Source organism: Hesperophylax consimilis, chromosome 27, assembly GCF_061612785.1.
Source record: "Hesperophylax consimilis isolate HC1 chromosome 27, BYU_Hcon_1.0, whole genome shotgun sequence".
Lineage (NCBI taxonomy): Eukaryota > Metazoa > Arthropoda > Insecta > Trichoptera > Limnephilidae > Hesperophylax > Hesperophylax consimilis.
Genome location: NC_142862.1, coordinates 8,717,727 through 9,871,159, shown reverse-complemented (window position 1 = coordinate 9,871,159; position 1,153,433 = coordinate 8,717,727). Strand labels below are relative to the sequence as shown.

Genomic DNA, 1,153,433 nt, shown 5'->3' with positions numbered 1-1,153,433 from the left:
TTATATAATAGATTTTGTCTGATTGGTAGGGTATCTTATATGATATTTTTTGTCTGATTGGCAGGGCATGTTAAATTATATTTTTTGACTGATTGGTAGAGCATCTTATATTATATTTTTTGTCTGATTGGTAGGGCATCTTGTTTAATTTTTTTTCTGATTGGTAGGGGATCTCATATAATTATTTTTGTCTTATAAGTACGGCATTTTATATTATATTTTTGACTTATTGGAAGGGCATCTTAAATTATATTTTTTGACTGATTGGAAGGGAATCTTCAATTATACTTTTTGACCGATTGGAAGGGCATCTTACATAATATTTTTTGACTGATTGGTAGGGCAACTAATGTAGTATTTTTTGTCGGATTGGTTAGGCAACTTATATAATATTTTGTGACTCATTGGTAGGGCATCTTATATAATGTGTTTGAACTAATTGGTAGGGCATTATATTAAAAAAAATTGACTGATTGAAAGGCATCTTTTATAATATTTTTTGTCTGATTGGAAGGGCATCTTGTCAAATATTTTTTTTCTGATTGGAAGGGCATCTTATATTATATTTTTTGACTGTTTGGTAGGGCATCTTATGTTATATTTTTTTCTGATTGGTAGGGCATCTTTTATTTTATTTTTTATCTGATTGGTAGGACATCTTTTATAATATTTTTGTCTGATTGGTAGGGCATCTTGTATAATAGTTTTTGTCTGATTGGTAGGGCTTCTTATGTTTTATTTTTTGACTGATTGTTAAGGCATTTTTTATAACATTTTGTGACTGATTGGTAGGGCGTCTTATATTTTATTTTTTTAATTGATTGGTAGGGCATCTTGTGTAATATTTCTTCTCTGATCTGTAGGGCATCTGATATTATATTTTTTGACTGAATTGTATTGCATCTTATGTTAAATTTTTTGTCTGATTGGTAGGGCATCTTATATATCATATTTTGTGACTGATTGGTAGAGCATCTTATATAATATATTTTTTGTCGGATTGGTAGGTTTTCTTATATGATATTTCGTGACTGATTGGTAGGGCATTTTATATAATGTTTTCTGTCTGATTGTTAGGGCATTTTATTTTTAAAAAATTGCCTGATTGGAAGGGCATCTTATATAATATTTTTTGTCTGATTGGTAGGGTATCTTGTCAAATATTTTTTCTGTTTGGAAGGGCATCTTATACGATATTTTTTATCAGATCTGTAAGGCATGTTATATAATATTTTAGACTTATTGGAAGGGCATCTTACATTATATTTTTTGTCTGATTGGTAGCGCATATTTTATAATATTTTATGTCAGATTGGTAGGGCATCTTGTAAAATAGCTATTTTTCTGATTGGTAGGGCATCTGATATAATATTTTTTGATTGATTGGTAGGGCATCTTATATAATATTTTTGTCGGATTGGTAGGGCAACTTATATAATATTTTGTGACTCATTGGTAGGGCATCTTATATAATGTATTTGATCTGATTGGTAGGGCATCTTATATTATATTTTTTGACTGATTGGTAGGGCATCTTATATTATATTTTTTGTCTGATTGGTAGGGCATTTTATATTTAATTTTTTGACCGATTGGGAGGGCATCTTATGTTATATGTTTTGTCTGATTGGTAGGGCATCTTGAAATATATTTTTTTTTGACTGGTCGGGAATCTAATATAATATTTTTTGACTGATTTGTAGGGCATCTTATATAATATTTTTTTGTCTGATTGGTAGGGCATCTTATACAATATTTTTGTCTGATTGGTAGTGCATCTTGTATATTTATTTTTGTCTGATTGGTAGGGCATCTTGTAAAATAGCTATTTTTCTGATTGGTAGGGCATCTGATATAATATTTTTTGATTGATTGGTAGGGCATCTTATATAATATTTTGTTACTCATTGGTAGGGCATCTTATATAATGTATTTGATCTGATTGGTAGGGCATCTTATATTATATTTTTTTGACTGATTGGTAGGGCATCTTATATTATATTTTTTGTCTGATTGGTAGGGCATTTTATATTTAATTTTTTGACTGATTGGAAGGGCATCTTATATAATTTTTTTTGACTGAATCGTAGGGCATCTTATAAAATATTTTTTTCTGATTGGAAGGGCATCTTATATTATATTTTATGTCAGATCTGTAAGGCATGTGATATAATATTTTTTGTCTGATTGGTAGGGCATCTCGTAAAAAAGTTTTTTTTTCTTATTGGTAGGGCATCTTAGATAATATTTTGGGTCTGATTTGTAAGGCATTCAATATATTATTTTTGTCTGATTGGTAGGGCATTTTATATTTTATTCTTTGACTGATTGGAAAGGCATCTTATGTTATATGTTTTGTCTGATTGGTAGGGCACCTTGAAATATATTTTTTTTGACTGGAAGGGCATCTTATATAATATTTTTTGTCTGATTGGTAGGGCATCTAATATAATATGTTTTGTCAGATTTGTAGGACATCTTGAAATATATTTATTTTGACTGGAAGGGCATCTTATATAATAGTTTTTGACAGATTGGTAGGGCATCTTATGTAATATTTTATGTCTGATTAAGACGGAATTATATATAATATTTTTTGAGTTATTTGAAGGGCATCTTGTATTAAAAGAATTGTCTGATTGGTAGGGCATCTTTGAAATAATTTTTTTTTTATTTGTATGGCATCTTATTTAATTTTTTTTTGTCTGATTGGTAGGGCATCTTATATCATATTTTTTGTCTGATTGCTAGGGCATTTTATATAATATTTTCGACTTATTGGAAGGGCATTTTACATTTTATTTTTTGTCTGATTGGTAGGGCATATTTTATTATATTTTATGTCTTATTGGTAGGGCATCTTGTAAAATAGTTATTTTTCAGATTGGTAGGGCATCTGATATAATATTTTTTGACTGATTGGTAGGGCATCTTCTATAATATTTTTGTCGGATTGGTAGGGCAACTTATATAATATTTTGTGATAGGGCATCTTATATAATGTGTTTGATCTGATTGGAAGGGCATTTTATTAAAAAAAATTGACTGATTGGAAGGGCATCTTTTATTATATTTTTTGTCTGATTGGAAGGGCATCTTGTAAAATATTTTTTTTTGTTTGGAAGGGCATGTAATATTATATTTTTGTCCGATCTGTAGGACATGTTATATTATATTTTTTGTCTTCTTGGTAGGGCATTTTATTTTAATTTTTTTGACTGAGTGGAAGGGCATCTTATATTATATTTTTTGTCTGATTCGTAGGGCATGTTATCCTATTTTTTTGTCTGATTGGTAGGGCATCTTGTATAATAGTTTTTTTCTGATTGGTAGGGCATCTTATATAATATTTTTTTACTGTTTGGTAGGGCATCTTATGTTATATTATTTTCTGATTGGTAGGGCATCTTATATTATATTTTTTATCTGATTGGTAGGGCATCTTATATAATATTTTTGTCTGATTGGTAAGGCATCTTGAATAATAGTTTTTGTCTGATTGGTAGGGCTTCTTATGTTTTATTTTTTGACTGATTGGTAAGGCATTTTTTATAATATTTTGTGACTGATTGGTAGGGCATCTTATATTTTATTTTTTTATTTGATTGGTAGGGCATCTTGTATTTTATTTTTTTCTAATTTGTAGGGTTTCTTATATAATATTTTGATGATTGGAAGGGCATCTTTTTTTATATTTTTTGTCTGATTGGTAGGGCCTCTCATGTTAAATTTTTTGACAGATTGGTAGGGCATCTTATATTATATTCTTTGTCTGATTGGTAGGGCATCTTATATTATATTTTTGTCTGATTGGTAGGGCATTTTATATTTAATTTTTTGACTGATTGGAAGGGCATCTTATGTTATATGTTTTGTCTGATTGGTAGGGCATCTTGAAATATTTTTTTTTAATGGTAGGGCATCTTATATAATATTTTTTGACTGATTGGTAAGGCATCTTTTACTATATTTTTTGACTGATTGGTAGGGCATCTTATAATATATTTTTTGACTGATTGGTAGAGCATCTTATATAATATTTTTTGTCTGATTGGTAGGGCATCTTATATTTTATTTTTTGTCTTATTGGTACGGCATTTTATATTTAATTTTTTGACTGATTGGAAGGGCATCTTATGTTATATGTTTTGTCTGATTGGTAGGGCATCTTGAAATATATTTCTTTTGACTGGTAGGGCATGTTATATAATATTTTTTGACTGATTCGTAGGGCATCTTATAATATATTTTTTGTCGGATTGGTAGGTTATCTTATTTGATATTTTGTGACTGATTGGAAGGGCATCTTATATAATGTGTTTTGTCTGTTTGATAGGGCAATTTATTTTTAAAAATTTGACTGATTGGAAGGGCATCTTATACAATATTTTTTGTCTGATTGGTAGGGCATTTTGTAAAATATTTTTTTCTGATTGGAAGGGCATCTCATATTATATTTTTCGTCAGATCTGAAAGGCATGTTATTTTATATTTTTTTTCTGATTGGTAGGGCATCTTGTAAAAAAGTGTTTTTTTCTGATTGGTAGGGCATCTTATTGAATATATTTTGTCGGATTGGTAGGGCATCTTACATTATATTTTTTGTCTCATTGGTAGGGCATCTTTTATAAAAGTTTTTGTCTTATTGGTTAGGCATCTTATATAATATTTTAAGACTGATTGGTAGGGCATCTAATATTATTTTTTTTCTGATTGGTAGGGCATCTTATATAATATTTTTTCTCTGATCTGTAGGGCATCTGATATAATATTTTCTGACTGATTTGTAATGCATCTTATGTTAAATTTTTTGTCTGATTGGTAGGGCATCTTATATTATATTTTGTGACTGATTGGTAGAGCATCTTATATTATAATTTTTCTCGGATTGGTAGGTTATCTTATATGATATTACGTGACTGATTGGTATGGCATTTTGTATAATGTTTTCTGTCTGATTGATAGGGCATTTTATTTCAAAAAATTTGCCTGATTGGAAGGGCATCTTATATAATATTTTTTGTCTGATTGGTAGGGTGTCTTGTAAAATATTTTTTTCTGTTTGGAAGGGCATCTTATATTATATTTTTTGTCAGATCTGTAAGGCATGTTATATTATATTATTTGTCTGATTGGTAGGGCATCTTGTAAAAAAGTTTTTTTTTCTGATTGTCAGGGGATCTTAGATAATATTTTTTGACTGATTGGTAGGGCATCTTATTTAATATATTTTGTCGGATTGTCAGGGCATCTTATACAATGTGTTGTGTCTGATTGGTACGGCATTTTATTTTAAAAAATTTGACTGATTGGAAGGACATCTTATATAATAGATTTTGTCTGATTGGTAGGGTATCTTATATGATATTTTTTGTCTGATTGGCAGGGCATGTTAAATTATATTTTTTGACTGATTGGTAGAGCATCTTATATTATATTTTTTGTCTGATTGGTAGGGCATCTTGTTTAATTTTTTTTCTGATTGGTAGGGGATCTCATATAATTATTTTTGTCTTATAAGTACGGCATTTTATATTATATTTTTGACTTATTGGTAGGGCATCTTAAATTATATTTTTTGACTGATTGGAAGGGAATCTTCAATTATACTTTTTGACCGATTGGAAGGGCATCTTACATAATATTTTTTGACTGATTGGTAGGGCATCTTATGTAGTATTTTTTGTCGGATTGGTTAGGCAACTTATATAATATTTTGTGACTCATTGGTAGGGCATCTTATATAATGTGTTTGAACTAATTGGTAGGGCATTATATTAAAAAAAATTGACTGATTGAAAGGCATCTTTTATAATATTTTTTGTCTGATTGGAAGGGCATCTTGTCAAATATTTTTTTTCTGATTGGAAGGGCATCTTATATTATATTTTTTGACTGTTTGGTAGGGCATCTTATGTTATATTTTTTTCTGATTGGTAGGGCATCTTTTATTTTATTTTTTATCTGATTGGTAGGACATCTTTTATAATATTTTTGTCTGATTGGTAGGGCATCTTGTATAATAGTTTTTGTCTGATTGGTAGGGCTTCTTATGTTTTATTTTTTGACTGATTGTTAAGGCATTTTTTATAACATTTTGTGACTGATTGGTAGGGCGTCTTATATTTTATTTTTTTAATTGATTGGTAGGGCATCTTGTGTAATATTTCTTCTCTGATCTGTAGGGCATCTGATATTATATTTTTTGACTGAATTGTATTGCATCTTATGTTAAATTTTTTGTCTGATTGGTAGGGCATCTTATATATCATATTTTGTGACTGATTGGTAGAGCATCTTATATAATATATTTTTTGTCGGATTGGTAGGTTTTCTTATATGATATTTCGTGACTGATTGGTAGGGCATTTTATATAATGTTTTCTGTCTGATTGTTAGGGCATTTTATTTTAAAAAAATTGCCTGATTGGAAGGGCATCTTATATAATATTTTTTGTCTGATTGGTAGGGTATCTTGTCAAATATTTTTTCTGTTTGGAAGGGCATCTTATACGATATTTTTTATCAGATCTGTAAGGCATGTTATATAATATTTTAGACTTATTGGAAGGGCATCTTACATTATATTTTTTGTCTGATTGGTAGCGCATATTTTATAATATTTTATGTCAGATTGGTAGGGCATCTTGTAAAATAGCTATTTTTCTGATTGGTAGGGCATCTGATATAATATTTTTTGATTGATTGGTAGGGCATCTTATATAATATTTTTGTCGGATTGGTAGGGCAACTTATATAATATTTTGTGACTCATTGGTAGGGCATCTTATATAATGTATTTGATCTGATTGGTAGGGCATCTTATATTATATTTTTTGACTGATTGGTAGGGCATCTTATATTATATTTTTTGTCTGATTGGTAGGGCATTTTATATTTAATTTTTTGACCGATTGGGAGGGCATCTTATGTTATATGTTTTGTCTGATTGGTAGGGCATCTTGAAATATATTTTTTTTTGACTGGTCGGGAATCTAATATAATATTTTTTGACTGATTTGTAGGGCATCTTATATAATATTTTTTTGTCTGATTGGTAGGGCATCTTATACAATATTTTTGTCTGATTGGTAGTGCATCTTGTATATTTATTTTTGTCTGATTGGTAGGGCATCTTGTAAAATAGCTATTTTTCTGATTGGTAGGGCATCTGATATAATATTTTTTGATTGATTGGTAGGGCATCTTATATAATATTTTGTTACTCATTGGTAGGGCATCTTATATAATGTATTTGATCTGATTGGTAGGGCATCTTATATTATATTTTTTGACTGATTGGTAGGGCATCTTATATTATATTTTTTGTCTGATTGGTAGGGCATTTTATATTTAATTTTTTGACTGATTGGAAGGGCATCTTATATAATTTTTTTTGACTGATTCGTAGGGCATCTTATAATATATTTTTTGTCGGATTGGTAGGTTATCTTATTTGATATTTTGTGACTGATTGGTAGGGCATCTTATATAATGTGTTTTGTCTGTTTGATAGGGCAATTTATTTTTAAAAATTTGACTGATTGGAAGGGCATCTAATACAATATTTTTTGTCTGATTGGTAGGGCATCTTGTAAAATATTTTTTTCTGATTGGAAGGGCATCTTATATTATATTTTATGTCAGATCTGTAAGGCATGTGATATAATATTTTTTGTCTGATTGGTAGGGCATCTCGTAAAAAAGTTTTTTTTTCTTATTGGTAGGGCATCTTAGATAATATTTTGGGTCTGATTTGTAAGGCATTCAATATATTATTTTTGTCTGATTGGTAGGGCATTTTATATTTTATTCTTTGACTGATTGGAAAGGCATCTTATGTTATATGTTTTGTCTGATTGGTAGGGCACCTTGAAATATATTTTTTTTGACTGGAAGGGCATATTATATAATATTTTTTGTCTGATTGGTAGGGCATTCAATATAATATGTTTTGTCAGATTTGTAGGACATCTTGAAATATATTTATTTTGACTGGAAGGGCATCTTATATAATAGTTTTTGACAGATTGGTAGGGCATCTTATGTAATATTTTATGTCTGATTAAGAAGGAATTATATATAATATTTTTTGAGTTATTTGAAGGGCATCTTGTATTAAAAGAATTGTCTGATTGGTAGGGCATCTTTGAAATAATTTTTTTTTTATTTGTATGGCATCTTATTTAATTTTTTTTTGTCTGATTGGTAGGGCATCTTATATCATATTTTTTGTCTGATTGCTAGGGCATTTTATATAATATTTTCGACTTATTGGAAGGGCATTTTACATTTTATTTTTTGTCTGATTGGTAGGGCATATTTTATTATATTTTATGTCTTATTGGTAGGGCATCTTGTAAAATAGTTATTTTTCAGATTGGTAGGGCATCTGATATAATATTTTTTGACTGATTGGTAGGGTATATCTTCTATAATATTTTTGTCGGATTGGTAGGGCAACTTATATAATATTTTGTGATAGGGCATCTTATATAATGTGTTTGATCTGATTGGAAGGGCATTTTATTAAAAAAAATTGACTGATTGGAAGGGCATCTTTTATTATATTTTTTGTCTGATTGGAAGGGCATCTTGTAAAATATTTTTTTTTGTTTGGAAGGGCATGTAATATTATATTTTTGTCCGATCTGTAGGACATGTTATATTATATTTTTTGTCTTCTTGGTAGGGCATTTTATTTTAATTTTTTTGACTGAGTGGAAGGGCATCTTATATTATATTTTTTGTCTGATTCGTAGGACATGTTATCCTATTTTTTTGTCTGATTGGTAGGGCATCTTGTATAATAGTTTTTTTCTGATTGGTAGGGCATCTTATATAATATTTTTTTACTGTTTGGTAGGGCATCTTATGTTATATTATTTTCTGATTGGTAGGGCATCTTATATTATATTTTTTATCTGATTGGTAGGGCATCTTATATAATATTTTTGTCTGATTGGTAAGGCATCTTGAATAATAGTTTTTGTCTGATTGTTGGGCTTCTTATGTTTTATTTTTTGACTGATTGGTAAGGCATTTTTTATAATATTTTGTGACTGATTGGTAGGGCATCTTATATTTTATTTTTTTATTTGATTGGTAGGGCATCTTGTATTTTATTTTTTTCTAATTTGTAGGGTTTCTTATATAATATTTTGATGATTGGAAGGGCATCTTTTTTTATATTTTTTGTCTGATTGGTAGGGCCTCTCATGTTAAATTTTTTGACAGATTGGTAGGGCATCTTATATTATATTCTTTGTCTGATTGGTAGGGCATCTTATATTATATTTTTGTCTGATTGGTAGGGCATTTTATATTTAATTTTTTGACTGATTGGAAGGGCATCTTATGTTATATGTTTTGTCTGATTGGTAGGGCATCTTGAAATATTTTTTTTTAATGGTAGGGCATCTTATATAATATTTTTTGACTGATTGGTAAGGCATCTTTTACTATATTTTTTGACTGATTGGTAGGGCATCTTATAATATATTTTTTGACTGATTGGTAGAGCATCTTATATAATATTTTTTGTCTGATTGGTAGGGCATCTTATATTTTATTTTTTGTCTTATTGGTACGGCATTTTATATTTAATTTTTTGACTGATTGGAAGGGCATCTTATGTAATATGTTTTGTCTGATTGGTAGGGCATCTTGAAATATATTTCTTTTGACTGGTAGGGCATGTTATATAATATTTTTTGACTGATTTGTAGGGCATCTTATATATTATTTTTTTGTCTGATTGGTAGGGCATTTTATACAATATTTTTGTCTGATTGGTAGTGCATCTTGTATATTTGTTTTTGTCTGATTGGTAGGGCATCTTATATGATATTTTTTGATAGATTGGTAGGGCATCTTATATTATATTTTTTGTGGGATTGGTAGGGCATTTTATATAATATTCATACAATACTCATACAATATTCTTTGTCTGATTGGTAGGGCATCTTGTATTTTTTTTTTCTGATTGGCAGGGCATCTCATATAATTATTTTTGTCTAATTGGTACGGCATTTTATATAATATTTTTGACTTTTTTGTAGGGCATCTAATATTTTATTTTCTGTCTGATTGGTAGGGCATCTTACATAATATTTTTTGTCTCATTGGTAGGGCATCTTTTATTCAAGTTTTTGTCTTATTGGTTAGGCATCTTATATAATATTTTTAGACTGATTGGTAGGGCATCTAATTTTTTTTTTCTGATTGGTAGGGCATCTTGTATAATATTTTTTCTCTGATCTGTAGGGCATCTGATATAATATTTTTTGACTGATTTGTATTGCATCTTATGTTAAATTTTTTGTCTGATTGGTAGGGCATCTTATATAATATTTTGTGACTGATTGGTAGAGCATTTTATATAATATTTTTTGTCGGATTGGTAGGTTATCTTATAATATATTTCGTGACTGATTGGTAGGGCATTTTATATAATGTTTTCTGTCTGATTGATAGGGCATTTTATTTTAAAAAAATTTCCCGATTGGAAGGGCATCTTATATAATATTTTTTGTCTGATTGGTAGGGTATCTTGTAAAAATATTTTTTTCTGATTGGAAGGGCATCTTATATTATATTTTTCGTCAGATCTGAAAGGCATGTTATATAATATTTTTTGTCTGATTGGTAGGGCATCTGATATTATATTTTCTGACTGATTTGTATTGCATCTTATGTTAAATTTTTTGTCTGATTGGTAGGGCATCTTATATTATATTTTGTGACTGATTGGTAGAGCATCTTATATTATAATTTTTCTCGGATTGGTAGGTTATCTTATATGATATTTCGTGACTGATTGGTATGGCATTTTATATAATGTTTTCTGTCTGATTGATAGGGCATTTTATTTAAAAAAATTTGCCTGATTGGAAGGGCATCTTATATAATAGTTTTTGTCTGATTGGTAGGGTGTCTTTTAAAATATTTTTTTCTGTTTGGAAGGGCATCTTATATTATATTTTTTGTCAGATCTGTAAGGCATGTTATATTATATTATTTGTCTGATTGGTAGGGCATCTTGTAAAAAAGTTTTTTTTTCTGATTGTCAGGGGATCTTAGATAATATTTTTTGACTGATTGGTAGGGCATCTTATTTAATATATTTTGTCGGATTGTCAGGGCATCTTATACAATGTGTTGTGTCTGATTGGTACGGCATTTTATTTTAAAAAATTTGACTGATTGGAAGGACATCTTATATAATAGATTTTGTCTGATTGGTAGGGCATCTTATATGATATTTTTTGTCTGATTGGCAGGGCATGTTAAATTATATTTTTTGACTGATTGGTAGAGCATCTTATATTATATTTTTTGTCTGATTGGAAGGGCATCTTGTTTAATTTTTTTTCTGATTGGTAGGGGATCTCATATAATTATTTTTGTCTGATAAGTACGGCATTTTATATTATATTTTTGACTTATTGGAAGGGCATCTTAAATTATATTTTTTGACTGATTGGAAGAGAATCTTCAATTATACTTTTTGACCGATTGGAAGGGCATCTTACATAATATTTTTTGACTGATTGGTAGGGCATCTTATGTAGTATTTTTTGTCGGATTGGTTAGGCAACTTATATAATATTTTGTGACTCATTGGTAGGGCATCTCATATAATGTGTTTGAACTAATTGGTAGGGCATTATATTAAAAAAAAAATGACTGATTGAAAGGCATCTTTTATAATATTTTTTGTCTGATTGGAAGGGCATCTTGTCAAATATTTTTTTTCTGATTGGAAGGGCATCTTATATTATATTTTTTGACTGTTTGGTAGGGCATCTTATGTTATATTTTTTTCTGATTGGTAGGGCATCTTTTATTTTATTTTTTATCTGATTGGTAGGACATCTTTTATAATATTTTTGTCTGATTGGTAGGGCATCTTGTATAATAGTTTTTGTCTGATTGGTAGGGCTTCTTATGTTTTATTTTTTGACTGATTGTTAAGGCATTTTTTATAACATTTTGAGACTGATTGGTAGGGCGTCTTATATTTTATTTTTTTAATTGATTGGTAGGGCATCTTGTGTAATATTTCTTCTCTGATCTGTAGGGCATCTGATATTATATTTTTTGACTGAATTGTATTGCATCTTATGTTAAATTTTTTGTCTGATTGGTAGGGCATCTTATATATCATATTTTGTGACTGATTGGTAGAGCATCTTATATTATATTTTTTGTCGGATTGGTAGGTTTTCTTATATGATATTTCGTGACTGATATGTAGGGCATTTTATATAATGTTTTCTGTCTGATTGTTAGGGCATTTTATTTTTAAAAAATTGCCTGATTGGAAGGGCATCTTATATAATATTTTTTGTCTGATTGGTAGGGTATCTTGTCAAATATTTTTTCTGTTTGGAAGGGCATCTTATACGATATTTTTTATCAGATCTGTAAGGCATGTTATATAATATTTTAGACTTATTGGAAGGTCATCTTACATTATATTTTTTGTCTGATTGGTAGCGCATATTTTATAATATTTTATGTCAGATTGGTAGGGCATCTTGTAAAATAGCTATTTTTCTGATTGGTAGGGCATCTGATATAATATTTTTTGATTGATTGGTAGGGCATCTTATATAATATTTTTGTCGGATTGGTAGGGCAACTTATATAATATTTTGTGACTCATTGGTAGGGCATCTTATATAATGTATTTGATCTGATTGGTAGGGCATCTTATATTATATTTTTTGACTGATTGGTAGGGCATCTTATATTATATTTTTTGTCTGATTGGTAGGGCATTTTATATTTAATTTTTTGACCGATTGGGAGGGCATCTTATGTTATATGTTTTGTCTGATTGGTAGGGCATCTTGAAATATATTTTTTTTTGACTGGTCGGGAATCTAATATAATATTTTTTGACTGATTTGTAGGGCATCTTATATAATATTTTTTTGTCTGATTGATAGGGCATCTTATACAATATTTTTGTCTGATTGGTAGTGCATCTTGTATATTTATTTTTGTCTGATTGGTAGGGCATCTTGTAAAATAGCTATTTTTCTGATTGGTAGGGCATCTGATATAATATTTTTTGATTGATTGGTAGGGCATCTTATATAATATTTTGTGACTCATTGGTAGGGCATCTTATATAATGTATTTGATCTGATTGGTAGGGCATCTTATATTATATTTTTTGACTGATTGGTAGGGCATCTTAAATTATATTTTTTGTCTGATTGGTAGGGCATTTTATATTTAATTTTTTGACTGATTGGAAGGGCATCTTATATAATTTTTTTTGACTGATTCGTAGGGCATCTTATAATATATTTTTTGTCGGATTGGTAGGTTATCTTATTTGATATTTTGTGACTGATTGGTAGGGCATCTTATATAATGTGTTTTGTCTGTTTGATAGGGCAATTTATTTTTAAAAATTTGACTGATTGGAAGGGCATCTAATACAATATTTTTTGTCTGATTGGTAGGGCATCTTGTAAAATATTTTTTTCTGATTGGAAGGGCATCTTATATTATATTTTATGTCAGATCTGTAAGGCATGTGATATAATATTTTTTGTCTGATTGGTAGGGCATCTCGTAAAAAAGTTTTTTTTTCTTATTGGTAGGGCATCTTAGATAATATTTTGGGTCTGATTTGTAAGGCATTCAATATATTATTTTTGTCTGATTGGTAGGGCATTTTATATTTTATTCTTTGACTGATTGGAAAGGCATCTTATGTTATATGTTTTGTCTGATTGGTAGGGCACCTTGAAATATATTTTTTTTGACTGGAAGGGCATCTTATATAATATTTTTTTACTGTTTGGTAAGGCATCTTATGTTATATTATTTTCTGATTGGTAGGGCATCTTATATTATATTTTTTATCTGATTGGTAGGGCATCTTATATAATATTTTTGTCTGATTGGTAAGGCATCTTGAATAATAGTTTTTGTCTGATTGGTAGGGCTTCTTATGTTTTATTTTTTGACTGATTGGTAAGGCATTTTTTATAATATTTTGTGACTGATTGGTAGGGCATCTTATATTTTATTTTTTTATTTGATTGGTAGGGCATCTTGTATTTTATTTTTTTCTAATTGGTAGGGTTTCTTATATAATATTTTGATGATTGGAAGGGCATCTTTTTTTATATTTTTTGTCTGATTGGTAGGGCCTCTCATGTTAAATTTTTTGACTGATTGGTAGGGCATCTTATATTATATTTTTTGTCTGATTGGTAGGGCATCTTATATTATATTTTTGTTTGATTGGTAGGGCATTTTATATTTAATGTTTTGACTGATTGGAAGGGCATCTAATGTTATATGTTTTGTCTGATTGGTAGGGCATCTTGAAATATTTTTTTTTTGACTGGTAGGGCATCTTATATAATATTTTTTGACTGATTGGTAAGGCATCTTTTACTATATTTTTTGTCTGATTGGTAGGGCATCTTATATTATATTTTTTGACTGATTGGTAGAGCATCTTATATAATATTTTTTGTCTGATTGGTAGGGCATCTTATATTTTATTTTTTGTCTGATTGGTACGGCATTTTATATTTAATTTTTTGACTGATTGGAAGGGCATCTTATGTAATATGTTTTGTCTGATTGGTAGGGCATCTTGAAATATATTTCTTTTGACTGGTAGGGCATGTTATATAATATTTTCTGACTGATTTGTCATTTGGCATCTTATGTTAAATTTGTTGTCTGATTGGTAGGGCATCTTATATTATATTTTGTGACTGATTGGTAGAGCATCTTATATTATATTTTTTTCTCGGATTGGTAGGTTATCTTATATGATATTTCGTGACTGATTGGTATGGCATTTTATGTAATGTTTTCTGTCTGATTGATAGGGCATTTTATTTCAAAAATTTTGCCTGATTGGAAGGGCATCTTATATAATATTTTTTGTCTGATTGGTAGGGTGTCTTGTAAAATATTTTTTTCTGTTTGGAAGGGCATCTTATATTATATTTTTTGTCAGATCTGTAAGGCATGTTATATTATATTTTTTGTCTGATTGGTAGGGCATCTTGTAAAAAAGTTTTTTTTTCTGATTTTCAGGGGATCTTAGATAATATTTTTTGACTGATTGGTAGGGCATCTTATTTAATATATTTTGTCGGATTGGTAGGGCATCTTATACAATGTGTTGTGTATGATTGGTACGGCATTTTATTTTTAAAAATTTGACTGATTGGAAGGACATCTTATATAATAGATTTTGTCTGATTGGTAGGGTATCTTATATGATTTTTTTTGTCTGATTGGCAGGGCATGTTAAATTATATTTTTTGACTGATTGGTAGAGCATCTTATATTATATTTTTTGTCTGATTGGTAGGGCATCTTGTATAATTTTTTTTCTGATTGGTAGGGGATCTCATATAATTATTTTTGTCTGATAAGTACGGCATTTTATATAATATTTTTGACTTATTGGAAGGGCATCTTAAATTTTTTTTTTTGACTGATTGGAAGGGAATCTTCAATTATACTTTTTGACCGATTGGAAGGGCATCTTACATAATATTTTTTGACTGATTGGTAGGGCATCTTATGTAGTATTTTTTGTCGGATTGGTTAGGCAACTTATATAATATTTTGTGACTCATTGGTAGGGCATCTTATATAATGTGTTTGACTTATTGGTAGGGCATTATATTAAAAAAAAAATGACTGATTGAAAGGCATCTTTTATAATATTTTTGTCTGATTGGTAGGGCATCTTGTATAATAGTTTTTGTCTGATTGGTAGGGCTTCTTATGTTTTATTTTTTGACTGATTGTTAAGGCATTTTTTATAACATTTTGTGACTGATTGGTAGGGCGTCTTATATTTTATTTTTTTAATTGATTGGTAGGGCATCTTGTGTAATATTTCTTCTTTGATCTGTAGGGCATCTGATATTATATTTTTTGACTGATTTGTATTGCATCTTATGTTAAATTTTTTGTCTGATATGTAGGGCATCTTATATATCATATTTTGTGACTGATTGGTAGGGCATCTTATATAATATTTTTTGTCTGATTGGTAGGGCATCTTGTATTATAGTTTTTGTCTGATTGGTAGGGAATCTTATGTTTTAATTTTTGACTGATTGGTAAGGCATTTTATATTATATTTTGTGACTGATTGGTAGGGCATCTTATATTTTATTTTTTCATTTGATTGGTAGGGCATCTTGTATTATATTTTTTTCTAATTGGAAGGGTATCTTATATTATATTTTTTGACTGATTGGTAGGGCATCTTTTATTATATTTTTTTGTCTGATTGGTAGGGCATCTTGTATATTATTTTTTTCTCATTGGTATATTATCTTATATATTATACTTTTTGACTGTTTGGTAAGGCATCTTATATACTTTTTTTGTCTTATTGGTAGGGCGTCTTATAATATATTTTTTGACTGATTGGTAGGGCATCTCTTATTTTTTTTTGTCTGATTGGTTGGGCATCTTGTAAAATATATATTTTTCTGATTGTTAGGGTATTTTATATAATATTTTTTGACTGATCGGTAGGGCATCTTATCTCAAATTTTTTGTCTGATTGGCAGGGCATTAAACTACATTTTTTGACTGATTGGTAGGGCATCTTTTATTATATTTTTTGTCCGATTGGTAGGGCATCTTAAATAATATTTTTTTACTGATTGGTGGGGCATCTTACATTATATATTTTTTTCTGATTGGTAGGGCATCTTATGTTATATTTTTTTTCTGATTGGTAGGGCATTTTATATTATATTTTTTGACTGATTGGTAGGGCATCTTATTTTATATTTTTTGTTTGATTGGTAGGGCATCTTGTATAAAAAAAAATTCTGATTAGTAGGGCATCTTATATCATATTTTTGTCTTATTTGTAAGTCATCTTATATAATTTTTTTAGTTGTATATCAGTTGTGCAAAATTTTTAGCATGTTTAAGGCCCTTAATAATTAGACGTACGAATAAGCATGTTTTTTTTATTATTTTTAGTATTGTTTTTGAAACTAAGTGATTCTCAGGATATCTTCAACTGATCAACTGAAGTTATAACTTATTGCAATCATTTAAATCAAACAATAAATACAGTTACAACATTCATAAACATCACATTTAATTAAGGCTGCTAATAATTCCATCGTAAACCTTCGTTAAAGTGATTTTTTTTAATTTTAATTAATGAACTTAATTCCATCAGCTGGGAGCAAGCATATCGATGGTATCACCTTCCTATCGAGAAAGGCTGGAGGTCTATTGAAAGTCGAGAATATAATCAGTATTCAGATCAATTCACTTAAAATAGCTACTGCCATTCAAAGCAGCTTTTCTATTCTGTATTGTGGTCTATCGGCAGGGATATGCAGAGTGATAGATACTTTCGGTATGGCCCTGGTAAAAGATCTCCACACAGAATCGAAACGTTACTCAAAATGTCTTCGACTGTGTTTGGTGATCAAACCTGAATGACCGTCTACTTCCCCACCTTTCTCTTTCTCATTTCATTTCCCTCCCTACTCCTTTCAACTTCAGAACACAGTTAGGACTCTTATGCGGTAAGTACTTAAATATAATGTTTGAAAAGGGCATGAAAGTTACTGTATCGTACATAAACAATTATTTTATTGCATTTAATTTTAATTGCGGCTAAAGTTGAACACCTGCAAGTTTGATGACCCCTTTTTCCAAATCATAATATTTATCACTTAAAAAATATATCAATCTGTTACCAAGCGGAAAAAATATGATGGTTTAGATAGAACACCTCACGGTGTTTTACTTAAATCATTACCCAGGTTGAGGACTGATGTGTGCCGATGCTTATTATTTACAGTATTTTCGTGTGCAGGTAAACACGTCCCGTACAGTTACAAATATTGTGAATAGAGCATAAGAATCCTAACTCTTTAAAGCCAGTGGATCGATTTTTTTTTGTTAATGCGAACACCGCACAACAGTCTCAATTACTCCCAACTGCCTAGAGCCACTGAGACTATGGCATCCTTAATTGGGGTATGTTATGAGGATGAAAGAGTGGTGAGGGGAAAGAGGTGGGGAAGAGGACTACGGGAAAGTACCTGTCTTTTCAGATCTGGACACAAAACACGGCTAAAACCATTTCAAGCAACGTTTCAATTCTTAATAACACCAGAGCGATAATAATAAAAATAGTAACATGGCATTTATGTCGCGCAGTTTATTGTCATTTCACTTCAAGTGCGCTTAACTATAACAAACGTACAGTGTGCCTTATCCAATACAGATCTAATATTATAACACTTAATAAATTGTTTATACAAAGTGATGGCAAAACTTAGAATAACAATAATAGCAGGACAAGACAAAATAAGAATACTAAAACTAAAGACATAATATAAAAAAAGGAGGTAGTTTGTGCTCAGAAATGAGAATCTTTTGAGCAGACATTTTAAAAGGTACAAGGAGGCAACCGAAACCAAACAATTCCCGATAAGTTTTAGAATATGGTTGTTTTAAAATATCGGAAAGAAGTTAAGATTTATGAATGATACGATTTTTTAACCAATTTTGTTTTTAAAGCCCCTTTAAATTCAGCCAAATTCTGGAGATTAATACGAGCTGAGAGAAGTCTATTCCAGATGAGCGAGCCTGTTACACGAAAAGAGAGATCATAGTATACGGCTCGATTTGACCTAAAAAGTTCGATTAGACGATTATTTTTAATTAAGATTAAGTTAGGGATTTGAATTCACGACCTTCAGATTGCTAGTCGAGAGCCTTGTTAATCTTCCGTGTTTATTTGTCCAAACCGGAATTAGAAAACGCGTCCAAAACGCGTATTGGTCTAAAGCTCAAAGAGCTTACTACTTAGATATGATTTGAGATTTTCACGGCCAAAAGTATTATGGTGATTTATTTTTGGGGTATTATGCCGTGTTGCGTAACCTCCTTATTTAACCAACATTTCGGACAGCAATACAGTGTAGTATAGTTTTTATATCTGTCTTACTTTGCAGATTTAAGGGTTGGGAACTCTTTGTTAAAAAGTAAAAGGTTCTCCTTATAATTGCGTTTATTTAGGTTACAAATAATAGGTCTGGATTTAGCTACACTGTTCATTACTGGAGGGTTGGTAATTCTCTGGTTCGAGAAACTTGTTTCCTGTCACTATAACCTCACAAGTATTCGTTACACTCTAGCGACATCTGACGGACTCTGGAGTAAGCTTTATGACTAGCGCCATCTATCGCTTAAATACTCAAATTATTACCATTTATCACAATAGTTTTGGACACTGTAATGCTATTCGATGCGCGATGGCTTAAGGTTAAACGCAACGCTCGTTGTATTCTACGTGTTCACAGATGGCGTTAATTAATTAATTTTGTTTAAATACGCTTTTGCAAGGTATTGCTTTACAGTATTAAGACAAATTATTTGTTTGCGCCCTCGTATACGCAATATGAATATGAATAAATAGTTTTGTCCATATAAAAAATTAATTCTATCGAGAAAGGCATACAAATACAATATTGGATTGAATCATCGGTAAAATATTGTATTTGTGTGCCTTTCTCGAAAGAATTAAGCCTTTAAACGAACAAAACTATTGATTCATATTCATATTGCGTATATACGGGCGCAAACAAATGATTTGTCTTAATATTGTAAAGCAATACCTTGCAAAAGCGTATTTAAACAAAATTAATTAATTAACGCCATCTGTGAAAACGTAGAATACAACGAGCGTTGCGTTTAACCTTAAGAAGGAGGTAGCGCAACACGGCATAATACCCCAAAAAAAAATCACTTTAAGGTTACTACTCTACCAAGTTTCTAAACCCAAAATCAACATTACAACATCATAAATCACCGCCTTTAATATAATTTATTTTGTTGTATTTCGAAAATAAAAGAAGTTTATACCAAAAAACATGCTTACAAGAAATTTATCTTAAAATAAATAATCTGTTTGGAAACATTGCACTTTAGTTTAACATTTATCATCGACTTTTCTCCTTTCAACTTTCATTCGGTATAATATCATTTCGTTAAATAATTTAATCAATTAGTAAAAATGGTGCTATATTACCATACTTAATCGTAATAGCCAGTTTCTTTACTAAAGTTTACAGATAAAAGGTGCCTACGCTTCTTTTTATGAGAGTATCAACTAAATTATTTAATAGTTTTGTAATATTTAATTGGTCAGTGGATCAAATGTAACAATTTCTAATACAAATATATGGATTCCACATTTTTTTCTATTTTTCATAATCCATTCCGTTGTTTCACAGTCAATGGTCAAATTTATGTAATGTTTTTTTTTTAATATTTTGAAATTTGTTAAGAAATAAGTCCCAAGTTTTCCACTTTACATATTCAACGCTGTACGGTAAAGTGTATAATGGGGTCTTGCACAGTGAAATCGATAACTTTATTGTATCGGATCGATTGGAGTAACTACCGACGATTTTATACCGATTTATCGAACACTGTTGCACTATTGATATCCAGACCGATGTTGATAACGTAGATAAATCAGAATTCGATATACATTGGCAACACTGACGCATCTCACGAATTAACATTCATAAACGTCAGTCTGAAACATAAATGTTAAAAATATTAATAAATTGGTAATGTCGAATTGAAATATAATATTTAAATATAAAATAACTTTAATACTTTTTTAAACTAAAAACGGAGTTAATTAGTTTATGAGGTCATTAGTCATAACTAACAATTTTTGATTATTATTATTTTTTTATTTTTTTTTTATTACTTTGGCATTCACTATGTAACAATTTCTAGACATTTTTTTCATTTCCAAAGAATCAAACCAAATAAAACCCCATATTTCTGCACTTGAAAAATTAGTTTTAAAATAGCCAGTTAATGACACGAACGTGTCGAAACCGGTCGCTAATTAATAAAATTTATAAGTTACAAATGTACATTGTGAATAATAAAACTCATTAAAAAAACAAAAACAAAAAAGATTATCCTAGTTAGAACGTGTGATTTGATCGCGTCATAGATGAATTAATTAAGTCTATGGATCGTGTATACGATTTATTTCAGTTCTAGGAGCTTAGTTAGTTCACCCCCGTTGATTAACAAGCTAGTGATTTTGCATAGCGAACGACATTATTCAAAAAGTTGAGCATATTGACAGTTTATCCGTCTCCTTGGGGGTCGTGCCAAAAGTAGCAACTTTTATCTACTTTCTGTCGGAATCATATTCTGACCGTGCTTGTAAATATTGCTATCTGACCATAGTTGACAGATTTATAATATTGACACAGGGATTTGTCGATAGTCCGTGCTATACCTCCAGGACACATTCATATTTGTGTCAATGGAGTATTTTCACTGTTTTTATTTTTATTCTCGAATAAATTAAGAAAGAAAATACGATAGTAACGGTATTTTTATGTTATTAAGTTGGAAAATATATTTTCTATAGCGATTTAAAATGTGCGATTTTTGATTTGCCGCCAAAACGAAATATGTATTCGTTTTTATTTCGTGAATTCGAGGGCGTCGACCTCACGCCGAGCGACGTAGGTGTAATTGACAATTGATATTAAAATGACATTAGTGTTTTCTGTCATAATGATGTTGTGGTCAGTTGGAACCGTTTCCAAATTTTTCAGTTTTGATCGTTTAGAAAATCAATAATTTTTAATGAAAATATTAAATTGACATATTTTTTGTGCGACAAAAATAGAAAAATTAATTTTTAACCTTTAACACTTTTTTAACGGGATTCATAGTTTGTAAAAATACCCCATTCACTCGGCTAGATTTGTTCGAAAAGATAAAACTTTTTTGTAATTAAATAGCCTTGAACTATTCGTGTTTTTTATCTATAAAAATATGAATTTTACATTAGATAATCATAAAAAAATAATTGTAATTGATTTCAAAACTTAGTAAGGGTTTTAAATTCACTGGGATACCCACATGGTCACAAGATAATAATATTTACGATAAGCTAGTGGTATTCTGAAGAGTAATATAAAAATATTACGAGCTTTAGAAACATAAAATCACATATTCTTCTGGTATAACTCATCACCTCCACTAATCAAAGGTTCCGCACACACGACGCCCGCACAACGCCGTAAGATGCTCCCAACTAGCAAGCAAGCTAATAAACACATGAACATTGATGGAAACTAACTAACCATCACGCCGTTTCCCCGCAGGGGTAGGCAGATAGGACGGACCGCCAAACAACTCGATCTTTGCACACACTTCTTGCCTCATTCACATTCATACATCGAATGAGAATACATACTCTTCTATTATTCTGACTCTTGACATGGCCTGACTCGAGAATCTGATTCACTTTATCGTGCCATGTCTTCCTCGGGCTTCCCCGACTTCTGCTACCATTGATGGGATTACATTGCTAACATTGATGGGATTGTATTATTTTACCCTTTAGCTAGGGAGCGGCTCAGTGCGTTGAGCGGGCATCGTATAAACGGATCCAAAGATAAACTAAAGGAGAATTATTGTCAGAAAGTAGTGGAGATAATATTTGAGGAATTTTTAATTAACTTTTAAATAAAAAATATAATCTTAACGGTGTTAGGAAGAAAACATACCACTCTTTATAACAAGCAGTTAACCACAAAATAATTAAAAAGTACACTGGTGTTTGAAATCAAAGGGTCCGACCACGATTTGAAAAAAAATGAAACTTTGTAACTTTTTTATTAATTATTTATTTATTTATTTATTTATTTAGACGCCGTAAAAGGCTTTTACAATATACATGATTTATGTTTACAGTAGTTCACAGGAGCGAAACAGTATTATGTTTAACAGAATAATTACTGAGAAATTATGTTGAAAATTAAACAAGAATAACATCTGGTATACATAGGTACAATAACATTTTTATTTTCAATCCGTACAGTAGTTTAGTATTGAGGTTATTGTTACCTTCAATATTGAATTTGGTTGAATTTGCTGAGAACTAAGAGTTAGCTCTATTGAATCAGGGCTGTCAGTAAGACATCTCATAACAATTTTGGGAAAAATTATAGTTTTGATTAAGTATATAAAATTATTAGATAACACTCATCTGTCTGATATCTGATGTAAGTGCATAGTTTAGGTTCTGTGATAACTTATGAATAGAATGGTATTATGCCTAATAACATTGATAATTACGACAGAGGTATGTTATTATAGCCTTCTTATAACTATATTCCGTGCAGCTGAACACATCTACTACTTCTGAGAAAGCATTGCCAACTGCATGCAATCTAGGTATAAGCGAGTTTCTAAATGACTCAGTCCTGATATTGTTATTGAAATTAAAAAGAATTTTGGATCGAGTGGTTCTAGTGGGTATATGGAAGGTAATTAGGCTTAATATATCAGGGCTGTCTATAATACCATTGACAATTTTAAAAATAAAAGTCAAATCGGAAATAAGTCTTCTATCTGAGAGTTTAAGTAAGTTTAATTCTTTCATCAAGTGATTGTAATTTATTGATTCTATAGGTAGACCGAGTTTATAGTTAATGTATCTTAGGAATTTATGCTGAATTTTTTCAATAGAGTCGGAGTGGATTTTAAAGTAAGGACACCAAATAGGAGAATTATATTCGATTTGACTTCGAACAAGTGAGGAATATAAGATTTTTAGTGTTGAAATATTTTTAAAGTCTCTGCCATTTCGGAGAATGAAGCCGAGCATTTTTAATCCTTTGTTGGTGATTGTTTCTACATGTGAAAGAAAGTTAAATTTTGAATCGAAAATAATGCCGAGATCGTTAATTTCACTTACAGAGGCGAGAGAAACATTATTAATTTTGTATTGATAGTTAAGGGGTTGTGTTGTTCTGAAAAATCTTATAATGTGGCATTTACTAATATTGAGATAAAGTTTGTTAGTTTTGCACCAATCTTGAAGTTTATTTAAATTTAATTGAATTTGAATACAGTCATTTATTGTTTTTATAATTTTAAATAGATTAAGGTCATCGGCAAAAAGTAGCACTTCAACATTTTTATCAAATACAGTAACAATATCGTTTATGAAAAGGAGAAACAGTATTGGGCCTAAATGTGACCCTTGGGGTACACCGCTAGTAGATATGAATTTGTGTGAAAGGTTAGAGTTATTTTTTACTTGTAGATTTCTATTTGTTAAGTAGCTTTTTATCCATTCCAATAATTTACCCTCAATTCCGATTTGACTAAGTTTATTGAGAAGAATTTTATGGTTAACTTTGTCAAACGCTTTTACAAAGTCTGTATATATTGAGTCGACTTGGGTTTTGTTTTCGAGTGAACATGCTATAAAATTTTCATATAAGGAGAGATTTGTTAGTGTGGATCTGCCTGGCATAAATCCATGTTGATTAGTTACAATGATGTTGTTAATATGTATGGAGATTTTATCGAGGATAAATTTGGAACAGTTTGGGGATAGTTGAGAGCATGCAGATGGGTCGGTAATTAGTGACATCATGAATATCGCCTTTTTTAAATACAGGTGTTAGATAGCAATTTTTTCATAGGTCGGGGAAGCAGCCAGAATTTAATGATTGGTTAAATATATGACATAGTGGATTGGCTATTATTGATGCACAGTTAATTAGAAAGGCAGGACTAATTTTGTCAGGACCCGCTTTTTTCGTCGAGTGTTTTTATTTTGCGTATAACATCAGGAACATTTATATGTAAAGCGGGAATGTGGACCGATTCCTTTGGATGAAAGGGTGGAAGTTGAACATTTGGGATATCATTATCGTAAACATTTTTGAAGAAGTCGGCAAACAAATTAACGATGTCATTAGTATCACTACTACTTTTCCCTTCGAAATACATGTATGTTGGTAGGCTAGGTTTGTTTTTTCTTAGTGAGTTTACATGTGTAAAAAAGTTTTTGGTATTTGAAGGAATAGACTTTTCTGTGTTGAGTATGTATGTTTGATATAATTTTTTGGAGAGCTTTTTACAGTCAGTTCTATATTTATGAAATATTTTGTAGTCTTAGATAGAGTTGCTCTCTTTGAAATTTTTGTGCCAGATTTTTTTGTTAATTATTAAGTGTTTTAAGTCATTATTAAACCATTTGGGGAACTTTGATGGTTTGAATTGAATTAAGGGAACATATTTTTCAATAGCCGTGTTGATGATGGAGTAAAAAGATTCAAGATTTTGGTTAACATTTGTGTTTTTGTCTAAAAAGAACCAGTCTGTACTTACTAAGTATTTTGTTATCAGTGGATAATCTGCCCTTGCAAAATTGTATAAATATTTAGGAACACTATTAGAGTAAATGTTTAGGAAGTTGTTAGTAATGGTGATGTTTAAGGGAGGATGGTGGGAATCTTCGGGAAGAAGGGGGTCTATGGATTTACATAATTTTACTGAAGGATCGCTACTAAATGCAAGATCTAGTAAGTGGTGATTAGAGTTGTATACGTTATTAATTTGTTTAAGACCTAGGAAATTTGACATATTTATAATTTCACGAGCATTAGCAGATGTATTAAAATGAGTTGTTGAGTTATCGCTATGGGTAATCCAGTCTATATTGGGAGTATTGTAGTCGCCGATTAGCAGCATTCTAGCTTCCGGATATTTGAGCTTGAGGGCCTCTACATCTTCAATGTGGTTTACGTAAATTTGTGTAATTGATCCGGGAGGAATATAAACACATCCAAGAATGATTTTTCCTAGGTTCGTCTTGAGTAGTAGGAAAATTTGTTCTATATTTTTGTGTTTGCATTTTAGCCTGGATGAAGTTATAGATTTGGTGACTGATATTAATACACCTCCTCCTCTTGATTTGGTGCTGGTGGCGGTACTTCTTTTTTTTTTTTTTTTTACAGTATTACCGCACAAGAGTCCCAACTGCTCCCGTCTGGAGCCAGTGAGACTATGGCATCCCCAATTGGGGTATGTTGTGAGGCTGAGGGTATTGGGGAGGGGAGGGAGATGGGGAAGAGGAAGGTGGGGAAGTACCTGGCTATTCAGATCTGGTCACCAAACACGGCTAAAGCCATTTCAAGCAACGTTTCAATTATGAATGGTGGTCTTACACCAGGGCGATACTGAGAGTATCTTCCACTCTGGAACGTGCCGCAAATATACTATATATTATTTTAAATTAATTAATTGTGAAATAACACAAATTAATCAAATAAAATTTATTTGCGCACGCCGGGTTCGAACCCGCGACCTTCGGATCTGTAGTCAAAAGCGTATACCACTAGACCACGCCGGCCGTCTAACTTCTATCTAAGCGGTAGGTGTTGTGTGAAGTGAAGCCTAGTTCTTCTGTGTTAAAGGACGGATCCAACCAAGTTTCAGTCAGGAAATATATATGAAAGGGATGGATTGGAATCGATGATCTTAGCTCATTAAGTTTTGTGCGGCAGCCTCTGATATTCTGATAGTAAGCCATGATAGGTTTTAGTTTTTTGGGTTACTAGTTACAATAACAGGTTTATTATTTTTATATTTTATTGTGAGTCCAATCTCACCATCTTTGGTTCTTTGTTCTAGTGTTAAACGTAGCTTGGTGAGATAGTTTATTTGAGCTGGGGGTTGGTCTGAATAAATTTTAATACCGGGGTATTCGGTTATGTTGTTCTTTTTCTTCAGTATGTCTATGGCTTGGATGGAACTGTCAAGGATGACTTTAAGAGGTCGAGGTTTGTCAGGTTTTGTGATTCCCTTTAAATGAAACGATAAAAAAGTAATGTAATAATTTTTAAATTGTATAATAAGATTGTGTTATTTATGCGTTATCAATGATTTTAGTTCAGTATCTAGACGAGAAATGGTAAAGTGAGCCATTTTTAAAACTTTTTTACATTTGCATTCAAAGTTTTTTTTAATTTAAAAAACTTGTTTATTTCTAATAATAAAATTTTAAAGCGTATTTATCACCTTTAACACCTTTATCACACAGTGATTAATTTTTGGATAAAATCAGAAATATTTCATTTTTGGATCAAATCAGTAATATTTCATTTTTGGACCCGTTCAGAATTTTTTTTATTTTGGGATCCATTCAGTAATCTTTCATTTTTGGATCCATTGAGTAATATTTCATTTTGGATCCATTCAGAAATATTTCATTTTGATCCATTCAGAAATATTTCATTTTTGGAACCATTCAGAAATATTTTTTTTATGGCTCCATTCAGAAATATTTTATTTTTGGATCCATTCGGTAATATTTCATTTTTGGATCCATTCAGAAATATTTCATTTATATGTTTTTTTTGCAAAGCTGAAATACACACAAATTCTTTGACCTTCTGTCAGGGTCTTTAAGAAATAAAACGGCCTAAGGGATAAAAGTAAATCAATAACAACAAATATAAACCAAAGGGCAAAGTAAAAATCCAACACATATAGCAAAATGCATTAATTTATTTAAGTTGTTAACCCATTTTTTAAAGGTTAATTATTTGAGAGGTTAAACTGGAGAAAACTGAGTTAAACTGTTAAACTCCATACAAAATATCATTAAAATGTGCAACATAAAAACATTTATATCCTTTTGATTACAAGATTTCATCAGTCTTCAAATTTGCTGATTCTTGTTCTGCTAAGGGGAACGGCTTCAAGACCTTTGCATACAAAAGTAAATTTTTAATTTAAAGCCAAAATATCTAACCAAGCTGATGTACCTAAATATCCATGATCACATTTTTTCGGTTGACATATTAATGTTTTCAGTAATTGGTCTTTTTTCATAAATGAAACAATGTAACTTTGTTTGAACCACTATAAATTTTTTTTTTTTTTGTTATTTGTTTTTGGGGTATTATGCCGTGTTGCGCTAACTCCTTCTTTAGCCAACGTTTCGGACAGCATTGCAGTGTCCATCATCAGGGCAGATGTCTTATTTGAGGTTGTGTTAAAATGTGAGCTTAAGTATGAGGTTGTGATACCGTGTTGCCAGCTCCAACCCTCTGAGCTAACATTAACGTATCATTTTTTTATATTTAAAGTGGTTTTCTTCGTTTAGCTCTGGTGTATCCGTCAATTACCGGATACCAAGAACTATTAAGCTTAGCTCCATCGTCTCTATTAATGTTTACGGGATTTTTATGAATTTCAATGGCCTCCGTAATCAGCCGTGCTCTATAAGTTTTCGGTCTCCCCAGGATTTCAGGAACAAATCCAAAGTAATGCCCGGTGTCAATCAAATGCTCGGCAATTGCCGATTTGTCAGGGTGGCCGAGTTTACAAGCTCTGAAGTGTTCCGAAATTCTTTTGGAGATAGTCCGCTCTGTCTGGCCTACATAGACCTTGTCACATCCGGAACAGCTGAGTTTATACACTCCATCTGTTTCCAGAGGAAACTTAGTCTTTGCAGACCTCAGTAAGTCCTGTATCTTTGTTGTTGTTCCGAAGACAGTCTTGATATTTTCCTTTCTCAAAAGCTTGGCAATTTTGTCTGTCACATTGTGCACATAAGGCAGGAAGGCACAGCCTTTCGACTCTTGTTCAACTCTGTCTTCGTTTGGTGCAGATTTGGCTCTTATGATTTGCCTTGTCTGACTTGCTGGGTAGCCGTTACGCTCCAGTGCATCGGTCAGCTTCGTAAGTTCCGCTCCGATTTTATGTTCTTCGCATATTCTGGTCGCTCGGGTCACCAATGTATGGATAAGTCCTCTCTTCTGCGCTGGGTGGTGGTGCGAATCAGCGTGTAAGTACCGATTCGTATGGGTTGGTTTCCTATATACAGTATGCCCTAGGCTACCATCGTGTTTCCGCATCACCTCCACATCTAGAAAGGGCAGGATTTTATCTTCGTTTTCCAGTTCCATTGTGAATTTAATTTTGCTGTGGAGAGAATTAAGATGGTCCAGGAATTCGTTTAGTTTCTCCGTTCCATGAGGCCAAATGGCGAAGACATCGTCGACGTAGCGCCACCATACTTTAGGGACAGCCGAAGCTGTGTCGAGTGCCACTTCTTCAAACTTCTCCATAAAAAAGTTGGCTAGTACTGGCGATAACGGACTGCCCATAGCAACTCCCTCCAATTGCTCAAATAGTTCACCCTGAAATGCAAAGTGAATCGGTACTTACACGCTGATTCGCACCACCACCCAGCGCAGAAGAGAGGACTTATCCATACATTGGTGACCCGAGCGACCAGAATATGCGAAGAACATAAAATCGGAGCGGAACTTACGAAGCTGACCGATGCACTGGAGCGTAACGGCTACCCAGCAAGTCAGACAAGGCAAATCATAAGAGCCAAATCTGCACCAAACGAAGACAGAGTTGAACAAGAGTCGAAAGGCTGTGCCTTCCTGCCTTATGTGCACAATGTGACAGACAAAATTGCCAAGCTTTTGAGAAAGGAAAATATCAAGACTGTCTTCGGAACAACAACAAAGATACAGGACTTACTGAGGTCTGCAAAGACTAAGTTTCCTCTGGAAACAGATGGAGTGTATAAACTCAGCTGTTCCGGATGTGACAAGGTCTATGTAGGCCAGACAGAGCGGACTATCTCCAAAAGAATTTCGGAACACTTCAGAGCTTGTAAACTCGGCCACCCTGACAAATCGGCAATTGCCGAGCATTTGATTGACACCGGGCATTACTTTGGATTTGTTCCTGAAATCCTGGGGAGACCGAAAACTTATAGAGCACGGCTGATTACGGAGGCCATTGAAATTCATAAAAATCCCGTAAACATTAATAGAGACGATGGAGCTAAGCTTAATAGTTCTTGGTATCCGGTAATTGACGGATACACCAGAGCTAAACGAAGAAAACCACTTTAAATATAAAAAAATGATACGTTAATGTTAGCTCAGAGGGTTGGAGCTGGCAACACGGTATCACAACCTCATACTTAAGCTCACATTTTAACACAACCTCAAATAAGACATCTGCCCTGATGATGGACACTGCAATGCTGTCCGAAACGTTGGCTAAAGAAGGAGTTAGCGCAACACGGCATAATACCCCAAAAACAAATAACAAAAATACTTTTGGCCGTGAAAATCTTAAATCATATTTGACGAACCTCTATGGGGAGGAAGTTCACACACTGGTACGACGATTGGAGAATCTGAGAAAGAAAAGAAACCATTTTTTGGGCAGCCTTGCTTTTCTCAAGAGGTGTAAAGAAGAATCGATTGTACCAGTACACATCCAAATAAAAAGACACATCACATCCCGGAAAGCAGATAGAGTATTCCAAAGAGCGGAGGCTGCATTATTAAGGGAGAGGATCCACAATGTGCGAGGCGAGCTGGATGGAGTATCTCGGGACCTTTTCGCTCTACATCTGCACCTAAGTGCAACCCTTACCGAAGAAGACTGGAGAAAAGTTGACAACATGACTTACCAACAAGCAGTAAGATCTAAGCAGTCAACAGATGCGAGACAGAAACAAAAGTTTGAAAGGCTCAACCGAGACAAAAAAGATGATCGAAAACAACTCGATCAAAATAAAGTTGTCATCAACATTTCGACCCTTGCGTTGAGCCCAGACGCAACTTCTGTACTGGCAAAGGGGATGAATTTTGCAGTGGCCCCCAAAAAGATACCTGTGGAATCCATCGTATGTGGTGTAGAGACTGCACTACATACAATGATGAAAGTACACAAAATGTCAGAGGTGCAAGCAGAGGACATCCGGCAAGAGACTTGCCATATTTTGAAAAGGGCTGAAATACCCCGCCCCAATATCACGAAAGGAGAGTTTATGGCCCTAAAAGAATTACGCGCCAATGAGGAAATCTTGGTTCTGCCAGCCGATAAAGGAAATGCCACTGTCGTGATTAATACGGCAGACTACACAAAGAAGATGGAAGACCTCTTGTGCGATTCAGGCACCTATAAGAAGATTAAAAACAACCCCACCAACAAGATTGACATAAAGACAAGGGAACTAGTGAAAGCTTCTAGCATCAGGAAAGAGGATTGGTCTAAGCTTTTTGTAAAAGCCTCTAGAACTCCTGCCCTGTATGGTCTCCCAAAAATACATAAAAAGGAAACCCCAATGAGACCGATTGTCAGCGCTATTGGCGCTCCTACATACAAACTTTCCCAATACCTCTCAAGATTACTGCAGATGCAAACTGGTAAAACTGAATCGTGGATTAAGGATTCAACAGATCTGATAAGTAAGCTCAAGAAAGTTAAGACTGAGGAAGGAGATATTCTGGTCAGCTTTGACGTCGTGTCACTTTTCACAAATGTGCCTCTAGAAGACTCCATGACAATGCTCAGGGAGATATATGAGGAAGACATTTGCAAACTTTTTGAACACTGCCTCAAAACGGGATACTTTGCATTTCAGGGTGAACTATTTGAGCAATTGGAGGGAGTTGCTATGGGCAGTCCGTTATCGCCAGTACTAGCCAACTTTTTTATGGAGAAGTTTGAAGAAGTGGCACTCGACACAGCTTCGGCTGTCCCTAAAGTATGGTGGCGCTACGTCGACGATGTCTTCGCCATTTGGCCTCATGGAACGGAGAAACTAAACGAATTCCTGGACCATCTTAATTCTCTCCACAGCAAAATTAAATTCACAATGGAACTGGAAAACGAAGATAAAATCCTGCCCTTTCTAGATGTGGAGGTGATGCGGAAACACGATGGTAGCCTAGGGCATACTGTATATAGGAAACCAACCCATACGAATCGGTACTTACACGCTGATTCGCACCACCACCCAGCGCAGAAGAGAGGACTTATCCATACATTGGTGACCCGAGCGACCAGAATATGCGAAGAACATAAAATCGGAGCGGAACTTACGAAGCTGACCGATGCACTGGAGCGTAACGGCTACCCAGCAAGTCAGACAAGGCAAATCATAAGAGCCAAATCTGCACCAAACGAAGACAGAGTTGAACAAGAGTCGAAAGGCTGTGCCTTCCTGCCTTATGTGCACAATGTGACAGACAAAATTGCCAAGCTTTTGAGAAAGGAAAATATCAAGACTGTCTTCGGAACAACAACAAAGATACAGGACTTACTGAGGTCTGCAAAGACTAAGTTTCCTCTGGAAACAGATGGAGTGTATAAACTCAGCTGTTCCGGATGTGACAAGGTCTATGTAGGCCAGACAGAGCGGACTATCTCCAAAAGAATTTCGGAACACTTCAGAGCTTGTAAACTCGGCCACCCTGACAAATCGGCAATTGCCGAGCATTTGATTGACACCGGGCATTACTTTGGATTTGTTCCTGAAATCCTGGGGAGACCGAAAACTTATAGAGCACGGCTGATTACGGAGGCCATTGAAATTCATAAAAATCCCGTAAACATTAATAGAGACGATGGAGCTAAGCTTAATAGTTCTTGGTATCCGGTAATTGACGGATACACCAGAGCTAAACGAAGAAAACCACTTTAAATATAAAAAAATGATACGTTAATGTTAGCTCAGAGGGTTGGAGCTGGCAACACGGTATCACAACCTCATACTTAAGCTCACATTTTAACACAACCTCAAATAAGACATCTGCCCTGATGATGGACACTGCAATGCTGTCCGAAACGTTGGCTAAAGAAGGAGTTAGCGCAACACGGCATAATACCCCAAAAACAAATAACAAAAATACTTTTGGCCGTGAAAATCTTAAATCATATTTCACTATAAATTTATTTATTTTTTTAATAAACTCCAATATTTAATAAGGGCAAAATATATACTAACTTAAACATTACGAGATAATAGGTGAACATGATATATAACTTCAAGTGGAGTTGAAGGCGTGACTAGGGATTAGTGAAGAGTGGGGGGAGGGGAGGTGATGAAAAATACGAACTACCAACTACCACTTAAGGCGATGCCATACGTAGTAATGCAAAATCATGTGTTTTTGGTTTGAAAATTTGGTCGCCTAGGAATGTTTCAGATGCTTTAATTAAATACTGCAAGTAGTATACATTTTGGCCTTTGAAATAATAGAGTATTTTTTAGATGAGTCTTTTTATAAGCCCAGAATAAAATAATGTATAAAGCAGTTTTCATAAAACTGCTTTAAAGTTCAAAATACTTACGAACCCATTTTCGGTTATGATTTTATTGTATAATGTGGCAAATTAAGTTATTTATGAAATGATCGGAAAAAAAATAAATATTTATGCCTGAACATCCACAAAATAAAATAAAAGGCACTTTTTGGCCATGTTGTTTTCTTGCATAAATCAAAACAGGCGGATGGTGTTAAGCGGGAATTTAAACCTTATCGCCATCTACGTAACGGCTGTTATTGACAGCGGCTCCATTTAAAATATTACACGACGTAGTGCATCGCCTTAATATTAGTCAAGTAATTTATTATGTTCACACATTGTTTTAAAATGTTAAGTATATATTTTGCCGTGAGGAAGGAACGGTTGTTCTGAAACCGGTCGGCGTTTATTAAATACATATTTATTTATAGTGGTTCAAACAAAGTTACATTGTTTTATTGATTAAAAAATGTTTTGTTTGTTAGAAAAATAATAAATAATGGTTCAATCAAAGTTATTACCTTTTATTAAATTCATTTATGTATTAACATTTGTTATTTCGGCTACTGGCATTATACCTACAGCTCTCTCATTCAAAATTTAGGCGTATTAGATCTATCAAAGAATTTATACATAAAAATTCAAAAATCAGTCATTTTAAATACATGTAAGATTACGAAAGATTTTTGAAATCTTTATATTGAGGGATTAGTAGGATTTATAGGTCCAATTAGAAGTTCTACCGAGCTGAACCCTCTGATATGAAAATATCTGGAGTCGGTGAATTATTTTCCCATTTGATCTCTGGTGATTTGACGTGTTGTTTTTGTATTTATTATGCTTTTATAATGTAATTTAATTACTTGCATAATGTGGATTGACTAGATGATCATTTGCGGAAAAGTGTGTGGAAGGGTTTAGTTTTTCCTGTGGGGAAGATTTAACCCGGACATTAATCCGAAAAAATTAATGGAAAACCAAAAAGTTATTGCTACTATCAAAAGTATGGTCTTTTTAAAATTTAAGCCCACCGTAATTTGTTAATAAACATATTCTTTTATTTCATCATGTTTATTTAGTGGATGGGAGAGAAATATTATTTTAAATAGTTACCATTAATTCACAAATATTTTCCAAAATTGCCTGAAAAAAAAAATTTTTTTTTTTTTTGCGTTTTTTTTATAATTTAAAACAAGAGTATACATTCTGAGTGGTACTAAATGATATTTGCAACACACTTTTTGAATTAAAAAAAAAATCATTTTTGTTGGGTTTTTTGCCTAAAATAAAAATGTTTAGTTTTGTATGCAAAATACGTTGATTGTACCTAATATTATATATTGATTGTACCTAATATTTTAAAATAACTTGCGTGGCAACTTTTCCTTATCCCTCTATTCTCCTTTCCCGTTCCAACCCAAGTCTATTTAAGTATAGTTATAATCACATTTATTTTATTGCTGTTTATTGTAGGCATATGATAGGTTTATCGTTTGTTGAATTTACATTCGTATTATTATTTTTATTATTTGCTGCTTTATTCTGTTTTTTTTTCTATTTTTATTAAATATTCTAGTTTACAGGTTAGTTTTATGTTTCTGAATATCTATCTATGAACATTAATAATTGGTCTGTTTTTTTGTTATCCTCTTATGCATATTGTATTACTAAGACTGTTTATGTTCCTCAAATAAATAAATAAATACGTGCAGCCGTTCCTCTTAAGATGTTGTTCAAAGATCTTAAAGACATTAAAAAGATATCCTGGGCCTTGGAGAGATCCATATTACAGAACGAAGAAAAGGAAATAAGCAGATCATTGCAAATCCAACCTGCATAAAACTGGTAGTTTTTACGACTGTTTCTCAAGATGCTCATTTCATATATGGTTGCAGAGCACTCGTTCGCTTCGTATCTTGATTAAAGATCCCCAGGACCGGTCCTGAGCGAAACGGCGACTGGCGCTAGTAAAAAACCTCAAGGTGTTAGGTGTTCGGTTATCATCGGCAGCTTGGCCCTTTGGCTCCTTGGCGCCTCGGTAAGTTGGCCCCCGGAGCGGAATGCTCCAACTGTACCTACACAGGAGCGGCCCTGAAGATCTCAGTGATATAATGTAGTTTGTCTAGTAGTACGGTCAATTACAAACAAATATTTTTCTTAAAAAGCAAGCAATATTTTTATCAAAGATTGTTATTAATGAGATAACCTCTTTAGTTAACAGTAGAATAAATTACGCAAAATCTTCGACAACATTTAAAATGCATTGATAATTCCATTAAATTTTCAAACAATCATATGGGACAATATAATAGGACTATGGTAAAAGTAAGTCGTATGGGACAATATAATGTCACTACGGTAAAAGTAAATTTTGAACAATCACATGGGACAATATAATGTCACTACCGTAAAAGTAAATTTAGATATAATCATATGGGACAATATGTCACTATTGTAAAAGTAAATTTGAAATAATCACATGGGACAATATAATTTCACTACGGTAAGAGTAAATTTTGAAACAATCACAAGGGACAATAAATGTCACTTCGTTTTAAAAATCACACGGGAAAATATAATGTCACTACACACTACTACTACAATCATATGGGACAATATGTCACTATTGTAAAAGTAAATTTTGAAACAATCATATGTGACAATTTAATATCACTACAGTAATAGTAAATTTTGAAACAATGATATGGGACAATATAATATCACTACGGTAAAAGTAAATTAATCACAAAACATTAACGGATTAAGTCCTTTTCCTTTTGAAGCTTTTCGTGTTTTTTGTTTCTTCTATTATGCAGATTCAACATGAGTGTGCTTAATTAATTTTACCGAACTAAGTAACCATCACGCTATTTACCCGCAGGTTTAGGCAGAGAGGATGAGACATCAACTAACTAAAGATACAAACTCCTTGCTTCAATCACATACATTTTTGAATGCGAACACCGCATGTGAATACTGATCCCAACCGTCTGGAGCCATTGATAGTATGGCATCCAAATAAGGTTATGTTGTGAGGCTGAAGGTTGTGGGGGTGGAAAAGGAGATGGGGAAGAGGTACGTGGTGAAGTACCTGGCTGTACGGGTAAAGTCAATTCAAGCATCGTTTCAATTCTTAATGTTGGGCTATGAATATCTTCAATTCTGAAACCATTCCCAAATAAACATATTGTACAGTATTCTCTTTTATTATTCTTTTCACTTGACCCAACTCAATTTACTCCCCTTAAACTCAACACGTCTTCCTCAGGCGTACAGACTTTTCAAGAATATTTTTCTCTAAGAAATAGTAGAATCCTGAAAGATAAAAACTTTAATTGTAATTGGGTGAAAACCATTCAAGTAATGTATTCCCTAAAAATAAACAGTAAATTAATCTAATCGAGGAAATTATGTCTGCTAACCAAATAAATGGAAATTCAGCTGCGAAACACCACATACCAGCGAAAGTGGGTAATTGTAATAAAACTTTTATTTTTCGGAATAATTCGGAATATTGAGTAAAACCTCAAATTGTAATATTTAATTATTGAAGACAATATTAGCGATTTCTAAACGAAAATCTGAAACAGAAAAGGATACGGTCACATCTAGGACTCGAACCCAGGTCCTGGGGTTCCTCTTTGAACTCCCACCTCTTCCCCTAAATATTATGTATTTAAACCACAGTTAAAGGAATAATTAAAGCACTCTGAAGACGACTATAATAAGCTGAAACCAGAAACGGTCAAATAATAAAATAAGTGGAAAAAAGTTTAAAATTGTTTCTATGTATCATTATAATAAAATTCCATCACGAATTGTCAGAATCAAAATAAATATATGAAAAAATACGCATGATTTTATTCTCGAATCGAATATGGAATTATACGTTGGGGATCTGGTACATCGTAGTAAATAAATAACCAGAAAAAGTATTAAAAAGTAATTATAAATACCATACTAAAGTACCAATAAGAATGCTTTAGATTGAAAAATGCCAAAAATATACCATTGAAACTATTCATCAAACTAACTAAGCATCATGCTGTTACCCGCAGGGGTTGGCAGAGAGTATTCGGTCTTGGCACACACTCCTTGCCTCATTCACATTCATACATACTGTTATATTATTCTGACTCTTGACACGGCCCGATTCGAGTATCTGATTCACTTGATCGTGCCAAATAACTTCCCCGACTTCTGCTACCATTCACTATGCATTCCATCACACTTGATCAAAACAAAATGTCATAAAAAAATTCAAAATTATATAACCACATTCGGACAAAGAAACTACATTTATTTTGCAACAATAATCCAAAACATCCTTCCCCAGAAATAAAACGAAAAGAAAAGTTTAATGATTACTAATCGAGAATGAAAATCTGGCTAAAAGGGGTCAACGAAAAAACTTTTAAAAAAACTACGTTGAAGACTATTTAAATAGAATTGAATAACTTTACTTTGACACCCTACTGACGAGGACAAAGAAATACCATTACTTTACTTAAACTCAAATTACTACACTTGAACTCGCCATGTCTTCCACAGGCGTCTACGTACTTTCCTGTAAGAAATAGTATAATCCTGTAAGCTAAGAACTACTACAGAGAATTCATTTTTATGTGCGATCAAGAAAATTAGAATTATCATCTTTTGAATATGGAGTTCCATCTCTCTCGCTACCTGCATAATAAAATGTAATACTATCCGATATGTACATTAATAAATAACACCATTATAAGGCATGTTACGTGAAATGAACAATTTGATCTCAAGTCCTCTCCTTTTTGCAACATTCAAGAGGCGAGTGGGTGGTGTTTTAATATTAATTTTCTCCACTTTCATAACGGATTACTTCATAATATTGTAATAACCGAGTCATCGCTGATCGCCACAGCCGCCTCATATCCTGCTGGCCAAGTAACCAACTGTTGAGAAACAAAACATTAAGGTAACCAATACACTAATAAACTAATCGATAATAATGTGAAACTTCTAAAAATATCCTTACGTATTGATTGTGTGAAGATATAAATATTTAGCCACACGTATTATACTCAATGTCACGTACCGACGAAAAACACATGACAAAATAATGTGAAAATTTTCTGCAATACGTACACATTCAACTATCAGACACACTCGCTAACCAATAGGATACACGATATATAGTAAACTGTATTCACCAGCCTCTCAACACAATGAACAGTTGAGACTTGCATTAAAAATTGTACCGTTCAATGGAGCGACTTTGCCTATCGCGTATATCAGCATAAAGTATATCATTTTATTTTTAAATATGTAAGTGGTATTATAAACAGCCCTGATTTACTAAACCTAAAAATAATTAATAATTTTAAAATAGCCCTAATTTACTAAGCCTTGTCTTCCATATAACAACTATAAATACTCGATCAAAAATTATTTTTATTTGCAACAACAATATCGGGATTGAGTCATTTAGATACTCACTTGCACCTAGTTGGCAATACTTTCTCATAAATAGGAAATGTGTTCAACTGCATGGAATTTAGTTAGAAGAAGGCTGTAATAACCTACCTCATAAATAAATATTTATGTTAGCTTTTATTGTTCTTTTGCATGTGTTCTATTTTAAAAAAAAATCTTTAAAAATTTTAAAAAATTCCACAAAATTTTTCTGTATCTCAAATTTTTGTAAAAGTCCGTATGTGCGTGTAATATAAATAAATTCAATAATTCTCGCTAACTACCACTCAGAAACTACTCACTTCTTTATAATATTTTTTTCGGGCAACGTTTCTTCGAGAATAAATGTCAAATTAATTGGTTTCTTAATAAATTATTCTCATTGACAGGAAAATGTAAGTTCGTTTTGTAAATTCCACAATATTTATAATAGTTTCGCTTCATGTATTTTGTATGGTAAATATATCAATGTCCATCTATATAAATAACTACTTGAATATTCAAACTGGCATTAAAAAAAAGGGATGACGTATCATTATAATGAGCTTATAAAATCACAGTGAGTATTTCAACATCGCCCCACTCTGAAATGTGACTTTGATTACCATTTTTTTGACTCCCCAAACAGTAAACATTTTTTTAATTGTGATAGTTTGTGCAACGTGCATAACATTTTTCTAGCAAAAATGTTTTTTATACAAAAACCTATTTTGTTAAAAGGTTGAAAATTGGTTAAAGTCACCCCATTTTACATGCACGTAAAACTTGCAATTATTTGAATTTCGATTGTGTAAAAATACCAAACCTCTGATAATTCGAGCTACGTAGCATAGATGGTTCTAGAGCTACCTAGTAGCTCACAGAGACCATAGAGTTCTACAGGTGATCTGGTGATGTCTCTAATTTTTTTTTTTTTTTTTTTTTTTTTTTTTTTTTTTTTTTTTTTTTTTTTTTAAGACATACACAGTACAATAAGATACGGTTAGATAAATTTAGTTATTACATAGTTGTAGTACCTATTACGTATGTCCATAAAATATCATTACGTAATTTCGCCTGAGATTGTTATAAAAGGAAGGAAGTGTGTGGATAATAATAAAAATGATAAATAATAATAGTAATAAATGAATTGAAAACAAGAATTATAATAAGCTCACGAATTGTAATTGACTGTTAATATGTACATAGGAGTTTTGAAAAATGATGTGAAAATATTTTTGAAATATGTCATGCCAAGAAATTTAATAATTATAATAAGCTCACGAATTGTAATTGACTGTTAATATGTACATAGGAGTTTTGAAAAATGATGTGAAAATATTTTTGAAATATGTCATGCTAAGAAATTTAATAAGTTAGTTTTGTATGTTAGAAAGGAATCATGAAAGATGTCTAAATGTAGTAATTTTTCGTAATGGGTGTATGTTGTGATTGCGCGAGTAATTACTGAGTTGTTTGCTGCATTGGTATTGTTGGCTTCAATATGAAAAAGTGTAGTGTGCCTGGTACGCCTTGTTGGAACATTTAAACCAATGACGGATAGCAATTCGGGACTATCTATTTTATTATTTAGCAGATTATGTAGAAACAACAGGTCTGACAATGTGCGTCTTTTTTGTAAAGTTAACATATTATTTGTAGTTTTGTTGTATTTCTTGAGCAAATGTTTCGAAAATTTATTCTGTATACTTTCTACTAAATCTATGTATACCTTATATTGAGGATTCCATATTGTGGAAGCATACTCCAGTGGACTTCTGACCAATGAACAAAACAAAATTTTCAGAGTCTTAGCACTTTTGAAAACTTTGCATATTCGTAATAAGAAACCTAGCATTCTGTAGGATTTTGAAATAATGTGTTCAATGTGCTTGTCAAAAATTAATTTGCTATCTAAGTAAACACCTAGATCTTTACACGTAGACATAGGTTGTAAAGGTTTGTTATTCAAGTTGTATGGATATATGATTTTGTTTTTATTTCTAGTAAATGTAATCGAGTGACACTTAGATATGTTTAAGGACAATAAATTTGATTCACAATATACGCACAAATTATCAAGATCGCTTTGCAATTCCATACAATCGGGTAAACTCTGTATAGCTTTATAAATTTTCATGTCATCCGCGTATAAAACAAAGTAACTATTTTTAAAGCATACGTAAATGTCATTTATATAAATATTAAATAAGAGTGGTCCAAGATGCGATCCCTGGGGCACACCTGAGACGATTTCCGTTAAGCAAGATGCAAAACCATTGACAACCGTGATTTGATGCCGATTATTGACGTATGATGCGATCCATCTATAGAGGTCACCGTGAATTCCTAGACCTAATAACTTTTGTAAAAGAATATAATGATTAACGCGGTCAAATGCTTTAGAATAATCCGTATAAATGGCATCTACCTGGCATCGCATATCCATTTGAGCATGAAGAAAATTTGTAAAAAATGCAAGATTTGAAGTTGTGGAGCGATTTTTCATAAAGCCGTGTTGATTATTTAAGAGTGAGGGTGAGATAGTAGAATATAATTGATCGTAAACAATTTTTTCCAATACTTTACTTAGTATCGGTAATTTGGATATAGGTCGATAGTTCGAGACATCATTTTTACTGCCATTTTTATATATTGGGGTAATCAAGGCTGTTTTCCACTTGTCGGGAAATGTTCCTTCAGATAGCGATAGTTTGAAAATAACAGAAATGGGGGGTGTCAATTGTTTACTACAATAATTTATGAAGATCCCTGGAAGTTGATCATCCCCTGGCCCCTTTTTGATATCAATGGACTTAAGGTATTTGAATGTGATGTCTTCATTGATCTCGATTGAGTTGATTATGCTATTTGAATTAGAGCAAAGGCTGGCATTGCTTGTATGTGCAGGTTGAGCATTCGAAAATACAGATCCAAAATACTCAGAAAATAAGTTGGCTACTCCTCTACTGTCATTAGCAGTTTTTTCACCGTAAATCATATGATCAGGGATGGCAGGAGATTTTCTTTGAGAATTGACGTAGGACCATATTTTTTTAACATTATGCTGTATACCGGATTCTATTGTAGAAATGTAGGTTTTGTAAGCTGCTGAAGCGACTGTTTTTTGCCTTTTGCGAAGCAATGAAAATAAGAGATAATCAAGGGGGTTCCGATAACGCTTCCATTTTCTAAAGAATTTTAATTTTTCGTTTGTTATTTTTATTAAGGCTGCCGTGTACCATAGTGGGTATTTTCCAGATTTCACAACTTTCTTAGGAATAAACGCTTCGATAATCTGTTCAATTATAACATAAAACGAATTTAACGCTGTATTTACATCCGGTGCATTTATAACGGTTGACCAGTCGGTTTCTTTCAGTCTCTCATTGATCTCTGCATAATCTGCTTTATGGAATAATTTTATTGTTCGAGGAATTGAGAGGGTTGCAATAGTGGATGGAAATTCTAGTTCTACAATCAATGATTTATGATGAGCATCTTCTTTAACTAATGGGTGGTCGGCAAGCGACACATTAACTGAAGTGTTACAAAAGACGAGGTCCAAAATTCGACCGTATTTGTTAGGTAAATGGTTAAATTGGGTTAAATTTGCAAAAGATAAGCAGTTAAGTAACGCGAGTGCGCATTGATCTCTATTACTTGGCATTTGTTGATTATTCCATTCGATATTGGGCATGTTATAGTCGCCAATGATTAAAAACTTGTCATTGGGAAAACGGATTGTTAAGTCAGAAATAGTATTGGTATGACTGGTAAATAATGCTAATCTTTCTGATGATGTTAATTTTGGACCGACGCTAGGTAAATACACGCAGCACATATGAATATTATAACAATGACGATTCGATTTTGATGTATTGACAGTTATCCAGATATCCTCAGCGTCTGATTTCCAAGAGCGAGGGGTAACAAAAAATTCTTTTTTAATTCCTATGAGTACGCCTCCGCCAGTTGATTTACTAGTTCGGTGTATATCCCTATCATTTCTGTAAACAGAATAGCGATTATCAAATAATTCCTCATCTCGGATACTATCAATTAACCAACTTTCGGTAATGAAGATCAAATCATAATTATTGAGCAGTATATTTTGATGAAATTCCTGTGTTTTCGAGCGCAAACCTCTTGAATTTTGATAAAAAATTATTAATGAATCATACATTGAGAATTTTCGGTAATTACATTATTATGTTCGGTTTCTGTAGAATATATTTGAAGAATATTATATTCTAGAGTTATGTTATTAGTCATGAGTCCACTGGGCTTAGCAAAGCACAACATACTATTAATATCAATTAAAGTGAGTGAGTATATTATAGAATGTAGTAGTGAGCAGTTAGTGTAATTATTAGCATGTGGGGTTAATGTAAAAAGTTAATGTATAGGTTTGTCCCTCTGTGTTCAGAACTGAGGAAGGCTAGCAATTATGTTCTAGCAACAGACAGATTTTGAAGGCCTCCAGGTTGTTCTACACCCTCGTTCCCGATTATAAGAGCTTCTAGTCTAAATAAAGACATAGTGTGAAGTTGTGAACGTTATTATTTTACAAGAAACCTTTAACAGCAGACCTTTTATATGAATTGACTTGATTCCTTGTTGGGAAAATAATATTTAAAATAGCCGTCACGGGACGCCTAGAAGATGTGAAACATCAAAACTGGTTTTAATTGAAGGAAGTGAAAATGAAAATAAACAAGTCTTTATATTTTTGATAATAAAACAACAATCTAATTATTATTAAAATAAACACAAATAAATATATTACAAATTAAAAATTGATCATCATTTAGAATATATCCATTGCTAATTTTAGTGAGAATAGAAGCAAATATAACGCACAGAGTTTTGGCGGCCGGGTGAAAAGAGTCATGAGCATCTTGCCAAGCTTGCTACGCAAGAGTCGGTTTCCCCCCTCCCCCCCTAGGAGCGCCAAAAGATGTTTCACATCAAAAATCTAAATATAAAACCCAGTGCACCCAGTATCCAACACCTTCGCGTATCCGCCCTATGCAAAACCCAATGCAACCAGCATCCAACACCTTCGCGTATCCGCTGTATGTAAAATTCAGTGCAAACAGCATCCAACACCTTCGGGTATCCACCCTATGCAAAACCCAGTGCAACCAGCATCCAACACCTTCGCATATCCGCTCTATGTAAAATCCAGTGCAAACAGCATCCAACACCTTCGGGTATCCACCCTATGCAAAACCCAGTGCAACCAGCATCCAACACCTTCGCATATCCGCTCTATGTAAAATCCAGTGCAAACAGCATCCAACACCTTCGGGTATCCACCCTATGCAAAACCCAGTGCAACCAGCATCCAACACCTTCGCATATCCGCTCTATGTAAAATCCAGTGCAAACAGCATCCAACACCTTCGGGTATCCACCCTATGCAAAACCCAGTGCAACCAGCATCCAACACCTTCGCTTATCCGCCTTATGCAAAACCCAGTACACCCAGCATCCAACACCTTTGCGTAGCACCCATCAATAAGGTAGTCGCGTGCCGTAACACCTCTTGCATTTCTCTCTGGCATCTCTCGTTTCTCACAATATGTACTATGTACTTACTCTGTTCTCTGCGTCTTGCATCGCGAGGCGATCATTATTTGTTGGGTGTCATGTTCGAATTACCGGCCCGTGTAATTTGCCACAATAACACTCTGGGAACAGAGTTACGTTCTACATAATATTTAAATTTACTTTCCTTTACTTTTACGGCACAATAAACATGTTAACATATAAGATTCTCAGAAAATAATGCAACGAAATGCACAAACTCGTTTCATTCTGATTATATTAGAATAAGTTACCACTAACAGCACGAACTAAAAGTATATCGTGTAAATATGTTTGTGCATAGTTGTAAGTAAGTCTCTAATTTTAAGCCACAGTTGTAAGTCACATAGCAGTATTGTTTATTAAGACCCACTTCGTCATAAATATTCTGTCATTAGTTTAAAGTCTCTAGTTGTCATAAGTTTTAGTTGCAGCCATAGTTGTAAGTCACATAGCAGTATTGTTTATTAAAACCCACTTCGTCATAAATATTCTGTCATTAGTTTTAAGTCACTAGTTGTCATAAGTTTTAGTTGCAAGTCACAAGCTATATATAAGTCATCCATGTAAGTCACTAGTTATAAGTCTAAGTAGTTAGTTGCTAGCTATAATTCTTAGTTGTCAGTCACTGGTTACGAGTTATAAATCTTAGTTATTCGCAATTACTAACAAATATTAACCTTAAGTTATTAGGTTTTATATGACACGATAGGTTAGATTACTTTGTCAGGCGTTCGTGATTTTGGACTATTTTAATATCAGCAATAATTCCTCGCTTCGACTTTAATTACTGGCTTCACATATGATGCAGTTGAAAATAGAAGTCATGGCTTCGTGTTTGCTACACTATTGCCACGAAATGTTTTGGTAAAATCTGTTGTTGCGCGTACCTACCGATTCTACAGATTGATTCTATACATGCACATAAACTGCATTCACAAACACAAATTAAACTTAGAGTCATGGAGAATCAAATGGAAAGCCATAGACCATATTAGTATTAACCTTTAAAAAATTAACATCGTCAAATATCTCAGTATACAAAATTACATTACGTACTTACGAATAATTAGACATTGGCCATAGCATTTCAACACTACCTATTCTTACGATAACTAAGATATTTTCAGGTCCATCTTGCACTGGAAACTCTTCAACTGGGTAAGTATCTCTTTGACAACTTCCACTCGTACCCATACTTCTACATCAGATTTTTCAGTTAAACAACAATCAAAGTACTCGAATAAAATGAATTATCCGCTCAATGGATTCCATGAACATTTAAACATTGGTTATGGCAGTATCATTTTTCTTACTGATGACCATGAACTTTGTTTCACTTTGTTATTTTAAGTCAAATAGCCTGTACTTGAGTACTCTTACTTCACAATACTAAAGAATAAATAATTTATATAATTGGTAATTTTTAAGCCCGTTCTGAAAGGGTCAAGTGCACGCAGTTAATGTTTTCGACAAGTTATGTAACTTGTGAGAGAATTATTTTTATGGTTTTAAATCCTTAAGCATTCCTTTTTTACTACACGGTGGGTAAAAAATTTGTTGATGAAATTATGGCAACACATATTTTGTTTCAAAACATAAATAATTTAATAAATTACAGAACATGGTGATATAATTAACGTTACGTGTTAATTTTTTGATACAACATTTTTTATAATTGATGTGTTGAATGACCACGGATAATGAAAAACAACAGAGATGGGCCGTAAACCTTTAGTAGCCATATATAATAAATCAACGCATACCCGTGGAATATAGTGCCATATTACAGGTTATTTTTATCTATTTATTTTGTATAATATTCATTACATTATATGCAAGGAAGTTTTTGACTGTCCAACTAGGAAAGTTTCCCGTTTTAGGACAGTCAAATTTTAAACAGGTTGCAAATTATCCTAGAGGAATACAGGATTTAAGAACAGAGAAAATAAGTATTTAAAAGCAAAGATACAACTAGGTGTTCGTGATAAATAATTATCAGATTACATTTTTAGTAATATTTCGGAATCAGTCCTGCCTAGATCTAATAACCATTTTATTATTTTTGGAACGAAGAATGACAATTCACACAGTTTCAGCTGTGAGGGGATTTTGTTATTGTTATATCTCTGCTTTACTATGCAGATTTAGTGTTGGGAACTCTTCTGATAAAGTAAAAGGTTCTTTACTATAATTGCGTTTATTTACGTTACAATAAACGAGTCTGGATTTAGCTACACTGTTCATTACCCGAGGGTTGGTAATTCTCTGTTTCTAGAAGCTTGTTGTCTGGCAATAATATCCCACAGGCAATTGCTACACTCTAGCGACATCTGTCGGACTCTGCAGTAAGCTTTATGACTGGTGCTATCTATTGCTTGAAAACCCAACTTATTACCAGACATCATAGTTATATATATATATATTATAGGACCGAGATATGAGAATAGTTTTTGATAAGCCGCTCTGCTGCTTGTTGGAACGGAAAGGTCATTTCTTCCCTTACTTCTGGTTTGATGTTTGTGTTCGGCTGTTTTCATTTTGTTTTTATTTTTATGAACATGAATGTCTAGTACATATATGAAAGGTTTCTTCATAATAATACGTAACATAGATTTCTGTGCCTTCAATAACGGGTTTAATGTTGTTATTCCTGTACCTCCCCACCCAATGCAACCGTATTATTTCTTTACTATTTCTAAATTTACACCGTTTGAATTAAAAGGAAACCATATTGCTGTGGTATTAGTTTATCCAGGAAAATTGCCAACCTGGCTGGTGCCAAATAGGTTGTCACGTGGTTTGCCTCCAGGCCGTCAAAATGTTACACAAGTTTGGCTTTAGGCAGGTCTTTTTATTCTGAGGTCAGTGAATTATTTTAATGCTCCTACATAAAACGGTATGATCCTCGTTTCTGCAGCATCTGAGGTAATGTTATCTTTATTCCTGCCATTCGACACTCGAGAATCTAAATTCGTTCTTATGAGTGTAGCTTCCTTTAACAAAATCAGAGTCTTTGAGAGCGCCCTGAAGAAGTAATTCCTGTAACGTGGAAGAGAGAGACTTGTAGAGAGAGACCTGTAACTGAGAACGTGGCGGGTAAGCGGAGGGTCAACATGACTGAGATCAATGGTACAAAGAACCATGTGTTAATTTAAAGGTTTTCTTATTTGGACAGCAAAAAAGTATTTTTTTTTTAAATCATTTTAGAAACAATGTATATCTATATGGGACGTGTGGGATTGTACTAACCTCCCCACATTCTGGAATAAAATTATTATTATTATTATTACTAAACAGGTCTTAAACCTACTAACAGGGTTAGAAATGTTACCGCTTTGCCACGGAGACGTCATCATCACATTAAAAAAAAACAATAATTACAAAATAATAACAAAATAACAAACTTTGTAGTAACGCTGTACGTCCACATTACGTACAAGTAGTCGATAGTAAAGGTATGTCTGCATATAATTAATGGCACGAGACACAGTTGTTGTTAAGTTACCTCATTACAAAAAATTAACCAATGTACAAACAATGCTGACCTGTACCTACCAACTCTCATTTCCGTGGTCATCCACTGGTCACGTGATAACGATGGCCTGCGAGGCTTAGTTGTACTGGATTTGACTTTGGACCCAAAGATTGCGGGTTCGGAACTATGGCTGGGACAAACAAAAATGTATTTATGAAATAAAACCAGAATTTCATTAAATCACTAATTTTACAGTAGTATTTGTATCCAACCGGTTTCACATTATTCTTAATATGGTTGTACTTACCGATATAAATATTGCTAATTTATTAAAAATATCTTCAAATTATTCGTATTCCTGTTAAAATCGGGACTGCAGGCCTTCAACGAATAACTTGATAGATTTCCTAACAAACTATCAGTAAAACACGAATGTGTTGTGGCGCTGTCGTAATAATAATAATGATAATAATTGGATGACTTGTATAGCGCCGTTTTTGTGCAAAATCACCTCAAGAAAGTCGTAACACGTGTTCATAAAAAATCTAATATTTTCGTATTAAGACATTATAAATATAATAACAGGATAAACGCAGTGTTCCGATGTATTACGAAAGTACTAATAGTTTCTTAGGAAATGACCTGCTGTTACCTTAAGAGGATTTTAATAAATCACCAATACTAATTTTTCTCTATGTGGGGATAGTTTTTGGAGGACAAAGTGGAATGCTGAGAATCTTCATCCAGTCGAGGGTATCGTCACTTGGTTTAGCACAGATTATTACTGAAAATATGTTTAATTATGTTTATTAATTACTTAAAATCAGAAAACAAACCGAATATAACATTTACTAATTAATCTACAAAATCCAAAATGGATTTATACACACGAACACATCGTTTAAAAAAGCAACCTAAGTACATGAACATTACATAAAACAACATAATTAACTACATATACACACATTTAGCAAAGACTGAAAGTGGTAAAAGAAACATAGGTCACGAGGGTGTACAAATATACAATCTCCTTCCCAATAGCCTAGCATCAGTAAATAGAATGAATATATTTAAGAAAAAACTGTATTCTCTTGATCAGCGTGCAAAATTAAAATGTACGTATTTATGTTAAGTAGTAAACAATTATATTTACATTTTCATTTTTAGTTTGTAATTTTAAGTTAAGAAAGTGAAATGTGTAGGTATATTTCTTTTAACTTAAAATTTAAAAAAATGTACAGTTGTACCGTAGGGGAACTGATGAAGAGGACATTCTTCTACGGTGTATTTTGTTGTTTGAATACTCGTATGTCCACATTAAAAAGTTCAGAATCTTTTAGGACCCATTTTGCATCTTAAATATATGCACAACGGCTGCGACTGTAACGGATGCTGTTTTTTGGGGTCCACATCTTCAGAAGGAGAGAGAACCCTGGCAGTTTAATAGTCGGATCTAAAACAAGGTGCTTCTTTTTCATGTCTGAAGTCTGTCACTCATTTCGTCAGGACTCTTGAGTCTAGTGTCTTGATAGAAGCAGATTTTCGCCGTCAGTGCAGAGGGGTCGCGAGGAGTGAAAGTACAGGCCGGGAGGTTTACAAGGTCATCTTGAAGTGAAATGTTGCTATTCAAGGCCTTTTTATAATAAACTATTATAAATGGTTTTCTAATAAGAGGTGTTATTTTGAATAGCCCGCTATTTCGGTAGATGTTACTTTTGAAGCTGTCTTTTTTTGACATTTGACAAGTAGAAACTACGTCATTAATAAAATGGAACAATACACGCTTCAACAAAGCATTGAAATTATTAAAATTCACTTGAGTGAATCAAATGCAAATCATCTTGAGTGATGACGCCCATTTCCACCTCGGTGGCTTCGTCAACAAGCAAAATTGTCGCATCTGGGGCTCGGAAAACTCAAGAGTTATTGTTGAAAAGCCTCTTTATCCTCAACGTGTGACTGTTTGGTGCGTTTTATGGTCCGGCGGAGTCATTGAACCTTACTTTTTAGAAAATGAGGCTGGAGCAACAGTTACGGTGAATGGATTGCGCTATCGAGAGATGATTAATGATTTTTTATGGCCGGAATTCGATGGTATTGACCTGGACAACGATTGCTTAAAAACAAGACGGCGCTACGTGCCACACAAGCAACGAAACCATTAATCTTTCACGATTAAATATCAAAATAACACCTCTTATTGGAAAACCTGTACAAATTACGATTAAAACGTCCTTGCATTTATTTTGAATAGACCCACGTTGTTTTATAATAAAAACGTCAGAGGCATCTCGATTATAATACAGTGAATTTGTGCATTTCAGACTGATATATCCGTACCCTAAAAAGAAGATGTATTATCTATTCATTATATCAATTTACCTTTTCACACAATATCCTACAAAGATAGGGTTGCCGAAATTTGGATTGAATTGTAACCTATTGAAATTGCCGTTTTTACGTTATGAAATGTGTGCCGTGTGGTGGTTTTTTAAAAATATTGGATACGTACATCGGAACACAATTTTTATTTTCCTTAGATAGTTAAAAACTAAAAAGCTTACATAGTACATTACTGATAATCAAAGTTCATCTCCAAGAGACACAACATGCCATTTAGTATTGTTCGCTATTAACATTAAATGAATTACACCTACCTACAACCACACAACATACCCCAAAGTTACGGCACATTGCTCTGTAAGTACTTGCATAGCACCTACTTAAAGTACTTATTTTGTACTCTTGTTATTATATACATTTTTTTATTCTTTTCTACAACAGAACTTTGAGGACTTGTATTGTATTGCACCTGCTTATATTGTTCATACTCACTTTATTGTGTTATGAACTGTACACTTATTATTGTACGAATTCCTGAACGACTTACCTATGAGACTGTACACGTAAAAGCCTTCAAGCCAAAAGCGTAAATAAATAAATAATTGTGGATGCTATAGTCTATTAGGACTCTTTTGCAAATTCATGCAAGAAAGGGCTTTTCGTTTACGGGTGACATTTGGATTCTCTCTCTTGAGATTACTTGTTTGTAATCTATTGAAATGAAGAGCGTGCAGGTAGATTTTTATAGGTATTTATTCGGGAACAGACACATGACCAGAGAGGACGAGACATGCATTCATACCTGTACCGGACAGCAGGCGGATGGACATAATCATTAAAATAATTAAGGAAATGAATATTTACTGTTATCACGCATCTAACGACGCCGAATCCCTTTTTGAAGCTTATCACCGGACACGTATCATGTGTCAAATGGGATTTAACCGTAGTAATTAAAATTTGGTTATTTTTCTTGGTTCCTTAATGCTCTCATGCATCCTGTTTAGAGATAAGAATATTTGATGTACATTAACACGTGTTCAATTCGAACTCAATAAATATGCAAACAACTGCCACAATCAGTCAGTTGTCCGACGACATTCGCAAGTTGTGTTTCTTTGAAAATCCTTACATAAGGTACCCCCGAGAGGAAACCGGCATTTACAGTCGATGTCACTGGCGTAGGTGTCCAGTACATTTATGGTCCTTCGAGCCGGATTTTCCTCAGAAAATCAAGAAACATGACACCGTCACTGCGCTCCTGGAAAGGCGCAGAAGCACCTGCTTCCAGGAGAGGATTAGTGCCGGCATCCGAAGACAGCGGCAACTCACGCTCTTCTTGGGAAACAGTTAGAGTACTACAGGAGGAGAATTGGCGCTTACGACGCCAAATAGAAGAGGATTGGCGCTTACAACGTCAACTAGAAGCAGATGGGCGCCCACAGCGTCTACAAGAAGAGGAGACTGCACGGTATTTGGATGCACTGTTTGCAGATTTTCAGGGTGGCTGGAAGTCCATCCTCACAATATTGGCTGAGGATAACCTGCAGACTTCGTTCTCACCTCAGCAGATTACGCCAGATGGATCCACGGCTGTGATGGACATTCCACAGTTACCGTCATCTTCTGAGCAGATGCTTCATAAAAATGAAGAAAATGAAAATGCACACGGTGCAACTCGTCAGGGTGGCTGGAAGTCCACCCTCACACTACTGCCTGAGGATATACCGGAGACACCGTTCTCGCCTCAGGATCCGCCAGAAGATTCCACGGCTGTGATAGAAAGGCCACAGCTACCGTTAATCCCTGTGCGGCATCTTCATAAAAATGAAGAAAATGAAAATGCACACGGTGCAACTCGTCAGGGTGGCTGGAAGTCCACCCTCGCACTACTGCCTGAGGAACCGGAGACACCGTTCCCGCCTCAGGGTCTGCCAGAGGATTCCACGGCTGTGATAGAAAAGCCACAGCTACCGTTAACCCCTGTGCGGCTGCTTCATAAAAATGAAGAAAATGAAAATGCACACGGTGCAACTCGTCAGGGTGGCTGGAAGTCCACCCTCACACTACTACCTGAGGATATACCGGAGACACCGTTCTCGCCTCAGGATCCGCCAGAGGATTCCACGGCTGTGATAGAAAGGCCACAGCTACCGTTAACCCCTGCGCGGCAGCTTCATAAAAATGAAGAATATTATGAAACATTGTCGCTAAATAATGTTAGCGAAAAGAAACGACTCGCAAGGAAAGGGGTCGATAACCTGGCACATAATATGGCGCTGATGGAAAGTAAAATTGATTATGCTGCACTATCATCTGGAGGCGTATGGTGCCCCGGAAACACCATTTACGAGGACGATTCAAGATTTGTAAAAATAGTGAAATCTGTGAAAATTGTGACATCTTTGAAAATTGTGAAATTTATAAATCTGCCGACTGATACTTATCAGCAAATTAATCCATGTGAAATCGGAACACTAGCGGCACAAGAAGTGTATCCACTAAAAATATTAATCGAACGAGATAATGGTGACAGCTTTGTTACACGAGAAAACAATGAAGATAATGTTTATGTTGCGCCCATCACGGCGCTCCAATGGAGAGAATCAACTCGGTTCCTAGATACGGGACAAAGAATTGCCGTTGCTGCAAACATGAAAGAAATATTTCTCCAGGTGGAAATGAAAACAGAATACCAGAAAAGGTTATTTCTGCCGGGGGAGAATCACCTGGAAGAACCGTGCACATATAATATGACTAAATCAAAGTTCATTGGCACGCCAGATGGAAAAAGTGAATTTTACGACGCTACTGCAAATACTTGTAGTACTTGTGTTTTCCTGTACTTCCACTCCAAATCTACCGCTGAAGTAATCCAAATGGCACGAGAGTGGAAATCGTTTAAGAAAAAGGCTGTTGCTGTACAAGCTGCTAACTTTATCCTCGGAGCCGAGGAATAAAACTACACAAGGCGTAATTGAAATAAAGATTGGAATAAATAATAAAGAACCGGATAAGGAATCAGATAAACTGAATTAAAGAAGAGTCACATGAGAGACAGTAATAACAATAACACTGATTCATGAACTTGAACTACAAACGAAAGATTTGTTTATTATAAACAAATAGCTCACATGTAAACACTTGACATGTGGGTCATATAACTCTTTAATGCGTTAGAGGGCCTGAAGGCCGCCCGTTACATTCGTTCATTCATTTTTCTGAAACATGAAAGCTGATTACTTTAACGATCGCCTTATGCTTTGAAAAGATATGGATTTTTAATTGACATTGAAGACAACATAGCAGTACCTCTCAACGACAGAAACTTCAACGAATATCTACACTTGGAAGATACCAACACACCTTCTGTGAAAACCTTAGTTCTTCAACCCCTTAAGAAGATACCTTGCTGTCCGAGAAGACTATTTGGTGAAAAATACTTTTTCACGTTGGGGGTGTACCGGACAGCAGGCGGATGGACATAATCATTAAAATAATTAAGGAAATGAATATTTACTGTTATCACGCATCTAACGACGCCGAATCCCTTTTTGAAGCTTATCACCGGACACGTATCATGTGTCAAATGGGATTTAACCGTAGTAATTAAAATTTGGTTATTTTTCTTGGTTCCTTAATGCTCTCATGCATCCTGTTTAGAGATAAGAATATTTGATGTACATTAACACGTGTTCAATTCGAACTCAATAAATATGCAAACAACTGCCACAATCAGTCAGTTGTCCGACGACTTTCGCAAGTGGTGTTTCTTTTGAAAATCCTTACCTAAGGTACCCCCGAGAGGAAACCGGCATTTACAGTCGATGTCACTGGCGTAGATGTCCAGTACAATACCTTTATATATCATCTGTAAGCATTCTCGCTCGCTTGCACTCATCCCCTTTCATGCACATATTACAGTAATGCATAAAACTGTTTTCCATTAGTTATGTCCCAAGTTAAGTACGAAAATGAGCAATTTCATTATTGTTATCTCTTAATTCTCTCATTTTTATTTGATTTTTTCTTTGTTTTCTTCTCCTGGCAACCCTAGATTACGGAGTACATGTTTACGTGCAAACTTGCGTCAGACGAGATGGCATCCTTGGTTTATGAATGGGCGTGAGTAATCCATAATATCATCATTCCCGATTCATGCAATTTTTCAACAACAAAATAAATAAATTTCATTACAAAAAACGAATAATTCTTCAATTCAGTCTTATAAATGTTCCAATAAAACCGATAACGGTCAGATTTACCTCTAAAAAGCTTAGTTTATTGGACCAGGATAATAATACAAATTATAATTATGCTAATTTAATATATGCACGGTAATCGAATTTTCTATGCAGCCGGTGACATTTTGTATAGGAATGTGAAACTGTTGAGCCGGATCAGTTTATCTCGGAGTATTAAACACGTATTTTTGTTCGGATGTGATAATAACATACTGGTATTGTAATGTTGGACGATTACGTCACAGCCGCCAATGAAGAATCAACGAAAATGGCTGACCGTTCCAAACGCCTTTTTGGATATCTGCCGCCTGGTTTACGAGACCGGTGCTGCCACGGGTTAAAAATATATGTAGCGGGGAGGGGAAGGAGATGGGAAAGAAGCTGGAGAAGTACTTAGTTCATCAGATCTGGTCATTTAACAGGCTAAAACAATTTCAAGCAGTCATTTCTGAATGGTGGTCTTACACCAGGGTGATACTGGGAGTATCTTTCACTCGTGAAATATTAAATATAAATTTAACCACGTAAAATTTAGTTGCGCCGGTATTTAAACCCGCGACCTACGGATTGCTAGTTGAGAGCTGAATCCCTCGACCAGGAGTCCTTTTCTTCTTATTTTCTTTATTATTTTTAATTTTTAAACCAATAAATAAATAAATATAGGTTGTCTGGTGTAGAAGTCCATCATAGATCGGTTAAATATTGTGATATTGGAGAAGGTTTTAAATCAAGGCACCTAGGATTGAAAATGTACTAAACTCTTGTACAAAAAATAAAAAAATTGTACAAAAAATAAAAAAAAATAACATTATGTACAAAAATAAAATTTTGTACAAAAAATAAAATTTAAAAAAAAAAAAAATTTTGTGCAAAAAATAAAATTATGTGAAAAAAAAATAAAATTTTGTACGAAAATAAAATTTTGTACAAAAAATAAAATTTTGTACAAAAATAAAATTTTGTACAAAAAATAAAATTTTGTTCAAAAAATAAAATTTTGTACAAAAAATAAAATGTTGTGCAAAAAATAATATATCTTTAATAAAGAAGAAAAGGGTGTAAGGAGAATGTAGGACATGGAAGTGAATGGTAGAAGAAATCAGGAACCGAGGAAGACACGGCACGAAGTGAAGCAAATACTTATTACAATACAATAATATTATTTCCATCTTAAAAATGCATTCAGATGTTCAGGTTACTTAAAATTCACAACCTCAAAACTTTAATCCAAACCATTTCTTCTCCAAGTCCCCGAACAACGCCGGGTACACATCAGCTCGTTATTAAAAAAACTAAAAGATAATAATAACATAATACGTTTATAATCCGCTTTTCTGCAAGTATTAAACTGAGATTCACCGTGGCAGGAATGTCGCAATGTAAGTAAAAACCTTCAAAGTTATCGAAAAAAACAAATAAAACTTGGAAATTCAATTTGTAATCGCGATCCAAAGGTGTTAAAATAATGCAAAATGACCATTGCATTACCAAACCGAATCATCGGCGGAAGATACGGGATTATTATACGAGCCAATAAATAAATTAATGCCATAGAGGATGTGTTCAAAGGCAAATAAACCATTTGTAGCGAGTATCTACTGAAATAAATATCTCATTACCTAGCTATTTATTCTTTCAACGCTGGCAACATTGACAACGGTGACAGCTCATTGTGCTTGAAACCAAATATTTTATTTCTCCATCGACCAGGCTCCGTTTACACGGCGTTCTTTCATTCTTCAAATACCATGTTTCCGTAATTCTCTAAGGCGTGGGTACTTCATCAAAGCAAGAGTTAAGTTATCCTCTCAGAATCTGAGTATCAGAGTAAAACTGATAATCCTCTACTCTCATTGTTGAGTTTGAGAGTCACCTTTGGTCTCATAATTATGTGGAAACGAATTCTTGACAATGCGGGAAGGTGCAAGCCGTTTGACAGATTACCTTGCATTAACGGACGGGTGGAAGAATTTAAAATAATATTTTATGTAGAAATGCCATGCTTATTCTGTCGTTATGTTAATGGAAGATGCTCCGAAGAACTAGTTTCATTGATCATACCTCGACGGCCTCCGTGGTCGAGTGGTAAAGCTCTTGAAGGTCGCGGGTTCAAATCCCGGCTTGCGAAAGTAAATTTTATTGGATTAATTGATGTTATTTCACAATTTATTAATTAAAAATAATATATAGCATAGTAATTGTGTATTATAGTCTAAGTATCGGATCAGAATTGAAATTTTCCTTGAAAAAACTTTAGCCATGTTTGGTGACCAGATCTAAATAACCCGATATTCCCCCACCTTCCTCTACCCCATTTCCTTCCCTTCTCCACTACCGTCAGCCTCATAACACACCCCAATTGGGATGCCATAGTCTCACTGGCTCCAGACGGTTGGAAGCAGTTGTGACTCTTGTGCGCTTTTCACATTAAAAAAACCTAGATATATGATTGATATTAATTTATCACATGAGAACTGGTTGTTTTAACCACTCGTTCTACTACAAGAACTCCGCTGTGAATGATTTACCGGCTTTCGTATTTCCTATCTGCTCTTCAAGATTACACGGAGAAAAAAAAGTATTGGGAACCTTTTCCATTTATTGGTAATCCTGTTGAAACCTGGATCGCTGGCCGTTTCCTGATAAACTTTTAGTATTTTCCTAATATATCGGAACACGTGTACATTGATAATACAGGGTTTTCCAATAAGATGTGTTATTTTTATATTAAATCGTAAAAGATCAATGGTTTCGTTGCTTGTGTGGCACGTAGCGCCGTCTTGTTGAAATCAAACGTTGTCCAGATCAATACCATCTAATTCCGGCCATAAAAAATCATTAATCATCTCTCGATAGCGCAATCCATTCACCGTAACTGTTGTTCAGCCTCATTTTCGAAAAAGTAAGGTCCAATGACTCCGCTGGACCATAAACCGCAGCAAACAGTCACACGTTGAGGATAAAGAGGCTTTTCAACAATAACTCTTGTGTTTTCCGAGCTCCAGATGCGACAATTTTGCTTGTAGACGAAGCCACCGAGGTGGAAATGGGCCTCATCACTCGAGATGATTTGCATTTGATTCACTCAAGTGAATTTTAATAATTTCAATGCGTCGTTGAAGCGTGTATCGTCCCATTTTTATTAATAACGTAGTTTTCAATTGTCAAATGTCAAAAAATGACAGCTTCAAAAGTAACATTTACCGAAATAGCGGGCTTTTCAAAATAACACCTCTTATTAGAAAACCCTATTTATAATGACGAAATGCGAAAGTATTATGATTTTCATTAACACGTGTTCCGACATCATGACAATAATATATTCATTATTTACTAAAAGTTTATCAGGAAAACCATTAATTCATTCGTTAAGTTTAATTGATTGTTAATCAATTCTTAATAAATAAGCAATACTCATTTTTCTCCGTGTAGGTTCACACCATCCTATCCTTAAAAGGGTCATCTACACAGCATCCTAAACATTGACACATGATGAGATATAACATTAATTTATATTATTATTTTTTCTTTGTTTTCTTCATACTTCTGCATCCACATAGTTACTGTTTTATAATCAATTATATAAAGATATTCAAATGAAAACATTCTTAATACAATTGATTATTTTAGTTGACTGGTTTTCGGGCTTTTGGGGGTCTGCGTAGGCGGCGAGTCGACAGAGGAGTAGAGACTAGGGACCCGGACAGAAACGGCGAATTCGCGAAAAAAAAACATACCAAACCAATCTATTTATATGCACACATTATCATGCAAGTGTAATTGACAAAAACATCATTTTTCAAAAACAAATACCTCACTAAAGGCCGCACAGCTAACTGAACGGAAAGTAGGTACAAGAAGGCTATACTATCATATCTTTTAAATCAGTATAGATTTAACATTAGACTACATAAACTTGTATATTATTTTTTTATGTACATGTATCTCCTCCTTTTATGTTCTTCCAGAGCTTGTATTAATTTTATACTTTCTGTTTTTATTTAATGTTAAAATGCCACAGTTAATTGTTTTTCAAAAATTAATAAATTTGAAAAATTTGATTATTCACTTGAGCGATTTTCGACATATAATGTCGAGTTCGCAAAACGTCTTAAGTGATCACACGCCATAATATGCAATTTTTCACATTTTTGTCAGAATTCGTGCATTTACGATTTTTTAATATTTTTTTAATGAATCCTAAAAATATAGTACAGACAATAAAATAAAGGTCATTTTATTGGCTATATATCACTATCATCAGTTTATATGTCTCCGTATTAAAATTAGGAGGTATGCTTTTATTTAAATGAGGGCGAGAAATTTCCAACTTGAACGCCAATCACTCAACGCATACTCCAGTTATTGACGCGAAAAATCTCTCGACACCTGAGGTTAGTTGCATTTGTAGATGCACTGTAATTTTTTTCAAACTGTGATTTTTATAATTTTCATGTGTATTTAATTATATTGGGGGAATTTAAAATAATTACTTTTTTCTAACTCTAACTCTGCATCTGTATAGAGATTATCATAAAAAAACATGTATTTTTTAAGAGCTTAAAGCTTGAAGTGTTCAAGGGAAATATGATATGTTGGTAGAAATGCGGGGTTTAACATTTTTAAAACGAGCTGCATAGGCTAAAACTTGTGATATTTTCTCCTCCCATATTTAATTCAGCTAAAAAATACTGAATAGTTTCCACTATCTAACAAAATACCTTTAAAAAATTGAACTACAAAAATAATTAAATGCTACAAAAAGCACAAAAGAAAATCAATGACAACAAAAACATTTAATTTTTAACAATTTCCTAATTATAATAACACACTTATTTTTGAAAACCACGAGTTTTAAATAATTTATTTACCGACTAGTTCCGCTTTGCTCAAGCATCATCAGGGTACAAATTAATAATGATGGTAAAATTAAATTCATCAGTATTAGTTTGTACCATGATGTCTGCTCCTGCATAGCTGAACGAAACCGGTCGGTAAATAATTTTTTTTAAATTTTAGTTTTACACAAAATAAGTGTTCAATTTTTGTTCAATATGACAAACCACAAAGTGATTGCTTTCCACAATAATTTCATTTACCTTCTACATTTTTTCACCATTGTTAAATTCAATCATTGACCATTGATGAAATCAATTAATTTATGGATAGATCGTACACAAAAAAAATTGAACTTGTCTACATTGTTTTCTTATTCTTATTATGTACCCACTTTGTTCCAAGCCCACGTTCATAAAACCATTAAATATTTTAATACAAAATCAAATATTTTTTGGTTGTCCCTCTCTAAACAAATATCCTCTCTTCTATCAAGCCTTATCTAAAATTGCCTCCCCTCCATTCAACATCTCATCTCTTCTAAGTCTGAACTCGACTCCAATTTTCATTATAATTTTGAAATTTGCCTATTTAAATAAAATTAATATTTAAATTCACCTTTCATTTCTCAATAATTTTAAATGATGGCCAAGAACACCCTTGAAGGGTGAAAGCCAGAAATAATATTTTAAAAAAAATACGACATAATATGTTAACACTTAATGTGAAGTATTACCACATTTTTTCTCAAAGTGTATTTTAGTTAAATCTCCCTTTTTTATCCTGCCTCTTCCAAGAACTTTCGTGAGGAGATTTATAATCGAAAAAAACTTACCACGACCTCTAGAAACACAATCAAATTCCTCCGTGAGTCATGCTTTTCCCGAAACACTTAAAAATACGTTAAGCAACCAATAAAATGATAGGTAAATATTGAATTGAACAATTCACGACACCTCTAGTCTCGGATTTACCGAAATACCATTGTTAATCATATGAGTACAGCCGGCTGCTTTATTTGCCAAACATCGATTCAAATAAGTTAGAGCGTTGAAAAAAAATGTATTTATTATTTAGTCGTCGCTCTTAAGATGTTAATCTTGTGAATATTATTATTATTAGTCTATAAACGACAGCTTTTATCGTGAAAAGTAAATTAATTAAAGGAATTCAGAGCATAGTTAGCTTTATGTTGTATTTCCGATTCCTGGTAGGTTAAAATATGAGTCAAAGGGTCAGATTGTTCAATCCTTTTACTGTCTAATCTCTCACGAAGCCGAGAAGTAATGAATTGTCTGGACTGATCTATAAAGTTGAAATACTGTTTGGCAGTCTCTGAACAGCAGACATAAAAACGGTGATTTCTGACATAGTAAAATATGCTACCTTTTCTGCCTGCCATTCTTAAGTCTACCAAAGTATTTTATTAATTTCAATTAAAATGGTGCCACAAAATAAGTTTGCTGTGTTAGAAGAACTACCAAAGTATGTTTAACAATTTCCATCATGCACAATAAAGCTTTGATATATCAATACTTCAAACACTACGAAATAGTGTGCAATATAGTTGTAAATGAGGAATACTTGGAGCAGGTTGGAACTTGGTGAGTTTGTGTATTTAGATATTTAAAGAAGGGTAAATGTAAGTAACTCCATTAAAAAAAATTTCAAAGAAGCGAAGCTTGCAGTCCACAATGGAGTACTGGTACCTACTCTCATGTATGGAAGTGAGGCATGGAACTGGCAGAGGAAGGATGAAAGTATACTGAATGCTGTAGAAATGAGATCCCTGAGGCGTATGTGTTGTAAAAACATGTACGATCGTGTAAGAAATGTGGAGATCCGCAAATAATGCAAGGCTGATGTAAGCGTAATGAGTAAGATTATGAAAGTGACGCTTAGATGGTTTAGGCATGTACAACAAATAAGCGAAGAAAGAAGTGAAAGGAGAATGACGCAAATGTGAATGGTAGCAGAAGTCGGGGATGTCGGCGTCAGTGTTGGGCCATCTCAAGAGTCAGAATAATAGAAGGCTATGTATGAGACGTTGTATGACTGTAAATGAGGCAAGGAGTGTGTGTGTTAAGACCGAGTTGTTTGGCGGTCCGTCCTCTCTGCCTACCCCTGCGGGGAAACGGCGAAATGGTTACTTAGTTAGTTAGTTAGTAAAAGCTACTTAAAAAATGCTGCTTGTCCCCTTTTGCTTTGTCTTGAACAAATATGTGGTGCAACAGTTGAAAACGTTAATTTTTCAGACATGTATTTTTTCATTCATTACCGTAAAATCCACCTTGTAAATAGCCTCCAGTCACTAAACTTGTTATATCCTGCTGTGATTCTTCAATGAAAGTGATTTAAAATCACTTAAAACATTTTCGATAAGTACCCATATACTCAATGAATCTTAAAGCCACAGTAAAGTAGGTATAAAGTAAGTAGGAAATGGTAATTTTTGCAAAAATTAGAGATTTTTGCTTTTTACAATCAAATATAACATAATTAATTGATAAAATAATATGATTTAATATATATTTTTTAAATTACGTAAAACAACAGTTCTTCTGTCTTTAATGTGAGCTACCTCTGAGGAACTAAATCACAACCCGATCGAGCACTGTTATGATAAAATTAAGGAAGGGACTAAATTAAAAAGGTATTTTTTTTAAATTGCATTTTGAAGATAGCGAGATTAAATGAGAGGTGAAATTAACGGTAGATTGTTTCAGATGCGTCGAATTTCATTTTCAGGCATTCTCGCTGGTCCGTCGATACAGAGGGTGTTGAAGCTGCTAGCTGCTTCCACCACTGTACAGTAAGTCCCTAGACGAATGTATACAGATAAATATTATACACAGATAAGACAGTGAAGAAAGATTTTCGATATTTGAACTTGTTTTATTAATTTCACTTTTAGCACACAGACACGCCCACGACGTACTTTTATCGATTCGTCTTCTCAGTGTCTCCGACCAATTTCCATTGAAATATCTGTAAAACAGACTCAGAATATTTACGTTCCATCTGTGCCGAATCGCCCTGCACTGAGAAAATTGAGTATTACTGATATATTAAAAATCTCTTCAAATTATTCGTAATTTAGTTAAAAACGGGTTGCAAGTCGTTTTATGTTAAGCTTTTAGTACATTCATAATATATCGGAACACGTGTTCCTGCACTACACAATGTCTTGATAATGTATAATGATAAAATGAGAAAACATGATTTTTATGAGCACGTGTTCTGACATCGCGATAATACATTACTCTTTTACTAACATTTTAACAGGAAACCTATCAATTCATTTTTTAAAAGCCTGCAGACCCGTGTTTTACTTTGAAAAGATTCCAATATTTTATATCAGTATTCTCCGTGTGATGAACACAAGGTATGAATCGTACCTTTACAAGAAATTATGGATCAAAACCACTACTCTATGGTGATCAAGTTAGTTATGAAGCCAATTGTAGGTATGAAGTAACATCCTGGAACTAATAAGGATAAAGTAGCTTTTCAGTAAGGCGCCAAGAACGCTCTTTTTTATTTAAATTTATTGGGGATCCAATTACTGTAGATATTACAATAATCGCTTAACGCTGAAAAAGGAAAAATTATTGCGGATTTAAATTCCCAATTTTCTCACGATATTCGGGTTATTACTTAAAAATATTAATTAACAAAAAGCCATTTGTTTTATGCGGCTTCCAAATAGAGAATGAAGAAGAATATTATAATTAGGAATCATTATTTTATTTTACTCATATATTTTTATGTGAATACAAGAGTCACTTCTGCTCTCAACTAACCTAAGCCAGTTGTGAGACCAGAGGGAGTGAGGAAGGGAAGGAGATGGGGAAGAGGAAAGTGGGGACTCCATGAGAGAATTTGTGGTGCTATTTAGATCTGATCGCCAAACATGCCAGAAGTCATTTCAAGCAACTTTTCGATTCTGATTTGTGGTCTTTGACAAGGGGAATATTGAGAGCATCTATTAATCAGATTTGTGAGTTAATGTTAATACCCCTTTTTGGGTAGAATTATGAGGTTAAAGGAAATTGTGAAATAGAAGATTAGAATATGAAGGTTTTTACCTAGCTATTAAGATGTCCTAACCAAACACAAGTTTCAATGCAACGGTGATAACATCGCATTCTATAGGGTGAAAAGCTGTGCCTACGCTAAGAAAAACTAACCATTTGAAGAAAGGTATTTTTCTTTCTGAATTTAGTAAGATGCTTGTATGCTAATTTTCAGTTGACCACAACAATCAGTGAAGATGATAGCAAAATGGGCAATTTCAAATATTCAATGCATAATAATTAAGAATTCATACTTGAACACAAAAAATTACACACAGCCTAGCTTTAGTCATCTGGTCACTGAATAATAATACCAACGATAATTATAATAATATATTCAAAATATTTGGTATTTATACCACCTTATTATATATGAAAAACAAAATAAAATACATAAATATTGAATAAATTCTTTGTCCGGGCAGTCATTTCTTTAATCCAAAGCCAAAGATCTTTCCGCTCAGCCAAGTGAGTCTTGAAAATATTATTAGATACGTTGATGATATTCTGCTCTATAGATCAATTTCCTTCGTTCCTTTTATTATTTTTTGTCATCAAAGACTTTATGAGTAAATTTTTTGTCCACGTGATAATAATTGGTTACTAGCAGTTAAAAACCCGCTCCGCGGGTTTTTTTCTGCTAGGCCCTGCGGGCGGCTCTTGCTTGGGCTTCGCCCATTTTAAGTGATATTAACAACAGTTACATTTAATAGATAGATATAAGAACATTCACAGAGAGAGGGTGAGTATATATATTGTTAAAACACGGAACAGGAAGGAGTTAATTAATAATAACATTCTAAATTTACGCATAATAAGAATGACAATTGTTTGAATAAATGAAATTTTACGTATTTGTGATGGATTATTTCAAATGAAACACTATTATTGACTACATGTCTACAACTGAAATTAACTGTTATCGTACCTAATATAATTAGCTCATAGGAGACTTGCAGTGCTTAAATATGTGTTACAACCGTCAATGTCTATAAGTTGAATCAATATCGTTTAGTTTGTCACAATTAAAGATAGTTTTAACAAAGTTGACTTAAATAATAGATTATTACATATTGATTAATTGTACCCGTGTTTATGAATAAAAGGAGGGTAATTGTGCGATGACATTAGCAGTCGGTTTAATTAAAAGGTGCTAATTTTACTCCAACTGGTGGTAATTCTTTACCTACAACTGTTACTGTATCTAATAAAGTTTAATGCTAGATTATATATACACCTTCATCAGGAGAGTAAAAATCTATATATAAAGGTAGATTATTACAATATAGCGCCCCTGAGGTGATATCTCACAAAAGCGGCGCTATGCAAATTGTCCAATAAATAAATAAATATAATGTTTACATTTTATTGTGTATACACCGAAGTCAAAAATTAAATATAGATTGCAATTGGGAAAGAAGAAGTGGAAGGAGGGGGGAGGAGTAAGAGTAGGCTGGGTTTATAATAATTAGGAATTACAATATCGTTAGACGGGAAAGACCAGTTGAGTGGGAAAATATTTAAAAGAGAGTTTATAAAAAAATTCTTGTTAATTATATCTGCTTTTATATTAATATGTTTCCTCATTTCTAAAATTTCAAAATTATTTATAGTGAAGTATTTTAAGACCTGAAAAAAACAAATAGCATATAACCATAAAACAATATATTCATAAGACAAATAGCATTTAATAACGGTTATTCTAATAAATTGATAGTTGAAATACTAAATAAAAAAATTAAACACATTCTCTTCAAACGGTCTTTCTAAAGATAGAAATAAACAATGGCGTAGAATTCTGTTTGTGGATAACGATACTTCTAAAATTATATATATATAAACAATCCTGGTACCATTCAACTGGCGTTTTACACTAATAACAATGAAGAAATATATTCTTAATAATAATGATTCAAAATTCAAACAAAAAAAACAGGAGTTTAAAAACTCAATTGAGATGATTGTAATATCTTTTACAAAGGTAGAACCAATAGAAACTTTGAAGTCAGAACTAAAGAATATCGCAGGGCTATAAATGGAAATAGTGAATCTGAGTTTGCAAATAATCTTTTAAATAATGATCACACTTTCGATAAAAATTCAGGTCTTAAAATACTTCACTCAGGATATAAAGCATCGCAAATAAATAATTTTGCAATTTTAGAAATTAGAAAACATGCCAATATAAAATCAGATATAATTAATAAGAAAAAAAAATATAAAAAATAATGATAAATGCCATTACAAAGTGATAAGCTTCCAGAAGAAATCTTCTTATAAAACGCTTGTTAATGGTAAGTAGTCAAGTATTGTTAGCTGCATATTTAAATATTCGCGCCAGGCATTTGGTTCGTTTTTAAACCGCCAGAGGTGCGCTCTGTCGGCCATCTTGAAGAAACGCGTGAATTTTTATAAACGTCAAACATAATCACGTAACTGTGGAGAATTTTCATTGTAATGTAATTAATCCAATGGATTATGAACTTTCTAAAACATATTTTCTTCGATATTATCCAAAAATTATATGAGCAGAAACGATGCTTATGAAGAAATCTCGTATTATTATGAGGCGATCCTAATTTAGTATGGAATTGTGTCTTAATATTCAAGTTACCCGAAACAGACAATTTAAATTTGACCAATCAGAGGGCCTACACCGTCCAGACGCTGGGACAATAATACTATCAGATTTGATGGCCAAACGGATAAATGAAAATAATTCACTGTAAAGGAGTAAAATGGTAAATTTTGTTTGAAATATAAATCTTTTGTACTAACTAGTAGTTAATACCCGGTTTAACCAAAGTCTTTACATTATTTTTGGTTTAGTTTTTGCAAATGGATTTTTTTATTTTGATAAAATTTTGAATTCCGTCTCGCGCTTCAACACGCAAAATATATAAATCTCGTAGCACTTGGTTTCAACTAAATTACTACAAGAAACAACTATTTATGTCGAAGAAGCTGGTAAAAGATGTGCTAAAATTCCATTTAAAGTTAAGTATGAAAATTAGGAAACAATCACATTTTATTAAAATAACGAAAAACTAACAACGTGAAAACCTATTTTGTGCATGTTTACTTAAACCCTCTACTGAAATAGTTGTTTCCATTAGTGACAAAGTTTTTTTTTATGTTAACCCCATACAGGAGGGCCTGAGGAAAATAATTCATCTTTGAATATGCTGTGTGGATGGTATTTTGAAGGAAAGAAAGTAGAGGGAGTTCTGGAAAGGTTAAAGGCATGAGGGGTGGGTAGGAATCTAGCGATCAGTGTCTAGGAGTGACGGACGAATGCATATATCCCTTCCACTGCGGCGCAAGGCGATGGGTTTAGAGACCCGTTGGAAAATGTCAAAGGATCACTCCAAAGCAGCCTCTCCCGATCTGGCACACCACGCAGCTGGCGGGCAGGCGCATCCTGAACACACCTCAACCGATGAACCCGGGCACCCTTGCTACATCACCAAACGTAGCGAACCAATTGTTGTAACCTATGACACCGGTTTTGGTTATCCAATAAATGATGAAGGAGGAATTCAACAACTTTACCCAATATTTTTAGGGAATTTCATCTTTTGTCATGACATTTAAATTGATTTTCAGAACTCCAATTCTCATAATGAAAAGTGCTTTTAAACTAAAAATGCAATAAAGGTGCAACGATCACAGAATTCCACGCAGAAAAAGCTGTACAAATCTATTGGTAGATCTCTCCGTTCTGGAGTTTGTATTGCTTCATACAATCAAGATAATCGTAGGTAGGTTTACTATTTTGTTTAATTTATATTCTATCCAAGAAAACCTGGCTTTGTCTTGCTGTAAAGTTCAAATGAAACCGTAAATACGAGTTTGTCATCAAATCCTTATAAGCATTTAGCATATTTATAAATATAAAATGTTTTATTATGTGTGAATCTCGGAGCAGCTCATAATAGAATCTCCGATTAAAATCGGTGTTGAAACCTTATCGCGTTTCCATCATAACCTCATCGTATTGTCACCACCTCTAATCATGATATCATACAACTGTTTGGAACACAGCGGGCAGATGAAAACTTATTTTGCTACACCAAACAACTGGTTAGAACTAAGCCTTTATTTCATAATTTATGTTTGCAATTTTCCATTAATCAGAGTATATACCAAGATATTCTTAGTGAGACATGGTCATTGGTCACGAGTCTCCAAGAGTTCTAGCGCCAGTGATGTATGGAACGTATATTAGACATTTTCTCTACGTTAACTCCACTTAGGAGGACCTGAAGAAAATAAATTTCCTCGGGGCCTATGTCATATTTAGGGATGCTGGGTGGAGGGTATTTGTGAAGAGGAGAAGGAGCAAACATGTTGTAGGATGGCGGAAAAACGAAGGCTGGAAAATTTTTCCACAGCCGAGTGAACTTAAGAACGAATCGTACAAACGATCCGTTCTCATGTGGAAAAGTCAAGGATTTTATTCGAGTACCTTGGGGCTCCAGACCAGAGGTGGCTGCCAAATTCAACAGTAGACCTGTGTATGTACGAAGCCAAGCAATTTTATTGCAAGCCTATTGGCAAACCAATACCATTGTGGACAACTTATTAGTCGACCTGGCTAGGCTTGGAGAGTTGCTGGGAGCCAAAACGATAGATCATGAAGTCGAATTGCAATCATACAGGGGACATTGACATACCTTTTGACAATGAAAACACCGGAAATTATTGACTGAGCGTAGCAAAGACTTATTTTAACTCGACCATTCGACATTTCATATGTAAATGTCTGTAAATTTATTTGTTAAGTACCGGTTCCGGTTCAAGATGCAGTAGTGAAGATATTACCATTTTATCCCGCCAGAGTTCGCATGACCGTGGTTCCTACTACAAATACTGTAAATATCAGAATAATTTATATTATGGTAGGTACCTAAGGACCGAATGAAGTTTGAAAAAATACTTGATAGAGATGGTGACATTTCTTTGGACAAATTATATAATTCCTTATTTGAAATTTATTAAATTATGGTTATTAATTAAGTGGGTAGGTATTTAAGTACCTACTTACAAAACTTATATCAGAGGAAATTTTCGTTTTGATTTGTTAAAAATCATACTTTTTGGAAGTAAGGTCTATTGTTCACAGAACTACTTCATAATGATAATAATATTTGGATGATTTGTATAACACCGTTTTTGTGCAAAATCACCTCAAGGGCGCTGTGCAAATAAATAATACATTTCTACAATGATCTATGTTATTACTAACTATATACTAGTCAAACTATTATCAATTTATGTCTCACAGATTGCATCCACCGGTTCGTCGATCACTAATAAAAAGCTATATGTACAATGCATTTGATCGATGCACGTGATCCTAGAATGTTCATATGTTTTTATTATCATTAATTTGTATTTTTCACAGGAAAATAATACACAATACCATGCTTACCTGGTAGGTGTGGTATTCAATAACAAAGATTTTTTCTCTGTTATTATAATATTTTGAATTTAATTATTTTTTGGTTTCACGTCACTTTCAAAATAAGAGCGAAATCAGTCAAAAAGGCGAAACAAAGTTTATTAAATCATTTTTGACTAAAATAGTGTATTCGGGCCTTCCTATCAATGTTCAATTATTGATTACCTTACTTAGTAGTTGGGAGTGGCTCAGTGGGTTGTGCTGGCATCGTGTCGATGAAACCTTTCACATTCATGTAAATTCTTCTTACACTTTTGTCTGCCTTTATTTCTACGTGTTAAACCATTGAATCTATTAAACGCAGTAATTTCCAACCAAATTAAAGAAATACGAGGGAGTGTCCGTGTGCCAGAATATGCTCAGTTTTCTTACTTCTTTGCGAAATTAATCAAACATTTTCAAATATCGAAATTCTTTCTCGGACAGATACCTACTCAATGTAATTGGCCTGTAGAGGACTTAGAAATCGAAATATCACACGTCTAGAGATATTATGTTCAGTGCCTACGACAAGCTAAGAGAACAAAAAAAAAAAACGAAAAAATTTTATAATTTTTTTTTCTCTCGTATTGTTTTTTGATCATCAATTTTCGTCACATCCAAAATCATTGTCACCAGTGATTTCACTGATAAATTGTGATAAATTTATTATTCTTCTTTTTTATTGACCTGATCAAAATCCGTGTCATGGCCGACGGTAGGTAGGAGGTTGGAGAGTGTTAATTAATTAGTAATCACAAAAGTGTGACTAATAATCAATGCATAATGTGAAATGCAGATGATTCTCTTACTAATAATGGGTGCACCTTTAGCGATTTCGATAAAAAATGTGAATAATTTGGGGTGTACCCAAAATTCGTATTTATTTTTCATAAAACTCCTTTATTTTTATGTGGATTATTTTTTTCGTAACGACACGATTCCTGTACAAAAATATTATGCAAAGGTATTGTTATATCTCTCATACAAAACACAAACTCTCTCATTAAACAAAACTCCGACTTTAACAAAACATTTGGTCTTTTAATGTGATAGATTGACAAAGTAAAGAGCTCTGACATCGTAATTAGCAGGGGGTTGATATAGTATGGAACCCGACTTTGAGGTTCCTACTTTATTTATCAAATACTCGGTCTCTACAATACTCGACAGCTAAACGCCATCTACGGGTAACCTAATAGACGAACGTCATCTATATGTGAGCACATACACTAATATAAATGATTTAACACGTACTTTGTCATTTAACTAGATACCCACCAACGGGCATAATAACGAATTTGAAGAAATATCTTTATAATTTGCATTAGTGACATACTACGACTGGAAAAAGATAAATAGCTTTTGATTCAGTTACCAGTTCTGAAAAGCCAGAAATCCAACCTTCCTCTTCCCCTTCTCCTTCTTTTTCCCCATTTTTTCGACCTCACAACTTAATAAATTTATTTTCCTAATCTACCAAATTTAGTATATAAGTACATATGGTTATAAAATATATTTATATTCGAAATATCACCAAAGAAGAAACTGGTTCTTGTGTTTTGTGAGCTTAGTTACACTAATTATAAGGAAAATAGAATAACATTATGCAATAGGTAAGTATATATAATAAATATGTAATAGGAACAATTGAAACTTCTGGATTAGTTTAGTGTAGTTGTACATATATAGGATTATGTTACATACTATTTATTGAGCAATTAAGACAGTAATTAGGAACATCTAAATACAGTAGAGATTAATATAGATTGATAGTAAACATAAATAAAGGGAAAAACAAGCAATTATTTAGTTAATTATTTCTGAAAGTATAACTTCAGTTTTAGTTTAAGTTTGTTAATATCCTTTAATTTGAAAGTTTGTTGAAATACTTTATTCCTAAGTAAGTATAGTTATTTTGCATTTGTTTGGTATTACGTTTTGGTATTTTGATATTGTATTAAAATCTTCTTGATAGGTAGGTTTCAAATTTTTTTATGATATTATCGTTATTTAGCTACATTGGTCCTGAGCCAAGAAGAATACGCTCTGACATTTTTGAGTACTTGCTTAATTGTTTATTTCAATAAAAATATCGCAAATTACTTAAAAACACAACATAAAAACAAAATTTATAATCCTTCTTTATTCGATTGGTCAACAGTCAACACGTAGACGTAATGCCATGGCATTATCATATATGTATATTACGTGTGTATGTATGTGGGTAGGTACTAGTTTTTGCTACTTACAGGAATCTAACATTAGACGCCGGTAAATGCGATGTCATCTGTGCGTTAAATGTCGAATTGCCATTCTGTCAAAGGTTTCTTGCGCAATAGCGTGGCCCTTAGAGCCGACGAAGTAAAAATAATATGTCCATCTTATGGAAAGACTTTGTAAAATGGAAAAGGGCTGTGCAATAAGAAAATAATTGTAAAGTAACCATTTTTAAACATCAATCGGTATACAAATTGGTGGCATTCGTATTGTGGATGTTTGAAATTTGGATCAAAGAAATGTGGAGCTTTAAAATGTTGGCTTTCAGAACATAAGCCTATGAATTTGGGTTCTAATATATTGTTTTTAGGTTGAACTAATGTGACCCAACTAACTAACCATCCATAATGTTATTATTATGACTCTTGACATGGACCGACTCAAGTATCTGATTCACTTGATCATGTCTTCCTCGGGCGTCTCTGACATCTGTTACCATTTGCATTCGCGTCATATATTCTCTTTACGCTCTTTTCTTCATTCGCTATACATGCCCAAACCATCTAAGTGACCCCTTCTTAATCTGACTCATTACGCTTACATCAGCCTTGGACTTTTTGAGGATTTTCACATTTCTCACACGATCATACATGGTCTAATGTGACCCTTTTGTATTATTTGAACCTTTGAGATAATGATGATGATGTGTTGTTTTTTAAATCTTAACAGTGATGAACTTGTGGACGTTTGATATGTGTATTTTTATACGTGGACCTTTAAAATGTGGCTCAAACATCTGACTTCTTCTCCTGTACTATGTATTTTGGACCTTTAAAATGTGATTCTGTGAAACACAGACCTTCAATATGAGAAGTAAAGAAATGGGAAAGAAACGAGGAAATTAAGATTAATGTATGAAAAAAAAATACAGTGTGTGGCAAGCCTACGCACGACGGAAGTGAAACTTTTAGTATTCTTCTCTCTCTCTCTTTTCGTTTCATATTATTATTATTCAGAATGCTGTACATTATAGTTTTAAAAAGCATAAATTTATTTATAGGCGTGTTGTTAACAAATGAACGTTTAACTAGATTCCTAATATTGACATATTTATAAGTAGCATGTGATAAAAAAAAATTAAAAGTTATAAAAATATGGGATTCGAACCCGGGTCCTGCATAACGAGTGTCGAACGCTCTGCCTCTAGACCACGAGGAAAAGTATCTCGCGCGACGAGAACCGCGTATAACGTGTACTCCTCAATTGACTTTTAACGTGTAAATTTTCGTTTTCAAACACGGCAAATGAATAATATCACATAACGTCTCGTTAACTCTTTATATAGGGTCGAATAGAAGATATATCGGCAGTGTGAAGTCATATCTGTCGTTTTTAAAAATATTTCCGTATATTAATTAATAATGGGTGTGTTTTTTACTAAAAAAAACTTGTCACGCACTTCTGCGAGAATAATTAGTCGCGTTATCGGCCTTGATTAGTAATTTTAATGATTCAAAATAAAAATAATTAATCAAAATACCGAGCGACTCTACCGGCTCGATTTGTAAGCTATATTTCGACAAAAATATCATATAGGTACCGACCGTTAATTCTAACCAATTACTCGAGTAAAAACCTGCCGGTCTAGAGTCTCACTAAATGGATTTAGACATTTCGGGAGACTATCGGTTAAAATTAACAAATTTATGTCATTTATTAAAAAATTATTTAAAAAAATGTAGATATTTTCTTATATGTATGCCTGACAAAGTCGCAGCACGAGAGCATTTTATCACTTTTCCTCGTATTAAAAAAATCACAAAAAGAAAAAAAAAATAGTTAAAGCGGGGATCGAACCTCGGTTCTTCACGACGACAATCGGGCGCTCTGCCTCTAGACCGCGAAGCTGAGTTTGGAGAGTGACCTAAACTAGGTATATAATATTAGCTAGGCTCCTATAGCGAAATGATCACGGTTTTTCGTGGCGCTCATGAGTCGGTTTTACTCCGGTCCTCGAAAATGCATAACGCGCGTAAAGAATTTTCACTCAAAACAGGAGAGGGAATGTGGAGGGTGGTTTTAAAATAACGGATGATTAAACTTATATCATTTCGTTATTTTGAAATATTTTTTATCACATAAAGAACATTTAAAAAAAAACTTGAATACCCATCTTTAGCAGCGAATCATTAATCAAATTTCTTTAAACCAAATAACCATTATTTTCTAAAATCTAAATCATTTGATTAACAAACATCCCGGAACCTTCAATATAACCCGGAACAAAGAGGATGGTATTGTCTAAAACCGGGTAAAACTCAGTAGGGGGCCACTAGTACCAGCATGATACATAGACAGATTACTCCCAAAATGTCAAAACCTTACAAAACCACTCAAGGACATGTTAAACGATTTCTTTCCAAACCTATTATCATAAAAACCCATTAATTTAAACGTCATTTTGACCTCCGAATTACACTTTCAACTTCATGACATTAAAATTGATTTATAGATCATTTAAAATCATTTTAGAGTGCTTCCTTTCCCTTTTTGCACATCTATTTTATTTTTTTAAATCTAGGACATTCAATGACGACGTTAGATATATTCGTAGAAAACAAAAGTTTCAAAACTAAGATATTCAATTTCGGAGAAAAGCAATCAACAAATCTGAAAGAGTCGTGTGGGATGATTGGGAAAAAAATTGATAATGCCAGAAGTAAATTTTGACATTTAATACAAATTATTATCTCCTTAATTGGTTGTTGAACACATAAATAATAAGACTTGACCTAATTGCATTTGTTTTGGTAACATTGTTCTAATGAAAGCCTTTTTTGTTACGTTAAGCCAACAAAAGATATAATAACATGCAGATAAATTGAGGATTTTAGTAGCACGTATTGTTTTTTAACATTTGCAGAGTATTTTATTAGGATTACATTTACAAAAATGGCACTGGGTAGTGTGGTGGTCGTAACTCCACCAACTTAAGGTGGTCTGGTTCCTCTTGTAATACTTTAGTGGGTTACTTATGGTAGAGATTTAGTAAGATCTCTAGTATCATAATGATGGGTTGACTCAGAATAATACAGAGTGTAGGTACACTAATTACAATTTATTGTCGCACTACTGGTACAAGTTAACTGAAGGAGGCTTGCTGTTAAAAAGACATGAAACAAAAGCAGACATACCCATTTATACGAGTCGGAATAATTATGCAATCTCTTTCATAGACGAATATCTCTTTCATAAGTTTAGACATACGGTAATTATATGAAGTGCGTAAGTTTTAACAATGCAGTTAAAAATGTTCACAGGATGCATCGTGTAAGATTTCTGTTACTATATAAAAATGCTCAACAACACTATAAAGATACAATATAGAAAAATAAGAAAAATAATATAAATTGTTGTAGCGCCCTTCGTGGCAGCCGGACGCGTTCTCGCGTCCTCCAACCGCTTTGTGTTTTTTTTTGTATTTTCAAGGGAAACGAGGCAACATCATTTTGAAATTATTTTTAAAATCAGTCAATCAACAATTTAAATTCACTTAATAATTACTAATCCGAACTTTATAGTAATGTGATTAGAGTGCAGTTTGTTAAAAATGAATATTCGAAAATTCTGCTAAAAAACATTCGAAATCGATGACGAACGTCGTGCTGGCACTGTTGATGGACACGGTGGACTCTCTCGCTTCAGCAGCTGGTCCAGTTTCTTCACCACCTAGGATTCTTGCTGCAGAGTCTCCACCATCTCCATCTTCTATCTTCGTGTCACCTGTAACTGTACTTCATCACCTGTTCATGTACTTCATTTAATTCAACTTAATTTCATTTATTTTTGTAATATTTATATTTTTGTAATACCTGTATCAACTGTAAAGCGCCCCTGAGGTGATATCTCACAAAAGTGACGCTTTACAAATTGTCCAATAAATATATACATAAAATAAAGCATAATATGAGATACATATAGCGAAGAAAAGATGATTAATATTTCTAATAATATTATTATTCTCCAAGGCTGGTCAGAAGATAGTTTTTTTTTTTTCAAAATACTATGCGATACTGTTTTAATAGTTGTCTATAAATTAACAGTCGCGTTCAATAGCATTATAAAAACGACACATTAGAGACAGTGGCTTAAAGTAGGCAATATTGTGTGTGTTTTTTTTTTAAAATGCATGATTGAATGTATTATGACTCCTTAAATTACCCCCCTCTTTGCCCCTCCCACGACCTCGCACCATGCACCGCGTCCCAAGAGCCGCAGGTACATACGAGTGTACCTGGTGTCTCTCGCGCGGTTTGAGCCCACCACTCGCATCTGCCAACCAGGTCCGCGGTACCTTCGGCTTTTTTATTCACACCAGAGTACCACTGAAGACCCATGGTCTTCACAAGTGCTGAACATCTCCTGCAAGTCCGGTCTCCGCCTGCAAAGACCTAGAGCCACCGACTTCATCGCCACGAACACTTCATCTGGAATTGACCATCTACCTGGAGGATTCGCCGTCAACTATATCCACCGATGCGGTGTCGATCTTCGGCCTGGGAATTCGCCACCGATCGGTTCCGAGTCTTCACTACGACCTCACAGACTTCAACAAACGCTGTGATTACTTCAATATCTTTCATTCGTCTCACCTTACCGTCCCAAAATCCCAAAGTCCTATTAAGAACTTTTTGTGAGTGGTTTCAAGCTCGTCATGAATAATTTTTCGTAAACATTAAGTAAAAAAATTGACTTATTTTTTCCAAAGTAATAAAAAAAGAAGTATTCAATTCCTCATAATATCAAATTAAGGCATTTGGTTCAAATTGGAATGATAATAGATGGTCAATTTCATTAGTTAATTATTGTTATTTTTACTATAAGTCACTACGGAGTTATAAAGATAAGATAGATACCTATAAATATGTACGTAAAAGCCCAATGTGCTGTCTTAATAAATAAATATACGGGAAAGGTATTAAATTAATTGTTTTAAGAGATGTCAAAGGGAAGATGTTGATTCTGGGCCGTTTTCATTTCGTAAAATGCAAACTGCAATGTTTCTTACCATACTAATTGATCTATACGTCAACAAAAATGACCTTAAAGGTTAAATGAGATATAAAAATATTCAGTAAGAATATTAGTCAGTAATTACCTGATCAATTAGTTTATGTATCTACTCCATCAAAATAAAAATCAACATTGTCCCTCTATAACGACGGTAGTAAAAAAAAATTAAAAATTGTTAGCTTATTTGTAACCTGGGAAAGTTTGTCTTTCTATTCAAGACAAAGTCGAGGACACAGATGAAAAGTAGTAAGTGAAAATTTGCTGGAGGTCAAACTGGACGCCAGAAAGCACATGAAGCAGAAGAAAAAAGCTACATATAGAACAAAACACAGTTTTTGTTGTGTGAGTCAACTTTAATTGCGCGACCTACAACAGAGTTTTACAAAAACCCGAATACAGAAATAACACAACAAAACCATTACTACCATTTAAATGCAGAGCGTAACAATAAGGTCCAATTTTTAAAAATTCAAAGTAAATAGTATTTTGCCAACCCTGTAAATTACAACCAGTATCGAAAAGCCATCAATACCCGTCAAATATCGTCTGTCAGAACAGTCCCTATGCAATGATGCATGGTGGCTACATACAGGCTATTGAGGGATCCATGGGGCCGATTGCACCATATCAAGTACCTACAGTTTATCTAACCTTAGCCGTAGCTGTTAGGCATACCTGTGCCCTGTTTTTGTACCTGACAAGACGATTATGATAAAGTGTTGTATTTATATAAGGCAGCGATTTAGAAAAGATTAGATGTGCCCTTTGGTAGGTTATAATTTGGGTTATTTCTTCTTTTCTGCCTGGTGTTCTCTCTTGTTCGAGATTTGCAATCATATTTAAGTTTTAAAATGGTCCGAAGATGATCAATGTTAATTATCAGTGAATTTATGTCAAAATTACCATACTAATTCAACTTCCTTTTCAATGTGCATGTCAAAGGAACTTCAATTGACCCGTCGATATTTTCTCCCAGCTGCTTTGTTGACGTCTGCGGAATTAGCACTAAAAGTTTGCAAATACAACGGTTTTTTTTTTAAATTTACTTCTCATAATTCTGGACAATCACAATATAGTGTAGTTATAAGTTTAAAACATCTCGTTCCGCGATGGAATTGAATTCCAAAGGCTCGATAGATGGAGCATCTGAAAGAACGATTGTCAATCACACAGCGAAAAAATCATTCCACTGCATCATTCACGATTGTCTGTGGCCTCTATGCGCTCAAATAATATATACATCACTCCCCCCATCAATCGTAAGTCTCAATTATCAATCACTTCAATTGTCTCATTAACCGATCAATTATCAATTGTCAATCGCATCTAATACCTGAATTGACCCCACCATTAAAAATAATATGATATTTATTACCTCCTGGGCGCTTCGGTCAACTTTGTATTCCTCTTCCTCGTCTCTTTCCTTCCCTACTCCCTTCAGCCTCGCAATATATCCTATTAGGGGATGTCACACGGTAAAAAAATGGAATTATAATTTATTAAGAATCTCTTAATTATTAATTATTGGTAATCCCGTTAAAAACGGGATTGCAGGCCTTTAACGAAAGCATTAACAGGTTTCTTGATACTATATTATCATGATGTCGGAACACGTATTCATGATAATATATTCGTCAACATTCCCGTTTTTAACTGGATTACTAACAATTAGAATTTCATAATAAATTAGCAGTACTCACTTTTCTCTTGACAGGTAGCAGGTGAAACTCTTCTGTGGTATAGGACTTTAAAAATAAGTGAACCTATCTTATTTTATATCAATGACCAGTCGACGCCAGATACTATGTGACACGTGATACCAGATTACGTTTATTCCGGTCTATGTAAGATAAACAGTATTTTAAAAAAATATTACAATAATCATAATGTAATAATTCTATGAAACATCTTTTGCGAAATTTGATTTGCAGTTTCTTATTCTACTGTCACTTTAATCTTGTCTTTATCAGAGAAGGCTTTAGTTAATAAATAACCTGCTTACCTCAATATATCATATCGTTAGGTGTTTCCCATTATTTACCATTTTCGCAAGTTGAGAATGTGACAGATGACTTTGTTTTGACAGTAAGTATTATTTAAATAGTGTCGCAAGGATGCAAAAGGTCGAACAAGAAATGAATTAATCATTTTTATAGCAGGAACCACAAGTCATAAAGAATCCTGCTTCGAAGCAGAATTGTAAATTGTTCTCACTAACGTCTAAATCCTGTTGGTTAATCTGCTAAGGAATTTTACTTAGCATGTTTGATAATACAATGTTTGATATTTGAATATTTGACCTTAGAATGTATGATAATACAATGTTTGATATTTGAATATTTAACCTTAGAATGTTTGATAATACAATGTTTAATATTTGAATATTTGACCTTAGAATGTTTGATCTTAGAATATTTGACCTTAAAATATATGATAATACAATATTTTTCCTTAAAAAGTTTGATTTTAGAATATTTGACCTTAGAATGTTTGATAATACAATATTTGTCTTTAGAATGTTTGATCTTAGAATATTTTACCTCAGAATGTTTGATAATAAAAATAATTAGATAATTTGAATTGCACAATTTTTGTGAAAAATCACATCAAGGACACATATTATCAAATTGATCTTACACCTTACAAGTTGTAATCTTATCGAATTCATGGTGGAAATTTTATATCAGTACTTATATTAGGCCTAAAAATTCGATATTTCCTTGGGGTTTATTTTTAATTATTTCTGATGAACGTATTACTAAAATATATAAAATCTCAAATGTTTCTAGAGGGATCGTTTCGTTTGAATAGAATTAAAATAACATTTTAAATTACTTTGTAACAAAATACAAACGTGAATTACTTTTTTTGTTTGCACTTAAATTGACCATTTGTAGAGTTTGTTTGCCAAGCGATTTTTATGATTAATATATTCGTGGTGATATACACGGAGAAAACTTACGGTCATAAAATATTGCTAATTTATTAAGAATATCTTCTAATTATTCGTAATCCGGATAAAAATGGGACTGCAGGCCTTTAACCCATGAATTGATAAGTTTCCCAATAAACTTTCAATAAAACACAAATGTGTTATTGCGATGTCAGAGCACGTGTTAATAAAAAAATAGAATATTTTAACCGATAAATTTATCAAACAGTGTACCGCTAGTTATCTGATAGTAGTATATTATCATAACAAACGCAGGTGCATGAAAAAGTGTTCCGATATATTATGAATTTACTAAAAATTTATTAGGAAACGGCCTGCAATACCGTTTTTAACAGGATTTTAAATAAATCAGCAATACTCATTTTTCTCCGTGTAAGACACACTGAGACATACATTTTTGGGTTGTGTATTTGATCAGAACTGAATAGTCAGGTACTTCCCCTGTCGGACATAAATTGATAACCCTTCAGGTGATTTTGCACAAAAACGGCGCTATACAAATCATCCAAATATTATTATTTATTCCCCGCCTTCTTCCTCCCTTCCTGAATACCTACTTACTGGTTGTGACGCTGAAAGTATTCCACTTCACAACATACTTAATTTTTTTTTTTTTTTATTAACAAAATTTTTGATACATAATATGCAATTCAGGTACATACATAGTAATGTAGAATGAAAGTGCAACAAAAACATTCCACAAAGGCGAAGCCTGAGCGTGGGTATTATAGTGTAAGGATAAAACAGTGGTGTTTAAAATACATTTTTTTTAAACATGTAAAAAGTAAAAGAAGTTTCTTTTTTTTTTAAATTTGATGATACCATAGACCCACTGGCTCCAGACGTTTGGGCGCAGTCGGGACTTTGGTACTTTATTCACATTAAACAAAAATAGAATAAAATCAGAAAATGATTCTGACATTTAGTTATTATTAACTGACATCTGGTAGTTCTAAAAATAGAATTCATCATTATCAATGACTAAAAAAAATAGATCATTCTAAACTTTAATAAATTATCATTCTTCTTTTAAAGGTAAACGATAATAGCTAATAAATAATATCTTTTTTGTTTTTAAATTTCCCAGGAATCGAACCAGTGACCTCCGGTCCTCCACCGCCCCTTTACCGCTGCGCCCCGGAGGCTTCACCTTAACCGACTTAGGCCAACACAATAACAAAAACAACAAACACAGCTGATTTTGTAAAATGATCAGTGGCGTAGCAAAAAGACAGAGCCGTTGATCTGATGTTAACTGTTGATCTACTCGATGATGGATATTGCTTGGCTGTTCCCAAGGTTGGTTTAAAAGGAAGGAAGCGTATCACGGTAAAGTACCCCAACAGTCATCCAACGATGTACAACTATTTAGCTTTCCACCTTTATTTAAACCTAAACTTTACTCACTTATTCATTTTAAGCACGTAAATTTCAATTGATAATCTAAATTATAACTGTTTAATGCAATTACTTAAATTACCGGAATTGTTACAGCAAGGAAAGCCTTCCGATTTTTTATTATTATTTAAAATGATTAACGGACATTTAATAATGATGTAACTCAAACCTAAATAATAAAACCTATATCGTCTTTCTCATAATAGATAATACGGCAGAATAAGAACGGGTTAGTAGTAAACGTTATTCATAATCACGTGCACGCGTACTGAATATGCCGGCAGTAATACGGCAGTATTTGTGGCTGACAGGTTTTTAAACCGCCTTACTCCAAGGTTTAGGGACGTATTACGATCGTATTAAGACTTTGTTGACAATCTGGTTGATTTGACAAATATCGGTCATGCAATGAATTGTAAAAATGCGGTAATACCCAAGAGCTGCACTATCAGGGGAATATTTCCAATCGAAATATCGATTTACCAAAACAAATACGGAACGCATAATCGAACTGACCAAATTTCGAAGCAATTCAAAACAGACCGGGCCAACTAAATCGCAAATGTTATCTGAAGAAACGTGAAGTTAGCAACTGAACGCGAAATGCGAAAATAACCATGTTTTTGAGGATTAGAGTAAAGTGTTGCCAGTCTAAAAAAATCTTGCATGAATATTATTTTAACCCAAGCAGTATACGTCACTCTTCGCCTTGTAGCTATACCAACGCTACAGCGGCGTATTATGGAATCTTTATAAGTAAGAATGATACAGTTCATGCATATCCCACGAGAAGCTGCAACGATTTTAGGCTTCTTAAGACAAATATATCGGAAAAACAAAACAATATTTATTATAATGTTTTAAAATGGTCAATAAACTCTCTTTATATATTAAGGAAGCTTGTAGATTTTCGTGGGTTATGTCCCAATGTTGTGAAGTCCAAATTTTATTACTTAGGTAATAGAATATTATTGTAGTAGTTTCAGAATACATTAACACTAGTTATAAAAAGTAAAAATTTTGTAGCTAAATAAAGTATTTATTTATTAACGCCCTGTTGGGCGTTTACTAAACGACTATAAATTAAATTGAAAACAACAATTTTACATAAATAAAAAAGTTTAAAAAAATAAAAAGATTTGAAAAAAAAAAATATATATGTAAATTACAATATAGGCACTTGTTAAATTATTATAACAATTACTTAGAATTACTAGAACCAAAGAACAATATACGAGTAATAAAAATAAAAAAAGAATAATTTGGATACATAAGCACATACATAAATTATGAAAAAATGCAGATCTGATTTGACTTTGTTTTCAAAATGTAAATCTAACATATCATTGACATCTATTATTAGTTAATTTCCCAGTCTACGTATTATCTCCATGACATTAATTTGTTATTTCATAACAAGTTGTAACTTATAATAAACTTTAAAAAAGAAAACAAATAATATTTAATAATTTTAAATAAAAATAATTACTTCTACAGGCTCCTTCGAGACCCGGGTTATGGGCTATCTTTACGCCACTGCTACGTGTTACAAATTCCAATAAATAATATCTAAACACTATGCAAATTATTGCCATCAATTTCAGAAGATTATTCACAGCCTCTTAAAAGCAAAAGGCTGCCATAAATACAACTGAGATAGCAGACATTCAGATAATCTCACTTTATAAATTATGTGTCATTATTCAAAGTTATGCACCATTAGCGCTTGCAGTGCGGTGTTACTGCAACTAGAGGTTGGCCAGACGTAATCGGGTGCGTAGGCGTTAGTTCCTCTGGAAAGAAGCTCCCTACGTCATTTGCATTGAAGTGAATAGTTAGAACTATGTGTTTACTTGTGTAAGTGCTGTCCTTACAAATTAATGTTGCATAAATTGTATTGATCTTTACAACATTCACTTGTAATGACAGCACGTACATTACAAGTGAATGTTGCAAAGATTGTACTGATCTTTACAACATTCACTTATAATGACAGCACGCACACAAGTAAACACACAGTTCAATGTTTGCTTGTGTACGTGCTGCCATTACAAGTGAATATTGTAAAGATCAATACAATCTTTGCAACATTCACTTGTGTACGTGCTGCCATTACAAGTGAATATTGTAAAGATCAATACAATCTTGCAACATTCACTTGTAATGACAGCACGTACATTACAAGTGAATGTTACAAATATTGTACTGATCTTTGCTTGCATGAAACAATCTATTTATTAAATATAAGATAAATGTCGGGATCGGGAGAGGCTGGCTTAGGGAGACCCTTTGACCTCTCCAACTGGTCTCTCGACCCATCGCCTTGCGCCGCAGTAGGAGGGACATAAAGACGCGAAGCTAGCAGTCCATAATGGAATGCTGGTACCCACCCTGATGTATGGCAGTGTAGCATAGAACTGACAGAGAAAGGATTAAAGTAGACTGAATGCTGTAGAAATGAGATACCTGTTGCGTATGTGACTGAAACCATGTATGAACGTGTGAGAAATGTGGAGATTCGCAAAGAATGCAAGGCTGATGGAAATGTAATGAAAATAATATCAGATGAAGAAAAGGTCGCTTAGATTTTTTTGACATGCAGAGCGAATCAAGTGAACCAAATACTTGAGTCAAGCTATGTCAAGAGTCAGAACAACAGAAGAGTATGTACGAGACAACGTATGAATGAGAATAAAGCAAGGAGTTCCCAGACCTAGTTGTTTTGCTGTCCGTCCTCTCTTTCTATCCCTACGGGGAAACGGCGTGATCGTTATTTAGTTAATCAATTAATTAAATACATTATCTTCCGTGTTAGAAATATCATTGAATAGCACCATTCATCTGGTAATGCTGTGCTGTTCTAGAATAAGAATTTAGATAGATATTTAGTAAGTTTGGCGTGCTGAAAAGGTTGCCATTCCAAAGCTACGTATAAACAGGTAAAATGTTTCAATTTGCTGTTAATAATTTTATGAACAGCCAAAAATGAGAAAATTGTTGTTCGATCTTTGATTTTTGTGAATCGTAATCCTGATCCTGATCCTTTTCGTAAATCCTTATAAACATAATATTTGAAATATATAACCGGCCAATATCGCTTGACATAATATATTACCTATATAATTTTACGTGATATGGGGGGTACCTTTTGCATTAACTAAAATTAATTACTGCCTGCGAGTTCTTTGGGTTAAATACCTGCGCATAAATTAAACAACGAGACATCTGGACCTGAGTTCTTCCTCGTAATTAAATGTTTACTCATTTGCAACATATTTAGCGTAAATCATGCATTCAGTTCACTCGTTATTTTAGTAAATACGTGGATAGGTATATAACAAAATAAGGTAGAATCTCCACTGAATACATAAAACGAAGTGTGTTGTGGGCTTGTTCTATGTGCCTAAAGTAAGCCCAATATTATCTCACTTCGGATGAAATTAATTATACAATTTTTACAACCAACATTATTTTGTTTACAGGTGAATAAAATATAATAAGCAGAAATTGTTGATGGAAGTACGAGTACATATTGAATTATTTGGCGGGTTGGAAATAAGCCGACGTGGCTGATTGGTAAAGAGCGTCTGACCGGACATTAGAAGGCGCGGGTTCAATTCCCGTCAGCGGCATTTATTTTTACTCGGGAGATATTTTCAATTTGTATTGATGTTACAAACGACTAATTATTGCTTATAATAATTTATTAATTAACAATAATATAACAAATTTATTGTAAAAATTAGCAACTATAACTAAAAATACATGCTTTATATTTATTTGTGGCATTTTAAACATTTACATAGTTTTACATGTTCTAATACAATCCTTACAAACGTGTATTATGTATCCTTTTAATTTTAATTTTTAAATATCTTCATTGCTCTGTACATAAACAATTTTTGTCTTTTTGTTTTTATTCTGAAGGGAAGACTTATTTCGTGTGTTTTTCTCGTTACAAGTGCATACACACTTACACAGTGCTGCACGTTTTCAATTTTTCTTGGAAATTCAATTGATGTGTGGCCATTAATTATTTGGAAGAATGTTCAAAATTCTTATTGCAAAGTAGGTAAGTAAAGTTACATTAGCAAAAGCTTACAGGAATTTGGAGTAAATATTTGTTCGTAGAAGCGGTAGTTTTCGAGTGGAAATAAATGATGTAAAGTTTAACGATGACAATTTTTTACAGGGTTTTCCAATAAGAGGTGTTATTTTGAATAGCCCGCTATTTCGGTAGATGTTACTTTTGAAGCTGTCATTTTTGACATTTGACAATTAGAAACTACGCCATTAATAAAAATGGAACGATACACGCTTCAAGAACGCATTGAAATTTAAAAAAAAATGCAAATCATCTTGAGTGATTTCTACATAATCATAATCAGTGAACTATAGAGTTTTCCAATAAGAGGTGTTATTTTGAATAGCCCGCTATTTCGGTAGATGTTACTTTTGAAGCTGTTTTGTTGCTGTTTGACATTTGGTAAGTAGAAACTACGCCATTAATAAAAATGAAACGATACACGCTTCAATAACGCATTGAAATTATTAAAATTTACTTGAGTAAATCAAATGCAAATCATCTTGAGTGATGAGGCCCATTTCCACCTCGGTGGCTTCGTCAACAAGCAAAATTGTCGCATCTGGGGCTCGGAAAACCCAAGAGTTATTGTTGAAAAGCCTTTCTATCCTCAACGTGTGACAGTTTGGAGCGGTTTATGGTCCGGCGGAGTCATTGGACCTTACTTTTTCGAAAATGAGGCTGGAGCAACAGTTACGGTGAATGGATTGCGCTATCGAGAGATTATTAATGATTTTTATGGCCGGAATTGGATGGTATTGATCTGGACAACGTTTACTTTCAACAAGACGGCGCTAAGTGCCACACAAGCAACGAAACCATTGATCTTTTACCATTGAATATCAAAATAACACCTCTTATTGGAAAACCTTGTATTACCTACATTTCTTAATAAAAATATAATAAATCACGTTTGACGCACAACATTAATGCTTATTTCCGCGTGGTAGCGTGTGTATTTTGCCACAGAGGAAATGTTTTCGAGAAAAGTGGTTTTGTCAAAATTAATTTTGAAATTTGACGCATTCTCATCTGATGCATGTTCGCCAGGAAACAATCGGTTCCAATCAGACCAGAGGACTAACTCGCTCGTGATTACTTCGGCGTAAAATGAAAACAATTATGATGTGAGTAACATGTTTGTTGGTTGGCGTCACGTGGTCTGTGATCTGTTGCGCAACTCCTACCGCGCAGGTCAGGTCATCTCCAATAGGAATCTCACTTTGCCACTTTCCTCGACACACCTATTACATAGCGCACAGTACCGACTACCTTCTAATGGAGGATGCAGTAAATATATGAAAAAATTAAATTTATTGAAATTTATTGTTCTTTTTACTTTAAAAAATGTTTTCGGACTGCAAAATGGCATCTACATTTTTATCTTCAAAACACTGGAATCGATGATCAAAATTTTACCGGTAAACTTAAATTAATTTAGTTTTATATTAAAATCAGTGAAATAATACAAAGATGCCCTACAGAAACATGCAATGTTATCCTTATTATAATCAGATCACCATATCACAGTTCTTTGTTCTAGAGTTTTTGTAACTTTAGAATAAAGAAAGAAATACAGGGTTTTCCAATAAGAGGAGTTATTTTGATATTCAATCGTAAAAGATTAATGGTTTCGTTGCTTGTGTGTCACGTAGCGCCGTCTTGTTGAAAGTAACGTTGTATAGATTAATACCATTCAATTCCGGCCATGAAAAATCATTAATCATCTCTCAATAGCGCAATCCATTCATCGTAACTGTTGCTACAGCCTAATTTTCAAAAAAGTAAGGTCCAATGACTCCGCCGGACCATAAACCGCAACAAACAGTCACACGCTGAGGATAGAGAGGCTTTTTAATAATAATTCTTGGGTTTTTCGAGCCCTAGATGCGACAATTTTGCTTGTTGACGAAGCTACCAAGGTGGAAATGGGCCTCATCACTCAAGATGATTTGCATTTGATTTACTCAAGTAAATTTTAATAATTTCAATGCGTTATTGAAGCGTGTATCGTTTCATTTTTATTAATGGCGTAGTGTCTACTTACCAAATGTCAAACAGCAACAAAACAGCTTCAAAAGTAACATCTACCGAAATAGCGGGCTATTCAAAATAACACCTCTTATTGGAAAACTCTATAGTTCACTGATTATGTAGCAAAGATTGTTTATTTATTATTTATTAGGAATATTAATATATTTAATTAGTCATATTATACATTTTAATTAGCCAAGTAAATTAACCCCAATTAAAAGCAGTGGAAGTAACGCCTGGAATGGGTCTGCTTCCTCAGAATTAAATTAATTTAATATAAATAATTAATTGTTCACGTAACACGTTCAACCGCGATCTAAAGGAGAACTAATAAAAACTAACTTAACTCTTGAATTGGAAAGTTTTAAATTTTTATTCGAAAAAATATCGGTTGTTTTAGGTTTTCTACATTTGCCATTTTATATGAAATTTATTTGAGAAAATATCATTGTCAGTAGGTTTTCTAGGTTGTATCGTTTTTCTTTACATTGCCAAAAATTCGACAGCCATATGTTTTTCAAATGTATTATATATTATTTATTATTTAAGTTACTAAATTGCAATCAATATTGGCGGTGTATCTTTTTAGATGCGCCATGTCTAAAACAGAATGCTAGGGAGTTTTTCCAGTGCATTTTTTTATACACATCACATTAAAAATCTACTGTAAGCGGTTAATATTGTTTCCCGATAAATAATTTCGCGAGAGAATAGTAATTTGATCTACGTTTAATGTATGCTATATGTCAGAAACTGGAAAAAAATCCAATTTGTGAACTTATAGCGATTTTGAAAAAGGCCTCTGCAACAAAGTTCTAGAAATTAAAAGTGTCAAGTTTCACATCAGTTAAAGCCGAATGTAACTATCCAATATTTGGCAATCAGTAGACGATTTTTTTAATAAAAGAGACAGTAGTCCAACACCACAGTAAAAAATCTGATGGACTTTGTTAATGAGCAATTTTGGCTGGTGTTATCTTTATCTTAAAATGTACAAAATCGATTTAAGGGTTTTTTTTATTTATTTATCGTTCTTTTTAAAATACCAGCGATTTTTTTTTTAAATCAACCAATTATCAATATAACATATCATCCTTAAGCTTTTCATCATTGGAAACAACCAAAAACAAGCCATCCTCAATATTGCATGCTTACTTATTATTGCTGGTTCTTGCCTTAATTACGTATTATTGTACCATCATTCAGTGTGCCAATAAAAAGCTTCGTTTGGTCGTTTGCCACCAAAAAACCATGCCGAACTCGGGGTACATACTTAAAAATTCACTAATAACTAATTAATGATCACAGGGCTTTGAGTCGATATTCAATGAAGGAATAGCTTATTGCTGTAATCAAGTTGCCAAATGAGATTTAAATATGTTTAACGTTTGGTTGTGGTACCAAATAAGGTGATGTCCTAAAACCTAGACGGTACTTTGGTAATTGTTTTGATTGTGAAAAAGCAAAGAACCTATCCATGGTGCCTGGAAACTAGCGATATAAGCGGGAAACTGGTGAATCTGGACAACATTTGGATTCGATTTTGGAGTTTAATTTTTTTATTTGAGCTTTCGTTTTCGAGTAAATCGAGTGCGAAGATGGAATTTTTTGTGTCAAAAATACAGTCGGTACTGAAATATTGTCTTTTAAAATGTGTCGCAATGTAGACCACACTCCATTTTCTAAACGCAAGAAAAAAGATTTTTATAAATCCAAATTTTCGGGTCGAAGTTTTCCTCTCGTACCGCTAGTTTCCGGAAACTCTGTATATCAAACAAACTCACGAACGGTAAGATTTTTAGTTGTGATATTTGCACAGCTGACCGGAAAATTCAAGAGATCAATACAGAACTTGATGCGATGAGTAACGAAAAAGTATTTATTTACAGGAATATTTTGAGAAGGTAATCCTATCCTAACCTTTCGAAAAAAATCAGTCTAACAGATAAGGTACAACCACAAAAATGTGCATTAGTATCATTGTACTTCTCTAATCGCAAGTAAAAAATTTTATAAAAGTTCTAATTCTGTTGATTTTTTCTGGATTCCCACAAGGTTCTCCCTTGAGTCCGCTTCTGTTACAAGGATGTTAATATTTGAGAGCAAGTTTTATAAAACTAAGGCGGTTCTACTGGACAGAACATATAGCGAAGACGGAAGTGTGCTATTCTGTATCCTGCAGGACGAAGAAATGTTGGGAGCAGTAAAAACCGCATCCTTAGGCACAAGGATCTGAGAGAGAGTCAACAAAAGACCGACAGGAGTGGAATCTTTAACTTTTCTAGGGGTAGTCAGGACTTTTCAAAGGTTGTAGATTCCTCAACACTGAATAAATAAATTACAGTTACTGTACAAGTTATTGTAGTTAGTGTATGTGTGTCAGAAGTAATATTTATAGTAAGTTACAAATGTATCAAATCATGGGTATCAAGTCACGGGTCTAGGAGTCAGAAGGTCGTTTATATGTTAGTGACATTCAAGTCGGTATTTATCAAACTTCTATTTATTTTATATTGTCTTCTGTAACGAATAAATTGTTAAATCAATGAACGTGAAAGGATAAGAAATTTAAAAGTTTGAGAAACACTTTATTTTGTTTATAACGATGTGTCTATTTTTTTTAGCAACTACTACCGTATTAGGTTGTGTTAAATCGAACAGATGTAATAAATTTTTATTGTTTTTCATTAGTGAAACAAACGAGCTGTAATGATGAATAAGTATTATAATAATAAAAAAAAACAATGAAATTACGAAAGTTTATCGGGAAAGAATTGACGTTATAATTTATACTGCCGAAGATGTGTGTCAGTGTTATTTCTGACCAAAACATATTCCATCATAATAGCAAGCCGATGGAATGCTGTTGGAATATACCAGTGGCGTGCAATAAAGCTTTATCCAAAGACATATTTTTTCTTTCAAACTTTCTCGCAGGCTACTCGCTAGTCTTTGTCCTTGTTGGATTGGAAAGTTTTTTTTTTGTGTGTTGAAGAGTTCCAACTGTTTGGAGAAAGTGTTAAGGCATACCCAATTTGGGTATATTTTGAGACCGAAGTAGTAGATGGGGTAGAGGAGAGTGAGGAAATACCTGGATATTCAGATCTGGTCACCAAAATAGGCTTAAGTCATGTCAAGCAACGCCAACGATTCGATTCCGAATGATGATCTTACATCAGAGCTATGCTGAGAGAATCTACCACTATAGAACGATTTAATTTTACTTCAGTCAATTCATTTGTAAAGTAACCCAAAAGTAACTATTATTTCTTGGATATATCTTCCTTTAGGAAGATCTATGATATAACTGTATACCTTATACTTCAAAAATATATTTTATAAATTTATTTTATTTATATATACAACATATTATGGGAATACTCTCACGGAGGAAAGATTATTCTCTCCATGGGTGTACCTGTGTCGAGACAACACACGAAGACGTATGTTTTGATGGTTTCATATAATGAGTAGGTACAATTAAACTATTTTAAAATTTAATTCCCCTTGTTTCTTTATCAGAATTGACCACTTTTAAACAATCGCTTTCGTCAAAGAAGAAGAAAGGGTCGAATAGCGCATTGTGTATAGACATTGTCGTAAAAATAAATTTAACAGAATTTACTACAAAACTAACATCTTTCACATTTATTAAATTAGGAAAACAGTTGTAGAACCTACAGACAAGACGAAAAATAATAAAGTAAATTAAATCATCAATTATCTTCGAGCTGGTCTGTCCAATCTGAAGATTATTCTTATCAGAAAAAATACGATAGGCAATTTGAAAATTTCGCACACCAATGCTATTTATACAAGAGGAGATTCTAACATTCGAATGTGGCTGAATTTGGATAAGCAAATAAAATGAATTTAGTAGGAATGATACCACATCAAAAATACGAACGGTGATGTAAGACTGATGAGGAATTAAGAGATCGGGAAGAACATAAAGTGGAAGACATATTTCCGAGAAATAAAGGTATTCGTTGTTACGTATTACATACACGACTGTCGTATTGGAAATAATAATTTGACCTTTTTTCATCCTTTATGCTTATTATCCTCATAACCTAAAATTACACACATGTATTAAATAATTTCCAATAAATATTACTGAAATCTTATAGATACCTTTCTTACTTCATGAATTCCTTTCTGATTTTCCCTACGATCGATACTGATTAAAATTCTTTACCATTCAGGTCTCTGGCATATTCTGTCAAAAAGTAAGGTATTTTCGCTTTGCAATAAAATTCAAATAAATTGAATAAATAATAATAATTCAGAAATCTGAACGTATCCGAAAACGAAAAACATTTCAAAAGTAAAATTTTATTATTGCAAAAAATCATATATTTTTTTAAATGCTGAAATTTTGAATCCAAACATATTTTTTTTTACAAATGGCTGACCATATAATTTTTCTAATTAATATTCAGATAACAAGAAAAAAAACACACACACCTATTTTTTACTATACAAGTGTATTATAAACGTAACTGTCACCTAATTTTTTGTCGTATCATATAAATGATTTTCTTTTAAATTCACGAAGGTACATATTTTTTTCTCAAATTGCAGTCGAAAATTTCTGTTTCATAAAAGTGAACATTCTAATTCTTTCATGGCTTATTTCTAGGTTTGTATATAAAGCGTGGTATTTACTCTTTTAAACACCATCTACATAATTTTCTCACCATGACAGTAAGGGAGACAATGATATCTATGAGACCTATATGAGCTGTTCCCAGAAGCGAAAAAATTAGCCTGAGAGGTTAAATAATCCATTTCTCGAAGTAAGTGCCAGTATACTTTGTTTAATTCACTATAAAAGTGAACGTTTTAAAGTATGAAGGGAGATCTCATAAAAAACAACACAAAATAAATTTTGTTACCATACGGTAACAGATTTGATTTGTACATATGTGGAACAAATTAAAGAAAGAATAGCAAAATTAGATCGTTAAAGAAGGTGAAGTAATGTCATGGCATTGGTGGCATCAAAGGGATCGGGAAAATTTATAAGTGTTTAATATTTACTACAGGACGTAAATAAAGTTACTTACTTGATTTTATGTTTTTTTTATGTCAACTCTACAACTTGTGAATTTAAGATTGTCGCATATTATATTGACTTTCGAAGAAAATAAAATTACATTTATCTGAACGAACGGATGACATTAGAATCTCATTGACAACAATAGGCAACATATTGGTGCTTAATATATTTGATCTATTCTTGTAATACCACTAAATTTTTTTAACTATATCGGTTTTTTGGATCAACTCAGGGCGTCGATTCTCAACGAAGTCATTCTCGTGTGGAATGATATTTGACGTTTGGCGCACGTAAGTGTGATTCTTCGAAGAGACTTGACCAATGTATGTACTTTCGACGGCGATTGCAAGTGGCCTGGATTGGAGAATCGATGCCCTTGTTCATATAATGCAACTGTTCTATTCTTACGAAGTTTTGTATTGGAAATTTAAGCCTCGATTAGGCTAATATTTGGATCACAAAACTCGCCCAGAAGGCACTTATTGTGTTATTATATATTATTATTGTGTTATTATATATTATTATGTGGCTTCAAGAGTATTTTTATGCAAAAACGGTCAAAAATGAAATATTTTTAAAATGTACCTTCCTCTCCAGGAAATGTCTCTTAACTGCTGAAAACTTTTTAGTATTTTAAAATACATATTTTGGTTTGTTTGAGGACTGAACCTTCCTCCCCAGGAACTGTAGTCAACAACTGTAACACCTTAGCCAAATTCTAATTTGATTTACCGACGTTTATTTTGTATATTAACTACTGTATTTTTCTATTAAATAGAATGTCATTCGATTTCCGAACAACGCATGTGTATGCGCATTGTCATCGATGACAGGTCTATCTTCTGAGTTTCAGCTCGATCGGATGTCCTGAAGTGGCTTAATTTCCACTTCCAAAATTCCACTTCCAACTCCACTTCATTTATTCATTCAAACAAGAAAACATAAATAATTATAAGAAATATCAATACAAATTGAAAATATCTCCCGAGTAAAAATAAATGCCGCCAACGGGAATTGAACCCGTGCTTCTGATGTCCGGTCAGGTGCTCTGAAACCACTGAGCTATGTTGGCTTATTTCCAACCCGCCAAATGATTCAATATGTACTATTACCTCAATCAACAATTACCGCTTATTATATTTTTTCCACCTGTAAACAACTAACTTTATTTGTGTAGGAAATGCTTTGTTAGGGCTAAATTTCTCACTAGATGACGTCGAGACATATTATATCTTCATTTATTAGTGAAATATTTTTGACTTGTCAAATATTATTATTTTTTAATGATAAAGTAATGTTTATAAGACAAGGTTTTATGTACAGCATAAAGGATTATCCTTAAATATAAACATTAGTTTATATAAAGTTAATATTAAAAAATGATGTATCTAAAAGCAGCACTTTTTGAACACCTTGTATAATAGGATTGAGTAATTATGATCAAATATGTAGATACGAGTCTCAACAAAACACGATGTTTGAAAAGTCATTTGGTATTTGTTATAATTTATTAATGGTGAGCTTAATATACAACACAATATCATACAAAATTAACGTACATCATTGTTATATAACAGTGTTATTAATTATGTTACATTCTCATACAAAAATTGTTTGTAATACTCGAATATACTGTCCATACGCGATCAATCACATTATTCTGTAAGACTGTTTTTTCATCATTAGGAAGAATCAAATCTTCGTAATTCATTTTACATAACTTCTTAATCAAAAATACGGTTTTCGGTTGTATGTTTGTCATGTGTAACTCTGGTTCAGTGAACTCACATTCGCAAAGTGTCATTGGAACTGATTGTGTAAAAATAATAATAATAAATGTGGAAATTTTTTTCATCAATTCCAATATAAAAAATTTAAGTTAATACATATGTATAAATTTATTAGTTTGGGTGGTTTACAAAGCGATCGTATAAACACACTTTTATAATTATTATTTCTTCCCACTGTTCTATTTAAGATTTGAAATGTGAGAGTTACCATTTTGTTTTCAAACAAGTGAAACTTCTTTTGAACATAATATTACAATTCAGGTTTTACTTAGCTTCTGTTTTCTATTTATACTACTCTTCCATTGAAAGCATTTGCTTGTGGATGGAAGAGGAGTGTACATTTGCGAAAACAATAATGGTATAGTAATATACCTATTGCATTATTTGGTGAAATAATTAAATAAAAGATTTAAGTTACATTAAGGTTATGGTTACAAGGTAAAAAAATTAGATTATTGTAGGATAATTTGTGAGATTTTCAAGTGAAACTAGGGGTAGCAGTTTTTTTGTTATTGATTTCCCTAAAATATTTTTTTATAGAATTCAATATATGTTTTTTATCATTAATTCTCCTGATTTCTTCTGGTAATTTATTAAAGAAATGTTTTCATTTGTGGGTATAATGGTGCTGGCAAAAGAAGTACGTAGTTTAGGACATGCAAATATATATTTAATTCTGGTTCGATTTTCAGTTATGAATGAGTATTTATCTTTTTCTTTTATAATTTGAATAATTGAATTTTTCGTAAATAAGTTTATAAATGTAGGAACTTTGAATTCTTCGAATACGCGTTCAGTGGGGGGAATTCATTATTTTTCTTTTTTGATCCATTATTAGAATTACATTGTTTAAAAAACAGTATTACCATGCTAAAACGGCGGGAAACGGCGTATACGGTTGCCTGGTTCCTTTCGCGTAATTCGCGGCTGGGCTCGAGGAAATTTTGTCCTGTTTTTTTTGGACTTTTATGGTACGTATACATTTATGAACAGTAACGTGAGCCGATCCACGAATTACGGGAAAGGAACCGGCAAGGAAGCGGCGTTTCGCGCCATTTGCGGTTGATTCGTTCATTTCCCATAAGTTGAGGTTCATCTCGCAGTTCGTCTCGAAAACAAAACCTAATCCGTTTTACCCTATAATAAGAGCATTGTAGCGAAGAATTACTTTATTAATTTTGAAAACGGTCTCAACTGTCTAGAGCCAGTGGGACTATGACTTCCCCAATTGGGGGTAAGTTGTGAGAGTGAAAGGAGGAGGAGGGAAGTAAATTAGGATAAGGAAGAGGTAAACATCATTCACAAGAAAGATACTGAGAGTATTTACTGTAAATCCAATCGGAAATATTTAAGCGCCATAAGTTCAAATAGTTATAACGTCCATAATTAAGTAGTTAACTTCATACCACAGCAACAAATTTACAATCTCATACGTAACGCCATAATGGTGATTTTGCCATCAATTTTTCGAAAATTCTTTTCATGTTTGATCGAAAATGTTGACCCTTTGAACTTTAAGAGCGGATAGCAATCATCCAATCTTAATAAAGCAATTCAACCTTCTTTATTTTCCTCTCCCATCTCTTGAACTCTTGACCAATCCGAGAAGCTTAAAAACGCAATAATGTTCTTTCATCACAATACTATTGGAGCGGATTCAATAATGACGATAATGAAAGGTTACTTACTACGAACGTGTAATTGAGCTACTTCAGATTGAGAGAAGGCTTATGAAATAATACTGGACAGTTAAAATGTGATTTTGAGGTAATTTATTATTTAATTATCTAGGACCTAGATGTGACTGTATCCTTTTCTCATTTTTCTGTTTCAGATTTTCGTTTAGGAATCGCAAGTATTGTCTTCAATAATTTAATATTACAATTTGAGGTTTTACTCACGAAGGTACTCTAAAAAAATAAATATTCATCCTAGACTTGCAGAAAAGTCAATAGATATCGCACATTCAAATAAGATAAAAGATGAATCTTGAGATCTTACATAAAAATAGTTTCCAATAAAAATGTGCGGTGAGAAAAATGAAGACAATGTTGGTAGTTCTTATTCTTAGTATGATATAGTTAAATATGACCGAAGTTGATAAGGTACCATTCGCTCAGTTGGTAGGGCGGTGCCCCGGCAAGGCAAGGGTCCTCGGTTTGTGTCCTAGATGTGACCGTATCCTTTTCTGATTTTTCTGTTTCAGATTTTCGTTTAGGAATCGCTAATATTGTCTTCAATGATTAAATATTACAATTTGAGGTTTTACTCACTAAGTTATTCCAAAACAAAAAAATATTATTATTTATCTTTTATAAAACATACTTATTTCTGTTGTCGGTGCGTCAATATATTGATGATACAATGGATTAGACTTCTCATACTTAATTCAATCTGAAAATAACACTGTCAAAGAGAAATTTCATAATTTTTTTTTTTTAATTCCTCAAAGTTGAAATTTTTTTTTTTTATGTTTATGATTCATTTTAATGCTTAAATGCTTTACATATGAGTATGCTTTGTCTAGTTTACAATATTTTATTTACACTGCAAGCCTAAAAGCATTTAAGCCTTAAAATGAATCATCAACATTAAAAAGTGTTTTTTTTCAACTTTGAGGATTTTTTTTTAAAAAAGTAGCGCCACAATGCGAAGTATGTCAAAAAAATACAAATAAATAGTAGTATATCTGTGTGTAAGGATAGAATGGCCAACCTTATGATTCCAGGGATAGCCTCATTTTTAATGTCAGCGCCATACAAATTTTTCTTTAAAAAATGATAACTCCTTCATTTGTACACGCAATTATAGCACAGTAATGATCAGCAGAATCCATTTCTAGCCAAAAAAAATACTAAGTCTCTATGTCTATGAAAGGCGATTTTCAGCCCACTGTGCGCCGCCTCGTAGCTATTTCTAAGATACATTTTTTTAATATTTTCATGTAGTTTTAGAAGCTGCAATATTTGAACTCATACAAATATAGGCTATCTTTGGTAAATTTCAGTACTTAACTCATTTCGACCAAAATTGTAGATAAAATATTTTAACTCTAAGCCATTGCATGTTAGCTTGCAAAATATCGAAAATTCTTTATCGATTATTAAGTATCATCAAAACTGATCCGTATCAGCTGCCTTACGTAGTAAAACTATTTAACCATTGAGCAAGAGATAAAGTCATAAAAACCAAAAGATAAATCGGAATTGACTAGAAATGGTATTTCTGAGTCCGGTGACAAAAAGATTAAGCATTTTAATTGTTCAATCGCCAATTTACATAATCGTGTGGCGGGTATTCCCAGAACTATCTGAAATCGTGCATCGTGTGAAATACGTGACACAATGATATAGCGATAGAAATTGCTTTAAAATGTTATTTCAATAATGCATTCATTACTCTACAACGGAAGCTTTCATTGGAGAACAGATACGGATAAATGAAAGCCCACGCATTCATTCCCATTTCTACCGATTTATAAGTAAGCTAAGAAAATTATTTAAAACACGTTTCGTTCTTTGCAGTGTATCTGTAAATGCAACCAAATCATTTGTCGGGAGATTTTTGCTCTATTTAAAACGAGTCGTGTTTTTTATTAAATACAACACCAACCCTTTCACACCCGCATTATTGTTTCCACATATATAAAATATGTAATGCTTGATAATACCTCAGAAAATTATTTGAAAATTTTTGGCATTTAATTTTTTTTTTTTTTTTTTAGAAATTATTCTATGTTAATTTGGACATTGGACGTCAGAGGGTATTTTTTAAATAGTAAGGTAAAATAAACATAACACAAAATTTATGCAAATAACTGTTTCATGTCAAAAATAGACATTTACAATGTAGTGATAATCTCTAAGTACACATAACATAACATTTTAACTAAAATTCATTCAGGAATAAATAAACAATTTAATATCATAAATCTTAAAAAATTCGCCATACTAGTCGAAAACATGTCCGTCACTACCAGTGTTTATTTGAATGAACATTGAAATTCATTTACAATATTCTGGCAAATGAATGTGAACAGTGAATTGAACTGATGTTATTATTATAGAACACATCTTAATGCCTTAAAATATTCGTAATTCAAGTAGAAAATATTGATATCTCACCTTAAATTAAGTAATCAATGACGGCAGAAATTCGATGAAACCACAGACATAGGAATTAATAGACGAGAAGATAATGGCGAGGGGAAAAATCAACTGTTGAAGAACGAAGGGGGTAAGGCTGACTGTGATTCGTCAATAAATCAATCTGACAGTAAATAGGCATCTCGCATTATAATATCACCATTTACTTCTTAAAAGTAAAATCTGCTTTTGAATGAATAGACATTTTTACATGGGAGCGCAAATTACTCGCCACGTTATGAACTAATTTGCGAAGTCCAAATTCGGCAAAGTAAGGCAGCTTCTATTTTCAGAGTCGTAGTTAGTTTCAGAGTATTTAGTTAAGACACTTTTACAAATGTTTCATAATTTACTTACCCCAGTAAACAACGATGAGCACACTTGAGAATCGCTACATTGTGATGTGATAGTATATGTTTCTAAAACTGATCCATATAATACGGTGTGAATAAGCTTAAAATAAAGTAAAATAATGCTTACTTATGGAATGTAATACGACAATTGGGTTTATTCTCTTTTTCACATCTATTTTTACAAGTTTTCATAGTACAAGTCAACATTTTGCCGTGTTATTTCGTAAAATGAACCGATGATGCCTCGACCATAGTTCGCACAAGAATGATGACGTCACGTTTTCAAATTTCACTTCAGGCCATACGCGAGCACAGCCGGCTCCAATGGAACCGGTATGGGGAGTGGGGATAATACGCTTTTAATCACTTAGGGCAGGTCTACTAATATTCATATGTCTATGGATGAAACTCACAATCTGCAGATCTCAAAATATTTATCGTTGTTGTGGCGGGAATAAGGATTTCAACCTAGCGGAAAAAATAAACGCCCTAGAAAAGATTACAAGCTATAAGAAAACAAAAACATGGCTTTTCTAAATCGCTACCGTTACGGTAAAAAAAAATCACAAAGCTCATGTTACTTTGAAATACTACTGGGGATGAAAGAGTTAATTGTTATCGTTTTTTAATACAGCGCGCTCCCTCTGACATTCGTATTTACATATCTCCCTTTGAAACCATCTTTGAACGCTTACTACGAGGCATTATCTTAACCCCTTAGGCATATTATGTCTAAACACTGAACTAAAATTACTGATAACGAAAAAAAACACATTTTTTATCAGACAAATGTGTAAAAATTATTGCCACCTAATTTTTATGCCGTATCTATATTTATATCTTTATATTTATAATATTATTATTTCATATGTTTTTTTTTTAATTGTGTTCGGAACATTGAGGAAAGAAGAGAGAGGAGATGGCACTAGGGCAACCGGGCACAACACGTCATTTAAACTCAACCGTGCTCAAATGGGCCTGACTTACTAGGCCAGTATGATTTCATCGCCCGGCGGGAGCAGACTGTATAAAAAGTGCGTTTGCTACGTGGAAACTATGAAATGAAAAAAGTGGGTGTGTCAAGCCTACGCAAGACAGAAGTGAAACTTCTAGTTTCAGCTGATGCTTGGCGTGGCGCAGTTCGCTGGTGTCTGAGAGAGAGGAAAGAAGAGAAGAGAGAGAACGTTCGTGAGCGGCTCCCCCACCTCAACAAGGTTTCACTTCAAAAATGCCACAGCCGAGAATCGAACCTCGCTTAACTGATTGAAAGCCAACCACGCTGAGCACCAACTGTAAGCAAAGCCGCATAAATTGATTATATTATGTAGGTTCTGAAAATATGAGAGCTTGTTATGTTTTATAATGTTACCTACATCACACCCAAAATATAATATATTTTTAAAAATAATGTACAATGTACAGAAATAGAATCCCACACAAGATCGCGTAGTGCGCTCTAGCGAACGGATATTTTATCAGAGGGAGATAGTTTTAATTTTTTTTTCTGTAAATTATTACATATTATCAAAATAAATAAATTAATTAAATAAATGTAATACAATTATCATAATATACGGATTAGATAATAATTTTAATCCAACACAATAACGCAAAGCGCGCTCTAGCGGAGTAATGTTTTATCACAGTGAGATAAGTGTTTTTATTATTTTGCAATATTATTTTCTTTTAAAAAATGTTCTGACCTACTAAAAAATAAGATATTGAATGAAAAAGGCGTTAAAAACAAAAAAATAATGTGCGATGGCCGAGAATCGAACTCGGATCAACTGCTTGGAAGGCAACTATGCTGACCATTACACCACCAACGCCAGTTGTCGGGATGAGCTAAGAAGCATTTATATGTTACTTCAAAACTTTGACTAGATCAAATGAACTTTAATCGGTGGTGGGGGTACCCGCATTTTCGTTTCGGTCATGAGTCGGTTTTACTCCGGTCCTCGAAATTGCATGACGCGCGTAAAGAAGTTTCACTTCAAAAGTAAATTTTGTAAAAACCACACAGGAAGAAAGTTAAAGACTAGAGAAAGCATAACTCTTCACGTGAAAGTATTTGTACTGTTGATTTTTGTAGTAAATCGCTCGTTTCCGCTACTACAGGGTTTTCCAATAAGCGGTGTTATTTTGATATTCAATCGTAAAAGATCAAAGGTTTCGTTGCTTGTGTGGCACGTAGCGCCATTTTGTTAAAATCACCTTGTCCAGATTAATACCATCCAATTCCGGCCATAAAAAATCATTAATCATCTCTCGATAGCGCAATCCATTCACCATAACTGTTGCTCCAGCCTCATTTTCGAAAAAAGTAAGGTTCAATGACTCCGCCGGACCATACACCGCACCAAACAGTCACACGTTGAGAATAGAAAGGCTTTTTAACAACAACTCTTGGGTTTTCCGAGCCCCAGATGCGACAATTTAGCTTGTTGACGAAGCCACCGAGGTGAAAATGGGCCTCATCACTCAAGATGATTTGCATTTGATTCACTCAAGTGAATTTTAATAATTGCAATGCGTTGTTGAAGCGTGTATAGATCCATTTTATTGATGGCGTAGTTTCTACTTGTCAAATGTCAAAAAATGACAGCTTCAAAAGTAACATCTACCGAAATAGCGGGTTATTCAAAATAACACCTCTTATTGGAAAACCCTGTAGTTTCTTTTACACGTTTAGTGGTAGCCGACTCCTTCAGAGTAGATTTTACAGGAATGTGATGCGATATTGAGCATTGAAGACAGTTACCTTAGAGCTCTCAATCGCGTAGCATTAGTTTGTCAGATGGGACATTGTTATTCCAAATGGTCGACATACCGAGTTTATATCAATATTTCTTTTTATCGCTAGATGTCACTTATAATTACATAAATTAAATAAGAGAAACATTAAAACACATTTTGACTATCTGATGTATGTCGCATGGCTTGAAAATTATTATTATTTAAATGAAATTTTGTTAATTTCTCTAGTTACATGTCACAATTAGGCTTATTCAAAAGTTGAGTTTTTTATTTTATTTGGTAAAATATTTTTTACATTTTAAGTTTTCCAGTAATGTAGGCCTCACTGGGTGGCTTGCCCGTGCTGAGGCCTTCATTTTATATGATTTGATTTAACTTTTAATTTTAATAAGGAAATAGAAGTAGTACGGCGCGTTCTACTTCTATTTCCAGTAAGGAGACCCCAGCGGCCAGCACCACTAAAGTAGGTGAAACACAGCTCGACCTAATTACACATGAATTACGTCAAATCAAGACTGAGCTACAGGGATTCAAGAATGTCCAGACGAAATTATACGAAATGTTCGATGAATTCAAGGACTTCAAGGCCTCGCTAACATTCTTTAATAGCAAAATGGAGGGATTTGAAGAAGACTTTAAAAAATCTCTGATAAAACTACAAAGCATAGACTCCGTTCAAAAAAAAAACACAGAACTCGAGGCAAAACTAACTATGCTCGAATTAAAGATCGACGATCAAGATCGGCAACAAAAAAATTTTGCCGCCGAAATAAGAGGTATACCGGAGGTTGAAGGTGAGAATTTGGCAAATATTTTATTTAACATAAATCAAGAAATAAAAACAAACACTACGAAAAATGACATTGAGACCAGCTATAGGTCTCCGGGTAAGACAATCCCCCAAAAAACCAGACCTATAATTGTGCGGTTTAAGCACGTTCACGTAAGAGATGTCTTTTTAAAGGATGTAAAAAGGTACAATATGAATGCTGTGACTAAGGAAGACAAACTCAACACGACCTCAATAGGACTCTCCGGACCGCGCACGCCGGTATATATATCGGAACACCTGACTTCAACAAATAAACGCCTACTTTACCTAGCGAAGAAGACGGCTATTGATAAAAAATTTGCATTCGTATGGGTAAAAGCGGGACGAGTATATATACGCCAAACCACGGAATCGAGAGCTATACATATCACCTCTGAGAATATCTTACTTGCACTATGACTCACAAATGCAATCATACCCATACTACCTGTATCCCTTTTCAAAATGTTAATCAGAGTGTTCCTATATTTCATGATATTTCTATTCCTTTCAAAAAAATACTACAATATTGCATTGTTCAATCCCCAAATAAGCACGATGTCAGACATTTCAATTAATAATTTAATTATTAACATCGTGGTGCATTTATATTACCCACACATTATCAGGAAATTCTTATATGACAAATTTACAACTATATCATTGTGTCTCTCTGACCCCGCTACTTTACTTCCTTATTATAAGAAATTACTAGCTAACCCTCAATTCACCACTAATACCAATTGCAATTTTTATGTGTACCATTCGAAGAACATGAAATGGCTAATGTTTCCTCACAATTTATGTATTACAATAATTTATGTATATTATTTTATGTCAATAACTGAGCAACCAAACTTATGTACTCTTTGTTCACACATCAAAAACATAAATTTACCATCCCAAATTAATATTACCGTGTGGGTTTACTTACAGATAACTTACTCTAAAAATGATCCAACATTCTTTTGAAATTCCCGATGAATCTATGCTCACATGCAACAATTATGTAGTTGATAATCCTAAAGACATAAATAAATACTGTTGGGAATCGTACAGTCTAAAAATTGTACACCAGAATATACGAAGTATTACCAATATTGATGATCTCGATTTATTATATTGCTGTTGTTATGCGCGTAATGCGACATTATGGTAACCATATTATATTATTAATTTTACCGGACGGGCAGTGGTATTGAGTTCCAACTTTATTTTTTCTGTTCTATTCTTATGTCTCTTTATCTTACAATTCCTACACGTTCATTACATTAACTTCTCATGCGCTAAAAACCTTATGTTTTATTTATTACCTCCAGATTATTTAAATCTTGTGCTGTGTTTGCTTAAATTATCCATGTTGTTATTTCATTCAACTTCTCTATGTTCAAATACTGTATATTACAATATCTTGTCTTTACCATTCAAGATGATTGCATATTACATAAATGGCTCCAAATAATAATAAAAAACGTAGACTGACTATTGGTTTTCTAAATGCACAATCGCTTGGTACAGGCTTTGATGATCTATGTATCTATATTAGAGAACACGAAATCGATGCATTAGCCTTGAACGAAACTTGGATTGATGCAAGCAGAGGTACAACTGATAGAGCAATTCCGGGTTATAACTTATATCTTTCCCCTCGTCCTAAACGTGGGGGAGGTGTTGGTTTCTATGTACGTCGTGAATTATCAAGCGTTATACTACCACACGAAAACAAGTACTTGGAACAAATGTGGCTTAAAATTAAGGCTCCGAATATCGATATATGTTTAGGCACAGCATACAGAACTAGTAAAAACCTCGTCAATGACGCAATCGATTGTATCAGTGATAACTTATCTGACCACATGTTTCAGTGTGAAACACTTTTTTTACTTGGCGATTTAAATATAAACTTATTAAACAAACAGGAACCGGATGCAAAAAAGTTAATAGATGCATTGCAAGCATTTAATATGTCGCCAACTGTAAACGAACCAACAAGAGTAACAGGTACTTCCTCGACACTTATAGATGTGGTATTCACTAATAAACCTGAAATAGTTACACGTACACAAATTTACCATTATAAAACTATAAGCGACCATGGTTTAGTTATATGCGACTTAAAATTTTCAAAACCAAAATATATACCAAAAACAATAACTTACAGAAACACTAAAGACATAGACATGAATAGGCTAAATGCCGATTTGGCTAACGGGCCATGGCAACACATAAGCGCTTTGAATGATGTTGACAGTATGGTCACACACTTCAATGCGTACGTATTGAATATCTACGATACGCATGCACCAAAACAGACAATAACCATTAAAGACAAACACAAACCTTGGATAACAGATGTCATTAAATATATGATGAAAATTCGAGATCGCGCGTATATCAGGTATCTAAAATCAAAATTAGACTCACACTACACTTATTATAAACAATTACGAAATCTAGTAACCTCTTCCATGAAAAGAGAAAAAAAGCATTTTTTGAATATAACATCAATAATAATGTACATGACTCAAAAAAACTCTGGAAATCTTTAGAAAATTGCCTTCATGTTAAAGACAAAGTCGGAGATATACCAACACATTTAAATGACCCAGAAGCCATAAATAATCATTTTATTAATCACAGTCAAAATCTAGAACATAGTCCAATTTTAGTCAACCATTATAATACACAAAATCACTCTATAGCAAAATCATTTTCACTTCAAATAGTTGATGAAACTACAATATCAAAACACATTCATACTATCAAATCAAACGCTATCGGTTGCGATAAAATAAGTATCTCAATGATTAAACTCATACTTCCGTATGCACTCAGCACTATAACAACCATTATTAACCAATCATTACGGACAGGTATAGTTCCAGCACTGTGGAAAAATGGTTTAGTCACACCAATTCCGAAAAAGAAACCAATTTCAAGTATTAGTGATCTCAGACCGATTAGCATATTACCAGCATTATCCAAGGTACTCGAAAAAGTTGTGTTTGAGCAAACAGTAGTCTACGCTGAAACATGCGGGATTATACCTCGTCATCAATCGGGGTTTCGTAAAGGCCACAGCACTACAACAGCTCTGCAATGTATTACAGATGATATTCTTGCCTCCACTGATGCAGGCAAAGCCTCGATACTAGTTCTGCTGGACTTCTCTAAGGCATTTGACTTACTGAGCATTCCATTACTTATTGCAAAGTTGCGTTACTTTGGTTTTGACGATGAAGCAATAAAATGGTTTCAAAATTACTTCAAAGATAGAACTCAGCGCACAGTTTGCAAGGATAGTAATGGGACTCTAAAATATTCATCTGACATTATAATAACAAGAGGGGTACCCCAGGGATCGATACTAGGGCCATTGCTTTTTGCTATATATACCGCTGACATGATGCAATCTATTGAACACTGTGGTTCGCACATGTATGCTGATGACACACAACTATATTTATCGTTTGACGTAAGTAAAACTCATGTGGCAGTGGATATGGTAAATGGTGACCTACGTAGAGTTTGCAGTTGGGCAAAGGAGCACGCGTTACTTCTCAATCCTCAAAAAACTGTTGCTTTATTAATGGGAACTAAGCAAAAAATATCATGCGTAAAAAATGGAGGACATGTTGTAAAAATACATGAAACCACCGTTCCCTTTGTTGATGCTGCGCGCAACCTTGGAATAATGGTGGACGGTAGATTGAGGTATGATGAACATGTTAAAAACAGGTCACAGTGGTGCTACTCGAGGCTTCGTCTATTGTACAATATAAGAGATAACATATCAGTGAAACTACGCAAGATTATTACTGATAGTCTTGTTCTCTCAATATTGGACTATGGAGACTCAGTTTACGGTCCATCTTTATTGAAAAAAACCCAAAAACAAGTACAACGAGTCCAAAATGCATGTGTCCGATATTGCTATAATGTCCCGAGACGCGAGCATATCTCGCCTTACCTCTATCGGCATCGAATACTGAATATGTCGAACAGAAGGAAGTTACATCAAATGTGTCAACTGTTCAACTTGATGAATTCAAAGGTTCCTTCCTATCTGTTTGACAGACTGCAGTGGTCCCGTGACTCACATGCACATAGTACACGCCAAAGAGACCATTTACTTGTTCTCCCCAAACATAAAACTGCTGTTTTTGAGGGTAGTTTTAGCTACTCATCGTCAAAACTTTGGAATAAAATACCACTGCCTATTCGAACAACAACATCGTTGCAGTGCTTTAAAAAGCTCTGCAGCGAATGGTTGCTGACAGCACAGTCAACCGCACAACATCATAATTGATCGAATTTAAAATGAAAGGGACACCTACTTGTGATTATTATTTTTTTTTATTTTATCTATGTATTTTATGTAAATTTAATCCTGAATTTATATTTTATTTTATTTTAAAGAAATTTGTATTTATCGATTTATAACACATTATATTAAAGGCACTGCTGAAAACCAGCTACATTCCCGGAGAAATCCGGAATGTACAGCTGAGCAGTTGCCCTTTTGGCAATATAATCATCTAAATGTATGTGTACAAACTATATGCAAACATGTAAAAAATTATTGTCAAATAAACGTTTTTATTATTATTATTATTATATGTCTATATTAATGTTTCGCCGGTGTGCCGCCAGATAAATGGGCATGTCAATTTTAAATCCGCACCAAAGGTCCGCGCATTTCATACTTCGTCACCGCAAGCTGGCGACGAACGTCTAATAGGAAATGCTCATACGACCACCCTCTCCCTTCTTTCCACCATGGGTCAGAACCATTGATGTAGTATCGGAACCTTTGGTTTCACAAAAGTGTAATTTTAATTCTTCTGTGGTTAACTTCTACATTTGAATATAAAGCGTGGTGCTTTTCCTTTCTAACACCGTTTAGATCATATTTCTAACCATGACAGAAAGAGACACACAACGATTTCAACGAGACCATCCAAAAAAGAACAAATTAGTCAGAGCGGTTAAGATGAACAGTTTTTTCTATTTGTTTACTTTCTTTTCTGCTTTCAGGCTATCGTGAAGGAGATTATATATATGTACAATTGTTCTACATTAGGTTTACGTCAATATATGTTAGTTACACGATACGTCTTCATTTGGTTTATGGTAGGTAGGTTAAGATTTACTAGTCTAGCGTTTGTAAGTTCTATATATACTTACTTACCATGGAGGAAGCACATTCTTAATAAAGAAATATATGTAAAAATGGATAAAATGAACAACAATAAAAATCATTTCTAATGATTAACTAATGTTTATAAGACAAGGTTTTATGCATAGCATAAAGGATAACAAATAATTAAAAGCAATAATTAGTCGCCTGAAATATCAATACAAATTGAAAATATCTCCCGAGTAAAAATAAATGCCGCCAACGGGAATTGATACCGTGCCTTCTGATGTCCGGTCAGGTGCTCTGAAACCACTGAGCTATGTCGGCTTATTTCCAACCCGCCAAATGATTCAATATGTACTAATACCTCATTCAACAATTACTGCTTATTATCTTTTTCCACCTGCAAACAACCAACTTTATTCTTGTAGGAAAGGCTTTGTTAGTGCTAAATTTCTCACTAGATGGCGTCGAGACATATAATATCTTCATTTATTGGTGAAATATTTTTGACTTGTCAAATATTATTATTTTTTAATGATACACTCATTTTTATAAGACAAGGTTTTATGCATAGCATAAAAATAACAAGTAATTATAAGCAATAGTTTGTTAATGGGAGATATTTTCAATTTGTATTGATATTTCAGGCGACTAATTATTGCTTATAATTATTTAACAACAAAAATGACGAGCCGTTAAGCACACCAGTCACACTATTATGGATCGCGAAAGATCACAATATTATAAAGCTGAAATTAGCCAAAAATCGCCGGTTAACAAGGACCGTTAAATTGTTCAAATTAAAAATGACGATTTGATCGACACATCAAATTTGATGGGGATTCAAACAACCCGACTTAAGTGTTTTTATGTTGATTGTTTAGTTCTACTATTCTTACAATTCTTGTTTTATAGTTATCGTAATGACATAATTATAAATCAATAAACATCGTTATTGATAAACGTTTACTAATAATTGGCGTGGAAAAATAAGATTTTACTCACGTAACAATGTTAGGCAACCTCAAAGAATTAGTGTTATTTTGAAATTTTAATAAAGGTTTTTTAAATAATTGGTCTTCCGAAATTCCTTCATTATATCCGTAACCTTCAATATTCTCTGTTTCGCTGAAGTATTTCGTCATAAAATTCAACAATTTGTTATGTCTTTCAACAAAAATAGCTTTCACCGATTCGGGGTTTCCAGCAAGTCTTCCAATATATATAAATATGTTAATTTTCTTGTCAAGTCAAGGGTCAATCTATACTTTTTGCTAAGCGATTAATTTTATAGTTTAAAGAAACTTTAAGGCAGGAAGTGTTACAGTATCAGTAACATGACACGCCACACAAGTATCACACACACGACTATTCAAGCATCTTGGCAACTGCGGCAACACATAATATGCGCGGAGGTTCATACACAGGTTGTCGTCGTTTTGTAAGGTCGTCGGTAATGCCAATCTCCGCAACAAGCAGTTCGAAGTCAAATAATTCATAAATATGATAGTCTTGCAAAAATGATAGTCTTATCTTCTAACTTGTATCAGACATTTTGTAACAATTTTCTTTTTTTTAATTTTTTTTTTTTTTTTTTATTATTATTTTTTTTATTTAACTTTTTTTTTTTATATAAGATAATGTGTCCTTACTGGGGTACCCCGTTCTAAGGTCACATTGTATGTAGGTCACAGCCGTTAAGACTTCCTTCCTAGAATGTTCCTTCCTTCCTAGACTGTTTAATTCCTAGAATTCCTAGAATTAAACAGTCTTAACCCCCTTCCGTGGTCAAGGGGGGGGTAATGCTCTCTACTAGCAAGCCGGAGAACGCGGGTTCAAAGCCCGGTGTGCGCAAATAATTTTTATTTGATTAACTTGAGTTATTTTACAAATTACTCATTCAAAACAATATATTTGCTACACCTTCCAGAGTGGAAGATGCTCTCAGTATCGCCCTGGTGTAAAACCACCGTTTAGAGTTGAAACGTTGCTTGAAATGGCTTTGGCCGTGTTTAGTGACCAGATTTGAATAGCTAGGTATTTCATAACCTTCATCTTCCCCATCCCCATCTCCTTCCCCTCCCCACTACCATCAGCCTCACAACATACCCCAATTAGGGATGCCACTGGCTCCAGTTGGGAGCAGTTAGGACTATTGTGCAGTTTCACATAAAAAAATAAAACAAGAGTCGCAACTGCACAGAACCGTCTGGAGCCAGTGAGATTATGGCATCCCCAATTGGGGTACGCTGTGTATGTATGTTTGTTATTTTTTTTATTTATTTTTTTTATATATGTATGTATATATATAAATTATAAACAATACAAAACAAAATGAATCTCTGTCTATCCAACTGGGAAGGATTCCCGTTTCAGGACCTCCAAATTGTATATTTAGTACATAATATTCTTACAATGGAATGGCGATGCTGTCAAAACGAATTTTGAGAACATTGTTGATTGCATTCGAAGTGACAGGATGTTTTCTTTATCTTTGAAAGAATCGCAAAGATGTAATTTATTACTAGGGTCAATTGGGATAACATTAGTAATTGCATTCAGAACAGATGAATGGTTTCTTTCGGGACATCACAAGTCTGAGATTCTTTCCAGGGCAGTTTGGAGAACATTTACAATTGTATAGATGTATGAAGATAGTGGGGAATTGGAAGAGGAGAAGAGAAAGTGGAAGATGTGGATATTGAAGGAAGACATAAATAAATTTATTGATGAAATTGTGAGATTTCTGTACTATTTTATCAATCTTTATTGTAACTTAAATATCCGAGGATGAATAATTAAGTTTCTTACATATTACGAGTTTTTAGTGTCTTATCAAGTTTAATAGCTAAACAGATCTCTGGTTCCGATTAGTAAGCCTCCTGTGTGGCATTACACATTTTCGTATTATTATTACGACCATTTTAAATTCAAGCACACATAAAATACCAATAAAAATACTTTCTTGTGTTTAGCAAAGTGAGGAATTCGTTGCTTCATTAGTTCTTCGTACTGGAAACAATTTACAACAAATCGGTGTCCAATTAGTTAACATCTCAAAAATTTTCTTTACAGTTACCAAATTAGGTAGACTCCGTCACACTAGACTGGCCTAAATGACAATAGCTAAAGGTTAAATGGTTGATGCCTATATTTATCCAAAACTGACATTTCTTATTCCAAATATGAATTGAATACGCAACTACTGCAACAAAACTAATTTGTAAAACAAAGTTGAGAAAACATCCCTCATTAGAATATTTATAGGTACTACTCTGTTTCGCACGAGTTTTATCAGTATTTTTCGAAACCTTCTGTCTAAGGAGCAAACAATATCCTTTAGTTGTGAAATTGATATTGCACTATCAAAAAAATTTTAATTCCAAATGGGAGTTTAAAATCGGTACATTATAATCTAGGTTTTCAGAAAAAAGAATTGCAAATAAAATCACTGCAGAGCTGAATTTCCAAGATTTATTGGTTCCTCGTCTATTTTGGACATAATTTTTTTTTTTTAATTTACATATACACAATCCAAACGACAAAAAAATTACACAATATTTATTATAGTATATTTTTATAAGGTTGATGAACAATCGTGTATGTGAAAACCTTACTAATAGACTTACCTTACTTTCTCTCCCTAAACACGAGTTATTCCCAATTAGGGAGGTATTTGTTAACAAGACGGAATATGTAGTTTATACTTATCCTTATGCAGACCATTTGTTCACACATACTGTTGTACACCGTCATTAGACGGTTGGTATACATACTTTGTTATTACTTTGCAATTTTCTTAATATTAACCCACTGATGTTCTTACCTACTTCTATCTATATGTATTATTTGTTATCTTCTGTTAATAATAAAAAATAAACTGACAAATAACGGCCATAAAACAGTTCTTGGAATTATATACACGTTGTTTGTACAGCCAAATAGGGATGTTTATCTGTTGCATAAACTTTCAAATTCTCATCATATTTCTAAATATTTCCAAGGTATTTTAATATATTTCTTCTCTTTGAAGATGTCGTAAACCAAATACCATTTTTAAAACTGATTCATTTACTAATATGATTTAAGATTTTCACGGCCAAAAGTATTTTTGTTATTTGTTTTTGGGGTGTTATGCCGTGTTGCGCTAACTATTTAAATAACACATCTGCCCTGATGATGGACACTGCAATGCTGTCCGAAACGTTGGCTAAAGAAGGAGTTAGCGCAACACGTCATAACACCCCAAAAACAAATAACAAAAATGCTTCATTTAGTTTTTAGTATTTCGTATTTGAAATATACTAAAATATTTATAAATTTGAATATTTTAACTTTGAAACATGAATAAAATTTTTAAAAAAATACCACAAATTACTAAAATAGTCGAAAAATTCTAGAAAATACGAAATGTCAAATGCACATTTTATTTATTTAAGAAATCTGCAAGAACTCACTCACTTTTCACAAAAAGTCAAAATAAAAAATATAAACAATCATTATAATAATTCCCAGAGATTAACCAAAAAAATTATATTTGGTTGATTTCACTGTTTGTTTCATTGTTTTCTAGGATTTATATTTACCTACACAATCATAAGGCATTTATGTTATTAAAAACATAACTTTCATGGAATTCTTGTTAACAGTCAATTAAGAAATAAAATGTCAGAAATAACCTGACTTTATCAAGACGGGAACCTCAATCGTCTATCTGTAAAAGTGCGACGTTGCCAGCTCTTACGCAGCCAGTTAGATATTTCTATTAGTTATAATTCGAAACCGAGCTTGTACAGTCTAATTCAACATGTAACTAAAACGCCGTTTAACGGTTGGGAAAGTGTTTTTTTATTATTATTATTAGTAAGGCTGTTGTTTAATTAGGGTCTTAAGAGACCCAGCTTGTAACAAAAAGGAATGAAAAAACACAAAAGTTAGCTAAACATTCCACAGCCGAGCTGTTGAGCATAAAAATGCCCCGGCGTCAGAAAATGTGTTGAAAAAGCCGAAAAATGCACCTGTGCAGGAGATATTAATAACGCTAGTTCTTCGAAGCAACTTATATTTAAATATCGATAAATAAACGCACCATTTCTACTTAAAGATTATTTGCTATAACATTAGCAGAGTCAAATAAAGTCCATAAAATAATATATTTTAATAGAGTTTCTTGTTTCTTGGTGCAAACTTTATTAGTTTATTTAGTTAACCTTTGACTCGTTAAGTGTTTGAATTTAATTCGAAAGTGACAAATGAACACCGGGTTTCGTCACGTGAATTATTGAATGGTTTAACATTGTTATTGCAGTCTGCATCGACAATGTGTCGTTATTGCTTTTATAGGCACAAATATAATAGCGGAGTCAATGGCGATTGGGCAAATGGTAAATAGTCACATAAATTCTAAATAATATGCGGTCTTCTGGTCTTGTTTCGAAATAGATGAGAAATAGAGGAAAGCTGAGGAAAATGGACAATGACGAACGGTCGACAGATATGTGGTCCTCGTACGCAGCGCGCAACGAATCGCGTGGCACTACAGCTCTTCATTCATTCGCATAAACATCCAACGTACGTGATCAACGTACGCAATTATTTAATGTGTGAATTTTAAAACCATTTAATCTAAACGATTAAATTTGTCAACAACAACAAAAATGTACTTATAATTAATTATCTTTAACGAGAAAAGCAGTCCACAGTGGAGTACTTTTACCAATCCTGATGTATAACAGTGACGCCTATAACTTAAAAGGGGAAGATAAAAATACACTGTATGCTGTTAAACTGAGATTCCTGAGGTGTGTGTGTGGGGTAAAACTTGTATGACCGTGTTATAAATGAGAAAATCTAGAAATAATGTAAGCGTAATTAATAAGATTGAGAAAGAGAAAAAATCTTAGATTCTTTTAAACGTACAGCAGATGGATGCAGAGAGATGTGTAAGGATAATAAACGACATGAAAGTAAATGATAGAAGACGTCGTGGACGCCCAGGGAAGACATGGCACTATCGAGTGAACCAAACGTTTAACTGAGGCGGGTCATATCAAAAGAAAAAATAATGGAAGAATATTTGGATGAAGCAAGAAGTATATGCCAAGACAGTGTTGTGTTGCGGTCCATTCTCTCTTCCCAACCTATTGGCTGGGTCGATGGCAAGTTATTGAAGTATTTTTTTTCGAATATTTGATTAAGTTTTACTTTTGTCTTAGTTCAGTAATAAGAGTACAACAAGCCACTAAAGCCACTAAATAGTTAAAAAATAAAGAATTATTTTTTAAAGTAGTAATTATTATAGAGTAAAGCGTTTTATTTCATTACTCAAATTGTAATCTTTTTTCATTGAAGATAATAACAACAACTGTCAAATTAAATTTATGACACCGTCATCACCACATCAGAATAAGATTCGGTAGCATCTAGGAATTGAACCCTTGTAAACCTCAGCTTTGCCGGGGCTAAGAGCAAAGCCCCGGCAAGGCGGTCCTGGGTTCAATTCCTATCTTTCCGATTTTTCTGTTTAATTTTCTGATTTTTCTGTTTATTTTCCTTTGAGAGTTGTTAATAATATATTCAATAATTAAGTAATGATTTTAATTTATTTAATTGAAAACAATCTATGTATCCTCATTAACCGCTCTTCCTCTTTAAACAATCTTGAATTTCATGTGTGGCCGATGGACCATTAAGGCAGTCAGGTCCGGCCAATATCGCATTATAATAATTTATAATATACACATATTATTGTAGACTAGTTGACAGCGAACAGGCGCAGTTTGGCAATAGGCGACCAGCGCCAGGCGTCCTGGGCGCTGGCACTGTGACATTCCAATCTAAAGACCTGTGACACTCTGACAAGACCGGTGACACAAGACCCACATAATTACATAAATTTAACAAGACTTGTTGAATTCTAAATTCGAATAACTGATATAAAAAGTGATCTTCTGATCAATATTTGAACATATTACGTCAATTTTACAACACTTGTTGAATTCTAAATTTAAACTTTTAACACGGAAAATAATTTGCCTGTTTCGTGTTCCAAAGTAATTATTTATTACATGTAGTTAAAAAAACAGTTTAAATTCTTAATTTGAATAATATATCTCTAAATATAATTTGTTCTAAAATCAGGCCAAAAGAGCTGACCAATATTTGAACATACAATTACGTAGCTACATTTAACAAGCCTTGTTGAATTCTAAATTTAAACATCATTATTTGTCTGATATCAAACATATTAAGGCGATGCACTACGTCGTATAATATTTTAAATTGAGCCGCTATCAATAACAACCCTTACGTAGATGGCGATAAGGTTTAAATTCCCGCTTAACACAATCCGCCTGTTTTGATTTATGCAAGAAAAAAACAGGGCCAAAAAGTGCCTTTTATTTTATTTTGTGGATGTTCAGGCATAAATATTTAAATGTTTTCCGATCATTTTATAAATAACTTTATTTGCCACATTATACAATAAAACCATATCTGAAAATGGGTTTGTAAGTAGGAAATTTTGAACTTTAAAGCAGTTTTCATAAGCCTTATAAATTATTTTTTTCTGGGCTTATAACAAGACTTATCTAAAAAATGTTCGATTATTTTAAAGGCCAAAATGAATTCTACTTGTAGTATTTAATTAAAGCATCTGAAACATTTCTAGGCGACCAAATTTTCAAACCAAAAACACATGATTTTGCATTACTACGTATGGCATCGCCTTAATTTCAATTGTCCGTAGTATGCGTAAAATCTGATTCAGTGAATTTACTTTGAGTTTAAGTGTCTATAAAAATTGGAACTTATTTTGTGAATGTGAAGAATTCAGAAAAGCGATAAAGTACCTACCTATAATTTAATATTATTTTAACAAAAAATTATTTTAATTAGGTGCCATATTCAAAAATGAAACTGTTTGGCCAAGAATTTAAACTAACCCGTGATTTTTCACGGGTTGTCCTAGTAATATACACAAACAAATACAAATAGTGTGATTGTTTTGTGTTCTAACGTCAACACCTAAAGAGGATCAACATTTTGCCATGTCATAGTTATTGTGTTACATATATTTCTTTGTAGAATAGCCTCAATTTCCAGGAGGTAAGAATCCATCACCTATCTTTCTTATTTGGATTTTCTATGTCCGAATTTGGACATAGGATTTTCCAAGTGAGTGGTAGACATTCTCAAGATCGCTCTGGTGAAAGACTACCATTCAGAAACGAAACGTTGCTTTAAATAGCTTTGGTTATGTTTGGTAAACAGATCTGAATAGATAGTTACTTCCATTATCCGTGTTAAATCTATGTTTAAGAAAACCATTGAAAGAATAAGCCAAATAATACAACTACGTAATATAGATTGCATTCGCGCATGTTTTCTTCTATGTTGAGTAACCATGAGTCGTCCATGAACGAGTCGCACAATTGAGCTAGATGAGCCGTATGTAAACCGTACCACAGCTCAATGGAACAGTTACTCTTTTTATTAGGAGAGTTAATTATCCAATTATCAATTGTTATTGCATACTCAGAGACGTGAACGGCGTCTGAAAGTACGACATCTCCTCTTAAACATATGTACATACACTTACTACCTACCTTATGTCTTATATTAACTCTATTAGCATCTCATACGCTTACTCTGGAAGCTGCGAGCTGGTAGCCGTACCGGGGGTGCTGTAGCGGGGGAGCCGTAACGGGGAGCCGTATCGGGCGAATAGTACCGGGCGAGCAAATTATTCTCAATGTTCATATGCTCAGTTCACGGTTCCCATTCAATTGAGCAATCGTTCAATTAAATCGTCGTTCAATTGGATTGTGGTTCAATTGGATCGTCGTTCAATTGGATCGTTGTTCAATTGTATCGTCGTTCAATTGGATCATCGTTAATTGGATCGTCGTTCAATTGGATCGTCGTTCAATTGGATCGTCGTTGAATTGGATCGTCGTTCCATTGGATCGTTGTTTAATTGGATCGTCGTTCAATTGGATCGTCATTCAATTTTGTCTACTCTTTGAGCCACGCGAAAATATTGAGCTGGTACCATGGCTCCTACTCTATAAAATGAATCATGTCTTATCGCTAGTATGGAGTTCCGGCCAGCTTTAGAGTTTTGGCTGATCAAGTTCATCATTAAACCAAACTCTATACTATCTTTTGATTATTGATCTATTAATTCTTTCGATATTTAATTTGGTGTTGCACCTGCAACTACAGTGGGTAGTTGCCACACCAAAAAATATATAAATCATCCAAACAAACTACCACACTTCGTAAATTAATATCACTATTGGCATATTGGCAACACTTTAAAATACATTTATTTATAGGAGAAAACATCCACGCTAGCAGTTAACTTTAATATTCGCCAATAAAATAGCTGTCCACAACAAAAAACACATAAAAATTCTGCACATATTTTATGTTTTAACATCATTGTTATTATTTATGATTGTTGTAATAGTTAAATGGATACCTACCTTCACATGGTATTTGGTATTTAACGAGGAAAATAAACAATTTGATTTATGGGACATGAGTTTTGGAAAACATGTGGTATTCGGAAGTAAAAATCGATTAAAAAAGATGTAATCTTTTGTGGACGTCCCACGGTTTTTCACGAAGAGGAGGAATATATATTTGATTAACGGGCGACATTTAGAAGAGCAGTTTGTCATTCCAAATGGCAGATTTCAGCGTTTATGAAGTATGGTTAGAGGAAGAATGGTAGTGCCAATTCACGACGCTTTTCAAAAGAAAACGTATTCATTTAATATACCAATATTCTTGTCTTTTGATACTAGATATATTAGAACTAATTTTCAAATATAATGAATTTTATACAAATAAATGTGTGAAAAATGTAAGCAATTAAGAATTTGTCTTTTTAATGTCATTTCATAAAAAAATCTCCAGTCCTAAAGAATCCTACATTCTTCAGTTTTAAAAATAAACATCAATTACAGGGTTTTCCAATAAGAGGTGTTATTTTGAATAGCCCGCTATTTCGGTGGATGTTACTTTTGAAGCTGTCATTTTTTTACATTTGACAAGTAGAAACTACGCCATTTATAAAAATGGAACGATAAACGCTTCAATAACGCATTGAAATTATTAAAATTCACTTCAGTGAATCAAATGCAAATCATCTTGAGTGATGAGGCCCATTTCCACTTCGGTGACTTCGTCAACAAGCAAAATTGTCACATCTGGGGCTCGGAAAACCCAAGAGTTATTGTTGAAAAGCCTCTCTATCCTCAACGTGTGACTGTTTGGTGCGGTTTATGGTCTGGTGGAGTCATTGGACCTTACTTTTTCGAAAATGAGGCTGGAGCAACAGTTACGGGAATGGATTGCGCTATCGAGAGATGATTAATGATTTTTCATGGCCGAAATTGGATGATATTGATCTGGACAACGTTTACTTTAAACAAGACGGCGCTACGTGCCACACAAACAACAAAGCCATTGATCTTTTACAGTTGATTATCAAAATAATACTTCTTATTGTAAAACCCTGTACTTGCCACTAATCTTCTAATAAATGTAATATCAATAGTAATGTAAGGTAAGATAGCATATGTTAAATCAATTTTCATTGTTTTGTAGTGTCCAAAGTCTGTTTATTAACATTTTATTAAGAGTGTATTTATCTGAAGTGACCTGCCAGGAAAGTATATTTTTAGGTATTTGTTTGTAAATAATAAAATTAGATAGAGCCCAGGAATGTGTAATGAATTAAACAGCGCCGCTGAGATGAGTTTTCAAAAACACGACGCTAAATAAGTTCCGTTGTAAATTTTGTTCTGTTATATGCGAATGAGCTATCAGCGGTATGAATTAAAGCTTTAAAAAAAACATTTATTTGAATATCACTTTTGTTTTCGGGGATAAATTAAACTCTTAGAAGCGGAAATTAACTCAATTCCCGATATCCGATCAAGCTGAAATTCGGCACATAGATTCATTGTTGTTGACAATGCATTCTATCAAATTTTAATGGCAATCACGTACACACACGCAAGCATACATGTATTTATATGGTTACCCCGGGAACGCTCTATTGGAAAACCAACACCTCTGCCATAGATCACCCCAAGTGGTTTGCTACATTTGGAGGCTTAACAGGGGTGCCTGGATTCATAGGGTGAGATTTGTCCGGGTCTTGGCGGTGAATGCGTCTACACACCAACTGGGTGGCGTGCCAGATCGGAAGAGACTGGTTGAGGGAGATCTTTTCCTCCAATAGGTCTTTCTCCGAACATCACCTTGCACCGCAGTGGTAGAGATGAATTCATACTCTTCATACTCTTCTCTACTCGTCACTTAGTTAATCTCACAAATATCCTTAGTTTTCCATAACTTTCTTTCTTTTTTTAAATTTATTATATTAATATATTATCCTTCACTACTATAAAAAAAATACTACAGCAAACATACATTTATGTACAATGAATTATTTAAGTACTAACTAACAACAACATTTATGTACACTCCCCTTCCATACACAAGCAAATGCTTTCAATGGAAGAGTAGTAAAAAGACCCAAGATGTAAAATGAATTATGTACCATGTAAACATATTATTAAAAATAAAAAATAATTACAAAAAAAAAAAAAAAAAAAAATACGTCTGTCACTGCTGGACACACTGACCAACAGAATCCTACCTTCCACTTATACCCTTTTCCTTCCCAAAACTTATTCTCCTTCCTTCCCTAAAAAAGACCCACCACGCACCATCAGCAAAAATGACATGCCCTGAGGAAAATTATTTTCCTCAGGTCCTCCTGAGTGGAGCTTATGTAAAAAAAATTATCTGAAGTCGGATGACAATAATGCTGTAATATACGAAATAAATATCAGAACTACCCGATCGGCATTTGGCGAGATTGGTAGAGTTGTCGAATCCTGTTTCTGGGTAGAAAGGTTCAGTCCTCGGTCAAACCATTTTTTTAAAGTTTTATATGTTATAGTAAAAAAACTTTGTTTTTGATGAGAGTACCGCGTAAGAGTCCAAACTGCTCCCAACTTCCTAGCATCTGTCAGCCTGTAGCGTCCCCAATTGAGGTATGTTGTGAGGCTGAAGCTAGTAAGGGAGGGAAGAACATGGGAAAGAGTAAGGTGGGGAAGTACCTTGCCATTAAGATCTGAATAAAGCCATTTCAAGCTACGTTTCGATTCTGAATGGTTATCTTTCACCAGGGCGATCAGTATCTGTCACATTATATGTATTATCTTAAATTAATAAATTGTAAAATAACACAAATTAATCAATTCAAATATTTAAAAAATAATAATAATATCGCAATACTTCTAAGGTATCGGAAATATAACTACTTAATATAGTTTTATCTGTATTAAAATTTTATAAATATATGTACGAGGGGGGTCTGAAAAGTTTCCGACCTCAACGCAAAGATGGCGGTACTCGTCAATAAAAGCTAGTGAATGTAGTTGAGCATCTTTTGACAGTTACTCACCAAAATTTCGGCCATTTTATGTTAAACACAGCCTTGAAACCTTTATAGCTGGACTACTACGCAAACCATCCCTCTACCAATAAACATTGAGTTACAGGATGAGAAATAAGTCTTCAGAAGATTTATTTATGAATCCACTTCTAATATAATTTGTACACGATTACGAATATGAAAAAGATAAGAAGCAGAGACAGATGAGAATCGTGACGAGAAATTTAAAAGGCTAATAAGAATGATTATAGAAAACAATGTACATATAACAAATAGCCGCAGAAACATTCATTACAAAGCGTGTTACGGACGACGTGATGGAGAAAATGTTATATTTAAAAGACACCTCATAAAAAGATGAAAAGGATGACATCAGAATGTTATAGAAGAAGAGATCAAAAAAATTTTATACGATCCTACAGATCTGTTATTATTCATCAACCCGACATGCATTCATTTTATGGAAAGTGGAATCAATTGACATTTTACAACTTTCCATAAAAAGTAAAATGATAAAATACTGCACAGCTTTATTACGCAATATTGGTATAATTAAGAAGAATTCTGAGAGTGTGAGCCAACATGCTCGCCAGGAGATTCAATAGGACAGTCCCTTGTTGAAGAAGCAACTATTCAAGATATACTGCATGAGCTTTGACATTAGCGAACACTGGCGACTATGGACAAGGTACACACAAAGCATCATGAATACACTCCGAGTACAGTACAACCACGCAAACAGGGAGTTGTTCGGCCTCCCTTGGCGATGCAGCGCCTCGCAGATGTTCGCAGAGGGAAGGGTGCATGGGTTCGCTGCTTTACTGCGAAACAGAGTAGCCGGAACGAGTCAACACTCTCGTCCAGTTCTTCGCCCAGGGCGTTCTCCTACACCACACATGGAAAATTTCCTTCAATCCACCGTAGTACAAGTGATAAATATGTAACTCTTTTTATTAGTTTATCCTGATTTTATATGGCAACCGGAGTATTGCACTCACCGCTCTGTTCAGCCGAATTAAACCAAATATATTATTTTTATTTATAATTAATTTATAATACACATATAATTTGCGAAGCGTTCCATAAAATACTACTCGGACGGGTTGTTTCACAGAATTTGAACAATTCATGAAAATTCAAAGTTGATTTTTAAGTTCTACGAAGGTTATAGTCAAGTTCTGTTATTATTTCAGTTTTGTGAAATAACTGGCCAATAATGATGTAATAACAGAACTCGAATGGATCCTTCACAGAGCTTGAAAATTAACTTTAAAACTTTATGAATTGTTCAAATTGTGTGATTGTTGTTTCAGAGAATTTGAACAATTCTTCAAATTTGAATTCTTCAAGTTCTGTGAACGAATTTTCAAGTTCTGTTATTATTTCAGTTCTGCAAAGCAACTAGCCTATAATGATATAATAATAGAACTTGAATAGAACTTTCACAGAACCCGAAAATAAACTTTTTAATTTGATGAATTTTTCAAATTCTGTGAAACAACCCACCCTTAGTAACGTCCCGGGGAGGGATCAATTTTCAAATACAACGGGTCTCCAAACGATTAAACCGAATATTTCAACTGCAAATCGCGTAAAATGATAATGCCACTCTGGTACCCAAAAATAAATACATTTTCCTATCGATTACTAAATTAATATTCCCTAAAATAACTTTTAATATTGTGAATACTTTTCTTTTTCATTATTAGATAAATATTATTAATTTAGAGATAAAAAATAGAAACTAAAACATGAAAATCTTCTATCTAAAAGGCATCTCTATATACAGTTGTTTTTTTTATTTACAGCTTCAATCTTTGATCTTCAATAAATTATAGATTTATGCACAATTTATTGTGAATTTTGTCAATGTGGTGTTGATTTAAATGGCTCTCGCTGTGTAGGATACTTTAGCTCGATAAACAAGAGAGAGATTCCATAATTCTATTGGCTACGGTCTTATGTTTTCTCGTGTAAACCTTGTGATGTCTCACAAACATAAATAAAAACGAGGTAGGCATTCTTCGTAAAAAAAAATTGTTTTCGTATTTAAAAAGGAGTCAAAATGTTGCTCCTGGCCCCATTTACCCCAATATTGATCATGCTTTAATAGGTTGTTAACCCCTTAAGCCTCAGAAGGACATTACTAGCCACAAAAAAAACGTAATATTCTAATAGAGCCTCTAAAAGGCAGATCTGACCATACATTTAAAACAAAAAAAAAGAAATATGTAACACATTTAAAATACCTCGGAAGCATTCTGAAATTTCATGACCTTTCACCGTATCGTTGGGACTATGTAAAAATATTTGAAAGCCTGAAGGGTAACATAAACATTACTTATATGAATTAGTCAATGATTATAATAACATTAACTCCAACGCGTGCCCGACTCCCCGAGCCACTGCTGAGTTCATCCTGTAATTATTGGCTTTATCATAAAACAAAATCTGACATCTCTGCTAGTTTAATGAAAGCAATTAATTATAAATACAAATACATTACTCGATGATTTGGTAAGAAAATGATACATGATAAAGATTTAGTAAAAATATTACATCACCCACATGAATGAGATTTGTTTATTTTTCTACCGTTTCCTGGTGTAATTTATGGGTGAACGTTAAATGGTAGTGTTCATTTAAAATATTGTAATTTATGACCATTAAGGATTACGGATCTTTGCTGTATCTGATAATTGCGATTTATTCAACTCAATAAAGAGTTTTCATTTTAATTGGACTTTAAACTGTGCTTTAGAGATACTTCAATTTACAGATAGTAATCATATTTAAATCCGTAACGTGCGTCATTTTGTGCAAAAACTGAATGAATTTCGTAAAAAAATATGTTTAAAAATGTTAGCGACCAACTTTACTATGGCTAGACCGCAAGCAAAAGAAGGTGCGCAGACGAATGTCTCTTGTCATCCGCAGAAATGGCAGGATTTATTAGTAGTTCGCGACCGCTCTTGTTGGCTTGTCACGAATCAGTGGCCTACCGCACTGCAATTTATTTCGGAAGACACACGACGCTAGGGAAAGGTTTTTTGATCGAACTAAAGTGACAAATCTTATCAGCTTGCAAGAGCAATATATATTGAGTGGCAAACTTAGATGGCCTAAGGTATTTTAAAAATATATTACACAAACCCCGATCTCAGGACTCGTAATAATTGCAACTAGCAGTTAAAAACCCGCTTCGCGGGTTTTTTGCTGCTAGGCCCTGCGGGTGGCACTTCGTTGGGCTCCGCTCAGTTTAAGTGATACTAACAACAGTTACATTTAATAGGTACATATTAGGTCATTCACAGAAAGAGGGTGAGTATATATTGTAAATAGATTATTACAATATAGCGCCCCTGAGGTGATATCTCACAAAAGCGGCGCCAATGAACTTCGTTCATGTAACATGTAGAGGTTGTATGTAATTAAGTGATGTTAACAAACTTATTAATGTTTTAATAAAATAAATAATGCCATCATAAAGTGATAAGCTTCCAGAAGAAATCTTCTTATTAAACGCTTGTTAATGGTCAAGTAATTTTGCGTATTGTTAGATGCATATTTAAATATTCGCGCCAGTCATTTGGTTCGTTCTTATACCGCCAGAGGGGCAGAGTGGTCGAATTTAGCATGCAGACCCCGTATTCGAGATTTACCCGAAACATACGATTTGAATGCGACCAATTAGAGGGCCTAGATCGTCCAGACGCTAGCGTAATAATATTATCAGATGAGTTCTCAAAGCCAGTGGAACTATAGCACCCAGAAGTATTGGGGTATTTTGTGATCATTTTGATGGTGAAGGGAGTGGGGAGGGGCAGAATATGCAGTTTATGAATTTTGGTAAGTACCTAACTGTAGTGCTAGACCATTTCATTATTAAGCACAGCCTAAGTTATTTCAAGTATTGTTTTGATTCTGATTAGTGGTCTCTCATTAGGGCAAAAATGGGGAAATATCAGGAGACCTGTATATCATGTATGCGTGATATATTCAACATCGTGAATGCTGTTTAAAGGGTATTTTATTAAAAAGAAATAAATGATTCTGAGCCTTTCCAGTGAGAGAAATCCATGTTGCATAAGTTGAAATGACCCGATCACTTTTGGTAAATGTTAACAAACTTATTCTAAAGGACTGAAAGGAGACAGAAGGACACTCGCAGGATGATGTCCCTGTCCTGACATTCTTCCTCGAATAGTGGAGGAGCGTTCATAGTGAAGATCATAATGATATGCTGGAGTTAGCCAGTCGTCGGCATCGGAAGTCGCTTGGTTCAGCACAGATGTGTTCTTTTAATATCTTTGGATGTGCCATAGGGAAACTGATGAAGGGAACATTTCTACACATAGAGGTATTATGTTGTTTGAATTTTTCCAAAATTTATCAGAATCTTTTAGGCGGCATACACGCACAAAGGCTGTGACTATCGTGGATGCGGTTTAGTTTCCCGCTAGGCTTACTAGGACGATTTTAAAGTCATCTTAAAGCTATGTGTCAATCGTGCGTTATAATGTTAAAATGATGTTAAAATACAGACCATCATATTTGGTCATGGGAATTTCATGTAATATGTGAAACAAATAGATTAAGCCTTATGGCTATGTTAGTCTGTCAATAATATTATTTCAATATTTGAGAAGGTCAAGGCTGACTCAATCCCTTTTCGGAAAATTAACAACAAATGGCACTTTACTGTGAACAAAAACGCCTACATTTGAAATCTTCATAAAAAGATTCGGCTCATGGCTAGATACATGGCACGATTTTCTTCTTAGCTGTTTTTTTTCTATAATGTCCTATGTCAAAAATGATTAAAGTCTTTTATTGCTCTTTTGTTTATTTTTTTTTTTAATATGGGAAGATGCATTTCTTCAAACTTATTCTGGTATTAGAACTATTACTTCTCTGAACAATAAACTAAGGAGTGTGTTTCAAATTTTCTTTTATTCAATAAATCAAAACTAAAATTAGGTCTGAAATCATGGGATTCATAAGTAAATACTTAAATACCCACTTACTTAATTATAAACCATATATTTATGTGAGTTTTTTTATTTAAAATAATTAATTTTACAAGTTTTCCTAAAAACGTCACTATCTCAATGAAATTTTTTTTTTCAGGCAGGTAGGTACAGTAATGTGAATAAATCTAAATAAACACAACGATTTCACATTTGAAAAAAGAATCTTTAATGAACTTATTTACTTATTAAAACGGCCACCATCTTGAAACGTATAAATAAATTTACAGACAGGTGAAATGCAAAACGGTCGAGTTAAAACAGGGTACAAAAATTATTTATTTACAACAAAATACATAATATATATATATATACAATTTTTTTTTTTTATATAAGCCTAGTTACTAGATTAGCCTTTTCTGGGATGGTAGAAATTTAACCGAATTTTAATAATATCCTAAAACTTATACATATACATTTTTTCCTATAGGTTGGTACCTATACATTTTTTCTCAAAAACACTTTTTATTCACAAAGTACCCTGTTGCTTTTGGTACCTTATTGCCTATATGCCATTAAAGCCTTCAATAATTATTACTCTCTCTTTCAAAACGCATGTAATTAACACATATTTCTCAATGTCTTATTTTAGAGTGTACGGTGTGATAGGCGAATCCACGACCAATAAAAAAGTGCCAAGTGCCCTACCTTTGAGACCTTTTAGCCCCCAGGGCCGAAGAAAAAACACTAACAACTTTATACTATTTTAAACGGACATAACAAAGTAATGACTGCTGATGACATCATTGATATAGATTATACTAAAGAGGTACTTCTCTAAAGTACAGTGTCTTGAAATTAGGCTCACTGGCTTATTTGATAACGAGATAACGAATGGTATTCTTAAAAGTTTGGACAAATGGACAGATAAACGAAAGCATGAGTGCCAGGGGAATATTCAAGAAAGGTTCAAAAAATTTAAAAAAAGATACATTTGATCAAATGTAGTTAATATTGTTTTCACTGTATACCCAACACAATATTGAATAACTAGCGACTTAGACAATACGGAATTTGCCGAAATTTTCGTAAAATAACCAAGGAATATAGCGTCTTATTTTAAAAAAATGTTGAATTTTATATACGAAAAAAAAATTTATATAAGTAAAAATACGTAAAAGCAAACGGTTGGAGAAATGCAGGAAAAAAAATTAAAATGGGGAAAATTACTACTATATAAAGTTAAATATCAAAATTTAATTTAAATAACAAAATGAAGAATAACATTTTTAAATTATCGAAGGAAGCAAACACTTTGTGGCTTGACATTATTACACAGTACGCCGCGAACCTTCGTGGGGAGCAGACGACGGTCCGAGCCGCGCTCGAATTTCCGTATTTTGACGTAATCAGAAATTACTACCAGTGGACGCGCATTGGTGACAATAAATCTACAAAACGTTGTTTTCGAAAAACTACTCGTGCTTGAAATATAAATAAAGGGGAGACCAGGGCCAGAAGGCTCTGGATCCATCCAGTAATATGGTGTACCCACTATCGCCTAAAATAGTGATTAATGATGTAATGGAAACATCAAATAATAAAAGTGATGAGATTTCTGGAGAGTGGCAAACCGTGACACGGTCCGGTAAAAGGTCAAGGCTGAACTCCGAAACTAGTGAAACAGGGAAAAAAGAATTGAATGAGAAGAAAGGAATCATTGTGGTACAAGGAGAAAACCTACCTGGAAAATTAGGAATGGCGAAACTACTTTTTAAGGCTGGAATGAAAATGGAGAAAATGAAAATAATTTCCGGAACAAAAATGGAAATTACGTTCCCAAACGATCTTGAAGCCGAAAAATCCATCAAGAATTCAATTTTCAATTTTAAGAAATGGGAAGTGACAAAAAAAAATAATAATGAATTTTCTTTCGGTGTAATACGAAGGGTAGACCTTGATGTGACAGACGAGGAAATCATGGAAGTCGTCAAATCTGATAAAAGTGTGGTTAGCATAAAGCGTTTCTCTAAAAAGGGGAAAGAGGGTCAACTGACGACAACTGTGAGCCTGAAATTCGTGGGGAAAGAGATCCCATCACACGTCTTTATGTACGGGGTCAAATTCGGAGTAGAACCTTATGTGTTCAGGGTAATGCAATGCTATTGTTGTTGGAGGTATGGACATATTGCAAATAACTGTAGCAAGAAAGATATTAAGCTGTGCCCGAAATGTAATGAAGAGCACGAGACCTGTGACCAGGTAGCCAAATGTGTTAACTGCGGAGGAGACCATCCGGCAAATGACATTAACTGTCCAAAGTGGAAGAACGAGAAAGAGATTACACAAAAAATGGCAAAAAAAAATGTTACACATAAACAGGCGAAAAAACTCATAGAAAAGAAGATATCTAACTCAAAAGAAAAAGTAAATATTCCAAATAACATGTTTAATAAAGAAAATGTGTACAAATCAAGCGGAAAAACTACTTATGCTGAGAAACTTAAACGAAATAAGACAAACACAGCTGAAATGCATATAAATTCCAAAAACAACAGTAATGTCAACATTGCTCGTGAAATATTGACAGCAATAATAAATGGGGAAAACTGGGAAAATCTCGTAAAAATAGCAATTAATAGATTCATAGACACCATAATGGGTATGATTAAGGATGGAGGCTTAAATGATATATTGAAATCACTTGTCACGGCGAATAATGGATAAGAATAACCTTAACATATTACAATGGAATGCTCGAAGCTTACATTTTAAGAAACCTGATTTAGAAATATATTTACAGAGGCAACACATTAAAATTGCCCTTATATCAGAAACTTGGCTACAATTTCCTTACATTTTGACATTTAAAGACTATACAATATATAGACGAGACAGAGCCGATGGCTATGGAGGAGTTGCAATCTTAATCCATAAAAGTTTACAGTCAATTGAAAGAACCCTAGATATCATCGGATCCTGTGAATTAGAATTATGTAGTGTTAACTTACTCAATGCTGGAAATCTGAAATCCGTCAACGTGATATATTGTCCTAGTAATATAAATGTTACAATTCAAACATGGAGAAAAGTTTTTGATCAGATGGGATCAGGTGCCCTAGTATGCGGTGATTTCAATGCCCACAATCCACTATGGGATAGAGCTATACGAGATACGAGGGGAGATCTCATTGCAGAAGCCTGCCAAGATTCAAACCTAATTATTATCAATAACGGAGATATAACAAGATTAGGACATCCCGGACAAAGGAGTTCGAGCCCGGATATTACCCTGGTATCTTCAGAGCTTGTACTGACTTGTAACTGGAGGGTAGATTCAGATACGATGGGTAGTGATCATTTACCAATTATTATCACTTTAGAAGAAAATTGTTGTAACTATGAACCAATTTTGAAAAGAAATTTCGAAAAAGCAGATTGGAACAAATATAAATCCACGGTGGAAAAATTAATACAAAACCTTCCAGAACAATCATTGTCAATCCAAGAGTACTATGACAAATTAGAAGAAGTTCTGAACAAAGGTGCAGATGAAAGTATTCCATTCTTTAAGAAGTCTAAAAATAAAGAATTCAAACCGAAGTCATGGCGGAATCAAGAAGTCTCGAAAGCTATAGCTGAAAGAAGATTAGCTCTGACTCGTTTACGGAAAAATGTTAATATTGACAATTACATAGAATTAAAGCGCAAGGAGGCGAGTACTAGGCGGATAGTAAGAAAAGCAAAAAGGGATGGATGGAGAAAGTTCTGTGATTCTGTTGACGCTAATACAACCTATTCTGATATGTGGAAGAAAATGAAATGGTATAAGGGAATAGGAACCTCCCGTCCAAATATCTTTGAGAATAGCGAATCAGCGTTGGAGTATCTAAAATATCTGGCCCCAAACGAAGATCTAATTGAACATGTGTGGACAGAAGAAGAAACCTCGGATACTTCTGGCATTCACAAACCGATAACAGCTTCTGAACTACAATCAGTATTAAAAATGAAAGATACATCCCCAGGAATAGATATGATATCTTATTCTATGATAACTAATTTACCTACTTCTTGTCATTTGCTTATCATCGATTTATTCAATTCAATTTTACGAACTTCTATATTACCTATGCAATGGAAACAGGTAAAAATTGTGCCTATAATTAAACCCGGAAGAGATCCGAAACTTATGGCCTCTATAAGGCCAATTTCATTAATTTCATGTCTTTGTAAAACTTTCAACACTATAATTACAAGACGATTAGAGTGGTATTTAGAAAATAATTTCTTATTCGATAAGTCTACAATAGGATCTAGAAGAAAACTATCAACCATGGATAATCTGGGAAGAATGGTTACAGAAATACAAGTTGCCCAAACAACCAATGCCGTTACAATTGCTGCTTTTGTAGACATTAAAGATGCATACAATAATATAAAGATCGAAGAGGTCATTAAGGTTCTCATCTCTAAAGGTATAAAAGGAAAAGTTATAAAGTATATCTGGGAATATTTTAAACAAAGATTAATCATTATTAAAGAATCTAACATATTTGCTACACAAATGTGCTCGAGAGGACTACCGCAAGGAGATCCCATGTCTGCCCTCCTATTCAATATTGGGACTTCTGGTATAGGAAACCATCCCCAAGTGAAACGCGTACAGTACATTGATGATTTTGGTATTTATTATTCAAGTAAGAAAGTAAAAACATGTGAAGACATTATTCAACAAGCTCTGTTAGAACTACAGAATGCTCTTCAAATAAAAGGTCTTGAAATATCGGAACATAAAACGAAAATATGTCTATTTGCAAGGGGAAAGAGACGAAACATCCTGAATATTAAAATAAATGATATACTTATAGAAAGAGTGGATGAACATAAGTTCCTTGGGGTGTGGTTGGATTACAGACTCGCTTGGAATAAACATATAAATAATACCTGTCTAAAATTGAACCAGCCGATGAATATTTTGAAAGTGTTGTCAGGCAAAAGCTGGGGAATTCATCCACTTCATATGAGACGATTGTACACGTCCCTTATAAGAAGTCGATTAGATTATGGTAGTATACTCTTTCATAATTCTGCCAAAAGCAATATTGAAAAATTAGAGAGAATACAATCACGAGCCTTAAGAATATGTGGAGGCTTCCTGATCTCAACTCCGGTGCATGTCTTACAAAGTGAAATGTGTGCCCCTCCTTTGCATATAAGAACTTGGAAACTAGCTGCAAGATTTTGGCTAAGAGCTGTATCAATTGAAAATAATCCACTTGTTTTAGAAATTTTCAAACTAAAATCCTTGATACAAAACAGATTCTGGAATAATAAAAAATTACCTATGTTGATAAAAATTTGTACAGAAACCATTGATTGGAAAACAAATAGAAACAAATGTCTCGATATGTACTCCTTCGAAACCTGGGTTGGAGCAATTAATTTAGAATGTATTGCAGTTGATATTGATGATTTCAATAACCCCAAAAGACATTTTTCATTGAGAGAAATTAGTAATGTCGTAAGCGATATGCTAATTAAGAAATATTCAGGATTCTACCAGATCTACACCGACGGATCGAAAAAACCGGATCAAGTTGGAGCTGCCTTCTTTTCAATACAAAACAATTTTACACATAAAATAAAACTGAATAAAAATTGCACTATTATGAATGCAGAATTGATAGCAATCAAAGAAGCTGTGGAGTATTCAATTAAAAAAAAACTGGAATCAAATTGTAATATTAAGCGATGCTAAAAGCGCGCTTCAACATATCAAAAGTGTTTCAAAAGGAATTGCCTGCAGAAAGATAGCCTACAATATTGCAGATCAAATAATGCGGCTACAGCAGAAAGGTATGCAAATATGCTTGCAATGGATTCCATCTCACGTAGGAATACATGGGAATGAAGAAGCGGATTTGTTAGCAAACGAAGCATGTGTGAATGGACACATGTATGACTGGAAACCGGATGCCGAAGATTACTGCCAAAAAATTAATTTAACATGTAATATGATGTGGAATCAACATTTTGAGACTTTATCTACCAATAAGGGTATATGGTATAGAAAACTCCAAAAGGAACCGTTTAAAGAACCCTGGTTCACTGAGGTTAATCTGAAAAGATCAGAAATGAGAATAATTTTTAGATTAAGATCCGGACATGCACTAATGGGAAGAGTATTGTGTTTGATGGGCCTCTCTGATTCTCCAATGTGCTCAATATGTGAAGAAATTGAAGATGTCCAACATACATTAACAAAGTGCATTAAGTATGAACAACAGAGAGTGACAATATTGATGACCTCGGACCCATCGGAAATTCAGAATTTAATAGCCTCAACAGAGTTCTATGCCATATCAAGAATCATGAAATTTATTCGATCATGTAAATTGGAAAATATTTGAAAGTGTAATCTTGGACAAAAGGCACCTTTTAAAGAACTTATAAATTATAATTAAAATATTTTAATATTGTAATTTTAAAAACAGATGAGGCAAAAAATGACAGCATTATGTGAGTCAGAAGCCTCGTTAATAAATTAAAAAAAAAAAAAAAAAAAAAAAAAAAAGACATTATTACACAAATGAAAGAATATTTTTGTTTTAAACCACTTTATTACATTCTTTATTAATGTAATAAAGTGGTTTAAAACAAAGATATTCTTTCATTTGTGTAATAACATTTTTCTTGCATCCTTATTGTGAGCAAAATCCCGCCGACCTCGCCATCCGTCAATCTCTGGAGGTCACGTGGTATCAAACATTATGCTTCGCAGCGTACAAGGATAGTCTTAATTTGGCACACCTTCAGGGTTGTGTTGATTTGATTTTGTATGAAACATTTTATGCTGATTCTATAACGCACAAAATGGGAATATCGGGTTGCTCTATGACCAGATTTTTCGGTCGCGTGGATTTTAAAAGCGGAATTTGATAATGATAATGATGATAATGAGCTGATATTATTATAACTCAAGTTCATATTAAATAAATAAATTGTATTTTCTTTTTAATGGGGGTCAGAAAAGATCGATCTAGATTTGTTTAACGTCTCTCAAACTTTATAAAACAACTAATGTATATAAATCAAAAATTAACCTAATATATTTAACTATTAACAGCATTATGAAGTATTTTTAATTGCCGCATATTAAAAGCATAAAAATATTAGAACAAAGTTTTTTTATTAAATGTATAATATCACAACACGAAATGTTAGCTTTCCATGAAAAAAATATCAGATTATGAATGTCATCTTTTGATTTCTGTATCGACGGCTGGTAGTTGTAGTTGGCATTGACTATCCTCTTTAACAAGGTCACCAGAAGTGGGTTTAATGACTGAACCATTAAATATTTAGCGTTGTTACATGATAATTATTTTTGGCACTGAGGTGTCAAGATTATTCTCAACCGGCAGTGACAGCATCAAATGAATAATGAATAAATTACCAACAGTCAATTTCTGAGGCGTGAAATTATACGGTGTAATGATGCTCTTTCATGCAGTGGTTGGAATGAAAGGACGTAGAAAGGAGTAGAAGTTGTGGGAAATTGTGATAACATGTCTTTACTAACGAGACAAAAAAAATGAATTAGATATGTATTTGCGATAAAATGTTTAGGGGTCAAATGTAAAAGTTCATTCTCCTTGTGCCCTCTCTTGTTGGAGGTCGGGTATCTTCAGGGCAATCTTCACCGTACCAGAGTACAGTCTGGAAATTTTTAGCTTATCTGAGTAAAAATTTGCTCGATATTAACTGTCAAATGTCATTGGCGGTCTGCGGTTGCGCTGAAAAGTTCTACTAATTACCGATATTGTCGGCAAGTGATCTATATTGTGACAAGTTACCGATATTGTCAACAATTTTTTTTATTTTTTTTAAAATAGATATATGTGGGTACAGTGGTGTTATATAAATTAAATTTGGGTACAAAATATATTTATATTCGCAAACTCACCAAAGAAGAAACTGGTTCTTGTGCTTGGTGAGCAAGATACACTAATTATACCTAAAGAAAATATAATACCATTATGCAATAGGTACATAATAGGAACAATTGAAACTTCTGAATAATCTTTATCTATTGGATCTGTTACTAAGTAACTTATGTCTTCGATAAGTAACTTCGACTAATTAGATTTATTCATCCATTTTTTTTTGTGAATACCGAACAAGAGTAATAAGCACTGTCTGGAACCAGTAAAACTATTGCATCCCAACTATTGATTGAGGAATTTTGCGAGGTTGATGATAGCGGGGAGGGGAAGGAGAATAGGAAAAGGGAGGTGGGGAAGTACCTGGCTATTCAGATCTGGTCACCAAGCACAGCTAAAGCCAGTCCAAGCAACTTTTCACTTCTGATTGGTGATCTTACGCAAGGGCAATACTGAGAACACAAATATACTATGTATCATTTTAACATTAGTTAATGGTGAAATAACACAAATTATTCAAATAAAAAAATTATTTGCTCCCGCCGGGATTTGAAACCTGAGACCTTCGGATTGCAAGCTCCATCGACCACGAATGCATTTTAGTTGTTTTTTACATTAGTTCCACACGTCAAAATAATTTCCCACAGGGCTAATGTCATCTTCGGGGATACTGTGTAGACAAAACTCACCCCAAGAACCCGGGCATCACTGCTTAGTCACCAACCGCCTGGGGTGACAGATATTGTCTGCTAATTACTAACAATTCGACTAATTACCGATATTGTTGTTAAAAACCTTTTTCAATGTTGATAGCATAAGGCGGCGTGCGCGTTTAATCAATTTTGGACCCAAAAATAGTTTTTGATTAGAATGTCAATTTGGAGGAGAATATTATATAAAATCTTAAACCATTTATATAAATGCCTAAATTATACCAAAAGTGTATCCGCTTCCATAATTATAATTACGTAGGTACCCAACCGCGATCTTAATATAGCATATAAAATCGATAAAATCCTGTTTTTATTATAATTGAATAACCTGGCAAGGTTGTCCGCCATACAGACAGATGTAACAAGAGACAGTGGACGAGTTTTTGCTGGTACGAGGCCGATCCCTGTCTTTCAGAGACCTAGATCAAGTCATAACAGTTTTAATGGTACTAAGAATATGCATTGATCTTATATTAACTAACTAACTAACATTAGTCAGAGAGTACGGACCGTCAAACAACTCGGTCTGTTATTCGATCTTATATTCTAGCTAATATTATCTACCGGATTTAGCACCAAGCGCCACTCCTGAGTGAGCGCTGGGCCCAAGCGCACTCAAGACCACACCCTCCATAGTTGTCCTTATTTATTAATTTATTATATCTATTATACAAAAAAAATGTATATTTATATGGGACGTGTGGGATTGCACTAACCTCACCACATTCTGGAATAAAATATTATTATTATTATTAAATCAATCGGATTTTGAGGACTTACACTGCCATTCTTACAAAATATATTTTCCCCATTGATATACGTAGGTATATTCTATAAAAAACTTCACTATTCATCATTGAAGAAGAAGATAGTAATGATAAATCTTAAAGAAACATGAAACAGAACAAGACAGAGAAAAATAATTATACAAGGGTCTGAACTGGGACTCGAACCCAGGATCTTTGTCTTCCAGAGAAAACGTATTTAACCTCTACCTAATTATTATATGTCAATTTTGTCGATCTCATATTTCAAATTAAGAATTAACAATCTTTTTACAACTTTTCACAAGTTTTCCCATATTTTTGGCAGCTATCTTTTTGAAGGATTACAAATTTCTAAAAAAATTATTTCCAACTTAGATAGTGTCTCGGATAAAAATATTCGATTTTTATTTATATGGGATACCTATTGACTTCTAATTCTAAATGAATATTAAAAATTTTATTGGAAAAACTTTTCTTTTATAATAAATTTTGGAGGTTATATATATATCAAAATATAATATATATATATTACATCGATGGTATAACCTTCAAAATTTATTATATATATATATATATAGATATAGATATATATGTCGTTAAGAAAAAGATAATACTGATAAATCTAGACTAAATATGAAACAAAACAAGACACAGAAAAATAAAATTATAAAGGTCTCAACTGGGAATCGAACCCAGGAGCTTTGTCTTACCGGGACAATACATTGAGGCCTTAGACACATTACGCTATATGGTATATGCGTATTATATGTTGGGGTGACACACTACGCTATAATCTTCCTCAAAATCAATTGGGGGACTGCCGCGGAATATCATTTCTTTGTCTGAGAGCTGTCACTTTGGCAGATGACAGCCGCGTAATTACGGCGCTCCGTAAATTGTTCTGACTCCTTCTGCCGTAGGTAGGAAAGGTGGTCGCATCATTTTCAATTATAGCCTGGCTAGCAGACCACAGCGCAAATCGTCGCCACGCCAACATTAAGCAAATCATATTTTTAGGTGTGACAGGTCTGTATGGGATTGTATGGCGAGTAATATGGAGTTATATAAAACAATTTGAACTTGTAGCGTAATTTGTCACCCCCTTAATGATATAACCTTCAAAAGTTGTTGGAGTAAAAAACTCAATCATTTACTTGTTAACGTAATAACTTACTTGTTTTTTAATGAATTTGATTTTTGCAATTTTACCGTCTTGTCAGATGTTTACATATTTATTCAAATTGTATATATCTATCCAGTTTGGTTTCCTCAGGATAGCTACTTATATTTAGATTTTTTTTTCAATCAAGACAAGAAAATATTATTGAGTTTTATTATATATTCTAGCTAAATAATCGTTCTTCACAACAAAAATAAGTTATATGAAGGTTTCCTATAAAAAAAACTGTAATTTGACTTTTTAAATCGAAAGTATGACATTTGACTACGAATTTTGTTCTTTTTCACAGATAAAATAAACATATTTGCAAGTGACGAAACAACAAGCTAGAATGATATTAAGATACATTATTTCATAGCCAAGCGAATAAAGTATATTTCACTATGCCAGAAGCATGTTTGAAGATTCAAAATATCATAAAATTGAGGCAAGTGCTGTGAGCTACTATCAAATCTACGATGGATTTCTTGGCTTTCTATTATAGGTTATTGTCCGAATACTCTAGACCTTTTGCGTCAGGTATCGCGTACCTAACAAATTTATATTGCATTTAAACACATACAGCAGAGAGAAATCCTATCAAGAAACGGAGAAAGTGATCTAGTACACGGGTTCCCAAACTTATTTATGTCACACCTTCATTGCAACAAAAAAATCTCTGCGTCCCCCTACGCAAATCATTTTAGGTTGAGATCAAGTTAGAAAAAAAAATCTGTGCATAACTTTTGCTATCCTTCTGGTCCAATAACTATCTCAGTTGCTTTCAATATACACGGTTTGACGAGTGTTTCTCCAATAATATGACTTTTTTCTTTTGCGATTAACTTCACAGGTGGCCATCGCTCCCGCTTTGAAAAACCCTGATCTAGTACGTAAAAAACATCAATTTAAATAAGACTTGAGGAAGTTAAATTCATTTAAGCACATATCTGAGAAAAAGGAGAAAACATACATCGTGATCAGAATACATAGCCTAAATTATCCCAATGAGTAATCAATACCTACTTTCATACACTGTTACTCGGCACCTAATTAAATTATATAATGGCTTTAATACTTTCATTACTTTTGTGGTGGGAATTATACACGACAGTCCCAACTGCCCAGAGCCAGTGGGACGATGGCATCCCGATTGGGGATGTGAGGTTGAAGGGAGTCGGGAGGAGTAGGACACGAGGAAGAGGAAGATTAACAGGAAGTACCTGCCTATTCAGATCTGATCACTTAACACAGCTAAAGCAATTTCATTCAACGTATGAAAAGTTATATCTTACGTTTAAAAACTTGTCGCCACCTGAAAATAGTTACGAGGTTTTGAAGCTTTTTTAAGACATAAGAGATACATTTCCGTAGTATATTATTTTGATTTATTTAGCAATGTAATAGCCCGAAAATATTTCTTTAGGACTTAATTACAAAACATCGTTTTTTCTCTACTTTTTATAAATATAAAATGCGTGTATTATATATATAATCTTTGCGGAAGAAATTATCTAAATGATAATGAAAACCCTATCGAAATCCTTAGAAGAACTAAGCGCACAGACAGACGCGGATAGCGACTTTGTTTTATACTATTTAATAAGAGATATTGCTGATTAAAGTATCTACGCAAATTTCATGACGCCAGAAATGACTGAAATAATTGATAAAAGATTGTAATTCCAAACGAATTTCAACAATAAATTGTCGGCTTCATGAAAATGGGTATTTTTCCTCTTTCATAGTATATAGACAGCCCCTTCCTCAACTCGCCTTACAACAGTTACCCTGTTTTTACACTGTTCAGAAAGGGCGCTCTTTTGAGGTGTAAAATTAAAGTTAAAATAAATTTTGAATTATTTTTATTTTTATTTGGTTAAATAATATATTCAAAGCTCCTAAATAAATATGTTAAAAAATTATATTATTTTTATTGCATATATTTTTAACATTTCCGACACATTATTATAAAGCACATCGGCCGATTAACCACTGATGATATTAACCAATAAAAATGTATAGTGGGCGTGTCCTTGTGACCGAAAAGCCTCAATTTTTCCAGACGTAAATTTTCAAATACGTAAAATTCAATCCTATTAGCCTGTCTGGGACCTAGGAGCCAATTCAATATTTTGTAACAATCCGTGTCCGAGCGCTTAAGGCAAGGGGGTTTGCTCAACGCTCACATTTTAATTATTTCTGATGAACGTATTACTAAAATCTCAAATGTTTCTAGAGAGATCCCTACAGATATAAGTTATTTATATTTGAAATTAATAAAAAGTTGACAAAAAAAAATTTATAAAACGTTTCGCATCAATAAAATTAGCTGTAAGCAACAGATTTTATTTTTCTATATAATAAATTTGTAACTTCCTTACGTATCCCTCCAGAAACTTTTCAGAATTTAGTAATACGTTCATCAGAAATAATTAAAATGAACCCCACGGAAAATTGTTTTCCCAGGCCTGATAGGGCAAAGTCAACCATAGGTCCGGCCATTACTCCTGGCCGCGCCGAATATTGTTTTTACACGACTTCATCACTTATGTGGTTAACCGTTTCAGCCCCAGTGTTAATTGAAATTAACACGAACTTTGTGATTTTTATTACCGTAACGGTATTGTAATGTTTTTAACCGTCTACCCTACCTTCTTAACGAATTAATATTTTGTTACGTTTGATTTGCAACTTCTCGCGGTTTATCAACCCTTCAATCTTGTTTATTGTTTATTGTTGTTGTTATACGCCCATAGGGGCTTTTACATAGATTATAAATAAGTTTTACATAAGTTATCGAGTTAGAATTTATACTAAGAGTTATAAAAGTGAAGAATTTTAAAAAAATATACAAGTAGTTTTTGAAGAATATGGCGTAAAGAAACATTTTAAACAACATAATATTTAACAATAACAAAGAACAAAATATAATATAAAACATTACAATAACATATCTAATCGTTAAATCTATTACAATAATTTGTATGATTCCACAAAGTGTTGGTTTAATTTGAATTTAAGATTATAAAGGGAATCATGGAATATATCTATAATACCACCAAACTTGTTGCCCAAATCATGCATCCTATTGGTAAGTGAGTTTGACTGATAGTTGGTTTTATATGTGTCGCAAAAGAATGTTGTATTTTGTCTAGTATTTCTTGTCGGTACATAGAGTTTAATAGCAGCAACGATGGCAGGGCTGTCAATAAGGTTGTTCATGACTCTGTATAATAAAATTAGGTCTGAAATGGTTCTTCTGTCAGACAGCGTAATTAAATTAAGTCCATTCATCAAATTTACATAATTAATGTTTTCTATTGGAATTTTAAGCTTGAAATTTAAGTACCTAAGAAATTTGTGTTGAACCCGTTCTAATTTGTTAGAGTGTACTTTATAGAAAGGAGACCAAATAGGTGAAAATATATTCCACTTGGCTTCTAACTAGTGAAATGTAGAGTGTTTTCATGCAATCCAATGACTTAAAATCAGTTAGGGTTCTACAAAGGAAGCCAAGAATCTTTAAAGCCTTATTAGTTATATCATCTATATGCGCTGTGAATGTTAAGTTTGATTCGAATATAACTCCCAAGTCACGAATTTGTGATACTGGTGTTAATTTAACATTATTTAAATTATATTCATGTAAGATATGAGAATGAGTTCTGGAAAATCGTATTACTTGACATTTCTCAATGTTCAAAAATAACATATTTTGTTCGCACCATTTAAAAAATTTATCTAAATTAGCTTGTAAAATTAGGCAATCATATATATTTCGTATTCTTTTAAACAATTTTAGATCATCTGCAAAAAGTAGGACTTGTACATCTTTAAATATGTTTACAATGTCATTAATGAATATTAAGAATAATATTGGGCCAAGGTGGGACCCTTGCGGGACACCACTTGTGGCCTCGAATACATAGGATTCTATAAAATTAATCCTGACACAAAGAACTCTATTACTGAGGTAACTAATAATCCATGTCAATAAACTACCTTTGATGCCTAACAGTCGGAGTTTGGATATAAGAATATGATGTCGAACCTTATCAAATGCTTTACTGAAATCGGTGTATATAGAATCCACTTGTTGTTTCAGACTGAGCGATTCAGATATGTAATTATTGTAGATAGTTAAATTACTTAAGGTAGATCGACCTCTGATAAAGCCATGTTGGTTAGGAACAATAATATTGTTGATAGGTTTTACAATGGTATCTAATACTAATGACTCGAAAAGTTTGGGTAAAGCAGACATAATACAAATAGGTCTGTAGTTAGATATATCGCTTTTGTCGCCTTTTTTATGAATGGGCGTTAAATAACTCTTTTTCCACAGAGCCGGAAAACAGCCAGACGCTAAGGATTTGTTAAAAAGTTTATGTAAGGGATATATCAAACTATCAATGCAAGTTATTAAAAATATGGGAGGAATACCATCCGGTCCAGCAGATTTATTACTATCTAGTGCTTTTATGCTTCTTTCTATGGAATCTAATTTTATGAAACATTGACTTAGGTTTAATGACTCTTCCACTGACGTACTGGAGACTGCTTTGATGGGAATATCTTTGTCGTAGACACTTTTAAATGAGTCAGCAAAAAGATTAACTATACCTTCAATACTGTCGGCACATTTTTCTTTAAAGAACATGCTATTAGGATATCCACAGTTGTCTTTTCGTTGAGATTTAGTAAAATTCCAGAATTTTTTCACATTGTGATGATGTACCTCATTTTCAATTACGTTAACATAGTCACTATAGCACTTTATTGATAATTCTTTACATTGTTTTCGTAGTTTAGTAAATGCTATATAATCGTTAGAATTTCTGGTATGTTTATATTTTCTGTGGATACATTTTTTTTTATTAATTAAATTAGTTAGTTCCCTTGTAAACCATTTCGGATAATTAGATGATGTAAAGCTAACCTTGGGAACAAATTGTTCTATAGAGGTATTTAAAATCGAGTAAAAGTATTCTAATTGATCATTTATATTATTTTCCTCATCTAAAAAGGACCAATCTGTTTGGGCAAGGTACTCCGTAATATGATGGTATTCAGCTTTGGAAAAGTTATACGATGGGACACTTGTTTTTTTTGAAGATGTTAAAGGCCTATTTGTTATGATAATGTCCAACGGTGGGTGGTGTTGATCTAATGGTAATAATAATTCGTCGGATAGCTCAACCACTATTTTCGAATCACTTGAAAACACTAAATCCAACATTCGATTGTTAAAGTTGAAAATCTTGTTTGATTGAGTTAGTCCCAAAAATAAAGACATATCACGAATTTCACTACATTTAGCACACTGTAAATCGGCTTGGTTTGTAGCAGGTCCGTTGTCATCTTGGCTGGTCCAGTTAGGAAGGTTATAATCACCAGCAATAATGAATTTTGCTTTAGGATATTTGAATTTGAGTACTTCTATGTCCTCATTGTGATTTTTATACGTTTGCAAATCCGATGCAGGTGGGATATAGACACAGCCAATAATAATTTTTCCATTAGGTATATTGAGCAATACAAAAATTTGTTCAACACTTTTGTGTTTTACCGGTAATTTAGTAGATGATATATTCTTGGATACGCACAGCATCACACCTCCTCCGTTAGACTTTTTGCTCGTAATAGAATTTCGATCAGAACGATATGTGGTATATTGATGTAGGCCTAATTCTGACGAGCTGATATCAGCATTTAACCATGTTTCAGTTAAAAACAGAATATCGTGTGAGAAGATTGGGGAGTTAGTTTTAAGTTGGTGCAATTTTGTACGCATTCCCCGTACATTTTGATAATATCCTGTAAGTCTAGAAAATCTGTTCTGTTTGTTTTTTAGTTTTTTGCTTGGGTTTTGATGATTTTGGGAATTCCGTTGAAATGTTTGATTCGTAAATCGACTTCGCCCTTTTCTTTCCTCTCTTCTAATTCCTTCCAGAGGTCAGTTAAGTGATTTCTTTGTTGTAGTGTCCTGTCAGGTTTGATTATAATTCCATTGGACAGAGTAGTTTTGTTAAAGAGTATTAGTTTCGCCTGTTTGACTTCATCAAATTCTAATTTAATTGGCCTGGTTTTGTTTGGAATTTTACTTCCGAGCCTGTAAATTTTCACATCTTCTAGATTGAACTCGCTATTAATTTCACTAATAGCTGCTAATACCTTTTTTCCATCCTCCAAGACGCTCACTGTAGTTGAGTTCGAATTACACTCGGGGACGTTGAGTAAAATTATGTTCTTCGAGCGGGTCTTGCGTTCCTCTATCTCAGCGAGCACCTCACAAATTGGCGTTGTTTCCTGTGGTAATACTTTCTTTTCAATGATTTTTTCGAATGTCATAACTTTTCCTTCAAGAACTCCAACAGTTACTCCTAGGTCTTGCATAGTTCCAGATAGATTAGAAAGTTTACTGAGTATTTTTGCCATTTGGTCTTTTGTTATTTTTAAGACAGGATCGGTAATGGCATTGTGGATGCTATTAATCTCCTCCTTAGCTTTGTTTAGGAAAGCAATTGCTTCATTATTATTCATTTCGAAAGTTAAATTTAAATTTTTTTTTTTATAAGAAAATAATATGAGTGACAACCCTGCTCGCAATGTACAGGTAATTAACTCAAGTAGGTAGCGGGAGCGTCCACAAGTGTTATCCAGTAAGTGCGAGGGAGAGAATACCTTATCCTGTTACTTGTTAGAGCGAGACGTAGGGAACACTGTGCACAATTGATTATTAAACAAATTGATTTATAAATTTTATAATAATGGTGAATATTTACGATGATTTCGAAATGATTATTAATAAATAAACGTAGTGCACTAAATTATGTTGCAGTATACTGAAACTTGTTTAAAAACACTGTTTTTTTTTGTTCTATTTATAAGTTTCTAGTAAGACACAGAAAAAACTCGACAGCTGTCAGTGATATTTATTGTTGTATAACGAATTAATATGTCACGTTGTGTAATTTTTTGTTTCGACAGTGATTAATTCATTGAAGGATCCTTTTAATTGTTTGTGGTAACTTTGGTTCTTTTTAGATGAGGCGTGTTACATTCTGTATGGTTTGAAAATAAGACAATGACCGACTACCCTGATTTTAACTACCTTTTCCTACCTTGTTTGCTCGCCCAAACGTTTCCGGTTGCTGCAGTCGATAATGTGCTAATATAATGAGACAATTAATTACAAGTACATGAAATTCGCTATAGACAATTCAATTCAAGATGCACAAGATTCTAGGTTAGTGATTTGACTATGGATTGTTAGTTTTGTGAGTTATTTCTATGGGTAGGTATTTTTGGGAATAGCTAGAGACAAAACATGTGTTGCTTTCGATTGGTCTCCGTCCAAATCCCATCCATCAACGTGACCAGCCCGAGAGCAGCCAAGTTGATGGTCCAATCCCAACACCTCATTAATTGAATATCGCTCTGCGACAGATGAAATAATGACATGTTTTGCCTCCTGCCGGAGGGTGATGAAGGTGGGATGTGGGTCCTTGTTGGTAAATGATGATGTTGATGATGATGATGATTGAAGAAGATTCATCTTATACCGTTAGGTATAAGGAGCTGCTCCGGTCCGGTGGCATGATAGCCTGGTGTCAGGAACCATTTGGGTCACGTGGGTAGCGCGAGGTTTAGGTCGCGTCAACCTCCCCCAAATCGATGATGAGTTAAGCTTCGCCAGTATGCCGAAAGTTAGGAGTCCACTCTACTAACCTCAAACATAAACATATAGTGAAGTGGTTTGCATCAGCAACGTCAGGAGTTCGGGAGTCCCGTGAACACCCCTCTGGTTTACGCTCGTAAGAATAATGATGAATTCAGCTTCAGTTTGTTCGTCTTCGCCTCTGCAGTCACGCTACTCCAAATAGCTCCTGGCTCCAGTCCATACAGCTTCTCGTTCCAGTAGAGGTAATGACATATATTTATCATATGTACAATAAGGAACATACTTCAAGCCTTTCGTCCACACTCAAAATAGTCATTTCAATATTTAATTTGAATGAGGGCGTCCATCCGACATAACGAATGTTTCCGAGACGGGAGATTTTACCCCACTTCAAAGTCATGGTCATTCGCTCTATCGTTTGTTACCCTCCGTTCGCTTCAAATATCAAAGAATGGTAGAAAATGATATCCTCGACTTCCGGCGCTAAGGATCAGGGATACTGGAATCATTAGGTCGTGAATCTGAAATCATCCGGTCTCCGTCAGCTCAAACGGTTTCAGTCAGAGTCAATTTCCAACCTAATTCTGGATGACTTCTCCTCCTATAGTGGGGTAAGTACTTATTGAATTTGACAGGAAGGACGTCAGAAATCGCCGAAACAACTTCATATTCGTCACGATCCCTTCGTTCTGTCAGCGAGAAAATCCTCCTCATACGCCAGACAAGAATAGCATAGCCCTTATCCGCTTTGTTCCTTCGTCCACCAAGCCAACTCAAGTAGGAAAGCCCATTAGCAATCTTCGTTCCCTTCGATTTGAACTCAGTGAAAGCGTCCTCTCACCAGCTGAAAATACTCGAAACAGGGGTCTATTCAGGGTGACTATCTAAGGCTGGTCCGCCAACACCTTCGACAGAAACCGATGCTTTTACGGGAATAACTCAACCACACCTGAGCAGGGGAAAAGCCGGCGCTGCTCTACTGAAATAGACTTTATCTCGGTATCCAGTTATCGACTTTGCTAACACAAAAGTCCCTATTAGGCAAGCCAATCACAAATTTCGTTCCCTTCGCCTTTGTCTCTTTGATAAGATAGGACAGCCTACGGAAAATTCGTACACTTCGTCCCCGCCAAACTTATATAAAATGAAAATCTCACTTGACAGAATAGGAATGCCAGACAGATGCATTCTCTCGGCGGCTAGCTTCAATCCGCTGCGTTATCCAGATTCAAAGATGAATGAAAATTATATGCTAACAGAGAAACCCCTGTAATAACTACAATAGACCGTAGCCTTCACAAAGTTCGTAAAACGGACTTGGAAGTAGGTATTAGTGGTACTTAGGTATACGCACGTGGCTCTAATAGTTGAAATAATGGTGCGCTCGCGGCACACGGGTAAGTGAGAGTGATGTTTGAATAAGTTATATTTAATTAAATATATTCTATGAATTCCGTGAAGAATAAGTTGAATTCCCAAGGAGGATACGATAACTCATTGTCAAATAACAGGCATTGAAGCATATAATTAACCGTTCCATTCGTTACCACTCCGCCTATAGGTATCTGATTGTTTCGACTAATAACCGTTCGTCGAATTATAAAAACATCGCATAATTACAATGGTTTATATTTTATAAATTTTGACGCTAAATATAACTTCTGGAGAATTATTAAATCATTTTTAATTGCGAAAAATAGTCTAACTCATAAATAATGTCTATTGTTGAATGATCTAAAGCTAAACTAACTAAGTCCCAGGCGGCCTTAACACAATAGGTGATTTATGGCCCCTCTTGCTAACAGGGTCCGACCTCAATTCTTCTGCTGAAGAATTTTAACATAATTACCTATAGAATTCAGGTTAAATACTCTTACTTCAAAATACAATTAAATTATTTGGTTAACATAAAGGAAAATAAGGGTTAGTAATTAGATTATAATAGACTTACCGATACATCTTAGTGTCAACAATCCAAATAATTATAATAAACAACCACACACACATGCAGTAAAATACTCATGCTGTTAGAAAAATCACTCCTTCTACACTAAATGACTTTAGCCGTGTTCGCGTCCCGACGATTAATTCTTGTTGACGCGCTTCCTAGTTTTTACTGACTCGACTATCTTAAAACGCTGACCGATCCTGATTATTCCCGACCGTCTCCCAGACCTTGAAACTCTGACCCCCTTGACTCTATTTGATCGTCTCCCAACGTTTTCAAAAACCTGACTATCTTGAACCGCTTTTTCACTCTCGACCGTCTCTTAGCTCTCAACAATCTAGACTATCAAAACTGACTATCCGCCCGCGCTCCTTAACCACGACTATCGACTTCCTTCTCCCGTTCTTTGACGCTAACTGTCTCGACCGTCTCCCCGCGCTTTCAAATCCAGACCCCCTTCCCAAACCAACCCCGCCTTTCGCCATATGCGATTTCTAATTTATGTCTCCTGAATTCTCGAAATTTCGTGTATCCAAGGACAGAAACGCACTAAAAGACCCCATCAATTATGAGCTCTAGAACCCGTCACATTAATTTAAATCGTTTCAAAACCAATAAATTGTTACTTCTCAAGTAAACTGTCCAATTCTTTGTTCAAAGGATGAAACTTGACCCTTCCAGTCCAGTGGCGTGTTGACCTACCAGCATTTTAGCCTCTTTTCAAATTACCAACCTAATTCTAGGATGTAGTAAATAATTATGATGTAATAGTTTTATTTTTAAATCTTCTTGCGAGATTTTAATTTAATTAGGCAAATTCCAAACTCGTCCTGTTAAAATGTTATTTACCTCGCTATTCATAATTATAATTCGTCTAAATCCTTAGAAAATTACGTAACTATATTTAACGGCGTATTTCATACTTAGAAAGTCACTTAGTAGCATTGCTCAACCTAGTTGAATTGTTTCTTATTGATCTTGTTAGGTTTTTTTTCTATCCGCCCCAAACTAAATTCGTCGCTACTCCACTGAATAAAATCTAAGAATTCAAACCACCCCGGAGGTCTCTGACGATACAGTGCATGTTCCAAGTTTTTTTTCCCCACCATAATAAATCTAAGCACTTGTTTTAAAATCAGTTGTCCAACATCTGGTAATTCCCTATGTCGTGAGACCAACTGAAAATTTCTTTCCCACCATAATAAATCAACAATAAAAAAAATTTATCCCAGGGCGAGTCCATCACAGTATCGATTTAGAAAAGCCATGTTTTTGTTTTCTTATAGCTCATAATCTTTTCTGTGGCGTATTTTTATCCACTCGGTTGAAATCGTTATTCCCGCCACAAAAACGATAAATATTTTGACATCTGATTCTGTTGATTGTGAGTTTCATCGAATTTCTGCCGTCATTGATTACTTCATTTAAGGTGAGATATCAATATTTTCTACTCAAATTACAAATATTTTAACGTACAAAAATGTGTTATATAATAATAACATCAGTTCAATTCACTGTTAACAGAATATTGTAAATGAATTTCAATGATCATTCAAATTAACACTGGTAGTGACGGACATATTTTGGTCTAGTATGACGAATTTTTAAAGCTTTATTATCCTAGATTATTTCTTTATTTCTGAATGAATTTTAGTAAATTTGTTTCAAACCTTAACTCAGATTATCACTACATTGTAAATGTGCATTTTTGACATAAAACAGAATTTTTTATTACTTTTGTGTTATTTTTATTTAACCTTAATATTCAAAAAATACCCTCTGACGTCCAATGTTAAGCCAAATTAACATAGAATATTTTCTAATATTAAAAATAAATACTACAATTTTTTCAAATAATTTTATGGTAATTTTATGGTATTTTCAAGCATTTACAGATTTGATGGAGCAAGTTCAACCGCAGGTCTGTCCAATATAACAGGGTCGCGCGTCGCATATTTTTGTGCACGGCTGCTTCACTTACGCCGTTAAGATTCTGGTTTATTTTAGGGTAATGTCTCATCTTTAAATCCTTGGTTACAAATCCGTTTCAAATATCACGGGTTCGAATCCAGTTTAGTTCTATTCCGTGTTTCTATATAGTGTTAAATTTGGGCGGTCCAAGGAACCATTTATTGGATAACCAACACCCAAAGTGGTTTGCTACGTTTGGTGACTTAGCAGGGACGCATTCAGCCGGTCTATCTCGACCCGTTTCCTTGAACGCAGTGGGAGGGATGGATTCATACTTACGTCACTTCTAGACGCATTGACCTCCAGATTCCTACCCACATCTCATACTTTTTTCCAGAACTTCCTCTTCTTCATTTCGCTAAAAAGACTCTTCACACAGCATCCCTAAAGATGACGATATATGCCCGGATTGAATTTTTTCCATTGGGGGATGAGGGATCATTTCAAAATATTATTATATTTATTTAAATTGGCGACATCGATTTCCTTTCAAATTGATCACACTTCTTGAGGTTTACCATTCAGTGTGCGTAGCCAGCAACTAAAAATATAAAATTCAGCTATTTTAATGAGATGGAGATTCAAAAGTTGCACTAAGAACTTGTATTTCCTTGAACAAAATTAAATTAGACGATATAGTATTATTTATTTAGCTTTTTTCTGAATGGAGCGATCCGCGAACTGTCTTATATTATTTACTTGCGAACAAATGTCAAGGTGGCTTAATTAAACCCAAGGATGGACGTTGTGATAGGTACATTTTATTAAATACAAGTTTAAAATAAATAATTGTTTCACTTTGAGACTGCGTTGGGGCTGAGTGTTGCACTCGACTCGTGTTCGGTGAACAGGGCCGCATTTAGAATCAATCATTTTCCTTCTTAACCTTTCCTTATCTGTGGTGTGTATTTACTACACATTGCTTCTAATAACTTTAGTATCTCTATAAATATCACAAATTCTGGGTTCAGATTTAAGGTATTCCTACGTTATACATTTATGCACTGAATTAAAAACTATAAGTAAATACTGTTGTCAAATTCAATTAAAAATCAGCGATTTTTGTTAAAAATCGGAAACCAATTCACCAAAACAATCAACGATTGATGTCCCGCTTTAGTTCGCTATGCGGGAACATGAAAAATCCACACGTCCGCAGTTGTATTTTGATTTAAACCATCGATTCCTACGACCGCATAGCTGTGTGTGTGCTAGCCGCCAGCCAGTCGGTCGCGGACCATTGCGATCCCTCGCATTTTTTTTAGCATCTGCCGATGGTTTTTACATGTTTTCAGCAATTTAATTAATATTATTATCATTTTTGATATAAAATATAATAAACATAAGCGATTAGCTATGAATATTCATATTTTTCCGATATTAAATCGTTTATTTTAATATGAGTATTAACTACACAGCACCGGAACGCGTGGATTTTTTTAGCACAGTAAGGGACAGGTTAAATTAATCCGATCATTTGTTTTTCAAATTTACTGAAATACTTTTATTTTTTTAATTAAATTTGTATTTTATTGGGATTACGCCCAGTCCGGCTTTTACATGGATTTTTAGAACATAATATACATACCTAGTGAGCGATTGAATTATTATACACAAAGTTTTTATAGCATGAAAAAACGTTAAACTGATAAACTGAATATGAAACAATATTACTTAAAATATAACAGTAAAAATAAAAACTAGAACAATACTAAATTTAAGACAAATCACTAAAACTACCAACGCTACTATAATTTTTAGGATTCGATAAAGTACAAATATAGATTACACTTAATTCTATAAATGGAGTCAGTAAATATGTCAATGGTACTCCCAAACTTGTTGCCCAGATCATGCATCCTATTGGTTAGTGAGTGTGTCTGATAGTCGGTTGTGTATGTATTGCAGAAGAATGTTACATTTCTAGTCGGTACGTGGAATTTGGTAAATGTAATAGTGGCAACGATGGTAGGGCCATGTAATATATTATCATTGAAGAAGGAGATAATATAAAAAAATCTAAGCTAATCATGAAACAGAATAAGATACAGAAAAATAAAAAAGATAACCTTCTTCAATGTTCACCTTTTCAAGTTATAAAATGAAAAGATATAGGTACTGATAAAATTCAATAACTATGTTTATCCGAGACACTATCTAGGTTATAAATAAATTTTTTAGAATTTTGTAATTGTTCAAAAAGATTGCGGCCAAAAATACGATAAAAAATATTTAAATATAATATTATTCATTCTGAATTAAAAGTTAAATTATTAAGTCCCAATGGCTGAGTAGTCAGAGGCGTTGTCCGGTGTGATTCCCAGTTGATATCGATCTCTTTTTATTTTTCTGTGTCTTGTTCTGTTTCATTTTCCGTTTAGATTTATTAGTATCTCTAATCTCCCCATATCCAAATTTTATCATGTACGACTGTGATTCTACACGAAGTAAATGAGTATTGCTAATTTATTAAGAATATCTTAAAATCTTTGATAATTCGGTTAAAAACGGGATTGCAGGCCATTTCCTGATAAACTTTAAGTAAATTGGTAATAATATCGGAATACGTGTTCATGCACCTGCGTCTGTCTTGATAATTTTTATGAACACGTGTTCCAACATCGTGACAAAAACTAAAAGTTCATCAAGAAAAAATTTATCAATCCATTCGAGATTTTTAATAAATTAGCATTATTTTTCCGCGAAGAAATATTTTAATCATCAGCCCTATAAATGGTGACATTACATATTATTTGACAATTTTTTAAGGTATGGTTAATTTTATAATTTAGGTCGACAACAGAAAAACGAAACCATGTAACGTAGAACAATAGTTACTTATAGATTTATCTAATTATCAAGATAATATTATTTTATTAGAAACCATACAACAGAAGAAATATTGTGGTGACCCTGTCAATAATCTTCTCCTCAGAATTTGTATAACAGGAAGAGATCGTGTAATGTACCGTGTCACCTTGATTATTATAATTATATATCGCCACATCGTCGTCTAATACCATATTATATTGGCATGTGTTCCAAACAAAACAGGGACGGACTTCCATTTAAATTTAGTATTTTTTTGAGTTAAAAAATGAGGTTTTTCGCCAGAACAGACATGATAATTTACCTACATAATTTTTACCGTCCCAACAAACTTAGTAGAAAATATTTTGGAGATATATCTAAAAAATGATGACTAACGCCGTTACGACAGTGAGTGTATATTTATTATACATGAAAAATCACGGGATATTTTGATTCAAATTTAAAAAAAAAATTAAAATTGTTTTCTGTTAAAATATCATTTTCATTAAAATATCATCATACAATCAGTTCCGACTATAAAAATGACACTTTAATTCAAAACAAATTCAATTTCTAACGTTCGTTAAACCGAGTTACAGACAGACACACAACCGAAATCGGTATTTTTGATTAGCAACTGACTTCACCTACCTATCAGTGCTATCTCTGCCATGCAAATACAGAATTTAATTTTTCGGTAATTTATTTTGTAGGCTTAGAAAATGTGCACATGTATTAAGGCCCATTGGATACATAATATATAACAGTTCTGGCTGACCGGTCATGGGCCCAATGGGAACTTTAGGGCCAAAGTGCCAAATTCCAAGTCCGCCCCTTTCTTAAAAAAGCAAACATGACAAAAAAGAGATTTCCCGCCACAATACATAACCGAGTGCAGATTCGATTCGGCCAGTTTATGATGCCGTGTCATTGGGAGGGTATTTGTATAATATCTAAAACACGATAGCTGCTCGAAAGGTTAGAATGTCTAAAATAAATATGTATTTTTAAATTGACAGAATGGAGGGTGCGACTTATTTTTATACTTGTGTCCATTATTCATTAGTCACTTCCTCGAATGTCAACAGGAACAAATATTTCAGCGATTAAAATAAAATATATGTAGATACATATTACACACTGAAATAAATCAATTTTTTTTAATGGATTGTGTTTTAATTATTTCTAAATTTTTTTCGATGGTGTAGTTCCATCAAATGGAATGGCCATATACGATATCAAACAGTCTAAGAGAGACAGAGTACGCAATGTTGATTAGCTGTCGCGATCTAAGGATCTGGGTTCAAGTCCAAGTCGATACCTTTAACAAGTCTTTTAAAAGTGAAATTTTGTTCTCGTGAAAGAATGAATTCTAATCTTGGAAGTGGAAATTAACACACTTCCCTACTTTAGATCGAGCTGAAACTCGACAAATAGACTCTTTGTCGATGACAACGTATTCTATCAAATTTTGGCGGCAATCACGCACACAGTCATGGACATACTCGTATACGCATTTCTCTGAAATTGGATGACATTAGGGAAGATTACATACAAAATCAATATCGGTCCCACCCAATCTGGATTTGGCGCAGTTGGTTGATCAGACCTTGGGAATAAGGTTCAATCCTCAGACAAAATAAAATGTTTTTTTTTAAGTTTTAAAAGTTTACAGCAGTTTACGGGTTGTTTTTTTTCCATTTCATTTTTAATTCAGAGTTGTTAATTTTATCTTCTTCGTTGATTAAATTTTACGACCTTTCTTGGGCACAATCCTAAGTAATGAGGAACGAACCTACGAAGAAGTGTAATTTTACGACCTTTCTTGGGCACAATCCTAAGTAATGAGGAACGAACCTACGAAGAAGTGTAATTTTACGACCTTTCTTGGGCACAATCCTAATTAATGAGGAACGAACCTACGAAGAAGTGTAATTTTACGACCTTTCTTGGGCACAATCCTAAGTAATGAGGAACGAACCTACGAAGAAGTGTAATTTTACGACCTTTCTTGGGCACAATCCTAAGTAATGAGGAACGAACCTACGAAGAAGTGTAATTTTACGACCTTTCTTGGGCACAATCCTAAGTAATGAGGAATGGACTAACGAAGAAGTGTAATAAATCTAAAATGTTAGCTTTTTTGGGAAAAAATATCCCTTCTCTTTAAAACGAGTTTTTTGTAAAATCAAGAAACTGGCGTTGTCCATAAACAAAGAAGACAAAAAATAACCACGGATATAATAACTTTTCTGCACAGTCGGGGACATCGCTACTGTTGATATTATGGATACAAAAAATGAAAATGTTTTATAAAATCATTCCTTTTTTCGTTGGTTCCCCTTTTTGGCCGCCGGCGTACTGCATAAGTTAGTTTGTAGATCGGTACCTACTTTCAAAACCCATATTAGATCCCACATCGAATAACGTTAATAGAATATTTCGTAATATAAAACGTAACCTTTTTTGAAAAAAATTTGAGGTATTTTTTTATAATACCGCATAAGAGCCTCAACTACCCTATGGTATTTTAATAATTGATTTTTTTTTAGAATAATGACAGTATTCAGAGAAAGGATATGGGAAAGAGGTAGGTTGGAAAGTTCATAGCTATTCAGATCTGGTCACCAAACACGGCTAAAGCCATTTCAAGTAATATTTTCATGCCGAATGGTAGTAGAAGTCGGGGACGCCCGAGGAGTACATGATACGATCAAGTGAATCCAATACTTGAGCCGGGCCATGTCAAGAGTCAGAATAATCGAAGAGTATGAATGAGACAATGTATGCATGTGAATGAGGCAAGAAGTGTGTGCTAAGACCGAGTTGTTTGGCGATTTGTCCTCTCTGCCTACCCCTGCGGAAAACGGCGTGATGGTTATTTAGTTATGTAATTATGGTAGTTTTTCGCCAGGGTGATACTGAGAATAACGACTATGCTAGAATAAAGTGCAAATATGGGCACTACTTTCATACTAAGCTTGCGATTCTCTTATAAGTACCTACATTTAAGATAATATAACGTTTTTGAACAATTAGAAAAAAATGGGAAAAACATTGTGGCGTCTTTAATTGTCTTTGATAATGAAGGAGAAATCTCCGTATCTCATGATAGAAAAGATATCACCTGCTGAAAATAAATCTAATTCCTGGCAGAAAAAAACTTGCACAACTTTATGACATCAGAGCAGAAATTTTCTACTGATGGTTTAAATTGTAATTCGAAAACACAGGAATTTAAAACACACTTCATCGCCGCTGTTAATATTATATATTTTTAACTTAAATTGACTTCACAAAGTTTATGGACTCATATTAAAATTATGCTAATGATTCTTGTTTAATTGCCAGTTTTTATTGTTTAATAGGATACGTTAAAATACCAATTCATTTCCATGTTAGCTAATTATCGCAGATTAAAGTGATATATAATGTAAGAAATAAGATAAATCCTACCGTCAGATAAACCTAATCAAATTTCAGATCGTGAATTATGAAAGGTCGTATACAAGTACCAACAAATGAACAAAATAAGTAATTGATAGTGCGGTCATCTCTATAAAGAGTTATTATTACGTTAAATTGTTAAATTATAACGTAATTTTGTAATTTATTTTAATAATATACCGACTGACATTTCCAATAATGATAGAAAAATACAATTCCAAACAAAAAGACGCATTTGTTCAGGAAATGTTCAAATATTATTGATAGATGGGTAATGGTCGTTATGGATCGTAACTTAAACGAAACAGGTTTTTTTTATCTGAATACAGCACGAGAGTCCCAACGAGACCATTGCATCCTTAATACGTTAGGAGGCTGAAGGGAAAGAGAAAGGGATGAAGAAGAAGAAGGTTGGGAATTACCTTGCTATACATGTCTGGTCAATTGCGGCTAATGCCATTTCAAGCAACGTTTGAATCATAGACATTCAAATTGATGGACTTGCCCTAACATGAAATCTGGGTATCATTTCGACGAGCTGGAGATAAACCACTTGATCATACCTTTGGCACCATTGACCGCCAAAGAGAGCACATTGAAGTAACCACACCGTGCACGGAAAAGTAACGAGAGACAAAGATTTGCAACGCCGTACATTGTGGGACTTTTACGCAGGATCTGAATGTTTGTTTTTAAACGAACCGCCTGGCATAACAACGCTTAAAATGACTGAGGTTGGTAAACTATAACACATTTGTAAAAGTGTCTAAGCAAATATTTTAACAAAATATTCAGTTTTGGAAACCCGGACTTTTGTTAACCCGATTTTAGATTTGTAGTTGAGACGAGACAAAACCCTAAAATCAAGCCAGAATCTACGCAGCCAGCAAATTGTACGCCATCTTGAAAAGGACTAGTATTTCGTAAGAATTTTACTATCATGGGATGAATAGCGATATTACAATATGAGTTGCTTGTATACTGTCAGATTCATTTATTGACAAACCATACAAAAGGAGAAGGTCACGCTGCCTGCCGCGTTTCGCACAATTCGTTTGGTTCCTATTTCTCTGATTGACTGGTCTATCAATTTAAATGTCTATGGTTTTTATATTATACGTTGTTCAAGTTTTAATTATCGAAAAGTTTTACAGTTAATTTTGTTGTATAGCGCCGTTTTCATGAATAATTACCTCAAGTTACGTGTACAAATTTAATATTACTTGCTAGGCTTTATCTTATTATGTACAAACAGATACAGAAGCAGAAATTATCAATAATTATTTACAATTTCGTATTTAGTTATTACAATGTAGGACTGTAAAAAGTTTCAGTCTATTGGGACATCGACGCATTTGAAGAACTGGTGCATTAAATAATTATTTTATTTTGTAAATGTTAGCTTAGCTGTGTAAATTAGGTTTGAGAGAAAAAGAGACAAGACAAAATACAACACGACAAGAATTACTTATTTTCGTTTTTAAATGTTTAAAAAAAATATTATTTTAAAGCATTACCTACTTTGAATTTTTCGTACATGCTGGCTATTTTTATACTTATATTATCTGGAAGAGAGTTATTGAGTGTGTACTGTGTAGGCAATATAGTTAAGACATTTTATCCCATATTTTCTAGTGTGTGATAGAGGAATGCGGATTTTATTGTTACTAATATTGTGGTTGTGGATGTCTTGATTGTAAAGTAGCTTGATGTTAGTTTGGGTTGATTGTTGGGTAATCTTAACTCAATGCGTACGCGACGCGACGCGGCTCGAAAATATCAAATGGTCACTGAAACTTGGAACTGTTCTACGTGACAAATAACACGTGATAAGCGATGCGATGCGGTGCGGGACTTCAGCGACGCGATCAGTTCGCTTAATATTTTTTGAGCGAAGTGGACGCGGCGGCCAGATAACAACTATTGTCTATTTAATATATATTGTTTTTAATGTTTAAATACTTTTTGATTAGTATTTTATTTAAATTTCAATCAATCAATCTTTCTTCAACATAAAATTGCGTAGCGGAACTTCCCACATCGCTTCAAAGTCGCGGTCGCATCGACTTTGCCTACGTATCGACTTTGCCTAAGACGCAGTATAATATAGGTTTGAAACTGGTTTAAGGTTATGATAATGTGTTGTGGAAATGACGTAATTAGTGTAATTGAAGATAACGCAGATAATATAATAAAACAATACTTTTGAACTTGGAATTATTATTTTTTTATCTAATAACCATGAAGGATACTTCCAGCACGCAACATTTTTTAATTGGTTTTCATATAATGCAACGGTGGGTTGTTCCTAATTCAAAGTGACTACAACTGACAATCTAGGAAGCATAGTCAGTCATTGATTTATTATTATAAAACGATAGACAATTGCTTGCCATACAACTATGGCAGACTTCCTACTACGAGATAGCTACCTCAAATCGTTTGTAAGCTAATCGCTCAAGTGCATATTAAAATGTTGAAAAAAATATATATATAAATATATATATTTATATATATTTGCGCACGTTTCAGAGTGGAAACCCTTACACCACGTTCACACTGAGCGATTTTAGTTGATCAAGTCGGAGTTGAATGACACTTGAAAGCTAATCGAAAGCTAAGTGTGAACAGCCTTTCAACAGAGTTGATGAACTTTTTAGTCAAAGACGAAAGTTGAAAGCCCGTCTACTTTTGTTCGAGTCATCGTTCGATTTTCCCGCCGAATCGAAACGTATGTATTGTTTCATAGTGCTTTCACACAAACGAAGTATTGAATTCCGTAAGTCTAAACTTAAACTTTAACTTGAACATATGTTTCAAGTCGCTTGCGATTTTTAATTCACTGCGGTCGAAAGTAGACGTTAGACGTACCTACTGAATGATTTATTTTTGCGTACCTAGTTCCTACCATCATTCCTAGTTCCTACCATCATTCCTAGTTCCTACCATCATTCCTAGTTCCTACCATCATTCCTAGTTCCTACCATCATTCCTAGTTCCTAACATCATTCCTAGTTCCTACCATCATTCCTAGTTCCTACCATCATTCCTAGTTCCTACCATCATTCCTAGTTCCTACCATCATTCCTAGTTCCTACCATCTACTTCAATGAAAAAATGTATTAAGTGGTCGGATGATGTGAGGTTTAGATTTATGGATCTATACCAAAGCCATCCTTATCTTTGAGATCAGAAGCAAGAAGTTTTCAAATATAAGAATGCCCGTGACACTGCAATTAAAAATATTATTTTTGAAATGTTACTGTAACTTTATAGTTATTATTATTAAATAACACGTCTCTGAATGTTTAAAAAAATAATTGTTTTTTTATCTTCATAACAAATTTTAGGGCATCTGTGCATATAAGCCAGACTTGAAAAATGCCCCGTTGCCAGGTATCTTAGCGTAATATGTAATTTAGTTTTTGGATATTCGCGCGCATAACTGTGTCCTGTTTTTGGATTATTTCTTGAATCTTAGACAACAGTACATCAAATTGTTCTTCCTAAATTCGCAAATGATTGCGATTGCCTTCGGTATCTTCTAACGCCTTATAATAATATTCTTAAATCCATTTTTTAGCCCACATACGAACTTTTTGCGCTTTTTCATTTTCTAAACTTCGCTCCGTAAGAGGTCCGAAATCACAGGGACGCACGCAGCGATAACTTCACTTGACGCCATCTTGATTAACAAAATCGGTTCGAGTTAAATTGAAACGTCTGATTTGTCGGTCAACTAAAATCGCTCTGTGTGAACGGGGCCGTACCCAATATATACCGAGGGCTTCCACCTTAATTTATATAAATCGGATCCATGATAACTCAACACAGTTACTATTCAACACACTTTTAAAAAGTGATATAAAGTCATTAAAATCGATGATTTTTTTTATCCTAACCTAACCTACTTAACCCAGTTAACAAAGTTTTTGTTTCATCACTTTCCATGACTTTATATAACTTTTTGAAGATGTGATGAATTATCATTTTGATGATTTATCCGGTCATCATATAAATCAAATGGCTGTACATCAATAAAATAAAATATAATAAAGCGGTAAAAATAAAATAATAAGTACCTACATAATAAAAAATTAGGCGATATGTGTGTAATTTTTGGTACGGTTGTGTATTATGTATTTTTTTTTATAATTTCACCTTTTTGTTTTTTTTGTTGTTTTTTTGGTTTTTTTAGTTTTTTTTTAATAATAATTAATAATAATAATAATTACACAGCAGAACTTGTTTAAAAATAAACTGTTTTTATAAACCCAATAACATTATTATTGAATATATAAAAAATTAAAATGGAGTTCTACAAATTAAACTTAATAACAATAAATAAAATTCACCTTTTGGTTCATATCTACTGAGAGAGAACGATGGTCTATCAATAACGAGGCAACAGATTCAGCCACTAACCCATTATCATATTATTATAGTTTATTGGATGGTGGATACAAAATTCAGCATCTTCTGTAATAACATCACTTAATCGTGAGTTCCTTGGTAATTGAATTACAGGTTACGTTGTTTTTGACAAAGACCTTTGTTATCAAAACGTTCGCTCAGAAACATTTTACAATTTGCAGTAATAATTATAATTAAAGTATGTAATAATACCAATATTTTATAATACACGAATTATGACGCCAAAATGCTTTTATTCGTATCCTAGATTATACAACTGTTCGGATGGCAAATTACGATGAAAATAAATCAATAAAATCCACAAAATCCCTCTAAATGGGAATGTATTGATAAGATGACAATGAAGCTTCTGGTATTAGACAGCTATACAACAAAACTAAACGACGAAAACCACACTGAGAAGTTTAACACGGTTTCTCTTATATGTACATAAACACACACCGCTCAAGAGTCCTAACTGCCGGAACCGATGAGACTGGCATCCCCAATCGGGATACATATGTTGTGAGGCTGAAGGTTAGGGGAGGTGAAGCAGATGAGGAAGAGGATGGTGGGGAAGTACCTGGCTATTCAGGTCTAGTCATAAAATACACGTAAAGCCATTTCAAGCGACGTTTCAATTCTGAATGGTGGTTTTACACCGAAGCGATACTGAGAGTATCTTCCACAAATATACTATACATTATTTTAAATGAATACATTGTGAGATCTGCCCTGATAGCCAACATGGTAACTTTGTCCGAAACGTTGGCCTAAAGGCGCATAATGCCCCCAAAACAATATCATAAATATTTTTATAGTTTACATTCACCCAAGTCATTTCATTAGTCGGTCTGTGGGAACATTCATAGTAACCGGTTGATTGATTAGTTGCAGGAGTCGCAATTTTAATTCTCTGCTTGTTGAGCCGCCCATCATTGCACAAGCAACTTTTCAGATTCTAATGGTGGGAGTAGGAGAATTTCAAAAACGTATTATTAATAATTTATTTCAGAGGGTATGTAGGTGTAGTGTAATGCTATACAATACATAATTCAGAGTAATATATATACAAATAAATAAAAAAAAGTTGTCAAAAAATATTGATTAGAAATTAGGCAATGGTCATTTATGGAAGATATTTGACCGTCTCTTATCTCCAGGGGGCATAATGACAGGTTATTCGTAACTCGTAACCAGGGAATGTTTTTTTAAATCAGCTCTGGACATGGGTCTTGAAGAAACCCATGTTTTAGGATTAAGGCAGGCAAATCATTACACAGCCGAGCTTTTTGTTACTCACGAACAACTTGTAGTAACGCCCGTTCTCATGTGACAAATTATGTCAACCTTGCACAAATGTAGGACGCGTTTGGCGTGTTTCCCTGTTTATGCACCGTTGCCGAAAGAATCAATTACGTCAATTGCTTTGAAATACCGATTGAACGAGGACAGCATTCCTATCTGACGTCTGTGCTCTAAAGATTGTAATCCGTTTTTTAAGATGGGGGAATCAGGAATATCTAAGGGCTTCAGACCAGAGATGGTCGCCAAACTCAATAGTGGGACGCACTTGCGATTTGTGCTAGGTCAGCAGTTGTGTACTATTAAATTATCTGCGGGCCCTGAGAGGCTAACTTGACTCTAGCTTCGATGTAGCTCCGTGCCTGAGCTGATCACTTCAATGGAAGGCACGCCAAGCACATCAATGGGAGGCATGTTGTGAAGATTACTTCCAATGAAGGAGACTACAGATATAAACAGACATAAAACATTAAACTACTTCGACTAGTTTTTCTCTTGTTCAAAAATAAGTTTAGTGAAATCACACATCTTCAGTATTTAATACAGCAACACTTTAGCATATTCTGACGAAGCCTAGCCTGGTTTACATCCGTGAGAAGACATTTACCCAAACAATGGATGAGTGCGTAGCTCACTGCTCTACCATCTGCCAAGAGTCCAGTTCAAGGTCTGCATATTATATTATATTACAGCAGGTAATTGCATACTTAATGGTAGGTAACAACCAACAATGGAGAGGATTGTACACGAGTCCTGACACCCGTGAGAAAGTATATTATAGTTGGCGTATTGAGAATTATTACGTTTATGGTCGAAATGTTGGGTGAAATGCTTACCAGAAACAAGGAACAAATTGTGTTGACGTGGGAAAATATTCAATGATTTCTGAAGTAACGAAACCCATTTGCGAGCATACAAAGATATTATAGGTTATTGAAGATTCCCTCGCAATCTTTTTTTTACATTAACCCCACATAGGAGACCCTGAGGAAAATAATTGCCCTCAGGGCCCTTGTAATCTTTTGCGATACTGTGTTGAGTAATTTTTTTATTAAAAAAAGAAAGGAGAGGATGTTCTAAGAAGGTAAGGGGTATGAGGGTTGAGTAGGAATCTAGGGATCAGTATGTCCAATAGTAACGGACATAAGAATATATCCCTCCCACTGCGACGCAGGGCGATGGGTCGAGAGACCGGTTGGAGAGGTCAAAGGGTCTTCCCTAACCAGCCTCTCCAGATCTGGCAGGCGTATCCTGAACACGCCGGCACCCCTGCTAAATCACCAAATTTAGTGAACCACTTGGGGTGACGTATGACATAGGTGTTAGTTATCCAATAAATGGTAGCCGGGGCGGCTGTACCCAAACCCGAGTGGAGTGTTTATCAAATTTACCACCAATCCTTGAAATGCAATCCACCCTCCCGCGACCTTGTACTCAGTGTGCCAGGGGCAAAATTCCGATTGCTCCAAGTACGCCGACTGTCACTATTTTCGTAATAACTTATAATTTCGTATGGCCGGCATAGTCCAGTGGTAACGCATTGGACTGCCATTCCGAAGGTCGCGGGTTCGAACCCGGCGTGCGCAAATAAATTGTATTTGATTAATTTGTGTTATTTCACAATTAATTAATTAAAATAATATATAGTATATATACGATATATACCAGTATCGCCCTGGTGTAAGACCACCATTCAGAATTGAAACGTTGCTCCAAATGGCTTTAGCCGTGTTTAGTGACTAGATCTGAATAGCCAGGTACTTCCCCACCTTCCTCTTTCCCTTCCCCACTTACCTTCAGCCTCACAACATCCCCCAATTGGGGATGCCATAGTCTCACTGGCTCCATACGGGAGCAGTTGGGACTCTTGTGAGGTATTCACTATAAAAAAAAATAAAAAAATTAAAAATTGTTTTTTTTTTCAAATGATGTTTTTTTAAATTGTATCATCTTACCAGGTAATGTGTTTACATATTTATAAAAAATGTATACATCTACCCTACGTACTAGACAGTATAGCTACTTATATCTAGAGAAATGTTTTTTTCCTCTCTAACGTTGTAACCATAATATAATATATATATATATATATATATATATATAAGACAAACTAAAATATTCTTGAGGTTAGTTATATTTAAATAAGCATTCTTTATAATAAAAATAAGTAAAAATATTTAAATAAATACAGGACTTTTAAAAATCGTAATTATGACATTTGACATGAATTTTGCGACGCGCTTTTTCACAGAAAAATTAAACATATTTGTAAGTGACGAAACGACAAGTTAGACTATATCCTTTTGTACCATAGCAACATTTTTAAGGTTCAAAATACCATAAAATAGAGTTTGGTGCGGTAAGCTTCCAACAAATCAATGGTGGATTCGCCGGCACACGACGCGACAGGTCAAATCGTCACAAATCCACATGATTCATAGTGTATAGAAATGGATTGGGTATAGCCAAAGTTAATTCTGGGACAATAAATTAACATGTTAATGAAAGGTCCTCGAAAACGCTTTCATTATATATTTTTCTAGTATATTCCACTAGCAATAACACAAAAATAAATTTTATTTCTGAGTAACTCACGGAATTTTCTAAAAAAAGCTTTATGTTCATGAATTTATAATTATGTGTTTGTGGTGTAAAGTTTTAAGTATAGGTTAATTGAATTGTTATCATAAATATGCATCAGTTTGACAGATATAGGTGGAAACCTGAAAATTGTAGGAAATTAGGGCCGGGAGAGTATGAAAATGGTGAATTCTCACAATATACGAGTATATTCCTTTCTGTCTCTATGGCTTTGATATATTTATGACTTTTGTGTGCATTCCCAAATTGCAGTCTGGATTATAAATGTAATAATAAATTATTCACCATTTTCGTGGTTGCTACGTGCTTCCTTTTCAAAATTAGGGACTTGAAGATTGTGAAGAGATGTTGCATCACATAAAACTTAAAATCTGGTTTCCGTAACAGACTTCAGGCCACATTTTTGGGAATGTTCATTTTACTTTCGGTGGTTAGAATGCAGTTAAGTTGTATCTTAAACGAATATTTTTTTAACAAAGAAAATACCATAAAATACTCAAAAAATATTGAAGACTTTAGTGTAAATATTGTTATTGACAAAAGCCTTACTGCACAACAACAAACTTTACTTTGGAATGAAGAAAAATATTTGAGATTAGCTCCAGGACAACTAAACATCCCATAAAGTGCACACTTCGTTGAGCTTTCTCGCACAGAGTTTTGGCAGCCGGGCGGAAAGACCTGACAAGTCACAAGACTAGAAAATAAATAGAGAATTTTTCAATTGCTTTTTGCATGAATTTTGTAACATCTGAATATTAACTATCAATCTAATTTTCGTCTTTGTGTACCTGAGACGTTCAGCATCCATACAATAGTATTTAATGTGAGTAATGGGTTAAATCAGTAGCAGTTTTCAGAGGGTTAGAAGGATCTCTACTTTCGTATGGCTATTGTATTCAAATTAACATTTTTTCTCCACAAACCTTCATTGTCTCAAGGTATTACAAATCACTCAGCGACAACTTACGTCTATGGGCCACTTCGGGCAGGTTGTTCACTGAAAAGATAATCCAGCAGAAGGATGCTGTGGGCGCGTCCGTGTGCACAAAGTGAGTACAATTTTTCCTTACTCCTCGTGAAATCGATCAATATAATCATTTTTATCAGCCTATCTGCGGCCTATGAATTAAACTATATAAACTCCCAACATCAACTGAAGAGACAAGCTGAGAAAATAGTGGTTTTGGCGTGTCCGTGTGCCAGAAATAAACTCAATTCTTCCTTACTTCCGTACTGGACGGGAGTCCGCACAAGACTGTAGATTTGGGCGCCGGTTCCAAACGGTGTCTTCAACCGATGAAAATGCTCCTTTACGGCCGATGATGATGATAGTGGTACAAATTTATGAACAATCTGCCTCCCGCACCCGGTGCTTGGTGAATGTTGGGCACTGGGTGTGCTGTTGTCTCTGCTCGCTTCTGGCGTTGGCGGTTTTCCTGAGCAGGGCCGGCTGGTCTTGATGAGGTAACACCAGAAGGTTTGGAGCAGAAGACTTGGCGAGGTGAGGCAGTTGGTGGGCAGGAGTCACTTTTTGATAATAAAACGCTTGTTTTGGTGGTGAAGTTGGTGTGAAATTATTGAACAAACTTTTTCAAACACCGAGATTCTTTCTTAAACAGATAATCAACTTCATTGGCCTATACGGGACCAAGAATTCTAAAAGGGTTTACGTAAATTAGGTATGGATCATGCCAGATATTAAATACTATCAGCATCGTTTTGATGAAATTAAAAAATTGAAGAGCTGCTTGAAATGGCTTTAGCCGTGTTAAGTAACCAGATCTGACAAGCTTCTGATAAACTTCCTCTTCCTCTTATTATTTCCATCACGACACCAACATACACGAAATGAAGATGCAATTGTCGCACTGGCTACAGACAATTGGGACTATTCATTGTGTAGTAGGTATTCATTTTATAATTTTAAAATCACACTTCTAGAAAATTTCTGTTCAGTGGTGTTTGCATTATTATTTGTATGCAGTTGGCGTAATGAAGGAGCCACCGCAAAGTTAAGTACTGGCATGTTTAAAGTTTTCAGAGGCTGGGGGCGATACATGCCATTATTACGGGCGGAAATCGTGAGACTCGCAGAATAATGGCACGAATTACCCAAGTGTCTTTCACTCAGTTACTCAGAGCGTCATTGGTAAAGTTTTAATGTGTTTGCATTGGATGGACTGAGTTGGTGACGCATGGGCAGGGCCGGCTCTGAACTAAGTGACGCCTGGTAAGAAACATTTGGGCACCCATGTCAAAACCAGTAGACGCCCAGGTAGATGATCATTGTAATCAATAATATTGGGATGATTAGCGAAGTTAGGAGTCCAAAATGGTGTGCTGGTACCTACCATGATGTTTGGAAATGAGGCATGGAACTGGCAAAGAAAGGCTGAAAGTAGATTGAATGCTGTTGAAATGAGATGCCTGAGACGTATGTGTGGTAAAACCATGTTTGATCGTGTGAGGAATGTGGAGATCCGCAAAGAGTGCAAGGCTGATGTAAGCGTAACGAGTAAGATTAAGAAAGGGACGCTTAGATGGTTTCGGCATGTAGAGCGAATGAGCGAAGATAGGAGTGTAAGGAGAATATACGATGCAAATGTGAATGGTAGCAGAAGTCGGGGACGCCCCAGGAAGACATGGCACGATCAAGAGAATCAGATACTCGAGTCCGGCCATGTCAAGAGTCAGAATAATAGAAGGGTATGTATGCGACGATGTATGAATGTGAATGAGGCAAGAAATGTGTGCCAAGACCGAGTTGTTTGGCGGTCCGTCCTCTCTGCCTATCCCTTCTGGGAAACGGCGTTAGTTAGTTTGTATTTTTATGAAGCTCCATTTTTACGAAAAATAATCTCAAGGACAATTTGTTGGGTTAGGAATTATCAGTACTTTGACGCCTTGGAAATGTGGCGCGCGGAGCGGACTGCTCCAATTGCGCCCGCATAGAGCTGGCCATGCACATTGGGCCTGTTTTTCAGTAACCTTACTTGCCAGAGTTTCTACCAGGAAGCAACTTGACGAACGTAAATTTATATAAAGCGAACTTAAAAGCACATGAAATTCCAGAACGTAGAATCCATGGGTCTAGAATTTCGTTGGACTGTTGGTTAATCACATACTTTTAAGTTTGTTTCTCACACACAAATTCTGTATGCAAGCAATTTATCAGGCTGAATGTAGTGGGGAGGGCAAGGAGATGAGGAAAAGGGGGGTGGGTAAGTACTTGGCTTTTTAGAACTGGTCACTAAATACGCCTAAAGCCGTTTCAATTCTGAATTATGGTATTTTACAGGGCGTTCCTGAGAGTATCTTCCCCCTTGAAACGTGCCGCCAGTATACTGTATATTAGTTTGAATTAATATATTGTGAAACAAAACAAATGAATTAAATAAAATCCAATAGATTTGAAACCGTTTTCGTAGTCGAGAGCCTTACCCCTGGACCACGGAGATCGTCATATACAAGTGGCAAGCTTAACAATTGCTTTGATCTATAAATTACGAATAGAAATCTGTGCAAATATCATTAAAGCTCACCGTTCGAGAGCTTCTGCTGCTTCAAATGATCAAATTTTTGCTTTAGAGTTATCTACCTATCATTACTATAATATTTATAGCAAGCCACACATAAACCTTTTTCAGACTTATCTACAATTGTATCCATTGTTTTTAAATCCAAGTATGCTTTGAGAAAATTATTTATGAATATAATATACAAGGTTTTCCAATAAGAGGTGTTATTTTGAATAGCCCGCTATTTCGGTAGATGTTACTTTTGAAGCTGTCATTTTTTGACATTTGACAAGTAGAAACAACGCCATTAATAAAAATGGAACGATACACGCTTCAACAACGTATTTAAATTATTAAAATTCACTTGAGTGAATCAAATGCAAATCATTTTGAGTGATCAGGCCTATTTCCACCTCGGTGGCTTCGTCAACAAGCAAAATTGTCGCATCTGGGGCTCGGAAAACCCAAGAGTTATTGTTGAAAAGCCTCTCTATCCTCAACGTGTGACTGTTTGGTGCGGTTTATGGTCCGGCGGAGTCATTAGACCTTACTTTTTCGAAAATGAGGCTGGAGTAACAGTTACGGTGAATGGCTTGCGCTATCGAGAGATGATTAATGATTTTTTATGGCCGGAATTGGATGTTATTGATCTGGACAACGCTTACTTTTAACAAGACGGCGCTACGTGCGACACGAGCAACGAAACTATTGATCTTTTACTATTGAATATCAAAATAACATCTCTTATTGAAAAACCCTGAACTTACGCCTTGTTAAAACCAACAATTTGAATACAACAGCCATCAAAATCCCTTCAACCAACAAAAAATAACTTTATTCGAATTACAACACAGCTGACGAACTCAAAACAATATCAGTTAGTGGCCGAGTGAGTAAAAGTAACCGGTACCCATCCAGGAATAGTGCATTCAATTATCTGCGAGCTAATTCCTCTGTTGTGGGAAAACAATTATAAATAGTGTTTTAACATCGGTCTTCAGCTTGGCGCCTCAATTTAGAAATACCGCAACATGCATGGCAATTATGATGTGTATATTTGCCCGTAGAAGAATCAAGAAGTAGTACAGAAAAATCTAAATAAAAAGATTTGACTGCGGTCGGGTATTCCAAACTAATTCGAACCAGTTTGACGCGTACTCGCTAAACTATCTAATAGTGTACAGAAATACTCAAATAGATTGGAATCAGTAGTGGTTCATAAGGAGTTTAATTATTACATTCACATTAGGAGTTTAATCGGAGATTAAAAAAGGGAGAAAAAAATTGCTCAGGTAAATGAAAAATCGTATGGTAGGCTTTACCATATTATATGTTTTGTGGGTATTGCTCCACTGTCGATGCTGCTGGAGTGAAGGTATCCTGTGGTGGTAGAGATAAATAACCGTTATTAATGAAATCGAGAATTTACATTGTTATTTTTTTATTGACTTGTGAATGAAAGCTTCTATTAGAGACAACAGATGTCACTGCTCGTCACTCTTTGCCGCCGCTGGTAGCTGTTTCGCGGTACATTTCAAATAAATTAAGAATAAGACCAGTTATTTTGATGCACATAATTTATTATTATTGTTGTCTTATAATTTTGGGGGATCAAACACCAATTGACCTAAGGGAAGAACCGAACTCTACCTACCTATTAGTTAGAGGAGTCAAATATTTTGAGATAAAATCTGAATTTGAAATCGATATTTTTCAATTTCGCAAAAGAAAAAAAGGAGTATTGGGTCGAGCAGCAGGTTCCATCGAAAAAACATCCATCGTCAAAAAAACAAGAACTCTTTTTAATCACTCGAGCAATGGGATATTTTCAAAATAAGTGCCTTGAGTGATTACCGAAATTCGTTTTTTTGATTCGGCCGCACTCATTAAAAAAATACATTGCTAAATATTAAATGTGGAAACATATAAAATACTAACTGTGGCCTGAAGTCAACGAATCCACCTATATTTCAACATTTATCCCATATTTGTAGGTTTCGAAATAAATTCGATAAATTGTTTTCCTAAATTTATGCAGCCTTCGCTCAGGGCCTAGAGATCTGGATATGGGTAGCCTTCATAGACAACTAATAGGTGAGCCCACAGACATAGGAATTAATAGACGAGAAGATAAAGGCGAGGGGTAAAATCAACTGTTGAAGAACGAAGGGAGTGAAGATGACTGTGATTCGTCAATAAATCAATCTGACAGTAAATAGGCATCTCGCATTATAATATCACCATTTACTTCTTAAAAGTAAAATCTGCTTTGAATGAATAGACATTTTTACATGGGAGCGCAAATTACTCGCCACGTTATGAACAAATTTGCGAAGTCCAAATTCGGCAAAGTAAGGCAGCTTCTATATTCAGAATCGTAGTTAGTTTCAGAGTATTTAGTTAAGACACTTTTATAAATGTTCATAATTTACTTCCCAGCAACCAACCAGCTTTGTGTTTCGCGTCCAGACGTTTCTCGATGTGATAGTAACAACTGATTCATATTATACGATGTGAATATGCTTAAAATAAAATAAAATAATGCTTATATATGGAATGTAATACGACAATTGGGTTTATTCTCTTTTTTCGCATCAATTTTTACCAGTTTTCATAGTACAAGTAAACATTTTGCCGTGTTATTTCGTAAAATGAACCGATGATGCCTTGACCATAGTTCGCACAAGAATGATGACGTCACGTTTTCAAATATCACTTGAGGCCGTACGCGAGCCCAGCCGGCTCAATGGAACCGGTATGGGGAGTGGGGATAATACGCTTTTAATCACTTAGGGCAGGTCTACTAATATTCATATGTCTATGGGTGAGCCAATCGGGGAAAGGTGAACAAACCAACTTCCGCAGAGTGCAGGAGGCCGCGTGACCGTCCTGCTTTTGGCGATTTGTCAATAAATTAATCTGACAGTATACAAGCAACTCGCATTGTAATATCACGATACGGTCCTCAAAAATACAATCTGCTTAAGAATTACTTGTCCTTTTTACAATGGCGCAAAATTGCATGATGTGTAAAAAACTTATCCCAAATCAGTTAAAAACAAATTTTACATTTTTTTACACGGACACTTTTACAAATGTATTATAATTTAGCCACCTAACTCAATTTTAGCGTGGCTACGCCAGGCGATTCGTAAGATCCTGCGCAGAAAAGACCCACAATGGACAGCGCCGTGAACCTTTGCTTTACTTTTTGTGCATGGTCTAGTTATCTTCATGTGCGCTCTTCGGTGGTCAATGTATGACTGACGTCATAGTTTATTTAAAGCATACTCGAACCCTCCTGGTGCCAAAAATATGGTCACGTGATTTGTCTCCAGTTCACCGAAATGATACGAAGATTTCATGTTAGGGCAAGTCTATTAATTTGAATGTCTAGAGCAGGGGTTCCTAATCTTTTTGTACTATAGAGCACATTCTAAAATATCGGTAGGGTGGCGGGCACCACCTATTTTTAATCGACAAACTCGGGGCAGCAATCAAAATGACAACAACGCGGTTCCAGGCGGGGAATGCTATTTTCACATCACTCCTTGTACACGCCGAAAACCCGAAATGAGCCTATAATCGCCAAACCGAGCGGCACGGTACGAGCACGTGACTGCTGTCAGTTTGGTTGTCGGGGCCATGCTTATTGCTTTCACTGACAGACAGAGCTGGCAGTCATGTTCCATGTGTTTTGGCGCCTTCGGCGTTCATCGGCTCAGTTCGTGGCTTTCGTTCACTTCGGGTTTTCTGCGTGTACAAGGAGTGATGTGCAAATAGAACTATCCGTTCCAGGCTAGAGTGAAGAGTGCAGTCTGGCTCGGCGCTAGGCAGGTTGCTACAAGTACTGTCAGCAAAGGAACCACTCATACATACAATATCGCAAACATACGATTGTATTTAACCTTTCCGGGAGTAAGTTACGTAATTCTGGCTGTGCTCTGGGGAGTGAGTTTTTTTTACACAAATAAAGATATTTATTTTTTGATTAAATTTTATGATAGTATGCAAAATAAATAACAGCCGATATCTCTGTCGATAATGATGTAAAATGTTTAAAATTGGTGTAAAGTCACAGGAATATGCCCATAGATGGCAATACAATGCATATTTACAGAATATGCATCGAATATGAATATGCGACCTCTGTCGTCCATAGCCGTCCATACTCCTTTGGCGAAAGTGTGTACCGTCGTTCATTCGCGTCCATACTCCCGGAAAGGTTAATAAACCTAGGCACTCAAAAAAAATAAAACTCTAATAAATCGGCCATTTGGGACTTAGTGGAGGTGTCAAAAAATTATTTCACTGTCGAATAGTGGCGGGCACATACGAATCGTTCACGGGGCACGGGGTTGGGAACCCCTGGGCTAGAGTATTGCATTTTAAGCTTAAAAATAAAAAACAAATAAATCTTACTCATTATTATTTATAATTTGATATTTTATTTATTCCCATAATATTATTTACATTACAAAATTCCTAATAAAGGCCATTTTAAAGACACTTACAGTTACAATAAGTATTATAAAATATTCAGTTAAAATAACTAAATGCAAGTAGGAAATTTATCAAAATAAGACATCACTATTAGTAACATTTTCAATATAAAGTTACTACTAGTGATGTCTTATTTTAAATTTATTAACATAAGACATCACTAGCAGTAACATTTTCAATATAAAGCCAAATTTATTATATTTTAATATAAATAATTATATTTTAATATAAATAATTATATTTTCAACAACTTTGTACATCTTTATTTCAATGGCAGAATTTAAAAATAAGATTGTAATTTTTTTGATGCATATTATTGAAAAACTATATTTTTTTATAATTTTTATGATACATTTGTTGCACTGAAGAGATAAACCGATAGAAGTGTGGTAGACATGTCTTTGTTAGCTCAATTATATCTTACTTCGGTTGAAATTGATCAAATAATGAAATTCTTACTTGAACAGATAATCCATTTAATTGTCAAAACCGAAATGTTTTTCCTAAATTGGCAAAATCAGTTTTCTATCAAATCTGTATAATATACACTTCTAGGGATTTTGTGTTCAGTGACTTATTGTCTTAATTAAAGCAATATTATATTATCTCACTAATATGAAGGTATTTGAATTTGGTATGACGCTGTATTCACTAAGGATAAAAAACACCAAAGAGTTTTTTTCTAGTAACAGTAGTCTGGCGTGTTGAAATTTGCAGTTTTCTATGTTGAATTTCTAGGTCAATGAAACTCTTTTCAGCTCACTGCGTCATTTCCATGATGAGCCATGGAACTTTGAAATAGTCATTTAAAAGCCAGAAAGTTATACAAGATGCTGTATTATTTCTTACAATATATTGATCAACTTTTTAATAAGAAAAATATTGTTAATATCTCAGGAAAAATAAATTGTTGGACAGTTAAAATATTTGTTTTAGATATTTATATGAAAAATATACACATGTAAATAATCTGTTTTGAGATTCATTAGAGTAATTCTGGTTATTTACAGATCTAGTCATTATAATTTCACTCTACTGATAAGAACAATGTTTTATTTAGACTTTTTAAAGCTATGTTAAAGGCCAATGTTAGCGTAGTGTATAAGAGCAAGATATGGACACTTAGGATGGTTCAGGCGCAGAGGACGGATGAAAAAAAAAGACATGGCATGATCAAGCGAATTAAATCAATAAAAAATTGAATTTAATGTTGAATCCTAAACAACAATTCCAACTGCTCAGAACCAGTGAGACTATGGCAATTCAAATATTGGGAAAAGAAATCTGAGGAGGGAAAAGGATAGATGGAGGAAACTCTGGCTATTCATATCTGATCTCTAAACATGATTAAAGTCGCTAGTAAAAACCTCAAGGGCACTCTATTAGGCATTAGGTATTATCAGGCCTTGGCCCTTGGTGCCTTGGCAAGTCGGCGCCAGGAGCGGACTGCTCCAATTGCGCCTGCACAGTGCCGGCTCTGCATGATGTAAGCAAAAGAATCTGCCCCAGGACAGACACGCATGGAGTTCCATCATCTCTGCCTACCCTTGCAAAAATGGTTTTATGTTTTGGTAATTTAAAAATGCTTTTTGATGATTGAGAATACATATATGTTGTTTTTTATTTTATCAACTTCTAAAAATTGAGTGAGACATTTTTGAGTATTATGAGTATTAAAATAAACTAACTATTTATTTTACTTGTATCCTACATTTAAAAGGTGAGAGGCATAATTTCAGAAAAACCATTAGTTCACTTCTATCCTCTATAACGTACTTCTAAATTCTACCGAGATGTAATGGTGCGTAATAATATTACATGGCAATATTTCAAGCAAGACTGCAATGTATAGCGCTCGCTTACCTCTGCTTCTCCTACGGGAACCTTTAAATAGGGTTTTACACAAACCAATTTCATACCAAAAAAATAAATAAAATTGTTGTATTCTTTAAATATTTTTTTATAAAAATTATTGTTCAATCTACCTTATTATCAGTCATTATAATATTATTGTAACAATGTAACAAAGTATAGAATAAATATTTATAATATAATATCATAGCTTCATACATGCGAACCTAGTTTAACCCTTCAAACAATGTGATAAGTTTAATACACCTTATTCAAAAAGACAGAAATTTGTAATACATAATAAAATATAAAACAAATAGACAAGTAGAAGTAGCATTTAGGGGAAGAGAACAACCTGTAAGAAGGAAGAAGGGACAACGCTCACTTTAACACATTGTTAAATTTATCTATGACAAAGAGCACAAAAAGAAATGAGCCAAAAATTCCATTATGTTCATATATCAGATTAAATTCGCCTTCATTAAAAATCAGAAAAAAGCACAAAATATGAAACAGTTATAAGCTGTTTTCGAGGTGTAGTTTAAAGTGTGATAAAAGAAGTTAATTTGGATAGCCCTTGGAAAATAAATATTATATTGTATGTATTGTCTATAATTATTCCTTTACTGAAAGGTATATGAAAACAAGTCAGTCGTTTAAAGCAGTGGTCCCCAACACCCGGTCCGCGTCCGTAGAGCAAATGGTACCGGGCTGCGAAAAAAAACTTATTCTGTTGAAAACATCTTTACGCTAAGTAACCGCCGACACAATACCGTTGAAGTAAAAAAAACCACGCACAACCCGTGATGACACATGACGTTTTAGAATGTTAACATTTAATCACCCTCAGCGGGCAGCGGTAAAATTTTCAGGTGTTGACCGGTCCGCGGTGATAAAAAAGTTGGAGACCACTGGTTTTTAAAGTAGCTGTCAAAAACATTGAAATTTTTCATCTCCAATTTCGTAAATGTGATTTTATTCCCTGTAAATAAATATCCAACAGATTTAGATAAGTAGTGTAATCAATTAAGAGATGGTTGATACCTGAAATGCGTCGACACTGCAGTTCCAGTAACTGGTTCTTTATCCCTTACTTTTGGAACTGTTTCTTCAAATAGAAAAAAATAAAGTCATGGGGGGGGGTGAATAGTTAGAATTTCTGAGAAAGGGGAAATTTTCAAGATTTTTTGATAATTAATCCAAATGAACTAGTTCCAAAAATATTCAGTTCCTCAGAGAAATATTATACACGGTGTCCGGAAACTCGTAGTACAAGCGGGAAACTGGAGAATCTACACCACATGGGGAACCCAAAAAAACATAAAGTTTTTTGATATGAGCATTTTCACAAAAAAAAAAAAAACCAAAAAAAAATATTTTTCGGCTATTTTAGGGTTAAAGTTTTTTCTGGTGTTTAGGGTTGAACAACAGATGTTTTAACCCTGCAGAGCAGAAATATTTTATGATTACACCGGGTTAAATGAAGGGTGATTTCCAAAATAATGCTTCGAATCCGAGTTTCTTCTTTTGTTTTACTTTCAAATAGTTTTAATTAGTTGGGTACTTTGATCTTCAGTAATAATTTATAAGAATTTGATTAAAAAAAAAAAAAAAAAAAATCAACTTCAAACTCGATTTACTCGATAACGAAAGCTCAAATCAAAAAAAAATATACTACAAAATCGACTTCAAATGTGATGTAGATTCACCAGTTTCCCGCTTGTACTACGAGTTTCCGGACACCCTGTATATAGTACAACGAAGGAACCGGTTCCAAGTAACTGAGACAGGAATGAATATCGACCATCTCTATAATCTATATTTACTTGAATGCCTTAACACGTTCCCGGACGAGCATGCTATAGCATTCGCATTGGATAGTTTAATTATGTCGCGGATGCTATAGCATCCGAAGTTTATTGAGTTTTTTTGTCAGATATGCTTGAGCAGTTGCTTTATCCTTATAAAATATAGGTAGTCTATTTCTTACTGTCACTGCTGACACAACCACAGATCGCTTACTGTCACATGAGACCTTTTCTGCACACAAAGATAAAACAGTGTTTATCCCTTCCCCTACAGCTCGCCCGGCGTACCCCGCGTGGTCGCGTATGCTATAGCATGCGTCAAATGTATTGAGATACGTCTGCTAGAGCATTCGCGTCGCTCTTGATGGTGTTGGATGGTACGTATCATGACGGAAATGCTAGAGCAATCGCAAAAATCTAATACAAAAAAATAGTGCCAAAGTAGGGTGCAAAAATAGTGCCAAAATAGTGCCAGACTCACTGCCCGTGAACGTGTTAAATGAGTTTCTTGTGGAAATGAGTGATTATTGTGTTAATAACTAACCACGTAACAGACAATAAGTAGCGCAGATCCGTGACATTTAAATTCCAAGCAGATCAAAGTACAACAGTTCATTGAACCAGAGTTACAGACACAACAGATATTTGTATTTTTAATAAAGTATTTCAACAATTTTATTGTTACACAGTATGCAAGCGTCTATCCATCTAATGTAATTTCTTTGTCTGATAACAAAGCTTCCTGTAACAAAATGTTTAGCAGAACTTCGCTTAACGAGGTACTAATTTAGTATTTAACTTTCCACATGATTTTGAAGGATTAAATATAATTTTTTAAAACATACCTACCTAAAAAATAACTATGTTAAAATATTACAATTAGTAAATATAGTTTTAAAGGCATTCAACTTATCACAACTTTCAACGGGAATATTTCCTATTTGTACAAAGATATACTATACAGATCTGAAAGAATAGATTTTCATATGCATTAAAAAGTACCTATTATAAATGAAAAATGGCAGAACTATTTTGAACATATTATTTATAAACCAAAATAATAACTATGCAGTTTATATCTCAGACGAAGACACAGCTGTGCTGAAACCAGTTCACATATTGTTGCAAAAAAAACGATTTATACAAACATAGTGTTATTTCAGGTAATAACTATTCAACACTTACTTGTGTACTTAGGGGGTATTTCACTATCTCTGATTATGTTCTGACTAAGCACTAATCCGCGGATTAGTCATTTTTTCGTTTTCACTATATCTGAATAACGCTAACGCTCGGGTTAAAGTTCGATTTGACTAATCAGTGCTCGAACCTCACGTTAGGCGTTATTCCTCGAATCAAAGATGGCGTCAAAACATTCCGAGTTTGACAGCGGAGAAGTGAGTCGAATTTTGTAGAATGAATTTGAATGCTTGTATGATCCATCCTGAATTATTTGATTGTGTTCAAAATAAGAAACAATGTATTAATTCGACACGAATCTATCTAAAATGACCTGATAATCAACATAACATAACCAAAAAAATGCACACTTTGCGGTGTACGGACTGTGACGCATGACAGCCGTGGCAGTAGATGGAGTAACTGCAAACATTTTGCGATGTTGCCAGACTATTTCGAGTGTTATCTATCCGGAAGCTCGGGAACAATGGTGAAACGGTCGCCGTTGAATAACGAAGTTATTCTGATCTTTAAAGCCAGCCAACGGATAGCTAGTCAGATATTTAGCCCGACATAGTGAAATACCCCCTTAGGGTAGTTGACAAATGCATGATAGTCGAAGAATAATGAAGTGATGTATGGTACTAAGTTTTCTCTGCCTATTATTGGTGAAAAGATAACTTCACGATATAGTGAAACACTTTAAAAAGGTTTTCAAGGAACCAAACAAACAAAACTGAAAACCTTTCCAAAACTTGGCATTGTTTCAGTATTCAAGAGACCGAAAAAAAACAAACTTCTTAAGAGTGAAAACTTTTTTACATTGGAACCTTATACAAAGGTTTTACTGTAGAATATAAGTAGTAACATAAAAAAACTCGTTTTTAGATAAATAATACAATAATAAAATTGTATCACAGAAGTGAAAAATGAACTGTATGTACAAATGGAACAACACATTAAAAAATATCTGGCAAAATTATATTTATATATTGAATTTATTACCATTTTAAAGCTTGAAAACTATTTATCATCGATAACATATTGTAACCTATTGTATTATTTACATCTCTAAACATTCCTTAAACAACAAACTCAAATGCAATAGTTGTAGATTTATTATTGTAAGAATAAAGGCCGTTTGAACCAAAGTAGCTCTCTACAAATCTCAAATATAGGCCTTTTCTTAAGTGTATTTAAATTAATTCATTATATTTCACTTTCTTTCTAATATTTACACACTTTGTTCATCACCTTATTAAGATACGATTCTAAGGTCGGTGGCAGACTGCAAACCGCAGCGGCAGACTGCAGACTTAATACAAGACATTATAATTATTATTATTTATATAACATTTAGTATCAAGTCCGCGGTCTGCCGCAGCTGTTTGCAGTCTGCCGCTGACCTCAGAATATTACCTTCAGTCTCAAATTCACAGGACGAATTGTATGCACTGTTAATGCATACGCACTGGACCATTGACACAGATCACATTAGATAGGCCTGAAGCAGTGTAGTAAGTATAAAACCATGGATAATAGAAACAACACGCCTGGCGCAGACTGCCCCTGATTACAGGAGAAAACTATACTCCTCCAGCTATCGAGAGATTGACTGTGACAAAATCAGGAACTAAAATTAATTTGGTATAAAAAATATTGAAACATGTGTCAGTAACTACTAATCTGTAGTTACTGATTCCACTGCGGAAAATTCGGTGGTACTGCAATTATAACAATATTTGTTTTAGGTTTATCAAAAATGATTGTGATGTAAGTTTAGAATATCAATTTACTGAGATAATTTATGTCACTTTAAAGAAAAAAGTTGCAGAGTACTTCATATGAAAATCAAGTAAGGAAACGGAGGCTTAAAATCATAGAGGTCTATCATACATAGCCACGAGTATGTCCCTGTGATTCTAAAACCCAGTGACGGTTCATGACTTTTGAGCATGTTACGTACGTAAGAGGTCTTGCGCAGTGTCCACGCTACTGTGCTGCTTGTGCGTAACATGGTGTTTTAAATTATAAACATGGTTCCAAAGACAAAAAAAAAATTATTGATTTTGTTGTAACTGAGCACAATTTTTGGTTTGTAGCTACAAAATTATGAATAATTTTGTATTTATCAAACTTAGCAATCCAGGACACTAATAAGTCACGAGCTGCCAATTCTAAACCCAATACTTATCACTTGTAAGTGTTTTGAAGTAGCCAACGGTCCCATCTTTTGTATTCCATGTCAAAGTTCTGGACGCAATAAAACTAATAACTAATTGACCAGATCTCTCAATTTATCTCTCCACACTTTCACCTTCTTATTCACAATCATTTTATAGTTTCCCTTGGTGACTCCGTCCTTCCCGTTTCCCGAGGATTTAGTGGTGGCGCTGGCTCTCCTCGAAACTCGTTCATCAAACAGTTCATAGAAATCTGGATACGGGAGGTCTATGATGGGACTGGCCGCTTCCGACTCGAAGCTCGACGATTTGGACTTGGGCGGAGCGGGCGATGCGAGCAATGTTCGCTGATGGATGAAGTTACTGAACATTGCGGTCTCCGTGAACCATTCGAGAAAGTATTGCACGTGTTTTGATTTGACGCTCTTTATGAATTGCTCCTTCTGTTAATGAAAATAAATACAAATACAAATAAATATTTTTTATGGTGGAATAACTTGTAAAACCTCAGATTGTAATTGTAACGACTCTCAAATAAAAGATGTGAAACGGAGAAGACAGAAAAGATTCAGTTACATCTAAGAATTGAACCCAGGACCTCTTCCTTGCCGGTGAAGTGCTCTGACCACTGAGCTAATTCGACCATATAAACGTAAGTCATTTTTAACAGTTAAAACAAGAAATTTGTGCAATGATGAAGGAGACTTAGCTCGGAGAGGAATTGAACCAATGAAACCCGGGTGGGAACCAGATGCATTTGTCAAATGAGCTACAAACCGGTCACTTATTACTATGCTTGTATTTAGATTTGAAACTAAACATAGCTGCAGCCATTTCAAGCAACAATTCAATACAGAATGGTGGTCTCTCACCAGGACTATACTAAAAGTGAGAATTCTTCTTGAGGTGGTCGACAAGCAAGTGTGTAGAGCACTTGACTAGCAGTCAGATGGGCTAAATTCGACACTCACAGCAGCGGATAGCCGACTTACTTTGATTTGAACACGTTTGAATTGTAACTCTGTCCTCCACTATAATTAATAAACCACTAGAAAAAAACCTACACAGTTACACAGTGAAACTCTCTTATAATGTTTTCCAAGGGACCGGAAAAACTTCTTATGTGGGAAAATATGAGATGAATTGTGCCATTTATAAGTTTCGTAAAAATGAAAACTTCTTATGTGGGAATGTTATAAGAGGGTTTCACTGCATATGAAAATGAGATGAAAAATATTTCATGTGGTATCTTACATCAAATTCCACTTCCTCCGTCCCCTCCTTGAAGAAGCTCCTGTAGTCTCCTAGCAGTTCCACAAAGAATCGCAGGAAAGCCTCGGCCACCAGGACGTTTCTGGTCTTCCGCGCGTGTTCGTCTGATGCAGCATTGGAGGTTATGGGAGGCCCTGGAATAAAGTACAGTAATACACATAACTTATGCACAAAATTATGTTTTATCTGAATCAGCAAACGGTGAAAGGATTCACGACAATTTGCACAGCTTTTCAGTCTGGAATTTCTAGGTCAATGCAACTACCCGTTATGACTTACGGCACTTTCAAATATCCATTTAGATTTTAGATGTTACAAAATAATACGCCGTGTTGTGCATTTGTTTACGTATTGTAACTCGGGCAAAAAAAAAAAAAAAACAATCTAAACAGAATGTTTTTGGTTGCAAAATGAGAAGGATAAAACCAGACAATACAAAATCTATATGTAAATAAAAATAAAAGTTCTTCACCGATTGGTTTTAAATTTTGACACAATGTTGCATTCGAATACGCGTCTGTTTTTATATTTATATAGATGTCACCTGTGACAGGTAAAAACATGTTTTTTTTTTAACAGCGCCATCTGTTGGACATGCTTTTTTTTTTTAAATCTGTCGGACGTAAAAGCAACACGAGCTATTGTTTATCTATCTGCACAAATAGACTGAGCCACAGCAACGCGTGGCAGGGTACAGCTAGTATAGAATAAGATGCGAGAATTTCTTTGACACATTATTTTATTTTTTAGCTAACTTTTCTCGATTATTGGTTTGATCCATATTATCATATTTTTATTGCATCCATGCATATTTATATTAAAATTACCGATAACATTTCAAAACAAACTACTACATAGATATAATATTCTTGGAGCCTCACCAAGGTTGAGTGAAGCCTTGAGAGTCTTTGCAAGCAGTGGTGGAAGCAAGGAAGCCTCATCTCCCTGCATCTTGATGACTCGTTCACAGGGAGTGCCCTTACACGAACGGGAGATATCCACCACCATGCCCTGCAAATAGTAAAATATTAATTCCTCTTCCTATGATGCCCTCTCCCATCGGAGATTAGCTGGCATTGGGGCAATCTTCACTCTCCAGCTTCAACCATCAGGTGTTAATGCTGTGTTTTTTGTTGGTATATTAATGAAAGATGATCTGCAGACGATGATTAATTTCAGAGTTGTTCATTAAAAGCCAGGAGATAATATGTATTAACAGACCGATTACGATCACTGTGTATTTTACAAGTATATCAATGGAAGGTACTATATACATATATATAAATACAGGGTTTTCCAATAAGAGGTGTTATTTTGAATAGCCCGCTATTTCGGTAGATGTTACTTTTGACCCTGTCATTTTTTGACATTTGACAGGTAGAAACTACGTCATTAATAAAAATGGAACGATAAACGCTTCAACAACGCATTGAAATTATTAAAATTCACTCGACTGAATCAAAAACAAATCATCTTGAGTGATGAGGCCCATTTCAACAAAATTTCAGCAAAATTGTCGCATCTGGGGCTCGGAAAACCCAAGAGTTTTTTTTTTTTTTTTTTTTTTTTTTATATTTACTCCACACAGGAGGCCCTGAAGAAAATAATTTCCCTCGGGGCCTATGTCATCTTTGGGGATGCTGTGTGGAGGGTCTTTTTTTGGAGAGGAAGGAGTGAACATGGGTCTTGAAGAGTCCCATGTTGTAGGAGGGAGGAAACACAGAGGCCGGCAGTTCGTTCCACAGCCGAGCTGTTGAACTCAAGAACGAATCGTAGAAGCGACCCGTTCTTATGTGACAAGTGTCAACTGTGTACAAATGTTGGGCGCGCGTTTGGCGTGTATCCCGACTACGCACCGGTGCCGAAGGGATCAATGACGCTAGTTCCTCAGAGCATCTTCCATTGTAATACCGATAGAACAAGGACAGCATACCTACCTGACGCCTGTGCTCTAAAGATTGCAGTCCGTTTGTTAAGATTGGGGAATCTATCAAACGGACCGCCCGTTTCTGCACAGAGTCAAGGGTTTTTTTCAGGTATTTTGGGGCTCCAGACCAGAGATGGCTGCCAAATTCGACAGTAGGGCGCACTTGCGATTTGTACAGGGTGAGCAGTTGTGTACTATTAAAGTATCTGCGGGCCCTGTACAGTACGCCCAGCTTCTGAGAGGCCAACTTTACTCCGGCTTCGATGGAGCCCCCGTACCTGAGCTGGTCACTTATAGTTACACCAAGCATATCAATGGAAGGCCTGTTCGGAAGATTGCTTCCGTTGAAGGAGACTAGATTATCATTTGGATCCCTTTTAGACGTAATCAGACAGGATTGGGTCTTTGAAACATTAAATTCGACGAGATTATTTTTACCCCAGGAGGAAATACTCTCGAGATAACCGTCCATTCTCTGCTTCAAAGCCCTCCGAGCCGTTGGAGTTTGTGTGCCCTTTGGGGGCTTGTCAAACAAAAAGCTATCATGAACTGTACTGTCATCCGCGTAGCAATGAATCGGTGCACATGTCAAAAGGTCATTGATGTGCAACAAAAACAAAGTCGGAGACAGAACCGATCCCTGTGGAAGAGTGTGAAAGAGTTATTGTTGAAAAGCCTCTCTATCCTCAACATGTGACTGTTTGGTGCGGTTTATGGTCCGGCGGAGTCATTGGACCTTACTTTTTGGAAAATGAGGCTGGAGCAACAGTTACGGTGAATGGATTGCGCTATCGTGAGATGATTAATGATTTTTTATGGCCGGAATTGGATGGTATTGATCTGGACAACGTTAACGTGCCACACAAGCAACGAAACCATTGATCTTTTACGATTGAATATCAAAATAACACCTCTTATTGGAAAACCCTGTATATATTTTCTTTATTCAGTGACATGGTTATGTATTACAATTATTAGGTATGTTTAGACCACCAAGCTAGACACATGACCGTGCTTTGTAATAATTGATCCCTTTAGGGCAGGATCACAACAGGAGATATGACAATCGACAGTTACATTGTTCCTATGTCTCGTTTTTATGATGGGTTTGTGTTTCCTACTACAACATGATTCTCTTTAGTTCAATTAAAATAAAATTATTTTAAAAACATTAAAAAATGTCAAATTACTTAACCACTCAGAACATTAGAACGTCAAAAGACGTAAATATGATAATAGCGGTCAAGACATTAGAACGTCTTTTCACGTAAATGCGAGAGATTTTACAAAAATCGATTTATTTCCATCACTAGTATACGGATTGCCATGATTTAAAAAACAGAGTATCGATAATGAATAACGCTACGCGTCCGTATTCAAGAATATCTATGGAACGTAGAGGTGCATTATCTAAGCCGATTGGATCTGTCATCTTGTTCGTTCATAATTTATTGCGTTTCTAAATAATTTATTAAAAATATTTTAGTTTGGACGGTTAATATTTTGAGGTGACTAATAGTTTTTAATTATTTCTTCAATATATAAAGTGTTATTTCTTTATGATACTCAGAAAAAAGTACATTTTTCACGGCTTTGAAATAATGGTAAGCGATTTTTACATATTTTTGACGTTTTCATAAAATGTATATTTAGAAACGCAAATATTTACGTATAACAACACAATGCGATAGTGGATTTGATAATCTTTCCAAAACATTTTTTAGAATCAGGCTACGTTTCCCAAAACGTGAGTTATGAAGCTTTTAGCAAAACTCGTAAATAACACAAAAATTATCACGCTTTGACAGTTCGCAAAGGAACACATAGTAAATAAAAGTCTTTGTCTGAGAGGTTAAAGTGTGAGTATAAAATAAACTTTAAAAGCTTCTAAAGGTACTATACTGGCAGCAACAAGGCTTGCCGTTTAAAATCAGCCTCACTGATGCTAAATATGTCCATATCCGAATTGATTCTGTTTAACAGCAATATTGCTCTCCCTACCGGCACTACCATTGGTAAGTTAGTCCTGCAGGTTGGGAGATAAAATGGACAATGCTGTTGGTGAAGGAGGTGGTAGCTGATATTTCAAACCATCCACGAATCAGTCTGAAGAAATGTGTAGCAATGCGCACATCCCTGCTGACCCGTAGATGGTTCATCCCGAGCATACCCTAAAGAAAGTCAGTAGGATAGTACCACAGGTAGTAGCTATACTCCCTCATGTAAAGAAAACTCAACATGAGTTTGTTTACAACATCTTCTCATTAAAAAGACCCTCCGCACAGCATTGTGCAGAGTTTTTTATAAGCAGAAGATTATTAGAGAGTTATCTCTTCCACGCCTGCTCATGATTCAGATCATAAAAGTGTGTTAATTATATAATTGGGTAATCACATGCAGGTCTCACAACAATTAAAAAAAAAGAACTCCACAAACTAAGGAACAATAGTTTTATACAGTAGAACCCCGTTAATTCGAACCCCGATAATTCGAAAAAACGCGTAATTCGAAATTTTCGCAAAAAAAATTTACGCTGAAAAATTTTTTCATACAAATTTTTTTTTAATTCGAAATTCGTTAATTCGTTATTCGAAATTTATTTTTGTCCGCGCACGAAAATTTGTTCGTGTAATTCGAAAAAATTTGATTTTTGCGAAAATAAATCATAATATTTCGTAAATCTGAATCTAAAAGTCAGCCGTGGCGGTAAAACGCCGAAAAATGTATTTTTACGTGGTTATACATCGTCCTAATTAGTATTATTATTTTGTAAATCTGAATCGATTTACACTGGAATGTCGTATTTTTTCAAATTTATTTCGAATATCCGAGTTTAAAGGGCCGAGAAAATACATTTTACGCGGATATATGTCGTAGTTTTACGAGTTTACGCCAAATATCTGCATTTAAAGGGTCGGCCGCGACGAAACTCGGCCGCGTAATTTCGATTTACGCGTAAATATATCGTATTTTGACTAACTTTACTTCGAATATCCGCGTTGAAAAAATACGGCGCGACGGAAATCGGCCGAAAAATTTCGATCCATGCCGAAATATAACATATTTTTACGAATTTACTTCAAATATCTGAACTTAAAAGGCCGCCCGCGACGAAAAACTGCCGACAAAATTCGATTTACGCGGAAATATATCATATTTTTACGAATTTATTTCGAATATCTGAATTTGAAGAGCCGGCCGCGACGGAATACGGCCGCGAATTCTCGTTTTACGCGGAAATATATCGTATTTTTACGAATTCAAATTCAGATATTTGAAATAAAGGGCCGGCCGCGACGGAAAATTACCGCGAAATCTCGATTTACGCGGAAATATATCGTATTTTTACGAATATCTCAATTTAAAGGGTAGGCCGCGACCAAAATCGGCAGCAAAATCTCGATTTACGCGTAAATATATACCATTTTTACGAATTTATTGCGAATATCTGAATTTACAGGGCCGGCCGCTACGGTAATCGACCGCGAAAATAAAGAAATAATTGGTATTAATACGAATTTACAACTAAAATACCACCCGGATTTGAAGAGGCGGCCGAGAAAATCGATTTTCGGCGTATTTTTTTTTTTTTTTTTTCATAAAATTTCGAATTACGTGGGAATTCGTTAATTCGAAATTTGATTTTTGATGTCCGCTGGATTTCGAATTAACGAGGTTCTACTGTAGTAGAAATATGCAGGGCATCTGGCACTACGTACAGATAACCGTCACAATCGCAACAGCGTCAAATGGGGCGTTCTTTGTTGGGAAAGAGAAACAAAGGTCGCCTACAGATGAGACATGAACGATTTGAAGAGTTCTGCAAGTTTCGTATGGGTGAGAGCCGCCACGAATCAAAAATCTGGCAAAAATTAGACACCAGACTATTAATGAAGAAGCTTTTGATGTGAACACGGCACAAGAGTCCCAACTTCTCCCTACTAACCGGAGCCTGCAAGTGCGGTGTGTTGTGTGGTTGAAGGGAGTGGGGATGGGAAATAGATGGGAAGAGGGGGGTGGGATAGTACCTGGCTATTCAGATATGATTATCAAACACTGCTAAAGCCATTTCAAGCAAGTTTTCGATTGTGAATTGTGGTATTTCACCAGGGTGATATTGAGGGCAAAGAAGAGATAGAATCTCACCTCCTGGAAGTTGAGGCTGTCCATGTCCTGGTCCTGTTGAGACAGGCCGCACAGTATGGGGATGGGTGCCTCCATCATGTCCCTGCGGATCTCAGCGGGGATGCTGGCTATGAGGACATGTTGCCAGGTGAAGGGGTACAAGATGGACTGCAGACCCTCCATGCACGCTGACAACTTGCTGGAAACATAAAACAAACAAATTATGTGGTACTTGGCTTCTAATAAGCTGAGTTCTCTGTATCAGGCTAATAGATTCTTAAATTGTGTGCACCTACGTTTGTTTGCTTGTAAGTTTGAATTACGCAGAGTGATTTACGCAGTGATAAAAGAAAATGCGCTGGCCTGGAATTTGACTTGCAGTCCCAGATATAGCATGCATGCTGTTGTGCGGATAAAGTCAACCGGCGCTCAGAGGTCTATACCTGAAACTATTGACTTATAGAACTTAAACTTATTGGACATTAATGTAAGTTATGACCAATGAAAAGAGTTCTTTGTGAATTATTTTCATTATATATAGATGAAGATTTACAGCTATTTAAAATACAAAAATTAACATTAATTTTTAAAATCAAATTCAAATACATATATATATACTTTTATATATTTTTTTAACCAAGTAATTGAGATCAAAAACCATGAGATTGTGAATATTATAAAAAAATTAAGTTTTTTTTTCTCTATAAGGTGGTTTTATTTAACTATAGAAGATAGGCAAGTTGTTGTTTTTTTTATTATGAAAAAATCAAATAAAACCCAAGATATAATTGCATAGCAATTATTAAAATATAATGCAGTACCCAATTCCAAGCGCTTGCAACATTGTTCCAAACAGGGATATGTGTGATAGAAGGTTAACCTCTTCACCGCTTTCCTTATTTAAACAGGATAACGGGTGTGCATAAATGAAAAAAGTTTGTCTAATTAGGTCCTGAGGGTTTCTCTCTGGGCCCCCTGTGTGAAGTTAATGTTAAAAAAATAAAAATTACAATCGAAACAGTATCGTTAACAGACAAAACGCAGGTAGGAGGTAATTTTGCACAAAAACGGCGCTATACAAATCATTCAAATATTATTATTTATTATATATTATTATAGTGAGTCTGTTTAGACATTTCATTGGGGCAGATTTAGAAAAATTAGAAGTACAACAACAGAACTCCCGTTCACAGTTGATATCGACTGCTTGAGAATTAGAAACAAGTTACTGGCATCTTTTTCCTTAATTTAAACCAGACCTCTTCAAGACCTTAATTAACAAAAATCCCTTTCTACAGATACTTCCTTGAGCTTCCTCACAATATGACCCAACCAGGTGGCGATTTAACTCCCTTTGTTTTGATGTATACAGTAAAACAAGGGGGTTTCCAGTGGAACCAAAAAAATTTACAAATTTAAAAAACAATTACTCCAAAAGAAAATTCTTTTCCCCTGAAGCTGAGAAATTGTCGGACTACTTTCAAAGGAATAAGGTGAAACGTGGGAGTGCTTACAGGACCTATGCAAATCGTCTCCATATTGCATCAGATTAATTCAAAGGGAAAAAAATACACAATTTGGAATAATATTATGCAGACAAAAAAAAATAAAATACACCAACTAACCTTAATTTATCACAGACAATAACCACTTTCCTCTCGATGAGCAGAGTGCCGAATATCTTCACCAACACACTGACGCTAATACTGTCAAAAAGCACTGACAAATTATCCTCGTCCAACCTCGGCTCAAGCTGCCTCTTGATATTCACAAACTCCAAACAATTCTTAGCACTATAGTTCCTATACTTCTGTTCCTTATCAATACGCTCCTCGGTCAAATTCATCACTTTAGTCTTCTCAAACTTGACTTCTTCATACAAATTATTGCCGGCTGATTTTAAATCGGTATTACTGCCAAACTCGCGTTCAAACGGATTGATAACTGGCAATTTATTTCCGTCACTTATCACGCTTTGAAATTCTTTAAGTCCAGTCCCGTAGATTCTTTCCAACGATTTCATGATGCTGTTATCTTTGGCGTAGAGTTCGGGAAACTTTGCCGAAACGTCTGTACTCTTTCTCCGGAACTTATCACAATCTTTAGGGAACGGTTGCAGAGCTTCCGAACTGTTAGAATTGGCTATTTTATTTATGTTTTGCTCGTTGATATCTTCCATCGATTTGAGAACCTCTCCGAGATTGACCGAGTTTCGGAAGGTGGAGTTTTTCTGGAAGCTGTGATCGCTGACCACGATCCTCTTTGGACTCTTGAGCTGCTTGAGGGTGATGTAGGTTCCAGGCCGAGGAAACTCCGAGTTGTACAGTTGGGTGAGTATTGAGTTAAGTATGAAATCCGAAGAGCCGTGACGAGACTCGATTTCTTCGAGAACCTGAAAATTAACATGAGACAATTTAGAAAAAGGAAGACACATTCGAAAAACAATGAAATGTATTGAAAATATTAGTGTTTTCAATCATTGTTTCTAAAAGCATGACACTGATTATTTATAAACACATCATAAAATGTTCATGGTTATATGACTCAATAGAAAGTAACTGACGGCTAGGGGACAGATTAAAATGCATTAAAAAGATGAGAAATTATGACAAATCGATGAAATAAGCATGCAAAACAAGTATTTAGTTGCAAAAAACCAATCCATTACAACCAATGTGATTGGACAGTATTCTGACATGGGCACATGTCCCAGTAAACATACAATAAATAGCCCCGTGATAATTTACTGCTTGATTCGTTTAGGTATATGGCGATTTTTCTAAAGCATCGTTTCTCACGTTTTTTATTGTTGCGACCCTCTTAAAACCCCAAAGTAAAAACCTCAAGACTTGACTACATATTTTTATGTTTTTCAAAGTTTTACATTACTAACGTGAAAAGAATGTAAAAGACTCACAACCCCAACTAATTGAAATATCGGCTGACAAAACTCTACAACCTGAATTTTTATCTAAAGATTTAGATAAGTTTTGGATTGCGACAATGTGAATACAGATGCCTGATCGCGACCGCTCTCGAAGACGCGACCCCCAGATTGACAAACGATTCTATAAAGTATTTGATACTCGGTGCATGATGCAATAACTTTGTTCCAGCTTTCTGAAACACTTGAAATATGCAATAAAAGAAAATCAGAAAGAAATGAATGCACCCGCATTTCGTTGATAAAAAGATACAGTTTGATGACTTTCTGTTAGTTACGGGTAAAAATATTTTCCGTAATTAAAATGGTATCACTATAGAAAGTGTCAAAATAATTAAAACCACCAATAGTAACTTAGATTTGAGCGTGACAAGACAGTAATTTCCGTAAACTCACAGTTGACGAAATAGATTTTTAGTGAAAGCAGAAGGTTTTTTTTTTTCAATTGCGTAACAAGCAAAATTATATCGGTGTTTTTGCACAATTCTGGAGAGAGCATTCATAATAAATTGCAATTAAACTGTTTAACGAATTTATCATTGTTAAAATTAACAAATTTTTGCAGCAATATTTCTGGATCAATGGTTACTCAACACATCTTTAAAAAATGAGATATAAAGTCAATAAAAGGGCTGTAAAAAACGTAACCTATTTAAACTAGTTTTGTGATCACTTTTCATGACTTATTTATCATCACTTTTTAAAGGTGTTATTATGAAGGTGTTATTTTTAGGATGTAATTCTCATTTTGATGCGTTATCCGGTCACCAATATTTCTATACACCTTTTAGTAAAATATTGGTACTATGTATCCACTGACTATACTAAATAAAGTTCAACTAACAATGTCTAACCAAACCCGTTCAAATGTCAAAAGCTCAAAATCGCGCCGATCATTGATTTGAAGGTATTCAAATGTGACGGGAAAAACAACCCAAGTCCAATGAATTATTGGGGTTAAAATTAGCTTTTACAACGCTGGCCTTTTCAATGCTATTTAATCCATCACGTGTCACATTTTGACACCATGTTTGTGTTTCAGTGAAACTTCATAGATCACATATGTGATATCCAAGTACGGGGATAGCCGCCGATGGATCACATATGCGACAGTCGCATGGATAAGGTTAACTAAATTTGCTGGAATGAATGGAACCAGATGGTCTGGAACCCACATTAGAATATTTGTATAAAGCTATTGAAAGAATGCAAAATAAAATCTAATGCTTTCCGAGTTTTAAATATGGGTATCCAGCAATTTTGTTGAACTACACAACTCTTGACATGATTATGCTTAAATTGTCAGACAGAAGATTTATCACTGACTTTGTATTTCTATATAAAATTCTAAATGATGCATTTGCTAGTCCAGAATCTCTTGCATTGATAAGCTTTCAGATTCATAATGAGGCAGTCTATGTATGTATAATACTATATAAGTCCTCACAAGAGTCCCAACTGCTCCCGTCTGGAGCCAGTGAGACTATGGCATCCCCAATTGGGGGATGTTGTGAGGCTGAAGGTAAGTGGGGAAGGGAAAGAGGAAGGTGGGGAAGTACCTGGCTATTCAGATCTAGTCACTAAACACGGCTAAAGCCATTTGGAGCAACGTTTCAATTCTGAATGGTGGTCTTGCACCAGGGCGATACTGGTAGTATCTTCCACTCTGGAACGTGCCGCAAATATACTATATATTATTTTAATTAATTAATTGTGAAATAACACAAATTAATCAAATAAAATTTATTTGCGCACGCCGGGTTCGAACCCGCAACCTTCGGAATGGCAGTCCAATGCGTTACCACTGGACTATGCCGGCCGTCAATCAATAATCAAGTAATATCCACCTTGTAGTAAAAAGACGGTGCCCTGTACCTACTGACAATACAGTAGGCCAGTGGAAGGCAGTGTGAAGCCCCCTCAGGAAGCACCCTTCGGCAGTATCCATAGCTGCGGGCGCCACGCTCATTGGTCAGCACGAGGGCATAGTCCTGCAGATCCGTAGCCGGCACGGGGGCCCGGCACTTGGGGTCCAGGTCCGAGGAGCACTCAGGGAAGACGAGGGACTCCATGCGTGGGGGGAGGGCGGTCTGGAAGCAAAATTAGTTGATGTAGATATCTGTTTATACCAAAAACAAAAAAAGAATACAGCGAAACTCTCTTATAAGGTTTTCTAAGGGACTGAAAATACAAAACTTCTTAATCATGAAATTGGTATGTGGAAACATCTTAAGAGGGTTTCACTGTTTGAACACAGATTAAAGAGGAAGATATTAATCTTAAATCTTTATCTTCAGATTGGTCTGAAGAGACCAGAGCAGTCTGAAGATAAAGTAGTTAGAGGTTAGAGGCATTGTCTCGGTAAGATAGAGTTCCTGGGTTCAATTCCCAGTTGAGATTGTTATGTTTTTATTTTTCGGTGTCTTGTTCTGTTTTATGTTTCTTTTAGATTTTCTAGTATTTTCTTTTTCTTCATTTATATTTTATATTGATGGGTATAATAACCTTCGAAACTTATTAAAAGAAAAGTTATTCCAATAAAAAATTAAATCACTTTTTCACTTATTATTGTTGCTAGTGTAATTTACTAAATCGGTGCATGGGATTAATATGTCAGAAAAAAGAGATAGTGTTAGGACTTCCTGTCTAGTCGAAATGTGTAAAAACAGATAAAGAATTCCTGAATATTGCACTGCATACCGCAAGTAATATTTAATTCATTTTCTTTTAATACAAATTCCAAATGACTGTGACGGTGTGTTTTTTGCAGATCTGTACAATACAAAATAATACAAACGTTCAGTGTGTTGCTGTAAACAATTCAAGCTTTATTGCACAATTTATAACTCTGTGATTTCCTACTAATCTACATTTACAATTACTACAACTAATCTAATGGGACAGAAGTATTGAGTAAGTGTGTTTGTAAAAATGATTATGATTTTAGTTAATTCTACGTTCTCAAGGACAAAATGATATGTAGTGACGGCAGAAACTTTTAGGTACCAAAGATAATAATCCGAGGCATTTTCTGTTACCAATCATGTGAAGAATCAGTAAAAAGTCAGTAAATAAGTGTAAAAAATCTAGTAAATCACAAGTAAATATTATCCAGATAAGAAATTGTCCATGACCAATTTTAAATTGTGAATTTTGACAAATTTATTTATTTATTTATTTATTTGTTTGTTACAAAAATATTACAGCATAGATTTTGACTGTCCAACTAGGAAGGTCTCCCGTTCTAGGACAGTCAATTGACAAATCAGATTGTACATACTAATTTTTGGTTCCATGATATCTCATCAAAACGAGAATTCAACACACCTTTAAAACGTGCAATAAAGTTATGAAAATTGATGAAACAAAAACTAGGTTAAATAGTTACATATATAACATAATTTTTGTTTCGTCACTTTTCATAACTCTATGGCACTTTTGATAGGCGTGTTGATTTATCATTTTGATAAGTTATCCGGTCACCGTAATTTTTAAAAGCAACAGGTTTTGGATGATACAAATGAGGCCGTGCTGCAGTGGTTAGCAAATCAGGCAGCATACGTCTATGACGATGGATACAGAAGCCGGTCGTACAATACGACAAGTGCCCTAATATAAGTATGTTGAAAAGTAGATTAAGCCGTAAGCTTTTATGTAAAATAAAATATTTAGAAAAATTGCATCATGCTTTCTAAATATCAAAACAGTACTTGAAAAACACCCCTCGTATGTCATATACACTGTGTTCGGAAACTCGTAGTCAAAGTACAAGTCAAATTTGGAATCGATTTTGTGGTACAAGTTATTTCGTTTTCGAGTAAATTGGCTCCGAAGATTTTTTAGGTCAAAATTGAAAATAATCGGTCGTTCCAAAAGTTTTTTTTAACCCATATGTTGCCATAAAGGTTTTTGAATTCTCCATGTGATGTAGATTCATCAGTTTACCACTGGTAATATGAGTTCCCGAACAAAGAATATACTCTCTAAAAATTGCTTTTCTATCCATTCACTCTATACAATATGTAAAAAAAAATTATAATGTAAAAATATCATAACCCTGTGTCTGTTGGGATTTGGCTTTCCTCGCATACATTTCTAAATAGGACGTATGAGTGATATCTAACTGGCTTATTTGTACTTCATTACCTATAGGTAATATGATAAAATAATTATCCTTCCGTCATGGTCATTTATCAGTATTCAAGGCCCTAATTTCACTACATAGTAACTATGGGTATACACTAAAATCAAACTGTTTTTAAATTCATACAATATTACGGCAGATCTACTTGATTCTTCACCGAACCGAAACAATTTCTTTTATATAAATACTGCTAAAATAATAAACAATTTACAACGATTACGTAATTAATAAATCTACAAACCTTTTCCGGAAAGACATTTTTAATGTACGCCTCTCCCGTGGAAAAATTCATGCCGACGAGAATGCACGAATCAAAGAGACCGCCTTTGTTAATCTGCGGCTGAGCAATGTCCTCGTAATCACAACACGACACTGGCGATACCGCCTCATCGGCCGTATCTTCCCCAACTCTTGTCGCTTGACGCAGCGGAAATGATGAATAGGCGGCCATGTAATTGTTGGGATTAGTCTCGGCATCTGCGGGATTTGGCGTCTTGAGGGTTTGCTTTCGTCTCATCGGGAAAGTAGAGTAATCTTTATAATCCGCTTTTGTTTCAGTGTTGCTGATGTCTTCGGAGGAGGAGTTTGATATGCTGGTGGCGTTTTCTGCATCAATGTTGGAAGCGTTGGTGCAGCTTGATGGGCGGTTGCGGTGAATGCTTCCGGGAGAGATGAGGCCAGCGCGCGATGAGACGCTCCGCACGTAACGCTTGCGCTTCTCGGTGAGGCTGCGGGTCAGCTTGATAGATACTGCAAAATAAATAACAACTTATGCTAGAAACGACACTAATTCAGAATTTTATATGTTGTGCACTAAGGTATACATACATTTTGGGCAGAGGAACTATGTCCCCAAGCTACCCACGTCACTGGATTTTTTTCTTGTTACAGCCTATACTATCTGGAAATTGGCTATCATCAGGGCATTCTTCACCCTGCACACTGCAACCCGTAACCAAGGTATCACTGGATCAATGATACTAATTCTAACTAAACGTCCCAGCAATCAAAGAATCTTCTATACAGGCATCAATACTAAGGAAGACACATAAATTGGTAAACGGATAAAACAGATTGATGATAAAAGAAGAAGGTTACTTTACATTTATTTGTTCTATTTCTCCAATTTTCCATTTTGTCATGGAACCATATAAATTAATCCTTGAATATGACAATGCATACCTTCGTCACCCGTGTCATGATCGGTCTCCCCAGAGGTGTTTCCGTCAAGGATGCAAGCCTCGGCCACCGTGTCATATATCTCCGCCATCAGACGGTTCAACTGCAACAATAAAAATACAATATCAGTATGTTGTGGATTAATTAATGTGAAGGAGGTACACATTATAAATACAAGTGCTTATGATTTCAATTTTATCAAAACAAACACTGATCAAAGTGTCATCAATACTATAATAAAAATATAGCGAAAATATTTTATGTTGTTTTTCTTGACAACTACTCTTTATTGAAGTGTCACAGATAAGGTGGCTTGGACATTGGAAAAGCGATTTCCACACAGAATACTGGGGCGGCAATTCCAGAGTAGGGCTCAATCTCCGGGATCCCGGGAATCCCAGACTTTTCTAGGCACAGTAATCCCAGTGCAGAGCTTGTTTAAATTTCGAGATTCCTTCGCTGGAATATTTTTTTAAAGTGTTATGTTTCACAAATCAAGAACAGCTAACGATTTATCAAACATTATTAAAAAGTAGCTTACTAATTTCAAATTCGAAACACAGTGGAATAAATTTAGAAAAAAGTGATACAAGGTTTTAAAATCAAAACCCTTTGCCAACGTGGAATCTGAACGGGTTTTTATGGGATATGGGAAAATGGCGACTAAAATAAGATAATCACTAAAGAATGAAACCTTAAGACACTTTGATCTTATTGATATCGCATTTTAAATCTCAAAATATTAATTGAATTCTTTCAAATGTTTTATGCATTTTTTAAACTGTTTTATATATTAGAATTCTATTAATACTGTATAAATTTATGTATAACGACTGAAAAATAAAACATCTGATCCAACTCTTATTTTTTTTTTTTTTTTTTTTTTTTTTTTTTTTTTTTTTTTTTTTTTTTTCACTTGTAGCAAACACTTTGTGGGTAAACATAATTATAATAATTAAAATAAAATAACTTTGTTTAAATACCACTTTATTGATACTTTACACTTTATTTATTTATTTACACTTTATTTACCACTCAATAAAGTGGTATTTAAACAAAGTTATTTTATTTTAATTCTTATTTTTTTCTAAAAATTTAAACATTTAAATTCTCGGGGCCCTGGGAATGAAAATTGTCAGCACCGTAACCCCAATTCTTCAAAAAATCTCTGGGATTGAAAGCACTACTCCAGAAGGAAGATGTCTAGTTGGCCGTTTCAAGGTTAAGGAAAGCAACACCAGGGGCTAAGCAGCGTGCGAGGAGAGGCTGAGCCCACAATGGACAGACTCCGCTGACGTAGCCAAGGATATGGATGGCTGCCTAGAAGCGACTTGTCGAATGGATGGGTCCCAGACACAAACAAAGTATTTCATATAGCGATATTAAATAAATAAATACATCTTGGTAGGTATGAATAATAGCGAAAGATTTCCAAAGCGCATTTACAGATTAGGTAACTTTATCAAGGCGGTGTGAAAGTGTCATAAAAAGCTAAACAATCATTACATTCTTTAACTCACATTCCAACACCAAAAAATGCATGCCTATTTTAATAGATTCTACCATCATACTGTGTTGCCTATTAATTTGTTTTAATGTGAATACTACATAGTTCCCGCATCCCCTAGATGGGAAGGAGATGGGAAAGCGGTTTGAAGGTTTGGAAGTATTCCTGGCTATTCATAGTTGGTCATCAAACACAACTAAAGCCATTTCAAGCAACATTTCGATTCTGAACAGTTCTCTTTCATCAGGGAATACTGAGAGTATTACCACCTGTTACTTGATTACTTGAGTCACCAAACACGGCTAAAGCCATTTCAAGCAACGCTTCTATTCTGAACAGTTCTCTTTCATCAGGGAATACTGAGAGTATTACTACCTGTTACTTGATTAAATTAATCCAATTCGTACAATTCGAATTAAATCATACACCCCTTTCGCAAATGGCGATAAGGTTGAAATTCCCACATAATTTGGGTGCCTGTTTTGATTTACACAAAAAAGCATCGCCAAAATACATTTTTTATTTTATTTTGTGTTCAGACACAAATATTAAAATAGTTCTGATCATACTATAAAGAACATAATTTGCCACTTTATACAATAAAACCCACATCCGAAAAGGGGGTTCGTAAGTAGGATATTTTACACTTAATGGTTCTGAAATTATTTTTAATGGGTTATTTTTCTAGGCTTATAAAAATGCTCAATTATAGCAAAGGCCAAAATGTTTTCTACTTGCAGTAGTTAATTATTTCATTTGCGATCAAATTATTTTCAAATTAAAAACATTATTTTGCATAATATTGCATTACTTCAGCATTGCATTGCCTAGAATCAGTGGCGGCTTGTACTCACAAAAATGGGTGGCGTGCTAAAAATATTGTCAAACTATCCCCTATGCCAGGTAAATAATTCTAGCTATGTTGAAGCTTTATACCAACCTGCCGGAATTATCGGTATGCGAATTGTGAACTACAGTGGTGCCATCTTGGCGAGACAAATAAATGTATTGTATCTATGGGTATTTTCGCCTCGCCGAAGAGTTTAGTGGCAATGGTGAGCGCCATTCATGTTTCGGAGAAATTTCAATACTGCGTCAGCATTGGTGACATTTCTTCAAGATTGATGTGGAATTCGGTGGCACCATGTACTTATGACATGTTTTGCTATGCAAAGAACGAAAATTCGAGCCGGTTGAATTTAACTTAATACTCTTATAGTATTATATTTATTACTGTTATTTGTTTTGATTTTTGGTGGTATTTCGCCACTGGATAGAATGCTACTTTTTTGTGATGGGACAGCGTTGGTGGGCCTAAACAATATACACAGGAGGCCCCAAAGGGAAAATTTCACACTAGGATGTTGCAACCAGTGAACAAGTAGAGATAAGTACTTGAGCAAGTAAACAATGGTTCATACACATCCGATTGTGACTGCCACTGAAAAGACAAAACCGATAGAAGCATGCCGTGGGCGTGTCCTTGTGTCCGAAGCAAGTTCAATTCGGCCTTACTTCTAGTAAAATCATGAAACTAAACGAACCTGGCCAGAGCTATTCGAGAAAATTTGAAGTGGGGGGGAAAGTGTATGAAAAATGCATTTACCTACTTAAATTTTGTAATGACATGTCCCATCCTGTGGTTCATCAAATACCCAAAAACATGACAAGCCGTAATAATTACAATAACAATAAAAAAATAAAATCAAAATATTTAATTTTATACCACTTGACATGTAAATCATTTCAAAAGTTTGTCATACAAGATGGCTGCAAGGCCATTGTCTGTGTCCTAGGAGTTGAAAAGTCTTTCAATGTTGGCGACATCAGTTTTCTATTCCATATTTTCAGATTGTTTTTTTTTCAAGCAAATACTGCAGAGTTCCAACTGTTCCCAACTGTTTAAAGCTAGTGGAACTATGGCATCCCCAATTGAGTTATGCTGTGAAGGTGGGACTTGTGGGGAGGGGAAGGAGATGGGAAAGAGGAAGGTTATAAATTATCTGGTTATTCAGATCTAGTCACCAAGCATGGCCGTTTCAAACAACAACATTTCGATTCTTAAATTTTGGTCTTTCACTAGGACGATACTGAGAAGTACCTACCACTCTTACAGATGACGCTTCTAGGTATTATCTATTCAGTGGTGGTGGTGGCTGCCTACTTTCCATTCCACTGGCCACATTCATGACTAACCCAGCGCTTTAAACACACAATAATGATTGCAGTCGAATTATCACAATTACAGGAGCATGCGTGGGAAGTAAATCTGTGATCTATGTATACATTTTTCATACAATGTAGAGGAATTAGAGGAAAGATATGATATATGATTGATGATGAATAATTTCACATTCACGAAGGTCAGCTTCTGATGTAGCAAGTGACGAAGATGCAAGGGTGTGGAAGAATTTAATAGTGATTTGTGACGTCATATCATATCTGCGTACCTCTGCAAGACACGGTTAGAATGAATAACGCAAAAGGCTGACAGGTGTCAAAAATTATGATTATTTTTTTTGGTTCTACGTCAAATTTTCACTATTTGTAACTAGATATCACATTTTGTAATGCCGGAAGCGAAATTTCACCAATCAGAAACATTCTTGAAATGGCTTTAGCTATGTTTAGGCACAAATTTTAATAGCCAGATCGTCTTCCTCAACCTTCCATTTACCGTCTTATATTCCTCATCTCGTAATATTTTTCTGTTCGTTGAAGTTTAGGTACAAAACATTACACTATGTCGTATTTACACAGCGATATTGAGCCAAGGGCATGTTTCAGTTGTACACATAAGGCGTTATATCCTGTGTACTCTACAAGGTTATTTTTTAATTAAAAAATTTTGAACAATGTTCGTTAATACAAAAAAACAATATTTAGCGTCTTAAAATCTGCCTGTACCTTCATTAAACGTCATGATATTATGATCATACTGTTAAAATAACAAGTAATAACCTACATTTGCCACCCCATACCTTTCCCTTTTCACAAATCGAAAGGTTGGGGTCAGTCAGACAGACAGCAAAAATAATCAATAAAGTCACGAAAGCTGAAAACTGCGCTAGATTTTGACGTAACACGAAAACAGCCATTCCGCAATGTTACTTTGCTGTCGAACAAACATCGAAAAAAAATCTTGAACACATTAGTGAAACACTTCACAAAGCTAAAAATAAACATTGGCAGAGGTTTGTAAAAAGACTTGACTACATTACGAGTTAATTAGACTGTTCCCACAGTATCACACGGCACACACCGTTATCAGAACATGACTCAGAAGTTAAATAAAGAAAAACAAACATAAAAAATGTTACACAAACTCACTTGATATCAGTAATAAAGCGACAGAAACTAACGCACCGCATTGTTAAAACACCAAACTGATCAAAATCAATATAAATTCACAGAAATTAATACTTAAAATCAACTAAAAACGTGTTTATGATACAAAAACAATTCATATTGTCACAATATTATTTGTGTGAATTCTGTATGTAAAATCGTGCAATTTCCGCTTGAAACCGCAGTGCTTTTCGTATGTAAACATTTAAAATTAAAATACAGACTACAGAAGAGCTCTGTTCGTGTTAAAAATATAATTTAATTCATGTACATACAGTGACAATTAAATTATAAACCGACGAGCACAACCACGCCGATTAAAAATACGAGGAAAACTAAATTCAGCTTCAATAGTCACCAGTTTGCCAGTGAGTGATTGCGAAATTACCTGAAATGAGTTTAAGGAAAAATAAATGCTCCCACCGTTTTTTACATCCGTTTTCTTTGTGCTTTGTTATTTTGAATTTGAAAAATATAAATTTCGAAGTCTTTTCTTCTTCTTTACTACGAGTGAAATGCTGTGTGGAGGAGGCACTGGATGGCATACTTTTTTATGGGTTTTGATTATTATTACGTAGCTGACGTGTACCTGGCGTTGCTGTGGGTTATCCTTAGGAGATAGACATATACCATGGCGGGCTTTTCTGTAGGCCTTTCCAAGATATACAATTCCATAGAACATTATTTTGATGTATCTCATAAGGTTTAGCTAGCGTTAGCAATATACGCACCCGAAAATATTTTTTTACGACTTAATTACAAAACATCGACTTTTCTCTACTTTCTATAAGTAAAATATGCATGTATTATATGTGTAAACATTCGGAAAGAAATTCTCTAAATGATAGTGAAAACCCTATCAAAATCCGTAGCGTACTTTAGAAGAACTAAGCGCACAAACAGAAAAACTCGGATAGCGACTTTATTTTATTCTATTTAGAGATTCGCTGTTCAATAAAGTAAAACTATTTTTTTTTAAAATCTAGCTTTAAAGTACCCACCGCCCTTTCTTCCGTTTCTGAATTTGTAGCCACTATCAAACACGGTAGAGAAGAATAAGGATAAGAATAAAGGGAAGAACTACCAAACCTTCAAATTCAGTTCAAATAATAGCAATCGTTTCCTGGCGAAACAAAACGCTATTATAATAAATATATATTTTTTAAATCTATGCTGATTACCAATAAACTGCAATATAAAAAAAAAATAACTAAGGTTTTTTTAAGCGAAATATGTTGCTAGTGTAGATAGAGGAATTGAAGCCATGAAGCTTGGGTGGAAACCCCACGCATTTCTCAAATCAGCCACTGACCGGTTTTTTTATATTTTGAATCCGAAATATGGTCAACAATTGGTCATCAAAATCCGTTTTGCTACAATAGGATATAGCCGATGTCAAAATACATTTATATATTAATCATCATCCGTATGTGTAATAAGACCCATAATACTTTATTACGTAACATGTACGATTATTACATTTTTTTAGGGAACCAATATTCCTCACTTTCTCTCTTTGGCAGAAAATTTTCCCCACTTGCTGGGAAAATCCCACGCGGTTGACATCACCGGGAATGAATTATATCGCGCTTCTTACTAATGGCAATGAATTTAATCACACGATTATGTAACTTCAGAGGAGCTTCATTTTGTAGCAAGACAGTCAAAAAATTGTACAACTAAATTAAAACGTTAATCTTTGCAATATTTACATGATTGTCGACGTGGCGACAAAATCATTTCCTATTTACATACGAGTAACGGAACGTTAAAAACTCATACTCACAATAATTATATCATATTTCATTATTTTTTAGCGACATCAGTCGTACACTGACCACCGAAGAGCGCACATTGAAATAATCAGACCGTATGTAGAAAAGTAAAGTTCGCTAAACTAAGCCAAAGATTTGCAGCGCTGTCCATTGCGGGACTTTTCTACGCAGGGTCTGAATGTACGTTTTTAAACGAATCGCCTAGGGTGGCGCGACTTTAAAAGTGAGTGAGGTGGGTAAATTTTAACACATCTGTAAAAGTGTCTAACTAAGTAGTTTAACAAAATATTCAATTTTGGAAACAAGCCCGAGCTTTTGTTTAGCCGATTTGGGATATGTAGTTTAGTTTTTTTACGCAGCCGGCAATTTGCGCGCCATTGTAAAAATGATTAGTAATTTGTAAGCAGATTTTATTTTCGAGGACCGAATGGTGATATTACATTGCGAGTTGCCTGCATACTGTCAGATTCATTTGTTGACAAATCACCGAAGTGGGACGGTCACGCCACCTCCCTCGCAACTTGTTTTCTTCCCCTTTGTCGATAAATTTTATAAAATTAAGTACGTAAAAACAACACCACACATTTTTGTCGGTTTTTTACTTCAGTGGAAAACACACTATTGTAGTAGTTCTTTCATCATTTGTGCATAGTGAATGAGAAATAACATAATAACGTGCCCATTAGAAAACGCAACACGACGCGCTTGGAATGTTATTAACCCTTCCAATGCCACTGGTGCCAAAAGAGGGCCACTTTATTTTATTGTGCACTTGGCCGTTTTTGGCTCATTGTTAAAACCGTGCGAAGACTGTTAAATTTAATTTAAATACCAAGGTGTGGAGTTATTTTATCACGCATATTATTTGTAGGAAAAAATATGAATAGTTTAGTAACGCATGCGCTATACACGGTGTCCAGAATCTCGTGGTACAAGCAGGCAGCTTTGTGGTATAACTGTTTTGATTTTAGTTTTTGTTTTCGAGTAAATAGAGTCCAAAGTTTGCAATTTTTTGGTCGGTAGTGGGGTTAATATCAGCTGTTTTGTGTCTTTTAAAATGTGTCGAATCGTAGACCCCTTAGTTGCCTAAAATAAATTAAAATGCTCAGATCGAAAAAAAACAGTTTTTTGGGTTTTCTGTGTGATGTAGATTAACCATTTTCCCGTTTGCGCTACGAGTTTTTAGACACCGTGTACATAGGTATTTTAACGCAATAGTCCTTCGAAGGAATAATAATTGATATCACGCAAAAGTCTCTGTGGTTAGGGAATAAGTTCTATGACCCTTTCATTCTTCAGTAGAGAGATAATAAACATGTATTATAGAAGTGTACCGTGGACGAGTCTGTCTGCCCGAAGTAAACTCTAATTTCCCATAACCTGTAGAGAAATCGATCAAATATCGAAGTTTATTCTGAAGATAATTAATTTGATTGAGTCTGTCTGGGGCCTAGAATCGAAAGGTCTTATGTTAACTAGCCACATCAGTTTTCATTCAAATCCGTACAGATCACACGCATCTATTGTTTTTTTTAACTACGAAGTAATGCAAAATCATGTGTTTTTGGTTTGAAAATTTGGTCGCCTAGAAATGTTTCAGATGCTTTAATTAAATAATGCGAGTAGAATACATCTTGGCCTTTGAAATAATCGAGTATTTTTTAGATAAGTCTTTTTATAAGCACAGAAAAAATAATATAAAGGCCTATGAAAACTGCTTTAAAGTTAAAAATCTTCTACTTACGAACCCATTTTCGGTTATGATTTTATTTTTATAATGTGGCAAATTAAGTTATTTATGAAACGATCGAAAAAAATTAAATATTTATGCCTGAACATCCACAAAATAAAATAAAAGGCACTTTTTGGCCATGTTTTTTTCTTGCATAAATCAAAACAGGCGGATGGTGTTAAGCGGGAATTTAAACCTTATCGCCATCTACGCAAGGGTTGTTATTGATAGCGTCTCAATTTAAAATATTACACGACGTAGTAATAAAAAATATTAAATATTATTTCTTAATAGCTATGAGGTATCCCGTCCTAAATACCGTCAGAAACAAAGGTACAACATACAAATTAAATTAACATTTATAGAAAATCTATAGGAATATTTATAAAAATTTTAAAAAACAAAAATATTTTTTTTTTTTAAATCCCTTATAGGTATTTCTTTCTTTCCAGTTCCGCTCAGCTGTAACTCTTAAACGGGCTTCCTGATTAATTATAAGAATGGCAAATTTAAAACAATAAATTACTTATCGCAATTGAATGAATTTCGTAACATCCACTAGGCAAGTTATAAAATTAATAAACTAGGGTTTTCCAAGTGGATTTTACCCGTAAAAACCTATTGGGTTTTTAGGGTCGTGGAAAATTCTGCCAGCCCTGCTTGCTAGATAACTTTACAATATAATTAAATCTGTATTTCACAATCTTAAACAATAATTTTACATCATCATCCATCTATTGTCAGGTCAAGGAAAACGCATTGTATAAATTGATACAATGCAAAGATATTTTTTTTATTGAATGCCTTAAATGACGTATAAAAATATATTATGCATTAAAACAAGTTATTTGCCTTACTCTGCGGAACACGGAGTAATTCTTAAGGCAGTTATAGACGACTGGTTTGCCCAGTAGTTTATATACGCAATTATTCGACGCGGTGGCTTCAGTTAGTTCCTGGGCCGGCCAGTCTGTAGACATCTTTATTAGTCAGATATCCTCTTATATGTTAGACCTTGGCTTGACCTAATTCAGCATATCGCTCCCATACACTGAGGTAGGTGACACATTACACTATACGCATCACGGATTAGCCTATTTCAACATATCGCTCGCCATACACTACCAGTTGGAATGTATGGCGAGCGATGTGCTGAAATAGGCCAAGTCACGAAAATATAGTGTGGTCTGTCACGGGCTTAAATGTTGTTGCATACATATCACCTCGGCACGACATCAGCATCGCCGCAGCTCGAGCCGTTCAGAATTCTTCGTATGAAACTCCACACAAATTGTATTTGTTTGGAGTTCGTATGATACTCAAATTGTAATGGTATTAGTAAAACATAAGCTGCTCATTAAAATCATGATGTTCTGGAAAGTATTACGCTTTATTTCCACGATAACTTCACCAGAGCTAGGCAGCACAGGCGTTATTTTTCCAAGAAGCAGGACCAATCCACTAATGATCATGTCTTTTGGGAGAATGACCACTACATTCTTAAACCACCTTTCTTCTGAGAAGAAAAATGCTCCAGTGCCAATATCACTCCTATGGGCGGGCATGTAATTTTAATGGTAACAAAAGCTCCTGGCAGCAAATGTGTTAAAACTTCAGTGATATCAAGATTGCAATAAATATTTTTTGACACAAGGCTGCGTCTCAACAGATGTAATTAATTAATAAATGTATGTAATTAATTGTAAATTTTGTAAAATAAATTGGATTCGCCGTTTTTCACAATCAATCAATATATATTATAAAAGAAAGTGTACAATGTGCGTGCCGCTAAAATTCAGAAACATGTCCCGCTACGATCAAGGGAGTTATATGGTGTGGTAGCCCTCTATCCCCCATCCGTGAAGAAGGTTCCCGTTTTTACCTGAAGGGCGTGCTTTTGAAGATATAAAGGCTGGAAGTTTCGCCCACAAGAAATTTCTAGAACAGTCCAGAACATTCGAGAGCATTCCAGAACATTGTGGATTGTTGTGGAATGTTCGGGAAAAGTCTGGAATGTTAGGGAACATCCCAGATCATAATGAACTAAAAACGGAATTACAGGTCGTTTCCTGATGAACTTTTAGTAAATTCGTAATTGTGACAATACATTGATATCTGTAAATAGTATAAAACAAAGTCACTCTCCGCGTCTGTCCGTTTGTGCGCTTAGGTATTCTTAACTATGCAACAGAGTTTAATAGAGATATCATTATCATTTAGAGAATTATATAATGCATGGATATTATATGCATTGAAGGTAGAGAAAAGTCGACTAACGCCGGGTACACGTCAGCTATTAAATAAAAAATACAAATACTGCAAAGCAACCAATCAGCATCGTAACGGCATCGCCTCTCCTCGGGATAAGCTATTGAAATGAGTCGAGACGGAATCGATTCGATGCAGAGCCGAAAAGTGTGCGATAACCTTTAGAAAAAATTAATAATAAAAATAAGCAATTCTTACCTCTTTTTGCTCGTGTGGTTCCATTTTCAAAAATAATAATGTCTTTTCAAATTAAATTGCACAAACTTTCAAAGAATGGGTATCACTAGTCACTAGCCTACACAAAATAACTTATTAATTCTACGAAATAAATAATTCATATTTGATTAATTGATAAGGGGCGAGTTTGATAAAAAATGGTTTATTTTTATAGTTGTCCATTGGCTTATCGATCGAATTTCCGGAAATTCGTAGGCAACGATCAAGTTCGTTTATAACGAAAACGACGGTGATCGAAAAAATTAGGTCTTTGTTAATTATTTCATATGTATTGTGTATGCACGTCCAATGGGCAGTTAAATTTATCCAAGAAAAGGCCGTGTTCATGACATATTTAGCCCCAGTTGTTTGAACTTCCGTCTCATTTGATCGACGATTAGCGCCATTTTGAATATTTCACATTTGAACGGTCCTCGTTAACGGTCGTTTCTGGGCCTGTTTCGGCGTTTGATCAAATTTGATTTGCTGTCAAGCACGGCGGTCAGCTGTTATTATGATTCAGAAAATCTAAAAATTATTTTTATTTTATTCGCGATATATATATATATTTTTTTTATGAAATTAGCAAATTAATTTTACTAATTACCAAAGTACCTACCTACCTATAGCATAAATATTAATAAAATACAAAATTATAAATAAAATTACCCCGATAAAACCTTTCAAATCTTTACCCCATAACGTAACAGAAATAAACTTCTTTTTTGTAGTGATTTTTTTGGTATTATGCCGTATTGCGCTACCTCCATCTTCAGTCAACGTTTCGGACAGCATTACAATATTCATCATCAGGGCAGGTGGACACATAATACTTTAATACTTTTGGCCGTGAAAATCTCAAATCATAAAAAACTTATTTGTCTTCAAGAACAAAAGAAGTTTTAAATTTGTGACGAAAGAACTTATCATAGCAATAAAAAGTATTAAATGCATTAACATCTTATATTAATATTTTCAATGAAATTTTGAAAGGATTAAGACACAAAATTACACAATAAAAAATTAAAACTACCCTCAAATAAAATAAAAATTATTAATTTTTTCAAATATTAATTCAGAAATTCTCAAGTTAATAATTTGATCCGATAAGCATAGTTTTATCTTTTGATGAAAAAAATATATTTGTAATCTAGATTTTAAAACACGTGGGCAGCCGATACAATTATACTGGTCTTGACGTTTGCAGGTGTGTTGGGTTAGGTTAGGTTAGTGGCCACCAAAGCACTCTACTACAAGTGCCGTCCAATCGTGCAATTTATGTCCCCACCTATTGGGATTGAGCGCATGCGGTGGTGAGGGTCCGCCCCCAAGAGCCATACATAACATAATATAATTCTATCATGCTAAGCAGAGTACAAATCAAAAACAAAAACTTTTCAGGAGAGCTATTTCAACTTTATAAACTGTGAGTACTTTTGTGAATTTTTATACTGTGAAGATATTGTCCCAAAGATTTAAAACATGAATATTTTTTTTTACTTATACTCGTTATATCTAGCATGATAGATATACAGGGTGTCCGGAAACTCGTAGTACAAGCGGGAAACTGGTGAATCTACATCACATTTGGAGTCGATTTTGTAGTATATTTTTTTTTTATTTGAGCTTTCGTTATCGAGTAAATCGAGTTTGAAGTTGATTTTTTTTTTTTTTTTTTTAATCAAATTCTTATTAATTATTACTGAAGATCAAAGTACCCTACTAATTAAAACTATTTGAAAGTAAAACAAATGAAGAAACTCGGATTTGAAGCATTATTTTGAAATCACCCTTCATTTAACCCGGTGTAATCATAAAATATTTCTGCTCTGCAGGGTTAAAACATCTGTTATTCAACCCTAAACACCAGAAAAAACTTTAACCCTAAAATAGCCGAAAAATATTTTTTTTTGGTTTTTTTTTTTTTTTTGAAAATGCTCAAATCAAAAAACTTTGTTTTTTTGGGTTCCCCATGTGATGTAGATTCTCCAGTTTCCCGCTTGTACTACGAGTTTCCGGACACCGTGTATAAGCTGGACCATCACGACAGAGCCAATGACCCAAATTACCCCGCGCCGAGCCAAAACTCATCGTATGTTGGAAAACTCAGATGGCTCGGCAACCTTCGCTCGGCTTGATTTTCGACGTGTTCAAAATACAACACGCCGAGCCACGTGCCAAGTCGTGGCTCGGCTCGGTCGTATCAAATTCGTGGCAAATCACCTAGCTGATAATACAACTTGACGAAAACAGCTTTGTTGTTCAACTATTTTTATCATGTTGATTTAGCAACCCATTCTATCAAATCTCAGAGTGAAAAAACGTAACATTGACCTTCTGTTCGAAGGTTAAATAAATGAAGATTTTTATTTTTATTTTTAGGTTATAACTAAAATTAAAATGAATCGTGATTACGAAAAACATTTAACAAGGATGTTTAAATAATTAAATTAATTTGTAATTATAAATCTTAATCTCGATTAGTTGCATCCCGGATCTTAATAGATTTTTTCTTTCTAACGAAGAAATTGTGAAACAGCTTGACACAGTTATCTAAGCAGACGGTGTGACGAATCAAATTTCGTCACAAATAAATTTGAACGTTAAACTAAGTATGTCCCGCAGTGTGCGCCCAAAGACAAAGAAAGTGTTGACAGACGGGGGTTGTAAAGAAAGAAGTGAGAAGTGCGGGGTAGGGCGACAGGTCCTACGAGCTCAAGAAAGAAAGACATTCAAGATCGAGGCGGGAGAGAGAGGAGATCGAGACAGGAGTGGTGGTGAAGTACGCGCTCCCCGCCCAGCGGTGTGATGCTGGGCGGCGGATGAAGAAGTTACAGTCGAGTTAGAGAAAGTGATTTTCAAGTGTTATCCTCCGCCCGGCGACGTAATGTTGGGCGGGAGGCGAAGAAAGTGCGGTGATCAGACGCGGCCGGGAGGGCCTAAGTTGCAGAACTGCAGAAGCTGCCATCTAGGACTTCGGCCTTACTAAGGCCATCGAACAAAATCAGCTCAGTGACAACAGTGTAGCTACAGTGAACAATGACAATGCGAATAGTGAAGAAGTAATCCGAACCATATGACAACTAGTTAAGTTATAGATGTAAGTAGATCTAAGTATAATTTAAATTTAGTATTAACCCTTGAAAAACCCTATTAAAATCAAGACTTATAATTATTAGATGTTCTTAATTAAATTCACCTCCCTAGTCCCCGCCCAAGCGACACGAATTGGTGAGAAGGCAGAACATACGAATTGGTAAGTATAAGAACAGCAATATATTTAAGTATGATTCTGAGCTAGATGCCGGAGGAGACGATAACGTGATATATTGTCACAATGGCGCCCAATGTGAAGCGGTTTTAGATATTTTACTATATCTATCACTAATGTTATTGACATTCTTAAAACCCATCCCTGAACAAAGGTAAATATTTGCATGTTCTAATTTATATTGAATTTTGTATTATTTTTCTCGCTCTTGTCATGTTGTGTCTCGAGTTACCGTTGCTTGGGTGTTTCGTTTTTTTGTATAGTGTAAACAAATGTACTGTGACGAAGTCAGATGCGTAATATGCGTCTCATGTCAAGTGCTATTTTTGTCGGAGGGCAGTTAAATCATTTTAAAATTCGGCGTTTTGACACATTTGGGACTGTGTTAAAATTAACCATTTATCGGAGTAATATTTTCAACACAAGTAAGGCGGGTGATGTCAAGTGGCTATTTTTTATTTGTTAAAATGTATTAAGGATAGTAATTTTAAGGTACCCATTGGAGTTTATTTTTTGTTGCGTTTTAGGCAGGGGTGTTTGACCCCGAGTAAGGATCATATATTATTTGTCCCGTTGACAAAGGTCATCAAATTAAAGATTGTGGTGAGCTGAGTCAGCAAATATAGAATTGCTGTGTATGAACGGCATAAGAATAACAATGTATTTTCTATATGTCATTCGGAGAAATTCATTTTCATACCACAATTTCGATCAATTTTATGTGTTCGGTAAAAATCCGATAGTTAAAAATTGATGGCAGAAGGCGACCGATAGAGAGGGGAGAGAAAGGGTTAGGCGCATTCACTTAACGCGATTTGAGAAAAACAAATATCTTCGTTCGGCGAAACCGTACATTATCTTGTATCTAAAGTCTCGCAATGTTTCGGATAGTAGTCTGCGCAGATGAGAAAATAAAAGGGCGCGTGCGAATGTGATGACGAACTGCGTTAGTTACGAATTGGAGCACTTACCACCGACACGATTTGTGAGGTACAAATACTTACGTTTGATGAACTTAGTATGGCTGCCTTTACACTTGGAAGTTTTTTCCTGTAAGTTGCTCACGTAAGCGACTTACGACAAATTTACCAATGTAAACGACACCATAAGTCGCTTACCGTAATTTTTACCAAGTTACAGAAGTTTATCTTACGTAAATTTTTGACAGATCTAATCGCTCACGCGGGAATTTACGACTCTCTCACAGCTTATCAAAACAGATTGATAAGTTGAGTCGCTTACCGTAAGTTTTGACGTCACTGTCGGGATGGTAAAACAGAAATCTGCAACACTGACAGGTCTTTCTGCCGTTGCTCCTCGGGACTAATGTTTATGTTTATTTGTCGCCATGAACAGCTTTATGAAATAATACACTGCAATAATCTATGGAGACTAACATAACATTATTTATCATTAACACAATGTCCTGTTTAAAAAATGCCCGTGTAAATGTGTGATAATGATTCTAGTATTCGACTTCGTGAACTGATGGATCAGCAAGGGATCAGCTATCAAACTTCACAACAAATTAATATCTCCAATGAATGCATACAAAAATGCAATACAGGAATACATAGAAAACATTACCTGACGACAAAAATCGAAGAGTCACCATTATTTTTCTAACTAACTAACTAACCATCACGCCGTTTCCCCGCAGGGGTAGGCTGAGAGGACGGACCGCCAAACAACTCGGTCTTGGCACACGCTTCTTGCCTCATTCACACATCGTCTAATACATACTCTTCTATTATTCTGACTCTTGACATGGCCCGACTCAAGAATATGATTCACTTGGTCGTGCCATGTCTTCCTCGGGCGTCCCCAACTTCTGCTACCATTCACATTTGCATCGTATATTCTCCTTACACTCCTTTCTTTGCTCATTCGCTCTACATGCCCAAACCATCTAAGCGTCCCTTTCTTCATCTTACTCATTACGCTTACATCAGCCTTGTACTCTTTGCGGATCTCCGCATTTCTCACACGATCGTACATGGTGTTCACACATACGCCTCAGGAATCTAATTAATTTTTCAGTTGGTGAAATAGCATTCCGAAAACGAGTATCATTCTTTTTAATTAGCGGTCCAACCATTTCCAATATGTATTAGAAGTCAGTTGCTCTAATTTGGATAAAATTAAAGAATTTTCGTTCATCCTCAATTCTTAATTCTGCCGTTAAACGAACGAAAGCCCCATCAGTACTTTTTCTTTGAAGCCAACTCCTAATCCAACACACTCTGCGGGCCCTTACGTTTTTGTTTGACAAAATTGTGCATATTATCGCAGCGGCAATCCGTTGTGTGCGGAAATGGGTACTATATGGGGATCCATGATCTAACCGTAAATAAACAAATCCCTTATCAAATATTACTAACTGACAGCGCGTTGTTGTCAGGAAGCCATATTACCAAAAATAGAATTATTGGTGTAGCGGTCTCTGTGAGAAGTTCGTAAGTTAAACTTCCAAACAACTTCCGTGAGCATTATTTACGATAAGTTGGATGCATATGTAATCGCTCCTGTGAGTAACTTATCAAAAATTTACGAAAGTCGTAAATTTTACTTACAAGTGTAAACCTAGCCTATGAGAGTACCTAAATGTCTCCATATCTAAAAAGTAATCTGCGTGCGTGATAAAAGACCGGTGTTGGTAGAGGTGCGTCCACAAGTTAAAAAATGTGAAATGCGAACGGAAACGTAAAGGAGCACTGAACGTTCCACGATTTGAGTGGTACAAATATGCATGTTTGACGAAATTATTATGAGAGTACCTAAATGTCTCCATATCTGAATAGTCTGCATGCGTGATAAAATACCGATATTGGTAGAAGTGCGTCCACAAGCGAAAATGCGAAAACAAAAGCGAGCACTGAACGTTCCATGATTTGAGTGGAACAAATACGCGCGTTCGTTGAAATTAGTATGTGTGTACCTAAACGTCTCCATATCTGAAAAGAATTCTGCGCGCGTGATAAAATACCGTAAAATATGTAAAAGTGCGAAAAATTTAAATAAAATGGGATGATGCATTGAAGCATTGGCCAGCAGGGATGATAAAATGTGACATGTTGAGGTTGCATCTTAAAAGCGGTTGAATGAGAGACAGAGTATCCGGTTTTGGTGGTTTCTCCGCGTAATAGAAACTACCTGGCGCTCAATTTCCATTGTGTATCACGTCGGGAGATACACTACAACTCTGTTACCATATATTGTTTAGTTTTTTATCATTCATTTCATTTCAGATGTACTATGTATGTACACCAGATTTCTTGTTTTTGTTATCGAAGATGTAGGCGTTAATAATAGATTAAGGTAAATGAGGAGTGAATAAAGATTAGTAACGGCCTCTTTTGCAAAGTACAACTAAGGTTTAGGTTTAAGTGATCAACGTGTATTGATAAGGAGTTATGCGTATGTAAGTATGGAATTCTATTATACTTCAGACATGCCAGCAGAACTGAGGGGAGATGAAACTGAAGTGGTAGGTATGAATTCCCAACTCCTTCCCTATCCTGATTCTTTGAAAAATTTATGTTGTCATTAATAATATTGTCATTAATAATGTTGTCATTTCATGTTGTCATTTAAAATCTTGTCATTAGTTTTTGGTCACATGCTTGGGAAGAAATTTGTAAACAAAAATTGAAAGGTTTATATCCTCAAGTGTCTGGAGAGGATTAGATCGCTTGGTTAAAATAAAAAGTGTTTATGTTAGTCGAGGTGTTAGTATTCATCGTTGATTTTAATGTGTTTTATTGTCACTTTTATTGTTTTCATGTTATTTTATATTGATAGGCTAAATGTTTGGACTTGAGTTTTGTTGTGGGTTTGAAAGAGCGTGTAGCGAAAAGGATTGTCGTTGAAAATGAGATATGATGAAAAAGAGAAAAAAATGATGAGGATAAGTAATGATAAGAAATGTTAAATTTAGAATATTGAATTGTTTATAATTTAAGATTTACCATGTTTAGAGTTAAGAAGGTTGTCATATGGGAAAAGGGAAATAGAAAATTATGTTTGTAGGAAACCATAATTTTCTTTTGTAACGAAGGGGGTGTTGTGACGAATCAAATTTCGTCACAAATAAATTTGAACGTTAAACTAAGTATGTCCCGCAGTGTGCGCCCAAAGACAAAGAAAGTGTTGACAGACGGGGGTTGTAAAGAAAGAAGTGAGAAGTGCGGGGTAGGGCGACAGGTCCTACGAGCTCAAGAAAGAAAGACATTCAAGATCGAGGCGGGAGAGAGAGGAGATCGAGACAGGAGTGGTGGTGAAGTACGCGCTCCCCGCCCAGCGGTGTGATGCTGGGCGGCGGATGAAGAAGTTACAGTCGAGTTAGAGAAAGTGATTTTCAAGTGTTATCCTCCGCCCGGCGACGTAATGTTGGGCGGGAGGCGAAGAAAGTGCGGTGATCAGACGCGGCCGGGAGGGCCTAAGTTGCAGAACTGCAGAAGCTGCCATCTAGGACTTCGGCCTTACTAAGGCCATCGAACAAAATCAGCTCAGTGACAACAGTGTAGCTACAGTGAACAATGACAATGCGAATAGTGAAGAAGTAATCCGAACCATATGACAACTAGTTAAGTTATAGATGTAAGTAGATCTAAGTATAATTTAAATTTAGTATTAACCCTTGAAAAACCCTATTAAAATCAAGACTTATAATTATTAGATGTTCTTAATTAAATTCACCTCCCTAGTCCCCGCCCAAGCGACACGAATTGGTGAGAAGGCAGAACATACGAATTGGTAAGTATAAGAACAGCAATATATTTAAGTATGATTCTGAGCTAGATGCCGGAGGAGACGATAACGTGATATATTGTCACAACGGCCACAGGAGGAACCAACTATATTTATATTCACAAAATGTGACCCACCGACTGTCAAGTTAAGTGTGTCAAACTGAAGGTACTTTCTTGGGAAAATTCTCTATTCATCATTTCATATTTGTTGTGTTCCATTTTTAAAGTTTACTAAAAGATAAATAGAAGAAGTGTGAATCGATTTGAAAGAAAACTAATGTCGCCTAATTCATAAGACCTATCTAATCATAGGCCCCAGAAAGATCAGATGAAATTGATTATCTGTTCATGATAAAATTTGGATGGTTGAAAATGTTTGCACAATTTCGTCAGAAGCAAGGATATTTTTTCTTACTTAGGGTTCACTTACAATGGTTTAGACAGATTCAACTATATTGGCGATTAAGTACAGCTAACAAAGGGAAAGCAAGATTAGACCATAGGAATTAATAAGTACAGTTTAGACCCGAGTAAATAATTTGAAAGTGTAGGTAGATACTAAAAACAATGACAAGTACCGTAAAATGGGATGACTTTGATCAATTTTCAACCAAGAAACTAATTAACTTTTTACAAAATCATTTGTGTGGGAAATTTTTATGTCATTTTTTATTGCACATGAAAACAATCGAAATATATTTAAAAAGATGCAGGTATATAGGCATTTTCGCCAAAGTTTGAATATTGTTTTTATGACATGACCAACGAAATTGAATGAATTTTTCATAGTATTGTCTAATAGAGTATTGGAACTTTATATATTTATTCAGTCACTTAAATACATATAACTGTCGAACATGTATATATTTTTAATTAATTATTTAGAACAAAATGTACCTAGTTTGTTTTTACCATGTCCCGTTTCTACATTGAATGAAACAAAGTATGTATTCGAAATTATTTTTAGGTGCATAAATTTAATTTTGTAAAATAAATAGCTTATATCATAATATACTTTTTGAAAATATACAGTTTTTACGTGAATTTGGAAAAACATTGAAAAAAATTACGTTTAACATTTCTGGTATGGAATTCGTTAGTTTCATTCCGTGACCACGTATATATTTTTAACGACGTTTTTAGATGCTTTTACTTAGGAATAAAATCGTAAACAATTATATTAATTTGCATGAACTACCCCAGCAAAATATTCAAATAAATAGAATAAAGCATTTATCGATAGACAATGATATATACGTTACAACATCAAATGACGCGAAACTATAATTGTTGTGAAATATATATAAAATATGTGTTACATTTTTATCTGCCCGAAAATATCTTAAAAAAAACAGCTTCACAATTAAAATCAATATGTTTAAATATATAACTAGAATCCAACTAATTTGACATTTATTTTCGTTTAACTAACAAAAAAAAAACATAAAGAAGCGAGTATTTTTGAGTGGTAGCGAGAATTATCAAGGTCACCCCCGATTTTAAAAGTTACCCCATATTACAGTACATACTATTACATGTACGCTAGTAACATCTTAAAACAAAGATGGATGTGGATAACCAGAAATTCAACAAAAACTTTCTCAAATGAAAACAAAAACTAGATACCTACGCAAATTCTTAGTGTGGGTATAGTGTTGAGCATAATCGGTACTTTCGAAAATTGAATGATGCTTCAAAATAAACGTATTTAATTAACAAAATACAAGAGAATACGCCACAATTCATTGTTAAAATCATTCTCATTCATTTAAGAAAAAAAAATAATAATCTTGGGCGTAATCTAGAAAAAACTAGAAAATCAAAATTGTTTATCAAAATCGTGTGACATGTTAATGTTAAATTCATTTCGTAAACAAACTTCGCAGTATCTACCCAGCTTTCGCCGTACATCTTCTCCATTTTTCATAAATCTCAAAACAACTGAAAGGGTTTTAAGCTATGTAATAGGTTTTTATAACTAAATTTAAATGGCATCTAAACTGGATCTAAACTTGGTCTAAACTGCACAAGTTAGACGGCTACCTCATGGGCCGGTAAGGAATCAACATAAACCGAGTGCAGTAAGTGTGATACGAAAGTGCTCGGTTCCATTTCTATTGGCGCCCGTACACGGATCGGGAGCGGTGTTGCATACTTCAATTGCCCGCATTCTTACTGCACCGGGTGTGTCGATTCCTTATCGACCAGTGTGGTAAATTAATTTTTAAATTAGAGTGGCAAAGATTGCTATATTCCTACCCTCTGAGAGATCCATCGAAACCTCTATTTCTGTTATAATATGCGTCGTTAACGAGAACAAAGAACAGATTGCAAGTGAGCTCTCAGCGGGAAAGCTTTCGAATAAAAAATCACTCATTTGCAGTAGAAAACAAGAAAATAAGCCTAAATTTAATAACCGAACCTCAAATCAAAACATTGAGGTATTTATTTGAAAAATTACGACGTAAGTATCAGCGGTCTACATTATTCAAAGATTTCGAACAAAACATCACTTATTCGCAGTAGAAAACATTAAAATAAACCAATATTTATCACTCCGAACCTCTTAAAAAAACACTTAAAAAATTAAAACACTTTGTACGGTGAAATTAGATGAAATCAAATGCTCGAACGTTAAACAGACGTGTGTCTACAAAATGGGGACAAAAATACTGAAGATGGAGCCCGGTTTGGACTTCGTCGGATGAGTAGTCAATTACTAACAGGATTTACAATGATGTGAAATGTTGCGACATATTATTTGTCTGCGGTAGACGAACGTGTTCGCGAACAAATTAGCGTTTGATATAATTTGAGATTTTCACGGTGAAAAGTATTATAGTGGAGTATCAGGGCAGATGTGTCTTTTTCGTGCTGTACATCTGCCCTGGTGATGGTCACTGTAATGCTGACTGAAACGTTGGCTAAATAAGGAGGTAGCGCAGCAAAGCGTAATACCCCTAAAATAAATCACTATAAAATTATTGTTCGCTTAGTGTGGTTGTTTTACGACGTAAATTTGTTAGAGTAGGGAAAAAAAACATGTATTGATACCCTAACTCTGATGATGATGATGGATTCATTATAAGTTTCGATCATTTGCTAAAGCTAAGCTAAATTCGTTTCTAACGCACAACTTCGGTGACAAAAACAATTAGCAAATATCATAATACTTGTATCGAACGCATTACGCAATGCTACCCAAAGGCCGCAAAGCAGCTTTCTGACCATGGGAGGATAAGAAAGCTAGTATTTACCCGGCCGGCGAGTACTGAGGACAACGCGCGCCCGGACACAGTATTTACGTGGTATACCTTCTCCTTTGCCCAGGCGAAGACAGGCCAAACACTGAACAGCGATGGTCAGCCAATCAGCGCAAAGCCACGATAAAGCTAGAAATATTTCTCTTTTCATATATAATTGCGCAAATTAATGTTAGATTTGTGTGAGTATCGCCGCAATAATGCAAAATAAAAATATACAGGTTGAAAGGCTGGACTCGCGTCTATGTTGTAAAGTAATATTGAAATATGTAAACATTAATATTAAGTAGTTATAAGGATTTCCTCACACCAATGTCGGTCTGAGGACCCACTGGTTCATATTGTACAATTTATTATAAAAACATTAAAAATGATAGGGAAAAACAGTTTTCATGAGATGAAGCGGCGTAAAAAGTACTATTGAATAAATAATTTTAATATTGACTATTAAAGTCATATGAAAACACACGAAGCTGCACAAAAATGAACCTCGTTTACGCGGGGCGGTTCAGACGCGCGCACACCGATGTGTGCACGCCCCCGCTAGTCCTATATATACCGCGCGTAAAGCGATCTCAAGTCTCTCTCTTCCGACATCTACTCTGACCGCTTCACTCTGGACTGCTTCTCCCGCTGGAACCACTACAACCGCCTTTGACTTCTGACCTCTCGCTTCCTTGGACTACATACTACTCTCTCCTTGGATACACGACATCACAGCAACCGGAAAAGGCCCTGAACATAAAGCAGCTCACCGACTAGAAGATTCAGCACCCCTTATTTACAGTCAATGTAAACGACTTGCGTCTGATACAATACTATAGGCGACTATGTCAGATTCCTAGAGATTTCAGTCCACACAAACATACTCTCAGTATCGCCCTGCTGAAAGCCAACCATTTAGAATCGAAATATTGCTTGATACTGCTTTAGTCGTGTTTGGTGACCAGATTTGAATATCCAGGTACTTTCCAACCGCGCTCTCATCCATCTCCTTCCCTTCCCCACACTCCCTTCAGCCTGACATCATTCCCCAATTGGGAATGCCATAATCCCACCGGCTCCGGACAGTTAGGAATATTGTGCGGTATAAAAAATATATTAAAAAATGTTACTGCTTTCACAAAACGTATCAAATATCAATAATTAATGTCTCCGAACAAAGTTCTAAAACATTGGACCCCTTACCAATAAACGTGTTTTAAGTTTTATTCAACGGATTTACCTACATTTTTTGTTGTTTTTTTGATCGCAGAGGGCCTGGTAGGAGACAAATGTATTGGCTGCGAAATATACGAGAGTGGACCGGCATTAGAAGTGTGGAGGAGCTATTCCGGGCAGCGCAAGACAAAGAGACATTTTCTAGAGTGATCGCCAATGTCGAGGGACCTGATACGGCACATAAAGAAGAAGAAGAATGGTTGTTTATCAGCAGTAAAATTAAAAACACGTTTATTAGTTTTTTTATGTGAATACCCGCACAAGACCAGTGAGACTAAGTCATCCCCAATCGGAGTATTTTTTAGTGAGGGGGAGGAGACAGGGAAGAGGAAGTGAGACAATGCCATCCCCAATTGGGGTATGTTGTGAGGCTGAAGGTGGTAGGAGGGGAAGGAGATTGAGAAAAGGAAGTTGGGGGAGTACCTGGCTATTCAGATCTGGTCACCAAACACGACTACAGCAATTTCAAGCAACGTTTAAATTCTGAATGGTGGTCATATACCAGGGCGATACTGAGAGTATCTTCCAATTTGGAACGTGCCGCAAATATACTATTTATTAATTTAAATGAGTAAATTGTGTAGTAACACAAATTAATCAAATGAAATTTGCTTGCGCTCGCCGGGATTCGAACCCGCGATCTCCAGCTTGCGTTTGTTAGTAGGGCCTTGTATGTTTAGCGTGGACACAACTTCTGCGTAGACAGCATTACGCTCGGGGCACGTTGGGAAAACCTGTTCCAATAGTCCTAGAGAGAGGTTGCGTGTACGTCATCGACGATCGGCCTCTTCCTTCTCACACGTCTTGTATGAAAAAGAAAAAGACAGAAGACAGTAGAACAATGAGGTTGTGTACGACCTCTCTCGAGTACTAGTACTACCATAATCATGTTATTAAACAATAATTATTATAACCTGAGAATGGTACCTGTAAATTACCCATGTAAAAAAGACAAGTAAATTCTATTTCTCTTTAAAGGTACCTACGAATAACTTGGGTGGAGGTATAATTTTACAATTATTATTAATTTATTAACGCTCTTTTGAGAGGCTTTTTACCTATTCAATAGCGCGTGTTGCTTTTACCGTCCAACAGATGGCGCTGTTTTTTGTTTTTTAAGCATGTTTATCCAACGAATTATGCTGTTTTAAAAAAAAATCAAGTGTTTACCTGTCAGACGAATAGGTAAATAAAAACACACGTCAAAATTTCAAAGCAATCGGTAAAGAACTTTGAGATTTTGAAAAAAACGAACATTTACATTTATATAGATAGATAGATAACTAAATTGTCTCAGTAACAATCTTTTATATTTGTCAATTGATAAATTAAAGATGTCCACTGACTCTGTATAATTATTTCCCTACAAAAGTATTCTGGGAAATGAAGAATACATATGGAGTTAGTACCAGAATTTCTGCACTGAAATAAATTCCGACTTCTAGTATCACATAGTGGAATCCGAAAGCTCATGAATGCAAGTTATTCTAGAATATCAAATGCATCATTTAGAATTTTATATAGAAATACTAAGGACGGGTTGTTTCGGAGAACTTGAACAATTGTTCAAATTTCAAAGTTAATTTTCAAGTTCTGTGAAAGATATTTTTAAGTTCTGTTTTTATTTCAGTTCTGTCAAGCAACTAGCCTATAATGATATAATGACAGAATTTGAATAGGACTTTCACAGAACCAGTAAATGAACGTTGAAATTTGATGAATTGTTCAAATTCTCCGAAACAACCTGTCCTAAGTCTGTGAAAATCTTTCTGTCAGACAATTTAAGCATATTCATTTGATTTAAAAGACTGTTGTATTTCAACAAAATTGCTGGAGTACCCATTTTAAAACATACAAAACGTAAGAATTTATTTTGTATTCTTTCAATAGCTTATGCACGAATATTGTAATGTGGGTTCCAGACGGATAATGTAATGTATAATTTTAGAAATAATAAATGTAGGTACGTTTGAATACATGGAATATTGCGTGCAATGGATACAATGGTATACGCCCCAACTCCAAGGTGATTTGAACATAAATAAATCAAATTGTATTTTTTTACGTTATTATAATGCTTGTATCCTTAGTTCATTATAAAACCAGCGCAGACCCGTGAGAGATCACGGGATACTTTGAATTCTTAACAAATCTGTTTTATTTATGAATATTACAATTAATATAATTTTCTGTTAAAAAAATCTATAGGTAGTAACTTGCATGAATACCTGGGAAGACACAGTGTGGAACCAGAAGACATCGCCACATATCCAATGACAGCCCTGGTGAACTTCATAAAAGGGACCGGGTTACTGGCAAGGGAATGAGGTAAAATGGGAGATAGTACAATGGGCCTATGGCCTAAGTGCTCGCGGGGAACGTAAGTAAACCGCCTCCGACTTTAAAAAAAAAAAAAAAAAAAAAACTTTCATGAATTCTTCACACAACAAGTTAAATTTTTTAGAAAGACACTTAAATTCAGAGAAAATCAAGTTCATTGAACCAGAGTTACGCAGGATGCACAGACAACCCAAATCAGTTTTTTTTTTGGTTCACATAAACAGGGAAAACGTTATCTCGAAGCTCAATTTAATCTCACTACAAAACTGAATTACTTTCTTCTTAATTTCATTGGCCAGTCTGAGAACTAGTGAGACTATGGGCTGAAGGTGGTGGGAGGGGAAGGAGATTGAGAAGAGGAAGGTGGGAACCCGGCTATTCAGGTCTGGTCACCAAACATGGCCAAAGCCATTTCAAGCAACGTTTCAGATCTGAATGGTGGTCTCACACCAGGGCCTCAATGAGAGTATCCTGCACTCTGGAACGTGCCTCAAGTATACTATGTATTATTTTTAATGAGTAAATTGTGAAATAACACAAATTAATCAAATAAAATTTACTTCAGCACGCCGGGATTTGAATTTGGAAGGTGAAAGTGTGTTGAAATGTCATTGTGCTGAGTTGCCCGGTTACCAGTGTTGTGATATGAGCACCAACCCCTGGCACGAACAAGCAGGCAATACATAGCTCGCGTGTTGATGCGATTGCAGTTCACCAGGCGCTTAGCATAAAAATAGTTTATAAATTCAAAAAATTGACTAATCTTATCTCTAATTATATATTATAATCTTCACTTAAACGGATATTTTTTATTGAACAAAATATATATGATATTTACGCAATTAAATAGTTATTAAGATAATTGGTATAAAGACCACTGAAATTACTACCCGGTTTCGACCGATTTTCGGCGCTCTTTTTTCAACATTTCAACAACATTGGAGGAATGGAAAAAACATTATAACGTTTATTTTTGACGTTTTGTTAGATGGATATTTCAAAGCTCATGGTGGAAATGACGTTTCAAGCTGAAAGAGTTGCCTTGACAAAAAAATATCAGACAGAAAAAAAATATAAACAAATTTCATGACGCCGGCTCATTTCATACAAAGCTACCGTTCCAGAGTTTATAATGGGATACAGACAGATATGTGTAACACTATAGGGTTTATAAGTGAGGAGTCGATAGGTTTTTCCTCTTAGGCTACTAAAAATGCTAAAATCCGTATTTAATAATTTTTCTACCACTCCAGTGTTAGTTTGCACGAGTATCATGAACACATGGGAAATATCCATCAATCTTATAAAGAAACATGTCTAATTTTACCGTATTAATAGTCGATAAGTTCTAAATGCGTTGTTCATTCTAACTTAATTGCAGAGATAATTAAATACTGACACGATCACGTTTCCATAATGCCTTACATTCATGTTTAATTCTGTCGTCCAACAAGTTTGACAAGTCGGTTGACGAGATTCATCAACAACAAGCTAACTGTTTAAAAGAGTTAGTAATAAAAATGGTTGTATATACCAAAATTAGGTGTACAGAACGACAATTAAGTCGTATAAATACCATTCTACTTGTATGTCGAACTTGATTAGATTTGAAGATTCAATCAATACGATAGTTTTTGGAAGACAAAGAAGCTTCATTTTGTCGTCAAATAAAATTTGGAATCCACTTCTGAACTACACCAAGAAACTACTAACCTGTTTATAACTGTGCAGAGGAGAAAAATTCGTCTGATTTGCAGATCGATTGATATGTATGCACAGATGAAACATAGGTATGCCGCGTGATTGAATTCACTTCTATAGAGACTGCTCGGAATAATTAAAATCGTTGATCTGCGCACACTCATCAGTCAAGGGCGGAACAGCCATTCGCAGTAGATGTCGGCAGCATGAGAATGTGCCGTTTCCCTTACTCATTCTTAAGTATCTCTATTCTCATATCTCCTCAAGAACAGCATTAACAAATTCCTCCCTCAAATCCCTCTCGTAATGTCATCCAACAGGGTGACGATATAGTTCCATAGTCAGAGATGTTGTAAATGGCTACGTACATATAAACAAAAAAACATGTTTGAAAAAACTCACATTTTCTCTGTCCATCTCAGTAGGCGATCTTCTTTTCCTCACTTCGTGGATATTTCTTCTATTCGGCGTTTCCGTCAGCCTATACAGAGCGCTTGACTGTCCCTCGAAATAAACGCCCTTTTTCTCGTACATCGGCGGCCGCTTGAACGCGCCGTTGGACGACAGATCGTTGGATGACGTTTCATCGACGAGGCCGTTTTGCGTGAACGGCGAACACGGCCGGTTGATGGTCTCGTTGATGGCTTGGTTGATGGTTCGATCAATGGTGGGCAGGCCGTACAGGAATGAAGTTTTGGACGACGGGACGTCTGTAGGCGGTTTCGGAAGAGTTCGTTGGGGAAACGGCGGCTCGGCGTACGGGGTGTCGTAGATTTTGGAGGCCTGAGAAAGCAAATAAATCAATTATTTTTAAGCTTAATAAACCCTGTCAGCCCTGCATCACTTTATTTATATCAATAGATTTTTTTCTAGTTTACTTTTTATTATTTTTAGGGATCAACGGATTATTTTTAAATATTAAGGAAAAAGAATAACATGCAAAGAAATGTAGTTTTATTAATCATTTACAAAAAATTACCAAAAATAAAATAACGTATCCATAAAAATAAAAAAAGGCCGCCGAAAGGGAGGCTGTCAATGTATTTGCGGTATTTGTCTATTGAACGACAGATTATTTACATCCAGTATCCAGTTACACTACAAGATTTCTTATTTTGACAACCTAAAAAAAAGATCCACCTATGAAAATGTTAACGTAAGAGTTAACGGAAAAAAATCGCAAAGTTCGTGTCAATTTGAATTAACGCATGGGGGTCGAAGGTTTAACTTGACTAGAAGCATGCTTTCGTTAGTTATTGCAAATTTAAAATTGGAAAATCTCCATCAGAAGTCGTTTCTCTAAATATTGAAGCAGAATCGTCTGGTCCAGTTTTTTGCACGTGTTCAACACAACTCGATTATTTGTAATAAAGTCATCAGCACCAAATTTACAATCAATTTTTATGTATTTTTTATGTTCCGTTTTCGCGAACACGTGCGATGGCAATTTTATCTATCGATTATCTATTATCTTTCGTTAATTGAAAAAATTAGTTAATTCCATTATCCTTTGTAGTCTTTCATATCGGTCACATTCTTTGCATTGCTGAATCAGGTAACCAGAATCCATCAACTAATTACATTGATAACAACATACGTATATAATAAACAATCTTAATATTCAAGGTGTGCGTAGGTAAAGTGCGCTAACTTCGGGGTCGATTCTACATGATAGTACAAGTAAAAAAGATGAATGACTTTTTTCGAAAATATAATGTTTTAATGTAGTTTTTAGGTAAAAAAAGTTTAATTATTTGTATGGGCAAATAAATATTTTACGGAAAAATATTTTTGTAAATTTTTTTTTTCTACCATTATGTAGAATCACCTCACGAAGTTAGCGCACTTTACCCCGGTACACCATGTATAAAAATTCGGCCCGTTTGTAAATTCATGTCTGTGCTCGCTAAACTCGAAAAGTATTCGACCGATATTACTGAAAATGAATATAAAAACTAACTAATAAGTACAAACTACTAATAGTAGTTTATACTTATTAGTGCCAGGAGTGTTTAGAGAGTGGTTTGAGTGATAGAATAAATCGGGGACGCTAGAGAAAGACGATACCAATAGCGAAGCATTGCAGGGTCTAGAATGTTATGATTAATCGGTCTATCCGTCCAACACAATGATTCGATAAGTATACAAAGTTAATTATGAATTAAACACCAAGGGCCTTACTAGAAACGCGTTTTCAATGTTACACAACCGATAAATAACCATTAATGTATGGTACATGCTTGTTTATCAGTTGTCTAAAATTTGAAACACGTTTATTTGTAGACATAAATGTCTACCCTGACGCAGGCACGATTGTGGAGATACCGGTAGGTGTATTTAAGTAAATTAAGGTTATCAAAGCAGTCTTGATTATGTAATAATATTCCATCACTAAGTTTATGTATAGATTTATTTGCATGACTTCAACAAATTTGAAGATCTGTCAGACAAGGATGTTGGACGACAGATCGGTTGGTGTATGTGCGGCATTACAAGATCAAATAATAACATTAATATAAACACGATTGTCTATAACAATAAATGTAGGTACACCACGATTAACTCTTTATGTATTGTTCTAAATAAGTTTTATTACGTATATACTATTGGTTGTGAACCAAATTATAATTGATATAGCTAATGTGGAATAAATAAATAAAATTGCTGAAGCAAAAACATTTCCGTATCCACACACTGTCTTTTTATTACCTATTCATAACAAAATACAGCTGCGGAAATTGCCATGTTTTTGTTTGATTCCGTAGTTAGATTAAAAACGTGATTCATAGCCGGTATAATGAATAATAACTACAGGTACACAACATTACCTCCAAATTAATAATGGCAATAAGTGAAGAACCTAACTTTACACAGGTATAACTGGTTGTACTCTAAAAATCAAATATAAAACTCCTTACTTGTAAACGCGGTGTAAATGATGGCGTTTGTTTGGTAAAAACTGTCTGAAGCCAGGCTTAAGGCCGGCTTTACCACACCACACCGAATTACATCTGCCCAGTGCTCGGCCGAGTCACTCGCTTTGTTACTCCGTCGAGCAACTTATTGGAGAGTAGAGTCACATGTATAAGAGACAGTGGGCGAGTCAGTTCGTTGAAAGTGCTGTTGTCATGGTTTCGCCAAGTATGAAAAATGAGTTTTAGAACAAAAGTCGAAAACTCTGGTAAATTTTTTATTTTTTTTCTTTGACTGACTGACTCGGCTAAGCACTCAGTAGGTGTTTTCCTTTAAAGTGAAATTACCGTTCACAGGTGACATCTATACATATTATGAGATTGAGGTTAGTGGGGAGGTAACAATTTTGGGAAGAACAAGGTGTGGAAGTACCAGGCTGTTCAGATTTGGTCAGCAAACACGACTAAAACCATTTCAAGCAACTGTTCGATTCTGAATGATTGTCTTTCACTAGGGCCGTACTGATAGTATCTTCCATTATATAATTATCATTAGAAAACTGTCTAGTTATCCAATGCACTTATTCCTTGATTTCATCGTGGAAGTATTTTTTATGTAATATTATGTTAATATTTTAACAATGCGTGGTAGTATTTCAAATTTCAAACAAGTTAATAATTTAACAGAATTCGAAAACCAGTTAAAAAAACAGGTTCCAAAACCAGAACATATACAATAAAAAGGGAGAAGTTCGTGTTAAAACCCACTGTAAATCTCTTATGTAAACGTATAAATTCTGGTTATGTCGAATATAGAAACTTGAAATTAAAACAACATCATCCGGTTGCCAAGATTAGCGATACGATTCGGAGAAAAAAATCTCAAGCGAAAGTGATTCAAGTAGTATGCTAAATTTCGAATCGGAATTTCATGTCATGAAACAGGCCTAAAAAATATTATTATTATTTATACAATGAAACCCACTATGCGTGTTTTGTAACTATTATTTTATGCAAATACCGTATAATAATTCCAACTGCTCGCAACTGTCTGGAGCAAGCGTGAGAATGACATCAGCGATTGGGGTTGTTGTGATGCTAAAGGGAGTGATGAAGGGAAGGTTGGGAAGTACCCGGCTCTTGAAATCTGGCCACTAAACAAGGTTAAACTCTTACCCAGTATCAAACAAATTAAGTCCATCGTCTTACAAAGAAATTATCGAAAAAAGAAATTACTAGATTTTAAAAACATCGTTATAGAAGTTACTAAAAAAAACCCTGCCCAAGCCATGAAATGGAACCACAGAAGTAGTTGAAAACCCTCTATCCAAATCCTACTTCCCCTCAGAAAGGCCTCCATAGTCGAGGGGTAAAGCTCTCAACTGGCAAAACGGAGGTCAGACCACCATTCAGAAATGATACATTGCTTGAAATGGCTTTGGCCGTGTTCGGTGACCAGATCTAAATAGCCAGATACTTCCACACCTTTCTCTTTCTCATCTCATTCCTCTCCACACTACCTGCAGCCTCACAACACACCCCAATTAGAGATGGCATAGTCTCACTGGCTCCAGACTGTTTGGAACAGCTTTTTATTAGTCCTCCGCACAGGATCTCCTAGTGCGGAGGACTAATAAAATATTTTACACCTCTTTTGTATTTTACTAGCTGATGTGTACCCGGCGTTGGTGGGTATTATCCTTAAGAAATAGACATATACCATTGGACACTTTTTTGTAGGCCTTTTTAGAATATACAATTCCTTAGTACATAATTTTAATGTATCTCATGAGGTTTAGCCAGCGTTAGCAATCGATGTATTGCCCGAAAATATATATTTTACGACTTGATTATAAAACATTGTATTTTCTCTACTTTCTATAATACAATATGCATGAATCATATTTATGAACCTTCCGGAAGAAATTCTCTAAATGATAGTGAAAACCCTATAACTATCTTTACTTTAGAAGAACTAAGCGCACAAACATACTATATGTTATTTTATACTATTTAGAGATAATTCATAAATATATCTTCTTAAAATATCAAAATTATAATACAGTAATTAAATAAACAAACAAAATCTATTTCAAGCAACGTCTCAATTCGGTTTGCCGGTATTTCAACAAAGAGTAGGTATCTATAACTAACCTAGCCTTGTATACTGATTTTTCAGTGTGTTTTCACTCCAGTAATACACACGTCAAAACCAACTAATGGAATCAATAATAATTTAATGTCACTGGTCAGTTTAATTTAATGGATCATTTCTAAAAGTTCAAACAGATCCACGCTAGGTATAAAGGCAAATTAATGGATTAGGAGCAAGTCAAAGGTAGACGACATTACCGTCACAATTTCCACAGCCATGTGGCACTATGCTGAGCACGTATCGCGACTAACAGCAGATGACCGTTGGAATTCTAATGACATCGGACGGTGTCTTTGGTCGGGTGAGAGAAACAGAGGAAGTTCGCAGATGACGATCTGAAGATAACTGTTGGCTTTGGATGGGTGAAAGTCTCCAAGAGTCGGTTGAACTGGACGAAATTGAAAGAAACCAATGTATATGTTTGTAAATTTAAAAAAAAAGAAGATAAAATAAAAACTTCTCTAAAAAAAAAAAACAATCACATTGATCTCTATAGATACATTTAACAAGTTTTAAAAAATATATATTTTAAACACCACTGTTTTATCCTTACACTATAATACCTACGCTCAGGCTTCGCCTTTGTGGGATTTTTTTGTTACTCTTTCATTCTATATTACTATGTATGTACCTGAATTGTATATGTATCAAAAATTTTGTTAATAAAAAAAAAAAAATAAAAAAAATGTCCAGAGCTCTACGCCAGAAGGCTCACGAAAAAAAACGTATATATATTTATTGATTTTTCACACAATTTAAAGCGAAATGGCGAACATATTATCGATTATACAAGACAGACAACGTGGTTAGTGTATGGTTATCAGATTTGAATAGCATTGGTTCTCTCAATCCATCCTCTCCATAATGCATTTTTTTATACTAGCTGTACCCTGCCATACGTTGCTGTGGCTCTATCTGTCTGTGCAGATAGATAAACAATAGCTCGTGTTGCTTTTGCGTCCAACAGATGGCTCTGTTTAGAAAAAAAAACAAGTTTTTACCTGTCACAGGTGACATACCTATATATAATGTAGGTATATAAAAAACACACGCGTATTCGAATGCAACTTGTGTCAAAATCAAGAACTTTCGGACATTTCAAATTTTGATTAACCCAGCATTTACATTTTTATTATATAGATAGAATATAGAATATTAGCTCCACACAACAGGCCCTGACGAAAATATTTTCTCTCGGGATATCTGGATCTATGGATCTTTGGGGATGCTGTGTGGAGGGACTTTTTAAATAAAAGAAGGAAAACAATATGGGGGTGGGTAGGAATCTGGGGATCAGTATACCCAGGAGTGACGTATTAATTCATCTGCGGTGCAAGGTTTTGAGTCGTGATAGTTCGGCTGGATAGGATAAAGGGTCTCCCTCGATCGGCCTCTCCAGATCAAACCTCAAGCCATGAACCTGGGCACCCCTGCTAAATCAATAAACGAAGCGATCCACTTTGGGTCACTCACGACAGAGGTGTTAGTTATACTCTCCATCAGGTTAGTTATACTCTCCATCTCCATTTGTTATACTCTCCATATCAGGAGTGCAATATTCCAACTGTCTTCAGGCAATTCCGAATTACACAATTTGAAAAAAACCTAATTATTTTTGGTTCATTTAATGTTCATAAATTATAATAGTACTCCATTAAGGTTTCCCCAAGGATCTACGTCAGATTTGGGGAGTCTTCAGGAAGGAAGGTGTGGGCCTTGAACTTCTGAAAACAGAAAGTCGACAGTATACAAATTTAAATGTCGAGCACGCGTTTGGCTTGTCCCCCAGCTATGTGTGCACCTTTGTCGAATGGATCAAATAATATGTTAGTTTATCGGAACAAAATCTATTGAAATTACATATGTGTAAACATATAAAAACATGAAACAACAGCAATCAATGTTCTGATTCATTTACGACATTGATTTGAATTGCGAATTCTCAAAACATTACACACAATAAATGTGAAACATTAAGAGTAAACGGAACATACGTTATAATTAGAGACACCCATTCATAGCTTTAATTTTCAAGAAATATAGCATTAATTATATTGAAAAAATAGCTTTAATTCTGCATTTTCATATCGTTTATAGCTAAATAGGATAACGTCAAGGAATGGGAGTCGGCAATAGCGGAAAAACAATTAAATTGGCAAAATCACTTGAAACATGTTTATTGTATTATTGATTGAAACTCAACATGGCACATATTTCTACAGTAGAGTTTGTCATGTTCGTTCTACGATCTGTCAATACAAGATTATAGTGACTAAAAAATCTTTTTTATGATCACTAAAAACACCATTTATCGTTTTTATTCGCGAAAATATCGTTAATGCTATGAATGAATGTCTCTAGTTATAACCTATGCGTTCTTATATGGCGCTAATTTAATTATTTTACGAAAAACACTTTTTGCAAGTATCCTATTCATAGAAAAGATAGATAGATCAAGACGAAACGATCGAGTGTAGACTAAGATGTAAGACCTTGAAAGCTGCGCAAGTGTACAAGCTGTCCCACGCTCTCCGGCGCGGCCGGACAGGGCCCAATGCTCCCGCGGTCATGCTCCAACAGTCGGCATTATTGCCAGGGCGATACTGACACTGATACACTTGGGAAAAACCCAATATACACACCGCCGATATCTAGATGAAGGAGGTAGAAAAAATCGGTAGGATTTTGATTTAATATCGTTGTTTTATGGTCGGAATTTTAGAGTACTAATGCAAAGGATCCATAACAAGTCCAACAGAATTCAGGTCTAAACTAAAAACTTACCTTTTAAGCTGTCACACCATTAAATTAAATATACCATTCCTGAGAGAAAGTCAAATTATATCCAATTATGTCTTAAATCCTGTCTCTATATTTCGCTAATAAACAATTAGTTAATGTTAATTAAGTGTTAATCTTAAGTGACCTACCAGGTAAGTAAGGAACTGTATATTATCTCCATATAGAGTTAGTAATAACATAGATCATTGTAGAAATGTATTATATATTTGTACAGCGCCCTTGAAGTGATTTGCACAAAAACGGCGCTATACAAATCATCCAATTGTTATTATACTTAAAGTAGTAAGTTTTCTATAGATCATTGACCAACTAACTAACACAAGAGGACAGACTGCCAAACTCAGTCTTGGCACGCTCCTTGCCTCATTCACATTCATACATACTAGTCTGTTATTCTAATTCTTTACATGGCCCCACTCAAGTATTTGGCTCACTTGATCGAATCATATTTTCCTTACATTCCTTTCTTCGTTCATTCGCTCTACATGCCCAAATCAGCTAAGCGTCCCTTTCTTAATCTTACTCATTACGCTTACATTAGCCTTGCATTCATTGCGAATATTCGCATTGATCATACATGGTTTTATCATTCATACACATAAGGGGTCTCATTTCCATAGCAGTCAGACCGGGAAAAAACAAATAAACACTAATTTCTGAAGTTTAATTAGCTGATGAGGGGTAAAGTTAATATGAGGGTACGTATACATTTGCGAACCGTACCACGAATTACGGGAAAGGAACGAATCAATTGCAAGCGGCGTTCCGCGCCATTTCCGGTTGCTTCGTTTCTTTCCCATAAGTTGAGGTTCAGTTCAGTAGTTCGGCTCGAGGATGTATACATAGCATGAGACCAAGTTGGTAGGTTTATTGTGGTTTTGAACTAAAGGTGTGGTATCTATGGTCTGAATATTAGAGGAATTTTTCATTAGGTAAAGTAGTTTATTGTTATTTGATACGCTTGGAAAAACGCCATAGAAATTTCATTTAAGAATCTTTTTTTTTTTTTTTTTTTTTATTTACTCCACACAGGAGGCCCTGAAGAAAATAATTTCCCTCGGGGCCTATGTCATCTTTGGGGATGCTGTGTGGAGGGTCTTTTTTTGGAGAGGAAGGAGTGAACATGGGTCTTGAAGAGTCCCATGTTGTAGGAGGGAGGAAACACAGAGGCCGGCAGTTCGTTCCACAGCCGAGCTGTTGAACTTAAGAACGAATCGTAGAAGCGACCCGTTCTCATGTGACAAGTGTCAACTGTGTACAAATGTTGGGCGCGCGTTTGGCGTGTATCCCGACTACGCACCGGTGCCGAAGGGATCAATGACGCTAGTTCCTCAGAGCATCTTCCATTGTAATACCGATAGAACAAGGACAGCATACCTACCTGACGCCTGTGCTCTAAAGATTGCAGTCCGTTTGTTAAGATTGGGGAATCTATCAAACGGACCGCCCGTTTCTGCACAGAGTCAAGGGTTTTTTTCAGGTATTTTGGGGCTCCAGACCAGAGATGGCTGCCAAATTCGACAGTAGGGCGCACTTGCGATTAGTACAGGGTGAGCAGTTGTGTACTATTAAAGTATCTGCGGGCCCTGTACAGTACGCCCAGCTTCTGAGAGGCCAACTTTACTCTGGCTTCGATGGAGCCCCCGTACCTGAGCTGGTCACTTATAGTTACACCAAGCATATCAATGGAAGGCCTGTTCGGAAGATTGCTTCCGTTGAAGGAGACTAGATTATCATTTGGATCCCTTTTAGACGTAATCAGACAGGATTGGGTCTTTGAAACATTAAATTCGACGAGATTATTTTTACCCCAGGAGGAAATACTCTCGAGATAACCGTCCATTCTCTGCTTCAAAGCCCTCCGAGCCGTTGGAGTTTGTGTGCCCTTTGGGGGCTTGTCAAACAAAAAGCTATCATGAACTGTACTGTCATCCGCGTAACAATGAATCGGTGCACATGTCAAAAGGTCATTGATGTGCAACAAAAACAAAGTCGGAGACAGAACCGATCCCTGTGGGACGCCAGCATTTATGGAGTGCGAGGAAGAGGTGAAACCGTCAGCAACCGCCTGAATCGACCTATCCCTTAAAAAGTCAGCAATCCACGTACACAGGGATGCGGGAAGTCCGTAAGAATGCAATTTGTTGACAAGTCCTCGGTGCCAGACCCGGTCAAAGGCCTTGGATATGTCTAGTGCGACCGTTTGGGTCTCACCGTGACGTTCCAGGCACCGCCCCCAAACATGCGTCACATACGCGAGAAGATCACCGCACGAGCGGTTCCGCCGGAATCCGTATTGACGGTCGTTGATAATTTTGTTCTTCTCGAGGTATGTGAGCAGTTTGTCGTTTATCACACGTTCCATCACTTTGGACAGAACTGATGTGATCGCTATGGGGCGGTAGTTGGCCGGGTTGGAGCGGTCACCTTTATTTTATTTTATTTTTTTATTTTATTTTATTTGGAAAACCAACAGTTATAATAATTACAAAGTATGGTGTATTAAGTGTTAATTATTTAACCAATAATAGGTTTTCACTTAAGTATTTTAATTATTTAGTGAATATATAATATTTATGTAATAAAAAAAGTTACATTAGCCTATAGGGATGGGATGGGGAAGGGAGGGGTATGGGATGGATCTAGTCTGTGTAATGTGTAGCATGTACGTAATAAAAAATAAAAATGATCATATAATTATTTATTGATTTTAGGTTTGAAATTGTGGGGTGCTGAGTTAAATAAGTCTAATTCACTGTATGAAGTATTAAAATTGTATGAAGCACGGTGAATAAAAGCATTTTGTTTTGAGTTCGTGTTACATTGAGGGATGTTTAATGTGTGATTTTGTCTGGTTTGTCTGATGGGTACTCTTAATTGAATTCTTTCAAGTAATTCCGGGCAATCTATCACAGAGGTGGCAATTTTTTGTAAAAATAGTACGTCTGCGGAGTTTCTACGACTTTCCAGTGACGAAATCCTGAAAAACGCTGCTGACTCCTCGTGACTCAGATGAGGACGATAGGCCCGAAAATCAAGGTATCGTAGAAAACGATATTGCACTTTCTCAATCCTTTCTATGTGTGACTTATACATGGGATTCCATACTTGAGAGGCGTACTCCAGAGAACTGCGTACATAAGCAAAGTACAGCATTTTCATGGTATTTACTTTTTTAAAATTTTTGCAGGTTCTGAGTACAAAGCCAAGTACCTTGGAAGCTTTTGCAACCATGGATTCGATATGGCGCTCAAAAAGTAATTTCGGATCTAACACTACTCCCAGATCTTTAGCCTCTGTCATTTTGCTCAGTATTGTGCCGTTAAGGGAGTAGTTAAAAGAAATGGGATTTTTATTTCGGGTGAAGCTGATGGTGCCACATTTTTTTACATTTATTTGCAGGTTGTGTTCTGCACAATAAATATTAAGGCGATTTAGATCTTCTTGCACGCGGGTACACTCATTGATACACGTGACAGGGGAGAATATTTTCATGTCATCTGCGTATAATAAAGTTCTGGAGTGGTGAAAACATTTCCCAATGTCATTAATATATATATTAAAGAGTAATGGTGCCAATAATGACCCCTCGGGTACTCCCGACGGCACGGTTTCCCAGTTCGATTTATAGCCACCGACGACTACTGCTTGGCTACGGTTTGCAATATAGGACGAGAGCCATCTGAGGAGGTCTCCGTGTACACCGATTTGTAAAAGTTTTCTCAGCAAGATATCATGAATAACTAAATCAAAAGCTTTACTATAATCTGTATATATTGCATCTACCTGTATACGCTGATCCATATTATCTTCTAAGAATTCGGTGAATGCCGTTAAGTTAGTGGTTGTAGATTTCCCCCTCATAAATCCATGTTGGTTATTATTGAGTGACGATCTCAAGGCCGAAAACATCTGGTCATACACAATTTTTTCGAAAACCTTACTAAAGATGCAGAGCTTTGAAATTGGCCTATAATTTTCGACGTTAGATTTTTGGCCATTTTTGAAGATGGGAGTTACAAATGCCGTTTTCCAGGTGTTTGGGACTATTCCCTCTTTAAGGGAGCGACTAAAAATTATGGATAGCGGTTTAGATAGGCTGCGGGCACATTTGTTTATGAAGAAAGGGGGAATTTTATCTGGGCCTGCGCCTTTTTTGAGATCTAAATCTTCAAGGTGTTTCTGTATATGATGCTGGTCGACTTCAATATTATTAATGCTAGCAACACAGAGCTCTTTGGGGTTGTCCGGTAGGATCTGGAAGTTTCGAGCATTATTGTTGTAGACAGACATGAAATATTTAGAGAACAAGTTACAGATGGCAGACCCATTTTCAGCTTTTTCGTCTTTAAATGTCATAGTGTTCGGAACACTGTGGGATTTGGAGTTGGATTTTATGTAATTCCAAACTTTTTTTGGGTCGGAGGATATATCATGTTCGATTTTTAATAAGTAAATATTGTGGCATTCCCAATTAAGTTTTTTGTGGCGTGATCTTAGTAAAGAGAAAGTGGCGTAGTCAGATGGGTTTTTGTATATCTTAAACTTTTTAAAGTATTTGTATTTTTCTGATGTCAATTTAATGAGGGCCGAATTATACCATGGCGGGTATTTAGAATTCCTACATAGTTTTTTGGGAATGTAGGCGTCTATAAGATTATTTAATTGTGAATAGAATTTTTCTAATGCCGTGTTTACATCACCAATCGAAAGGAGCTCATGCCAGTTTACCTGGTCGAGACATGTATTAATTTGTTCGTAATCACCGCGCCTAAAGACGTAACCGCTTCTTAGTTCCTCAACTAGTGGATCGGGTTCCGAAAATGAAACTTCTATGATTAGTGAGGTGTGATGAGGGTCTTCTGAAATTAATGGTTCATCACATGCAGAGACCGTGACGAAGTCATTACAAAGGACGAGATCAAGAAAGTGACCGTTGGTATTTGGAATTCCATTATATTGGTGCAATCCAGAAAAATGCATGCAGTCTATAAATGATGTGCTAACAGGCGATAAGCGATCACTGGGTATAAGGGACGTGTTATTGAGAGACTTATTCCATGAAATGTCAGAGAGGTTGAAGTCACCTAGGATAATGAATTTGTCTGAGGGAAATTGCAACGTAAGTGCTGAAATTTGAGTGAGGAAGCTTTCCATATTTTCACGATATGTTGGTCCTTTAGGGAGGTAAGCACAGCATATGTGAAGATTTGTGTGTTTGGATCCCTTAGATTCTAATGATATCCAGATGTCCTCAGCTCGCGAATGCCACCCTGGGCGCTCGTGAGCTACCAGTTCACGACGAACAGCGACTAAGATACCCCCGCCCAAGCGCTGCCCTGTGCAAGCGTAGTCTCGATCTCGGCGGTGTACATCGTAGCGATCATCAAATAACTCTTCATTACGGATGCCATCAACAAGCCACGATTCGGTCAGAGCGATAACGTCATACTCGTTGGATCGAACTGCCATCAGCAATATGTCAGTCTTAGTGCGTAGCCCTCTTACGTTTTGGTGATATATATTTAATTTATTTAGAGACATTGGACGGAGAAAAATCGATAATTAAGTTTGTGTTTATTTTTATATAATTCCCAAATATTTTTGCAAAATGTTTAAAGAACGAAAAGTGTGTTAGTGTGAATAGATCCTTAGGGTAGGTGATGGGGATGAGGGAGGGAAGGGTACATTTAAAGTAATATAAATCATTAAGAATAGTTAAAATGAAGTTAGTATGAAATACGATCAATTTAAATGGTCTTATCTTGAGGCTTGGCTCGGCTGAGGGCCTTCTGCATCTCCTCGGTTGGGTCCTGTGGCTGGAGGCTCGCGGTCCATCTTCTTCAGGTCTGCCTCCTTTGAGATTATGATGGGCGCTGATGACGTATTTCGTCGAGCGTGAATTATGCAGTTTTTTGTCCATACAAACTGAAAACCCTTTTGTTTCGCGAGAAGCCTTGCGCGCTGTTAAAATAGCTGTTTGTTTATGCTAGTGAGATGGTCACCCACATAGACATTTTGCGGTAATCCCGTAAATCCCAAGTCCGTCGAGGAGATCCCTTTGCGGTCTTTTACCGCCTGCAGAAGCTGGTTTTTTAAGTTTCGGCTGGTAAATTTCACAACTATTGATTTAGTTTTTATCTTCCCAGTCTCGCGGCCTCTGGGAGCAACACGTGTTACGAACTCCATGTCCCTTTCGCCGATATCCACGTTGCTCAGACTAGCGATTTTTGAAATAATGGTTACTAAGTTTTCACCCTTCTTATCCGGGATACCCCTTATTTCTAGGTTTTGCAGTCTTGCCCATTGGTCCTTTCTGTTCGATTCCTCGATCATGTTACGTACTTCTGTTCTCAGGTGGGAGACTTCTGCCTCCAGATGTTCGACTTTTTGAAGTCGATTTTCCATATCGGCAATCTTGTTTCCGAATGTTGCTACATCATGGTGACAGCTCTCAACCGACTTTTGTACGCCTTGTACTTCTTCACGGAGGATTTTAATATCGTCGTGCAGTGCCTTGAATGATGACAAGTCCATCTGGATCCTTTTGATATCTTCCATAATGGTGGTCAGATCGTGGACGCCGACGGCAATATTTGAAGATTTGCACCTGCTGCATCGCCAAGTACTTCTCAGGTCCAGTTTCAGCTTTTTATAATTTTCCTCTGATGTACCTCCACACTTGTAGTGCAGATTTTCCTTACAGGACGAGCATTGCACGCCTTGAGTTATAGAGGATTTGCACACGCCACAGTTCATTTTAAAAAATGATGTATTTATTTATTATTATATTAAGTATTTATTTATTTCAATATTATTTCAAAATGCGACCTCTATGTGGTGAATTCACTAACAGATCTGCAGTATTTTGTTTTGGTAATAATGTTATTTGCATGCAGACAGAGATGGCGTTAAATAATCGTAAAAAATAAATTAATTAATAATGTAGTGCTTTTATTTATTTAACAGATTTGGTTTAAGCACTAGACGTGAGTATTTATTTTATCAATATTTATTTATAATTTCACTGTATTTTTAAATGTCTTTAGAAAAATATTATTTACGTGGGTAGAATAACAAAAAATATTGATACGCTTTGTTGTAACTGTTTTTGTTTAATATTCACTATGAACGACAGAATTCACTTGTGCAACGTCACTAAAAACAACAAGTTTCTACTGCTTAATATTAAATATCACTAATTTATGATTAATGTTGATGTTTTAGGCAGTTTGGTTATTTTTTACGGGAGCGAAGTAAAGACGTGACCGTTGTCGTAGATATCGATTGACATATTTTGTATCGATTGACATATATCGATTGACATATTTTGTACATACTTTCTTGGGAATAGGGTGAATGACCGCTTTTTTCCAACCAGAGGGCACAGTGCCACACTTCAGGGACATTTTGAAGAGCTTTGAGCTAATGTGTATAATAGAATGTTATAAAAGCAGTATATTTATTCGCGGGTTTAGGATCACAGGGGCCTATCTAAAAAAACATAGTTTTGAGATAAACGCAAATAAAGATTGTAATGCTTATATGCCAAACTGTATTTCTTAAACGAGAGCTTCGTGTCACTATTAATATTTATTTATTTCTATTCGTTTTTATATACCGTTTACAAAACTTTTGTTAACACCTCACTAGGAGAACCTGTGCTGAGGTGTTCGCATGATATGGGTTTAGTGTTTTGATGCCGTCATAAGTAAAAACACATCAACGTCCTTGAGGTGCTTAAGGAGGATACCGTGGTTTCATCCATGGAGGCAGTAATGTATACATAATGGGTTAATAGTTATAACATTATTTATCAACATATATAACATTAATGCAATACATTTCAGTTAAAGCTGCTGCCACACGCAAAGCTCACATCAAAAGTTAATGTACAGCGCATCATCTTTTCTACCGACACACGACGCTATCAAATATTTCTTCCTATGGTAGGAGAGGGGGTCAGTTGAATTCGAGAGCGGCCGAGGAACATAATTTCATCTGTCAAAGTGACAACTTTACTTACTGACAGCTTGAGCACGTTTTCGAAATGGATGATACTTGTCGCCTATTGCTGGATCTGTTGGACAGCTCATCCTCAGATGATGATGCCGCCAACTATATAATTATAAATGCTATTTATAAACTTTTTAGATTTTAAACAATCTGCGCATAAATAGCGCATTTTCACATAACCTGACATAACCTCTCCGTCGAATCAGGAAATTCGCAGTTCGCACGCCGCTCGACGAAAGCGACATATAATAAATTATTGTAAAATAAACTTTCGTCCAAGCCGTCCAACTTTTATCAAAAAACCGAATGATATTACCATATAAACATACTGAGATTAAAAATATGATTAACTTTGAAAGGGCGAAAATTTGTTTACTTCAAATTCAAATATTGATTATATTTATATTTTAAATATATGTTAAGTATGTTTGCCAAATAAAGTTTTTTTTTATGTTTCTAAATGTACTAGCACACATGAGACGATATGAGCTAACATAATAAATAAGAAATGCATTATTAGGCTGCTTATGTCATGGCTGTCAAAGGGAACACGGAACTTAGTTGGTAGCTCCGTATATAAAATGACCCCCTCTCCTTTTTACGGCGGAGAGGGGGACGCATAACTATTCAAATATCGCGTCGGGAGCGGTTGCGTAAAATAAATTCGGTTAGCGAAGTTCAGAACCACACTTATAGCGCGTTATCTTTTTACGTGTGTCGGGTCTGTATGGGATTGTATGGCGAGCGCTATTGCGCTTTATATTATCTGTTGATGTGAGCTTTGCGTGTGGCAGCACCATCAAACACCCATACATTCTACACTTTAACCCCCTCTAATCTCCCTCAACACATCTCTCACATTCCTCAATTGACTTAATTCGTATAAAATATAATACTTATAAATGTTTAATTAATTATTAATTTATTATTTGTAACATCAAAAAATAACTAAATCGGAATTATTATTATTAATAAAAAGATATATAAATATGAAAATCTTCAATCTGTTAATTTCACACGCCATAACACAGGGGCATCCCTAGCATGGCGGTGGAAATAACATTCAGAATGTATCATCCAATGTAAATTTTCTTAATTAACATTATAAATATATTTAACAATATAACACACTATAGCCTATATAACATTATACATCATCAATATGAATAAGGCATTACCGAAACCGAGTGTAACTCAAAAAAACAGTTTTTGTAGTTATGCCCCTGTGGCCCTAAGCCCCCGTATTGTGGTTTTCTGTTGATATGCGGTTTTATGGTTTGAATTTTAGAGGAGTTTCGAAAATTAGTGAGTTTTCTATATACATATCAATAACCAGATTGCCTGCTTGTATTCTCTTCTGCTATTTTATTTCCTTTGTATTATCCATCTATTATGATATATTTTCTTTGTATTATTTAGTAGCGTAAGGCCAGCGCCACACTTGACGGAAATTCCGTCGCGTAACTTCCGCGACGGAACGCCAATACATATAATTGCATATAAATTACAAATAGCGGGCACACTACGCGGAAGATCGGTCGTTCCGTCGCGGACGATCGGTCGCTCCGTGGCGGACCGCCGACACTCGCGTCTGTTCCGTCCTCTGCGCACCGATCTTCCGTCGGCGGAAGATCGGCAAAGTCGCATTCCAAGTATTTGTATGCATCGCGCCACATTCGGCGGATAACACGCGGCGGCGACGAACGCACAGGATGTTCGACACTGAAAGATTTATTATCGAAGTGCAAAATAGAGTTTGCCTTTGGGAGAGATATAGCCGTTCTAAGTTTTGTATTTTGCTTGGTAATATAGTCCTTCGTTAAATTCAGCAATACATCAAATGATTGTATGGACATTCGAATACTTTATCTGGATAATTTCTTAGTTGCATATACAAGGTATGAAATTGCCCAATTTCTAGTCGAAGAGTATTTATGGGATGAACCCAATATTTACGCTTTCTTTTTCTTTCTTCTTCTAATGCCTCATAAATAGCTATCACTTCTATCGGATCCATTACGACCACGCTGTATAAGCGTTGGCAGTCGACTGATAATCCGCCACTGAATATTCAGTGTGGCTGCAACGTAACCAACGGATTGACTCCAGCGGAATTTCCGCGACGGAACGCCAATACATGTAATTACATACAAATTACAAATAGCGGGCACACTACGCGGAAGATCGGTCGTTCCGTCGCGGACGATCGGTCGCTCCGTGGCGGGCCGCCGACTCTCGGATTGACTCCCGCGGAAGTTACGCGACGGAATTTCCGTCAAGTGTGGCGCTAGCCTTAGGCTAGCGCCACACTTGACGGAAATTCCGTCGCGGAAATTCCGCTGGAGTCAATCCGTTGGTTACGTTGCAGCCACACTGAATATTCAGTGGCGGATTATCAGTCGACTGCCAACGCTTATACAGCGGGTCGTAATGGATCCGATAGAAGTGATAGCTATTTATGAGGCATTAGAAGAAGAAAGAAAAAGAAAGCGTAAATATTGGGTTCATCCCATAAATACTCTTCGAATAGAAATTGGGCAATTTCATACCTTGTATATGCAACTAAGAAATTATCCAGATAAAGTATTCGAATATTATCGAATGTCCATACAATCATTTGATGTATTGCTGAATTTAACCAAGGACTATATTACGAAGCAAAATACAAAACTTAGAACGGCTATATCTCTCCCAAAGGCAAACTCTATTTTGCACTTCGATAATAAATCTTTCAGTGTCGAACATCCTGTGCGTTCGTCGTCGCCGCGTGTTATCCGCCGAATGTGGCGCGATGCATACAAATACTTGGAATGCGACTTTGCCGATCTTCCGCCGACGGAAGATCGGTGCGCGGAGGACGGAACAGACGCGAGTGTCGGCGGTCCGCTACGGAGCGACCGATCGTCCGCGACGGAACGACCGATCTTCCGCGTAGTGTGCCCGCTATTTGTAATTCATATGCAATTACATGTATTGGCGTTCCGTCGCGGAAATTCCGCTGGAGTCAATCCGTTACCATACGTTGCAGCCACACTGAATATTCAGTGGCGGATTATCAGTCGACTGCCAACGCTTATACAGCGTGGTCGTAATGGATCCGATAGAAGTGATAGCTATTTATGAGGCATTAGAAGAAGAAAGAAAAAGAAAGCGTAAATATTGGGTTCATCCCATAAATACTCTTCGACTAGAAATTGGGCAATTTCATACCTTGTATATGCAACTAAGAAATTATCCAGATAAAGTATTCGAATATTATCGAATGTCCATACAATCATTTGATGTATTGCTGAATTTAACCAAGGACTATATTACCAAGCGAAATACAAAACTTAGAACGGCTATATCTCTCCCAAAGGCAAACTCTATTTTGCACTTCGATAATAAATCTTTCAGTGTCGAACATCCTGTGCGTTCGTCGTCGCCGCGTGTTATCCGCCGAATGTGGCGCGATGCATACAACTACTTGGAATGTGACTTTGCCGATCTTCCGCCGACGGAAGATCGGTGCGCGGAGGACGGAACAGACGCGAGTGTCGGCGGTCCGCCACGGAGCGACCGATCGTCCGCGACGGAACGACCGATTTTCCGCGTAGTGTGCCCGCTATTTGTAATTTATATGCAATTACATGTATTGGCGTTCCGTCGCGGAAGTTACGCGACGGAATTTCCGTCAAGTGTGGCGCTAGCCTAAGTGTTTATAATTGTAGTGATCTCACTTACGTGTGAACAATCTGTAAAACCCAGTATAATGAATTAATAGAACATTTACAATACACTTAATTCTTGAAGCTAGCCGACGGAAATATCGAAATCTGGCTAATAGAATATGACAAGAGTAGTTTTATTGCGGTTATGAACTAATTTCGTGGTTTTACGGTTTGGATTTTGACGGATTGCAAACACTTAAGGCGATGCACTACGTCGTGTAATATTTTAAATCGAGCCGCTATCAATAACAGCCCTTATTTGATGGCGATAAGGTTTAAATTCCCGCTTAACACCATCCGCTTATTTTGATTTATGCAAGAAAAAAACATGGCCAAAAAGTGCCTTTTATTTTATTTTGTGGATGTTCAGGCATAAATATTTAATTTTTTCCGATCATTTTATAAATAACTTAATTTGCCAAATTATACAATAAAATCATAACCGAAAATGTGTTCGCAAGTAGGAGATTTTGATCTTTAAAGCAGTTTTCATAGGCCTATACATTATTTTTTTCTAGGCTTATAAAGAGACATATAAAAAATACTCGATTATTTCAAAGGACAAAATGTATTCTACTCGCAGTATTTAATTAAAGCATCTGAAACATTTCTAGGCGACCAAATTTTCAAACCAAAAACACATTATTTTGCATTACTACGTATGGCATCGCCTTAAGAGATAAACCGATAGTATTGTGTGTTGTGGGCGTGTCTGTGTTGTCGAAGCAAGGTCAACTTCATCTTACTTCGGGAAAAATCGATAAAACATCGAAACAATTTCTTGAACAGATAATAAGTTCCATAGACCTCTTTGGAGCCGGTTTGGATCGGTGTAGATTTTAACGGTTCCATGATAACTCAACACAGTGACAATTCAACACACGTTTAAAAAATTATACACAATTTAACAAACGTTTAAAAATAATATAAAGTCATAAGCGATGGAAAAAAAACTGCCATACAAACCTAACCTATTTATCCTAGTTTTTGTTTCAATACTTTTCATGACTTTACATCAATTTTTAAAGGCGCATTAAATTGTCATTCTGATGAGTTATCCGATTATAACACTGGATTTTCTATGATTTCTATCATAAAAAATCGTAAAAATGTACCATATACACTTACAATTTATAAATCTAGCAGTAAATACGGAAAATCGAATAATTACTTAATCGAACATAATAGTACTTACATAGTTAGTTGTGGTTTTGTGGAAACCAACGTGAAAAATTAATGGATATTATAATAAAATATAGTTATTAATTACCTCAATCCCATTAAAAAAACAACTTTGTATTGTCAATTTTCTCTATAATATAATATCAATAGAAACGGAGGATAGACGAGTAACTGAACATCATGCAACATGCATTGTTTTAAATATAGTGTACTCTGCGTGCAAAAGTCGTGGCTTAAAAATTCTAATAAAAGTGTGTTTATCTGCCAAAAATTTAAACAAAATAAATACACATACCAAATATAGCATTAACAACACGCCTCACAGACAACCGAAATTGTAAGTTTTATGTTTATGTTTTAAAAAGTTACGAGATTTCCACCATCTGCTTATGTACTCTTCTGCTGCAATTTAAACTTTGATTTTTCCTCTCTTTAGTCTATTCATAAAATATGTACTCGTATATATTGTGTACTTATTTCTTTAATGAAACATCATTATAAACTTACGTGGCTTCGGTTAGAACTTTGTTTAGTTCAGCGTGGTTCTTTTTTCCTTGCAGGAAAAAATTCAATAAAATCTATTTAATTCCTTTGAGATACACGTAAATATTATGCAAAAGGTATTCGGTAGAATACCTAATTTATGAATTTGAAAAATTTTGTGTGGAAAAGATTATCTCCTCATTTATGCACCTCTACCAACAACTGACATAGGAAAAGGGGAGGAAATGATCCCTGAATAAAAATGAAAATTAAATTACAATACTATATACAGAAATATAGTAAGAATAGTCAACTACAGTGGGGTGTTAATACATCAATAATTGAATTGAAATACACAATGCGGGCCTCAAATATGGGGCCTTGGTTTAAATTGAGACAACATTAGAATTATATTGTCTGTTTTTCGATGTAATGTATTCCGAGGAACGGGAACTAGCAACATTGATCCCTTTAGGACCGGTGACCAGATAGGATATATTATTACAGCCGCAAGAAAGCGTGTTTTTAAGTTTTTACGACTCGCAATGTCTAGTACCTGTCAGTGCCAACTACCAATTCTTCCTGCACGATGACGACTTGGGTACCCTCAACGGATTCACTACATCATTCTCCCTTAAAAGTACAGTATCCTTGAATATTTATACAAAGATGAGTGTCTGTAGCGGGCGGACGGGAGGCCGAGTGGCCGACGCACAGTGGGCTGAAAATCGCCTTTCATAGACATAGAGACTTGAATTTTCAAGGGTATTTTTTTTGGCTAGAAATGGATTCTGCTGATCATTACTATGCTATAAAATGTCGTACGAAGCAATTGCGTGTACAAATGAAGGAGTTATAATTTTTTTAAGAAAAAATTGTATGGCGCTGACATTAAAAATGAGGCTATCTCTGGAATCATAAGGTTGGCCGTTCTATCTTTACACACAGATAATACTACTATTTATGTGTATTTTTTTGACATACTTCATATTGTGGCGCAAGGTGCGATTTATTTTTTAAAAATCCTAAAGTTGAAAAAAAATCTTTTTTTTGTTAATGAATCATTTTAATGCTTAAATGCTTTACATATGAGTATGCTTTGTCTAGTTTACAATATTTTATTTACACTGCAAGCCAAAACACTGTGCACAGTGGGCTGAAAATCGCCTTTCATAGACATAGAGACTTGTATTTTCAAGTGTATTTTTTTTGGCTAGAAATGGATTCTGCTGATCATTAATATGCTATAAAATTTTGTATGAAGGAATTGCGTGTACAAATGAAGGTGTCATCATTTTTTTAAGAAAAATTTGTATGGAGCTGACATTAAAAATGAGGCTATCTCTGGAATCATAAGGTTGACCATTATATCCTTACACACAAATATACTACTATTTATTTCTATTTTTTTGACATACTTTGTATTGTGGCGAAACTTGTGATTTTTTTTTTAAAACCCTCAAAGTTGAAAAAAAAACTTTTTTATGTTGAAGATTCATTTTAATGCTTAAATGCTTTACATATGAGTATGCTTTGTCTAGTTTACAATATTTTATTTACACTGCAAGCCTAAAAGCATTTAAGCATTAAAATGAATCATCAACAATAAAAAGGGTTTTTTTCAACTTTAGGATTTTTAAAAAATAAATCGCACCTTGCGCCACAATATGAAGTATGTCAAAAAGATACAAATAAATAGTAGTATTATCTGTGTGTAAAGATAGAACGGCCAACCTTATGATTCCAGAGAAAGTCTCATTTTTAATGTCAGCGCCATACAAATTTTTCTTAAAAAAATTATAACTCCTTCATTTGTTCACGCAATTTCTTCGTACGACATTTTATAGCATAGTAACTCCTTCATTTGTTCACGCAATTTCTTCGTACGACATTTTATAGCATAGTAATGATCAGCAGAATCCATTTCTAGCAACAAAAAAAATACCCTTGAAAATTCAAGTCTCTATGTCTATGAAAGCCGATTTTCAGCCCACTGTGCGACGCCGGGCGTGGATTTGATTTGTATGCAATTCTACACTTTTATTCATAGATACTGATGCAATGTTTACTTTCAAGACAAGAGGAGAGTGATTGTCTACATTAGATTTCGAAAGAAACGTCGGAGACTTCAGCTAGTTACGAAATAAAAATCCAATCCTTATCCCCTGTACAACGTTAAATATTTTATCAGAAAATAAATAGTAAGATACTAGATTATGTACTCGGCATCGCTCGAGTTATCAACATAAATTTTTAACTCTTTCAACAATTAAAAAAAAATAACAATAAAATACTTAAGGCGATGCACTACGTCGTGTAATATTTTAAATCGAGCCGCTATCAATAACACCCCTTACGTAGATGGCGATAAGGTTTAAATTCCCGCTTAACACCATCCGCCTGTTTTGATTTATGCAAGAAAAAAATATGGGCAAGAAGTGCCTTTTATTTTATTTTGTGGATGTTCAGGCATAAATATTTAATTTTTTTCCGATTATTTTATAAATAACTTAATTTGCCTCATTATACAATAAAATCATAACCGAAAATGGGTTCGTAAGTAGGAGATTTTGAACTTTAAAGCAGTTTTCATAGGCCTTATATATTATTTTTTTCTGGGCTTATAAAGACTTATCTAAAAAATACTCGATTATTTCAAAGGCCAAGATGTATTCTACTCAATTAAGTATTTAATTAATGCATCTGAAACATTTCTAGGCGACCAAATTTTCAAACCAAAAACACATGATTTTGCATTACTACGTAGTGCATCGCCTTAACACGATAAATTAAAAGCTTAATAGCTCATGATATAGCGAGCAGAGAATAGTTGCGTTGACTTAGAAAAAGTGAGTATCAAAATCTCTGCATATTTCATGATGTCAGTTGGAGAGTTTTTGTTTCAGCACAGAAACTCTTAACAAATTATAGCTTTTGAAGAGGTTTGAAAGTAAATGACGATAACTTGTTAAAATAACGATAGTGGAAAGGCGTGCGTGTAGGTGGAGTTGTCTGGAAAGTTTGTTGGCACGTCTCAGAGACGCCAGCCAAACAAGGATGGTCGTAAATCTGAACATATTATTAAGCTGAAACACAGAAAATACATCAATGTGCAGAAACACATATAAATCTTTATCCCATACATGTCTCAGTTCAAAACTGCAACTAATCTAAATAAGAGTTCTAAAGGCGGGTCTCCTGCGCTAAATGTTTTTTTTTCTGCGTGGCTACAATGTTTTTTTTTTCGTAGCCGATGGAAAACAAAAAACATAATAGCCACGCCAAAAGGGATTTAAAAACATTTGGGCGCAGGAGACCCACCTTAAGACAATTTAGGTTTGAAGAGGAAAATTAACTTGTTTTGCAATAATGCCACGAAATTCCAGGGAGTGATTTTCAAGATACCTATCTGATCTAAGAAAAAGCTCCTTATAACATTTTCGAACAAAAAATTAATTTTCTTCAAAGATTTTTTTTTAAGTAGGCGATTTAATTCGCAAAAGTCATTCCACTCCTTACGCCGCGCCGGTAAGGTTGAAATTGCCAGCCGTCTGTTTCGATTTATGTATAAAAGAATCATTGCTAAAAAGCATTTTCATTTTTATTTGTGAAGTTCCGGCATAATTGATAAAATATTTCCGGTAAGAGTTAAAAAAAAAATATCGCACTATATAATAAGAGCCAATACAAAAATAGGTACTTAAGTAGAAGATTTTACGCCTCAAAGCATTTTTACAGGGATGAAACAATTTGTTTTCTAGGCTTACAAAAAAACTCCCAGGTTTTGATTTTTTTTTAACTCCACACAGGAGGCCCTGAGAAAATTAATTTCCTTCGGGGCTTATGTCATCTTGAGGATGCTGTGTATGAGGTCTTTTTAAATAAAGAAAGATCATAATGTTCTCAGAAGAATAAAGGTATAAGGGATGGGTATGAATGAAGGCGTTGGGTGAAAAGTCCAGCTGGAGAGGTCAAAGGGTCTCCCTCAACTGGTCTCTTCCAATCCGGCCCGCCACGCAGCTGGTGGGCAGAAGCATCCTCCACCAAGACCTAGAAAAACCTTACCCCAAGAACTCAGGCACCCTTGCTCGGTCACAAAACGTAGCAAACTACTTGGGGTGACCTATGGCAGAGGTGCTGGTTATCCAATTAATGGTTCCCGGGGCATCGGTACCCATACCCACCTTCCAGATTACAGCAAAACTACAAAAAATCAAAGCTTTTACTATTCTTTTCTGATTTTTATTTCGTAATCCACTTAGGATTGGTTGTTTCACAGAATTTGAACAATTCATAAAATTTCAACGTTTATTTTCGGGTTCTGTGAAAGTCCTATTTAAGTTCTGTTATTATATCATTATAGGCTAGTTGCTTGACAGAACTGAAATAATAACAGAACTTGAAAATCTTTCACAGAACTCTGAAACAACCCATCCTTAATAAATTCAATGTCATTTTAATATACATATAGTTACAACTTGTGAAATTACATTTTGGAATTAATAAAAATGCTAAGTTAAAAATTATAATATGAATTACTCCGAACGTATTGATAAGCAGAATGAATTGAATAATGTGCATTCTAGCCATCTGGATTTTGAAAGAAGTGAATTACAGTTCGGTTATATTATAGTTTTGGACTATGCCATCGACTATTACGACAATAAGGAAGTTGAGTCCATTTTTTTTATTTATTTTTATCAATGTTCGCATTCAAACTTAAATACTGGTATTTTTTTTTTTTTTTAAAGTTTGTTTTCATAGTTAAATTAATTCTCAAAGTTTAAATTTTATTAAGCCCGCCAAAACGAGCGGAATCCGAGCGGTAACAGGCGGGGTGTAGTGTGACGTCATTAGAACTGTGAAAACCACGTCGCTTAAGCATTATGTATGGAAAAAAATTTAATTCTTCAACAAGGAATTCCAGTAATTTTTTTACCAATGTTAACCGTCTATTATAATTGATGTTATTAAAAAAAAAAGAAAATTGATTAAGATTCCATAGTTAAATTAATATTTTAAGTTAGAATATTTGCTTTTCACGCCCGGTACGGTATTGCCGTCGCTACTTGTTGACGTTCCCCGCGCGAATTCAGGACCACCGCGCAGAAAAGTAGAGACCAAAAGTAAAATAACGGTTTACAGACCAGTTCACTGTGAGACTTTTCTGAGCGGCCGGCGGCCTGAAGTGTATCACATGCTATGTGACATGTATAATAATAAAAACATCTAAGTTATGCAATAAACAACATATTATTATAAAGCACTATACGAATATGTATCTTTAGAAATCCATTTCATATAATAATAATAACAAATACGTACATATATTTGACAAACCCAAATAAACCTTTGGCCTATACACCTCTCTCATCTAAACCGACCATCTCTCATGTAATAGAAAGAGATGCACCATAGGTGTTCCGTTGTACGTACTAGTCACGACACATGTGACGTCAGAATTCTTTCGACCAATCGTGGAGCGTCTACAGTCTATTGCTATTGAATGCTTTTTCAAGAACGTTTAACTAATTCTAAGAATAATAATATAGAAATATATTTATATATTTAGAATCGATATTTTTTGATCTACATGAACATATTTTTTATAAGTCAAAATATTTTTCACTCAACTTCCTTATTGAGGTGATCTTTCACAAAAACGGCGCTATACAAATCATAAAAATATTATATCGGCTAACATAACGTAATATGTGAAATGCATGAAAATGAAAATTTTAAAATATAAGACAAATTTATCTGACCCCGATGACTAACGAAATATTTGAAAAGTATAATAATTTTTAATCCTATTTAAAATTATAAACACCGTTTTTACAGTAAAAAAATAAGATTAAGACCTTATTATACAAATCTAACCAATCAAAAGACAGTTGTGAGCGTGTCCGTGCGCCCGAATTAAACTCTTTTTTTTTGTTGTTGTGAAAGTGATTAAAAAGTTTCATACATTAAAATTCTTTCTTGAACAGATCATCAATTTCATTTGCCTGTTTGGGGATAAGAGTCGAAAGGTCCTGTGTGAATTGGCGAAAATAGTTCTCTTTTCAAATCGGTATTGATAGATCGCACTTCTAGATATTATCTGTTCAGTACCTAATAGAAGATAGGTAGGTACTAGTGAAGCAAAATTGCTGAGTTATTGATTATTTATTAAATTAATGATGATTGGTAAATTCAAATAAAAATCTATTAGCCATGCGTAGCATTGTTTAAAATTGAATAAATTGATGTATCTTTGCGGTTCGAAGAAATTATACCTAGATAAAATTAATAGTCATCAAAAATAATTTGGCACTTCCACGCCAATAATTGGTGGAAATTTATTTAATTAAAATCAATTACGGGCAACGTTTTGGTTGTCACGGGACGCTATACCCTCAGGGCATGGCTTATACAGATTATGTTGTGGTGTCATATTGAAGCTATAATCTTTCTTTCCCCCCCTCCCCCCTCCCACCTAACATGTGCTAGGGGGAGATTGGGAGAGGAATACAAATTATTTTTACGGGATCTGTCACTTTGACAGCTGACAGCCACGTGACCACGGCAGCTCCCAAATACATACCGTAAGAGGCAGGAGGGGGTAGCATCAATGTCAAATACGATTCGACTAGCAGATCACGGCACATCATCTAAGCTACGCCCACACGTATAATATATTTTCTGTCTCGTATGGGAGTGTATGGCGAGCGATATAAGCCAAAAAACGCTTTGAGAGTATAACGTCGTGTGACACAACCGTTATGCGTCAGATATTTGTATTTCTACTTATTTCCCCTTCGCTAGTATTGATCTTTCACAACAACCATATCGAAATGCCTTTACCTAATGCCAAGGGAAAAAAATAAAAAATTGATTCTTATTAGCTATACGTATACCACGTGGTAATTATGCGAAATTTAAACTGTTTATAATATACATGATACGTAATTAAAGATAAGTGGTTAACATGGCACGACTGCATTCAATATTACGCTGTTTTGTAAATATAACTGTTTATTTTTTCTAGTGCCCTGTAGGTACTATCGGAGGTTGGCTAACATCGGGGCAACTTAACCAGGCACACCGCAGCCCGGAACAATGCGGAATTAGATTTCGAAGCCACGAAGTCCGGTGTCTATGACTAGCAAATGTGGTTTTTACATGACTGAATAATACAGCGCAGATTGTTTTCAGTGACGTGGCGGTAGACAGTGGTACCAAAAACGACTCGTGTGACTAAGGCATCCCCAATTGGAGTCTGTTGTGAGGCTGTAGAGATTGGGGAAGGGAAGGAGACGCGAAGAGGAATGTTAGAAAAAACCAGGCTGTTCAGATCTGGTCATCAAAGTCATTGGCTTAAGTCATTTCAAGCACCTTATCGAATTTGAATGGTGGTTTTCTACCAGGGCGACACTGAGTGTATTTACGACGCAACATGGGTAAAATTGTTAAATCGATACGTTGGCTTACTGAAAATAGAAATACCGATAACATTTCGCACACCGTTGCAATGCAGCATGCACACATGCACAAATGGTATCAACCCGCAAAATCAACAGTGGTACCTACATACTCTCAGTATCGCCCTGGTGAAAGACCACCAATCAGAATCGTGACGTTGCTTGAAATGGCTTTAACCGTGTTTGGTGACCAGATCTGAATATCCAGTTTATTCCCAAAGTTCTTATTTCCCATGTTTTCGTTGGGAATGCAATAGATCCACTGGCTTCGGGTAGTGGGGACTCATGGGGTCAAATGATTTTAAAAGAAAAAATGCGGAAATAGTCAAGAATTTACGTAATTGAGGCCAATTTTAGTACGCACTTTCACATTCAGAATTGATCCATTTCGTAACATCTCTAAAAAACAATAATTGTTAATAACAATTGATACAGAATTCAATGACAGACGAATGGAATTTCGTAAAAACGACGTGGAATACAATTATTTTCTACGTTATTTTAGACAATAGAGGATGACTACATAACGGAAGTCTGCTCGGGTCAGTCCAATTGTATTGTTTTATAATTATGGCATTTTTTTGTTTGTTTTTCTTATGAAAAGTAATATCTATGGTGAAAGTATCTAATTAATTAAAAGGCTAACATTTTAATTCATTCCGACGAATTCCTAACGACGATATACATTTTTTTAGACCGATCCCTACGGATGTCTATTTCATTTATATATGTCTACGATTTATATTTAAAATTAATAAAAACAGTACCTTACGAATTAAATATTTTATGTAGGTAAATCGGTTCGAAAATTTTATAAAACGTTTTTCAAAACAGAAATAATCAAAATAAACCCAACGGAAAGATCGAATGCTAAGATTTATTTACTAACATTACTTTAGAGATTTGCTGAGGCAGATTCAACCGTAGGTCTGTCCAATACACAAGGGCCGCACGTCGCATATTTTTGTGCACGGCTTGACTTACTTGACGGCTTGTGCTTCACTTACGTCGTTAAGATTTCGACTTTTTTTAGGGTATTTTCCCGAAGAAGAAGTAGTGCAAAGAATAGCGTTGAGTGGCCCGTTCCTAGCCCTGCGAGGAAACGGTGTGACGGATAGGCCTAAAGTAGTGGGTAGAGAAATTGTGTGATAAAACAAAGATTTCAACACTACCATTTTACGTGAATGAGTTCTGTCTGAATATCTGAAAAAATAAAAGCTGTATTGGCAACACTGATGCTAGATAATTTCGAGTCAAAATTCCTTCGGCGGCTTCAGAAGAAACATATCCATGAAATACCTATATTCAAAAAAAAACATAGGTAAATTTAGAAACTAACCAATCAACTATTTATGATTAATTATTCGCCATTTTGAAAGAACACGGCCTTCGTATTGTTTGTTATCTTATCTTATCTATATTTTTTATACAGAATCAAAAAAATATTCCATATTTAAAATCTATATAAATAAAAGGCATTGTTCGTATGTTTGTGCCCTATAGACTAAAAAACATTATCTCTGAACTGAAATAAAATACGGGGTTAAATTAAAGTCGATAACATGGTGATATACAGCAGTGAAAGAAGTCCGAGAAGCCAGAGGAAGATATTCGCAATAGCGAAGCATTGCCGGGTCCACCAATATACATTAAAAAATCATATTTTTAAATATGTCGTACGTATGTGTTGATACATTATCGCTTGTCTAGATTTTAAAATACTATTTTTTTCAATTTGATTCAAATTGTCAAAATGTCACACAAATGTCGTACGAACGAGGAAATTACATTGTTAAATATTTTTAAAAAATACCTGCATTATTGGATGGTAATCAAAGGTAACTTCTGAGCACAAATGAAACAATTAATGATCACTGGAGTTCTTGATGTACTAAAACATATTTGATACCAGAACACGACAATCAGCATTAAATTAATAGGTGAGATAAGATTAATGTTCCTTGTTGCAATTTAAGTTGCAACCAAATTAACAGAATTTCAAAATTATCTGTTCACTTCAATTTTACTGTTAAAATATGTTTCTGAAAAGAATTCTCATATCTTAATAATGTAAAACAAGATAACCAAAATCTGGGAATCGATTGATCTGTTATGATAATATTACGGCTTACAGTTTAAATTTCATGACTACAGAATGGCAATTGTTGGAATATTACTAAAAACCATGTTATTTTGCATTCAATGCTAACTAACAGTATTAACGTTATTGATGGCACCGGTGCATATTCGAAAAACACGCCAAACTTGCGCCCAACATTTGTATATGGTTCGCAAGGGTCAAAAAGGGGAAACGGATCGTTTCCACGACTTCAACAGCTCGACTGTGGAACGATTTGCTGACCACTGTGTTTCCTCTCTCTTACGACATGGGTCTCTTCAAGACCTCAAAAATACCCCCAAAAGATTACAAAAACTTACTCACTCTCGTCAAAAAAAAACCCTCCGTGCAGCACCTCCAAAGATGGCAGGCCCTGGGAGAAATTATTTTCCTCGGGGTCTCCTATATGTAGGAGTTATGTAAAAAAAATGAAAAGGTTAAGAGAGTTTTCTCGATATTTAAGGCACATTTTTTACTAAATAAATGGATAACTTGTATTCCCGTGAATTACATTAAGGCTTCCGTAGTAAGCGTTCAAAGGTGGTTTGAACGCTTTTGAGGGAGATATTATGTAAATACGAATGTTAGAGGGAGCGCGCTAATATTAAAAACGATAATAATTAAGCGAAAATTGTGAATATTTAATAAAACACGACTCGTTTGAAATAGAGCAACAATCTCTCGACAAATGCTTTAGTTGCATTTAAAGATACACTGTGAATTTTTCATGCCTATAACATATAAAATGACAGAAAAAACGTGGTTTAGATAATTTTTTTACGTTTCGGCATGACAAATTTTATGCATACATTTGTTAGGCCGAAACGTTAATTATATTAAATTCCCACAATAGAAAAAAAAATCGCAAAGTAAGCTCCGAAAATTATTTAAAACACGTTTTTTTCTGTATTATCTTCAAAAATAACTTTTTTTGGAACTTAAAAATTTTACGAGATAACGAGAAAATTGTTATAAATCGGTAGAAATTGGGTATGCGGGGGTTTAGAGGCTCTGTGCAATATTATATAGTTGTTATCGATATTATGAGGCGATTGTTGATAATATTATCATGAAATTGAACAAATGATTTCTGTCAGTCTTTACGCAAATTAATGAAGCAATTTTAGGTAGGCGACACAAGCTATACGCATCATCACTTGGCCTATTTCTGCGTATCGCTCCCTAAACACTACGACCGATATGCTGAAATAGGCCAAGCCACGCAAATATAACGCGCCTATAGCGTGGTCTGTCATAGCCTTTATTTATAGTCATATTTTTGATCACTCGGACTTCACGAACGTAATCAAAACCTAGTTCATGTTTGACCTGACATAATCATCGTGATGTATAATTTTCTCAGTGCTTATTCATGTACGTTATTTTATCTATATGCTTTAAATTGTTGCTATTTTCGTGTTAGTATGTCCAATCAAGAGGACACCATTAGCTACAAAAAAGTGCAGATACTGGACAGCAGCAAAAAAACTCTGGCTTCATAATATACCAAATTATGAATGCGGCTTCACATAACAAAAGGCATCAAACACGTCCAAGAATAAAATTATTAAACACATCTGAATGAATCACTACGTCCTTAAATGTATTAAATATAATTTTACGAAAGCGGTGTGAAGGTCACACGAGAAATTAACATCTTTTTGCTTTGTATATCAGCCCAGATAAAGACCTGAATATTTCCCACAATTAGTAAGTACACGAGGCGGAGATTTTCTTCGTACGGCCACTAATTAGAATTGTTACAATGTGGGTACACTTAACACTGCATACCCAGGGACTAACTGTACCCGATGTTCTCTTCATACAAAGACCGGGTGAGTAATGATGAACGGAAATACGTATTTAAGAACAGGTTGTTGATCTGTTTGAAGTTATCGTTTCCTGTCCAGTAATTCAAAAGATGAATATTTTTTGTGATAAATTAATTTTACGGTCACTCAGGAAAAAACTACTTCGCCAAACATTGATGCCTTCGGGGCTGTCGCGGTTCCTTGATAAAATGAATCAATTAAATCACCAATTAGCAAACTCCAGAAGCAAACTTCAGATTATCATATGAAAAAAAAACATTGGGGCAATCATAGACTATATTGCATCAATGGGGGCAATAATTGAAAGCGTCAAATCTCCCTTATACAGTGTGTTAAGGGACGTTCTAGACTTCCCAGTGATTCCCGACATTATTTAGAATTAAAAACTGTAAATTAAATATCGGTCTCTGGCGACATTATTTGTGTTTTATTATTCAACAAAATAAGAACTAAGAATTGGACAGCTAGGGTGGATACAAGGGGCTGGGCGGTTACTCGGCTAAGTGACCAGTGATGACATCTAGAAGATTTTTTTATTAAATAACATCAAAAAGTCACCAAAGACCAAAATTTCAATAAAAAATTCTACTCCATATAATTTCAAGAATCACTGGTTAAGTAAGTCAAGTACGTCCCTTAACACCTTTATATGGCTTTATGACGTCATTTTTAGTTGCCTTTTCCTATTTCGACTGGTCATCCGAATTTTTTGAAATACGTGGTGATTCACATGAGGTTATAAAACACACAGAAATCCGTGTAAAACATAGAATTATAATAATTTATAACATAATTCAAATCAATAGACTGCATTCAATAGTAAACAAAATTCTGCTTCTGAATTCTAATTAATAACTTATTTGCTATGGATAATAAGTTATCAATTAGAAACGTATAATATTCAACAGAATAGATCAAGTTTAAAAAAAAACTAACTAACTAACCATCACGCCGTTTCCCCGCAGGGGTAGGCAGAGAGGACGGACCGCCAAACAACTCGGTCTTGGCACACACTTCTTGCCTCATTCACATTCATACATCGTCTCATACATACTCTTCTATTATTCTGACTCTTGACATGGCCCGACTGGAGTATCTGATTCACTTGATCGTGCCATGTCTTCAACAAATTGATTCAATCTAATTAAGATCACAACATCCATAATGACCATAATCCATCATCATTGTACGTCAGCAGGCTTTAGTTTCCAATACAAAACTTGGGATTTACAAAATTTGGGTAAGAACTGAAGAGTTGGCGTAATCAGTCTCGAAGTTCGGAGACAGAGCTTACTATACTTCCACAGTATATAGTCGTTTACAAACGCTAGTTTTTAGATCTATAGATTTGTATGTATCGAAAAGAATCTTCACTAGCGACACCACGCCAAGCTTTACTGTTGTTTTTTTTTCACTATAAACTTCTAAAATACTGGCGCAGCTATTATTTTGACTGGAGATTCCATCAACATCACCACTAAAAATCTCAAATGCGGTTCTTTCCCAAACAAAGAGCATGCAATTATTGTCCAAATGTAATCTTATAATGACCAGGCAAACCGCACAGAATCCCGGCACATCTGTCACGCGAGAAATTGGATTTTTAATACCCGTTTCCCTTCTCCCCCTCCCTTACCCACATGTTATACCTGCCACTGTTCTGACTTATATCTCTTATGCTATGTATACACTTGCGAGCCAAACCAAACGAATCATGGGAAAGGAACGAACCAACCGCAAACGGCGCGGTCTCGCAAGTATATATACGAGGGTGGTCTGAAAAGTTTCCGACCTCAACGCAAAGATGGCGGTACTCGTCAATAAAAGCTAGTGAATGTAGTTGTGCATCTTTTGAAAGCTACTCACCAAAGTTTCGGCCATTATGGACGCGCAGTTTGAGTCGATGTGTGTGTTTTTGTGAAAATGGAAAAAAATTGAGTATCGACCTGTTATTATTTTTTTTGTTTTTGAAAGGCAATACGCCTACGCAAATCAAAGATGAGTTGGACTCTATGTATGGGGACTCTGCACCATCATTTACCACAATGAAATTTTGGGCAGCTGAATTTAAACGTGGCCATAAGAGCTTGGGAGACGATGAACGTTCGGGACGTCCAAAAACTGCAACTACTGACGATAACATTGCTAAACTTCACCAAATAGTGTTAGACGACCGCCGAATTAAAGTGAGAGAGATAGCAGAGGTTATGAAAATGTCAAAAGAACGTGTCTGTCACATATTAAATCAAGATTTAGAAATGAGAAAGCTGTCCACGCGTTGGGTGCCGCGTTTGGTCACGTTAGACCAAAAACGTGTTCGAATGAACATTTCCAGCGCTCTGTTGGCGCAGTTTAGGCGAAATAAATCCGATTTTTGGGGGCAATTTATTACTGTAGATGAAACTTGGATACACCATTATACGCCCGAAACAAAAATACAGTCAAAACAGTGGACTGCAAAGGGGGAACCGGCTCAAAAAAAGCAAAAACTTTTTTTTCGGTTGGGAAAGTGATGGCGACTGTTTTTTGGTATAGTCATGGAGTTATCTTAATTGATTATCTTCAAAAAGGAAAAACTATAACAGGAGCATACTACGCATCATTACTTTGACAAGCTGAAGTCAGAAATTGCGGAAAAACGGCCACATTTGCAGAGAAGGAAAATCCTATTTCACCAAGACAACGCGCCGTCTCACACCTCAGCGGTTGCCATGGCAAAAATCCACGAATTACGGTTTGAACTGCTTGACCATCCGCCTTACTCACCAGATCTAGCCCCAAGCGACTTATTTTTGTTCCCTAATCTAAAAACTGCGCTCGGAGGACAGAGATTTTCGTCAAATGAGGAGGCAATCACCAATTTTCAGAGAAAAACGTCGAGTACTATTTGGATGGGTCAGAGAGATGGGAGCACCGCGGGGAGAAGTGTGTAGAGTTACAAGAAGACTATGTAGAAAAAGAAATAAACTTAAGAAAAAACTCTTGTTTAATTGTTACGTCGGAAACTTTTCAGACCACCCTCGTATACATTGTGTTTACATTTTTATAGGGTAAATGGTTGTTTATTAGTTGTGTCAAATAGAAAACATGTTTATTAGGAAGAAGAATAACTTTAGATAATTAAATTAATAATAGCTATCAAAATAGCAATGTTTCTGCGAACTTACAGGAATATCATAGTATTTGATATATAAATATTTATTTCATCATGCGTCATCACTGGATTTTCCTTACAGGAGTTGGTGTGCTAGTATTCCTTACTGTTGTAATTATGTTTGTATTCCAATTCTATGATTCACCGATGAATTTAATATGTCTGGGGAATTACTTTCCAACTGTGTAAAGACCCTGGAATTTAATAAGATGGTACACCTACTAACTAAATAAACTACTTAAATAAATTGTCTCAAAAGTACGGTAGTAATAGATCTCCATTGCTAAAATTAATGTTTTTTTTTTTTAATTTAAAGTAGTATGTAATTCGTCATCATTTTTAAAACATGTTAGTAGCCGAGTTGACGAGTGAAACGGGTTCCCCCACCTAGGCGTCGCGTCGGGTTCAATTCCTCCGCTAGATAAGTCCTCCATTATTGCTCGAGCAATATTTTCCGCTTACAGTGATGGTAGTAGAAATTTTTCAAATATTGCTAAGTTATTCCTAAACCGCAAGTACTAACTGCCCGGATTCACCAGAGATTCGACACCCTCTTTCTTATCGAAAAATATGGAGAAAAAACAATGTTCGGTCTTGTCTTTATAGCTAATATTGGTAATGAATCGTAATGACATGACGCTGCGAGTCAAAACTAGTGGCGCTGATCTATAAATTCCAGACAGTAAAAGCTGTGTATATATCGTATCGTCAGAGTTCACCATTTCGCCACTAAAAAGCCCTGTTCAGAGCAATTCGAGAACAATATGAAGCCGCGGGGTGAGGGGGAATATGTATGAAAAATGGCAAAAACTATTGAAATTTTTTAATCACATTTCACATTGCTTGTCTCTTCAAATACCACAAAAAATCACAAGCCTATAACTGCATTAACAAAAATAAAATAATATTAGTTCATTACGCACCACTTTGCATACACATCAGTTCAAAAGTTAGTCATACAAGATGGCTGCCAATACACTACAATTTCCCTTCACCCTAGATTTTGTCCAGCGTTTTACGGTCATATATGACCTGGCGTCCATATTTTATAAAAGTATTTTTATCTTTTTTTCTAAGAAATTAATTAGAGAGAGAAATAATAATTCTTTCCAGTTGCCTCAAATATTTTTACTGTATGTCATTAATAAAATCCTAAAAATAGCCAAAATGAATAATTCATAATTAGCGTCGCTGTCGTAACAGTCGGTTTAACTTTAAAAATTATTTCTTATTTTTTATAATATGAACGAGATAAAAGTGAAGGTACAATTTTCTTACAAATTCCCCAAACAAAACGAATGTGTTTTCGCAATACGAGTTCTCACAATTTTTCTACGATTGAAGTGAAAAATTAAGTAAAAATGTGGTTAGCGTGTTTGACAACATTTTTCACGTTTGATGTTAAAATTTTATTATTTAGAAATAGTAACGTTTATTTTAAATGAATACACCCGAAAGATAATTTTAGGTATCTAATTTCTAAAACATTGTTGTTTTTACGGAAAAATAAGACGTATATTGCGCAATTGAAATACACAGAAAATATTGCAAACTGAAGAAAAGAAGTACTGTAATAACGATTCATACAAAATCGCACTTAAGCTCTGTCCAGGGCTTTTTATCTTTCTACTTTATAGTTTGATGAAATAAATATATGCGATATTTGTTGTTCTATATTTTTGATAAAGTTCTCGTTCTCCACGTTTGATAAAGATATATTGAAAAATACTGTTAAACGTAAAAATCGAGTTCGACGAACCTTGCATGTTTAATACCGTTGATTTTGACATTTGTGCTGAAAAGAGATACAGAATATATTATTGGCAACTAAATTGTTAAATTAAATGAAACTCTATCGCACAAGACCAACGATTCAAATGAAATTATCATTTTCAATTGGCCAATACGATGAATAATTATAAATTAGCGATAATATTGTAAAATGCAAGCAAACTGTCAATAAATCATTCAAGATAATGGTACAATACTGTATTTATTCTTATGTTTGTGAGATAAAGTTGTTAATATTAGCAATGAATTGGAAAACAGAACATTAGCTTGTGCTATAGAGAATACGACGCCAAACCTTTAAAAATACAAAAAAATATTTTTTCAAGAAAATAATATTTTTCAAAAAAACTAATATTTTTCAAAAAACAAATATTTTTCAAAAAACTAATATTAAAAAAAATATATATTTTTTAATGTAGAGTGGTTAGATTTTTTTTTAAATGGGTCATAACTATTTTATTTCTGTGTGAATGCAATACGTAAGTAAAAAAAAAAACAACAAAAAGAGGTACACCGCAGTTGTGAGCGTTTCCGCAAAAAAACTCATAACAACAATATAAAAACTCATAACATAATAAAAACACAAATGGCTCATAACTATTTTATTTCTGTGTGAATGCAATACGTAAGTCAAAAACAACAACAAAAAGAGGTACACAGCAGTTGTGAGCGTTTCCGCAAAAAAACTCATAACAACAATATAAAAACTCATAACATAATAAAAACACAAATGGCTCATAACTATTTTATTTCTGTGTGAATGCAATACGTAAGTCAAAAACAACAACAAAAAGTGGTACACAGCAGTTGTGAGCGTTTCCGCAAAAAAACTCATAACAACAATATAAAAACTCATAACATAATAAAAACACAAATGGCTCATAACTATTTTATTTCTGTGTGAATGCAATACGTAAGTCAAAAACAACAACAAAAAGAGGTACACACCAGTTGTGAGCGTTTCTGCAAAAAACTCAGTGGTTAGGACAGTCTAAATATCAGTATAGCGGAAAGAACTCAAATTCCGATATAACAACATTTTTATTTGTGTGTTTTTGTAGTGCACTAGCTTGCTATGATGATTATTAAGCGGGTTGCAGACCAAGAGCTAAGCTAAGTTAGTTTAGCTTAGCTCGCGTAGCTGAGGTGATTCTCCATACTTGTGTGCAGACCGCAAACTATGTAAGCTAAGCTATGTGAACTACCCGAAATATGCGAAGCTAAGTTAGTTGTGTATGCCGGCCGATGCTAACTGAGCTAAGCTGGCTCGCCCGCCTCACCCCTCGCGCTCCCTTTTGGCTCCTTTCGTTAGTGTTGTCCAGTGTTGTCGAGTCTTTCGCTTAGTTGTTGATGTGCACGCGAACAAATTTCTAGTTTAGCTATAGCTGGCTTAGCTTAGCTGACTTAGTTTAGCTCCACCATAGCTTAGCTTTTGGTCTGCAACCGGCTTTAACCCGGCATCCGTAACGCGAAAAAACCGAAGTCATTGGTGAGGTGGGGTTTAAAAAAACTCCATCACTTATTTCTACATACGAAATTTAATTAACTTTTTCAAAATATTATCAAGACTTTTTGATCCTTAATCAATATTTTTTTTAATTATTTAAATTTATTACTGGTAGAAAATTTTACATAAAACGGATACTTAAAAATGTTCACAACAATGCATGAACAATGATAAACATGCTTTTTTGTAACATTGTTCAATATTCGAACGATATTCAATTACCAAATTATCATATAATGTATCATTTACGTATTTTTTGTCAAATATAAAGAGTAAAACCGTAATATCTAAAATCTGTCTACACGGAGAAAACTTACTGATATGAAATATTGTTAATTTGTTGAAAAATCTGGTCAAATTATTCGTTTTCCTGTTAAAAACGGGACTGGAGGCCTATAACAAATGAATTGAAAAATAAAATATGTTATGAGGAAGTCAGAACACGTGTTCTTAAAAATAATAATATTTTCGCATCTCGTCCATTATATTTATTCGGACAGGGCCACCTGCCTGAACAAGTATTCAGATATATTCTGAATGACTAATATTTTGTTAGTAAATGGTCAGGCAGTCACATTTTTAACAGTATTTTGATTTTAAAAAAGCCACACTCATTTTTCTCCACTTCACACCCTACATCCCTAAAGCCTGGTTAATTTTATGGTTCCAACATTATTATTTTATAAAACGTCTTTCACATCACTGAACTCTAACCCACCGAAGTAATAAACCGATAGAAGTGATTTGTGGGCGTGTCTGTGAACCTGAAATAAGTTTTTCCTTACTCTTTCTGCTGAAATGAATCAAATACATAAAATCTTTGCTATATTTTATATCGGTGTTGAAGTGACGTTGAAAAAACTTGAATTATACGATCCAACGAGCGACAAATTAGGCACATGCCCGTATTATATTATGATGGTTGTATTACCATTGTATAGTATTGTACGCAAACTGAAAGCATTAATGGCGTCCCGTTAGTCAATTCGACAATAAAAAATACGGTACCCAAGAGTACAACTCGAAGATGACCATATTTGTTACCTATCATAGACATATGAATATTACCTATGTCTGTGTTACCTATCAAACAAAATACCAACCTCATGATAAAGAATTACATTTGAATAGAACTGAAGCCAGTTGGCGTGGCTGTCTGAACGAACCAAAGCGTAATGGAATGATTATTGGATACTCTCAGCATCGCTCTGGTGAACGACCACTATTCAGAACCAAAAATGCTTGAAATGGCTTTAGCCGTGTTTAGTGACCGGATCGAAATAGCTAATTACTTCCACACCATCTTCTTCCCTTCAGTTTTACAACTTACTCCAATTGAGGAAGTCCATATTTAAAATCAAAACGTCGAAAACTGCACCGACCTAAAATATTGAGGATAAATACCTAGATCTGTGAAAACCAAATAATATCAAAAAACAAATAATATTGTAAAAAATACCTAGAACTGTTAACCATTGTTAAAAATAAAACAATTACTATCGTACATTATGATCATAAACATTATAATAATTAGTAAGTATTTTTATATTAGATATATACTATTAAGTAAATATTATGTATTATCCACCAAGATATCTAGTTGAGATTAAATATATTATTATAAGCTAATAAATAGGAAAAGTGAGAAATTTCTTACAATTAAACTGATTGATCAGTTTTGTAGGATTTAAGTAAGATAAAATATTGTACAAATAAAAAAAAACTGAATAAACACATTAAAAAAAAAACTACACTATTTTGAGGGCTTACCTAGCGAATTTCTCGTCAATGAAACATATCGGTTATTGGCACATAATTAATAGATATCATACCAGATAAATAAATCAAATCTTTCCTCTTGAGATAATCGTGCAAAATTAATTAAGTTGATAAAAAAATTTACGAATTGCTAATAATCATTAGGTGCCGTGGGGATCATTTTTTTCTACAGCATTCAGTCTAATATCATCCTTACTCTGCCAGTGTAATTAGGCACTGCTATAAATCAGGGTAAATGCAATAGACAAATGTAAACATACGGAAATATGGCATGGAAGCGTGCCGGCTGTCGCAGACCTATGTTCAAACTGCAAGCAAAGGCTATGCAATCAAAGTTATGCATTTAGTGCGTAGGTAAAGACAAAGTTGGGACGCCGCTCTGTGTAGAAATATAGCAGCAGTAGTATGGGTGAACGATGTTGGCGACAAGCGTAGTGCGCGCGGTTTCATACTAATAATGGTTCATACCAATGACGGTTGCCCATCTCCCTTGTTTTATCTATTATCTATGATCACAGTCGTAAAACAGGGAATCAGTGATGTTTTCCTTATCGCCTACGTTCGTTATTTAAAGTGATCGACAACTTTAATAAAATTGTGAAAGCAAAAATAATAAATTAGCGTACTTTACGTAAGGACTTTTTTTTGAATTTCAATGTCATAAAAAAATATTACCGAACACAAATTCATGTATTTTGAACTAGCTGTGTTAACCCCGACACGCGTTGCTGTGACTCAGTCTGTCTGTGCAGATAGAGAAACAATAGCGTGTGTTGATTTTACGATCATGAAAGAACGTCCATATGATGGCGCTGTTTTAAAAAAAGCATGATTGTCCAACAGATGGCGCTGTTTCTCAAAAAAGCCTGTTGGAACCTGCCACAGGGGACATATATATATATGTATATATATAATATAGGTATATGTGTCAATAATACAAAGCAATCGGTGAAGAAATTTCGGAGATTTAAGATTTTCAACACGCGAAATGAATATTTTTATTAAATTACAAATTAAAAATTCATCAACATTGTGAGCATTTAAATTTTGTGGCACAACTGCCCAGTAATGATCTAACAGAACTTAAAAATCGACTTTTAAATTTGATGAATTGTTAAAATTCTGTGGAACAACCCGTAGATAGATCCATTGCCCATTTCAGTGAGAATAGAAGCAAATATACGGCACAGAGTTTTGGCGGCCGGACGGAAAGAGTCACGAAGCACGAGGCTGGCCGAATGAAGCAACATTCCGTGCAAAAGTGTCATCCCTTTTCCGCGCAAGAGCGTTGTCTCGTCTTGCCACGCTTACTACGAAAGAGTCGGTTTTACCTCCCAGGCGCGATGAAAGATGTTTCACTTCTAAATTTTTTAAAGCATGAAGTCATGTAAAACTGATTAATATGAAAAAATATTAGTCAAACATGTAACAGTTGCTTAAAATGAAATAGAAAGTTAAAAAAAAAACACAGTAAGACAAATCACTAAAACAACATTACCTACGCTACTAGAATAAGCATTAAGTAAACGGAGTCGGCCAAGTGCTGGTATAGATTACGCTTAATTCTATAAAAGGAGTCAGTAAATATATCAATAGTACCCCGAAACTCGTTGCCCAGATCATGCTTCCTATCGGACAGTGAGTGTGTCTGATAGTTGGTTCTGTATGTGTATGTGTTGCAGAAAAATGTTACTTTTGTCTTGTTCTTCTTCTGTGTTCCTCGGATATGTTTGGTTATTGTTAAATTTTCCTCAATAGTAACAGGATATTATTCATAATATTATGTCCCGATAAATAGAATAAAACATTTACAACTACATCGATGTCCATATTTTTCAATTAGAAAAATATAATATGATTTCTGGAAGCAATATCAATCTAATATACAGAAAACCGAAATATTTTTGGATGAATCAATAACTTCTTATAATTGACTACGTCCGTGGACGAACGGCTAAGTACCTCAAACGTTGCTTGAAATGGTTTTAGCCGTGTTCGATGACCGATCTGAATAGCCAGGTACTTCACCGCCTTCCACTCCCCATCTCCTTTTTAACCAAAATAATGTATATATTTATTAATTTATGCGCCCTTATGGACTTTACATGAGACAGTGCCAACAAAAGGTTTTTATCTTTAATACAACAACAATAAAAATAAATAACCAAAAACATAAAAAATAAAATTATATAAGGTACAAATAATTTTCCATTTAGATGTACATAATATAAGAAAAGAGAAAAAATAAATAAACCAATTTAAAAACTGCAGATGGCATAAAAATAATATGAATTAATAGAACAGGTTGGTAATACGTAATTTACAAGCAAATAAAAGTAATTCACAGTAAGTAAAAGAAAAAAATGTAATCGCTCCTACAAGATACTCCTAAATATTAATATAAGGGATATTTATTTGTTTATACTGCTGGATATTTATTTATACGCAGATTTAAATACATAATATAATATAATGTGTAGTAAAATTATAATATAACAAGCGCATATCCTTGAAAAATCACGGGATATAATTTCAATTTTGAAAAAGAAAATAATTATCTGTTACAATATTATATTAGTGGTACCTACCACTGCCTATCACAACTTGTCTGAATTTTTCAAATGAAAATTTACAATTTCATGAACCATAGTCACAAACCGACACACAACCGAAATTTGTATTTTTGATTGATACAGAGGCATTGGATGCATGGTTGAAATTTGAAAGTGAAATAAATGTTTTTTGTAACTAAAATAATAGAAATAAATAATAAATATATTGGTGTGTAGTAGTGGTTCCGGAAATTAAATGACATCGCTGGTTAGAAGTCCATTTGTTGATTAATTAATATTGCATGTCCATCTGGTTACCGTGTCTATTATGTAGGTATTCGTCTCTCGTCGGTAGAAAGCTGTAGAGAGCGAGATATCAATTAATAATAATTATACATTGGAAAGTTGCTCCGAGCAATCTCACATCGAAATACCAGTGGAAATGACAAGCCATTATTATTATTTTATCATGCTACAATGATTATGCCCATTCGTTTTACAGCATTTGTGATTATTATCGTTTGTACAGTAGGGTGTATCGATTTTTAATTTTTTTTTTGTTTTCAAATTCCAAGTTGAAAAAAAGTTGCTACTAGGTACCACAACTTACCACAAAAAGTTTTGGATTTTTAAAAAAATGTTTAGGTCTCTGGAAAACAAAAAAAAGTTAAAAATCGATACACCCTATTGTACAGGCGATTCTGCGCCCTTGCAATGATTTTTCACAAAAACGGCGATATACAATTTATTATTTTTATACGTGGGTACCTACCATCATGTTTATTGATGGTTGTGGTTAAATTTAAACTTCAATAACACTACATTTTACTAATTTGTTTTTACGTTTACCATCATATCTATCTAAAAAAAATTAACCCTTAGTTTGTCAACTAAAATGGCGAGCAGCACACCATGCGCCGGCTGACACTATTTTCGTAATTAATTGCTTGTTTTTTTGCAAAATGATGTTTTTGTAAATTGTAACGACTTACCAGATAATGGGTTTATATATTAATAAAAATAGTATAAAACTATCCTTTGAGGTTTCCCCAGCATAGTTACTTATATTCAGATAAATGTTAAAATACGAAAATTATATCGAGTTTTATCAAATTTCCATCAAAATAAGGGATCTTCACAATAAAAATAAGTCATACGAGAATTTTTGTGTAATTAAATACAGAACCGTGACATGTGAAAATTAAAAATTATACATTTGATACGGTACTTGCGACGCGCTTTTTAATAGATAAAAATCAATGTTTGCAAGTGACAAAATTACAAGCTAGAATAAGAGTAAATTATTTTCTTGCCAAGCGAATAACATTTAATTTAGGGTTCTAGGAGCATTTTTCAAGGATCAAAATACCATACAATCGGGGCAAATGCAGCGAGTTGCAAGTCAGTTACTAGCAAGTCCACGGTGAATTTCTTGGCATACTATTATAAAGGTCCAGAACCAATGTGTATTTTGACAATAAATTGATAATTTGCACTCAATCACAAAATCACAATAAAAGATAACAATGAAACATTATTTATAAGTACAACGTTCACAGAAACGAAATCAAAATTTTACAAAACAAAACAAAAATACCGTCCAACAAAGTCTAGACAGGGCGTGTGGACGTTAAAAAATGACACCGAAACCAAAATTATTGGTTCCAATGTATTTTGCTTTCGAAGCGAGACGATGGAATTAGATGGGGAGTTTGGTTATGAAATTACTCATTGGTGGGCCGAATAATTCGACCGAATTTGTAAAACACGACATATCTAGAATTGATATAGCGATGCAAAAAACACATGGTTGGTGTCTTGACGTACTTCAATTACTAATAATAATTATGCCTGGTTTACACGACACGCCTGTATTTAGCCGATGGATTTAATGACAAATAAAATGTGTAGTAAATTTGAAGGCACTGTACGCGTGCGGTCATGGTCAGTCTGCTTTAGTAGTAAGTAGTACGATAAAATAAGTGAATTACGTCGCACTGGATTTTCATGTTATACCAAACAAATGCCCGGAGCCAGTGGAACTACGGCATCCCCAATTGAAATAAGTTTATGAGGCTAGTGATGTAAGGGGTGGTAGAAAGGGTGGGAGCACCTTGCAATTCTAATCTGATCACTAAACATATCTAAATTCGTTTCAAGCAACATTTCAATTCGAGTGAGTCTCTCACCAGGGCCTCGATTCTCGACGAAGTCATTACACTCGAACAGCGAGTGGTTCGACCCACTCGTTGTTCGAGTGGAATGACTTTTGACGTTTGTCGTATGTAAGTATGTACCTTCGACGAGGCTCAAGAATAAGTATGTCGACCAATGTATGAACTATCGACGGCGATGCGAGCGGCCTGGATTCTCCACTGAGAGTAAGTTTTACTCTGGAGCAAGGTGTAATTCATCTGTCATGAAATGATTCATTCTAACTTAACAGAGTAATGGCAGAAATATCTACCTAATTTTTTTTTTTTTTTATTTTAAGGCTGAATCAATAAATTAGTTAAATATTTAATTTTAAACGTGGTTATGACGGATATAATAATATTATAAAGCTCTCTTTCTCTTTTCACTTAGCACCATCATGTTTTGAATGGGAATGCTAGTCGATACTACCAACTCATTTACCTCTGAATAACTCTTCAATGAACTATCAACTAGACTTTCGAGACATTTTAGAGATCATTATTTTCAATGTTGCAGGTAGGTAATTGCAGAAAACATAAAAACATTATTGCAAGCTTTACAAAATCAATTATTGTTTATTACCCTGAAAAAAGCAAATCATTGACTGTTTTCTACAAAAATTTGCCCAATCAGTTCAAGTAGACAATATAAAAAAAAAAATCAAACTACATAATATATCCCACAGTACAAGGCAAAATTTATAAGCAGTCAAGATAATAATATCCAACAACTGGAATTATAAAGTGGAATAGAGTTTGTTTATGATTAAAAAAAGGAACAGTATTATTGAAATAATATGCTTACCAAATAGCTCGATCTCCTCTCGATTGCTTCATCGTTCTTGATTTCATCGGCACGATGATTGTTGTCCCGATGCGATGAACTCATTTCACGATGATGAAATTTCCTCCCCGTTGAGAATGTCGTTTCATCGCTGTCCTTCTTCCGGACAATTCTAAGACTGCTTCTTCCTCCTTCAAGCCTCATCAGCATATCCTTGACTTTAGAACCAGAGTTTTGAAGAGTAGAATTCTTATTGCCGGAATCACAAGAACTTCTTCTGTTGGATTCTGTAGAAGTTTTATTAAATTCTTTACTTCTTCTATTTATTTCTAAAGTCTTGTAATCTCTCACAGTGTAGTCTTTGTTGGAATCAGACTGGAAACTTTTAAGACTTGTGCTTGCATATTCCGATGATTGCTTGTCCGGAATATCAACTTGTTCAAAGTTGTAATTCGATGAAGATAGCCGTCGTGGATTTCCAAAGATATCCTTATTCTGTTGAACGGGAGGGTTGGTAATGATCTTGGTGAAATCTGGATCTCTCGCTCTACCAAACCCATCTTCCAGCTGCGTACCACTTCGTAACAATACAGGTTTAATTTCAAAGCTGGCTCTATTCGGCGGGCTTACATTTGGACGGATTTCTTGTTCGTGTCTCAAGCGTTGAAACTCATAAGGCTCAGCGTAGATGTGTTCTTGAGATTTGCACTTTTTCAAAACACCGTATTGTGATTTTGTATCGGAGTTACGACTGAACGCTTTTCTATCTACAAAAAAAGTAGACTTTGATTCTTCGGGTTGTTTTACATCAGGCGTAGAGCAATTATTAATATGGCATGTGAATTGGTGGGTTCCAGGGTTTTGTTTGCAAGCCTCGCAGAAATTGTGCAAACTATTTAAACCCTCGTTAGTCTTATTTGGAGTTGGCATAAATGTGCTCAGTCTCACGTTGGGGCTAGTTATATCTTCGACACTACTCCTCAAAGATTTAGCTTCAAAATTGCACGAACAACACATGCTCGTCATAGAGTTTCTATTTGAATTATTTCCAAAAGAGCCAAGTTTTGTGTAATTCTGCCCTGAAGTATTTTTGCCTAGACTATTATTGCTTGTGCAATTCAGAGAATTCAAGCACTTTGCAAATGAATTTGAAGTATGTAAACCTTCCGATGAATTCAAACTGGCATTGCTCGAGTTGAGCATGTTTCCTTGCTCGGGGAAATGCAAATCTAGTATCTCCGTGCACATGTAATGCACGTCCTTAGGTTTAGAATCGCTCAAAGTATTTGGGGACTTGTCAAATTTCGTGGGCGACTCCCTTGGTTTTGAAGTAGATATAGAACTTCCATTTGAATCGTTCAAAGAGGTGTCTGTATCAATTGAAACAGAATTAGAATCGTTGAATTTTTTGATTGGACGTGGAGACATGATTTTTCCGCTGCTTTCGTGTTTACGGAGAGCATTTTCTAGCTTGGCCAGCATCAATTTGGATTCTTCTTTGGTCCGATGCTGCTTTGTGCTTTTAACTTTTAGGTCTCTTAATTTTCTTTTTGCCGTTTCAAAATCGAAGCGTATATCTGGAGACTTAGAAGTAGACGCTTGGTCAGGGGACAACATGGCAAAAGTTCTCGGCGGTTTCTTGGGAGGTGGGCCCGGAGGCAATGGCTGTTTGAGCACTTTCTTCAAAGTGTCTGTAAGGGAGTTTTTATCACCACCTTCAATAGGCAAACTGGTAGTCAATGATTCTTCAGTTGAATTATTTGCGATACCAATAATCGTACTGCCTGTTGATGATTCAGTATTTTCTAGCAACCGTTCAGAGCTCGATTTCTCATCGAAATATTGGTTGTATTCATCATCGACACTTCGTTTCAGCACTTTCCGTCGATTTGAAAGAATATCCTCTTTATTTTGAGTATTTGCAACTTCAAAGTTACTCCGAATTGAGTTAAAACTGTTTGTTTTCTTTGAAACAACTGGAGTTTCTTCCAGATCATCAGAAATTAGATTCTCACTTTCAGAGCTGACTCCGCTATCAGAGAAAACTGCGTCAGTTTTGACAGCAGCCTTTTTGACAATTTTATTTTTTGGTTTGATAACTTGAGCGTACTGGTCCAAAATGTGTTTGGGAATTTGATCAGAATGAACAGCTTCGCTACTCAAAGCATCAACATTCTTAACACCACCTGGGTAAACATTATCTAATGTTTGTGGATCAATTGGATTGTTGACAGGGACACCATTCTCATCTGGTTTATTTATCCTTTTAGGCTTTGAAAACTCGAAGCTGTCTTGTTTCATCTTCTCTTCGAGCAACAAACCAAGGATTTTGAGTTTGTCTTTGCTCAATTTGCAGCGATCAGTTTCCGAAGGTAGTGGAGAATGATCAGAGCAATCACTGTTGAAACTGTTTTTTCTAGAATCCCGGATCTTTTCGCTTCGATCACAACGAAATGCTGGGCTCCTGTGCAATTTCTTCGTGGGATCACTAAATTGTCGAGTCAAAGCTCTGAAATCTTCATTTTTAGACATATTTTCCTTTCCCGCATCTTCACTTTCAGCATTATCATCAACATCTGTCATTAAATTTTGACTATTTGGCATTTTGGGTTCATCTAAAAAATTAGGCTGAGATTCTGCTGTACGGTGGCTTGAATTTTGACTTTCATCATTAACACCAACATTTTCTTTGAGACGTTTTCGATTTCCAAAATTACAGGGAGGACCAAATTTATCTTTTGAATTTAGAACATTGCTTGTTGAGAATTTTGCACTTGGAGCACTGTTAATTTTGCACAATTGAAGTTTAGGTAAATAAACATGTTTGTCTTTTGTTAAATTTATAGGAACTGTGGTTGTATTTTGTAATCTGACAATTTTGACATTTTTAGGCTGTTCAATGCTTGAAACTTCGAATTTATTCTTCAGAGTAATCTTCGGCGGTTCACTCAAAACTTCAAATTTACTTCGAATATTTTTCACTCGGTTACTATTATTATTGTGGGTTAAACTTGATGGCATCATGTTGGGGATATTTTTTTAGTGAAACACAAAACCTCAATCAAACACTCAGTATTATTTGGATTAGTATAATATGGCGTTATATTATTTATTATTAGGCACTTGGTTAGTCATTATTTCTGGGAAAATACTGCAATTCATCTACAAGCAAAAACATACTGTAGTTAGGAAAAACGTCATGCATAACAGATAATGTTAAAAAATTAAGGATTGTTTTCACTTTTCACTAACTACACAATACACAAAGCAACAATTCCCGACTTGAAATAGTGAACACAATATTGCAGGGATATTTGTTGTATTAAAACTCCCGACATTTCGATCCGGAAGACAATCGCCTATTTATCACTAGAACCAACCACTTTTTTCGGCAAGCGGACTGGCACAAATTGAACAAGCGACTAAAACAGTTGTAGTAAAAATACGATGAATGAAAGATCGAACAAGAAACTAGAAACCTGTTGCATGCAATATCACATACTTGCGTCCGGTGCAATTATAAACACAGATGTATGGATGTATTCATGCGAGAACGAACAGGTGCATATTATATATTATGCTATTTCCACTATTATGAGACTTATTATTAATGATAACTAACGAACTCAACTAGACGACTGCACAATAAACTAACTGTTTTCAGATTGAAAACAACCGTGTCCGTTTACGACCGTTGATAAATTTACTTTTCGTGCCAACTGCCAAGTGCGAGTGACAGATTGTGCTCCGTTGTTTTCTTGACGAAAATAATTGGGCGCCATCTTGGATACGTGCTGCTAGGAACTGACCCAAATTTTCTAATCGGCTATGCTAAAATAGCTCTTATCTTTGTCTCTTTAAAGCGGTTTATGATTTGAATTGATAATATAATTTTTATCAGATAAAAAATGCTAAATTTTCAGCTGAAAAGATAATAACTAGATAAAAATAATACCCGCTATTTTGTCAATATAGAAAAATATGATTTCTTCTCAATTTCAGAGGTCTTTAGTGAAATTATAATATTGATAAGGTAGGTAGTTGTAATTTAAAATTTTTGAAAATTCTGATTAAGTTATGATACATTTCTATCATAACTTAAAATATAAGTGAAATATTGTACTATTATAATTTTATAATAGTACAATATTACCATATTACCATTAAACTTTATGCTTAAGTCAAAGTCAGGTAATGGAAAGAGTCAGAATAACAGAATAAGAATGTTTGGATGAGAAAATGCATGACTGTGAATGAAGCAAGGAGTGTGTGAAGACAAAGTTTCGAGGCGGTCCATCCTATGTGCTAACCCCTCGAGGAAATGACGTGATGGTTAGTTAGTTACAATAAGGTCTCTTTTTCAGATCATTCAGGATTACATAGTTCATTTCTTTGAAAATATCCAAGGTTCGTAGAAAATATATAACAAACGGATTGCAATCTTTAGACCACAGGCGTCACGTGGGAACGGTTCTATCTTATTTCAATGAAAGATGCTCCGAGGAACTAGTATCATTTATTCCTTCGGCACCGGTGCATAGTCGAGAAACATTTATCTCATGGGAATGTGTCGTTTTTACGACTCGCTGACACACTTGCACTATACTCTCATGACTTGCCTATTTCAGCATATCTCTCAATGGAAATGTGTGAAGGCAAATGGTGGGCGTGGGCAAACGATATGCTGAAATAGGCCAAGCCATGAGAAAAAAGCGTGGTCTGTCACAGGCCTAAATCGAACAAGTTTTTCTTTGCAATAAAGGGTTTTTTTATATTGTTTAACTTCATATCTTGCACCAAAAGCTGTCAAAAACTTTAACTAGATACCTGTTTTATTGTATCATAATTAGATATTAAATATAAGTATGAACAGTCGACAGCACCCACCACTTTTCCAAACCGTTTTAAGGACCAGATGGGTCTACTTTTTTAAAAGATGAAGCTACTATAAGATGATTCTAAATGCCCCAACGGTCCCTACACAAAACAAAACAGTACATAATTACACGGCATGAACAACTTCTACAGTTTCTGACAAGACACGGGCACCTGAAAGGCACTCCCGACGAGAGACAGTAAGCACTGGGAGTAATTCGAACCCTTCGCACCATCACCGGCGGCATCACACATAATCCCTGTGAAGAGGTGGGATAGTGGATAAACGATTTCTAATATTATTTATTTTTGTAAATTTTCTTCGAGGCGTGGCAAACCTATTTTTGGAGAATAGTTTCTAGGCCATATTTGGTAATTTTGTCTTTTTATTCAGGTTTAACATCCTTTTTCTCATTAATTCTATGTTGTATGAATAAGAGGGGATGAAGCAGAGTATAATCTCATTTGATACGCACCTAACATTTCACGTCCACTTAGAAACGATATGCAACAAAGCTTTAAGAATGCTAGGATTTGTACTAAGCAACTCCAGACATTTTTGCAGCTCGGCCGCGATGCGTGTGCTATACTATAGTTTAGTAGGTAGCATTTTGGAAAGTGGTTCTGTAATATGGGGACCAATGGATTTAACTTACTCACAAATGATAGAGAAAGTACAAAAGAAGTTTCTGAGATATTTATATCTTAGAGACTTCGGATATTATACCTGGTTATATCCATCAGCCTTTTTGTCCGGCAGACTGGGTATTAATAGCCTCACCGATAGAAGGAAAACTGCTTTGCTGACAACAGCATATAAACTTCTAAACGGTAACATCTGTATTCCCGATATAATAGAAAAAATTGAGTTTTATGTCCCCGACAATTACACAAGAGCGCGCAGACACAGAACCTTTGTCGTTCCAAAATGCAAAACTACTAAAACTTACAATTAGTAATGCCGCTCGGAAAAATGATTCTGTTGCTAAATTACCTGTCCCCTGATGAGATATTTTCCAATTAAATATTCCACAGTTCAAAAATGCGATTATTACTTAATAAAATGTATATTTATTAGTGGTTATGTATAACTGTATTTGTGAATTTAAAATAATAAAAAATAAAATGCTGGGACAGAGGGTCGCATTATATCTTCTCCATATTATATGTACTACTGTAGATAAATAGCTTGATATAGTTAAATCTAATATTTCATTAGTTATTTAATCTACTCTATTTAAATTTATCTAATTGATTCTTATTCGTCTTCGCAGGTGAAGGATATAAATACATAACATAATCAGGAATTAAATAAAAGTATACAGTTAATATTAAATATTTATTGGAATGAAAAATTGCATAAACACAAATCGACTCTGCCTTCAATAGTTGAGGCAACCTGTAAACATTAATCCGTTAAACTTTCCAGATACATATTGTAAGCGATTTATTCTAAGATTTCTTAATCAATGACAGAAACATTGATTAGAAATCACAAAAAAACAATAAACTCATTACTTAACTGAACCAGAGTAAGTTGTAAATCATTTGATTTCAAATCATAAGTGCTTATGTAAATTTAATAACAATTGAAAAACTTACAAGTAGTGACGGGAACCTGATTTATTTTTAGTATTGTGCGATGTTAATTTGAACAACTTTTTATTAGCTTTGTGTAGATCACATTGTTAACATGGTCTCGCCAACTTATAGACTGAGTTAATATCGGCTCGGACGACATCAGGGCTCTACCGAAACTCCTTGGTGTATTAGTTTCAATAGTCTTGTACACAAAGCTGCAGGGATTGATCTTATAATGTTTTATAGTCTTCAGGTGCCCTCTCCTTTTGGAGGTTGGCTATGTTGATTATCTGCAACTATGAAAAACTCGGCAGCACGGCAAATCACCATTCAAGTTTATTGTGTTCTATCACAAAGTTACTAATTACCATAAACAGTTTAAAGTAAACAGTCGGTGCAAAAAGTATTAGAGTAATAATGCATGTAAATAACAAATGTTTACTAGAATGAATACAGGCTGGCCCAACTTTTTTATGAAGTGTATCCATAAGAACGTATATGGGAAATAAACTCTCAATGATTTACAGTCATAAATTATTTAATATTTTGCCAAGTTTTTTGTGTAGTTACAAGATTATTATTTTCCATTAGCGTCCTAGTGGATACAAACCACCAGGAAAGTGTTTTATTGTAAAACCTGTACATAATATTAATTAAATCCACTAAACAATAGTTCACCTGCAATGATAGTGATATTGGTACACATTCAAAATACAATTGAAAATAAAACTGTATGTTTAAATGTTACTGTATCAACATGCTTACGATTGCATCTTGCTTGTACCTCTTTATCTAACCTAACTCAACAAATAGAGTTTATGTGGGTTGGACCAAATGGGGTAATAAAGTTTATCTGGGATGGACCAAATGGGGTAATAAAGAAAACATTGGCAACTAATCAAAATCAAACTGTATCCCTAGCACACTTGATTTTGCTTAATACTAAACGCCAGCGTCCGTAAAAAATTATTTCTCTGAATATAAGTAGCTATTCTGGGAAAATACGTATGGCAGATTGCATTCTATTTTCATAAATATATATAAACACATTATCTGGTTTCTTACCATCTTGGAACAATTTACAAAAACACAATTTTCAAAATGCATTGTTAAATGATGAAAATAGAATAAGATGACGGACAACGAAAATTTTGCAGCAGACACCAAGAGTTAATACATCGATAAATTAATAAAAATCAGTCAGGGGAAAAAAAACGTACGATAGCAACACCGATGCATTTTAACTATTGAAAAGGGAAAATTAAATAATTACTTTTACTAAACCGATTTTATTTGCAGACCTCGCATCCAAAAAAGTAATTAAGTGTTATCTCTTATTAAATCACAAACAAAATATCCTCTGAATTCGTAAGATTTGCAAGTAGGTACTTACATACTTAATTATAAACTTTATATTTTATGTAAATTTTTTTAAATTTCAAATGAGGAATTATACAATTTGTCCAAAGAAATGTCACTATTTCACTGACAATTCTTTTTTCAAACTTTCTTCAATAAAGTACCATAATATTGAAAAAATTCTAATAAATAAGAAAGTCTAAATAAGACCATTTCACATTTGAAAGCATCTTTACTTTTATCAGGTCGATGTTGTGTTCCATATTATGACCTCAAGAACGCTGTTGGGAAAGGCTAGGTCAGGTAAAGAGAGAATCTACAATGAAATTGTGAGTGAGTTGATACAGCCACACAAAAACTACAGTTTGATTTTAGATTGTATTTTGAGTCCGTGATGCACCGTAATATTTTAAATCTATTTTGATAATGTTACAATTATTTGAGTACATTTATGTGCAACTCTAAATTGAACATTAACATAATCACTAATAAGACACTGTGAAATGACACGATATCTACAAAACATTACCATTATTTTATTTATATATTATTATGTCAATATTTACAACAAAACTAATTTAATTTTAATCAAAATTAAGTTTTTTTAATAATTTTATTGTGTGATGCAGTAAGAAAATACAGTTTGATAGATCATAATGTAGTTTTCAAGTTTTGTAGAGTGTATTTTAGAATAATAAATACACTTGTGTACATATGTAGCATGACATATTATGTTTTATGACACATTTCATATGTCATTAGAGTCAAAGGGTTTTATGATAAATATTACATGACACTTCTATATTATTGTTATCGAAATATAATATAATATAAGTATTTTAAAGTAGGTAGGTAGGTAGGTACCAGTTTAAAATTAATGCAAGTTTAGGTTCTTGTGTGTTTTACTCTCCGCAAATTATTAACAGCTGTCCCAAGGTATCAGATCTGGCAACACTGTACATGTGTACTATATCTGGTAATAAAATGAGCTTAAAAATTTCCAGACAGAGAATTAGTGCGATTTTGTATGAATGACATTGAAGCCAAATCTAGGGTGAAGGGGAATTTCCTGGTAGACATTTTATATGACAAACTCTTGAAATGATTTGTATGCAAAGTGGTATACGTAAAATGAGTTATTTTAATTTAATTTTTGTATTGATAATGCAATTATAATGGTTTATGATATTTTTGGGTATTTGATGGGTAATGTCATTAAAAAAATTAAGTAGGTTTTGGCATTTTTCATGCATCATCCCCTCACCTCGCAGCTTCAAATTGTTCTTGAATAGCTCCATCCAGGGCCTTTTAGGTTCATGGGTAATAATTGTAGGCAAGGTAGGAAACATGACAAAAGATAATTAAAAAAATATCCATAATATTTTGTAAGTAGGAACTGAAAATATTTCGATTTCAGGCAAGTACTAAGTAAACACTCACTAAAAAAATCTTTGTTCTTTATCTTATAACTGGAAATAAAACACACAAGTACTAACGTTTTTAACTAGTGCTTAAAATGTTTGACTACACTTCAAAAACTATGGGCCGACATTTCAGTTGCTTTCAAGTTCGGCTGACTTAAAAGATATTTACGTCCGTCATTTTGCTTTCTGGTAGGAGTCCTGACAAGATAAGTCGACTGATACCATTACAACAAAAAAAAACTAATATATCGGCCCTATGTTGAATATAATTTATTCAAGTTATGTATAGCACATTTTACATTAATTTTATATTATAAAATTTAATAATTAATTGAGATGCTTTATTTCCAATACACAGAACACAAAAAAGAAAATAAGTGACATATTGATAAATAAATTAACTGTCTAGACTTTCTCATATTCTGTGGTGATGCTTAAATATTGTGACAGTGTCTAGATTAACAAGAGTATATCCAAACCAAAGTGTATGTACATAATATAAAAAAAGGTACATTCTATGTAGGTGGCATGTAATGTTATTATTACACTAAATTCGTGCCCTTTTTACACCAAACTTCCAAGATACTTGGCATAATGGCCCGACACTTAAAACTAAATTTAAATTTCAAAAACATGTATTTTTATTACAATACAAAATAATTGAATAAGACTATAAAAAAACAACAAAATATACAGGTACTTTAAAAATCTAATAAAATCTTACAGAATAAATAGTGTAGGCATTATGTTTAAACACTAATAATTTTATTAATTAATTATTATGTATTTTAAGATACCAGAGATTTCTTCTAGAAAGATCTACATATTTCAATAGAAATATGAACCTTATGAATTATAGACAAATTTTATCTTAGTCTACTGAGATATCAACCTTTGTGTTTTCATAAATTCTTTTCCAAGTACAATATTTATGTAAACTAATATAAATATTTACTCAAGTTGAGTCGGTAAAGAGTAAAGTAGTACATTTAATAGGTACCTATCTATAGAAAAATATCTCTGTGACATTTTTGCTAAAACGCTCTCTATTAAAAAAAAGGGTATTATACTTCTGGCATTTAAAATTTTAAAAAGGTTGTGTGTTATAAATGTATATTATAATGTTAATAAAGAGTTCTGCCTGTCTGGGGCCGGAGAGACTATGGAACCCTAAAATGGAATGTTGTCAGGCAGAAGGAATTAGAACAGAGAATGTTTTTATTCAGATAAAGTCACTAAACATAGCTTAAGTAATTTCAAGCAACGTTGTAATAATATAATGAGTGTTGGTCTTTCATCTGGCAATAGTTGTAGATACTCTCATTAATGTCCAGGTGAAAGACTATCATTCAGAATCGAAACATTGCTTGGAATGTCTTTAGTCGGGTTTGGTGACCAGATCTGATTTTTTTTTTATAGCTCCACAGAGGAAAATAATGTCATGACCTGCCAAGCAGTAGGTAGACAGACGCATTCGCCACTAAGATCCAGACAAACTTTATTTGGGGTGACCTATGGCAGAGGTGTTGGTTATCCAATAAATGGTTGCCGGTGAGGCGGTACCCATACCCGCCACCCAAATTGAATAGCCAGGTAATTCTCGACTTTCCTCTTCTCCATTTCTGCCTTTCCCCACTCCCTTCAGCCATAATACTCATAGTTTTAGGGGCTGCAGACAGTTGGGACTCTTGTGCAATATTCACATTAAAAATTATCATAAATAGCGCTCATGTTCTGAAGCTGCATAAATCTGTATTTAAATAATTTAATAAACTGTGGATTTAAAAATAAATACCATTGATTGACAATCAAAATATGTATTTTACAATAATTGCAATAAAATAATATAAACATTATAACATTATTATATGTACATACAAAATTTTGTGAAATAAATCTATAAATAGTTTAATTTTTAAATGTTTTTATTCTATATTACGTATTTTTTTTATTCAAAATTTGTAATGGCCGTAAGAAAAAATGACTAAAATACTCGGTTACAATTTAATTTTTCTACAAATATGCTTACTAAAATATTTAATCTATCCCTAAAACTATCAGTAAAGATTATAAATAATTTGTCTTTTTGTAATTTCATACGGAATGCCAAGGAATAAGACTATGTATAAATAAATTTAGAAATAGTCAATTAATTAAATAATAATGTATTTATAAAAGAGAATCCATTTACATATGAGGATATCTTATAAAAATAATAATATCATAATTTTTCAGTGTTAAACTACCTACATATCACTCTCTCACTGATTTGTGGTGGTTAGCCACCCCTAAAACCGGACAAGTGTCCAATTAGTGAATGTGGCGGATTATAATACATACATACTATGTACGCTAAAAATTAGAAGAAGTATTTTGTAAAAATAAACAAACACCGCTATGTACCGATCTTTCGTAAAATTTCTATTTTTGGTTTAAAGTTATGAAAAGACTCCATTTTGTAAACATGTAATAAAAAATAAAAACTTGGCAGATCGAGGCGAACAGAAACATGTCGTGCAACAGTTGAATGAAATGTTCTAAAACAATAATCAACCCTGGTGACTGGTAAAATGATCAGCACTAGCAAGCTGGACAGCAGTATAGTAACTGACCCCCTTATTAAACGCATTAAAAATTTTACACAACCATTTACAATACATTAATGTTTGTTTATCAGTTGTGTAAAATTCAAAACACGTTTATTAGTACGGCCCTGAGTGCGTAAAAGTAAGATAACCAAACCCGTAGGTGTGCAAAGCTTGGCGCTTGCGTGTAGGCACGCGGCAGAACTGAATTTGATAAGACGTATACTGGCGAAGTATAGAGCTTGAAAATAACGGGGGGATTATGTCGGATAATCGAGGGGCGGAATACTGAGAAGAGTAGTGTAATCTAAAAATAATAATATCATAGTTTTTCAGTGTACCTACCCTACCCTATTTACAAATCATTTTTAAAATTTAACCGGTCAATCCTCTGGTAGCTAGCTAAGTCCTCTATCATTGCACAATGAAAATTTTACGTTTATTATGATGATAGTAAGATGAATTCAAATTTGTCAGGTTATTCATAGCCAGGGAATCTTATTAAAAAATAAAAATAAAAACATGTCTATACAATAAACTTGTAAATTCCTTTTACGAAATCAGTCACTGTATTTTACTTTTTATATTTGTTAATTAGTTTGGCTTTTGTATTTTCTTCTTCGTATTCATTGGTTAGTTTTGTATTTCTGAATAAACAATCTGCCTATCTGTAAAGATTGATAATTGGTTTTTTGTCATCCTCTTCTGTATATTATATTAGACTATTTATATTCGAAAAAAAAAAAACATTACATCGCGTCGCTTAAGCAGGGCAACATGGTCATCAATTTTGTTGTACTTTACAGAAAGACAAAAATTGGAAGAGTTATCAAGAAAGTTGTTTGCATGTTATATAAATAAAAGTGGATTTTTATTGTCTGTCGCGAGAGTTTGTTAAAGAATCGTGGTGTCTGTTGGAAGTTGGTCGATGCAGAATGAAGGTACAAAACGTTTTTGCATACTTATCTCATCAGGTAAAAATAATAATAGGTATGTCATGTTGCCGCTTAAGTGGCGAAAGCTGGTTTTGTAAATGAGGCCCCTAGAATCAAAAGTTGAAGTGTCAAAGTGAGCTGTGAGTCAAAACTGAGCTGAATATGCAGTTTTATAGAGAAAGGTTCATTCTTTCTCGATAATATGCCGGTTTGTAATGTGCACCTCCTTCCGAAACAAGGGCGGCAGTTTTTCAAGTAACCAATCAGGAAGCTCTATTCATAATGGCCGCCATACCTTGCTTCATACAAACTAGTGCAGTAGTTTCGAGCGAATTGTGTACAAATTAGTGATCTTTTTGGTTGAAATAACCATTTATTTTGAGAAAAGATCATATTTTCGAAGAATGGAAACTTTCATCGACATTTTTCCACCAGAATCAGCAAGGAAACGTGTAAAACAACCACACAAATGAAAGGCAAACATTGCCGAGATAAAAGGGTAAACCACCACTATGCATGAAAACAGTTGAAATATTAATTAAATGTAGTTTAAACAATAGTTTTTATCAGACCATTGATAAGTATTTTGCGACAACAAACTTTGAAGATAAATCATATTATCCAAAAATTATTTTGACAGAAATGTTTGATAATTAAATTTAAATTGAGCATTAACAAGGATAGATAAATAGGTAATCATATTTTAGAGAAATTACTTTGAGATTTTCACAGGTTTTTAGTCATAAATACATTTAATTTAATATTCTGTTATGTATTATATTGCCTATGGACGGCAGATTAGTAAAATCACAGGTATTTTGTTCAGATCTAGTCTTTTGATTAATTAATCATAAAACAATAAAAATAAGTTAATTGAGCACTTTTGCAATCAAGAATTTTAATTGAAATAGTTCATGAAATGTGTTAGTCAATAGTTAGAAACTAGAATTTGAGTAGTGAGTAAAACAAGGTTTTTGTATAAATGTGTAGCTGCATTAAAATAATATGTATTTTTATAAGTTAAAAAAATATACATATATATACTGACCCAAAAATATCTAAATAAAATATTAAATTCATCACGTAAAAGAGTATTATTTGCTAGTTTTGATATAAAATGAGTAATGTGGGTAAATATCATAAACGATAATATAATAAAAATTTGATCTTTTTGTTTGTCATGTTGTTAGCATTTGTTAAAGATGCTGTACATAAATTATACAGATTTAGAAAACTTATAAATAATTGATATAAGTAAATAAATAAAAAAAAAATTATTATAAAAATAATGTCAATAAAATCTTAAAATACAAATAAAAATGGAATGCAAATAAAATTTTGTCTTTTTTCCAAGAGGAATTCTTATAAAATTATGTGACTAAAATAAAACAGTAATTATTTTGAACTTATTATACATAAGCACCAGGAAAATATGAAATTAAATTATGTAAAAAGTAAAAATATATTATGATAGTAAATGTGTTTTGATATATTATATTAAGGGGGTGACAGATTACGCTTTAATATCAAAGCGTTTTATTTAACTCTATATTGCTCGCCATACAATCCCATACAGACCTGTCACAACTAAAAAGATGATATGTTATAAGTGAGGGAGTGGCAACGATATGCACTGTGATCTGCAAGCCAGGCTATATTTGGAAATAATGCGACCCCCTCTTCTACCAACGGCAGGAGAAGGGGTCAGAACTAAGTAATTATGCGACTGTCATCTGTCAAAGTGACAGATCTCATTAAAAGAAATGATATTCGGCGGCAGTTCCCGAATAGATCTGACCCCCAGTCCTGACTAAGATTATAGCGTAGTGTGTCACCCCAACATATAATGCCATGCCCAAATTATGCACGCATTAAATAGCGTAATGTGTCTAAGGCTTTATACTTAAAGTAAAATATAATATCAATTCAATAAAATTATTCAAGTTGATATGTCTTTTGAGGCAAAATCATACTAATTGGGTTGAATTAGACCTCTGGCTCTGATCAGTGAAACCCATGCACAGTAATACAAAGAAAAAAAACACCTTATCGTTAGAAATACCTTCAAAATAGATATTTTGCGCTGATTCTCAGCTGAAAAACTCAAATTATGCTTTATTTACATTGTATTTATCACATCTGCCTACCATTGTAGTCACATAAGTGTGATGAAATTAGATAGTTGATTATTTATATTATATATGTTTATCTAATTCTTCCAATATGTACACATAATTTTAATAAATAATATACTTCAAACATTGACATCTGTTGTCAACAATATGAATTAATAACTCCACTTTAATAAATTCTATTTTTAAAAATCTCCTCATGTTGATATTATAAAATTGTACGTCAGTTATTTAGAGTAGTTTTGTACTCTTTTTAATTATTACAGCATTTATTTTCCTATTTCTTTAGGAAGAGTTTGCTTTGATTTTTCACATTTCGCAGTGTCTGAATATGTGAATCGCATATTCCAAAAAGTCTCCCAATTTGTTGTTGACCAAATCACACACATTCTGAAATAAAAATAAAAATAATATTAAAGAATAATACAATGTATATACAAATGAACAAAAGGGTGCAGTAGAAACTCTTACCAATTAGTTATGGTGCATGACAGTCTAGTTCGGTGTAAAAATAGAATTAAATAACAATAAACATTGTAATATAATCACAGTTGAATAAAATATCATTTATGCTCTCAAATAAAAATTATTCACTGGAAAATACATCAACTAAATGTAAAGAAACCATAGATATAAAAAAAGAGGTGAGCCGTGGAAAGTGTGTCTATGGGGTATGTGAATCTATCAAGTCCTGTTGCAGTTTACTAGTACTAGATGGCTCTGTATGCGATAATCTTATTCTGACAACCATTTTATTTGCAGGGTGATTTTTACTCCCCGAACTAGTAAAATCCTATTTAATTTAATTGCTTATTTTTAGTTATATGGTGAAACTGCAAGATCTGGCATATAATGTCCATTTCCCTTTAATAGGTTCACTGCCAGCCATGGCCCTGTAAAGGTTTGAAAAAATCAGATGTTTTTATTAAAATTTTGGCTATATGTATTAATTTTTAAAAATAAGTTCAAAATATTATTTCAACTATCTGTTGTTTGTTTCGTTCAAGCACAAGTCTAGTGTAGGGTAAATTATAGGGAGTTTACATCTCCCGAAAATAATGACAACATTATTTTTACATACATTCTTGTGAAGCTAGCATCACTGTAAGCCTGCGCGTGCCTCGCACGGAAAAAATATTATTCTGTTTCCAGCGTTCTAGCCATCGGGTTAGCCCTAAATCTCCTCTAGCGTACGCGATCTGTTTGTTCATAAAATTATTGTAACGTGAGTTTTGTTAAAATAAAAACTAAATTGGAAATATCCGAATTCTCATTATTACACATCGAGAGTAATCACGTAACATTGGATTCTGCGGATTGGAGAACCACAGAATCATTCAGTCAACAACCCATTTAAATTGGCGATAGTCACAATCCTCCAAACTAGCATAAAAACAACACGTCGCCATAGTTGCCGGATGAACATTAAGCAATAAAAAGTGTTTTTTTTTTTAAGTACATACATATTATTTAGCCATAATCTAGTGTATGGAGTTGGCAGTGAACCTGTTAACATTTTCAGTATAGTAATAAATTTCTGTGTTTATTACAAAAAGTATATGATACTTGGATGCACTTACCCCATTTCAAGGGGTAAGTGTGTCTAGGTGACAGCTTTTATTGATATGATTATATTACATTCTACGATACATAAAATATGTAAACTTTATACATTTCTTACCCATTTATTTCTCGAAAGCACAATAAATTCACTACTAATTTATATGCACTTCACATCACCCGACAAATCTTACGTGTATTTTAATAGAAAGAAGAGTGAACATGAAAAGGAACTGAAAAGAGAATCTAAATAAAGAAGTCACTAGGAATTAACAATGCAAGCAAAAATGTACCTTATTCACATTAGACATAGAAGCTCTGAAGACAAGGACTTCCGTCATTACTCCTCTGATGTCCAATTCAAAACTGGAACCATTATTTTTATACATAGCGGTGTTGCCATTGATCACATTTTTCCTTGGGGACAGGGAAATTCCGTCTGTGTTTTTATCCCTATTATTGTTGGAATCTACACCATTCATATGGCAATCGTCAGTTTTGGAGTATTTGGCATACATAGTTTTACAGTGAATGAAATCCTTGATGTGTGAAGATCTGAAAGGAATAATTTTTTTTTATTTGGTTTTATGCCCAGCCGGGCTTTTACATGGATTTTAAGAACAGAATATACCTAGTGAGCTATCGAAAATTTACACAAAATTTTTAAAGCATGAAATAACAGTAAACTGATAAACTGAATATGAAACAATATTAGTAAAACATGTAACAGTAACATAAAATAATATAGAAACTGGAACAATATTACATATAAGACAAATCACTGAAACTACATTACTAACGCTACTATAATTTGTAGGATTCAACAAAGTGCTGGTATAGAATACGTTTAATTCTATAAATGGAGTCAATAAATTTATCAATAGTACCCCCAAACTTGCTGCCCAGCACGCATCCTATTAGTGAGTGTGTCTGATAGCTGGTTGTATATGTATTGCAGAAGAATGTTACATTTTGTTCTGTGTTGGTAATCGGCACATGGAATTTAATAGTGGCAACGATGGCAGGACTGTCAAATTAATTTGTTAATGACTCTGTTTAACTCTACCAGGTCTGACATAATTCTCCGGTCAGACAGTGTTATTAGATGCAATTGATTCATCAAACTGACCTAATTAATGTATTCAATTGGAATATTAAAATGATTTAATTACATTAAATAAGAGGTTCTACGCTACGTATTCTGTAAATATTTGGGATTTGTGATAAATAGGTATTATTATTATTATCATAGGTTCACATCTAATGGATAGCGAAGGGTTTTATGTGGGGCTGCGGAACGAAATAGTAAGAAAAAATATTTCAAAATTTGTTAATACATAGCGGCCTATAATAAATTGTTCAAGTTGAAACGTATACAATACCATACTACTCGATAAAGTGATATTTTTATGTTTGTCTTTAACTCACCGAGTCAAGCTAATATCCGTTTGGTTTAGGATTCACCCGTGCTCATTAAAAAAATCTTACCTCTGAATATTAATACAAAAACATATAAACAGCTTACTGGGGTTTAAAGCCAGTGAATCCACCTATATTTCATTGTTTATCTAATGTTTGAATGTTTTATAAAAATAAATTAGCTTAAACTGAAAACCTAAATTTAGGCAGCCATGGCTCAAGGCCTAGAGCGATGAGACCTAAATATGGGTAGCCATAGTTCGACTAGTTATGATCGACACTGCAATTATGTAAATTAATAAGTTAAATAAAAAATATGTTAAAGTAACTATGTTTCATAAGCAAAAATAAGAATAGAACCTTCACAGAACAAGCAAATCAACTTCGAAATTTGATGAATTGTTCAAATTCCGCGAAACAACCGGTCCTTAGTGTTTCATGAATACACACCTCACTAGGAGAATCTGTACTGGGGTTTTTTGTTATTTGTTTTTGGGGTATTATGCCGTGTTGCGCTAACTCCTTCTTTAGCCAACGTTTCGGACAGCATTGCAGTGTCCATCATCAGGGCAGATGTGTTATTTTGTTGGCTAAAGAAGGAGTTAGCGCAACACGGCATAATACCCCAAAAACAAATAACAAAAATACTTTTGGCCGTGAAAATCTTAAATCATATCTGTACTGGGGTGTTCAAAGTTTGTGTGATTTAGTTATGTTTTGTATTGCTGCGAATTGGTTGAATGTATTATTAGGTAAATAATGTGTAAAATTACGAAAAAAATAAAGTATACAATTAATCATAATTATAATGATTTGTAATGTAAACGGTCTTTGGTTTGGTGTTATTAAGTTTTGGAAAAATTGTGTACCTTTTGTTTTAATCCAGACCGAAACGTTATGTTAAATTACATTACATTGAAAATAAACTTACGTAAATGTCAGTGTTAATTTCTTATCCGGCATATACTTGGACAAGGGGATGTGGTAGGTGACATTCAGCACGGCCACATCATTATAGCAGAATTTGTCCGACCCGAGGGTTACATTGAAATCACTTCCTTTGATCGATAGACTCACTTGCTCGCAATTTTCTGAAATAAATTACAAATTTACTGTAATGAACTTGGAACTGAAGTCTTGTATGAGAGAGAAGGCATTACAGCGAGACAATTGTAGGTATATGTAAAGAGTATGCATGGTTGTCCGGTCTCTCTTCATTATTACTGTGATGTATGGAGAATTGTAGCGGGTGAAGGTCGTACACAATAATGATACTCTTGGGTGATATATGTACTGGTATTTACTGGGGAGCTGCTTATAACAAAAGAGACACAATCCTAGAATGCATCGCCTTTTATAGCATCTTGCAAGTATGCTATCTCGCTTGCACTTACCCACATTCATACAGACATTACAATTACCTGTAAGTTACAGTCTATTCCGCTATCCCAATGTCACAGTAAAACCATGTAAAGGGGCATTAAAAAAAAAGGAAAGACATTACAATTACACAATATAAAAATTTATAATGTTGAAAGAGTTACATATTATGTAGAAAAAAATAAAAACATTAATTATTGTCCTGTCGCTGAGATGGCTATATTATAGCTATAGATCCTTCACGTAAAGTGTTAAAATCGTCTATAAATAGAAGTTAAGCAAAAATAATACCTTGTGGAAATTCGCTATCTTGAAATTCAGCTTTCTCATCAGTTTCAGATAAGTTGGAAGTAGAAATTTGGCGTTTGATTCTTCTTTCCCCATTGGTCGTTTTGTTTTCCGATGATTCCAATAACAAACCAGGTCTGTTTGAATTTTTCTTATCCACATTTACACTTCCCAACCCTTTAGAAACATTCGGTGCAAATTTCTTAACACCGCTCTCATTCAAAAAGGTCAGGTTAAATTTCGGCAGCATGTTTCTTTCCAATTCTGAATCCGCTATCTTTTTATTTATTTGTTCTTTCGGGACCATGTCTCTCGGTTCTGACAGATTGTGATGTGTTCTGACAGGGGCTGTCAAGTTGACAGTAGATGGTGACAGATGTCGGTGAACAGCTGATTGCGATCCAGCAATCTTATTTTTGGAAGGTTTTTCAGTATCGGCATTGCCGCTAGGTAAAACATTGTTTATTTCTTTGGAATCATTGATGGTTTCATCAATTTTTTCGGCTTGATCTATTGGGGATGCGATGAAATGAAGTTTTTGGATATTTTTCACGTTTTTGGGTAGTTCTGTGTCTAATCGGAGGGGTATTTTATGAGGTTCATCAGGTTTTGAATTTATCATAATGGGTAAAGATGCGGTTATGTTCTCGGATGTTTTCGGTTTTGGTACAATATCAGACAGAAGAGTTTCTTCGTTGACAACTTCAAATAAAGAACTTATTGAGCAGCAGTAAATCTATAATTTGAAAAATATAAATAAATATTTTGACTGAAACTGACCACAACAACTGAATTAATTTTATTATTATTGTAGAAAGCAATCACTTTGTGGTTTGACATATTTAATAAAATAAAATACTTTTTTGTTTTAAAACCACGATATTTATTAATTTAAGAACCGACCGGTTTCGCTTTACTTAAGCATCATCAGGGTACAAATTAATACTAAACAAGAAGTACATAATGTGTGTATATATATAACAAAATATAGAGGGAGACAACATGATACAAATATAAGCAACACAAAGACGGTCATAAAATACATTAACATAAGTGCACAAGTAATGGAAAAACCGCTAGATAATTATGTAGACTAATGGGTTTTATCAATAAATCGGGAGAAACAAAGCATCAACTGGCATGGTGGTAAGGAGGTAAGGAGAACTGGGATTTTTTTATGGGTTTATTGGAAACAGACCTAATATTGGACTACTTGATATGTCTAATTGATTATTAAGTATCTGACTTTTGGTTTTTACAGCTTTTTTAATTTCTAGTGCCTCTAAGTTGTTTAGTCTGTTACCATGCCCGTTTTTATGTAAGATGTTAGCACCGGTGCTATGACAGAATGTATGATCTTTATCGATCAAATGATTTGCGAATTCGGAAAACCCGTTATTATTGAGGCAACGAAGATGCTCCTTTATCCTAATATTAACATTACGTGATGTCTTACCGATATAGAAAGCCGAACAATTATTGCAATTTAATTTATAAATCCCCGAATGACTTAATTTATCGTCCTTATCTTTAGAATTAATTAGAAATTTACCTATATTGTTATTAGTATAAAAGGCCGGTTTGACTTCAGAAGGAAGGTTTTTTACACTTAAGGTAGAAAAGTGATTAATAAATAAAATTCGCCGCCATTGATAATTAATATTATTATCATTGATTTGAGGACAAGGACTAGCAAAGAGGAAGCGATTAATGGCTATTTGTTTTAGCTTTTTATTTAAGATTAAATCTATAAAATTTGATTCATAGCCATTATTTACTGCTATGTTTTTAATTAGTTTTAGTTCACTATCAAAATTACTATCGGACATTGGAATTGTGACTAAACGATGGACCATTGAATGGAATGCGGAGTGCTTATGTGAAATAGGGTGATTGGAGGTGCTGTGTATGACAACGTCAGTATAGGAGGGTTTACGAAAAATGTTAAAATTAATTCTGTTATTAACGATCGATAAGGTAAGGTCTAAAAAATTTAAGGTTGAATTTATGCCTATTTCTAATGTGAATTTAATCTTATTATGAAAAGAGTTTATAAGTTTGAGGAAGGAATCCAGTTGACGCTTAGTCCCTGTCCATATACACAAAACATCATCAACGTATCTTTTCCAGTACAAGACATTTTTAATAAGATGTGAGGTACTAGATAAAATTTTATTTTCTAAGTTATCCATGAATATATCAGCAATCAGAGGACTGGTAGGGCTCCCCATAGCTAGGCCGTCACGTTGCTGATATATAACATTATTAAATTGAAAATAATTTTGATTCAGGCATATATTAAACAAGGAAGTTAAATCTTTTATAAAATCTATAGAGAGATCGGAACTATTTAATAAATCAGAAATTAAACATTTACTCTCTTCTATGGGAACATTGGGGAACAAATTTACAACGTCAAAAGAAATTAGTGTAGAATTACTAGGGAGAATCATATCTTTCAATTCTTCTACTAATGAAAAAGAGTTTATAAGGGTATGTTTAGGTGAAAAAACATTGGTATTTTGAAACACATTAGTAATAACGGATGATATTTTAAAATTTGGGGCGTTACAACATGAAACTACTGGCCTGACGGGGCAATTATTCTTGTGTATTTTAAGGAACCCATATAATTTAGGAGTTTTGGGATTTTTAGTTAAAAATTTAACTTTGTGATATGATTCATCTTTGAATATTTTAGTTTTACATGCTTGAAGTGTTTGTTTCACATTTTCTTGGAACTTATTGGTTGGGTCTTTCGCAAGTATTGCGAAATTGTCACTGTCAATGAAGTCCGCCACTTTAGAATTATATTCATTTCGAGGGAGTATGATCACTGTATTCCCCTTGTCCGCTTTCGTGAGGATCAAATCTTCATCTGTTAGTTTGGCACGAATATTCTTCACTATAGTCAACTCAGGATTTGGGTTAGGTTTAAATTTAGGTATTATTTTAATGTTATATATCAGCAACGTGATATTATTATAATGTTATATATCAGCAACGTGATATTATTATAATGTTATATATCAGCAACGTGACGGCCTAGCTATGGGGAGCCCTACCAGTCCTCTGATTGCTGATATATTCATGGATAACTTAGAAAATAAAAATTTTATCTAGTACCTCACATCTTATTAAAAATGTCTTGTACTGGAAAAGATACGTTGATGATGTTTTGTGTATATGGACAGGGACTAAGCGTCAACTGGATTCCTTCCTCAAACTTATAAACTCTTTTCATAATAAGATTAAATTCACATTAGAAATAGGCATAAATTCAACCTTAAATTTTTTAGACCTTACCTTATCGATCGTTAATAACAGAATTAATTTTAACATTTTTCGTAAACCCTCCTATACTGACGTTGTCATACACAGCACCTCCAATCACCCTATTTCACATAAGCACTCCGCATTCCATTCAATGGTCCATCGTTTAGTCACAATTCCAATGTCCGATAGTAATTTTGATAGTGAACTAAAACTAATTAAAAACATAGCAGTAAATAATGGCTATGAATCAAATTTTATAGATTTAATCTTAAATAAAAAGCTAAAACAAATAGCCATTAATCGCTTCCTCTTTGCTAGTCCTTGTCCTCAAATCAATGATAATAATATTAATTATCAATGGCGGCGAATTTTATTTATTAATCACTTTTCTACCTTAAGTGTAAAAAACCTTCCTTCTGAAGTCAAACCGGCCTTTTATACTAATAACAATATAGGTAAATTTCTAATTAATTCTAAAGATAAGGACGATAAATTAAGTCATTCGGGGATTTATAAATTAAATTGCAATAATTGTTCGGCTTTCTATATCGGTAAGACATCACGTAATGTTAATATTAGGATAAAGGAGCATCTTCGTTGCCTCAATAATAACGGGTTTTCCGAATTCGCAAATCATTTGATCGATAAAGATCATACATTCTGTCATAGCACCGGTGCTAACATCTTACATAAAAACGGGCATGGTAACAGACTAAACAACTTAGAGGCACTAGAAATTAAAAAAGCTGTAAAAACCAAAAGTCAGATACTTAATAATCAATTAGACATATCAAGTAGTCCAATATTAGGTCTGTTTCCAATAAACCCATAAAAAAATCCCAGTTCTCCTTACCTCCTTACCACCATGCCAGTTGATGCTTTGTTTCTCCCGATTTATTGATAAAACCCATTAGTCTACATAATTATCTAGCGGTTTTTCCATTACTTGTGCACTTATGTTAATGTATTTTATGACCGTCTTTGTGTTGCTTATATTTGTATCATGTTGTCTCCCTCTATATTTTGTTATATATATACACACATTATGTACTTCTTGTTTAGTATTAATTTGTACCCTGATGATGCTTAAGTAAAGCGAAACCGGTCGGTTCTTAAATTAATAAATATCGTGGTTTTAAAACAAAAAAGTATTTTATTTTATTGAATTAATTTTTGTGCGAACGTGTTCTAAATTTATTTATGTAGTAAAAATGTAGTAACTTTTTTATTTCAGTATTTATTTTTAAAAAATTACACTCACTTGTAGAGTTCTACGAATGAAATAATCTGGATTTTGTTTTTTTAACATGCTTTCGAGGATGGGATAAATTGACGCCGTTCGGATGCAATGCCATGAGATAATAATAAATGATAAATTGGTGCCACTCGGACAGAATTGGTTAAATAAAGGTGATCGAGAAGAAGAATTTATGCTACAAAATCAACCTAACCTAACAATTTCACACACAAATAAAGTTATTATTTACCTTTTCAATCAATTGTATCCAAAAATTTAAATCCTTAAAATGTAAGCATGAAAGAATAAAACTGTTTTATAATCAAATACATAATACATACATAATTTTGAAAAACGAAAAAAGAGTTTGAATAAAATGGACAATGTTTAGTAGTTACCTGACAGTTATTTGCATTTACTGTGGCAACACGGTCCTGAGAATGCATGTGTTCCCCAGAGCGGCAACTTGCAGGCCGACCAATAGGATCCACTGATTTTGAAATACCACCATTTTGGTTTTGATTGGGATTGCTATTGTGTCCCGCCAAAAAGTTCAAACGTTCCAAATTTGAATTTTGAATGTCATCGTGCTGGCTGTCATTGTCCTCATTTATGTTTTCTTGTTTATGGGTTTTTTCTGAAATGAAGAAAAATATGTTTTTCAAAAAATAGCACCACCAAGTTTTATTGTGTACATGAGCAAGTAATAAAAACAATAAAAAAAACCAAATTGGAAAATAAAAAATAAACAATATGGCATATTGTCTTATTTTTTTGACAATTACATGGATATTTCAAAGCTCCATAGCTCATGATGAAAATAATGTAGAGAGCTGAAAATAGTAGCATTGACTACACTAGATATTTAAGATATATTTAACAATCAAAATAATTAAATAGTGTTTTTTTTTTATAGTTGAATGGTGATCTCAAAGTTCCTTAACTCGTGATTGAAGATGAAAATTATAAAAATAGTTGATTGATCTAGAAATTCAACACAGAAGAAAATGTGCAAAATTTTGTAATGCCAGATCTCACAGTTGTAGTGGTTTTGCTTCTTTGAACAAACAAAGATTTCTGCTTTAAAAGATAAAAAAACATACCTTTCCATGCTGTAGGACCTGTGGTAGGAACGTCCTTGTTGGACCAAGAACTTTTAACGGTATAGGGAGACTTGGATGGCTTCAAATTCTGAAAAAACGTTTTAATTTAATTTATTACTTTTATGAGAATACCAAGTCAAGTCTCAACTGCTCCCCGCCGTACAGAGCCAGTGAGACTATGGCATCCCCAATTGGGATGTGTTGCGATAAGGATACGGGGAAGAGGAAGGTGGGGAAGCACCTGGCTATTCAGATCTGGTCACCAAACATGGCTAAAGCCATGCAAGCAAAGTTTCATTTCTGAATGGGTGATACTGAGAGTATATTCCTCTCAGATTGGAGCAGGATGGGAAGACTTGAGAACTGAAGACAAAAACTACAAGATTTGTCATCTAACATAAATATGATATGGATCTAGAATCGTTTTAATATTTAAAAAATTGGATTATTGATGTCGTTGTATTTCGTAGGAAACCGGTGCAGTGCACTCCCAAACAGAAATTTCTCGAAAATCTTAATACAAAAAACGGAATTTTCAAAAAAAAAAAAATATTTTTCTGTTAAACATCATCAATAATGTCGAATTCTTCGAATTTGGCACTTTATCATAATCAAAAGTCATGATTCGCCACTGGAATGACTGAGATATTTACCTGAAATTGGCTCATAATCGAAGTTTTCAAATTATCAATGAAATTGGACATCTCTGTAGTAATGAGCTGCCCCTTCTTCGCTTCAAACTCGCGATTTCCAAACGCATTCTCTCCATCTTTCTTGATGCCGTTTGATCTCTCATCTGCATTATTACCGTTATTCCTCTCGTAACCGCTGTTGGATCGGTCATTACTGTTACCGCCGTAATGACCATTGGCATTATGATCGGCATCCCAATCTGGCGGTTTGGATTTCATCTGTGATCGTTTGGGTGTGTATTCAATTCGGTCAGTAGGTAGGGACTCCATGGAGCCATATTTCCCATTGTATATGCGATTTTGTTGGTTGGAGTTGAGGTTGCTATGTAGATTTATCTTTTCTTGAGCTATACGGTTGTTATGTTCCATAAAGTATAGAGTTGAAATTGCAGTTAAACTGAAAAAAACAATAAATTTTAAAAATAGTTTGTATAATAGTTAGGTCAAGTGTACAAAATTTCTTCAATCTTGGAATAAAACTGTAGATTTGTATAAATATCAAATCCACGCCGCCCGCCTGATCTCCACCACATAGGCAGCCCGCTACAGACACTCATCTTTATATAAATAGATTAATATTTAAGATTAAAATTGTCTTAGATCTGCAAATAAAAACAAACACTTACCAAAAAGCCATAATCATGACCAGCAAAACGATCACAATTTGTATAAATTTATTAGAACAGAATTCTTTAGTGGAGGAATAGTTGCTGTCTCTTCGTCTACAGCAGCTGACGCTCTGACTTCTGCAAACATCTCGCATGGTCCATCCACAGCTATCCAAGGACGCATCCGTCGAACACTTCCCACCATTCTTCTCATCGTTCATCATCATGGAAAACGAACAATCGTTGTTCTTCATACGTCTCTGAACTTCTTCTGTCTTCGGTTTGAGTCGAAGATCCGCGAACTTGATATCATCGCATCCGTTTCGGTTTGCCGATCTTTTCGGAGAATTTCCGCAACTGTGTGACTTATTATTATCGTAGTCAAATATCTCTTTCGTCAAACTGTGGTGCTTCGCTGTGTAGTATTTGACGCAGGCGTTCATCTTGTTTGCGTGATAAAAGTTGCCATATTTTGATGGGGATTTTTCCGAGCAGTGGTGTTTGGGGTTTTTTGAGAGTTTGGCGTGCTTCTGGCAACATGCTTGCTTCTGGTACGGCACGGGGATGTTGGCGATGTCACAGAAAGCACCAGAAATATTGCTGTCGCTGTGATTGGACTTGCCGGATATGGAGTGGGTGGTGGACGTGGAGAGTCTTGAAGCAACTGGAAAAAGAAAGACAATATTTGAAACTTCAAATAACCATAAACTTGAGATGAATCTTTTGTGTCATACAAGAAAATTGGGCCGAACGGACAAGCAGACGAGGTTAAATGAAAAGCTTTACCAATAATTTGAAAAGATGTCAAAACAAGTTTTATGAAACGGTGACAGCTTTGCTGGGCAGATAATATAGCAAGGATGGAAGATAGCTAACAACCAAAGAGGTTCCTGTATTAATAAGCCTACCAGATTATGTCATAATAAGAATCTGGACAGAGACAGCACGGAACCGCAGAAGCTGAGGTGTTTCCTGTCACATAGGCAGCTAAGACTTTCCGATGATGATGCCAAAAAGAGTGTCGTGCACACCTATTATTCTAATTAACACCAGGAACATGGCGAAAATGGAAAGAAATGATCAAAATCATTATTCTTCTCCCAAACACCAATTTTTTTGAAAAAATATTTTTACTACTTGATTATAAAACATCGACTTTTCTCTACTTTCATGCAATATACATGAATTATATATGTAAACCTTGCGGAAAAAATTCTCTAAATGATAGTGCAAGCCCTATTAATATCCGTTGGGTAGTTTAGAAGAACTGAGCGCACAAACAGACTACTACTATTATATACTGTTTAGAGATTACATTAATATTTGGCTAATTTATATAGCGCCGTTTTCGTGAGATATCACCTCAAGGGCGCTGTGTACATGTTTGACACAGAGTACATTTGACTTCAGATTTCGTTCGACCAATCATGGAGCGTTTATACAGTATATTGCCGTGGTAAGTAAAACACACAGTGTCTTCCTTGAGACTCTTAAGCTATTGGTTTTAAATCATTTTTCAAGAATGATTTATTAATTCTTAGAGTTAAAGTGAGGCACGAAATAAAAAGGCGTGTGGTGAAGTTCACTGTGTTTATTGAGTCAGTTGCCGAGACGAGGAGATGACGTAGGACAGATGTTGAATACTCCGGTTGCTGCGATGGTGTGGTGGTCAAGCGCGGGTCAGTGAGTTGACGCCGGGCGCTGGTGACCGGGACTCGATGACTGTTAGGCACTGGCGATCTGGGGGATCAATACTCCAGTGCTGACGGAAGGCCGAAGGTGCGGCGGACCTTGTAGGCAGTTGAACGGGAGCGGCGTAGACCAGTGAGGATGCTGCGTGTCCTCGTGGTGGTCATGGTGGCGTGGAAGAAGCGCTGATCAGAGACACTGGAACCAGGGCGCTTGTAATCCGAGTAGCGCTTGCCAGGGACGGCGATCTGGACAAGGCGCTAAGATGATGTCCCGATGGAGTCCATGATGGTACGGGCGAAACCGGGAATATTGTCCTTTGCGCTAGTAAGAGGAGCGCGAATGATCACTCGTTGATTCTTGTTAAATGACGGCGGACTGATGACTGACTGACTGACTCGCTGCGTCGGGTTTATTTATACTGTTCGGCCGGTGGCAACAGCAGGTAGTTAAATGGCAACTAAATCGAGGCCACTCGCTCGGTCTGGACCTTTCGCGAAGTTTCGACGGCGCGGCAATTATGCCTAGGCGGTAGACTAGGACCTTCTGGCGAGTTCTCGTAATGTAAAAGACGGACTTGCAATATTATTGTCGTCGATAGACAAGTAGGTGCTTGTAGTACGTAGGTTGCTCTGTTTTGATTTCGACTGCGAGTATGTACCTAAGTAGCAAATAGCAAGTACGTACCTAAGTAGCGTCGAGCTGCTTATTATTAATGAATTAATCTGGATTCTTCTGCTACAGATATTAGCAACTAGGAATTTTAAAGCTTATACCGACTTGTTGGAATTATCAGCATGCAAACTGTGAATTAAAGTGGCGTCATCTTGCCGAAGAGTTTAAGAGGCATAGGTGAGAAACATCTCCGCTCTGTGCGTATAGATAATCGATGTTCCCAGATGTCATTTCTCGATGAGCAATATGGAATTCGCTTGCACCACGCGACACATGATCAGGGCCGGCCCTGGGCCAAACGACGCCTAGTGCAAGTAAAATTTTGAAGCCCCTTATCAAAACTAGTAGACGCCTAGGTAGGTGATCACTGTTAATCAATAATATTCGGATGATTTGTATTTTGTGTATCACCGTGTTATGAAAAATAACCACAAGGGCGATGTGTTAGAACTGTCAGGTGATAGGTATTATCAGAGCCTTGACAATTCGGTGCCCGGAGCAGACTGCTCCAATTGTGCCCGCATAGTGCCTGCCCTGCACGTGATCCAAAGAATGAATATTGAAGCCGGTTGAATTTAACTTAATACTTTTATAGTATTATATAAAAAAAAGTATTAAGTTAAATTATATTTATTGCTTTGATTTTTGGTGGAATTATTATTTTTAGATTGACTGAAATTTTGGGAGTGCGTTGCCGCCACTTTTTATAGATAAAAGAAGAGGAAGAGAAAACGTCAACTTTGGTGGGGGGGATGAAGGGGAGGTAGGTAAGAAAGAGGGGGTAAAAGTAGGTATGGGGAAAGGGAATATGTTTAAAATGGGTCTATTTCATAGACATATGAATATTAGTAGACCTGCCCTAAGTGATTAAAAGCGTATTATCCCTACTCCCCATACCGGTTCCATTGGAGCCGGCTGTGCTCGCGTATGGCCTCAAGTGAAATTTGAAAACGTGACGTCATCATTCTTGTGCGAACTATGGTCGAGGCATTATCGGTTCATTTTACGAAATAACACGGCAAAATGTTGACCTAATGCTATGAAAACTTGTAAAAATAGATGTGAAAAAGAGAATAAACCCAATTGTCGTATTACATTCCATATATAAGCATTATTTTACTTTATTTTAAGCATATTCACATTGTATAATATGGATCAGTTGTAGAAACATGTCTGGACGCGAAACAAAAAGCTGGTTGGTTGCTGGGAAGTAAATTATGAACATTTATAAAAGTGTCTTAAGTAAATACTTAAACGAAATATTCGACTCTGAAAATAGAACCGAATTTTTTTGCCGAATTTGGACTTCGCAAATTTGTTCATAACGTGGCGAGTAATTTGCGCTCCCATGTAAAAATGTCTATTCATTCAAAAGCAGATTTTACTTTTAAGAAGTAAATGGTGATATTATAATGCGAGATGCCTATTTACTGTCAGATTGATTTATTGACGAATCACAGTCAGCTTCACCCCCTTCGTTCTTCAACAGTTGATTTTACCCCTCGCCATTATCTTCTCGTCTATTAATTCCTATGTCTGTGGTCTATTTGATAAATTGTTTATTTAATAAATTGGTTTGATTTATTTTAAAGTATTTTAATTATGTCTAATATAGATATGTATATTTATAGATTAACCAGTGATTCCTGACATCAGTTGAAGAAAAAAATGTAATTAAAATTTCTGTATCCGGTGACTTTTTTGATGTTGTTTATTTTTTTTTTAATTTTTATTATCCTATTCTTTCCTAAATTGTTTGAGAGACCACAAAGACGATGTGGTCTAGGTCTAGACAGGGGTAGAAGATGATGGATAGATTGTCTCACTTGTGCTGGTGCTGTCTCTCCGCTGCATGGAGCTGATCTTGTACAGTCTCCGGTTAATCCTCTCCAGCTGGTCGATCCGTGTCTCCAGGTGGCCAGTCATCTTACACAGCTCCTTTACAGCTCCTACGTTCTCCATGAATATCCTTTCCTGAAATTAAAAATAAATGTTAAAGTTATAATCTACAAAATAGATATGAAACATATCATGTTAATTATATATTTCCTGGGTCAGAGCGTACTGTCTTGTCAGATTCAGTGGCCAACCCCAATATAGAAACCATTATAAACACGAGCAGCTTGCGTATGGTTTCTCTAATGGACAGCACCACTTCACCCACCTATCTGACGGCTTCAGGCAATCATGCCGCATCTCCTGGGCTATGACCCTGTGTCAGAGTACACCGTCTTGTCAGATTCAGTGGCGAACCCATATATATTCAGCCAAAAATATATAATTTCGGCATACCTCAAGGTACAGTCCTGGGACCTTTACTATATTTATCATCTAGCCCACCTTATTAACGACAAGCAGCTTGTGTATGGTTTCCCCATTGGGTAGCACCACGTCACCCGCTTCTCTGACGGCTTCGGGTAGGACCTGCCGCACCTCCTGGGCTATGACCCCCGTATCAGAGTGCACTGTCTTGTCAGATTCAGTGGCTAACCCCGAGTGGATGGCAAACTCAGGGTTATAGCTGTATCTGTTGGCCAAAGGAAAAATTATAGTTATTAATATAGTTTAAAGATTTCTACATAGTCTGAGTGTTGTGATGTTGATTTTTATATTTAATTAGAATTAGAAATGTCTGTACAGCTGTCATAAGGAGGATTAATAAATAAAGACAATATGGGAGGAAGACAAAGTAGAAGATTTGGGGCCATAATTTAGGATAATAAATAATTATGTAAGTATTATTACCTCACAACGCGGATATTTTGTACATTCCTCAACTGCTGTGCGGTATCACACTCTTGAATATCTTGCTTGGCTCTGGCGTCACTTGGCTGTACAATGTGGCCTGTTATTTTTAGGTTACCTGAAATTAAATACAACAATAGATACATACACATTTAAAGAAGAGTGTCGGTTGATATATATATTTTATATCCAGATAGATGAAATTTTGCACCCTTGATTTTTTAATCAGGAGGAAGGTCACTATCTACATGAGATTTCGAAAAATCATCCGCATCCCGTAAAGCAGACTTTTGATATTGCATGTTGAAATTTTGCACACTTGAAATTCAAAATAAAAGGAAAATTACTGTCTACATCTGATTTTGAAAACTCTGCGTAAAGTCCGGGCACGCCGTGGGCAAGTACAATAATAAATTAATCAAATCACATTAGTTACAACGCAGTGCAGCTGAAACTGGTTTAATCTTTGAGCAAAAGGGTCAAAAGGGAGAGAAACCACAAAGTGGGTAGGAGATTGATCCTGCAGAGGCATAGGATGTAAAAAAAAAGGTTGTTAGGTAAAGAAAACAATTTTCTCACCGTGTATGACGCATGTTTCATCAGGCCTATCGGTATTTACTCCAACTCTTCCAGCATGGAATATGCTGTCCGGGGTCACTCCCCGCTGCCAACAAAGGTCCACATCCGATTCAAACTGGCCCGGATTTGATGCCTGGAAATCAGAATATAATAATTAGACATAGTTCTAAAACTGTCTGAGAAGACAAGTTCATTCAGCAGGTGAGGAATTTAGTAATACAGAAGCGTAATGCACAAATTCGAGAGTTTGCAGAGATGGTAGAGATAATCGCTCACCAAAAATTGAGAACTCCAACTCGAAAATGAGCAGGAGAAATGGAGGAAGATCACCGATGCACAGGTCAGAGGCACCTGGAACATCGGTGTCAGTGGCTATCTGGTTGAAACCACTTAACCTCTTCCCGCATGATGGCATCACCCGTTGCCAGCAAATTCTAAATGTTATTTTAACTTTGGTTCTTTATTTTTCGTCAAAGAGATATCTTAAAAGTGTCGAGCTATACTTCACAAATTTTTGGTTAGATGTCGAACACTGCCCTTTTACCCAATTCAACATGAATGAACACAGTACCTACCTACATCCGATTTCGAAATATTTTGACGGTGCTGTTTTGCTAAACAAATGAATTTGAATTTTCAACGATAAAACACTGTTATCGTTGGTAAGAATTTTTTCAAAAATTAATGAGGCCTTTCTTATTTTATTTTAGATGTTTTTTCAAAAAAATATTGTTCCATTAATGCATGACGTACACATAGATGCCACAAACTCTAAAACAAGCAAAAAAAATCTATGTAAACAAAAATAAAATAAAAGATGATTTTTTTATATAATTTATTTGTACATGCGGCAAAAGGTTCAGATGGAAGGAAGTAGGGCAGGGTAGATTGACTTACCCGCACAATGATCCTCTCGCTGGCCTGGCTGGCCACGGGGTAGTGGTGGTCGTGGGTGTGCGCGTGCAGCCCCACCACCAGCTGGAAGTGGCGCTGGTCGGGGTTGGGCTTGCCCTTCTTGCGCATGTTGTTGCAGGTGGTCTCACTGAAGTGCAGGCGGCCCACGGTCACCTTGGTCACCTGACCATTCTGCAGCTCCACCCTGGGCAGAAAACAACTCGAGGCATCAGTCAAGGAGCTCTAACATCCACACACAGGTACATCACATTCATTCGGATTTTTTTAAAATTTTCATCCTCTCGAGCGACAGTGTATTTCACGGCAACATTTCCGGGTATTCGGTTTTGGATTTATTTTGGAAAATTAATATGGAAACACATAAACTGCTTGCTGTTGTGTAACTCTCAAAATAAATTTGTTTTAATTCATAGAAATCACCTACCTATAGCTACCCTAATTTGGGTAGCTCATTATTGCTCAAGGGCATTAGCGGTGCTACCCAAATTTGTGTATCACAAAATATGCCTTGAAATTTTTTATTTTTTTTCAATATACATTTATACAATTTATTTATTTATTAATTTCCGGGAAATCGACAGTTTAAATTTATTTCAGGTTGTAAGTATTATTTAGCCAAAATAAAACCAATTATGAAAATTATTAAAAAAGACGTTAGACGTTAGATTTGAAAAAAATCGCAGTTTATCTTTAATTGCAAATTGGGCATTTGTCTAGAGTTTTTTGCTCTATTAGAAGTTGTGTTTTATTAAATATTTTCACAATTTTCTCTTAGTTATTATCGCATTGTAATATTAGCGCGCTTCTCTAATATTTATATTTACATATCTCCCTTTGTATTATTTTGATCGCAGTATATTGAATCAATTAGATACCATTAGTGCCACCTGTGAAGGTTAGGTTATATTGTTTATGAAAGTTTCTCGCCTCTGCTATTTATATTGTTAAGTCGCGTCGGCAAGAACAATTCCTGTATTGCCGCCTGTTGAATTTGTGTCAATGTAGTTTGACAACAGATTTTCATATAAAAGGTTAGGTTTCCTTAAAAACGCTCTCTTGCCACTAAACAATCAAAGGTTTCACCATCCCTAAAGAAACACAGGAACCGGCCTGTACCAAGTGTATTTCACCTGTAAAAAGTATTCATGTTGTGCAAAAAAGTGTGTATTCATTGTGAATAAAATTATTCGAATTGTTCTCAAACAACGGAGTTTAATTTAAAAGGACCCTACAATTTACAACACCCTTTCAAACCATCTTCTTCTTCTTTTGAACGCTACTACTGAGCCTTAAGGTAACAATAACCCTTTACCCGCATTCTTGATGTTTATAAGGTAATGTGTGGATGTGGCACTCTTTATGCCATTCATAATATTTCTATGAAAATGACTGCACTCGTATGTGTGTAGCACTTAATTCCGGACATTGTATATGTGCATAGCGTTGAGGCAAAGAGGTTAACAATTCTGAACAGACAATACATTATAATCTATATTGAACCAGGAAGAATTAATAATTTGTCATGAAGAAGGATGCATGAAAGATATGACACTTACAATACAGGATGAAAGGGCTTCTTCGATCTGTCCGACTGGCTCTGTTCTACTTTTATTGTTTGGTTTGGCGCCTCAACCTGGAAAGCCAAATAAAAATGTATTAAATATACAGAATAATACAAACGGTGTCATGAAATTCATAGTAAAAGAAGAAACCGGTGAATCTACATTACATTTGAAGTCGGTTTTGTAGCATAACTTTTTTTGATTTGAGCTTTTGTTTTAGGACGGGTTGTTTCGAAGAATTTGAACAATTCATCAAATTTCAACGTTCATTTTCCAGTTCTGTGAAAGATTTTTCAAGTTCTGTTTTAATATCGGTTTTGTCAAGCAACTGGCCTATAATGATATAATAACAGAACTTGAATAGGACTTTCACAGAACCCGGAAATGAACGTTGAAATTTGATGAATTGTTCAAATTCTCCGAAACAACCCGTCCTTAGAGTAAGAAAATCAAATAGGTTAAATTTGAAAAATTTCTCTAAAATTTTTTTTAACTCTTTAGTTGCAGAAAAAATGGAAAAAAGTTTAAAAAAAAAAGAAATCGAAATGTTTAGATCGAAAATGATTTTTTTTTTGGGTTCTCTATGTCAGTGTTCCGCAAACTTTTTGTGTTCAAGGTACACCTATCAAATCATGCAATTTTAGAGGTACACCAAAGAAAAAAGCAATGTTTATTTAATATTTATTTATTACTAAATCAATACATATACCTAATATGAAAATATGTTTAGTGAGAAATGTGAGCCTGTTTAACTGAGCACAGGCGATCAAAATTTGGAGCAATCGTTGATAAGGCTGCTCTCATCTCTCCATTGATCGTCCTCAGGCGTTCTCTTTTTTTTGATTTAATAGTAGTGAGAGTTGAAAATCCCAATTCGCATAAGTAGGTTGTGGCAAATGGATATATATTTTAACAGCATGCCAAAGCAGTGGATACTAATTTTTTAATATGCATCCAAAAATGTGCTAGCTCTACTTTGGAAAATTTTAGTTTTAATGTCCGATCAGCTTTTAACTCAATAAATTCTTCCTGCTCGTTTATCGGTAAGCGTCCAAGGGAAATGTTATCTGAGAGTGGATTTCGTAACCAGTCCATAGGTTGTAGGTAACACTTAGGAAAATAATAGTTAATTTTTTCTGCTAATAGCTCCAAGTGTGTTTCACTATCAAAGCCTGCACTTTGATTCTGAATCGGCAGTCATGACACTTGGAAACAATTCATTACTACCATTGACAGCGTGGTTGATCCATAATACCAACTTAGCGTGAAAGCTTTCAATTTTGTCCAAAGACGTTAAAATATAAGAATTCCTGCCTTGCATTTTTCTGTTGAGCTTATTTAAATGAGCGAATATGTCCGCCAGATATGCAAATTTTACTACCCATTCTTCTTTTTTAAACACAAGCAAAATCTGAACCCTAGGCCTCTAAAAACGTCTGGGAGTCATTTTTTAGCCCGTAAATCCCGAGAAAGCCATCGTACTTCTGTATGAAACAGAAGTGACTGATATTATCTCTCATCTGCTCCCATTTGCTTTCTTATTCTCTTCACAATACCTTGAATTTTTTCCGCGGCACACCAACTGATGACCACGGTACACTAGTGTGCCGCGGCACATGCTTTGCGGAACACTGCTCTATGTGATGTAGATTCACCAGTTTTTCGCTTGTATCATCAGTTTCCAGATACCATGTATAACAATATTCAGAATAGGAATAAAGTAGGAACCAGTTGTTAACTGCATTTATTTTCTGCTCCCTTTCAGCGGCACAAAATGAATTGAAAATTTAAAAAAAAACACACATACCACTTCGTCTACGGTGCCATCTCACCTTTTGAGAAAAAGACTCAGGTACTTGGCGGGAAATGTTGTGGAACCAAGAAGCATGGCCAACATAATCCCAAGTTTACTTAGGCTACTGTCAAATGGATAAGGTAAAACGTGAAATAGTACAATGTGTCTACATAATGGGCTAACAACGGGAGCTTTGTATGCAAATCATCTCCAAAATTTTAATTTACCTTAACTCCATAAAAATGCAGATGGAAGCTGGTTATCTTCTTGAAGCCATCTTGTGTCTTGACAAAGTGTGCATCGCCCCGCAGCTGAGCATGGCAAGTCACCTGGAAGTGGTTCTTCTTCTGGCAAACAAATGCCTCGTCGGAGTTGGAGAAGTTAAAGCCTTTATCTGCGTCTACTCGGTAGTGGGGTGGAGGGCTAAAGACAGAATGGGAGGTTAATAAATCATCCTAATGTTAGATTGCAGTACAACAGCTGTGGATGAATATGACAACCTTTATCCCTAGGCAATTGGGAAAAAAAATTCGAATCGTGATTGGCCGCACTAATAAATCTCTTTGTTATGATCGACAACTAACTGGCTGAAACACCTGTGCATAATTCAAATAGGGTGTATGAAGGTACCCTACATAAAAATCTCCCCACGTTTGATTGACTTCGTTCCATTTATTTTCTGTTTTTTAAAAATTCTCAATATGAAGAATGATTTTTGGTGTAATAAGCCGTGTTTCGCTTCTTCCTCCTTTGCCCTACATTGTCTTGCAGTGTCCATCATCAAGGCAGATATGTAGATTGTGAATCTGCCATGACGATGGATCCTTTAAGATTACCTGAAATGTTGACTACAGAAGGAGGTAGCGAAGCATGACTTATCCCAAAAACCAATTTTCATAATAAGATAAATAAGCATACGGAGAACACAATAATATAATTAACACCAGTTTCATAACTGGGAAAACCTGAAATAACTTTTATACCAATAACATATCTAGGAAAACTTAACTTATATACTGCAAGAATAAAAAAGCAGGAAAATATGGAAATATTTACACATACCAATATAATTAGGAAAATTTAACAAAGAATTATTTGGAAATCTAACTAACTGTCATGTTTCTTCAACGGGTTATAGGAACAGTTAAAATTGAGTGTGATAATGACAAAATTCATGCGTTCATGAAACTTTGCTTATATTTTTGAATCCTTACTTACCTTCCAATTTATACTCATGTGTTCAATTTAGTTGTAGGTATATGTACATTTATTATATTGTTATTATTGCTTTTGTGTAGTGCTTTTATTGATTGCTGCTGTGTTGAAATTTTACAATACATTATGTTTTGAATTTTAGCTGGTTATTAGTATATCAGTTAACTTTACATTTTTGAAATTATTAGTTATTAATATATCAGTTAACTTTACATTTTTGAAATTATTAGTTATTAGTATATCAGTTAACTTTAAATTTTTTAAATTTAGATTGTTATTAGTATATCAGTTAACTTTAAATTTTTATTTATTTGTGTTCTTACATCTTCTATTATTTTTTATTTATTATTTACAATATTGTATTTTTTGTAAATCTCTCAGGCCACGGGTACAGAACCCTTAGTTTTTTTAAAATATTTTTTATTATTATTATAATTTTAAGTGAAAATATGTTTTGGATTTTATCTTTATTATTTAGTTTATTCTTATATATGTAAATAATCTGTTGATTTTCCCAAATAAATAAAAAAATAAAAAAAATGTACATTCATCTTGGCAGTGAAAATCTGCACAGCCCGTCCCCAAAAAGCGGTGGAACCCCTCTAGGGGGAGGGGGGGAATTTTCGAATAATATATGTTTACTAACTAGGTCGAGTGCGGTATCGTTAACTATGTTTTCATTCGTGCTGAATCGAATGAAACCACTCCCAAGTCGATAGTATCAATATTTGGTGACATGAGATAGGTTTTTAGGAAAGAATTACGAAAATAACAAGGGTTAACCCCCTGGAGGGATGTTCCACCACTTTTTACTGGGCCGAATCTCCAGATCATCATTTATTTTTATTTATGTGAATACTGCATTAGAGTCTCAACTGGTCCCTACCTTCTGGAGCCAGTGAGACTATGGCATCCTTAATTTGGGGTATGTTTTGAGGCTGAAGGTAGTGGGGAAGGAGATGGGGAAGAAGAAAGTGGGGGAGTATCTGGATATTCAAATCTGGTCACCAAACATGGCTAAAGCTATTTCAATACTGAATGGTGGTCGATACTGAGAGTATCTTCCACTCTGGAACGTGCCGCAAGTATATTATATATTATTTTAAATTAATAAATTGTGAAATAACACAAATTCATCAAATAAAATTTACTTGCGCACGCCGCACAGTGGGCTGAAAATCGCCTTTCATAGACATAGAGACTTGAATTTTCAAGGGTATTTTTTTTGGCTAGAAATGGATTCTGTTGATCATTACTATGCTATAAAATTTCGTACGAAGCGATTGCGTGTACAAATGAAGGAGTTTAAATGAATCTAATCGAATTAAGCATTACAATGAATCATCAACATAAAAAAGTTTTTTTTTCAACATGAGGATTTAAAAAAAAAAAATTGCAAGTTGCGCCACAATACGAAGTATGTCAAAAAAATACAAATAAATAGTAGTATATCTGTGTGCAAGGATAGAATGGCCAACCTTATGATTCCAGAGATAGCCTCATTTTTAATGTCAGTGCCATACAATTTTTTCTTAAAAAAATGATAACTCCTTCATTTGTACACGCAATTGCTTCATACGAAATTTTATAGCATAGTAATGATCAGCAGAATCCATTTCTAGCCAAAAAAAATACCCTTGAAAATTCAAGTCTCTATGTCTATGAGAGGCGATTTTCAACCCACAACCTTCAAATCGCTAGTCGAGAGCATTACCCGTCGACCATAGAGGCTGTTAAAATAACTTATCTAATTTCTCTTGCCGAGAAGAATGTGTGAGCATCTTTTCATGAATGAATGCATGAACATTGTCATTTATTTTGTGCATTTTGATACTATTTTTCGTGCACTCGTAGGCAGAGAGGATGGACAGCCACACAACTCAGTCTCGGAACATAGTTCTTGCTCCATTCACACATTGTCTCTTGCATACCAATAATAATATGATTAGAAAGATATATTTCTTACAGATGTTTGAATGTTTGATCGCACAGCGTATGCCAGCTGGTTTGCTGGAACGGCTGAAACCGGATGCACTGGTAAGCCGGGTCCCCTCCAGGGTCTCCGGGGTGGCTTTCTCCCGAGGGCAGGGCTCCGCCGAGAGTGACCAATACATGAGGTGCGGGCTGGTGGCTGCGGGGCGCCAGCTCTTCTGTCGCTAAGGAAAGTAGCATGATAAAATCATCATTTATAAATCAAAGTGGTAGATACTCTCAGTATAGCCCTTGTGAAAGATAACCATTCCGAATTGAAACATTGCCTGAAATGGCTAAAGGGAGTAGACAAGAGGAGGAGATTGGGAAGATGAAGGTAAAGAAGTACTTGTTACAACATTTTGATTCTGATGGTGGTCTTTCAACAGGGCGATACTGAGATTATCTTCCACTCTGGGAATGTATTTGTAATGATTTGTAATGAATAAAGACAACTGTAGGCATATAAAAAGTATATACGATTGTATGGTCGCACCTAATTATCACCCAATCAGAGATCCTAGACCTTAATGCAAAGGGCCGTTACAAAAGATAATAATGAGTATAATGTTAAGAACCTTTGGAATGCTGCAATTTATTTTAGTATTCCTATAAAAAACAATACCTATAATGCCGCGCTAAGTAAAAACACAGTGTCTTCCTTGAGAGTTTCAATGGAGACACTGTGTGTTTTACTTACAGCGGCAGTATAATTCTTTATAGATATTGTTTTACCTCTCGTAGTAGCATAGAAATAAAAAATATAAGTATATAAAATACAAAACATTACATGTACATTAAAATCGTTATTTATTTATTAATTTTTAAAAAACATGACATATTACAGTGATCTTTGGCTGTCCAACTAGGAGATTAACCTGTTTTAGGACAGTCAGATTTATTAAATGCGATTCTTATTTTGTCTAGTGTATTGACTTTTACTTAATTATTGCACTTTATAAATAATTTGAAAAGTTTTCTTGGTTGATATAAGAAGTTGATATAATAAAATAGGAAAACCCGCAAATATAATTGTAATGGAGGTAATAAAGTTAGACAATACGATTAATCAATAATAACATCATCAAAATCCAAGGCAAAATGAATTTTAAAACAATCAAACCAATAATTAAAGTAAATTAACTTGTAGCCCGATGATATTAACATTGATTCCTAGTAAACAACTTGTTTCTTTATCTTTTATACAAGAGATACATAATTACTTTTTAATTATTACAACCAATGACTATCTATACTCGTATTGTACGTATATAGTGATGAGCTAAGGCTGGGAACGTTGGGTTATCATAAAGAATGCGAAGAGTACTGGAGATTTTTGAGATGTAAATCCTTGTCATACTTGTACAGGGCTTGCAGATTCTTCAATAGTGACAAACTGCTAACCCTGTCTAAATCTCGAGTATGCCCAGAAATTTAAATTGGGCTGGAGCCCCACAATACTTAATTCCGTGCAAAGGAGGTGCATACAAAGTGGATGTTTATGAAATGATAATTACCTGGTTCACATTTAACAAGTGGAACCATCTCCTGTGACAATTTCCTTTTCTTAGCTGCCGGGGTATTCTGCAAACTGGTATAAACCCCGATACACTCTTCTCTGATCAACTGGTTTCCTCCATTGTTCACTGCCAACTGATGACCCAAAATCCCCGAAGGCGAAACCATTCCAGCAACTGACGAACCGTCCAACTGTGACCCGAGATCGACCCGAATCTGCCCCAAATCCTGACCTGGATGACCTAAATCTTGACGACCCAATTCTGGATGTACAAGGTCTTGACGACCGACAATTGAATCATAAATTAATAGATTTCTTCCGTCTAAAATCCCAGTCTGTTCTAAATAAGTCGTCGTCCCGTCGCTAAGTAAATTTCCGTGCATCATGTTAGCGTGGTTGTGGTTTTTTAATTCTGTATAGATCTGTTGATTTTGATTCAACAATCTGTTGTTGTGGGACGGGGATATCGGTATGCTGTGCGTTGTGGTGGGATGTCGCGGGTCCACAACGGTCGGTATGACCGAGTTGACTGCCATCATTTGGTGGTGGATTTGTTGACCTTGGAGGTCGATTGAGGAGGCAGATTGGGAGTTTTGGGTGTCAGGTGGACTGTAGGGATGCTCAGACCCAGAGTCAGGCGGGCTTTCTGGTAGGTGGTGGCTGTAATGAGAAAGTTAATGATTAGAGTTAGGATAGAGAACATTAACTGATGATGCAAGATGTTAGTATGAGAACTAGATAATTAAAACTAGGTACATTCAATATGTAGATTTTATTAGATTTCTTTTGATTTATAGTTTTTTCTTGACAAATTTACAGATTTATAATTGCAGGAAAAAAATGGAATGGGTAAATAAATACATTGGATCGAAACACTAGTTTTTCACATAAAAAATATTAAAAACCGTTGAAACCAATTGAATATATTCTTAAATAAAATTTAATTAAAAGTGGGTAAAACTTAAGATATTATTTGATAAATTTATAAAATAACCATCGTAAAAATTTGTTTGTAAGAAACAGCCAAAACTCTTGAACGGTGAACTCGGACATAAAATTTGCATTGCATTATGTGCATTTTTCAAGGTCAACGCATTTTTAGTAGTTATGAAAATTTATTACAGTTTTATAAATCCCTCCTACAATGTGGGTTTCTTCAAGACCCAGGTTCACTCTTTCCGTTCCTCAAAGAGACGCTCCATATAAGTAACAATTTTTTTTCTTATTGAGAAAAAACAAGACCTCTATGTCTACAATAGTCAGGTAAGATTTTAAACACGCATTTGATGTAAAAATTGCGTTGCGTTGCAGTTCTATTTATTTATGTATAAGGAACGGTGAGTTAAATTCAAAAGTAAATCTAAATGATTCCTACTAAAAATAAAACAAAAACATAATATTTAAAAAGAAAGACAATCATTCCCGGGTTACGAACAACCGGAGAGTGGTAAGCGGAAAAGGTTGCTTTTGTTGTGATGGAGGATATGAACTCATCGGGTGACGCAGATGCGATGTCAAATTATTAAAAGTAGACAGTTACCCTGGCGTTGATCTTTGCTGCTGTTGAACATGCTGCTGCTGATCGGCCTGCCCAAGAGTGGCCGCAAAGTAGCCCGCTGCTGGTCCGCCGCCCCCGGCCTCGCTGTTGATGAAGGCCTCTAGCTGGCTGAAGTCGAGGGCCTCATTATCGATACCGCCCACAAAATCTGAACGACCTGGAAATAAAAAAAATGCAATGTAAAAAAAATATATATATATATTAAAAAAGCATGTATGATACCCATTCTAGTAACAAATCGTCACTGTCACTAAACAGATTTTTTAAAGCCAGATCTACGCCGATCTGAAATTATTGAAAAAAAATTGATGTTGCCAAATTACATAAGGGCTTTCAGCTCCTAGGCCCCAGACAGGCCAATGAAATTGCCCCAGACAGGCCAATGAAATTGAATATTATGTTGAAGTTTTTTCAGATATATTTTTATTTGACCAAATTCGCTAAAAGCGAATTTGAACATTCTTCGGGTATACCAGACACGCCCACAACACACTTCTATCGGCTCATTTCTTCAGTGTCATAATATCCTGCAAATAAAGAGTAACGTACAAGGTTCTTTTTAAAATTATAAATATTGTGTTTTTTTTGAGAAATTTTGTTGAATTGGATTATATTTTCCAAAATCATATTTAACTATGTTAATGAAGACTAAAATGGTCGCCTGCGGTGCAAAATTCATCACCTCAAGTTCTCAAATTCAACTAACACGTATATTAGAAACACTAGATCACAGGGTCAAAAACATATCCAATAGGCAACTAAAACATACAACATTTGGGCGAAAAAGCTTCCTATACCACAGCTCTACCAATAAAATCTCACTCTCATTCAAAAGTCACCACAATATTATAACATTTAAATTTCAAATAAAAAGCTGGATATATAACATAATTAGATCAGAAATAGAAAATATACTGACACCAACAGACTGAAGCCAAAATCACTAAACTATAGTAAAAAACACCGTGTAATATTATATTTATAACTAGCTAACGTGTATAGTCTCACTGGCTCCAGACGGTTGGGAGCAGTTGGGACTCTTGTGCGGTATTCACATAAAAAAAACCGTAAATGGCAGTTGTGCCGTTAATTACAAGTTTCTAAGTGACTAGGTCTGCGCTAGTAACGAAAATAAAACCTGTAGATGTCTGTTATTAAAAACAATGAGATCTCTCAAAGATGCGTGTTTACAATCTAATCTTACGCAAAGATTTATAATCCACTCTAGTTACGTAGAAACTGAGAAGAAAATTGCAGATGGGAGGTGGTAATGTATGGATAAGCACTAGTAAAAGCGTTTTTCACGGACTTCTGACCACGGTGCGCGGTGCCACGCATTCCCCCTAACACGATACTGCCTTAGACAGGGCCGCCTGCGATCAAAAATAACTACATGTACTTCATCGAGAATTTGTATTTACGGTCAATACAAAGTATCTACTCTAAGGCCCAGTTTTTTCACAGAAATTCAAATAACTGCCTATAATATGGTACTAAACTCTACAGCAAAATCCCACTCTCATTTAAAACTCACAGCAATATTGTAACATTTAAATCTCAAACAAAACATGGGGCGATCAGAAATAGAAAGTGCAACTGGCAACAAATAAAACACGGGGCGATCAGAAATAGAAAGTGCAACTGGCAACAAATACAGACTGAAACCGAAACCACTCAACTTACATAAAATATGAACACCATGTAATTAATATAATTATTTCAGAAAAAAAAAACATTTCATAATATATTGATCATTACTTTATATACCTATTCTCTATAATAATAAATTCTAATAACATGTAAATGAAGTCCCAATGAGATCCCAATGTGGATATCAGTATCTCTATTTGTTACGAAAAGGAAGATAATAAAACATTTATAATAATATTAATTATTAACATTAACATTTTCATCTAATGGCCATTTTGTTTATTTGGCAGATAAAAGGTCCCCGTTAAATGCCGATCCTAAGTCCGTTTCAAACTTTGAAAAAATTGTCATCAAAAAAGAATAAGTACAGTTTATTGCAATCAGCGTTTGACGGGGACTTTTCGAATGTCGATGACTTTGTCACACGTGAATTTCTGCGTAACAACTGGGCCTGAAAATAATCGGGCAAGTTCTAGGGTTACCAACCAGGCCTCACGGGTTCAATCCCCTGTTAGCTAAATCCTTTATCATTGCACAAACAACATTTTCGCGCTATAATGATGGAAGTAGAAAGAATTCAAATAATTTGTCAGGTTATTCGTGACTTCAGAATGTTTGCCTTTCTCTTAGAAAAAAAAACAAACAAAGCAACGATATAGAGAGCTCGGTAAACTAAATAATGTGCTCGATCCTTCGTGTACTGCGCATCCCGAACCTGTCTGCAGCTATTTTTGATCAAATTGTAAAATCGGCATTATATCCGTATAGTAAATCAATATTGTCGGGTTGTCGTTTGTATCCGAAAGATTAATACGAAACTTTATTCGATTATTTGTACGTATCGGAATCAATTAATTCGATTCTCATGTTTAGATTATGCCCAACCCTAATACAATCCTGTTTTAACATATGCACAAAGTCAAAAAAAACAAAATGATAATAATTTCACTTTCTTCTTAAACACAACGTGTTGCCTATCGTAGAGCACTAACAAAGAGAAGATTCGCTTTCAAAAAGTGAAATTAAAAGTACGGCTCAAGTTTTATAATGTTTATTATAAAACTTGAGCCGTATTCATAGTAATTATGACTATTTTTTTTGAAAAAATTGGAGTTGGTGTAGATGAATTGATTATTATTTATGACTAGATTAAGTCCCCGGCGTTGCCTGGACTTTCCGCAGAGTTTTTCGAAATCAAACGAAGACAAATTGAACAACTTGTGTGCAAAATTTCATCCAATATTAAAATTGTGCTTTAAGGGGGTAGGAAAAGGGGATAGGGTGGTTTTACGAAATCTCATGTAGACAGTGACAGACAGACATCTTTCTTGCTGGGCAAGTGTGGAAAATTTTATCAATCTCAGAATAAAACTACTGTAGATTTGCATAAAAATCAAATCCACACCCGCCACAGACGCTCTTTATAAAAATTGATTTTCGTGGCTTTGTGGTAGAATAGTAAGAACGTTGGCAAATTGCAATAAATCGTGGATTCAAAATTTGGCAAAGTGCAAAGAAACATGTATTAAATTGATTACTTATAAACATGTTTTAAATTTACACAACTGATAAATTACCATACATTACCCATCGTCTTGTTTCTAACCGGCTTAGGCAGAAAGATTATAGCTCAACACACGTCTGCACTGGCACCACGCACACCCTTATTGATTCATTCGCATTCATACTTAAATCTGTTTTCGATCATCAAATGCTTCAGAATGACCTTGACACACTCAATAACTGGTGTACTGTCAATGACATGCACTTAAATGTTTAAAAAATGTACACTTTAAACATCACTCGAAATAGAATTATAAAGGAATTTCCCATGTCATTAATAATTCTATTCTTTAAACAGTGTCTTCCATGAGAGATCTAGGAATCACTCTTGATTCTAAATTCATATTTGATGTACACATTAAAAACATTAAGTGCAACTCACATAAAACGATGGGATTCATTCCCAGAATATGTAAACCTTTCAAAGATCCGCAATCAATGCTAACCTTTTACAATGGCTTAATTACAAGTAAACTTGAATACGTAAGCACTTGACCAATGACTAAAGAAAATACCACATTACTGTAAATATGAAAACATTGTAGAATCGGTTCAAAAAATTCTAAGACTGCCATCTTTCAAATTTGGTCTACATAACCATCTTAGATCATACGAATACGTACAGATTAAGATTAATACACTTAAAATTAGAAGGCAATTGATTGATCTAATATGTTTACACAGAATAATTAAAGGTCATCTTGATACTACATTAAATCTTAGCAATATTTAAATACATGTTACCAATTCCAATTGTTGAAGACGCCATAACATGTTTCACCTGAATACATTTAAAAATAATATCGCCTATTTTAGCCCTTTTACCCAATGTGCAGACTATATTATAAGAAGAGTGTGCTGAAGTAGACATTTTCGTCGATAATTTATACGAATTCAATGAAAAGAAAAATGTTCTAATGTTATTTGTGTCTCTATTCGTGTCTTTCGTGTTTCCATTTGTGTCTCTAGCCTTTCTTCATACTATTTGTCACTTGAGTGAGCTTTTATACAATTTTTATTTGTTGTGTTTTTGAAACTTTATTTAGATGTATGCAAATTAACGTATCACATGTCTGAGTAGATTTTTGTAATTGTATGTACCTATCTGAGTCTTAACTGAGTTTTTATAGCTGGACTTTTCTCACGTAAGTGAAATCATCTGTAAAAACCCAGCATAAATAAATAAATACATCTACTTACATATTGTATACTAGCTGGCGTGTACGTGGCACTGCTGGGGGTTATCCTTAGGAGATAGACATATATCATGACGGGCTTTTCGGTACGCCTTTTAAAGATGTTCAATTACTTAGTACATTATTTTGATGTATCTCATAAGGTTTAGCTGGCGTTAGCAATGTAAGCGCCAGAAAATATTTTTTTACGACTTAATTACCAAAGTTCCTTTTTCTCTACTTTCTATAAATATATTATATAAGTATTATGTACATAAACCTTCCGAAAGGAATTCTCTAAATGAAAGTGAAAACCCTATCAAAATCCGTGGAGTAGTTTGGAAGAACTAAGCGCACAAACAGACACAAGCGGATAGCGACGTTATTTTATAATATTTAGATGATCCGACTGACGGAATATTTATAAATGTGATAAAGCACTAAAGTCCTGACTACACGGAGGCAGTAGGACTATGGAACCCCCAATTAGGATTTGTTGTGAGGCTGAAAGAAGTGGGGAGGGGAAGGGAAAGTGGAAGAGGAGGATTTGGCAGTACCTCGCTAGTAAGATCTGCTCACCAAACATGGATAATACAACGTCAAGAAACGTTTCGATTCTTCAAAATTAATTCATATTGTTTCTCTGATATTTTAACTATTTGGACAAATTCAACCAAAATACCTAATAACAATAATTTAATATTTCATTTATTGGTCGTAGATTTTCACAAACTATGCGTTTTCTGTTATTTGGATCGGCCGCCAAATGACCAATCCAGAACGACAACCTTGACACCTCTAGCTTCTAATAACAATATATATTTATATAAATTGCATTGAACTAATTGGTAATCATTATCGAAATTTTAACAAATCTGAGATATCTCATTTTTCCTGCGGGTTTTTGCCCTCAGCGAATCAGAGCGCGAAGATTCGAATTGCAAACTTGAAATGATTCTTAATTTAAACTCGGCTACTGTCAATGTCAAAAAGTTTTTGCAAATACATTAAAAGAAATTAACCATTAGTTATTATAATTTATATGTATAAAATAAAGACAAACATTTCCGGATTACAAATAGCCCGATTATGGTTCTAGGTAAAATAATCGTAAACAATAAGAACGTAGTCGAATGATCGTAATCAAATTATCGTAATCAAATGATCGTAATCAAATGGCCATAATCAAATGATCATAATCTAATTATCGTAACTCTCAAATGATCGTAGGCAAATAATAAGCAAATAATAGTGTCTGTGTTTCATGTTATTAAAGTGAAAAGATTTGAAATAATTTACGTCTGATCAGTTATTTTATGAGATAATGTATAGTTTACGATCAAATGGTAATTTACGATTAAATTCGCTTACATTCAAATGAAGATCTTTTTGCTTTTCAACGTCGGTTACCCCCGACAATAATACGAATTCCTCCTATTCTCTTGTGATGTAGGGACTTACCTAGCAAAACAATTGAACCCGCGACGTTTGATTGGGAACCCGACGCTATGATTATCTTAGATATCGTAATATTTTGTACAATAATTTGGTAGATAGTGATAAAGGTTTCTTAGAGCACCCCTGATGTTAAATTTAAAAGGTTTGTCAGTCATGAATCGGCTATCTGCAAAATTCTGCAGTACGGCCAGCGTAGCTCCACGGTGGCCGATTGAGATATGCTAGGAGTTAAATGATACTGATAGGCTGTGACGAGTGACCACTCGCGGGTTATCAGCGGCTATATATCGGCCATTCGACCAATACACTACACACAGATGCAAAATTACAGTCATGTCAACAATATTACAGTCCGTCAAAAAATTACAGCTGGCTTGGACGCTTCAACAGTGTGGAACCCTCGTTGTTCTACTTATAAAGTAAATCTAGAAAGATTTACTTTATAAGTAGAACAAACCTTAAATCTCTTTAACAACGCCGTGATATCAGAGACCTATTAATGCTTTATAAGATACCTCATAACTATATTGATAGCCCATACTTACTACAAAATATTCATTTCAAATGTCCAAAAAGAGTTACTCGATCTCTGGATATATTCCTAAAAGAAATACAAATTACCTTGAAACTGTATTTATAAGAAGAAGCTGTAGCACATTTAATAGATTATGCCCAAACATCGATGTGTTTAACACGAACCTAGCTAAATTCACAGCATTCGTAAAAAATGACACTGCATCTTATACCATATGTTCAACCGAAAGCTTTATATTTCAATGATTTTTTTATATTTTTCATTTTTCATTATTAGATCATCACATTTCCTCTTTTACCTTTAGTAAGTTCGAATTTGAATAAATCACTTCCTCAAAGGTATTATCGATGTCCATTAAACATTAAATGAAAACCTTGGAAATATATCATTAAACACTTTTCGTCATTTAAAGATGTACTTTATCAGAATTGTTTGTATTAGGTATGTTGTTGTGTATTTTTCTGTTATGGTTTGTTTTGTCTTTATTTTATTGGTCAATGAAATAAATACTCTTATCACTGTCATATATGCATGTATAAAGACTGTTTATAACGCTAAGAAATAAATAAATACTTTTTTTAGCGTTTTTTTATACTATGAACATAAAAAAATATAAAAAGCTGTTCGATAGTCAGGTGGAAAATGGCATCCCCAGGTATTAAGAACACAAAAAATGCGATGTGGGAGTGATTCGTGATTGAAAAGTCCGGCAAATCGAGGCCGCAAATTTCCAATACAAAATTTTGAGTTTCATATTCATTATAAAATTCAAATGGGATAACGGTATACGATGTCAGGCAGCTAGAGAGACAGAGCGCGTGCTAAATGAGCTAAAATCAACAGGTAGTAAGTCATTTCTAATGAGTATTATTTATTGAGTGGACTGGGGGTAAAGAAGGAAATAGCACTCTACTAATGAACGAACGGCTTAGTAAAGAACTCAAAAGAAAATATTTTGGCTTTAAAACATATATTCATATAGATCAACAAGCGCTTATTCTAAATATGTAAGTCTTAATATGTATAATTATTATACATATAAGTAATAAATCGCCATTTAAAAACGACTAAAACCGCAAGAGATTTAAACGCCCTGTGATTGGTCGGCGGGTTGTGACAGAACATCACCGCTAGTTTTGCTGTCACTACTGCGGTTTACAAAAACTGTGATTCTTTCATTTCATACCGACCCGAGTGGGATTGATCTTACAGTTATCTGATAAAAACAAGGTATGCATGACGTCACACGTACCCCATTAGATTTTTAACGTGTTGACGGTCTTTGAAAAGTACAAACTTTAAAAATTATTTGACCATTAAATCACATTTTTTGTAAAAAATAATAGTATTTTATTTAGAAGGTAATATATATAATATATTTATATATTTTGTTTTTTTAATAGACAGGTTCATTCCTTATTGGTAAGTGCCAGTCCCGGAAAGACTAGTGGGTCTGGGTTCGAGTCCCAGTTGCGACAGTTATATATTTTTTTCCTGTGCCTGATTTCATATTTTCATGGAAAGTTGTGGATATTATCTTCGTCAATGATTAAATAATACAATTTATTTGCGAACTCCGGGTTTCAAACCCGCAACATATGGATATATAGCGGCACGGAAGAGATCAATGACGAAAAATGTATGAAAAATGCATATTTCATTTTTTAAATTGTTTTTAAAAATAGGTTTGAGAAAAAACCTTTCCTTTCAATGGACTAGGTAAAGTTATTTCAATCGATTTCCAAGTTCTTATAAACAAAACAAAAAATAAACCCTATTTTCGACAATATCCTTATACAGCAATTTATAGTAAGAGGTCAACGTAAACAATACTAACAAACATTATGTTTGTTGTGTAAACAAGTCAAACAATTTTTTTTCCATCTATTTCGGCATTTTGCGAGGCTGGAGGACGTAGGATAGAGAAATAAGTTGGGAATAACTGTATAGCCAGATCTAGTCAGCCTAACCTCACAGACGACATGTACAAGAAATATTGTTATATTATTTGTCGGCGTCGTGTCTCGGATTCAATTTATTTGCTAGTAGAGTAGCTCAGTCCATCATCATTGCCCAAATAACATTTTCCGCCTATTTATTTTTTTATTTTATATTATAGAAACAAACAGTACATGATTAACAGAGATGAAACAATATACAGGAATAAGATACTTCATGTTGTGTATCTATGATATGTTTCCTTGTAATGTCTGCTAAGTGGTATGTTTATTCCTAAATTACCAGGTGACGTGTGTAGTATATAGGTATGTGTGTGTCTGTATGTATGCGCATTGAATACTTTAAATTATGGACATGATGCCACGTTTGAAATTGGGCAGTGAATCCGAAAAAATGTCAATGTTATGCTTACAACGATTAGTGTCAGGTTATTCATACCCGGGAATGTTTGTCCTAGTTTTAATTTTTATTATTTAAGGCCAATGCGTTCAAGTGTTCTATTTTTTTCCTACTGCATCAACTAAAATAATGAATGAATTAAACGTATTTGTTGATTTACATTTTTTTATTATAATAAACACAACTAAATCCCTAAACAACGTTATTAAAGGTACCAAATTCCCGTTATATGTTAATTAATAATTCCAGTTATACCTCGTGTATGTTCGCGGTATATCGTATAACGCAAATTTTCATAATGTTGACAGACTTTCTTAGCAATAACAAAGTATCACGTACGATCATGAATTAATTCATCGGGAGCATCTCCTATCCTTATCCTATATTCCTCTTCCACTCCCCTTTACTTACTTATTAGTTTCAAGGTAAAATAAATCTCCTATATTTAAGCAATTATAAGGTGTTTGTTTCTTACAAACTAATACAACAAGATTGGAAATTTCCACAGAGCATACTGAAAGTATCTTTTGATCTGATACTATTTACTTTGTAGCTTCAAGATTGACGTAAGTTACTTGCTAAGAAGAATAATGTAATATTATTATCAAAGCTATTGACCTCTTGACATTTGACAGTGAAAATTAATAATAAATAAACATAATCATTTGGTAGTCATAATAATAAATTAATAATGGGAAAAAAATAAAAACGTATTTATTAAATATAAAATAAATACATCTATTTGAATTCCGATTTTAATTTCTTGATTGAATCAATAAAGGGGTGAATTAATGAACTGGAATATTGGAGGTGGAAATTAACCAACTTCCCGATATCCTATAGAGCTGAAACTCGGCAGATAACTCTATATATAGATAGATAAACTCGTTGTCGATCTGAATGCATTCTATCAACTTTTGGTTGCAATCACATGCGTATATCTATGAAATTGGATGACATTATGAACATTTACAGCAGTTAATATAATAAATAAATCTCGGTACCATCCAATTAGGATTTGGCTTAAATGGTAGCGAGGGTTCCTGGGAGGAAAGTGGAAATAAAAATAAAGACTAAATGAAAGTAAGATTAAAATACATGTAAAATTATAATTTTTATTACGTATTTTATACATTATTGTACTATTACAAATTCACTTAAGGTTTTGAAAATAACACTTAATTATAATAAAAATTATTATAAATCAAAACCGAGTTCTAGTGATCATTCAACCGGAGTCATAGACGCAAAATAGAAATATTTTTTTTTGATGATGCGTACATACAATAATATGAATTGTTGTAAAAGAAAGAAAACAATTATTCGGGTGATAGTAGGTAGATACTTTTAGAGGCCGTTTAATAAATGATTGCGAACAAAGTTACACGCCAATATTGTACTGGAAATATGCTACGTTATATTGCAAAATACAACACATCAAATTTAAGTACAACTAGTTGTAACTTCCCGGCTATGCCAGAGTTTAAATGCAATTTTTTATTGAATAAATTTTAAAAAATACGTAACAAAAAATACGACGTATTTTATATAGAAAAGAGGCAAACAAACAACCAACTTAAGGCAATGCCATACGTAGTAATGCAAAATCATGTGTTTTTAGTTTGAAAATTTGGTCGCCTAGAAATGTTTCAGATGCTTTAATTAAATACTGCGAGTAGAATACATCTTGGCCTTTGAAATAATTGAGTATTTTTATAAGCCCAGAAAAAATAATGTATAGGCCTATGAAAACTGCTTTAAAGTTCAAAATCACCTACTTACGAACCCATATTCGGTTATGATTTTATTGTATAATGTGGCAAATTAAGTTATTTATAAAATGATCGGAAAAAAAATAAATATTTATGCCTGAACATCCAAAAAATAAAATAAAAGGCACTTGTTGGTCATGTTTTTTTCTTGCATAAGTGAAAACAGGCGGATGTTGTTAAGCGGGAATTTAAACCTTATCGCCATCTAGGTAAGGGTTATTATTGATAGCGGCTCTATTTAAAATATTACACGACGTAGTGCATCGCCTTAATACAATTGATCTTTATAATCTAAAATCATATCCAATTTGGCACCTCGTCTTATATTTTGTCAGATGTTAAATGGATATTTCAAAGCTCCGTAGCTCATGATGGAAATGAAGTTAGCAAAAAAAATATGGCATTTAGAAATCCGGGATGAAAATTTCATGACGCCTGAGCTCTCAGGAGATTTTAGTGTATTTTAAATACACTGTTAACCTTTGCTTCGCCATCGAGGCTTACTGCATATACGAGATAATAAATATACAATATTATAAGTCGATACCTCAGTTTTAAAGTGTAACAACTCAAAATTTGAGATAATTAGGAAACAAGATTATTGGAAGATTTAATCGTTGACTCTACATACAATTTTTGTAGATTTTAATGAAATTCTAGGATTTCTAAAAAATATATTATTCATATTTACAGTATTATACAACTATTTTTCTATAATACAGGGTGCGGCGTAGGAACAACCTTATTAAAAAAAAATTAAAAAAAGTATTTAAAAAAATAAAAATGATATCCCCAATACTTTTTATTTGAAGTTTGTTAAGTTCCCGCGCCCTGCATTAAGGGGATGTTACCGTAAGCGCAGCATAATTGCGGTTTTTGACGCAGTTTTTTGTAAATTTCTATATTGTTTATAAGAAAATAATATTATGTTTTGAACAGATAATTTATTCTTCTAAACAATGAGAAAACAAAACGCTTTAAAATGTTTAAAACAATTGCGTAAAAAAATATTTACAGAACCTCTATAAATAGCTTTAAGTTCGATTATATCCTTTAATTCTAAATGCAGAAGAATTTTAAATAAATACATTATCACCACGTCAATGTTGTCTAAACGATGAGAAAATAAAATTATTTTGAAAAGCATTAAAACAATGCTTAAATAAATAAAAACAGTTTTTTAATACTAAGATATTGTTCCTTGTATCACCGCATTATATAAATCACAACGCAAGTTATTTATCTTCAGTAACCGAGGTGAGTTCGACGTGAGAGCACGTTTCATTTTACAAAAAATAAATACGTAAATGTGTAGGCACATGAGAAAAGAGATCACACTAAAGGCTAGTCGTTATGTTATTATGTATCATTTCTAGCCCAAGTTGACTTTTTTACTATAAATCTCGTTTTATGCAACACTTGGCCATCTGGCTGACTACCAGCGGCACAGAATATTAGAGAGTGCCCCTTCACTAGAATCGTATTCCTAGTTTTATTTATTCACGCCCTACTGTGCTTTTACATAAATTTCTAATTATACAGTTATATTAATTGTAACAATAATTTATCTAATAAATTATGGTAAAATAAAATGAGTTTTTTATTAAGGAGTGGCATTCTCTTATATTTCAATAATTCAAGTGTTTGTGAAGAGTTCGTTTCATTACTGATACGGAATCCCAAAATAAATAGACAACATTCTCAAATTTATAACCCAGATTATGCCGTCGATTTATAGGTGTGGTAGTTAGTTTGAAAAAAAAAACACAGGTTATAAACTTTTTTGGATTAACTAGGCAAGATCAAAATGGAGTTAGTGGATAACACTGTCACTAATAAAATCGCTTTTGATTAACACGATAGTTAAACTTTTTTGATATATTTCGACATCACGGATTTTTTTAAAACGTATCAAATGATTAGTTTGACAGAGCGCGTCGTTACTTCTAACATGTAGGTACGTTCATCATCTACAAATAAATACAAAAACCGACCTATATAATCCTTAAATCTTTTTTCCAGAGGTTACTAATTGTTTAGAATGGGCAACAAAGAAAAGAAGAACAGGTATTCGCTAGTAAGTAGGGCTGATGGTTTGTGAATAATGTTTATGTCTTTATTGTTTATACAGGGTGTATCGGCACTAACCCGACAAACTTTAACCAGCTATTCCTTAGCACATTTGGAGTAAAAAATGTTATGTGCACTTTGCTGTCCGGTAACGTTTTTTTTTAATAAAAAATTAATTAAACATATTTTCACCACATGTCACCACTGTTTTATCCTTTGTCAAAATTTGAAAGCAACATCGCAACTCTCGCGTGTTGCTGCGAACGAAGCCCGTATTACATAATCCAGTACCAGAAAAGAAATATTTTATTTAACAATAATGATTATTCACATTTTTCGTATGCGAATCACTGATTGTCTTCTTGTATTGTACACATCAGTTTTATTTTTGTATCTAAATTGTTTCACCTCTGGAATGCTTTGGTTTCACCTCTTACGCGTTTCACGTATTAAATAGTCTAATTTTGAAACTAAGAAACTAATTAGTAGATTTCCTGAATTTATAATCGAAGTCCAATAATTCTGAGCACTTTTAAAAACAATTTTCCTCACTTAGGTACTTATCAATAATAATAATTGGATTATTTGAACAGCGCCGTTGTTTTTTAAATCACCGTAAGTGCTCTGTCAAAATGTTACTTGCTAGGCTATCCTACAACGTATATTTTTTAATAAATTTAGTTATTTACAACTTCGCGGAATGTGATTTATGAATATTATTGCTTATGTTAAAAGCCTTCCAGAATTACCGGAATATAACGAGCAGCTTGACACACTTAAGTTTATTTCCACTAATTTGAAGGTACAAAGAATGTATAGTTTTAAAAACAATCCCGATGAATCAAAAAACGGTTCATATAAAACTGCTGCGCAACACACTGAGACAAAGGAAAGCACTCACACAAACGTCATGACTGCATTGGATTGACCACCTGCAAATGAATGCTGCCAGATTGCTAATTTATTTAAACAATAATTATTAAATTTTATTTAAAATATCGCAATTTTTTTAAAAAATCGACAATAAATTACAACTATAATTTAAAAAAAATATTCTTAACCCCACGCTTTTTCGTAATTGATTAATTAATTCAGAATTTAAACGTTGCTTGAAATGACTAGCCGTATTTGGTGACCAGATCTGAATATCCAGGTTCAGAATTTAAACGTTGCTTGAAATGACTAGCCGTATTTGGTGACCAGATCTGAATATCCAGGTTTAGAATTTAAACGTTGCTTGAAATGACTAGCCGTATTTGGTGACCAGATCTGAATATCCAGGTTCAGAATTTAAACGTTGCTTGAAATGACTAGCCGTATTTGGTGACCAGATCTGAATATCCAGGTTTAGAATTTAAACGTTGCTTGAAATGACTAGCCGTATTTGGTGACCAGATCTGAATATCCAGGTTCAGAATTTAAACGTTGCTTGAAATGACTAGCCGTATTTGGTGACCAGATCTGAATATCCAGGTTTAGAATTTAAACGTTACTTGAAATGACTAGCCGTATTTGGTGACCAGATCTGAATATCCAGGTTCAGAATTTAAACGTTGCTTGAAATGACTAGCCGTATTTGGTGACCAGATCTGAATATCCAGGTTTAGAATTTAAACGTTGCTTGAAATGACTAGCCGTATTTGGTGACCAGATCTGAATATCCAGGTACTTCCTCACCTTCCACTCCTTCCCTTAGCCATAAAACTTACCCCAATTCAACATAAAAATTGTTTAAATTATCGGATGTAATGAAATGCATAATAATTAGACCCCAAAATACTTAATTATTCAGGGAAATAAACCCCTGAGTCATCAGTTGGAAATACCAACGACATTAAGTGAAATTAACAATGCAATAATCCTATTATTGCATTGTTTAAAATTTCACTTAATTATTAGCATTAGCAAATAATATTGGGATTAGCAAATAATAATTTACGACAATTTACTCGGAAATCAATAAAGCCAGAATAATAAAAAAAGAAAGTTATCACTTACGTCGTCTGTAAGTGGCTTTACCAAAGTTTGATAATGCCGTCAGAAGGTGAAACAGCTGTCACGCGTAATAATAATTACAACTAGCAGAACTTGTTTATAAACACACTGTTTTTATAAATTTTTTAATAAGACTGTTAAAATAAAAAAAATCTCTAAATTGAAATGGAGTTCTACAAACTAAACTTAAAATCAAATAAATTTATTGCGAAGGTTCAAAGTACTGTACTGTAATATTATATTAAATAATTTTTACGTGTTTAATTATTGTTTAAAGTCAGATTAAAGCGATTAAAAAACCCACCTGGCAATTCTTATTCGAGTTTCGTTGTTTTTACGTATTGGCGCGCTTACAAGCATCAGTCGTCTCATTTTTAACCATTAATATTTAGTGTGTAGGAAAGAGAGAAGACGCTTTTCGACACACTTGTCGAAAAACTTGTTGAATGCCGACGGGCATACTCTTCTACAGATTTTATTAAATATTGATATGTAGGTAATATTGATGTGTAAATGAATGACATTGTGAGAATTTTACCAATAAATAATAAATGAAAATGCGGACATGTAGTTTATGTTAATTTTTTTATTGGAGCATTTGTTCGAAGTGACTACCATTATTTTCGATGCAAGCGTGTAGTCTTGTTATATTTTGATTATTTAAGTTTGCAGGATTTGCTTTAATTTCTGCAGCGGCTTCCATCACTCGTTCGAGCAGTTGCTCTCTTGAGGCTATTGGCTTAGCATACACTTTTTCCTTGAGAGCCCCCCACAGGTAGTAATCCAGGGGGGTCAGGTCGGGTGATCTTGGTGGCCAAGCAATGGCCGGACTTCCACGGCCTATCCAACGACCAGGAAACTCGACATCCAAGTAGTTCCGCACGGCAATCGAATAGTGTGGTGGGGCTCCATCGTGCTGGAACCACATTCTCCGTAGTAATTCGAGGTTCACATCTTCCAGAATCTCGCCCAGTTGCACTTGTAAGAACTCCAAATACATCGGTCCATTTAGTCTGGGAGGCAACTCGATTGGACCGAGTATTTGATTTCCCAGGATTCCTGCCCACATGTTGATGGAAAATCTGTCCTGGCTCGACGACTCCCGAACAAGCTTGGGGTTTTGTTCAGCCCAATGGTGCAAGTTGTGCACATTTAGCACTCCTGTTTTAGTGAACTGTGCTTCGTCGGTAAACAATATGTTTTTCATGAAGTCTGCATCTCTTATGACATTATGCAGCATTCTTCTGCAGTACACGACTCTGGAAAAGTGGTCATTCTCCATGAGGCCTTGGCAGCGCCTATAGTGAAAAGGTTTGAGCCCGTGCTTCTTCAGAACTCTCCATACCGCCATGTGTTCCCTGTGTCCTATCATCAGAGCGACCCGACGCACGGACAGCGTGGGGTCTTCGGTAATTAAGTTCAGGATTCTCTCCTCAACTGCCACAGGAACGATGTTGTGTCCTCCGCCGGCGCCTTCAATCCGTCCGATGCCACAGTCACGCAATTGTTGATACATCTGAAACAAAACAACAAATAACAACTGCTTTTATTATTCAGCTCAGTAATAATGTCAAATAAACAATCGCGGGCTTTTTCACTCATTTTATTTTTAAAGAACACTTATTTTAGGCACATATCAGAAAACTTACGTTTTCTCTTCATTTATTTCATTTTTTTATAGTAAAATGTATAACAAAGTGTTTTAAATTATAATTTTCTTAACTAGGTACGGTTGATATCTTGGATTCACAGGGGTGAAATTGAATTCAAGTAATTTAAATAATCCCATGGTGAGAAAGGGAGTGAATTCAATTGCAGTGAATGATGCATTTATTAGAGATTAAAATTAATTAACTTTTTAAAACGCCGTTTAGTGACCACTGAACACAAATCACCTAAAGTACAATTTACATTTTTAAAGTTGGTGGCCCCTTGTTATGTTTTTAATGTTCCCAGTTTAAATTTCAAAAGCGCTTTTTGGCATTATCAATGAATGTAAATAGTTTCAATAAACAATTGATAGGGTACAAACCTGGACAAAGGTAGCATGGTGTGGGACGCGTCTTCCAGGAAACCTCATGCGATACTCCCTTACGGCTGCTCGTGAATTTCCATTGCAAAATCCATAAACAAAAACAATATCTGCTTGCTCGGCAGGTGGATAATTGAGGGGCATATTTCAACAGTAAAAACTTAGATAACAAAACAAAAACGAAACTAGAAACTTGATGACATGCGAACTCCCAAAACAGCACTGACCACTGATACGAGACGGGGTGGCGGGAACCACACGGGACTTGAGACAGAATATGTGTGAAAGAGATGACAGTAGCGCGGCGTTGCCAATTATTTTACCCCTATACTGTGGGCAGTAGCGGAGTGTGGAAATTTTATTTATTTTTTGTTTTTAAAAGAAAAAAAATGTTACCGGACAGCAAAGTGTACATAACATTTTTTACTCCAAATGTGCTAAGGAATAGCTGGTTAAAGTTTGTCGGGTTAGTGCCGATACACCCTGTATATGAATTGTTATTTGATTTGAAATCTACCACCTCTCTCCATGGCTATAAATGTATTGTTTTGTAAATTTTTCGTTTTATATAATCTTTTGTTTTATATAATTTTTTTTAATTCATTTTTCTTTCTCACAAATTTAAATAACTTATTCCATATTATGCTCTCCCAGTTAAAGTCACAAGGAGGAAATCCATAATTGGTTTTATTTTACTATATAATACTTATGTACAAACTGATTAAATGTAAACTGTCGATTTCCCAAAAATGAATACGCTCTAATGGGCTTTTACAAAAACAAGTAATACAGTTGTGTTAGGTACATAGTACTATATAGTATATTATACTCTCGGGCACGTCACCATAACATATTATATTGCCGATTGAGTCGTACAAATCTGTACCCGAATTCGCCCGTGGGAAGAGCGATACGCTATTTAAATATATTAGATAAAAATTTCGACATATTCTTCGGAAAATTCAATGAGTTTGTAAGGTTTTTGGCACTACATTCTCACTGTGAAAATGGTACTTTTACAATTAGTTAGATAAAATATCTGTAATGTTGTAAAAAATTTTGTACACAAATAAAATAAATAAAATTATATATAGTGTACAATAAATAATGTTTTATGATGAAGTAAATTAAATTTAATAGTGTGGATTATGGAAAGCAAAATATGTATCAAGAAAGATAGAAATATAAAAATAAAGTGTATTCACTACGGAGTCGTGAATTCATACATCTAAGTAAAGTGATTAAAAATATATCGTTTTATAACTAATACGGTATATTTAAACATGTCTAAAATATTCCCAAATATATTGCCAAAATTATGTAGTCTATTTATAGGTGTATGAGCTTCATAGTTGGTTTTAAAATTGGCAAAGAAAACGGTAGAACTTTGCCTCAAATTTCTGGTCGGTACGTAAAATTTTATTTTGGTGAGAATTTCAGGGTTGTCAATGCAATTATTAATAATTTTATTTAATATTACAAGTTCAGAGATGATCCGCTTATCTGACAGCGTTATTGTTAAGTTGTTTCATCAAAAGGACATAGTTAATATTTTGAATTGGAATATTCAGTTTAAAGTTAATAAATCTTAAAAATATGTGCTGTACTCTTTCTATATTGTCAGAAAGCGTTTTATACAATGGGGATCAAATAGGCGAATTATACTCTACCTGGTTTCTTACTAAAGAAGTGTACAATGTTTTCAAACATTCAAGTGACTTGAAACCACTCGCTGTTCTGCATATGAAACCAAGCATTTTTATAAATTTCTTTGTTATATCATTTACATGCAGATTAAATGTTAACTTTTCATCAAATATAACCCCCAAGTCGCTGATCTGAGCGACTGATGTCAATAGTACATTATTTAAAGAGTATTCATAAGTAACATGACTTTGGATTTTACGAAAACGAATAACTTAGCACTTTTGAATATTAAGAAATAATTAGTTGATCACACACCAATGATACAATTTACAATTTATCCAAATTAGATTGCAAAATATGGCAATCCTCTATAGTACGTATCATTCTATATATTTTCAAATCATCAGCGAAGAGCAGAACTTGTACATCTTTAAATACACCAACAATGTCATTTATAAATAATAAAAACAGAGTTGGTCCGAGGTGAGATCCTTGGGAAACTTCACATATGGATTCGAAGATGTAAGATTCTACAGAATTTATTTTAACACAAAGCTTTCTTTTACTAAGATAACTGTTGATCCAGATCAATAAGGTTCCTTTAATGCCCAAAAGACTTAGTTTATACACAAGAATATGTCTCCAAAATTAAAACAATATCAAAAGCTTTGGAAAAATCAGGGAATATCGAATCCACCCGATATTATATCAATTATTTTTTTAATTCATAAATTCCTTTCTTACAAATTTAATTTACTTATTCCATATTATGCCTTCTCAGTAGAGGTAAACTCACAAGGAAGAAATACATAATTGGTTTATTTTGGCTATATAATACTTATGTACAAACTGATTAAATGTAAACTGTCGATTTCCCGAAAATTAATAAATAAATAAATTACGATATTTCTGATTTAGTGCTTTGTCGTGATTTAGTATTTTTATATTATAAAGGCCGTAAATATTTTTTAAAGTTTAATTCCAAAAAATAATAATAATAAATAACCTAGGATTACCACTTGTTACGTTTTGGAACTGGTGGCTACCAAAATTCTAAGCATTTTCTCACACTGCAATTTTTTGAGTTGTTACACTTTGGAACTGAGTTATCGAAGTATGCTAAAATGCAGATTTGCACAATCTTATATCTTGAGAGTACAAAACAGATTATAATGATGAAACACTTGCACGTAAAGCGATCATTCTATAACTGCATTAGTGGAGTCTCGTTAATCTGTCGAGATCTCGCATTTAATAGTCAGCAGAGAGCATGCAATATTATTCGTACTCAACACTCTCAGAACTTTCGCTTCCGAGCTGGCCAGATTGGAAAATTGATCTAATTAATTAGTTATTCTTATTAATTCTGTACGCATCGCATTTGTGAACAGATGAGTAATTATCATGATGGTTTTGTACGTGCTTTACCTTTCTTCTTCTCATACGAGGGCTGTTCGGAAAGTAACCAACGTTTTTTTTATTTATTATTTTATTTACATTAACCTCACAAATGAGGTCCTGAGTAAAATGATTTCCCCCAGGGCCTATGTCATCTTTGAGGATGCTGTGTAGAGAGTATTTTTAAGGAAAGGAAGGAGAGGAAGTTCTGGGAAGGAAAAAGTTTGACGTGTTGGTAGGAATCTAAGGATCAGCGTGTCCAGTGGTGACGGACGAATGATCTATCCCTCCCGCTGTGGCGTAAGGCGATGGGCCAAGAGAGACCATTTGGAGAGGTGAAAGGGTCCCAAAGCAGCCTCTCCCGATCTGCCACGCAGCTGGTGGGGCGGCGCATCATGAACACACCTCACCCGATAAACCCGCCTCCCAAATTGAAAACACCCAAACAGCTACCAGTATTTTATTACGTGGCTCTGAAAACTACAGCTTTCCATTATTTCTCAACAGAGTAGCCATTTAAATTAAAGCACTTGTCATTCCTTTCGTATTCATAAAACTCAGAAGCTAGTCAATATGTCACAGGAAGATCTTCATCACCATCGAAGTGCTAAGCCCCAAGCCACTTCTTCATATGAGCGAGCATAATATGGGAATCAGATGGAGCAAAGACCAGGCTGTATGGGGGACGGTGGATGATTTCCATTTGTTCACTCACATGTTTCTATTGTTCTGTTCATTCAGCGGTTTGAGGCTCAGCACCACGATGATGCTGAAAATCTTCAAAACGACGTGAAAGATTGGCTACATTCCTCGGCAGCCAAGATTTGTACAGAAGGAATGTGTAAATTGGTGAAATTTTATCACAGGTATGTGAATTTAAATGGCGACTGTGTTGGTACATCGTAGAAAGCTATAGTTTTAAATGCAATGCAAGCAATAACATATTATTTATAGCCAAACGGTGGTTATTTTCCGAAGTTTTAAATACTACTTATTTGCAAACCTTCTGGTGTCTAGACTATATAGCTAAATATATTTTGACTACTCACCCATTCAAAGCAATTCTCGTAAGGTTTTATTATTTTATCAAGTCTTGAGATGTGCAGCTTTCGACGTAGGCCTCTCTAATTTATCACCAGTTTTACCAATTTCATCCACCAATTTGTAATGGTGGTCTCTCATGAGGGTGATACTAAAAGTCAGCATTTAGTATAAGTTTGTGGTAAGTAGTAAATGAGGGAAAGAGAGTTGAAGGATGAGAGAAAGTTTGAGAAATATGTGACTGTTCATACTTTAAATTATTATAAGCAATAATAGTCGCCTGTAATATCAATACAAATTGAAAATATCTCCCGAGTAAAAATAAGTGCCGCCGGCTACAGGCGACTAATTACTGCTTATAATAATTTATTATCCTTTGTGCTATGCATAAAAACCTTGTCTTATAAACATTAGTTTATAATTAAAAAAATAATAATATTTGACAAGTCAAAACCTTTCACCAACAAATGTAAGCATAATATGTCTTGTCGCCATCTAGTGGGGAATTTAGCACTAACAAAGCCTTTCCTACAAAAATAAAGTTGGTTGTTTACAAGTGGAAAAAATATAATAAGCAGTAATTGTTGATAGAAGTACATATTTAAGTACATGTTGATTGAATTATTTGGCGGGTTGGAAATAAGCCGACGTGGATCAGTAGTCCAGAGCGTCTGACCGGACATCAGAAGGTGCGGGTTCAATTCCCGGCAGATATTTTCAATTTGTATTGTTATTGCAGGCGACTAATTATCACTTATAATAATTTATTATCCTTTGAGCTGTGCATAAAAACCTTGTCTTATAAACATAAGTTTATCAAAAAAACGTCAATAGGTACTTTGCCAATAAACATAACTAAAGTCATTTTAATTCTTAAGGCGTACATTACGGCGTAATGGGAACATCTTTCACTGCATTTACGAAAGATTGCCTAGGCGGCATCGCAGTCACGATCTTCCAAAACAACAAGAGACAGGATACGAATTGTGAAGGGTATAATTTTAAGGGTAGTTGTTCCTTGAGCAACTAACTGAGTGGTCGGAGAAAGAACTTCATTTTACCAGTTATTAGGCATACCCAGGTGTCTGGTCGTAGGTTCACTCCTACGCTTGCTCCTTCATGATTGCCCAACAACATTTTCCCTCAATAATGATGGGAGTAAGAGGAATTCAAATATGATTGTTGTTGGGTTATTTATTACCCAGAAATGTTTGTATTTCTACAATTTTTTACATACTAGAATTTCACTTTTGTTTTGTTGAATGAATGTATGGAAGAAATGGAATCTTGAAAGTGGAAATTAACCTACTTTCTGGTATCCGATCGAGCTGAAACTCGACATTTAGACGCATTGTCGATGCCAATGCGTTCAATCAACTTTTGGTGGTAATCACGAATACACACGCCGAAATATATGCATTTCTCTGAAATTGGACGACATTACAGCAGTAAATATACGAAATAAATGTCGGTCCTACAAAATTGGTATTTGGCTCAGTTGTTAGCGCCATTGAATCTTGTACCGGGGGAGGAAGGTTCAATACTCAGTAAAACTTTTTTTTTAATATTGATATTAAAAAAAAAGTTTTTCGCGAGTTGATTTTTGTTTTTAGATACATTTATGTATTTAGTCTGCCTAACGCTATGAACGAGTAATTCAGGACACAAGCTGTAGTGTACCAATGACAATGTGCAACTGACCACGACTCAATGCAATAATGCAATTATAGTTAATTATGAAGTGGTTGTGTCGGGGATCGAACCCGTTATAATTCGGGTGAGCGAGTGCGCTAACCCACTGCTCCACATGGCCCGACTGGTTTAGGGCCAATATTGCATTTCTAAATGTGAATGATTGTGGATAACGGAAGTATGAGGCTTGTGTCGTGGAGGCGCTTCTCTTAAAAGACAAATAAATCTCAACTATAAAAAATATTAATTTTGATAATAATAATTGCGTGACTGAAAACTGAAACTGATTCAGTGCATGGTAACAAATCGAACGTTCCTTTTTGAGATAAATAGAATTGCTCTGTTTTTAGGAATTAATTATACAAAAAAAATTAAAATTTATCGTGGAATTCAACGGCATTTTAAATTGAAAAACGTAGTTTCCAGTGGAAATCTTTAGAGATGCGTTGACAAATTAAATTCTTTTATTTCCATTGCAAAGTTATAACAAATCAGCTCTTCAGGTAGATGCCTTAAAAATAAAAATTGTACAGAAAATACAGTCTAATACTTCTTGCCGTTTCAGATGACTAAATTATATATTTATGATAATAATAATAATGTTTGGCTAATTTATATAGCGCCGTTTTCGTGAGAAATCACCTCAAGGGCGCTGTACAAATTTATTTCTTAAATAGTTAAAACTAGAACTAATGATATTTTGAAATGATCGGCGGTTTTGGAAATCATATCCTTTTATGTACCTACAACTTCAGTTAATACTTGTAATTTTCATACTGGATTTATTTGATAAATAGACCGTCGTCCCACGGATCGGTAAACAATCGATATAAACCAGATGCTGTGAGACCATGCGCAGAAAATTAAGTTCGTTTAGTAAGGTAATAATTACACAGTTTTTTTTATTTTTTTTATTTAATTTTTGCTTATAATTTCTGGGAAATATTATTTTAATTAATACACGGAGAAAACTTAATGACATGAAATATTGCTAACTTATTAAAAATCTGTACAAATTATTCGAATTCCTGTTAAAAATGAGACTGCAGGCCTTTAACGAATGAATTGACAGATTTCCTAACAAAATATCAGTAAAACATGAGGTTATGAGGATGCCGGAACACGTATTTATAAAAATTCTAATATTTTCGCCTTTCATCAGTATATTTATCATGATACGCGCAGCTGCATTAACACGTGTTCCGATATATTCTGAATGTTCTAATATTTTATTAGGAAATACCCCGCAATCACGTTTTTAACAAGATTTTAATAAATCAGCAATACTCAATTTTTCCGTGTAATTATTATTAAATTAACGCACTAAAATCATCAAGAATCGAATAAGTTCTTTAAAAAAAAAAATTTAAAAACAAACAAAAAAAATAACCTTCATCCAGACCAAGTAGATATTTAGCATACATTATGATTTAAAAAAACAGTTTGGTTGGACATTTTGGCTTCAAATCCAAAATAAAGTGTTGTATTAAAAAGGCCCAGTTAAGGTTCCTTAACACCTGTTATCCACTCACCTTCTTAAATCCGTGGAAGAATTCAGACAACATTGCAAGAGTACTTTTGAACATGGAAAAGGACCATCAAATGGAACTGCAATAGGTATTTACAAAGTGGCATGAACTTTTGCAACACTTTAAACGCAATTTTTTCCAAGCTTCGAACTCAACAAACCATCTATTTAATTATTTTAGTAGGTATGTGGTACTGCAAATTACACAGTTTCGATTACCCGGAGCAAGTGGAACTATGGAATACATACTAATTGTTAGACAAAGCGATCGGAAGGAAGAAAACTAAAAGGTGACATTTCAAAGGCTTTCCATTGGGTTAATGTAATTTTAATAATTTTCCGTATCACGCTTATCAATCAGTAAATCTTCTTATGAAAAATCTTGAACAATGAACAAATTAATAATTTTTTATCTGTTTTATAAGAGACAATTAATTAATTCCTCGGTGTTGTCCGGGCTTTACACAGGGTTTTTGAAATCAGCTGATGCAGACAGAATTTTCTTCTAATTTTGAACGTCAAGTGTTCAATTTCATCAATAAAAATTCTGCCTTAAGGTATGTTTTTTGAAAACTTATGCGGAGAGTCAACTTCTTCTTGTTTTGAATAAAACTGTAGATTTGTATAAAAAACAAACCACACTCTTGTTATATGGACTCACACTCTTCGTTATATAGGCATATAGACAATAAATAAAAAAATAAAATAAATAACCCAAAAAAAAACTCTTTATTCCCTGGAAAAATGATCAATAGGTACTTATGACAAAAATATTGGAAGAAGACAGTTGGAAGTGTACCATTATTTAAAAACTCTGAATGGAGGTGCTCCGAAGAATTCGTGTCATTGTATAATGTATACCGGGTTTGCAAATCCCACACATTTTCACATCCTGCGGGATTGCGGAATAGAATTTAGAAATCCCGCGGGTTTGGTGGGATTTTATTAAGGGGAATTAAATTGAGATAATACCAACATTTCATAAACATTTTATTATTATTTGGTATCATTTATCTTTGATACCAGTATACAAGAAAAAGGACATTGAAAAGTTAACATATTAAGTCATTTAAGAGGACTTTTCATAACGATCATCTTTGGTACTAGTAATATTATTCTTTGAAAAAGGTAACATAATAAGTACCTATTTTAAAAATATATTGAAAAGGTAACATAATAAGTACCTATTTTAAAAATATATTGAAAAGGTAACATAATAAGTACCTATTTTAGGAATATATTGAAAATGTAACATAATAAGTACCCATTTTAGGAATATATTGAAAAGGTAACATAATAAGAACCTATTTTAAGAAGTCTTTGATAAAAAGATTTTTTTTAAAATACCACTGTCATTGACATTACTCAGTCGTTTGAGATGAATTATCTTTGGTACTAGTAATATTATAAAATGACATTGAAAACGTAACGTAATTATTTTGAGAAGATTTTGATTAAAAAATAAGCTATGGAGAGTCCTGTAATCTCTACCTGAACGGACATTTCCCTACAACTCGCAAGTATATTATAAATTAAAACAGTATATTTTTGGAGTAAATTTAGCATTTTTACTACATTTTTACATATTAACTTTACCATAAACAATGGTTCAATCCGTTTTTCCAATAAAAAGATCCTCCACAAAAACCCAGGTCCTTCTGTGTGGCGTTAATATAAAATAAAATTAGGTTGCATTGGTATACGTAAATATAACACTTATTATTTTCAATAGCCAATCAGCATAAAACGTTCATCCAATAAGATAATACTGCGTTTTCCTTAAAAGAAAATCAATACCCTGGAGTCTGCGCAGAGGTCGGAGAAAGAAAGCAAAACATAATACCTAAAAGGCTGCAACGCCATTTCTACGCACAAAAATACCTACTTTTAATGATCTTATTTTGTACGTTAAAAATAATTATTGCTACTGTAGTTGTGAATTTATATAACTCTACGAACAACATTCGCGAGTAGAACAAATAATAAAATAAGTACATGTCTTGTTGAAAACCCAATTACTTTATGTATTTTTATTTATTTATTTATTATTATATTTTAGTTCACAGAAAACTTATTAATCCCAAAAGCAAACAAAACTATATTTCAAAAAGGACCACACTACATGGCCATTAACGTATATAACAAACTTCCGCGTAGCATCAAACAAATAACCGACACTCAAATTTAAATCATCACTAAAAACATTTCTTTTAAACAAATGTCACTACACCTTAAATGAATACCTTACATAAATTAAATACCTCTGTTTTTTTTTTATTTTTTACTAACATACATTTGTTCATGTAATTATTGGGTTATGTAATATAATGCGTATTTGTTGGGTTAGCTGAAAGAAATAGGATCTAACCTAAAAGCTATACCCTTTGTACTCTGTATTTTTGTGCAATTAATAATTTTTTGAATTTATTTTATTGTTCTTTAGAGTTTTTCCCGTTAATAGTTTTCAATCAATTAAGCAGTTTGTAAAAAAGATGGTCATGTTCAATTACAATTTAAATATTTATATATAATATTATGAATAAATAATGAAATACTCATAATATTGTTGCTACCATTATTATTGGCAGACACAGTCTAAAATAACACAAAATCTACATACTAATAAATAGCAACTATTGATTTATAGTGATTATTAGTATTAAATATTTCTACTTATGAGCCATGTTTTTAGCATATATCTGAATCTATTTGGGAATTCACAATTTTTTTATGTTACTTGGCATTTTTGGCACATTATATTCGGGTTATATAATATTATACATAGGGTTCGCTGTCCGTATTTACTGTTATATTTTGGAACAAGCATATCTTCATTCTTTGTGAACCTAGTGTTGTATTCGTGTTCCACTTTATTTTTATATTTAGAGTCAGATAGATAGGTATATGCTGAAACATCACTTTTGTGGCGAACACAAAATAATTGGGGTTTCAATATAAATCATTAGACTAAAAGTTAATAATTTTAAAAATATAAGCATATTGTGCCTTGCTTATCCAAATATTTTCCATATTTTTCAAAGATATTTTCCTGAATCTGATATTTAACCCTTCAATATTTGAATACTTTAACCCTTGAATATTTTTATCTGCCAAGTCTCAACGACAGTACAATTTTTAATGGAAATTCTAAATGCTTCCGAGGTATTTTAAATGAGCAATTTATTTTTAAAGTTGCCTTAAAAACACGTACATTTTTGGAAACTAGATATGATTATCGTTCAGTATTCGAAATAATCGTTGATATTTCTAAATAATTAAATCTTCATAACAAACGTGAAAACATTTACAAAAAAACTTTCGATACATCTTCACTCGAAAAGTACATAATTTTGAAATAATTCGCTATTATTTAGGAAACACTTTCCTCTTTTAGAGAATTAGTACGAAAAATTTCACTTCTTTGTCATAATAATTCATTTTTAATCATACACTGACAATTTTTAGGATTTTATCCATGGAGAGAAGGATAATTATTTGACAAAAAATGATAGGAATATTTTTTTTCATTCAATAAATCACATATTCCCGCATTATAAAAAACGGATAAAAAACTTTTGTAATGTATGGTCGCCCCAGTCAGATCTGTTCTTCCGAGGCTCTCATGGAATATGATGTTTGTGGTTAGAAGGGTAGGCTTGAAGGGATACACAAGAAAATCTTTAATTCTTTTAAAAGATATATGAAATGTACAAAACAATAAATTACAGATCGACTGGAATAATCGGTGCTTTAGGTTTTTAACGTTTTTAAGTCCATTAACACCAATACCTCGAGAAATGGCAAAAATGTTTTGTGCATTTGTTCTTAAGTTTTCACATTAATATCGTTTTATATTGGAAATAAAACTTACTAAAATAAAATAATTCAAATTTTTATTAAAAAAATGCGTAATTAGTTCCTCGTTTGGCCGGTTGGATAAATATATCAAACTGCATCATTCTTACACACACAATTGAAGAGATAAATATGTCGAACCGCATCACTCTCATACACAAACCTGGAGAGATAAATATGTTAAACTACATCACTTTCACACAACCAATTGGAGACATAAATATGTCGAACCCCATCACTCTCATACACGAAATTGGAGTGATAAATATGTTAAACCACATCACTCTCGTACACACAATTGGAGAGATAAATATATCGAACCGCATCACTTTCATACACACAATTGGAGGGATAAACATGTTAAACTACATCGCTCTAATACATACAATTGGAGAGATAAATATGTCGAACCGCATCACTTTCATACACACAATTGGAGGGATAAACATGTTAAACTACATCGCTCTAATACATACAATTGGAGAGATAAATATGTCAAACCGCATCACTCTCATACACACAAAATGATTGGATACATAATTTTGGAAATATGATTAACAATTTAATGTGTTTACGTATAAACTAAAGCATTATAATCTGTACCCACAATAGTTACGACATGTCAAGTGTTGCAAAATAATTTATGTTTGAAGTAATAATTATTCGTGTAATAATAAAAACATTATATAGTATGGTGAGCTAATCTCTGTTTTAATCATAATAATCATCCGCAAATAAAACGTGTACAATTTTTGCAAGTGTTACAGTTTTCATCATAGCAGAAGTGATAATTAATCTTATATAAATATTATGAAATAGTAATTCAATATTTGTCACGAATCATAAAATTATAAAGTGTATGAACTACTATCTGCATACGTAAATTATTTATGTTAATTAGTCGTATACTGCGTAATTTAATCTTTATGTAGTTTAACCGCTATCTAGTGTTTAATTTGAATCATATTTAGTTTACTTTGAACTAAAATTTCAAACGATAAAAAAAACTTGGGTAACCGGATAAATCATCACAATGATAATTCATCACATCTTTAAAAAGTTATATAAAGTCATGGAAAGTGATGAAACAAAAACTTTATTAACTGGGTTATGTAGGTTAGGTTAGGTTAAAAAAAAAAATTTCTTTTCTAATGACTTTATATCACTTTTTAAAAGTGTGTTGAATTGTCATTGTGTTGAGTTATCATGGAACCATAAACTTGTAATGCAAAAACCACCACGAGCGGAGGTATAAGTATTACACAATAATAATTTTCTATGCAAATAAAAGGCAATGTATGTGTGAGCCCTATAGACTCAAAAAACTACTCCACTGATTTGGCTGAAAAATTGTTCTTCAAATGTCAATTGAATTGGCTGGAATTAGAATAATAGAATACCCAATTCGTAGAAACGTCAATGAAACAATATTGTTCTCTTAATGTATAATCTTTGTGCTATTTTTATTATTTTGTAAAATTATCAACCCCAGGCTTGTTCTAATGAGGTTAAAAAAAGATACAATATAAAGAAACAATAAACAAAAAAAATTAAAAATAAAATAAAATCATGGAAAAAATAGACATAGCCGCTTACATGTTTTTGTAAATATTCGTGAAAGCGAATAATCAGGTAATTTTTGCCCAGAGGTCGCTCCGACGACGGTGGTATGATCTATTTACATGAATGTCTGAGTGAAAGAATATTGGAGTAGGATGGGAAGGCCTGAGACGATGGATGGAATGATTTATTTAAATAAATGACTGAATGAACGAATATTGGAGTAGGATGGGAAGGCCTGAGACGATAAGTGGAATGATCTATTTGAACAAATGACTGAGTGAAAGAATATTGGAGTAGGATGGGAAGGCCTGAGACGATGGATGGAATGATTTATTTAAATAAATGACTGAATGAACGAATATTGGAGTAGGATGGGAAGGCCTGAGACGATAAGTGGAATGATCTATTTGAACAAATGACTGAGTGAAAGAATATTGGAGTAGGATGGGAAGGCCTGAGACGATGGATGGAATGATTTATTTAAATAAATGACTGAATGAACGAATATTGGAGTAGGATGGGAAGGCCTGAGGCGATAAGTGGAATGATCTATTTGAACAAATGACTGAGTGAAAGAATATTGGAGTAGGATGGGAAGGCCTGAGACGATGGATGGAATGATTTATTTAAATAAATGACTGAGTGAATTAATATTGGAGTAGGATGGGAAAGCCTGAGGGTTGTAGACGAATGACCAGAGACTGTAGTAGACGTATGACAATGACATAATATAATACTTACTAAAATACTTTCAAAGGTTTTTTTCAAACGAATCTATCATTTATCTACCTGGTGCGCTGACTCTCTGTCTCTGCCCATCCTCGGGATGCTCCTGATGATGACCCTGCACCGTGTCCTGCCCCTCATCACCTCCTGGCCCTATAGTCCAAGGGTATTCCATATTCAAGAGCCGAGGCGTTCGATCCTCTGACAATACAAAGACATCTTCACACTAACTGTGTCCAAAACCAAAAACCACTCGGAAATCAAAAAGTCAAATTATATCAAATCTCACAACACTATTATTTTTTCTAGTGAGCAATTTCTTTGTGATTCACATTTTGATTAATTAAATGTAACACAAAATCATCCATATATTCATTGATTTCAAACTTTGCAGATTAAGTCGAATAAAATTATTGTTTTGTTTGTATTGATGGGTCACTATTTCTCAGTAATTTTGCACTTGAAAAAATATCCACTTTACATGATTGTTGAATTATAATATGTGTTCACTTTATTTTGGTTTGCACTGGTTTAACGTATTTTTAAGGTTTTTTCCTAAAGAAATGATAAACGGTAAACGTACATTTTGATAATCAAGTGCAGTTATACAACAGTGGATTCCAAACTTTATAGTACGAGGACCTAAATATTTAGCTTAGAAAACAGACCAATAACTAAGTTTTGAGAATATCTACAGAATAAAAAATCCAATAGATAATATGTACCTAATTATTTCCGAAAATTGGCACTATCGTATTCGCATTTATACTTAAGGGTTAACGTAACGTCCGTTACAATATTAGCGTTCATAGATGGCGTTAATTTAATTATTTTATGAAAATACACATCTCATACAAATTGGATAGAATTATCCATCCAATAATGTATTTGTATGCCTTTCTTGAAAGAATTGAGTTGAGATACGGAGAAAATTATTTATTCATTTTCATATTGCTTATGTACGGGCGCAAACAAATAATTCATCTTAATATTTTAAAGCATACAGGGAGAGAAATCGATTTTTGCCATCACGATAAATAAGCAGGCCTTATTAATAAAACATCAATTTTAGAACATTTTATCGATTTAGATTGATTCGATCAAAAATCATGACGATAAAAAAGAATTTTCGTTTTAATGCAGAAATATTCGGATTTTCATGAACGCGTGTTCCGACATCATGATAATATATTTATTAAAAGATATCAGGAAATCTGTTAGTTCAATTGTAAGGCCTGCAATTTCGTTTTTGACCGGAATTATCGATTATTTGAGGAGAATCTCAATAAATTAGCGATTGTCATTTTTCTACGTATAACTAACGAAAAGTGCATTTTCACAAAATAATTAAATTAACGCAATCTATGAGCGCTCAGATTATAAAGGACTTTAAAATTTACACATAATAACGAGGTTGGGATTATAGGATATTAGGCTTACAATTTTACAGCATTGAATTTTAATTTAAATTTAATCATAACAATTGTAGTTTAATATTCAAACCAAATTTAGAAAAAAAAAAACATGGTAAGTAGGTACTTTTTGCGACAATTCGCACGGATTGAATTCGCCTCTGATGTACAAAAAAAAAGTTATGTTGATTGAAATGTTGCATACATTCACTACAAAAATGATGCGTTGAATGAAATTTTGCATAAATTCACCACAAAAATGTTATGTTGAATGAAGTGTTGAATACATTCACCACAAAAATGCTAATATGATGTTCCCCAGCATGAAATTCTCGACATTATAGCGACTGGAAAACTGATCAAGCGTTAAATTACACGTATATTGCATATTAAAACAGTGAACCGTTATTTTTCAATTAATATTCATTTTCCATAGGAACAGCTGTCGAAGTTGCACCGTTTAGCTTATAAATTAATTCAAAAGTTTAACCCCAAGAAAAAATGTTCGCAATCTTTAAATAGTATAGAGCAAAGTTGCTATCCACGTCTGTCTGTTTGTGCGCTTAGTTCTACTAAACTAAGCAACGGATTTTGATAGCGTTTTCCCATCATTTAGAGATTGTTTCAGGATGGTTTACATATGTAAAGCATGCATATTTAATTTACAGAAAGTAGAGAAAAGTCGATGTTTTGTAATCAAGTCGTAAAAAAATATGTTCGGGCACTTATATTGCTAACGCTGGCTAAACCTTAAGAAATACATCAAAATAATGTACTACGGAATTGTATATCTTAAAAGGGACTACAGAAAAGTCCAGGTTGGTATATGTATATCTTAAAAGGGTCTACAGAAAAGTCCAGGTTGGTATATGTACATATATCTTAAAAGGGTGTACAGAAAAGTCCAGGTTGGTATATGTATATCATAAAAGGGTCTACAGAAAAGTCCAGGTTGGTATATGTATATCTTAAAAGGGTCTACAGAAAAGTCCAGGTTGGTATATGTGTATGTATATCTTCTAATGATAACCCCCATCAACGCCGGAAAAACGTAAGGTAGTAGTTTTATGGGAGAGAAAAGTCTAAATTTATTTCATTGCCACAATACTTTGTTTGTTTTCTTAAATCTTTAAATACTGCTTGAGCTATGGCACAGTTCACTGGTGCGTTAATTCTTTATTAAAAGTACTAAGTAACTTAGCGGCCTCATTTTTTGCACTAAACTCATAATAATAATTGCACATTTAACTAATTTCCACGGTAGTTTTTTTACGACTTGTTGAAATATTTATAACTCAGCCTCGATAATAAAATCAAAAGGATAAATTTTCAGCAAAGATATATAATTGATTTACTTATGGAAATTGGTTATCCTTTGTGTTCGGTGTTTAGAGAATACGCATAAGTAGGTACCTTTATATCCACATTTTACACTTTTTTTACGTGAATACCTCAAAAAAATTCCCATCTGCCCAGAGTCAGTGGAACAATGTTGATTATCGTGATCCTGAATAGAGAATATATGATGGACACGTGAATGGTAGCAGAAGTAGGGGACGCCGAGGAAAACATGGCACGACCAAGTGAATCAGATACTTGAGTTGGGCCATGTCAAGGGTCAGAATAATAGAATGAGGCAAAATTGTTCGATTAATGGATTAATCTTAATCTTTAACATAAAGCATGGACTAATGGATTCATCTTAATAAAGCATCACTAATTTGATTAACATTAACCACATGTAACCTGTTTTAACGTGTGGCGTAACAACTGGGAATACCATTATTTATAAACTATAGTCGCATACAAATATTTATTTTCCTCATGTAAACAACCAAAAAAACATTGATGATTCAGATACCCGACGTAATAAAGAGTTTGAAGATAAAATAACTTAAAGTATACCGTAAATAATAAGATATAATTTAATGTGTTATTAAAGAATATTAAGACGATTCTATACCCTAAAATAAAGGCGGAATCCTAACGACGTAAGTGAAGAAGACGTCTACAAAAACTTTCGGCGCGCGGCCCAGCGTATTGGATGGGCCTAAGGTTGAATTTACCCTAGCAGGCCTTCAAAATTGATCTTTTCGCGGGGTTTATCTAAATAAATTCTGTCAGGTTTAGGAAATTACTAATTCATCGTCTAGAAAAATGAAATCTGGTGGTTACCGCTAATTTCGTACTTAAAATGTTATATTAATGATTCAAACCGTTCTAGGATAAAATATCTTAAATATAAATAACTTACATCCGTAGGGTTCTCTCTAGAAACATTCGAGATTTTAGTAATATGTTCATCAGTGCCTTTCTGACCAGATCTAGTCAAAGAAAGCTACTCTCTTAACAAAGCTGTGGAAGACATAAAAGACGGCCAATAGCTTAGATCCTACAAAGTCATATTTGAAGTTAGTGGGTGATTGAAGCGGTGATGTTCCAAACCTCGAGTAAACCACCGTTATTATGGTATTTAAAATCAATAAAGGATACAAAGTTTACAAAAAATTATTGTGAACAAAAATTATAAATAACTAAATCAAAATTTTCTAAGAGTTTCAAATTTTACTTCTTTTATATCTCAAACAATAGTTGATGGAAACGACAATAAAAAGCTGTAAAAAACCGATATATAATTTTTAAATCAAATATAATTGAACTTAAAAAGTGCGACAATCTTTCAAACCTTAAATTATTTTCTAAAAGTTTATAATTTGTGAAGATTTTTATGAATTGGGTTAGGCACTTTAATTTTAAGATTTTGGCCTTTCTAGAAAGAATTAGCAGCGAATTTAAGTCAAAATTAATTAAAATTCAAAAGAAGTTAGAGAAATATTTTTTCAATCAGAAATAATGCGATAAATGATTAGTGTCGATTACCTTATTTATATATGATCTTATATATTATTTAATACGTCAAAGCTTGATCACCATCAAACAAAGACAAAGAACACAAAGGCACTATATTTATAAAATAATATTTAATAACAATTTATTATTAAATCACAGTGAAAACGTTAAATACTTTCAACCAAGTTTCTACTTCAAATTTAACTAAAATATCAATTAATTTTTCATCAACGCTTTCAAATGTAATTATTATTATTATTATGCATTAGAGCAAATGATTATTAGAAAAAACTGAATTATTGTTAATCGATGTTTTGTTATGGTTAATAGTACTTTTGTTATTGTTATTTATTGTAATTGTTGTTATCGATTTACGGAGAAACGCGCGGCGCGACGTTTGGTAGTCGAATGGTGAATGTGTGCGAGGAAGGTATGGGGGAGTCGATTGGCCGTGGCGAATTTTCAGGTGTTGTCAATTCTATTAATTTATATATTTATTTTCGGGAAATCGACAGTTTATATTTATTTCAGTTTGTACATAAGTATTATATAGCCAAAATAAAACCAATTATGGATTTCCTCCCTGTGACTTTACCTCTACCGAGACAGCATAATAAGGAGTAAGTAAATTAAATTTGTAAGAAAGGAATATGAATTCAATAATTTATACAAAACTAAAGATTATATAAAACGAAAAATTTACAAAACAAAAAATTTATAGCCATGGAGAGAGGTTGTAGATATAAATCAAATCACAATAGAAATACAAACAATAGAGACGATAACATTATGCACAAACCATCAGAGAAATATTATTTTATGGACCTCTTGTATTTGGTAAGTTTGCAACTCAAAATATCCACCTTGGATAATACGCTATTGTAACTATTGCATAGTCTGTTCAGGCAAGAAATCTGCTTAGAGTTAGTTTTACATTGATCCACCCTGAACAGGACAGAAGAGCGTGTTAAACGCGCAGGTACATTGAATTGAATCTTATTTAGCAACTCAATTTAATAAATAAATAATTTATAGTAGTATTAACTAGTATATTCATATATATTTCTTTCACACAAGTTATCCTCACCCCCGTTGGTCATTTAGACCGCATAGACCGGTAAGTCTGTTGGAGAAAACAAAATTAAGTGGAAGTAAAAAATGAAAAAAAAAAAGGTTTGGCCATACGAATGAAAAATACATACGCATGTTTTTGGTAACCTTTCAAAATAAGTTTTAGGTAATATTTTTATGTAATTTCGACGCTATTTTCAAATCGAATCAATGTCAGATATATCAATACCTTACATCAGGTCGTCAAATATACAACAGATATCTGTTTGTATATTTTTAAATAAATTATTTTACAATACATCTCTACATGGGAGTACGAAATACATTAATTATAAAGTGTACATTCTTAATCTTAGAAGCTCAATAGCTAAACAAAATCTTATTTTATCACATAAAGCGGTTATTTTTCAAATGATCAACTCTATTTAAATGTTAGTTTATGTGAGATAAAGTGTCTGTCAGGTTTGGTTGTTACCCAAGCGTTGATTTTTTTGCGATTATAAAAAGGTTTGTAGGTTTTCTCAGAGAACTCCAATCTTCTTAAAACACATCGTAAACTTATAGTTCTACAGAATAGATATCTTTTCTGAAACATAACTCAGAACGCTGAGCTCTAGCGCTACGAAATACATCTTTTGTATGAGCGTTGCATTGATCGACGTAGGTAGGCAGTGCCTCCTAGGCACCTAATCGAACTTTCAAAATGTCAAAAATATATCGAACGAATTTTTTTTTAAAGTAACTACAGTTAATTTATTAAAATAAGGTGAAGTTGAACTCCCCTGCCGAGTCTAGAGCAATGAAATCGACCAATGAGAGTAAAACCTAGCGGCAAGTAAAAACGAAAGGAAAATTTAATTACATATTGTATTTTGTACGCGCCAGCTCAAAAGTAAGTGTGTTTGTAAGTTAAGCGCTTTTGACACACTATCACGCAGCGCCTTAGGTACTCTTGCAGATCAGGTCACCAAATATAGCTAAAGCCATTTTTAACAAATATTCAATATATTCGGTGTTGTGATCTATAACCAATAACAAATAACGAAATTAAGTAGATAACTACCTATTGACCATATCGCACAGCGGTCAGCTGCTTGACTTAGAACTAGAGGTTAAGGGTTCAAAACTCGGAATGGAAAATTGCATTTTAAGTGGGATATTTTAAAAAACAATTTATTTATTTATTAATTAACGCCCTTTTTCGGGGCTTTTAAATAAGAATATTAAGAAATATACATTATTTATTGTACATAACTGAATTGCTTCATTAACAACATTTTATATTTGTTTAAATTGAAGATGTCCACTGACTTTGTATAATTGTTTCCCTCCATTAGTATTTTGGTCAAAGAGGAATACATATGGTAGTTAGTTCCAAAATTTCGGCACTGAAATAAATCCTGACTTCTAGTATTAGGTCGTGGAATCCGGAAGCTTATCTATTTTAGCGACTAAATCATTTAGAATTTTATACAGAAATACCAAATCAGTGAAAAGTCAGACAATTTGAGCATATTCAAATAATTTAACAGAGTGTTGTAGTTCAACATAATTGCTGACATCATAATTAAAATAAAATATTTTGTATACATGTACTTAAAGCGTTTATTAGTATCGCCCTGTTGAGAGGCCACAATTCAGAGAAGAGTAACCAGATCTGAATAAAAAGATCTCTCCCCCCAGTTCTATTTGCCCTACAACATCCTAAAAAGGTGGATTCCTTAGAATTACTGCTTCTGGTCAGTTGACAAACTAGTACGGTATCATACTACAAAAAAATGATGAAAAAATATAAATATGTCTCCTATATCTTATTTTCAGCCGAAAAATGTTGATTTTATCCACGTAATACAAAGTGTCAGGGGGCGAAGTGCATTAACTTGTGGAGATAATTCTACATGATGGTAGAAGTAAATAAATATATATACAGGATTTTCCAATAAGAGGTGTTATTTTGAATAGCCCGCTATTTCGGTAGATGTTACTTTTGAAGCTGTCATTTTTGGACATTTGACAAGTAGAAACTACGCCATTGATAAAAATGGAACGATACACGCTTCAACAACGCATTAAAATCATTAAAATTCACTTGAGTGAATCAAATGCGAATCATCTTGAGTGATGAGACCCATGTCCACCTCGGTGGCTTCGTCAACAAGCAAAATTGTCGCATCTGGGGCTCGGAAAATCCCAAGAGTTATTGTTGAAAAGCCTCTCTATCCTCAACGTGTGACTGTTTGGTGTGGTTTATAGTCCGGCGTAGTCATTGGACCTTACTTTTTCGAAAATGAGGCTGGAGCAACAGTTACGGTGAATGGATTGCGCTATCGAGAAATGGTTAATGATTTTTTACGGCCGGAATTGGATGATATTGATCTGGACAACGTTTACTTTTAACAAGACGGCGCTACGTGCCACACAAGCAACGACACCATTTATCTTTTACGATTGAATATCAAAATAACACCTCGTATTGGAAAACCCTGTATAATTTTTTTGAAATTTTATTAAAGTTCTACAATTTTTATTAAAGTTTTAAGGTAAAAAAGATGAAACGTTCGTATGTAAAAAATAATTTTCTTATATGGAAAAAAACAATGGAATTTATTTTATAATTTATTTCTGTTCCATTTTACTTCTGCCATTATGTAGAATCATCAAACGAAATTTGTACACATTACTCCTTGACACCCTGTATAGTTGCCTTGTTCTTCAACGAAGGTGTTTTCGTGAAATTTCCGCGCAATTCCGGAAAATTTTGACAAAATTACTATAGCAACTAATCAACGAGGCATGTTGTAAAATTTACTGCCAAAAATGAGCCAATAAATCACTTATAGCGTTTATGAAATTTGACGGCCGAAGTTACCCAGTGGCGTGCGCTACCCACTGATAAGTTTGCCGCACAAAAAATGCTGGAAACACGATCAAAACCTATGTAGATTCATATAGAAAATACAGTAAAAGGACTGGAACTACAAAGATGAAAGAGTAAAAGAGGTTTTGATAGCGAATTTCAAAACTCGAAAAGTAGTCAACTGATATCGCTGAAAATGTCAGAGCTTGTTCTCATTAGTACTAGGAGTCTTTAGAGATTGATTTGAACGGTATAATTCGGTGACGCCCGATGAATACTTAATACAATATCTCAGCACAGCAATGAGTACAATGGGTACAATTAAAGTCGAAGTTATGTATTTTTTAACGGCAACATTGTGGTATATAGTAGTGAATGGTGGAAAAAGTCGGACACGCCCGAGAAATACATTAGCAATGGCGTAGCATTGCGGGGTCCACCCGATTATTTTTTTTTAAATGTTTTTATCTGTAGATACGTAAAAAACAGTTTGAAAATCTTGAGTTATTGTACGAAGTGTACCGCATGGCCCTTGTTAAAGATCTCTAAGGGGACGTTTCACCATTCTCTCGATAGCTCTTCAATGTAATGATAAATAAATAAATATTCGCAGGAGGTGAATATCTCGGCTAACTTACTTGTAAACTCGAAATACTAACATAACCACTATTTACAGGTTCGAGTACATAGTAGTAAATATTGAATTTAAAAATAAATGAATCGTTAAATTTAATCATTGACCCTCAAACTATATTAAACAAAAAAGATTCGATCACATCTAGGTATTGACCTCAGCCTTTCTAAGAACATTATCTTTATTTTCTTAATGCGTATTTTTATTGGCTGCTATCTTTATGAATGATTATTAGTTTTTCATTTATGTATGACAATCATACATAAATATAGCAGCTAATAAAAATATGCTTTAAGAAAATGTTGGTAGTTCTTAGTCGAAGTATGATACAGTTAAATATGGCCGAAGGAGATAGGTGTTGGGTCCTGAGGTCTGGGTTCAAATCCTAGACGAGACCGAATCTTTTGTTTTAAATTTTCGTTTGAAAGTCTAGATATTGATATTGTCTTCAATGATTAAATATTACAATTTGAAGTTTTCATCATTAAGGCGATGCAATACGTAGTGTAATATTTTAAATTGAGCTGCTATCAATAACAACCCTTACGTAGATGGCGATAAGGTTTAAATTCCCGCTTAACACCATCCGCCTGTTTTATTTATGCAAGAAAAAAACATGACCAAAGAGTGCCTTTTATTTTATTTTGTGGATGTTCAGGCATAAATATTTAATTTTTTTCCGATCATTTTATAAATAACTTAATTTGTCACATTATACAATAAAAAATCTGTTCGTAAGTAGGAGATTTTGAACATTAAAGCAGTTTTCATAGGCCTATACATTATTTTTTTCTGGGCTTATAAAAAGACTTACATAAAAAATACTCGATTATTTCAAAGGTCAAGATGTATTCTACTCGCAGTATTTAATTAAAGCATCTGAAACATTTCTGGCGACCAAATTTTCAAACCAAAAACACATGATTTTGCATTACTACGTATGGCATCGCCTTAAGTTATTCCAAAAATGAAAATCGAAAATATACGTTATCATATGGATTGTGCTTTTGACTGCTTATGGAGAGGATAGGGAAATGCCCCCTAAGCATAAATCGAAAATGTACGTTATCCTATTGATTGTATTTTGACATCTTATCGAGAGGATTATGAAATATCTCCTGAGCATAATCGAAGAGTTGTTTAAGACGACACAAGACTCTAATAACGGGGGTTCACTGGAGGCGAGACATTTTAACTAATTTCTAACATATATATTTATAGAGCGATGCTCACGGATGTAAGTTATTTATATTTAAGATTAATAAAAACAGTATCTTTTTTTTCAAACGGTTAGAAAGTTTTCTAAAACGTTTAAAATTAACGGTATTAGTAACATCCTAAGGTATCGGTCTAGAAATATCTGAGATTTTAGTAATACTTTCATCAGAAATAATTAAATAATCCCCACGGAAAGAAAAATTTTCTAGGCCTGCTAGGGCGAATTCGACTGTAGGTCCGTCCATTACACCGGGTTATGCGTCGAATATTGTTTTTACACGACTTCATCACTTATGTCGTTAAGATTCCCACTTTGTTTTACAGATTTGCTAGGGCAAATTCAACAGCAGGTCTGTCCAATACACCAGGGCCACGCACATCATATTTATGTGCATGGCTTCTTCCACTTACGTCGTTAAGATTCCGACGTAGGATATTGTCTCACCTTAATATTTATATATTTTTAAAAGTTAAATATGTTTTCATCAAAAGCTACATAGCTTGATTCAGCGACAAGTGCCAGGAAGGTAGGTACCTACCTAATCGATTTGCATCATAGTCCCACTGGTTCTGTTGCAGATTAAGTTACATTGTTATACCATTTTTCCATCTTACCACCACCGCGAGTAAGTTTCGGATGCTAAATGAATGTTCAAATGTGGAGTTAATTCCAGGACCGAGCTGTTAAACAAAGTTATTGTTTAAATCCCTACAACATTTCGCTACATCTTCAACAGTTCTAATGCAAAATTCAGAGATATAGCAAAATAACACAAGCACAAACATCAAAGGTCTGTAAAACTCTTCCAAACGCTAATAAAATATACAACTTTTCATGTTACTTCAAAAGGTGGCAATAAAAAGAAGCGAAAAATACGCTCGACTTTGCTAGTATTCCCATGAAAATTTTCGCTAGCTCGCCATTGGTCAGCGCCGACCAATGGGGTGGCCGCATCGATTTTCCCGGGCACGCCCCTAGCGGGTCCGGCGGCGGGGACGCCCATTGGCCAATGTCGACTAAAATCGTTCCAAATGAAAATTTGAATTTAAGTGTTTGACAGCGACTGTCAGATTTGGCGCAAATTACAAAGACCTATTTGAATTAAGGAGTTTTCTATTTAGTACTCTTCTTTACCCTTGCACAATTTGCATACTTAGCGCCCTTAAAGTGATTTTCCGTGAAAAATCACATTATAATTGTATGATTTGTCAAGTCGAAAGTATGTATCAAATATTTGCGTCAGGATCATTGCCTTTTAAAAACAATTATTATCAGAAATTTTCTTTTCAAGAGTTCCAACTGCTTTCAAACGTCTGGAGCCAGTGAGACTATGGCATCCCCAATTAGGGTATGTCGTGAGGCAGAAGGCAGTGGAAAGGGGAATGAGATGAGTAAGATGAAGGTGGGGGCTATTCAGATCTGGTCAATAAGCACATCTAAAGTAACGTTTCAAATCTGAATGTTGGTCTTACACCAGGGTGATCCTGAGAATATCTTCCATTCTGGAATGTGCATAAAATAATAATCTGTTCCAATTTTAAACAAATTTGAGTTCATTGAACCAGATTTGACGAAGGTAGATTAAATGCAAAACAAACGCACATCACAGACAACCGAAATAAGTAAAAAACTATTAAAACCATCTACTAACATAACGTAGATAAAAGTGAGTAGTGTTACACGAAAAGTTTCAAATTACTTATATTTTCTTCTCTTTCTATATATTAACTGTCTGGGGGTAAAGTGCGCTAACTTAGTGGGGTGATTCTACATTATAGTACAAGTGAAAAAGAAAATAAACTTTTTTAGAAATTCCAATTTTTTAAGGTAGTTTTTAGTTTTAAAAATTTGAATTGTCTGTATGGGAAAATTAACATTGGAATTTCAAAAAAAATTATTTATCTTTTTTTACTTCTACCACCACGTAGGATCACCTCCCGAAGTTAACGCACTTTACCCCCGGTTACCCTATATTATGCACTATGGTTTATTTTCCTTGTTTCTCTTTATTTAAAAGTTGTTCTCCTTGTTTAAAAGCTAAACCATAAACTATGAACTTTGTGAATATTTTAAATTCCCAATGCTAATTAAATCAACTTAGCTTAATTATTTGGCTAGCAAGGGGGATTATCTAAGTTGTATCAAGTTATTTATATGGAATGTAATACGACAATTGGGTTTATTCTCTTTTTCACATCTATTTTTACAAGTTTTCATAGTACAAGTCAACATTTTGCCATGTTATTTCGTAAAATGAACCGATGATGCCTCGACCATAGTTCGCACAAGAATGATGACGTCACGTTTTCAAATTTCACTTGATAATTAATTATTTGGCTAGCAAGGGGGATTATCTAAGTTGTATCAAGTTAGGGTAGCTTACTTGTTTCCTAATTTGGGCTTAAATTTTATGCGCAATTTAAGGCCTAGGCTAAAGTCTAAACGTGATTTTATTACATCATATTAGGTTAAATGAATCACGTTTTTGCAAGTGCATTACTTGTCTATATAAATAAAAATGTAAATGTTCATTTGTTAAAAATCTTAAATCTCCAAAAGTTCTTTACCGATTGCTTTAAAAATTTGACACAACGTTGCAGTCGAATACGCGTGTTTTTATATAACTATTGTCACCTATGACATTTTTAAATAATGGCGTCATCTTTTGGACTTAAAAGCAACACGCGCTATTGTTTCTCTATCTACAGGGACAGATTAAGCCACAGCAACGCGGGGTACAGCTACTTAGAAATAAACGTCTAAAGTTGAGATCTCGACTATGTTTGACTCACTGTGGTGTTCGTATGAATGTGTGTAAGTGCAAGCGAGATAGCATGCTTGCGAGATGTTATAAAAGGCGATGCATACTAGGATTGTCCCTCTTTTGTTAATAGCAGCTCCCCAATAAATATCAGTAGAAGATTACGTATCATTATTGTGTACGACCTTCGCCAGCTACAATAATACTCCAGCCTCTACACTACATTGGCATACATTATACTCGCCTACTTTGTTGCAACTGATTCCTTTCAATATCCCTTCCCGTAGACTCAGAAATAATGATTTCCTTTTCCTCAATCAACACTCCACAAATTATGGATACCATTCACCAATGTCCAGAATGGCAACGCTTGTCAACTCAAGGACCTTCAATTTTTTAGTGTAAGCCTTAATGATTTTTGTCAGTCATTACGCAAGTAATATTTTTTATTGTTGTGGCAAAAGTCTTGAACTCCATCAAAACCTTGTTCCTGTCTTGACTTGATATTATCTTTATTGTTTATGTAACCCATTCTTGTCATAACATTTCTCTTTGTATTCATTTCGTGTAATATGTAATGGGTTCATTTATTGGTGGGTGCCGGATTTGGGTGCCTCTAAAATCTGCTTCTCCAGTCCTCAAGTACAGTGCTGTCCAAATGTTGTGCGCTTTCACACTTGCTCCATTCTATTTGGTTCAATCTTGCTATATTCTATGGCCGATTCTATACAAAATGTCCGGGGTAACGTACACTTACTTCGAGAGGTGATTCTACCTAAAACCGCCTTTAAACGGTACAATTGCGAAAAAAGTTAAGTTAATTTTTTACTTGTATTTTCATGTAGAATCAACTCCTGCAGTTAGTTCATCTTACCCCTAACACCTTACTACTAATCAATTTCAACTTTTATTCTATCCTTTAGAAGAACTTAGAACATAATAGAAGTTGAGGTTGATTCAACATTTGGTTTCTATTTCTATCAGGTGTTCTATGGCATGTAATATATGTGGTAGGAACGCGTCATTACGGATATACGTGCATAAACTGATTAATTATAGAGAAAATTACTCGTTGAAAAAATATATTACTTCGTCTATCTATAAGAAAATAAGCACACCAATGTAGTTAGTATAGGGTTTAAGAGGAAGCTACAAGCCAAAAATGTGTATATTCTTGGTATTCCTTTTATTGTAGGTAATAGGCATTAAAATCGCTTTACAAATGGAGTCTAGAAACGTTCGATTTCAAGCACAATACTGGTTTTTATTTATTAAAATAATTTTATAAGAAAGCAAAAAAGTTAATCAAGTGAAACTGTCACAGATAATCTTAGCTATAATACTGTATTTTTAAGTTGTTTCCTTTATGCGTTCATACATTTCTATTGAAAAAAAAATTTTTTTGTAGTTAACATTTATATTTTGTGTAAGTAATTTATTTTTTTTATTTGTATTCTATTCAAGCAAAACGGTGGGAAAACCTTCAATTTATCTGAAGCCTATTTTTAATATTCATAATGTCCACCAATTCGTTATAAAGATTAATCAAAATAGTGATTTGGGATTAAGCTTTGCTTTAACCAAAGAATAACGTCCGTCTCACACCAATATAAAGGAAGCAAAACCAGTTATAGGTAAGTTATTTGACTATATTTCACTAGTTGGAAGCCACTAAATATTTCACTAAATCGGCGTTATTATACTAATTAATCCATAAAATATCTAAATAGTATAAAATTACTATTTACGACTAGAAAACTGATCAATCGTAAAATTACACGTACATTGCATATTAAAACAGTAAACCGTTATTTATCAATTAACGTTCATTTTCCATAGAAACAGCTGTCCAAGTTGCACCGTTTAACCTATAGATGAATTTAAAAGTTTAACCCCAAGAAAAAAATGTTCTCACTATCATTTAGAGAATTTCTTCAGGATGCTTTACATATATAATACATGTATATTAAATTTATAGAAAGTAGAGAAGTCGATGTTTTGTAATCAAGTGGTGAATAAAATATTTTCAGGTGCTTACATTGCTAACGCTGGCTAAAACTTAAGATATACATCAAAATAATGTACCACGGAATTATATATCTTAAACAGGCCTATCTCTATTATATATCTTAAACAGGCCTATCTCTATTATATATCTTAAACAGGCCTATCTCTATTATATATCTTAAACAGGCCTATCTCTATTATATATCTTAAACAGGCCTATCTCTATTATATATCTTAAACAGGCCTATCTCCTAAGAATGACCCCGAGCAACGCACGGTACACGTCAGCTAGTAAATAATAATTGATTAAGCGTAGAGAAGTTATGTTAACTCGACAGCAGGTTTTTATCGCTTTTTGCACTGTGCAAGTGTACCTTACTTTCATGGAAAAACTCAGTACCAATTTTATTTTTAAGCTAACAAAATAATGGTACTCCGGTTTAATTCTACACTGCGAATTTTTGCAATAAATAAAATCAAAGATAATAAAAGTGTCATATCTTTTAATATACGTATTAAGTTAGGCATCTAAAATAAATCGCCACATCATCTTGGCTTGATTCGATAGCGTGTTTGCTGTGTTGGTCTACGCAAGAATGGATATCGACCAAACAAGGCCTCAGGGGTCTGGGGTCGGGCGGCCGTCTTCGAACTGTATTACCCGCTGGGGGTGCCCATCTAATACCACCCTTTACCTCCCACCCACTGTTCCCTAGCAGGCAAATAGCGGCGTTAGAGCGACTCGTGGAAATGACGTCGTAGTACGCCTGGTCGTGTAAATGCTGGTGACTACAGGTAACTATGAATATAGATTAAAATAAATTTTCGAATGATAAAGATAACTGATTATTGTAAAATGTAAGTTTCTTGGGTCTCGACTCGAGGTTCAAACTTTGGCGTGGTAAAATAGAAATGAATTAAACGTTTGTAAGATTATAAAATAATAATAATTGAGATTATAATGAAGGAGAATTGAGAAGTTGAGACTGAAGTTTGAAAAAGGTGCACCTTGTAGGTTATTCATTTTATTCATTTTACGCCCGTAGGTATTATGGTGATATACTATTATTCAGAATAAAAACTTTGTTTTAAATGGGTACATGTAGTCATTTGCAGTGTCCTAACCCGGTTATCCACAAATTTAGTAGGAAAAATAAAATATTTGTAAGCTAGCCTCTTGACACAGGACAGCCCTAGTGAGAGAGCGCAGTAAAAACATTTGTAATCTAGCCACTTGACACGGGACAGCCCAGTGAGACAGCGCAGCAAAACATGTTTGTAAACTAGTTTCTTGACACAGGACATCCCTAGTGAGAGAGCGCAGTAAAACATATTTGTAACTAGCCTCTTGACTTGACACAGGACAGCCCTAGTAAGAGAGCGCAGTAAAACATATTTGTAACTAGCCTCTTGACTTGACACAGGACAGCCCTAGTGAGACAGCGCAGCAAAACATGTTTGTAAACTAGCTTCTTGACACAGGACATCCCTAGTGAGAGAGCGCAGTAAAACATATTTGTAACTAGCCTCTTGACTTGACACAGGACAGCCCTAGTAAGAGAGCGCAGTAAAACATATTTGTAAACTAGCTTCTTGACACAGGACAGCCCTAGTGAGACAGCGCAGCAAAACATGTTTGTAAACTAGCTTCTTGACACAGGACATCCCTAGTGAGAGAGCGCAGTAAAACATATTTGTAACTAGCCTCTTGACTTGACACAGGACAGCCCTAGTAAGAGAGCGCAGTAAAACATATTTGTAACTAGCCTCTTGACTTGACACAGGACAGCCCTAGTAAGAGAGCGCAGTAAAACATATTTGTAACTAGCCTCTTGACTTGACACAGGACAGCCCTAGTAAGAGAGCGCAGTAAAACATATTTGTAAACTAGCTTCTTGACACAGGACAGCCCTAGTGAGACAGCGCAGGAAAACACATTTGTAAACCCTACTTATATAGATGTGCCTAATAAATAAATACATAATTACGAACCTTCGAAAGTTATTTTTCTCATTTTCACTGCGTTGTTTTACATTGTTTATTTTGTTTATCTTTGATCATTTTCTTAACATTATTATATTATAAAATAAATGCAAACTCCTCTTCCATCCACAAGCAAATGCTTTTAGTGTACTAAAAATTAAAACTGTATGACTTGTAAACATTGTATATTTATTGTAAAAAACACAAATATTAAACAAATAAACAAAAATAATAAACCATTCCCCGAATCGGAGACACATTTATTCTCCTTCCTACAGGTCATTCGGTGCATTCTTCCTGTGAAAAGTTTTAACTCTAACCGCGTAATCTCCCGAATAGAGACAACGCTTTTGCCAATGTGTTCGAAGTATTTTAGTTTAAATAAGGGGTAAGAAAAGCATACTTTAAGGGGAAAAATCGCTTATTAATTTAGTTTAAACATCGTACAAATCACGTGTTGAAAGTTGTGTTTGCTAATCGCAAAGAAAATTGCCGCGATTATGTTTGCTGACTTTATATTCTTAGTGTCAACATAAAGGGAAGTATCTTGTAAGTAATAGTATAATTCTAGGAAATTCGAGGGGAAAACCTTTAATATTACTCAAAAGGTAGATTTTTTTTTTAGGAAAAATCAGAATAACCAGTTAGATAAGATACTCGTCTTCTTTGTGGTTCATCCGCTTCTCTATCTTCTTTACCTCCCTCCGTTATATGAGGGAGGGATATAATGTATTCACTCAGAATACATGTAGTTTAGCCCAAAAAAATTTCATAAAAGTGAAAGTTGAACACGCGACATCTGTAAAATAGTGTAGGTAATAACCAAAATTTTTATTATTTCATATTGGTGTCCTAAGTTAAATACGTAAACGCCGTTGAGATATTTCACAAAAATTACGCTAAGAAAATTGGGGAATATTATTAATTTTTGTGAGAAATATAATGAATTTTATTAATTACACGTTTAAAAACATCACGCCATAACTTTTACCCTGAGAACTATTGTTTCTTCTGGTGTTGAAACAGTACACATAATATTAGGTGATGTTGCACACAAACGGCGCTATACAAATCATCCAAATATCATTATTATTATAAATTAGTTAGAAAATAAAATCCATTATCTGAAGATATTTCAGTATCGCATTGGTGAGAAATGACCATTAAGAACGGCATAATGCTTGAAATGGATTTTTAAATAAAGAAACACTAAGGACGGGTTGTGTTTCGGAGAATTTTAACAATTCACCAAATTTCAACGTTCTTTTTGGGTTCTGTGAAAGTCCTATTCAGGTTCTGTTTTTTATAGGCTAGTTGCTTGACAGAACTAAAATAATAACAGAACTTGAAAAAATCTTTCAGAGAACTTGAAAATTAACCTTGAAGTTTGAAGAATTGTTCAAATTCTCCGAAACAACCCGTCCTAACAGTATAAAGTTACGAACAACCTGATAATTTTTTATTTCATGTAATCAAAAATATTATTTTGATTTATTATTTATTTTATTCATTTTAGTCGCTTTTTAGGTATAAGTGGTAAAATGTTGATATGCTGCATACATTGGGGTACCCCAGTAAGGTCACATTCTTGTCAAAAGTTACAGAAAATTATAAAACAAATAATTAGTAATTAGAAAAAATAAAAATTACAATAAACAAAAAATACATACATATATGAAATAAAAACACAAGAATTTTTTTTTTATAAATATACGGTGATCAGATTGGTTAACAAAGAGACAACAAACTTTTTTTTAAATTCAATAATAATATAATATAAAAGAAAAACTTAAAATTACAATAGAGTTTTAAAAATTAAACTTGATAACAATAAACCTGTAATATTTAAATTCCTCCTTCAACAATCGTTGTAAGAGTTAAATGTTGCTTGAGTAATGATGGGATTTAATGATTACTAGGCAAATGATTGAACCGATCGACCATTTAAATGTTACTTGAACGATGATGGAACTTAATGATTACTAGGCAAATGATTGAACCGATCGACCATTTAAATGTTACTTGAACGATGATGGAATTTAATGATTACTAGGCAAAGGATTGAACCACTTGACCATTTAATATGTGAACCGACCCTTCAAACTTCCTCCCCTCCCGTGTCATAACATCTCATCATCAAGCAGCGCAATAGTCCCATCGGCTCCCAGCCTTTCAGCCATCGGTTGTCACGTGAATTGAAACCAATAACACAGATACGTTAATCGTCATTAAACATTAAAGGTAAACGATCAACCCCTATATATATTATTTCACCCCCTATGCATGTGAACTCAACCGTATAACTGCCCTGATCGCTTTGTCCACCCCTAAACTAAAAATAAATATAAATATTGACGCGAGTTTCCAGTTTCCACCCCTAGTGTTGGGGCGGGAGTACGATCATTTACGTGTTGACAAATTGTCGGTTATCGGGGTAATCAAGGGTTGTTATAATTGATACGATTTGTAGGCATTGTGTAAATGTTTGCTTTTAGCTGATTCTAGAATACGTAGCCTAGAAATAAGGTGAGAAGCTGATCCAAGTGTAATTAAAATATTTTAATTTAAAAAAAATGAAGTAATTAATATTAACATTTTAAGAACCTTCAAATCCTAGGCCCTAAACTAAAGAAATTGATTATGTGTTATACTTAACTACATTATATATTTTGGTGAATTATTTTTGGGGTATTACGCCTTGTTACGCTACCTCATTTTTCAGACGTTTTATCTAGACTAAACGTTTCATCAGGCCAGGTGTGTTTACACTGTTGTTACAATTAATGATGTCCAAAACGTTGGCTAAAGAAGGAGGTAGCTCAATACGGCATAGTACCCCAAAAATAAATCACAACAATTTTTTTTACCGTGACAATCTAATATCATATCAACGTTGTGTATTGTTTTATATAAATTACCTGAGAAATAATATAAATAAAATATATTTACGCACGCGCTGGGATTTGACCACGCAAACTCTGGATTCGAAGATGATCTTAAAAACTGTGTGAAATTTCAATTTTTCGTTAGTTCGCACTTCATTTTCTTTGGGCAATAATGAAAAAAAAAAACAAATTGAAAAATTCAAGACGAATTCATATACTCAACGATCTGAAAATAATTGTAATTTTTACAGTGACAATTTAAATAAAAAAAAAACGTATTTAAAAATCGAACGGAAGCAGATGTCCAAGTTCATATCGCAGTATAAAAGCATTCGATTCCAAATTCAAACGCTAATCGATTCGAAAATATTCTAATTCTGTATGTCACCCCCTTCCTGCTGCAAGGTGTACTATCGGAACAATTTTTCAGTAAGGGCCAAGGCGGGACTTAGATGGGCGAACTGTGAAAAGTTTTATTAAAAAAACATAGAAAGAAATTTCTCCACACAAAAATGTCTATTTTGTTATGATAAATCAATGTTGCAAATACGTCAAATGTGAATTCGGCTTGATCTTCAAATAATAATTTAGGTATATGTGAAAGATTCCTGCGTAATGCGTAACATTAATCAAGTTAAATGAGCATTTAATTTAAAAAATTGGAACTATCAGACGAGTAAAGTAGGTACCAATACTATTTTATGAATTAACTAACTGACGTGTACGTGTGATTTTGAGTTTTGACGTTTTGAATTCTGTGATAAACATTGACTTTTCTCTACTTTCTTTAAATATAATATGCATGTATTATATGTATGAACCTTCTGGAACAAATTCTCTAAATGAAAGTGAAAACCCTATCAAAATCCGTGGCGTAGTTTAGAAGAACTAAGCCCACAAACAAACAGACGCGGATAGCGACATAATTTTATACTATTTAGAGATTGTTGATTAATTTGTTTTGTTCAAATGCATGACGTATACTTAGATGAATCAATACGTTACTAATACAAAGCACGTGGTTTCACTGAACTAGGTCCAATTGACATCCTTTAGCGGCCCGTTCATATACATTTTATTTGAATGACTATCCTTTTCATAAGCAGCACAGGTGCTATATTTTGTTTGAACGGCTATCCTTTTCATAATCAGCACAGGTGCTACATTTTTGGACGGAATATTATGTTTAGGAGTGTATTTTTATAATGTCATTGAATAGAAGTCGTAATTTTTTAGTTTAACAACATTCGAAAAATAATTGTTGTTTTTTAAAAGGTAATGATCCTATGGATTTATATTTTTTAATAAATACTTTCAACTTCCACAAAATCCAACAATTCGAACAAATCCAACAATTATAATATCCCGTGATTTTTCACGGGTCTGCGTTAGTTTATTGTTCGTAAGACGACTAACGTTTAAAATCAAAATCATTCAAGTTTCCTGGCAGTACCTAGACATTCACATTCAAGGTTTAGGTAAATACCGAGCGTCAGGGTGATACTGACAGTATCTGCATATCCCATAGTTTGCCCCTGCGAGCTTGTAAGTTTACTGGGAGCAGTGAGTGATCCCTTTACGCTGCACTTTACACGGATCAATGACGTCACAGGTGATCGTCACGGATGGACAGACAGACAGGCACATGTTATTATAGTATATACCTATAATATAACATAGGTTGTTATTATTATAAAGCTGACAAATCGACACATTTAACTTTGCAGTCGTGGGAGTCACCACCGTTGATTTTGAAAAAATCGATGGATTAAAAAAATGGTGGATCGGTAGTTACTTTATCATTTGGCTGCTTGCAAAGTTAACTGTGTCAAGCTTTACCAATGTTTTTTGCCATTAGCTGGCTTTTATTTTTTGTTTTCTAATAAATGAAAGAAACGTTATTTCTTCTACAAAAAATTTAAAGTTACCAACGAATATTCAATAGAAAAAATGAAAATTTATCGATTAGAGGAATAATATTCGTGAAAAATCAAGACACATCAGCTCCGATTTTGAAAATGACAATTGATAGTTAGACTAAGCGAAGTCCTTTTTTTCTCGACCACTTTGGATTTTTCCGCGTCCAGTCAATCCTGTCAAGATGGTAGCCGTGTTTGATAGTACATTTTTATTCCGCCAGAGCGCATAAGCGTTGCAACTATTGCGAGCTGTCAAATCGTAGTAAACAATTAGGTAACTTTTAGGTAGGTTCATTACCGCTTCTCTGAATTCTTCACACAATCAGTTCCAACTTTGAAAATAATACTTAAATTCAAAGCAAATATGAGATTATTGAACTGGAGCACATACACAACCGACATGGGTATTTTTTATGACATAAAAGGTATAATATTATTCGTATTATCGAGGACACAATACAATTTATTGATCAATATTCGTCGTAGGTCTTTTTAACTTTAACTGAGAATTCCAAAAAATTGGTAATATATTTGTGTTTAAATTATCTAGTACAAAAACGCCTATGAGTTTAGAAATGTTATGCCTTTTGATCCTATCACAGTACAAAGTTATGATTCAATAAATAAGGCGAAGATTTAAAAAAAATCACCCCGGAAAAGTCATTGAATGTTAGTGTGATACATTTTCAGAAATTTCGAAGAAATAGCGTTGTTTCATGCAAAACTACACCCAGAGGAGCTTTGACTTATTGTAAAAAGGTAAATTAACTTCACCAAGTTAAAATTATGAATTATTGACAGTTAATAGGTACCCTTTTGTTGTCGGCTTATTATAATTTGATAGAATGTTGAAACGACCTAGAACCGGCGTTTAACGGAACCTTTCCAATGTCAAAAAAATAAAATGGCGCTGAATGGCCATTTGATGACTTTGTCACACGTGAATTTCTGCAAAACAACAGGACCTAGATAATATTATTGTAATAAAGATATTTACATCCCAAATAATGAATTAGCATATTATTAATTCCATTTACTTAGCTGATGTTGTCCAAAGAAAAACTATAAATGTATTATTAAGTTTCTTTACGACTTCAAAACATATTGTTACATTTGTAGGAGGATGATAAACATGCATCGAAGAAAACAACTCGTAAAAACTTCAAACAATTTACTTATGGTTAATTTTAAAATGCTGTAACTTTAACAATTCTCTGATAATAAAAAAATTACAAGCACGAGAAAATCACAGAAATATGTTCATGTTATGATCAGATATGTTGATAGAGAGCTCAATCTAACCTAACCACTAAATAAAATACTAGAAATGATAAGAATAAGAGGGCAAACTTCTAAAACTCTTTGAAAATTACTAGAACAACCGGAGCATGAAAATAAAGCAATTGAACACCTTAGAAAAATGAAAATCTTAGTAGGCGTTCCTCAAGGTTCCATATTAGGTCAAATTTTATATATCATTTACGTATCCTTTATTAAGTACGTTTTTAAGCATGAATATTTTTATAGTATATATATTATGTTACATATATTTCTGGGCTATACCTCTTATGCATGTATACATAGTTTTTTATTGGTTTAGATACTAAATGTTGACCTCCACGTGGTTGTTATTTTAAATATTTTTAATTTTGTTATCTCTGTAAAATTAGTTTTTTTTCTTTTGAACCTGAAAAGCACCAATTGACAAACTACAAAAAAAACTAGAAATCACTTGAAAATCAACAAAACTTATATTTTTGCAATACAAATCCAAATTTTTAATGGTAAGTTTCTGTCACCTACGTCAAAACAGGTTATACCTGAATTATGAACGTTTTGTAATAGATCATTAATTTGAATCTTTGCTTTATAATTTTAAAAAAAATGTAGAATAATTTTTTTTAAATACAGACCAACATTCCCGGCTTACGAATACCCTGATAATATTGAAAATCTTCTACTAACACCACAGTTAGCGCAAAATGTTGCTTGTGTTGTGATGGAGAACTTAGCCAACCGAACCACCGGAACACGACGCCTGGGTGGGACCAAAACGCCATGCCCACTCAGCCATTTACTTATGGTACCTGACAATATTGCTGTTTTTGTTTTGTACGAAAATGTAAAAAATATATTTAAATAAATGCCGATTTATCGACACTGAACACAGCAATCTGTCGAGAAAGTAATTTAGCCTAACCACTAGAAACCACACGAGAAAAACACCACACATTTTCATATTAGTATTTCTATTATTTTGATTCAGCCTACGAGAACCCAATCTAACTGTACCAAAATAATTGATAATGTTTTAAAGCACTTAGTTTCAGTATAATTTTTTTATATTAAAAATTGAAATTTTCACAAACCAAACCCTTTCGCCTACAAGCTGCCAAAATGCTTTCCATTTTCTCCGCCAGACGGAGTTTGAATACAGGTCATAATTTTCCATTATTTATATGTAGTAGTTTTTCAGGTACCTGCGTACAGGTATATAACCCCAGTCCTACGGGTTGTCGTCAGTCGCCATGGCAACGCGGAATACTGTTTAACTTGCTTGATCAATGCCATTCGATAGAGTTCGGCCATGATAATCATATAAAAACCGTCAAGGAGTGGATTTTAAGGGGAAAGAGGGGAACGTATAGACAAGGGTAATATTGTAACAAATTTAAAGATGCATAAAAATTAAGTAAAAATACGTTGTTGACATGGCTGTGATTTGAACGCCGGAATCATCGACTGCTCAAAAACCGCAGAGTTACTGCTAAAACCTTCAGACCCGCCGTGATCTGTCGATAGATATTTTTAATGTGCTAGATTCATACAGATTAATTTATATGGTTTGAATCGCAAATCGCCAAATCACAACTATGTATCGAAGTGCTGGTGCTCATTAATGTTCGTGAGCAGCAAAGGCATAAAAACTTCAGTGTTGAAGAGACACAATTACCTACTTAGTGAGGTACTTACCTACTTAGTAGTAGGTACTTACTTATTAGTACATACTTAGTAGTACTAACTTAATAGTACTTACTTAGTAGAACTTACTTATTAGTACTTACTTAGTAGTAGGTACTTACTTAGTAGTACTTACTTAGTAGTACTTACTTATTGATACTTACTTAGTAGTACTTACTTACCACACTGAAGAATGGAGACGAAGATAGATGCACGGATAAAAATGATCCTGTTAAAAAAGTGATAGCATGCTAATTTCTGATAAAATATTAGTAATTAAGAATATATCGAAAAGCGTGTTCTTTTCCAAAAAACAAATGCGACAATATCGGTATTATATGTATAAACACGTGTTCCACCGTCCTCATAAAACATTAGCTTTTAACTGATACTTTGTTAGGAACTCTGTTAATTCATTCGTCAAAGGCCTACAGTCCCGTTTATAACAGAAAAAAAAAATGATAATTTCACCAGATTTTTAATAAATTTTTACATCAGTATGTTTTCTCCTTGTGTGATTAGTAGATGAAAATACCCATATAAGAAGTCGTCATCCTAAATTAAGCAAATTTAAAAAAATCAACTAAATCAATAATTTTTTTTTTCGGCAACAGTAGGAAATACGTGCTAACTTTACTCAACGGTGGAAAATTTCGTCTGTTTGTCAAATAATTTATCAGTCAATATATATTTTATTGATACGGTATCCTTAACAGTCCAGCGACGTAAATAGAGGCTAAAAGATGTGCTTTCCCTAACAAAAACGAACCATAAAAATAAATTAAAAGATGATATGATGAAAAATAAAGCATATTTTTCCCTGAATTTGATAAGGAACTTGTACGACCATTTATACTGTCGGACACGAAAATCATTGGCGGATGATGGCCATTTTCTAATATTCAATCCACAATAAATTGTTACCCGAACCTGAAAAATTCCACACAGCCTATGCTGGTCATAGAGCAATGCACGCCCCTGCAAAATACGTTACATAATCGGTTTTGTTAATAGTGTTAAAAAATATGAATTCCTCCGTCTTCAAAACAAGTCAGAGTGAAAGATACGCTCAGTATCGCTCTGATAAAAGATCACCATTCACTATTCATTTCAAATGAAACGTTGCTTTAAATGGCTTTAGCCGTGTTTGGTGACCAGATCTGAATAACCCGCTACTCCCCCACTTTCATCTTTCCCCATCACCTTTCCCCTCCCCATGACTTTCAGCCTCACAACATACTGGCATCCCCAATTTGGATTGGGGATACCATAGTCTCACTGTCCCCAAACGGTTGGAAGAAGTTGGGATTCTTGTGAGGTATTCACATAAAAAAATCAGAATATATATTGAAAAAAAAAATATCTGAAAAAAATACATACATCGTGAGATTCATCATATATATATAAAGTGGCCTATTCTGTACCACTCGCCTCGAGAGGACATAAGAATACATATAAAATCATTAGCATTAAATCTGGAAACATTATTTCTTCAGGGGGGGCTCGCGTGTTTGGTTATCAGATAAAAACACAAATTACCCAAAGAAGTCCCATGGAAACGGTTTTATAATGACGTAAATACTTTAAAATTATAGCCCTTAATATTAATATATAATACGTTTTAGATTTTTGAAGATTATTTTCTTACGTTTACAGGCTGTGCCAAAATGGTAAATTTACTTAGATTTATCACATATTATATGTGACAAAAAACATCAATATTAGAGGAAAATATGTTTTCTCAATTCCTATTTAAACATGACCATATTCTCAATCTCGGTAACTTCTTTCTATCAGACCTATTTACTAATCATGTTAATATATATACGGCACAACATGTGCCATCATCATTAGTTTGAACACTGAAAGTACAACAGCGTAAAATAAGTATAAAGTATAAAATGTAAAAAGTATAAATTAACAAAAAAGTACAAAAGTATTATATTTTCGTAGAAAGCAATCACTTTGTGGTTTAACATATTAATGAAAATAAAACAATGTTTTTTGTTTAAAACCACGAATTTTTATTAATTTTAAGACCGACCGGTTTCGCTTCACTCGAGCATCGTCAGGGTACAAAATTAAACTGATTAATTTTGATTAATTATTTGATTAATTTTAACTGATTAATTTTTAAACAGTTTAATTTTGTACCCTGACGATGCTCGAGTGAAGCGGGTCGGTATTAAAATTAATAAAAATTCGTGGTTTTAAACAAAAAACATTGTTTTATTTTCACAAAAGTATTAAATATAAAAAGTCAACCCGCAAAAACTAGGTTTTTTTACTATGAAACGTCTACTGTAAAAAAAAATTAAGCTTTAAAATATTGGTTTGACAAACGAATGAACCTTCTTATGTCATTATGTTTCTATAATGTCATCCGGTTTTCAGAGTACGTGTACGTGTACGAGTCAACCACTAATTGATAGAATGAAAAAATAAAATTTCGACGTATGTTTGTGATCGCATAACTCGAAAAGTAGTCGACTATTAACGCTGAAAATTTCAAAGTTTGTTCTTATGAGTGCCAGGAGTGTTTAGAGAGTTTGGTTTGGATGGTGGAAGAAGTCGGGGACGCCGAGGAATACTTAACGAAATATCTCTGCACCGAAATGAGATACGGAGTCGAATTAATGTCAATGTAATGTAGTTTTTTAATAGTAACATTGTGGTATACAGTAGTGAATAGTGAAAGAAGTCGGACACGCCTGAGAAAGACATTAGAAAACACTCATACTAAGGACTTGAAATCAATAATTAAAGATCTGTAAATGAAGCTAAGCATGTTTTTTTAGTTATACTGTTATTAGTTTTTATAGTTATGCCGTTAAGGGCCCGTAGTAAGCGTTCAATGATGGTTTGAAAGGGAGATATGTAAACACGAATGTAAGAGGGAGGGCGCTAATATTATAAAAAACGATACTAATTAAGTGAAAATATTTAATAAAACACGACTAGTTTGAAATAGAGCAACAGTCTCTCGACAAATGCTTTAGTTGCATTTAATGATACACTGTGAATTTTTTCATGCCTATAACAGAACAAAACGCGTTTTTAATAATTTTTGAGCTAATTGCGAGGTAATTTCATATAATTAACGTTTCGGCATAACAAATATATGGACATTATTGTCAAAATCACCCTTTTTTGGGAACTTAAAAACTTAAAGAGTTAACGAGAAACTTGTTATTAATCGGTAGAATTTGGGAATGTGGATACTCAATGCACGTACTTCCCAACCCTTTCATTAGCACATTACTCCAAATCTGTGACTAATATTTCTTCCTGCCCACACGTCGTTCGTACTTTAATTAATGACTACAAACCACACTAAAATGCGTAAATGATTATTCACACTCACAATCAATGTGTAATTTAGTAATTGTGCAAACAACCGATATTTAATCACGTTGGAAACAGGTTTATACAATCAGCCTAATGTATTTCAACTTTGAACCAAGCTGCAATGTTCTCACGGCGTCAGGTGTTCGAATCCCGGTAGACACAAGCAAATAAATAATTAACCGTTTAATTTTAATCCGTATCCATTTTTTGACCGTTTGTTTCAATATAGATATTGTCTCCTCTATACATGGTCTCCGGAAACTCGTAGTTCAAACGGGAAAGCGGTGAAACTACAACACAAAATAAACCCAAAAAACTTTTTTTTCCGATCTGTGTATTTCAGATAGTTGATTTTATAATTCAAAAAAATATTTATTGCACAAAAATACAGAGTACAAAAGGTATAGCTTATAGGTAGAGATGGCAAAATTTCGTTTTAACTAAACATGCGAAAAAATATTTATGGTTCGAAAATAGGGCATTTATAAGTTTTCTTTGCGTTTCAAGGCATTTGAAAGTGTTTCCAGTGATTTCTATTTCGTGAATTAACGCAAAAAACGTGATTTTGGCCGTATTTCAGCTAAATTATTCTATTTAGCGAAATAGGCGCAAATTTCCCGAAAATACCGGGTATTGACTGACAGGCGTACGAGAATGAAGGAGCCCACTATTGAAACGTGCGCAATGCTATCATTCAATCAGTAAAGTGCCTTTTCCATTGTTTTTTGTATTTACCTGTATTTCAAATATGCCTACTTTATTTCATTTTTGGAAGCCTGTCCTACGTCTTTTTACAATTTTGTTACTATTTTATGTGTAAATATTTAATATTTTTAATTTATACTGTACGCTGAATTTAAACGCTTTCCGAGAATATAGCGTATTTCAGAAGTCAAAGAACCATACAAATTGGAGAAGCTGATACAGTAATATTTAGTCCAGTACAACTAAAGAAGAATTGAGAAAAATGCATAAGGAAGGTAGTTTCATGTGAATGTACAGGGAAAAGTATTATGACTACTTTATTTCATTTTTGGAAGCCTTTCCTACGATTTTTTTTTTAATTTTGTTACTATTTTATGTGTAAATATTTAATATTTTTGTACTGTAGGCTAAAATAATTTTTTACATTACACAAATTGTGCGAAATAAATTACGCCTATTGATGTTAATCGCAATCTGCATTTGTTGTGTTTGTGTTCGACCCGTACTTAGAGTTTCCTTCCTTATTAATTTAATATTAAAATTAATTATTTATAATCTTTCACATGGAAATACTTGCAAATGAAGGTTAAACATATGTTTTACAAAAAAAACTTAAAATGTGCGCTAAAAACATTCAGGAAATACATTTTTTTCTATTTTGCTACAAAACACTAAATTATGCCTCAAAATGCTATAAAACGCTAAATTTCCAATTGTTAATGCTAAAAAATCTGAAAATTAATGCTAAATTTTGCCATCTCTACTTATAGGTTAGATCCTATTTCTTCCAGCTAACCCAACAAATACACATTATATTACGTAACCCAACAATTACATGTTAACAAATGTATGTAAATAAAAAATAAAAAAAACAGAGGTATTTAATTTATGTAAGGTATTCATTTAAGTTGTAGTGACATTTGTTTAAAATAATGTTTTTATTGATGATTTAAATTTAAGTATGTCGGTTGTTTGTATGATGTTTATAGTTTGCTGAGGTGTACCAGGCGTTGGTGGGGTTTATCCTTAGGAGATAGACATATTCCATCGCGGACTTCTGTGGGCCTATGATATACAATACCGTAGTACATTATTTTGATGTATCCCACAAGGTTTAGCCAGGCTTACCAATGTAGTGCCGAAAATATATTTTTACGACTTGATTATAAAACACAAACAACTTTTCTATACTTTCTATAAATTATAATATGCATGTAAAATACAAGTTAACCTTCCGGAAGAAATTGTCTAAATGATAGTGAGAACCCTATCAAAATCCAATGCGCAGTTAAGAAGAACTAAGCGCACGAACAGATTAATTATTTTATACTAGTTTTCCAACAAGAGGTGTTATTTTGATATTCAATCGTAAAAGATCGATGGTTTCGTTGTTTGTGTGGCACGTAGCTCCGTCTTGTTGAAAGTAAACGTTGTCCAGGTCAATACCATCCAATTCCGGCCATAAAAAATCATTAATCATCTCTCGATAGCGCAATCCATTCACCGTAACTGTTGCTCCAGCCTCATTTATGAAAAAGTAAGGTAGAGAGGCTTTTCAACAATAACTCTTGGGTTTTTCGAGCCCCAGATGCGACAATTTTGCTTGTTGACGAAGCCACCGAGGTGGAAATGGGCCTCATCACTCAAGATGATTTGCATTTGATTCGCTCAAGTGAGTTTTAATAATTTCAGTGCGTTGTTGAAGCGTGTATCGTTCCATTTTTACTAATGGCGTAGTTTCTACTTGTCAAATGTCAAAAAATGACAGCTTCAAAATAATACCTCTTATTGGAAAACCCTGTATTTAGAGATTTTTCACTCTTTTCCCGTTAATTAAAGGGTTACAAAAAACGTTCGGTACCGGGGTTACGTTTCGGCGCAAAAGACATTAAACAGCTGATGTTAACCCCCTAGACGCCATTTTTTTTCAAAGTTGATCAAAAAATAACTTCAGAATCGATTTACTCGAAAATGAATGCTCAAGTCAACAGGATGAATGAACTCCCTTTAAATGTTAAGGAAGCCAAAAGTCTTGCAGTTTTTCGTGGGTTATGTCCCAATGATGTGCAGTCTAAATATTAGTACGTAGGTAATGGAATATTTTTATAGTAGTTTTAGAATAGATGTACACTAGATATAAAATGTTAAATTTTATGAGTAAATAAAATATACTTAAAAAAAGAAAAATACACAAAATCAATTCTAACTGTGATGCGTTCCCAGTTTTCCGCTTGTACTACGAGTTTCCGGACACCGTGTATTTACAAAATTTTAGTTGTTGGCTCTTATGTGTAGGTACAATACGCTCTATCTATGGGGTATATAGTGAGAATGAAGGGAATGTGGAATGGAAGGAGGTGGGGAAGATGAAGGTCGGTAAGCCAATTAAAGCAATACCTATTTCAAATATGGGTGGTAGTATTTTTGAGAGTATTTATCACTCCAAGTAATATTCTGACAATTAAACAATATACGGAATGCTGTGAGGATAAATGAAGTGGGAAGAAGAAGGTTGGGAAGTAATTGGCCATCTAGATCTAGTCACTGAAGATAGTTAAAGCCATTTCAAACATCATTGGATTCTGAATGGCGGCCTTTCACCGAACGAGTACCTTCTACATCAAGCAATTTTAAGGTTATTAACTAAAGTTGTCAGTCATTTTCTAACATTGTTATTCGACCTTGAGTTGATATTTCAATGGCGCTATAATAATGTATTAAATTTTACTATTTATCTCGGGATGACTGGAAGAAATTGCCACCAGACAAATATATAAAAAAAAGTCTGTATTTCACAAGGGCGTTACTGAGAGAATATTTGCAGACTGAATGATTTACTGTACAAAATAATAATAATAATATAAATACACGAAGCGAGATAATAGCATGATTATTATGTATTATTTGTTTATTCCATTGGCAGCACTGGCAAGATGTGACGTAGTCAGCAAAATATTAACTCAATAGTCAGTACTCACGTACACACATTATGTGGATAAGCAATCTTTATTAATAAGTTCGTCAACAACAGTCATGTTACGATGTTACCTAACCTGCGAGACTTCACTAGACCAGGTGTGGCGAACCTTTTTGGGCCCGCGTGCCAAAAATCCTCAAATATTATTTCTAGATTGTATGGCGTGCCCGAGCTGTAAAAAAATTAACCAAATAGATAAAATAAAAAAAGTTTTTTTTTTAAATTTTATTCATAAGCTTAAAAATTACAATAGAGTTTCATAAAAATAAAGTCATAATAAATCAACAAATATTCCTATCGATTTCTCTGGAAAAATTGTCAGTTTCGGCGGGGAACATTGAATGAAATTTTCAAATGTAACGTAAGTTAAATTTGAGTTGAAACAACCCAATTCTGGTTTGAAAAAAATCAACAGAATGACTGTTACATTTGAAAAGAAAAGAAGAATATGAACAATTGTTCAGATATTTTTGAAACAACTGGTCAAATAAAAAAAAATGTTTTAAACTTAAAAATTTAAAAAAAAAAATGAACTTGGAAATCGTTAGTGTGCCATCCAAATGATCAAACGTGCCACCTCGGGCACGCGTGCCCTAGGTTCGCCACATCTGCACTAGACGCTTGATACAAGTTTGTATATTCGGTGTGAGGTTACACAAGAGGATATAATGCCAAACAGAGCGGCTGTAAATGCAGATATGAGAAATTAACATTTCACCTTCGCAGGAGTAAGTAATTGGAAGCAATACTTTGAGTGGAGCAGTGCGTTTTTACCGAAGCTGGAGCACAAAGCAGTTATACATATACAGTGAGTTTTTGCAAGGAACTGGAGGAAGGAAAAGTAAGTTTTTGCCGAACACCAAGATCTTATCTATAGCACGAAGCAGAGGGGCAGTATATGTCTACTGCAACTGGGGCACGCAATAGTAATGCAGCTTATTTTTGCTAGGCGCTGTGGGATTTTAAGTTTTAGATTGGTACTGGATTACTGGAGCACGTAGAGAGAAGCAGTCTATTTTTGCCAGCAACTGGAGCACAAAGCAATGAAGCAGCATATTTAAACCATATATCTAAATAGAGCACGGAGTAGTAATACCTACAGCACATTTTAACCATAAATCTATCTGAAGCACGGAGTAGTAATACCTAGAGCACATTTTAACCATAAATCTATCTGAAGCACGGAGTATAATACCTGCAGCATATTTTAACAATAAATCTAACTGGACCACGGAGTAGTAATACCTACAGGATATATTATAACCATAAATCTAACTGGAGCACGGAGTAGTAATACCTACAGCACATTTTAACCATAAATCTATCTGAAGCGAGTATAATACCTACAGCATATTTTAACAATAATCTAACTGGACCACGGAGTAGTAATACCTACAGGATATATTATAACTATAAATCTATCTGAAGCACGGAGTAGTAATACCTACAGCACATTTTAACAATAAATCTAACTGGACCACGGAGTAGTAATACCTACAGCACATTTTAACAATAAATCTAACTGGACCACGGAGTAGTAATACCTAGAGCATATTTTTTCCCACAACTGGAGCACAGAGCAATAATGCAGCACATTTAAACAGCACAATAATAAAGTGTATTTATGCCCAAGCTGGATCATGAAGCGGTATGTTTTTTGCCATGAACTGAAGCACATATCAGTAGAGCATGATTAATATAATTTTTATCAGGAATTGGAGAACGGAACAAGGTTTAGTTTCTGGGAGTAGTAGATTTTAACCGGTCAAAAAGATAGTGAAACGGTATTGCGAGATGATTAGATAAGATATTCAAATAAGATTTTTAATTAACTTTAATTAGTGAAAGCGTTCGTATATCGACCGTCAACTATCAACATATCTGTACCTAAATGCAAAAATTAACCCCTCCAGCATTTTAGGGTCATATATGACCGGGCGTCCATATTTTCTAAAATTATTTTTATCTTATTTTCTATCATGCGGAAATAATTAATTTGTTTGACGTTAGAAAGAGAAATACTAATTCTTTCTAGTTGACTCAAATATTTATGCTAGAATCCATTCATAAAAATAGCCAAAATGAATAATTCATATTTCGCGCCGCTATCGTAACAATCGCTTTAACTTTAAAAATTATTTGTAGTTTTTTTTCTATATGAATGAGATAAAAGGGAAGGTACAGTTTTCTTACAAATTCCCCAAGCAAAACGCATTTTCGAAATATCGAGATCTCTCAATTTTTCTATGATTTGAGTAAAAAATTAAGTAAAAATGTGGTTAACATTTTATCTATTGATATTAAAATTTAATTATTTAGAAATAGTAATGTTTATTTTAAATTCATGCACCCGAAAGATAATTTTATCTAGTTTCTAAAACAATATTTGTTTTTACGGAAAATTAAAAAAAAATATAGCACATTTGAAATACGCAGAAAACATTGCAAACTGAACAAAATTGATGGTGGTACTGAAGACGAAGCAATGCAAAATCACTATTTTGATTAATCTTTATAACCAATTGGTGTACATTATGAATACCAAAAAATATTCTTTATATAAATTGTAGGTTTTCCTATCGCTTCGCTTGAGTAGAATACAAATAAAACAAATAAATTACTCAATAAAAAATATAAATGTAAACTACTAAAAAATATTTTTTTTTCATTAGTAATGTATAAGCGCGTAAAAGTAACAACTTTCAAAAATACAGTATTATAGCTAAAATTATCTGTGACAGTTTCACTTGATTAATTTTTTTTGCTTTCTTATAAAAATATTTACAAAATAAATAAAAACCAGTTTTGTGCTTTAAATCGAACGTTTCTAGACTCCGTTTGTCGAGCGATTTTAATGCATATTACCTACAATATAAGGTATACCAAGAATATACACATTTTTGGCTTGTAGCTTCCTCTGAGGGGCTAGAAGGAAAACCATTCAATGTGTTATATTACTGTACAAGTATACGAGTAAAATAACCATTTGATTCCTATGTTTGCATTAATAATACTTATGTTTAGAGTGATAGTTGGTATTATGACGATTCGTGATATTTTATAACACAATGTATGTATCTAACGATTGATGGCGTTAAAACACACAAATTAATAAAGATGCGAGGTAGGGGGTATTGGCAGTTCATGGCCGGTGTATTTTTATCTATAAAGAACCTTCCTGGAAGCTATAAGTAAGTATTTACTATCTATATGTCATTTTGCCATTAGGCACCTACATGAAAATAATTTGAATTGACGAACGAATGAGTTTGGTTAGTTGAAAAGTGGCGTCCTAAAACCAGGGCTTGAATTAATGAACGAATGAGTGCGGTTTGTTGGAAAGTGGCGTAAGTCCTAAAACCTGGACTTGAATTAACGAACGAATGAGCGCGGTTGGTTGAAAAGTGGCGTAAGTCCTAAAACCTGGACTTGAATTAACGAAGGAATGAGTGCGGTTAGTTGGAAAGTGGCGTAAGTCCTAAAACCTGGACTTGAATCAATGAAAATAACACTTTAAATCTTTATGTAAAAAAAAACATATATAAGTTTGCAACGTATAGATTTCAGCCTGTGACTTCTAGGACCTGAGTCAAGGAGCTGAACGCGCTTCCACGGACAACTAAGGCCTAACTTATAAAGCGAGACGAAGTGAGTAGGTACACATAATATGTGTACAATATTTGTATAATATTTGATTTTATACATATTATGTATAAAATCAAAATAAATACGTAAATAACGTTTTTTTACCACACATTTTTTTATTCATTATGAAATAATAGTTTGATTAAAGGTAATAATATCTAGTTTGTTTGATGCATAGACATTCAAATTAATAGACGAGCCAATCAGGGAAAGGGAAACAAGCCAATTTACGCGGAGTGCGGTAGGCACCGTGACCGACCCACTTACGGTGATTTATCAATAAGTGAATCTGACAGTATATATGCAAATCGCATTGTAATATCACCATTCGGTTTTCGAAAATAAATACTGTTTACGAATTACTAGTCATTTTTAAAAAGGCGCACACATTGCTGGCTTCATAAAAAACTTAATTACAATATTGGACTGTGTATTGATAAACACCTAACTTTTAAACAGCATATTCAAGATTTTAAAGATAAAATCACTCCCTTAATTAGCGTATTCAGCCGGATATCATATCTGTTACCAAATAAAATTTAAAAAGGTTTGTATTATAGCCTCGTACACTCACATTTAAACTACTTGGTTGAAATCTGGGGAAATACATGTGAAACATATATAAACGAACTACAGGTAACACAAAACAAAGTAATCAAAAAAACTATTTCACTTCAAATCTAGAACATCAACAAAAAAATTATATATGGAAACAAAACTATTAAAATTAAGAAAATTATATGAATATAATACATGTCTTCTTATTTACAAAATAAATAATAAACTCATACATACAAATACAGAACTCATTAAAACGTCCCAAGTACACACACACTTTACACGGCAACACGATAAAATACATTTAAACACCATACATACTCATTATGGCAAGCAATCCATTGGTTACGAGGGAAGCAACATATACAATTGCCCCCCAGACGAAATTAAAAATGAAAAAAGTATAGGTACATTTAAAAAAAAATTGTTCAGTTTTATGCTCAATCAACAAAACAATGAAAGTGAATAATATCAGTGTGTAATATATTTATGTGTAATATATATGTTATTTCTAGTTAAATAAGTGAAAAATGTAATTTTCTTTTATCTAGAATAAAAAAAAATAAAAAAAAAAATATATCGCAAATCGGGAAAACAAAAGTTTGGGCTTGTTTCCAAAATGTATTATTTTATTACACTATTTTACACACTTTTATAAATGTGTTATAATTTACCCACCTCACTCAATTTTAGCGTTGTTACGCCAGGCGATTCGTTTAAGAACGAACATTCAGATCCTGCACAGAAAAGTCCCAAAATGGACAGCGCTGCTAACATTCCATACCTTAGCGAACTTTACTTATCTGCGCATGGTCTGGTTATTACAATGTGTGCTCTTCGGTGGTCAGTGTAAGATTGACGTCATAGTTTATTCAAAGCATACTCGAACCCTTCTGGTTCCAAAAATATGGTCACGTGGTTTGCCTCCGGCACAAATGATACCCAGATTTCATGTTAGGGCAAGTCTATGGTTTGATGTATTTTTATAATATTTCATATAAGCATGTAACGAAAATAAAGCTGGACAATGAAGTCCTAAATTTTTACGCTGTGGTGAATATATTTAAAAAAAATATGTCAAACCACAAAGTGATTGCTTTCTACAATAATATGAATATATTTTTTTGCATTATTTATTATTAAGAATAAAAGAATATTTATTGTAAAAAATATGGTATGAACTACCGAAACCTGGAAAAATTATTATCATAAACTCAAAGAATACCAAACAAAAAGTTTAAAGTGCAACAAATTATATTGATTAAAATTTTCATTTTAAGTAGTATTTGTCATAATTTCTTTGAAAATACCTAATGATTATTTTTTTCGTGTAGAACATATTTATTCAGTTTTGTTTATATTACTATACAACCATTTTATTTTTTCGTATAAATATTTATTTTTGACAGCTGTCGCTCAAATGGAAGTTTTTATTTTTAGATGAAGTTAGCCATTTTGGGGAAACGTGTTATGAAATTAACATTGTTATATCTCTGCTTACTAGCAGATTTCTGTGTTGGGAACTCTTGATAAAGTAAAAGGTTCTTTACAATAATTGCGTTTATTTACGTTACAATAATTTAGTCTGGATTTATTGTCTGGATGTAGATTTTTAGCTACACTGTTCATTACCCGAGGGTTGGTAATTCTCTCTTTCTAGAAGCTTGAAGTCTGACAAGGATACCCCACAGGCAATTGCTACACTCTAGCGACATCTGTCGGACTCTGGAGTAAGCTTTCTGACTAGTGCCATCTATCGCTTGAACACCCAACTTATTATCATACATCACAAAAATATTCGAATAATAATATATGTTATAAGGTAAACAGAAAACAATCGCAAACAAATAAAAATCGTAGTTTTTACTCTAATATTTGAGTTTTCGTCCGACATTCGAGTGTAAACATACCGAAAATTTGTGCTCCGGATTTCAGAAGGTTAAATATATGTAATAATATTTACTGTTTTAAGAAAAGATAGCTAACTAATCATATGATAATTTCCCCGCAGCGGTAGGCAGAGAGGATGGACCGCTACACAACTCTGTACTGCCACACAGTCCTTGTTTCATTCACATTCACCTATACATCGTCTCATAGACACTCTTGGTATTCTGACGTTTGACATGAAGCGACACAAGTATTTGATTAACTTGACCGTGTCAAGTTTAAACAGGTACTTAGGTAGGTACCTAAGAAGGTTGTTTAAAACACGTTAAAATATATTTATTGTTTCGAAGATACAGCAATACAAACACGACTATGTAATTACATTTACAAAATCATCATGTCCTTCACGAGATAATATTATTATTAAATTACAATATACAACGAACTGCATTTTCGTTATCGGATTTAGTTGTAAATTATAAACTATTGAAGTAATCTTCAAAACACGCCGAGATTCGATAAAATAGGACGAATGCTATTTAATATTTATTTTAGCCGCGTCTTTAGATTGTGAATTTGAATGGTGTAGGTACCTACCGATTTATTTATTTCTTAACCCTTTCAGCCCCAGTGTTAATTCAAATTAACATGAACTTTGTGAATTTTTTTACCGTAACTGTAGCGATTTAGAAAAGCCATGTTTTCGTTTTCTTATAGTTTGTAGTCTTTTCTGTGGCGTCTATTTTTTCCGCTCCGTTGAAATCCTTATTCCCGCCACAAAAACGATCAATGTTTTGACATCTGCTGATTGTAAGTTTCATCGAATTTCTGCCGTCATTGATTACTTAATTTAAGGTGAGATATCAATATTTTCTACTCGAATTACAAATATTTTCACTCATAAAGATGTGTTCTATAATAATAACATCAGTTCAATTCACTGATCACAGTCATTTCCCAGAATATTGTAAATGAATCTCAATGTTCATTCAAATTAACACTGGTAGTGAGGGACATGTTTTCGACTAGTATGGCGAATTTTTAAAGATTTATTATCCTAGATTATTTCTTTATTTATGAATGAATTTTAGTTAAAATGTTATTTATTTGTACCTTAGTGATTATCACTACATTGTCAATGTGCATTTTTGATATGAAACCTTTATTTGTATTACTTTTGTGTTATGTTTATTTTACGTTACCATGTAAAAAATACCCTCTGACGCCCAATGTTAATCCAAATTAACATGGAAAAATTTCTAAAAAAAAAAAAAAAATTAAATGCCAAATATTTTCAAATAATTTTCTGAGGTATTATCAAGCATTACATATTTTATATGTGTGGAAACAATAATGCGGGTGTGAAAGGGTTAAACGATGTTCTGTGGAAAATGCTGTGAAATGGCAACGCTGGTTATTATCTATGCACGAACGTTGCTGATAAGGTCATGTTTATCGGTTTCTAATACCGGTTTATCGGTGTCCAATATCGGTTTATCGGTATTTAATAAAATTTAAGTTATACCTTTATCAAGGTTTATTTTCTTTGAAAATATAATACGATACAATATTACAACTATTCAGGTCATTAATCCGTATAAAATATCGGTGATTCGATAAACGTTTAGCGGTATTAATCAATGCATCACACGTGACGTCCTGCGTAAGAGTGGGACGATAAACTGACTTAAACACTGCTAGATATCGATATCCAATAAGGATTTATACCGGTAAAATACAAAGGTTTAGCGGTATTAGTAAAAAAATATATTTTAACAAAATGATGTCGACTTAAAAACTGTTACAGGTTGTAAGGGTCGTCTATACCGGTTCATCCGTATCGAATTCCGGTTTATCGGTATTAATCGAAACCAAAATTTAATACTCTGGAACGATACAGATTTAAATATTGCTACATGTGTAAAAATGTAGTTGTGCAATCAATAAGAGGGGCCGTTCAAGTATTATGTAAGCACTATAGGGGGGCAGGGGGGTCTTTGCTTTGCTTATTTTTGATGACATGGGGGGGTGGGGGGGTCGAGATAGTGATTACGTCAGCACTGCTCAACAGTAGTTTGACGGCCGGCATAGTCCAGTGGTAACGCATTGGACTGCCATTCCGAAGGTCGCGGGTTCGAACCCGGCGTGCGCAAATAAATTTTATTTGATTAATTTGTGTTATTTCACAATTAATTAATTAAAATAATATATAGTATATTTGCGGCACGTTCCAGAGTGGAAGATACTACCAGTATCGCCCTGGTGTAAGACCACCATTCAGAATTGAGACGTTGCTCCAAATGGCTTTAGCCGTGTTTAGTGACTAGATCTGAATAGCCAGGTACTTCCCCACCTTCCTCTTTCCCTTCCCCACTTACCTTCAGCCTCACAACATCCCCCAATTGGGGATGCCATAGTCTCACTGGCTCCATACGGGAGCAGTTGGGACTCTTGTGAGGTATTCACTATAAAAAAAAAAGTAATTATTTTTTTTTATGCCGGCGCCAGACATGTGTTCAAATAAGTGAACACTTATTTGAAGACTTTGCTCACACATTTGGTCACTTATGTGTGTCTCTGCCAGATATGTGTTCAAAGATTTGATCACTTCTTTGAGCTCACAGTTTTCAAATAGACCTCACATAACATGGACGACGATTTGGTCGACACAGTTTGCTTATATTATTTATGTCCTAGTAATTATATATTACACGTGCAAATAAATAAACAAAAACAGCCAAAAAGATTAGCGATTCTCATCACGATTCCGAAATTTCAGCCTGTTCGTTTCCATAGAGCCAGAAAAAATGGCTTTTAATGTTCGAAACCAAGTCTGTTAAAGTGCCCATAGTAATGATAAATTTTCCAGAAATGCTACCTTATGCAGATTTTGAGACTGATTTCGATTTGGACAATGATTCTTATAACGATTCCGAATTTTCAGCCTGTTCGGTACCATATAGAGAGAAAAATTGACTTTTAAAGTTCGAACTCAAGTCTGAAATCAGTGCCCATAGAAATGATGAATTTTCCTAAAATGAAACTTTATGCATATTTTGTGACTTTTTAAATTTTAACCATTATTCTTATAACGATTCTAAATTTTCAGCCAGTTTGGTACCATAGAGCCAGATAAATTGAATAATAAATAAATAAGCGCTACTGGGCTTCCCGCAGTGTGGCAGGCATGCAAACATTTTGACTTTGATTCCTTTGATGTGCGCCAAAGAAACCGACACGGAACGGCAAAGCGCACTTAAGTGCGCAAATAAGTTAACACAGTATCAAATGCCCGTGCCACACATGTGAACACTTATGTGAACACTTCTTTGAACACATGTCTGGCGCCGGCATTACACATTGGCAACCCACACATTGTCTATGTTTGAAAACCGAATACATATTCGGGGATTCCCACAAATAATTAATACGTTTAGGTACTCGCTTAGTTTGTTTAAATGAATATTATGTGCATTAAAGTCGTCTATCATAAGTCTAATATATAAGTGCTGCTTATGAATCAATAAAAAAACAGAATACATTAACAGAAAAATGCATATAGGTACCAATTTTTACGTTAACATGGGAGGGGGGGGGGGGGGGGGGGGTAAGAGCTTTGCTTACTTTTGGTGACAAGGGGGAAGAGGGGGTAAATAATTGTAATAAATCTGCTTACGTAATACTTGAACGGCCCCAGAGTTTAAATAATCAATTTGCATATATAATAGACAGCATAAAACCATAAAAGGAAAGTATTTAATAAATTAACAACGAAAATAAAATCTGGCATTAATTGCATATGTCGTGTTAATTGAACGTCACGGATGACGGCAAATAACATATTTATTACAAAACAAAAAGTAAGATAACCATGTTATCACAGAAAAGCTGGAAAACCCTGATAATTTTCCAAAAACATACCGATGTATTCACACAGTCAACCCTGTACAGTTCAAAATCATTATGATGATAATATTTAGTGTCTACCTAGAAAAGAACTAGATTCTTGTAAGAAAGAATTAAGATTCAATACACTTAACTGGCAAAAATAAAGTAAATAATACGAACACCGATTCATTGATAAAGATTCATTCACAAAAAAAATCAAATATGTACAGGTTCACCGGTAAAAATACCGATTGACCGGTAAAAACAAATCGGTACCACAAATAACCGGTATCCGACCCTACTCGCTTTGGAAGTCATTGAAACTACACGGTATAGTTAGTGTGCACTAGACTAGAGATTAGAGTAAATTACAATCAGTAAAAAATAACAACAAAAAAGAACACTTGAAAAAACTCACCCAATGGCCCCAAAGCCGCCAAAACTTGATCCACGTTTGTCACTTCCATTTTGCGCTCAAATCCTCTTCATATCTTTATAAAACTTGTCGAATTTGTCCGAATCACATGATAACAATTTGTAAATACCAAGTGCGAAGAAAACTTTTTACTTCGGTTGACACGAATCCATTCTGATATGTCACCACTGCAATAGGCATTTCCATGGGTAATTTTACAAAAATTACTTGTTTCCGCGAATTAAATTATATGTGAAACACTGAAAGGAAACCTTAAATCCATACTAAAATGGTTAGAAAATCATCAAAATACCGCCATCATTAAACAAACACGTCAAATATTCATCTGCGCGAGATGAACACGAACACTGCTTCTTTCATTTTCATCTCGTGAGATCGGGTCATTGATAATTCTCTAGCAGAACTTTAATATTCCAGAAAGTTTTACTTGTCTAACGATCACACTAGGTTTTATAACGATTATTCTAGTAAATGCAGTAATTATGACATACTTTTCACGTTAAAAACAAATATTATCAAAACATTCTAAAGTTTTCAACACATACCTACTGACTTAAAACTTATCACAATAGTGTAACTAGCAAAACAGGTTTCTGTATTATTTTTTCTGACGTTTGAGTACCACGTGACTGAATACGTACCACTTGACAATACATACTACGTGAAGCTGGTTCAGTCACCCTGCCGGAATGAATGTAAACTACAATGATCAGTGGAGTTTCAAACCTATAAATTCTTACTTATTTGAATAAAATTAATTCCGCTAGATGTCACTACCTCGGAATGTACAATATGCCTAGTTTTGTTTTGCAAGACACAAAATAATTTTATTCTGAATTATCTCGATGGATAACTGCAGAAGTATAAATGTGCGCAAAGACCGCACATTTTAATTTCACTAGGACTGGTTGACTTAATATTATGTAACTCCCACTAAAGTGTAATATATCCTACCGCACATAGATTACTGCTTCACGCTCCGAGCTACTTATTACCAGGGGCGGATCTAATACATAAAAGGCAGTCAGCTAACATCCGTATAAATTGCAAATACCGCATGTTAGTCCCAATCATAATATCTGAACATATAGAACTATGGTATTCTCAACTGGAGTAAGTGATCAGTGCGAAGGGAGCGAAAAATTTTGTTACAATTCTTTCAAAGACATGGAAAGAGCGCATCCAATTTTTTTTACATGGCATCCCAATCGGGGTATCTATGTGGTGGGGGTGAAGGGAGTGGAATATTTATTTATTGTTTCTCAGAGAAAATAATCATTGATGCATTCACAAAAATTCAAAAAAGTCAAAGCAGGTGACAATTTTTGTGAGTCAGCAGACAAACCAATAAATGCAGTGCAAATAAGTATTTTCTGAAATGGAATCTTTTAATATTGTTTAAAGCTGAAATCTGTAAAACATTTCAGCTTAAACGGCTAGTAGCCTAGTTGACAAATGCGTCTGATACCCACCCAGGAATTGCAAGTTCAATGCAGTCGTCCATCATTGTAGAAGCAACGTTTTCCACTGACGTAAACTTGTGAAATATTTTTTTCCAAGTGCTGTGCCTTTAATGTGGATTATGTTGGCACCTAGATGTGCCCTCTGAGGTTGTAACTTAACAATACTTAACAACACTTAAGTCAATGATGAAAAATAAATGTGAAGATGTGGAAAAAGATATCATATTCCCAACCGAATTGGCTGGCGAAAACAACATGGCTGATAAGTTTAATAAATATTTTGTGACAAGTATAGAAGAAATTAACAAAAATATCCCAATCATAGAAGAAGAAGAAATTTTCAATTTTGAAGAAAAAACTTGCGAATTAAAGTTTAAGAAAATAGACGGCCAGAAACTCCAAAGAATACTGTCCAAAATCAAATCAAAGCCCAGCCAAGATGGGATCACTATTCAAATATTAGAACATGCATTACCTGTAATAGGAGAAGAGTTTCTTAGTTTAATAAACGAATCGTTAGAAACAGGGAAGTTTCCTGAATCATGGAAAACGTCTATGGTGATACCGATTCCAAAGATTTCGAACACAAAAAAATGTGAAGACTTTCGACCTGTAAATATGTTACCAAAATATGAGCAAGTGATGGAATACATAATTAAATCTCAACTTGAAGAATACTTGGAAAATAATAGCATCCTTTGTGACGAACAATCTGGATTTAGGAACAATAATTCATGTGAAACAGCGTTAAATTTAGTAATTGATGATTGGAAGGTAGATATAGATAAAAACTTGCATATTGTTGCGGTGTTTTTAGATTTTCAGAGAGCTTTTGAAACAATAGATAGAAAAAGAGTTATTAAAAAATTTAAAAAATATGGAATAAAAGGGAAAGAACTGGAATGGTTTAAAAACTACTTAAGCAACAGACAACAAACAACAAAGATAAGAAACAATATATCAAATCCTATTGAAAATAAGCTGGGTGTACCGCAAGGATCTGTATTGGGTCCGATATTGTTTATACTCTACATAAATGATATGGTAAAAATAATAAAACATTGCAAAATAAGACTGTTTGCAGACGACGCACTAATTTATATTGCAGAAGATAATTATGAGAAAGCAATCAAAAAGATAAATAGTGACTTAGAAACATTGTCAAAATGGCTCAAACTAAATAAATTAAAACTAAATGTAAATAAGACAAAATACATGCATATAGGCAGAACAAATACGCATGAGGAACCAAAGGTTTCTATAAATGGAGAAATCATAAAAAAAGTGGAAGAAATTAAATATCTAGGTGTTATTATAGACTCAAAATTGAACTTCTCAAAAAATGCAGACTATGCAATTAAAAAAAATGCAAAAAAAATATCATTTCTTGGTAGAATCAGAAACAAAGTAAATAAAGAAACATGCCAGATAATATACAATACAATTATATCACCACACTTTAATTACTGTTCAAGTATTCTTTTTCTCTGCAATAAAGAGAAAATGAAAAAATGCAAATACTGCAAAATAAAGCAATGCGAATAATACTTAAGCGCAACATATACACACGGATAAGAGACATGTTAAAGGAGCTGAATATTTTGACGGTGAAGCAAACTGTGTATTTGAATGTACTTATTTTTATACATAAAATTAAATTAGGGATGATGTCTAAGGAACTGAAAAGAAAAATAAATTACAATAACGAGATACACGGACACGGGACGAGAAATTCTAAGCAAATTAGATTGCCAACAAGAAAAAAAAAAAGCACCCAAAAATCTCTGATGTACCAGGCCGTTCAACTCTATAACAAAATCCCGAAGGAAATTGCTGTGATAGAAAATATTAATAAGTTCAAAAATGAATTAAGAAAATATGTCTATCTCAATTATTAATGTTTCTTTTTTTTGTGACTTTATTGAAATATTTAAAGAAAGATTATGTTTTCCAAACAATGTACATGTTTATATGTTTATAAAACTATTAGCACACACGAAGATGTGAGCTAACTTAAGATTAATAAATAAATAAATAAATAAAATAATTGATTGATTTGAATAAAGCCTGTTCTCTTAACAAAATTATCTCAAGGATGCTATCATCTCTATCACCTCAAGGCTCTACCATATTCAATATTAGGTAAGAACTGAGATTGCTCAGGCCCGGATAGCCAGGGCTGGGACCGATGTTTTATAACCCCTGGACTCTCGGCGGCCCTGTGGGTAAATAGCTCGTGCTCTGCGTGCCCATAGGGTAAATACGGAACGGCAAGGGGCCCCCCAGAGGGGCATAGCAGGCGGGGGCCCAGTCAGCATTTGCTGAAATCCTGTCTGCTAGGTCGGCTTCTGGCTACTGCACATTGCAGTATGCTAGTGAGGCAAAGATAGGGCCCGCCTCTGAGAGCCTCTGATTTCATGCAGGCGAAGGAGAGTGGGGAAGTGACATTGAATCGAAATGAACGGTAGTCGACATGGTTGCACGTCGTTTACTTTGAGGAGTGCCTCACAAAAACGAATATGGAACCAATCATTTACTATTAGCTCTAGCACTCTAGTAAACAAGTTTTGTAATTATTTGTGATAGTATGCGGCAGTACCTACGGTGTATGGCTATTTGGGTCGTAGACTTGCAAAACCCGATAGGAAAAATTTTTAACATTTGAAAATAAAAAAGAATATATTATTTTTTAGTAAAAGTAAAATTATGATTTTACAAGGCAAGGTTTTTATGCAAAGCACAAAGGATAACAAATTATTATAAACAATAATTATTAGCCTAAAACACAAAATGAAATTTCCCTCGGAAGATTTGTTCAATTTATATTTGTGTTTCAGACTAATAATTATTGCTTAAAATAAGAAGAATACACCTTTTGAGCAAAAAATCTACATTATTCTTTTCATATTTAGCGAAGAAATATTGATAATTTATTTATTTTCAATTTACTCATTTTAATGGACGTATCAGCACCAGCAGAAATTTTCAAATTAGGTTTTGCAAGTCGACGACTCATTTGGATCAATTTAGGACGGCGAATTTGCAGTTCACGGTCTATTTTGTGTTGTGTCTATTAATTAACTTGATCATGTGTGTACACTATCATTATAATTTGATGTAAGTAATAGTTGTAGTGTTTTTTTTTCTATGCATAGGTAGGTGTAGTTATACATAATACTTACTTTAAAAAAAAATTGTTAATGCCTCTCCATCTTACAACCCTGCAAACCGCTACTGCCCATCTGTTATGACAAAATCCAAATTAACGCAACATCAATTATCGAATTCAAATATAAACTCCTGGATAGTAAATTGGTATAATCTATCTATGTTCGTTTGTTCAAAATCTTAATCTCCCAAAAGTTTTTTACCGATACTTTGAAATTTTGACACAATGTTGCATTTAAATACATGTGTGTTTTTATATTCATACCTATGTTATAAAGATGTCACTTGTGATAGGTAAAGGCATGTTTTTTTTTTAAAACAGCGCCATCTGTTGGACATAAAAGCAACATGCGCTACTGTTTCTCTATCTGCACAGACAGACTCAGCCACAGCAACGCGTTGCGGGGTACAGCTAGTGCACAATAAAAACAGCTTTTTTTCAATAAATTTATTTTAATTAGACATAAAAATAATTAATTCAAGCTCCGTGAAAACAATTACATATTGGTACAAATGCAAAACCATTATATTTCAACACATGAAAATGTTAATTTTAAAACTATAAATAATCTACTAATAACTATTTTATTTTGTGTTTCAAAAGATAAGTAAACACTACTGTCAAGCCGTGTCCTGTAGGAGTAGGCAGATAATACAGTTTCAAACATTTCTGTCCTTGTACACAACCTCAGCTTTCGGAAACGTTCATGAATCTTCTTGCACAAAAATATCCATTTCACAGACACCAATTCTAATAAATGCCTCAGACTCTTTTTACCATCCACATCCAAATATAATACATTTATTATTATGCACTACACTGCAAATACGTATTAATATTATAAAAGGCCATTAAAAAGATAAGAAAGTGCAAAAATTGTATCTTATAAATTATTTAATTCTTTTACAGGTATCTTTTGATATACGCGATCAAATAAAAACAAATGTTATATATCTTAGAATAACAACGTTCCATCAGACATGACAATGCTAAGCCATAATGCGCTCTAGAGAAAGAAACTTGGATACTGGTGCACATGGTAAAAACAAGAAACTTTTCTCTCTTAAAATCAATTCATCGAGAAATGTTCGAAATGCGTGTGTATATTTTTGAAAAATGTTGGTATAACACTTTAAAGATTTATTAAAAGTAAAAATGAACAAAAAAACTTTGAAACGAATTTGGTTTTCATTAAAAATAATATTATTATTTCTAAAACAATATATACTATCTTATGACATTTAGTAAGAATAATAATTGCAGAAATCTTTATTTTTTTAAGAATACAAAGATTATTGTTGAGTATAGAAGAACAATAAAAAACGGATGCACTTTAAAATACATGTGAGTGAAAAGAAGATACATTATGGCACAATATAAAAAGGTTAATCCGCGGTTGCTAAGGATTTAGTTTTATTTTCAAAACTTAATTATTCAATTGCTTGCAATGTATATATTAGCAACCAGGGGTTAGTACGATTTTGAAGATTAAATTCTTGGTGTGCCGACATTACATTTTTTGCCATCTGTCCAGCAGTCTGTCTATTTTCGTAATAACTTATTTGTTTTGTGTAAAAAGATAGTTTTTTGTTCCATTTGGATACGGCGGCACACAAGAGGGTAAAAGAAAAATGAATAAAATATTTTCAAAAATTACATAAAAATAAACCAAAACATATTGTTTGTTTATTATCAAAATAAACTATTAACTTTCTGTCTATTTTCGTAATAACTTATTTGTTTTTTGCAAAATGATAAATGTTTTTTTTTTGTTCCATTTGGATACGGCGGCACACAGGAGGTTAAAAGGTGTACTAATAAAATATTTTCAAAAATTATAATAAGAATACACCAAAAAATAATTAATAAGTAAGGTTGCCGTAGATATTACATTTCAAAAATAACAATTAACTATGTATTTGAGTAGAGATGGATTTCCAAAGAAAAAATTGAAATTTTTCATTTCCATATTCATAAATTCTGCAGCATAAGACAAAAATAAATCAAAAACAAATATTTAATTATAAAACTATTTATTTTGAATACAATTTATATGTTAGCATCACAAAGTTTTTGCATTATTTCAGGAAAAAAATTAACTGTAGTGCTTATTCTTCTTCTTTTTTAATCTAATGAAAACATTTCCACTTAGCCAATAACTTGACAATTTTTTTTTCAAGCTTTATTTTTAAAATAACTATGTATTATGATACCTGTTTATAAAAAAAATGTTGTAATTAATATTACGCGAGACAGCTGTTTCGCCTTTATATAATAATAATAATAATTATAAAAACAAAAAATGAAATGAAAATGAAATTGAAATGAAATGCATTAAAAAAAAATTGACAATATTTAAATTCCATCTCAGGGAAAATCTTGATTGTACAACGATGCTGCTGAAAGATTGAACCCGCATTGCATTGCCTGGAAACCACAGCTTGGACCTCTCGACTAACTAACCGATCATGTAATTTTGAGGTTATCTTCATATCTTATTTTTGAAATTTGTGGCAACCCTAACAATGAAAGCTGTGAGCGATTTAATCTTCTTTGTGATTATTTATTCATAATATCGACCCTACAACATTTTTTTAATTATAAGAGGCACTTCATACGATAAACCCTTCCATTCCTTAGCGAATAACATTTATTATCATAATAATTTATATTAAAGAGTTGTACTTTAACTATGAATAAGATTGGTGAACATGTGGGCTAGTATTGTAATACTAAGCCAGGCTTAAACGTGCGTGTGAAAGAAGCACCATATATAAATATTAATTTGTTACAAAAACAACTACTTTAATTATCAATAAGAAATAACTAATAATATTTTAAATGTGTGTCTGTCTGTCTACAAAATATGCATGAAATGAATACAAAAAAAATTGTAGGTATAGTAAAACATCAAAATGTATTATCAAATCTAGTTGCAGCAACACAAAACCAATAAAAAATTGAAAAAGTGATGATTACAATGGGCGCTTTTTAAATACCTACCGTTACGGTACAGCAACGTCACTTTATCTCAATAATGCTGCATCTCTTTCTTACACACTAAACAATAGTGAGACATACGATGTACATAAGTCTGCTTCCCCATAGGAAAAATGCAATCATTATCATACATCTCCCTCACACGTATCAAAGAAATGATTCGCCGCGGGCCATTGCCGTCGCCGTGCCGTTGCGGTGGGAATTTTAAAAGCGCCCAATCAGTGAAGGTATTTTAAAATCAATTGGTTGTTATAATTTAATTGAGAAAATGTATTTTAATATAACACAAATTGCTTATAATCAACAAAAGAAAAACTAAAGTGATTTTAAATATGATTTAAGATTTTCACGGCCAAAAGTATTTTTGTTATTTGTTTTTGGGATGTTATGCCGTGTTGCGCTAACTCCTTCTTTAGCCAACGTTTCGGACAGCATTACAGTGTCCATCATCAGGGCAGATGCAGACACATCTAGCGCAACACGGCATAACATCCCAAAAACAAATAACAAAAATAAAGTGATTTTATTTAATATTAATTAAATATAAATACATAAGTATAAAAATAGAAAATACTCTAAAATTCATCAAATTAAGTCTTTTTGTCTAAATTAATAATTAAATTACGTAATTATTACAATCAACTTAAGTTAAACAATTCCACATACAAATATTTAACTGTTAAATACAATATTTACGGAATGTTGTATGTTTATGTTTTTTTCCGCGCTTATTTAATTTTTCAAAGATTTTAATTATTTGCGATAAAAACAAAGCGTAATAAAACTACAAAAATACGCCTTAAGGAGTTTGCCTACATAACCGGAGCATACCATGACCATACTATGACCGAGCCGCGAATTATGGGAAAGGTACGAAGCAACCGCAAGCGGCGTTTGTTCCTTTTTTTTAAATTTGTGGATCTGTCATAGCACGGTCATGATATGCTCTGGTTATATGGTCAGACTGCTTTAATAAGTAAATCAGATTATTAAAGTTTAGTGCAGTACCTAATTAAAAAAATACAGTCCTAACACATACTAATGCTATAAACGTGTAGGTTTCATGAAACGAAAATTTTAGTGACAATATTATTTTAACACGCATAATATTGACCAAATGGCGATTTATACGAAATCTAATTAGTAACAATACAATATGCAGAACTTAATTATTTTTAATGTGCATAAAAAATCGTTAAAATAAATTGATTACCCCGATACCGATAATGTGAAACAGATTTTTATAAGGCCTAATAAAACTTTAAAAAAAAAACGGACCTTATGATATAAAAAGTCCACAGTTTTCAAAATAAGCAAGAAGTGGTTGAAGCAACACCTTCTATAGAAAGGCTTACACACTGAAAGCCAAGATGGTCGCCTATAAAACATAATTTCTAATGTGGTGTTTCCTTAATAAATTTGCAATTTTAAATCTAAACATGGTGCCTACTCACCTGCTGCCGTAAGCATTGACTATAAGTAGGAACCTACATAATATTATTGAATATAAGTAGGGACCTACTATCATATAAGAAAGGCCTTTCGGGTCAAAAATATAATTGAATACGTTAAGGCATATGGCCTTCACGCATGCCATAGAGCTGCTTACAGGGTCTAGCTATTTGAGTAAGAAAGTTTTGAAAAATAGCTTATTGTTTTATAAGGCCACTAGACTCCTCACATAAGTAAGGCCTTTTGTGTTAAAAATATATAATACAATTTATCTGTAGGTTTTCAAAAATTCCATTGGAGAAGTTTACAATGTGAAGGCATGTTTATATGTAGGTTTTGGTTTAAGTCAACAGTCAAGCAAAAAAATTTCATATTTTATAATGCCATTAGGCTCTTATACATAAGTAAACTCTTTTGTGTCAAAAAAAAGAGTAAATATCACGGCAGTCAGTGTAAAAGTTAAGCAAGTTTCACATAGGCGACTAATTTCAGCCTCAGCCTTTTCAATATACAAAATGATGTACGCGGTTGAATCGCGCTGACAAATCGCAGATGTGAAACAAGCCTAAAACATTAATATTTTGTGATTAATATAAGGTATCTATGCCGCATTAAATGATGATGGTTTTATTGGTTTGAAGTTTTCTATTTGTTGTCCTTGGGTTCCATCTTATTCTCGACCGGCTGCTGGTTGTATACTATCTCTGCATACTCTGTCTTGTCCGGGGTGGCAGGTTTGTTCTCCTGATCTGCGTTTGGTCGTAGGGCCAGCTCTGCGTACACCAGTCCTTGTTCTGTGGGTTCCTGCTTTCCTTGGAGTGGCTGAAACACCATTAATAGTAACATTAGGAATTTTGCAATAACTCGAATTATATTTTATATTATACTAGCAATTTTCCCACGGGCATAAAATGTTTTTCTGGGATGAAAAGTAGCCTTGCCCTTCCCAGTCTTCCAACTATCCCTATACAAAAAATCACGTAGATGAATCGCTCTATTGCAAAAGGACAAAGAATCAAACACATTTCCGCATTATAATATTATTTAGGGTTATATTTATACCATTTTTATATAATATATACATAAGAGGTCTCCCTCAGGGCCCAATTTATCTTTGGGGATCCTACGTAGCAGTTGCGTGCAGTCCATAAAGCCTGAAAACCTGTACCTACTCTAAAAAAAACCATAAAAAGAAGAGAAAAAAAAAAGAAAAATAACTGCGACAAATCCTGATGTATTTTTTTTCCCATAAATTTGTAAATATTTTTAATTTCACAATCGTTCTACATTGATAAATAAATCGTTTCTATTTGACAAATTTATACTTTTAGATGTAAGCTTGCGTATGGAAAAATATTTGACTTCTTTAATTTAGTATTTTTGTGGGTTACAAAGCGTCACAATAGTCACACGTGCTTATACTACTTGCATAAAAGCAGTGAAATAGCAAGCATTATATTAATAATTTTTGCAAAATTCTAAAATGTTTTTTTGAATTCAGAGACTACATTATGATATCCGTCCTAGGTTATTATTATCCCTCCATCCGGTCTAGGTTTAATTATGTCAGTTTGATGAATCAATTTCATATAATAACGCTGTCTGATAGGAGAATTATGTCAAACCTGGTTGTGTTACACAGAGTCATTTACAACTTAATTGACAGCTCTGCCATCTTTACCACTATTGAATTCCATGTGCCGACTAGGAACACAAGACAAAATGTAAGATTCTTCTGCAATATGGAACCAACTATTAGACACACTCACTAACCAATAGGAAGCATGATCTGGGCATCAAGTTTGGGGGTACTATTGATATATTTACTGACTCCATTTATATAACTAAGCGTAATCTATACCCGCATTTTGTTGAATCCTACAAATTACAGTAGCGTTGGTAATGTAGTTTTAGTGATTTGTCTTATATGTAGTATTGTTCTATTTTCTATATTATTTGATGTTACTGTTATGTACATGTTTTACTAATATTGTTTCATATCCAGTTTCTCAGTTTTATTTTATTATTTCATGCTTTAAAAACATTGTGTATAATTTTCGATAGCTCACTAGGTATACGCTATTCTTAAAATACATGTAAAAGACCGGATAGGCGGAAAACCAAATAAAATTTTAAAAAATAATAAAAATAAACTGTACTCTTTTAATAAATTGTCAAACTTTCAGTTTCCAAAACCGGTAGGTTTCGGCCAACATAAAATTTTAAATCTTACACACATTAACAGAATCCCTAGTTTGTGTGAAAAATTCATTGAAACAAAAAGAATTGTACCTTAGCTTCATCATCAGCCTTATTCTCCACTTTATCCTCGGCCTGCGCCACCTTATCCTTGTTCTTGGCCCCCCCTGGCAGCAGGGCCTTGAAGTTGATAGAGCGCGGCAGGGCCAGGGCCCGGGCCATGGGACTCTCCTTGGTGGGGCGCTGCGGGGTGCTGCTCAGGGGCTCTGCAGGGCGGGCATCCTCGCGGGGCCGGGATAAGTGGCCCCCTTCGGCACTCTCGGTGTCACTTCTAGAATAATAGAAGGTTAGATTCATAGGATTTGGGGTGTAAACTAATTATGATCAATGAAGACATAAACCGATAAAAGTATGTTGTAGGCTGAAGATAAGTAAATCCAATAATTTCTTACTTCTGTTGAAATTGAGTTTCTTTAATGTATACTGGCGATATTAGTTTCCTTTCAAATCACAATAGATATCGGTTTATATTTTCAGTTTAAAGAAACAACCAAAAAGGGTTTACTTTTTTGTACAGTAGCTGTCATAACAAACATCAGAAACTGTTTATCTTGAAAACATAAATATCACATAGTTAACTATGTTTAAGTATAACTAACACAATTCTACAATTTCATACAATAAATTTACTAATATCATTAAATTAAAAAGTAAATTTCAAAACTGAGATTTTTAAATGACTTATTTCCTTCAATGTCTGAGCATCCCTCAAATTAACAATTTATGAGCAAAAGCTATCTTTAAAAATGGCATTAATTTAACAACTATTTTATTGCCAGTAACCTGGGCGTTTATTGACAGTTAATATATGTTACAAATGCAAGTACGTTACCCGCTTAAACGAGACGATGTTTGTTCTGTAAGAAATGTTCTGGGTAAAATCATGTACATAAATTTGCCCCGTTATTTGTAAGCATTTGTATTTGTCACTTCGATCATTTCACTTCACTAGAATCATTAAGGATGGGTCCTTTCAGAGAATTTGAACAATTCATTGGATTTCGCAGTTAATTTTCAAGGACTGTGAAAATTCTATTCAAGTTCTATTATTATTTCAGTTCTATGAAGCAACTGGCCCATGTTGATGTAATAACAGAACTTCAATAGGACTTTCACAGAACTTGAAAATTAACATGGAAATTTGATGAATTGTTAAAATTTTCTGAAACAACCCGTCCTTAATCTTCCCTTGGTTTGTCATTCTTATGTATTACCTAGCTGTATATGTCAAAAATAAATTTATTTCTTCCATGTTTGTATGTATTCCTACTAAGTAATTGCTCAAATATTTTATCCGTTCTCTATACCCTGTAATGTAAACATATTTTGTTAAAAATAAAATTGAATTGCAACTAACTTTAAGGTCTCTCTACACGCAGCGACTTGCATGTGCAATAAATTTTTGCAAAATTTTGCGCCACAAACACGGTGCGTTATGTCCATGCGACAGTGACTTGCATCATTCAAGTTGCATGCGCAAACAGTTTGTGCAAAAGTCGAAATCATTTAAATTATACAGTTTTGAGGTCTTAATGCATTTGCTCACTTTAGCAAATTAGAGCAAATTTAGTTTGTGCAAACTAACGCTCGTACAAATTATTAAGGTACACCATTTTTCCGTCTTAGAGCACATGTTTACTTATGCAAATAAGAATTTGTGAAAGTAAGATTGAGCGTGTAGATAGACATTTAGGAACAATTTGTACTATGTAACCAACAGTTTAAAGATAGCGAAGATTGCCCAAGTGAAAGTCGAATATTAAAAAAACAATAAAATAAAATAGTTATTTAATTTACTATCTTTTATTGCCGTTTTCATCTTCAGAACGATTATAAATTTTATTAATATTATAAAAAAGAATCTTTGTAGTTTCAAATGAAAAATTCATAATATTAAAATAAAAACATGCAAGTAAACTGAAGCATTTATTAAAATTAACATAAAAATGAAAAATTCATAATATTAAAATAAAAACATGCAAGTAAACTGAAGCATTTATTAAAATTAACATAAATATGATGTTTATCCTAATAAGTCATTAAAAATAAAATAATTTGTTCACAACAACACTTTGTGCCATTTTATGTAATTGCTTACAGTTAAACAATGAATCAACCAAAATAAATGCAAATTTTATTATCCATTTAAACATTAGTTTGTCAGTAAAAACAGTGATTAAAAAAATAACAAAGGGTTAGTTACTTGGACTTGTTACTGCAAAAGAAAATGTGACATAAAATAAAATTTACAAAATATATGAAACCATTACCAGATTAAGTAAACTTTTAGGATCGCTGATCGAAGTCCCATATAAAAGGAAATTTTCATTTCACATAATTTTCATTTTAAGTGGAATATTTTCCATTCTGCTGAATGAAAATAGTTGCCTTTTATAGTAATTAAGTTGAATCGAAGCATTTTTTTCAAAAAAATATTCATATTAGGCGTGGTCAGCGATCCTAAAATTTACCCCAGATTTATCCGTGATAGTACATATAATACAATGTAATTACATGTTATTACACAAAATATGATGTAATTATATTTTATAAAAGAGGCATAACTGTTCATGTTTAACTAAAATTTATAAATTAGGGCATTTTCATTTGCTATAGTAAATTACATTAATTATAACATACGTTTGATTCATACAAACTCAATGGGAAATATGACGAAAAAATATTCAGAAGAGCTCGGTCTAAATACTGTATTTTAAGGTTAAACGCGACGTTCGGTGTAGTCTATGCGTTCACAGATGGCGTTAATTTAATTATTTGATTAAAATACACAGTTTGCAAGTAATGCATTACAATGTTAAGACGAATTATCTGTTTGCGCCATACTCAATATGAATATGAATAAATAGTTTTGTCTGTTTAAAACTCAATTCTTTCGAGAAAGACATACAAATGCAATATTGGATTGGTGCTTCCATCCAATATTGTATTTGTATGCCTCTTTTGAAAGAATTGAGTTTTTACATAGGAAAATCTTTTTATTCATATTCATATTGAGATGTATGGGAGTAAACAAAAAAAAATTGTCTTAATTATTATAAAGCATAACTTACAAAAGCGTATTTTAATGAAATAATTAAATTAACCCGATCTATTATGAACACATAGATTAAAACGAATGTTGTGTTTAACCTTAACAGTTTTTTTATGATTGAAAAAAAAGGTTTTTTATTATTTTTAATGTAATTACTACATTTTCTATAATTATTTTAATTGTGCGTTTTTTAAACTTCTATGAAAACAATATTTTAGGTATTCACATGTTCTGATGACAGTGTTGTTAGCGGTCGGTAGTGGATACTATGTCATAATACTAGTTATATAAAACGTTTAGATAATAATTTGCTTTTTTATTATTTAAAATAATTAATCAAATTGAATGATGTTATTATTGAATTCTACTAGTTTTTCGTTGTTATTGCGATAGATGTTTCAAAGCAATTATGGAACTGTCTTTAAAAAGTTCTAAGCCTTTATCAAACTATCTTTGAATGCTGAAACAGCTGTCATAATAATAATAAAGTAAACACAATATAATAACATTATTAAATTAATAAGATAATCTAATAATAAAAATAAAATAAACTAATTTGCTCATTTATTATACAGGATGTCCGTGAGTAAAGTGTGTTAACTTCAGGAGGTAATTCTACATGATGGTGGAAGTAAAAAAGATAAATAAGGTTTTACCGAAATCTCCTTGTTTTTGTTTCCCATACAAAAATATTTTTCCATTGAAGAATATTTATTTTTCCTTACAAACAATTCAACTTTTTTTACCTTAAAACGTTGGATTTTCGAAAAAAGTTATTTATCTATTTTACTGGCACTATCATGTGAAATCAGCTCCCGAAGTTAGTGTGCTTTACCCCCGGACACCCTGTATATTCTCTTCAATGTTTAAAATCATATACCAATCACGCTGCATATAGTAACCTAGTCCTAACCCTAACCTATTATTGTGGCGCATACAACAGGTAAAATCATCTATTATATAAAAACAACATACATCGAGCGAACAATAGTCATAAAAAAGCCACTCTGACCTGATCTTGGAAAGGTTGAACTAAGCTGATAAAAGTTGACAAGCAAGTAACTCAATTTAAATTTAAGTTCCTATGAAGTAACAAACAACAAATGCCATGTTTTTTTTTTTTTTTTATTTCTTTTTATTTAGGAAGCAAACAGTCGTACAGTAAAAATTATAACAATAAACATTCATATGTTCTAGACCAATTAAGTTCCATTAAATTAAATGTAGATTTAGTATTTTTTACCTACACAACATATTAAATGGCAAAAAATAAACATAATAAAGAAATACATAAATATAAAAACAAAAAGAAAAAATACAACTTTTCGCATAGTTATACTATTCACTACGGGTGATAATAATGTACTTTTCACAACAAAAAAAATTGAGTAAAATAAAAGTATTTTAATTTATTAATTTATTAAGCTGAATTTTATATGATATTAAGTTATGGTTGAAAATGTCAACATCTCGTAAGGCATTGTGAGTTTCACAGATACGTACTATTACAGAGTTTTGCGCGTATTTGGATTTACAATGTGGTATTCTAAATAAATCATTCGATCTGGTGTTTTGCTTGGGGCAACGAAATGCAATCCTTTCTAAAAGATATGATGAATCAATACGATTTTGTGTAAGAATAATGCATCAGAGATTTTTCTACGTTTATTTAAAGTGAATTTTTATTTATGTTGGGCTACCTCCTTCTTTAGCCAACTTTTTTGGCAGCATTTTTGGGCATATGTGTAATGATTACACAGCTGCTCTGATGATGGACATGCTGTTCAAAACATTGACTAAAGAAAGATCTAGCGCAACACAGTATAATAGCCCAAAAATAAATCACTATAATACTTTTGGCTTTAACAATCTAAAAATCATATCGAACAACAAAATGTTTAGCTGCAGTTTGAGTCTTTGCCATAGGAACTTTATGATAATGTAAATAACTTCATATTAGTTTGATGTTTGTTGTCTTTAGTATTTTTAAATCTTAATAAATATACACATGTTATTTTCTTACTTGTCATATTTGTTTATATTAAGATACTAATTAAGGGGATACATATTTCACTAACCTCTTGATACCTTATCCATAGGATGATGAAGTTTACCATTCATTACTCGAACCTATGAATAGTGGCTATGTATCGGATAAGTTAACCGTGCTTTTTACCTATTGCGAGTATTTATTTGTTTATTTATTAATATTCATTATCCTATGGTTAAGGTTTCAAGGGGATGGTGTAATACCTCATACTGTACTAAATTTGTAATCTTCTTTGAAATATATTGGAGTATGTATAACTGTTTTATGGAGACCATTAAAGATAAATAGTATGTTCCTCCTGGGCTCCAAACAGGCCAAAGATATTAATTTTTTGCTAAAATAATTATTCTTTGAAAATGTTTGATCAGTAAGTGAGGAAAAATTGACCTTACTTCTTGGCACACCACACTTCTAACGGCTTATCTCTATTGTTGGTACACGGTACACTAGTATGAGGCATTTATAACATAATAGAACTGCATGTGGTATGGGGGATTTCCAAAGCATACATAATTTATTATATTTTACATAGTAAAATTATATATTTAAATATTAAAGAATTAAGGTAAAATGTAACGTGCGCTATAATCTAGACGTTCAGAGATGGCTTTAATTTTATTATTTTATTGAAAGACACTTTTTGCAAGAGATGCTTTAAAATATTAAGATGAATTATTTGTTTGAGCCAGTACATATGTGATATGAATATGAATAAATACTTTTGTCCGTATAAAAATTCAAATCTTTCAAGTAAGGCAGACAAATACAATATTGTATTGGTGATTCAATTCAATATTGTATTTGTATGCTTTACTTGAAATAATTGAGTTTTTATGTCCGGACTAATTCATATTCATAATAAGTGTGTACGGGCGCAAACAAATAATTCGTCTTAAACTTTTAAAGCGAAAATCACAAAAAGTGTATTTTAGTAAGAAAATTAAATTAGTGCCATCTTAGGTTTACATCTATAATTTACATAAAAATCAAAAAAAAAATTATTTTTCCATTTGTAAGAAGATTTTTTCAATTTAAATAATAATTAATGGTTAGCTAAATTTTGTGTGAGAGATACCTTACATTTAAAAATCAAATAACTAAATGTATAATCATTAATTTATTCAGGTATGTGGTTGGAAAAAGTTGTTTTAAGGTTAACCTTGATGCTCGTTATAATCTATTTGTTCATAGATGGCGTTAATTAATTAAGTTATTGCTTTACAATATTAAGACAAATTATTTGTTCGGGCCCATACATATTCAACATGAATATGAATAGATAGTTTTGTCTGTAAAAAAACGCAACTTTGTCAAGAAAGGCATACAAATGCAGTATTGGATTGAATCATCGGTACAATATTGTATTTGTATGCCTTTCTCGAAAGAACTGAGTTTTTAAACTGACAAAACTATTTCTTCATATTCATATTGAGTATGGCGCAAATAAATAATTTGTATTGATATTCTAAAGCATAACTTGCAAAAAGCATATTTTAATAAAATAATTAAATTACCACTATCTATGAATGTGTAGATTATAACGAACGTCGCATTTAATCTTAAGGTTTGTTTTGGTCCATTGTAAAAAAGATATGTTATATATGGTTGGAAATATAATGTTATTCTGTTGTTTTGTAGTTTTGTTGTAATTGAATGTTTCATGTTACATTGTGAATTATTGTATATAGTTTTATGAAATGTTTCAGGTTGAAGGAAATGGGGACAGGAAAGAAAAAAAGAGGAAGTTTTGGAAGTACCTTGGTCTATGAGTATGTTGTTTTAATTTTTACAAACAATAAGTTATTTTTAGAGAATTTCAATTATTTTGAATAAATTGTAAACGCAAAAAGGCATATGATTTGTAAAACAGTTTTATTTTATAAATACGTAATTCTAAAATATTTTCAAAAGTTCACTTTTATTTTTGTCCACATACTTAACTAAATTTGCTAGTGTAAATTTCAGTATATAAATTAAATAATTGATTGAAATATAAATAGAAATTTGAATACTTTATATTACAAAATAATAATCGGTAGTGGCACTCTTTGAAAGAATTGTCCCCAATTTTGAAGAAATATTTGGAATTTTCAGAGCATTGTCTCCAATTTTGAAAGAATTGTCCCCAATTTTGAGAGAAAGGTCATCAATTTTGAGTGAAGTTTTACAGTGGTAAAATACCAAACATTTGGAATCTTTGGTTTGAAAAAAGAAAGAAGGTTAGGTGTGTACTTAAAAATTGCGTACCAAAGGGTTTTTGTACGGCACGTGACAGAAGCCTTACAAAGAAGCAGACGATGTGTATCAATCATGTAACCAGGATTTTAGATGCTTTTGGCAGGTTAAAAAAGACTATGATTGGTTTTACGGGGGTTTACTACCTAATGTTGTATAAATATACTTCTTATAATATGAAATAATTAAAAAATTACCTAATTTAAAACAATATATAATTCTTTTGTTGATTAGATATAATTGTCTAGAAATTATAAGCGGGTAAGATTTTGTACAAACACAATTTCATTCATATTGAAACAGTTTACTGTTATACAATAAGATATAAATATCGATAAAGATAATTAAAAAATTATTCATAATAAAAATAAATTGAATAGATAGGTAATTATATTAGTGTGTTCCATTTGGTATTAGTTTTATTAGTAATTTTAATTTGTTAATTCACACAAGTTATTTTGAACATTTGAATCTTAGGTCAACGGTGAAAATTATTTAAGTCAAAATTATATTAAAATACTATTTGTAAATAACTCAACTCACTATTCTTATTATAAACAGTAATAATAATGACTAATTTTGGTAAAAGGCGTTGTGTTATTACACAAAAACAAATGCGCAACACAGTTTAGAATAAGTTTTTTTTTCATGTTTTAAATACACGTTTCCTCAGAAACATAGATTCTTAAGCTATGTTCTGAAGAATACGCGTACATTGTACAGTCATTGAAAGTATTTAAATATTTAAAACAACCATAAAGAGGCCTTATGAAAAATTGTAGAATAATGACTTTGACCAAAATGCTGTTGAATTGTTACAGGTTTAAAAACCTTTGCTTTGTTCACTAAATCATGGTGATTAATCAATGATTTTGGCATGACGCTAGCATCCAAAATATAAAATCAACATTTGGTCAATCAATTTGGGTACAACAGGAATTATGCCAAAATGTGGCAAGTACTTTATTTGACTAGTTTTTAGATATCAAAACATGGCAAGAAGATTTTGATTTGTCTAAACTGGGCAGTTTATTTGGCAGTGATTGGCAGGTAAGATATTTGGCTGTGATTTTGAGTGTTAAAAACAGAAGTAATATTGAGCAGTTAATAAAAAATCAGTAAGCAGAACAATCAAACATGAGAAGACTTTTGATTTGTTAAAATCGGGCAATGATTTTGTGCATTCAAAACATGGCAAATAATTTTGAGCAGTAGGTGAAAAATAAATATTTTCTCTCAATAGATGTCAGTGCTATAGCTAGTTCTGACCCTCCTCCCGGGGCCATAGTCTACACCTCTCTCCTCTACGTTCATACTATCATCGCTATCTATGCCAACCGAGGGCGGGCCCTGGTTGATGTTGGCGTCAGTTGGGACAATGGTGGGTGGCAACCCTGGGGCGAGGCGGAGCAATCCCTTGCTGGTGGCGTCCCTGAAATGCAAGCAATGGAAATCCCCCGGTTTATCATGCAGCATGCACTATTCTAGGTTATGTACATTTATATTATATATATATATATATACATATACAAGTTATGTTACAGTGTTTGTTGGACCCTTTATTCGCTATGAAAATGTAAATCATTTATGTTTATTCAGTAGTTGTCTGTTCCAAAGAACTATAAACATCTACAAAGTAGTACATCAATGCCTATAAAGGTATTCCATAGTCACGATGTTGCAAGTCTTCTCTGCTCAGGAATTATATTGTATTCAACCGATTGTATTGGTTGAATACAATGTTTAAAAGCAAGCTTAAGTAAATGACTGCTTTTCTAAGCATATATAATAACAAATTCACCTTAAGGTTAAACGCAACGCTCGTTGTATTCTACGTGTTCACAGATGGCGTTAATTAATTAATTTTGTTTAAATACGCTTTTGCAAGGTATTGCTTTACAATATTAAGACAAATCATTTGTTTGCGCCCGTATATACGCAATATGAATATGAATCAATAGTTTTGTTCGTTTAAAGACTTAATTCTTTCGAGAAAGGCACACAAATACAATATTTTACCGATGATTCAATCCAATATTGTATTTGTATGCCTTTCTCGATAGAATTGAGTTTTTATATGGACAAAACTATTTATTCATATTCATATTGCGTATATGAGGGCGCAAACAAATAATTTGTCTTAATACTGTAAAGCAATACCTTGCAAAAGCGTATTTAAACAAAATTAATTAATTAACGCCATCTGTGAACACGTAGAATACAACGAGCGTTGCGTTTAACCTTAATAAACTTTGTGGAATATTTAATTACTTAAATGCATAAGTTCTTAGTGATTTTAACCAATTTTAAAAAATACTTTAGAAATTGTTTACAAAATACACTAATAATACATAATATGTTCTCCGGCATTGTTTAATCCCAATTTTCTCGCAGATGGTCGATTCCATTCCTGAAGAAACTCCTTGGTACGGAGGAGAATAAACAGTGAGTTATTTGTTGAATAGAGGTAGGAAAAAATTGAAATCTTATTTGAACCCGCAACCTTTAGATTCGTAGTCGAGAGCATTACCCCTCATCCACGGAGGCTGTCAAATAAATTATATATATTTGGAAGCGTTATATCAGTTATCATCGTTATCACTATCAGTTGGACTGTTGCACCCATTAACGTCTGTTTCTCTTGTCTATGGTTGCACCTGTCCAAAGGCTGTCGTAAGTGGCTATATGTTAATTCTTTTCCCATTTGACTCTCGCTAACTGAGATGATAAGAGAGTTTAAGCGCCCCTGAGGTGATATCTCACAAAAGCGGCGCTATACAAATTATCCAATAATAAATAAATAAGATAGACCGCCAAACAACCCTGTCTTGGCACACGACTTGATACATTCATGCATCGGTTATACATACCCTATTCTGACTCTTGACATGACTCGACTCAAGTATTTGATTCACCCGATCGTGCCGTGTCTTCCTAAGCATCCACGTTTTCTTCTACCATACACATTTGCGACATACTTAACGTGACCTTACGTCGCATTTTGAACGGGACTGAGTGAAAAAAAATTAGGTTAGTGTAAAACAATCCCAGGATTGAGCTTTTTAATAGCCACTTTTGTAATGTTACCAATCAAATGGCGTTGTTCCCATAAATGACCTTTGAAGCTAACAAAAGGATATGCCGGATAAATAAGTTTTTTTGCAATGGAATTTTTTCACAAACTAAGACAAAATCAGTTAAAAAACTAACAATACATAAAGCACTGTTGCCTTGTTAGTCAAAAACGCTAAAAACTAATGCATCAGTTATCAAAGAGAACATAAATATAGGGTCCACAATTTTATTAGTGAAAAATAAAATCACACAAAGAAAAAAACCAAAATATTCCATACCTGTCATATCTAAGTAATATAATTAAATTTATAAATGTTATTTATGAAAAGCATAATATGAATGAAAAATAATTTATCAAATATACTTACAAAAGTGGATTTAATATGTTTGTGAATTTTTTATGTACAAATATGAATCGTGTAATGTTTTAGAGTGAAAATTAGACTTACGTTTCACCGGCGTTTCTCGATTTGGACGATTTCTTCGTAATTCCATCTGAAAATTATTAAGAAAATAAAAATAACACTTGCATAAAATATTTAATTTCAGGCACAGGCACTGATTTCTTCCCATTGTGATTTACTTTATTGCATATTTAATCCAAAATTGGTACTCTAAAAATAATGTTATTCTTCTTAATTGCAAATTCACTCGGTGATATAATTTTAATTAGATGAAAATAAAATGCTTAGAGTACACCACCATTTAAGCAAAATAATCGACATGTTTCGAAACCAATGAATTTCTTTGTCAGGAAAAACCATGAAAATATGATTTACTCTTATGGATAAAAGTATGTATGCTGTTATTCTGTTTATTTAATTGTATTGTGTGTGCTAACCTAACCTATCCTATTGTTACTAATAGTTGCATTCTGGTTATAAAAACCATAACTTATCAAGATTTTTGGTGATCATCAAAAAGTAAAGTTGTGCTCGTAAATAATTTATGATGGCCGCTTCATACAATTACTTCAAATGATCGCAATTTGATAATATTAGTAATGTGACCACAGTCATAAGCGGTTTGGTGAACAACAAAAAAATGCTGTTTCCTGGACACTTAGGTTTAGATTTGTCAAACTCCATCAAATCGACGATCAGTGCCATTTTGAATTTTTGACATTTACTGTTCCTGTTAAAAGCCTATATTTATTTTGATGAAATTGTTATTAGTTGTCAAGGATAACGGTAATTTTTGATTCAGGATTTGGATGTCATAAAATTTTATGCCATTTTAAACACCAGCCATTTATTTTTCAAATTGATGCAGACATATATTATTCTTTACCAAACACAAAAAAAATTACTTTCGGGTTATTGACCGTTTGATTTATAAACGGTTTGAGTTGGGGTTTTGTACAAGAATATATAAACTTATATTACGTGTAAAACAAGTCAATGAAAGACACTTTGAGTTGGGGTTTTGTACAAGAATATATAAACTTATATTACGTGTAAAACAAGTCAATGAAAGACACTTTGAGTTGGGGTTTTGTACAAGAATATATAAACTTATATTACGTGTAAAACAAGTCAATGAAAGACACTTTGAGTTGGGGTTTTGTACAAGAATATATAAACTTATATTACGTGTAAAACAAGTCAATGAAAGACACTTTGAGTTGGGGTTTTGTACAAGAATATATAAACTTATATTACGTGTAAAACAAGTCAATGAAAGACACTTTGAGTTGGGGTTTTGTACAAGAATATATAAACTTATATTACGTGTAAAACAAGTCAATGAAAGACACTTTGAGTTGGGGTTTTGTACAAGAATATATAAACTTATATTACGTGTAAAACAAGTCAATGAAAGACACTTTGAGTTGGGGTTTTGTACAAGAATATATAAACTTATATTACGTGTAAAACAAGTCAATGAAAGACACTTTGAGTTGGGGTTTTGTACAAGAATATATAAACTTATATTACGTGTAAAACAAGTCAATGAAAGACACTTTGAGTTGGGGTTTTGAACAAAAATATATAAACTTATATTACGTGTAAAACAAGTCAAATGAAAGACACTTTTATTGATGACACAGTTTATTTATAATTTGATTTTCATAATAATGGGTATTTATAAAGTTTGAACGCCAAAATAGTGTTATTAAAAAAATGTGTGCGAACAACGCAATAAATGGAATCTTTAATTATATTTAACATAATATAACAACCATTCCATATGTCAATCCTAACCTAACCTAACATTAACATAACCTAGAAATTAGATGGCAGTTTGATCAAGTTTACATACATTTACATTCGAAAGGTTACTCCAGATGTGGATGAGATTTTTTAATAGTAGTAGTTGTCGTATATAACATTTTGTTGAATGTTTATACCTAACAATGAAAAAATAAATCAAAATTTTATTAAATATTCACAAAATTACGAAGTTCAAAAGATTGAAACATTTTTACAAATCAATGATAAATGCACAATTTCTGTAACAGACTCGAAAGTTATTAATTTGTAGGGAGGTACCTATAAAAAATTATGTGTTTGACAGATTATGTCTTACGACATTACAGGTGAAATTACCTATGAAAAATCTTGTGTTTGACAGATTATGACTTACGACATTACACCAATGTAAGTTTCGTCAGAATGATAAAATGTAGGAATACAAACCACGAGCTTGAGAGATCAATATGGGGGTTTTGTCAGAATATGTATGCACATCATGAGCTCCACTTATCAATGTAAATTTTGTCAGAACATTTATGCAAACCATGAGAGCTTGACATATCAATATGTGAGTTTTGTTGGAATATGTATGCGAACAATGAGCTTGAAATATCAATATGTGAGTTTTGTCAGAATATTTGTGCACATCCATGAGCTTGCCAAATGCGTAAGTTTTGTCAGAATATTTATGCACATTATTGTCAGATCAATAATATGTAAGTTTTGTTGCAATATCATGCAAACAATGGGCTTGACAAATTATTATGTGAGCTTTGTCACCATTTGTACGCACATAATGAGCTTGTCAAATCAATGTGTAAGTTTTTTCAGAATATGTAAGCAAATGATGAGCTCGACATATAAAAAAAGAGTTTTGTCAAAACATATATGCAAACCTTGAGTTTGACACATCAATATGTATGTTTTGTCAAAATATGCATGATACACATCATGAGCTTGTCAGATCAATAAAATATGTAATATTTGTCAGAATACATTTGACAAATCACACAAGAGCAACACATAAACACTTACTTATTATAAAATCACAAAAAAATATCATAATGTTGTGCAACAAAAACGACAACAAGTCATTTAATTGTAAAAAAATATATAAGCAAAATAAGTTTTCTGTGAAAATAATGTGTGTTTTACCCTTTGATTGTGTACTTAAAACAAAACAAAATTATGTTTAAAAACTATTTGAAATTCCATAAATCTTTATACAAATTAAAAATTGACATTAATTTTACTTTGCGCACCAACGCAATTTGAAAATAAAGTATGTTCACCAAACGATAATTAATCCAAAATAATGTATCTAGATTTAAAAAAAAAACATTACGATATTATAATATTACATACAGACTTAAGCACTGAAAAGGTTAAATGCATTTTTGAAGTGAAACTTCTTTAGGCGCGTAATGGATTTTCGGGGACGGAGTAAAACCGAGTCAGGATCGACACGAAAATGCGGGTACCCCCACCACCGCTCACCGTTCACTGTCCCTCTCTCACCATATGCGCTTGTTGAGGTGGGGGAGCCGCTCACGAACGTTCTCTCTCTTCTCTTCTTTCCTCTCTCTCAGACACCAGCGAACTGCGCCACGCCAAGCATCAGCTGCTTGGTTAGTATACTGCGTCGTGAGTGTAATACGAGTGAAATACGTAATTGATTGTGGTTCATACGGTTTGGTACAGAATTTCAGTGTTAAAAATGAGTAGTGACGAGATAGAGGTGATGAACACATCATTGTCATTGTAATTTCTTTGTAATTTTTAATTGTAATATTGTTATTTATGTAATATTGTATACTTGTGAATAAATTGAAAATTTTTGGAACTATACATTAATCGAACGTCATTCATCTATAAGAAAATATTAGAAAAAGCAAATCCATGCTTCGTCGTTGAATTATTTAACCTCTAATTTTCAAACTAACCTAAGAGAGAAAATAGAGATGATGAAATGAAAATAGAGAGAGAGGAATACTAGAAGTTTCACTTCTGTCTTGCGTAGGCTTGACACACCCACTTTTTTTTTTCTATGCGTTTTAACCTTCTGAGCGCCGCACTGTAAATCACTGTATAACTACTAACATGACAGATATTAATTATATTTATTTACTTTTATTTGATAATATCATCAGGCTTATATTTTAAATTTAATTTTAAATTTATAAAATTTCAATATAAGTCAATATTACGATGGCTAACGGGAATAAATTCAATTTTATTTATATATTTATAAAAACATTTATATTTTATTTTACACATAAATAGCGTTACATATAGTTGCTAAAAATGACAAATAAAAAGAAAAACACCTATGTCACACGGAAATAATACATTAAATTTAAATGGATACCTGGTTAAATATGTACTAAAAAAGATATATTGAAAAAAGGTTGCTTGGAAAATTAAAAAAAAAAATAAATTAAAAGATGAGAAATTACAAATTTTCAACGAATGAATGAAATAAGCACTTTGTTTTTAACCATTCTTTTTTTTAATTTTCTCATCATCCGGATTCTCTTGGATCTTCTCTTCATCGGGGTAAAAAATTTATAAACTGTTTTAAACTTTTACACTGAAAAAGCTTGAGCCAAGCGAAACCGGTTGGCGAATAAATTAAAATTAATTAGTGGTTAGAAACAAAGTGTCTGTTTCATTCAATAACACGTCAAACCACAAAGGGACTGCTTTCTATGAAAATATGATTAATGGGAATTATTCAACTATATTCGGTAAAAGTTGTTAAAAATTTAATGTATATTGTTATAAAAAGTTGGCAGTGGAAACACTATGACAGATTTGGCAATGTTGGAAGAAGAGATTTTTTATTTTGTGAAATTCATTTTTTTAAATACCTATACCTAATAATATATGTGTTTCCTATGAAATTTAAAAAAAAATGATTATTAATTTTCTGTACTATGCATGACATTTTTTTTGTTTATTTAAAGATGAGATTCCAAAAAAATATCATTAATTTGTCATCAAAAGAACAATTAAAACACATTTTAATAAATTGTTTTGATCATAAATCAAATTGTCAGATCAAAAATTATTTTCGAGATTCAATGAAGAGTTACTTATAATAATCATTCTATAATCTTAAATATTTATTAATGATAATTCATTTTGACAATATTGTTTTGTACATAATTAAATAAATGATAAATCACCTTAAGTACTGTGTTAATACATTCAAATAAATACCAATTATTCAGGAATCAAAAACTAATATGAAAATTGTTATGATTAAATTATAAAAATTACGACATTTTTAAACGATTGTTATTTTGAGGTAATTAATAAATTATGAATTTAAAATTAAATGTTTTAAAAATTCCCCCTTTAAAATCAATAAAAAAAATTATATGAAGTTGGAGATAATTTTATAAGCCTACTTAAATTAAATAAAAATTATAAGAATGAGTTTCCGATAATATTATTTAAGAAAAACAATACTATTCCTAATGGAACTTTTAATATTTTACTTACAGTAAAATGCCATAAAGTCGGTTTCAATAAATTAACCAACGCAAAGAATTTTGATGACATAATAATAACTTATCGTATGATAAACAAAAAATAGGTGAATTCATACATAATTTACTGAAAATATCCAGAAATTAAAGGTAAATTGCCATTGAAATATTAAAAACAATTAATGCATTTACTATTGAATAACACAAATTTATTATAAATTACAGTATTTTTACCATTTGTTTACAGTAAATTACATATATTTATCTAAAAATTACAATTGGGTCCAGTTCGGAATATATTTTTACGCAGCGTATTAAAAAATTGGCGTTTTCCAAGTATCCCTTATCTTATCTGAGGATAATTTTACATAACAATAATCAAATTATTATTATTAAATGCTGAAAATTCCATAAATGTTTTCAGAACCAGACCAAATAGTAACAAGCAGACAGTCGCTCATATCAGATTGTTTATATATGTAGTTGTTTATTCTTCCATAACTGTTAGAGCACTTAGACGGGCTTGTCAGGCTTGTTGCCGTTGCTGTTGGCATTACTCGTCATGCAAACGGTTCACTGTTAGAGCACTTAAACGGGCGTGTCGGGTTTGTTGCCCTTGACATCCTGCGACTTGCCATTGCCGTTGGCGTACTCGTCGTGCGAGTGGTTCACAGCACCCACAGAACCGTGCTCCATCTTCTCATTGGGGAAGGGGGCCTCCGAGTCCCCCGCGTCCGGGATGTCTGTGCGTAGGACGCCACCTGCAAGCAGTCAAGAACTAACCTTATAGACCCAGATTTAGAAATTTTCAAAAAAAATGGCTTGAAAATTTTTCGGGAGTTTTTGCATCATTAGACATTATTTTTCATTACACATATACATTTGTTAACCTTCCCTTGCCAACAGGGGTAACCTTAATCTCTGGTGGTACCATCCTCCATTAAATAGCTCTGATTTTGTATTTTTTACTTTATTTAGCCGATGCTAAATTTTCGCCATGTGCTAACTGATTCTATTTTAGTAACAACTTACTTGTTTTTTTGCAAAATGATGTTTTGTCAATATATTTATAAAAACAGTGTAAAATTACCATTTCCTCAGAATAGCTAAGTTATATTCAGAGAAATGATTTTTAATAGTATCCTTAAGGTTATGCTGGCATTCAAGAGGTTAAGGACACTATTGAAAAATCATTTCTCTTATGGGAAAATTAACATTGGAAATTTTTATCTTTTTCACTCCTACCATCATGTAGAATCACCACCCGATACCCCCTGACACCCTGTATAATTAGCTATTTTGGGGAAATAACTTGTGGTAGATTGTAAACTATTTTTTATAAATATATAAACACATTGTCTTGTAAGAAGGAAACACAACACTGCATAATAACCCAAAAATTAATCACCGTAAGATTATTATGTTTTGTATTTTCAAATTAAAAGAAAATTTTAAATAGAGTAAAGCAATTCCCATTATTCTACATTCACAAATCTGTTTGACTCATAGAAAGTGTATCATGATGTGGTTAAAAAGTGGATAAGTTGCCATCACACATTATAAATGTGTACAAGTTGCCATCACACATAAATCTCAATCATGATGTGGTTAGAAAGTGGCTAAGTTGCCATCACAAGGTATACAAAGTAATTAAAGAGATTATGAGAACCTTGCGGACATTTTTGTATGTTAAGGTTAAACGCAACGCTCGTTGTATTCTACGTGTTCACAGATGGCGTTAATTAATTAATTTTGTTTAAATACGCTTTTGCAAGGTATTGCTTTACAATATTAAGACAAATCATTTGTTTGCGCCCGTATATACGCAATATGAATATGAATCAATAGTTTTGTTCGTTTAAAGACTTAATTCTTTCGAGAAAGGCACACAAATACAATATTTTACCGATGATTCAATCCAATATTGTATTTGTTTGCCTTTCTCGATAGAATTGAGTTTTTATATGGACAAAACTATTTATTCATATTCATATTGCGTATATGAGGGCGCAAACAAATAATTTGTCTTAATACTGTAAAGCAATACCTTGCAAAAGCGTATTTAAACAAAATTAATTAATTAACGCCATCTGTGAACACGTAGAATACAACGAGCGTTGCGTTTAACCTTAAGTAATTTGCAGTTTAATGGGAATCAACCCATAAAAAAAAATCTCATTTACACTACTGTAGGTTGTAACTTCCAAAAAAATCCTGGGTTCAATCTCCGTACTATTAATGGCTACAGATAATGGATGGAAAGGTACTTATTTATATTTTATGATGTCAACATTTCTGGAATAATCATGCGTAATTTGATTGCAAGTTGAAAGGCATAGCGACAGAAAGACAGGCTGATAGATTTCTAATACAATACATGGATAATATATAGTTCTAATAATTCATGCTAAGTCAAAATACTATTTTATCTAATGTTAGTTTCAATGGGTTCAGGGAATGTTTTTATGATTAATTATTTTATAAAATATCTTTAATCAGATAATTTTTTACTCTTTTAGAGATTTATCATCGTGTCCATGTTGACTCCAGATGTAAATGGGGCATATATAAGTTGGATTTAAACTTTAACCAACAAAATGCTTTTAAATTTCAAATTAATATATTAAAATTAATGTGTAGTTATAGACATCCAAATTCATAGACGAGCGAATCAGAAATCCAACTTGCGCTGGGCGTAGAAGGCGACGTGACTGTTTGACTTTCGGTGAATTGTCAATAAATGAATCTGACAGTACAAAGGCAACTCGCATTGTAATATCACCATTCGGTCCTCGAAAATAAAATATGCTGACAAATTACTAGACCTTTTTACGATGGTGCGCAAATTGCTGACTTTGTAAAAAACTTAACCAAAATTAACTTGTTTCCAAAATTTTATATTTTGTTACACTGTTTAGTTAGACACTTTTACAAATGTGTTAATTAGCCACTTCACTCAAGTTTAGCGCCGCTACGTCAGGCGATTCGTTTAAGAAGGAACATTCGGATCTTGTGCTGAAAAGTCCCACAATGGACAGCACTGCAAACCTTTGCTTTACTGTAGCGAACTTTACTTTTCTGCGCATGGTCTGGTTATTTCAACGTGTGCTCTCTCAGTGCCAAAAATATGGTCACGTGGCTTGCCTGCACCTCGTCGAAATGATACCCAGATTTCATGTTGGGGCAAGTCTATTAATTTTAATGTCTATGTGTGTAGCATAACTTCGAAATCAATTTGAGTTAAGTTTTAAAATGATAATATAGAATAGATCGACAGATTTTGTAAATGTTTTGTCAATATCACGTAAGAAATATGTAAAAAAAAGTTATTTGTTAGGTAAGCTATAAATTTGAAAATCATAAATATTTATTTGAAAAAAATATAAATATTTTCAGCTGAAATATATGAAAATAATCAAGTTCTAAAAGTATTATTGTTAAATAAAGTGAAACTTGCTTTAAATATTATTGTATGTTTTATAATTATTATGTTGACCAGAAATAATTTTTAAAGGATAACCTAAAATAAATTATTTTAGGAAAAAAAATTTTTGCAAGTTGTGCTTTAAAATATTAAGATATATGCATAAATAGTTTGGTCCATATACAAACTCAATTCTGTATACAATTATGGGACCAAACTATTTTTTCATATTCATCTCAATTTTTTAAATCATAACTTGTAAAAAGTGTTTTTCCTAAAATAATTAAATTATCGCCATCTATCAACAGGCAGATTATGACATAAGTTACATTTACTCTTAATTGAAACAGAAGTAACATGAACAGGTTGATTGGTAATTGATGCGAAATATTGAAGGACATAAAACATATAAAAATATGTAAATGTATGAGAAAAAAGGTTCATGTGAAATTAATATCAATTCTTAAACATTTCACCATCTTCTCGAAGGATTACCTATTCTACTAATTCAAGTCCTTCTATTTTCTAATGCTGGTAAATCAATAACTAATAAGAACTGATACTACAAATTCACAGAATATTAATCTCGTAATAATGCTAAGAAATGTTCACGTTTATTACATACTAGCTGTACCCCGTTACGCGTTGCTACGGCTCAGTCTGTCTGTGCAGATAGAGAAACAATATCGCGTGTTACTTTTACGTCCAACAGATGGCACTGTCTTAAAAAAACATGTTTGTCCAACAGATGGAGCTGTTTTTCACATAAAGCATGTTTGTCCAACAGATGCCGCTGTTTTTCACATAAAGCATGTTTGTCCAACAGATGGCACTGTTTTTCAAAAAAGAATGTTTGTCCAACAGATGGCGCTGTTTTTCAAAAAAAGCATTTTTGTCCAACAGATGGCGCTGTTTTTCACAAAAAGCATTTTTGTCCAACAGATGGAGCTGTTTTTCACATAAAGCATGTTTGTCCAACAGATGGCGCTGTTTTTCAAAAAAAGCATTTTTGTCCAACAGATGGAGCTGTTTTTCACATAAAGCATGTTTGTCCAACAGATGGCGCTGTTTTTCAAAAAAAGCATTTTTGTCCAACAGATGGAGCTGTTTTTCACATAAAGCATGTTTGTCCAACAGATGGCGCTGTTTTTCAAAAAAGAATGTTTGTCCAACAGATGGCGCTGTTTTTCACAAAAATCATGTTTTGACCTGTCACTGGTGACATCTATATAATATAGGTATATAAAAACACACGCGTATTCGAATGCAACATTGTGTCAAAATTTCAAAGCAATCGGTGAAGAACTTTTGGAGATTTAAGATTTTGAATAAAAAACATATTCATTTTTATTTATATAGAAGATAGTTATTTCGCATCAAGTACCTACCTGTTAGCACATATTTTTTAAGAACCTAATGGAAAAATAACATAACACATATTTATAGCTAAGCATTCCAATAAAAATAATGTCTGATGATGCCAGGGAAAGTATTGGGTCTACAGGGAATATTTAGTTAGTTCTCGAGAGCTCGCAACACATGTCATCAAAATACACAAATAATGGAGAGAATGCAATGAGATAATGATAATAATAAATGTCCTAAATACATATTTAATAAAAGCTGTATAAAATCCTTCAATTCTTTGACATTCATGCACATTTAATGGTAAGTTCATGCACTCACATAGTAAAAAATGTCATAACTAAAAAACAAATATTTATTCAAAAATTTGCTTTCTCGCTTTCCCGGTGATAGATTTAATTTCATTAAAAATTTAAATTTGAATCTGATTAAAGACCTTGAAATGGACTTCACAAATTGAAGTCATATTGACGAACGTAACATACGTTAAAATCTACACGTTCATATATGGCATTAATTTAATTATTTTATGAAAATATAGTTTTGCTAGTTATGCTTTAAAATATTAAGATGGATTATTTGTTTGCGCCCGTGCTTACTCAATATGAATATGAATAAATAGTTTTGTGCGTGTAAAACTCAATTCTTTCAAGACAGGCATACTAATAGAATATTGTATCGGTGATTCAATTCAATATCTTATTTGTATGCCTTTATTGAAAGAATTGAGTTTGCATTCGGACAAAATAATATTTTAAAGCAAAACTGACAAAAAGGATTGGAAAATTACTTTTTAGGCACTGATTTCACAATAATCTTTTGAATAAGTGACATTAATATATTCCCCAATAAAAAAAATCACATATTTTTATTTTTTTATATGAATACTGCACAAAAGTTCCAACTGTTCCCAACCATCTGGAGCCAGTGAGACTATGGCATCCCCAATTGGGGTATGTTGTGAGACTGCAGCTAGTGGGGAGGGGAAAAATTTGGGGAAGAGAAAGGTGAGGGATTACCTGGCTATTCAGATCTGGTCAACGAACATGGCGATACTGAGAGTATCTTTCACTCTGGAACATGCCGCAAGTATACTGAATATTGTTTTAAATGATCTTCTTGCATTTTAGCAGCATATGTCCCACAACCCCCTCTTTATGATCGAACAAACAAGAGCAAAAAATGGGGTTGTTTGTGACCCAAAAGTATGACGATTCTCCGCTTAGCTTTCATATATATGAAGAACTGTGTTCCACCAATATTACGAAATTCAGAAGGGATGGCGATATACAATGTCAGGTTAGTGTAAGAGAGACAGAGCGCGTGCTAAATGGGCTAGAACAAAAATTTAATTTCTAAGTCAGTGGCGACATTGCTCCATTTCAATTCAAAGCTAAATGGAAAGCATTTCTAGTGTTCTTCTTTACTCTATGGATAGCTAGAAAAATATTTAGAATTTAGGAAATTTCTCTTCAAAGTTTAATAAAATTATGCATTCCAATCTATATTAAACATAGTAAGAATACCTAAAAGGTTTAAGCATCGAAAAATACAGATTTTTTAAAATTTACCACACAAGCAACATGAACACATATTTTAAAGGGTATGACAATGCTGCAAGATGCAAATAAATATTTTTACTAACATTAATCTACTTAAGACAGACCTGCATTCTACAGTATTGAAAATAACACAGCAAAGTTCAAAATATAAAAAAAATATATATTAATCATTACCCACTGTAGAATTCAAACTCAATATTCTCAAAAATCTATCGATAATGATCATTCTATTAATTTTATAAAATAATTAATCCTATTTTGGTTTTAAACTTACTCAGACACAAAAAAATTATAATTATGCGAATACATACAGTCAAGCAAATATTATTTTCATACAAAGCATTTGAGAAAAAGCTAAGAATATTAAGCATTTCAAAAGATTGTTTTATTAGTAGAATAATAATGAATTAATGAAGTAATTAACCTATTGTTAAAAAAAAAAAACTATAACATGTACTCAATATCAATGGCGATAGATTGTCATTTTTAAACATGATAATACAACGATAACTGAATAATAACATAATGCACATTTAACTAAGACAATTTAACAAGATAAATTTTATGAAGTGAAAAAAATAAAGAATACTATAATCTTCCATATATTTTTTTTAATAATAAACGTTACTTAAATATTGTAATAAATGTTACATAAACATTGTTTAATTGTCTTAGGTTAGATAAATAAGGCATTCAAAATAAGGGCAAATTCAGCAAAAAATACAATTATTCATCCATCCAGTTTTATATGGCAAATAATTCGGCAAACATTTTGTACTAGCAGCGAACTAATAATAATCTTTACAATAAAGCAGAAAATCTGTTTACATGAAACACCAGAAACTAATTTCCAACATGAGAGTTATGATCTTTGAAAAGAGGAAGTTGGTAAGACTATTAACAGGACAGTGCCACCCAAGGAGACAAATGCAGCTGCTGGGAGTGGGAAGCACCAATAGCTGTAGAAGCGTGAAGAGGATGAAGATACATTCATGGTACCAGTGTCTTGATGGGAAGAAGCCTCAGATTGCTGGGAAGCCACATTATTGTATCAGAAGACAAATACCAAATACATCACAACCCAGGATATCTAATGCGGTTGATCCATAATACCCTATATCGATACAATATAGACTACATCCGTCATCTATGGTCAGTTTGCAATATTTGCGAGCACGGTCAACACATGAAGCCAACAGCAGGTAGACAAAAGCCACTGCTTTTAGCGCGGTCAGATAAGCTGTAAATATATATGTACAACTTTTTGAATAACGTCATTCATCATTACTGGCTTATTAATGAACGGAGATGAACTAAACTAACTACTTAGAATTGAAAAAAGTGGTATACGTAATCAATTGAATCCAATCAAGTTGGAGAAATGAAGCTGTTTAATTATAACTTGTGATAGTTGAAGACCTCATTAGCGAATTAACTCTCTTTCTAGTATCAAAAAGTATATGCAGACTGCAAATCTATATTAAAGTGTTAGTATTTCAATTCCACATTGTCAATTTATTTGTATTTTTACATAGCCGTTTGACGTTTAGTAATGTCAATCGATAGAATGAATGATGAAAACAATGAATGTCATGACAGATCTATCAGTAATGACATCGTAAAACGATTTCTTAACTATTTCTTGTCAATATCGGTTGGTGCTCAGGATATCGATATAGATTGCTGAAAGTTAAGCCTATCGATCGAATATTGTTAAGTTATCGATTTTTAGCATGCTAAAACCACTGGTGAACTTAGTAAAAAGGGACTGGGCTGCTGTCAAAGAAATTAGTTGAAGCATGAGAGCCCTAAGTGCTTACAAGAGCTACATCCTCTCTCTATCAATAAGAATAGTAAAAACAAGTTTAAAAATATGTAGAATTTGCATTATTATTATTATTATTATCATTATTGAGCAGGCAGCATTATGCTGATGCGCTCATATCTGATTTCACAACAAGTTTGACAGTAATGAATAGACTTATTGAATATCATATAATTAGCGTGCAACACAAGATCAATACATTTTTGGTCTAACTTACGAAAGGATGTGGCAAGTATTTTTTGCTGAATTAAAATACATTAAACATTTAATAGATAATTTGACTTACCCCCAAAGCACCACCTGTTGGTGGCCTTGGCAAAGATGATCAGGAAGATGAGGACTAAGATGATCAGGATTCCCACCACAATGCCGATGATGGAACCAACGGACAGGTCCACTCCTGGAGGAACAAAATGTATTAGAAACAAAGTAGGGACCAATCAATGACCTTTAATGATTATTATGTTTTTTGGTAAACTAATGTTTTTAAGACAAGATTTTTTTATGCATAGCACAAAGGGTAACAATTATTTTACAAGCAATAATTGTTCGCCTGAAACACTCATCCACATTGAAAAATCTCCACCTCTTTTCAGGTGAAAAAATGTAACAAGCAGTAATTGTTGAATGAAACACTAGTATATATTGAATAATTTCGCGGGTAAGAGATAAGCCGCCATAGCTCAGTGATCAGAGCTGTCGACCGGAAATCGAAGGGACACGGGTTCGAGTCCCGTTGGCGTCATGTATCTTTTATCAGGAGATTTTTCAATGTGGATGAGTGTTTCAGGCGAACAATTATTGCTTGTAAAATAATTGTTACCCTTTGTGCTATGCATAAAAAAATCTTGTCTTAAAAACATTAGTTTACCAAAAAACATAATAATTAATATTTGACAAGTTCAAGTATTTCACCTAAAAATGTAGACAATTTGTCTCGACGCCATCTAATGAGAGAGTTAGCACTTACAATGCCTTTCTCATATAAAATAAAGTTGGTTGTTTTCAGGTGAAAAAATGTAACAAGCAGTAATTTTTGAATGAAACACTAGTATATATTGAATAATTTCGCGGGTAAGAGATAAGCCGCCATAGCTCAGTGGTCAGAGCTGTCGACCGGAAATCGAAGGGACACGGGTTCGAGTCCCGTTGGCGTCATGTATCTTTTATCAGGAGATTTTTCAATGTGGATGAGTGTTTCAGGCGAACAATTATTGCTTGTAAAATAATTGTTAACCTTTAATGATAACGGTAATACTTGAATTATCACAAATTATTTAAAATTTTGAGATAATATGGGCAAATATAATAGAATATGCATACTTTATTTATCAATGTATGGAGAACATACATAAAATACGTCATACAGTAAAAGAGAGAAGGGAAAATAGATGTTAAGGTAACCGGGCCACTCAGGATATTGGTAATTCAACACACTTTTGAAAAGTGATGAAAAAAAACTAGTTAAATAGGTTACATTGGGTTAGGTTTATAGACCAGTATTTTTTCATCATTTTTAACTGTTGACAGGCCAAGATGTCAAACAAAACGTCTGTAACCAAGAAGGTCTACCGACGACTTATGGGCTTTTAAACTATAGAAATCCCAATTATTCAGTCAATTATTAATGTTAACTTATGTATTTGTGCAGGAATACGTAAAATACTAAAATGATATGTCAAGTATTTAAGCTAATATAAGGAGGATAGTAATTTTGGGTACTACAAGGTTTTCCAATAAGAGGTGTAATTTTTATATTCAATCGTAAAAGATCAATGGTTTCGTTGCTTGTGTGGCACGGAGCGCCGTCTTGTTGAACGTAAACGTTGTCCAAGTCAATACCATCCAATTTCGGCAATAAAAAAATCATTAATCATCTCTCGATAGCGCAATCCATTCACCGTAACTGTTGCTCCAGCCCCATTTTCTAAAAAGTAAGGTCCAATGACTCCGCCGGACCATAAACGCCACCAAACACTCAAGATGATTTGCATTTGATTCACTCAAGTGAATTTTAATAATTTCAATGCGTTGTTGAAGCGTGTATCGTTCCATTTTATTGATGACGTAGTTTTTACTTGTCAAATGTCAAAAAATGACAGCTTCAAAAGTAACATCTACTGAAATAGCGGGCTATTCAAAATAACACCTCTTATTGGAAAACCCTGTATATACTCCCCCACTTGGCTGCGGGATAATAACTTATCACTTTTAGAAAGTGTGTTGAATGGCCCCTGTCCTGAGTTGTCATGGAACCACCATATGCCACACAGATATAGTCCAGCTGCTAATGGCAACGGAAAGTAACCGATTTGGGTAGAAACTGACACTGTCACTTCAGCACACACAAGTACTTGTGTTGTTGTTGGAAGTGGAAAGCACCAATGAAGAGGAGGAAGAAGCGCTGCTTCATCTATAGTGCCATTGCACTGCTTTGATGAATCGAAAGCTCTGAAATCTGGGAAGCCAAAGGGTGGAACCAGGTGATTTCATCAAACATCCAGTGATAACCCTGGTGAACTTTACTTAAGGGACTAGTTTCTTTCAAATAAATGAGATAAAACATGGGAGAATTAAGTTTTCATGGATTTAATGGAATTTCCTAGCAGTGTTAAGGACGAGTCGTTTCACAGAATTTGAATAATTAATCAAATTTTAAAGTTAAAATTCAAGTTCTGTGAAAATTTTTACAACTTTTACAAAACTTGTACATTAAAATTTAAATATGATTATTGTTCAAATTCTGTGAAACGACTGCCCCTAAGAAATAGACAAGAATCATGCTAGAAAACAAATTGTCATACGGAATTATCACTGTCAATTCTACGGCAATATAAATTATTATTATAATAATTTATCTCGTAAGCTACTTAACGGCAAACAAATAAAATTTTCGAGCAACAATCATAATTTTACAATAAAATAATTTAGCTTGAAATACCTATAAAATCTATAAACGTTTTAACATCAGCAAAATATTCATTTTCAAAACGTAAACAAGAGATAAAATGAGCTACTTTTCTATTAAATTACCATTTTTAAGATCAATTCTGCAAAAACTATGACAATCATTATTAACTGAAATGAAAAAAATGTTTACATGAAGGTTTAGAAAACATGCAGAAATGCCCTAAAATAATTCAATAGGATACATAATACATAACAAAATTATTGCTAAGAATTTCTTATCAATTTACCAGCATACCAAAAAAAAATACATTAAGAAATGTAAAAGATTTATAAATTAACAGATTTATTTAAGCATTCGCATTATAACCTTACCATATACATTAACCGAAGTTTTCCCGGCCAAGAAGAGAGCAAGAAAATCGACTATTTTTCAATTAAGATATCCAAAGACATAAAGACGACATTTTTTCTTAACTGTTACAAAGTCACTGTGTAATAAATGTCACAACACAAAAATTTTGATTTCTATAAAGATGCATTTTAATTTTTTCAATGCAATCTATCCCCAGTATGCGGCATTTTAACATGGGTCACATATGCAACAGCCGCGTAGACCAGAATAAAAACTGTAATTATTTTGTATTTCTTAAATCCTTCTAAAAAAACTCAATCAAAAGGAAAATCAAAACACAAACACTTGAATTTGATGATAAAATAAATAGGGGTTTTGATTAATGATCTTTACGGACGGGTTGTTTTACAGAATTTGAACAATTCATGAAATTTCAAAGTTGATTTTCAAGTTCTGTGAAGGTTCTATTCAAGTTCTTTCATAATTTCAGTTTTGTGAAACAACTGGCCAATAATGATATAGTAACAAAACTTTAATAGAACCTTCACAGAACTTGAAAATCAACTTTGAAATTTGATAAATTGTTCAAATTCTGCGAAACAACCCGTCTTAAATAATCATTTTGCAAGACCAATTTATTGTTGCTTGTCTACAAAAAAATAAACCTGTAATTCTAGGTGTTTAAGTTTTCCACAAAAAGACTAGTCAATAAAATTGCACTGATTTATTGTGTTTGTAGATAATGTTGTTTGATTTTAAGCACTCAAATTATTGGTACCACATATGTTTTTTTGTAGATAACTTTGTTTGACTTTAAGCCCTAGAGTTATTAACAACATGGGTCTCTTCAAGATCCAGGTTCACTCCTTCCTTTCCTCCAAAAGCATTCGCAGCACCTCCATAGATGACAGGACTCGAGGTAAATAATTTTCTCCAGTGCCTCCTGAGTGGAATTGTAGAAACTGCTCTTCCAGGTTCGCATAGATGAAATCCATATATTAAAAAATGTACACAGTATAGATATAGAGATTCACTTCACCTTGTGGCTCATCCATGGTGCTGATTCTCACTCGGTACTCAGTGAGTCCTTGGTCGTTGTAGGCCTTCAGGACGTACTCTTTCTCCGTATCCTCACGGGTGATGCTGGATATGCGGAGCGTTGCATTATAAGTACCGTTTCCCTAGAAAAATATGAAAACATGAGATGGTAATTATGACGGAGTAGACCATTTATATAGAATTATTATACTTGGAGTTTTAACAAGTTTATAGAATGGCTATGGTAATAATGGCAAAAGAAAAGATTTAGGTCTTGAGGAAAGTTACAGGATTGAGGGGTTTCCGAAAGGCCACCAGGAAGCTCGAAGGTTGTAGAATCTATGGCTCCCTAGGACAAGCACATTGATAAAGGTTTTATTGATAATAATGGTACCGTGTCATATATAACAAGAGTTCAAGTCCACTAAATTATGCATATTTAGTAAATGTGAACTGTTATTTGTTCGTTAGCAATCTGCAGTTGTGTTCAGAAACGATAACAAATTACCTACATTACAGAAAAAACCTTAATCGATGTGCTTATGCTAAGGGCCTGATGAATGAATTTTAGCAATAGACTCACCAGAGGAATAGCATCGAGGGCCTCGAAACGCTCAGAGTTGTCCACAGTGCCGCCCACCACGGACTGACCATTGAATACCCACTCCAGGCGGGGAGCAGGGTGAGCATGGATGGTCACGTTGATCTGCCCTGTCTCGCCGATCTTGGTGCCGAAGATGATGATTGGGTCTTCGCGGGGGGATGGCAGGTCTGGAATAGAAAAGAGTACAATGAATTAGCTGAGAAAATTGTTCATAATATTATAGTCACCAAAATTTACTACTACTTATATCACATTCTCGGTACTGAAGAGAAAATACAAGACTAAGATGTTATTTTTGCAGTAAAGATATCAGGCAGAGGCATTTATATAGCACATATCTATTGCACAACATATCCAATGCATACAGAGAGGTTGATGATTTAATATCATGTTTTATAGGAATCATTGTATGGAGAGACGTTTCTATGAATGGTACCTAAGATTTTGAGAGACCCTTGTTATAGGTGGGAGTAAATAATGAAACAACCGGCTGGATACTGAGTTGACAAATTAATCCTTAGGGTTCCAACCCAAGGCGTCGCGGGTTCATTCATCTGCTGGCCAAGTCCTCCATAATTGCATAATGAAGGTAGTAGGAGAAATTCAAATATTGTCAGGTTATTCGTAAACAGGGAATGTTCGCCTTTCATTTAAAAAAAAAAGAAAGAAATTACCGGATTCTAAAGTGTGGAATAGAAAATCTGCCAGAATGTAGATATCAAAAACCATGAAGAAGAAAACAATATCAGGAATTTGAGCCGGAGAGAAATTATTATTAATTCAGTGTTTATCATGTTTACTCACACTTGACAGCGAGCTGCAAGATGGCAGTGCTGCGGGATGGGTCGAGTGCAGGGTGGTCGGCGACGCAGCGCAGCGTCTTGGCGTTGTCGGTCATCTGCAGGCGGCGGGTCAAGTTCTGAGCGGCCGTGAACAGGTCCGGCGTGTTGGGCACGTCGTACACGGTGGGCTGGTGCAGACCCTCCAGAAGGGGCATCTCGTCTAGAGAATAGAGATAATAATTAGGAAGTCATTTTCATTTAGCTTCTAACCCCTGTTACTCTTCATAGTTAACACATTGACAGAAACTTTCCGAAAAACACACATGGTGTCTATCACATGTCTTTCGTTACAGGACACGTATTTTGTGACTACATACTTCTGCAATACAAAACTTGACTTCCCAGTCTGTTGTGTCGTATCACGTCCCTGATAGAAGACATATATGTACGTTGCATTATATCACATCTTCTCTATAACGAGATTGTTTCCGAGAATATGTTAACTAACTAACCATCACGCCGTTCCCTGCAGGAAGAGAGGATAGACTGCCATACGTCTTGGCACCCTCTTCTTCTTCATTCACATTCATACATTCATCTCATATATACTGTTCTGCTATTCTGTGACATGGCCCGACTGGAGTATTAATTTTAACCGACTTGTCTTCCTTCGGCATCTCTGACTTCTTCACACGTCATATATATTATATGTTCTACTCGCCGAAAAAATCTAAACCTTCCATTCTTAAACTTATTCACTACGCTTATACCAGCCTTGCATTCTTTACGAATCTCCACAATTTTAACACGCTAATAAATGGTTATAGCACACATGTGCATCAGGATGTCCACACCATTGTAACACCATAATGACGAGATGGTGTAGAGTTGTAGTAAAAAACACTACATAGCACAGATGTATCAGTTTACTTTCAAATAGATATACTTAAGGTTAAATGCAACGCACGTTATAATCTACGCGTTCATAGATGGCATTGTATCGATGATTCAAACCAATATTGTATATGTATGCCTGTCTTAAAAGACTTGAGTTTTTATAAGGACAAAACTATTTATTCATATTACATATGTACGTAGGGGCGCAAAACAAATAATCTGCCTTAAATTACTTGTAAAAGGTGTATTCTAATAAAATAATTAAATTAACCCCATCTACGAACGCGTAGATGGTAAAGTATGTTGCGTTTAACCTTAAATCATATTTCTAGGCATTGATGACCTGTTCAGTGCTTCGGTGCACAAAAGGAATATTATTCAACACTTACCTAGGAACCAGGAAATCTTGGCTGCCGGTCTTCCATCAGCCACTTTGCACTGGACCCTCAGGTCGTCTCCGATCTTGAAGGTGGACGGGGCTTCGGATCCTCGGTTGTACACCAGCTCCGGGGGTGAGGGGGCCTCTGAAATGGCAATAACAAGGAGTGATGAGGGTTGCTGTTGTTATTACAAGGTATGATAAGGGATGCACTAGTTATTAGAGGGTATGAAGAGAATTGCTGTTCTTATTACAAGGTTTGGTTAGAGATGCTGTCATCATTAAAACAAAGTTCGATGAGTTTTGCTGTCACAAAACCTTATTATTACTACGATTATGAGAGTTGCTGTCGTAATAAGACGGACTTATTGGGAGATATATTGACATAATGTTTATGATTACAAGGTAAGGTAAATCATAATAACAAGGCAGTATGAGAGTTTCTGTCTTTGTAATTAAGTATCTATGCTGAGAGTTACTGCCATTATTGCAAGGTATTATGAGAGTTGTTGTCATTATTACAAGGTAAAGTAATGAGAGTTGCTGTCATTATTACGAGCTATGATAAATTTTCTGTCATAATTACAAGTAATTATGAGATGCTGTCATAATAACAAAGCAACATATAACAGTTTGTAGTCATCGCCACAAAGTATGATGACTGCCATACTTGTAGAACATGGAATTTCAACGCAGAGGTAGACAGAGAATATGTAATACTATATTCTTCCACCCTGTCAAACACTATAAGTATAAAAAAAAACGGATAATTTAACTTACTTGCAACGATAAGTTTCATTTTGTTGAAGAGTTCCTTGCTGCCGGTCTGTGGCGGCAGGGTACACTTGACCTCTCCATTATTCAGATCCGTGACTCTGTCGATAGCCACACCGCACTCTCCGCGCTGCAAACACACAAATACAACATTATTTCATATAATCATGAAGCGCCGTTGAAAAAACACTAGAAGTACCTTCCATACTAATTTGAACGGAAACAAATGTTCTATTTCGCCCTTTACTCGTCTCACTTACACTTGCCTGACATGGTAGATCTTCACCCCATTTGAATTTCGTAAACACAATTTTGTATTGGAAATTTAAGCCTCGATTAGGCAAACATTTGATTCACAAAGCACGCCCACAAGGCATTCTTATTTTTTTATTTATTATTTTGAGCTCGTACATACGTCATCGACGATCGTCCACTCCCTTCTAACAATTTTTGCATGAAATCGAAAGAAACTTGAACGACGATATCACATTCAAATTCTCTCTGGGACTAGAATATCTCGTCTTTAGGAATGTATATTTAAAAGCTCCACAACTCATGATGCAAATGACGTCACGAGTTAAAAATAGCATTGACCTACAAATTACAGATTGCGAAAACTACAAAAATTTCAAGATGCCAGAGCTCACTCTATCATTCGGTTCAATTGAAAAATGTGGAACAAATAACAAAATGTTTTTTTGGCAGATTTTTTTTTTTTTTTTTTTTTTTTTTATTAAGGAGAAAAAACAGATACAGATATCAATTGACAAAAATATATACGAAACATCAACTAGAGAATTCACCTGCATCCAAACTATTTCTCACGAATTAACTTAAACAGCAGAAAACTTTTACAAATATTTTCACTTATAAATAGGGGAAAAATATATACATAAGAATATTATTTTACAAATAGAGATATGAAAGAAATGCGCAATATCCTTTTAAGAATTTACAAATTATTTTTGAAAAAATTTAGAGGGTAAAACAAAAAATATATATATATATAAATAGATAAACAATGTTAAACAGAAAGTAAAAAATATATAAATATATTTAAACGAAGTATGTCTAAGTTGTTTACTTTGAACTTTGTAGGAAAACAGTCTTTATTTTTCTACTAAAAGTAGTGCGTGTATCAAAAAATAAGTCAGAGTCCCTGAGGTTTTGATTCTGATTAAGTGATTCGCACATTCTTCTGATTGGATCCCTGACACCAGCATTTGTACGCGTCCTGCTAATGTGGAATAAGTCGTTAAGCCTTGTTACTCTGGGTGGTACTTTGAAGTTTATCAATTTCAGTAAGTCGGGACAGTCAATAACGTTGTTACAGATTTTATACAGAGTCATGAGATCAAGGTATGTTCGCCGGTTAGATAGAGTGGAGACGTTATAACTCGAGAGCATATTTATGTACCCACGTTTGGGTGCGCTCATTCTGTAATTGAGGCATCGCAGAAATTTCTTTTGAATATTTTCAATATTTTCTTTATAGATATCGTAAAGTGGATTCCATATGGAGGTGCAGTATTCAAGTTGAGAACGGACCAGAGTGTGGTAAAGAAGAAGATATGTTTCAGGTTTTCGAAATTCACGGCTGTTTCTGATGACAAATCCTAGCATGCTGTAAGCTTTATTCACAATATTATCTATGTGCGCATCGAAGTGGAGTTTGGAATCAAAAAGTACGCCTAGATCTCTTATACAGTAAACGCGCTCGAGTAAATAATTACCAATACAATAATTGTGTTTGATAGCGTTGTGATTTTTAGTAAAACTTATTTGTTTACATTTATTGTAACTTAGGTAAATTTTGTTTTCATTGCAAAACGTTTCGAACCTTACTAAGTCGCTTTGTATGAGAAGACAATCGTTTAAATTTCGAACAATGGCAAATATTTTTATGTCGTCAGCGTACAAAAGATATAAACAATGCATGAAACATTTAGTAACAGTGTTAATAAAAAGAATAAACAACAGCGGACCCAGGATTGACCACTGTGGCACGCCAGAAGTAACTGGTTCCCATGTAGAAGTCTGTCCTCGTAATGATACGGCTTGTTGTCTTTTTGTTAAATATGAGATAAACCAACGTAATAAATTTCCTCTAATTCCGTTGTACATAATTTTTTTAATAAGAATAAGGTGGTCAACCTTGTCGAAAGCTTTTTTGAAATCGCAATATATTGCATCTACCTGGTGGCCTCGATCCATGCTAGTAAATAAGAAATTTGAGTAAATAAGTAAATTACTCGTGGTAGATTTGCCTTTTACAAACCCGTGTTGTTGTTCAGTAATTTTGGCAGCAAGCTGGGGATATATATTGTCATGGACAAGTCTTTCCAATAGTTTAGGGATCGCCGAGAGAATGGATATTGGCCTATAGTTTTCCACTCTTTGACGCGAGTCACCCTTGTGGACCGGTATAATATAGGCCAACTTCCACCTATCAGGGAAAACCCCATCACTCAGGCATTTATTAAATATTATGGTAAGCGGCACACACAGTGACGACGCAGCAGATCTAAGGAAAAACGCCGGTATTCCATCGTGACCCGCACCCTTGTTTATGTCTATCGATTTTAAACTCGATTGCACTTCTTTTTCCGTTAGTTTAATTGTGTGAATGTGCGCAAGTCCAGAGTCCTGAACTTCCTCGAGTTGGTCAATGTTAATAATTGGGTCATTGATAGAGGAAGGTTCAAATGTTGACTTAAAGAATTCAGAGAACATATCACAAATTTCCTGGGCATCGTTAGATTTGCGCCCTTCGAAGGACATTGCAGCAGGGTATCCATCAGACGATTTTAATGAGGATATGTATGACCAAAAGCTTTTGATATTATTTTGCAATGAACTTTCGATGTTGTCAAAAAATAACCTTCGGGTTTCATAAGTCAATTTTTTGTATGTAGCACGTAAGAAGGAAAATTCACGATAGTCAGAAAGACCTTTATATGTCTTCTATTTGAGCCAGACTTTATCTTTTTTCCTTGATAACCTAATAAGTTCTGGAGTAAACCATATGGGGAATTTGTCATTTCGTCGTGCCAATACTGGAATAAGCTTATCAATTACACTGTTTATTTTTAAATAGAATCGATCTACTGCTTTTTCGGCTGGTAAATTTGCAATTTCAGATAACCAATCAATACAATTAATGTCCTCATTAATCTGAGCATAATTAGCTTTCCTGAAATTGCGCCTACGCTGTATTTTGTTTTTGATTTTTGGTTGAATTACGAAGGATATATCAAATTCAAGGGCTGGGTGGTGTCTATCCTCTGAGAGGAGAGGGTTTTTGCTACGTTTAACATTTGTTTCGCGACTGTAGAATACGAGGTCTAAGTATTTTTCATTATGGTTTGGTATACAGTTATATTGGAGTAAGTCCATCAATGACATTGCTTGAAGCAAAGTTTTCGATGCAGCCGTATTTGAGGAGGCGAGACCTTGACTGCTGTCTTCGGAAAATGACCAAGTCAGAGTTGGTAGATTCATATCTCCTAGTACACAAAAAGTATTATTTGGTTGTGATGAATATACAGATTCCAGGTTTTCGGAGAACGTATCATAGACCGTAGGTTGTGAGGCAGGAGGTATGTATACTGCACATATGATGAGATTGAAAGACCTTACCGGAATAGAAATGAAGATTTGTTCGATTTGACCATTTTCCCAGTCATCGAGCCGGGAAGATGCAAGCTCCTTGCGCACTGCTACCAACACACCGCCTCCGTCCATTTTACCAGTGAGTGTACGGTCCCTATCACGTCGGAACACCGTGTAACGCGAATCTATGAATTCAGCCGTATTTATACTTGCTACAAGCCATGTTTCAACTAGAACTATAACGTCGTAGTTATTCGATAATACATTAATTAGTAGCTCCTGGGTTTTGGTCCTAATACCACCACAGTTCTGGTAATAAACGGATATAGATGATGATGAGATCATTTTACCAGAGTAGGAGTGCCGTTTGACATATTCCACAATCGCACGAGTGATACATTATGCAGGGCATATGAGGCTTCGAAATTACATAAAAAACATAGACTACTTATTAGATCAAGGAATGTGAAATATGTTGACATTTTAGAATGTGAATGAATATGTGAGAAACATGGTATTGGTATAAAGTTATAGGGATATTGCGCGGTAAACAAAAATATAAAGTAGCTTTGAAAGAAACAAATTACAGGATACAGAATACTGTGAGAAAGCGGATACCGAAGACAGCAGAAACATGTTTGTAGTCACATGTTTTCATGTGTGGTTATCTTTTGAAGGTCTCCTTCACGGCGAATGGTGAAAACCCGAGAGAGATCGTTCCTCTTCGCCAGAATACTGCCGTTCCGCACCCATATGTATTTAAAGCCGTTAGCTTTTCCGGCGGCTCGTGTTTTGGCAAATAGGATTTTATTTTTCAATGTAAGGTGCTCGTTTATATAAAAATTGGTGGTGGGAGCACCAAATCCTAATTGTTCCGTGGTAAGGCCGCGGCGAGTCCTTGCTGCAGCGATGACATCATCACGAAGTCGCTTTGTGGAGAGCTGGACGACTATATTGCGTGGACGGTTGGAGGGCGAGGAGTGGCCGCGAGCGACGCGATGCGCAGAAACCACACAGCTACTTGGAAGCGGGACGTTAATGTTGGATCCTATTTTTTCTATTAATGGATACTCAAGATTAATGGATACTCAAAGATCCATAGCTCATGATTGAAATTATGTTGAGAGCTCCAAATAACTGCATAGACTTTAAAATTACAGCTATGCAAATTTCATGGCGTCAGAACTCACCGTTAGAGGTATTTTTGGCAAATATTAAAATACCTTATGCTTTGCTATTCAAAAAAGACAAACAAACGAAAACTATATTTATTAAGTTGGCTAGATCGTGCCACCCCTGTTGGTTATACGTACATCTAATCCTCCTCCAAAGTAGTTAACACCGTTTTCCCCTGAGCCAGGACTAAGGGAATAACTTGTCGGGTGACCGGTGATCTCAATTCTGAAAAAAAAAATGTTTGGGTTAGGTTAGTATCAATCGGTTAGGTTAGGTTAAAGACTACAAAGATTTTCTTTAAAAATTAATTTGTGTATTGTGCTTTAACGTACATATAACGTTCGAGTATTTCGACAAATTTGACATTGTCACAATTCGACGATCAGTGCCATTTCTATTTTTTTCACCGCTCAAATACATAATTGTTTTAATAGACTGACTCCACACGGGGGGTTCTGAGAAAAATAATTCCCTCATATCAAAATACGGGTTTTCCAATAAAAGGTGTTATTTTGATATTCAAAGAAAAATGCCATTTTTTAATATAGATGATTGAATGTTTACTTGCTGTTAATAGTGAAAAATAACATCAGTCAAATGACCACCACGACCACGCCTACAGGACCATATCCTTTTCATGAAATTTTCCATAACCAAATTGCAAAGTGGCTGTCTTATGTCCTCGATAGCCTCACGAATTCCATCTTTCAGGTCTTGAATCGACGCTGAGCTGTTGGCGTAGACCTTCTCTTTCACGTGGCCCCAAAGGAAGAAGTCGCAAGGTGTTAAATCACAAGATCTCGGTGGCCAATTGTGATCACCTTTTCGAGAGATAATACGGTCCGGAAACTTTTCCCGTAAAAGATCAATGGTTTCGTTGCTTGTGTGGCACGTAGCGCCGTCTTGTTAAAAATAAACGTTGTCCAGATCAATACCATCCAATTCTGGCCATAAAAAATCATTTAAATACACACAACACCTCTTATTGGAAAACCCTATATCAAAAACAAAGCTCAAATTATATTAAAAAGATGCCGATTATCACGGCAATCCTTCTGGGATATTTTTGTAGTCGTGCTTATGAGAGTCGACTAATAACCGATATTATTGATAAAAACTTCTATTATGTCAATGTTGTAAAATTTAAGAAGATCATGCTAAATTTGAACCATTTTTTTACCTGCAATACGCGATCGGGTACCCCACCCGACACAACACGGTCATATTGTTTCCTGGCAGCACGATAGCCTCCTTTGGAAATATTTCCACTTGTTGTCCTGTAAAGAAAAGAAAAACAAAGTTAAATTTAGCTTTCAACAGGTTTATATTTTTGGTAATAACTTAATAATCATCACACCATTTCTTCGCAGGGGTGGGCCAGACTGCTACATAACCGCTGTTTTGGAACGCACTCCTGATTCGTTCACATCCATACATGCTATAAATCTTCTGACTACTTGACATGACCAATGGTGCATAGTTTTGCAAATTTGTTTTTCTCCACACATCTACCTACAATGACCTACATGTAAAATAACTCAACTGAAAACAAAAATTAAGTAGGCAGTATGTAAGATTTTTTTCTGCTTTCAAAAAACATACATCTGCAGAAAAAGCATCTATCTACCCATTTAACTGTAAATGGAGGGTTGATTTTCAAATTGGTAAGAACAAAAAAGATTATCTGATAGTATTATTATCATAATGGTTGTACAGTTTAGGATTGTTTTCAGTTTACAACGTCGCGCCCTCTGTTAATATCAAAAAGAACCGTTAACGTTTTTAAACCGCGACAGCGGGTTTTTATCTGCTAGTTAGATATTAGTACTTTTTAAAAGCTTGTAGGTTGTAGGTAACATCTAATGAGTAACATTTCATTTTTCAGTTTTTTTTCATTGTTTTTAAGTTCCCCTGAAAACTTGAGATATGTATATAGCATTTTATCATATATCTGGTACATTGAATTAAAATTTGATTTGAATTTAAGTGTCACTTTAAAAAATTGGAGTTTATTGAAGAATTATTTTATTTAACTAAATTAATTAATAATTTCATACTTGAAGTGTGTATTTTTTTGTTCAAATTTTTGACTGCAGATTTCGTGATTTTTCAAGGATCTGTACATTTTCCATTTTGACGAAAGACTTTTTTAGTTATAAATATAATCTAGATTTAGTAACGTTAGATCAGGTAAATTTCTGATCTTCTCTCTAACTTGTAACTAAAAATTATAATTATAAATAAAATGGATTTGTCTGTTGTGAAAAATAAATTCACACATGTAGAATCCACTGTCAGACAAAAATAAATTCACACAAGTAGAATCCACTGTCAGACAAAAATAAATTCACGCATATAGAATCCACTGTCAGACAAAAATTAATTCACATTATGTAGAATCCACTGTCAGAAAAAAATGGGCGAGAATGAAGTAATTTCGGGGTTAAATAATGTTAAATGTCAGTGTTTTTGGCGGGAATCTGGAAAACCGCGAACTGTTCATAATATACTTGAATTAATTATCAAAGATTCAATGTTATATGTTATATAAGTGCACAAGTAATGGAAAAACCGCTAGATAATTATGTAGACTAATGGGTTATATCAATAAATCGGGAGAAACAAAGCATCAACTGGCATGGTGGTAAGGAGGTAAGGAGAACTGGGATTTTTTTATGGGTTTATTGGAAACAGACCTAATATTGGACTACTTGATATGTCTAATTGATTATTAAGTATCTAACTTTTGGTTTTTTCCATTTCTTGTGCACTTATGATAATGTATTTTATGACCGTCTTTGTGTTGCTTATATTTGTATCATGTTGTCTCCCTCTATATTTTGTTATATATATGCACACATTATGTACTTCTTGTTTAGTATTAATTTGTACCCTGATGATGCTTAAGTAAAGCGAAACCGGTCGGTTCTTAAATTAATAAATATCGTGGTTTTAAAACAAAAAAATATTTTATTTTATTAAATATGTCAAACCACAAAGTGATTGCTTTCTACAATAATAATAAAGTTTGTAATTGGTCATATACAGCGCAATTCAGTAGGGAGATTAGTGTAATATTTATTCCGATTAGTCATATACAGAGTAATTCAGTAGAAATATTATTGTAGTTTTTATGGCTTAGTAAATGTTTTTTGGATTTTGGTTGTTTTAAAATTAGGTGTGAGAAAAACCATACTTGGTTCTGGCACCCGGACACACGACGCACTCAGTACATATACTTTTCGACTCCATGTTATCTTTCCACGAGGAGAAACCGCGAAATGTTATGTTTTATTACACAATAATAATATTAGCTTCTAATGATTGAATTGTGTAATGTTTATATTATAATGGAGAATGAACCGCGTGGTTCACCGCTGTGAACTCAATAATAACAAGTTCAAACAATGTTGTATAATCGTATCGTATCGGAAAAGCGTAATTGGAAAACTTCTGATCTTGTTATGTTGTATCGTGTAAACGTTTTTCTTTTTTAGCAAACATTAGCGCAGATCCGTGAAAATTCACGGGATATTAAAAGTTCGAATTATGATAATGACACTTATATTCAAAGCAAATTTGAGTTGATTGAACCAGATTTCACGGGACGCACAGACAATCGATTATTTTTTCAATGTGAAACCGTACTAAAGTCGCAACTGAAAAAAGTATAGGTACATTTAACAAAAAATTGTTCAGTTTTATGCTCAATCAACAAAACAATGAAAGTGAATAATATCGTTGTGTAATATAATTATGTGTAATGTATTCCTTATTTCTAGTTAAATAAGTGAAAAATGTAATTTTCTTTTATCTAGAATAAAAATATTAAAAAAAAACTGCTCCTATCCGTCTGGAGCCAGTGAGAGTATGGGATCCCCGATTGCGGTGAAACTGAAGGTAGTGGGAATGGGAAGGAGATGAGGAAGAGGAAGGTGGGGAAATACCTGGCTATTCAGATCTGCTCACTAAACACGGTTAAAGCCATTTCAAGCAACGTTTCAATTATGAATGGTAGTCTTACACGAGGCCGATACTGAGTATATCTTCACTCAGATTAGAGCAGGATGGGAAGGCCTGAGGACTGGTGACAAAAGCACAGGTGTCGCGTTGTCAGCTGATCACATATATTTGATCAAATCGATGACGAAGATCTTAACCAATAAGCCGCTGAGGTAAAAAACAATTTAAGTTATAGATATAGAAGCGAAATAAAAACAACAAAAAAAATCTTTGATACTCGAATCTTCTTCAAATTCGTTGTTCTATTTTCAAATAAATACAATTAATTTTGTGGGTAACAATAAACTAATTATCATAGACACCTCATACTTTGACCTATGACAAGTCCTATACAAACCTAATATAAAGTAGTTCAACTATTGTTACACTGGCATATATTTATTTTAAATTATGCATTGTCTTCCAGCACTTATATTAATAACGGCATCACTTGCAATAGTGTTTTTGTTTACACATTAATTGTTCTTTAATTTATTGCTATTATTATCCTGTTTACCACTGTACGCTTGTAATTCGATTATCACTGTATTGAAAAGCCATTATTATATCGCGTTTGAATAAATACATAAATAAATATAATTTAAAGTTTTTTTTTTTTTTTAATTCATATAATTTATTTATTTGGTTTTACGCCCAGCCGTCTTTTACATAATTGATACCCTTGAAGAAAAAATAGGAAATACTAATTAATTTAAAAAAAACAGCGAATTTGAAATAATTCACTTTAGTCACTCTTATTCTTAACCTTCGCAGGAGAGTTCACTAGACTGGAGATACAAAAAAACAATATTGAAAAACTGCTTTCAACTTTCCTCCAAAGCAGGAGGCACTTCCGGAAAAGTACCAGAGTAAGTTAATTGAACTCTTTACTATAACAATAATGATAAGATGCGTGTTTACCATCCCTGGAATTGATGCTATAAATAAATTATTTATTAAAAGGGTAGCCTGTAGAAGTATTCTGAGTAAATAATATTTCTGTCCCATATGAGTATGCGATTGTTTCATCATTATTTTATATCAAATGATAAATATAGAGAAAATAAATTCAATAGAGGTTGAATCATCAAATTTCAAAGTTGATTTTCAAGTTCTGTGAAGGTTCTATTCAAGTTACGTTATTATTTAAGTATTGTGAAGCTCCTGACCAGTTATGATATAATAATAAAACTTGAATAGAACCTTCACAGAAATTGAAAATCGACTTTGAAATTTGATGAATTGTTCAAATTCCGTGAAACAACCCGTACTTAGATTGCATTTTAATTTGAATCTACATTTTGTCAAGATTATGTCAGTGAATTTTATATGCGTTTATCTTGATTATTATATTAAGGGATATCATACATGGTACATCAGAAATGAAACACGGGTTCATTGATGGTGTCGGTCGCATTAGAACGAGTTGTTTTTGAGATTTATTTTACGTAAAACGTAATACACGTGAAGTAGGCATATTTCCTCCATAATTTAAACTGAGTCTCTTCTCTAAGTATCTCAAGATACGCATTTACAAATCCCTTCTTATAGCTCCATTATTAACCTGCCTCATAACCGGAAAGTACAAGCGGGGAAATGGTGAATTTACAACATACAGATTTTAAATTTATATCTGAATATTAATTTTAAATCCCTTGTTCAAATACAATACTCTTACTTAGGGCCAAACATGTTTAACCTCATACCCGATACATGGAAATCGAAAAGAGCACGAATTATGCGTAAATCGGTTAATCAGCTTCTGGACTTCAGCGAACATATGCCAACTTACAGATAAACAACAAATGTTTAGTAAGTTCATATAATTATTGCATATTTTTGACCTCTAGACCTAAAATTCCCACTATATTTCACAAACTCAAATAATATGTACTATATACACGCCTTAAATCAGTTAACACTATATGGTCGGGCATTTTACCGCCAAATTGAGAGCGAAGCGCGGGTGTTTTTTTAAATTTTAGTGCCAAAATTAGACTTTATCTGCTAGTTAGATATTAGTACTTTTTAAAAGCTTGTAGGTTGTAGGTAACATCTAATGAGTAACATTTCATTTTTCAGTTTTTTTTCATTGTTTTTAAGTTCCCCTGAAAACTTGAGATATGTATATAGCATTTTATCATATATCTGGTACATTGAATTAAAATTTGATTTGAATTTAAGTGTCACTTTAAAAAATTGGAGTTTATTGAAGAATTATTTTATTTAACTAAATTAATTAATAATTTCATACTTGAAGTGTGTATTTTTTTGTTCAAATTTTTGACTGCAGATTTCGTGATTTTTCAAGGATCTGTACATTTTCCATTTTGACGAAAGACTTTTTTAGTTATAAATATAATCTAGATTTAGTAACGTTAGATCAGGTAAATTTCTGATCTTCTCTCTAACTTGTAACTAAAAATTATAATTATAAATAAAATGGATTTGTCTGTTGTGAAAAATAAATTCACACATGTAGAATCCACTGTCAGACAAAAATAAATTCACACAAGTAGAATCCACTGTCAGACAAAAATAAATTCACGCATATAGAATCCACTGTCAGACAAAAATTAATTCACATTATGTAGAATCCACTGTCAGAAAAAAATGGGCGAGAATGAAGTAATTTCGGGGTTAAATAATGTTAAATGTCAGTGTTTTTGGCGGGAATCTGGAAAACCGCGAACTGTTCATAATATACTTGAATTAATTATCAAAGATTCAATGTTATATGTTATATAAGTGCACAAGTAATGGAAAAACCGCTAGATAATTATGTAGACTAATGGGTTATATCAATAAATCGGGAGAAACAAAGCATCAACTGGCATGGTGGTAAGGAGGTAAGGAGAACTGGGATTTTTTTATGGGTTTATTGGAAACAGACCTAATATTGGACTACTTGATATGTCTAATTGATTATTAAGTATCTAACTTTTGGTTTTTTCCATTTCTTGTGCACTTATGATAATGTATTTTATGACCGTCTTTGTGTTGCTTATATTTGTATCATGTTGTCTCCCTCTATATTTTGTTATATATATGCACACATTATGTACTTCTTGTTTAGTATTAATTTGTACCCTGATGATGCTTAAGTAAAGCGAAACCGGTCGGTTCTTAAATTAATAAATATCGTGGTTTTAAAACAAAAAAATATTTTATTTTATTAAATATGTCAAACCACAAAGTGATTGCTTTCTACAATAATAATAAAGTTTGTAATTGGTCATATACAGCGCAATTCAGTAGGGAGATTAGTGTAATATTTATTCCGATTAGTCATATACAGAGTAATTCAGTAGAAATATTATTGTAGTTTTTATGGCTTAGTAAATGTTTTTTGGATTTTGGTTGTTTTAAAATTAGGTGTGAGAAAAACCATACTTGGTTCTGGCACCCGGACACACGACGCACTCAGTACATATACTTTTCGACTCCATGTTATCTTTCCACGAGGAGAAACCGCGAAATGTTATGTTTTATTACACAATAATAATATTAGCTTCTAATGATTGAATTGTGTAATGTTTATATTATAATGGAGAATGAACCGCGTGGTTCACCGCTGTGAACTCAATAATAACAAGTTCAAACAATGTTGTATAATCGTATCGTATCGGAAAAGCGTAATTGGAAAACTTCTGATCTTGTTATGTTGTATCGTGTAAACGTTTTTCTTTTTTAGCAAACATTAGCGCAGATCCGTGAAAATTCACGGGATATTAAAAGTTCGAATTATGATAATGACACTTATATTCAAAGCAAATTTGAGTTGATTGAACCAGATTTCACGGGACGCACAGACAATCGATTATTTTTTCAATGTGAAACCGTACTAAAGTCGCAACTGAAAAAAGTATAGGTACATTTAACAAAAAATTGTTCAGTTTTATGCTCAATCAACAAAACAATGAAAGTGAATAATATCGTTGTGTAATATAATTATGTGTAATGTATTCCTTATTTCTAGTTAAATAAGTGAAAAATGTAATTTTCTTTTATCTAGAATAAAAATATTAAAAAAAAACTGCTCCTATCCGTCTGGAGCCAGTGAGAGTATGGGATCCCCGATTGCGGTGAAACTGAAGGTAGTGGGAATGGGAAGGAGATGAGGAAGAGGAAGGTGGGGAAATACCTGGCTATTCAGATCTGCTCACTAAACACGGTTAAAGCCATTTCAAGCAACGTTTCAATTATGAATGGTAGTCTTACACGAGGCCGATACTGAGTATATCTTCACTCAGATTAGAGCAGGATGGGAAGGCCTGAGGACTGGTGACAAAAGCACAGGTGTCGCGTTGTCAGCTGATCACATATATTTGATCAAATCGATGACGAAGATCTTAACCAATAAGCCGCTGAGGTAAAAAACAATTTAAGTTATAGATATAGAAGCGAAATAAAAACAACAAAAAAAATCTTTGATACTCGAATCTTCTTCAAATTCGTTGTTCTATTTTCAAATAAATACAATTAATTTTGTGGGTAACAATAAACTAATTATCATAGACACCTCATACTTTGACCTATGACAAGTCCTATACAAACCTAATATAAAGTAGTTCAACTATTGTTACACTGGCATATATTTATTTTAAATTATGCATTGTCTTCCAGCACTTATATTAATAACGGCATCACTTGCAATAGTGTTTTTGTTTACACATTAATTGTTCTTTAATTTATTGCTATTATTATCCTGTTTACCACTGTACGCTTGTAATTCGATTATCACTGTATTGAAAAGCCATTATTATATCGCGTTTGAATAAATACATAAATAAATATAATTTAAAGTTTTTTTTTTTTTTTAATTCATATAATTTATTTATTTGGTTTTACGCCCAGCCGTCTTTTACATAATTGATACCCTTGAAGAAAAAATAGGAAATACTAATTAATTTAAAAAAAACAGCGAATTTGAAATAATTCACTTTAGTCACTCTTATTCTTAACCTTCGCAGGAGAGTTCACTAGACTGGAGATACAAAAAAACAATATTGAAAAACTGCTTTCAACTTTCCTCCAAAGCAGGAGGCACTTCCGGAAAAGTACCAGAGTAAGTTAATTGAACTCTTTACTATAACAATAATGATAAGATGCGTGTTTACCATCCCTGGAATTGATGCTATAAATAAATTATTTATTAAAAGGGTAGCCTGTAGAAGTATTCTGAGTAAATAATATTTCTGTCCCATATGAGTATGCGATTGTTTCATCATTATTTTATATCAAATGATAAATATAGAGAAAATAAATTCAATAGAGGTTGAATCATCAAATTTCAAAGTTGATTTTCAAGTTCTGTGAAGGTTCTATTCAAGTTACGTTATTATTTAAGTATTGTGAAGCTCCTGACCAGTTATGATATAATAATAAAACTTGAATAGAACCTTCACAGAAATTGAAAATCGACTTTGAAATTTGATGAATTGTTCAAATTCCGTGAAACAACCCGTACTTAGATTGCATTTTAATTTGAATCTACATTTTGTCAAGATTATGTCAGTGAATTTTATATGCGTTTATCTTGATTATTATATTAAGGGATATCATACATGGTACATCAGAAATGAAACACGGGTTCATTGATGGTGTCGGTCGCATTAGAACGAGTTGTTTTTGAGATTTATTTTACGTAAAACGTAATACACGTGAAGTAGGCATATTTCCTCCATAATTTAAACTGAGTCTCTTCTCTAAGTATCTCAAGATACGCATTTACAAATCCCTTCTTATAGCTCCATTATTAACCTGCCTCATAACCGGAAAGTACAAGCGGGGAAATGGTGAATTTACAACATACAGATTTTAAATTTATATCTGAATATTAATTTTAAATCCCTTGTTCAAATACAATACTCTTACTTAGGGCCAAACATGTTTAACCTCATACCCGATACATGGAAATCGAAAAGAGCACGAATTATGCGTAAATCGGTTAATCAGCTTCTGGACTTCAGCGAACATATGCCAACTTACAGATAAACAACAAATGTTTAGTAAGTTCATATAATTATTGCATATTTTTGACCTCTAGACCTAAAATTCCCACTATATTTCACAAACTCAAATAATATGTACTATATACACGCCTTAAATCAGTTAACACTATATGGTCGGGCATTTTACCGCCAAATTGAGAGCGAAGCGCGGGTGTTTTTTTAAATTTTAGTGCCAAAATTAGACTTTCCGAAAAAAATTCATATCTTATGATCTATTTTATATTTTTCGAAGAAACTTTCAGTGTTTTACTTTAAAATGATGTTTCTATTTATTTATTTAGAAATGTATGTGCAATTCCCTTTTTTATAAACAAAAACTTTCCACTTTCTTGGGAATCATAGAAAAAACAGTATTTCATAATCGAAGTAACATATCGAAATTTATTCATACAAAATAACAAGATTATTTGGAAATTTTCAATACATATAAAAAAAACTATAACCTAATAGTGCTTCAATGTGTGATAGCGTTCGAAACACTTTCCTTTATGCAGGGGCACATTGCAAATCTTGCACATGTACCGCGTTTCACTGCGTAGTTTGTGAGCGGAACATACGCGACAACGATTTTATTTTTTTGTTGTGTTTAAACTCATTGTATTGACAGGTAGATAGATCGGGTACCGCCGACAATATAAAACACATGACCCCGCACCCATTTAAAACCCCTTGTTTACAAGTTTCCCGCTCCTTACCGCTTTGTGCAACAAAACGAGTAAAGTAATTTCTACAATGTTATGAATTTAATGTTATATGAAGAGTAATTTCTCCAATGATATAAACTTATTGTTATGTATTTGTGATACATTACCTACTTCATATGAACTAAACATCAATTTGATTGTCCTGAAACAAACTTTCCCAGTTGGACAGTCAAAGATTCATTCTTATGTAATTGTATTTTTTAGTGTCTAATAAATGAAAGTCTAATAAAAATAAATGTAAGCCATCGTACAGCTTGATTCGTTTAACAATGATGCCACAGTGAGTACTCACAAATCAAACACTTGTGTTCGATACAATCACAAATTCGGGGAACAAACCGAATTGCTAGGAGTGCGGGAGGCGACATGAACGTCCCCCTTTCTGTGATTTGTCAATAAACGAATCCGACAGTATACGGGCAACTCTCATTGTAATATCACCATTAAGTCCTCAAAAATGAAATCTTCTTACAAATCACAAGTCATATTTACCGACTGCGTAAAAAGCTTAACTGCAAATCATTGCTTACAAAATTTCATATTTTAGTTAGACAGTTTTACAAATGTGTTATGATTTAACCACCTCACTCAATTTTAGTGTCGCTACGCCAGGCGGTTCGTTTAAAAACGAACATCCAGATCCTGCGCAGAAAAGTCTAATAATTTGCTATACTTTAGAGAACTTTGCTTTTCTGCGCAGGTTATTTTAATGTGTGCGTAGTTTACTTAGTATTCTCGAACCCTCCTGGTGCCAAAAATATGATCACGTGGTTTGCCTCCAGCTCGTCAAAATGATACCCAGATTTCATGTTAGAGCAAGTCTATTAATTTGGATGTCTATGGATACAATAAAAGTGATTCAGACAGAATTTAGGTCATTTAATTTCTACGGGTATTTGATTCGAAGCGTGCGACGGTCTGGATTTTTTTGGCTTTTTCGTTCTCTTTTTAAAGTTTTGTATCTTTATTGTGAAGTTAAATTGTCATGAATCAAGGTTTTAGAACTCGTGTACTGGGACAGTTTAGCATAATTAAAACAGCAAAAAAAAGTTTCTCTCAAAAGACTTAAGTTTGTTTTTGAGTTTTGGCATTTTTGCCGGGAATTCTTCAAAGGAATAAATATAGTTTTATTATTTGAAGAAATTTTGGGTATAATAGGTACAATCAAAAATATCTATTTTTTTTTCAAAGTTATCATAATAACTAGTAGTTCTGTCAACAGTAGACCTCGCGTCCATAAAAAAGGATGTTTCTATTTTCCTCTTATTTAATAAATCAAAACCAAAATTTCTTCCGAAATCATAAGATTTGTAAATTCCTATATGTATATTTAACGAAGCATTTTTTATTAAATTTCAAATAACGAATCATACAATGTGTCCAATGGCTCCAATTATTTTTTTCAAAATATCGTCGGGCTTACATGTCATAAAATTAAAAAGCTTAGATTAAAGTTAACCACATAGTCGAAGTTAGCCATCTAGTCAAAATAATGTTTTCCGAAACCGGAAACGGAACGTACAAACAAATTAACAGATAAATTAAATGCCAAAACGGTCGAGTTAAAACAGGGCTACGATTAATAAACATTCAAAAATTGATCCTTAACAATGTTGAACCACTAAATATTACTCAAAAATTGATCCTTAAAGTGATGTACAAAAAAAAATTCTGTTATCCATTCAACCTGCCTTATAAGGAATGTAATGTTATGTGCATAAAACAGCTATATATCACTCAAATACTTTGTCGATTTTTTATCAATATTAAATTTGCTGAAAGAACACAACAAATGCAGACAACTAGAATTAGCTCTACATTGAACTTTGTGGCGGTACATACTAAAACTTCTTTTGGTCAAAGAAATTATTTATACCAGGCACCACTTATGTTTAATATTCTTCCAAATCATATTAAGTCTAACAATTCCTTAGTTAAATTTAAAAAGTTAATTAAGGTTATGTATTGACAGACGATTGTCTTAATATTTTTTCATCCTTGTCCTTTCTTAATAATAAGATTTTATATAAAGTCCCATTTGCTAAAAACTGAATGTCACCCTATCTGTCTTTATTATCTACTTTGCTTCTTCTTTTGAATAATGATTAATGATTAGTTATGGTTCAAATATTGTTACAATATACTGTCAAATTACTCATCTGGTAACACATCTAATACTTATTTTTTCTTTAATTTTGAAATATTTTGTGTTTGTAGGTATAATTACTTTATGTTTGTGATACTCTTATGTTTGCTTCACTCAAATGTAAATTGTTAACCTCGATACAGGCTTAGTCCTAGTGAGGTTGATTTTTATGTGAAAAAAAGTGTTTTATGTATAGTGAGATGCAATAAATAAATAAATAAAAATCGTTCAGACTCGGATTTTACCCGAAAATACTTTCGAGGTTAAAATCAATCTATCAGCGGAATGTGTCTTTGAAATAAGATTAAATGAATAATTTTGTTTGGTAAAGTCTATGTAGGTGCCTTTTTACTTGGCTTCGGGTATTTAAAGGTGGATATGGAGCCACACGTTGTACGAGCGGAGCTTCTTTTAGAGTGGCTTTTACCTTAATGGCGGAGGCGTTTTCAATAGAGCTCCCACTTTATATACTACATTCACTATGAACCTGCATGTGTGCCTTATAATGTGGAGCTATAAAGGGAGATTATTTGGTAGGAAACAGACTGTGATGTGGTGAAGTGCTTTCAAACAAAATATCTAACGCAAAGTGATGCGGATTTTTGGCGATGTATTTTTAAAGCGATTAAACTGCAGACCAGATTACTGAGATAATATAATTTAGCTTATTTAAAAACTGTTTAAACGTCTACGTAGTCTCGAATTTCATCAAATATTTTCTTTGACGCGAAAGTTTGAATACATTGAGATTTTTTTAATCATTTTTTATCATATAGCTGCCAAAAGTTATTTGTTTTCGATAATAATAACGAGAACATTTCGCGATCTGCTTCTCTTTCTTTCATCATTCGATGAAAAAATAGCTGGGATGTCAGAGCATCTATAAAGACTACCGTTCAGAATGTATCAGAAAATAAACAGTGAATAAACTTAACATGGTTGGTATAAACCTAATCCTGGAAACAGATAAGTATGATAAGATAACAGAAAAGGTTTATGCGTTACCTACATATGATAGAGTATACATATCCTATCCATTCCTGCATTGTTTTCAACATGAATGCGCGATTCAAATATTAGTAAGTTTAGAGATTGGTGCGTTCAAAATAATTTATTTTTAAATGTAGTAAAGTGCAAAACCTTGACTTTCTTCAGAAGCAAATATCCTGTTTTATTCGAATATTCCATCAATAACATAGCTTTAGAAAGAGTCACGGAAATGAGAGATCTTGGAATTATTTTGGACGAAAAACTAAGTTTCACCAATCATATCCATCAAATTGTGAACAAAGGTATGAAAACACTAGGCTTCGTATTAAGAACAACTAAAAACTTTAATTCTTTGCAAGCCATTAAACTATTATACGTATCTCTAGTAAGAAGTCTAATTGAATATAACTCAGTAGTTTGGTCTCCATCTTATACAATTCACATTAACAACATTGAGCGAATACAAAAAAAAATTCTACGTTTTATAAATTTTAAATTAAATATCCCTGTCGAAGACTTAAAATACAATTTCTTATTAAATACTCTAAAAATACATACATTAGAAGATAGACGTAAAATAAACGATTTAACGTTCTTATTCAAAATACTTAACTCTAAATTCGACTGTTGTGAACTCCTGCAACTTATAAACATACATACACCCACAGTAACAACACGACAAAATACAATATTCTACAGCAGCACACATAAGCGTAACTACATTGCCCACTCTCCGATACAACGACTTCACACCATGGGAAATCATTACTTGGGTGATGTTGACATATTCAATACCAACTTGACAAGTTTTGTGGATCATTTAAAACTTTTATTTCAACAATACTCCTAAACACATCATGTAAACCAACAAATAGCTGTAATTTTCTGTTTTTGTTTCTTGTGTTTGTATAACTTGTTACATAGCTTTTATCAAATGTAATTTTATTCTTATTTTTTATGTTTGAAAGTATTTGTCAAATTAAAATTATACTACCAACCATGTAAAAGCCCTTTGGGCGTTAAATAAATAAATAAATTTAAATACCTTAGAACTACGTCGAAAAATATTTTTAGACATTTTTTAAAACTAATCTCTGGATTAATCCAATTATATTGCAAGATGTTAACTTATATGTGCATAACGGTTCCATGATAACTCAACACAGTGACAATTCGACACACTTTTAAAAAGTGATATAAAGTCATTAGAAAATATGATTTTTTTTTTAACCTAACCTAACCTAACTTAACCTAACCTACTTAACCCAGTTAATAAAGTTTTTGTTTCATCACTTTCCATGACTTATATAACTTTTTAAAGATGTGATGAATTATCATTGTGATGATATATCCGGTCACCCTTTCTCACTACAAAGTTTGGACAGTCAAGATTTACAACTGGAGGTCGTTTTGACGGAACTATCTATAACCACACAAATAAAATTAGTAGTAATAGTAAATGCCGAATGGAAGCTAAGTTTATCTCCTGATTATTATTTGAAATAAGTCTTTAGCACCTGTCCCTAAAATTAGGTGCACTCTCTAGGGAGCCTGGATCACAAAGCAACTTTCTGAACTAAGTAGCTAGCCAGTTAATGATAATTTCCCTCTAATTCCAGAAAATTTGGCAAATACCCAGTGGAAGCTAAGTTTTTCTCCTGATCTGAAAGAAGTCTCACTGCACTTGCTGTAAAATTAGATACACTCTCTAGAAAGCCTGGATCACAAAGCAACAATCATTTCTGAACTAAGTAGCTACCCGGTTAATGATAATTTCCCTATAATTCCAGAAAATTTGGCAAATACCCAGTGGAAGCTAAGTTTTTCTCCTGATCTGAAAGAAGTCTCACTGCATCTGCCGTAAAATTAGATACACTCTCTAGAACGCCTGGATCACAAAGCAACAATCATTTCTCAACTAAGTAGCTACCCGGTTAATGATAATTTCCCTCTAATTCCCGTAAATAAAGCACCATCAATCCTCCAGTATAGATTGAACCTTCCTTCCTGGGATTTATTATGTTCCCTTATCCGCAACATTAAGCTTCCCAATTACTCCAGACTTCCCCTTATTTTGCAAGTCTAATTGGGTCGAGCCGACTTTCCTCTATTACTGTATTACTGATTAGTGTATCCCTTTGCGTGTCCCACCCGCGCGCGTCTTTGCTTTTTTAAACCGCTTTAATACGCTGTTAATTATCCTACGTACACGGTATATATTAGCGTCCGTTAGTAACTGTTAGAATTAACGATATTATTATAAGCTTTAACAAAAAACACACAGAAAAAGTTTAATTCGCTGAAAATAAATTTTGAAACCTAAAATTCCACCTATAATTATGTATACATAGTGTTGAGAGAAGTACCTACCAACTTCCAGTGCGATCATGACGGAATGCGACAATATTAGTATGTCAATTTAAACATCAGTATTTGTATGAACACGTGTTCCGACATCCTCATAAAACTTTCGCTTTTGACTGAAACATTGTTAGGTTAGGTTTAATTCGTTTAATTCACTCGTTATAGGCCTGAAGTCCCATTTTTTTAAAGGAAATCGATTTTTTGACCAGATTTTTAATAAATTAACAGTATTTGATATGAGTAAGTTTTTTCCGTGTAGTTATGACTGAGTAATTACGGTTTTTATGTAGCGCCCTAAGCAAAAACCGAGAGTGTCAAAAATGCCATAAAAAATCAGGAAGGCGAAAATCGTATCGGATTAAAAAAACTCCCCTTGTGAACGAGGCTTTAAGCGCATACCACCGCCTATTCTGTACCCACCCCAATCTGTATAACTGAAAGTAAGTACCACATTTTTGAATAGATACAACGCAAAGATACAACTATATTATGCACTATAATGAAAAGTTGGTGCAAATACAGTCAGCTTCATAAATGGACGAACAACTAAAATCTTCATTAAACTGAACGTTAACTCAGTCCTAGAAATAGAATTGTTTTACTTAGGTAGCCTTCAAACTCACAAGTAGTAAACACCCATTAATATGTTATATTATGTGAACACCGCACAATAGTCCCAACTCCCCTTTGTGATATGGCGAGACAGACGGAAGCGATGACGCGAAAGGTAAGGGTAAGGAAGTACCTGGTTATTCAGATATGGGCACCAAACTATTTTAATGGTTTACGGGCCTTTTTTCCAAAATTTTTACATTACGTTCATGCCATGTCCCACGATATTGATTGGCTTTTTCATAGTTACGTATTGTAGAATATTGTGAAATTATATATTTTTAACCCGCAACTTTATTAATTTTCTTTATTTAGTTAGTTAAATACAACTGTCGAACCTGTACATATTTTTAATTAATTATTTAGCTCCAAGGGTACCTAGTGTAAGGTATATTTACCATGTCCCATATCTACATACAAACAAAGTCTGATTTCGATATTCATTTTAGGTGAGTAAGATTAATTTGGTTGTTTCAACACGACGTTCGTTATAATCTACGCGTTCATAGAGAGTGTTATTTTAATACATTATTTTATTAAAATACACTTTTTGTAAGTTGTGCTTTACAATATTAAGACGATTTTTTTGTTTACGCCCGTACATAAAGCAATATGAATATGAATAAATAGTTTTGTCCGTACAAAAACTTAATTCCTTCAAGAAAGGCATACAAATACAATATGGTTTCGGCGATTCAATCCAATGTTGTATTTCTATACCTCTCTTGACATAATTGAGTTTTTGTACGAACTTTTGATTCATGTTGCAAAGCTAACTAACAAAAAGCGTATTTTAATAAAATAATTAAATTAGCGCCATCTATGAATACTTAGATTATAGCGAACGTCACGTTTAACTTGAAATAGTTTACATCATTTTTTGGAAAATATAGAGTTTGCATAAATTTTGAAAAAAATTGAAGACAAAAAACACGTTTAACATTTCTGATATAGAATCCGTCAGTTCCATTTCGTGTACATATTTATTTTTAACGCCCTTTTTAGTGGCTTTAACATAGGAATAGTTCATAAAAACATTGACAATTATTTTTTATTAATATTTTTTGTACATAACTGAACTACACCGGGAACAATCTTTTGTAGTGATAAATTGAAAATGTTCATTGAAGAATCCACATTAATATTCTGTGCATTGAGAAGTACATACTAAGGTTAGTAAGTAATGGTCTCAGAATTTCTATACTTCTAGTAATCTGGTATTGGTAGAAACTTAAAAAATATACGTAAAAGAAACGGAAAGGAAAAAATGTAATTAAAAAAAGACGAAAATGCCTTCACGATCATTTATGAATGCAGCTGAATGTAAAACAACTCCGTCTACCCCTATATACTATAGGTACATATAAGACAAGATAATTTTGGTAAGCTCCATTCTAAGCTATTTATCGTAGCGTGAATAATACCTTGTTGTTGCAATAAAACCCATTGTTAAGGTGAAATCGAACCGTATGCAGTTGGTTTTTGGTTTCTTCCGCACCCGTGCATCGCCGGGTAATGCACACGAAGAATGTAGGGGTGCCGAATATAATAATTTCTCTCACGGAAATAATGAGGCAGCTTTTTGACGGCGGTGATTTTGTGGTAGGGACAAATTGGAGGGTCACAAAAATATTGATTACACAGTGGCTTAGCGATAAAGCGAAGGACCCAAGGCAAATTTGTAAACTGCCCACCCATCCATTTAAAATTTGAAATCTGTTTGTCTGAAGCAGAAAAAACTTGCGAACTGTGTGCTCTGGCATCATGAAATTTACACAGCTTTTTTTCTGTACGGAGTTTCTAGGTGAATGCAACTATTCAGCGCGCAGTGATATTTTCATCATGAGCTAAGGAGCTTAGAAATAATCAAATATAATGTTATAGTAAAAAATAAACGTAAAAAATAGGGCAATACGCAATAATATATGTATAAAAAATGTATTATATGTAAAAATATCCAATTAGGATTCGAAGTAAGTTTGAAATTCCCGCAACATCGGCAACCTGTTTTGATTTAAAAAAAAAAAAAACATTGCCAAAATATTTAATTTTGTTTGGTAAAATTAATGCATAAACATTAAAATGTTTTCCGATCAAAGAACTAAATTTGCCATATTATACAATAAAAACATATCCGAAAACGGCTTCGTAGGAGATTTTACACTAGCAAGCATTTTTTATAGGCCCTATACTTTTTTTTGCTTATAAAAGATTATTAAAAAATGTTGGATTAAAGCAAAGACAACGATGTGTTCTATTTAATTAAAGTGTATAATATTTCCAGGCGATCAAGTTCTCACAAAGAGTGGGTCGAACCACTCGTTTTTCGAATGGAATGACTTCGTCGAGAATCGAAGCCCTACTTATAACACCCAACACGACTATAGACATTTCAAGCGACGCTTCTGAATAGTGGTCTTAAACAAGGGCGATACTGAAAATTATTACGAGTATTATCTATATAAGTCTTTCTCAAAGTGGGCGAAAACGCCCCCTTGTGGGCGCTGGAGGCTTTCAGGGGGCAGTAGAAGAAGAAAGCTCAAAGAAAATTATGGAGCGTTAAGGAAATCTAGAGAAGCGACGGCAGACAAATTCTATCTATAAAATCCGATGGAATCTAGCTGAATTAAATAATAATAGTTTGTTTTACTTCTTTATAATGTATATATAATGGTTTAATGGAACAAATGACAATTCTACAAAATAGAGCAATGAGAACCATATTAAAGAAAAATAGATACACAAAAATTAAGAACATGTTGAAGGAGTTAAATATCCTGTCATTTAAACAAATTATTTACTTTAATACCATATTTTTAATCTACAAGATAATCAATGGCCATACGTCTAGTGAATTCCTAAGAAAAATTGATAAACTACAGAACAAACACACACATGAGACGAGGAAAAGAAATGAATTGAGACTCCCCTTCAGGAAATAAACACAGAGTCAAAAGTCATTGATGTACGGAGCGTTGAAGATATTTGGAGAGCTACCAGAAGAAATAAAATCAGAAGAAAACATAAAAATTTCTTCATATTATTATACTGCCCTGATGAGGCTACGGTTGTAGCGAAACCCGGTCGGCATTAAGTATTTACCCATAAGTGATGTTTACAAAGTTACTGTTTAATTTTAAAAAACATAAAAACATTTAAAATTAAATTACGAAAATATGTGATTGATTCATTTTAAATGTGTTCCTATAATTATATGTATATGATATAAGGATTGTATTAGGACATAGATAACTATGTACCTACTTAAAATACCGCAATAAACAATAAATAACAAAACTTAGTATTCGCCGCTTTGTTAGTTGGTTTTTAAATTAAGTAAAGCACTAATAATGGAATTATATATTTTATATTACCGTCATTGGTTCCTGAAAGTTTGTATGGAAAATTGTATCGGACTATCCACCTTCAGTTCGAGCCGTGTTTGTGGCAATCAAGTTCTTGTTAAAAAAGGAGATTTTTATAAACCTTCATAAATCGATATGATTATCTACTGTTTCTAACTTGCTCGGTACGTATTGCGTGCGTGTTATATTTCCAATCTTTATATCTATCCTATCCATATAATAGTACATGTTTAAATATTATATTTGCAATAACTGTTTTAAAGATACGCAACAGATGGTATTGTAAAAATGTGAGTTAAAAAATATGGGGGCACTATATTTTTTTTAGATCTCAAAGTGATCTATATGTATTTGTCAGACGGTAAATTATGAACACTTTGAGAACAATAATATGTTTCTTTCGTTTGAAATCGTATTAAGTGTTGATACAAAGTGCTATCACACAAGCCTTTGGTAGCCCCTTGTACATATATAATTCTTGCAAATCCACCGTGATCGTCCAACCACATGATCGCATCTCCATTCCTATCCATCCCGAAGGTAGAGCAGCCTTACTCAGCCACAAAGGGACGCCCCCCAGAGTAAAGCAGGAGATGCATGAGTGCACACGGATCCGGAGTGCATTGAAGTTATTGTTGCATGTCTAACGCTTTGTTGATAAAATGATTATCTCACTGTGTTTATTATGTCGTACTTTTGTATATTGGGGTGAGATTTACATTATTATAACTACCTACAGAGTTGTATGGCTAGATTTGGATTCATCATAGATAATAGAAACAATGGGAGACATGGCATGGAAGCGTGCCCGACTTTCCTGTCGTCGCGCTACAACCAAAATGCACGGACTCTCAAAGTGGATATGCAATGTCAGTGATGCGTTTGGTGTGTAGATAGAAACAATGGCGGGGCTCGTGATAAGATGCGAGCAGCAGTAGTATGTAGTATCATTAGTACTAGGATGTGGCAACATTAAAAATATATAAATATTAATTTGGAATGAAGTCACTGCTTTTTGTTGATGATGTTATGGGTGTTCTTTGAAGAAAGGTATACAAATACAATATCAAATAAATAATTTGTCTCAATATTGTAAAGCAATTCTTTGCCAAAGGCGTATTTTAATAAAATTAATTAACTAACGCCATCTATGAACACGTAGAATATTACGAGCGTTGCGTTTAACCTTGAGACATTATGACCGTTATAATTTGCTGATAACTGACAATACGATAGTTACCTTTATGAAATGATAATTTAAATTAAGAACCCACAAAATATAAGTAATACATCTGTTATCAATATTGTTCCATCTTCCGTGTAGTCAGGATTCACAAACAGAAAACAAGTAAATATACTTAATATAATAATGTACCAGGAAAGCAGAAACCTCAAGGGGTAAGTTAAACATTATACCATAATAATATGTAGCCTGTTACGAATGTCGAAACTACAATAGGCCTAATTTGACCACACATAATAATAAAGATAACCGTTACACAGATGGATAGATTCTTGGCAGAGATATGAATTAGCTGTTAACAGCTCTATTTGTTGTTCAATAATAATGTAACGTATCTGAGTAGTGAGATCCTTAGCTCTGGCCCAGAGATCAAGGGTTCAAAACCCGACGATGTGCAAAAAAAAAACATACCCCACTAGAGTAATTTCACAAACTAGGAATACCGTTCAAAACGTGTGAAAGATTTAAAGTTTGTTTTCTGATTCTGACCGTTATACTAAAAATGTGTAATTTTTCAATATTTTCATTCATAATTATTGATTTTAAAAACGATCTAAAACCGTATATTCTGAAACGATTCCAACTGGCTACAACGTCATTATGACAATGTCTGGTAAAACGGCTGTCACCAATGTTGCCCAGATTGGCGTCAACACAGCCGAATTCACGAATAAAAACGACCATGTCGTTTTGGCAGCAAATCGAAAATGGCACATTTTAAATCGTTTTAGAAAATTCATTCGTAAACATAAAAATAGTAAATAATTCGAGAATAAAAAAAATCTTTTAATGCTCTCCATATGCCCTCTGGAGTTACGAACAGATGCCAGTTGAGAGCAGTTGGGACGGTTGTGCGATATTTACAGAAAAAATAGTAACCAGAGTGGAGGATACTATCACTGCTGTTGCTTTTTTATGTGAATAATATACATACTAGTCCCGAGTACCAACTGTTCCCAACCGTCCCACTAACTGGAGCCAGTGAGACTTCGGCATCCCCAATTGAGGTATGTTGTGAGTCTGAAGGTAGTGGAAAGTAGAAAGCTATAAAGAAGAGGAAGATGGGAAAGTACTTGGCTATTCAGATCTGGTCACCAAACACGGCTAAGCCAATTCAAGCAAAGTTTAAATTCTGAATGGTGGTCTTACACCAGTGTGGTACTGAGAGTATCTTACAAAATGGAACGAGCCTCATTACATTATTTTAAATTAATGGATTGTAAAACAATACAAATTGATTAAATTAACTTTACTCGCGCAAACCGAGATATTAAACTGAAAAGTCGAGAGCATTACCCATCGAACAAGAAGGCCGTCAAACGGATGTAAACGGAATATTTCTTGCTTACCGATATACCTAAATAAATAAAAATATATAATTTCCACACCCACACTACATCTGAATTTAGTTTTTGATTAACTCGATTGTGCCATGTCTTCTTTGAACACCATCCACTTGAGCGTCATAAAAATTTACCAAATTTCAAACTCATCTAAGGGGGACTTTCTTAATCATTATCGTTATATTTAAATCAACTTTGCGTAATTTTATGAGCTATTCGTATTTCACAATTTCACCAAAACTTTTTAAATCTCGTTTTCACACAACATTATAATTTGAACAAAACAGTTTTTTCACTTGGCCCAAAACAAGTTCTAATAACTCATTTGGATTTTTATTTATTAAGAAACTACCCGGCGTTGCTCGAATTTTCTCTACTTTCTATAGATATAATATGCATGATTATATACATAAACCTTCCGGAAGAAATTTTCTAAATGATAGTCAAAACTTTATCAAAATACGTTTCGTAGTTTGGAAGCACTAAGCGTACAAACAGAGAGACACAAATAGCGACTTTATTTTATACTATTTAGAGATAATTAAGGATTGCTACTATTAACTAAACATTTATGAAAATCATAACAGTTTAAAAAAGGGTCGTGAAATAAAAAAAGCTCAAAGCTCTTTAAATGTTTTACGCAAAATTTTAAATTCTTATAAAAACGGTGCTAAGCAGAAAGTCGTTAAAATTAAAATAATTCACGTAAAGAAGAAAAGAATGTTTAAACCGCATTTGAAAATAACACGACATGTTCAAATATCAAATATCCTTTTTTGCAAGCAATAAATCGATATTGTTTATGTTTTAGCAATTTTCAAAGAACCCCGTGCAATGCCGGGTACTTACAATAATACATTATATATTATTTTTGTTCCAAAAGCGGCGAGTAATAAATCTTTAGATCCATTAGAAAGATATTATAAGAGAAAAGAATAATACAAAGTATTGCGGATCGTAAAGGTTAATTTATTGTTATGTGTGATGTATTTATTATTATTGTTCAGAGACTTTGGGGCGAGGGTGTAGCCGGGGATAAATAGATCGGAAAGATAGAACTATGGGACCAATTCTACATGGTGGTCGGGATATTGGAAACATACTAATAAATTACTGAAATATGTTAAAATAATAATAAAAAAAAAACTAATTATAATACGTTATTCGGATCGCTTGAAATGGCTTCAACTTTCACGTAGAGAAAAAAACTTTTAAGTTTATTAAATTCTATCCATAACTTCAAATTATTATTCAAATAATTAAAGTTTCATATGTAAGTGAAATCCTCAGTGTGGGTATCATAATCTTTACTTGTAACGAAAAAAGATAATACAATTGCTATTTTTTTTGTTATTTGTTTTTGGGGTGTTATGCCCTGTTGCGCTAACTCCTTCTTTAGCCAACGTTTCGGACAACGTTACAATGTTCATCATCAGGGCAGATTTGTTATATCAATTATTATTATGTTTTAAAAAAAATAATGTAAATAATAATTTTGTCTAATTTAACACAAAAGCAGAATCCTTATTGTTCGACTCGTACAATTCGATAAAACAGAGCAATAAGAGTCGAATGGTGAGCAGTGGAGAAAAAAAAATGCACAATTTAACTGAAGTTTAGTCTGAAATTAGACAAAGTTAACTATTTTCTCGCCTCGCAGATTTATTTCCATCACATCTTTTAAAGAGACAATGCAATATAAACAATAATACAATACATCAGATTTTTTTACTCCACATTTTTAAAATACTCAATGAAAAACAAGTTTTTTGAAACTAGTAGAATTTTTTCAGACATCATCCAAATAATTACCAATAATATAATCAATTTGAAATAAATAATAAGTCGTCGTGGAAGCGTTCTCAAACTCCCTCCTCCCTTTGCAAAACCACCCCCCTTTAGGGTAGAACCCCCCCGCCATGTGAATGCTGTAGCTACGCCCTTGCCAACAACCCCGAATACTTTCGTAAAACATAAATATTATTTATGCTTCTACAAAAAGGGCGAATAAGTTTTAAGTTCAAAATAAATTTAATTTTCTTTATCAAAAGAAATAGATCATTGAAAAATAACTCAAAGAGCTAAGACCACAAAGAATGTAGACGAAAAAAAACTTCCACGGAAATACCGACATCGGGAAAAAGTAAATAAATTAAGCAATCAAAAAATTTTGTAAGTTCTATGTAAAGATATTTTGTAGCCACTCGGTAGATACAACAAAACGTTCCATGAAATAAAAAATCGATTCTGTTTTCAAAACCGTGTCTAATTTGGAATAATTTATTGAAGTTACGAACCCTCAAAATCAGAGAAAGCACATAAATAACATAAAACAATAAATATTTTATTTATTCGAAGCTCTTCCTGTCGGTGGAATTCATAAATCCAAAAAAATGCCGAAAATATGTTGGTGACCTCAGAAAAAACTTTAAATCAATCATGTTCGTGTACCGAATTAAATACACAGGAGGGATGTACGTGATGCGAACAGTTAGGAGGGACGTTATAGAAGTGACATTTAGTGTATCAACTCAGCAATGGTTAAGAATAGACGGCCTCCGTGGTCAAGAATTAACACTATCGGCTTGTAAGAGGTAACAGGTTCGATCGTTCAGCGTGGAAAAATAAAATGTATTTAAATAATTTAATACGTTATTCACATTTAATAAATGCATGATCATTCACAACATACAGGGTTTTCCAATAAGAGGTGTTATTTTGAATAGCCCGCTATTTCGGTAGATGTTACTTTTGAAGCTGTCATTTTTTTACATTTGACAAGTAGAAACTACGTTATTAATAAAAATGGAACGATACACGCTTCAACAACGCATTGAAATTATTAAAATTCACTTGAGTGAATCAAATGCAAATCATCTTGAGTGATGAGGCCCATTTCCACCTCGGTGGCTTCGTCAACAAGCAAAATTGTCGCATCTGGGGCTCGGAAAACCCAAGAGTTGTTGTTGAAAAGCCTCTCTATCCTCAACGTGTGACTGTTTGGTGCGGTTTATGGTCCGGCGGAGTCATTGGACCCTAATTTTTCGAAAATGAGGCTGGAGCAACAGTTACGGTGAATGGATAGCTATCGAGAGATGGCCGGAATTGGATGGTATTAATCTGGACAACATTTACTTTCAACAAGGCGGCGCTACATGCCACACAAGCAACGAAACCATTGATCTTTTACGATTGAATATCAAAATGACACCTCTTATTGGATAACCCGTTATGTGAGGTGTGATCCAGAGTAGAAGATATTCTCAGTATCGCTCAGATGAAATACTCATAATCCAGAATAGATACTTTGCATGATGGATTTAGCCATGTTTGGTGACCAGATCTGAATAACCAGCTACTTTCCAATCTTTCTTTCACTGTATCCTTCCCCTCACCACTCCATTATCTTTTGGAGGTGTGTATATTATGCAAGTGGTAGGGAGGGGTAAAGGAAGGTTGAAAAGTACCTGGCTAATCAGATCTGGTCACCAAACACGGCTAAATCCATTTCATGCAGGTATCGATTCTGAATCGTGATCTCGAACCAACACGATACCGAAAATTAAAAAAGTATTAATATTTGACTTTGGTGACTATTTGAATGTTTTTTAGTAGTTATTTTTGGCACCCTTTATTAAACCAACTGCCTAGGGTCAATACCCAAAACCCCAACTTTACCCCGACCCTGCATGACGCATAGAAAATTAAGGGATTAAGAAAAGGGCAAAGGGAGGCTGTACTCAAACATCTTCACACCCTTTTAATGTCATCATCTTCTAAGATCTTCTAAACCTGTTCACCCTACAATTTGTTTGCTGCATCCACGTGGAAGATCTATTTCATCTCTGTGTACCATTTCGGTCAAAGGGCGGTTCTTTACCCCAAACTAAGGGGTTCTCAACAGATGTCCGCGGGCGCAGGGTTAATGAGAAGTAGGTTTGCTAATAAGGAAGTTGAGTGAAAAATATTTTGACTTATAAAAAATATGTTCATGTAGATCAAAAAATATCGATTCTAAACATATAAATATATTTCTATATTATTATTCTTAGAATAAAATTAGTTAAACGTTCTTGAAAAAGCATTAAATAGCAAAAGACTGTATACGCTCCACGATTGGTCGAAAAAATTCTGACGTCACATGTGTCATGACTTGTACGTACAACGGATCACCTATGGTGCATCTCTTTCTATTACATGAGAGATGGTCGGTTTAGATGAGAGAGGTGTATAGGCCAAACGTTTATTTGGGTTTGTCAAATATATGTACGTATTTGTTGTTATTATTATATGAAATGGATTTCTAAAGATACATATTCGTATAGTGCTTTATAATAATATGTTTTTTATTGCATAACTTAGAAGTTTTTATTATTATACATGTCACATAACATGTGATACACTTCAGGCCGCCGGCCGCCCAGAAAAGTCTCACAGTGAACTGGGCTGTAAACCGTTATTTTACTTTTGGTCTTTACTTTTCTGCGCGGTGGTCCTGAATTCGCGCGGGGCACGTCAACAAATAGCGACGGCAATACCGTACTGGGCGGGAAAAGCAAATATTCTAACTTAAAATATAAATTTAACTATGAAATCTTAATCAATTTTCTTTTTTTTAATAACGTCAATTCTAATAGACGGTAAACATTGGTAAAAAAATTACTGGAATTCCTTATTGAAGAATTAATTCTTTTTCCATACAAAATGCTTAAGCGACGTGGTTCTTACAGTTTGAATGACGTCACACCCACACCCCGCCTCTTACCGCTCGGATTCCGCTCGTTTTGGCGGGCTTAATAAAATTCAAACTTTGAGAATTAATTTAACTATGAAAACAAACTTAAAAAAAAATAAAAAAATACTCGTTTTTAAGTTTGAATGCGAACATTGATAAAAAAAATGGACTCAACTTCCTTATTGTGCGATGGGAATATTATAGTGACAAAGAACCACTCGCATTTCAAGACCTTTATCTTTAGTTATTCACTACAGAACTTGCTTTTCTTTATTCGTGTGATAATCTAGAAAATTGGCAGATATATTTCTTTTAGCATTTGGATTAAAAATATATAAAAAAACTATCTTTTTCAGTTTTTAGTATTTTTTTCTTAAAGATTTTAACATTATCAAAAAACGTAGAGTTAAACAAATAAAAGTTTGCCATATTTTATAAATTTTACAAATATTGAAAATAATATAACCTTACTGGGTTACATCGTTCTAAGGTCACATTGTACATGGTTTTGTATGTGAATTTAAATTAGGTCAGGTTTTTATACACATATAGTATATGCTCATTTTATCAAAGTAAGTTTTTGTAAGTACGTTAAAATAGTACAAGAGGAAAATATAAAGCAGTATCTAGAAGAAAACTAATCTTTGTTAGGTTTTAACATTGTATCTATATTCTTCCTTCCCGCGTTCATAATTCATATCTCAATACCTAATTCTTTTGAAGTCGGATTCTAAATAATCTCTAGTAAGGATTAGAAATATCCGTGTCCCCAAAGTGAGCGAAATTTATTCTTATTTCTAGCAAAATAAAATTGATGAATCATTTCAAATATCGAAAATCTTTCTTGAACACAAAATCAATTTCACAGGCCCGTCTGGGGCCTAGGAGTATTAAGATCTTATTTCAACAGACGACATCAGTTTTATTTCAAATCGGTAAAGATATCACTTCTTGGCAATATCGGTTCAAAGTTTTACGCTCTATTGTCTACTGCATTTGAAAGTTTAAAGCGAATTTTTGCCTACAACAAATGAACAAGTCGGAGACCCCAGAGAAACACTTGGCACGATAATGAACCAAAGACTGAGAATAATTATTAAAATTGTTTTAATTTTAATAATTAAATTATTCTAATTGATTAAAATCCGGTTAAAAACGGGATTGCAGGTCGTTACCTAGTAAACTTTTAAAAAATTCCTAATATATCAGATTCATTTACACCTGCATTTGCCCTAATATTTATGCAATGACAAAATGGGAAAATATTACGATTTTTATTAACACGTGTTCGGACATCGCGATAAAACATTCCTCTTTTACAAATAGATTTTTATTTTTTTTTAAAGAAAGTAAAACATTTCCGGGTTACGAATAACCTGACAATATTTGAAAATCTCCTACTACCACCACAGTAAGCGGAAAATGTTGGTTGTGTTGTGATGGGGGACTTAGTTATCCGAGGAATTGAATTGACTGGGTGGGATCCAAACGCGATGTCAACTCAGCCACCGACCGGTGAACAATCGGTCAAAGTTTAGCAGGAAACTAATCAATTCATTCGTTAAGGGCCTGCAGTCCGGTTCTTAACCGGATTAAGAATATTTTAATAAATGAGCAATATTTTATATCAGTAAGTTTCAATATCAACAAAGCATTTATTCATTTATTTGTAAGACGAATGTGAATAAAGCAAGGAGCGAGTGTCATTAATATATGGTGTGTAGATCCAGGTGAAGAAACGCCGTGATGATTTGATTCGACAAATTGAGAACCCCTGGCCCCACGCCAATTACATCTTCAAGTATCTACTTAGAGATGTAAACCCCAAACCGGCAGGAGGCCTAGCATTGATGATAATAATTATTATCTTTTTGTTATTCAAATTGGTCTGAGGGCCCCTCTAGGCAATCCGTCCCGCTGCCCGGGAGCGGCAGGGGTTGGGGCCACCCTAGCAAAAACTAATACCGCAATTACTTTTGATGTATTCGTATAAATCCAAAACCATTAAAAAGCACCCTTAGACTTTGAAAAAGCCAGGAGATCAATCATCAATGTGGAAGAAAAATGAACAACATACAGCCTATTATATCTTTTAAGTGGTCTACATAACAATTTTTTTGATAGATAAGTTTCAGGAAAAATATATATTTTAGAATTTAAACTACCCTCACGGAGATAGTGGAACTATGGAATCTCTAGTTTTAGGGTATTTTGTGCTGCGGATAAAGACGGCGGTGAGGAGAAGGAGATGGGGGAGAGTAAGGTTGGTTAGGTTTTAGATAAGTATAAGGACGGATTGTTTCACAGATTTTAAACAATTCATCAAATTTTGAATTGATTGTGTGAAGAATTCAGATAAGAGTTAAGCTCCTACCAATAATATAATATTTCACCAGAAAAATATTTTAAAAATTGGAACTGATTTGTTAAGAATTCAGACTATCCCGTGATTTTGCATGGATCTGAGCTAGTGCTTACATAATGCATTGTAATCATCATTATTTCCCGCTGTATCTATCCATGGCGGGACGTAGGTATATCTCAAAACTTCACCAACAAGGCTGTATGTAATACGAGTATATCCAACCGCATAATAACGCATACAATAGGTACAGATTATAATATATCTGTCCCCCGGCGTTCATCAGCATATCTGTGTTTCGCATCTCCGCGTACCCCTTCATCAAGCCTCGAAGGATTACTCGGCACAGCATCCCCAGGGCTTAATAATAAAGAGATCCCCTATAAAATTATCCAACCCCATTATGCGCAGTCATAAAACCGACATTCAATATATTTTGCAATTCTTAAGAAGTGCTTTATTACGCATATAATGGGAGTTATTCGAATTATGTAAATGATTTATATATAATATGAACGAGAGTACCAACTGGGGGATTTCGAATTAATTAGTATATCGGAAAATTTAGTTTCTAATCGACAAACATAAAAAATATAAACCTCAGCTAATGGAATTTTTTTTTACGTTCGAATATTTTAGCCTCAAATCCAAAATTAAGTTTTGTCTCAAAAAAATCGCGGAGTATTTTATGAATACATTTAAGAGGAAGCTACACGCCAAAAATGTGTACATTCTTGGTTTACCTTATATCGTAGGTAATAGGCGTTAAAATCGCTTGACAAACGGAGTCTAGAAACGTTCGATTTCAAGCAAAAAACTGGTTATTTATATTTTTTATTGAGTAATTTATTTTTTTATTTGTATTCTACTCAAGCGAAGCGATAGGAAAACCTTCAATTTATCTAAAGCATATTTCTTGGTGTTCATAATGTACACCAATTTGTTATAAAGATTAATCAAAATAGTGATTTGGCATTAAGCTTCGCCCTAACCATATAATTTTTAATTTTATAAACCAATTTTTTTTTTGATAAACGATGAAGATGCGGCTTAATGTCAATGGATTCATTGACTCTAAGCCGCAGTAATGTATCAGTTTTAATAATTAGAGGTATGATATTAATTAAATCGAATGAATCGAAAACCGAACACCCTGAAAACTCCATTACTAGAGGGATTTTAAAAATATGTTACTAAACATAATCTTAAAGATTAGTTTTTCATATTGGTTAGGTAGACTGATCTATTAGATGGCTGTATCTAGAACACTCTTGTGATAAAAGGTTCAATAGTAAAACAAAAAAAAAATTATATAAAAAATACTGAAAATGATTTTTATTCGCATAACGTTAAGATCGCGTCAGAATATCTATTGCTAACGCAAGAGGTTTTCCAGAATATATCGTTAGTCATATAATTTTCTCCATTTTCAACGAATTCTTACTTGATTTAAGTATATGTAAATACCAGCGTACTGGTTACGTAATCTTACAACATAAATAATAAAAATACCAGAAATATGTAAAATCATTTCATAAATCTACCTTGCGCCAGAGTTTTCTGTTTATTCTATGTGAAAATTTAGATCACGCTTATCATGATCGTTCTTCCATTCTGAACATTTTGTCGCATAAACCTAAACCTTTTTCGTACCACGATAGTCCGCAGCATCAGTAAATATTTAGATACGACTTTTCGTTTATCTCACAAGGTTTTAATCTATAATTTAGTACCCCCAGTATCTTTAAGCAGTGGCGGCTAGCTCTAAGAAGCGTTGGAGCGACGCACTCCCAAAATTTCGGTCAACCGATAATAATATCACCGAAAATCAAAGCAAATAACAGTAATAAGAGTAATAATATATTGTTACCCTAAGAATACTATAAGAATTAAGTTAAATTCAACCGGCTCGAATATTCGTTCTTTGTATCACGTGTCATAATTTACGTGGTGCGAGCGAATTCCATATCGTACATCGAGAAACGTCACCCGGGAACACCAATTATGTATACGCGCAGAGCGTGGATGCTGACCTTTGTATTGAAATTTTTCCGAAACGTGAACGGCGCTCGCCCATGCCTTTGAAACTTTTAGGCGAGATGGCGCCACTTCACTCCACCGATCACACCAGCGGGTCGGTAAAAGCTTTAAAATTTACTTTCACCGCTGAAGGTTTACCTGACCTGACGGAGATATATAGCGCACTACTCATTTTTGTCGGTACAAGCCGCTACTGTCTTTAAGTATAATTAAAAGTTATTTCATAACTTTGTAAAGCGCCCTTGAGACAATAATTCGGTAAAATGATGCGATAGAAATGATATTATGCGACATTATGTGTAAATATAACTTTTAGAAAATTTTAATTTGCAACGTAGAAAGAAATCGAAACAGTTTTCTCGGAATATGAAATCGACGGTGAGTAGCATTTTGTAGTGAGGACAGAGCTGAGAAATAACTTTTGATAATATCAAAACAAAATTATAACTGACTAACAATCACGCCGTTTCCCGCAGGGAGAGGCAGGGAGGACGGACCGAGAAACAACTCGGGTCTTGGCACACACTTCTTGTCTTATTCACATTCATACATTGTCTAATACATACTCTACTATTATTCTGACTCTTGACATGGCTCGACTCGAGTATCTTATTCACTTGATCGCGCCATGTCTTCCTCGGGCGTCCCCGACTTCTACTCCCATTTGAATGGGAGAAATTTTGAAATTTTGAATTTATCACAATACTTAACGCCTGCGGAAGACTTAAATATTCGGCAAGACTTTCTTGAGGTAGATGCAGTTATTGATTGGATTATAAGTGCACCACCACTAGTGCTTAAGAATTCTCATTATCATTGCCTGCTCCACGGTGGTATTTTGCTTGGCGTCCTTTGTTTTTGACATTAAAGGAAGATGCTATATTTGAGCTATTTATTCGAAACCTACCTCATTCGCAATTTTTTAGGTAACTACCGCATAGATTCACAATTGTTACGACCCAGTGGAAATATGGTACTCCCAAATGGAGTATGTTTTCAGGCTGTACGGCGATACTGAGTGTACCTAGCTCACGGTTTATACTAATGTGGTTAATGGCCATGCCCCTCTTGTATCTCTGGGGTAAGGGTAACCGGGCAACTAAGGACTGTAACAATTAACCACTCTTGAAAAGTGATGAAAAAACTAGGTTAAATAGGTTACGTTAGGTTATGTTTATAGACCACTTTTATTGGCTTTCCATCACTTTTCAAAAGTGGGGTTAATTTACATTGTCCTTTGTTGCCGTGGATCCATAATTATTAATATGGTATGATACGTATATTAATTTAGAGGGACATTATTGCAGAATTAAAATTAGCTAAAGAATAATAAAAACTAACAGTAATATTTATTTTTGAGGTATGTTATTACAGCCGTCTTTTAACAAAATTCATAAATACTAAGAACTTTGATAATAGAGACTACCTATATGGTTTCTTTGATAATCATGATCACCATATTCGGTTAGCTTCCAATCGAAGTCCCATAACATACATCAAAGAAATGTGAATTCAATAAGATGCAAATAACAAAATCGCCTCTGAACAGCTAAAAATAAATTTCCGCAAATAAATTATCAAATCCACCCTTCCCCTTGCGAGGGAGTAATAATCCCTTATCGAGCAGGAGTCGTCATCGCTCATATTGAAAAAGTGCTTTCATCCCTTTGGAGTTCAAAAGAAGGGGTAAATAGAAGGTAGGAATTTCCAATAACCTGACGCCCTTCATAATAATATCGGCGGAATGTTGAAAGGGTCCAAATTTATAAATGACAAGAGTTTGGGCCAAACTCATCTGTTTAAAATTTTGGCACTTACGAATTTTCAGAAATCACTTTATTTATAAGTTAAGGTTAGGTTAGGTTTCCAAAGTTAACACCCAACGACTTGGTAACCTACGTGCCTGGTACGAGTCAAGTTCCGATAATTATTTTGGGCTACAGTTCAACAATGACGATGATAGCCAACCTCACTAGAAAAATACAAAAATGTACCTACTGGTATGTTTGATCTTGTGTAGTAAATTGATCATCACCAATATTATTTATTATTTAAGTTCTTAATCCAAAGAAGTGAAACTAGCAGTCAACAATGGAACGCTGGTACCTACCCCGATTTATGGCAGTGAGACATGGAACTGGCAAAGGAAAGATGAAAGTAGATTGTAGAAATGAGATCCCTGAGGCGTATGTGTGATCGTGTGAGAAATGTTAATATCCGCAGAGAATGCAAGGCTGATGTAAGGGTAATTAGTAAAATTAATGCCCGGGGATATGGCACGATGGAGTGAATGAGATACTGGGGTCTGGCTTTGTCAAGAGTTAGAATAATAGAAGAGTATGTAGGAGACGATGCTGTGAATGAGGCAAGGAGTGTGTGCCAAGACAGAATTGTTTGGGCGGTCCGTCCTTTCTATCTACCCCTGCAGGGAAACGGCGTGATGGTTAGTTAGTTCTTTTAATCCAGCAGAATTGGGAGGATAATGTATCCCAGTGTGCTATATTACGTTTAAAGGTTGTAGGTGAAGAGCTGAACCATTCGGATGCAGCCACGATGACGATGATGTTTGTTGACTTCCGTAATAGCTTGACAGTTGAGTGATTTGCCAATCTCCTCTCTGCTACACCATAATAATATACAGGTTTCTATAAGATCCCAGGTTCACTCCTTTCTTTCCTAAATAACTGTACACAACATCATAGCATGGGAGTGTGGAAAGATGAAAAACAATTGCAAGCAAAAATAAATACTTTTCAATTATTAACAACATCAAAAAACAACCCGTAAAAACCGAAGTTTTTTTTACAACAATAGGTCTATTTTCAAATGTTTTTTTAAACGAAAAAAAATATGCAGATACTTTTTTTGGTTTGAGTGAGGATTGAACCTGTCTACCCAGGTATTGGAGTTGACATCTCTACCAATCTCACCAAATGCCGATCGGATAGAACCGACATTTATTTCGTATATTAACTGCCGTAATGTTATTAATGAGTCGATCTGCCGAGTTTCAGCTCTATCGGATGTCGGGAAGTGGGTTAATTTCCTCTTCCAGGAGTTGCATTAAATTATTCCCGAAAACAAAAGTGAAATTCGAATAGATGTATTTAATAAAAAAAATAGGGATAATACCAGTCAATAATTTAATAATACGATATAATCTATTATGTAGTCTGTTCGCCTCCCGCTACTGGCAAATATCAAATGAGAAAAGACCATTAAAAAATACATAAGCCTGTGGGATGGTGAAGATTGAAAAAGTCGGTCCCGCCCGCCGCCACAAGTCGCTAAAAAAGAAAAAATAAATATCATTCTATTGGAAATAATTCGCACCGAGAAATAATGCACGATGTTCAGAAAAGCCCGGAAGAATTTTATTTTAATTTCCTAGTAATATAATCATACTAACTGAATTCCCCCACCGTTGCCCGGGATTTTTCAAAATTTCATTTAGACAGTAACCTTTCTCGCAGTTTGGAGGTCAATTGTGCAAAATTTCATCAATATCAGAGTAAAACTGTAGACTTGTATAAAAAATCCTCAATTTTAAATCATTTAACATATACAACTCTTACGACGAAATCGAGAAACATTTTCGAATCACGAAACTACTCAACAGGAGGATTGTCGCTGATCAGATGCTCTTGTATAAAATTATTAACTCAAAAGTTGACTGCCCGGAGTTGCTGAACAAAATAAATTTCCATGCGCCAATTCGATACAGCAGACAAAATACCCTTTTCTACATTGATAGATGCAATACCAATTCCAACCAAAATGAATTTATGCAAAGGACATGTAACTACTATAATAATAAATTTGCAAATATAGACACTCGTGCTGACATATTCACTGCTAGTTACTATCACTACAGAATTTCATTGTATCACATTCTAACTCATATTAACGACTGTTAAATTGATTGTACCTAATATTTTAATATTACTTGCGTGGCAACTTTTCCTTATCCCTCTCCTCCCCTTTCCCGTTCCAACCCAAGTCTATTTAAGTATAGTTATAATCACTTTTATTTATTGCTGTTTATGGTAGGCATATTATAGGTTTATCGTTTACATGTTAGTTTTATGTTTCTGAATATATATCTGTGAACATTAATAACACAGGCCTGCGACCAAATTGCTTTCTTTAAAATAATGGGTGATTCTTATGTATTTTAGTGCGCTGAGTTCAGAAATGCTCCCAGTTTTTTTCCAGCACGTAAGAATTTTCCGCAAAATGCATTTTTCTGCGGGATTGCCTACCTTAAGGCGTATATTTATGAATATGCCGAAAAAAGTTGTTTTTCCTATTCGGCTTTATAGTTTTATATCAGAAACTATGAAATATGATAAAAATTAGTATATTTAACAGTATTAGTTGAGATTTGGAACTTCATTCTCTTGGTACAGAAGCAGAGAAAAACAATTTGAGCCAAATTTTTCTCAAGATGGCGAACTTGTGTATTGTTCTGATGTTCCCAAGTTGATGTCAATGTTTAACATTCAACATGTGTCAGATGATTAGAGGCTTTATTTATTTATTGACTCATTGAAAAGAAGTTAAAAAGCAGTTTTGCTACATAACGGCAATAAATATGCTTCTGTACCCGTGGGGCACTCTGTGCATCTAAAAGAAAAGTATGACAACATGGCTTTTATACTTAATAAATTGAAATATAAGGAGTTTGGATGGCCTATCTGTGGTGATCTCAAAGTCATCTCTATGGTGCTTGGACAACAAGGTGGCTATACGAAATTCCCCTGTTTCCTATGTGAGTGGGATAGCCGGGCAAAAGCACAGCACTGGAGCCAAAAAGTGTGGCCAACGAGAACTTTGAAGATTGGAGAAAAAAATGTTCACTTTGAGTCTTTGATTGATCCCAAAAAAGTGCTTTTACCCCCACATCACATCAAGCTTGGACTGATGAAGAAGTTTGTCAAGGCATTGCCAAAAGATGGCAAAACGTTCAAGTACCTTAAAAAGAATATCCCACTGTCTGAGGCAAAGTTAAAGGAGTGTGTTTTTGTTGGTCCGGACATTCGGAAACTAATGAAAGACAATCAGTTTGAAAGTGATGAAAAAAGGTGAGAAAGAGGCGTGGATATCATTTAAAGAAGTTTTGACTAAGTTTTTGGGGAACAACAGGACCCGGATTATGAAGAAATTGTAAATTAAATGTTGAAATGTTTTAAAACCTTGGGGTGCTCCATGAGCTTGAAATTTCACTTTTTGAACTCCCATTTGAATTATTTCCCAGAAAACCTTGGTGCCGTAAGTAAGAGCAGGGCGAGAGGTTCCACCAAGGCATCAAAGAAATCGAACGGAGGTACCAAGGACGATGGGATGTGAATATGATGGGAGACTACTGTTGGTTGCTCCATAGAGAACTTCCAGACATCCCACACAAACGGAAAAGCTCAAAACGGAGTTTTGAGGGAAAAAGATGTATATTTTATAAAGAATTATAAATCCTTATTGTATATACATATTATTTTTATCAAATTGTATTTAAAACCACTAAAAATATATATTTATTTTTCATTACAAAATGCATTTTTACCTATATGTATTGCTGGTTTTTCATAATTTTCATTTTCATTTTGCAGAAAATCTCTACGTGCTGGAGAAAAACTGAGGGCATATTTGGACTCAGCGCACCAAAATACATATGATTCACTCATTACGGTGAAAAAAACTATCAAAAAGTGTCAATTTGCAGGCCTGTGTAATTGGTCTGTTTTTTTGTTATCCTCTTATGTATATTGTATTACTAAGACTGTTTATGTTCCTCAAATAAATAAATAAATAAAAATCAAATCCACGCCGCGCCGCACGGTGGGCTGAAAATCGGCTCTCATAGACATAGAAACTTGAATCTTCAAGGGTATTTTTTTTGGCTAGAAATGGATTCTGCTGATCATTACTATGCTATAAAATGTCGTACGAAGCAATTGCGTGTACAAATGAAGGAGTTTTTTAAAGAAAAATTTGTATGGCGCTGACATTAAAAATGAGGCTATCTCTGGAATCATAAGGTTGGCCGTTCTATCCTTACACACAGATAATACTACTATTTATTTGTATTTTTTTGACATACTTCATATTGTGGCGCAAGGTGCGATTTTTTTTTTAAAAATCCTAAAGTGGAAAAAAAATCTTTTTTTTGTTGATGATTCATTTTAATGCTTAAATGCTTTACATATGAGTATGCTTTGTCTAGTTTACAATATTTTATTTACACTCCAAGCCAAAAAACTGTGCACAGTGAGCTGAAAATCGCCTTTCATAGACATAGTGACTTGAATTTTCAAGTGTATTTTTTTTGGCTAGAAATGGATTCTGCTGATCATTACTATGCTATAAAAATTTGTATGAAGCAATTGCGTGTACAAATGAAGGAGTCATCATTTTTTTAAGAAAAATTTGTATGGAACTGACATTAAAAATGAGGCTTTCTCTGGAATCATAAGGTTGACCATTATATCCTTACACACAAATATACTACTATTTATTTGTATTTTTTTGACATACTTCGTATTGTGGCGAAACTTGGGATTTTTTTTTTTTAAATCCTCAAAGTTGAAAAAAAAACTTTTTTATGTTGAAGATTCATTTAAATGCTTAAATGCTTTACATATGAGTATGCTTTGTCTAGTTTACAATATTTTATTTACACTGCAAGCCCAAAAGCATTTAAGCATTAAAATGAATCATCAACATTAAAAAGGGTTTTTTCAACTTTGAGGATTTTAAAAAAAAAAATCGCTCCTTGCGCCACAATATGAAGTATGTCAAAAAAATACAAATAAATAGTAGTATTATCTGTATGTAAGGATAGAACGGCCAACCTTATGATTCCAGAGATAGCCTCATTTTTAATGTCAGCGCCATACAAATTTTTCTTAAAAAAATTATAACTCCTTCATTTGTACACGCAATTGCTTCGTACGACATTTTATAGCATAGTAATGATCAGCAGAATCCATTTCTAGCCAAAAAAAAATACCCTTGAAAATTCAAGTCTCTATGTCTATGAAAGCCGATTTTCAGCCCACTGTGCGCCGCCACAAACACACATACTCTTTTATATAAATAGAAGATAGATTCCTAGAATCTAAAAGGTACTTTGAACTAAGCAGGGATCAATTTAAAAGTCTAAATGAGGTGTGGTATGGGCATGTCTGTGTGCCTAAAGTATGATATTTTTTTCCTTAGTCTAGTGAAAGTGATAAAAAATTTACAAAAATATAGGGAATTATTTGTTCAACAGATATCAATTTCATCGGCTTGTCTGATGCCTAGGAGTCCAAGGTCATAGATGTAAATAAGCGACATCAGCTTTCTTCCAGGTCAAATCGCAGTTCTAGAAATTTTATGTTCAGTAATCGTAATAACCAGTTTAACAAAATTAAAACATAGTTTATCATATTATCTTTGCGAGCCGATTTGAAATATTTATAAAATTCATTATAAAACTAGGGTTAAAAAATAATTGTAGTTTGGCAAAATACTGAAACTTAAAATTTAATTAAACGGCATAAATTTGGTACAAAATTACATGTCTAATTTCACGCAGGTACCAACCACTAATTATTCAATGTTTGCTACGAGATTCATATTTGAAATGGATTAAATATAATGAAATTTCAAATATGCATGTTGCAAGACGAATCTATTAATTGGGAGTAATTAATTTGACCGAAAATATCTTTAATGCCTGTTTTTACTGTAATGGAATTATTTATTATAGTTAGGAAAAAGGTTTAATTTTAATAAATTATATCAATAATTATTATTTTAAGCCTCTGCATAATTTTAATTTGGTAGGTACTTCCCTTTAATTATATACAAAAATATCTATACAATACATCCACTCACGAAGAGAATCGATTTTTTTTATCAAGATAAATTAACGTAGAACATCAGTTTAAAAATGTTTTATCGATTTGCCTTGATTATATATCATAACTAACTATTTTCGTTGTAATAAAAAACATATTTTGAATTCCATGAACACGAGTTCCGACATCATGATAAAATAGTCGTAATTTACTAAGTTCATCAGGAAACATGTTAATTCATTCGTTGGACCTACAATTCCGTTGTTAACCGGAATTACTAATAATTTAAAGAGTTTCTTAATAAGTTAGCTGTAATAATTTTTCTCCGTGCAACAAAAGATTTGGACAACCCTGTAGCTAGATACTTTTGGCAGCATCTTTTTTATTTCAATGTCGTGGAAAATTTAATAAGTGCGTATCGAGCGAATGGCGGTTACGAGAGAAAAAATAAGAAGTGCCTCCTTCAGTTGAGAAAGAGTGGTAGAGAATAGGTGAAGTATTTTAGTCCATAGGGAAAAAGTGTAAGGCGAAGCGGTCGGTGAAATTTTTGTAATCATCTTAACCACGAATCGGATAAAATCCATGTAAATAAAAGGCGATGTTCGCGTGGGAGTCCATAGACTAAAAACTACTCGACCGATAACGACCGATTTCGCTAAAAAATTTCAAAGTTTGTTCTTGTTAGTGCCTGGAGTGTTTAGAGAAAGGTTTGACTGGTAGAAAACAACTGGGGCGCCTGTGAAAGACACGGATCACATAATAGCGAAGAGTTGCCGGGTCCGGTGTAGTGAATAAAAAAAATATGCATTGATAATAATATTTGGCTGATTTATATTTAGCCGTTTTCTTGGAAAATCCAAAGATTGGATAAATTGAAGCTTTTCGTATCGTTTCGTTTGAATGGAATTAAAATAATAATGTTTATATTTTATCTAAAAGGCAAACTGACCCACAATAGGGCTACACGGCTACCACGGCGGGGTATAGCTATTAAAAAATTATTAATGCATATAAGAAAAAACTTATTTTTAAATACTATTTTATGTCAAAAATTATTTATGACAGTATTCCTAGATAAACTTTAATTTTTTATAAAATTATTCACTAAAATAATTAAAAAAAACACTTCCCTTAAACTGACCGTTTCTAGACTCCGTTTGCCAAGCGATCTTTATGCCTATTACCTATATTCGTGGTGATATAACGTACTGCGTGATAAGTGAGGACCGGACAGGAGAAAATTCAAAAGACTCAAATATTGTCTATGATTTCTATCTTATATCAATAAAAAAACTAGTTTTATCTACCGGGATTTGGTTGAAAAATATATAAGGTGGAACAAACAATGTCTTGCCACATTTTGTGAGAAATAAAGATATTTCAAAGCTCCAGTTCAATTAAATCAGTAGTATTGACCACGAACTTAAATACAGAAAGCGCCAGAGCTCAACAAATGCTGGAAACTAGATAAAATTACCTTTCAGGTGTATTGTTAAGTTTTATAAATACAAAAAATTGTAGCACACATTCTAACTAGTGTAACAGGTATCTCTAAATAGTATAAAATGAAGTCGCTATCCGTATCTGTCTATTTGTACGCTTAGTTCTTCTAAACTACGCAACAGATTGTGATAGAGTTTTCACTATCATTAAGAGAATTTCTTCCAGCAAGTTAGATTATATTCAAATGTAAATTGAAAAAAATGAAATAAATTACAGCAAATGTAAAATGTATTGCCCAGCACGAGAAATCCCAGTGGGGGAAACATTATTAAATAATATCAATCTAACTGAATGTTAGGTTTTAACTGCAGCCTTACCTTTACCACGTTCGAAACGACCTGGCCTTAATGTAAATAGGATTAGATTGCCACATATGAAAAAAACAAAATCACAGAACTGCCTAATGTACAAAGGACTAAAAATGTATGATGAAATGCCTGAAAGTCTGAAGAATGAAGGAAGAATGAATGTATTTAAAAAGAAATGTTATATTTATTGTAAAAATATGTAAAATTACAAAATGAAATATGATCTTGTTTATATTAGTTTATATTCAAATGTATAAACTAACTCAATAAATAATTAAAAAAAAATGAAACTAAATATTATCCTCTACGAATGAATAATCTCAGATATAAGGGTGACGAAAAGTGTCTCTTGAAGATGGGAAATATCGAATTATCGAATTATTCTCCGAATTATTAGTGGCCGAAAATTTCGCCGAAAAGGCTCGGGATGTTTCCTCGGGCGATAATTGAATGAGTGGCGAAGGCTTTACGGGTTTTATTAGAAGAAAAGAAGGAATTAGGAATCAATTAAGGCTTCATTCGATATTTTGCTACGTGACAACACTTATTATTTATTTTTGAGGGAAGACAGAATATGATGGAAGACGTTTAGGATATTCCACTGATGCCGGCATAGTCCAGTGGTAACGCATTGGACTGCCATTCCGAAGGTCGCGGGTTCGAACCCGGCGTGCGCAAATAAATTTTATTTGATTGATTTGTGTTATTTCACAATTAATTAATTAAAATAATTTATAGTATATTTGCGGCACGTTCCAGAGTGGAAGATACTACCAGTATCGCCTTGGTGTAAGACCACCATTCAGAATTGAAACGTTGCTCCAAATGGCTTTTGCCGTGTTTAGTGACTAGATCTGAATAGCCAGGTACTTCCCCACCTTCCTCTTTCCCTTCCCCACTTACCTTCAGTCTCACAACATCCCCCAATTGGGGATGCCATAGTCTCACTGGCTCCAGACGGGAGCAGTTGGGACTCTTGTGAGGTATTCACTATAAAAAAAATATAAAAAAACTAGCTTATTTTATTCATTTGTAAATCTCTATCTCTTCTCTAAACAGTATAAAACAAAGTCACTATCCGCGTCAGTCTGTTTGTGCGCCTAGTTCTTCTAAACTACGCAACGGATATTTTGATAAGTTTTTCACTAAATTATCATTTAGATAATTTATTCCGGAAGGTTAATTTATATATGTAATACATGCATATTATATTTATAAAAAGTAGATAAAAAGTCGATGTTTAACCTAGAATTCACAATTTCAAAACTTTACTTCAAATCATTCCCAACCCCAAGCTACGCCGGGTACACATTAGCTAGTATTTCACATTTTATACATTTTACTGCCGAATCTTTGAGTCCGATCAATTAAGATAGAAACATATATATTTTATATCATCCGATTTTATGTCCGGGTTAAATCTTTCCCATAGGAAAAACTAAACCCTTCCAAAAATGAACATCTAGTCAATCAACATTTCGGAATTGTATTATATAAGTAAAATAAATACAAAACAATACAAAACACGTCAACTCACCAGAGATCAAATGGGAAAATAATTCACCGACTCTAGATATTTTCATATCAGAGGGTTCGGCTCGGTAGAACTTCTAACGGACCTGAAAATCCTACTAATCCCTCAACAAAAATATTTAAAAAATCTTTCGTTATCCTGCATGTATTTAAAATGACTGATTTTTACATTATTATATATAATTTTTTTTGATAGATCTAATACGCCTAAATTTTTAATGAGAGAGCTAGGTATAATGCCAGTAGCCGAAATAACGAATCGTAATATTTTTATAGTCTGAGAATGCCAAATTCTTTTTATCTCATTTCCTAAATCTGTGTATTTTCTTAATTTTTCATTAACAGATTTTTTTAATATTACAGGAATTTGGAATAGCGACATCAATGATATAAGTTATTTTTTAAATTTTGTCATGTAAAACTATATCGGGTCTATTATGACTTATCGTTTGGTCTGTTAGTATAGTTTTATCATAATATATTTTATAAATTACGTTTTCTAAAAATGAATTTGTTTCGTATTCATAATATGGTATTATATTACGGCAGTCAATCAAGTTATGTTTGGTCGTGTTTGGTGACCATATTGGGATAGCCAGGTACTTCTCCACATCCTTCCCCTCCCCCCTACCTTCAGTCTCACAACATACCCCAATTCGGGATGCCTTAGCTCACTGGCTTCAGACGGTCGGGAGCAGTTGAGATCATGTGCAAGTTTCACATTAAAAAATATAAATTTGTAAATGACGTAATATTATTGATTTTACTTATAATGATTATTTGTATAACGCCGTTTTCAAGAGAAAATCACCTCAAGTGCTTATTAGAATGATTTATAGGAAACAATTAAGGCTAAGAATTTTAGACTTGTTTCAGAAACAGATCACAGACCTACAGTAGTGATGTGGCCATATTATAACTGCCTGAATTGATTTGTAAAAATATATAGACATATTTTTAATGTAAATAAATAAGTTGTTGAGATCGATTTTATTTCAAATCGGTAGATATATATCAGACTACACAAAAACGGGAGCCTTAAAGAGTTGGCGATGTGTGAATGTGGTGCGGTGCAGACCACTGAACATGTGTTCAACGAATGCCCGCTACATTCATTCCCCGGCGGGATTGATGAGGTTCACACGGCGACGCCTGAGGCCCTAGACTGGCTCGCAGACCTAGATGTCTCCCTCTGACCCCCCCCCCCCCCACCATACGAAAGAAGAAGAAGACTACCAACATATTTTTATTCAGTTGTAGCAGGACACCGGTGCAAAAATCGAAATATCTATGAATAGTGACAATTTTGTTGGAAAAATAATGCTAAGCAAGGCGTACATTAATCTAGAACCGATTCATTATTAAAAGTCACTTTTTTTCGGAATTACTTTTTTCCGATAGTTTCTTTGGTCCGTTTCATCGATTTATCGTAATCATGGCAGATAAATTGGCCGCTCCGAAGGTAAAAGTGATAAAAGAGGACCAAACTTCGCCCGTCTGTGATAAACTGGCGAAAGTTTTACCACAAAATCGGCTAATTTGTTTCGAGTTATGTACGGTGGGCAAATAGGTCCTAAATAAACCAGATATTGGGAAATATAGGCCTTTTCTTTCCGCAGAAATATGTTTCATGGCGACCGGTTATTGGAATTACCGGTTAATAGAATTAGACGGATAACGTTATCAATTTATATGGGACGCGCGGTACGAGTCGAGAATTCTGGCTGTAAAGAGCGGAAATAATGTGATTAGAAGAAGTCAAACACATCAGTTATATATTTTCGGCTACATTGGGCAGGACGCGTAGCAAAAATGGAGGAAAGCCGACCATCTAAGATGCTAACAAACTTACGCGAAGAATGAGACCGGTCAATGGCTGAGTCAACAAATGCGTCGGGTTCCCGACTAGGCGTCAGTTCAATTTCACTGCTGGGCCTTCGTCATTGCACAAGCAACGTCTTCCGCTTGTAGGAGTTTTCAAATATACGTACACATGATTTACGATGTCGAACCCGAAAGACTTTAACCAGCGATTCTGAGCAAATTTTGCAGTTCTATGATATTTTTTTCCAGTTAAAAAAAAAATATATATTTTTCTATCACACGTCGCTACTGATCACACTGCCACATGTCGCAACGGATCACGTGATGTGCACCCTGTTTCGTCTATACAAAGAATATATAAAGAATGTCTTACCTAATATTTTATGTAAGACGGTTTGAAAATTTTATAAAACGTTTTTCAGCTATAAAATTAGCGGTAAACATCAGATGTTATTTTTGTAGTCGGTGAATTATTATCATCCCTAGGGATCTCTCTAGAAACATTAGAGATTTAAGTAATTCGTTCATTAGAAATAATTAAAATAAACCCCTCGGAAAGTTCGATTTTCTAGGCCTGCTAGGGCAAAATCTACCGTAGGTACGTAAGTCCGGCCCTGGTGTATACACTAGGGCCGCGGGTCGCATATTTTTGTGCACGGTTACTTCACTTAGTTCGTTAAGATTCTGACTTTATTTTAGAGCATTATCTCGTCTGAACACAACAGAATTTCCGGAGTCAGTGGGCCTACGCCATCACCGATATTTTTGATAGTTTTGAGGGAAAAGACATTTGGAAGAAGAAAGGAAAAAATAAAATTTGGAGAAGCGGTCTAACACAGATTCCACTATTTCTAAGAGCTTTTTTGATCGTCCTTCACCATGGCGGTACTAAAAGTATCTTCCTCTAAGGCAGGGGTGCTCAAACTTGAACTGCTGGCGATCTACCTCAATATTATTAGATTCCGATCGATCGACTCTGAGAGACTGCAAGTATGTGTGATGCAGGATTGTCCTCTATGTAGGTAGGGTGTATCGTGGTGCAGGTATAAGTGTATATATAGGGACGTTGCATAATTGCATGGCCACCAATCCACATAGAATTCGGAGGAACGACAGAAATTAGTTCGCAATATGCATTTTTTTAGTCAAGGTAGGTGAAGGTCTGCACTAAAAAGTCGATGAAAAAACTTATATTTATTCAAAATTGCAAGTTTATTGGTTCTTACAAAAAAACAAACGAGTTCTAGTTTCTAAACTAAATAATGATGTTGAAGCGTGGCACTGCATGTCCTCAGCATACTTTTTTATACGATTGTACCTACCGAGTGCTAATCGCAAGCACGATGACATAAATATGTTCGTCAGTTAGTCGATTGCGATATTTTGACTTAATATCTTCATTTCAGAAAATGCAGACTCGCACAAGTAAGTTGACCCAAACATTGCGAATACGAAATTTGCCAGCTGTTTCTGAACACTCCGTTCAGTAACTCAGTCTTACAAGATACAAATAAATAATAAAAAGAAGGCATGAAAAATGGGAAATTTTTCTCGAGATCGACTCAAAAAGCACTCGCGATCGACCGTTTGAGCACCCCTGCTCTAAGGGATGTCATGACCATAGTGCTAAAACTGGTTTACATCTGGATAACGTTAACGGCTGGCGTTTTCTGCCATGCTATAGATTTTTTTAAATTATTTAAATTTGGCAGACGGATACGGGTATCGCCAACCCGGCAATTATTCATTAACCAACACCTCTGACATAGGTCACCATAAGTGGTTCACTAAACATGATGACTTGGAAGGGGTGCCTAGACTCGTGGAGTGAGATTTTGTCAGGGCCTCCCGTGTGAGTTAATGAAAAGAAAAATCAAATTTCATAAAGGTACATTATATTTTGTCTAGCAAAAACATCGCATGCGAATTTACAACTACGATTTAATGAAGACATAATAAGTATGACTAAAAGTATAATATGGCAACTATTTAAACATTGTACATACAAAATATGATATTAAATATATGTATAGTAAATTGTATTTCTTAGTCCTCCTCACTAGGGTGACCAGTGCCGAGGCAAACTAAAGTGAATCATTTCTGTTTTATTAGTTTTCCAAGTCGTTTTTAACATTTTTTTCATTAATCTCTTTCAGCCAAATTTTTATTCTTGATTTTTTATCATTCAATTTTTCTATTCGCTTTATATCATATTTGACGGCCGGCATAGTCCAGTGGTAACGCATTGGTGCCATTCCGAAGGTCGCGGGTTCGAACCCGGCGTGCGCAAATAAATTTTATTTGATTAATTTGTGTTATTTCACAGTTAATTAATTAAAATAATATATAGTATATTTGCGGCACGTTCCAGAGTGGAAGATACTACCAGTATCGCCCTGGTGTAAGACCACCATTCAGAATTGAAACGTTGCTCCAAATAGCTTTAGCCGTGTTTAGTGACTAGATCTGAATAGCCAGGTACTTCCCCACATTCCTCTTTCCCTTCCCCACTTACCTTCAGCCTCACAACATCCCCCAATTGGAGATGCCATAGTCTCACTGGCTCTAGACGGGAGCAGTTGGGACTCTTGTGAGGTATTCAATATAAAAAAATAAAAAAAATCAGAGGGAAGGATGTTGTGGAGTTTTGTCGCAAAATAAATATAATTTCTTTGTTCTAATGTGGTTTTATGACCTGGAATATTTTTTATGTCATTGTGATTTGACCTTGTTTGATGAATACGCGGTATTGTAGAGTTATTGTAGAGTATTGTAGATTCAGTAGTTTTGACTAGTTTCAATAGTATATTTTAGCATATATTTGTTATACATTTGGTACATCAAAACTATTGAAAATTTCAATCGAAGGCATTCTTATGGGTACTGTCAGTATGGTCCCTATGATTCCTTTTTGAATTGTGTTCAGGTTATATATATATACTTAGATACAGGAGATCCCCATCCTATAATAAAGTTATTCAGGCCCCATCCCATAGTAAAGGTGGCATGAATAACTTGACATATATAATATGAATATGTACATGGGTTATTTAGGCCCGTAACATCGGTGTCTCGTGGTATAAAATTCACCATAATTATTTACACACGCGTGTGGATATTTGAGTATAATGACTGTGATTGCTATCTGGGTAATCTGAATCTAACTTCACTGGCTGGGTTAAAGAGATTCAGAGAACGCAGCGAACGATGAAAATATATAAATTCAAGATGGCGGTGTTTGACACATTTTGTTCGGTGTTTCTCTATTGAATCGAAACATAATCTGAACTCAAACCATTTCTGGATGAAGAGTATGAAGGCCACCCCCTGCAAAGCACGTTTCTAAGGTGAAGTTTAATATATATTATTATATCTTCAATCACAATTCACAGACCGAAATTCTATCGAAATATCGATACTATTTTTGACATTCGAGTATTAGATTTGAGGTATAAATCTGTCATCTGAAACAAGAAAAATACAAATAAGTGAAATCTGCACAACTCTTTCTGTCTGCAACTTCTATGTCAAATAGACTATTTTAATCTGCTAAATTTATTTATTCAACAAAGCAGAATAATAACAACAGAAGTTTACAATAAAAATAACAACACAATATTGCATTTGAAATAAAAGACAATCAGGATCGTACCATTGGAATTACATACTTAGAAACAGGTTTAAAAAAATCATTGTTGTTTGATCTGTCTTGATCCAGGGCTTGGTGTCTAATTTACATTTAGAATAATTAGTGTTCTGTCTAAAGTTCTGTAAGGGGCTCAAAGTTTGGTAGGGTCACGGAGACGCATTTTTTGCTGGGAAAAATGTGTCACTCATCAAATACCGTGTAACGCCACTGTTGCATTCCATTAGCAACACTACCAATAGTCCTACTCCTAGCGTCCACGAGTGGTCTCTTAAGCCCCGCGAGCCCTGGGCAATGTGGCCAATGGCAATACCATCAGCCATAGCAGATAGGAGAGGATGAATGGCGAATCTCCGGCGCCATAAAACCGGAACCCCCCAGCTAAGGGATGGAAACCCCTACAGAAAAACCCTGGCCCTCCTGGTAGGGGGTTGGGCGAGAGGCTAATAACCTCTCCCTGTAAAAGCAACGCTATTACGAATCCTAACACAGAGCCTCGGACAACAACTGAACTTAGGAAAAGACCCAGCAAACGAAATAAGGACTTGAAAATAGCTACCTGGAACGCAAGGACGCTGTATAGAAGTGGAGCCCTAGGAGAGATCACTAGGGAGATGACGAAATATAAAATTGACATAATGGCGGTGCAAGAAACCAGATGGATAGGATCTGAGCCATTTGACACAAGAACGCATACGATACTGCATAGTGGAAATGAAAGACATCATAAATTCGGAGTGGCCTTCATTGTGGACCGGAAAATGGGAAAATGCATATTAGACTTTAAACCCATTAATGAAAGAATGTGCAGCTTACGCATAAAAACGAAGTTTTTCAACGTAACATTGATCAACGTACATGCTGAAACGGAAGATAAAGAGGACATAATGAAAGATACATACTATCAGAAACTCGAACAGGTCTACGACACATTACCATCGAACGACATTAAGATGGTAATTGGAGACTTTAACGCCAAGATAGGACAGGATCCTCTGCTCCAACACATTGCAGGAATGAACAGTCTACACAAGCACGCTAACAATAATGGAACCCGAGTGATTGATTTCGCAGAATCAAGAAACCTAATCGTGGCCTCGACTCAATTTCCAAGAAAAGACATACACAAACGGACCTGGACGTCGCCAGATGGTAGACACCATAACCAAATTGATCATGTCCTGATAGAAAGAAGGGGGGCAACGAGCATCACAAACGTAAGGACGTATAGGGGTGCCAACTGTGATTCAGACCACTACATGGTGGTGGCCACCTATAGGAGCCGAATTGCAAACAACAGGACACAAAAATCACCAACTATTCCAAAAATCAATACGGAAGCTCTAAAAACACCAGAAGGCAAAGAGCAGTATCACAACGCCCTTGTAAATAGACTACCAGATCAGATCACTGAGCAGAACTCCCAAGAATCACTCGAAAAAGATTGGAATGATATAAAAGAAGCAATCGTAAGAGCAGTGGAATCAAGTGTCGGAAACATGCCCAGACAGCCCAGGAACCCGTGGTTTGATGAAGAGTGTGAAAGAAAGATAGCTGAAAAGAATATACTCAGAAAAAAGTACTTGGAAACGTCAACAAGAAACAAAAAACAGGCGTACGAACAAGCGAGAAAAGAAACGAATAAGCTGATACGGGGAAAGAAAAGAAAATTCTTGAATGATATACTGCTAAAAATGGAACAGGACTTTGTCAATAATAATCCTAGAGAAGCATATAGGGGAGTAAACTTCTTCAAGAAGGGTTTCAAACCGAATACAACACTATGCAAAGACGCTGATGGATCAATTATATCAGATAAGGAACAAATAAAAACAGTGTGGAAAAACTACTTCTATAAACTTCTCAACCCTAATAGCGACCTGAGAAGTCACCCTACCAACATCCCCACTGAATCAAGTAATGAAGAATCAGCGAATCCACCAACAATGCAAGAAATAAATGCTGCACTAAAGAAACTTAAAAACAACAAATCACCTGGGAAAGACAACCTCCCGGCAGAGGTGTTCAAATATGGAAATGAGCATCTGAGAAATCTGCTACTCAATTTAATAACTAAAATATGGACACTGGAAAAAATCCCAGAGGAATGGCAAATAAGCATAATATGCCCAATTCACAAGAAAGGTGATAAATTAAAATGCGAAAATCATAGAGGCATATCACTCCTATGCACAGCATATAAAATCTACACCATGATACTGAAACAAAGAATTGATAAATATGCAGAAAACCTACTGGGAGAGTATCAGGCAGGCTTCCGCACCGGTAGATCCACAACAGACCAACTGTTCACCGTCAGACAGATCTTGGCAAAGTGCTGGGAATTTGACATAGACATACACCAACTATTCATTGATTTCAAGCAAGCATATGATAGCATAGATCGGGAGTGTCTATATGACATACTACTACAATTCCAGATTCCACCTAAATTGGTTAGGCTCATAAAAGCCACAATGTCAGACTCAAGATGTCAGGTCAAAATAGACGGAGAATTGTCGGAAGAATTTACAGTATCACAGGGACTTAAACAGGGGGACAGTCTGGCTCCCACTCTCTTCAACATTGTGCTCGAACATGTAATACGAAAAACACTAATAGACACTGGCTCCAATATTTGTTTCAAGAGCAGTCAAGTTGTCGGATATGCGGATGACATCAACATTGTCGGAAGATCAATTTCAGCCATTAAGGAGGTCTTCGACCCTTTAGAAATAGCGGCGCGGGAAGTAGGACTGCGAGTTAATGTTGACAAAACAAAAATGATGGTACAGAGCAGGAACCCTTCGCACAGAAGAAGAAGTAGTGCACTATTTAAAGACAACTACTCATACGAAGTGGTCGATCAATTCACCTACCTGGGCTCCAGCCTGACAGAGAACAATGAGGATCCAGCAGAAATCAGAAGAAGAATCACAGCAGCCAACAAAACATACTTCTCTTTGGTGCCAGTGTTTAAGTCACGTAGTGTCCACAGAAAAACCAAAATAACCATATATAAGACCATTGTAAGAACTGTATTGGCATATGGATGTGAGGCGCTGACACTGACAGTAAAGATGGCTGAAATGCTGGATACTTTTGAAAGAAAGGTGCTGAGAAGAATATGTGGACCGGTGAAAGAGGACGAACAGTGGCGTATCCGGCACAATAGAGAATTGTACGATATATATAAGGCCCCTAGCATCTCTGCACACATGAGACTCCTCAGGCTGAGATGGGCTGGTCATGTACAGAGAATGCCGGATACACGCGTCCCAAAAAGAATTCTGACTGGTCACCCAGGTGGAAAGAGAAAAGTGGGAAGACCCAGACTGAGGTGGGAAGATGAGGTAAGAGGGGATGCAGCACAGCTTCTCCAGGTGACAAACTGGAAGTCAGCCGCTGAGGACAGGAGGAGTTGGAGGCGACTGTTGCAGGAGGCCAAAGCTCGATATGGGCTGTAGCGCCATCGAAGAAGAAGAAGAAGAAGTGTTCTGTCTAATGGCCAGTGCAAACGCATTGTATAGTGTCAAGTATATTTAGGGTGTGTGGATATCAGGTAGCTCCAATGATTATTACTCCGATTTAAAAATTTAACGAAAAAATTTCCTACCCTGCTCATCTCACCAGGGGATTCCCGCGTCGAGATGAGCAGCTTTACAATTATATTCAATCAAATAAGTAAATCACAAAACACGCACACACACATTTATTACAACGAATACAAGGATTGCGGAAACGTCCTTGCTATTAACTGTTGAGACTTAATACAACTTATACTGTCTAATTGACGACTCAGTATTGCCATAGTAAACCTCTGTTATTATCTTACAATAGCTTTGTTGCAAAGATCTAAAATTTCTTTGGCCAAAAGTTGTTTTATCGAAAGAGAAAGAGATTATGCCCATTTGTTCTTGTATCATGAGCAGTTCGGATATTGTCAAAAACTGTTCTGTGTTTACATTGTATTTACATAATGAGCTTTAAATTAACTGTCAGAAGGTGTAGTAAAACTAGAACATATAAAAAATTACATAATATAATATTATTGTCTGTTTTTCAATGCTCCGAAACCAGTTCAAATTTGTGAAAAATTCTAACAATTTTAAATATCAGTTGCAAAATCTGGTAAGCAAAATGAGTAACACGTCCTCTAGATTCTATCACCGCTCATTCAGCGGCGTACCCTTTTGTCAGGCGGGCCGGGCACATTAGCCCATTAAGCGCCCCTTTCTTAATCTTACCTCGGATTAGAGCTGATGGTAGACATTAAAGCTGTACGGCCGATAAAGGATAACGACTTGGCCAAGTTGAGCCCCACCGTACAAAGGTGTTACATTATGGGACTTACGCTCTTAGTTCTACTTCCAATTCTACATACGGCAAGATGGTGGCTTTCACTTAAGCTAAAGTATTATTTCGAATAAAATATATATTTTATGGATGCTGTTATTTTATAGACTTGAATCCAGCATTCCGAATTTCCACCGATTTATTACGTATTTCCCTTGAACACTTTAAGAGGAAGCTACAAGCCAAAAATGTGTATATTCTTGGTATACCTTATATCGTAGGTAATAGGCATTAAAATCGCTTGACAAACGGAGTCTAGAAACGTTGGATTTCAAGCAAATAACTGGTTTTTATTTATTTTGTAAATAATTTTATAAGAAAGCAAAAAAGTTAATCACGCGAAACTGTCAAAGATAATCTTAGCTATAATACTGTTTTTTTTAAAGTTTTTTCCTTTATGCGTTCATACATTTGTATTGAAAAAATATTTTTTTTAGTAGCTTGCATTTATATGTTTTATTGAGTAATTTATTATTTTTATTTGTATTCTACTCAAGCGAAGCGATAGGAAAACCTTCAATGTATCTAAAGCATATTTTTTTGGTATTCATAATATACACCAATTCGTTACAAAGATTAATCAAAATAGTGATATGGCATTAAGCTTCGCCTTAAGTTCTGATGTTGTTATTGCTCTCAAACGAAAAATTTGAAACAGTAAATTCAGTATCGGTGCCAAGATTTACCTTTAAGTTGCTCTAGGAAAGCCCAACTGGCGAGGTCGAATGCGCCTACTTTTATGCCGGGATCATACGAGGAGAATACAGAAGATAGTACAATAGTGTCCTGTCCCTGCTCCGTGATCAGTCTTGACCGCGCAGGACACGACAATGGGAGAATACAACAATTCTACCGTAGTGCAAACGCGGAATGAATACACGACGACGCGCGTTGCGAAAAATTTTATCTTTCTATCACCGAAATAGTTCATGGGGGCTACATGTCGCTTCAGGATGGCAAACTGATAACTCTTGCCAGACGTCAAAAATGAAATACGCGAGAGCAGTTTCTACATCAGAAAAAAATTCGGTGGCATCAGCCACTCAACCTTGCAGGAGCTTTGTTCTGACACACTGAGATAACATTAAACATTAGAAGCGCCCATTATATTATTACAGTGGGAAGGGCCGGACTATTTTTTAATTGAAAAATCAAATTTTATAATTTAAAACACAAATACATAAAAATCAAACATCCGTACTAAATATTTGCTATACCTTTTTATATGAAAAATAAATTCAGTTTGTTTGACAATTTTGGCCCCAAATTCAAAATTAAGAATGGGTTGTTTCAGAGAATTTGAAATATTCAACAAAAAACAAAGTCGATTTTCAAGTTCGGTGAAGGTTCTATTCAAGTTCTGTTATTATTTAAGTTTTGTGAAACAACTGGCCAATAATGATATAATAACAAAACTTGAATGAAACCTTTACAGAACTTTGATTAACTGTTCAAATTCTCTGAAACAACCCATCTTAAGATATGCATGAAAAAGACTAAACCATTAACGAGTTTTTCATTCATTTTAAGATTGTGTTTATTTCACTATTTATAAGATTTTTTTTTAGCCATGGATATGTACTTATCAATTTCGAAGTACCTCTAGAAATTAGAAAAAATCTATAGTCCTTTGTACATGATTTTTTTACGATAATAATTCAAGTATAAATGAAATTCAAGATTACAACAACGAACTAAAAACACAACCATCACAAGATACGAATCTTATATTGATAATGATTTTTATTTTATAGCATTACTTTGCTTTAAAAGCGCGAAAAAAACGAGTAGGTACCCTTTTATCATTTTCATTTTGGAGGGCTTCACACGTTTAAGGGAAAAAGCCCGCAAAAATAATATAAGCAGAAACTGTCAAATAAAGTACCCGTCATTGTCAAAGTCATTTATTCCTTCACGCCATTGGTTGTCTCCACTGAAGGTATTGTCTAAGGTAGAACCGTGATCTATACCTATTTGAAATAAAAGCGATGCTTTATGACGTGTTGCGTTCTCCTACTTTAGCCAACGTTTAAGACATGCAGTGTACATTGTCCATCCATCAGTGTATGTACAACTGCTTTGATGACGGAACAAAGCTGTCTGGGTATCTAGCATGGTAGATCGATACGATAGTGGCGAAATCCGTCATCTATGTTCAGTTGGCGATATTTGCTAGCACGGTCAGAATATGATTCCGACAATCGGTAGACAAAAGCCGCAGCTTTTAAACCGGCCTCCGAGGTGTCAGATAAGCTGTTAATATGCACATTTTTTTAGATAACGTCGTTTGTCATGCTAAATAACTGGCTCATTAATGAATGGGGTGAACTTACTAAGCTCTTAGAATTGAAATTAAGTCATCTATTCCGTTCTAGCCTGGAGAAACAAAACTAACTTCCTTTTTAGTGTCAAAAAATACATGCGGACTGCCAATTTATTTTCAAAATTTTATTTCAATTCGAAATTGTCAATGTATTAGTATTTTTAACTTTTATGCAACCGTCTGTCATTTAAGAACGTCAATTCATATAAAATATATCTATTGTTTCCAGCATATATCGATTTCTAATTTATTGCGTTATCAACATCGATCTGGCTATCAACAGCGCGACCGTGCTCGGGAAAACGGTATTAAATCATCAGTAGTTACGCGTATCGATCAGATATTGCAAAACCCCTCATGAACGTTGCTTATATGAAGCAATACGGCATAATACCTCAGAAATTAATCACGATGATACTTTTGGCCGTGAAAATATCAAACCATAACTATAATATATTTCTACTTCTAGGTCGCAGACTAGACTAAGGAAATTAAGAATACCATTCAATTTCATAAGAAGTAAGGAAACATTGCGCTTACTTCGGGCACATAGACATGCCCACAACACACTTCTATAGGCTTATCTCTTCACTGATTCCAAAAACTTGTCAAAGAGAGAATAAATATACTTATACATACATAGTAACTTCTGCGTTCCTTTATATATTATTGTTATTTAGAAAGCTTTTTATCTGAAACTTTGGCCTTTTAACGCAAGATGGCACCATGTACAAATTTACATACTGAAACAAAACACACATGCCTGTTTTCGGAGTTTGTTTTCCGAAACACGAAATCAGTCTCGAATTCGAAAGCGAGGTCTAACTTTTTTAAAGTTACTGTATGCTAATGCATCATATCTACATGGTGGCGTTCAAAGTTAGAAATAAGCAAACATATAGAATAGGTAGGTTGGCATATTTGCCAAAATTTATACAAAGGTTTACCATTATTATACTTTCAAATTATTTATAAGTTTCCACCAATACCAGATTACAAGAAGTCGGAATTTTTATTTCAGTGCAGAAATTCTGGGACTAACTACCCACAATATGTACTCCTCATTGTCCTGAATAATAATGGGCGGTAATAATGTGGATTCTTTAGTGGACATCTTCAATTTATCACTTAGAAAATACAAAAGATTGTTGCTGGGGCACTTCAGTTGTGTATGTATAAAAAACAATAAAAAAATAAACATTTGTCCATAATTTTATAAACTACTAGATGTGCCCCGTCATACGTTGCTGTGGCACAGTATGTCAGTTCAGATAGATAAACAATAGCGTGTGTTGCTTTTACGTCCAACAGATGGCGATGTTTTAAAAAAAATATGTTTTTTCCTATCACAGGCGACATTTATATAAAAATGGTACTTAAAAACACACGCGTATTCGAATGCAAAGTTGTGTCAGAATTTCAAAACAATCGGAGAAGACATTTTTGGAGATTTAAGATTTTTAATAAACGAATATTTACATTTTTATTTATATATAACTAATTATCTAGCCTTTTCAATAAACTCAAGAGGTCAACCGGGTAAAGAATACACTCTAAAATTGCACGAGTGTCAAAACAATAAGTCACATTGCTCTTGCCCTATTATAACAAAGGCAAAAAGTATTAAGTATCTAGGAGTGGAAATAGACGAAAACCTTAGATGGGACATACACATAAATGAACTCACTAAAAAGCTTACGAGACTTGTATATTTCTTCAAAAACCTAAGAAACATACTACCTAGGAAAGACATCAAAAAAGTATTTTATGCTTTAGTTCATTCCCGTCTTGAGTACGGAATTCTAGTATGGGGATCTGCTACAGCTAATAATATGAACCACTTAGATATTGCTCAAAAGAGCATTATAAAAACCATACTAAAATTACCCATGAGAACCCCCTCAAAAGATATTTTCAAGTGTTTTGACATTCTAAATTTAAAACAAATATATGCCAAGAATATTTTAATACATCATTTTAAAAACAGAAAATCTCCTAATGAAACTCGGATACATGATACAAGAGCCTCAAAAAGGGATATACGAGATGTTCCAAAATTCAAGACAAGTTTTGGCCAAAGAAACCACATATATCTGGCAACCAAACTTTACAATATCCTTCCTCCAAGTTTGAAAAATATAGAAAAGATAAATAAGCTTAAGGAAAAAATCAAAACATGGGTGAAAGAAATTGATGCAGACATACTAGAAAATGTACTAAAAACATCATAGAAACTAAATAACAGAAAATCAAAAAAATCTACCAGTCCGCCTCAGCACAGGACTAACTAGTGAGGAGGACTAAGAAGAAACTATATGAATGAAATATTATAGATTTTTATATAATGTAAATCTCATCACACCTTATTAAATAGACACTAATAAAAAATAAAAAAAAATAAAAGATTCCTGTGAAAATGCCCCTAAAAAGTGTTGTCACATAATGGAACTACCGCATTCTTTACAAGATGTGTTAAACTTTACTTTTTTCAATGTTGTTCCAAAGTAATGTAAAATCTGTATATTTTTAAAAGTAATTATGCATGCTATTTAAAACACAAAATAATTAATCTTACATACCTAAAGCTAAGTACAAAATCAGACTTCGTAATTGGATGTAGAAACGGGACATGGTACAAACACAGTTATTTTTGATCTAAATAATTTATTAAAAATATATGCAGGATGGATAGTTCGTTTTTAACTGAATAAATAAAGTAAATTAATTAAAAGGCACATCAACTATATTGCCCCAAAATTGTTCAATTCTTTACCCAATTCCATCAACATGTGTCAAAACCTGAACTTATATAAGAAAAATGTTAAATGTTGGATAAGAAATAATTTCGAAGCGAGTAACTTTTTTCTATAATTTAAGCTATCTGTTTCTAAATAACTAAAATACCACATGTCTTTCTGTAAATAAAAGATTAATTTCTGTAAATCAAAGAAATATACATGCATCTATGTTTTATGTGTGTGTGTGTGTGTGTGTGTGTGTGTGTGTGTGTGTGTGTGAGGGTGTGTGAGGGAGGGTGAGGGTGTGTGTGTATGTGAATGTTTCTGTAAAAAAAACAATCACATTGATCTCTATAGATACTTTTTACAAGTTTAAAAAAAAAAAATTTTAAACACCACTGTTTTATCCTTACACTATAATACCCACGCTCAGGCTTCGCCTTTGTGGGATTTTTTTGTTACTCTTTCATTCTATATTACTATGTATGTACCTGAATTGTATATGTATCAAAAATTTTGTTAATAAAAAAGAAATAAATAAATAAACTTTTCAATATTCTACAATACGTAAATATGAAATCTTGGGACATGACTTCGCAAAGTATCAAAAGTCATATAAATATACATGAGACCGAAATTATATAATAAAATCTCCCAAAAATTAAATATTAAAACATGCAAAATGTCCTTCATTGGTTCAATAATAACTAAATGGTTGATTGGCTCGGGGAGGGTTGAGTCTATTAAAAAATGTCACTTAAAATTTTACATGGTTACCTATTAATGGCTCATTTAGTAAATACTTAATATATATCCAATGTTGATAAAAAATAAAATAAAAAAAAAACAACAACGACACTTTAATTTTACAGAATAAATTGTTAGCAATTTTAACAGCATTTGGTTCCTTAGAACAGGCAATCTGCCGCTAGGAACTAATTTCGACCTACAATTCATAATAACACTTGTACTTATTTTTAATATACTTATACAGTTATTGAAATATTATTATCTTGTCATTTTCGCTATACATATGTATCTAATGTAATGTAATAAATAAATTAATTAATGACAAAAATGCAATGTACAAACTTTAGCGAAAATGTCCAGGCGCCAAAGAAGTTGTGAGAGTTGAGGTAGTTTTTAAATACCTTGTAAAAGAATTTTCATTTCGAAAAATACAGAAATCAGCTATGTGAGAAGTTCAGATACAGGTTGTTCTATTTTTTAACCAACTCATTTGTGCAGTCTCCGTGTGGGTTAGAAAGGTATGCAGAGAAGATTTGATGGTAACATATTAGTCACACATTTGTATCACCCTCAAGTTATGAATCATATCTGTCTTAGTATTTGTAGTGTTAAAAATACCTACATAGATAAATAAGTTGTTAATACCTTATATGTACTCTCATTCAGAATCAAAACGTTGATTGAGATGGCTTTAGCCGTCTTTGGTGACTTGATTTCTTCAACCACACAACATAACCCCAATTTGAGATGCCACAATCTCACTGGCTCTGAATAGTAAGGAGCAGTTGGAACTCTTGTGCAGGGGTTACAATAAAAAAATATTCTTCAATTATTAAAAATAAATACTCGGGAAGGAAAAAGTTAGAGAGAGATCCTTCTCTTCAGATTTAAAGTACGCATTGTACTGTAAAGCGTCACCCATTTTTAAAAAGCTTTATTTTTTACGTCAGATTATTGAGACTCTAAAGACTTCTGAAAGCGTCATAAAAAGAAAACACTCGACGGTTTTGCAATCACCCTGTTTCGGGGTAAAATCACTTAGACCCTCGACAAAAACCGCGGGAAAATACTGAGTTTCGGCGCGAAAGTAACCCTTTCAGTGCCGACTACATAACCAACCCGCGGTGGCATGGAATAGGTGAGGTTAATTTAGCCCCGCAAACGGCACGGGCAACGCCGGGCACTCAGCGTGAAGGCAAATTGATTCCAGTGGAATTAGGTTGCCAGAAAGAGGTATGCGGCTTTGCTAGAAAAAGGCATATCTTGGAATAAAGTGCTTTATTCAAAGGTATTTGGCCAAGTGTAAGGTGGTCGGTAGGTACAAAATAGGAAATATTCAAATGTGAGACATTTGAATGCGAAAAGTTGAATATTGTGATGTCAGCGTTCGGAAATATGACTCGGAATGGTGTAGATAACGGACTTATCGACAAATCGAAAGGAAGGATTGGGATTTAAAAAAATGATATCACCCCCATATCTAGAATGTGGGAAGGAAAAGGGGAGGTAAAAGGGGGAATGGAAGAGTTACAAGATTATTTAAATTTAGTTAATAAAGCCGTATCAAGTATCCAACGTTACGATTCTAAATGATGGTTTCTTACAAAAAATAAAACAAAATAGTCATAAAACCAAGCTCCAACTTCATTCGAGCTTGGTTTTATTATGACATTCGCTACATTTGGTGACTTAGCAAGGTGCTCGGGTTCATATGGTGATGTTTATCTAAGTCTTGCGGCGGATGAGCCTGTCCACATACAACTACTGCGGTGAAGGCCGGATCGGGATCAGATTGGTTGAGGAGACTTTTTGACTTCACCACCGGACTCTCGACCCATCGCAGTGGGAGGGATGGATTGGTACGTCCATCACTCCTGGTCACACTGACCCCAAGATTCTTACCAACCCTTCATAAATTTTTCCTTCCCAGAACTTCCTCTTCTTTTTCATAAAAGACATCCCCAACAATGACAAAGGCCCTGAGGGAATTTAATTTCCTCAGGGCCTCCTGTGTGGAGGTAATGTATAAAAAATAAGGTCATATATTTCTCGGTGACCGGATAAATCATCAAAATGATAATTCATCACATTTTTAAAAGTTATATAAAGTCATGGAAAGTGATGAAACAAAAACTTTATTAACTGGGTTAAATAGGTAAGGCTAGGTTAGATTAGGTAAGGTTTAAAAAATATATATATCATCGTTTTTAATGACTTTATAACACTTTTTAAATGAGTGTTGAATAGTCACTGTGTTGAGTTATCATGGAACCATATTTCTCATATAGATTTGAAACGATTTTCCACAAAATTGACTAAATTAGTTCACCAATTAATAAAGAATGAAGCCAAGACCTCCACAGTTTCTAAGGAGCCGCAGTACGTTCAATATTGAGAAGCCCTGAACTTATAACACAAAGGATAATATGACTAAGGAATAGACAAATGAACCAATTTCATTGACCGAATGACTCATTGGAAAATCTGTGAGTGGTTTTAAGAAAATCTATGACCAAGAAAGATTTTTGTGACTGGCAGAAACTTGATTGGATGCTTACAGCATTTTGCAGAGTTTCCGAACTTTTGGAGTTTGTACAAAAATTAAAAAAGCATCTTTAATAAGAAAAGTTCTGCAAAGCCATAATTATCCTCAATTACCACGGAACATCAAACAAATAAGTTTTTGGTCTTAACTAACTAACAATACTTAAATAAAAGAATAACATTGAAGTAAACATCATTCGGTAAATCACTATCTTTGACTTTTAAATATTTTTTAAACAGTTTTTAACATCCAGCATTTATTTTATTTATTTATTAATTTTAGTTAATTAAGTTTTTATACATCCAAGTTTACACATGTCTAATTTATCATAACTTACACACATTTTTACCATTGGCACCTACAGACTAGCTTGAATCTATCAATTGGTGCAGATTTTATAGTTTCATTGAATACTGCATTCCTTTGTATAGAATCAGAGTTAAAATTCAGTCTGTTCGAATATGTATATATATATTTTTATCATACGCAAATTTTATCTTAACTTTAATTTTTTTTATGTTATGTAAACAAACTGTTTATGTTTATTTTTATAATAAACTTACTTTAACTGCTTCTTATATTGTTACCAACTGTACCCCGCAACGCGTTGCTGTGGCTCAGTCTGACTGTGCAGATAGAGAAACAATAGCGAGTGTTGCTCATACGTGCAACAGATGGCGCTGTTTAAAAAACAAAAAACATTTTTGTCCAACAGATAACGCTGTTAACAGATGAGCCTGTTCCGGGGTGGCGGGAGTTTGATCTAATTTTAGATAATGCGAATAGATAATATACTTATCAAACTCAACTCTACAACCTTCGATACATCATTTTATCTTTCATGTGAACTTTTTATCGCTGTATTAATTTGTAATAAAGGTTTGCTAAATACGATATGCTAAACAACAAACTGTTCATGTTTATTTTTTTTAATTTCATCAAATTTACAATATTTTGCTCTGAAACTACTTTCATAGTATCTTAAGTACTTATTTCGTACTCTTGTTATGATATATAATCCATGAACTCCTTTGCACAACAGAAATTTCTATGATAACTTGTATTGTACCTGGTTATATTGTTCATAATCAGCTTATTATGTTATGTACTTACTGTTGTACTCCTGAACAACTTATAACATACCCACAACAATGTATACATGTAAAATCCTTCAAGGAGTGAATAAATACATAAACTGTTTCGTGTAATGGCTTGGTCCTTTTTCGGTAGCCTAATTTCATTGCACGTCCTTATTTTATGTCCTTGTTTTATATAATTTTGTTTGAAAAGTATTTTGGTAACAGTTTGTTTATTGAGTGAGTCAACCTCATTCCTTTAAAAAACAAATTACGAAATGGATCCTTACACACGGAATACATTACAACTACAATACCCATTCATTCTAAACTCTATCAATTTAACCACCTTTCAGACAAAACATAATATATCCTTATTCCCTAACTTAAAGGTATAGTATGCACATAATTAATTAGTGTAATCTATTTACTAATAATTTCTCAATTTTTTCATTTTCTTTTAACTCTAATAACTTCTCCATTCTCTTCTTGCAACTCAAACTAGCTATACATCATTTTTATTTTTCATATTATAGTAATGTAAAAATTCTATGTCCGCAAACTGAAAAATTCACAAAAATATCACACAAAAATCACATGCGCTCTCTAAATCATGTATCAATAAAATAAATTATTTTATTTACAAATGTCATCGCGTTCAAGGTAAGCATCCATTTCACTGCTAAAAATTTAGTTCCTTTAATATTTTAGTTACTTCATAAAATTAATTTCTCCTAAGCATTTCGTATTCTCAGTAAAAGTGGCTCATTTACAGACACCAAACATTAACTGTTCGTCTGCAGCTTAGAGGAAATAAATATAGGGTGTCCCAACAAGAGTTACGAATTTAATTTCAGACAATTTGTTTAAATTATAAATTTGACAGCTTAAAAAATTTAATGTGTCATCAATCTGCAATTATTAAATATGGAACGCTACACGAAAGAAAAACGAGTTATTATTGTCAAAGCTAATTATTTTTATTAGAAAGTTTTGCTGGATTCGCTGTAGAATTTGCTGGGGGAAAATTACCTAGTGACGTGATTTCAATAAATACGGATCATAATTGGCTAGCAAGATGTGTGATTTGACACCATGCGACTTCTTTTTTGGGTTTTATTGAAATCACGGATGTATTCTTAAAAACCACAAAAAATTGTGAGTTTAAGGCGGAGATCCAAGGCGTCATTATACCAATACAATAATATATCAATACAACGAAAAAAATCACTTTTCGAATAAAAAATGTGTTTAATTTAAAAACTAATTACGGCGATCTTATGAGGACACCCTATATAAGATATTCAAGTTCTGCAGCATAATATTGTATTATGCACAATTGCACAATGCACAAATCCAGAGTTGTGTGTGTTGTTGTTGCACCAGCCTAAAACGTGTCAAAAGTCTTAACAATATTTCGACAATTCTCAAGAAAGTGCACCTACTTCCCCCGGAACTTTCCCGGCAATAATTATTATTTCAGGGAATAGTTCCGAGTTGCGGAACTGGCGCCATTGTTGGAACTGGTTGGAACTGGTTAAAACTGCGCGAGTGAGTTGGTTGCTGACATGTTCGGGTGGAGGGAAGACGAAGGCGTATGGCTTCGGAAAGTGGTGTGTATTTGTATCTGCATACACAATGTATTATGGAGCGTTTTACAAAATTCGGTTTGCCTTTGTCAAATGTTGTTAAGTGGAGAACAGATTGTAAACTAAGCTCTTGAGGCCCAGATATTTATTCCGAGTTTAATAATAATAAACGTGTTTTTAATTTTAAAAAAAAAGTTTTATCTCGCTTTAAAACGTATAAAATTGCTTGAGAATCTTTGTTTCGAGAACACAAGTGCCAGCATTGAATTTTGTAAGATATTTATTGATAAAACTTTAGGCTTCTATGCAAAAATTATACTTTTTTAGTCGAATAATGATATTAAATATTCCCCAGAGAGAAGACAAAATAAGAACTATCAAGACTGTAAAATTGCGTTCAAATGTAAGACTTATTTGTACATAATAAGATAAGGCCTAGAAAGTAATGAAATTGGTGTAATATTTGCGGTCGCGCAAATATATTACGTTTGGATTTATTTGTTAAATTCGCAATATACTAAATTAAAGAATGTAAGGTATATTTACGGCAGTGATTGGAATACACTCACAGAATCGCCCTGGTGAAGGACCACCATTCATAATTGAAACGTTGCTTGAAATAGCTTTAGCTGTGTTTGGAGACCAGATCTGAAGAGCCAGGTAATTTCCTCCTCATCTCCTTCTCCTCTCCACTACCTTCAGCCTCACAACATACTCCAATTCTGGATGCCATAGTTTAACTGGCTCCAGACGGTTGGAAGCAGTTGGGACTGATGTGCGGTTCCACATTTAAAAAAAATGTACAGTGCCGTTGAGGTTATTGTGTAATTCGGTAAATTTACAAAATATAGGCAATAATAGTTCTTAAAATTTTAAAAGGAAAACATTTTCAATTTTTTTACAGAACAGCGGTAGCAATATTTTTATCGGGGGAATTTTTTAACCTGGGCCTGAAGGCGTTAACGTGACTGCACGAAATTGTGCTCGAAGTTGGACCAAATCTTGGCAACAGTTTCCCGTGACATGTAAACTGCGGTTTAACTTTACTTCCCACCCCACCACCCAACAAGCCGCAACCTTTTAGGTCTCGATACACTGGAACCGGGAACCTGGGACAACTACTTTTGCGACCAAACATGATTTAAAACCTTGCAAATGACACAATTTACATTATAAAATCGCACAGCCGGATAAATGGTTTGGGACCTCATAAATCAAAAAATACGTGAAGCATGATGTTATGATAAAGCTTTGCTCTGTAAAATTAATATAAGTTATTATTATATATATATATAAAAAAACCTTAACTTTGTAAGACGTATAATTTTTATCCACTTTACCATTGAGAATTAAAAAGTTAAATCAACATTTCCTTCTTTCAGACTCACAACCAGTGGCGCGCACTGAGTTTTAGTTCAGTAGGAAAAACAAATAATTAATGATAGATAATTAAAATTTATTTATTAAGTATTTTTTTAAATCAACCCGTAAAAACGTATTTTTTAATTATTTTTAATTCGTCTGACTGAGGATTGATTTGAGTCCAAAACCCTGGCAACCTCGCCAAATGCCGATCGGGTAGGACCGACATTTATTTCGTATATTAACTGCTGTAATGTTATCCAATTCAAGAGAAATACGTAAATTTTCGTGTGTGTGAAAGTGATATTGAGTCTATCTGAAGAGTTTCAGCTCAATCAGATGTCGAAAGGTTGGTCAATTTCCGCTTACAAGATTTGCATTCCATTTTAAAAAAACTTACAATTTGGGTAATTGTAACATTGGACCATTGTGATAGTTGAAACCGAGTGGAGAAAGGAAAGGAGAAGGGAAGAGGGAGTTTGAGAAGTACCTGGCCATTCAGATCTGGGGAAATTACATAAAATATTAAAGTGGGGGAGGTAGACAAGGAGGAACTAAGGGGCTAATAATTTTTCTCTCACTAAAACAAGTCAATATCTCTTAAAAATCCTCTTTACGGCGTCCCAAGGGCAGAATAAAACACTGATTTTCATTACCTAGCCATAAACCTTCTACTCTTTCCAGGATACTTCAGGCTTTTGAGCATTTCGGTATTTATGTTCCAGTCCTGACAAAACTGCTAATTATGAGCCATTTGATTACCCACTATAGAAATCCTGGCATTATTATTATATTAAGGCGTCTGTCATGACAGAGCGGTAAAATCCGTATCATTGGACCCAGAAGTCTAGAATTTAAAACTAATTTTATTTTAAATTAGTTTTAAACATAATATTATATTAATTTAAATTCGAAACATTTCTATCTCTAGAGTTGATGAGAGTAACATAATGAGAGACCAATAGTGAGAATTAAAACACTCCGTTAAATAAATTTATCTATGTTTAGTGAACAGATCTAAAAATATTTAGCAAGCTATCTCTTTCCATTCTCTATTTCAACATTCTTCAATTCAATTGCGGATACCATATATTCATTAGCTGCGGCTAGTTGGAAGTTGGAACTCTTATATAACGCAATAAAACAATAAGTTCAAGTGTCTCTGATACCACCTGTTTTTCATACGAAATATTCCTTCCTTTAGCCTCACAGGTGCGTTTCGGATTCCGCACCCATGGCCATTCGTTTGGGCGGATTTTTTTACGATTTTTTTCAGAGGCGCGCGGTTCAAAGTGTGTTTTTTAAATTATTATTTTTTTTACTGACGACCATTTAAGATACATTTATCATTACATATAAAAACACAAGTAAATAAAATAGCTCACATCTGTACTAGATATTTGCTATAGATAACTTTTGATTACATAAAAAAAACTTTTTGGTTGGGTATTTTGGCCTCAAATCCAAAATTAAGTTTTTTTATGAAAAAGGCTGCACAGCCGTTCCAATAACAAATCCCAAATACTGTGACTTATACCGATTTGAAAGAAAACTGATGTCCCTAATGTACATAAGACATTTCAACTCCTAGGCTCCAGACGTGTCAATTAAATTGATTATCTCTTCAAGAAAGAATTTCAAGATTCGAACATTTTGATTAATTCACCAGAAGTATGAAAAAAATGAGCCTATTTCGGGCACTCAGAGACACTTCTAGTTTTTCTCTTCGGTGGATGCAAAATGATAAGTCGTCTAATAGTTGCCAGATATTTCCATAATTTCCCGATTACCTATAGACATTCCGCAGTCCCTTACATTCCGACCCTTGCCGCAAAGGATCCTCCATTTTTTTCCTCAGTTCAGAATGATCCATTATGCCCCTACAACTTGGGGCATAAATCTCAAGACTCCGTTGGAGGGTAGAGAAATTTCGCGACCGGAAACTACTCACAACGGGCTGATGGTATAACGAACAACGACCAAGTTGCGAGCGGCAAGTAACTAGTAACGGCCATCCGTTAGAATCCGTTAGAATCGTTAGAACGTAGAACGCCGAAGGGGGAGTTTTGAATTATGAAATGTTTAAGTTTTGGATGGGGGAGAAAGCCCGGAATAGAGGAGACGAATAATAGATTACTGAACTGTTTTAAATTAGCAAGAATTGGATTATTATTCCTATTCGAAGGTAATTGAATTCGTTTGATTGATTTCTTCAAATTTTCAGTATCAATTTGAACCAATGTGGAAAGGTAGTTTGGTAGCTTGACTGATTTGTATATAAATGTATTTGAATTTCACTTTTGTTTCCGTGAATGAATGAATGAATGAATACAAATCTTGGAAGTGTAAATTAACTTCCCGATATACGATCAAGCTCAAACTCGGCAAATAGACTCGTTGTCGACGACAATGCATTGTTCCAATTTTTGGTGGAAATCACGTACACACACGCAGTCGCTATCCGATCGGTATTTGGCGAGGTTGGTAGAGTTTTAAAAAACACCAGAGATGTGTAAATATCATAACAACAGAGCTCACAATTCACAGGTAACCAAAATTACGAACATAAAAAATTGATTTGATTTAAAAAAAAAAAACTAAAAAATCACGGGCTGGCACACAAAAGTTGGGACGATCAAGTCGAATAAATATTGCAGTACGCAGGTTCAATCAAATCGACAAACGAATACGTGGTTAGACCCTTATCCATATTTAATTATACGACCGCCCTGTACATGTTAAATGTTCTCATAGACACGTGCACATACATAGAAGCTCGGGGTTTTATACAATGTAGAACAGAAGGTTATTTGAGATATAATGCATAATTCAATATTCAGCCAAGTGGCGTAAACAACGGTTTTGACGGGACTTTCATGAAAACGGCGCTATACATATTTTCCAAATATTATTATTCTCACTGTAATTCAAGAGACCTACCTATACTTATACCTATAAATATCATTGAATCTTATGAAAATTACTTTATAATTTGTTTGATATAGTGGAATAAATATAAAAAATAAATAAATAAAATAATAGACAATATTAACGACTCAAACAAATGATGATAAACAGATGTGAAATAGAAGTCCTTGGTTAAATCTCTAGATACGACTGAGCTGATGTGAAATAGAGGTCCTGGGTAAACGTTCTAGATACGACTGAACAGATGTGAAATAGAAGTTACGGTTTCAATTCCTAGATGCGTCTGAACAGATGTGAAATAGAGGTCCTGAGTTTGATTCCTAGATGCGACTGACAGGTTTGTGATGTAGAGGTTTTGACTTCAATTCCTATATGTGACTAAACGAATGTGAAATAGAGGTTCTGGTTTCGATTCCTAGATGCGACTGAACGGATGTGAAATAGAGGTTTTGGTTTCGATTCATAGATGCGACTGAACAGATGTGAAATAGAGGTCCTGAGTTCGATTCCTAGATGCGAATGACAGGTTTGTGATATAGAGGTTTTGACTTCAATTCCTAGATGCGACTGAACGGATGTAAAATAGAGGTTCCGGTTTTGATTCATAGATGCGACTGAACAGATGTGAAATAGTCGTTCTGGGTTCAATTTCTAGATGCGATTGTGATTTTTCTAATCACTAGAAGTGATTAGAATAATTACCTATGTGCATTAAAAAAAACATCTGTTTACACCAAACACCTTCCTTACCAAACGCAAGCCTTGTCTCTTTGTGGCGAGGAAAAACTATTATGTTATATTACTGTGAACATGTAATAATCAACATAACATTAACTGGTATATATGGATATTTGCCTTAAAAATCAAATGTAGAAAGTAATTGTCCACTTATTTTTAACGTCAAGTGCGCAAAATTTCATCAAAAAATATCAAAATTCTTTTAAAGGGGTGGGAAAAGGCGTTAGAGGTGGTTCATCCAAATCTCACGTAGACGGTCAACTTCCTCTTATTTTGAAGCTCAAATCTCGGAGTAAAACTGTACATTTGTATAAAAATCAGATACACGCCGCGCCGCGCACCCGTCACAGACACTACTTTCCATAAATAGAAGATTTATTGTAAAAAATACAAATATTAAAAAGATAATTTAAAAAAATATAAATTATTTATAACCTCTCCTTTTTTATTTTATTATTTTCTTTTTATATCGGTATAGGTAGTAAGTACTCCCGAAATATTTTTTCGATTAGGGAGGTATTAATAATTATCCATTAAGAGATTTAACTCAACTAACTAACTAACTAACCATCACACCGTTTCCCCGCAGGGGTAGGCAGAGAGGAAAGACCGCCAAACAACTCGGTCTTGGCACACACTTCTTGCCTCATTCACATTCGTAAATCGTCTCATACATACTCTTCTATTATTCTGACTTTTGACGTGGCTTATGACTCTGACTCTTGACATAACCCAATGTCTTATAATAAATTATTGGTATGCAGTATCCACACCCGTGGGCGTACTACGGTTTCGTTTAACCTGTGACTGTTGAGGTAATATTAATTGATTTGTGATTCGGAGTGTGAGGCGAACCCATGGTTGTTCATCCAATACCCTAGTTCTAGTTCTCTCGGTTTACGGGTAATATAATATGCACGCCAAGCATTGGGGGACGCTGGGCACTGACATACATGATAAAAAAATAATCATTTCAGTGGTTTATCTATGTGCCGATTACCCAGGTTCAAAGAAGGACGGGTTGTTTCGCAGAATTTGAACAATTAATCAAATTTAAAAGTTGTTTTTCAATTTCTGTAAAGGTTCTATTCAAGTTCTGTTATTGTATCATTATTGGCTAGTTGTTTTACAAAACTGAAATGATGAAAGAACTTTAATAGAACCCAATAAATTATTATGCACAAACATTGGATTACTTATATTTTGATAAAATTCAAGTACCCTACTCTCAAATGAATTATTTAACTATTTGGCAGCCAAGCTGGAGTATCTGAAATCGAGTCCATAAGTGACTAGATCTGAAGGAGAACCGCCCCTACTTCCTTCATTCTCTCAAGTTCTTCAAAAATTGTAACACCACACTGAATAATGCTTTATAAATTCTACATATCTGCGCTAATACGTGAACAGCGTGCTTACAAAAACCTGCACTCATTTCAGCAGGTAGCGCCTACCTTAAATGCATTTCCCCCTGCATTCGATAAACTACTTTTATTCATCCTTTTTCCAATTTCACTTCCTTTCTTTTTGCACAAAAAAATCCTTTCACATCACGTACAGAAAACACATTCGTCGTTCAAAGAGCCTTTGTAATGTTCTTACAGGCAGCAATTTATATAACATACGCTGAACAGCTAATCCTTAGAAGTGTAATCAATACCTAGACAGATTTCTTATTCATTTATTAATTAACGCCCTTTCAGCAGCTTTTACATATGCATAGTAATAACATATAGTTAATAATTATACGTTGTTATTTATACATAGCTGAACTGCTTCAATAATTAAAATTTATATTTATTTGGTGATCAATTGAAAATATCAATTCCACTTGTAAAATTATTTCCCTCCATTACTATTCTGGGCAGAGAAAAGTACATATTTATGGTAGTTAGTTCCACAATTTTCGCACTGAAATAAATTCTGACTTCTAGTACATATTACGTAGTGGAATCCAAAAGCTTATCAATGCAAGCAATTTTGAACTATCAAATGCATATTTTAGAATTTTATATTATTTATTATATACCAAGTCAATGAAAATCCTTTAAACTGACAATTTATACATTTACATATTATAAAACAGAGTTGTAGTTCAACAAATTTGCAGAAATCCCCATTTTAAAATTTAGAAAACATGAGAATTTATTTAGTATTGTTTCAATAGCTAGTACATGAATGTTATAATGTGGGTTCCATGCAGGATAATTGTACTCAAGTTGACTTCTAACAAAGGGAAAACATAACATTTTAATGCACTTAAAGTTGCTGCAATTTCTAGTTAACCTAGTTATAAATCCCAACATCTGTAAGCCCTTGTTAGAGATTTCTGTTATGTGCTTAACGAATGGAAGATTCGATTGAAAGGTGACGCCTAATTCTTTTTTGTAATGTCTTAATAAATGTGTCAATAGTGTTGTTATTAGTGTAGTTATAACAATGTAGTAAAATCAAAGTAGTTATAGCAATGTAGTAATCAATGTAGTAATATCAATGTAGTAATTAAAATGTAGTAATATTAATGTAGTAATAGCAATGTAGTAATCAATGTATTAAAATCAATGTAGTAAAATCAATGTAGTAATAGCAATGTAGTAATATTAATGTATTAATATCAATCTAGTAATATGAATGTAGTAATTAATGTAGTAATATCAATGTTGTAATATCAATGTAGTAATATCAATGTTGTAATATCAATGTTGTAATATCAATGTTGTAATATCAATGTAGTAATATCAATGTTGTAGTATCAATGTTGTAATATCAATGTAGTAATGTCAATGTTGTAATATCAATGTTGTAATATCAATGTAGTAATATCAATGTTGTAGTATCAATGTTGTAATATCAATGTAGTAATGTCAATGTTGTAATATCAATGTTGTAATATCAATGTTGTAATATCAATGTTGTAATATCAATGTAGTAATGTCAATGTTGTAGTATCAATGTTGTAATATCAATGTAGTAATGTCAATGTTGTAATATCAATGTTGTAATATCAATGTTGTAATATCAATGTTGTAATATCAATGTAGTAATATCAATGTTGTAGTATCAATGTTGTAATATCAATGTAGTAATGTCAATGTTGTAATATCAATGTTGTAATATCAATGTAGTAATATCAATGTTGTAGTATCAATGTTGTAATATCAATGTAGTAATGTCAATTTTGTAATATCAATGTTGTAATATCAATGTTGTAATATCAATGTTGTAATATCAATGTTGTAATATCAATGTTGTAATATCAATGTTGTAATATAAATATAGTAATATCAATGGAGTGATATAAAGATTACTGGATTTTTATTCGAGAGACTATTTGACATTTTGATTTGAAGAAAAATGATGACGCCGGTTTATGTAAAACCTTTTTACTCCCAAGCCTAACGGGAAAATGAGACAAAAATTCTGAAAGGTAGGGAAAAATTGAGCTTACTTCTGTAAAATTGATATGCACTTGTATCGGTTTATCCAAGAAAGAAATTTGATATTTTAAAATGTTTTATCAAAGTTCCACCAGTTTTCATAAGACCTTGCAACTCCTAGACAGGCCCATCAAAAATTGAATATAAGAAATAATTTTAATACCAATTTGAAATTGAGTTTAATTCTGGCACACCGACACGCCCATCACACACTTATATAGGTTGATCTCTTCAGTGATTGCACACCTGGAGTATGTAATTGATTTACTTAGGTTGGTTGGTATGGGCATACTCTTTGATAACGTCATAATTATTATTTCGCTTTGAACCTAGACTAGTTACTTATTGAGGGCCAACGCCATACGACTAGTACATGTACCAAACACGCCAGAGAAATCAAACGACATCTATGGTTAAATAACAGAACTACTTTGATAATTCATATTTGATCTTTGCCAGAAGGTTTTCCTAAGTTTATGTTTATTTTACACTGCAATAAAGAATTTGAGTAAAAAATATCTATTCACGTACATCTAAAAAACACCTATTCGTATAGGTACATATATATTTCTATATTTTTATTGTCAGAATAAAAAAAAATCATTCTTTAAAAATGATTTAAAAGCTTTACTGTGTCTCTCTATAATGGATAACGAAATCTAATGTCAAATGAACCGTGTTAATAACTTAACACGGTTCAAAGTACGAAGTAATAATTTCACGGTACGAAGTAATAATTAAACATCTCTTTCTATTGCATGTGTACTTTGATTATAAGAGGGAGAGGATAACTTCCTAATTCTCAGATAACTTCCGTTCAAGAAAACTATTTGTGCAATAATAATGACAGATTATTAAAGTAACTTACCATCACTATTAATCTCTTAGACGCCGAACTGGTATAGCTTATACCAAAGCTCCATAGAATATATTTCAACTGAAGGATACGTAATACCCCCCCCATACACACAAGCCTTGCTTATTTATGGGGGTACATCAAATACTTATATTATATCATATTATATTATGTAATTAAAAACTGTATTATATAATGCAATGTAATTGGTGTATCTTTTTTATTAATAAATAAATAAAAAATTGACCTTAAACTTAAAATTGTAAACGACTTTCATTTTAACTGCGCTCGCCACGCGGCTATCTCGCACGCACTCTCTCCAGTTTGTGCCAGAGCCAAAATGAGGTGGGACAGGTATATTCCTATCTTGAGATAATAAATCCGCCTCATCTTCTCTCGGATGACGGCAGAATAACTACAGAATAACTTAATTTAACTTTAAAATGAACGACGTTTTCGTTAACTGTGATTCCAGTTCTCTCAGATGACAACGAAAAAGACGTTCATTTTAAGGTTTAGGACAATTCCTCATCTTTAAGTAAAACTGCAATCGCCCTTTAGGGCTTTATCGTATAATATTAAACCAAACCCGACTGACAAAATATTATTTTTTTCTCACCAAAAAATATACAGTAAATTTCAACGTTCTTACTTCTGAAGCCATCATCAACCAGCATTTACGCTCGAAAGTGCAACGGTGAAATCTATTTGAAAAACTACCCTATCCATTTTTTCTATACCTCTGAGTTAGAGAGTTGAAGTAAAGGTTTTCAAAGACAACGAAACGAAGAACGTGGTGGAGTAAAAAAATGTTCACACAAGTAAAACTTGCTGTCCACAAAAAAGATATAATAAATTTTCTAGTTAGTTTTTATTCGTAAATTCGGCGGCGTTGACGACTTGCAGGGCGACTTTGGTGACAGCCGTCTTACCAGACATTGGCGTTTTCTATGTCATAATGACGTTGTAACCAGTTGGAACCGTTTCGGAATATGCGGTTTCAAATCGTTTTTAAAATCAATAATAATGAATTAATAAAATTAAGATTACACATATTTTGTATAATGATCAGAATCAAAAAAATAAACTTGTTTGTGAAAATACCCAATAGCTATATCCGGATAAAAGAAATAATTTTTTGAATTTAAATATATTCGAACTAAAAATTCTAATATCTTCTGAAAAAACATAATAATACAAAGAATGACTGCAGTTTTACACTAAGTAATTGATGGTTTCCATAAAGTAGTTTGTAGTGTATATTTTGCCAGCATTTCTTGGCTGATTTATGATATTCTTAGCGGAGAAGCAGCGCCCGCCTTCACCGTCATGATATAATATTTCTCGCAAGGAAGATAATTTATTAATTTCTACTTTAAATTCTCCGCTGCACATTTATAATGAATTCTCGAGAGGAGGAACTGATTCGAGGAGAACAGTGCTGTTACACCCAGCGTCTTTGTTTCTGTTCCGAACGATGCACCTGAGTGTGCGCAGAAGGCAAATAAAATAACAAATATACGCATATAAATCATGTACCTACATTACGGAATTTATATAATGTAGTAGAATCAACAAATACAGGATCTAATTCGCCAATTAACCGAGCTCTTCATACTCTAAATAATATTTGTCTAAACTCTAACATTGACAAATTTTCGGATTTACTGCCCAAATTCAAACGTGGCATCATGTCAATAATTTAAACTATTCAATGCGCATACATACAGACACACAAACACGCACAAACACTCACACAAACATTACACACGTCATACACACACCTATAAACTACACGTCAACTGGTAATTAAGGAATAAACATACCACTTAGCAGACAGACATTACAAGGAAACATATCATAGGTACCCAACATGAAGTATCTTATTCCTGTATATTGTTTCATCTCTGTAAATCATGTACTGTTTGGTTCTATAATATAAAATAAAAATAAATAAAATTTTGTTTTATTCTCAAGATATCATATTTATTCAAACATCTGCACACAAACGAATTTTAATTTATTTTATACAGAAAGTATAAAAATGATTTACTAGTATTTAAGCAATTAGGTATATCTTATATAAAAGTGTTAAATTTGAAGAGGTTGTAAGGACAGTAAAATTAGTTTTTCGGTATCTCCAATAATGACAGAGTTAATAGTTTTTAATATTAATTGTGACAGAGTTAATAGTTTTTAATGCAATTGTGTTTTGTGACATTCACTACATGAAACACGATTCAGTACATTAAATTCATAAATCGAATGGCAGTGCATTTCGCCAAGCCGCAAATATCTTGCTCAAATTTAATTGATGGCAATTCGTCTTAGTATACTGGTATTATCGGGAATTTATATAGAATTCCGATATTTTATAGAAAGAAGTCCGTAAATGATAAAACCATGAGAAGAGTATTTCACAGAATTTCCCAGAATTATGTCGTTAAATAAAATAAAAAATGATAATTGTCTTAGACAGCTGATAACAAAAAAAAAACATTTTGAGTTCTTCTGGCTGCAAAGTTATCCATGTCAATATTTACCCCAGATTCTGCAAGTCAGTAGTAATAATTTTTTTTTAATATTTAGAATATCCCAAACACAATCCACTTGATTTAAAAAATGACAATAAAATGCCGATATTTAAACCGTTTAGCATACAGTTACATCAGAGGAGCGTAGAAAAAATAAAAATTTTAACTGTAAAAGTTGTTAACAATGCGAAGTTCTAAATACATTAAGTTCCTAAATGGGTTCTTAAAATGTTCCTTGCTTAGTTTAAGGGAAAAGACTTACCATTTCTGCATAATTTCTATTCTTTATTGCGACCCATAAAGGGGAAATGGACGAGTTGACGAATAAACGGAGCCGTTTTTACCTGAAACAAAAGGAAATTTACATTAAACGATGTACAGAATAATATACGAAAGGGTCTTATTTTTCATCCTAACGGAGAAAAATTGGAATAATGTTAGTAATTTTCACTATTATTTATATAAGTTTCTATGGTTTGTAGATACATGATGTAACAATAAAGCATATTATAAGAATAACGCAACAACTTTCACAAACTTATCACTAGAGTTTCCTGTTCTAATGCGGCTTGTAGTTTTTTAAAAATGTTTTTTGTATTTAATTTCTAGTTGTCTTTACATTGACTTCATAATGGTTGAAAGTTGATTTTCACTTTGTTCTTTCAGTCATGTTCTTTCTTTAGCATTCAATACAAAGATATTAGAAGAACGAGATGTGCTATGCGCAGTTCGTACTGAGTGGAATTGTTACCAATACTACTGCACACCTTCGCTTGCGCTAAGGTATCCGCACTAATACATAGAACAGATTTCTGTGCGTACCCGTCTCGATACCGTTCAAAGTACCCTAATTAGGTAGTACTCCGGCTACGGTCCGGCGGCCAACATAGCATATCTCGTTCTTCTAATATCTTTGATTCAATACATTCAATTGTACTTTTTTTTGTTTGATTTGGTCGAGCATTATTTAGTTTTGTAGAATGAAATTTAATATTTCTCTGTCCAAAAGATGTATTCAAACTGGGAATAACCGTATTTTGTCTTATTGCCCTGATTGAGTATTAATGTATTACAGTGTAGGGTAGGTTTTTCTATATGGTTTAAATAAAACATTTTTTTAACAAAGTTTTTGTGAATTTAAAACTTTATAATATTTTGTTTGTGAGATATATACGTATTGGAAAATAAAACATATTTGAAACGCGGATGCAACTTAAGAATATAGGCGAATCTTAAAAATACTATATTAATTCAAAAGTTCTTTTCTAATGGCGCAACCAATAACAATTGGTATTTGTTGTTTATCACTTCTATGACTCGTAGGTCCGCATACGATTGGTATTTGTGGTTTATCAATTCTATGACTCGTAGGTCCGTGTACGATTGGTATTTGTTGCTTATCTATTCTACGAGTCGTAGGTTCATATATGATTGGTATTTGTTGTTCATCAATGCTATGATTCGTAGGTCCGTATACGATTGGTATTTGTGGTTTATCAATTCTATGACTCGTAGGTCCGTGTACGATTGGTATTTGTTGCTTATCTATTCTACGAGTCGTAGGTTCATATATGATTGGTATTTGTTGTTCATCAATGCTATGATTCGTAGGTCCGTATACGATTGGTATTTGTTGTTTTTCAATTCTATGACTCGTAGGTCTGTATACGATTGGTATTTGTTGTTTGTCAATTATATGCCTCGTAGGTACTCAAAGGCACAGATCGTTAACGATTTGCCGGATAACAGTGTTTCCACAGGGAAATTAATTAAATTAACCGAAAAACTAAAAAATATATCAAAAATCACAAATAATCATCTCAGATGGTATAACATGTAAAATTAAGATTCGAAGATATTTATTTTTAATTATTTCGTTGGTGGTCTTTGAATGAAAATTATAATTAGGTGAACAAATTGAAGAAGTGTACTTAAGAAGTCTTCTAAGTAAAGTACAATTAATATTAATTGAGGGAAAAATGAATAAAACCATTTAAGTGCCTTACCTAGTAGTATATTTAATTACTTTTTTTATTCTAGCCACCGTTGTCGAAGGGTTAGGCTCTCAAACAGCAATTCAGAGGTCGCGGGTTCAAATTCCGACGTGCGCACGTAAATATTACTTGTGTTATTTCACAATTTATTAATTTAAAAAAAAGTGTCTTCGCAGCACATTTCAAAGTGGAAGATACTCTCAGAATCGCCCTTGGGTAAGATCATAACTTAGAATTGAAACGTTGCATGAGATAGCTTTAGCCGTGTTTGGTGACCAGATCTGAAAAGCCAGATACACTCGTCTCTTTCTCCTCCCCATTATCTTCAGACTCAAAACGTACCCCAATTGACGATGCCACACGGAGAGAATTTACTGATGTGAAATACTGTTAATTTATTAAAACTCCGGTCAATTTACTCGTTTGCCTTTTAAAAATATAATATATTGAAAGAATTCTTAACAAAGTATCAGTCAAAAGCAAACGTTAGCGACGAGGAAAACGACGACCAAATTTACACTGCGTTAAAACAACAGACCGGAAATTGGTCAAATAAGCAGTAACAATAATTCCGAGTTCTTCAGGTGAGTATCGTTCCATTACTTGTTGTCAACTATTTCTCTATCTGTCGACAGCATAAATGTCAAAGAACAATGACATTTGACGCCATTTGCAAAAATTATGGCAAATTCACATTATAACATTACTTTTGCCCCACCTTTTACAATGGAAAAATATTAATCTTGAAGAAGACTGCCGGACCAGAAATAATTCTGTCCAAATAAAGCAAAGTAAATCACTTTAAAAATATGCCGCAATTCAGAAATACATGACGAGAAGATGAGATACCTAATGAGTTTTGACAAATAATCTTTTTGCAGAAAAAAGGAGGTAGTAACTACCAACCCCTTAAAGAAAAAAAAACTTTTCCGAGGGTGGAAATTTAGGAAAGTTTCAGCCGTCATAAAGAAAATATATTCGGAGAAAATTATTTTGCAATCAAATCATATTTTGATTGAATTTGGAAGAATTGAATTTGTGAGAGGAAAAACTTGTCACAAAGGAATTAAAGTTTTCTTTCTTTAATTATAAGGGATTGGCAGTGGAATGTTTTTAGACTCAGTACGCACTTAACAAAATGGGTTCAAACTCCAAGTCATGTTATTTAAAAAGTAAATTTTACCAATAAAACTGCCAGTCAACAATGAAAACTAAGTCATAAAAACGTTTTTTTAAATGACATGATATTAATGGCAATAGAATAAAATATGAAAAAATATATTAACATTTGAGATAAAATAATTAAAAATGAAGATAAAACTAGGCGCACGTAAACGAAGAAAAATGAGTTTTGTCGATTTATTAAAATAATTTCAGGCCATTTCCTAAAAAAACTATTAATACATTCACAATATATCGGAACACGTTTTCATGGAGCTGCGTTTATCCTGTTATTATATAATGACGAAATGCGAACATATTAGAATTCTTATGAACACGTGTTCCGACGTCGCCATACCACATTCGTGTTTTAATTTATTCGTTAAAGGCCTGCAGTCCCGTTTTTAACAGGAATACCAATAATTCAAAAAGATTTTGAATAAATAAGCAATATTTTATATTAGTAAGTTTCTCTCGTGTAATAAATTATCAAATGACATTTTTTAATAATATTTCCGAATCTGCCTGCATAAAGATAATAATCATTTTGTTATATTTAGACCAAAGGATGACAGTTAACACAGTTTCAGTTGTGCGGGGATTTTAATACATGTTTTCGGTCCGAGGTACGAGAATACTTTTTGATATGCCGCTGTGTTGGTCGTTGGAACGGAGAGGTCATTTCTGCCCCTACTTCTAGTCTGATATTTATATTCTATGTTTTTCATGTTATTTTTATTTTTATGAACATGCATTATTATCACTGTAGAACATCAAGTTCATTGAATTCCTTGAAGAGAGCGTCGCTGGAATGAATTGAAATGTTTCTTCATAATAACACGTAACGACTCTTGTGGTCGAACGATTGAGATTCTCAACTTTGAGTCCAGAAGTTCGCGAGTTAAAATTTAAAATCTTATATAATTAATTAGTGATATTTCTCATTTAATTTAGCTACAGAAGTGAAAGACAAAAATTACCAGGTAACGAATAACCTGACAATATTTGAAAAACTCCTAGAACCTCCTAGGCGGATCCCAGGCGACAATATTACAATAAACATGGAACCAAATGTTCGTGTAAACATTAAGAACATTGGTGCAGGGCCAGAATGTTTGTTTTTTTCCATGGTCGATGGAAAACTACCCAATGATTTTGTTTTTATCCGATGTTTTGAAAACAATTGCTCGCTGGAGATCCGAATTAATGTGTAATAATGGAGGAACTAAATGTGGGTGGGAGCCAGACGCATTTGTTAACTAAGCTACTATACAGTAGGCATATTTGCGGCAGTTTTAAGAGTGGTAGAAATTTTTAGAATTTTCATGGTAAGACCACAGTTCAGAATAGAAACGTTGCTTGAAATGGCTTTATCTGTGTTTATTGAACATATCTAAATAGCCAGAGGGGCGATTATGGCTCTTATTAACAAATAATTTTTTTTTTTTTTTCAAAATAAAACAAAAAAAATTGTGAACAGCTAAGACCACAGTTCAGAATAGAAACGTTGCTTGAAATGGCTTTATCTGTGTTTATTGAACATATCTAAATAGCCAGAGGGGCGATTATGGCTCTTATTAACAAATATTTTTTTTTTTTTTTTCAAAATAAAACAAAAAAAATTGTGAACAGCTCAAAGCGTAATATATTGAGAATACAAAGAGTAGATAAGTTTTAATTTTTAGTTGTTCACATCAAAATGCTCAAAACTTTCTTCCTCTAATTGGGAATAATTAGCTAAGGTAGTACGGTTTTTGTTCACGGACCTTTTCCGGAAATGGGCGGGGCTTCCGGTCGGAACGAGGAAACAGGAAGTAGCTAGTCTGCTGCTCGGCGAGCATTTTAATTAATGGAGAATAAACACAATTTTGCTGCCTAAATTGGGGAGAAATATATTCAAAGTGTGTTCATCGGATGTTTCAGAAATGCTTTATTTATTTTATTTTAAAGGGTGACCAACCATACTTTCATGGGGTACAATTATTTTGGTAAGGTTTATTAAAGATATGTATGTTGTTTATTAAAATGTGTTTGTAATTGAGAAGCAAGCCGTAGGTACTGAATTAATGAATTGTTTGTACAAAATCATCATTATGTTTTAAAAGGATAACGGATAATGATACTGAGCTAGCAGTCCACAGCGGAAACCTGATAACAACCCTGATGCATGGCAGTTAGGCATGGAACTGGCAAAATAGATGAAAATAGACTGAAGGCTGTAGAAATGAGATCCCTGAGGCGTAATGTATGGTAAAACCATCGATGACCGTGTGAAAAATGTGGAGATATAAGCGTTATGAGTAAGATTACGGGACGCTTAGATGGTTTAAACGGTGACCGGATAAATCATCACAATTATAATTCATCACATCTTTAATAGGTACAAAGTCATGGAAAGTGATGAAACAAAAACTGGGTTAAGTAGGTTAGCAATTATTTTACAAGCAATAATTATTCGCCTGAAACACTCATCCACATTGAAAAATCTCCTGATAAAAGATACATGACGCCAACGGGACTCGAACCCGTGTCCCTTCGATTTCCGGTCGACAGCTCTGACCACTGAGCTATGGCGGCTTATATCTTATCCGCGAAATAATTTAATATATACTAGTGTTTCATTACTGCTTGTTACATTTTTTCACCTGAAAACAACCAACTTTATTTTATATTAAAGTAGGTTAGGTTAAGGTAAAAAAAAATTTTCAACGTTTCTAATGACTTTATATCACTTTTTAAAAGTGTGTTGAATTGTCACTGTGTTGAGTTATCATGGAACCGGTTTAAACATGTATAGCGAATGGACGAAAAAGGAATGTGAAATGATAATATATGAAGCAAACGTAAATGATAGAAGAAGTTAAGGCGCCGGAAGAAGACATGGCACATTCAAGTGTACCAAAACGGAAATTCTTCCTAGTCAAAGTTCTCACATATCTGTGAATAAATTGAATGAGTATTGAAGGAATATAAATATATAGAAGGGTGTGTATGATACAATGTATGAATGAGAATGAATCAAGGAGCATGTGTCACTACTGAGTTGTTTGGCGGTCCGTCCTCTCTGCCTATCCGTGCGGAGATGGTCAGTTAGTTCGTTAGATAAATGACATTAAAAGCTTTTTGGTTCTGATAAAAAGACAAACATTTCGAGGTTGCGAACAACCAACAATATATATTTATTTCTCGTGCTATCATCATCAGGCGGATGATGTTGCTTGTTGATGGGGACTTACCTAGCAGAAGTTGGCAGGTAATGAACCCGACGTGACAACAGTTTGAACAACTTAACCTTAATATTTGTTAAAACATATTGACCCTTTCGCCGAAATTTCAACACTTTTTCTTACTGAACGAATGAATAATATGGACTAAAAAATGCAGTTTTGTCTTATTTATTTACTAACTGTAACCGCCACGCGTTGCTTTGGCTCAATCTGGGCAGTTAGAGAAACAATATCGCGTGTTGCGTTTACGTCCAAAAGATGGCGCTGTTTTAAAAACAGCATGTTTTTACTGGCCGCAGATGACATCTTCATAATATAGGTATACAACGTTTTGTTAAAATCGGTTTTTATAAGCAATCAGTGAAGATCTTTAGGAGATTTAAGATTTTGAACAAACGAACATTTACATTTTTATTAGAGAAGATGCTTTAAAAAAAAAAAACAGCGCCATCTGTTGAACAAACATGCATATTTGAAAAACTGCGCCATCTGTTGGACGTAAAAACAACACGTGCTATTTTTTCTTTATCTGCACAGAAAGTCTGAGCCACAGTAACGCTTGCCGGAGTACATATAGTTTTTAATAAATTAGTAATATTTTATATCAGTTAGTTTTATCCGTGGAGACGCAAATTATTGTTATGATTTTTAATAAAATTCATAATTATGGTTGAAAGTGGGAATTTATGGTACAAATGAACGATTTACCACATTGAATGTTTTACGAATAAGGTTTCGAAATAAGGTTCAAATTGACAATGTATTTATTAGATAAACACGCATTCGTTAACCTCCACGGTTCTATTTGGGGGATTGTATATGTAGTTAATACACTATAACCGCAATTGATGGAAATTTTGCTACATTTGAACGTAATAAACAGGAATATTAATAGAATAAAATAATGTTTGAGGTTACATTTTGCTGCGTACCAAATATAATAGAATTATTATGGCAGTTGAGTTTAAATCAGTTAAAATCCTATCGAATTGATTATATTCTATTAAACGGATGGTTATGTGGTGAACTTGGGCAAATACGAAGATAATTTAAAAAAATGCTTACATACGATTTATTGGACACATACTATTCAAAATTTTACTTTTTAATTAAAAATATATTTACACCCTTATAATTATCATTGAAACGATAGAAATCTACATAAATAAAACCGATTGCTTTTTAATTTTGACACAACGTTGCAATCGAATAAGGTTGTGTTTTTATCATATAGATTTTGCGTATATCATATAGATGTCACCCGTGACAGGTAAAAACATGTATTTTTTTTAAACAACCTAATCTGTTGGACGTAAAATATCTGCACAGACAGAATGAGCCACAGCAACGCGCGGCGGGGTACAGTTAGTTAATAATATCAAACGTGACTAATTAATAAATATTATGAGATAATTATAAACTATACATACTAGAGCAGGGCTTCCTGACTGTGAGTCGCGACGCCCCGGGGCGCCGCGGGATCATCCCAGGGGCGTCGTGAGGCAATCTTTATAGCGAGAATATCGTTCCATCAGCACTGCAGCGTTAAGGGTTTTATTACCGTTTGCGACATCATACTTGTGTGAGACAGTTTCTCTGCAGTTGCAGTCATTAAGAATAAGTACAGATCAAAAATTAATTTAGAGGCAGAGACGAGAGTGGCGATTTCGAAACTTCAACCTCGTTTTGAGAAACTATGCTCAGAAAAGCAAGCACATCCTTCTCATTAATACCAAAGAAAAAAATTGTTTTTTATCTTTTTTGTTTGTTTCCATTTTTGTTTTTATGTTGTGTTCTTTATTTTCTTATAAAAAATTTAGATACTATTTGGAGTTTTTCTGACAAATTGTTATCAGGTAACGTACCCATACTACGTGACCCGTTCAGGGAGGGGGCTTCAAAATACTACGCTTGGTACAAATATGAGCGGCGGGGGGCTTAAATTTTTAGTCACCGGGGGGGGGGGGGCGTCGCAAAAATATGGCAACTTCCCAAGGAAGTTGAAAAAACTTTGGGAAGCCCTGTACTAGAGCATATATGGGCAACCGCTGGCCCGCGGGCCGGATCTGCCCCGCCGAGCTATTTTGTCCGGCCCTGATTCATCTCGGCGAAGTAATAGGGAAATAAATTAATAGTTCCAAAAACAATTCGCTATATATGCTAGTCCGATGGATGGTGATGTAAATAGTGTGCCCGCAAATTTACAGATGGAACTTATTGAGCTTCAGGGGGATTTAGTGCTAAAATCACTATTTAACAACATTGCTTTGATGGATTTTTATAAATTATATTTGGTGGAAGAAAAATATACAAATTTACGCGCAGTCGCAAGAAAAATCTTTTATCGTTTTGGCACATTTGTTCACATATACGTGTGAACAGTTTTTTTTACAGATAAAATCTCGAAAATTCTGTGCAATTATCGTTAAGCAATACCAATGCTAATATTGATAGTCTCGTAATTTGAAGTACAAGTACTTCACACTTAATTTTGTAATCAGTATATATAATATTAATATTATGTTGTCATTTTATAAATAATGTGCATATATAAGAAGCAGAAAGGTGTATAATTTAATTTAATATAACTTTAGTATGCTTTTTAATTCGGTCCGGCCCTTGATTCGGAGACAGAATGATAACTTGGCCCCAGACATAGGAAAGGTTGCCCATACCTGTACTAGAATGTCCCAAAATTGTACGGGAAATGTTTTTTTCGAATTCAAACACGCATACCCTCGTTATTTCGATTTGGTCCTAAACAATCAATTATGAAATATTATCAATTCAGGATAACAGTAATCCGTGCCAACTTGACGTCAAAGTTTCTTTTCGAAATCTTATACTGAACAGAGAAAAATTAGAAAGGCATTTTTAAAATCAAAATACTGTAAAAAATGTGACTGCATGCCCATTTCCAAATAGAACGGAAAAATAAGTTTTCTCCGTACGGGGTTATATAGGATGATTTTCTAAAATGTGCAATATTGAAATTTAAAACACAATTTTGTTAAAATTTATTACATAAATACTGTTAAAAAAAACTTTTTAATTAAAAAAATATTTTCATAGCTGTCCCTTATGATTATCAATTATTACTGGAACGGCAGATATTAATAATATGATAATTAGAGAAGCATAGAGCAAAGAAAAACTGATTTGGGAGCAACTGAGAAACGAACGCGTTAATGAATAATTGCGATCGGAATAGTCAGGTGCTTCGCAACCATCATCTTTCCCATCTCTTTCCCCTTTCCGCCTCCCTCCGTCTTAAAATTTTTAATTTTAATACGGCACAAGATTCCCAAATGCACACAGCTGTCTTTGTTTTACCGGTATTTCAATGAAAGATGCTTGGAGAAATTGGCCTAATTGATCGATTTAGCACCGGAGGTAATGAGGATAATAATTCCCAGAGAGCCTTAATCATCTTTGAGGATGCTTTATGAGGGGGTCTTTTTGAAGACAGGAAAAAGATAAAGAAGAAAGGAGAGAAATATAAAGTCCAAGAAATCGTTCCACAACCGAGCTGTAGAACTCAAGAACCAATCGTAGAAACGACCGGTTCTTATGCGACAAATATAAACCGTGCACACATGTTGGGCGTAAGTTTGGTGTGTTTCCCACGTATGCACCGGTACCGAAGGGATCAAAGACGCTATTTCCTAGGAGCATCTTCCATTGTAATACCGGTAAAACTAGGACAGCATACCTACCTGATGCCTGTGCTTTAAAGATTGCAATTCGTTTGTTAAGGTAGGGGAATCTTTCAAACGGACGAACATTTCTGCACAGAGTCGAGGGTTTTTTCAGGTATTTTGGGGCTCCAGACCGGAGGTGGCTGCCAAATTCAACAGTGGGGCGCACTTGCGATTTGTACAGGCTCAGCAGTTGTGTACTATTACAGTATCTGCGGTCCCTGTACAATACGCCCAAACTTGACTCTAGCTTCAATGGAGCAGTTGGGACTCTTGTGAATACCGCACCCAAACTTCTGTAATCAGTGAGACTATGAAATTCCCAATCGGGGTATGTTGTGAGGCTGAAGGTAGTGGGGAAGGGAAGAAGATGAGAAAGAGGAAGGTGGGGAAGTACCTGCTTTATAGATCTAGTCACCAAACACAGCTAAAGCCATTTCAAGCAACATTTAAATTCTGAATGGTGGTCTTACACCATGGCGATACCGTAAGTATCTTCTACTCACTAATATACCTAATATTCATAAAAATTATTAAATTGCGAATTTAACAAATTATGTAATCCAAAATAAATTTATTTTTGCACGCCGGGATTTGAACCCGCGACTTCCGAATTCTAGTAGCGATCTTTAACCCACGACCAGAGAAAAAGGAAAGTTTATGACATAGTTAATTACAATGGTTCCGGGCCGTTGGGACTCTTATGTGGTATTCATTTTAAGTTCCACACAGCAGATTCGAGTACGTACAAGTAAGTATATAAAATTCAATCTAAATGATAAATTTATTTGAGTGAAGCCTTTTTCATTTTGAAATAGACTTGAATAAAAAATTATACCCACATTTATTCCGCAACTATTTAATAGATCTACGAGTTACGTCGGTGAGCCAAAATGGAACCTTTTCGACTTTTGAATTAATTCCCATTTAGGATTGCATTCATTTATCTGTGATTGATGGGTAAAAAAGCCCCGGCTGAAATGAAAAAGCGCGCGAAAAACCATATGCGTCCTCCCATTGTGGCTTTTAGGAGGCGCTTGACGCGCCAAGCGGATAAATGCCAAACATATATTTTGAAATCGTAACTCTTTTCGTAACGCGTATTTTGTGACGCGAACAAGCAATAAATAGTACGGACCAACCTATACAAAATCACTTTTTGATTTTAAGATGCTTGGATTTATTCGCTTGTAAATTTATTTTCAGGGGACTTAAACAGGTTGTAGGATCGTTTTCGAGCAATAAATCTCTCAATATCCAGAGCATTGAAGATATAAACCGATAGAAGTGGATTGTGGGCGTCTCGGATGTTCCAGAATTAAGGCCGATTTTATCTTACTTCATTGAACAAGAACATAATACAACTACATTGTCAGACAGAAGAATTTTCACTGACTTGAAATTTCTATTTAAAATTCTAAATAATTTAGTTAATAGTCCGGTATTGCTAGAATTGATAAGCTTTCGGATTCCACAACTTAATACTAGAAGTCAGGATTTATTTCAGTGCACAAATTCTGGGACTAACTACCATATGTATTCCTCTTTGTCCGGAATACTAATGGAGGGAAACAATTATACCAAGTCAGTGGACATCTTCAATTTATCTTTAAACAAATATAAAATGTTGTCAATGAAGCAATTCAGTTATGTAAAATAAATAATGTATGTTTCTTAATATTCTCAGGTAAAAGCCCCGAAAAAGGGCGGTAATAAATAAATAAATAATACTAATGAATCTAAGCGAAACATGAAACAGAAAAATAAACAGAAAACATCTCTGTCTTTCCGGGACAACGTCTTAATCTATTCGATCATTGGGATCTACTTGTTATACGTCATTTCTTGTCGATCTCGTATTTCAAATTCAGAATTAACAATATTATCTTGCTACTGTCTTTTCGAATGATATATAAAATCAACACATTTCAATCTTACTTCGGTTTAAATTGATAATTGGTACCTAGGAGTCAAAAGGTATTATATAAATTAGCGACAACAGTTGCCTTTAATTCTGTTTACCATATTTTAAGGTGCAGGCGGTCAAAATATAAACAATTTTTCTGTGTGTACATAATTAACAATACCGACGCTCCTGATTGCACTTACAAGTATCAACATCTGTACTAGTAGTTTAATGAAATCAGTCTTTGTTTAACGAAAATAAACACAAAAGGTTTTTTGTTTGAAAACGTGGCCTGGGTCCATCCGTATCTACATTAATAAAGCTTATAGAAGCAAGAAACCACTTTGTGGCTTGACATTATACTTAAATGAAATTAACTTTGTTTTTAACCACTTTATTAGAATTTATACATTATGTCGAGTAGTTTCGGTAATATCCTAACTTTATTTAGGACAGTATAATTATAACTTACATAAAGTTTAATTTAATAAATGTGGTGTTATTTGGATGTAGTTTCAATCCCATCCACCAGACGTCGGTAGAGTGTAGACATAAGGTATTTTTATCCAGTTAATGTAGTTTTAAGGATTTTTCATAGATGGCGGTACTTGCACCAATGTGACAGAAGTAGCATGTCGGTTGTACCCGAATGGTTACGAGCGCATCCGATTCCTAGGTACAATAAAGTTTTGTTTATGATGAAATAAAAAAATAATAGTTATAGAATTATTTACACAAACTTTTCGAATATCAGGGCTTTAGCTGTAATTTCGAAATTGTAGAAATTTATGCAGTGGTGATCTACCGGGTGTGGGTGGAGGGTGGTGGGTTGTGTAGATATTTGGTGCAGTCCGGTGTTTCTCAACTGGGTTCTTTATGTGCTCTCAGGGGCCACAGGGTAAACATTAGATTAATGGGAGCCGCTGAAAGCTTTTGGTCCTAATAATTTATTAAAATTATATATGAAAACACGTATAAATTCTACGCTCAAACATGATACACATACCTAAATTCAATTTAAATATTCCAGATGAACATATTTGCTATCTCCCTTCTTTCATTCCAATTATGAAAATCTGTATTTAATTTTATTGCAGTTTGTGCCTTGAGTGGATTGAATCATTGACGTTTTGATCCAAACCCGACAAGCTTGCTGCAAGATTGGCAAGATGGGATGACGCTATTGCACGGAAACGGAACGACGCTCTTGTACGGAACGATGTTTCATTCGGCCAGCCTTGTAACTCGTCGGTTTTTTTCTGGTAGGCCGTCAAAACTCTGTGCGGTATATTTTTTTCTATTCTCAAAAAATTTACCAATGGATCATTTGTGTGTATTTAAAAAATAATAAAGGTTGTTTTATGGAAAAAAAATATAACGACTGGTTTACTTACATTTTCACTTCCTTCAATAAAAACCAATTTTTTTGTTTCACATCTGCCAGGCGTCTGTTTTTTTTATGGGTAGGGAAATCATAGAAATATGCGTCGAAAGGGGGCTCAGGAGAAAAAATTGAGAAGTTATGGGCAGCCAGTGGGTTGGGTTGGGTGGATGCTAACTGGGCGGTGTAGGGTGTACGTAGGGGGTGGGTGGATGGAAACATTTGAGGAACTGCGGTACGTGTCGCCCACGTGACGGATGACAGGGGATATTGTTTTTCGGGTGTAAACGGGGAATATGTTTTTATACTTTTCATTCGTTTTTTGTTAGAATTTATTGCAATTTTTAAATGTGGTATGTTATTTATTACAATTTTAAAATGTGGCATGTTATTTATTGCAATTTTTAAATGTGGAATGTTATTTTTTGTATTCGACGATCGATTTTGTTTTGAACATTAAAAACTATCATGAAATATTTCTTTAAAGTATTATTAATTATAACATACTTATTTCGGCTGTCTGTGATGTGAAATATTCCCGCGTAATGAACTCTATTTGCTTGGAAATTTTCAAAATTAATTATATTATTTTCTATTTTCAAATAAATATTATTCGTTAATATTTAATGTAATGTATGTGATTCTTCATATTTATATTAGATTATTTAGTCGGGACTGGATTAACCTGAAGAACAAGCCCCCCTTTAATTCTATTAGTAGGTATCTGGGTTATAACTGAAGAGATCTGGGTTATAACTGAAGAGTTTTTTCAAAACATTAATATAATATTTTTAATTCGTTAAAGTATGTAATGTGTGCGATTCTCCGGAATTATATTAGATTATTTAGGCGGGACTGGATTAAGCTGAAGAATAAGCCCCCCTCCCCCTTTGATTCTATTAATACGAAAAGCGCTATGACATGTGAAATGTTATAAAGTAATATTTACAGCCATAACCATTTCTACGCACTACGTTAAGCGACGGCCGTGGTAACGTTCTTCGAATTGACTTAAAGTTTCGATATAGTTATGAGAATTCCCGCCGCGGGCAAAAAAACCACTGACAAGGAATTTTCCTGCTCGAAATAATATTGACTGTTATAATATTACATGCGGGAAAACTGAAAATTGACGAGAATTCGCTAGAGTTCCTATTTTACCTCTTCCAACTCAATAAATAGGTAAACTGTTGGAATTTTAAACAGTTTGACGTGATGACTTTGACAGGTTACGTGCAACATGTTTGGTATGTAAATATCTATGTTTAAACTACAAAGATTAAGTTATTCACTGAACGTAGCAAAGTCGTGTTTTAAGTTGAAAATTTGGCATTTCACCTGTCTATAAATTTGTTTGTTACGATCCGGTTTTAGTTTCTGCCAAGTCGGAATAATCAATATTATGATATCTACCGGTTCGAAGAAAGTTTGAAAAAATAATAATTTATGGTGTCATTTTCTTGGACAAATTTTATAATTCCGTGTTTAAAATTTGAAAAAAAAAATGTAAACTAAATATTATTTACTGTTCATAAATTATAAGGTAGGTATTTAAGTACCTACATATAAATCTTATGACTTAAAAGGAAAATTTGTTTTTTTATTTAATAAATAAGTGAAAATTAGAAAGCTTGATTTTTAGGCGAGAGGTCTACTGTTAACAGAACTACTGCTATAGAAGAAATGTGTCGTCCCAATACCCACCTTCTATGGTCGTGCTGTTCGTTTTATTGGTTAAATCCTAGTTAAAACTAGCTTTAGTGTAAGATTCTCCGCTCCGTACACATAAGTCGCGGTTTAGAAATCAGAAAATACAATTAATTTGTTTTATTTCACATATTTACTGTAACCATAAAATAATTTATCTACCCCCAATAACGTCAGCAACATACTGCGATTAGGGATGCTAAATTCTCACTGAATTTGGGCAGTTGGGACTCTTGTTCGATATTCACATAAAAAAACTTGGGTGAGCGTGCTATTCAAGTAACTGACGGAGCTGAAGTTAAAATGATTAGTTCAATTTTAAATTTGAGAATTAGAACATGTTTTTTGCGTAGAATTTTGACGGGAGGCCAGTGTATCGCGTGCGACATTTAAAAGGTCAAAAATATATCGAAAACACGTATTTTGAAGCCGCTCTAGATTGTTTAAAAGGTCACTGTTCATTAAACAGAAAAGTTTTTTTAAAGACTTAAAAAAACATGACATTCACTTTCTTTTGATAAACTACTGAATTTCAGAGGTGTAAAAGAATTGCCACTTGTTACATTATGAACAAAGGAAGAGATAAATAGTTTTAATTTTTCCAAAAACCAAACTTAAAATAATTCATAATCTGCTCTTTCGTAGATGGCACTAATTTTTTAATGCTATTAAAATACACTTTTGCAATTTATGCTGTCAAATTTTATGAAATTATTTTTATGAAAATGAATAAATAGTTTTGTCCGTACAAAAACTCAATTCTTTCAAGAAAGGCATACAAATATAGTATTGGATTGAATCATCGATTGTGGTTTTGTTTATTCATATTCATAATACGTATGTACGGACGCAAACAAATAATTCGTCTTAAGGCGATGCCATACGTCGTGTGACATTTTGAATCAAGCCGCTAACTATAACACCTCTTATGAAGATGGTGATAAGGTTTAAATTCCCGTTCAACACCATCTGTCTTTTTTGATAAATACAAGAAAAAAACATCGCCAAAAAGTGGCTTTTATTTTATTTTGCGGACCTTCAGGCACACATATTTAATTGTTTTACGATCATTTTATAAAGAACTTAATTTGCCACAATATACAATAAAACCGTAACCGAAAATGGGTACGTAAGTAGGAGATTTTAAACTTTAAAGCAGTTTGTATAGGCCTGATACATTATTTTTTCTAGGCTCATTAAAAGACTTATCTAAAAAAAATTGGATCATTTAGTAGGCCAAGATGTGTTCTACTGGAAGTATTTAATTAAAGCATCTACAACATTTCTAAGTGATCAAATTTTCAAACAAAAAAAACATGAATTTGCATTGCTACGTATGGCATCGCCTTAATATTTTAAAGCATAACGCAAAAAAATAGTATTTTAATTAAATAATTAAATTAACGTCATCTTCGAACGCAACACTGTCATACAGGAGCAGGTAATTGGATTGAGGAAAGAAGGAACTTGTGTTAGAGGGAGATGCGCATAGTTGGGTCAAAACATCTTTATATCCATTCTCTTCTATTGTACCGATTCTTGACATGGCAATGGGTCATGACCCAACTTAAGTATTATTTAATTGTTCAATAATGCCCCACTGCCGTACATAAGTTTAATTATTAGTATTCCATTGGTGACTGCTTGCCTCGTTAGCAAAAACATGTTACAAAATTCTTCACTGAAGATGGGCACTGCAAGGTTGTCAGAAACGTTTGCTCAGGAAGGAAAAGGAAATCCAAAGTTTTAACTTGTTTGAGATTAATGTACCTAAATAGAGTGTAATTCATTAATTAGATGAAAAATATCGTTAATATTCCAAAATTCAAACCAAAGCAGTGAAAATTATTCATTTACTCGCCTTAAGAAAATTAATTACCCAATTCTTAAACCTTTATCTACATTGAAATATTACAGATAATTTAAGGGTTGTTTTTTTACAAAGGGGATGTTTCGCTTCGAATGCCAAATTAGTGACCAATTTCGTGAAGTCACTGGAAATTACCCATAAAGCAGGGTGGGAAATAAATTTAAAAAAATACGTTTTAATTGAATTCTAAATTACAACACGGGGGAAATTGAAAATTGGGCTCGGGGCAGTGAAGCAACAAAAACTTACGGCCAGGGCAGCCGCCAGGAGCCTCTACTGCCATTAAGCGATAAAATAATTATTTATAATTTTCATTTTCTATTTTGTAAATTAAAAATTCATTGGGCTTGAATAGTTTAACGCATTACGCGGGAATATAAATTCATATCACGCACTTGTGTAACAAAAATTAAAATGTTTAATAAATGCAAATATGTTTCTACAATTCAAAAATAAAAATATAATAGATATACCAAAGCTCAAAAGCTCGTGACGAAAATGACATGGTCTGAATAAAATATTGTACTCCATAAAAATTCCACATTGAAAAGCTGCGTTAAATTTTAAGAGTTCTCAAAATTCAATAATTATTGCTGTGACAAGCATATTTTCTGCTTTTGCGGTTTAACTTGTGAAACATTCCTTAAAAATTTACCTGCGCGCAATTTATCTCCGTATTGATATTTCACAAAGATTAAGTTAATTCTTATGACAAGTTTTCCCGGAGTCTGGAATTTGTCGATACGCCACTGGGTTAAGGGTTCGTTGGCATACCTAATTGCGACCTAAATGTAATAAATCACGGGTCGAATCACATTTTTTATCGCTAAAATAAAAACATACATCTCAATGTACAAAAATTCATACGTTTTAAAAATCTGATTTGTTAACTTCAAAATCATGAAAAAATCCTGATTTTAAGCTATTGTAGATTTTTTGAAAAAATTCTTCGAGTAATCTTGGCTTAAGTTTCCACGAAGAAAATGTTTTAAATATATCTTTTATATATTATACGAAAAAAATTTGTTTGAATTGAAAAATTTAATATGTACTTACTTGTATTTTTTCATTCATTTGAATTATTTTGCGGGTTTGGAATAAGCTGACGTAGCTTAATGGTTAGAGCAGCTGACCAGCAGTTTAATGGCTGCGGGTTTAATTCCCGTCGGTGGCATTTACTCTTTCTCGAGTGATTTTTTTCAATTTGTACGAGTATTTCACTTGAATAATTATTGCTTATGATAATTTGTTATCCATTAGTTTTAAACGAGAGAATTACACTAGGATTGCCTAAAGTATAAATATACATAAACGAAATGAAAAAAGATTAATTAATGAATGTGTCATTTACGCTGCGTGTTTTTGTCACATCGGATAACCGGATTCGGGTAGCGAGTTGTGCGCCCTGTAATGTTGCGTGTATAAATAGGTCAACAATTCACACCATTTTATTATTATTATTACCGTGACATGTTTTTCGGTAGCTTTTATCGGATTTTAGATATCAATGATGAAATTTAAAATGAAAAATATTTATTTAACGTCATTACACACACCTATACATTTAACTACACATATACAAAAAGTACCCTTAATATACGTTTACCTAATCTATATTATCTAGCATTCAAAATAAAATAAAATACTTAAAATACTAATTCTCTAAAACTGTGTATATTGAATTAAGTTTGTAGTTATTTGAATATTGAACTATGTTTATAGTTAATTTGAATATTGAATTATGTTTATAGTTAATTTGAATATTGAATTATGTTTGTAGTTAATTTGAATACTGAATTATGTTTGTAGTTAATTTGAATATTGAATTATGATTGTATTTAATTTGAATATTGAATTATGTTTGTAGTTAATTTGAATATTGAAATATGTTTGTAGTTAATTTGAATATTGAATTATGTTTGTAGTTAATTTGAATATTGAATTATGTTTGTAGTTATTTAAGTCTTTGAACATTGTTTACACATCGCCTTTTAAGCATTATTTTCTCTTTGTATATACTTACTCCTCTAATAAACACGAGCTCCTGGAGAGGTAGAATAATTAGGAACTAAAATTATATTTATTTTTAATACTGTTGTAATTTGAAATCGTGTATTATTTTGTAACAAATAAAATAAGCACAACCTCAACTTGATTTACGGTTTCGGCGTTATTTTTCCATTTGCAAAAGACAAGAGTCGTATAGACAGATAAGTATAGATTAGGATAACTGGATGGAGATTTGCTTTGAGCACTCACACAAAGCTGCTTGACATAGCCCAGAAAGCATAACTTAAGACAAGTCTCGGATAAATAAATATGTATGAAGGCCGGACGAATAAATATTTGGTATCAGTGATTGTTAACAAACTTAATAAGAACTTAAAGTTGGAGGATAATGAGGGATCCTGCCCCAAAATGACAAAGCTGTGATTAATAAATGAGCAATCCTTGTATCCTTGAATATTCTAATGTACACAATAACATATTTATCTATATGTAACTAACTAACTAACAATCACGCCGTTTCCCCGCAGGGGTATGCAGAGAGAACTGACCGCCAAACAACTCGGTCTTGGCGCACACTTCTTGCCTCACTCACATTCATACATCGTCTTATACATACTCTTCTATTATTCTGACTCTTGACATGGCCCGACTCGAGTATCTGATTCACTTGATCGTGCCATGTCTTCTTGGCACACACTTCTTGCCTCACTCACATTCATACATACTCTTCTATTATTCTGATTCTTGACATGGCCCGACTCGAGTATCTGATTGACTTGATCGTGCCATGTCTTCGTTTTATTAAAAAATTGCTTTAGTAAACATAAAGTTTTAGATCTGGCAGATCGACTGTGTCAAATCTGATGGTCTTTACGGAATATGTATCTCAAGCTCTTGACGGTAACAACCAAGTTGACGTCTCATACAACGACTTCGCAAAGGCTTTTGATACCGTAGACCCGCTGATACTCTTAAATAAATTAGACCGTTTTGGATTCTCGGTAAAATTTTTAAATTTATTTGTAAGCTATTTATCAAGTAGACAGCAATACGTAACATATGGTATTTCTAACTCGTCGTACTTTCCCACAAACTCTGGGGTTCCTCAAGGGTCTAATCTTGGTCCTTTACTTTTTTCCCTTTTTATTAATGACATTCATCATGCTATAAAGTTTGCGAAATTTTTGTTATTTGCAGATGACTTGAAGCTATTTTTAAGAATCCGGACCTTAGAAAACTGCGCACAGCTCCAGAGAGACATAAATGCTATCGTGGTATGGAGTGAAATTAACAAATTAGGTTTTAATTTTAAGAAATGCGCCATAATGTGCTATACTAGAGCAAACACTGTGATTTATTACAACTATAGGATGTCCCAATGTTCTCTTAAACATATTTCTGAACCGAAAGATTTGGGAATAACCTTTGACCCACACTTAACATTTCACGTTCATATTGAAACGATATGCAGCAGGGCTTTGAGAATGCTTGGATTTGTGCTATGTAACTCCAGGCATTTCTGCAGCTCTGCCGTGGTTCGCTTGCTATATTTTAGCCTAGTACGTAGTATTTTGGAAAGTGGCTCAATAATATGGGGACCAGGGGATGCAACGTACACTTCTATGGTAGAGAAAGTACAAAAGAAGTTTCTACGTTATCTTTATCTTAGAGACTTCGGGTACTATCCCTATTTATACCCATCAGCCTTCCTTTCCGGAATGCTAGGTATCGATAGTCTTGTCAACAGGCGGAAAGCTGCGTTGCTGATGATGGCCTATAACTTGTTGAACGGTCACATCAACAATCCAGAAATTTTGAATAAAATTTTATTTTACGTCCCTGATAACTTCGCAAGAGCGCGTAGACACAAACCATTCATTCTTCCGAGATGTAGGACTAACTTACCATCAGCAATGCCTCTCGGAAGAATGATAGGCCTTCTTAACTCACTAGCCTCTGACATCGACATTTTCCACCTGCGCATCACTAAATTTAAATTGCTAATTAGGCAATTATGATTGTATAATGTATCTTTCTAATGGATATTTTTATTCTGTAAATATACATGTAAAATATAAATAAATAAATAAATAAATAAATAAATAAAAAAAAAACATATTTGAATACTATCTAATAATAATAAAATCTGCCCTACATAAAAAAAAACCAAGGAATAAGCATAATAACCCGTTATTCCCAATTTCAATAAATTTTTTGGACAGAGAAATATTAAATTTCATTATGGGAAACCACATAACGGTCCTACAAAATTAAACAAAAGGAATAACAGAAATTAGCGAATTTAAAACTATAGTAAAACATGGCTGAGAGAACAGAGTGATAATAAACATTCAAATCAAAACACGGCTGAGAGAACTGAGTGATAATAAACATTTAAATCAAAACATGGCTGAGAGAACTGAGTGATAATAAACATTCAAATCAAAAATGGCCGAGAGAACTTAGTGATAATCAACATTCAAACATTATGAAAATGTCAAAACATTTGGATAATCAATATAAAAAATATAATTCCATAGGCCATAGCGGGGACGACTGTGAAAACTGTAAAAACTGTGACACTATTCTCAGAACATTAATAATATGCTTTAAATAATACATAACTTACTGTTATTACCACTTAAATCATCATCATCCACAAACATAGCTTAAATAGAGACTAATGATAAAAAGTATGGAATTGTAAATTAAAGAATCATAGCACGCAATCATGGTGCGATTCAATTGAAGGTAATTTTATCTGATTGGTGAAATCAAAGAAAGTCCGGTGGTACGGAAATGAACCAGTTACTGTGTTGGCTGGTTTCATATTTCTACTAACAGGTAAAAAAAAAACGGAAAATGTGAAACAGTATGAACGCAAACCACAGAAAACTTTAAACGCTTACTCTTTCGTACCGTACGAAATACGTAAAAATACGTAAATTTAAGAACTAGCGGATAAAAACCCGCTCCCGCGGTTTGGATGCTTCAGCGGTTCCTTTTAAAAATAACAGAAGGCGCCACTTCCGTTTGTAACAATCCTTAAATGTACAGTCATTAAGATAATAACACTCAATCAGATTTTATCCTCCCTACCATGAGCGAGTCAAAATATACGGTTTTAAGTTTTCAATTGATGGCATTACTGGCTTTGCACGATTTTTTTTTCAATTATACAGATATTTAATTTATAAATATTAACAGTTCATTATTAGAACAGAATCGAAACTCATGTTCACCTGTTGTTGAAAAAAAGGAGATAGTGGCAACACGTTTCACTAATAATACAAAGGCGTTATAACCTTCAACAGCAGCAATTCAAAACCCTTCAATAAACCAACATCAAATTTATGAACCAACAGGGAGAGAAATTCTGTTAAAAATTCCCGGAATATCGAAATATCACCCTTCATTAAACTGTGAGGAAAGTTGGTCCATTTTAAATTTCAGATGAAAAATGCTGCTCCGTGTTTTCGATTTACAATTTTCAACAGTCCAAGGGAAATCCGCAGACAGGGCTTTTCAAGTTTACTGAATACTGTACAGTTAAGTACTTGAGGACTTGTTTGGCCCCTTCAAATAAAGGTTTATCATCTGTATTTCTTAATGAGTTTTAATATATAATAAAACGTTGGTATCCAGTTATCAGATAGGCTTAAGTACTAGAAGATGATAATTTTAATATCTATCTTAAAAATCAGAATCAAATCTATTTTTTTTTCTATTAAACTTGGACATGTTTCTGAAAATCCATTATAACCTTGCCCGATTTCATATGAGAGTGGCTAGCGGATTCGGAAAAAAAATTATGGCCTTCCAGGATTTTGTTTTTTTTTTTTAAATTTATTTTTGTGTAGATACTGGTTACTGATACTGGTTCTGGCGACTAACTAGGACAGAAAATAAAAACCAGTACTGTACCAGTGAAACAAATAGGAATGGTCACTAATCTGAATGTACAACCCTTCAAATATATGGAAACACGAACAACTTCTTTGGTACTCTTAAATAACGAAAAATTTACGAATTCGTAATGTTTTATATGTTTACACATACACACAAAGTATATATATATACGTTACTGATTGAAAAAAATAATTGTTTAGTTTGGTTGGGTTGGGCCTCATATCCTCATTTATGTTTTGTATGAAAAGGGCCAACAGTTACTCTACGAAAGTCGTTCGATAACGTTCACACTTCACACCAAAAAGTGATAGAATTTTTTTCCTAGAATGGGTTGTTTCATAGAATTTAAACAATTCACCATAATTCAACGTCCATTTTCAGATTCTGTGAACGTCCTATTCATGTTCTGGTATTATATTATTATAGGCCAGTTACTAGACAGAACTCAAGTAATAACAGAACTTGAAAAGAACTTTCACAGTACTTAAGCAAAAGCTTGTAAAATAATTGTTACCCTTTGTTAACTTAAAATGTTATATAACTTTGTTAACTTAAATTGTTACCCTTACAAACAAAAGCTTGTAAAATAATTGTTACCCTTTGTGCTATGCATAAAAAATCTTGTCTTAAAAAAAACATTAGTTTACCAAAAAAAATAATAATTAATATTTGACAAGTTCAAGTATTTCACCTAAAAATGTAGACAATTTGTCTCGACGCCATCTAGTGAGAGAGTTAGCACTTACAATGCCTTTCTCATATAAAAATAAAGTTGGTTGTTTTCAGGTGAAAAAATGTAACAAACAGTAATTGTTGAATGAAACACTAGTATATATTGAATCATTTCGCGGGTAAGAGATAAGCCGCCATAGCTCAGTGGTCAGAGCTGTCGACCGGAAATCGAAGGGACACGGGTTCGAGTCCCGTTGGCGTCATGTATCTTTTATCAGGAGATTTTTCAATGTGGATGAGTGTTTCAGGCGAATAATTATTGCTTGTAAAATAATTGTTACCCTTTAGGTTTACTTTTGCAGAGAAAAAGTCGTCAGTCTTTACAAGGATTTTCAATTTTCTCTGTCGTTAACATGTTCAGAAAATTACACACGAGAGAGACCAATTTTGCTTCAACACATTCTATTTTTAAAACACGTGAAAAATAGCAGCCCTGACGTATCACGTAAGCACCTACCTCACGTAGCGCCTCGTGACGTCACTTCCAGGGCCCAGCCTCCAATAAGTAACGGCCACCGCGTGACCCGGCGTCAAATCATGCCCCCAACAACACGCGTCACCCGACACATGACACATGACAGATGACAGATGACACATCTGACGTATTGGCGCGAAATTAACGCGCAAATACTGCTCAGAAGAGTGGACAGCGTTTTTTCTAAAGTCAGTCAACCCGCAATTTTGTAAAAATGAGATAAGTAAGCAATATTTCGCGCAGAAATACTAAACGTTACGAGTATATTTGTGTACTTGTGAAGTTTTTCTCTTATGTTACCTTTAGCATTATTTTCGATGTATACATTTTACTTACTATTTTAGGCTACGAAATAGTTAAAAAAAACTTTTCGAGTCGGGTCTACGCTTCGACGCATTTTAAGGAACATTCAACAGCTGATACTACCACACTAGGATGGACTTTTTTAAACAAGGGACTCAATTTATAGTCGTGCTAGAGTTGATAAGCTTTCGGATTCCACAACGTAATACTAGAAGTCAGGATTTATTTCAGTGCAGAAATTCTGGGACTAACTACCATATGTATTCCTCTTTGCCCAGAATACTAATTGGAGGGAAAAAATTATACCAAGTGAGTGGACATCTTCAATTTATGTTTAAACAAATTTAAAATGTTGTTAATGAAGCAATTCAGTTATGTACATTAAATATGTATATTTCTTAATATTCTCATGTAAAAGCCCCGAAAAAGGGCGTTAATAAATAAATAAACAAATTTATACGAAAACGAAAACTCACACCAAAAAAAGTTATACTACCAAATAGATTACAAAAATGTGATGTAGATTCATCAGTTTCCCGTTTCTATTACGTGTTTCCGGACACCGCGTATAAAAGAAGAAAACTACATTATCGTATTCGTCACGATGAGCCACAAACACAGATAAGATTTTCAGTTCATGTCTAAAAACTTCATCACATTTGTTGATTAATTATCAAACCGACGATCAGCGGCTTATGATTTTCTTTTACATTGGAACGATTAAAACGTTAAATTTCTATTTTATTTTTGGAATACTTAATGAGTAAAACATCAAATTTAATATTCAATTATTGAAGCGATCCTAAATGAAAAAATAGAAACAGAAAAATCAGACAAAGATACGGTCACATCTAGGACGAATCCAGGACACATGCCTTGCCGGGGCACCGCTCTACCAACTGATCTAAAGGGACTCTATCTCCTTCGGTCATACTTCGAATAAAAACTACCAACATTGTCCTCATTTTTTCACCGCACATCTTTATGTATGATAGCAAGATTCAACCCAAACTAAATGCATTATAGATAGTGTCTATATTGTAATATATAGTTTATAATATATGTTATTAATATTTTAATGTGCGACATCTATTGATTTTTTCTGCAAGTTGCGGATGAATATTTTATTTCAAATAAATTAAATTTCTTTAAATCGTTAAATTTCTGTTTCTGATAAAAGCTTCTCAAAAGTTGAAACGCACAGAGAATCGATTTCGTTCAACGTGGACAATTCAATTGTTAGAAATGCAAGATGGCGCTGATCGACGATTTGATGGAGATTAAATGTGAAGGATTTTTGAAGCAAACCAACCTTAACAAGAATCAATAGAATCAACATCAGTTTGTTGTTTTTTGTGGGTTATTTTTTTACTGCTAAACTTTCTCTAGCTAAGAGTAAAGGGGCTAATTGAATTTTTGTTCCGAGAGGGTTGATTTTTTTCCATCGGGATTGAGTTTACGTGTTTCAGATTGGGCAAAGTAATTTTTATACTATCTCGCATCGGTTCTTCGTGATCTTTCTTCGGAAAAGGGCGATTTTCCCTTAAAATTTTGAGTAAGTAATTTATCTTCTAGCACCTACATCAAATCTTACATTCAGATTCGGGCCACTCAGGACCCCAGGGGCTTAAGAGCCGTTTGAGTAATTCTGGGGAAAATGGCTTTATGGCGACCCTAGATTTACCAGATTTATTATTTAAATGCCATAGTCACAAATAATTATTGTAGGTGGCCATAACAAAGTTTTCGGTACCTACCTACAATATTGATTTTGATTACAATTTACACGGTTCCAGAAAACAAAACTACCGTTTGATTTTGTTGACTTTCACTCAAAATAAAGTACCTAAAAGAACTGTGTTCTAATTTACGAAGATGCCTACCGTTGAATTTTGGAGTCATCTCTGGTCTGAAACCCCAAATTAAAAATAAAATAAATCCTTGACTCTGTGCAAAAAAGGGTGGTCCATTTAATAGATTCCTCTGCCTTAACAAACGAATTGCAATATTTAAAGCACAGGTGTCAGGTGGGAATGATGTCCTTGTTCTACCGGTATTTCAATGGAAGATGCTCCGATGAACTAGCGTCATCGATCTCTTTGGCACTGGTGCATAGTCGGAAAAGCACGCCAAAAGCGCTCCCAACATTGATTTGTTAACATTTGTCTAATGAAAACGGTTCTTTTCTACGACACGACTTCAACAGCTCGGCTCTGGAACGATTTGCAGGCTTCTGTGTTTCCTACCTCCAACTATGGGTCTCTTCAAGACCCATATTCACTCTTCTTCTCCTTAAAAAAACTCTCCACTCAGTATTACTAAAAACGACATAGGCCCAATGAAAGATCATTTTCCTCAGAAAATCAAATCTAAAATAATAGTCATGCAAGAGAAAATCTGTGTATATGATATCTGAAGCAACGAAGTGAGTACCGACGTTATGAAAAATGCACAGTTGATCTGTCTGAAATTTCAAGATCAAAGCAATATTATTATTTTTTACTTGTAATGTTCCCTGCTTTATTCACGAGCCATGGATTGGAGCTTTTTATTAACATTTTTTTAAGTATTAAAAAAAAGACGAGATGCCATTCAGTTTGTTCTATATTATTAATACCTATGTTGCAAATAAAATATAAAAATGGTTATACTTACACTACTCTACAAATTAGAATCATCTATTACTTTTTTCATTCTTGACAAATTACACCATAAATCTAAAACCTTTTCACTGCCCGCGGCAATTGTAAACAACAGTTTTTGTTTGTTTTGTCGTAGTAGTGTTTATACAGATAATGGTTAAAGTTATTTTCTAAGTTTGTACAGTGTTCTTATTGTTAAACTTATTTTGAATTGAAACAATTTCCCTAAATGTCTCAAAGGCCCGGCTTTGAACGCCTTGAACACAAAATGTGCGATATTTGAAAGCTCGTTGTTCTGAATACTGATTATTATTACCAGGAGCGCAAGGAAACGGGAGGAAAGGAAATATGTATGTGGAAAGGCGTAGGTAAACATGGAAGACAGAAGATGATAAAAGTAAATAATGTTTTGACTGTAGAAATTAGAAATTAGCACAAAACCAACAAAAGCGAGAAAATTTATCGTCTCACTTCATCTTTGGAGAAGGGCGAGGTGAAATCAAAAAGTTTTGTCAAAATATCTTCTGAAAATAGGGGCACATGAGTTATTGCTATTTTATTTAAACGAAAGGACTATGCCAGGGATCGGATAGCGGAAAAGATTTAGGGTCAGTTGTTTCGCAGAATTTGAACAATTCATCAAATTTAAAAGTTAATTTTGTAAAGGTTCTATAAGTTCTGTTATTTTATCATTATTGGCCATTTCTTTCACATAACACAAATGATAACATAAATTTGAATTGAATAGAAATTAAAAGTTAACTTTGAAATTTGATGAATTGTTCAAATTCTGTGAAACAACTAACCCTAAATATTTTCCGCTATCCGGTTCCTGGTATGTGTAAGGTTTTGTATATTTTTTTTGACAAAAACATTTTTTTTAACAGAAATCTGTTTTACGTAACTACGAGTGTGACAAAATGGTGTCAAATTGGTTGAGAAATATCACAAATATAAAATAAATTGGCTATTATTTTGTACCGTTCATCGTCACACGTTCATATTCACGCTGTGCTCAAATTCGATTTTATTTTTGAAAGAAAATACCGCACAAGAATCCCAACCGTCTGGAGCCAGTGAGACTATGGCATTCACAATCAGTTTAGCCCCCAAACACGAAGGCCGTCAATAGTTTAATAGCGCTTACAATTTTAATTTAAAATAAGATAAAGACACGCGAAACGGAATAACTTAATACAGAGAAAATAAGCGGATTTTATAATAACCAAACGATTGCTAGTAATAGTAAGTAAATGAAAAGAAACAAAGCATACAGATTATGAATACTTTGTACATGCAAGGATTGATTATTTATTAATTCTATTGAATTTCCTCAAAAAAAGCCCTGGTGCATCTGCTGATGACTTAAGATTGAGCAGGTGTAAAAAAAAAACAGTAATAAAATTAAAGACATTAATTTTTTTACATTGATTTTCCTCAAATGGGGAATTAACTGGTGTTATGACATAAGCAGATATAAAGAACATGAATAAAATTTTAAAAATCCGTTTTTCCAACTTTTAGGTCCCACCTCGCAACTTTCAAATTCGTGACGCCGCGTCAGCCACGAATGTTCTAGTCACGAGTTTGACACATTAATCCGGATGATTAAAGAGTCTGCACAGACTTCTTTACCCTTCTCTCTTCTCTCTTCTCTCTCCGTTCTCCGGCGGCACATCACGAGAACATCTTCGCGGTAAGTTATGGATGTAGAGCAAAGAATAAATAGGGCTTTCTAAGTACAAACAAAAAAGGATGGCAAACTAGAAGAAAAAGGCAGATTCGTTTAGGATTTATTTAACAGGCACTAGCTTTATTTAAAAGGTACTAGCACTCAACATCCATAACAGGTACTAACAGGCACTAGATTTATTTAACAGGTACTAGCACCCAAAATCTTCAAAACTAAGTATAAAAAAATGTACATTCCACAATCATATCAAGAGTCTGATTAACAGAAGAGTATGAGTGATATACAGGGTGTATCGGCACTAACCCGACAAACTTTAACCAGCTATTCCTTAGCGCATTTGGAGTAAAAAATGTTATGGGCACTTTGCTGTCCGGTAGCATTTTTTTTCAATTAAAAACAAAAAAAAATAAAATTTCCACACTACATCACTGTCATTGGCATTGCGTTTCGTATTCAACAGCTGTTATAAGCAAGTATGTCAAAAAGCGTCTTCGCTCTTTCGCACACACTAAATAATAATAGTTAAAAATGAGACGAATGGTGACGTGCCATTTCGTTGTAATAGTAAGTGTGCGCCAATATAGGTAGGTACACACGTGCATTATTCAACGGAATTCGAATAAAATATTTGCCAGATGGGTTTTCAAACTTTGACAAAGTATAAAACAGTGGTGACATGTGGTGAAAATATGAATGATAAATTTTTTATTAAAAAAAAACGTTACCTGACAGCAAAGTGCACATAAGATTTTTTACTCCAAATATGCTAAGGAATAGCTGGTTAAAGTTTGTCGGGTACGTGCCGATACACCCTGTATACGATTTATAAATGTGAATGAAGCAAGAATGTGCGCTAAGCCATGGGTGTGAGGGGAAGACACATTGTCCATCCACTGATGGTATTACCCTGTGGATTTCTACAGCATTAACCATATTAAAATTTGTAGAATTTAGTTATAGAAGAGTTTTAGTTTTAATACTATACGATACGATTGTACAATCCAAGTCAGGAGCACTCCTGTTCCAAAGCGACCGGTGCACCAGGGAGAACTGTTTTGTTAGGACTTGTAACACGTGCTCTGAGGATGGCAAGGAGGTTAGAGTTTATTTAATAATGCAATATTGGAATTTAAGATGGGCTGGAATACAGGAATTGATTTGAGGGCTAATTTTTTTCTATTTTATGTCTTCCTTCTTGTTGCCTCTCCTAACATTTCAGTGTTTTATTTTTTCTCTTTTTTTTGAGCTATGAGCTACAACTCAATGATACAGGTATGTCGAAGCCGATAGCGAAATATTAAAAAAAAATAAGTAAATAATCTAAATATAAAACACAAAAAAATATCCTAAAACCAACATTGACGGTCTCCATGGTCGAAGGGTAAGGCTCTCGACTAGCAATCCGAACGTTGCGGGTTCGAATCCCGGTGTGAACAAGTAAATTTCATTTGATTAATTTGTGTTATTTCAAGATTTATTCATTTAATTTTATGCAATATAGAGTATACAGAGTGGAAGATACTCTCAGTATCGCCCGGGGTAAAACCACCATTCAGAATCGAAGCTTTGCTTGAAATGGCTTTAGCCGTATTTGGTGACCAGATCTGAATAACCAGCTACTACCCCACTTTCTTTTTCCCCATCTCCTTTCCCTTCCCACTACCATCGGCCTCACATCATACCCCGATTGGCGATGCCATAGTCTCACTGGCTCCAGACGGTTGGGGGCAGTAGGGACTCTTGTGAGATATTGGAATAAAAATAAACTAAAATGCAGGTTTACTACCCTAATAAAGATAGATTTTTCTATCCATTACCATGGTTTAATTTTTAATTTTTTTCGCTAAATACCCTATAATTAAAAAAGAAATTCATTCTGCTCTCGGTAGTCGGAAATGTTGAAAAGCAGTGGAAAAAAAACGATAAAAATTTTATGTGCGAAGTGTAACGGGACTTCCTGTGACGGAAGTAAGTTATTTCCCTTACTTCTGGTGAAATTGATAAAACATTTTCAAACATAATTTTTTTTTTCTCAGCATATAATTAATTTAATTTTCCTGTCAGGGTCCTAGGAGTCGAAAGGAAAAAGCAATACATGTAAATAGGCGCCATTTGCTTTTTGGAAAATGTGTGGTTAAGGCCCGGCAATCCGAATTTCTACCGATTTATAATATATTTCCCTTATACACTTTCAACCTTAACCTAAAAAACTAACTTAAGTCTTAAACCAGGCTCGAGGCCGACTTTACCACACCAACATTGAACGGGCGTATAAGAATCTAATTATAGTTAATAAGAGGTTAAAGTTTTTAAGCTTCTTAAAAATTGTTATCCTTTATGCTATGCATAAAACCTTGTCTTATAAACATTAGTTTTTCATTAAAAATAATAATATTTGATAAGTCAAAAATATTTCAACAACAAATGAAGATATAATATGTCTCGACGCCATCTAGTGAGAAATTTAGCACTAACAAAGCCTTTCCTACAAAAATAAAGTTGGTTGTTTACAGGTGGAATAAATATAATAATCAGTAATTGTTGATTGAGGTACTAGTAGTACATATTGAATTATTTATTTTATAGACGGCATTTATTTTTACTCGGGAGATATTTTCAATTTGTATTGATATTTCAGGCGACTAATTATTGCTTATTTGTTAAAAAAAACCACATTTTTTTCTGTTATTTAACATGTTAATAATACATCAATGGTTATAAGTATGAAAAAAATCTGAGTATTTCTTTAAATGCTACTTTATACATTTGTCGAGAGATTAACAAGTCATGCATCATTAAATATTTTCGCTTACGCCTATTCATTATAATCGTGTTTGAGTTTGTTTTTACATATTTACGTACGTATCCCGCTTTCAAACGATCTTCTTCTTCTTCTTTTTGAACGCTTACTTCGGAGCCCTAAATATTCAATTGAATCTTAGATTTTTTAATACTCTTACAATAATTTGGTCGCTAGTGAGGAGAGCTGTTAATGCATTCAATCTGATTCTCCACAAACTATGTTAACTGATTAAAATAATTAATTAGTTTTGGTTTCGGATGTACATATATGTATACTGACGAAGATTTCAGATATTGGCAAGTATTATTGATGAGTTAAGGTAGTTATGATATCACACTATGTGAGATAATACTAAACCTAATTTGGTTAGTTACGAAGAACATACATCAATTTATAAACTTTGAAAACCAATCCATAATTCAATTTAGTTCATTTCTCATAAATCAAATAAACTTATACCATAAACCTTTATGTAAATACATACCAAGAAATAAAATAATTTGTATCGCAAACTGTTTTTTATAGAATAAAACAAATTAAGTTTAAAACTAAAATAAATAATTAGATATCTGGAAAGTGGAAACAGGCTAAAATCTTTTGCGAAGAGAAAAAACAAATAAGGTACACATAAGAGTAAAAAAACACATAAGAGTACCCACCAATACCGATTTTTTTATAGAAAAGAACCTGACATTGTTTTAAAGCTTCTACTAACATCATTATAAACAGTTGCTGTTGTGTGCAATGGCGGAGTATTTAGCTAGCATTGGAATTGAACCCACGACGCCTGGGTGGTACCTGACGTATTTGTCAACTCAGCCACTGTCTGGTCTTATATCCATATAGTAATTAATTAACCACAAAACTTACTATTGCTTGCTGTATTATTTCCGTCAATATTACTTGTCTAAAAAAACTGTTTTCTTATTAATCAGTAGAAACAAACATTTAGAATTTGGTAGGCAGGTATGGATACCGCCGCCCCGGGAATAATTTATTGGATAACCAACACCCCTGCTATGGCACCCAAGTGGTTCGTTACTTTGGTGACTTAGCAGTGGTGTCCGGGTTCATAAAGGAGGTTTGTCTAGATCTTCGCGGCGGATGCTTTTGCACATCTACTGCGTGGCGGGTCTGTTCGGGAGATACTGGTTTATGAGAACCTTTCGCCCTCTCTCTCTCGACCCATCGATTTTCATCGCTGTCGGAGGATTGATTCATACATCCGTCACTCCTTAACACATTGACTCACAGATGTCTACCCACCCCTCATACATTTTTCCTTCTAATAGTAGACCTCAAAAGCAGAAGAGATTTCATCAAAGCTACATATTTCATGATAAAAACGTTGTTGTAAACTGTAAACAGTTAGTATTATTATCTATAAATAACAGACTTCAAAAGCAGTAGAGCTTTCCACAAAGCTACATAGATCATGATAAAAACATTGTTGTAAACTGTAAATAGTTATTATTATTATCTATAAATAACAGACTTCAAAAGCAGTAGAGCTTTCCACAAAGCTACATAGTTCATGATAAAAACATTGTTGTAAACTGTAAATAGTTATTATTATTATCTAGAAATAGCAGACCTCAAAAGCAGTAGAGCTTTCCTCAAAGCTACATAGTTCATGATAAAAACATTGTTGTAAACTGTAAATAGTTATTATTTTTGTCTAGAAATAGCAGACCTCAAAAGCAGTAGAGCTTTCCTCAAAGCTACATAGTTCATGATAAAAACATTGTTGTAAACTGTAAACAGTTAGTATTATTATCTATAAATAACAGACTTCAAAAGCAGTAGAGCTTTCCTCAAAGCTACATAGTTCATGATAAAAACATTGTTGTAAACTGTAAATAGTTATTATTATTATGTAGAAATAGCAGACCTCAAAAGCAGTAGAGCTTTCCATTCGAGTACCTTTAGAGTGATACAAAAATAGAACAGCGTTTTTTACCAAAGGCAAGACTTATTCAGTATTTTGATTCGGACAAAAAAACATCCGAACTCATCAATAATTTACATAGAAATAAAAGTTTGGAGAAGTTTTGTCAGGTTTTTGACAGATTCTGCGGCCGCATATGCGTCACTGGACAGAATTAATATGTCTCTCTCATTCGGGCCCCCATCCCTTACCCACGTCAACTTTTTATGTTTCTACGGAAAAGTTAAATCGATTCCCCAGAAGAAAGGCGAAGGTTTTTACTCCAGTTTTTCACTCAAGTACAAATAATATGTTTTTACATCGGCATGGACGTGTTTTGATATAAACACCAAGTTATATTGACACACTTAACTTTGCAGTTATGGGGTGGGTACATTTTGAATTTTACAATAAAATATACTGTTTTTTCACAAAATGATTTTGTCCACCTGATCAGTGCATCAAGCTGTGGGAAGCTTTGTTTTCTACAATTAAGTATTATTATTATTCCTAACCCCAGACCCGTGAAAAATCGGTTTAAGGTCTCAGGGCAGTGACAAACAAACACTTTTGAAAAGTGATCATGTAGTCATGAAAAAAAATACCTTTAAACCTAACCTTGCAACGTATGAAATGTAACGTATTTAACGTGTTTTTTTTAATAACGTTTCATGATTTTAAAAAAATGTCTGGAGCAAGTGAGACTATGGCATCCACAATGTTGTGAGGATGAAGGTAGCGGGGCGGGGGAGGAGATGAGGAAGGGGAAGGTGGGGAAGTAGATGACTTTTCAGATCTGGTCACCAAACACGGCCAAAGCCATTTCAAGCAATGTTTCAATTCTGAATGGTGATTTTACACCAGGATGATACTGAGAGTATCTTCCACTCCGGAACGTACCACAAATATACTAAAATATCACTTTTCAAGAGTGTTTTGAATTGTTATTGTCCTGAGTTGCCCGGTTACCGAAAATTCACGGGATATTATAATTAAAACTTTTCAAATTACATAAAAAATATTTTTCTGTTAAAATATTATATTATATGTATGTACCGTATCGCTTTCCGAATAATTATTATTTACACTTAAACAGTTCCAATTTTGAAAATTAGTCGAATTTAAAACAAATTTGAACTCAGTTTTTTTAAAAAAACAAACACAAAAACTCCCAGGTTACGAATAAACTGACAATATTTGAAAATCTCCTAGTACCACCACAGTAAGCGGAAAATGTTGCATGTGTTGTGATGGATGATTTTGATTTTTTTTAATTTTATTTTATGGATTTTTTTGTAATCCTCAAACTAGCTAGGGCTTATAACAATACTCTTTCATGTTTCTAACTAACTAGAACTGCGGCTCATTTGGTCCTATTACTATTACCATCTGATAGTTGTATTTACTTGACTGATTTTACGTTACTTTAATATGTTTTATGAGGTAAAATTCTTAACTGGATAAAAAACCTCATACAAATGACACAGAAAAGAAAAACAATAAGTTCTGAACTTTTTACTGTGTTATGCCATTATTATTTACTGAATGTAAATATTTCATTTTTTTCATCTTTTGGCTGCATCCTTTTCGCTTTGGTGGTCCTGTTGCACCTACATATCTGCGTTTTTTGTGATGGAGGACGTGAACACACTATGTCTGGGTAGGACCCAAACACGATGACAACTCAGCCAAAGACCAGTCATTGAAAGTGAATAAGTTCATGCAAGAATAACGAACGTCACAGACAACGAAAATCAGTATTTTGATGATGATTAGTATCGATGAATTCTTATAGAGCAGTTTAGTAATAAACAAAACCTTTTGGAGGATTGTGATTATCGACAATTTAAATGGGTTTCTGGCTGAATGATTCTGTGTTTCTCCAATCCGCAGAATCCAAGGTTGCGTGATTTACTCTCAATGTGTAAAAATGAGAATTCGAATATTTTCAATTTAGTTTTTATTTTAACAAAACTCACGTTACAATAATTTTATGAACAAAACATATCGCGTACGTTAGAGAAGAATTTAGGGCTAAACCGGCGGCTAGACCACTGGAGAGAGAATGAAATATTTGCCGCGCGAGGTTTACAGTGATACCAGTCTTACATAAATGTAGGTAAAAGTAATGTTGTTATTATTTTTGGGAGATGTAAACTCTCTATAATTTACCCTACAAACACAAGTTCGCAGTTTTCAAAAAATTGTTAAGAAAATATAGTGTTTCGACACACTCACAGTAATTAAACACTAAATTTTCCTAGATTTCTATACATAATTACCAACTTAATGAAAGATTCTACTTTTTTAAGTAGGTACATTGACGAAACTTCGGTTTCCATGTCGTACAAGTTTTCACACCTGAACTTTCCAGACGGTTGCCTTCTAGTTTGCCGCATAAATTACTAGTTGACATGTACTAACTTCGGTGAGGTGATGCTGTTACACGGTTTACGGGCATTACGAGGAAAAACGATAACAAGTTGTTTGCAAATTTAAAACTTTTTAGTAGGAACTTTTGAATGAAAACAGTTTCATAAAACTCCGGGAGTTGCTCCATTTAGGGGACGTTGCTCCACACACGCTATTATTTGAAGCATTTTGTCATAAAAGGGCGCCCTCACAGAGATAATGAATGGTAGACGAGTTTTTTGTATAAAAAAATGGAAATGTGAGAAATGTCGTCAATCTTTTTTGCTCATACTGTCGTATGGAATCACCTCCCAAAGTAAAGGTAATACTTCACATCGGAACACCTTGTTTATGAACATTTTTGAGCTGGAAAAATCTCATTTATAGTTAGTAGCCGAGTTGATAAATGCGTCGGGTTTCCTCCCAGCAGTGGGTTCAATTCTTCTGCAAGTCCTCCATAATTGCAAAAGCAATATTTTCGATTATATTGATGGTAGTGCAAGGATTCCAAATATTGTCAGGTCATTCGGAAAATGGGTATTTTTCTGTTTTTTACAGAAAAATATTAATAAATTACTTTGTCGTGGCCGAGAGGTTAAAGGCGTTGTCCCGGTAAAATAGAGATCCTGGGTACGATTCCCAGTTGTAACCGTTACCTTTTTTATTCTTATTGTCTTATTTCATTACCTTCTTCTTAAATTATTAAATAGTTTTTGTTTATATTTGGTAGAGCATCAATTTAATAAAATTACATCAAACGGAAAATTTTCATTAAAATCTTTTCCACCATGAGCTATGGAGCCTTAAATTTTCTAAATAAACAACAAATAAGAAGGAAGAAGAAGAAAAAATAATAATTATGATATTTCTCGTGGTCCGTTGGAAATAAAGGTCAGAAACAACAACTCAGATAACCAACCAGTCAGCAACAACAACCTCGGATATAATATACAAGTCGTGTTGTAAGGAGTTAGTAACTTAGACCGTTATATGAACATCAAACACAATTAACACATCGCATTCATCTAAGCGGTTTACGCCACATGCGTGTATTAACACCTACAGTAGGCACTAGATCAGCGTTTCCCAAACTTATTTGGCACATCGCCCCCTTGTAAATTAGGAATATTTTTCGGCAGCGTATGCATTTTTTTCTATAATCTACATCAGTGATTCCCAATGTGGGCGATATCCACCCCCTCCCCCTGGAGGCGTTGGTGAGATCCAGGGGAGCGGTGGTGGCATCGAGGACAATTTATTTATTAATTTGTGTCATTTTAAACAGGTAAATAGTTATCTATGTCCTAATACAATCCCTATACACGTATTATTTAAAAAAATACAATAAACCAATCAAAAATATTCGTAAGTTTACTTTAAATTTGTTTATATTTTCTTCTGATTTTATTTCTGGTAATTCGATTACGTCTTTCATCAATATAAATTAAATAAATGTCATATGTGTGAAATTACAGTGAAATTGGCCACCACATTATATGCATAATGCATGATTCCTGCGACGAAACATGGCTAATTTAAAATCATATTGAGAAATGTAAAAATATATTTTATTCGGCCAAATTTATTCAGTGCTTTCTTGTTGTCATCACCGATTACTTGCTACACTTCAACACCCGTTGCCATTGAGAACTTCACCGCCCCCTGGACCTGGGACACATTGGGAATCACTGCACTAGAAACTAGCACTAGAGACTAGTCAGTGGGCGGTAGGAAACCAGTGTACTATGTACACGTACAGTCGTGGGAATCATAATGGCTACAGTAATTGTTGGGTAAGTACGGTGGCGGGAATTCGGGCAAACAAACAGTTGACGAATATTTACATTTGTATTACTACTAGGTACAATGCATACTTTGGTATTATTTGTACAAGGAAAAACATGATGAAAACACCGCAGAGAGTTCGACATAACATATAAATATATGGACACATTAAAAGCTCCTTAAGACTATTTTCACCAGTAGTTCTGTGAGTAATAGACCTCGTGCCCTAAAAAGTATGTTTATAATTTTCCCAAATTTGTATGAAATCAAAAAATTGTACTTAAACATATAATAAGGAATTAAATAATTTGTCCCAAGAAACTTTACTATCACAAAGACAATTCTTTTTCCAAACTTTCTTCAGGCAGGCAGGTACCATAATATTGAAAAGTCCAAATTAATAAACCCAACAATTTCATATTTGATAAAAGAAAATTTACTGAACCATTAAAACGGCCACCATTTAGAAACGGAACGTACCTACAAGCAAATTCAGAGACAGACGAAACGCAAAACCGTGGAGTTAAAACTCAGTCCATGAGATATTTCAAAGCTTCATAGCTCACTATGAAAATATTTACATCCATTGTTGAAAAGTTGTTTATGCCTTACACAATCAGATTCATGCCGCATAGTTATACAGTTGTGAGATGATGGTACTATAGAATATAGAATCCTATAAGGTTGGGAATGTTGCAAGGTTGAACCAATGTATTATCTAAATAAGATATAAGCTGTTGTCAAAGTGACTTCAGAAGCTTTTCGTTTTTAAATTATGGTTTCTTGGCATGGTGATAGGTGCTGAGAACTGAGAGCACCTTTCCCTCTGGAACGAAGAGCATAACATAAGGTGACACAACCGAAAATTTAACTAGTTTCATGACTCTACTGCATCCTTTTAAGTTCTAAAATATACGAACAACAAAGCTGTCACGTTTGAGGAAATATTTTCCTACTAAATATCCAGGCGGGACCACGGCTGAGATTTCCAATTTGGTGGAAAATTGTCAGTAAAAAAGAAGAAAAGAACAAGAACTGATAAAAACAATCCAATGTTTCAAAATAAAACAGTTCCTGAATAACTTGTGGTCAGTTAAGAAAACCAATATGTAAGCATTATTTTGATTATTAATTACTTAAAACTCTCTTCCGCCTTACAACATAACAATACCCATTGGGATGCCATAGTCGCACTGGCTTCGGGCAGTTGGGACTCGAAAATCTATTCTGATATATATTTCAATTACAAACGTAAAAAACGTAAAGTAAAGCCCCGTTCACAAGGGAGTCAAACGTTCAGCGACGAGACATTTGAGACGTGAGGTTGACGCAAGACATTATTTGCTAAAATAGCGGTGTCAGCTTATTATTTTACCTCGGGAAGTAGAAGTGTTGTCATTTTATGAGAGGTGACAAATACAAGATTACTCATCTGAAAATCCAAGGGGAGATTAAGAAGATAAAAGGCGTGGAAAAGAAAGAAGAACAAGTCGTTCTGGGTTGAGTTTGATACAGGGCTGCAGGCTGCACGGTGGATATTGACCTGATGGATGATAGTTGACCTAATGCTGAAAATCGTTGGAGCTTCTAGGGAGAATAGGTGCGCTGTACGTACGTACACTCTATGCAGTGAACTCCCAAACAGTAGCAAAGACAAACAATATGTATCATTATAATATTACTATACTTTAAACAGCGCACCCCTTTTTACCAATAAATCCGGAAAATCCGTTCATACGAACGGAATCCATAACGTACATATGAACAAATAATTCCTTTGGAATATATTTTATACGAGCAATATTCTGTTTCAAAGAGTGAGACGTACGGACTATCTCCAGGACCAAAATATTCATATTTTTTTGCGGCGCACCGTCCATTAGCATTTACCATAATTTTTGTACCTTACATCCGAACTTTTATAACATTCGAATAATGTCAGACTATACATACTATGTGTGCGCCTCCGATGAAAGCCAAATACCATAAAAAATAAGAAATTACTATTGGATGCACAAAAACACATTTTTAAAATATTTTTGTTGTTTATTAAAAATATTTATTCGGAGTTTTTAATGACTTTTTTACAAATATTTTATACATATGAAAATAAAGTAAAAAAATTATTGAATTTTATGTGAACTCAGATTTACATTAATTTACTTTAAACTAACATCTTCTTTTCAATCAAATAAAATGTAGCGGTTACAGCTTGGCACACACAACTTTGCAGGCGGCCAGCGGAGGTACTAACTAACGATCGAAGAAAATATTTTAAATCCGTAGAGTTTTTGTATCCACAAAATCTACATTAGCTACGCCACCGACTGAAAAATGTAGGAATGTTGCTATATATAGAGAGAGCACAGAGATTTATCATAGAGAGCATCTGCAGCTAAATTCATTATCTATTAGAAAAGTAAAATAGACAAAAACCTCTCTTCAAAATTTCAGACGCCAAAAACGGATTTAGTACTTTCATTAAAACACTGCATGATGCATCGCATTAAGAGGAAGCTAGAAGCCAAAAATGTGTGTATTTTTGATATACCTTATATTGAAGGTAATAGGCATTAAAATCGCTTGACAAAAGGAGTCTAGAAGCGTTCGATTTCAAGCACAAAGCTGGTTTTTATTTATATTGTAAATAATTTTATAAGAAAGCTTTAATGAAAAAGTTAATCAAGTGAAACTGTTACAGATAATCTTAGCTATAATACTCATACATTACTATTGAAAAATATTTTTTTTGTAGTTTACATTTATATTTTTGATTGAGTAATTTATTATTTTATTTGTATTCTATTCGAGCGAAACTATAGAAAAACCTTCAATTTATCTAAAGCACATTTTTGGTATTCATAATGTACACCGATTCGTTATAAAGATTAATCAAAATAGTGATTTAGCATTTCGCTTCGCGTTAATACTACTGTGAATGGGGCTTCAAAACTACAAAGCGAAGAAAATTATAATAAGACTACTTACGTATAAAAACGAAGAATCGACCAAAAAATATAGGAAAAGCGCTGACGCATCTTTCTGTGTTTTGGAATTTGTAAAATTTACAGAATAATTCCGGAATATTTTACATATTCAGCCGCGCGCCGCCAGTGTGTTTGATTTGGAAGTTTTCGTCTCCGAATGAGCATATTTCGTCGTAATATTTACCTTTCCCTCCACCAAATTATTGCAAATTACGAGAACTTTGGTTGGGCTATGGGAGAGTGCAAGTGAGAGTGCAAAGTGGTAGAGGTGTGTTGTGGGCGTGCCCATGTGCTCGGAATAAGCTCAATGATAATAATAAATGTTTTATCACCTTTTTACCATTTTTGTCACAAATAGAGATAATGATTCTATCGCTGGAATCTCCCGTGCTGAGGATTTCATTTACATATTATTACAATTTGGTGGTATGGATATATGAAGTAATTTTAAATTTATTATGTGTAAAAATTTATTATGTATAAAATAAATATTGCTAGTATTTTTAGTACAGTTGAGTGGTTTTAGTTTCAGTCTGTATTTGGTGTCAGTATATTTTCTATTTTTATTTCTTATTTTCTATTTTTATGTTCGGTCTATTGTTTTAAAGCAGCGTGCATTTCGTCGTCGTTTTCCTCATCGTGCTGCACCATGTGCGCGAATAGTTAAGCGTATGGCTAGTAAACTTTCCGTGAAAACAGAGCTAAATTTATTAATTTATAACAAAAGGGCAGCTAATTCTTATTATGACATTACTTTTGCCCGACCTTGGTTAAAACAACAGACCGGAAATTGGTCAAATAAGCTTTAACAATAATTCCGCGTTCTTCAGGTGTGTATCGCTCCATTGCTTGTTGACAACAATTCTCAATATGTTTACAAAGTAAATGTCAAAGCACAACTGCATTTGACGACATTCGCAAAAATGATGGCACATTCACATTATGACATTTCTTGCCCCACCTTTTATATTTGGGTCGAAAGGTCTTCTGTAATATTCTTATCATATTTATTGAAATAGAGCAAAATCTTTGTTTATAACCACGAATTATTATTATTTTTTTAATTACCAATTATTGGTTTTAAAAAAAAATTAAATAATTCGTGGTTATAAACAAAGTTATTGCTTTATTTCAATTAATACGTCAAACCACAAAGTGACTGCTTTCTACCAAAATATTCTTATCATATTTTTTTTTTAATTGGTATGGATCATTGTTCTAGGAATTTTCCATTCAGTGAATAAGAGCAACCGTAAATTATAAGTTATTATGGAAGACTTTTCAAGTTGATGGTGTGCAGAGTGTTGAGACAATGTGGAAACATATTTAGCTTAAATTTAATGGTATCGTCAACAACAGCAAAATATACATACTTATTTAAAAACTAGATCATAGAATGGTATAAATTCTGTTCACAATTCTTCAGGTATTAACGATTCCGTAAGCCTTAACGCTCAATAATATATATATTTTTAGACAGGCAAAGATTTCCAAGTTACGAATTACATATTTGAATTCCTCACATTCTCATAATTTTAAAGGGGGATTTTATTGCACATGAATGGTGGAAAACTAGCAAAGGATTTAACCTGAGACGATTACGTAGGAATACGATGCTTTGGATAAGGCGGCCACTAACCAGTATGAAGGAAGGACTAAAACAATTTGAATCCAAGTCAGGACAAAGCAACATTTCTTCCGGCTGTTTCAACTTGGACCGCATATTCACAAACCACCAATTTATATTTTTTTGTTATAATTAGAAAACGTATTACATCCATTCGCATACATGCAAATTTGAGCCTTTTTGGTCGTTAAAACATTTTTGATCCATTTTAATATACAAATACGAGCTAAACAAGTGATCTTTAAAACTTTGACAACAATCTCTTTGCAAACTCATTCCCACGAAATTAGAAAATCCACAGGGATATGAAAAACTCCACAGATTTTCCAACTAAATATGCATTTTATGGGGTTTCATGGCAACTCAGGACAGTAACAATTTAACACACTTATGAAAAGTGATTGATTAAAAGTGATGAAAGAAAAACTGTCCTATAAATCTAATCTAAACTTTTTTTCGACAATATATAAACATCTTCAAACTGTATTTATTGTTTTTGTGTTTAATTCGTAGAACTCCATTTAATTTTTTTTTAAATTTAATTAAAAATAATACTTGGGAGGGGGTAAAATAGAATCATATTAATAAGTCGTCAAAACGTGGCTAAACCACAGTTTGAAAATGGCCTTGAAAGCCGAAACAGCTGTAACAATGACAAAAACCAAAAAATACTTCAGAACTTCATAATTATATTATTAAATTTGATTTTAATTAAATTTTAAAAAAATCTTCAAATTGTATTGGAAAGCCGAATAAATTATTCCTTGAAAACGCACAATTGGTTATCTCGAAATCCCCAGATTTTCTCTGCAAGAGCATAAGAAGTATAGCAAACTATGTAGATAGTCGACACAACGTCACAGAATATCATTGCTACAACATCCCAAGATCAGGTACGTTTTAGCATGCAAAACAACCAGACATCCAAAAACATTCGCAACGAATTCACAGAAAAGTTAAATTACTCCGTCTTTCAAACGGAGCTCGCCGGCATTCCTAGCAGATAGAATTCGCCTGCGCCGCGTCCGCCCAACTAAAACTTGATCCAGCCCACTGGGTAGTGGGTACCGCTACTAGAAGTGCTGCGCCACTGGAAATGCTGTTCTGTTCGCAATTTCTGTAATTAAAATAGTTGGAGCAGATCTCAATCCCAAACATCTTGTATTTAGTATTCAGCAATACAAAACACGCTGTGTCCTGTCCGAAGTCTCAAATTTAACACCGTGGTAACGGTTGAAGTATTTCAAAAACATATTTTGTATGACCGATTGATTTATTGTTATATATTGTACCGTCTCGCTTAGGCGTAAGATTTTTCACGGTTTGTTATTTTATTTTTATTAATTTTCTTTATTGCTCTTAAAGATACAAATTACATTATGACGGTAAAATAACACTTTAACTATATGTGCGAACATCTCAACACAGCTTCTCCTATTGAGGTGTTAAAACTTTTGTAAATTGTATGTAAGAAAAGATCGAAATAATAAAAAAAAAACATTTAAAATACAAAAAGTTCATTTTTATTTTTTCATATACTGACTATCGTGATTACGCCTCTTAGCAGATGTTCGGGATAAAAAGGCAGAAGAACTTAAGGAGGTAAACAATGTTTTTAAACAAATTTTTGAAGAAATTTTTCAGAAAGAGCTCTCGCTTTTTTTGTCTTCAAATGACATCGGATCTTTTGTCGGGATATGATAATGCCTGTGACAGACCACGCTATAAACGCGCTTTATTTTTTTCAGCATATTCCCATCGCGATTGTATGGCAAGCGATATGCGATAAACGATTGCATGTAATAGACCCAGCTGTGAAACGTATAGCCTAATCTGTCAGCCCCATAAAGTTTTAGAAATATAGTCTAAAAACGATTTAAAAAAAAACAAAGATCTAAAACGTTTACTAAACATATGAAATGAATGAACAACCAAAAATTTCCAAACATAATACCTACATAAATAACAAATAATATAAGGAAAAATGTAAGACTTCTTTACCATTAGAAAATACACAATTTCCTCTCAAAATTACCTTTTTTGGGTAGCTGATTATTATCGGTGACCGGGTATATCATCAAAATGACAGTTCAACACACCTACAAAAAGTGGTATAAAGTCATGAAAAGTGATGAAACAAAAACAAGATTAAATAGGTTACATTGGTTAAATTGATTAAGAATTTAAGTGCTATCTCCAAACTAATCTTACTCGAACTTGGTAGGGTTGGGCGGGGCTAGTTGAACCAAGGGGCTAGTTGGGCCACGCCAATATCTTCGGAACCGAAAGACTTACGAAGAATCCTGAACATGTTCTAGCAAGCTAGAAGTGTGGGGACCGCGCCACCAAGCATTCAGTAGGCACATGGCATCCGTAGCGTGTGTACGGGGATTTTGTGTGATTTTTGCTCCAAAAGTAAAAAAAGACGATCGACTGCTTTTTTGAAAATAGATACCAAGGAAAAAGATACCAAGTCAAGGTAAGTCAATTTGATATTAGTGTTTACTTAACTATATCTTGTCAATTGTAAAATTGTAATACATTTAGTGGTATATGAGTTATCCGATGAAATTTGTAATAAAACATGGGTGGGGCTAATTGAACCATTTGGTTCAACTTGCCCCATTCAGATTCCTTACTGTAATTTTATACGTATTGCATTCATTTCACTCATCAATAATACCGATTTTTTTAAACTTTCTAGATGCGTACACGGTATACCTACAACAGGCAAAGAGAATGTTTCTCCCAATATCAACAACAATACTGTAGCATCTACATCTAGAAGTGGCGTTTACTTTTCACCTGAAACCGTTAGACCATTTCCAAAGGCAGGGCCAAAAAACAGCTGCAAACAGCGAGGAAGAAAAGAAGAGCTGCTATTTTAACAGACACTCCTGAAAAGGATTCTCTTGCCCGAGAGCAATCTAAGAAGCAAAAGACAGGAACAGATAAAGCAAAAAAAGAAGGCAACTAAGAAAAAACTCTTCACATTGTCAGACTCATCATCCGACAATTGTGAAGAATGTGCTTGCCTAATTTGTGATGAGATTTAATCAGAGAGCTTTCCAGGAGAAGAGTGGGTTCTGCTCTGGTTCTGTTCTGTTCTTGTTGTGGGCACGCCAAAAGTGCACATTTGGAACTATTCCAATGTTTGTTTTCTGATTTTATCGATTAAATAATTCTAAGAAAACATACCTGTTTTATTATAGTCGTTTTTTTAAATAAAATAATCGTTACCTAATTCTGTATTTTTTCATTATTTCAATAAATTTGCTTAAATAAGTCAATTTGTTTTATAAAACCATGTGTGTAAATGATAAAACATATTTGACACTATATTGTTCAACAAGCACCGTGGGGTGGTTCAACTAACCCCACCTATGAGGCAAGTTGAACCATTTCTCCTTCTGCGTGAAAATTAAAATATCTTCCATAAGATCAACGTATTATATCATTTCATGAATAACATTATAAAGCCAGATAATAAAGCTATCTTAATAAATTGAAAAAACAAAAATATCTATAAGAGTTTCGAGTCTGGGGTCAAATTAGCAAAATCATGTTCAACTAGCCCCGCCCTACCCTATTTAGAGTGCGCTTTAGTTTCTTTATCTTTCCGGTAGCTGACGACGCTGCAGATCGGAGGAATTGGCGTTTTCAGGAATGCACACTTCACAGATTGCATTAAGTTAGACGGAGCCATCCAGTTAATTGCTTTAACCCTTCAAGTTTTGAAATATTTTTACCAACAAATCCCAACGAAATGGTGAAATTTTATGGAATTTCTTAAAACTCCTGAGGTATCTAAAATGTGCTATATATTGCTTATTTTTTAAGTTGTCGTTAAAAGAAATACTATTTAAGAAACTAGATAAAATTCATAAAAAATAGTTTTTTCATATCAAATATGAAAATGTTAAGAAAAAACTTAACGGGACATTTTGACTCGGAACGTCCATAATTTTGGAAGAATTCTTCGATATTTATAAAACACATTCCTTTTGTGTAGGTAATAAGTAAGAAAACTGTAACTACACTTTTCTATGCTGTTCATACAACTAGAAAATATAAATATTTTGTTTAACTTTCAATTGTCAATGTAAAAATCCCGCCAATTCGTAATCATGCACTTTGACAATAATTTTAAATTTTATCCTTCTAACAATATATAAATATTTGGTACAAACTGACAAGAATAATTATTTATCTTTCCAATTACGAACAAATCAATGTATGGACGCCCGGTCAGATCTGTCCTTCAAAGTCTCTAATGGAATATGATGTCAGTGGCTATTAATGTCCTTCCGAGGCCTGCAGAGTTAAACACAATCCAGCAAGGTTTCACTGTAATACACATTTGGTAAGTATACTGCATGCTGCACGAAATATTTTGACAGTAACGGTCAGTAAAATATTTGTTATTAACTGACAGACTACACCCGGTTAAAAAATAACAATTTTTCATCCAGAGTACAATATTGTTTTTTATTACATTAGCTACACTAGGGTCTATGTCATCTTTGGATATATGCTGTGTGGGGGTTTTTAGCAAAGGAAGATCTGGGAAGGAAAGGGTATGAGGGGAGGGTAGAAAACTGGGGGAGACAGTTTGTCCAGGAGTGACGGACATTTGAATTCATCCCTCTCACTGCGATGGGAGGTGATGTATCAAGAGAGTCCTGCTGTAGAGGTAAAAAGATTTCCCTCAACCAATCAATCCAATTCTCAACAGACGCATACGCCGCCAAGACATAGACATTCCTCTCCCTCTGAACCCGGGCACCCCCACTAAGTCACCAAACGTAGCGAAACACTTGGAATCACCTATGGCAGAGGTGTTGGTTATCGAATATTGAATATACCTCAAATCTTGTTTATAAGTAAACCGTTTTTTTTTAAATAAAGATGTGTATTAAGATAAGAGTGCTACAAATTAAACTTGCAAAATAAATTTTAAAAAATCCTTTAATATTCATAGTCGATGTGTGCCCTATTTTTTAAAGTAGGTAGCTACTTAAGTGATTATAAAAATAAAAAACAATAATACAAATTTTTATTTTCGGAAAACATTTCCCTATTGTATATATATGTTAGAAATTCCCTTATTTCAATAATCTGTCATGCGGAAAATGAGCAGTAATGGAGGAGCAAGCAAAGAATTGAACTCGCAACGCTTGGTTTTACAAAATAATGTCACTAAAACATATTTTTTATAGCGGCGATAATGAGTTTACTGGCCCGAAAGGGTTAGGTTAGGTTAGGTACAGCCTGAATAGGAACAGAATAATAAATTATTTCAACGCCTCAGAAGTCAAACACAAGTAAAACATCTAGGATTCAATTACAAGCAAACCTGTTGGATGTCAGGCAGAACCTTACAGGACTATGTCCTATCTCCCAGATTACATGCATCGCCGCCACTGTAGGACGACAGACAGAGGGGTATTGTGGGCGTGTCCGTGTGCAAGAATTGAGCTCAAATTTTCCTTACTTCTTGTGAAAACTATGAAGGATTGTCAAATGATCCATTGAGCAGATATTCCTTTTAATTGGCCTGTCTGCGTAAACTGGCGACATCAGTTTTCTTTAAAATGGGAATTGTTCAGAGCGGTAAGTATCGTCAGAATGAGAAGGCTTTGCTTGAAATGGTATTAGCCCCTTAATTACCATATCTGATAAGGCCGAAAAACGTCTAAAGTTTTTAATTTTACTAAAAAATATATTTTTCCATTTTTTGATCATTACAAAAATAAAGTCAAAAAATGTAAAATTGTGTTAAAAATAATTGTTAAATTCTGTTACAAATGTCGATCCTAGTACAATTGACACCAATTTATGAAAATAAAATAAAAATTGTTAAAATTACTCAATTTTAGGCCAAGTGCGAAAACCTGAAACTTGAATTAGAGATTTTTTAAACAATTTTTCGAGTTGAAAAAAAATTACTTCATCCTTCATTGCAAAAAAAAACAACATCTAATAAATTGAAATGGCGATTTAAGAAAAAAACTATGTAGGTACATATCCACATGCCTATGCCATTCCCAGCTTCCACTGCCACATCCGCTTCCCCTCCCCACTCACTTAAGCCTCATAAAATATCCCAACCAGGGATGCCATAGTCTCACTGGGTCCGGACAGTTGGAACTCTACCACAAGGGGGAACTGTTTTGTTAAGGCTTGGAATACGTGCCCTGAAGGTAGCAAGGAGGCTGGAGTTTAACCAGGACTAGCAGATTCTTCAATAGAGACCAGCTGCTGACCGTGCATATATCTCAAGTACGCCCAACAATTGAATTTGGGAGCCACCTCTGGCCTGGAGCATTACAATGCTTTATAATGTCATAAACTTTTCTTTTTTTGTTTAAATTTAATTTAATGTTGTTATTATTTTAAATTTACATATATGTATTTTTTTAAATGATATTATTGTAAAGCTGCACATCTTGATACAGGAATGCCCTAGTGAGATGTGCAGAGTATGCTTTTTATGTAAAAACTGTTTTTTGAATTAAATAAATAATTAAATTAAAAAAAAAAAAAATTAAATTAAATTAAATGTGCAGAGGAGGGCGGTCCGTCTGTTAAATTTCAATGGAGCCTTTTCTTAGAAGGTAGCAGCATTGATCCCGTGTAAACCGGTGCACTTATGCAAAACTCGAAGGACACAAGCGGAACACCCGTTCACAGTAGATATTGGCTTCATGAGAACGGGACGTTTCTTCGATTCGTTTCGCGTGGCGCCATAGTTCCCCTGTCTTCAGATTGTGCAGACAGGGGCGCTCGTCTAGTTATTACATTAAAAACAACGAGTCTATATAATAGGTATGCAGGACGAAGAAGGATAAAATAATGGAAAAAATACATTGTGTTTTTCTTTATGTCTTCCTTCTTCATGGTTCACAAATCACACTTCTAGGCATTATCTTTTCACTGGTCACCGTGCATACAACGGTAGGTACTAGATAGCTGGTAGCTGGATAGTGTTACCTCTCTGTTTTATTTCAGGAAAAGACAACATCCCAAGGATGGGGAAAATGATAATGCGCGGTGTCCCGTTTCAAAGTGAAAAGGCGCTAAAGATTTGCATTCCTCGTTTGTTGCAACCTGTGTACGTGTCGGTACTATCTGTTTGTTGCACTTTGCACAAAGAAAATTAGTTACATGATCATAAAGAACTTGTTCACATGCGACAAAAATGGAAGACATATTGTTTTATTAACAAATAAAATCATTTCTTTGAATACAGTATTTTGTTAGAGCAAAACCATATCGGTTTGCAGATAATCAGGCATAGCAAAAAAACAAATGAGATTAGAATAGAATATAAAAGTTATAGAGAATAATAGGTTTAAAACAGTCATATTATAAATAATTAATAAAGAATTTAAAGTAAGCAGATAAGATTGACTGACTAAAGCCAGTGAGACTATGGCATCCCCAACTTCAGTATGTTCTGAGCCTGAAATGAGTTGGAAGGGGAAAGCGATGAGTAAAATGAATGTTGGGAAGAGTAGAGAAGTGGAGAAAATCATACAAATAGATGAACTGTACCTGTATAACTTCCAATATTACTATGCGTAGCATGACAAAGAGGTATGGTGCTGCTAAATGAAGTCTCATGACATTTTCAGCATTGACCTTTAAGGTTTCAGGAGTCATTTTAGGCAAGTACTCTAAAATATATATTATTGTTTTATTTAGCATCTATTTATTTGAAGTTATGTAAATTATGTCACCTGTATTGTAATAGGATTATATAAAGCTGTAATTCGCATTATTAAAATAAAAAGTTATAAGAAGGTTATAATAACATATCTCATAAATAAGCGATATTGTTCTTTTGCATACGTCATATTTTATAATTTGTTTAACAAATTTTATTTCATTTATCATATTCCACTAAATTATAATATAATGGGCTTATAATATAAATATGGTTTACTTTTTGTACATTATTCTCATATTTAAATGCTGAGCTGAGGTGATTACGAGCAAAAATTCATGTAAACTGTGGTAATTTAAATACGTTTGTTTGTTATTATTTGTTTAATGTGACACACTCACAAGAGCTTTATGTCTAGAACAACCTCTCCAGCCACTAGGTGTCACGGCGAAATAAATCTTGGTTATTTTTGCCTAAAAGTTGAGAAAACGAGAGAGACATTAAAGAGGGCCGCCGAGGTATTTATGGGCCAGAGGGGATTTTAATTAGGGGCATAATACGAGATTGTCATTACAGCGAACAGTGGGCACCCGTGGGACCAGGAGATGTGGTTACACGGGGTGACCACGGACAGAAAACACTCATTTTGGGTGCATTAATAATTTGATTTATTACTTTTTTTATAATATTCAACAAACCATAAATATATGTGTTGATATATACATGAAACAAGGAACTTACCTCTCTGTCACGGATGTATTGTTCATAAGAGTAAGAAGTAAATAAGAATCAGTTACATCGGCTATGGACCAGCCGCAAATAGTAAACAGTGACAGATTGCATACGAGTGGTGCATTCATTCGAACAATAATTGACTCTATTCTTCACTTAACTCACTGTAACTGTAAACTCCAAAGATTTAAAATGTAAAGAACCCGTTAGAAAAACTGCTAAAAAGCAGTTTATTTGGACTTTTTTGCCATATAATTGCAAAGTGTGTAAAAAAAATTAAATAAAAAATAGATATATTATTAATTTAATATTTAGTCTAACGCAACCGATATCAATCAGAAAGTTTTTACACTTAACACTTGTCTAAGCGAGCGTTCAGAAAAATTATATTCATTTAAAGGAAAAGGATAAAATATAATTCATTAACTGGATTAAATAGTAAAAAATATATTTTTAAAGCATTATGAGTACTTTATCTATCCATCACAAACTTAAGATGGGTTGTTTCAGAGAATTTGAAAAAATCTTCAAATTTCAAAGTTAATTTTCAAGTTCTATAAAAGTTCTGTTATTATTTCAGTTCTGTCAAGTAAATGGCCTATAATGATATAATGACATAACTTGAATAGGACATTCACGGAACCCGAAAATGTACAAAGGACTACAGGTTTTTTCTAATTTCTAGAAGTACTTCGAAATTGATAAAAACATATCCATGGTTAAAAAATAAATTGTATAATTAATGTAATACACACAATCCTTAATTGAATTAAAATTATAAATCCGTCAACATTAAATGAACTCATGTACGCCAGTCTGTCTTAATTTCTTGTTTGTGATAAGTAGGTTCTCGTTCATGGTTTATCCTTTTTCTAAATCTTAGGATGGGTTATTTCAGAAAATTTGAACAGTTCATAAAATTTCAAAGTTCAAGTTCTGTTATTATATCAACATGGGCCAGTTGCTTCACAGAATTGAAATGATAATAGAACTTGAATACAACTTTCACAGTCCTTGAAAATTAACTGTGAAATCTGATGAATGTACGAATATTCTGAAACAACCCGTCCTTAGACATTTCAAGAATAAGGATTCAAAAAATATCATTTTTGAAATGTACGTAGTTTTCTTTATTTATGGATTCACACAATAATTAAGTACATTTGTTTTAAAAAAACCAACTCCTCAACGCCCTGACGTCATTCAGACCCATTCGCAGCGTCATTGCTAGTATTGTGGAGAGATTGGAAACTATTGTGACGTCATCTGGTTTAAAATCGTATGGAACTCTAATCAATTCAAATTTCAAATAATTTACCACAATCTCACTGTACCACATAAAATTTAAGCCCATTTAAACTCAAATTATTTTAGATTACACATTCGCTTTCACCAATCAAAACTGAGGAGAGACTGAGAAGGAACGTTCAAATTTCTTTCAGTATTGTTTTGAGCGTTCGCGCAATTCCGAAAGACAACTTTACAAAGTTTTAAACAGTTTAGCTGCATTAAGCGAGAATCCGCCTAGTTTTAAGTTGGATGGAGTTGGAATCGGTTTATGTTACCGTTCTGTAGATAAGCGAAATTGACTTTGCCTTACCTGCCTCAAATGCCTTGTTTGCCAGCCTTGCTAATAAGACATTATGACTAGTAAACGTATCTTTTCACGATCAGAGGTGATAAACATTTATTTTTCCTACCTGAACATTTGTTGGATATTTTAAAGAACTTCTTCGAGCCTTTCCAGAGAAGAGTAGATGTTGGATGTACATACCTGAAAAAAAAGAATCAACGAATTAGTCATGTTTCTAGCAAATGTGAAAAATATTGCAAATACCACCTATAATAATACAAGAACCACGACCAAGATACAAGACTTACTGAGGTCTGCAAAGACTAAGTTTCCTCTGGAAACAGATGGAGTGTATAAACTCGCTGTTTCGGATGTTACAAGGTCTATGTAGGCCAGACAGAGCGGACTATTTCTAAAAGGATTTTAGGACACTTCAGAGCTTGTAAACTCGGCCACCCTGACAAATCGGCAATTGCCGAGCATTTGATTGACACCGGGCATTACTTCGGATTTGTTCCTGAAGTCTTGGAGAGACCCAAAACTTATAGAGCATGGCTGATTGCGGAGGCCATTGAAATTCATAAAAATTCCGTAAATATTAATAGAGACGATGGAGCTAAGCTCAATAGTTCTTGGTATCCGGTAATTGACGGCTACACCAGAGCTAAACGAAGAAAATCACTTTAAAAATGATACGTTAATGTTAGCTCAGAGGGTTGGAGCTGGCAACACGGTATCAAATCCTCATACATAAGCTCACATTTCACCACAACCTCAAATAACACATCTGCCCTGATGATGGACACTGAAATGCTGTCCGAAACGTTGGCTAAAGAAGAAGTTGGCATAGCACCCAAAACAAATAACAAAAATAATACAAATAGATTAAGACCAAACAATTATTCGTTGACTGCTCGTTCATAGATGACGCTAATTTAATTATTTTAATGAAAAAGTTGGCTTAAAATTTTTAAGACAATTGTTTGCTTGAACAAATAGTTTTGTACATATTAAAACTGTTTCAAGAAAGGCATGCAAATACAATATTGCACCGGTGATTCAATCCAATATGTCTTTTTTGAAAGAATCGAGTTTTTATACGGACAAAACTATTTATTAATATTCATATTCCGCATATACAGGCCCAAATAAATAATAACTCAAGTTTTTTTTTCTAAATAATAAATTTAGCACCATCTATGAACGAACAAATTATGAATAATTTTAAATATATCTTTAAAGCTTTTTCAAAGATTTTAAGAACTTACAAATTTATGATTAAGAGCTGACGGCCTCCGCGGTCGAAGGGTGAGGCTCTCGACAGCCAAGTTGGAGGTGGCGGGTTCAAATCCTGGCGTGTGCACGTAAATTTTATTTGATTAAATTGTATTATTTCACAAATTACTTATTTAAAATAATATATAGTATGTTTGCGGCACGTTCTAGAGTGGAAGATACTCTCAGTATCACACTAGTATACCACCATTCATAATTGAAACGTTGCTTGAAATAGCTTTGGGCGTGTTTGGTGACTAGATCTAAATAGCCAGGTACTTCCCCACTTTTCTTTTCCCTATCTACTTCCCCTCACCACTACATTCACCCTCACCAAATACCCCAATTGGGAATGTGATAATCTCACTGGCTCCAGTAGGTTGGGAGCAGTTGGGACTCTTGTGCTCTGGTAAATAACCAATAATCATTTTGAATAGCCAGTAAAGTAGGCATTTATCATCTAAATCATCATTTAAATCATCTAGCTTTTTTTATTTCTTGCCTCCATTATCAACACCATAATATTTGACAATACATGAGGGAAACACAGTTATTTTACTAATAAAACTGAGCCACCGCTAATACAAATCATGACTCAGATACCCAATTTCTTACTTAGCGTAATTTTAGCTAAACTCTTAAAGAAAATAGTATTTTATCAACCAGTAAAGTATATTCTTTTTAAACGTAGCTTTCTTTAGTAAGAGGGACTTATAATATATCTCTAATCGCACAGGCTCGGTTGAGAGAGACTTATGCGGGGAAATGTAAATAAAAACCAACTGTCGAAACAAAAATCGTAATATGACTGATTCCAATTTTTATTTAGATTTTTCATGGTCCCCCTACTTACCCCCTTCTAATTGTCATTCAGAGTGTACCGCGGAAACCGGAGCGCGTGTCACCCCACCCCTTTATATATTACACATTACAGCCAACACGGAAATTAGTGCGAAGTTAAGGTGACCATAATACGAACTTTTTGTTCTCGTTTTAATTGCTCCAAGAAAACTTTTCCTTTTCTGAAGTTTTGTTTACGCTCAACAACAAAGGCAACCCTAATTATTTTAGTATATCGTTAAAAATAGAGGAGTTTAATAAGTTTTAACTAAGGTTTTGGAATGAAATGCACGATGGGGGAGATGTACAATGAAGAATAGCGTAAAATTAGCATACAAACTCAAATGGAAAAGTTTATTTCGAAATCGAATTAAGTTCTTCCTATGGCTGGAAATTTCTCTGCTTTTGCAGATTCTTGCTCTCACTATCATAAGTTGGCAGTTATCTTTAGGTGATCATCTATGGCCAACCTATGTTTCACTTTCTAGACAAAGAACTCCTATTGGATTACGAACTATATTGGATTTTCAATGGTTATCTGAAAGTAGTGCTACCCGTAAATCACGGTAATATATAAATGAGTCTGATTACCGGACAGAATAGTGTTTTATTCTGGTAGACCGCACGCTATAGTATTCTATAACCGCACGATATAATGTGAATCTCACATATTACATCTATAGATACAAAATACATGGAAAAGTGTCAATGTTCTGATTTACCCCACGGAAAAGCGTAATGTTCTTAGAAACCTCATGCGATGGCGTATTTTTCCGCAAGATAAATAAAATTAACTCACCGCACGAAAAAGTCTAAATATACGCGTAGACTTTTACGCCATATACATGTCCCAGAAAAATGCAATAAATTTTATCTATCAGGTGAAAAGATGTAAAAATTACTCGAATACCGAAATTAAGGCGAAGCTTAATGCTAAATTACTTTTTTTGATTAATCTTTATAACGAATTGGTGTACATTATTAATCCCAAAAATATGATTTAGATAAATTGAAGGTTTTCCTATCTTTTCTCCTGAGTAGAATACAAATAAAAAATAAGTGACTCAACAAAAAATATAAATGTAAACTACTAAATTTTTTTTTTCAATAGAAATGTATGAACGCGTATAGGAAACAACTTTAAAAAATACAGTATTATAGCTAAGATTATCTGTGACAGTTTCCATTGATTAACTTTTTTGGCTTTCTTATAAAATTATTTGCAAAATAAATAAAAACCACTTTTGTGCTTGAAATCGAACGTTTTCAGACTACGTTTGTAGAGCGATTTTAATGCATATTACCTGCATTCGTGACAATATAAGGCATAACAAGAATATACACATTTTTTGCTTGTAGCTTCCTCTTAAATTGTGTATGACACAGCAGGTTGCACGATATTATTTGATTGATCCGTCAAAAGGTTAAATCGTTCGAAAAAGTATCAATGTCCCGGTAGACCGCACGCACAAGTTTGTGTGTTGTCTTGGTAGACCGCACGCACAAGTTTGTGTTTTGTCTTGGTAGACCGCACGCAATATTGTGAATATTAAGATAGACCGCACGTTCAAGAGCCAATATCCTTCATATTATCAAGACACCGCTCCTCATAGCAATCGCAGCCCCCCATATTCCCTTATCGTACTAATAATAGCTAATATGAATTAAAACATAATTAATTATTGCATTATTATTATTAGTAGCATCTGATGCGCACTGTCTAAATTTAGTTTGGTGGGAGGGATGGGATGGTGTAACCAGTGGTGTAAGGCAATCTGTGTGGAGATTTATGAGACAAATTAACCAAACGCGAACCTGGCGCGGGAACCCGTTCTTGTTGCATGGCGCACAGATCACCCTGATGTATCGTGTATAATATATTATATGCATTATATGATATTGTTAACATTGTACATTCAGCTGCAGCACCGAAGAGATGAACTGATAGAAGTGTGTTATAGGCGTGTCAGTGTGCCCGAAGTAAGCTCAATTTTCCTTACTATATGCATGTACACTAGGTATGAAGGTGCACTGAAAAAATGTTTTCTGGATTATTACCGTCATGAGTGAGTTTTGTGTTGTTGTTATTTTATACAACAATGAAAAGATATAAAATTCATATTGTGTAAGCGAAAATTATGAAAATATTTAATAAAATACGACTCCTTTGAAATAGAGCAAAAATCTCTTTAAAGATACTGTGAATTTTGTTCATGACTATAACATATTAAATAACAGAACAAAACGTGTTTATAAATTATGTTTCGAGGTTAGTATCGAGGAAATTTCATAAAGTTAACGTTTCTGAATAATTTTTTTTTATTTAATATTATCTTTAAATTTTTTTTTTAAACTTAAAAACTAGAGTTAACGAGAAACTTGTTATAAATCAGTAAAAAATGGGTATGCGGGGCTTAAGATAGAGCCACCCGTTTCTACACAGAGTGAAGGATTTTTTTTAAATACCTTGGGACTCGTAGTATCGCAAAACAAAAACCAAATACTAGTACCTACGCTTTGTGACAATGCTTCTATAAATATATTATGCGGGATATTTAAAAATGACAGAAAGGTTAACGAGAGCTGAAATCAAAAGTCTTATAAAAAAATAAGACAATATAATGATGTACATATTTTATTTTAATAACTTTTAAAATAATTTTTTAAGGTTATACACATATTAATATCATATTGAAGAAGAAGATTATTTACATGTATATAAGGAGGTAGCGCAACACGGCATAATACCCCCAAAACAAATCACTATAATTCAGGCAATGTATATATGTATATTTATATATATTTTTTTAAATTTATGTAAATAAAAACAATTTGTACAAATTTACGGAAGTCCCACAAAGCTGTCATATGGTAGCTTGTTTGTAGGTTCTACCAATTAAACATTCTACTAAAAACAAGTTATGTAGGCAGATACATTAAAAAAATTCAAGGGTCATGAAATTTTCATTTATTAGCCACAGCTTTACCATTTTAGGGCATAGTCTCTCATTTTTTTCAAATTTAATTTTTTTATTGAAAATGACTGGAATTATATTTTCAAGAGTACGGCTTCCATATTTATTTAATATTCGAGGAGTTTTCAGGCCCTTTTTTTCTTCAAATCTTGTGGAATGTGTGTGTACCAGTGGGTGTTTGTATGAGCTTTCCCCCATGTTATCCATAATAGTAGTCAACCAAAGGAGACCTTTTATTGTAAGTAAGCTTAGCTCTGATCCATATGGTACTTTTAAGTTATGTCTCTGATTGTAAATATTAGATGTCACAATTTTATTAGATGTCTCCATAAAACATAAAATTGAAAATAATGTGGAGTTTGAAGATTTTCAAACCTGGAACTATTTGATTTCGTCATCCAAAATAATTTTATTTCATATTATAGTATCCATATCTTACGTAAGAATAATATTTTGGCATTGAATTTCATTTAGAATAGAGATAAATATTATTAATTATAGAAGACAATATTAGCGATTTCTAAACGAAAATCTGAAACAGAAAAATCAGAAAAGGATACGGTCACATCTAGGACTCGAACCCAGGACCCTTGTCTTTCCGGGACACCGCTCTACCAACTGAGCGAATGGGACCCTATCCCCCTCGGTCACTTTTAACTGTATCATACTTCGAATAAGAACTACCAACATTGTCTTCATTTTTTCACCGCACATTTTTATTGGCAACTATCTTTATGTATGATCGCAAGATTCAACCCGAACTAAATGCAATCCAGACAGCGTCTTTTTAGATAAACCTATCTTATTTTTTTTTATTTTTAATGTGCGACATCTGTTGACTTTTCTGCAAGTCTAGAATGAATATTTATTTTTCGGAATAACTTTATTGAGTAAAACCTTAAATTGTAATATTTAGATATTGAAGACAATATTAGTGATTTCTAAACGAAAATCTGAAACAGAAAAATCAGAAAAGGAAACGGTCACATCTGGGACTCGAACCCAGGACCCTTGTCTTTCCGGGACAGTGCTCTACCGACTGAGCTAATGGGACCCTATTCCCCTCGGTCACTTTTAACTGTATCATACTTCGAATAAGAACCACTAACATTGTCTTCATTTTTTCACCGCACATTTTTATTGGCAACTATCTTTATGTATGATCGCAAGATTCAACCCGAACTAAATGCAATCCAGACAGCGTCTTTTTAGATAAACCTATCTTATTTTTTTTTATTTTCCTCAATTGACTTGTCCCGCGCAATTTTAAATTTTGAAAAACTCACTTACGGCTGTGTTTTTTACTAAAAAAACTTGTCACGCACGTCTGCGAGGGTAATTAGTCGCGTTATCGGCCTTGAGTCACTTGACGGTCATGAGTCGGTTTTACTCCGGTCCTCGAAAATGCATAACGCGCGTAAAGAAGTTTCACTTGATAAAAATGTTGAAGTGCTACTTTTTGCCGATAACCTTAAACTATTTAAAATTATAAAAACAATAAATGACTGTATTCAAATTCAATTAAATTTAAATAAACTTCAAGATTGGTGCAAAACTAACAAACTTTATCTCAATATTAGTAAATGCCACATTATAAGATTTTTTAGAACAACACAACCCCTTAACTATCAATACAAAATTAATAATGTTTCTCTCGCCTCTGTAAGTGAAATTAACGATCTCGGCATTATTTTCGATTCAAAATTTAACTTTCTTTCACATGTAGAAACAGTCACCAACAAAGGATTAAAAATGCTCGGCTTCATTCTCCGAAATGGCAGAGACTTTAAAAATATTTCAACACTAAAAATCTTATATTCCTCACTTGTTCGAAGTCAAATCGAATATAATTCTCCTATTTGGTGTCCTTACTTTAAAATCCACTCCGACTCTGTTGAAAAAATTCAGCATAAATTCCTAAGATACATTAACTATAAACTCGGTCTACCTATAGAATCAATAAATTACAATCACTTGATGAAAGAATTAAACTTACTTAAACTCTCAGATAGAAGACTTATTTCCGATTTGACTTTTATTTTTAAAATTGTCAATGGTATTATAGACAGCCCTGATATATTAAGCCTAATTACCTTCCATATACCCACTAGAACCACTCGATCCAAAATTCTTTTTAATTTCAATAACAATATCAGGACTGAGTCATTTAGAAACTCGCTTATACCTAGATTGCATGCAGTTGGCAATGCTTTCTCAGAAGTAGTAGATGTGTTCAACTACACGGAATATAGTTATAAGAAGGCTATAATAACATACCTCTGTCATAATTATCAATGTTATTAGGCATAATACCATTCTATTCATAAGTTATCACAGAACCTAAACTATGCACTTACATCAGATATCAGACAGAAGAGTGTTATCTAATAATTTTATATACTTAATCAAAACTATAATTTTTCCCAAAATTATTATGAGATGTCTTACTGACAGCCCTGTTTCAATAGAGCTAACTCTTAGTTCTCAGCAAATTCAACCAAATTCAATATTGAAGGTAACAATAACCTCAATACTAAACTACTGTACGGATTGAAAATAAAAATGCTATTGTACCTATGTATACCAGATGTTATTCTTGTTTAATTTTCAACATAATTTCTCAGTAATTATTCTGTTTAACATAATACTGTTTCGCTCCTGTGAACCACTGTAAACATAAATCATGTATATTGTAAAAGCCTTTTACGGCGTCTAAATAAATAAATAAATAAATAAATAAATATGTAAAAATCGTATGTAAAGTACATTAAATTTGAAATAAAAATTATGAACGTATATAGCATGTACCAAATAAGAATCAGCTAAGCACACCTCACAATAAATGTAATATTATTTTACTTATACAATAAAAAAATGTGAAGACGAATCGTATCAACCTAACTCGATGAACATCTCTGATGCCTGTCCTCAAAATCAATGACAAAACATATTTACATAATATACACAAGTGTGTGTGCGCATGTCCACGTCGAAAACTAACACATGTATAAACACGTGCACAGCAAGACCGTTCGTCAATTTATAAAAAAATACTGGCAAACTTCTTCGTATATACAAGTAGGTATTATCTTCGCTGACTGATGACACGCAAGATTTTGTTGAAAATTCCAAGGGTCGTTCCGTGATTAACGCCATCTGTTGACATATTTAAAAATAAGCCTTCAGTTCTAATTTCTGCCGTGGTAGCTGAATAAATGTCGCCACTTTACGGCAAAATAATTTATTATTTTAATAAACTCGAAACTCTTAAACAAATGGTAATTTAAAAATGTGAAAATAATTTTAAAAAGTGGACAAAAATAATAGAAACTATTCCTCGTTCCTTTTTTTAGAATAAATTTAACCAAAGTTTAGTAAACCGCATTTACAAAAACATTAAAGATAGTGCCTAGGAAATAATTATACCACAACCTTATTTTTTTATTTTTTATTTATTTCTGAACGAAGTCTTGAAGAAAAACCTTCAAGGTATTTTTTGAGGATATTCAAAATTTAAAATATTTTTTGAACAAGACGAAAGGACGGCCATAAAAAGGTCATATTTCTGATTTAATTTTGATAAATGCTAAGTCTGTATTAATAATAAAAATAAATAATTTTTTTTTTTCCGGCTAAGAACATCATATTTACCGTATTGCGTAATAATATTTTCATTATTTCGAATTGATAAATTACTAGACACCGCCTTAAGGAGATACAATATCTGTGCTCTTAAACGCATTGACTGGAGGATTTAGAAACATATATTTTAATATGTTTGAATCTTTGGGATAGTCGGTTTAGGAGATACAATATTTGAACCCATAAAAAATGTGGGCTATCTTTGGTAAATTTCAGTACTTTCATTTTCAGCCAAAATTGGACAATGTTTCTTTGGATCGAAATAATGTTATTGAATAAATAAAAGATTCCCTGTATTTGAGTGTGAAATAATGTTATTGAATCAATCAAAGATTCCTTGTACTTGAGTGTGAAATAATGTTATTGTATCAATAAAAAAATCCCTGTCCTTGAGTGTGAAATAATGTAATTGTATCAATAAAAGATTCCCTGTACTTCAGTACGATATTTTATAAAACGTCAAATCATAAAAAAATAACATTTTCAAATCCAGACAAACGATTCAAAAGAAAGTACAGTACGTAAATCATTTTAAGAGACCTTTGCGCGGTGTTACTGGAAGGATAAACAAATAATTTTATTCTAAAAATGATTTGATTAAGAATATGAAGAATGAAACGAAAAAAAAACAAAAATTTCGAATCGAATCGCTATTCAAAATTTAAACGGAATCGATAAATGTCCCTTTGGGAATCTTTAGGGTAAAAGGGAACTGAGAGAGGGCGTTCGACAAGCTATTGACACTATCAGTGTGCACAAATACATTCAAACGCCTTTTCCTACATTTAAAGTCCTCTGTAAAATGATTTGCCTGTATTATCCACATCTGCCCTGACGATGATTAAATTTATTCTACATTTGAAATGTGCCTCACCATGGCTTACTTTTGGGGACCATTTTGCAGGAATAAAATTATAAATCAAGCTACATCTCGTGATTTTCACAGGTAACATAGTAGGTAATACATTATTTGAATGTTTTTATCTCTACATTATCTCGATACTCCACAAAACTCCGTGCAACGCCGGCTAAGGGCCAGACTCTCCTACGAAGTTACAGGGTAAGTACCTCCTAAGTCCACTATTGTCGCTAAATTGGTTCATTTTAGAAATTTGATATGGTAAAAACGGGACTTTCGCATTGTGCGCGGACAAAAGACATATTGTCAACCGGACAATGGGGCCGGGGGCTTATGAGGAATGATATGAGGATGCCGCATATGTATACACTTTTCATACACACAGACCTTACCACTTGGGAAAGTGTAATAAAGGTTTACGATTTGATGGCAGAGAGATACTAAGTATTCTCTAATAATACCTACTAGTACCTTTTTAAGATTTTTTTGTATAATTTCACCTTAAGGGATATATATATGAAATGTATACATTTCATTTTTATTTCTTGCCATAGAGCAATCGCGATGAGTTATAAAACACATTTTAGGACGGGAGAAATTTAAAATGTATAAGTGGGATCCATTTACATTGGTACTTTGATAAAACATTAATTTTATGTTTTATACAAAGAGGGGTTAAGATATAGGTTTCACGGTACAAAAATAACAAATAGGGATTAAGTAGAACAAACAACAAGAGAAAACAAAGAAAATAAATAAATAAACAAGGATACACGTATATAAGCACAAAATCAAGGTAAAATACAGAAAGGTGCTTATCCAGTCATACATGGGTAAAAATAAATTATGGATAATTACAAATACAGGGAAAAGAAAAGGTGAAAAAAAAAGAAAATTACTAATTTTCATTTTTAAATGTACATAAAAAGTATTCTTTTAAAGCTCTATTTTGAAACTTTTTATTATGCTAGCTGTGTTTATAGCCATCTGGAAGAGAATTATAATAGCTATATCATCTTGTATAGGCAATGTAGTTCACAGATTTTATCCCATATTTTGAAGTGTTTGATTTTTTTATTTCTAGAAATTCTTCTTTAGAAATAAACACCATGGTTAAAACTGTCTTAAAATAGTTGGCTTGACGACCGCTGTGGTAGAGTATTAAGCACACTGACTCTAGACTAAGAGGTAGAGGGTTTGAAGTACGACTAATGACGAAGAAATTTATATAAGTTATTATTTTATAAATAATTTTAAAATACGTACTCTGCACACTGGTCGATATTATTTGTATCGCCAAGGTGAAAGTCCACCACAAATCATAATTTAGCATGAAATGGCTCTAACAGTGTTGAGTGAACAGATTTGGAGAGGTAGGTAGGTACCAACAATCCACATCCCTCTTCCTATAGCCACACAAAATATCTCAAAATGCAGATGCCCTTAGTTCCAGTACCTCCGGGCAGTTATATATAAATAAAAGTGTCTCGGGTGGCGTGGCTTTTGTTTTTTATACAAATCTAGTTTTATTTCGAGATTGCTGAGATTTTGCACGTTTGACCTTCAAACTACAGGAAGGTGACTGTTTACGTGAGATTTCGAAAAACCACCACTATCTCCTTTTCCCATCTCTTAAAGTAGATTTTTGTGAAATTTTGAGAAAATTTCTCAAAATACTCAAAATATCTCTGAATACTTCAGGATAAAATTTTGCACACTTGACGTTGAAAATAAGAGGAAAATTACTGTAAACGTTGCGTTACAACCTGGCAACGCTAAGGATATCAACTAGTCCCATATAAAAAAGGCATTCTACAGGGTTTTCCAATAAGAGGTGTTATTTTGAATGGCCCGCTATTTCGGTAGATGTTATTTTCGGAGCTGTCATTTTTTGACATTTGACAAGTAGAAACTACGCCATTAATAAAAATGGAACGATACACGCTTCAACAATGCATTAAAATTATTAAAATTCACTTGAGTGAATCAAATGCAAATCATCTTGAGTGATGAGGCCCATTTCCACCTCGGTGGCTTCGTCAACAAGCAAAATTGTCGCATCTGGGGCTCGGAAAACCCAAGAGTTATTGTTGAAAAGCCTCTCTATCCTCAACGTGTGACTGTTTGGTGCGGTTTATGGTCCGGTGGAGTCATTGGACCTTACTTTTTCGAAAATGAGGCTGGAGCAACAGTTACGGTGAATGGATTACGCTATCGAGAGATGATTAATGATTTTTTTATGGCCGGAATTGGATAGCATTGATCTGGACAACGTTTACTTTCAACAAGACGGCACTACGTGCCACACAAGCAACGAAACCATTGATCTTTTACGATTGAATATCAAAATAACACCTCTCATTGGAAAACCCTGTAGAAGAAGAATTGTGAAATAAACGAAGATAATTAATATTTATAAATGCCGCGGGTCGACAAATGGTTAAAAATTAGTGTAATAAACAAAATAAATATTATCATATTGTTGTATTTAGGTAGAAAAATAATATATTTAGCTTTAAAATAAAGTTCTCAACACTATCATCAATTTATAGATATAACCTTATGAAGACTTGAGTTTTAATCTCTCTGAATTCCGCTGAGTCTAAGTTCATAAGGTAATCTATTCTAAGCTTTAGGACCTGATACTATGAAAGCTTGATCTCCGAATTTAGTATGTGGACTGCGCTTTGGTTTCTTAGACTCGATAGCAGCTGATTTAAGAGTTGTTGATTCTCGTGAATTAGTGATTTGGGGAATGCAATTCGAATAAGTTAGGCGGAGTAATTTTCTGTAATTGCTTGGAATACCATGAAGGAAGCTTGAACTGAATTTCACAAGGAAATTTGAACTATTAAGGTTTCTAAGATGCTAGATCATCATATGGAAATATTTTGGTATGCCGAAAGTCGTGCACTATCTGTTATGTTGAAAATATTCTTTCAAATATCACGTGTGGGGAAAATATGATAAAAAATAATAAAGTTCACTGAAATGAAGAGGCAATTTAACTTGATTATTTATAGATTAGTGAGATTATATTAAATTTCTCTCGTCAAAAATTGAATAGTCTTACTAATAAAACAACATAACCCAACCGTTAAAAGGGTTTTTAGTTACAGATTAAATAAATACTGTATAAGTTGTTTTGAAATCATACTATTAAACGTAGTTTTATGACTGTGCTACTGGATTGAAATAATATATAATCATAAGTTTGCACAACTTTAACTAGCACAAAAATACATGGATTCAAAAATAACATGACTGACGACTGCTACACCATAGATAAAATATGTGTGTATCTTTTCAAGAACTTTACATGGGTTTTAATTTGTGAGGCGGTTATGGGTACCGCCGCCCAGTGAACCATTTATTGGATAACGAACACCCCTGTCATAAGTGACCCCAAGTGGTTGGCTATGTTTGGCGACTTAGCAGGGGTGACTGGTTTCATGGGGTAAGGTTTGTCTAGGTCTTGGCGGATGCGTTTGCCCACAACTGGAGAGTCCGGTTGATGGAAGACTTTTTGGTTTCTGGAGCCGGACTCTAGACCCATCGTCTTGCATCGCAGTGGTAGGGGGGGATTCATACCTCCGTCACCCCTAGACTCATACATGTTTCCTTCCCACAACTTCCTCATCCTAAAAAGACCCTCCACATAGTTTCCCAAACATGAAAAAGGCCCTGAGGATTTGATGAGGCCCAGGGTCTCCTATGTGGAGCTAATGTAAAACATTTATTTTTATTTTTTATATTAACTCCACACAGGAGGCCCTGAAGAAAAATGATTTCCCTCAGGGCTTATGTCATCTTTGGGGATGCTGTGTGGAGGGTCTTTTTGTGGAGAGGAAGGAGTGAACATGGGTCTTGAAGAGTCTCAAGTTGTAGGAGGAAGGAAACGCAGAGGCCAGCAGTTCGTTCCACAGGCGAGTTGTTGAACCTAAGAACGAATCGTAGAAGCGACCCGTTCTCATGTGACAAATGTCAACTGTGTACAAATGTTGGGCGCGCGTTTGGCGTGTATCCCGACTACGCACCGGTGCCGAAGGGATCAATGACGCTAGTTCCTCAGAGCATCTTCCATTGTAATACCGATAGAACAAGGACAGCGTACCTACCTGACGCCTGTGCTCTAAAGATTGCAGTCCGTTTGTTAAGATTGGGGAATCTATCAAACGGATCGCCCGTTTCTGCACAGAGTCAAGGGTTTTTTTCAGGTATTTAGGGGCTCCGGACCAGAGATAGCTGCCAAATTCGACAGTAGGGCGCACTTGCGATTTGTACAGGGTCAGCAGTTGTGTACTATTAAAGTATCTGCGGGCCCTGTACAGTACGCCCAGCTTCTGAGAGGCCAACTTTACTCTGGCTTCGATGAAGCCCCCGTACCTGAGCTGGTCACTTATAGTTACACTAAGCATATCAATAAAGCATGTCAAACATATCAAAAGCATATCAAACATATGGCTATTAAACATTTATTAGTAAAGTTTTTACAAAAACAGTTGTTTATCAATTGCATAAAATTCAAAACATGTTTATTAGTAAGGCTGTTAATGGTTTAAGCAAGAATATTACAAAAATAGTACATTTTTCTATAAATTAAACAAAAACTATAAGCCCTAAGATATATAGCACAGCACTTCTCAATGAACCTAACTTTAATAAAAAAGTAGCATAAAAGCCTGTACCAGACACGACTTTGTCTAAATGGTCACGAGATACAAACAAATATAATACGGTTAATGTAATTACAGCGAGCATGTTGGTAATGGTAGCATATTTCAAACATTATTGATCAAGATTTGACCTTCCGAATCCAAGTTGTAATTGTATTTTTGTACGTATACGTATTTAAATGAAATTTCAGTGTAATTCATTGTAATTACCATTATTTAATAAATAAATAAACCCATTTTACATTTAGAGTTTTCAAATAGACTCATTTTGAGTGTGAGTGTCCAGAATCAGTATTATGGCATTCCCAATGACGCGAAGCTGGATGGAGTGGGGAGAAAGAGGAGACGGGGAAGAGCAAGGTTTTCAGTAACTGACCAGTTGAGATATCTTCACAAAACACAACTTAATGCAATGTTTCAATTCCGAAAGGTGGTCTTTCTCTACCAAACCGAATGAAAGATACTCTCAGTATTGCCCTGGTGTAAGACCATCATTCAGAATTGAAACGTTGCTTGAAATGGCTTTTTCCGTGTTTCGTAACCAGATTTGAATAGCCTGGTACTCCCCCACCTTCATCTTCTCTTTCCTTCTACCTTCAGCATCACAACATACTCCAATTGGGGATGCCATAGTCTCACTGACTCCAAACGGTTGGGAGCAGTTGGGACACTCCGTAACTGGTTCTAAAATACTTTATTTAATTTATATATAACGTATTATTAACCATCACACGTAATTACGAAGTTAAGGAGATAATCGCTCTACCAGGAGGTCGTAAAAAATCCAGATAAAACGCAAAATACCCATCAATATTTTTTCAATAAATTTAAAAATTCAATATCGATAATGGCCCTATAAATCGTCAACCCTGCCCCAATTATATCTCCTTATAAATCTAAATCTCCCAACGCGTCGATAACAAACCGACAAATCAACAGATCGATATCGAAAACAACCGAAGTCGTAGATTAAACGCGCTTCTGTCAGTGACAACAGCCTCTTGGGTAATTTGACGGGCATAGAACTGTGCGATTTCATAATGGGCCTTTGTCTTTGGAGCCGTGATCTCTGCTGTTAATATTATGATCCACCCTGAATAGATCCAGGGGTTCACAAATTTGGCATTGGAGACTGAACGGTGCGGGGGTTTGTCGTCAGGTGTCGAAAGTACAGTTCCATGAGAAAACAGAACTGTGACAAAACAAAACGTCGAAGAAAAGTGATGGAAAGAAAAGAATATTCTGTTTTCACTGTTCTAAGAAAATATATGTGTTCTCTAAGGACGGTTTATTTCACAGAATTTAAACAAGTCATCAAATTTTAAAGTTAATATTCAAGATGTTACTATCTAAATACACAGAGAAAACTTACTGATATAAAACACTGTAAATTTATTAAAAAATCTGGTAAAATGATCAATTTTCCTGTTAAAAACGAGACTGCAGGTCCTTAACGATAAAATGAATTGAGACTCCCCTTCAGGAAAAAAACACAGAGTCAAAAGTCATTGATGTACGGAGCGTTGAAGATATTTGGAGGGCTACCAGAAGAAATAAAATCAGAAGAAAACATAAAAACATTTAAAATTAAATTACGAAAATATGTGATTAATTCATTTTAAATGTGTTACTATAATTATATGTATATGTATATAAGGATTGTATTAGGACATAGATAACTATGTACCTACTTAAAATACCGCAATAAACAATAAACGAATGAATTGAAAGAGTTCCAAACAAAATATTAGTTAAAAGATAATGTTTTATGAGAACGGTGGAACACGTGTTCATACAAATAATACTGATATTGTCGCCTTCCGTTATGATATTTATAAGGGAAAAAACACGTGTTTCGATATATTCTGAATGACTAATATTTTATCAGGAAGTTGGCATGCTGTCACTTTTTCAACAGGATAATTTTTCTCCGTGTACAGTGAAAAAACTGGCCCATGATGAAATAATAACTTAAATTTTAACATTGAAATTTGATGAATTCTTCATTTAAATTCTGTGAAACAACGCATTCTTAACAATCCCACTTTGCATTATTTTACGTAAAAATATTTTTCAAAATTACAATTGAACATCCCAACCTAACCTAACCACAAAACCTACTCCGTGGATGCGAGCAGACAGCAGCAGTGTAAGAATGTTAACAAAGCTAGTAGGAAATAGGAATCTCGCGAATGAGCGTTGAAGGAATGAATGAATGAAAGTCTGAGGAATGAATGGGGGTTATCGGTGAGCCGGAAGCGGATATTCAAACTATTACATCCGAACCATTAGGCGCTTGATTTATAATGGATTTATAGTAAGGCTTCTTACTTCTTCGCCATTTCAGGGAATTGAATAATCGCTGGAACTTTGTTCGATTTAAACTACTATTTCTACTCTGGCGAAAATTCAGGGATTTGACCTTATTTTAAAAGTAATAAATCTCCAACTTAGATTAGAATTTACTAATATGACATTGTTGGTGATAGACTCGATTCCTGATGTATATCTCCGGGAAATAAAAAAACTGGATACTCAAAACAATTTGCATTTTTTATTGTGATAGATAAAAATTAGCTCGAATAATTATTAGCATACTGTATGAATGATTCCGGGCCTCGACCTTGAAGTTGCAAATGTATTTATTTAAATCTCAATTCCTGCATTACCGACAGATATCTTCCATCTAACTAATATCTAGGATATCACAATTTTTAGTGAGGCGTTTTTATAAATGAAACGTTCCTTTAGTAGATGTTTACACCCAGATACTTTCTTGCTTCCCTCTAGTTCAACTATCCTAACTCATTGAGCTTCATGATATTACGAAAATATAAGATAACTAGCTGAAGTTCCCGGCGTTGTCAGGGCTTTATGTAGAGCTTTTCAAAATCAGATGTAGACAGTGATTTTCCACTTGTATTGTGAAATTTCATCAAGAAGTTTTAAAATTCTACTTTAAGAGGTGGGATAGGTAATGGGGTTTTTAGATATCTCATGTAGGCAGTGACCTTTCTCTTGTTTTGAAGGTGAAGTGTGCAAAATTTCATCAATCTCCAAAAAAACAAGATATGTATAAAAATCAGATCCAGGCCACCCACCACATACACCACCGATTCTTTATGTAAATAGATAGATTTACATTCTGGGCGCTTCCAGCGTTGATAAAATGGTGATTTTTTTAGTGCTTCTCGCAGCGCTGTTGAGATGTGTAGTTATCTTTATTTTTTGGTGCTTTTTTATTATTTAATTTTACATGATTAACAGATTTTCAGCATAAAAAATTATGAGTGTTAAAATTATACGTTAAAGATATGAGTGCTCGTTTATATATATTTTTAAATGTATAGAAAAGAAAAAAAACGATAATAGCAGCTATCACATGTCCATTTTGGAGCGGCGGTGCCACGCGCCACTCCAGGCCGCCAAGTAAGGTTACGTTTACAGCGCAGTCAGTGTTAGAATTTTCCGCGCGGCGGCCTGGAGCGGCGCGTGATACCGCAAAGTGTACGTGTGGATAATTTATTAACTTATTGGGATATCCTTACCGTAGAAAGCTTATTTGAAGTATTGACTGTATTGACAGATAAATTCTTCAAAAGCTATTAAAAACACGATCAGCAATTTCGAATAGTGATTTGTGATACAGATGTTGTGACTTAATGTCTAGGATGGACATTCGTGGAACCGTGTAACGTATTACCAAGTAAGGAATAAAAAGGACACATTTCCTTCCACGTTAAAGGAAATAAGCACACGTAGGTCGATATGGTTTCGGAATGGAGGAAGTCACGAAACGGATGAAAATAAAACAGCTATAAAGATCCTTTAAAGTGGTCGCCCATCGCATAGTGATCAAAGCAATCCGAAATTCACACAAATTATTATTGAACGTAGGGAGTTTCATGAAAGGACGATCTGAAGCAATTCCCTTTAATATTGTGTAGTCAAATGCATCGATGCTAGCAGTCCATAAATAAGTTCTGATAATAATCCTGATTTATAGCAAATGTGCATGAAACTTTTAGAAGATGAAAGAATGCAGAAGAAATTAAATGAAATCCCTGAGGCGTATAGTGGTAAAATCACATAGGTATGAGGTGCGGTCCCTTCATATATACTTTGGAGGGTGCGTTTCCCTTGTTATGTAGGCTTTAAATAAATATTATAATTATTACTTCTTCGTCTTTGGGGACATTTTTGAAGTTTATTTTTTCAAAAATTATGATTTTCTTTTTTTTAAACAATTATAAAAAAGTTCCACACGTCGACACTGGTAACTTAGCCGAGTAACCGCCCAATCCCTCAGATCGAACCTAGCTGCGAAAAAAAAAACAAAAAGTCACCGTGGACCAAAATTTAATTTACATTTTTACTCCAATTAATGCCAGGAATCTATGGTTAAAGTAAGTCAAGTACGTCCCTTAAGAACCTGTATAACTGATAAAAAATAAGACAAAATGAGGCTTTTTTTCCATGAGATATTTTGACGAATCGATTTATTCTTTCTTGTAAGTTTTGTCTTTCAGTGAAATTTTCTAAGTAATGAAAAAAACCAAGACCTTTGGCGAAGCCGATTAGCAAGACAAATTATAAAAATAAGATAAAATTTTATCCAGGAACTCTCTTCTCACCGTTATCAACCAAAACGTATGAAAATATTGTTTTTGTATTATACTTATGCTAGAGTTTCAGTTTTAATGTGACGTTGATTAATAAAATAGATGGGATTAAAAAAACTTTACCGAACTGTTGTAGGTACCATCAATAAAGTTTGATTATTTCACGAAAATAAAAGATAAAAGACAATCCAGAGCCTATTCACAATTTTGAAACATTAATTCCCATCCATATGTGTGAATAATAGAAAAAAATAAACGGCCCGTCAAATTGCTCGCCGAAACTCGCGAAAATAATAAATCGCCGTGTATTCTCGCGCGATTTTTAATTTGTCAACTGTCACGTGTTTGACAGTTGCCATTTTAAAGAGGAAATTTGAATTCGCAATTTGGAACACACTTTTCCAATGTGTATATAAAAGCGGATATTTACGCTTTCTTAATGACAAAATGCAAATAGGGTACTACAGCCACCGGGAGAACGAAATCAATCTGATATTAATTACAAAAAAATATTGAAACTTTTTAAAGAATTCATTTATTATTCTTCAATCATTGCAAAGTGGCGTAATTTAAATAATTAATTAATTAATATAATTCGCAGCTTTTGATGCTTGCAGCAGTCCTGAACATACCCGAATAGAAGAAACCTTTAGTGAGAACTTTGAGTTTGTTCTATGTTCTACTTGCGTTTCTATGTAAAGTGCTAAGAGTTACTAACACCATAGCTCCCTTTGACAACGTTAGAACATTTATGGCGTCTTGTCTAACATATTGACAGATCCAAAATGGAAATTGTAAAGTTCCATGCACATGATGAAAATACGTTATGAGTTAAAAATAGCTGCGCTGATTTACAAATTCTAAGCAGAAATAATCCTTAACACCAGAGCTGTTCGAGATATTTAACTGCTTCAGAATCATACATACGGACAGAAAACAGCAATGCTAACCGAAATTCAAAGAAACGAAGTCCAAAAACTATTTATTATTTTATAGCAAAAGTACAAATTCTTGTACAAAAACAATGGTAGTAGTCCGTTCTGGTTATTTTCTATTTTCCAGCATATAAAAAAGTATTACATCGTCTTCTTAATATATAAAAATTCAGTCTTCGTGTGTTTGCGCTAGCAAAAATCGAAAAGTAGTTGACCGATATCACTGAAAATTTCAACGTTTGTTCTTATTAGTGCCAGGAGTGTTTGGAGAGTGGTTTGAGTCGAATTAAAATACTGGTAATTTAGTTTTTATGTCCCTACCTTCCAATACATTATTAATCCATAGGTATTTATTATTGTAGGTATTCTCATAATTGCCAAGTGATATTTTTTTCGTCGCCAAGCAAATATATATTATGGCAATTCGGTGAGTATTTTCATGGGTGGATATTTTTTGGCAATTTATTTATTTATATTTTTAAGCTACATGAAAAAACCATTAGGCGTGTGACAGACCACGCTAAAAGCAAGCTATATTTTCGTGGATTGGCCTATTTCAGCGTATCGCTCGCCGTACATTAGCATTGGTAGTGTATGGCGATTGATATGCTAAAATAGACCAAGCCATGATGCGTATAGCGTAATGTATTGCCTACCTTAGACCTTAACGAAATAAAAGGTTATTTTGTGCCAGAAAAACCGGTATTATGAAATATCGAATAATTTACAAAACCTCATACTTTCGAAGTGCATTATTATTATTTGCAGCACAAATCTATTGTCATCAGTCACCCTAATTATGATGTATACGAAGAAGAGTGTATGTGGCGGGCAGAGTCTTAATTTTTATTCGTAGATTGATGAAATTTTGCACACTTGAACTTCAAAACAAGATAACGGTCACTGTCTTTTCAGATTTCAAAAAACCACCCCAATATCATTTTCCCACCCTTTAAAGCGATGCACTACGTCGTGTAGTATTTTAAATTGAGCCGCTATTAATAACAACCCTTGCGTAGATGGCGATAAGGTTTAAATTCCCGCTTAACACCATCCGCCTCTTTTGATTACTGCAAGAAAAAAACATGGCCAAAAAGCGCCTTTTATTTTATTTTGTGGATGTTCAGGCATAAATATTTTTTTTTCGATCATTTTATAAATAACTTAATTTGCCACAGTATACAATAAAAACATAACTGAAAATGGGTTCGTAAGCAGGAGATTTTGAACTTTAAAGCAGTTTTCATAGGCCTTTTACATTATTTTTTTCTGGGCTTATAAAAAGACTTTTCTAAAAAATACTCGATTGTTTCAAAGGCCAAGATGTATTCTACTCGCAGTATTTAATTAAAGCATCTGAACATTTCTAGGCCACCAAATTTTCAAACCAAAAACACATGATTTTGCATTACTACGTATGGCATCGCCTTAAAGCAGAATTTTGATACTTGATGAAATTTTGTACACTTGACTTTCAAAATAAGAGGAAAATTACTGTCTACATCTGATTTCGAAAAACGCTACGTAAAGTCCTGGCAAAGCCGGGGAATTCTAGTATAATATAACGATAGAAACAGGCGATATTTGTGAAAAAAAATCCAATCACCATCAATTCACCAATTCCAATAAAAAGCAGGATGCTTATGCAATGATGGATGACAGAGAAATAAACTAGCAGCATCTGCGTGCAAATCCAATTCTTTTGACAATTCGGCTACAAGTCGCTTTCCTAAATAATTAACACTTATTCAGTCAAAATAATAATGGCGGCCATTATTTTGCAACTTGTCGGACCCTACTTGATACGGACGTGGGAAAGGAGAAAAATAATTAAATGAATTAATGTACTCGGTGTTAAGACGCCCCTGGAATTAGCTGGAATTTGTAGATGGTAGAAGATTATTCTCATCGATATAACCACACAAAAGAAATGTGTTATTCATTTTTGAATGGATAAAAATTTCACGTATTTTATTATTTGATTGAAATTCCTTCACTTAACACAAGAACATAGTTTATTTATGTCGAAGAATAATAATATGTTTTATATGTACAATCTTACTTTTAAAAAATCCCTAATACGCCGCTGCAACGCTGATATATACGGTCATGAGGGCCGTATACTGCATGTATTTACTCAATAATATTCTTGCAAGTATTTTTTAGCATGGCACCACTTTGTTGCAAACCTTAAAAATACGGTCATTTTTGCATTTTGTGTTTGCTAACTTCACGTTTCTTCAAATGACATTTGCAATGTCATTGACCCAGTCTGTATTGAAATGCTTCGAAATTTTAGCGTTTTGATTATGCGTTCCGTATTTGCATTGGTAAATCGATATTTCCATTGAAAATATTCCTCTGATAGTGCTGCCAATGGGTATTACTGCTTTTTTACATTTTCATTGGGAAACCATTTTCATGACCCATCGATATTAAAATTTGTCAAATAACGAGATTTTTAAGTCCGCGATCTCCGTCTTAATACCGTAGTAATACGTCACTAATCCTGGGGGTCGGGCGGTTTAAATATCTGTCAGCCACTAATACTGCGGTATTACGGCCGCTATACAATGTACGATTATGTGTAACGTTTTCTACTAACCTGCTGTTATCACTCCGTATTATCTATTATGAATAAGAAGGTAAAAAATATTTAATGCTTATTATTAAAAAACTTCAAAATATTTAGGGACCTACCGAAAATGCTTTCCTAAAGAGATAATCAATTTAATTGGCCTGTATGGAGCCTAAGAGTCGACATTTCTAATGTTAATTAACAAATCAGATAAAAAATAACAGAAACTAATATTTTAAAAACTAAAGTAGAAACATGGCTGAGAGAACAGAGTGTTAATCAACTTGTAAACATTATGAAGACAATGTAAAATGATTTAGATTCAATCAAAAAATATAAAAGAATAGGTAGTATCAGAACAGGAAACCCAACTGAGGAGGACAAATAAAACTTTGGCATTATTTTTATATTACAAACTTTGCCAAAGAAAAAAATATTTTATTATCATAAAAAAAGGTTTTTTTACCGATTTATACAAAACCCTTCAAATCCTAGGCCCCAGATATAATAATAAAATTGATCATTTGTTTATGAACATATTTCGGTAAAAAACGGGATAGCAGGGCGTTTCCCGATAAAATTTTTGTCAATTCGTAACATATCGGACCACGTGTACTTGACTTGATAATATTCGTATTTTACTAAAAGTTTATTAAGAAACCTATCGATTCATTCATTAAAGGCCTGCAATTCCGTTTTTAACCAGATAATGAAAAATGTATAGAGATTCTTAATTAGCAATATTTTTTATCAGTATGTTATCTCCGTGTAGGTATTTGAAAATTTGATTAATTTCACCAGAAGCACGATAAAATTAACATCGATTCGGGCGTGCTGACACGCCAACGCCTACTTCTATCGACTTGTCTAATCAGTGGAAAAAAACACAATATTGCTAGCTGAGTTTAAATATTCAAGCGACAAGTTGTAATAAAAAAAGGGATAGATATTTAGTGACCACTGAGTAGGGACGGTAGTTTGAAAACAATCGTGGAAATAATCGACAGTTGTGTAGATAAAAACTGTTCCCAAATTGATTAAGTACTTCTCAAAGTTCCCAACAAGTCCATCTATCATTCCACTGTCCTTCGGCTCCCATTCCCAACCAATTTATACCAACTACTGGATGCTTCGAAAATAGAGAACATTTTTTAAGATTTATAATATTTATGAGGAGTTTAAATTTAAAGTCAAATTTGTCGAATAGACGAATTCAGTAGGTTGATGAAATGGGAAGGAGATTAGGTAAAAACGAAAAAGAAAAGGTTAGCATCAAGTATATAGAGCCACTCAACACGAAAGTATAATATTATAATCATATATTAATATCAATGCCATCCATGATGGGCATTCACATGATTATTACATTTAACATGATTATTAAATTTTAAATGATAATTACATTTTACATGATTATTACATTTTACATGATTATTAAATTTTAAATGATAATAACATTTTATATGATTATTACATTTTACATGATTACTACATTTTACATGATTATTACATTTTACATGATTATAACATTTTACTTGATTATTACATTTTGTATGATTATAACATTTTACGTGATTATTAAATTTTACATAATTATTACATTGCACAGAAACAAAAAAAGATTTTAAATGCTTAGATAGTGAACGAAAAAATTGAACGTCGTACATGGTAGTTATAAAGGTGCATTTAAGTGTATATAAGAAAAGAGAAAAAATATTTAAAACAGAAACTAGTATTTAAATTGCAGATGACATAAAATCGTAAGATATTCGTGGTTTAGGTTCGTTATACATAATTAACAAGTGAATAATACATACAAAGTCCATGATAGAGAAAAAAAGAGGGGAACAAGTTTTTACATTGTATATTTAATAAAATTAAATATCTAGGAGTAATTATTGATAAAAATCTGAAATGGGAGGAACAAATATGTCAAGTAGTAAACAAAATTAGAAAATTAATATATATATTTTTAAGAATTAGAAACTTTCTGTCAATAAAAAACCTATATTTAATTTACTATGCCTTAGTTCAATCCACTTTACAATACGCTATTATTAGTTGGGGATCTGCGTATAAATGTAACCTTCTTCCAATTGAAATTATACAAAGAACAATTATTAAAATTATATTAAAAAAATCCTTTGACTACCCAACAGAACGCCTGTTTGAAGAATTTCAAGTACCTACATTTAAAGACCTATATATTAAAAACTCATTAATCCAAATTATAAAAGAAAAAGATAAATATCAATTTTTAAATGAAAACAGAACGCGACTTAGACATGTTTTTCTATGCCCAAAACTAAATACGTCTTTTGCACAACATCATTATACTTACCAGGGAAGAACTTTAAATCGTCTACCAGAAGAAATCAGAAGCATTAATGATAAAACCCGAATACTGCTCTCTGTCAAGAGACACTTTAAAAATATTCTGAAAAAAAAAATTACTGTCACTTAATTAATCTCACAAATATCCTTATTTTTCCACAACTTCCTTTCTTTTTGTTAAATTTATTATATTAATATATTATCCTTCACTACTATCAAAAAATATACTACAGCAAACATACATTTATGTACCTACAATGAATTATTTAAATACTAACTAACAACAACATTTATGTACAATCCCCTTCCATACACAAGCAAATGCTTTCAATGGAAGAGTAGTAAAAAGACCCAAGATGTAAAATGAATTATGTACCATGTAAACATATTATTAAAAATAAAAAAAAATAATTATAAAAAAATATATATATATATTATGTGTGTTTGGTTATGGCTGACATCTTTATGTATACATTCACTTCCGTATTTATCCCTTCTTTTCTTTAAATTAGATGAGAGGAGCCAATTGCACTATGGCGTCCCCAATCGCTTAGAATAAAGAATACAAGAAATGCCTTGTGGGAGTGGTGATCCAAATATTTGCCTAATCGAGCCTTAAATTGTCAATACAAAACTGTGTTTACCAAATTCAAATGGGATGGAGATCTGCGATGTCAGGCGAGTGTAAATGAGATAAAGCGTTTGGCTATTGGGCTAAGTGAAAAATTTGTATGGAAGTATATGTTATGGGGCTCAATAAAATGGGGATGGGAAGGAGATGAAAAAGAGAAAAGTTGGAAAGTAGGTACCTGGTCGCTTAGGTAAATTTTCGATTATGAATAGCGGTTTTTCATCTCAGTGATACTTGAATATCAAAACATCATAGAATGTACCGCAAATAGACAATGTATTATATAACATTATTTATATGCAACAAAACAACAAATTTATTTGATACATCTGGATTCGTAAATCAGCACCTTAACCAATTGGCCACTTATGTTGTTTTGATACTTCTAAGTAATGTCAACAACAAAACATAACGAATAAACGAAAGTATGACCCTGCCGCCGAGAACTTAATTTTTACCTCTATTTCTGCACCATACATAGTTTACGAGCAAGAGGGAGAGGCTACAACGGAGCTATCAGCGGTAAGCCGATACAAAGACTTGCACTCAACACTCAAATTTGCTACTAGCTACACTTTTTCACACCAATCTAACCCTATGCGTGGGTACACACTTAAATCCGGGATCGTAAGTGTAAAACCGTGTCTGTTTCAACATTTCACACAATAATTCATACTTTGCACCACCGTGTACTCGGGTATTCGCCTATCGTTCCCACGGGCATATCTGTAGGCACACACTATACCATACTATATCCCAATTTTTGAATACAAGTACTTTAAAACTTCTACGGTGCGTATTATATGTTCACAATGTTAAGGACAAACTAATTGCCATGGATTGATTGGTAAGTAATATGGATGTAAATTCGACGATTTAAAGTTTTTGAAAAATAAACGCTTCGAAAGCTTTTGCCAATTCAACGTAGTGATAGAGCGGTTAAGATTCTCGACTATGAAACTAGAGACCGTCGATTTAAATCGAGGGTTACGTTTTTTTTCACAATTGTTTATCATAAAATAACGTGCAGAGTAGTGCGTGTGGCACCTTCCAGAGTGGTAGATACTCTCAATATTGCCATGATAACCAACTAACTAATCATCACGCCGTTTCTCCGCACAGGTAGGCAGAAAACAGATGGCCAAACATATCGGTCTTGGCACACACTCCTTGCCTCATTCGCATCATACATCGTCTCATAATACTATTCTATTATTCTGACTCTGGCCAGGGTTCAACTCAAGTATCTGATTCACTTGATCGTGCCATGTCTTTATAGGGCGTTCCTGACTTCTTCTAACATTCACATTAGCGTTATATATTCTCATTTCTTCGTTCATTCGCTCTACATGCCCAAACCAAATTTCTCTTAATTTTACTCACTACGCTTACATCAGCCTTGCATTCTTTGCGGATCTCCACATTTCTAACACAATCATATCTACATGGTTTTACCCCACATTCGCCTCACCAATCTCATTTCTACATCATTCAGTCTATTTGCATTCTTCCTCTGCTACTCCCAGCACCCCATTGTGGACTACGAGCTTCTCTTCTCTGGACATATACTTGCTAGCGCCAACCGTGTTCAGTCCTCCATTAAAGAAATTACCTGCATTTACCCTTCTTTCAATATCTCTATCAGCCTTCCCATCTCTCGTAAACATACTTCCCAAATATACACAAACTCATCCAACTGCTCCAAGTATTCGACTAAGACCACTATTCAGAACAGAAGAGTTTATTGAAATGGAAAAAGCTGTGTTTAGTGACCAAAGCTGAATAGCCAGGTACTTGCTAACTTGCTCTTTTCTATCTCCCCCTCTTCCCCACTCATTCCCTTTATTGGGCAGGCCATAGTCTCACTGGTTCTGTATAGTTGTGACATTTGTACAGTATTCACAATAAAAAAAGATTTTAAAGTATCAAATAAAACGAAAAAAATATGAAAACGAGCTAAACCTCGTACATAAAAATAAGCCAATAATAATATTTGAACTCAAAGTATCCACGAAATAATCACTAAAAAAACACGATTGACATCGAAAGGGTAACATTACGTAAAAAACGTACGTAAAAACCCGTACGTAAAAAATCATCCCGAAAAAATACATTTCTCACCAAAAAGGTCTGCAAGTCAGGTTTCCGGTCAACCTCTCAAATACTGTTACACCCTGTACAATAAAATATAAACTATATTTAACCACCCGGTATTGGGGGGTGGGAGGCGCAGGGTACGGTTAAGCCCTCAGGGCTACGGGCCCAGTGTAGCCAGAGCAAACCGGGCAAGGGCCGCGGTCCCGAAACTAAAACTCCGCCATGGAAATGCCCCAGGGCTGCGAAAAATTACAGGACTCCCTTCCAGAGAAACTAAAGCGTGAGCTCCTCAAACTTTCCGTGTAAAGTTGAAGTTGGACCCTGGTCGGCATTATGTTCATCGTTCGGTCAATAGAATTTGTTTTCCTACCCTGTTCTGTTTGCCTCGTTTATGTGTTTTATTAAACAAACGGAAAAAAATATTCATGAAAAAGCGTTTTGTATTATAGATAAACAAAAGGATATGGTAATACTTTTCAATGTTGTCATATGACAAAAACAATTTACAAAAATTAAAACTTAACAAATATTTTCACTTTAAATTAATACCTTTTCTTGACAATATATTTTTCTCGTGATTTGATTATTAGCTGAAGTGTATCTGGCTCGCTCGGGAACTTATAAACGGTTTAGAGTTAAGGTAATGGTGTGTAATTAAGGTTGTAAGGCTTTTTTAAGAGATACAATTCTGCAATATACTATGTTGATGTATCTCATAAGGTTTATCCAGCGTTAGCAATGTAAGCGCCAGAAAATATAATTTTTTTACGACTTGATAACAAAACATAAACCTTCCGGAAGAAGTTTTATAAATTATAGTGAAAACCCTTTCAAAATCCGTTGCATAGCTTAGAAGAACTAAGCGTATAAACAGATTGTACACCATTGAGAGATTAGAGATAATTCTGTTTCAATGTTGAGTACAATAATAAAAATTAATGAAATTATACTCAAACCCAAGACCTTGCATTCCGAATATCTACAGATTTCCCTTGGGCTAAAAGTTTGTAAACTCTTAAAAAACAATTGTTATTTTTTAAGATAATCATTTGCCGTATTGAATAAGTAATTATATTAAATTCCTTTTATAGAAAAAAATGGTAAATTAATAAATTACATTTGGTATTTTTACTAAACATGTTATAGGTATGAAAAAATCTTTAAAGGATTTTTTCTTTACACATTTTTCGTTTCATAGTAGCCAAGAACTTCCCTATCTTTTTCTTTCTCATCTCCTTCCCCTCCTCAATACCTTCAGCGTCACAACATACCCCGATTAGGGTAGGGATGCCATACTCTCACTGGTTTCAGACGGTTGGGATCAGTTGGGACTCTTGTGCGGTTTCATATAAAAAAGTCAGTTTTTGTTAAATCTTTTCCCTAACGTCTATTAATTATATATATCATTGAAGAAGAAGTGATACTAATAAATCTGAACGAAACATGAAGCAGAACAAGACACAGAAATATAAATGATCACAACTAGGAATCGAACCCAGGATCTCTCTCCAGGACCATTGGGACAAAATGGTCAAGTTGGTTGGTTGGTACGACAAGAGATCCTAGGTTCAATTCCTAGTTATATTAACCGTTATCTTTTTATTTTTCTGTGTCTTGTTCTGTTTCATGTTTCGTTTAGATTTATTTGCATTATCTTCTTCTTCAATGATATATTAAATTTATTTGTATAACCTTCAAAATAAGTTAAAAAGAAAATAATATTAATAAATATATATTTATTAATATTAGCGGGCTCCCTCTAACATTCGTATTAACATATCTTACTTTCTCTTCATTTTATTGAACGCTTACTACGATGCCTTAAATTTATGAAATTAAGGTAACTTTACAACTTTTCAGACCCTTTCCCAGTTTGAAAACATTTCTACGAATTTTCAACATAATTGTTTTGTTCAAAGTTCAGAGACTTGTCTATTCAAATAAATATGGTTATCATTATTTTTAAAAAAAAACTATAAGTTTTTAAGGCATGCCGTAAAAAATCTGACCATAGCCAATGGAACTATGAAATTTTCACTGACAAAATATTGTGAGGCTGAAACAAGTGGGGAGAAAAAAAATTAAAAGGTGAAGGTTGACAATCTAGCGATTCAGATCTGAACACTAAATAGGTACAACCAAAGCCACTTCAAGAAAGTTTTGAATCTTACCAGCGATAGTTTCTCACCAGGGCTATACTAAAAGTAACACCCAAGTTGCTATAATTAATCTTTGCAAAGTGCGTTGCTGTTCATTACTGATCACTAAACATAACTAAAATTACTTTAAGCACCGTTTAGATTCTGAATAACGATAGTGTCTCCTTGTGGTGATTTTTGTGTTAATACCGCACAAGAGTCCCAACTGCTCTCAACCGTCTGGAACCAGTGAGACTATGGCATCCCCAATTGGGGTGAGGCTGAATGCAGTAGGGAGGAGATAGAGCAGAGGAAGTTGGGTAAGTACCTTGCTATTCAGATCTAGTCACCAAACATTTCAAGCAACCTTTTAATTCTGAATGGCGGTCTTTCACCAGGGCGATACTGTGAGTACCGTTCACTTCAGAAAGTGAAGATTTGAAACCGCGACCTCCGAATTCGTTGTTGAAAACCTTACCCCCCTCGTCCACGGAGGCGATATTTTTGCCTGTTAAGTTTTACAAACGTGCATTTTCTCAAGATTATATTTTTTAAAATTATTATTTATTTTGTTTCAGAAAACAGTTTGAGAAGTTCCGTAAAATCTTTTGCATACAGAATCCGAGAAGGTTTTTCAATCTTTTTGTTTCCAAGTTGGAGAAGTATCGTCCCGCTCGCGGGCAAAACCTGTCACAATTTCCCATGCCGAGATTCGATATTATTACTATCTCCTATTCTATACCTTATCCGTTATACCGATCTATCTGCCGCTCTGAAATATAATAATGTCTGGAGATGGCAGAGTAGGAGTGTTAGACGTGTCGGAAGAAGATAGTATAAAGTGGTTTACTTGTAAACTAGAATTATCTAACCAATCTTGTATTATGCGGTACTCTGTGTAGGCATATTGGCACTTTAATTATAATTTCATTAACATAGCACGTTTATAATTGTTGGGAAATATTTGCACCACGGTACCTACTCGATATTGGGTAATTTTGCTTTAGAAAGGATAAGGATGGAGGAAGACTAGAATAATTCAATAAATACTAGTATTTTAGTCAAACATTATTAAGAACTAAATTTTTATTTTTGTAGGAAAGGCATTGTTAAATACTAAATCTCCTACTAGGTGGCGTCGAGATGTATTATATCATCATTTGTTTGTGAAATATTTTGACTTGCTTATTTGGCGGTTCAAAAATAAGCCGACGTAGCATAGTGGCTAGTGCACCTGACCGTCAATCAGAAGGCTGCGGGTTTGATTCCCGTCGGCGGCATTTATATTTTCTAGAAAGTTTTTTCAATTAATATAGGTATTTTAGGCTAATAATTATTGTTTATAATAATTTATCATACATATGTATTCATTCATATTATGTTATTATTATTATTTAATGAACAGGCAGCAGTCTGCTGATGCGCTCATATCTGATTTCAAAATAAATACTTTCTTCTCTCCAAATAAGAATCCAATAAAGCTTAAAATTGATTCATATTACTAGAGGAGAGAGAGAGAGAGAGAGTAAGTTTGGGTATGTAGAGCGAATGAGTAAAGAAAGGAGTGTAATAATTAAATAATAAATAAATTAATAATGAACAGAATTGAATTGAATTAAATTAATGACGCAAATGTAAATGGTAGCAGAAGTCGGGGACGCTCGAGGAAGACATGGCCCAGAACCAGATACTTGAGTCGGGCTCTGTCAAGTGTCAGAATAATAGAAGAGTTTGTATGGGACGGTCTGTTGTTTTAACGCAGGTAGGGCAAAAGTAATGTCATAGTGTGAATCGACTGCCATTTTGTTGGAAATTTAAAAAAAAAAAGTTTGCATGAGACGCTCATCCGAACGCTTAATTAATTTTTATTTTATTTTTTTTATTTGCACTTAATATGAAGCGGATTTGTCAATTTGAGTGTCCTAAAATAGGAGATAAAATGTCCCTTCCTAGTTGGACTGTTAAAGTTATCTCATATCTGTGAATAAATTGTGTATTGAAGGAACAAATAAACATGAAGGTTATACTTTATTTAAACGTATCCCAAAATGTGTAAAATATCATGATTAATATAAAACGAAACAGACTTAATCCAATACAACATCATTACAAATGAAATTGGAGATTGTCAGTTTGATGGATAGGTACCCAAACTCCCATAAGAAAGGGATACAAAGATAAATGAAATGAAAGAAAAATAATCGGGATACAAAGAAAAGTTTTAATTGTACTCCATTGATGCATTATATTTAGATGAGATAGGAAGTGAAAAAATAGGTTTTGCTGTTTTACTGTTTTTCAAACTCTCATTGGGAGAAACTCCAACTAAAATTACCGAATCCGGTCTACGAGCATCGCTTATCCCGTTCTAATAGTGGAACAAGTTTTACGAATATATCTATCGATTCTTCGAAAAAAATGACTTGTAATCAATTAAAGGAATGAACGTCAAAAGTGAAAACGATCAATAAGGTGTCAAAAAACGGTGAAAAACGATCAATTTTCAAAAATCTAAAAGTGGTTTTCCCCTATGTGTTTAAAAGCTACGATTTCGACGTGTGTAGGTAGATCTCAGAATGATTTGTATTCATGACAGAATAATATATATTTGCCACATTTTTTACCGTACACAGGCTTACACTTAAAACGAGTAAAGTAAACAATGCTGTCTAAACTTTCAAAGAGCTACCTGTAACAGGGGCGTGCAAGACTTGTCTACGGATCAAATTAAATGTAGCCAATTTTATAGTTTGAGTACATAAGTTTTGTACGGATTTTTCTGATCAAAAATATTGATTGTTCCATTGAAAAAGTTCTGGGAGAAAAAATCATGGTCTGAAGAATTTATTGAGATAGGTTTTGCATTATTAGTACGGTCGGATTAATATAAATTATAATAGAGCCGCAAGTTGCAATAACGGGAAGCATGAGTATTTTGCAAAGTTTTTTATGTTGTCTGGAATTGTGTTTTTCGGGCGCCATTCATTTCTTCAATTGGTCATAACTGAAACAAGTCTTGACATAGTAACTGACTGTTGTGCGGAGAGCTTATTTTTCATTCGAATTTGGAATTTTTTTAATGAAAGGTAAATTGTGTATTACTAAGGCTTGTTCTACGAGTTTACCTATATCTAAATGTCAATCCAAAATCTCCGTATGAAACCAGTAAGTAAGGCCAGTAACGTGTATTTAATATATTCTGGAAAAAAGCACGGCACCCCCCTGTCTTTAGGGTACAAATCAAAGCGATTGCCCTCAATCTCAAGGAAAAGGGGTACAGCGCAGAAAGTGAAAAAATAATACAACCGCGATTCAACACGATCCAACACTAGGCTCTTCAATTCCAATGAAAATCCACAGATAATACATCCAATGCACTGAACATAAAAACCTTAGAACTGTGATCTATTCTTACTTGAAATAAAAACGATGTTGTCAATTTGCATACACAAACATTTTGACTCCTAGGCACCAGACAAGTTAATGAAATTGCTTTTCTGCTCTTTTTAAATGTGATTTCCGCACATAAGTTCCAACTGCCTAGAGCCAGCGGGACTATGGCATCCCGAAATTAAGGAATCTTGTGACGATAAAGGAAGTGGAAAAGTAAGGGAGGTGGGGAAGAAGAAGGTTAAGAAAGCAAGCGGCTTAAGACATTTCAAGAAACGTCAACGCGACGATTATGAATGGTTAACATTCAACTGAGAGAATCTACCACTCTGGAACGTGTCGAAAACGTTCTCTGTTTATTAATTGCAAATTAACACTTGATTTATTCGCACGTGCTGGGATTCGAAGCCGCGACTTCAAGATTCCTAATTTATATATTTATTAACGCCATTCTTAGGGACTTTTAGAAATGAATAGTAAAAATTATACAGTATATAATATTTTTTATTTTTTATTGTTTAACTTATAACATTGTTACATTGTACATAAAATTAGGTAATAATAGGTAATAGTGAAAAACATACCTATGTCATTGAATTTCTACTCCAATGAAGAGTGCTAGCTCTTGAGCTTGGCGTAGGAGTTATTTTACAATTATTTCATGTTTATATCAGTAATTAACATAAATACAGTACAATAAATATAAACTTAAAAGAGGATTGTGACGTTAATTTTGGTTGTAACATGAATTGAAGTTATAACATTTGAAAGGTGATATTAATTTTTTTTTGAAAGGTGATATTATTATTTTTATTTTATTTTTTATTTTTTTTATTACATAACTAAAATGTCTCCTTTGAATTCGTGAAGTGATAAATTAAAGATATCACTATATTATTTTCCTCCTAAGTATTCTGGACAATTAAGCTTACATATAGTAGTTAGTCCCAGAAATACTGCATTGAATTAAATCCCGACTTTTAGTATTACGTAGTGCAATTATGGACTAGCAAATGCATCATTTAGAATTTTAAATAAAAACACCAAGTCAGTGAAAATCATTCTATATTGGTTTCAATTGGCAAAGGATTTAACTGGCCGGCCACGGAGGTTGTCAAGAAAGAATTTAGATATTTGTTCAACACGCCCAAAATACACTTCTACGACTTATCTCTTCATTGAGATCCAATGAGAATCCCTCCATTCCGAATCCCGGCAGGATAATGAGTCACGTTCCAAATCCATGTATATTCGGGCTATTATGCCCGGGCTGCGCCGGGATGTGAATTTATCGGCTCCAACCGAACTCGGTTAGTGGAATTCTCCCAAAGCGTTTCGTGAAATTCTCGCCCGGCTACGGAGGAAAATTCCACAGAAAATATTTGACTGCGGATTGATGTATCGGCAGGTGGGGAGATGTGGTGTACTCGTGGGTGGTTGAAATTCATGCATTAGGATAGTTTACAAGAGAAACACCTTTAAAAATAAACAAAGGCTTGACGGACGCTTTCAGAAATCAAATCGATCGAAATCTCGGTTCAAATTTGACCCAAAGCGTGAACAAAAAATGCATGATAAAATTCCACACGATAATTACGTTACAGAGAAGAAGACAGTTAGAAAAATAGTGGAATTAATGAGAAATTACGGTCGCTTCCGTCAATCACACAGATTGGAAAAGAAAGAAAGTTGAAACTTACGTAGTGATTTGGAGATATATACTGATTAATAAACCTGCAGTGTCAAATTGACAGAAAAAAGACAAAATTTTTACTTTATTTATAAATGGGTTATAAAAAGTTAATTGCTTTTTTGCATTCCACTTTCACTTAAATTATAACAAATTTTGTGTACTTATAATATTTTTATTGCTTCAGACACCATTAAAACAAAATTTCTACGTAACAATAAAGTCTGTGTTTTGGTAAAGTAAGCCAAATTTATTGGGAATGTTGCCTTTCAATGGTTTTCGTACAGAATAGTCTTCAGGGTACAACATGGTAACGTAATTTTTGTTGATTTAATTAATCATTTTTAAAAACAAAATTAATGAAAATGAATAGAAATATTTTACATCAAAATTTTGAAAAATTAATAAAACATGAAACAGAAAAAGATACTGGGAATCGAACCCAGGATCTCCGTCTTAAAGGAACAACGCCTCTAAACACTCGGCTATTTTCAAAATATTTAATTAGTAAATATTAGTATTTTTCGTCTCCTGTAAAGTTTTCTGTGGCTTTCGGGGTATTACCAAACCATTCAATATTGATATATGTAAGATTTTATTATATTTATTGCAATGAGTCTCCTTTTGACGATAGTTTTGGTATAAACGTCTTTCCACCGGCCTTTCTCTTCCTCTTCAATTTTCCTTCACTCAAAATACCCAAATAGTTCAATAGTTATTCTGGTTAGATACAAAATGATTCATGCCTGATACTACACCAAAAATACGCCTGCAAATAAGTACCTATAAGTATCTCAACGATTTACTCCTAGTAAAAATAATATAAAACACACGCTAAGGTAGACGGCCCCAAACAAAGAGGAAGGTGTATGGGTGCGGAAAAAGCCAGTCATAATGTTACAGCATTCAATCGATAGTTGTGGGTGAGTTAGCATCACTATTATTATTTGAAGTTGAGCTGCCATTGGGAAAACCAAGCAAACCAGAAGTCCGAACAAAGGAAATATGTATAAAGCTAATGACGATTCAAACCTAGTTTCTCCTGCTCCATGTTTTATGCGATGATTCAGCGTTTCTCAACAGGTTTGAGCAATTGAATTAAATTAAATTCTGTAAGTTTGTGAACGTTTTAAATGTTTAAGGGTGTGTTAAAATATTATGGCATAGCGGTATAAACGTTCACAAATTGATTTATCGATCAAATTGAGTTGTAAAAAGACTGATATCTTGGTCATATTAAGAGAAGTGGCAGATACTAGATGACTAAACTGGTAATTTTGAGGAAGATTATGGCAGACGTAAATCAAGACGCCGCACCTCATGGCTATGAGACTTGCGTGACTGGCAAGAGTGCACACCGTACAAGTGTCATACTTTCGGGAGTCAGTGTGCTTACGAGATCTTCTACCGTACAAGAGTCATACTTCCGGGAGTTGGTGGGCCTACGGTATCTTCTACCGCACAAGAGTCATACTTCCGGGAGTAGGTAGGCCGACGGCATCTTCTACCGCCCAAGAGTCATACTTCTGGGAGTCATTGGGCCTATAGCAACTTCTACCGCGCAAGAGTCATACTCAATAGGGTACGAAACCTTGCTGGTTCGACGAAATAATCAAGTAACTCAGAAACACTGAAAGAGCAAAGTATGTTTCCGAGAAGGAGTTGTTATAGAGGCATTTGAATAGGCGAATTTAATATGAATACTGTTATAAACAAACTGAAAACCCCGTATTTCAAAAATATAATAATATCACATCTAGGAAAGAAAAGGTCTATGAAAAATCGTTATCCCTTTTAAGTCAATCTCATTGACGGAGTGTAACGAAGTCCTGTTTTGACTCGACCGTTTTGCATTTCGTTGGCTGTAAATTTGTTTCTACGTTCCGTTTCCGGTTCAAGATGGGGGCCGTTTTAATGGTTCATTAAAGAATATATTTCAATATGAAATCGATGTCTTTATTTGGACTTTTTTATTACCTTATTATTTTCTTATTCGCATTTATTCAATATTATACTACTTGCCTCAAGAAAGTTTTATATCTAATTAATTATTATGTAGATTAATTATTATTCCTTACTTGAATTTTTTTTTAAATATTACATAAAATAAAGTAGGCAGTTATTTAAGTACATACTTACAAATCCTTTGATTACAGAAGAAATTTTGGTTTTGATTAATTAAATATGAAAAAATTAGTAAAATTCATTTTTGGACGCAAGGTCAACTGTTCACAGATCTACTAGTTTATACACAAACATATAAAAATAACAAGCTTTATTAATTTTTAAATACATCCATTTGAATTTCACTTTTATTTTCGGTAATGAATGAATCCAAATTTGGGTAGCAGAAAGTAACCCCTTTCCCGAAATGCGATCCAGCTGAAACTCTGCAGAGAGACTTGTTGTCAATGACAATACATTTTATCAACTTTTGGTGATAATTTAGTGAGGTTCCTGAGAAGTAAGGTTCAATCCACAGTCAAGTCTTTTTTAAATTTTATTTTTATAGTTTTAAAATACATTTTAAAATGCATTATAATAAAAAACTTTGTTTTTTACGAGTTGTTTTTTAAGGGCAATTTTAAATGCATTTCCTTATTGTCTCTGATAAAAAGGTTGCGTTTGCTTAGTATCTGATTCTCACATTTCCGGCGGCCATTATTCTGTAGGCACTCGAAAGCCTTGACTGACAGGTAGAGGGGTAGGGAGGTAGGGTTGCCGACGCTTCAGAATTCCGGGTCCGATCTCCCGGCGCCCGAAATCAAAGTAAAAACTCCCCGCATATGTAGGGTAGTGACGACTATCTTCAATCAGAAAGCTTTGAATTCTACCAGCAGGGTCAAAGAGATACATTTTTAATCAAAATACGAGGCCGGTACCGAAAGTACCCATTGTTTGGCTATGAATAAAACCTACATATGTGCAAATATTTTATTAGGTACCTTTTTAATACTATAACTTTCCACCCCTATTCAACGTATTTGCCATTCAAATTCAAGCACACGTCTTAGGGTTTCACCAATTTGAAATTCCTTTTGTTTAAAATACGACTGACAAGGAATGAAGCCAACTTGTCAGAGTATTCGTACAATAACTAATAGCTAATATGTATCGAAGCCACATATTCGTGTGTGTGAATATATGGAAATCATTCCCCGTTGGAATGATATCAAGTCCGACCAGGAATTATTTCCATCTGGCTAGGGGACGAAGATCTTCAAAACGCTGTGACATTTCGAGGCAGCCGAATTTTACGCAGAAGGAATTTCAAATTGGTGAAACGCTTTGGCATGTGCTTGAATTGAAATGACAACTATGTATCGAAAAAATGTGGAAAGCTGTGGTTTTAGAAAGCACGTAATAAAAGATTTGTTTCGATGCTAGTTTTTTTTGTTTATAGCCAAACGGCCGAGGTTACGTTTTCGGTTGACGGTTTACCTACTAACTTTTGAACTGAACAGCTATTCGAATTTTCAAAAAAGTGATAATTTATTTCCCAGATTTCCCTTCCACCTAAATAATGATTCACCCTAGTGACAAGGGCACCCTTATAGCGGGGTTATATTTTTGAGTGATTATATCAATTTATCTTTTGTACAGGATTAAATCAAATATTTGTTTCGTCAAATAATGTTTTCAAACAATGCATTCTTTAGCCAAACGAATGACAATCTTTAGGATAGATTATCAGGTGGGAATGCTTTGTTTTTCTATTGGTATTGAAAGGGATTTTCTCCGAATAACAAGCATCATTGATCCATTTGTTATCGGTGGACAACCACGAAATACGCTATACAAGCTTTTTAAAATATATTTATTGAGTTTTAATAGTATAATCCATGAACCTTTGCAAAATTCTCCATTGGTTGTTTGTATTCATGTAAGTTCCTCTAATGGCGTCCTCTCTTATCAAAAGATTGATATTATCAGTGCAATCTTCACCTTGCAGGCTGCAGTCTGGAAAGCGTGACTGCATTTGTACTAGTCACAAAGATTTCGATGATAAAATGCAGCATCATCCCCTAGGACGTTTTCCATTAATCTTCCCCTTGATTATCAGTTAAATAATCTTATGATGCGACTAGGATATTGCAATACAAAATACATATCATTACATTAGTATTTATAACTAGGGAAAGAAAATAAGTGAAAAATAAAATAATTTTAGATTTTTTAATTTTTGTGACAATTGGAATAAAAATAAAAATAAAATCTCAAAATATTTTACAATCAATTTGTTGCTCAATCACCAATAGAATTACTCACTGTTCATAAATTTTAAATCGCTCTTCTAAAAGTTGTTGTCTTTAGCTTGTATTCTTTTTACCTAGCATGATAGATATAATGAAGTAATAATATAAAATAAAATCGAGTTGTCGACTTGCAAAACCCGCTCTGGAAATTTCTGCTTGTTCCAATACATTCACAAAAGGTACTTAATAATTAACTTATAAATATTTTTCGCTAAATATCGAAAGAATAATGTATAATTATGGTGACATTTAGCATGAAATGTATATTTGTTTTATATTCAAAGTGTTCCAAATAGTTTTTCATGACATCTACATATTTTAGAAAAATTCAAGACCGTGTTTTAGGAAGTCGACGACTCAATTTAAAATAGAGTTTAATCATAGATAGTAACTTTTACGATTCGGAATTATTTATTTATTAATTAACGCCATTTTTCTGGGCTTTTACATATGAATATGAAATGAAGAAATATACATTATTTATGGTACATAATTGAATCGCTTTATTAACAACATTTTATATTTGTTTAAAGATAAATTTAAGATGTCCACTGACTTGGTATAATTGTTTTCCTCCATTAGTATTCTGGTCAAAGAGGAATACATAATGATAGTTTAGTATTTTTTCTTTCCACCGGAATCGAAACCACCAAAATCATACTTATTATGTTTATTTAATCCGAAGATAGTATTTTTAAGTGATAAATTGAATTATATTATAACCCTCCATTAGTATTCTGTGCAATGAGGAATACGTATGGTAGTTAGTCCCAGAATTTTTGCACTGAAATAAATTCTGACTTCTAGTATTACGTTGTGGAATCCGGAAGCTTATCAATTCTAGAATTAGGTATCAATTTATATCAAAGATATAAGCTTAACAATTTATATCTACAATAACTAATATTTACTAATAATAAACAAGATATGAGTTTGCCTACAGTAATAGACTTTTCGTTGGGAGGTTAAAACTGGATCAGATAGTATAAATTCAAACACCCACATTTACAGAAACGCAGAAGTTTATTTGGTAGGAGTGGAAAAATATCGATTTTTCATTCACCTGTTGTGTGTTGCCATGGTGAAGAAAGCAATAATGTACAAGCGCTGGTGGCTAACTGCCTACCCAGGTAGATAGCTTGCTACTGGTAAGATAGTGTCGTCATTTCTAGGAATAGAGAAAGAGTAGCAGGGGATTCGAGATTAATTCATTTTGTTGTAATAGGTAGAAAGGTGGAAGAATTTGATTCCGTTAATACTTTTTAAAATCACAAGGATTTCACCAGAAATCATTGATGTTAAGGCGATGCACCGAGTCGTATAAACATTTGGATTCAGGCCGACAACAATAATGGTTAACATGAGATTTTATTTATTTATCTATTCACTTATACATACAGATTATAGGTAAACATATTGACATTGGGTGCAAGCAATACAGATAGATGTTCCATATATAAAACATGGTAGTAGAACAAAATTTGATATGCTATATTATATACATGATTGAAGCTTAGGTTCGCCTAGTGAGGTGTTCTGTGAACACCTCACTAGGCGAACCTGTGCTGAGGTGTTCGCATGGGTGTTGTTCTGCCGTCATAGGTGGAAACACAATATCCTCCTTGGGAGTCTCCACTGTAGTTCCACCCATGGTGGCAGTATTTTACATTATTAGGTTAGAAGTTAGAAGCTGTGTTGACATGTTCATCATAATATTATATAGATACAATGTAGTCATTTGAGGTAAGTTACGTATCAAAGTGTTATGTAGACACTCTGTAGTACAATAGTACAGATACGTTGCACAAATGTAGAACATGATTTAAACTTCATAATATTATATATGAGTAATGAAAAGAAAAGTAAGAAAGATAGCCATAATGTTTAAATTCTCGCTTAACACCAGCCGCCCGATTTGATTTGTACCAAAAAAAACATCACACAAAAGTGTTTTATTTAATTTTGCGAAGTTCAGGCACAAATATTTAAATATTTTACGATCATTTTCTAAAGAACTTTATTCGCCACATTATACAGTAAAATAGTAAAAGAAAAGGGGTTCGCAAGAAGGAGATATTAATTATCAACTTTAAAGAAGTTTTTACAGGCTTTATACTTTATTTTTTTCTGAGCTTATAAAAATGATCCGTTTATCAAAGGCCTAGTTGTTTTTACAAATTTAATTAAATCATCTAAGATCAAATTTTCAAAACAAAAACACACGGTGTTTCATAATTCGTAGTGCTTTGCCTTCAAAGAAACTTTTGGGATTGTAGAAGGAGAGGGAGGTTGTATTTATGAAAGAAATGAACAAATTTAACACCAAAAACGAAAATCGAAAACAGGTGTAAGAGAAAAATGTGAAATGAAATTTCAACTTTTCAAAGGAAGTCGATTTTGATATCATCTATAAAAATAAAAATGTAAATGTTCGTTTGTTCAAAATCTTAATCTCCGAAAATTCTTCACCGATTGCTTTGAAATTTTGACTCAACGTTGCATTCGAATACGCGTGTGCTTTTATATACTTATATTATATAGATGTCAGATGAAGTAAAAAATGCTTTTATTTTTAAACAGCGCAATCTGTTGGACGTAAAAGCAACACGCTCTATTGTTTCTCTATCTGCACAGACAGACTGAGCCACAGCAATGCGGCTAGCTACAGATAGATGTAAATAAAAAGTGAAATTTATTCAAATATCTATTTATTTATATTACTTAGGTAAATCAAAATCATAGAAATGCCGTTTTTAACCGTTTTTTATATAAACTGTGTAATAATGCATCCAATACTTGGGTAAACTTTGGTTTATGGGCGAAATTCCTAAAAAATTAAAAACTAGTTATTTTTATACTAACTTTGGGCCGGGGAATCCGAATCTGGAAGAATTAGGTTGCGGCAAGCAATATTAACTGAATTACACGACTTTAAAATTTCGACGCACAAACAATTTAACTGGCCATTTTGAACGTTTTCTGACAATAAAACTAGTTATCTTTATACATCTTTATACTAACTTTGGGCCGGGGAATCCGAATCCGAAAGAATTAGGTTGGGGCAAGCAATATAAACTGAAATACACGACTTAAAAATTTTCGATGCAGAACAAAATACAATACGCCATTTTCGACACGTTGTTGACAATAAAATCCATAGAAAAATAACCAAAGATATATCACCATATAAAATTAAGTGTTGCTAGTAAGCAATAATATCAATAACGTAAAAAAACATGTTTATAATTTCAGTAATATTTCTTATTCAAACAGTTAGATTTAGGTTTATTATCACGAAAGGTGAGTTTTTATGTCGGGGGAGACGAAAAAATATGCATTTTATATTTTAATTTTGCTAACATTAATTCATTTACGTAAAGTATTCAGATACATTTTATTCACTTTTGTATCACAAACCATGTTACACAAACCTAGCGTAGCCGCTAAACTACTTGAAAACTGGGATGTTTTATTGCCTTGACGCGAGTAGGCGCTACGAAGGGGGCACTTTCTTTTCTATCACAAACCATGTTACACAAACCTAGCGTAGCCGCTAAACTACTTGAAAACTGGGATGTTTTCTTGCCTTGACGCGAGTAGGCGCTACGAAGGGGGCACTTTCTTTTCTATCACAAACCATGTTACACAAACCTAGCGCAGCTGCTAAACTACTTGAAAACTGGGATGTTTTCTTGCCTTGACGCGAGTAGGCGCTTTAGGGATAAATATTTTTGAGAGTTGGTAACACTGTATGTAATATCTTTGGTTATTTTTCTATGGATTTATTGTCAAAAGCGCATCGAAAATGGCGTTGTATATTGTTTGCATCTAAAAATTTTAAGTCGTCTAATTCTTTCGGATTCGGATTCCCCGGCCCAAAGTTAGTATAAAGATGTGTAAAGATAACTAGTTTTATTGTCAGAAAGCGTTCAAAATGGCCAGTTAAATTGTTTGTGCGTCGAAATTTTAAAGTCGTGTAATTCAGTTAATATTGCTTGCCGCAACCTAATTCTTCCAGATTCGGATTCCCCGGCCCAAAGTTAGTATAAAAATAACTAGTTTTATTTTTTAGGAATTTCGCCCGTAAACCGAATTTTTTCCCAATACTTACATAAAATAAATGTTTGAAAAAAAAAACTGTTTTGTATTTATAATAGAACTTATTCAGAATGTGTGGCTACATGTACTTGAAGTACCCTACTGCCTGTAAAGATCTGGTCACAAAGATTAAACGAGGTGTTTATAACAAAAACGATATTTGAATATAATTTATTCAGAAGCGTATATCTACCATTCCATAAATTGATATATTTTACAAAGGCATAGCGTGTATTACAGCGTGGCACCTGATTTTGATATACATATCAAAGGAAAACACTCAACACACAACGAATTTCCGGACAAACATTTATAGTTTAAATATTAATCAACGAAACTGTCAACACTTTGTTGAATTCTATGGAATCCATAGAATTATATTGTAACATAATAATTAAAAACACTGTTAGATGATTGGTTAAAACCGGACAGGTAAAAAGCTTTGTTCTAACCTGAATATCATATTTTGAATGGGTACGCACTTACCTTCATATTAAAGTTTGTTGATATTTTCAGGTGGTAGAAATAAGGCCATGGAACATACCTGAAACAAAGAAATATATTTCATTAAAAAACATGTTTAAAATAAAATGTGATAAATATTTTTCATAAAAAAAATGAATAACCATAATTTATAAATGAAATGAATGTTATTTGTATTTCTTAAGACAATTTTTATTTATTATTTACATGCTCAGACTTGCACAAACTCTAATTTAAACGGCTTGCATGGACATTATTGCACAAATGAATTTGCTTTAATATACACAACTAAGAAAATGCGTAAACACAGCAAAATTGTGTAATGCGCAAATGGCTTGAATTCACTACAAATAATTGGTACTTAATTGGGACTTTTGCACAAACTGATTGCGCATGCACGTCGCTATGTGTAGATGAACCTAAAAAGTTTTATTTTACAATATTTTTTATGGCCCTTAAGTTAATCTTAATAATGCCCTCAAACACTTCATCGTGTTGTGGCTATTTATTCTAAGCTTTAGGGCCTGACACTCAGAACTTATTATCTGGTATGCGCTTTGGTTTCTTCGACCTTCCAATGCTGAACCCTTTGCATGGATTAACCCTAAGCTAATCGTCAGAACTTTGAACTATCACAAGTTTCGTCTACGTAGTTTTGTATTTCGGAGACATTGATTGTAATTATTACGAATTATTTATTAAAGACAATGGGATTGAAGATAGTCGATTGTAAAAAGAATCAACCGTGGAACCACAATGTTGGTATAAATAGAGAAAGGGTACGTTCGAATACTGAAAACATTACAAAATATTTTATTTATTTTAGCACTCGCCAATATTTGGTTGGTAACAGATGTAATTGGACTGCTTCTTAGTCTACTAGAGAACTAAGAGCTGAGATTTTAAAAACGACGTAATTGATGTTGTTGTAGCGAAAAAAAGGTTTTTTTTCGATCTAATTAAACAAATCCTTAATATCTTCATACAATTTTTTTTTTTTATATATATATCGGTATCCGGAAAATATTAGTCGATTGTTTTAGCACAACTCTATATCATTTTCTCGACTATTTACAACTCTTTTGTTTTCTAGTAATTCGAGTTCGAAGTTGGAATTTTTTATGCAAATTGAAAAAAAAAAGTGGGTGTGTCAAGCCTACGCAAGACAGAAGTGAAACTTCTAGTTTCAGCTGATGCTTGGCGTGGCGCAGTTCGCTGGTGTCTGAGAGAGAGGAAAGAAGAGAAGAGAGAGAACGTTCGTGAGCGGCTCCCCCACCTCAACAAGGTTTCACTTCAAAAATGCCACAGCCAAGAATCGAACCTCGCTTAACTGATTGAAAGCCAACCACGCTGAGCACCAACTGTAAGCAAAGCCGCATAAATTGATTATATTATGTAGGTTCTGAAAATATGAGAGCTTGTTATGTTTTATAATGTTACCTACATCACACCCAAAATATAATATATTTTTAAAAATAATGTACAATGTACAGAAATAGAATCCCACACAAGATCGCGTAGTGCGCTCTAGCGAACGGATATTTTATCAGAGGGAGATAGTTTTAATTTTTTTTTCTGTAAATTATTACATATTATCAAAATAAATAAATTAATTAAATAAATGTAATACAATTATCATAATATACGGATTAGATAATAATTTTAATCCAACACAATAACGCAAAGCGCGCTCTAGCGGAGTAATGTTTTATCACAGTGAGATAAGTGTTTTTATTATTTTGCAATATTATTTTCTTTTAAAAAATGTTCTGACCTACTAAAAAATAAGATATTGAATGAAAAAGGCGTTAAAAACAAAAAAATAATGTGCGATGGCCGAGAATCGAACTCGGATCAACTGCTTGGAAGGCAACTATGCTGACCATTACACCACCAACGCCAGTTGTCGGGATGAGCTAAGAAGCATTTATATGTTACTTCAAAACTTTGACTAGATCAAATGAACTTTAATCGGTGGTGGGGGTACCCGCATTTTCGTTTCGGTCATGAGTCGGTTTTACTCCGGTCCTCGAAATTGCATGACGCGCGTAAAGAAGTTTCACTTCAAAAATCGATCTCTTGTGGGTTGATACATCAGCTGTACAATGTCTTTTAAAATACTTAGAAGCGAAGACCAGGCTCCAAAAGTTGGTAAACGAAAAAATGCAAATGAGGAAGAAATCGAAAGATCAAAAAAATAGTTTTTTTGGTTCTCTACGTGATGTAGATTCACCAGTTTCTCGCTTGTACTATAGCTTGATACCGCGTTGATATATATTATTTTCAATATAAACTATTTTTAGCACAGTGAAAAGTCACGAACCGTCAATGATTATAGCCTATATCTTAAAAGTCAGGTGTTTTTCGAACCATTCCCAAATTTTCCGTTCTCTATTACTAATATTTTACAATAATTGTGAGTTACATGTTCCCACTCACTCCAGGTAGTACAACTCTAAGACTAGACGTCTGACGACACATTAAAAACCTCATACATAATTGTATGAAAAGTAAGTAAGTTTCTTTAATTAATTAACGTAACGTTATCGCTTTCGGAAACTTGATAAACCCAAATTGGCCCACGGTACACAGGACAAAAACCAAAAAATTACATTAAAGGCGAAAGCCTTCCCATTAAAACGACTCCAAATTTCCTTACATTCAACGCAAAACTAAGGCGCGGAAAATAACTCATACCCGTGAGGGCGTCGTAATTAAAATAATGAAAAGATATATTTTTAATTATGAGCAAGGCCACAAAGGGAGGTGTTATCAAAAGGCTAAGCTGCTTGGCGCTAGGCTGTGTACTAGTGTGGTGTGTACTTGTGTGGTGTGTACTTGTGTGCTGTGTACTTGTGTGGTGTGTACTTGTGTGTTGTGTGCTTACGTGTAGACCGCCCTCACCCGCCCAGTCTTGGCTCACATGGTGCTGTGTTTGGTATGGGCAACACATTTTCTTTTAGTCATTATGAAGATTTTTACTTAGGGTAGAAAAATTTGGCTTTCTCGTCAAAATTACAAAAATATAGCTACACGACAATGAACAGTGTGTTACAAGTGAATGATTGACAATGACGATAATTCCATAGATTATGTAGGTCATTCCTATCTAGAAATACATATCTTTGATTTGTCGCTCTTCAGGACATACGTGAAAATGTGTAAATTAGAAAAATAAGATATTGTATTTAAAAGTTATCATCGACCGTATATTTAATCAAACTAATTTCGGTTGTGGGTCTGTTATTCTGTGAGTGTTTGTATGTCTGGTTCAGTGAACTCGAATTTCAAAATTCGAGCAGATTCGTCAACAATTAATAATAGATGCATTTTACCATATAAACGCTTTGAACCACTCCATTTGAGCCTTTTATCGAACATATTATTTATTTATTTAACGCCCAGAGGGCTTTTACATGGTTGGTAGTATAATTTTAATTTGACAAATACTTTCAAACATAAAAAATAAGAATAAAATTACATTTGATAAAAGCTATGTAACAAGTCATACAAACACAAGAAACAAAAACAGAAAATTACAGCTATTTGTTGGTTTATTTATTTATTTATTATTTTATTTACGCCCTAATGGGCTTTTACATGAAAATATACATTTACATTGATTACAATAATTGAACATAAGAAGATAAATGGAGTTAATTGTAAGAAAGCAACACATATAATAAAATTTTGTGCAAATTAGCAAAACACTAATAAGATGGATTCAATATAAAATATACCCAAGCATGAAATAGTAAGTAAAAGAAAGTTCAACATAAAAAGTAAGTAAGTGGGTGTGTTTAAACCCAGTATTAATTGTGAGTTTAACAAATCGATAAACCAATATAAATTAGAGTGTAACTTACTCGTGAGGTAAAGAACATTATAACAGAGATTTAAAAAAAAAAAAAAAAAAAAAAAAAAAATAACAAAATAAGAGTTGCACCTGTAAAAAGCAAAAACTAATAGAATTTAGCAATATCGACATGAATAAGAAATAATAAGATCTGAGATGGAACATAGTGTTATGTATAAAAAGTAGTTAGTAGGTATATGCATACAATTATAAGTGTATAGTAGAGCAAATAAAAAACAAACAAATATGGATATAATTTACTTGAAAGGTTTCGAATGGGAGAAGATGTAATAAAATTATTAAAGCTATAAAAGTTAATTATTAGCCGATAGAATCGAAATAAGTTGCCTTTTAAAGCTCACAAAATTGTCAAAACCAAACATATCTATAAGTTCACAGTATTTATTCGCAAGGTTGTGAATTCTAGGAATTGGTGAAAAAATAGAATAATATTAGTGTTGAGGTTCTTGTTAAATTTAAAAGTATCTTTACTGCGAGTTTGCCTAGCAGGAACATTAATGCAAATAAGTTCCAACAAATTAGGGCTGTCAATTAAAGATTTAATAATTTTGAATAAAAATAGCAAATCAATTAACACTCTTCTATCAGATAATTTAAGAAGTTTAGTTTCAGCAAGCAAGTTATTGTAATTTATAAATTCGATTGGAATTTTCATTTTAAAATTAATGTACCGAAGGAATTTATTTTGTACCTTTTCTAATGATTGAGAATGGACCTTGTAGTACGGTGACCATACGGTGGAATTGTATTCTAATTTGCTTCGTACTAACGAGCAATACAGATGTTTTAATGTTGACATACTTTTAAAATTTGCTCCCATTCTCAAAATAAAACCTAGTATTCTCATCGCATCGCTTGTTATTTCATCGATGTGTTCGTTAAACTGTAGACTCTCGTGGAATATAACACCAAGATCACGAATCTGTGATACACGAAGAAGATTAGCACCATTCATAAAATAGGAAAAATTAAGTGGATTTTTGCCTTTGTAAAAACTGATAATCTGGCATTTACCTAAATTTAGTTGCAAATCATTGACAGAACACCACGCACATAGTTTATTAAGGTTCAACTGCAAAATTGCGCGATCGTCATCGTCTTTGATTATTCTGTATATCTTCAGATCGTCGGCAAATAACAGGACTTTAACATTAGTAAAAATATTAACAATATCATTGATAAACAAACAAAATAATATTGGGCCCAAGTGAGATCCCTGTGGTACTCCGCTCGAGGCAGCAAATGTATAAGAAGTAAACGAATCTATCTTGACTGCTAAGTACCTTCCTAATAGATAACTCTTAAACCATTCCAACATGCTCCCTCTTATTCCCAACAATTTTAGTTTACGTAATAATATTTTGTGGTTTACTTTATCAAATGCCTTACTGAAGTCAGTATATATGGAATCAGTTTGATGTGATGCATTAAGGGCATTAACAATATCATTCGTGTACAATATCAAATTGGTAAGAGTAGATCTACCTTTAATGAATCCATGTTGAAGGGGAGAGATGGTTCGATTGATTCGGGATATCAACTTATCTAGTACTAGGCTTTCAAAAAGTTTGGGTAAAGTAGACATTATACATATTGGCCTATAATTTGTTACTTCGCTCTTATTACCTTTTTTGAAAATGGGCGTTAAAAGACTAAACTTCCAAAGGTCCGGGAATACACCTGATGAGAGTGACTTTGTAAATAACTTATGAATAGGATATGACAATGTATGCATACAATTTACTAAAAACCTGGGCGGAACATTATCAGGTCCTGCGGATTTTCGGGAATCAAGACTCTTCAGCTTAGATATAATATCGTCTATGGTTACATTACAGTCAGATATATCAAGAGTTTCAACCAAATCAAAGCACGAAATATTGCTGTCTTCACTAGCATTAATGTAAACGCCGCTAAAAAAATCAGCAAAAAGATTAACAGTTTCCTGAAGATTTTGGGATAATTTAGAATCGAATGACACACTACTAGGTATGTAAGTACCATTTTCTTTTTGGGATTTAACATATTTCCAAAAGAAATTTGAGTCGTCCATGATAGAGCCTTCGACATCACTAATGTAATTTTTGTAACATTTTGCGGAGAGCTTATTGCACTCTGCCCTCAATTTTTGAAACGCAGTATAATCGATGGCCAGGCGACTTTGTTTGAATCTCTTATGAGATAATTTTTTGAGGTAAATTAAGTCTATCAGGTCTTTTGAGAACCATTTTGGGTATAGAGTTTCTCTGTAAGTCGTTAAAGGAACAAATTGTTCAATTGCAGAATTAACGATGAAGTAAAAATTTTTAAGGTGTACATTAATATCATCGTCGCTATCAAAGAATGACCAGTCAGTCTGTTTAAGGAAATTTGAAATTTTAACATAGTCAGCTTTTTTGAAATTTCGAGTTTCTACTACCTTTTTTACGATAGGAATTGGTTTAAGATTGGACATGCATATTTCTAGTGGTGGATGGTAAACATCGACAGGTAATAGAATTTCGGTACTTCTCACAACACAGATGTCAGACACATTTGACAGTGCCAAATCCAACGTACGACCTCCTATATTAAGAACATTATTACACTGTGTTAGACCTAAGAACAGTGCCATATCTCTAATAACACGAATATTAACATTAGAACAAGAATTGACAGAATTCATATTACACCAATCATAATGTGGCAGATTGTAATCACCAACTAGAAGTAGTTTAGTATTAGGATATTTAGCACAAATTGATTCAACCTCGTCGCAGTGATTGCTGTAGCTTTGGACATCAGAATTCGGAGGTAAGTATGCACATCCCACTATTATTTTACCTCTAGAAGTGTTCACATTGACAAATAGTTGCTCGATGGAAGTGTTTTTTGTGGATATTTTTGAAGAACTGAGATTTTTTGAGATAGCAATGGCTACACCACCTCCTCTCGTTTTGGCACTTGTTTTAGAATTCCTATCCATACGGTAGATGTTGAAATTAGGGAAGCCTAATTCGGCGGAATTGATTCCTGAGTCGAGCCATGTTTCGGTTAAAATGAAGATATCACTGCTGATAGTTGCCGCCGAAGTCAGCAACATGGGAAGTTTAGTGCGGATCCCTCTCACATTTTGGTAGTAGCATTTTATTTTTTGTTGTTTCAGTTTTTTGGCGCACATTCAATAATTTTAGGTACAGAGTTCACATATTTGATAGTTATATTGGTTTCACCGTTGTTCTTCCTCGTCTCGAGTTGTTGGCGTAAATCTAGAAGTTGAGTCCTCTGCAATGGTGTTTGGTCGTTACTGGCCTTTATACCGTTTTTCAGTTTTGCGTTCCTGGTCAAAACCTCACGAGCCGAGACAGAGTCATTGAATTCGACCTTAATCGGTCTAATTTTGTTGGACTTTTTTACACCAAGTCTGTACGACTTAACCACACTCGGTATTAATTCATTATTTATATCACTAATCGCTGAAACTACTTTATCGCTGTCCATTTTAATAATTGTTGTTGTTGATTCTGAAATACTTTCGGGAACATTAAATAAAATAATGTTCTTTGACCGGGTTTTTCTTTCCTCGGCCTCTGCGAGCAAATCATTTATTGAAGATGAAGTATTTGTCGGGTTAGTAACAATAGACTGAGTATCCGTTACACTTTTTAATGTTGACAATTCTCCTTCCAACATTCCCATACGAACAGCCATCAATCCTGTGGTTCCTAACAGATCCGTTGTTATCGGGGTAATTTTACCCATTTGCTCCTTCGTAAATTTGTTGCCGGGGTCATTAATAATTTTTATCAGCGAACAGAGTAGATCCTTGGCCTTGGTCATATAGTTAAGAGAGTTCTCGTTTAAATCCATATTAAAATTTATTTAAAAAGAGTAAAAATATGTTAACTTTATTCGTAATTAGTTTATACACAAACGCCTGTTTCCCGCAAACTGTTTAGCACTATTCAAAAGTGACGACACTTTCGACCAATGGCGATAGTAATGACGGACTGATAATGCGCCTGCGCGTTTGGTATGTTTACCAGTTGAAAATTGTTATTTTAATATTTTTAAAACACAGCACTGCACAGCACACACGATAATTTAAAAATCTAACTGATTGAATATTTCGAAGATGAAGTGATTTAACTACTTCGACACTTTATGTTGTGTTTACTTGCAATTTTCTAATGTTTTGGAAGTTTTAATGTGGAGCGTATTCACTATCTGTGTAATCAATGACGGTAGGTATGATTTACATGATGTGTTTAGGTGTATTGTTGAAATAAATGTTTTAAATGATCCACAAAACTTGCCAAGTTGGTATTGAATATGTCAACATCACCCAAGTAATGATTTCCCATGGTGTGAAGTCGTTGTATCGGAGAGTGGGCAATGTAGTTACGCGTATGTGTGCTGCTGTAGAATATTGTATTTTGTCGTGTTGTTACTGTGGGTGTATGTATGTTTATAAGTTGCAGGAGTTCACAACAGTCGAATTTAGAGTTAAGTATTTTGAATAAGAACGTTAAATCGGTAAGTTTTTAGATTCTCACGGCCAAAAGCATTTTTGTTGTTTGTTTTTGGGGTGTTATGCCGTGTTGCGCTAACTCCTTCTTTAGCCGACGTTTCGGACAGCGTTGCAGTGTCCATCATCAGGGCAGATCCGGTAGATCAGAAGATGTGTAAAAAAAAACACATCTTTTTTTTACACATCTTCGGATCTACCGGATCTGCCCTGATGATGGACACTGCAACGCTGTCCGAAACGTCGGCTAAAGAAGGAGTTAGCGCAACACGGAATAACACCCCAAAAACAAACAACAAAAAAGAACGTTAAATCGTTTATTTTACGTCTATCTTCTAATGTATGTATTTTTAGAGTATTTAATAAGAATAAAGTGCTTTCCTCACTAAGAGCGCAGCGTTGTTTTCATCTATTTCATTGGCTACTTTGCCCTTTTCCAGCTTATTGTTTACGCCAAAATCTAAGTCTAAAGTCGAAATGGCGTGTTTTTTTGCACCATCTTCTGTTTATATAAGATGTTCTTTTCTTCGAACGGGTTGTTTCATAGAATTTAAATAATTCGTCAAAATTAAAAGTTGATTTTCAAGTTCTGTGAAGGTTTTATTCAAGTTCTGTTATTATTTCAGTTTTGTGAAACAACTGGCCAAAAATGATATAATAACAAAAATTGAGTAAAACCTTCACAGAACTTGAAAATCAACATTGAAATATGATGAATTGTTCATATTCTTTGAAACAACCCATCCTCAGTAGGTTTCTTTTCCTCTGGCAGTTTATTTCAGAAATCTGAATACTTTTATAGCCAGTGTCATATATACAAAGGGCAAATTCACTTTTCAGATAAAGTAGGTAGGTACCTATAAAGTATGATATTAGCCACCGTGTTCAGTGAACTCAATTAAATTAATAAAATGTAGGAATGTAGATAGAACTGTATTTTAGCACAATTTATCACGTGTGCTAACAAAAAGTATTTCACCATTTGACAGGGTGCAGAAGCAACATAATTATACTCACGAAATACTTTCGCACATTTTCCAAAATACGAGAAAAATCTCCGCCGACATGAAAAACGGCCAAGAAAAATAATTTTCTATACTCGTGTAATATGTATGAAAGGTTCACTTTGTGTAGAGACTTCCATCCATACAAATTATATACAATGTATTACGGAATGTATGTGTGAGTACGAGTTTTATAATCAAAGGTTACTTCAAGGAGACGAATTAAATTATTACAAAAATAATATGAATCAATGTTCATTTTAATCATCAAAAAAGAATATAATATAAATGAATCTAATGAAAAATGAAACAAAAAAGTAACAGTCGCAACTGGGAACTGAACTCTGGACTCCGCCACTGTGACATAATTTTTCAATTAAGTCAATTTTATCAATCGCATATTTCAAATTCAGAATTAACAATAATATCTTTTAACTAATTTCCCACATTTCCCATATTTCTAGCGAATTTATTTGTAACCTAGACAGTGTCGTGTCAATTTATATTTATATGGGACAGCTATTGACTTTTTCACAAGTCTATAATTAATTGAGGGGTACAACTTAAAAAATATATTCTAATAAATTTATTTATTTTCTTTTTTATTAGTTTCCCCGTTAGTTTGTTGTTTGTAAGTAAGGTTGGTCAGTACCTGGCAAATCAGATCTTGTCAAAAAACATAACCACCCACAACAAACATAACCACCAACCCATTAAAATAATCACGTACAAGCGATTGAAGGAATGTAAAATAAATTCTAAAGTTTTAAAATGGGTATTCCAGCAAATTTGTTGAAGTCCAACACTTTAAAATTATATGAATATGCTTAAATTGTCGGACAGAAAGCTTCCCACTGACTTGGTATTTCTATATAAAATTCTAAATAATTCATGAAATTTTCCAGAATTGCAAGCATTGCTAAGCTTTCGGATTCCACAACGTAATATTAAAAGTCGAGATTTATTTCAGGGCTGAAAATCTGGGAATAACTACCATACATATTCCTCATTTCACAGAATACTAATGGAGGGTTATAATATAATTCAATTTATCACTTAATACTAATATCATTTTAAAAAATGCTGTTATGATGTAGAAAGTTGAGTTTGTTGGGCTTTTCAAAAATGACTCTACCCCGTCGTAAATAAAATTAATGTCCAATATCGTAAAATGAGATGGTTAGTGCCTACTAGATACCGAAAAATGCGCTATAAATTTTAACTTGCACATGACATGAACAAAACACAAATAAATACTAGGTGATCCCTACACTAAGAGATAATTTATGAAAAGAATTGTGTTTAAAAAAAAAAAAAAAATATTTAGCTTCAGTCCCGCACAGAATTACAGCATGTAGGTATGAACGAGTATATATATGTAGTATCTCAAAACCGTTACACACAACGTTTCAACAGGCAATGCTGTTAGTATTTTCTTATTCGGAACGAGATGCAACTACATTAATAAATTGCCAACAGAATAAGTTTTTTTTTTTAAATTATTATAGCTACTATTTAAACATTGTACATACAAAATATCATAGGGAATATTTGTACAGTAAATTGTATATCTTAGTTATTCACTTGTATTATTTATTTATTTTTATGTCGTTTTCATATCGTTCAGTGGTTGCTAATAATTTAATATTGAAACAAAATCAATCGTGTTCTGACAAAATAAATAAGAAAAACCCATAGAAAACAGAAAGGATTTGGGTGCAACCGAAATCTCCCGTTTTCCGGACAGTCGCCTCATTTCTTTAATATTGGAGTACATTTTTAAAATTAAATTTATATTTTCTGCAAAACATGAAAATTGTTTCAACTTATTGGACATCAGAGCAATTCAGTTGTCTGAACGTAATTATCATTAACTGAATCATAAATCAGTAGCCATAATGCAGGATTAAATTTGGGCTCATTTATTGTGGCATCACATGTGCCAATCTAGTACCCGATATATCAGTGCATGCACATAATTCAATTCGATTACATTTAGATAAGCCAAGAGGTTCTTGTATCTAAAAATCGATAGACAGTTCCGTCGTAAGTCGCATATTCATTCTACTCATGCACGCGAACTCTGACCTATGTCTTACAGTGCGCTCACTGTTCCACGAACGCTCTTAAAAGGTTATTAAAAATATATTGACAACATTACAAAAAAAATATTTTTACGAATATTATTTCGGGGATTTAATAATAATTGGGACATTTTCAATATTGGAACTGAAGAATGTTTAGAAATAGGTTAGAAATATGAAATAATCATTTCAAATCAAAGCGATAAATTATCTATATAATAATTATCTGTATAATATACATATAATTTTTATCCCACGTTTGAAATATATCATATGTGTATCCAAATGGCTTACTTTTATAGGCAATATTTAAAAGTGGTAAATATTTTTTTCCGTTTCTTGGCGAGTTAAGGCGAAGCTTAGTGCTAAATCTCTATTTTGAATACCAAAAAATATGCTTTAGATAAATTGAAGGTTTTCCTATCGTTTTGCTTGAGTGGAATACAAATAAATATATAAAAATACTCAATAAAAAATATAAACGTAAGCTACTAATTTTTTTTTTTCAATATTACTTAAGTTCCATTCCGTGAGTATGCTTTACTTTTGAGAATCTTATAAAAGCAAAAATATCAATAAATTAAGAATATTATGTATTGTATCTTGTACATGATTAAATACTATAAGATTAACAGACAAAAAGCAGTATTTTTTTTTGTAGTTTATATTTTCCATAGCAATTTTTTATAATGAGATATGGGTCAAATATTATTACCCAGACGAATAAAGGTCACTATCAAACCTGTTAGCAACAGAGCGTTTTTCGCTGTAGAGGCCAAATGTGGGTGATAAATGCATCAAATTGCGATGTAAGAAATATTGCGAAGAAAGACCAAAAAAGTTTTTTTCAGAGTTTACTTTTTTTCTATCGAGAGAATTTTATATAATTAACGTTTCGGCGTAACAAATGTAAAGCTATATATCTCAAAAAAATAACGTATATATTTTTGGAACTTAAATCTTAAGGAGTTAAAGAGAAACTTGTTATCAATCGGTAGAAATTGGGAATGCGGGGACTTAGTGGGGCATTTATATATAAAACAGTGACAAAACGCAGCATGCTTTATTTACGCAAAATACACGGTTATCCGTAGACCAAAAAGAACCACACCATTTAACAGTGAGCCCACTGCACAAACTTTGATTTATATTTTCAATCTTACAAATGAAATGGTTCTCCATTACTTCTAGACAAAGGGGCCTTCATTTGTAGTTTTGAAGCGCCAGTACATTTACGAACTGTAACTGTTACAATGGATTGTTCTAGCGACAATAGATGGTGACAATAATAACAGACTACGGTCATACAACTTTGTGACAATTCGGTATTACCACTGAACACAAAATATCTAGAAGCGTGCTCTATAATACCAATCCGAAAGATAACTAATCTCACCAATCACACCTTCCCTTCACCTTCACAGACAGGTCAATTTAAGGCTCAGAGAAGAAGATACTCTCAGTATCGCCATGGTAAAAGACCATCATTCAGAATCAAAACGTTGCTTACAGTAGATTTATTTGTGTTTGATAAATATTGTGATTCAACTCCAACACAGAATCTCAATTCTATACCCCCGTTCGCCGTATACAAAATTTGGGTAATGAATATAAAGATGGTGTTAATATATTCAACACATCATTCACCAAATATAAATAAGTCATAACCCAATTTATTTCAGAAAGAAGAATATCGGTTTCATGATAACTCAACACAGTGACTATTCAACACACTTTTAAAAAGTGATATAAAATCATTAAAAACGATGAAAAAAAAAATTAAACCTAATCTAACCTACTTAACCCAGTTAATAAAGTTTTTGTTTCATCACTTTCCATGACTTTATATAACTTTTTAGAGACGAGATGAATTATCATTTTGATGATTTATCCGGTCACCGACTATAAAGATGTTCTTGATATATTCAACACATCATTCACCAAATATAAACAAGTCATTACCCAATTTATTTCAGAAAGAAGAATATCAAATATAATATAATTTAACTATAGAAACTACGTAGCGTTGTTTATCTTACCGAAGTTTTGTAATTTTTCTAGTATTATATTTTTTCCATCTTGCATGTTGGAGTGTCTAGTTTCCACTTTATTTCGTGTTGACGATGTTTTTGTTTAAGAGGTTGTGTTTTATTACGTCTTCTATTTTCTTTTTCATTTTTTATTTTGTTGTGTTTATTTAGATGATCTTTGTAAAAAAATAACGTGTAAACTGTAAATAAATAGAGCTTAGTAGCCAGGAGCTTCCCACCTTTATCTTCACCTTTCTTTCCTCACTAAATGCTGCCTCACAATATACCCAATCGGGAATGCTTTAGTCCCGCTGGCTGCATAATGTGGTTGGGAGTAGTTATTCACATCAACAAATTAATTGATTATCTGTTTCAAGAAAGAATTTGAACAATTTCACCAAAAGTAAGAAAAAAATTTGCCTCCTTCGGACACACGGACACGCCTAAAATACACTTCTACATGTTTATCTCTCCAGTGGTACGCCATACGAATCCATTCTATGGTAGTACATAGTACAGCACCGGCCATAGAAATGGAAGTTTGGTTTTGAAATGCCAATGAGTTGGAAACAAAACTTGTGTCTGATTATTTTGGCCCGCACTGTCTACAGTTCAAAACGACGACATAAACAATTCACAATGCTTGTCCGAAAGCGGTGGAGTTAATCGAGAAATTCAATCACTTCGATTATATAGATTAAAATGAAAATTTTCAATTTAAAGCGATTTTTTTTGTGAATAATAATATACATTTTATAAACAAAGACGTAATTAATTAGTAACTTCCCGTTTCACAATAGATATACCTAATCATCGACGTGATTTTGTTTTAAAATTATTTTAAAAGCATTTTCTTTTGTGTTCATACAAAATATCATCGAACAATAATTGGAGCAAGTGTAGTAGAATCATTTTAAATAGATTCTTGCATATGTAGTGGTGTACTGTAACGTATGATTGCTGCGGGTAGGAGGGGACTGCGGGTGGGTGTTCGAAACAATTTCTAAACAATTTTAAACACTATCGGTAAGCAAAAATAATACAATCAAAAGTGAGCACTTTGAGAAGAGAAGTCGGTAGAAAAATTTCTACCAAGGTATACTAGACGAAAAATCGTAAAGTATGCTACAAAAAAAGTAACATGATATAGGTATGACAAAATTCACAACGTTTATTTTTTGAGGATGTGGTAAGGTGAGACAAATGAAAGAAGCGTGTGGTATCACAGCGTTTATTGAGTCGGTGAAGTTGTAGCGATGACTCCAAACCAGTCGATGGTCAACACCATATGAAGCGATGTGTTCAGCACTGGGAAGACCATGGGTCTTCCAGATTCTCCAGAGTGAAGTAAGAGAGTCGGAAGTACGATGGACCTAGTCGGCTGGTGATGCGAGCGCGAATGGGCTTGCTGCGCGGGAGATGCATGCCGGCGAAGAGGTCGTAAGGCCAAGGCGCATGGACGGCGCAGAACAGGAAAACGTCACAAAGCCTAGGCGCTAAAGTAATTTTCCGCGGAGTCGTTGATTAATTGTAGCCTTTTCTATAAGGGCGTGCAACGCCGGGCGTAGTAGGTCCGTGGCCCATGGCGACGCGGTGAGATAACAGAGGGGTTCGGACGTCTTGCAGTATTATGCAGGTGCGGTTTGCAGAGGCGGTGCACAGCGCTGGGCGACCGCCCGTATCAGTTGCCGCTTGCCGCTCGTATAGTACTGACTCACTTGTGAGACTGACTGCTTAGGTATCGCTGTGGTATTTATATAGTGGTCACACGCGCCTGGTAAAATCTAGAACCTTTTCGGCTGTAAGTACGCTGCCGGCTTCGGCATAGTTCCAGGAGGTACTATGTATATGAACTGCGCGCTGCTTTCAAAGGTCTCGAGCGTTCGATGTACTATGAATGATTCTACTAGAATACTAGCTACCGCTACACTTTAAATACTTATAAATTCAAATTTGGAGAGATATTTGCACAAGTTAAAATAAGTCCTGTTTTATTAAATAATATCTGACGGGTAACCGGCGTCGCACGGGGATTATGAATGGTTTGGAGTAAATTTTCGAGGTTGTGAATTTTAGTGTACCTGTAAAATGGATCTATTTTTAAGGTAGAAATAATATCATTCCAAAGAATTGAAATTTTTTGTTTCCCTTGATCGTGTCATGACTTCCTCTATCATTTTACCATTCAGTACTGTATAACACATTGTTACAAAAAAAGAAACATTATTTTAAAATGTATATATTTATATAGATTTTCACAACAGTCGCTTAGGTCTATTACCTATATTTTTTTAAATACTAGCGCGCTTCCTCTATCATTCGTATCTCTAAAGAGTATAAAACAAAGTTGCTGTCCGCGTCTGTCTGTTTGTGCGCTTAGTTCTTCTAAACTACGCGACAGATTTTGATTTTTTCACTATCATTTAGAGAATTTCTTCCGGAAGGTTTATATACAGGAAGTAGAAAAAAGCCTCCGAGCAATGTCGGGTACAAAAGTATATTAGCTAGTTTACAAATGTATATTCATCTTTTTTTCAAACCGTCTTCAGTAATCGTTTTCTGCTTCTTTTTAAACGCTGACTACGGAGCCTTAAAATGATTGGTAAATGGATATCAAAAGTTGAAAAGGAATAGACACGAGTTCAATTTTCAAGCGAATCGGAGTGAAAATGCATTTTTTTTCTACAACCGAATGGGAAAATATTATCTGGACCCAGTGGGAGTCTATCACCCACTAAGTTGGGGGAAATTGTTACACGGGGGAGGGGGAGAGGACGGAGACAGGACAAAGGAATGTTGGGGAAATTCCTCAGGTAATACACAATATTCTCTGCGGAATTCTATTAGCAAGTCCGAGACGTTCATCATATCCAGGTATGGCCTATAATACATTTGTAATGTTGTACAGGTTTCAGGTAAACCACGAGATTCTCTCCAACTAAGTTATATCTATGACTTCATCAATGCTCATAATGACAGCTGTAGGACCATTGTTGTGAGAGTCCATCGAACTAAACTAAAACCATCGACATCACGTATCGCATAGACTCACAAGAGTCCGTAAAACTATTACGTATGCGTAGCAACATAAATGTCAATATGTTTACTATTCATACAGTAAAACTTTGGGGGTGAAATAAATGTTGTTATTGAACATATATGTTCAATAGACCGGTGGGTGGGACGCTCGGCTGTCGTGAGATGTAAATTAGAAAGGAGTGTGAGAAGGGGATTTTTTGTGTAGCATTTCATTTTACCTGCCTATTGCTGCGGAAAAATGGAATGAGGGTAATTGTTTTGTGTGAATCAGAATAAGAGTCGCATCTGGTCGGAGCCAGTGGGATGATGTTGTTTCCAATTGGGGTATGTTGTGAGGAAGAAGATGGGGGAGAGGAAGGTTCCGCAGTGGCAGATATTTTCATGATTCTCTGGATATTGCCATCAAAAATAAAATGTTACCACCAGATTATACAGGGTGTCCGGGGGTAGAGTTTTCAAACTTCTGTAGGTGATTCTTCATGATAGTACAAGTAAAAAAATTAAGTAACTTTTTATAGAGAAAATAATATTAATCTACGTACAAATATTTTTGTTTAGGAAAAACAAAGGAATTTCCAAAAAAAAATTACGTCTACCATCATGTGAAATCAACTGACGAAATGTGTGCACTTTACTCCCCGCCACCCTGTACGTTAAAGAGTTTAAAGTACATACAGTTCATGGCTATCCTACAAAAAGATGCAACGATTTTAGGCTTCTTAAAACAAATTCATTAGGAACACAAAACAATATTTATTATAAAGGTTTTAAAATTTTCAATGAACTTTCTTTTAATGTTAAGTAAGTTTAAAATCTTTGGTGGGTTATGACTTAATAATTATTAGTCCAAATATTAGTAAGAAGGTAATGGAATAATATTATAATAGTCGTTTTAGAATGTAAAATAAATGTAAAATTTTATAGCTAAATAAAATTTACTTAAAATTAAACTACTAACACAACTGAAAATTTAGTGACCAAGTCTGAATAGCCAGTTACTTTCCAAAATTCCTCTTTCTACCCCTTTTCCCTCTACACCCACTTCTGCCTTAAGACATAATATCCCAAATTATTGGGGATGAATTGGTCAAAGTCGCTTCGGGGAAATAGGACATCAGAATTACTAAAATTCAATTAATCTTTCATATATTTAATATTTAACACTGGCGTCCGTATCCAACACATAGTAAACATTTACCATCATTATTTAACTACGTATTATATTTATATGTTATATATTCGCCATTTCGCTGCAATCATTGAGCCTGCCGCCCCGGTGCCTCCGCGGAAGATTAAACTTCCCGCGAACAATGAGCAAACAGACACCTTTGCCCTTCCGGCCGATGCAGTGCTCGCCATTTCGCTATCATCTACTTGTTCAGCGTACAACAATGCAATATACAACCCGCCAGAACAAGGGTGCTTCAATAAAAGGATTTATGGCGATGGGATATTGAAAAGCCATATTACTCGGACTACTTCCCACGAAACCGGGGCGTTATGGTGTATTGAAGGCATGTGTTGTACAAAAGATATGTTAGTATCAAAGCCTTGGGTTAAATGTTCTGAAAATCTTAAAAAACACAGGAGAGAACTTGAAAATATTAATTTATCAAGTAACTAGTACCTAGTTAATCTCTCTTACAAAAAATGTAATTAACAATTTGGGAGGCAAGTGTAGCCCCAGGAATCATTAATTAGATAACCAACACCTCTACTATAGATCACCCCTAGTAGTTCGCTGCGTTGGTGACTTAGTAGGGGTTCCCGGGTTGAGGTTTGTCTAAGTCGACTCTCTTGACTTTGTCTGGTTTGACTCTCTTGACCCGTTGCTTTGCGCCGCAGTGGGAGGAATGAACTCACTTGTCCGTTACTCCTGAGACACTCTGACCTCCAGATTCCTACCCACCCCTCATACCCTTTTCCTTCTCAGAACTTCCTCTCTTTCTTTTCCATAAAACACCCTCCACACAGCATCCCCAAAGATGACACAGGCCCTGAGGGAAATTATTTTACTCAGGGCCTCCTGTGTGGGTTTAAATACGTACGTAGTCTAAAACAAAAGTTGCGTTTTTCTCGGTAAATTTATTATTCATCAACCCTCGGAATGCCGACCTCATTGCCCCAGAGGTAAAATGCCAATCGCCTGCCGTACGCCGGCTGACGCTATTTACTTAATAGCTTTTTTTGCAATATGTTGTTTTTGTAAAATGTCCCGTCTTGGAAACTGGCGCAAACAAATAAATCGTCTTAATATTGTAAAGCATAACTTGGAAAAAACCTTTTAATTAAATTAATTTAACGCCATCTACGAAATAATCATTTTTTGAGCAATGTAATCCAAAAAGAGTAATATATACTTTTTTTCTTTTAATTTTATTTAGTAGATACTATTTTACCTCTGTAGTTTTTAACAAAGGTGTTTTTATGATGAAATTAAATCTTTAATTCAAAAATACATCTATTAAAAACAACACCTATTCATAATGTTTATATTTTTACCCCTTTATAATGGGCGTATTTTAGATTGTGTGCTGCTGAGAAACAAACATTACTCTACATTAAGGGTTGGTTATCGGTTGTGTAGGGTTTGAAAAACTATTATTAGTAAGGCCAAAAATCTTAACATTATATTGTTTACACTTAATACAAAATAACTATAATATATTGGTCACCATAAAACAGGCAGTTGTCTAGTATGGTTACTCAATGTATCAATACTACCATAATACGGACATGTGTCTAGTGTGGAAGTCGAAAAGCATGTAAAAAACCTGTATCCAAATATATTTTTATGAATAAAGAATAAAAAATTAAATAACATGTATTTTATTATATTTTACAAGTGATATCTATATTAATAAAAATGTAAATGTTCGTTTGTTCAAAATCTTAAATCTCCAAAAGTTTTTCACCGATTGCTTTGAAATTTTGACACATTGCATTGAAATATGCGTGTGTTTTTATATAGGTATATTATATAAATGCCACTGTGACAGGTAAAAACATGCTTTTTTTGAAACAGTACCTATTGGAAGTAAAAGCAAAAAGCGCTATTGTTTCTCTATCTGCACATATAGACTGAGCCACAGTAAAGTGTGGTGGGATACAGCTAGTTCACAATAAAAATAAATTTTACAAGACCTTCTTGTAAATAAATACAGTACCATGACTTTGAAAATTGGAAATATTTTTCAATTACAGAAATATAAAATTTCGTTAAAGTCCAAATGAATACATTTGCACTTGACGATACAGAATAATATTACGCTATACATTATTTTCTCACGCATTTTAGTATGCCATTATGTTACAAAAAACAATACAAAGTGTGGTGAACTACTAGCGAATGGATTACGCACTACGGGTACAAACGTCAGAAATCCACGGTGGATTTCTTGGCACATTACGGGTTAACAACAAGTAGTAGGAAAGTATAATGTTGAAGTCTACGGGCCTAATTGAATTTCTACAACTTCCAAAAACCTTTAAACTTAGTTAAAACTTAAGCAAACTAAATTTAACAAAATAATTCAATTATATTGTTTATTGACAGAACAATTTAACTTAACGAATTTAATAATAAGTACGTGAAACTTTACAAAAGAAAATATATTATGTACATACCGACTAAGATTAAAAGCTGTGGAATCAGCATAAGTATGAAAGCAAAAAAGAAACACTGAAAAAATGTGTATGTCAGATCTTCCACGATTTCTCCATGACACATACCAAAAATGCATAAATCAAATCAATGAATTGTATGAAAATTTTATTTCATCAATTTGATAGGATCTTTATATCGGTAACCGGATAAATCATCACAATGATAATTCATCGCATATTTAAAAATTATATAAAGTCATGGAAATTGATGAAATAAAAACTTCATTAACTGGGTTATGTAGGTAAGGTTAGGTTAAGTTAGGTTTTTGAATTTAGGTTAAATTGATGAAATAAAAACTTTATTAACTGGGTTATGTAGGTAAGGTTAGGTTAAGTTAGGTTAGGTTTTAAAAAAAATAATCATTGTTTCTAATGACTTTATATCACTTTTTATAAGTGTGTTGAATTGTCACTGTGTTGAGTTAGCATGGAACCCTTTATATCACACGATCATGCGTTTGATCAAATGGTAGATTATTAATGGCGTATTAGAAATAAGTAATTTACAATCTGTTTGTTTTTTTAAATATAAACGGCACAACATGTGCCATTAAAGTAAGCATAAAGTTTAAAGATATAACGTATAAAATCGTTTTAAATATAGAATAACTAAAAATGTATAGTATAAGAACAAAAGGTAAGAAATTATTTCTAATGTATTGTAATAATGTATTAATTACTAATCTTTTTAAAAACCCATAAATAACCTAAATAGTTATCAAATGACTGTCAGGATAACGAATAAGGAGAATAACGTGTCGCGAATTCTCTGGCTACAATTTCGTTTTAATTTAACAGATGTTCCATTTTTTTGCCATTTCTTGAGAATTCGCGACACGTTATTCTCCTTATTCGTTATCCTGACAGTCATTTGATAATTATTTATGGGTTTGTAAATAAGATTAGTAATTAATGTAATAATGTATTAATTACTAATCTTATTTACAAATCCATAAATAACCTAAATAATTATCAAATGACTGTCAGGATAGCGAATAAGGAGAATAACGTGTTCTTCTTCAAGAATTCTCAAGAGATGGCAAAAAATGTAACATTTGTTAAATTAAAACAAAATTGTAGCCAGATCCAATATATATATATATATATATATAGTAATAGTAATAAAATAAGTTTTAAATAGGTATCATAATTTAGGCATGTTTTCTTTATCTTATGTAGGAACTACTCGCGAAAAATATTTTTTAGTTCCTGGCAAGGTCCACCTTTTGGCAACACCAAGACGACCCCGGAAACTATTGCGGTGGATTTTTAAACTCTATCCTGATTTGAGTGAAGTGTTTTTTAAACTCTATTCTGATCTCCCGCTATAATCGCGTACTTCCTTGCCATGTTCGACTTCTGATAGTTTGGTCGCGTGTGTCTTATGTTTTAAATATTTAACGACTGTCCATACTTCATTGACCTTCGCAACTCGCGACCGTTTTAGCCCCAGAGTTAAGATAAGGCGCAGTATCCACACTGCTTACCTTATTTATAACTACAACATAAGAAATGTTTTAACCTTTTGGTAAAAATTTTCGATATTATAACCGACTTGCTCGGAATTTTTTCTCTACTTTCTACTATAATACTAAAAAATCTCTAAATGAGAGTGAAAACTATATCAAAATCAGTTGCGAAGCTAAGCGCATAAACAGACGCGATAATTTAGAGGTATTATAACTTAAACAAGAGATTAAAAAAATTACCATGCAAAAGTTATAGATAATAGATAGATATTTATTTTTGAACGTACCTATGTATAACATATTTTTAAAAGATTTCAAAACTCTAGTTAAATTCAATTGTAAATTACTTATTTATAAGACTACATTAATAAAATGTACTATTTGATCAAATGTATGATGTAGGTACCTAAAGATCGAATCAAATTAATAAAACAAAAATATTAACAAGTAGTTGTGTGAACACTAGTTCTGTGGACATCGCATCCAAAAAAGTATGTGTCTTTCATATTTAATAAATCAAAACCAATTATCCCTCTGATATCATAAGCAGGTACTAAAATACGTACCTACTTAATTATAAACAATATATTATTTTATGTAATGTCACTATCTCACAGACAATTCTTTTTTAAAACTTTCTTCAAGCTGATAGGTAGGTAAAATAATTTTGAATAAAATGCGAATTAGAAAACCTAAATAAACCAGATTGAAATTTCGAAAAGTTTTTATTGAATTTGAACCTGGAACGGAACGTATAGACGAAATTCAAAACGGACGAGTTAAAACACGACTAAATAAACCATGTTGTGAATCAGATCGAGTTGATTCGCTATTGGGAATGTAGATACATAACAATTTACATATATTTATATATATAGACCAAAAAGTCATAATATTTTTTTAAATGGCTACTAAATTCGATGTCGTGGTGTAACACTACTACACATATTTGTGGTGATCAAATCTGGATAGTAAAGTTTTCGGGTCGTCCTTTTTCTTTCTCGTACCACTCAATGTAACGCATCCAATTATTTTTGTCGTCGTTGGCATGAAACAGAATAATGTAGAACAGGATTTGAATTTTGAGTAAGGAGAAGAAGTCAGTGTTAATGTCACGAAACAACTGAACGTCGAGATTTGATTCCGAATTGAACGTGACGTCATTCAGCGTGAAACAAATGAAGTAAGTACCACATGCTGGATTTTCAATCGAGGCTTTCTAAAATAATTTTTATCAACTGTTAAAAATTAATTTCTATCTATTTTGATGGAAAAGACTAACACACCCATAGACTTACAAACAAATTTAAACTCTAGCCACAAAGTTCTTGTAAAAGTATTACGATCTATGCAATATGTAGATATAAATAAACGAAAATTCAGCTGTAAAGATACTATCCTAGGAACGATTTGTTTCACTGAATTTCAACAACAATTAATCAAATATCAATGTTAATATTCAAGTTCTGTAAATGTCCTATTCAAGTTCTGTTAATATTCAAGTTATGTGAAACAACCAACATCTATATACATTAAAAACTTGAACAGAACTTGATATATGAAGAATTTTTTAAATTCAGTAAAACAACCCGTCTGAAAAGAAACGTAGGTATTTGTCATAAATTTCTAATTTAAACACGTTAAATACCTTACAATGTCAATATTCCCGGCTACCTCGAGAGTTGACTGAATTCAGATACAATAGATTTTCTGCTGTATAGGTCGGTTCCTTCTAAACATTTTGTAAAATCGTAATAATATCGGAACGCGTGTTCGTGCGCCTGCCTTTGTCTTAATAATATATAAAAATGAAATGCGAAAATGCAAGGATAAGAACACGTTTTCCGACATCGTGACAAAACATTGTAATTTTACTAAAAGTTTATCAGGATATCTATTCAATATCAATTTTAACCGGACTAGGAATAATTTGAAGAGTTTCTTAATAAATTAGCAAAATTATTCATGTACGAATGCACCACCCCACCCAGGGGCACACCTGTAACGGTGTAGCCCACAAGGGGCACTATACTAATAGAACTTTAAACACAAAATGATGGGAAGTAGGTTGGAGTTAATTCATTACCGTAAATTCACACAACTATGGTTCGAATACACCGTTATTTGAAACATGATTGACATCTAGTGAACAGTTTACATACTAAATGACAGTGTATAGATTTGATGATATCGTTATGGTTTGGGAATACCCTTAGTCCGCTATAATTGTTCACTTGTCAAAGGTCAGTGCGGGGGACGTATTGCATATAATCTCATCAGCTGTCAGCTGCTTACCTGCTTTAACATTATCCCAATTAATACCCTTTATTGATATAAAGGAAATATTTCATGGACTATATTCGTGTACATATACTATATTCAAAGATTAAATGTTTTATCTATTTAATAGAATAACAAAAGTTTTTAAATCCTTCTACTCATATTATAAGCGAAAAAAACCTTTAATACGGTCATACTTTAGAAGCTGAAGCTGACTGATTTTGATTATAAATTGTGGGTTAAAAAACAGCAATCTGGAATACAATATAGGAATCTGGGATGGTCAGGGACGAATTAAGATTTTTTTATCTTCTAGCTATTATTAGATTTTCTGCTTTTTAAATATTCTAGAATAGAATTCTAAAATATTGGAGAAAGCAACTACACAGGCCGCGCGAGGAAAGACTAGGCCCGCAATGGACGCAAGCCGCAAAATTGGCCCAGGGTATCTAGCATTTATATAATGCGACCTCTTGTTCTTACGATAGCGATGGCGATGCCCAGAACCACCTTGTCAACCAGTTCAGTGCCGATCACTCCCATAGGCGGACTAATCATAATGCGTAATTTTAATGGTAACAAAAGCTCCTGGCAGCGAATGTGTTAAGCGGCTGGTACTCGACCCAAATATGACAAGGGGAGAAAGAATATGATCTAAATTCGAAACCATTATTTAAGACGAAGCACCATGTCGTATAATATTCGTAAACGGATCGCTAACAATAACAATCCTTTTGTAGATGGCGATAAGGTTTAAATTCCCGCTTAACACCAGCCGACTGTTTTGATTTATGCAAGAACAAATATTATTTCAGGCACAGATATTTAAATGTTTTACAATAATTTTCTAAATAACTTATTTGCCACATTATACAATAAAACCGAAAAGTGGTTCGTATGCAAGATATTTTGAACTTCAAGGCAGTTTTTAAAGGTCCGGCACTTTATTTTTTCTGGGCTTATAAATTTAAAAATTGATTATAATGTATTCTACTAACAATACCTATTTAATTCAAATCTAAAATATTTCTAAGCGGTATAATTTTCAAACCAAAAACACATGATTTTGCATTATTTCGTAGTGCATCGCCTTAACAAACAAACTCGTTTTTCTCTCAAACTCTGTTTTCAGTAGAAAAGCCACGTTTCAAAGCAGAAGTTATCCTTTATAGAGAACTCATCCATAATAAGCAATATCGGGTTACCAACTAAAATATCGGCAGCTTCCCACCTTATTACTTTTGTCGAACTGAGTCAATGCTCGGGGCAAGCTAGCTGGTCTGCGGTTAAAGCGATTCAATCAAATGCAGGAGATGAATTATAGAGAAATAAGGAATACGAAATAATACTGTTTAAATATTGAAAAAGCAGAAGTTAGTGCGCTTCCTAATACCAGCGCAGACCGTGAAAATCGCGGATTATTATAATTATTGTAGGATTAGTGAAGCTGAAAGTATTTATAATATATGATTGAAGAAGAAGAAAATACTAATGAAACAGAACAAGACACAGAAAAATAAGATATACATAACGGTCACAACTAGGAATCGAACCCAGGATCTCTTGCCTAACCGGACAGTTTATTAAACGTCATATTTTGAATTCAGAAAGCAACTACTTTTCCCAATATGTTTTGCAGCTCACTTTATAAAACATTTGCATCGAAGTTCAAATATTTTGCATAATTCAAAAACATATATTGTCGATTTTCTTTATAATATAATTTTTTATTGACAAATTAGAGACCATCAGAAATTAAACTTTGAAATGAACTTCTTTAGTAAATCTAGTAAGTTACATTAGTTACCTAGTAAATAAAGCATTCTTTAAATGAAAAAAGCACACTCTTGAAAAATCAAGAAATCTAATTTTAGTTGTCAATGTAACCTTGAGAAATTTAAACAAAAAATACTCATTTAAAATATAGTTATCATATTAAATAAACCTCTGGCTTAACAAAACACTGTAATGTGACTTTTAGGGTTAAACTTTTAATGTGTTTGATTGACAATGGGCTCTGAATCTTATTTAGCAGGCGCAGGCGGTTGGAATAATCTGGACCCCGACATTAAGAGGAAGTTACAAGCCAAAAATGTGTTTATTCTTGGTAAACCTTATATCGCAGGTAATAGGCATTAAAATCGCATGACAAACGGAGTCTAGAAACGATCAATTTCAAGCAAAAAAACTGGTTTTTACTTATTTTGTAAATAATTTTATAAGAAACCAAAAAAGTTAATCAAGTGAAACTGTCACAGATAATCTTAGCTATAATACTGTATTTTTTAAAGTTGTTTTCTTTATGCGTTCATACATTTCTATTGAAAAAATATTTTTGGAAGTAGTTTGCATTTATATTTTTCTATTGAGTAATTTATTTTTTATTATTTAGTATTCTACTCAGGCGAAGCGATAGGAAAACCTCCAATTTAACTAAATCATATTTTTTGGTTTTAATAATGTACACCAATTCCTTATAAAGATTAATCAAAATAGTGATTTGTTTAATAAGGTTCCTACCTTATTTATTATCCACTCGGTCTTTACAATACTTGACAGCTAACGCCATATATGGGTAACTTAACGGACTACTACTAGTTCCAAGTATGAGTGAGCTCATACACTAATATCAAGAATATTACAAAATAGAAAATTTAAATAATTTTCTTGTAAAAAAGTACCATATTATAGGAAGGTACTTTTCTGAATTCTTCACAAAATCAGTAACAATTTTATTTATTTATTTATTAATTTTCGGGAAATCGACAGTTTAGATTTAATCAATTTGTTCATAAGTATTGTATAGCCAAAATAAAACCAATTATGGATTTCCTCCTTGTGACTTTACCTCTACTGAGACAATATTGTATGGAATTTTAAATTGACACTTGATTTCAAAGCAAATTTCAGTTGATTTATCCAGATTACACGCATTTCACGCACAGACATCTGATATTAGTATGTTTGATTAATTTTGTGTGTTGGTTTGCCAACAAATAAGTACAGGCCTGTTTACTATTGTATATGGCCTGAGCCATTGGCATAAGGTTAGAATTATTTGCCAGTTTGCAAATAGGTTAAAACTTATTATGTATACTATAACTATAATTAATGTATTCGAGGCATACACCATGCATTAGGTTGCAACTTCTCTCGAAAAAAAACAGAAGAAGACGTGGCGCGATCAAGTGAATCAAATATGTTGGTCAAGTCAAGATCCAAAATAACGGAAAAGTATGCAAGAGATGATGCATAAATCGACCGTTTGCCAATACAGAGTTTTGTGGATAGTAATTCTTTTAGAAGCAGAAGAAAATAATATTACCTTTTGAAATTATTTATAACTATAACTTTTACAATATACACAAATGAAATTTGACATCTTTGAGATGTTCACCTGGTCGTGAGTGCCTCAAATAAGGAAATGATTATTATAAAACGATATTTCTCTTCCATGAGGAAGTTGTACATAGAAAGCTCGTCTTTGAAGATAGTTACGTAATGTATGTGGGTTAGCAAAGTTGAAATGAACACGAGGAACTTTGATCTTAGGCATGGCCCCTAGAACTGTGATTAAAGCACTGCGCCAGTATAGGTATTATAATCATGTACGTATATACTTATTGTTTTGTAGTGACGGACATAATAGAAATATACATTTCGAAGTAATCGATTCAAATTTAATCGAATGAATTGTAAACATAAAGCAGAAAAATATGTGTGAGATTCTATTTAATTTCTAAATAGTGCCCACGTTGAATTGTGGTTGAATGCATGAAATTTAAATGTTTCCACCGAGTCTAACTATTGTCCTAAGTCAGAAGTGATTGTTGAGGGGAATGAGATGAGAAAGCGAGAGTACCTGGCTATTCAGATCTAGTATTAAGAAGAATTCTGCTAAATAAGCTTAAAATCATGTTATTGTTTTGTTGAATTCATGAAATTCCTCAAGTGATTTGTCAAAGCTTTTTCCATTTGTTCTTCTTAGGTTGGATGAGACGATAAAGCTAATTATATTTTTCACTGAACGAATCGAAGTCCAGTTTTAAATCGACAGTTTGGCATTTCGTCTGTCTGTAAATTTTATGGTGGCCTTGTTGGATTTTTTTTTACTCCGCCACCGTTCGCATGAACGTGATTCCTACTACGAGCTGTCAAATCGGACTAATCAATGTTATGGTACTAACTTATTTATTTTATGGACATGAGGTCTACTGTTCATAGTGTTAATATACCTACAATGTTACTTGTTAATAATATAAAGCCCTGAAGAAGCTTGGTTAACATATTCGCTACTAAGATCTTTATAATTACATATCAATGGTTCGCCCATGGGAGTGATTGGCACTGAACCGGTTAGCTAAGTGGTGTGATAAAATGTATTTTTTATCAAAAATAAGTAGTAGAAAACATGCTATAAAGGTTTACTTATTTTCATTGTACCCTTATCGAGTAAAGTGTTACTCCCTTCGGTTGGGGGTTAAAATAGATTTGGGAAGTCGGATAAAAAGTAGTCTATAAAATATGTAGGCCTTAAAATAAACTACTGGGGATACTGGGGATACAGCCGTGGAGCTATTAAGAAAAATGGCTGCACGGCTTTTTTCATACAAAATTTAATTTTGAATTTGAGGACGAAATACCCAACCGAACCGAATATTTTTTTAAATCAAAAAACAGCAAATACCCAAAACGGATGTGAGAAATTTTATTTATTTGTATTTTTAATAATAGAAAATATAAGACATTAAAGAATTCTATTTTTATGATTTTAGTTAATAATTCAATTGCTAAATAAATTGAAATTCCGATAGCTAGAAAGGTAAGACTAAATAAACTAAAATTGGTAAAAAAGGCCGCTAAAATCGTTATGGCCTAATACGCAGGTACAAATTGTATGTTCCTAGAAGGAAAAGAATCAAAATTAACATTCTCACAGCCTTACCAAAAAACGAAGTGAAAATGTAATTCAATTGATAAACAACTTTGAATGTGAAAACCTTACTAATTGAAATGTAAAATAGAAACTGACATAAAATAATTCATGAAAAGATATAAAAATTGCTTTTTCAGCCAAATAGGGTTGTTTATCTGTTGTATAAAAATAATAATAATATAATTTCTGAATTTTTCTATGGTATTTTAAATGTGCTATATCTTAATTTTGAAGATATCGTAAAAACAAATACCATTTTGGAAACTAGATAAAATTTCCTTAAAGATTTTTGTATTTCAAATATACTTCAATGTTTAGTTTTAGTTGAAGATATCAAAAACATAATTATTAAAAACCTCAAAAAAAGTAATGAAATTAAAAAAAAGTCCTTTTACTCAAACGTTGTTCATGATAGACATTCATATTTTATGTGTGCATGAAGGAAATGGATATAGGACAGGGCAGCGTTTACGTTCTTTAAAGTTGCGGCAATACTACATTCTACATCATGGGTGTGACTGAGATGACAAATAGGCTTACTCGCTTACACTACAGATGAATACGGAGCGCTGCATGAAACGAGCACAGTCAGTAGGTTTTCCTTCTTATTATTTTGTATTGCTACGTTCACTATCTCACTTTATTTTGTTTTCAAATTTACGTTTTTCGGGTATCCAAGAGGCTTGTGAATAAAAAATGTATTAATTGAAATAATAAGTGATTTATGTGTATGCCCGAATGGAAAAGAACTTCATGAGATCTGTTTTTAGCTCACGAATGATTTTTGCACCTCTCAAAATCACAGGAAGGCAGAAATTTTTTATGAAAAAAGAGCCTAGAGCCTGCCGTACGAACTTACGAGTATGTGCGTCACTAAACGCGGTAAATCTCAAGTATGTCCATTGTCCACTGGACCTAGTTCAGAGAAACCACGCGCGTTTTTAGTAACCTATTTTTACTTTTTAATTAATCTAAGTTTCTTACTAGAAAAGGGTAAAGAAATTCGTAAGAACCATTTTTATTTAAATTCATATTAAAAAAAAAACTATATTAAAACCAAAATCTTCCGACTTTCAGAAATAATATTTTTTCCAATCACACATTTTCTGCTGTCCTAAAACATTCCGCAAAATTAAGAGTGCTATAGTAAGTAGCCTGGGGCAATCGGAACCCTTTTGTCGTAACAATAAAAAAGATACCCTCTTTCATAACAAACCCCGTTAGATCGCACCTATGCGAAGTTGGTTCCCCGAGATCGAAAATTCACATTACACGAATTGGCGTCGCGTGACATTTTTAATCCGATTTTGGCATTTTCCAGTAAATATAATATTTCATCCGTATTTTGTATTTGAAAAGATACGTCTTTTTATATATTCCTCTTACAAAATAGAATGAATGCATAAGAGTAACTACTGCCAGTGCGATTATATTAAAACAATATGTACTCGTAGATACCGCTCCCAATCGTCTGTGAGCCTGGCGAATCCCCGATTGGGTTATGTTGTGAGGCTGAAGGTAGCGGGGAAGAGAAGGATATGGGAAAAGGGAAGGATATGGGATCTACCTAGCTATTCAGAACTGAAGATACACTCAGTATTGCCCTGGTGTAAGACCACTATTCAGGATTGAAACGTTGCTTGAGATGCCTTTAGCTGTGTTTGGTGACCAGATCTGAATAGCCAAGTACTCCTCCTACCTTCTTCTTCCCCATCTGCTTCTCTTCCCACTACCTTCAGCCTCACATACCTCAGATTGGGGTTTTAACCAAATTTACCAAAAATTTACATGGGCACACAGGGACTTTGAACCCGCGACCTTCTAGTCTGCTAGTCGAGAGCTTGACCCCTCGGTAACAGAAGCCGTTAATGAAATATCCAGATTTAGTACTTTTTTATGTAAATAACACAAGAGTCCCAACTGCCAGAAAACCGTGGACTATGACATTTCCAATCGAGGTAGATTGGAAGATGAGTAGACTGAGATTAATGATAAGGGGAATAGAAAAGCTGAGAATATATCTTCTTTTATGAAATTAAACAAATTATTATTTTATGAAAATCAAACTAAATACTACTGAGTTTTGATATTTGATTTTGAGATGTAAAAACAACTGAATAAATAAATCATTAAAAAAAAATTAATTTTTATACATAGTATCATATAATAATAATTTGTATAGTTTCACAAAAGAAGATATTCTCAGTATAGTTTTGTTTCGCCGCCAAGGAGTTTACAGCTCTGTCGCGGAGTTTGTCAATTTCAATGCTTATCTTCTTCCTCAAACAACAAATTTTTCGTCTGTCATAAAAAACAAAACAATTTAAAAATTCCACGTATAAACTTTTTGATACGGAAAATCAAGAAACTTGTAAGGAAAGTCACGAAACGCCACTTGTAGGCAGATAAGAAGCTGCGCGTACACTGAACACTTAATTCCTAGAAGGATTCCAAGTCTATACCGATTTGAAAAACACTGATAACATTAACATAATATACACAAGGGAAAAAAATGGTGAAAAAAATACTGCTAATTCACTAAGAATTTTCTCAAATTATTCTTAATCCGATTAAAAACGGGATTGCGGGGTTAAATTAACTGATAGGCTTCCCGAAAAGGTTTTACCAATTTATTGTATTATTTCACATTTTCGCATTTTGTCATTATATTATCATCACGACAAACTCAGGTTCATGAACACGGGTTCCAATATTATTACGAATTTACAAAAAATTTAACAAGAAACAGACTGCAATCCCGTTTTTAATCGGCATACTAATAATTTGAATTCTTTGAGATTCTTTATAAATTAGGAATACTCATTTTTCTCCGTGCAGACACGCCAAATAAATGAATAATCCTCAGAAGTGTGAAATGACCTATTTGAAAGAAAAACCGATGTCACCAATTGATTGGTTGAATAACCCCAGAATCTCATTTTGACCTCCATCATTTAGAAAAACCACACCACCCCATTTTTCCACCCCTAAAAGCAAAATTTTGATTGATACTTCAAGATGAAATAAATGTTCATCTGATGCCGGGCACTTCATCTAGTTAAGTATTAATTATAAATGATCAGTGGTTGAGTTAGCATCGCGTCGGGTTTCCAATGTTTCCACCGAGGCGTTATGAGTTCAATTATTTCAGTTCTCTATTAAGCAATATTTTCATCAAATAGTGAAGTAGTAGGAAGTGAAAAAAATTGAGTAGAAAAATGTACACATTCCTGCACAAGTTCTTTAGAAGTAAGGAAAATTACTTTGGTCACACGGACACGCCTCCGACATATTTTTACCTCTATCTCACTCTTTAGTGTATTTGGGTACAAGTACCCAGAGAAAAATTAGTGTTAATTGCTAATTTATTAATTATTGGTAATCCGGTTAAAAACGGGATTGGAGGCCGTTTTCTCATAAAATTTTAGTAAATTCCTATATATCTGAACACGTTTTCTTACACCTGCATTTGCCTTGATAATATATAATGACGAAATGCGAATATATTAGAATTTTTATGAAGTAAATATTGAAAGTTTACAAGAAAACCTATTAATTCATTCTTTAAGGGCCTGAAATCCCGTTTTTAACTGTAAAAAAAAAAAAAACTAAAACTTTTTTTTCTTTTTAATTTTGTTTCTTGCATATATTATTTTTTAATGTAATTTTATTTTTATTATTTCTTTCTCATGTTTCAAAATTGTCTGTCATCAACATTTTACCAGCTACATCTAAAAGCCCTCTGGGCGTTAAATAAATAAATACATAAATTTGAAGAGATTCTTAATAAATTAGCAATACTGATTTTTCTCCCTGCAAGTAAGGAAAAATATAGCTTATTTCCTGTCCGCGGACATGCCCACGATACAATTCTACCAGTTTTTCTATTCAGTGGTTGCGTATATTACAGTGGATACAGCGGAGTCTACTTACTGCCTTAAAAATTTAAAGAAATTCCCAGAAGTTCTGAGGAAAACGCACAATATTGGATAAGACGCGCGTATCCAAGTAGGTTTTCTCCCAAGATTGGGGGCATAATGATCAGGGGACAGATAATAAAAATTCATATCGAAAATGCGATTGGCGCTCCTGATATTTTGTTGCGTAGAGACTATTATGATATGGGAGATATGCTTTGGAATTTGTTTTTAAAGTTCCGTTCGGCACATTTACGGATCTAAAAACGACGAACTGGGGTTAAAAATGAAAAAGAACTGTGTTTTAAAGATCCATAACACAAAATCTGTAGATTTTCTATCCATTACCTTATTAGGGTTAATGGTAGAAAATACATTATTAAAAACATAATAATGTGTGTTACGATATCGAATGCTACAATCTCAAAACAAGATACCCGGTATATCAAAAATACAAAGGACATTATAAATTTCAAACACAATTTAAAAAATAACAATGTAAGTAGGTAAATAGTATATTAATTTTGAACCTCGTAGAAGAATCTTGCTATATACTAGATATATTAACTGAATAAATGTAAAGTATTTATAGTGGTTGATACTTCGAGTATCACTATGAAAAGAAACCAACTTTTATAATATTTTATAGTTGCTTGAATTGGTTTTAAAAGCCGTGTTAAGTGTCCGGTGTATTTAGCCTGGTCGATCGATGTTTTATCGATAATGTCGATAACTTATCGTTCCCGAGCACCACTACAGATCGTAAATGTACAAACCAAATACACTCAGAACGGTTGTCGTGAACTATTGTTTACACGTTGGCGATCTGCAATATAGTTTATTGGCCAGTTGTTTAACAAAACTAAAATAATAACAGAACTTAGATAGAACCATCATAGAACTTGAAAATCAATTTTAGAATTGGATGAATTGTTCAAATTCCAACAACCCGTCTTAAATCGTGGCGAACTGTTGTTTGTTCGTTGGTAATCTGCAATCATGATCGGGAACGACAAGTTACGACATTATCGATAAAACTTTTTTAAATTGACCATGCTAGATACTCTGAATAGCTAATTACTCTCTAACCTTTTCTCTTCCCATTTCCTTCTTTTTTCACTTTTCCTCCCAAACCTCAAAAATAGATACGCCTTAGTCTCACAGACAAAAATTAGAAGAAACGTAACGTACTGTGTATGTTTTTATGGTAAACTCTGCTTGAAATACAAGAAATAAAAATGTGTTGGTTATATTGTTAAACCTTTAAAATATGGTTGTTTTTTGGTCCCATATCCCTTTTCCCCTGGGCACTGTTTCCCCTAAATTAAACATGGAAAAGTGTAGGTATTATAAAAATCTCTGGCTATTTTTTGTGTCGAAAGCCTTCTGACAATGCTGGTGTCTTATTTGTGTGAATATTTTGATCGCATTTTTCAAATTACTGATTTGACATTCATGAACCAAACAGAAGAATAACAATGGAAATAAAATTCGTGGAAAAGGATACTTGAATGGTGTACGTTACTTGATGTAACAAAAATAAATAATAATTATTCGTTAGTTGAAATACTCTATGAAAATGTGCTTTATATATTTAGGAAAAGCTTTTACCCTGTTTTGCATTTTAACCTTTAGTTCAAGTTTTATTAAAATAAAAAAAATATATATCTTTATCGATAAGATTTATTACAAAACTACTGTGATATACAAAATTTTAGTAAATACAACCGGGTAGGCTCAAGCTTAAACAATCTTTTCGGTAAAATAAGACAGTCAATGTATAGGTATTTCAGAGCTCCATATCAGAAGCAAGCTTATAAACGTAAAGTCGTTACCAACTGAAAATAGTTGGGTTGTAACCTAGACTTCCAGATAAAACCATGTATGTAAAATTGATAACGCCAGAGAGTTTTTTTTAATTAAGTGGAGTAAAAAATCAACCCGTGAAAAACCAAGTTTTTAATATAATATTTCTATTTTTGTTAATTTACATATAAAAAGTTTTTTAACGGTTTGACTAAGGATTGAACCTTCCAATACAGGGATTGGCTCTTAACTGCTGTAAACTTTTAAAATTTGTAATTAAAAACTTTAAATAAAAATAAAATTTGAAAACGGGATGACTGAGGACAGATTTCCTCCCCAGGGACTGCAGTCAACCGCGCTAATAACTGAGCCAAACTCCGATTGGGTAGCACATACATTTATTTCGTATATTAACTGCTGCAATGTCATTCAATTTCACGGAAATGCGTATATGTTTGAGTGTGTATGCATGATTGCTACCAAAAGTTGATAGAATGCATTGTCATCGACAACGAGTCTATTTGCCGAGCTTGAGCTCACTCATATATTGGAAAGTGGGTTAATTTACACCTTTAAGATTTGCATTCATTCATTCATTCACGAAAACATAAGTGAAATTCAAATAGATATTTAAAAATAATTATCAAGTTTTAGAAAAAAAACTTAACGAATTCGTAAAGTAGATAAGTAACAAAATACGTTCCAATTTTCAGCTCGATCGGATGGACGGCGTTTAGCATCAAGAAATTAATCAAACATTTTAAAATATCGAAATTAGTTCTAGAACAGAAAACAATTTTTTTTAAAGAATGACAAACATTCCCGGGTTGCGAATAACCTGAAAATAGTTAAATATCTCCTACTACCACCACATTAATCGGAAAATGTTCCTTGTGTTGTGATAGAGGACTTAGCCAGCCGAGGAATTGAACACACTACGCCTGGGTTTGTCAACTCAGCCACCGACCGGTCAATCAAGTCAAGTTTATTTCATTGGCATAGAAATCCAATATAATCAGTTTTCTTAGTCGGTATATAATACACATCTATGTGATTTTCCAATTATTGTAGTTTTATTGAACCAACGCCCCAGTGTTTTTATATTGCAATATCAAGATACCCTGTACAGTGGCAAGTATTTAGGAGTGGCTTTTGGGCATAATAATTCTTTGGTGGTCGTAATTAAACCCTCGAAGGGCGCAAATCCAAAATAAACCCCCTCGTTAACGATAACGCTAAAACAAAAATAAGGACTTGCTAATCATTCGTACATTTCCTTTTGGAATTCATTTGCTCGGAATTGCTTTCCAACAAATTTTTTAATTGAAATTTTTCTCCGAAACTTTGGGTTTTTTAAATTTCAAATTAAGATTTTTAAGGCATTTCGGACTTCGGACAAAAATATTTGAAGCATTTTCTTATTATTTACATTTATGTATATAGTAGCGGGCAGAAGATCACAGCGTGGATTTATACACAGCCCGGGATGTGTAATGTAGGGGATTTCAGCTAGTATAAATAAAACGTTTGAAAAATGAAATGTACACTGAGAAAACGTACTGCTACGAAATACTGTTTATTTATTAAAAATATGGTCAAATTATTCTTTTCCTGTTACAAATGGGACTTCAGACCTTTAACGGATGAATTGACAGAGTTCATAACAAAGTATCAGTTATTTATTTATTTTTTTATAGTATAATATTGATTACATTTCATGATTTTTACTGTCCAACTAGGAAGGATTCCCGTTTCAGGACAGTCAAATTTACAGGTTTCAAGTTATCCTAGTTAAGACTAGCTAAAATAAGTATGTTAAAACCACAGACATAGGAATTAATAGACGAGAAGATATGTGCGAGGGGTAAAATCAACTGTTGAAGAACGAAGGGAGTGAAGCTGACTGTGATTCGTCAATAAATCAATCTGACAGTAAATAGGCATCTCGCATTATAATATCACCATTTACTTCTTAAAAGTAAAATCTGCTTTGAATGAATAGACATTTTTACATGGGAGCGCAAATTACTCGCCACGTTATGAACAAATTTGCGAAGTCCAAATTCGGCAAAGTAAGGCAGCTTCTATATTCAGAGTCGTAGTTAGTTTCAGAGTATTTAGTTAAGACACTTTTATAAATGTTCATAATTTACTTCCCAGCAACCAACCAGCTTTGTGTTTCGCGTCCAGACGTTTCTCGATGTGATAGTAACAACTGATTCATATTATACGATGTGAATATGCTTAAAATAAAGTAAAATAATGCTTATATATGGAATGTAATACGACAATTGGGTTTATTCTCTTTTTTCACATCTATTTTTACCAGTTTTCATAGTACAAGTCAAAATTTTGCCGTGTTATTTCGTAAAATGAACCGATGATGCCTCAACCATAGTTCGCACAAGAATGATGACGTCACGTTTTCAAATTTCATTTGAGGCCATACGCGAGCCCAGCCGGCTCAATGGAACCGGTATGGGGAGTGGGGATAATACGCTTTTAATCACTTAGGGCAGGTCTACTAATATTCATATGTCTATGGATGTACTGATATTGTTGCATTCCGTCATGATATTCATTAGGAAAAGATCTCTATTATCGATATGTTCTGAATGACTACTATTTTTTCAGGAAATTGGCATGCTGTCACTCTTTCAACATGATAATTTTTCTCCATATATTTTCAGATCACGCTGGTAAATATCAGTATTGAAACATTAGTATTTTTAATAATTTAAATACAAACAATAAAAAAATACAAAAATCACACATCGCAAAATTTTCTTTGGACTGATAATCAATCAATTCAGGCTCATCTGGGGCGTAGGAATCGAAAAGTCTTATGTAAACTGAAGACATGTCTTTCAAATCGGCATAGATCACACTTTATTGGAGAATCTCTTCAGCGTTTTAGATAATAGGAATGATGTCGCCCTACCCCAGTGGGTAGGGCGCTTAACTAGCAGTCGGATGAATAGAGTTCGAATCTCAGAGGCGGTACAGACTTTGACCGATTAATGAGTTATACTATAGTGAGTTAATAGACCAGTTTAAATTCAGAAAAGATAAGAAGTTCATTATAGAGATTGTAAACTAGAAATTAAAACAAGGATTTTGATAAAAAAACGTATTAAGGTTTAGTCAGCAGAGCGGTATTTCCAATTTGTTATGATATAAAGATTTACTTTTCAATTAAATGTACGAATTCGTAAATCTTGTACAAGAATTCAGTCGCTGATGTGGAGGACCGTTAATGTAAAATACGTTCATTCTATTTTTATTTTCTTCGTAAATTTGAGGCATTTGTATCTGAAATACAATTTATTCTATGCAAATGTAAAAGACAATATTTTTTCAATGAATATAAAATGTAAGAATGCTGTGTTCATTAAAATCTGGATTAGGTAAGAGAAATTACAAAACTCACCCAAAAATATTTGCTTATTTATGAGAAAAGGAATTCGTTTCGTCCCACTCTTGTAACTAGCTTTTCTAATGCCCAATTTATATGAACGAGACAATTTGAACGCGAAACTGAACAAATCTGTCAAATGAGAAATGATTGCTTTGCATTTGTTGATATTTTGAAATGAAGATCGTCGCCCTGATCCACGAATCCGGATGAAGCCACCAGTCTCTTGAAACCGTTTGAAAACCAGTCGAACGGCAAAACGGCTTAAGTTTAGTTGCCGCACAGCACCATACTGTCCCATCCCTGATTGCAGTAGTGCCACCACTTGAGCGACTTCGTCAGCAGTGGTGTACATTTTAAAGGGTTGTTTTCTAGTGCTAATTATCCACGTGTGTCCTCTTCATCGTTCGGATAGTGAATAACCTACATTTAACATTAACTGCTCCTTTCATAGCCCAGGAAGATGACACAAGTTGTGGCACCTGTAAAGAATATGTACGCGAGATTTTTTTCACGTCCCGTAATCGGGAAATTTGTATCACTGAAATGAAACTATTGTCTGATAAGATGTCGTTAAATTAACTTTCAATTGATCAGAAAAATAAAAAAAAGATCATTATTGATAATTAGAAATTAACGCTATGACGCTTAATAAATAGGTCCCAATGCGTCGAGTGGTTTCAGACGCCTGTCCCAGTAATACAAGAGATCCTGGGTTCATATCCTTTTAAACGTTATTTTTTTACTTTCTGTATCTTGTTCTGTTTCATGTTTCATGATTTATAAGTATTATCTTCTTCTGCAATGACATATAACTTTGATGGATATAACCTTCAAAATAAGTTAAAAATAAAACGTTGATCCTGAATATCAATATTGTTTTGGACAGATGTATTGGCTCGGGACTTAAAACTTACGCTTGAAACTTATTTGCGAAGATGTGTGATTTTTGAGACGCCTAGTGTAGATATAGATGTTGCACCTCAAGCTAGAATAATGTATTTGATAAAAGATATTTATCGAATTTAAATCAGAAATTAAAACATTTACATGCGATGCAAAAAAGTATTTATATTTAGGGTGGTAGAGTTGAATTTTTGATTTTTTTGTGATTTTATAGCTTATATATCTTCGAAAGAATCTTAAAATTAGAATTATTACTGTATACTATAATGTAAATCGCTAGTGTGGAGCGCCGTTAATAATGCTTAACTTTAATAGCTTAGAAGCAAGAAGGAATGTACAGTTGGTTACATACGTTCAGTATGTATCCAAGCCATTATCGTAAATCGAGGGATAATGAATACAGTTTGCCTCTAGGTATAAAGGTATACCAGTAATACCTCAATATTCACCTGACAATTAGCTGAAGCAGCAACAAACGAGTTCACTGCTTTGGCGTCTAATTTACAGAACCTACTAGCTCAAGCCGCAGATCAACATGCTAGTAACTCGCTTAAAGCATGCCAGTAGCGACATTTAGCATGTCTGTGGCATATGCATCATGTCGCTGCTAGCAACTCGCATGCTAGTGGCTCGTGTGTCATTCAATCACAAGGCGTTTGATGGGGACGCACAACATGTCTAAACGCGCAGGTAGGTAGTAGAGTGAAAACGTGCGTGCTCTGTTAATGTTGCATTTTCAAATTGATATTTTCGCGACTAAAATTACTCGGTGGGCGATGAAAGGACCCTGAGCTTCATTATACCAGTGCTTGTGGAATAGTAAAATTGTAGTTCGTTTCTTATTTCTTCCGGAATTTCCATCTCAGCCAGCTACCCGCAAGAAACGCGTGCTTGCTAACCTACAAGCACGCGAAAAGCATGCTTTTCACTGATAGCTGTTTCGTTTGCTCGGATGGGTAGCATAATTGTTTTTTCTGCCTGTAAACATGAATGTGTGTTCCGTGTCAAGGTTAATGCTGTCAGAATGGTAGCCGTGTTTGATAGTACCTTTTTATTCCTCCAGAGCGCATGAGCGAGTTGTCATGTCGAAGTAATCCGCGAAGTCTACCGATCACAGAATTACTTGTATTTAGGAATACCAAATAAGTTTAGGACGAAAAACTCGTAATTGTTAACTAAATGAGGAGCAACTAAGACAATAATACTTACCTGATGAACTCGGGAAATTTTGATAAAATAAGTCAGTCAGAAGAAGGAAAGCCAAGCTACCTCGTGGCTTCGAATTCTACGCGACAGGTGCGAGTCTTTTCGGTTTGCAGTCTGCAGGAAGTAGATTGAATTGAAGATAGCCAAACTCAGAAGACGGTACCAAAAGAAGAAGACATTTATTCACTTGAAAATAAATTAGAAATCCGTTTGACTGGTAGGCAATCAAAAATCCAAATAACCGCTTCGTTTATGCATATTACAAGCCCACCGGATAATATATAAAAAAGTCTATATTCCAATGAAAGCCAAGATACTATGATAATCATTTCATTAGTTAAGTGGTACTAATTAACAGAGGCATCAACAGATGATGGCACTGATTGCTACATTTTTGATTTGTACTGAAAGGCACGGCCTTTTCGACACTAACACAAGCGAGTCCCTTGAATGCGCATTGCGCACACATGGACATTTTCTGTGTAGAAGACAGTCCGAATTTGAATTTGACGGGTGCGTCATTTTGAATACTTTCTCCTTTTGACACTGTTTGATACATTTGTGATTTATAGCGAAAGGCACGGCCTTTTCGACACTAACACAAGCGAGTCCCTTGAATGCGCATTGCGCAAACATGCACATTTTTTTGTGCAGAATACAGTTCAAATTTGAATTTTGCGGTTTCTCCTTTTGACACTTTAAGTAGGGTGGTCAATGGAGCAAGCGTGGCGCTGCGATTTATAGCTGAAATAGATTGATTTCTAGCAATACTTTTATGATATTTAATATTATTAATACGTTTGTGAGTAAGGTAGGGTAGGCAGTGCTTATGTGCCTATATGGAATGCACGCCTCTGCTGTTAGGTATGAAAAGAAGAAGTGTAGAATTTGGCGTCTCGATTATTTTGGACATTTTGTGAAACTAAAGGAAGTGGAAAAAGGGATGGACAAGAGAAACAGGAAGGGTGGCAAGTTGGCCTGAATACCTACTTATTGAACATAACAAAAGCCATTTCACAAAACATTGCGATTCTGAATGGTGGTTGATAGTTTGTTGATCTTGAAGCATCCTGTAGAGAAAAGATACCATTGAATATGATCAACCACTGATTGAAGAAGGCAGCAGATAAAAATGGAAGATTATGCATTAACTTTTCTTATTTTTCTGCCGAAATAACATGAAAAGATAATTTGAAATTTTATTTCGCCAAACAGCAGGGCCAATTTCTAGATTTTTCTGAAATGAAGATATCATGCTGGATTATGTATCTCTTCTTTTTGTATGTGAAATAAAGATAATGACGTTTATTTTGCATTAACGCATACTTTGGGCTGCCAGACTTTTCCGAGGCAGTATAATACGGGCCCATTGGAAGTGGCGCTGGCAAATATTTTATTATTTCCGCAAATAATGTAAAATTTATGCAAAATTTTACGTACTTACAAATCGTAAAAAACCCAGAAATAAAAACAAATTTAAGAAAGTACGCTGAAATCATATGCAGATACAAAGTGAACTAGATTACCCCTCGCCAAACATAATAGTCAAAATAAATTGATCCCAAACACAAAATTTTCTGGAAAAATTATTATCTTTCAAATTTCCAAAATGTACCGACTGCCGAAACCAGTGAAACTTTGACATTCCTAATTCGTGGAATGCTGTAAGTTGGAAGGGAGTGCACAATGAAAAATAAATATTGCTAATTTAATAAGAATCCCTTAAATTATTGGTAATCCAGTTAAAAACGGGTTTGCTGGCCTTAACGAACGAATGAACAGATTTCCTGATAAACTTTTTATAAATTACGATTTTATCATCACGATGTCGGAACACGTTTTCATGAAAATCGGAATATTTTCGCATTTCGTCGAGAGAAATTTTCAAGGCAAATGCAAGTAAATTTCAATTTGATATATCATGACGAAATGTAAAAGAATATACGGATCTTCATAATTAACTAAAAGTATATCACGAAATTTATTAATTTATTTGTTAAGGCCTCCAATCCCGTTTTTAACTGGATTACAATTAAATTGAAGAAATTCTTAATAAATTAGCCATACTTGTTTTTCTCCGTGCACTCCCGCTTCGTTCCGCCTAATAATAATTTTGAAGAGATTCCATTTGGAAAACTACCAAATATTCCAAGAGATTCCATTTTTTGTCAACATTATCCAATTTTTAGTATAATAATAATATATTTTATGTTTATAAGACAATAGTATATATGGTTTTTATGAAAAGCACGCAGGATGACAAATAAATAAAAGCGGTATGAAAAATTAAATTGTGTTCATTTTCTTTTCAATTATTTAACACAACATTTTATTGTATCCTTTGCAGTTTCCGGAAACGGTTTTCTAGCAAGTTTTTATGTGTTCGATTTTTCTTACATTTTTAATAAATTTTACACCGATCGTTTAGAAGTTTTATTTTCCGTATCCTTTTCTATCACTTTTTCGAGAGTTACAAGCCAGTGACCAGCTCTAATATTGTATACAATGCCCTAAGATATCTAATGAGCTGTGTAGATTAAAATTTCTGGCGACATATACTGGATGTTCGGAGATAAAGTGCGCTAACTTGGGTTTTTTTCTTTTAAGGTAAAAAAGCTCAATTGTTTGTATGGAAAATAAATATTATTTTATTGAAAAATATTTTTGTATGGGAAAATTCGAAAAAGGTTTTTTTTTTCTGCCATTACATAGAATCACCTCCCGTTAGCGCATATTACCCCCGGACACCATGTATACTTTTTTTTTTTTTTTTTACAAATTATCCATGCCGTTATGGAAATTAGAGCGTACTTCGTAGAAAACATGAACAGGCCACTTTCGACTTTCATAGCTCTTACGGAATATCTATGAGCCATTTGGTGAATTATAGAAGAATTGTAAGAATTTTATTTTAATTTTATTGTAAGAATTGAAAAATTCAGTTGTTTCGGCATTTTTTTAAGGCATCTCCAATTTAGGTACCTTTGCTGTGAGGCTGAAACTATTGAGATGGGGAAGAGGAACGAGGGAAATTACCCGGCAATTCAGATTTGATCGTCGTGCGAGGTGAAGGTAGGTTGTAAATTGACGGCCTCCGTGGTCGAGAGGTTAGGCTCTTGACTAGCAATCCTAAGGTCGCGGGTTCAAATCCCGGCGTGCGCAAGTAAATTTAATTTGATTATTTTGTGTTATTTCACGATTAATTCATTAAAAATAATAAGAGTAGAAGATACTCTCAGTATCGCCCTGGTACAAGACCACCATGAAATGGTGACCAGATCTGAATAACCACCTTTCTCTTCCTCATCTCTTTCCCCTCCCCACTATCTTCAGCTTCACAACATACACTAATTGGGAATGCCATAGTCTCACTGACTCCAGAAGGTTGGAAGCAGTTATGAGACTTCACATAAAAATAAAAATAAAATTAACGCAGCCATTTTCCCCAACCGTCATATTGACGGTCTTTGTAGGTATAAATCGTCAAGTCATCGTCGTTTAAAAAATCTAATACGATACGACCTGGTTTTTTTCACCATGGGTGTTAAATCGCGAATCGAGAAAAGTTTAAAAGAAAAATCGGAGAAATACGATAAATATTAAGCAAAATATCGTCACATTACATCGGATGCCGTCAAAATGACGGCGGCGGTCTTTCTAGTATTAACACTTCGCGGTTATTTTCGTCGAATGTAATTTAAATTTATTCTGTGTGATTACGTCCACGTTTAATATTTGCCGAGTAATTAAATTTCATAATGAGACCGTCAAAAAGATAGAAAGAAGTTACAATGGAGATCTGATCTCGGAGGCATTCAGCAGGACGTTCTTTTCGGGTTGTACTTATACCTAATGTTAAATAATTCTAACTTTCTATTTAAGGGAAGGTAAGGTCGGGTTTATAACAAATAGATGCATTGACACAATAAGCGCCCGTGAGGTGATGTTTAACAAAAATGGTGCTATAAGTATTTGGTATTAGTAATAAATAATATAATAATAATACATAAATAATTTTCGGCAATTCGATTTAACCTGTGGCTTCGCTTACGTGGTATTAGGAAGAAATTAATGAACAAAGAATTTTCCCAAAGGAATTAAATATTTTTTCCGGGATGAAAAGTAGCCTACGTCACTTCCCAGTCCTCCAATTATTTCTATGAAAAAGTAGCCTACGTCACTTCTCAGTCTACCTATTATTCCTATGCAAAAGTAGCTTACGTCACTTCCCAGCCCTCCAATTATTCTTATGCAAAAGAAGCCTACGTCACTTCCCAGTCCTCCAATTATTCCTATGCAAAATTAGCCTACTTCACTTCCAAGTAGCCTACGTCAGTTCATAGTGCGCCAATTATTCGTATGCAAAAGTAGCCTACGTCACTTCTCAGTCCTCCAATTATTCCTATGCTAAAGTAGCCTACATCACTTCCCAGACCTCCAATTATTCCTATGCAAAAGTAGTCTACGTCACTTCCCAGTCCTCCAATTATTCCTATGCAAAAGTAGTCTACTTCACTTCCAAGTAGCCTACGTCAGTTCATAGTGCGCCAATTATTCCTATGCAAAAGTAGCCTACGTCACTTCTTAGTCCTCCAATTATTCCTATGCTAAAGTAGCCTACGTCACTTCCAAGTAGCCTACTTCACTTCATAGTGCGCCAATTATTCCTATGCAAAAGTAGCCTACATCACTTCCCAGCCCTCCAATTATTCCTATGCAAAAGTAGCCTACACACTTCCCAGACCTCCAATTAATCCTATGCAAAAGTAGCCTACATCACTTCCCAGCCTTCCAATTATTCCTATGCAAAAGTAGCCTACATCACTTCCCAGACCTCCAATTATTCCTATGCAAAAGTAGGCTACGTCACTTCCCAGTTCTCCAGTTATTCCTATGTAAAAAATCACGTCGATCGGTCGCTCCATTGCGATGTGAAAGAAGGACAAACAAACAAACACACTGTTGCATTAGTTTGGATTTTGTTTGGAAAAAGCCAATCATTAGGCTATATCAATGGCGGAAGTATATTTACAGTTAAGAATTTTAAGGAAAATGTTCAATGGGCTGGATGAAATTGTTATAGGCACTTGTAATTTGCACGTAAAAAGGCACGGCTCATTCCCTCTTCGCGATACAGATAGGCGCATTATAAGAAAGGCCATAAAAGGCACATTAACGTGAATGAGTGTCGTTTGTAGCACAGTTATTGCGTTCATTTCGACTCCGGGAGAGCGGGCACAACCAACCAGAATTGGGGTAATCAATTTAAAGGATTGAAAAATTGTGTCGAAGAATAAGTATCTTCGAGACGTGGGTTCATTATATCATTTACCTGAGCACGTTAAAATCACGTAAGAAACTGTGTGGTAGACACTGAGGTAACATAATAGAGTAAGCGTTCTTAGCAAAATTAAGCGAAAACAGGGTCCTATTTGAACATCATGAATACCTAGTGGAAAGGAGAGGTGTGTTATCATCTCTATCGTGCTCAGTTGACCGAGCGTAGAGTAAATGAGACAGACAAGCGAGTTCCGAAAAAATCAGCTGTGCCGTCCCAAGCGACAAGCGAACGGCATGGTACTCACCAAAGATATTAGAAGAACGAGATGTGCTATGAGCAGTTCGTACTGTGTGGAATTGTTTTGCCGAGTGTCGCCGATTTTGTTCACCAATACTACTGTACACCTTCGCTTACGCTAAGGTATCCGCACTAATACATAGAACAGATTTCTGTGCGTACACGTCCCGATACCGTTCAAAGTACCCTAATTAGGTAGTACTCCGCCTACGGTCCGACTGACAACATAGCATATCTCGTTCTTCTAATATCTTTGGTACTCACTGACCGTCACGCTATGTTTTGGGTTTTTTTAGCATTAAAGATTAAAAGGGTCAATTTACACTAATATTGATAATGGTAAGCCATACCTATCCATGAAAAGTTACAACATTGCTTTTCCCAGTTTTTCAGAACGACTTGTAAAATATCTTAGCGCTCAAAACAAACTGAAGCCGGTGATATCTCAAAGAGGTCAATTGACCGATGTTTGTGGCCCATATTTCGAAGGCTAATGTTAGCTCTATCTATACCTCAACGGTGGTAGACAGTTCTGTAGTACTGTTTCCCTATTTTTATAAATGTTTTAAATTCTCATAATGCTTGAGCTTATCGATCAACAGATTTACTTTTTTAGGGTTCAGATTCGATCGGCCATGATAATGACCTCTTGAATGATAATTTAACACTGAACCATGAGCCTTTCGCAATGCTTATACCGCTCGCAAGGCTTTATGGTGGCCCCATGTTAAACTGTGATCCTTCGTCCCCTAAAGCATTCCCATGGCTGCCACCAAATTTGCGAATCACCAAAGCAATATAACTGATCACCCACTTAGATATTGATGCGTTCGTTGATTGAATCCCACACTCGAGACGGAGAATCACACTTTAGATTTAGATGGCAGCGGCTAAATCGGCTCATTCTGCCTAATACTTTGAACTGATATAAATAGGCATACCGCTGATAGCTCCGTTGTAAGTTATTAAAGCTCCCTCTTGATCGTAAAAGAAGGAGCTAGTTTATAGCAAAAAATAGAATTTACAACGGAGCTCTCAGTGTCAGTTTACACATAACCTGAAAATCTTTGAATTCTTCCTACTTCCATCACTATAGTGGGAAAAGTTGCTTGTGCAATGATGGACATATCTAATGATGAATGTAACCCGTGACGTCTGGTGGGAACACTGAACATTTGTTATTCGGCTAGAGTTAGTCATAAGTATTTAAGTATTTTTGAAAAATTTTAATAATCTTGTCAACTACTTAACTTGATTTATAGATATTCAGTATTGTCGTGGAGAAAGATCGCCATTCAGAATCGAAAAGTTGCGGTGCTAAAAATTTAAATTTAAAAAAATTTTAACCGACCAGATCTCAATTATTGTCAGGTACTTCTCGAATTTCCCATTTTCTATCTACTTCAGTCTTACAACATACCTACCCCGAATCTGGGGATGCTATAGTCCAACTGGCTCCGGGCAATTGCGCGGTAGTCATATGAAAGTAAAACTAACTATAACGCTATAACTCTGCAGGGGTAGATACAAAGAATGGAACACAATGCGTGTTTCACATGTTCTCTTCTGTTATTTCGAGTCTTGACATGATTTGACTAAAAAATTTGATTCACTTGATCGTGCCATGTCTTCCCTGTCCCTGACTCTATCTTTATATGTTCTCCTGAAACTCCTTTCTTCGTCCATCTTCTCTATATATCCAAACAATGTAAACTTCCTTTACTGGTCTCCTCCAGAGATGTGCTTTATTTCAAATAAATCCATTTCAAATGGAAATGCAAAATGGGTATTTTCCATTTTGCATTTTAAATGCTTTTTTCAATGCATTTTCCATTTTAAATGCTTTTTTGCAACATTCTTCCTACTATCTCCACTCATCTTTTTTTCATAAGCCCCAAATATCAGTCGGTCCTCAACCTCGCTATGAGAGATAATTTACATTTGTCAAGTTGCTCCCTGGTCAATTTTTTGTAATGGTTTAGAGATAATTTTTGTAATTTTTTGTAATGGTATCACACAGTAACCATTACAAAAAATACTGATTCAAATACTGAACATGGGGCCCCGGCCATGACGCTGTAATATTAAATGTTAGATGGCAGTTTCTATGTTTTTACGTTGGCAACATTAGTCCCGCGCAAATTTTTTGTGGTTTTCATAATTTGTTTTCATAATCTGTAGTCGTGGCGTTTAAGGATTTACCATCATGTAATATGTTTGTTCTACATTGATGTCCATTATTAAATGAAAAAATTGTTTAAAAATTGTATAATTATTTTAATTGTTTGACCTGAGAAACCATTTTGCATTTTCAATGCATTTTGAAAATAGGTATTTTGCATTTTGCATTTGAAATGCTTTTCTAAAAACCATTTTGCATTTTGCATTTTCAAATGGAAAAGTTCTGACCCATTTCCATTTTGCATTTCAAATGGTTTTGGGTACCCATTTTGCACATCTCTGGTCTCCTCATACTTATATTATTTATTGGTATTATACGTCTCTAAAACATCATCTAAAGACTTCGTCTCTAAAATAACATATTGGTATATTCTCTGAGTATCGCCTTATTGATAGACATTAATTCTTTCCCGAAATATGCTTGAAATGAATTCAGCCGTGTTTAGTCACAAAGTGTGGTAATTGCCTACTCCATAAAATACATCAATTGAATTTTGAAGAAACATTGAAAACCTGGCGCACAAACACACACCTGAAACAAGGGAAATAAATTAAATAAAACACCCATTAAAAAAAAAACACATAGTCAAAAGTCGTTGATGTACGAAGCAATGAAGATATTTGGCAAATTACCAGAAGAAATAAAATTAGAAGAAAATATTGACAAATTTAAACTTCAATTACGTGTAATGTGTGATTGATTTTTTCTAAATGATTGTATTAGGACATGGATAAATAACTTTCTACCCCATCTCATTGTTCTTCTTATTCCCATCAGCTTCACATCGAACCCTGATTGGGTAAGCAGTTTTGACTCTTGTGCGGAATTTAAATATAGAACAAAAACAAAATTTTCTATCTTTCTCTGCCAGTTCTATGCGCCAAAGTCATAAAAGTCGGTATCAAAACTCAACTGAGGACTGCTAGTCGTAGTTGCTTCGGCACATTATTATTAGCAAATAACTTCAGCTTTCAGACATCCATTAGCCCAATTTCCTACATTTCCTCTTTAGTTTGTATCCTTATCAGCCTCCCTTCTCTTGCGAACATACTTCCCAAGTAATATAAACTCATACACTTGCTTCGAGGATTCATCTAATAGTTTTAAGTGCCATTTATTTTCATATCCAAGCCATTTCCTATGAAAATGACTTAACATCAAGCTGAAACCAACAATAAACGTGTTAGCAAACAAAATTTAGATACGAGTTTTCGAAAGTGATATTTACAGCGTATGAATTTTAATTTTAAAATAAGTAACAGTTAATTTCCCAACTTTTCTCTTACCACTCTCCTTCCCATTCAAACACTTCATTCAGCCCCACAACATAATATCCAAATAGGGTATGCCATAATCCCACTGGCTCTGGACAGTTAGGAGTATTTATTTAGTTAAAACTTATTATTTTTCAATCGAATTTAACTTTTTTTTAAATACATATTTTTGAAATTTACTTTTTTTTGGTAGTGAATTAATGCAAATATTTGAAGTAGAAATTATCCCACTTTGAGACATCCGATTGAGCTGAAACTTGACAGATAGACTCGTTGTCACACGCGTATATATTCGCATTCGGACATAATCGGATGACATTACAGCAGTTAATATATGAAATAAATGTCAGTCCTACCCGATCGGTCATTTGGCTAGACTGATAGATTTGTCGACTTCAATTCTTGTGTAGAAAGTTCAATCCTCAATAAAACAATTTTTTTTAAGTTTTCAAAGACATTTTAAAATAAATATACTATAGTAAAAAACTTTTAGGTGTTGATTTTTTAATAATCAAATATACTATATCATAATTTAGACAAAAGAGATGCGTGGAATATTTTCTTAGTCCTCACCAGGGGATCCTCTGTTGAGAGGAACTGTTTTGGATCGAGGATTTTCAGCGACTTTTATATTACCTACAACTTCATGGTTTGGGTAATGTTTTTTTCAGTAACTTCTATGAAGAGATTTTTTAAAAATACTAGTCTTTTTTTGCCAAAAACTCTTTAAGCGAAGATTCGGTGGACGAAATGCAGTTATATTTTGTTATAATTATGATACTGGATGGGAAATTGTTATATAACTTTACAGCTAAAAAATCAGCTTATCAAGAACTGGATTATTTTTTTTTAATTGTGTTCGGATAAACTTTGTTTAAAAATATAGAAGATATTTACATATATATATATATAAATGTTTATTTAAAAAAAAATCAAGATATAAAGATGATCTTGATAAAAATGACACAGTGGTATGGTATTCTACCCGGATGGGAACCTCTGTCCCGAGTCGCGCCCTTATTTTTTTTACGTTTAAATATAATAAAATGGAAACATTTAAGTGACATGTGAGGATATCTTCTAAGATTCAATTTAAATCCCATTATAGTCAGACGAATAATTTGCTCAGCACTGTAGTAGGTAGGTACTCACATAAATATCTTACAGTGTAGTGATTATTTATTTAAGGCGGAGTGTGTATGGAATTGTAGGAGCAAATAAGTCTACTGTGGATCTTACAATACCCGGGGGGGGCCTTCACTACCAGGCACGGGGGAAAAGTGGCTCAACTCAAATCATTACGATAGATTCAAAATTTATATCATTTTGTAGGTCAGAGCAATTATTTTAAGTTTGCAATGTATTTTACATCATAACCTATAAGATTTGAAATATTAATTTAACCTTAAAGACCCGTAGTAAGAGTTGAAAGATGGTTTGAAAGGGAGATATGTAAATACGAATGTTAGAGGGAGCGCGATAATAATTAAGCGAAAATGATGAAAATATTTAATAAAACACCCGTTCTCATCTGATAAATGCGGACAGTGTTCAAATGTTGGGCATGTTTCCCGTGCTGAAGGGATCAATGAAACTAGTTCCTCGAAGCATCTTCCATTGAAAATGAAAGGACAGCATTCCCTCCTGACGCCTGAGTTCTAAAGATTGCAATCCGTTTGTTAAGGCCCCGTAGTAAGCGTTCAAAGATGGGTTGAAAGGGAGATATGTATACGAATGTTAGAGGGAGCGCGCTAATATTATAAAACGATAATAATTAAGCAAAAATGATGAAAATATTTAATAAAACACGATTCGTTTGAAATAGAGCAAAAATCTCTCGACTAATGCTTTAGTTGCATTTAAAGATAACATGTGATATTTTTCATACCTGTAACATATTAAATAACAGAACAAAACGTCTTTTTAATATTTTTTGGAAATTACTTTGCGATTTTTTAGAAATCGTATGTCATATAATTAACGTTTCAGCATAAAAAATGTATAGATATTATCTTCAAAATTAACATATTTTTTTTAAACTTAAAAACTTAACGAGAAACTTGTTATAAATCGGACAAACATTAAGAGAGAGAGAGAAAACTGAGAGTTGTTGATCTATAATATGCATGGACCTAAAAAGCGTTGGACGGAGCTATTTGTGAACAATTTGAAGCTGCGGGATGAGGGGCAAGATGTACGGAAAATGCTAAACCTCCTGAATTTTTTAATGACGTATCCCATTCTTTGTATCATAAAATATCCCTAAAAATTCATAAGCCGTTATAAGTGCATTAACAATACAAAAAATGATAATAATAGTTCATTATACACCACTTCAAAAGTTAGTCATACAAGATGGCTGCCAGGAAATTTTCCCTAACCTAGATTTGGCTTCAATGCCAAAAAGGGCCTTTTAGGTCCATGATAATTTGAGGCGCATTCGCTACTCTATAAACATAATTTTAAACGAATACACTTACTTGATAAACTTTCTCTCGCACCTTTATCTAATAATTCATCCATTTTCGAAGAAGAGTTTGGAACATACCTGAAAACAAAGAGAAATACGTTTTAGTAACATATTATTAAGTGGTAGGTCTCCAGCGATAATGTTACCACAAACATTGAACAAAATGAATGAACATTTATGAAACATTGGGGCAGAGCCACAATGTTTTTGTTTTTCGTGGCTGATGGAAAACAAAAAAACCTTGTGGTACTGTTAATTAGTACAACAATTGTTAGTATAATTTTATAATAATAAATTAGTATAGTAAAAAATATTAATTTCGCTTGTCGGTAAATGGGCGATGTGGAGTATTCCTCAGTGTTACTGTACAATACGTAAACGTTTAGTTTTCAAAATTGGAACTATAAACATTTAACCGTATCAGACAAGCGATAAAGTAGGTATCAGTATTATTTTATTTTAGTTAATTATAATAATAATTTTTAAGATGCGTATTTTTTTAAATTTACTAACGTTGTTCATTCGAATGGCAAATTTCTTAACTAACTAACTAAATAACTAACCATCACGCCGTTTCCCCGCAGGGGAAGGCAGAGAGGACGGACCGCCAAACAACTCGGTCTTGGCACACACTCCTTGCCTCATTCACATTCATACATCGTCTCATACATACTCTTCTATTGTTCTGACTCTTGACATGGCCCGACTCAAGTATCTGATTCACTTGGTCATGCCATGTCTTCCTCGGGCGTCCCCGACTTCTGCTACCATTCACATTTGCATCGTATATTCTCCTTAGACTCCTTTCTTCGCTCATTCGCTCTACATGCCCAAACCATCTAAGCGTCCCTTTCTTGATCTTACTCATTACGCTTACATCAGCCTTGCACTCTTTGCGGATATCCACATTCCTAACACGATCATACATGGTTTTACCACACATACGCCTCAGGGATCTCATTTCAACAGCATTCAATCTACTTTCATCCTTTCTTTGCCAGTTCCATGCCTCACTTCCATACATCAGGGTAGGTACCAGCACTCCATTGTGGACTGCTAACTTCGCTTCTTTGGACAATTTTTTGTTAGCGCCAACTGCGTTCAGTCCTCCGTTAATGGAGTTACCTGCATTTACTCTTCTTTCAATATCTCTGTCAGCCTTCCCATCTCTCGTAAACATGCTTCCTAAATACACAAATTCATCCACCTGCTCCAAGTATTCCTCATTCACAGCTATATTGCACACTGTTTTCGTACTTTCTCTTTCAAACACCATTACTTTAGACTTACTTACATTCATCATTAACTCATTCTTCACGCATACTTCGTTCATCCTAGACACGAGAGACTGCAGATCATCCATACTATTAGCAATCAGCACCGCATCATCAGCATACAACAGGCAACATACTTTCAGATTACTCAAATTCGCGCCCAATCCCACCTTTTTCAATTCTTGCATACAATTATCCATGTATAGATTGAATAACCACGGTGACATTACGCAGCCTTGTTTAACACCTTTTGTGATATCAAACCACCCCGTAAAACCACCGTTTACCCTAACACATGCAACGCTTCCCTCATATAGAGACGCAATTGCCTGAGTCAGATTCGCATTCACTCAAATTTCTTAACGTCTCTAATTATAATTTTGAAACACGAAGAAAACTAACTGATATAAAATATTACTAGTTTACTAAGTATCTTTTCAAATTATTCGTAATCCAGTTAAAAACGGGACAGTAGGCCCTTAACGAATGAATTTATAGGATTCCTGTTAAACTTTTAGTAAAAAATGAATGTACTATCGCGAAATCAGAACACGTATTTCGTCATTACCTATATATTATAAGGGCAAATGCAGGTGCATGAACATGTGTTCTGATATATTAGGAATGTACTAAAAGTTTAACAGGAAACGGCTTGTAAACCCGTCTTAATCAAATTTTAATAAATCAGCAATAATCATTTTTCTCCGTGAAGGAAATGTCTCCTGAAGCAATTACTTTTAGCATCACAAATCCTACAGTTAATCTATCGATTTTACACGTGTCTATCAAATAAATAAGAAATATTGGTATTTGAAACCGCGATTCGTCACCGGTGATTTTAAAGAACATGTTATTTTGAAACTGTTTTGGCTACGGAGCTATCTGTTTAGACTTTCACCCCTCTTCCTCAGAAAAACCTAAAATATAATTTATCACGGACTCGGTATAATAATGTGCGAGACTTTGATGTTAATTCGTTGACAGATTCAGAGGATACGTCTCGATATAACTTTGTAAACTATGTTGATAAAGAATAGAACATAGAACGCCAAAATAACACAGAGAGCACTCAAGGAAACAAGAAAACAAATTTAGCATACACAGAGAAGGTTAGTTTAGTATATGTATTATTATATTTAAAGGAGTTAGTTATTTTACTTCGAAAGCGGTGCGTAGCTTAACTCAATGCCTTATTCAATCTATGTGACGTTTCCTTTCCAAACTTAATTTTGGATTTGAGGCAAAAATACTAATCCAAATTGAAAATTTTATTTTCAAATAAAAAAACGTATAGCAGTGCGGATATGGGATATTTTTCTTATTTGGGTTTTAAATTATAAAATATACGCCGTAACAGAATTCGATTTTTCTTTATTTTAGGGCAGCAAAAATCAAATTCTTTATTGTCTAATAACGTATATATAAAATCAAACACAACTAAATAAAATGGTTCCATGATAACTCAACACAGTGACAATTCAACACACTTTTAAAAAGTGATATAAAGTCATTAGAAACGATGAAAAATATTTTTTTTAACTTAACCTAACCTACTTAACTCAGTTAATAAAGTTTTTGTTTCATCACTTTCCATGACTTTATATAATTTTTTAAAGATGTGATGAATTATCATTGTGATTTTTTTGTTGTTTGTTTTTTGGGTGTTATGCCGTGTTGCCCTAACTCCTTCTTTAGCCGACGTTTCAGACAGCGTTGCAGTGTCCATCATCAGGGCAGATCCGGTAGATCCGAAGATGATCTACCGGATCTTTTTTCTGTATTTTATTTTATTATTTACTGTAATATATATTTTTGTCTTGCTTTCTTTAAATAAAAAAAGAAAAAAAAAAAAAAAAGCGTGGTGTTTTCTCTTTCAAAAACCCTTTAGATCGTATTTCTAACCATGACAGTAAGGGAGACACATATACATATACATATATGTATATGTGTCTCCCTTACTGTCATGGTTAGAAATACGATCTAAAGGGTTTTTGAAAGAGAAAACACCACGCTTTTTTTTTTTATTTAAAGAAAGCAAGACAAAAATATATATTACAGTAAATAATAAAATAAAATACAGAAAAAAAACATAAAAGTTCCAATAAACTACTTTTCAGTAGTTTGTCGATGGCAACTTTTCACATAAAAAATATCAAAAAAAGATAAAAACTTATTTTACTTAATGACAACAGTGATAACAATGAAAAATAACAATTTGTTTTAAAAATATAAAAACATATACACAACAGTGATAGTATCTACCTATAGTTTGTATTAGACTCTAATACATACTATTTCTTTCAGCGAGCCAATTTTTCAACATAATATTTGTTTTTACTTTTGTACATTTTTTTTATTTCAGCAGGTAACATATTTAAGCAACTAGGTATCATGTAGTCCAGTGTTCTTTGTCCATATTTGTTTAAATGCTTAGGTACAATTAGTCCTTCATTTATCGTAAAACGAGTATTGTAAGTGTGGTCCAGTCTATTTTTGTATATAGGGCTATTCATATGCTGAAATATAATTTTATACCACAGAATTGATCTTACTGAGAAAATTTTAAGATTCTGATAAAGGTATGGAACATTATGCCTTTGTTCGTATAAACTTTTATGAGCTAATAATTTAAGTAGTGAATTTTGAACTGATTGAACATGTTTTATATTTGTTTTACATGAAAGTCCCCAAGCTGTGATTCCATACCTTATAATAGATTCAGCTAGTGATAAATAAATTATTCTAAGTGTACGTATTGGAACATAGAATTTTAATTGATATAATCTATTAACAATAGATCTCAGACGTTCACAGACTTTATTTATTTATTAATTTGTGAATCTGGAAGTAGACCACAGAATAATTAAAACAAAACGTTCCGACCGCAAAAAGGGAAAAGTTATGAAACTTCGTGAATTTTTATTAATTATTTTTAAATGAAGCGAAAAAAACAAGATGAAAATAATTTTTACTATACATTTGTTGAATAAAATGTGTGCTTTTTCGTTTTCAGTCATTTTATTTCACTGTAATTAACGTAAGCCATTTTTGAAACTTTTTTTGTTTGTTATAAAAATTTGATATTTTTTCTAACAATAAATTTATTATTTATTTATCTAATAATATCTCCAAATATATGTTTATCTATCTATATAAATAAAAATGTAAATGTTGGTTTGTTCAAAATCTTAAATCTCCGAATGTTTTATGTATTGAAATTTTTACACAACGTTGCGTTAAAATAGGCGTGTGTTTTTATATAACTATATAATAAATATTTCAGTTGTGAAACTGTACAAACGTAAAGCAACGTGCGCTATTATTTCTCTATCTGCACACACAGACTGTACCACAGCAACGCGTGGCGGGGTACAGCTAGTTTCTAATAATAAATTTGAAAGCGTATCCCATCTCCCTTAAAAACAGTTTTTAGGTTTTTGATACGTTTAGAATTATTCCATTTATTTCTGACAAAGTATTCCAAAGAAAAGTTATTATTGCGTTTGCTCAGATTAAGATCTGAAAAGAGCCCACCAGTGATATTCAATATTGTAAGAACAGGTTAGAAAATATTCCCAGAGGAGCATATTATACGTGAGAAAAAGAGTGAGGGGAAGCCCATCGAAACAGTTCAATAATTTACTCTTTTAAATTCATTTTTATGTGAATACTGCACAAGAGTGCCAATTGCTCCCAACCGTCTGGAGCCAGAGAGACTATACTCACCCCAATTGGGGGTATGTTGTGAGGCTGAAGGTAGTGGGTAGGAGAAGAAAATGGGGAAGAGGAAGGTGGGGGAGTACCTGTCTGGGTAGTGCACGACTAAAGCCATTTCAAGCAACGTTTCAATTCTGAATGGTGGTCTTACACCAGGGCTATACTGAGAGTCTTATATCTTCCACTCTGGAATATGCCGCAAGTACCTATACTATTTATTATATTTAATTAATAAATTGTGAAATAACACAAAATTAATCAAACAAAATTTACCTGCGCACGGTTTGAACGCGCGACCTTCGGCTAAATAACGACAATTGATAAGGATTCATTTTTTATACCTATGCGAGAATTTATCTGAGATATTATCTAGATTAGATGAGTTATAGTTATATTGGGTTGGGTTGGGTTGGGTTGGGTTGGGTTAGGTTAGGTTAGATTAGAAAACACAAGAGGGATGAGGGATGACACGCAAGCAACCGATAATACCCACAAAGGTATGTAAAATGTTAAAATAATTTACTCTTCGTTTAATGAAATATTATTGACATGGTGTTTAATAACTATGCGAGAATGGATCAGATTATCTTTATTAGATTAAGTTATAGTAATGTTAGGTTGGGTAAAGTAAGCTACTTGTTCAGATGAAGGGTAAGTGAAGAGGTTATTTTTGCGCTTCCTCATCAAAATAAACACCTTCAGCTTCCGCATTTTAATATTCGCAAGGCAGCCCCAACTTTTTAGCGAGATCCTTTGAAAGGCGAAAATACGTTTTCAAAAACCACCCCGGTCTGAATGCAGAGAATTTCAACTCAAAGGGTTTGTTTTTCCTCCCAACCCTTTCAGGTTAAAACTAATAAAAACTAAGCGGCCATATAAACAACGTAAAACAAAAAAAAAATACATTACAAACTACTGCTTCGGTACAGCCCGTTCAGAAGCGGTGAAAGCACGAATTGCACTAGCTTTCATTGAGTTGAGTGAATCCCTCTGTGTTTTTATTTCGGCTGGATTCGTTGTATGTTGGGCGGAGTTCCCACAGTTAGCTATTATTACAGGTTTTTGCTGAATGCCAACGAGCCAGCAAAAACAACAACATAGCTAGAAATTCAAAAGGCTGACTAAAGGACGACAGCAGAAGAAATTGCTGTACAAAGGCGGACAAGCAAGTGGCTGGACCACGAAAACCTAGTAAATAGAAAATCATACATCAAGCTGTAGCAAAAAACACGAAGCGTTTGGATCAGCGAAGAGACAAAGTGAGAGATGTTTGTTGTAGGCGTGTCCGTGTGCTTGAATTAACCTCAACATTCATTACTTCTGGTGAAATTAATCAAATATTTTTTTAACTTAAAGTCTGAAAGTTAGGTGTCAAAAACTCTTTTGTAAATTATGTACTTATTTTGAACTAGCTGAACCCTGCCACGCGTTGCTGTGGCTCAGATTGTGTGCAGATAGAGAAAAAATAGCGCGTGTTGTTTTTACGTCCAAATGATAGCGCTGTTTTACAAAAAAACAGAGGTGAAATCTATGTAATATAGGTATATAAAAACACACGCGTATTCGAATTCAACGTTGTGTCAAAATTTCAAACCAATCGGTAAACAATAACTTTCGGAGATTTTAGATTTTGAACAAACGAACATTTCAATTTTTATTTATATAGATATATTTCACGGCCAGCTGGGCTTTTACATTCTTATTTTTTTTAACTCAATGAACATCTAAATGATCTGATACTATAAAAATAGTAGATTAGGAAAAGTATAATAAATAAATGGTAGTTTATGAATAGAACAGTAAATAAATCGTAGATTAGAAATAGTACAGTAAATAAATGGCAGATTAGGAATAGTACAATAAATAAATGGTAGATTAGGATTAGTACAATAAAAAAATTAAATAAGTTGAAGCGAGCTAGACAGTTTGTTTAATTAGATTTGTTGTTCTGCTTGCCGATATAAATTCTATTATGACCTGTTCATATTTAGTGATTGATTCTTTAAATGTATCAACAACATCCTTATTATCACTACTCAAATTCTGTATAAGGCGAATTGTGATTCGTGTTGGAGTTGTCGCAATAATACTGTAAATATTACATCGATGTTGGTTTGCGAGGAATATAGAAAGAAATATGTTTTTTTTATTGTTATTTTTTATGTGAATACCGCACAACTGTTCCCAACCGTCTGGAGCAAGTAAGACTATGGCATCCCCAATTAGGGTATCATGTGAGGCTTAAGGTATTAAGGTAGTGGCGAGGAAAAGGACATGGGGAAGAGGAAGTTGGGGGAGTACCTGACTATTCAGACCTGGTCACCAAACACGGCTATAGCCATTTAAAGCAACGTTTCAATTCTGAATGGCGGTCTTACACCGGGGCGATACTGAGAGTATCTTGCACTCTAAAATGTGCCGAAAGTAACTATACTATATAGTTTAAATTTTTTACTTGCGCACACCAGGATTGGAACACGTGACCATCGACTTGCTAGTCGAGAACCTAACCCCTCGACCGCGGAGGCCGTCAAATTGGTTTGAACTTGCGAAAAATCTTTAATTTTAAATCGGTAAAGATCACAGTTCCATCAAGAACTTAAGAGCTTCAACATAATAATTTTACTGTATATATAAGACAGAGAGTCATATTTTAAAATTTTCAATAAGAAATTATTTTAAAGTTTTAAAACTAGTTTTAAGGCGACGTTGGGAAGAAAGCCTAAATTTATTAGTTTTATTATTAAAAAAAATGATATTACTAGAATTTAAAAAATAATTAAAAAAAGTAGTCACGCTATGCTGCCACAAGGCAAGCTTATCTGCAGGTTCTAACATTTTTCTTTAATCTAATAAACTTAACACAATATAATTGTTTTGTTGATAAATTTAATTTCACAACAATGTTTATCAGGAATGCACTGGTATTTTCTTCTGATTGGGGCTGCTTCCTTTATCATGTTTCCAATATTCCTCCCCTGGATTATCATTTGGGTAATTTTTTTAGATAAGTATCTCAAAATCAAACATACTTGGGCGAGATGATGTCGAATAGGTACAAAAAATTTAATTATAAAATATTGTTAGTTTTTGAGAAAATGGGGTTTCTAGGCATAATCATTTTCGCAATTAAGATAATATAGAAGATAAAATATTTATTTAACATCATTCCTTGGAATTATTTTTAGACGTTTAGTAATATTATTTTGAATTTCACCATTTAAAATTGAACCTAATGGAAACGCAAACAAGAGATTTCAATCTCAGCCGAATACACATTATTATTTATTCAATAATTGCAAATTCACTTTGTGGCATCATTTTAATTAAAGTTAAATAAATCGATTTGGAGGTACATACCACTATTTAAACAAAATCATCGACATGTTTCTAAATCAATGGTTTCTTCGTCAGGATAAACATATAAGGAAAATTAATAAAAACAGTTAAATAAGCGTAGACATTGTTACGTTATAGGATTGTATAACCCACGTGCGACCTGAACAAAGTATATCAAAACCTCAAACCATGTTTCCGTGTATTTAGACGCTAACCCCCAAAGATATTAGAAGAACGAGATGTGCTATGAGCAGTTTATACTGTGTGGAATTGTTTTGCCCAGTGTCGCCGGTTTTGTTCACCAATACTACTGCACACCTTCGCTTACGCTAAGGTATCCGCACTAATACATAGAACAGATTTCTGTGCGTACACGTCCCGATAGTATTCAAAGTACCCTAATTAGGTAGTACTCCGCCTACGGTCCGGCGGCCAACATAGCATATCTCGTTCTTCTAATATCTTTGCTAGCCCCCAAACGTTGTCAGATCAATGAATTCACTGTCCTGTTTCTACATCCCACTACCTCAGGATTTTGGTGTCTTTATGTTCTGCCGTCGTTTTTGCTACTAGCCTAGGCATATCGACCGGTAAGTAAGTGAGTGAAAGCAAAACCTCGTAGTGTGATCTAGGAGATGTTGATGAAAGCCCCATCGTCCATTGTCCGTGCTGGGGAGGCTCCAGGCCCCCGAGCCTGTACTCGGTACTTAAACACCCCGTAATTTGGTAGCCTTATGTTTCAAGAACAGTACAGGCGCTCCCAACGCGGGCCCCTTAAGTCCCAACTTGAGGCCCCATTTGTCCTAACCATAGCAACATACAAGTAAGTGTAGACAAAAAATGAAATAGTGGCGTATACAAAGTGATTTATTTTATTTAAATCTGTATTGTTTTTAAAATGCAGGCAAATTAGAAAACACCAGATTGACGGAGAATTGGGTCGGTAAAAAGGTTTTGGGGAAAATAAGCAAAGCAAAGTGAAATCAATGAATGCTTCTGTAGAGGGGAATGATATAATGTATTATGCTGAGCTTGAGTCGATATATCCGATGAGACCAGGAATACCGAGATACTAATGTTTCGGAAAACCAAGATTTGGTATTCGCGATTTCATACAAATTTCGAGAGAGAAAGAAACAATTTGGACCGAGTAAATTGACTTAGAATGCGTTAAGTAACATATTTATTAAAATTTTTAATGTAAGTAGCGCACAAGAGTCTCAACTGACAGGAGCTAGTGGGATTATGGCACACCAAATTTGGGGTATATTGTATGTTGTACGGTTGAAATAAATGGATAGGAGAATGAAATTGAGAAAGAGAGTATTGAAAATAGGGGGTATCACATGTATACAGGGTGTCCGGAGGTAAAGTGCGCTAACTTCGGGTGGGAGGGGGGGGGGCGTGTGATTCAACGTGATTTTAGAAGAAAAAAAAACTTTTTTTGAAATTCTAATGTACAATACAATTCTACTGTCGCAAATGACAGCATCCCGAAATATGACGTAGGTTAATTATTTTGCCGGTCCCTCCCGAGTGGGATTACATAAAAAAAATCTGATAAGACGGAAAAAAACAGTTAAGTTACAATGATGACATTTTTAAAACGTTTTTCATCAAAAACGTTACATAATTATTATCTGTTGTTTCGGAATTCGCGCTCTTTCTCAGCATCAATAAACCCCATTCTACGCGATCCGACGGATGCTGGGTGCCGTTGGGTTGTAATGGGTCACATTAGTCAAAGCAGATGCCGTCAATGCTGACTGCAGAGGGAAGAGATTCATCTGAAGGAGGTGAGGAACCAACAACGGGATCGGAATCTAAACTAGATGGGAGGTGTTCCTCTATATTGATCTGATAAGATTTATCTAGCATATGGTGTTAGTAATAATCGGTTTGATTTACACGAGGGAAAAATATGTTATTAATTCTCAGAAATTCCGGTTATCGAAATTGAAATTACTTACGTTTTATATTTACTGGATTTTAGTAATGATTACAGTGAAAACAATGGCGTCTTGTCGTACAGTACTTTTTAACAGAAACATTGATTAAAATAAATAATTTTGTACGCCTACACCACTATTTAATTAAATTTAAATTTGAAATAGTATAAATACGTCGTCTCAATGTGGACTAACCACAGTTTGAAAATGGCCTTGTAAGCCGAAACAGCTGTCACAATAATAAAAAACTAAAACACTTGCAGAACTTAATAATAATATTATCAAATTTAATCTAAATTAAATTTAAAAAAAAAAAAAAAAAAATCGACATATTTCAAAACCAACGGTTTCTTTGTAATGATAAACTTATAAATATTATATATTTATCCTGACGAAGAAACAAGTCGATTATTTGATTTTGAAACATGTCAATTAATTTGACTAAATAATGGAGTATAAAAGTTTTATTTTATTTAAATTAAAATAACGCAACATTATAAATTAGCAATTATTGAAGAAGATAAAATGATATTTCAAATACTAGACAGAAAGTGCTGCACACATTTGATAACGCCAGAGCTCACAGATTTTCTGCTTTATATTTCAGATACTTTTCTTCCAATTTAGGTCCCAGCATTATTACAACATTTGACTTTTTTTATGTAAAACATCACAATGCTCCCAACCCTGTGGAGCCAGTGAAACTATGGCAATTCCCTATTGGGGTAAGTTGTGAGGCTAGAGATAGTACGAAAGAGAAGGAGATGGGGAAGAGGAAGGTGGGCAAGTACTTGGCTATTTAGATTTTGTCACCAAACACGGCCGATACTGAGGGAATCTTCCACTCTGGAATGTGTAGCAAATATATTATTTTGAATGAGTAATTTGTGAAATAACACAAAATGGATTAAGAAGTTTTCCTGAAACAGTGAATTAACTATTTAAAAAAAGTGGAGGCCAGTGGAACTATGGCACCCCCAATTTCTGTGAGATAGAAGTTTTTGGGTAGGGGAAGAGGGGAAATTTGAAAAGTACCGGCTACTCAGATCTCATCACCAAAAATACAGATTCTGATTGGTGGTCTTTAACAAAGGCGATACTGAAAGTATGTCGATACCACAATGGCCTCAAAAAAACACAAATGCTAAAACTGACATTTATTCGACTCTTTTATGACGTTATCATGTATTATATAGCTAAATTAATTAAGAACTGGGTGTTTAATGTTTATCTAGGGTCAGGTCTGACCTTTTTGTCTGACGATGCCTGCAGGCGAAAGCGGGCCCGTTAATGAAAATGCGATAAAAAAAGTTTCGCTAATTAAGATGAACGTGTGGGCGGTGCAAACAAACAGGGCTGTCACAAATTATATCTGGACGTCGTTGTCACTTCGTTTTCACTTACATAGACGCTTTGTAGAAACAATCGCTGGTACTGGAGCTGGTTCAACGGAAATTAAGTGTTCGGCATCACAAGCAGAAAAATGTTTTGTATTTATTTTAGTATTTACGTCGTAGAATCTACGATGAAAATTTGTATATTATTATGGCGGTTTTACTATATTGAATATTCTGGCATCAAAATTAGAGCGTTATTGGTGGGAACAAAATTTATAATAATTAAAAAAAGACAACCATTCCAGGGTTTCGAATAACCTGACAATATTTGAAAATCTCCTACTACCACCACAGTAAGAGGAAAATGTTGCTTGTGTTGTGACAGAGGACTTGGCCAGTCGAGGAATTGATCACACTATGCATGGGTGGGACCCAAATGCGATTATGAAATAATTATTTTTTATTATTATTATTTTATTATGATTATGATTTCCATGCACGAAATAAGTTATTATGTGCTTAGGTTGGATTAATTTAGTAATTTGTGCGTATTTAAATTGAAACTAACCTTACGCAAGTATAACGAAACTCCAAAATGGCGGCAAAGGGATCGTTTTATAAGGTGAATTTTGAACTTTGATTGAATAAAAATGTAATGAAAATGCATCTTTTACCATCTATCCTTACGTAAATCGTTGTTTCTTGTAGAAATTAAGTAGAAACGAAGTGTAATTTCCATAGTATGTGACTATTGAAAGTGCGGCAAAAGTGTTAATGAAATATTAACTAAATTTATTGCTATAGCAATAACATAGCAATACTATACATTTATTTTACAAGCAATAATTATTCGCCTGAAACACTCATCCACATTGAAAAATCTCCTGATAAAAGATACTGACACCAACGGGACTCGAACCCGTGTCCCTTCGATTTCCGGTCGACAGCTCTGACCACTGAGCTATGGCGGCTTATCTCTTATCCGCGAAATAATTCAATATATACCAGTGTTTCATTCAACAATTACTGCTTGTTACATTTTTTTCTCTAGTGTTTCATTGTGGATGAGTGTTTCAGGCGAATAATTATTGCTTGTAAAATAATTGTTACCCTTTGTGCTATGCATAAAAAATCTTGTCTTAAACATTAGTTTACCAAAAAAATTATATAATACTATACATATATATACTAACTATCTAATCGGTACCGATATGTCATTTCAAATGCGTGTGCCACCAAAAGTTGTCAGGTTGCATCGTCATCGACAACGAGTCTATCCATCGAGTTTCAGCGCGATCGGTATCGGGAAGTGGGTTGGTTTCGACTTCCAAGATTCCATTTAATTAATTAATTAATATATTTATTGATTAATTCTAGAAAACCAAATCGAAATTCAAATAGATTTTTTTTAAAGATAAGTTAAGTACACAAACTACTTTATGATAATATTTATACTCGTATAATAGCACATAGTTTTAGTTTCTCGCTTTTTACGTTATTCTTTTTCGGGAGAAGATATATTTAAGATTTTTACAATATTTATCTGGAAATTTTTGGTCGCAAGCCATCGGATTACGACAGGAAGTAAGAAATTTTTGTAAGAACTTCTTACATAAACTGTAAGCAATATTACATCTGAGAGTATTTTTATTAAAACTAAACAATTTTTCCGCAATTCTGTGAATTTTGAAAAGCCATAAAAGAAAGAAAAATAATATAAAATATAATTTATCTAACGAATTGAAAATTTACAAAAATAAGCATAATAATAAATTTCTAGTTAATACCTGACCTTGCTCGACTCTAATTAATATCTGACCTGGCTTAATTCTAGTTAATTCCTGACCTGGCTTAACTCGAATTTTGAAATAGTGATTAACGTTTGAACAATTGAAAAGTGAGGAACAAACATAATAAATTTTTTCCAATTAATTCCATATAATGCTCCATAACTCGTGCGGAGAATTCATTGAAAGCCGAAAACCGACACATTTACCTAGAAAATTCGGAAGAAAAAAACTGAGCAAATTTCACGACGCCAGAGCTGATCTAGAAAATTAATGGGACACACAAACAGAAATTAAGTTGAGATGGTTAAAGTATAAAGCAGAAAATAACATTATGTTATTTGCACTTAAAGTCACCCCAAAGCAATATGTTTTAAAAAACTGTTCTGATATATAAGGACTTTTCGAAATTGATGAGTTTAGGGTTCGTTAATTTCAGGATATTTCTGTGGATATATATTTCTCGGCCTCCGTGGTTGAGGGGTAAGGCTCTCGACTAGCAATCCGGAGGTCGCGGGTTCAATTCCCGGAGGGCGTAAATAAATTTTGTAGGATCAACTGTGAAATTTCATAATTAAATCATATAAATTAATGTGAGGTATATTACGTTTCAGAGTGGAAGATACTCTCAGTATCACCCTGGTGTAATACCACCAGAATTGAAACGTTGCTTGAAATGGCTTTAGCCATGTTTGATGATGAGATCTGAATAGCCAGGTACTTTCCACCGTCCTCTTCTATCCTATCTCCTTCCCCTTTCCGCTACCTTCAGCCTCACAACATACCCAAATTGGTGAATATAGTCATACTGGCTCCAGACGGTTGGGGGCAGTTGGGACTCTTGGGCGGTGTTCACATAAAAATTGCTTCTCTAAAAGGTCCAATATCAGCATTCGATTTTTTTTTGCGTTTTCGCCTCAAAATTGTGTTACCTTCTGAATTCTAAATAACTTTTCCACTTCGAGAAAAAATTTGGTTGATTTTAGAATATCACTTTCTTTGAAATTAAAACTTGCTAAAAAGAGTAAATTCGACAGTGCCCTCGTGAGATTTGAAAAACTTACAACGTGTCTTTTTAGAAGCAAGCCACTGAAATATGATTTATATAGATCGGCCATAAAAATCATATGTATCGTGATAACAGTGGCGTGCACTCTTTAAAGACTGAAAAACTGTACCCACGTTAATTATAACATTAAAATAGTACCTACAAAAATTCAACTCGTAATTTTTTTTAATATAATTTTACATTTTAAAATTTCTTTGACAACGAGTCTACCTACCGAATTTCAGCTGGATCGGATATCGGGAAGTTGGTTTCCACTTCCAAGATTTGTATTTATTCTTTAGTCCATGAAAACAAAATCGAAATTCAAACGGTATTTAAAAATACGACAAATTATTAAACGAAATATTTTTTTCTATGATTTTGGTAAGTAATTGGCAATTGGCCACAACAATCAGCGGAAGGTGGCCAATTTAAAATATTATACACAATTTATACCCGAAGTTCAAAAAATGTCAAATGCAAGCCATTATGTGATATTAAACTGGAATACATTATATACCATCCTTCGAATACAAGTTCTAGCATATTTTAATTAAATAAAGTATAATAATACATAAAGTACTGAATGCCATTAAATAAAATTTAAAAATATATCGTTTCATAAAATATTAAACTTATTATTGTTTTATTGCTTTGGAGTAACGATAAAATCTTCAAATACAATAATGTCAAAAGAATTTATGAACTTTTTCTAACCCTAACCAAACTCGACAAAAACAGCCACAATTAATAAAGTCCTCGAGGAATCCTGACAAGAAATTGCGGAACAGATAGAAGAGAAAGAAACAAAAGAGGAAGTAGAAACAGAAGAACGCCAGGAATGGCAATATAAGCTTTCAGAATTCGAATTTCGAATACCCAATTAGCATATAACTGAAGTCTGTCAAATGAGATATTGTTTCTTGATTGACACAGAATTAACAACAAGAATCTCTATAAACGAATGTACGAAAATATTTACAAGAAATTACTTCAGAATGACTCGTTCAGTTTCCATTGAAGAATCTAGACAGAATACGGCGCAATTTGTTAGTCGGTCTCATACCTAATAGACTTAACTTTAAAACAGATTTTTCAGAAAATTTCTTGAATATTGCAGAGTGAGGAGAAAAAGAAAGATTGATAAAGTAAAAAGGATGAACGCGAGGAGTATGGAAAGGTAAAGGATGAAAGGGTGGATGATAGCAGATTAAATGCAATGGAAATTTGTAATCCGGATTCAATCGTTTGAAAATGAAATGATCAGGGGCTCGATTTTCCAATCCAGGCCGCTAGCCATCGCCGTCTAAAGTGCATACATTGGTCGACTTTCTTATTCTCGAATCTCGTCCAAGGTACATACTTGGTCGGCATACGTCAAAAGTCATTCCACTCGAATAACGAGTAGGTTAACTAGTCGAAGCCGACTTGACTTCGACGGCTGTCAAAATCTAGTCCATAATATCCTAAACTAAGATCGTTTCCCGCGCGCTCTTGGAAAAACAAGCATCATATATTTTTATAAAGTTGTTTTAAGGTCTCGTCTAGTGGCTGATTTACGGACGATGGTGGCTGCAATTCATAATGTAGAGCAATCTGAGGCAGCTGCTTTATAATAAACAAGAAAGTTCTTCGATTGAGATTCGATTCCTTTGGTAATTTGACAGACGAAGACTTCGTCAGGAATTTTAGGCTTAGCAAAACCTTAGCACGTTGACTGGTATTCATTGTGTATTTGTATATTCGGGTCTAGATGCTGAAACTAAGGCGAGTACAAAAACAACGCGACGACGTTTTGTTTTTGACATTTCAAACTATCACCATAGAAACGTCAACATAATCATCTCTTCAACCCTTCGACATTCAAGAATACGTATAAATGAAACATTCGACAAACTTCGTCGAGACGACGGGTAATTTTTTGTTTGTAGATAATGATGATGGACTCTTGATTTCGGCAGCATTAGAGAAAATATCGCGGTTTTAGTCCGATTTTCCTGAACACAACCTTTTTTTTAATTATTACATTTATGTGTTGAGATATAGAAATCCCAAATTTTGCCCTGGAAAATAAGAGACAGTTTCCATAACATAATTTTATGTAATTGTTTTGAATAGGCCTCTTTCTCTATAATAATAATAATAAATTATTTATTCCAGGATGTGGGGAGGTTAGTGCAATCCCACACATCCCATAGAGGATATAAGTACAGATAGTATTTATATATAGTAAAATAAATAAAAAAGATATTAAAAAACATTAAAAATTAAATTGAAAATTAAATTAAATTAAAGCAGAGAAGCACGGGAATCCATCGGATCTAAGATTGTGGGAGCAAGTATCTTTCTTCAATGGGCTTCAATGCTCGATCCTGAAGTCAGACGGGATTCTATGATAAGAATGTTTCTGGAATGGTTTATCCTTTCCCTCAGTCCTGCAATCCTGGTCCTAGAGCTGTAAATCCTGGAACTCGCCCTTCTGTAAACATCGAGGAGGCACTGCAGTGCCTGGGGAGTCCGAACATCAATCGGTAAGCGTTGTTATATTGCACCCGAAGCCTTTCCATTGTTCTTTTCTTGAAATTAGCCCAGAGCTCGCATGTGTACAGGGTGATGCAAAAGGCTAAGAAGAGCGTCCTTTTCACTCGTGGACTACAGAGCCGAAATCTTCTACTGAGCATGTTACATTTTATACTCAGTACTCGCCTCTGCCTGTCAATATCTTCATCATTCGTTAACTTGTTGTTGATGACATGTCCTAGATATTTTGTGGTTTCTACTATTTTCAGAATCTCACCATTCAAAAAGACTTGGGGAATGTTTTTTGGGCCTTCCCCGTGTTTTATGACCAACAGTGCTGTTTTTTTCGCATTATAGATCATGTTGGTTTCGTGAGCGAATTCTTCACAGATTTTCAGGAGAATTCTTAATCCCCGTATTGATGGTGCCATCAGAACCATATCATCTGCGTAGCTCATATTGTTAACACATAGACCTCCGATGTGGCAGCCCACTCCAGCATTGTTTAACCTGTGGGTTATGCATAACTACAAATATACATTTATGCTAACTCAACTAGAACCCTCAAAAGTTAAATTACATCAGAGGCCTCCATTATTAACTCAACTACTTACAGCTGCAGCCTGTGCAAAAATACCCTATTGATAGCCAACCGCCGTTTGCAATGTTTTACGTCTCGTTCTTCTGATCATGAGCTAGGAATTATTCCACCTTGGTATCTTCAAGACCCAGGGTGGTTAACTCCTTCCAACACCACAAAGTATCCCCAAAGGCGGCTAGATCGGAAAGAAACCTAAGTATCTTACGTAGAGATATCTAATAAAGCAGAAGTTCACAACTTCTTTCGCGTGGCGACCCCTATTTGAAAAAACCAAGTGCCGCGACCCAGGCTTCCAGAGTCGTAACTAGAAGCCTGGTAGAATAAAAAATAAAAATAAAAAAACGCTCAAACTGTGTGGAACTTTATTACGAGGTTTAGGTATTATTTAATTAATACCTGGTAAAAACAAATATCTTCAAGTTTAGACGGAAAAATAATAATAAAATAATTTACCAAGCTTTGTAAAAATACTAGGTAGGTATTGCTTTCATCGAAAATAATAATTTTTGTACGGCTTTAATTTCTGATATACCGCTATAACATTTGAAGGTATTAGTTGAAGTGGGCATTATAAGTTTTGAAGCATTGTAGGACGCGTAGCATGAATGGAAGAAAGCCGGAGACGAGTGTTGGGACCTTATTGGGACTTCAAGTAAAGATTCCTTTTTATTTTATTTTTGGAATAACTTAAAACCTCAAATTGTAATAATAATCACCATGTCACATCTAGGACGTGACCTCGATGTGACCGTATCTTTTTCTGATTTTTCTTTTTCAAGTTTTTGTTTAAAAATCGCTAATATTGGCTTCAATAATTAAATTTCATTATCAAGTGCGAAATATGGAAAAATTGGAACAAATTGTATTGTAGTTAAGTGATATTTAATTATGTACTTATAAATCTTATAAAATCAGAGGAAACTCTGGATTTGATTCATTAAAAGAGAAAATTATAAACGTACATTTTTGGACGCGAGGACTAATGTTCCCAAAAATACTAGTTATATCAGTCGAATGAATGTTGAATGAATAAATAGAATTTAGTGAAATTTTCGGCTAAAAAGCGGAACTTATCTGATACAATTATCCACAAAACTCATTACACGCAAGTTTTTTGCGTGATTGTATCGAGGTTCTTGTGATTTCATTGTAATATTGGACATTCCCCTTTTAATTTTACATCAACCTAATACAAAAAACAGAGCGTATGTTGGTATTAACTAAATGGGGGCAATACAATATGAAGAGCTGTTGGAAAATCAAAGTAAGAGCATATGCCTGTGACAGAGACCATGCTATAGGCACGCTATATTTTCGTGGCTTGGCCTATTTCAGCATATCGCTCGCCATACATTCCCATTGGAAGTGTATGGCGAACAAACGTCAATTAAAGTTTCAATTTCGAATGGTGGTCTTACACCAGGGCACCACTGAAAGTAACTTCCACTCTGAAACGTGCTGCAAGTATAGGTAGTATATATTTTTTTAAATTAATAAATTGTGAAATAACACAAATATTCTTCTATAAAATTGACGTTAATTTTAAAGTTAGAGTTCGATCAGTTTGATTGGTGATATCGGCCGGTCAGCTTAGCATACTAACAAATCCTCATTCTCTGCAATAACAAATAATATTATTGGACACTATTGACTCAATGGGTGACACAATCCTCGAGGAATTGAAGGTCGGCGATTACTCGTATTGACACGAGGCACGTTGCTAATGTTACTCATCTCAATGATTAGTGTTTTATTGCTAATCATTACTATCCATTCATCACTGGGTGTGGTTATGTTTAAAAATAGATAACGGTATCATAAAAAAAATGAAGGTACCTACTTTTAATGCGTTTGTGGAAAGCAAATTTTACATGTCCAAAAGTAAAACATTCGGGTATTGTTGGCATTCCCCTGGAACTTTTCCAATCTCACCTATCGAATCGCTTTTTGACAGTAGATCTGGGTGGAGTCTCTAGTAACTTAGGTAAAATAACATGTGGAGTGCCCCTGGGATCAATTCTTGGACCGTTGCTGTTCATAATCTATGTTAATGACATAACAAAGTGGGGTATTAAATGAACTTTACAGCTTTATGCGGACGACACAGTATTTTTTATAACAAACGTTTATATTTGTTAGTATTATCTTCTTCTTCAATGATAGTTCCTTAATAAATGAGCAATACTCATTTTTGTCCGTGCATCATTCCCTTCAGGTCCAATGCCACTTCGGGACGTTTGGGATCTTTGGGGATCTTTTTGAGATATGAAAGGAGTGAAGGGTCTTAAAGAGGTCCATATTTACCGAAGGGAAGAGGGAACACAGAGGGGTGCACGTCATTCTACAGCCGAGCTGTCGAAGACCAGAGCGAGTATCTAGAAAACTATTCCCGTCTCATGAGAAAATATAAAAAATGTGGGTAAAAAAATGCGGAATAGATTTCAGCGAGGAAAGATTCAAAAGAAATTCCTTTTAGTTCCTGACATGACCTCTTCCCATTTTACTTCTGTTTATTTTAACTATAAATTAAATATTCATGTATGAACATGGAAATAAATAATTATTTTTACAATCAGAGACGCTTGTTTTAGAAAACAGTCCATTACCAATTGGAATTGGATTACCAGATCTGAATAGCCAGACACGTTTCCACCTTCCTCTCCCTCATCCCCTTCCCCTCCTCGCCAACTACAGCCTCAAAACGTACCCCTAGTTCCACTGGCTCTCGACAGTTGGGAGCAGTTGGAATATTGTACGGTATTCACATAAATTCGTAACAGACACAAATAGCTGTGCAAACCAAACGAGAAGAACTCGTCGTTCGAGGTTCTTGCTGCTTCAGAAAACAGATTTCTACTTCAAACTGAAAACATACCAAATATGATTATAATTTGGATATTTGATTGCTTTCTTTCATTCGCCACAGAATGCCTGGACACCTGTCGCGGCGGCTCCCGAAAAGACGGCGGTAATTAATCATAATACGAAATACATTTCTGCCGCTCCATATCGAATGCCTATCCCTCCATTATCCCCGGCATTACGGCATTAACGGTATTAATGGCTACTTTATTGAATAAACAACTCGGAGCGTTCTCGGTGGAGACATTAACGGAATGAAAAATCGATATATAAACCATTCATTGGTGAGCACGGACAAAAGCAGCTCCATGCTAATGTGAATTTAATGTCGTTGCTGAGAGGTGCTGCTAGCTGCTTGATACCTTGGGGCGGCGACGGTTGCTCCACTGATGCGAACATAGCATGCGAGTGATTTGAAGTTATTATCCCATATTAAGGGGACGTGACGGCCTCTGCGACCAATATGAACCGTGCTTGAGCTCCAGGTTTGATTGATAAAACTTTTCAAAATTGCCAAACTTTCAAATTACCAAAATTCTTAATACGGTGGTGGATAACTCTAAGCATGCCTACAATAATATGAGACGACTTCACGCACACTGCAGCTGATCCTAAATCTGGATTCAGTAGGGGGGTTTGTTTCAGGGCTTAACAGCTTACAGGGTAAAAATCTAAGATTACGAATACCGAAACAAATTCCTCGGACACCGGACCCCATTGATACATCAATACCGGACCCCAACGGTAAAGCAACGATCTAGGACTGGAGACTATTGACTAAGGACCTCCTACGAGGATAACTAGAGATGCAACTGATAGTGATTTGTCCAGTTGGCGGATATCCAGTAAATGCCTTAACTGGATAGCTGGATATCCGGCCAGTAAAAGCTCGAATTGTGCTCGTAAGAAATAATACGTTCAGAGTTCAACTCGTTAGAGAACGGACGCGCGGCGCCTTATGGATGGGAGGCGGGCGCATGGAACAGTTGATGGCACGAAACGATCATCGTTGGCGGGACTTTGGTCTTTAAAAAGCCTGTATTTGTACACTATAATTTATAAGTACGAAGTACCACCTAACCGGTTTGTAACAAAAGTTTAGATAAAAATATATTTTTTAAATTTGTTTACCTGTTTTACACATTTTACAACTATCTGGCTTCGGTTGGAAATTAAGTCATTCACTATCCGGCATAATAAAGTGGCCAGATACCGGATATTAAACGGATATCCATTGCATATCAAATGATAACAATGGTGGAAGTTAGAGCGAGATGGTGTGATTATTCTGCCATTCGAAACCATCGGGATTCACTTTATTCTGTAAAGATACGCTTAAGTAGATCTGGTGAAGACATGAAATTTTACGCCATTTGCGCAAACCAAAAGCATGCTTTAAAACATCAGGCGCGAAATGCGCCCTTACCATCGTATCGTAACGGAAACAGCCAATAATATAAAGACAGCTATCACAATCTAATTATTTATTTCCTTATAAATTTAAAAATTAAATTTCATTTATTGGCATAATAAGTAGCTGCCAGAAAGATTCCAAACAAATTAAGATTAATTTCACGTCTATTAATAAGAAAATATATTTTTTAAAACTCATCGCTCAGTTGACAATAGTATAAAGTGAGAAGAAAGTCTTTAAGATTCTTCATAATATCTTTCGGAAATAAACTGATGTCCTACGTCTGACACTAAGCGTTTCTAGAATACTAGGGCAGACCCGTGAAAAAAAAAAAAAAAATTTTTTTAAATTTTATTTATTACATACATTATTGTATACATACATTACATTGTGTACCAAATTATTTACATATGTATATAATACATAAATTTAGAACTGTTGTTAATATGGTGTTTGTTTTATGCTGGGTGTGAGGTAGGTTTGAGTAGGTGACGCTGTGGGGTAATGTTATATGTTTCGTGAACACCTCACTGGGAGAACCTGTGCTGAGGTGTTTACGTGGTTATGATTAAAAGGTACAAGTATTTATGTGTATTTGTTTAATTTTCTTATATAAATGTAGGTTGGGTTTTTAATTTTATTTAATGGTTATTGTACATTTTTATTTAAAGATAAGGAATTTTTTTATTTATATGCACTTGAGGTGATTTCTCACGAAAACGGCGCTATATAAATTAGCCAAATATTATATATACACATATATACATACACACATATATACACATACACACATAAACACACATGCATGCGTACACATATATAAATAAACACATGCATACATACATACACACATACACATTCATCCATGATTATGTTTGGTTTGGTGTTATAATGATTTGTATAAAGTGGATATCTTGTTTTTTGATCCAGGCTGTGATCAGTTTTTTGTGAATGTTTGTGTATATATTTCCCGTTAGTAGTAGTTTCGCAGGATAGTTTGAATACTGTACCTGCTTTATGGCGTGGTTCACTATTTCACATCACGAACATCATCACAGAAAACCGAAATTAGTACATTTGATGATTTCTCAAAATCATATATCTGGTTAGCATCGGTGTGTCGAAAATTAACGAGTTTTTTCTAATATCTTGTGGATTTAAATTAATATCCCACACGATCACATACTTAGCTGTTTATTAAGACGTTTAGGCGTTTCCATTTCATCATACTTAAGGAAAAGGCTTTTTACTGCTCACCTATTTATTATTTTCGTAAAATCAGACCGCTTTATTAGCGTAATCTGTCATATTTACGAGCAGTTTATAAGGCAGGAACTTATCGTGATGAAATTGTTATGTATTCTGTAAGCAAAGTTTGCACTATCTAATTTATGCCCCGTAATAATAATAATTGTGAATTATGATTCAAAACGTCAAATTAATGTACCAGAATTATGGGACCCACGTGGAGATGGCTTTTTTAAATTCTGACAATTTTCTTAAATTCTTTTATTTATTATTTTATGGTAAAAAGCCCAGAAAATGAGTAGAAAACGCTGATGGGTATCATCCACCAACATTGCAAAAGATTGGTTAGGTTAGATGGTCGAGCGGTCCAAAGCGTCAGGTTCTCACCCTAGCGTAGCGGGTTCAATCCTACGCTAGCTCCATCATTGCACAGGCAACTACAAATACAAAATTTTGCGTAAAAAGCTTACGATGCTATGGTTCTAAATTCTATAGTAAAATCCCACTCTCATTCAAAACTCACAACAATTGTATAACATTTAAATCTCAAATAAAAAGCTACAGGGAGCAACATAGGGAGATCGGAAATAGAAAATATTCTGACACCAAAACAGACTGAAACAGTAACCATTCAACTACACTAAAAAACAATTTATTTGATCATTTCTTACTTATTAGTTTTTGAAAAAACTCTATGTCCATAATATATTTATAATTACTTTTAATTATCCATAAAACGTTATTTTAATAATATGTATATAAAATTCTTTGGCACGAAAAAAGGAAGACAAAATAAATTTATTTTTATTATTTTGTTTCCGCTTATAATTATGGTACAAGGAGGAATATCTGTCAGATTTATTATTTAGTCTGTGAGATATACTTACGATGCAGGCGAATTCTCCAATTAAGGCGATGCCATACGCAGTAATGCAAAAAACATGTGTTTTTGGTTTGAAAATTTGGTCACTTAGAAATGTTTCAGATGCTTTAATTAAATACTGCGAGTAGAATACATCTTGGCCTTTGAAATAATCTAGTATTTTTTAAATAAGTCTTTTTATAAGCTCAGAAAAAAATAATGTATAAGGCCTATGAAAACTGTTTTAAAGTTCAAAATCTCGTACTTACGAACCCATTTTCGGTTATAATTTTATTGTATAGTGTGGCAAATTAAGTTATTTATAAAATGATCGGAAAAAAATGAAATATTTATGCCTGAACATCCACAAAATAAAATAAAAGGTACTTTTTGGCCAAGATTTTTTCTTGCATAAATCAAAACAGGTGGATGGTGTTAAGCGGGAATTTAAACCTTATCGCCATCTACGTAAGGGTTGTTATTGATAGCGGCTCAATTTAAAATATTACACGACGTGCTGCTTCGACTTATAGAGTGTTTTTACTATTATGTTTATTACTTCTGCCTATCTGTGTTTTCTCCAATAAAAGAAAAATAAAATTAAAAACAAAAATTCGAAATATTGCCTACCTTCAAAAAATCTATCGGGGGTTTCGTTATCAACGAAACATTTTACTCTCCATTAAGGTAATTTCAATCATGAGCTATGGAATAGTGATGTGTATGTTTAGGTACAATGAAACTACAAATAACACACGTTACACTAATAAGTAATTCGTTCTTTTTTTGTATCTATCTATAAATAAATAAAATATTTTATATTGGCTCAAAAAATAGTGGAAAAAGATGCCTATTAAAATGAAAATACGTACCCAATTAAAAGTTTTAATTACTTCGGTTGGCTGTCGAATGTTGCCTTTTCAAATTATTCGTAGAGTTTTTATTAAATCATTGTAATCTCATTGTGGGAAATTTAATTTTCATACACAAAAGATTTTTAGTCAATGAATGTATAAATGCATCTGAATAGTATTAAATAAACACGGTAAATAAATTGGAATTAAATTAAAACAAAGCGAACATTTCGGAAAATAAAACAATAATAATTTGTTGAAAGCATTCGACGTAAAAATATGTTGAAAAAAAGGAAAAGTGAATAAAAATCTTTTTCAATTTGAAATTATTTTTTTTTACATTATCCCAACACAGGAGGCCCTGAGGGAAATTATTTTACTATGTCATCTTTTGAAATGCTGTGAGGAAGGTCTGTTTTAAGGAAATGAAGGAGAAAAAGTTCTGAGATGGTTAAAGGTATGAGGGTTGGGTAGAAATCTAGGAATCAGTGTATCCCTCCTACTGCGGCGCAAGGCGATGGGTCGAGAGACATGTTGGAGAAGTCAAAGGGTCTCCCCAAACTAGCTTCTCCCGATCTGCCCTCACTCGATAAACCCGGGCACCTCTGCTTAGCTCTCCAAACGTAGCGGGATGACCTATGGCAGAGGTGTTGGTTAATAAATGGTTTCTGGGGCGGCGGTACTAAAACCCGCCTTCCAAATTGATATAAATTATGTGGTCGGTTTACAGTCGACTGCGGTATGGTAAAACCTTTCAAGCCATACAGTGAAAACTTTACAGGAGACGATAAAAAAGAATAGTAATACGTAAAACTAATAATAAGTGTTTTCTTTTTAAAATTTTAAACGGCACAAGAGTTCCAACTGCTCCCAACCGTCTGGAGCCAGTGAGATTATGGCATTCTCAAGTGGGTGCAGTGGCGGCTCGTGGCTTTTGAGTGTGATAGGGTGTTAAGTTTCACAAATTCGACATTATTGGTGTTGTTGTTTCCGAAAATGATTTTTATTATTTTTTGAAAATGCGGTTTTCTGTATGAAGATTTTTAGGAAATCCGTGCGGCGCACGGTCAAACTGAAATTTCCTGAAAATCTTCGTACAAAAAAAACGAATTTTCAAAAAAAAAAACATTTTTTAGGATACAACATCATTAATGCCATTGTTTGTAATATTAGCACTCTAGTACAACCAAAAGTTACGAGCCGCCACTTGTGGGGAGGAAATGAGATGGTGAAGAGGCAGGTGACGAAGTATCTAGCTATTCAGATCTGGTCAACAAATATGGCGAAAGCCACTTCAAGCAACGTTTCAATTCTGAATGGTGATCTTACACAAGAGCGATACTGAGTATCTCCCACTCTCGAACGTTGCGCAAATATTATTATTTTAAATAACAATATATTATATTATTTTAAATAACTAATTCTAGATACTCCTCGACCACAGAAGCCATAATATAAAAGTGGTAATTTGTTTATCATTATTTAGATATATATTATATATATCGCTATGCTATTTATAATTTTGAGAAATTTTAAGAAGTAATCCTGAAGCCAACATCAACTGTGTACGGGTGTCCACTCGTGTACGTAGATTTTCACGCACGTGCATCGCTGCATACGGGATGCTAGCTCCTTGGAACATGCTCTATTAAAATACCTATATAACAGACTCAGCATGCCCATATTGCGTCTGTGCATTAGATATAGCGATCGGTATGTTAACAATGGATTGTGAATCAGACGGACCGTCATCCTTTGCACAGAATCAAGTAGGTTCAAAAATATATGAAAGGTTTTAGCAAAACATAGCCGATTAATTATGTTATTTAGACTTTTGACTCCTAAGCCCCAGACAGGCCAATGAAATTGATTATCCGTCCCATAAAGAAGTTCGACATTAAAAAATGGACGATCAATATCAACGTAAGTACAGAAAAATTGATTGATAATTGATTTCGGGCACACGAACACGCCCACAAACAATTCCTATCATCTGTCTATTCAGTGTCTGCAGTTCAACCAATCCCTTTGCTGTGGCTATGTATTTCACACAATCAACTTGCTAAACAGCGTGTATTTGGGGTTCACTGGACACTGGACAAGTTGTCATCAACAGCTTTGGTGACCGAACTGTTGACAGTTGACACACGGCGCAGTATAATACAGCCCGGGAGCTTACCTAACCTAATCCTGCCAAGACTAATATTAAAACAATTGCAATTATGTTTGAGTTACGATTATTACAATAATTTGAAGAGAAAATGGGGAAAACGGATAAATTAAGTATAGGGTTTCCAATAAGAGGTGTGATTTTGATATTCAATCGTAAAAGATCAATGGTTTCGTTGCTTGTGTGGCACGTAGCGCCGTCTTTAATTAAAATTAAACGTTGTCCAGATCAATACCATCCAATTCCGGCCATAAAAAATCATTAATCATCTCTCAATAGCGATCCATTCATCGTAACTGTTGCTCCAGCCTCATTTTCAAAAAAGTAAGGTACAATGACTCCGCCGAACCATAAACCGCACCAAACAGTCACACATTGAGGAAAGAGAGGCTTTTCAACAATAACTCTTGGGTTTTTGCGAGCCCCAGATGCGACAATTTTGCTTGTTGACGAAGCCACCTTGGTGGAAATGGGCCTCATCACTCAAGATGATTTGCATTCGATTCACTTAAGTGAATTTTAATAATTTCAATGCGTTGTTGAAGCGTGTATCGTTCCATTTTTATTAATAGCTTAGTTTCTACTTGTCAAATGTCAAAAAATGACAGCTTCAAATGTAACATCTACCGAAATAGCGGGCTATTCAAAATAACACCTCTTATTGGAAACCCTGTATCAGAGTGGTACTCTCAGAATAGCCATAGTGAAACACCGACGCACACAGAACAGTTGAAACGATTCTAGCCGTGTTTGGTGGCCAGATCTGAATAGCCATGAACCTCACTGGTTTTTGTTTGCCTATCTCCTTCACCCTCACATCCTTCAGCCTAACAACATTTGGATTTCGATAGTCCCATAGTCAAGTGCTGACCGAGGCTAGTTTTCAAGAATTAAAAAGTTTACGATCATTGTGGTATTTTTATGTAAATACATAAATTTTCTACGACGATTTAAAATGTGCCATTTTGGTTTGCCGCCAAAATGACATGTTCGTTTTTATCGTGAATTCGGCGGTGTTGACATCACGCCGCGCCGGGCGACATTGGAGACAGCCGTCTTACCAGATATTACCTTTCTCGATGTCATAATGACGTTGTAGCCAGTTGGAACCGTTTCGGAATATGCGATTTTAGATCGTTTTTTAAATCAATAATCAGAAAAAATTAACCTTAAATCTATTTTCAACAGTATTCATAGCTTGTGAAAATACCCCATTATTGGGGCCCGAGGGTCAATTATTATTTCTTGGTAAATATTACGAAGATTTTTTTAAAATTTTTGTATCATCTTAATATACCAAAATTACGCGTTGTGTTCGTACACACTAATCTCCGAAACAGCCCAACCGATTTCAAGGAAATTTTGTGAATGTATATGGTTGGTTTCAGCTTGAAATAAAGGATAGTTTTGGACCCAATATGTGGCGATGTTGTAGAGATCAAAAAAGAAGAAAAAAATCGACGAAGATTTATTTTCAGATATCAAATCTAAAAATACATACAACCACAAAATTTAACTTCCTTAGGGCAACGTCGGCCTGGGCCCACAAGTATGTAATAAATTATTATGATATTTGAACTGCAGTTAAAACGAAGTTTTCAGTAATTAATTTTAGAAAAATTAAAGGAATTATAACATACTGATTAGAAGAGTTTTTACATTTAACCCCTCAAGCTAATTTGTTTGCTTTTGGGAACAGCTGTCATGGTGAGAAATATTATCTAAACGTTGCTAGAAAGAGAAAACCCCACGCTTTGTGACACTGTGAAACCAAAGGGAAAAAAAGTTATGAAACTGAAACTTTTTTTTCAAAATTCTTAATATGATTTTTAAAATGAAAACACAAAAAATGAGATGGCAATAACGTTTGTAAATATATTTGTATAATAAAATGTGTTTTTTTGGTTATAAGTAATTTTAGTTACAAAAAAATAAAGTGAGCCATTTGAGTATTATTTTTTTTCTATAATAATTCAATTTGCAAGCGTATTTTATCACCTATCAAAAACCGTTTATAGTTTTCGGATGCATTCATAAATATTCTCTTTATTTCGATTTTATTGCAAAAATAGAATTACTGACTTCTGACCGAATACGCCAGAGGCCTGAGAGGTTAACTCATTGTTTTAGAAAGTTCTATTCTCTCTGTCTTCCCCTGCGGAGCAAAAACACGGGATTACACGAACGTACAAAATAATAACGTCATTAATAAGGCCGGCTTAATTGCATTACGCAAACATGGCCCTGTCAATAATTTTATTGCCGTTTTAATTTGGCGCGCTTTTCAGGCGGCCATTTGCATATTTGCGAAATAAATTTAGCACGCTTTATCTATGGCGGGCGAGTTTGACGTTTGTAACACTGCTTTCTCTATGGCGGCGAGGACCGTAATCTATGGGATCTGCGCTCGTATTGTTGGGACGAGGAAATTCAATTTAAAATGCAACGATTTAAGCGAAATTATAGTTTAAATCTAATTTTACGCGATGTGTTGGCGAAAATGACTCTACGTATTCTCGTTGTACATTTTTAAATGAAGGACATTTCGTGGAAAACGAATTAGCAGTTTTTATACCTACCTACTTAACCATAGAAATAAATATTTAAGAAAACGGATATCGCCCATATACATGTATTGGTGACCGGATAAATCATAATTCATGATTTATCCGGTCAATTTAATTTAATTCAATCATAATTCATCACATCTTTAGAAAGTTATATAAAGTCATGGAAAATGATTAAACAAAAACTTTATTAACTGGGTTAAGTAGGTTAAGTTAGGTTAGGTTAAAAAAAATATTTTTTTCATGGTTTCTAATGACTTTATATTACTTTTTAAACGTGTGTTGAATTGTCACTGTGTTGAGTTATCATGGAACCAAACTTAACAATTAAATACAGTATTGGGTTTGAATATATACATATTTTTACCATCCCTTCCCCCACTCTTCACTAATCCCTAGTCACGACTCCACCCCCACTTCAACACCTAATATGTGTTCAGCCGTGATAATTTCGTATTTTTTGTTTATTTGCCATGAGGCAGGTACGGTTGTTACGAAATCTGTCGATAAATAAAAAAATGTGTTTAAAAAAAAAGTAATATAAAAATAAATATACTTTTTTATATGTTGATAAGTACGGAACCCACGTCAAGTGGATCAATATGTAGTACACATACTTGACCATTCAACCACATAGAACATTTACTGTCTATTTACAATTCATTTGTTACCAAATTGTTACTAGTTTCGGGCACCAAATGAATAAATCTGGATAGATAATAATAGGTGCGATTCGATAAACCCAATGTGATTAATAATATCGCACGGAATAATTTACGTACAGAGTGCCCATTAATATGAAAGCAATTACATAAATTTTACACTTTTAAATTAGTGTACTTCTCTACACTTTGATGAATGTGAACTAGACTTGTTGGCAAAAGAGCGATTGAGTGTTGACCCTTGTAGATGCAGCACGACGTGAAACATTTGGAACAGGGCCGCTAACAATAACACTCCTTATGTAGCTGGCGGTAAGGTTTAAATTCCCTCTTAACACTTGTCGCCTGTTTTAATTTACGTAAGAAAAAAACATAGCCAAAAAGTGTCTTATATTTTATATTGCGAACTAAAGAAATAATAATTTTATATAAAAAACTTTGTTTGTCACACTAAACAATAAAACCATAAACGAAAAGGGGTTCGTAAGTAGGAGATTTTGAACTTTAAAGCAGTTTTTATATAGCCTGATACTTTATTTTTTTCTGGGTTTATAAAAATACTTGAATATTCCAAAGGCCAAGATGTGTTGTCGGAAAAAGCGAGGATATATCAAACTTATTATTTTTAAATTGACTTTTACCTGAAAGTGATGAACATAAATGCCTTTGCATGTGTAGGTAAATACAAAGTTAAAAAAGTTATATAAATGTCTGATTTTTTGGTTATGTTCTGGGAATTATTATTATAATATTCAATCATTTTTAATTGTATGAACGAGATAAAAGATATCATGCAAGTTTTATTGATTTTTTATTTCTCTGGTATTTTTCAACGTTTTAATTCAAAATTTATGTGAGGTTTTTTTTTTTCATGTTTGAAATAAAATTTTTGCTTTTTTAAACATTAAAGTATATTTCAAGAACAAAAATCTAAAAGGTAAGTTTATCTAGTTTCCAAATTGGTATTTTTTTTTTACGACATCTTCAAAATTAAGAATAATATAGAAGATTTAAAATATCTTGGAAAATTTTGGAAATTCGATTGAAATTATTATTATTTGTAGTTATTCAACAGATAAACCCCTTGGCCTGGATAAGCAATGTAAAAATCTTATGTATTTTCCATGAACTATTTTATGTCAGTTTACATGGTACGTTTCAATTAGCAAGGTTTTCGCATACACGGTCGTTCATCAATTGAATAAAATTTTCGCCACGTTTTTTAGAAAGACCGATAGTGAACAAAGATATGTACAAACTACAAAACGTTTTTTAGAAAGACCGATAGTGTACAAAGATATGTACAAACTACAAAACGTTTTTTAGAAAGACCGATAGTGTACAAAGATATGTGCAAACTACAAAACATATTTTAGAGAATGTCCCCTCCACCAGTCTGTGCTGAATCAAGCGACTCACGATGTCTTTGACTGGCCGAATAACCTCAGCATCACATTATTATCTCCTCAAACTTTTCATCACCGAAAAATAATTAGTGTGACCTTATGAAATGTTATGGGATAAGTAGAGAGGTAAATGATATTTCTAGGAAATATCCAACCATCCAGTATGTATTTTTAGATTTAACGAATGAACCGCGGTCGGTTGAGCGCGATCGTTGCTTTCACCGCTAAAGTGAGGTTTTAAGCAGCACGCGGCACAGGGTGTTATCCGCCGATAATGTCCCGCAGAAGCGTTGGGTTAGGGAACTACAATATGATATAAGGCAGGTACCGGCCTCTAACAATAATATATTATGTAGGTTTGAATTATTATCAGAATAAAACAATTATTGCAGGCGTGACGCGGGATTAAAGCTCGGCGCGTGTCCAGTTAGTTTAGTTAGAGACTACCGACAATTGACAATAGAGAGTAGGCATAATCCAATGAACAGATAATCCATACAAGTATCGTATATACGGATTTGAATAAAAGTTGATGGCACCAAAAATACCTCATATAAGACCTTGGGATTCCTATTTCCCAGACAGGTCAATGAAATTGTTGACGCTATTATCTGCATCTATCTCCCTTTAACGGTGACCGGATAAATCATCAAAATGATAATTCATCACATCTTTTTAAAAGTTATATAAAGTCATGGAAAGTGATGAAACAAAACTTTTTTAATTAGGTTAAGTAGGTTAGGTTAGGTTGGGTTAAGTTTATTTTTTTTTTTTTTCATCGTTTCTAATGACTTTATATCACTTTTTAAAAGTGTGTTGAATTGTCACTGTGTTGAGTTATCATGGAACCCCCTTTAACGGTTTAAATTTTTTTTTAACCTAACCTAACCTAACCTACATAACCCAGTTAATAAAGTTTTTGTTTCATCACTTTCCATGACTTTATATAACTTTTTAAAGATGTGATGAATTATCATTGTGATGATTTATCCGGTTACCCCCTTTAACATATGTTCCTGCATTCCTTCACACAATAACCTTTTACCCAATTACCTATCCCTGTCTGACAGTGTGGGGTATCTGCATCAGTGACTTTGCAAAAATGTATTATACATGATGAGTTTGTCAAGAAAACCGGTGCATGTTCTTAAATGCATTTAATTCGAGTCTATTACGGAAGCTTGTGCAGTGATCACCGGATTGTCCCTAAATGCCATAATATCTATTTGCAACATGAAGCATACCAAAGACCGGCGGTAAGTCAGAATCCCTTCAAAATTCTAATTGTTAACCACAGCTGCCCAAAGTTGTCTCAAATGTTGATTACAGTCCACAATAAACCACAAATTCGCATACAAGATTTGCAACTCCAGAAATTGTTTCAATTCTGTTCAAGAAATAATTTCGATATTTTAAAATGTTGTAAGGAAATGTCACTTCGGGTTTTTGTTGGTTTATCATCTCTTCAGTGGAATAATCGAAATGTTTCGGTTTGTAATCTCGGAGACAAATAATGTGTGAGCACTTCCAGGTAATTTTTAAGAAAGTAAAATCAGAGTGTCTCTGTTTAGTCCATAGGAGCAGTAAATTTGTGCTATCTAATCGTAAAGTCCGCGAATCAATTTGTAGTTCTCTTCATTATGTAATCAATAATTAAAATTTTAAAATTGACACAACCATTTGGATGACTGGATAACAGTTAGAGTTGGGAAGGGACTCTGACTTACCAGGTCTTGTTGCGGAACGATAATATGGCCCTGAAGGAGCATTTAACATGTTCACGGCATAAGCTTTTCTTAAAAGGTTTTTACAATTGTTGCAAGGTCCCTGGTGTAGGTATGTACACCACAATGTCTGAGGCAATTAAATGAAAGAATGCAGGAACATAATATGTTAAAGAGAGATGCTCCAAGAAAGAAAGAAAAATAATTTTTGCAAGAATTTTTTTTTAATGAAAATCGAAAGTGATTTCCCAAAATTTATTTGAATATATAATAAATACTTATTCCTTTTTATTTTCTAGGAATATGTACAGATTTACGTCTTCCATGGACCTTTGTAATTGAAATAATGATATTATAATATTTGGATATAATCGATCTTCATCAACACCAATTTAAAAGATTTTATCAACTTTGAATAACAGGCCACTAAACAAGTAGAACAAAAGACAGGGGTAGATTGCCTTAACCTTTATTTTTTAAGATTAACTTTTTCGCAATTTGTTTTTTCTACTGTTGGTACTATTACTAAAATTGAAAAAAATATTAAAAAATATATGTACCTAATAGCACAGACCCGTGAAAAATCACTAGATTTTAAAAAAACAATTTAGAAAAAAAAACGATAAAAAGATTTTTCTATTTAAATGTAACACTATACGTATGTTAACAACTTCATCATTTGTCTGAATAATTATTTTTAACACAATCAGTTGCAATTTTAAAAAATGGCACTTAAATTAAAAGAAAATTCTAGTTCATTGAACGTGAATTAATTCACGCAGGAATAATGCACATCACAGAAAACCGAAATAAGTATGTTTAGAAATCATAATAAAAGCAATATTCAATTTGTGAAATAAAATAATGTTTATTGTAAATTATTATATTTTAAATTAAAATATAATATCTGCTTAGTCAAAAACTGAAAGTAAAACATTGGGAGATGAAAAAATGCATGCGATGAAAAGATGGCGGGAAAAAAATATAATCCAAAAGGAAGCAAAATCTAATAAAAAAAACAATGGCATTGCGTGAAACGTTGCTCGAAAGATGGTCGATGGACCATCGAATAATCTCATACTCAAAACAAGGTAGGCGAAACATGCGCGTGGCTTCAAAAAGTAAAACAAAATAATATTATAAGAGTGGAAAAGTATGTCAAGGTATGCAGCAGAGAATAGATAGAGGCTGATTATGATGATACAAATATGTAATTGGGGGACACCAGAAAAAGCATTCTAAGAGTAAGTCATCTTTTACAGTACCAGAGAGGTAGATACCTTCAGTATTGCCCCGGTGAAATACTACCATGGACACATTTAGAATGGACACAATGGCCTTGAAATGGCTATGGCTGTTTTTGATTACCAGATCTAAATAGCATGAATAACTTTTAAACCTTTCTCTTTCACATCCCATTCTCCTCCATATTCCCTTGAGTCTCACAGCATATCTTAATTGGGGATTCATAGTCCCGCCAGCTCTAGACGGTTGGAGCAGTTGATACTTTAGTCCGATATTCAAATTTAAAAATTATATATTGTCGGATATTTTTTTTTGCCGTATTTGCGAAATATTATGCTAAAGGCGCTAGGTATACAAAAGCAGAAAATAACTTATACTTGGATTAATAACTTGATACTTGGATTAAATAAGATGCTGTCAGTAACATTGTGTAAACTATAACTTGTGTTTATGTTTAGAGATGCCTCGGGCTGTGGAAATGGTTTAGATTAGTGGTATAAACTGTCAAGAATGAACATTTCGAAGATAATTAACAAAATTTGCACAAGGGTTTAGGGAGTAAATACAATATTATAGAAAGCGAAAGAAAGTACTCCCATTTGTAAAACCTTTACTATAAAGAATTGGTTGTCTACATAAAGCTACGGTGTCATGGCATTTGCACAGATGTTTGTGTCTGGAGTTTAGAGGTCGCGGGTTCCTCACTCTCCTGAAAGCTAAGTCCTCGATAATAACACGATTCATAATGCAAGCTTTTATGAAGGAAGTACAAGTAGAAATTATAACCTACATAACCCGAGAGCCTTTCACTTCAATTCGTGTACCCATTCCACCCCTGACCCCTATCAAAGAAAGCATCAGTTCGAATTAAAACTTTTTCAATACAACTTTAACGATTAAATACAATTGGAATGGAAGCACAACTTTCAGCAATCAATTAGGAAGTCATAATTATCATTGCAGATTCGTACCTAATGACCTCCGTGACCTGACTTGAACCCTGGGTTTCGCTAACAATAAGACGATCGGATCAACTACTAAACACATTGAATATTTCGCTTGTATTATATTAACCCAATGAAGCGATATTTTGAGACGAATTGAAAATTTTAACCGAGGTCTCATAATTAAATCTGTGAAAACTTTAGTCCACAATTTTCGACAGCCAGTTTTAGATTAGTTGACATTGGAAAAAGCTTATGAAAGCATTTTTCACAGCGGTGATATTGAAAAAAAAAGAAAAATTGCGAATAAAAACTTTTTAAATTAAAAAAATATTACTTACCGATGGTTAAAGTTTGCACTCCGAAATGCTTGGTTAAAATGATATAAAGATCAATGGCACAAACCTGAAACAATTGAAAAAAAATATAGGGTTAGATTTTTTTTACAAATTTTATACAGTCATAGACAATGGTAGAATTTCGTTAAAGGGGCGTACTGTGACGTTTTATCACATTTTTTTGCAAAATATCACAGGAAGCCGAAAGACAATGGTAAATTTCAGTGATTAAATATTTAAGAAGGCAGCGGGGGTGTGTCGCGACCTTTTTCAAAAAATTACACAATTTTTTAGATGTTTTCACGGGGTTGCATTATTGAAATAATGCAGGCCAGACATTTGTTGGGTGTTTGTAACCTTAAAGACACGAGGATAGGGTAAGTTGGTCGAGTGCTACAAAGCAACGAGTTCTCACCCAGGCAGCGCAGGTTCAATTCTCTGCACCATTATTGCACAAACAATATTCTCCGTTTATAATGATGGTAGCAGGAGGAATACAAATATTTTCTTCCGAAACTCATGGACTGGTATAAACCCATTGGCCAATACAGAGTAGGTAGATACACAAAATCAACCCACAAAAACAAAGTTTTTTACAATAATATGTGTATTTTTTAAATATCTTTTGAAACATAAAAAACGATTTGACTGAGGATTAACAGGAACTGGAGCCAACCGCGCTAACAACCTCGCCAAATACCAACCGGGTAGGCCAAACTCCGATTGGGTAGCACGGATATTTATTTCGTATATTAAAAGCTGTAATGACATCCAATTTCAGCGAAATGTGTATACGTCCGAGTATATGTGATTGCCAAAAATAAAATGCACTGTCATCAACAGCAAGTCTCTCTGTCGAGTCTCTGCTCGATCGGATGTCGGGAAGTGGGTTAATTTCCGCTTCCAAGATTTGCATTAATTCATTCCCGAAAACAAGAGTCAAATTCAAAATGTATTTAAAAAATTACTTCCGAAGCCATATTTTGGCATTTTTACACAAAAACACCATCATTTTTTAATGTTCTACTTTACGACTGGATAATACCACGTAGGCAGTTTTAAATTAACCTTCCAGAGGCGCACGCCATATTAATCCAGTGTTCCAGTCGAAATGAATTAATATTTTCAAAGTGCTTACCTCTTCATATAAACAAAAACACAGTGATGTATTAAAGCGTACCCGAGTTAGTTTTACTTTTTGAGTAAATAGTAAAACGCCAAATAAGCGTTTTTGTCAAACTGAATTTGTTTACCTCGCTTATAAAATATTACGATTGCTGTGAACATTTTGCAATCTCCGAGTTATTAAATGATATAGCAGCATTACTTTTCCAGGTCAATAGAATTATTTATGGATATATAGAAGAAATAAAACGGTTAGCAATAAAATTCACAATAATAATTACAATTCTGTTATAAATAGATAACACACTATTGGTAACTCTTATGCTATGTAGGCTGATGTTTTCAATATGCCCCTATTGAAGAATAAAGATATACTAATTAAACATTTTAGCAGTGCATATTTTAACGAGGTCACTATATAACTGGTTTATTGTTTTTTTTTTCATCTTTATTTCTTTCATTAACTTCGTACAAATGTATTTTCTTTTGTCTTATTTACTTAGACAGGGTGTCAAGCAGAAGTCCAGAGGTAGAGCACACCTAGGGTTACCCAAATCACCCCCCCCATGATTTTTTTAGTATTTTTTTGTGAAATCTTGACTTACAAGAGATTATTAATCATAGAAACATGAATTTTTGAGATACATGCTTGATTTTTTTTTTCAAATTAGGTAAATAGTATTTCTTGTAGAAACAAAACTAAATGTGGGTAAATCTGATACCATTGCGTCATAAAAAAAACAATCCCAAAGTTAGTTGAAATTCTTAACTTTTAAAATTTTCGAGGACGATTAAAAAAAGTCACTGAAAAAATCCGCCCAAACCTTTTTTAAAACTGCCGATTTCATCATCTGTTTACCCTGTAAATTTCGTTGAGCTATCTTTATGGCATCATACTTAAAAATATGTTCGAAAGCATAAGTTAAAAAAAAAAAAAAACAGTTAAAAAGGGTGAGCGAAATAAAGGTTATTTATAAATGTCATTAATTGTTTATAACTGAATTACAAAACTTTTAAAAATGTCGACATTCGTGCTCAAAACAAACTATACATCTTCTTTTCTTCTTTACCCTGCTGATTTTTATTGTTTGTTCTGCCTGTCTAAAGTTTGCAATAACCCCAGACGAAGAAACGCCCCCGCACCCTTTTTGGGACATCTTTGTAAACATATAATTTTTCTTTTCTTTCTTTCTTTTATATATCTATCAATAACTATCATGTATGTAAATGGCACTCGTGCCATTAATTCTAATTTAAAAAATAATAGTATATTTATTTTATGATTCTTTGCTATCGAATCAGTAAGATGACCTATTAAACAAATGTCACATTATTAATTTTTGGGTTTTACCACTTCCTTTTGGTAGGACTAGTAATAAGAATTTCTGAAATAAGTCATGTAGATAATAGATATCTACCTATTAAGTAATCAAATTAACCACCGCGGTAGCAGACGATCGAGATAGTGAAACCGCACATTCTTTACGGTCTGGAAAAGTCTATGTAAGTCTAAAACGGTATGTCGAGTGGCTGAAGGGATTTGGATGAGAAAGGTTATGAGAAAAGACAAAGGTTGGGAAGTATCTGGTTATTCAGATCTCATCACCAAACACGGCTAATGTCAATTCAAGCAAACTTTAGATTCTGAATGGTCTTTCGCTGAAAGAATCTACAACTCTTCATTATAATTACAATATGGGAAACCAATACTTAGCTGATATTGACTTGTTTAATGTTGACTTTTGTGTATATTAAAAAACCTATTCTTGAACCTTTAGTTGTCTCTTTGTTAACCTATCTGATAACTATATATTAAAAAAAAATGTTTCTCACTTGTTTTATTTATTTCATGTATGTATTTTTTGTCTATTGTAATTTTATTTATATTATTTCTTTCTCATGTTCAAAATTATTCTTCATGTCAAAAAATTATAATACATTTGTTCATGTAAAAGCTCTTCGGACGTTAAATGTATAAATACATAAATTACATGAATCAACCCATGTAAATTAAACTAAATAATGGTTGGGCGGTTACCGTAGTCCTGAGTTCAAATCCCGGTTTGCGGAAGTTATTTTTTATTGTTTTAAACTAAAATAATTCAAAGTGTGATAATTGCGGCACGTTACAGAGTGAACGATATTCAGTACCACCTTGGTGAAAGACTACCATTCACAATTGAATTTCGATTGTAATGGCTTTAGCCGTTTTTGGTGACCAGACTCTAAATAGCCAGATATTTCCTCACCTTTTCCTTCCCTTCTTCACTACTTTCAGCTTCACAACATACCCCAGTCTATTGGGCAGTCCATAGTCTCACTAGCCCCATACGGTTGAACGCAGTTTGAGAGGGACTTTTGTGCGGTATGGCAGCTGTCCTCTCTTTTTTGAGTGTCTACACATAATTCAGTAGGTTTTCAAACTACAACGACAATGACTTTCCACACTTAGCAAACGTGATTGAATGTTAATACATTGTTTATCATAACAACGTAAGGTAACTACAAATAGGTGATCTGAAAACTATGACAAACCACCATTATCAATTTCAGAGTGAGTCGCTGCATCCATCACATCTTGAGTCACTCTCAATGAGATTATACTTCGACGTTAATCATTCATAGGAAAATAACAGAGGGACAAATGACTATTAAAATAGTCACGCAATATACCTACCTACGAATGACCACAATTATTCAATATTTTATTATGAAATATCACATTACATTTCTGAAAATAAGTACTCCTACATGTTTCCGGTCCAGTCATGATGATTGCAACTATGATTAATAAATAATGATTAACGGTTTGAGTGAGATTTTTATTCAATATTCGCTATTTTCAAGATCATAATCATCAGCATTGATTTTATTACTTGAAAAGTATTTTAAATTAAAACTTTTCGAATTATGATACTTGAAAAGTGGGCACTATTTTCCACGCTTGAATATTTATTGCTTGTCATCATTTTACACAGTAATATCACTAAGGAGATGAGATATAAATAATATGAGAACCTTTAGAAATTTACCTTTCGAATGTTAGTAAACTAGAAAAATTATCCAATGACACTATAAAAATACAAGACACGTTATATTCATGCTAATCTAACAAAAATGTAGCACCGCTTATGAAAAGAATAGCTATTCAAATAATGTGTGTACGAATGAAATAGCAATATGAAAGCGAACTTATTTTGCTCAAAGAAACTATTTATATCAGGCACCACTTATGATATTCTTCTAAATCATGTTAAGTCTACTAACTCCTTAGTTAAATTTAAAAAGTTAATTAAGATTTTTGTATTGAAAGACAATTTGCTAAAAACTGAATGCAACCCCAGCTGTCTTTATTATCTGCATTTTTCTTGGAAATAATGATAAATTAGTAGTTATGGTTCAAATACTGTTACAATATACAGTCAAATTAACCATCTGGTAACTCATCAAATACATTTTTTTCCTTTTTGAAATATTTTGTGTCTGTATGTAGTATTAGTTTATGTTTGTGATTAGTGTGATTACTCTATGTTTGCTTCACTCAAATGTAAATTGTTAACCTCGATACAGGCTTAGTCCTGGTGAGGTCGATTTTTATACGGAGAAACGTAATTTATGTATGGTGAGATGCAATAAAATAATAAAGTATGCCACTGGACCAAGTTCAGTCAAACTACGCGCTTTGTTTCAGTATCTTCACTCTATTAATTCATATAAGCATCTGTCAAACATTTAAACAAAACAAATACACATTTCGAAAGAAGAATTATTACTTAATAAAATTATTTTCGTACCTACTTCATATATTTATAAGTACCTAGTTACGTAATTGAAAATTAAAAGTTTATTGAATTTGAGTTACGCATTACGCAGGCATATTTCAGATTACTCATGCACCAATAACCAAAATTAATATGTTTAATTAACGTAAAGAAATCATTTAATGATTCTGGGAGTTTTTTTACGGTGTTAAGCGTTATATTCTGCATTTATCACTTGAATCGGGAAAAGGTCACTGTCTTACTTATAAAAAATATAACAAATTAATTTATTTATTCATGTTCTTCATAAAACGGCTATGCATCAATATTGTACGAGACAGTTATTCGTCTTGTACAGATACTGTATACAATAGGGTGCCGGACAAAACTTCTCAAGAAATAAGAGAGGAGAGCGTGATGAAAATTGGAGTGAAGCTACGCCAAAGTACAGAGAAGAATTTATTTTTAAATCTGTCTTGACACATGAATCTACTACTAGGCAAAACTGATTTTAAACTGGAAGGGAACTGATTTTACTTCTGAATAAAACACTGTTAAATATTTCACTTAGAGACTTGGTTTTAAAGTTAATTGAATTAAAAGATCTTTTATGTGTCGGCAACGCGGTATCTGAAGATTTCGGGGTCAGAGTGTTCTTTCAGTTTTTACGTAAATATGAATTATATTGAAAATGCTGACATGGTTACATACGTACGAACAAATATACTACGGCAAAAATTACAAATTTGAGGTAAATGTAAGTATAAAAGGTGGCAAATTTACTATTTTGTGATATGCTTCAAAATATAGTTACACTGAACTGTTTGTAAGTGACGTTGAAAATGTGGATGGTTAATGCAAAATCGTTAATAAAAGCAGTTGAGTCGCTTCTGATAGGCAGAAGTCCTCTCTTTCGGAGTTATATCCCACGAGTATACTTGTTAGGCAGATGATATAAGTTAACCTCTTTCAATATAGGTGGATTAAGTGAAGTTCCAGAGATTAGTTTTAAAAAATGTTTACCTAAAAATATATGAAATGTACTGCGTAAATAAAAGGGTATTTTGCTTTGCTATAAAATACAGTTTGTAGCAAATATCTGAGAGATAAAACAGAGCTAAATAAATATTGAATTTAGCATTGGACTTATCTTTGATGTTCACGTGACTTAAATACTTTGCACGATATAGTATTTCCGCATGGACTCATTGCAAAAAGTTAAATTAATATTAATGATATGTAATGCTTTTAATTTATTTGCATAGTATTTGAGATAATGTAAATAATTCACATCATAACATACCTACGTCCTGTGAGTTGCAATACACTCATTACGCGAAGGATACTTTAATGATAAACGCATTATAAATTTATCTCTTATACCCAATTATGTATATAACAAGAAAAACAGAAATAATGTAGGTTTCCACGAAACGAAAATAAAATTCAAATAAGAATTAAATAAATTTTAGAGGTCGCGGGTTTAAATCCCGGCGTGCGCAAGTAAATTTTATTTGATTAATTTGTGTTATTTCAAAATTTAGTAATTTAAACTAATATTTTTGCGGTACGTTTCAGGGTGAAAGATACTCTTAGTATCGTCCTAGTGTAAGACCAACATTCAAATTTGGAACGTTGCTTGAAATGGCTTCGACCGTTTTTGGTGACCATGTCTGAATAGCCCGGTACTACCCACCTTCCTCTTCAACACCCACGACCTTCAGCCTCACAACATACCCCAATCGGTGATGCCATAATCTCGATGGCTCCAAACGGTTGGGAGCAGTTTGGACTCGGTGTGATTTCACATAAAAAAAAACTAAAAAAGCATTTGTCTTCGAATTATACTACGTAATTGGCTAACTAACTAACTGACCACTACCCGTTCCCCCGCAGGGGTAGGCAGAGAGAATGAACCGCCAAAACTCTCGGTTTCGGCACACGCTCCTATCTTCATTCACATTCATATGTCGTCTCATACGTACCCTTCTCTTATTCGGACACTTAACATGGTCCGACCTATACAGGGTGTATCGGCACTAACCCGACAAACTTTAACCAGCTATTCCTTAGCACATTTGAAGTAAAAAATGTTATGGGCACTTTGCTGTCCGGTAACATTTTTTTTTCAATTAATAACAAAAAAAATAAAAATTTCCACACTCCATCACTGTCATTGGCATTGCTTTTCGTGTTCAACAGCTGTTATTAGCAAGTACCTATGTCGAAATGCGTCTTCGCTCTTTCGTACACACTAAATAATAGTAGTTAAAAATGAGACGGCCGTGCCATTTCTTTGTGATTGTAAAAGCGCGGCAATGTAGGTACATACGTGCATTATTCAACGGAATTCGAATAAAATATTACCAGATGGGTTTTCAAACTTTGACAAAGGATAAAACAGTGGTGACATGTGGTGAAAATATGGATAGTAATTTTTTTATAAAAAAAACGTTACCGAACAGCAAAGTGGCCTCAACATTTTTTACTCCATATATGCTCAGGAATCGCTGGTTAAAATTTGTCGGGTACGTGCCGATACGCCCTGTATATTTGGTTCACTTGATCGTGCCGTGATTTTCCTCGGGCACCCCCGACTTCTTCTACTATTTACATTCGTGTCATATATTATCAATTATTGGCTTCATGTAAATATTAAGATACCTACTATTTTAGGAAATATTAAATCCTTAAGCTAGTCACACACGAGAGATATAAGTAACCTCATAATATAAGTGGGCGTGGCCATACAATCGTCACAGAAACATTATATTACCCGTCTGAGACGATTTTTTTACATTCAAATATATTAATTGCGCTTGCAAGACCGGCTATGGGTTAGCTGGAAGAAATAGGATGTAACCTATAAGCTATACTCTTTGTACTCTGTATTTTCGATAACCAAATTTTACAGGTGAAGCAAAATAATGCTCAGTTTTTTAGTCGCATGTGTCAACAAATAACGCTTGAATCAGTATTGCGAGAAAACGGTTTTTTAAATGTATCCACATAGCGGAGATTGGGCCCGAGTCATTCATAGAAACATTTTGCTGAAATCTGGCACATGCACAATGCTGTCGGTGACGGAAATAACCATTGAGAGCGAATAAATTAATGCTCTCCATGATATGGTGATATAGGCCACGCCCACATAAATTATGAGGTTACATCTCTCGTGTGTGACTAGCTTTATCGTTCTTATTATCGTTGTTCGCAAGGTACTTAAAGAAAAACTTCACTGAGAAAGTGCGATGTGGCTTAATAAGTTGATTACATAATATTTAGTTGAGTGAATAGATGAAGAGTATTCATTTGAGTGATCTTATTTGGTGCTCATGTATATTATAGTTAAAAGAATATAAGAAAGAATATAGTTAAAGTCATCTAGAAAGAATTGTAACAGAAAGACAAGCCGCTGGCAATCAATATAATAAATTGGACTGACTAATTTAACTCTTGGTCATTAACTAAAGAAAAGTGAAGCCGTTTCTCTCAAATTTATTTTGATGTCGAATTAAGAGCGAGATTAATTATTATTCAAGAGTATTATCACCGGGGAACGTAAAATAACAGGGCCTGCCAATTTATTACGAAATGAAATATTAGAACGAAAGATGGCTGAGGACTGAAGTGGTGTGTGTAAGTCTCTTCTGCAGAAAACATACGTGGTACTTAAAAAAATATTGTTGCCGACCTGTGATATGGGATGTGTAATCTTTGTAACCGTTTTGGAATGGGCGGTTTCAGGTCGATTTAAAAAAAAATGTAATGAAAATATTAAAATTACATATTATTAGTAAGAAAATCATAACCGGAAAAATAAAGTTTAGATCAAGTTGTTTCAGAGAATTTGAACAATTCTTCAAATTTCAAAATTAATATTCAAGTCCTTTGAAAGATTTTTTCATGTTCTATTATTTCAGTTCTGTCAAGCAACTAGCCTATAATGATATAATAACATAACTTGAATCCATCCTCAGTCTTCCACACATTATAACGGTATTCGTAGTTTGTTAAAATATCCCATTACTTTTTTAATAAGAATTATTTGTTTATGTTTGTTCGCATAATATTCACCGCCTATGAATAATGTAGGTACCAGGAAGTTGGCTATGTTAAAAAAAAATTGTGAAGATTCATTTTCCATCTTTGGTTTCCACGAATAAAAATAATGAGAAATTCGTTAACTATTTCAAAAGTAAACATAGGTAGGAACTTTTAATTAATGACATACAGATATAGATTTTAGAAGCCAAACATTATAAACCAAACTAACAACGTACATACTGGCAAATCGTTTCAAAGAGGACACTTTTCAAAGAGGACACATTTCAAAGAGGACACATTTCAAAGAGGACACATTTCAAAGAGGACACATTTCAAAGAGGATACGTTTAAATGTGCACAACGATAGAATCAAAAAAGTTTTTTGTACTAGTTTGAAGCACCCACCTTCAGTCCCCTCTTATCTTTTATAATCGAAAGTTTATAAGACCTGTGAACAAAATCATCATTATGAAACCTAAAAACAGACAAAAATTTAAAAAATATAACGTTAGCATACTTAGTAGGTAACTTTTCTTTACATTATAATTTCCATCGCATTATAGAAGACGAGGAAGTTTTTAAAACTGTAGAATAATATAAAAATAATCCTCCATACAAATTGTCAACAAGTTTTTGAGGCGGTCCGTTTGCGAATTGCCCGAGGCGAAAAAAGTTACTTTGTTAGTTTTTTTTTAAACAACGTCGTCTGCAAAGTTTTAATGAAGTCTGAGTACAATCTGAGAGAGCTCAGAAATTCGTGTTTTCCGTCGGAATATACTTACACGCTTATATTACAGAGTTGTAGAAGAAAAACTTTACACAATGAACGTCAAAATCACTGTATTAATCATACATACAAACATATTGCGAAATGAAAAAATATACATAATGTAAAAAATAAAAATAAATCTTTGTGACTGGTACGAGAACAGTTCCTCAGAATTATTTCAGAGTGCAGCCTGTAGAATGAAGCTTTTCTTCTTATATCTTTGATATCCAACATAAGATAGGGTACAAAAACACGAATTTATTTCTGAAAAATCTCTTTTTTATCATACACGTATACTAGCTGTATTCCGCTACGCGTTACTGTGGCTCAGTCTGTAAATATAGAAAAAACAATGGCGCGTGTTGCTTTCACGTCCAACAGATGGCCCCATTATGAAAACGTCTTTGTCTAACAGATCTGATTGCGCTGTTTAAAAAAGTCTGCTGTATCTTCTATACAGGGTGTCCGGAAACTCGTAGTACAAGCGGGAAACTGGTGAATCTACATCACATTTGGAGTCGATTTTGTAGTATATTTTTTTTTTTATTTGAGCTTTCGTTATCGAGTAAATCGAGTTTGAAGTTGATTTTTTTTTTTTTTAATCAAATTCTTATAAATTATTACTGAAGATCAAAGTACCCAACTAATAAAAACTATTTGAAAGTAAAACAAATGAAGAAACTCGGATTTGAAGCATTATTTTGAAATCACCCTTCATTTAACCCGGTGTAATCATAAAATATTTCTGCTTTGCAGGGTTAAAACATCTGTTATTCAACCCTAAACACCAGAAAAAACTTTAACCCTAAAATAGCCGAAAAATATTTTTTTTTGGTTTTTTTTTTTTTTTGAAAATGCTCAAATCAAAAAACTTTATGTTTTTTTGGGTTCCCCATGTGGTGTAGATTCTCCAGTTTCCCGCTTGTACTACGAGTTTCCGGACACCGTGTATAAATAAAAATGTAAATGTTCGTTTGATCAAAATCTGAAATCTCTGAAAGTTCTTCAGCGAATAATTTGAAATTTTGACACAACATTGCATTCGAATACGCGTGTGTTTTATATACCTATATTTTATAGATGTCACCTGTGACAGGTAAAACATGTTTTATTTTATTTTAAATAAAGCCATATTCTGTTGGAAAAAGCATGTATTTATTTACAGCGCCATCTGTAGGATGTAAAAACAATTAGCGCTATTGTTTCTCTATCTGCAAAGACAGACTGAGCCACCGCAACGCGAGATGTGGTACAGCTGGTGTAGTAATAAAATAAAATAATTATTCACATTTTTTTCATAGATTACGAATGCATTATTATTATTTAAAGTGAAAGTTATCTTTATCGTGAGAATTTGTTGGTAATTTTATCCGATGTTATCCATCATAATGTAAATGACTTACCTTGGTACTATTTGTCTATTCCTTATCATTTTGTAAACACTCGTGACTAAGAAGACCAATACACAATACATGCTTATAATCTCACTAGTCGTGTTTGATAGATTGCCCTTTCAAATAACAGGTATCTTGTTTGTTATCACTATCTACTAAAACACTAAGGACCAGTTGTTTCGGAGAGTTTGAACAATTCATCAAATTTCAACGTTAATTTGCGAGTTCTGTGAAAGTCCTATTCAAGTTCTGATATTATATCATTATAGGCTAGTTGCTTGACAGAACTGAAATAATAACAGAACTAGAAAATATCTTTCACAGAACTCTCAAATTAACGTTGAAATTTGAAGAATTTTTCAAATTCTCCGAAACAACCCGTCCTAAGTCAGGTTAACAATTTCAATAAATGGTATTCATCATATCACAAATTATTTATTAAATTACCTGTCAATTAAGCTGTCCTTGTTCTAGCGGTATTTTGATGAAAGAAGCTCTACGGAACTAGAGTCATTGATCCCATAATATCGGGAAGCACGCCAAACGTGCGCCCGACATTGTAAACTGTTGATATTTGTCACGGGAGAACGGGTCTTGAGTTCTACATCTCGGCTCTAGAACAATTTGACAGCCTCTGTGTTTCCTCCCTCCTATAACATGGGTCTCTTCAAGACACTCCATTCTCAAAGATGACATAGGCCTTGAGGGATTTTTTTCCTCGACGTCTTCTGTTTAGAGTTAATGTAAAAAAAACTCCTATACCGTTCTTATAATGAGATATATAAATAGTGTCATAAAGTTATGAAAAGTGATGAAACAAAAACTAGGTTAAAAATATTACATATGTAATAACCTAGTTTTTATTTCTTCACTTTTAATGACTTTATATCACCTTTTAAAGGTGGGTTGAATTGTCGTTTTGGGGAGTTATCATAGAACCATCTTGTATAAGTTAGTTCATCGTCATTATGAGTTTGACGGTACGCGAAAAAGCTTAATTTCAAAGAATAAAAAGTGTCCCTAACTTCCAATAAAAAAAGTTTTTGCTCGAAATCAAGTTTCGACAAATTTACATTTTGAATGTGTTTTCGTAGAAATATTATTTTGTGAATTACTCGTAAGACTTTGAGGCAGCAACTACTTAAGAATTCTACTAGCGCAGATCCGTAAAAAATTACGAAATTCTTGACAAATCAGTTCCAATTTTAAGAATGACACGTCAGTAAAAATAAATTTATTTTAAAATAATTATTAATTAAAGTACTTTATCGAATGACTGAATTCTTCACACAATCATTTCCAATTTTGAAAATGGCAGTTGATTCAAAGCAAATTTGAGTTCATTGAACCAGAGTTACGCAGGATACACAGACCATCGAAATTAGAGATGGTGAATAAAATATTCTATGGTATGAGGTATGACACGGATATCAGTCCGTGGCGTTGCCACAAAAGATATTAGAGATTAAAAGGTCAAATATTTTTATGTGATTACCGCACAAGAGTCTCAACTGCTCCCAACAGCAGGATTATGGTAATACCAATTGGGGTACGGTGTCAGGCATTTGAGGAATTATGAGTTGGGGAAGGGAAAGAGATGGGGAAAGGGAAAGTTGAAGATCACCTGGCTATTAAGATATGGTCACGAAAGATGGGTAAAGCAATTTCAACCCAAGTTTTGAAACCCAAGAAAAAAAAAATTGGGTTAAAACTATGCTGTATTTCAAGTTGAAAGCAACAATACACATTCACAAAATTTAATTGTAATCTTTCATTATTGTAGAAAATATTAGCGATTTCTAAACGAAAATCTGAAACAGAAAAATCAGAAAAGGATACGGTCACATCTAGGACTCGAATCCAGTACCCTTGCCTTGCCGGGGCATTAGAAATCGCTAATATTGTCTTCAACAATTAAATATTACAATTTGAGGTTTTACTCAATAAAGTTATTCCAAAAAAAAAATTAAAAAAAATAATTTTTGGTTGGTTTTGGAAATTAGCGTGTACGAACACAGTGACACGTGACTTTTATATATAAAGATGATACTGCAGCGTTTTTTCAGGTTAAAACCAAATAACTTCGTAATATTTACCAATAGTTAATAATTGACCCTCGGGTCCCAATAATGGGGTATTTTTGACAGCCGAATAACCTTACATTACGAAGTTTCCCTTATTGCTATCTGCAAAATTACCAGTGTCAAACTGTAATGCATTTTTCGTGTAGAGCTAAAATGACATTTAAAGAAAATTATGTATGTCAGGGTCAATGTTCAATCAAATATTGAAACAATGAATAATCAAATTATACGCATTAGAAAAAGAGGTTATTGCCGCGGCCTGGTTTTCGACTCAATACTACAACTAATCGAGCGATAGCCTTAATAAGATGTTACTCATTAGAAGCTAAATAACAACCGATAATATATGTATTAATTATTTAATTAATAATTCTCCTAATTTTTACAATAATCTAAGATGGAAATGACGTTGCGAGCTTCAAATAGTGGCGTTGACCTTGACATTTTAGTCATGAAAATTTCATGACGCCAGAGCTCATCGTCCTTGGGTTTTTATTAGATATTTCTGCTCTTATTAAAATTATGAAACAAAACATTCTCTTTGTTTGAAACCTTGTCTTTTTTTGCACTTTTCGAAAATTAAGTACCGTATCGCTTTATTACAACGACGTTGCGAATATAAAATAGTTCTACTGACCTTTAAAATGAAAATCATTGCACAAATTTCATAACGCCAAAGCCAACGACTTAAGTTAAGATCAAATTGAAAGTAATTCGAATTTCTAATGAACAGTTACATACCATGCCTCATGATGGGAGACAGAAAATGCAATGCAAAATTTCATTACGAAAGAACTTTTGAATAACGAATTTCATGACTGCTTCATTAGAAAATAGATTTTATTTATTTATTAATTTAAGCGCCCTGATGGGCTTAACATGATGCATATTTTACATGATTTACTGCATAATACAGTGTCAACAGAAGGTTTTTAATTTTAAAACAACAAAAATAACAAGAATGTATACATATATAATATATAAATTAAGTACGTACATGCATACGATTATTAATAATAAAAACAACATAAACTAAAAAGTATTATGCGATGTACTCTAAGGAAGGTATATAGACAAGATTTAAAAAAAGACAAGAAATGATAAAATTTAATAATAAAAAGCAAATAGGTCTGAAATAAGTTGCCTTTTGAAACCCACAAATTTTGCAAAAAATATATTTAGTTTAGGTAAAATCGCACAATTGTAAAACTACTCCCAACCGTCTGGAGCCAGTGAGACAATGGCATTCCCCAATTGGGGAATGTTGTGCGGCTGAAAGTAATGGGGAGAGGAAGGAGACAGAGAAATGGGAGGTGGGGAAGCACCTGGCTGTTCAAACCTGACCTCCAAATACGGCCAAAGCCATTTCAAGCAACGTTTTAATTCTGAACGGTGGTCTTACATCAGGGCAATATTGAGAATATCTTCCACTCTTGGTCGAATTGTCAAAATAACAATCGAATTATGATATAATAATAATTAGAACTTATAACTTAGACATAAGTTGCATCAAAGTATTTACACTAACAGAGAACATATTTAAATGTTATTTTAGAATTGGAACGTCGCTTGCTGTAACATTGTTAAGTTGAGCCTTAACAAAATATCGAATTGCTTATCTAAATTGTATGTTTATCTTATCTTGTGTTATATTCTAATCTAGAATTCGCAGTACAGGTTACGACAGCACATTTGGGATCGTTATCTAATAAATAATTCAATAATATAATATATATGTTCATAAATGTATGAATTCCCACTATAACAGGAAGATTGGGAAAAGGTTTTTTGAAATTAGATACGTAATTATAAAACCAATTCATCCATTGGAACTCAAATAAGACTAGAACCTGGAACCCTATCATTGTTTTATAGCAATGTGATTAGAAATACCGTATTTTCCGGGAAAGTGTTAAAAAACATTCCGTTTTCTAGGAAGGTAGTCAAAATTTAGTCGTCTTTTCACCAAAGTTTGACGAACTGAAATCTAGCTTGGTGGCTAGTGGCCCAAATCAATTACTTCAAGTTTTGATTTTTACTTTTATTACTTGTCGGACAATTTTATTACTTACAAAATGGCGATCGATCAATCTAAAAACATGCACTAAAAATTCCCAAATACTCCTAAATTCAACGAAAACAACAGTGATTTGTCATTTGGAACCCAGTTTTCTGGGAACTCCAAAATCTCATTTACCAAAACCATTCCAAAAATAAACCGCTTTTTCAGAATAGACAAAAATATCGCGTAATTCTTTTTTGAATAGCTCATTATTTTGAAGAATCAAATGGATAAAATATACATTCATTACGAAAAAATCATCAAATTTAGCATTGTGAATATGTAAGACTTCTAGTAGATTAGGTATAATGCATATATTGCAATGTCAACAATGTAAATCATACCTAATTGCTAAACATTTTATTAAAAAAATTTCAATTTCATTTCATAATTTTCTCAAATTTTTTATAAGCTATATAAATCATGAATGTATTTAATGTGGCATAAGTGGTAGATACTTTCAGTTTCACCATGGTTGTACTATTAACACTCCTTTCAGTTTGGGATGTCATATTCCCCTGGCTCCAGCAGTTAGGACTTTGGTTCACCATTAAAAAAAAAGAATAATACATGCATTAATAAAATAAAACTCGTAGAATTTACTACAATTAATTGACTGCGCGTAACAAATTCCTGTTTTAACTCAATCATTTGGCATTTCATCCGTCTGTAATTTTTTTTTGTACGTTTGTTCCGTTTCGTGATGCCTTTTTATCCCACCAAAGTTCGTCGATCCTTCTGCGAGCTGTCAAATCGGAATAAATCTCTTTTAAAACGTATTTTTAAATTTAGGAATTTGAACCGTCCTACCCAGGAACTTGAGTCGACAACTCTATTAACCTCGCCAAATGCTGATCGAGAATGTCCGACATTTATCAGATTTCAGAAAAATGAGATATGTCCGCGTGTTTGTACGTGAATGCCATCAAAAGTTGATAGAATGCATTGTCATCAACAGTTTATTTGACGAGTTTCAGCTCGATCGGATGTCGGGAAGTGGGTTAATTTGCGCTTCTAAGATTGTTTTCATTCAGTCCCGAAACAAGAGTGAAATTCAAATAGATATATTTAAAAATAACATTGTCATTGACTTGGTAACGTTTCTTTGGACAAATCGTATAATTATTTATTTAAAATAAAAACAATTCTCTATACAAATACATGGTTTATGAAATAGGTGGTTTAAAGAAAATAAATCACCTTCTAATGTACACCACTACAGGTAGTCATTTAGTTACTTACTTACAAATCTTATAATTTCAAAAGGATATTGGTTTTTGTTTATTAAATAAGAGAAAAGAATAAACGTACTTTTTTGAACGTTTGGTGTACTGTTCACAAAACTAATAGTGTAATGTATTTGACAAGATTTGTAATATTTGTAGTAATTCCATACGCTCATATTTGCCAAGAATTCGGGTCATATCAAAGTTTGAACACAGGGTATTGCCCAACAGTTGTCCATTGTTGGACGATAAATATAAGTGTGGCATATTTATACGGTGACTACCTTTTCACTCGCCTGAGTGGGACCATAACCTCAATTTTATTCCAATATCATCACCTTCCCTGGTGCGGAAATGCTGGGTTAAAGAGATAGGAACTCGGAACAGTGTTATGAAAGTGGATTTATGGGAGAGTCTTACTTATTCACTGCCATATGTGCTGATATAGATAGTAAAAAGTTGGGGGGATATGGCGTGGAAGCGTGCCGACAGTCGCCGAGCTGCGATCAAACTATGCGTTTAGTAGACATGTGCAAATAAATTTTCAAACGGATTTGCAGTAGTATGGTTTCATAATTAATAATGGTTCACGTCCAATCTGTATTGTTTCTTATCTTTATAAATAATATTGTCATTTTCTGTGTTTTGTTTTGTGATATAACAATCTGACCCCAGTCTCCAATAGCATCGTTAGCCAATTTTACAAAGCGAAATAATCTAGGATTATCTGAAAAGATCACTGGAGAGATTTAAAAAAAACGAATTAACCCTAACAAAACACACGAGGCTCTTTCGGTAGAGACGCCCCAGACTGTAAATTTTAGGTTTCTCTCCAGCCTAATGACATCTGTCGGGATGTTTTATTTTACCATTGAATATAAGCACTACAGAAACTGCTGGAGTCAGTGTAACCATGACATCGCCAAATTGGGTATGTTGTAAGGCTGAAAGAAGTGGAGAGGTGAAGGAGGTGGCGAAGACGAAGGTTGTAAATAATATAACTGTTCAGATCTGGTCCAAACGACCCGGTCTCACTTGGTAAGTTGACCGTGTACTAAAACCCACAAATAAAGAATTCATAATAGACCTAATGCAACATTATTGTGTTTCAGATTGAACAAATATTTTTCTTCGCATCAACATTTCAATTCAATATAAATCGGTTTATCAAGTACTCTGTTTTTCTTTTTGTTGAGGGTTTAGGGGACTTGTAAAGATTCTAGGAATAATCCAGCTTAAATAAATGCTGAAGTGTTCTATTCAAGAAAAAACCCACATTGTCAAAGAAGTTAAGTTTTAAGGATTAACATCCAAAGTAGAATTACGAAATAAAAAAGAAGATATCTAAAAGTAGATTAAAAAGAATTCTGTGATATTATGTTATGAGCAACACTCCGTGTTCTCTGCATGCCCATGTGTATTTGAAAAGCTTATTCTGTCTGGAATTCGACGTAACTTTGTTAACAATATAACTGACCACGATTATTCAATTCAGCCATTTTATTTTCTTCTTAACCATTCAATTTTTTAGCGTATTTAAAGGTAATATGAAAGTGATAAACAACAAGAAATAAATAATAATAAAATAGAGTATTAAATAAAGTAAGGAGATTGGTTAATCGTTTCTTTGTATTTATTATGGCCCTCTTGGCCATTTCAAAACATGACAGTATATACACTAATCTGTGCTGGTGTTAAAAATAGTGAATAACGAATTAGCGGTTAGTGATGAGTGGTTTCAAGCTTCGGGTTCCCAACCAGGCGTTGAACGTTCAATTCCCTGCATCCTTCATCATCGTACAGTAACTATTTCCGCTTATATTGATGGAAGTAGGAGGTATTCAAATATTGTCAGCAAACTCGGAGCCTAAGAATGATTATCTTGGTGACCGGATAAATCATCAAAATGATAATTCATCACATCTTCAAAAAGTTATATAAAGTAATGGAAAGTGATGAAAAAAAAACTTTATTAACTGGGTTAAGTAGGTTAGGTTAGGTTTTTTTTTTTCATCGTTTTTAATGACTTTATATCACTTTTTAAAGGTGTGTTGAATATTCACTGTGTTGAGTTATCATGGAACCGCTTCAAACATTATTAACTTCAAATCACATAAAAATCGTTAATAGTAGCTCATCTGCCATAGGAAGCTGGAGGTAGCGTGTTCAAATCTCGGCGTGCGCAAGTAAATTTTCAAAAATCACTTTTTAAAAGTGTGTTAAATAGTCACTGTGTTGAGTTAGCATGGAACCGATTATCTATATATATATAAAAATCGTGTTCGTACACGTTAATCTCCGAAGCCGCCCAACCGATTTCAATGAAATTTTGTGAATGTGTATGGTTGGTTCCAGCTTGAAAAATAGTTTTGAACCCGATAAGTGGCGCTGGTCGAGATCTAAAAAAAAAATTTCAACCTTTTCTTTCCAGATTTCTCACTGGTATTTCTCAAAAAAAATATTGAAAAGGAACAAAAAATGAACAAACGTTATTTTCCAAAACATTTTTGAGATCTAAAGATGTGACGCCCTTACTTATGTTTATTGAAGAGAATTTTTTAATTGAGAAATGTTAATTTTCAACGAAAAAAGACTGGTCACCCTACACTTAAGATTATTGTTAAACACTTGTAAACACCGAGATAAGGTGCGCGCACCTACTCTGTATATTTTCCTACATAAACTCATTGTTGGTTTTCCCAGAGGCGGATTTGCAGTCTTGGCCGCCCTAGGCCCCAGACCATGTAGCCGCCCCTTTCTCAGTACCCATCATATTGACCAGGAGTATCCAAACTTTTCAGTAAGTTCCTAGGGTCAAAACCGTTTTAATTTTACTGCCATTATCATTCATGGTTCATGGGGTGAGATTTGTCCAGGTCTTGGCGGCGGATACGTCTGCCGGGCCGGATCGAGAGAGACTGGGTGAGGGAGGCCTTTTGACCTTTCCAGCCGGACTATCTTGACCCATCGCCTTGCACCGCAGTTGGAGGGATGTATTCATACGTATGTCACTCCTGGACACTAATCCCCAGATTCCTACCCACCCCTCATACATTTTCCTTTTCAGAACTTCCTATCCTTCCCTTCCTTAAAAATACCCTCCACACAGCATCACCAAAGATGACATAGGTCGTGGGGGAAAATATTTTCCTCAAAGCCTCCTGTGTAGAATTAATTTAAAAAAATACGCTTGCTAAATTCGCTAGTTCAATTACTGTATAATTGTCGATTGTCGCAGGCCGGATTGATGACATTGGCGGGCCGTTGTTTGGAGACCCCTTCTATAGTCTATAGACTACATAATGAATTTACTTTATTGACAACTTTTATCGAAATCGATTCAGAAATTTAGTTAACTATAATAGCTGCTAGTTTGTAATACTTTCTAAGGTTTCAAGGATTTGAATAAAACATTTAAAACAGTTTTAGGTTTAATTTATTTAACTAGTTTCAGGTTTATTCTCATACAATAATATATAAGTGTTTCACAGTTACAATTAGGGTTGCCAGATACGGGCTGGATAAAAAGTTATTATTAAGTCTCCAAACAAATAAAAGAAATCAGCACCTCTTTTAAATAAAAATCAACTTAAGGTACATATTCGAATATAATAACTAAACTTAAAATACAAATTAAAACGTTGGTAAAAAAATTTACATAAAGCATTATCTAACATAAAAAAAAAACTGAACTCAAAACAAAAATCTGGCAGTTACAATTCTCGTCTGCATTTAAGTGCAGCAAAATCATTAATTAGATCTTCGCAATCCAATTTCCTTAAAAAATCTGCCTCTATGTTAAGCAAAGCAAGATTGTTCAGCCTTTACTCCGCCATTGTTGTGCGTAAATAATTTTTTACACGTCGTAAACAAGAAAATGATCGCTCTCCAGAACAGTTACTGGCGGGAGTACACACACACATTCGAATCACATCTCTTCACGAAGTAGCTTAGGTTTTCGATTGCGTCGAAAATCTCTTTCATATTCCTGTAAAAATGACAGTTTTTTGGCTTTGTTTTCGAAATCATCGAAATTATCTCGCATTTCGCCAATAAAATGTATAAGTACCTCATACAGTTCTATGACAATGGTGATGTCAATTTCCACACTCTGAAGTTTTTTACTTGTGGCGTTAATACGATTCAGTAAAAATCCCCAAAACACAGTCATGGTGGCCGTTTCAAAGCGTTCCAGTTTTAAACGAATACCTCTTGCTTCACATATAACGGCTTTCTTCTGTTCTTAGGTGCGGCGAGGGCGGCTGCGGGGCGTGGGGGCGCGCTGTGTGCTGTGTGTGAACACGCTCTTTCATATCGCTATTTCGTACGTAGAATATTTAGGTACTTAGGAAGTAATTTCTTGTTATCATCTGTGACTTTTTTGTCACGATTGGCCGCCCCTAATATCTGGCCGCCCTAGGCCCGGGCCTACATAGGCCTAAGGGCAAATCCGCCTCTGGGTTTTCCATTATACGCATTAGAATTGTTTGTAACTTTACTAAAAAAAACTGTATAAACACAGATACACGAATTGCGCAACGCACTTTACTTACGATACACAAATAGGTTTGCGCACTGAACAAGGAAAATCATTAGAAATGATTTGAAAGAAAACTGATATCACCAATTTACGTAAGATCTTTCGACTCCTAGGCTTAATACGGGCCAATGAAATTGATAGAAAGGTTTACGATATTTGAAAATGTTTGATCAATTAGAGTAGAAGTAAGGAAAAAATTGAGCTCACTTCAAGCACGGACACGCCCGCAACTTATTTTCAGCTGTTTAAATCTTCAGTGTGTTTTCTTGTGAACACTAAACAATGTTTAAGAGTGTTTAGGTCATAATTTGACACAAAAATATATAGAGAAGAGAGAGAAAATAACAAGAGAGGGTTTCTTGTGTTTAGAATGAGAAGTCAGAAACGAATAATAATTACTATAACTTTTTATGAAAATGTATTTTTTTCGGCTTTATTACTCGTTATCTCTATGCAGAAAAATATACACTTATCAAAAACATAAATCTTAACAATAACAATAATTAAAGCGAAGGGTACATTTTGGATAAATGATTCTAACTCTTAGAGCTTTGATCAAATGTGCACAGATCTTTGTGTACGGAATCACAGCTAAACGAAATTACTTTCGGCTCGCCATATCTGACGGCCGGCATAGTCCAGTGGTAACGCATTGGACTGCCATTCCGAAGGTCGCGGGTTCGAACCCGGCGTGCGCAAATAAATTTTATTTGATTAATTTGTGTTATTTCACAATTAATTAATTAAAATAATATATAGTATATTTGCGGCACGTTCCAGAGTGGAAGATACTACCAGTATCGCCCTGGTGTAAGACCACCATTCAGAATTGAAACGTTGCTCCAAATGGCTTTAGCCGTGTTTAGTGACTAGATCTGAATAGCCAGGTACTTCCCCACCTTCCTCTTTCCCTTCCCCACTTACCTTCAGCCTCACAACATCCCCCAATTGGGGATGCCATAGTCTCACTGGCTCCAGACGGGAGCAGTTGGGACTCTTGTGAGGTATTCACTATAAAAAAAAAAATAAAAAAAAATCTCTAAATAGTATAAAACAAAGTCGCTGTCTGCGTCTGTCTGTTTGTGCGCTTAGTTCTTCTAAACTACGCAACGGATTTTGAGAGGGTTTTGTCAATCATTTAGAGAATTTCTCCCGGACTTCCAGAAAGCAGAAAAAAAAATCATTAAATCGACTGCGTATCTCATGACGGTGCAGAGATATTGCAAGTATTCCTCGGGCATCCCCAACTTCTCTATCATGTAAACATCTTTCAACACTCCTGGCACTAATAACAACAAACTTAAAAATTTTCACCGATGTCGGTAGCCTACCTTTCGAGTTTTGCGAGCACAAACATAATCAAGCTGATTTTTTATATAGCAAGATGTTAACAAACGTTCCAGACTATTCCACAACATTCCAGAATGTTCCGGTATGTTCTGGAACGTTGTAGAATGCTCTCGAATACTCTCCAATGTTTTGGACTGTTGTACAAATTTCTAGAGGGCGAAACTTCAGGTAAAAACGGGAACCTTCTTCACGGATGGGGGATAGAGGGCTACCACACCATATAACTCCCTTGATCGTATCGGGACTCGTTTCTGAATTTTAGCGGCACGCACATTGTACACTTACTTTTAAAATATATATATATATATATACTCGTATATATATATTGATTACCAAATACCTTATTGAAGTTTTCAATTGGAGTATACGCTACAATAATACTATACGAAGTCGGACAGTAAAATTAGCCTGACATTATAATAGAGTAACCGATACATTGCCATCAATGTAGTTACTTCATATCAATAGGTGCATACAAGACCAAGTAAGCCATGAAATAAATCATCTTTTAAAGGAAGAAGATCGTCAAATGAACTGTTAAACGTTCTGCAATAATTCTTCACTCGATAAGGTAACCGCTATCCGGAACGTCGCGGTTAGGGATAGCGGTAAACGGTAGTTTAGTTAGCGGGAGGTCATTGACAGAGCTCCCATTTAACTTATTAGTATTGTCACATAACAATCAACACCTGAACGAGGGAATGTTCCGGTTGCATGGTATTGTTCTACGTGGGCTCAGAGGAGAAGTGGAGCAAGCCAATTACTTTTGATATTATTTCAGTTTTCATGGTTTAAGTCAGATAATGCAAGGTTCTATTGTGTTTTTTTTATGGAATAAGCGATATTTTGCAATGGTGTAATAAGATCCGACAGTCTTTGTTAGGAATGGTAGGAAGAGTTGTAATTTTAAAATGATGTTATTGTGTAACTAAGAATATAATATCACTAGCGCAGACCCGTGTAAAATCACGGGATAGCCTGAATTCTTGACACATTCATTCCAATTTTGAAAATGACTTTATGTTTACTAAGCAACGGAGTCCACCGTTGGGTGGATCAACATCGGCGTTTAAGAAGAAGCTACAAGCCAAAAATGTGTATATTCTTGGTATACCTTATATTGTGGGTAATAAGCATTAAAATCGCTTGACAAATGGAATCTAGAAACGTTCGATTTCAAGCACAAATCTGGTTTGTATTTATTTTGTAAATAATTTTAAAAGAAAGCAAAAAAGTTAATCACGTGAAACTGTCACAGATAATCTTAGCTATAGATAATACTGTGTTTTTAAAAAGTTGTTTCCTTTATGCGTTCATACATTTCTATTGAAATTATTTTTTTTTTAGTAGTTAACATTCATATTTTTTAAATTCGTTATAAAGATTAATCAAAATAGTGATTTGGCATTAAGCTCCGCCTTAACATTCGTAATTGACTAAAATCACACACTCCTTATGCAGATGTCGATAAAATAGAAATTACCGCTTTACACCAGCCGCCTGTTAAGATTTATGCGGAAAAAAACATCGACTGAATGAATGTTTTATTTTATAATGTGAAGTTCAGAAATTCAAATAAGTAAATGTTTTCCGATGATAATATAAAGAACTAAATTTCCCGTACTATTAAATAAAACTTTACGCGAAAAGGCGTCCATAAGTAGGATATTTTACGGTTCAAAGCATCCTTTTAGATCTGATACTTTATTTTTTCTAGGCTTATGGAAGAGATGGTCAAACAATGCTCGATTAGAACAAAGGCTAAGAAAATGTGTTCTAATTGCAGTATTTAATTATAGCATCTATAATATTACTAAACGATCAAACCAAAAAACACATGATTTTGCATTACTTCGCATTGCATTGCCATCGGAGAATATAAATTGAAAAAATAAAACATTAAAATTGATAGAAAAGCCTATTTTCCGTGTCAGTTTCACACCGTCTGGGGCCAGTTAAATTTTGGCCTCCCCAATTGGAGTATATTGTGAGGTTGAAGGTAGTAGGGAGGGGAAGGAGATGGCAAAGAGGAGGGTGGGAAAGAGGAAAGGTTGGAATGTAACTTATTCTACTCTCAAATTATAATTTGTGCTATTTTAGGTTAAAAATTTTAATGTAAAAAATGATACAATGTAAAGAAACAATAAAAAAATTAAACTGGCTATTCAGGTCTGGTCACCAAATATGGTTAAAGGCATTTTAAGAAACGTTTCAATTCTGAATGATGGTTTTATAATCTTATACGGGGGCGATACTGAGAGTGTTTCCACTCTGAAACGTGCAGCAAATATACCATAAATAATTTGAAATGAGTAAATTGTGAAATAACACAAATTAATCAAATAAAATTTACTTGCGCACGCCGAGATTTGAACACGCGACTTCTAGCTTCCTATGGCAGCTGAGCTACTATTAACGATTTTTATGTGATTTAAAGTTAATAATGTTTGACGCATATTTTACAATACTTAGCAAGTTTCTTATTTAAGTATGTTAAAATGTTATGAATTTTCAGATAAATGAATTAGAGATGAACGCTCTAACCCTTTGAGAAAGAAATATACGATATAAAAGAAACTTACAAGTCCTTGAGCACGTTTTCAAAATGGGAACATTTTGTATTTTTACAATATTATTAAAGGTGGCTGTGCTACACACAATACACAAAGAATATTTTCCATTTCCTTATATTATATTATATTAAAGGAACGAGCAAAAATACAATTGTGGTCCAAAGTAACACAATATTTTTTTCATACTGGGTGACCAAAAAATAACTACAAAGTAGTACAAAGAGTAATAGATTTTTTGTGGCAAATAATAACCGGCTTCTACGTATATTCAAGAATAATAATTATTATTCCGACCACACATAATGCAATGACAGATCACTTTTCGTCAACTATTTGCTTCGGTTCGTTTTGCATAGTATTGAACAGAATTTAGTTCCATAATATTACTTCTTTATGACACAATACCTATTCACACTCATAAGGAAAAAAAAGTACTTTTAAATATATGCTTTAGACCATACCACACTGAATTGATCGGTGTAAAGGTGACAGGATAACTAATCAAACTTAAGGTTGAAAGAGTGATGTAAAGTCATGACTTTACAGTCATGACATGATAAGTGAAAACAAAAGCAAGATTAAATAGGTTACGTAGATTATATACATTTTTTTTTTCATCGCTTTAAATGTATATTTACTTTATATCACTTTTTAAATGTGTGTTGAATTGTCAGTGTGTTGAGTTATCAGTTATCATGAAATAAACAAAAGTTTAAAGTTAAAAAATCCGGGGGTAAAGTGCGCTAACTTCGGGGGGTGATGGTAAAAGGAAAAAAAATGCGTAACTTCATTTTCCCATAGGAAAATATTTTTTCATAGAAGAATATTTATTTCACCTTACAAACATTTCATATTTTTTTACCTAAAAACTACTTTAAAACACCGGAATTTCGAAAAAACTTACATTTATTTTTTGGTTCAAAAATCATGTAGAATCACCCCCCGAAGTTAGCGCATTTTACCCCCGGACACATTGTATATAATAGAAGAATGTCTATAGCGGGCGGGCGGCTGGCTTAGATTTTTTTTTAAATCTATTGTTTTATTCGCACACTGATGAAATTTTGCACACTTGACCTGCAAAACAGGAATAAGATCACTGTCTATATATGAGATTTCAAAACCCACCCCCTATTCCCATTCTTCAAAGCAGAATAAAGATATTTCTTGATGAAATTTTGCTTACTTGAAGTTAAAAATAAGAGGTAAATAAATAACGGTTTATATTTGGCCCAGTCTAAGGCCAGGGCAACCCGGTGACTTATTTGTATAGCTTGCATTATATACAAATAAGTTATCAAATCATTGTGTTTTCAGTTTTCAGGCGCACAGTAGGCAGTAGGTACACGTAAGCCCCCATTTAGTAAAAGAGGTTTTCTTGGTTTTTCTTTAAAAGGAAAATTTAAAGAAAATGTTGTCCTTCGAACAAATGTGAGCGTAGATGACAAACAATACACTTTGCAGTTGATACGACTATGAAAGGAAGATAGATTTACATTATTTAGCTGACATGTGTGGATTGCCACTGTAAAGTCAGAATAACTTTTTGTATGTGTTTTATTAATTGGGAGATAAGAACAATGGAAAGGGAAGACTGGACAGAGTATATAATTCTTGGAATAACTTAATGAGTGGCCTTGTTGAATGCTCCCCTTGATGAAACCCTTGACTCTGTGCAGAAACGGGCGGTCCGTTTGATAGATTCCCCAATCTTAACAAACGGACTGCAATCTTTAGGGCACAGGCGTCAGGTAGGTATGCTGTCCTTGTTCTATCGGTATTACAATGGAAGATGCTCTGAGGAACTAGCGTCATTGATCCCTTCGGCACCGGTGCGTAGTCGGGATACACGCCAAACGCTCGTCCAACATTTGTACACGGTTGACATTTGTCACATGAGAACGGGTCGCTTCTACGATTCGTTCTTAGGTTCAACAGCTCGGCTGTGGACGAACTGGTGGCCTTTGTGTTTCCTCCCTCCTACTACTTGGGACTCTTCAAGACCCATGTTCACTCCTTCCTCTCCACAAAAAGTCCCTCCACACAGCATCCCCAAAGATGACAAAGAAGATAGGCCCTAAGGGAAATTATTTTCTTCAGGGCCTCCTGTGTGGAGTTAATATTAAAAAAAAATCTGTCGAGTACTCGAATCCAGGACTTGCCGGGACTCTACCAACAGAGCTAATGGGACCCTATCTCCTTCGGTCATATTTAACTGTAACTTCGAATAAGAACTACCAACATTGTCTTCACTTTCTCATCACACATTTTTATTGGCAGCTATCTTTATGTGTGGTCGCAAGATTCAAACGCCAATCTTGCGATCATACATAGGTACATAAAGATAGCTGCCAATAAAAATGTGCGGTTGAGAAAATGAAGACAATGTCGGTAGTTCTTATTCGAAGTATGATGATACAGTTAAATATGACCGAAGCAGATAGGGTCCCATTAGGTCTTGCTATATTGTCTTCAGTAATTAAATATCAGAGTATTCATATGTGGTCAATGAACACAGTTTAACTCGATATATATGTTACATTTAAATTCTGAATACTGTTTTCCATCACCAGGGCGATATTTGCAATATATTCCAAACTGTATTTTTTTACATTAGCTCCACACTAGCTACATTAGCCCTAAGGAAAATAATTTCCCTCAAACCTATGTCATCTTTTGGGATGCTATGTGAAGGGTTTTTATGGAATGGAAGAAATTCTACGTAATTAATGTTATTTTTATGTGAATACCACACAGGAGTCTTCTGTTCGGAATCGGAGGGATTATGGTATCTCCAGTGAGGAATTTACACAAACTATGAATACCGTTTAGAACGTGTGGAAGATTTAAAGTTTATTTTGCTGATTATGATTATGGTACGTAATTTTTATATTGTCATTCAAAATTATTGATTTAAAAACCGATCTAAAAGCGCACATTCCGAAATGGTTCCAATTGGCTACAACGTCATTATGACATAGAACAGGCTAATGCCTGGTAAGACGGCTGTCACCAACGTGGCGTGACGTCAACGCCGCCAAAATAACGAATAAAAATGAACATGTGGTATTGGCGGCAAATTGTAAATGGCACACTTCAAATTGCAATAGAAAAATAATTCGTCAAACATAAAAATATCTTCATTATCTTAAGTTTTTTTCTATAACATAGTAGAGTATAATATGGTATAAAACCCGTAATATCCGATCTCAGGATAAGATTAGATCGTTAAGTTGGTTACCGTACAGGAGGCCCTGAGGAAAATAATATGCCTCAGGGCCAATGGCATCCTTTGGGATGCAGTGTCGAGGGTCTTTATTAAGAAGAGGAAGTAGAACAAGTTCTTGGAAGGTGAAAGGTATGAGGGTTGGGTAAGGAATGGTTGAGGAATGACGGACATATGCACATATACTTTCCACTGCGGCGCAAGGCGATGGGTCGAGCGACCAGTTGGAGAGGTCAAAGGGTCTAGGGCCGAACCAGCCTTTCCCGATCTGGCACACCACGCAGCTGGTGGGTAGGCGCATCCTGAACACACCTCAACCGATGAACCCGGCCATCCCTGCTAACTCACCGGCCATAGCGAACCACTTGGGGTGATCTATGGCAGAGGTGTTAGTTATTCAATAAATGGTTTTCGGGGGCGCTGGTATCAAAACCCGCCTCCCAAATTGAAAATGTTACTGGATCGCATTTATATTGTTAAACATAAATTTGACAGTGTCCCTCGCTATGCCTACAAAATCCCGGACAAAAAAACAATTACATAGTATGTAGGTAAAAACATACATTTTATTGTAAGAATTCTTGGCGTTCGTATTTCTATGGAGTTTCTCATAAATATATTCCTTAGAATTGAGAAAAAATGTACGTTTTTTGTCGCGCTTTATTCAAATAAAATTATTAAAGGGAATCGGCGGAGATTGAGAGCTTTGAGGCTTTGAGGCTTTGAGGCAGGGGCGCAGCGTAAATTCAGCCGGCCCCGGGGCAGCGAATAGCGAATAAGATAATAAGCTCTTAAAAATCCAAACTTTTGCGATAAATCCAAGAAAAATCGCTTTCCTTTTAAAGCTTGGCGTAAAGACAACAAGTACTTACCTTTTTTTTTGTACAAATCCTATAAAATCCTTCAGGCGTTTGTGTGCCATAACCATCTACGACCTTGTAAAAATATGTAGATCTGGACAGAACGCAAGGCTGAATATAGTGAACAAGATTTGGACATGTGGAGCGGATAAACGGAGAAAAGAGCCGCAATACAGTATGAAAAATATATGGTTGTTGTGAGCGTGATAAGATTAAGAAAAGGACGCTCAGATGGTTTGGGTATTTAGAGCGGAAGGAATAAAAGAGTATAAGGTGAATATTCGACGCGGAAGTGAATGTTAGAGGAAGTCAAAGAACGATTAAGTTATTCATATAGTAGAATAGGTCATGTTAAGTGTCAGAATAACAGTAGATTATATTATCTATACAAGACACTACTTGTAAACGGTTGATATTTGTCAGATGAGAACGGGTCGTTCCTACGACTTCATGTTTATTCTCTCCTATTCAAGACCCACGTTCACTCCTTCCTCTCCTCAAAAGACCCTCCACAATCCATCCCTAAAGATAGGTCCTGGAGGAAATTATGGCGTCCCGTGCTTAATTAATGGTAAAAATTACGATGTATTCATTGGAATTAAACAAGGAATGAGAGTGTGGAAATACCAAGCGTCAACATAAGACTATAAAGAATAGAGATTATCATAAAAAAATCAACCGGTTTTTTTTACTATACATCTATTTTAATATTTATTATTAGTATGACTAAGGATTGAACTTTTTTATCAAGGAACTGGAGTCGACAACTTTATCAACCTCATCAAATACCGATTGTGAAAGACTTATGTGTCTGCGTATGTGCATTGTCATCGACAACGAGTTTATCTGCCGAGTTTCAGCTTGATCGGATGTCGGGAAGTGGGTTAATTTCAGTTCCTAAGTTATCGTAATTTATGTTATATATTATAATAAGACAAATATAAAACTTTTAACAAAAATATAAATATATATATTTTTTATAAGTCGTTGTGACGCCTTATTTATAAGTCGTCTACGTCGAGACGACTTATAAATAAGTCTTCTTAACTTGGCCTAACCACAGTTTTAAAATGGCCTTAAACGCCAGCTTTCACAATAAGAGAAGACTAAAATACTTGTAAAACTTAATTAACATTACAAAATTTTACTTACTTTATTTTTTTTTAAATAATTAAGTTCGATGAATTAAACACAAAAACAATTCAAACATATGTCAAAAAATGTCAAAAAAACAAAACAAAATGGCGCTGATTGGCAATTTGATGACAATGGTACAACACCTCAACCTAAACATTAGATTGGGTACATTGTATTCCTTTAAAACGTTATTAAGTAATAGTAAAAGATGGTTCGACAAAGGTTGGAGGCGAAGTGGGTTATTAGATTGGAGCAGTAACTCGTGAGAAATTTGAGGCACTTTGTCTGGAGTAACGATATTAATTTTAATATTTGAATTTCGAGAAAAGCTCAGTAGATAATATGTCACCTCGAATAGCACTTAAGATCTGCGGCTCGCAGAGATCATACAGATAAGTTTAAAAAAAAAACAAAACAAAAAAACATAGATATATATACTCGTATAATACGGAATTACTTAATTATTTTATAATCATTTTACGGATATATAACACGAATGGAAAAAAAAACACAGATAACATCAAAAGGAGAGCACATTGCATGAATGGAGCAATGACAAATATGAAAAGAAAAAAATACATCGAGAATACAACTTCATGTCAAAGCCCCAAGAGCAAGGTTTCAATAAGGTCCTTGAACTAACAAGTTCTGTGAATGATATTTTCAAGCTCTGCTATTATTTCAGTTCTGTCAAGCAACTGGCTTATAATGATATAATAACAGAACTTTAATAGGACTTTCACAGAACACGAAAATAAATGTTTAAATTTGATAAATTGTTCAAATTCTGTGATAGAAAATATCGTATCAACGCCGGAAAGGCAAATGTGCGTAAGCAACAATTTTGTCTCAAATTATTTAATAATACAGTTTTTTTAATTGATAAAAACTGTATATTTAACTCATTTTTGACTAAATTGTCGCTAAAGCCCTTTTCCCTTTCTGGAGTGGATATATACTTGCGTAACGACTAACAAAAATATTTGGGGCCAGTTGCTTCGGAGAAATTCAAATGTTACATTGTTATCAAATGGCCATTAAATGCAATTTTATTTTTTAAGAAATTTTAAAGGTTTCCGTTAAACGTTGACTCGTGCGTTTCAGCTTTCTATCCAATTGTAAGTATCAAATTGACAAGCTTAACAACATTCACTGAGTATACGGAGGCATCATAAGGATGCATTATTCCTGTATAAAGTAGTTAACAATAATATTCAATGCCCAGAGTTGCTAAACAAGATTCAATTCAATGTACCTGCGCGTTCTACACGCTATTGTGTCCTGTACAGGGTTGATCAAAGCAAAACGAACTCTAAGCAGAATTCTTGCCTGAACAGAATATGCAATAATTACAATAGCGTATTATCCAAGGTTGATATTTTCAGTTGCCAACTAACGAAATACTAAACTAACTAACTAACTAACCATCACACCGTTTCTCCGCAGGGGTAGGCAGAGAGGACGGACCGCCAAACAACTCGGTCTTGGCACACACTTCTTGCCTCATTCACATTCATACATCGTCTCATACATACTCTTCTATTATTCTGACTCTTGACATGGCCCGACTTTAGTATCTGATTCACTTGATCGTGCCATGTCTTCCTCGGGCGTCCCCGACTTCTGCTACCATTCGCATTTGCATCATATATCCTCCTTACACTCCTATCTTCGCTAACGAAATACAAGAGGTCCATAAAAGAATATTTTTCTGATGGTTTGTGAATAATGTTTATGTCTCTATTGTATATATAGACGGCCGGCATAGTCCAGTGGTAACGCATTGGAATGCCATTCCGAAGGTCGCGGGTTCGAACCCGGCGTGCGCAAATAAATTTTATTAGATTAATTTGTGTTATTTCACAATTAATTAATTAAAATAATATATAGTATATTTGCGGCACGAGTGGAAGATACTACCCGTATCGCCTTGGTGTAAGACCACCATTCAGAATTGAAACGTTGCTCCAAATGGCTTTAGCCGTGTTTAGTGACTAGATCTGAATAACCAGGTACTTCCCCATCTTCCTCTTTCCCTTCCCCACTTACCTCCAGCCTCACAACATCCCCCAATTGGGGATGCCATAGTCTCAATGGCTCCAGACGGGAGCAGTTGGGACTCTTGTGAGGTATTCTATATAAAAAAAAATAAAAAATAAAAAAAATCTCTATTATGATATGATTTATATCTAAAACCTCTCTCCATGGCTATATATGTATTGTTTTGTAAATTTTTCGTTCAATATAATCTTTTGTTTTGTATAATTTTTTTAATTCATATTCCTTTCTCACAAATTTAATTTACTTATTCCATATTATGATGTCTTAGTAGAGGTAAAGTCACAAGGAGGAAACCCATAATTGGTTTTATTTTAGCTACACAATACTTACGTACAAACTGATTAAATGTAAACTGTCGATATCCCGAAAATGAATAAATAAATAAATGAGAGTTGTTCACTTCTGCCGATCACAATTTGTTTAAGTTTAAAATTAATTTTATCATTTTGAAAAGTAAACATAATTCAAAATGTTAACATCCAATTTATAAAGAGATATTTTTACACATTGTGTATTCGAAATAATGGTTGATTGAGATACACTTTCATGGTCATAAATACTTTCCAACGTGAGCTCTTTAAACCTATTTTCCTGCACCTTTGGTGTATTACGTCAAACTTAATTGAATCCACGTCGCTTTTCAAAACTTTAATAAAATGCAAATATTTATTTCATTTCTAGTTGAAAACAATGGAAAATGCTTAACTTAATTAAAAGGCATTCCAGCGCGTGCCCACCGCGAGCCAGTGTACATTTAAATGGCTCGTTTGACTCATACACAGGAGCATCGTAATGTACAGAAGTATTTATCTTTAATATGTCGCCCGTAAATATTGTCAAAAATATACTTGGCGTTTCTAATATAGGTAACCGTAAATGTAAAATAAACGGAATTTACTTCGAACAATGAGATTGGTACTACTAGGTGTCTTTCTTATAATAAAAAATGTACAATATTTTATTTCACTTTCAGCAAATCAAAATCAATAATAATAAGAGTGGGATTATACAGAGCAATCTTAATTAACCACCATTCGCATTATTCTTGAGTTTGGTTCTATTGTTTGGAGGCTAATATATTTACAAGAGATTCACAAAATAAGGATCAAATCAATTCAAAAGAGACTGACTCGGGCATTACCCTGTAGAACAGGATTATAAACTTGCTTCCGGAGTATAAGAAACGTCTAAAATCTTTCAAATTAGAAATATTAAATAAACGTCGTGACAATAATAACGTCAAATTTATTTTAAACTAGCTTACGTGTACCCGGCGTAGCTCGTATTTTCTATACTTTCAATAAATATAATATCCATGTTTTATAAACATAAATCTTTCGGAAGAAATTCTCTAAATGATAGTGAAAGCCCTATCAAACTCCGTTGCATAGTTTAGAAGAACTAAGCTCACAAACAGACAGACGCGGATAGTGACTCTGTTTTATACTATTTAGAGATACCAATGTATTGTCACGATTACGAATTTACTAAAAGTTTATCAGGAAACGGCCTGTACTCCCGTTTTTAGTTCATTATGATCTGGGATGTTCCCGAACGTTCCAGACTATTCCCAAACATCCCAGAATATTCCGGGATGTTTTGAAATGCTGTGGAATGCACTCGAATGTAGGTAAAAACGGGAACCTTCTTCATGGATGGGGGATAGAGGTCTACCACACCATATAACTCCCTTTACCGTACCGAGACTAGTTCCTGAGTTTTAGGGACACGCATATTGTTTTAGTTCATTATGATCTGGGATGTTTCGGGATGTTCCTGAACGTTCCACACTATTCCCAAACATACCAGAATATTCCGGGATGTTATGAAATGCTGTGGAATGCACTCGAATGTAGGTAAAAATGGGAACCTTCTTCATGGATGGGAGATAAAGGTCTACCACACCATGTATCTCCCTTGATCGAACCGGGACTCGTTTCTGAGTTTTAGCGGACGCAAATTTATAATACATATTGATTATAAACAACTGTTTACTAGAAAATCCCAAACCTTTCACATTATACCTTTCCAAAGACCTTCTCCAAATCTCTTATGAGAATGTGTTGACTATATAACATCTACTATTGTGGCAAGATTCCTGACATATTTAGCGAAAGCTCCAAGAACTTTACAAAATTTATAAAATATCTTGTTTTCGCTTACCCCAAACTTTTTGTTCTTTTACTCTCGTTTATTAAACTCGTCGTTGTTTTACGTATTTATTAATTTCATCTTACATATTATTGTACACCACTATTAGACGCTTGCTATTTATTATTTGTTATTTTTTATGTTAGCCCCTATCTATTTTGTAGGTAATCTACATTATAAATAAAATAAAACAAAAATCTAGTGATGATTCTCCCCAAGTGCTCCTTACAGGTGGTATTTCACCATCCTAATGATAGCCGATCCATGGGATAAGTTTTATTTTAAAATAAACAAATAAATACTGGCAATAGGTTGAAAACTCGGCCAATTTATCCGATAAATAGCCACTATTTTTTAGGTTCAAGTACCGAATAGTAAATTTGGACTTTATAAATCGTAAATATCTGTTAATCTAAGGATAAGCTATCAAGAGGGTGGTGAAATACCTTTATAACCTAACGTCGAATAGATGCACAATCAAAGTCGAAACACTCCTAGCTTAAAATGGCTCGAGAAAGGTTTAGTGACTGGATAGGAATAGTCAGGCACTCCACATTAATGTTCTCTTTCGATTTTTTATTTGAACGTTTTGATTTCATTGGAACGGTTATAAAAATAAAAATGATCGTGTTAAAAAAGTGACAGCATGCGAACTTCCTGATAAAATATTAGTCATTCAGAATATATCGAGAACACGTGTTCAATCTCTAAAATAGATCATGACGGAACGCAACAGCATAAGTATTCCAGTATCAATATCAGTATTTGTATAAATACGTGTTCCGCCGCTCTCCCAAAGCAATTGCTTTTGACTGATACTTTGTTAGGAATTCATCCGTTATAAGTGCCATTTTTAACAGAAAAACGAAAAATTTTACCAGATTTTTGATAAATTGACAGTATTTCATATCAGTTAGTTTTCTCCAGGCAAAATAGCACTTATTATCAGATTTCTGAGGTTTCTTCTTTTAGTTAGAACTGTGACATCAAAAAAATGCATTCAACATAAAAATGCATTTGAATAAAGTTAGATTTGTCGATACGCCACTTAAGTTTCCAATAAATTCTTCGGTACGCCACTGTATCCATAAATACACAGATTATATTCTACATCACTGAGAATCCACAACCATGTATGTCACATGACTGCCGAAGTCTACCTAATTTCCCATTTAAAGGAGCGAATAATCCTACGTCAATAAAAATAAACTCACTTTTTTCCATTTCATTTTCCAAATGGTCCTTCAACGATAAATCACAGAAACTTCAACGTGTAAAATTGTCACATTCCACAGTGACAACTGAAGAGAACGCTGATATAAGTACGTTTGTCAGGATTGTGTCAACGAGTCCGAAGAAAACTGTGTGATAAAAAAATCACCGAAACAGAAAAAACCGAAGTAAGGTAAATTTTATCTTACTTCTGGTGTAATTGACCAAATGCTTTCAACCAATTGAGGGTGCCAGAGCCCCAACAAAACTTTGCTTAGTTTGTCGATCGACATTACTTGTATGTTGGTACACAGTTTACATTGACATCACATAATTGACCGTTGCAAACTTCTGAGTCTGTTCAATTTAAGAGTACTTACTCGACACACTAGGCATAGGGACGTAACTCAAAGTTACTTTTCACAAACATATTCACTAGATTTTTAATTTAATATAATCGAAGATTAAAACATACTTAAAAAATATATATTTAGGGATTTTTCTGATCATTTTAGTTTATTATACATTCTTTTCAATTTTTAACCCTTAAATACAAAATAGTAATCATTTCAATGTACACAATGTAATAGTCGTATAGGCCTATAAAAAGAGTAAATAAATAAATTACATCATGAGAACGGGTCGATTTTACGACTCGTTCGCATAAAAAAGTATTCCTCTTTTTTTATGATTCGTTTCTCTCAAAAAATTGATCATCTAGGAAATATCCTCGAAAGGTTCTACGCACAGCCATTCCCAGAGATGACATCGGTCCCGAGGGAAACGATTTCCAGACGAATAATATAGTATATTAAAATATGTATAAGTATATAAATGGAAGATGATAAACCTATGTATTTTCTGATCAAAGATGAGTAAAATAAGTAATCTCTTTTCCACCGGTAATCTCATATCTAAATCAATTAATGAACACCTCGAGGAGTGGCGAAAACAAAGGATAAATAAATGGTGTCGGCCAAAACATCAGTATCAACTTGTTATCTCTTTCGCATTAACACTGTTCTAGCGGTTCGCACACTGAACGTTGCTAGAAGTGCGCAATGAAGGCGGCCATCGCCAATTTACATAAATTTTAAATTTGAAAATTTTAGGTTTCGATATTTTATAACATATTTTTAAATATCATTATCAATCTACACTAAATTCGGCTGTCCGTGTTGTGCGTCAGTCCTGCGTGGTAGTCCATCTGGTTCAATGAATTAAAATTTGCTTCGAAATTAATTGCCATGTGTCAAAATTGGAACTGATTGTGTGAAGAAAACAGAAAAGTACCTACCAATAATATTGTATTATCACAAGAAAGTTATATTAATTTTATACAGGGTGTTCGGAGGTAAAGTGCACTAACTTTGAGAGGTGATTCTATGTGATGGAAGTAAAAAAAGACAAATAACTTTTTTCGTAATTACAATTTTTTTTTCTTATAAAATATTTTGCTATAGAAGAATATTTATTTTCCCATACAAATAATTCAATTTTTTAAACTAAAAACTACCATAAAATGTTGGAATGAAAAAAAAAACGCTTTATCTTTTCTACTTTTAAAATAAAGTAGAATCACCCCTCGAAGTTAGTGCACCGTACCCCCGGACACCCTGTATTTCTTTTGTTCAGATGTCAAAGGTCGAATCTTGACAAGTAAAGCCATATTTTATGATTTTTCAAGAGCCTTTTCTTTTTTCCAGAAAGCGTTATTTACTAGACTACTAAATTTACTAATTTAAAGGTGTAAGATAAATTTCTGATCGTCTCTCTAATTTGTCAACAAAAATATATACTATAAAGAAAATCAATAATATTTATTTTTAAAAGTAATGAATCCTGAGAATGCTTTCAGCTTCATCCTACGATATTTATAATATCTCATGATTTTACAATAAGATGGGCCAACGGTATATTTTTTATTTAAATTACTGGCACGACATATATCATCCATTTATAGTACAAGAACTCAATGAAACATTCTTGACATCTGAGTAATTAAATACATCTACGGTTTTAGAAGAATCATTAATGGTACCGATTATCTTGTCATGCTGTGCTAGAACATCTGTTGAGCTATGTGGTATCTTTAACACGTCAAGTGAAGTTTTCAGACACGTATAATGTATAATTCATAGCATTCAAAGACGAATTGTTTAGCAATAGAGTAATGCAATTAATAATGATAAAACAAATAAAAAAAATAAAAAAAATTTTTTGCAATCTGACCAATTTCAGTTCAAATACGGAAAAAGTGAGCTTACTACGGGCATACAAATAGAACACTTCTATCGGTCTATCTGTTCAGCGGGTTCGTTAATAGCGTCAACACAATGGCCAGGCGGTAGAACAACAACGTTCACAACTGCCGGACCCGCATTGTACAGAGTATAATGGGAAGAGGAATGGGCTCGGGCCTAAGCTGTAAGCTGCCGTATTCTGTAGACGTCCAGACAATGAAGACGTCTTAGTAGCAAATTAATTTCGCATTAGCGCCGTTAAATTAAGCGTCGGATCTGTCTTGTTTTTAACTGCTTGTCCGGAGTTGCCGGATAAAAGAACGAATAGAGGGAATTTAATTTAATTTAAATTTTATAAGACACTAAAGTTCCACGGCGCATAAACAAGTAAGTGGTATTCTTGGTTTACCAATGTTTAAGACGGTGCATTTAAAACTGAACAAAAATTGAGGAAACAATAACCTTACACGTAAATTCATCAAAATGTTCAAAATATCATTTATGACACAAGATATACTCCGCCACGCGTTGCTGTGACTCACTCTGTCTGTGCAGATAGAGAAACAAATCTTTGCCCAACAAATGGTTCTGTTTCTTTTAAAAGCATTGTTTTACCTGCCACAGGTGACATGTCTATTATAAAAACGTACGAGTATTCGAATGTTGTGTCAAAATTTCAAAGCAATCGGGGAAGAACTTTCGGAGATTTAAGATTTGGAACAAACTAAGATTTAAATTTTCATTTGTATACATAGATTATATTCACAATTTAGGAGGCGGGTTTGACACCTCTGATACAGGTCACCCTAAGTGGTTCGCTACGTTTAGTGACTAAGCAGGGGTGCCCGGGTTCATCGGGTGAGGTGTATTCCAGGTGTGAACCAGCTGCGTGGCGTGCCAGATCGGGGAAGACTGGTTTGGAGAGAACATTTAACCTCTGCAACTGGTCTCTCGACCCATCGCGTTGTGCCGCTCTAGGAGGGATATTTTCATGTATCAGTCACTCCCGATACACTGATCCCTAGATTCTTACAACCCCTCATACCTTTTTAGAACTTCCTTGGCTTAAAAAAGAACGCAGCATCCCGATAGATGACATAGGCTCTGAGGGAAATTATTTTTTCAGGGCCTTTTATGTGGGGTTAATGTAAAAAAAAAACAATGTATAAGTTTTGCATATTAATCCTTCAATATGTACCTCTGTTGACTCCGTATTAAATATAATTTGTAAGGGTTGTTTCTAGTTGAAGCTTGCCATTTGAAAACAAAGGCAAGGGTTGGCTCCCTTATTTTAGCCATCAATACAAAATGTTATCACCTCGTTCCGGATCCAAGATAGTGTGAGTTGCTATTGTTAATCTTTGTTTAATGGACTAATTTATTGTGTAAATATTCAAGCAGCTAAATAAATGGGTCATCTATTTAACGACTAGTTTCTATGGGCAGGTATTATACTACCTAGGATCTTACAATCTGATTTTGATACTGCTGTAAAACTAAATTTCCTTTCACTACTACGTAGCCTGAAAAAGTACGCAGAGAGAATGGAACGCTAAGATTTTTTTTAACCACATGATATATTCAATTTTATTAATAACTTTGAAGATTATACCCATCAATCAACAAACGAAACATAGAACTGACACGGATATAAAAAAAATATTTTTTTAATCTCCATTTGAAATATCAGATCGACAAAAATAACGTAAAAAAATTAGGTCGCAATGGCCGAGTGGATTGAGACACTTAAAACATTGTTCCGGTTAAACAGATCATGGGTTGGATACCAAGTTATAACATTGAAGATTAATGTTACTTTGATGGGAATAATCTTCATAGTTAATTCAATAAAATTGAATATATAATACAGAAAGTTACTTCAGTAAAAAATGAATATTTATTCTAGACGTTCGTAGAAAAGTCCAATATAAATAAAAATCGGATATATTTATCGAATGCACTTTTTATGTGAACCGCACAATAGTCCCAACGACTCCCAACCGTCTGGAGCCAGTGAGACTATAGCATCTCCAATTGGGGTATGTTGTGAGGCTAAAAGTAACACCAAACACGGCCAAAGCCATTTCAAGCAACGTTTCAATTCTAAATAGTGGTCTTACAGCAGGGCAATACTGAGAGTAACTTCCACTCTGAAACGTGCCACAAATATACTCCATATAATTTTAATTATTAAATTGTGAAATAACAAAAGTTAATCCAATTAAAAATTACTTTTACTGAACCCGCGACCTCTGGCTCGCTAGTCGAAAACCTTACCCCTCGACCACGGAGGCAGTCGCACTACCAAGGCTACAAATAAATTCTTAGAACATCGCAATCATTCAAAAAGATAGCAGCCAAATATTGGGAAAAAAAATTGAAGATAACATTTCTAATTCTGAATTTGAAATATGAGAATTTGAAAAAAAAAAATAGATCACATTGGGCGAGTGGATTGAGGCCCTGTTCCGGTAAGACAGAAATCCTGGGTTCGATTCCCAGTGATGATGGTTACTCTTTTTATTTTCTGCGTCTTGTTCTGTTTCATGTTTCGTTTAGATTTATCAGTACAAAGTTCTTCTTCAAGTTTTTTTATAATTTTTGAAGAAAGCCAAACATTTCCATGTTATGAATAACCTGACAATATTATTTGATTTCCTCCTACTACCATCATTAAAAGCGGAAAATGTTTCTTTTGCAATGATGAAGGACTTATCTAGCAGAGAATTAAATTACTAAATTATGTTCAGGTTAAGATTAAAAAATATATTATTTATAAATCAGAATGACAGTTGTATTTTAAATTTTCTGACGATTACTAGAATTTTAATTATAACAAAAAAGTAGTCGTATAAAGCTGCCAAAAGACGGAAAAGTTCTGCCATTTTTCTATAATTTAATAAATATATCACAATCATTTTCTTGGTAAATTAAGTTTAATTTAATTTTACGACAATGTCTATCTGTGATAGATGGATGGATTCTTGTTTCCTTTATCGTGTTTCCATTATTCCTCCCCTGGATTATCATTTGTGTAAATTTTGTAAATATCTCAAATTCAAACACACTTGGGCGAGTCCATTTTTATGATTTTTTTAATTCTTACGAGTATCAGTGTGTTAAATTTTGTATCTCGAATTCAAATAAAACAATTGGGCGAGTCCTTTCTTTAACTGTCCCAGTCCAATGACAATGGTATTTATATAGGAAATTATACATTTAAAACACTTCCCGGTAAGATGCCGGGAAAAAATCATTCAATAATTCTTTGACGGCCGGCATAGTCCAGTGGTAACGCATTGGACTGCCATTCCGAAGGTCGCGGGTTCGAACCCGGCGTGCGCAAATAAATTTTATTTGATTAATTTGTGTTATTTCACAATTAATTAATTAAAATAATATATAGTATATTTGCGGCACGTTCCAGAGTGGAAGATACTACCAGTATCGCCCTGGTGTAAGACCACCATTCAGAATTGAAACGTTGCTCCAAATGGCTATAGCCGTGTTTAGTGACTAGATCTGAATAGCCAGGTACTTCCCCACCTTCCTCTTTCCCTTCCCCTCTTACCTTCAGCCTCACAACATCCCCCAATTGGGGATGCCATAGTCTCACTGGCTCCAGACGGGAGCAGTTGGGACTCTTGTGAGGTATTCACTATAAAAAAAAAAAAAAAAAAAAAAAAAATAACAAAAACAAATTAGACAAATAATAAGAAATATTAACTAGGCAAAATAGGTAAATAAAAAAACGAAAAGAAATGAAAAATGTTAAACATAAAAATGTATGCATGCAGCCGTTTATGGAGGATTTATTATTTAAGCACACTATTTCCACATTTATTAATTTTGTTAATCAGGAATTTACACCAACACGACCGTACTAGAGAAATATTTAATCAGAACTGATTAAATTAAATTAAATCAAATAATGGGCAATATTGACTTTTATGTGAATTTCACAGTTAGTAAGTACCACCGTTAAAAGCTGGGGAAACTCGCTGGTATCATAAAAAAATAACAAAAAAACCTATCATGTTTATAAAAAAAGCTTGTTTATTATATGAAATTTTATGTCTCGCAACTCTTCTTTACGTGTACGAGGATATTAGTTTAAAACAAAAATAAATTCATAACTTTGAGGAAGCAAAGTTTTTTTTTCCCTAGGATTACTCTAGGGAAGCAACCGAGAATAAGTCGGAATATTAATGCTTAAGAATAATACATAAGAAAAATAGGTAGTTTGTCGTAATTGTTGGTTTTAGCCTATTTAATAATACAATTGAATAATCCAAATTTAATAACACAATTGAATAATCCGTTTAATAATACAATTGAATAATACAAATTTAATAACACAATTGAATAATCCGTTTAGTAATAAAATTGAATAATACAAATTAAATAACACAATTGAATAATCCATGTCTGCCACAGAGTAAAGTGAAGACATCCTAGTTGAATATAAAAGTTATAATACCGACATGTGTACACAAAAAATATATAGAACAATGCAAGCCAGTAGTAGCAGGTTAAAAGTGGTGAAATGACACGTCATGTCAACCCAGAGGAGTGCCATTTAATTAATTATATTTTAATTACGACAACATGTTGATGACCTAAATTTGAGCAAACGCCTTCCTGGTTACACACCCTCAGACAGAAGGGGGAATCCAGTGGAGTAACAAAACTGTTCCGAACCCCACACGAGGAGGGGGTTATAAATAAACAAACATACAAACATACATGCATAAAATTAACATACATTATTTATGCCAAAGGCGTGGCTGTGGCTTTTCAAAATTGTTAATAGTCAGGTAAAAGAAACAAGTACTAGATATGCTTCAAGATTTTCATTGCCAAAAGTGTTACGTTAAGTGATTTTGAGGTAATATAAGTCGCATTGTGCTTCCACTTCCCCACTTTCCGGAAAGTTTTGCGGTGAAAATCATCATATCTGTTCTAATGATGAACACCATAAGACTATCCAATATATTGGCTGAAGTAGGTGGAACATCACGAACACGACGACATCGCTCCAAAACCATGCCAAAAAAGTTAGACCAAATAACATTAAAAAAAAAGATTTCAAGAAAAAATCGTTTTCGAATTAAGAGCTTTCACCGGGCCACAACCCTGGAAAGAAGTTTACAACTCAATCATATCACATTATATAATATTATAAAATAGTATAAATATTATTGACTGAATTTCAGTTTTCTAACTCGACCATTAGGCATTCTAGAGCTAGAAGCTGATTTTTTTTATTTGGGTCAAATATTCTTGGTTCCGCCACTGTGGAGATGGGACCCCACGGACCTAAAAGAAGCAGTACTAACCTACACGAAAACTGTCATAAAATAGATGTACGGCATTATTTTAAACTGTCAAACACGCGACGGTGGCGGTTAGTGGCCGTCTTCCTTTGTTATAAAAATTCCTTTGTCAGTTTAATGTGTTTTCATGGTTTATGTTTAATGTACGTCATTTATACATAGTGCACAGTGGACTCCAAAATAAATTTAGGAGACCATAAATAAATACAAAAAAATCTTGTTTTTTGATATGAAGTGTACACAACAGACAAATGATTAACATTAAAAAAAATTGAAATAAATAACAAAGAATACTAAACCGTCCAATAAGACTGAACAACAATATACTGGAATAAAACAATAACTATATAAAAACAACAGAAAATGAATTTCGGTCGAGTGAAGTTCAGTGAGGACTTCGAGAAATTTAGTTTAGTTCTGGGGTTTATCGCAAAATGTGTCCGGAACCTTGCAACTATTTATCGGACGTTATTTAGTTGACACAATTGCACAATAAGTTGTCCAAAGGTTAAGTTAGTTATTTTGAAAGAAAGATGGCGTTCGATATTTATTTTAAGGAAAGATTCCACATGGTGTTTAATAATTAAAAAAAAGTTTGATGTAATTCTTAGTTACGACTTTCATTTTATGTTTCTAATTTGAAATGTTCTAGACGTTTCTTATAAAAGAAATAACAATACTACTCTATCCTTATGATGTATTAAAAAAATATCCGCTTTTTTATAATTTACAGTTTTCCTAAAAAAAACCGCTTCCAAGCTATCTAGTTCTACATACATTGTTTTGATTCTATCGCATTTCGATGTTCACTTCGAGCTGTTGTGAATATGTTATTTGTGATATATTCAAAATGTATAAAACATATAGAATCCAATATTATTCCCGAAATAACGGCTTCCATTGAGATGGCGAGGAACGCTTTCCTAAGATTAAAAAAAGTTTAAGTCAAGTTAGTAAAGAAACCTGGACACTGCTAAAAGTTTACAAGAGGACAAGAAGTCTTTGAAATATGAGCTGAAAATCTTTAAAAAAATTTGGTCCTAATTTGTCAATTTCGTTCACTGTGCGTCATAGGTTTGAAGCAGCTAGATTAGCATTTTGTTAGTCCCGTGGGTTCCCACAATTTTATTTTATTTTTTAATTAGTTAACTCTTTGTAAGAAAGATATTTTGCAGTTGGAAACTGTATGTATGAAAGAAACCATGTATACTAAATAAATTAGTTTTGCAGTTTATCTTGTAAAATTTTAAACTCAAACATAAATGAAGGCTAAGAAAAATAGTATTAACTATGTCTTAGCCTTATAATTTGTCATTATGTAAAAAAAACGTTAGTAGGAAATAGTTGAAAACCAGGGTTAAATCGGTGTTGACAGCATTTAAAAAATAGATTTATTTCAATAAATTTACAAAATGAATTATTGTTAAACTGCAGTAACATGTTCGACAAATCAAAATCTTATGTTTACCTTAAAGCGACACAAGAATCTAAAAATGAGGGTTTGCTCGAGGCTTACATTTCAATTAATTCTGACGAATTCGTAACGACAATATTTATATTATATTTTAGAGCGATAATTTCCCTACGGACGTAAGTTATTTATTTTTAGGTAGTAATAAAAACAGTACCTTCCCATTTGCAATATTTGATGTAAAACGGTTTGAAAATTTTGTAAAACGTTTTTCAACTATAAAATTAGCGGTATGCATTAATTAGTAACTCCCAGAGGGGTTCCTTTAGAAACATATTAGATTTTAGTCATAAATACGGAAATATAAATTTTCTAGACCTGCCAGCCAAAGTCGACTGTAGGTCCGTCCATTACGCCGGGCCGCCCCGAATATTGTTTTTACACGACTTCATTTCTTATGTCGTTAAGATTCCCACTTAATTTTAGTGATTTGCTAGAGCAAATTCCAACATCCAACACCAGAGCCGCGCATCGCATATTTTTGTGCATGGCTTATTCAATCACGTCGTTAAATTCCGACTTTACTTTTTGGGTATTGTATCGTCTTAACAAGAGCATACTATAGTAAAATTAATTTGATAAAGATAAAAATATACATAAATTTTATAAAATCCACTAACCGTTCATTATTTTAAAAGCCTGAGAAACTGTAGGAAGAATAATATTTTGAAAAGAAGCTGTTGCTTGTATTTATAGCGAAAACTGCATAACTTTAATGGAAAAGACTCGTGGCGGGTTTTTTTACTCCCCAGTGAATGCGGCTTCGCTCGTTAATATGAGCAAGACTCGAAGGAATAATATTTTATATTATTCGTAAGCGGTAATGTTTAAAGCGGTAAGCTCATTGGCTATGAGCCCTGAGGTCGAAGGATTATATGAAAACACTTACCTACATTCACAATGTGCAATTTGCCTTTCAGGGATAAGTGGTTTTTCTTACCTGTAATGGAGAAAAAAAACATTAGAAATGGAAAAAAAAACGGAACACATAAAATTGTTTGTTAAGGCGATGCACTACGTCGTGTAATATTTTAAATTGAGCCGCTATCAATAACAACCCTTACGTAGATGGCGATAAGGTTTAAATTCCCGCTTAACACCATCCGCCTGTTTTGATTTATGCAAGAAAAAAACATGGCCAAAAAGTGCCTTTTATTTTATTTTGTGGATGTTCAGACATAAATATTTAATTTTTTTTCGATCATTTTATAAATAACTTAATTTTCCACATTATACAATAAACTCATAACCGAAAATGGGTTCGTAAGTAGGAGATTTTGAACTTTAAAGCAGTTTTCATAGGCCTTTACACTATTTTTTATGGGCTTATAAAAAGACTTATATAAAAAATACTAGATTATTTCAAAGGTCAAGATGTATTCTACTCGCAGTATTTAATTAAAGCATCTGATAAATTTCTAGGCAATCAAATTTTCAAACCAAAAAAACATTTTGCATTACTACGTATAGCATCGCCTTAACACAAATAATGTTCATTCTTTAGTTTTAAGTCTTAAATGTAAATCGCTCGAATTGCCTATGTCGATTTATGGTCGCATTTGAACTTCATCGAAGTAAATCTCGACACTTTATATTCAATCTCCAAGGCGCTCTACAGTCTGACAAAGGTGGAGATAAGAACTACACCTTTAAAAAGCCCTGATTCAAGTGCATATTTTCTCATACCATCTATTAGATACACGGTGTTTATAAATTAGTGGTGCTTCCGAAAACAGATGATTCTACATCCAGAGTCCACGGTAATTTAACATTTCAATTTTTTTATTTGTTAACTCATTATAAGCAAGATTACTGTTGTTATGATTTTTTTTGTACATTACTTGAATGTATGTTTATTATACATACATAGGTATATTACATGGATTGTGTTTTATAATAAAATATAGAATAGAGTGTAGATGATGCGTATTTACTGTAAATGATTTATATTAATATAAGAGTAGGTATTGATAAAATACTATTATATAATACGAAACACAGTGTTATTTATATGGCATTGTTGTGAATTGTTTATATTATTACTTAGAAAAAAATACAGATTGATGGTGTGTTGGTACTTTATAAAAATATTTATTTATATGTAAATAAATAAAATGAGTTCAATGGAGTTTATCCTGTAAAATTTCAAACTGAAAACTAAAAGAGGAGGACTAAGAAAAATATTGGTTGGAAATAGTTTAAAATCAGCGTAACTCGGTATTCTTACAGCAAATAAAAACATAGATTAGTCTGACAAACCAAAATGTTATGTTTATTTTAATGTGAATACCGCACAAGAGTCCCAATTGCTCACAACCGTCTGTACCCAGTGAGACTATGGCATCCCCCATTGGGGTATGTTGTGAGGCTAAAGGTAGTAGGGAGGGGAAGGATATGAGAAAGAATAAGATGGGCGAGTGCCTGGCTATTCAGATCTGGTTACCAAACACGGCTAAAGCTATTTCAAGCAACGTTTTTGAATGGTGGTATTACATCAGGGCGATACTGAGAACATATATAATATGAATACATTTTAATACAATCCATTAATAACCCGTTCATTATTTTAAGAGCCTGAGAAACTATAGCGAGAATTAAATTCCGGAGAGTTTTAATTATGGAAATACAATTTTTTCCGGCGGTTTACGTTGCACTTTTGTGCATGGAAGCATAATGCGGAAATTAAAATTCCCTTCAGAACTTTAATTAAACGGAAGTGTGTCCAGGAAGACGAGACATAAAACAAACTAGATGGGGCTAGTTGCAATCACTATTTTAAAATAAATAAATTTCATTAACTCGGTAATTATTATATACCTATTTATACAACTTTATATATCCAACTTTTAATACATTATTTTTTTAGTAAGATTCAGGATTACGAATAATCGGACAGTAATTTTTTTTTGTTTTTTATAGTGAATACCTCACAAGAGTCCCAACTGCTCCCGGAGCCAGTGAGACTATGGCATCCCCAATTGGGGGATGTTGTGAGGCTGAAGGTAAGTGGGGAAGGGAAAGAGGAAGGTGGGGAAGTACCTGGCTATTCAGATCTAGTCACTAAACACGGCTAAAGCCATTTGGAGCAACGTTTCAATTCTGAATGGTGGTCTTACACCAGGGCGATACTGGTAGTATCTTCCACTCTGGAACGTGCCGCAAATATACTATATATTATTTTAATTAATTAATTGTGAAATAACACAAATTAATCAAATAAAATTTATTTGCGCACGCCGGGTTCGAACCCGCGACCTTCGGAATGGCAGTCCAATGCGTTACCACTGGACTATGCCGGCCGTCAATTGAAAAACTCCTACTACAATAATTAGAAGTGGGAAAATTTTGCTGGTGCAATGAGCGAGGTTTAGCTAGAAACTCTTACTACCATGATTAGAAGTGGGAAAATTTTACTTGTGTAATTAGCAAGGACTTAAGCTAGAAACGAACTAAACTTTTGTGGCTAGTACGAGTGTTCGTACGTCCTGCAGCTTGGAGGATTTGGAATTCCCAATCTACTATAGGAGAGGTCACAAGAAAAAGAAGTTGAATAAGGTAAATTTTATTACATATAATTTAATCTCATCATCATAAAAAGAATACCAGTGATCGGTGATCGGTGATCATCATCAAACAATAATAACAGCTTATAAAGTTCGTTTGACTGCAATGTGTAAGATTTTCTTCTATCATGATTTATTTCTGGGGTATTTTGCCGTGTTGTGCTTCCTGCGTCTTTAGTCAACGTTTAGAACCGCGTTACAGCGTCAATCATCAGGGCAGATGTCCAAAATGTTAATATTATGCTAAGTAAGGAGGAAGCGCAACAAGAAGCGCACGCCGTGAATTTCAACGATTCAATTTCAACCAATTCACAGCCGACGCATTGAGCAAAAAGATCATTTAAGACATTTTCGGAAAAAGATTGGAGACAGCAAGAAGTCCTGCTCTCATATTTTTAGGTCTGCTAATAACAATAAAGGCTAACCTAGTGAAACAAATATCTATGAGGCTAACATGCAAATTTATAAGAATTCCTCGAATACATTTTATTATCAAAGTGAAATTTTATTACGCAGTACACTGAAGGGTTTTGTAAAAGAAGTAGGGATGCAACGATTACGATTAAACTAGATTAAAATGGAGGATTAGAATAATCTGTAGGATTCAAAATGGCCGATTATTTATAGGAAAATCGAACATCTATATTTTGTGGCGACTGCCTGGAACCATTTGAGGTAATAATTATTGTTACAAAACATCACGGCTTCTACAACACGAAAGTGACACAACTAAGTAACCATCACGTCGTTTTTGCAGTGGTAGGCAGAGAGGACGGACCTCCAAACAACTCGATCTTGACACACACTCCTTGCCTCATACATATTATTCTGATTCTTGACATGGCCCGACTCAAGTTTCTGATTTACTTGATCGTGCCATGTTTTCTTCGGGCGTCCCTACCATTCACATTTGCGTAGTATATATTCTCCTTACACTCCTTTTTTATTTCATTCGTTCTACGCGCCCAAACCATCAGAGCGTCAATTTATTAATCTTACTCATTACGCTTACATCAGCCTTGCATTCCTTGCGGATCTCCACATTTCTTACACAATCAAATAAGGTTTTACCACACACACGCCTCAGGGATTTCAGTTAGTCTACTTTCATCCCTCCTCTGCCAGTTCCATGCCTTAGTGTCATAAATGGGGTTGGTACCAGCACTCCATTGTGAACTGCTAGTTTCGCTTCTTTAGGCAGTATTTTGTTAGCGCTTCAGTCCTCCTTTAATGGAGTTACTTGCATGTACGATTCTTCCAATATCTCTCTACCAGCCTTCCCATCTCTCGTCTTGAAGAATAAAACATAATTGAAACTTATAAATTATGATCGTATAATTAAATATAAATGTCACAATCTATACAGAGATATATTATAACAAGTGTGAGATTCATTGTTGAATATTCGTAACTGTAATTATTGATGATTGAAAAATCGTAACCGTATGATCAACGATGAATCGTAACAGTAGAAATGATGATCGAAATCTAGTAGAAGTGCTTTTGATGATAAAAATAATCGTGGGATTAATGTGCAATTATTAACGTTTGCTTTAAATCTTTCACGTACCACTCATGGGTGAAATCAAGTAAAGTGAAATATTGATTAAATCATTACCAACATGTCATTAATGATTCAAATAATGATAGTTTTTTTTTGATACTTAGTCTTAATCTCAAACTTATTATTCAATAATAAGGGTTTTGTTGTCTTCCTTTTTTGTAACAAATATAAATATTGACATTCTCAATGGGATCTCCCGTGCTGAGGATTCTAATTACACACTAAATTTATTACATAGTGTTTTTTTTATTCCGTTAAGTGGTTTCCATTTCAGTCTGTATTTGGTGACAGTATCTTATTTCTTATCTCCCTGCATATTTTATACAGCATTTTATTTGAGATTTAAATGTTGATATTGTTGTGAATTTTGAATGAGAGTGGGATTTTGTTGTAGAGTTTAGTACCATAATACAGGAAATATTTTTTCGCCCAAATGTTGTATTTTTAGTAGCTATATTACATTTAAACGACCTTCGTGGGCGGGGGGTAGCGCTCTCGACTAGCAATCCGAAAGTCGCGGGTTCAAATCCCGGCGTTCGCGAGTGAATTTTATTTTATGAATTAGTATTATTTCTCAATTGATTCATTTATATTCATACTATGAAATATACTTGCGGCACGTTCCAGAGTGGAAGATACTGTCAGTATCGCCCTGGTGTAAGACCACCATTCAGAATTGAAACGTTGCTTGAAATGGCTTAAGCCGTGTTTGGAAACCAGATCTGAAAAGCTAAATACTTCCCCACCTTCCTCTTTCCCTCCCCTTTACCTTCAGCCTAAAACATACTCCAATTGGGGATGCCATAGTCTCACTGGCTCCAGACGATTGTGAGCAGTTTCTAAAAAAAATCATACGACACATAACTAAAATATCGTACACGTCCGATTAATTGTTGAATAATCGTAACCTACAAAACCACTGAAATTATCACCAGTGAAAAATTTTTATGATAGTGTTAACTCATTTTCATAAATACATCCATTGAAAATATCTAGTTTACGCTCATATTCGAGTTAGTTAAGGTTATACGACACAAAAATAATACATTTTGTTATCGAAGTGGTAATTTCTCAGTGGAAACACGCGTTCTTACCGGGGAAATGTTTCCACTCCGATAGTCAAGAATAATGAAAAGATAACAATAAACGTAATAGGTGTTTTCGGATGGGGTTCAACTGGATCGTTGAACGCAAGGACTGTAGTGGGTAAAGTCAATTAAACTAAACGTGTTTTTAAATGTTACTTGAAGAGAAAGCTTTTAAGATTTTCATTAATGTAAGCTTTCTATTCTATGCTAGATATTAGCTTTTTTAAAGACAGAATAAATTTTTATTTCTTTGTGACGTTGTTATATCCGTTTTCAATGTTTTTAAATTGGTTATCTTTTAAAGTTTAATGACATCTGTAGCGTAATGGAACCCGCCTTTGACTTTTTTCAGGAAGTTGCGGGATAAATTCTACAAACAACATAACTTTCATTTTGTTGAAGCTCAACATTTTTGTTTTTGGGCCGCCTCACGTAATATTGATAATTTAATGAATCTTCTTAATTATAAAGCAGTTTTATAAGAATTAAGAAGATTCATTATTTGGTTAGGGCTTTTTTGTCTGAAGCTACAAACACTCTTGAACTTCTTCGCATTTGTCGGTCAATTATATTCGAGTCGTGAAATTATTTTTTTTATTGAAATTGATTTTTTCAATGTGGGAAATAATGATATACAATTATTTGTAAAAAAAAAAAATACAAGGCGCCATTTTGAACTGAATTATATAAATTTTCTTGGAATTTCGTTAGCCTTGTTAAGTGGCCAGATCTGAATAGTCAGGTAATTCAAAAACTTTCTATCCCCATCTCCTTCCCTACCCTTTCTACTTCCTTCAACCTCACAAGATACCTCAGTAATCCTGTGAGGTAAATAAAACCATAGTTCCGCTGGCTCCTTGTAGTTCATTCTTGTGTGGGGTGTTCACATTTATAAAATCTGTCATAAGAACATTTTATGCATATTATTTTACTTCTAGTTCATTCTTGTGCGGTGATCACATTTATAAAATCTGTCATAAGAACATTTTATGCATATTATTTTACTTCTAGTTCATTCTTGTGAGGTGTTCACATTTATAAAATCTGTCATAAGAACATTTTATGCATATTATTTTACTTCTAGTTCATTCTTGTGCGGTGTTCACATTTATAAAATCTGTCATAAGAACATTTTATGCATATAATTTTACTTCTAGTTCATTTCAGCGCCCTTGAGGTGATTTCTCACGAAAACGGCGCTATATAAATTAGCCAAATATTATTCTTGTGTGGTGTTCACATTTATAAAATCTGTCATAAGAACAGAATTTCATGAATATTATTTTATTTATTAAGTTTATCTTATATTATGTTACTTGTACTGCTATCATCCTAGTATCTATTTTAACTTATGTATGTATTTTTATATAGCCCATGTTCTTTACAAGAAGGGTGAATACTACGTGGAAGTGGTAGATTCCCACGGTTTAACTGGAATAATATTAAAATAATTACTTGTAAAACCAACAATAAATCATTTAAAGTATACTGCCACAAATAAACACCAATTAATTCAATTGAATTACTTTACGCAAAGATGATTTTCAAGCTGTATAAAGTCATCCCAACAAAGTGAAATTAAGGCAAAAAACGTACAGATCTAAAAATTTAAGCCCCCTTTAGACCACTCGATTTGGTTGGTTCAACCGTTGTGTGTCAACCGTTGAGTGTTGCATACATGCTTTGTTCCTGGAATTTCTATCAGAGTACATCTTGCTTGTAGTATCCCACAAGCGAGTTAAATCCTCGTATAAAGTTTTTTAAAAATCCGTCAAAACTTCACGATCATCAGTGGTTATGCCTGTCATTTTATTTGTTAAATGTACACTCACAAACAACTCTGGGCAGACTGGGTATAGTTTGTTTCAACTGCTCGATCACGCTATAGATGATTCAACCTGGTTGGCTGTTGGATGGTGGTTGGATGCTCTCGCGGAATAACCGTTCAACTTGATTCAAATTGAACGGTTCAAATTTACTTTCAACTCAACCAAATTGAACAGTCTGTAGCGCCTATTAACTGTACAGGCGGCTAAATCAGGAATTTAAGAATAAACTGATAATTCAGCCATAAAGATATCTTCTGCTTGTATGAATACCGCACGAGAGTGCCTACTGCCCGAAGTCAGTGGGACTAAGTCATCATGTGATATGGCTGGAGAAAGAGACTGAGGAGGGAAAGGTGATGGGGTAGGGGAAGATGATTGAAGAGGATTGTCAAGGGTTGTACTGCAAATTATGCATGCCACATTTTTTGGTTGTTTTAACAAGTAAGCTAGTGGGAATCTGGAGGGTGTGGAAAGGAAAGGATACGGGAAGAGGAGGTATCTGGCATAAAATAATAAACATTGATAATTCCAAATCAAGTATCGCTTAGATAAATGGTGGTCTTTCACCAAAGGTGATACTGGGAGTAAGTATCTACCACTAATAACTTTCAAAGTAAAAACCAGAATAACAACACTCGGGTAAGTTTGTTGTGTATACAATCAAAGACGAAGTAATAAGCTTGCAAAGTAATTTTTTTAAGCCATGTAAATAGATTAATACCAGTTTGTTTAGTTAAAGCCGGATTCTCATCTAGTAACTTTAAAAAAAATATATTTTTTCATTGAATTATTATGACCGGTGCATCTCAATACCTTGGTGGACGCGAGTTGTGGCCTGTTTAAAACTTACTCGAACAACACCATGCATTAACAGAAGAGTACTAGCCTTTGAAGGTATAATTTGGGGCAGGGCGAGTTGAACGGTCAGAACTTGCAGTTGGTCAAATCTATTAAGTTTGTACATAGGCTAAGAAATTGTGGATGCGGCAATAGTATATATATTTTTTAATTGTTAACTAGTTAAAGAACGGGTTTTTATGGATTAAAGTTTTTTTTTAAATCGCCATATTAGTGTTAAGTAGGGTACGTTAGTATCATAGATAATAAAAACAAGGGAGATGGGCCAATCTATCTACTGCTGCTCGCTTCTACGCACAGCGGCGCCCCTAATTAGGGCAATTTATTTAATTGATTCCAGGCTTTGATTTGTACGGTAGAGGTCGAAAACGAATAATTATATATGTACTTGATATGAATTCATGTATAATTTTGAAGAAACAGTAACCTATGTCTACCTAGGCCCTGACTCAAGCTGTGATTTTGTATTATTTGCTGATGATTTACCGATTTACCGTCAAATTTCTATTGATTCTAATTAGTATATGCTTAAAAAGACCTTTATACACTAAATGTCTTACAATTTTATTTAATCGATTAACGACCGTGTATGTGAAAATATTACTAATATAGCAACTGATAAAAAATAGTTCACGGAAAGATATACCTATGCATTGTTTACACAGCCAAAATTGGGTTGTTTATCTGTTGTGTAAACTTGAAATTTCTCATCGAAATTTCGGAATATTTCCAATGTATTTTAAACATAGAATAAAAAAAAATGATTTTTGTATTTGAAATAGACTTTGATATTTAAAAATTAGAAAATTTAAATTTAAAATATGAAAAAAGAGGAAAAAAAAATCATATTTTAACTCCAAACGTCAAAAAATTTAAAGAATGCGAAAAAAGAATACATTTAAGGAATCTGCAAAAAAAATATCACCTCACTTCTAATCTCGTTTATACAATAAAACATTATAATAATTCCCAGATAATAACAATAAAATGAGATTTTGAATTATGTTTTAGCGCAATATGGTTGATTTCTATGATTTATATTTACCTACACACACACAAAACATTTATGTTATTAAAAAAGATCACGTTCATAGAATCCTTATTAAATTCATGCGGTAAGAGTCAATTGAAATATAATGTGTTCTCAATACCCTAACTTTTTAAGAACGGAATTTCACGTGACACTTTGCGGAAAATCCAACGTTGCCAGTTCTTTCGGAGACCAGTGAAATATATGTTTTATTATTACTCGAATTTTCACTCAGTATTTATACAATGTGTAACAAAAATACCGTGTAACGAAAAAGTGGTTTTTTTTTTTTTTTTTTTTTTTTTTTTATTGTTATTAAGTTTAATTTGTAGAACTCCATTTTATTTTTTTATTTTTTATATATACAATAATATTATTATTGGGTTTATAAAAACAGTTTATTTTTAAACAAGTTCTGCTGTGTAATTATTATTACGCGTGACAGCTGTTTCGCCCTCTGAAGGCATCATAAGTGGGCTACCCACAGTTTGATAATGCCTTCAGAGGGCGAAACAGCTGTCACGCGTAATAATAATTACACAGCAGAACTTGTTTAAAAATAAACTGTTTTTATAAACCCAATAATAATATTATTGTATATATAAAAAAAAAAAAAAAAAAAAAAAAAAAAAAAAAAAGTGGTTTTTCTTTAGTGAGGCTGTAAGTACCGTACTGTAAGTGAATTCAAAATGATTATGTTTTTAAATATTAACAAATGTTACATTATAACCTTCAAGTGTAACAGAAGACGAGAGGATTATACATATTTGATTGTTGACTGATAGCCGCATTGTAACATATTTTCTCACGTCTTAATAAAATGAGAGTGACGCATGTAACAGAAAGAGAGGTTATAACTAAGATCTCACTGACACCATTAAAAAATGCTGTGATAAGAGGTTAAAAATGTGGTGACAAAAAAAAATCGCCCTGCTGATGGTTGTCAACGGCTTCCAACGTCCTTTCGTCGTATATTCTGAATTTATTATGCAGGCTTTATAATGTAGGCACTTAGTTGTGTATAGAGGACAGAGCGTACACACAAGCCCGAGTAGTTAGTGAATGGGTTCCCACTACCGTGATGTTTGTGTGAATAGGATTATTAATGACGCCTTGCTTCGGGGAAGCAATTCGTGAACTTTGTGTGCATTGAAGGAATACCCTCAACGTTTTATTTACACGTCGTGTTACATATGTTGTGCACAGTCATAGCTCGATCGACGCAGTAGATTAATTCGGAAAAATGCTAATTTGAATCAGATCTGACCGGAATGACAAAAATATCGATGAAATGTAGAAATTCATGTATACCTAACCCAACCCAAGGGGAAACATATGATACTCACTGTTCTTCAACTTAACCCGACAAATAGAGCGTATGTGGGGTTCAGATAAGTTAGGTTAAGATTACACTTTATCCCAAAATAAAGCCAGCATCTTAACGACCTAAGCGAAGAAGGCATTTACAATAATATGCGAAGCAAGGCCTCGGCATATTGGACGGACATTCGGTCGAATTTTTCTAGCAATTCTCTAAAATAAAGTGGGAATCTTGACAACGTAAGTTAAGAAGACGTGTACACAAATATTCGGCGCGTGGCCCAGCGTATTGGTCGGACCTACGGTTGAATTTACACTAGCAAGCCTTGAAAATTGATCTTTCCACGGGGTTTATTTAAATAATTCTGATAAACTCATTACTAAAATCTCAGATTTTTCCAATTGAATCCCTCAGGAAGTTACTAATTAGTTAAATCTAAATATAAATAAATTACATCCGTGTGTAATGGTATAAAAGAATAATATATTGTACTCGTATTTATTATTAAAATTAGAGTCTCAAGCACCATTATTAGAGTATAGCACAGTACAGCACCTTGAGGTGATTTTGTATAAGCACGGCGCTATACAAATCATCCAAATATTATTATTGTGTCGCCCTAGGAGTGTGTGCAATACTATCGTAAGCAACGAGAGCATATCGAGTCGAGCAAAAGCAAACTTTTATTAGTTTTTTTATTACATTTTGCGTCTGTCAAGTACACATATTTTGAGGTAGTTTTGTTATCAAACAATTAAAAATGTGAGCCTCATTAACGAAAAAAAGGTCAAAGTAGAGTGTAATGGTCTAAGGAGAACCATTATTAACTCTCAAATTGTGAGGTCACAAGTTGGATTCCCGCTGCAGTGCATAATTTTATCGCTGGTATGAGGGAAAATATATAGATATTATGTTTTCCATTGGGTACATTTCGACAAGCGAATAATACAACAAGATTTTTCATGCAAACGTCGAAATGTTCGAACTGGAACGGTTTTTGATTATTTTTTTTCAAAACTTGAACATTTTTACTATTACTGACCATTTCTGTGACAATTCACAGAAACAAAAATATTGTAGTGAATTGTTGTGTTGTTGTTTTGAAATCAGATGTAGGCAGTGACCTTCCTCTTGGTTTGAAGATCAAGTTTGCAAAATTTCATCAATCTGTAGATTTGTATAAAAACTAAACAAACGCTTCCCGCCCGATGTTCGCAACAGAAATTCTGCTTTACATTAATTTATAGATATATACATAAATTAATCAGGAGTTATCAATTTGAAAAGCTTCGCTAACCGAATAATCACAAGAACAAAGGTGTAATGTTCAATCAATACCCCGAGAGGTTAGCGTATAAATAAACCAATTTATTACTTCAATAAAGAAATAATATGAGGTTTCGTTCTTGAAAGTTTTAACGGGGGTATTACTGTAAGCTTGGAAAATTTGACGGATAAAAGAATTGTGTAAATACAAATAATAGAAGTTGAAGAACGGAAAAGTCAAGAAACAGCATGATATTATCTAAGTAACTTCCTTCTTCCTTGTTCTGCTTCCAGCGGGGCTATGGTAACCCAATATCGGGGAAACATAGAAGAAAATACTCAGAAGCAATATAATATGTATTCTATAATCTCTTTAAAACAGGCGATCAATCCGTACACATCTCCCTTGTCTTTAATAATTCAAATAATTTACCTCGAGGCTTACGTCATGAGGATGCCGTGTGGAGGTTTTTCTAAGTAAAGGAAGGAAAGGAAGTTCTAGGAAGGAAAAAAGGTATGAGGGGTGGGTAGGCGTTGGATCGAGAGAGTCCGGGTGGAGAGGTCAAGATCTTCCTCAACCGGCCTCTCGACCCGCCACCAAGACTTGGACAAACTTTACCCCATGAACCCCTGCTAAGTGACCACACGTAGCGAACCACTTGGGGTGACGTTGACGTACCCATATCGGCCTTGCAAATATATAAAATTAGAATATCGCCCAAGAGACTGTACTGCTCCCGTTTGGGGCAAGGACGATTGCATCACCAATTATTGAGGTATGTTATGAAGCTGAATGGCGTGGAGAGGGGAAGAGAGAATTATATGGGAGAAGTACCTATATGGGAAAATAATGTTTGGGAAGTATCGGGCTATTAAGATGTGGTCGCCAAATACGGCTAAAGCCATATCAAGCAACGTTTCTGGGTAGTGGCCATTGAGCAAAATGCTTGCATTTTACAAACTAAATCATACCTCGTCAATGAAGGGATAAACCAATGGAAGTATCGCCCTGGTGTAAGACCATTATTCAGAATTCAAACGTTGCTTGAAATAGCTTTGACCGTGTTTGGTGACCAGATCTGAATAACCAGGTACTTCCTCACTCTTTTCACATTTAAAAAAAAGTGTTTATAGGTGTACTCACGTGGCAGAAGTAAGCTTGATTCATCCTTACTTATTGCGAAATTCATCAAATGGATCACACTTCTAGGAAACACCTCTTCAGTGATACTCGTAGAATGTATAAGTCAGATATAATATAATGCATTCCCCTCACATCTCATGTTCAAATATGGACAATAATTGAACATTCCATAGCCGTCTTTATCATTTGTTTGAACTTCTAGCGGGAAAGCTGAGGAAGCGCGCCAAATATTCAAACATGGAACGGACCGTTCCAAATTCGAATAACAGTTCGCGGGCACTGAACCGCAGCTCCGGACTAGCACGGTCCGATTGACATCCTGTATGACCGTGGATAATTACAAAACCAGTTGCATGTTTTTAAGGCCGATTTGAATAAATAATCAATTGATCATTTCGTTAAATTAATGCACTTAATAAAAAATAACAATTTTGAATATATCAAAAACAATCATGTCAACAGCAAAGGACAACGGTTGTTAAAAAAAGTAGGGTGACCTGAAAATATTCACAACTTTATGGAAAGCATTTAAAAAAATAAATTAACTGTGGCATTCACAACATGGGATACGTTGTGATGTTGAAGGGAGTGGGGAGGAGAAGAAAATGTGACTGAGGAAAATAAATTAAACATTTATATTTTTTTTATATCAACCACTGGGATTTGAACCCGTAACGTCTGAGCCACAACTCAAGGTCATTATCATTGTCTCTAATTATTTCAAAAACTCAAACGAATGTTAGGAAATTTATGCTGTTTTATAGATATGCATAAATACATGTTTCGTTAAATACAGAACATAGGTACATAATAGTTATAGTAATAATAACAATGAAACAAATAAATAAAAAAGTGGGTGTGTCAAGCCTACGCAAGACAGAAGTGAAACTTCTAGTATTCCTCTCTCTCTATTTTCATTTCATCATCTCTATTTTCTCTCTTAGGTTAGTTTGAAAATTAGAGGTTAAATAATTCAACGACGAAGCATGGATTTGCTTTTTCTAATATTTTCTTATAGATGAATGACGTTCGATTAATGTATAGTTCCAAAAATTTTCAATTTATTCACAAGTATACAATATTACATAAATAACAATATTACAATTAAAAATTACAAAGAAATTACAATGACAATTTACCAATCATGTGCCATTTTCATTGTCAATTTCATGAATATCATTTCCTAATGTCGTGATAATTGGGTTATGGTAACTAAAGTGCGAGATATATACATGAGCACTTAAATCCTTAATGAATCGTGCAAAAACTGCATCGATTGTTGTCCCGTGTCGGGAGAGAACGTTCGTGAGCGGCTCCCCCACCTCAACAAGCGCATATGGTGAGAGAGGGACAGTGAACGGTGAGCGGTGGTGGGGGTACCCGCATTTTCGTGTCGATCCTGACTCGGTTTTACTCCGTCCCCGAATTACGCGCCTAAAGAAGTTTCACTTCAATACACAGATTTAGATTTAGCTATCAAAGATCATCAATGATTTTGTATATAAAAATGCAAAAATCAGTAATTTTAAATACATGTAGGATTACGAAAGATTTTAAAAAAATATTTATATTGAGGGATCAGTAGGATTTATAGGTCCAGTTAGGAGTTCTACCAAGCCGAACCTTCTGATATGAAAATATCTGGAGTCGGTGAATTATTTTCCCATTTGATCTCTGGCGATTTGACGTGTTGTTCTTGTATTGTTTTGTATTTATTATACTTATATAATGCACTTGCATAATGTGAATTGACTAGATGATTATTTGTGGAAGGGTTTAGTTTTTCCTGTGGGGAAGATTTAACCCGGACATAAAGTCGGAAAAAAATTAAAAATAATAATAACTCTCGTTTCTCCGATTTTTCTCGTAAAGAAAACTATTATTAAATAAAGCTCCGGCTCCAACAAAACACTCGGACTTTAAATGTGAAATTTACAATGGCTTTGAAATCTTATTTAGCAGGCGGTTGGAATAATATGGACCCCGACCTTGAGGTTCATACCTAATTTATAATACATTCGGTCTCTACAATATTCGACAGCTAAACGCCATCTATGGGTAACCTAATAAACTAAACTAGTTCCATCTATGGGTGAGGTCTTACGCTAATATCAAAGATATTGCAATAACATCTACTTCTTAAAGGAAGCGATGTCGACAGACCAAGTTTTATTGGGCGTAAGACGCAATCTCTGAGAGTAAAAAATGTACATAAAATTAGTGCGAGAAGCAACTACATTAAATGGAGCATGAATTGTAGTGTTGTATTTATTGGGTTCGTTAATTATTACTGGATTCATACATTTTTATTATGACGGTAGATAATATTATGAACAAGTGATCGAGCAGGCGGGTTGCGATTGCCACCAAAACATGTTGCTTTATGATAATATTTATTTATAAGTAATTCGCCCATAAGAGCTTTTACAAACATGTGATATACATAATGGTTTAGTGGAACAGTAATCATGAAGCAACATTTGCTGTTCAAATTATATAGAACCCATGTAGAATATATACTCATGCTAACTTTAATAATGATTATTATTGAGGTATGTAATTATAGCCTTCTTGTAACTGTATTCTGTGCCGCACATCACTATTTATGAGAAAGTATTGCCAACTGCAGTATCAAAGGATCTCATTAAGCATGCCATCCCATGGGTCGGGTAATCGACATAAACCAAATGCTGCAAGACCCTGTACAGAAAAGTTCCGCACTGAACTGCGCTGCAGAACGTTACCTTATTATAACTAACTTAATTTTCTACGCAGGGTCTTACAGCAATCGCTTTATGTCTATTGCTTACCGACCCGTGGGACGGCAGGCTAAGTCTTCTTGCTTATTGTTGACATTGAAACTTCGATCAGGTTTTGTGCACCAATGAGCGAGATTTGTAATAATAATAATAATAATATTTGGCTAATTTATATAGAGCCGTTTTCGTGAAAAATCACCTCAAGGTTTCTGTACAAATATATTAAATGGTAGGCATGGAAACAATAAGATTATACGATAATTGCATTCAATCGATCGTGCCATTTTCAGATACAGATTTGCACCTAGTTTTACATCATTTAAGGCTGACCTAAAATACTCCATGACGCATCAGAAAAATGCATTACAGACGTGTTGTTTCTGACTCAACGCATTGAGTAAGATAAAATGACATCATGCTGAAATAATCAATAACAGCGCAATCATTGATAATTGAGATAAATGCATCCAGCTCCTATAGGTGCCTCGTGATATCTGCATGTAATTACAGTTGTAAATGTATATTATAGACTTTGTTAATGTATTTTACGATGTTGTAAAATGAAAATTACAAAATGAAAACAAAATAAATTTGATCAGAGGCGTGCCTTTGGTAGTTAATAGTATACCAGGTAAACTAATACTCAGTGTTAACCCCTTATGGTTTTTTTTTAACAAACAAAAATTAGAGTCAATTTTTTTTTCGGAAAAGCTCATATGTTCTCTTAAAAATCGTTGTGGCTCCCTTATCTGTATGGTTAGAAATATTAACTAAACAGTTTTAGAGAGATAAAAATACTTTATTCTAGCTTTACATTAAAATATAAAAGATAACCACAGAACAATTAATATGTAAACCTCTATGAAACTTAAGGTTACGACCGCAATTTGAGATAAATTTATTGGTGTTCCTGCCATCATTGCCACTATTAAACTAGAAATACAAGACAAAATATAACAATAAACAATTCTTCTGCAATACATACACAACCAACTATCAGACACACTCACAGAACAATAGGTTGCATGATATGGTCAACAAGTATGGGGGTTTAATTGATATATTTACTGACTCCATTTATCGAATTTAGCATAATCTACACCAGCACTTTGTTGAATCCTACAAATTAGACGCTGGTAATGTATTTTTAGTGTTTTGTCTTATATGTAGTGTTGTTCTAATTTCTATTTTATTTTGTGTTAGTCTTACGTTTTACTAATATTTTTAGACATCTTGGTTCCGTAGAGACATTGATTGTTACGTCTTTGATTGATTGTTTCGTAGTCGGCCATCGTTATAATATCATTATGTTTGACTAGCGCAGTCCCACGACAAATAACGGAAGTATAAAAAATAAATACATGTATTTTTTTTATGTAAATGGTCTGTAAACACAGTTTCGTGAATGAATGAATGAATGCAAATCTTGAAAGTGGAAATTAACCAACTTCCCGACAGCCGATCGAACTAAAACTCGACAGATAGACTCATTGTCAAGACAATGCATTCTATTAACTGGTTAAATCACACATACCGGCACAGACATATACGATTTTCTATGAAATTGGATGACATTACAGCAATCAATATACGAAATCGGTCCTACCCAATCGGGATTTGGCTCAGATTTTATCGAGGTTGATTCCAGTCTTTGGGGAGGAAGATTTAATCCTCAGTCAAATAACTTTTTTTAAGTTATAAAATACCTATTAAAGTTTTTTTATTTTTATTTATTAAGTTAAAAGAAATTAACATTTCACTTTCTTAACTTAAATATAGAACATTAAATAATTAGTTTTCTAATATTGTTCTGATAACCTAAGATTAAAAAGTTTTTTTTTTTTAAATACATTTATACTCTCCGTTTTAAGTTTATCTGGAAGGAGATTGTATATTTGTACACCCTCGTGGTCAATGCCTCTTTTGCCACTTTCAGTCCTTACAGCATGTGTGTACAATTTGTTATGCTGCCTAGTATAATGTTCGTGTACTTGTGACGTTTGTTTAAATGTTGTGTTTGTGTGTATAAGTCCATTTTGGATTTTGTAGATTAGGAGGCATATGTTGTATTCGTACAATTTTCTTATTTTAAAAAGTTTCATTTCCTGATACAGTTTTTTTGTGGGAGTGTCCGGGTTATAATTGAAGAGTTTTTTAATAACTTTGTTCTGTATTGTTTGTAAATCATTTAGGTATGTAATGTATGTGTTTCCACATATTTCTATCAAATAATTTAGATGGGACTGGATTAAACTAATAGGCCAGTGCAATTAGCGATTCGCGATCGAAGTAATTCCGGTAGTCCCAATTTTTTTATATGTTATATAAACTGATCCCCTGATGTAAAATCTGAGTTTCCGACCTTGGCGCACCTGTGCTCGCGCCGCCATTTTGAAAAAACTGGCCGAAATCGGGCCAAAATCTAGTTTTTCCCAAATATCTCATTTCTAATGCAAATTTCGGCTAAATTATCTTAACAAGTATAATAGAACATAAAATAACCTACAACTTTTGTGAAGACAAATTTCTTCTATCTCTAATAGGTACCGAGGTAGAAAGTCGTAAAGGTGCGTATATTTTTGAAAAAACAAGTTTTTTGCGCGAGTAGGTTTGGTTTTTTATAAATACCTCGTTTCCAGTACAATTTTGTGAAAAATTTATTGACAATAATTTTGTAGAAAATAAAATTTCGTTAAAGAAATAGGTATATAATTTATATTTTTTATCTCTATTACGTATCCAAACTCTAATCCACCAAAACCAGGCCAAAATTTGAAAAGAGGTTAGGTGTTTTAAACTTGGTATTCCTTGATTTTATTTTTCTTTAACAATTATTGTTCTATGAACATATACGTTGACAACAATCGTCATGCCTGTGTCAGACCTAGCTATAAATATAGTAGATAGACTATTTCAGCATATCGGTCGCCATACATTCCCAATGGGAAGACCACTAAAATAGGCCAAGCCACTACATTTGTGCTCGCAGCTTGGTCTGACATGCCTATCAACGTAATCACAACATACATTTAAGATTATTAATACAATTAAGATGATAAGGTACATAAAAAATATTAAAAAAATTGTATTTTCCTAAAATTAACATTTATTAAGTGTTTTATTTGTGGTGAAAAAATTACTGAAGAATATCTTCAAATGCATAATAAGTTGTCACCTGCGTCAAGACGTAATCCTGTGCATAATGTGGAGCAGCTGTATGTAGATAAGACGATTATCAGAGCAGCTAGAGAACGGGGTGATGAGTGGGCCCAGAAAGTGATTGAACGAATTGCTATAGTACCTGAAGGCTCTAACTTGGTGGCGCAAGATGCAAGATATAATGCGTCTTGTTACAAAAAGTTATTCCGCGCACCTCCTGAAATGAAACCTGGCCCGCCCTCTAATGAAGATGTTAATAGAGCCATGGAAGACATTTATAATTTTCTTTCCAACAATTCAGACGAATGTCAGTTTACACAGGAACAGTTCATGGGTAAAATAAAGGGAGTCTTTCAGCCTTGTATAAAAACTGTCAGAGCGAGACTTGAGAGCCACTACGGTGACGACATCTTCTTTGTTGAGAGGGGGAAAATACACCAGTAGTGTGCTTCAAAAACACTGGCTACAAAATAATTACTAACCATTGGTATCAAGACAGGAGCTCCAACCCCGTGGAGGAACGTCGTCGGATTGTAAGAGCTGCTGCAGATATTATTAGAGAAGATATTCGATCACAAGTGTACACATTGGAAAATTACAGCCCATCAGATGAATTTCTTCAAGATGTGAACTCGGTGATTCCACATACAGTATCAGAGTTTTATGAGAGAGCGATAGGCAAAAAAAAACATGGAAAGGCAGAAGGATGGAAAAGGAAATGTGTTGCCTTATCGCACGCCCTGATTTCAGCAGCACGGCCACGATCTTTCGTTTCATCACTCCTAACTAGTGTAGGTGCATATATGTACAAAAAATTTGGCTCAAAAAAACTCATTGATGCGCTTTCAGCCCTTGGATTTTCATGTTCTTACAAAGAGGCAACTCGACTTGAACAGTCTGCCATTCTGCATCCGGAAATTCCTATTCAAGATAATGCTTTTGTGCAATTAGTATTTGATAATGCAGATTTTAATATAGACACTTTGGACGGATGTGGAACGTTTCATGCAATGGGAGGGATGGTGGGTGGGACCACCCACCAAAGATGCAGTCCAGCAACACGCTTCAAGAACATACTTGCAAGTGCAGACTTGGCTTGGTCAAGATAAGGATCCGACTGAATGGGCGTGGAAAAAAGATGCTGTTGGGTTACTTACTCCAGTAACAATGTTGAAGGAAGCTGCACCTCAGGCCTTGCTGAACTTCATATCATGTCAATACAAAAAAGGTTGCGCTGGAAAGTGCACCTGCAGAAAGTCGGGTTTGAAATGTTCCCTACTCTGCATTCATTGCAATGGCAACTCCTGCGAGAATGCTGTAGAAGCCTTCGTTGATGACGATGACGTGGAATATGATGACCCAGTCGAGACAAATTTGGGTGATAAGACAGATGAAGAAGCTATTCAGGGCCAGAAGTACGAAACTATAGTCAAGGGCTCGTACTTCTGTCTTAACTGATCTACCATTAATTTTATTTTTTGTTATGCTGACAACATAACTAATAAAGAAAAGAATGTCAATAAATGTTAATTTTACGAAAATACCATTTTTTTATCTTTTTTATGTACCTTATCATCTTAATTGTATTAATAATCTTAAATGTATATTGTGATTACGTTGATAGGCATGTCAGACCAAGCTGCGAGCACAAATGTAGTGGCTTGGCCTATTTTAGTGGTCTTCCCATTGGGAATGTATGGCGACCGATATGCTGAAATAGTCTATCTACTATATTTATAGCTAGGTCTGACACAGGCATGACGATTGTTGTCAACGTATATGTTCTTAGAACAATAATTGTTAAAGATAAATAAAATCAAGGAATGCCAAGTTTAAAACACCTAACCTCTGTTTCAATTTTTGGCCTGGTTTTGGTGGATTAGAGTTTGGATACGTAATAGAGATAAAAAAATATAAATTATATACCTATTTCTTTAACGAAATTTTATTTTCTACAAAATTATTATCAATAAATTTTTCATAAATTTGTACTGGAAACGAGGTATTTATAAAAAACCAAACCTAGTCGCGCAAAAAACTCGTTTTTTGAAAAATATACGCATCTTTACGACTTTCTACCTCGGTACCTATTAGAGATAGAAGAATTTTGTTTTCACAAAAGTTGTAGGTTATTTTATGTTCTATTATACTTGTTCATATACTTTAGCCCAAATTTGCATTGGAAATAAGATATTTAGGAAAAACTAGATTTTGGCCCGATTTCGGCCAGTTTTTTCAAAATGGCGGCGCGAGCACAGGTGCGCCAAGGTCGGAAACTCAGATTTCACATCAGGGGATCAGTTTATATAATATATAAAAAAATTGGGACTACCGGAATTACTTCGATCGCGACCCCCTTTTTGGCGCTAATTGCACTGGCCTATAAAGTATAAGCCCCTCTTTACCTCTGTTGGTAGGAGATGGGCAATTCTACAAAATACACCAATTAGTGGGATGATTTTTGCTTTTAATTTTTCTACGTGTTGTTTAAATGTCAGATGTTTATCAATATGTAAGCCAAGGTATTTTTCGCTGTCTAGAATAAGCAAGTCCCTTTCTTCTATTTGTAGAGGTTTAAGTTCAAAGCAGGTATAAGCTAGTCCCTGGAGAGGAAGGTTCAATCCTAAGTCAAACCAAAAAATATATGTGCATATATTTTTAAATACATACCTACATCTATTTGTAAAACAGTAGTATTATAGTATACAAAAAACTGTAATAATATGCTGCATTGAAATATAAAAGTTCCCAAAAAACATTAGGCACCTAATCATTTTTTAATATTAACTTATCTTTAATACTGTATAGGAACGTCCCAGGAAAGGTAGATTGGATAAAGGTTGGTCGATAGCGAGGATTATGTTAAAGGATATAAATTGAAAATATTAGTGATAATGAATGATAAGGCTAATATTGAACAAACAGATAAGCACAGCAAAATATTATTTGCAACTGTGCCCTACTGATGTGTTAAAACGTAATGATAAATGAATATTTATAAGGCAAGTTTTTTTATGCATATCACAAAGGATAACAAATTATTATAAGCAACAATTATTTTCCCGAAACAAATTGGATTTAAAATAATTGCCGCCGACGGGAATTTAACCCCTCCCTTCTGATTGCCGGTCAGGTGCTCTATTCCCGTCCTTTAATCTATTCCGAGATTGATGAAATTTTGCACACTTGACCTTCAAAACAAGAGGAAGGTCACGTCTATATGAGATTTCGACAAACCATCTCTTTTCCCACGCATTAAAGAAAAAAATGTATACTTCTCCATGAAATTTTTCACACTCGAACATCAAAATAAATGTAAAGATTTCTAAAATGTCTGTGTAAAGCCCGGGTAATGCCGGGGACTTTAGCTAGTTAAAGAAGTGTGTCCGTGGCGGGCGACGTTCGTGGTATTGTTTTTTATACAAATCTACAATTTTATTCCAAAATTGATGAAATTTTGTATACTTGACTTTCAAAACAAAAGAAAAGTCAATGACTATATGTCATTTCGAAAAACCACTCCACCCCCTTTTCCCACCCCAAAGCAGAATTTTGATAACATTTTGCACACTTAATTGGAAAATTACTGTGTACATCTGATTTCGAAAAACATTGTATAAAAACTCCGCAACGCCGGGGACTTCAGCTAGTATAAACTATAAATCAACTGAAAAATGTATTTTTTAGGGTAACAGAACTGCATTTTCGCTTTTACTATTTACAACCCAGAGTTTAGATTGAATCTCGAAACTCTTAAGACCTTTACAAGAATTTCTCTGGTGTGGAGGGCCGTTAAATAACCACCTATCTAAATGAAAACACTAACACTGGATTTTTGTTGTTTGTTTTTGGGGTGTTATGCCGTGTTGCCCTAACTCCTTCTTTAGCCGACGTTTCGGACAGCGTTGCAGTGTCCATCATCAGGGCAAATCCGGTAGATCCGAAGATGTGTAATTGTTGGTTGTCGAGTTTGTGCTTATTTACTTGGAAGCGATACCGTGCCGCCAGCTTCAATCCACTACGAGCTTGTAGGTATTACAGTACAAGGGAACTGCAATTTAAGTGAAAGCACAGTATTTACGTTAGCCTGGGGCCCGTCCAACCAACAATTACACATCTTCGGATCTACCGGATCTGCCCTGATGATGGACACTGCAACGCTGTCCAAAACGTCGGCTAAAGAAGGAGTTAGCGCAACACGGCATAACACCCCAAAAACAAACAAAAAAAGGCTTTTGGCCGTGAAAATCTAAAAACTTACCTGACTAACACTGGATGCTATTTAAAGTGGGTGGGAGTAGAACTCGGGGACGCCTTATAATTTGAGGTCAATTGAGTATTAATTTCTTTTGAATCTATTAACTAGTAGGGGGTTTGAGTCATTTTATGCAGTGATTCCCATTTCAATGGCTTCTCACTAGGGCAATACATTGCACTCTTGAACGATGTGAGAAATGCCAGACTGGATTCTCGCTGCATTGTAAACACTGATCCGCCATCAAAAGGATAAGGTTCTTCCATAGCCGCTGTGCCCACATAGGTAAGGCCTTAAAGCGTCGGCGACGTGTGAATGCGACGCAGTGCAGACCGTCTAACAAGTGATCAACCAATGCCCGCTGCATTCATTCCCCGGCGGGATTGATGAGGAACACAGAGCGACGCCTGAGGCCCTCTTACCTAGATGTTCCCATCTGACTCCACTCCGCCATACGAAAGAAGAAGACTCTTGAATGTAAAACGTATAAAGCAAGTACCTATATTAAAAGTACGAAATTTAATTTTAATCTGCACGTTTGGACCGGAGCCAAATGTTAAATATGGTATCCTTGCCACGAGAATGAAAAAGGGGTAGAGATATTCAGTTAGTTCCACTTGATCATGCCAGTTTTCCGGTGTTTTCTGACTGAAATCGGAAATAAAAAAACTATTAAAGTAAAATCCGTCTAATAGCCAAATAATGGGAGTGTTTAGCGTGCGCAGTTAACGCGAGTAACATTGAAGTAGTCAGTGTTTATATAATAGAATTATTATGAGTATAATAATGGTAGTGAATAATGGAGGCAGTTAATATACGACTGGAAAACAATGGAAAGAAAGTCAAACTTGCGAACAACTCTCATAGTAATGGAGTTAATGGCTGGCGTGAGAATTTTGCAAGAGAAACCAATGGAATACCGATGGTGGTGCACATTTAGTGAAAGCGATTTTTTTTTAAATTACATGATTATTAGTTTACTAGAATAATGGCCGCTACACACGATCAAACTTACCGTCCAATTTGCATGAGACTTAAGGCTTGATCCAATTTGCAGTTCGTTCATAGTAGCTACACACGTTCCATTATATTTGATGTGACGTCATTTGATGTTTCACGTCTTTGTGACGACGTGATCGTGGTACTTTGTGGTGTTCGCAGAGCGAAAATCGATTCTGTCTTCAAGAACTTTTGTCATGGAATTGACAACCACATACGTTTACGTTATCGAGCTTCAAGTCTTTTGCAAATTGGACGGTAAACGTGATAGCGTGAAGCGGCCATATGAACTCGATTAAAGAATATTATGGCTTTAAAAAATATATATTAATATAGATCAAAAACGCTGATATAAACGCTAATATATAATTTTTATTAAACGTATAATTAATTAATAAAAAGTTATATAAAAACGACTATGCCTACGGGTCGTTTAGCCGCGTGCATTTAGAATGCCTTACATGGACTCGCACACGGGTCACCTCACTGTTTAGCCCTCGCATTTTTAATTTCTATCGATATATGAAATTATTTATCTTTAACACTTTAAAATTTTAAAAAAATATATTTTTTTTAAGATTATACCTATACATTTGTGATGCCGAAAAGGTATTGACGAATTATATAAAAAAATCGAAAAGTAAACTCCGAAAATTATTAAAAACACGTTTCGTTCTTTATTTAATATGTTATAGGTATGAAAAAATTCACAGTGTATCTTCAAATAAAGCATTTGTCGAGAGACTTTTGCTCTATTTCATACGAGTCAATTTTATCAAATATTTTAACCATTTTCGCTTAAATATTATCGTTTTTTTATTAGCGCGCTCCCTCTAACATTTATATTTACATGTATCCCTTTCAAACAATCTTTAAACGCTTACTACGAAGCCTTAACCGACAAAAACAGAAGTACGTACGACGTACGTACGTACAACACATACCTCGTCAGATAGCAGGTTTTGAAAAATACAAACTTCAAACGTATTTAATCTTACTGTAAACCATTGTAATGTAAGTAATTATTGCATGCAAACATTGTTTATTACTAACCCTTGTGTAGAAAAATGTAACTATTTTATGTAACTAATGTAAAAGCTTTATGGGCGTATAAAATTATAAATAAATACAACTATATGTGATATTTTCAATAATTATCATTTGACGCCCCCTTATCTGTATGGCCCCCAAGTTACATTATTTCAAAGGAAAAATAAATCCGCTAGTGCGTGAAGAAGATGTGGTCATATTTTTTAACTTCACTTCACTTCAAGCTCTAACTGCGAAGGGGAAAGCAGTGGCGATGGAGCGATTATCAATTATTACGAAATGGCTGCAACGAACACGACCAAACCACTTTCATTCACTATTTCATCTGAATAATAAACCAGAATACGCCTCTTCGCTATAAAACTGCGGAAACCAATCCAGAATCATTATTAAAAATAATAATTTCAATGGTGTCTCATGTTGACAAATTTTCAATGACCTCCAAAAAGGAAAAGAAATTTCTAGAACTGGGATTTGGTTGATTTTCAAAACTGGAACTAATCGTGGTAACGATTCAGAAAAGCTGTGGTAGGTAGCAAAATTATTTTTATTTAATTTTAATAATTCTATATTTGAAATGTCTTTTTCTTTTTTATGTTTGACAGATGTCGTAATTTTTCAAGTCTACCAAAATTCGAAAGGTAAATTTCTGTATGTCTTTGGAAATTTAATGATCCTGAGGCAAATATAGTTTTGTAAATACTTCACACATTCTACATTTATAATATCCCGTGATTTTTCACGGCTCTGCGCTAGTTTAGCATGTTTTGATAAGATGTTAAGTTATCATGATTCATTTTTTGGTTATTAAGCGGTGTGCGCTTCCTCGTCCTATAGCGAACGTTTCACATAGCCTTGAAGTTTCCATCATCAGGATACATGTCATACTGGAGCCAATTACACCGGACCGGTCTTCTCTAGTGGCTGAGTTGGTATCACATCTGGTTCCCACCCTGGCATCGTGAGTTCAATTCCTCGGCTGGCTCCTCCATCACGACACAAGCCACATTTCCAACTTACCCGTGATGGTAGTAGGAAATTTTCAAATATTGTCAGGATATTCGTTAGCAGGGAATTATTGCCTATCTTTAAAAATCCAGTCATTAAACATGGCTAAAGCCATTTTCAGCAACGTTTCGATCCTGAATAGTTGAGTTTCGGTAGCGCGAGAAAATCTGCCACTTTGGATCATAAAATAAATCTTGAAATTCGCAATAATTTGGTCGCTAGTATAGAGGTCCATTAATGGCGTAAGAACCGTATTTTCATAATGTTATGTTGTAATAAAAAACAAACGATTGGAAAATTGTCGTTTTTACAACCAAGGCTTTTGAACCCTAATGTCCAATTATGTGTAAGCATGTATTATTTAAACGAACAAAAAAAAAAAAATAATAATTTGCATTCAGAAAAATAAAACCGATGATAAAATCGTAATGTGGATGTGAAAAACGTCGTACGGAATAATAATAACGTACGTGTGATTCAGCGCTAGCCGCTAACCAACTCGCACACATAATACACATTATCTCATTGTTTAGTTTACAGCTCAGCGAAAATACAATGCGCTGTATTGTTACGTTTGTGCGTTGCGAAACGTAAACTTAATGCGACCAATTAATACTAATAGAGGAAAGATGGAATTATTGCTTAAAAGACACATTCAAAATATTACTACAGGGTTTTCCAATAAGAGGTGTTATTTTGATATTCAATCGTAAAAGATCAATGGTTTCGTTGCTTGTGTGGCACGTAGTGCCGTCTTGTTGAAAGTAAACGTTGTCCAGATCAATACCATCCAATTCCGGCCATAAATCATCATCATCATCTCTCGATAGCGCAATCCATTCACCGTAACTGTTGCTCCAGCCTCATTTTCGAAAAAGTAAGGTCCAATGCAAAGATATTAGAAGAACGAGATATGCTATGTTGGCCGCCGGACCGTAGGCGGAGTACTACCTAATTAGGGTACTTTGAATACTATCGGGACGTGTACGCACAGAAATCTGTTCTATGTATTAGTGCGTATACCTTGGCGTAAGCGAAGGTGTGCAGTAGTATTGGTGAACAAAACCGGCGACACTGGCCAAAACAATTCCACACAGTATGAACTGCTCATAGCACATCTCGTTCTTCTAATATCTTTGGTCCAATGACTCCGCCGGGCCATAAACCGCACCAAACAGTCACACGTTGAGGATATAGAGGCTTTTAAACAATAACTCTTGGGTTTTCCGAGCCCCAGATGCGACAATTTTGCTTTTTGACGAAACCACCGAGGTGGAAAAGGGCCTCATCACTCAAGATGATTTGCATTTGATTCACTCAAGTGAATTTTAATAATTTCAATGCGTTGTTGAAGCGTGTATCGTTCCATTTGTATTAATGGCGTAGTTTCTACTTGTCAAATGTCAAAAAATGACAGCTTCAAAAGTAATATCTACCGAAATAACGGGCTATTTAAATAACACCTCATATTGGAAAACCCTGTATTACTTTTGTAGTCCTCGCTTTCAAAAAAGTATGTTTCTAATATTTTAAATCTAAACCAAAATCTCCTTTGAAATCATAAAATTTGTAAGAAGGTATTAAATACCTAATTACTTAATTAATAAACACGACGATTTCATATTTACTACCATACTACTCGAGACTTAAATTCGAGTTCAACAGCTCGGCTATGGAACGATTTGCAGGCCTCCGTGTTTCCTCTACTTTGTGTTTATTTGTTGGTGTTTCCTATCTTCAAGACCCATGTTTACGCCTTCTTCTCTTTAAAAAGACCCTTCACACAGCATCTCCAAAGATTACAGCAACGATGTGTGGAGTTGATTAAAAAAAAACGTTTGATAAAATTATCTTTACTGGGTCATTAAAACGGCCACCATCTTAATCAAATGTACAGACAGATGAAATGCCAAACGGTGGAGTTATAATAGGGCAACTAAACAGTTTTTTTTTTAATCTTATCTTTAATGTCGGTGACACTGTGTGTATGTGGGATTTTGAAGGAGTGAACCTACGAGCTATTTGTCGTGCTGTTCATGTGCTATAAGTTTACGCATGTTGCCGAACCGGTAGAGTAGGGATCAATGCCGCTAGTTATCTGGAGCACCTTCTATTAAAATACCGGTAGAACAAACCTAGAATTCCCACCTAGTGTCTATGTTTAAAATACTGCACTGCTGTTGTTAAATCGAAAGCCAGAGGCGGCTACCAAATTCAAAGTAGGGCGCCATTGCGCTTGTGCACTGGTACAGGGTCAGCAGTTGTTAACTGTTATAGTAGGTCTGCCGGAAATATAAAACAGTGTCTTGAATTACACATTTCGATTATAAATTTCAAAAAGTACGAAAACAAAAAGTAACGTGTTTTAAAGCTGTAAAAGCAAAATAAATGAAAACAGAACAAATAGCATCACACACGCCCCCTCGAATTTTTAGCATACATTAAGAAGTAAGAATAAAACAGTGGCGTGCAATACATTCCAACATTTTATAAATATTCTTTATTTTCCCAGATAAAAGAAAAAAAAATATATTCAACATGTTTATCTCAGCTCACAACATTCCCATTATTTTATAGAGGTTGTTATAGTCATTCTGTGTCCTACAGTTTACACATAAAAAAATAGATTTATTTCAGAATGAAATACAAAATTCACGCAACCATTCGCAACGAAATGTAATTCTAACCCCAAAATAATCTTATTTCATCGATATTATTATTCGCGTCGCATTTAAATACGCTCACATACACAATAAAAAATCACGGCCATCTTAGATATTTCATGTTCCATCTCTGTCTCATTCAAAATCATTCATCATATCATGAATACTTCTGTTACACCGACTCTTGACTTGGTCCGACTTATATATTAAATAAAAAAACTTTTTGACCGATAAAATCAGGAAAATCTAAAATAAATGTAGGTACGCCATTTTTTTGGAGGTAGGGACACTATCATTCACATTCTGTTTCAAGGGAAAAGTTTTTTTCCGGTCTATTTTGTATTTCTTTTGCCCATTTATCAATAGTTCATTAATTATCTTGAACCGACCGCTGGAGAATCTTGAAACAGGCGAAGAATAACGTAAGCTTATAAACAGACAGGAAGAAAACATACATTTGTTCAGTATCCTTTGACCAAGAAAAAACAAAATGTTCAACACATTTGTACTAGTATCATTTGTTTTATTCTACCTACAGTGGAAATGTCACAGTGAATATGCTTTTGAAAATAGAAGAGTTTTATCATAAAGAATTTAAAAATATTCTTTAATAAATCTCAGTTAAAAATAAACCCTGTTAGAACATGTTTGAAATTCGGCATTCAGAAAGGGATAAAAAGCATTCTGGCGTCTTTTTCCAGCCACTAAAAATTGTGGCAAAATGGCGAGGCTTAGGATATTATGCAATATTTTGCATATTAGTCTTGGCAAAAATCTGCAATGAACAATTCAGATACATTTTGCATGTGGCTCAAGCTTCAATGGGAGCCAGAAAACGAACAAAGCTACACGGAGGAAAATGTGTATTGCATTTTTTTTAAAGAATATCTTTTAATTATTCGTTATCCGGTTAAATGCGGGATTGCAGGCCCTTACCGAATGAAATGATAGGTTTACTGTAGGTAAAAAAGGGAATGCATTATCATGATGCCGAAACATCTGTTACATACGTCGTTACATATTATCAAGGCAAATGCCGGTGCATGAATACGTGTTCCGATATATTGAAAATTGACTAATATTTTATCAGGAAACGGCCTGAAATCCCGCTTTTAACCGGATTACAAATTATTTTAAGAGATTTTGTAATAAATCAGCAATACTCATTTTTACCGTGCACTAGTGTGATTGATAGAAGGACAAAAATTTCAACTGCTGTGGACACATTTCATTAAATTTTGGCAAATACATTCAGTCTATTTATAAGCTTATCTGGGCTTTTACAATTACAAGATAACGAATTTACATATTTATATAAAAACGTTATCTTCCTCAATTATGATACTCGAGTGCAAACGTGCGAGTGAAATTATGTCACCTTTCATTTGATATAATTCTATTTTAAACACAAAATAAGTCACACCTATTCGTATTCAATTTATAAGTAAAATCAAAAGTTCTTTCTTCCTGAGAAATCTCACGGTTGCACTTAGAATAATTTTACGTAGATATTTATTGACTATAGAATTTTTCCAAAGATTTAATTATGCATACATTAAGCCGAATGAGTAAGGAGTTAAAAAAATTTCAAAACTCCGTGGTCGAGGGGAAAGGCTCTCGACTAGCAATTCTAAGGTCGCGGGCTCAAATCCCGGCATGCACAAGTAAATTTTATTTCTCGTTTAACTCTTCCCTTCTCATTCCTTCCCAGCAATTTATATCTTAAAGTATATTGTTGTAATTTAGTATTAGGTATAGCCTGATGAAGTAAGCATTGCTTACGAAATATGATGGTTTCCTAAACAGTAAAAAAGTGGTTAAAACTAATTGATAATTTATTTTGAATAAATATGGTGCCACAAAATAAGTTTGCTGTGTTTTATAAAGTAAATTTTATTCAATGAATTTGTGTTATTTCACAATTATTTAAAAATTTAAAACTATATATAGTATAATTGCGGCACGTTCCAGAGTGGAAGATACTCTTAGTACCGCTCTGGTGTAAGACCACCATTCAGAATTAAAACGTTGCTTTAAATGGCTTTGGCCGTATTTGGTGACCAGATCTGAATAACCGGGTACTCCTCCACCTTCTCTCCCCCATCTCCTTCCCCTCCCTACTACCTTCAGAATCACAACATACCCCGAACTGGGGATACTATATTCTCACTGGCTACGAACGGTTGGGATCACTTGGGATACTTATACGGTATTGACATAAAAAAATCACTATGACTTATTTAAATTTTGCATACACGAATATACTTTCTTTTCGAACATCAACGGACTAGGCAGGTAATACGAGTATATACCATTCAATAAGTGGGTAGAAAATTTAAATTACGTGATGACTGAGGATTGTAACTTCCATCTCAGGGACTGTAGTCAACCACGTTACCAATTTCTCCAAATGCGGATCGGGTAAAACCGACATTTATTTCATATATTAACAGCTGTAATTTCATCCAATTTTAAGAGAAATGCGTATTATCCGCGTGTGTGTATGTGATTGCCAACCAAAAGTTGATAGGATGCATTGTCATGGACAATGAGTTTCAGCTCGATTGGATATCGGGAAGTGGGTTAATTTCCGCTGCCATTCATTTGTATTCATTCATTCCCGAAAGCAAATGTGAAATTCAAATAGATGTATTTAAAAAAAGAGAAGTGATGGAATAAACAAGGAGAACAGATAAAAAGCAGACATACGTTTAATAATTCCCCCATTCACAATTAAAAAAAACACGTTTAGTTGAGTCGAAGAGCACGCTCCTACAACAACTCGATTATCGCAACTCGAAATGTGGTTAAATTGCATCCATTGTCTTCATAATGTGATTCTCTCCCTGTCCCATACGGCGGCCCAAATGCAATTACATACAGCAGCCCACAACATGCACATTTCAAATAATTATTTCTACATTCAACTCTAACTAACCACTGTTGGTTTTACGCCACGTCTCTCACGTGTTGCGAAACGCGATACAAAGTGCAATTATTCTCGGTAAAGTTTATACAATTAAAAAAGGTCGGATATCGACCTATATCTGAGGTTCCGCTGTTCTCGGTCCGTCAGTGGGCGATCAAATAAAAACGACTCTCACGTGTTGCGGAACGCGATACAAAATGCAATTTACTCTTGGTAAAAACATATACGATTAAAAAAGGTCAGATATCGACCTATATCTGAGGTTCCGCTGTTCTCGGCCCGTCAGTGTGCGATCAAATAAAACAACTCTCACGTGATGCGGAAGGCAGGCGACATAAAATGAAATTTACTCTTGGTAAATGCCAAACAATAAGTAAAATCAGCTATCGATCTATATACACAGGTACTAAGTGTCACATATTATCGCGAACAAATTAAAATAAAATTATTCATTAAATCATCAATTATGAGACTGTTTCTAGGTAAGGGTGCAATCGTTTAATAGTAGGAGCGAGGAGAAGTGTACTTTTGTCCATACTTTCATTGTTTCAGTGCATTACGCGTGACAGCTGTTTCGTCTTCGAAATGCATGGTCAACCTGTCGACATAATATTGGCAATGAAAATAAAAACGTGGAATAATGGTTGAAGATATCCCCTTTCCTTTCCCTTCCCATCGTTTCCCTCACAAAGCATCCACATCTTTAATGTGTCATTTCCCAGTGACTTCGAGTAGTAGGACCCCCAATTAGATAACATGTTAATCTTTATTATAATCATTTATAATAAAGATTAGCATGGCATGGGTGCGGCAAAACACACAGTGTAAAATCAGACCGTGCAGTTTTGAAGGGCTATTAAAAAAACGGCGCAAATTATTTACTTTATTCGGTACATCATGAAGTTTTATCTAACAGGTAGCCCCAAAGGAGGAAATTGCAGACGGACGGCGAATACCTAGTGCTGTCCGGGCCAAACCATGTTCTGAAAACGGCACGACCCTCTCGACACAATTAGACCCTCCTAGGTTCCTGCCCCCACCACACGGGATGTAGTGTGGTGGGCCACACGGGATGTACAGGCCCTTCAAAACTGCAAGGTCTATTTTGCTACACCCTGTACATTGATTTGAATTAATATGCAAGAATTCAAACGTATCTAATTTAAAAATACGTGTGTAGGTACTCACATACAAAATGCAGACAAAATGTTGTAAACTGACAAAGCCGACCAATGGAACATACCTGAAAAAAAAGAAAAAAAAAACAATTAATCCAATGAATTATGAATGAGCATTTAAGTACGCTATCTTGACGTACATTGCGACGTCGTTCGTTATTTCATTAGCGTTGACATTATTAGTTCCAGTGAAGATAGTACGGGACTAATTGATTTAGTATCGACCCTTAATGCATCTCGCATGTACTAAGCTTCACACATAATATGATAAATTACACCATCTCTAATGGATAATCTCATAACGTCATACGCGATGACTGCATCCTCTGCTTACTTAAAAACCCATGCAAAAAGTGACTCGTTTAGTGGTTTGCATTAATTTTTGCATTACAGAAAAATTAACGTCAAACTTTTTAACATTAAACGCTGGTATAAGGTTCAGATTTTATATTGCAGGGATCCTCTTTCCCATGTGAAATAAAATTCTGTGGAGATAATTATCATTCCTTTTATACTGTGTTTTTAAAGAGTTTGACTGCGCACAACTACTGTACAGTAGAGTAGATTTATGGGAAGTACTCAATGCAATTGGAACACCTAAATAAATGTCATGCATAATATATATTTTGAAACCAAAACTGTGATACATTTTTTATTTATTTACATTTAGTAAGAAGCACACAGCTTTATAAAAAATACCAAAATACACAAGTAAAAAAGAGGTGTACCCCAGGGATGCATTCTGTGGTCAAAATTATATGTTATAAAATATATTTTGAATACTTTATTCAGAAGGTATATACGGAGTAAATATAAATATATATTTATATATATGTAGTTTAAAACAATATTTCATATTTCGCTGACCTAAAGACGAAATTAATTACATCCTTATCAAAGTATACAGAAAAAAAACAGTAATCTATGCCTGCTTTTAAGGCAGCAAAAACAATACTAATAGAGAGCGACTTGCAGAGCACAGCTGTATTTTACTTCGTGAGAACGAGTTCTCTTACAATTTACAGGCCTAGAAACGACAAACGAGCAAACTGGTATACTTAGGCTTGTCTATAAGTGACGAACGAGGCTGAAGAACCGGTGAGAAAATATGAGGTTGCATTATAAAATATGTTACAGACATAATATTTAACAGAGGCGCTGCAAAGAAAAGTGTGAGGATTCTATTGACATGCTCGGTGTAACAGTCAGTAACGAGCTGAGAGACGAGAGCTCCATCGAACCCAGAGTTACAAGTTGGTTCACAATCTGCGAAGTTTACGGCCCGGAGATAGTATAATAATACACAAATGTTGAAAAAGAGTGCTCTGAATTATCCCATGTTCCAAACAATATATATACTTAAAATCATCGAAAGCTAAATAACAGGTTTTTGGTTATTGTTAATAATTTGTTTTCAGATTTCGCGAAAAATATTTAGAATACCATGGACAACCCGGCGTAGCATATTGCTTCACTACGTACAAACAGTTTTGCCAATCTTTTCTTAATTAATTCTGGAAGGGCTCTTTCAGAACACCCTGTTAACCTTTTGCTTATAATCTACATCCTGAGATATTTTGGACACATTGCTCACCAAAACTAAAAATCGAATGGAGAAACGCTGGAATGGTAAAATTTCACAAGGTTCATAGGCCATGCAGCGCAGGACCGTTTAGGCGGAGTGCAGGAACTTGGTTCACCAGGTCAATTAGCGTAGGGTCACGATCCTTAGCAATGAGGAAATGACTGAAGATAATGCTCACTGCATTTAGAGGCAGGTATCGTCATCAACAATAACAACAACAATGTTTTATAAGTCTTTACATTTAACGAAGAGTCCGGAGATGAAATTGAAACAAAGAAACCGACAGAAAAATGTATTTTTGTTAGGGAAGCACAGCCATTTTATCAGTTTAGTTCTTTGATTGAATCCAAAATATCTATAATACATCAAGAATTTTGGCGATCGTCAGCGTGAAGGGCCGTTAAATATTGTTTTCATGGTATTGACTCTACACAGTAGAAGGTTGGTATCTATGCCACCTTCGGGGATGCTGCAATGAGGTAAACTAGATTTGTGAGGGTGATTTTAATCGCTAATAGAAGAAATGGAAAAGCAAATAAAAAGCCGCCTGCAAGGCCTATCATGATCGTTTTGCAAGTGTTACTATAAAATAAGGTAGGTAGGTAGCTGCTTTAGTGAGATTAATCAAACTTAAAAACACCAGAGAGTTTTTACAAAAGCCGCCTTGCAATAAACGGCGGTTAAAAGCTGCCTATTAGAATGATCGCATTGCAAATGAAGCAATGTAGGTAGGTAGCCCATTGATGCAATTATAATCAGGTAGAGTCAGAATAGCTGTACTTATAAAATAACTAATTCTAACCACGGTACAGACGGTTCGCATTCCTTTCAGCTTTTTTATGTGTACTGAGGACGGTTTTTCGATTTCGATATAATTTAAATTAAATACCTAAATAAGTTTGAGACATCTCTACAACAATTTTCAAGGAAGGTTGGATGAAAATGTCGCTAATGAGCTTCAGTTTTGTCTGTTGTCTGTTTTGAATTCAGATTGGGGGATAAACTCAATAATAATGTCTTCGTGAAATACCACTTCAGAGAATTAACGTTGCGCGTTAGTTTTTTTTAACCCCCGCAAACCCAATTTCAAACGATTTACAAGTTACAAGTTTACTTACAAGTTTCTCGTAGTTAGTCGTCACCTCTTTAAGTTTTGAAATTCCGAAAAAAAAATTTTTTTTAGGACAATATCTATACATTTGTTAAGCCGAAACGTTAATTATACGAAATTCCCTCGAAAAAAGTAAGCTCCGAAAATTATTAGAAACAAAAAAAAGTTGTGAGGTTGAAGGAAGTACGATGCGTATGGATTAGGGATACCATAATTCAACTGGTTACTGAAAGTTGTGACTCGCATGTTAACTGTATGACAATAAAGTCAGGTGTTTGACTCCGTCAGTGTAGAGCGAGACAGACATATGTATTATAGTAGCATAAAAGCCCATGTGTTAGTTTGATCTCCTTCTCACATCCCAGCTCGTAAGTAGTCGTAAGTACTCGGTTACCAATAACTAAGTATTCAATCATGAAGTATCATTTTAATAATCCCAGAATATTAATACAGGGTGTATCGGCACGTACCCGACAAACTTTAACAAGCTATTCCTTAGCACATTTGGAGTAAAACATGTTATGGGCGCTTTGCTGTCCGGTAACATTTTTTTTTTAATAAAAAATTTACTATTCATATTTTCACCACATGTCACCAATGTTTATCCTTTGTCAAAGTTTGAAAACCCGTCTGGCAATATTTTGTTCGAGTTTCGTTGAATAATGTACGTAGGGTTGGGCGGGGCTAGTTGAACCAAGGGGCTTGTTGGGCCACGCCAATATCTTCGGAGCCGAAAGACTTACGAAGAATGCTGAACATGTTCTAGCAAGCTAGAAGTGTGGGGACCGCGTCACCAAGCATTCAGTAGGCACATGGCATCGGTAGCGTGTGTACGGGGATTTTGTGTGATTTTTGCTCCAAAAGTAAAAAAAGTCGATCGACTGTTTTTTTGAAAATAGATACCAAGGAAAAAGGTACCAAGGCAAGGTAAGTCAATTTGAAATTGGTGTTTACTTAACTTTATCTTGTAAATTGTAAAATTGTAATACATTTAGTGGTATATGAGTTATCCGATGAAATGTGTAATAAAACATGGGTGGGGCTAATTGAACCACTTGGTTCAACTTGCCCCATTCAGATTCCTTACTGTAATTTTATACGTAGTGCATTTATTTCACTCGTCAAAACATCAATAATACCGATTTTTTTAAACTTTCTAGATGCGTACACGGTATACCGACAACAGGAAAAAATGTTTCTCCCAATATCAACAACAAAACTGTAGCATCTACATCTAGAAGTGGCGTTTACTTTTCACCCGAGACCGTTTGACTATTTCCAAAGGCAGGGCATAGAAAACAGCTGCAAACAGCGAGGAAGAAAATAAGAGCATCTATTTCAACAGACACTCCTGAAAGGATTGTCTTGCACAAGAGCAATCTAAGAAGCAAAAGACAGGAACACATAAGGCAAAAAATAAAGCAATTAAGAAAAAAGTCTACACATTATCAGACTCATCATCCGACAATTGTGAAGAATATGCTTGCCTAATTTGTGACGAGATTTATTCAGAGAGCTTTCCAGGAGAAAAGTGGGTTCGTTGTCACGCCTGTCTAAAGTGGGCTCATCAAAAGTGCACATCGGGAACTATTCCAGTGTTTATTTGCCGATTTTGTCGATTAAATAATTCTAAGAAAACTAACCTGTTTTATTATACCTACTCGTTTTTTTAGGTAAAATAATCGTTCCATTACTGTTCTAATTCTGTTTTTTCATTATTTCAATAAATTTACTTAAATTACTTAATTTGTTTTATTAAACCATGAGTGTGAATGATAATACATATATGACACTATATTGTTCAACAAGCCCGTGCGGTGGTTCAACTAACCCCACCTATGAGGCAAGTTGAACCATTTCTCCTTCTGCGCGAAAATTAAAATATCTTGCATAAGGTCAGCATATTTTATCATTTCATGAATAACATTATAAAGCCAGATAATGAAGCTATCTTAATAAATTGAAAAAACAAAAATATCTATAAGAGTTTCGAGTCTGGGGTCAAATTAGCAAAATCATGTTCAACTAGCCCCGCCCTACCCTACGTACCTACGTTGGCGCGCTTTTACAATCACAACGAAATGGCACGGCACCATTCGTCTCATTTTTAACTATTATTATTTAATGTGTACGAAAGAGCGAGGACACTTTTTGACACACTTGCTAATAACAGCTGTTGAACACGAGAAACAATGCAAATGACAGTGACGGAGTGTGGATTTATTATTTGTTTTTAATAGAAAAAAATGTTACCGGACAGCAAAGCGCGATAACATTTTTTACTCCAAATGTGCTAAGGAATAGCTGGTTAAAGTTTGTCGGGTACTTGCCGATACACCCTGTATAACAGTGGTACAGCCTACAAACCGTAATAAAACATTAACGATTAGCTTAGATTCCAGGAGGCGAACTACACACAAGCTGGACAAGTGTGAACAAGTATCAAGCAATAGTTGATCAGAAATGGCAATGTCAGAATATATTATTAACTAGCTGTTCCCCGCCACGTTTTGTTGTGGCTCACTCCGTCTGTGCAGATAGGACAACAATAGCGCGTGTTACGTTAACATCCAACAGATGGAGTTGTTTTTCAAAAAAGCATGTTTATCCAACTTGTGCAGCTGTTTTTCAAAAAAAGCTTGTTTTTACCTGTCACAGGTGACATCTATATAATATTAAAAAACACACGCGTATTCGAATGCAACGTTGTGAAAAAATTTCAAAACAAAAACTTCGGAGATTTAAGTTTTTGAACAAAATAACATTTACATTTTAATTTATATAGGTAGACAGATAGATATAAGATTATCATAGTCACAAAAATGACTTCGAACACTCTATTTTGCACTTCTGATGGCTTAATTATTTATTTGCTAGTTGAGAATGTGTGCTGTACGCTGTGACTCTGAAGCTATTAACATTTTACAGGTAGACCAGAGATAGCTCCGTTATAACCTCTCACAATTTCTCATGAACGACGAACGTAACAAAACGAGTGGACGCAACGCATCTCTCAGCGGCAGAACCAAATAATTATCAAGCCATATTTAAAAAACCGCGCCGTTGTACAGTAGTTTTCCAGGAATGTGAAATGACTGCGATGGACGGACTGCTTTGATCAGGGCTCTCCAAGCCCCGGCCCGCGGGCCAGTTCCTGCCGCCGCCTCTGCCGCCCGTCCGTTCCAACTGGCCCGCGGGTCTCGAAAAATAATCACAATGAATAATGAATTTATCAACACAAAAACTCGATTTAATTACACACCCATCCACCCCCATTCTCCTGTATTTTTATAACAGCATATTCATCAAATTTTTTTAAATGAAGAAAACTGAAGCTTTGTTCTGAAGAAAGGTATATTATGTAAATATTCAATAGACGATACCTATGCCGAAGGTAATTTTGTTCTTGGTACAGAAGCGATAAACTTATAGAAATGTGTTATGGCCATGTGTGTTCGCTCAACGTAAGGTCAATTTTTACCTATTTCTGGAAAAATTGGTCAAATTTTCAAATACCGAATTCTTTCTTGAAGAGATAATCTATTATTTATTTATTTATTCACGCCATTAAGAGTTTCATAGATAACTAATGTTTAAGGTAAGCTGATCAGGAGAACAATAATGAGTGTTTATTACATGGCATAATAGGCCGAGTACGGACAATATAAGGAGATACAATACTAGTTATCGCTGAGAGTGTTGTACATTCTTGTAATATTTGTTCAATAAATAATAATAAGAGTACAAGATAGGTACTTAAGGTACTGTGAAAGTAGTAGCGGAACAATATTTAATAATATTGTTGATGTTAGTAATATAAATATGAAATGTTTATTGTTGAGTATGTAAGTATTTAGCAAACCTTTATAATGCCAGATTCTCTTTAAAATTATTATATTGGCGTATCTGGGGCCTAGGAAAAGAAAGGACTTACGAAAATTGGCGACATGGGTTTTCCATAAATCTATATGTATAGTATAGATCTGCTAAAGATTTTGTTTTTGTATCCCAATAAAATAACTCGAACACTAAACTCGGACATTGACGATGAAATGATCGATGCAGCATTTTTGACCTGCAGTTTTGACTCCATCGTGAGCTATGGCGCTATGAAATATCCAATCGAAGATCATGAAATAAGACGAATATTTTTCCCGTGTAATTTTGAACAAAGGCGTTTGTAATAATAAAAATGATTATTAAGCCCACTTGAAGTGAAATGACACTAAATTGCGCTATGTATATGTTTGGATATTATTATTATATTTTTACCCACTTACTAATAGCCATGTTTTAGATTTTGTGTAGCTGAGAAACAACTATTTACTGTACATTAATGGTTGTGCTGGTTCAAAATCTTACAGTATATTTTTTACACTTTATACAAAATAAGTGTAAAATATTTTACCCTTTATATAATATAATAAAATAATTGGTCACCATTAAACAGGCTTTTGCCTAGTATGGTGATTTAATGTATCAATGCTTTGTAAAGATTTTACTTTAGAATCAAAGATTTTTCAGAAAGAAAATGCCGATTTTATTGCAAAAAAAAATGATAAATAAGTTTTTTTATTTCTTCATATGAAGCGGTTACTTTGTGATGTGACATTATAATTTAAAATTAAACAATAACTTTGTAAACATCACTTATAGGTATAGGTATTTAAAACGATTATTGCACAACACATAGACTGCTGTTCTAGTATTTTATATCTTAGTTAATATACGTAGCTTAAATAAATTCAAATAATCCAGAATAGAAAAATGAGACAAATTTTGAAGTATAATAAATGTAAATCGCTATAGAAATGCTTAAGGAATATATGTGTATTATAATCGCAATCTCGATATATATAAATTTATATAATCGCAATCTCACCAAAGAAGAAACTGGTTCTTGTGCTTGGTGAGCGAGTTACAATAATTATAAAGAAAATAGAATAACATTATGCAATAGGTACCTATATATAATAGGAACAATTGAAACTTCTGGATTATCTATATGTGTAGGTATACATATATAGAATACTGTTACATACTAAATATTGAGCAATTAAGAGAATAATTAGAAATAAAGTAGGGATGAATATAGAATAATAATAAATATAAAAAAATGGAAAAACGGGCAATTATTTAGTTAATTATTCCTGATGAGTATAACTTTAGTTTGAGTTTCAGTTTGTAGATATCTTTTAATTGGTTTATTTCAATAAGTTGAAATACTTTATTCCTAAATAAATGTAGTTGTTTTGCATTAGTTTGGTTAAAGTTATAATTAATGTTAAGTAAATAGTTTTCTATAATATTTTAACTTCTATCTACAATTTTTTTTAACAATTTACTAACATTAGAGACAAACTACATTACAATAAAGACTTCAACGCGTGTTTTTTCTAAGCGACTCACAAATGCGAAATGTTTGTTGTCTCTGGATTTTGACGATTGTGAAACAGAAAGAACAGACGGCATTACCGAGGTATAAAGATATATTAGGATTCTTATAAGCGGTATAAGGCCGAACTACAATCGACATCTCAGTAGGTACGCGTAAGCCGCAATCTCGTTATTATTATTATTATTAATACAGACGCATTTCTTTATGAGGAAAAATCGAGTTTGAGACAGCGATAATATTATACAGAGATAAACTGTTAAAGAAAATTGTGATATCCTTTACAATAATGCAAGAGCTCACCCATATATGGCCATCTTAGTAGTTTATTGGGTTACCCACAGATGGCGTTAGCTGCCGAATATTTTAGAGACCGAGGAGATAATAAATAAGGGGGCAACCTCAAGGTCGAGATCAAGATTATTCCAACCGCCCTTTAATTAAGATATCAAAGATCTCATTGTAAATTACATTAAAAGTCCAAGTGTTTTATTGAAGCTGGAGTTTTATTTAATCAGAAAGTTTGTGAGAAACCTCGGAGATACAAAAAAATAATAACAGTTTTTTTCATGCAATTAAAGTAGGTACTGAACCTAACCTAACTGGGTATCTGCGTACAAAATATATATTTTGAATATTGTTTCGCCCGCCATGCAAGAAGAGTCCCTGCGTTATGGTTAATGGAGATGACAGATTGATTTATTACAGTTGTAGATATTATTGAGTGTTGTGTCGTCTTATTTGCAATATTTAACTTCATTTAATATTTAAATTCATTTTGCTTCATTTCCATCGATGGAATCTTTTACTTTAAAATTCGCGCCTGTGTCACATTTTATCTTCAGTTTTATACATCAAAATTGTATTTGTATCATTTTGTCCAAGCCACGAATCATTTAAAAGGATTGTGATCAATTCATTGCCAAAATTCTTGCATTTCATTTATAAAAGCCGTACAGCAAGCATCTAACATCATCTCACCTTTATTACAAGTTCTTCTGAACTATTTTTACGCAATTTCTCAACATGCAAGTAATAACCACACAAGTGTTTAATATTCGAGTATAACCTCAGATTTGTCTGCCTTGGAGCTTCGAAACTGGAGAGAGCTGGCGCGGGACCGAGATGAGTGGAGGAAGACTCTTGAGGAAGCCAAGACCCACCAGGGGTTGTAGAGCCAAAAGTGATGATGATGAACCTCAACTACTGTGAGAAAAATCCCCTGTTTGGAAGACGAAAGAAGTAACGAAAGGAGCTCGATTTACGCCAGACTCCAAACCTCCAGAGACCAGGAAATTACCGTATATATATGCATAACATAGTTGGAGTGAAAATATTGAATACTATAATAGTTAAATTAAATAGAGACTGTAGGATATGCATTAAGAGCTTTAACGAGTAGAATGGTGATTGAAATGTGTTGCGAATGTAAAGATCAATCTTATCAAAATTATTTGTGTTTTGAAAGTGTGTGTTTTCAAGTTATCGGGCGGGAGGTTGAAAATTTTAGGAGCTGAGTAATTCCGGCGGTGTAATTAATATTGGTACGCGAAATCCACGCTTGTGTAATTTCGTTCTGAAACCGTTTAAATTTATAATTTATACTTACACATTCGCTAAATACCTACCTTATAATGCGACACCATTAGCAAATTGTGTATAAAGAACATTTACCAGCTACCTTGAAGGGCCAACTAATTGATGAATTGAAGACGTTCATTATTTATAAGGTACTAGTGGACCCCGCAATACTTCGCTATTGCTAATGTCTTTCTCAGGCGTCTCAGACTTTTTATACCATTCATTACTGTATACCACAATGTGATTGTTATAAAAACAACATTACATCGAATTTAATTCGACTCCGTGTTTCATCCCGGTGCAGAGATATTGCGTTAAGCATTCCTCGGGCGTCCCCGACTTTTTCTGCCGTTCAAACCACTCTCTAAACACTCATGGCACTAATAAGAACAATCTTGGAAATTTTCAGCAATATCGGTGGACTACTTTTCGAGTTTTGCGAGCACAAACATACGCAGGCTCAATTGTTATTTATTTATTTATTGCATTTCACTATACATAAAACACTTTTTTTCACATAAAAATCAACCTCACTAGAACTAAGCCTGTAACGAGGTTAAAAATTTACATTTGAGTGAAGCAAACATAAGAGTAATCACAAACATAAAGTAATTCTACATACAAACACAAAATATTTCAAAATTAAAGAAAAAATAAGTATTAGATGTGATGTGTTACCAGATGGGTAATTTGACAGTATATTTTAACAATATTTGAACCATAACTTATCATTAATCATTATTCAAAAGAAGAAGCAAAGTAGATAATAAAGACAGATAGGGTGACATTCAGTTTTTAGCAAATGGGACTTATATAAAATCTTATTATTTAAGAAAGGACAAGTATGAAAAAATATTAAGAAAACCGTCTGTCAATACAAAAATCTTAATTAACTTTTTAAATTTAACTAAGGAATTGGTAGACTTAATATGATTTGGATGAATATTTAACATAAGTGGTGCCTGATATAAATAATTTCTTTATATAGAATTTATATAGATAATTAATAAATTTAAAGAAAACAAAGAAATGAACAAGAAAAAAATAGTTATTTATGATAACGTTGCAGATTGGTACTTAAGTTTTTATTGTGATTTTTGGCTTAGATCTTCGATTGCATGTTATATTATAAATATTATATAATTTTGCAAGACTTATAATTAATCATTGAAGATGAGGATAGTACTAATAAAGCTTAACGAAACATGAAACAGAACAAGACACACAAAATACCCACGATCTCTATCTTACCGGGACAACGCCTATAAACACTCGACTATTGTGACCAGATTTTTTTTTCAATTTTGTCAATACAAAGTGTGACATGACTTAGATAACTAAATAATTCAATATATTAATATAAAATTAATACCAGTGTCACAAATTCGTGACTTGGGAGTAATATTCGATGAAAACTTGACATTCATTGCGCACATCAAATATCTATAATTGTTAAGGCATTAAAGATACTTGATTTCCTTTGCAGAATTTTAACTGATTTTAAGTCCTTAGATTGTATGAGAACCCTGTATATTTCTTTAGTCAGAAGTCAAGTGGAATATAATTCACCTATTCGGTCCCCTTTGTATAAAGTTCACTCTAATATTATAGAATGAGTTCAGCACAAATTTCTAAGGTACATAAATTTTAAGCTCAGAATTCCAATGGAATAAATTAATTATGTCAGTTTGATTAATCGATTGCATCTAATAACACTGTCTGACTGGAGAATTATATCAGACCTGGTTGTGTTGAGAGTCATTAACAACTTAATTGACAGTTGCCACTATTAAATTCCATGTGCCGACTAGGAACACAAGACAAAATATAATATTCTTCTGCAATACATACACAACCAACTACATCAGACAGATTCACTAACCAATAGGATGCATGATCTGGGCAACAAGTTTAGGTGTACATTATGGAATCATTTATACAATTAAGCATAATCTATATAAGCAATTTGTTGAATCCTACAAATTATACAGGGTTTTCCAATAAGAGGTGTTATTTTGAATAGCCCGCTATTTCGGTAGATTTTACTTTTGAAGCTGTCATTTTTTGACATTTGACAAGTAGAAACGCCATTGATAAAAATGGAACGATACAAGCTTCAACAACGCATTGAAATTATCAAAATTCACTTGAGTGAATGGCTGAGTGATGAGGCCCATTTCCACCTCGGTGGCTTCGTCAACAAGCAAAATCGTCGCATTTGGGGCTCGGAAAACCTAAGAGTTATTGTTGAAAATCCTCTCTATCTTCAACGTGTGACTGTTTGGTGCGGTTTATGGTCCGGCGGAGTCATTGGACCATACTTTTTCGAAAATAAGGCTGGAGCAACAGTTACAGTGAATGGATCGCTATCGAGAGATGATTAATGATTTTTTATGGCCGGAATTGGATGGTATTGATTTGGACAACGTTTTCTTTCAACAAGACGGCGCTATGTGCCACACAAGCTACGAAACCAATGATCTTTTACGATTGAATATCAAAATAACACCTCTTATTGGAAAACCCTGTAGTAGCGTTGGTAATGTAGTTTTAGTTTTTGTCTTATATGTAGTATTCTAGTTTCTATATTATTTTATGTCACTGTTACATGTTTTACTAATATTGTTGCATATTCAGTTTATCAGTCTACTGTTACATCATCATTTAAAAAAAAAGTATAATTCTCGAAAGCTTACTACATATATTCTGTTCTTAAAATCCATGTAAAAGCCCGACTGGGTGTAAAACCAAAAATTATAAAAATAACGTATTTATGCTTTAAAAAGTGAAAAATGTGCATTAAAAACAAGACAAAAAGGAGCAAGGGTGTCCATTGTTAACTTTAGTTCTTTATCTTATTGTAGAAACGTATGAAATATGCACTAACGAGAATATCATTGTGCCAAAATGCACATTTTCATATGCACATATTATTTATTATGCAATATTCGTTCCCACTAATGACGCTGCGAAACAGAAAATAAAGGGCGGAACAGAAAAAAAACAATGCATTAGGGAAATGAAAACGTTTTATAGAAGTAAGGACTCACAGGGTGACAGTATCTGTTGCAAATAATAGGAGTTTTTTTGTGAATTATCAACTCAAATATGTTTTTTTTTCATTAGTAGTAGTACCTACGTTCTTAAGTGTAACAAATAATATTTACAAAACTGCCGCAATATTGAAAGTATGTTTTTTTATTCTTCAAAAAGAGTGCCGCTGCCCCGCGAACTGTTTATTGGATAACCAACAACTCTGTCATAGGTCGCCTAAAGTGGTTCATGATCTGGGGTTTTTCTAGGTCTTGGCGGCGGATGAGTCTGCCCACTTCTGCGTGGTGGGTCGGATCGGGAGAGAGCAGTTGAGGGAGACCATTTGACCTTTCCAGCAGGACTCTCTCGACCCATCGCCTTGTGCCGCAGTGGGAGTGAAGGATTCATACGTCCGTCAAAATATCCTGGAAAAACTGTCCCCCAGATTCCTACTCAACATTCATACATTTTCCTTCCCTAAACTACCTCTGCTTCATTTCCTCGAAAAGACCTCCACACAGCATTCACAAAGATGACATTGGCCCTATGGGAAATTATTTACCTCAGGGCCTGCTGTGTGGAGCAATTGTTAAAAAAATTATAAAAAGTATAAAAATGGTTGAAAAATCCTTCCTAATTTTACGAGTCTTATATTTATATCCAGTGAGACTATGTCACCCACAATTTGGGTATCTTGTGAGACCAAAGGAGATGGGAACAGTAGGAAATACCTTACTATTCAGATCTAGTCACTAAACACGGCTAATTTTAAGACGTTTTAATTCTGAATGGTTTTATTTCACCAGGGCGTTTCTGAGAGCATCTACCGCTCACAGCAGTCTAGCCTGCATACTTATCAGATTTGTCCATAATTTGTAGTTTTTTGAGATAGGGACAATCTTGTGAATACTATTTCAAAGCAAAATAGTTTTTTTGTGGGTTCCATTAAAGGAGGTGTATTAGTGAATAATTTTGTATTTGGGTTATATTAAGGCGACACAATACCCTGATAACGGGGATTTGCCCCGACGCTCACATTTTAATTATTTCTGATGAGCTTATTACTAAAATCTTAAATGTTTCTAGAGGGATTCGAAGGGATGCAAGTTATTTATATTTAAGATTAATAAAAACAGGACCTTACAATTAAATATATTATGTAAAACGATAAGTACATTTTATTAAATGTAAAATGTTGTAAGATAAGCGGCAAGTACCAGATTTTATTTTTCTAGACGATGAATTAGTAACTTCCCGACGACTCCCTCACAAAAGATTAGAGATTTTATTAATGTATTCATAAGAATTAATTAAAATAAAAACACTGGCGAAAATCCAATTTCTGGCCAGATACACGAAAAACGACCGCCAGTACTTCAAAACTCTCTATTGTGCGTAGTATATTTGTGTGCGGGTTGACAAGGAGTTACTACGTATTGATTCAGACGCCGCGAAAGTTCCGGCCTGTAAGGTTGTGTGTCACCCGGCCCGTCGCTCTGGTCATTTCTTTTACGTATTTTTTTATTTAATCAAACGATTACTTTGAAATCTATTAGTGAAATTTTCTGTTTTTTATAATTTAACTTCTTCCTCAAGTGAGTAAAGGTTTTTTATATAAATAATAAATATAAATATAAATAATAACCAATACAAAAGAATACATTGTTAAATGCGTAAATGTGTAGGCACTTGAGAAAAAAGATGACACTAAAGTATTGTCGTTATGTTATTATGTATCATTTCTAGCCCAAGTAGACTTTTTTACTATTAATCTTTTTTTTAACGCGACGCGGCTGTCTGTCCGGTTGTCACAACCAGCGGCACAGAATGTTATAGAGTGCCCCTTCACTAGAATCGTTTTCCTAGTTTTATTTATTTACTCCCTACTGGGCTTTTACATCAATTTCTAATTATACAGTCATGTTAGTTGTAACAATAGAATATCTAATAAATTATGGTAAAATAAAAGGAGTTTTTTTACTAAGGAGTGGTATTCTCTTATATTTCAATAAAGTGTTTGTGAAGAGTTCGTTTCATTATTAATACTCCAGGGCAATTACCGATTCGCGATCGTAATTATTCCGGTAGTCCCAATTTTTTTATATGTTTTATAAACTGGTCCCCTGATGTAAAATCTGAGTTTCCGACCTTGGCACACTTTCGAATTTCAAAAATTTGTTGTTGGGTAATTTAACTAGTTTTGGTGGATAAGAGCTTGGATACATATTAGAGTTAAAACACATAAATTAAATACCTATTTATTTTATGAAATTTTATTTTCTACAAAATTAGTATCAATAATTTTTACACAAAATTGTACTGGAAACGAGATATTTACAAAAAACAAAAGCTAGTCACGCAAAAATTGTTTTTTTCAAAAATATACGCACCTTTACGACTTTCTACCTCGGTACCTATTAGAGATTGAAGAAAATTGTTTTCACAAAAGTTGTAGGTAATTTTATGTTTTACTTTAATTATCTAGCTTATTTAGCCAAAATTTGCATTGAGAATGAGATATTTTGGAAAAACTAGATTTTGGCGCGATTACAGCCGGTTTTTTTTAAATGGTGGCGCGAGCACAGGTGCGCCATGGTCGGAAATTCAGATTATACATCATGGGATCAGTTTATAAAACATATAAAAAAATTGGGACTACCGGAATAATTACGATCGCAACCCCCTTTTTGGCGCTATGTGTACTGGCCTATAATAGGGAATCCCCAAATATATCGACAACATTCTCACATTTATAACCCAGATAACATGTAGGTACGTTTATCATCAACAAATCAATACAAAAACCGACCAATATTATATAACAACAAAGGCAAAGGCATATGGCAACAAAGAAAAAAAGAACAGGTATCCGCTAGTAAGCAGGGTGAAAAAAATCAAAGGCAGAATAAAGAACACAGAAAAAATGTGCAATTAATGCTTGCTTCTAGACTCAGCAATATACCACCTCTATCTATATTACAGCAGGTAATTTATACACTTGTATATACCCGTCTATACGTACTTATACGCTCGTGTGTATAATTCCAAAATTTGATTGAAAAGTGAATTAACATAATGTTTCTAATATTGTTTTTATTTAATCACGAAAATACTTAATATATCAATAATCCGATGCCGAAAGGACCGATTTCACCGGAGAAAAATTCTGAGCAAGTAATAACTGATTTAAACATATAATTTTATTATGAACGTATTGAAGTCGTAAAAAATTTTCAAATACATATTTCCCATACATATTGTTTTCAATTATATATCCGTAATAGAAATTTTAAACCGTTAAATATTTATGTTATAAACAGAAAGCCTACCTCAAACATTAACGAATTCTTAATGTATCATGAATCTATTTTAAATAACTGTACAGATGATACCCTTATCTTTGGTGATTTCAACATTGACATTCTTCAAAAAAATAATACATCTCTTAAATACATCAACACGCTAGACTCATACAACTGTTTCATATGTAACACATCCTATTCTACACGAGTAACAGATACCTCTACTTCTCTAATAGGCCATATCATCTCAAACAGACAAAATATTTCCTCAACTACTGCAAATATAGATGCCTACCTAAGTGATCATAACATTTTGATATTAGATTACCAAAACAGCTTGAAACATCACACTAATAATAGAATACATTCTTTTTCAAACAACACCAAAACCGATAAAAACATGTTAAAAACATATGTAGAATCCCACAACTTTCCACACGAAACCACCAGTAATGCCAATGAAATCTGTAATAATTTTAATGAATACATCAAAACAGCAATAAAATCATCCCAACATAAATCTGAGTTACGCATAGGAGACCAACGGAGGGGTAATACTCCATGGTTTGATGCAAAATTAAATGCACTTATCAAACAGCACAACAATGCGTTTAAAATCTGGAAAAAAATCAGCAAAGTGATATATTCACAGCACTGAGAAATAAAACAAGAAATCAAGTTACCAACTATAGAAGATATGCTAAAACCAAATACTACACGACTATATTTAAAGAAAACCTGCGTAATCCGCGACAGACATGGAAAATAATAAATGCAATTCTAACAAATAGCTCGACACCCCAGAAAGATGAAATTGAATGTCTTCTCATTAAGAATGAAGAAATAACATGCCCAACACAGATAGCTTCAACTTTTAACAACTTCTTTATATCAGTTGGGGAAAACTTAGCAGCTACAATTGCATCATATCCAGATGATTCTATCACTATAAACACGGATCAAAAAGCAATCCAGTCCTTATACATGGCCAAAACAAATAAAACAGAAGTTCTCAGTATCATCTCTCAACTAAAGTCTAATGCATCTCCAGGTTTAGATGGAATTACACCAGTGTACCTGAACTTTTGCAAAGATATATTAGCTGACCACCTTGTTTTTCTTATTAATCAATCCCTGAATAGTGGAATCTTCCCAGATCAACTAAAGATAGCAAAAATAATTCCGATTTACAAAGATGATTGCAAAAAAAATCCTTCTAATTACCGTCCTATATCCATCCTCTTTGTCGTCTCTAAAGTTTTTGAAAAGGTTATTAAGCTTAGGCTCACTAAATATCTCCTATCAAACAATTTACTCGCATCCCAACAGTATGGATTCAGAAACCAATCTAACACAAAATGTGCTGCCTTCGATTTTGTATACGCCCTCCAAAAGCATATAGACCAGGGTAAGCATGCTGCAGGCTTATTTATAGATTTAAAAAAGGCTTTCGATACGGTTGACCATGGGATACTACTAAAGAAGCTAGAACACCTAGGCATAGTAGGCACTCCCCTGAAGTTACTGTGTAGCTACCTCTCTAACCGACACTGTCAGACCTTTGTTGGAAAGGGGACAAGCAGCATGGGAACGATAAAATGTGGCGTGCCTCAGGGCTCCGTACTTGGACCATTACTATTTTTAATATATATAAATGATATTGCTAAATGGGGACTTAAGGGTACAATACAGCTCTATGCAGATGATACAGTGATTCTTTATCACAATAATGATTTAAACGAACTTGAAAAGGAAATGGAAAGTGATGTAGCTTGCCTGGCAAACTGGCTGCGATTAAACAAACTTAGCCTAAACATAAAAAAAAAACACATTACATACTGTTTGCAAATAAAAAAATGTATGTCTTAATATAAGTCTTGATAATAACCGCCTTGAAAGGGCTGATGTTACAAAATATCTTGGCCTTTTCATTGATTCACAACTCATATGGAATCACCAATTTAAACATGTTCTATCCAAAATTACTCATATAACTGGTGTTTTATATAGACTTCGTGGGTTACTTCCTCCCTCTCTATTAAAATCGATTTACCATGCTATGATTCACTCACATCTAATATATCTCGCCGGAATCTGGGGATTTGCTACAAAAAAAATGATTTCAGAAGTCCAAGTCGTCCAAAATAGAGCCCTGCGAAATATTTTCAGTTTACCTTGGGACACACATGTCAAAGACATCTACAGAAACACCCAAATACTTCATTTTAATACCATTCCCACTTTTGAAATAACGAAAACTATATTAAAAGTAATTCAACACTCGGCACATTCCAACACTACACTCTATTACAATTACGACGTACACCAACACAACACAAGAAATCACAACAAACTACATATACCAAAAATCAAATCAACAAAATATGGACTAAGATCCCTGGAATACATAGCTCACACAAAATATAATCAACTACCCAACGAGATCAAATGTGCAAGTCAATGTAAAAAGACCCAAACTAACATGCTCAAACTTAATCAAATTAAAACATCTTATTAATGACTATCTGAAATAATAATATTGTGTATGTCCCATCATATGTCCATTTAATACATACAGCTATATGTTTCATGTAATGCGTATCATTCCCGCAATGAGTTTATTAACTCCTGGGAGTACAATGCTTTATATAATATACTTTATTCTGTATTGTATACTTTTAATAAAAAAAATTTAAAAAAAAAAAAAAATTGACGTAAATAAAGTAAAAGTTTTGTTTACACAGGAAGAGAAGAAACCCGTTATTCTGGAAGGAAGGAGAATAGAAGACATATTTTTTCTTTAACTGTATTAAATAGAATTTCGCAGCACGACTCTTTTTACGATTGTAATTATCTAACTTAGAGATAGTTGAGCGTATACTTCGAGATGACAAGTTCTGGGAAGAAAAAATGCTTATTAAATTAACTAATTTTTAAATGGATTGCATTCTTGTCGAGCTTATCGATCCTGGAGTCACAAGGTCTATGAATGTTCGTGATCCTCCACATATCTTAGATATTGTATGTAAAGAACGTCAATTTGGAAATCGTCGTTTAGATTTCGACGAAATGCTATTTATTGAATAATTATTTTAGTTTTTTATATAAAATTATTTTTACTATTTCTAACTTATATTATAATAAATGATGGCCTTTATACAAAAAAAGTTGCATCTTATGCTTTTTACATTACATAATTATTTGTTTTATGTAACTTTTTGTAAACGATAATAATAAATATTGAAAATGACTGATATTTTATTTATCTTGTCAATATATTCAGATATAATTATGATCAGATATTATGAAAATGATTCGTGATTGAATACCGTATTGCTTTGACATCTGTCAATGAAGAACACGTCGGTTACGAGTCATAAGTTACTGCCTACCGTCTAGCAGTATGGTTACAGAAATCTGATAAGAATCATAAAATCATGAGCTCCTTCTGCAATAGGTAACGTTTCTATCGAAATTTGCCTAAAACATGCACATTCAACTTAATATTACTATTCACATAGTTTGAAAGACGCCCATTATTAAGCATTTCATGTTCAAACCTTACTCATGGGTACCATCTAGTGGATTTCATCGCTGCTCTGACTTCGAACTGTTCGTGGTGTCGGGTGTTCCCCATTGCAACGTACTTCATTCCTCTGAACCCCGAAATATTATAATATTTAATTCGAGCGGAGCGCGTGTGAAACTAATTTGCTTCGCCCACTTAAATCGCGTTCACGCCCATAACTGATATTTTTTTAGGATCTTATTTCGTCTTAAAGTAGGTGTATTATTAAATAGTTTGGTACGTGGGTTCCATTAAAGTAGGTGTATTATTGCATAGTTTTGTATGTGGGTTCCATTGAAGTAGGTGTATTATTAAATAGTTTTGTATGTGGGTTTTATTAAAGTAGATGTATTATTAAATTGTTTTGTATGTGGGTTCCACTAAAGTATTATTAAAGTTTCATATCTTAAAATGGGTCACCTAGCTCAGTAAGGAAACAAACTCATTTCTTATCTCAAAAGTTTGATAACAGGTGAAGTTGGTTTATAACCTGGGTTGTTAATTTTATCGTTATTGCAGGTAATGTTTTCACACTAATAAACATTAAAAATGTAAATTTATGTCAAATAAAATGGAAACAATGATTGAGACATAGATTAATGCGAATATAATAAAATTGAAATACATTGGCCAGCAAACAACTTTATACTATAAAATACATATATGTTCGCCCATTCGGGCTTTTACAAACATGTGATTTACATAATTTAGTGTAACAGTAAACGTAGGTATAATTTGCTATTAAAATTATATAAAACCCATGCAGTAGAATAATATTATACCAACCTTAATTATTATAATTTTTTATTATTATATTGTTATTTTATTATAGTATTATTGAATATAATTATTATAATTAACTTAATTGTATAACCTTCTTGTAACTATATTCCGTGCAGTTGAACAAATCTACAACTTCTCCAAAAGTATTGCCAACTGTATGCAATCTTGGCACTAGCAAGTATCTCTATAGGACTCAGTCCTGGTATGTTGTTGCAATAAAAAATAATTTTCGATGGAGCAGTTTATGTTGATATGTTGAAGTTGATTAGGCTCAGTAAATCAGGGCTGTCTATAATTTTAAATATTATATTTATATATATTCTTCATTATAAACACCCGCTAAACTCAAAGCAGGTCGATTTGACAATATACCTACTATTAAAATAATTTCTTTTCTACCTTATTTCGTCCGAGTATAAAGTTTTTTCTTATCTTATGAAAAATAAATCGATTTTTAGAGCTACATTGTTTATTTATTTATTTATTTATTTATTTATTTATTAAACGCCATAAAAGGCTTTTACAGTAATGTGATACATTATATTATAAGTTCACAGTGATACATAGGCGAATATTAGTATTAAATTGAAGAACACAACAATATGTATATAAAACGACATTGAATGTGATACAGCTGAAATTTTCTTAAGGCATAGAATGCTACAATAATAGAAAACACTTCATTTACACAGGATAAAATATACAGTAAAGGTGACTTGCCAACAGATATAATCTAGCGAAGTATTATAGTAGCGCAAATAGTAGTGAGTTTATTGTTACAATCAAATTTATATCTCAACTTGGCCACTATGGCCGGAGTGTATGGCAAAGTAGCTTCAACAATTCAGGGTTTATGATGGGAATAGAATTAGTAGCTTCTAATGCTACGTATACATACGCGAGCCGAACTGCCGAACTGAACCTCAACTTATGGGAAAGGAACTAAGCAACCGCAAGTGGCGCGAAACACCGCTTGCAGTTGTTCGTTCCTTTCCCGTAATTCGTGGCTCGGTTTGGGTTTCAGTTTGAAAATATATACGTAGGTACCATTATGACTAATAGTAATTCTTGTCAGAAAAACCTGCTCGAATTTTCACGTATTGAGACGTGCAAACATATGTTCAACTTTAAAGTTCTGTTAAAATAAGTTATTAACTTATTTAATTTCTATGTTAAACCTCTGAAAAACTGTGTAAGTGGACATTATTTTCCAATTACTTTCAATTTATTTTAAATTCTTAAATCTTCCCACATAATAAATAATGTCCCTCCAAAGTTAAAGCCTTGTTCACAAGGGAGTAAACATGTTCCGCGCAGAAACTTTTTGACGTGGGAGTTAGCGATCACGATCAACCAGTTACACCGAGCGATGAGCTTTTTTTTTTACTTTATAAAATTTAAAAGAGAATAGGATAGCAAATAAAAAAAAAATTTTTGATCAGATGTAAAATTTGGATAAAGATCGTTAGCTACTCGTATAAACTTTTTCTGTATTTATTAATATTTTTTTAAGAAAGACAAACATTCCCGGTTTGCGAATAACCTGAAAATATTTGAAAATCTCGTATTACCACTACAGTAAGCGGAAAGTATTAGGAATACACTTTTGTGGGACTCAAACCCGATGCTAACTCAGCCAAAAAAAAAATCAGCTACGAATTTGATAACTGCATTGCGTTAAAAGACCCCTTTTGCGAATGATGATGTTGAGTTAAAACGATGAACTTCGTAAAATTCCTTGAAATCGAATGAAATTGCGCACTCGGTGAGCAGCTGGCGATAAGGTTTAAATTGCCACTTGTATATTATTGCCGGCCGTCGGTATAGATTCGCCCGAAAATCGTCAAAAATAAAGTTTTATTATATTTTGTGAAACAAGACAAAAGTAGTAAAATGATTATCATTCACACTCTAAAGAACTTTACTTCCACAATATTAAAACAAAATACAAAAACTTAAGTGGAAGATTTTACACTTTCGAAAGGCCTGATATTTTTTTTATTAAATACAATAACTTAAATATATATACATATTTTAAAACATTATTTGATAATGTGGACCTTACTGGATTCCTTACAAGTGCTGAGGACCACATTTAACAATTGTATAATATTCGATAATATGACAATAAATTCAAAAAGAAAAATCTGAGAAATGAATTAAAGTAATTGGCAAATATTATGAAGTACGGTTGTGTAAAATGAAGAGTGTATTGTAATGGTATTGTGTATGACGTATATGTTTTATTATTTCACTTTATAAAAGAATTGTGTAATATTGCAATTTTCGTTCCTTAATCAATCTTTTAATTTTGTATCTGAATTTTTTTTTGTGAATGAAAGGTTGTTGAATGCTTTTGTTGCCTGGTATTTGTGTTGTCTTTGTCCAAAGCTTGTCTCTATCGTATTACTTCATTTTATCCAGGTTTACATTCGGTAAAATTGTTCCATCGCAAATATTTTCTACTCGCAGTATTTAATCAAAGCATCAAAAATATTTCTGGATGATCAAATTATCAAACCAAAAACACTTCATTTTAAAAATCCTCACCATGAAATAAAAAAGGAAAACGTTTATTTTTAATGGTGGTATTTTATTTGCTTCACTAAAATCTTTTAAAATTTGTCCTTTTTTATTGAGATTAAATCTGCGATTTAGCGTTTCCAATACAATGATTTTTATTACAGATATCCCATATAAAAACCTTTCTGTTCATTTATTGTTATGGGAGAAGATTTTACAAGTTTTTCTATTGAAACTCCGAAGCGAAAGTGATAAATGACCAGAGGCCTAGGATCTTTTTGCAATCTTTACGGATTCTAGGAGCCGAGATCTTGAGATGATAAAAAGCGCCCCTAATCTACCAGAAAAAGTTATCTGGAGTTGACCCTGCCGACTTTTTGTTCAACTAACGTCTTTTACATGGCGGAGCATAGATGGCACTTGACGACGATACAGGATTTATTTCTAAATTCATTCTGGAGTTAACCCTGTTATTTATTTATTCATGTGAGAATGTTATGCCTACCTAACTACTATTAAATAAATTCTAAGCCGTACAGAGAAAAAAATGACAATTGCTAATAGAAACTTCAAATTATTCGTAATTCCGGTTAAAAACAGGATTGCAGGCCTTAAAAATGAATTAACAGGTTTCCTGAGTTTTAGTATATTACGAATATATTATCATGACAAATCTTTGATGGGCGGACATAACAGTATAACTGCATTTTTGACCATTTAACGATTTATATGAGAAAATGTGTCTTGTGTATGCCGGCATCAATGGTATTAACAGTAGGTATAGTTACACCAGTACTCAAAACATAAATAAACAACTTTGTGCCTATTAAACTAACTTAAAATACTTGAGATAATTGGGTTCATAATAATGTTTTTTTGCTCTCCTGAAAAGTTACACTTTTGCAGTTTTACTCTTATGTCCGCCCATCAAAGAAATATTAGTCTTGATTTATAAAATCGATAAAATATTCTTAAAGTGTTGTTTTATTAAATCGATTACTCAATGTACACGCTTTTAATAAATCATATTATGTCTTAAAATGTATTACCTACAAACATTTTATAAATATCTCAGTATAGTATTTTTTTTTTAAATCCTTGCTTGTGTAGTGGTGTACAGGGTGGATAAAAAATTATGGAATTTAATAATAATTTTGTATAAGCTGAAGAATGAAAGAACATTGTCGAATTGAATCGCGAGCGATGCTATCGGTGTGCACAAATACAACCAAACCTATTTCATTTATTTACTTACGCTCCGATATACCAATAAGCTTACAAGAAATGTAAATGTTTTATGATATCACTATCCATTCTATATATTTCCTTTTAATTTTTCTTATGTTTTATTTGTTTTATCAAACTTACATTTCATATTATATTTTATTTGTACTTACTTATCTCTGTATATAACATTGTAGTTATATTTTATGGAATGTGTGGGATTGCACTCACCTCCCCACATTCTGGAATAAACAGTTATTATTATTATGCGTTTGGGTTGCTTCGTTCCTTTCCTGTAAGTTGAGGTTCAGCTCGGCAGTTCGGCTCGCCTATTTATTTTGTATTAGCGATACAAAATGTTAGAAATTTTAGATTTCAATTTTAGTAAAACGTTAAAAACCTGCACTTATTATACAGAAAGAAGGTTTGAAAATTTTGAGTTTATTGAAAACGTGCTTTTGAAAGAACCTTTTACATTAAAATAACCCAAGTGTGTAAGGTGCCCCTGAGGTGATTGCATCACTAAACTGCACTTATAAAGTTGACCAATTTTTATTATTGGTTATTTCCCCAGAGAGTTGGTGGAAACAAGTCTATAGACTAAGCGAGGAGAGGTTGGGCTTGCTGGTGACCGAATAACTCATCAAAACCACAATTTAACACACCTATAAAAAAAGACGTAAATTTGTGAAAAGTGATGAAACTAGGTTAAATGGGTTAGGTTCATAGGTTAGCTTTTTTTTCATCGCGTTTAGTGACTTTATATCACTTGAGGTGGGAAACCCACATTAATTGAAATTTAGATGGCAAAAGCGTATATGTACAGTGTACACGCTGTCCGTAAACTAGTGGCGCAAAATGGTGAATCTATTTTGAATTACAATAAATAGTTAATATTAACCCCGTACCGACTATTTTTTTTTTAAATTCGAGCTAAAAATGTCAAATTTCGATTTACTCGAAAAAAAAATAAAAAAAGTTATGTAGCATAATCGACTCCAAATGTGATTTAAATACAACAGATTCCCGCTTGTACCACTAGTTTCCGGACACTATGTATGTCGTACGGTGTCAGGACGAAATTACAGTCATAAATTTAAATTTCCAATATTGGACCAGACCAGTTCCAGAACTACACACGGACGGAATTCGAGGAAATTACATCACCTACTGGAATTATGCACATTAAAAAAACCTTCCCTAACTTTTGCTTTTTTCAATATAAAATTTGTTTAACACACAAACTCTAAATTCCAACGTGTTTTAGGTGTACTTAAAGGTGTAATAATTCCCACCATGTGTGATTCCGTCCGTGTGTCAATTCTTTCAGTGTAATATTTATACATGTAACCACAAATACATAAAAGAATCCGAAATAATTTTTAGTTCCACTAAAAAAAGAAGAAAAAAAAATAAAGCACATTCATTATTTTGTGATTTTTCCCCTCAAAAATAGCTTAGCATTCCGAAATACGGCTTACGAATATGTCAAATAGGTAGTTACGAAAATTGAAAGGTTGTCAATGTTGAAATTGGAATGATTGACAACCTCTGAGCCCATTACGTTTAAAGTCGCTGGATTAGGTACTGTTTGATGTACCACTGATATAAATTACACTAGTATGTCCCCACCTTGTCAGCAAACGTGTTAAATTGGGCCCATAATTTGTCACAGATGTCAAGTATTTTTAGAAGTGTGAATCAAGATAAAATTTATCTTACTTCCCGTTGAATTGATCAAACCTTAAATAAAATGAAATTATAAGCAATAATTAGTCATCCGAAATAATAATACAAATTGAAAATATCTCTCCGTGCCTTCTGATGTCCGGTCAGGTGTTCTGTATCCACTGAGCTATGTCGGCTTATTTTCAACCCGCCAAATGATTCAATATGTACTAGTACCTCAATCAACAATTACTGCTTATTATATTTTTTTTACCTGTAAACAACCAACTTTATTTTTGTAGGAAAGGCATTGTTAGTGCTAAATTTCTCACTAGATGGCGTCGAGACATATGATATCTTCATTTTTGGTAAAATAATTTTGACTTGTCAAATATTATTATTTTTTAATGATAAACTAACGTTTATAAGACAAGGTTTTATGCATAGCATAAAGGATAACAAATAATTATAAGCAATAAATTAGTCATCCGAAATACTCATACAAATTGAAAATATCTCCCGAGGGAAAATAAATGCAGCCAACTATTGTTGCCTATAATTATTTGTTATCCTTTATGCTATGCATAAAACCAAACGTTAGTTAATCATTAAAAAATAATAAAATGAAATTCTTGAATAGATCGTCAATTTGTCAATTGATCGTCTGTCTGGGACCTAGGAGACGTAATGTCTTACGTAAATTAGCGACAATAGTTTTCTATCAAATCGGTATCAAAATTCTAAAACTAGTAGAACTAGAGAAGTCGTAGAAAATCGTTAAATACCCCGGTTACGGTGAAACTCAAACGGTTGCACCGAACATTTCCATGGCCCTTGACCGAGGATTTACCAACAAACTGCCTTTTGCAAACTTCCCGAATCCTTGTGTAAGTTAGCAGCTTTTCGAGATACAGGTCGATTCAGACGGTTTTCACATCTTCCTCACATTCTGGCGTCCCACAGGGATCGGTTATGTCTTCAGCTTTGTTGTTTTGCACAACAGTTACATTTTGTCGTGTGCACCAATTCATTGTTACGCGGATGACAGTTCAGTCAATGATGGCTTTTTGTTTGATGAACCCCCAAAGCGCACACAAACTCTAACAGCTCGGAGGGCATTGAAGCGGAGAATGAACACTTACTTTAAGACGGTTTCCTGTTGGGGTGAGAATAAACTTTTTGAATTTAATATTTAAAAGTTTAAGTTAAGATTCCGTGTAAAAGGAATCGAAATAACAATATAATCACCTTCTACGGAAGAAATCTTCTTAACATGCCTTCCATTGATATGCTTAATATATCTCTAAGTTACCATCTCAAGCACGGGGGCTCCTTCGAAGCCAGATACAAAAAAGCCTCTCAGAAGCTGGGCGTACTCTGCAGGGTCCGTATTCACTCTTATTTCTCTTCAAAAAGACCCTCCACACAGCATCTCAAAGATGAGTGTCGAGTTAATGTAAGAAAATTATAATAACAAAGCAAAATAGGTAAAGTAGGGTTCTACTAAACAATTTTATGGGTGACATGGCTTAAGTTATCAGGGAGAATGTTGAACATTTTAGGAGCTAGATAGATGAATTGTCTTTGAGCTGACGTAGTACCTATGTAGTCTAGGTACTGTTCAGTGAGATAACGTTCTAGTGGTGTAATTGGGTTGTAAGAGAGTTTTTTTGTGGCATTTGTATCAGAAATGTGTTAGCGTAAATTTAGATGGATTTATATTTAAGACATTATACTCGATGAAGAGTCGAATGGAGGAGTATCTTGTAGGTCGCTTGTTGATAACACGTACCTATTACATGTTTTGAGCTTTTTGTAGAGTATCAATAATAGTTTGAGCACAGCCCCAACTTATGATGCCGTATGCGAATAGGGATTGGCAGAGGGTGTAGGATACTGTTTTAAGTATAAATTTCCTGCTCATGTAGATCCTAGTAATAACAATAGATTTATATAGCTCAAGTTTGTGATACACATCAACTACGCTTTGCTGTAACAGTTTGACTATAAATATAATACATTTACTTAGATTATCCAGAATGGAGCTCGTCCGCTTCAAATTACTCCCATGATGGTATTTAGATAGTAGAAGCAATCCAATTTACAGATATATTATTTAACATGAAGACGAGACAATTCTCTAAAATAAAGCCAGAATCTTAACGAAGTAAGTGAAGCAGCCGTGCACAAAAATATGCGACGCGCGACTCTGGTGTATCGGACAGACCTGCGGTTGAATATGCCCTATCAAATCTCTAAAATAAAGTACAAGTGATCATAAAAATTTATTCGGCGCGCGGCCCAGCGTAATGGATGGACCTATGGTTGACTTTGCCATGTTATGAAGTTACTAAAGTCTAGAAAAGTAAAATCTGGTGCTTAACTTTATAGTTGAAAAACGTTTTATAAAATTTTCAAACCGTTTAACCTAAAATATTAAAATAGTAAGATTTTGTTTTTATTAATCTTAAATATAAATAACTTACATCCGTAGGGATCCCCCTAGAAACGATTAAAGATTTTAGTAATGCGTTCATCAGGAATATTTTAATTTGAGCGTCGAGCAAACCCCCGTTATTAGAGTCTTAAGTCGCCTCAATATAAACGATTTCATGCAAAATGCATTGAAGGCCCATTTGTTTCACAGGAATTCAAATGTAACATTGTCATCAAATGGCCATTAAGCGCTATTCATTTTTTTTACAGTTGAAAGGTTCCCGTTAAATGCCAAACAAAATGGCGCTTAATGGCCATTTGATGACAAGTTTGCATTTGAATATGTGCGAAACAACTGGGCCTGAGACTTCTGATATTGGAACTTAACTAAGAATTCTGGTAGTTGGAACAGTGTAGTATAAAGGAAAGGGACGCCAGGAGGCGCCTTGAACAAGGGGAAGAAGTTATTATAAATGCTAACTTACTTACTTTAAATCAGCATTACATACAAAAGCATTATTATTTCTTAAGTGGTTCTTATCCAATAAATATATAAGACAATGAAAACAGAACAAAGAACAAAAGTAGAAGATAAAAATAAGAAAACAAGAGACACGGCAATGGAGAAAACCTAAAAAATTCACGGACACTTGCCTTGAAAAATATGGTTTATCGTTTAGATCAGGGGTGTACAGACTTTTAAAGAGTAGGGTCGCATTTGAAGACTTATGAGACTTACTGCAGGGCTGCAAAGAAAACAATATTCATAGGTTCATAAAAGTTTATTATTTATATTGTTAAACATAGTTATTACATACATATTATAGTATGAATTTTTAATGTGGTATTTTCTCAAACTGTGAATACCCTTAAAAGCGTGTGGAAGATTTAAAGTTTATTTTTCTGATTATTATATGTAATATTTTCATAAATGATTATTATATTCCGAAACGGTTCCTACTGGCTACAACGTCATTATGTCATAGAAAACGCCAATGTCTAATAAGACGGCTGTCACAAACATCGCCCGGGGTGACGTCACCACCGCCGAAATCGCAAATAAATATGAACATTTCGTTTTGGCGGCATATCGGAAATGCTACATTTTAAATCGTTAAAAAAAAATTAAAAGTACCTACCTTCATTATCGTAATTATTTTCTTATTTTTTTCAAATGTAAAAAAAACAGGAAAAAACCCTATTTTATTTGACTTTCGTGAGTCGATATTATTTTCGCTATATTTGGTGACAATTTTGAAGTAAAAATTAAATTAAGATTTTCATTCTTCAAACGGTTTCATGATTTAGATATAGATGCAATATAGATTGACCCGAATAAACTTGCACATTTTGAAGTATTATTCACCAATGGATATTTTTTTTGCTAAGACTACGATAGAAACGGTTCGTTGTATACGAGGCGGGACTTTAAAATTTTAATTATTATTTATATCTATATTTTTGACAGGGTGAAATAGGTCACGAGCCGCGGTTTGTGCGTCCCTGGTTTAGATAAAGTTTCGTTTTGTAAGTTATACTTACAATAAGATTTTATAAAGTAATTCATACAACCAAGATAACCAAGTTTTGCTGAGATGAAAAATAACGTTAATAATTTATCAGATGGGAATTGTCATGGCTATTGTTAATATCTTGGGGAATTGAACCACGATAGACGTCTATTCTCTCCTCTTGCTACATACTTTTGAAACTCTTATAGGCCACCTACAAAGAACAAAAGAAGTTTTTGGTTGGGTACTCTTTTAATTTTACGACCCCATGTTCTAAATTTCTGCTGACATAGCATACTTCCCCTGAATACTTTTTAAGCTCTTAATAAAACATACGTTATTTTTTTAAGATACGAATAGTCTCTATACAGATGTCTAGTTCAAAAAGTAACTATATGAAATTCCCTCGATAGGGAATCTCTCTCTAAATTCCCTCGATAAAGAATATCTCTCTTAAATCCCTCGATAGGGAATCTCTTTCTAAAATCCCTCGATAGGGAATCTCTCTCTAAATTCCCTCGATAGGGAATCTCTCTCTAAAATCCTTTGATATGGAATCTCTCTAAAATCCCTCGATGGGGAATCTCTCTCTAAAATCCCTCACTATGAAATCTTTCTCTAAAATCCTTCGATAGGGAATCTCTCTCTAAATTCCCTCGAAAGATAATCTCTCTCTAAAATCCCTCTATGGGGAATCTCTGTCTAAATTCAATCGATAGGAAATCTCTCTCTAAAATCACAAATCGTTAAATCCGAAAATTAAAAAAAAAACACACCTGGTTCTACGACATCTCCGATTCAAACCATCTTCAGTAATCTTCTTCTTTGTCGCTATCGTTTTGAACGCTTATAACGGAGCCTTAATCGTTTTAAGCATTCAGTGAACTGATTATTACATTAGAAGTAAATAACCGTAAAAATAACACGGTAAAGATTGTGTTTGAACGATATCCTCACACTGAGCCGATTTGTTTTAATGAAACATTTTCATCTGCCGGCGCAAGTCGTCAAGTTTAAGTCGTCAAGTGTTATCATGTACAAGCATTATGTGACAACACAAACAGTGACAACAGTAAACAAAACAAAGTAAGTACTATAGAGTAGTCATTTTTAATATTTACCTATGTTTCTTCAACAAAACTCGGATCCGGGTACGAGTGTTTGCAATATAAAAAAATCTATTTTCAAAATATTGAAATATGATATAACTTTTCCGTCAAAACATCCGTTTCGTTTCAAAAAATCTTCCGAGTGCTCCGTTTAGACGGCCGTCTTTTCGTATCCTTTCTAACAATATGTACATGTTATGTGTATGTATATTCACACTTTGGATAACTGTGTACTCGTGTGTGAAATCGCAGAGCAAAAGTTTAAACGAGGCAGATTTTTTTACTTCGTTTTAACTAGACTTCTTTTCCAGGCACTTCCTAAAACGAGGTATGCCATCAACAACATAAATATGAAGGGGGCCCTCACAAAGGCCACTTTAAAGATAAAACTTTTCTTTCACATCCTCCCCTATGTGAACCTGTTCCTAACTTTGTGTTTATTTTTTTAGTTTTCCTCTTTTCCAGTCCTCTTCTATATTTTCCTGTCTTTTACTGGCCATTACATATGTTTTAATAACTTTATTTTATGTTCCTGTCTTCTCCTGGTCTTTACCAATGTTTTAATAACTTTTATCTTTATTTTCCTCGCATTCAGCTATGTTTTAATAACTTCATCTTATATTCCTATCTTCTCCGGGTCTTTAACAGTGTTTTAATAACTTTTATCTTTATTTTCCTCGCATTCAGCTATGTTTTAATAACTTCATCTTATATTCCTGTCTTCTCCGGGTCTTTAACAGTGTTTTAATAACTTTTATCTTTATTTTCCTCGCATTCAGCTATGTTTTAATAACTTCATCTTATATTCCTATCTTCTCCGGGTCTTTAACAGTGTTTTAATAACTTTTATCTTTATTTTCCTCGCATTCAGCTATGTTTTAATAACTTCATCTTATATTCCTGTCTTCTCCGGGTCTTTAACAGTGTTTTAATAACTTTTATCTTTATTTTCCTCGCATTCAGCTATGTTTTAATAACTTCATCTTATATTCCTGTCTTCTCCTGGTCTTTACCAATGTTTTAATAACTTTTATCTTTATTTTCCTGGCATTCAGCTATGTTTTAATATCTTCATCTTATATTCCTGTCTTCTCCTGGTCTTTACTAATGTCTTAATAACTATTATCTATATTTTCTTGGCCTTAACCTATGTTTTAATAACTTTATCTTATATTCGTATCTTTTCCTGGCCGTTACCTATGTTTTAATATTCTGTATAGGTATTATTGTATTTTCCTGGCTTTTACCCATGTTTCAATAACTTTATCTTATATGTATATCCTCATAGACATATGAATATTAGTAGACCTGCCCTAAGTGATTAAAAGCGTATTATCCCCACTCCCCATACCGGTTCCATTGGAGCCGGCTGTGCTGGCGTATGGCCTCAAGTGAAATTTGAAAACGTGACGTCATCATTCTTGTGCGAACTATGGTCGAGGCATCATCGGTTCATTTTACGAAATAACACGGCAAAATGTTGACTTGTACTATGAAAACTTGTAAAAATAGATATGAAAAAGAGAATAAACCCAATTGTCGTATTACATTCCATATATAAGCATTATTTTACTTTATTTTAAGCATATTCACATCGTATAATATGAATCAGTTGTTACTATCACATCGAGAAACGTCTGGACGCGAAACACAAAGCTGGTTGGTTGCTGGGAAGTAAATTATGAACATTTATAAAAGTGTCTTAACTAAATACTTAAACGAAATATTCGCGTCTGAAAATAGAACCGAATTTTTTTGCCGAATTTGGACTTCGCAAATTTGTTCATAACGTGGCGAGTAATTTGCGCTCCCATGTAAAAATGTCTATTCATTCAAAAGCAGATTTTACTTTTAAGAAGTAAATGGTGATATTATAATGCGAGATACCTATTTACTGTCAGATTGATTTATTGACGAATCACAGTCAGCTTCACTCCCTTCGTTCTTCAACAGTTGATTTTACCCCTCGCCATTATCTTCTCGTCTATTAATTCCTATGTCTGTGTATATCCTTCTTTTCCTGGCCGTTATCTATGTTTTAATACTCTGCATATGTTTTATTGTCTTTTTCTGGCCGTTGCGTATGTTTTAATATTTTGTATATGTATTCATGTATTTCTCCGGTCTTTCTTTTTATATTTTTACTTTGAACTTTTCTATTTTCCTCTCGTCTTTTAACTTTTACAATCCATTCCAATGTTTTCTAGGTATGGTCGCCATTCCTATTACGTTAACAATGACAATAAATAAAGTAAAATTAATAGTCAAAGTGTAAAATCATCTGCATGGTAGATACCTACAGAAAACCACCATTAGAACGTTTGTACGTTATTCACTTTTTTTATGGCATGATGATGTAAGAGCGTCGCACACCTTCAACTTCCGCACACCATGTAAAACCTAAATAGAATAAAAAAAAAACAACTTATCCCAGTGGATTTTGGAAGTTGTACTTCCGATCCGCCCGGTGCTGTGTTCCGGAAGGAGGGGATTTCCCGGAGCAGAAAAGCTTGGGAACAGAGCGAGGAGAATAAGAAGAATTGGGCAAAAACAACAATCCAGATCAAAGATAGCGAGAGGAGAGAGGGGAGATGGGGGTGGTGTGGAGTGGAGATAGATGGCCGGGAAGAATGCTAATTAATGAAGTGTTATGCGTGTGGGTGGTTTGAATTATGTATATCTCAGTCTGATCATTAAGAGATGGTGAGATTGAGGACTCTAGTGGTACAGTGGTGAAAGCACTGAAAACAGGGTTTGCAAAACAAACCAAAGCAAAACAAAAGACTGGAAAAAAATGGTAATAGAAATTAACCTAACCTAACCCTAAGTGGGGAAAATTTAAAGAATAATTAATAACCATTCATAATTTCCAACATTTTACTCGGAAGTCAATAATGGCACAGGAAATATAAATAAAAGTAATTTAGTTTTCATTTTAAGTTTCATGTGGAAAAAACAAAAATATATCGTCTGATATAACCTAAACACAGTTTGATAATGCATTCAGAAGGCGAAACATCTGTCACGCGGAATATTTTATTTATGTACATAAAAGAGGCATGATGCCCAATAATTTACATACATGGATGTTTTAATACATAGTAATAAAAAAATGATAATAATTAGCTAAATATGCAAAAGTGGGTAAAAACCATAGAGCTATAATTACAGGCGCTACTGTGTACAATTCGAAACATGTTCCATTATTAAAACACGATAAGCAATGCGCGTTGACCGTATTTGGTAGTTTTAGTTGGGAGAGTTGGAGGTCAAAAATCGGAACCTATTTTTTCACTTCATGTCTCATCTAAAAATGGGTAAAAGGTAGAATATAAACATGTTTATAAACGATTTATTATAGTCACCTGTACTGATTTGATAGGTACAATATTGCCTTTTTTACCTGGCATTATAATACCTGGAATAATTATTACACAGTAGAACTTGTTTATACTCGTAAATAAACAGTTTTTTTTTAAATAAATCAATATTTAAAAGAAAATAAAATAAAATGGAGTTCTACAAAATAAACTTGATAACAATAAATAATCTAACCTAACCTAGGCCTAGATGGTCGATAGCCCGGTGTATGGGACGTTTGGTTAACAATCGGAAAGGTTAATTTGACACTCACAGCGGATAACCCAAATTATAAATTTTCAGCACGAACTTGTCTACTTGAAAGGTCTGTCATAAATGCATTAGAATAATGTATTGATGATTTTAAACTTCATTGTTATATTCAATTATTTAAGAGCATAATTACAGAAAAAGACATTGAAAAAAAGGTAATAGTCGCAACTGGAATCATCTATCTTACGGCGTCAATAATATTACCATTGTAAAAACTTAGCTATCAATACCTTGTAATTTTTATCGATCTTATATTTCAACTGAAGAATAACCAATATAAACCTCAATTAATTGCGAACGTTAACTTTTTTTTATTAATTCTTCACATTTTTATTTTTTGTTTCATTGCGATTTGTTAATATTATCTCCTTCAGTGATAAAAATTATTTATTTTTATATGAAGTTATTCAAAATAAACAAGTTATACAGAAGTTAAAAAAAGAAGGAGATTTCCAGTCATATCAAAGAGCAACCGACTTTTTGGCTGATTACGATGGTAGTAGAACTAATCGAATTTGTCTTGTCTTTCTTATAAACAATCATAGAGATACAAACATTAAGTTCTTTGACTCCTAGACCCCAGACAGGCCAGTCAAATTGTTACTTGTTCAAAAACTAATTTCAATAAGAGATGATAAATGATTGACAAATTTTACCGAAAATAAAATAATTTAAAAATGAAGAGGCCCACAGCAAACTTCCATCGCTGTATCTTTTTAATGGTTCAAAACCGTGTAAATGATTTGTTATTATTTGAAAGCATTGCAGTTTTAATAAATTAAAAATATTTATATTATAGGCAGTAACAGATGTGGCAAAACCACGCGAACAGTGACAGGCCTGGTCAAACCGCGGCCCGCACACATTGCGAGTTGGCCGAAATAATAAATGATTGACATTTGAAAAACAACAGCGGTCAGGTGCAGCTCATACGTTAACCCTGTCATTCAAAGGTTTAAAATCGCTTGTAAATGCGCCATATTTTTGTAGGTATATATTTTCATTTCATTATAAAATTGACACACTTAACTTTGCAGGAGGAATTGTAAGAGCGGTAAATATTCCAAGTATCGGTATGTTAATAGACAATCATTCAGAATCGAAACGGTGCCTGAAATGGCTTTAACCGAGTTTGGCGACCAAATCTTAATATTAAGACGAACAGCTGCGCTGCCTTTTTCTTTCAAAACTTGGATTTGAGGCTAAAATACCCAAACAAATTGAAAAATATTTTTTTATCAACGGGTATAAAAAACACCGATTATACATGCGACTTCATTTTGTTGTGTTTTAAATGATAAAAACAGACCATTAAAGAGATTAATTTTTCTTGATTTTTTTTTGTTTTACATAATTGTATTTCATAATGTTTTACCCACTGGGATTTCCCGAGCTGGGGAAGACATTTTACATTTTTGGAATTTTATTTTAATAATCTGTTTCACTTGTTATGTGTGCTACAATTTTGTGTATTTTAGAAGTAATTATGACAGTTATTTGTGAATTAATGATTGTTTTAAAAAAAATCATTTTACTCTATTTACTATACAAGTTTGATGAAATATAAAATAAAAATGATGGGCGTAAATTTAAATAGCATACGACTGATTTGCGTTGGAACAAAAGTTTGTCGTACATACATTAAAATTTTTATCCAAAAAATGCCCTACACAGCAGGTAGAGCAAAATTATTTTTTTATAATTACAATTGACTCACCGAAAAATACTAAAGTTGACGCTAAAATCTTTCAAAATTGAATTTTTTATTTCTCTGTATAATAATTTAAAACACAATTAAATAAAACAGAACATATCAGTACTAGATATTTGCTATGCCTTTTGAAAAAAGCAAATATTGTTTATTGTTTCTTTACATTGTATCTCCTCTACGTTACATTTTTAACCTCACTAGGATAAGCGTGTGTTGGGTTAATAATTATACAAAATAATAAAAATAACACCAAAGATTGAGACAACAATATTGTTACATTAATGTGTCTACGAATTGGGTACATACATTGTACCTATTAAGCTGATTCCAGCCAATTCATTATGGTATAATGTAGTAAACATGCAGGGTGACCATGATATGAATACGTTTATTAATTAAGGCGCTAAGTGCCCAAAAAATCGAAAACGATGTTTTTACAGAAATGTATTCTATGTACCGATGCCAATAACCCTAAATAGGATCCAAGTGCCTCAGGCAGTTCAAAAAAATACAATAAATTGATGAAGTCTGGCATCGCTGTAACTCCATTGGTATGTTATCTTTTAAAATGGTTTAAGTGCCACAACAGTGTTCATTGACATTCCATATAAAATGGCCTGCGATGGTGTGTTGACAGTCGCGAGCTTGCTTGTAAAACGCCATCAAAAAGGTAAAGGAAGTGTGCAAAATGCGAAAAAAAACTAAAAACCAGTGGCCAAGAGTATTCCACACTAAATAATAAAGTCATTCCTGCCAAAAAACCACCAAATTCTGAGGTATGTGTATAATATTATTTTTCTGTACATTTTGTTAGTTTTGGTACTGACGCGCTAGTGATGTGCATGCCTGTCGTAATAATATTATTCATTCATATTGTAAATATTAATTTCGAATCCAATCATTTTGTAAACAGATATTTCTTTTAATTCCACTGTTTTTCTTATGTACTCGTAACTTTTAATTTATTATACCTACTTATTTCATGGAAAATAATAATTAAGTTTTTTAGTGTCGTTATGTTTCATAAAGCCGTTTCCAATGATACATTGGTCTTTCGTGATGTTTATACCAATAATATTAATAAAAACATGCATTTAATGATATGACCTCCGAACTTTTATTAATCAAAATGTATACTTTCACAATACATAATGGGGTTGGCCACGCAAAGCTAATTGTAGATGTCGGCCATTGGTGAAGAGTGTCAACCAAATGTCATATACAAAATTATCTATGCTTTTTCCATACATTTTGGTAGGTAGGTATTGTATTATTTTCTTAAACTGTTTATTATAATTTGCATTTTGTTTGGTAGAGCGGTACCTACTTTTGAAACACTGTATTCCTTTTAAAATATGTTTATAGGTTTTATGAAAAGTTATATTCCTATGTTTAATTTTCACACACCAACACTTTTTATTATGTTTGAATCATTTAAATAAATATGTACTTGTACATCAGAATAATTTTTTATTAAATTAAACAAATAAGTGATTTGTTTTATTTGTATGCACATCCCTATTCCCCATGTGAAGGTTGTGCACTTAGATCTGCCAGAGCCCCTGAGTTGGCACTTAGAGCATTAAATAAAATTCTTATTGTGGAGCTTCACCGTAACCGTCGTTGTCCGTTTTAAACTTTTATTTTGTAGAAATGCAAAATTAATTTATGCTTTTAAATTATGGAAGCCGTCGAGATTGTTCTATACTACTAAGTAACATTTTTACAAAGGGTAGGCCACATATAATTTTATTAGACAAATCAGTATTTTGTTACAGCAAGCAGTTCTAGTTTTTGGCACTTAGCGCTTTAATTAATACATGTATTCATATACATTGATATTACATTGCAAAAAATATAGGATGAAAAAATATACAATAAATATTATTCAGTTTGGTTGGTTTATTTGGTCAGTTATTTGAAAAAGGACGAGTAGCCGTTCCCCCGTTCTTAATAACCAGGTACCCCAGTTGGGGAACAGTTGAAACTGTCGTGCGGTATTCATATAAATAAAATAAAAATTATATGAAAATGAAATACTTTGTATAAAAATTAAAAAATACATATATTCTCACCCAAAATGAAGGACTGTCTAGAAATTTCAATAACATTATGAAATGCATTCCACAAACCTGAAACAAGAGAAAACATACTTAGAATTATTTGTTGCATTTCCCAGTTAGGTCAAGTAATTAATTAAGGCGAAGCTTAGTGCCAAATCACCATTTTGATTAATCTTTATAACGAATTGGTGTACATTATGAATACCAAAAAATATGCTTTAGATAAATTGAAGGTTTTCCTATCGCTTCGCTTGAGTAGATATACAAATAAAAAAAATAAGTTACCCAATAAAAAATATAAATGCAAACTACTAAATTTTTTTTTTTTCAATAGTAATGTATGAACTCGTAAAGGAAACAACTTTAAAAAATACAGTATTATATCCAAGATTATCTGTGACAGTTTCACTTGATTAACTTTTTTGCTTTCTTATAAAATTATTTACAAAATAAATAAAAACCAGTTTTTTGCTTGAAATCGAACGTTTCTAGACTCCCTTTGTCAAGCAATTTTAATGCCTATTACCTACGATATAAGTTATACCAAGAATATACACATTTTTGGCTTGTAGCTTCCTCTTAAGCTTAGTGGACAAACGCGCCGGTTTCCCACCCAGGCGACACGTCACGACCTTTATAATTAAAAGAAGGAGGAATACAAATATTGTCAGGTCATCGGTAACTAAGAAATTCCCTTTCCTCGGGAAGTTACTAATTCATCGCCTACTTACATCCGTAGGGATCTCTCTAGAAACATTTGAGATTTTAGTAATACGTTCATCAGAAATAATTAAAATGTGAGCGTCAAGCAAACACCCGTTATATGGTACGTATTCATTCGCGAACCGAGCTACGAATTACGGGAAAGGAACAAAGCAAATGCAAATGGCGCGAAAAGCCCCTTGCAGTCGCATTGTTCCTTTCCATTAATTCGTGGCTCGGTTCACAAATGAATACGTACCATTAGAATCTTATATCGGTCGCCTTAAAAATAAAAAGGAGGGGGGTGCACATCATACAATGCAATCGTGAACGTGTCGATAAAACCAGGAGATTCATTTTAGACACGGCGCCGTCTAGAAATAAAACGATTTCACCAGGAAGTAAGGAAATTTTTAAATCCAGACAGTCACGCTCACAAGGCAACTTTTATCAGTCGATCTTATCAGTGGATAGTATGAATTAACTGGCCTATATTTGCAACGTTTGCAATGCTGTTAACGCCATTGCGTTTCACGCTAATCTAAGGCGAATGGACCGTGCAATTGTGAGTAAGATAAGAAATCATGTCCTTATGACTTCGACCCACATCGGCATAGAACCAATCGATTGTTTAAATCTAATGGTTAATAATATTAATTGTTTAACCATATTATATATTATGAATGATGTAACAACGAATAATATACGGCCTACATAGAAAAAATTACATAATTTAAGGTGTAAACTGGAACTGAATATACTGTAAAAAAAATCGGACATGGCTTCATAAAAAAAAATCTGAAGAATAATGTATTCACATATGTTACTGAAACTGGCACATACTAAATATCAACAGTTTACCATATTTTTCTTATTTGCTTACCTAGAAATACATACTCACATTTTAATAACTTCTTGTATATTTTTTAAAAAATTCTTTACTCCTTACTATGTTTTATATTCTATACTTATTTTTCTTTTTAAATTCCTTTATATTTCAATCTTTTGTTATGAATTCTAAATTATTTTAATGTATTTCACATAAACATTAACTCGCACATATAACATATCAATATTTAATTTATTTCTTATTAGTAGGTATATTGATTTCGTACATTGAATTATTTCATCCATTTATATGTATAAATAAACAGTGTTTCTTTAAATGCTACTTTAGAGATTTGTCGAGAGATCTTCGCTAGAGAGGCCTCAAGGCTCCAAAGAATGCGTTCATAAATAAGAAGAATATGGTTTTAAAAGGTTACATACTACTAAGAAAGTGTCGCATAATTAATTAAAGTGAAAATTAACCATAATGAGAAACGTTAAAGTCCTAGAACGAGACTCACTAAGTAGGACAGTCAAAACATGTAGTACTTATCTGTACCTACTAAATATGATTGAGATCCGTCTCGAAGGACCAAATATAGGTCATGAACTATTTATAGATTACTATGCAAGGAGAACATTTTATTAAAGAGAAGATCTGACAAATTAATATGCAAGACGCTAGAGATATTTGCTTTAAGTACTCAAACTTTATCTTAAGTGACAAACTTAATCTTGGAGACGGCCGAAACTAATTTTAAACAATCTCTGATAGAAGAAGGCACGTAAAATATTATTCTTTTAAAGTATAATGCTATGTACTCCTTTATCTTAACACTTTGCAACAGAACGATTAAGGAATTCTCTTACTTTTGTGCAGAATATAGTCAACATTTGAGTATGACGTGCGTCAGTTTGCATACTTAGTTGATGTTTTTGACACGCGAATGCACGCCTCTGCTATGCACTCTTACTACCATTGAATTGAATTGAGCAATGTTGATGGATTACAAAATCTAAACGTACGATAATAACAAACTATAAAAACAAGCTGTTAATTAGACTCTAAATGAATCACACATAGAAACACATCTTCAAAATACCCTGGAGTGATCAACTGAGTAACCAATTGACAAGTTCTTCTTCAAATGACCGAAACTAGTGAAATTGTTCAAAATAAAAAAAGAGAAAACTCCAATACTATAAAACAAACAATTCAACGGAAGATTGATGACAAGAAGATGACGCATCGGTGGAAAATCCCAAATCTGTGACTTAGGACCCTAAGTAACTGGCAATAGTGCAGTTCAGCGGAGCTGTTACGGGTTGCAATTAAACTAAATTAGTCTAAAATCTACAGGGTAAAGATTACTATGATGATAACCAACCTCCGATAGGGATGTCAAAAGGTAAATACTCACTAAAAATAAACTTAAATTCTTTAAGAATACTAGGTTATCGGCTATCACAAGAAAACGTAGAACTGAAAATATTTTTTATGTTCTATCGTCATTGGCGGAAAGCAAATTTGGACGGAGTCAGTGAATTTGTTTAGAGAGCATGAAATCTCTTGAGAAATTATATTCAAGTTTTTTATGTCTTTGTCCGAACATAATTATGATTGTTTGAAGAAAGAATGTTAAAATAATAAAACAATATTATTTACTTAAGAAAGGGTCAAATCTTAGAATGTATTAACGTTATTACCTAACTAACTTTTTTCGGCTCAAAGTGTCAATTCCATCATGAAATATCAATGAAATGTGAATAATTTTTTTATAAAAATGAGAAAATACACCGTATTGTTTGTTCCGTATCATATTGTTGATTTATTTCAAATCGAGCAGAAAATCTATTAATTTGCAAAGTAAAACTCTCGAACTTTGGTGCCATGAAATTTGCAACGCTTTTTAAATACGTCCATTTGAATATCATTTTTGTTTTCGGTATTGAAAGAATGCAAATCTTAGAAGCGGAAATTAACCCACTTCCCAACATCCGATCGACCTGAAACATGTATTAATTATGCAACCTGCATCAATTTAACTGCAAAAGAAAATTAAAAAAAACCTAAGAAATAGTGTTAAAACTCAGGCGAAACCGGGTAGTAACCAGGTATTTTATTGTATTTTGACTGTATTATTATTCAAGAACTCTGACTTGTAAGAGATCTCTTGACACAGAAAAATTTCAAAAAGTAATCAATCATTTGTGTGTAAAATTCCCTTCGGTACAAAAATCCTTAAAATGAGCCGAATAAAAAAATTGACAGAATGATTTAGTTTCTAGACAACGAAACGCGATAGGATGTTACGACAAAACGGAGTAGGTAACTATTCAGTTTTTAGTAAATAAATTAATTCATAAAAAAAATACTGAATATACAGTTTTTAACACTGTGTGAGGTTTGAAATTACTATTACATGGAAATTTATTATCAACTAGCTGTATATCGCCACGCGTTGCTGTGGCTCAGTCGGTATGTGCAGATAAAGAAATAATAACGCGTGTTGCTTTTACGTCCAACAGATGGCGCTGTTAAAAAAACATGTTTGTCCAATGTGCACTAAAATGCCACAATATGCATGCACGATAAATACCCATATATAAAATTCGAAAAAAAAGCGAAATATTCAAATTTGCATGTTTAATTGAAAGATACAACATTTGTTACAAACTTGAAATACATTATGTTAAAAAAAAAATATTTAAAAAATGTATGTAGATTTAATGCAGTAGGTTTCTTTTTAACATTAACTCCACATAGGAGACCCTGAGGAAAGTGATTTCCCTATGGGAACTAAGGACTGTTTGAAGGGTCTTTTTGAGGAGAGGAAAGAGTGAACATGAGTCTTGAAGAGACGCATGTTGTTGAATGGAGGAAACAGAGGCCGACAAATCGTTCAACAACCGATCTGTTGAACTAAAGAACGAGTCTTAAAAACGACCCGTTCTTTTTTTTTTTTTTTTTACAGTAATACCGCACAAGAGTCCCAACTGCTCCCGTCTGGAGCCAGTGAGACTATGGCATCCCCAATTGGGATATGTTGTGAGGCTGAGGGTATTGGGGAGGGGAGGGAGATGGGGAAGAGGAAGGTGGGGAAGTACCTGGCTATTCAGATCTGGTCACCAAACACGGCTAAAGCCATTTCAAGCAACGTTTCAATTCTGAATGGTGGTCTTACACCAGGGCGATACTGAGAGTATCTTCCACTCTGGAAAGTGCGGAAATATACTATATATTATTTTAAATTAATTAATTGTGAAATAACACAAATTAATCAAATAAAATTTATTTGCGCACGCCGGGTTCGAACCCGCGACCTTCGGATCTGTAGTCAAAAGCGTATACCACTAGACCACGCCGGCCGTCAAACGTCTGTCACTGTTTCACGTGTTTCCCGATTACGCATCGGTGTCGAAGGGAACAATCAAAGTCCCTCGGAGCATTTTCAATTGAAATACCGGTAGAACAAGGACAGCATTCCCCCGTGACGCCTCAGCATCTAAAGATTGCAATCCGTTTGTTAAGATAGAGGAATCCATCAAACGGACCTATTTGTATTGTGTCATTGAAAGACCACCATTGAGAATATACTCGTATTACCATTATAATATTTATTTATTTATTTATTGTAAGGAACAAACAGCAATTTTATACAGGATGAGTTTTACAAAAGGTTAAATATGAGGTAAGCCAAAATAGTTTCTTATGCTAATGTTGGTTAATATGATATAATACAAAATTGTAATTGGTTATAATCATTAACTGAAAATGAAATTAACAAAAAAGAAGAAAAAAAATCATATAAATATATTAGAAGGAATAGGAAAGGGCAAGAGGCAGAGGAAGATGGGATGGGGACAGGAGATGCTCATGTTGTACCTTTTCTATAACTGTGCATTAATTTAATTAACATTTGTGGTCGTACGCTTGACTTCGTTTAGGTATTTCACAAGAGTATTATTAAGAATATCGATATTGTTAAATTGCGTGTTATATTGCGCGCATGTACGGGGGATTGGAGAATTTTTTCTAAGGTTGGGTTAGGTTTGGTTGGGTTAGGTTAGGTTATGTTATCCAGATCTAAATAGCCAGATGCTTCCCAATCTTCCTCTTCCCACCTTCTTCCCTTCTTCACTTCCTTAAGCATAACAGCATACCCCAATTGGCGATCTCATAGTTTTACTAGGAGTTGGGATTATTGTGTAAAAATGTTATAAAATATTTCTCACACATAAGTGTGTAAATTGAACCCTGGCCTCAAGAGTGTAAGGTAAGCTCTCATCCACTCAAACATAAGGATTATTCAATAGGTAATAATACAACAAAATAATGGTAACTAGGAAGTTTTTTTTCATTCTCAATAAAAATATCAGCTTACAAAATTCAGACAAATTAAAAACAAAAATTCGATAGGAATCCTTTGTACTTGGTGCCTACGCATGTAATAAAGATTAATTTAATTACTCGAGAAAAAAACATTTTTTCGAGTGGCAATACGAACTTTGTTCTCGAGATGTCGAGAATAAAACGATATTCACGAATTTTAGGAAATTTAATCACGTCAAGGGTAGTCGGTAAAAAAAGATTGAAGCTATCTCAAAAGGATCAATTTTACAAGATCATAGATGTTATTGGCTTCCGAGGAATGCATCGAAGTTTCAATATTTATAATTAAAAATCATATTGATTTATCTCGTATTAACAATTTACAATATTAACTATACATTACTAAAAAATAAAATCTTTATGCCTTATTGGAAAAAAAAACTGTCAAACGGTGAGCCAATTTTATAAGAATTTCAAGGAGAATTTAAAAATGTAAAATTATTTTGAACATCATATTTTTTGAAGGATTAAGATTGGGATGTTTCCAACTTTCATCATATTTATATCGTAACACTTCATCAATTAGCGCCATTTTGTTTTAGTTTTTTTTTTTAAATACAAACATTACCCGGTTACGAATGGCCTGTCAATATAAGAAAATCTCCTGCTACCACCACAGCTGAGCGGAAATTGTTGCTTGTGGCGTGAGAGACCTTAGCAAGTTGAGGATTTGAACTCACGATGCCTGAGTGGGACCCAGACGCGATGCCAACTGAGCCAACTTACAAGCTTTTAACAGGTTAATTGATATTTAAACGGTCCCGATTGTCAGTCAATTTCAGTTTTTTCAGTCATATTTTCATGCTTGTCAGCTGCAACTTTGCACAAAAACAGAAACGGACCTGGAAACAAATCAAGAAAACAAAATGGCGCCAATTGTTTAATTATCGAGACTTACAAATGATTTTTCTTACCTACTCCTTTCTCAAGGATAAATTTAATATTGTGATTAATAATGTAATATTTAATTCATTAAAAATAATACATCTTTGTTTTACATATTTGAGTTGTGTTTCAGAATTGAAACGTTGCTTGAATAGCTTTAGCCCTTTTTGGTGACCAGATCTGAACTTATATCCAGATACGCTGGGCATCGTTTTCAAAACACTTCGAATCAGTTACACGAGTTACAACTACAACGAGATGCATCTAGTTTAGTCTCCCGAGAATTAAAACAATACATTTTAATAGCTATTTGTTTTTTAGTTTGGGTTAAATAACATAAAAAATAACTTAAAAACCAATTTTCATAAATATGCAAGTGGAAATGAATAATTTTTATATTTTAATTTGACGAAATAGCTAATAAAATGTATTATATATGTATATTTTAGGTTCTTAGTTTTGGTTTAATAACAAAACATTTTTCGTATGTCGAAAAATGGCGTAAGCAAAAGTCGTAAATTATCCGTACATTGATTTGCTAGGGCGACTCAAACATACGTACAACATTGTTATTAACCTGACACGAAGTTTTTTTAAGATGTCCAGCGTATCTGGATATTTACCCAGATCTGAATAGCCAGGTACTTCCCCACCTTCCACATCTCATTCCCATCCCCACTATCTTCAGCCTCACAACATACCCCAATTGGGGATGCCATAGTCTCACTGGCTCGAGACGGTTGGGAGCAGTTAGGACCACTGTCGGTACACGCATAAAAAAGGTAAGCTAGTATTATCTGTGAGTAGTGACTTCGTTCCGACCGACTGTTACTCGAGAGCGTCCTACCCACGGCATATCGACCACTCCTAAACGTTGAAAGACTGTAAAGATTTTAAGTACCAATAATAATGAGGCCAATTTTTACGCTTGACAGCTGATCTGTGAATTCGAAAACATTACAAATTATTGTAATTATTACTTTATGTAGGTACTTACTGCACCTTCATTAAGTTCACAAAAACAGCGATCTGCTTGAAATCATTTGCATTTCTTCACTTTCTATAATAATACTTATCTTATTATTTGTGACCCATAGAAATTCGAATGAATATAAAGTAAGTCTACGGTATCTCCCTTTTAGGATAATTTGGGGATGAATGAAGTACGTAGAGAAGGGAAATGAGGGAGAGGAAGGTTAGAAATACCTACCTGGCTATTTAGATCTTGTCATTAAACACTGATTTCACAATTGCAACGTTTCGATTCTGAATGGTGATCGAATAATAAAATGTATAGCTACGGCAAGAGTCACAAAATGTTTGAAGCCAAGTCACTCTAGTGGAACGTGGCATCCCTAATTTGGGGTATGTTGTGACATTGGAGGATATGAAAGGGGAAGGAGATTGGGAAGAGGAAGTCTAAAAGTACCTGGATATTCAGATCTAGTCACTAAACACATAAATTTAATGCAATAGTTTCGATTTTGATTGTTGGTTTCCCACCTGAGCTAATTTTTATATCCACTTTTAGAGTAAGTACCACACTAGTGGAAGATCACCATTTCGAACGGAAACGTTGCTCTTTAACTGTGTTTAATAGCCAAGTACTTCTCAACCTTCCCTTCCCACTCTCTCCAGCCTCACAACATATCCCAACTGTGAATTCCATAGTCCTACAGGCCTCGGACAGCTTGAAGCAGTTAGGACTCTTTTGCGGTACTCGCATAAAAAAGGGCAATACTATTTCAATAGTATTTTTCAATCAATATCTGATACACTCGTATAATACGTATATGTCATCACCAGAAGACAGAAGAGAAAAGAAAAGAGTGGGATAAGAAAAAAGAAAACAAACAAAAGGATCTAACCGACATAATTGAATACACCAAAAAAGGACTAATGGCAATGAACAGGGGGCAAGACACATCTCTCGGAAGACGGACAATCGATTGTTATCTTATCATTAAGTAGAACCTAAAAGGACAGAGAAAACTCAAGGCCACCGTAAAAACAACAGTTGAGTAAGATATGTTAGATAAGGTACAAGATAAAACAAAGAACCGTTACATAACTGGCTGAGAGATAAATGAAAGGTTTAATATGTGTGCTTTTGGAAGTTGGAAGACCTGTCTTTGTGGCAGAGTGGTGAGGTAATTGGCTCTGAACTCAAATGAAATGATTTCGAAACCAAGCAAATGGATGTCTCGTGAGCTATCAAGAAATTAAATTTGAAAAAAAACACATTTCTAAAATCATCCTGAATAACCGTCGAAACTTGGCTCCCCAAGTTCAAATAAAATGTCTCCGCTGATTTGAGAAAAGTTTATAATTTTAGATTCTTCGCGAAACATTAGAAAACGATGTTTATTAACCTACATATACCTTTATCTTGAATATGTCAAGGGTGGGGATTACCACAAGTGTACTAATTACCGATAATGTTGATAAAAGCTTTATTTTGTGATGTTAACAATAGACGTTCATGCCAGATCCCCAACTATATTAAAATTACAGCAGGAAAATTATAAATTATTTAAAATCGTCCAAAACAATTACAATTTGAGAAGCGGGTTTGAGTACCACCGCCCCGGGAACCATTTATTGGATAACCAACACCTCTTCAGTAAGTCACCCCAAGTGTTACGGTGCTACGTTTGGTGATGTAAAATTTAAAAAAAAAATGAATGGGCAGACAAAGGCTATTAAAATACAATTAAAAAATCTACGGCGAGGATGTACCGACCTAAATAATAAATCAATATCATTCGCTCTTGCATAGTCACGTATCTTTTGATGAGCGTACACCAGTCACTTTTGCACAAATCATTGCAATAATAAAGATTCCGACGATGATTCACGAACGTGGAAGAAACGAAAGTATATCAGACGAAGGTTGCTGTAGTGAATTGAATAATGCCCAACGGAATGTAATACATAATTAAAAAGTGAATGTAAAAATTATAATGCGTTATATATCAGATAGGTCCGGCCATTGAACGTATTGACATTGTTTTTAATGTTATAAATCACCTATAGCGAGTTCTTCTCTATTGATATTTATGGATAACTGGGGGGAAAATTAAAAATATTTATTTGAAACACAGTTTACTGAGTGGACGAAAAATACTTACTAATAAATAAAATATTGTTAATTTATTAAAAATCTTGGAAAACTATTCGTATTCCTGTATTCCTGCAGGCCTTCAACGAATGAATTGACAGGTTTCCTAACAAACTGTCGGTAAAACACGAATCTGTTGTTGGGATTTCGGAACACGTAAAAATTCTAATAATGTAACAATTCGTCATTATATTTATCAGGAACACGTGTTCTGACATTATTCTGAAAAGACTAATATTTATTAGAAAATAGATAGCAACCATGTTTTTAAAAGGATTTCAATAAATCATTCGTTCTCAATTTTCTACGTGTCGAAGATGAGATTTGATCTGAACACACTTTCGAGTTATTGAGATTCGAAAGATCCCGTTTAAGCGTCGATTATTTATCATCCCTTTTTAGATTTTGATCAAATCGTGGTCAGTTATCAAGTATACCAATGAGACTTATGCTTGATAGTTGACTGAAATTGGCCGAGAATCGTCATGTAACGCTACGTATTCATACGCGAGCCGAATTGCTGAACTGAACCTCGACTTATCGGTAGCTGACATGACATTTCTCCATAAAATAATACACAACGAAATAGACTGCTCAGAACTTCTATCCCAAATAAATTTTAACACCCAATCTAAAAGAACTCGACACACCAACCTTTTTTACACAACTAGTAATAATACAAACGCTGCAGCCAATTCCCCTATTTCTCGCATCCTTCAAACATTCAACTCAATTCAAACAAGTACCGATATATTTTTTGATTCTCTCCCTCTATTTAAGAAAAACTTTTTAAGCACACTGAATTCGCCAACATAACACATACAACCACACACAGACACACACGCACACGTACACACACACAAACACTCACACACACCTCTCTCCTTCCCCAGCACACTAATTAATTTAACTTAAAAATGTAACTTAACCGTAAATGTATAATTTACCTCCTATGTATATATGTCAGCGACATGTCATTGGTACCAATTATTATACTAACTTTTATAACTTTGTAACTATTGTCATCTATGTAATTATGTACTGTTTGTTTCTGCAATAAACAAAAATAAATAAATAAAAAGGAACGGAGCAACTGCAAGCGGCGTTTCGCGCCATTTGGCGCGTTCCTTTCCCGTAATTCGTGGCTCGATTCGCGTTTAAGTTCGCAAATGTATACGTACCATAACGTGGAGTAGTTCAAATGCCACCAGCTAGACATTTTAAAACAGAAAACTTTAATTGGATTTGGAAATAATTTGGGGTCAGATCCATATAGAGATATTTTATATATTAACTAATGCAAAGTAAAGCATAATCATGTGTTTTTGGTTTGAAAATTGAATCGCTTAGAAATATTAAAGATGCTTAAAATTAAATATTAAATTCTGTAAGCAGAAAACATCATTGGCCTATGCTTCAAATGAAATTTTTTTAAATTATTTATTTCATAAGCCTAGCCTCACACTAATCAACAATTCAAGATTTTGTAGTCCAACTGGCTCCGGTCAATGGGACTTCACAAATATAGTTATGAAGGAACGTATGACCTTGATTAACGATCGTTATCAACTGATTACAAATAACACGTTCACTGATTATATTACCAACTGTTTATTTTAGTTTGTCAAGGTAACGAAGAGGCGTATGAGTGCGGAGGAGTAAAAAATATCAATCGATTAATACTATCAGGAAATCATAATTGAATTAATAGTAGATACTAAAAAATACATTTACAGACTAGTGAATCTCTGACTATCCAACTGGGAAGGTTTCCCGTTTCAGAACAATCAAATTGATAGGTTTAATTCATATGAAGTTGGTTATTTAATACAGTAATATATATTTTTTTTTAATAGTCAGTGAGTAAAAGCTCGAATTGTAATATTTAATTATTTGAAGACAATATTAGAGCGGTGAGAAAAATGAAGGCAATGTCAGTAGTTCTTATTCGAAGTATGATACAGTTAATTATAAGACCGAAGGAGATAGGGTCCAATTAGCTCAGTGGTAGAGTGGTGCCCCGGCAAGGCAAGGGTCCTGGGTTCGAGTCAGAGATGGGACCGTATCTTTTTCTCATTTTTCTGTTTCAGATTTTCGTTTAAGGATCGTTAATATTGTCTTCAAATAATTAAACAATAAATTCAATAATTGGAGAAATTACCTTTTACATAAAATTGTTGAAATTACTTTCATGTTCACAATATAAGAGATAAGTTAGGAATCTTATTTTTTTTCATTGTTTCTATGATAAATGTGTAAGAATTATTATTTGAAATAGTACATATTCTTTGAGTTTCGGAGGTGTGGTGAGAATTTTAGATCTGGAGGCCAAAAACATGAAATAATTATATGAACGTACTAAACATTTGTTTTTTATCTGTAAGTTAGCATATGTTTGCTCTCGACTCTTCCTAAGTCCAGAAGCCAATTGTTAACCGATGTACGCAGAGTAAATTAAAAGATCACTTTTCAACATCAATTTTTTTTTTTATATTTTACCAATATCTACACCAATTGTCCGGAAACAAACGGGAAACTAGAGAAACTTAAATCTGATAAAGAACCAAAAGAAACTTTTTTTTCGATCTGGGCATGTTTTTTTTAAAGAAACTTTTGGAACTGAGTCCACGGTTTGACGCTTTTTGATAGTAACCCCCTAGCGCAGTGGTTCTTAACCTGGGTTCGGTGAGTCAGTCTCGGGGGTTCGGTGGAGGTCAAGACCCCCGACTTATATGATTCGTGGTGACACGCCCCGCTTGTCCATCATTGGCTAAAGGTGATCACGCAGCGGTAGAACTTGCGATTAGTGATTACCGGTCAAGATGGCCGCCCGAAAATGACCATAGTCATTAAATACGGACCATAGACATTTTACTCCTAATTTTTCAAATTAGGAGGGGTTCGGTGAATGTGCATATGTAACTGGTGGGGTTCGGTACCCCCAAAAAGGTCAAGAACCACTGCCCTAGTGACTATTTTTTTCAAATTTGACTTAAAACTTTCTGTGAAAACTCGATTTACTCGAAAATGAAAATAACCGCTCTCTTACTATTATGTACTAGCTGACGGGTACTCGGCGTTGCTCGATTTTCTCTACTTTCTATAACTATTATATGCATGTATTATACACGGTGTCCGGAAACTCGTAGTACAAGCGGGAAACTGGAGAATCTACACCACATGGGGAACCCAAAAAAACATAAAGTTTTTTGATTTGAGCATTTTCAAAAAAAAAAAAAAAACAAAAAAATATATTTTTCGGCTATTTTAGGGTTAAAGTTTTTTCTGGTGTTTAGGGTTGAATAACAGATGTTTTAACCCTGCAGAGCAGAAATATTTTATGATTACACCGGGTTAAATGAAGGGTGATTTCAAAATAATGCTTCAAATCCGAGTTTCTTCATTTGTTTTACTTTCAAATAGTTTTAATTAGTTGGGTACTTTGATCTTCAGTAATAATTAATAAGAATTTGATTAAAAAAAAAAAAAAAAAAAAATCAACTTCAAACTCGATTTACTCGATAACGAAAGCTCAAATAAAAAAAATATATACTACAAAATCGACTCCAAATGTGATGTAGATTCACCAGTTTCCCGCTTGTACTACGAGTTTCCGGACACCCTGTATATATAAACTCAAAATAAATATCAAAATCCGCTGCGTAGTTTATAATAACTAAGCGCACAGACAGACGAGAATAGGGACTTTGTTTCATACTATATATTTAAGGATAAAGACCCGAGTGAGAGGCGTTTTTAAAGTGACACTGACTCTAATATAGTGATAACTCAGGGAGACGGTTAAGGAAGGGGCTGTAAAAACAAATTTGTTAAATCAAGTGATCTTGAAGAGGCTTGGGGTAAATGAGAGAAGAATTCAGGTGCTGTTGCCATAGAGTTATACAATATTAGAGGCGCTATTTCGTACATAATATCTCGCGGAGCGATGCGCGAAACCGGGTTCGGCAAAGCGTTTCGAAGTCTTTCGAGAGTTGGGGATACTTACCCTCAACTATGTGGAACCAATTTTTTCGTTCCGTGTCTCATCTAAACGTAAAACATCAATGATTTTAGCTTACAGCACATTCCACTTTCTTTCAGTCATAAATACGATTATGAGTTGAAAAATGACCTGTTAACATGAAGCCAGCATGATAAGTGGATGCACGGAGAAAAAAGATTCTGATAAAAAAGTGACGGCATGCCAACTTCCTGATAAAATATTAGTCATTCGGAATAGATCGCGAACGCGTGTTCTTTTCCTAATATATATCATGACGGAATGCGACAATATCAATAGATCAATATCAGTATCTGTATGAACACGTGTTCCGCCGTCTTAATAAAACAATGGCTTTTGACTGATACTTTGTTAGGAGCTCTTTCAATTCATTCGTTATAGAAAAACAGGAAAACGAATAAATTGACCAGATTTTCAATAAATTAACAGTATATCAGTTCAGTAAGTTTTCTCTGTGAGTGAACGTGTTGTACGCTTTTGACAGCCTATCCTTGTAACATGCTTATTAAAACACTCTTATCGAAATTGTTATCTCAATCTGTACTACTTTGAAATCTGAATAAATATAGTTTCCAAACAGGGTATTCTGTAAAGGTCCAGCAAATTTCTAAATAATAATCTTGAGTACACTTGACATTTGAGTTAGGTAGTGAGTAGAAACCTCTGGGCTTGAGCCACCTATATACCTGATTAACCTGCTTGATTGAGGTGGGTGGTTTGTCTGATTGACTATTCATTGTTAACAACGGATCAACTGTCATATCTTATGCACTGGACGTACGAGTGTTTAGTCTGTTTAACAGGTGTTTACGTGGGCGCGTCTCAAATGGACTGTAGCATTGATCTCCTACGCACCTGTACACGTGTTTAGTATAAATAGAGAATTAAAAACATTAATAAGAGCGGAATAAATACGCAAAAAAGAGAAAACTAGAAGTATCATTGAAGAAGAATATAATACTAATAAGTCTAAAGGTAACTCAATTCATGGAGGACTGAACGCAGTTGGCGCTAACAAAAAATTGTCCAAAGAAGCGAAGTTAGCACTCCACAATGGAGTGCTGGTACCTACCCTGATTTATGGAAGTGAGGCATGGAACTGGCAAAGAAAGGATGAAAGTAGATTGAATGCTGTTGAAATGAGATCCCTGAGGCGTATGTGTGGTAAAACCATGTATGATCGTGTGAGGAATTTGGAGATCCGCAAAGAGTGCAAGGCTGATGTAAGCGTAGTGAGTAAGATCAAGAGAGGGACGCTTAGATGGTTTGGGCATGTAGAGCGAATGAGCGAAGAAAGGAGTGTAAGGAGAAAATACGGTGCAAATGTGAATGGTAGCAGAAGTCGGAGACGCCCGAGGAAGACATGGCACGACCAAGAGAATAAGATACTTGAGTCGGGCCATGTCAAAAGTCAGAACAATGAAAGAGTATGTATGAGATGATGTATAAATGTGAATGAGGCAAGGAGTGTGTGCCAAGACTGAGTTGTTTGGCGGTCCGTCCTCTCTGTCTACCTCTGCGGGGAAACGGCGTGATGGTTAGTTAGTTAGTCTAAACGAAATTATCAGTTTTATTTTATACCCTGAAGATGCTTTCACTAAGCAAAATCGGTCGGTTATAGAAAATTAAATAAATCAAATTCTATGGATACAATCAAAGTAGACTGCTTTCTACTCTAAAACTAACAAAAAATGAAGTTCAAGCTTGGAAGTGAATTTAGCAGCTGTTTTATTTCATTTTTCTGTCTAACATATAATTCGAACGCTTCGCGAGTCAGATCAGGACATTTCGGATAATCAATGATCTACTGTAGTTGTTTTGTGTTACTGGTTTGACAAACGTAGAAGTATTTCTAAACAGGAAGTTGAATCTCAAAAACTTCTTCATTTTCAACTACAACTCTCTCGTTACTTGGTTTAAAACGACCAAAAATGGACTTAAAAAAATCTTAAGCCATCATTTGGTCCAAATTCTAACTCAGACAGGATAACAACAAGAATGCGTGAGAAGGAAGATAATCTAAAAATATATCATACATTTTAAAATGTCACAAGATGTAAAAAAACTGTTACTTTAAGAAGCAAAACAAATAATGTGACAGTCATCCGCTTGCGTTTCTTTTATGGATGTTTTTTTAACTCGTTGTTTTATTCGAGAGTATTTTTATCCCCGCCGAATTTATGATTCGGTGCAAATCGTCCCGTCTAGACTATGTTATTGCTGGCTTTTCAAAATAATCATGCAATCCGCAGATTCTTCAACTTTATCGAATCGCGGCGACCCTTTAGTGATGCAGAATGCAGACGAACAAGAAAATGAAGTAATTTCATTAAAGACTTTACAGTAGCAGAATGAACGAGATACACGGAATGCTGTTTTCCTATTACGAATTACGAATTTCTACTGATTTTAAAATATATTACTCTCGAACACTGTAAATTAAATCCTAAAAAAAATATTTTATATTTGAAGATAGTATCTAAACATTCGTATATATATTTAATATGTTATATGCATAAAAAAAAACAGTGTATCATTCATTATATTATGCATTTTAGGCATTTGCCAGGAGATTTTTACTCTATTTTAAACTAGTCGTTTTTTATTAAATATTCTCACAATTATCATCGATTTTTTTTTTAATTGGCGCGCATTCTCTACATTCTTATTTACATATCTCCCTTTCATACCATCTTCTTCTTCTTTTTGAAAGCTTACTAAGGCCGTTCCACGGTTCCCTTCAACCCACTGAAGAGATATATCGACGGAAACGTGTGTGGGCGTATTCGTGTGCATCAGGTAAGCTCAATTGTAACTTACTATCTGTGAATTTGATTAACATTTCCTAATGACGAAATGCTCCTCTGTAGCATGGGTATCGAAAGGTTTTATATAAATTTGCAACATCAGTTTTCTTTCAAATCGGTATAAATCACCCTTCTGGGGATTATCTATTCAGCGGTCATAGATAGCCCAGTCATCACAGAATTTGAATGGGCGATTGTTTTGAAACTTGGAAGAAACTTTCAATATCAAATGGTTAAAAATTTCGGCGTATAAGCCGCCATCTTGAAAAACATGACATATTTTTGTGTTTTGAGAAAAATCAATGGTTATTATATCAATCAAACATAACATCAAAATTGCATCAAAGCCTATTTTTTTATTTTAGAATTTCGATATAGCAGCAGCTTGCGATCCCTCCAGAAAACAGGTTGATCCACAGGTTGGGAATCCGTGCAGTTTGTACTGTCGGGTGCAGAATTCTCCTTTCACATGCAAGTCTGAGGGGATTTGACCCGTAGAAAAACACTCTTAACTGAATTGACTTTTCAAAATGAATTTCCCCGATGTATTAACAGAATCTATTCCCGGGATTGCCTGTGTCTCTGTGGCGTAGTGGTTAAAATTTCTGACCGTTGGCATGTAGACATTTGCAAACAAATCTTCTGTGGACCGTTTATATCAGAGGTTGCCTATCATCAGGGAAAAATTCAACCTGCACTAATTGTTGGTATAGTTGTAATAACCTTATAATATTGTCTATGCCTACTTCTGCATCATTTTCTTTGTTTATTAGCAGATACGCAGTACAATATGACACAAGCGATAAGGTATATTAAATTATACTTGGTTAAAAAACCTAATATTTAGTACACAATACCAGTAATTTCGCCTGGGTGAGAACGGTTTCAATCTCAACTATTGAATATATGAGTAATAATAATAAAAATTAAGAAAGTGTGTGAAGAGATAAAGGGAAATCAATTGTGTTTGATTGTTTATAAAATTAAGTGAAAGTAGTTTTTAAATAATTTATATGACGCTAAAAATATATTTATATGTAAATTAGTTCTGCATGTTAGCAAGGAATCATGAAAAATGTCTAAGTGTGGTAATTTTTCGTAGTGGATGTTCATATATTGTGATTGAGAGAGTAATTTGTGAGTTATTTGATGCATTAGTGCTGTTGGCTTTTACGTGAAGAATATTTAAACAAATGACTATCCATTATGTAGAAACAATTGATCTGACAATGCATGTCTTTGTGTTATTTAACACATTAGTATATTCCATATTCTACTACATCTATGTACACCTTATATTGAGGATTCCATATTTTGAAAGCTTGTGAACTCCTGATCAATGAACAAAAAACTTGATTTACTTGATAACCTCTTCCTCTCAAACACTAACTTATAAAACGATTGTCAACCGGAGAGTTTAATACGACACTCATAAAAGTTTCGAAGCCATTAATAACGTCATATTATGTTATATCATGGCGTAAAATGGAATTTTATTGGTCCACTTGTTCTTATACATTTTCGCATCTCAGATTGGCTATTCATTGGCTATCATTGTACTTTGTTTTGTTTCTTTCTCTCTCATTTTCTATCCCCTGTATTTGTAATCGAGCATAATCTTCTTCTTAATTCTTACATTGGCTCTGTGCTTACGTGTATATCCCTGTCTGTTTCTTTTTTTTGTTTCTTCTGGTTTGTTCTACTTAACCTCCTTTCTTCTATTTGTGTACTGTTTTGAATGTGAAACTTATAATTTTGATATCAAAATACCAACGTTAAATAGTACCTATTAACTGCCACATATGTATTGTAAGTTCCTCTCGTCATAAAATGAGTTTTGTAACTCATCGGGAATGCTCTAGCAAGAAAAAAAAATAATTAAAAATTAACGTAATTTTGAAAATGTTACATTTGAGCGCTACCCGTTATACGCTGTTTTTCGACCCGTTTCAGCTTTTTATCTAATTGTGATCAACTGTTTAGCATAATGTTGTACTTGTCAGCTTATCAAAATTTAATCAAAAGCTTGAACGGGCAGATAATATAACTAAACCTTATTTTGAGAGCAACTTGATTAAACGAAGTAATGCATGAAAGTGTGCATAAAACGTATTTTCTAAACAAACCATCACGTCATTTCCACGCAGAGGTAGGCAGAGATGATAGACCGCCATATTACTTTGTTTTAATACACTCTCCTTGCTTCATTTCCATTCATACATACTCTTCTATTATTCTGGCCATTGACACGGGCCATACAGTCAACTTTTAGGGCGCCGCGTCAGTTGATAATCCCTGGAGAAATGAAGAAATAGTTTGATATTTTGGAATTCAATAAATACGCGAAAAACATTTTTCTTCAAATTGGTAGGAAGTAAACAGTCGCAATTTTGTAATTATAAATAACAAAAACATATTTCAAGGAAGCATTTTCCAGAAAACTCTTGAATAAATATGAAAAAAGATGGTTTATATGATTTAGGTATATTTCAATCAAGTTCGTAAACAGATTTTAGATCGTTTACGGATATACAAATCATGTTTATTGAAGTTTAATGAAATGTTATTTAACTTCAAATAACTTCGTTTTATCTTCACCGCATGTTCGCATATGTATATATACTTAAGTTATTTACTGTGAGACGTAATTACTCTAGGTTTTATAAGCATTGTAATTATGTAATTACAAAATGAGAAATAATGTTTTATACATTTTAATTAATCTAGTTGTGTAGAAACAATAAAAGACAAAAATTAAAACTTCTACGAGGAAATTGTTAGACATAAAGCACTGATTTCACTGAATAGATAAGGAGTTTGTTGTGAGTGTTTTAGTGTGACCGAAGTCAGGTCAATTTTATTTTACTTCAGGTGAAATATTCAAAGATTAAAATTGTTTCTTCGACAGATTCCATTGGCATGTCTGAGGCCTAGGAGTCGAAACGAGTTGTAGATCACAATTACTTTCATTTGTATTTTTCAAAAAGATCATTTGGGACGCGTTGTTTCACAGAATTTGAACAATTCATCAAATTTCAAAGTTGATTTACAAGTTCTGTAGATGTTCTATTCTGGAAACAACCCGTCCTTTAGTGTATATACCTACGTTCATAGGTATTGCTCACTTTCAAAATATCGAAGATTCAGTAGTACTCTGCTATAAAATATCTTAAGGCTTCGTAGTAACCGTTCAAAAAGAAGAAAATGGTTTGAAAGGGAGATATGTAAGAATGCGCTTGTATTAAAAAACGATAATGATTAAGCAAAAATAAAGCAAAAAAGCCTAAGTTGCATTTAAAGATACACTGAACGATAATACTAATGGATAACTTGCATAGCGCCGTTTTTGTGCAAAATCACATTAAGGGCGCTATACCATACCTATAACAGAACAAAATGTGTTTTTAATCATCGAGGGAATTTCATATAATTACCGTTTCGGCTCTACGAATGTATAGATATCATCTTCAAATAAAACAAATATGTTTTAAAGAACTTAAAAACTTAGGGTTCAAGAAATATATTATAAATATGAAGAAATTTGGAATGCGGGGGCTTAAGAAGTGCTTTAAATATATGGACCAAAAGACGACTGCCGATATTGTTTACAGTTCATTGATTTCAATATGTTTTATTTCGTTTCCTCTTTAATATCTTCGCAATACACTTGTAGCAAAGACGGATACTTTGTTGTCAATATAAGAACGAAGGTACTTTTCAATCTTACTCGTACTTATCTTCGTCCCTTCTCCACTTACTTTATTCTCATAACAAATCCCAACTGGAGATGTCACAGTCCCACTGGCTTCGGAGAGTTGCGACTCTTGTGCAGTATTTACATTAAAAAATTGATTGGGATTAATTTTATGATGCTCTACGATGACGCAGCTGTTCGTCCTATACACTTGTAATATCTTCTACAGTACATCTCAGTACATTACTCGGTACGACTGTTATACCAACAGACGTAAAATAGAATCGAAAATAAAACTGCAAGTTTTCACGTGGCTGTACCATCATGCTCAATGCATTTGCATGCCTCTCTCAACCTTAACTAACCTAACCCAACTGATGTGGAGATCAGCCAAATGGGTCAACAAAAAGAAGAGAAACGCTCGCGCTGTTTGGTAAGATTAGGTTATTGATGGTGTAATCTACATCACATTTGAAGTCGAGTTTGTGGTATAACTTTGTTTGATTTGAGCTTTCTTTTTCGATAAAAATGATTCCGAAGTTTTAATTTGTTATATAAAATTTGAAAAAAAATTGGACGCTAAGGAGTTAATATCAGCTGTTTAATTCATTTTAAAAAGTTCGAAAAAAGTTTAAGAAAAAATCGAAATGTTTCAACTAAAAAAAATGTTTTTTTGGTTCACTCCAATTAAAACATCGTCTCTTACATACTACTATGCTATTATGAACCGACTCAATTGGTATTCCCTTGATCGTGTCACGTTTTTCTCTGGCGTCTTCAACTTCTTCTTCCGTTCACTTTAGCGTCACATATCCGAAAACATCTTTTGACTCTGTACTTTTTATACCCAGCATTGCAGATAAAGGCAAACATACGTTGAACAGACAAGTAAATGAAAACCGCATAATATAAGATATATTTTTCGTAGTCTGCTAAAAGAAATAAAATAATGCAAATTTATGCATTACACAGGAACGGACAGACAGCAAACACGTAAATAACCTAACTTTTTACAGCGCGTTATTTTTACCCACAATATTTTCATCTGCTCCAATTTTTTTGTCTGTCCAGGATATCATGTGTGTTCGTTTTTTTTTAATCTAACAGGACATTACGGTACATATGATATTATTTATATGACACATAGTGACATCTGGCGAACGAATGCTGCACTAACGCCACAAAGGGCAAAAAAGCACCATGGATGCATAGTGCATAGCCGTTCCAGTTATTAATAATGTATATCCTTTATGCTACATGGGGTCCATTTGTGATGACGACAGTAGAAATGTGTGAGAAGATATATGTGCTTCCCGACCTTCCTCTTTTTCATTTCCTTCCCCTCCCTTTATTCCTTCGGGCTCATAACATACCTAAACATTAATAAAAATATTTTTTGTCTCTGTATCATGCAGTAAAATATTTAAAATATAATCATGTAAAATCCGATTAGGGCGTACATTTAAGCATAAACAGTAATTATTCATATGTTCTAGACCAGAGGTTCCTAAACTTTTTCGCCCCGTAGACCACTTGCCAAATATTTTTTTTTTCGTAGACCCCCTGCCTGCCGAATATTGAATTTTCCTAAAACTATTAAAGTCCCATGTGATAATCAATTCTCTTTTTCGTAAGAAGATTCCCTTCCCTTGCCTGCCCTACAACCGGGTGGCGGCATAGTTGCTCTGTCTTTACATTGTGCAGACAGGGCGCCCTTGTGAGGTATTACACCAAATGAAAATGGAGCAGGATAAGCAACGGGAATTTTTTTCCTGTAGCTAGCCCTACAGAACTGCCCCTTAAGTTATTTGTTAGCGCTTATTCCGATCAGTTATTCTTGTCATATGATATCCAATTCAACATTCCACTTCCACAGTCAAAATTTCCTCAAACTTAGTTTTGAATTCTGTGTGAAGTACATTTAAGTGTTGAACGTCATTATTACCCCGGACGTTTTTCAAAACCAAGCTGGGGAACTAGGAAAATTCGCGGCTTCCGATGTGCAATGTGCTTTAATATATTAATAATGACGAGAAAAGTTTATTTATGTACCTCAATAAACAACTTTACGAAATGTAAAAATAGAAATATCAAATAAGTAATTTCTCAGTCTATTATTAGTATTACGTAAACTGTGTTATTTGTATTGGGTGTATTGTGTCATTTACGGAACTCCTAAATGTTGAGTTGAGGTAAATGGGGGTCCGCTCGTATGTACCCCCATTTGAATCTCGTGGACCCCCAAATTTTTTTCTCGCTCTCATAGACCCCCAGCAAGCCGATTTCGACCCCTGGGGGTCTATATAGACCACTTTGGGAACCTCTGTTCTAGACCAATAAAGTTCCATTAAGTTTAGTTCTTGATTTAGTATTTGTACCTACAACATATTTATAAATGACAAAGAAATATAAAAAATAAATAAACGTTACAAGGAACAATAAAATAAACTACCATGGTATTATTTAACAAAATAAAAATTAAGTTATCAGTTTAGTAAGCTGCATTTAATATGTTTTCAAGTAACAGTTTAAAATGTGTACATCTCTAGAGGCTTTGTGAGTTTTACAGATACGTCCTATTAAAGAGTTTTGCGCATATTTGGCTTTACAGTGTGGTGTTCTAAATAAGTCTTTCGATCTGGTGTTGTGTCCAGGGTAACTAAATGCAATCTTTTCTAGCAGATATGATGAATCAACAAGATTGTTCACAATTTTGTATAATAATAGGGCATCAGAAAATTTTCTGCGTTTATATAAAGCGGTAGGGTTAAACCGATGATCACTAAAGCGATTTTTAATAAATTTGTATTGGATATTTTCGATAGATCAATTTATGTTTGATATTGAAAATTCCAAATGACCGAGGCAAACTCGAGTTGTGACGTTACATATGACATATATAGCAGAATTAGTGTGTGTGTGCCATAGTGAAAGGCTTTGTTATGCGTATAATAAATCTCAATTGTTTATAAGCTTTTTCAATATGGTCCTTAAATAACATTTTAGGAAATATAAACATAAAAAGGTCTTAGGGGCAGTTTTATTACATGTTCATGCGTCATGAACTTTCTGAACTGAATCTGTACGTGTAAGTAACGTTGAAAATGTCAATGGTCAATGCAGAATAATTGAGTCGCTCCTTTGATTAGCGCGTTCTGACAGACCTCAGTCTTCAGTTTCGGACCATAAAAAAGTTCATAAAATCTCTCCACCCAACTCAAAAAAGGTGAATTAAGTATAGTTCCAGAGATAAACTAAAAAAAATACTTAAAAATATTTCTCGGTGGGCTTATAAGGTGTTTAAATCAAGCATTCTTGTTAATAAAAAAGATGGATACAGGAAAGGATAATAATATGTATATTCCTTCCTTTAACAGGTAACGCATAAACTTCTTTTGTACTCTTTCCATCCATATAATTTATTTTAATAACAGGGCCGTTAAATAATATTAAGATAAAACATACATAAATCCCAAGGCTTTAGAACTCAGTATAAATGTGATCGGTCAACACAACTTGTATGTGAAATCCTTTTCCGCCACGTTAAGGCTGTGTTGCAGCTTCCAGGCTAAGCCGCTGTCGGCGCTGTGAGAAAAATTGAGATTTATTGTAGCAAGGAGTGCATTTTAAGCACTGAAAGCTTTTGAATGGAACACACTATGTAACAACACTAGCAGTCTATATCGCAAGAGCATGTAACTGTGGTAGGCAGTGGATACAGAAAAATTTTATACAAAAAAATCGAAAACTGTTTCTTTATTGATTTATTTGTACGTTCCTAAAGCGAGGTACATCATTTTAATGTAGTGTAAATCATTGATAACATTGTTATTTTTCCTTTACCTACATACCATGCTTATATAACTTACGACAAACCTGATACGAAATAAATAACATTTGTGTGAGATTTGTCAAAATAAGTTATTTTATTTTTCCAACATAGGAATGGATATTCCAGGTTGGCTGTTTCAACCTGTTACGATCGATAATCAATTTTAAACTTTTGACATTCACGACCCGTTCAGCGTTTGCGCAACGTTCGTAATGTTATGTTTGACGACTGATCACAATCTGATCAAAAGCTGAAGTGGGCCGAGAATCAGCGGTTAAAGAGATCCAATTTTTTTTTAGTAAATGAATTAATTGTAATATAAATATGAGTAACATCTTCCAGAATATTACATGTAAGGGCATTCTTGGTCAGGTAGGTATATCTTGACAGCAAAGAAGAACTCTTTTGCCTGAAAAGGGAGCCACGAACCATTGCTTGGTTTTATAAATGTTTGTATCAAATATTTACATAATATAAGTATTTTTTTTAAATACATCTTAAGAATGTATATCTTGAAAACGGAAGGTAACCCACTTCCCATTAACATTTCATTAACTTTTGGTGTCAATCACGTACACACAGGCGGACTCTGAAATCGAATGACATTACTGAAGTTAATGTTCGAAATAAATTTCGGTCCATGCCGATCGGCATTTGGCAAGGTTAGTAGAGTTTTCGACTCCAGTTCTTGGCTAGAATGGTTCAACCCATTAAAAAAAAAATGATGTATTAAAGTTAAAAAAACTTTATTTTTTACGGGTTGATTTTTTTTGTAATAATTGATGTTTAATGAAATGTGGCGAATGTTCAAGTTCGCCAAACTTCAGAATGCACATCTTATAAACCTACAAAATAACATTTCAGTACGGTTCATCAAACTCAAACATGAACATTTTAGTAATGTATAAGTTAACATACGAAATAGCTTGGCAAACTTCCAAATTGTGTTGAATCACGACAAAGTTCCGAGAAAATAGAGGGACCAGTTAAATCCTAACACACCCCTATAACTAATAGTACACAACCACTGATCCTGTACAAATCGCAACTTCGCCCCACTGTTGAATTTGACAGCCACTTCTGATCTAAAGCCCCAAGGTACTTGCAAAAAAACCCTCGACTCTGTGCAGAAACGGCAGGTCCGTTTGATAGATGAGATGTCTGTATGATTGTGTGTAAGTGCAAGCGAGATAGCATGCTTGCGAGATGCTATAAAAGGCGATATATACTCGGATTGTCCCTCTTTGGTTACAAGCAGCTCCCCAATAAATACCAGTAAATAAATCACCTAAGAGTATTATTATTGTACGACCTTCACGCGCTACAATACTCCATACTTTACAATAGATTTCACTATCTTAACTAACGGATTGCAATCTTTACAGCACAGCCGTCAGGTGGGAATGCTGTCCTTGTTCTACCGGCATTTCAATGTAAGATGTTTCGAGGAACTAGAGTAATTGATCCGTTTGGCAGCGGTGCATAATCGAGAAACGCGCCAAACGCACGTTCAACATTTGTACACGGTTTTTATTGGCTTGAGTTCAACAGCGCGGCTTTGGAACGACATGCCAGCCTTTATATCTTCTACCTCATACATGGGTTTCTCCAAGATCTTTTCAATAACCATGTCCACTCCTTCCTCTTCTCAAAAATACTCTCCACACAGCATCCCTAAAGATAACATAGAGCTAAAACTAAATAACTAACCATCACGCCGTTTCGCAGCAGGGGTAGGCAGAGAGAACGGACCGCCAAACAACTCGGTCTTGGCACACACTCATTCTTCACTTGCCTCATTCACATTTATATATCGTCTCATAGAGTATGCTCTTCTATTATTCTGACTCTTGACATGGCCCGACTCAAGTATCTGATTCACTTGGCCGTGCCATGTCTTCCTCGGGCGTCCCCGACTTCTGCTACCATTTACATTTGCATCGTATATTCTCCTTACACTCCTTTCTTCGCTTATTCGCTCTACATGCCCAAACCAGCTAAGCGTCCCTTTCTTGATCTTACTCATTACGCTTACATCAGCCTTGCACTCTTTGCAGATCTCCCCCTTCCTCACACGATCATAAATGGTTTTACCACACATACGCCTCAGGGATCTCATTTCAACAGCATTCAATCTACTTTCATCCTTTCTTTGCCAGTTCCATGCCTCACTTCGATATATCAGGGTAGGTACCAGCACTCCATTGTGGACTGCTAACTTCGCTTCTTTGGACAATTTTTTGCTAGCGCCAACTGCGTTCAGTCCTCCATTAATGGAGTTACCTGAGTTACCATAGACCTTGAGCGAATATATTTTTCGTAGAGCCTTCTTGTGTGGTGTTAATGTCAAAAATATAATTATTATAATAATTCCCGTAGTTATTCCATCATTCAAGGTATCATCCGATTTAACAACCATACTATTCAGATTTATGGTTACACCATGCATTTTGGTTAGAACGTCGTGCTTTCACCCATAACCCCAACCCATAGCAAATCTCCCATTGCAATTATTTATAAAACACCATCTAGTTCTAATGGTAAATACGATATAATATCAAGTATGCCTGAACTAAAATAAATAAAATAAAATAATAAGAATAAAACTAAAATAAATCTATGATTTGAAAGAAAATTGATGTAGTCAAATTACAAAAGACTTTTCTACTCCTATGTTTCAGATAAATCAAGGTTAATTTATCTATTATTTCAATAAATAATTTCGGTATTTGAAAATGTTTGATTAATGACACCCGTAAATGAAGAATAAAAAACCTTAATTCAAATGCACACATTTGTCTTCAATACATTTCTATCTATTTATGTATTCAGTGGTCATATCATACAGCGAATCTCCCTTAATTGCAATTATCGTTATAGTTCACTATTTAACCATAATACTAAAAACAATAAATCAACCACTGATCCGAATGCCAAATGCATCTACTAGTTATGCAACGATTTAAATTCCGTTGCTCCGGAAACATTATGTTAGTGTTGCGAATAATTATCTACTCAAAAGCATTGACTGGGGTAGATACGTACACAGCGCTCGAAGCTTACTAATTTTTCCGAATGACTAAAATCGGTCGAGCATTGGCTCATTGGCTGCATTGGTTCTCATGGGCTCCAGAAATGTGGAGTCAATTGCGAGCGTTGAGTGTCATATCACATTATATATTGCATATAGTTATATCTTTGTCCAGAAGATTGAAGGACGGTGATAATATCCCCGAGGCAAGCACACCGGTAAGTTTTATTAACAAGACCGCCAAATTTTAATACTCTTGCGTAGTGTCGTCAAACATAGTATAACGTGATCATTAAAAAATATAATAGGAACGTAATTAATTTAAATAAGAAGAATGTCCTCATTAATCATCTCAATTTCTAGTAGCTACCTTAATTTCCAAATAAAAACTTCAAATTCTAAAAAATTGTGATTATAATCTCTCCGCACCGGTAGGTACCCGCCTCATCAATACTAATCGATCATTGTTATGACGAAACAATGGCCCCACGGCGGAAGTGGAAGGAGAAAATAGTCTGGGCGACCTCAGCAGCAAAAGAAAACAAAAACACCAGGTATGACCGATCGACTGATACTGTTTCTTAGGCTTGGAATACAGTGGGGCAACTGTTAATTGGGCTGGTTAGTTGAATATGATTTAACCGGGAATCCACGCGGAAGGTATATTTGAAAAGGTTCCATTATAATTCAATACAGTGACCATTCAAAACACTTTTAAAAAGTGATATGAAGTCATTAGAAACGATGAAATTTTTTTTTAACCTAACCTACTTAACCCAGTTAATAAAGTTTTTGTTTCATCACTTTCCATGACTTTATATAAATTTTTAAAGATGTGATGAATTATCATTGTTATGATTTATCCGGTCACCATTTGAAAGTACATAGATATCAGATCTTTTTTATACATATCTGGAACTAAATTTAATTGACAGTATTCATTTTCCTATTCCTGGTATTACTGGCTTTGCGCGCATTTAAAAAAAAAATGGAGTTTAGCTACTGGTTCATGCGGCAGTCCTGTTTATATTGGCCAGGTGATTTTTTAGTTTTTTTATGTGAATACCGCACAAAAGTCCCAAATGTTACCAACCGTCTGGAGACAGTGAGACTATGGCATCCCCGATTGGGGTATTTTGTTAGGATGAAGGTAATGGGGAAGGGGAAAGAAATGGAAAAGAGGAGGGTGGGGAAGTACCTGGCTATTCAAATCTCGTCACCAAACACCAGGGCGATAATGAGAGAATCTTTCACTCTGGAACGTGCGGCAAAAACGTCATATTATTTTTTATGATTTAATCATGAAATTTTCTTGCACATGCCAGGATTTGAACCCGCGATCACATGATTGCCATTCGAGAACCTTAATCCTCGTATATGATTTTTCCTTGTTTTGGTTTTCCAATTGGCAATAAACGTGCTATTTTTCCTCGTATATATTTCGAAAGAAATGAAAATTATGACTATAAGTGTATGTATCCCAAAACGCTATGATTATTTTTTTTTAAAACATACACTACATTGTATATGATAATATCCTAGAAACATTTTATTAAATTGAATAAAAGTAATGTTCTTTGTTGGCTAGGATATGAAAATATTGTTTTTAGGATGTAAGAGGTACGTTGGATGACATAAAATAGAGATATAAATGTATTTGGTAAGTAAAATGAGAAGGCAATTAAAACATTCTTATAATGTTTCAAATATCTTTGAAAGGCAATTCACAAAGCTTTCTTAGACAACGGAATTAATCGTAGAGTGAGAATTTCATTACAAGATTCTTCGGTAGGTATAGGATGGTTCAAATAAACCTTACTAAAAAATATATTTAATTTCAAATAACATAATATAGAGATTTAAATCTACATAGGTACAGTAGACTAGGTGCTGTAAAAATGAAAGGTGCGTTTATATTAAAGCCATGTATTTCCGTGTGAAAAATGTGGAGATTCGGAAAAAAATTGTAAGGCTGATGTAAGCGTAGTTGATGAGAATAAGAAAGGGACGATTAGATGGTTTGGGTGTGTAGAGCGATGCAAAAATAGGACGCGGAAGTGATTGGTAGAAGGAGTCAGAGACGCTCGAAGAAGACATGGCATGATCAAAAGAATAAAATACTTATGTCGGGTCAAGTATGGTGATATGTGAATGTAAATAAAGCAAGAAGTGTGTGCCAAGACCGAGGAGATCGGGGTTTCAATTGCTGCATGTTATCTAAAAAAATAAATCATCATTTATCTCATTTTACAGGGAGCTGACTGTGAATGTCAGAAATAACTAAGAGAACAAAAAATGAAAATTACAACCAAAATGTTTTGATGTTATCTCTGTATGTCCCGTAAGAGACTCGGTACTGCCAAAACGTAATACATTTTTGGAACCAGGAGAAAAATAACGTTTATTTTTCACCCATCTATTAAATGGAAATAGCAATTTCTTACTAAAAATGCTAATTCGTGGCCGATAAAAATGTTCCTTGTCAAAATGTTCCTAGCATGTATAGGTATTTCGTTCTTCCTTTTCCCCATTTCCTTTAGACTCTCAACAAACCCGTCTGGTATTCACTTAAAAAACGTAGAAGTTAATAATATACCCATGATTTAAATAATTTTAAAGATACCTAATGCAATAAAATAACTTTAGTTAGGCGTCAAATCCAATTTTCCAATTACCAAATTATTTTCGCTACTATCCGATTTACGAGGATTAATTAATCCTCTATCTCGAATCCATCGAGACAGAATTCCCATTAGGGAAACATTAACCCTTCAGGCTTATTCTTTGCTTTTGGGAACAACTCACATGGTCTAACAGAAATCGTTGTATCTCACTTATTTTCATGGTGAGAAAGATAATCTAAAAGGTATTAGAAGGAGAAAACACTATATATTAAAATTACCGAATACAGAAGTTAAACACAGAAGAATTAAAAAGTACATCTCTATGAAACTGTAGGGTAACTTAAAGGGAGTTCACATCTCCCGAAAATAACAATAATATTTACAGTTCCCCACATTCACGTGCGACTGGTAACATTACAACCTCGCGCGAAATCATTTCATTCTCTCTCCAGTGGTTTCAGCCGCCGGTTTAGCCCTAAATCTCCTCCAACGTACGCGATCTGTTTTGTTCATACAATTATTGCAACGTGAGTTTGTTAAAATAAAACAAAATTGAAAATATTCGATTTTACACACCGAGAGTAATCACGCAACCTTAGATTCTGCGGATTGTAGAAGACAATCCATTTAAAATGGCGATAATCACAAACCCTTCAAACAACCAAAGATTCCGAACGCAAATTTCAAAAGAAAATAAATTATGCGAAACGACAAAAAAGTGAGATGACAGAAACCTTTGGAATACATTTATCTAATAAAATGGGTGTGTTTTTATATATATTTTTATAATTTTAGTTACATAAAAAATGTAAAGTGTGACATTTTTATTTAATTTGTTTGTGTTTCTTTATTCATAAAACTTTATATGCAAATTATTATTTTGTTGTCTACAACCACCATACTATGTCCGTACTCCACCTCATGTCCGTATTATGGTAGTCATAATGATTTTGATTACAATATCGAGATGTTAAGATGTGCAGAGGTAAGAGAGAGAGAGAGAGAGAGAGAGAAAAAAAAGAGGTGAAAAAAAACATATGAATAGAATGGAATAAAAGAACAGTTAATTGAAATTAATGACACGAAACATTCTTTGAAATAGTTTGCATTAAAATTTTTAATATTTAAAAAAAAATACATGTTTATTTAAAATAATAATATTTGAAAGCGTATTTCATCTTCATCACCATTCAAAAACAGTTTTTATTTTTCGGATACGTTCGGAAATATTCCAATTACAGTCGAACTTGGTTATAACGATTATGGCTATAGTGAGTTCACGGCTATTACAATACGATATTTTAGTTCAGCCTTATCTTCATATAATTGTTGATTGTTATAACGAGGACGATTCACTGATAAAACGAGCAAATAATTTTGTCAACAATATTTCGGAATACATGAACGTTGGGTCTGAAAAACCAGTTTATTAAAAAATAGAATTATTCAAGAATTCCCTATCCTGTTAGAGACGGATACATATTTTTATGGCACTACCTGTGTAAGTTTGTCCATTATTGCATATCCATCGGGCACAATGTAAGACATGTGAAATTTGAGTTTCGAAATTTGTTCCCTTTTTATGTTCTTTTGTATTACAATTTGTATTTAAATTTTATTAAACTTGACCTTCTGTCAAAATATGGCCGAGGTCTGAGGAGTTAAAATGAAAGATTGCGGATCAAAATTTCGATAAATACAATATACCCACCATTATAATTACAGAAAATATCGATGGAATGGGCAAGATTAAACTTTGTGGAACTCCATTATAGCTAAGTACATTATTAATATAACTTGTGCTTTATTTTATTATGATTTCCCTACTCGCCTTTGTCCGTGATTTGAGTTAATATTCCGTAACATTTCAAAGTTTTTTATGCCTCTAAGTAGATTTCAACACTATTTATTAATTATTAGACAGTATGGCGCCTTTTTAAAATTGTTGACAGTAACACAAAAAATTTAAAGCCCCTTAACCCTTTCAATACCAGAGTTCTTCTTCAGGAACATGAAGAAAAAAAATCTTGATTTTGTGAAACAAATTGCTTCGTATTTTGCGTAATGCTGATGGATATTCCTCATGGCGTCTATTTTTTTCAGCTAGGTTGCAATCTTTATTCCAGCGACAAATACAGTAAATATAACGACAGGTCTTGTTTCGGCTGTTTTGCTTGGACTGACATCCTTTATTATTATTATGTTAATGTTATCTTCATTTTTATACTGTAAATTAGTATTTTCTTAAATTTAACAATTGTTTGTGTGATAGGTTTTTTGCTGGAAGCCTAAAAATAACAAAAAAATTAATTTTTAAGCAAAAAAACAATTCCATATAATTATTTAAGCATCAAATATGGTCAACATGTGAAAACTATGGTGCGGTGCTGAAAAGGTAACAAAGAAAAGTTTTTTACATACCGAACATAAATTAAAATATTAGGCCAAAATACCCGACCCAAAAATCACCTTTTAGATAATAACCACTTATTATAATTATACGTCAATGTCAGCTCTTAGAGGGTTGAAGCTGGCAACACGGTATCGCATCTTCATACACATCTGCCTGATGATGGACACTGCAATACTGTATGAGGTTTTTTATCCAGTTAAGAATTTTTCCTCATAAAACTCATTAATGTAACGTAAAATCAGTCAAGTAAATAAAACCATCAGATGGTAATAGTAATAAGGCCAAATGAGCCACAGTACTAGTCAGCTAGAAACATGAAAGGGTATCGTTATAAGCCCTAGCTAGTTAGAGGATTACGAAAGAATCCATAAAATCAACAACAAAAAAACACCTCAATACTGCCCGAAACGTTGGGTAAAGGAGGTAGCGAAACACGGCATAATACGCCAAAAACAAATCACTATAATTTTAGATAATGTTTTATTTATATTATATTTACATAGTGGGTTGGTTAAGATATTTATTTTGATGATCTCACAAAAAATTATTAAATTTGCCTCTATAATCATTGAAAAATTCAATTATTTAATGACCTATATTTTGTAAATAAATAAAAAAATTAAATATATCCGTACTAGATATTTGCCATATTTTTTTTAGTCAAATCAAAATTTTTGTTTTATGTAAAAAAATGACGCTCTGAGTTCATTGTTCCAAGAGTTTTGCTGAGAAAAACAAAAAGATTTTCTGATTAATCCTTTATTTCCTACTTTTTCAGCTTAACGCAAACTACTCTAGGACCTAAGAATAGTGTTCCTTATTCAGAGCCCCATAACAAAGTTAACTCAAATAAACGAAGATATGTTTTAACCTCAACTACCAAAATAAAAAAAATCTGTTTACCGAAGTTTATGATGCTTCCTTCAGCCTAACGAATTTCTGCTTTACAGTTAAGATTATGTAACGAAAACAGTATTAGTAATCTAGATATAGTATCGTCCTGGCAAGAGACCACAATTTAGCTACAATTAGTGGACTTATCCGTAAAGTCAGGTATTTCCAAACTTTTTATGTGGTTGGAGAGTACCGGGCTATTAAGATCTGGTCACCAAACATGGCTGAAGCCATTTCAAGCAACGTTCCAACTCTGAATGGTGGTCTTACTACTGATAGTATATTCCATTCTGGATCGTGCCAATAAGTTTACTTTTTTTTAAAATTAATAAATTGTGAAACAACACAAATTCATCAAATAAAATTTACTTGCGCATGCTGGGATTTCAACACGCTACCTTCGGATTGTTTTCGAGAGCCTTGCCTTTCGACCACGGATGCCGTCAACCTTATTCTTCTCTATCTCATTTCTATCCGCGTTTCTTCTCACACACAAAAATATCACAAAAATAACATCGACATTCCTCCGTAGTATATCGACGAAAAATTATAAGTGAGAGATTTTCTGCTTAAGTAGATAGACAGATTTCTACATTTACAGCAGTAATTTTATTAAAAAAATATTAGAATTCACCAGCTGATTTGTATCAGTCAAGTTCAATTCCGTAATGAAGGGTAAGTTTCTATAATCGTTAGGGTCTGTTCCACTATCTACAGCGATCGTCCGACGAACGACAATCTCTTCAGGCATGACGCGTTGACAGTTATTAAGGCGGGAAGCGATGCGTTCAGTGCGACCGGAACACTGAACAGATTCTATCTAGAAATTTAATCTATTCCGTTTTTAAAGACAACTGCTGTCGTCAATTTACAAAAGACCTGTCGACATCTATGACCCAGGATGATATTGATTAACCTGTCGACATCAACGATTAATGATGATATTGATTAACCTGTCGACATCAACGATTAATGATGATATTCATTAACCCTTCAGGCCTCGGAAGGACATTACTGTCCATAAACATCATATTCCATTAAAGTCTCTGAAGGACAGATCTGACCGGGGCGTCGACACATTATAAAAGTATTCTAATTTTTTTTCTATAATGCGTAGATACGTGATATGTCGTCATTGGAAAGATGCATGATTACGAATTGGCGGAATTTTTTCATTGACATTTGAAAGTTAAAAAATAATTTTTATTTTTTATTTTATAAACGGCGTAAAAAGTTAAGTGACAGTTTTATTACTAATTACCTACACAAAAAGAAATATGTTTTATAAATATCGAATTCTTTCAAAATTATGTACGTTCCGAGTCAACATGTCCTGATAAGTTTTTTTTGTTAACATTTTCATGATTAATATTAAAAATTTATTGTTTAGAAAGATCAATATTTTTTTTAAATGCAAATATTTCAAAGATAAATTAATATTGTTTCAAAATAGTATTTCTTTTAACGACAACTTCAAAAATAAGTAATATGTAGCACATTTTAGATACCTCGGGAGCATTTCGAAACTCCAAAAAAATTGTTGTTGGGACTTGTTGATAAAAATATTTTAAAACCCGAATGGTTAACCTATCGACATCTATGACCCAGAACGATATTGATTATAATTGAGAGATTTTTTTTGCTTAGTTCGGGCACACGGACACGCCCACAACATACTTTTGTCGGTTTATTTCTTCAGTGGAACGAACGGTTTCGACGAGAGAGTGAAAGCGGGGTAAAAATGGCCCTATCCATGTCGACAAGTTTCGGTTGAACCGTTTTTATAAAATGGTGTTAAATTCAAGACGGTAATAGATATATAAGGGGTTAAGTTAAGTTATATATACTCTTGTATTAAATAGATACAAAAAGCTTCCAAAACATGTTTTAGGTTAGGTAACTATATATATTTAAGTAAAAGAAATAACGGAGATAGGCCATTAAACATTGTTGGATAGTATTGCACCGCGTCGCCAACATCGTTCCATACTATTGCTGCTAGCATCTACACACATAAGTGCTTGGCTTTGTTTAACCGACAAACCAAACGCACAACTTTCATTGCGTAGCAACTTTGATAGCTCGTGCAGTTAGATCGTAGTTCAACGACAGTCGGCACGTTGCATGCCACATCTCACATTGTTTCTATGATGTTAATGCATTCACTTAATTTTGATTTAAAGAAACTGTTATTAGAGAAAAGATAAAAAAAAATATTTTATTATAAATTTAAATGCAACTAAAGCATTCGTCGAAAGATTTACTGAGAGAGTACTATGAGAGTTCTGTTATTCTATAATATCAAGAACACTCCTCGTGCAGATGGCCATAAGGTTTAATTCCCGTTTAACACCAACCGCCTGTTTTGATTTATTTAGGAAAAAAAAACCAAAATGTGTATTTCATATGATTTTGCAAAGTTTAGGCACAAATATTTAAATGTTTTAAGATCGTTTTCTAACGAACTAAACTTGCTGCATTTTACTTCAAAACCTTAACCGAAAGGGGGTTTTAAGTTGGAAATTTTGAACCTTAAAGCAGTTTTTATAGGCCGTACTTAATTAAAGCATGTGAAATATTTCTAAAATACATGATTTTGTATTACTACGTAGTGCTTCGTTTTAACGCAGTAGTAATCAATCAGAATTTTGACATAGTCAACATTATTTATTAGACTGATATCGTTAATATAATATGAACATTTTAATGCAGAGCATGCGGTCAGTTGACGACGAAATACATAAATAGATACCTTCTACTGTTGTTGAGAAAACAAACCATTTTCAAAAAGATTTCACGAACAGAACTAATACTCAAAATGTTGTAAAACAAAGATTTTAAAAGCTGTGAATAGGCATTATGCACCGACCCATCCGTCATTTATTTACGTTATTTCTCGTTAAAATCCATCTCTTAGAGAAATCGAGAAAGACGTCGAATACCTGTCAGCGAGTACCAAGTAGCTACCAGCTCAGTTGAGAATTTCCCCCGTTTCTAGCTGATTCTGATTTGGGTCAGAGTTGAAAGTTGGTCGCCTTATTTATGGGTCTATCGGGCCCCAAGTTTTGAAACTTGGCGCGGAAAGGGTTAACGGAACTATACATTACCGATAAAAGTTACTTTTTTTAGATGTTTTCAGATATTTTTCTAGCGGTGTTTAAAGTTTTTTAGATTTACATGCAAGATAACATGTTGTATTATACTTAAGGCGTTGAATTATTAAAGGAAGTTTGGTAACACATAAGTGAAAACAGTTTTTTTTACTGTAGTTTTCTTTGCATAAATTTAGTTTGTTATACGAATATTTTCATCTGGTGGCTAGCGGTTAGTTATGTTGACAGCTGTTTCGTTTTTAGAGATGGTTTGATAGGTCTAAACATTGGATAGGTCTTTTCAGGGGTTAATTTATTAATCCTCATTTTTTCATAGCTAGATCAAATTGATGGATGAAGGAGAATATGCGATGCAAGTGGATTGAGGGAGTTGGAAGCGCCCAGGCAACATGGCACATTCAAGTAAATCAAATACTTTAGAAAGTCAGATCATACGAAGCGTGTGTCACGGTAGTTGTCACCTCTGCCTTCTGCTGCGTGGAATTTGCGTAAAGGTAAATTTGTTGCAATGCTTCATATGAAGAGTTTTTAATAAGATTTGTTCACAACAAAAATAAAAATTTTATACCTAGCTCTCTCTCATTCAAAATTTAGGCGTATTAGATCTATCAAAGAATTTATATATAAAAATGCAAAAATCAGTTAATTTAAATACATGTAGGATTACGAAAGATTTTTTAAATATTTATTTTGAGGGATCAGTAGTATTTATAGGTCCAGTTAGGAGTTCTACCGAGCCGAACCCTCTGATATGAAAATATCTGGAGTCGGTGAATTATTTTCCCATTTGATCTCTGGTGAGTTGACGTGTTGTTCTTGTATTTATTATGCTTATATAATACACTTACATAATGTGGATTGACTAGATGATTATTTGTGTGGAAGGGTTTAGTTTTTCCTGTTGGGAAGATTTAACCCGGGCATAAAGTCGGAAATAAAAAAATATATTTTTTAAATTAAAAAAAATAATGTTATAGAATGCATAATATGACTTAATTTTTAAAATACAGTGGATTTACATTTGGAAAGAAAAATAAAATAAACACCATTCGATTTTTTTTAAGAAAGCAGTTCATTTGAAATTCTTAGAAACGACTTATCGTAATCATTGTTTCTAAAACATTAATCTTTATTTTATTCAACGTTTAAAAATAAAACAACATTTTAGAAGGTTGGGAGGTTGTTATTAATAAACCCTGAGGCCTACACCAAAGACTTCATCGCAAAATGTCTGTTCAGTTCTGATTAATAGGTTATTTTGAAAACTGATTTATCAATAGTTTCGAGACTGATTTGTGGCATAATGAATTGGAGGAGAAATTGGGGACAGACACTGAATACTCTGAACAGATCTGATAATCCCTAGAGTTGTGGTGTACACCGATTCGAAAGAAAATGGCAAAAGACCTTTTAAATCCCAGGTCTGAGATAGACCTATGAAATTTATGATTATATAGGTATACGTTTCAATTTCGATATTTGAAAACATTTGATCATTTTGTCTTAAGTGAGGAAAAATTGAGCTTACTTCGGACAAACGAATACGACTGTAACTCGTTTTTATCATATCTCCTCCGTGGAGACAAATTTACGTTAGTTGCGTTGTGTTCACATACAGGCATCGCGGGTTCAATCCAGTGCTTAGCTAATTTCTCCATCGTTGTACAAGCAATATTTTCGGCGAATAATTATGGTAATAGCAGCAGTTAAAATATTATCAGTTTGTCATTCTAGGAATGTTTGTCTTAATAAAAAAAATGTTACAGCAATGTTTCTTTACCGATAGATGTGGTCTCTCACCGGGGCTATACGGGGTGTTAATAGACGCACTTGATTACTTTAACCAGTGATTCCTGACACTATTCGGAATAAAAAATGTACCAAGTACAGTGAAATTTTGATCTCCGGTGACTTTTTATATAAAAAGAAATTCCACGTGTCGCTATCGATCCTAACCTATTCCTGCTTGTTTTCAATGTTTTTTGTTGAAAAAAAAGATCAAAAGTGACACCAGAGACTAAAATTTAAATTACATTTTTTAGTCCAAAAAATGTCAGGAATCACAAGTCAAGTGCGTCCCTTAACACCGTGTATAATAATAATAATAATAATAAATTCTTTATTCCAGGATGTGGGGATGGTTAGTGCAATCCCACACATCCCATAGATGAGATAAGTACAAATAATATTTACATAGAGTAACATAAATAAAATAAATAAAAAGAGATTAAAAAATTAAAAATGAAATTAAGTTAAAGCAGAGAAGCACGGGAATCCAACGGATCTAAGATTGTGGGAGCAAGTATCTTTCTCCAATGGTCTTCAATGCTCGATCCTGAAGTCAGACGCGATTCTATGATAATAGTGTTTCTGGAATGGTTTATCCTTTCCCTCAGTCCTGCAATCCTGGTTCTTAACAGAGCTGTAAATCCTGGAACTCGCCCTTCTGTAAACATCGAGGAGGCACTGCAGTGCCTGGGGAGTCCGAACATCAATCGGTAAGCGTTATTATATTGAACCCGAAGCCTTTCCATTGTTCTTTTCTTGAAATTAGCCCAGAGCTCGCATGTGTACAGGGTGGTGCAAAAGGCTAAGAAGAGCGTCCTTTTCACTCGTGGACTACAGAGCCGGAATCTTCTACTGAGCATGTTACATTTTATACTCAGTACACGCCTCTGCCTGTCAATATCTTCATCATCCGTTAACTTGTTGTTGATGATATGTCCTAGATATTTTGTGGTTTCTACTGTTTTCAGAATCTCACCATCTCGTATAAAAGACAACAAAAATTGTATCTTCCACTCAAATATTTCACGCTGCAGTATTTAGGGCAAATCTTGACATTTCCATTTTTCATTGTATCGTCAGTGCGGTTTCACTTGCATTATTGTCTATCGGTATAGAGAAAGGAGTCTCAGCAAATTTAATGTTATTATTATTATTGACACACTTAGGTAAAGTGCCTTACTTCTCCGACATGCATACAACTTCTAACACAAGAACAGGTCTGGGAGGAGAGTGAAATTGCACAGGCCGATAGCCGGCGATAGATCTGGGGCAAATATAGAAGATAATTAATAAAGATAAGATGACGATTTTATGGAATATGGAAGATCAGAGGTAAATATGGTTAAGTTAGAAGCATTTGTTTTCGACGTAAAATATTGAAGCAGAGGAAAATGCTGCGTTCTGAGAATAAAACTCCCGTAAAACCCCTTCAGACCTGAATTATTGTTAGGATTGAAATAATATATTTAGGGGTCGATTAGGCTTCATTGTGGTTTTAATAAAACCATTTTTTTCAGTTTCGTTTAGTAGGAAATTAAAAAAGTGAATAATTCTGCCAATTAAGTCTCAACGTACAGATGACCGAAAAATGAAATTTTGCATTGGTTTTTTTAAGTAAAATATATTTTACGTTATTATATATGTTAATATGGAAATTCCTAAAAACAGTGGCTTGCAATATACAGGATGTCCGGGGGTAAAGTGCACTTACTTCGGAGGGTGATTCTAAATGATTTTAAAAGTAGAAAAAATAATAACTTTTTTTAGGTAGTTTTTAGGTAAAAAAATTGAATTGTGGTAAATAAATATTCTAATATGGAAAAATATTTTAGTATGGGAAAAAAAATCTTTTTCACTTCTACCATCATGTAGAATAACCTACCGAAGTTATTGCACTTTACCCCCGGACACCCTGTATATTTTTGCTACAAAGTACTAATAGTCCTTTTTATAGATAAATTGAAAATATTGCAGTGCCGACAATTTTGGCTGCTTTCAATGATTACAACTAAGCGAACGCTTAATTTAAGAAAAAAGTTTATTAGTAAGGTGGCTAGAATGTTTTATTTTTCGTTTATGTACATTTTGTGAGGGTAAATGGAGTAGGAAGGAAAATAGATCAGCAAGGGAAAGGTTACAGGTTTCTGTCTATTTATTGTTTTTGTGTTTAATTCGTAAAACTCCATTTAATTTTTTTATAAATTTAATTTAGATTAAATTTGATAATATTATTATTAAGTTCGGCAAGTGTTTTAGTTTTTTATTATTGTGACAGCTGTTTCGGCTTACAAGGCCATTTTCAAACTGTGGTTAGTCCACATTGAGACGACGTATTTATACTATTTCAAATTTTTATATTTCTTATTTTTTATTATTTTTTCAATGTTATTTGCCTCATAGCCATTATTAATAGCGATCGTTTTTATCGTTTCCTTTTCTTTTACATAAGCTTTATTGTCTAAGGGAATGTTAATGAGTCTATGTACCATTGAATGGTAAGCTGATAATTTATGGGACCAAGGATGATTTGAATTTGAATTTATTGTTGTATCTGTAAAAGTTGGTTTTCTAAATATTTGAATAAGAAATATAAAAATAAAATCAATTTAATATATCCGGTAAATAACAAAAATATAGAAAAATTTGCATGTCTCGAATTCCTCGGCCCAATATCTGAAAAAATTGCAAAATAAATTAAAAAATGTGGTTTAAATATATAGCTTTTCGAACAAACAATAATTTAGGAAAAAGCCTTAAAAACTCTAAAAGTAAAATCCCTATACTCAATAACAGTGGCATATATGAATTAAAATGTGACCACGCCGATTGTAACGCCACTTACATCGGACAAACGGGGAGGGCATTCTCAACTAGATTCAAAGAACATATACGATGTTATAATAATAAAAACACATCCTCAAAATTCGCAGAACATCTCTTGGTGAATAATCATACCCACTTAACAACAAGGGTCCTAAACCATTGCATATAGAAAAAAAGGGCATTAGATTAAATTTACTTGAAGAATTAGAAATCAATAAACGAACGAATGACCCAAATTTAACACTAATTAATAAAGTACGGAAAATAATTTACTCACCACTTCTCAGTATTTTCACAAAACCCAAGCAGTATAATGCACCCAAATAATTCATAGCAATAAAGTCATTAGTAAATAATTAAGAACTCATTACCATTTACTGAGGGGAAAACATAGATTGGTTTAACCAACAATATATCATGTCATCGGTTTAAACAGTAATAAATCAATGTATGCACCTTCAAAATTTACATTTGAAATAGTATAAATACGTCGTCTCAATGTGGACTAACCACAGTTTGAAAATGGCCTTGTAAGCCGAAACAGCTGTCACAATAATAAAAAACTAAAACACTTGCAGAACTTAATAATAATATTATCAAATTTAATCTAAATTAAATTTATAAAAATAAAAAAAAAAGTTTCTGTCTACTCATTTCTGGTCGCCAATGACATTACTAAGCAAGAGTTCGAATCTGAATGACAATCAACTGGGCGATACTGAAAGTAGTTACGAGTATCCACGACTCTGAAACATGGCGAAATATTCATTTTATTTAAATTAAATTTCGAAACACATTTGTGTGAACTGCGTTTTAATTAATCAGAAGCAGCCGTTAATCAACTGCAGATATCAAATTTAATATTTTATTCAATACGTACATAAACCACCCGTTAGGGTCAGGATTGGTAGGTATTTATGTAAAGTTGATTAAAATTGCAGTTAATTCATCGAATATAACTGTATTTCAAATTTATCGCGAATTTCCCGATTCAGTAACTGTTTTGTAAAATAAATAGTAATTAATAAATATAAATAGTAATAACAGTCATCAATATTAATAATAAAAGTGTACAATGTGCGTGCCGCTAAAACTCAGAAACGAGTCCCGGTACGATCAAGGGAGTTACATGGTATGGTAGTCCTCTATCCCCCATCCACGAAGAATCTTCCCGGTTTTACCTGAAGGGCGTGCTTTTGAAGATATAAGGGCTGGAAGTTTCGCCCTCTAGAAATTCCTACAACAGTCCAAATCATAATGAAATAAAAACGGGATTACAGGCCGTTTTCTAATAAACTTTTAGTAAATTCGCAATCGTGCTATCTCTAAATAGTATAAAACAAAGACTGTCTGTCTGTTCTTTTATGCGTTGCAACGGAGTTTGATAGGATAGGGATTTAGAGAATTTCTTCCGGAAGGTTTATATTTATATAAAAGATGGATATTATATTTATTGGAAGTATAGAAAAGTTGGGCAACGCCGGGTACACGTCAGCTAGTTAATAATAAGTCTTAGTTGTAAGTCACTAACTATTAAACTTAGTTATAAGCCACTAGTAATAAGTATAAATCTTAGTCTACGAGATAGAAATAGATTAAATGCATAAATTAAGTTGTTAAGCGCCCTTCAAGTGATTTTCTCACAAAAACGGCGCTATACAAATGATCTAAACATTAACAGTGATGTTATACAATAAAGCTAAGAAAAAGTTATTCACTCTAAATGTGGGAAGAAAAACGCCAACATCACAAAACCGATAGAAGATAGAGAAAATGGAAGTGCCATGTTCCCGCTTATTTTATAACTAAGTTTTATAGCAATTTGTGTAATGTTACGCAAGGTTTAAGCTTTTAAAAAATATAGTAAAAATAGACAAACTTAAATTAAAAATAAAATAACCAATCTTTCATACGCGCAATCATCTTCACTTTAGAAGGAACTCTCATCGTTTCATGAATATGCAAAGCTTTTGAGACTGGTAAGTTCTAGGTCAATAATAATAACATTAAAAAAATTACTTAAGCTGAAGCAGCAAAAACTCACGAACGGCGAAGCGCGCCGTAATGAAATTTTAACATATTTTTCAGACAGAAGTTTTTAGGTCAACGCCGCTTACTTTCAGTTAGCACCGCTTAATTTATTGTGAGCTATGAAGTTTTAAAAACAAATAACTTTATTAATGGCTTTAAATTGGTGATGCACTGTGCCTGTGTGTATTTATTTAACTTTATTAATGTCTTTAAATTGGTGATGCACTGTGCCTGTGTGTATTTATTTAACTTTATTAATGCCTTTACATATGGTGATGTACTGTGCCTTTGCGTATTTATTTAACATTATTAATGTCTTTGCATTGATAATGTACTTTGCCTGTGCGTATTTATTTAGCTTTATTAATGGCTTTACATTGGTGATGTTATGTGCCTGGATGTATTTATTTAACTTTATTAATGGCTTTACATTGGTGATGTAATGTGCCTGGATGTATTTATTTAACTTTATTAATGGCTTTACATTGGTGATGTAATGTGCCTGTGTGTATTTATTTAACTTTATTAATGGCTTTAAATTGGTGATGCACTGTGCCTGTGTGTATTTATTTAACTTTATTAATGTCTTTAAATTGGTGATGCACTGTGCCTATGTGTATTTATTTAGCTTTATTAATGGCTTTACATTGAAGATGTACTGTGCCTGTGTGTATTTATTTAACTTTATTAATGGTGTTACATTGGTGATGTACTGTGCCTGTGTGCATTTATTTAACTTTATTAATGGCTTTACATTGGTGATGTAATGTGCCTGGATGTATTTATTTAACTTTATTGGTGGCTTTACATTGGTGATGTACTGTACCTGTCTCACTAGGAATTGCGGTGTTGAGAAGAGACGCAGTTTATACCATAAGCAGTTTACAATAAAAATTACAATTCAATATTATATATAAAATAAAATACAATCGGCATTGTACCATTTGAAATACATACTTATAAAATTATAAACAAATCTTAGTGAAATCGTTGATGTTTGATCTGTCTTGGTTGCTGATCCATATAACTGACAAAGCAAGAAATCTGAGTGCTAAAGCACCAAAAGTTCTCACAAAAAACTTGACTAACTATCTATTTAACCATCACCCGCAGGAGTGGGCAAGGAGGAGGGGCCACCAAACAACTCAGTCTTGGCACATACTCCTTGCCTCATTCACATTCATTCATCGTCTCATACACACTCATCTATTATTCTGACTCTTAAAGTTCCCCGACGTCCGGCGTCCCTGACTTCTGCTACATGCCCAAACCATCTAAGCGTTAAACCTTTTCTTAATCTTACTCTTTACGCTTACATCATGCAATTTATACAAGTTGTTCAATCTGATTGAGTTAACTACCTACTAGTGAGTGAGCTACCTACTAAGCAGAGATGTGCAAAATGGGTACCCAAAACCATTTGAAATGCAAAATGGAAATGGGTCAAAACTTTTCCATTTGAAAATGCAAAATGCAAAATGGTTTTTAGAAAAGCATTTCAAATGCAAAATGCAAAATACCTATTTTCAAAATGCATTGAAAATGCAAAATGGTTTCTCAGGTCAAACAATTAAAATAATTATAGAATTTTTAAACAATTTTGTCATTTAATAATGGACATCAATGTAGAACAAACATATTACATGATGTTAAATCCAACCACGACTACGGATTATTAAACCACAAAAAATTTGCGCAGGACTAATGTTGCCAACGTAAAAACATAGAAACTGCTATCTAACATTTAATATTACAGCGTCATGGGCCCATGTTCAGTATTTCAATCAGTGTTTTTTGTAATGGTATCACTCAATTGTCAGGGCTCCTACCAGGGAGCAACTTGACAAATGTAAATTATCTCTCATAGCGAGGTTGAGGACCGACTGATATTTGGGGCTTATGAAAAAAAGATGAGTGGAGATTGTAGGAAGAATGTTGCAAAAAAGCATTTAAAATGGAAAATGCATTGAGAAAAGCATTTAAAATGCAAAATGCAAAATGGTTTTTAGAAAAGCATTTAAAATGCAAAATGGAAAATACCCATTTTGCATTTTGCATTTCCATTTGAAATGGATTTATTTGAAATAAAGCACATCTCTGCTACTAAGTGAGCGAAACCATTTATGGAATAGACGTAAACACATCTGCCCTGATGATGGACACTGTAACGATGTCCGAAACGTCGAGAAAGAAGGAGGTAGCGCAACACGGCATAACACCACAAAAACAAAGAACAAAAAATACGTAAAATTGTTTTTATTACAAATTGTTCAGTAAGAAAAGTGAGTGTTGAAAAGAGAATCTACTACTAGAACATAAAATGTAAAAATCCAATCGCTTAGACATGAAATCTTTTGAAATAGTCACAATAGTAATATTCAGAGGTCCGAACAAAGACTTCCAGCATACAATATCCAAAGTTGACTCATTGCCAAGGTCGACCCACGAGCCAAGCGGGTTCACAGACCCGGGTTCAACCCCCGGACGGTGCAACCGCTACATATTATAATGCGCATGGTGCAAGCGTAAAGGATGCAGTGGAAATATGGGAGATGGAATAAACAAAATTAGGACTGGTCAGGCCAGACACTTATTTTAGATAAGGTCAGTGTTTTTTCTTCGAGTAATAAAAGAGGACCACCTTTCTACAGCTAATTTCTTAACTTTGTCGTACGTTGTTTAGAGAGAAGATTGTCTTATTTTCTGACGGTTATATGAATATTTCAAAGCTTCATAGTGGAAATGATTTCGGGGGCATGAAATAGTTGGCTTTTTATATTAACTCCACACAAAAGGTGCTGAGGGAAATTCAGGGCTTATGTCGATTTGGGTATGTTGTGTGGACAGACTTACCAATTTTTTCATATTCATAAATAGTGCAGAATTTCTTATTAGCGTGAAATTCAAATAACTTCGAAATGGAAAGAGAATTTCATGAGAAGCTATGGACCTTTGAAATATACAATTAATAAGACGGGACACGTCATAATATTGTTTGTTCCATATTTTCCAATAAATTGTTGAATACAATAAAAAATGGTAACACTATAATTACATATCATCATTAAAAACACTGTCACACTTTTAGCATTTTTTTAGTGGTTATTTTGAACACATCCTTCGAATTTAAGCATTATTCGATAGTGTATGTGTGTTGTATCAACCGCGACCATCCTCTGTGCTCCTCGCCGCCGCTGTAGGTATGTGGAGACTGAATAATATTAATACGATTAAAGGTTGTTGAATGCTGTGGGAATGGTTCCGAACCAGCATACGTTAAATGCATTATTTTTAATCTACCTACCTAAACTATTCTGGTCCTGTGATTTTATAGTATGCGATGTGCTGGTCATATTTTATAAATGATTTTCTATTGTCAGCTAATTTTAACGTCACTGGATGACTTCTCTTGAAATGGCTTTTGCCGTGTTTGGTAACATATTTTAATAACCTTCCTCTCCCACATCTCCATCCTTGTCCCTTCATCCCCACAACATAGCCCAATTCTAAAAAAATGGTGGAAGGAGATATTCAAATTTCGGCATGGGGAGGAAGGTTCAATCCTCAGTGAAACCAATATATATATACAGGGTGATAGGGGACGAAATTGACTTACTTACTTTTAACCGGTGATACCTGACATTGTTTGGGTTCAAAAATGTTAATTATGTTTTGGTATTCGGTGACCTTTTTATGTATTTTTTTCCAGTTATAATTATTAATATTATTAGACAGTTAGGGTGGGGGTAGGGCTGTTGCTAGGCTGAGTGACCGGCGATACAATGTGTAAGGTGTTTTTGTTGTTGCTTGGTTTTGAAAGCAAAAAAAAAGCGTTTCGTGTACATTTTTCACCCCAATGAATGTACGGAATCACCGGTTAAAGTAACCTTAACACCCTAAATAATTAAATAAATATTTTTTGTTTTTGTGTTTAATTCGTAGAACTACATTTGATTTTTTTTATTTAATTAATATCAAATTTAATAATATAATTATTAAGTTCTACAAGTATTTTTTGGTTTTTGTTACAGCTGTTTCGGCTTTCAAGGCCATTTTCAAACTGTGGTTTTAACCACGTTTAGACGACTTATTTATATGATTCTATTTTACCCCCTACCAAATTAAAATGATTTATTACGGGTTAAACCGATTTACTAATAAAATAAAATAATTGTGACAGTTATTTGATTTTAATTAAATTAAAAAATAATTAAATACGGGTTAGGTTTTTACATTTTTCGAATATTTTTAAAAAATTATCCTTACACTGACCTCGCAAAGCTAATTTAAAAATCTAAAAAATGTATCCGTAAAGCGCACGAACGAAATCGTCTTCAGTTCATGTTAGGTTTTTTATGTAAATAATTGTTAGTAAAAATAAATTTATACTTTCAGAAAAATTAGTAGGGATTACCGCACAAGAGTCTCAACTACCTTCGCCAGTGGGACTATAGCATCCCCATTTGGGGTATATCGCAAGACTGAATGAAGTATAAAAGGAAAGGAGATGGGGAAAGGAAGGTCGGGATGTTCATGACTATTCCAATCTGATCATTAAACACGGTTAAAATTATAAAGGGTATACTTTAAATACTTCAACATTGTATTCGTACGCGTTTCTTGAAATATTTAAGTTTGTGTATGGACAAAAATAATTACGGGCACAAACAAATAATTAAAATTAATATGTTAAAGCATGACTTGCAAAAAGTGTTTTTTTATAATTAAATTAGCGCTATCTATGAAAGAGTACATTGTGAATTATTCTAAGTATACCCTCAAGCAAAGTCTCGCCGCTAAATAGTTGTAACAGAGCGATATTGAAAATAAGTACCTCTACTTTTCGTGCAGTTCTAGTAAATACAGAAATAGAGGTTTGTAGAGAAACTTTGCAGATCTTACGTTTGTTATACAACTTGGTCTTAGTAGCTTTCTTGTATGTTTATTTTCTTTCTATTATATTATAAGCTTTTTCTTTTTAATGATGAGGTAAAAAAGCAAGGAAAAACGTACGTAATGCAGTGAAAATTTTCACTGCACTTGGGCACGAAGAAAACATAATAGTCGATGTTGTCATAACTTAATGTTTTATAAATTTACTAGCGCAAACCCGTGAAAAATCACGGGATGTTATAATTATTGTAGGATATGTGAAGAATTCTAATAAGAAGATCACAAACTTATCATTCGAATGAACACCGTTCGTACACTTACTTATTATTCAGATTTAGATTTTTCAAAAATTTAAACAAGAGAAATACACATTTAAAATACAGAATTATTATTAATTATTAAAATAAATTAATGTTGGTACCTACTTTGATATGATTTAATGTTTACCAGTTCAAATTTGAAAATAAAAATTTCATTGGATGAATATTTTACATTACGCATGTATGCACCGACGACTGAAATTATTTGTCGAATGTAATTGTTTAGTTACACTCGACAATTGAAATTTGAAACGTTGGAAGCTAACCTCACATGACGGTATACTCTCTATGCGTTATATGGGCGTGGCCTATATCACCATATCGCTCTCTCATATAAAACATATTATCTATATAGGCCACGCTCAAATATCGAGTTGATAGTATAGCACGGTATAAGACGAGCATGAAATAGAATATTAATCTCGAGATTCTAGATTAGATTTTAATAGGAGGATGTTAACATACTTGCGTACTTTCATTTTACAAAAATTAATTTATTAATTTCGAACAGTATAACATTAAATTCACCATTGTTCCAGCCAGGGAAGTGTCTAAAGCCCTACACATACTGGGAGAAAAAAATCCCTCGGGAACTTCTTCTAGTTTCAGAAACGTATTGCTAATGGTCGCCATGTCGGTTGTCATTGGCTGTAAAAAGACGCAGAGAGCTTTTACACTCCCAATATGAATGGGGGCTTACCTTCATTACTTCAAAGGATTTTCAGTTGTTACTGCTATATCAGTTTTATTAGAGTTTATTAGTCTAACCGAAAACGCTTATTCGGGGAGCACTGGCGTCATGAAATCTGCACATAAATTTGGGTCAATCATTCATGGGTCAACACAACGATTTTAAAAACTAAAAATGATTTCTATCGCGAGCAATTTATTTTTGAAATACCAATTTATTTCATGTTTTTAATCCCGCAGGACTGTGAGGATTGTGCAATCCCAGTCTGCCTGCCATATTACATGAAATATAAGCAATTATTACATTTAAGGCGATGCCATACGTAGTAATGCAAAATCATGTGTTTTTGGTTTGAAAATTTGGTCGCCTAGAAATGTTTTAGATGCTTTAATTAAATACTGCGAGTAGAATACATCTTGGCCTTTGAAATAATCGTTTATTTTTTAAATAAGTCTTTTTATAAGCCCAGAAAAAAAATAATGTATAAGGCCTATGAAAACTGCTTTAAAGTTCAAAATATTTTTCTTACGAACCCATTTTCGGTTATGATTTTATTGTATAATGTGGCAAATTAAGTTATTTATAAAATGATCGAAAAAAAATTAAATATTTATGCCTGAACATCCACAAAAAAATAAAAGGCACTTTTTGGCCATGTTTTTTTCTTGCATAAATCAAAACAGGCGGATGGTGTTAAGCGGAAATTTAAACCTTATCGCCATCTACCTAATGGTTGACATTGAAAGCGGCTCAATTTAAAATATTACACGACGTAGTGCATCGCCTTAAGAATAAAAATATAAAATCTACTATTGTTTTATTTTTTTCAATAATACATCTATTTTAAAATATATTTTACTACATCATAATTTTGGTTTGACTGAATATTGAACCTTCCTACCAGGAACTGGAGTCGACAACTCTGCCAATATCGCCAAATGCCGATCGGGTAGGAACGATATTTATTTAGTATATTTACTGTTGTAATGTCGTCCAATTTAAGAGAAATGCGTTTATATCCGTGTACGTGATTGCTGACAGAATGTATTGTCATGGACAACGAGTCTATCTGTCAAGTTTCGGCTCGATCGGATGTCAGGAAGTGGGTTAATTTCCGCTTCCAAGATTTGCATTCATTCATTCATTCCCGAAAACAAAACTTAAATTCAAATACAATTATTAAAAAATTATCTGTATCCATCGCTCATTAAGAGAGCTGAACCACTCGATGCATCCACGATAGTGACAACGGTTGACTTTCGTAAATGAAAATGTGTTAAAAAGGAAGGAATACAATTGTTCGATATGTTTTCACTAACTTGAAATGAACTAACTAATGAGAAAAATTTCGAAAAACCAAACTTGGAAGAAAGAACAGAACTAAGAAGTGGTAAATTAGGGAAAAAAATTCTAAGACCACAAGAAAACATCTGACTTAACTTCAGTTAAAAAAAAAAATTAAAACTTGGGCAAAACCGGGTAGTAAATCTAGTAGCGTACAAAAAGATAATCTTGACGCCAGTATTATTTACTCGAATATTTTCTATATTCGGCACGCGCACGATCACAATAAAAGTAAATATTTTTTCCATCAAAACTGGTTATACAACCAATACTACATTTTTTATAATTAATTTTCTCTTCTGTGCCTTCAATAATACATATGACCACTTCACCTTCACATATATATGTTCCTCAATGGGCCACTTACTGCGTTTACCTATGAGATCATCATCACTTAAAATAATAATGATCCGTTCAAAAACAAAGTCATAAATATTGTAGAAGAATTTTGCGCGAAAACATTGTTGCGTTATATCATGGTTCAAACGACACAATATTGTACAAAAAAATACTATAGAGCCCGATTCACGAGAGGATTTTTTTTAGCGCGTTGCAATTTTCGCATTGATTGATTGATTTTGTATGTAATCTGCCTTGTTTATATTGGGATTCAACTATTTTGAAAGGTAGTTGGAATCTCACAGGAGGATGATGCCCTGTTTATATTGGGAGTAAACTATTGTGAAAGGTAGTTGGAATCTCACAGGAGGCTGATGACCTGTTTAAATTGGGAATAAACTATTTCGAATGATAGTTAATTATAATAATAGGCCGAGAAATCTATTAAATAAGTGAAAAAAACACAGAACTAACAATATGGTGACTTTTAGCAGAAAAATTGATATTTAAAAGCCTTTAGATTATATGACCGAGAAATTCCACACGGAGAAAACGCTCTAATATCTAATATTGCTAAGTTATTAAAGATCTGGTCAAATTATTAGTATTACTGTTAAAGACGGGACTGCATGCGTTTAACGAATGAATTGACAGATTTCCTAACAAGCTACCAGTAAAACACGAATGTTTAATTACGATGTCGGAACACGTGTTCATAAATATTCATCATATTTATCAGGAAAACTGCCATCACATTTTAAATAGGATTTTAATAAATCAGCCATACTCATTTTAAAACAGTAAAAAATAATTACGTCAGACTCAATGTATCTATCTACTACATATATTATAATATTCGACCATCAAAAAATAATTACGTCAGACTCAATGTATCTACTACATATATTATAATATTCGACCATCAAAAAATAATTACGTCAGACTCAATGTATCTACTACATATATTATAATATTCGACCATCATAAAATAATTACGTCAGACTCAATGTATCTACTACATATATTATAATATTCGACCATCAAAAAATAATTACGTCAGACTCAATGTATCTAACTACTACATATATTATAATATTCGACCATCATAAAATAATTACGTCAGACTCAATGTATATACTACATATATTATAATATTCGACCATCAAAAAATAATTACGTCAGACTCAATGTATCTAACTACTACATATATTATAATATTCGACCATCAAAAAATAATTACGTCAGGCTCAATGTATCTACTACATATATTATAATATTCGACCATCAAATAGGAGAGTGAAAAACTTTCGTCCACATTCCGGACGAGAAAAATATGTGCAAATTTCAGGACGCCGGAAATCACTGTTCCATAAGTTTTTGCTAGTTCAGAAAAACATATCTTCTGCTTTAAATAAGATTACAATAGAGCCAGAAAAAATACTACGGACGCAAGATCTGTGTTAACAACACTCCCTCTATAAGTAGGTACTGCGACTTTCAACTGTCACATTCCAGATAAAATCAGGATGACAGTGAAAGAAAATACCGTTATGAACTGAGCATACGGTAATCCCGTGTACTGTGTACATTCCTGTACAGTGTACACCATTCCATACACGGAATCAGAACGGTGTAAATCGCATCGCGCTAATAAAGAAAACTCCCTTGGGGAATGAGGCTTATTGGAGCGAGTGCCTTGTTGCAAGAAAGAAGTTTACTTAAGGCAGTATTACAATAACATTTATTAAAGATTCAATACGTTTAAGATACTATCAACATAGCCTGTGGTTGACCGGTAAGAACTTTGACACATTCCATCAACCTTCATCGATCCTTTCTTCTGTTTCTCCACAATTCTTTTCGGTTTTAAACCTTAGAGCGTTAGGTTCTTACTGGAATCTCCAAGATATCTTGTGCTATTGACATACTAATTGAACTTCATTGGCTAGCTAATACATATTTAAAGAAATAAACTATATTTAGTATTTCAGATACATCAGATTAGATCGATGCATAGTTTAGTCCCGCATTCTCAAAGCCAGTTTTTCCAAGAAGTATGAACACACAAGTCTATTTTTACCGATTCAAAATGTGAACATAAAATGTTACCAATAAAAATAATTATCGATTCAAAACGTGTTGTAAAAGCAGGTAGGTGTACCAGCAAACTTGACTCGCTTAGTATTCAAAGGCCGTCTTAAAGTTTGCCAACACGCTTATCCAACTACATGTATGTACAAACTGCATTCAGTCCTAAATAAATAAATAAACTGGAAAATCCGTTAAGTCGAACTGGAGTTGGAAAACGCCGCCGTGCGAAAATACCTTCGGAGCCGTGACAAATGGAGAAAAAGGCGCTAAAAACCCCGAGAAGTTAATACCAAATCCGTAGTTTTCCCGCCAAAAGGTTCCGCGAACCGGAAAAGGAAGTCGATCGCTCATGGCGGCTGACCGGATGGCGGGAGATCTGGAAAGCGCGCGGAAACTTGGCGCCGAAATGCACCTAACGGAGGTACTTGGAACTACTACAGCCGGATCCGTTCGGCAGGGACCATTCATTTATAAATGATTGAAAAAGTTTTTAAGGATCGGTACCATTTGATTTATCTTTAGTTCGGCATTATTCTGGATGAAAGATAATAGCGCTAGTGACGAAGATGGGAGAAGAGAAGATAAAGATCAGGAATAGAATATTATTCATTATAATATTTATTTTTATCCAGTCCCATTACAAATAATTTGATTATAAAAAAATACCAACATGTTGAAACTAAAATTAGCATACTTTCCGTATTTTGGAAAAGGGTACTTAATGTGATTTACAACTCAATTTCGCCCGAATTTTAAAACTATTGAAAAATATGATGCAACAATAATGGCGTCTTGTCTAATTATATTATCAGTTAAATATAATGTAAATAAATCACTTTACCTACATACCTACACCACTATTTAATAAAAATAATCTTATTAATTTATCCTCGTAAATGTTTATAAAACCAAACTTTTAATAGTGCTGTGTACAAAATTATTAATTCTCAACAAATTAAAATTACCTTGTAACGAATTTGCGATTGTTGAAGAAGCATATTTAAAAGATAATAACTTATGACACAAATGACATAGCGAACTGAAAATAGTTGCATTTATTTATTTATAAATTCGGGACAGATAAAGCAGTGCAAATTTAATAACGCGAGAGGTCACCGTTCGGTAGTTTTGCTGCTTAACAAAAAACACATTTACCACTTAAATGCATCAATATAAAAACAAAATTTAATATATTTTCTACACCGAGTTGATAAGATGAACTGTCTGATGCTCTTCAAAAAATCACTGGAACAGATGGAACAACTGTAGAAATCGATGAAAATTTATTTAAAAAAAAGTAATTTTGAAAAGTGTACAAAAACCTTATTTATGTATTAAATTATCGTAAAAATGAAAAATTATCTAAAACATGGTAAATCGTCGTAAAACACTGAAAATTATTGAAAAACCATGCAATCTTCTGAGATGTATCTTTTGGTGTCTTTACCTCTACTAAGACAGCAAAAAAAAAATCCTGTTTTTTTAGTAAATAACAACTGTATCGAACGTCCAAACAAATCATCATCAATATAACATGCACATCAAATAGAACAAACACAACAAAATGCTATCATATTTAGTTTTTTCGTGTGCAGGCAAACACGTCCCGTACAGCAACTTATTTATTTTTTACTAATAATATTATAGTTAGCGTTTCTTTAAAAACGAATCGCACTGTAGGTACTAACAAAATGTGCGCCTAACACTGGTATGCCTGAGAAAACGTAATTCAAAGCAAATATTGAATTTCCCGGAGTTTTCTCGGGCGACGTTTACCCAGTGAGCGATTTGTGCTCGCAGCCAAACCAACTCGGAAGATTAACTAGTTTAAAACTGTTTTAAGTGTGGTTTAGATTTACTTTGACTTTAAACTTTGACCGAGCTTAGAAAACTATGGGTGCATTAAATGGAGAATATTTATTCAGAAATCCACGAAATACTGTTTTTAATGTATTCTCTGGGTGCTTGTACCCCCACGGGTCCAGAATATTAAAGGAGAACGAATCATTATTATTTTTAATTGTTTTATTCACCGTAACAAAGCGGTGTGTGAAGAAATTTTTTACTGTATAACATTAATATAAAATCAACCAGTTTTACTATAATACATCTATTTATTGCTATTAACTGCTGTGAAGTTTTAAAATGTCTTTGAAAAAATTAAAAATAAAATAAGGTTTGACTGACAATTAAACGTTTCTCCCTATGGACTGAAGTCTACCGCGCTAACTGAGCTAAATCCCGATTGGGTAGGACTGACATTTATTTCGTAAATTAAGTTCTGTAATGTCATCCAATTTCATAGAAATGCGTATATACCGCGTGTATATGCGTGAACATGTATTGCCACTGATAACGAGTTTATCTTCCGAGTTTCAGCTCGATCGGATGTTAGGAAGTGGGTTAATTTCCACTCCCAAGATTTCAAAATCAAAATGGAAATTCAAATAGACATATTTTTAAAAAAAGAAAGAAAATACATGCTAACTAATATTATAAATGCGAAAGTGAGTTAGTTTGTTTGTCCTTTCATTTATTTATTTATTCAAGCCATGAAGGCTTTTGCATGTATACAATGTTTAAGGAAAGCTGATCAGGAGTACAATAATAATGAGTGTAGGTATATTAAATATCATAATAGGCCGAGTAAGGACAATATAAGCAGGTACAATACTAGTTATCGTTGAGAGTTGTTGTAAATTCAAGTAGTAGTGTTTCAATAAATAATAATAAGACTACAAGATAGGTACTATAATATGAAAGTAGTAACGGAACAATATTTAGTAACATTGTTAATGTTAGTAAAATAAATATGAAATGTTTATTGTTAAGCATGTTAGTATTTAGCAAAACTTTATAATGCCAGATTTGGTATTTGGAGCGACCGAGACACGTGATTTTTTGCATAGGGTTGGTTGGAGGATTGGGAAGTAACACGGGCTACTTTTCATCCTTACTTTTATTCTTTGTACAGTATTTTTCCCTAATACCATGCGAGCGAAGCCGCGGGTAAAAGCTAGTAGTATAACATGATTATACAAAATAGTAACACAAAAGCGGAAATTTTATATAAGCGTATATTTAGCACTCGTATTGGTGTTTTTGGGGAAATTCTCAATTTATGCTTACAGCCCGGTCGAGTGTGTTCTCGGATTTCCGGAAGCGCTGACTCGTTCTGACTACCCTGTGAAAACGGTTTTATCGATAACGTCGGTAACTGGTTGATTAAATATACTTAATTTAGTCGACGTGAACTGTTCTGTTCATTGGCGATCTGCACTCGTGCACGGATAAGCGAAAAACGATAAATCGTTACCGACATTTTCTTTAAAATCTTTATCGATGTGGTTGTTCTAGGCGGGCAGAGCTTTGCACTGAAGAGATAAATTAATAGAAATGTTTTGTGGACGTCTCTGTGCACCTGAAGTAAGGTTTTCCCTTACTTCTGATAAAATTATTCAAGTTTTTATAAATTTCGGAATTATTTTTTCAACAAGATTCCCAACTTCCCGAAGCCAGTGGGAATATGACAACTCCGTGTTGCTTTCTGAGGCTGATGGGGGTGGAAAGGGGAAGGAGATGCTCATTCAGATCTGGTCATCCAATACGACTGATGCAATTTGAAGCAATGTTTCGATTACGAATGATGATCTTCCTTCGGGAATCATTGGGAATATTTATCTACCACTCAGAAACGTTCCGCAAATATGCCTACTAGCGTAACTACTATAATTCATATTTTACATCGAAAACGTTTTTTGTGCAACGATGAAGGACATAACCAACAGAGGATTGAACCTGCAGCGTCTAATCTGTACAAAATTTAATAAAAAATATTTCCGCACGACAACAAACACGCGGCTTATGGATTCGTAGCCGAGGATTTTAACCGTTCGGACACGGAGGTCGCTAGGTAGATAGGCTCAAGTACAACATCGAGCGTTGTTCCAAAGACATTAGACTACCCGATTTCATTGTATTCACAAAGTTTGCGCAACAGGCAATGACATAATCCTACGTAAATTTGTAAAGCAGAAGAAATATGCCCGGCTGTTATTATTATTTGATCGATAATTCGGTTGCGAGGTGTGTTGTGTGCCTTCTGCCTAACTCTATATGAACTGTGCAAAATGGACCTGCTCTAAATTAGTTTGTATAGGAAAACATCGTAGAAGCAAAACCGATCTCAAGTACTGGATAAACCGTTTTGGGGATGTTGAAATATGGGATACCTCTTGTGGTCGGCCAGAGTTTGCCAGAGTCGAAAGCGATGTGGTGTACGCAAACATATAATAAGCAGGTGAAATGTTCATAGTGTCAATACGCGCCGGTGTTGCGGCCGCGGCCGCCATCGTAAAACTGTTAATATTCTTTGCGCCTAGAGATGGAGCGACGCCTTGTCGAAGCGATGGTTTCCCGACACGAATAGGACAAGAGTAGATATAATTCATATAATTATTTTAAAAACATTACAAAATTGATAATTTCAGTGCGTTTTTAAATACGTTTTTGTTACAACTAAATAAATATAAACAGTGAGTATCAACTATACTGCCGCAGTAACTAAAAACAGTAATTCACATGGGAGTCATTCTTCAGAATTTTAAAAGTTTTGTTTACTTTTTCGCTTAATTATATAGGGTTTTCCAATAAGAGGTGTTATTTTGATATTCAATCGTAAAAGATCAATGGTTTCGTTGCTTGTGTGGCACGTAGCGCCGTCTTGTTGAAATTAAACGTTGTCAGATCAATACCATCCAATTCCGGCCATAAAAAATCATTAATCATCTCTCGATAGCGCAATCCATTCACCGTAACTGTTGCTCCAGTCACATTTTCGAAAAAGTAAGGTCCAATCACTTCGCCGGACCATAAACCGCACCAAACAGTGACACGTTGAGGATAGAGAGGCTTTTCAACAATAACTCTTGGGTTTTCCGAGCCCCAGATGCGACAATTTTGCTTGTTGACGAAGCCACCGAGGTGGAAATGGGCCTCATCACTCAAGATGATTTGCATTTGATTCACTCAAGTGAATTTTAATGCGTGCAAAATAACACCACTTATTGGAAAACCCTGTAATTGGCCTGATGTACTGAATTTTTTCCAAAACACCTATTCTATATTATCTTAAAAAAAATAGTATGTAATAATATGCTTTGAAAATATGCGAATTTACTTACCAATGATGAATGTTTTTAAAGTGCTTGTGTAAGTAAAAAGCAGTATAATATGCTCTGAACCAGTAAGACCATAGCGTACTAACAGTAACAGAGCTTCACAGCGGGAATTAAATAATATGGTGTTTTTTCAAGAGGCATAAATGTTTTTTTTATCAAAGGGAGTGAAGAATTTTGTTAGTGTTTAAGTAGAAAAGGGTCGGGTTAGGAAAATAAATGAAGGTAGGTACTGACGTCCTACTCGTACGTGTGGAAGAACCTATCTATATAAATAAATATGCAAATATTCGTTTGTTCAAAATCTTAAATATCCTAAAGTTCTTCACCGATTGCTTTGAAATTCTGACAAACGTTGCATTCAAATACGCGCGTGTTTTTATACAGGGTGTATCGGCACTAACCCGACAAACTTTAACCAGCTATTCCTTAGCACATTTGGAGTAAAAAATGTTATGGGCACTTTGCTGTCCAGTAGCATTTTTTTTCAATTAAAAACAAAAAAAAATTAAAAATTTCCACACTCCATCACTGTCATTGGCATTGCTTTTCGTGTTCAACAGCTGTTATTGGCAAGTATGTCGAAAAGCGTCTTCACTCTTTCGCACACACTAAATAATAATAGTTAAAAATAAGACGAATGGTGCCGTGCCATTTCGTTGTGATTGTAAAAGCGCGCCAATATAGGTACACACATACATTATTCAACGGAATTCGATTAAAATATTGCCAGATGGGTTTTCAAACTTTGACAAAGGATAAAACAGTGGTGACATGTGGTGAAAATATGAATAGTAAATTTTTTATTAAAAAAAAACGTTACCGGACAGCAAAGTGCACATAAGATTTTTTACTCCAAATATGCTAAGGAATAGCTGGTTAAAGTTTGTCGGGTACGTGCAGATACACCCTGTGTATTGCGTAGATGTTACCTGTGACAGGTGAAAACATGATATTTTTTAAAAACAGCGCCATCTCTTAGACGTAAAAAAAAGCAGTATTATTTCCTCTATCTGCACAGACAGGCTGAGCCACAGCAATGCGTGACGGGGTACAGCAAGTTTTTAAATATTAAACAATCAATACATCGCGGCATATTTTATTAATTTACAGTTAAATGGTTATTTGGAAGTTCCATAGCTCATGATGGAATTACCATTGAGAGCAAGAAAGGGAGAAAATAGTAGCGTTGGCATGCAAAACTTATGCAAGTTAAATTAAATTAAATTAGGTACCTGAAACAGTTCATTGAACCAGAGTTACACAACACACGCACAACCGTAAATAGTATTATGACTGTGATGTCTGTACGAATGTGGATGAGTGCAAGCGAGATAGCATGCTTGCGAGATGCTATAAAAGGCGATGCATTCTAGGATTGTCCCTCTTTTGTTACAAGCAGCTCCCCAATAAATATCAGTACAAGATCACGTATCATTATTGTGTACCACCTTCACCCGCTACAATAATACTCAGCCTCTACACCACATCCACCAGCTACATTTGGCATACATTACATATATATTTTAATTATTTACTGTACCGAAGGTGAAAAACTTAGTTTTTTTAATTTTATTTTGAGGTTGAATTTATGTTCAAACAGTGCACCTACTTTGATGATCATCATCTCCAAAAACTGTTAAACGATAATTTTTTTAAATGAGCTTTTCGGTGGTAAATACATTGGTCTTCGCATCAAATCGATCTCCATAAAACATAGCTCCAAAAGCTTACCCAAGGTGAAACTTTTTGTTTTAATTAGTCTCATATTGAAGTTTGGGTAGGCCCGCCTACAGCATGGTCCAATTTGAGGTTTGGGCTTCTCATAATAATATAATATTATGTTGAGAGGTTGTTCGGTAGGTCGTAAAATCAAAAAGTTATGTCACACGACGCCGTCAGGGGTAGGCGGAGAGCGTAGAAAGACACGCTCGGGGATTAAAGAAAGAAAGTTTTGGTATAAAAAAGTTTTTTTTTCAATCATCAAATCCTACTTCTTGCACAAGGAGAAAACTTTGGCAAATTTGAAAAATTCTGGCTAAATGATTCGTTTTCCTGTTAAAAATGGGACTGCGGGCCTATACCGAATGAATTGAAAGAGTTTTTAACAAAGTATCAGTCAAAAGCAAATGTTTTGTATGACGGCGTAATACGTGTTCATACAAATATTGATATTGATAGTGACATACTTATATTGTAGAATTTCGTCACATTATCAATTAGGGAATGAACACGTGTTCTCGATATATTCTGAATGACTAATATTTTATCAGGAATTTCGTATGCTGTCACTTTTTAACAGGTTTTTGTTTGGTTTTTATATTGGTAAGGAGATTGGATGGTACACTGAGAAAAATGAGTATTGCTAATTTACTAAAAATCTCTTCAAATTATTGGTAATTCGGTTTCCTGATATTTTTTCAGTAAATTCCTAATATAATTATAATATGCACCTGCCTTTGTCTTGATAATATACAATGACGAAATGCGGAAATATTAGGATTTTTATGGACACGTGTTCCGACATCGTGATAATATTTTTGTATTTAGCTAAAAGTTTATTAGGAAACCTACCAATTCATTCGCGAAGGGCCTACAATCTTTTTATTTTTCTGTGTCTTATTCTGTTTCATATTTCGTTTGGATTTATTACTATTATCTTCTTCTGAATGATTTATTACATTGATGGTATAATCTTAAAAATAAGTTCAAAAGAAAAAATTGTTCCAGAAAAATAAATAAATTTGAAAAGAAAACATACCTGAAACTAACGACGTGATTGTAAATGCAAGAAGCAGTAGTGCACTCCGCGCCATTCTTCCGTCCGCCATCTTGTTTCCGGTCCAAATTCCAAATTTAAAACTCAAAAAAGGCGCCAAAAACCAGAGCGGCACTCACAGAACACTAACGCACGTGACACTTGAAATTATTCAGATCAGAAATTGATGTTTTAGACACAGCAGAATGACTTGAATGTTGCACTGGCGTGTATCACTACTTTTATTTCACTGTTTTTGATTTATTCCAATATGACAGCAACTGAAAAAAATAATTAAAAAACCACATTAAAACATGAGTTTTAAAAATTAAATTAAAAAAAAAAAAAATTAAATTAAAACATGAGTTTTAAAAATAACAATACAATACACGCTTTTTTATATTGGTACAATATTTTTTTACATCCAGTAAGATTGGCCTCGCTGGGTGGCTTACCCGTGCTGAGGCCTTCATTTCATAATATTAAAAAGTAATATACATAATACATTTAAAGAGAAATATATATAATGTTGTGTGTTTTATATTGGTTTCGGGTGTTACGTGTAGGTTGTTTTATTTTATGTTATGAAATTTTGGTAATATTGTCTTTTTTGTTCTTTAATCCATTTTGTAATTATGTGTCTTAATTTATTTTTGCTCTCCTCAATTTTATTATTAAGTTTGGAATGCTTTTTTAGCATGGTATTGATATTGTCTTTGTCCAAAGCTTGTATTTACTGTCGGAGTTTTTTATGTTTTCTTTACAGTAAAATTGTTAATGTATTTTTATAAATTTCAACAACGACGTTACTACACATTGTTCTGTAACTACTTTCATAGTACCTGTACTTATTTGTATTGTTGTAATAACATAATTCAATAATTGTTTATAATAATATACAATTATTGAACTCATTTGTACAACAGAACTCTCCAAAGAGAGTTAATAACTTATAATAAATATCATAATAACTTGTATTGTACCTGCTTATATATAGTCCGTACTCAGTTTATTATGTTATGTAACATACACTTATTATTGTACTCCTGAACAACTTACCTATAACAATGTATACACGGAAAAGCCTCCAGAGCGTGAATAAATGAATATAGATGGGAAACGGGTAGAGTAGATATCAAATTGAGTAAAAAAAAAAACACAAAAAATTTACCAAATAAGATTTGTTTTTGAATATTTCTCATAATGTGAGCTATTTTTTGTGTGATACCGTACAACAGTTTTAACTGCCTGAATTCAGTGTTACTACGGTTTCCTAAAAGACTGAAGTCAGTAACAGGCAGAGGAGTAAGGGTAAAATAAAGTGGGAAGATCTGGGAGCCAAACATAACTATAGCCGTTTTAAATTGAATGGTCTCTGACCCTAATAAGACAAGGAGAATGAAACATACGAAGTGAAGTGAATATGAGAATCATACAAATGAAAAATAGCACAAAAAGGGAGATGGAAATTGATAAAATTAAAAATTTCTTGGCTACTTAAAAAAGCTATGCAATTTTCGTGACGCCAGAGGTCAACGTTCGAGTTGGTTTTTTTCCGATTCAGAAAAAGAATTCTGCTTCCTAGTAAAGATTAAAAGAGCTTTCAAAATAGTTAAACGAGAATACGAACTTAATTAAGTTTCTAAAAAGAAAAGATTTAATATTTTCAACCCGGATGAAAAATGCAAATAATGTCTGTTGTTCTAATTAAAAATTCATTAAATCTGTTTTTTATGTTCTTATTTCAAACTGATTAATTCAAACAACAGACGCCAGAGCGCTTCATATACAAAGGCATGCCACTGATAACTCCGTTGTAACCTTTCCCTCTTTCCCATAAACGACGCACGAGTCAGAAAGAGATGCTACAAAGAAGCTCTCAGCGGCAGGTCTATAAGACGTTTACCGGCTGCGAGTTAGGGCCCTTTAACATCTGTACGACATACGTCAGACGGAGGACAAAAACACTGAACTAATAATCTCTAGAACTGTGATATAAATGTACCGACTTGAAACAAAAATGATGACATAAATCTCTCCTCGAGAAATACCATCCGATAATAAATTTGACCAATTTTAGAAAAAGATGAAAAATTGACCTTATTTCGGGCTCACGGACAAGCCCACAAAACAGTCCCAGCTGTTTATCTCTTCAGTGAACGGAAATAAAGTAAGACAAGGGAAGGGATTCTTACAGAAAAACAAAATAATGATTATCATATTCTGTTAATAAAAAGGAAGTATGGTTTATAAAATACAATTAAAAAATAATACAAAAAGCTGCTGACGTTTTAATTGGGCAAAAATTATATGGTTTCATGTCAGGTTAATTTTATTAAGCTTGTTAAATACCACCTGGCTTCACCCGAAAGCCTTACCACAACTTCGATCATTTGATAATATGGAACAAACCATAAAATTGCGTCTTTTAGATCAGTTACATATTCAGAGCTTCAAAGCACATTATGGAAATTATGTAGCGACCTAATAATAATAATAATAAAAATTTTAATAAAAAAAAAAAAAAAATAAAAAAAAAATAAAAAAAAAATAATAATAATAATAAATGTTTGGCTTTTCCGGAAACTATATAACATATTATATCGGGATGTTCTATATTAGCACCGTCCGAGTATACATTTAGGCACAATCAAGTTTTAAAAATAATTCACCAAAATTTGGTAATTAAACATAACTTGATTGACTGCCGTAATGTAGTACCATATTATGAATACGAACCAAATTCATTTTTAGAAAACGAATTTTATAAAATATATTATGATAAAACTATACTAACAGACCGAGCGATTAGTCATAATAGACCCGATATAGTTTTACATGACAAAATTAAAAAAATAACTTATATCATTGATGTCGCTATTCCAAATTCCTGTAATATTCAAAAATCTGTTAGTGAAAAAATAAGAAAATACACAGATTTAGGAAATGAAATAAAAAGAATTTGGCATTCTCAGACTATAAAAATATTACCATTCGTTATTTCGGCTACTGGCATTATACCTAGCTCTCTAATTAAAAATTTAGGCGTATTAGATCTATCAAAAAAATTATATATAAAGATGCAAAAGTCGGTCATTTTGAATACATGTAGGATAACAAAAGATTTTTTAAATATTTATGTTGAGGGATCAGTAGGATTTATAGGCCCTGTTAGAAGTTCTACCGAGCCGAACCCTCTGATATGAAAATATCTGGAGACGGTGAATTATTTTCCCATTTGATCTCTGGTGATTTGACGTGTTGTTCTTGTATTGTTTTGTATTTATTTTGCTTATATAATGCACTTACATAATGTTGATTGACTAGATGATCATTTGTGGAAAAGTGAGTGGAAGGGTTAAGTTTTTCCTTTGGGGAAGACTTAACCCGGACAACTAAATCGGAAGATTAAAAAAAAAAAAAAATAATAATAATAATAATTGGATAATTTGTAATAATAATAATTTGATATAATAGAGCGCCGTTTTTGTGAAAAATCACCTCAACCTAACAATAGTTCTGTCCGAATTGGAAGATGCAAGATCTCAGTGTTCGCGAGTTACTAGCTGACGTGTACCCGGCGTTGCTGTGGGTTATCCTTAGGAGATAGACATATACCATGACGGACTTTTCTGTAGGTCTTATTAAGATATACAATTCCGTAGTATAATATTTTCATTTATCTCATAAGGTTTAGCCAGCTCGAGCGTTAGCAATGTAAGCGCCCGAAATATATTTTTTTACTACTTGATAACAAAACATCGACTTTTCTCTACTTTCTATAAGTATAATATACATGTATTATATATATAAACCTTCCGGAAGAAATTTTCTAAATGATAGTGAAAAAAAACCTATACAAATACGTTGCGTATTTTAGAAGAACTAAGCACCCAAACAGGCCTAGTGGGAAATGTTCTGAGACTGAGGGAATTGGGAAGGGTTAAGATATGATGAAGGAAAGGTTGATAACAGATTGATTCAGATCACGTCACGGCTAAAGCCATTTCAAGCAACCATTTAATTCTGAATGTTAGTTTTTAACCAATGCGACAGAGTATCTATATCTCGGTAACGTGCCGCAAATATTTGTAAATTACTTTTATATTATATTTACATATTTTCATAAGTCCGCTAATATAAGAAAAACATATTTGCAAAGTGCTTTTCGCAAGGCAAGCCGATATGTTTGTGTTTAAAATATGATAAACAACGTAACCTAATAGTTCAGGAGGCAACCAGTTTTTTTATAAAGACTTGGGAATAAATATCATACCTTTGTTGTGCGACGGCCATTATTGGACATTATTTTAGAAATATAATACCTTTAAAGGTCAGATATAACTATTTTTATCAACATTTGTGAACTTGATGTAAAAAGTTGACAAATCTGAAACTGGCTTGTAAAAAAGTAATGAATAATCAACACGATAGACAGTTGACAGAAAGGATGGACTGCCCCACAGCTATGTCTAAGTAAACATTTTCCATGCTTCATTCAAATGCATACCTAATAAATGCATTATATATAAATGCAGGACAGAAAACCAACTCTTACAAAAATAAATAAATTATAACAACCTTCGGGAATATAATTTATGAAGACCATATTTAAGGCGATGCACCACGTAGTAATACAAAATCACGTGTATTTGGTTTGAAAATTTGGTCGCCTAGAAATGTTTCAGATGCTTTAATTAAATGCTGCAAGTAGAATAAATCCTGACCTTTGAAATAATGGAGTATTTTTTAGATAAGTCTTTTTATAAGCCCAGAAAAACATAATGTATAAGGCCTATGAAAACTGTTTAAAGTTTAAAATCTCCTACTTACGAACCCATTTTCGTTTATGGTTTTATTGTATAATATGGCAAATTAAGTAATTTATAAAATGATCGAAATTTTTTTAAATATTTGTGCCTGAACATCCACAAAATAAAATAAATGGCCCTTTTTGGCCATGTTTTTTTCTTGCATAAATAAAAAAGGTGGATGGTGTTAAGAGGGAATTTAAGCCTTATCGCCATCTACGTAAGGTGTGTTAATGATAGCGGCTCAATTCAAAATAATACACGACGTAGTACAGACTAAAGGTTTCACCCGAGATTCGTCCCTTCATTTTCTAATAGAACAATCAAACAATATGGTGCCTGGTTTAATTTTTTTAACAACAAAGCAATTAAAATTTGTTGCGTTAATCTACGAATTCCAGTCAGAACAGGCAGTTCAATTTTGGTGATGCCAAAGATTATTGCTGCTTTTCTGACATAAAATTTCTGTTTAACACCGCGATCAAAATAACACCTTTTTGTTTAGCTTTCTATGAAGGCTGATTTAAAAGCTAAACTGTAGCATAAAGTTGGAGTGAAGTGTCAATCACCCTTGAAACATTAATTGATGTGTGTGTGTGTACCTTTCTGTTTTGAAGTAATATTAGAATTTATTTAAATTTACTGAGATTTTCGAGAAATTCGAGCTTTTTGGATTGAGATTTATTTCAGCAAATTAATGTATTGTAATATTATGAGGATCTTGAATTATAACCTTCGTATAAACTTGGCTACAAATCATAACAATCCGTAAATAGTATCATATAAAGGTTGATTTAAAAACAATAATTAAAACTTTAACGTATAATCAAGAGCCTTATCGACTGCGTCCTGATATAGAACTCCATCACCAATGGGGTAAAAACAACCCAGTGTTGCCAGTTGCACAGCTTTTTCCACGTTTTTATGGTCTATAAATACCATGTTTTTTTTAACTGTCAGGAAAAAATTTACTTTTGAGTACGATACAAATTTTCAGCATGGGTCAGCGGGGGGGGGGTGGAAATTCCGAATTAAGGAATGTATTTTTTTTATAATAAAAAACACATAAATTTGTTTTTGACCACTTTAGTTTTATTTTCACTCTACCGGTTTCGGAAGAACCCTTCCTTCGTCAGGAGAATATTAAAAACCGATTTCCGAAACCGGTAGAGTGAAAATAAAACTATAGTGGTCAAAAACAAATTTATGTGTTTTTTATTGTAAATTATGATGAGCCACAAAGTGAATGCTTTTTACAATTACGTATTTTTTTATTCTTATTATTGTCTTCGTCAATAAATAATATGAACACATTAATAAAATAAAATTAATATATCGCGTAACTTTAATTAGGTACCTACCACTAACTACTGTAATATGTAGAAAAACTACATTATTAAGTTCAGGAAGAATTTTTTCTCTCTCGTCTCTTGGATTGAAAAATCTTATTTTATTTTACATATTTTTAAGTTATTTATATTTTAATTAAAAAGGAGTTCTACAAATTAGGTTTAATATTTGAATGTTTTTATTTTTCCGAAAACATAATTTTTTTCTATTATTCAAAGGAAAATTAATAAATTATAATTTTTTAAAAGCACTGCGAGATTTAACTAGATAAGTTGTTTTCTTGTTTAAATTTTCAATAAAAAAGCTGATGAAAAACATGATTTTTACAGGGTTTTTTATCCCTCGAAACATAGTAAAACATGGTTTTCTACCTCCAAAACATGTTTTATTTTTATTTTTGAGATTTATTATTACTCTAAGTGAATTACTGGCTTCAGTACACCAAAATTCAGTGTCGTCTCATTCAAAAGAGAGATAGGTTAAGATGGATTATGTTATGATAGGTTAGGTTTTAAAATGATTCTGGATAATTCATAATCTATCTATAGACCGACGTGCTTGTATGTATATACTTAACTCTGCAGGTGGTCAAAAGAAGAACTACCGAAATACTATTTCAATCCACAGATTTGTAATCACACAATCTATACTAGCCATTGGCTATGATACTGACTGTAATGTTTAAAATATTGATTTGAACCTATTAATAATTTAATTTGCTAAATAATGTTATGATCTAAGTAGCGGAAACATAAACAATCAACTCGTAAAAATAAAGTTTTTTTACAATAATAAATGTCATCTATTTTCAAATATCTTTTAACCAGATGAAGGCCGGGGCATAAAACAGAAAAGTATTAGTGGAACCTAACGTTTTACTAGCACAAACGATGCTGATTTTGTTTTCATTCATTTTTCGAAGCATTAAGTTCAAAATAACATCGTAATTATACTAATAAGAATCATATTAGAATGCTCTAATGTTCTCCAGAGACTCGGGGACTGGACTGACAACTCAAACAGAAAACTCTACCGACATTTATTGCATATACTAACAACTGCTGTGATGTCATCGAATTTCAGAAAAATGCATACATGTCCGCGTGTGTGAACTTGATTACCACCAAAAGTTGATAAAAGACATTATCATCGACAACGAGTCTATCAGCCTAGTTTCAGATCGGTCGGACGTCTGGAAGTGTGTTCATTTTCTTTCCTTCATTATCGAAAACAAAAGTGAAATTTAAATCGATGAATTAAAAATAGGATTCGTGAAGCTGAAAGTATTTATAAAATATTTGCCTAAGGATAATTGCCTATCAAAAAAATATCTAGAAACGTTCAAATTTACCATTCGAATGAATACCGTTTTTACACAAGTTCTGATGTTTGTGACAACAGGTATTTCTGTCAGTTTTCTGTAAATTTACTCGGAACGGTTAAGGGTTTTGGTAATATATTTTTTTAAATTAAAAGTCCGTTTATAGAAATAATATAAATAGATATTATTTCTATATTATGTCTCTATGTGGCCTCACCACAGTTTTCAGAAGGCGAAACAACTGTCACGCGTAATAATTGTTTCAGAGCAGAATGTTTTAAAACTGTATTTTTTTTATTGAAAATAATAATATTGAATATACAAAAGAAAAATTGAAAATTAAAATGGGGTTCTAGAAAGTAAACTTGATAACAATCAAGAACGTTGGTAACCTTTAAAAACAATTATTGTAATTTAGATGTGTTGAAGATTGGATCGATCAAAAATGTATCTGATATGATTTAATATTTATAAGTTCCAATTTTGAAAATTAAAAATGCATCAAACTTTAATAAATTTACGCATCGCGCAAGAATATTTCACATCACGCACGCATGCACCGACAACCGAAATTAGTATGTTTAAGGCGACATAAGACTCTAATAACGGGGTTTGCTCGACGCTCACATTTTAATTATTTCTGATAAACGTATTACTAAAATCTCAAATGTTTCTAGAGGGTTCCCCGCGAATGTAAGTTATTTATATTTAAGATTAATAAAAAAGGACATTATAGTAAAATTATTTTAGTTATAATGTTTTATATTATTATGTAAAACGGTTTGAAAACTTTATAAAACGTTTTTAAACTATAAAATTAGCGCTAAGCACCAGATTTTATTTTTCTAGACGATGAATTAGTAACTTCCCGAGTGATCCCTCTAGAAACATTTGAGATTTCCCACGGAAATAACGATTTTCTTGGCCTGGTAGGGCAAAGTCGTCCGTAGATCCGTCCATTACGCCGGGCCGCGTCGCATATTTTTGTGCACGACTGCTTCACTTATGTCGTTAAGATTCTGGATTTATTTTAGGGTATTGTATCGTCTTAATGTAATTTTTAATGTAGATCATTGTAATTATTTTTAGACGAAGTTGGAACAGTTGCCGTAATATAAAATACATGGCGATAGCAGGTACAGTGGTATAGTATGTATAGCATATACACATCCAAGGTATAATGCACACTGTACCGAGTAAGTCGGCCTAACCCAACAGAAGAACGGAACGGAACGGAACAGAACGGAACAGAACAGAGAAACGCCGGCGGAGAACGGACAGGATAGTCTTTTTTCCATCTCTCCCGCACCCGCTGGTCGCTGCCGCTCTCGTAAACTCGTTTTGTTGTTTTTCCTTCTCGGAGCCGGTTTCTGTTGCCGTTCTATGTGCTCTGTTCACTGTTCACTCTATCTAACCTAACGATAATAAAACTGGAAGGTTGCAGAACAAAAGTAACGAAGTAATTTGGTAGACCAGTTCAGACCAGTAGGAACCATAATATCGATTATTCCGATTTGAAGTAGGAACCACGATCATACGAACTCTGATGGGTTAAAAAGGTAGTATCCAACGATTCCACGATGAAATGCCAAATGGTAGAGTTAATGCAGGATTGATTATTTCATTTTCCATATTCTTAACCTAAGAATGTGTCTTGTTTGAAAAACTAGTTACGAATTTTGAGATTTAAGTTACAAATCGTAAAAAAACTAAATTAATTTAAAAAAAAATCAGGATCAACCCTTTCTTTAAACTTCTTTTGATGATTATACCCATCAATGTAATTTAACATTAAAGAAGAAGGTAATATCAATAAATCTATCGAAATATGAAATAGAACAAGACACAGAAAAATCCTGGGTTCGACTCCTTGTTGTGACCGTTATTATTTTATTTTTTTGTGTCTTGTTCTATTTCATGTTTCGATTAGATTTATTAGTATTATTTTCTTCTTTAATTATATTAAAATATATTCAGTTTAGTATAGTATTTTGGCTTCAAAATCAAATTAAAAAATTGTATGAAAACGGCCGTGCAGCCGTTCCTCATAATATAGCCAGATAGTGTATATTAGCTATGCAAATATATTTAAAAAAATTATCATAAGCTACACATTCTCCTTATCTCTACTATCGCGTGGGATACATTACCCACTCTAACAAACTAGTGTGCGAATGAGAGGATAAGAAGGAGAGCGAAGATACGAACTGAAAGAACGTTGGTTCGAAACGGTTGAACCGCGTTATTTCAAATTGTCGGCCCAAGTTTCAAATAAATTATATACGTGTGCGCGCTCGAAATTCGAAACGGCGGCCGCGTGGCGACTGATTGGTTCGTGGCCACGTTATCACTTCAAACGTCAAATACACCGTTAGACATAGTGACAGAGGATAGAAGGTCACACAAACAAAAAATATTATCTTATTGTCCCATCTTAGACATGCTCCATTTCACCGTCCGTTCCATCTCCTCCCCCCACTCTTCACTAAACCCTAATCACGCCTCCACCCCACTTCAACACTTTTTTTTTTAAGAAGGAGAGAAAAAAAGTTATTAATAATATATTACTTAGTAATATATATTACTTAGTAATATATTATGAATAACCCATTGTTTTGCAGTGTTAATATAGCATATTTTGGCCTTAAGGAAAGGTTATTCCAAATCTCGTCGGCGTATATAAAAAAATACAGTGGTTAAAACAATGTACATAATATTGTTCAACTTATTAATTTTAAAAAATTCCTTATTCCCCGGATACCTCTGAAAACCTACTTATCTAGGTAGGTACAACATTTGTACAAGGTTGACGTTTGACACGTAAAAATGGGTCGTTTATACGAATCGATCTTGAGTTCAACAGCTCTGCTATACAACAATTTGCCGGCCTTTGCGTTTCCTCCCTCATACAACATAGGTCTCTACAAGACCCATTTTCACTCCTTCCTTTCCTCAAAAAGACCCTCCACACAGTATCCCAGTTATGTTAAACGTAAATAAATGTATTTAGTATTGAAGAGATAAGCCGATAGAAGAATGTTGATTGCTGGGCGTTGCAAAAACAACTGTTTTTCCTTACTACTGATTGACATTACTAACATAATAAATTGTTGACATGTAAATTGCTTCATATGTTGCGGCTTAAGAGTCAAAAGGTCTTCTGTAAATTGGGAACATCAGTTTTCTTTCAAATGTGTACAGATCACACTTCTAGGGAGAATCTGAACAGTGCTTTTTAATTAAGATGTTTTTTCATCGAACTACAATGATGGAGAATTTCGCTTGCCGAGGATTAAATCACATTTATACTTTTATTGTGACTCCATCAGAACGTTTGATTAATTTGATCTTACAAACCCAATGTGAGACAATACCCTAAAATAAAACCAGAATCTTAACGACATAAATGTATCAGCCATGCATAAAAATATGTAACCCGCTGCCTTGGTGAATTGGACAGACCTGCGGTTGAATTCGCCCTATCAAATCAATAAAATAAAGTGGGAATCTTAACGACATAAGTGATGAAGTCGTGTAAAAACAATATTCGGCGCACGGCCCGGCGCAATAGACGAACCGACGATCGACTTTGCCCTGGCAGACCTAGAAAATCGATCTTTCCGTGGGGTTTTTTTTCTGATGATCGTTTTAATAAAATCTCAAATGCTTCTAAAGAGATCCCTCGGGAAGTTACTAATTCACCGTCTAGAAAAATTAAATCTGGTGCTTACTGCTAATTTTATGGTGGAACATTTTTAGATCAAATATTTTAATGGAAAGGTCCTGTTTTCAACAATCTTAAATATAAATAACTTACATCCGTAGGGATCCATCTAGAAAATTTTGAGAATTTAGTAATACGTTCATCAAAAATAATTCAAATGGATGCGTCAAGCAAACCCCCGTTATTAAAGTCTAATGTCGTTTTGAAACCACAAAGTTTCTAACTAACCAGATCTAGTCAAACAAAGCTACTCTCTCAACAAGGCTGTAGCAGACACAAAAGACGGTCAGTAACGTAGTCTAAAAAGTCATATTTTAAGTTGAGTGGGTGATTGAAGCGGTGATGTTCCAAACCGGTTTTGGGCCGGGTGCACCGGCACCGGAGTAGAGCGGGTAAGAGACCGCAGCGAGAAAGGGACGCATGCCGTCTGTAGTTCGGAGGGTAGGTACTTGTAGGTAGATACCACCTGTGCACCGCGGGTCTGACTGAAAATGGGCGAGTATAGGTAAGAAGTTATCTCTTATACTTTGTATATAGATATTAGTATCCGTTATAATTTTAATTGATCGTTCGAACTTTGCCACAAAATTACACGTTTATAAATTTAAAAGGAGAAAGGACTTTTTTTAAATTATCTGCCTGAATTTGTATTCATAATTAACAAGGTTTTCACCAATCGAAGCATAGAAAAAGGTGAATCCGTGAATTCAAAATCAAACTAAATTCGAAATAATTCAAACAAATCTAAGGGGAGGTAGGTACCAAATGGAAATTTCTAAAAGAAATTTCATTTTTATATCAATGACGGTGACAGTACTAAAAAGTTTTTAATACAATTAAATCGAAGGTTCTCCACTTGGCACAAACGATAAAAAATATAACAAAAATATGATGAAGGGTGACATAGGCATATTTTTTTAGAATAATACTGATTTGAAGCTCCACAGCTCATCGTTTTATTTTATATACTTAGATAGTAAGAAAGTACAAGAATTTTTTTTTTAATTTCCATACAAAATTTAATTTTGATTTCTGGCCATAATACCCAATCTAATTGAATAATTTATTTTTTTTTAATACAAAATAGTATTAATTTTCTACTTCGGAAATTAGCTATTTTATTTATATGTGCTCGAAGTTATCATATTATGCTTGTTTTCATTACAAAATATATGGAAATTTTATATGATTGAAATCCCAATCAAACATCGACGAAAGAAGGTAAGCCATTCTTAGAGAAAACTTACGAAGTACGTGGTAAGTTTTTTTTTTTAATGTCAAATAATTCACAGTTAATGCCTACCTAATAATGTTTCACGAGCAGAAACTACCTACGTAAAAGCAAAAATGTCCGTATCCAAATCAACAAATTATTAATATGAATGGAAACATCAATGAGATCAGCAACCAAGAATAGTGTATTGTATCTAAGTAATAACGCACACTTTCGTCATAGGAAGTAAAGCAATGTAAGTATTATAAATTATGCATAATATTATGGACCGTATTATTTAAATTTGCAGAAATGCAAGTCAAGCGATACATAACTGTTACAAATTATAAAAGACAGGTGTTCTTGCACCTGTACATGCGAACAAAATACACAGATATATTTAACATAACTTGGTAAACTCAATATAATAAATGTTTGTTGTTCACATACTAACGAATTTCATATTTTAAAGAAAGATAAACATTCCCAGTTTACGAATAATCTGACAATATTTAAATCACTTCTATAGTACAATGGGCCTATGGCCTAAGTGCTCGCGGGGAACGTAAGCAAACCGCCTCCGACTATAAATCACTTCTACTGCATCAAAACGTTGTTTGTACTTTTAAGTAAAACAAAAATTATTTAATTACTAGCTGTACTCCGTGTGTCTGTGCAGACAGAGAAACAATAACTAGTGTTGCTTTTACGTCTAACAGATGGAAAAACCTAAGTGATATTTATATAATATAGGTATATAAAAACATACGCGCGTATTCGAATGCAAAATTGTGTCAAATTTTGAAAGCAATCAGTGAAGAACTTTTGGAGATGTAAGATTTTGAACAAACGAACATTTACATCTTCATTTGTTCAGAAGAATATGTGTTATTTCACAATTGATTACCTTAAAATTATATAGAGTTTATTTGCGGCACATTGCGGAGGGGTAGGTGTTCATTATTTATCACCCTGGTGAAACTGAAATACCACTATTGAAAATCAAAACGACCAGATCTGAAAAACCAGGTAGTTCGTAACCTTGCTCTTTTCCATGTTCTACTCTTTCCCATTACTTCCCCTTTCCTGCTGCCAACTGTCATGAGCCTGTGGGACTATGACTTCCCCAATTGGGGAATGGTATAATGGAACTCTATAAAAACAAACAATAAATACACATTATACGGCCTTTAAAAGTTTTGCTTATTTTAATCAACGTGGAATTACGTAGTTTCTACTTCCTTATACAGGGTGTTAAGAGTTAGTTGGGCTATCTATTGGGCCAGCTAGTCACGAATTTAAAGAACTTTTTTTTTGTTTGACTGAGGATTGAACCTTCCTCCACAGGTATTGGAGTAAATCGCACTAAAAACGCGCCAAATCCCGATTGGATAGGACCGATATTTATTTCAGATAGTATCTGCTTTAATGTCATCCAATTTCGAGAAATGCGTAAATGTTGGCGTGTGTATGCATGATTGCCACCAAAAGTTGATAGAATGTATCGTCATTGACAACGAGTCTATTTGCTCGATTGGATTTCGGGAAGTGGATTAACCTTTACTTCCAAGATTTGCATACATTAAACAATTCACGAAAACAAAATAGTATTTAAAACCAAAATTTCAATGGGAAAAAATACATTGTCAACATTTTTAAACCAAATAATGTCATGAATCACTGGTTAAAAAGGGTGATTCTCCTAACATCCTGTATATTATTACCACAGCCTACTCTTGGCGTAATTTCAAGTACACATAGCACCCAGAATAGATTAAAATATAAGTGAACGTACCTATTGTTTATATACGTACAACGTATAACGCATTCAAGTATACAATTCAAGTTATTATATTATTAGTAAAGCATAACATGATGGGAAAGTTTACAAAATTTACAGAATTATTCTGGGCAGGTATTAATTTTTACTGATGTTTTTTGAATTCAAGTAATCAAAAATATGTTTTTAGTTCTACACAGCCTCTAGCTTGTAGGATGAAGATTCCAATTACGATCGGCGATCACCGATAGGATATGACACCAGAAGAAAAAAATGTTTACACTGTGGCAGGTTGTAAATTGAATTTCACGAAAAGTTTAAGTAAAGGGAATACGGATGATATTATTTACACCAAAAAACATTTTGACGAAATAGAAGTCAGAGATAATAGAAGCAAAAACAAATCAAAAAAACGATAATTCAATGTTAAGCTGGACACACACGGCGGAGTCATTTGGCTAATTTTGGCACTGAGCCAAATGGCTGAATCCATTTGGATGCGGTCCAGGTGGTAATACAGGAGTAGTTCGGTCCGATTGAGCCGAGCCACGCCGAACACGGCCAGTTTGATCTGTCACCATCGAGTTAACTACTCGAACTCGTAAACTACAATCTTATATGGGTATATAAAATAAGTTTATTTTCATTCGTATAAAGGAGTGTGTTTGTGGCGGGCGAGCGGGCGGCGTGGATTTGATTTGTATACAAATGTACAGTTTTATTCATTTAAATTTTGCACACTTGAACTTCAAAATATGATGAAGTCCTACAAACAAATTTAAAAAACACAGGGAATTCAGAGTATTCGATTAAACTTAATATTCGAAGAAGTTTTATGTGAAATCAAGTTGGAATAAATAATATAGGTTGGTACATAAAACATGAATATATTTTTCTATTACATCCAAAACAAAATCACGTCCGTTTTTCCTCCGTGGGACATACTATTTTACAGGTCTATTCGTTTGGTTAACGGTTATTGGCTCGGGGATCTCAACTACACGACGGAGCCGGTGAGCGAGAATTTACCATATACGACCGAGCCGAGCCACGGCTCGGTGGATTTTGGACTCCGAATTTGATGCAGAACCATCTGTTTGAAGCCCAGGAGTCGAGATGTCTTTAAACGTAAAATGGGGGCATTCATTATCTTTCAAATCGGTACAGATCAAACTTCTGGGGATTATCTTCAAAGTGTTATCTTATAAAGTACGTACAAATATTATAACATAAATGTACCAGAAAGCTCCCTTTAATGATTCATGGAAGAGTTACTTGTAGAGGATGGACTCAAATTATAAACTCAAGATTCTCGTACGTCCAACTTTTGATGGTTTTTTTATTTATTGGGTTCACTGTGAAAAGGTAGAATGTGGTTTTAGGTACCCAAGAACGAGGGTTTAGGTTCCTATTGCGTAAGCCATTGTCCCCGCATATACCTGGGGGGAAATTTAAGGTTAGGGAGGGGTATGGATGTGTGTGTGTGTGTTTTACAGGTAGCATTGCATACAGATAGTATAAATACGTATACTGTATAGGTTTACACCTGTTAAATATATATCAACCCACAATTTTATTTGTGTGGTAGGAATTTTAGAGGTTGACAACCTTTGTTTCGATAATTTGATAAAGTTAGTGCATGGTTAGTATACTTTTGAATTTTACCTACCCATCAAACCGGAATACTCAAAAGTAATATTAAATCAATATTTGATATCAAATACCGTGATTTGTACACGTCTGACAAAGATCTTAACAAGGCTTAAATCACAATATCTGTCTATCAGGAGGATAAAAAAAAGTCATGAGCTCTGTCATCATGAAATTTTCTCAGAGTTTTAAATATATTATTCTAGTGTTAAAGAACTAGTTTGCAGTTCACAACGTAAATTGCCACGAAGAGTTATGGAGCTTTGAAATATCCATATATAAATATACATAAAGAGTGTCCAGGTGTGGGTCTGTTTTTCATGCAACAAAACAAGATGAACGATACGTACTGTCTATATGAGATGTCGAAAAAAACATCCCTATCCCCTTTCCCACTTCCCAAAGCAGAATAAAGCCAGAACTTCAGCCAGTATCCATATATAACATTAAAAAATGAGGATGACAAAATTCCTTAAAAAACTCTGGATTTATCAGATTTTAAATTGGTATATTAAGGTATTAAAATAAGAATTTAAACACAATTATTACAACGTATTAAACACAATTTTTAAAATATTTTTTTATGAAAAATAATTATAAATTAACACTGTTAAAACAGTATGCATATGAAAATACACCCTTAAACATTTTTTAAATCCCTATTACTCCAGAGTTTTCATGATTTTCCGAGTCATTGACAACCCTAACCACCCAATTTGTCGAAATTTTTTTGCTTTAACCATTAAACTTTTACGTTTGATTATCGATCACCCCCCGTCGAATATTATTTAGGATTGAATAGAAAGATTGACGACCCCTGGCAGGGCAAGGACCCTTTTCAAAGACTTCTTGTGGCAGAGATGGAGGGACGTTTCCTCGGTTTGGGTTACGTAACAGGTGATTAAAACAACATTTTGAAAAGGGGGAAGAAGATAAAACGCGTTGCAAACAATAATAATGGGCATTTTTAAATACGTAGCAATTAATAAATTATAACAGCTTGTAAGCGTTCCTTTAAAAAAATATATTTTAATTTTTTTGATACGCTTTATTTTTGTATACAATATCTCTAAACAGTAATAACTACCTATCAGCGTCTGTCTGTTTGTGCGCTTAGTTCTTCTAAGCTACGCAACGAATTTTGTTGGTGTGTTATATATATTATAATACATGGATATTTTATTTGTTAAAAGTAGAGAAAAGTCAGCAACGTACACGTCTGCTAGCAATAAATAAAAATATAAGACAAGACACCATGTTCTTAATATTCCATATTTTGCAAATTTTTAAAGTAAGAAAAATTTGAAAAGAAAAAGCGTGTAATCTCTGGCTTAGTCGGTACTAAGTTGTACCAACTCTCGGCTCTCAGTACCCTCTGACTACTGGCAGTTGGGATTATTGTGCAGTATTCACATTAAAAAGTATATATTTTCAAATGACATCTCAAGTTTCACAATCCGAAAACAAAAAAAATAACACAAAAAATGGGTGTGTCAAGCCTACGCAAGACAGAAGTGAAACTTCTAGTATTCTTCTCTCTCTCTCTTTTCATTTCATTCTCTCTTTTTTTCTGTCTATTGACATATTTATAAGTAGCATGTGATAAAAAAAATTAAAAGTTATAAAAAAAGAAAAAAAAAATTAGTTAAAGCGGGGATCGAACCTCGGTTCTTCACGACCACAGTCGTGCGCTCTGCCTGTAGACAGCGAAGATGAGTTAGGAGAGTGAGTTAAACTAGGTATATAATATTAGCTAGGCTCCTATAGCGAAATGATCCCGTTTTTTCGTCACGGTCATGAGTCGGTTTTACTCCGGTCCTCGAAATTGCATGACGCGCGTAAAGAAGTTTCACTTCAAAAAATTCCTGCAAAGTTATGGATGTAATTACGATCTTTTTCAAGCGCGTATGTAATGATTATTTTTATCAACGTCGCATACACCTTGCTAATGTTTTCAGTATTATTAGGGCTTTTTATACTAATTTTCATATATTTATTGGCAGGTAGAGTAGAAATTAATATTGTTTAGCGTTTGCCAACGACCATACCATGTTGAACACACCGGTTCTCGTCCGATCACCGAAGTTAAGCAACATTGGGCGCGGTCAGTACTTGGATGGGTGACCGCTTGGGAACACCGCGTGCCGTTGGCCCATTTTTTATGGTAATTTCATGTTTTTTTTTATTTTTTTATCGTTACTATCATTAATAATATCATAAAATTCTTTAACTTTTCAAGTATGCTACAGGCCTAAAATATTACTTAGTGGATTGATATTATGGTCAACCATTGAAAAAAAAAATTCCTGCAAAGTTATGGATGTAATTACGATCTTTTTCAAGCGCGTATGTAATGATTATTTTTATCAACGTCGCACACACCTTGCTAATGTTTTCAGTATTATTAGGGCTTTTTTATACTAATTTTCATATATTTATTGGCAGGTAGAATAGAAATTAATATTGTTTAGCGTTTGCCAACGACCATACCATGTTGAACACACCGGTTCTCGTCCGATCACCGAAGTTAAGCAACATTGGGCGCGGTCAGTACTTGGATGGGTGACCGCTTGGGAACACCGCGTGCCGTTGGCCCATTTTTTATGGTAATTTCATGTTTTTTTTATTTTTTTATCGTTACTATCATTAATAATATCATAAAATTCTTTAACTTTTCAAGTATGCTACAGGCCTAAAATATTACTTAGTGGATTGATATTATGGTCAACCATTGAAAAAAAAAATTCCTGCAAAGTTATGGATGTAATTACGATCTTTTTCAAGCGCGTATGTAATGATTATTTTTATCAACGTCGCACACACCTTGCTAATGTTTTCAGTATTATTAGGGCTTTTTTATACTAATTTTCATATATTTATTGGCAGGTAGAATAGAAATTAATATTGTTTAGCGTTTGCCAACGACCATACCATGTTGAACACACCGGTTCTCGTCCGATCACCGAAGTTAAGCAACATTGGGCGCGGTCAGTACTTGGATGGGTGACCGCTTGGGAACACCGCGTGCCGTTGGCCCATTTTTTATGGTAATTTTATGTTTTTTTTTATTTTTTTATCGTTACTATCATTAATAATATCATAAAATTCTTTAACTTTTCAAGTATGCTACAGGCCTAAAATATTACTTAGTGGATTGATTATTTTTTTATCGTTAACATCATAAACAATCTTATATCATTCTTTAACTTTTCAAGTATGCTACAGGCCTAAAATATTACTTAGTGGATTGATATTATGGTCAACCATTGAAAAAAAAAAAGGCGTTAAAAACAAAAAAATAATGTGCGATGGCCGAGAATCGAACTCGGATCAACTGCTTGGAAAGCAACTACGCTGACCATTACACCACCAACGCCAGTTGTCGAGATGAGCTAAGAAGCATTTATATTTTACTTCAAAACTTTGACTAGATCAAATGAACTTTAATCGGTCCCGCATTTTCGTTTCGGTCATGAGTTCGTTTTACTCCGGTCCTCGAAATTGCATGACGCGGGTAAAGAAGTTTCACTTCAAAAACAACGTTAGGAACCAAACCAAGTCATGTATAAATTAGCGATGATTTTCGCACACAGATGGACATTGAACCAGTGATTCTTACTCAAACGCAATCGCATTACCTTCGTATCAACGAACCCATCGCCAATTTAGGTCAATCTGCTCTTTACAAGGGCTAATCGAGCTTATTGAAAGCACTTCTTGGAAAAATACCGGTGGAATAGACGGTTTTTGTGTAAGATGATCTGAACTACCTGCATCAGTTACTGATACATCTGTAAATTGGATGCAGCGTGAATATGAAATTATAAACTTTAAAAATATATACAAAAATGTTTAAGTGGCTTTTTTTGTGAAGATGAAGTAACCCATGGAGGGAAAGAGAAGAATAAGTGAAAGGTACGTAAGTAGTTACTGCCTAGCTGTATTTTCTAATTAAATTAAAATACAAAAAGGTTTTGTGTCCAAAGACTATGGGCTCAATCCATCTTACAGTACAATGCATTACTGTAAATACATTTACAAACTTTCTCAAAAAACATATCATAGCCTGGATAAATAATCAAAATATTCACATTTTTCAAAAGATTATAATTCCAAACCAAACATAACCAAAATATAATAAATAAAATTAAATATTTATGCACGTTTTCAAGAATTATCCAACAATACATACACTCACATAGAATTTTCTTTATATAAACCACTTTAATCATTTGTAAAATATGTATTCAAGAATAGACATAAATAAATAAATAATAATGTGGAACACTTCCAGTCCATGTTTTTATTATTTTTAATGGGTCCCAGCTACCCGAAGCCAGTGATACTATGGCAAGAAAACGAAGAAGAGGAAGCTTAGGAAGAAGCTGACTATTTAGGTCACCAAACATGACTTTGCCAAATGTGCACTTTTAAGCAACATTTCGATTCTAAATGGTGGTCTTTCACAAAGGTGATACTGCCAGTGTTCATTCCAGAATGCGACAATACCCATTTTAAATAACTTAGACTGAGATTAATTTTTCCACCAATTTTAATTTTAACATTATTACAACAGAATATTTCTTTTCCAAGTGTAAAATCCCAAATAAATATATAACAGCCTGGTATTTTATAATCACCATGTCCTTCTAGGATTAAAAATTATTTATCTGTAATATGTTTTTAGAGTCGGTTCGTTTTACTTTTAAGTACCTCTGCATATTTTTTGTTGTTGTTTAAAATCTCCCAAATTTTATTGCTCTCAGCTTGAAAGACCGACTTTATTGCACTCTGAATGTAATAATTGCAAGGATGCCGCTAACTTATCATAAAATAAGAGTTAGCAAATTGCAATTGCCTTTTGCAAATATCACGTCCCTTTAAAATTATTGTTTTAGGCTAAGAAAATATGTACCCCACACGGCAACCAAGACGTGGGAGAAAAAGGCTTTATCAAGGTCAACTTTTATTATGTTTTTGTATTTTTATTTAAAAGGCAGATACCTCGAGTATCGAGAGATCAGTCAGTAAACGGAGTCATGTAGAGTCTGTCATCGAGAGGCAGTCTTGAAGAATGGTCTGGGAGAGTAGGCTGTCACAAGTGGTAGAGAGTATTATCACTACTCATTAAGGGAACTTAGACCCTTAATCTGAAAGTAGGCTGTGACAGTAGTCTATCAGAAGTGGTAAGTAGTGGAATTCCACTACTTATTAAGGCAATGCCATACGTAGTAATGCAAAATCATGTGTTTTTGGTTTGAAAATTTGGTCGCCTAGAAAGGTTTCAGATGCTTTAATTAAATACTGCTAGTATAATACATCTTGGCCTTTGAAAAATCGAGTGTTTTTTACATAAGTCATTTTATAAGCCCAGAAAAAAATAATTTATAAGGCCTATGAAAACTGCTCTTAAGTTCAAAATTTCCTACTTACGAACCCATTTTCGGTTATGTGAATAATGAAAATATTTAAATATTTGTGCCTGAACATCCACAAAATAAAATAAAAGGCACTTTTTGGCCATGTTTTTTTCTTGCCGAAAATAAAAACAGCTGGATGATGTTAAGCGGGAATTTAAGCCTTATTGCCATCTACGTAAGGAGTGTTATTGATGGCGTCTCGATTCAAAATATTACACGACGTATGGCATCGCCTTAAGGGAAATTAGACCCTTTATCTGGTACCTACCAGCAAACTTCAGCTGCGGCTGATAGTCATTAATGTTTGTGTTTGTATTTAAGAATAAAACTGTTGTGTTGAAAAGAAGAAGAAGAAATTGTTTTCCTGCCTATCATAGGGTGATCTCGCACCAATATAGTAGAAACAGCCAGTATCTACCACTCTGATAAAATGATATTATATGTTAGATAAGCCTTACGTGAAATTCTCTCTAAGCCAATTGTATTATGATCGCCGTTTAAAAATAAGAACAAAAAGCATTCCTAGTAAAAGTGTTAGATAACACATCTTCTATAGTTTTTTCTTCATTATGTATTCCGTTACAAAATGCTTTGAAAAATAAATAAAATTAAGTCAATTTTAATGGTTTTTCTTTTATTTCTCACCATGGTTCAACGGTTCTCACAAAACCGTAGGTCCAAGTTCGATTATGAGATCCGACTTTTATATTGTATCTAATATTGCAAGACGCCGACATTATTTTGCAACAGTGTTAATCAAACTGCTAATTTATTATTGTTACTAAACCGGTAAGTATTATAGGTATACCCACTCGATTTTTGGCAGATTATGGCAATTTACAAAAATGTTTTGATCGATCGCTTGACATAATGTGCCAAATTTATAAAAACGGGGTTGAGAATATTGCGCCCGAACATATATACTTTTCTCTGACTTTCTATAAATACAATGCATGCATGTATTATAATTCTCTAAATGACGGTGAAAACCCTATCAAAATCCGTTGCGTAGTTTAGAAGAACTAAGCACACAAACAGACAGAGGTATAGATATCGACCTTTGTTTTATACTATTTAGAGATCAAGAACTATCTAGGTTGGTATTATAGTATATAGCGATAGATATACAGCTAATGAGAACAAAATACTTATTTTTAATACAGTCTGGAGCCAGTGAGATGCATCCCCAATTAGGGTATGTTGTGAGGCCGGAGGTAGTGAGAAGGGAAAGGAGGTGGGGAAGAAGAAGGTGGAGAAGTACATGGCTATTCGGATCTAGTTACAAAACACGGCTAAAGCCATTTCAAGCAGCGTTTCAATTCTGAATGGTAGTCTTACACCAGGACGATACTGAGAGTATCTTCCACTCTGAAACGTGCCGCAAAAAACTATACATTATTTTATATGAAGGTGTTGTGAAAAATTTCTTGAGCACTTCGGGATTTGAACTCACAACTTCCTGATTGCTAGTTGAGAGCCTTAACCCTCGACCACCATATTATACTCGATGGTTACAAGGCAACTCAGGACAGTGGAAATTGAACACGGTCCTGAAAAGTAATGAAAAAAATCTCGGTAAAGTAGTTTTTTTTTATTTTCACTTTTAATGACTTTATATCACTTTTGAAGAGTGTGTTGAATTGCCATTATCCTGAGTTGCCAGGTTACCATAATCGATATCTTCGCGGAGGTACCTACGAAATGACTGTTAATAATTAAATGATAATGAATATTAGTGATCAATTGATGAAATTAAGGATGCTTTAGGTAAGTAAGCTATCAAAGAACAATTGGAAGGGCAACGCCCAAATATTAAACGCAAATGATTTATTTTGCGCGGGAATCGAACTATAAAATGTCTAACTTAGTGACCATAAGATAGAAACGTTTATGAATTTATTTTAACAAATTAAAATTCAACAGCTCAAAAGTTAGAAGGCGGGAAACTATGCAAAAAAGGCAATAATGTACCTAGTAAAATCTTCATTCTTTTGAAAATAATAGTAAAATTCAAAGCCAATTAGAGTTCATTAAAACAGATTGCACCAGAACTAACGCACATCACAGACTGACGAAAACAGTATTTTGATAATTAAACCCTCTCTGATTTTCATTGTTCTAAATTCTACATTTGAAATTCAGGCAGATTCAAAATAAAACAAAATGTATCATTATGTTTCTAGGACAACTTTTGCCGGTTGGCTAATTTTTAAGTTCAGCAAATATACAAAAACAGTCCAATTAAATTACTAATAATCTTTAATTAGGTATAAAAAAACTTATAAGTAAACAGGTACCTATCAATATCAGAGGATTACTGTTATTTTATCAGCATTCTTATATGAAAGATTTAAATTTTTTCATTGATACAACGCGAACGCAATAAATGTAGGATGAAATCATAAAAGTTTGTGAACTTATTTTCAATTTTGAACAAAACATCAATTTAGAAATTATGTTTTTTTGTTTAGTGTTGTAGGTACCTAAGCATAATGTAAACCATAAACCCGTCTAAAAGACAATTTTAAATCATGAATGGGTAGTGCTTTTTAATCATATATTAAAATTGTTACAATATTTAATAAAGAAAGAGTTATGTATTTTTGAGAAAAATGTCGCTATTTGAGGCACTGTGTTCGCCCTGACTACCACCGAGGTGACTCAATGCGAAGGTATGCAAGTATAATACAGAAAGAGATAAAAAATAATCAGCTTGGGTGCTATAAATACGTTTAAATGTATACAAATTAACATTATCTTATAAATTAATTATCTTTCATGAATAGATAACCTGAAAACTTCATAATATTATAACAATCTTCTTACAAATGGGCGTAGGACAAACATACGTCTTGTAAAATAGGTACCGCTAGTGTACAAAATTCTTATGGACAAAAGAATGCATGCACTCTAATAATATTCTTCAAGGTGTTCAACTTTTAACTTTAAAAATAACTTATTTTACTAAAATTATCATCAGCGGCTGCCTTCACAATACTAAAACGTGTACAATGCAAATCAAAAATGGCGCCGGCCAACGGTAAATAAACAAAAGAAGCACCTGTAATATTTCTCAAACTTTTTCCAAGCGTAAAAACTTGCGGTTGGCACGAATTAACTTCGAAACACGCGACACACCCAACAACGACCGACGAAAATCGTAAACTAAAATGTTCCATGTTCCAATGAACTTTCTACATCTCGTTCGGGCGATTCCGGAACACTTCGGAAAAATTCCGTGAGCTTTCGGGACACGACGCTGTCCGTTCGGTCGTTTCCGTCATCTTCAGCGCGCAACTGGGCAAATCAGTTCTAGTACACTAAGCAAAAAGCGTTATCAGTTATATAAATAAAAATTTTAAATGCTTCCTTCTCTTTATATCTTATACTAAGGTTTCAACGGTAAAATTTACATTCTTCTTAATTCGTGATGTTTGTCCTGAAGCGGATAAGTATATAATTTAGTAAATAGCAACTCATAAAAAGATACAGTATTTACAAAAACGTATTTATCGTGTTTTTGGTATCTTTTTATAACATTGCTTTAAAACTTTGTCTCATCTAGCTTTGGCGCGCTTTTTCTAAGAGTTTAAACGTATATGGAATAAAAAAGTATTGTCATTTGCACAATATTATTATATTGATGATGGAAATGAATGGATATTTTTAAGACGGTCTTTAATCTTATGAGATTCTCATAGCTCTGCGGGAATCTGCTTTCTATGTGGGTGTGTCTGATGTTTTCGTTGAAATTCGTGTACTCGTTCTTCTTGTTTTGTTCCTTATAAAAGCAGAAAAAGCCTCGACTTGTTGTTCTTTTGTGAGCAAGATTTGAATGAAGTAAAAATAATATATTTGTACCTGTGTTTTGCTCAGAAAGATTGAAGGAACTTACCTTTTTTCCTTTCGACAATGAAATGTCTTTTTAATTTATGTTATTTCCAGATATTGTAAGTATTTGTGAAAACCCTGAAACTTTAATAATAATGCATAAGGTGATGCATTAATGCATAATCAATTGTTTGTGAAATTACAAACCAAAGCGCAAACAAGGTGTTCTTAGTTTTTTTTATAGAGCTTACAGGGAAGGAACAAGGAAGTAGTCATAATAAACTAGAAATATTTACATACCAGCTGACGTGTACCCGACTTTTCTCGGGGCTATGAAAATTCGGTCATCTAAGCAAGGCTAAGGTTCAAGTCCCAGATGTGACAGTATCTTTTTCTGATTTTTCTGTTTCAAATTTTCATTTAAAAATTTCTAGGTTTTAGTAATAAGTTAATTAATAATAATAATATTTTTTATTTGTTTGTCATTGTCCTGTGGTTTTATACATAAATTTGCCACGGAGGTCATTGTGGTTGTATATCAGACTTGTTACATAATATAATTTATGTATGTCGTTCATTGTTTATATTGCTGATTACGATTTATTTTTATTGACATAATTAATCCTTTTTTGCATTCTCAAAATAAACAATACAGTAAAATTGTGTCAGCTTGCGGTTACTGTTACTTACCTTAATTAAGTACCTACTTGCTCATAATTAATTAATTAGGTAATTGATAGGTAGGTTCTACATGTGGGCATAGATCAGCATTGTTATAATCGAAGATGGCTCAAATTAATTGCTCATTAGTCATTAATATATGCCCCCTCCCACCGGATATGATAAGAAGTGAAGAAGTGTGAGTCCTCCCCCCCTCATGAAAGTCACACATAGTTATTTATCCCTTACCTCCGTCTCCCCTGGTGGTCTATTATACTGCGTTTACACTTGCGAGCCGATGCGTGAGCCGAACCACAAATCATAGGAAAGGAACGAACCAACCGCAAACGGCGCGAACCTTTGATTTTACCTTTCCTATAATTCGTGATTCGGATTGCGCTTTGGCTTGCAAGATGATAATCTTACGATTTCTAATTCAAATGACTGTTGTTTTAAATAAAAATATAAACTCACAATCTTTTGGGACGATGTGAAGAGGGCCTTTTTGAGGAAAATAACGAGTGAACCTCTAGGAGAATGAAACTCGCTGGCCATCAAGTTCAAGAATCAGTCGTAAAAGCGACCCGTTCTCATATGACAAATTTATGTCAACCGTGTTAAAATATTGTGCAGGGTGCACTGGTGACAATTCCGTTGCCAGTTCCTCCATTGAATTACCGGTAGATAGCATTATTTCTTATTAAAGTGTTGAAAAACATGTAAAAAAGCGAATGGCTCAAACATTTCACATCTGACGTCTGCTCCAAAGACTGCGATCCGTCTGGGTAGAGGTATCTATCAAACGGACCATATGTTTCCGCAGTCTAAAGTTTTATTCTCCAGACTACCGATGAGAGCACCAACGCTCCAGACCATAGATGGCTGCTAAATTCCAAAATCAACTACCAAACAACTATTAAAAAATCATTTTAAATCTTCTTTTACACGGTGTCCGGAAACTCGTAATAGAAGCGGGAAACTGGTGAATCTACATCATGTAGAGATAGGGTTGCCAGATGGTCCAGATAAAAAAAACGAACATTTTTTTATCAAAGGGTCCACCTTTTAAAAAATTTTTGGTACAATTTGTCAAAAATCAAAGGGTCCTTTCTTAATCATAAACCCCTTTGATTTTGACCAAAACAAAAGGATAAAATAACCTAAAATTTCTGAGGGTGAAGACAATGAAACACTTAAAGTAAACATTAAAACTTTTATTTATTATTACTATTGGTAAGCAAAAAATCACTTTTTAACATATTTGGTACTAGATGCTACTGCTTTAAATAATCGTTTATTGCCTGAAATTTTATCTTTAAATTCAGTGCAATTGACATTTAAATTGAAGAAATCACACAATTTTACGGTATTCACACCTAGTCAATTTCTTTCGTCAGTCCATACATTACCCTTTACACTAAAAACTCTTTCTACGAAGGCTTAGAGACGGGAACACTGCACACATATTGTACCATTTTCAACAGATTTGAACAAGTCTTGCTACCACCCGCCAGAATCGCTCAGGGCTTTTGCTCTGTAAATTATCTCGTGAGATATATATGTCGCGTATTTTCCAAAAATTTCTAGACCGGACTGCCGTTCAAAAAAACGTACTGTCCGGTCCAAAACCGGACATCTGGTCATACGTAGAGATCTCACGATCTACGCTTCGACGTGTTTTCAAAGACATCAAGCAGCTGATATTAAACACCTAAAGAAGAATTTAAAAAAAAATCACTTTTAGAATTCCAACTTTGGACTATTTATTCGAAAACCAAAGCTCAAATCAAAAAAAGTCATACTAAAAAATCGAATACCGGTTTTCATTCAAAATACTAATTTCCAGACACCGTGTATGTATAATAATGTCCCTGATATTTAGGTGCAGTAAATAAATTATAACGCAAAGCGGCCATATAACTTCTTCTCTTTCCCGCGCAAGAGGCTCTTGCAAAGTTGCAAGTATAGTTATAAGTACGGTTACACAATAAGTTGAATAAAAAAATATACCATAAGTGAAAAATGTACTGTACCTACATGGGAAAAACTGGAAAAATGTACATAAATCTATGATGAATTGTATGATTTTAAATCACATGAACAACTCATATATGTCATAGTCATATGTTCCTGAAATTACGAAAATACAATAAGTACTAAATTATGAGTAATGCATAATATCCACCGACTGTAATTTTATATTTCGCAAGGCTTTGGAAATGCATTTTAAATGGCAGCATTTGGGTGGAGGCCATCGAACAATAAATTAACGGTGGGTACGTACGTGCTTTAATAAATGGCACATAATTCATTTTTAATCATGTACTGCTGCTGTTTGTATGCAATTGTATACAATAGGATATGCACACATGATGAGGACGTATGAGAAAATAGCGTTATAATTGAATATTGTTAATTATTATTATTATTATTTATATGTTCAACTCTATAACAAAATCCCGAAGGAAATTGCTGTGATAGAAAATATTAATAAGTTCAAAAATGAATTAAGAAAATATGTCTATCTCAATTATCAATGTTTTTTTTGTGACTTTAGTGGAATATTTAAAGAAAGATTATTTTTGCCAAACAATGTACATGTTTATATGTTTATAAAACTATTAGCACACACGAAGATGTGAGCTAACTTAGGATTAATAAATAAAAAAATAAAATAAATATTTAAAGGGTTTAGGTGTGTGAAAGTAGTTTTTATAAGGATTGTTTTATTATCATGTGTAGGTACTTCTATACTTCTGTACCCACTTATATGTTCGTACGTTTATCTGAAAGCTTCTGTGGTGTAACTAGGGTTTTCAATTCTACAACCCCGCATCCCGTTATCCTGCGGGATAGCTGCAATATATATTTTTCTATATTGGTATTGAACAAAAAAACTAAATTTACACCAAAAATGTGCCGTTTTGATTTGCAGGTGCTTGCGAGAGAATCGCGTGATATGCAAGCACTAGAATGCTCAGAAGTCAGTAATTTCGAAGTTTTTGCTATCATATTTAGAAAATGCAAATACTGCAAAATAAATCAATGAGAATAATACTGAAACGCAATATATACAAATAGATAAGATACATGATAAAGGAGCTACATTTTATGACGGTGAAGACATCATGTCTAAGGAAATGAAAGGAAAAATAAATTACAATCACGAGATACACGGACAGGGGACGAGAAATGTAAAGCAAATTAGATTGTCCACAAGGAAGAAATCAAGCACCCACAAATCTCTGATGTACCTGCCAATCGTCCAACGTTACAACAAAATCCCGAATTAATTTATTGAGATTAAAAATATGATTAATTAAAATTAAAAAAAAAAAATTTAAAAAAAAAGGAATTAAGAAATCATGGTCACCTCAAATATTAAAGTTTTTTTGTATTTAAATTTTAAAATATAAAAAGATATGTTGTCTGCTAAATAATGTTATTTTTTATGTGTTTCCAAAATTATTTGCACACACAACGATGTGAGCTAACTTAAGTTTAGTAAATAAACCTTTTTTACTGTAGAAAGCAATCTCTTTGTGGTTTGACATATTTAATAAAATAAAATAAAATACTTTTTGTTTTAAAACCACGAGTTTTTAATAATTTTTAAAACCGACCTGTTTCGCTTTACCCGAGCATCTTTAGGGTACAAATTATTACTAGACAAGAAGTACAGAGTGTGAGCTTATATATAAAAAAAAAAATTGAGGGAGACAACATGATATAAATATAACAATCACAGAAATCATACAATACATTTACACAAGTACAAAAGACATGGGAAAAACCGAAAGATAATTATGTGGACTAATGGGTTATAATAATATACCTATATGGAGAAATAAAGCATCAACTGACATGGTGATAAGGAGGAGAACTTGGAAATTTTTTAATGGTTTATTGGAAACAAACTTAATATTGGACTACTTGATATATCTAATTGATTATTAAGAATAGGACTTTTGGTTTTTACAGCTTTTTTTTATTTCCAGTGCTTCAAGATTATTGAGTCTGTTACCATGCCCGTTTGTATGTAAAATATTAGCGCCTGTGTTATGACAGAAAGAATGATCTTTACTAATCAGATGATTGGCAAATTCAGAAAAACCGTTATTATTGAGACAACGAAGGTGCTCTTTAATCCTAATATTAACATTTATTGTTGTCTTACCGATATAAAATGCCGCACAAATATTACAATTTAATTTATGACGAGCCACAAAGTAAATGCTTATTACAAATATTTATATCTCTGAATTTGCCAATCATCTGATTAGTAAAGATCATTCTTTCTATCATAACACAGGCGCTAATATTTTACATACATATTTTACATACATATATATTGGGCATGGTAACAGACTCAATAATACTTAAGTGAAAACCTATTATTGGTTAAATAATTAACACTTAATACACCATACTTTATAATTATTATAACTGTTGGTTTTCCAAATAAAATAAAATTAAAATAAAAATAAAATACAAACGACATACAAATTTTACATACAAAGACGTAGAAATCTACGTAAATTCTACGTCTTTTTACAATATTACTAGCACCAAAGTTGATTGATTCCAAATGACAGTGACAGTTATGTTTTTCTAATCAAAATCTACTCAGAGATGTGCAAAATGGGTACCCAAAACCATTTGAAATGCAAAATGGAAATGGGTCAAAATTTTTCCATTTGAAAATGCAAAATGCAAAATGGTTTTTAGAAAAGCATTTCAAATGCAAAATGCAAAATACCTATTTTCAAAATGCATTGAAAATGCAAAATGGTTTCTCAGGTCAAACAATTAAAATAATTATAGATTTTTTAAACAATTTTGTCATTTAATAATGGAAATCAATGTAGAACAAACATATTACATGATGGTAAATCCTAAAACACCACGACTACAGATTATGAAACCACAAAAAATTTGCGCGGGACTAATGTTGCCAAAGTAAAAACATAGAAACTGCTATCTAACATTTAATATTACAGCGTCATGGCCCCATGTTCAGTATTTGAATCAGTATTTTTTGTAATGGTATCACTCAATTGCCAGGGCTCCTACCAGGGAGCAACTTGACAAATGTAAATTATCTCTCATAGCGAGGTTGAGGACCGACTGATATTTGGGGCTTATGAAAAAAAGATGAGTGGAAATAGTAGGAAGAATGTTGCAAAAAAGCATTTAAAATGGAAAATGCATTGAGAAAAGCATTTAAAATGCAAAATGCAAAATGGTTTTTAGAAAAGCATTTAAAATGCAAAATGGAAAATACCCATTTTGCATTTTGCATTTCCATTTGAAATGGATTTATTTGAAATAAAGCACATCTCTGAATTTAATCAAATACTTATTATGTTATATTTTCTATTTTATGCCAAATGTGTTGATTTGAAAGGTCCTCTTAAATGACTTACTATGTTACCTTTTCAATGTATTTAGTAATATATTAGTATCAAAGATAATTGATACCTAATAATAGAAATTTTTAGCAATATTTCAATTTAAGCCCCCGCATTTCCAATTTCTAACGATTTATAACAAGTTTCTCTTTAACTCTATAAGTTTTTAAGGTCCAAAAAAATATATCTTATTTTTGAAGATAATATCTATACATTTGTTGTTATGTAGAAACATTAAATATATGAAATTCCCACGATAGAAAAAAATCGCAAAGTAAGCTCCAAAAATTATTAAAAACACTTTTTGTTCTGTTATTTAATATGTTATAGGCATGAAAAAATTCACAATATATTTTTGGAGAGATTTTGGCACATTTCAAACAAGTCGTGTTTTATTAAATATTTTCAACATTTTTGCGTAATTATTATCGTTTTTTAATATTAGTGCACTTCCTCTACATTCGTTTTTCCATATTTCCCTTTCAAACCATATTTGAACGCTTACTACGGGGCCTTAATACCCCTTAATAAATAATAATAATAACGAGTTTATTCCGGAATGTGGGGAGGTTTGTACAATCTCTTATCCCTCTCACATCCCTTAAAGCAAGAGCAATAATATACAATAATAAGAACAACAACAAAAAGTCGTTAAGCCTTAGATTTGTCTTCAGTGTGCTGCCATGCTTGAGTCTGGACTGGTGGGACTACATGCTAAGGACATTTTTGAAGTTGTTTGTCCTCTCCCTTAAACATGCTACCCGGGCTCTTATGAGGGCTGAAAATCCTGGTACTCATCTTTCCGTGAGCATGTTGGAAGCACTGTATGCGGTAGGCGTACAGATATTTGTGATGAAGTATATTTTAACCTAAGGAATTGTAATTATTTATTGTGGGATTAAAGAGAAATTATCGTACAAAGAATTATTCCAATGGAATGAAATGTCTATGTCACTTTCCAGTCCTCCAACTATCCCTATGCAAATAATCACGTCGATCGGTCGCTCTATTCCGACGTGAAAGAAGGACAAATAAACAAACACGCTTTCGCTGTTGGCTATAGGCAAATTTTTTGGCATTCCGCTTAAAAATAATCCATTTGTTCAATCGCAGCCGCATCCTCGCTATCACAGTTTATTGTCAAAACCTATAGATAATTCTATAGGTTTAATTATATCGATTTTATAAAGGCAAACAAAGTGGAAAACAAGGCAAAATCGATATATTTAAACAAACATTCTTTCTAAAAAATTCTAAATCATTATTCCAACAATAAACAATTTTGCATTATAAAAATTGCTACTTCAGTAAGTCTTTATTATCGACATACATACATTCGAAAGAAAATGTCAAATAAACGCGAAATTAGCAGTCCATAATTGAGTGCTGGTACCTACCCTGATTTATGGCAGTGAGGCATGGAACTGGCAGAGGATGGATGGAATGCTGTAGAAATGAGATCTCTGAGGCGTACGCGTGGTAAAACCATGTATGATCGCTTCAGAAATGTGCTTGAGATTAGCAAAAAAATGCAATTTTCTATTTTAGTTATTTAAGCTTAATGAGTAAGATTAAGAATGGGACGCTTAGATGTTTGGGCTCCTAGAGCAAATGAACGATGAAAGGAGTGTACGTAGAGTATTTAACGCAAATTTCAATGTCAGAAGAAGTCGGGGACTCCCGAGGAAGACATGGTACGATCGAATGAGGAATTAAATAAGGGTATGTATTAGACGATATATGAATGAGAACCATAGAATGAAAAAAGAAAACCAGAAGTATCATACATAAATATTTCAATGGAAACAAACGTACCACTGACATAATACCTTTAGGTTGGTTCTAGACCAGTGATACTCAACCTTTTTCTTCTGGGGGCCACTTTCATATGTTTGTAAAGCTACGCGGGCCGCAACACTATACTGGTCAGTGTTGCCAACGGTGTGAGCTTGATTCCCCCTTTTATTATTCGAAATCCATGGGGGGGGGGTTGTTAAAGAATTTCTGTAAAGCATAATAATTCCCCACAAAAAAAATTCAAAATGAGTGCTCCCCACGAAATATTTCAAACCCATGGGGGGGGGGGGGTTGTTACAGAACTTCGCTGAAAAAAAATTCCGCACAGCCAAAAGCATCATATGTAATTCCCCACAACAATTTTTCGAAATCCATGGGGGGGGGGGGGGGTAGCTACGGAATTCCGTTTTCGAAAATTTCCGGCCGCAAAAAATATTATATCAAATAGAATAGATATATTCAGATAGGTTTTTGTTATGTTTAGTAGCCTAAATGGCGATACATCGCCTTCGTTGGTAGTAACATGTAACACTGGTAACCATTTAACTTTGGAACTGTCAAAAATTTATGTGTTGCCACGAGCAAAATTATTTGCGCGCATATTTGTCTGTCAAATCTTTGTTTTTTAGAGATAGATCCAAGCTTGTGCAGTTATGGTGTGCAGTAGCAACACTCTTATACCATATTATATTATATAGATAGTATATTATACTTATACTATCCTCTTCGGGTTTCAATGTCTGTACGTCAAAGTCGCAATTAATCTCAACTTAACGTGATATAGAATGCCAGATTTTGTAAATCATGTTCCTGATATTAAATGTATTGAGGGCCGCACAAAATAGCTCGGCGGGCCGCATGCGGCCCGCGGGCCGCAGGTTGAGTATGACTGTTCTAGACCATTTAGCATATATGTATAGGCCCATATTGGGCTTACATTTGGATTCTGAAACATGTCCATAAGGCATTTCTTGTGTTATTCTTTATTCTGATGTGAATGGGGTATATATTTATTAATTTATTATTTATTTATTATTACACGCCCTAATGGGCTTTTACACACTACAAAGTTTAATAATACAGTATCACAGTTATTATAAATTCTAAAAAATTTAAACAATAAAGGAAACATAAACAACGAAAAAAGAAAAATATTAAATGTTACAATAAAAGCATATATATAATAAAATAAGATACATTAGTCAAAATGGTAAGAAGTCTCACATAAATTGATATTCAAAATATAAATGAAAAAATATATATTGCGGAAATTATAGATGTCTATTTGTGTCTCGATATATTAAGGAATTGAAATAAACAATATTTATATTGATTATTTTTAAGATGAAATATATCTCCCAGATCAGAGTATTTATTTCCGAGGCAGTGTCCTGGTGTTGTAAAAATAAAAATAAAAATAAAATAAAAGGTACATAATAAGTCACAAGACCGAGTTGTTTGGGCTGTTCATCCTTTCTGCCTACCCCTGCGGAGAGATGGCATTACGTTTAGTTAGTTAGAAAACAATTATAGAATAATAAATATTTTTGTATTAAAATCAACCCTGTTCATGACTGACCGATTAAAAAGAAACACAATATTCGACAACATACGTCTGTGTTTTATAATTCTCCGTTTCGATTATACCCGTCAGTAATGTGTGTATGTTGAAACACACCCAGGGCGCCATGGTAACTTGTACCGAGTCACGAGCTATTTTTAAAGTAATTTCTCCGTAAGTAACAACCAACCACAGCCCACGTGCCCATACTCCCATACCATACCAACTAGTTAAATGTATTCATTCGTCTAACGCTGCGCTGTAACTCACTTTGAATGTAGATATGTGGAGGATGCAGAGGAATGGATCAATAGAAGCCATTAGTAGGTAATTTAATCGAGTCACTATATATTTCTCTTTTAATTATCAGACTTTAAGAAGAAAAAAGTTTTTCCGCGAATATCGTCACCTGAATGCGGAATATTCCATTTCAGTTTTAGAAAATTTAAAAGGCTTAAATTTAGTTTTTTAAACAATTTAAATATGTTCATCTATTAAAACTTATCCAGTCGTAAAGTAGAACATTAAAAAATGATGGTGTTTTTGTGTAAAAATGCCAAAACATGGCTTCGGAAGTAATTTTTTAAATACATTTTGAATTTGATTCTTGTTTTCGGGAATGAATTAATGCAAATTTTATAATTGGAAATACCCACTTCCCGACCCACTGTCGATTACAATGCATTCTATCAACTTTTGGTGACATTCATGCACGCTCGCGAATTTTTGACTCGATCAGTAATTTTAATAAGTGGTCATTTTAATATTTAGTCAATTCAATAATTTCAAAATCACTTTGTGGCGTCATTTTAATTCATATAAAATTAATAACTTCATACTTAATTTGGGATTTGACTCAGTTGTTAGCACGGTTGACTCTAGTCCAAAAAGACGAAGGTTCAATCCTCAAACAAACCAAAAGAAAAAAGAGAATTTGAAACCCATCTATTTATAAAAATATGTTAATGTATTTTAGCAAAAAAAATTGTTCTTCACGGGATAATTTTTATGTAGTTGCTATTTTGCAACAACAAAAACTAATACTAACTAACCATCACCCCGTTGCCGTAGGGGTAGGCAGAGAGGACGGACCGCCACTCTTCTGTGATTCTAGTCATTCTGTATGAGCACGGTTTTTGGTCTGTAAAAATATATGTAACATGTATTGCCGTATGATATTTTTAAATATGCTTCCTACTTTCCTGCTGTAAATTATGTATATGTATGTAATTCAAATCAAATATTGATGGAGGGCTTTACCCGCACAGAATAATGGCGGTACTAGGTTAAATTCAAATGATATTTTCAGGTTATTCGTAACAATCGTAATCTTGAAATTTTAATTTTAAAAAAATAGTTACAAGTCCTCCATAGTTTTATTCAAATTCACCTGCTAATGGATAAGACTGCCTACCTATAAGTTACGTGATGAACTTAATATTTCATTTTAATTTGAACTTGATAAATAGACGCATAACTCCCAAAGGAGTTAGCGGTCATTTTCATATGACCCATCCCTATAAAGTGACCTTAAATGTTCATAAAAGCACGTAACAGCATTAATGATTTTCAGACTCCATTTCAGAAATTCTGAAATTCAAAACATCTCACAAAAAAAAACAAAAAAATAGACAAAAACCATCGGTATATACAACAAATATAATAACAACAGTTTAGCCCTTTTATACCTAATTTCAATCTAAAAATAAGAACACCTGAGACAGTTGGGATGAACCTGCAAGAAGACAAATTTGCTCCATGCAGACCAACAAAGGGTAAAATGTATTTCAACGACGAGATAAAGCACTTCATTTTTGATAGATGTTTGCTTTAATCAATACTTTTGGTTTGGTTGTTAATTTTAAGATTCACACACCCTGAATAGATAATACTTGGTCGATGAGAAACACTATCTGGAATCTAGATATGATCTCGATTTTAAAATTTATTTTAGGTAAGTGCCAAAAATACCAACTGTCTATGCTGGGGTATGTTGTAGAGCTGGGGGTAATGGGTAGGATAAGGAGATAGGTAACAGGAAGATTGGTAAAAGTACCCTGACTATTCAACTAGTTATGTCTGGTCAATTTCCACAGGCAATGTAAGAAAAAAATGGGACACCTCACAAGAGCGCCCCTGTCTGTAAATATAAAGACAGGAGAACTATATCGCCACCGGTTGGGCAGCGATGGGAGGCGGGTTAAGGGAAAGGCTGTAGGAAGTGATTTATTAATGCGGGTCTTGACTGGCTTATAATCAGGAGGAAAAACAGATGCCAGTAGATCGTTACACATACGAGCCGACTTACACAAAAATGAGTCGAACATAAATGATCAAGATCGCTTTGTAATTCCGTACAATCGGACGAATATTGAATAGGTTTAAACAAAATTCATGTCATCCGCGTATAACAAGTAAATATTTTGAAAGCATACATAAATGTCGTTTGCGTAAATATTAAATAAGAGTGGTCCGAGATGCGACCCCTGGGGCATAGTCGATTTCCACTACGCAAGATGCGAAACCTTTAACAACCGTGATTTGACATATGATGCGATCCATCTTTAGAGATCACCTTGAATTTCTAGACCTAACTACTTCTGTAAAACAATATAGTGTAATCAACTGACAACAATTACCACGGTAAATTGCTTTGGTAAATCCGTAAAAATTGCGTCTACTTGGCGTCGTATATCCATTTGACCGTGCAGAAAATTTGTAAAAGAATGCAAGATTTGAAGGTGTTGAGCGATTTTTCGTGATGTCATGTTGATTATTTAAGAGTGAAGGTGAGATGGTTGAATGTAACTGATTATAATCAATGTTTTCCAGTACTTTACTTAGAATCTGTGATTTGGAAATAGGTCGATAGTATATTTGAATGAACAACAAATATTTGCGCAAGTTGGGTTTTGAACCCGTGATACCTCGATAAGAAGTCAATTAGCTTATCCACGACCACGGAGGTCATCAAAAAAGTTCTGTAAAAGATTGGTCAAAGCATTTCATTTGATTCGTGTTATATATTGAAAAAGTTTTTTTAAGTATTCCATACCCAATGTCCTTTTAAAATTATTTCCTGCGTTTCTCTCCTTCCCTTAAAGTCTTACCTGGGAAGGAAGAAGACAAAACTACCCACCTACGCGAGTGATATTCAATTTTCATTTGTTTCATTGATAATATTGTCATCAAATAATTATAAGCAATAATTAGTCGCCTGAAATATCAATACAAATTTAAAATATCTCCCGAGTAAAAATAAATGCCGCCAACGGGAATTGAACCCGTACCTTCTGATGTCCGGTCTGCTTATTTCCAACCCGCCAAATAATTCAATATGTACTAGTACCTCAATCAACAATTACTGCTTATTATATTTTTTCCACCTGTAAACAACCAACTTTGTTTTTGTAGGAAATTTCTTGTTAGTGCTAAATTTCTCACTAGATGGCGTCGAGACATATTATATCTTCATTTGTTGGTGAAATATTTTTGACTTTTCCAATATTATTATTTTTTAATGATAAACTAATGTTTATAAGACAAAGTTTTATGCATAGCATAAAGGATAATAATAATAAAAAATAGTAATATTGTCGTAGTGCATTTTATCTTCCTGCGTGGATCATTATTCTCGTAAAAAGACGTGTGAATTGCATCCACAAATTAAACATTGTCGTGTGGTGAAATTAAACAGAATTGTGTTGTGGAAATAAAATATTATTTATGATTATACACGGTGTCCGGAAACTCGTAGTACAAGCGGGAAACTGGAGAATCTACACCACATGGGGAACCCAAAAAAACATAAAGTTTTTTGATTTGAGCATTTTCAAAAAAAAAAACCAAAAAAAAAATATTTTTCGGCTATTTTAGGGTTAAAGTTTTTTCTGGTGTTTAGGGTTGAATAACAGATGTTTTAACCCTGCAGAGCAGAAATATTTTATGATTACACCGGGTTAAATGAAGGGTGATTTCAAAATAATGCTTCAAATCCGAGTTTCTTCATTTGTTTTACTTTCAAATAGTTTTAATTAGTTGGGTACTTTGATCTTCAGTAATAATTTATAAGAATTTGATTAAAAAAAAAAAAAAAAAAAATCAACTTCAAACTCGATTTACTCGATAGCGAAAGCTCAAATAAAAAAAAATATACTACAAAATCGACTCCAAATGTGATGTAGATTCACCAGTTTCCCGCTTGTACTACGAGTTTCCGGACACCCTGTATAAGGTGTACACCCATAAATTTTAAGAATGAGAATAGTCAAGAAACAAACATCATCAAAAGAAACCAACATCAGCATAAGGAAAGGCTTCCTTTCAACTCTCCTCGTTTTTCGTGTGATTTTAACTCGATCGCATCTTCTATTTTTCATTTACAGTCCGTTTTAATTGCCATTCCGTTATCAAACAGTTCGATTCCCGCCACAATGATGAACTTTTATAGCAAAAAATCATTCCAAGGGCGGTCTTTATATTATAATTTTTACATTATACAGGGTGTCCGGGGGTAAAGTGCGCCAACTTCGGGGGGTGATTCTACATCATATTACGAAAAAAAGGTAATTAATCTTCTCTTAAATTCCAACGCTTTAAAGAAATTTTTAGTTTAAATTGTTGAATTGTTTGTATGGAAAAATAAATATTCCTCTATGGAAAAATATAAGAAAGTAAATTCGAATTTTTTTTTCTTTTATACTTCTACCATCATGTAGAATCACCTCCGGAAGTTAGCGCACTTTACCCCGGACACCCTGTATTATTATTCAATCAATCAAAATCACAGTTTAATTTGAGCAAACTTAAAATGTTCGATAAAATGTTTTTCGTCTAAGTGCTTGTCCGGGACATTGTTGTGAACACTGATCTTAAATTACCAAGAAGTGTGATTCCCATTTTAAAGAATAACTTATGTCGTAAACTCAAAATAAGGACCTCTCAACAGATTGAACGCTCCCGCAGATTGGAGAATTAAGTTGATTTTCTGTTTAAGAAAGATTTTCGAACTTCGAATATTTTTGATAAATTTTATCAGAAGTGAGGATTAATTGAGCTTACGTCGGACGCACTAACACCTCCACAAAACATTACTTTAAAAAAATGTATTTATTGATCAATAAGTTAAATAATTTGGGGATGCTGTGTGAAGGTTTTTTTAAGGAAATAAATGCGAGGAAGATCTGGGAAGGAAAAAAGTTTGAGGGAAGGGTGTCAGTGTCGGAGTGACAGACTAACAAATTCATCCTTCCCATTGGGGTGCAATGCGATGCGTCGAGAGATCTGCTGGAGAGGTTAAAAGATCTGGCTCAACCGGTCACACAGTAGTTGTGGATACGCATCCGCTGCCAAGACATATACATTCCTCACCGCATGAACCCGGGCACCCCTGCTTAATCACCAAACGCAGCGAACAACATGAAGTGACCTATGGCACACGTGTTTGTTATCCACTAAATAGTTCCCGGTGCGGAGGTACCCATACCCGCCTCCCAAATTGTAAACAAATTTACCTTTACGATACTTTTTGAAAAAAATAAATTAGTTATACATATTAAGTGAAATGAAAGAGAAAAAAACGAATTTACTGAATCATAGTTTAAGAAAACTAATGTGATGTAAAGTGATGCTAATAATTACTTGCACTATTTAAGGTAACATTGTTTATTTCATTGTAAATTAAGATTCTAATCTCATCTCTGCCGCTATTTGACTAAACCTTACCACTCTAGTGTACGTGCAGTAGTGTTGTGCAAAACTGATATGCGTTAGTGGAGTGCACAAGCGAAACGTTCTCAACACGCACCATCGGTTCATTCTATCGGTTGAACTCTTCAGTGTCTAGGAAATCGGTGTGAATTAGTGTCACTACTGAAGGTAAACTTCATAGATTGCGTGTTCATAAGCAATTTAGTAGCTTTGCCCAACATAACATATTATGGGTTTTTCGTAATTTTCAAAATTTTTCGTAATTCTAGAATGGCGGAAAGTGTACATTGTGTTTGACAAATTAGGATTAATGCATAATATTATATTCAGGTAACTTTCTACCTACGTTCCAAGTTATGTCATTATCCACTTTCCCCCTTACTAATAAATGTATATTAAATTTTACACAATTGATAAAAATCATTTCTGATACATTTGGCTGTTTACCAATTTTGTAAAATTAAAATCACGTTTATTAGTAAGGCCCTGTGTAGTCGTAATGTGTTGTGATGTGGTAGATTTTCGCAGTATCACCCTGGTGAAAGGTCTTCAGATTCAGGTCAGAAATCCAAGTATTCAAACACGCCGGGAGTTCATAACAAAATTACAATTCGGCGGGTGGTTATGGGTACCTCCGCCCCGAGAACCATTTATTGGATAACAAAAACCTCTGCGGCAAGTCGCCCCAAGTAGTTTGCTGCGTTTGGTGACTCTGCAGGGGTGCCCGGGATAATAGAATGAGGTTTTTCTAGGTCTTGGTGGCGGATGCGTCTTCCCACTTACTGCATGGCGGGCCGGATAAGGAGACTAGTTGAGGGAGACCTTTTTGCCTTTCCAGTCGGACTCTCTTGACCGATCGCTTTGCACTGCAGTGGGAGGGATGGTTTCATACTTCCTTCACTCATGGACCCATTGACCCCCTATTCCTACCTACATTTCATACTTTTTTCCTTCCCTGAATTTCATATCCTTTCTGTATCTTCCAGAATGCGACTATTACATATTGCTCAGTAAAATTTAACCTTCTGGCCAGTTCTCACAATTCGTATTTTTAAAGATAGTGTAGCTTCCCACATTTGCAGATTCGACCCTACAATAAAACAATTCATTGGCCTGGTATTTTTATAAAGATATTGTCTTGTTTGTGTATCATTTATGATTTAAGAATTAGTGACATTTTACTGCAAGCAGCGGCAGTTTTCAAATAGAGCTGTTGGATTTCTATTTTATGATGACCCTAGTTAAACCATTATGCCTAAAAATATTTGCCAATACCTTTCCCACCCCTGTCCCATAGTAATAAAAACCCCAAATAAAGTTTCATGTCCCTTAAAATAATCCCTTTAAAATATTTGTATTGTTTAAGTCACGTTTGTATCATTAAGAATAGTTAAAGTGCATTTTATTTATGTTAAGAATGTTGTTTGCCAACGAGCGGGTGGAACATCTTTATTTTTGTAAAACGTCCTTCAGAATTTAGTTTAAATACAGATACCTCCCAGAAAAAGGTCAGTATTGCAGTGTTGCTATAACGGGTAGGTACAGACGTACCTAAAATAAGATCCTCTGCAATTATATTGTGAATTAATAAATTTATATGTCAAGAAGAAGAAGTGTTTTCCTGCATTCCATCTGACGGCGTGTTCTCGTACCACGATAGCAGAAACATATGGTCCTTCGAGCCGGATCGGGAACAGCAGCATCATGGAAGCGGGACAACACTCAAAGACGTCATCTGTCTGCGGCAGCAAGGCGGGAACCAGCAGCAGCTGGACGGAGGCTCAAATAAAAGCTTCAGCAACCAAGGTGCACATCACGAGACAAAAGGCCCGCCTACTTACGGAGATGGCCGAAGCAAAGATGGCTGCAGCAATGTCAATATTGGATGCAGAGGAGCAACATGCGGCGCTCGTTTTAGAAGCTGCATCAAGGACTTCGCAACGGACTCTCGAGGATAGAGTCAATGACTGGGTGGACCAGTCACATCACAGTTCATCATCAGAACTTGGAGATCACGATGAACAGCCTCTTCGAGTTCAAATGGAGCAGCAAAAGGAACTGCTCCATGATGGGCGGTTATCACTACAACCGCCCACAAGAACTGCACAGCAACAGCCCTTGGCAGGGAAGACTCTCCCGTCGCAAATGGAGCCTCGGGTAGAGCAGGCTCATCCGCTGCAATTGCAACAGCGGTTGGAGCAGCACAAGGGTTGGCGGTACGCATTACTCCCACCAAAAGGATCATCAGAGCAGCAGCCCTTGGCAGGGCAGACTCTCCCATCGCAATTGGAGCCTCGGACAGAGCAGGCTCTTCCGCTGCACTTGGGACAGCGGTTGGAGCAGCAGCAGCAGGGCGGGCGGTACGAGCTACTCCCACCCAGAGGAACATCACATCAGCAGCCCTTGGTAGGGCAATCTCTTCAGCTGCAGTCGACGCAGCATCAGCAGCCAAGCAGTAGCTGCTGGGAGCTGCCAACATCAGAGCAGCCATTCAACTTAGCAGAGCAACGCGACGGGCAACAGTGGCCAGAGTCGCAGGGCCGATTCCAGGGACCAACACCTGCTATAACTGAAGACCATCTCGCGGAATCAATTGGTAAGGCAATGTCTTTATATAATACCAGGCCCAAAGTTAATGATCTTCCCACATTTAACGGCAATCCAATTGAATGGATTGCATTCAAATCAATATACCATCATACCACAGACTTCTTAAAAGTATCTGACAGCGAAAATTTATATAGATTACAAAAAGCGTTAAAAGGAGAGGCGCGTGACGCGGTTTCTTCCCTTCTATTATCTCCTTGCAATGTCAAGGAAATAATAAATACGTTAGATAATATTTTTGGCAACACGGATCACATCATACAAAAAACTATTGGTGAGATCCGAAATTTAAGTAAATTAGATGAGAATACCAGTTCAGACGCCATAATTCGATTTTCTTGTAAAGTAAAAAATTTAATTTCTATGTTAAAATCATTTAAAAATATCGGACATTTGCACAATCCAGATTTGTTATCGACATTAATCGGTAAACTACCTAGTACACTACGAACGTTGTGGCTTACAGACAAAGATAGGCGGAACACAACACAGCCAATACTCTGCTATTTATCACTTTGGCTGGAAGAAATCGTCATTAATTCACGTGACTCAGGAATAAGTTTTAATTCTAAAATCAGTAACGAAACTAAATTCGCTTCCAATAACCATTTCAAGCAGTATAGTAATAATTATCATCCACGGCAAGCTAATCAACATCAAAATAAACAAAATTTTAATAGGCCTTATGCATCCAAAAATAATCATTTCGAACGTCCGTACGATACGTCAAAAAAATTCCTTTATCACACCACTAATAATGGAAAACCACCGTGCTGTGTTTGCAAAGGAGAACACCAGATTTGGCAATGTGAAAAATTTAAAAATGTCCCAATAACGCAAAGATGGGAAATTGCTAAATATAATAATGTTTGTTACAAGTGCTTAGGGTACGGACATTCCCGTTTTAATTGTAAAGTAAATTTAAAATCACCAAACAAAAAATTTCATGATTTATTGGTTAATCACAATCGGGTGGAAACCGATGAAGTTGTCACAAACACGTGGGAAAGTAATCAAGTACTTTTAAAAATTATTCCGATTACGGTATACGGGCCACTCGGAAGCCGAGATATTCATGCGCTGTTAGACGATGGGTCAACCGTCACATTGTTAGACCAAGAAGTAGCCAAACAAATCGGTTTGTCTGGACCAGTTAGTGACCTCTCATTGCATGGAGTCAATGAAATGAGCTCTAACAACGCGGATTCTATGTCAATAAATGTAAAAATAAAAGGTAAAAACGAAGTAGAATCGTACATAGCTAGTGCTCGAACCGTTCGGGATTTAAAGATACCAGCTCAAATGGCGCTATCTAATTCTTACATTTCGAGTAATAAACACTTAAAGAACGCTCCTCGCTTTGAAAAGAATGTAAAACCCCAAATGTTAATTGGGCAAAACAACTGGGAATTAATTATTTCCAGAAAAATAGTTCAGGGAGATAAAAATAAAGTATCATTATCTTATACAAAGCTTGGTTGGGTCGCGCTCGGCCATATTTCAAATAAAACGGGAAATAGTGTAGAATTCAATTTTCATGTTCAGGAAAACGAAAATAGCGAATTGCATGAAATTATCAAAGAGAGTTTTAGGATAGACGAGATGGGAGTAGTGAGCCCGAAAATATGCAAAGATGATAAACGTGCATATTCCCTGTTAGAAAGTACCACAAAACGCGCTAGTCAGGGGTGTCATTGGGAGACGGGTTTGCTGTGGAAGGAAGAAGAGAGATATTTTCCTGATAGTCTTCAGGTTGCGGAAAATAGATTAAAAACTTTAGAAAAGAGAATGGATAAAGACCCTGAATTTTCGGAAGCCTACTGCAACAAAATACAACATTATTTAGATAAAGGATATGCAAAAAAATTCAATTTCAGTGGTAGGTATCCGGATAGCTCGGATAAATTTTATTTACCACATTTTGCTGTTTACAACCCAAATAAGCCAGGAAAGCTGCGGGTTGTATTTGATGCGGCGGCAAAATCAAAGGGAATTTCTTTGAATGATAGGCTTTTAACCGGGCCCGATCTATATAATTCTCTGCTAGGAATGCTTTTTAAATTTAGGCAAAATAAAATTGCATTTACCGCCGATATCCAAGAAATGTTTTTACAAATTAAAATTATTGATGAAGATACACCGTTTCAGTTGTTTTTATGGAGAGGAAAAGATCGTAAGGTAGCCCCGTCTGTATACGCTATGAATTCAATGATTTTTGGCGCAAAATCATCACCTTGTTCGGCGCAATTCGTAAAAAATAAAAACGCGGATCAATTTTTATCTCAGTTTCCCCAGGCCGTCGAAGCAATAAAAACAAAACATTACATGGACGACTATTTAGATAGTGTAAATTCAGTAGAAAGTGCGAAGAAATTAATACAAGATATTACATACATACATGCTCAAGGCGGGTTTAATATCACCGGCTGGGCAAGTAACGCGCCAGAGGCGCTAGAAAACATTCCAGTAGCCCACAGGTCGAAGAATGTTGTTTGTTTCGAACAAGAGGAAAACATACAGAGAACATTAGGTTTGCAATGGGATCCAAATTCAGACACATTGTCATTCGATCTAAGCTTCAAAAAAATTCCCGGGGATATTATTTCTGGGAAGCAAAGACCCACGAAAAGGCAGATGTTGAAAGTCATTATGACAATATTCGATCCGCCCGGGTTTTTAGCACCCCTGACAGTTCGGTCTAAAATACTACTGCAAAATGTATGGAGGTCGGGTACTGACTGGGATAAGAAATTAAATGATCGTAATTTTAATGAATGGCTTCAGTGGTTGGAAGCCTTAAGGTCAATAAGTAAAGTTAAAATTCCTAGGTATTACGAGATTTTATGCGATGGTGAAAACGCCGTAGACAGACAACTTCATATTTTCTGTGATGCGAGCGAAAAGGCAATGTGTTGTGTAGCTTATAGTCGTGTTCAAAATGCTAATGGTCAGGTCTTCGTAAATTTTATTGCTAGCAAAACCCGCGTAGCCCCAATCAAGCCGATGTCAATTCCGCGCTTAGAATTGCAAGCAGCCCTTTTAGGTAGTAGATTATATAAATGTATAATCGGTGAACACACGCTCACCTTTAACTCGAAACATTTTTGGACAGATTCAAAAACCGTAATGTGCTGGTTAAAATCTGATTCAAGAAATTTTAAGCCTTTTGTTGCGCATAGGTTAGGTGAGTTGGAAGAAACAGTTGGTTCAGAATGCTGGCGGTGGCTTCCAACTAAAGATAATATAGCAGATGAGGCTACCAGAGATACTAGGATGACAGATTTAGGATTAGAGGGGCGATGGTTTTCTGGTCCCGAATTCCTAAAATCACCTCCAGAAGTATGGCCGCAAGAGAATTTGGCTAAACAGTGTGATAGCATAAACAAAGAACTATTAGAGTTAAAACCATTGGCTATCTTACTCACCACATCGGCGGCATGTTTCATAGACTTAAATAAATTCTCCAAATATTCAAGATTATTAAGAGCTACAGCGTACGTTTTTAAATTCATCAACAAATGTAGAGGCAAACAAGCAGAAAATAATTCTCTTACTGCTGATGACTTAACTTCAGCAGAACATTTTCTTATAAAAGAGTCTCAGAAAAGAACGTTTCATAGAGAAATTATAATTTTATCCAAAAACGAAAGATTGCCAAAAGATAGTAGATTAAGACAATTAAGTGCGTATTTAGATGTAAATGGAATAATACGCATACAGGGTAGGATTGCGGCGATTGAAGACGTACAATTAAGTACAGTCTTCCCGATAATTCTCGACAATAAAGATAAGTTAGCTCAATTATTAATTACACAGTTTCACGAGATGTCTAGCCACGGTGGAGTTGAACACGTCTTAAATGCAATAAGACAAAAGTATTGGATACTTAATGCGCGTCAGTCTATTAGAAAAATTAAATATATATGTCAAACTTGCAAAAATAAGAGAGCCCAACCACAGGCACCTCTAATGGGATGTTTACCTATGGAAAGGTTACAACATCATATACGTCCTTTTACACACACAGGCATGGATTACTTTGGTCCCATGAAAGTAACAATAGGGCGCAGAAATGAAAAACGGTACGGTGTTTTGTTTACATGTTTATCAACAAGAGCCGTGCATATTGAAATCGCGGATTCCCTGACTACGGATTCCGCCATACTAGCAATCAGACGTTTTATTGCTAGGCGCGGTTACCCGCTAACTATTTGGAGTGATAATGGAACAAACCTTAGAGGTGCTGATAAGGTATTATCAGAATCATTATCATCTCTAAACCAGGACAAATTAAATAACGAAATGTCGGTAAGGAAAATAAATTGGAAATTTAATCCGCCAGGATCTCCTCACCACGGAGGCTCCTGGGAAAGTCTAATAAAATCAATTAAAACTACGTTTTACGCCATATTACGCGAGCAAGCACCACGTCCGGATACTTTGCACACATTGCTGTTAGAAGCAGAAAATATAGTTAATAGTAGACCACTCACACACGTTTCTCTCGATAGCAAGGATTTTGAAAGTCTAACACCAAATCATTTCCTGTTAGGTTATAAATATGACACCCCAATCGTAGGGGTCTTTGATCACGGCGATTTATGCCTAAAAAAGCAATGGCGTATTGCACAATTTTTTGCCGACCAATTTTGGTCACGATGGGTAAAAGAATATTTACCTACACTGGTAAAACGTTCTAAATGGCATGACGTGATACCACCTATAAAGGTAGGCGACGTAGTTATCCTATGTGACAACACGTTGCCCCGGAATACCTGGCCAAAGGGTATGGTAGTAAAAGTATACCCCGGAGCCGATGGACAAGTTCGCGTTGTAGATATTCAAACAAATCACGGTACGTTTCGCAGACCGGCTACTAAAGTAGCAGTATTGAAGATACAACCATCGCATTCTTTTTATCCGCTAGGTGAAATGAATTCACGGGGGGAGGTGAATGCGAAATTACCTACTACAACCATTTAGTCATAAGATATACATTTTTACGGGATTTCTAGTTTTAAGACATTACCTACTACACGATATTTAGTCATAAGATATACATTTTACGGGATTTCTAGTTTTAAGACATTACCTACTACACGATTTTTAGTCATAAGATTTACATATTCCACGGAATTTTTAGTTTTAAGAGTAGCATAAATATTTTTATTTTAGTAATTTTAATAAATTTAACTGGTAATTTTTGTAGACAAGCAGTAGGTACCTAATAAAGATAACAGTCGCATTCTTTGCCTATTTTGTGAAGTATCTTCACGGGAGGAGGTATGTATCTTCCAGAATGCGACTATTACATATTGCTCAGTAAAATTTAACCTTCTGGCCAGTTCTCACAATTCGTATTTTTAAAGATAGTGTAGCTTCCCACATTTGCAGATTCGACCCTACAATAAAACAATTCATTGGCCTGGTATTTTTATAAAGATATTGTCTTGTTTGTGTATCATTTATGATTTAAGAATTAGTGACATTTTACTGCAAGCAGCGGCAGTTTTCAAATAGAGCTGTTGGATTTCTATTTTATGATGACCCTAGTTAAACCATTATGCCTAAAAATATTTGCCAATACCTTTCCCACCCCTGTCCCATAGTAATAAAAACCCCAAATAAAGTTTCATGTCCCTTAAAATAATCCCTTTAAAATATTTGTATTGTTTAAGTCACGTTTGTATCATTAAGAATAGTTAAAGTGCATTTTATTTATGTTAAGAATGTTGTTTGCCAACGAGCGGGTGGAACATCTTTATTTTTGTAAAACGTCCTTCAGAATTTAGTTTAAATACAGATACCTCCCAGAAAAAGGTCAGTATTGCAGTGTTGCTATAACGGGTAGGTACAGACGTACCTACGCTGTCAGTCGTGAGATAATCACTAGGTTTATGTAAACCTAGGTAAAACTGAAGAATAGAGGAAACTAGACCTTTATTTCTTTCAGTTTAAGTTTTAGCAGAGGAAAATAAGATCCTCTGCAATTATATTGTGAATTAATAAATTTATATGTCAAGAAGAAGAAGTGTTTTCCTGCATTCCATCTGACGGCGTGTTCTCGTACCACGATAGCAGAAACACTTTCTTTCTTTGAAAAGACCCTCCACACAGCATCCCCAAAAATATAATAAATGAATAAAAAAAGCGAACATACAAAATAGCATCTTTTATAAAGGTCAAAAACTTTGAATGGTATTCGAAAAGCCGTAAAGAAAGCCAAATCTCGGCACTCTCGGCAAAAAAATGATGATTTGTAATCTTACCAAGATTATGTATTTTTAGTTAATTTAATTCCAATTTATCTTTTTTCCTAGACTGTGTATTTGTTTTACGTGCTTCGTTTACTTTATTGTGAAATGTGGTTCTTCTTTCCTTCTAGAGCAGACAATCTAGACGTATGAAAATCTTTTTGCTTACATTCAAATACCCTCTTACAATGAAATTAATGATTCGCATTATATTTGATTCCAAATTAATTTTTCTTTCTTATGAACAAATAATAACAGTAACAAATAAAGGATTAGAAATGCTTGGCTAAATTCTCCGTAATGGCAGACACTTAAAACATTTCAACATTAAAAATTTTATATTCTTCTTTAGATCATTAAAAAAGTAATTTAAATATAATATAAGTCTCTTAAAACTCTCAGACGAAAGACTTGTTTCCCACTTGACTTTTGTTTTAAAGATTGTGATTACGTGTACCCGGCGTTACTGATGGTTATCATTAGGAGATGGACATATACCATAGAGAACTTTTCTGTAGGTTTTTTTAAGATATTCAATTCCATAGTACCTACATTATTTTGATTTATCGCATAAGGTTTAGGGTTTAGCCAGCGTTAGAAATGTAACCGCCCGAAATATTGTTTTACAAGTCAATTACAAAACGTCGATTTTTCTCTAGTTTCAATTAATATAATACGCATGTTTTACATATATAAACGTTTCGGAAGAAATTTTCTAAATGTTAGTGAAAACCTTATCAAAATCCGTTGCGTAGTTTCGATGAATTAAGCGAACAGACAGACGCGGATAGCGACTTTTTTTATACTATTTAGAGATTAAGGTTAACACAATACTATTATTCTGCAAAGGTTTTACATAATAACAATTTTTTCTTTATGACTACTGTTCCAGTAAATAATTACGTATATTATATGTGTCTAATGCCCGTATGGGCGTATAATATAATTAAATGAATAAACTTTCAAAACAACAGTAAGACGTAATTAAAACGTTTCTTTCAATCTTTGCAGTCAACAACAAAAAAAAATCACAGGTCGTGTAATAATATATTATATCATTCACTCGTTGAGATCTCAATCGTGAGTAATCTTGTGTTATGCAGAGTTTATTTGTATTTTTTAGATCTTCCACAAAGCATCCTCAAAGATATATTGATTTATCTTAAGTTAGCTCACATCATTGTGTATATACATATATAAAATTAAGTTTATTTGGCAAACATAATATATCGTGAAATAATTTAAAATAAGACATTAAAAAAATAAAAACAAAAATTTTAGGTGGATATACTTTCCAAATTTCTTTTTAAAATGAATCATATTTTTAACATCAATAATTTCATTCGGGATTTTGTTGTAACGTTGGACGGTTGGTACCTACATCAGATATTTCCGAGGGCTTTCTTCCTTGTGGGCAATCTAATTTGCTTTGCATTTCTTGTCCCGTGTCCGTGTATCTAGTGATTTTAGTTTACTTTTCCTTTCATTTCCTTTGACATCATCACTATGTTTATTTAATGTATAAAAAATACATTTAAATGTATAGTTTGCTTCACTGTCATAAAATATAGGTCCTTTAACATGTATATTATCCGTGTGTATATATTGCATTCCTATATTATTTATTTCTTATGGTTTATTTGTAGTATTTGAATTTACTCAATTTTTTCTTCATTGCGGAGAAAAAGAATACTTGAGCAGTAATTGAAATCTGGCGCAATGATTGTATGATATATTATCTTACATGTTTCTGATTCTGCGAAGAAAAGTTTTTTTTTAATTGAATAGTGTGCATTTTTTGAGAAGTTCCGCTTTGAGTCTATAATAAATTACCAAGATGTATAATTTTTTTGCCTTTGTGTATTTTGTCTCATTAACGTTTTAATTTATTTAGTTTAAGCCATTTTGACACAGTATGCAAGTCACTATTTATCTTTTTGATTACTTTCTCATATTTATCTTCCGCAATATAAATCAGAGCATCGTCTGCAAACAGTCTTATATTGCAATGTTTTAATATTTTTACTATATCATTTATATAGAGTATAAAAAAATATCGGGCCCAATGTTGATCCTTGCGGAACCCCGAGCGTATTTTCAATCGTATTTATTGTTACTTATCTTTGTCTTTTATTGTGTGTTGCTTAAATAATGTTTAATACTTTTCCCTTTTATTCTATATTTCTTTAATAACTCTTTTTTTCCATATATTGTTTCAAAAGTTTTTTGAAAAACTAAGAACGCCGCAACAATACACAAGTTTTTATCTATATCTTCCGTCTAATCACTATTTCACGTAAATTTTTGCTAAACACAGGTTGTTCATCACAAAGGATACTATTCTTTTTCAAATATTCTTCTACTTGAAATTTAATTATATATTCCATCACTTGTTCATATTTTGGTAACACAGGTCGAAAGTCTTTTTTTGTGTTTAAAGCTTTGGGATCGGTATCACCAGATACTTTTTCCATGATTCAGGATTTTCCGAAATATGACATAATCCCTGAATAAAATTATTTCCTCCGTGGTCTCCTGTGTGGAATTAATTTTTATTTTTTTACTAAAGTTTTTAATTTAAAGTTAATAAGATAAAAGGGTAGTGCAATCCCAGTTTGTCAAATTACATGATATACAATAGATAATATCTTACAAAAAAAGTCCTACGTCACTTTTCGCCACAAATTAAAAATAACAACAGGGTGTCAGAAATCGTTAGAGATCTGGTGTTGAGTGCCTTGTACGCTTTTAGTGGCTACCTTGTACTGTGCTTTAGTTCCGGGGCGGCTAATGATACGTGACGTCACTGGCGGCCATTTCGTCACATTATTCATCAATAAGGCACCCAAACAGCCAATCAGCCAACCTAACAACACACCGCTGTCAGAAGGAACGCTACGCCACTGTTGTGAGATCAGGGGCGGCTTGTGGCAAGGGAAAGAAATGTATTTCTTGAATCACATTATTAGCTGAAACTCTTATTTCTTAGTAAGCCCGTAAACTAATGTAACCTACACATTTTACAACATACAGGTTGTCAAGGGACATACTTGACTTACTTTAAGAGGAAGCTATGTGCCAAAAATGTGTATATTCTTGGTATACTTTATATTGTAGGTAATAGGCATTAAAATCGCTTGACAAACAGAGTCTAGAAACGTTCGATTCCAAGCACAAAACTGGTTTTTATTTATTTTGTAAATACTTTTATTAGAAAGCAAAAAAGATAATCAAGTGAAACTGTCACAGATAATCTTAGCTATAATACGGTATTTTTAAAAAGTTGTTTCCTTTATGCGTTCATACATTTCTATTGACAAAATTTTTTTTAGTAGTTTTCATTTCTACTTTTTATTGAGTAATTTTTTATTTTATTTGTATTCTACTCAATCGAAACGATAGGAAAACCTTCAATTTATCTAAAGCATATTTTTGGTATTCATAATGTACACTAATTCGTTATAAAGATTGATCAAAATAGTGATTTGGCATTAAGCTTCGCCTTAAAGTTATTTCTGACATAATGTGGAGTTAAAATGTAAACTTTGGAATCCTGTGACTTATTTGATGTTTTTAATTAGACAAATTTTATTTTTTAATATTTTTTTTCTTCCACATGCTGTCAACCTGGTAACTTAACCCATCTTGATCCTAACTTTCCAATACGTACTGATTTTGTAAGTATTGGCATTAAGTTCAGAAAAATCAGGAATCACTGGTTTTAAGCAATTTAAGTACGTCCCTTAACACCTTACATATATTTTTTATCATTTTATATGCTATTTTTCAGCCGTTTTTGTAATATTTTTGGGTGTTATTTTTCATTTTGTGCCATAGAAGATTTAAACTTTTTCAAATCTTAAATATAAATGTGTAAAAAAATGTTTGTTAAAATTATTTTTAGTTGTTTCATCTATGAATATGTTAATAACTGATTAGAAGTAATGAAAATAAACTTTTTAATAGTTTTCAGTTATTTTTTAGGTGTATACCGTCTTGGTGGACTTGTTTATTGTTGATATTTCATAAAATGGCTTTGTGAAATTATATGCTATGTTTAATACCACAGGGACAAGGGTATGAAACTGCACTCAATTCATTCCTTTGCTTACTTGCTAACGTAAAAGATCAACATCCCGATGACATTTTACTTGTAATTGGAGATTTTAATATGCCCACCGTAACATGGAATATACATAACAATGATTCACACTTGACACCTGAAAACTTGAACACAATTAGTTCCTCACTTGCTGACACAATCCATTATTCTGAATTAAAACAATATAATTACATAAAAAATGCAAATAACAGAATACTGGATTTAGTTATCTGCAATGAGGAATGTCAAGTATCTCGTGCATGCGATCCTCTTGTCAGCGAAGACTCGCACCACCCATCACTCAAAATTATGCTCAAAATCGATATAATTCCTATTTTTCACGCCCCACCTAAAGAAATTTATCAGTTTACAAAAGCCAATTACTAGTTAATCAACCAACATCTGTCAATGACAGACTGGTCATTTACTCAGGAAAATTCTGATATTGACGTAGTAGTCGATTCTTTCTACAACATTTTAAACAGTACCATCAACCAGTTTGTCCCTAAACGTATCATCAAAAAGAGAAAATTTCCAAACTGGTATTCAGCTTCTCTAATTAAAATCATTAAAGATAAACAAAAACTCCATAAAAAATGGAAATCCAATAATAATCCAGTAGACTACATAGAGTTTTCAATCAAACGTACCCAACAAAAAAACTTACAGAAGCATTGCTTTATTCAGTACATAAGTTCAGTTGAATCTAATATTCTTATAAATAATAAACAACTTTGGAACTATGCTAAAAGCAAAAGTAAAACAAATGGCATCCCACAAATCATGCACCTTAAAGATGAGTCAGGCACCGGTGCTCAACAAGTGTGTCAACTTTTCTCTAAACACTTTCAGTCCACCTACGTTAATGATAAGGACACGAATGATCCCAGTATAGTCGATAGTTTTACCTATATGAATAATCATAACCCGATTGGGAACGTACAAATAAACAATTTTTCGATCAATAAATACCTGAAGAATTTAGACATTAGTAAGGGTGCTGGCAGTGATGGTATATCGCCATACTTTATCTCAAAATGTGCAAAAAATCTTTCATACCCACTAACTAATATATTTAGAATTTCACTAAAAGCAGGAAAATTTCCTACAAAGTTTAAAGAAGCAACTATAATCCCTATTCATAAAACAGGTTCTAAAAGCAACATTGTAAACTACCGCCCAATCTCAATTCTAACTGTATTTAGTAAACTCTTTGAAAAAATTGTCTACGATCAAATTTATACAACAATTGTTCGCAACATACAAAACCAACAACACGGATTTCTACAAAAAAGATCGGTACTAACAAATTTGGTAAATTTCACGGAATATTTAACGAGCAATATGGACAATAGAAACCAAGTAGATGTAATCTACACTGATTACTCTAAGGCCTTCGATAAAGTAAAACATTTCAATTTAATTAAAAAATTAAGTCAAATAGGCATCCATGGTGATTTACTTCGGTGGCTCACTTCATACCTTCGGAGCAGACTTCAATGTGTATCAGTTGCGGGAACTAAGTCCAGTTTCTTTTCCGTGCCCTCCGGTGTACCTCAAGGTTCTCATTTAGGGCCATTATTATTTAATGTGTATATTTATGATATTCACAAATGTTTTTTACACGCCAATTACCTAGCATATTTTTTTTATTTTATTTTTTATTATCAATATAAAGTTTCTTTTACAGGTTTTTTTTTTCGATGTCTGTCTCACTAGGATAAACCTGTGTCGAGACAGACGTATTTGATACATTAAAAATGTTTACATATTTTTTGATACATTAAATATTTCACTACATTAAATGACATTGTGAAAAAGATAGAAAATAATAAATAATAATAATATGCAGACGATAAAAAAATCTACTTAGTTATCAAATCAATCTAAGATTGCATTAAACTTCAAGAGGATCTCAATCGTCTTTTTAACTACTGTGAATCAAATAAACTTGTAGTAAATACCTCGAAGTGCAATAAATTATCATTTACACATAACAAAAATAAAATTTCCTTTTATTATACATTAAACGGGACACAAATCAAAGAAGTAGAATCTATCAGAGACCTTGGGGTAATACTGGATGTGAAATTAAACTTCATTCAACACACTGATGCAATCATCAACAAAGCCAACAAAATGCGATTTATAATACGTTTAACGAAACCTTTCCGCAACCTTAAGACTCTATATTCCCTTTACACAGCGTTCATCCGTCCCCACCTAGAACACTGCATACCGATCTGGACTCCTTTTTACCAAGCCCACATTGAAAGAATCGAAAGAATTCAAAAAAAAAATTTTAAACACATTAATTATAAACAAAACTTACATTTCTCAAATTACGCCGGTTCTATTAATTACCACAACTTCAACTCACTTCATAAACGACGTTTGGTTTTTGACCAAATTTTATTATTTAACAATGGCCTCGACTCACCAGAGCTAATGAATTTAATAAATATTCATATTCCAACAAGATCAACACGGCAATCCCATTTGTTTCATTTACCTACATGTAGAACTAACTTTAGAAAAAAATCACCAATTCCACGTATATGTGCCCAATATAATACAAAATTTCAAAACATAGATATTTTTAGCAATACACTTCACAAATATCGATTAGAAGTAACTCGTACGATCGAAAATTAATACTATAGTATGGAATGTATCTAGAGCATCTCCTATCCTCATCCTAAATTCCTATTCCTCCCCTCCTCACCTAAAATATAAATATATATTTTTTTATGCAATAAAACTCCATCTCCAATCAATTTTAATATAGGAGACTTTTTTGGCTTGACTGTTTTTAACATGTATATATTTATATTTATATTTTATGTATAAGCTGTTTGTCTCTTACCTTTACCAATAAATAAATACCGATTCTAGACATAATCATAATATTGTATTTTTTTCGTAGATACTAACGTACACAGTCTTAATCTAAAATACTAATTTAACCCGCATTCAATGAACTCTAGAACTCGGATTTGCTTTGAGTTTATGTTTAATTTTCAAAATTCGAACTATTTGTTCTTAGAATTCAGACAAGCGATAAAGTTCATACCCATAATATAACATTTTAAGAGAAAAATATTGTTGTTTTCAAAAATAAGAACGGTTAAAAATAAGAAAGGTTAGCGGAGGGTATTTTTGAACAGAGGAAGAAGTAAATATGGGTCTTGAAGAGATCTATGTTGAAGGAGAGAGGAAACACAGAGGCCGGCAAATTGTTCAACGTGAACAAGTCGTAGAAGCGTACCTATGTTGGGCACGCGTTTGGCGTGTTTCCCGAATACGCACCTGTGCCAAAGGTATCAATGATTCTAGTTCCTCGGAGCATATTCCATTGTAATACCTGTAGAACGAGGTCAGCATACCTACTTCTAAGGATTGCAGGGGAATTTATCAAACGGACGGAGGAAAATGGTAAATATCTAATATCTTTTAAAAGTTACAAAACACTTATCGGAAATCCTCCACTGTGCACAAGTGCACAGTATGTATAGTGAGTACAGATATATTGTACGGTAGTACTACTACTACGAGGTAGCAAGCCTAGAAGCCCCGGCGTTCTGTGGCGTATTTGTCTTGTAAACAGGTATCACCGAAGCACCGTGTTCTGTGTACAAGCTGTTTAACATACTGTCAAATAAAGAAACCTAACTGGAAATTGAACAGGTAATGGACTTAGGTACTGAGTTTTAATAAACAAGTCAGCACGGTATACAGTAAGTGGTACACTTTCCTGACTGATTGATTGACATCGAAACTATGTTACGGTTCGATGATTGATACTGATTTGTGAGTTCATGTTGAAGAGTACAGTGATGGTTCTTTTCAGTATTGCCATGGTGAAAGACCACCATTAAAATTCTAAACATTGATTATTATTATTAAAAAAGGACTGGGAGGATATAATAATTACAATACGAAATAATTATTGAATTTAAAGACAAACAAAATAAAAGTTATAATGCTTAAGTAATAAAAACATAATCTAAATGTTTCTTCAATAATTGAAAATTGACTTTTTGGCGCCATTTTAATTGATATAAAATAAATAACTCAGGTAAATATATCAATTTTTATTTTAATGTGCGACATCTATTGAATACAATTCTAAGATTAATATTTTTAAAGTGGCAAACTTAATGAATAACACCTCAAATAGTTATATTTTATCATTGTAGACAATATTAACGACTCTTAAACGAAAGATGTGAAACAGAAAATTTTACTTTTGAGATACTGTTTGAGATTTTACTCATTATTATTCCATATTTAAAATATTCATGCTAGACTTGTACAAAAGTCAGTAAAATAAAAATTGATATATTTATCCGAGACGCTCTTTAGATTGCATTTAGTTCGGATAGAATCTTGCGATCACATATAAAGATAGCAGAAAAAATATGCGTTAGGAAAATAAAGGTAATTTTGGTATCTCTCAGTCAGTGGTCAGAACGGTTTTATGATAAATCAACACATCGACAATTCAACACACTTCTAAAAAGTGATATAAAGTCATTAGAAACGATGAAAATAAATACATTTAAACCTAACCTAACCTAACCTAACCTAACCTAACCTACTTAACCCAGTTAATAAAGTTTTTGTTTCATCACTTTTCATGACTTTATATAACTTTTTAAAAATGTGATGAATTATCATTATGATGATTTATCCGGTCACCGTCAGAACACTTCCCCGGCAAGGAAGAGGTTCGGGGTTTAATTCCTTGATATTGTCTTCAATGATTGAACCACTATTTAATCAACCTTCATCTCCTCATCTCCTTTCACTCCCCCTGACAAAATAATCAGTTTTAGTTTTAACACTTTTGCGTTGATAAAAAGGTCAAGAAACGATGGTGAAAGCGATTAATCGTAATCGTAGGTAGCGTAGGTTGTGGGAACTTTTTAGGATAATCGAAGATTATCTGTATCATTGCGGTACTGATGATGGACACTGCAAGACTGTCCGAAACGTTTGCTCAAAAGGATGTGGTAGCTAAATACAAAATACCCTGCGCGCAGTAAGGAATTATTTTACTTCATAAATAAATAATTGTGATTTGTCGTTCACCGGCTTAATTTTGTAAAAAGTAAAAACTAGAGCAGACGTGTAAACATTTTTCAGTGAAGAAAATTAAAGGTGTTGCGAGGTGAGTCAATCCAACAACTAATTGCTAATTGCCACACCTTGTAGAATTTATTACAACGTCCTAAGGGACCAGGCCAGGGGTCTTAAACTTCAAAGACGAATTAACCAAATTTGTTTCTTTCGATTCACTGACCAGAGTTTAAAAAAAATATATCTATATTTATTATTATATAAGGACTGAGGCCGCTTTTATAAATGGAAACTTGGCTTACGCTAAGAAAAGTAAATAATACATTGTGACTAAACATTTTATTTATTCTTAAAATAGTACATATGCGTACAGTGGTTACATGTATTTGCTAATAAGCAAATTAAGTTACAAACACAATAGAGTATTTAAGATTACAAATTTTAAAAAAAAATAATATCACACCTCACGTATTTCGTAACTTCTTTTTTAAAGACAATACAATATATATTTAAAAGTTTTTTCTTTTATTTATATAAACAATAATATTATTATTCAATTAAGAAAAAGACGGTTTATTTATAAACAAGATTTGCTGTGCTGAGGGCGAAACAGCTGTCACTCGTAATAATAATTACACAACAAATCTTTTTTATAATTAAACTCTTTTTTTAATTGAATAATAATATTATTCAATATATTAATTAGTAAAAGAAAAACATTAAATTATAATGTTCCACAAATTAAACTCGAAAACAATGAAAAATCTATAAATATTTGATATATTTTTCTCTTCTCGAATATTGGTTGGTATTTCTTTGGAAGAGCTTGTATTTTTTTGTTTTCTGTTGAAGAGTTTCTCTGCAATACAGCGGTTGGCAAATTAAAAAAAAATGTTAATATAAAAGCTTTATTTTTGCCCTTACTTTCAAAGAACAGCGTGCGGCTCGCGGATCGCGGTTTGTTTACCCCTGAACCGTGTATGTAATTATGTAAATTGTGTCGGTTCACATTGATGAAATACAGGGTGTCCAGTAGTTAATGCAATAAATTCCGGAGGTCAGTGGTCAGTGATTGCCGAAGTGGGCGGTGGTATGCGCTGGGAGCCCGGTAGGAGGTAGCGATATGCAAGGGGACAACAGCAGGGAGCGATGGAAGCTGGGCGGAACGCTCGTTGAACAATAACTACTGTTGATTCTCACGAATACCCCATTTTGTGAGATATATACATATGCAACGCTCGATTAAACCCATCAACGCCCGCGGATACAACACATATTAGAAATAGCTTTGTTACCTTTGGGTTCACCAGTTTGAAACACTTAGGGGGTATTTCACTATGTCGGGCTAAATATCTGACTAGCTATCCGTTGGCTGGCTTTAAAGATCAGAATAACTTCGTTATTCAACGGTGACCGTTTCACCATTGTTTCCGAGCTTCCGGATAGATAACACTCGAAATAGTATGGCAACATCGCAAAATGTTTGCAGTTACTCCATCTACTGCCACGGCTGTCATGCGTCACAGTCCGCAGACCGCAAAGTGTGCATTTTTTTGGTTATGTTATGTTGATTATCAGGTCATTTTAGATAGATTCGTGTCGAATTAAAACATTGTTTCTTATTTTGAACACAATCAAATAATTCAGGATGGATCATACAAGCATTCAAATTCATTCAACAAAATTCGACTCACTTCTCCGCTGTCAAACTCGGAATGTTCTGACGCCATCTTTGATTCGAGGAATAGCGCCTAACGTGAGGTTCGAGCACTGATTAGTCAAATCAAACTTTAACCCGAGCGTTAGCGTTATTCAGATATAGTGAAAACGAAAAAATGACTAATCCTCGGATTAGTGCTTAGTCAGAACATAATCAGAGATAGTGAAATACCCCCTTAGTGGGGGGTAAGCTTTGATTAGACCAATCAACGTACCAGAGGTGAGAAAAAACATCTGACGGGCAGTTCATTTTTGACGCTAGTGAAGTATGAACGTGCATCAATTTCTCTTTAAAACTTCGTGTAACCGAAAATACGGACCTGAAATTTTCGTTTGAACCATAGACATTCAAATCGATGGACCAGTCAATCAGGGAAATAGGAACAAACCATGTTACTAAACGCGTGGGAAGCGGCGTGAACATCTCCCTTTTGTGATATATCAATAAATGATGTTGACAGTATACAGGCAACTCGCATTGTAATATTACTATTCTGTCCTCGAAAAAAAATCTGCTTACGAAGTAGTTTTAATCCTTTTTCCAATGGCGCGCAAAATTCTGGCTACGTAATAAACTTAATTACAAATTCCAAATCTGGTAAACAAAAGTTCAGGCTTTTTTCTAAAATTGAATATTTTGTTACACTATTTAGTTAGACACTTTTACGGACGTGTTATAATTTACCCACCTCAATCATTCTTAGCGTCACTACGCCAGGCCGTTCTTTTAAAAACGAACATTACGAACAGAACCTGCGTAGAAAAGTTCAATAATGTACTGAGCTGCAAACCGTTGTCCAGCTTTAGCGTCTGGTTATTTCAATCTGCGCTCTTCGGCGGTCAATGTACAACCGATGTTGTAGTTTATTCAAAGCATTCTTGAACCCGCCTGGTGCCAAAAATTTGATCACGTGGTTTGTCAAAAGCTCGTCGAAATGATACCCAGATTTCATGTTAGGGCAAGTGTACCTTTCAATTCGTATATCTATTAAAATATTAACACTGTGACATCAACACAATATGGTCTCAAAGTGACAGGATACCATATGGTATCGGCGAACGGTAACGTTAGCAAAAGTATTTGTTTTGTAAATGTAACATTTTTATTTCCATCCCTGTTTTATCACCCTCTGAAGCATTTTGACGTGATTAATGAAAACACTGATGTAACCGATAATTTATTAGATAAATCTATCCAACCACCGAATCAAATATTTTTTCGGCAATTTTGCAGATGAAGAAGGAGGAATGATTGGATATAACTTATGTAGTAGTTATAAAAAATAGGGTTGACAGCACTTTGTTGTAATAAAGTTTTTCCTACCGTAATCGTTAAACAGTTTTCTCAAAAAGGAAAACACCATTTTCAGGTGAAGTTTCCAGTGTGTATAGAACAATAAAAATAGAATACAGATGAAATTATGAAATAAGTGGAACTGATCTATCGGAAAAATGTGTCTTACATTATAGTATTGGGCATCCGCAGTAAGAAATAGTAGAGGGTAATTTTTTAAATTATATTGAATATTGCACAGGTTTCGGGGTTTTTATACAGAAACAAATCACGATGAAGTATGAAATCTCGAATTTTGGAGAGAGCTCGCTCAAGTTTATCTAACGCGTTTTGTTAGACCTTCAATGGGTCCTAGAAAAATATAAGATTCGACCGAATAAACCACTTTGTTGTTCCATGTAATAGAAGTCGATGTGCGAGAAAATCTTGCAAACCATTTTGTTATTATTTTTAAAGATAATTAAATATATTTTTTTTATTTATTTCAAAGAAAATTTTCATTGGATACATTTTGAATGTTATTTCAACCGCCATGCTCCTTTGTTATGGCGGGTAAAGTTTACAGCTTGAAGATTTTAATAATATGCTTAATAGTTAGTAAATTATTCAATTCCGATTCAGTTAATAATATTTAATGTGATAAATAATCATTCAATAATTAATTAATAAGTATTATTTTTTATATGAATTATGTCAGTTGAGGAATGTAGGAGATGTGTGGAGGGAGATTAAGGGGTTAAAGTGTACAATATATTGGTGTTATAGGTGAAATGTATTGCAGAAAATGTATTGAAAGTATGGAGTGGAGTTTCTTTTTTTTAGGATATCAGGGAGAATGTTTAAGGTCTTGTGAGCTAGGAAGTGAATTGTCTTTGTGGTACATTTTAGTGTCGTTTAGTTATATTTCTGATCGTGTGATTGTTTTGTGTTTTATATTGTATTTGTGCTAGAGATGTGTTTTTAAAAATCGGATTGAGGAATATCTTGTCAGTCGCTTATTGATAAAACGTATTACCAAAAAATTTTTGTGCTTTTTGCAGAGGATGAATAATATAATAATATAATAATATATATATATTTTTTTTCTTTTTATTTAGGAAGCAAACAGTCGTACAGTAAAAACTTATAACAATAAACATTCATATGTTCAAGACGTTAAATGAAGATTTGCATGGTGGAGCAAGGCAACGGCAACGTTTCGTAATTTCTTGTTCTCCACCAAGGATAGGGTGATACTGCAGCCGTTGTGTCCACACGATGCACAGGTGGGCTCTTAAAGAGTCAGCGATGTTTGAATGCGGTGCGGTGCAGACTACCGAACATTTGCTCGACGAATTCCCGCTCCATTAATTTCTCACAAAAATTGATGAGGTATTCGCCCTGGACTGGCTTGCAGACCTTTACGTCCCACTCTGACCATTCCTCCACACGAAAGAAGAGGATTGAATTAGCTTTAGGTAATCACGTAAGTTGTGAATTTTGCCACTTTTAGTTTGTTATAATGCATGTTCGTAGCCACAACCGAGTATGTATGGGCAACGCAGCCCATGTTCCCTATGATCACTTTAAATTCACTCTGCCCTAATCAATAACATTCTTATTTTTCCCGTGGCAGTGATAAGGTTAATTTTGTTAGATTATTATTATTTTTGATTGTTCGTAGCCACAATCAGTCTAGAGAAACTTGACCATATGTCCGTAGTTTCTACGATCATTTTAAATACACTCTTTTCTAGCCATTACAATTCTTCCCGTGGCAAGGACATAGTTAATTATGTTAGATTGTTATTACTTTTGATTGTTCGTAGCACAATCAGTCTAGAGAAACTTGACCATTTGTCTGTGGTTTCTACGATCACTTTAAATACACTCTTTTCTAGCCATTACAATTCTTCCCGTGGCAAGGACATAGTTAATTATGTTGGATTATTAAAGTGTTTGATTTTTTCATCAACGACAATCAAGTCTGCAACGCTTGGCCACTTATCCGTGGTGCCTACCATCATTTTGAACACACTCTGCCCATACCGGTATCATTCTTATTTCTCGCCGTGGCAATGAACATGGTCAATTTTATTTTTGATTGTTGGTAGCTATAATCAGTCAACACTCTACCCTAACCAATATCACTCTTTCCACTTCTTTCTCGCCGTGGTGGAAAACGGTCTTAGATATGATTAATTATGATGGATTGTTATTACGTTTGATTGTTCGTAGTTAAAATCCGTCAACAGAAACTTATGTCATGGCATGCAGCCTTTGGTTTCTACGATCATTTTCAATACACTCAACCCCCACCAATATCCCGCCGCATACGCTAAGCCTCAGTGATTAGCGATCACGTAGCCAGCGTAAACTAGGCCCAAATGGCCCCCACAACATGTGTCTGCTCTAAATATGAGCGGGACCAGAATTATATTGGATCTGTACGTGAATGTGTTGAAAGCCGGAATACCTCCAGCACAGGAACCTGCACTAAATTCCGGAAGATGCTCTAGGATTAATAATAATAATTGTTGGTTTCTTGAGCTTTATTCACAACGGAGGCAAAACGTTCGGCGGTAAGAACATTGACGCATCAGTTGAAGCTCGGCTCCTTCCACCAAGCAGAAGCGCATAGAGGGTTTTTCTTGTACTGTGTATACAAGACGCTTTATTGGAGTGCCAAGATGATCAAATCGCCCATGTAATGCAAATAAAAGTATCAGCATTAAAATGTCTTGAGAAAACTGTTCCGTGAAGATTGTTTTAAGTAACAATTATTTTACAAGCAATAATTATTAGCCTGAAACACTCATCCACATTGAAAAATCTCCTGATAAAAGATACATGGCGCCAACGGGACATGAACCCGTGTCCTTTCGATTTCCGGTCGACAGCTCTGACCACTGAGATATGGCGGCTTATCTCTTATCCGCGAAATAATTCAATATATACTAGTGTTTCATTCAACAATTACTGCTTTTTGCATTTTTTTTTCACCTGAAAACAACCAACTTTATTTTATATGAGAAAAACATTGTAAGTGCTAACTCTCTCACTAGATGGCGTCGAGACAAATTTTCTACATTTTTTGGTGAAGATACTAGAACTTGTCAAATATTAATTATTATTTTTATTTGTATTTTTAAAGTGGTCATAGCTGTCGACCGGAAATCGAAAGGACACGGGTTTATGTCCCGTTGGCGTCATGTATCTTTTATCAGGAGATTTTTCAATGTGGATGAGTGTTTCAGGCTAATAATTATTGCTTGTAAAATAATTGTTACCCTTTGTGCTATGCTTAAAAAATTTTGTCTTAAACATTAGTTTACCAAAAAATAATAATTGTTTTAAGTATTTTCAAATATTTTTCAAAAGCGTATAATTGCAATTTATAGATGTTTTCTCTGTAATCAGTACAAAAAGGTACACGACAAATGAATGATTAAATTAATTAATGAATTATATTACTATACCATTATTTTTTCGCGAATGTACACTCCTCTTCCACCCACAAGCAAATGCTTTTAAAGGAAGGGTAGTATACATTGAAAACAGAACCCATGTAAAACCTGAATGTACAAAAGTTTAATTTATTAAAAAAAAATTTTTAATAAATATAGAAGTCACCTCAAAATCGCGATTTTCACATATTATGTATATGAGCGAAATTACATGTTTATTTCAATTGAAACGTAAAAAAACAAATACTGTCAAAAAAGACACTCCTTTTGACATTTAACAAAATTTGTACAAGGTAGACCTTTGCCACTCGTTATTGTGCTCCAACCCAAGAGTGATCATAGTTCCAAGTGCTCAATAGTTTGTTTGCCCAATAATTGCCGGCTTTTGTGTTTCCCCCCTCCTTTAAAATAGATCTCTTCAAGAAATCACTCCTTGCTTATTATCATCCAAAAATTACAAACACCTCGTGGGAAACTTTAGGATTTCTTTGAAAATTGTACGGCGTTTAAGAACTCCATATGTGAATCGAGCCATACTTAGCGTCATACTCGTTTATCCACAAGAACGGCAGAGATTAGGAACATTACGTAAAGAGAACGACTTGGTTTAAACTTTAATTTATTTTAACGAATTCCTAAATCCTTTTGGATATCTCAGTAAGCATTTTCTATTGTGCATTAAATGCAGATGTGTCTTGGGTAATTTTTTTTCATTTTATCACGTCGGAGAAAATCTATTTGATAAAAAAAATATTGCAAATTTATTAACAATCTCTTTAAATTATTCGTAATTCGATTAAAAACGGGATCGCAGTCCCTTAAGGAATAAATTCATAAGTTTCCTGATAAACTTTTACTAAACTACCTATGAATTATCACGTTGTCGGAACACGTGCTCATAAAAATCCTAAATTTTTGGCATTTCGTCATTATCAAGACACACGTAGATAGATGAACACGTGTGCCGATATTATGTTCAATTTTGTTCAAATTTTCAACTAGAAATACGAAGCGAAAACTCGAATGTAGGCAATGATGTATTGTCTCTATGAATGTAAGCAGGTACTCGTTTTAGTAAAAATATATGATATTTTATTGAAAACGTCGGAAGGTTTTCATTTAAAAAAACATCAGTTCAATAATGACCGTTCTCAGAATTCGCTCTAGGTCTTGCAGGGTTATTACACAGAATGGTAATTCGTGGAAGTTATAAATTGTAATTTACTTCAATGCTTTGAGTAGTAAGGATTCATGAAATTGAAAATTAATAACTGTGCTTTTTGAAATTTTGTAAGGAATTCATGAATCTGGAATAAATAATAAAAATGAAAATATACACTGATTCCATCTATCGAAGGTTGGATATCATCGGGACACCTTGCCCACGCCCACGGTTGAATATCTTCCACACAGAAAAAAGAAGAAGGAAATGTATTGAAAGGGAAATATGTAAATATGGGTGACCGGATAAATCATCACAATGATAATTCATCACATTTTTAAAAATTTATATAAAGTCATGGAAAGTGATGAAACAAAAACTTTATTAACTGGGTTAAGTAGGTAAGGTTAGGTTAGGTTAAAAAAATAATTTTATCATCGTTTCTAATGACTTTATATCACTTTTTAAAAGTGTGTTGAATTGTCACTGTGTTGAGTTATCATGGAACCGTAAATACGAATGCTAGAGGGAGCGCGCTAATATTAAATAAAAACTATTTATTTATTTATTGCATCTCACTATACATAAAACACTTATTTTTTCACATAAAGATCAACCTCACTAGGACTAAGCCTGTATCGAGTTAATAACAGGCAATTAATTAGTAATTAACAGGCGTAAGTGAAAACTTTTAATAAAGCATGACTAATTTATAATAGAGAAAAAATTCTCAACAAATGTCTTAATTTGTTGAGAATTTTTTTTCATTTGAAGAATTCCTGTAATATTTTTCATACCTACGACATATTAATTAACACAACCAGAGTTGTTATTTTTTTTAAATTTATGAGCATGCTTTGCGATTTTTCTTCAAATGCTACTTAAGACATTTGTTGAGATTTTTTCTCTATTTTAAATAAGTCATGCTTTATTAAATATTTTCACTTACGCCTGTTAAAGTGGTCGAGGGGTAAGGGTCTCGACTAACAAGCCGGAGGTCGCGGGCGCAAATCCCAGCGCGCGAAAATAAATTTTACTTTATTTATTTCACAATTTACTCGTTTGATATAATGTATTGTATATTTGAAGCAAGTTTCGGAGTGAAAGATACACTCAGTATCGCCCTGGTGTGAGACCACCATTCAGAATTGATAAGTTTATATTAAAAATACATGCATATTATATTTATAGAAAGTAGAGATAAGTCGATGTTTCGTAATCGAGTCGTACAAAAATATGTTCAGACGTTTACATTGCTATCGTTGGCTAAACCTTATGAGATACATCAACATAATGTACTACGGAATTGTATTTCATAAAAAGGCCCACATAAAAGTCCGCGTTGGTATATGTCTATCTCTTAGGGATAACCCCTAGCAACGCCGGGTACATGTAAGCTAGTTATTGAATAGGCAATATGGCTCGATAGGTTAGGCGTAATTGCAGGATTACGATAAAATATTCTATCTCAATAAGGTATTATTTTCAAGGTTTTTTAATTCTCGAAAAAATAAAGAAAAGATTTTCTATGTCGATTTAAAATGTGCCATTTTCAAATTGTGCCAAAACGACATGTTGTTTTTATTAGAGGATTCGGCGGCGTTGTGCCTTACCAGAAATTGGCAGATTCAATGTCATAATGACGTTTTAGCCAATAGGAACGGTTTCTGAATATAATATTTATGAATGAAAATATTAAAATTACAAATATTTACTACGATAATCGTAATCAGAAAAATAAATTTTAAATCTTCCACACACTTAGAAACGGTATTCATAGTTTTTGAAATTACTCTATTCCGTACAGAGAATCAGATAAGCAGTTGTGATTCTCGCTTCTTCGACAACACATGACTTGAATCATAGATTCGGTGCTTGTCTATATTGTCCATTATTTATAAGATGGACATAGCAACTGAAGCATTTCGGCATGTTTGAGCAATTAATTAGCTCTCGTCACTTAGAGTTCATTAGCCGATGTGGAGCAGCTTAACCTTGAACACTGTGTTGTAATAATATGATAGTTTGGTCATCTGATCTGAGCACTTTTTTCGTTTCATGTTAATTTCTTATATTCATTCATGTTAAGTCGGTTATTTATTAATATATTCAATATGGAGACATTACTTGCGTTATATGGCCGTACCTATATTATGACCTGTGTAAGATTAATCTCATTTCATATCCGTTACTGGGGGGCTTATTATTTTTTGTTTGTTTACATTACACAGGTTGTAAAAAAATGCACCCGACGGACTGCAACGATTGCTGAGTTCATTTGGAAGTCTTTTTGCCCAAGTTCTGGAATTAGGTTTATTTGTATAGTGATAAAAAAGTCGCGTATTTTTTTAACTTTCTGACGATTACAAACTGAAATTCCCCAAAATTTTCCAACGAATGGTGACCGGATAACTCGCCAAAATGACAATTCAACACACCTTTAAAAAGTTATACAAAGTCATGAAAAGTGATGGGTTACGTAGTTTAGGTTTATAGGTTTGTTTTTTCGTCGCGTTTAATGATTTTATATCAATTTATCGAAGGAAGCAAACACTTGTGATGTGACATTATATATTAAATGAAAAATACACTTTGTAAAACACCACTTTTATTTTGAATTAATATTAACAGCCAACCAGGTTTCGCTTAGCTCGAGCTTCATCAGGGCTTATTATATCAACTTAAGTTATTTTCATACAGACACATATATATAGAAGAAAATAAAACAATGAGTGAAAGAGATAGAAATAAAATACACGAGTGAAAGAGATACAAATAAAAGAGCAGACACCTTATTAGTGCTAGAACGAGAAAGGATGTATACTGATTACAGGATGGGTAGGAAGGGAGGGGGAAGGGAGGAAACAGTTTAAAACTGGTTGGCTGTTAATACTAATTCAAAATAAAAGTGGTGTTTTACAGAGTAGATTTTATATCACTTTTTAAAGGTGGTTTGAATTGTAACTGTTTTGAGTTATCATGGAAGCGTCATTTTTTTAATAGATAATATTTTTTTTCAATAAAAAAAATCACACCTTGCAACTGACAACTCCAGTATCATGTGGTAGGTGGTAGGTACATGCTCCGTCTCGTCCGTAACCGTGCTGCTGGAACGAGACGGAGTGCGTGTGGAATGTGGAAAAATATATATTTTTTAATTGGAAACACAGCAAAATGACATCTATATTTTTTATTCCAAATATGCCGAGGAATCGCTGCTAAAAAAACCTTCGAGTCCGTGCTGCTACACCCTGTATATAGTATACATTCCATGAAATAAAATAAAACAAATTGTATCTACTATGTATGAGTTTGCGCATTCCGGAATGAGATTTTTAAAAAAATATTTCCGGAATGAATAAATGTTCAATCTACACCTATGATTTGATGATATTACAATGATTTTATCTGTTTTCCGTAAATGAATTAAAATGATATACGATGATTTAGTAACGTCAACGTTTTGAGAAAATATTTCCTTAATATATTCACTTCTTAAATATCTCATCCAGGTTCGTTTTAAAAACAGTCCTAGAAGTACGAAACCTAATCATCCCTTGAACATTCAGTATGAGCTTTTCCATACCATCAACCTGAAATATCTACAAGATCTCACTCTTCACTATTCAGCTTTATTTGTCCTCGGAGGCACATGTAGAGGAAAGGTACCAAAATGATAAATAATGTAGATCTCCTCGTAACAATAAAGATGAGACAAACTGGATTATATTCTGAGCCATTTATATTTCCACAGAAATAGTAAAACAAAACCACTTAACACGTTAGAAGTTAATCTCTGATATAGTTTAGTAGGTAATTGTTATATTTGGCGACTTAGCAGGGGTGCCCAGATTTGTGGGGTGAGGTTTTTCTAGGTGTTGGAGGCGGATTTGCCCACCTTGTAGTTGAGAGATTCTTTTGACCTCTAAAGCCGGACTCTCTCGACCCATCGCCTTGCACCACAGTGAAAGGGATGAATTCATTCGTCCGTCACTCGTGGATACATTGAACCCCAGATTCCTACACACCCCTCATACCTTTTCCTTAACAGACCTTTCTCTCCTTCTTTTCCCTTAAAAGACCCTCCACACAGCATCCCTTAAATTGACATAGGCCCTGAGGGATTTTTTCTCAGGGCCTCTTGTGTGGAGCTAATCTAAAAGAAAAAGTAAAAACATACTTTATCTTTCTGTAGATAAAACACAAGCGTAAATACCCGTGTAAACAATGAACGCATATTGTGTAATAATATTTTGTTTTATTTATTTAATATACATTTGAAAAATGTTTTATCTGTCTGACTAGGAGACAATCCCATATTGGGACAGGCAAAATTTAAATATAATGACATACATATTTTGTACAACTAAAGATAAAAAAATAAATTAAAAGAAAAGAGAGATAAAAAAATTGATGTTTGATTTTCCAAACTAATTAAAATAATAATAGTAATAAAATAAGAGATACATGTACTTAATAATAGTGTTGGTTGTATTGCATATTATACACAAATTTGGTAGAACAAAAGAACTAAAAATAACTAAATTAGTCCGACATACAGATATTGTAAGATGAAGAATGTTTCTTAATACATTTTAAATAATCAAAATTTAATACTGTTTTTTTTGTCCCTACATTTGTATTTTGAGAGAGTAAAAAATGCTTGGAAAAAAACGCACAAAATTTATGCCATATAAATATTTTTCTACCCACTGAATATTGTCAAAATAATGTTAATTTCCTGCTGAAAATGTGATCTAAGGCCAGTGATGTTTTATATTTAGATAAGACATGAAGCGAAAAAATAGGTTCCGGTTTTATACCTCCAACTCTCCCAACGCTCTAACTACTACCTAACGAATCTGTTCTACGTGCACCGCTAACCTGATAGTGGAACAAGTTTTGACGATATATGAGTACGCGGTAGCGCCTCTAATTATAGCTCTATGCCTAAGCCAACGGTCTTAAAATTAGTTAAAAAAATTTAAAAAATTTGCCGGCGTTCTTCAAGGTTCCATATAAGTGCCAATTCTGAATATTATATATGTATCTTTTATAAAATACATTTTTAGACATGTACAGCACTTTGTATATGCCGATGATACTGGTTTTGTGATTTCTAGCAGTGATTTGCAAACTTGTACTGAGTGTATAATAACCTTTTACAAAAAGACTACATTGGACTCGTAAAATGGTCTCATGACTCTGGCTTAGTCATAAAAGCCAAAAGAACTAAATTGTTATACATGAGATCCCCAAATGTTAAGGTATATAATACCAGAAATAAAGATCCATACCTCAGATTGCTTACACGATGGTATTCCTGCAATGTATACAGGTGAAAATATGGAACTAGTTAAAGAATATGTTTATTAAGGTGTCAATATTGATTGCTTTTTCAAATGGGATATATACATAAACAAAGTTTGTGCACGACTAAGATCAATTGTAAGCAGATTGTATAAACTAACAAATTTTGTTTCAATCTGCACACTTCGAATAATTTATTTATCTCTAGCTGAATCTGTTATAAGGTATGGAATAACAGCTGGGGATTTTCCTGTAAAACTAATATCCACCATGTTCAATATGTGCAAAATTCATTGGTTAAATTATTAGCTGAAAAAAAAATTATACAAAGAAAGGCATAATATTCTATACTTTTACCTGAGTCTCAAAATTCTTTCAGTGAGAGAAGTTCTGTGATACAAACATTATTTTCATTTCAAACATTTCAGCACGTAAATAACCCTTTATATATATAATTATGCTAGAACACAATTATGCTAGAACACAATTATAATACTCGTTTTAACATTAATGAAAGACTTATTGTTCCTAAGCATACAAATAAATATGGACAAAGAACGTTAAACTATATGATTCCCAGTTGTTTTAATATGTTACCTGCTGAAATTAAAAACTGTGCCCAAAACAAACAATTGGTGAACTTACTGAAGACTTGGCGCACTGAAAGAATTAATTTGTATTAGCTTACAATGATATATTATTCTAAAGACTTTTATTTATGTTTTCATTTATTTTGCTATATTTCTGACAAATTTTTAATTTTTTGTTTTATATAATTGTAAAAATGTAACTGTAAACTCACTATAATAAGATTTATAATGTAAAGAACCCGTTAGACAAACTGCTAAAAGGTAGTTTATCGGGACTTTTTTGCCTTATATTTTTTGTGTGAAATGAAAGTGTGAAATATAAAAAAATCTAAAAAAATAAAAAAAGTCTATTTTGTTTTCAATCTGAAAATTTAGAAACCATCGTATTTAAAAATATAATTTAATGTCTCCGTGAAACTTAACTAGAGACCCATACAAGAAAATTCATAATTTTATTGATAGCCCATACTTATTAGAAAATATGAATTTCAAATATCCATTATGGCAAAGCTTAGTGCCAAATCACTATATTGATTAACCTTTATAACGAATTGGTGTACATTATCAATACAAAAAAATATGCTTTAGATAAATTGAAGGTTTTCCTATCGTTTCGCTGGAGTAGAATAAAAATTTAAAAAAAATAAATTACTAAAATCAATAGAAATGTATAAACGCGTAAAGGAAACTACTTTAAAAAATACACTATTTTAGCTAAGATTGTCTGTGACAGTTTCACTTGATTAACTTTTTAGCTTTTTATAAAATTATTTACAAAATAAATAAAAACCAGTTTGTGCCTGAAATCGAACGTTTCTAGACTTCGTTTGTCATGCGATTTTAATGCCTATTACGTACAATATAAGGTATCCTCTTAAGAACTACTTGATCTCCGGACACAATCCTTGAAAGCAACATTAATTATCTGTAACATGCATTTATCGTAAGAAGCTGTAGCACTTTAAATAAATTATGCACAGTCATTGATTTATTTAACACGAACTTCCCTAAATTAATTTTAAACACTCTTAAAAAAATAACATACGATCGAATATGTCAAAAAACTGTTATTTTTATTTTTTTTCATCACATTTCATTTTTTCTGTTTTGTTTTCAGTTTTAATTGTACAAAAAAAAGTTTGAATACTAATAACAGCGGTTTGAATAATAATAACAACAGTTTGAATTAAAAAACATCACTTTCTCTCATTGTTATTAATGATACATTATTCTCTTTGAATATTGATGTCTAATATTAGTCTATGTCTTTGAAACTTTAAGCAGTTGCAATTTATAGAAACTGCTACACTGCTTACATTGTTAAGTATTTTTTATTTGATCTTAAATATTGAACCACGTTATTTTATTGGTCAATTATGAAAAAAATACTAATACTGTAAAATATTAATGTATTAAGACTGTTTATTACGTAAATAAATAATCAAAAATGTAAATACTTTAAGTTAAGAAACGCGGAAGAGAGAGCGAGAGAGAACGTCAACTTTGATGGGGGTTAGGTGGTAAGAGAGGGGTGGGAGTTGGTGTAGGCAAGCAAAAGGGAAAAATGTTTCAAATTGGTTTATACGATACATCTAATTGTTTATTCGGTAAATAGTTTTCATTTATTTATTTCCAGAGCGTCTAAATTGTTTATTCATAGATATTTTCTATTCCATGTTTATCAATTAAACGTAAGGGGAATGAATTTTGAATAACCTGCACTATTTAGGCACCTCATAAGTTTTCTCGTATGAGGTGCGTAATTGATTGGAAGAGGTTGATTGAGGGAGACCCTTCGACCTCTTTAGCCGAACTCTCTCTATCCAACGCCTTGCATCGCAGTGGGAGGGATGATTCATACCACCAGATTCCTATCCACCCCTATTACCCTTTTCCTTCCCAGAACTTCCTCTCTAACTTTTCCTTAAAAAGACCCTCCACACAGTATCCCAAAATATGAAATGGGCCCTATAAAAATATATAAATGGACAAGATAATAAGTAAAATATTTGTGTATATTGGAATTGGTTAATGAATTGGAAAGTGGTTACATTTTTACCAATCCAAATGTATCTTTACCCGAAAGTAAAAACATGTAACTTTTAAATAGCGAATAACGATAAATGGGACAGAAATGCAATAAACATTTAGATGTGATTTAGTAGGGGGTAATTACTAATCCAAACCCTAATAAAACATGGATATATTACCCCTTGAATTAAGTAAATGGAGGGTACATTGCCCGACCAAGATATCTAAAGGTATAAAAAAATTCTCTAATTTAAATTTATTAGGTAGGTACGCTCAATATTTTGAATTTGAAATAAAATAAGCACTAGTGTATTCTAAAATACTTATAATAATTATATTGAACAATTACTTAATTACATTTTTATATTTTCTATTTCCATTATAATTCATTCTAATATAATCTTTCATACTTTAAACATGTATAAATATTTAATTCATATGTTAACACTAGACCTCACATACTAACTATATACCATTGGTCGCCACGAGACAGGCAGTCGCCTAGTGTGGTGATTTAATGTATCACATGTAAGAAAATGTATTATTGTATTATCATGTATTCTATAAATAAATAAATAAAATAAATTTATCAAAATTCAACTTTTTTTTTAAATTTTCAATAGGCAGTCCTGATTTACTTAGCCCTAATTACCTTTCATATAAATTGAAAAAGCAATTCTGTGAACAGGGTTTGTGGCTTGGCGTTGTTATGTTATCTGATACACCCTTCTGGAAACTGGAGTAATCCTTTGTCTCATTTATTTGATAACGGTTAAAACCAAGAAATTATAACTCATAACATATTAATTCATGGAAAACAACATATGATTTTTATTCTTTTTTTGAATTAAGTTAAATGTGTTTTATATTTTTTAAATGTTTTAAGATACTTTTAGAAGTAGAATTTCATCCTCGATTTTCTTTTTCGCTCAAGCATAAGAGAATTTTTGCGAGCTTTTCCGGAAAGTGTGGGAAATTGAGAAAACTAAGAATTCTTTAGAAATGGTTTTGAAAACAAATACGCTAGAAAAATATTATTTTTTTTATGATGGTGGTTGGGAATAATTTATTTTAACCCTGTTCAAGGATATAATATAACATATTACGTTTTGTATATGAAACCAAAACAACGTTCTGCCTCCTCCACGTTCGGTAGAGATGATAGAACGTCGAGGGAAACTTTTGTAGAACCTCACCTTTATATTTTATTCTCAACTCTTCATAAAAATACATTTAAATAAAAATATTTTCTGGACCTTCGTTAGTCTGTAGTAGGTTCAACTTAATGTCTATAAAGTGTACATAATGTGTATGTATGTAGGTCTAAGACAAGATATCGTATAATAATAAATACAACATTAATTGAGTTCAATAAAGAATTATATAAATCAACTACAACAAAAGTGATAGTAACAATTCAGAAAAATGTTTTTTTTTTCAACGTGCATACCTGCAGTCACAGTTGTCATTTATTGGTAACCATAAGATAGGTGTACATGAAACAAATTCAATACGTTACAGGATTATATAAACAACAGAAATGTTACTCACGCATAAAATATCAGTGTTCTAAGTGCTAGTAATACTCATTTAAGAAATTTTATGTTTGTTTAGCTCGCAATTCAAAATGTCCACTTTTAATTGAAGAACGCGTGGAGCGCGCAGGTACATTATCTGTTTATATTTGTCTGATTTATGATTTTCAAGCAAAAAAAATATATTTGAAGATAAGTTTTAAAATAAATATCTAAGGTTTTGACAAGCTCAAAATATGTTCTATATTTGGAAACAATAGTGTGGGGCTAAAAGGGTTAAATTATTTAAAATATACGAAGGGGGTAATTATGCTATAGGCTAAAAAACTTAAAAAAAGGTCTAATACTCATTCTGGGACTAATGACATTATAAATAAACTTAGAATCAGATTAGAAAACGAAAGCTATGTTATTGCAATTCTCGTAGACCTCCAAAAAGCCTTAGATACTATGAAATACTGATATAAAAAAACAGGCATATTTATAAAACAGAAAAAAATATGTTGGCGTGAAAAATCATACTACTAATTCGTGTATTTGGCAGAATATATTTCAGCTTAATTCAGTCCGACCTAAATTATTTAATATTGGGAAACACATACGTTACGTACTCAAAAGATTGACAAATACTTTAGAATAAAATTATAAAATCTTTTATAATTATTAACTCTTCTATAATAATTATTACTATAACCTAGATACCCCAAGAAAAAAATATACCGAGAAATTAACTTATTCAAATTTCTGAAATTGTATAAATATAACAATTGCCTTTAAATCTACAAAATATAAAAAGAACTTATTCACACGAACACAACATTTATTAAGAAGTAAAAATACAAGACATAATAAATTATACATTCATAAAGCAAAGGCTGAAATTAGTCTAACCTAACCTAACCTAACCTAACCCAAGTCTCGAAAGAAGGCCGGTAAGAGTGATAATTTTTTAAAAAATGAACTGTCCAAAGTCCGAACACAAGTCTGGCAATACTGCTGGAAAGAATGAAAATTTTTCCAGAAATGCAACTTTACGCAGATTTTGTTAATGATTTCAGTTGAGAACACGATTTAAATCACGATCACCAAAGTCTCGAAATACTACTGGAAAGAATGATAACTATCCCAAAAATACAACTTTACGCAAATTATGTTAATGATTTCGTTCGAGACCACCATTTTTTCACGATTCCAAAATTTCAACCTATTCTGTCGCATATATCCTGATAGAATGGATTTTTAAGTCCGAACCCAAGTCTCCAAATAGGGCCAGTAAGAATAAAATCTTTTCAAGAAATCCAACTTTAGGCAGATTTTATTAATGATTTTGCATGAGACGGTCACTCTCTTCGTTACTTTACTCTTTGTTACTGATTTCGTTTGAGACCACCATTCTTTTCACGATTTCAAAATTCAAGACCATTTTGCGGCATATATCCTGATAGAATGGATTTTTGATTCCGAACCCAAGTCTCCAAATAGGGCTAGTAAAAACGAAAAATTTTCAAGAATTCCAACTTTACGAAGATTTTGTTACTGATTTCGTTTGAGACCGTCATTCTCGTCACAAATCCAAAATTTCAGAAAATTCTTCCCCATAATGCCTGATAAAGCGGATTTTTTGGTCCGAACCCTAGTCTCCAAATAAGGCCAGTACGAATGAAATTTTTTCCAGAAATCCATTTTTACGTAGATTTTGTTAATTATTTCGTTTAAGACCGTCACTCTCGTCACGATTCCAAAATATGTGAACATTCTGCGCCAAAAAGCCTGATAAAATGGAATTTTTAGTCTGAAACCAAGTCTCCAAATAAAGCCAGTAAGAATAAAATCTTTTCAAGAAATCCAACTTTAGGCAGATTTTATTAATGATTTTGCATGAGACGGTCACTCTCTCCACGATTTGAAATTTTCAGCCTATTCCGCCCCTTATAGCCTGATAAAATGGATGTTTTAGTTTGAACCCAAGTCTCCAAATAGGGCCTGTGAGAATGAAATTTTTTCCAGAAATACAACATTACGCCGATTTTACTAATGATTCAGTTTAAGACCGTCACTCTCGTCACGATTCCAAAATTTCAGAACATTCTACCCCAAATAGCCTGATAAAATGAAATTTTTAGTTCGAACGCAAGTCTCCAAATAGGGACAGAAAGAATGAATTTTTTTCCAGAAATACATTATTACGCTGATTTTACTAATGATTCCGATTAAGACCGTCACTCTCGTCACGATTCCAAAATTTCAGCCCATTCTGCCCCAAATAGCCTGATAAAATGAAATTATTAGTCCGAACCCAAATTTCCAAATAGGGCCTGTAAGAATGAAATTTTTTCAAGAAATAAAAAATTTTCTGTCTGAACCCAAGTCTCCAAATAAAACTAGTAAGAATAAATTTTTTTCAATAAATCCAATCTTACGCAGATTTTGTTACTGATTTCGTTTGAGACCGTAACTCTCTTCACGATTTCAAAATTTCAGCCCATTCCGCCCCTTTTAGCCTGATAAAATGGATTTTTTTGTCCGAACCCAAGTCTCCAAACAGGGCCAGTAAGAATGAAATATTTTCCAGAAATCCAACTTTTTACAGATTTTGTTAATGATTTCGTTTGAAACCGTCACGATTCCAAAATTTTAGAACATTTGACCCCAAATAGCCTGATAAAATGAAATTTTTAGTCCGAACCCAAGTCTCCAAATAGGGCCAGTAAGAATGAAATTTTTTCCAGAAATCCAACTTTTTGCAAATTTTTATAATGCTTTCGTTTGAGGCCGTCACTCTCGTCACGATTTTAAAATTTAAGCCCATTCTGCCCCAAATAGCCTGATAAAATGATTTTTTTAGTCCGAACCCAAGTCTTAATATAGGGCCAGTAAGAATGAAATTTTTTCCAGAAATACAACTTTACGCCGATTTTACTAATGATTTCGATTGAGACCGTCCTTCTCGTCACGATTCCAGAATTTCAAAACATTCTGCTCCATAATGCCTGATGAAATGGATTATTTAGTACGAACCCAAGTCTCCAAATAAGGCCCGTAAGAATGAATTTTTTTCCAGAAATCCACGTTACGCAGATTTTGTTAATGATTTCGTTTGAGACCGTCACTCTCGTCACGATTCCAAAATATCAGAACATTCTGCCCCAAGTATCCTGAAAAAATGGATTTTTTAGTCCGAACCCAAGTCTCCAAATAGGGCCAGTAAGAATGAAATTTTTTCCAGAAATACAACTTTACGCCGATTTTACTAATGATTTCGATTGAGACCGTCCTTTTCGTCACGATTCCAAAATTTCAGAACATTCTGCTCCATAATGCCTGATAAAATGGATTATTAAGTCCGAACCCAAGTCTCCAAATAGGGCCAGTAAGAATGATTTTTTTTCCAGAAAACCAACTTTTTGCAGATTTTTATAATGATTTCGTTTGAGGCCGTCACTATCGTCACAATTTCAAAATTTTAGCCCATTCTGCCACAAACAGCCTGATAAAATGATTTTCTTAGTCCGAACCCAAGTCTCCAAATAGGGCCAGTAAGAATGAAATTTTTTCCAGAAATACAATTTTACGCCGATTTTACTAATGATTTCGATTAAGACCGTCACTCTCGTCACGATTCCGAAATTTCAGAAAATTCTTTCCCAAATAGCCTGATAAAATGATATTTTTAGTCCGAACCCAAGTCTCCAAATAGGGCCAGTAAGAATGAAATTGTTTCCAGAAATACAAAATTACGCCGATTTTACTAATGATTTCGATTAAGACCGACACTCTCGTCACGATTCCAAAATTGAAGAACATTCTGCCCCATAATGCCTGATAAAATGGAATATTTAGTCCGAACCCAAATCTCCAAATAAGGCCCGTAAGAATGAAATTTTTTCCAGAAATACAATTTTACGCCGATTTTACTAATGATTTCGATTAAGACCGTCACTCTCGTCACGATTTTAAAATTTAAGCCCATTCTGCCCAAAATAGCCTGATAAAATGATTTTTTTTGTCCGAACCCAAGTCTTAATATAGGGCCAGTAAGAATGAAATTTTTTCCAGAAATACAACTTTACGCCGATTTTACTAATGATTTCGATTGAGACCGTCCTTTTCGTCACGATTCCAAAATTTCAGAACTTTCTGCTCCATAATGCCTGATAAAATGGATTATTAAGTCCGAACCCAAGTCTCCAAATAGGGCCAGTAAGAATGATTTTTTTTCCAGAAAACCAACTTTTTGCAGATTTTTATAATGATTTCGTTTGAGGCCGTCACTATCGTCACAATTTCAAAATTTTAGCCCATTCTGCCACAAACAGCCTGATAAAATGATTTTCTTAGTCCGAACCCAAGTCTCCAAATAGGGCCAGTAAGAATGAAATTTTTTCCAGAAATACAATTTTACGCCGATTTTACTAATGATTTCGATTAAGACCGTCACTCTCGTCACGATTCCGAAATTTCAGAAAATTCTTTCCCAAATAGCCTGATAAAATGATATTTTTAGTCCGAACCCAAGTCTCCAAATAGGGCCAGTAAGAATGAAATTGTTTCCAGAAATACAAAATTACGCCGATTTTACTAATGATTTCGATTAAGACCGACACTCTCGTCACGATTCCAAAAATTGAAGAACATTCTGCCCCATAATGCCTGATAAAATGGAATATTTAGTCCGAACCCAAATCTCCAAATAAGGCCAGTAAGAATGAAATTTTTTCCAGAAATACAATTTTACGCCGATTTTACTAATGATTTCGATTAAGACCGTCACTCTCGTCAAGATTTTAAAATTTAAGCCCATTCTGCCCCAAATAGCCTGATAAAATGATTTTTTTAGTCCGAACCCAAGTCTTAATATAGGGCCAGTAAGAATGAAATTTTTTCCAGAAATACAACTTTACGCCGATTTTACTAATGATTTCGATTGAGACCGTCCTTCTCGTCGCGATTCCAGAATTTCAAAACATTCTGCTCCATAATGCCTGATGAAATGGATTATTTAGTACGAACCCAAGTCTCCAAATAAGGCCCGTAAGAATGAATTTTTTTCCAGAAATCCACGTTACGCAGATTTTGTTAATGATTTCGTTTGAGACCGTCACTCTCGTCACGATTCCAAAATATCAGAACATTCTGCCCCAAGTATCCTGAAAAAATGGATTTTTTAGTCCGAACCCAAGTCTCCAAATAGGGCCAGTAAGAATGAAATTTTTTCCAGAAATACAACTTTACGCCGATTTTACTAATGATTTCGATTGAGACCGTCCTTTTCGTCACGATTCCAAAATTTCAGAACATTCTGCTCCATAATGCCTGATAAAATGGATTATTAAGTCCGAACCCAAGTCTCCAAATAGGGCCAGTAAGAATGATTTTTTTTCCAGAAAACCAACTTTTTGCAGATTTTTATAATGATTTCGTTTGAGGCCTTCACTATCGTCACAATTTCAAAATTTTAGCCCATTCTGCCACAAACAGCCTGATAAAATGATTTTCTTAGTCGAAACCCAAGTCTCCAAATAGGGCCAGTAAGAATGAAATTTTTTCCAGAAATACAATTTTACGCCGATTTTACTAATGATTTCGATTAAGACCGTCACTCTCGTCACGATTCCGAAATTTCAGAAAATTCTTTCCCAAATAGCCTGATAAAATGATATTTTTAGTCCGAACCCAAGTCTCCAAATAGGGCCAGTAAGAATGAAATTGTTTCCAGAAATACAAAATTACGCCGATTTTACTAATGATTTCGATTAAGACCGACACTCTCGTCACGATTCCAAAATTGAAGAACATTCTGCCCCATAATTCCTGATAAAATGGAATATTTAGTCCGAACCCAAATCTCCAAATAAGGCCAGTAAGAATGAAATTTTTTCCAGAAATACAATTTTACGCCGATTTTACTAATGATTTCGATTAAGACCGTCACTCTCGTCACGATTTTAAAATTTAAGCCCATTCTGCCCCAAATAGCCTGATAAAATGATTTTTTTAGTCCGAACCCAAGTCTTAATATAGGGCCAGTAAGAATGAAATTTTTTCCAGAAATACAACTTTACGCCGATTTTACTAATGATTTCGATTGAGACCGTCCTTCTCGTCACGATTCCAGAATTTCAAAACATTCTGCTCCATAATGCCTGATGAAATGGATTATTTAGTACGAACCCAAGTCTCCAAATAAGGCCCGTAAGAATGAATTTTTTTCCAGAAATCCACGTTACGCAGATTTTGTTAATGATTTCGTTTGAGACCGTCACTCTCGTCACGATTCCAAAATATCAGAACATTCTGCCCCAAGTATCCTGAAAAAATGGATTTTTTAGTCCGAACCCAAGTCTCCAAATAGGGCCAGTAAGAATGAAATTTTTTCCAGAAATACAACTTTACGCCGATTTTACTAATGATTTCGATTGAGACCGTCCTTTTCGTCACGATTCCAAAATTTCAGAACATTCTGCTCCATAATGCCTGATAAAATGGATTATTAAGTCCGAACCCAAGTCTCCAAATAGGGCCAGTAAGAATGATTTTTTTTCCAGAAAACCAACTTTTTGCAGATTTTTATAATGATTTCGTTTGAGGCCGTCACTATCGTCACAATTTCAAAATTTTAGCCCATTCTGCCACAAACAGCCTGATAAAATGATTTTCTTAGTCCGAACCCAAGTCTCCAAATAGGGCCAGTAAGAATGAAATTTTTTCCAGAAATACAATTTTACGCCGATTTTACTAATGATTTCGATTAAGACCGTCACTCTCGTCACGATTCCGAAATTTCAGAAAATTCTTTCCCAAATTGCCTGATAAAATGATATTTTTAGTCCGAACCCAAGTCTCCAAATAGGGCCAGTAAGAATGAAATTGTTTCCAGAAATACAAAATTACGCCGATTTTACTAATGATTTCGATTAAGACCGACACTCTCGTCACGATTCCAAAATTGAAGAACATTCTGCCCCATAATGCCTGATAAAATGGAATATTTAGTCCAAACCCAAATCTCCAAATAAGGCCAGTAAGATTGAAATTTTTTCCAGAAATACAATTTTACGCCGATTTTACTAATGATTTCGATTAAGACCGTCACTCTCGTCACAATTTTAAAATTTAAGCCCATTCTGCCCCAAATAGCCTGATAAAATGATTTTTTTAGTCCGAACCCAAGTCTTAATATAGGGCCAGTAAGAATGAAATTTTTTCCAGAAATACAACTTTACGCCGATTTTACTAATGATTTCGATTGAGACCGTCCTTCTCGTCGCGATTCCAGAATTTCAAAACATTCTGCTCCATAATGCCTGATGAAATGGATTATTTAGTACGAACCCAAGTCTCCAAATAAGGCCCGTAAGAATGAATTTTTTTCCAGAAATCCACGTTACGCAGATTTTGTTAATGATTTCGTTTGAGACCGTCACTCTCGTCACGATTCCAAAATATCAGAACATTCTGCCCCAAGTATCCTGAAAAAATGGATTTTTAGTCCGAACCCAAGTCTCCAAATAGGGCCAGTAAGAATGAAATTTTTTCCAGAAATACAACTTTACGCCGATTTTACTAATGATTTCGATTGAGACCGTCCTTTTCGTCACGATTCCAAAATTTCAGAACATTCTGCTCCATAATGCCTGATAAAATGGATTATTAAGTCCGAACCCAAGTCTCCAAATAGGGCCAGTAAGAATGATTTTTTTTCCAGAAAACCAACTTTTTGCAGATTTTTATAATGATTTCGTTTGAGGCCGTCACTATCGTCACAATTTCAAAATTTTAGCCCATTCTGCCACAAACAGCCTGATAAAATGATTTTCTTAGTCCGAACCCAAGTCTCCAAATAGGGCCAGTAAGAATGAAATTTTTTCCAGAAATACAATTTTACGCCGATTTTACTAATGATTTCGATTAAGACCGTCACTCTCGTCACGATTCCGAAATTTCAGAAAATTCTTTCCCAAATTGCCTGATAAAATGATATTTTTAGTCCGAACCCAAGTCTCCAAATAGGGCCAGTAAGAATGAAATTGTTTCCAGAAATACAAAATTACGCCGATTTTACTAATGATTTCGATTAAGACCGACACTCTCGTCACGATTCCAAAATTGAAGAACATTCTGCCCCATAATGCCTGATAAAATGGAATATTTAGTCCAAACCCAAATCTCCAAATAAGGCCAGTAAGAATGAAATTTTTTCCAGAAATACAATTTTACGCCGATTTTACTAATGATTTCGATTAAGACCGTCACTCTCGTCACAATTTTAAAATTTAAGCCCATTCTGCCCCAAATAGCCTGATAAAATGATTTTTTTAGTCCGAACCCAAGTCTTAATATAGGGCCAGTAAGAATGAAATTTTTTCCAGAAATACAACTTTACGCCGATTTTACTAATGATTTCGATTGAGACCGTCCTTCTCGTCACGATTCCAGAATTTCAAAACATTCTGCTCCATAATGCCTGATGAAATGGATTATTTAGTACGAACCCAAGTCTCCAAATAAGGCCCGTAAGAATGAATTTTTTTCCAGAAATCCACGTTACGCAGATTTTGTTAATGATTTCGTTTGAGACCGTCACTCTCGTCACGATTCCAAAATATCAGAACATTCTGCCCCAAGTATCCTGAAAAAATGGATTTTTTAGTCCGAACCCAAGTCTCCAAATAGGGCCAGTAAGAATGAATTTTTTTCCAGAAAACCAACTTTTTGCAGATTTTTATAATGATTTCGTTTGAGGCCGTAACTATAGTCACAATTTCAAAATTTTAGCCCATTCTGCCACAAACAGCCTGATAAAATGATTTTCTTAGTCCGAACCCAAGTCTCCAAATAGGGCCAGTAAGAATGAAATTTTTTCCAGAAATACAATTTTACGCCGATTTTACTAATGATTTCGATTAAGACCGTCACTCTCGTCACGATTCCGAAATTTCAGAAAATTCTTTCCCAAATAGCCTGATAAAATGATATTTTTAGTCCGAACCCAAGTCTCCAAATAGGGCCAGTAAGAATGAAATTGTTTCCAGAAATACAAAATTACGCCGATTTTACTAATGATTTCGATTAAGACCGACACTCTCGTCACGATTCCAAAATTGAAGAACATTCTGCCCCATAATGCCTGATAAAATGGAATATTTAGTCCGAACCCAAATCTCCAAATAAGGCCAGTAAGAATGAAATTTTTTCCAGAAATACAATTTTACGCCGATTTTACTAATGATTTCGATTAAGACCGTCACTCTCGTCACGATTTTAAAATTTAAGCCCATTCTGCCCCAAATAGCCTGATAAAATGATTTTTTTAGTCCGAACCCAAGTCTTAATATAGGGCCAGTAAGAATGAAATTTTTTCCAGAAATACAACTTTACGCCGATTTTACTAATGATTTCGATTGAGACCGTCCTTCTCGTCACGATTCCAGAATTTCAAAACATTCTGCTCCATAATGCCTGATGAAATGGATTATTTAGTACGAACCCAAGTCTCCAAATAAGGCCCGTAAGAATGAATTTTTTTCCAGAAATCCACGTTACGCAGATTTTGTTAATGATTTCGTTTGAGACCGTCACTCTCGTCACGATTCCAAAATATCAGAACATTCTGCCCCAAGTATCCTGAAAAAATGGATTTTTTAGTCCGAACCCAAGTCTCCAAATAGGGCCAGTAAGAATGAAATTTTTTCCAGAAATACAACTTTACGCCGATTTTACTAATGATTTCGATTGAGACCGTCCTTTTCGTCACGATTCCAAAATTTCAGAACATTCTGCTCCATAATGCCTGATAAAATGGATTATTAAGTCCGAACCCAAGTCTACAAATAGGGCCAGTAAGAATGATTTTTTTTCCAGAAAACCAACTTTTTGCAGATTTTTATAATGATTTCGTTTGAGGCCGTCACTATCGTCACAATTTCAAAATTTTAGCCCATTCTGCCACAAACAGCCTGATAAAATGATTTTCTTAGTCCGAACCCAAGTTTCCAAATAGGGCCAGTAAGAATGAAATTTTTTCCAGAAATACAATTTTACGCCGATTTTACTAATGATTTCGATTAAGACCGTCACTCTCGTCACGATTCCGAAATTTCAAAAAATTCTTTCCCAAATAGCCTGATAAAATGATATTTTTAGTCCGAACCCAAGTCTCCAAATAGGGCCAGTAAGAATGAAATTGTTTCCAGAAATACAAAATTACGCCGATTTTACTAATGATTTCGATTAAGACCGACACTCTCGTCACGATTCCAAAATTGAAGAACATTCTGCCCCATAATGCCTGATAAAATGGAATATTTAATCCGAACCCAAATCCCCAAATAAGGCCAGTAAGAATGAAATTTTTTCCAGAAATACAATTTTACGCCGATTTTACTAATGATTTCGATTAAGACCGTCACTCTCGTCACGATTCCGAAATTTCAGAACATTCTTTCCCAAATAGCCTGACAAAATGAAATTTTTAGTCCGAACCCAAGTCTCCAAATAGGGCCAGTAAGAATGAAATTGTTTCCAGAAATACAAAATTACGCCGATTTTACTAATGATTTCGATTAAGACCGACACTCTCGTCACGATTCCAAAATTGAAGAACATTCTGCCCCATAATGCCTGATAAAATGTATTATTAAGAACGAACCCAAGTCTCCAAATAGGGCAAGTTAGAATGAAATTTTTTTCCAGAAATACAACTTTACGCAGATTTTGTTGATGATTTCGTTTGAGACCGTCCTATTCGTCACGATTCCAAAATTTCAGAACATTCTGTCCCAAATAGCCTGAAAAAATGGATTTTTTAGTCCGAACCCAAGTCTCCAAATAGGGCCAGTAAGAATTATTTTTGAAGTGAAACTTCTTTACGCGCGTCATGCAATTTCGAGGAGTAAAACCAACTCATGACCGAAACGAAAATGCGGGACCGATTAAAGTTCATTTGATGTAGTAAAAGTTTTGAAGTAAAATATAAATGCTTCTTAGCTCATCTCGACAACTGGCGTTGGTGGTGTAATGGTCAGCATAGTTGCTTTCGAAGCAGTTGATCCGAGTTCGATTCTCGGCCATGGAATATTATTTTTTTGTTTTTAAGGAATTTTTTTTTTTTAATGGTTGACCATAATATCAATCCACTAAGTAATATTTTAGGCCTGTAGCATAATTGAAAAGTTAAAGAATGATATAAAATTTTTTATGATGTTAACGATAAAAAAATGAAAAAAAACATAAAATTAAAATAAAAAATGGGCCAACGGCACGCGGTGTTCCCAAGCGGTCACCCATCCAAGTACTGACCGCGCCCAATGTTGCTTAACTTCGGTGATCGGACGAGAACCGGTGTGTTCAAAATGGTATGGTCGTTGGCAAAAGTTAAACAATATTAATTTCTATTCTACCTGCCAATAAATATATGAAAATTAGTATAAAAAAGCCCTAATAATATTGAAAAAATTAGCAAGGTGTGTGCGAGGTTGATAAAAATAATCATTACATACGCGCTTGAAAAAGATCGTAATTACATTAATAAGTTTGTAGGAATTTTTTTTTTCAATGGTTGACCATAATATCAATCCACTAAGTAATATTTTAGGCCTGTAGCATACTTGAAAAGTTAAAGAATTTTATGATATTATTAATTATAGTAATGATAAAAAAATAAAAAAAACATGAAATTAAAATAAAAAATAGGCCAACGGCACGCGGTGTTCCCAAGCGGTCACCCATCCAAGTACTGACCGCGCCCAATGTTGCTTAACTTCGGTGATCGGACGAGAACCGGTGTGTTCAACATGGTATGGTCGTTGGCAAACGCTAAACAATATTAATTTCTACTCTACCTGCCAATAAATATATGAAAATTAGTATAAAAAAGCCCTAATAATACTGAAAACATTAGCAAGGTGTAAATATTATATACCTAGTTTAACTCACTCTCCTAACTCATCTTCGCTGTCTACAGGCAGAGCGCACGACTGTGGTCGTGAAGAACCGAGGTTCGATCCCCGCTTTAACTAATTTTTTTTTTCTTTTTTTATAACTTTTAATTTTTTTTATCACATGCTACTTATAAATATGTCAATAGACAGAAAAAAAGAGAGAATGAAATGAAAAGAGAGAGAGAGAAGAATACTAGAAGTTTCACTTCTGTCTTGCGTAGGCTTGACACACCCATTTTTTTTATTATTTTTCGGAATAACTTATTGAGTAAAACCTCAAATTATAATATTTAAATATTGAAGACAATATTAGTGATTTTTATACGCAAATGAAGACAACGTTGGTAGTTCTTATTCGAAGTATGATACAGTTAAAAGTGACCGATGAGGATAGGGTCCCATTAGCGCAGTTGGTAGAGCATTGTCCCGGAAAGACAAGGGTCCTGGGTTCGAGTCCCAGATGTGACCGTTTCCTTTTCTGATTTTTCTGTTTCAGATTTGCGTTTAAAAATCACTAATATTGTCTTCAATATTTAAATATTTTAATTATTTTTTTTCCAGAAATACATTTTTACGCCAAATTTACTAATGATTTCGATTTAGACAGTCCTTCTCGTCACGATTCCAAAATTTCAGAACATTCTGCTCCATAATGCCTGATAAAATGGATTTGTAAGTCCGAACCCAAGTCTCCAAATAGGGCCAGATAGAATGAAATTTTTTCCAGACATACAACTTTACGCAGATTTTGTTGATGATTTCGTTTGAGACCGTCACTCTCGTCACGATTCCGAAATTTCAGAACATTCTGCCCCAAATAGCCTGAAAAAATGGATTTATTAGTCCGAACCCAAGTCTCCAAATAGGGCCAGTAAGAATTAATTTTTTTCCAGAAATACAACTTTACGCCAATTTTACTTATGATTTCTATTGAGACCGTCCTTCTCGTCACGATTCCGAAATTTCAAAACATTCTGCTCTATAATGCCTGATAAAATGGATTATGAAGTCCGAACCCAGGTCTCCAAATAGGGCCAGTTAGAACGAAATTTTTTCCAGAAATACAACTTTACGCAGATTTTGTTGATGACTTCGTTTGAGACCGTCACTTTCGTTACGATTCCGAAATTTCAGAACATTCTGCCCCAAATAGCCTAAAAAAATTGATTTTTTAGTCCGAACCCAAGTCTCCAAATAGGGCCAGTAAGAATGAAATTTTTTCCAGAAATACAATTTTACGCCGATTTTACTAATGATTTCAATTGAGACCGTCACTCTCGTCACGATTCCGAAATTTCAGATTATTCTGCCCCAAATAGCCTGATAAAATGATATTTTTAGTCCGAACCCAAGTCTCCAAATAGGGCCAGTAAGAATGAAATTGTTTCCAGAAATACAAAATTACGCCGATTTTACTAATGATTTCGATTAAGACCGACACTCTCGTCACGATTCCAAAATTGAAAAACATTCTGCCCCATAATGCCTGATAAAATGGAATCTTTAGTCCGAACCCAAATCTCCAAATAAGGCCAGAAAGAATGAAATTTTTTCCAGAAATCCAACTTTACGCAGATTTTTATAATGATTTCGTTTGAAACCGTCACTCTCGTCACGATTCCAAAATTTCAGAACATTCTGTCCCAAATAACCTGATAAAATGAAATATTTAGTCCGAACCCAAGTCTCCAAATAGGGCCAGAAAGAAAGAATTTTTTTCCAGAAATCCAACTTTACGCAGATTTTCTTGATGATTTCATTTGAGACCGTCCTATTCGTCACGATTCCAAAATTTCAGAACATTCTGCCCCAAAAAGCATGAAAAAATGGATTATTAAGTCCGAAACCAAGTCTCCAAATAGGGCAAGTTAGAATGAAATTTTTTCCAGCAATACAACTTTACGCAGATTTTGTTGATGTTTTCGTTTGAGAACGTCCTATTCGTCACGATTTCAAAATTTTAGAACATTCTGCTCCATAATGCCTGATTAAATGGATTATTTAGTCCGAACCCAAGTCTCCAAATAGGGCCAGAAAGAAAGAATTTTTTTCCAGAAATCAAACATTTTGCAGATTTTTATAATGATTTCGTTTGAGGCCGTCACTCTCGTCACGATTTCAAAATTTAAACCCATTCTGTCCAAAATAGCCTGATAAAATGATTTTTTTAGACCGAACCCAAGTCTCCAAATAGGGCCAGTAAGAATGAATTTTTTTCCAGAAATACAAGTTTCCGCCGATTTTACTAATGATTTCGATTGAGACCGTCCTTCTCCTCACGATTCCGAAATTTCAGAAAAATTCTGCTCCACAATGCTTGATAAAATGGATCATTAAGTCCGATCCCAAGTCTCCAAATAGGGCCAGTAAGAATGATTTTTTTTCCAGAAAACCAACTTTTTGCAGATTTTTATAATGATTTCGTTTGAGGCCGTCACTGTCGTCACGATTTCAAAATTTTAGCCCATTCTGTCCAAAATAGCCAGATAAAATGATTTTTTTAGTCCGAACCCAAGTCATTAAATAGGGCCAGTAAGAATGAATTTTTTTCCAGAAATACAATTTGAAGCCGATTTTACTAATGATTTCGATTGAGACCGTCCTCCTCGTCACGATTCCGAAATTTCAGAACATTCTGCTCCATAATGCCTGATAAAATGGATTTTTAAGTCCGAACCCAAGTCTCCAAATAGGGCCAGTTAGAATGAAATTTTTTCCAGACATACAACTTTACGCAGATTTTGTTGATGATTTCGTTTGAGACCGTCACTCTCGTCACGATTCCAAAATTTCAGAACATTCTTTCCCAAATAGCCTGAAAAAATGGATTTATTAGTCCGAACCCATGTCTCCAAATAGGGCCAGTAAGAATTATTTTTTTTCCAGAAATACAATTTTACGCCAATTTTACTAATGATTTCTATTGAGACCGTCCTTCTCGTCACGATTCCGAAATTTCAGAGCATTCTGCTCCATAATGCCTGATAAAATGGATTATTAAGTCTCAACCCAAGTCTCCAAATAGGGCCAGTAAGAATGAAATTTTTTCCAGAAATACAAAATTACGCCGATTTTACTAATGATTTCGATTAAGACCGACACTCTCGTCACGATTCCAAAATTGAAAAACATTCTGCCCCATAATGCCTGATAAAATGGAATCTTTAGTCCGAACCCAAATCTCCAAATAAGGCCAGAAAGAATGAAATTTTTTCCAGAAATCCAACTTTACGCAGATTTTTATAATGATTTCGTTTGAAACCGTCACTCTCGTCACGATTCCAAAATTTCAGAACATTCTGTCCCAAATAACCTGATAAAATGAAATATTAAGTCCGAACCCAAGTCTCCAAATAGGGCCAGAAAGAAAGAAATTCTTTCCAGAAATCCAACTTTTTGCAGATTTTTATAATGATTTCGTTTGAGGCCGTCACTCTCGTCACGATTTCAAAATTTAAACCCATTTTGTCCAAAATAGCCTGATTAAATGATTTTTTTAGTTCGAACCCAAGTCTCCAAATAGGGCCAGTAAGAATGATTTTTTTTCCAGAAATACAATTTTACGCCGATTTTTATAATGATTTCGTTTGAAACCGTCACTCCTGTCACGTTTCAAAAATTTCAGAACATTCTGTCCCAAATAACCTGATAAAATGAAATTTGTAGTCCGAACCCAAGTCTCCAAATAGGGCCAGTAAGAATTTTTTTTTCCAGAAATACAACTTTACGCCAATTTTACTAATGATTTCGATTGAGACCGTCCTTCTCGTCACGATTCCAAAATTACAGAACATTCTGCTCCATTATGCCTTATTAAATGGATTATTAAGTGCGAACCCAAGTTTCCAAATAGGGTCAGAAAGAAAGAATTTTTTTCCAGAAATCCAACTTTACGCAGATTTTTTTGATGATTTCGTTTGAGACCGTCCTATTTGTCACGATTCCAAAATTTCAGAACATTCTGCTCCATAATGCCTGATAAAATGGATTATTTAGTCCGAACCCAAGTCTCCAAATAGGGCCAGAAAGAAAGAAATTCTTTCCAGAAATCCAACTTTTTGCAGATTTTTATAATGATTTCGTTTGAGGCCGTCACTCTCGTCACGATTCCAAAATTTCAGAACATTCTGCCCCAAATAGCCTGAAAAAATGGATTTATTAGTCCGAACCCATGTCTCCAAATAGGGCCAGTAAGAATTATTTTTTTTCCAGAAATACAATTTTACGCCAATTTTACTAATGATTTCTATTGAGACCGTCCTTCTCGTCACGATTCCGAAATTTCAGAGCATTCTGCTCCATAATGCCTGATAAAATGGATTATTAAGTCTCAACCCAAGTCTCCAAATAGGGCCAGTAAGAATGAAATTTTTTCCAGAAATACAAAATTACGCCGATTTTACTAATGATTTCGATTAAGACCGACACTCTCGTCACGATTCCAAAATTGAAAAACATTCTGCCCCATAATGCCTGATAAAATGGAATCTTTAGTCCGAACCCAAATCTCCAAATAAGGCCAGAAAGAATGAAATTTTTTCCAGAAATCCAACTTTACGCAGATTTTTATAATGATTTCGTTTGAAACCGTCACTCTCGTCACGATTCCAAAATTTCAGAACATTCTGTCCCAAATAACCTGATAAAATGAAATATTAAGTCCGAACCCAAGTCTCCAAATAGGGCCAGAAAGAAAGAAATTCTTTCCAGAAATCCAACTTTTTGCAGATTTTTATAATGATTTCGTTTGAGGCCGTCACTCTCGTCACGATTTCAAAATTTAAACCCATTTTGTCCAAAATAGCCTGATTAAATGATTTTTTTAGTTCGAACCCAAGTCTCCAAATAGGGCCAGTAAGAATGATTTTTTTTCCAGAAATACAATTTTACGCCGATTTTTATAATGATTTCGTTTGAAACCGTCACTCCTGTCACGTTTCAAAAATTTCAGAACATTCTGTCCCAAATAACCTGATAAAATGAAAATTGTAGTCCGAACCCAAGTCTCCAAATAGGGCCAGTAAGAATTTTTTTTTCCAGAAATACAACTTTACGCCAATTTTACTAATGATTTCGATTGAGACCGTCCTTCTCGTCACGATTCCAAAATTACAGAACATTCTGCTCCATTATGCCTTATTAAATGGATTATTAAGTGCGAACCCAAGTTTCCAAATAGGGTCAGAAAGAAAGAATTTTTTTCCAGAAATCCAACTTTACGCAGATTTTTTTGATGATTTCGTTTGAGACCGTCCTATTTGTCACGATTCCAAAATTTCAGAACATTCTGCTCCATAATGCCTGATAAAATGGATTATTTAGTCCGAACCCAAGTCTCCAAATAGGGCCAGAAAGAAAGAAATTCTTTCCAGAAATCCAACTTTTTGCAGATTTTTATAATGATTTCGTTTGAGGCCGTCACTCTCGTCACGATTTCAAAATTTAAACCCATTTTGTCCAAAATAGCCTGATGAAATGATTTTTTTAGTTCGAACCCAAGTCTCCAAATAGGGCCAGTAAGAATGATTTTTTTTCCAGAAATACAATTTTACGCCGATTTTACTAATGATTTCAATTGAGACCGTCACTCTCGTCACGATTCCGAAATTTCAGATTATTCTGCCCCAAATAGCCTGATAAAATGATATTTTTAGTCCGAACCCAAGTCTCCAAATAGGGCCAGTAAGAATGAAATTGTTTCCAGAAATACAAAATTACGCCGATTTTACTAATGATTTCGATTAAGACCGACACTCTTGTCACGATTCCAAAATTGAAAAACATTCTGCCCCATAATGCCTGATAAAATGGAATCTTTAGTCCGAACCCAAATCTCCAAATAAGGCCAGAAAGAATGAAATTTTTTCTAGAAATCCAACTTTACGCAGATTTTTATAATGATTTCGTTTGAAACCGTCACTCTCGTCACGATTCTAAAATTTCAGAACATTCTGTCCCAAATAACCTGATAAAATGAAATATTTAGTCCGAACCCAAGTCTCCAAATAGGGCCAGAAAGAAAGAATTTTTTTCCAGAAATCCAACTTTACGCAGATTTTCTTGATGATTTCATTTGAGACCGTCCTATTCGTCACGATTCCAAAATTTCAGAACATTCTGCCCCAAAAAGCATGAAAAAATGGATTATTAAGTCCGAAACCAAGTCTCCAAATAGGGCAAGTTAGAATGAAATTTTTTCCAGCAATACAACTTTACGCAGATTTTGTTGATGTTTTCGTTTGAGAACGTCCTATTCGTCACGATTTCAAAATTTTAGAACATTCTGCTCCATAATGCCTGATTAAATGGATTATTTAGTCCGAACCCAAGTCTCCAAATAGGGCCAGAAAGAAAGAATTTTTTTCCAGAAATCAAACATTTTGCAGATTTTTATAATGATTTCGTTTGAGGCCGTCACTCTCGTCACGATTTCAAAATTTAAACCCATTCTGTCCAAAATAGCCTGATAAAATGATTTTTTTAGACCGAACCCAAGTCTCCAAATAGGGCCAGTAAGAATGAATTTTTTTCCAGAAATACAAGTTTCCGCCGATTTTACTAATGATTTCGATTGAGACCGTCCTTCTCCTCACGATTCCGAAATTTCAGAAAAATTCTGCTCCATAATGCTTGATAAAATGGATCATTAAGTCCGATCCCAAGTCTCCAAATAGGGCCAGTAAGAATGATTTTTTTTCCAGAAAACCAACATTTTGCAGATTTTTATAATGATTTCGTTTGAGGCCGTCACTGTCGTCACGATTTCAAAATTTTAGCCCATTCTGCCCAAAATAGCCAGATAAAATGATTTTTTTAGTCCGAACCCAAGTCATTAAATAGGGCCAGTAAGAATGAATTTTTTTCCAGAAATACAATTTGAAGCCAATTTTACTAATGATTTCGATTGAGACCGTCCTCCTCGTCACGATTCCGAAATTTCAGAACATTCTGCTCCATAATGCCTGATAAAATGGATTTTTAAGTCCGAACCCAAGTCTCCAAATAGGGCCAGTTAGAATGAAATTTTTTCCAGACATACAACTTTACGCAGATTTTGTTGATGATTTCGTTTGAGACCGTCACTCTCGTCACGATTCCAAAATTTCAGAACATTCTGCCCCAAATAGCCTGAAAAAATGGATTTATTAGTCCGAACCCATGTCTCCAAATAGGGCCAGTAAGAATTATTTTTTTTCCAGAAATACAATTTTACGCCAATTTTAATAATGATTTCTATTGAGACCGTCCTTCTCGTCACGATTCCGAAATTTCAGAGCATTCTGCTCCATAATGCCTGATAAAATGGATTATTAAGTCTCAACCCAAGTCTCCAAATAGGGCCAGTAAGAATGAAATTTTTTCCAGAAATACAAAATTACGCCGATTTTACTAATGATTTCGATTAAGACCGACACTCTCGTCACGATTCCAAAATTGAAAAACATTCTGCCCCATAATGCCTGATAAAATGGAATCTTTAGTCCGAACCCAAATCTCCAAATAAGGCCAGAAAGAATGAAATTTTTTCCAGAAATCCAACTTTACGCAGATTTTTATAATGATTTCGTTTGAAACCGTCACTCTCGTCACGATTCCAAAATTTCAGAACATTCTGTCCCAAATAACCTGATAAAATGAAATATTAAGTCCGAACCCAAGTCTCCAAATAGGGCCAGAAAGAAAGAAATTCTTTCCAGAAATCCAACTTTTTGCAGATTTTTATAATGATTTCGTTTGAGGCCGTCACTCTCGTCACGATTTCAAAATTTAAACCCATTTTGTCCAAAATAGCCTGATTAAATGATTTTTTTAGTTCGAACCCAAGTCTCCAAATAGGGCCAGTAAGAATGATTTTTTTTCCAGAAATACAATTTTACGCCGATTTTTATAATGATTTCGTTTGAAACCGTCACTCCTGTCACGTTTCAAAAATTTCAGAACATTCTGTCCCAAATAACCTGATAAAATGAAATTTGTAGTCCGAACCCAAGTCTCCAAATAGGGCCAGTAAGAATTTTTTTTTCCAGAAATACAACTTTACGCCAATTTTACTAATGATTTCGATTGAGACCGTCCTTCTCGTCACGATTCCAAAATTACAGAACATTCTGCTCCATTATGCCTTATTAAATGGATTATTAAGTGCGAACCCAAGTTTCCAAATAGGGTCAGAAAGAAAGAATTTTTTTCCAGAAATCCAACTTTACGCAGATTTTTTTGATGATTTCGTTTGAGACCGTCCTATTTGTCACGATTCCAAAATTTCAGAACATTCTGCTCCATAATGCCTGATAAAATGGATTATTTAGTCCGAACCCAAGTCTCCAAATAGGGCCAGAAAGAAAGAAATTCTTTCCAGAAATCCAACTTTTTGCAGATTTTTATAATGATTTCGTTTGAGGCCGTCACTCTCGTCACGATTTCAAAATTTAAACCCATTTTGTCCAAAATAGCCTGATGAAATGATTTTTTTAGTTCGAACCCAAGTCTCCAAATAGGGCCAGTAAGAATGATTTTTTTTCCAGAAATACAATTTTACGCCGATTTTACTAATGATTTCGATTAAGACCGACACTCTGGTCACGATTCCAAAATTGAAGAACATTCTGCCCCATAATGCCTGATAAAATGGAATATTTAATCCGAACCCAAATCCCCAAATAAGGCCAGTAAGAATGAAATTTTTTCCAGAAATACAATTTTACGCCGATTTTACTAATGATTTCGATTAAGACCGTCACTCTCGTCACGATTCCGAAATTTCAGAACATTCTTTCCCAAATAGCCTGACAAAATGAAATTTTTAGTCCGAACCCAAGTCTCCAAATAGGGCCAGTAAGAATGAAATTGTTTCCAGAAATACAAAATTACGCCGATTTTACTAATGATTTCGATTAAGACCGACACTCTCGTCACGATTCCAAAATTGAAGAACATTCTGCCCCATAATGCCTGATAAAATGTATTATTAAGAACGAACCCAAGTCTCCAAATAGGGCAAGTTAGAATGAAATTTTTTTCCAGAAATACAACTTTACGCAGATTTTGTTGATGATTTCGTTTGAGACCGTCCTATTCGTCACGATTCCAAAATTTCAGAACATTCTGTCCCAAATAGCCTGAAAAAATGGATTTTTTAGTCCGAACCCAAGTCTCCAAATAGGGCCAGTAAGAATTATTTTTTTATTATTTTTCGGAATAACTTATTGAGTAAAACCTCAAATTATAATATTTAAATATTGAAGACAATATTAGTGATTTTTATACGCAAATGAAGACAACGTTGGTAGTTCTTATTCGAAGTATGATACAGTTAAAAGTGACCGATGAGGATAGGGTCCCATTAGCGCAGTTGGTAGAGCATTGTCCCGGAAAGACAAGGGTCCTGGGTTCGAGTCCCAGATGTGACCGTTTCCTTTTCTGATTTTTCTGTTTCAGATTTGCGTTTAAAAATCACTAATATTGTCTTCAATATTTAAATATTTTAATTATTTTTTTTCCAGAAATACATTTTTACGCCAAATTTACTAATGATTTCGATTTAGACAGTCCTTCTCGTCACGATTCCAAAATTTCAGAACATTCTGCTCCATAATGCCTGATAAAATGGATTTGTAAGTCCGAACCCAAGTCTCCAAATAGGGCCAGATAGAATGAAATTTTTTCCAGACATACAACTTTACGCAGATTTTGTTGATGATTTCGTTTGAGACCGTCACTCTCGTCACGATTCCGAAATTTCAGAACATTCTGCCCCAAATAGCCTGAAAAAATGGATTTATTAGTCCGAACCCAAGTCTCCAAATAGGGCCAGTAAGAATTAATTTTTTTCCAGAAATACAACTTTACGCCAATTTTACTTATGATTTCTATTGAGACCGTCCTTCTCGTCACGATTCCGAAATTTCAAAACATTCTGCTCTATAATGCCTGATAAAATGGATTATGAAGTCCGAACCCAGGTCTCCAAATAGGGCCAGTTAGAACGAAATTTTTTCCAGAAATACAACTTTACGCAGATTTTGTTGATGACTTCGTTTGAGACCGTCACTTTCGTTACGATTCCGAAATTTCAGAACATTCTGCCCCAAATAGCCTAAAAAAATTGATTTTTTAGTCCGAACCCAAGTCTCCAAATAGGGCCAGTAAGAATGAAATTTTTTCCAGAAATACAATTTTACGCCGATTTTACTAATGATTTCAATTGAGACCGTCACTCTCGTCACGATTCCGAAATTTCAGATTATTCTGCCCCAAATAGCCTGATAAAATGATATTTTTAGTCCGAACCCAAGTCTCCAAATAGGGCCAGTAAGAATGAAATTGTTTCCAGAAATACAAAATTACGCCGATTTTACTAATGATTTCGATTAAGACCGACACTCTCGTCACGATTCCAAAATTGAAAAACATTCTGCCCCATAATGCCTGATAAAATGGAATCTTTAGTCCGAACCCAAATCTCCAAATAAGGCCAGAAAGAATGAAATTTTTTCCAGAAATCCAACTTTACGCAGATTTTTATAATGATTTCGTTTGAAACCGTCACTCTCGTCACGATTCCAAAATTTCAGAACATTCTGTCCCAAATAACCTGATAAAATGAAATATTAAGTCCGAACCCAAGTCTCCAAATAGGGCCAGAAAGAAAGAAATTCTTTCCAGAAATCCAACTTTTTGCAGATTTTTATAATGATTTCGTTTGAGGCCGTCACTCTCGTCACGATTTCAAAATTTAAACCCATTTTGTCCAAAATAGCCTGATTAAATGATTTTTTTAGTTCGAACCCAAGTCTCCAAATAGGGCCAGTAAGAATGATTTTTTTTCCAGAAATACAATTTTACGCCGATTTTTATAATGATTTCGTTTGAAACCGTCACTCCTGTCACGTTTCAAAAATTTCAGAACATTCTGTCCCAAATAACCTGATAAAATGAAATTTGTAGTCCGAACCCAAGTCTCCAAATAGGGCCAGTAAGAATTTTTTTTTCCAGAAATACAACTTTACGCCAATTTTACTAATGATTTCGATTGAGACCGTCCTTCTCGTCACGATTCCAAAATTACAGAACATTCTGCTCCATTATGCCTTATTAAATGGATTATTAAGTGCGAACCCAAGTTTCCAAATAGGGTCAGAAAGAAAGAATTTTTTTCCAGAAATCCAACTTTACGCAGATTTTTTTGATGATTTCGTTTGAGACCGTCCTATTTGTCACGATTCCAAAATTTCAGAACATTCTGCTCCATAATGCCTGATAAAATGGATTATTTAGTCCGAACCCAAGTCTCCAAATAGGGCCAGAAAGAAAGAAATTCTTTCCAGAAATCCAACTTTTTGCAGATTTTTATAATGATTTCGTTTGAGGCCGTCACTCTCGTCACGATTTCAAAATTTAAACCCATTTTGTCCAAAATAGCCTGATGAAATGATTTTTTTAGTTCGAACCCAAGTCTCCAAATAGGGCCAGTAAGAATGATTTTTTTTCCAGAAATACAATTTTACGCCGATTTTACTAATGATTTCAATTGAGACCGTCACTCTCGTCACGATTCCGAAATTTCAGATTATTCTGCCCCAAATAGCCTGATAAAATGATATTTTTAGTCCGAACCCAAGTCTCCAAATAGGGCCAGTAAGAATGAAATTGTTTCCAGAAATACAAAATTACGCCGATTTTACTAATGATTTCGATTAAGACCGACACTCTTGTCACGATTCCAAAATTGAAAAACATTCTGCCCCATAATGCCTGATAAAATGGAATCTTTAGTCCGAACCCAAATCTCCAAATAAGGCCAGAAAGAATGAAATTTTTTCTAGAAATCCAACTTTACGCAGATTTTTATAATGATTTCGTTTGAAACCGTCACTCTCGTCACGATTCTAAAATTTCAGAACATTCTGTCCCAAATAACCTGATAAAATGAAATATTTAGTCCGAACCCAAGTCTCCAAATAGGGCCAGAAAGAAAGAATTTTTTTCCAGAAATCCAACTTTACGCAGATTTTCTTGATGATTTCATTTGAGACCGTCCTATTCGTCACGATTCCAAAATTTCAGAACATTCTGCCCCAAAAAGCATGAAAAAATGGATTATTAAGTCCGAAACCAAGTCTCCAAATAGGGCAAGTTAGAATGAAATTTTTTCCAGCAATACAACTTTACGCAGATTTTGTTGATGTTTTCGTTTGAGAACGTCCTATTCGTCACGATTTCAAAATTTTAGAACATTCTGCTCCATAATGCCTGATTAAATGGATTATTTAGTCCGAACCCAAGTCTCCAAATAGGGCCAGAAAGAAAGAATTTTTTTCCAGAAATCAAACATTTTGCAGATTTTTATAATGATTTCGTTTGAGGCCGTCACTCTCGTCACGATTTCAAAATTTAAACCCATTCTGTCCAAAATAGCCTGATAAAATGATTTTTTTAGACCGAACCCAAGTCTCCAAATAGGGCCAGTAAGAATGAATTTTTTTCCAGAAATACAAGTTTCCGCCGATTTTACTAATGATTTCGATTGAGACCGTCCTTCTCCTCACGATTCCGAAATTTCAGAAAAATTCTGCTCCATAATGCTTGATAAAATGGATCATTAAGTCCGATCCCAAGTCTCCAAATAGGGCCAGTAAGAATGATTTTTTTTCCAGAAAACCAACTTTTTGCAGATTTTTATAATGATTTCGTTTGAGGCCGTCACTGTCGTCACGATTTCAAAATTTTAGCCCATTCTGTCCAAAATAGCCAGATAAAATGATTTTTTTAGTCCGAACCCAAGTCATTAAATAGGGCCAGTAAGAATGAATTTTTTTCCAGAAATACAATTTGAAGCCGATTTTACTAATGATTTCGATTGAGACCGTCCTCCTCGTCACGATTCCGAAATTTCAGAACATTCTGCTCCATAATGCCTGATAAAATGGATTTTTAAGTCCGAACCCAAGTCTCCAAATAGGGCCAGTTAGAATGAAATTTTTTCCAGACATACAACTTTACGCAGATTTTGTTGATGATTTCGTTTGAGACCGTCACTCTCGTCACGATTCCAAAATTTCAGAACATTCTGCCCCAAATAGCCTGAAAAAATGGATTTATTAGTCCGAACCCATGTCTCCAAATAGGGCCAGTAAGAATTATTTTTTTTCCAGAAATACAATTTTACGCCAATTTTACTAATGATTTCTATTGAGACCGTCCTTCTCGTCACGATTCCGAAATTTCAGAGCATTCTGCTCCATAATGCCTGATAAAATGGATTATTAAGTCTCAACCCAAGTCTCCAAATAGGGCCAGTAAGAATGAAATTTTTTCCAGAAATACAAAATTACGCCGATTTTACTAATGATTTCGATTAAGACCGACACTCTCGTCACGATTCCAAAATTGAAGAACATTCTGCCCCATAATGCCTGATAAAATGGAATCTTTAGTCCGAACCCAAATCTCCAAATAAGGCCAGTAAGAATTATTTTTTTTCCAGAAATACAACTTTACGCCAATTTTACTAATGATTTCGATTGAGACCGTCCTTCTCGTCACGATTCCAAAATTTCAGAACATTCTGCTCCATAATGCCTGATAAAATGGATTATTAAGTCCAAACCCAAGTCTCCAAATAGGGCCGGTAAGAATGAAATTTTTTCCAGAAAACCAACTTTTTGCAGATTTTTATAATGATTTCGTTTGAGGCCGTCACTGGCGTCACGATTTCAAAATTTCAGCACATTCTGCCACAAATAGCCTGATTAAATAATTTTCTTAGTCCGAACCCAAGTCTCCAAATAGGGGGTGTAGGATTGAATTTTTTTCCAGAAATACAATTTAACGCCGATTTTACTAATTATTTCGATTGAGACCGTCACTCTCGTCACGATTCCGAAATTTCAAAACATTCTTCCCATAATAGCCTGATAAAATGATATTTTTAGTCCGAACCCAAGTCTCCAAATAGGGCCAGTAAGAATGAAATTGTTTCCAGAAATACAAAATTACGCCGATTTTACTGATGATTTCGATTAAGACCGACACCTTCGTCACGATTCCAAAATTGAAGAACATTCTGCCCCATAATGCCTGATAAAATGGAATCTTTAGTCCGAACCCAAATCTCCAAATAAGGCCAGTAAGAATGAAATTTTTTCCAGAAATCCAACTTTACGCAGATTTTTATAATGATTTCGTTTGAAACCGTCACTCCTGTCACGATTCCAAAATTTCAGAACATTCTGTCCCAAATAACCTGATAAAATGAAATTTTTAGTCCGAACCCAAGTCTCCAAATAGGGCCAGTAAGAATTATTTTTTTTCCAGAAATACAACTTTACGCCAATTTTACTAATGATTTCGATTGAGACCGTCCTTCTCGTCATGATTCCAAAATTTTTAGAACATTCTGCTCCATAATGCCTGATAAAATGGATTATGAAGTGTAATGTTCATTACTGTATTAAATAAATAAGGTTCTTTTATACGAAGTTAAGTTTATTAATAATTCAGTTGTTTATAAAGTACAGTGCAGTCTAACTGCTAGGAAGGAATTTACGAGAGTGCGCTCCCGCGTTGCCCGACCGCCCGCTGTCCAGCAGAGTCGGAAACGTTCGACAACCCTCGGCTATCTCAGGTGAGCATGAACGCCTATATGATATACTACACCCTTCCCTCTTTAACTGCAGCGCTACGACTACTAAATAACAGAGATATAGGGTCCCTAGTTACCGCTTTATGTGGTAACCCTACTGCTAAAATCTTATCACTGTCAACAATATACTTGTAAAAACATATAAAATATACCACACACATAAACTCAATATTTTAAACTAAATATTTCACACAATTAATAATATGTACATAATTTAAAACTCTTCAATAAATGTTGACTTGAGAAATAGCCTGCTCTTCTGGGGTATTTTGTCTGGGCCGAAGTCGATTCGCCCACGGACTCCTTTGTGTTGGTATTGGTGATGTCCCTGATGGTCCTGGCCCGGCACCCTCCACATCTGCCAACCTGAAATCAGGAGAATACCCCTTAAAACCACGTAGTAAAACCGAGGTCTCCAACTCCTGAGGGTCGTTCCAACTGATCTCAGACGCGGACTGCGACCCGTTGAGCTCCTCACCCCAGCTTACTGACAGCTCCCTGATTTGATCCAAGTGTCTCTTCCACGTCACATTCGAATCTCCCACTCTTACAATGAAAACTTTTTTTCCCAGAGACTTACAAATCACAGCTTTTGTCCATAATACTTTATTATTTTGGCGATAATCTCGCACAAGGCATTTTTGACCTATCCTAAATTTGCGAACCTTGGCTCCACCAAAACCTTTAATCTGTCTATTCTGACTTTTCGCAATATTATCGTTGGCACGCTTCACCAACTCTGAGTCTAGTTCTAGCTCTCCCACCTTGGGTAGAACTAACCCGTCAAACGAGGAACGAAACCTCCTGCCTACTAACAAAACAGCGGGTTCAACACCCGTCGAACAGTGAGGCGAGTTTCTATAATCTAACAGAAAATTCAGTAGTTTTATTCTATATTCTTTGTGTAAGCTAGAACCAACCATTACCTTTTTAAGAAAACCTTTTACAGTTTTCACTGCGTTTTCTGCTAGTCCGTTTCTTTGCGGGTGTCTTACCGGTGACGTCATAAACTTAATGTTATTTTCACTCAAGAATTTCTTAAAATCTTCACTCGTGAAAGCAGTACCATTGTCTGACACAATCAATTCAGGGTTACCAAAAATCGCAAAAATTTTCCTTAATTCTAAAATGGTGTGAGTACTATCTGCTTTTGTAACCTCGATGCAGTCTATCCATTTAGAAAATGAATCGCAAATTACTAAAAACTTCTTGCCTGATAAAGGCCCACAGTAATCTATATGCAAACGACTCCACACTCTCCCTGAATTTGGCCAAACAATTAATTGACTCTTTGGTGGTGATTGCCTATTAACAGCACAATCCTGGCATGATTGAACCGTCTTTTCTAGATCCTTGTTCAACGATGACCACCAGAAATACGCTCTCGCAACGCCTTTCATCTTGACTATACCTAAGTGCGACCTATGTAACAAGGTTAACACATGATTTTGTAAAGAAGCTGGAATAATTATCCTATGGTTCCAGAACAAACAATCATTTACAATAGAAAGTTCGTTTCTCTTAACCCAAAAATTCCATAAAATATTGTCACGTTTCATAGACTAAGGCCAGCCCTGCCTCAGATGAGTTACTACTTGCTGTAGAACTGTGTCTGAAACGGTCGCTGCTTTAACCGAACGCAAATCTAATTGTGTTCCTTCTTCTATAAAACTCACAAAATCTGCACTAAAATCATCATTCCCGATTTTATCTTTCAACGTGAACGGTACCGGTCTCGCGTTATGAAACACTGGGTTTGAATCCCAATTGACTTTAAAACATACTTTATGTTTGTTAAATTTCCCTAATTTGTCTGAAAAAACTTCTGGAAATTCCTTAAAAAGTTCCTCTTTTTTTCCATTCACTGTAAAAACTGAATCACGATTAATCGGCGCAATTCCCAAGTCGAAAAGTTCCATGAAATCACGACCCACAATTAATTCTGAACCCTTAGCGACAACTATAAAATACATATTATTTTTAGTGTTGTTGTATGTTACCGAAAAAATTGATTTACCCACGATTTTTAATGGATATCCGTCGTAACCAGAAATTGTACGCTTGTCAGTTGACAACTCTATATTTTTAAATGATTTTTTAAAAACAACCTCAGGAATCACCGATACACTCGAACCGCTATCTACCATAGCTGAACATGAAATCTCATTAATTTTAATCTCGACTTTGTACGGACTAATAAATGCAATGTGCTCTTTATGAATTGCCTTTTTTACAAACCACGGAGACACTTTATTATTCTTGCACATATTTTTAAGATGACCCACTTGTTTACAGATGAAGCATTTTGCGCTTTTAAACTTACAATCACTTAACGCGTGATTCGCTCCACAACAAGTACATTTCTTAAAACCCGAGAATTTCCTAACACTAGGGCTTCCCAACCGTGAATCCGTTCTTGAAAACTCCGGTTTCCCTCTAGAACGCTACCTTTGATCCCCCCATGTGTTCGTCTTTTTCTTGATTGTACTCACAAAACTACCAACAGAACCCTCATACTTAACTTTCACCCCTAGATGGTCCAACCCCGCAATCCTAATTGCCAGTTCCTCCATCTTAATGAAAGACAGACTAGGTCCCTCCAGATAGATTTTCTCCTTTGCTCTCCCAGGGATCAACCCCAGAGCAAATACATCCGCTAAATTCGCTTCTAAACGCGTCACAAATTCACAAAATGTACTAAGACCGCGTAATCGCACCGCGAAGTCCTTAGCCGACTCCCCTGGCGATTGTTTAGCTGAAAAAAACAATTCTCGTTCCCTAAAAACCGACTTTGGCTTAGAACAATGTTTTTCTAACAATTCCAATAAATTATCGAATAACGTATCTGTGACCTTGGTAGGAAAACATAAATTGATCAATAAAGTGAGCGTTTCAGCTTCGAGAGAGCTCAACAGATATGCTCTCTTTTGAGATGTATCGAGTTTGACGGTTTTTGTGTCATCACGGATCAGCAGGAACTGCTCAATCTTCAGTCGGAAGATTCCCCAGTCATCACGTAAGTGGCTAAACCGCGGGATTCCACCTGACTCCATAGCTGCCAGATGCCTAGTCCGACACCCGAACCAGCAATGACACAGCAAAAATACCAACACAACTCGACAACAATAACCTCCAAAAGAGAAGACTACTTAACTCAACCAGGGTCCACGGCGATGGGCTGCTTGGCTAGTTAATTTACTGACTGCTTGGCTAGTTTAGTCTTCCTTCTGGTCGGATTGACCGTCTTCCTTCAGGTCGGATTGACCGTCTTCCTTCCTTCTAATCTTAATAAAACAGACCGGAAGCTTACTCCACCGGATGGCAAGTCTTCCTTCCTTCTCAATATTAAGATTCAGCCGCCTTGGCCTGAATTTCCGTACTTCTTCACAACTGAAGCTCCTTGCTCCGGATAGTCCTTGCACAGAAGCGACCTTCAGATGTTCGTGACAATAAAATCCGTCTGAGCAAATCTGTCGAGTAACCCGCACACCCAAGTAACTTGTGTGTGCTAAACGACTTTAATTAAACACTTCGCAACGTATAAATCACTTCAGCTGCGCCAATTTGTAATGTTCATTACTGTATTAAATAAATAAGGTTCTTTTATACGAAGTTAAGTTTATTAATAATTCAGTTGTTTATAAAGTACAGTGCAGTCTAACTGCTAGGAAGGAATTTACGAGAATGCGCTCCCGCGTTGCCCGACCGCCCGCTGTCCAGCAGAGTCGGAAACGTTCGACGACCCTCGGCTATCTCCGGTGAGCATGAACGCCTATATGATATACTACATAAAGTGCGAACCCAAGTCTAAAAATAGGGCCAGTAAGAATAATTTTTTTTCCAGAAATACAACTTTACGCCGATTTCACTAATGATTTCGATTGAAACCGTCCTTTTCGTCACGATTCCAAAATTTCAGAAAATTCGACTCCATAATGCCTGAAAAAATGGATTATTAAGTCCGAACCCAAGTCTCCAAATAGGGCCAGTAACAATGATTTTTTTTCCAGAAAACCAACGTTTTGCAGATTTTTATAATGATTTCGTTTGAGGCCGTCACTGTCGTCACGATTTCAAAATTTTTGCCCATTCTGCCATAAATAGCCTGATAAAATGATTTTTTTAGTGCGAACCCAAGTCTCCAAATAGGGCCAGTAAGAATGAATTTTTTTCCAGAAATACAACTTTACGCCGATTTCACTAATGATTTCGATTGAGACCGTCCTTTTCGTCACGATTCCAAAATTTCAGAAAATTCTGCTCCATAATGCCTGATAAAATGGATTATTAAGTCCGAACCCAAGTCTCCAAATAGGGCCAGTAACAATGATTTTTTTTCCAGAAAACCAACTTTTTGCAGATTTTTATAATGATTTCGTTTGAGGCCGTCACTCTCGTCACGATTTCAAAATTTTTGCCCATTCTGCCATAAATAGCCTGATAAAATGATTTTCTAAGTCAAAACCCAAGTCTCCAAATAGGGCCAGGAAGAATGAAATTTTTTCCAGAAATACAATTTGACGGCGATTTTACTTATGATTTCGATTGAGACCGTAATTCTCTTCACGATTCCGAAATTTCAGATTATTCTGCCCCAAATAGCCTGATAAAATGATATTTTTAGTCCGAACCCAAGTCTCCAAATAGGGCCAGTAAGAATGAAATTGTTTCCAGAAATACAAAATTACGCCGATTTTACTAATGATTTCGATTAAGACCGACACTCTCGTCACGATTCCAAAATTAAAGAACATTCTGCCCCATAATGCCTGATAAAATGGAATATTTAGTACGAACCCAAATCTCCAAATAAGGCCAGTAAGAATGAAATTTTTTCTAGAAATCCAACTTTACGCAGATTTTTTATAATGATTTCGTTTGAAACCGTCACTCTCGTCACGATTCCAAAATTTCAGAACATTCTGCCCCAAATAACCTGATAAAATGAAATTTTTAGTCCGAACCCAAGTCTCCAAATAGGTCCAGTAAGAATTATTTTTTTTCCAGAAATACAACTTTACGCCAAATTTACTAATGATTTCGATTGAGACCTTCCTTCTCGTCACGATTACAAAATTTTAGATCATTCTGCTCCATAATGCCTGATTAAATGGATTATTAAGTCCGAACCCAAGTCTCCAAATAGGGCAAGTTAGAATGAATTTTTTTCCAGAAATACAACTTTACGCAGATTTTGTTGATGATTTCGTTTGAGACCGTCCTATTCGTCACGATTCCAAAATTTCAGAACATTCTGCCCCAAAAAGCCTGAAAAAATGGTTTTTTTAGTCCGTACCCAAGTCTCCAAATAGGGCCAGTAAGAATGAATTTTTTTCCAGAAATACAATTTTACGCCGATTTTACTAATGATTTCGATTGAGACCGTCCTTCTCGTCACGATTCCAAAATTTTTGAACAATCTGCTCCATAATGCCTGATAAAAAATGGATTTTTAAGTCCGAACCCAAGTCTCTAAATAGGACCAGTTAGAATGAAATTTTTTCCAGACATACAACTTTACGCAGATTTTAATGATGATTTCGTTTGAGACCGTCACTCTCGTCACGATTCCAAAATTTCAGAACATTCTGCCCCAAATAGCCTGAAAAAATTGATTTTTTAGTCCGAACCCAAGTCTCCAAATAGGGCCAGTGAGAATGAATTTTTTTCCAGAAATACACTTTTACGCCGATTTTACTAATGATTTCGATTGAGACCGTCCTTCTCGTCACGATTCCGAAATTTCAGAATATTCTGCTCCATAATGCCTGATAAAATGGATTATTAAGTCCGAAACCAAGTCTCCAAATAGGGCAAGTAAGAATGAAATTTTTTCCAGAAATACAACTTTACGCAGATTTTGTTGATGTTTTCGTTTGAGACCGTCCTATTCGTCACGATTCCAAAATTTAAGAACGTTCTGCTCCATAATGCCTGATAAAATGGATTATTAAGTCCGAACCCAAAACTCCAAATAGGGCCAGAAAGAAAGAATTTTTTTCCAGAAATCCAACTTTACGCAGATTTTCTTGATGATTTCGTTTGAGACCGTCCTATTCGTCACGATTCCGAAATTTCAGAACATTCTGCTCCATAATGCCTGATCAAATGGATTATTTAGTCCGAACCCAAGTCTCCAAATAAGGCAAGTAAGAATGAAATTTTTTCCAGAAATGCAACTTTTCGCAAATTTTGTTGATGATTTCGTTTGAGACCGTCCTATTCGTCACGATTCCAAAATTTCAGAACATTCTGCCCCAAATAACCTGAAAAAATGGATTTTTTAGTCTGAACCCAAGTCTTTAAATAGGGCCAGTAAGAATGAATTTTTTTCCAGAAATACAATTTTACGCCGATTTTACTAATGATTTCGATTGAGACCGTCCTTCTCGTGACGATTCCAAAATTTCAGAGCATTCTGCTCCATAATGCCTGATAAAATGGATTATTAAGTCCGAACCCAAGTCTCCAAATAGGGCCAGTAAAATGAAATTTTTTCCAGAAAACAAACTTTTTGCAGATTTTTATAATGATTTCGTTTGAGGCCGTCACTCTCGTCACAATTTCAAAATTTTGTTTTGAATTACAATTTTACGCCGATTTTACTAATGATTTCGATTGAGACCGTCACTCTCGTCACGATTCTCAAATTTCAGAACATTCTGCCCCAAATAGCCTGATAAAATGATATTTTTAATCCGAACCCAAGTCTCCAAATAGGGCCAGTAAAAATGAAATTGTTTCCAGAAATTCAAAATTACGCCGATTTTAGTAATGATTTCGATTAAGACCGACACTCTCGTAACGATTTCAAAATTGAAGAACATTCTGCCCCATAATGCCTGATAAAATGGAATCTTTAGTCCGAACCCAAATCTCCAAATAAGGCCAGTAAGAATGAAATTTTTTCAAGAAATCCAACTTAACGCAGATTTTTATAATGATTTCGTTTGAAACCGTCACTCTTGTCACGATTCGAAAATTTTAGAACATTTTGTCCCAGATAACCTGATAAAATGAAATTTTTAGTCCAAACCCAAGTCTCCAAATAGGGCCAGTAAGAATTATTTTTTTTCCAGAAATACAACTTTACGCCAATTTTACTAATGATTTCGATTGAGATCGTACTTTTCGTAACGATTCCAAAATTTCAGAACATTCTGCTCCATAATGCCTGATAAAATGTATTATTAAGTCCGAACCCAAGTCTCCAAATAGGGCCAGAAAGAAAGAAATTTTTTCCAGAATCCAACTTTACGCAGATTTTGTTGGTGATTTCGTTTGAGACCGTCCTATTCGTCACGATTCCAAAATTTCAGAACATTTTGCTCCATAATGCCTGATTAAATGGATTATTAAGTCCGAACCCAAGTCTCCAAAAAGGGCAAGTTAGAATGAAATTTTTTTCCAGAAATGCAACTTTACGCAGATTTTGTTGATGATTTCGTTTGAGACCGTCACTCTTGTCACGATTCCAAAATTTTAGAACATTCTGTCTCAGATAACCAGATAAAATGAAATTTTTAGTCCAAACCCAAGTCTCCAAATAGGGCCAGTAAGAATTATTTTTTTTCCAGAAATAAAACTTTACGCCAATTTTACTAATGATTTCGATTGAGACCGTACTTTTCGTAACGATTCCAAAATTTCAGAACATTCTGCTCCATAATGCCTGATAAAATGTATTATTAAGTCCGAACCCAAGTCTCCAAATAGGGCCAGAAAGAAAGAAATTTTTTCCAGAATCCAACTTTACGCAGATTTTGTTGGTGATTTCGTTTGAGACCGTCCTATTCGTCACGATTCCAAAATTTCAGAACATTTTGCTCCATAATGCCTGATTAAATGGATTATTTAGTCCGAAACCAAGTCTCCAAATAGGGCAAGTTAGAATGAAATTTTTTTCCAGAAATGCAACTTTACGCAGATTTTGTTGATGATTTCGTTTGAGGCCGTCCTATTCGTCAGGATTCCGAAATTTCAGAACATTCTGCCCCAAATAGCCTGAAAAAATGGAAATTAAAGAATGAAATTTTTTCTAGAATTACAATTTTACGCCGATTTTACTAATGATTTCGATTGAGACCGTCCTTTTCGTCACGATTCCAAAATTTCAGAACATTCTGCTCCACAATTCCTGATAAAATGGATTATTTAGTCCGAACCCAAGTCTCCAAATAGGGGGTGTAAAAATGAAATTTTTTCTAGAATTACAATTTTACGCCGATTTTACTTATGATTTCGATTGAGACTGTCCTTTTCGTCACGATTCCAAAATTTCAGAACATTCTGCTCCACAATTCCTGATAAAATGGATTATTTAGTCCGAACCCAAGTCTCCAAATAGGGCCAGAAAGAAAGAAATTTTTTCCAGAAATCCAACATTTTGCAGATTTTTATAATGATTTCGTTTGAGGCCGTCACTCTCGTCACGATTTCAAAATTTAAGCCCATTCTGTCCAAATTGGCCTGATAAAAGTCTTTAAATAGGGCCAGTAAGAATGAAAATTTTTCCAGAAATAACATTTTACGCCGAATTTGCTAATGATTTCGATTGAGACCGTCCCTCTCGTCACGATTCCAAAATTTCAGAACATTCTGCTCCACAATGCCTGATAAAATGGATTTTTAAGTCCGAACCCAAGTCTCCAAATAAGGCCAGTTAGAATGAAATTTTTTTCCAGAAATACAACTTTACGCAGATTTTGTTGATGATTTCGTTTGAGACCGTCACTCTCGTCACGATTTCAAAATTTAAGCCCATTCTGTCCAAATTAGCCTGATAAAATGATTTTTTTAGTCTGAACCCAAGTCTTTAAATAGGGCCAGTAAGAATGAAATTTTTTCCAGAAATACAACTTAACGCCGATTTTACTAATGATTTCGATTGAGACCGTCCTTTTCGTCACGATTCCAAAATTTCAGAGCATTCTGCTCCATAATGCCTGATAAAATGGATTATTAAGTCCGAACCCAAGTCTCCAAATAGGGCCAGTAAGAATGAAATTTTTTCCAGAAAACCAACTTTTTGCAGATTTTTATAATGATTTCGTTTGAGGCCGTCACTCTCGTCACAATTTCAGAATTTAAGCCCATTCCTTTCAAAATAGCCAGATAAAATGATCTTATTAGTCCGAACCCAAGTCTTCAAATAGTGCCAGTAAGAATGAAATTTTTTCCAGAAATACAATTTTACGCCGATTTAAGAAATGATTTCGATTGAGACCGTCCTTTTCGTAATAATTCCAAAATTTCAGAACATTCTGCTCCATAATGCCTGATAAAATGGATTATTTAGTCCGAACCCAAGTCTCCAAATAGGGCTAGAAAGAAAGAAATTTTTTCCAGAAATCCAACTTTTTGCAGATTTTTATAATGGTTTCGTTTGAGGCTGTCACTCTCGTCACGATTTCAAAATTTTAGCCCATTCTGTCCAAATTAGCCTGATAAAAGTCTTTAAATAGGGCCAGTAAGAATGAAATTTTTTCCAGAAATAACATTTTAAGCCGAATTTGCTAATGATTTCGATTGAGACCGTCCCTCTCGTCACGATTCCAAAATTTCAGAACATTCTGCTCCATAATGCCTGATAAAATGGATTTTTAAGTCCGAACCCAAGTCTCCAAATAGGGCCAGTTAGAATGAAATTTTTTCCAGAAATTCAATTTTTTGCAGATTTTTATTATGATTTCGTTTGAGGCCGTCACTCTCGTAACAATTTCAAAATTTAAGCCCATTCTGTCCAAATTAGCCTGATAAAATGATTTTTTTAGTCTGAACCCAAGTCTTTAAATAGGGCCAGTAAGAATGAAATTTTTTCCAGAAATACAATTTTACGCCGATTTTACTAATGATTTCGATTGAGACCGTCCTTCTCGTCACGATTCCAAAATTTCTGAACAATCTGCTTCATAATGCCTGATAAAATGGATTTTTAAGTCCGAACCCAAGTCTCCAAATAGGGCCAGTTAGAATGAAATTTTTTCCAGACTTACGCAGATTTTAATGATGATTTCGTTTGAGACCGTCACTCTCGTCACGATTCCAAAATTTCAGAACATTCTGCCCCAAATAGCCTGAAAAAATTGATTTTTTAGTCCGAACCCAAGTCTCCAAATAGGGCCAGTAAGAATGATTTTTTTTCCAGAATAACAACTTTACGCCGATTTTACTAATGATTTCGATTGAGACCGTCCCTCTCGTCACGATTCCAAAATTTCAGAACATTCTGCTCCACAATGCCTTATAAAATGGATTTTTAAGTCCGAACCCAAGTCTCCAAATAAGGCCAGTTAGAATGAAATTTTTTTCCAGACATACAACTTTACGCAGATTTTGTTGATGATTTCGTTTGAGACCGTCACTCTCGTCACGATTTCAAAATTTAAGCCCATTCTGTCCAAATTAGCCTGATAAAATGATTTTTTTAGTCTGAACCCAAGTCTTTAAATGAGGCCAGTAAGAATGAAATTTTTTCCAGAAATACAACTTAACGCCGATTTTACTAATGATTTCGATTGAGACCGTCCTTTTCGTCACGATTCCAAAATTTCAGAGCATTCTGCTCCATAATGCCTGATAAAATGGATTATTAAGTCCGAACCCAAGTCTCCAAATAGGGCCAGTAAGAATGAAATTTTTTCCAGAAAACCAACTTTTTGCAGATTTTTATAATGATTTCGTTTGAGGCCGTCACTCTCGTCACAATTTCAGAATTTAAGCCCATTCCTTCCAAAATAGCCAGATAAAATGATCTTATTAGTCCGAACCCAAGTCTTCAAATAGGGCCAGTAAGAATGAAATTTTTTCCAGAAATACAATTTTACGCCGATTTAAGAAATGATTTCGATTGAGACCGTCCTTTTCGTCATAATTCCAAAATTTCAGAACATTCTGCTCCATAATGCCTGATAAAATGGATTATTTAGTCCGAACCCAAGTCTCCAAATAGGGCTAGAAAGAAAGAAATTTTTTCCAGAAATCCAACTTTTTGCAGATTTTTATAATGGTTTCGTTTGAGGCTGTCACTCTCGTCACGATTTCAAAATTTTAGCCCATTCTGTTTAAATTAGCCTGATAAAAGTCTTTAAATAGGGCCAGTAAGAATGAAATTTTTTCCAGAAATAACATTTTACGCCGAATTTGCTAATGATTTCGATTGAGACCGTCCCTCTCGTCACGATTCCAAAATTTCAGAACATTCTGCTCCATAATGCCTGATAAAATGGATTTTTAAGTCCGAACCCAAGTCTCCAAATAGGGCCAGTTAGAATGAAATTTTTTCCAGAAATACAATTTTTTGCAGATTTTTATTATGATTTCGTTTGAGGCCGTCACTCTCGTAACGATTTCAAAATTTAAGCCCATTCTGTCCAAATTAGCCTGATAAAATGATTTTTTTAGTCTGAACCCAAGTCTTTAAATAGGGCCAGTAAGAATGAAATTTTTTCCAGAAATACAATTTTACGCCGATTTTACTAATGATTTCGATTGAGACCGTCCTTCTCGTCACGATTCCAAAATTTCTGAACAATCTGCTCCATAATGCCTGATTAAATGGATTTTTAAGTCCGAACCCAAGTCTCCAAATAGGGCCAGTTAGAATGAAATTTTTTCCAGACTTACGCAGATTTTAATGATGATTTCGTTTGAGACCGTCACTCTCGTCACGATTCCAAAATTTCAGAACATTCTGCCCCAAATAGCCTGAAAAAATTGATTTTTTAGTCCGAACCCAAGTCTCCAAATAGGGCCAGTTAGAATGAAATTTTTTCCAGACTTACGCAGATTTTAATGATGATTTCGTTTGAGACCGTCACTCTCGTCACGATTCCAAAATTTCAGAACATTCTGCCCCAAATAGCCTGAAAAAATTGATTTTTTAGTCCGAACCCAAGTCTCCAAATAGGGCCAGTAAGAATGATTTTTTTTCCAGAATAACAACTTTACGCCGATTTTACTAATGATTTCGATTGAGACCGTCCCTCTCGTCACGATTCCAAAATTTCAGAACATTCTGCTCCACAATGCCTTATAAAATGGATTTTTAAGTCCGAACCCAAGTCTCCAAATAAGGCCAGTTAGAATGAAATTTTTTTCCAGACATACAACTTTACGCAGATTTTGTTGATGATTTCGTTTGAGACCGTCACTCTCGTCACGATTTCAAAATTTAAGCCCATTCTGTCCAAATTAGCCTGATAAAATGATTTTTTTAGTCTGAACCCAAGTCTTTAAATGAGGCCAGTAAGAATGAAATTTTTTCCAGAAATACAACTTAACGCCGATTTTACTAATGATTTCGATTGAGACCGTCCTTTTCGTCACGATTCCAAAATTTCAGAGCATTCTGCTCCATAATGCCTGATAAAATGGATTATTAAGTCCGAACCCAAGTCTCCAAATAGGGCCAGTAAGAATGAAATTTTTTCCAGAAAACCAACTTTTTGCAGATTTTTATAATGATTTCGTTTGAGGCCGTCACTCTCGTCACAATTTCAGAATTTAAGCCCATTCCTTCCAAAATAGCCAGATAAAATGATCTTATTAGTCCGAACCCAAGTCTTCAAATAGGGCCAGTAAGAATGAAATTTTTTCCAGAAATACAATTTTACGCCGATTTAAGAAATGATTTCGATTGAGACCGTCCTTTTCGTCATAATTCCAAAATTTCAGAACATTCTGCTCCATAATGCCTGATAAAATGGATTATTTAGTCCGAACCCAAGTCTCCAAATAGGGCTAGAAAGAAAGAAATTTTTTCCAGAAATCCAACTTTTTGCAGATTTTTATAATGGTTTCGTTTGAGGCTGTCACTCTCGTCACGATTTCAAAATTTTAGCCCATTCTGTTTAAATTAGCCTGATAAAAGTCTTTAAATAGGGCCAGTAAGAATGAAATTTTTTCCAGAAATAACATTTTACGCCGAATTTGCTAATGATTTCGATTGAGACCGTCCCTCTCGTCACGATTCCAAAATTTCAGAACATTCTGCTCCATAATGCCTGATAAAATGGATTTTTAAGTCCGAACCCAAGTCTCCAAATAGGGCCAGTTAGAATGAAATTTTTTCCAGAAATACAATTTTTTGCAGATTTTTATTATGATTTCGTTTGAGGCCGTCACTCTCGTAACGATTTCAAAATTTAAGCCCATTCTGTCCAAATTAGCCTGATAAAATGATTTTTTTAGTCTGAACCCAAGTCTTTAAATAGGGCCAGTAAGAATGAAATTTTTTCCAGAAATACAATTTTACGCCGATTTTACTAATGATTTCGATTGAGACCGTCCTTCTCGTCACGATTCCAAAATTTCTGAACAATCTGCTCCATAATGCCTGATTAAATGGATTTTTAAGTCCGAACCCAAGTCTCCAAATAGGGCCAGTTAGAATGAAATTTTTTCCAGACTTACGCAGATTTTAATGATGATTTCGTTTGAGACCGTCACTCTCGTCACGATTCCAAAATTTCAGAACATTCTGCCCCAAATAGCCTGAAAAAATTGATTTTTTAGTCCGAACCCAAGTCTCCAAATAGGGCCAGTAAGAATGATTTTTTTTCCAGAATAACAACTTTACGCCGATTTTACTAATGATTTCGATTGAGACCGTCCTTTTCGTCACGATTCCAAAATTTCAGAGCATTCTGCTCCATAATGCCTGATTAAATGGATTATTAAGTCCGAACCCAAGTCTCCAAATAGGGCCAGTAAGAATGAAATTTTTTCCAGAAAACCAACTTTTTGCAGATTTTAATAATGATTTCGTTTGAGGCCGTCACTCTCGTCACAATTTCAGAATTTTGGCCCATTCTGCCACAGATAACCTGATAAAACGATTTTTTTAGTCCGAATACAAGTCTCCAAATAGGGCCAGTATGAATGAATTTTTATTAAGAAATCCAACTTTACACGGATTTTGTTAATGATTTCTATTGAGATCGTCACTATTGTCACGATTCCAAAATTTCAGAACGTTTTGCCCCAAATAGCCTGATAAAATGAAATTTTTAGTCCGAACCCAAGTCTCCAAATAGGACCAATAGAATGAAATTTTTTCCAGAAATACAACTTTACGCCGATTTTACTAATGATTGCGATTGAGAGCGTCACTTTCGTCACAATTCCAAAATTTCAGGAGATTCTGCCCCATAATGCCTGATTCAATGGATTATTAAGTCCGAACCCAAGTCTCCAAATAGGGCCAGTAAGAATGAAATTTTTTCCAGAAATCCAAAATTTTGCAGATTTTGTTAATTATTTCGTTTGAGACCGTCACTCTCAACACAATTCTAAAATTTCAGCCCATTTTCCCCTAAATAGCCTGATTAAATGGATTTTTTAGTCCGAACCCAAGTCTCCAAATAGGGGGTGTAAGAATGAAATTTTTTCCAGAATTACAATTTTACGCCGATTTTTCTAATGATTTCGATTGAGACCGTCACTCTCGTCACGATTCTCAAATTTCAGAACATTCTGCCCCAAATAGCCTGATAAAATGATATTTTTAATCCGAACCCAAGTCTCGAAATAGGGCCAGTAAGAATGAAATTGTTTCCAGAAATTCAAAATTACGCCGATTTTAGTAATGATTTCGATTAAGACCGGCACTCTCGTAACGATTCCAAAATTGAAGAACATTCTGCCCCATAATGCCTGATAAAATGGAATCTTTAGTCCGAACCCAAATCTCCAAATAAGGCCAGTAAGAATGAAATTTTTTCCAGAAATCCAACTTAACGCAGATTTTTATAATGATTTCGTTTGAAACCGTCACTCTTGTCACGATTCCAAAATTTTAGAACATTCTGCCCCAAAAAGCCTGAAAAAATGGATTTTTTAGTCCGAACCCAAGTCTCCGAATAGGGCCAGTAAAAATGATTTTTTTTCCAGAAATACAACTTTACGCCAATTTTACTAATGATTTCGATTGAGACCGTCCTTTTCGTCACAATTCCAAAATTTCAGAACATTCTGCTCCATAATGCCTGATAAAATGGATTATTTAGTCCGAACGCAAGTCTCCAAATAGGGCTAGAAAGAAAGAAATTTTTTCCAGAAATCCAACTTTTTGCAGATTTTTATAATGATTTCGTTTGAAGCCGTCACTCTCGTAACGATTTCAAAATTTAAGCCCATTCTGTCCAAATTAGCCTGATAAAAGTCTTTAAATAGGGCCAGTAAGAATGAAATTTTTTCCAGAAATAACATTTTACGCCGAATTTGCTAATGATTTCGATTGAGACCGTCCCTCTCGTCACGATTCCAAAATTTCAGAACATTCTGCTCCATAATGCCTGATAAAATGGATTTTTTAGTCCGAACCCAAATCTCAAAATAGGGCCAGTTAGAATGAAATTTTTTTCCAGACATACAACTTTACGCAGATTTTGTTGATGATTTCGTTTGAGACCGTCACTCTCGTCATGATTCCAAAATTTCAGAACATTCTGCACAAATAGCCTGAAAAAATGGATTATTAGTCCGAACCCAAGTCTCCAAATAGGGCCAGTAAGAATTAATTTTTTTCCAGAAATACAACTTAACGCCAATTTTACTAATGATTTCCATTGAGACCGTCCTTCTCGTCACGATTCCGAAATTTCAGAACATTCTGCTCCATAATGCCTGATAAAATGGATTATTAAGTCCGAACCAAGGTCTCCAGAAATACAACTTTACGCAGATTTTAATGATGATTTCGTTTGAGACCGTCACTCTCAAATTCCAGAACATTCTGCCCCAAATAGCCTGAAAAAATTGATTTTTTAGTCCGAACCCAAGTCTCCAAATAGGTCCAGTAAGAATGAATTTTTTTCCAGAAACACAATTTTACGCCGATTTTACTAATGATTTCGATTGAGACTGTCCTTTTCGTCACGATTCCAAAATTTCAGAGCATTCTGCTCCATAATGCCTGATAAAATGGATTATTTAGTCCGAACCCAAGTCTCAAAATAGGGCCAGTAAGAATGAAATTTTTTTCAGAAAACCAACTTTTTGCCGATTTTTATAATGATTTCGTTTGAGGCCGTCACTCTCGTCACGATTTCAAAATTTTTGCCCATTCTGCCCCAGATAGCCTGATAAAACGATTTTTTTAGTCCGAACACAAGTCTCCAAATAGGGCCAATATGAATGAATTTTTTTTTAGAAATCCAACTTTACACGGATTTTGTTAATGATTTCTATTGGGACCGTCACTATTGTCACGATTCCAAAATTTCAGAACGTTTTGCCCCAAACAGCCTGATAAAATGAAATTTTTAGTCCGAACCCAAGTCTCCAATAAGGACCAATAGAATGAATTTTTTTCCAGAAATACAATTTTAGGCCGATTTTACTAATGATTGCGATTGAGAGCATCACTTTCGTCAAAATTCCAAAATTTCAGGAGATTCTGCCCCATAATGCCTGATTCAATGGATTATTAAGTCCGAACCCAAGTCTCCAAATAGGGCCAGTAAGAATGAAATTTTTTCCAGAAATCCAAAATTTTGCAGATTTTGTTAATTATTTCGTTTGAGACCGTCACTCTCAACACAATTCTAAAATTTCAGCCCATTTTCCCCTAAATAGCCTGATTAAATGGATTTTTTAGTCCGAACCCAAGTCTCCAAATAGGGGGTGTAAGAATGAAATTTTTTCCAGAATTACAATTTTACGCCGATTTTTCTAATGATTTCGATTGAGACCGTCACTCTCGTCACGATTCTCAAATTTCAGAACATTCTGCCCCAAATAGCCTGATAAAATGATATTTTTAATCCGAACCCAAGTCTCGAAATAGGGCCAGTAAGAATGAAATTGTTTCCAGAAATTCAAAATTACGCCGATTTTAGTAATGATTTCGATTAAGACCGGCACTCTCGTAACGATTCCAAAATTGAAGAACATTCTGCCCCATAATGCCTGATAAAATGGAATCTTTAGTCCGAACCCAAATCTCCAAATAAGGCCAGTAAGAATGAAATTTTTTCCAGAAATCCAACTTAACGCAGATTTTTATAATGATTTCGTTTGAAACCGTCACTCTTGTCACGATTCCAAAATTTTAGAACATTCTGCCCCAAAAAGCCTGAAAAAATGGATTTTTTAGTCCGAACCCAAGTCTCCGAATAGGGCCAGTAAAAATGATTTTTTTTCCAGAAATACAACTTTACGCCAATTTTACTAATGATTTCGATTGAGACCGTCCTTTTCGTCACAATTCCAAAATTTCAGAACATTCTGCTCCATAATGCCTGATAAAATGGATTATTTAGTCCGAACGCAAGTCTCCAAATAGGGCTAGAAAGAAAGAAATTTTTTCCAGAAATCCAACTTTTTGCAGATTTTTATAATGATTTCGTTTGAAGCCGTCACTCTCGTAACGATTTCAAAATTTAAGCCCATTCTGTCTAAATTAGCCTGATAAAAGTCTTTAAATAGGGCCAGTAAGAATGAAATTTTTTCCAGAAATAACATTTTACGCCGAATTTGCTAATGATTTCGATTGAGACCGTCCCTCTCGTCACGATTCCAAAATTTCAGAACATTCTGCTCCATAATGCCTGATAAAATGGATTTTTTAGTCCGAACCCAAATCTCCAAATAGGGCCAGTTAGAATGAAATTTTTTTCCAGACATACAACTTTACGCAGATTTTGTTGATGATTTCGTTTGAGACCGTCACTCTCGTCATGATTCCAAAATTTCAGAACATTCTGCACAAATAGCCTGAAAAAATGGATTATTAGTCCGAACCCAAGTCTCCAAATAGGGCCAGTAAGAATTAATTTTTTTCCAGAAATACAACTTAACGCCAATTTTACTAATGATTTCCATTGAGACCGTCCTTCTCGTCACGATTCCGAAATTTCAGAACATTCTGCTCCATAATGCCTGATAAAATGGATTATTAAGTCCGAACCAAGGTCTCCAGAAATACAACTTTACGCAGATTTTAATGATGATTTCGTTTGAGACCGTCACTCTCAAATTCCAGAACATTCTGCCCCAAATAGCCTGAAAAAATTGATTTTTTAGTCCGAACCCAAGTCTCCAAATAGGTCCAGTAAGAATGAATTTTTTTCCAGAAACACAATTTTACGCCGATTTTACTAATGATTTCGATTGAGACTGTCCTTTTCGTCACGATTCCAAAATTTCAGAGCATTCTGCTCCATAATGCCTGATAAAATGGATTATTTAGTCCGAACCCAAGTCTCAAAATAGGGCCAGTAAGAATGAAATTTTTTTCAGAAAACCAACTTTTTGCCGATTTTTATAATGATTTCGTTTGAGGCCGTCACTCTCGTCACGATTTCAAAATTTTTGCCCATTCTGCCCCAGATAGCCTGATAAAACGATTTTTTTAGTCCGAACACAAGTCTCCAAATAGGGCCAATATGAATGAATTTTTTTTTAGAAATCCAACTTTACACGGATTTTGTTAATGATTTCTATTGGGACCGTCACTATTGTCACGATTCCAAAATTTCAGAACGTTTTGCCCCAAACAGCCTGATAAAATGAAATTTTTAGTCCGAACCCAAGTCTCCAATAAGGACCAATAGAATGAATTTTTTTCCAGAAATACAATTTTAGGCCGATTTTACTAATGATTGCGATTGAGAGCATCACTTTCGTCAAAATTCCAAAATTTCAGGAGATTCTGCCCCATAATGCCTGATTCAATGGATTATTAAGTCCGAACCCAAGTCTCCAAATAGGGCCAGTAAGAATGAAATTTTTTCCAGAAATCCAAAATTTTGCAGATTTTGTTAATTATTTCGTTTGAGACCGTCACTCTCAACACAATTCTAAAATTTCAGCCCATTTTCCCCTAAATAGCCTGATTAAATGGATTTTTTAGTCCGAACCCAAGTCTCCAAATAGGGGGTGTAAGAATGAAATTTTTTCCAGAATTACAATTTTACGCCGATTTTTCTAATGATTTCGATTGAGACCGTCACTCTCGTCACGATTCTCAAATTTCAGAACATTCTGCCCCAAATAGCCTGATAAAATGATATTTTTAATCCGAACCCAAGTCTCGAAATAGGGCCAGTAAGAATGAAATTGTTTCCAGAAATTCAAAATTACGCCGATTTTAGTAATGATTTCGATTAAGACCGGCACTCTCGTAACGATTCCAAAATTGAAGAACATTCTGCCCCATAATGCCTGATAAAATGGAATCTTTAGTCCGAACCCAAATCTCCAAATAAGGCCAGTAAGAATGAAATTTTTTCCAGAAATCCAACTTAACGCAGATTTTTATAATGATTTCGTTTGAAACCGTCACTCTTGTCACGATTCCAAAATTTTAGAACATTCTGCCCCAAAAAGCCTGAAAAAATGGATTTTTTAGTCCGAACCCAAGTCTCCGAATAGGGCCAGTAAAAATGATTTTTTTTCCAGAAATACAACTTTACGCCAATTTTACTAATGATTTCGATTGAGACCGTCCTTTTCGTCACAATTCCAAAATTTCAGAACATTCTGCTCCATAATGCCTGATAAAATGGATTATTTAGTCCGAACGCAAGTCTCCAAATAGGGCTAGAAAGAAAGAAATTTTTTCCAGAAATCCAACTTTTTGCAGATTTTTATAATGATTTCGTTTGAAGCCGTCACTCTCGTAACGATTTCAAAATTTAAGCCCATTCTGTCTAAATTAGCCTGATAAAAGTCTTTAAATAGGGCCAGTAAGAATGAAATTTTTTCCAGAAATAACATTTTACGCCGAATTTGCTAATGATTTCGATTGAGACCGTCCCTCTCGTCACGATTCCAAAATTTCAGAACATTCTGCTCCATAATGCCTGATAAAATGGATTTTTTAGTCCGAACCCAAATCTCCAAATAGGGCCAGTTAGAATGAAATTTTTTTCCAGACATACAACTTTACGCAGATTTTGTTGATGATTTCGTTTGAGACCGTCACTCTCGTCATGATTCCAAAATTTCAGAACATTCTGCACAAATAGCCTGAAAAAATGGATTATTAGTCCGAACCCAAGTCTCCAAATAGGGCCAGTAAGAATTAATTTTTTTCCAGAAATACAACTTAACGCCAATTTTACTAATGATTTCCATTGAGACCGTCCTTCTCGTCACGATTCCGAAATTTCAGAACATTCTGCTCCATAATGCCTGATAAAATGGATTATTAAGTCCGAACCAAGGTCTCCAGAAATACAACTTTACGCAGATTTTAATGATGATTTCGTTTGAGACCGTCACTCTCAAATTCCAGAACATTCTGCCCCAAATAGCCTGAAAAAATTGATTTTTTAGTCCGAACCCAAGTCTCCAAATAGGTCCAGTAAGAATGAATTTTTTTCCAGAAACACAATTTTACGCCGATTTTACTAATGATTTCGATTGAGACTGTCCTTTTCGTCACGATTCCAAAATTTCAGAGCATTCTGCTCCATAATGCCTGATAAAATGGATTATTTAGTCCGAACCCAAGTCTCAAAATAGGGCCAGTAAGAATGAAATTTTTTTCAGAAAACCAACTTTTTGCCGATTTTTATAATGATTTTGTTTGAGGCCGTCACTCTCGTCACGATTTCAAAATTTTTGCCCATTCTGCCCCAGATAGCCTGATAAAACGATTTTTTTAGTCCGAACACAAGTCTCCAAATAGGGCCAATATGAATGAATTTTTTTTTAGAAATCCAACTTTACACGGATTTTGTTAATGATTTCTATTGGGACCGTCACTATTGTCACGATTCCAAAATTTCAGAACGTTTTGCCCCAAACAGCCTGATAAAATGAAATTTTTAGTCCGAACCCAAGTCTCCAATAAGGACCAATAGAATGAATTTTTTTCCAGAAATACAATTTTAGGCCGATTTTACTAATGATTGCGATTGAGAGCATCACTTTCGTCAAAATTCCAAAATTTCAGGAGATTCTGCCCCATAATGCCTGATTCAATGGATTATTAAGTCCGAACCCAAGTCTACAAATAGGGCCAGTAAGAATGAATTTTTTTCCAGAAATCCAACTTTTTGCAGATTTTGTTAATGATTTCGTTTGAGACCGTCACTCTCAACACGATTCTAAAATTTCAGCCCATTTTGCCCTAAATAGCCTGATAAAATGGATTTTTGAGTCCGAACCCAAGTCTCCAAATAGGGGGTGTAAGAATGAAATTTTTTCTAGAATTACAATTTTACGCCGATTTTACTAATGATTTCGATTGAGAGCGTCCTTTTCGTCACGATTCCAAAATTTCAGAACATTCTGCTCCATAATGCCTGATAAAATGGATTATTAAGTCCGAAACCAAGTCTCCAAATAGGGCAAGTTAGAATGAAATTTTTTCCAGAAATACAACTTTACGCAGATTTTGTTGATGATTTCGTTTGAGACCGTCCTATTCGTCACGATTCCAAAATTTCAGAACATTCTGCCCCATAATGCCTGATAAAATGGAATCTTTTGTCCGAACCCAAATCTCCAAATAAGGCCGGTAAGAATGATATTTTTTTTCCAGAAAACCAACTTTTTGCAGATTTTTATAATGATTTCGTTTGAGGCCGTCACTGTCGTCACGATTTCAAAATTTTAGGCCATTCTGCCACAAATAGCCTGATTAAATGATTTTCTTAGTCCGAACCCAAGTCTCCAAATAGGGGGTGAAAGAATGAAATTTTTTCCAGAAATACAATTTTACGCCGATTTTACTAATGATTTCGATTGAGACCGTCACTCTCGTCACGATTCCCAAATTTCAGAATATTCTGCCAAAATAGCCTGATCAAATGATATTTTTATTCCGAACCCAAGTCTCCAAATAGGGCCAGTAAGAATGAAATTGTTTCCAGAAATACAAAATTACGCCGAATTTAGTAATGATTTCGATTTAGACCGACACTCTCGTAACGATTACAAAATTGAAGAACATTCTGCCCCATAATGCCTGATTAAATGGAATATTTAGTCCGAACCCAAATCTCCAAATAAGGCCAGTAAGAATGAAATTTTTTCCAGAAATTCAACTTTACGCAGATTTTGTTGATGATTTCGTTTGAGACCGTCCAATTCGTCACGTTTCCAAAATTTCAGAGCATTCTGCTCCATAATGCCTTATTAAATGGATTATTAAGTCCGAAACCAAGTCTCCAAATAGGGCCGGTAAGAATGATATTTTTTTTCCAGAAAACCAACTTTTTGCAGATTTTTATAATGATTTCGTTTGAGGCCGTCACTTTCGTCACGATTTCAAAATTTAAGGCCATTCTGCCACAAATAGCCTGATTAAATGATTTTCTTAGTCCGAACCCAAGTCTCCAAATAGGGGGTGAAAGAATGAAATTTTTTCCAGAAATACAATTTTACGCCGATTTTACTAATGATTTCGATTGAGACCGTCACTCTCGTCACGATTCCCAAATTTCAGAATATTCTGCCCAAAAAAGCCTGATCAAATGATATTTTTATTCCGAACCCAAGTCTCCAAATAGGGCCAGTAAGAATGAAATTGTTTCCAGAAATACAAAATTACGCCGATTTTAGTAATGATTTCGATTAAGACCGACACTCTCGTCACGATTACAAAATTGAAGAACATTCTGCCCCATAATGCCTGATAAAATGGAATCTTTTGTCCGAACCCAAATCTCCAAATAAGGCCAGTAAGAATGAAATTTTTTCCAGAAATCCAACTTTACGCAGATTTTGTTGATGTTTTCGTTTGAGACCGTCCTATTCGTCACGATTTCAAAATTTTAGAACATTCTGCTCCATAATGCCTGATAAAATGGATTATTAAGTCCGAAACCAAGTCTCCAAATAGGGCAAGTTAGAATGAAATTTTTTCCAGCAATACAACTTTAGGCAGATTTTGGCGATGTTTTCGTTTGAGACCGTCCTATTCGTCACGATTTCAAAATTTTAGAACATTCTGCTCCATAATGCCTGATAAAATGGATTATTTAGTCCGAACCCAAGTCTCCAAATAGGGCCAGAAAGAAAGAATTTTTTTCCAGAAATCCAACTTTACGCAGATTTTCTTGATGATTTCATTTGAGACCGTCCTATTCGTCACGATTCCAAAATTTCAGAACATTCTGCCCCAAAAAGCATGAAAAAATGGATTTTTTAGTCCGAACCCAAGTCTCCAAATAGGGCCAGTAAGAATGAATTTTTTTCCAGAAATACAATTTTACGCCGATTTTACTAATGATTTCGATAGAGACCGTCCTTTTCGTCACGATTCCAAAATTTCAGAACATTCTGCTCCATAATGCCTGATAAAATGGATTATTAAGTCCGATCCCAAGTTTCCAAATAGGGCAAGTTAGAATGAAATTTTTTCCAGACATACAACTAAACGCAGATTTTAATGATGATTTCGTTTGAGACTGTCCAATTCGTCACGTTTCCAAAATTTCAGAGCATTCTGCTCCATAATGCCTGATAAAATGGATTATAAAGTCCGAACCCAAGTCTCCAAATAGGGCCGGTAAGAATGATTTCTTTTCCAGAAATACAATTTTACGCCAATTTTACTAACGATTTCGATTGAGACCGTCCTTCTCGTCACGATTATAAAATTTCAGAACATTCTGCTCCATAATGCCTGATAAAAAGGATTATTTAGTCCGAACCCAAGTCTCCAAATAGGGCAAGTTAGAATGAAATTTTTTCCAGAAATGCAACTTTACGCAGATTTTGTTGATGATTTCGTTTGAGACCGTCCTATTCGTCACGATTCCAAAATTACAGAACATTCTGCCCCAAATAGCCTGAAAAAATGGATTTTTTAGTCCGAACCCAAGTCTCCAAATAGGGCCAGTGAGAATGAATTTTTTTCCAGAAATATAACTTTACGCCGATTTTACTAATGATTTCGATTGAGAGCGTCCTTTTCGTCACGATTCCGAAATTTCAGAACATTCTGCTCCATAATGCCTGATAAAATGGATTATTTATTCCGAAACCAAGTCTCCAAATAGGGCAAGTTAGAATGAAATTTTTTCCAGCAATACAACTTTACGCAGATTTTGTTGATGTTTTCGTTTGAGACCGTCCTATTCGTCACGATTCCAAAATTTCAGAACATTCTGCCCCAAAAAGCCTGTAAAAATGGATTTTTTAGTCCGAACCCAAGTCTCTAAATAGGGCCAGTAAGAATGAATTTTTTTCCAGAAATAATATTTTACGCCGATTTTACTAATGATTTCGATTGAGAGCGTCCTTTTCATCACGATTCCAAAATTTCAGAACATTCTGCTCCATAATGCCTGATAAAATGGATTATTAAGTCCGAACCCATGTCTCCAAATAGGGCAAGTTAGAATGAAATTTTTTCCAGACATACAACTTTACGCAGATTTTAATGATGATTTCGTTTGAGACCGTCACTCTCGTCACGATTCCAAAATTTCAGAACATTCTGCCCCAAATAGCCTGAAAAAATTGATTTTTTAGTCCGAACCCAAGTCTCCAAATAGGGCAAGTTAGAATGATTTTTTTTCCAGAAATACAATTATACGCCGATTTTACTAATGATTTCGATTAAGACCGTCCTATTCGTCACGATTCCGAAATTTCAGAACATTCTGCCCCAAATAGCCTGAAAAAATGGATTTTTTAGTCCGAACTAGTTTTAGAACTATTTAGAACTATTTTTTAGTCTCCAAATAGGGCCAGTGAGAATGAATTTTTTTTTCAGAAATACAACTTTACGCCGATTTTACTAATGATTTCGATTGAGAGCGTCCTTTTCGTCACGATTCCGAAATTTCAGAACATTCTGCTCCATAATGCCTGATAAAATGGATTATTTATTCCGAAACCAAGTCTCCAAATAGGGCAAGTTAGAATGAAATTTTTTCCAGCAATACAACTTTACGCAGATTTTGTTGATGTTTTCGTTTGAGACCGTCCTATTCGTCACGATTCCAAAATTTCAGAACATTCTGCCCCAAAAAGCCTGTAAAAATGGATTTTTTAGTCCGAACCCAAGTCTCTAAATAGGGCCAGTAAGAATGAATTTTTTTCCAGAAATAATATTTTACGCCGATTTTACTAATGATTTCGATTGAGAGCGTCCTTTTCGTCACGATTCCAAAATTTCTGAACAATCTGCTCCATAATGCCTGATTAAATGGAATTTTAAGTCCGAACCCAAGTCTCCAAATAGGGCCAGTTAGAATGAAATTTTTTCCAGACTTACGCAGATTTTAATGATGATTTCGTTTGAGACCGTCACTCTCGTCACGATTCCAAAATTTCAGAACATTCTGCCCCAAATAGCCTGAAAAAATTGATTTTTTAGTCCGAACCAAAGTCTCCAAATAAGAATGATTAGCCAGTAAGAATGATTTTTTTTCCAGAATAACAATTTTACGCCGATTTTACTAATGATTTCGATTGAGACCGTCCTTTTCGTCACGATTCCAAAATTTCAGAGCATTCTGCTCCATAATGCCTGATTAAATGGATTATTAAGTCCGAACCCAAGTCTCCAAATAGGGCCAGTAAGAATGAAATTTTTTCCAGAAATCCAAAATTTTGCAGATTTTGTTAATTATTTCGTTTGAGACCGTCACTCTCAACACAATTCTAAAATTTCAGCCCATTTTCCCCTAAATAGCCTGATTAAATGGATTTTTTAGTCCGAACCCAAGTCTCCAAATGGGGGTGTAAGAATGAAATTTTTTCCAGAATTACAATTTTACGCCGATTTTTCTAATGATTTCGATTGAGACCGTCACTCTCGTCACGATTCTCAAATTTAAGAACATTCTGCCCCAAATAGCCTTATAAAATGATATTTTTAATCCGAACCCAAGTCTCGAAATAGGGCCAGTAAGAATGAAATTGTTTCCAGAAATTCAAAATTACGCCGATTTTAGTAATGATTTCGATTAAGACCGGTACTCTCGTAACGATTCCAAAATTGAAGAACATTCTGCCCCATAATGCCTGATAAAATGGAATCTTTAGTCCGAACCCAAATCTCCAAATAAGGCCAGTAAGAATGAAATTTTTTCCAGAAATCCAACTTAACGCAGATTTTTATAATGATTTCGTTTGAAACCGTCACTCTTGTCACGATTCCAAAATTTTAGAACATTCTGCCCCAAATAGCCTGAAAAAATGGATTTTTTAGTCCGAACCCAAGTCTCCAAATAGGGCCAGTAAAAATGATTTTTTTTCCAGAAATACAACTTTACGCCAATTTTACTAATGATTTCGATTGAGACCGTCCTTTTCGTCACAATTCCAAAATTTCAGAACATTCTGCTCCATAATGCCTGATAAAATGGATTATTTAGTCCGAACGCAAGTCTCCAAATAGGGCTAGAAAGAAAGAAATTTTTTCCAGAAATCCAACTTTTTGCAGATTTTTATAATGATTTCGTTTGAAGCCGTCACTCTCGTAACGATTTCAAAATTTAAGCCCATTCTGTCCAAATTAGCCTGATAAAAGTCTTTAAATAGGGCCAGTAAGAATGAAATTTTTTCCAGAAATAACATTTTACGCCGAATTTGCTAATGATTTCGATTGAGACCGTCCCTCTCGTCACGATTCCAAAATTTCAGAACATTCTGCTCCATAATGCCTGATAAAATGGATTTTTTAGTCCGAACCCAAATCTCCAAATAGGGCCAGTTAGAATGAAATTTTTTTCCAGACATACAACTTTACGCAGATTTTGTTGATGATTTCGTTTGAGACCGTCACTCTCGTCATGATTCCAAAATTTCAGAACATTCTGCACAAATAGCCTGAAAAAATGGATTATTAGTCCGAACCCAAGTCTCCAAATAGGGCCAGTAAGAATTAATTTTTTTCCAGAAATACAACTTAACGCCAATTTTACTAATGATTTCCATTGAGACCGTCCTTCTCGTCACGATTCCGAAATTTCAGAACATTCTGCTCCATAATGCCTGATAAAATGGATTATTAAGTCCGAACCAAGGTCTCCAGAAATACAACTTTACGCAGATTTTAATGATGATTTCGTTTGAGACCGTCACTCTCAAATTCCAGAACATTCTGCCCCAAATAGCCTGAAAAAATTGATTTTTTAGTCCGAACCCAAGTCTCCAAATAGGTCCAGTAAGAATGAATTTTTTTCCAGAAACACAATTTTACGCCGATTTTACTAATGATTTCGATTGAGACTGTCCTTTTCGTCACGATTCCAAAATTTCAGAGCATTCTGCTCCATAATGCCTGATAAAATGGATTATTTAGTCCGAACCCAAGTCTCAAAATAGGGCCAGTAAGAATGAAATTTTTTTCAGAAAACCAACTTTTTGCCGATTTTTATAATGATTTCGTTTGAGGCCGTCACTCTCGTCACGATTTCAAAATTTTTGCCCATTCTGCCCCAGATAGCCTGATAAAACGATTTTTTTAGTCCGAACACAAGTCTCCAAATAGGGCCAATATGAATGATTTTTTTTTTAGAAATCCAACTTTACACGGATTTTGTTACTGATTTCTATTGGGACCGTCACTATTGTCACGATTCCAAAATTTCAGAACGTTTTGCCCCAAACAGCCTGATAAAATGAAATTTTTAGTCCGAACCCAAGTCTCCAATAAGGACCAATAGAATGAATTTTTTTCCAGAAATACAATTTTACGCCGATTTTACTAATGATCGCGATTGAGAGCATCACTTTCGTCAAAATTCCAAAATTTCAGGAGATTCTGCCCCATAATGCCTGATTCAATGGATTATTAAGTCCGAACCCAAGTCTACAAATAGGGCCAGTAAGAATGAATTTTTTTCCAGAAATCCAACTTTTTGCAGATTTTGTTAATGATTTCGTTTGAAACCGTCACTCTCAACACGATTCTAAAATTTCAGCCCATTTTGCCCTAAATAGCCTGATAAAATGGATTTTTGAGTCCGAACCCAAGTCTCCAAATAGGGGGTGTAAGAATGAAATTTTTTCTAGAATTACAATTTTACGCCGATTTTACTAATGATTTCGATTGAGAGCGTCCTTTTCGTCACGATTCCAAAATTTCAGAACATTCTGCTCCATAATGCCAGATTAAATGGATTATTAAGTCCGAAACCAAGTCTCCAAATAGGGCAAGTTAGAATGAAATTTTTTCCAGAAATACAACTTAACGCAGATTTTGTTGATGATTTCGTTTGATTCCGTCCTATTCGTCACGATTCCAAAATTTCAGAACATTCTGCCCCAAATAGCCTGATAAAATGATATTTTTAGTCCGAACCCAATTCTCCAAATAGGGCCAGTAAGAATGAAATTGTTTCCAGAAATACAAAATTACGCCGATTTTACTAATGATTTCGATTAAGACCGACACTCTCGTCACGATTACAAAATTGAAGAACATTCTGCCCCATAATGCCTGATAAAATGGAATCTTTTGTCCGAACCCAAATCTCCAAATAAGGCCGGTAAGAATGATATTTTTTTTCCAGAAAACCAACTTTTTGCAGATTTTTATAATGATTTCGTTTGAGGCCGTCACTGTCGTCACGATTTCAAAATTTTAGGCCATTCTGCCACAAATAGCCTGATTAAATGATTTTCTTAGTCCGAACCCAAGTCTCCAAATAGGGGGTGAAAGAATGAAATTTTTTCCAGAAATACAATTTTACGCCGATTTTACTAATGATTTCGATTGAGACCGTCACTCTCGTCACGATTCCCAAATTTCAGAATATTCTGCCCAAAAAAGCCTGATCAAATGATATTTTTATTCCGAACCCAAGTCTCCAAATAGGGCCAGTAAGAATGAAATTGTTTCCAGAAATACAAAATTACGCCGATTTTAGTAATGATTTCGATTAAGACCGACACTCTCGTAACGATTACAAAATTGAAGAACATTCTGCCCCATAATGCCTGATAAAATGGAATCTTTTGTCCGAACCCAAATCTCCAAATAAGGCCAGTAAGAATGAAATTTTTTCCAGAAATCCAACTTTACGCAAATTTTGTTGATGTTTTCGTTTGAGACCGTCCTATTCGTCACGATTTCAAAATTTTAGAAAATTCTGCTCCATAATGCCTGATAAAATGGATTATTAAGTCCGAAACCAAGTCTCCAAATAGGGCAAGTTAGAATGAAATTTTTTCCAGACATACAACTTAACGCAGATTTTAATGATGATTTCGTTTGAGACTGTCCTATTCGTCACAATTCCAAAACTTCAGAGCATTCTGCTCCATAATGCCTGATAAAATGGATTATTAAGTCCGAACCCAGGTCTCCAAATAGGGTCGGTAAGAATGATTTCTTTTCCAGAAATACAATTTTACGCCAATTTTACTAACGATTTCGATTGAGACCGTCCTTCTCGTCACGATTATAAAATTTCAGAACATTCTGCTCCATAATGCCTGATAAAATGGATTATTAAGTCCGAACCCAAGTCTCCAAATAGGGCAAGTTAGAATGAAATTTTTTCCAGACATACAACTTAACGCAGATTTTAATGATGATTTCGTTTGAGACTGTCCTATTCGTCACAATTCCAAAACTTCAGAGCATTCTGCTCCATAATGCCTGATAAAATGGATTATTAAGTCCGAACCCAAGTCTCCAAATAGGGTCGGTAAGAATGATTTCTTTTCCAGAAATACAATTTTACGCCAATTTTACTAACGATTTCGATTGAGACCGTCCTTCTCGTCACGATTATAAAATTTCAGAACATTCTGCTCCATAGTGCCTGATAAAATGGATTATTTAGTCCGAACCCAAGTCTCCAAATAGGGCAAGTTAGAGTGAAATTTTTTCCAGAAATGCAACTTTACGCAGATTTTGTTGATGATTTCGTTTGAGACCGTCCTATTCGTCACGATTTCAAAATTTTAGAAAATTCTGCTCCATAATGCCTGATAAAATGGATTATTAAGTCCGAAACCAAGTCTCCAAATAGGGCAAGTTAGAATGAAATTGTTTCCAGAAATACAAAATTACGCCGATTTTAGTAATGATTTCGATTAAGACCGACACTCTCGTAACGATTACAAAATTGAAGAACATTCTGCCCCATAATGCCTGATAAAATGGAATCTTTTGTCCGAACCCAAATCTCCAAATAAGGCCAGTAAGAATGAAATTTTTTCCAGAAATCCAACTTTACGCAAATTTTGTTGATGTTTTCGTTTGAGACCGTCCTATTCGTCACGATTTCAAAATTTTAGAAAATTCTGCTCCATAATGCCTGATAAAATGGATTATTAAGTCCGAAACCAAGTCTCCAAATAGGGCAAGTTAGAATGAAATTTTTTCCAGACATACAACTTAACGCAGATTTTAATGATGATTTCGTTTGAGACTGTCCTATTCGTCACAATTCCAAAACTTCAGAGCATTCTGCTCCATAATGCCTGATAAAATGGATTATTAAGTCCGAACCCAAGTCTCCAAATAGGGTCGGTAAGAATGATTTCTTTTCCAGAAATACAATTTTACGCCAATTTTACTAACGATTTCGATTGAGACCGTCCTTCTCGTCACGATTATAAAATTTCAGAACATTCTGCTCCATAGTGCCTGATAAAATGGATTATTTAGTCCGAACCCAAGTCTCCAAATAGGGCAAGTTAGAGTGAAATTTTTTCCAGAAATGCAACTTTAAGCAGATTTTGTTGATGATTTCGTTTGAGACCGTCCTATTCGTCACGATTCCAAAATTTCAGAACATTCTGCCCCAAATAGCCTGAAAAAATGGATTTTTTAGTCCGAACCCAAGTCTCCAAATAGGGCCAGTGAGAATGAATTTTTTTCCAGAAATACAACTTTACGCCGATTTTACTAATGATTTCGATTGAGAGCGTCCTTTTCGTCACGATTCCGAAATTTCAGAACATTCTGCTCCATAATGCCTGATAAAATGGATTATTTATTCCGAAACCAAGTCTCCAAATAGGGCAAGTAAGAATGAAATTTTTTCCAGCAATACAACTTTACGCAGATTTTGTTGATGTTTTCGTTTGAGACCGTCCTATTCGTCACGATTCCAAAATTTCAGAACTTTCTGCCCCAAAAAGCCTGAAAAATTGATTTTTTAGTCCGAACCCAAGTCTCCAAATAGGGCCAGTAAGAATGAATTTTTTTCCAGAAATACAATTTAACGCCCAATTTACTAATGATTTCGATTAGGACCGTCCTATTCGTCACGATTCCAAAATTTCAGAACATTCTGCTCCATAATGCCTGATAAAATGGATTATTAAGTCCGAAATCAAATCTCCAAATAGGGCAAGTTAGAATGAAATTTTTTCCAGAAATACAACATTACGCAGATTTTGTTGATGTTTTCGTTTGAGACCGTCCTATTCGTCACGATTCCGAAATTTTAGAACATTCTGCTCCATAATGCCTTATAAAATGGATTATTTAGTCCGAACCCAAGTCTCCAAATAGGGCCAGTAAGAATGAATTTTTTGCCAGAAATAAAATTTTACGCCGATTTTACTAATGATTTCGATTGAGAGCGTCCTTTTCGTCACGATTCCAAAATTTCAGAACATTCTGCTTCATGATGCCTGATAAAATGGATTATTTAGTCCGAACCCAAGTCTCCAAATAGGGCAAGTTAGAATGAAATTTTTTCCAGACATACAACTTTACGCAGATTTTAATGATGATTTCGTTTGAGACCGTCACTCTCGTCACGATTCCAAAATTTCAGAACATTCTGCCCCAAATAGCCTGAAAAAAATTGATTTTTTAGTCCGAACCCAAGTCTCCAAATAGGGCAAGTTAGAATGATTTTTTTTCCAGAAATACAACTTTACGCCGATTTTACTAATGATTTCGATTGAGACCGTCCTATTCGTCACGATTCCAAAATTTCAGAACATTCTGCCCCAAATAGCCTGATAAAATGATATTTTTAGTCCGAACCCAAGTCTCCAAATAGGGCCAGTAAGAATGAAATTGTTTCCAGAAATACAAAATTAGGCCGATTTTACTAATGATTTCGATTAAGACCGACACTCTCGTCACGATTCCAAAATTGAAAAACATTCTGCCCCATAATGCCTGATCAAATGGAATATTAAGTCCGAACCCAAATCTCCAAATAAGGCCAGTAAGAATGAAATTTTTTCCAGAAATACAACTTTTCGCAGATTTTATTTACGATTTCGTTTGAGACCATCCAATTCGTCACGTTTCCAAAATTTCAGAGCATTCTGCTCCATAATGCCTGATAAAATGGATTATTAAGTCCGAACCCAAGTCTCCAAATAGGGCCGGTAAGAATGATTTTTTTTCCAGAAATACAACTTTACGCCAATTTTACTAATGATTTCGATTGAGACCGTCCTTCTCGTCACGATTCCGAAATTTCAGAACATTCTGCTCCATAATGCCTGATAAAATTGATTATTAAATCCGAACCCAAGTCTCCAAATAGGGCAAGTTAGAATGAAATTTTTTCCAGACATACAACTTTACGCAGATTTTAATGATAATTTCTTTGAGACCGTCACTCTCGTCACGATTCCGAAATTTCAGAACATTCTGCTCCATAATGCCTGATAAAATGGATTATTAGGCCGAACCCAAGTCTCCAAATAGGGCAAGTTAGAATGAAATTTTTTCCAGAAATACAACATTACGCAGATTTTGTTGATGTTTTCGTTTGAGACCGTCCTATTCGTCACGATTCCGAAATTTAAGAACATTCTGCTCCATAATGCCTGATAAAATGGATTATTAAGTCCGAACCCAAGTCTCCAAATAGGGCAAGTTAAAATGAAATTTTTTCCAGACATACAACTTTACGCAGATTTTAATGATGATTTCGTTTGAGACCGTCACTCTCGTCACGATTCCAAAATTTCAGAACATTCTGCCCCAAATAGCCTGAAAAAATTGATTTTTTAGTCCGAACCCAAGTCTCCAAATAGGGCAAGGTAGAATAATTTTTTTTCCAGAAATACAATTTTACGCCCATTTTACTAATGATTTCGATTGAGACCGTCCTATTCGTCACGATTCCAAAATTTCAGAACATTCTGCTCCATAATGCCTGATAAAATGGATTATTAAGTCCGAAATCAAATCTCCAAATAGGGCAAGTTAGAATGAAATTTTTTCCAGAAATACAACATTACGCAGATTTTGTTGATGTTTTCGTTTGAGACCGTCCTATTCGTCACGATTCCGAAATTTTAGAACATTCTGCTCCATAATGCCTGATAAAATGGATTATTTAGTCCGAACCCAAGTCTCCAAATAGGGCCAGTAAGAATGAATTTTTTGCCAGAAATAAAATTTTACGCCGATTTTACTAATGATTTCGATTGAGAGCGTCCTTTTCGTCACGATTCCAAAATTTCAGAACATTCTGCTTCATGATGCCTGATAAAATGGATTATTTAGTCCGAACCCAAGTCTCCAAATAGGGCAAGTTAGAATGAAATTTTTTCCAGACATACAACTTTACGCAGATTTTAATGATGATTTCGTTTGAGACCGTCACTCTCGTCACGATTCCAAAATTTCAGAACATTCTGCCCCAAATAGCCTGAAAAAATTGATTTTTTAGTCCGAACCCAAGTCTCCAAATAGGGCAAGTTAGAATGATTTTTTTTCCAGAAATACAACTTTACGCCGATTTTACTAATGATTTCGATTGAGACCGTCCTATTCGTCACGATTCCAAAATTTCAGAACATTCTGCCCCAAATAGCCTGATAAAATGATATTTTTAGTCCGAACCCAAGTCTCCAAATAGGGCCAGTAAGAATGAAATTGTTTCCAGAAATACAAAATTAGGCCGATTTTACTAATGATTTCGATTAAGACCGACACTCTCGTCACGATTCCAAAATTGAAAAACATTCTGCCCCATAATGCCTGATCAAATGGAATATTAAGTCCGAACCCAAATCTCCAAATAAGGCCAGTAAGAATGAAATTTTTTCCAGAAATACAACTTTTCGCAGATTTTATTTACGATTTCGTTTGAGACCATCCAATTCGTCACGTTTCCAAAATTTCAGAGCATTCTGCTCCATAATGCCTGATAAAATGGATTATTAAGTCCGAACCCAAGTCTCCAAATAGGGCCGGTAAGAATGATTTTTTTTCCAGAAATACAACTTTACGCCAATTTTACTAATGATTTCGATTGAGACCGTCCTTCTCGTCACGATTCCGAAATTTCAGAACATTCTGCTCCATAATGCCTGATAAAATGGATTATTAAATCCGAACCCAAGTCTCCAAATAGGGCAAGTTAGAATGAAATTTTTTCCAGACATACAACTTTACGCAGATTTTAATGATAATTTCTTTGAGACCGTCACTCTCGTCACGATTCCGAAATTTCAGAACATTCTGCTCCATAATGCCTGATAAAATGGATTATTAGGCCGAACCCAAGTCTCCAAATAGGGCAAGTTAGAATGAAATTTTTTCCAGAAATACAACATTACGCAGATTTTGTTGATGTTTTCGTTTGAGACCGTCCTATTCGTCACGATTCCGAAATTTAAGAACATTCTGCTCCATAATGCCTGATAAAATGGATTATTAAGTCCGAACCCAAGTCTCCAAATAGGGCAAGTTAAAATGAAATTTTTTCCAGACATACAACTTTACGCAGATTTTAATGATGATTTCGTTTGAGACCGTCACTCTCGTCACGATTCCAAAATTTCAGAACATTCTGCCCCAAATAGCCTGAAAAAATTGATTTTTTAGTCCGAACCCAAGTCTCCAAATAGGGCAAGGTAGAATAATTTTTTTTCCAGAAATACAATTTTACGCCCATTTTACTAATGATTTCGATTGAGACCGTCCTATTCGTCACGATTCCAAAATTTCAGAACATTCTGCTCCATAATGCCTGATAAAATGGATTATTTAGTCCGAACCCAAGTCTCCAAATAGGGCCAGTAAGAATGAATTTTTTGCCAGAAATAAAATTTTACGCCGATTTTACTAATGATTTCGATTGAGAGCGTCCTTTTCGTCACGATTCCAAAATTTCAGAACATTCTGCTTCATAATGCCTGATAAAATGGATTATTAAGTCCGAACCCAAGTCTCCAAATAGGGCAAGTTAGAATGAAATTTTTTCCAGACATACAACTTTACGCAGATTTTAATGATGATTTCGTTTGAGACCGTCACTCTCGTCACGATTCCAAAATTTCAGAACATTCTGCCCCAAATAGCCTGAAAAAATTGATTTTTTAGTCCGAACCCAAGTCTCCAAATAGGGCAAGTTAGAATGATTTTTTTTCCAGAAATACAACTTTACGCCGATTTTACTAATGATTTCGATTGAGACCGTCCTATTCGTCACGATTCCAAAATTTCAGAACATTCTGCCCCAAATAGCCTGATAAAATGATATTTTTAGTCCGAACCCAAGTCTCCAAATAGGGCCAGTAAGAATGAAATTGTTTCCAGAAATACAAAATTACGCCGATTTTACTAATGATTTCGATTAAGACCGACACTCTCGTCACGATTCCAAAATTGAAAAACATTCTGCCCCATAATGCCTGATTAAATGGAATATTAAGTCCGAACCCAAATCTCCAAATAAGGCCAGTAAGAATGAAATTTTTTCCAGAAATACAACTTTACGCAGATTTTATTTATGATTTCGTTTGAGACCGTCCAATTCGTCACGTTTCCAAAATTTCAGAGCATTCTGCTCCATAATGCCTGATAAAATGGATTATTAAGTCCGAACCCAAGTCTCCAAATAGGGCCGGTAAGAATGATTTTTTTTCCAGAAATACAACTTTACGCCAATTTTACTAATGATTTCGATTGAGACCGTCCTTCTCGTCACGATTCCGAAATTTCAGAACATTCTGCTCCATAATGCCTGATAAAATGGATTATTAAGTCCGAACCCAAGTCTCCAAATAGGGCAAGTTAGAATGAAATTTTTTCCAGACATACAACTGTACGCAGATTTTAATGATGATTTCGTTTGAGACCGTCACTCTCGTCACGATTCCGAAATTTCAGAACATTCTGCTCCATAATGCCTGATAAAATGGATTATTAGGCCGAACCCAAGTCTCCAAATAGGGCAAGTTAGAATGAAATTTTTTAGAAATGCAACTTTACGCAGATTTTGTTGATGTTTTCGTTTGAGATCGTCCTATTCGTCACGATTCCGAAATTTCAGAACATTCTGCTCCATAATGCCTGATAAAATGGATTATTAAGTCCGAAACCAAGTCTCCAAATAGGGCAAGTTAGAATGAAATTTTTTCCAGAAATACAACATTACGCAGATTTTGTTGATGTTTTCGTTTGAGACCGTTTTATTCGTCACGATTCCGAAATTTTAGAACATTCTGCCCCAAATAGCATGAAAAAATGGATTTTTTAGTCCGAACCCAATTCTCCAAATAGGGCCAGTAAGAATGAATTTTTTTCCAGAAATACAACTTTACGCCGATTTTACTAATGATTTCGATTGAGACCGTCCTATTTGTCACGATTCCAAAATTTCAGAACATTCTGCCCCAAATAGCCTGATAAAATGATATTTTTAGTCCGAACCCAAGTCTCCAAATAGGGCCAGTAAGAATGAAATTGTTTCCAGAAATACAAAATTACTCCGATTTTACTAATGATTTCGATTAAGACCGACACTCTCGTCACGATTCCAAAATTGAAAAACATTCAGCCCCATAATGCCTGATTAAATGGAATATTTAGTCCGAACCCAAATCTCCAAATAAGGCCAGTAAGAATGAAATTTTTTCCAGAAATACAACTTTACGCAGATTTTATTTATGATTTCGTTTGAGACCGTCCAATTCGTCACGTTTCCAAAATTTCAGAGCATTCTGCTCCATAATGCCTGATAAAATGGATTATTAAGTCCGAACCCAAGTCTCCAAATAGGGCCGGTAAGAATGATTTTTTTTCCAGAAATACAACTTTACGCCAATTTTACTAATGATTTCGATTGAGACCGTCCTTCTCGTCACGATTCCGAAATTTCAGAACATTCTGCTCCATAATGCCTGATAAAATGGATTATTAAGTCCGAACCCAAGTCTCCAAATAGGGCAAGTTAGAATGAAATTTTTTCCAGACATACAACTTTACGCAGATTTTAATGATGATTTCGTTTGAGACCGTCACTCTCGTCACGATTCCAAAATTTCAGAACATTCTGCCCCAAATAGCCTGAAAAAATTGATTTTTTAGTCCGAACCCAAGTCTCCAAATAGGGCAAGTTAGAATGATTTATTTTCCAGAAATACAATTTTACGCCGATTTTACTAATGATTTCGATTGAGACCGTCCTATTCGTCACGATTCCGAAATTTCAGAACATTCTGCTCCATAATGCCTGATAAAATGGATTATTAAGTCCGAAACCAAGTCTCCAAATAGGGCAAGTTAGAATGAAATTTTTTCCAGAAATACAACATTACGCAGATTTTGTTGATGTTTTCGTTTGAGACCGTTTTATTCGTCACGATTCCGAAATTTTAGAACATTCTGCCCCAAATAGCATGAAAAAATGGATTTTTTAGTCCGAACCCAAATCTCCAAATAGGGCCAGTAAGAATGAATTTTTTTCCAGAAATACAACTTTACGCCGATTTAACTAATGATTTCGATTGAGACCGTCCTATTTGTCACGATTCCAAAATTTCAGAACATTCTGCCCCAAATAGCCTGATAAAATGATATTTTTAGTCCGAACCCAAGTCTCCAAATAGGGCCAGTAAGAATGAAATTGTTTCCAGAAATACAAAATTACTCCGATTTTACTAATGATTTCGATTAAGACCGACACTCTCGTCACGATTCCAAAATTGAAAAACATTCAGCCCCATAATGCCTGATTAAATGGAATATTTATTCCGAACCCAAATCTCCAAATAATGCCAGTAAGAATGAAATTTTTTCCAGAAATACAACTTTACGCAGATTTTATTTATGATTTCGTTTGAGACCGTCCAATTCGTCACGTTTCCAAAATTTCAGAGCATTCTGCTCCATAATGCCTGATAAAATGGATTATTAAGTCCGAACCCAAGTCTCCAAATAGGGCAAGTTAGAATGAAATTTTTTCCAGACATACAACTTTACGCAGATTTTAATGATGATTTCGTTTGAGACCGTCACTCTCGTCACGATTCCGAAATTTCAGAACATTCTGCTCCATAATGCCTGATAAAATGGATTATTAAGTCCGAAACCAAGTCTCCAAATAGGGCAAGTTAGAATGAAATTTTTTCCAGAAATACAACATTACGCAGATTTTGTTGATGTTTTCGTTTGAGACCGTCCTATTCGTCACGATTCCGAAATTTTAGAACATTCTGCTTCATAATGCCTGATAAAATGGATTATTAAGTCCGAACCCAAGTCTCCAAATAGGGCAAGTTAGAATGAAATTTTTTCCAGACATACAACTTTACGCAGATTTTAATGATGATTTCGTTTGAGACCGTCTCTCTCGTCACGATTCCAAAATTTCAGAACATTCTGCCCCAAATAGCCTGAAAAAATTGATTTTTTACTCCGAACCCAAGTCTCCAAATAGGGCAAGTTAGAATGATTTTTTTTCCAGAAATACAATTTTACGCCGATTTTACTAATGATTTCGATTGAGACCGTCCTATTCGTCACGATTCCGAAATTTCAGAAAATTCTGCTTCATAATGCCTGATAAAATGGATTATTAAGTCCGAAACCAAGTCTCCAAATAGGGCAAGTTAGAATGAAATTTTTTCCAGAAATACAACATTACGCAGATTTTGTTGTTGTTTTCGTTTGAGACCGTCCTATTCGTCACGATTCCGAAATTTTTGAACATTCTGCCCCAAATAGCATGAAAAAATGGATTTTTTAGTCCGAACCCAATTCTCCAAATAGGGCCAGTAAGAATGATTTTTTTTCCAGAAATACAACTTTACGCCGATTTTACTAATGATTTCGATTGAGACCGTCCTATTCGTCACGATTCCAAAATTTCAGAACATTCTGCCCCAAATAGCCTGATAAAATATTATTTTTAGTCCGAACCCAAGTCTCCAAATAGGGCTAGTAAGAATGAAATTGTTTCCAGATATACAAAATTACGCCGATTTTACTAATGATTTCGATTAAGACCGACACTCTCGTCACGATTCCAAAATTGAAAAACATTCTGCCCCATAATGCCTGATAAAATGGATTATTAAGTCCGAAATCAAGTCTCCAAATAGGGCAAGTTAGAATGAAATTTTTTCCAGAAATACAACATTACGCAGATTTTGTTGATGTTTTCATTTGAGACCGTCCTATTCGTCATAATTCCGAAATTTTAGAACATTCTGCTCCATAATGCCTGATAAAATGGATTATTTAGTCCGAACCCAAGTCTCCAAATAGGGCCAGAAAGAAAGAATTTTTTTCCAGAAATCCAACATTACGCAGATTTTGTTGATGTTTTCATTTGAGACCGTCCTATTCGTCATAATTCCAAAATTTCAGAACATTCTGCTCCATAATGCCTGATCAAATGGATTATTTAGTCCGAACCCAAGTCTCCAAATAGGGCAAGTTAGAATGAAATTTTTTCCAGAAATGCAACTTTTCGCAAATTTTGTTGATGTTTTCGTTTGAGACCGTCCTATTCGTCACGATTTCAAAATTTGAGAACATTCTGCTCGATAATGCCTGATAAAATGGATTATTTTGTCCGAACTTAAGTCTCCAAATAGGGCCAGAAAGAAAGAATTTTTTTCCAGAAATCCAACTTTACGCAGATTTTCTTGATGATTTCGTTTGAGACCGTCCTATTCGTCACGATTCCAAAATTTCAGAACATTCTGCTCCATAATGCCTGATAAAATGGATTATTAAGTCCGATCCCAAGTTTCCAAATAGGGCAAGTTAGAATGAAATTTTTTCCAGACATACAACTAAACGCAGATTTTAATGATGATTTCGTTTGAGACTGTCCAATTCGTCACGTTTCCAAAATTTCAGAGCATTCTGCTCCATAATGCCTGATAAAATGGATTATTAACTCCGAACCCAAGTCTCCAAATAGGGCCGGTAAGAATGATTTCTTTTCCAGAAATACAATTTTACGCCAATTTTACTAACGATTTCGATTGAGACCGTCCTTCTCGTCACGATTATAAAATTTCAGAACATTCTGCTCCATAATGCCTGATTAAATGGATTATTTAGTCCGAACCCAAGTCTCCAAATAGGGCAAGTTAGAATGAAATTTTTTCCAGAAATGCAACTTTACGCAGATTTTGTTGATGATTTCGTTTGAGACCGTCCTATTCGTCACGATTCCAAAATTACAGAACATTCTGCCCCAAATAGCCTGAAAAAATGGATTTTTTAGTCCGAACCCAAGTCTCCAAATAGGGCCAGTGAGAATGAATTTTTTTCCAGAAATACAACTTTACGCCGATTTTACTAATGATTTCGATTGAGAGCGTCCTTTTCGTCACGATTCCGAAATTTCAGAACATTCTGCTCCATAATGCCTGATAAAATGGATTATTTATTCCGAAACCAAGTCTCCAAATAGGGCAAGTTAGAATGAAATTTTTTCCAGCAATACAATTTTACGCAGATTTTGTTGATGTTTTCGTTTGAGACCGTCCTATTCGTCACGATTCCAAAATTTCAGAACATTCTGCCCCAAATAGCCTGAAAAAATTGATTTTTTAGTCCGAACCCAAGTCTCCAAATAGGGCAAGTTAGAATGATTTTTTTTCCAGAAATACAATTTTACGCCGATTTTACTAATGATTTCGATTAAAACCGTCCTATTCGTCACGATTCCGAAATTTCAGAACATTCTGCTCCATAATGCCTGATAAAATGGATTATTAAGTCCGAACCCAAGTCTCCAAATAGGGCAAGTTAGAATGATTTTTTTTCCAGAAATACAATTTTACGCCGATTTTACTAATGATTTCGATTGAGACCGTCCTATTCGTCACGATTCCGAAATTTCAGAAAATTCTGATTCATAATGCCTGATAAAATGGATTATTAAGTCCGAAACCAAGTCTCCAAATAGGGCAAGTTAGAATGAAATTTTTTCCAGAAATACAACATTACGCAGATTTTGTTGTTGTTTTCGTTTGAGACCGTCCTATTTGTCACGATTCCGAAATTTTTGAACATTCTGCCCCAAATAGCATGAAAAAATGGATTTTTTAGTCCGAACCCAAATCTCCAAATAGGGCCAGTAAGAATGAATTTTTTTCCAGAAATACAACTTTACGCCGATTTAACTAATGATTTCGATTGAGACCGTCCTATTTGTCACGATTCCAAAATTTCAGAACATTCTGCCCCAAATAGCCTGATAAAATGATATTTTTAGTCCGAACCCAAGTCTCCAAATAGGGCCAGTAAGAATGAAATTGTTTCCAGAAATACAAAATTACTCCGATTTTACTAATGATTTCGATTAAGACCGACACTCTCGTCACGATTCCAAAATTGAAAAACATTCAGCCCCATAATGCCTGATTAAATGGAATATTTATTCCGAACCCAAATCTCCAAATAATGCCAGTAAGAATGAAATTTTTTCCAGAAATACAACTTTACGCAGATTTTATTTATGATTTCGTTTGAGACCGTCCAATTCGTCACGTTTCCAAAATTTCAGAGCATTCTGCTCCATAATGCCTGATAAAATGGATTATTAAGTCCGAACCCAAGTCTCCAAATAGGGCAAGTTAGAATGAAATTTTTTCCAGACATACAACTTTTCGCAGATTTTAATGATGATTTCGTTTGAGACCGTCACTCTCGTCACGATTCCGAAATTTCAGAACATTCTGCTCCATAATGCCTGATAAAATGGATTATTAAGTCCGAAACCAAGTCTCCAAATAGGGCAAGTTAGAATGAAATTTTTTCCAGAAATACAACATTACGCAGATTTTGTTGATGTTTTCGTTTGAGACCGTCCTATTCGTCACGATTCCGAAATTTTAGAACATTCTGCTTCATAATGCCTGATAAAATGGATTATTAAGTCCGAACCCAAGTCTCCAAATAGGGCAAGTTAGAATGAAATTTTTTCCAGACATACAACTTTACGCAGATTTTAATGATGATTTCGTTTGAGACCGTCTCTCTCGTCACGATTCCAAAATTTCAGAACATTCTGCCCCAAATAGCCTGAAAAAATTGATTTTTTAGTCCGAACCCAAGTCTCCAAATAGGGCAAGTTAGAATGATTTTTTTTCCAGAAATACAATTTTACGCCGATTTTACTAATGATTTCGATTGAGACCGTCCTATTCGTCACGATTCCGAAATTTCAGAAAATTCTGCTTCATAATGCCTGATAAAATGGATTATTAAGTCCGAAACCAAGTCTCCAAATAGGGCAAGTTAGAATGAAATTTTTTCCAGAAATACAACATTACGCAGATTTTGTTGTTGTTTTCGTTTGAGACCGTCCTATTCGTCACGATTCCGAAATTTTTGAACATTCTGCCCCAAATAGCATGAAAAAATGGATTTTTTAGTCCGAACCCAATTCTCCAAATAGGGCCAGTAAGAATGATTTTTTTTCCAGAAATACAACTTTACGCCGATTTTACTAATGATTTCGATTGAGACCGTCCTATTCGTCACGATTCCAAAATTTCAGAACTTCTGCCCCAAATAGCCTAATAAAATATTATTTTTAGTCCGAACCCAAGTCTCCAAATAGGGCTAGTAAGAATGAAATTGTTTCCAGAAATACAAAATTACGCCGATTTTACTAATGATTTCGATTAAGACCGACACTCTCGTCACGATTCCAAAATTGAAAAACATTCTGCCCCATAATGCCTGATAAAATGGATTATTAAGTCCAAAATCAAGTCTCCAAATAGGGCAAGTTAGAATGAAATTTTTTCCAGAAATACAACATTACGCAGATTTTGTTGATGTTTTCATTTGAGACCGTCCTATTCGTCATAATTCCGAAATTTTAGAACATTCTGCTCCATAATGCCTGATAAAATGGATTATTTAGTCCGAACCCAAGTCTCCAAATAGGGCCAGAAAGAAAGAATTTTTTTCCAGAAATCCAACTTTACGCAGATTTTCTTGATGATTTCGTTTGAGACCGTCCTATTCGTCACGATTCCAAAATTTCAGAACATTCTGCTCCATAATGCCTGATCAAATGGATTATTTAGTCCGAACCCAAGTCTCCAAATAGGGCAAGTTAGAATGAAATTTTTTCCAGAAATGCAACTTTTCGCAAATTTTGTTGATGTTTTCGTTTGAGACCGTCCTATTCGTCACGATTTCAAAATTTGAGAACATTCTGCTCGATAATGCCTGATAAAATGGATTATTTTGTCCGAACTTAAGTCTCCAAATAGGGCCAGAAAGAAAGAATTTTTTTCCAGAAATCCAACTTTACGCAGATTTTCTTGATGATTTCGTTTGAGACCGTCCTATTCGTCACGATTCCAAAATTTCAGAACATTCTGCTCCATAATGCCTGATAAAATGGATTATTAAGTCCGATCCCAAGTTTCCAAATAGGGCAAGTTAGAATGAAATTTTTTCCAGACATACAACTAAACGCAGATTTTAATGATGATTTCGTTTGAGACTGTCCAATTCGTCACGTTTCCAAAATTTCGGAGCATTCTGCTCCATAATGCCTGATAAAATGGATTATTAAGTCCGAACCCAAGTCTCCAAATAGGGCCGGTAAGAATGATTTCTTTTCCAGAAATACAATTTTACGCCAATTTTACTAACGATTTCGATTGAGACCGTCCTTCTCGTCACGATTATAAAATTTCAGAACATTCTGCTCCATAATGCCTGATTAAATGGATTATTTAGTCCGAACCCAAGTCTCCAAATAGGGCAAGTTAGAATGAAATTTTTTCCAGAAATGCAACTTTACGCAGATTTTGTTGATGATTTCGTTTGAGATTGTCCTATTCGTCACGATTCCAAAATTACAGAACATTCTGCCCCAAATAGCCTGAAAAAATGGATTTTTTAGTCCGAACCCAAGTCTCCAAATAGGGCCAGTGAGAATGAATTTTTTTCCAGAAATACAACTTTACGCCGATTTTACTAATGATTTCGATTGAGAGCGTCCTTTTCGTCACGATTCCGAAATTTCAGAACATTCTGCTCCATAATGCCTGATAAAATGGATTATTAAGTCCGAAACCAAGTCTCCAAATAGGGCAAATTAGAATGAGTTTTTTTCCAGAAATACAACATTACGCAGATTTTGTTGATGTTTTCGTTTAAGATCGTCCTATTCGTCACGATTCCGAAATTTTAGAACATTCTGCCCCAAATAGCATGAAAAAATGGATTTTTTAGTCCGAACCCAATTCTCCAAATAGGGCCAGTAAGAATGAATTTTGTTTTTGAAATACAACTTTACGCCGATTTTACTAATGATTTCGATTGAGACCGTCCTATTCGTCACGATTCCAAAATTTCAGAACATTCTGCCCCAAATAGCCTGATAAAATGATATTTTTAGTCCGAACCCAAGTCTCCAAATAGGGCCAGTAAGAATGAAATTGTTTCCAGAAATACAAAATTACGCCGATTTTACTAATGATTTCGATTAATACCGACACTCTCGTCACGATTCCAAAATTGAAGAACATTCTGCCCCATAATGCCTGATTAAATGGAATATTTAGTCCGAACCCAAATCTCCAAATAAGGCCAGTAAGAATGAAATTTTTTCCAGAAATACAACTTTACGCAGATTTTATTGATGATTTCGTTTGAGACCGTCCAATTCGTCACGTTTCCAAAATTTCAGAGCATTCTGCTCCATAATGCCTGATAAAATGGATTATTAAGTCCGAACCCAAGTCTCCAAATAGGGCCGGTAAGAATGATTTTTTTTCCAGAAATACAACTTTACGCCAATTTTACTAACGATTTCGATTGAGACTGTCCTTCTCGTCACGATTATAAAATTTCAGAACATTCTGCTCCATAATGCCTGATAAAATGGATTATTAATCCCGAAACCAAGTCTCCAAATAGGGCAAGGTAGAATGAAATTTTTTCCAGCAATACAACTTTACGCAGATTTTGTTGATGTTTTCGTTTGAGACCGTCCTATTCGTCACGATTCCAAAATTTCAGAACATTCTGCCCCAAATAGCCTGAAAAAATTGATTTTTTAGTCCGAACCCAAGTCTCCAAATAGGGCAAGTTAGAATGATTTTTTTTCCAGAAATACAATTTTACGCCGATTTTACTAATGATTTCGATTAAGACCGTCCTATTGTCACGATTCCGAAATTTCAGAACATTCTGCTCCATAATGCCTGATAAAATGGATTATTAAGTCCGAAACCAAGTCTCCAAATAGGGCAAATTAGAATGAATTTTTTTCCAGAAATACAACATTACGCAGATTTTGTTGATGTTTTCGTTTAAGATCGTCCTATTCGTCACGATTCCGAAATTTTAGAACATTCTGCCCCAAATTGGGGAAAAAATGGATTTTTTAGTCCGAACCCAATTCTCCAAATAGGGCCAGTAAGAATGAATTTTTTTCTAGAAATACAACTTTACGCCGATTTTACTAATGATTTCGATTGAGACCGTCCTATTCGTCACGATTCCAAAATTTCAGAACATTCTGCCCCAAATAGCCTGATAAAATGATATTTTTAGTCCGAACCCAAGTCTCCAAATAGGGCCAGTAAGAATGAAATTGTTTCCAGAAATACAAAATTACGCCGATTTTACTAATGATTTCGATTAAGACCGACACTCTCGTCACGATTCCAAAATTGAAAAACATTCTGCCCCATAATGCCTGATTAAATGGAATATTTAGTCCGAACCTAAATCTCCACATGAATGAAATTTTTTCCAGAAATACAACTTTACGCAGATTTTATTTATGATTTCGTTTGAGACCGTCCAATTCGTCACGTTTCCAAAATTTCAGAGCATTCTGCTCCATAATGCCTGATAAAATGGATTATTAAGTCCGAACCCAAGTGTCCAAATAGGGCCGGTAAGAATGATTTTTTTTCCAGAAATACAACTTTACGCCAATTTTACTAATGATTTCGATTGAGACCGTCCTTCTCGTCACGATTCCGAAATTTCAGAACATTCTGCTCCATAATGCCTGATAAAATGGATTATTAAGTCCGATCCCAAGTCTCCAAATAGGGTATGTTAGAATGAAATTTTTTCCAGACATACAACTTTACGCAGACTTTAATGATGATTTCGTTTGAGACCGTCACTCTCGTCACGATTCCGAAATTTCAGAACATTCTGCTCCATAATGCCTGATAAAATGGATTATTAGGCCGAACCCAAGTCTCCAAATAGGGCAAGTTAGAATGAAATTTTTTCCAGAAATGCAATTTTACGCAGATTTTGTTGATGTTTTCGTTTGAGATCGTCCTATTCGTCACGATTCCAAAATTTCAACACATTCTGCCCCAAAAAGCCTGAAAAAATGGATTTTTTAGTCCGAACCCAAGTCTCCAAATAGGGCCAGTAAGAATGAATTTTTTTCCAGAAATACAATTTTACGCCGTTTTTACTAATGATTTCGATTGAGACCGTCCTTTTCGTCACGATTCCGAAATTTCAGAAAATTCTGCTCCATAATGCCTGAAAAAATGGATTATTAGGCCGAACCCAAGTCTCCAAATAGGGCAAGTTAGAATGAAATTTTTTCCAGAAATGCAATTTTACGCAGATTTTGTTGATGTTTTCGTTTGAGACCGTCCTATTCGTCACGATTCCGAAATTTTAGAACATTCTGCCCCAAATAGCATGAAAAAATGGATTTTTTAGTCCGAACCCAATTCTCCAAATAGGGCCAGTAAGAATGAATTTTTTTCCAGAAATACAACTTTACGCCGATTTTACTAATGATTTCGATTGAGACCGTCCTACTCGTCACGATTCCAAAATTTCAGAACATTCTGCCCCAAATAGCCTGATAAAATGATATTTTTAGTCCGAACCCAAGTCTCCAAATAGGGCCAGTAAGAATGAAATTGTTTCCAGAAATACAAAATTACTCCGATTTTACTAATGATTTCGATTAAGACCGACACTCTCGTCACGATTCCAAAATTAAAAAACATTAAGCCCCATAATGCCTGATTAAATGGAATATTTATTCCGAACCCAAATCTCCAAATAAGGCCAGTAAGAATGAAATTTTTTCTAGAAATACAACTTTACGCAGATTTTATTTATGATTTCGTTTGAGACCGTCCAATTCGTCACGTTTCCAAAATTTCAGAGCATTCTGCTCCATAATGCCTGATAAAATGGATTATTAAGTCCGAACCCAAGTCTCCAAATAGGGCCGGTAAGAATGATTTTTTTTCCAGAAATACAACTTTACGCCAATTTTACTAATGATTTCGATTGAGACCGTCCTTCTTGTCACGATTCCAAAATTTCAGAACATTCTGCTCCATAATGCCTGATAAAATGGATTATTAGGCCGAACCCAAGTCTCCAAATAGGGCAAGTTAGTATGAAATTTTTTCCAGAAATGCAACTTAACGCTGATTTTGTTGATGTTTTCGTTTGAGATTGTCCTATTCGTCACGATTCCAAAATTTCAGAACATTCTGCCCCAAATAGCCTGAAAAATTTGATTTTTTAGTCCGAACCCAAGTCTCCAAATAGGGCAAGTTAGAATAATTTTTTTTCCAGAAATACAATTTTACACCGATTTTACTAATGATTTCGATTGAGACCGTCCTATTCGTCACGATTCCAAAATTTCAGAACATTCTGCTCCATAATGCCTGATAAAATGGATTATTAAGTCCGAAATCAAGTCTCCAAATAGGGCAAGTTAGAATGAAATTTTTTCCAGAAATACAACATTACGCAGATTTTGTTGATGTTTTCGTTTGAGACCGTCCTATTCGTCACGATTCCGAAATTTTAGAACATTCTGCTCCATAATGCCTGATAAAATGGATTATTTAGTCCGAACCCAAGTCTCCAAATAGGGCCAGTAAGAATGAATTTTTTTCCAGAAATAAACTTTTACGCCGATTTTACTAATGATTTCGATTGAGAGCGTCCTTTTCGTCACGATTCCAAAATTTCAGAACATTCTGCTCCATAATGCCTGATAAAATGGATTATTAAGTCCGAACCCAAGTCTCCAAATAGGGCAAGTTAGAATGAAATTTTTTCCAGACATACAACTTTACGCAGATTTTAATGATGATTTCGTTTGAGACCGTCACTCTCGTCACGATTCCAAAATTTCAGAACATTCTGCCCCAAATAGCCTGAAAAAATTGATTTTTTAGTCCGAACCCAAGTCTCCAAATAGGGCAAGTTAGAATGATTTTTTTTCCAGAAATACAACTTTACGCCGATTTTACTAATGATTTCGATTGAGACCGTCCTATTCGTCACGATTCCAAAATTTCAGAAAATTCTGCCCCAAATAGCCTGATAAAATGATATTTTTAGTCCGAACCCGAGTCTCCAAATAGGGCCAGTAAGAATGAAATTGTTTCCAGAAATACAAAATTACGCCGATTTTACTAATGATTTCGATTAAGACCGACACTCTCGTCACGATTCCAAAATTGAAAAACATTCTGCCCCATAATGCCTGATTAAATGGAATATTAAGTCCGAACCCAAATCTCCAAATAAGGCCAGTAAGAATGAAATTTTTTCCAGAAATACAACTTTACGCAGATTTTATTTATGATTTCGTTTGAGACCGTCCAATTCGTTACGTTTCCAAAATTTCAGAGCATTCTGCTCCATAATGCCTGATAAAATGGATTATTAAGTCCGAACCCAAGTCTCCAAATAGGGCCGGTAAGAATGATTTTTTTTCCAGAAATACAACTTTACGCCAATTTTACTAATGATTTCGATTGAGACCGTCCTTCTCGTCCGATTCCGAAATTTCAGAACATTCTGCTCCATAATGCCTGATAAAATGGATTATTAAGTCCGAACCCAAGTCTCCAAATAGGGCAAGTTAGAATGAAATTTTTTCCAGACATACAACTTAACGCAGATTTTAATGATGATTTCGTTTGAGACCGTCACTCTCGTCACGATTCCGAAATTTCAGAACATTCTGCTCCATAATGCCTGATAAAATGGATTATTAGGCCGAACCCAAGTCTCCAAATAGGGCAAGTTAGAATGAAATTTTTTAGAAATGCAACTTTACGCAGATTTTGTTGATGTTTTCGTTTGAGATCGTCCTATTCGTCACGATTCCAAAATTTCAGAACATTCTGCCCCAAAAAGCCTGAAAAAATGGATTTTTAAGTCCGAACCCAAGTCTCCAAATAGGGCCAGTAAGAATGAATTTTTTTCCAGAAATACAATTTTACGCCGTTTTTACTTATGATTTCGATTGAGACCGTCCTTTTCGTCACGATTCCGAAATTTCAGAACATTCTGCTCCATAATGCCTGATAAAATGGATTATTAAGTCCGAACCCCAGTCTCCAAATAGGGCAAGTTAGAATGAAATTTTTTCCAGACATACAACTTTACGCAGATTTTAATGATGATTTCGTTTGAGACCGTCACTCTCGTCACGATTCCGAAATATCAGAACATTCTGCTCCATAATGCCTGATAAAATGGATTATTAAGTCCGAAACCAAGTCTCCAAATAGGGCAAGTTAGAATGAAATTTTTTCCAGAAATACAACATTACGCAGATTTTGTTGATGTTTTCGTTTGAGACCGTCCTATTCGTCACGATTCCGAAATCTTAGAACATTCTGCCCCAAATAGCATGAAAAAATGGATTTTTTAGTCCGAACCCAATTCTCCAAATAGGGCCAGTAAGAATGAATTTTTTTCCAGAAATACAACTTTACGCCGATTTTACTAATGATTTCGATTGAGACCGTCCTATTCGTCACGATTCCAAAATTTCAGAACATTCTGCCCCAAATAGCCTGATAAAATGATATTTTTAGTCCGAACCCAAGTCTCCAAATAGGGCCAGTAAGAATGAAATTGTTTCCAGAAATACAAAATTACTCCGATTTTACTAATGATTTCGATTAAGACCGACACTCTCGTCACGATTCCAAAATTGAAAAACATTCAGCCCCATAATGCCTGATTAAATGGAATATTTAGTCCGAACCCAAATCTCCAAATAAGGCCAGTAAGAATGAAATTTTTTCCAGAAATACAACTTTACGCAGATTTTATTTATGATTTCGTTTGAGACCGTCCAATTCGTCACGTTTCCAAAATTTCAGAGCATTCTGCGCCATAATGCCTGATAAAATGGATTATTAAGTCCGAACCCAAGTCTCCAAATAGGGCCGGTAAGAATGATTTTTTTTCCAGAAATACAACTTTACGCCAATTTTACTAATGATTTCGATTGAGACCGTCCTTCTCGTCACGATTCCGAAATTTCAGAACATTCTGCTCCATAATGCCTGATAAAATGGATTATTAAGTCCGAACCCAAGTCTCCAAATAGGGCAAGTTAGAATGAAATTTTTTCCAGACATACAACTTTACGCAGATTTTAATGATGATTTCGTTTGAGACCGTCACTCTCGTCACGATTCCAAAATTTCAGAACATTCTGCCCCAAATAGCCTGAAAAAATTGATTTTTTAGTCCGAACCCAAGTCTCCAAATAGGGCAAGTTAGAATGATTTTTTTTCCAGAAATACAATTTTACGCCGATTTTACTAATGATTTCGATTGAGACCGTCCTATTCGTCACGATTCCGAAATTTCAGAACATTCTGCTCCATAATGCCTGATAAAATGGATTATTAAGTCCGAAACCAAGTCTCCAAATAGGGCAAGTTAGAATGAAATTTTTTCCAGAAATACAACATTACGCAGATTTTGTTGATGTTTTCGTTTGAGACCGTTTTATTCGTCACGATTCCGAAATTTTAGAACATTCTGCCCCAAATAGCATGAAAAAATGGATTTTTTAGTCCGAACCCAAATCTCCAAATAGGGCCAGTAAGAATGAATTTTTTTCCAGAAATACAACTTTACGCCGATTTAACTAATGATTTCGATTGACACCGTCCTATTCGTCACGATTCCAAAATTTCAGAACATTCTGCCCCAAATAGCCTGATAAAATGATATTTTTAGTCCGAACCCAAGTCTCCAAATAGGGCCAGTAAGAATGAAATTGTTTCCAGAAATACAAAATTACTCCGATTTTACTAATGATTTCGATTAAGACCGACACTCTCGTCACGATTCCAAAATTGAAAAACATTCAGCCCCATAATGCCTGATTAAATGGAATATTTAGTCCGAACCCAAATCTCCAAATAAGGCCAGTAAGAATGAAATTTTTTCCAGAAATACAACTTTACGCAGATTTTATTTATGATTTCGTTTGAGACCGTCCAATTCGTCACGTTTCCAAAATTTCAGAGCATTCTGCGCCATAATGCCTGATAAAATGGATTATTAAGTCCGAACCCAAGTCTCCAAATAGGGCCGGTAAGAATGATTTTTTTTCCAGAAATACAACTTTACGCCAATTTTACTAATGATTTCGATTGAGACCGTCCTTCTCGTCACGATTCCGAAATTTCAGAACATTCTGCTCCATAATGCCTGATAAAATGGATTATTAAGTCCGAACCCAAGTCTCCAAATAGGGCAAGTTAGAATGAAATTTTTTCCAGACATACAACTTTACGCAGATTTTAATGATGATTTCGTTTGAGACCGTCACTCTCGTCACGATTCCAAAATTTCAGAACATACTGCCCCAAATAGCCTGAAAAAATTGATTTTTTAGTCCGAACCCAAGTCTCCAAATAGGGCAAGTTAGAATGATTTTTTTTCCAGAAATACAATTTTACGCCGATTTTACTAATGATTTCGATTGAGACCGTCCTATTCGTCACGATTCCGAAATTTCAGAACATTCTGCTCCATAATGCCTGATAAAATGGATTATTAAGTCCGAAACCAAGTCTCCAAATAGGGCAAGTTAGAATGAAATTTTTTCCAGAAATACAACATTACGCAGATTTTGTTGATGTTTTCGTTTGAGACCGTTTTATTCGTCACGATTCCGAAATTTTAGAACATTCTGCCCCAAATAGCATGAAAAAATGGATTTTTTAGTCCGAACCCAAATCTCCAAATAGGGCCAGTAAGAATGAATTTTTTTCCAGAAATACAACTTTACGCCGATTTAACTAATGATTTCGATTGACACCGTCCTATTCGTCACGATTCCAAAATTTCAGAACATTCTGCCCCAAATAGCCTGATAAAATGATATTTTTAGTCCGAACCCAAGTCTCCAAATAGGGCCAGTAAGAATGAAATTTTTTCCAGAAATACAAAATTACTCCGATTTTACTAATGATTTCGATTAAGACCGACACTCTCGTCACGATTCCAAAATTGAAAAACATTCAGCCCCATAATGCCTGATTAAATGGAATATTTATTCCGAACCCAAATCTACAAATAATGCCAGTAAGAATGAAATTTTTTCCAGAAATACAACTTTACGCAGATTTTATTTATGATTTCGTTTGAGACCGTCCAATTCGTCACGTTTCCAAAATTTCAGAGCATTCTGCTCCATAATGCCTGATAAAATGGATTATTAAGTCCGAACCCAAGTCTCCAAATAGGGCCGGTAAGAATGATTTTTTTTCCAGAAATACAACTCTACGCCAATTTTACTAATGATTTCGATTGAGACCGTCCTTCTCGTCACGATTCCAAAATTTCAGAACATTCTGCTCCATAATGCCTGATAAAATGGATTATTAGGCCGAACCCATGTCTCCAAATAGGGCAAGTTAGAATGAAATTTTTTCCAGAAATGCAACTTTACGCAGATTTTGTTGATGTTTTCGTTTGAGATCGTCCTTTTCGTCACGATTCCAAAATTTCAGAACATTCTGCCCCAAAAAGCCTGAAAAAATGGATTTTTTAGTCCGAACCCAAGTCTCCAAATAGGGCCAGTAAGAATGAATTTTTTTCCAGAAATACAATTTTACGCCGATTTTACTAATGATTTCGATTGAGACCGTCCTTTTCGTCACGATTCCGAAATTTCAGAACATTCTGCTCCATAATGCCTGATAAAATGGATTATTAAGTCCGAACCCAAGTCTCCAAATAGGGCAAGTTAGAATGAAATTTTTTCCAGACATACAACTTTACGCAGATTTTAATGATGATTTCGTTTGAGACCGTCACTCTCGTCACGATTCCGAAATTTCAGAACATTCTGCTCCATAATGCCTGATAAAATGGATTATTAAGTCCGAAACCAAGTCTCCAAATAGGGCAAGTTAGAATGAAATTTTTTCCAGAAATACAACATTACGCAGATTTTGTTGATGTTTTCGTTTGAGACCGTCCTATTCGTCACGATTCCGAAATTTTAGAACATTCTGCTTCATAATGCCTGATAAAATGGATTATTAAGTCCGAACCGAAGTCTCCAAATAGGGCAAGTTAGAATGAAATTTTTTCCAGACATACAACTTTACGCAGATTTTAATGATGATTTCGTTTAAGACCGTCACTCTCGTCACGATTCCAAAATTTCAGAACATTCTGCCCCAAATAGCCTGAAAAAATTGATTTTTTAGTCCGAACCCAAGTCTCCAAATAGGGCAAGTTGGAATGATTTTTTTTCCAGAAATACAATTTTACGCCGATTTTACTAATGATTTCGATTGAGACCGTCCTATTCGTCACGATTCCGAAATTTCAGAACATTCTGCTTCATAATGCCTGATAAAATGGATTATTAAGTCCGAAACCAAGTCTCCAAATAGGGCAAGTTAGAATGAAATTTTTTCCAGAAATACAACATTACGCAGATTTTGTTGTTGTTTTCGTTTGAGACCGTCCTATTCGTCACGATTCCGAAATTTCAGAACATTCTGCCCCAAATAGCCTGATAAAATATTATTTTTAGTCCGAACCCAAGTCTCCAAATAGGGCTAGTAAGAATGAAATTGTTTCCAGAAATACAAAATTACGCCGATTTTACTAATGATTTCGATTGAGACCGTCCTATTCGTCACGATTCCAAAATTTCAGAACATTCTGCCCCAAATAGCCTGATAAAATATTGTTTTTAGTCCGAACCCAAGTCTCCAAATAGGGCTAGTAAGAATGAAATTGTTTCCAGAAATACAAAATTACGCCGATTTTACTAATGATTTCGATTAAGACCGACACTCTCGTCACGATTCCAAAATTGAAAAACATTCTGCCCCATAATGCCTGATAAAATGGATTATTAAGTCCGAAATCAAGTCTCCAAATAGGGCAAGTTAGAATGAAATTTTTTCCAGAAATACAACATTACGCAGATTTTGTTGATGTTTTCGTTTGAGACCGTCCTATTCGTCATGATTCCGAAATTTTAGAACATTCTGCTCCATAATGCCTGATAAAATGGATTATTTAGTCCGAACCCAAGTCTCCAAATAGGGCCAGAAAGAAAGAATTTTTTTCCAGGAATCCAACTTTACGCAGATTTTCTTGATGATTTCGTTTGAGACCGTCCTATTCGTCACGATTCCAAAATTTCAGAACATTCTGCTCCATAATGCCTGATCAAATGGATTATTTAGTCCGAACCCAAGTCTCCAAATAGGGCAAGTTAGAATGAAATTTTTTCCAGAAATGCAACTTTTCGCAAATTTTGTTGATGTTTTCGTTTGAGACCGTCCTATTCGTCACGATTTCAAAATTTGAGAACATTCTGCTCCATAATGCCTGATAAAATGGATTATTTAGTCCGAACCCAAGTCTCCAAATAGGGCCAGAAAGAAAGAATTTTTTTCCAGAAATCCAACTTTACGCAGATTTTCTTGATGATTTCGTTTGAGACCGTCCTATTCGTCACGATTCCAAAATTTCAGAACATTCTGCCCCAAAAAGCATGAAAAAATGGATTTTTTAGTCCGAACCCAAGTCTCCAAATAGGGCCAGTAAGAATGAATTTTTTTCCAGAAATACAATTTTACGCCGATTTTACTAATGATTTCGATAGAGACCGTCCTTTTCGTCACGATTCCAAAATTTCAGAACATTCTGCTCCATAATGCCTGATAAAATGGATTATTAAGTCCGATCCCAAGTTTCCAAATAGGGCAAGTTAGAATGAAATTTTTTCCAGACATACAACTAAACGCAGATTTTAATGATGATTTCGTTTGAGACTGTCCAATTCGTCACGTTTCCAAAATTTCAGAGCATTCTGCTCCATAATGCCTGACAAAATGGATTATTAAGTCCGAACCCAAGTCTCCAAATAGGGCCGGTAAGAATGATTTCTTTTCCAGAAATACAATTTTACGCCAATTTTACTAACGATTTCGATTGAGACCGTCCTTCTCGTCACGATTATAAAATTTCAGAACATTCTGCTCCATAATGCCTGATAAAATGGATTATTTAGTCCGAACCCAAGTCTCCAAATAGGGCAAGTTAGAATGAATTTTTTTCCAGAAATACAACATTACGCAGATTTTGTTGATGTTTTCGTTTAAGATCGTCCTATTCGTCACGATTCCGAAATTTTAGAACATTCTGCCCCAAATAGCATGAAAAAATGGATTTTTTAGTCCGAACCCAATTCTCCAAATAGGGCCAGTAAGAATGAATTTTTTTCTAGAAATACAACTTTACGCCGATTTTACTAATGATTTCGATTGAGACCGACACTCTCGTCACGATTCCAAAATTGAAAAACATTCAGCCCCATAATGCCTGATTAAATGGAATATTTAGTCCGAACCCAAATCTCCAAATAAGGCCAGTAAGAATGAAATTTTTTCCAGAAATACAACTTTACGCAGATTTTATTTATGATTTCGTTTGAGACCGTCCAATTCGTCACGTTTCCAAAATTTCAGAGCATTCTGCGCCATAATGCCTGATAAAATGGATTATTAAGTCCGAACCCAAGTCTCCAAATAGGGCCGGTAAGAATGATTTTTTTTCCAGAAATACAACTTTACGCCAATTTTACTAATGATTTCGATTGAGACCGTCCTTCTCGTCACGATTCCGAAATTTCAGAACATTCTGCTCCATAATGCCTGATAAAATGGATTATTAAGTCCGAACCCAAGTCTCCAAATAGGGCAAGTTAGAATGAAATTTTTTCCAGACATACAACTTTACGCAGATTTTAATGATGATTTCGTTTGAGACCGTCACTCTCGTCACGATTCCAAAATTTCAGAACATTCTGCCCCAAATAGCCTGAAAAAATTGATTTTTTAGTCCGAACCCAAGTCTCCAAATAGGGCAAGTTAGAATGATTTTTTTTCCAGAAATACAATTTTACGCCGATTTTACTAATGATTTCGATTGAGACCGTCCTATTCGTCACGATTCCGAAATTTCAGAACATTCTGCTCCATAATGCCTGATAAAATGGATTATTAAGTCCGAAACCAAGTCTCCAAATAGGGCAAGTTAGAATGAAATTTTTTCCAGAAATACAACATTACGCAGATTTTGTTGATGTTTTCGTTTGAGACCGTTTTATTCGTCACGATTCCGAAATTTTAGAACATTCTGCCCCAAATAGCATGAAAAAATGGATTTTTTAGTCCGAACCCAAATCTCCAAATAGGGCCAGTAAGAATGAATTTTTTTCCAGAAATACAACTTTACGCCGATTTAACTAATGATTTCGATTGACACCGTCCTATTCGTCACGATTCCAAAATTTCAGAACATTCTGCCCCAAATAGCCTGATAAAATGATATTTTTAGTCCGAACCCAAGTCTCCAAATAGGGCCAGTAAGAATGAAATTTTTTCCAGAAATACAAAATTACTCCGATTTTACTAATGATTTCGATTAAGACCGACACTCTCGTCACGATTCCAAAATTGAAAAACATTCAGCCCCATAATGCCTGATTAAATGGAATATTTATTCCGAACCCAAATCTCCAAATAATGCCAGTAAGAATGAAATTTTTTCCAGAAATACAACTTTACGCAGATTTTATTTATGATTTCGTTTGAGACCGTCCAATTCGTCACGTTTCCAAAATTTCAGAGCATTCTGCTCCATAATGCCTGATAAAATGGATTATTAAGTCCGAACCCAAGTCTCCAAATAGGGCCGGTAAGAATGATTTTTTTTCCAGAAATACAACTCTACGCCAATTTTACTAATGATTTCGATTGAGACCGTCCTTCTCGTCACGATTCCAAAATTTCAGAACATTCTGCTCCATAATGCCTGATAAAATGGATTATTAGGCCGAACCCATGTCTCCAAATAGGGCAAGTTAGAATGAAATTTTTTCCAGAAATGCAACTTTACGCAGATTTTGTTGATGTTTTCGTTTGAGATCGTCCTTTTCGTCACGATTCCAAAATTTCAGAACATTCTGCCCCAAAAAGCCTGAAAAAATGGATTTTTTAGTCCGAACCCAAGTCTCCAAATAGGGCCAGTAAGAATGAATTTTTTTCCAGAAATACAATTTTACGCCGATTTTACTAATGATTTCGATTGAGACCGTCCTTTTCGTCACGATTCCGAAATTTCAGAACATTCTGCTCCATAATGCCTGATAAAATGGATTATTAAGTCCGAACCCAAGTCTCCAAATAGGGCAAGTTAGAATGAAATTTTTTCCAGACATACAACTTTACGCAGATTTTAATGATGATTTCGTTTGAGACCGTCACTCTCGTCACGATTCCGAAATTTCAGAACATTCTGCTCCATAATGCCTGATAAAATGGATTATTAAGTCCGAAACCAAGTCTCCAAATAGGGCAAGTTAGAATGAAATTTTTTCCAGAAATACAACATTACGCAGATTTTGTTGATGTTTTCGTTTGAGACCGTCCTATTCGTCACGATTCCGAAATTTTAGAACATTCTGCTTCATAATGCCTGATAAAATGGATTATTAAGTCCGAACCGAAGTCTCCAAATAGGGCAAGTTAGAATGAAATTTTTTCCAGACATACAACTTTACGCAGATTTTAATGATGATTTCGTTTAAGACCGTCACTCTCGTCACGATTCCAAAATTTCAGAACATTCTGCCCCAAATAGCCTGAAAAAATTGATTTTTTAGTCCGAACCCAAGTCTCCAAATAGGGCAAGTTAGAATGATTTTTTTTCCAGAAATACAATTTTACGCCGATTTTACTAATGATTTCGATTGAGACCGTCCTATTCGTCACGATTCCGAAATTTCAGAACATTCTGCTTCATAATGCCTGATAAAATGGATTATTAAGTCCGAAACCAAGTCTCCAAATAGGGCAAGTTAGAATGAAATTTTTTCCAGAAATACAACATTACGCAGATTTTGTTGTTGTTTTCGTTTGAGACCGTCCTATTCGTCACGATTCCGAAATTTCAGAACATTCTGCCCCAAATAGCCTGATAAAATATTATTTTTAGTCCGAACCCAAGTCTCCAAATAGGGCTAGTAAGAATGAAATTGTTTCCAGAAATACAAAATTACGCCGATTTTACTAATGATTTCGATTGAGACCGTCCTATTCGTCACGATTCCAAAATTTCAGAACATTCTGCCCCAAATAGCCTGATAAAATATTATTTTTAGTCCGAACCCAAGTCTCCAAATAGGGCTAGTAAGAATGAAATTGTTTCCAGAAATACAAAATTACGCCGATTTTACTAATGATTTCGATTAAGACCGACACTCTCGTCACGATTCCAAAATTGAAAAACATTCTGCCCCATAATGCCTGATAAAATGGATTATTAAGTCCGAAATCAAGTCTCCAAATAGGGCAAGTTAGAATGAAATTTTTTCCAGAAATACAACATTACGCAGATTTTGTTGATGTTTTCGTTTGAGACCGTCCTATTCGTCATGATTCCGAAATTTTAGAACATTCTGCTCCATAATGCCTGATAAAATGGATTATTTAGTCCGAACCCAAGTCTCCAAATAGGGCCAGAAAGAAAGAATTTTTTTCCAGGAATCCAACTTTACGCAGATTTTCTTGATGATTTCGTTTGAGACCGTCCTATTCGTCACGATTCCAAAATTTCAGAACATTCTGCTCCATAATGCCTGATCAAATGGATTATTTAGTCCGAACCCAAGTCTCCAAATAGGGCAAGTTAGAATGAAAGTTTTTCCAGAAATGCAACTTTTCGCAAATTTTGTTGATGTTTTCGTTTGAGACCGTCCTATTCGTCACGATTTCAAAATTTGAGAACATTCTGCTCCATAATGCCTGATAAAATGGATTATTTAGTCCGAACCCAAGTCTCCAAATAGGGCCAGAAAGAAAGAATTTTTTTCCAGAAATCCAACTTTACGCAGATTTTCTTGATGATTTCGTTTGAGACCGTCCTATTCGTCACGATTCCAAAATTTCAGAACATTCTGCCCCAAAAAGCATGAAAAAATGGATTTTTTAGTCCGAACCCAAGTCTCCAAATAGGGCCAGTAAGAATGAATTTTTTTCCAGAAATACAATTTTACGCCGATTTTACTAATGATTTCGATAGAGACCGTCCTTTTCGTCACGATTCCAAAATTTCAGAACATTCTGCTCCATAATGCCTGATAAAATGGATTATTAAGTCCGATCCCAAGTTTCCAAATAGGGCAAGTTAGAATGAAATTTTTTCCAGACATACAACTAAACGCAGATTTTAATGATGATTTCGTTTGAGACTGTCCAATTCGTCACGTTTCCAAAATTTCAGAGCATTCTGCTCCATAATGCCTGACAAAATGGATTATTAAGTCCGAACCCAAGTCTCCAAATAGGGCCGGTAAGAATGATTTCTTTTCCAGAAATACAATTTTACGCCAATTTTACTAACGATTTCGATTGAGACCGTCCTTCTCGTCACGATTATAAAATTTCAGAACATTCTGCTCCATAATGCCTGATAAAATGGATTATTTAGTCCGAACCCAAGTCTCCAAATAGGGCAAGTTAGAATGAATTTTTTTCCAGAAATACAACATTACGCAGATTTTGTTGATGTTTTCGTTTAAGATCGTCCTATTCGTCACGATTCCGAAATTTTAGAACATTTTGCCCCAAATAGCATGAAAAAATGGATTTTTTAGTCCGAACCCAATTCTCCAAATAGGGCCAGTAAGAATGAATTTTTTTCTAGAAATACAACTTTACGCCGATTTTACTAATGATTTCGATTGAGACCGTCCTATTCGTCACGATTCCAAAATTTCAGAACATTCTGCCCCAAATAGCCTGATAAAATGATATTTTTAGTCCGAACCCAAGTCTCCAAATAGGGCCAGTAAGAATGAAATTGTTTCCAGAAATACAAAATTACGCCGATTTTACTAATGATTTCGATTAATACCGACACTCTCGTCACGATTCCAAAATTGAAGAACATTCTGCCCCATAATGCCTGATTAAATGGAATATTTAGTCCGAACCCAAATCTCCAAATAAGGCCAGTAAGAATGAAATTTTTTCCAGAAATACAACTTTACGCAGATTTTATTGATGATTTCGTTTGAGACCGTCCTATTCGTCACGATTCCAAAATTTCAGAACATTCTGCCCCAATAAGCATGAAAAAATGGATTTTTTAGTCCGAATCCAAGTCTCCAAATAGGGCCAGTAAGAATGAATTTTTTTCCAGAAATACAATTTTACGCCGATTTTACTAATGATTTCGATAGAGACCGTCCTTTTCGTCACGATTCCAAAATTTCAGAACATTCTGCTCCATAATGCCTGATAAAATGGATTATTAAGTCCGATCCCAAGTTTCCAAATAGGGCAAGTTAGAATGAAATTTTTTCCAGACATACAACTAAACGCAGATTTTAATGATGATTTCGTTTGAGACCATCCAATTCGTCACGTTTCCAAAATTTCAGAGCATTCTGCTCCATAATGCCTGATAAAATGGATTATTAAGTCCGAACCCAAGTCTCCAAATAGGGCCGGTAAGAATGATTTTTTTTCCAGAAATACAACTTTACGCCAATTTTACTAACGATTTCGATTGAGACTGTCCTTCTCGTCACGATTATAAAATTTCAGAACATTCTGCTCCATAATGCCTGATAAAATGGATTATTTAGTCCGAACCCAAGTCTCCAAATAGGGCAAGTTAGAATGAAATTTTTTCCAGCAATACAACTTTACGCAGATTTTGTTGATGTTTTCGTTTGAGACCGTCCTATTCGTCACGATTCCAAAATTTCAGAACATTCTGCTCCATAATGCCTGATAAAATGGATTATTTAGTCCGAACCCAAGTCTCCAAATAGGGCCAGAAAGAAAGAATTTTTTTCCAGAAATCCAACTTTACGCAGATTTTCTTGATGATTTCGTTTGAGACCGTCCTATTCGTCACGATTCCAAAATTTCAGAACATTCTGCTCCATAATGCCTGATAAAATGGATTATTTAGTCCGAACCCAAGTCTCCAAATAGGGCAAGTTAGAATATATTTTTTTCCAGAAATGCAACTTTTCGCAAATTTTGTTGATGATTTCGTTTGAGACCGTCCTTCTTGTCACGATTCCAAAATTTCAGAACATTCTGCTCCATAATGCCTGATAAAATGGATTATTAGGCCGAACCCAAGTCTCCAAATAGGGCAAGTTAGAATGAAATTTTTTCCAGAAATGCAACTTTACGCAGATTTTGTTGATGTTTTCGTTTGAGATCGTCCTATTCGTCACGATTCCAAAATTTTAGAACATTCTGCCCCAAAAAGCCTGAAAAAATGGATTTTTTAGTCCGAACCCAAGTCTCCAAATAGGGCAAGTTAGAATGAAATTTTTTCCAGACATACAACTTTACGCAGATTTTAATGATGATTTCGTTTGAGACCGTCACTCTCGTCACGGTTCCGAAATTTCAGAACATTCTGCTCCATAATGCCTGATAAAATGGATTATTAAGTCCGAACCCAAGTCTCCAAATAGGGCAAGTTAGAATGAAATTTTTTCCAGACATACAACTTTACGCAGATTTTAATGATGATTTCGTTTGAGACCGTCACTCTCGTCACGATTCCAAAATTTCAGAACATTCTGCCCCAAATAGCCTGAAAAAATTGATTTTTTAGTCCGAACCCAAGTCTCCAAATAGGGCAAGTTAGAATAATTTTTTTTCCAGAAATACAATTTTACGCCGATTTTACTAATGATTTCGATTGAGACCGTCCTATTCGTCACGATTCCAAAATTTCAGAACATTCTGCTCCATAATGCCTGATAAAATGGATTATTAAGTCCGAAATCAAGTCTCCAAATAGGGCAAGTTAAGATGAAATTTTTTCCAGAAATACAACATTACGCAGATTTTGTTGATGTTTTCGTTTGAGACCGTCCTATTCGTCACGATTCCGAAATTTTAGAACATTCTGCTCCATAATGCCTGATAAAATGGATTATTTAGTCCGAACCCAAGTCTCCAAATAGGGCCAGTAAGAATGAATTTTTTTCCAGAAATAAAATTTTACGCCGATTTTACTAATGATTTCGATTGAGAGCGTCCTTTTCGTCACGATTCCAAAATTTCAGAACATTCTGCTCCATAATGCCCGATAAAATGGATTATTAAGTCCGAACCAAAGTCTCCAAATAGGGCAAGTTAGAATGATTTTTTTTCCAGAAATACAACTTTACGCCGATTTTACTAATGATTTCGATTGAGACCGTCTTATTCGTCACGATTCCAAAATTTCAGAACATTCTGCCCCAAATAGCCTGATAAAATGATATTTTTAGTCTGAACCCAAGTCTCCAAATAGGGCCAGTAAGAATGAAATTGTTTCCAGAAATACAAAATTACGCCGATTTTACTAATGATTTCGATTAAGACCGACACTCTCGTCACGATTCCAAAAATCTAAAAACATTCTGCCCCATAATGCCTGATTAAATGGAATATTTAGTCCGAACCTAAATCTCCAAATAAGGCCAGTAAGAATGAAATTTTTTCCAGACATACAACTTTACGCAGATTTTAATGATGATTTCGTTTGAGACCGTCACTCTCGTCACGATTCCGAAATTTCAGAACATTCTGCTCCATAATGCCTGATAAAATGGATTATTAGGCCGAAGCCAAGTCTCCAAATAGGGCAAGTTAGAATGAAATTTTTTCCAGAATAATTGCAATTTTACGCAGATTTTGTTGATGTTTTCGTTTGAGATCGTCCTATTCGTCACGATTCCAAAATTTCAACACATTCTGCCCCAAAAAGCCTGAAAAAATGGATTTTTTAGTCCGAACCCAAGTCTCCAAATAGGGCCAGTAAGAATGAATTTTTTTCCAGAAATACAATTTTACGCCGTTTTTACTAATGATTTCGATAGAGACCGTCCTTTTCGTCACGATTCCGAAATTTCAGAACATTCTGCTCCATAATGCCTGATAAAATGGATTATTAAGTCCGAACCCAAGTCTCCAAATAGGGCAAGTTAGAATGAAATTTTTTCCAGACATACAACTTTACGCAGATTTTAATGATGATTTCGTTTGAGACCGTCACTCTCGTCACGATTCCGAAATTTCAGAACATTCTGCTCCATAATGCCTGATTAAATGGATTATTAAGTCCGAAACCAAGTCTCCAAATAGGGCAAGTAAGAATGAAATTTTTTCCAGAAATACAACATTACGCAGATTTTGTTGATGTTTTCGTTTGAGACCGTCCTATTCGTCACGATTCCGAAATTTTAGAACATTCTGCCCCAAATAGCATGAAAAAATGGATTTTTTAGTCCGAACCCAATTCTCCAAATAGGGCCAGTAAGAATGAATTTTTTTCCAGAAATACAACTTTACGCCGATTTTACTAATGATTTCGATTGAGACCTTCCTATTCGTCACGATTCCAAAATTTCAGAAAATTCTGCCCCAAATAGCCTGATAAAATGATATTTTTAGTCCGAACCCAAGTCTCCAAATAGGGCCAGTAAGAATGAAATTGTTTCCAGAAATACAAAATTACTCCGATTTTACTAATGATTTCGATTAAGACCGACACTCTCGTCACGATTCCAAAATTGAAAAACATTCAGCCCCATAATGCCTGATTAAATGGAATATTTATTCCGAACCCAAATCTCCAAATAAGGCCAGTAAGAATGAAATTTTTTCTAGAAATACAACTTTACGCAGAATTTATTAATGATTTCGTTTGAGACCGTCCAATTCGTCACGTTTCCAAAATTTCAGAGCATTCTGCTCCATAATGCCTGATAAAATGGATTATTAAGTCCGAACCCAAGTCTCCAAATAGGGCCGGTAAGAATGATTTTTTTTCCAGAAATACAACTTTACGCCAATTTTACTAATGATTTCGATTGAGACCGTCCTTCTTGTCACGATTCCAAAATTTCAGAACATTCTGCTCCATAATGCCTGATAAAATGGATTATTAGGCCGAACCCAAGTCTCCAAATAGGGCAAGTTAGAATGAAATTTTTTCCAGAAATGCAACTTTACGCAGATTTTGTTGATGTTTTCGTTTGAGATCGTCCTATTCGTCACGATTCCAAAATTTCAGAACATTCTGCCCCAAAAAGCCTGAAAAAATGGATTTTTTAGTCCGAACCCAAGTCTCCAAATAGGGCAAGTTAGAATGAAATTTTTTCCAGACATACAACTTTACGCAGATTTTAATGATGATTTCGTTTGAGACCGTCACTCTCGTCACGATTCCGAAATTTCAGAACATTCTGCTCCATAATGCCTGATAAAATGGATTATTAAGTCCGAAAACAAGTCTCCAAATAGGGCAAGTTAGAATGAAATTTTTTCCAGACATACAACTTTACGCAGATTTTAATGATGATTTCGTTTGAGACCGTCACTCTCGTCACGATTCCGAAATTTCAGAACATTCTGCTCCATAATGCCTGATAAAATGGATTATTAAGTCCGAAACCAAGTCTCCAAATAGGGCAAGTTAGAATGAAATTTTTTCCAGAAATACAACATTACGCAGATTTTGTTGATGTTTTCGTTTGAGACCGTCCTATTCGTCACGATTCCGAAATTTTAGAACATTCTGCTCCATAATGCCTGATAAAATGGATTATTAAGTCCGAACCCAAGTCTCCAAATAGGGCAAGTTAGAATGAAATTTTTTCCAGACATACAACTTTACGCAGATTTTAATGATGATTTCACATAATGCCCGATAAAATGGATTATTAAGTCCGAACCAAAGTCTCCAAATAGGGCAAGTTAGAATGATTTTTTTTCCAGAAATACAACTTTACGCCGATTTTACTAATGATTTCGATTGAGACCGTCTTATTCGTCACGATTCCAAAATTTCAGAACATTCTGCCCCAAATAGCCTGATAAAATGATATTTTTAGTCTGAACCCAAGTCTCCAAATAGGGCCAGTAAGAATGAAATTGTTTCCAGAAATACAAAATTACGCCGATTTTACTAATGATTTCGATTAAGACCGACACTCTCGTCACGATTCCAAAAATCGAAAAACATTCTGCCCCATAATGCCTGATTAAATGGAATATTTAGTCCGAACCTAAATCTCCAAATAAGGCCAGTAAGAATGAAATTTTTTCCAGAAATACAACTTTACGCAGATTTTATTTATGATTTCGTTTGAGACCGTCCAATTCGTCACGTTTCCGAAATTTCAGAGCATTCTGCTCCATAATGCCTGATAAAATGGATTATTAAGTCCGAACCCAAGTCTCCAAATAGGGCAAGTTAGAATGAAATTTTTTCCAGACATACAACTTTACGCAGATTTTAATGATGATTTCGTTTGAGACCGTCACTCTCGTCACGATTCCGAAATTTCAGAACATTCTGCTCCATAATGCCTGATAAAATGGATTATTAGGCCGAACCCAAGTCTCCAAATAGGGCAAGTTAGAATGAAATTTTTTCCAGAAATGCAATTTTACGCAGATTTTGTTGATGTTTTCGTTTGAGATCGTCCTATTCGTCACGATTCCAAAATTTCAACACATTCTGCCCCAAAAAGCCTGAAAAAATGGATTTTTTAGTCCGAACCCAAGTCTCCAAATAGGGCCAGTAAGAATGAATTTTTTTCCAGAAATACAATTTTACGCCGTTTTTACTAATGATTTCGATAGAGACCGTCCTTTTCGTCACGATTCCGAAATTTCAGAACATTCTGCTCCATAATGCCTGATAAAATGGATTATTAAGTCCGAACCCAAGTCTCCAAATAGGGCAAGTTAGAATGAAATTTTTTCCAGACATACAACTTTACGCAGATTTTAATGATGATTTCGTTTGAGACCGTCACTCTCGTCACGATTCCGAAATTTCAGAACATTCTGCTCCATAATGCCTGATTAAATGGATTATTAAGTCCGAAACCAAGTCTCCAAATAGGGCAAGTTAGAATGAAATTTTTTCCAGAAATACAACATTACGCAGATTTTGTTGATGTTTTCGTTTGAGACCGTCCTATTCGTCACGATTCCGAAATTTTAGAACATTCTGCCCCAAATAGCATGAAAAAATGGATTTTTTAGTCCGAACCCAATTCTCCAAATAGGGCCAGTAAGAATGAATTTTTTTCCAGAAATACAACTTTACGCCGATTTTACTAATGATTTCGATTGAGACCTTCCTATTCGTCACGATTCCAAAATTTCAGAACATTCTGCCCCAAATAGCCTGATAAAATGATATTTTTAGTCCGAACCCAAGTCTCCAAATAGGGCCAGTAAGAATGAAATTGTTTCCAGAAATACAAAATTACTCCGATTTTACTAATGATTTCGATTAAGACCGACACTCTCGTCACGATTCCAAAATTGAAAAACATTCAGCCCCATAATGCCTGATTAAATGGAATATTTATTCCGAACCCAAATCTCCAAATAAGGCCAGTAAGAATGAAATTTTTTCTAGAAATACAACTTTACGCAGAATTTATTAATGATTTCGTTTGAGACCGTCCAATTCGTCACGTTTCCAAAATTTCAGAGCATTCTGCTCCATAATGCCTGATAAAATGGATTATTAAGTCCGAACCCAAGTCTCCAAATAGGGCCGGTAAGAATGATTTTTTTTCCAGAAATACAACTTTACGCCAATTTTACTAATGATTTCGATTGAGACCGTCCTTCTTGTCACGATTCCAAAATTTCAGAACATTCTGCTCCATAATGCCTGATAAAATGGATTATTAGGCCGAACCCAAGTCTCCAAATAGGGCAAGTTAGAATGAAATTTTTTCCAGAAATGCAACTTTACGCAGATTATGTTGATGTTTTCGTTTGAGATCGTCCTATTCGTCACGATTCCAAAATTTCAGAACATTCTGCCCCAAAAAGCCTGAAAAAATGGATTTTTTAGTCCGAACCCAAGTCTCCAAATAGGGCAAGTTAGAATGAAATTTTTTCCAGACATACAACTTTACGCAGATTTTAATGATGATTTCGTTTGAGACCGTCACTCTCGTCACGGTTCCGAAATTTCAGAACATTCTGCTCCATAATGCCTGATAAAATGGATTATTAAGTCCGAAAACAAGTCTCCAAATAGGGCAAGTTAGAATGAAATTTTTTCCAGACATACAACTTTACGCAGATTTTAATGATGATTTCGTTTGAGACCGTCACTCTCGTCACGATTCCGAAATTTCAGAACATTCTGCTCCATAATGCCTGATAAAATGGATTATTAAGTCCGAAACCAAGTCTCCAAATAGGGCAAGTTAGAATGAAATTTTTTCCAGAAATACAACATTACGCAGATTTTGTTGATGTTTTCGTTTGAGACCGTCCTATTCGTCACGATTCCGAAATTTTAGAACATTCTGCTCCATAATGCCTGATATAATGGATTATTAAGTCCGAACCCAAGTCTCCAAATAGGGCAAGTTAGAATGAAATTTTTTCCAGACATACAACTTTACGCAGATTTTAATGATGATTTCGTTTGAGACCGTCACTCTCGTCACGATTCCAAAATTTCAGAACATTCTGCCCCAAATAGCCTGAAAAAATTCATTTTTTAGTCCGAACCCAAGTCTCCAAATAGGGCAAGTTAGAATAATTTTTTTTCCAGAAATACAATTTTACGCCGATTTTACTAATGATTTCGATTGAGACCGTCCTATTCGTCACGATTCCAAAATTTCAGAACATTCTGCTTCATAATGCCTGATAAAATGGATTATTAAGTCCGAAATCAAGTCTCCAAATAGGGCAAGTTAGAATGAAATTTTTTCCAGAAATACAACATTACGCAGATTTTGTTGATGTTTTCGTTTGAGACCGTCCTATTCGTCACGATTCCGAAATTTCAGAACATTCTGCTCCATAATGCCTGATAAAATGGATTATTAAGTCCGAAACCAAGTCTCCAAATAGGGCAAGTTAGAATGAAATTTTTTCCAGAAATACAACATTACGCAGATTTTGTTGATGTTTTCGTTTGAGACCGTCCTATTCGTCACGATTCCGAAATTTTAGAACATTCTGCTCCATAATGCCTGATATAATGGATTATTAAGTCCGAACCCAAGTCTCCAAATAGGGCAAGTTAGAATGAAATTTTTTCCAGACATACAACTTTACGCAGATTTTAATGATGATTTCGTTTGAGACCGTCACTCTCGTCACGATTCCAAAATTTCAGAACATTCTGCCCCAAATAGCCTGAAAAAATTCATTTTTTAGTCCGAACCCAAGTCTCCAAATAGGGCAAGTTAGAATAATTTTTTTTCCAGAAATACAATTTTACGCCGATTTTACTAATGATTTCGATTGAGACCGTCCTATTCGTCACAATTCCAAAATTTCAGAACATTCTGCTCCATAATGCCTGATAAAATGGATTATTTAGTCCGAACCCAAGTCTCCAAATAGGGCAAGTTAGAATATTTTTTTTTCCAGAAATGCAACTTTTCGCAAATTTTGTTGATGATTTCGTTTGAGACCGTCCTATTCATCACGATTCCAAAATTTCAGAACATTCTGCCCCAAAAAGCCTGAAAAAATGGATTATTTAGTCCGAACCCAAGTCTCCAAATAGGGCCGGTAAGAATGATTTTTTTTCCAGAAATACAACTTTACGCCAATTTTACTAATGATTTCGATTGAGACCGTCCTTCTTGTCACGATTCCAAAATTTCAGAACATTCTGCTCCATAATGCCTGATAAAATGGATTATTAGGCCGAACCCAAGTCTCCAAATAGGGCAAGTAAGAATGAAATTTTTTCCAGAAATGCAACTTTACGCAGATTTTGTTGATGTTTTCGTTTGAGATCGTCCTATTCGTCACGATTCCAAAATTTCAGAACATTCTGCCCCAAAAAGCCTGAAAAAATGGATTTTTTAGTCCGAACCCAAGTCTCCAAATAGGGCAAGTTAGAATGAAATTTTTTCCAGACATACAACTTTACGCAGATTTTAATGATGATTTCGTTTGAGACCGTCACTCTCGTCACGGTTCCGAAATTTCAGAACATTCTGCTCCATAATGCCTGATAAAATGGATTATTAAGTCCGAACCCAAGTCTCCAAATAGGGCAAGTTAGAATGAAATTTTTTCCAGACATACAACTTTACGCAGATTTTAATGATGATTTCGTTTGAGACCGTCACTCTCGTCACGATTCCAAAATTTCAGAACATTCTGCCCCAAATAGCCTGAAAAAATTGATTTTTTAGTCCGAACCCAAGTCTCCAAATAGGGCAAGTAAGAATGAATTTTTTTCCAGAAATAAAATTTTACGCCGATTTTACTAATGATTTCGATTGAGAGCGTCCTTTTCGTCACGATTCCAAAATTTCAGAACATTCTGCTCCATAATGCCTGATAAAATGGATTATTAAGTCCGAACCCAAGTCTCCAAATAGGGCAAGTTAGAATGATTTTTTTTCCAGAAATACAACTTTACGCCGATTTTACTAATGATTTCGATTGAGACCGTCTTATTCGTCACGATTCCAAAATTTCAGAACATTCTGCCCCAAATAGCCTGATAAAATGATATTTTTAGTCCGAACCCAAGTCTCCAAATAGGGCCAGTAAGAATGAAATTGTTTCCAGAAATACAAAATAACGCCGATTTTACTAATGATTTCGATTAAGACCGACACTCTCGTCACGATTCCAAAATTGAAAAACATTCTGCCCCATAATGCCTGATTAAATGGAATATTTAGTCCGAACCTAAATCTCCAAATAAGCCAGTAAGAATGAAATTTTTTCCAGAAATACAACTTTACGCAGATTTTATTTATGATTTCGTTTGAGACCGTCCAATTCGTCACGTTTCCAAAATTTCAGAGCATTCTGCTCCATAATGCCTGATAAAATGGATTATTAAGTCCGAACCCAAGTCTCCAAATAGGGCCGGTAAGAATGATTTTTTTTCCAGAAATACAACTTTACGCCAATTTTACTAATGATTTCGATTGAGACCGTCCTTCTCGTCACGATTCCGAAATTTCAGAACATTCTGCTCCATAATGCCTGATAAAATGGATTATTAAGTCCGAACCCAAGTCTCCAAATAGGGCAAGTTAGAATGAAATTTTTTCCAGACATACAACTTTACGCAGATTTTAATGATGATTTCGTTTGAGACCGTCACTCTCGTCACGATTCCGAAATTTCAGAACATTCTGCTCCATAATGCCTGATAAAATGGATTATTAGGCCGAACCCAAGTCTCCAAATAGGACAAGTTAGAATGAAATTTTGTCCAGAAATGCAATTTTACGCAGATTTTGTTGATGTTTTCGTTTGAGATCGTCCTATTCGTCACGATTCCAAAATTTCAACACATTCTGCCCCAAAAAGCCTGAAAAAATGGATTTTTTAGTCCGAACCCAAGTCTCCAAATAGGGCCAGTAAGAATGAATTTTTTTCCAGAAATACAATTTTACGCCGTTTTTACTAATGATTTCGATTGAGACCGTCCTTTTCGTCACGATTCCGAAATTTCAGAACATTCTGCTCCATAATGCCTGATAAAATGGATTATTAAGTCCGAACCCAAGTCTCCAAATAGGGCAAGTTAGAATGAAATTTTTTCCAGACATACAACTTTACGCAGATTTTAATGATGATTTCGTTTGAGACCGTCACTCGCGTCACGATTCCGAAATTTCAGAACATTCTGCTCCATAATGCCTGATAAAATGGATTATTAAGTCCGAAACCAAGTCTCCAAATAGGGCAAGTTAGAATGAAATTTTTTCCAGAAATACAACATTACGCAGATTTTGTTGATGTTTTCGTTTGAGACCGTCCTATTCGTCACGATTCCAAAATTTCAGAACATTCTGCCCCAAAAAGCCTGAAAAAATGGATTTTTTAGTCCGAACCCAAGTCTCCAAATAGGGCAAGTTAGAATGATTTTTTTTCCAGAAATACAATTTTACGCCGATTTTACTAATGATTTCGATTGAGACCGTCCTATTCGTCACGATTCCGAAATTTCAGAACATTCTGCTCCATAATGCCTGATAAAATGGATTATTAAGTCCGAAACCAAGTCTCCAAATAGGGCAAGTTAGAAAGAAATTTTTTCCAGAAATACAACATTACGCAGATTTTGTTGATGTTTTCGTTTGAGACCGTCCTATTCGTCACGATTCCGAAATTTTAGAACATTCTGCCCCAAATAGCATGAAAAAATGGATTTTTTAGTCCGAACCCAATTCTCCAAATAGGGCCAGTAAGAATGAATTTTTTTCCAGAAATACAACTTTACGCCAATTTTACTAATGATTTCGATTGAGACCGTCCTATTCGTCACGATTCCAAAATTTCAGAACATTCTGCTCCATAATGCCTGATAAAATGGATTATTAAGTCCGAAATCAAGTCTCCAAATAGGGCAAGTTAGAATGAAATTTTTTCCAGAAATACAACATTACGCAGATTTTGTTGATGTTTTCGTTTGAGACCGTCCTATTCGTCACGATTCCGAAATTTTAGAACATTCTGCTCCATAATGACTGATAAAATGGATTATTAAGTCCGAACCCAAGTCTCCAAATAGGGCAAGTTAGAATGAAATTTTTTCCAGACATACAACTTTACGCAGATTTTAATGATGATTTCGTTTGAGACCGTCACTCTCGTCACGATTCCAAAATTTCAGAACATTCTGCCCCAAATAGCCTGAAAGAATTGATTTTTTAGTCCGAACCCAAGTCTCCAAATAGGGCAAGTTAGAATGATTTTTTTTCCAGAAATACAATTTTACGCCGATTTTACTAATGATTTCGATTGAGACCGTCCTATTCGTCACGATTCCAAAATTTCAGAACATTCTGCTCCATAATGCCTGATAAAATGGATTATTAAGTCCGAAATCAAGTCTCCAAATAGGGCAAGTTAGAATGAAATTTTTTCCAGAAATACAACATTACGCAGATTTTGTTGATGTTTTCGTTTGAGACCGTCCTATTCGTCACGATTCCGAAATTTTAGAACATTCTGCTCCATAATGCCTGATAAAATGGATTATTTAGTCCGAACCCAAGTCTCCAAATAGGGCCAGTAAGAATGAATTTTTTTCCAGAAATAAAATTTTACGCCGATTTTACTAATGATTTCGATTGAGAGCGTCCTTTTCGTCACGATTCCAAAATTTCAGAACATTCTGCTCCATAATGCCTGATAAAATGGATTATTAAGTCCGAACCCAAGTCTCCAAATAGGGCAAGTTAGAATGAAATTTTTTCCAGACATACAACTTTACGCAGATTTTAATGATGATTTCGTTTGAGACCGTCACTCTCGTCACGATTCCAAAATTGAAAAACATTCTGCCCCATAATGCCTGATTAAATGGAATATTTAGTCCGAACCCAAATCTCCAAATAAGGCCAGTAAGAATGAATTTTTTCCAGAAATACAACTTTACGCAGATTTTATTTATGATTTCGTTTGAGACCGTCCAATTCGTCACGTTTCCAAAATTTCAGAGCATTCTGCTCCATAATGCCTGATAAAATGGAATATTAAGTCCGAACCCAAGTCTCCAAATAGGGCCGGTAAGAATGATTTTTTTTCCAGAAATACAACTTTACGCCAATTTTACTAATGATTTCGATTGAGACCGTCCTTCTCGTCACGATTCCGAAATTTCAGAACATTCTGCTCCATAATGCCTGATAAAATGGATTATTAAGTCCGAACCCAAGTCTCCAAATAGGGCAAGTTAGAATGAAATTTTTTCCAGACATACAACTTTACTCAGATTTTAATGATGATTTCGTTTGAGACCGTCACTCTCGTCACGATTCCGAAATTTCAGAACATTCTGCTCCATAATGCCTGATAAAATGGATTATTAGGCCGAACCCAAGTCTCCAAATAGGGCAAGTAAGAATGAAATTTTTTCCAGAAATGCAACTTTACGCAGATTTTGTTGATGTTTTCGTTTGAGATCGTCCTATTCGTCACGTTTCCAAAATTTCAGAGCATTCTGCTCCATAATGCCTGATAAAATGGATTATTAAGTCCGAACCCAAGTCTCCAAATAGGGCAAGTTAGAATGAAATTTTTTCCAGAAATACAACATTACGCAGATTTTGTTGATGTTTTCGTTTGAGACCGTCCTATTCGTCACGATTCCGAAATTTTAGAACATTCTGCTCCATAATGCCTGATAAAATGGATTATTAAGTCCGAACCCAAGTCTCCAAATAGGGCAAGTTAGAATGAAATTTTTTCCAGACATACAACTTTACGCAGATTTTAATGATGATTTCATTTGAGACCGTCACTCTCGTCACGATTCCAAAATTTCAGAACATTCTGCCCCAAATAGCCTGAAAAAATTGATTTTTTAGTCCGAACCCAAGTCTCCAAATAGGGCAAGTTAGAATAATTTTTTTTCCAGAAATACAATTTTACGCCGATTTTACTAATGATTTCAATTGAGACCGTCCTATTCGTCACGATTCCAAAATTTCAGAACATTCTGCTCCACAATGCCTGATAAAATGGATTATTAAGTCCGAAATCAAGTCTCCAAATAGGGCAAATTAGAATGAAATTTTTTCCAGAAATACAACATTACGCAGATTTTGTTTGATGTTTTCGTTTGAGACCGTCCTATTCGTCACGATTCCGAAATTTTAGAACATTCTGCTCCATAATGCCTGATAAAATGGATTATTAAGTCCGAACCCAAGTCTCCAAATAGGGCCAGTAAGAATGAATTTTTTTCCAGAAATACAACATTACGCAGATTTTGTTGATGTTTTCGTTTGAGACCGTCCTATTCGTCACGATTCCGAAATTTTAGAACATTCTGCCCCAAATAGCATGAAAAAATGGATTTTTTAGTCCGAACCCAATTCTCCAAATAGGGCCAGTAAGAATGATTTTTTTTCCAGAAATACAACTTTACGCCGATTTTACTAATGATTTCGATTGAGACCGTCCTATTCGTCACGATTCCAAAATTTCAGAACATTCTGCCCCAAATAGCCTGATAAAATGATATTTTTAGTCCGAACCCAAGTCTCCAAATAGGGCAAGTAAGAATGATTTTTTTTCCAGAAATACAATTTTACGCCGATTTTACTAATGATTTCGATTGAGACCGTCCTATTCGTCACGATTCCAAAATTTCAGAACATTCTGCCCCAAAAAGCCTGAAAAAATGGATTTTTTAGTCCGAACCCAAGTCTCCAAATAGGGCCAGTAAGAATGAATTTTTTTCCAGAAATACAATTTTACGCCGATTTTACTAATGATTTCGATTGAGACCGTCCTTTTCGTCAGGATTCCAAAATTTCAGAACATTCTGCTCCATAATGCCTGATAAAATGGATTATTAAGTCCGAACCCAAGTCTCCAAATAGGGCCAGTAAGAATGAATTTTTTTCCAGAAATACAATTTTACGCCGATTTTACTAATGATTTCGATTGAGACCGTCCTTTTCGTCACAATTCCAAAATTTCAGAACTTTCTGCTCCATAATGCCTTATAAAATGGATTATTTAGTCCGAACCCAAGTCTCCAAATAGGGCATGTTAGAATGAAATTTTTTCCAGAAAACCAACTTTTTGCAGATTTTTATAATGATTTCGTTTGAGGCCGTCACTCTCGTCACGATTTCAAAATTTTTGCCCATTCTGCCCCAGATAGCCTGATAAAACGATTTTTTTAGTCCGAACACAAGTCTCCAAATAGGGCCAGTATGAATGAATTTTTTTTTAGAAATCTAACTTTACACGGATTTTGTTAATGATTTCTATTGAGACTGTCACTATTGTCACGATTCCAAAATTTCAGAACGTTTTGCCCCAAATAGCCTGATAAAATGAAATTTTTCGTCCGAACCCAAGTCTCCAATTAGGACCAATAGAATGAAATTTTTTCCAGAAATACAACTTTACGCCGATTTTACTAATGATTTCGATTGAGACCGTCCTTCTCGTCACGATTCCGAAATTTCAGAACATTCTGCTCCATAATGCCTGATAAAATGGATTATTAAGTCCGAACCCAAGTCTCCAAATAGGGCAAGTTAGAATGAAATTTTTTCCAGACATACAACTTTACTCAGATTTTAATGATGATTTCGTTTGAGACCGTCACTCTCGTCACGATTCCGAAATTTCAGAACATTCTGCTCCATAATGCCTGATAAAATGGATTATTAGGCCGAACCCAAGTCTCCAAATAGGGCAAGTAAGAATGAAATTTTTTCCAGAAATGCAACTTTACGCAGATTTTGTTGATGTTTTCGTTTGAGATCGTCCTATTCGTCACGTTTCCAAAATTTCAGAGCATTCTGCTCCATAATGCCTGATAAAATGGATTATTAAGTCCGAACCCAAGTCTCCAAATAGGGCAAGTTAGAATGAAATTTTTTCCAGAAATACAACATTACGCAGATTTTGTTGATGTTTTCGTTTGAGACCGTCCTATTCGTCACGATTCCGAAATTTTAGAACATTCTGCTCCATAATGCCTGATAAAATGGATTATTAAGTCCGAACCCAAGTCTCCAAATAGGGCAAGTTAGAATGAAATTTTTTCCAGACATACAACTTTACGCAGATTTTAATGATGATTTCATTTGAGACCGTCACTCTCGTCACGATTCCAAAATTTCAGAACATTCTGCCCCAAATAGCCTGAAAAAATTGATTTTTTAGTCCGAACCCAAGTCTCCAAATAGGGCAAGTTAGAATAATTTTTTTTCCAGAAATACAATTTTACGCCGATTTTACTAATGATTTCAATTGAGACCGTCCTATTCGTCACGATTCCAAAATTTCAGAACATTCTGCTCCACAATGCCTGATAAAATGGATTATTAAGTCCGAAATCAAGTCTCCAAATAGGGCAAATTAGAATGAAATTTTTTCCAGAAATACAACATTACGCAGATTTTGTTTGATGTTTTCGTTTGAGACCGTCCTATTCGTCACGATTCCGAAATTTTAGAACATTCTGCTCCATAATGCCTGATAAAATGGATTATTAAGTCCGAACCCAAGTCTCCAAATAGGGCCAGTAAGAATGAATTTTTTTCCAGAAATACAACATTACGCAGATTTTGTTGATGTTTTCGTTTGAGACCGTCCTATTCGTCACGATTCCGAAATTTTAGAACATTCTGCCCCAAATAGCATGAAAAAATGGATTTTTTAGTCCGAACCCAATTCTCCAAATAGGGCCAGTAAGAATGATTTTTTTTCCAGAAATACAACTTTACGCCGATTTTACTAATGATTTCGATTGAGACCGTCCTATTCGTCACGATTCCAAAATTTCAGAACATTCTGCCCCAAATAGCCTGATAAAATGATATTTTTAGTCCGAACCCAAGTCTCCAAATAGGGCAAGTAAGAATGATTTTTTTTCCAGAAATACAATTTTACGCCGATTTTACTAATGATTTCGATTGAGACCGTCCTATTCGTCACGATTCCAAAATTTCAGAACATTCTGCCCCAAAAAGCCTGAAAAAATGGATTTTTTAGTCCGAACCCAAGTCTCCAAATAGGGCCAGTAAGAATGAATTTTTTTCCAGAAATACAATTTTACGCCGATTTTACTAATGATTTCGATTGAGACCGTCCTTTTCGTCAGGATTCCAAAATTTCAGAACATTCTGCTCCATAATGCCTGATAAAATGGATTATTAAGTCCGAACCCAAGTCTCCAAATAGGGCCAGTAAGAATGAATTTTTTTCCAGAAATACAATTTTACGCCGATTTTACTAATGATTTCGATTGAGACCGTCCTTTTCGTCACAATTCCAAAATTTCAGAACTTTCTGCTCCATAATGCCTTATAAAATGGATTATTTAGTCCGAACCCAAGTCTCCAAATAGGGCATGTTAGAATGAAATTTTTTCCAGAAAACCAACTTTTTGCAGATTTTTATAATGATTTCGTTTGAGGCCGTCACTCTCGTCACGATTTCAAAATTTTTGCCCATTCTGCCCCAGATAGCCTGATAAAACGATTTTTTTAGTCCGAACACAAGTCTCCAAATAGGGCCAGTATAAATGAATTTTTTTTTAGAAATCTAACTTTACACGGATTTTGTTAATGATTTCTATTGAGACTGTCACTATTGTCACGATTCCAAAATTTCAGAACGTTTTGCCCCAAATAGCCTGATAAAATGAAATTTTTCGTCCGAACCCAAGTCTCCAATTAGGACCAATAGAATGAAATTTTTTCCAGAAATACAACTTTACGCCGATTTTACTCATGATTGCGATTGAGAGCATCACTTTTGTCACAATTCCAAAATTTCAGGAGATTCCGCCCCATAATGCCTGATTCAATGGATTATTAAGTCCGAACCCAAGTCTACAAATAGGGCCAGTAAGAATGAATTTTTTCCCAGAAATCCAACTTTTTGCAGATTTTGTTAATGATTTCGTTTTAGACCGTCACTCTCAACACGATTCTCAAATTTCAGCCCATTTTGCCCTAAATTGCCTGATAAAATGGATTTCTTAGTCCGAACCCAAGTCTCCAAATAGGGGGTGTAAGAATGAAATTTTTTCCAGAATTACAATTTTACGCCGATTTTACTAATGATTTCGATTGAGACCGTCACTCTCGTCACGATTCTCAAATTTTCAGAACATTCTGCCCCAAATAACCTGATAAAATGAAAGTTTTATTCCAAACCCAAGTCTCCAAATAGGGCCAGTAAGAATTATTTTTTTTCCAGAAATACAACTTTACGCCAATTTTACTTCCAAAATTTCAGAACATTCTGCTCCATAATGCCTTATAAAATGGATTATTTAGTCCGAACCCAAGTCTCCAAATAGGGCATGTTAGAATGAAATTTTTTCCAGAAATGCAACTTTACGCAGATTTTGTTGATGATTTCGTTTGAGATCGTCCTATTCGTCAGGATTCCAAAATTTCAGAACATTCTGCCCCAAATAGCCTGAAAAAATCGATTTTTTAGTCCGAACCCAATTCTCCAAATAGGGCCAGTAAGAATGAATTTTTTTCCAGAATTACAACTTTACGCCGATTTTACTAATGATTTCGATTGAGACCGTCCTTTTCGTCACAATTCCAAAATTTCAGAACTTTCTGCCCCAAATAGCCTGAAAAAATTGATTTTTTAGTCCGAACCCAAGTCTCCAAATAGGGCCAGTAAGAATGAATTTTTTTCCAGAAATACAACTTTACGCCAATTTTACTAATGATTTCGATTGAGACCGTCCTATTCGTCACGATTCCAAAATTTCAGAACATTCTGCTCCATAATGCCTGATAAAATGGATTATTAAGTCCGAAATCAAGTCTCCAAATAGGGCAAGTTAGAATGAAATTTTTTCCAGAAATACAACATTACGCAGATTTTGTTGATGTTTTCGTTTGAGACCGTCCTATTCGTCACGATTCCGAAATTTTAGAACATTCTGCTCCATAATGACTGATAAAATGGATTATTAAGTCCGAACCCAAGTCTCCAAATAGGGCAAGTTAGAATGAAATTTTTTCCAGACATACAACTTTACGCAGATTTTAATGATGATTTCGTTTGAGACCGTCACTCTCGTCACGATTCCAAAATTTCAGAACATTCTGCCCCAAATAGCCTGAAAGAATTGATTTTTTAGTCCGAACCCAAGTCTCCAAATAGGGCAAGTTAGAATGATTTTTTTTCCAGAAATACAATTTTACGCCGATTTTACTAATGATTTCGATTGAGACCGTCCTATTCGTCACGATTCCAAAATTTCAGAACATTCTGCTCCATAATGCCTGATAAAATGGATTATTAAGTCCGAAATCAAGTCTCCAAATAGGGCAAGTTAGAATGAAATTTTTTCCAGAAATACAACATTACGCAGATTTTGTTGATGTTTTCGTTTGAGACCGTCCTATTCGTCACGATTCCGAAATTTTAGAACATTCTGCTCCATAATGCCTGATAAAATGGATTATTTAGTCCGAACCCAAGTCTCCAAATAGGGCCAGTAAGAATGAATTTTTTTCCAGAAATAAAATTTTACGCCGATTTTACTAATGATTTCGATTGAGAGCGTCCTTTTCGTCACGATTCCAAAATTTCAGAACATTCTGCTCCATAATGCCTGATAAAATGGATTATTAAGTCCGAACCCAAGTCTCCAAATAGGGCAAGTTAGAATGAAATTTTTTCCAGACATACAACTTTACGCAGATTTTAATGATGATTTCGTTTGAGACCGTCACTCTCGTCACGATTCCAAAATTGAAAAACATTCTGCCCCATAATGCCTGATTAAATGGAATATTTAGTCCGAACCCAAATCTCCAAATAAGGCCAGTAAGAATGAATTTTTTCCAGAAATACAACTTTACGCAGATTTTATTTATGATTTCGTTTGAGACCGTCCAATTCGTCACGTTTCCAAAATTTCAGAGCATTCTGCTCCATAATGCCTGATAAAATGGAATATTAAGTCCGAACCCAAGTCTCCAAATAGGGCCGGTAAGAATGATTTTTTTTCCAGAAATACAACTTTACGCCAATTTTACTAATGATTTCGATTGAGACCGTCCTTCTCGTCACGATTCCGAAATTTCAGAACATTCTGCTCCATAATGCCTGATAAAATGGATTATTAAGTCCGAACCCAAGTCTCCAAATAGGGCAAGTTAGAATGAAATTTTTTCCAGACATACAACTTTACTCAGATTTTAATGATGATTTCGTTTGAGACCGTCACTCTCGTCACGATTCCGAAATTTCAGAACATTCTGCTCCATAATGCCTGATAAAATGGATTATTAGGCCGAACCCAAGTCTCCAAATAGGGCAAGTAAGAATGAAATTTTTTCCAGAAATGCAACTTTACGCAGATTTTGTTGATGTTTTCGTTTGAGATCGTCCTATTCGTCACGTTTCCAAAATTTCAGAGCATTCTGCTCCATAATGCCTGATAAAATGGATTATTAAGTCCGAACCCAAGTCTCCAAATAGGGCAAGTTAGAATGAAATTTTTTCCAGAAATACAACATTACGCAGATTTTGTTGATGTTTTCGTTTGAGACCGTCCTATTCGTCACGATTCCGAAATTTTAGAACATTCTGCTCCATAATGCCTGATAAAATGGATTATTAAGTCCGAACCCAAGTCTCCAAATAGGGCAAGTTAGAATGAAATTTTTTCCAGACATACAACTTTACGCAGATTTTAATGATGATTTCATTTGAGACCGTCACTCTCGTCACGATTCCAAAATTTCAGAACATTCTGCCCCAAATAGCCTGAAAAAATTGATTTTTTAGTCCGAACCCAAGTCTCCAAATAGGGCAAGTTAGAATAATTTTTTTTCCAGAAATACAATTTTACGCCGATTTTACTAATGATTTCAATTGAGACCGTCCTATTCGTCACGATTCCAAAATTTCAGAACATTCTGCTCCACAATGCCTGATAAAATGGATTATTAAGTCCGAAATCAAGTCTCCAAATAGGGCAAATTAGAATGAAATTTTTTCCAGAAATACAACATTACGCAGATTTTGTTTGATGTTTTCGTTTGAGACCGTCCTATTCGTCACGATTCCGAAATTTTAGAACATTCTGCTCCATAATGCCTGATAAAATGGATTATTAAGTCCGAACCCAAGTCTCCAAATAGGGCCAGTAAGAATGAATTTTTTTCCAGAAATACAACATTACGCAGATTTTGTTGATGTTTTCGTTTGAGACCGTCCTATTCGTCACGATTCCGAAATTTTAGAACATTCTGCCCCAAATAGCATGAAAAAATGGATTTTTTAGTCCGAACCCAATTCTCCAAATAGGGCCAGTAAGAATGATTTTTTTTCCAGAAATACAACTTTACGCCGATTTTACTAATGATTTCGATTGAGACCGTCCTATTCGTCACGATTCCAAAATTTCAGAACATTCTGCCCCAAATAGCCTGATAAAATGATATTTTTAGTCCGAACCCAAGTCTCCAAATAGGGCAAGTAAGAATGATTTTTTTTCCAGAAATACAATTTTACGCCGATTTTACTAATGATTTCGATTGAGACCGTCCTTTTCGTCAGGATTCCAAAATTTCAGAACATTCTGCTCCATAATGCCTGATAAAATGGATTATTAAGTCCGAACCCAAGTCTCCAAATAGGGCCAGTAAGAATGAATTTTTTTCCAGAAATACAATTTTACGCCGATTTTACTAATGATTTCGATTGAGACCGTCCTTTTCGTCACAATTCCAAAATTTCAGAACTTTCTGCTCCATAATGCCTTATAAAATGGATTATTTAGTCCGAACCCAAGTCTCCAAATAGGGCATGTTAGAATGAAATTTTTTCCAGAAAACCAACTTTTTGCAGATTTTTATAATGATTTCGTTTGAGGCCGTCACTCTCGTCACGATTTCAAAATTTTTGCCCATTCTGCCCCAGATAGCCTGATAAAACGATTTTTTTAGTCCGAACACAAGTCTCCAAATAGGGCCAGTATGAATGAATTTTTTTTTAGAAATCTAACTTTACACGGATTTTGTTAATGATTTCTATTGAGACTGTCACTATTGTCACGATTCCAAAATTTCAGAACGTTTTGCCCCAAATAGCCTGATAAAATGAAATTTTTCGTCCGAACCCAAGTCTCCAATTAGGACCAATAGAATGAAATTTTTTCCAGAAATACAACTTTACGCCGATTTTACTCATGATTGCGATTGAGAGCATCACTTTTGTCACAATTCCAAAATTTCAGGAGATTCCGCCCCATAATGCCTGATTCAATGGATTATTAAGTCCGAACCCAAGTCTACAAATAGGGCCAGTAAGAATGAATTTTTTCCCAGAAATCCAACTTTTTGCAGATTTTGTTAATGATTTCGTTTGAGACCGTCACTCTCAACACGATTCTCAAATTTCAGCCCATTTTGCCCTAAATTGCCTGATAAAATGGATTTCTTAGTCCGAACCCAAGTCTCCAAATAGGGGGTGTAAGAATGAAATTTTTTCCAGAATTACAATTTTACGCCGATTTTACTAATGATTTCGATTGAGACCGTCACTCTCGTCACGATTCTCAAATTTTCAGAACATTCTGCCCCAAATAACCTGATAAAATGAAAGTTTTATTCCAAACCCAAGTCTCCAAATAGGGCCAGTAAGAATTATTTTTTTTCCAGAAATACAACTTTACGCCAATTTTACTTCCAAAATTTCAGAACATTCTGCTCCATAATGCCTTATAAAATGGATTATTTAGTCCGAACCCAAGTCTCCAAATAGGGCATGTTAGAATGAAATTTTTTCCAGAAATGCAACTTTACGCAGATTTTGTTGATGATTTCGTTTGAGATCGTCCTATTCGTCAGGATTCCAAAATTTCAGAACATTCTGCCCCAAATAGCCTGAAAAAATCGATTTTTTAGTCCGAACCCAATTCTCCAAATAGGGCCAGTAAGAATGAATTTTTTTCCAGAATTACAACTTTACGCCGATTTTACTAATGATTTCGATTGAGACCGTCCTTTTCGTCACAATTCCAAAATTTCAGAACTTTCTGCCCCAAATAGCCTGAAAAAATTGATTTTTTAGTCCGAACCCAAGTCTCCAAATAGGGCAAGTTAGAATGATTTTTTTTCCAGAAATACAATTTTACGCCGATTTTGTTGATGTTTTCGTTTGAGACCGTCCTATTCGTCACGATTCCAAAATTTTTGAACATTCTGCTCCACAATGCCTGATAAAATGGATTATTTAGTCCGAACCCAAGTCTCCAAATAGGGCCAGAAAGAAAGAAATTTTTTCCAGAAATCCAACTTTACGCAGATTTTGTTGATGATTTCGTTTGAGACCGTCCTATTCGTCACGATTTCAAAATTTCAGAACATTCTGCTCCATAATGCCTTATAAAATGGATTATTAAGTCCGAACCCAAGTCTCCAAATAGGGCATGTTAGAATGAATTTTTTTCCAGAAATGCAACTTTACGCAGATTTTGTTGATGATTTCGTTTGAGATCGTCCTTTTCGTCAGGATTCCAAAATTTCAGAACATTCTGCCCCAAATAGCCTGAAAAAATGGATTTTTTAGTCCGAACCCAACTCTCCAAATAGGGCCAGTAAGAATGATTTTTTTTCCAGAAATACAACTTTACGCCGATTTTACTAATGATTTCGATTGAGACCGTCCTTTTCGTCACAATTCCAAAATTTCAGAACTTTCTGTCCCATAATGCCTGATAAAATGGAAAATAAGGCCGAACCCAAGTCTCCAAATAGGGCAAGTTAGAATGAAATTTTTTCCAGAAATACAACTTTACGCAGATTTTATTACTGATTTCGCATGAGACCGTCACTCTCTTGACGATTTCAAAATTTCAGCCCATTCCGCCCCTTATTGCCCGATAAAATGAATTCTTTAGTCCGTACCCAAGTCTCCAAAAAGGGCCAGTTAGAGTGAATATTTTTCAAGAAATCCAACTTTACGCAGATTTTGTTACTGATTTGGCTTGTGACCGTAATTCTCTTCACAATTCCAAAATTTAAGACCTTTCCGCCACTTGAAGCCTGATAAAATGGATTTTTTAGTCCGAACCCAAGTCTACAAAAAGGGCTAGTAAGGACTAAAATTTTTCAAGAAATCAAACTTTACGCAGATTTTTCTACTGAGTTTTCATGAGACCATCATTCTCTTCACAATTCAAAAATTTCAGCCCATTCTGCCCCAAATAGCTTTGTAAAATGGATTTTTTAGTCCGAACCCAAGTCTCGCAATAGCGCCGGTCAGAATGATTATTTGCCCGAAATGAACTTTCCGCAGTTATTCTTACTGTTTTTGCTTAAAACCGTGATTTTTATCATGATTCCAAAATTTAAGCCCTTTCTGCACCATAGAGCCTGAAAAAATTGCATTTTAAGTTCGAACCCAAATCTTTCAATACTGTCTATAAAAATTATGAATTTTCCTGAATTGTAACTTTATTTGAATATTGTTACTGATTTTGCTTAAAACCTTGATTCTCATCATGATTCCAAAATGTAAGCCCTTACTGCGCCATATGGCCTGAAAAAATTGCATTTTAAATCCGAAATCAAGTTTTTCAATAGTGAGCGTTATTATTATTATTTTTCTAGAAATGTAAATTTACGCAGATTTTATTTTTGATTACGCTTAAGATCACGATATTTAATCACGATTCCGAAAATTCTGCCCTTTTGGCACCATGACCCTAAAAAAATCTTCCAAAGTTCGAACCCATGTCTCGCAATAGTGCCGGCCAGAGTGATTATTTTTCCAGAAATGAACTTCCATGTTTATCAATTCAACGTTAATTCTGAATAACCTGCACTAATTAGACACCTCATAAGTTCTCCCGTATTAAGTGCCTGAGATTGATTAGAAGAGGTTGATTGAGGGAGACCCTTCGACCTCTTTAGCCGAACTCTCTCTATCCAACGCCTTTTTGATTCATACCACCAGATTCCTATCCACCCCTATTGCCCTTTTTTCCCTTGGCACTTTCTCTCTAACTTTTCCATAAATAGACCCTCCACCCAGTCCCAAATATGCAATGGGCCCGAGTGAAAATCTTTTCCTCGGGGCCTCCTGTGTAGATTCAATGTAAAAATATATAAATGAAGAAGATTATGATTAAAAAATTTGTGTACATTGGAATGGGTTTATGAAGGTGAAAGTGGGGTACATTTTTACCAATTCAAATATATCTGTACCCGAAAGTAAAAATTTGTAACTTTTAGATAGCGAGTAACGCTAAATGGGGGAGAAATGTAATATACATTTAGATGTGATTTAGTTGGGAGTAATTATTAATCCAAACCCTAATGAAACTTGGATATATATCACCGCTTGAATTAAGTAAATGGAGGGTACATTGCCCGACCAAGATATCTATAGGAACAAAAAAAAATTCTCTACTTTAAATTTATTATAAAAATAAATAAGCAGTAGTATATTCTAAACTACCAATAATAATTAATGTGAACTATTACTTAATTTATCAAAACTAAACTTTTTATTTTTACATTTTTGTTTTTTTGGTTTTAGGCATTAAAAAAAAGTGTATGGTATTATAGGCAGCCCTGATTATTTACTTAGCCCTAATTACCTTTCATATAAATTTAAAAAGCAATACTATGAACAAGGTTTATTGCTTGGTGTTGTAATGTTATCTGACAAACCCTTCTGGAAATTGAAGTTTGCCTCATTTATTTGATAACGGTTAAAACCAAGAAATTATAACTCATAACATATTAATTCATGGAAAACAATATATGATTTCTATCCTTTTTTTGAATTAAGTTAAATGTGTTTTATATTTTTTAAATGTTATAATTTCAAACTTTTATTTTTATTTTTAGAAGTGGTATTTCAACCTCGATTTTCTTTTTCGCTCAAGCATAAGAGAATTTTTGCACGCTTTTCCGGAAAGTGTGGGAAAATTTAGAAAACTGAAAATTCTTTAGAAATGTGTTTGAAAATAAATCCGCTAGAAAAATATTTTTTGTTTTATGATGGTTTTTAGGAATAATTTATTTTAACCCTATTCAACCACATACTATCACACAAACATATTTCTGGACCTTCGTTAGTCTGTAGGTACTAACTTAATGTCTATAAAAGTGTACATAATGTGTATGTGTGCAGGTCTAAGACAGAGGTTCCCAAACTTTTTTGTGTCGTAGACCCCTTGCCATGTTTTTCTGTTTTTGGTAGACCCCCTACTTACCTGATATTGATTTTTTGTAAATTTCTAACTGAAGTGAAGTTTAGTGTTAAAAACTTAAAGTAAAAACACATGTTCAGTTTTATACAAATGTATATAATAAATATTAATTGAATTTAAATTAAAACTCCTAAAAATAAAATTTTCTATCTGTTATATAAAATAAACGTAACATAAAATAAACTAAGCAATAAGTAAATGTTTTTAGTGGGTATGATGAACCTGATGCTTTAATAATAAATTATCAACAATTGGCGTCAATTTTGTAAGGTTTAATCTTAAGTCTCCTCGGCTAATGATGTCCAGTCTGTTTTTTCGTTAGGAGATTTGTAACAGCGCTGAACCCCCTTTCCACTAGGTATGACGATGGAAAGGAAATTAAAAATTTCCTCGCTCTATTCCATAATACGGGATAAGTAACGGGTATGTTTTTTTGCAGCCAGAAGTGCTGATATCCGTGCTTAAACTGAACCTTAAGTTCTTCGTTTGTACTTATTTCAGTCAGTTCCTCTTGTTTTATGACATTCGTTTCTTCTATGTCACCATATGGGTTAATTATCCACAGTGGTATTACCATAGTCAAAACATCCTCAAACCTAGTTTCAAAATCTGAATAGAGGGCATTTAAATGTTGAACGTAGGTTGAAACGTTTTCTTCCTGGCAGTTTGTCTGTGACAAATTGGGGAACTGGGAAAATTCGCCCCGTCCAATATTTTGCTTCATTAGTTTAACTCTTGCAAGAAACGCTGATAAGATGGACTTTGTTTTAATCAAATTTAGACTGTCGCCTTGTAACTGCAAAATAACCATATTAAATTTTGTAAACAAATCTCTTAAATAGACGATGTCTGTATTCCACTTCATTAAATTGTCTTTTAAAATTTTATCTTTAGTATCCAGAAATTCTAAAATAGTCTCAAAAAGTGCAAAAAATCTTGTCAAACATATTATAAGCCTTTTGACAGCCAGCGTACTTCAGTGTGAAGGAGTAATTGACAAATAACCGCGTATTCAACGCGTTGCTTCGGATTCGGTTTACTGCATCAATGACTAATTGACGAAATTCATGTAATCTAACACTCAAATTTTTAGCAACTAAATGTTGTCGATGGATGACACAATGTATTGCTAACACCCCTGGCACATTTTGTTTTAAATAGCTTATAAATCCACGATAACGTCCAACCATGGCAGGTGCTCCATCTGTAGCTACTGACATTATATTTGATTAAGAGATTGCTTTTTCAATGAAGTAATCCTTCAAAACATGAAATATTGATTCACCTTTAGTGTCAGTTGTCAAAGTTCTTGCGAAGAACAGTTCTTCGTAGATTTCTTGATTCATAATAAAACGAACATATGCCAATAATAATGCTTCATTACCAGGTAAAGTTGACTCGTCCAGTTGTATAGAGAAATGGGTCGTTTGCAAATAATTACACAAGAACCTTTCAATATCAGAACTCATTTCACCAATACATCTTTCAACAGTATTGTTGCTTAAGGGAATTCTTTTAATGATATCAGATGCAGGTTTGTGTAAAACAGTTTTTAAAACCTCTTCAACGGCTGGCAAAATTAACTTCTCTCCGATGGTATGCGGTTTTCCGGATTTTGATATAAGTAGCGAGATATTGTAAGACGCCCGCAAACTATCATCGTTTCTTTATGACGTCGAAGCGAACATTCTGTCCAGCGTAGGTCTCTTCTGAAGTTTATCTTTGAGTATTTGAAAGTATTTCAAATCTTTATCTTTTTTATCAGGGTGACATCTTCTCAAATGATCCTGCAGCTTAGATGGTTTCATAGCGTCATTGCCCAAAACTTTGTTGTATAAAAGGCACATAGGCAATTGTTTCTTCGACAATGATGGAATAAAGCCAAGCTTCAAATAATCAACACTGTACTGTTTACATTTCTTTTTAGATTCGAACATGGCATCAATCATCTGTGGGCAAAATTAATCTTTTTAAATAAGACATCAAGTCCAGCAGCTGTATATTAAAAAATCAAAGTCAAATTTAAATTGTATGGTCTTAGATTTTATGGCAGACATAGGCGTACAGCCATTATAAATTAATGTAAGAAGGGGAATGTTATGAATGTTACCTAAGGTTTTGGTATGATGGAACTTTAAGGAAATTTAATAACATGTTTAGTAACATGACAAAAAATGTTAAAATAAAATATTATACAACGAATAATAATAACAAATTTTTATGCGATTTATCTCCACGTACATTCGACTGTCATGTGTAAAAGTTCACTGGTTCCACTTTAGCAATAATACAAAATTTAAATTTTAATATAGAGAAGTATGTACAGTGCAATATCCATAATCCGAACCTCCGTAATCCGAACGTTCCAGTAATCCGAACTGGCCCACAGTGTAACGACCAATGGACAAAAGTACAATTTTTTTACTTTTTTATGAAGTTATTTGGTAAGATATATGTATTTATAAAAGAATAATAAATACCTAGCAAGGTCATAAATAAGTAAATATTGACACACATACATATTTATTTATGTGACCGGCCAAAATATGTAGTTTAATTCCAAAATATATTTTTTTAATATGTTTCCTTTATGTAAACATTTAAATTCTATGAAAAAAAAAACAAGGAAATGAGAGTGTGTATTGGAAATTCTTCAAAAAACACGCAGCTGTACAGTTTTGGATTTCTTATTTTGTTAATTTATCTTTCAAAGTGGTAACATATTGTGTGTTAATAATAAAATACATACGTAATATGTATGAACAGTTGTCTTTTTTAGATTTTTCCGGAAACATTCCATAATCCGAACTTTTCGGTAATTAGTTTGGATTACGGAGATTGCACTGTCATTATAATACCGATTGCTAAAACTTTGAAAAAGAAACTATTGAGGAGTACTCGTATAATTTTGCATTATTTGAATATTAAACTACTAATAACTGAAGTCATGATCGGCGTAATTTATCTATCTTTGCTACTTAGCAAGTCCTGCTCGTACTTACGAGTACAAAACTAAAATTTAGTAAAAAATAATGTACTTACTTTTCTCCGGCACTCTCAAACAAAATAACAATGATTCACTATAATTTGTGTGATAAACTACCAGTTTATATTTTTTTAAATATTTTCTTAGCACTTTCGTTTTCAAGATTCAGGAACCGAATAAACGTATTTGTCTTACATTCGTATTTATAGAGTGACGAATTGAACAAGTCAGTGCAAGTTCGTGAAGCTCTGAGACAAGAATTTTTACTGCGCGTATGCTTGTAACAAGATGATACTGGTATATCATTATATGCAGGTTTTTACAAGTTCAAAATGTATTGCAACCACAAAGCGAATGCCTACATCCTACAACTTACACAATTTTATAAACATATATAATATTTTTTTTTACTTCATAGGTACTTTTATAAATAATGTATATGTCTTAATATTATAAGATAGTATAATGTAAGTAAATAGGTACTATCAGTGTATGTTGAGATCCACTATCGTGGACCCCCATTTTCATTTTATGGACCCCCAATTTTTTTTTTCGCTGACGTTGACCCCTTGCAGGCTGTCATAGACCCCTGGGGTCGATATAGACCACTTTGGGAATCACTTTTCTAAAACAAGATATTATTTAATAATAAATGTAAAAATAATTGAGTTCAATAAAGAATTATATAAATCAACGACAACAAAAGTGATAATAACAATTCAGAAAAACGTTTTCTTTTCAACGTGCATACTGCAGTCACAGTTGTCATTTATTGGTAACTATAAGATAGGTGTTCATTAAACAAATTCAATACGTTACAGGATTATATAAACAACAGAAAAGTTACTTACGCATAAAATATCAGAGTACTAAGTGCTAGTAATACTCTTTTATGGACTTTTATATTTGTTAAGCTCGCTATTCAAAATGTCCACTTTTAATTGAAGAGCGTGTGGAGCGCGCAGGTACATTATTTGTTTATTTGATTTATGATTTTCAAGCAAAAAAAATATACAGACAGATTTTCAAATAATTATCTAAGGTTTCAACAAGCTCAAAATATGCTTTATATTTGGAAACAATAATGTGGGGCTAAAAGGGTTTAATTATTTAAAAATATACGAAAGGGTAATTATGCGAAAGTAAACAACTTTCTAAGAGAAAAAAAAACATTTTTATATGCTAAACAGTATTGTTTAAAAAAATTTTAATACTCATTCTGCAAATTGTGGCCTCATAAATTAACTTAGGACTAAATTAGATAAGGGAAACTATGCCATTGCTATTCTCGTAGACCTCCAAAAGCCTTCGATACCATGAAATACTGATTGAAAAAAATAAAAATAAAAACAGCAGCAATTGGTCCTGCTTTCAACCTTATCAAATTTTATTTATTTAACAGAAAACATCAATTTGGCACGGGAGATAAACATTCAATTCAAGATCATAAACTGGAGAAACTCAAGTATCCATACTGAGGCCACTCCTATTCCAAATGTATATCAACGATAATAACAATAATTGCATGACATATTTTATGTATTATTTTACAAACCGTTTTAGATAAAAATATTTTTATGATAATTCGAAATAATTAAAATGTGTTATTAAATAACCCCCGTTATTAGAATCTTATGTCGCCTTAAGATGAGAGGTTATGTTCTATTGTTATGTGTGTTAATATTATATGTCTAGTATTTCTTTCACCACTCGAACAATTTTTGGCATATTATGCAAAGTTTCAAAAACGTTTTGAGCGATAGCGTGCCATAATGTGTCCAATTTATAAAACCTAAGAATATGGGATGAACGATGAAATCTAGGTGGATTCATTGGCTTTAAACTTCAGTAAGCAATTTTATATATTTCCATATTAATATATTTATAGGTAAGGCATTCATTAAATAATATGATAAATGTATTTATGTCACCAATCGTTCGATTGGTTAACTAAATCTATTAAAATAAATCATTAGTTTGGGCGTAGCACCACATGTATGGCAATTTTCGGCTGATTATTCAGCCAAGGCATATTCAGGTTGACTCTACTGAAACATTTCGCCAATTTCACAACGCCAGTATATCTCGCCGAACGAAAAATAGATCCTTCCACTGGAAAAAATCATTAAAAAATAGAGACCGTCGAAGGTAGATCTAATTTTCTCCAGCCTTAATACTCATAGATATGTAATATATAAAGAAATAATAATCAATTATGGCAAATGCGAGAAATAGTTTTCCCGGTCTAAGATGACATTTACTTTAATGATTGTAAAAAAATCACTGTTTACGTAAGTAAGTAGGGTCTTGAAAATAATTGATTGTACTTATTATAAAAATAAAGTATATTCCCCGAGATAACAACACATCTATAATTTACAAATAATTTGTCTTGACCGTAGATAGATGCAAATAAAATATTTGATGGGCCACTCGGTTAACTGGAGGATGGCATAATAATAAACTTGTAATAATTATTAGATCTTAAGTAAGCAGGTATTCTAGATTATTTCGAAAAAATAAGTCATTAATTATAAATAAACGCAATTTGGTTTGCTTATGAGACGGTACCCATACCCGCCTCCCATTTTAGAGTCCCATGGTCCAATATATGTACTCAATCTATTATCTTAGAATTGGGTATTGGATAGCTAAGGTCGTAGCGTATTAAGACTTCAAGTGTCAGCTTACATGGTCCAGTCATCACCCACTAATTGGAGAAGTGATCTTAATTGAAGATGATGTACTTGCTACTCGCTTTGTAGAACGCTTTGTAAAAACACACATAAGTGAAGTACTTTTTGACCCACTTAAAAATATTTTCCGCCTTCTTGCTTGTTATACGATGCTATCTTGGATTACACTAATTTCTGTGAAATTCAATAAATATTAGTCAGTTTCATGTTCTAACAAGTGTTTTATTTCTATTTCAACGTTAGTCCCTGATATTTATTGTGCATGTGCATCGTGGAACCATGGCATTTATTATTTATTAATTTTACCAAAATCTTTAATAACATATAAAACATAAGAAAAGTTTAAATGTGTAAAATATCCACAGTAAAGCAATTAAAATAAAATAGAAAAATAAATAAATGAAACTTCATAACCACAGATATTTTTATAAAAAAATATAGTTAGTGCCACACTGAGACATTATTACATATGACACTTTTACTGGGGCAATTTAAAAAATATTTTAAACATTGTTTGAGTGTAGTAATAAGATACCTAGAAAAATATGTATATTACTCCAGTCTTACATTTGACATTTTTTAAATTTGTATTTATTTTAATTTTACGTTTAGACTAGACGAATTCCCTTTTATAAAGTTCATCTTAATAAAATTTACGATTAAAAAAAAATTGTACTTTTCATAAATTTTAAATTAAATATCCCGCTAGAGAAACATTATTATTTCCTATTAAATACTCTAAAAATTCACACATTAGAATACAGACGCAAAATAAATGATTTAACTTTCTTATTTAAAATACTAAACTTTAAAAACTAGACTGTTCCGAACTCTTGCAACTTATAAACTTTAACAAGAACAAGACGATACAATACTCTATTTTACCGCAATGTGCAGAAGCGCGACTACATTGCTAATTCTCCGATACAAAGGTTTCACACTACGAGAAACCAATACCTAGGTGATATTGACAATATATGTGATTCAACAAAGGCACAACACTATTACACATACTCAGACATTAAATCTTTAAAATATTTATGTACATATACAGGGGAATATAACAAAAAAAATTAAATAAATTATTTATTTTGGCAATATCTGGCGAATAAACATTTGTTGTTCTGTATATATATGTTCATAGTTTACATGTATGGTTAGTATTCCCCAAATGAATAAATGTTTATACCTTCAAAAGACACTCCCTCCCTAAACACGAGTTATTTTCAACTACGGAAGTGTTGATTTAATAAAATAAAAACTTTATATTCTGTAAATTATGTAACATTATTTTAGGTAAATAAAAAAATGATATCTTTAATGTTAACTTGGTGAATTTCGTGGTCATATTAAAAATCTATTCCAACCCTATTCTTGAACCTTTGGTTATCTATTTGTTTACCTATCTGATCACTGTATCTTTAAAGAAAAATTTTCTTTTGTTTTTACATAATGTATGTATTTTTTCTTTATTGTAATCTTATTTTTATTATTTCTTTCTCATGTTCGAAATCATGCATATTGTAAAATTTATACCACATAAATCGTACGTAAAAACCCAACGTGCGTAAAATGAATAAATTAAAAATAATAAAACACATTCAACAAAACTCCTTAAGGAAACTTAATTATTTCAAGAAATGCATACAAACACAACATTGGATTGAAACATCGGCACAATATTGTATTTGTATGCCTTTCTCGAAAGAATTGAGTTTTTAAACGAATAAAAATATTTATTCACATTCATATTGCGTATTTACGGGCGCAAACAAATAATTTATCGTAATATTGTAAAGAAATACCTTGCAAAAAGCGTATTTAAATCAAATAAATTAATTAACGCAATCTATGAACACGTAGAATATAACGAGCGTCGCTTTTAACCTTAAAAATAACGATTTAGAACACAAAAAAAATATTAGATGTCGCACTACAGTTCTCAGACGACCGACACGGACAGACCTCAACGCCGCTTGCGATTGCTTTGTTATTTTCCCATAATTCGTTGCTCAGCTCGCGGAAATTTTGTCCTGTTTATAGATTGGGTTAAGTTAGGATCGTTAGGTTAGATTAGATTATGTTCGGTTAAATTAGGTTTGACGAGTTAAGATTAGCTTCGATTTGGTTAGGATGAGCCTGACTTGGTTAGGTTAGAAAGTTTGTACAATACGATCGCAAGTATGCTTGTACATGCCACAAATATAAGGTTTTTGTTTGTTAGTATGTAGGTATTTTAAATTTTGTTATGATCAATTTCCTGACTGAATACCTAATTGCTAGAACTCTATCTTAATTTTTTCGTTTCATCAAATATTTTCAATTAGTCAGTGAAGGTTAGAACTTTCAGTTACTATCCTATGGTTTAAATTTTACTTTTATTAAAAATTATCTTTACGAATTATATCTTGTTTTAAATCAAATGTAATTTATCTTTTACACACGATAATGTTACCTCTTGCATGTTTATTAGATATTGTTTTAAATCTTTAGATGTGGGACAAACGATGCAATGTAGATAGATTAATTGGCTTTAAACTACAGTTTAAAGTTTATATTCCGAGTTGTGATTTTTTGAAAGAGAGCCAGCGAATCCAAAACCCATTGAATAAAGAAGAAACTAGAAGTGCCTTCCGTACAAATTCGAATGGAAGTAAATGCTTCATTTTGCCCAATAGCCTAGCGCTCTGTCTAACTTACACTCACCTGACATCGTAGATCTCCATCCCATTTGAATTTTTCACAGTTTTGTACTGTAAATTTAAGTCTCGATTGTGACAGTATTTGCATCACGAAACACACACACAATTCTTACAATCTCTTATTTATTTGAATATTTATTCACATAATTTTAAACATCGATCGTACCGAACTTCTGTCCCTTATGAATTTTAACATACCTTTTAGACGTACACGACATACAGTGCTATTCCACACGTTTAATTATAAAACAAATGCAGCATCTAATTCGCGAACTAACCGAGCTCTCCATACCCTAAATAATATTTGTCTAAACTCTATCATTGACATTTTTTCGGATTCACTGCCCAAATTCAAACGTGGCATCATGTCAATAATTTAAACTGTTCAATGCGCATACATACAGACACACACACATACAAACGCTCACAGATACATCACACACACTACACATATACTACACACGTCACCTGGTAATTAAGAAATAAACTTACCACTTAGCAGACATTAAAAGGAAACATATCATAGGTACCCAACATGAAGTATCTTATTCCTGTATATTGTTTCATCTCTGTAAATCATGTACTGTTTGTTTCTATAATATAAAATAAAATAAAACCGGACGCCCGGAAACCTCCATCTAAAGTTATTTTTTTGTAAATACCCCATCGTTAAATGAAAATAACCAACTTTGTTTACAAAACCATTTTTAATAAAAATTATCAAAATGTTTCAAAACCAAAGGTTTCTTTATCAGGATGTAGTCAAAGTTTACTGAAAATTAAGACATACATATATATGATATAAATACAATGCTTTATAACTATGTGTGTATTTTAAAAGCTTGTTTGATTCCTCAGAATAACGATTATCCGTAGAGTAAATTTGTTCGCTTTTCGTAAAAGCTCGTAAGTCTCATAGAAATCGTCATGTCACCTTTAAAATTAAATATAAGAGTAAACTGTGTTAGAAAAAATATTACTTAACCACATAATAATGAAAATGTACACTTTTATGAAAACTAAACAATTATGAAACTTTCTAATTTTTAATGAATTAATTTTATATGAAACAACAAAAAAGGTGAGGTGGCTATAATGTTTAAAATACATCTATCTAATAAAACATGTATTTTTTGTTATTAGTGTTTAGACGAAAAAACATAAGGGCAGTCATTTAAAAATAATTATCTATGATTTCAAAATGTTAAAATTTAAAATATTATATGTTTATCTCTAATTATAAAATATGAAGAGTTACTAGATTCTCTAGCAGGACTCCTGTAAATAAATAATAAGGTATTTTTATTTCTCCGTAAATTGTATTACAACACAATAATATTGATTTAAATTGTATTACATATACTCTCATAATACAGTAAATGCTTGTGTTTAGGAGACGAGAACTGAACAAAATCCTCAAGGTTTTCTTATCTACAATAAGGCATCCACCATAACCTGCTAACTGAATCCCTTTATGATTGCAAATATCGAACAATATGACGAACGTTAAACCGTTTGCGGTCCAAACTCATTTTTTCGGACCCGATTATTAAATATCCTTCAAAAATCATGAAAATTAAGCACGAGTCTCAACTGCTCACAACCGTCTGGACCAATTGGGGTATGTTGTGAGGCTTGAGAAGGAGTGGTAAGGGATGGGGAAGTGTAAGGTGGGGGAGTACCTGGCTATTCGGATCTGGTCACCAAAAAAGACTAAAACCGTTACAATTCTGAATGTTGATCTTACACCATGGCGATACTGAGAGTGTCTTCCGCTGTACCGCAAGTAAACAAAATTATATCATATAATTACTAGCAGTTAAGAACCCGCTCCCCAGGCTTTTATCAGCTAGGCCCTGCGGGCGGCACTTCGTTGGGGTTTGCCCAGTTTAAGTGATACTAACAACAATTAACCTATAATAACCCAACCTAACCTATTTGTTATGGATTATTTCAAATTAAATAATTCGCTATTATGCCGCCAGAGGTGCGCTCTGTCGGCCAATAGGGAAACTACTCCAGAGGCCGGTAAAGGAGGGATTGACATTTTCAAGGAACCCTAGAATGCGTGATATTTTGCTACGGAGGCTATGCGGAATTTACCGGAAACATAAGACTTGAATTCGACCAATCAGAAGGCCGAAACCGTCAAGACGCTAGCGTAATAATACTATCAGATAAGCAATAATTAGTCGCCTGAAATATCAATACAAATTGAAAATATCTCCCGAATAAAAATAAATGCCGCCAACGGGAATTGAACCCGTATCTTCTGATTATTATTAATATATTATTTCTAATTATTTGTTATCCTTTATGCTATGCATAAAATATAGTCTAATAAACATTTGTTTATGATTATAAAAAAAATTAATTTATAATTGAATAAATTCTGAAATAGCACAAATGAATCAAATAAAAAGGGATTTGAACCTGTGACCTTCGGCTTGCTAGTCGAGAGCCTTACCCCTCGACCACGGACGCCGCCAAATTCATGTTATTATGATACATCCTGGTATCTGCCTACTTTATCATTATTCTTACCTTTGAGTGACAACACAAATCCTACAAGATACCATATAACCTTTGTAAATATATACCACTGTAAAAATATCCTCTCTCTCAGGTAAAAACATTATAAGTGCGAAAATTACATTTTTTAGAAAAATATTTTGAAATTGCTATTTTTCGCGTGGAAAGAAAAAAATAAGTTTTACAATTTTGTTTGGTTTTGTGTAACATTTGTCATCTGTCACCTGTCACCTGTCACCGGTCACCGGTCACCTGTCATCTGTCACCTGTCACCTATCATCTGTCATCTGTCATCTGTCCCCTGTCACCTGTAACCTGTCACCTTTCATTTGTCAACTGTTAGCTGTCACCTTTCATCCATATTTTCACCCCTCATCACCCTCCAACAACATTCTTTGAACATTCATGCGGTTCCTATTTTCCTAATTTGCCCCATTTGCAAAATAATATCACGTACATAAATAAATGGAAAAATATTTACTGAGTATTAATAAATAAAGCGTTTTGTATGTATAGTTTATATAGTAACGATTTGTACCTATAACTGACTTCAATGTGAGTTATTTTAAGGAATTTTAAAAGATTTTAAAGATGCTAGAAATAACAAGATTCTCAATAATATTATAGTTATAGTGTTAGTATGGTTATTTAATGGCATAAGCATTTCCAGGGGGAAAATAAAAAAAGCTGACGATTATTTGAGGCATCTTGACGGACAAAAGATTCGTTAGTGAAATTACCCTGTTTGCTAACGAGGAGAGCAGGAAATGTCATATTTATTTTCTAACGATAATGGCTGCTTTGGACTGATTGCGGGGTGCAAAACCCAGAGAGAACTACAAATTGAAAGAAAACAAACGACTATATATCAGAGTTTCTTTAATTCCTTTCAAATTTTAAATATAAGGTGGCGCAAAAGTTGATTAAATAAGTAAATTAGTTTGGGAAGAAAATAATTATCATAACACACTAAGGTATTCGGTGTTCTAGCTACACGGAGAAAAATCAGTAATACTAATACTGATCCGCTGATCTGAGGGTCTGCAAGCCGCTTCCTGACAGAGTGTTAGTAAATTCAGGATAATATAAGAACACGTGTTCACCCACCTGGGTTTGTCTTAATAATATATCATTACGAAATGCAAAAATGTTATGCTACGTATGAACACGTGTTCGGACATCGGGACAAAACATTGGCATTTTACTTAAAGTTTATCTCAGGATACCTATCAATTGATTAGTTAATGACCTTCCATCTTGTTTTTAACAGGAATACGAATAGGACTTTTCAACGTGTATTCACAAAAAATATGTTAAAGTCGTGATGACATTTGCGAAAATGAGAACATCTTCCGAAAGGGTGATGACTCTGTTCCACCCTTTATAGTAAAAAGGTGGTTCTAATGACGTGTTTGCAGTAGAATAAGTACACAGTAAATAAAAAGATGAATGACAACTACTGTCTTAAGATGTCTCAACACTTCAATGAGATTGGCTTGTTTCTACGACTCGTTCTTAAGATCAATAGCTCAGCCGTAAAATGATTTGTCTCCTCCCTCCTACGACATGGGTCTCAAAAAACTCCAACACGCAACATCGTCGAAAATGAAGCCCCAAGGAAAATTATTTTACACAGAGCCTTTTGTGTGGAGTTTAAGTCACCTAACTTCAAAATCTAATCAACATCGAGAGGGTCTATTTAGGTCTATTCACAACGATTTTGAATTTTTGTGTAAAGTTATATAATTGTACCTAATAATAAAACGTATTTTATTAAAAGTACGTACGTAGTGTTATTAAAAGTTCAGTTCCACATGAAGATAACTAATTTCAAATAAATGCTACTTATTCTATGTGAATGGATTATGTACACTTCTTTCATTATAATAATAAATATTCATTTATTTCTCCGTTAAAAGGTTTCCCGCCCATCATCCAGACCGACGCCCCCCGAGCAGACAACCTTCGCCGTCGCGACGCCAGCGATATACCAGAACAACGCCATAACAAGATCCAAGAAGCTAGTGACTACGACCAATGGTTGCACTCTACGCCTTAGGTGATTGTTTAGATACTCTACGATGTAAGGATTCATTTAATTAAAATAGTTAGGTGGAGACATTGGAAACTTTTGGCAGGACTTAAGGTTGAGAAGCGTTGTTACTATGTCTCTATGCACGCAGCCACACATCAACAGAATATCAATTTAATTTATATCTAGGTAGGTTAACAGCTCTCGATCAGTGAGGGAGTTGGGAGGAGAATGAAATTGGGACGATGAAGGCGAGGAAGTACCTGGATATTCAGTTCTGTTCACTAAACACGCATAAAGCCAGTTCAAGTAACGTTTTAGTTCGGAATGACGGTCTTTCACTAGATGAATCAGAATTAATCTACCACTCTGGAATCTACCGCAATTATACAACATAATATAATTTATTTATTTCATTAATTTGTGTATTAACACAAACTAATGAAATAAAGTATATTAACTGGCAACCTCCGGAATCCATCATCAATGGGAAAAAATATTATTTTGGTACATGGATATTAAAAAGTCTGACAACTTCAAATATGACCACTCTGATGAAAGCCAACCTCCGATAGGAGAGGAAACCAGAAAATAATATTAAAAATTAGCATTACCCTTTAAAAAATATTAAATATTTTCATTTTTGTATTTATCATGCTTAATTTTTTGGTGTACAAGTTTTGCAATGTAATTTTATCAAGTGTGATTTCCTCCCATGTAATTTCACCGCAAGACCCCGATTATGTAATGGTCATGCCGCGAGGGAAAAGCAATCCTGTTGTTTAAACGAATTGCACCGGATATCGACAACTTTGGAATTTAATGTTTCATTCAAATGGGAAGCATTGTTCGATTAAAATAACACTTCTCTTTTATCGTTTCTAATGTAAATTATGTATATTTTTTTCATAACAGAGATATTATACATATTAAAATATTGTGTGGTAATATATATAATATTGGAGAGAAATATTGAATTGTAATCTGATGGTATTATTATGCTATCGTTTGGACGTTTTCGGCCCTCTGATTGGTCGAATTCAAATCCTATCTTTCGGGTAAATTCCGCATAGTCTTCGTGCAAAAAAAAGTAAATCAGGGGTCCGCAGGCAGAAAAAGGACCATTCTGCTCCTCAATTTTAACCGACCATAAGGTACATTTCGGTTTGCAGGCGACCGGGCCTAAAAAATTAAGACTTGAAAAATAAGACCCGATTTCATACGAAATACCGTAAAATTAACCTGCGACCCGGAAAAAAGTGGAACAAGCGTAGTTGAATTACTGAAGCTTATAGATTTGATCCTGAAAATCTAATTAACTTCTGTTTAGTATTAATAAGAACATACGAAGTGACAAAGTATATTAAAAATTAGTATTTCCATTCAAAATTGGGAATTAATTTGTTTTTTTTTTTAATTTTTTTGGACCTATCCCAATAAAATAATTCTTAATATATATTTTTTAAATGTATTTACTTTGAGAATCTTTTGGCAAGAGCGTAATATTATTTCACCCAAATATGTAGAGTAAAATATTATTTCAGAAAAGTTATATGTAATATTTTTTATACTTTTTTTTATTTCAGAATTACATATAAATACTTAGCAATTAAATTTCGATTTAAAAATGAAATCATTTCGGTGGTATGAGAGAGGAAACATTTTTTTCAGTGACGAGATTTATGTTGGGGTGAAATGTGTTCTTCTCATTGTCCGCGCTTTGACTACTACAGAATGTTTTTATATAATATATCTTCCCATTGTCCTAATAATACCTACCTATTAAATGTAACTGTTGTTAGTATCACTTGAACTGGGCTAAGCCCAACTGAAACCCAATGGGTTTTTAACTGCTAGTATTACAATACATTATTTATATATCAAACACTACACATATTAGTACGGCCCAAAATCTTACATTATATTGTTTACCCTTTATACAAAATAACTACTAGGTATTGGTCATTGAAACAGGCAGTTGCCTAGTATGGTGATTCGATGTATCAATGTCTTGTAAATGTCATAAAACACCAGGTATTTCATAAAAAATGTACTTTTTTAAACATGTGTATTTTAATAGCAAGGTACTAAAAAAACGATGAGGTTTTGCTGACAAATGGTTTTTTAATTTATTTTTTTAGTTGTTCATTCTACACGTGACACAGGGGAAATCATGTGCCTTGGTCTATATCATCCTTGAGTATGCTGTTTGGAGGGTATTCTTAAGAAAAATGAATGACTGAACCTTAGTTTTTAAGAGACTCGTATTGTATGGAGAAGGACACACAGAGGTCGGCAAATAATTCCACAAAAGTGCTGTTGCACACAGAACAAGCTGTAAAAACGACCCGATTGTATTAGGAACAAGTTAACTATGCAATTACTAACAGTGTCGCCTGCATAATTTGAAATCAAACCCATTTAAGAGCGATTGTGATCAATACTTTCTTTGTTCAACAGATCGATGAAGTCAAATTTATTTGATTTCTTTCTATCGTAATACAATAGATGTTTTATAAATCGATGTTCGCTCCAAATATCGTGCGCCACCAACGTCTATGGACGTTTCCACCGTATAGTCTATACACATAAACGCCTGCGACGTCAAAGAAAACGTTGGTACGTTAACGGAAATATTGCACGGACTATTTCCATTGAACGGGCTCGTACGTTACGCTGCATAATATATTATTTTCATTAAGGGTGTGCAGTGAACTGTTCATAGGAGGGTAGGGTTGATACATTAATTAATATTCATTTTTGAAGTGAAATAACTTCCCAATCCAGCTGTTGAATAACCGCTTTTGTAAAGATAAATGGTACTTTTGCAACGCGTTACTGTGGCTCAGTCTGTATGTGTCGATAGAAAAATAAAAGCGCTTGTTGCTTTTACGTCCAACAGATGGCGCTGTTTTTTTTTTTTTTTTAAGCATGTTTATGAACATTTTATAAGCATGTCCATACCTGTTAGAATGTTTAACAGATTACGATGTTTTTCAAAAAAAACATTTTTTTCCTGTCACGGGTGACATACTCGTATAATATAGGTAAATAAATACACACGCGTTTTCGAATGCAAGGTTGTGTTAAAATTTCAAACCAATCAGTGAAGAACTTTTGGAGATTTAAGATTTTGGACAAACACACAACTACATTTTATTTATATAAGAAGATTAGATAGATTGACATAATAATTTGTTGTAATATCAAAATTTGTAAACAGCACAATGCCTGGGAAACCAAAAACATTTTTGCAACAATCCACTGGACAGTTAATGCACCCCTAGAAGCAGAAAAATCTTCCAAGTAGATTTGAATTGAAACCAATATCGCCGCTGACTTACATGTTGACTATTTTATCGAGAAAGCCAATCGTCTTTGCATTATCTATCTCTCTTTTTCTGCCTAACATCGTACATTGCCATTCCATAAGATTTTAAATTTGTACTGAGAATTATTGATTTGAAATTTAAGCAAATAATGGTCATATTTTTTGACGACGAAATACGTCCACATTTCATTTTGTCTATTCTTCTACCCAATATTTTAAATATCGCAATTTTTTTAACAGTACCTACCCACTGATGTGATTAACTTATAAAAGTGTGTTGTGGGCGTGTCCGTGTGTCTCAAGCGTAATTTTTTTTTTACATCTGGTGAAATTATAATTATAAACTTTGCTACCGTTTCAAGCTACAATTCTGTTATAAATAGATTACACACCATTGATAGCTCTTATGCTTTGTTAGCTGATGTTGAAGAATAGAGCTGTACTAATTAAACATTTTAGCAGTGCATATTTTAATGAGGTCACTGCATAACAGGTTTTGTTTTTGTTTCTTCTTCTTATGGCGGCTTCAGTGGTCGGAGGGTAAGGCTCTCGACTAGCAAGCTGGAGATCACGGGTTCGAATCCCGGCGTGCGCAAGAAAATTTTATTTGATTAATTTGTTATTTCACAACTTACTCATTTAAAAAATATATATGTGGAAGACCACCATTCAGATTTGAAACATTGCTTGAAATGGCTTTGACCATGTTTGGTGACCAGATTTGATTAACCAGGTACTTCCCAACCTTCCTCCCGCCATCTCCTTCCCCTCCCCACTACCTTCAGCCTCACAACATACCCCAATTGGGAATGCCATAGTCTCACTGGCTCTAGACGGTTGGGAGCAGTTGGGACTCTTGTGCAGTTTCACATATAAAAAAATATAAATATAAACATTTTCACTATCTTTGCACTAATGTACATGTATTTATTTCTTTTCTTTGTTCTTTCTATATTGTACTACGACTCATAATAATTATTATGTACGTAAATGGCATTTTTGCAGTTAATTCTAAATTATCATCACATCAACATCACAACTGCCATTCTAGAAATAATTCAACACTCCTCACGCACCAACACTAAACCAGTCTTTAATTCCAACATACACCAGCACAAAAATCAAATTCACTTATCGTCATCTACTTACACGACTAAATTTGGAATTAACTCCTTACAATACATTGCACAGAAGCAATACAATGCATTACCTAGTAATCTAAAACATCTGGCAACGAAAAAAAAAACATTGGCAAAAGCTTTTAAAAGCTATTTCCTCAGCAGTTTTATTAATGACTGACACATTCTTTCTTCGGAACTCCAAAATAACTCCTACGTTTATTCATTTAATGTATTTATGTTGTCTTGTCTTTAATCTAATGTTGTCTTTCCCGAAATGAGTTTTGTAAACTCACTCAAAAATACATTATAAATTTTGTTATCATTTTGTAATGTATTATCTTGTAATAAATAAATAGATTTTCAAATATTGAAATTCTTTCTTATATCATTTCACACCTCTTGCTATGAACTGATCAGTGTATGTACCCAATAGCAACAACCTCACCTCTCCGCCTCGTAGCTCTTCAGTGTTTTAAAAAACATCCGCCTTTGCTAGTCAACCAGAATAAGCAGTAAAACGCCCCGAGAGTAGACAATACAATTTGCAGCCCTGCCCCAGTAAACTCAGAATCAGTACGGCGCGAAAGTTGACGCAATTCAGTTTTAAGGAAAATAAAACACTTTACAGGGAAAACCACTCGGCGGAAAGTTTCAGACCATTCACAGCCGACCCTCTTTCCCTCCTCACTCACACCCACCGCAGTCCGTAGCAGCCCTTTTCTGGTTCGTTTTGCCGGGAATCTGGGCGACTATGGACGTGGTGGGAAATAAAACATAGTCTTGAGCGGTACCGTATCGCCGACGTGGTCGTAGGGGCGAATGAACCTAAATATACGAGTTATACATCGTGTTCTATGCTCACACCGCGAAACTGTGGGGATGTTGGTAGCGCACTTGAAGTGAAATAACACTAAACTGCGCTATATAAATGCCATGTAATTACTATTATTGTTATGGTTAAACATAGTAATCTTGTTATAATTACTAATCCGAATGTATATAATAATCTTTTTATATCAATTTTTATTATGAAATAATTTTAAATCATAACTTTTTTATTTGGTCACTAATGAAGAAAATAAACAAAGTTTGCGCGAGATACTTTGCAAAAATGCACTTAACTTATATAAACTTAGCATAATATATCATTGCGTACGCAGATGACATGGTTATTTTGTCTCCAAGCATTAAAGCATTGAGAAAGCTGTTAAAGATATGCGAAGAATATAACATGGTCTACAACCCCACTAAATCTTTGTTACTAGTATTAAAAAGGGGCGCAGGCCCTACAAAAGTACTACCCGTCAGCCTAAGCGGCACAAAAAAACTGAAAAACCGGAGGTCAAATACTTAGGACACATCGTAACAGCGGAGCTCGATGATGATATGGATATTGAGCGACAGAGAAGATCACTGTGCATCAGAGCAAATATGATTTCTCGACGATTTAACAAGTGTAGCCCAAAAGCAAAAAGGCAACTTTTTAACACATACTGCACGAGCCTATATACTTCGGAGCTGTGGACCAACTTCAACAAAGCATCTCTAAAAATAATGGAAGTACAGTACAACAATTCGTACAGAATACTTTTTGGACTGTCCTGGTACTGCAGTGCCACTGAGATGTTTGTAGAAGGGCGTGCTCCCGGATTCCGAGCACTAATGAAAAAACGGATCACCAACTTTCGAACGCGACTAGCCGCGAGCGAAAACGGTCTTGTGATGGCAGCACTGCACTTCTGGCAGGGACTTATTTACAAGCGATGGAGCCAAATCCTGATGTCATAGATAAAAAATATATATATTTCAAATATATTTTTTCTTTTTAAAAAACTTTAGTCTCATTATGTTTTTTGTACTATTATTATTATTATTGTATTTTGTTTTCGTTTACTGTGTATGTATTATCTTACAATATTTTTTTATGTTTACTTTATATGTATAATATGGAGCTCGTGGGATTGCACCACCCTCCACGAGATCTGAAATAAACAATAAAAAATAATAAAAAAATAAGTTTACACAAAGGGTTTTACGCTCTTTTGAGCGCTTTTGTATATACAGACCTTTATGACATTTATTTGTTCGCCTTCGGTCAGCCTTCATGGAGGAATAATGTATAATATTTTTTCGCACTCGGTCAGCTGCATGGAGGAATAATCTATAAAAAATTTTTGCACTCGGTCAGCTGCATGGAGGAATAATCTATAAAATTTGTTCGCACTCGGTCAGCTGCATGGAGGAATAATGTATAAGAAATTTTCCTCCACAGTCAGCTGTTCTATTTAAGATTTGATTGTGAAGGTATACTGAACGTGTATTTAATGAAAGGGTGGCTATTTTGTTATCCGAATACATTCATTACTCTCAAAGGTAAGGTTACGGTTACACGTGAAAATTTCAATTACAACTTTTTTGATAATAGGATTGCTTTATTATTATTATGAATAACCAACTACGCCAAAGTTTCGCGAGTATGGAACACGGTGTATTGAGTAATCAGACCCGAACTTATTATTAGAGTAGGACCCTCCTGGCGGCTAGTTGCAGAGGCACAGTATTTATCGGTGCCATAATTTACTTTCTACGCAATTCGCCAACGTACATACATAAAATAGCATCAAATATTAATTTCAGCTGGTGTGTCTGTCCGTAACGTTATCATTTTGGAGGCGGGTGTGGGTACCGCCGCCCCGGGAACCATGTATTGGATAACCAACACCTCTGCCATAGGTCACCCCAACTAGTCACCACCAGCTGCGTGGCGTGTCAGATCGGGAGAGACTGGTTTGGGGAGACCCTTTGACCTCTCCGACTGTTCTTTCGACTCTCTATCCAAGAACTTTCTCTCCTTCCTTTCCTTAAAAAAGACCCTCTACACAGCATCCCCAAAGATTCCCGAGGGAAATTATTTTTCTCAGGGCTTCCTGTGTAGGGTTAATGTAAAAACTCTGTTTCAATGAATTCCAGAGCTCGGATTTGCTTTGTATTTAATTAACGTTCTCATAATTGGAATCAATTTTGTGTTGATTAATTATTTATGCAAGCGATAATGTAGGATAGTTACATACATACATTACGTAGTTTAATGTTAACAGTTATTTTAGTATGACATTTAAAATTGGAATTATTATATCCCGTGATTTTTTTACAGGTCTGCGCTACAATTTTTATATTTTCGTTAATTACGTTAATAATATAATTAAAAATTATGCAGCCGTTATTCAAATAGTTGGTGGTGTAATGGTCAGTTCGATACTTGGCCGTGGCAATATTTTTTTTATAACTTTTAATTAAAACCAAATTCACGTATTTAATTTAATTTTCATTTTTAATCCCGAGATTTAACATGGGTTTGTAAATTATTAAAAAAATAATTTTTGTGTCATATAAACAACCAGGCCCTGTCTTGTAGAAGCATAATAATCTAAGTTTAGTTACTCAAAATGTCTATTTACTGATGTGTCTTTTTCATCAAGCAATTTACCAACTACTACTGTGCTTACCAACCTAAGGGCCCAATCCCTTATAACAAAATTAAAATTTATATTAACATTTTTATAATTTTTACAGTGGGCCGCCACAGGCAAAGCTGCACGGAAAAAAATAAACCTGTTAAAAAAGTGACAGCATGCTAACTTCCTGATAAAAAATAGTCATTTAGAATATATCGAGAATACGTGTTCTTTTCTTCATATGTCATGACGGAATGCGACAAGATCAGTGTGTCAATTTCCATAATATTAACCGAAAAATTAATTATTTTTTTCATTAATTATTTAAATTGTTTTGACACCACTGAAAGGTTTTATGTACTTTAGGATTGCTTCAGAATTTGTTAAGAACAATATTGTGACATCATTTTTTCACTCTAGTATTATTAGCCGGAGTTCAAACAAGAATATATAATGCTGAATAATAATGTATCCATATATATGTCACTGTAACTCCCACATACTTATCAACTGTTTAACATATTTTTACATCTGCTTATCTAGTAATACAAACTCATTTTGATGGCAAAGGTATATAATTTTAATAACTTCTTCTAACATATTTTTTTTTCTCCTTAAAATTCTTTACTTTTTATTGTATGTCTTATATTTTGTACTTTTTTTAAATATTCTATTATATTTTAATCTTTTGATATATTCTTTAACATTATTTTAATGTATTTCACATAATATCGTAGTATACTCTGTATTTTCTTTTAAATTGTATACTTTTTTTAATTTCTTCCATATTTCATACTTGATGTATTATTATTTTTGTACTGTATATTTAATAAACTACCATAACACGGGCGTGTGCCTAGCTTGGTTGTTTTAACACACATAAAAACTGTAAAAACCAATAAAAACACTGAATAAAGAAAAATAAAAAATAAATATTGATATTGATTATATATATCAATATCGGTATTTGTATGAGCACGTGTTCCACCGTCCTCATAAAACATTCGCTTTTTACTGATACTTTGTTAGGAACTCTTTCAATTCATTCGTTAGAGGCCCGCAGTCCCATTTCTAACAGGAAAACGAATAAATTGACAAGATTTTTAATAAACAGTATATCATATCGGTATGTAAGTCTATCACAGTTACGCCTGGAAGCTCCTAGTCTAGGTATCCCGATCAGAATAGGTCAAGGAGAAGATGAGATCAAATGGTAAAATTTACGATAAATTGCTATCAAACCCCGGTGAAATGATTTGACAGAACAATTAGCCTTTTGGGATGAATATCGATAGAAATAAAGTAATTAACTGTGTTATTATATGATGTTGTATTTGTAAGTATTTGCTATGGCATGTAATATCATCACTCTGAACGGTTTCATTAGCAAACCAAAAACTTTCGGAAAAAACAACCTTTCACATTTCTGATTTTTTTACGAGAGGAGGGTATAGATCAGAACTGTCAAAGACACATTACCATTGGTAATTCCTCTTGGAAGCATGATCGTATCGTTAAACGACCTTGCCATTGGAATCAATATTTTCCACTCGAGCATTTACAATTCAAAATGTTAGTACAAATAATGCTATTAAAGCTAGTGTATTGATTTTTAAAAAAATCTACTCTAAATTTGGATAAAATGCAAAACATATTTTTTATAAATTACCTCGCGTGTTGCTTTTATGTCCAACAGATGGCGCTGTTTAAAAATGTTCAAATGTAAAAATGTTTGCCCAACAGTTGACGCTGTTTTTTTTTAAAATATCATATTTGTATCCGTTACAGGTGACATCTACATAATACAGATATATTATAACAATTTGGAATAAACGAACATTTAAATTTTTATTTGAGATAGTATCAAAAACATTAGCAAGTTATTATTGGCAAAAATATTGCGATAGTTTTTATATAGATAGATTCCCAGGCCTGCTGTGGGCTAAGAGGTTATGACTTTTCATATAGATAGATTCATGAAGGTGTGCTTCGGTTTTATCGGTATCCTCCCAGGCCTGCTGTGGGCTAAGACGTTATGACTTTCTATGTAACTACTCAACCTATTTTTGCAGATTTTTTTTTATGAATTTAAAGATGGTGCTATATTTATGATCTGTTTTCTGCTGAGCGATTTTTTTTTTCATTTGCTTAAAAAATAATATTTATTCATTATTTTTAACAATATTTGACTGCAGCTTATTAGACACAATTATATTCTTGTTTTAATTTATATCTATCCTTTCTCAGTTCTGTGGGAACAACGCACACGTTTCATATTCTATAGGGGACTAACATATTATTTTATCAATGTTGACTTACTAGATTGTTTCCAAACCCGGCCCCGAAGCTGAAATTTGGTCTCCTTTCAAAATATAACACGAACAGCAAGAATAATATTCTTATGTAATATAATTATTATGTACTATCCAGCTATGTTTCATTTGGACCCATTCCATTATAATAAGGTTGGCAAATTATTATGGTTTGCAAAGAAATTTACTTACCATATATTCGTTGTGCTTGAGGTTTAATGTTGAGGTTTGCTTGGAGGTAGAACGCACACAGAATTACAGCTCCAAAAATAAAAATAACTCGATTTATTTTTCCAAATCTTCATAAATCGTGCGCTCTTGTAGCAAAGAACAACCAAAAGCTCACCGCCAAAATAACCTCTATTTAGTAGGATTATTAAATCTATTATCAATCGGTAAGCTTAGTAAGAATTTTTTTGGGAAGACAGTATTTTTATTAAAGGGAAAAATGAACACTTGTCTGATCTGATGGCGAATTACCAAAAATTATTATAACAAATAATTATAAGCAATAATTAGTCTCCTGAAATATCAATACAAATTGAAAATATCTCCTGAGTAAAAATAAATGCCGCCAACGGGAATCAAACCCGTGCCTTCTGATGTCCGGTCAGGTGCTCTGAAACCACTGAGCTATGTCGGCTTATTTCCAACCCGCCCAGTAATTCAATATGTACTAGTACCTCAATCAACAATTACTGCTTATTACATTTTTTCCACCTCTAAACAGCCAACTTCAATTTTGTAGGAAAGGCTTTGTTAGTGCTAAATTTCTCACTAGATGGCATCGAGACATATTATATCTTCATTTGTTGGTGAAATATTTTTGACTTGTCAAATATAATTTTTTTTTTAATGATATCGAGTTTATCGTAAAAAAATAATAATAAAATTATTACGAGAAATGCAGCTTCGTCAATTTCCAACCTTTTTGCAAATAACATATTTTTGCTAATAAGACGAAAATGTCACAAATAATTTGTATTGAAAAATTCTAAAATAATTCCAGGCCATCAAGCATGACGGTTATGTTTGTCAGATGGCTATAATTTGTTCAAAAGCCGAAACGCACCGAGAATCGGCTGTTAACAGGGACCTTCCAAATACAAAAACTCAGAACGGCATTGGTCGACGATTTTATGTGAATCAAAAGTGATGACAATTTGAAACAACCCAACTAAAGTGTTCAAAAATCTAATTACATTTTTTACCTCGATTATTTTAATAACCAGTTTACCGGGCGATGAACATTTTTTAATTGTGCAGACTTTTGGTTTATAAAGATCTTTACAGCGCCCAGAAACACTTTTTTCCAGTAGTACAAGCGGGAAATTGGTGAAACTGAACCACATCTAGAGTTGAAGATGAGGTTTTAAAAAAAATATTATTGGTATGATGATATTTTATTTTTAATGAATTTTACATGTTACAATTTATTGTGTTTTGTCAACTTAAATAGGTTCAAGCTCGTATCACGGTAGTCTTACATAGTTTACAATAAAACTTTATTAATAAATATAACATTTTGATTTTTAGCTTAAGTTTGCGAGTAAATTGAGTCCTAAGTTGGAACATTTTTAGACCGAATTTGAAAAAAAAGCTACTCTGTAATGAATTGAAAAACGGAAATAATGTAAAACCAAAAACCAAAATGCTTAGACCGAATAAAAATAAGTGTTTTTGAGAATTCACCAGTTTACCGCTTGTATTGGAATGGCACTTCTTATTCTTATGATCAATCTTAATTTTTTAATCAAGCACGTTTTACTGTACATATATACATCCCATGATGAAAAAACCTTTTAATAATGCATAATATGAACATTGATGTTTCTAGCAACTGGTTTGGGCTAACTGGTGCGAACCGTCACTCTCTATATTATTTTTATCGGTAAAATGTGCCCACAAGTAAGTACAGGCTATAATAGTGAATTCAGTGTATCTATATTACCACATTCAGGATACCTATCTCGTGAATCCAACAAAAGAGAGAAGGAATGAGCTCAATTGGGATAAATCGCTCCAAATTGGAAGCTTAGCGAAGATGTGTAGATCTGTACTGTAGATAGAATAGATCTCTTGGAATAAACACAAGAGAAAAGAATTCATTTCACTTCGGATAAGATATTTGGTTGAAACGAACCTAATGCTTAATATTTCCATCTCTTTGATCAAACTAACGATATCGCGTTGATGGCAGATTATGGGATCATTTTATGTTACTTTCAAATGATATCCATCTGTGCTTATTTAGATACGTTCATCTATCTGGGTAATAAATGTGAATTTATTAACTTTTAAGACAGAATATAGGACAACAAATTTTTATTTCAAAATAATATATTATGTGATATTTTTTTTAATTTATCAATGTTCCTTTTTTCACAAAGATTTCATGACCGTACATATCTACAAATACGATTATTGTCTTGCTTGATGTTGCCTGATATGATTTCAGATATTTTGTGATTACATAACTAAATAGCCCACCACCTTTTCCGCTTCCTTTAAAACCTTCGTAAATTAAAAAAAGCTCAAGTCCATTAAGCTCCTTAGTCGAAAACAAATTAAAATAGGGTCAGAGCATTTCCGCTAAATCCAAATAAATGGAATATTTTTGGACGCATATGGCAATTAAAAACTGTTTTTGAAAGGTGGTGAAATATGACTCCAAATTTTATTATTAGAAATAAACATATATTTTTGAAATATAAATTTTTTTAATGCAAACATAAAAAAGTTTTTAAATGTTTTCCTACTCGTTTTTTCTATAGAAAATTACTGATGACGAAAAAAAGCAAAATATTTTTTTTTCTTCATTTGGCAAAATTGCCGTTGGAAATTTTGACTCCGTAGAGGTGTACATTTTAATTTTTCTTTGGTTAACTAGATTTGTATTTAAAGCGTGAAGTTTTCTCTTTCTAACGCGTGACAGTAAGGGAGGTAACGATTTCCTATATGAGCTGTTCCCAAATGCAAACAAATTAGCCTGAGGAGTTAAGTGAGAACCGTTCAAAAATGTATTGCGAATTTTCAGTTGCAAATACGTATGCATGAGACAATGCTAGCAATTCTAATGCTTTCAGCTACAGAAAACTGAATTCTGCTTCCTGGTTGAATATAAGATGTATCGGCGCTGGGCATGGTAGCAGACGCTTTGTCGTCTTCTCAGTTTAGACTAGCATTAGATCAGTCTAGAACCAAATTTGATCTAAAAATTCCAACTTCGGACTCGATTTAGTTGAAAATAAATGAAAAAAATATATATATTTTTTTTTTTCGAAGAAAACTTCTTCTAACTGCTTTTCACTTTGTGATGGCATTATTTATTTTTTATTAAAACACAAATAACTTAGTTTACATCACTTTATTTCGATACAAAATCTCAACATGTTTCGTGAACCAAGTTCACATCATCAGGAGCACAAGTATACTAAAGTTATAATTAAAATTAGGTCTAGAAAGAAGAGGTAGAAGGAGCGGGGAGGGGTAAGAGTGGGGGAGGGTTATTCAAAGTAGGAATTAAAATGTCATTAGACGGGAAAGACCGGGTAATTGGGAAAATATTTAAAATGGGGTTTAGAAAATTTTTTTGTTCATTTTGTAACGTATGTTAACTCTACATACTCAATAATAATAATGCTTGTATTATAATATTTATTTGAAAGAAGACTATCACGGTTCTGGACTGAGAGGCTCATTCCCCCTCATACGATCTCTTATATACGTCTCGTACTCGCTGTCTCGCTCTCACGCTGTTCCCCTTACACACATACACCACACCCCCACACTTAAATCATAATTACATCTTTTTATTTTTACAAATTTATATAAGCCAAATATATTTAATTATTTCCATTATGTATTTAATTTCCAATTTATATGTAATTATGTATGTTCTTGACTCTTCATTCGGTGTAGCATGGGCGTTGTCCTCGAGGGCGTAACCTCCCCTCCCATGGTGTAGGTGACCTGCAAAAATCAGAGGAATTAGGAAACTTGGTCATGTCCACGTCCGAGAGTGGACCCAGGTCCAGCAAATCATCAGACCTGTCACTCTCCCCCCACCTAACCTTTCTCTCTGAAATTTGATCATGGTGGCGTTTCCACACTTGTCCTGTAGACATACTTTTTACTAAATAAACCCTATTCCCCAATCTTTTATAAATTTCTCCTAAAATCCATTTGTTTTTATCACTTCTCAAATCCCTGGTTAAAACTTTAGATCCAACATCAAAGTACTTTTTAATTTTTTTTCCTCTATAATACTTTTTTTGTTTTTGCTGACTCAATAACATCTTATCTTTAATCGTGTTATCAATCCCTTTAAAACCTTGACCTTCAACATTATCTAATATTGGAATGATTGTATTAAAAATTGATCTAATTTTCCTTCCCAAAATTAATTTACTAGGTTCAATCCCCGTAGACATAGAAGGCGTATTCCTAATATCAACCAAAAATGTTAAAAGTTTATCCTCAAAATCAGCAGGCAATTTATTATTTATCATAATTTTTTTTTTTTAATTCTTTACCGTTCTAACCCCATTTTCGGCAAGTCCGTTAGAAGCTGGATGGTTGACAGGAGATGTCAACGATTTAATATTAAAATTATGAAAAAATTCCTTAAAAACTGTTGAAGTGAACGCTGTACCATTGTCACTTACTATCTGCTCCGGAATTCCGAAATTAGAAAATAATCTTTTCAAAACTTTTATTGTACAAAACGAATCTACTTTATTTACGATGTGACAGTCTATCCATTTTGTAGTTGCATCAACGATTATCAAAAAATTGTAACCACCAAAAGGTCCCATGAAATCAATATGCAATCTATTCCATATTAATCCACTGATTGGCCACGGCTGTAACTCAACTTTACATGGACCGGGTAATTGGGAAAATATTTAAAATGGGGTTTATAAAAATAAATACATAAAAATACATAAAAGTATTCAATTTACATTAGAAATAGGTATAGATAAGAGTTTAAATTTCTTAGATTTAAATTTAACAATAATAGGTAATAAAATAGATTTCAATATTTTCCGTACGTACACTGATATTATCATACATAATTCATCAAATCATCCCTTTTCTCAAAAAGTCGCAGCTTTCCATTCTATGCTTAATAGATTAATTTCGATTCCTTTGTCGGATCCTAATTATACCTCAGAATTAAATATCATAAAACAAATAGCATCTAATAACGGCTATCCTTATAAATTGATAGTTGAAATACTGAATAAAAAAATTAAACATAAACTCTTTAAACTTTATATTTATCCTATTTATAAAGATACAAACAAACAATGGCGTAGAATTCTATTTGTAGATAATGACACTTCCAAAATTATAAATATAAACATCCCCTTCACTATTCAACCGGCGTTTTATACGGATAACAAATTAAAAAAATATATTCTTAATAATAAAGATATTGATAGTCAAACTAAAAAATAAGGTGTTTATAAACTCAACTGTAATGACTGTAATTCCTTTTATATAGGAAAAACTAATAGAAACTTTGAGATCAGAATTAAAGAACATCTTAGGGCTTTAAAGGGAAACTGTGAATCAGAATTTGCGGATCATTTATTAAATAACGACCATACTTTCGATATTAATTCAGGTTTTAAAATACTACATTCTGGTTACAAGGTATCTCAAATCAATAATTTTGAAATCTTAGAAATAAGAAAACACTTGAATATGAAAGCAGATATTATTAATTGTGGTGTATGTGTGTAAGGGGAACAGCATGAGAGCGAGACAGCGAGTACGAGACGTATATAAGAGATCGTATGAGCGGGAATGAGCCTCTCAGTCCAGAACCGTGATAGTCTTCTTTCAAATAAATATTATAATACAAGCATTGTTATTATTGAGTATGTAGAGTTAACATACGTTACAGTGGCGCAGCACGGTAGTTCGTAAATTATTAAAAGTTTACGGAGAATCAGATGATTCAAGAAGATTATTCGAATTTTTGGTGATCACAGTATAGTCTGGCGCTTTTGGGCGTTGGATCGCTAAATTTTGAAGGAAGAAGAAGAATAATAAAAGGCTATCAAATTGGAGAATTCACACGCAGCCGAGGCGAGCACGCAGATCGGGCCGGGCAAATTGCGCGGTAAAAACGCAATTTTACACGTGTGTGGGAGCCGACATTGCAACATTTTGTCGAGAGTACACCGTTACAGGGGGTACGCAGAAGATCCAGGATCAAGATCGGCATCAAGGGTGAATTGGCCGGAATCCGGGACCGGGGTTCTGTCGCTACAGCGGGAAGGAAGACCTTGGAAGGTGATCGTGTCCGCAGCTGAAGGGAGACGGAGCCAGAAAAGGGTGCTGAGACGTTGGTGATTCACAGGCTCAGGGCAGGGGCTCGGAGCATAACCTCTGGAAGGGCTGAGATACGTATATTTTATTCAACTTGTTTCAGTTCTTCTCCCAATGGAGGCGATTTGTAAGAATTTGGGGACGTTCTGTTACAGAACGGGAGACTGGTCATTGTTCAGGGAACGATTGGATCAGGCCCTCATTTTAAATGATGATAAGTTGTTGTCACCAGAACGCAAAAGAGCATTTTTGCTGAGTTGCCTCACGGAAGAAACTTTCTCTCTATTATGTGATTTATGTTTTCCAAAAAAGGTTTCTGTTTGTTCTTTTGAAGATTTATGTAAATTATTTGATTCACATTGCAAACCAGTTAAAAATATTTTTGAGTCTCGTGAATTATTTTATAAATGTAAACAGTTTCCTAGCGAATCCGTTAAAGATTACGCGGCTAGATTGAGAGGGTTAAGTTTATCTTGTAATTTTGAGCTGAGATTGGAACCATGTTTAAAGGACATATTCGTTATTGGGATTTTTAATGAAAAATTGAAACACAAGCTATTCGTAGAGGCAATCAATACTTCTTTTACGGATTGCATTAATCTAGCGGCGACGTGGGAACATGTTGTGGCTTTTAAAAAAGTAAATCCGAATTTAAATGTTGTTCATAAGGAAAGCGAGTATTTCCATAAATCCAGGAAAGATAGTCCTTCCAGGAATAAAAATTCAATGCGGAGTAAATCACCGGTTAATGGTACGTTAAAAACTTGTTTTTTGTGTGGAAAAAAAAATCATTTGCAAAGAGATTGCTGGAAAAAAATTTTGTGTAATCATTGTAACAAATCGGGTCATCCTAGTAATTTGTGTAAATACAATAAAAATTATGTAGGTACTAAAAATAAACGGTTGAATTCGGTGTTCGTGGTTAATAATAATGTGGGGCCGGAACCCACATATATAGATTTGTTAATTGGTAACATAATATTGCCGGCGTTGGTAGATACGGGAGCTGCGATAAACGCGATACCATATGAAGTGTATTTAAGATATTTTGTTTCTTACGATTTAGAAAAGTATAATGTTCATTTGTCAGGGTATGACGGAACGCAGTTAAATGTTTTAGGTAAAGTGAATTTAGAGGTGTCATTTTTAGGTAAAAGTGCGAAAATACAGTTCGTAATAATTAAAAATGGTAATTCTACAATAGTTGGTAGAGATTTTTTACAAGTTTTCGGTATCGGATTAAGTGGAATAAATTCTGTAAAATTCAGTGAGATTAATTGTGATAATCATCTTGTTTTTCGTGAAAGTTTAAAGAAGAAATATGCTCATGTTTTTTCAGAAAAATCGGGTAGGCTTAAAAATTATGAGGCAAACATTGAAGTTAATTCGGACTTTAGGCCAAAGTTTGTAAATCCGAGGCCATTACCTTTTAGTTTACGTGAGAAAGTAGAGATAGAGTTACAGAGAATGTTGCATGAAGACATTATTGAAAAGGTAGAAATAAGCGATATTGCAAGCCCGATTGTTGTTGTAAAAAAGAAAGACGCTTCAATTAGGATTTGTACTGATTTCAAAACAACATTGAATCCTATGTTAGCGAAGTTGAAATACCCACTACCTCGTATTGACGATTTAATTTCATCTCTGAATGGTGCAAAATATTTTGCTAAGATAGACTTACGAAATGCATTTGGACAAATTTCATTGAACGAAAAGTCTAGAAAATTATGTGTGATTAGTACGCATATAGGTTTATTTGCATATAAAGTATTGCCTTTTGGCTTAAGCACGAGTCCGGCCATCTTTATGCAAGTCATTACGGCGATAGTTGGTGGACTTAGGAACGTTCGTGTATTTTTAGATGATCTACTTTTATTTGGGAATTCTAAAGAGGAATTATTTTCTATTTGTGAAGCAGTACTTAGCAAGCTAAGTGATTGCGGATTAACTATTAATGAAAATAAGTGTTCTTTTCTAGAAACAGAGATAGAATATTTAGGTTATAGAATTTCGCAGAAAGGAGTTATGCCTTTAGAAAATAAAATATATGCTATTACCCAAATGAGTGTACCGAAAAATGTTTCGGAACTTAGAAGTTTGCTGGGAGTTATTTCCTACTATAGGTCTTTTATACAGAATGTGTCAGGTATTTTGTCTCCTTTATACCAATTGTTGAAAAAAGGGATAAAATTTGTATGGTCTCAGGAATGCAATATTGCGTTTGAGCAAGTTAAGAAACTGCTGACGTCAGACAATATTTTGGTGCATTTTGACCCACAATTACCTATCAAGCTAATTACAGACGCGAGTGATATAGGTATATCTGCTATTATATGTCACGTATATGAGAATGGCATGGAAAGACCGATTGCATTCGCTAGCCGTTTATTGTCAAAAACGGAATTGAGGTATTCCATTCTAGATAAGGAAGCGTGTGCAATAATATTTGGTTTAAAAAAATTCTTTCAATATTTATATGGTAATAAATTCGTTCTAACTTGTGATAATAAAGCTTTGGTACATATTTTGAACAATGAAAAACAAGTGCCAATACTAGCGGCAAATGGGCTACAGCGCTATGCGTTGATTTTACAAACATTTGACTATAATATAGAATATGTCAAGTCGGGTGAGAACAAAGCGGATTTCTTATCTAGATTGCCGGTTAATAGTAATAATAATTTAAGTGATTGTATCGACGAGGTCGACGGTAGCGAATATTTCTTAAATTATATTGGTAGTCTGAACGTTGATAAGATTGAATCGGATTTTTTAAATATAATTGAGGCGGAAACGACAATTTCAAAAGAAACGATGAAGCAGTTTTCGACTAAAGATGTAAACATAGCAAGCATTACTGGGTTCGTAATCAATGGTTGGCCGGATAAAAAGTTTTTAAAGGATGACTTGTTAAAATTCTGGTATTTTAGAAATAAATTATCGACTTATGACTCGTGTTTATTTTATAATAATAAATTTGTGGTTCCGAGGGAATTAAGGGAAATCATATTGAATTTCATACATCAATCGCATTTAGGTATTGTTAAATCTAAAAATCTTGCTCGAAATTATTTTTTTTGGTTAGGTATGAACTCAGAGGTAGAAGCAACTGTGAAGCAGTGCGTTCGATGCTTGGAGTGTTTACCCACTCCATGTAAAGTTGAGTTACAGCCGTGGCCAATCAGTGGATTAATATGGAATAGATTGCATATTGATTTCATGGGACCTTTTGGTGGTTACAATTTTTTGATAATCGTTGATGCAACTACAAAATGGATAGACTGTCACATCGTAAATAAAGTAGATTCGTTTTGTACAATAAAAGTTTTGAAAAGATTATTTTCTAATTTCGGAATTCCGGAGCAGATAGTAAGTGACAATGGTACAGCGTTCACTTCAACAGTTTTTAAGGAATTTTGTCATAATTTTAATATTAAATCGTTGACATCTCCTGTCAACCATCCAGCTTCTAACGGACTTGCCGAAAATGGGGTTAGAACGGTAAAGAATTAAAAAAAAAAAATTATGATAAATAATAAATTGCCTGCTGATTTTGAGGATAAACTTTTAACATTTTTGGTTGATATTAGGAATACGCCTTCTATGTCTACGGGGATTGAACCTAGTAAATTAATTTTGGGAAGGAAAATTAGATCAATTTTTAATACAATCATTCCAATATTAGATAATGTTGAAGGTCAAGGTTTTAAAGGGATTGATAACACGATTAAAGATAAGATGTTATTGAGTCAGCAAAAACAAAAAAAGTATTATAGAGGAAAAAAAATTAAAAAGTACTTTGATGTTGGATCTAAAGTTTTAACCAGGGATTTGAGAAGTGATAAAAACAAATGGATTTTAGGAGAAATTTATAAAAGATTGGGGAATAGGGTTTATTTAGTAAAAAGTATGTCTACAGGACAAGTGTGGAAACGCCACCATGATCAAATTTCAGAGAGAAAGGTTAGGTGGGGGGAGAGTGACAGGTCTGATGATTTGCTGGACCTGGGTCCACTCTCGGACGTGGACATGACCAAGTTTCCTAATTCCTCTGATTTTTGCAGGTCACCTACACCATGGGAGGGGAGGTTACGCCCTCGAGGACAACGCCCATGCTACACCGAATGAAGAGTCAAGAACATACATAATTACATATAAATTGGAAATTAAATACATAATGGAAATAATTAAATATATTTGGCTTATATAAATTTGTAAAAATAAAAAGATGTAATTATGATTTAAGTGTGGGGGTGTGGTGTATGTGTGTAAGGGGAACAGCGTGAGAGCGAGACAGCGAGTACGAGACGTATATAAGAGATCGTATGAGGGGGAATGAGCCTCTCAGTCCAGAACCGTGATAGTCTTCTTTCAAATAAATATTATAATACAAGCATTATTATTATTGAGTATGTAGAGTTAACATACGTTACAAAATGAACAAAAAAATTTTCTAAACCCCATTTTAAATATTTTCCCAATTACCCGGTCTTTCCCGTCTAATGACATTTTAATTCCTACTTTGAATAACCCTCCCCCACTCTTACCCCTCCCCGCTACTTCTACCTCTTCTTTCTAGACCTAATTTTAATTATAACTTTAGTATACTTGTGCTCCTGATGATGTGAACTTGGTTCACGAAACATGTTGAGATTTTGTATCGAAATAAAGTGATGTAAACTAAGTTATTTGTGTTTTAATAAAAAAAGTAAAAAAAATATATATGTGGCGTAGATTCAACAGTTTCCCGCTTGTAATATGAGTTTCCAAACATCGTGTTCTATGCTTTATTTTCATGCTTTGTTTAAAATGTACTCCATTAAAAACCAACCGCAACAACACGGGCATGTCTTGCACCTATTATTTGTTGGTCGAAATTCTGTCACTCATAATGATTGAATTGATTATGGTATTCCTAAACCCAGTTCCTACTCAATTTGTCTTTTCCCTCAATTTGTTTTTGGTCCTCTCCTCATAGCTCATTTCTTTCAACCTTGGAAGAAAGAAGATTTGAAAAAAGAAGACAGACGCCAGTATCATTTGTTTTTGGTTAGAATTTTCGTCATTAATGAAAGTGCTAGTTATTTTCACTCCTCGTATCGAAAATAATGCGAATTATCATCCCCAAGTTAAATACATTTAAAAGTGTCGTATAGTGTTTGTAATAGTTTGTATTGTGGTAATCTCTAATACGAACGGTGCTTAAAAGATCTTTGAACTAAAAGTGAACTACGGAAGCTTCCAGAAACCATCAGAACTCGAAAAGAAACAAACATCATTTACAGGGTAAAGGCTTCCTTTTCTCACTCCTAGTATTTCTTGTGATAAATAAACACGATCGCTTGAACTTTCTTCTTGTTGAAATACAGTCCACTTTAAGTACCAATCGTCGGAACTAAACACTCATATTTATTTTGTTGATTTCTTATAATTAACCTGGAGTATTTTTATACATTTAATTTTTAAATTGAACTTAACTGGTGTGCGCTAGCAATCGATAAACAGTACCTATTCTTGAATAGAGGAAAAAAATCTCATCTGTTTTCTATCTACATAAAATGAGTATTTCAACTACTTGTTTCAACAACACTGACTTCTTTATCTTCGATCAATGATTTGTCATCTTCATTAAACAATGCACTTACTTTCATATCCTTAAATACCTTCAAATCCACCTTCCTCGATCTGCCAGCATTTGACCGCATTTCCTAATTTCTTTCACCCATTATTTAGAGTTCTACGTAAAATTCTCAGGTTTTCTGGAAAAGCGCCCTGGCTCCATAGCGCGCAGAATTCTTTGAATTCATTTCAAAGTTTCCTTTTGCAAGTTTTCAATTTATCCTCTGGCGTGTAGGAAGGGAAGGTGTTGTTTATAAAATAGGTTGTTTCGCTTCAAATCTTTCGCGCATAACTTAATATTGAAAAGGTTGGTGAGAAAACGGACGAGTGGAGAAGTTTGGACAATTTAAAAATGTCTTTTCCGGTTAGATTTTTAGGAAAAAGTCTTACGAAACGATTGTGATTATTGAACCAAACATTGTATTTGTGTGGAATCTGGTTCGAAATTTGCTGTGAATTCAAGTGTCATTTTTGAAATTGAAATCAGTTTTGTAAAGAATTGGTATAAGCTTTAAAGTACCTACCTTCAGATAATATTGTATTATTACAAAAATTGGAACTGATTTGTCAAAAATCAAGAATTCATACAATATATATCCCGTGATTTTTCAAGGGATAGTATTACTATTAATAACGTCAATCTTTTACTATTTTTATTAAAAAAAGGAATATTACAACGTTTACTTAAAAAAAATATGTTACAATATATATATTTTTTTAAAAGAAAGACAAACATTCCCGGGTTACGAATAACCTGACAATATTTGAAAATCTCTTACTACCACCACAGTAAGCTGAAAATGTTGCTTTTGTTGTGATGGAGGACTTAGCCAGCCGAGGAATTGAACACACTACGCCTGAGTAGGACCCAAGCGCGATGTCAACTCGGCCACCGACCGGTCATATAATAGTAAAATAAATTCAATATATAAAGTAAATTCAATATATATTGAATTTCATAAATTAGTTATAATATAATAACTTAATAATAATCACTAATATTCAAAATAAATGTTAAATGTTTTACAATACAATATAAATGTTAAATACATTATACATAAAATATAATAATAATGTATTTTATATAATTATGTATTTTATATAATTAAATAAAATACTTTATTATTATAAGATATGTATGTAAAATACATTATTCAAAATGAATGTTAAATGTTTTACAATACAAAGAGATACAAAATAATATAAATACTCGTAATCGATATACCCTGTGCCAACATCGTTTCTCAAAATAGTAAAAACAAAACTATTATGTGTGATTGTGTTTGTAGTGTAATTTCTGTGATACGTGGTGATCTATAACATAAGTAAGGCGATATGTATGCCCATAAAACAATTTATATCATTGTTGAAATGATTCTTTAAAATATTTTTCATAATGCGATCAGCGAATCCGAAAAAAATTTGATTTTAGAATTCAGGCAAAGTATGAAGATTCACGGAGAAGAGCACGGATAATTGATGAAATTTCTGCTGCATTTGTTTTGCAATTTGACATGAAAACATGATGATAATCATTTGACAATATAGCTGGATGATTTATGTACGTGGCGTAGGATCTGATCCATTTAAGATAGTGTCATTAGTTAATCTTAGACGTGTCGCCTTTCTGCTCTACCCGACCCACTAAGTATGCAGCGATATTATGGAGGCTTTGATATTCTGCAAATTATTATTTCGCCGGTGTTCTATAGAAGACTAAAGGAGGTAGAACTAAGGAACCAAGGCAGGAGCTAAGCTTCCGTGTAAGATTCTATAACAGAAAAAATTAATCCATTTTCACAAACACATAGAATACCGAGTTAATCATCACACAAATGATGAGTTTAGTCGATCTTGTCAAAATAATTGTCCATTTTGTGGATGTTTAATTTTGTTGATGCCAACCGGTTTCAGATGCTTGATTTATAAAAAATCTATATAGGTATTCTATCTATCTAATTATTTAAATAACTTTCTAAGAACTCCTCGGAGTTACTCGGGCTTCACAAATTTTCAAAATCAGACTTAGACAGTGACATTCCTCTCATTTTGAAAGTCAAATGTGCAAATTTTCATCAACCTTGGAATAAAAATGTAGATTTGTGTACAAATCAGACACTAAATTTTATATATTAGATAGTGTTCGTAGCGGGCGGACGGCGTGGATTTTATGTTTATACAAATCTGCATTAAAGTTTAATCATTAAAGATTAAAATGGTAATATTTAATCATAAAAGATAATATTGTAATGTTTAATCATCAAAGATAATATTGTAATGTTTAAACATTAAAGATAATTTTATAATGTTTAATCATTAAAGATAGTATTGCAATGTTTAATCATTACAGATAGTATTGTAATGTTTAATTATAAAAGATAATATTAACAACTCTCAAACTAAAAATGTAAAATAGTAAATCGGAAAAAGATTCGGTCGCATCTTAGAATTGAACCCAGGACCTCAGCCTCAACTCAGCTCATATCAAAGCCCCGGTAAGGCTTAGATCCTGGGTTCGTAATCAAATACTTTTGAATTTCTTTACATGAAATCATGGTTTAAAATTGTAAAGTTTAGATGGAACTCATCCATTGTTATCTAATATTCGTGGAAGAAAATAATGGATAGAAGTTTAATGTTAGGTACTATTGTATTTGAGTAAAGTTTAAGTATGAAAGCTATTTTCCTCTTCACAATGTCACGTAAAGGCGTCAAGTCCAGGTCGGATAATACAAAGCTGACACTTCAAGTAAATTTAATGCTTTTAATGTGAATATTATAATATTTGAAATATGGAATGATGTAATGAGATTTTCGGGGCTTTCCAATAATACATAAGAAAACCAATAATACATAAGAAAACCAATAATACAAATAAGAAAACTAATAATACATGTGAAAACCAATAACACATGAGGAAACCAATAATACATCTATTTGAATCTTGTAAATGGAAATTAATCCACTTCCCAACATCCGATCGAGCTAAAATTCGGCAAATAGACTCGTTGTCGATGACAATGCATTCTATTGGTGGAAATTGGATGTCATTACAGCAGTTATGGCGATCCTACTCAACCGGGACACTTATAAAAATGTGTTATAATTTACCCACCTCACACATTTTTAGCGTCGTCGCTACGCCAGGTGGTTAGAACATTCTGATTTTGCGTACCTGGTGGCAATCACGCACACGCACACGGACATTTACGCATTTCTCTGAAATTCGATGACATTACAGCAATTAGTCGTTCTACGACTTACGGCTTTGCTGTGGAAGGATTTGCTAGCCTCTGTGTTTCCTCCCTCCTAGAAAATTGACAGTCCTTCCTTTCCTCAAAAAGACCCTCCACACAGCGTCCCAATGATGGCAGGCCTTGACGAGGGCCGGTTCGACAATATCGTGTAATTTATATAAATATCAGATAGGTGTATAGTGTATAGCGATAAATTACATCAAAAAGAGATATATATATATATATATATATATTTTTTCTAATGGGAAAAAGAAAGATGAAAAATTATATTTCTAGACCTACTTGTTGGTGCATGTGCAATTTTTAGAATTGCTCACAAAGTGAAAATAAGTTGTTTTTTTAATGACCCACAGATGCCGTCAATGGTCAGACATTTTCACTATATTTATATTTAAAAAATGAATTCCATGCATATAACAATGAGAATTTACGGTGCTGGGGAAAACCCTCTAAAATTAAGCACGGAGAAACGCGAAAAGGTCACGTAAAACAAAGACTCCTACTAAATTATAAATATCACTGATATTTCCGACCAGAAATTGTTATCTTCAGACTTTTATCAAACAAAAAAATTTGTAAATTCAAAATTTTATGATGCCTGAACTCATCGATAGGGAGATATACGAACAAACAAACAAACATATCTTCTGCATTATAGTGATACAAATGAATGCAAAATCTGAACTGATTATTAAATAATAATAATATAACATCTGATTATTTCTATTGGTATTGAGTAAAATTTATACAGTATACACCTATGTGATAAGTCATATAATTCTAAAAAAACAATCCGGGTCTAACTACCACACACACGCACATATATCTTGCCTTCATAAACTTGTAAATAAATTCACCTCAAACATCTACATATTTAATTTAAGTTTATCATTATATTAGATATACCTGAATGATGTTTTTATGTAGCATTATATTATTTTTTGTAGGAGCGATTACTTTTTTTTTTCATTTACTTCTTATTGTAAATTACTTGTATTCACTCATTAGGTATTATCAACCTGTTTTATTAACTTGTTTTATTTATTTGTTTTATTTTTAAGCCATCTGCACTTTTAAAACTGGTTTATTTATTTGTCTCTTTTCTTATATTATGTAAATTTAAATGGAAAATTATATGTACCATGTATTATGTTCATTTATTTTAGTTTTTGGTATGAAACAAACAGTACGTGATTTTCAGAGATGTAACAATATACAGGAATAAGATAGTTCATGTTGGGTACCTATGATATGTTTCCTTGTAATGTCTGCTAATTGGTATGTTTATTCCTTAATTACCAGGTTGTGTAGTTCATAGGTGCGTGTGTGACGTTTGTAATGTATGTGTGAGTGTTTGTGTGTGGTGTGTCTGTATGTATGCATATTGAATACTTTAAATTATTGATATGATGCCACGTTTGAATTTGGGCAGTGAATCCGAAAAAATGTCAATGTTAGAGTTTAGACATAAATGTTATTGTTTTGTTTTAAAAATAAAAACCTTCTATTGTCACTGTATTATGAAGTAAATCTTGTAAAATATGCATCACGTAGAAACCTATCATGGCGTTTAAATGAATAAATAAATAAAAATATTAAAAATTAAGTAGTGATTTATGGAAGTCCACTTTGTCATGTTATCTCTGAGTGTTGGTTGACTTTCTGCCATGTTTGAGTTTGATGGATAAATCTAATTGAAACTATACTTCTGTAAACAATTTAGTCGACCCCATCGTCGGAATCCTTTACGAAAGAGAAAATTTATCCACTAAAACCATTGACATTGAAATAAGCCAGATGAAGGCATGTGTTACTCGAAACTTCCAAAGTTATTCGTAATATTTTCCTTATTCTTTATTCCTTATCTATTCCGTTCTAACGACCTCTATGGCCATGATAAACAATGAATTCGCAGTTTGTCAGATTTATTTCTGACATTTAAATGTCTGCCTTGACGTATCCTAGAATTATTTGAGCACGTCGCTCGAAAAACTCTCACACGGAGAAAATTTCTTATTTATTTAAAATATCTAAAATTATTCGTAATCCTGTTAAAACGGGACTGCAGGCCCTAAACGAATGAATTGATAGGATTCATGTTAAAGTTTTAGTTAAATAAATTTATTAACGCGATGTTGGATCACGCGTTCATAAAAATCCTTATATTTTCGCATATCGTCATTATCCATTAACAGAGCAAACGCAGGTGCAAGAACACGTGCTCCGATATATTCGGAAAGTACTAATATTTTATTTATTATAGGAAACGGCTAGCTTTCCCGTTTTTAACAGGATTTTAATTAATCAGTAATACACATTTTTCTCCGTGCAGTTACTGGCAAGCTGGAAGGCAGGAGGGGCAAAAGAAGACAACTTTTTTTTTGAAAATACCGCACAAGAGTCCGTGCAATTCCCACCTGTCTGGAGTTTGTGGAACTATGTCATCCCCATGGAATAAAAAAGAATACAAGAAATGTCACGTGGGCGTGTTTTTGTGAATGCCGCACAAGAGTCCATGAAATTCCTACCTGTCTAAAGTTTGTGGAACTCTGGCATCCCCATTAGTCCAGTGCAATTAGCGATTCGCGATCGTAATTATTTAGAAAGTCCCAATTTTTTCATATGTTTTATAAACTGGTCCCCTGATGTAAAATCTGAGTTTCCGACCTTGGCGCACCTGTGCTCGCGCCGCCATTTCGAAAATACCGACCGAAATCGCGCAAAAATCTAGTTTTTCCCAAATATCTCATTTCTAATTCAAATTTTGGCTAAAATATTTTAAAATTATAGTAGAACATAAAATTACCCACAACTTTTGTAAGAACAATTTTCTTCTATCTCTAATAGGTACCGAGGCAGAAAATTCATATGCAGGACTGTGTTTTACCATCATTATGAAATTCAAATGGGGTGGCGACATACGCCGTCAGGCAAGTGTAAGAGAGTAAGAATGCGTGCTAAATGGGCTAGAACTAAAACGTACTAAGCCAATGGCCACTTTTGGTTTTGGTTTCTAATAAAATCTATACTGAAGCCCCTTTTAGTAATCTTCTTCTTTATTCTAAGGGCATCCCCAATGTGGGTCTGTTGTGAGGCTAAAGATAGTAGGGAGGGAAGGAGATGAGAAGAGGAAGGTGGGGAGTACTATTCAGATCTCGTCAACCAACAGGGACAAAGCCATTTAAAGGAAACTTTTGATTCTTCCACAGTGGCTATACTGAGAGTATCTTGAACTCTGAAAGATGCTGAAATAATATTGGTAGATACTAGATACTCTAAGTATCGCCCTAGTGAAAGACCACCATTCAGAATCGAAGTGGCTTTTAGCCGTGTTTAGAAAATAAGTCTGAATAGCCAGGTGTTTCCTACCTTCCTTTTCCTTATCTCCTTCCCTTATCTACAACATACCGCAATTAATGATTCCATAGTCCCAATGATTCTAAATGATTAGGTCTATTGTGTCGGTTAAATGTTTCCATTTTTACCAAGCTGTTTTATGCAGGTTCGTTTAGTTACCGCAAGAGTGCCAATCTGTTATGTTCTATATCACCCTTTAACCCCTTTACGGGTTGACTGATTTTAATTTAACCGTTCTTCCGACTAGAGATATGCCTATCATTTCGGCCCTAGTAAATTCACAGCTAAAATTCTTCACAAAGTATGTAATAATTATTAATACCGCACGAGCCGCCTTACCGCCTTTCCGTTGGGGTAAGCAATTCACGAGTAGAGCCGTGGCAACTGCAACAACACGCGACAAGCGCTAAGCCTAGCTTAGTAATTAAACAAATTCAACTTTTAAATTAAATATCCCGCTGGAATACATAAATTATCATTTCTTATTAAATACATTAGAAGATAGAGGTAAAATAAATGACAATAAATAAAATGGAGGTCCATATGAATTATACAACTATGTCCCGCAAAATTTTCTACTCTCCAAGACCAATCCTAGACCTTCAAACATGTAAAATGTGTTTACTTTGCACTTATTCAATCAATTTCTATATATGGTACAGTAGGATGGGGAGGTTGTGCAACATCAATTCTTCATCCCATGGTTTTAATTTAAAAAATCTATTTTAAGGATAGTATTCAAATGTCACACAGTCAAAAAAATTCAGATCTTAGAAATTCGACAATTCTATATAAAGATAATTCTCATATATATGGAAAAAGGATTTCATCAGTCCTTACAAAGAAAACAGCTTTCGCCTAGCGGTAGTTCTCTTATATTGTTCCCAAAATGTCCAACTCCCTGAGTATGAAATATAAAATATAAAACGGATGATCTTTATTATGAAACCGAATGAAGGGTAAATTACGCCACTCAAAAAACTGATGATCTTTATGCCGGCACAAACCGGAGATAATTAAACAGAATGAAGCGTAATTACGCCACTCACAATTCACAAAATTACGCTCGTTAGAATTTGAACAATTCTTCAAATTTCAAAGTAAATTTTCCAGTTATGTGAAAGTTTTTTTCAAGTTCTGTTATTTTTTCAGTTCTTTCAAGTAACTGGCCTATAATTATATAATAACAGAACTTGAATAGGACATTCGCAAAACTCGCAAATTAATGTTGAAATTTGAAAAATTGTTCAAATTCTCCGAAACAACTCGTCCTTAGTGTTCAGAAGTGGTCATTTATAAAGGGTATGTACTATTTTAAAGAATGCCTCACACGAGTAAAATTAGTTAATTTTACATATTATTATTTTTTTTAAATAGGTCAAATTCTATACCTTTTTTTCTAATTTATATTTCCATTCTTTCAACAAGTAAAATAACTTATGCATTTAAATTTGGAATCTTCAATTTACATTAAGGTTTGTTTTTATGTGTGCAATTTACTTAATTCTGAAACCAATTATAGCTTTCCTCATCATTCTAATAAATAATTTGATAAACTTTAAAAAACAGTATATTTAACAATTAACAAGTAGTACATGTTTATATAATTACATGCACACATTTCGATTGCCATGTTAACAGGCGTTTTACCGTCCAAAAGCGTGTATAAAACTATGTACAAAAACTTATATTATAAATAGAGAAAAAAATATCCCTGGATTCTGTTCTTCTAATGATAAAAGTTTTGTAATAAATATTTTGTATAAATGCGATAGTTACGTATCTTAATATATGAAAATCACATATCACTGTGTTCGTACACGCTAATCTCCGAAACCGCCCAACCGATTTCAATGAAATTTTGTAAATGTGTATGGTTGGTTCCAGCTTGAAACATATGCCAGTTTTGGATCTGAGAGATCTACAAATATATTTTTGAATTTTATAAACGAATTTTTTTCTTCTTCTTTATCATCCAGAAAAATTACAACCACAAATTTTAACTTCTCCGCACCCTCCTCAATATTTTTTAAAGTGATGGTAAGGATTTTTCATAAGAAAAAAGGGTCGTAATTCATGTTTAAGTTGTGTAAGCTTTATCTATTCATATTGGTCAAAGACGGAATGATATAAAATTTTGTTCACCAAATTACACTACATTAAATTAAATTTCATTACTATAATTTTAAATAACAATATTGCCTAGACATAAGAATCAATCTTCATTTACCTAATTTATAAATTTAATTTCCATCCATTATCAATCATTTTATTTATACACTTTAATTTGAGATGAATAAAAAATGAAATAAAACATGTAAAATTTGTCACACTGTGAAATACATACTTTAAGCCAGTTTTAAGATTACAGTAACGGTACCGGTCGCATTTTTACTTATTTTCTATCGAATTGAACAATAATCACAATCTGCTGAAATTTTCGATATCACATGAAACGTCAAAACAATATCTACGATGGATGTGACTTGCGCATGTATTCTATATATGTCAAATGCAAAAAAATATCCGACAACATATAAAAGGCTGATAAAATGAGGTCCATATAAAATCCGATCTACATATGTGGCCCACAAGTTATAATAATAAGTAATTGTTCATCGCTCATTGTAATTGTAAAAAGACCCCCCGTACAGCATCCCTCAAGATGAAATTAGCCCTGATTGAAATGATTACCCTTAAGGCCTCCTTTGGGGAGTAAATAAAAATAGGAAAGTTGAGTTTTGCTTGCCTATTCAATCACTAAACAAAGCAAAAAGCAGATATGATTTGAGATTTTCACGCCCAAAAGTATTGAAGTGAGATCACACATCTGCCCTGATAATGGATACTGTAATGCTGTCCGAAACGTTGGCTAAAGAAAGAGTTAACACAATTCGGCATAATATCCATAAAATTAAATCATTATAAAGCAAAAAGCAGTTTGAAACAAAGTTAATTGTAAATTTCACAAAGTTTTCCGGGTTAAAATAATTATCCACATTTCAATTCCTGTTTCTTTCGTAATAAGTTGAAAATGTAGCTTGTGCAATGATTGAAGACTTAACTATCAGAAAATTTAACCTGCGACGCCTAGATGGGAACCCGACGCATATGTCCATACAGCTATTAGCCGATGATGTAGTATAATAGTCATACTTTCGACGTATCTCTCGTGAGTTCTGCTATGCTTATAATATTGGTGCCACATACGTGGTGGCTCTGGGGTCGATTTTGGACCTCCATGACGGCGAGAAAGAAATTTGGGGTCCACGAGATTTAAATGAGGGTACACGCGAGCGGACCCCCATTTTTATCAAATCATCATCAACATTCAGGCGGTCCGTAAATGACATATCACAGTTTACATAATACTCATAATATACATAGAAATTATTTTGATCAACTTATTTGATCTTTCGTAAAGTTGTTTATTGAGGATAAATAGTCTACGTTCGTTTTCTTGTCAGAATTAATATATATTAGCGAAACACTTCACATTGAAAAGCGCGAATTTTCCCAGTTATCCAACTTGTCGTTGACAAACGTCCAGGTTAATAACGTTTTGGTCTAGGCTCAACATTTAAATTTATTATTATTTCACAAAGACTTCAAAACTAGGTTTGAAGACGTTTTGTGAAGAATGTTGAAGGATCGGATAGCATACGAGAAGAAGTACTGATCGAAATGAGCAATAATGAAGAACTTGATATCTGCTTATCCTTGCTTATAGACTTATTTTATTTTATTTTTGTGACCTTTCACAAGGGCGCCCTTATCTGCACAGTGTAAAGACAGGGGAACTACATCGCCACCCAGTTGTTGGACAGGTACGGGAAGGGATTCTTTTTACGAAAAAAGAAATGAAAATCTCATTTGACGTTAACAGATTTAGTAAAATTCAATATCCGACAAACCTACTAAAAAAATCGGCAAGTGGTCTACGGTGCAAAAAAGTTTGGAAATTCGAGTAGAACTCTAAACGGATTCCTTTAGTTTCATTTTTGTATAGTCTACGAAATGTAGTGCTTATAATCCTCATTATAAAGCCCATTGCAAAAAGTTCTAGAAAATAATTTTATATTCTCAATATTATTGCCTTTAGAGAACTATGTACTTACTTTTTATTGTATTTATTTACTATTCATTTATTTACTATTTCTTAGTTAAAATATTTATTAATTATGTATTTATAAATTAATTTATTTAATTACTTAACGGACCAAGTCCAATTAACATGGGGGACATAGGGAACACGGTGTAAAAAGTATCCCGTTGAGGGTTTATGGGTTATAGGGATAGGGATAGGGAACACGGTGTAAAAAGTATCCCGTTGAGGGTTTATGGGTTATAGGGATAGGGATAGGGAACACGATGTAAAAAGTATCCCGTTGAGGGTTTATGGGTTATAGGGATAGGGATAGGGAACACGATGTAAAAAGTATCCCGTTGAGGGTTTATGGGTTATAGGTATAGTGATAGGGAACACGGTGTAAAAAGTATCCCGTTGAGGGTTTATGGGTTATAGGGATAGGGATAGGGAACACGATGTAAAAAGTATCCCGTTGAGGGTTTATGTGTTATAGGGATAGGGATAGGGAACACGGTGTAAAAAGTGTCCCGTTGAGGGTTTATGGGTTATAGGTATAGTGATAGGGAACACGGTGTAAAAAGTATCCCGTTGAGGGTTTATGGGTTATAGGTATAGTGATAGGGAACACGGTGTAAAAAGTATCCCGTTGAGGGTTTATGGGTTATAGGGATAGGGATAGGGAACACGGTGTAAAAAGTATCCCGTTGAGGGTTTATGGGTTATAGGTATAGGGATAGGGAACACGGTGTAAAAAGTATCCCGTTGAGGGTTTATGGGTTATAGGAATAGGGATAGGGAAAACGGTGTAAAAAGTATCCCGTTGAGGGTTTATGGGTTATAGGGATAGGGAACACGGTGTAAAAAGTGTCCCGTTGAGGGTTTGTGGGTTATAGGGATAGGGAACACGGTATAAAAAGTATTCCGTTGGGGGTTTATGGGTTATAGGGATGGGGAACACTGTGTAAAAAGTGTCCCGTTGAGTGTTTGTGGGTATTTAATTTTTTTAAATGTACTGTTTTTCCGACATTGATGAAATTGTGCACCCTCGACCTTCAAAACAGAAAAAAGCTCACTGTCTACACGAGAATTCTAAAAACAACCCACACTCCTTTTCAAACCCCCTTAAAGTAGAATTTTGAAACGTGTTGATGTAATTTAGCACAAAATATTACTGTCTAAATCTGATTTCAAGAAAACTCTGTATAAAGCCCGGGCGCAACCGCGAAATTCAACTAGTTTTAAATAAAATTTACCAGCTCAAGTTGGACTTCAAACCCACGACTCGATTTAAATATGAGACATATTTTATTTTTGTTTTAGTGCACAAGAGTCCCAACTACTCCCGACCGCCTGGAGCCAGTGAGACTATGGCATCCCCAATTGGGGTATGTTACGCGGCTGAAGGCAGGGGAGAAGGGAAGGAGATGAGGAAGAGGAGGGTGGAAAAGTGCCTGGCTATTCAGATCTGGTCACCAAACATTTAAAGCAACTTTTTATTTCTGAATGGTGGTCCTACACCAGGGCGATACTAAAAATATCTTCCACTCTGCTTCCAAATTTAAAAAAAAGAACACAGCGTTAGTAATATAATTCGTAGTTCCACTTTGACATTTTTTACTCTGTGGCATCTCCATAGAACATAGAATCCTAGTCCGCGGCAACCTTTTGCTCCTCAACACATGAATATGCATGGCTGCGGCCGAAGAGAGTTTCATTTCCGGCGGAAACGGGAAGTTCGTTAGGCGCCTGCGCGGGAAACTCGGAACCAAAATGGCGGACGAAACTTTTGCGAAATTAAAAATTCCGCAATACTAAACAATAACTCCGCAATTATTATTTTTGTTCGACGCGGCTTGAATATACCGTTCGTAAGGCAGGGCCTTTGTATGGTCAGAACTAAAGTTTGAGTTCAAACTCTGGTTGGGCAAACTATAACGAATCAACTTAAGTCCCAATTCATGAAGTGTAATTGATGCTGAAATTAAGAAATTAAGCTAACAACCCTTTGAAAGTGATTTTGTACTTTTAATGAAGAGGTTTGTAACAGTGGTGGTGTGAAAACCAGTAATTCATCAATGAATTGTAACATTATTACTTCTCCCCCTTTTTAATATTATCTTCATCAGGAAAATAATTTATCTCAGGATCTGTGTCATCCTTGGTGATTCTGTGTGGAGGTTTTTAAAAAATAAATGAAGAAGAGGTGATTCTGGAAAGAAAAATGTATGAAGAGTGGGTAGAAATCTGTGGGTTGATGTGTCCATCCATTCCAGTGCAACGTGTTAGGGCGTGAGAGTCCGGCTGGAGAGTTCGAACCGGCTTATATCATTCCGGCCCGCCACGCAGCTCGCAACTAGAAGACCTTGTTCACCATCACCGTAGCCACTTGAGGTGAACTATGGCAGAGGTGTAGGTTATCCAATGAATTATTGAATTATTGAATGGTTATCCAACAAAATTGCTTTTTAAATTGTTTCCAGTACCAAATATTGATGATATATTTAAGCAAACTTCCATTATAAATATGTGTAAAGAAAAAAATAACACAGAATATCAAGAATTTTACAAACTCATGAGAAATGGAAATCAATTTATTACGCCAATCTTTAAAACAACTCAAATGCAAAACCATTATATTTACCAAGCCATAAAAAACTACAATAATCTCCCTTCCGAATTGCGCTGTATTACGAACCAACAAGAACAAATAAATAAAATCAAACTTTTTTTCCAAAAAAACTTATATTAAACAAAAATAAAAATATATATATATATATATTATTATTATAATATATATTATTATATTATTATTATTATATCTCATTATGAATTATGAATCTAAGTAAGAATCGTGGCTCCCTTATCAGGCACAAGAGCTCCTCTTTTCTGATAAGGTAAACATGACCAATTATGAACTTTAATATTATATTTGCAAAATATGTATGTATTAATGTAACCCATATGATGTATATTAAAATAATAAAAATAAAATAAAAAATAAAATTGTTCCCGGGGCGGCGGTACCCATGCCCGCTCCATCGCCTCGTTTCTGAGGAATGTGACCTCACTTTAATTGCCTCAATAAACCAGGCTTCTACACTCCTTACTGTCTTGAGCCACGTGGAAAGCCATGCGTTTCTATAGATTCAAGACCTCAGTTTGGCGAGCAACTTCTCTAGAATATCTTAGGATATGTTGTAGGCTTGTTTTGGGTGTCCAGTTTTTACAAAATACATAATATATAAGTGCGAATGGCTGTTCAGGCTCTGCAAGGAATCCTATAGTAAAATCTGTTATGAGAAAAATTGTAATGGTGTCAGTAGCACATACGTTAATCAATGCATTTGTAATCCTGATATTCTGGAGCGTATTACACTTCGTGTCCCCGATAACTTCACCAGAGCTAGACAGCACAGGCTTTTTTTATTTTTCCAAGATGAAAGACAAACCTACCAATGATCATGCTTTTTGGTCATGGAGAATGACTACACTCCATCCTAACCTTTCTTCTGAGGCAGATATACAATTTGGGAGGCGGTAAATAATTCTGCAATACAATAAGTAATAAGTAATTTTACCATTTGGGAGGCGGGTGTGGGTACCGCTGTCCCGGGAACCATTTATTGGATAGCCAATATCCCAAGCATAGATCACCTCAAGTGGTTCACTACGTTTGTGACTTAGCAGGGTTTCCCCGAGTTCATGGAGTGAGGTTTGTCTAGATCATGGCGGCGGATGCGTTTGGACACAATGACCCCCAGATTCCTACCCACCCCTAATACCTTTTTCCTTCCCAGAACTTTATCTCCTTCCTTTCCCTAAATAGGCCCTCCACACAGCATCCCCAAAGATGACATAGGCAATGAAGGTTTTTTTCCTCGGTGCCTCCCGTGTGGAGATAATTAAAAAATAATAATAAAAATAACATGTATATTTTTTAGCACAATGCTGCGACTCAATTGATGTAATGTAATTAATTGTAAATGTAATTGGATTCACTGTTTTTCACAATAAATAAATTCGCACGGTTAAAATTATATAACAAGTACAGTATATTACAATCTTCCACGTAACATTAAACAAATACAGTAGTGTCGCGAAACTGCGACTCCACTATATTAGTTAGTGTTAGAAGGTGCTGCTGGAATAAGCCCTAAGCAACACACCCTAAGGACCAGTCCTGGAGCTATGTTAATTGAAATGTTATATGGAACAATTTGATTTTATGCACCCGCTTAGCAATAGGAATAGATATTCCTCAATGTTTTACACCTGGGCTTCTGGAACATAAGAAAAGCCCAGGTTGGAAAAAAGGAACTCAGCCGTCGTAGTTGGGGCCACAAAGTCTGCCAGATTCTTAATGCATTCGACATGAGAATGTTAAAAAAAAATACAGTGTGTGGCAAGCCTACGCACGACGGAAGTGAAACTTTTAGTATTCTTCTCTCTCTCTTTTCATTTCATTCTCTCTTTTTTTCTGTCTATTGACATATTTATAAGTGGCATGTGATAAAAAAAAATTAAAAGTTATAAAAATATGGGATTCGAACCCGGGTTCTGCATACCGAGTGTCGAACGCTCTGCCTCTAGACCGCGAGGAGAGATATTTCGCGCGACGCGGAGTTATCGGCCTTGATTAGTAATTTTAATGATTCAAAATAAAAATAATTAATCAAAATACCGAGCGACTCTACCGGCTCGATTTGTAAGCTATATTTCGACCAAAATATCATATAGGTACCGTAAATTAAATTAAATTTAAATTAACAAATTTATCTAATTTTTTACTACATTATTACAAATCGTTGATAAAAAAATTTAAAAGTTATAAAAATATGGGATTCGAACCTGGGTCCTGCATAACGAGTGTCGAACGCTCTGCCTCTAGACCGCGGTTATTACGTATTCGACCAAAATATCATATAGTCAAAATATCTAAAAGTCGCAGCACGAGAGCATTTTATCACTTTGAAAAAAAATATTATTAAAAAAATCACAAGACGAAAAAAAAATAGTTAAAGCGGGGATCGAACCTCGGTTCTTCACGACGACAATCGGGCGCTCTGCCTCTAGACCGCGAAGCTGAGTTTGGAGTGACCTAAAGTAGGTATATAATATTGGCTAGGCTCCTATAGCGAAATGATCACGGTTTTTCATGACGGTCATGAGTTGGTTTTACTCCGGTCCTCGAAATTGCATAACGCGCGTAAAGAAGTTTCACTTCAATAAATATTTTATTCCGCGGTTGTGGTTATGTTATACATCAATCCGCCCTGCAAACTCCGATCGAAAACTAGAACGTGACGTCATATGATTGCCTGACTATATCCACCAATGAAAAACTCCGAAAGTATGTGGAATAAACTTTCAGAGTTTTTCATTGGTGTAGAGTATAATAAGTAGGTTCCGATAGGGAATTTTACAGTCCATATATTGGCATATGTATGGTTTTTTAGGACCAATTTGTTTCATACAAAAAGCCCGGAGATATCGATCTAGTGAAGGTTTATTTATGCCTCCCTGTCTAACGTATTGTTTTACACTGAGACTTGCAGAGCTCCAAATGAGCATAAAGTCACATTATTGATATCTTGCAACAATTAAACCGATCATGGTGACATTTTGGAATGGTTACATTGGGTAGTTAGGACAATTGGAGGATTTTATATTGAGATTTTCTATCCACCAAGTATTTGCGAATGCATTTCCACCAAATTCCATACAAGTAATATGAAACCACCAGTCCACGATGAAATACGAGTAATAACAGAACTGAACATTAACTTTGAAATTATATCAATTGTTCAAAATCTCTGAGACAACCCTAACCTAACCTAACTCATTGAAATAAAAGTACCCTTATTTTCTCAGGTTTATTTAGGCTAATAGGATCGTAGGAATGTTTAGTTCAACACAGTACCCATACAAATGCATTGCTTGCATCCATGACACTTTAAACGTGATCAATTTCAAGTTGATGTTTTATAAGATCAAAATATCTGGCGAAACCGAGTAATAAAGCGGGAAATAATATAAAACTAAAATAACTGTGGGAACAATTCAGACAAGCGGTAAAATAAGAACCTTAATTATATTATCTAATATAAATTTGAAATATGTATTTCTTTTGTTTAATTTTTTGACAGATAATCGTTATTTTTAAATAAATTAATGAATGAATGAAATAGTATCTTGGAAGTGGAAATTAGCCCACTTAACGATATCCGATCGAGCTGAAACTCGGCAGATGGACTCTTTGTCGATGACAATGCATTCAATCAAATTGGTGTCCCAATCACGTACACATTATATTTTAAAATTTACAGCAGTTAATATACGAAATAAATTTCGTTATTATCCAATTAGGATTTGGCTTAGGTATCAGTCTTTTTGACTCCAGTCCCTGTCAGAGGAAGGTTTAATCCTCAGTCAAACTAAAAAATATATCTTGAAATTGGCTACTAGACGGCCCAAAAGATTGCGCAACTAGGTCATAAAATGAAGAAAAAAATCAAAATTAGGCAAATATGATTGGACTAATAACCACTTAAGGAGTGCTTTCCTTAAGTTTGTATTTGCCGCGTTACCGACAAGTTAGTTGGTGCCCCACTATATGTCACTGCTGACAGCTTTGACATTTGCGAATTAAAGCGAGATATAAAAGTAAAAGGGTCATCATTATTTCATTAAATACACCTAACACACCTGAATATAATATCTCACATTATTAAGAAACCTGAAATAAGGGCTTTAAATGTTTTTTCTTTTGTTTTTACAGGTGAGTGAATCTTTTTTTAACAGATAATGTGATGGTTAAGAGTTGTAAATACGTATTGTTAATAAATCTTTTGTTTTTACAGAGAAACGCAATTACGCCTTTGATTTAAAATTATAGTTTTAGATTATAAAAAAACTATTATATATATTTTAAGAAAATACTTTCAATTTCACAAATCCTATAATTATAATACCCCGTGATTTTATACATCTTAAAATGTCACATTTGTATCATTACTGAATTCACTCTCATATTGCAAAGCCCCCGCTCGGGAATTTTAATGAACAGAATTCATTTTTATTGTTTATACCTTTTCAATATAACTTCTATAAGCTACATAGATGGCAGAGTAGTAGCACCTCTCGAGGGAGGTTCTACTCCTCCCTGAAAAGCTCTCAGTCGGCAAGGGAGCTACGGGGTATGTACTTACTTCGAAATGCCATTAATATTTTGAGCAAAAATGAAAAATAAGATTCAAACTTTTAAAGTTGAGTTCGCAGTTTGTCGCAACTCTTCTCTGCTTGTGATTTTGTTTAATTCTCGCAAATGGGTCGGTACTGTCACGAAAATATGCCGTGAAATGTTTACGAAGATGTTAAAAGGGAGATTAGAAGTTGATGTAAAATATTGAAGGATACTTACAGAGTGAGTTTGATTAGTTGCGAAAATGTTAAAGAATGTTGAAAATTGACATAAAATATTGAAGGATGTTTATCTCTGTGAAAATAATGTGCAGAAAATATTTAAAGATGTTTGTTCACATAGTGAGTAAGCACAAGAAGTAAAATAATTAAGGTTGAGTACCTATTTAAGGAAGTTAAAGGTCAGTGTGAAATATTAAAGGTTGTTTGCAGGGTGAGAAGAATGTGCAGGAAAATATTCAAGGATATTTGTTAACATAGTGATAAATAATTAAGGATGTTCTCAGATTGTGAACCTATTTAAGGACGTTAAATGTGAGTGTAAAATGTTGAAGGATAATTACAGGTTAATTAGAATGTGTAAGATATACTCGTATACAGGTTGTGTACCTACAACTTTGTGCAAATAATTTAAATATACATGTCGTTTGATAGGCGAGTTTAGTACAAAAACAGGACATTAAAGGTGAGCGTAAAATATTGAAGGACGTAGGTAAGAGAGACTTTTACAAACAAAGATCTAAGCACTGGTTTGAAATACTGATATTGGGATATCACAATCTTTGCATGGTGTACATAACGGAATCATAGCCGGCGAAAAAGACGAGGAAAGTTGGAGAATTACCTTGGAATTACCGTTCGACCAACCTATGGGAATGGAATATTGCGTTTTCTAGACTATCATATTAAACTGTTGTAAAATATCTATTTTAAAATGCATATTTTTTGAACATTTGTTTTGACCACGATTTCAGTTTAGTAAAGTTTACTTAGTTAAATTAATTATATCAGTGTTTTCCAACGGTGTGATCAATTTATCTCTGAGAAAGCATAAAAAAATACAACTTCTCTGGGCAGGCGGCCAAAAAGAGGAACTAACAAACTAATTTATTTGCACAGGTAACAGCAATATGAACTCAATCGAAGGCACTTACCACTTTCCCCAAATAGTTTTGATGATCAGGGGGTCTAACACAGTGAAATCAATAAATTTTCAAGATCGGATCGACAGGCGTAACAACCGATGCGCTGTTAATATCCAGACCGATATTGATAACACAATAAATAAGAAATCGATATACGTTTGCGACACTGGAGGTATTGTCTATGAATTGAAATTCCGAAACGTCATACAGCTACGCAAAAATATTAATAAGTATATGCCTCGGCAGTCCGCATATACCTTATGACACTTAATAGGGAGTTAATTAGTTAATGAAGTCTTTATTCACTACTTGTTATGTGAACAAATTTCGTTTCTCCTATCCCGAAACAATGTAGCGTCATTCGCCCAAAAGGATTCAACTCGCCGCGTATACGACTTTTTTCAATTCTAAGAGCTTCGTTAGTTCAAATCCATTCGTTGATAAGCCAGTCATTTTGCATTACGACCGACATTATTAAAAAAGATGTGTGTTTTAAAAGTTAACCGAAGCTCATCTGATACTATTTAGGTCGCGCTAAAATTTCTCAGGTCAAGAATTAACTTTTTTAAAAGCGAAACTACTTTCAAATTATTCTCAACGTCCACAATTGTGTGTATATAAATATTTATACAAGTCGGCAGGTACCAACTGCCATCTCTTGTCTTATTCAAACACATTCAAACTTCCCCTATACGAATGCTCGTACCGTCGCGCTATCGACTGCATCATAAAATATCATAATGTCGTATTTTGAAATGCATAATAGCAAAGCAGCATTTCTCCCCGAACAGTGGATTTCACTTTGGTATTTTGCCAAAAATTTTGACTGTTATATTACATTAGCAGTTCAGCGAGGGATTAAAGATGGATTCGAATGTTGCCCAATGCATAATACCCAGCTTTTCAATCCTGAAAAGGTTTTCAACTATTAAGGTTAAACTCGACGCTCGTTATAATATAAGTGTTCATAGATGGCGTTAGTTAATATTTTTAAATTTAATATTATACCGATGTTTCAATCCAATATTGTATTTGTACCCATGCCTTTCTCGAAAGAATTGAGTTTTTAATCGGACAAAACTATTCATATTCATATTGCATTCGTATTACCTTCGCTTGCAATATTATCAGCTCCATTTACTCCAAATGAATAAAATAACTCCATATACTTATACCACCTACTACCTACTTATTAATCGAAATGTAATAGTATTATTTTTATTTTACTACTATTCTTAAACTAATGTTAAATATAAATTAATATATTCTTAAATTTATTTACATTTACTGTGTATCTAATTTAGTAACTGCTATTTTAGTCTATTTTCATTATCTATACTTTTGTTATCATGCTTTATACATTTTGTTTATTTCTTACTTTATAAATAAAAACTTTCTTTTCTTTACCCAATATAATATATTGTAATGGCACTACTCCCCAACTCAAACACGAGAAACGTTTTTCTCTATTGAATTGGGTAGTTATGTTAAAAAGAAAACATTTTTGTTGTAATTAGTTTTTTTAGTAGAACATATTTATGTTTTTATATAAAAGAAATATATATTTTTAAATAAAAAAATATACAGGGTTTTCCAATAAGAGGTGGTATTTTGATATTCGTTGCTTGTGTGGCACGTAGCGCCGTCTTGTTGAAAGTAAACGTTGTCCTGATCAATACCATCCAATTTCGGCCATAAAAAATCATTAATCATCTCTTGATAGCGCAACCCATTCACCGTAACTGTTGCTCCATCCCTATTTTCAAAAAAGTAAGGTCCAATGACTCCGCCGGACCATAAACCGCACCAAACAGTCACACGTTGAAGATAGAGAGGCTTTTCAACAATAATTCTTGGGTTTTCCGAGCCCCAGATGCGACAATTTTGCTTGTTGACGAAGCCACCGAGGTGGAAATGGTCCTCATCACTCAAGATGATTTGCATTTGATTCACTCAAGTGAATTTTAATAATTTAAATGCGTTGTTGAAGCGTGTATCGTTCCATTTTTATTAATGGCGTAGTTTTTACTTGTCAAATGTTAAAAAATGACAGCTTCAAAAGTAACAAAATAACACCTCTTATTGGAAAACCCTGATTTACAGGCGCAAACAAACAATTCATTTTAATATATGTACAGCAATAATATGCAAAAACCATATTTTAATAAAATAAGTTGTTACAGCAATGGGGTATTTTCAAAAACTATTATTACCGTTAAAATGCGTTGAAGATTTAAATGTTATTTTTTGATACTGATCAAATACTATAAAAGTGTTATTTTAACGTTTTCATTCATAATACAATCTAAAACCGCATATTCCAAAACGGTTCCAACTGTCCGCAACATCATTATGACTTAGTTAACTTTACTGGCTGGTAAGACGGCTGTCACTATCGTTGGCCGACGTGACGTCAAGAACGCCATATTCAGGAACAAACATATTCTGGTGGCAAATCAAAAATGGCATTTTAAATATCGTAATGGAGATTTTATTAGGCAACATTAATTAAAATAAAAAGGTATAAATTTCTTTCGCAATTTATTTCTAAAATAAATAAAAAATCTCTGAAAATATAAATTATTAACACTGTACGTTAATTGCTATCAATAATTGTATCTTTTACCTAAATATGTTCATTGCTAGATGAATGCCTTCTCAGTCTTCGTTTAGGTTCCTGGTTCCCTTTTTAATCTGTTGAAAGACAACCATTCACAAACAAAATATTTTGTCCGAAATGTCTTTAGCCATGTTTGGTGACCCGATCTGAATAGCGAGGTACTTTTCAACCTTCCCCTTTTCTATCTCCTTTCCTCACTCACTTCATTCAGTCTCACAACTTACCCCAATTGAGGTTTTTATAGTCCCATTGGCTCCTGACAGTGGGGTGTAGTTGGGATCTCTATACGTAATTAAGCCCCTTCTTACACAAAGCTACATGAATGTGACACAGCCAAAAGTAGCCTACCGATATGCTACTCTTTAAAGGTGGTTTCCAAACATGGTACTACCTGAATTCTTTCAAGTGCAGCCATGGAATTAACACAATGTCAAGTAACTCTGGCAAACATAAAAAACGGAAAAGCATAAAAATCGAAAATGTTGGGTTCAAATCGGATGACATTACAGCAGTTAATTTACGAAATAAATGTCTGTCCTATCCGATCGGCATTTGGCGAGGTTTTTTGAGTCTTCGTCCCCTATTCCCGGGTAGGAAGGTTCAATCCTCAGTAAAACAATTTATTTCTTTAAGTTTTAAAATAAATGTAGTATAGTAAGATAACTTTGTTGTTTACGGGTTGATTTTAAATGTCTTTCTTGTGTTTAAACACTGAACAAATTGTCTTTATTTTGTTTAAACACTTAAAAAAATTCCTTTCTTGTGTTTAGACACTGAATAAATTGCCTTTCTTGTGTTTAAACACTGAAAACATTGTCTTTCTTGAGTTAAGACACTGAATAAATTGTCTTTCTTGTGTTTAGACACTGAAAAAATTGTATTTCTTGTGTTTAGACACTGCATAAATTGTCTTTCTTGTGTTTAGACACTGAAAAAATTGTATTTCTTGTGTTTAAACACTGCATAAATTGTCTTGCTTCTGTTTAGACACTGAAAAAAATGAACAGAAATATGATCTACATTAATTTAATAGAAAACCGATGTCAATTTTATATTTACGTAAGCCCTTTTGACTCCTAGGCTGATGAAATTGATAATGTCTTCAATAACGAATTTAGATCATTGAAAGGTTTGAACAATTTTATCTGAAATATCATAGAGACAGTGACCATTTCTGGCTCACATTTCAGGCTTTTTCATTATACAGTATGTATTGGCTTTTATTATAGCGTGGATACATTTTCCAATGCGATTTTGAAGCATAACAAACGAAATGGCTTTTGTCTGTGTGTAGAAAAGCTGTTATATTGGTATTTGCATCTATTGGTGAAGGTACGTATTTGAAATACCACCACAAAAATGAATAAAATTTTGCAATTCACATTTTACTTATCTTTTTCCACAACGTCGGCGTATTTTGTATTTTTTTTACACTCCGGGTAAATTGCCCAAATCCGAGGGAGTATAAATCCCATGGAAATGTTTTGAATTCAAATATGGAAGTCGGAACGTTTTTGAATATGAGATACGAGGGCCAATGGGACGTCTCCATTTAAATGATTAAATTTGGAACGGGAACACAGCGACATCTATGGAGAGATCGAAAAAGTTTTTTTTTAAACTATACGATGATAAATTTATTATTCATATACAGGATGCCATGGAGATAGATACGAATAATGAACAGTCGCTAACATTAGACTGCTGGTAAATGGTTATAAGAAGTGGAAGAAGAAAGTAGGCCAGAGAGGGGTAGGTTGAGAAGTACCTGACTATTCAGATTTGATCACCAAACACAGCTACATCGAGGTAATAATATTTAGATTCTGAATGACGTTAGCTCACTAGGGCTATACTGACATTTTCTTTCAATCTGTAACGACAGTTTATTAAAAAATATATATAAATACTGTACAAAAGTCCCAACTGCTCCCGACTGTTCGGAGCCAGCGGGACTATGGTATTCTCAATTGGGGTATGTTGTGAGGACGAAGGGGGTGGGAAGGATAAGGAGATGGGACAGACAAAGTTTGGGAATTAGGTACCTGACTATTCAGATCGGGTCACCAAACATAGTTAAATATATTTCAAGCTAGATTCTGAACGGTGGTCTTTCAATAGGGCGACACTGAGAATACCTACCACTCTTGTTAGCACAAACACAACTTGGTCTTAAAATGAGAATATGCTTAGTTCCTACAGAAACGTCATTTATCCAGTTCCTACCTCTCCGTAACCCTCTAATAACTGTTTAAATTTGGAACATTTGCAAGAACATTGTGCAAGTTTGAGTGCGGTTGTTTTGAAAACAGGAGAAGGATTCGTACTACCTTGGAAGAAAGTTGTTGGTGTCGTTCGTGTATACAGGGTGTGCGGCGGTAAAGTGCACAAATTTCGAGAGGTGATTCTACATGATAGTTGAAGTAAAAAAAGATAATAAGGACGGGTTGTTTCGGAGAATTTGAACAATTCATCACATTTCAACGTTCATTTTCCAGTTCTGTGAAAGATTTTTTCAAGTTCTGTTTTAATTTCAGTTTTGTCAATCAACTAGCCTATAATGATATAATAACAGAACTTGAATAGGACTTTCACAGAACCCGGAAATGAACGTTGAAATTTGATGAATTGTTAAAATTCTCCGAAACAACCCGTCCTAAGAGTATAAGAAGAATGAATTTTTTAGAAATTGACATTGACTATGTTGAAAGTACATAATACTGTTTTAAGTACTTATTCGTTTTGTTGTGGCGATACTTACCTCGAGGTATCGCGGTTGAACTCACTATATTGTGATTGTGCTGTGTGCTCCTTCGCAAAGATATTTGTGGTAAGTGATTGGTCATCCCGTTTTCTTTCCATACCTTGTTCTTTCCTACACATTATGACCTGATTCAAGCAAACACCATTTAATTTCGTTTCGTCTAAAGCAGCATTTACAGTCCATTTACAAGCGCATCTGAAATTGTAATTCGTAAGCAGTTTCGTATGCAACAACAACACTAACTTGTAAAGTAACACAATGTAACCTCCAGATTCATCGTGTAATTTCTATGTAGCTACCAATAAAATGTTTTACACGCTTGCAGTGTTTTACGTCTTCTATCAAAATATATTTATCTACATTAGGCCGGAAGCTCAGACCACCGTAAACCGTATAATGTTAATAAAAGACCCTTTCCGAAAGTTTGTCAGCCTAGTAGCATACTAAGGTAGTTACATATTCCTAAAGGCTTCGGACATTATAAAACAGTCAATTCCCAAAACACAACTCCCAAAACTGTGATGCCAGAATAAGTGACGATTATATAATTAATAATTTATTAACCCTAGATAACTAAACTGTTTTCATTGTTTCATTGTAATTACACTTCCATCGAGTGGACTACGCAATAAAACACTAGAAATAAATCAAAAATATTTAATTAAGATAGAAACTTGTTACATTGCACAAAACTAAGGTTTATAATGAACAAATTAATATCAAAATATCAGTCTACACAGTGAACACACATGTCAACATTATGTGGACCAAAAATAGCCCCTCTACATCTGGTGCAACGGTGTTTGGTCATCCTCCGGGCCTTGGATGGACACAGGTAGCAAATTTTACGCACGTTGGACGTAGATGGAACCGGAGCTTCTATTGTAGAAGAGTCGCCAACATTAAAAATAAAATATGAATGTACGTACCTTACCTTATGGTCATAAGGCACGTCCTAGTATGCGTGTGGCCGCAATCGAGTCACGTGCTGCACTGTTTACTCAAATTAGGAAGGTAATGAAAGAGTCAAGGTCGGGGAGTGGGAGGAAGTAGGTGATTTCGAATTTCGCCGAGTAGCGCGTCGTCGCCTCGACGAGCGATTATTATCTATGGTTAATAGTAGTTCCGTGAACAGTAGACCTCGCGTCCATAGTTGTGGGTTTCTAATTTTAACTTATTAACATTCGTTGTTTACATTCGTCCTATTTACACCCGTTCACAGTAGTTTATGTTGGCTTCATGAGAACGGGCAGCTTTTTCGACTCGTTTTTGTGTATGCCGACTGAGCTACCGGAATCTGTTTTTCCTCATATAATCCGGCCTCTTCAAGACCCACATTAAAAAATCCCTTCCTACAGCCTCTACCTTAACCCGCCTCACAACACTGCCCAACCGGGTGGTGACATAGCTGTCCTGCCTTTACACTGTACAGACAGGGACGATCTTGTGAGGTGTCACATAACAAAAAAAAATGCCAAAATTTCATCTGAACTCATAAGATTTGTAAATACCCACATTTTTTATTATTTTTTTTTATTATTTTAATATAGATCATAGTTACATTAATACATACCTACATATTTTGCAAAATATAATATTTAGGTACATAGTTGGTCATGTATACCTTATCAGAAAAGAGGAGCTCTTGTGCCTGATAAGGGAGCCACGATTCTTACTTAGATTCAATGTTATGTGTAAAATATAAAGATAATATATACTTAATTAAAAAACATAAATATTTTATATTAACTTCTTTTCAAATTTCAAATAAGGAGTTATACATTTTGTCCTAAGAAATGTCACCATCTGAATGACATTTCTTTTTAAAAACTTTCTTCAAGCCTGTAGGTACCGTAATGTAGATTTTTCAGATTTAACAGCTCGTAGTAGGCACTACAAACGTGCGAAATTCAGCGGGATAAATTGGTACTAACCAACACGGCCACCACCTTGAACCGGAACTGGAACGTGACAAACAAATTTCGTAAAGAACGTAAAAAAACAAAAAGTCAATCAATATCGGAAATAAAAATACTTAATCTTTGGAAATGTGATCTGCACCGATTAGGAAGATATCCGATATACCTTTCAACTCCTAGGCCCTAGATAGGCAGATGAAGATGATAATCTGTTCATTAAAATGTTTTCTAATTTTACCGCGAAGTAAAGAAAATTTGAGTTTTCTCACTGCTTAAGCTACCACAACAAACTTCTTTGTTTTGAATTGAGTTTAGAATAGTGCTGTATGGCGTGTAAGTCTCAAAGGTAAGTTTTATGAATCGAAGATAGGGACTGTCGACGTTCTAATTCTATAATATAACACAGAATAATCTTGTTTGGTACATCACAGAAATAAAGATACTCCCTAATCGTCCCGATGCAAGATCACAATACAGAATCAAAACGTAATTTTCCTCTTATTTTGAACGTCAAGTGTGCAAAATTTCACTAATTTCTGAATAAAGCCAGTCTCACACTAGGGAACGTAATGGGAATGTATGGCGATCGACATTGTGAAGTAGGCCAAGCCCTCATACATAGTATAGCGCTCGTGTAGGACTAGCTTAAAACTGTCGACACACCCGGACACTCTTCTTCATAATATACTAGCTGAAGTCCCCGGCGTTGCCGTAGTTTTTCAGACTTAGACAGTTACCTTCCCCTTGTTTGAATGTCAAGTGTGCAAAATTTCATCAATTTCGGAATAAAACTGTACAAATCAAATCTACGCCGCCCGCCCGGTGTCAGCCACAATCACACGGTCACTCTCCTATTTATATATAGATACATAAATAAATACACGACATATAGAAGTTAACATTTACAATGATAAAATTAAAAACCTAACCGTCCAATAAAGTTGTACAACAATATGTAAAAAATACAATAACTAAATAAAACAACAAGAAACGTTTGAAATAAAGTTTTAGGGGCTACCGCTAAATATGTCCGGTATCTTGCCACTACATTGAATGCTATGTAGTCAAGTCAGTTGTTTGTAAAGGAATATAGAAAACTTCAAGGGTTTCTTACTAGACGTTGATTGATATTGATTTTGATTGTGGCCAAGAGGTAAGATCCCACGCGGTTATTCATAATTTAGAAAATTAATTTGATGTCATTTTTTCATTGTAATATTATGATTAAAATACTATCGGGGGAAACAGACTAGACATTTTTCAATTGTATTTAAAATCGTGATATCCTCAAAAGTTCTTTCAACGGGTCTAATTCAGGATGACAAAGAAAACCATTTAGGCGCCGGAAATTAAGGCTTTGATTTTAAAATGAGATTGTGCATTCCATTCAGTTTGATTCTTATGATTTATTTTTTCTATTAATAATTGTATCTCACTATATTGTACCTATGCCTTTTCGATAAAAAATAACTGCTCTTATAACTGTATTTTTTTTTGTAACTTCTTTCGAACTTTTTTTTAATTACTGATCGATTTGCTATCACATTATGCATGGCTTGCTTCTCTTATCCTGACGTAACCTAACAACATCGTCAGAGTCATTGCACACATTTAAAAAGAGCATCATGTCAATGATATAATCTGTTCAATGCGAATACATATCTCTTCAATTTTGGCATTTTTACCGTGTTCCTGATGTTTAAAGGATAACAGGTATGCGCGTAATTTTTTGTGACATTCATACATTTTCCATGAAAATTAAATCATACGTGTATGCGCTTAGCTCAGTTAATGGGGCTGACAGATTACGCTATGCGCACAATGCTCAGCCTATTTCAGTATACCCCTCGGAATGTATGGCGAGCGATATGCTGAAATAGGCAAAGCCACGAGAATATAGCGCGCTTCTAAGCGTGGTGTGTCACAGGCTTTAAGATCACCACTTCTCACACCTACAAACACACACATACATACTTATACACTACACAAGTTACCCAGTAATAATTTTATGTACCTACCACAAATAAGATATTAACAAGGATTTTCCAATTTGGGAGGCTGGCGTGGGCACAATAGCCCCGGGAACCATTCATTGGATAACCGACACCTCTGCCATAGGTCATCCAAAGTGGTACGCTACGTTTGTTGACTTGGCAGGGGTGAAGTTTATGAGGTGAGGATTGTCCAGATTTTGGTGGCGGATGCGCTGCCCAACTACTGTGCGGCGAGCCGGATTTGGAGAGACTGGTTGAGGGAGATCTTTTTACCTCTCCAGCAGGTCTCAATCGACCCATCGACTTAAATGAATTCAAACGTTCGTCACTCCTGGACACACTGACCCCCAAGGCCTCGATTCTCGACGAAGACACTCCACTCGAACATTCGAGAGGAATGACTTTTGACGTTTGGCAGTAGGTACATACTTACATAATATGTAAGTATGTACCTACGACGAGACCCAAGAATAAGATAGTCGACCAATGTTTGTACTTTCGATCGATTCGGCGATCGCGAGCGGCCTGGATTGAAGAATCGATACCCAGATTCATACTCACCCCTCATACTTTTTTCCTTCCCAGATCTTCCTATCATTCCGTTCCTTCCTCTCTTTCCTTTCATTAAAAAAACGCTCCACACACGTTACCCAATAATTAATCTATGTATCTAACACAAATACATTTCAATTCAATTCAAATTTGATTCCATAGATCCTGCGGGAAAATATATTCCTCTTGGCCTCCTGTGAGCTGATGTAAAAAAGGGAAACACAAATATCGTAAGTACCCACAATGAAATATTTAATCGGAATTAGTATAATTTGGTCTTCAGCATTAAATGTAAATTTTTTTTTTTGAATGGCAAGGACAATTAAAATATTTATTAATCACAACAAATTCCCATGCCTTAGCAATCCCTGCTCCTCCAACATTAACGTGATTACAATGTTTTGGAGAAACAAACTGAAAAACTCTCCACTCCTGGGAAATATGCCCCGTGGAGGAAGGGGGAGGGGGTGGATTCTACCTAAGAACATTGGAAATAAATTTAGCACTTAATTCAATTTCAGAAAGAGTTCTTCACGGCTATTTAGAGTATTTATTTTTTTACACGACAAACTTTCAGTATTTGTTACGAGCCCAGGGGTCTAAGTTGCTTCAAGTATTTTTCAAAATAACAATTGACATTTCGTTCACGGATATTATTTGGTATTAATGATCTTCTTTAAAGATAGACAAATATTTCCGAGTTACGAATATCCTAAGCGCATTTGAAAAACGCTTACTTATGCAATGATACACGATTTAGCTAGCAGAGGAATTGAACCCACGCTTGAGTGGGAACCAAACGCATTCGTTAATTCTGCCACTAACCGGTCATTGACTTGCCCACGTGCTTTGGTAATTGGTCGTTATTTGACATTTAAGAAAATCTCCATAGATTAATGTGGAGGGTATAGCACGGTCTTTCGATAAAAGATTTATGTATGATGTTGATAACTTGTCATCGTTTCCAAGCACGACTGTAGATCGCTAACGTATAAACAACAGTTCACGTCGAATTAATTAAAAACAATTAGGCCCAGTTGTTTCGCAGAAATTCAAGGGTGATAAAGCCATCAAATAGCCATTCAGCGCCTTTTGGTTTTTTGACATTTGAGAGATCCCGATAAACGCCGATTCTATGTTCATTTCAGCTTTCTATCAAACTGAAATAAGCTGAAAAGGTTAATAACACTAAGGACGGGTTGTTTCGGAGAATTTGAACAATTCATCAAATTTCGACGTTCATTTTCGGGTTCTGTGAAAGAATTATTCAAGTTCTGTTTTTATATCATTGTAGGCTAGTTGCTTGACAAAACTGAAATAAAAACAGAACTTGAATAAGTCTTTCACAGAACCCGAAAATGAACGTTGAAATTTGATGAATTGTTCAGATTCTCCGAAACAACCCGTCCTTAATAATAGTTGCTGATTAAAATTAGTTCAAAACTGAATAAACGGGAACCTTTCAACTGCCACAAAAACAAATTGGCGCCGAACGGTCATTTGATAACAATGTTACATTTTAATTTCTGTGAAACAACCCGTCCTTAGTCGTTGTGAAGTGTTCTTTGTTCGTTAACGATCTTTTGTCATGTTCGGAAACGATTACAAGTTACCGACATTATCGATAAAACCTTTATAGATTGACCTTGCAAGATACCATAAGACATCGAGAGAAGTAATAATGAGTAATAAATTAGCACAGTAAATTAAATGGACTTCGCTTCATTCGTACAGAAACAGTTTCTTATAGAAACATACTACCTACAAGAAAGTGTAGGAAACAATCTAGGTTGTGCTTGCACATAACTAATTACGGTTATTTCTCATAGAATACTAACCATGTTGTTGTTTGACATCAAACATAAAAACAGAACTTTTTTCTGGACAACGCACGGAGTATTTCCGCTTTGCAATAAACTCAAAATAAATGGATTATTTCTGAACGTATCCGAAAACTAAAAATTGTTTTCGAAAGGTGATGAAATACGCTCTAATATTTAATTTTTAGAAATAAACAAATACTTTTTGAAATCTGAAAATTGTAATTCGTTTTTGTAACTAAAATTACTGACAACGCAAACAACACAATTATATTTTTAGACAAATTTATTAAAAATGTATTGTAATATAAAATGATTAATTCACGAAGTCTCATAAGTTTTTTTATTGCGTTCGATAAATTTGGTTTCACCAAGGTGCAAATTTTAATTCTTCTGCGGCAAACTTCTAATAATGTTAATACAAAGTTTGTATTTTATCTTTCTAACAGCGTTTAGATCATATTTGTCACCAAAACAGTAAGGAAGACACAACGATTTCTGTGACACCAAATGATTTGTTCCTAAAAGCGAACAAATTAGCTTGAAGGGTTAATCATATAATTAATTCAAAAATAATAAATAAAATTTATGCGTGTTTCCGAAATGTTATCCCCCAATTGGAGGACGTTATAAAGAAGATGGGAAGAAGATGGGAAGGAAAGTAGAGAAGTTCCTACCGAATTATTGACATCTGGTCACTAAACACGTTATTAGCCAATAAAACACTGATTGGTGAACGTGACCTTAACACACCTTAATTATTCTTGTTCACTTTATTGGCGTGTTAATATCGATAGCCAACTGAAATGGAACAACCACATAAAAAAAAACTGTAAATAAACTGATGTACTTAATGTACAGAGCGTTCGGGAGTAAAGAGCACAAACTTCGGGAGGATTCTACATGGTGGTAGAATTTAAAAAAATACTTTTATCGAAATTTCTTTGTTTTTTTTCCCACACAGAAATATTTTTCTATAGAAGAATATTATTTTCTCCTTACAAACAATTCAACTTTTGTACCTGATAGATAACTTAGCGTTTAAATTTTGTTATTTTTTTTTTCTTTTTACTTGAACACCTCCCAAAGTTTGTGCACTTTACCACCGGATTTATTGATTGATTCTACACGATGGTAGTAAAAATTTTTTTAACCTGAAAACTAACTTAAAACGTTGGAATTTCGACAAAAGCTCTGTGACTTTTTTACTTGTAGGAATACACTGAGAAAAATGAGTTTAGATAATTTATTAAGAATCTTTTCAAATTATTGATAATCTGGTTAAAACAGCCGTTTCCTGATTATTTTTAGTAAATTTCTAATATATCGGAATACGTGTTCATGCACCTGCGTTTGCCTTGATAATATATAATGAAGAAATGCAAAAATATTAAAATTTTTAAGAACACATCTTCCGACATCGATATAATATATTCGTATTTTAATAATTTTTTATCAGGAAACCTATGATTTCATTCATTAAGGGCCTTCAATCCCGTTTTTAACTAGATTACCAATAATTTGAAGAGATTCTTAATAAATAAGCAATACTCATTTTTCTCCGTGTACTCTCTTGTAGAATTGCCTCCCGAAGTTAGTGCACTTTACCCCCGCACATCTGGCATATTTTGAGTATTCAGGAGGCCCTCAGGGAAACCATTTCCCTCAGAGCCGATGTCATCTTTGGGGATGCTCCATGGATTTTTTTTAGGAAATCTACTTATGTCGTAGCGGGTAGGAAAAACAAATGTTTGATGAAGATCGATGTATACAAAGTGTTAAAATAGTAGAAAGTGTATGCCTACTGTGTATGACTACAAAAACTTTTGACGCAAAAAACTAATGATAGTAAATTGACGCAGAATCCAAAATAACCGCGAATCACTCAAAAAGCGTCCATTATTTCCAATTAATTACCGAATTAAGTGCCCCTCCTTAATCACCGCACATTAAAAATAAAATAAAATAATTGCAGCCCCACCGGGAATGGCACCGCGTACGTAGGTACTTTTATTTGAGCGCGCTTTTTCACTTCCACATTTCGCGCCAAAACCTAATCGCCGGCTAACGAGGCGTTTTATGGCCGGCGGGAAAAATGAGAAACACTTGTTAGGTACTGCGCTGGTGTGAGTGTTCCAACACTGACTGGGTGCGCAGAAATACAAGCGCCGTTATTGTGGAAAATTGAAATTTTGATATTAGTTCGAAAATGTAATGGATGTCGCTATTTTTACTAAAAAAACTGAACAATTCTGTTAGTACATCAAATAACACTTCTGCAATGGCAGAACTTTGAAACTTAAAATACAGCATTCTTCAAGGACAACCCTACAAATACGCTGTTTTGCTATTACAACGCCGTTGCCATGCATTAGACACAACATTTTTGATGAAGGATCAATCTAACCTTTCACCAAATTCTAAATTGTTACTACTATTATTTTGCGAGGTAAGTAACAAAATGTCCAAAAAAGTATAAAGTCATTTATTTCAAAACTAAACGATTATATATACTCGTTTTAAATTTAACTTTTTCGATTATCCTCGTCGCCAGTTGTTATATCGGGGATTATTAAAGAATAATAGACTGTTGACTCAGACCTATGACGTTTATTGACACTCTTACACATTTTCTATTATATGCCAAGCGACGCATCAGGACTGCCAACATAGCAATACATTTCATTGGAGATACAGCATATTGCCAATACACCGGCGTGTAACAGGCCCAGCCTGTTCTCGCAGTCTCTGGAATTGCTTTCAAATAAAATGTCTTTCATTTTATATGTTTATATCTAATGTGATTTTTTAAATTATTTTTCAGCTTCATGAATTACATTTTATGGGCGATGTACACTGCCTGTCTCACTAAATCCTGTGATGAGAGCAGGTGTAGTTTAAAACACAATGAGTTTCCAACAAAAATAAAGGTAAATCAAGTTTATAACACAATCGCAGTTTACAACATAATATTACATTCAAAATAAAAGACAGTGAACGTCGTACCATTGGTGATACATACTACTGATAAACTGGCTATTGTTCCAAGACTTGGTGTCTAATTTACATTAAGAATAATTTCTGTTCTGTCTAATGGCTAGTGGAAGCGCATCGTATGGTTTTGTGGAAAAGTGTCTAAAATTTCTTTGGCCAAAAACATTTAGTAAGAAATTATGCTCTTTGGTTCTAGTGTCACAAACAATTTGGACAAAAGCAAAAACAGTTGTGTGTTTGAAGAGCTTTGCTATATACCTTTGTTTTCCTCCGCTGCTCATCTCTCATCTCTTCAATTAAATAAGTAAATCACATAACATAATAACATCTTGGGGTAACACTGGATGTTAAATTAAACTTTATCCAACACACTGATGACATCATTAACAAAGCCAATAAAATGCTGGGATTTATAATTCGCATAGCAAAACCCTTCTACAACATAAACACTCTTTATTCCCTTTACACCTCATATATACGCCCGCACCTGGAACACTGTACACCGATCTGGATTCCTTTATACCAAGCCCATATCGAAAGAATAGAAAGAATTCAAAAAATGTTTTAAACACATAAATTATAAACTAAACTTACACTTACTCAAATTATACCGAATCCATTAAATTTCATAATTTTATATCCCTCCAAACACGACGTCTAATTTTTGATCAAATCTTATTGTTTAAAATCCTAAATAATGGTCTGGACTCGCCAGAACTTACCAATTTAATAAATCTCTGTATTCCGTTTAGATCAACCCGACAATCTGATTTATTTTATCTACCCTCATATAGAACAAACATTCGAAAAAAATCCCCAAATCCTCGTATATGTGCACAATATAATACAAAATTTTACAGCATTGACATTTTTGGTAATAACCTAAAGAAATATCGATATGAAGTAATGCGTACGATCGATTATTAATATGAGAGTATGGAATGTATCGGGAGCATCTCCTATCCTCTTCTTATTTTCCTCTTCCTCTCCCCTTCCTTTAACACCAAATTAATTTTAAGATATTAAAACTTCATTTCCAATGAACTTTAGCATAAGAAACTTCTGTGGCTTGACTTCAGTTAACTTGTATATTTATATCTATCATTGTATATTATAAAAGCTGTTTGTTTCTTACAAAATAAATATATAACATATGCACACATGGGTCATATCGAATATGGGACTCCTTAGGTTATTCATGATAGAACCCACGACATGAGCAATCTATAAAACAGCACCACTCTTAGCCAGTACAGAATTTTTAACCATTTTCTTGAATAGATTCAACGAACCTGCATATAGTTTTTATATTTTCATCGAGCACATTATAAAGCAATGGAGCTTTATAAGAAAAACTCCTTTGTCCAAACGATGTTCTGGTATTCACAGGTTGATACATTAAATACTAGGTTTTACTAGATCTTTTGGCAGTATCAATGTTGTTGAAAAATTTACAGAGAGCCTGTACAACTGCACATCTGCCTTACTGACATAATTTTACTTTCTACATGTAATAACTGTGACGAATACAAAATACTTTTCTTTTACATTATTTTTAGTGCAACATTTAAAGGCTCTGGAGTAGTCTTGTGTCAAGAACCCCAACATACAACATTATATGAAAGCATTGATTTAACAAGCGCATAGTATACAGTTTTGTAATGTAACTATGTCCAATATATTTCTTAGAGTCTTGAAGATGTAGGCTAGCTTTCTTATTTTGTTTGTTAATATGAGAACATGATTGTTCCATTTTAGATTACTATCAATTATTGAGCCAAGATATTTGATATTGTCTACTTTTTCCAAAGGTTCACACTTACACACCTGCACACAACAATGTATTTTTAAGGAAAGGTTCAAAGATGGCTGATTTACAAATGAAATTCTAAAATAAATATATTTTGTTTTGGTCATGTTTAAAGTTAACAGGTTTTGATCAAGCCAAATTTTGACTGATATATAGTGTTATTTTTCCTTAAGTCTATTGGTCTGAAATCCGACAAAAAAGAAGGCCTTGGTTTACATTGATTTTGAGCCAGTACCTATTCGGTGGGTTCGATTTCAAAAATAACATGGACCTATTATTAGGTTGGATGCTGAAATATTTTTTGTTTCATTAAAAAAAACCACACAGAGAAGGTATTACCGCCGAACAAACACAAAAACATTAATTTAAATTTATAATTTATTTGGGCTTTTTTGTGCTTGCTTTTTTGGCCCACCGCGTGAAATATTTGCGAATTTTGACGTTTCCCTTGAATTCTAACAAGTCCAATTCGCACATGAATTTTCAAATTTTTATTTGCATTATGGAAATATTTCCGGCCCATATTTATATTTGAATAAAAAAATTGGTATTCGCAGCCAGAGTTAGGCCGGGGAGAATCGCAATATTATTTATACTTGGGTACGTAAAAAACAAATAGTAATTAGAAATACATCTGTGGTCTCTTTTTTGTAACAGGTATCTATGCATTTCTTGTAACAGGTATCTATGCCTTTTTGTACCAGGTATCTATGCCATTTATTGTAACAGATGTCTATTCCTTTTTTGTAACAGGTATCTTTGCCTTTTTTGTAACAGGTATCTATGCCATTTATTGTAACAGGTATCGATGCCTTTTTGTAACAGGTATCTATTCCATTTCTTGTATAGTAGGCCAAGTTTTTATTCAGTAAGTCATTTTTATCTTATTTTTTTATATTAACACCGCTTCCCAACTACTAACCTACTAACTGTAGCCGGTGGGACTATGGCATTCCCAATTGGAGTATGTTGTAAGGTTGAATACATTGAGGAGGGGATGGAGATAGGAAATAATAAGTTTGAGAAGAATCCGGCTCTTCAGAACTGGTCACCAAACACGGTTAAAACTATTTCAAGCAACATGGTGACTTTCACTAATACGAGGGTAAGAGACATGGTTCAAAACATGTTTTAAAAATCATACCTACCTAGTTATTGAAGAACTGTGTCTAATAAATTCATTTGAAGTACAAAACTACAGTAGGTACTGTTCCTATCTGAATTTAAAAAAAAAACTGAAATTTACCACACCGCGTTTACAATTCACGATTTAACGCCAGAAAGACAGCCATATTGCAAGGTACTCTGAAGATAACCATACGCTTCAGAAGCGCACGTTTTGAATATATTTTTTTTTCAGGTTTAAATATTTTTATTTATGATTTGAGATTTTTACGGCCAAAAGTATTAAAGTGATTTATTTTTGGGGTATTATCCCGTGTGCTACCTCCTTCTTTAGCCAATGTTTCGGACATCATTACAGTGTCCAACATCAGGGTAGATGTGGCATCACACAAAACTCGGCGTGCGAAAGTTATTTTTTTTTAACAACTGGAATATGAGTTGAGTGATTGGCGTTCGATTAGGAAATTTTTCGCTCTCATTAAAAAAAATCATACCTCTGGATTTTAATATGGAGACATGTAAACTGACTAAATTCCTATATAGCCAATGAATTCACTTATATTTTACCGTCCATCCTATATTTGTAGGATTTATAAAAAAATTGTAAATGCGCGAATTCTGCGAGTCAAAAATGGCATTTTATGGCGTGCGATCACTCAAGACGTTTTGCAAACTCGGCATAATTTGCCGAATAGCACTCGGGTGGATGTAATTTGCGTTATTTAACAAATTTTATTAAAAATAATATTTCGTATATTTTCGGCACCTACCAGATTGGAAGATACTCTCAGTATCGCCCAGGTGTAAGACCACCATTCAGAATTGAAACGTTGCAATTTATCACTTTACAGATACAAAAGATTGTTACTGGGGCAGTTTAGTTATAGGCAGTTTAATAAACAAAAGATAACCACGCGTCTCTCAAGCGTATCAGCTCTTCATAAAAGCGAAACCAGTGCATCTAACGCATCATTGAATGACTGACCGACGACTGAGTTGAATGAGAAGCACAAATGCATGTATGCGCTGGATAAAAAGAGACAGCGATATTTGATGTTCACATGCGCTTCTGCGGCGTAGGTTATCTTTCTAGAGCAGAGGTTCCCAAACTTTTTTGCACCGTAGACCACTTGCCAAATATTTTTTTTTCCGTAGACCCCCTGTCTGCTGAATATTGAATTTTCCTAAAATTATTAACGTCCCATGTGATAATCATTTATTTTTTTCGTAAAAAGATTCCCTTGCCTGCTCTACAACCGGGTGGCGATATAGTTCCTTTGTTTTTTGCATTATGCAGACAGGGGCGCCCTTGTGAGGTATTACACCAAATGAAAATGGAGCAGGATAAGCAACGGGAATTTCTATCTGTAGCTGGCCCTACAGAATTGCCCCTTAAGTTCTTTGTTAGGGCTTATTCCGATCAGTTCTTCCTGTCATATGATATCCGATTCTTCAACATTCCATTTCCACAGTCAAAATGTCCTCAAACTTAGTTATTAAGTCTGTGTGAAGTACATCTAAATGTTGAACGTCATTATTACCCTGGTTTTTCAAAAACATGTTGGGGAATTAGGAAAATTCGCGGCTTCCAATGTGCAATGTTTTGGTTAAATATATTAATTCTGACGAGAAAAGGAACGTAGACTCTATTTATATACCTCAATAAACAACTTTACGAAATATAAACATACATATCAAATAAGTAATTTCTCAGTCTATTATATTTGTGTTAGGTGGATTGTGTCATTTACGGAACTCCTAAATATTGAGTTGAGGTAAATGGGGGTCCGCTCGTATGTACCCCCATTTGAATCTCGTGGACCCCCAAATTTTTTTCTCGCTGACATAGACCCCCAGCAAGCCGATATTGACCCCTGGGGGTCTATATAGACCACTTTGGGAACCTCTGTTCTAGAGTGAAAAATCTTGACTTAGCAAATCAATCCCGACTTTGTATATATACATAAAAAATTTATCAGAAAGAAGAGCGCAATTGATTATTATACCGAGTATGAGTAGGTTTATAAATGTATTTTTAATTTTGTGTTTATACATTTTATCAGCATGACTAATCAGTGGAAATGAAGTTTATGGGACGGAAAATACAATAATGTCATATAGTCCCATTGGGGTCCATGTATGTATGGTGAATAGTGTATAACAAACATAGTAGGATATGTTTTTTAACCCTAGACGACTAATAATAATATTTAAAATCTTCCACAACATATAATCTGCATTTCTATTTTGAAAGTTTCACATTATTATTATATTTTTTTAATCGCCTGTTGCGAGAACATTCAAGGTGCTTATTAATAAATAACGTATTTATAAGAAGTAATAGTTGTCAATTTGACTAACACTTCTGTCAACCACCGTTTGGGATGCGGGTATGGGTACCGTCGCCATTTATTGGATGAGCAATACTTCAGCCATAAGTCACCCTAAGTATTTCGCTACATTTGGTGGCCTAGCAGGGGTGTCCGGGTTCATGGGGGTGAGGCTTGTCCGGGACTTGGCGACAGATGTGTCTGCCCACCAATTGCATGGCAGACCGAATTGGAAGAGACTGGTTGAGAGCGACCCTTTGACCTCTCCAGCAGGAGTCTCTCAGAACATCGATAGATGGATGGAGGGATGGAATTATATGTCCGTCACTCCTGGACAAACTGACCCCCAGATTCCTACCCACCCTTCATATAAGATCCTCCACACAGCATCCCCAAAAATGACATAAGCCTTAAGGGGAATTATTTTCATCAATATCTCATGTGTTGAGCTAAACTAAAAAAAAACTAAATTCGTGATTTGTTTACGAATTTTTTTTCTTGTATAAACAACAAACTACTTAAATACAGGAAATTAAAAAAATAATAATTTAGCTATCGTGATTCATTTTTGGTTATTATACTTGCCTTCCGGCTTTAGCTAACGTTTCGGACAGCGTTATAGTCTCCATCACAGGGCAGATGTGAAGTGTTTTCATGAACTTTTTTTAAATGTGAAACAGCTGCAAAGTCCCAACTGCTTCCAACCGTCTGGAGCCAGTGAGACTATGGCATCCACAATCGGGGTACGTTGTGAGGTTGAATGTAGTATGGAGGGGAAGGAGATGGGGAAGATGAAGGTGGGTAAGTATTTGGATATTCAGATCTGGTCACCAAACACGGCCACAGCCATTTTAAGCAACATTTTAATTCTAAATGGTGGTCGTAGATCTAAGCAATACTAATAGTATCTTCCACTTTGGAACGTGTCGAAAAAATAATATACATTATTTTTAATAAGCAAATAAAAAAATTAATAAAATTAAATTTACTTGCGCACGCCAGGTTTTCAACCCGAGACCTCCGGGTTGATAGTCGAGAGCTCTAGCTCTCAACCACGGAGGCCGAGACGACACGCGTTAATTTTCTTAGGGCCGGTGGTATTTAAGTATAATAATTACTCAAAATGAATGTTGTTTTCGGCGTTTAGTTTTACCAGTTAACAATAACGATTAATCTTAGTCCCATCGCCGTCCCCTTTATTAATATTAATATTTGTAATTTGTGGTATTTATTATTTAATAATTAATAAGGCGATAAATCTCAAGAAAATTAACGAAAATAAAAGTTGTCTTTGTCTCGATCTCACAGTTAACTTAGCGCATGTAAAATTTTGGCGCCCCTTAAACAGTAGACTCCTAGGTTGGTGATCACTGAACTCAATAATATTCGCATGATTTGTAATTTTTAAAATAATAAAATATCTATAAAATATTTTTAAAAAAATCATCTTTGGTACTTTTGACACGTTTATGTACCTTGTCGGCGACTGAATTGGCACGGAAAACTAGCACGATCGGCGTATTCTGATGAAATATAATGCATAAAATCACGCAGTGTAGTCGTCATCAACGGGTTAAATGAGAACACATATGAGTATGCACGCCTATTGACCACAGCTTACATCAGAATCTAATTGAATAGATAAATTAAAGTGCTTTTTGAAAAGCGTCAAATTAAAAAATTATCCTAAAGGGCAACTAACATTGTTTTTATATATTTTTTTTTGGGATCAGAAAATATTTAAAACGTAACTTTTTTTTAAGAAACCCCACACAGAAGGCCCTGAGGAAAATAATTTCTCTCAGGGCCTATGTCATCTTTGGGGTTGCTGCATGGGGGGTATTTTAAATAAAGTAAGGAGAGGTAGTTCTGGGAAGGATAAGGTATGAAGGGTGGGTAGGAATCTAGGGATCAGTGTGTCCAGGAGTGACGGACGAATGATATATCCCTCATGTTACGGCGTCAGGCGATGCCTCAAGAGAGAGCAGTTGGAGAGGTCAAAGGGTCTCACCAAACCAGCCTCTCCCGATCGAAGCGGGTTAAAAATCGCAAAAAAAAATAAATTAAATGATTGGAGGTTATTTATTTATTTATTTTTTATTATATAAGTACATTTTTGTTTATTTGTTACAATATATGATCAAATATTTCAAGACCCCTCTTCCATAGAAGCATAAGCTTGTGGCTGGAAGAGGAGTGTACATTGTTTTACAAAATGATTTAAAACTTATTTGAAGAATGGAATGTTACTTAAGGAAACTAATTGAGATGAGTTATTCTTAAGATTAATTCAATTGTAAACATTTTATTTTTTGTAAGTTTGTCTATTGTAATATTTTATTATTGAAGACAATATTTGCAATTCCTAAACGAAAATCTGAAATAGAAAAATCAGAAAGAGATACGGTCACATCTAGGACACGAACACAGCCGGGGCACCGCTTTACCAAGTGAGGTCCCGTTAGCTCAGTTGGTATTACGACGAATTACTAATGCAAACCCTCTTTCAGTACTTACATATTTAAAAAAAAATCATTCTCTGTCGAATTTTTATAAAAAAATAAAATAAAACAGAATTTTTTTAGGAAGTCAAAAAAGTTATAAAAATCTTTTTTTTTTTCAAAAAAATTATTAATAAATGGCCTTATTTTCGTACTTTCTTTAATGCTCTCTGTATAAAAATCAATTTTCATTATTTTTCTTCGTATGATGGGGGGAAGTTGGTGGAGGTCAAAGAGGGATGCTGAGATTATTCTGCCTATCGACGACATCGGGAGTCACATGGTTCAGCACAGATTTTCCTCCGGGGAACCGATGAAGGGGATATTCTTCTACTTCTATTATTCTATTCTGATGTTAACATATTTCTAAGCAAATAAAAATAAGTGTAACTGTCTCATAGTTTTATGACACAAAAGTGATATAAATCGAGTTATAAAGTTAAAGGCATAAAAGAAAAACTGTGTTCATATTTTATATTACGCCGCGATGTTTTGTCTTCGCTTGCTATTTTTGTGCAGCGTCTTTTTATGCATAAATTGCGCTGTAGGTTTTTCTTTCTGTTTAAAATCAAATTTCATTCATATAATTTTTTCGCTGTAATATAAGTGTTCCCATTTTCCAAAGCAATTATCATGCTTTGTCTTAGTCTTGTGGAACTGGTTCGCTGTGGATCCAATAAATCGTGACTTCGTTTGGGTGCCGTTAATCAATTAATGTGTTATGTCCATAACCAATAAATAGCATAATTTGTTGGTATTTTCAACAATCAAACGTTAAATTAATTTTTAGCCTGAAATATTTAAACCAAATAATTGTTTGTGCCTTCTGGAGTATTCCAGAGTTCTAATTTCGGACCACTTTTGTTTTCTATATTTATCGATGATAACTGAACATTGAAGTTTACCTTTGTTCTTTACAACAACAGTTTAATTGATACACAAAGTGTTGTTTCTTGAAAAAACGATTTAAATATCAATCATTTACAGTTTATTAAAAGGACCATGAAATTAAATCGATTGAAATAGTTTCTTGGTAAAGCTGAATGCATATAATGTTTCATTAATATTTATATTATTTTTCAGGCAATTGGTGATTCCGACGAAAAATATGCTAATGGGGCGAATGGTGTAACCGGTACAATACATATTGCCACCGAAGAAAACGGTACATATAGTGTTGGAGGAACAAATGGTGCCACCGAGGCCTACGGTGCAATTAGTGTAAAAGGTGTCACTGATGCCACCGAACCTAACGGTGCAAACAGTGTTGAAGGCACTAATGATTCCACTGATACCAGTGTAACAGATAGTCTGGATGGCACTTATGATACCACCGTTACCAATATAGCTAACAGTATTGATATTACTAATGATTCAACTGAGAGCAATGAAGCGAACAGTGTTGGTGACACTAATGATACCACCGAGACCAATGTAGCTAACAGTCTTGATGTCACTTATGATACCACAGAAACCAATGTAGCTAACAATGCTGATAGCACTTATGATTCCACCGATATAAACGAAGATAAAAGTCTTGATAGCACTAATGATTCAATCGAGACCAATGTAGATAACAGTCTTAATGGCACTAATGATTCCATAGAGACCTATGTAACTAACAGTCTTGATGGCACTAATTATTTCACCGAGACCAATGTGGCTAACAGTGCCGACAACACTAATGATTCCACCGAGACCAATGTAGTTAGTAGTTTCGACAGCACTAATGATTCCACCGATACCAATGTAGCTAACAGCCTTGATGGCACTAATGATGCCACCGAGACCAGTATAGCTAGCAGTGCTGATAGCACTACTAATTTCACTGAGACCAACTTAGATAATAATCTTGATAACACTAATGATTCGACCGAGACCAATGTAAATAACAGTATTTATATCACTAATGATTCCACCGATACCAATGTAGCTAACAGCCTTGATGGCACTAATGATGCCACCGAGACCAGTGTAGAAGGCACTATTGATACCACTAAAGTCATTGGAGCAAAACCGATGATTATGTTGTTTGGGGCCAAAAATGTTACCCCATTAAGTGAACCTGAAGGCAGCCATTACAGCCAAGTCAAATATGTTAACTTAGCAAATGAACTAGGTAAATACATCAATGCGATTTTCGGGTCAATCAAGAAACCCGGTGGGAATGTTTGGACATCTAGTGGTAGCAACTTTAACGGAGAATCAGCACTATACATCAGGGATATGTTGCCCACTAGCATTCTAAATGAAGAAACACTACTAGCGAATGGATACTTGACACAATATAGTGAACTCAGCAGTGGTCTTAATGAGAAAATGTCATCATATGTTTTCAGTTACACTTGGAAATCTTTGCGAGCAAACGAACTTAGTAGCAGTTTTAACGAGGAACCATCATATTACAGTTGGCCTAGTAATAGCCTCATTGAAAACTATTGGCCATCAGTTGGATTCAATGGCAAACTCAGTGAGAAATTAGCTACTCAATATGGCTGCAGTATTTATGAAAAATGCCTGCTAGCAAGTGGACATGATAACTATTTTAATAAGGGACCATTCCAATATGGCGGACCCAGTAGTCGCTCTTATGGGAACGGGTGGTCGAAAGGTGGACCCAATGGCCGTCTCAGCGAGGAATCATATGGAAATAGTAGAAACTTTAATGAGGGACCATGGAAACATGGTGAACCCAGCAGTAGCTTTACAGGGAACAAGTGGTCAATAGGGGAACGTGATGGGAGTTACAGGGGGCAATCTTTGCCAGCAAATGCCCCGGGCAGAAACGACTATATTGGAAAATCGTCGCATCACAGCCTTGTTTGGGATGTATTGCCAAAAACTGATAATGCGCAAAAATTCTCACAATTATATTTACCCAATTATCCCTGGGGCAAAAACCAAGGTAAAACTAGGAGTTATGGAGATTTGTTTGGAGGGTTAATAGGTCCTACAAAAACAAATATTTTTGCCGCTCAAGACAATGTACTCAATAACAAATATTACCAACGTAATTTGCTCAAATATGGTGACCAACATGGCACCAGTCATAATACTTATGGGGGCTCTAAATATTCTATTTACCCATTGCATAAGGAAATTGGCAACTTCTAAATTATTGTTTGAATTCGTCCGTTACAACACAGGGACATCCGGTGGGCGAAAAAATATTCTAAAAATTATTCAACAACCTTATCTGTTTGTAATAAAAATAAATTAGAAGATATATTATTTGTTACCCTTTATTTTTTATTACTTTATCATTTTAATTCTTAAGGCCGTTGTTCCCAACTTTTCAAAAGATCAGTGATCAATCTTGGGCTCCGATCAGCCAAGCGATTTGTACAGTAACGTTCAATCGCCGGTTTCCAAACATCTTTACGGTTAATTTTTTTTTATTGTTATTAAGTTTAATTTGTAGAACTCCATTTTATTTTTTATATATTCAATAATATTGTTCAATAATATTGTTCTGCTGTGTAATTATTGTTACGCGTGACAGCTGTTTCGCCCTCTGAAGGCATTATCAAACTGTGGGTAGCCCACTTACAGACGATACATTTATATTATTTCTAGGTAGGTATTTTAATTTCAATTACTGATTTCTTAATTGATTTCTGAGTAAAATATTAGAAATTATTAATGGTTATTACCTTAGTAAAGTTTACCCAATTAGTGTAATGTTTAAATTTGACTGACTGTCTTTATGTTAGTTATTCCCAAACGATGACTCATATGGTTATTTTAATAGCATAATTAAGTACTTCATAGTGCACTCATATTTGTACTAGGTTTGAAGATATCTAGTAGGGGTGAACGAATTATATTTGTTTACACCGCCACCGAAAAGGCTAACTTATTAGGGAAAATGTTTGCGGAAAACTCGACCCTCGACGACGGGGGTGCTGTTCCGCCGTCGGTTCCTCACTGCGGCTTCTATATGAAAAAGCTGAGGATCCGGCATCGGGATGTACTCCACGTCATACGGGGGCTCGATGTTAACAAAGCTAGTGGACCTGATGGAATACCTGCCCTGGTATTGCAGAGGTGTGCTGCGGAAATAGTTCCGGTTTTGACAAAGCTCTTCAAAATGTCCCTGAAGTGTGGCACTGTGCCCTCTGGTTGGAAAAAAGCGGTAATTCACCCTATTCCCAAGAAAGGTGACCGCTCCAACCCGGCCAACTACCGCCCCATTGCGATCACATCAGTTCTGTCCAAAGTGATGGAACGTGTGATCAACGACAAACTGCTCACATACCTCGAGAAGAACAAAATTATCAACGACCGTCAATACGGATTCCGGCGGAACCGCTCGTGCGGTGATCTTCTCGCGTATGTGACGCATGTTTGGGGGCGGTGCCTGGAACGTCACGGTGAGACCCAAACGGTCGCACTAGACATATCCAAGGCCTTTGACCGGGTCTGGCACCGAGGACTTGTCAACAAATTGCATTCTTACGGACTTCCCGCATCCCTGTGTACGTGGATTGCTAACTTTTTAAGGGATAGGTCGATTCAGGCGGTTGCTGACGGTTTCACCTCTTCCTCGCACTCCATAAATGCTGGCGTCCCACAGGGATCGGTTCTGTCTCCGACTTTGTTTTTGTTGCACATCAATGACCTTTTGACATGTGCACCGATTCATTGTTACGCGGATGACAGTACAGTTCATGATAGCTTTTTGTTTGATAAGCCCCCAAAGGGCACACAAACTCCAACAGCTCGGAGGGCTTTGAAACAGAGAATGGACGGTTATCTCGAGAGTATTTCCTCCTGGGGTAAAAATAATCTCGTCGAATTTAATGTTTCAAAGACCCAATCCTGTCTGATTACGTCTAAAAGGGATCCAAATGATAATCTAGTCTCCTTCAACGGAAGCAATCTTCCGAACAGGCCTTCCATTGATATGCTTGGTGTAACTATAAGTGACCAGCTCAGGTACGGGGGCTCCATCGAAGCCAGAGTAAAGTTGGCCTCTCAGAAGCTGGGCGTACTGTACAGGGCCCGCAGATACTTTAATAGTACACAACTGCTTACCCTGTACAAATCGCAAGTGCGCCCTACGGTCGAATTTGGCAGCCATCTCTGGTCTGGAGCCCCTAAATACCTGAAAAAAACCCTTGACTCTGTGCAGAAACGGGCGGTCCGTTTGATAGATTCCCCAATCTTAACAAACGGACTGCAATCTTTAGAGCACAGGCGTCAGGTAGGTATGCTGTCCTTGTTCTATCGGTATTACAATGGAAGATGCTCTGAGGAACTAGCGTCATTGATCCCTTCGGCACCGGTGCGTAGTCGGGATACACGCCAAACGCGCGCCCAACATTTGTACACAGTTGACACTTGTCACATGAGAACGGGTCGCTTCTACGATTCGTTCTTAAGTTCAACAGCTCGGCTGTGGAACGAACTGCCGGCCTCTGTGTTTCCTCCCTCCTACAACATGGGACTCTTCAAGACCCATGTTCACTCCTTCCTCTCCACAAAAAGACCCTCCACACAGCATCCCCAAAGATGACATAGGCCCTGAGGGAAATTATTTTCTTCAGGGCCTCCTGTGTGGAGTAAATATAAAAAAAAAAAAATAAAAAAAAAGAATAGCTTTCGGATTATTGGAGTTTTTGTTAATTTCTAACTGCTCTAAAAGATTCAGTTTACGGCCTTTATTTTGTACGTGTAACTGAGTTGGTTTATTATTATCATTAAGTGAGTGATTTTCATCTAGGAGATGTTTGGCAAATTGAGATTGCATTTTATTATTATTTTTAAAAGATCTTATATGTTCTTTGAACCTAGTGTTAAGGCCGAGTGTAGTTTTTTATTAATTTAAAATAATGATAATATTATTAAGCAAATCGATAATGATATTGTTTTCAACAAGTAAATTTTTTTTTATACTTTTTTAAATGAACATAGCCTTAGTAATTATCAAAATCAAATCGAAAATATGACCTTTTTCAGACCGTGATACGTGCGTTTTAAAAAATACTATTAAAGGCTGAATATCGTCAATAAATACCTGAAGGGTTTTTCTTTAAACGTGCGAAAAAAAAAACTAAAAAATAAATAAAATAGGTTCGTAGTTTAATTTTTTCATAAACACTAATTTTACTTGTTTTTAAAATGCAGATTATAAAACTTTGGATACGTTTATTTATCAAAACTAAACGATAAATTATTGGTATTATATTTTTCCATTTTTTAAAGTTAATTTAATATTTTTTATACTACAATTTAAGAAAGAACACTTAGATTTTTAAATGACTGTTAAAATAGGCCGTCCGATGGCGCCTATTTGAAATTTTAAATACGGTAGAACATCGAACTAAAAGCTTCTTTTAAATATCCCAACAGATGGCGCTATCATGATGGGAGTCTTAAGTATTTTTTTTATTAAATTATATGATTATTATTATTATATTTATGATAATTATTAAAATATATATTATTATTAAAATATTATTATTATTAAATTATATGATATTATACCATATTTTTAAAAATTAAATATTAATAATATGATAATATTTTGTAATCCTACGTGTATTTAAAATGACTGACTTAAAATGAAAAGACTGCGATTGACTTGTACGAGGAAAGATACAAGGTAAAAGTGTCGCCATGTGGTCTTTTTGTGAGAAAGGAATGGCCATACTTGGGGGCAAGTCCAGATGGATTGGTTGGAGAAAATGGTATAGTGGAAGTAAAATGCCTGCCCTCAATCGGAAACAAAACTATTCTTGACGCAGCTCTGGAAGATAATATCTTCGTTGCCGTGCAGAATGGAATACTTGTGTTGAAGAAGTCACATAATTATTCATTTCAAGTTCAAGGACAATTATTCATTACAAGAAAGGACTTCTGTGACATTATAATTTATTCTGAAAGTGGAGTAGAAGTAATAAGAATATATCCTGACAATGAATTTGAGCTAAAAGTGTTACCACGCCGGACAAAGTTTTTCAACGAATCACTTTTGCCAGAGTTAGCGGATAGCCGAATTCAACGCGGTATGAAAATTAAAGAACCTGAACATGTTGTCAATGCTCTACAAGCCAAAGTGTTAAAAGCCAAAAATGTAGTTTAGTAGTGTTTTACAGTATAATTGGCGTATAAATCTGTGTTGCGTCGGTTGTGTATTGATGTTTGATCTATTTTTTTGTGTTAGTGTGTTTGTATTTTGTATTTTTACGGTTTGCTAAAACTTCTCCTATACTTGCGAACAAGTTATTCACATGATTTGCTACAGTTTCTGTACTTGTATTGGTATCTAATTTATTCAGTTAATATTTAGATGTTCAATAGTATTTTTCTGTTTGTATTTTTGTGTGTATGTAACTTCTTTTAATATTTTCCATGAGTCCGATTCGAGCCGCGGTCAACAGTGGTTGTGTGTACATTACTATTGCTAAGTGCCGTTCGCCCGTTCCTGCGCTGCGTACAGATAAGAGATTATTGTTACATTTTATTTAATATTGTTTATCGTTTACCTATTTGTTTGCATTCCTGCTTACGGCTAATCCGTTTTTGTTTGTACAGTCAATGAAATAGACTGCGTATTATTTTTTCAGTTTAATTTTTAAAGTTAAGTTTTTTTTTTATATAATGGAGGAAGATGAAGATCGACCTCCCGACCCAGGGTCGATATTGGATTTTTCTGATTCGGAATCTAATACGAGCCAGGTTTCTATTACGCTCCCATCTCGTAAACGACGACCATCGCATAGCCTTCATATTCCATCGAAAGTTAAATCTATACCACCGATTCAACAAACCTCGACCCCTAACGACCTTAACACCAATAGTAACATCCAGCCAAGTACTTCAACTAGCGATAATGCCAAAAGTACTGAATTACTTTATCCTGCTTCAGCTTCCGGTCCATTTACCGTTAATGTTCAGAGAACTGAACAGGGAAAACTTATACATCCTTTAGATTTTGGAAAATTCGTATTTGACTCAAAAAATAATAACCTTGGTATTGTTAACGGTTCAATTAAACCGGAAGGGCGATATAAATTATCTATCGAGTTTAACACTGCCGCTTCCGCAAATGGATTTGTAAAAAAAATTGACTCGCTCTCAAATCATAAATATAAATCGTTCATCCCTACATTTAACCTTTCGAGAATGGGTCTTGTGCGAGGAATTCCCGCGGAGATCCCAGAGGCTGAAATTGTTGATGCTTTGAATAATTCTCACGGAACCCCAAAAGTATTAAAAGTACGTCGACTGAACTACAAGGATTCTACTGACGGAAACACGATCTGGAAACCTTCCCAGTCTGTTGTTGTTACATTTGAGGGACAATCCCTACCGTCTCGTGTGTTAATTTACTATACCTCGCTTCCCGTCGAAGTTTATAAATTTCCAACAATTCAATGTTTCAACTGCTGCCGGTTCGGACATTCGAAATCCGTATGCCGCTCCCCCCCACGTTGTTACTATTGCGGAGAAGGTCACCCATTTGATCAATGTCCGAAATCTTCCAATGATCCCATTTGCATTAACTGTTCGGGTGCACATACTGCGGTCAGTCTAGCCTGTCCGGAATTAACAAGACAGAAGAACATAAAACATAAAATGGCTACCGACAACATTTCGTACTTCCAGGCCTCAAAGTTAATCTCTCCTGCGAAAAAATCATTCGCAGAGATGACATCGTCCTCAGCTCCTTTCCAAACAACCACCTTTTTAAATTCAACGTCATCTTCTCACAGAGAAACCATTCTCAAGCCAGTCAAACCCAACCCAAAATATACACCTTACCTTGATAAAAAACAATTGAATAATATTTTGGCCAGCCCGAATGGGAATGCCAAATCCCAGACGCCCAATGGGTGTGCCATTAATGGTAATACTTCCCCTCCTGCTCTCTCCGAAATAATTAATAATAATTCTTTTATACAAACTTTAATAACCCTTTTAATTACTATCCTTACAAACAACAATACTGTACCGTCCAACGCTGCCGATTACATTAAATCTTTATTATCTTGCCTCCCCAATGGCTTCGAAACTGAACAAAATCCTTCAGTGGAACAGTAGAAGCCTCTTCGCTAACAAATCTGACCTAATTCAATTACTCGACGAACACGACGTTTCAGTAGCCGCCATTTCTGAAACGTGGTTAAAACCCTCCTTTCACTTAAGAATTCCAGGTTATTATTGTCTCAGACACGACAGACCGGATGGTAAAGGCGGCTCGGCTCTGATAATCCATAATTCTATCCCTTTTAAAGAAATTAATATTCATACTCCCTCCGACGATATCCAGATAATAGCAGCTGTCTTATCTGATATCACAATATTGTCAATATATATTCCTCCCTCTACGACTTTTATTGAAAATGAATGGGCACCAATCTTAACCCAGATTTGTTCCCCTTATATGATCCTTGGAGATTTTAATGCACATTCCCCTTCTTGGGGTAGCGAAATAACAAATCGTTCTGGCCGCAATCTTTTAGATTTTATTGATACCCATAATCTATGTTTTTTAAATGACGGATCTCCAACCAGATTCACCCCCCCTCATCAACGGAAAAGTGCTGTTGATATATCTCTTTGTTCGTATTCGTTAGCATCTAAATGCTCTTGGGACATCCTAAACGATCCCCTCTCTAGTGATCATTTCCCAATTATAATCCGCTTCCACCATCAATTTAACACTTATTCCCCCCCAGTTAAAAATAATCTCAAATTTAGAACGAAAGATGCGAATTGGAGCACTTTCTCTTCTGAACTAGATAACCTTATTAATTTAACAAAATCGTCCCCGGGAGACATCAGAATGCAATGTGAGACGTTTCCTTCTATGGTTATAAATGCAGCTGAAAAATCCATCCCGAAACGCAATGCGAACATTAAAATAAAACACTCTACTCCGTGGTGGGACGAGGAATGCACTCGCTCCGTCAACTCTCGAAAAATAGCAATTTCCTCTTTTCGTAAGTGTATGTCACTAGAAAATTTTTTATCAGTTAAAAAAGCCCAGGCAGAAACCAAACGAATTTTGAAAAATAAGAAGCGCGCTGGATGGCGGAAGTTCTGTGAGAACCTGTCTCCGGAAACTCCCCAGTCTTCAGTTTGGTCTAGCTTAAAAAAATTTGGATCGTCGTATTCTCCGCCAAGAATCCAACATATATCAGAAGAAATTCTTATAGGATTTGCGGATAAAATAGCCCCCCCATCAGTTGCCGGATGTGAAGAAATACCTTCTATTAAGCCGTATCCATCTCACTCTAACTGGCTAGATGCTCCTTTCTCCATTGATGAGATGAAACGAGTAATAAAAGCCCTTTCTGACTCTGCTCCGGGTCCCGATGGAATATTTTATAGTTTCATTAAATCATTTTCTGATATGGCGGTTGAATATTTCTTATCTCTTATTAATAATATGTTTGAAACAGGACTACTTCCGGATGTTTGGAAAACTCAAAAAATCATTCCCATTTTAAAACCTGGAAAAAATCCATCTGAAATTTCGTCTTATCGGCCTATTGCCCTTTCATCATGTTTGATGAAAGTAGCGGAGCGTTTGATAAAAAACAGACTAGAGTGGTTTGTTGAAAGTCAGGATATTATCTCACCAAATCAGTATGGTTTTCGGAAAAAGAAATCTACAATGGATAATTTAAGTTTGTTCACAACTGATATCCGAGTTTCTCAATCCCTAAATTCTTATACATTGGCCACATTCCTTGACCTTTCATCAGCTTACGATGATGTTTTACTGAATGTTTTGAAAGAAAAGCTAATTAAAAAACAAATCCCCCCGAAACTAGTCCAATTTATTATTAATTTGCTCACAGATAGGTCTATTATTATTGAGTCTTCCTCTAAATGCTTAAGGCGCAAACTATGGAGAGGTTTACCCCAGGGTTCTGTTATCAGTCCTCTGTTGTTTAATATTTATATAAGCGACCTAGACTCAGTAATTCCTTTTTCTATCAAGCGACTTTACTTTGCGGATGATATCCTTATATATTTGTTACATAAAAATATCATTCTTGCAGCTAAGGAAATGAATTTGGCTTTACAATATATTAAAAGCTGGTTGTCAATAAATGGGATGAATCTGGCGGCATCTAAAACAAGGGTCGTGGCTTTCACGCGCAAAAGAAAAATTCCCCACTTCTCAATCTCTTTTGATAATGTGCCTCTACAAACCACTACTCAAATCAAATTCCTTGGTCTTCTTTTGAACCATAAACTTTCCTGGCTTCCACACATTCAGATAATTTCTACAAAGTGTGAAAAGGGACTTAATATGATGCGAGCAGTTTCCAGAGTATGGTGGGGATCTCATCCTACCACTCTTAAATTAATGTATAATTCCCTAGTTCGGAGCCACTTGGATTACGGCACATTCCTTTTTGACCCCTTCCCTAAATATTTAGATAAGAAAATGGAAAGAATTCAATCAAAAGCCCTCAGAATGATTATTGGAGCTATGAAGTCTTCTCCAATTAATGCGCTTCAGGTGGAATGTGGGGAGCCTCCATTATATTTCAGAAGGCAATTCCTTGCCAATAAATATATTTTCAAGGCTTTATCGTTATCACATCATCCTATTAAACAAAGTCTTAATCTGCTAAGTGTTAATTTGAAGTCTAACAAAAGATTGAGTGAAAAAAAATGTTTTCCTCTCCTAATTAAAAGTTTTCATCTCTATAATTCTCTGTCATCTTCCCTCCAATATCTTCAAGAAGTTCCCAATCTCCCTATATACAATATTCCATTTAAGGCAATCACTTTTATGCCGAACACAATAACATCAGACTTTCGGAAGAATATTTTATCTTCCCCAAATAAATTTCATAATGTGGATGACTGTTTTAAAAGCATTGTGGCTTCAAAATTCCCTGGATTTTCCATCCTTTACACGGATGGTTCCAAATTTGAAAATAAAAGATGTGGAGCATCAATATATAGTCCAGAATTCAACATCAATCTCACTTATAAATTACCGAAAGAAGTTTCCATATTTACAGCTGAATGCTTTGCAATTGAACAAGCGCTAAATCAAATCCAGGTTCTCAACATTCATCGAGCCTTACTATGTACTGATTCGCTAAGTGCTCTAACTAAAATTATGTCAAATATTCTATGTTATCCGGAAGACAATATTATATGTAAAATAAAAAATCTTCTCAATTCTCTAAGTGAATCTGGGTTTGAGACGGTATTGGCCTGGGTCCCTGCCCATTTGGGTATAGAGGGTAATGAGATGGCCGATTCTCTCGCCAAATCTGGTTCAGATTCCGGAACTATCCCACTAAATTTTAGAATCCCTATCTCCGATGTCTTCCCGATTCTTAAATCCAACATGACTCGTGCCTGGGAAGAAAATTGGGCAGTCTCCAAAATAAGAACTGGATCTTTCTATGCTGGAATTCAAAACCATATCCCTGCTAAGCCATGGTTTCACGGTAAAAAACTGTCAAAACGATTCATTTCATGTATTTCGAGAATGAGAATTGGTCATTGTTCAATTGCATCCCACTTGGCTAGAATTAGAGTTTTGGATGATCCGGTCTGCCAGTGCGGTGTGGAAGAGGAAACCCTCGACCACGTTTTCTTTAACTGTAAAAATCATTCATCTTTCAAGAACATATACCGCCGTCTTATTAAAATCACACACCAGTCCCCCCTTAACATTTCATACCTTTTATCTCTTAACAATTCTCGTGTTCATACAGCTTTATGTAAGTTTATTAACCTGAATGAATTCAACATTTAATTTGTTTTAGCGATCTAAATGAGTCCAATGTTTAATTTGTTTTATTATTCTCCCAATAGATTAACCGAATTTTTTTATCCACTTTAACTGTTACCGGCACAAAGCACTCTTTTCAGGGTGAAATGCCTAAAACCAAAAAAAAAAAAAAATATTTTCCATATTTACTTTGGGTTATATATATCATTTATAGTAATTAAGTTGTTCCATGCAGGGCCGGATTAAGCATGTCGGAGCCTCTAGGCAATGTCGTACGGTGTATTTTTAATTTGTTTATGAATTTTGTCTCGTTTCCCTATGTTATCCATAACATTGTATTAAATTTATCCCATGATTTTTCGACATTCTTATTTGTGCTATAATAGCACCGTTACTTTCTATTAATATTGTTCTGTGCTATAACAGCACTATGATTGTTAATTTTTGTTCTCTTTTCATTACCTTGTATACTCGTATACTGCATATTCTTTATTTAACATTATTTTATCAATATTTTGTAAGGAGCACTGTAGGATTATTTTTAATTTTGTTATAGTTTTAAGCGCACTTGAAATAAAATAACACAAAACTGCGCTATACAAATGTTACCTTATTATTAAATTTTTAAAGCAAACCATTTCTCATTACACACGACGGCATTTTGGCACTTTTTATGCATTTTACTTAGTTGTAGCAGTATAGTTGAATACATAAAATATTGTTGAACTAATCTCTCGCTGACATCGGATTAGCGGGTACAAATTCTCATTGTATGAAAATGTTATAAAATAAAAATAAATTATAGTTGTTCAAGATTTGAAGACAAGATAAAGTATTATATATTTTAATATATAATGTAACATTATATATTTTAACATATAATGTAATGTTTGTAATAATTGATTAATTAAAATAATAAATACTATATATGCGGCACGTTCCAGAGTGGAAGATACTCCCAGTATCGCCTTGGTGTAAGACCACCATTCAGAATTGAAACGTTTCTCCAAATGGCTTTAGCCGTGTTTAGTGACTAGATCTAAATAGCCAGATACTTCCCCACCTTCCTCTTCCCCATCTCCTTCCCTTACCCACTTACCTTCAGCCAAACAACATACCCCAATTGGGGATGCCATAGTCTCACTGGCTCCAGACCGGAGCAGTTGGGACTCTTGTGAGGTATTCACTATAAAAATAAAAATAAAATAGTTTTTTTTTAAACTTAGCTAGAAACTAATATCGACCCGACAAGAAGTATTAGCATTTATATCTGAACCTAGATATTTATTCTGGACCACAGAATCAATAAAATTTTATTTTGTTAAAAGTATTTTGGTATTTAAAATTTTAAGTACTTACTTAAAAAAATATTTATTTAAATTATTTCATTTAATTCATTGTTATCTATTGAATTTAATGTGTTAATTATTGTGCATAAAACTGTGTAAAACCAAATGCCAAAATGTTTTCAATAGAGATATACATAATTAAGAAATTGGCACATACATCATCATACATGTCATAATATGGAAAATCAGGACTAAAGATATATGAAGAAATAATAATAATATAAGCGATTAGTCATAATAGACCCGATATAGTTTTACATGAAAAAATTTTAAAAATTAACTTATATCATTGATGTCGCTATACCAAATTCCTGTAATATTCAAAAATCTGTTAGCGAAAAAATAAGAAAATACACAGATTTAGGAAATGAAATAAAAAGAATTAGGCATTCTCAGACTATAAAAATATTACCATTCGTTATTTCGGCTACTGGCATTATACCTAGCTCTCTAATTAAAAATTTAGGCGTATTAGATCTTTCAAAAAAATTATATATAAAGATGCAAAAGTCGGTCATTTTGAATACATGTAGGATAACAAAAGATTTTTTAAATATTTATGTTGAGGGATCAGTAGGATTTATAGGCCCTGTTAGAAGTTCTACCGAGCCGAACCCTCTGATATGAAAATATCTGGAGTGGGTGAATTATTTTCCCATTTGATCTTTTGTGAGTTGACGTGTTGTTCTTGTATTGTTTTGTATTATTTTGCTTATATAATGCACTTACATAATGTTGATTGTCTAGATGATCATTTGTGGAAGGGTTTAGTTTTTCCTATGGGGAAGATTTAACCCGGACAACAAAATCGGAAGCATAAAAAAAAGTGAAATTCATAACTTTTATAACGAAGATTTACATTACCGCCATCTTACTGTTTTCAGGCAAACGTTTTTAAAATAAATTCTAGTTAGAAAAAATATTGTTTTGGAAATGAACAACAGAGTTCGTGTGTGTCGAAAATAGTTGATTTTGTCAGGTATACAATCCGTCTTAAAGGACCGGCCCGTTTGTCCAACATAAACAGCGTTGCATTCGTCACACTAGAGTTTATAAATGCCACTATTTTATACCCAATAACAATATTATTGAATATATAAAAAATAAAAAATCTTTACGGTTGAATATTTTAAGTGGCCCTGCCAACTTTCATAGACAATAAAATGACATCAAAGTAAAAACTTTCGATGTTAAAATAATTATTGTATTTGTGATTAATGCATTTTTTTTAATACTGTAATACATTAACCGATATTTTATATTTTTTTAAACGAACGTATGTGATATGTTAAAAATAAAGTGTTAGCTTGACTTTAATTCCACCGTGTCTTTGCGTCGCGAATATTTTTTACTCCGTTGACAATTTTTATAACTATTCATTTACTGAGGCAGGCTTAATACGGTAGTTTTTTGGCTTGCTGGTTGATCGCTCAGCCGTCACCTTTCCGTTAGAAAGAGCGTAGTTGTGCGTTTGAGCAGTGTTGAGCCAAAATTTTGGCTCAACTCTTAATCAGTAGGATTAGGAACAACGGCCGTTAGTTGTCTACATGTTGTCTACTGCCCACTGAGCCGTCAATAGTCTTGCAGGGCAAGGTGTTGGCTGTCAATATTGTCGCGTTTCGTTAATATTTCCGTAATGTATAAGTTAAAACAACCACACTATAAATCAATCCGTAAAATTTTGTTTTTAACTACAATACCATAATCTATTTTTATGATTACATATATGTATTTAATTTTTTTTTGGTTCTTAAGGATTTAATCTTCCTCTCCAGGGACTGGCTCTTAACTGTTGTAAACCTATAAAATAATTTTTAAATTTTTTAAAGACAATACTAAAAACTTGACGATACCTTGCCCACAAGAAATTATCACAAAAAGTTACTAATTTACCATAGACAAAACCGCAGTTTTAAAATTGTGAAAAAAATAATTTTGTAGGAATTTTCCCGAGTAATTCCTAGTAATAATTTGTACCCTGAAGATGCTTGAGTAAAGCGAAACCGATCGATTCTAAAAATTATTAAAAACTCGTGGTTTTAAAACAAAAAGTATTTTATTTTATTTTATTAAATTTGTCAAACCACAAAGTGATTGCTTTCTACAATAATATTATTTTCTTTGTAAATTCGCTAAAAAACAGTAGCTACTTACTTCGTAGCCATGCCCTTGTTTTTTGAACATTCGAACAAGTGCTGCCAGATGCATGGTTTTTACCACGTTTTCATGCTTTTTTGGATGGTTTTTACCGGTCACGAAAAAGGGTACGTTTGAGTAAAATTTTTTAGCATGGGTTTCGTGAGGGAAATTCCGAATGTATTTCTTGAACTTCAGTACACGCAATGTTCACAATGTCTATTCATATAATTAATATCTTCGTCAATAAATAATTTGAAATTAATGTACAGCGTCAATTAGTTAACTACATCAGCTATTGTAATATGAAGAAAAGATAAATTATTGAAGTTCGGGAGAATTTTTCTCCATGATTTCATGGATCTATAAAAACTTAATTTTACAATTTTTTAAAAGTTGTTTATATTTTAATCTTATTCTTTAATTTAAATTTGATGAAAATTAAACTAGATAACAGCAAAAAAATGAGGTTAAATTTTTTCATGTGCTTTGTTGTATTTTTTTTTCAAAAACATAATTTTTTTCCTAGGAAAGAAAGATTATTAGCTGCAATTGCAAACTTTGTGCATGATGTATGTAAAAAGTAAAATGCAAGAATAAGTTAATTTTTTTTCACTAGGGTTTCCTGTTTTGAGGAGGCCTGCAGTTCTTAAACTTTTGTATTTTGTTTCAAGTTGTCTTTATATCGTCTTCATAATGTTTATAAGTTGAATATCACTTTGTTCTCTCAGCCATGTTTTTAGTTTTTGTTTTAATAATATTCTTTTTATTTTTCTGGCTACCCCAGTTTGATGTGTTCAAACTGGGGTAACCAGTATATTTTGGCTTATTGCTCTGGTCTTATATTGGGAAGTGGAGTATTTAGATATATATATATATATATATATATTTTTTTTTAAATTTTAAACAAAAATCGTTTTTTACTAAAGTTTTTGTACATTGATAGTTTTTAAATATTTCTTCTATCGGAGTTCTAACTGGAAATAATAGAATTGTCTTTAGTACTGTTTTTTGGGCTCTGAGTGAGTGCTAAAAAGAAAAAAAAACAAAAACAGACAATCATAAATTATAAAAAGATTGTTTTGAATAGTGCATTAAGCATTAGCATCTTGATAATTTACTTAAGTACCGTTGTTTTCTTGTTTAATTTCTCAATAAAAAGCTTACGAAAAACATGTTTTTTTTCATCCTTCAAAACACGGTAAAACATGTTTTTTTTTACCTCTGAAATATGTTTTATTTTTATTTTTTGGATATGGCATCACTGATTCGAACAGCCATTTGAAGTATTCCTTAGTAGAAGAAGAAACGATCTGTCATAAGTCAACCCCATTTTTACGGTTAGTTTTCTTATTTAAAACCCTATTTTCGATGTTTTAACATTTTAAGCATAGGAATATAACACCAGACATTGATTTTGTTTGTAATTCAAGACAAAAATCTTGCATATTTGACAAATTTCCATGTCACGTCATAGCTATAATTATCAATATAACGATAACTAGCTTTTTTATCTGTCTCGACACGATTTTAGATTTATATTATTTTTAAATATCAAAATATAGCTATCTATTAGTTGAATGTGAAACCTGTATTGTAAATGTTTGGTCATAAATACGTGAACTCGCGATTTTCGGATCTTGTAGACCTTCCCGCCATTAAATTTGTCAATATATCTGACATTTCGACTAAGTTTGATGTTTGAAAGTGTTGGGTAGTGGCATTTATGTGATTTTGCAATAAGGTAAAGACAACAATGTCGTAAACCTCAAAAGTGATGAGGTGTTTGGATATCTCAGTGGTTAGAGTGCCTGACTTAATTTCTTGTAGGTTGTGTTTGAATTGCACTACCCATAAATCCTCAGAAGTGTTTGATGCTTAGAGAAGGTTTATATATTCCCATTTTACTGCCTTAACAATGAATCAAATCAACTAACAGTAAATTGTTTCTTTTTCAGATGTGCTTCACGTCAGAAAGCTGAATCACCGTAATGGACGACGAAGGGAATGTTGAAGTCATACCAGAGGATTCTGAGCATGAGCCGTTTCAACATCAAATATTTTACAACATAGAAGTGGAAACTGACGACAACTACATTACCCTAAATGATGTTTCTAACTCGGAAAGCGATTTGGATTCTGATAATTCTATTTCGGAAACAGAAAAATGGGAAGAAAATAAAACAACTGAAAAAATCTTCAAAAAATATGACCCCAACTCGAAACAAGCCGATTACTATTTAACCTTATCAAAACCGGATGAAAAACAACAGCGATATTGTTGTCTTACTTGCGGATCGCAATATCTATTACTCACAAACTTATTAAAACACAAAAAAACACATATACTACCTCACGTAGACCCTTTGAATCTACCGGACATTGAATTACTATCGGGGAAGGTTTGTTATGTCTGCTCCAAGACATTTAAAAATGAATCTCTTCTCCAGACGCATGTTAAAAATGTGCATTTAAACAAAGAATTGCAATGCAAGATTTGCCACAAAACATTTTCGCAGACGTCTCATTTGAGAAGTCATCTTACAATGCATACTGGAGAGCGCAGGTACTCTTGCAATATTTGCGAAAAGAAATTCAAACAGAGCGGCCATCTTTTAAATCATAAACGTATCCATTCGGACGAACGCAAATTCTTGTGCTCAATCTGCTCAAAGTCATTTAAACAAAACATTCATCTTAAAAGTCATCTCAAAACCCACACAGGCGAGAAAGATCATCTTTGTATCATTTGTAACAAGCAGTTTAAGCAAAGCGGACATTTACAAATGCACATGCGAATACACACGGGGGAACGGAAGTATGCCTGCACGTGTTGCAAGAGCAAATTTAAACAAAGTGGTCACTTGCAATCGCACATGAAGATTCACGAACGGCTGAACATGAATAATCACAGATTAGCACGGAGAAAGAAGCGTAAAGGAAAGATTGATGACGAAATTTCAAGTGATCGGCTTTTGTTAGAAAATGATCTGCGACAGTCGGAAGGCGATGAAAAACAAGATGAATACAGTTATACGAATCGTTTCGAAAAAAACCAGATTCTTATTGAGGATTTGCGACAATCTAAGAATGTAAAGGAACATTTGGAAGGTGACAAACAAACATTAGTGAAACATGAGTTAGATATGCCGGATAATTTCGCTAAGGAAGAGTGTGGGGAATTTTCTTAAAGTTAACAAGTATGCTGGTCAAAAAGTTGACAAACTCGGTCATTTTGTAATTTTGAATAGTCGCGGACAGGAAATCAAATGAACACTCGAGCAACAACAAATTAAGTTGATGCAATGAAGTCAATGATTAATATTTATCGTGCCATAAATTACTGTTTCTCAGTCAATGAAAAAATGTCATCAATAATGTGCCCTATTGATTCTGTTATATTACATACTCCATCTACAAACTAAAGTTTAATATATATGTATATATTATAATAATATAATTGTAATAAATTATCCCAAAAATTTGACATATCTCAAATTTAATACAACAATTGACTCTGGTAAAACCTGCGAAAATATGTCAATACAACAAAATACTTTTAATTTTTTTTTTCTTACTTTGAAGCACAATAAGGAACTCCAGTCCATTCAATTTATTTTAATTTTTATCTATAATAACCTAACATAAATAACAGTATGGTACAGTTTTAACCCCTCCGACTTTTCGCGAACTTGAAGCTAAGATGTCTTTACCGAAATGTCAATTTCACGAAAACGTTGTGTTATTACCGCCTCACAATCAAAGCTCTATAAATGAAACATTACTGAACGGAGCCGAATAGTAAAAACTGTTTTAGAAAGGTTACAAAATAGGCTTTCAAATTGTTGTATCATAAATAAATATTAACATTTGTAAATATTTAAATTTAGAATGGAAACATGAAAAAATTGTAAAAATGACTCACCTGTAATGTTTTATGTAAAAACGATACTAAAATCACGGATAATGTAAAAAAAAAACACTTATTTCATTGTACAAATGTACAATAAACAATTCTGTCACTTCACTTTTTGACCATTTCATACAAAATATATTTTAAAAAAAATAATTAAACTTGCGAGGCGGGTCGGCACGTCAAACGGCTTTCTTGGCGTCGTTTTACGATTTGGCGGGTAAAATTTTCTTCCACTGAGTAGGTCTTTTTACGGGTTTCTATGGATAACTTTGAATAGAGATGTGAAGCTTCATTCAATACGAATATTCTACTTTTTGTTTTAGGGATGTCACTAGAAGAATAACGGAGTTATGACGATTTTTGTGGAAACACACGCGTTGACGTGTAAACACGCTTATTGTACTTGACTGCTATCGTTATTTTATCGTGTATATCTGCTTACGTTGCTGACCGGTCAATAGTTAAAATAATTTTCAAAGTTTACCAAGACCGAGTTGTTTGGCGGTCCGTCCTCTCTGCCTACCCCTGCGGAGAAACGGCGTGATGGTTAGTTAGTTAGATAGTTTAATTTTTTGGGTCTCCCGAAAACGCACCAAATCTATGAAGATGACCAGTGACGTCACAAGTCACTAGTCTCAAATAGCCTACTCTTTTCAAACAATGGCCTATTTTGTACGGAGTCGAGACGTTTTTCATTACCCGCATTTAACATTGAAGAAAACTAGGTAAATTGTTAGCATCTCATCATTAATGTTATTGTATTGAACCAAAGAGCAAAAATTGATGCATGACCGCACCTGATAATCAATTTACCGGTATTTAAAAATGTGCATTACAACATTTTCATCGGTTCTAATGTGAATGGGAACCAAGATTGCCAATGCATATGTTCTAAAATACACACAAGAGATGAAGAGATATTAAAATTCCCCACAAGTTCCTTTACATCCAAAATGAAACAAAATTCTATTGAAATTAACAATTATTTTTTATTAACTAGTCATTTTTGAATTTTCGCTTTCGTTCAGGCTTTTAAAAATAGACTCTTTGAAAATATGCTGGGGAAAAAAACGAAATGCCCAGAATCCCCGTTTTCCCCACAAAAAGGTTTTCCCTGCAAAAAACCCAGTCTTGTAAAATTATAGTAATTCTCCATAAGTTGGGGGAATTTTCCACGAATTGGCAACCCTGATGTGGAAATTGTAGATCATAGATATATTACTCGTGTAGACTTTTTTTATTTATTTTTTTTTATATTAACTCCACACAGGAGGCCCTGAAGAAAATTATTTCCCTCAGGGCCTATGTCATCTTTGGGGATGCTGTGTGGAGGGTCTTTTTGTGGAGAGGAAGGAGTAAACATGGGTTTTGAAGAGTCCCATGTTGTGGGAGGGAGGAAACACAGAGGCCGGCAGCTCGTTCCACAGCCGAACTGTTGAACTTAAGAACGAATCGTAGAAGCGACCCGTTCTCATGTGACAAATGTCAACCGTGTACAAATGTTGGGCGCGCGTTTGGCGTGTATCCCGACTACGCACCGGTGCTGAAGGGATCAATGACGCTAGTTCCTCGGAGCATCTTCCATTGTAATACCGATAGAACAAGGACAGCATACCTACCTGACGCCTGTGCTCTAAAGATTGCAGTCCATTTGTTAAGATTAAGACTGGTTGTGATGATTCGGTTGTACCAACTAAACTGTGTTTTATTAGATTTTTAATGACAAATACTATGTATAATAATAATATAATAAGACTTATGTATTCAGAATCGGCTTGTGTTGATCTATATAAATGTATATATTATTTTTAAGCCATAATATTTTTCACTGGAATTTCTTGATTGGGGTGTGAAAACAGTTAAATTCAGAAAAAAGCAGACATATTTTTAAATCAATCAACTCCCAACCCTACATAAAATTTTGAAATTTGCCAATTTAAACAAAATTAATATATAGATTCACGTTCCCTCTCTCAATAATTTGAAATGATAACCTAGAACACCATTGAAGGGTGAAAGCCAGAAAAATTAGGAAAAAAAACTTGGTAAAAACCTATATATGTATATGCTAAGCAAGGTGAAAAGTCCTAGTTTTCTGTGCAAAGAAAGGTGTATTTTTATTAAAACGTGAGGTAAGAATCACAACTTCAATCTGCCCGTGTTCAGTGTTATTTAAAAATAAATGTTGTTTCAATTATCAAAACCCCATTTCTTCAAAGCATGTTACATAAAGGAATTTGTATCAAGGTGTGTGGATCCTTTTACATGCATTTTATCTATGGCTTCAGTGTGTAACACTTTCATCATTGAAGCATTTACCACTGTATATTGGCCATTTGCCAACCCTGGATTCTTGGGACGCTGCAGTTGTCAAACCTGCGAACCCACCACCATACCTATCAGCTCGAAACAGAGCAACAGGCAATCTTTGCTCAACAGCCTGGCGCAGTAGGCACATTCTTGGCTCACGATCGACGAATCCACTCACTAATTTCGTCATTATTTTAAAACTGGAGACTTCATTTTTGCATGTTGGAAATCGGAAGCATTTGCTTATCCTGCAGCCAGACTGCCATTTCACATGAAAAGAGCTGATGACAAGGCTTGCTCTCGAGGAAAGATTATTTTTGGGACATCCTGGTTCCTTATTTTTTATTGATAAACTGATGTTTGTAAGACAAGGATCAGAAGGCACGGGTTCTTTACTCGGGAGATATTTTCAATTTGTATTGTTATTTGAGGCGACTAATTATTGCTTATAATTATTTGTTTTTAATATCCTTTATGCTATGCATAAAACCTTGTCTTATAAACATTAGTTTATCATTAAAAAATAATAATATTTGACAAGTCAAAAATATTTCACCAATAAATGAAGATATTGTATGTCTCGACGTCATCTAGTGAGAAATATAGCACTAACAAAGCCTTTCCTGCAAAAATAAAGTTGGTTTTTTACAGGTGGAAAGGATATAATAAGCAGTAATTGTTGATTGAGGTACTAGTACATATTGAATCATTTGGCAGGTTGGAAATAGCCGCCATAGCTCAGTGGTTTCAGAGCACCTGACCGGACATCAGAAGGCACGGGTTCAATTCCCGTTGGCGACATTTATGTTTACTCAGGAGATATTTTCAATTTGTATTGATATTTCAGGCGACTAATTATTTCTTATAGTTATTTGAAATTGCACAGTACACAATAATTACTAGTACTATGAAGCAAGCCCTATTTTTGCCTGACAGAATTCGAACTTAGGATGTATTTGTTTTTTTTTTTCTTAATATAAATCTCAAATTCAGATTGTAAAAACAATCTCAATCCCCTAACCCTAATCGATAGATGTTGTTGAATTCAAGTACTCATGGCTCCTTAAATTTTTTAAAATCAATAGCTTGTTATTTCAATAATTATGTATTTAAATTGTTATCACATAATTCACGATAACAATTTACTTGACTTAACTATTATTTATCTACTAATGGTAGGTAAAAGGTTAAGAATAATTAAGACTGATTGTCGTTCTCTGTAATGTTTTTCCATAATTTCATCATTTCCAACCAGAGATGTGCAAAATGGGTACCCAAAACCATTTGAAATGCAAAATGGAAATGGGTCAAAACTTTTCCATTTGAAAATGCAAAATGCAAAATGGTTTTCAGAAAAGCATTTCAAATGCAAAATGGTTTCTCAGGTCAAACAATTAAAATAATTATAGAATTTTTAAACAATTTTGTCATTTAATAATGGACATCAATGTAGAATAAACATATTACTTGATGGTAAATCCAAAAACACCACGACTACAGATTATGAAAACACAAAAAATTTGCGCGGGACTAATATTGCCAACGTAAAAACATAGAAACTGCTATCTAACATTTAATATTACAGCGTCATGGCCCCATGTTCAGTATTTGAATCAGTATTTTTTGTAATGGTATCACTCAATTGCCAGGGCTCCTACCAGGGAGCAACTTGACAAATGGAAATTATCTCTCATAGCGAGGTTGAGGACCGACTGATATTTGGGGCTTATGAAAAAAAGATGAGTGGAGATAGTAGGAAGAATGTTGCAAAAAAGCATTTAAAATGGAAAATGCATTGAGAAAAGCATTTAAAATGCAAAATGTAAAATGGTTTTTAGAAAAGCATTTAAAATGCAAAATGGAAAATACCCATTTTGGATTTCCATTTGAAATGGATTTATTTGAAATAAAGCACATCTCTGTTTCCAACATACTGACTAGCAGAAGTATATCGCTCGGTACTCTGATCCATATCCTTAATAGCTTATAATAGTCTCGTAACTCTTCTTTTTACAATACTTTCTTCATCAGATTTGGCCTCGGTCTTCTTTTCGGGGTCACAGATACTTCACTACTGATAATACTTGTGTCGGTGATTCAATCCAATATTGTATTTGTATTTGTTTTTTAGAACTATTTATTCATATTGCGTATGTACTTCCGCCAACAATCATCGTAATATTTTAAAACATAACATCAGAGGCGGCTCTAGGGATTCAGTCGTGGTAGGTCATTTGAAAAAAATGTGTGACTAATCTTTATTTGATATTG

At 34.0% G+C, this 1,153,433-nt stretch overlaps 5 protein-coding genes and 6 non-coding genes across 18 annotated transcripts; 5 read left to right on the top strand and 6 right to left on the bottom strand.

Moving 5' to 3' along the window:
- Nucleotides 1-168,532: 168,532 nt before the first annotated feature.
- On the bottom strand, nt 168,533-268,675 carry LOC149410558 (uncharacterized). 4 transcript variants are annotated; one of them, XM_089648168.1, is made up of 10 exons: nt 264,953-268,675; nt 218,898-219,278; nt 191,106-191,205; nt 190,165-190,673; nt 187,627-187,869; nt 184,461-185,227; nt 182,857-183,034; nt 177,665-177,794; nt 176,766-176,917; nt 168,533-175,954 (listed from the first exon to the last, which is right to left on the bottom strand). In XM_089648168.1, exons 1-10 carry the CDS (start codon nt 267,953-267,955, stop codon nt 175,604-175,606), a joined length of 5,814 nt encoding a protein of 1,937 aa, XP_089504294.1. In that variant the 5' UTR covers nt 267,956-268,675; the 3' UTR covers nt 168,533-175,603. The 4 variants fall into 4 exon arrangements, with proteins under 4 accessions (XP_089504294.1, XP_089504295.1, XP_089504296.1 ...); XM_089648170.1 differs by lacking the exons at nt 218,898-219,278; nt 264,953-268,675 and adding an exon at nt 201,931-202,082 and having other exon boundaries at nt 168,534-175,954; XM_089648172.1 differs by lacking the exons at nt 218,898-219,278; nt 264,953-268,675 and adding an exon at nt 195,940-196,261 and having other exon boundaries at nt 168,534-175,954.
- LOC149410559 (uncharacterized) lies at nt 225,236-231,908 on the bottom strand. The gene is made up of 2 exons (XM_089648234.1): nt 231,096-231,908; nt 225,236-225,286 (listed from the first exon to the last, which is right to left on the bottom strand). Exons 1-2 carry the CDS (start codon nt 231,906-231,908, stop codon nt 225,236-225,238), a joined length of 864 nt encoding a protein of 287 aa, XP_089504360.1.
- A 10,315-nt stretch (nt 268,676-278,990) lies between the features above and the next one.
- Nucleotides 278,991-380,225, bottom strand: LOC149410557 (uncharacterized). 3 transcript variants are annotated; one of them, XM_089648399.1, is made up of 19 exons: nt 379,655-380,225; nt 307,591-307,765; nt 306,049-306,710; nt 304,527-304,716; nt 301,573-301,768; nt 299,545-299,621; nt 297,971-298,184; nt 297,074-297,206; nt 296,495-296,612; nt 296,090-296,276; nt 295,576-295,723; nt 291,404-292,049; nt 290,739-291,174; nt 290,086-290,173; nt 289,381-289,619; nt 284,473-285,205; nt 283,733-283,892; nt 281,676-281,937; nt 278,991-280,212 (listed from the first exon to the last, which is right to left on the bottom strand). In XM_089648399.1, the coding sequence occupies exons 1-19, from the start codon at nt 379,701-379,703 to the stop codon at nt 280,132-280,134; spliced, it is 4,794 nt and encodes a 1,597-aa protein (XP_089504525.1). In that variant the 5' UTR covers nt 379,704-380,225; the 3' UTR covers nt 278,991-280,131. The 3 variants fall into 3 exon arrangements, with proteins under 3 accessions (XP_089504525.1, XP_089504527.1, XP_089504526.1); XM_089648401.1 differs by having other exon boundaries at nt 297,971-298,172; XM_089648400.1 differs by having other exon boundaries at nt 304,527-304,710.
- Nucleotides 380,226-384,792: 4,567 nt separating this feature from the next.
- LOC149410552 (fasciclin-3-like) lies at nt 384,793-888,447 on the bottom strand. 3 transcript variants are annotated; one of them, XM_089648200.1, is made up of 13 exons: nt 888,350-888,447; nt 864,023-864,300; nt 428,997-429,093; nt 427,954-428,041; nt 423,035-423,158; nt 422,265-422,399; nt 421,001-421,198; nt 420,176-420,363; nt 419,594-419,735; nt 415,579-415,692; nt 401,877-401,922; nt 391,049-391,286; nt 384,793-389,578 (listed from the first exon to the last, which is right to left on the bottom strand). In XM_089648200.1, exons 2-13 carry the CDS (start codon nt 864,090-864,092, stop codon nt 389,402-389,404), a joined length of 1,617 nt encoding a protein of 538 aa, XP_089504326.1. In that variant the 5' UTR covers nt 864,093-864,300; nt 888,350-888,447; the 3' UTR covers nt 384,793-389,401. The 3 variants fall into 3 exon arrangements, with proteins under 3 accessions (XP_089504326.1, XP_089504327.1, XP_089504328.1); XM_089648201.1 differs by having other exon boundaries at nt 391,049-391,283; XM_089648202.1 differs by lacking the exons at nt 384,793-389,578; nt 391,049-391,286; nt 401,877-401,922 and adding an exon at nt 406,829-407,877.
- On the top strand, nt 586,656-586,728 carry TRNAD-GUC (transfer RNA aspartic acid (anticodon GUC)). Its single transcript has one exon. It is a non-coding gene; the product is annotated as a tRNA-Asp (tRNA).
- LOC149410555 (5S ribosomal RNA) lies at nt 881,903-882,021 on the top strand. The gene has a single exon (XR_016305011.1). It is a non-coding gene; the product is annotated as a 5S ribosomal RNA (ribosomal RNA).
- On the top strand, nt 882,345-882,463 carry LOC149410554 (5S ribosomal RNA). Its single transcript, XR_016305010.1, has one exon. It is a non-coding gene; the product is annotated as a 5S ribosomal RNA (ribosomal RNA).
- On the top strand, nt 882,786-882,904 carry LOC149410553 (5S ribosomal RNA). The gene has a single exon (XR_016305009.1). It is a non-coding gene; the product is annotated as a 5S ribosomal RNA (ribosomal RNA).
- A 62,191-nt stretch (nt 888,448-950,638) lies between the features above and the next one.
- Nucleotides 950,639-950,757, bottom strand: LOC149410551 (5S ribosomal RNA). Its single transcript, XR_016305021.1, has one exon. It is a non-coding gene; the product is annotated as a 5S ribosomal RNA (ribosomal RNA).
- Nucleotides 950,758-951,079: 322 nt separating this feature from the next.
- On the bottom strand, nt 951,080-951,198 carry LOC149410550 (5S ribosomal RNA). Its single transcript, XR_016305008.1, has one exon. It is a non-coding gene; the product is annotated as a 5S ribosomal RNA (ribosomal RNA).
- Nucleotides 951,199-1,146,203: 195,005 nt separating this feature from the next.
- LOC149410549 (uncharacterized) lies at nt 1,146,204-1,148,437 on the top strand. Its single transcript, XM_089647939.1, has 2 exons — nt 1,146,204-1,146,276; nt 1,146,895-1,148,437. The coding sequence occupies exon 2, from the start codon at nt 1,146,928-1,146,930 to the stop codon at nt 1,148,125-1,148,127; it is 1,200 nt and encodes a 399-aa protein (XP_089504065.1). The 5' UTR covers nt 1,146,204-1,146,276; nt 1,146,895-1,146,927; the 3' UTR covers nt 1,148,128-1,148,437.
- The last annotated feature ends 4,996 nt before the right edge of the window (nt 1,148,438-1,153,433 follow it).

What these genes read in the sequence shown, in the direction of transcription:
- LOC149410559 (XM_089648234.1), bottom strand. Translation starts at nt 231,908, where the DNA reads ATGTCTCTAAATAAATTAAATATATATCACCAAAACGTAAGAGGGCTA. An exon ending in TTAATACATGTCTCGACCAG is followed by an intron (nt 225,287 to 231,095) that starts GTAAACTGGCAT and finishes TTCTGTTTTCAG; the next exon opens with AAGTTCAAGGCCCACACCTT.
- LOC149410558 (XM_089648168.1), bottom strand. Translation starts at nt 267,955, where the DNA reads ATGATGCCATCAAGTTTAACCCACAATAATAATAGTAACCGAGTGAAA. An exon ending in AGAGGAGATCGAGCTATTTG is followed by an intron (nt 219,279 to 264,952) that starts GTAAGCATATTA and finishes TTGCTTTCTCAG; the next exon opens with GCCTCCAAAATCTACGACAC. An exon ending in TCATGACACGGGTGACGAAG is followed by an intron (nt 190,674 to 191,105) that starts GTATGCATTGTC and finishes TTTATTTTGCAG; the next exon opens with TATCTATCAAGCTGACCCGC.
- LOC149410557 (XM_089648399.1), bottom strand. Translation starts at nt 379,703, where the DNA reads ATGGAAGTGACAAACGTGGATCAAGTTTTGGCGGCTTTGGGGCCATTG. An exon ending in GGCGGCTTTGGGGCCATTGG is followed by an intron (nt 307,766 to 379,654) that starts GTGAGTTTTTTC and finishes TTTTATTTCCAG; the next exon opens with GTCGTTCAGATTTTGTGGGC. An exon ending in GCGAGAGGATCATTGTGCGG is followed by an intron (nt 297,207 to 297,970) that starts GTAAGTCAATCT and finishes TCTGATTTCCAG; the next exon opens with GCATCAAATCCGGGCCAGTT.
- LOC149410552 (XM_089648200.1), bottom strand. Translation starts at nt 864,092, where the DNA reads ATGGCGGACGGAAGAATGGCGCGGAGTGCACTACTGCTTCTTGCATTT. An exon ending in TACCCGATCGCGTATTGCAG is followed by an intron (nt 428,042 to 428,996) that starts GTAAAAAAATGG and finishes TTTTTTTTTCAG; the next exon opens with AATTGAGATCACCGGTCACC. An exon ending in CCCTCGATGCTATTCCTCTG is followed by an intron (nt 419,736 to 420,175) that starts GTGAGTCTATTG and finishes ATATTTTTCTAG; the next exon opens with GGAAACGGTACTTATAATGC.
- LOC149410549 (XM_089647939.1), top strand. Translation starts at nt 1,146,928, where the DNA reads ATGGACGACGAAGGGAATGTTGAAGTCATACCAGAGGATTCTGAGCAT.